This window comes from Manis pentadactyla, chromosome 4, assembly GCF_030020395.1.
Source record: "Manis pentadactyla isolate mManPen7 chromosome 4, mManPen7.hap1, whole genome shotgun sequence".
NCBI classification, from domain to species: Eukaryota; Metazoa; Chordata; class Mammalia; order Pholidota; family Manidae; genus Manis; species Manis pentadactyla.
The window spans coordinates 72,430,970-73,584,402 of NC_080022.1; the positions used below are offsets into that span (position 1 = coordinate 72,430,970).

The 1,153,433-nt window shown below is 37.5% G+C and overlaps 9 protein-coding genes and 1 long non-coding RNA gene across 27 annotated transcripts; 4 read left to right on the forward strand and 6 right to left on the reverse strand.

The window, feature by feature from the left end:
* The first annotated feature begins 1,590 nt into the window (after positions 1-1,590).
* On the forward strand, positions 1,591-92,140 carry DNAI3 (dynein axonemal intermediate chain 3). Of its 2 annotated transcripts, XM_036890311.2 has the most exons (23): positions 1,600-2,111; positions 9,983-10,078; positions 11,018-11,056; positions 32,074-32,255; positions 32,818-32,922; positions 34,762-34,911; positions 35,946-36,145; positions 41,637-41,753; positions 46,389-46,579; positions 47,341-47,465; positions 49,308-49,397; positions 50,951-51,037; positions 58,188-58,316; positions 61,058-61,131; positions 66,160-66,304; positions 67,417-67,504; positions 76,579-76,709; positions 80,220-80,283; positions 85,740-85,870; positions 87,679-87,883; positions 89,385-89,476; positions 90,535-90,657; positions 91,842-92,140. In XM_036890311.2, the coding sequence occupies exons 2-23, from the start codon at positions 9,997-9,999 to the stop codon at positions 91,968-91,970; spliced, it is 2,679 nt and encodes an 892-aa protein (XP_036746206.2). In that variant the 5' UTR covers positions 1,600-2,111; positions 9,983-9,996; the 3' UTR covers positions 91,971-92,140. The 2 variants fall into 2 exon arrangements, with proteins under 2 accessions (XP_036746207.2, XP_036746206.2); XM_036890312.2 differs by lacking the exons at positions 89,385-89,476; positions 90,535-90,657; positions 91,842-92,140 and adding an exon at positions 88,753-88,891 and having other exon boundaries at positions 1,591-2,111.
* A 21,758-nt stretch (positions 92,141-113,898) lies between these two features.
* Positions 113,899-155,195, reverse strand: SYDE2 (synapse defective Rho GTPase homolog 2). Of its 2 annotated transcripts, none has more exons than XM_036890271.2 (7): positions 153,623-155,195; positions 144,989-145,684; positions 139,258-140,360; positions 135,697-135,823; positions 123,458-123,639; positions 120,672-120,903; positions 113,899-114,744 (listed from the first exon to the last, which is right to left on the reverse strand). In XM_036890271.2, exons 1-7 carry the CDS (start codon positions 155,076-155,078, stop codon positions 114,677-114,679), a joined length of 3,864 nt encoding a protein of 1,287 aa, XP_036746166.2. In that variant the 5' UTR covers positions 155,079-155,195; the 3' UTR covers positions 113,899-114,676. The 2 variants fall into 2 exon arrangements, with proteins under 2 accessions (XP_036746166.2, XP_036746165.2); XM_036890270.2 differs by having other exon boundaries at positions 113,899-116,005; positions 153,623-155,191.
* Positions 155,196-163,461: 8,266 nt separating this feature from the next.
* Positions 163,462-166,659, forward strand: LOC130683375 (serine/threonine-protein kinase PLK4-like). Its single transcript, XM_057500380.1, is given in 2 exon segments — positions 163,462-163,797; positions 163,800-166,659. Coding segments are annotated over 2 exon segments (2,901 nt in total). The 5' UTR covers positions 163,462-163,706; the 3' UTR covers positions 166,610-166,659.
* A 26,424-nt stretch (positions 166,660-193,083) lies between these two features.
* On the reverse strand, positions 193,084-201,046 carry C4H1orf52 (chromosome 4 C1orf52 homolog). Of its 2 annotated transcripts, XM_036890153.2 has the most exons (4): positions 198,745-201,046; positions 198,066-198,264; positions 196,717-196,787; positions 193,084-193,586 (listed from the first exon to the last, which is right to left on the reverse strand). In XM_036890153.2, the coding sequence occupies exons 1-4, from the start codon at positions 199,018-199,020 to the stop codon at positions 193,545-193,547; spliced, it is 588 nt and encodes a 195-aa protein (XP_036746048.1). In that variant the 5' UTR covers positions 199,021-201,046; the 3' UTR covers positions 193,084-193,544. The 2 variants fall into 2 exon arrangements, with proteins under 2 accessions (XP_036746048.1, XP_036746049.1); XM_036890154.2 differs by lacking the exon at positions 196,717-196,787 and having other exon boundaries at positions 198,745-200,840.
* A 4,388-nt stretch (positions 201,047-205,434) lies between these two features.
* On the reverse strand, positions 205,435-215,179 carry BCL10 (BCL10 immune signaling adaptor). 2 transcript variants are annotated; one of them, XM_036890152.2, is made up of 3 exons: positions 214,917-215,179; positions 208,462-208,750; positions 205,435-206,828 (listed from the first exon to the last, which is right to left on the reverse strand). In XM_036890152.2, exons 1-3 carry the CDS (start codon positions 214,971-214,973, stop codon positions 206,473-206,475), a joined length of 702 nt encoding a protein of 233 aa, XP_036746047.1. In that variant the 5' UTR covers positions 214,974-215,179; the 3' UTR covers positions 205,435-206,472. The 2 variants fall into 2 exon arrangements, with proteins under 2 accessions (XP_036746047.1, XP_057356364.1); XM_057500381.1 differs by lacking the exon at positions 214,917-215,179 and adding an exon at positions 214,343-214,848.
* A 45,545-nt stretch (positions 215,180-260,724) lies between these two features.
* Positions 260,725-474,090, reverse strand: DDAH1 (dimethylarginine dimethylaminohydrolase 1). Of its 8 annotated transcripts, XM_057500387.1 has the most exons (8): positions 471,682-472,151; positions 428,933-429,145; positions 428,697-428,842; positions 293,875-293,974; positions 287,837-287,910; positions 286,934-287,053; positions 265,975-266,118; positions 260,725-263,753 (listed from the first exon to the last, which is right to left on the reverse strand). In XM_057500387.1, the coding sequence occupies exons 4-8, from the start codon at positions 293,966-293,968 to the stop codon at positions 263,637-263,639; spliced, it is 549 nt and encodes a 182-aa protein (XP_057356370.1). In that variant the 5' UTR covers positions 293,969-293,974; positions 428,697-428,842; positions 428,933-429,145; positions 471,682-472,151; the 3' UTR covers positions 260,725-263,636. The 8 variants fall into 8 exon arrangements, with proteins under 8 accessions (XP_057356370.1, XP_057356368.1, XP_036746156.2 ...); XM_057500385.1 differs by lacking the exons at positions 428,697-428,842; positions 428,933-429,145; XM_036890261.2 differs by lacking the exons at positions 428,697-428,842; positions 428,933-429,145; positions 471,682-472,151 and adding an exon at positions 378,582-379,125.
* A 308-nt stretch (positions 474,091-474,398) lies between these two features.
* On the forward strand, positions 474,399-477,259 carry CCN1 (cellular communication network factor 1). Its single transcript, XM_036890181.2, has 5 exons — positions 474,399-474,653; positions 474,945-475,158; positions 475,506-475,862; positions 475,985-476,196; positions 476,312-477,259. The coding sequence occupies exons 1-5, from the start codon at positions 474,591-474,593 to the stop codon at positions 476,612-476,614; spliced, it is 1,149 nt and encodes a 382-aa protein (XP_036746076.1). The 5' UTR covers positions 474,399-474,590; the 3' UTR covers positions 476,615-477,259.
* A 19,495-nt stretch (positions 477,260-496,754) lies between these two features.
* On the reverse strand, positions 496,755-581,791 carry ZNHIT6 (zinc finger HIT-type containing 6). Of its 3 annotated transcripts, none has more exons than XR_008997048.1 (11): positions 580,950-581,791; positions 579,732-579,797; positions 579,539-579,645; positions 579,369-579,454; positions 573,411-573,514; positions 546,193-546,261; positions 544,713-544,793; positions 543,203-543,280; positions 527,998-528,122; positions 520,321-524,744; positions 496,755-497,314 (listed from the first exon to the last, which is right to left on the reverse strand). XR_008997048.1 is itself a non-coding variant. In XM_036890277.2 (10 exons), exons 1-10 carry the CDS (start codon positions 581,615-581,617, stop codon positions 524,707-524,709), a joined length of 1,422 nt encoding a protein of 473 aa, XP_036746172.2. In that variant the 5' UTR covers positions 581,618-581,791; the 3' UTR covers positions 513,536-524,706. The 3 variants fall into 3 exon arrangements, 1 of the variants encoding a protein (XP_036746172.2); XR_008997049.1 differs by lacking the exon at positions 496,755-497,314 and having other exon boundaries at positions 513,536-521,466; positions 521,874-524,744; XM_036890277.2 differs by lacking the exon at positions 496,755-497,314 and having other exon boundaries at positions 513,536-524,744.
* LOC130683376 (uncharacterized) lies at positions 502,077-504,795 on the forward strand. The gene is made up of 2 exons (XR_008997050.1): positions 502,077-503,698; positions 504,267-504,795. It is a non-coding gene; the product is annotated as an uncharacterized LOC130683376 (long non-coding RNA).
* Positions 581,792-587,409: 5,618 nt separating the features above from the next.
* COL24A1 (collagen type XXIV alpha 1 chain) lies at positions 587,410-964,707 on the reverse strand. 5 transcript variants are annotated; one of them, XM_036890301.2, is made up of 63 exons: positions 963,752-964,707; positions 963,548-963,661; positions 963,208-963,338; positions 953,464-953,528; positions 936,533-936,652; positions 935,301-936,091; positions 928,422-928,475; positions 926,205-926,258; positions 903,867-903,920; positions 900,742-900,795; positions 891,645-891,689; positions 886,898-886,951; positions 885,702-885,746; positions 879,887-879,940; positions 876,844-876,888; positions 844,913-844,966; positions 842,756-842,800; positions 837,365-837,418; positions 837,243-837,287; positions 836,942-836,995; positions 836,622-836,675; positions 832,121-832,174; positions 808,118-808,171; positions 792,283-792,336; positions 790,991-791,035; positions 787,109-787,162; positions 784,301-784,345; positions 749,060-749,113; positions 747,283-747,336; positions 746,034-746,087; positions 744,608-744,661; positions 725,521-725,574; positions 725,196-725,240; positions 725,032-725,076; positions 717,659-717,712; positions 715,119-715,172; positions 710,769-710,822; positions 710,352-710,405; positions 708,979-709,032; positions 708,711-708,818; positions 675,566-675,619; positions 673,664-673,771; positions 670,680-670,733; positions 670,383-670,436; positions 669,684-669,740; positions 660,876-660,929; positions 655,148-655,201; positions 654,984-655,037; positions 649,607-649,660; positions 648,329-648,436; positions 629,049-629,156; positions 627,253-627,360; positions 627,114-627,167; positions 626,475-626,537; positions 623,404-623,457; positions 616,046-616,081; positions 607,297-607,332; positions 607,172-607,198; positions 596,476-596,541; positions 595,674-595,842; positions 592,817-592,926; positions 592,040-592,255; positions 587,410-589,048 (listed from the first exon to the last, which is right to left on the reverse strand). In XM_036890301.2, exons 3-63 carry the CDS (start codon positions 963,261-963,263, stop codon positions 588,902-588,904), a joined length of 4,686 nt encoding a protein of 1,561 aa, XP_036746196.2. In that variant the 5' UTR covers positions 963,264-963,338; positions 963,548-963,661; positions 963,752-964,707; the 3' UTR covers positions 587,410-588,901. The 5 variants fall into 5 exon arrangements, with proteins under 5 accessions (XP_036746196.2, XP_057356371.1, XP_057356372.1 ...); XM_057500388.1 differs by having other exon boundaries at positions 963,748-964,707; XM_057500389.1 differs by lacking the exon at positions 963,548-963,661 and having other exon boundaries at positions 963,748-964,707.
* Between the last annotated feature and the right edge of the window lie 188,726 nt (positions 964,708-1,153,433).

Sequence of the window (1,153,433 nt, forward strand, 5' to 3'; positions counted from 1 at the left end):
AGATCTGATTGGTAAATAACATTGAATAAGGATTTTAGATAATTAAAAAAATGAAAACAAATGTGAATACAATGTGGAGCAGAATGCAAAAACTTCATGAATTCTTTATATGAAACAAATATATTTCAGTTGCAGAAGTCAATTTTAAGGTATAACCCTCTCATACCATCAATCAGCCTATTAACAACTCCGAGACCCTGTGGTTTCATGCCCCTGAACTCTTAAAGGCTTCAGTGGAGAAGCACGGAACTAAACGTTGGGTGGAACCAGGCAGAGAGAAAGGAAATGAGGTTAGGGAAAAAACTCATTATCCTCCAGATATCTTTAAGGTCTCTTTCATAACCCCTTTCATGTTGTACAGGTTTCCATATGCCAGGTTGAGAATTTTTAAGCAGGGTGATGTCAGGATTGAATCTCTGTTTTAGAACACTCTGTGGCAACTTGGCAAATGCATTAGAGAGGAGACAGAACAAGAAAAGAAAGTATTATTCTCATCTAGGTGAGGGATGAGGCAAACCTGAAATAAAACAGAGGCAGATGGATTATTTGAGAGAGAATTTAGGAAAGGAGAATAATAGAACTCAGTGACATGTTGACTGTGAGTGGTAGGAGTCAAGGATGGCTCTCAGATTTCTAGCTTTGCAAACAGATGGATGATGGATACTATTACCTAAGGTACAAAATAAAGGAGGAAAAAAAGTTTCTGAAAGTTAATAAGTTGACTTTTGTCTTTGTAAGATGAAAAGACTGTAGTGCAGTAATAATTCATTCAATGTCTTTATTCGTTTATTCATTCATTACCTTTATGTAATAACTATTACACATCATGAATGAAGCTAGACATGTATTTGAAAATGTCCAATAGGTAGAGGAAGTTCAGGTCTGGAATTTGAATGACATATTGAGCTGAAAGTACAGAAATAGAAGTCACTGATGTGTTTACAAGGGCAGTTGAAGCTAAGATGGATAGATCTGATGCCACCAGGAGAGGGCAAAGAGTAAGAGAACTCAGGACTGAGCCCAGGGAGAAAACTAAGCTTTCAGTGTAAGGGAGTGGAAGAGCCTGGGAAAAGATTGTCACAGTGTCACAATAAGTCTTCCTCCTATCTTTGTTTTTTTAATGATTTCTTTAGTAAAATTTATTTGCATGTTACACAAACTCTTCAGAAATTGATCTTCCTACAATCCATGTAAAGTCGTCTTATTTATGATCGTTAAATTTCAGATGTTATGAATCTAAAAGCCTCTTCTCAAATATTTTCATTGAAATTTGGCTTAAAAATTAATTTAGATCAATTGCGTAATTTTCTTAAATTCTGCGAGCTTACAAATCAGGAAGTTTCAATCATTTTTTAAAGAAAAGGGGGGACATGGTGTTGAGAGAGATGAGCTTCACTGTATGAATCCCGTATGACCCATAATCACAGATCAGGTAAACCTTGGAATCACAGAGGGATTTAATTTTCTTCCCCTGAGACTCATACTTCTAGTATGAGTCAAACTCTCTATAAAACTTATTTTGGCAAGGAAAAGGAAACACACCATAAGTTCTGGGACACCCAATCAAGCCGGATTTTTTCTCCTTCACGCCAGAATCCAGGACCGGTTCTTGGGAGGGCTCCAGATCGCCGCTGGGGTGAGCGGAGCAGCTGCCCTGAGCGATCCCAAGCCCTCAATCTTCATACCCTGCTGCTAGAGACCACACTCTAGAAGGACCCTCCTTTGGATACGAGCACGAACCAAGCCTGTCATACCTGGAGACAGACCGGGCCACTGCCCTCAACATACCTACACACAAACTCCTTCCTTGTAGCGGCAAACTGCGGGTCTCGCACAGTTTCAGGGTGCTTGACGTAATCACTACAGCAACCAATCACAAGCCTGTTCTGAAAACAGTGCGAGGGAGTGGACACTGTATTGGTGGTGGTGCTTTGTCAATCTCAGCAGAGGCACCTCCTTTTTTCTCTTAGCAACGGAAGCGTCATAGCAACAGCCTGAGGCTGCGGTTTGCGTACCGAAAGAGAAGTCAAACTCCATCTCCAGATCTCAAGGAGTTTTTCTCCAGGGTGCTGCAAAGAGGCCTCTTTTCCCTCCAGTTCGGCAGATGTCAGGTAAGGGAATCTCTGAATGGGAAAGGAGGTTTGGGAAACTATTTTATTCACTCTCTCAAGGGCGTTTGGAACACACGCTGTGCCAGCGATGTGCTTGAAAAATGATGACCACAAAAATGTACAAAACTTTCCTCGATTTTAAAGAACTTCCAGCTTAGCGAAGACAAAAAAAATAGCAGAGCAGTTAATCACACTCCAAGAACTGTGAGGGCAGGTACTGTCTTGTTCACAGGTTGTACATCCCCAATATCTATCACATTACCTGGCACATAGTTAGAAGCTTCATAAATGATGGATGGATGGATGGATGGATGGATGGATGGATGGATGGATGGATAGTGGATGGATGGATGGATGGACGGATGGATGAAAAGGAAAACAGAATGATCCTGATATAGGGGATCAAAGAAGAAAAGACTAATATAGGCCAAAATAGTTTGATGACCAAAACTGTCAAGAAAGGGCTGGTGTTAGAATGAAGATGAATGGGAGAACACTAATGCTGTGAAAGTAAAGACCTTGTCTTATTTCTCCAGTGACCTCCAGTACTTGATTGCTGCTCAATAATTTTTCTCTTCTTCTCCACAGTGTATGCTGAATGTTGAGTGAATTCAAAGCAATCTTTCAGGCAACTCTTGAGTTTGAGGCCTTCTGCATTTGCAGGGGCCTGGCATAATTAACTACACTACAGCATGATTACAAACTGTCAGGGAGAAAAAGATTGTTTCAGCCTGAGTGAGAAAGTTGGAGAGGCTTGAAGAGAGTATTGGAGTTGAGCCTTGAAGAGTGAGTAAGACGTAAGCCAGCAGAGAAATGTGTGCATAGTGTGGAGCAGTATACAGGGAAGTGACTTTAAGTTTGCATTTTAAAAGGAAAGCTGTAAAAACCTTCCCTGTGGGCGACTGTTCTGGTTGGAACAGAGGTAGGAGGGCAAGTTAAATGTCCGTGATCTAGTCAGAGGACAGGGGGAGAGGATTCTGTGGATAGAAAAAAAAAGTTACATTTATTTTTACTAACCACTAATTGAAATGTATGCATTTGATAACAAACCACAGTGGTATTAGCAAGAATTTTGGCTTTGTCACACCAAGAAATCACAGCTCTTTTCATGTTACATTATGGATGTTATAGATATATTATTTATGCTCATCGCTTCTTCGAACTTAAGGTAGTAATTAAGACCACTGCTAGTGGTTGCAATTGAATAATAAATATCTTGTTATTTAATGTGTTAATAAAGAAGCACTTGCATTATTGTATCATAATTTTTAAAGTAGTTTGAAAATTGTATTTCAATATGATCTGCCTCCCTTGTAATCCCATGTTTTCATCTGATGCATGGGTTTCTCCAAGCTGCCAGAGTGATTCATGGCACAAAACAGTTAGAAACTCCTGGTATCTAGCAGGACATGTTGAAGGCCTGACCCACAGGAGGCTCTGGGAGAGGGGCTTGAAATTTAGGACACCTTCCAAGGGAGAAGGGATGGGAAAGCATCTACTGAAATAAGTAAATATTCAGTCTTGGAAAGAGGGAAGTAGGTTGGGAGGAGGGAAACAAAAGTAGTAGGCAATTCAGAAATATAGGAACAATATTTGGAGGGTAGATGTACCATTGCAGGGTAGATGTATACTTGTCAGAAGATAGCTGCAGAGCCCAGGAGAACCTTGAAGTTTAATCAGGGTCTTGATGGAATTTGACCAAGGAGCAGCTGCTCCTAGAGACATATTTATCAGGATCCCAAGATGTTCCTCTTGGATCTTATTCTAAATCTCTATTTTAAAAAAGAAAGGGAGGCTTATGCACTTTGGGAAGAGAAAAGAGGGTGATGACCACCTAGGCAAGGCCAGCTCATTGAAGAAGTCTCAGGGAAGTAATCATTTCTAAGGAAGACTCTGGGCAAAGAGAAACAGCCAGTGCCACAGGTCTTCTCAGGATTAAAGATCTTGTGACTGGGAGTACAGTACATCTATAGAGGTAACAGACAGGAACATATAAGCAGGTGTGTGCATGAGAGCAGAATAAAGTGAGGAGAGGATGCTAATAATGGTTTAAATCACTGCATCATGTCAATTATAATTTGTGTCTCCTACCCCTTCATCTGCAGTAGTTATACTCCTGAATAATAGGGGCATCATAAAAAGTCAAGGATAAGTCTTGAAAGTTAGCTGCTTCAATTGGGAAGAGGAAAATGTGATGAGCATTTTCAGAGTAATCATGGACCTGGACATGACTGAAGGCAATTCTCCTGATAATCAGTGGTGCTATCACAGATTTTAACTGTTGCATGGAGGGACTTACCCCATTCTTGCTTCCCTCATAACTCTTTAAGGTCTTTGCTGTTAATGCAGAAGGTATAAATGTGTCCTTTAGTATATTGGTAGTGAAGAGGTATTCTGGAGTGGGTGAGATAATTTCCAAAGAAAATAAGTGATTTTAATATAAAAAATATTTAAATGGAATGCTTCAATATTTTTAGGTATTATCTTTCACAAACTTTATTTAGAAACTCATAGTGGCTTTGAAAATCAAATGTAATACAAACCACTGGGTTAGGCATGACCTTTTTTAAAGAGCTTATTCTACTAATAGCTCCCCACCTCATTCATAGTAAAAGCCAAAGTCCTCCTACGTGCCCTAGATCACTGTGGTGCATTTCATAATTGTCTCCAACTATTGTATTCACAACTATTGCCTCTCTTCCCTGTAAGAGGACCGTACCTTCCCACCCATTACCATGCAAATGTACATTCCTCCTCCATTATCAGAATTGGCTTTGTAACTTGCTTGGGCTGATGGAATATAAGCAGAAAGGACAGTGTGCCAGTGCCAGGGAGACTTAGGAGGCATTACATGGTTCTGGTAGCTCTCTCAATTCTTTTCTTCCACAAAAGTGTCAAATGGGGCTGCTCCTTCAGCCTGCTTTCTACAATAAGACTTGAAGCTGCAGCTCACCCACAGTTGCAACACAGGACATAAGAAAAATAAGTGTTTGTTGTATTTACTGAGATTTGGGGGACATTTATTATAGCAGCCAAGCAGACTAATACATACCCCCAGTCTTCCCTCACTCTGCTCCAGCCATCATGACTTTTTGCTATTTTCTTAAATGTGCCAAGCATGTTCCTGCCTCAGAACCTTTACATTTGTTCTCTCTGCCTGAAACACCCTTCCCTAATATCTACATGTCTGGCTCCTTCCCATCACTTAGGTCTTTGCTCTAATGTCACTTAAATGAGATCTTCCTTAATTGGCCAATATAAAACTGTAACTTCCTTACACCTACAATAGCTCTTGTTCCCACTCGATTTTTCTCCTCAATAGTCATCATCAGCTAAAATATCAATGATTTTTCTCCTTTGTTTGCTGTCTCTCCCCTATAATGTAAGGGTAATGGTTTTATCTATTTTGTTTGCTGTATTCCTACCTCCTAGGAGACCATCTGGTACATCAAAATTGTTCAACAAATATTGGTTGAATGAATGGTGGTGATAATAGTGAGTATATAGGATGACTCCAGGTGGTGTACAGAGTGTTTTGTAGTATTTTAAGTCAAATGCAGCTGGAATAGAACATGGAGAGGGATACACTAACAAAGAATTTTCTGAAAATAGGACAGGCCCAAGATTTTGAAAGTATGGTAAGACTGAGAAGTGGGATGGAGCATACCTGACAGCCTGAATAGTTGGATCAGAGTCATTCATACCAGAATATTTAAAAAGTAGAAATTCTTATTTTGTGAGAAGCAGAAAATGCTGATTAAATCATCACATCATACCTTTTTAGGTAAAGACAATAATTTTAAATAGTGTCATTTATAATGAAACACAGTAAAAAGTCATCACTGAAATCAAGAGTCCAGTCTTGTACAGAGATTAAAAGCATGTGGACATTGGAGCCAGACTGCTTGGGGTCATCCCTGACTCAACCACTCACATTCATGTATCTTCTCAGGCAAGTTACCCGACCTCTTAGGTCCTGTTTTCAAATCATAAAATGGGAATGAAGATAATAGTATTAATAAAATGCTTATCCAAAAGGGTAGTTAAAATGAAATAAAAAATATGTGTAAATTACTTACAACTGTAAATATGGCACATAGTAAGCACTCAACAAACATGAGCTATCATTATTCCATTTGAAAAACACACATGTGAAAAATCTGAAAGAAAAAAATGTATCCACACAAACACAGACCCACCCACCCAAACTTTGATCCAGATTTAGTAATCAAGGGACTAGGCATCAAATGAAACTTGTGATAGTTGAGTATGGGCTATAAAATAATGTTCAGTCTGTATTGCTTTATTAAAATGAGGCAATCCAGTCTCAGATAACTGAGCTTATGAGCATACAACTTTATTTCATTAAATCTTCACAACCATCTTATGAGGTAGAGTTTTATTATTATTCCCATTAAGCAGATGAATAAACTGAGACACAGAGGGCAAATACTTTGCCAAAGTTCACTCAGCTGGTTAAAGGTAGAGCCAGTTTTTAAACCCCAATGGTAAGACTGCTGAAATCACACTCCTAGCCATTTAATAACATGAGACAGATGTAAGGATGGAAAAGATGACAAGGATTTGATGTTATAACAATGGCCTTGGCCAGTGTTATGTCCTGTCAAAACTGATGTGATTCCATAGAAAACTTTTGGAGGTATTCTCTGACAGCACAAATAAGGACACAGAGGTTTGTACACATGCTAGACAGAAAACCTGTTTAAATTATGTTAATTAAAAAATTATCAAGTCCCGTCTCACATGGCTTCACAGCTGAATTGTACCAAACATTTAAAGAGCTAATACCCATCCTTCTTGAAGTATTCCAAAAAGTAGAAGAGGAGGGGATACTTCCAAACACATTCTAAGAGATCAGCATCACTTTCATACCAAAACCAGACAAGACACTACAAAAAAAATTGCAGGCCAATATACCTGATGAACATAGACGCAAAAATCCTCAACAAAATATTAGCAAACTGAATTCAAAAATACATCAAAAGGCTTATCCATTATGACCAAGTGGGATTTATTCCAGGGATACAAGGATGGCATAATATTTGTAAATCAATCAATATTGTATACCACATTAACAAAAAGAAGGATAAAAACCACATGACCATCCCAATAGATGCTGGAAAAGCATTTGACAAAATTCAACTCCATTCATGATAAAAACTCTCAACAAGATGGGTTTAGAGAGTATGTACCTCAACATAATAAAGATCTATATGACAAACCCACAGCTACATCTTTCTTAATGGCAAAAAGGTGAAAAGCTTTTCCTCTAAAATAGGGAACAAGACAAGGATGTCCACTCTCACTACTTTTATTCAACATAGTACTGGAGGTCTTATCAAAGTAATCAGACAAGACAAGAGATAAAAGGCATCCAAATTGATAAGGAAGAAGTTAAACTGTCACTATTTGCAGATGACATGACACTATACATAGAAAATCCTAAAGACTCCGCCAAAAACTTTTAGGATAACTGGGTTCAGCAAAGTTGGAGGATACAAAATTAATCCACATAAATCTGTTGTGTTCCTATATACTAACAATAAACAAGCAGAAAAATCAGGAAAACAACTCCATTTAAAACTGCATCAAAAATACCTAGGAATAAACCTAATCAAGGAGTCGAAAGACCTATACTCTGAAAACTATAAGACACTGATGAGAGAAATTAAAGAAGACACCAATAAATGGAAATCTGTATATGCGCTGGATAGGAATAATTAATATTGTAAAAATGGCCATCCTGCCCAAAGTAATCTACAGATTCAATGCAATCCCTACCAAAATAACAACAGCATTTTTCAATGAACTAGAACAAATAGTTCTAAAATTCATATAGAACCATAAAAGACCCCAAGTAGCCAAATCCATCCTGAGAAAGAAGAACAAAACTGTGGGTATTATGCTCCCTGACTTCAAGCTATACTACAAAGCTACAGTAATCGAAAGAGTATAGTACTGGCACAAGAACACATCCATAGATCAATAGAACAGACTAGAAAGCCCAGATATAAACTCATGCATATGTGATCAATTAATATACAATAAAGGAGCCACACAACCTCTTTAACAGCTGGTACGGGGAACACTGGACAGACACATGCAAGAAAATGAAACTGGGTTACAGTCTAACTCCATACACAAAAGTAAACTCAAAATGGATCAAAGACCCCAATGTAAGACATGAAGCCATAAAACTCTTAGAAGAAAACATAGGTACAAATTTCTTGAACATAATTATGAGCAATTTTTTTCTGGGAGTATCTCTCTAGGCAAGAGAAACAAAATAAAAAATGAGCAAGTGGGACTACATCAAATTAAAGAGCTCTGTACAGCAAAGGACACCATTAGCAGAACAAAAAGGCATCCCATAGTATAGGAGAATATTTTTGTAAACAGCTCATCTGATGAGGGGTTTTACATCATAAATACATAAAAAGCCCACATGCCTCAACACCAAAAGAAACTAATAACCTGATTAAAAATGGGCAGAGGACCTGAACAGACATTTCTCCAAAGGAGAAATACAGATGGCTAACAGGTACATGAAAAAATGCTCCACATCGCTAACCATCATGAAAATGCAAACTCAAATCATGATGAGATACCACCCCACTCCTGTTAGAATGGCCACCCTCCAAAGACAAGAAATAACAAGTGTTGGTAAGGATGTGGAGAAATGGAAACCCTGTACACACTGTTGGTGGGATGTAAATTGGGGCAGTCACTGTGGAAAGCAGTATGGATGTTCCTCAAAAACTAAAAATAGAAATACCATTCAACCCAGCAATTCCACTTCTAGGAATTTACCTGAAGAAAATAAAATCCCTGACTTGAAAAGATATATGCACCCCTATGTTTATTGTTGCATTATTTACAATAGCCAAGATATGGAGGCAACCTAAGTGTCCAACGATAGATGAATGGATAAAGAAGATGTGGTACATATGCACAATGGAATATTATTCAGTCATTTAAAAAAAGAAATCCTGCCATTTTCAACAACATGGATGGATCTAGGGGATATTATGCTAAGTGAAATAAGCCAGGCAGTGAAAGACAAATACCATATGATTTCATTTATTTGTGAAACCTAAAAACAAAGGATAACAGAATGAACAAAATGGCAGTAGACTCATAGATACTGAGAAGTTGGTGGCTACCATGGGCGAAGGGGTTGGGGTGGGTGGGTGAGGAGCATTAGGGGGATAAAGGGGAACAAAAATTCTCAATCATAATAAATTGGTCACTGGGATGGTGGTACAGCTCATTGCCTACCATTCTGTAATATCTTCCTATGTTGACAGACAGTAACTATACTAGTGGGGATGAAGATTTAATAATATGCATAATTATTGAACCACTGTGTTGTATACTTGAAACCAACATAAGATTGTATATCAATGACACTGCAATAAAAAAATTATGTGCGTGTATGCATGTTGTGGGCCTGGGTCTGCCCATGGACTTTAATCTGTATTTGCAGTTTGGGCACCTGTTTGGGAGCAGGGACAGGGCAATGCAGAGTAAATCCCTGGGATGGAAATTGCAGCAAGAGGCAGAGAAACCAATGTCCTCTGTCATGCTTCCATGGAAAGGCCTGAGGCTGAAACCTTGAAGGGCAGGCAGACCGATTCCTTGTACTTCAGTTGAATGGCCCCATGGAATGGCAAGATCTTATCAGTGAGATGGCTGCAGTAAACCTTCCGTCACAGTACACCCATTCTATGAAAACACATGTTGATTTAGCCAAAGACAAAGCTTAGAAAACATATTATTACTTACTAATTGATAATGCTTACTATTTGACACTATAAAACAGAATTTACTAATATTATCTTTTTATGCAGCTTAAATCAGAGCCATGGCTCCAAAATCTCCAAAACAAAAAAGCCCAGGTGGCCGGAAAAAGGCAAAACACAGTAAAAATAAACCAACGCTACCTGGTAGGATTATTTTTTCATTAATAGGATTTTTATGGATTTAATATTTGTATACATGTTAGAAGCCAAAATGATCATGGTTTTGTTGTGGGTCAAGTTTGTTCCCTGGGTTCTTGTCCCCACTGAAACAAACCGAAAGGCAGAGGCACAATAGGTTTTATATGAATAAATTGCAAGGGAGAAGTAGGCCAGAGTCAAAGTACACAGAGGCCCGGATCTTTTAGGGGAGGGTTTATTTATCATGTCTTAGCCCTGAGGTGCCTCTTTGATTGACAGTTCTAGTTACACACCCATGCCTCTTGGTGTGCCTGTCTTTTCCCGAAAACCATATGGAAAAAGCCCACCATAGGGTGGACATTTGGGAGGGGGAAGCAAAACTGCTATTTTATTTTAATAAGGTTATGATAAGGGGTGGTTTGGACAGTTGTTAGTTTGTTGAATGGCTCCCATGTTGTGATCTGTTTGGGACTGGTTTGGCATGGTCCCAATAGGCAAGGAAGTTATCCACCTGCAAAGCCTTTGTTGTCTTCAATGGGAACCCCTCATGGGTGTTTTTTCCTTTGAGAACCTTGTCTTCCCCTTCCCCAGCTGCTATTCTACCTAACAATTTTACATATCAAATTACCTTAAATATTTTTGCTGTTATAAAGACAAACACATGTGGAATTTAGAATATGGAGATTTATTCTTAGTTCTGATTCATCTTATTACATGTCAATTAAATGACATATAATGAATGCCATAGCAAATATATCACTAAAAGATAATTTGGTGAAAAGACAATTATTCAGATTCGATTTAATTATTCATAAAATAGCTCAAGTCTCCATTGTATATTTACATTTATGTTCTGTGTTTTGAGGCTCTGTAAAATATTGTAATAAACTAAGATGTTTATTTGATTAAAAAATGTAAATTTGATATCATTTTATTATATTCTAGTTAGAGAAGAAGCAGAACCTATGAATATGGAGAGCATGGGTAAGTGGAAATATAATTTAGAATTTATGTTCCCAATTTTATATTTTAATATACAATAAGCAAGCAAGAATACAACAAATTGAAGTGATTGATCAAAATGTACACAGGCTGAAATGTACATGGCTATAAAATTACATTATTTAAAATGAAAATTTTTAAAGAGAAAACAGAGCATTTCTAACTGAGAAATAGACTTGAACCAAGCAGTCCCTTAAAATCCAACATGGCATGATTATTGAGAGGCCTTTTGTTACTATAATGTGTTGTACATTTCCAAGTTTTTACTTTTATTAGAATAATATTTTTCAGACTTTGGCTCACTGACAATACTTCTCTGTGCCTCATCATAAGATTCCATTATTTCAAGGAAAGCAGCTGATTTTTTTTTTTTTTTTTTTTTAATAATTATTTTTTATTGAAGGGTAGTTGACACACAGTATTACATTACATGAGTTTCAAGTGTACAACACAGTGGTAGAACATTTATATACATAATTCTAGGTTCCAGCTATCACCCTACCAGGCTGTTACAATATCTTGACTATATTCCTTATGCTATACATTACATCCCGGTTACTAATTTATTTTACATTTGGAAGTCTGTCCTTTTTTTTTTTTTTTTTTTGTGAGGGCATCTCTCATATTTATTGATCAAATGGTTGTTAACGACAATAAAATTCTGTATAGGGGAGTCAATGCTCAATGCACAATCATTATTCCACCCCAAGCCTAATTTTTGTCAGTCTCCAATCTTCTGAGGCATAACAAACAAGTTTTTACATGTAGAACAAATTCTTACATAATGAATAAGTTACATAGTGAACAGTACAAGGGCAGTCATCACAGAAACTTTCGGTTTTGCTCATACATTATGAACTATAAACAGTCAGTTCAAATATGAATACTGATTTGGTTTTTCTACTTGATTTATATGTGGATACCACATTTCTCTCTTTATTATTATTATTTTTAATAAAATGCTGAAGTGGTAGGTAGATACAAGATAAAGGTAGAAAACATAGTTTAGTGTTGTAAGAGAGCACATGTAGATGATCAGGTGTGTGCCTGTAGACTATGTGTTAATCCAAGCTAGACCAGGGCAATAAAACATCCACGTATGCAGAAGATTTCTCTCAGAACGGGGGGGTGAGGTTCTAAGCCTCACCTCTGTTGATCCCCAATTTCTCACCTGATGGCCCCCCTGCAACTGTGCCTGTCTTAGGTTGTTCCTCCCTTGAGGAATCTTACCCGTCTCTGGCTAACCAGTCATCTTCCGGGGCCATACAGGGAAATGTGAAGTTGGTAAGTGAGAGAGAAGCCTTATTGTTTGAAAAAGTTAGCTTTTTACTTCTTTGCATATTTATGCCCTGTGGCTTCTATGCCCAGCATTTGTCTTGAGGTATCTTTACCACTTGGAAGAATTATGATACTCGGTAAATTTGATATGAGGCACGAATTCTATTTAAGGGTTGTAATTAGGAAGGAAGAAGAAAAGCTATAGAAGTAGCAGGCGGAAGAAAACATGGGAAGATTGATTATTTCTTTGATATATCTTCTTGTAGAGTAACTTCAGCATGTATAGGTTTTAAGCTACTACTTAAATTGCACACACACATTAACATAATAGGAGTATAGTTACATAACCAAAGCATATCTGTAATTACCAGCCATCTGCAGTGAAACCAAGAAAACCAGTTAGGCACCTTAGGCATTTGTGAAAACTTATCTATGATATGGTGGATATTGTCCAAATGAACTTGAACAGTCTGAGAGAAATCAGACAAATTAAAACAACCCATTCCTGGGGACTGTTCACATGCCATATGTTCTTTTAACAATAAATAGTTTGTAGTTGTAAGACTTTGGAGCGCTACAATTTGCACTTCTCCAAATTCTTGGTTGAGTTCCAACAGTATAGATCCAGTCCAATTTTGTTGTTTTACTGTATGCACAGGCCAGCTTAGATATCTCCTTCCTCATTCCCATGGCAGGTCCAGGAACTGGTGGGATGAGTGCATCTACAGCTGTAGCAGTGCGTGGATCTTTGTTGGGGTTTTTTGATGATCATCTTCTGTCATGAGTCTTCCAGAGGGTGCAGATGTTGGAAGTTCTTTTTCATATCATATCTTAGTTCATTTTCGGGGTAGCCCAATTAGGCTTTGATCCTCTGTATAAACACAAACAGACCCTTTGCCTACACTTTTATATGCCCTTTACACCCTTGTGTAGAACTCGTTGGAGGTTACCACACAGGAACTGCCCTTTTTTTTTTTTTTTTTTTTTTTTTGCTATCACTAATCTACACTTACATGACGAATATTATGTTTACTAGGCTCTCCCCTATACCAGGTCTCCCCTATAAACCCCTTTACAGTCACTGTCCATCAGCGTAGCAACCTGTTGTAGAATCACTACTTGCCTTCTCTGTGTTGTACAGCCCTCCCTTTTCTCCTACCCCCCCATGCATGTTAATCTTAATACCCCCCTACTTCTCCCCCCCTTATCCCTCCCTACCCACCCATCCTCCCCAGTCCCTTTCCCTTTGGTACCTGTTAGTCCATTCTTGAGTTCTGTGATTCTGCTGCTGTTTTGTTCCTTCAGTTTTTCCTTTGTTCTTATATTCCACAGATGAGTGAAATCATTTGGTATTTCTCTTTCTCTGCTTGGCTTGTTTCACTGAGCATAATACCCTCCAGCTCCATCCATGTTGCTGCAAATGATTGGATTTGCCCTTTTCTTATAGCTGAGTAGTATTCCATTGTGTATATGTACCACATCTTCTTTATCCATTCATCTATTGATGGACATTTAGGTTGCTTCCAATTCTTGGCTATTGTAAATAGTGCTGCAATAAACATAGGGGTGCATCTGTCTTTCTCAAACTTGATTGCTGCATTCTTAGGGTAAATTCCTAGGAGTGGAATTCCTGGGTCAAATGGTAAGTCTGTTTTGAGCATTTTGATGTACCTCCATACTGCTTTCCACAATGGTTGAACTAACTTACATTCCCACCAGCAGTGTAGGAGGGTTCCCCTTTCTCCACAGCCTCGCCAACATTTGTTGTTGTTTGTCTTTTGGATGGCAGCCATCCTTACTGGTGTGAGGTGATACCTCATTGTAGTTTTAATTTGCATTTCTCTGATAATTAGGGATGTGGAGCATCTTTTCATGTGTCTGTTGGCCATCTGTATTTCTTTTTTGGAGAACTGTCTGTTCAGTTCCTCTGCCCATTTTTTAATTGGGTTATTTGTTTTTTGTTTGTTGAGGCGTGAGAGCTCCTTATATATTCTGGACGTCAAGCCTTTATCGGATGTGTCATTTTCAAATATATTCTCCCATACTGTAGGGATCCTTCTTGTTCTATTGATGGTGTCTTTTGCTGTACAGAAGCTTTTCAGCTTAATATAGTCCCACTTACTCATTTTTGCTGTTGTTTTCCTTGCCCGGGGAGATATGTTCAAGAAGAGGTCACTCATGTTTATGTCTAAGAGGTTTTCGCCTATGTTTTCTTCCAGGAGTTTAATGGTTTCATGGCTTACATTCAGGTCTTTGATCCATTTTGAGTTTACTTTTGTATATGGGGTTAGACAATGGTCCAGTTTCATTCTCCTACATGTAGCTGTCCAGTTTTGCCAGCACCACCTGTTGAAGAGACTGTCATTTCGCCATTGTATGTCCATGGCTCCTTTATCAAATATTAATTGACCATATATGTCTGGGTTAATGTCTGGATTCTCTAGTCTGTTCCATTGGTCTGTGGCTCTGCTCTTGTGCCAGTACCAAATTGTCTTGATTACTATGGCTTTATAGTAGAGCTTGAAGTTGGGGAGTGAGATCCCCCCAACTTTATTCTTCTTTCTCAGGATTGCTTTGGCTATTCGGGGTCTTTGGTGTTTCCATATGAATTTTTGAATTATTTGTTCCAGTTCATTGAAGAATGTTGCTGGTAGTTTCATAGGGATTGCATCAAATCTGTATATTGCTTTGGGCAGGATGGCCATTTTAACGATATGAATTCTTCCTAGCCACGAGCATGGGATGAGTTTCCATCTGTTAGTGTCCCCTTTAATTTCTCTTAAGAGTGACTTGTAGTTTTTAGAGTATAAGTCTTTCACTTCTTTGGTTAGGTTTATTCCTAGGTATTTTATTTTTTTTGATGCAATTGTGAATGGAGTTGTTTTCCTGATTTCTCTCTCTGTTGGTTCATTGTTAGTATATAGGAAAGCCACAGATTTCTGTGTGTTGATTTTGTATCCTGCAACTTTGCTGTATTCCGATATCAGTTCTAGTAGTTTTGGGGTGGAGTCTTTAGGGTTTTTTATGTACAGTATCATGTCATCTGCAAATAGTGACAGTTTAACTTCTTCTTTACCAATCTGGATTCCTTGTATTTCTTTATTTTGTCTGATTGCCGTGGCTAGGACCTCCAGTACTATGTTAAATAACAGTGGAGAGAGTGGGCATCCCTGTCTAGTTCCCGATCTCAGAGGAAATGCTTTCAGCTTCTCGCTGTTCAATATAATGTTGGCTGTGGGTTTATCATAGATGGCCTTTATTATGTTGAGGTACTTGCCCTCTATTCCCATTTTGCTGAGAGTTTTTAACATGAATGGATGTTGAACTTTGTCAAATGCTTTTTCAGCATCTATGGAGATGATCATGTGGTTTTTGTCTTTCTTTTTGTTGATGTGGTGGATGATGTTGATGGACTTTCGAATGTTGTACCATCCTTGCATCCCTGGAATGAATCCCACTTGGTCATGGTGTATGATCCTTTTGATGTATTTTTGAATTCGGTTTGCTAATATTTTGTTGAGTATTTTTGCATCTACGTTCATCAGGGATATTGGTCTGTAGTTTTCTTTTTTGGTGGGGTCTTTGCCTGGTTTTGGTATTAGGGTGATGTTAGCTTCATAGAATGAGTTTGGGAGTATCCCCTCCTCCTCTATTTTTTGGAAAACTTTAAGGAGAATGGGTATTATGTCTTCCCTGTATGTCTGATAAAATTCCGAGGTAAATCCATCTGGCCCGGGGGTTTTGTTCTTTGGTAGTTTTTTGATTACCTCTTCAATTTCGTTGCTGGTAATTGGTCTGTTTAGATTTTCTGTTTCTTCCTGGGTCAATCTTGGAAGGTTATATTTTTCTAGGAAGTTGTCCATTTCTCCTAGGTTTCCCAGCTTGTTAGCATATAGGTTTTCATAGTATTCTCCAATAATTCTTTGCATTTCCGTGGGGTCCGTCGTGATTTTTCCTTTCTCGTTTCTGATACTGTTGATTTGTGTTGACTCTCTTTTCTTCTTAATAAGTCTGGCTAGAGGCTTATCTATTTTGTTTATTTTCTCGAAGAACCAGCTCTTGGTTTCATTGATTTTTGCTATTGTTTTATTCTTCTCAATTTTATTTATTTCTTCTCTGATCTTTATTATGTCCCTCCTTCTGCTGACCTTAGGCCTCATCTGTTCTTCTTTTTCCAATTTCGATAATTGTGACATTAGACCATTCATTTGGGATTGCTCTTCCTTTTTTAAATATGCTTGGATTGCTATATACTTTCCTCTTAAGACTGCTTTTGCTGTGTCCCACAGAAGTTGGGGCTTAGTGTTGTTGTTGTCATTTGTTTCCATATATTGCTGGATCTCCATTTTGATTTGGTCATTGATCCATTGATTATTTAGGAGCGTGTTGTTAAGCCTCCATGTGTTCGTGAGCCTCTTTGCTTTCTTTGTACAGTTTATTTCTAGTTTTATGCCTTTGTGGTCTGAAAAGTTGGTTGGTAGGATTTCAATCTTTTGGAATTTTCTGAGGCTCTTTTTGTGGCCTAGTATGTGGTCTATTCTGGAGAATGTTCCATGTGCACTTGAGAAGAATGTATATCCCGCTGCTTTTGGATGTAGAGTTCTATAGATGTCTATTAGGTCCATCTGCTCTACTGTGTTGTTCAGTGCTTCCGTGTCCTTACTTATTTTCTGCCCAGTGGTTCTATCCTTTGGGGTGAGTGGTGTGTTGAAGTCTCCTAGAATGAATGCATTGCAGTCTATATCCCCCTTTAGTTCTGTTAGTATTTGTTTCAGATATGCTGGTGCTCCTGTGTTGGGTGCATATATATTTAGAACGGTTATATCCTCTTGTTTGACTGAGCCCTTTATCATTATGTAGTGTCCTTCTTTATCTCTTGTTACTTTCTTTGTTTTGAAGTCTATTTTGTCTGATATTAGTACTGCAACCCCTGCTTTCTTCTCACTGTTGTTTGCTTGAAATATGTTTTTCCATCCCTTGACTTTTAGTCTGTACATGTCTTTGGGTTTGAGGTGAGTTTCTTGTAAGCAGCATATAGATGGGTCTTGCTTTTTTATCCATTCTGTTACTCTGTGTCTTTTGATTGGTGCATTCAACCCATTAACATTTAGGGTGACTATTGAAAGATATGTACTTATTGCCATTGCAGGCTTTAAATTCGTGGTTACCAAAGGTTCAAGGTTAGCCTCTTTAGTATCTTACTGCCTAACTTAGCTCGCTTATTGAGCTGTTATATACACTGTCTGGAGATTCTTTTCTTCTCTCCCTTCTTGTTCCTCCTCCTCGATTCTTCATATGTTGGGTGTTTTGTGCTGTGCTCTTTCTAGGAGTGCTCCCATCTAGAGCAGTCCCTGTAAGATGTTCTGTAGAGGTGGTTTGTGGAAAGCAAATTCCCTCAGCTTTTGTTTGTCTGGGAATTGTTTAATCCCACCGTCATATTTGAATGATAGTCGTGCTGGATACAGTATCCTTGGTTCAAGGCCCTTCTGTTTCATTGTATTAAATATATCATGCCATTCTCTTCTGGCCTGTAGGGTTTCTGTTGAGAAATCTGACGTTAGCCTGATGGGTTTCCCTTTATAGGTGACCTTTTTCTCTCTAGCTGCCTTTAACACTCTGTCCTTGTCCTTGATCTTTGCCATTTTAATTATTATGTGTCTTGGTGTTGCCCTTCTTGGATCCTTTCTGTTGGGGGTTCTGTGTATTTCCGTGGTCTGTTTGATTACTTCCTCCCCCAGTGTGGGGAAGTTTTCAGCAATTATTTCTTCTAAGATACTTTCCATCTCTTTGCCTCTCTCTTCTTCTTCTGGGACCCCTATAATACGGATATTGCTCCTTTTAGATTGGTCACACAGTTCTCTTAATATTGTTTCATTCCTGGAGATCCTTTTGTCTCTCTCTATGTCAGCTTCCATGCGTTCCTGTTCTCTGATTTCAATTCCATCAATGGCCTCTTGCATTCTATCCATTCTGCTTATAAACCCTTCCAGAGTTTGCTTCATTTCTGCGATCTCCTTTCTGGCATCTGTGATCTCTTTCCGGACTTCATCCCATTTCTCTTGCGTATTTCTCTGCATCTCTGTCAGCATGTTTATGATTCTTATTTTGAATTCTTTGTCAGGAAGACTGGTTAGGTCTGTCTCCTTCTCTGGTGTTGTCTCTGTGATCTTTGTCTGCCTGTAGCTTTGCCTTTTCATGGTGATAGGAATAGTCTGCAGAACTGGGACGAGTGACGGCTGGAAGGACTTCTTTTCTTGTTGGTTTATGGCCCTCCTCTCCTGGGAGAACAGCGGCCTCTAGTGGCTTGTGCTGCGCAGCTGCGCGCAGACAGGGTTTCTGCTTCCTGCCCGGCTGCTATGGAGTTAATCTCCGCTGTTGCTGTGGGCGTGGCCTGGCTCGGGCAGCTACTCCAAAATGGTGGAGTCGCGTTGGAGCAGGAGCTGCTGGGAGGCTATTTATCTCCGTAAGGGGCCTCCCTGCTCCCTGCAGCCCAGGGGTTAGGGTGCCCAGAGGTCCCGGATTCCCTACCTCTGGATTAAGTGGCCCGCCCTGCCCCTTTAAGACTTCCAAAAAGCACCCGCCAAAACAAAACAACGACCACAAAAAAAAACAAGAAAAAAAATTTTTTTAATTAAAAAAAAAAAAAGGTGGTCGTTCGTTTTTCTTTATTCTCCGGTGCCAGCCTCAGGCCTCTGCTCACCGGTCTTTCTGCCCTGTTTCCCTAATATCGGGGTCCCTGTCCCTTTAAGACTTCCAAAAAGCGCTCGCCAAAACAAAGCAGCAAAAAAGCAAAAAAAAAAAAAATGGTCGCGCGCTTTTCTTATGTCCTCTGTCGCCCAGCCTCCACTGCCTGCTCACTGTTCTTGCTGCCCTGTTTTCCCAGTATCGAGGGCCCTGCACTCTGGCCCGGATGGCTGGGGCTGGGTGTTCGGCAGCCCTGGGCTCCGTCTCCCTCCCGCTCTGCCTGCTCTTCTCCCGCCGGGAGCTGGGGGGAGGGGCGCTCGGCTCCCGCGGGGCCGGGGCTTGTATCTTACCCCCTTCGCGAGGCGCTGGGTTCTCTCAGGTGTGGATGTGGTCTGGATATTGTCCTGTGTCCTCTGGTCTTTATTCTAGGAAGGGTTGTCTTTGTTATATTTTCATAGATATATGTTGTTTTGGGAGGAGATTTCCGCTGCTCTACTCACGCCGCCATCTTCCGCCCCCTCCGAAAGCAGCTGATTTTTAAGCAAATAAACTAGAACTTAGACAACCAAACTCATGTTGTTCTTACTCTCAGAGGCTAAATAATCTTAATCCAATAGGATTTACTTGGTTTTGTTGTTATTGAAATTTACCTCTTAGTGTTGATCCAGAGGATGTGCTTTATGTTCCCAAACAGAAAGGAAACAGTGAGGGTGGGAGGAGGAAGATCTCAAAGCCTTGTTAACCCTTGTGAAGATTTTAGTCCTGTAGGATGGGGAGCTATTGCCGCCCTTTACTCATAGGAGTGATGGGATCTGAACATGCTTTTAAATCCTCACCCCGGCTGCCCTGTTGTGAACTGCATGGTCAAGGACAGAAGCAGAGACTAGTTAGGAAGCTCTTGCAGTTATCCAGGAAAGAGATGGTGGTAGCTTGGGCCAGGGCAGCAGGGAGACAGTGGGAGGATGTCAACGAACACTAAGGGGCACTGGGACAGGCCTATGCGATAATACAAATCATATGTTATACATCAGTTGTCCTGCATATTAAAAGTTGCTTAAATAACCCTTATGACTCCTTTCTCACCCTCAACACATTCTCACTCCCATCTAAGCCATCCTAACTCTTGTCAGTTCTTCCTCTAAAATAGATCTCAAACCCATCCACTTCACATTATCTCCACACCTCTCACTTAAGATTAGTTCCTTAGGCCTTCGTCAGTATCACTGCTTCCACTTGGCCTCCTTCTGCACTGCACAGGCTGGCCACATCCCCTTCCTGCTCAAACTCTCCATGGCTTTACTTTGTCATTTTGGTGGTCCTGGCTCTGCCTTCCTCTCTGGCTGTGTCTCTGTCCTCGCCCCCTATTTATAGCCCACCAGCAATGCTGAGCACAGAACATACCAGATTTACTCGTGCCTTGGGGCCTTGCACATGCTGTTCCCAGTGCCTGGATGGCTCTATCCCAGATTTTTATGTAACTATCTCCTTCTCATCATTCATATCTGAACTCCAGTCCCACCTCTGCAAGAGGCTTTCTTGACCTCTCCTTTACTTAGTATTCTGTTTTATTGTCTTCATAGTACTTATCAATATAATTCTGAAATTACAGCCAATTCTTATTCTTCTTGGAAGTCCTATACAGCTTCTGTGGACACTGAATTAGCAAATAGTGAGCCATTGCTCCTAGAGGAAATACATAGTTAGGTTCCTGTGAGCCTCTGGTCACAAATTTTCATTAACCAATCAATACATAACCTTGTTTTACATGTGTGTCTGTTTAACAACACCTTTTCTAATATGTGTTGTTGATCCATTAACAGTGAACTCACAATACTTATCTAATACATGTTTTCTCCATAATGCACATCATAGCCTTCTTGCACTTAGGAGCAGGAGACAGTACTTCAGCACTGCTCTTGGGGCCATTTTAAACAGTGAAATCACCAACAAAAAGCACAAAACGGTGAAAATATGGCACTAAATTGACACTGGAAAGGACACTTCTTTACAGTTTGAGAGCTGATATAAGATGGTAGACCACTTTGTTTAACCTCAACTGGGAATGTGCCCATAGGACAACTCAAACTTTTTGCCACCATAAGCATATCCATTAATGACCATGAAAATACCATGACTTTTGATTTTGGGGTTAAAATAAAATTTTTTAAATTTATGCATATGAATTTGCAAATATAAAATCTGTGAACAATGGGGATTTACTGTTTATGCATTCATAATCAGTTTACTCACATACCCATGCTGCCTTGCACTTGCACACATGGTCTTTCTCTTTCACAGGCATTCACATGCTCCAGACGAGCAAAAACTCTTCTTCACCATTGTACGCCAATGCCTAGAACACATAATAAGCACTCAACAAACATTTGTAGATTGATTTATTGAAATAATGAATGAATAAATTGCTTTCCCTGTGCTTCCTGTCCAGATAGAGCACCACCACATCTACCCTCCTTAGTTCTAAGTTCTACCTCTCACCCAGTTCTCCTAGATAGCATTTGTCACGGTTAGTACTTACATATTTCCAAGTGTATGTATCTGTTTAATAATGTGTCTTCTCCTGTAGAGAGTATACCCTCTCACCAGCACCATGCTTTTCTCATAGCAGGTATTCAATAAACATTTCTTGACTACATGTATTGACTAGTAAGAAAGTCCATGACCCTGAGAATGGGGCATGGTGGAGATGTTTTGACTGAAAGTAAATGATCTGAAAAATAGAAGTGAGTATGTTTGTTTAAGAGAATAAAGAAAACTTCAGCACTTTGCAGTGAGAGTTGAGGGTAGGTGTTGTTTTGTCATCCCCTTACACTAGAACTTCTCTACCTCCAGACTCCCCTCAGAGCAACATCAGGATGAAGCCCTCTGACTTCCTTGCTGTGGGTCCTGACATTGTCAGCTGTCACTCAGGGCTTGTGGCTGTGATGCTCCAGGGCAATAACATTCCTTTGCCTACCAAGGAACCCAGGAACCCACACACAAACTAAAAGGCTATCTCCTAAGGGCCTAAAGGCAATGACTAGAGGTTTCTAGAGAATAACTATAATTTTTACCCATAGCTAACATTTACAGGGCAATGACTTTGTACCAGGCACACTCTTATGATCCCTTTATCTCTATGAAGTAGGCATTATTAGGGTCACTACAGAGATAGAGATGCTGGGACTCCTCAAACTGTAATACTTTATGCAAATTATAAATCATACTTAATACAGATTAGAGTACCAGTGATGAATTAATTGCCTAGTGCTGCTTAATGCACCACAAAGTATTATCTCACAATTTTGGGAATGAGGAGTCTGAAATCACTGTCTCTGGGTGTAAGTTAATGTACTAACAAGGCTGGTTCCTCCTGGAGGTCCTGAGGGGAGACTTGGCTTCCTCATGTTTTCCAGCTAAAGGCCCCTGTATTCACTGACTCCTGGCTTCCTCTGACCTCCATCTCTGATCTTCACCCTGCTCTCATGTCTTCCTTTAACCCAGTCCTCCTGCTTTCCTCTTATAAGACACTTGTTGGTACATTGAGCCCATTGAGGGGCCCAATAATCTGCCCATCAAGATCCTCAACTTAATCATACCTGCAAGCCCCTTTTGTCTTGTAATGTGATATATTCACGGGTTTCAGGAATCAGGGCATGGACATCACTGGCAGGACATCATTCTGTTTGTCACATGTAATTAATAGCACAGGTTTTGGAACCAGGCAGAATTGGTTCAAATTATAATTCTGCCACTTAATGACTGTGTGGCCACAGATGACTTCATGTCTCTGAGCTTCTGCTTCCTCATGTGAAAAACAAGGTACTGATCCTACCTCATAAGGTTATTGGAAAAGTTAAATTAGGTAGTGTATACATATTTCTTTACCTGAGGCTGTCACAAAGGTGGCTCATGTTGCTGTTGTTACCAAAATAGAATATATACTATAAAGATAGGGAGGCTGATCAATGAATGAGAGTAGAGACCCAAAAAATAGATTTACCTATTTATGGTCAATTGACTTTGAGCAAAAGTACAAAGGCAATTCAGTGGAGAAAAGATCATCTTTTCAGCAATGATTCTGGAGCAGTTGGAAATATAAATGCAAAAAAAGTAAACTTCAATCCATACCTCACATCATACAAAAATTAACTAAAAATGGATCTTAGACCTAAATGCAAAACAAAATATTATAAGCCTTCTAGAAGAAAACAGGAGAAAATCTCTGTGACCTTGGATTACGCTAAGTTTTCCTAGATACAACACCCAAAGATACAAATCATTTTTAGGGAGGTAAAAATGAGGAGTTTATCTCTAATTTATCAGTAACTTGTATTCTGAATGTTTGTTTATTATACCAAATTATTGCAATTTAGAATATTTTTCCACATATCATCAGTGTTATGCACATAGTCATTAGAACCCCCCAAATTTCCTGAATAATTGTACAACTAGAGTAGAATAAATATTTCTATGGGAAAATAAGCTCAAAATTCCAGTTGGAGAGACCACATGCACTTCTTGCTTTGCTGGCCCAACTGATCAGCAGGGGCAGGGAGGATGTTAGGATGCTCATGTACGCAGGGTCTGGAGAAGATGGACCTGGACTCTGGGGCCTTGGGAGCATGGAGTTGGGGAAGAGAGTTCTGAGGGAGATTGCAGAGCTGAGCCTTGGGTGGTGGACACTGATGGTGATTAGAAGGAAAAGAAAATGAGAAGGCTTTAGAGAAGGGATGGCAGCAGGCAAACAACAGGCTTATTCTCTCTATTTTCTGACTAGGGCTTGCTGCTGCCAAGAAGTGGCCTGGGATGGGGAGAAAAGGACTGGAAGAACAGGAATGGAAGCCTCTTGAACCAGGATTCCCTCCTCTTCCAAGGGCATTCCTGGGACTAGGGAACCGGAAGAGAGAAAAGGGGATTCCCTACCTTTCCTGCCTCCCTATTTCCGAGGGTTTGTTAATACAATGTAATTGAGAAGTTGGTAGCTTTAAAATGTGAAACATTGAGGAGCAATCTTGACTGTGAACAAGACACCCTAAGGAGCAGGGGTATTCAGGTAGGGCCAAGGGAAGGTTTCTTTAAAATTTGACCTTTGAGCAAATCAGCACTGAGGGAAACAGCACAGAAGGTGAAAAGGAGGTGGCCTGGCTGATGGGCTGGCAAGCATGGCTGCAGAATGCCACAGGATTCGGTGCGGTACAGACACAGAATTTTCTCTGTGAAATCAGAAAAAAGTTGCCACCTAGTGACAGAGAGTGCGAGGTGAGAGGGTGACATAGGGGATGTGTTAGGGAAGTAATGTAGTTTGTTAAGAGCCTAAAAAGGTGATCATATCTTCAGACCAAAAATTTCACTTTATTATCTGTCCTAAGGAAACAATTTGAAGTATAATAAAAATATATAAAGATAGAAAAGATATTTGTTTGTAGGGTTATTTACAATAATTGGAAACAAATAAGAAAAAGTATAATGCTTACTGACAATAGAATGTGTAAAAGTTATGCTACAGAGTTAATGAAAATATGATATATTATGTAATTTCATGGGAAAAAACTCATGACATAATGGTAAGTATTAAAGGAAGGGTTTAAAATTTCATTTAAGATACTATACATGGGTTGGCTAGAAGGAAATAGAACAAACTATTAATTGAGGCTCTCTTTGAGAGGTAGTATTATGGATAATTATTATTATTTTTACTCTCTCAACATTTTTGAAAATGGATATAGTTAATTTAAAAATAAGAGCAAAATAAACATTAGAATAGGGATGGTTCAAGATGGCAGCATGAATAGGGTGGCAGAAATCTCCTCCCAAAACCATATACATTTTTGAAAATACAACAAATACAACTATTCCTAAAAGAGAGATGAGAAGATACAGTATAACAGCCAGGCTACATCTACACCTGTGAGAACTCAGCATCTCATGAAAAGGGTAAGATACAAAGCCGTGACCTGGCGGGACCCAAACACTCCTCCCACCCCAGCTCACCAGTGGGAGGAGAAGAATCAGAGTGGGGAGGGAGTAGAACCACAGGACCACTAAATAACAAGCCCTAGTAATCTGCACTGGGAGCACAGACACACACTGCATGGTGTACTGGATATTAGAGAAACAGAAAAGTAAAGTCCAAGATGGAAACTGTGAGTGGGTCCCCACAGCTGGCTCCCATGGGACAAAAGAAAAGTGGGCCCTTTTTAAAAGTCTTAAAGAGACAAGGGCTTAACACCTGGACAAAATCATCCCACACACTCAGACCAACAGGCTGAGAATCTTAAGGAACTTCAGGTGCCCTAACAGCCTTGGTGGTAATGCAGTTCCAAAGTCCATCATGGCCATAAGCAGCCTGTCATTCACTACCCCCTGCCGGCGCTGCAAGCAAACCAGCTGACCTGCCACAGCTGTGGAGCAGCCAGAGAACAGCCCTGCCCACAGAAACCACACAGAGTCTTCTCCCAGTGTGCAGCTAACTGGGACAGACCCAGAGGCTGCTGCCAGCATGCAGCTGCCCGGCACAGACAGAGGGAGCCAGAGCAAGATCCGGAAGGCAAGAAGGGATGCCGTTCTTGCAGGAAAACACACCTGGCATGTCTGCGATCACCTGCAGTGCCCTAGGCTATCCCAAGGGCCAACCTGCCCATGGTAGCTCAGGGGATTAACTCAGAGGCTATCTCCTGCAGCTGGTTGACCAGAGCAGGCAGAGGAAGCTGGAGCAAGGTCTGGAAGGCATGAGGGGGTGCCGTTCACACAGGAGAACACACCTGGTGCATCTGCAAACCCCTGCAGTGTGCTAGGCTATCCCAAGGGCCACCCCACCCATGGGAGCTCAGGAGATTATTCTGGAGACTGCTCCCTGTGTGTGGTAACTGGCACAGGCAGCTGAGAAGGGCAAGGTGACCAACAAGCAGGAAGGGACTTTGTTCTCCCATCTGACACATGCACCACCTGCCTGAGACCACTTCTATCACCATGAAAAGGCAGAAGAATCTGGTCCAGTCAAAAATGACTCAGACAACCCCAGAGAGAGGGCCTGGTGAGATAGATATAACCAATTTTCCTGAAAAAAAATTCAAAATAAAAGTCATAACCATGCTGACGGACCTGCAAAGAAATGTGCAAGAGCTAAGGGATGAAGTCTGGAGGGAGATAACAGAAATGAAACAATCAATAGAAGGTCTTAAGAGCAGACTGGATGAGGTGCAAGAGGCTGTAAATGAAATAGAAATCAAAGAACAGGAATACAGAGAAACTGAGGCAGAGAGAGATAAAAGGATCTCTAGGAATGAAAGAATATTAACAGAACTGTGTGACCAATCCAAACGGAACAATATTCACATTATAGGGGTACCAGAAGAAGAAGAGAGAGAAAAAGGGACAGAAAATGTCTTTGAAGAAATAATTGCTGAAAACTTCCCCAAGCTGGGGATGGAAATAGTCTCTCAGACCATGGGAGCTCACAGATCTCCCAACACAAGGGACCCAAGGAGGACAAAAACAGACATACAATAATTAAAATAGAAAAGATCAAAGACTCAAAGACAAGAACAAAGTACTAGAGAGAGAAAAAAGATCACCTACAAAGGAAAACCCATCAGGTTATCATCAGACTTCTCAACAGAAATTTTACAGGCCAGAAGAGAATGGCATGATGTATTTAATGGAACAAACAGAAGGGCCTTGAACCAAGAATACTGTATCCAGCATGATTATCCTTTAAATTTGAAAGAGGGTAAACAATTTCCAGACATGCAAAAGTTGAGGGAATTTGCCTTCAACAAACCACCTCTACAGGGTATTTTAAAGGGACTGCTCTAGATGGAACCAGGCCTAAGGCTAAATAGATGTCACCAGAGAAAATAAAATCACAGCAAAGAAAGCAGACCAACCAAATACTAACCAAAGGCAAAAAATAAAATCAACTATTCACAAAAGCAGTCAAAGGAAACACAAAAGAGTACAGAACAAAACACCTAACATATAAAGAATGGAGGAGGAAGAATAAGAAGGGAGAGAAATAAAGAATCATCAGACTGTGTTTATAATAGCTTAATAAGAAAGTTAAGTTAAACAGTTAGATAGTAAAGAGGCTAGCCTTGAACTTTTGGTAACCACGAATCCAAAGCCTGCAATGGCAACAAGTACATATCTATCAAAAATCACCCTAAATATAAATGGCCTGAATGCACCAATCAAAAGATACAGAGTAATAGAATAGATAAAAAGCAAGACACATCTATATGCTGCTTACAAGAGACTCACCTCAAACCCAAAGATATACACAGACTAAAAGTGAAAGGATGGAAAAAGATATTTCATGCAAACAGTAAGGAGAAAAAAGCAGGTGTTGCAGTTGTATCAGACAAAATAGACTTCAAAACAAAGAAAGTAACAAGAGATAAAGAAGGACATTGCATAATGATAAAGGGGGCAGTCCAACAAGAAGATATAACCATTATAAATATCTATGCACCCAACACGGGAGTACTGACATGTATGAAAAAAATACTAACAGAATTGAAAGAGGAAATAGAATGTAATGCATTCATTTAAGGAGACTTAAACACACCACTCACTCCAAAGGACAGAGCAACCAGACAGAAAATAAGTAAGGACATAGAGGCACTGAACAACACACTAGAACAGATGGACCTAACACACATCTACAGAATTCTACACCCAAAAGCAGCAGATGCACTTTCTTCTCAAGTGCACATGGAACATTTTCTAGAATAGACCACATACTAGGCCACAAAAAGAACCTCAGTAAACTCAGAAAGATTGAAATTCTACCAACTAACTTCTCAGACCACAAAGGTATAAAACTAGAAATAAATTGTACAAAGAAAACAAAAAGGCTATCAAACATATGGAGGCTTAACAATATACTTCTAAATAGTCAATAAATCAATGAACAAATTAAAACAGAGATGAAACAATATATGGAGACAAATGACAACAACAGCACAAAACCCCAACTTCTGTGGGATGCAGCAAAGGCAGTTCTAAGAGGAAAGTACATAGCAATCCAGGCCTATTTAAAGAAGGAAGAACAATCCCAAATGAATAGTCTAAGTTCACAATTATTGAAATTGGAAAAGGAACAATAAATGAGACCCAAAGTCCACAGAAGGAGGAACATAATAAAGATCAGAGAAGAAATAAATAAAATTGAGAAGAATAAACAATAGAAAAAAATCAATGAAACCAGGAGCTGGTTCTTTGAGAAAGAACAAAATAGATAAACCCCTAGCCAGACTTATTAAGAGGAATAGAGGATCTACACACATAAGTAGAATCAGAAATGAGAAAGGAAAAATCATCACAGACCCCACAGAAATACAAAGAATTATTAGAGAACACTATGAAAATCTATATGCTAACAAACTGGATAACCTAGAGGAAATAGACAACTTCTTAGAAAAATACAACCTTCCAAAACTGACCAAGGAAGAAACAGAAAATCTAAACAAACCAATTACCAGCAATGAAATTGAATTGATGATCAAAAAACTACCCAAGAACAAAACCCCTGGGCCAGATGGATTCACCCTAAATTTTATCAGACATACAGAGAAGATATAATACCCATTCTCCTTAAAGATTTTCAAAAAATAGAAGAGGAGGGAATACTTCCAAACTCATTCTGTGAAGCCAGCATAACTGTAATACCAAAACCAGGCAAAGACCCCACCAAAAAAGAAAATTACAGACCAATATCCCTGATGATCACTGATGCAAAAATACTCAACAAAATATTAGCAAACCGAATTCAAAAATACATCAAGAGGATCATAAGCCATGATCAAGTGGGATTCATCTTAGGCATGCAAGGATTGTAAAACAGTTGAAAATCCATCAACATCATCCACCACATCAACAAAAAGGGCAAAAACCACATGATCAATTCCATAGATGCTGAAAAAGCATTTGACAAAATTCAACATCCATTCATGATAAAATCTCTCCACAAAATGGCTATACAGGGCAACTACCTCAACATAATAAAGGCCATATATGACAAACCCACAGCCAACATCATACTTAACAGCAAGAAGCTGAAAGCTTATCACTTAAGATCAGGAACAAGACAGAGATGTCCACTCTCCCCACTGTTATTCAACATAGTATTGGAGGTCCTAGCCACAGCAATCAGACAAAACAAAGAAATACAAGGCATCTAGCTTGTCAAGGTGTCACTATTTGAAGATGACATGATATTGTACATAAAAAAAACCCTAAAGACTCCATTCCCAAACTACTAGAACTAATATCTGAATTCAGCAAAGTTGCCTGATACAAAATTAATACACAGAGATCTTTTGCTTTCCTATACACTAATGGTGAGCTAACAGAAAGAGAAATCAGGAAAACAATTCCTTTCACAATTGCATCAAAAAGAATAAAATACCTACGAATAAACCTAACCAAGGAAGTGAAAGACCTATACCCTGAAAACTATAAGACACTCCTGAGAGAAATGAAAGATGACACTAACAAATAGAAACTCATCCCATGTTCTTGGGTAGGAAGAGTTAATATTGTCAAAATGGCTATCCTGCCTAAAGCAATTTACAGATTCAATGCAATCCCTATCAAAATATACCAACAGCATTCCTCAATGAACTGGAACAAATAGTTCTAAAATTCATATGGAACCACAAAAGACCCCGAATAGCCAAAGCAATCCTGAGAAGGAAGAATAAAGTAGGGGGGATCTCACTTCCCAACTTCAAGCTCTACTACAAAGCCACAGTAATCAAGACAATTTGGTACTGGTACAAGAACAGACCCAGAGACCAGTGGAACAGAATAGAGAGCCCAGATATTAACCCAAAAGTATATGGTCAATTAATATATGATAAAAGAGCCATGGATATACAATGGGGAAATGACAGCCTCTTCAACAGCTTGTGTTGGCAAAACTGGACAGCTACATGTAAGAGAATGAAACTGGATCATTGTCTAACCCCATACATAAAAGTAAACTCGGAATGGATCAAAGACCTGAATGTAAGTCATGAAACCACAAAACTCCTAGAAAAAAACATAGGCAAAAATCTCTTGGACATAAACATGAGCAACTTCTTCATGAACATATCTCCCCAGGCAAGGGAAACAAAATCAAAAATGAACAAGTAGGACTATATCAAGCTGAAAAGCTTCCGTACAGCACAGGACACCATCAATACAACAAAAAGACATCCTACAGTATGGGAGAATATATTCATAAATGACATATTTGGTAAAGGATTGACATCCAAAATATATAAAGAGCTCACGCACCTCCACAAACAAAAAGTAAATAATACAATTAAAAAATGGGCAGAGGAGCTTAATAGACAGTTCTCCAAGGAAGAAATTCAGATGGCCAACAGACAGATGAAAAGATGCTCCACATTGCTAGTCATGAGAGAAATGCAAATTAAAGCCACAATAAGATAGCACTTCACACCAGTAAGGATCACCACCATCCAAAAGACAAACAACAATAAATGTTGGCGAGGTTGTGGAGAAAGGGGAACACTCCTACACTGCTGGTGATAATGTAAATTAGTTCAACCATTGTGGAAAGCAGTATGGAGGTTCCTCAAAAAAGCTCAAAATAGAAATACCATTTGACCCAGGAATTCCACTTCTAGGAATTTACCCTAAGAATGCAGCAGCCCAATTTGAAAAAGACAGATGCACCCCTATGTTTATCGCTGCACTATTTACAATAGCCAAGAAATGGAAGCAACCTAAGTGTCCATCAGTAGATGAATGGATAAAGAAGATGTGGTACATAAATACACAATGGAATATTATTCATCCATAAGAAGAAAACAAATCCTGCCATTTGCAACAACCTGGATGGAGCTAGAGGGTATTATGCTCAGTGAAACAAACCAGATGGAGAAAGACAAGTATCAAATGATTTCACTCATCTGTGGAGTATAAGAACAGAGAAAAAAACTGAAGGAGGAACATAGGAGCAGAATCACAGAACCCAAGAATGAACTAACAGTTACCAAAGGGAAAGTGACTGCGGAGGATGCGTGGGAAGGGAGGGATAAGGGGCGTGGGGAAAGAAAGGGGGCATTATGATTAGCATCTATAATGTGTGTGTGGAGCACAGGGAGGGCTGGACAGCACAGAGAAGATGAGTAGTGATTTTACAGCATCTTACTATGCTGATGGACAGTAGCTGTAATGGGGTATGTTGGGGGGACTTGGTGATGGGGGAAGTCTAGTAAAGATAATGTTCCTCATGTAATTACAGATTAATGATAACAACAAAAAAAAAGAATTTAGCTGCTCAGTTTGAAAAAGACATATGCACCCCTCTGTTTATCTCAGCACTATATACAATAGCCAAGAAATGAAAGCAACCTAAGTGTCCATCAGTGGATGAATGGATAAAGAAGATGTGGTACATATACACCATGGAATATTATTCAGCCATAAGAAGAAAACAAATCCTACCATTTGCAACAACCTGGATGGAGCTAGAGGGTATTATGCTCAGTGGAATAAGTCAGGCTGAAAAAGACAAGTATCAAATGATTTCACTCATATGTGAAGTATAAAAGTAAAGAAAAAACTGAAGGAACAGAACAGCAGTGGACTCACAGAACCCAAGAATGGACTAACAATTACCAAAGGGAAAGGGACTGAGGAGGGTAGGTGGGAAGGGACGGATAAGGGGAGAAAGGGACACTATGATTAGCAGACATAATGTAGGGGGGTGGGCACGGGGAGGGCTGTACAACACAGAGAAGACAAGTAGTGATTCTATAACATCTTACTATGCTGATGGACAGTGACTGTAATGGGGTACGTGGTGGGGACTTGATGATGGGAGGAGTCTCATAACCATAATGTTGCTCATGTAATTGTAGATTAATGATAGCAAAATAAAAATAAATAAATAAGAGCAATGATTTTAAACTCTTTCAAAATGTCCCCCAAGACAATTATTTAAAACAAACAACTGCATGTTCCTTATTTATATTTTAGTGATTGTATTTAATGTTCAAATTACACTTTGCTTTTCCCAGGTCATCCAGAAATTTATCCATTATTGTTAACTACCAAGACCCAGGAAATATTTAACTGTCGAATAGATGAAGATATCACAGATGAGCAACCTTATATACTTATCAAAAAAGAAGCTATTTTTGCAGACTTTGAAAACAGAGGTGCAATATCTGACTTCCACCCAGTCAAAAAAATTATCCAGGTAAGTCTAACATCCCTCTTTATTTTTCAGTCTTACCTCAAGAAGTTCCTGGTACATAATAACAAAAGTTGGAGGGATTTTTTAGCTCAAAACTGGCATTCCCCTGTTTCCTCAGGTGTATGCTATTACACCTCCTTTGAAATCCTGTTTGATGATCCTTTGTGAAAAGTGAACTCCTATCAGTGACTGTTTTATTCTACACACAGAAAAGGCCATCCTTGCCCACTTTTAACTGGAATAGGAATCTACCCTTATTTTTTCCATACTGCTTTAATTATTTACTGATTTGTCTCTGAACATGCTACAGAACACAACACTAAATAAAAGGCATGCTTTTTTTCTATTAGAAATAAAATTACATACTAAATTTCAAGGGGCCCACTGTGTTTTAAGAATTTTTTTAAGTTAATAAAATAATTTTGGAATTTAGGGTTTTTAACCATTGCTTTGCTCCATGGCTATCTTTTATGATTGATCAGAGGAATATCAATTTTGTGTTGATGTCTGACTAAACTGAATGACCATTGAACATTTACCTTATTTTCTGATAATATTCCTGTAGGAATATCCTGGAGATGAGCTTCTGGTCGTTTATGACAAAGACTTCAAATATGGACTTAACTTTTACCTTATTGGAACTGAAGAGGGCAAGGAAAACTATTTAAATGTAAGCACACCCTAAGCTCTTGCACTTTATCATTGTCAGAAGGAAGTGGTACTTCTGGAGGAGTACTAGGTGTGTTTATGATTATTCCTGTTCAACAGATTATTCTGTTTCCCTGGGACATAGATCTGGTTCTGGCCCTAGAGTTGGTGATCAGTAAATGTGGGAAGAACTCAATCAGAGATGTCAGGGTAGCAGATACTTAACTTATTTGCCCTTCATTGACCCAGTGAAAGCAGGAACAGTGAATCAGAAGTATGACTACTCTAGGGCACTGTTTGGCCTCTGTTCCTGGGTCTTCTCTTGCCCCCTCCATGACTTTGGGTAAGTGGTTGAGCCACTCATCTGCAAAACTCTGGCATCAAGAGTATCCACTTCCAGGGCTGCTGTGAAGATTAAATGAGCTGATACAAGGTAAAGCCCTTTGTAAATTACCTGGCATAACACTAGGTGTTCCATAGGTGTTTGCTATGATTATTTAAAAGCAAAAATTTTAAAGGAGAGTTCCTACGCAATTGAGGGGGGATGGGGTGTCAAAGATAAGCAGAAAATTTTTAAATGGTAGTTTCCAAGGAAAGGAAATCAGTTCACCTTTGGGATGCTGCATTCAAAGTGACTGTGAAAGGGTGCAGATTTCAGAGTCTTGCCTTTCAATTGACATCCCCACGGGGAGTTCTGTCAAACTGAAGGAGATGGAGGAGTTTGGGTGGTTTTCCAATAAGCAACAACAAAAAAAGGAAAGACAAAGAACTGTAAAATGCCTAGCACTTTTTAAGTTGAAAATAATCTTTCACTTAGCCTCAACATTTTCAATTTTATTTTTATGGTTGCTTTTCTCTGTGTTTAAAATTTTTTATTTCAATGGAATATTTCAAATACATAGAAAAGTAAATATTATAATAAATATCTACACAATCACCACCCAGAACTAGTAAATGTTATCTTATCATATTTACCTCAAATTTAAAAAAATAAAAATAAAATATGACCGATAATGTTCCACTCGCTCTTGTATCCTGCCTAATTCCATTTCTTAATTTCTCTCTATAAAAATCCATTATTGAGAAGTTGTTATGTATCTTTCCTGTCCATGGTGTTATAATTTTACCATATATGTATGTATTTTATTAATGTAAAATTATGTGTTTTATACATAAATAATGGATTTTATTAATGTAAAATTCACATTAAGTTATGCATATCATTCTGTAACTTCTGTTTTTCACTGAATTATAAAATTCTAGGATCTGGCCATCTCAATCCACTTAGCTATCACATATATGGAGACTGAGTTTGTTCATGACAACTGCTTTACTGGATTTTATTTTATGATTATACCACAATGCATCAGTCCATTCACCTATTGATACTCATTTGGTTGGTAGCAAATAAATTTCATTGTGGAGATGTATCTTCTTGGTTTAAAAACATCCAACTCATGATTTAATTCATATCATATTTATTCATACTTATAATCCTCTTATCAAAGAACATTTCATCAAATCAGAAAAAACTGGGTTTATATTGTATTGTGTTAGCATTCCATATATTCTTAGAGATGTGCAGTGAATGCTTTTTTCTTATCATTTATCATTTCCCTTTTTCCTCTTCCATCTTTTACTTCTTTCATCCTCTTTGTATAGCCTTGATATCTTTCTTTTGTGTTCTTTATTCTTCCTTATTTTGCTCAGTTTCCTTCTCCTAACTGAAAAATGAACCAGCAAAGAAGAAAAATAAGGAAGTGCTTAATGAGTTTATATAAAAGTATAGTGCAAAATATACACATGTAGCTGTAACCTAATTCTGGTCATATATTTTAGAATGATATGTATTCTCCTCTAGGCCCCACAAGTACCAGAAGAACAGGAAGAATATAAAGAGCACATTCCTGAAGACTTATTTGTTTATAAGCCTCCTATCTCTAAACCATGGGTTTCTTTGGGCAGTGAAAAAGAAATTGAGGCAGAATCGGTTAAAGAATCTACAAAGCAGGTCAGAAGCTTGCGTATGATCTCTAGTCATTCCTACCCTGTGGCTGGACAGTACTTATTCCTGAGAGACCTTTAAGCTTTGCTATGTTTACTATGAAAATATGGTTTTTCTTTTGATAGAAGAATGGGTCTTAGGTGGGGTTAAGGGTTGAATTGTGTCCCCCTGAAAAGATAAATTGAAGTCCTAATCCCTAGTACCTCAGAATGTGACCCTATTAGGAAATGGAGGGCACTAATCTAATATGACTGAGGTCCTTATAAAAAAGATGGTCATATGAAGACAGACATGGGAGAATACCATGTGAGGAGGGAGGCAAGGGATGGGAGGGATGTATCCACAAGCCAAGGAACACCAGGACTTCTCATCATCAGAAGTAGGAGAAAGTCAAGGAACAGATTCTCCTTCAGAGTCCTCAGAAGGAACCAACCTCTAAACACCTTAATCTCGGACTAGTAGTCTCCACAACTGTGACAGAATGGGTTACTGCTGTTTAAGCTTCACAGTGTGTGGTACTTGGCTACAGCAGCCCCAGAAAACAGACACAGCAGCATTCCCAGAGCAGCCTGACAGGAGGATTTGTCTGTGAGAAATTTATCATAAAAAAAAATAGGTCAAGTAGCAGGACAGGGACTTACTGAAGCCCTGCAAGAGTGCAAAAGTCTGGCAGAGGGGAGACTTCAGGCTGAACCCCCACAGGAATTCTGGAGAAAAACCTGAGTTGCCCCTGACAGAAACAAAAGAGATGGGCTTCCGTGTGTCTCCTGCCAGTCCATCAGTGGCCAGGATATAAACTGCCAGTCACTTCCTGTTCTTTGTACCTATGAGCAAAGTGGTCCCTGTAACCCTGAAGCAGTGCTGCACGGAGCAGCAGACTGTGGCCACGGGAATGGAAAGCATACGGAGCTGGAGGGGTGAACAAAAAGTATACAAAGAGATCTGAGAGGATCTGGGCAGAGCACCAGGTTGTCTACCATACATCCATTTTTTCCCCAGGGACTTGATTATGTTACCTTTACTGCTTATATGTGTTACAGATTACGTATATGATTTCTCGACAAAGAAGTGAATTTGGTGCACCAGTTCACTTCAGTGACCAGAATGCTTCCAGTGTAAAAGATGCCTATACTGAATGTACAGCCTACCCAGATAAAAATTTTACCCTTAAACAACTTGAGAAAGATGTTGGCATGCAAGCAGTTCCCAAAGTCAAGGACACAAGTACTCAGACAAGATGGTAAGTATGTGATGGGTTTATATATTCTCAAAGGCAATTGCAGTAAAATCTAGCAACATCCATATTATGTTGGGAAATCTTTATAATAAATAGGAATGGATTGGCAATGACAACATAGATCTCTGCAGAGTTCAATTCAAGAAGATCTAATGACACTCAACAATGCCCTTTAAAATCTTAGTAGGAAAATGAGATACAAGTATATAGACTATAAAGACTATGAAGTGAGAAAATGACTGATGTTGTTAATCATTACAGTACTGCTTTCAGGGGAGGGGCCCTGGTCACCTCTCACCTGGAATATTACCACTGCCTCCTAACTGCTGTACTTTAGCACCTAAGTGAGCATCCTTACATGTCAAATCAGATTGTGGTACATCACTGCCAGAATCTCTTCTTCGGCTCCCCATCACATCCAGAGCCCTTAGGATGGCATATAAAGCCTTCCTTCCTCCATGACAAGGCTCTGCATGCCACTCTGGCCTTGTCACCCTGCTTCTGAACAAGCCCTCTGTGCTCCTGCCCCCTGAACTGCTCCAAGAATACCTGCTTTTTCACTTCTCCCAGCCTTTGTCCATGTTGTTTCTCTGCATAAAATGCCTTTCCACCTGAGGAATCTTTTCACCCTTTAAGTTCCAGTTCAGTGCCCCCTCCTCTGTGATTTCCTGGAAACCCCTGGTAGAAACCGATCCCTCCCTCCTTTCAGTCTCCATTAGAGCTTAGAAGTATCTATTTCATAGCACCCATGACCCATACTGTGCTCATCTACTTACCTGTCTGCCTGCCTTAGATCCAGAGCACTTTGAGCCTATAAGCCATATCATTTGGCACTGACAAGCTATTAATTAAAATGTATCCAGTGAAAGAATTGATTTGAAATGGATTGCTAAGGGAATACTTTGGGGACTTGAGCTAGGCACTAAATCTGAAGATAAATTAGCTAAGCGATGCACTTTATTTGGGATTTCTAAAAAACTTTTCATTTTGAAGTAATTTTAGATTTATGTACAATAAGCTGTGAAGGTTGAATGATTTGGAGACAGAGAAAGGGAAAACAACCCAGACTTTTAAAACTACTGAACAGATTAAAGAGGTGGGAAGAACCAAGTTTGCAAGGGACCACGAGGAGACCAGCCTGGGTAGAGCAGAAGGAGTGGCAGGTGGACAGAGAAGTGAGTTTTCTGCGGCAGACAGTCAGGGACTTGGGCGAGTTCAGAAGCAAGGGAGAGGCACGATGGCAAGGCTGTTGAACTCAGGTGGGCCGGGCAGTCTGTACGGAAATACAGAGGGAAAAGCCCTAAGTTGAGGCAATTGGCCGAAGAGGAGTCTGTAATAATTAAACCAGGTAAAATGTGACCAACGTCTAAAATAAGGTGGTAGTAGTAAACACAGAAAGGGTGGAAAGAAGACGTGGGAAAAATAATGCTGAAACTCTCATATTAAAACAAACTAAAACCAACTTTTTTTTTTTTTTTTTTTACCTCCCCAGCTATTACATTCTTTCTGTGCTTTTCTTTATAAGAAAACCCCTCACGGCAGTTGTCCACATTCTCTGGTTCCATTTTCTCTTCGGTCATTCTGCCCTGAGCCCACTCGTCTAACCAGTTCACTGAAGACCTCCGGTAGTCCGATGGCCTAATCAAGTTTTCAGACCTTTTCTTTCTCTACTTCTCAGCAGTGTTTAACATGGTTGACAATTTCTCTTAACACACTTTGTCCGCTTTAGCTTATGGGAAACGTTCATTGTCCCCCTCCTAACTCACTGGCCACTCCCCGCTCCTTCTCAGTTTCTGTTCCTGGACCCCCTCTTCCCTACTTCTAAGTATTAGAGGACCCCAAGGCTAACTCCTTTTGATGTTTTCTCTAACTACTTAATCCCACGGTGAATATATCCAGTCTTAGGGGGTTACCTATGCTCACTTATTCATCTGCTTACTCAGATGCCTAATAGGAGTTCCACATTTAACATGCCCAACAACAAACTTTTGATTGGTACCTGCAAATCTGAAACTCCCTGAATCTTCCCCACCTCTGTGAATGGCAATGATAGTCTTATAATTACTCAGACCCAAAACCTTGGATTTTGTTGGTTCCTCTTTAAATATCTTCAAAATGCAGCTTAGCAATGTGAGGGGCTGTGATGCCTGCTCCCCATGCTGCCAAAAATTGAGTATAACTTTTGACTCTCCAGAAACTTTACTAATAGCCTGCTGTTGACCAGAAGCCTTACCAATTATAGTCAATTAATACATATTTTATAGTTGTATGTATTATATACTGTTTTCTTACAATAAAGTAAGCTGGGGAAAAGAAAGTATTTTTTCAAATTGTTGCAAATATCAAAGAAATTTCCAATATATTTATGAAAAAAGTCTGTGTATGAGTGGACCCATGCAGCTCAAACCCTAGCTGTTCAAGGGTCACCTGTATACCCACTGCTATCACTCTGGACCAAGCCAACACCGTCTCTGATACAGTGCCTCTTAATTGGCCTTCTACTATCCATCTTTTCCCTTCTACATTCTTCCATTAAAATGTAAGTCTGATCATGTCCCCCATCAAAACCCTCCAAAGGCCTCCCATCCTGAAGGACACACAAGGCTTCATGTGGTCTGGATCTCTTTGCCCCTCTGCCCTCATTTCCCACATCTACTCTGGCTCATCCATTCCAGCCACACTGGCTTCCTTGTTTCTAAAACCACCAAACATACTCATACCCGATGTGTTTATGCTTACAGATTTTCTATATAGGCTGCTCTTCCCCAGATATCCTAGGGCTCCATCCTGCCTTCATTCAGGTCTCTGCCTAAACGAGGCATTCTCTGACACTCCTGTATAAAAGCAACAAGCCCCATTACTGTCTCATACTCTATTTTTCTTCATGTTATGTTACTATCATCACTTGATATGTATTTGTTGTTTTCTTTCTTCTATCACCTTCTCCCCACCCCCATATAAAACTTAAGCTGCATAAAACAGGAATTTTGTCTATACTGTTTATTTCCATATCCTCAGCTTCTAGGACATTCCCTGGTACATATTTATTAAATGGAAGGGGAAAGGGAAGGAAAGGAGGAAGTTATAAAGTTAAGGAAGAAAGTATAGAATAGATTACTGACTTGAGTTCAGTGTTAGAAGAGCCATGAAAGATACAGTGATTAGGAGAATCAGGGTCATCAGTGTAGAGTGTCATACAAAACATACCTTTCAGATCTATATAAGCCAATGAGAGTGCAGTGTTAAGGTCAGGGCACATAGACATTGATGCCAGGAGGCAGGACAACAAATGAGTCAGAAACGAGGAGGCAGATGAACAGACAGACCAGAACCAAAGGAGGTAAAAAGAAAGACAAGGACTGGTAGTCAAATCTTGGCAGAGATATAGGACATCAAAGATCTATAAACACCAGGAAGTGAGGGTGAGACAGGAAGTACAGATGTAGTAAATTAGTACCAAAGAAAGTTAGGTATTGAGACATGTTTTTAAGCCAAGCCAGACAGAAACTTCTATGTTACTGCAGGGTAAAAAAAAGTGACAAGAATGAATCTAGACAGGGTAGACTCAGAAAATGACAGTGAACTTCTGCTTGCAGGGACCCCGTCCACAGGACTTTAGAATGAGTAGGCTCTCAAATGAGTGTTGGCTGATAATAATGGATGGTTGTTCCTATATAGATGGAGTGAATAACTAAGAAGTAAGGACAAGTCTTAACCCATAAAAATAAGAAAAAAAAAAAGAATCAAAGGAAACTTAGATGGTTGGAATCTAGGTGACAGAGAATGCTAACACTCCTTATGAAGATTAGGGAATTGAGAAGGGCAGCTGGTCTAAGGAGGAGAAGAAGAGACTTAACTGTGATGGATGAAGTCCAAACAAATCAAAGATGAGATTCCAAAAGAAACTTCAGTGAAAGTGGGTGCTTACAGGGCTCTTACCACATACCAAGCATTCTAAGCCCTTTGCACACATCTACTCAATTGATTCCCACAACTGCCCTCTGATATAAGCATTACCCCCATTTTACAAATAAAGAAACTGAGGCAAAGAAAATTAAAAATGAAAGCTCAATGTTTGGAACATGATTTGAATTAGAAGCAATAATGAATAGATTTGCTGAGAAATACCAAAACAAATCATGTTTATGAAATAACAGTGACTCTTCATCATGTTGTTATTGATGAACCCGTCAGGTGCCATACATTTTCTTACTTAATCCTACCTGGAGGGTACTTGTGTGGGATAGAAATTAAAAGGTGAAGCTAAGATTTGAACCCAAGTCTCTCTGCTTCCCATACCAACATTTTTCCATTACCTTGCCTTCTGCTATGGATGATGTAGGTAGGGAGAAAATAATGAATTGTTTATTAGATATAAACAAAATTCCTTTTGCCCTTCTGTTTGATTATTCTCCATTTAATATATTTGCCTCTTGCAGAGATGTTTTACTGACATTTGTTTGGTAAACATAGATTAAATGCAACCTAATTTTTTTGAGCACTTAAAATGTGCTTGCCTGTTCTGCAAACTTTGCACGTATTAACACATTCAATCCTTACAATGACTCTATGAGCTAGATTCCTTAAGGATTTCATTTACAGATGAAAAAACTGGCACAGAGAAGTTAAATAATTCTCAGGGTCATAAAGCGAGTGATAGACCCAGGCTCCAAAGCCTGCTGGCCATTTGTGGGGGTGTACATCCAGTGACTGTGCCGTAGGGCCTTCCACCCTGAAGCCTGAGATGAAGGAGCTCCCCCAGCCTAGTGGGTGAGGCCGACGGAGCCCAGTACAGTGCAGCAGGACGTGTTCACGGGTGGAAGTGAGCGCTGAGAGCAGACTGGATGGAACAAGCCTTCTTCCAGACATTGTATCACCATCATTGCTGAAGTGTAAATTGTTCCTAGGCAGAGTTTCTCAATCTCAACATTATTGACATTATCTGTTGTAGGGGGAATGTGCTATATATTGAAGTGCATTTAACAGAATCCCTGGACTCTACCCACTAGATGCCAAAATATTACATCCAAAAACGTTTCCAGACATTGTCAAATATTCCTACACTGTGGGTGGGGAAGAATTGCACTGGTTAAGAAACACTGATTTAACAAAATGAAGAGAGAGAGAATGATAAGCAAATGTGGTAAAGCATTAATAATTGATGTATCCCTGGGTGAAGAGTGTACGGGAATTCCTTATACCCTTCTTACATTTTTCTGTAATTTAAAAATATCTAAAAGAATTAATAACATAAGAGTTTGTTGATTATGTTGGAGAGAAATACACAACTATTTTGAAAAACAGTGTCTATTGTCCAGGATAAAGAAAAAAATTCAATGCACAGAATTTAAATATAAAATAACATCCTATTATTGTCATGGACACATATCTTTGACCTATATATTTGTGATATCTATGACCTCATATATTTGTGAGCTGTATTTGCTTTTCTTTGATCTAACTTTTGGTATTTGCTTTTCTTTTAATGTATTAGGCCATATCCCAAAAATGCTACTACACAATATTATCCAAGAGAATTTTCAGAAGGGGAAAAGGAGACACTCGGACAATCAAAGTCTTTGATTGACTTTCTTAACAACGCATCCATAAGGTAACAATTGTATATGAAACTTCAAAAAATTTTTAAAAAGTTTATGTTTAGTCATAATGATAGGTCTTAAAAACAACTCCATCAATGGTGTCTAAATAGAGATTGTGGAGATAGTTATCAGATATGCATGAGCGTATTGCACTCCCCACAGATTAGCAATCTATCTTTCCCTTCCATTGCTGGGCAACATCCTAGGCCTCCCAAGCTGGAGCCACACCGCAGTGTGAGCCTGGAAGATGTATACAGTTGAGTGTGTGAGGATGTTTTCCTAACGGCAAATTAACAATTACTTATTTACCATGGTTTCTCCTACTTCAGTGTTTTTTTCCACTCCTCACTCCTCTTCCTAGCTTCTTTTACAGGATTACTTTTAAAGGTGAAGATGCTTTGAATGGTGAGGATGATCATTATAATGATGACGGAAATTTACAAAAATATCTTTGTAAATGAGAACCTGAAGTCAATTCAGATGGACTTTTTGTATATGTCACTCTTCTCCCTAATTCCTGTGTTGTTGCCACTCTTAGTGGATCTGAGACAGAGGTCTCTTCAAAACATCCCTTACCCTGGTAGTAGGACCCTGGTACTAGGCTTCCAAACCAGTGAAAGAGCTGGACAAAATCTCATCAAGTTGATAATAGAGTTGAGGGAAGTGAGTCAATGATGGACAGACTGCCAGTTGTAACCACTAGGTTGGTTTCCATTTCTTTCCAAAATTAAAGCATTGGTGGTCAAGTTCACATATAGCCAGCCCATGTTCAACTTTTATACTTTTATTTTTATTTTTAAGAGAACATTTGTCTTGCCAGGGTTTCAGCCCTGGACAAATTCACTATGGATTCAGTGTGACCAAAGAAATGACAGTAGAATATTCTTGGGGTGAAAGGGTTATACCTAACTTTATTCCCACTGTGGCAGGTCAATCACTAGAATCCCATCCACTCAGAGTGAGCCTGCATGCAGCAAACTGGTCTCTGCCTCTAAGCCTCTCTACCTGTGCAGCTGTCTCAGTCTCTGTTCTCAGCACTGCCACTACTCCAGCCTCTGCTCTGCTCTCCTGCAGCCTTACAGCTGTGCCACTGTGGTACCCAGAGCACTGGGCAGAGCTCTTTACATAAAGTCAATAACAACGTATTGCCCACACAGGTGCAGTGAGCTGGCCAACCAGGGCCAAGTGAGAATCCTGGCCACAGGAACCTCCACTTTATCCACAATGTATGAATATGTTTACTGTGGATCAAGGCTTTTAGAAGTTTGTGATTTTTTTAGAAGGTGGAACAAAAAGGGCAAGATAGATACTGCATCAACTCCTGATGAGTTAGCTGTTCAACAGTCTGTCCCTTACTAACTTGTCATGGTTTAGCTAGACTGCCTGCTGTTTCACTGTGTCAGCTACCAGATGGCTGTAGAATCAAAGCTGAGCGCAGAGGAAATACGATGCCTTTACAAAGAGCCAGAAACCCAGAGGAAGAGAGCTTGCAGTTTCTCCTTTCTTGACTTCAAACACTAGCAGGTCTCTGGAGAATTAAAAATGCCAAGAAACTGCTAGTATTCTACTCTGTGTATCTCCCTGGAGGAGCCACACCACATGCAGAATTCTGTGGAACCTCAGGGAAGAGACAAGGGCTCAAATATTTTTAAGAAGGGTTTGTTGTTTTATGGAGACTGCTAGTTGTTTGGAGGAAATGAAAATCAGGTGAGTTTACTTCTGACTTTGAAGTTAGCCTCATTATCTTGTCTGCTTGGTAATAAAATTAAACGTGTTTCTGCTTATTGACAAAAACAAAAAACCAAAAAACAAAGAGTGCATTAATTGTTTGCCACTTACAGGAAGTAGGCTATAGTTTTGCCTACACAGGCAATGAGTAAGAACCAGAAAACCTAAGGTTTTCTTTCCTCTAAATCAAAATGAAGTAGTTATTAAGGTTTTTCTTGGTAAGAACACTAAAAATGAGGACTATGTACTATCCATTTCAAGGGAATAAATAGTTGATAGCCAGTTCTCAATTATCCACATTGTGTGTTATTTTTAGCCTGGGCTTTTATTCTTCCCATTCAATTGCCATGATTAGAAAGAGAGGAACAGTAAACAGTTTTATAATTTCCTCCCTAAGGTGTGGGAAGGAAAAGCCAGAACTATAAGATAAAAACTGGTGCAGGAATTAAAATAGCACCTGCCAAGAATAATGAGCATCCCACACTCACATCACTGCCATGCTTCCCACTCCAAGACTGTTTAAAGTTTAATTTTTTAAAAATTGTTGTAAGTGCAGTTTCATTCTAGAAGAAAGCCCTGAGCTCTTTCTCATAGAGTTTTATCTATAAAGGAAGCAGTATTTGCAAAAGAAATTATAAGAGAGGAGAAAGAGAAACTTCAAGAGGGATTCTCAAAACAACTAAGAAACATTCATTCAGGGGTTACAAAAGCCAGTGATACTCATGGGTTTAACTCAGACAACAGCTTCACCAGCCCTCAGTTCATCACTGTCTAGCCAATGGATTTCTCAAGAAAGGAGAAACTGAACTAGCCCAGGGCAAGTTCACTACGGATTCAGTGTGACCAAAGAAATGACAGTAGAACATTCTTGGGGTGCATACCCTTGGGGCTATACCCAAGTTTATTCCCACGGAGGCAGGTCAGTCACTAAAATCTTACCCACTCAGAGCGAGTCTGCATGCAGCAAGCCAGTCTCTGCCTCTGGGCCTCTCGGTCTGCACAGCCGTCCTCTGGGCCTCTGTCCTCGGCACTGCCACCATTCCAGCCTCTGCTCTGCTCTTCTGCAACCTTGCAGCCATGCCACCATGTCACCCAGAGCACTGGGCAGGGCTCTTTATGTAGAGTCAATAACAAAAACATTGCCCACATGTGTGTACTGAGCTAGCCAGCCAGGGCCAGATGAGAATCCTGGCCATGGGAACCTTCATTTTATCCACAATCACCCTCAGGAACCACACGGTGGAGTGCAGAGAAATCAAGAAACAGGAAACCAGAGAAAAGGTGCTGTCTTCACTTCTCCTATTCAGGCTGGGAGGGAAGAATCAGGAAACCAAAGCAAAAGCTCTGCCTTTAACTTCTTTCCTTGGAATTCACTCCCCATTCAGGCTGAAACAGGAAGAAATAGGATATTGAAAATGCTAACAAATGCTTCCACAGGAAACTGGGTTTAAACCTTGAAGCTCCAGGGTGTGAACCTACCCTACAGAGGGTTACTCAAACTTCAGCGTGCATATAAACACCTGGTGGTCTTGCTAAAATGCAGGTCCTGACTCAGTAGATCTGAGGTGGAGCCTGTGACTCTACATTTCTAGCAGGCTCCAGGTCAAGCTGATACTACTGGTCCATGGACTGAATGTTAAGTAAAAAGCTCCTAGGAAATTCTAGTTGAAAGATGAAGTACAAGAAGAATTTAACCAAAAGAATATTCCATTAAGCTGGAAGCCGTAGTGTTAATGCTTAATGGCAGAGGTAACAAATGGTGCCCTTGTTTAATTACATTTGAGGAGTATCTATTATAGTATGTAGTGTTTATATTTAATGTGTAGATAAGGGTTTTTTTTTCTTATTTTAGAAGATGCAAAATTGAGAACCACTCTTGCAACTTACTGCACCTATTTAAAAACCAAGCTATTTGGACTTTCAATCATTAGGGTAAAGCCTTGAGTAGCATTCTAATTGTGGGAAAATTCCCACAGGCCTTGGGAGGGAGCTGAGCTTTCAAACTTTAAGCATATAAAGGGACAATAACTTATAGTGACTTTAAAAACAGGAGTCTGTCAAGCCAAGGTTCCCAGACAATTCAGAGATGAAACTGAAGGAGCAATATTAGCATTTTTAGCAGGATACTTCTTCATTTCAGGGATTGTCTCACGCATTGCAGAAGGCTTCCTAATGGGATTAAACATGTTAGCACCTCCCAGGCACTGTGACAACCAAAACCACCATCACTGCACACACACATGCAACACGCAACACACTTCCAAACTCGCTTGACAATTTATGTATATTATATACATACACACATAATCCTAATTACATATTAGTATAATTAGTATGTATATATATGATAATTTGGTACTGAACATAGCTAAGAATATTGCCTTGTCTCTCAGTTTGGGGTATTCAGGAAGTAGATAAGACAAATTTCAAAGCTGAGGTATACTGAGATTCACAGTGAAAAATAAAGTGGAAGCAGGGCTGGGCAAGGAGAGCTTCCAAGTCTCAGCACCCCCCAGCCCTCCCCACCCCCCCACATCCACAGGAGCTCCAGAGCCAGAGAGGCCTTTTGGCAGACTTCTTACACAAGGCAGAGCAAGTCTACCAGGGTCCCCAAAGCTGGGTGCTTGGCCGCTGACCTGGTGAAAGCCCAGCCTTAGTTTGGAAACTGGGGCCAGTTGTGAAGGTGCTACAGGCTCTCAGCTAATGGCAACCTGCATTAGAAGTTCTGAGTAGCACACTGCCATGAAATTTGTCCCCGCTTAAGTCGTTTATTTCACATGGGGTTAAACACTAGTTACCAAATAAAACTGAGAGTCTTTTTTTCTTTTGGTACAAATGTAGGAGGAGGAGCTGCTGAAAGACATACCATTGAATACTAACAGCCAATGTCTTAATTACTTTTTTTTTTAATGAAATAGTGTTGAAATAGCCTTGCAACAAAATGAGATCATGAACACATTTATTAATGACTGGAGATGCCTGGCAGAAGATGAAGGCACCTTTGAGGACAAGACTGATACCCACCTGAAGGAGTACCAGTCCTTCACCGACCTTCACAGCCTAACAGAGAAAATGATCACCTGCGTCTCCTGGCATCCGACTATCTATGGTGAGATGGAAATGACCGACTCCCTTTGGCGATGGCATTCAAGTAGTCTGTTGCTTTTATACGTAAAGTTGCTAACCAGCTCCATTTCAATGGGACAGTGTCCATTTGCTGAGTGCAGGCACCTGCCAAGCCCTTCCTGTGCCTGTCCTGGGTCCTCTGGGACACTCACTGCCGTCTCTACCAGGGCGAAGCAAAGCTCAACTTAGGGAAGTGACTGGCTCAGGTCATCCAGCTCGTGCAGTGTTGAATCTGGATTTGCCCCAGGCCTGCTGGGCTCCCAACTTCATTCCCCCTGATATTTTGCCTCTCCTATTGCTGGACGAGAGATTGCTGCCTCCTTTAAAGTGCTAAGCTGCAGAAGGAGGTAGGAATGTGTGAAGGGGGAACGATGGAGAAAGAGAGATCCTCACGCTCTTTCTTCCTCTTTCCCACCTCCACCCTGGCCATTTTTCCTCACAAAAAAATGAACACTTTTTTTCTTACTAAATCTTCAAAGTCACTGTTTATTTTACAGTAACAGTACATTGCAGTTTGGACGGGCTGCATTTCAACTGTTGAATTATCAACATGTGGTTACTGGCTCTGTTCTACACAGACTCTGTTGAACACAATGTAGAGCTCTGAAAAAATTCTTGGTCTCTTACAGAATATTTTTACTTGTTTTACCAAAATGGAAATTAATAACGTTTCTAGAAAAGCAAAAACTTAAAAACACTTTGCATGTACTGTTACTGCAGATTTTGACTCTGTGTTTCCATCAGGGCTCATGGCTGTGTCAGTGGCTGTACGACTCTCCTTTGAAGACAGAGTCCACTTTTCTGGTAAATTATTGCTGCAGCCATCACTGATTCTTTTCTGGAGTTTCTCTGACCCCATTCATCCTCAGGTAATTGATGAGAGCCACTCATATAGTCTAAAATTTTCAGATTCCACTTTCATGTGTATTTTTAAGAGTTTTAACTGCAATGTTTTTTATGCTCCATATTGTAAAACCTTATAAATTCCCCAATTCAGAATTTGTCATTATTCAATTTGAGAAAAGCCAAATTTACATTTAGTTTACTGATCAAAGGGTATTGAACAAATCAACATACTATTTTCAAAAAAGATTGTAAGAGGAATATTTTATCAATTGTAAAAAGCAAACTCTATTATGGGCTTTATTTAAATACTAATTATTCAAATTCAAATAGACTTTGTTTCCATATGAATTTCCTTGATTTCCAGGGTTATGAAGTAGGTGTTAATAATTAGTAAAGTGCAGAAGACAATGGGGAGTGGTGGGGACTAAGGTCCTAGAGAGTGCACAGTCCATCTGTGGGGACAGCTACTCTTCAGCTCTCTTGTTGCCAGGTGGTCCCACTTGTCAAGAGAATCCAAAAAACAGGAATTTTATATGAAATCTCCCGATTTTTAAATAGCTCAGCTCAAACCAAAACACACAATCCAAATAAAATAAGGCTGTGTTTGCCCCCCCAGGGTTCTATTCCATCATCTACTCAAGAAAAGTTCTGCTTATAGGGAGGGTGCTTTATAGTGTTAGATTAAGTTATTTCAATGTACATAAACATAGTATTTTTTCTTTAAAATATCATATAATGAAGTCATTCCCTAACAATCTCTAGGTTCCTCTTTTTCCTTCTTCCCTAATTCACCTGAATTGAGGAAGTTTTAATGTAATTGATTCTAGGTACTTTAATTATTATAGACCCAGAGATCAAAATGACAGATCTCTACTTCTTTCTTGTCAGCCTACTTACTACAAAAATGGTGCCGTCCTCTTGCTGGGGTCTAACATTTTCTAGTAGTCTAGGCAAATAGGAACAGGAAAGAAAGACCCTCCTTTTCTTTATTTTGATGAATAGCTTTAAAAAGACAAGTAGATAATTCCTAAGGAAATAATACAAATGATTTATTTTGTCTTTGTTCTAGTCAAAACTGTAGGAGAATATTAAAAGATTTTATTTTTCAAAAATACAGGTTTCTCTAGAGCCCACAGAGTAATGATTAAACAAAGATGAGCCACCCCAATTCCAGTTTGAAAGCTTTAGCTCAGTGGTGGCAAAGCAATGGCCTCTGGGGCCCTTGTTTTTGGTCATTATATTTAAAGAAGAAAGGTAACCGTGCAATCGTTTTGCCTGATGGCCACCCAGTCACGCAGGTGCTGTGTGTGGTTAATATACCCACTTCTTCACATTGATATGTTCCTTGCAGGACTTCCTCCCTACCTTCCAGGTACTTGAGTTTGTTCACCTTCTGGTTCTGTGTTACCTTAAAATTTGAAATATTATCACAGCCAATAGCTCGATCTTCTCTCAGTCAATAAATGTTTACTCTGTGCCAAGCTAGATAGACAGCAGGGAACAAAACAGACAAATATCCTGCCCTCACAGAGCTTACACTCCACACTTTTCAGAAAGACTAGTCGCATAGCCTTTGTTTATTAAAAAACATATATAACATGCCCCAACAGTGACCCATGGAGGGGAGGGAAGGGAGAAACCTGGGCCGCTTGAGACCACACCCGCTCTCATACGCATGGCTAACATCCACAGTTAAATGCAGTAAAAGCAGCTTCCAGTCCAGAAGTACGATTCTGGGAATGAAGCCTCTGTGAATATTTCTTATAGCTAGTTATTAAATTAGACTTTTGGCTGTCTTAATATTATTTTCTAGCTATGATCTTAATAAGTTTTCTCACTTCTTAAATTTGCGGGGTTGACTTTAGTTAATGCTGGAGAGCCCAGATGACATCTTCTGCTTCCAGTTCTGTCCGAGTAACCCTAATATCATTGCTGGAGGCTGCATAAATGGACAGGTACTTATGGAGTTTTTTCCATCTATTTATTAATTTAGATAGCATTCTATAATACATTTTTGATTGGTGATTTTTTTTAACTTAAGGACTCAACTTAGCAGAAGGAAAGCATGCCAGTTATGTGCTGGTCACCATGCCAGGAACTGGGGTACAAAGATGTGGTATTGGGGTTCAAGGTACCAAGGGGTAACCCAGTTGTGATAACTGGAACAAAACCAGCTCAAATCTATTTGTCTCTGTGATAGAACCATACCTTGTACAAGATTCTACAGAAAAACAAAACCCAAAAGCATTAATAGCTTTTGGTTCAAGAGGGCTCTTCTAAAATTTCTGAGGGGATAGGAGTCAGGGACTGATCAAGAATTTAAACAGAAATTCACTGGAAAAACATATCTATCATTAAATTTATGTATGTATAATTTGATGTTTGCTTTTTTTCATCTTTCCCTTTTAACTTACCTAATTTATGTAAAATTTAGATCCCATCTTCAATTTACCTGTTTCTCCAATAAAGTAAAACAGAATCTTAAAGCTGTTTTATGAACAAAGTTTAAACTCACTGTAATTCAGTGAGTTTGGCCATTTCATGGTCATGATTTTTTTTCGTGGTATATGATCTTTTTTTGTGTGGCTAGGAAATTTTCCTTATGGTTGAAATTTGAATATCTATAGCGTCCATGCCCATTTATCCAGAACCAAACAAGGGCAAACAAATTTTCTCCTTTAGTTTTGTTTAACAATAACTGGTGGTGTCATAATGATGACTCAGAGCCCATTCCTCAAGTCCTGAAAATCCTGAAATGCTTTTTTCACTCACTATGATGAAGGTAATATGACTTTGTTTCAGAATATTTTAGAAAAGCAAATGATGAAAAGAAAATCATTCACAATTCTGTAATTCTGATGTTAACATTTTAGGGTACTGAAATGGCTTTTAATCCTTGAAAATTAATCGAATGTAGGGTTGCATGTTCTATTTTGTTCTGATTTTTCCAAAAATGACCATCAGTGTATATGGAGTTAGCCATAATATTAATTTAAGTAGAAATAATCATTTTCCAGTCTTTTTGAATAGTTGGGTATTTGTACTTAATTCTGGAGAACAAGTTGTTTTCTTGTGAGTTTTAAGTAGCTGTTCCCACTATCATAGCACATTCCCAAAGACAGAGGAACTCTTCCCACAGCAGAGGGAATTTCATGATGTTTACCTTGGATTTTGAAAAATAATAGCATGTATTGGCACAAGCACAGAAATCAAAGTGCTGAAAACACTTTTATAGAGAAGAAAACATTCGATTTTATATGTGCTTTAAAAGTTCCTAAGTTACAGGCTGTTCTGAATTACATACTTTTATAATAAACCAGTGATCCAGAGAGTAAAAAAAAAAAAAAAAGTTGCTGACTTACTTAAAATGTAGGCTAAAATGTGGTAATCTCCCAAGGTGACTGATGTATCAGAGTATATACCAATCCTGTTAGGTTTTAAGAAATCTCTAAGACCCAATTAGCTGTTTCCTGATGATACATTATAATAACATTAATTTCTGTTTTAGATTGTCATGTGGGACATTACTGCATATGCAGACCGCATAGAAAACATCAAGACGGGTGGTAGTGGAAGTAAAAAAGTCACACTCAAGGTTAGCTTTTTATAGCTTTTCACTTGCATATTGTTCCATTCAGGAGTTTGTTTAAAAGTACATACATAACAGTTGCCAAGCTAAACAAAGACTCAGTAGAGAAACAAAAAGTGTTGTTTCTCAAGCATTCACCTCTGTTTGTAGACATGTTCTGAATCACTTTTATGTAAATCCTTGATTAAAAACACAACAAAGCATGTTGCATGGTCTGTCCCAGGATGTTAAGCTCTTTTTTGTTGTTATTATTGTTAAATAAAATAATGGGAACAAGGGACTTGCCTAAAGTGATGTCACTGAAAGAGCACTGGATGGAAGGGCCATGTACCCAGGCTCTGGATCCTTCTGTTTTGCTTTGTTTTTATACTCCACAAATGAGTGAAATAATTTGGTATTTGTCTTTCTCCTCCTGGCATATTTCACTGAGCATAATACCTTCTAGATCCATCCATGTTGTTGCAAATGGCAGGATTTATTTTCTTTTTATGGCTGAATAATATTCCATTATGTTTAAGCATCTTGTTTATCTATTCATCTGTTGATAGACACTTAGGTTGCTTCCATATCTTGGCTATTGTAAATAGTGCTGTGATAAACATAGGGGTGCCTATGTCTTTTTGAATCAGGGATCTTGTTTTCTTCAGGTAAATTCCTTGGAGAGGAATTACTGGGTCAAATGGTATTTCTATTTTTAATTTCATGAAGAACCTCCATACTGCTTTCCAGAATTGTTGAACCAATTTACATTCCACCAATAGTGTAGGTGGGTTCCCCTGTCTCTGCATCCTCACCAGCATTTGCCATTCCTTGTCTTTCGAATGTTGACCATCCTAACTGGTGAGAGTTGATATTTCATTGTGGTTTTCTCTGATGATTAGCGATGTGGAGCATCTTTTCATGTGCCTGTTGGCTATCTGTATTTCTTCTTTGGAAAAATGTCTGTTTCAGATCCCCTGCCCATTTTTTAATAAAGTTATTTGATTTTTGGTTGTTGAGACATATGAGTTCTTTATGTATTTTAGATGTTAACCCCTTATCGGATAAATTGTTAACAAATATATTCTCCTATACTGTAGGATGACTTTTTGTTCTGTTGATGGTGTCCTTTGCCATACAGAAGCTTTTTAGTTTGATGTAGTCCCATGTGTTCATATTTGCTTTTGTTTCCCTTGCTCGAGGAGATGTGTTCAGGAAAAAGTTGCTCATGTTTATATTCAGTAAATTTTTGCCCATGTTGTTGTCTAAGAGTTTTATGGTTTCATAACTTACTCCATTTCGAGTTTACTTTTCTGTATGGAGATAGACAATTATCCAGTTTCATTCTCTTACATGTAGCTGTCCAGATTTCCCAGCACCAGTTGTTGAAGAGGCTGTCTTTTCCCCATTGTGTATCCATGGCTCCTTTATCATATATTAATTGGCTATATACATGTGGGTTTATATCCTGGCTCTCTATTCCATTCCACTGATCTGTGGGTCTGTACTTGTTCCAGTACCAAATTGTTTGTTTACTGTGGCTCTGTAGTAGAGTTTGAAATTAGGGAACATAATCCCCCCAGCTTTGCTCTTCTTCCTCAGGATTGCTTTAGCTACTTGGGATCTTTTGTGGTTCCATATGAATTTTAGAACTATTTGTTCTAGTCCATTGAAGAATGCTGTTGGTATTTTGATAGTGGTTGCATTGAACCTGTAGATTGCTTGGGCAGGATGGTCATTTTGACAATATTAATTCTTCCTATCCATGAGCATGGGATGTATTTCCATTTATTGGTGTCTTCTTTAATTTCTCTCCTGAGTATCTCATAGTTTGCAGAATAAAGGTCTTTCACCACCTTGGTTGGGTTTATTTCTAGGTATTTTATTCTCCAATTGTAAATGGAGTTGTTGTCCTGATTTCTCTTTCTGCAAATTCATTGTTAGTATATAGGAATATAACAGATTTCTGTGTATTAATTTTGTATCCTGCAACTTTTCTGAATTCAGTTATTCTAATAGTTTTTTGTTGAAGTCTTTAGAGTTTTCTATGTATAATATCATGTCATCTGCAAACAGTGACAATTTAACTTCTGCCTTACCAATTTGGATGCCTTTTATCTCTGTCTTGTCTGATAGCCATGGCTAGGACTTCCAGTACTATGTTGAAAAAAAGTGGTGAGAATGGATATCCTTGTCTTACTCCCAATTTTAGAGGAAAAGCTTTCAACTTTTTGCTATTAAGATGATGTTGGCTTTGGTTCTGTCATATATGGCCTCTATTATGTTGAGGTATGTACAATCTATACCCATTTTGTTAAGTTTTATCATGAATGGATGTTGAATTTTGTCAAATTCTTTTTCAGCATCTATTGAGATGATCATGTGATTTTTGTCATTTTTGTTGATGTAATGTATGCTATTGATTTACAAATATTGTACCATCCTTGCATCCCTGAAGTAAATCCAAGTTGGTCATGATGGATGATCTTTTTGATATATTTTTGAATTCAGTTTCCTGATATTTTGTTGAGAATTTTTGCATCTATGTTCATCAGGCATATTGGTCTATAATTTTCTTTTTTGTGATATCAGGTCTGATTTTCTTATGAGAGTGATGCTGGCCTCATAGAATGAGTTTGGAAGTACTTTTACTTTTTGGAATACTTTAAGAAGGATGGGTATTATCTCTTCTTTAAATGTTTGATAAAATTCATCCATGAAGCCATCTGGACCAGGAGTTTTGTTCTTAGGTAGTTTTTTGATTAACAGTTTATTTCATTGCTGGTAATTGGTCTGTTCAGATTTTCTGTTTCTTCCTGGTCTTGGAAGGTTGTATTTTTCTAGAAAGTTGTCCATTTCTTCTAGGTTGCCCAATTTATTGCCATATAATTTTTCATAGTATTCTCTAATAATTCTTTGTATTTCTGTGGTGTCTGTTTTGATTATTCCTTTTTTGTTTCTGATTCTGTTTATGCATGTATTCTCTCTCTTTTTCTTAAAATGTCTGGCTCACTGTTCATCTATTTGGTTTATTTTCTCAAAGAACCAGCTCCTGGTTTCATTGATTCTTTCTATTGCTTATTCTTCTCAATTTTATTTCTTCTCTGATCTTTGTTATTTACCTCCTTCTACTGACTTTGGGCTTCATTTGTTTTTCTTTCTCTAGTTTCTTTAATTGTGAGTTCAGACTGTTTACTTGGGATTGTTCTTGTTTCTTGAGATAAGCCTGTATTGCTTTATATTTCCCTCTTAGAACTGTTTTTGCTCCATTGCACAGGTTTTAGGCTGTTGAGTTGTTGTTTTCATTTGTCTCCATATCTTGCTTGATCTCTGTTTTAATTTGATCATTGATCTCTTCATTATTTAGGAGCATGTTGTTAAGCCTCCATGTGTTTGTGAGCCTTTTTGTTTTCTTTGTGTAATTTATTTCTAGTTTCATATCATTGTGATCTGAGAAACTGCTTGATACAATTTCAATCTTATTGAATTTATTGAGACGCTTTTAGTGGCCTAGTATGTGATTTACTCTGGAAAACATTCCATGTACACTTAAGAAGAATGTGTATCTTGCTGCTTTTGGGTGGAATATTCTGTAGATATCTTTTCGGTCCATCTATTCTAATGTACTGTTCAGTGCTTCTGTTTCCTTACTTATTTTCTGTATGGTTGATCTATTATGTGAGTGGTGTGTTAAAGTCTTCTAAAATGTATGTGTTGCATTCTATTGCCTCCTTTAATTCTGTTAGTATGTGTTTTACATATTTAGGTGCTCCTATAGTGGATGCATATTTATAATAGTTATATCCTCTTTTTTAGACTGACCCCTTTACCATTATGTAGTATCCTTTTTTGTTTCCTGTTACTTTCTTTGTTTTGAAATCTATTTTTTCTGATGTAAGTACTGCTACTCCTGCTTTTTTCTTCCTATTATTTGCATGAAATATCTTTTTCCATCCCTTCACTTTTAGTCTTTGTATGTCTTTGGGTCTGAAAGGAGTTCTTGTAGACAGCATATAGATGGACCTTGTTTTTTTTTATCCATTCTGCCACTTGATGTCTTTTGACTGATGTGTTTAGTACCTTTATATATAAGGTGATTATTGATAGATAAGTATTTATTGCCATTGTAGGCTTTAGACTTGTGGTTATCAAGGTTCAAGGATAGCTCCCTTAATATCTAACAGTCTACATTAAATCACTGATAACTCTATTTCAAACACAATCTTAAGGTACTTTTTATTCCCTCTTCTTCTTCTTCTTCTTCTTCTTCCTCCACACTTTACTTATTAGGTGTCATATTCTGCACTCTTTGTGTATCCCTTGACTGGTTTTGTGAGTAGTTGATTTAATTTTGTACTTGCTTGGTAATTCATTGGTCTACTACCTTTACTGTGGGTTCATTTTCTCTGATAACAGCTATTTAGCTTTAGGAACATTTCCATCTAAAGAAGTTTCTAAGGACTGGCTTAGTGGTGGTGAATTCCTTCAACTTTTGTTTATCTGAAAATTGTTTAATCCCTGCTTCAAAGTTAAATGATAATCTGGCCAGGTAGAATATTCTTGGTTGGAGGTTCTTCTATTTCATTACATAAGATGTATCATGCACTCCCTCTGGCCTGTAACGTTTGTGCTGAGAAGTCTGCTGATAGCCTGATGGGGTTTCCTTTATAAGTAACTTTTTTCTCTCTCTGGCTTCTTTCAACACTCACTCCTTGTCTTTGATCTTTGGCACTTTAATTATATGTCTTGGTGTTGTCTTCCTAAGGTTCCTTTTGTTAGGGGAACTCTGGGCATCCATGCCCTGAGTGTCTATTTCCTTCCCCAGATTCAACTTCTATGTGAAGTTTTCAATAATTATTTCCTTAAAAAGACTTTCTATCCCTTTGTCTCTCTCTTCTTTTTCTGGTACCCCCTATAATGCAAATGTAGGTCTACTAGGATCTCTCACACAGCTCTTATTATTCTTTCATCCCTAGAGTCCTTTTTTCTTCAGTTTTTCAGCTTCATTGTTTTCTTGCTCCCTAATTTTCAGATTGCTTACAACTTCTTTAACCTGTGAAAGCCAGCTATTAATTCCCCCCACTGTATTTTTCATTTCAGATACTGTATTCTTCAGCTCTGAGTGACTTTTTTTGAGGTCTTCTGTCTTTTTGTTGAGGTCCTCCCTGAGATCTTGAACAATTTTCTGTAGATCCATGAGCATGTTTATGACTTTACTTTGAAGTCTTTATCAAGAAGATGGGTGATTTTGGTTTCACTCAGTCCTCTTTCTGGTGTTTTGTCCTGTAGTTTCGTTTGGACCAAATTCCTATCTCTTCATATTTTTTAGTGTTTCCTGTGAAATAATAGCTTTATGTAGGAGGTCCCCTCTAGTGCCCAGAAGCTCAGTTTCCTGTGCAGGAGCCCCAGCTGTTGGCATGCAGTGGGTGGGGCACCTTTCTGTCTGGCTTTTGGTGATCTGATTTCAGGTGGTTTTTGTGGGCCTGCAAACAGGGAGAATACTCAGGGCTGCCCCTCTGGAGTTGCTGTGGGTGGAGCCACCCTCCTTGCATCCTGCAGCAATGACAGGGGTCACAGGTAAGTGGGGCCAGCACCTGCCAGAAGAAAGGAGTTCCCATGGCTGGCTCCTGCAGTATTTCCCTGGCTGGGCTGAAACAGGGCCAAGAAAGTTGGGATGGTCTTCTTCCTCCTTCCCAGATACAAAGCCTGCCTCCACTACCAGGTCAAGTGGGCTGGGCATGCAGGGAGGAGACTCAGTGCTGCACTGCTAGAGCTGCAGTGGGTTGAGCTGCACTTTGTCCAGCCTGCAGCTATGGTGGGGGGCTTCAGGCAAGTGGGACAGGCACCTGCTGGGAAGAAGGAGCTCCCAGGGGCTGGCTCCTGCAGACAGTTCCCCAACTACCCTGAAACAGGGCTGAGAAAGCTGGGACAGTCTCCCTCTGCCAACCCAGGAGCAAAGTCTGATTTCACTGCTGACCAGCAGGCTGTGCACCCCAGGGAGGAGCCTAGAAGCTACATTGCCAGCAAGGGGGATGGAGTGTCTGAAGCTCATAAGAGTTCCTAACCTGTTGGACTGAGGGTGGGTTGGGAAGATATTGTCCACCTGATCCTTTTCCTGAGCAGAAAGCTTGGTGTAATCCTTGCCTCTCTGGTGCCCCTCTCACTGCTTTCTTCTGCAGTTGAAGTCTTTCAAACTGCCTGCTTTGCTTTTTTCTCAAGGGTTGCTGGTAGAGCATACCTGTAGTCCACAAGTGGCTGGAATCTCAGTCTCTCTGAGTATTCCACCTGTCTTTGTTGTGCAGCCCTACTTATCACCAGAGCACCATGTAATGTGGGTTCGTGTTCCCAGGGCAGATCTTCAGGGCCAGATGTTTAGCAGTCCTGGGCTTTTACTCCATCCCTGCTCTGTTCCTCTTCCTCCCACCTGTGGCTTAATATAGGGGGAGGGCTTGGGTCCCCTAGAAATGGCTTTGCTACTTTACCCTTTACTGTGAGGTCTTCTTTTCATCCCCAGATGTAGGTAGTCAGTTCTACAGTCTTGAGGTCGTTTTCAGGTTTAGTTTTATTTGCTGTATTTTCATGTTCCATGTGGTTTGGAGAGGAAGTTTCCGCCTTGCCTTCTTACACTGCCATCTTTTTCCCAGAATCCTTTCAGGCTCTGGATCATGGTCCTGTGAGTTTGGATATGTCCCCTCACCTCAGCAAGCTTCAATTTTCTCATGTATAAAATGAAGGGGTTACAGTCCTTCTGTATAATAATATGCTATGGTTTCATGACACTGTGGATTCTACCACAAGGGTTGGGAAAAGATTCCTTGGCTCCCAAGCTCTACTTACCCACCATATTGCACATCTTTACCTCCAGTTCTCCTATAGCAAACACAATGCAATGTGATCTTCTGTGCACACAATGAAAAACTCCTTCAAAAATGGATCTCACTGATTCTTTAGGGAGTGGCTCAACAATTCCTGTTAAGTTTATATACAAAATCTTAGACTAAACTGAGGAGGAGAGAAGATAGTCTAATTACCTAAATAAATGATACATAGAAATGCTAATTTTTTCCTTGACCTGTTATTTTTCCAAGTTAATTTTAATTAGAATGGCTAGTTAAGTATGTATTCTTTCATCAGCTCTCTGAAATTAGCATATAACTTTCTTTTAACATTTTTCCAGCCCATGTTTCTTCTTGAACCAGAGAGTAATAAAGAAGCAACGTATATCAGACACTGTGCAGTATCCTCAATAGAAAGTGGTCATAAGAAAGTAATTACAGATATACATTGGCTGTCTGACACCTTTGAGGTGAGTTTTGATGCCTTCATAGTTCTCTTTTGCACTGTAAATTTTCAGATGATTTTATTCAAATACAATATTTCCAGTGAATAATTCATTTACATTTGAATTGTGAAATAACCAGGATATAGGCATCAAAGAGTTGTGTCACTATTGCCAGACCAACATCTGACTTTGGGATAAGAATAATACCAATGTTTCACCTTCTATGGTTTACAAACCACTAAAAAATGTAGGTGGGGTCCACATTGATATAATATAATAGTTACAGAAGATAAAGTTTTGATATGCAAAAATAGAGTGCAAATATTTTACTCTCTTGGCCTTGTGGATTTAAAATTTATGGTTTCAGCTATTCAAAGCAGGCAACTCTGAGGCCCTGAGACATATAGTAATGTATCATTTTGCCAGGGCAGTCTGGGTGAAACCCAGTTGTACAGTGAGTGAGCCCAGCTGACTGCCCAGTATCTACACTGTACTTTGGCTTTGTAGTTCTGTACTAGACTCACAAAACCTGGTGTTAGTGAATTTGAAAATGGGTAAATCTTCCCAAATGTTTCTCTCAAGGGGTCTACTATATACTTTGAAGAATTAACAGGTGAGAATATCAAAGAATATTCTGAAAATTAGAGTTATGAAAGATGACTAGCCCTTCAAGGTATTCAAATGGAATATGAAAAGCTTTAAAAGTTATAATAGACCAAAAGTAAATAGCTCAGATATAGTTCTGTTATCTATTAAAGTATAACATGTGGTAATGGAAGTTACAACTCAAGTTAAAAAGCTCTGTTGCTTCTCTTTTCTTTTTTAGAACATATAAATTTATTAAAGTAACATGCTGTATACTTTATTTTTATTTATTTATTTTTTTAAGGTGTCATTAATATATAATCTTATGCTCAGGTTTCACATGAGCAACACTGTGGTTACTACATTCCCCCTATTATCAAGCCCCCACCATGTACCCCATTATAATCACTGCCCATCAACATAGTAAGATCCTACTTGTCTTCTCTGTGCTATCCTGCCTTCCCCGTGCCCCCCCTATATTATGTGTGCTAATCATGATGCCCCTTAATCCCCTTATCCCTCCCTTCCCACCTACCCTCCCCGTCACTTTCTCTTCAGTAACTGTTAGTCCATTCTTGGGTTCTGTGAGTCTACTCCTGTTTTGTTCCAAGAAGCTCTGTTTCAATTCCATTTCAGCTCACATCACACACACAAATTAATTCAGATGATCATAAATTTAAATAAAAATGAATCACAGAAAAGACACAATAAATCAAAATAGAATATAGTATTTCTGGATTGTGAATAGTTTTCTAAGCTAATAGGTGTTGAAAAATTCAAAACATACATATGTAAATTTCTAAATTAAAAAATAAAGAACAAATAACAAAATGGAGAAAAATATGTGTCAAATATGGTAAATACAAAATTTCCTGTAAATAAGCAAAAGACATATACTGAAAAATATATAGTAGGTAAACATGAAAATCATTCAGCCTTTCTAACATCAAAGAAATTAATAATAAAGTAACAATAATGTGCTATTTTGAACCTGTTTAATTTTTGAAGGAGAATTTCAAATACTACTCTAGTGTTAAAGAAGATGAAATGGTGAAACCAGTAAACTAACATTGATGGTTCCAATATAAAATCTTAAGAATATAGTCAGTCAATGGTGGTTCTTCATTTTCATCCAAATTTTCAAACCTTTTGACCAGTAATTCAAGTTTTGGGAATTCATACCAAGAAATAATCTGTGTCTCAAGATACAAAATTACATGTTACACCTTAAGAAAACATATCAAAGTATATCCACAAAAGAAGACTGGAAAAGAATAATATAAAGTAGAATTACGTTTGATTTTAAAACCTTCTATTTTCTAAACTGTTGTAATATTATTATGGGGTTTTAAAATAATCCTTAAACCATAAAACTCCAGAGCAAGTACACTTTTGGGGTCTCACGCTTCATACAACAGGAAAGGCTCAGTAGAAAGAGGCGACATGGATCTGCATTGTTTCTCAGATCCAAGTGGAAGTTGGCAGCAGTCACCAATTTCCACTTGTTTGTTACTTCTTGTTTGTTACTAAGAAGGTAGGGAATTGGGAAAAGTCATGTTTCTCTATTAATTCAAGAGTGGCACCTTCATAGGTTGCACAAAACCTTCCACCTAGTTTGAGAGCTAGCTGACCGGAATTTTGGACCTCTAGGACCCCGCGGAGCCATTAACCATCTTGGACTCCCTCAGTGTGCTAGCAGAGTCAAGCACTAATTACTGAAGTGTTACTATCTAATCTAACACTGAGCTTCTTTTCTATTGATCTTACCTGGTTAACACTCACAAAATTTCTATGTTCCACAATTAATAGCAAAAAACCGTAACAACCTACATTTCTAATAATAATGGATAATGCAATTATGATACATCTTTTATATATTAGAAAACTATTAGAATGACTTATGAGTACACAAGTGTTCACATTTTATTAACTGAAATATCTCAGTACAGAAGTTTATAAGCATGCTAATTAAAATTACGTAAAAATGTTTGAAAAAAGACTGGAAAACTAGTTAAGGCAGAATTAAATTTGATTTTAAAGCCTTCTATTTTCCAAATTTCTGAGATAGTGTTATGTTTTTTTAATAAAAATTTAGAGGAAAAATCTGAAAGGTAACAATCTATGAGAAAAAGGGCATTACTGTTCTAGATACACAAAACTTGCTTTTTTGTTTTTAATAGATTGACAGACTGGGTTCTGTCTTTGAGAATCGAAGTGGATTGTGCTGTCAACTTGTCACGTGTTCAGCAGATTGGTATGTCCTTGTTTAGTGTTCTCGGCCTTAATTTCAACATATGCAAGGGAGTTCTGGGGAGGTTCCCCCACTCCTCAAGCAGTTCCGGGTCACCACCTGCGTGTCCTACAATTCACCAGTTTTCCCAATTCTGACACCATCTACACAGAGATAGCATGAAATCTCACAGTTTAAGGGCTCAGTCCCACAAGACTACCCTCCAATCCACTTTAGATGCAAGTGGATACGGGCACTTCAACCAGCTGCCTGTAAATCAGAGGTTCCTTCGACCCACTCCTCAGGTTTGCTTACTTTGCTGAAATGGCTCACAGAACTCAGAAAAACATTGCCCTACTAGATTACTGGGTTATTATAAAAGGATATAACTCAGGAGCAGTCAGACAGAAGAGATACACACAGGGCAAGGCATGGGGAAAGGGCGTGGAGCTTCCAGGTCCTCTGCAGGTGCACCACTCTGGGCGCCTCCACGTATTCACCAAAGACTGACAGTTCCGCCCCTCTGATCTGCTCCCTTGGCAACCAGCCCCCATCCTTCCTGATTTCCAAAGTCACCTCATTAATATAACAAAAGACACCTTATCACTCTCCACACTTAGGATATTCCAAAGGTTTTGGAAGCTCTGCCCTAGAAATGGGGATGAAGAATGAATTTATATCTTATTATAATTCACAATATCACTGTGTTATTTTTAACATTATCCAATATGTTTTCATAAAACAAATTCTTTATTCTTAGATGCTTCTAAAATCATTGTCTTTCTCTGATCCTTAAATAATCTTTGTTGTAGCAATTAAATGTAATATAACTAAAGGACAGAATATTACAGACTGTTGCTGGTTTAAAAAAATCTTTTTATAGGTACAAATATGTTGTAAAAAGAATTAAGTAGGTTTCATGATTGATAATGTATAACATTATCCATAATTATTCTCCTTTTTCACTTACTGATATTTGTAAGTTTACAATGTGCTGTTTACATTCAGTTTTGTCTCATAATTACAAAAATTACAACATTTAATTTGGAAGGCCTTTTTAAAATTGAAGAAGTACATTTTATTGCATATTTTTAAAAAGTCTTATAAACCGTTCGGTAACTATGTTGGAGAATATCTTTTAAATGGAATTAATCTCCCAATTTAGAGAACTAAAAATTTATAATGAAGGAGTAAATATGAAGAATGTTTATCTATCACCCAAATACTGGCAAAACTTTATATTCCAAATAGCTTTGATCCCAACAGAAATAATGACACCTTAAGCCATAGAAGCTGACAGCATCAAAAGCAGTTGTGGAACAGCGAGCAAAGGCATAAGTAACATTAACAGCAGCCATGGGCAAGGGATGGAGGCAACATGATTAATCCTGTGGGCATGTATTGGGTAAGGTTCTGTGACTGCAAGCAACAGAAATCGACTATGGCTACTTGAAAGGGACAAATTAAATTTATGGGAAATAAATTTATTGGAAGTTTATGCCAATACTACTAAGTGTTTTAATAGGTTAGTTATTTTTATAACTATTTTTACATTAACAACAACCCTGAAAAATACTTATAGATAGAGGAAATGAGGGTCTGAAAGTAAATATATTATCTATCTATTTATAATGAGTTATATATGTAACTGTTTACCATAGCTAGGTATACTGTAGTATACTACACTATATGAAGCAATATTACTATATATATACTATAGTAATGATGTTACTCAATCAAAGAAAAAGCCAATTCAGGCCTCAGAAAGAGCCCAGCGGATTCGGATGGCAGAAATGAATGGCCAGCCTTTGCCATGTGAACGAGTCAGTGCCAAACATTACGTCACTGTTGAGGTTTCATACTGACAGGACAGTCTGACTTACTTCTGTTACATTGTGAATAGACCCCTTTGGATAGAGAAGAAATGTCAGAGAAACTTGAATGTTCCAACCTGACTGCATGCAGCTGGGAGATGCAGGTCCCCAGAAAACAATTAGAATGTTCTTCCTAAAAAAAAAAAGGGGGTGGTGGTGGTGGTGAGGAGATTGCTGCCCAGGTAAAAACAACACATGGCACCAATAAGGCCATATGAAACACTGAGCAACAATTAAGATTATGTTACAATGTCATGAAGAAATGCTTGTGGTATGATGTTGATTATAAACAACAGAACACAAAACAATACTGTTCTTCTATAGCCTTGGAGAACATATAGAAGCACTGAACAGACTTAAAATAGTACATGTTTTATATTGAAGGTACAGGTCCTTGATTATATTCTGGAATATACTGGAAATAATTCCTTCAAATGTTGTTAACATTTTTTTTAAGTTTATGCTTCTTTTTAAATACATAGAAGCTAACTTTTACTTATCTGGAAAACTCATAGTCCTAACATTTATAGTTCAGCCAAACTAAGGTTCTTATAATAATATAGAATAAGATAAAATACAGTTTCATTAATTAAGAATATGTGACTGATTTTTGCATTAAGTTCAACTGAAGTTATCTGTTTTTAGCAAAATCATTTCATTAATTCATTAATTCACAATCAATTCATTAATTAAGGCAAATTAATGCTACAAGTGAGATTCAAGAAGAGTCTTGTAATTTGGAAAAGAGTTTTAAACCAGCTATAATTATATTTTTAAAAAGTTCTTATTATCTTATTGTGGTATTTTCCCAAGTATTTATGTTTTAACAACTTAAAAATTATTAATATTTTCATTGATTTTAACTATTCACTAAGAAGAATAAATGATTGATACTAAGTAATTCACATGAATAAAAGTTTTGTTAGTCTTACCTGAGTTATCTGATTTTCTAAAAACTTTAACTTACACATCTAAATTCTTTAATATCTTAAATTCATTAATCAGGTTACTCATATCCTTAGTGATAGAAATTATTGAGCCAATATCAAATATCCTTTGCCATTCTCATCACATTTTTCACACAATACAAGACACTTTTATTCTAAAGTACCATACAAGTATCAATATAAATTTTTACCAAATTTTTTGCACTAAAAACAATACTCTATATTAATGTGGAACTTTATAAAGAATTTTCACATTCATTATCTCACTTGATTTTCATAATCAACATGTGAAGGAGAAATAACCCTACTCAATGCCTACTATTTACCAAACACATTAAATCCAACCTCATCTGTGTATGTGTTATTTTCACTATAAAAATTATATATGATGTATGTATCTATATATTATGCCTCTTGTATGTGACACCAAACACACAAGGAATAAAAGAAAAAAAAGATAAATTGGACATCATCAAAATTAAAAACTTGTGCTTCAAATGGCATTATCAAGAAATTGAAGGCAATCCACAGAAAGGGAGAAAATATTTGCAACTCATCTATATGATAAGAGATTTCTATCCAGAATATAAAAAGAACTCTTATAACTCAACAATAAAAAGAAAATAACCCAATTTAAAAATGAGCAAATATTGTTCATAGACATTTCCCCCAAAAAGAAATGCAAATGGCCAATAAGCATATGAAAAGATTCTCAATGTCATCAGCTATCATGGAAAAGCAAATCAAAATCACAGGGAGACCTAAAATAGGTAAACAATCTTGACAAAAAAGAAAACAGAATTGGAAGATTCATACTTCCTGATCTCTAAAAACATTCTACAGAGTTAACATTTATAGAGACAGATGTACTGACACTGGCCTAAGGATAGACATATAAAACAGTGGAATAGAGTCCAGAAAGCAACCCATATGCCTGTTTGACTGATTTTCAACAAGCATGCCAAGACAATTTGATGGAGAAAGGTTAGTGTTTTCAACAAATTGTGCTGCTACAACTGAATACCTACACACAAAAGAATGAAGTTGGATCCTTATGCCTCATTCTGTATATGAAAATTAACTGAAAATGTAATAAAGACCTAAATGTAAGAGCTAGCACTATAGAACTCTAAGACAAAAGCATAAACATGAGTATAAAATGTTCATGGATTTAAGTTAGAGAGTGATTTCCTAGATATTATACCAAAAGCCCAAGCAAATGCAAATCAAAATCAATTTTGATGAGGTACCACATCATACCTACTGTGATGCTTACAATAAAAAACATGAAAATGATAGGTGTTAGCAAGAGGGTGGTGAAGTTGGAATCCTCATACGTTGTTGATGGGAATGGAAAAACAATGCAGTTGCTTTGGAAAACAAACAGTTCCTCAAAAGATTAAACATAGAAGTTAGCATACAAGCCAGCAATTCTGTTTCTAGATACATACCCAAGAGAAATGAAAGTTACATCCACACCAAACTTAAACACAAATGTTCATAGCTGCATTACTCATGATAACCAAAAAAGGGAAACACCCAAAACTTATTTATCCATTCATCAGTCCATCAACTGATGAATGGAAAAATAAAGTGTGTTGTATTCCAGAATATTATTTGGTAATACAAAGGAATGAGGTATTGATACATACTACAATATGTATGAACTTTGCATATGCTAAATGAAATAAGCCAGTCTCAAAAAAACACATATTATGTGATTCCTCATATGAAATGTCCAGAATAGACAAGTCTATAGTGACAAGAAGTAGATTAGTGGTTGTCAAGGGCTGGTGGGAAGGGTTGGGGGAAAATGGGGAGTAATTGCTAATCTGTAGAGAGTTTCTTTTTGGGGGTGATGAAAATCTAAAATTGACTGTGGTGATGGTTGCACAACCATCAAATTGTGCACTTTAAATGGGTGAATTTTGTGGTAGGAGTTATATGTGAATAAAGCTGTTATGTTAAAAAAAAAGATTGTGTCAATGTCAAGGCTCGATCCTCATATATATTAGTCTCAATACCAGCAAAGTCGTTAACTAACCCTATAAACTCTATAAAGCTCTAAAATAGAAAATTCCAAACAGTCCCATTTCATAAAAATCTTAGTTTCAGAGGTATTAAAAAACAGCCACAATCGCATTGCTAATGTGTAGCAAGTATGGTGGTTCTGAGGTTACTTCTCTTATTTGTACTTGATAAAATAATAAAACATAAACTTTTTTTTAAAGCACAATATGTTTTTGGGATATCAGACCACAGAAAGCTTTAACCCCTCAACCAACAGAGAAAAAGAAAGAAGAAAGTATTGAAATTCCTTTTGATGTACCATCTACTTTTTTGCATCTAGATCTCTCCTGGAAACCTCTCAGTAAGGTAAGTAACATGGGATTTAGTTCACTCGATTTGTTTGCATACACTATGTAATGTATATATATAAACATACGTATATACACACACTCCAGAAGTACAGCAACTCAAATTAATGCAGCACTTCACAATTCATGTATTCATGCAACTAATAAATTCTTTAATTGAAGATTATTTTGATGCCTGCCTGGGTCCAGCCAGAAATCAGTTATTGTGAACTCAAGATTGATAATTATTCATGTATAAGCAAGGCTCAACTTAGCAATGGTTTGTATAATAATTATTCAGTTACACAGAAGCTGCTTGAAAATTGGTAGGCTCTCAAGGTAGCCCGGAAAAGCTAAAGTTACTGCTATTGTAGATCAAGTCTGCATAGTTTGCACATCACTAGCAGCAAACAGTATTGTAATACCTATCACCAAACAAAACTGAAAGTAATTGAAAGAGAAATTATTTGTACTTACTTCTAATGGCAGAGCTTGAAGAAAACCCATTTTAATTTAAGAAAGAATTGGCTGTGGGAAGTATGAATGAATTTCTGACTTTGATAACTCTTTCTTTAGAATCAAATTCAAACGTAATACTTTTCTTTTCCTTTGGTTTACAAGTATCACTAGAATTACATCATTATGTATTTGCCCTCAATGGAAGAGAAGCACAGAGTGGCGAGAATATTCCTGACGTAAATGGGATTAGAAATTAGAAATTAGAAATTAAAGAGCATTAGAAATTTTCTGGGGTAGGATTTACTGAGCTGTAAATGGTTTTAGAAAAACAGACAAAAGGTCACCCGAGGGTAACAAGCCATTATTTTATATTCAGGCTAACAAAGATGTATTATGGTATAGAATACAAACCATTTTCAGAAATTAACACATAAGACTTTGTAATTTGGAAATGAGCCTCCGGACAAGCTCCCTTGAATAGCATGGTTTTGCAAACAGTGGTTAAAGTGCTTTTCATAAAGGAAAGCAACTAGAAATCTTAGGGAGAATGGAGAAGGGAGGAGAAAAAGGTGGGAAACAGCAATCTGGGGGCAGAGGGAAAAGAAGAATAAATCATCCTTGGATAATTTAAGGGTATGTGGAGATAATCTATCCAGTATGTTCTCCCAAAAGGTCAGGCTATCTAAAGGTGAAACAAGTTTAGACCACTGCCCAACCAAGATAAGCTTGAGTGAAGACCATCTCCTTTACAGAACACAAGGTAATTGCCTCTTTTTATTAAAAATGCATTTGATAGTTTGAATGTTAGTAATGCCCTATGTTTAAGGTGAGTTACTTGCTCTGACAGCCTAATTTGTAAAAAGAATACAGAAAACTAAACCCTCCAATATGGAGCTTTATGATGGATATACTATCTATAGCCAACACAATAAAATTGCCTATACACACAAAAATGATTTGGCAGAATTCAGTTCAATTTAGTTTCACAACATTTATTGAGCACATTGATGTATTTTTGAAAACTCATTACATTAAATCTAATGGAGTCCACTGATAAATATGGATATGCTTAAAGAATAATTCTATAGAATGCAACATATCTCAAGTCTAGCAAAATAAGTTATGAAGTGCTAAGAAACAAATTACCATTCTCAATCAGAATGTAACAGGAAAATTAATATTTGTACAGCACCATGATAAAACCGAGTAAAGAGAAAACAACTGACTTTTAAATCTATCTCAACTCAACCTGTATATCTTTGATGAATTCATTAAAGTGTGTGTACATTGTGTACATTTAAGCTGTCAAAACTATTAAAATAATGGAGCACATGAACATCCGACTTTGAGAGCAATGCATAACTAAACTACTAGAATAATTAGCAACTGAAGTATTTTCCAAACATTTGCTTTATCAAAAGGATTTCCATTTGTAAATTGCCTCATGTTTCATAGATAGGACATCTATGAAAAACATTACATATTTGATACCCTGCTTGGGCAAAATTCACTTTGAAGTACTGTTTCTCACACATACGACCCAAGAACTCATGCCAAAAGAAAAATGGAATCACTAAATTTTTATAGATATTTTCAAAGTAATATTAAAACATTGCATGTCTTTTATGTATTTGGGCCTGCTTCATTCCAGAGGGAATCAATTTAAGATCAATCTAAGATCCTCCTCTTGGTAACAGTTCATTGAATTCCAGCCATGGGTCAGGTACTGTGCTAATATTGCACATGCTTTCATTCATTTAACAGATATTTATGAAGTGCTTATTTCATGCTAGGCTGTGAGGGTACAGCTGTGAGTAAAACAAATGCTAATGATCAGAGCAATCCTGCAAGCTGGGAATTTTCATTACCATTCTATAAACAAGAAAACCAAGACCTAGAGAGGTTAATGCCACTTGTAAAAAAAATAACTCATTAAATGCCCTACCTAGTCTTATTTTTTAACCTAATAAAAACAAATAATCATGAGGATGTTACTGCTATTACCCAGTATATAATAAGGCTACCACTATGTCTTTTAAAGTGTGTTTTTTTCCATTACTCACTTTTAACGTTATTGAGGTATAATTGATACACAATAAAATGCACGTTGAAGTGTTCAATTTGACATGTTTTGACATATTAAATACCCATGAAACCATTCCTGTACTCAAGACAATGAGCATGTACCTCGCTCCCAGAACTTCACTCATACAGAGATTCCTTTATAATCCCTCCCTCTGGCACCTCGTCCATCTCCATCCCCAGGCTATCACTGATTTGCATTCTGTCACTATCAGTTTGCATTTTCTAGAATTTTATGTAAATCATACAGTATGTATGAAAATCATACATCCTCTTTTTTTGTCTGGCTTCTTTCAATCAGCATTATTTTGGGATTCAACTATGTTGCTGTGTATATCAATAATTCATACCTTTTTATTCCTGAGCAGTATTTCATTGTACGGATATACCTCAGATGTTTATCTTCTCACCTGTTGATGGCTATTTGGATTGCTTTCAGCTTAGGGCTATTGCAAATAAAGCTTCTGTTAACAGTCATGTACGAGTCTTTGTACAGACATGTCCTTTCATTTGCTGGTGTAAACACCCAGGAATGGAATGATTAGATCATATGATAGGTGTGTTTGACTTTCTAAGAAACTGATGAAGTATTTTCCAAAGTGGTTGTACCATTTTACATTACAACCAGCAGTGTATGAGAGTTCCAGTTTTTCCACATCTCATGAACAGTCATTATGGTTAGTCTTTTTACATTAATAACTCTAACATATGGGTGTGATGCCTCATTTGCATTTACCTGATGACGAAAGACATTGAGTGTATTTTCATGTACTTATTTGCTGTCTGTATGTCTTCTTTGGTGAAGTGTCCAATTATTTTGTCCAATTTTTAGTTGTGCTATTTGTCTTCTTATTATTGAGCTTTGAGAGTTCTTAATATATTCTGCCTGCTTGTCTTTTATCAGATGTATGATTTGCAAATATTTTCTCCCAGTCTGTGATTTACTCTCTGTTAAGGTACTGTGTTATTCTCATAACACTGTCTTTGGAAAAACATGAGTCTTTAATTTTGAGGAAGTCCAATTTATCAATTTGTTTTCTTGTGAATCATGATTTTGTTGTGAATTTAAGAAATCCTTGCCTGACTTTGGGTTATTTTTTTTTTCTAGGAGTTCCATAGTTTCATAATAAGCTTATGATCCTTAAAGAGTTAATTTTTGTTTATGCACAACTTATGGATCAGAGTTGTTTTGTGCATGGTGTCCGAGCACCATTTGTTGAAAACACTATCCTCTTTCCACTGGATTGATTTTGCATCTTTGTCAAAAATCACTTGTCCAAATACCTGTAAGTCTATTTCTGAACTTTCTATCTGTTCCACTGAACAGCTTATCTAAGCTCTTAATTTCTCAATGAAGTTTTATAGTTTCCAGTGTACAGGTCTTTTATCTCTTTTGACAAATTTATCTCTATGCCATATTTTGATGCCTGTGTAAATGATACTTTTAGTTTTTTGATTTCTGATTATCTGTTGCCAGTGTATAAAAATACAATTGATTTCTGCATATTGATTTTGTATCCTAGAATCTTGCTAAGATCACATTACTTACACTGGCATATTTATAGATTTATTGGGTTTTCTATATAAATCATAATGCCTTCTGCCAGAAAGGACAGTTTTACTTCTTTTCTGATTGGCACAATATTTTTCTTACCCAAGCACTGGCTGGCACCTCCAGAATGTCATATAGAAATGGTGAGAGAGGACAACCTTATTTTGATCCAGATCTTAGGGAGAAGGCATTCAGTGTTTCACCGTTAAGTTCAGTGTTACCTGTAAGGTTTTCATAGAACCCTTTAGCAGATTGAAAAAATTTATCTTCTATACACAAATCACTCTTGGATTTTGTCAAAAGCTTTTTCTGCATCTTTTGAGATGATCATATGCTTTTTTTTCTTTGTAAGCTTATTAATATGATGAACCACTTTGACTAATTTTTGAATGTTAAATGATTCCTGCAGTTGTGGGATTTCCCTCACTTGCTTGTAATGTAGTATACTTCTACTACATTGTTGGCTTCAGTTTGCTAAAATTTTGTTAAGAATTTTTTCATCTATGTTCATAAGGGACATCAGTCTATAGTTTTTATTCCTTACAATGTTTTTGGTTTTGGTAATTCTGACCTCAAAGAATAAATTGGGAAGAATGTCCTTTTTTGTTCCCATTTTTCTGGAAAAGTTTATTTAGAATCAGCATTATTTCTGTTACATGTTCGGTAGAATTCATCAGATGAGCCAACTAGGTATGGATTTTTCTTTCTCTCGCTTGCTCTTTGTATTATTCTTCTGTTTTCTATTTCATTGACTTGTGCTCTAATCTTTATTATTTACTTTCTTCCATTTACTTTGGATTTAATTTGCTCTTCTTCTAGCTTCTTAAGGTGAAAGCTGAGGTTGCTGACTTGAGAACTTTTGTAATATAGGTGTTTAGTGCTATAATTTTTCCTCCTAAGTACAGCTTTGCAGCAACCCACACGTTTTTATATATTATGTGGTCATTTTTATTCAGCTCAACATACTTTCTAAATTCTCGGGATTTCTTCTTATGCTCATGGGTTACTTACAAGTGTGTTGTTTAGTTTACAAATTGTTGGGATTTTCCAGAGATCTTTCTATTACTGATATCTAATTTAATACCATTGTAATCAGGGAACATATTTTATATGACTTATATGACCGTACTTGGTCTATCTTGGAAATGTGCCATGTTCACTTTAAGAGATGGTGTATCTGTTGTGGCTGGATGGAATGGTCCACCAATGTCAACAGGTCAGTTTGGCTGACTGATAGTATTCTTTAAATTTTCTATATCCTTTTTAATCTTCAGTCTCCTTGTTCTATTAATTGTTGAGAGAGCAGCACTGAAGTCTGACTACAATTGTGTATTTGTCTATTTCTTCTTATAGTTCTCATTTTTGCTTCATGTATTTTGAAGCTCTATTACTAGATACGTAAATATTTAGGATTGTTATGTCCTCTTAATGAATTGGTAATATCCTTTACTCTAAAATAAACTCTGTCTAATGTTACTATAGCCATCCAGTTTTCTTTTGGTTCACATTCATGTGGTATATCTTTTCATGCTTTTACTTTTAATCTATTCATGTCTTTTGTTTCTATTTGACATGCATTTCTTGTGAGTCTTGTTTCTTTTTTTAGTCCAGTATGATAATCTGTCTTTTACTTGGGACATTTAGAGCTTCTGCATTTACTATGATTGTTGATATGGTTAGATTTAAAACTCTCATCTCTTTTTTTCTCTCATCTTTCAGGGATCAATGTCCTCTGTGGTCTGATGTCAGTGTCTTGAAAAACATTGCTTCATATATTTTGCCTATTTTTTAGGTTGTTTTAGGTGAGAGAGCTTAAGTCAAATCCCAGTTGCTCCATCTGGGCCAAAAGCAGAATTCTCTCTAAAGTGTTTTAATAAAACTTCATTGTGAGATAGGACTACATCTTCTTTTTATTTATAACAAGTGAATCTAAACTTTATTGTTCTTCAAGTGAGTGTAGTTTCCATTGATCCTTCATTTCTTTACAAGTATCAGACTCCTAGCCTACCTCTTTCTGAAGACTGCCTGAAATATGCTACCATTTCATATTTAGGAGCCTTTCCTTTTTCCTTAAAGAATATTATATTTCATTTTAGTATAGGCACAGTTAAAACCAAGGAGTAGCTGCATAAAGCTAAATGTGGTCAGAAGCATTGCTTAGAAATATTGTGATCTTTTAATTTTTTAAAGAATAATTTTTATGCTGTTATCTGTATACTTATGTATCTATGTTTATTTAAAACATTTATTAAATTCCTGCAAAGTGCCAGGCTCTGAGGATACAGCTATGAAAAGGCAAGTCTTTGCTTTTATAAGGCTTATATTCTGGGGAGATAGACACTAAAAAAGTAACAAATATATATCTGCATCCATCTGTTCGTCTAAAATGAAAAATCTTGAAGTATGTGCCAAATGTTATCAAATAGGAATACTCCGCATCAAATGAATGTTTTCTTTCCAGGCCAGGTCATTTTGTGGATGTTTCTTAGAGAAAGGCATGTTTGGCCAAATGAGTTTGTAAAGGGAATGGACATGTTTTTAGATCCTCAGCTAAGACTATAGGTGGTCATGTCCCTCTGTGTGTGTTCAGAAGGCCATGTTACAGGCAATACCACAAGGCCTGGGGAGAATTAAATTTCATTTGTTTAATCCCATGGATCTTGCGAACATATGCCTCTTAATCCTAAAGGCAGTTACTATGTCAATGTCCTTCCTCTTGTGTATGGCTAGCTCTTAGGACTTTGAGATCTAACTGTGGTCTTTTGGAGTTCCTTTGGACACACTGCCAGATGTAGACATGTTGACCAGAGTACACTTACACGCTTCTTGACCACATTTTGCTTATTGACCCTCCTTTCGGTTCTGTCACAAGACCATAGTGTCTGGTACTCTGTTGCCATCTAGTGGCCACAGGCCATTAGCCCTATGCCTGCCGTGTTGGATCCAAAAAAGTCAGTGCCCTTCTAAGCACAGTTGACCCTTGAACACCTGGGGGTTAGGGGCACTGACCACCACCGCCCAAAAATTCGTATGTACCTTTTGAGTCCCCCAGAATTTAACCACTAAGAGAGTACCATTGGTCGGAAGCCTTACAGATAACATAAACAGTTGGTTAACATGTATTTTGTATATTATATGTATTAAATATTGTGCTCTTACAATAAAATTGGCTACAGAAAAGAAAATGGTTTTTCAAATTCTGACAAATTTCCAAAAGCTTTTCCAATATTTTTACTGAAAAAAAAACTCGTGTACAAGTGGACAAGCACAGTTCAAAGTCATGTTCAGAAGTCAACTGTAGTCCTTTTAGAAGTTGTGTATTTATTCTAATGAGGAAGCCTTTGCTCTAAATTGTTTTGGAATCCCTCTTTTGGAATTGCCTTCACAGCCTCTGTTAATTCTAAGTAATGTGACAGAGTAGTTAAAGATGTGGATTTGGAGTTGATGGTCTGGGTTTAGGTCCCAAAGCCACTATTTATTATTTGACCAGGTCAAATTATTTTACCTCTCTGTGCCTTACTTTTTTTTTTTTTCACCTGTTTGAAAAGAGAGACGATGATAAGGGCACTAACTAGTAAAGGTAACTACCTCATAGAGTATTGTGAATATAGAATGAGATAATGCATGTAAAGAGCTAAGAAGAGCCCATTGTCAACCCACAAATGTTGGCCGCCGTGTGTGAGGCATCGGGCAAGCTACCTGATCTCTCTGAGTCTCAGTTTACTCATCATTGAAGGGCAACTGACACTTTACCAACTCAGGAGTTATTGTGAGGACTGAATGAAATGGTTCATATAGGACATACAGTTTAGAGTCTGGCAAGTAGCAAGCATTTAATAAATGTGAACTGCCATTATTACTATCCCTGGTGACAGAAAATTCATGGCCTCTGAGGATGACATTGAATTGAGTAAATATCCAAATCATTCCAGGCAAGTCTGAATCAACGCAGCTGATGATAACATTTTTCTCTGGTCTCATCCTCTTTGACGTGACCACCTTAGACACTATCCATGAAGCCCCTTTTCTTGGAGCTCCTAGCTTCCTTGGCTTCTGTTTTCTTTTATGAACTTCTTCAATTCCTCTCCCCTGTCTTCTCTCCTGTCTCCTTCATGCTGCTGCCCCCTCATCATGAATGTACCTCAAACTCTTAACTTCAGCTGTGTACTTTCCCTGTTAACACTCTCCCTTTGGTAACCTGGTTTACTTTCTTACCTCTGTTGAGAATCCTCCCCTCCCCTCCCCTCCCCTCATGCCTTCTCCTAGATTTGAACCCTGTCTTTTCCCTTAAAATCAATGTATACAGAACAGAATCTCTAATTTGAGTCACCCCTGACTGTCACCTCAGGTCCACAGGTCCAGTTTCTTGCTCAGGATAATTAGGTCTTCCTTGCAATCCCCAATTTGCCTCTTCCTTAGCATTACTAGTACCAAGCCCTGGATCAGGCTCTTGGCTGCCCTTGTTTGACCAGAGGACCCCAAACTTTTCCATTTTTCACCCTCTCAGGAAAAACTTTTGAGCACATATTCCCAATGAACATGTATTATTTACAAATTATATATATGTCTATACTACTAACATATTTATATACATTATTTTCAAAAAGAAAAACAGATGTAGAGATGAATGAAGAATTTTAAATAAACATTTTAATGACTTTATGTATTAAAGAGATACAAATGCCTTTTTACTCTTTGTAAATGTATTATCAATAATACATTTTATTAAGAACAATGGGATAGACTGCCTAATTATTTCTGAAATGTTGATTGCCATTTTGTAATACAGCTATTTAAAGGTCTGTTTCCATATTTGGCTTACTTTGATACTTGTTTTTAATATCTTACCTAAGGGGAAAAGAGAGTCCTCAAAATATGTAGATCCCAAAGCAAGGAAGTGTTGGTTAACTAAATCATGATAATTATTTTTTACTTTTGTCCAGAATTATGCTAAAGTTTTTTGAAAGTGCAATATGTATTTTTATTATAGATGAAGTTTTCTTCCCCTATTTTAGTTTCCATGTATATGTTTGTTTTCCTATGGGTGATATAATCCAGGGGATGTATTGATGAGATGTGGTGAGGAGAGTTTTGTAGGCCTATATTTCAATGCCATCTTTCCAGAGATTTAATTAAATCCCAGAGATTTAATATCACATTTAAAGAAAAACTAATAAGTGACATGGGAAAATGCCCAAGATGTATCATTAAAAGAATAGAAAAGCAGGAAACAAAGTTAAATATCTAATTAAAAGAATCTGTTTATATACACATTCACAAAAAATTAATAGAGGAAAATATACCAATATTTTAATAGCAGTTATTTCTGGAAGACATAATAATGGATGCTTTTTGTTATCTTCCTCATGTTTTTCCCTTCTTTCCAAAGCTTCAATAAATAACATTTATTGATTTTAGATCCTAAGGAAACATTTGAATCAAAGCAAGATGACATCAGATGTTTTTAAAAAGAAACAAGTTCCAGATGATGTTTGAATTTCAGCCCCCAGATTAGCTAATGCTCTTACTGTTTGCATGTGTAGTTATAGTTATCATATCATACAATCATTGACATTCATGAATAATAAACCAAAGCTAATCAAAAAACATTAAATTATGTTCCATATTCGGTGCTTATTACAAACAAGTAATACATTTGAATGTTTTTTTTAGAAGTTAAAGAAATTTTGACACTTAACAGGCTCATCTTTAATTATTTGAAAAGTTTCTATATGATGCCAAATGAATAAAAATGACATGAGTGTTTGATTAGAAAATTTTAATAAGAGAAAAATCAAGGATGATATAACCCAAAGGATGTATTTTGTATCCAATTTTTACTGTAAAAATTCTGAAATGATGTAGATGCGTGGAAGTGATTTTCAAACTGTGTGCCATGAAACCTTTTAGAGACCCTGAAAAAGTCAGAGGTCTCCCCCTTCCTACCCAGGAAGCTTTTAAGCACAGCAATGCAGCTTTGATTGATTTTATATGCAAGGGGTCTTGCATAAGCTTTGGTTTGAAGAAAGCTAAATTAGAAGTCCTAAAATACTTGGACTTACGCCCATCATATTGGGGAAGGAATGGGGCAGATGTGTGTGTCAAGGGACAGAGAATACAATTTAATTGTATTTTAAAAGATATTTCACCATAATGCCTCTGAAAGACAAAGTGTTCCTCTCTCCATATGCCTCTGAAAGACAAAGTGTTATCTCAGAGCAAAGCCATAAAGGCAGAAGAAATAAAACCATACCAGAATCTGGAAGGTGGGTTGGTCAATCATCTCAAGCCAATAGAGGATTTCTGCACAAAGTTTTTTGTGGGAACAGAGGTGAGTTGGACTTATCTGCTTTTAAAATTTATACTTTTAATTACATTGAAATATTTGACTGTAACCCCTATTGTACATGTTTGCTTTATGGATGCTTATATTTATACCTTTTTCATATTTTAATATGCTTATTTGTATTTAAAATGTTTAATCTCAGTGTTTCATAGATTCATATTTAAATGTACCTGAAGAAATGTGGAAAAATCTATAAAATTAGTTAAGACCATTTTTACTAATAATTTATTGATCAACCTGCAAATATTTATCAAATGTCCACATCATATGGAAGAATCCATGTTGAGTGTGAGAGATTTACTAAGAAAATACATTGTTTTGTTAGGCCAGCATAATCTAGTAAGAAAGACTGTGAAAATGTCACTCAATTCAGAAGATAAATAACAACTGGACATAATGTAACAGCTTCCGTTTTCTTATCAGTTACTATAATAAGCAACACAAGCTCCCATTATTGGCAATTTTTTATATAGTGGAGTCTGTGACAGCTAATTTTCAAATTACATCTCATTTAATCCAAATAATCCTGTAAGGGTTATATCATTATTCTCATTTTAGAGATGAAGAAATGAAGCTCAGAATCTTATCTGTAGTCGAAAAGAGGCAGGGAGATGCCCTTTTCATTCATGAGATAAGTGAATTTTCTCCCAGACCATAGTACCACGGGAAGATGCGGCAGATGAGTCTCACCAGAATGCAGTTCACACTCACAGTCAGTACTCCGTGGTGGCTAGTCAATTCCACTAGCTCTCGAGAATGTACTGCCTGCCCACAGAGCTCGGCCCCAGGCCAGAGCTGACTCTGGAGCAGTGTCCCTGTCCCCAGGACACTCACTGCCTAGTTAAGGAGCATCATGTTGACGGCATGATCCAGAGGCCACAGGGACAGGACAGGGGAGGTTGGGGAAGGTGACCCGTGAACTGGCGGGACATTGCGAGCAGCTGAAAGATCAGGGTGAGAGTCCAATTCCCAGCAGAAGCAACAGGCTGAACACTATTTTGTATTTGGCAAGTCCGGGATTTGTCTGGAGGTAGTGGTATAGTTTGGTGCAAGATGCAATGTTGTACCTAGCATACTAGGTTAATGTCCAACCAAGAGCTTTTCTGCCTTGTCAGGTACTGTGAATTTCATTTGGTAAGCAACAGGGGCACTACCAAATAAATACGTTTTATAACTTGTGCTTTACACCAACTCTGGAAAAATATTTTACAATTTACCATCTTAACTGTTTTTAAGTGTGTTAGATACATTCGTGTTGCTGAACAGCTATCTCCACCATCCATCTCCAAAACTTTCTAATCATCCCAAACTGAAATTCTGTACCCCTTAAAACAATAATTTACCATTCCCTCCTGCCCCCAGCCCATGGCAACCACTATTCTACTTTTTGTCTCTGTGAATTGACTCTTCTAGGTACCTCCTGTAAGGGTAATCACAGAGTATTTGTGTACACACCAAAGTTTCTACAGAGGAATGACAACTGTAGAAAGATGAAAACCAAAAGATCTTAGAACAGAAATAAAACACCCTTTGCTTAAACTCCTGACTCAATCAAACATGGATAAAATCCAAACCCGTCACACCATGGCCTATAAGATTTTGAATAATTTGGCTCCTTCCTATCTCTCCACCCCAGTCTGCACCAATCTCCCTCCCTCTCTCCAGCTGCTGAGTTTTCTCTCATTCTTCTTTTACATCAGACTCTTTCCTGTCTTTCGAGCTCCTGCCCTGCTTAGAATTAGCTTCACCCATCCTTCAGCAGATGTTTATTGAGCATTTAATATATACCTGGCACTGTTCTTGGCCCAGGGAATATGGCAGTGAATAAAACAAAGTGCCCTGCCCTCATGGGTGGACATTCCAGTGGAATGCTCTTCTATCAGCCCTTCCCATGGCTGGTTTGGCTTCCCTGGATAGAGAGAATAAGGGAGGCCTCTCTGGGGCTCAGGATGGTGGCGAGTGAAGGGCAGAAGTGGAAGGGAGTGAAGCCCTGGAGGCAGAGAAGCCAGGCAGGTGGTGATTTCAGGGGCACCAAAAATGCACAAACGAAGAGGGCCTGAGCAGTGGGGCCGAGAATGTCAGCATGGGAGGAGGGAGTGGAATTCTCAGACATGAATGGGGAAGGATGTGAAAGTTTTCAGCTAGGTGGAAGATGATAAAATGGACACTTCACCCTTACTTATTAACCTGGTTCAAACTAATCCTCTTTGATGTGGTTCAATTTCAGTGTTCCACACACCAGCTGTGAGACTTAGGAGGTATTAGTAACTCTCTTACAGGACTTCGGTGAGAGCTGAGGTCACATACACAAAGCTCCTAACAACTCTGGCAAACATTGGGTGCTCAATAATTGGTTGCTATGAGGGTGATGTGTCACGGGCAACACACTAGACCTGTACCCTAGACATGTACTGATCTGTCTGTCCCCTTAGACCTGAGGACCATGGGTGGAGGGGGTGCTGATCCTCTGACTCTGATTTTCCAACACTGAACACAGTCCTTGTTTGTTCAATGAATTGGCATGAATGAAACAAAGCACAGATGAATGAATGAGTGGGCCCTGGCCCCAGTGAGCTTATTCTCCACTTTGCATGAATCAAATATTTTTCCATCTCCCTTCCCTTAGCAACGCATCCCAATTCATCCCCTCATCTGAGTCCTTTCAACCTCTCTTTTTACATAACCTTCTCTGTGTTTTCCTGTTACTATATAATGAAAAAAAGTTAGAATTAGGAGACAACTGGGTGACCTTGAGTAAGTCACTTAACCTTTCTGAGCCTCAGTGTTTGCATCTATAAGATGGCACCATGGGACTACATTGTTTCTCTAAACCTCTCCCAACTCTCTCATTCACTGGTTCTGTTTGTCCTTCCCATTTGTGTGGTTCTGTCTGTCTCTCCTTTACACCAGGTCTTTCTGCCTTTCCCTCTCCCTAAAATGGCCATAAGTGGAACTAGAACATGTATTACTTGTTCTGTTATTTGAATGGAACTTTGTGTTTCCTGTTCACAACTTTAAGAAGGAATAAGTACCACATTATGAATTCATATTCCCTTTCTTATTCCACAAATATTGACTATGTACTGACTGTAACATGCTGAGAACAAATCACCAAGGAAGTCAAACCAGATCCCTCCCCACCTGGAGCTTTCAGTCCATCAAGATAATTTCTCATTTATCATTGAGATAATAAAAACTTTGGAAACCCAGCAGTTGGAACTTGTGTACAAAGATTATCTCCATATCTCCATAATTGTCTATGTTCTCCACATCACTGTATGTAGAGAAAAACTCAGCAAACTCATGTTTTTGTTCAATATAAAATCGAGTCATCAGACTGAGCCTCCCTCCCCTGCCCTGCCCCCCACCGAATTGTCATTTGGTTAACATATCGCTTTGTGTCTGTTATGCTTACAGTTAGTCTTCCCACATGAACATGAAGTCTTTTGTCTCTTAAGTCATCATTGTACCATAAGGAACCTGTATTTTTTTTAGGAAGGTGAAGTGATATATACAGATTGGAAAGTGGAAAGAGACCCTGAAACTGGCCGATTTATGAGTAAGTTTCTCTGATTGCTCCTTTATGAATAACCTGTTCCTTCTCCACAAGGTGCTGAGTGACCTTGGCCTCGCTAACGGGAGGAGGGCACCTAACGTGCTGGCTGTACACCTATTGGTCTCAGCGAGGGCCGCAGACGAGCACGCCAGCTGCCACCTGAGAGCTTGTTAGAAGTACGGATCTTAGATCCGACCCCAGGTTTACTCAATCTCAATTGGACTTTTAATAAGATTCACCAGGTCATTTGTTTTCACGCTAAAATTTGAGGAGCACTGATCTAATGATACTTAAATGACTGAGGCACTTGGACAAGTAATTAAAAAATAACAATGTCAATTCAATAATTGAACAACCTGGTAGCTCATCTATGTGGGAAATATGAGTCAATGTGAATTTATAAACTAAATTTACAGTGCTCTTGTAGACATCAGGACAGGATAGAGAAGTGGCTGCAAGAACTTCCCCTGGGTTAGAACTTGTGGTGTCCACGTGCTCCCCTGCTCCCAGGGCCCAGGCTCTGGGCCACCAAGCAGAGGTCTGAGGATCACACCCAGCTTGGCAGGAATCACAGTCAGGAGTCTGGGCACCCACACATGCCCGGCTCTTTGTGTTTAGTAGACTCAGAGCCTTGGCATTCACTACAGTTACAACTACTCACTTTCAAGTTTTGAATTTTATCATGGCATGAAAGTACAGTTGAGCTATATTTCAAAGTGTGGAATAATCATGAACAAAGGAAGAGGCAGCTGCTGAGATGATCAGAACACCACGGAGCCGAGAGGTGGGGCAGCCAGGCTAGGCTTGCAGAGAGGATCTGGCCAATCCTGTGGGTGGGTGGTTGGGACAAGGGGACATGGGAGTGACTGATGGGTCAGAAGTCAGAGCCAAGCCTGCAGGAAACAGCTGCTGAGGCTCCAGTCTTCTCCTCGAACTGCACCCCCTCATTTCTGTCTACGGAGTCTGGTTCTGTAGACTAGAGTCTACCATAGGCCCGGGAAGGCTTCCTTTGTTGGCCCTGCCACCAGGATAGCCACTTTTATCTAGAGACCAAGGCACTCCTGCTTTTCTGACATAGTGTCTCCTGTTGAGGAACCCAACAATAAGTGTGTTATTGTTTAGAATGGGCCACTGAAGGGGGATTAGATGTGACACAAGGAAGGGTCAAGTGCATGCACAACTGAAACCTATTTTTACTTTTCAGTCCCAATTCCATGAACTCAAAATCATATACTGGATACAGTAAACTATATTCAAGTTCTTTAGGCTTATTCATGTCCCAATTCATTCAATAGTTCATGGACGTTAACTGTATACCTGCTGCACACCAGGCACTCTATATGACATGGCAGCAGTCCCCACCACACCCTTGGGACACATACCTGGTGGCCTGACTTGGTTATGCACAGGAGCCCACAGTTCCTCTTGGTGTGAGAGGTTTCCTTGGGGCCCCATCTCCCCCTGGAGCCATTTTCCTTAACTACTTTTCGCAGGGGGCTCATGACAAGCAGGTTTATTTATTTATTTTAAATGGGTTTTATTCCATTTATAACATAATCAATACCAGTAAAGTTGAGAACCAAGAGTTTTGTTTAATTCTCACTGATGTTTATTTGTTCTTTCTTTCTTACTTTCACCACTCACTAAATCATTATTAAGAACCTACTATATAAAGATGACCAAGACATTACCCTCAAAAGGAGTTCCATGACCTGTGCGGAGAGTCAGACAAACAAACAAACGGCACTGTGATGCTGTTATTAACTGCTACTGCTGGAAGCTGACACAAAGCGATGTGGAATCCTAGAGAGGACCTGACTCTCCTGGGCTGTTAAGACAAGGTCTCACTAAAGAGAGATACAGTTGAGCTGGGTCTTGATTGCAATTTTCCAGATGAAGAAAGACATTCTGGGTAGAAGGGTTAAAAAATGCAAAAACACAGAAACCCAAAGGAATGGTGACAATTAGGAAATAGGGAGGTCTCCAGGCCAAAGCATAGTCATGGAGAGGGCAAGAGCAGCCCTAGAGGTGCCAGGAGGGACATCTGGGTCCAGGTAGGCAGAGCCTGGAGTGCCCGACTAAGCTTTGGACCCTATCCCAGTGCTACCAGTATAATCAGAAAATCCTGTCAGGAAAGCAGGTCTGAATTAATTTACTGGTGAGATGTATCATGGAAGTTTGATAAGCAGTTGCAGTAGTCCAGAGAGAGATGGTGAGGACTAAAGTGTAGGCATGGTAACAGGATATATAACAGGAAATATGAGAGAGAGACTTAGCGGTCAACATGCCAGGACTTTGTGACCAATGGGTTGTGGGTGGTCAGCAATAAGGTGAGTTGCTTTTGATTCCCTTGCATTTAATTCATTTTTTTTAATGGGAAATAATTTAACCACCAATTTAAAAGATACTTTAAGATCATCATAATACTTTAATACTTCAAAATCATCAGTCAAGTATTGTTTAACATGGAAAGCCAAACGACATTGTTATTCCCACTGAATAATGGCTGAAGTTCAGGGCCAGTCAATGTGTACATGCACTGAACTTTGAATTGTACACCCTAATTACTCTGGGAACTGGCTGTGTTTTCCTTGGGAGCTACCAGCCTAATGTCTTTAACCTAATGTAATAAACACCACGGACATTTCCTGAGTTAAGATGAGGCAATTACTGGGACCCGATCCCTCTTGATCTGCTGGAAACCCCATCTTCTTACCTCAAATGCACAACAAGGCAGGAAGGACAATTTCCTCTCCTAAGAAACTTTTGAAAGATGGATTTCCCTGACTGAGTTAAGTGTGATAAAGAAGGCCAAATCAAACAAACTTTCCCATGAAATGAAGGCTGAATAATGGCAGTTGACAAAATCATTTCATGTACTCTACCCACAAATAGGCTCATGTCCTGTGCAAGGCACTCTTGCAAGTACTCTCCATAGATTAGCTCTTTAATCCTCACAGCGACCCCGTGGGGTAGCGGCCAGCACTGCAGGATTTCAACGCGGGCAGCCTGGGCTCTTAACCACATCACCATACTGAATCCCACTTCAGATAAAGCCTCTGGAAACTACGTTTTTGCCTATTACAACTTTCTTATAACACCCTGGCCTGAGGGCTCTGGCACTCCACTTAATAACTAAAGGACAGCTCCATTCATCGATGAAGTGCACTAAGGTCTTCATTGGACAAAAGGAAGTAAAAACTATTATGGGCTGAGAACCCTTAAGATATTATTTTAAAGCACAGCTCCTGATGACTGTTGATACTGCCTCTTGGTAATCATTACGTTTTGCAGAGGGCTTCTGACTCCAGGGCGGCTCTGCTCTACGGTGAGGTGGAGCGTAGGGACACGCTGCTAACAGAGCAAAGGTTCTGAGAAACAGGAGGAGCAATAAGAAAGATGCTGATTTCCAGGGATCCCCTGCCTTCCCTAGAATTTTCCAGATCACTTCAAGTGGGCCCTGGAAGTATGTCTTCTGTGCTGTCTTCAAGATGGGGCTTTGGTTAGAGGAAACTTGGTCTTTTTTTTATTCCAGAAAGGCTGCACTTAAATTATTTTATTTTTAGTTTATAAGCTTTTTCAAATGATTTTAATTGTGGTAAGATATATATAAAATGACATTTGCCATCTTAACCATTTTTAAGTGTATAGTTCAGTAGTATTAAATACACTCACTTGCTGTACAACCAACATCCAGGACTCTATCTTGCAAAACTGAAACTCTAGCCCCCTTGAATACTAGCCCCTCTGTCCTCTCTGCCACCAGCAACCACCATTCTACTTTCTGTCTCTATGGATGTGACTACTGTGGGCAGCACATGTAAGAGAAATCATAGTACCTGTCTTTTCCCTTAACATATCTTCAAGGCTCATCAGCGTTGTAGCATATGTCAGAAATTCCTTCCTGTGGAAGGATGATAGTGTTCCATTGAGCATAAAGACCACATTTTGCTTTCCCTTTATCCACTGATAGACATGTAGGTTGCTTCTACTTTTGGGTTATTGCAAATTATGTTGCTATGAGCAGGGGTGGACAAATATCTCTTTGAAACTCTACTTTATGAGCTTTTTGCAAGATTTAGTAGCTCTTTTTTTTTTTTGCTAAATGTCCCACAGGTGTCCTGAGGAAAAAAAATGCAGCTTTCACATAGCTATTAGTACAATGAGATTCAGATTTTGGTATGAACTCGCCACACTGTAGTTTGGCCAGTCGGGCGCCTATTCTTACGGCCATCCCTGGGGCTTGGGCAAGGAGTGGGCGGAGAGCAGGCGGCTCTGCACTCAGGCCTGGGAAAGAGGAACCCAAACAATGGCTGGGTAGACAGATGAGGGGAGCAGGAGGACACTCAGGTCTAGGACAGAGATTAAAGGGAGTTGTTAACACCCAGACCTGCCCTCTAGACTTCCCAGCTGCAATAATGGAAACTCCATGCAACCTGGCTGTCATTCTCAGCACTTCATCTCTCTCACCCACCCTGTTTGAGCCATCTCTAAGTCTTGTCAATTCTAGCTCACAAATATTTATCTATTACCCACTCTTTTCCATTGCTCCTTCATCCAAGCCACCATCCTTTCTCACCAGAACTGCTGCAGCAGCCTCCCACCATATCCCGTCTTTGTTTTTACCTGCCTTGAACCCATTCTCCCCACAGCAGCCAAAGAACCTTTTGGAAATGTCAATCAGATCATCTTCTAGGCCTCCAGGACTTATAGAAACACATTACACTTAGAATATAATCTGAACTCCTTTCCTACAAGGCCCTGCATGGTCTGGGCCCTTCTGTCTCATGCTAGGATGACCTCACTCCAGTCCCACTGCCCTCCCCAAATTTATACAAGCACCAGACACCTCTCCCCTCAGTTGCTCATTGTTCCCTCTTTCTGGAATGTTCCTCGATACCACAATTTTCTCATGCTGAACTGCTGCTCAAGCCTAAAGGACTCATCTTCAGAGAAGGCTTTTCTGACCATTTGGTCTAAATTGCAAATGTCTCTTGTTATTCTTTCTTGTAATGTTTTCCTTCCTGACACTTTTCACATATTGTATTACATACTTTGGGATTTGTTTATTCCATATCTATCTGTCTTTCCCACTAGAGAGTAAGCTCCTGTTTGTTTATTAGTCATTGTTTATCAAGCTGCCTATGGTATTTATACATACATATAGGCAACCTACAAATATTTATTGACTGAGTGAATTGATGAGTGAGTAAGTGAGTAAGAACATGACATGTTCTTCTGAGCCTGAAAAGTGGCCTTGATGGAAAATTCCTTGGACTTTCCAGAAAGAGAGGAAGAGCTATTCCTTGACAGATTCATACACCTCCACCGACCTCTGGCTGTCCACTCTTGGCCCTCATTAATTGGGACCTGTCTGTCAGTCGGAGGTCTGCTTGTTCTTCATTGAAGGTATGTAAACAGTGTTACTGAAGATGAAATGGCTTTTTCCACTCCAACAGCAAAGAAGCCAGCGAACCTCTACACTGTCCATGATGGAGCTGTGCACACTGTTCAGAGGTCACCTTTTTACAAGGACATTATTCTCACTATCGGGGGATGGAATGTGGCCATCTGGAAAGAAGGTGTGATGGTAAGCTGCCTGTGAAATGGAGGAGTGGGTGTGTGGTCCTTTGTTACTGAGAAAAACAATAGGAACAATAGACTGTTCTGGTGTAACAGAGCCTTTGGGACACTTGTTAGAGAAATTGGAACAGATGGCCTGGGTTCCAGCTTGTCAACAGAACCACTGTGAGCCCTTTGAAAACACTGCCATTTGCTCTTCTTTCCTGAGGGAAGGAACCAATATTTACATGACTCCTGTTGTCTGAGAAATAATAGTCTTTTCTTAGAAATATATACTGTGGGCAGCTGGCTTGATTTATGTCCCTTAAGACGCAAGGTGGGATCTGCATGAAGTGCAAGGAGGAACGCTGGGCCTGTCATGTTTGCTTCTGCACCAGAAATATGTGAGCTGGTTCAGAAAGTGGAAGCAAGAAAGCTAAGGCGTCAGTCCCTCACCAGGCAGACCAGAGACATGCACGGGTCAGAGTGAGGCAGTGCCAAGAACCTGGAGGTCACGATTAGGAGGGTCAGGATCCAGGCTGGTGGAGCTAAATTGACAAAAACGAGGAAGATAGATAAAATCCAGTGCAAGAATGTGGGAAGATCAGTATGCCATGTCTCTGGTGAGAAATTTGAGACCTTAAAAATCTGAAATATATATATATATATATATATATATATATATATATATTCACAGTTATAATGTATATTTATATACACATATGATTTAAATAAATAAATACATATGCCATTTGCTTTTCTTTCCTGAGGGAGGGAACCAATATTTACATGACTCCTTTAACCTATACTTTTGCTTATGGAACTCTAACTTGCACATACACTCAAAAAAAATTCTGTGACTATATGTACATAATTGTCATTTAAACAGTTGGAAACTACTTAAGTGTACATCTACAAAAGGACTTCTACTTTATACCAATGTATGTCTGCATGTTTGATTTCTTTTACAATAAGCAAGTATCCATTTTGCATTTAAAGAAAAGGAAAAGGGAAAGTTAGGTAAGATTGTCTGAAGGCTATGCAGGGGTTAGGAACCTGGTCATTCACAGAAAGGTGAAGTTGGCAAGAACAGGTTTGGAGTTTCACCTCTGAGTAGTCCACGCATCTGAGACATTCTTCACTCCCCAGTGGAAAGTTTCTAAGGCATGTACTGGAGGGTAGGGACAGCTCCCCAGTTGAGTTTAGTCCCTGCAGGTGTAAGTAGATAGATGAGTACCCCTGGTGGCCAGTGGAGTATGACAGTGAAAACACATTCATGTATCTCTATGCAAATCTCCCGAAGAAGGCAAGTTACCTCATGATAGAGAAAAGAGATGGTTTTTTTGATGCTTTGCTGAACTAAAATCTCTTCCTAATAATATTTATAAGCCATGCAGCTCCCAACTGGAATTGACTTTTTATTTGATTTTCCTGGCTACCAGGTTTATTTCCATGGGAAGTAGACATCTGACAGCAAAATAAAGATATAAGCAAAATTTCCTTGTGGTCTTACCTAATGTCCACCAATCTCCATAGAAATAACAATGGACTTTAGCAGCCGTTGGATTATTAAAACCATCAACATCTGTACTGGAGGACTTGATCCTTTCTAAAAAGCAACTAAAATGTTTTTTTTATAGGTTATACAAACATACAGGAAAGAAAAGAACTGGGAATACATAAAAATCCTACAAGAAAAAAAAGTAATACTTGTGAGTGGGTGTAATTTCTGTAATATGATCATAGCTATGAATGCTACTTAAAGAAAATCACTGTGAAACTCTTGCAAATAATAACAAACGCTTTTAATTCATCTTTTAAAAATTTTGTTTAAAGACTGGACCCCTCCTTCAGTCATCCTGTGCACCAAAAAGGTACACCTCAGGGCACTGGTCCCTGACAAGGCCAGGAGTGTTCTATATTGGCCGAGAAGATGGATCCATCGATATCTGGGATCTTCTGGAGAAAACCCACGAACCAGCCCAGTCACAAAACATCTGCATCAGTATGATCACCTGCATCAAACCCCGGACTTTCTCGGGTATGTTAATTCTGATTGAATGAGCTAAGTCATTTTGCCCTTTGGGGGTGACTCAGGAGCAGTCTGACTTTCGTTTGGAAAGCCTCCGGTGTTTTTTTCTCAAGTTTTTGTTTTTCTTTCCATTTCATCCCATCCTTTTTTCTTCCCTTTTCCACTCCTCCCTTCCCTCCCCTTTCCATCTTTCCCCTTCTTTTCTGTCCTCCACTCAAATGTTGGATGCAACCTGAATTTCTTTGTTTTCTTTTTCAATTATTATTTATGAGACACATTTGTATCCCAAGGCTGATTTGGAACCACAAAATGAAAAAAAAAATCCTCATCTTCTCCAGGTCAGATGGGGTGATCCCTAAATCTTTGTTACCTTGTAGTGCTTCTTTTCCAAGTAGAATACATTTTGTATCTTTAATTTTTCATTATGTCACAGATTTTCAATATTTTATCACTTTTGTGGCTCCCCTCTGGACCATATCTAGCAATTCTCTTCATGAAGTCAAATTACTCTCTGGAGTCATGTAACTATTTAAACTTTAACATTTGAACTAATCATATGGAAAAATAATGTGTAACAAAGCAAGCAGAAATTCAAGGATGTGTCTATGGAAAAGTAATTTGTATGTCCTTTATCCCGATTTCGGTTTCATCCGAGCACTACTTTCTATATAAATCTAGTATATTTGCATCCTTTAAAAGAAATTTCCCTTTGTTCCCTAATTTGTGAAGGCATCAAGTTGTCTTTTTATCCATTTCTGTCTCAGAAAGAAACTGAGTCTTCAGAGTCTCAAGAGTGTCGGTCTGGCCACTGCTTAGCCATGCGTCACCAAAACGTTTTCTCCATCTTTGCTGCAAAACATTCTTTTGTATACCTACAGGGATTATGAGTCTAGGATTTATCAATTTGAACCAGATCTTCTGAAAATGAGAAGAAAGCGAGGGGGAAAAATCCATAATGAAAAAAAAGATTAAAATTCTCAAATACATTTGTGTTTTATATCCATTTTAAATAATCAAAGGCAGCAATTTGTTTTTATAATCATCATAATAAAACCCTGTTTCTGGCTGTGTCTGAAATTCATCTGGGCAAGGACATCATTTAGCCCTTACTGTGTCTTTGGTGAAAACTGGCTTCATGGTTTTTCTTTGAAAATCTTTTCACGTTTGTCTGCTTTCTTCTCAAGTCTGCGCAGTGGGCCAGCCACGGAGAGGGACCACTCCAGCTAGGAGCCACACTCCTTATTTAAACACCAAGAAAGCAAGAGTTGAGGTGGGGAGGGTGGCTAACAAAAGCTCAGGGTCTTGGCTTTCATTTCATCAACTGGAAAAAATGACTTTTACACGCTAATATGGTCCCCAGTCATGAACAGCTGATGAAAATGCCAAGATGCCTGTAGCTGCAGCAGGTCCTTTGGGAGACCACAAAACAAACACACACTTCCTGTGTAACCTCTAAGGTGGCTCTCTGATGGCTGAGTTGTTCTCTCCCCCCATTTTTTGTATCTTTCAGCTAAGCAGCAATTTATAGCCATAGCTGATTATTATGGAACACTGTATATATTGGAAATTCCTTGGACATTAAGTCACCCTTCCACCAATGAGGTTAGTAACTTTGCGCTTTGAGGATTTGTGTGATCAGATATTGCTGAGGCATGTTGTAAAATTGTGTTGAGAAGTGACAAAAGTTTTTCTCTATAAGAGAACAAAAGAGTCATACAGTCAAAAGTAAGGGGATGTATTTCTGTTGTATGAGTTAAACAGTTTGAAGCTAGAAAAAAACAAACATGCAGTGAGAGGGAGGCCAAGTAAGTGAAGCCCAGAGTCACACAAGAATTGATTTGGGGCTTCATAATGTTGTTATTTTTAAATTGTGACTGATATCTAATTTCAGCAATGTCCTTCCCAGAGGGCCCAGTGGACATTTTCATGCATCTCTCCATCACCCACTTTTGCCCCTTCCTCCCCCAGCACAACGTATGGCAGGCAGCACATCTGCAGTGGCAATATCCTGCCTCTCCATACAGCACCCCACGGTTTCAGGAAATGTTAATAATGAGGTTATAAAAAGAAAATCAATGGATAGAAATACATAAATATATAAATAGCCAACATTAAAGACAAAGACTGCAACCTGTTCAAGTCCCAACACTACCAGCCTAGTTCCTGGCGGGCAAAGGCTCTCCCTCCGCTGGCCTCCTGGCCCACGGTCCCTGCTGACTTCCCTGCTTCTATGCTCAGGCTCCACACTCAGCCCTTCAGAGGACCAGGGACTGAGCTCTGCTTCCAGTCCCTTTAGGATTTACGCTGATAGCCTCAACTGGGCTTTCCAAGTTTGACTGATAATATGAAACTTCTCTCAGTCTTTGAAATGAGAAGGAAGAAAGGGGAAAAGGATATTTCTTCAAAACTACAATTTTTTGCTGCTTTCTCCTTCCAAACCTCATTCGCTTCCTGGAATCCTCCCATGCACAGGACCCTGAACCTGAGCACAGTAGCAGCCCCAGCTGAGACGGCCCCTCTGGTAGTGGGCCTGCGGGTAGTGCCGTAGGTCAGGCTATGTACCCGGTGAATTACCCGCAGCAGGAATTCTTCCAGAGCCTTGGAAACAATGCGGGGGCTTCCATGTGGGCTCCCCTCTCGTGTGCCTGTGTTTCTAATAGGTATCGAGCATCAACCACTACTTTGAAAGAGAAGTCAAGCATCTGGAATATGTAGAACAGCGCAGGAAAATTCGTGAACAAGAAAAGAAAGAAATGGAACTGGAAATGGAGAAGAAAAAAGTTGTAAGTAAATTTCGGAAATAAAAGTTGCTTTCCTCTAACCCCAGTAGAAATGAATATGTATGTATGGCTTAGTCCACAGTTTCAACAGGAAAATGATGCCTTTTCACATTTTCCTCTTGTTCTCATGACAGTCAAGAGGGCATTTCTCTGATTCCCTGGCTACCAGTGGATGAGAACTACCCATGGACACAGAGCAAGATTCTATCCAATTTAAGTTTTGAAATTTTCGATAATTTCAAAGTCCTTCAGATACAACGGTATCTAAATACCATCTGTACATACAATATTTCAAAATTTGAACACTTTCATTTTATAGAATTTTATTTTTTTATTTGGTGAATAACACATTAAAACAGGTGGAATATGGAATCAAGATATGTGGGCTCAAATCCCCATTCGACCACTTGCTCAAATCCCCACTCTACCACTGAACTATGAAATCTGGAGTAATGTTTCTATCTTTGCTGAGGTTTAGTTCTCATTTTTAAAATAGGAATGTTGATACCTATTAGGATTATTATAAGGTTTTCAGTTAAGTAAGTAACCTGACAAACTTTCATTAAATGGGAGCTAGTATATAGGCAAATAGATATACATTTTACTACAATATAATACACTGGAGCTGCAAAATTTGAGATAGAGGGGAATCTGGTACAGGACACCGAGGAGGAAGGAACTCTTGAACATCATGACTGCCTTTGCAGATATTACAGTGAGTTAGATTGCCACAGTAATTAAACCAGAGCAGTGCTAACACAACACTGACAGATCAAAATGCAGAACAGATTATTCAGACTGTTCAGCAAGTAGTGTTGGGAAAATGGGCTGACCAGGTGCTCCTTGCTCGTCTTTTCCCTCTCAGTGTGCACCTCCCTCCATCAGTGGTGTGAGCTCGCAGGCCAGCTGGGATGGTCAACCCTGAGAACACACATCCGACCCCTCTGCGCACCTGGTCTGCTCCTGCTCCCACAGATACTGTGCTCTGTGCCCACTTGCCCCCTCTCTCCATCAGTCCTCCTCAGAGCCAGCAGCTCCTCCTCCTCCTGCTCTCTGCCCTCCCGCAGCCCCCCTCCCAGAGAGCAGCAGCCAGGCCGGCCAACTGTTCAAAAATGCCCCTTCTAATTCTTCAGTATTCCTAGCTGTCAGTTTTTATAGGTCTGACTTGCTTTTTTCTTCCCCCATAGATAGCATACCAGAAGTCAAAAGAGCAATTGGAGGCTGAGCTGAAAATGGACTACGAGAGTTATCTGGAACTGGAAAAGACCGTCCTCGTCAGCCTCGGTCTAATCACAGCATCTGAGACAACGTCATAAACAGACATGATACAGAGAAGCTCTCTGTAGGAGGTCCTGTGGGCTTTGTGGGACTTTTTTTTTTTTCTTTCTATTCATTATTTTTTATGTAAGGTGAACTAGCAAACTAAAAACATTTAACAGGTTTATTTATAAGTATTAGGCTTTTATTTCACTATTAAAACTTTTGAGTTATAACAATAAGATCTGCTTCAATTTTTGTTTGGGCTAAATGTGTACTGAACTCCGTACTGAGTATGACAGTTATCAGTAATGAAATTTTCACTTTTCTCTAGTAATACAGAGCTTCTGACGCCCCCTCCACTGCCAGTCCTCACCACCCAGTCAGCACCTCTAATCCCAGACAGAAGTGGAAATGAAACTTTTTCAGGTTGCTTTTGATCACCTCTCCAAAAAGTGCTCCCCCTGGGCCACCTCATGGATGGTAGGGTCATGAGGTAAACAAAATGGTAGCAGATTGAATCCAGAAACGTGTATGAAAAAGGAATAACACATGAAGATCATGTTGGATTTATCCAGGGAATATAAAGTTATAACAGAAAATAAGTCAATGATTGATTAAAGGGGAGAATGAATTTTGACATCTGTTCATGACAACAATAGTAAATTCGTAGCAACTACAAAAAGAAGGGAACTTCCTTAATCTGATGCAGGGTTTCTAAAACAACTGTCCATCAGACATCACACTTAAAGGTGAAACGTTGAAAGCTTTCCTCCGAGATGTGGAACCAGACACAGTGCCCACAATCATGTCTTCTTGTCAAAATTACTGGGGCTTACCCAGTGTGGGCACAGAAAGGAAGGAGCATGAAGCCGAGCTGCACAGGAGTGTGTGGCATCTCACTCGGAGGGTTCATGTCATAGGACAGTGACTGGCGTGCGAGGCAGGGCTGGGGGAGTGCAGCAGAGATGAGGCTGGACAAGGAGCCTGCAGCCAGGTTGGGTGGCTCCTGTGAACCAAGCTAAAGAGGCTGGATTATTGACTGCAGATAACAGGGAATTACTAGTAAGGCTCATAAGCAGGAAGATGACACAATCAGCTTTATTTTTAGAAAGATAAGGGATGGATTAGAGTAGGCAGGGTCTCATGGCAGGAAATCCTATTAGAAGGCAGTAGTAATAGTTGAAGGTAAAAGATTAGGATGCCTGTACTGAAGCTCACTGAGAAAGTTGAAATGAATTGCTGCTTGGATGGGGAAGAGAAGACAAAAGTTGATGCCAAGATTTGTAAGTCGAATTGCTATAGGAAATAGCCCTGAAGTCTTCAAAGCTACTGACTCAGCAGTCAGGTAGAGAGCACTCAACCATCTGTGTGCCTCTGGACAGATGACTTAGCCCTGGAATTGGTGACCCGTCTACTGAGTCAGGTTCAGAGTACTTCCCTCGCCACACTAAGGGATAGATGAGCACCTGCATGCAAGGTGGCGGTGCCTAGCACATTAGTATCATCATTACTGGAACGTTCCAGGGCTCATCCTTGCCCTTGAACGTTCTTTTTTTTTTCTTTTAAACCCAAACTCATGTCTTCGGTGAACCCATCCAGACTCATAGCTTTAAATACTATCTATATCCCTGACCTGGACTTCTCTAGGGCTGTATATCCATTTAACTACTCACTACCTTCACACAGATATATGATAGGCATCTCAAATTTAAACATGCTCCAAACTGAGTGCCTGGATTTCCCTCCCAAACCCCTGCCTCCTGCAGTCTTCCCGATCACCTTGCTTCCTGTTGCTCTGACAAAACTTGCTCCACCCATTCACAGTCTGTGAGCAAATCTTGTTGACTACACCTTCCAAGTACGCCCAGAACCTGACCCCTTCTCTCTCCCTCTCTGCCGGCACCAAGCTCCAAGCCACCACCATCACAGGCTTGGATTCGGGCAGCACTTCCTCACGGTCCCCCCACTTCTACCTGGCCCCCTGCACTCTCTCAGAGTAGCCAGATGGCAGTGTTAAGCAGGAGGCAGAGGTTGTCCTTGTGCCCAGAGCTCCTCCTCAGCGTCCCCGCTCCCTCGGAGGATGAGCCGAAGGCCTCACTCCGACCGCCATGCAGTCAGGCTCTCCATGTCCCTCCACTCTCAGCTCTCATTCTCCGCCCTCCACATGCCCCTCCGCTCACGCCAGCTCCTCCTATTCACCAAACACTCCACGCACATTCCTATCCCAGGGCATGTGTAACTGCTATTCTGCACTTTTCTCCAGCAATTTTTCCCTATTTTGTTTTCATACATTCCTTCAAAGAAAAAAAAAGTGTTCTGAGTGCCTAGTGTGTGCCAGGCTCTACAATTTTAAGCAGGTGTTCAAGGTAGGTCTTACCTAAAGAGGATGAGGTTGTTGCCCTGTAGTCTTTGAGAAGAATCAGCCTCCATCCACACCCCAGCAGACTTCTTAGTTCTTCTGGACAGGATTGAGTTGTGTGGCCACCTGTTAGAGCAAAAGAAGCTGGGACAATGGAGAACAGGAGTGTCACGACTGTGTGACATAAGCTACTACCTAGGGCTGGCACACTGTGGTCTCAAACAAAAGCAGGGTGTATTAGCATAGAAGGGGGTAATGAATATTGAGTGGGTGTACGCCTGAGAGTTATCAAGTAAGGCGCTGCAGTGTTGGCATATAGCGAGCAGTAAATATGTTTTGCTACTATTTTGCATAATTTACAAATACAACACGATTTTAATGTTCTTGCTATAGAAAGTAAACATAAGGGTCACCTTGCTTACAACAGCAGTTATTATTAGCTCAGTATGATATCTTTATTGTGTTTATAGCCTCAGTTTTTCCAGGTCTCATCATCTCACCAATCAGGTCACATAAATAGCACGAGCCCAAGTGTCATGGAATCTTGTCCCACCTGTTTGCCAGTTATTTCATCCTTCTGCAAAATGCCCCTGCGGTGTCCTGTAGTCCTCAGGATGAAGGTAGATGCACATATGTTCAAAAAACAGCCAACAGCCACCAGGCACTCAATACTTTCTTTCTCCCAATATGCTAAAGCTGCCTGATGGCCTGTACACAGGAAAAGGTGCTGGCACAATGCCTGCATGTTAGGACCGGCCCAGCAAGCAACAAGTGCCAAGGAAGGACTAGATGTGCAAGAGATTTACTGGGAGGGAAAGCAGGAGATGCCAGGGAGAGCCTGCAGCCCGTGATGCTGCCACCACTCCAGCCTCTGCCCTCCTACAGCTGGCAGCCCAGAGCCCTGGGCAGAGCTCTTTATACATAGAGTCAATAATAATGTATTGCAGCAATGCAGTGGGCAGGCTGACCAGGGCCAGGTGAGAATCCTGGCCATAGGAACTTTCTTTTTCTCTACAGCTACTTAGAAATATTAATCATTCTAATAATACCTGATTTATTTAGATTAGATTTAATATCATTCAATCATTACAAGCTGCTTTTTACCCAACAAGAAGTATCATATAATTGAACAAGCATATTTTTTCAAGTCCTCAAACATTATCATCTGTGTTTACTTCTAAGGAAAAGGCAGTTGGCTCCATTAGACAGTGGCCCAGGCACACTAATCTGCCACTGTAAATAATTAACATCCTGTGCCCTCTACCCCTGAGCGCTGCTTGGGGGAGGCAGTGGTCCACCCGGTTGCTAGGTTGCCATCCCTCGGCCAGATACTATGTAACTGAGCAAGGCCCCTAGGTCGGAAATTAAATATCTGTGAAGGGCAAATTAAACCGTGTGTGATGAATTCACTCCTTAAATGGCTGATGAGCTGTTTGAGGGTCACAGGCTCATATAAAACAACTGAACACCATCAGAGTAGAATCCCAATCATCCAAGGAACAAACTTGGGAAGTTTATGGTTTTTAAAAATTAAGTGTAATTGCTCCAGATGTTTTCTTGCTCATAAACATGATATTAAAAATCAGTGAGTATGATGAATAATATAGTTTGTGTTTCACGGCAATAATGTCAAGGCTCCAAGCTTAAAAGGACAGAAAATGTCACTTTGAATGCCAAGTATGTGCCAGGCTCTACAATTTTAAACAGGGTATTCAAGGCAGGTCTTAGTGGGAAGGAGGAGAGACCTAAGGAGGATGAGGATGTTGCCCTGAAGTCTTCCAGGAGAAGCACCTTCCATCCCCTCCCCAGCAGACTTCTGCTTAGGTCCCCTGGACAGGACACAGTTGTTCTGCCATGAAGTCACCTGTACATGTGATATTCTAGGCTGTTTTTATTCTTTTTTCTTAAAGAGGAGAAGAAAAGAGGTGGTAAAATAGAAGATTCCACATTCTTCCCAACTAAAGGTACATTTTCCAGCCCTTTTTACAAGACATATTTTTTAAAAATAACAATTCTCTTTAAAAAAAATTCTAAAAGAGAAAACACAAAGTCAAATCTAAAATATGGCAAGTGTCTGCTTTACTTCAGCCTCAGTAAACAAGCTAAATGAACAATTTAAATAGATATTGATGTTTCACTTTTAAGGAAGTTTCTAGACTATGTGGATCAAAATGTAACAAATAAACAGAATAAACTCCTAATTATCCAGAGTCCTCAACAATGAATATCTAGAACTTTATTACTTTTAGTTCTCCAGTGAATCCTTGTGACAACACAAGAAAAATAAGCTTGTTATTAAGGATTTATTATTTTTATAGCCATATTTCAAGGTCCCTCCAAAGGTCAGTAGGATTCAGCCACCTAGTCACATCTGCATAACTGGAGAATAATTACTGATGGCCATTGGTAGAGAGATAGCCAAGGAGAGTGTAAGCGCAACTGCTCTCAAGCTTTGTAACACTGGGCAAATAATCTTTCTGATCCTCCTTTTCATCATCCATTAAATGGGGATAATAACTTCCAGTGCACAGAGTTATTGTGAAGATTAAATAAAATATATGAAGACACTTTGTAATGTCTATGTGCTATAAAAATAACTGTTTGGAACAATAACAACAATAGATGCTGAACTCCTTTGGGATTCTAAGGTGACTTGAATCATCAAAGATTGTTTACTTAAGCTTCTTGTAGTATTTTTATGACACAGTACTTCCTGATAGCGTTTAATTAACATTCAGCTAACCAAGATGTTCCATTCAGGGTTTCTTTGTTACCGCATCATAGCCTAGCCCATCCTAGGGTGGATTAGAGAACACTAAGTCTCATCAGAACACACGTGCACAACTATTAGCTGGAAATGAAGAGCTAGACTTAAATATGTGCACATTTAATATGACACTAGGAAAAATAAAAAGCCATAACCAAAGATATCAAAGGAAAAATAACTTTCTTGAACTAGAAATTGCCTGTATTTATGAGTTGAAAGAGGACACTATATTTCAAGCAAATTCCAAATTCTTCAGTAAGTGGGTGAATCAGGATTTACATATCACTCCAAATCCCATGCTTTTAAATGCTCAGCACTGAAGCTGAAGTGGTCATTGAAAAATCAAATCTGAAGCCCATAACATCCCTGCTCACACCCTTCCAGTGGTCCTTGATGCCCACAGGACAAGGTCTTAGTTCTTTGCCTACTTGTGCCACACACAGCCCTGCCTGCTTTGTAGGTTGATCCATTCCAGTTGAGCCCTCCCTGCTTCCCCTTCAGACGCTGCAGTCCATCCTGTTCTCCATGCATGCTATGCCCTCTCACCTCTCTTCCTGGAAAATACTATGCCCTTTTGTGGATAAAGTGAAGGTTCCTGTGGACAGGATTCTCACCTGGCTTTGGTTGGCTAGCTCACTACACACATGTGGGCAATATGTTGTTATTGACTCTATACAAAGAGCTCTGCCAAGTGTTCTGGGCTATACCGTGGCACCACGGCTGCAAGGCTGCAGGAGAGCAGAGGCTGGAGTGGTGGCAGCTCTGAGGACCGAGACTGGGACAGCTGTGCAGGTAGAGAGGCCAGAGGATGGCTGTGTAGGCAAAGAAGCCCAGAGGCAGAGAACAGCTTGCTGCATGCAGACTCGCTCTGGGTGAACAGGATTTTAGTGATTGACCTGCTACTGTGGAAATAAAGCTGGGTATAACCCTTTCACCCCAAGAATGTTCTCGTTCATTTATTTGGTCACTTTGAATCCATAGTGAACTTGCCTGGGGCTGAAACCCATTGGCAAGACACCTTTCATTGGATAAAAAGCTGCAAATAATTCAAAAATGTTCCAGAATGAATTTGTACTAATGCAATACAACAGTAACACACATTTCTAAAATAATAATTCATATGTAATCTCCTTTCATATTGAACTTCATTTGAAAAATGAACAGTACTCAGAAGAATGTTTTAGAGACTATAAAAGCAATTGACAATATGATATTAATAGTTTTCAAAGTCATAAAGGAAGACAAATATCTGGGTCATAATCAGACCTTTAGAGTCAGAGAGAATTCTGAGCACTCAGCCATTTATAAGGTTTAGTAACTTAACCAGGACAAGCTTCTGCTGTGGCAGAATGAATTCTCAAAAATGGCCACAGTAATATGTCCCATTCCACAGGCTCTTCAAAACTTTGCCATACACTCATGGAGAGACTTTATTTCCTCTCTCTTTGAAACTGAGTGGGACTTAGAGGTCACCTTGAAGAATAGAATGCAGCAGAAATGACACTGGATGACTTCTGATGTCAGGTCATAAAGGTGGCACAGATATAGTTTGCACCTGGCTCACTCTCACTGAACACTCACCTTAGGAGCCCAGCCACATCCATGAGGAGGCGCAGGCTACACGGAGCAGGCACTTGGAAGTGTTCCAGTAGACAGCAGGTAAAGGTTCCGGCAATGGCCAGCATCACCCACAATACCTGCTGAATGCACAGGCCCTCAGATGACCCAGCTCTCAGCTGGTGAGCTTCCCCAGCTGATGCTCAGTGGAGCAGAGATGATCTACCCCTGCCAAGACCTGCCCCAACTCAGATTGTGAGCAAGGTAAATGTTGTCATTATTTTAAGCCATTAAGTTTTGGTACAGTTTGTTATGCAGCAGTAAATAACTTAAGGTTGAATAACATTCCACTGTGTGTGTGTGTATATATATATATATATATATATGTATGTATATCACATTTTGTTCAACGATTCATCCATCCATGGCATCTTGCCAATGGGTTTCTGCCCCAGGCAAGTTCACTAGGGATTCAGCGAGACCAAAGAAATGACAATAAAACGTTCTGGGATGAAAGGGTTATAACCAACTTCATTTCCACGGTGGCAGGTCAATCACTAAAATCCCGTTCACCCAGAGCGAGTCTGCATGCAGCAAGCCAATCTCTGGGCCTCTCTGCCTGCACAGCCATCCTCTGGGCCTCTGTCCTTGGCACTGCCACCACTCCAGCTTCTGCTCTGTGTACCTGCAACCTTACAGCCCTGCCACCATGTTGCCCAGAGCACTGGGCAGGGCTCTTTATATAGAGTCAATAACAATGTATTGCCCACACGTGTGTAGTGAGCTGGCCAAGCAGGGCCAGGTGAGAATCCTGGCCACAGGAACTTTCACTTTATCCACACATGGACATTTGGGTTGCTTCCAGCTTTTGGCTCTTGTAAATAGTGTCATGAAAGAGGTGTAACATCTTACTCAAAATGAACCATGGACTTAAATGTAAAATGTAAAACTATACAACTTTAAAAAGAAACACAGGAGAAAATGTTCAGATCTGGGATTAGACAAAGAGTTCTTAGACTTAACACTAAAAGTGTAGTCCATAAAGCTGGATACCAGTGGGACTTTGGCTCCCTGAAAGAGGGTGACACAGCAAGCTCCAGACTAGGAGGAAAATATTTGCAAACTGCATATCCAACGAATGAAAAGACTTAATAATACACAACACTCATGAAATGCTGACTATGTGTTAGATACTGTTAAATATATTGACTTACCTAACTCTCCTAGTTCCCTTATGGAGTACTAAGAATTGTAATTATTACCATTTCACTCATGGGGAAACTGAGGCACGGGTTAAAAATCTTACCCAAGGTCAAACAGCAAAGCTGTGATTTGAACCCAGGCAATCCTGCCCTTCAGGTCATGCTCTTAACTCATATAGCCTTCCTATGCCCAAGATAGATCACACAAGCACTGTTTATAACAGGGGAGGATTGGAAACAACCTACGTGTCCATCAACAGGGACTGATTTTGTAAATCACTGAAGACCTAAAAGGGTAATATTATAAATTCATCAAGATGATGATGTAGATTAATATTTGTTGACCAAGAAAGATACTCAGGATAGAGTGTTAAGTTAAAAAGGTTTTAGAACAGCATAGAAATGATCCCATTTTATAAGATGTCATAGATACAACTACATACATATCATATGGACTCTGAGATGCATGAAAGGATATTCACTAACATGAAACCTATCTATTTTTTGGATATTCAGAGTTCTGATGATTTTTACTTTTGTACTGGTACTTTTCCACAGTATTTGAATTTTAAAAAACAAACTTTTTATAAAAAAGAAAGTCAATTTTTTAAGAATTCATTTGCTTTAAACAAATATCATGTAAGTAAAAGAATAAAAGATATTAGAGAACTATTTCTGATGGCTTTGAATATGCTATATTGTATCATCAAAACTCTTGGCCAAGCATATGTACCTTAGGAAGGAATGAAGATCGGCAAGCATTTGTAAAAGAGTGTTTTAAACTTGGAAAGGCTTAGGTCGCTTTATTTATGCCATCAACCACCCCAAAAACCCACATCTAGAGCAGGGGTCCTCAGCCTTGCTTATGTGTGAAAATGGCCTATGGTGACAGTAGAAGAACAGATGCATAGCCAGGGTTGAGAATTCCTGGTCAAAAGCAGAAGACATAGGAGAACAAGCACTTACAAGAAGGCTGTGCAACCCAGGTGGTTCCGATGAAGTGCCTTCTGAATTGAAGCCTGAAGAGTTAGGCAAATGAAGTTGAGCTGGGATCCGAGAGGCCAAACAGGGCTCCAACCTCAGCAGTATCATCGTTTGGGGCTGGCTAACCCTTTGTGGTCAGGGGCTGCCCCCTGCTTTGCAGGAGGCTCAGCACCATCCCTGGCCTACCCACTAGATACCAGTATCACTACTTTAGCTGGGACAACGAAAATGTCTCCTGATACTGCCAAACGTCCCCAGGGGAAGTGGGGGTGCAAAATTGACACCTTTCCCCCAAGAACCACTGGGCTGGAAGGAAAGTAGGGAGTTCTTTGGAGAGGGAACTATACTGCAAAGATGAAGGACCATATGGTCATTTGGTGCAGCTAGAGTTGGCTTGGGGAGTTCATGAACCAGGTAAGATTAGGAGGTAAGGGAGCCTCTACCTATATCACGAAAGGCCATTCTAAACTCATTTTTGTCATGTTTTAAATATATAACTTTCCTCTGATGTCTGCACAATGCTCGTGGAAAGAAAAAAACAGCTCACAAGAACAATAATAAGTAGCAATTTGAAAAAATAGCAAAAATTAATTACCAAAGATTGTGAAGTAAAGCTCTGTTTCAATTTCCTAACAAATTGCCACAAACTGAGTAGCTTAAGAAAATGGAAATTCTTTTCTCTTACAGTTCTAGAGACCAGAAGTCTGACCTGAGTCCAATGGGGTTGAAATCAAGGTGTTGGCAAGGTGATGGCAGATGCCATCAGAGAATCCATTCCTTGTCTCTTCCAGCTTCCGGTGGCTGCTGGCATTCCTGGGTTCAGAGCTGCATCTCTCCAATCTCTGCTTACATCTTCACAATGCCTTTTCTTCTTCTGTAGTCAAATCTCCCTTTGCTTCCCTTTTAAGATATTTGTAATAATTTTTAGTTTCCAGCTGGATAATCCAGGAAAATCTCCCCATTTCAAAATCACCAATTATATCTTTAAATCATTTTTGCCATGTAAATTAACATTCACAGGTTTTAGGGATTAGCTCATGGATTTCTTTGGGCTATTCACTTTGCAGATCCATCCAAAAGCTGATTACTCTTATGCTGAGTAATAGTCTGTTGTATGGATATACCACAATTTGTTTGATGGACATTTGGGTTGCTTGCTTCCAGTTTGGGGTCATTACAAATTAGTCTGCTATGATCATTTCTGTACAAGTTGTTTTATGGACATATGCTTTCATTTCTCTTGGATAAACATCTAGAAGTAGCATACTGGATCATATGGTATACATATGTTTAATTTTTTAAGATATTGCCAAATGTTTCCAAAGCAATTGTGCCATTTTACATTCCTACTAGCAGTGTACGAAAGTTCTAGTATCTCCACATTCTCACCAGTATGGTCAGTCTTTTAAAATTTAGCCATTCTAATTAGTTTGTAGTGGTATCTCACTGTAGTTTTAATTTGTATTTTCCTACTGACTAATGATGTTGAGCTTGTTTTCATGTATTTATTTTCCAATGATGTATCTTCTTTCACAAACTGTGTATTCATATATTTTTCTCTTTATTTCTGGAGGATATTTTTAGTAAATATTTTTTTAATATGTTTTAAATTATTGAGATTTATTTCAGAGTTCTTCAGATATTCAAGATCAAATCCTTCACCATATACATGCAACATTTACTCCAAGTCTATGGTTTGTCTTCTCACTCTCTTAACAGTGTCTTTCAAAGATAAGTTTTTAATTTTAGTGAAGTTTTTTATTGACCATGTTTTTGCTGAGAAATATTTCCATAACCTAAGGTTTTCTTCTAGAAGTTTTAAACTTCTAGGCTTTATATTTAGGCCTATGATTCAAGTTGACTTTTACATATAGTACGAGGTATGGATTAAAGATTTTTATTTTGCATGTGAATATCCATATATTCCAGCACCATTTGTTGAAAGACTATTCTTTCTCCACTGGGTGGCCTTTGTCAAAAATCAGGTTTCCATATATGTATGGGTCTATTTCTGAACTATTTTATGTTCCATGGGTTTATTTGTCTGTCCTAATGCCAATAACCACACTGTATTGATTACTGTCACTTCTATAAGTCATAAAATCAGATCAGTATTTGTCCTTTTTTGAAAATTGTTTTGGCTAGTCTGGACCCTTCATATGTATCTTTATGTTAATCATGATATGCAATTCTGACTTTCATAGACTTCCCATTAGGTGATGTGTTAGAAGCCCAACTCATGATGTGAGTCATGCATTCAGAATATAGTTGATTATGGCTTGAGTGATGTTCTGAGGTGGTTGAGGATGTATGTAGATAGGGAAGTTGAGATGGCCGAGATGGCCAATACAGAAGCTGAAAATCTTTCACAAGTGAACATGACATGGAACAATAGCAGCAGCATTGAGGGAATGCACAGTTACCAGAAAGGCAGCAGAGAAATTAAAGGAGTTCCCCTGATATTTTCTTCTGCATATTCTTTACAAGTGGTTTAATAACCTCTCTTTTTTCAGGTACAAGCAAACCCTAGCACCATTAACACCCTAGTATTTTAATCAGATGATGAGATTGCATGTTTCCAGGTGAAACTATAGAACCACATCAAAGCAAGTTTTCCTTGGCAGCAGAGAAGGAGTTGCCGATTCTGCCCGGCTGGGAAGAAAGCAAGATTGGTGGGACTATCAGAGGCTCAAGGCCTCAAGGGCTTGAAGAGGAAAGGTTTCACCAAGAGAGGCAAGAATATGCCAGTTTGGGCCACTCTTCAGATTAATAGGGATACACAGGGATAGCAGTCGCCTAGCAATTATCTGAAAAATCTTTCCGTGTTGGTTTTGGTTGCCGATACTCATTTCTACTTCCTGTTCCATTCGATGATGTGCCCTACAGTCCATCTGTGACATTTGGTCACAAAAGGAGGAAGCAATAGGAAGTAACTGTGAGGGGACAACATCCTGTACTTCTCATGTTTCCATAAAAGGAAAGGAACATCTCCATCTCTCAAGAGGAAGCAGTATGGCAGGATCACGTCCAGCTTCTCTCTGCTTCCCTCATTTCCTGCTCCCTAAATCATAAAAACCCACTCATCTGAGTGAGGAACAGAGCAGGACCTGAGCGTGTTTGCCTGGGGGGCTTCTGTGTTCTCTCACCTACAGAGCCAGCTTGTTGATAACGGCACATATGTTTTTTTTTTATGGCGCTGGCAAGCTCTACCCCTGCCAGGAGAGGCTTGCTTTTAACCAACTCTGCCAGTCATGGTGGGAACCATCAGATCACAGTGGGTGTGTGAAGAAGGGCCACGCGGCCACAGCACCAAGCCTACTTCCCAGCTTACCTTTACCAGCAGGAGATCTGGTATTTTGATCTCATATATCCAGCTCCAGTGTTTTGGGTCTAGTTTAGGAGGGAAAGATAGGAAGGAGTGTTGTCGGCCTGTTGTAATACCAATGTTAACACAGAGGTCGTTTGAAGGAAGATATGCTGGTAGGAGAGGGCTAGAAGTCTATGAGGGAACAAGGTGGAAAGCAAATGTGGTCAGAGCCACAGCTCTGAGAAGTCCCTGAAGGAGAAACTGAAGTTGCAAGGATGGGGCTTTGGCTCTGTCTCTGCCAGTGTGCAGGTCAGCACGTATTGACAACACAGGCCTTGTGAAGGATGGGCCCCACGCGGACACCAGCTCAGACAGGCTGCCGACAGAACCTCTGAGTCCCACTCTGGGAAAACTGCCACCTCCCCATGGCCAGCTTAAGGTGAGACGGGCAAATCGGGATATGGGGCTTTCATTACTAAAAAGAGGGAAGAGTCTGGTGTCACCATGTGTCCGACTTCCAATGCAGCTTTGACTTTTCTTGTGCCCAAATAACTCAGGATTTCCCAAAAGCTGGTTTGCATTTACTTAAGTGCATTGAAAAAGTATGGTTAACTTGTTTAGGACAAATGATCCTGGCTTTCCATTTATGGCAGCAATATGAATTTAATTGAAAAAAATATTTTTTAGAGAAAATAGGAAAGTAACACATGGCCCATGGATATGGTAAAAATTGTGAAGGTTGTCTGTGAATGATGGAGGTCTGAGATAGCCAAAAATAACACGGAAAGGATCACAAGATACCCCAAATATGCATTACTTTATAGAAGCTTTGCAATGCTGGAGCTTTCTAATCATGATGATATCTAAGATTTGTAGTAAACACACTAAGCATGAAATTCTGTTAGAGGTTAATTATAATCACACAAAGTTCATCTGCAACTTACTTTGAAATGAACCAAAGTGGGAAAGTAAATTGGTGCGACCACTGTAGAAAGCAGTATGGAGTTTTCTCAGAACACTAAAAATAGAAATACCATATGACCCAGTATTCCACTTCTAGGAATTTACCTGAAGAAAACAAAATCTCTAATTCAGAAAGATAAATGCACCCCTATGTTTACTGCTGCATTACTTACAATAGCCAAGGAATGGAAGCAACCTAAGTGTCCATCAATAGATGAATGAATAAAGACGATATGGTACATATACACAATAGAATCTTATTCAGCCATAAAAAAGAAAGAATTCCTGCCATGTGCTACATGGATGAACTTAGAGGGTATTATGCTAAGTGAAGTAAACCAGGTGGGGAAAGACAAATACCATATGATTTCACTTACTTGTGGCATTTAAAAACAAAACAAACAAAACAGCAATAGACTCATAGACACTAACAAATGACTGGTGGTTACCATGTGGGAGGGGTTGGGATGGATGGGAGAAAGAGGTGAAGGGAATAAAGAGGCACAAATCCCAATCATAATATAAATTAGTCATAGGGATGAAAGTACAGCATAGAGAATATAGTCAATAGGTCTGTAACATATTTCTATGTTGACAGATACAACTACATTAGTTGGGGTGAGCATTTAATAATGTATATAACTGTTGAATTACTGTTGCATACTGAAACCAATATAATATTGTATATCAGCTATACTTCAATAATAAAATAAAATAAAATAAAATGGACCACAAATTAAGACAGACAATGGTGGATAGATATATGACCAAGTAATTACAACAAATTCCTTACAATTATAGAATCAAGCCAATAGATGTATGGATGTTCACTGTATAATTTTCAACTTTATATTTGAAAATGTTCATAATGTTGATGAAAAAAGACATTGATGTGTCTACTTTTACGTATAGTCTAGTTGACTTTACAGGTGAGTTTTTACATCAAGTACAGATCAAACACAGATTTACACCTCGGACAAATAGCATTTATACTCTGACATTTCTTATCTACCAGTTTAGACAAGCTGTTTTCACTTACCTAATGATTCAAACATGTTCTTCAGTTAAATGTGGGTTTTACAATGGCCACAGGGTGGGGAAAAGTTAGGCAAGAACACATACAGACAGGATGGCAACCCGCATCCTTTTCTGGAACAAAGGTCAAGAAAAGGGGTCACTGTTCAATTTCTGCAGCTGTGAAAAAATATGAGTTGCAGACTTGCTGTCTAATAACTGTCATGAAAACTTTTTGAATGACAGGGACTTCCCCTTTTCTTGATTTAATATTAATTGTACTTTCTAAACTTGGAAGCTTAAAATCTCCTTGGAATAGTTTATTTTGAATAATTTCTGGCCAAAGAATTATGTAGAATATTGAGGCCAACACTGTGTTTCACTACATAAATACCTCCATTAAGCAAAGAAAGATTAACTCAAATGACTTAACAGCACATGAGTGCCTTATCAAACAAATAAGGATTTAGTCAACCCAACCCAGGGGCTAATTAAGCATTTTCTTACCTGCTTAAAACAAACACTTGACACTGAGAAAAATAAAAGATTAAAATGTAGTGCCTGTCCCCCAGTACAGTCTCTGCTATTCTTTCCAATAAGAGTTCTATTTATAGGGTTCATTCAGCGTTATGAAAATATTTTCTTTTAATAAAATGGAAAATAGATTCTTCCAGTTCTGGCAAAAAGTGCACACTAAAGTGATCAGTTCAAAATACAGAGGACATTTTTTCTTCCTGACTTCTACAAAGAAGTAAATGATGTATTTTGACAAAAGCTTTCCTAGAGATTTTCCTTATGGTGGGTGCACTTTTTCATTCATATATCATTTAAATAATTGTTTCTACTGAACTGTGCAGCAAAAAATTATCTACCAAAAACTACTCAAATTTACTAACCCACCCACTTTTTAGGTCACTAATTTTCCCAAGGCCACTCTAGTTCCAAAATAAACACAAAAGAAAAAAGAAAAAGATAACGTTACTTTCCTAACCATAAATAATTTATTTCACAGGAGTAAATATTTGAAAAATTCTATAGACAATTGCATCTCATGGTCCTTAGTCTTTTGCTGACAAAAAGACAACCATCCTCTGAGAATCCCTTTGCCTTCATTCATGTATTAAAAATTAACTGAACATCTTCCACATTACAGTTTCTAGGCATATGGAAATAAACTGGATACACCAGGTCTCTGCTGCCATGGAGATTACATTCTAGAAGGGTGCACAGATAATAAACAAGGTAATTTCAGGTAGTGACAAATGCCTTGATGAAAATAAGTCATGGTGATAGGACAGTGACAATGGGTGTGGTTATAATTTTTAAAATTTTTTCTTCAATTTGGCCTAAATGTAAAAATTTTCCAAAGTGACCTTAGTGTAATCAAATAGTACCACAACTATTTGGCACCTGCTGTAAGAAACAGAAATCTCCATATCTTCCTCCCCCACTTCTCAAAGGCAGACTCTGAAGTGATATTTGAGCAGAGAAGAGAAATGATAAAACAGAGCTCTCCAAGTAATATCTGGATAAGGAGCACTCCAGACATAGGGAAAGGCAAGTGCAAAGATCTTAGGACAGCAATGAGGACTTCAGTGTTGTCAGAGCACAGGACTAAGGAAAGAGGCCAGGGAAATGATGCGTTTTCCCTCTTTAAAATATTTATTTAGTGCCTAATGCCTATGAATAGAATGGAGTGTGTGTGTGGGAGGAGAGTGATGGCAAAGAGATGAAATAAAATGATTGGGAGATGATGGTGGCTCGGGCTTGGGTTGGAGTAGTGACAAAAGCAGGTACAGGTTCAGGATATATCATTGTAGTCGGAAATGTTGATGAGCTGGGTGTGGACAGTGAGAGAAAGACTCCAGTTTGGGGCAACAGGATGAGATGAAGACTAGGGAGGTGTTATGGATATTTGTCGTTGCTCAGCCTGCTCAGGATTTTGATCCCCTTATATATTCATAAAATTTATCACTGTGTAAGTTTTGGGGATAGAAGGCTAGCTAATTGCTGACTTCTGGAAGCTGGGGCACAATCTGATACTTCTGTTGGGGACTTGAGTCAGGAATAATGCAGAGGAGCAGGGAAGTTTTATTATTAATTCCAGCGGTGTACACGGAGGGCACGTGTCATCACAGGCACAGCCTTGGCTGCTGTCATTCTGATCACCCTCCCTCTCCTAGTTCTGCTTATTTTCCAAGTCTATTTCTCCAGCTTTCCCATTTTACAAACCATTTACTTAAAAAAAAAATCAAGGTATGATTTCTATAAAGGGCACAAATCTTAAGCATGCAACTTGATATGTAAAACGCCAACTTGAAGCTTCCACCAGATCAAATATAAAACATTTTCAGCATCCTAAAACAGCCTTCCCTCTGATATATATATTTTTTAATTAAATTTCTGCTTGAACTCACTGGTTTTTGGCTGAATAAGAATGCAACCAAAAACTCTGATTTCTGGTATATTAATATTTATCAAATATGAACCTTACTGAATTCAAAATGAATATTGGGCAGGGAATGGAGCAAGAGAGCATTTCTCTTCATACCAAAATCCTCTGGTCTGTAAGACTCAAATTAAGACTTGTTATTTCTAAACATAATACAACCTTATCACTATACAAGTACCTAAAACTTGGTGTTTTTTAATTATAAAATCCTAAGCCTCAAAGTCATCCTGTGGTCTGGAAACTAAATTCTTTCCAGGAACCATACCAGTACATAAATCTGTTTCTTTAGGGTCTCTATTATAAAGCTACAGAATCTGAAATTTTCCAAAGTCAGTTACGATGTGGGACTTGGCTTAGGTATAGTGACTCTATGAACATCATTATAGAAGCATAAGCACTTACAGTTAACAGGACATAATAAGGCATTGTAATATGTAATATTCAACATTCATTATAAAGGAGCTCATTTAAAATACAGTGGAGTCACCTCAGTCTCATTGGATCGTAACTCATCTTTCAGTTGCTCAGGCTTTACTCCTTTCACAGCCCACTGGCAGATTCTTTGGCTCCTACTTCTGTAGGAAAGCATTCTCAAACAGGTCAGATGAGTGTAGGTATGGAAGGAATTCATGAAAACGAGAGTAATAGTGAACGGCAGGCAGCAGCCATGCAGGCAGCAGAGAGCAAGGAAAAACAGAGGGAGGAATGGAAGTGCATTGAACTCCTGCTCAGCATAGAGCAGATCCCTTGCCGACTCTTAAAGCCAGTCACCTGGCGTTCAGTGTCAGCTTGGATCTGGGAACTAACCCTCTACCACTCCAGGATTTGGGGGAGCTTCAGAGCACTGGATGGAGTGAGATTATATTTTAGAACTTCCCAGAGCAAAGAGGTTTTTGGGCAGACTACTAATGGGCATGATCATATAGCTGCAGTCCTGTCTGGGTCACCCAGGCGATGGAAACTTATAGGCCCAAATCAGAGATCTCAGTAGCCCTTTCCTACAGAGAAACTGAAGACTTACCCTTAAGTGTAGAAAACTGAATGAAATAGCAAAGTAACAAAAACACTTACCACTGGAAGAGCACAGAGACAAAACGAAGGAAGTTGAGCAGTGAGAAGATTTAAGGCAAAGTACACACCCAAAGAAAGGGAAGTACAGGCAACTTCAGAGAGGATTCTGTCTTTTAAGGCTTTCAAGAATGTGGCAAAGGGCCAGGAGGGTGTAGGCTTGACATGTGGTCTCATGATGTCTATCTCCAATGACAGACATTGTGTTATCATCCATAGTCTGTCTTCTAGATACTCTGTAACATAAACATAACACAAGGAATTTCTCGATCCTGTTCTTCTCCAAGATAGTAGTTACCACCAAGCAGTGGGGACATATCATTTAGTACTACTTAACCTGCCGTAAGATAGGGTCGGTTATTGCCTAATTACCATAAAATGTTAGGAATCTTACCTCCTCGCACCCTAGTTTTTAAGATGGAATCTTAGCCTTAAGATGGAGTCCCTTCTGTTCTTACTATACTATTAACATCTCAGAAGTTTCATCATAGGCAGGAAAAATTCATCATGATGCTCGTCCCATGTGCCTGCCCTACATCACTTCCAAAATATATCCAGAATACCATTGTTTCTCATCACCTCCACTGCTTCTTTCCTGGTCTGAATCACTGTCTTCTTGCATGGATTACAGCAAAACTGGATGTTAACAGATAATAGAGAAATACCTTCCAAGTTCTAAGGGAAAATGTATTTGAGCCCAGAACTGCAGGTCTAATCAAAATGAAGCATGGATAGGGAAGAAATAAAGGCCTTATCAGACATAGAAGGACTCAAAGCTTACATCCCATGCACCCTTTGTGCATGTATGTGGGATGAGGGGTGGGAAGAAGGCAAGTACTTTATATACTTCAGCAAACAAAAAATAAATGAAATGGAGAAAGAGTGGGTTTAAAAAAGAAATAGGATACAAAAAACAGTAGAACAGAGGAGTGCAAGGAAAACATATCCCAGGATGATAGCTAAAATTCACTTTGTCCAATTTTGATAAAGTTGACAAGAAGCTTAAAATGATCTTGGGGTTGTGGCAAGGAAGATATTTTTCTTCTGTCAAAGAAAAACAAACAAAGGCAAGAATATACTTCAAGAATCCCAGGATAAGAGCTAAAAGCATTCTGAACAAACATGGTAATGCCATGGTATAATAAAAGAGGTGTTACAAACTATAAGACACTCTTAAGAGAAATTAAAGAGGACACTAGCAAATGGAAACTCATCCCGTGCTCTTGGCTAGGAAGAATTAATATCGTCAAAATGGCCATCCTGCCCAAAGCAATATACAGATTTGATGCAATCCCTATCGAATTACCAACAACATTCTTCAATAAACTGGAACAAATAGTGCAAAAATTCATATGGAAACACCAAAGACCCCAAATAGCCAAATCAATCCTGAGAAGGAAGAATAAAGTGGGGGGGATCTCGCTCCCCAATTTCAAGCTCTACTACAAAGCCACAGTAATCAAGACAATTTGGTACTGGCACAAGAACAGAGCCACAGACCAGTGGAACAGAATAGAGACTCCAGACATTAACCCAAATATATATGGTCAATTAATATATGATAAAGGAGCCATGGACATACAATGGGGAAATGACAGCCTCTTCAACAGATGGTGCTGGCAAAACTGGACAGCTACATGTAAGAAAATGAAACTGGATCACTGTCTAACCGCCTTACACAAAAGTAAATTCAAAATGGATCAAAGACCTGAATGTAAGTCATGAAACCATAAAACTCCTAGAAAAAAACATTGGCAAAAATCTCTTAGACATAAACATGAGTGACCTCTTCATGAACATATCTCCCCGGGCAAGGGAAACAAAAGCAAAAATGAACAAGTGGGACTATATCAAGCTGAAAAGCTTCTGTACAGCAAAGGACACCATCAATAGAACAAAAAGGTGCCCTCCAGTATGGGAGAATATATTAATAAATGACAGATCCAATAAAGGGTTGACATCCAAAATATATAAAGAGCTCACACACCTCAACAAACAAAAAGCAAATATGCCAATTAAAAAATGGGCAGAGGAGCTGAACAGACAGTTCTCCAAAGAAGAAATTCAGATGGCCAACAGACACATGAAAAGATGCTCCACATCGCTTGTCATCAGAGAAATGCAAATTAAAACCACAATGAGTTATCATGTCACACCAGTAAGGATCGCTACCATCCAAAAGACAAACAACACATGTTGGCAAAGTTGTGGAGAAAGGGGAACCCTCCTACACTGCTGGTGGGAATGTAAATTAGTTCAGCCATTGTGGAAAGCAGTATGGAGGTTCCTCAAAAAGCTCAAAATAAACATACCATTTGACCCAGGAACTCCACTTCTAGGAATTTACCCTAAGAATGCAGCAGCCCAGTTTGAAAAAGACAGATGCACCCTTATGTTTATTGCAGCACTATTTACAATAGCCAAGAAATGGAAGCAACCTAAGTGTCCATCAGTAGATGAATGGATAAAGAAGATGTGGTACATATACACAATGGAATATTATTCAGCTATAAGAAGTAAACAGATCCTACATTTGCAACAACATGGATGGAGCTAGAGGGTATTCTGCTCAGTAAAATAAGCCAGGTGGAGAATGACAAGTATCAAATGATTTCACACATATGTGGAGTATACTGAAGGAACAAAACAGCAGCAGAATCACAGAACCCAAGAATGGACTAACAGTTACCAAAGGGAAAGGAACCAGGGAGGATGGGTGGGAAGGGAGGGATAATGGTGGGGAAAAAGAAAAGGGGCCTTATGATTAGCATGTATAATGTAGGAGGGGGCATAGGGAGGGCTGTGCAACACAGTGAAGACAAGTAGTGATTCTACAGCATCTTACTATGCTGATGGACAGTGACTGAAATGGGGTGTGTGTGGGGGACTTGGTGAAGCAGGGAGCCTAGTAAACATAATGTTCTTCATGTAATTGTAGATTAATGATAACAACAAAAAAATGCTTGGTCAAAATTAAAAAAAAAAAAAAGAGGTGTTACAGTGATGAAAGCATTTTTCTTCTGTCCAAAAAATAGTAATTACTTACTCCAGGAAAAATAAAATACCACAAAAGCGATGACCCAATTATAAAGCAAATAACACAGCACAATTTTAAGCAGTTGATGGCTATTAAGATAAAACAATCCATTTGATCTTCAGCTTAGAATATTTTGCTTAAATCAGCATAGACTTCAGGATATAAGCATAGATATGAAGAAAACAGAATCACCTGGTTTCCATGTAAATACTTTTGCATAATCTAGCATATAACTGCTAGTTACTGATTTGTCCCATGTCCTTGCCCTGTCCCCATGTTCCTAAAAATACATTTTTAGGATCAATGTATAAAGGAAAAACCTAAATTCCCCAAAATAATATACATCTTTTAATGTACAAACTAGTAATATAACTTAGCTATATAAACTAGTATACAGACTATCTAAACTAGAAATATATCTTAGAGAAGTTAGGAGGGAAAGGGCAGTGATGAGTTTGAAAGAAAGTACAGCGTTGGCCATTTCCACCATGGTAGGAGGCCAAAGGACACTTTAAAGCCAATGAATCAAGAAATAATTACTAAAGTTATAAAGGAAACCGAAAGAATTAAAAGCATAAAATGGAGAGGAATGAAATTTCATAATGGACAATCAACAGATAATGCTTAAGCAACAAATCAAGAATCAGCAGCATTAAACCTAGAAAGATGGAGGTCGCCACCTGAAGAATAAAAAGTGGTGGTTACTCTGAGAAGTGGGGTTAGTGTGCATGGCATGGGAGAGCCCTTTTACTTTTTCTTTTCTGTCTGAATTGTTCAAAATTTTTACTCAGGTACTTGCATTAGAATGAAGATGGCTTTTAATCTTTAAAAGCCATCAGAGCTGCCAGTTTGAAAGGGAATGACCATTGACAGTCTAACAGTGTATGAAGATCCCAGATTATAAAAAGCCTGTATAAAAATGCAAAAGAAGCTTTGAAATAAATGGCCATTTAAAACAAAGGAATAAACTTATTGAGTACTATTAAATTCAGCAGAGTCAATAAGAGATTTATAGTTACAACTTGGTGATTCAGACACCAAAAAATGTTTAATATTTTCTATTTAAGATGCCAGAAGTTAACTTTGAAACTATCCCCATCTGAAATTATATAACAAAATAAGAGTAGTCATTAAAGTATTTCAGATACTGGAACATTCAATTTTGGACCAAAAAAACTGTTACATATATTTATGGATAACATATGATGGCCCAATGCTTTAATGCATTTGTTGAAAAAGAATGACATGATCCTTAAAATCACTGTGATAATTAATAGCATGACAACAAGGTTAAAATAGTTTAATTAAACTTTTACATTTTTTGGAACAACTTAATTCAATTCATACAATATTCATGATATACATGATACAGCAACAAGAGGTAGAAGACTGAGAGTCTTCCTACAAAATATTTAAAGTACATTTCTTTTGAATGTTTACTCATTATATATACCTGTCACATATTCTTTTGGTATTCTTCCGAATTGTTACAGAGCCTTAAAAAATGAAAATTTCATATAAAATAGTCACGTACCTGGTTTTTTAACAATTGAGTTTTCAAATTAAATAACAAGGTATTCCATTAACCAATGTATTTTACATACATAGAAATAGTTAAATACTTTAATATTTAGAGAAATATCAAGGAGTCAGTTTTTTTAATGGCTGCTACATTTTTAAGTTGTAATTCAAATTTTATATATAATTTTAAAATTACACATTCTGTGGCTATATATTTAAAAAAATACATTCCAATTTAATAAAAAAAGCTTTTTAATTTACATTTTCAAGCACTGCTATGATTGCTATAATGGCTATCTCATAAACATACTTAGCCAAAATGAGTTAATTTTTAAAACTCAGTATGTAGTATGCTGGCAAGATTTCTTTAGAAACAAATGAGAGTAATTATAAAGTCAATGATATAAATGCACTACTACAAATAAATACATTATAGGAATAATTACTTTGTCTTAAAAAGTAGAACATAAAAATGCATAGAATAGGTGAAGATATTTTTAATCTAAGTCACTAGTGCAGAAATCTGGGCACTTAATCCCTTAAGAAGTTAGAAGATTTCAATTTAAAAGATGACTTCTCCCTGGGGAGAGTGTGACTTTCTGCAAGACAGAAAAAGAAAGTCTATTATGTCTATGCACATGCTTCTAGTGTTTTGGTTTAAGTGTTTCTGAGCAACTCCTTTAACATGAATGCTCTTTCCCTGAAAAAGACATTTTAAGCTATTGATTTGGCCTCAAGACATATATTCTTTAGAGATACATGTGATTTTGTAGCCAATCCCTCCCCCTACTCTAATACTTACACATATATGCACTTATAAATATATACGTATTTTTAGGATTATAAAAATATTTAATTTTTATAAGCTTAAATATTTATTGAATGTTAATATAGAATACATTAATATTTATATAACTTTATTTATAAAAGGTTTCTTATAGCAGCATTTGCATTGCAAATGAAATGTAACCAAATGATGTCGCAGCATACAGGGACTCAGCTGCAACATTCCTCTAGAAGGAACATCTAGTTCAGCTACAGAAGAGCACTTCTTATATAGTATAAAAATCTTGAAAGGCTAATAACTTACATGAACCCAGTAAGTGCATTTAAAAGTTATCTCTGTAGAAATGGGAAGATTTTAAATATCCACAAGAAGTCCAAGTTAACTTTACACCAAGAAAAATCTTCTAATACATAAGCAAAAATTATATTGATGAACAGTGTTTTTAATTGAATCATATACTTGTTAGAAATTAATTGAAGGTTTCAAAAGTAAAAAAATAAAAGCATCACTGTGAGAGGTGTAAGAAAAGGAGAAAGATTGATTTGAAACGTTAAGGCATGAAAAACCAAATGAAAACTCTCAATCTCAAACACTCATATTAAGCTTGTTTTTGTTGAGCTCACGCTCCAGGTTTCCAATCAAAGTATCAATACTTTCTTGTAGATCTTTGAGATTGACTTTTCGATCCACTGTAGACTCAATTGTCTGCATTGTCAAATATGTCTGAAATGTGCACTCTTTGGACATGGGAACTGGCTGATCAATCATTATATCTGGTCCGTACATTTTGGTACAATTTTCTCTATCTTCTGAAGGGACTTCATCATAATCCACATGATCTAAATTTTCTTTTGTATTTAAAAAGTAGTTTTCTCCACAGCTGCTCCAATCTCCTGCATAACGATTGCTAAGTGGACTGTCTAATCTGGTTTGTCTTGGCCTAAGTACTCCTGATGAATCAGTACTACTCAAATTTAACATGTAAGGTCGTTCTTTCTTCCGCCTCAAATAATTTAGGGAAGGCTTCTCTGGGAACAAACTGCCTGTTGATTCTTTGGCAGATGAATGTTGCACTAGAAACAAATAACAAATTTGCTTTAGTGACAGCAATCCAACTGGCTTTAAAAACAACAAAGCTAAAGACAAGCCGTTTAATAATCAACTACAAGCATGCAATAAAAGAAAAACATTCACACTATCAAAAGAATGCATTCCATAATTATTTTTTCTCCCACCAGACATGATGAAGATTAGGGACAGAAACTAGCAGAATGCTCAGTGGTACTAATTCATGCTATATCATAACATCCCTGAAAAAATCAAATTTCTAATGTTGACTAACTTTCTGTGCAAGTTAATTATTATCTAGCTATAATTCAAACAGAGCTAAGTTCGTAGTTTCTTCTAAACTGAAAGCTGGAGCAAAAAGCAGGTGAGGCATGTTGGTGTATAAACAAAACAAAACAAAAAGTTCCTTCATCTTCAAACATCTAAATGAGGCAAAGGCATCTAAAGTGCTCACTTTAAAGTTCTAAACATTGTGGGGCTGTTTTTGCAATTCTATGAACACTTATGAGTGAATTCTTAGTAATTTACTAAGCAACCCAATTTAACTTTGCTAAAATGCACAAGTACTACAGTTGACCCCTTGTTACCTGAGTTTGATTGTACAGCATTAGCTACTAATAGTCTTCATTTATTGCCTGAAAATAGCACAGATATTTTATTTTCCTATTCTGGTTAGGTATCTAACAATCTCAAATAACATTCCTCATATTAAGACTAATTCTTCTAAGAGTATGCACCATGCTGGCCATACAAATTACCATAAAGACACATATTACTTCATAACAAACAAAGGCTTTACTGCTTACTCTTTTGTGTATATTGTGCAAAACACTTGTGTAAGGCTCTTCTGTAAATGAAATGGACTTAGTTTAAATATGTTGAGGCACAGCTATTAAAAATTGTCCATAATACCTTTCTCCTCCTTCTTCATCAGTGCCTCTCCATTTATACTTTCCCTTTACTAAGATAAAGGGGACAAATTATCTGTGATCACAGCTTTATACTGTCCAACATATAATGAATGCATGCTTCCTACTGTATAAAATAACTGAAAAATAATACAAATGTATAGGATTCACCTTCCCAGACAAAGTGAAAGTCTTGACATTTTTCAGAAATCACATCACTTTTTTTACTTAGATTTTATTAAAATACTTGATAATTGCATAGGTATGTTTTTAACACTTCTATCTATCTGCATCTTTATGATGGCTATATATCATTATGAATAGCTAAAAGCTCCTGACCTAAAGTTTTCTAGAAAATAAAGGTCTGACATTTACTTTAAATTGATCTTTAGTAACAGTGTTAATATAGAATGCCCATGCCATTAACCGATGTAATTGCAGAATGGATATCTGAATTTTTCCACTGTTTAATTATTCCTATTCCTTTTTCTGCTCCAGCTGCTTATCTCCATTAGGTCTCCTTGTTTTTCCCTTTCCTGTGCTGTTCGTGTTCTTGTTAGGGCTTAAGCGTCATGCCTGTTATTTTCACCGACTCACTGCAGTACTCTGCTAACCCTGAAGTCATCTGGTTTGTGATCCAACCAAAGTAAAACATTTTAACTTTGTGTGGTAAGCTTGTCTTATTATGCCTGCATTTTTTTGACACTGACCTGAAAAACCCAGATTTATTTTGCCGCCAGTTGCTTAAAGTTGTTTAATCAAGACCCTTTTCAGACATTATATTTGTATATTTTCTTGGGAAATATTTAAGAAACCAAATTATAATAATACTTTACATCTTTTAGACTAAATTAAATTTCTAAAAAATCAACTTCACCAACTTTTTAAACCACTTATGGTCAAATGGCTTCCTATTAACTAAGCAGAGAAAATGGCTAATTTTAACACCGTCCCCCCCAAAAAGTTCTCATTTTTCAGCACTATTGACTACCCACCTTCAACAGAATAAAATGAAAAATGCAGTCTGATTGCTGTGAAAGTTTCAAAGTGTAATGATAAGTACTAAGAAACTTAATTTTTTTATCTTGTTTTCTACCATTTGATTTATATTTTTAATCATCTGTTTATTGTTTTTTTTCATCTGTAGTATATATACTGAGTGCTCAGTTAGTGCCAAGTATGCTGTTAGGAACTGGGAGTGTATAAGGAAAAACAATATGTAGTCCCTGACCTCACAAAATAGCCTAGTGAGAAAAATGAAACAAAAAGGATTAGGGAAAAAAATGATACATCTTCCAAAGAAAAAAACCTGCTCCAAATCTATTCATCATAGAAAATGTGATACAGCAAACAACCAGTCTAAGAGTTACACTTTCTCTAAAGCTATCTCTCCATCTGCAAAGTGAAAGGGTTGACTATCTATAATTTTCAATATTATTCTTAAAACAGCAAACCCATTTTTCAAAGCAACAATTTTGTAAACACCCAATACATAAAAAAAATGGAAAAAAGACTGTTTTGATCAAAAGAGAAGCGTGTTTCCATTTTGTTGCCCCACCTGTTGCCAATCTGGCCCCAAAGCTGCTTCCAAAGAACCTCAGGGCTTGGCAGAAGACAATCTGAAAAATACTGGCAGGATGATTTTTACCTTCCAGTGCCAATATGCTAGAGTTCTAACTAGTCACTTTGAAGATAAGCCTTTTCAATAGAAAGCTCAAAGCAAATCATATTCTTGCCCCAAATTAAAAAACAAAAAATAACGCAAAACAAAAATTGAGAAAGTAAAAACAAAGGTGAGTGGAATAAGGGTGGAATCAACTCTTTGTACCTCTGGAGTAAGGGAAATTCACCCCCTTCCCCCCAACCAAAAAATAAGTTAAGATATACAAAGCAAGGATTGCCAAACCTACAAAATGCATAGAGATGATGAGCATTCACCAAGATACTATGCTATGGCCTATACTCCTCATGTCACCATTAATTTTCTTAGGCTTAGCAACTGCACGGTATCAACCTGATTTCTGCCTTTTCTTGAATCCAAAAGCAAATTGTTTAGAGGACAAAAGTAACTGGTGTTTCCTCTCACCTTTCTGCTCTGTTCTGTCCTTTGAGATATGATAACTAAAGAAAAAAGAAGGTTATAGAAAAGGGGGTAGATACCTTTAAATTCAAGAACACAAGTCTTTGGAATAAGATCCTATACACTGGGAATCAGTTGTTTCAAGTTGTCATAGAAATACAGTGAATCTGAAATCTCTTAACACAGGATATAAGTTTTTGCTCCTACACCCAAAACCAAGGTGGTTTTTAAAATAATGAAATGACATTAACCTTTTATACAGAAATAATTAAAGGAATCAGGTACTGATAGTAAACTTAATAATATCTCCAGGCAAGCAAGTTTACTGTGATTAGAATGATAAGATGACTTCTCTCCCAATTCTTGATGTTTATTAGAATTAAAGCAGTTCTAGGAAAAGCTAGGAAACACATTTAAAACTTTAACCTAAGAGCTCCCTTATGTTAGGCACCAAATGCAGAAATCAGATCAAGTTAGAAATTACTTTTTTAAGCCTGTATTTAAAAGAGCAAAATTTTTTTAACTTTTCAAACTTAAAAGTTGAAAATTTTTCTTAGCTTAACTTTTAATTCACTTTTATAAATTAATTAGATGTATTTTTAAAGACTAAAGCAAGCATTCTTTGTACTTTGGTCTATCCCTCTCACATTTGTCAATAAAAAGTAACAAAGCACTTTTACTGAGGGCTAACTTTATGCAAAACACTTTATTCATTGCCTTAGATGTTTTACCTAGATAATCTTCCCAGCAACCCTGAGGTAGGCACCATTTATAGGAACGCAAACTAAGGTTTAGGGAATTAAAGTACGTGTGCAGGCTGCAATCCAGATATGAATTCCAGCCTGCCTCCAGGGCTCAAGCACTTTTACCAGGCTACACTAGGCATCTAAGTACTTTCACTTGTGGTGCTATGCAGGGTAGTAGAGGAGAGCAGGAATTGCTACAGGATAAGAAAATTATGGAACTTAAATACAGCATCCTTTTTAGAACATCTAATTAAATATTCTTTTTAGCTCTGCAACTTTTTGAGAAATATTAGGAAAATAACTGTCAGCTTTTTGTTATTGGCTGGAACAAGGGATGGGTAAGAAAGATGGAAAGATCAAAGATAACTGTCAAGTCAAGCTTGGATAATTTGAAGAATGACCACAAATATAGTAAAGATATCAGGAAGAACTGATATAAGAAGAAAAGTAAATTCTGCTTCACACCAGTTGAAGTGAAAATGAGAAGAGTAAAGAAATTAATATTTACTGAGTACCTATTTTGTGCCAAGAGCTGGGCTGAGCACCTTATACATACTTTTTTTTTTTTCATTTAGTCCTTCAATAAATTTTATAAACATATTATTAAATCCATATGACAAAAGATGATACTGAGGCACCAAGATGTTGAGGAAGTTCCTCAAGGGCAGATTGTTAAGTGACACAACCAGGATTCAAATTTAGATCTGACCAAATCCAAAAATGTATACACTGATGTCTAAATGTATACACACATCTATAATATTATCAGCAAGAGCAGAACATTGAAATGGAGAACTCTAAAGGGCAGGTATCAATTCATTGAAAAAGCAAAACCTAGAAAAGATTTTCTTCAATCATATATGGGCATATTTAATGATTAGCTAGTGCAAACAACCCTCTCATTGAAAGAGAAAAATATTTCTATAGGATCATTTACCTGGCCAGAGCTGAAGTAAGTAATGAAGAACTTCAATATGTTTTTTAAAATCCAAAGCACTTGCAAGTTCTTCTGAATCAGTAAAGACTCTGTTGTTATGTGTAGAAGTCTCTTGTCTCTGACTTAACAGCACAGGTCCAAAGCACACAGCCAAATTTTGGCAGGTCATCTTATTCACTTCATGATAAGAAGACACCAATTTCAAATGATCCAACAACATCTTTAGGGTTGCCTAAATTAAATTAAATTAAATGTCACTTAACAGAGTTACACAGGGGAAAATTCAAGTACATAATTTATAGCAGAAAATAGAGCTAGGCATCTATCACTTTTAAAAGGTTGTTTCAAAGATAGGCTTTTAAGTTGGATGTTTGGAACTTGAAACATTTTCTTTTAGAAAAGTTGCACTGGACCCTTAGGTTTCAACTATATAATTTGATCTATTAAATGGATAAAATATACACTCTATATAAAAATGCTCATGAATGCATCACTAGGAAAAAATATCAACTTTTCCTCTCTTCCCTCTTCTAAAATGACAATAGCAAAGGATGTGATGGAAAGGGAACTAAGTGAGAGTATTCATTCTAAAGTACAGATAAATCATGTAGTTGTAAGTAAGGACAATCATACTTAAATACAGGAAATCAACCATTTCAGAACATGGCCAGATTCTATCATGATCTGGATTAGGAAAAGGCCAATGTACTTCTTAACTAATAAATACTTTAAGAAGACAGCCATGCAAAAGGGAAGAATAGTACAGTTAGAAATTAAAGAAAAATTTATTAAAAAGAAAAAGATACTTTTTAATCTTAAAGAAACAAGTAAGGAGAGTTTGCTTAAATGGAATGGTTACTTAGGTTTGAGCAATTACGGAAAGGAATGTTATTGAGGTAATGGCATATGATCAATCATTTAACAAATAAAATAACTAGGTTATTCTTCATACTTGAAGAAATTACTGTGAAATAAAAACTAAAATTTATTAAAATTATTTAAAAAGAGAAAATCATAATGACTTTTTTCTGGAGCCAAAAGTGACAGCTGGTTTTGGTGATTAGGTCATTAGTAACCTTGGCAAGAACAAGTCCTGGGAGATGGGGTAGAAAGCCAGATTACAGTGTGTTGAGTGGTGAAGAAGTGAAGACAGCCGGAATAAACATTCCTTCAGGGTTTGGCTGTGAAGGAAAGGAATGAAGGGTGAATGAAAGTTAGAGGTGACTGTAACTGATATTCTGACATCAAAACCTATCCAATATGTGAATGATAAAACAATGAAAATAATAAATATTTGTTTTTCTTTTCCATTCACTATACATTTTCTAATACAAGTGGGACTCCACATACATTGGTAATAGGCTATTATCAGCATATGAACAATATACACACCCAAAAACCACAGATGGCTAAATATGTTAGGTTTAATCTCAGTGGCAAACCAATAATTGCAACTTAAAAGAAAAAAAATTTTTTTTTTGGTCTACTAAATAACATGAGCCAAAAAATGTAATTGTGCCCTTTCTGAAAAGGAATTTATGAAAATACATATTAAGAATCTTAAAATATTCAACATCATTTAAATCAGCAATTCCACTTAGCTTTTATTTTAATTCTAACTGAAAAGAAATAGAAAAATAGGTTCAAAATCTAAATAGATTATTTAGATTTATCTAAATCTAAACAGAAAAGAATAGTGATAAATTATGTCAAATCCACTGAATAGAATATTATGTAATGTTTTTAGAAAGGATAATAATAGCATGAGCTTTAGGACTAGAAAAATCTAAATTCATGTGACAGACTACAACATTCACAAAACGTACATAGCCTTGGGCAAGTAATTCAAATACTCTATCACTCATTTCTTTACTTGTAAGTAAAATGACACATAATTTTACCTTGTACTGGAGAGGGAATACTTCTCCCTCTTCACCTACCCTTCTGCTCTATGTACCTCTATATAGGTGTTCCCTCTCTTCTACACAAAGGAGCAGGACCTGCTAATCTAAGTGGCAGGACACAGGACATTCAAAAGACTAAATTAGTGAAGAAAACTTTGGGGCCTAACATTTTTACCCAGTGACTCTTACACTTCCTGCCCTCACGTGCTAAGTAATACAGGCAAAGTCAATCTCATTGGGACAAATAGCCACATCTTTCTCTTACTCTCCCTTTTGTTCTAAGAAGCAATAGCTGAAGTTAGGCCAAGGCTGGTTGTGCAGACCTAGCTATCCTCCTGTCTCTCCTTCAGGCATAGCAAAAGATATTGGTCCCAAGATTTAGATTGTGAAGAGGGGGAAAAAGCGAAGGGGCAAGTAGAAGGGAAATGGTGGTAAGGGTTGCTTAAATCTTGAGGCTAAGGCATGCACACTAAAATAGTTACTATACTTTTGAAATACCAAAAGGAGATAAACCAAAATGTTAATGAAGTAGCCTTTGGATATTGATAATAGTAATTTTCCATTCTTCCTTTCTATATCTTCCTGATTTTTGTATGGGAAACATATTATTTTAATAATAAGATTACCATACTCTAAAAACTTATAGTGAGTGTTCATGCCTAGACTAAACCCATATACAGAAATGATAACATTGTTTTCTAGATTTATTCTGTTTAAGAATAGTTCTTGGTTTATGCTGTTTAAGGAAACTTTGGTAAAAGTAGAACTTGAACTCCTAAGTGCCACTAATGTCAAATATCTGAAAAATTACTTGTAGCTCTGGAGCTAAGTATATAACTTATTAGCTGGCTTTCAGGAAAAATATATACTAATTATGCTTACCTTCTCAATATCAGGCAGACAATCCAATAGGTCAATGGTGTACTTAGAGTCACTAGGATCATTTCCACAACCACCTGGTGACATTTTCAAAGGATGTTTTGCCATTGCAGCTAACACAGCCTCATAAAGCTGCTTTGATATCAGAGGAGAAGGAAGTTCTCTTAAATAATCCTTAAGAATACCTTTAGGAAAACAAACCAGAGATAGTTAGTGGTTGGTTTTCAGAGTGAAATAAAAAACTGTGCTGAATGTTTTTTTAAGAATTATTATAGCCAACTTTTAACATTCTGAAACAATAAAAGCAACAATGTAAAAAAAACTATTATAAAAAACACTTGCATATTGTATTCTTATAAATTGCCTTGGTAATTGACTTTTTGTTGGAAAGTATGCTAAAAATGTACACATATAATTTCTAATTATTATATATTTTAGGTTTGTTACTCATAAAGTAAGCAATTCTTGATACCTAAAAGCTATTAATTCTGTTCCCCTAAAAAAGCATCTCTACATGCATGTAAAGCAAAAGAAAGTAAGGCATACTAATATTAATTTAAATTATTCCAAATTTATGAATTTTGAATTTCTAGACTTTTTTGATAGTTAAAGAATATCAATGGTCTGTATTCCAAATTTATGAATTTTGATAGTTAAAGAATATCTATGGTCCATGCACAGCATGGTGACTACAGTAAATAATAATATATCACATATTTGAAAGGTGCTAAGAGAATAGAGCTTTGTTTTGTTTTTATTTCCTGACAAGATAAAAAATATTCTCCCTTACGTTGCTTTGTAGATTTTCGTGTTATACCTAAAGAGGAAGTTGGATCAAAATATCTGAATAAACTGGAATCACATCTTCCTGGTATGCCATAAGATTTTTTAAATTAGAGATGGGTATTTTGATAGCTTTAGAGTAATTTATTCGGGGAAAGGATAAATTCAGTGCCTTTTTTTTTTTTTTAGTTGAAGTATAACTAACATACAAAAGTAGATCTTAAAAGTTCTTATCACAAGGAAACAAAAGGAAAAATAGGAGATACTTCTGACACCAAAAACCTAAGTATAGCAATACTGAATCACAACATGCTCTCAGCTTAACTAGAAAGCTTAGTTTGAAAGGTTAGTTTGAACTTAAGCATGATCACATAAGAAGTTTCCCATCTGATAATCTTTTAAATTTCAATAGTAATGTGGTACATTAGTTTCTTATGCATCTTTCCAGTGTTTGTTTATGCATATACAAATAACATATTATTATTTTTTCCCTTTATTACATAAAAAATAGCATATATGTCCTCTTCTATTTCTTGCTTTTTCATTTAACATCATATCCTTCAGATCATCCCAGTACATAGAGCTTTCTCTTATTTTTATAGCCAGATCATAGTACTCCAAAGCATGGATATCCCATAGTTTTATCTGGTTAGTCACTACAGATGGATACATACAGTGTTTCCAAAACATGCTACAGGGAATAACCCTGCACGTCATCACTTCGTACATTGGCAGGTTGTCTATGTGATGAATTGCCAAAACAGGAAAGCTAAGTCAAAAACACATTTATAATTTTGAGGGAAAAGGAGGAGTAAGGATGTTTGTTAGGTTTGGGGCTTGAGCATTTTGGTGCACAGTAATGCCATTACTTTAAACAGAGAAAAAAGGAGGAAACCCCGTTTTAGAGGATGGAAAGGAACTTCACTTTGAACATAGATGTTAAGCTTAAGGCATTGGTGTCATGTTCAAAGCTGCTGTATATAAAAATCTGAGGCTCAGGAAAGAGATGGCTGGAGACACAGATCTGAGAATGACTAACTTAAAGAAGGTAACTAGAACCTTGATAGTGGATGAGATTATCGGGCAGGCCTTCAGACTGATTTGAGAAGGCCTAGTGATAAGAGTAGGCCCTGAAGAATAGCAGCTTTTGAGAGGTCACTAGGATGCAGCCCTTCCAAAGGTGACTAAGGAAGAATGGGCAAACAAGTATGAGCAATAAGGAGAGGCAGGGATAGGGGTTGGAGGAGACTGGGGCCTATGCTGCCAAGGAAGTCAAGGAAAGAATGTTTCAAGAGTCTATGGTATTAACTGATACCAAACAATTATTAGGTTAGGTAAGAACAGTGTTAAATACTATGGAGAACAGTGCTTCTCAAACCTGCCTATACAACAAAATAACTTGAGGATTTTTAAAAAATAGATTCCAGATCCCATGTCAGCACTATTGAATCATAATTTCCAGGAGTCAGAATTTATATTCCTGTATATTTAACAAATTTTTGTTGTGATTCTAAGACAACAGGTTTTTGTTCTTAGGTATGAGAAATAAGATAATTTAAGATGAACCAAAAATGTCCACCAGAGAAAGGAATCTCCAACTGTGGTAAGCATAGTTTCAGGGGAATAGAGGAACAGAAGTCAGGTTACAGTTGGTTAGGAAGTGAACTGATGTTAAAGAAATAGAGAAAGGGAAATAAAAATAGTCAAACTGCTCTAGAAATCTGGCTTTGAGAGAAAGTGATAACCACAGAGGAATGGGGAGGACAGGGAAGAAGCAGGACCAAATTAGGATTTATTTTTAAAGATGAGGGAAACTTGAATGTTTAAATGCTGATATAGAGAAGATATTAAAATGGTTTTCAAGGTCCAGGAAAGAGGAATATAATCAGTTGAGCAAAATCCCCAAAGAGAAGGAAGAGACTACTGAGAACATATGAAGGAATTAGATTCACCCAAAATGTGAGGAAGTTTGTCTCTACTGTTACAGAAAGGAAAATGGAAAAGTGGAAAAGAAGTATGCCAAAGAAGGCAAAGACGTTGGCCGGCTGGGTCACAACAAGTCGAGGAGGTTCCCCTCCAATGGCTTCTACTTTCTCTGTGAAATTAGGAGGCAGGATCATCTGCTATGAGTGACATGGGTGAAATGAGGTTTGAGGAGATTGAAAAGATATTCAATAGACATTCTGGAGAATGAGAGAAGGAAGGGGTAAGATAAGAAAACAATTATTAGCAGGCACCACTGAGAGCGTGGTTAATTTTGAAGTCCATAGTTTTATACTGGTACCAAAATATACCCTTTGTGATTGTTTTTTCTAGTAGAAATCAGCCACCCAGATACAGGTTAGAAAATCAGACCAGTGCTTCCAAACAAGTCAGAGCAATGGGACCAGGCTTACCTTCCTGCCTGCAACAGGAACACCAAACAAAATATCTGAAAAAACTATGTCCAATACACAGCACATCAGGCAAAAGACAGTGATCCCTAAAGGATGGGAAACTAAGGCGGTGTGCGCATCACTGCCCAGCTTACGCCCTGGAAACACTTTCCAGGACACAGTGAGGAGATGGAAACCCGGAAGCTAGTAGGTCTAGCTAAGCTGAGGAGAGGAAGCTAGTAGGTCTAGCTAAGCTGAGGAGGGGAGACTAGAAGTCTGAGGAGGTCAAAGCAGCTACAGCTTGTAGGACAAAGCATTAGAGACTAGAGAGATGCCCAGAAAGAGCTCTGTAGATCTGCAAGAATCCCCTTGAGTCTTCATCTGTATACTGATCAGTACATGCAGGTGAGGAAACTATCCAAAGCTAGGGAAAGAACCACCCAAAAGATTTAGAAAGAACAATTTCAGGAGCTTACATTGACAGGCAACAGTGCCTGTTCTGAGCCACAACAGTGGAAAACTTTATAATTCATGGGATTTGGGTACAGTACTGTTATAGGCTGAATTGTGTCCCCCACTTCCACACACACAAAGAAAGTATATTTAAGATTTAACCCTCAGTACCTTAGGAGCTGACCTTGTTTGGAATAGGATCTTTACAGAGGTAATCTAGTTAAAATGAGGATATTACGGTGGGCCCTAAAACAATAAGACTGGTGTCCTTATAAAAAGGGGATATTTGGACATAGAAGATGATATGAAGAAACAATGGGGAGAACACCATGTGAAGAAGACAGAGGACTGGAGTGTGGCATCTATAAGCCAAGGAATGCCAAAGATTACCAGCAAATCACCAAAAGCTAGGAAGAAGCAAGGAAGGATTCCTTTATAGGTTTTGGGGGGAGCAGGTACCTGTTGACACTTTAGAAAAACAGAAAAAGAGGAGCCTTATTTAAAAGCTGCTTTCATTCTGCTTAAAAGCACAACTATAAAGGATCAAACTATTCCAAGTAACTCAATTGCATACCAGAACAAAGCTAAAAAATATTCATAAGATTATAAATATATACCACACCCAAGAAGGTAAAATTCACAATGTCTGACATCAATAAAAAAGTTACCAGACCTACAGAGAATCAAGCAAATATGACCCATAATGAGGAAAAAAATCAACTGGACCCAGAAATGACATAGGTGATAGATTTAGTAGAGAAGGACATCAAAACAGTTAAAATATGGTATTTCGTATGTTCAAGAAGCTAGATGACAGGCAACTTAAGTAGAGACACAGAGGTATGAAAAAAAACAGACTTCTAGTAGTGAAAACTAAAATGTTTGAGATTAAAAATACAATGGATGAGAATATCAGAAGAGAAGATTAATGACTTGAAGACAGCAATATACATGATCTAAAATGAAGAGAGATTAAAAAAAAGACTGGAAAAAAATGAACAGAGTATAAGTGAACTGTAGAACAAATATAAACAACCTAATATATGTGTACTTAAAGTCTTTAAAGGAGTGGAGATGGTAGAAGATGGTGGGTCAAAACCACAATCATAATCAGGGATTTCAACACTTGTCTCAACAAGTAGAAAGATAACAAGTACAGACTTGGAAGACTGGAAAAACTTCAATCAACTTGATGAATTGATAATTATAGCGTATTACATCCCAAATCACCAGAATACACATTCTTTTCAAGGGTTCAAATGAAACATTTACCGCAAAAGATCATATTGTTGGCCTTTAAATAAATCTAAATAAATATAAAAAGATTCAAGCACATGAAGTGTGTTCAATGATTATATGGAATTAAATGAGAAATTAATAAATAGAAATTTATCTGGAAAACTCCCTAAATATTTGGCATAAGCTAACATACTTCTAAATAACCTATGGGTCAAAGAAGAAAGAAAGGAAAATTAGAAAGTATTTAACACTGAATGAAAATTAAAACACAACATATCAAAATTTGTGGGATGCAGTGAAAGTAGAGTTTAGAGGGAAATCTATAGCACTAAGTGTATACATCAGAAAGGAAGGAAGGTCCCAAATCAGTGGCCTCAATTTCTATCTTAAGAAACTAGCAAAAAGGAGCAAATTATATTTAAAGCAAATAGAAGAAAGGAAAATATAAAGATCAGAGTAAAAATTAATGAAATAGATAAGGGAAAAATAATAGAGAAAATCAACAAAACCAAAAGTTGGCTCTTAGAAAAGATCAACAAAAGTGACAAACCTTCAACTAGACTGACAAAGAAAAAAAAAAAAAACTCAAATTACTAAAACCAGGAATAAAGAGGGGACATAACTACCAACCTTACAGAAATAAGGATTATAAATGAATACAATGAACAACTGTATGCTGATAAATTAGATAACTCAGATGAAAGTTAGAACTCATAGAAAGATACAAACTACTGACAGTGGCTCAAGAAGAAACAGAAAACCTGGGTTGACTTATAACAAGAGGTTGAATTTGTAATTCCAAAACTTTCCACAAAAGCAAGCCCAGGTCCAGATGATTTTACTGATGAATAGTACCAAATATTGGAAGAATGAATAACAATTTTTTACAAACTCTTCCCCAAAATAGGAGAGAACACTCCCCAATTCATTCTACAAGGCCAGAATTACTGTGAAACCAAAATCAGAGATTTCACAAGAAAACTACAGACCAGTATCTTCTGGGAATATAAACACAAAATTCCTAACAAATATTAGCACACTAAATCCAGCAACATATTTTTTTAAGTATGTTTTATAACCAAATGGGATTTATCTTAGCAATGTAAGGCTGGCTTAATACCTGAAAACCAATTAATATACACAGTTGATCCTTGAATAACATGAGTTTGAACTGCACAGGTCCACTTATACATGGATTTTTTTCAATATATATATTGGAACATTTTTTGGATATTTGTGATAATTTGAAAAAACATTTTCTTTTCTCTAGTTTGCTTTATTGTAGGACTAAAGTATATGATATGTGTAACATACAAAGTATATGTTCATCCACAGTTTATGCTACCAATAAGACTTCTGGTCAACAGTAGGCTATTCGTAGTTAAGTTTTAGGGGAGTCACAGTCATATGTGGATTTTCAACTGCACAGGGTGTTGGCATCCCTAACCCCTACATTGTTTAAGGGTCAACTATACTGTATCAATAGACTCAGGAAAGTCATCAAACAAAATCCAACAACCTTTCATGATAAAAACAACAAACTTGGAATAGAAGGGAACTTCATCAACTTGATAAAGTGGATCTCTGAAAAACTCAATTAACATTGCAACGAATGGTCAAAGACTGAATGTTTTTCTCCTAAAATTAAGAACAAGGTAAGGATGTTCATTCTTGCCACTGCTGTTCAACATTATATTAGAGGTTCTAGGCAGGGCAATTAGGCAAGAACAATAAATAAAAAGGATCCATTTTGGAAAAAAATCTCTATTTGCAGATGATATAATCTCATATATAGAAAATCCTAGGAAATCCACTAAAAAAACTAAGAATGAGTTTGGCAAAGTGAGATTAACATGCAAAAATCAATTGTATTTCTATACACTAAAAATGAACAGAGCAAAAAGAAAATTAAGATAATTCCAATTATACAACATCAAAAAGAATTAAATACTTAGGAATAAATTTAACAAACAAAACACAAAACTTGTGCTCTGAAAACAAAATCATATATTAAAGAAATTAAATAAGACCTAAGTAAGTGCAAAGTATTGCATGTTCGTAGATTAGAAGACTATCATTAAGATGGCAATATTCCCCAAATTAATTACAAAACCTATCAAAATCCTAGCTTCTTTACAGAGATTTACAAGCTGATCCTAAAATTCTTACAAGGGACCCAAAAATAGCCAAAAAATCTTGAAAAATAACAACATCGGAGAATACCTCCCAATTTCAAAATGTACTACAAAGCTTCAGTAATCAAAACAGTGTGATATTGGCCTAAGGACAGAAGTACAGATTAACATGCAAGAGAATTGACAGTCCAGAAATAAATCCTCACATGTATGGTCAACTGATTCTTGATGAGATGCAATTCTACTAGGAAAGAACTGTCATTCAACAAATAGATTCTGGATTGGCCATCTGCATGTTAAAAATCACTTAGGATGATGGTAGGACTTCATTTGCAAATACAACCACAGGTGAGATGCCAGTCTAACTGAATAAATGGGTATGCCCAAGAGTTCTGTAGCTGATGTTAAGTAGGAAGGGTAGAGATGGTGCAACAATGTGCCATGAGCCTAAAAAGAGCCTTATTCCTCAAGAAAGCATAAGCTTTTACTGAACAGTGAAAAGTAATAATCTGGAAAAAGAATCAGAAGTATATTGACCAAATTTCTTCCCTGAAATACATGAAGAGGTATAACATAAATAAAGTTGCTCAGCATATCATAACAATCAATACATGTTAGATGTACAGTGATCATAATAAAGCATTTTATATACAGTAGGCATGCAATAATTGTTTATTCCTATTCCTTAACTTCTGTGCTCTTTACTACCATCATTAATTTTGCAGTCTAAACCTAACTACAATGAATAGCAACATTTGGTGTAAAGAGAACAATTGAGTTAGTTAGAAAGTGGAAGTGCAATTTCTGTAGCTGCCAATATTACTAACCCTTTAGGGCATGATTTTTTTTGAACAGATTCCATATTTATTCCTTAGCGAAACAAAACTTGTTAGTTCTAGCAAAACTCAGTATGCCTTGGTAGTTTGAGACTTGCCCTATAATGCAATTATATTAAATTAAAACCTAAAAGATCTCCAGAAAAGATAACTTTACAACTTAAACATGTATTTTAAAACCCATTATTCTTTATATAATTAATATACTAAACAACCATTAATATATATGGAATTTTAAATTAACCCAAGTTCAAGATTACTTATTTTAATCTTGAGAGCAAATAAGGGAGAATTATCATTAACAAATATTAAGCACTTCAAGTATACTCAATGCACATTATGTCCAATGAGGTAAAAGCTATAGTTCCTTTTGTATATGCAAAGAGTTCACAGGAAAAAAATTATCAAAAGATTTTATAAAATAATACGGAAAAGAGGTATTTATATTATGTTGTGACATATGTATGTGACTACTCATCAACCTAGAAATTAGCTATATGGCCTTAGTCCAGAAACTTAGTGATCTTAGGCCATATTGTCTTCTTAACATCTTTCAAACACATTGGTGACATAAAATTTTAAGATCAGTTTGTAGTGACAATGTTTAACGCTACAGGAGCTACTTAAAGGAGACTTGGGGAAAACTATTATGGAGGAGTTTAGTGCAAAAGAGTAAACTTTTATCATGTACTGGAAGAAAATACAAGCAAATATAAGTAAATGAAGAACTGATCTGGCTACATTTTTTTCAGCTACTGTAATAGGTATTACCATTAAGATGGCAATATTCTTCATGTTAATTACAGATCAACACAAAACCTATCCATATCCCAGTAAGCATTCAATATATGATGGTTGGATGGATGGATATCATCTTTCTAAAAGCAATTGCAGGATTATGAAAATTAATATACTAAGTAGCCTCACTGACTTCATAAGACTCTTTCCCCTGGGAAAGTACACTTGTCCTCTACCAGCACTCACTAAAACAAAAGATTAACTCTTTAGAACCAAAATATTGAAATACAGGTATAAAACCATAGGGATCATTTTTTCTCTGGTAAAACTAACATAGATAGTAAAGATACATTAGAGTAGGTAGATTGAATGTAAAATCATTGACATTTTCTGAGTTAGTGCTACAAATTAATTTTTTAAATTCATTAATCTACCCCACCCTACCTCACTTACTCTTTCTGAACTTACTGCTTACTTTAGTCATACTCTATACATGATACTCAGATCAAATGGCTCTCATATGCTGCCTCAGTATATTTTGTTTGCCAAATCTAGGACTATTCCTCAACGTTTTGCATTCCTTAGTGTCTATACAGTTTAGACATCTTTAATACAGGTGAAGAAAATCAGAAATAATTTGGAAGTTAATGTGCCCAAGGTCAAAGAACACATAATACACATGGTAGGAAAAATGTATATTTAATATGTATATAAGAAAATTATTAATGATTTAAAGATAATTTCTGGCTTATTTCTGATCAAGTTTTCTTTCAAAGGAAAATAAAATAATTAAGGCAACATTAAAATCAAGAAAAGGCATGACCAAATGAACTTTTAGGTACTGAACCTAGGTGCTGATTGTGTAATACTGATGTATGAAGTCTATTATACATTAGGGAGTGCATTCAAATTGAATTTTCCTCCTCAGGAGACTTGCTCTTTTCTAATAATCACTAAATAATATTTTGACTTTCCTAATTTCTCTTCTTGTTCCTTTGGTAAATAAGCCCTATAAACAACTACAAATAGATTTTATGCCTTGAAGTTTGCACCTGATTGAAAAATATCTCATTCGTCTAGAGCACTTCATTCTGTGTTCCAGACAAACCAGCTACTAAGAACACATTAAACTGTGAATAAACTCTATCACTCACGTCATTAATACCCCATTTTTTAGACCCACTGAACTGTTAATTGTTATGTCAAAGTTTACTTAGAAATGTCACTTCACACAGAACAAACACATGAGGCAGCACCATTACTGGCAATTCCCCAAATCAACAATACCCTTTATTTTGAGCCACGATGAGACCTTGGGTATAATTTATTACAATTCCAATGGCATTTCTCAGATGTATCTTAAATCATGTCATTGGCTTTTTTTCAAGAAAGAAAATAGCTCTAGGTTCTTTTGAAAAACAGTTTTACTGAAATGTAATAAATTATGGAGACTCAATTTTAGAAAAGAATGCTATAAATATGACATTCATTGATCTGTTGTTTATATCTTCTGCATATGCTGTAAATTTCCACCTAAAGACCTTCATAGCAAGTAATCAATTCAAACCACATAATTTCATCTTTTGAAATTGTACATATTTGACATAATTTTTGTTTCTAAAATTAAGGCTTCACTAAGACAAAGATCTCCTTTTGTTCATAGATTGTAATTTCCTGAGGTTTGCTATTTGTAAAATTTCTCTTTAATGAATTCATAAAATTTGTCCATAGCTGATTTTTAAATTACATATCACTATGGGAAAAGTTCTACATTTTCTGTAGAAATGATAAGCCCTCTTTCTGTACAAAAATAAAAGTAACCATTATTTCTGATTTGCTAAAATTTATAAGAAAGGAGAAGTACCTTAGTTTGTTTTCTCTTAGCATTAAAATTGTTAGGCTCAAAGTTTGGTTATCCAAGAGTATATATTAAATACTTTATGAAAAAATATAGTCATCCAGGCTTCAGAGATTAGAAACCTCAACTAGTTGGAAAGCCTCAATCCTAAAAAGTAAGCTTTAAAGTATTTCAACCAACAAAATCTTTTTAATATGTACAAGTCAAACCTTCCACAAATTCTCACCTAGAGAATTAATTTTATGTAAAATAAGAAAGCAAATTAGAAAATATTAACACCATTCTAGCAAGCAAAAAAGAATGGTAGTGGACAGTAGAGAGAAGAGAAAGAACTATCAAAACACATAGAAAACCTGGAGCTACCTATTAAAGCATCTACAGGTTACAGGATATGATACCTGAGATACACTTCAAAATAATCCAAGTTTGGGGAGAATCAAATGAGGGTATATAAATGAGACAGGTTTGGTCATGTGTTGATTATAAAAGCAGGTGATGGATAAAGAGGGTTTATCATACTATTTTCTCTATTTTTGAATATGCTTGAAAACTTTGCTAATAAAAAGTACAACAACAAAAACAAACAGAATTATAATCCAATAGTCCCTGAAGATACCAATTAATTATGAACAATCGCATAATAGCCAAAGTCTAAGGCCTTTTTTCTAGTCTCATCTTACATGATTCCTCTACAGAATGATACTGAAACACACCTTTCCTTGAACTCTGTTGTCTCTTGTTTCTCAGACTTTCTGATTCCTTCCCTATCTCTAAAGATTTCACTCTCCTGCTCAAAAATCTTTGATAGATCCCCTTTACCTGCCTCTGAAGTTTGGAGATCCTCCAAGTTTTTGTCTTTTCAAACTTTACAGATAATTGCAAAGCATTAATTACAATACATGCCAATGACTCTCAAATTGTCATTTTCCACCGCAGCCCCAGAAGTACTAGAAATGTATTTTCAGTGCCACACATTGGATACATTCACCACTTAAGTAAATAAAGGACTCCTCAAAACCTACTCATCCTCTCAGTGGTAGATGGGCACTTTCTACTTTGCTTATATATCCACTTAAATCTACTAGTAACTGAATTTCAATATATAAGTTTGAGAAGAAACCCAGTTCATAATCTTTCTCTACATTTCTTCACCAAAAGCACTTGCTCTTCTCTCAGCTTTCTTATTTTTCTGCTAATGGTACTCAATCAGCCAGGTGTCAAGGTCATATCTATCTGAGCCCTCTCTTTTCATATCCTTTCTTCTATTCTTTCCTATTTCTATGCTACCAGACTCCTTCAGCTCTCACTACCTCTTTGCTGGGACTGATGTCAAGGCTACCTAATGGGTTTTCCTTCCTCTGATCTCTTCTAATTTCAGTCCACCACAGAGTTGCCAGGCTATCTCTAAAGATTTCACTCCCCTGCTCAAAAATCTTTGACAGATCCCCTCTGCCTAGTAAATAAATCTAAATTCTCTAATCATATGGTCAATGCTCTTTACATTACCTAGACTCCAGTCACATTGAGCTGTGATGGCATTTTATCCATCTCTTAATGAAGAAAAGGTGTCCTTTTCCTTCTGCTAGCTACTATAGCTAATTTAATGTAGGCTTTACTTCCCCCTAGCATTCACTGCCTGTTTGAGGGCAGGGGTCCTACCTTGGTATCTGCTCACAGAAAATAACATAGCAGTGCTGTGAAAGAAGGAAAATAAGATTTCAGAGTAAAACCAAATTAAATGTAGGCTACAAAATACTATTTCAATTCTTTTTCAGGCAGAGTAGTCTTTCCAGAATGTGTACATAAAATAAAATATATTTATTACCTGTTATTACATTTATATCTGGGTACTGGTTTTCACACAGACCAACAGCTTTGCTGTCCCTCTCAAAAGCCTCTCGAAGTTCTTTCTTGACTGCTGCTGAACCACATAATCGGTACAGGCCTACTACCTAGAAATAAAATTATGGCCACTGGTAAATTTGGTAGAGAAGATATAATAGTACAGTACATAAAAATCACATGAACTTGGCAATCAAATATGTTCTGATGACATTTAAAAATACTTCAGTTTACCAAATTTCACCATAGACTATATTGATTAGTTTAATAAAAACATTCTATTCTTTAAATTCAAACAATATACTATGATTTCTGTAGTGCTGGCTATCTTATCTTAAGGGAAGAAACTACAATCCCTCTTATTTAGTTTTATACGCTCAGCCAGTATCTCCCTGCCCCATGGTCGTGCCCTCTCACATCTTTGCTCCAGACTGAAGTAATACAGCACAGTGGTTAAACAGGGTTTTGGAGTTCATGTAACCCTGTTGTGGTACTCCTTGCTTAGTGAATTTGGGCAAGTTATTCAATCTCTTAAAAACTCAGTTTATACATTAGAAAGTATATAGATGAGATAAGACTCCAGGATACTATTTGTGAAAGTTATCTTTTTAGGGAAAAAAAAACATTATCAGGAAGAAATAAAAACAAATCTAGAACTTTTTAAACTTACAAATTAATTGATTATAAAGTGATGTGGGAAACGGTACTTTCCATCCAGCACAGAATCTATCTCTGAGAGAGGCATCAAGCATGTACTTCAAGTGTTTGATTCAAGGAATCAGCTTCTGAAGCTGGGGTTGTATCCTTTCCTAAAGTATCCTCTCCTTGAATATCTTTATTAGATCTTCCTTCCTTTATTCATCTTTGAAAATATGTATTTGTAATTTCAGCTTTTGGAATAATAAGTTCCATTAATTTATTACTTACCATTGAAGTATTCATATCCTTCTTAAATTCATCCTTTCTGTGGGGTTTTGTGACCCTTAAGTGATCCTACACCTGATGGGCTGTACTCAAGTTAGTTTCTTCTAATGTGATAAAGTTTCCTTTGACCCTGTTTAATATTTTAGTTTCATTTTCTGGATCATGTACAGTTATCTTGCAATGATGTGACCAGCATAGCACATGCTATTCTCAAAAAATGAGTGTACTATGAATGTGGGTAAGAGTAGGAAATTTGAATTTTCTTCTCAGAATATTTCTTGGTTTCTCATTATGTTGATCCTTTTGAACGTAGCAGCACTTCACATTATTTTCTCTTAGAAACAATTATAGGCTCTTTGTTATCTTCCAATGAATACTTAATAGTTTATTGTTTTAAGTATTTTGGATAACATTTCCCTGTCTTCATTATTGACATTTTCCTATATTGAGGCCTGTACTGATTGCCATTTCCTATACTGATGCCCTGTAATATATTCTATCAATTACTGAATGACTCAGAAGAGGTTCGTGTTCTAGCAACCCTGGAAATTTCATTTGTGTACTTCTCCTAGATCATTTATGACAATTTAAAGTGATTCTTAGTTCAAATCCTTGGGGATCTCCATTGTTTGTTTTTACTTTATTTATGTCCTAAAATAATTTTTTTCCATAACTTACTTCAATTCAAGGTGGTCAAACTTCCTAAATAGTCTTTTAAATTGGAAGCATAGGGAACAACTGCAGATTTTCCTTAATTTTCCTGAAGGTTTATTCTTTTAAAAACTATTGCTAAATAAGGCTTACTTTTTTCTTTACAAATACCATGTTGATTTCCTCGACAGGTTGTAGTAGCCTTCAAAGCATTTGGAAGATGCCACAAACTATTTTTATGTGACTAACAAAACCTGACTTTCATAGCAAAAAAAGAAAGATTACTGACTAAAAATGTAAATAAAATCTAAGCAGTATGCAGTCTAAAATGCAGGCACAAAAATTTCGCCTCTTTTGGGGGTAGAGGACACAGGGAGAAGTAAAAGAGACAAAACAAAAGCAAAAAACCTGTTAAAAAACACATTTCCAAATGTACAACTGTAAAATCCACTTTTTAGTTCACAGGAAATAATTCTTTATTGAAATAAATCTTTCTAAACTTTATAAAAATAAACATTGCTAAAAATGTTTTCTTGGCTCTTAAAATAAGTAACAGCCTTATACATCTGCTCTTTATAAAATATTTCAGAATATAAACTGTTAAAATACAGTGCTATTAGAGTTACTTAATTCAATATTCAATTGTAAAAGTTTCTGTTTAATAATTAGCTTTAAAGTCTGCCTAATCTCTGACCTCTCTACATGCTACCTGAAAAAAAATGTAGGGAAACCAGAAAACCTTAAGGAAAAAGTAACTGTACCAAAAGGTGGTTTGGAAATTAAGGGTCTCACTTGCATACAGACAACATAAATTCGCCTTGATTGAATGATACATCCAAGAAGAGGTTTCCAAAGTTCAGATATCCTACTTTTCAGCTTCAGGAACCTATTGCATCTATTTTTATAGATATAAACAAATAAGACCCAGAGAGATTAAGTGACTTGCCCAACATCACACAGCTAATTAATAATGGAAGAGAGACTAGAATCCAAGTTTCCTGCACCTTAATACAAAACTCCACTAAGTTATGCTGTTCTATAATTTCTACTTCAAGTTCAAGGTGAGTTATTTTTAACTCATTTCTACATATAAAGAAATCATATTTTAGATTTTGTATTATTTACCCTAGATGTTTTTAATCACTATTATTAATTCTGATAGCACTAAGGCAGAAATACCTCAGAACATATTTATTTTTAGGTTTGTGTCACAAAATAAATGAATACAAACAATTACTTGTACCTTAGGATAATATCCTCAGTAATATGCTGCTTCTCATTGTCATATTCCACATGTATTAATGAAAATAAAGATAAAGTCTACTAACTGGTTAACATTACATATCTTGTTATAAGTAACACAAGATGTTTTGTTTGTTTTAATGGGCTGCTTTCATCTTCTTATTTAAAAGGAAAAGAGAATTAGATGTATTCTTACTAATAGGACCTCTCCTCATCTTCCATGCTATCCCAAAATTCAGAGATAAATAAGCTTATATTTTCCAAAGAGTGGGACTAGAGGAGAATAGGCAATCAAGGCAGTGAGTTAATTTTAGGAGTAAAGCAGGGTCATAAGAGTCACTGTTGGAACTTTCTACCATAGAAATGTCAAACCATGCAGAAACATTCCTTAAATGAATTAGTCTTTGCCTATGTTATCAGCTCTGACTTCTCCAAGAATGCCATTGTAAAAAAATCTTGATATCCAGGTATAAGGCCTCTGCATCACAACAAAAACTGTGGAACCATCTAGCAGGCTATCAATCACTGACAATGTAGATTAAGGTATCAATTATACCCTAAACAGTAATGGAATAAAAATATAGAATAGGAGTGAAAGAATGCCTAAATGAGATGTTTCTTTACCTTACCTTGAATTCCTTTCCCCAAGATTTACTATAAATAAATTTCATTAATAAAGATACACAAATAGAAATGGGGTCAAGTAGAGAAACAGGTGAAATAATACCTGACAGCCTCTCTTTTCAATTTCTGTAATACATTTCTGTATCAGGAGTGGCATCATCAAACCTGTATTTTCTTTCTCTACAACTTTTCGAATATCAACACCAAATATTACTGGTTCTCGATTTATATCCAGTCCATGAAGAGAATTCTCCCACTGTTCCAGAAGAGTCACTTTCACATAAATAAGACCTCTAGGTTCAAGTCTGACAGCCAGTTGATGTGTCTTTGTCACTCTGAATAAGGTGGGGAGAACAACAGTTCCATGGCAACACACTCGATTTTTTCTTGGAGTGGGTTCCCAACTGAACACTACTAATTTCAAATGCTGTGCATTTTCAATTTCTATGTTGAAAGTGTGATCCATGTCCAAAAATGTTGTCCGACATGTGAGCAAAGCTGTTCTTGCTTTGTTTACTGAATCTACCTGAATAGCACAAAAGACATCTTTTGAATCTATCCGAGGTGGTTTTAAATCCTCAGCACCATAGAAATGCACACTCATGAGCCCAGATATGTATTGCGAACACTTAGGTTGATCAGAAAAGCTGTAATGTCTGAAAGCATCGATATCTATTTCATTCTTGCTACAACTATTGGGAATTATTTCTTTTCCCTTTCCAAATTTGTTTTCAGATCCATGTTTGCTAGATTCAGTTATAAGTTCAGGTGAATCTCCATCACTGAGGTAACCACCTTTGCAAGAATACTTAGAACTCATAGAGGCTCTCTTCTGGTAGCTGTGCTGAGAAGATACACTGGTATCAAGATGGTACCGACTTATAACATTCCTCTTAGCAGCTGTGGTGGTGTTCCCAGTAGGTAAAATAACAGCATGATGAATTTCTTGGCAATTACATTTAGACAAGGAAGGAATATTATCTGGACTGTTTATATAACTAGAGGTTCCTTTAACACTCAGTTTTCGGCTAAGTTCTGGCAATCTTCTCATTTTCATGGAAAGTTTCCTCACAGTTCGTGGAGATTTTATTTTATCCGGCAAAGACCAATTAATTGAACTGCCTTTTTTCATAGGACTAGGGATTGGAGAAGATGGTTCTGTAACTCCCAATTCAGTCTTATTTGTAGCAGTTGGGATCCCAGGACCTTAAAAAAAAAAGAAGAAGATATTATAAGGTGATATTTTTTATTTCTACTTTTATTCCTACTTTATAAACCATCAAGTAAACAAGCTCTCAAGTGGACAGAAATCCTTCTCTTGTCTCATCTCAAAGGGGAGATTTAGTTACAATTTAGATGAGTGTTCAAACAGCATTACCAAGTATTTCCAAGTGGCTTACAGTGGAAAGAATAGTCTCCTCCATCCGCTTTTCTGTTGTGAAGGTTTTGAGGAAGGATAATATAGGTCTCTTTTAATTCTTTCCTAATGCAATATAATTCAGTGAGGATGTTATTTTATTAGCATAAACAGCAGATATCAGAGGGAACTAGGAAAGCTTATTTTAATGTTTAACATATTTCTATTTCAATATATTTAGAAATCCTACTCTAATATAAAACTGTTTCCTCTATATTTATAATCCTCTGAAAACTAAATTTTACTACATAGTAGTGGTGGTTTTTAAGTTAAAAACAAACAATTTTGTAATTTTGGCAACTAAGAGCCCATCCTCATTTCAAAATTCTATTAGAACATATCACCAAAGATGATACAGAATGAACACTAGTCAATAAAGAATGACTATTGACTATCATAAATCTAACTGAATAATTTTCAGAACTGTAAAGACATTTTATTTCTTGTATTATTTGTATACAATAATTCCCTAGAACTTCAAAAGCTAAATTAGGGCATTTCCTTGCTATTTCAACATATTAAATAACAATACAGAGATAAAAATTAGTTTTACTATAATTTTCAGTTTTCATAAAGAGTATTGAAATGTTTTCAAATTTTTCTCCACACAAAAACAGCTTTATTTTTTCTGAACATCAAAATTATCCAGTTTCAAAATAAAAAGTTTTTAAAAGATTTTGTACAAGCTTTTACTTTACTTTCAAAGTACAATTAAATAGCCTAAATCGCACTACCAAGAGATTAACCATTGTAAATATTGTGGTGAAAATAATTTTAAAAGCAGCTTAATATTAAATTATTAGTATTTAGCTATAGTTGACCCTTGAACAACACAGGAGTTAAAAGCACTGACATCCTGAGCAGTCCAAAATCCATCTATAACTTTTGACTCCCCCAAAACTTAATAGCCTATTCTTGACTATAGCCTTAACAATAACATTAACAGCTAATTAACACATATTTTATTTTTATTACATACTGTATTCTTACAAAAAGTAAGCTACAGAGAAGAAAATATTTTTTCAAATTGTTGCAAATATCCAAAAAGTTTTTCAAAATATTTACTGAAAAGAAATCTGCCTGTAAGTGGAAGTCCACAGTTCAAACTTGTGTTGTTCAAGTATCAGCTATTAAAAATAATGCCAGTCAATATTTTATTCAGCTAGACAAAGTATGAAAAATTTATTTAATACTTAGTATGCACAGACCCTCATTAAATTCTCATAATAGCCCTCTGAGTTAAGATACCACTAGCAGCCCATTTTCTAGACAAGGAACCTCATGCACAGAGCTAATTTGTCTATGTAAATACAAAGCTGGTAACTGGCAGAACCAAGCAGGAGTCAAACCTAAGTATAGGCCTTCAGAGCTCATACTCTTTTTCTCTTTAATTGAAGTATCATTGATATACAATCTTATACTGGTTTCAAGTATACAACACAGTGGTTCAACAGTTACCCATATTATTAAATCTTCACCCCCACTAGTGCAGTTACTCTCTGTCAACACAGGAAGACATTACATAATCATTAGCTATATTCTGCATGTGTACTACCATCTCTATGACCAACTTATACTATGCTTGAGAATTTTTGTGTCTCTTTATCCCCCTCACCCTCTCCACCTACCCACCCCAAACCCTCCCCCATGGTAATCACAAGTCACTTCTCAGTGTCTGAGTCTACTGCTGTTTTGTTCATTCTGCCTTGTGTTTAGATTCCACAAATAAGTGAAATGATATGGTATTTGTCTTTCACTACCTGACTTATTTCACTTAGCATAATACCCTCTAGGTCCATCCATGTTGTTGCAAATGGCAGGATTTTCCCTTTTTTATGGCTGAATAATATTCCATTATATATATGTACCACCTCTTCTTTATTCATTCATCTACTGATCGACACTTAGTTTGTTTCCATAACTTGGCTATTGTAAATCATATGAGCTCTTCCAGCCTTCACTAAACATTTTTCTGTATATACATATCTGTTAGATTTTTTTTAACCTTTTCTCAACTATTATTAAGAAGTTAAAGTACTCCATTTAACCTTGAATTTTCAATCTTTCACTTTTAAAAAAATGTAGACTAATCAATTTATTTCAAAATTTGAAATTCTTCATAGTAAATTTTCAAACTAATAAAGCAAAATGAAAATATCTTCTAAAATCTAATATTATATGAATTTAAACTGTTCCTTTAAAGAACAGTACAGTATTACCCCAATTATTTCAAATTTGCATTAATTTTTCATACTTTATTCCTTATAGAGATCTTTCATGATCCTAGTATCAGAGGCTATTCTATGTAACACTACATTTCACAATTAAAATGAGAAAAAGTGCTAGTTCATTTTTAAAATAAGTGGATTAAATGACCTTTCTTTAAAGTATGAATATAGTATTCTCCCTCCACCCCTCTTTATGTGTCCTAATGACAAAAAAGTGCCTTCTTTATAAAAAAAAGGACTATTATAAGTATGCCTGCTGGGCTTTCCTGTAAACAACTAATAAGAAATGGAGTATTTGATAAACTAGACAAAGCATTCCCTTATACTGCAAATTTTAGTACAGTTCTACTGGTTTATTTGTCAAAAACATTCTATAGTAATTAGAGTCCTGCTATCGTCTACAGTCTATCTTTTTTGTCACAGCGTAAAAAAGCTACCCACTATATTAAATTGCTCAAGGTTTTATAAATAATTAAGAAGTTAATCTAACATTCTGACTTTTCTGACACACTGTGCATTATTTCCTACTGAAATTCTTAACTAATTATTTAAATGAAATGTTAGGTGTGTTAGCAATTTCTATTGCAGAAAGACCGAATAAAAATGCTTTATTTTTATAAATCCAAGAGCCAAAATATTACCAAATTCACCAATCACTTAAAATTACACTAAAATTATACTAATCAAATCACAAACTAGCTATGAGGGGAAAATACAAAATAAAAATCTTTAAGTATAAATTTATGAACTGGGCTAGAATCAAGTGAAACTGGTACACTCTGGAAAATCAGTCTATAATAAGAAATGCACACACACAAAATTTTTAATTTTTTCTTAAATCCCAACACTGGGAGGTGGCAGCAGGGTGGGGTGGGGGTGGAAGATGCACACATTAACCAGGATAGCTTTTCAGTGTTTCTCTAAAAACGGACATCATACAGTAAGTACACACTGTTCTTTAACTCACTTTTTCTCTTATCAATATACCATTTACTCTATTTCCTTATGCCCCTGAGAAAAGGATTCAGATGCAGGTAGTTTATTTGTAAAGTAAAAAAAAAAATCAGCAACAAAGGGAGAAAGTTCAGGGGAAAATTCAACTTGAGCTATCAAGCCTGCTAACTACTGTGGGTAACTGGAGCTTAACCTCATGAGAAAACTCTGGGCAACAATACAGAATTATCCCAGCCAAGGTGAGAAGGAGCTGGTGTGCTCCTCCATCAACTGTCAGTCACTGGGTGAGGGGCATTCCCAGGCTGCCCTGTGGAGGGAGTCCTTAACACTTCTCAGAGTCCTCAAGCAGAGCTGCAGCACTGATGTTTGGAAGTAGGTTGCTCCCATTTAAATAAGTAATAAAATGGACAAGGTACTGACAGCATCTGCTATACCCCACATCTTTGAATATTCTGTATCATTTGAAATTTTATAAATTAAAATGACTTGATAGAAAATAAAATTGTCTTCTATTCAACATTTGATGTTTGCAACCAAATGTGCCTTATGCTTTATTTCCTGGGTAGTGTGTCTGAAACTGAATTTGAAAAGCACATCAGAAAATTGAGGCAATCAAGGAACCATTAGGTTGAACTACATGAAATCCTGTGTTTTGCAGATCAAAAATATCAGTAATTTCATATGGTTTAGCCTAATAGATAACCAACTTCAATTATTTCTGTTCTGGGTTCCATAAATATGGCAGCACTTATTTGCAAGATCTTTATTTCTATTTCTTATTTATTTTTCTCTTCTTTCTTTCCTTTGTTCATGATGAAATATAGGCATAAAAGCAAAAACTAAAAACTACTGGTACACTGAACACACAGTTTTGCAGCTGCAGCCAGGCAAGCTGTCAATGAATGAATAAATGAATGAAGTAAAATAAGATTTACACAAAGAACGTATCTTTCTCTTCCATTCCCCATGATTCTATTCTTTTAACTAAGAGAAAAGTAATCACTGTCTCAAAGGATTGACATACTAAAATTGGTACAGAATTACCCCTCTCCATCACTCTTTACAAAACCAAGTTAAAGCACCATGTATATAAACATGTTTGTAAACCTTTTGAGTTTATTTTTGTGAAAATACACTTACTTTGTAAGGAAAAGTACATAGCTACAATCGACATCTATAGTTAGTTTTAGTTATTGCCAAAGAACTAAAAAAAAGGTTGATAAAATTATCTTTACCTGCAAAAGGAGATTTCAAAATAGGACTCTTCTCTACCATCATACCTTCTTGTGTCTTGTGTCCAAGCCTTTGCTTGTATTGCTGCACAAACCCTGTGGAATGGATAGCATCTGCAGGATTCCTTTCCTTTGATTGTGTGGTCTGAACACCATCCATGTGTTCAGAAGAGCACAGCAAGTCTTCCATTTGCGGCTCTGCCTGCATTAGGTCACCACCAGACAATACTCTCAAGCTGACAGCAGGCAACTTCAGAACAGCAGGGTTTGCCTCGCCAAAACTTAAGGCTTTCGATATACTGAAGTCATCATCCTCAGGAATGGGGTTGTACCATATTTCTCCTTCATCATCTGCATCATTTTCCTCATTAAAGTCTAAAGAACAGTTTCTTGAAAATGAAGAATTTGTAGCATTACACACCACATATGAACAATATTCTTCAGATGATTTGAGGAAAGGTCGTGATAGCTGATGTTTAGGTAGAGGAACAGGTGAGATGGATAAATGACTTATAGCTTGGCATTTCTTATTTTCTTCCTCCACATTTAAAGATCTCAGAGTACTCTGATATAACCAATTACGTTTCTTTGACACAGTGATGCTATTAAGTGGCTTATGACCTCTGAATCCAATATTATCCTTCAGATCTTCGATTTCTCTTCTCTTCATTGAAGACCCATAGATATTTTCAAATAAATCTGTTTCAAAGAAAAAAAGAAGGTAGAATATAATGCCTGGTATACCAGGAAAGATGTGTCTCTTGAGACCAGTTATTAAAATACTATTTTGAAAATGATTAAAAAAAAGAAAAAGCAATATTAATCGCATTCAGAGACTAAAACGGAACAAGAAAAATTCTGGGTTTCCCACCTAAAAATGGTTTCTATTATTTAGAAATCAGACTGCTAGTTTTGTGTTACAAGAATTCTAAGAAAAAGGATAAACAAACTTGGAAACTGCTTTTATAAACATGATAGGGCTAACAAAACTTCCCCTAAGCAAAACATACTTTATAAAAACCTTATAGAGTATGTTTTGTACACAGTATATATTTAATTAATATTTGAAAATTTTTCAGCTCACTACAAGGCCCAGAAGTCTTTACAAAACACAAGTAATGTTCCTACATTTTCACACAAAGATTAAGTTTAAATAAATCTTTCAAAATAAGTGCCACTTACTTATTACTAAATGCTTTACTAATTACTGAAATTTTGAGATAACACTTGTTTCCTAACTATATAGTGCAGTAGCATCCTCGGCAGAGTTTAACTTCCAAATACTTACGACAAAAATAAAAATCCCTTAAGAAGTCCCTGCATTAGAACCTAGTACCCTGTCTCACATTAAGCACAACACAGCTATTTTACTGGCCAGGTACAAACTTAAGCAGCAAAAATTTAAGATTAAAAAAACATGTCCTATCCTTAGAGAATTCATAGTCCAATGGGAGACACCAAATACTTAGATAAATACTTAGATAAATACACCAAATACTTAATATACATATGTGATAGGACTCTAAAATATGTGATAAGACTGCAAAAATGTATACATTACATTAATTCCATATAAAGAAGAAAATTTTTTGTGCTTCCAAAAAGTTGCATAAAGCAGGCTTCAATGATAGTAAACTAAATATTTACTAAAAAATCACAATATTAATTTACTGCATATAGATAATTACACAAAACCTCATTTCTAAAAATTTAGATCATGCCAGGCCTGTAAATCATGGAATTATGGTCTATGTTACTTTGACTGTGTAGATGGTTGATTCATCTTAGTATTATAGCAAGTAAAATATAATAGTCTAATAACAGAGAGTGGTAGAGAAACATTAAGCTATGAGGCACTTATAACAACCAAAAAATTAGGTTCATGGATAATCAAGGCATTACTGATACATAATAACTGGTCTCAAGAGACATGTCTTTTGGTAACCTCCCTTCTAATGGAAAAAATCCTTTAAACAATGTAAAATTTGTCTTTTTTTTTTTCATCCTAAACATTACACAACCAAGCAGATTAATTTTTTTAAAAATCCTTAAACATAAACTGGGTTTCAAGTTCAGTGAGTTCCAGGCAGGAACATACTACCAATTAGAAGGTAAGGATGCTCCCATGAATGCTTACTGTATCAAACATTTATTTATTAAGTGCTTATTATGTGTCAGGAACAAGAGAAAAAGCAATAAGGAAGCCCTTATCCACATTTAACCTATACAACTATCCTGAAACAGGTATAATTATTTCCATGAGCCTCAAAAAATATCAGAAATATATTCAAGGAATAGCCCTAAGATTCAAATTTAAGTCTGTCTAACCCTAAAATCCATGCTGTTACCTGTCCCCCGCCATACTATGCTACACACTAAATGTATGGAAGTTGGAAACCCCCTCTGAACATGACAATAATATCAACCTAGTTAACTTTATAGAGTGACTGTCAAGTAAGGTTTGAAATAATGTTCAAAATACTTTAAAAACTATATAGCACTGCTCAGAAAAGTCAAGTAACTTGCCCAAGATGACTAGTTGGTAAACAGAAGAGGCAGCACTCAAAAAACTTCTGATTCCAAAATTTATTGTAGGACACATGGGCTACCACTAAGGGTCACCCACCATCACCCTCCAAGATTTAACACACAAACATGTAACAGATATTCAGTAAGTATCTTGAACTTATTTCATTTAATTTCATTAATGAGAACCTGAAGATTGAACAGTCTCTCTTGGGTGTGTGTCCTTTACACTTCAAGACCTGAAAATCAGCACATACACAGAAATCACTAGGGCCTCTAGGATTTTAGGGGCCACATTGTCATGTGGAGTACATTAAAATCTAGATCTATTTCACATTTAAGCCCAAATCCCATTTTATTTAATAGCATTTCAGACCTTCACAGGATATTACACATAGTTGTGACACAACTCTAAATTTGAACAATTATAAAATTTTATACAACCCATCATAGCAATGCGCCAATACTTATTTTATCTTTTTCTCATATGTCTCTCAAGACATTCAAAACTTTATATAGACACATTATTTTAAGTCCTATCCAATAAATGCTCTTCTACTTATACTCCATTCCAAGTAACTCCAATGAGAATAATAATGCTACTAGTATCCATATTTAAATAAATTGATACTTCTACTGATGTATTTAATGATGTGTAATATTAAAAGGAATAATCAGACTGTGAGACACAATGCAACTATTTTTCATAAAATACAAACTACAAAAATTTGAAACCAAATAATCTGATTGCTATTGCTGAATACTTCAAAATACATGACGCTGAAGTTTAAATTTACAGTTTAAGAAATGAAAGTCAGTACATACTCAGGAATCACTAGGTAACAGGTACATTATTATAATTTCTGATAAAGGCCTAATTTATTCAGTTATTAAAACAGAATATAAGTAAGAAATGTATTCATGTTCAGGGAATTTGACCTGAGCAATTATTTATAAATAATTTAAATCATTTTTATCTCAGTTAATTAACTGAATGTATATGAATGTAAATTATACAAAAATGGAAAGCTATTTGCCATCTTCCCTTTATTTCCTTTTTATGATAAAATTAATGATAAATCTTATTGGCATAAATTTAAAAGTTAACATTAAGCTTCAGATTTTCATACATACATAATATACACTGAAAAAAGGCTCAAGTAAAGAAGATATAAATAAATGTACAAAGTTGAAAGGCAAAAAGGGCTATTTTATTGCAACTATAATATTAGTGGTATAATTATCAGATTCTAATTAAAGTCATTTTTGAAATTCTATAAGAGAATGCATTAGTGGCAATTAAAAGTTCATCACTCAGAAAAATATTCTACCTAGCGATGAACTACTCAAGGTAATTCTATGTTCTCAACTACTATAATAAATCTAAATGACTTACTATTACTCACCTTTTAACTAGTGCCCCAGCTCAAAATCATCAGACTTTCTGAGAAATTGTTTCAACTCTGACTGAAAATGTACAGTATCTACATCTTTCCATCATTTTAAAATTTCTATTGCAGAAACTCTGTTGCTTTATGTTCACAGCTCTTTCAAAAATCCTAAAAAGTATTCTTATGACCATCACATTTGAATTTAAATAAATACAACCATCCCTGTTTACAGAGTCAAGCCTGGCAGCCCAGATGAAATAATTAGAAAAAGTTACGCCTTAGATTTTTATATATGAGTGTGTTTACACATATGTTTTCATCTCTCCTAGATGTATCTAAATGTGGAGATGGGTACAATGAAAAGGAAAGAAGTGCTTTTACTATCTTTTATTTTTCCTCTCTTGTATAAAAGTCCTTACGAAAAAAGTTGTGTGCTAGCCTTTGGGACAGGAAAGGTAGAGAAGAAAAAAATTGATACTGTTTTCAAGTTCACAAAAGTAATGGGAAGGAGCAAGAGAAAGAAGCACAAAAAAAAGATGAGAATAAGTAAGTGCCCCTAAAGGATGTACTCTAGCTCAATCCCCAATGCTCTTCAAGGCAGTAACTCCTCAATTTCTGATCATTTCACTCTCTACCCAGAAGCCTAATAATCTGGAGTAGGGCAGTATTCTCACAAAGCCTGCTTGCTTTCCTTTTGGTAACAGTTACTAAGCCCTAGGCTTGGCACCAAATGGATTATCTTTTCTCATCCTCACAGCAACCAGAGGACTGAGGCTACCCAGGGTTGAGTAACTTGTCCAAGGTCACAAGCCTAGTAAGTGGTGGAGTCTGATCAGAAACCCAGAGTGTCTGTTCTGTTAACCACTATACTATATGGCGTCCTCTCTTGCAGATTCTAAAGTCTCACTTTTATTGGTGCAAATTGAGACCAAAATGGTGGGAACTGCTTAAACTGAAGCAGAAAGAGCTAAAGCACTTTGGCCTAATAGGGATGTTTAAGTATCAAGTATCAAAATAAAGTAGAGAGCTTTTTTCAAAACTTGAACAAATGTATCAAGATAGGTGACTGGGGGAACTGAGAACTCTGGAACCTTACTACTCAAAGTGTAGTAAGCAGCAACCACACTGGGAGTTTATGAAAATGCAGAAAGTCAGGTCCCACTCCTAAACCTGTTAAATCTGCATTTTAACAATATTTTCAGGGAATTCATATACACATTAAGTTTAAAAAGCACTGCTTTATAACTGTGACCCACACTTTGAGTGACAAAGGTCAAGAAAATAGCCTTAGTGATCCTCAAAAACTAAACTCCTCTTAGAAATGTAGGATTTTCAGATCAACAAAACCCCATTTTCTGCTGAATGTGTAATTCTCAGAGTTTTACTGCCACCAGCAACTCCAAAACTCTAGGGCACTCTTCCAAAAAAAAAAAAACAACTGGACTTGCTTCTAGGGCCACAATGGCAGAATTTCTCAGAGAGGGATTTAAAGCTGGAAGACAGTCAAAAATTGTATGCCTGTTACTACCACACCTGAAGAGGGATGATTCATAAAAGAATTTGTTGAAAAAATTCATAAAGATAATGTAACTCATAAAGATAAGAAATTAGAGCTACAAACCCTTGAGTAAAGAGGATATGTATCTGTATTATAAATAAGCATCAACTTCACTTTAAGATATAATGCACAGTAGCACATCAATTAATAGTATTTTAAAAGAATTGTCTAAAAATTTCAGACAAATATTAACAAGTTGTATGCCTGAAATTTTTTCTTTCGCAAATCACATAGCAAGAAAAGTAATCAAAATAGGCTAATTATTTTTTAAATCAATTGAAAGGCCAAAACAGCTCAACCCAATGCTTTTGAATTTATTTCTAAGTACTATATGCTAATTAAAACTTATATATAAAGACTTACAATGAAGTATAGTTGGCAAATACATTAAAATTCCTTCATAATCTTAAGGCTTGCAGAAACTTGACAATATTGACTATGTGTAATGATTTTAGATTTCTTAAATAATCATCTCAATTAGGAACAAATTGGCCAATCTGCAAACACTACATACCCAACCGCACCAAACTACTGGCATTACTATACTATCAGAAGCTTTAGTGGCTCTTAGTAGGAGCCAGGAATCAAAACAAAATCATTTTGGCATTCACATGTTATATAGCCTCAAAAATTTCCTAAATACCTAAGTAGATTAGGTATCTTTATTCCATTACATAGTTATTCTGTTATAAATTCTGTAACTTTATCTTGAAAGAAAACATCCTCACAAATAATATTGTATAGAAAAATGTGATAAAAATTTTTCAGACTATTTAACATTTTTATATATGACCAAAATGCACTGCTTCATTTGGACTGCCCAATTAGCATTTTTGGAAATTATGATTTAAATGTAGAATACAAGTAATAACATCAATTTGAACTAAGTATATATTTAAAGACAACAGTTTTAAATGGTTATATAGATTTTTTAAATGTCTTTTAAACTATTCTAGAAGTTCCCCATCTTTTCTGCAACTTTGAGGAAGTTATCCCTCTAAACCTTGTTGAAATTCCATTCATCTCTATTATCCAAGCAATTTAATATAATTAAGTGGATCAAACCTCTAAAGATGTTTAGTCTCTTTGGCTTTTATATAAATAGGGGTTTTGGAGTCAGAGAGACCCGAGTTTGAACCCACATAATAGTCTGAATCCATGTATAAGCATACACAAACCATACACTAGTTTGAATGACCTTGGACAGTCTACTTATCCTCCATTTCTTTTGTTGCTGTTAAAATGACACTTGTCATACCTCCTTGGGGATGTGGGGGTGGTGTGTGTGTATGTGTGTGTGTGAAATGAAGATTATATGAGAACCTCATAAAATATCTAAAATGATTTTAGTAAGTTCAACTAACCTTCATGAAAAATAGTTTTTTAAAAATTGCCCAAATCTGTACTAGAAATATAAACATTACACAAGTTATTTATATCTTTCCTAAAAGACTAATTGGTGATTTGAAAGGAAATAACATCGTAAAGGTTGTTTAAATCACAGATTATCTAAATCATTAATATCTCACAGTAATTGTTTCATTTTATTTTAAAGCTAATTTCATTTCATTTCTCAATGAAAAAAACAATGAATTCATCCTTAGCTTGACTACACTTATTATTACTTCTAAAATCCTTGATTGAATGTTTACATTACAACAGAGGGCCTTAGAAGCCATCACATGGTAAATGTTTAACCTTTCCAACAAAAGGGTAAAAAATATTTGACTTAAAGTTTTATACAGATTTTTGTGATGGATGAAATTTAACTCTTATTACAAAGAGTTAATTGAACAAAGATTATGGGTGATAAAGATGTAGTGGCAATAAAATTTAATGAATGATTACAAATACTTTACTCCTAGAAATGTATATTTTAATATGAACTTAGCATAAAGTACATCTCTTCACAAAAAGTTGCATTCTATTATCCTTTTATTCAAGTGAAATGGAATAAATTTGAGGGAAAAAATTGACAGGTGTGAATTCGAGATTTATAAACTCAAAAAACTTTTCAAGTTTATATACATTTTAAGTGAATCATTTGATCTGTCCTCACTGAGTGATTAGTGTGAACTTTGTTTCTCCCCACTGTTTTGTGTTTATTGGTTAAACAAAGTTAATGAGTATAAACCCAGTCCTGTAGGATTTGTAATTCTTACCAGAGAAACTGTCAAATTCTGAATACCTTTCACATTTCAGCATTTAATATCTTTTAAATTATTACTGACATGGGAGTCCTTATGTTCACTAAAAGTCTTTACATTTAAGATTGTGTTTCAAAAGACCATGTTTTTGGCTCAGTTTAAAGGTATTACACTTCTTTCAGAAAAGAATTTTTGCTATTTACAACAAAATTAAGAGACTTCTACAACTGGTAACCTAAACTTTCAGTAAAAATTAAAGATCATGCACATACAAAATTGGAAGTAACATTCTATTATAGGGATAAATATACTTAAGTTTACATATGAATTTAAATGTCAGCATTTTCTCAACAAGGACATGAGACACTTTTCTTTTGATTAAAACACTAGTGCTTCCCACAATTAAAAAGGTTACTTTCTTTTTTTTTTGTAGGGGCAATGTGGAGAGAAATATGTGAAATTCTACTTAACCAAAAGGAAATTCTACTGTGGTACTTTTTTGGTTTGGAGGTGTGTGTGTGTGTGTGTGTGTGTGTGTGTGTGAGGGGGGGGGTGAAAGATGTAATGAGTAAAATGACAGTTTTGAAGCCTGTAAACTCTCCTTTGGATCAAAATCAAATTCACAAACTCCACAGAAGTCTCTGGATTTGCCTAGAGCTACACAGAATAAAAATCAAGGCAGCACCGCCCAACGCTAAACTAAAAGCGTGTGGTGAACTTAACCTTTGCCCATTGTGCTTAGAAGTGGGCACACTCGTTCTTAGAGAGGAAAAACAAAAACGCCAAGTTCCTCATGCCAAGGTCTTAAAAAAAATTTTTTTAAGCAAAAAGGGTGAAGGCATTATACTACGTAACCTCGAAATCGCATTAAGCTGCCACTTCCACGACATTTACTTTGGCACGGGCACGTTACCTGTCTGCAAAAACATACCTTATTCTTCGTTCTTAAGAGAGAAACTCACCTGGTAAACAATAAGGCTCGAGGTGTTGGTATTTTGATTGTAAAGTATCCTACCTGTCAACGTAATTCGTTGGTCGGTAATTCTTTGGCTTTCATGCATTTTCAAAGCGCCCAGATTTGGAGAGGTTGCCTGAGCTCCCGTGGCTTTTGGGGGTGTCCCACGGGACCGACCCTTCATTCCCAGCGACAGCAGACGTCCTTTGTACATCCACTTCTGCAGCTTCTTGACTGTCACCGCGGGCGGTTTGAGGAAGGGGAGCCCCTCCTGGCAGTCTCCTTTGCCTCTGTGTAACACCGAGGACCCCGCAGGATCCCTGAAAGGACCTCCCGAGGAGCGACCGAGATCCCTGGAGCCGGGAGTCAGGAAGCCAGAGGGCGCCGCGGCGCGGGCGCTGCCTCCACTCCAGCTGTCCATCCAGTCTCCACGTGGCGGGGGCTCGTCCAGGTCCCCGCGCGCGCCGCACCTGATGCAGCTGTCGCTCGGCCACCGCTGGAAGGGAGGCGGCTTGGCACCCACCAGGAGGCTCTCGAGGCTTCTGCTGTAGGACGGCCTCATTCGAGGACTCCGCAGGCGGCCTCCCCCCGACTCGTTCGGAGGCGGGGACACCTGCTGCCAAGGGCAGTCACCGCCTCCCAGCTCCCAGTGTCGGGGGCTGGCCCGGCTGTCCACGGGCCCGCAGGCCGAGGGCGGCTGGCCCAGAGCCCGGACTCCCGCAAGGCAGCCGCGATCCGCCCAGCTCCGGTCGCCCCGCCGCGCGCCCGAGTCAGGGGGCAGGTCGTGCATGGCCTGGATCAGCAGATAATAGGCCTCTCGCAACTGGGTCTGCAGCCTGCCCGTCTCCAGGCGGCCGCCCTCCGCCCCCGGGGAGGAGCCCGCCGCCGGGGGAGGCGGGGGCCACCGCTCCGCCTCCGCCCCGTCAGGCTCGGGCGCGGACTGCGTGCCTCCGGGCAGGTTCTCGTAATAGTCGGCGCCGTCCTGGTCGGGGTCCTCCTCCTCTCCGCTGCCCTCGGAGCCCGGCGCGGAGTGCGAAGGGTCGCGGGGAGGCCCGCGACCCGGGGGGGCGGCCTCCTTCCCGCCGCGCGGCGGTGGCCGGAGAGCCCCCGACCGCTCCCGACGCCCTCCCGGGATGCGCGCCCCGCTTCCCCACGCCTGCGGCGACGGCGGAGTCCGCCCCAGGCTCAGCTGGGCCCCACCGACGTGCTCTCCCCGGGCGTCTCCCTCAGTGGCCGAGGAAGCCGCCGCTGCCGCTACCGCGGGGTGCCGAAGCCCCTCGGCGACACCGGGACTCCGCCTCCCCCGGAGCCGGGACAGCGTCCTCCTCAGAGGGTCTGCCATCCCCTCCGCCTCAGCGACTAGGCTCGCCCCCGCCCCGGGGAGAGGACCGAGCCGCGCTCGCGGAGGCGGCGGCGGCTCCCCATGACCGGCTCTGGCCCTCGCGGGCTCCTCACATACTTGGCATAACTCTGCCGCGGGAAGGGCGGGGGAGGGCGGCGGCGCCGCAGAGCGCATGCCCCGCAGCCCCGGGCCGCGACGGGACGCGCAGGCCACCGCTGCCGAGCTGCGCTCCCGGGTGGGCGCGCGGCGCGGGGCGAGGCGGAGCGCCGGGAGGGGAGGCGGGTAAGGGCGCAAACAAACCGAGCGAAGCGAAGGCGAGCGCACAGAGAGTCGGGGTGCAGAGAGAGTTGAGTCCGGAGAAAGAGCCAGCGGGAGGGCGAGTCTGGGCTGGAGGCTGCAAAGTTTTGGTTAGGGAGATGGAGAAAGGGAAAGTGCTCTCCTGGCTGCCACCACATCACCTTCACCCTCCCCATTGTCACTATTGCATGAGGCGAGTCTAACAGCAAGTCCTAGCCTGAGAGAGAACAAAGATTGGATGGACACAGTATGAGTACAGGTGTATCTCAGTGCAATGTGTTCTAGAAACGTTCCGAATCATTTTAATTGCACAGGGAGGTAGCTATTCAATGGTAATTTGTAGCGATTCCAGTTCAATTAGGAAGAACACTTTTCTCAAAAAAAATCACCACCCATGTTCTCTAAGTCTGTTTTCTTTTCTTTCCTTTTTTTCCCAATTAATGCATGCTAACACAAAACTAATTATGACACCAGCCAAAACTTGTAAAATGGAGCGCAAATACAGTGCCCCCAGCACCCCCCTAACATTTCATTTTCATCAAAACTGGGTTGAGAAACAATTGGATTGAAATTGAGTAACAGTGTTCTTTGGAAATACCAACTCTCTCAAAAGCATTAAACCTCGTGTTCTTTGTAAGTACCTTGGGTTTTCGAAGATCAGTTAATCTATCAGTGATTGATAAGAATCAGTGTTGCCATCATCCCTGATTTCGGAGTTACATTTTTTAGTATTTACATACTAGAAAGGGCCTTTTGAATAGCTTGTGAATGTACACCTAATTCCTAGCACATTAACTGCACATATTAAGTACTCAAAAAATGTTTGTTCAACAAATGAATCTTTCATAACAATAAAAAAATTTATCAGTAACTTACCTATTTCCAATTATATTTCTCTACATAGGTTCTTCTTTTTCCACCAAAGGCTCCAGTCTCTTTGCTTTAAGCTACACTACCTTAGTATCTAGTCTCTGCTTCCTGGCGTAATTTTACCTGCACCTCTATTTGCAGAAATCTTACCATCCTTTAAGACCACTCAACTGCCTTCTATATAAAGTCATCTTTGATCTCCCAGAGAGACATGATCTCTCCAATAGTCCTTTATTCATACCCACTCATAGTATATTTCTTGTTTTTTGTATTAGACAAGGCATGCCCTATCTCCCATACAAAAAAATTCATAAACTCCTTAAGGGCAGAGACTATTTATAATTGACTTGCTCTTGTCCACAGTATTTTTAAGTCAGTTTTAATTTAGAGGAAACAAATAGCTTGAATTTCCAGTCTATTGCCTTATTCTCCACTAGATCATACTGTTAGTGTTTTAAAATTCTTTCAGAGATCACAAAGAAACACAGCTTGTTAAATAATCCTTATCCAGGAAAATGCAATGAAATGTTACACTGTAACTTGCATACATTCCTATTTATAGTTTTTCAATGTTTTTATTCCATGGTACCAAGCTATTCAATGAATAGTCAAGGCATAAAATTATGTCCCAGTGAAATATTCCCATAGGAAATAACTGATAATAAAGCTACAATGATAGTCTACAGGCACAATTTGATCCCTCAGAAACTGTTGCCATTTCAACTCTTGGTTGCAAAATTTTTTTATTCTTTGTAGTTAACATAGATGTTAAGAATACCATAAATTGCATACATGTGTGTGTGTGTATGTGTGTATACATATAGAATAGAAATACATAATAAACCTTGAGTAGAAAAATATAACCTTGGAGGTCTAGGCTGAACTTTTTCATTAATTCAACTTTTAAACTTTTTGAGTTCATTGGCCAGTATAAAATACTACACATTGTTCTACACATTACTCAGAACTGAGACTGATGCTGTACAGCACAACTGAACTTAATGCCGCTTTGAAACTGAGATTGTTCTATCACATAAATTCATAATTTTTAAGAAGAGCTATGGGCCACAGCAGGAATTAATATGGGAATTATGGTTATGTGACACTACTTAATGACCTAAAATATGCAAATTTCACTTTTCTTTATGTGCATTACACTTCAATAAAAAGCTTAGTAAAATGTAATTCTAAGTGCCCATGGAACTTATATTATATATATTAAAATTAAGACACTGACAAGACCTGAATATAAGGTATACTTTGTGAATCCTTTTCGTTTTAACAATTTATACCCTATTCCCCAGTTAATATCAATTTTCATATATTTCTAGCCAACAGATTTCTATGAAAATTAGGAGGTGGGGTACATTTTCTAGTGTTTGTCCTTGTTTCTCACTGACTTGGAAATTATTTTGATGCTCTGTGAATTAACTATGTGTTGGCACAGTCACAGAGATGGAATGCCTAGGATGATAATTCAACTTTTCAACTTTTTGAAGGGGTGGTACTGACTCAATCTGAGAGAAGGCAGGGAAAGCAGAGAGGGTTGAAGCCTAGGGCTAAGTTTAACAGTTACACCAGGAAACTGTCTAGGTATATTATGGTTATTTTCTCTGCAGTTTAGAGTGCAGTTGTCTCACTGCTGCTGTCCTCCAACACCCTCTTAGTGGAACCATCGGCAAGTTTAACTCTGGCATTTGTCCAGGTCTCCCTCTCTCCAAACTGTCTTCTAGGGATCCTCTGGTGTAGATCTGCCTGGTTGCAGCAATGCTGAGTAAAAAGTGCTTCATCTTAAAGCTGACCACACTACCACTGCCATAAGAATCAAAATGACATGTTCCCAGTACAAGTATTATTGTTCACGTTTTCATAATTAACAACATCAGGCAACTGGTAATGTTCCTCATCTCATCCCCCACCTCCAACCAAAGAAATAAAAAGGAAGCCTTTATTAAATATGCATGTACTAAAACATATTTACTAAGTACATACAAATGTATGTAACAATATGTACAGTAGGAACAGTGTTTTAGAAATATGTAATGTTTTAGTACATATATGTTAGTACATTTAGAATATTCACTGATACTTCAGATTCTCTTACCATGCATTTGGAATACGTAGAGTAACTTGCTCCGGGTTACCTTAATAACTGCAGGGGAATTCGAACCCCATCTCTCTGAAGCGGAAGCCGCTGTGGCCCTGGGATGTTGCCCTGGGACGTTGCCTTGTATAGAAAAAGAGAAGAAACACTTGCTATAAGAGTACTTGCACTGACCTGAACCTTTGTTTTCCTACATTATTTAGTTGGTCACCTTTCAGAGAAGAGTTTAATATTTTATGAGCTTTTTGTGAAAAGCAGCTGAACATTGGAAAGTTGCTTGCTGAACTGTTGAATGCTTCTCCAAGCAGTCCTCTTAAGGACGTTAGAAAGAATCCTGTAACATATTAATAAATATTAATATAAATATTAAGCCACAATGTGAGACTGCACCCTGTAAATGCAGCCTCATTTTAGAAGTAGGTCAAGTTACAATTAAATACTTCAAAAGCAAAATATTTCCATCCTTAAAACCACAGGAGCTCTCTGATAAGCCCGTTTCAAGGGTGATCCGATGGCATAGCCTATCTTTCCTAAATGTCTTATACCTCAGGGTTACCCACAATTGATAAAGGGAAGTGGCCCTTTTTCAAAGTTATTGATCTAATAAAAAGAGTTGATATAATATCAACATTTTTCACCCTAATGAAATAATGGATCTAATAATGGACCTAGGTCAAAATCACCATGGCTACTAACATTACATGGCTTCTGATAAAGTACACACCACCTATGAGGTATTCTTACCAAAAATGAAGCTTGAGTCTGATCAGCCTCAATATCTGATTACCAATTTCCAAGAATTACAGAAAACAGGAGTGCATGTTAACACCATAGGAAATGTAAAATCCAGACTATGGGAAAGAGAATCCAGTTTCTTCAATGCATTAACCAATTGCAAAGTATGGACTTTAAAAAAAATGTTTACAGGAATCCAGGTTTTTAAATAGATACTGGCAACTGTTTAAAGCAATACAACTTTGAAAGCAGCCAAGTGGTTAACATTGCAGGAATGGCAAGAGAATATTGAAATTCAGGTCCAAGACCTCTAATTCCCATCAAACCTTAAGTGGTAATAATGGAAATGATTTGAAGTCAGGCAGGATCAGTTCAGATCCTAACCTAATCAGTCATATACCCCAAAACCAATAATCATGGTGAGCTCTTGTTCGTTTTTGCCAATTCCAGATCATCATTCCTCCTTCCTCTGAAAACTCCACAGCTCTTTTGAAATAGATGGCATTAAACCATTTCACCTGCTGCCTCTGCTTTTTGTAGTCATCTGCCAACTTCCCCTTCATTCGTTCTAGCCTCTGCCTCACTCTCTCTTTCTCCCCTCTATTTGTCTTGTCATCACTTTTGGTGATTGCATTATTCACAAAAAGGATCCATCCAATAACCTGGCCTGTTGTGTTTTTGAACTTCTCTTACGATCTTGTCCTCCACCCACCTCAGCCACCCAATCCCAGAGTCATACATTGGACTTTGTCATAACCAATAAGGGCAAACCCTCCAGACACCACTTCCTATACTCTAGCTCACTCCCTCCAGCTCCCAGGCTCTAGCAATACTTTGATCCCACTCTCCCATCGGTCTATCACTCTCTTTCTGTCCTTTCTTCCTTCTGAGCTTTTTCAGGTTAGATTGCATGGTCCTTGTCTACATCCTCCACTCTCTTGTCCCTCTTTTCCATTGTCCTACCCACTTGGCAAGACCTCAACACTGGTTAAAACAAACTTTCCCACATATTTTGCAGTGACACTTGGACATCTTAATGTGGCTGGAGAAAAACACATCACTGCCAAACCACTCTATTAAGTATCCTCAGTCCCTTTTCACTCTCTTCTCTTTCTCAGCTTTTCATACCATCACCCCCATCTCTATTATTACTTTTCTTTTTGTTACACTGAGATAACAGAAACATTCAGGAGTGAACTACTCCCTCATTCTTCCACCACCACATCCACCGGCTGGCATTATGAGCACTCTGATAGCCCCCCTCCTCAGCTGCCCCTGTGCCTCCCTGAGCTCGCTCTCCATCGCCCCCTCCTCCCTCTTCACACTGCCCTCCAGTCCCACTGGCTTCCTTGCTCCTCCAACACACCAGGCACACTCCTGCCTCAGACTCTTGGCGTCTGCTCTTCCCTCTGCCTGAAATGACTTCTGAGTGACTCCCTCCTTCCCTGCATTCAAGTCTCACTCAAATGTTACCTCTTCAGAGAGCCCTTCCCTGACCACTCTATTTAAAGTAATACCCCTCTCACTTCCCATCCACTCATTTTACTTTATTTTTCTTTGTGTACTTATTACTATTTAATATTACATTAGATATTTATTTATGTGACACTCCCTACCCCCCAAATGTTATAACCTCACCTTAGAGAATATTCTGGCACATGTAAGTGCTCCATAGATATTTGTTGAATGAATGTGTGATTTTCATGCTCAAGAGCAAGCTAATATATGTTTCCATTTCCTCCAGGGGTAAATTGGTTTGCTGTGATTTCAAAGGGTATTGTTAAGAGGATTAAAAGGAGTGAGAGATTGCATAGATGAACCTGAGAAATATTACACTGAGTGAAAGAAGTCAGGCACAAAAGGCCACGTATTGTATGATTCCATTTATATGAATTGTCCAGAATAAGCAAATTCATACAGACAGAAAGCAGATTACTGGTTGCCATGCGCTAGGGGGTGGGGTTGGGGGGAAGTGAGGTGTGACTGCTAACAGGTATGGACTTTCTTTTTAGGATAATGAGAATGTTCTAGAATTAGATTGTGGTAATGGTTGCACAACCTTGTGAATATGCTAGAAACCACTGAATTATACACTTTGAAATGGTGAATTATATGGTAAGATAATTATATCTCAATTATTTTTAAAGGGAGCATTATCTTCCTGTCCTCTTACCTTTACATGTACTCCCAGCTAATATTCATGAAATATCTCAATGGGAAAAGAAAATGTTTTAAGGGAACCTTCAAGGGGTGATTGGAGATGAAAATAAGAACAGCTTGGAAGCTGTTCCATTGGGCAGTTTCTGTCAGAAGTGCTTTGCCTTACCAAATCCTAATTTTTCAATAAAGCTTTCAGTTCTACATATTCAACAAATTTATACCAGTGGCCTCTTACTTAAAGTTTACTTTTCTCAATTACTAAATAAATCCAAATCTATGCATACAAAATTAAATAAACAAAAAGACTTTCCTGACCCCCCTCAACCTCTCACTGCCACCAAGAAAACAAAACAAAAACATTTTCATTATTTAGAAATATTTCCTTTATTTTCCTGCTGGCAATTCATGTTTCTTCCATGTAAACAAAACCAAAGAGCATTACTTACACTTACAAGTAAGAAACTACAGACAGAAGCTATAATTACACTGAAAAAGATAAGTAAGTAAACACAATGTTAGCCTGTTATATTCCTTTGCGGGATAGTTTTACCTAAGGCAAACGTTAAGGACCTATATATTAGCTAACATTTTAGAATAGAAGAAACCAATTTAGGGGAAAAAACAACCCAAAATCTGCCTGATAATATCTTTCCTGATTAAAGTCATCTGATTATTCAATTATCTGTAAAGAGGGATCTTCCGGTCAGCACTTAGTTCATTAACTATTTCAGGTAATCCAAAAACAATGCTGGACTCTTTTTACTATGTAAAACCAGTAATTTCCCTCCAAAGCCTATTTTCATAAGACCACATGTGAATATTAATGTGTCCATGGTTTTACTTTTAAAAAATCTCAACTTTATTTCAATTGTTATTTTAAGTTGTGGTACATACATTATGACACATACAAGAAAGGGGAACAAACATGGTGTTTGGTTAAAAATGTCCATTAAGTGTAGAAATTGTAGATTCCAAGAAATACATTTCATGTGGTGTTAAGGACTGAATAGTTGTGTCTTCCCAAATTTCCTGTGTTGGAGCCCCAGTGTGGTGCTACCTGGAGATAGGGCCTTTGGGAGGTAATTAGGTCATGAGGGCGAGGTGTTGGTCTGAGAGGATTAATGACTTTATGAGAAGAGACCCAGACAGCTTGAGTCCTCTTTCCACATAGAGAACAAGAAGAGTCCATGTGAGCTGTCTTAGTCCATTTGGGCTGCTATAACAAAAATACCATAGACTGAGTGGTTTATAAATGACAAACATTTATTTCTCATAGTTTCAGGTGGGGAAGTCTAAGATCAAGACACCAACAGATTTGCTGTCTGGTGAGAGCCTGCTTCCTGGTTCACATAAGGTTTTCTTTTCTCTGTGTCCCCACATAGTGGGAGGAGCAAGGGGACTCTCTGGGGTCTCTTTTGTAAGGGTACTAATCTCGTTCAGGAAGTCTCCATCCTAAGGACCTAATCATGTTCCAAAGGCCCACCTCCAACTTCCATCCAAACATATTGGACATTATTTAACATACAAATGGTGGGGGGAACAACATTCCATCTCCAGCAGGAGCCCACAGTGAGAAGACTGTCCTTGCAAGCCGAGGAGGGAAACCTTATCGGAAACCAACCATACTGGCTCTCTTATCCCAGACTTCCAACCTCCAGAATTGTAAGAAAATTAATTTGTGTTTTTTTAAGCCGCTCAGTCTACTGTATTTTGTTACAGCAGCTTGAGCAGACTAAGACAAGTGGGTTCTTTTAAAATAGGAAAGCTTTTAAAAATAACATGTTTTCAAAGGGCTATAGGTAGGTAATTGAAGCAGTGAAATATTTAGCGTTATGCATATTTGTGGTAATACTGGTAAATCACACCAGAATGGTAAGACAATTTCTTTGCTCTGAAAAATTCTGCCTCCGGTTATTAATTATAAGAGAAATAGACAAAGAAATTCTTTCTTGCATTATACTTTCCTTGAAGGTTATTCTTTGAACCCATAGGGCCCAACATGGCAGATTTTTACCCATCTTTTGAAATCTGAACACGAGTCTCAAGTCATATTCCTCTTCACAAAACACACCTTCTTACCATTTTTATTAAACAACACATCCAAGAGTTAATGAAGCTCTTTCACACAATAATAATGAATTCAGGATGAAGAATAGGACAATCTATTTTACCACCAGAGTAAATAAAATCACCATTTCTGTTGACTTATTTAAGATGAAGCATGATGACAATTTTCCTACATGCACCTAGAGATACAAATAAGAGCGGCTTAAAAGCTCTTGCATTGGGCAATCACTGTCTAAATGTTTTCAACAAATCATATCCTAATTTTCAATAGAGCCCTCAATTCTACATATTCAACAAATAGATAGAGATGGCTTCTTAATTAAGAGAGGTAAGAGTCATAACCGGGATGCAACCGGCGGGAGTTTTTCAAAATGGGAGCGCGGAGGCGCCGCCCAGGCTTCGGAAGGTGCCCGGGAGACCTTTCGGTGGCTTTGCTGTCGTCGCCAGGAGCGGCGGCCTAGTAAGCCGAGCCTGATGGGCGCCAAAATCGGCTGGCTGCTTGGAGCGCTGCCTCGACGGAACTGCGTGACGGAAGCTAATCCGGGAAGGACAGGCAGGGGCCTGGAAATATGGTGACCTGCATCGGAGAGAAGATCGAGGATTTTAAAGTTGGAAATCTGCTTGGTAAAGGATCATTTGCTGGTGTCTACAGAGCCGAGTCTATCACACTGGTTTGGAAGTTGCAATCAAAATGATAGATAAGAAAGCCATGTACAAAGCTGGAATGGTACAGAGAGTACAGAATGAGGTGAAAATACATTGCCAATTAAAGCATCCTTCTATATTGGAGCTGTATAACTATTTTGAAGATAACAATTATGTGTACCTAGTATTAGAAATGTGCCATAATGGAGAAATGAACAGGTATCTAAAGAACAGAATGAAACCATTCTCAGAAAATGAAGCTCGACACTTCATGCACCAGATCACCACAGGAATGTTGTATCTCCATTCTCATGGTATATTACACCGGGACCTGACACTTTCTAACCTCTTACTCACACGAAATATGAACATCAAGATTGCTGATTTTGGGCTGGCAACTCAGTTGAAAATGCCACATGAAAAGCACTATACATTATGTGGAACTCCTAATTACATTTCGCCAGAAATTGCAACACGAAGTGCACATGGACTTGAATCTGATGTTTGGTCCTTGGGCTGTATGTTTTATACATTGCTTATTGGAAGACCACCTTTTGACACTGACACAGTCAAGAATACATTAAATAAAGTAGTACTGGCAGATTATGAAATGCCAACTCTTTTGTCAAGAGAGGCCAAGGACCTCATTCACCAGTTACTTCGTAGAAACCCAGCAGATCGTTTGAGTCTGTCTTCAGTATTAGACCATCCTTTTATGTCCCGAAAGTCTTCAACAAAAAGTAAAGATTTAGGAACTGTAGAAGACTCAATTGATAGTGGACATGCCACAATTTCTACTGCAATTACGGCTTCTTCAAGTACCAGCATAAGTGGTAGTTTATTTGACAGAAGAAGACTTTTGATTGATCAGCCACTCCCAAATAAAATGACTGTATTCCCAAAGAAAAATTCAAGTGACTTTTCTTCTTCAGGAGATGGGAACAGTTTTTATACTCAGTGGGGAAATCAAGAACGACAAACCAGAAATAATGGAAGGGGAAGAGTAATCCAAGATGCAGAAGAAAGGCCACATTCTCGATACCTACGTAGAGCCCATTCCTCTGATAGATCCAGCACTTCCAATAGTCAGTCTCGAGCAAAAACATATACAATGGAACGATGTCACTCAGCAGAAATGCTTGCAAAATCCAAAAGACCAGGAGTAAATGAGAGTGAAGAAAGATGCTCACTCACAAACAGCAATGTCAATATTTTTCACTTCTTTAAAGAAAAGACATCCAATAGTTCCGGATCTTTTGAAAGACCTGATAATGATCAAGCACTCTCCAATCATCTTTGTCCAGGAAAAACTCCTTTTCCATTTTCAGACAAGACATCTCAGACTGAAATGGTGCAACGGTGGTTTGGGAATCTGCAAATAAATGCCCATTTAAAAGAAACTACTGAGCACAACAGCATTAACCCAAACAGAGATTTCCAGGGCCATCGAGATGTGCGAGACTCGTCAAGAAATGCCTGGACTGACATAAGAGCGAAAAACAGCCCTGATGCTTCTGACGATGTGCATTCTGCAAAACAGCTGAATACCATGAAATATACGACTGCATTTCACAGTAAACCCGAGATAATTCAACAAGAGTCCATTTTTGGCTTAGACCCTCTTTCTGAACAAAGCAAGACTAGAGGCGTGGAGCCACCAGTGGGTTATCAGAAACGTACATTACGAAGCATTACATCTCCTTTGACTGCTTATAGGTTAAAACCAATCAGACAGAAAACCAAAAAGGCTGTGGTAAGCATACTTGATTCAGAAGAGGTATGTGTGGAGCTTCTAAAGGAGTATACATCTCAAGAATATGTGAAAGAAGTTCTTCAAATATCTAGTGATGGAAATATGATCACTATTTATTATCCAAATGATGGAAGAGGTTTTCCTCTTGCTGATAGACCGCCCTTACCTACTGACAACATCAGTAGCTATAACTTTGACAATTTACCAGAAAAGTATTGGCGAAAATATCAATATGCTTCCAGATTTGTACAGCTTGTAAGGTCTAAATCTCCAAAAATCACTTATTTTACAAGATATGCTAAATGCGTTTTGATGGAGAATTCTCCTGGTGCTGATTGTGAGGTTTGGTTTTATGATGGAACAAAGATACACAAAACAGAAGATCTTATTCAGGTGATTGAAAAGACTGGGAAATCTTACACCTTAAAAGGTGAAAGCGAAGGTAACAGCTTGAAAGAAGATATAAAAACGTACATGGATCATGCTAATGAGAGCCATCGCATTTGTTTAGCACTGGAATCCATAATTTCAGAAGAGGAAAAGAAAAGTGGCAGTGCTCCGTTTTTCCCAATAATCATAGGAAGAAAACCTGGTAGTACTAGTTCACCAATATCACCTCCTCCTCCTATGGATCTAGACTACCCAATGAGAGAGAGACCGTCTTTGAATAGAATGGTCTTCAATAGTGCTACTTCTAAACAGGCACCAGTACTTAATCCTTCTATAGTTAAAAATGATGGACTTGGACTTACAACTACAGCCTTTGGAACAAACATCTCTTCTACTAGTGTAAAAGATTGTCTTCCTAAAACAGCACAACTTATGAAATCTGTTTTTGTGAAAAATGTTGGTTGGGCCACACAGTTAACTACTGGTGCCGTGTGGGTTCAGTTTAATGATGGATCACAGTTGGTCGTACAGGCAGGAGTGTCTTCTATCAGTTACACATCACCAAATGGTCAGACAACTAGGTATGGAGAAAATGAAAAATTACCAGAATACATCAAACAGAAATTACAGTGTCTTTCTTCCATCCTTTTGATGTTTTCTAATCCAACTCCTAGTTTTCCCTGACTAAAGCTCCCTTTAGATACATAAATTTAATAAATAACATTTTTGTTGGCTTTCAAAAAAAAAAAAAAAAAAAGAGTCATAACCGATATTGTGATGGTCAACAGAGGAGCCAGTACCCTATGAAAATTCAGAAATTGCTCTGAAAACCAAAGAAAAGTTTCATGTAAAGACAACTAGATCTCACACATCTACAATAAGGTCCAAAAGTGCCTGCCAGGATCAGGCAATGTGCCAGTGAGTATACCAGTTCAGGAGAGCAACCAGAAAACCACGCCTGCATAAAAGGGAACAACTGCTTTCTCAGCTCAAGGAATGAAGAACTACAAAGAACCACCCCTCATCCTTGTCTCATGTTCCTTTTTTTAAGCCTTTGGCTAAGGAGGTGAGTTTCACATTTTAAAACTGTACAGACTAATGCTGGATGCGTCACCCAAATACATGTATTGGTTGCCAGTTTTTGACCTCTTACCCTCAGGAAATATAACACAGAAAAATTGTGTACAGAAGAAAGGGAAGCTCAGTATCAAATTTTAAATACTCTTTTGTCAGATCCATGACCCAGTGGGCCAGTGTCTATGGTGATGATCAAATTTCCTCCTCTTGCCTTATTTTTCATCATTATAATCTCAGTGTCATCATGAGCCTCATGAATTTTGTGAATAGTGAAGAGTGTTTTTACTTTACCTCCTGGTCTGATTCTCATCAAAAGCCTTTGGGAGTAGGCAGAACAGAGATTGTCACAACCACATTCATATGGGATAGTGAGACCCTGAAGAGGGAAGCCACTTAATCATAGTTATTCAGGCCTGAGGGGGAACCAAGTTCTCCAAGTTTCTAAAACAAATGTCTTCATTTTTAATCTGATGGAAGCGATTCTCTCTTTAAAAAACATTAATAACTTGGAAATACAGGAAGGCAAAAATAAATGAAAGAAATCTCTTGTAACTACACCCCACCACCCACAAACCCCCTTCCAAAACTATTAAAGTGGAATTCCACTTCACATGTAGGATTGCTGTTGCTGGGAGACCATATTTTTCAATATTTCGACATCATTAGTAGTATTAAAATAATATTCTGTTAATACAGAACAATTTTCTTAGAGTGTGATATTTTACTATAAACATTGATATGCTATTTGCTAGCATATTTGATCTAACAGGTCTGAAGAAAGAAGAAGTAAAATATAAAAAGAATGGGGACGTAAACATGACACATGGATGGAATGCATTTTACGAGAAGAATTTCAAATAGACCCAATAGAGAATGCCATTTCTAGCAGGATCTCTGTGAAATTACACTGGGGGGAAAAGACTGGTTTTCTTCAAATGCAGAAGTTCACTAATCTGGAAACTTTTTCTTTTATTAATGCACACCAGTTGGCAACCTCATAATTACACACCCGAAGATTATTCAAATAAAAAGGGAACAAAGCTCCTAAACAAAGTTCAGTGCATAAGTCAAGACTGCCTGGAGGTACAGAAAGTTTTATGTCTCTGTTTACTTCAGGAATAAATTAAATAAATGCATATTTAATATATGAATCACAGTTTTATTTGGTCTACATACTACAGACAGGCAGAAATAAGAGAATTCTTTCTCAGATAAAATTTATTCCTGCAAACTGAACTATATCCACAGGTCCAGATAGCTCCCCCTAGAATATACTCATGAGAGAAAATATCTGCAAAGCAAAAAAGCAAACTAGGGTTTTGGGTATAATGTACCCTTTATCTTTTAATTATAGCACATGGACAGAATGCATGCAGCACCTGTTTGAGGACTCTGAAGAGTAAGTAGTGAGTGGCAGGTGGACTGAGGAAGACCAGAATTCAAAGTACCACCAAATTGGTGGTGAGCTTACCTTTTCTCTTTTTCTTCTAGTATCCCTTGACCAGAATGCAATGTAGCCACACAACTGGAAGTAGCACTGGGGCCCGAAAAGGAGAATTCCAGAAGCCCTCTAGTCTCTACCATGCAAGTGGAAAGGAGTGCCTAACACTTAGAGAATGGACAGCCATCCCTGGGTTTCCTCTTTTCTCTCTTCTCTGTTGCTCCACCTCTCAAGCAGCCCCACAGTGGTGATGATGGAGGCCACAGTGGGGGCCTACAGGAGCCAGGGCTCTAAGGAAGGGGAGCCTTGATCTCTGGGCCCAGGAGGGCAGGACAAACCCCCATTGCCATTTTGTTCCTCTCCATCCTCCTGCTCCACACAGCATTCAAGCAGTCATAGAAGTGCGCAATAGAACAAGATAACTAAAGCCATGCTTGATGGCCCAAGGACCAAAAGGGGGTGTACCAGGGACTGGAAAGGACTTGAGAGATTTCACCATACCCTGGATGTCTGTGTCTCCCCAAAATCATATGTTGAAACATAACCTCCAGTATGATGGTATTAGGAAGTGGGGCCTTTGGGAGGTGATTAGGTTATAGGTGTGGAGCCCTTATGAGTGGGTTCAGCGCCTTTATAAAAGAGACTCCAGAGAGTTCCCTCAGCTCTTCTGCCCCATGAGGAAACACAGCAGGACAGCTGTCTGTGAACCAGGAAGTGGATTCTTATTAGACACCAGTTCTGCTGGTACCTTGATCTTGGACTTCCCAGCCTCCAGGATTGTGATAAATAAACTGTGGGGAGAAAAATGTTTCATTTTTAAGCCATCCAGTCTATGGTATTCTTGTTTTAGCAGTCTGAGTGGACTGAGACAGAATTTTCATTTATGTCTGGGCTTGCTACTGAGCTATGCATGTGTCCTAATCTGATCCTAAATCAGCATACCAAAGACTGAGAACTGAACCAGCAGATATACTAACACCCAGATTCCAAACTGACCACTAGATGACCTTTATGTGGGACAGATCTGAACAGGGTTGCAAAGAACTGAGTTGATATTGGAACCATAGTCCACAGAAGGTGGGTTGAGACTTGAAGCCCTAACCTAGCTAGATTGTCTATTAAAAAAAAAAAAAATCATCTACTGGATTTAAACAAGACCTAGAGTTTCAGATGTGATATGTTCAAAATGCCCAGTATACAATCTAAAAGTTCTCAGAATACAAAGAACCAGAAATCTTAACTTGCTTGGGAATAAGTCAATCAATAGACACCAATAGCATGGTGACACAGATGTTTGAATTATCTGGCAAAAACTTTAAAACAGCAATTATATAAATGCTTCAGCAAACAGTTGCAAACACTCTTATGTGGAAAAGGAGAACGTCTCAGCAAAGAAATAGAATATATAAAGAAGAACCAAACGGAAATTTCAGAATTGAAAAATACAGTCACCAAAATTTAAAAAAAAAACAAAAACCTTCACTGGATAGGCTCAAAATAATAGAGATGACAGAAAAAGGACAGATGAACTTGGAGATATGTCTATCAAGATTTTCCAATCTGAACAAGAAAAATGATTTTTAGGAAAATGAACAAAACCTAGGGATTAATGACAAAAGGTCTAACATGTACACCATCAGAGTCCCAGGAGGAGAATGTGGTGCTGCAAAAATATTTGAAGATGTAGTGACTGCAAACTTCCCAAGTTTCACAAAAGATATAAACATAGATATTAAGAAATTCAGCTGACTCTATAAACAGGATAAAGCCAAAGAAATCCATGCCCAGATATCATAATCAGCTTACTGAAAACTACAAAGAAAAAAAAATCTTAAAAGCAGCCAAAGAAAAACTATGCAGTAACTATAGTCAGACTATGAGTCAAATGATTTCAGATTCTCTCATCAGAGCCAAGGAGATCAAAAGAAAGTAGCACATTTTTCAGTGTTGAAACAATCGTCAGCTCAGAATTATACACCCACCTAGGTATCCTTCGGCAATATAGGTAAAATTTTTAAAAATTCTCAGATGAAGGAAAACTAAGATAATTCATTGCCAGTAGACCAGCTTTAAAATAATTTTTAAAGAAAGTTCTTCAGACAAAAGAGAAATGATACCAGAAAGAAACTTAGTGCTCATTCAATTTAAATTTAATGAAATTATTTGTATGTTTGAATTTAGCTCTACCATTTTCTATGTGCTTTCTGTGTGTTTCCTCTGTTACTCAATTTTTCCATTTTCTCCTTTTCAGGTTTTTGAGCACTTTTTAGTATTCCATTTTAGCTTAGCAGTGGTGATTTTGACTCTATGTCTTTGTATAGTTTTTTAGTTGGTGTCACTGTGGATATAATTGGCATATTTAACTTTTCACATTCCACTTAAAATTAGTATTTTACCACTTCAAATCTACCAGCATAATCATAAGTCCTGTTACCCTCTCCCTTTACATTATGATTGTGTTATCTCTTACATCTACATGCTGCGAAACTCTATCAAGAAAATGTTATAATTTTTGCTTTCAACCTTCAGGTATATTTTGAAGAACTTAAGAGGAAAAGAATGGTCTATTTACCTAGATATATACCATTTTTGTTTCTCCTCCTTCATTCCCTCAATGAAATTATCAGATAAAATGAAGTAGAAATTTTCCTCTTAGCAGGGCTGAAATTATCTGATAAAATGAAGTAGAGGTTTTCCCCTTAGCAGGGCTGACCTGGTCACCAACTGCTGAGCCTAATTTGCCATCAAACCAGTCCATGCCAAGTCTTCAGGATGGCAGCTTTCCTATGGGGGAACAGTATATTGCTGGAAGATTGATTGTGCTGGACCCCTTCCATCATGTCCTCCACACTCTAATCACAGTCTTAGCTCTGTTTATCAAATAATTTCTTGGGTTCCAACTATTGTCTTCAGGAAATCTGAAAAAGTCATTGCATGGTCTTGGGAAAAATGCCCAATGAGAAGTCAAGCAAAAACTTCTGACTAAAGGGTCTGAAAAGACTTGTGAAGGAGACAGGAACCAAATATTGGCTGGATTGAAATAAGTGGAAAGGCATCCCTGCCAGTGGAACAACACAAGCAAAGACACAGGGATGGGAAAGTATAGAATATACCTGGGAATTGCAAGCGACCTACTTTGATAAGGACATGGGGTTCACTCCTGGGTAAAAGGAAGTGGGAGAAGAGGTTTAACATCCAATGGGGAGAAACATCTGAAGCAAGGCTGTGTGTTAAAAGAGAAATGAGTGCTTTTTTCCCCAAATGGAAATCACACTGAAGTAAGTAGCAGTTACTGCCAAGAGCTGTCAAGACTGAAGGGAAACAAAGATTTCATTCCACAGCGTTATGTTAACAAAAGAATGAGCCAAACTATAAACGAATTCTCTGTGTAAACATTCCAAAACTGTTCTTGGAGAAACACAGGGAGCTTGGTATGCTAAAGGACCAAGAAAATGCATGGATGAGGTCAATTACAGGACAAGACAGAAAGGCAAAGAGAAATTAGGAGATGAGTTATAAGTAAAAAGGGAATCAATGAAGAGACCACCAGAAATCTCCTTTTAGGAAAATGTGGAACAGGTAGAAATTCATCTACATCAGCAAGACTCAACCCAAATTATTCTTCAAGTTTCAGCTCAAATGTTCTTTCTATCCTTGGAGAATGGCATATAGTCAATAGCTGATGAATAAATGAATGAAAGGAAAAAATGGAAAAGAAGTGAGACAAAAGACATTGGTCTTAACATAAAAACATAGATCAGACTAAGACTGTGGAGGAGAAAAGGATTTCTGAAATTGAGACAATACTTCAAGAAATCTATAGTGTCTACCATATGGTATCATTTATACATTTTGTGATTGTTTGTGGTAGGATAAATAAACAGGCCACCTATTGGTTCAGTTTTGTTACAAAATAAACTGCTCTAAAGTGGTTCATTTAATGTTAAAATTGTAGCAAATTTTTCTTTCTGAAAACCTGACAATACTTGCCACCTGCCTCCATTGCAGAGCCAATGATGGAGGCAAATGTAACATTCCTCTGACTTGAATAAAAGCTACTGAATGATATTTTCAAAAAGACATCTTTTTTTAAAAAAAGGAAAGGGGCACATAAGACATTGGATAACTATGTTCCACCAAGGGAGACAGTTCTATTAAAATACATCCCTTAAGAAAAGGGTATTTTGCCAAATACATTAAATGTTAAGCATTTTTAAAACAACTTTGAAATATAATTTCTTTATGGAATATTAACATTAATAAAAATCAGTGAAGTGCACATTATGGAAGATGTTTTAATAGTTTATATCATTCTCTATAATAAGCTGAGATTTGGTATCCCAGAGTTAAATGACCTAGTTGTTATTCTCCCCACTTCAAAAAAGATGAATGCTATTCTGATAAGGATTTTTGTTATTAGAAAGTGCTAGCTGCTAGAAATATTAAAAATATTTACAATATTTGTTGAAGGGAAGTCCTAATCTCTATTCTAATTACTCTCACCCCATTAAATAACCTTTCCCAATAATAACTTACATTTTCATACCTTTTTAAATTTTTTACCTAGTCTGTCTCTGTTTTAGGAATAAAAGGTAGCAAATCTTAGCTGGGAATTTACTTTCTAACCAGGAATATCTGAGATCACTCCAATTTCAGAGTTTTTCTAACACATGGAAAAACAGTTCTCTGAACTATCAAAAGGAACATACAAATTAAAATCTATCTTTTAATGGAAGCATTAAGATCATAAATCATGGTCAGCAGAGATGATAAAAGTCATCTCAGATGAGTAAAACACAGTCCCTCCAAGAACAGAACACTTGAGCCCAACCTAAAGAGCATCCATCAAGTGCACAGTGTGTTGGTTTATTTCAGGACAGCTCTTGAGAGCTGGGGTTATAGAGGGGAGGCCTGGTCCCATTGGCTGCTATAAATAAAATTTAGATCATTGTAGCATCTGTTATGAGGGTTTTATAGAAATACCAGAAATAACTTCAAGTATAGCCATTCAAACAAGTGCCTCTCTAAATATGTGTTTTCGGATTGCTGCTAAGCCAGGTAATAAGGGGCATTGCCACGTTTGCTAAGGCATATTTGTGTGACAGATTAGACCCTGTTTAGGCACCTATTTACAGGTCAAAGCCTGCAGGCCCTGAAAGGAGAAAGCAGGGAGCTCACTCAGCCTGGCCTCGAGCTCCCAGGCAGCTGTGTAATCCCACTGAACCTGTTTGGCAGCTTGCTCAGTCACTGCTGCAGCTTGCAGATAAGACCCTCTTGGAAAGCCTGATAGCCCTTGTCAATAAGGAAAAACTGCAGAGGGCAACTGGAATTTTCCAAAACATCAAAAGAGATTCTCTGATATGAAAAGTATTGGCACCCAGTCATTAGAGAGAGCCCATTGAATGTGATTTTTAAGGAAATAGAGATGATAATTTGTTGCTTCTTAACTAATTTGCAAATCTCAGACTAATCTTGATCATAAGCAACCATCGTTGGTGTGTTGCATCACTGAAGCAAAACAAGTCACCATAGCAATAGAAACAAGACTAATGTTGGATTTCTGCAGCTCTCTCAGCAATGGGTTGAAAATGCTATGAAAACATGGCTTAAGTTTCACAACTTTCCTATTGGATAGATATTGCAGATCCTATTTTTTACATGAGCATGAGTTTTCTTGCCTCTAGGCCGGTAGAATGGACCTAGGTCAGGGGGCACAGGAGTACCCACCCTCCCCACAACACATAATCAAGTGAACCTTCCAGCTTGAGGAGGAACAGAGCTGTCTAGTACTGGCCTGACCGTGGGTCCATACTAACATGTCCCTTCAGGGACCAGAGAATGTTGCAGAAATTCTGCTGGGTCTGTAACTTTTGCTTTTTAAAATCCTGATCACTGAAGAGAGATAGATGTTTATTACACCTAGATACCAATAAGCCTCCAACTGTGAAAGAAAAGTTACTGGAACATAATACTGAAAGCCACAAAGATATTTCAATGAAGAAAGAAAAAGACTGAGTGGGTACACAATGGTAAGCAGGCTGGAATGTAGAAGCCCAAGGGAGCCAGAAAAGAGAAAAATGTGGTGTATGTTGTCTAGTTCAGCTGTTTTAAACAGTGCCTTATCTCATTTGGTCTAATCATTCGTGGGTTCATTCTGACAGTGCTTTCACTGCTGACTGTCCTTTCCCTATACTACCATTTCTTAGTGTCAGAGGTAGAGTTTCTTTCTGGGTTATGATTTAGCTTTTATTTTCTAAACAGTTTTTCACCTGTTGTCACACATACATATGTATGGATTCACAGGATAATAACTAAAGACACTGTAAATTCTTTGTGTTGGGGTCATGGAGACACAAAGTGCTCTAACAATGTTTGTCATAGTAATTTGATTATCACAGAGTACAGTTAACTGTAAGGAAGCAGGGAGGGAAATAAAACCATTAAACAGGTCTACAAATACAAGATATAAGGATGAGGGCCATTGACAAAAGAAAATGAAAGGATTTCATTATAAGTATGAAAAGAAAATACATCTTTTAACAAGTGCTCTTTTGAACTATAGTGATAAGTTTCTCAGTCACAAAATCTAAGTCAAAAGAACTGAGGTTTTTGCTACATTTCATTATCTAAGATAAAATGAAAAAAAATCTTTAAATGATGCTTAAATACTTTTATTGCTTTAAATCAAGTTTAAATACATTAGATTATTTGATATTACTTAAATATTTCCATGACAATATTTCAAGTTTCTCCCTAAATTAATACCTAATTTAACTAGAAGTGTGATGAGGATTTTCATTCATTTATTCCCCCCATGATGAAAATAGTTTTATGTTTTCCTGATTATATGTTATACATTTTTAATATTCCAAAACAATACATAAACATAAGGAAGAAAGTACAAATAACCTAAAATCTCATTGCCTTGCCTGAGATAACCACTGGTAACATTTTGGTGCCCATTCTTATGTGCATATCATATTATCTACATATCAATTAATGTAAATGGAATATCATAAGGGATTATTTTTATTATGACAGTTGAAATATTTTTTTAATATTGCTTGGTTGGTTATTTCTTCATTCCAGGGAATCAATATAAAAATATAGTTTGCACATGTCCTTTTCTTTCCCCATGCTCATATAATCCAATACATTTATGCTGTGTGTGTGTGTATGTGTGTAATAATAAACCCTTCTTTGCACTTCATCTGTCTCATCTAAACTATGACATGGAGATCTGTCCAAGAAAACTGGTATAGTTCTAAAAATCATTCTTTTTGATGACTGCATAGTTTTTCCATTATATGGATGAGCCATAATTTAATCATTTTTCTTCCTAAAACCTGATTTTTCAGTTTTTTCCTGATGCCAAGCAAAGTTGCAGTAAGGCATCCTTGTATGTGTATCCTTTCATTCTGTTGCTTTTATTTAAATGGGGAAGTTCTTCCTATGAGTGGGATTGCTAGGAAGAGGGTATGCATATTTTTTATCTTAATGTTACTTTCCAAAATACTGTAACAATCCACATTTCCACTAGCACTTGTGTGAGAGTACCCTTGCCCACATATTCCTGAAAGCAGTTGCTATTATTTCTCTTTTATTTCTGCCAATCTGGTGTCTATAACGGGATATCTTGTTGGCCATTCCCGTACTCCTCCTGAGGCAGACATCTTGGGATGGCTTTCTTGCTTAGTGGCCATCTTGGATTTGTTCTTACATGAAGTGCTCATTTACATTCTTTGTCCATCTTCTATTAGTTTACTATTTTTTTTTTTAGCTTTTGTACAGCAGTAAAACTCTTAACCCTTCATTTCCCACATGTATTGGAAATATTTTGCCTAATCTATCATTTGTCTATTGAACTTGTAATTTTTTTCCCCACACTATATGTTTTTTATATTTGAGCAGTTACGTGTTTTTAATTTTACATTTTCTGTTTTTTTCTGCTAAAAATTTTACATTTCCTGGGTTTTATATTTTTCTGCTAAAAATAGGGTTAAATTTCCACTGTTACATTTTCACATTTAAGTTTCAAATGCATCTGAAATTTGTGTTTGAATAGAGTGAAGTAATGGTCTCACTTTTTATTCTACCACATATATAGCAAGGTGTTTGTCAGCAATATATATGAAATAAATCATCTTTAGCCAAGGAATTAAAGTACAACAGTTTAGATATAGTAAATTTCCATATGTCCTGAGACCAGGGGTATATTCAAAATATAAACCGTCAAAACAGCCTGTGCACAGATCGTCAGAATAGATACCATCTATTAGAGTCACTGCTACAGGGACACCACGCAAACCAAGTGGAGAGCAGCTCTGCTTTGAACCTATTTCTGGGTTCTCTGATCTCTTTCAATAATTTATCAGTCTATTCCTATGCCAGGATCCCATAGCATAATTTCTGATTTCAGAAATCATTAGAACTAGAAATAATATTAACTGACATTTAAATAGGCCTTACTAGTATCATGTATATTCTAGGACCTTTATATATGTAAATTCATTTAATTCTTACAACCCTATAAGTGAGGTGCATTAAACCATTTTATAAATGAAGAAACTAAGAACCAGAGAAATTAGGTAACTCCTCCAAAATAAGAAGTAAAAGTCAGGATTCAAACTTAGGCAGTCTGACTCTAGGAGTCTTTAGAGTAAGAGTATCCTTAACCACTAGGCAGTAAATATGCATTAAAAAAATCATCTCAATACAGGAAAAAACTATAAAAGCTTTTCTCTATGCTATTAAGGGCTTTAGTCATAGAACCTCTATATTAATCCCTCCTTTCTATTGCCACACTTTGTGAATAAAATAATAAAAGCTTCTATGTTTTAAATCACCTTTGTCATGGGATTTTAGTCATGGAAATTTCAAGCAAAGGCCATCACACTTGACAGATGGTAGGCACTTAGACCATTCAATTGAATTCAAAGGCTTAAGTATTCTGGATATTCTAGCAACTTTCTTAGTCCATTGTCTATTAGTTTACTTTTTTTTTTAGCTAAATAAATGTGGTTGTATATTCAATGTCAATACAACAAAATTTATTGCTCATTCCACATGTCCAGTGTGAGTTAGTGGGGTTATAGTGGGAAGTGGAGCTGCCCCATATACTCAAGGACCCAGGTCATTGGGGGCCCCGTCATTTCTTGATGCTACCAGCTCAACCAGTGGCTTTAGGGGAAGGGAGACAAGGGAGAAATCACATCCACTCTGAAACACCATGCATCCGATATCAGATAAATCATTTTGACTCACTGTGCCTTGATGAGATCAAGTCATGAGGCCTCACCTCTTGTAAGAGGGTGGGGAAGTATAGTCCTCCCATACTCCCAGGAAAGACAGGAAAACCACACCTAGGCAGAGAGTAGATATCTCTATCATGTCCTTCATCTCTCTCATCACAGTGATTTCAATCTGTTGTGATACTTTTGTCCATTCATTCTTTAAAATGATGATATAAAGTATGTAATCAGAATTTAGATAACACTTGTTCATACAAAAAGTATTATACTTGAGGTTTATATTCTTGACAAAGGTCTTGATAACAATAACATTAACAACAATGATAAAAACAACTGCAATTCATTGAGCTATTATTATTACTCAAGAATTTCTTCTTAACTATCTCACACTGTGAAATAGTTCCTAGTATTATCTGAACTTTATAGATAAGGAAGTGAGGCTTGGACAGTTCAAGCAATTTGCCCAAGGCCACTGGTGGTAAGAAGCAGGGCCAGAACTTGAGTTAATGAGGGTTGAGGCCAAAGTCCAGGTCATCCCAGCTGTGCCCAGTGACGTGCTCTGTGGACACAGCTGTGCTTCAAAGCCTCTATAACCCTTTAAAGTGGCAAAAGCAGGCTTTGATTCACAGAAGTTAGCACTGGGAAGCTTTTCAGAGTTATTTTATCCAATCCTTCCAATTTCCTTGAAAAGAAGCTATTCGCCAGGATAATTAAGCCATACAGTGGTTTAGAAAAGTTTTTTCTCTCATGTCACAGTCTCAGTGTGAATGGTTTTCGGGGCATCTTTGCCTCTACGGTCACCCACGGATCCAGGTTCCTTCCAGGAAAATGTCCTACCTTCTCCTAGGGCTTATCATGGAAGCAAGACCACCACATCCCAGTTCCAGCCAGCAGTTAGGGAGAAGAGGTCATTCAGGAGGCACAGGTAAGCTCAGGCTTCCAAAGCACCGATGAAAACCGAACACAGAAAGAGAAAGAAGACCCAAAAGGCAGTCTATGTGGGTTAAGAAAAGAGAAAATGACATTCCTTTGTTTCTGAGGCCAGAGGAGGGATTATGGGCTCAAAGTAGGAAATTCATCGGCCACAAGTTTAAAAAATATACATCGAGGACAGAACTATTTCCTGCCTTTTCTCTCTTTTTCCCTTCTCCCTACTTTCTCTCATTACAAGTGTTATGAGGAAGAAAGCAGTGTCAGTGAACTAGCACCTCACCAGGCTGATGAGCAGGACATGCTTATACCGCAAAACAGTCAAGTGGGATGCCAGGACTAAGGTATTTAATGGAACTTTGAGTCTAGCCATTAGTTAACCAGAAATATATTTTTGTTTTGTATTTTAAATTAAATTTAAAAATTTTTAAGAGGCAATGCTGTCACATGGTTTAAAAATGAAAATGAAAATGATAAATAAAGGTTTCCTCAGAGAGGTCTCCCCCCACCGTCCCTCTTCCCGTTGTGAAAATGCACCAGAGAATTAAAGAGATGATTTTATTTGGGGTATTATAATAGGGAGAATGTTCACTAATGAGCAATGTCTCAAAGAGAAGGAAGGGGGCAGGCCAACACGCCAGTCTCACGGAAGCCCTGAGGAAAAGTGCAGGGGGGTCTCGCCTCTGACAGCAGTCCTTTGCTGTCTGGAACACGAAAGCGCTGGGGCATTTCTTAACCTTCACTGTTTTTCTGGAGCACCGGACTCAGATAAAGCTCAATCTCAGGTAAAGATCAATCTTGTCCCTACTTACCCCAAACTTCCCTTGCCCTCCATAGGTTATACTTTTGTTTCTTGTGCATCATTACAGTATTTCCTTATACAAACACAAGCAAACATGACTCTATATTCTTTTTTTTAAGACTCTATTTTAGAGCAGTTTTAGGTTCACAATAAAATTGAGAGGAAGGTACAGAGATTTCCCATATACTACTGCTCCCAAATATCCACAGCCCCTCCCATTACCAACATGCCCCACCAAAGGGGTACATTTATTACAATTGGTGAACCTACATTGATACTACATAGTTCCCTAGTCTATAGTTTACATTGCAGTTCACTCTTGGTGTTGTGCATACTGTGGGTTCGGGCATATGTGTGACAACATGCACCCACACTGCAGTGTCACTCACAGCATTTTCCCTATCCTCTAAATACTCTGGGCTCTGCCTGTTCACCCCTCAGACTCATCCCAATTCCTGGCAGCCGCTGCCTTGTTACTATCTCCGCGGTTTTGACTTTTCCAGACTGCCATATGGCTGGAACCATATAATATGCAGTCTTTTCAGATTGTCTTCTGTCACTTAGTAATATGCACTTAAGTTTTTTCCATGCCTTTTCATGACCTGGCAGCTCATTTCTGTTTAGCACTGAATGATATTCCATTGTCTGGTGAATATATATTCTTATCCTTCCCTTTTTTTTATTAAGGTATTATTGATATACACTCTTATGAAGGTTTCACATGAAAAACAATGTGGTTACTACATGCACCCATGTTATCATGTTCCCCCCATACCCCACTGCAGTCACTGCCCAACAGTATATTAAGATGCCACAGAATCACTATTTGCCTTCTCTGTGCTACACTGTCTTCCCCATGATCCCCCACACCATGTGTACTAATCATAATACCTCACAGTCCCCTTCTCTCTCCTTCCACACCCACCCTCCCCCACCCCTCCCCTTTGGTAACTGCCGGCCCCTTCTTGGAGTCTGTGAATCTATTGCTATTTTGTTCCTTCGGTTTTGCTTCATTGTTATAATCCACAAACAAGGGAAATCATTATTTCACCGAACATAATATCTTCCAGCTCCATCCATGTTGTTGCAAATGGTAGGATTCGTTTCTTTCTTATGGCCAAATAGTATTCCATTGTGTATATGCACCACATCTTCTTTATCCATTCATCTACTGATGGACACTTAGGTTGCTTCCATACCTTGGCTATTGTAAATAGTGCTGTGATAAACATAGGGGTGTATATGTCATTTCCAATCAGGGATCTTGTTTTCTTTGGGTAAATTCCTAGGAGTAGAATTTCTGAGTCAATTGTATTTCTATTTTGAGTTTTCTGAGGAACCTCCATATTGCTTTCCACAATGGTTGAACTAGCTTACATTCCCACCAGCAGTGAAGGAGGGTTTCCCTTTCTCCACACCTTTGCCAGCATTTGTTGCTCTTAGTCTTTTTGATACTGGCTGCCCTAACTGGTGTGAGGTGAAATCTTATTGTGGTTTTTATTTGCATTTCCCTGATAATTAGTGATGTGGAGCATCTTTTCCTGTGCCTGTTGGCTATCTGAATTTCTTCTCTGGAGAATTGTCTGTTCATGTCCTCCGCCCATTTTTTAAACGGGTTATTTGCTTCTTGGGTGTTGAGGTGTGTGAGTTCTTGATATATTTTGGATGTTGACCCCTTGGTGGATATGTCATTTACAAATATATTCTCCCATACTGTAGGATGCCTTTTTGTTTTGTTGATGGTGTCCTTTGCTGTACAGAAGCTTTTTAGTTTGATGTAGTCCCATGTGTTCATTTTTGCTTTTGTTTCCCTTGCCCAAGGAGATGCATTCAGAAAAAAGTTGCTCATGTTTATATCCAGGAGGTTTTTGCTTATGTTGTCTTCTAAGAGTTTTATGGTTTCATGACTTACATTCAGGTCTTTGATCCATTTTGAGTTTACTTTTGTGTATGGGGATAGACAATAATCCAGTTTCATTCTCTTGAATGTAGCTGTCCAGTTTTGCCAATACCAGTTGTTGAAGAGGCTGTCATTTTCCCATTGTACAACCATGGCTCCTTTATTGTATATTAATTGACCATATATGCTTGGGTTTCTATCAGGGCTCTCTAGTCTGTTCCATTGATCTATGGGTCTGTTCTGTGCCAGTACCAAATTGTCTTGATTACTGTGGCTTTGTAGTAGAGCTTGAAGTCAGGGATCATAATCCCCCCAGCTTTATTCTTCCTTCTCAGGATTGCTTTGGCTATTTGGGGTCTTTTATGGTTCCAAATGAATTTTAGATCTATTTTCTGTAGTTTGTTGAAGAATGCTGTTGGTATTTTGATAGGGATTGCATTGAATCTGTAGATTGCTTTAGGTAGGATGGCCATTTTGACAATACTAATTCTTCCTATCCATGAGCACAGGATGTGTTTCCATTTATTGGTATCTTCTTCTTTAATTTTTCTCATGAATGTCTTGTAGTTTTCAGAGTATAGGTCTTTCACTTCCTTGGTTAGATTTATTCCTAGGAATTTTATTCTTTTTGATGCAATTATGAATGGAATTGTTTTTTAGATTTCTCTTTCTGCTAGTTCATCATTAGTGTATAGGAAATGCAACAGATTGCTGTGTATTAATTTTGTATCCTGCAACTTTGCTGAATTCAGCTATTCTAGAAGTTTTGAAGTGCATTCTTTATGGTTTTTTATGTACAATATCATGTCATCTGAAAACAGTGACAGTTTGACTTCTTCTTTACCAATCTGGATGCCTTTTATTTCTTTATGTTGTCTGATTGCCATGGCTAGGACCTCCAGTACTATGTTGAATAAAAGCGAGGAGAGTGAGCATCCTTGTCTTGTTCCCAATCTTAGAGGAAAAGCTTTCAGCTTCTTACTGTTAGGTATGATGTTGGCTATGGGTTTGTCATATATGGCCTTTATTATGTTGAGGTACTTGCCCTCTATACCCATTTTATTGATATTTTTTATCATGAATGGATGTTGAATTTTGTTAAATGCTTTTCAGCATCTATGGAGATGATCATGTGGTTTTTGTCCTTCTTTTTGTTGATGTGGTGGATGATGTTGATAGATTTTCTAATATTGTACCATCCTTGCATCCCTGGAATAAATCCTACTTGATCATGATGGATGATCTTTTTGATGTATTTTTGAATTCAGTTTGCTAATATTTTGTTGAGTATTTTTGCATCGATGTTTATCAGGGATATTGTTCTGTAATTTTCTTTTTTTGTGGTGTCTTTGCCTGGTTTGGTATTAGAGTGATGCTGGCCTCATAGAATGAGTTTGGAAGTATTCCCTCCTCTTCTACTTTTTGGAAAACTTTAAGGAGGATGGGTATTAGGTCTTCACTAAATGTCTGATAAAATTCAGCGGTGAAGCCATGTGGTCCAGGGGTTTTATTCTTAGGTAGTTTTTTGATTACCAATTCAATTTTGTTGCTAGTGATTGGTCTGTTCAGATTTTCTGTTTTTTTTTGGGTCAGACTTGGAAGGTTGTATTTTTCTAGAAAGTTGTCCATTTCTTCTAAACTATCCAGTTTGTTAGCATATAATTTTTCATAGTATTCTCTAATAATTATTTGTATTTCTGTAGTGTCCATAGTGACTTTTCCTTTCTCATTTATGATTCTGTTTATGTGTGTAGACTCTCTTTTTTTTTTCTTGATAAGTCTGGCTAGGAGTTATCCTCCCCTTTCTTACACGAAAAGTAGCATAATATGTAACTTCTGCAAGTTCCTTTTTCATTTTTAGTGTATCCTGGATATCTTTCCACATCCATGGAGTGAGGTTCTTTTTTCCTTATTTTTTCCTGCTGCATTCTCTTCCATTGTACATAAATCACAGTTATTTAACCAGTTTCCTATGATATTTCAAATACTTCTAATATTTTGCCATTATGAAGAATGTTTTAATAAATAAAACTTGTACATATATCATATTGTACATACATATCTATAGGATAAATTCCAAGAAACAGGATTGCTGGGTCAACAGGAAAATATATTTGTAATTTCTGTAGATTTTGCCAAACTGCTTTCCATAGGGCTTGAATCCTTTTGCCTTCCTACCTGTATTGTATGAGCATGCCATGTCTCTATCACCTTACCAGAATGTGTTGTCCAGTGGAATTTTCCTAATCTGGTTGGTGAGAAATAGTATCTCCTAGTAGTATTAATTTTTATTTCTCTTTAAAAAAGTCTTCTTGATTCAAAAACTATTTTGAACAATAATTTAGAAAAGAGACTCTGTTGAAGATACTGACCCCTTGAATAATCAATGATGAACGCCCATCCCCACTCATCTCCTTACCAGTGTAAACCCAAATGGGTATTTTCATTCTGTATAGTAGAAAGCAGCATGTCTCCAAATTCATTCCACAAAATTTCCCAGCTATTCCTCAAAAGGTTTCTGTGCTCAAACAAGTTTGAGACATTGGGGCCAAGAAGGTCTTTATTGAATGATCCCACAGAACCTTTGTAACTCACATGTTTCCTGTGAATCTCTAGAGGAGAAGAATCCTAGACTTTGTTGATGGAACCCTATTCTTGGAGCAGCTGCAAGTATCTTCTTGGAGCACACTTCCGGAAATAATGATGGAGAAGGTTTAGGAGGTTGGGCAGGATTTATACCTAGTCCATGGCTGACACTGAGAAATGGTTTTAGTAGTTTTCCTAAAATAAAAATCCCTGTTGTTTTCTTATAATTTTTTCCCCTAAAAGTAGAGATGTGGAGGAGGAGTTCACTTAATTGAAGATGATTAAGAGTTGGATTAACTGAGAGACATGAATCAGAATCCAGAGAGGTTAGCTTCCCTCAGGGCCAGCCCAGGAAACGAGAACCTCCGTCACTGATCTCTACCAGTTCCCTCCTCTCTCGCTTGGCTGCTTTGCTCAGTTCCCCACTGAAAATAGGCTGGTAGGAAAAAGACTTAAAAAATCATTTGCTCTAAGATGCTAAGTGTTGTTTTGTTTGTTCACTTACTTACTAATTTCTGACCGTATTGCTTTGTGCTGCGTTCCGGAGCACCACAGTAAATGTAAGGCTCTGGGACTCTCCAGTGCTCTTAATCCAGTCAGGAAGATAAAATATGCTCAGCAGTGAGAACAATATAAGTGTGATTAAGTGACAAGATGAGAGTTAGGATAATGTTACTTCTCCCAGGAGCTCTTCTCTGGGGAATCTGCTTTGTGACCCTCTGGTGAAGCTTTACTGGGAGCCCTCTTTGTGGAATTCCCCAATTCCACAAGCTACGATAAGGAGGCATTTTCTTTCTTTCTTTCTTTTGGGGGGTGTGGGAGTGGAGGGTTTCCTGGCACCCTCCTTTCTTGGTTGACTAGCGACGGGAGCCTCCTGCAGTGAGGCAAGTCAAGCTGCTGTGGGGAATTCATGAGGCCTGGCCTGCCTCGGTACAGAGGGTATTTCTTCAGGAGCCTTTGGCTCCACCTAAGGTTTTTCTCTGTTAATTGCAATAATATTGTCAGTAATATAGAAGCAGGGAGAAGATGGGAGCCAAGTGTACTTTATTTTTCCCTCAGTCCTCTCTTCACCTCCACATTTGTCTTCAGTTCATAGTAGCCACAAGTTCCTTTTGCTGAAGGCAAAATAACTAGGTTCTCCATTTGAGAAGCTTTTTGGAATGTGAGTAGCTTTTTGGAGCAGTCTAAAAAGAAATGTGGTTTTTCAGAGCACTTAAAAAGAGGACATGTTAGAAATGCCAGATTGCTGTTATAAAGAGCTTGCTTCTGGGAAGGGACTTAACACTTAAGACTTCAAAGAAATATACAAACTTTTTGAAAATACTGTTTCATTGTGGTCTGAAGAAGTTGGGAGCATTAAGTCAAGGGAACTGGATGAACTTTGCATATGATTCTCTCTTGAATTCTCCTCACAAAAGTAGTTCTGTAATCAAATACTGCAACCAAATACTTAATCACAAGGATGTTCATCTTAGCATTACAGTGGTGCAAAATACATAAATAATTTTAATGTCCAAAAGATAAATGAAAATGAAAGTTAAGTTTTTGAAGAATCCTTAATGGAATTGATAATGCTTGATGTTAAATAAAATATAGAATACCTATATTTTTTAGATTATGTACATGTAGGCACAGAAAAAAAATGCACTAAGAAAATACTGTATATCAAAACATTAACAATGGATTTGTCTTCTAAAAATGATTTCTATTTTTCTTTTTGTCTTTTCCAGAACTTCTACTATGAGCATGTATCATTTTCATAATCAGAAAAAAATTTTAATGAGCACTACTATTATAAAGAATATCTAACATTAAAGTTATGAGAATTAGTTGAAACAATGTCTTAAATATAATGAATTGTTATTTTTGGTATAAACATTGTTCTTGTCTTTGAAAAGTCTAAATATATTTGTAGCAAAGAAAACATTTCTTGTCTTCTGTACTTCAGACATAATGGATTTTTCTTCTATTACTTTTGGCACTTATGTGAGGCAATTGGAAACCTGTTTCCCGTCATTATTTATCACATTTTCACATATCCCTGCTGGAAAAAATGAGTTGAAATTGTGGTAATGCTAAAAAAAATATATAATTCTCCTCCAGTTAACTATCCTGGGCTTAAAAAAATAAAATTCAATGCTAGGCTGTGTGATCTAAAAAAAACCCTCTAAGGCAAAAGATTCAATTAGGAACTCCAGTTGAGCTACCTAGCAAGACTGATATTGGATAGCCTTGCTACTGTTACAGTGGAAACAAAAGTGGAAAAAGAGTAGAAAAACCTGGGCAGTTTATAATTAGCCAAAGTGACTGGATGAATTCAGTAACCTCTAAGTAAGTTAAAAATACACAGGGCCTTGGTCAAATTATCTAGAAAAAGGCACTTACTGTCTAAGGTTTTAAATCACCTTCTCCAAGTTGGCACCAGAAGCTCCTACCTGGACATCTGACTTCTTCAAAAAAGCACCATGACGTTTTATACATAGTTGAAGGAGCAAGACTGGGAGATGCTCTTTCATGTGTAGTAGTGAATTCCAAGTGCTTCAGTTCAGAATTAAGTCACTTACCTCAAAGTTCCAGCCAGTCTGGAACCCCAAAGAAAGCCCTTCTCCTAGGTGGCAGTTTGGTGTCCAGAAGAAAAGCCTGAAAACTCAAAAGCTCTTTCAAATGTTAAAGGCTTCTTTCCTTTCTTCGCCAACTATGGACTAATCTGGAGAAATTAACCGTCTCATTTGTTACCCTTCATAGCAGGCTTTAACAGATCTGTAGCTGTGGATGGCTCAGATAATTGCCCTAATTAGTTTGGTATGGACAGAGGCAGGAGAAGGGGGGTTTGGAGTGCAAGTAATTAAGCCTAAATTAAAAGAAAAAAAAATGAAGAGTTTATGCATTACAGATTTGACATATGGATTCCAGCTGTTACAGAGGAAATTTTACTGAGGCTTTTAGGCCACTTTGTATGGCTAAGAAGAGGAGTTGAGGGGAAGGCCTAAAGGCAGAACAGAGTAAAAATAGGAGAAGAAGCTTCTACTGATTTAAAGCCTCAAGGGGTATGTGTTTGCCTGTGTCTCCAAACTCAAAAACTAGCAAAAACTAGCAACACAGTCTTAAAATCTCCCCTTGGCATGTGAGCCTCAGAGGAGTTATTTCTGAGTTGGCCTGCTTATAGCTTTGCTGGCAGACAAGTCACCTCTTTAGTTGGAAGTGACTTTTTGTGTTATGTCATTGCAGTTTCTCTCAGGAATCCTAAATTTAAAATGATGATGCACTCCCCAGTGTGCTAGGGAAGGTTGCAAGAATTTTGGTCCCATTTAAAAACAGAGACAGGTAATTATGTCAAGAATCGAGCTGCACTTTTACTTGAATGACACGCACCAAATCCTGTTTCTTCTCCTTTTTCAGAAAGTGGTAAACTCAGGAAAGGAAGAGTAATTCCAGACTCTGAAAACCAAAATATTACAGACACACAGGAAGTTAGTTTTCAAGTCTAGACTATAAACCTGTCATTTTGTGGGCTTGTCTGTGAGCCTAGAAAAGAGAGGCGAAGATCAGACAGAAGATATTCCCATGTTCTGGGAAGTTTGTACGAGAGGGCCACTCAAAGCTCTGGTGCTATCATTCTAAACTCAAGAAAAATTTGAAGTGTTAGAGAAAGGCCAATGAAATTTGAGGCCAAATTTCTGGCTTAAAGCTATCTCACTTTGCTTAAAAAAATGTAGACTTTGAAAAACAGTGGAAGGTTAAAATATATTTTTGGAGGGAGAGGTGTATATTCTCAGCCCCATTTCTTTAAGGTTTTCAATTAAAAATATAGTTGACCCTTGAACAACACAGGTTTGAACTGCGTGGGTCCACTTATACATGGATTGTTTTCAATAAATAGATTGGAAAAATTTCTGGACATTTCCAACAATTTGAAAAAACATTTTCTTTTCTCTAGCTTACTTTATGATAGTAATATAGTACATAATACATGAAACATACAAAACATATATTGATTGACTGTTAATGTTATTGGGAAGGCTCCCAATCAACAGTAGGCTTTTTGTTTTAAGTTTTGGGGAGTTTAAAGTTATATGGGGATTTACCACTATGTTAGGGGATCATCACCCTTAACCCCCAAGTTGTTCAAGGGTCAGCTGTACTCTTATGTGATAAATAAGCTAAGTTATTAAATATGCATTAACCTTCCTAAAATATTTATGTACTGACTTTCCTTTTATTTTAATCTATCTGAAAGATGTTTTTGGTGTATTATACAAATTCTGTACCTTTGGTTAGTAAACTGTTTTGGATTCATTAATTCTCCAAATATTTGTATTCTGAGTGCCTTCTAGGGGCACCCCTTGCATCAAACTCGCAGATTAATAAATCAGTCTATTGATTCATTTAGGCTCTCCTTGCTCCCCTCCAGTTCAGTGAGGAAGCATACTGGCCTGGAGCCGAACCACCTGCCTTTCCCAGCTCTACCACCTTGAGCAAATCACTTAGCCTCTGTACCTCAGTTTTTTCCCCTGAAAAATAGGACTAATAACAGCACTTACTTCATCAAATTAAATGAGTTAATGCATGTAAAGCACCAAGAACAATGCCTGGCATATAGCAAGTACTTAATAACTGTTGGCTATTCACTTAGTACTGGGCATGGGGAAAAACAATGTACAGGTGCAGATACAGATATAAATAGAACACAGTGCAGAAAAGAGGAAATACTTGAACTGACTCTTGGAGGATAAGAGGAGCTTCACTAAGAAGGGCCAGGCCAAGTGTGGATAAAGTGAAGGTTCCTGTGGCCAGGATTCTCACCTGGCCCTGGTTGGCTAGCTCACTACACGTGTGGGCAATACGTTGTTATTGACTTTATATAAAGAGCTCCACCCAGTACTCTGGGCAATACAGTGGTAGGGCTGCATGGTTGCAGGAGAGCAGAGACAAGACTGGAGTGGTGGCAGCACTGAGGACAGACTGAGATGGTCATGGGGGTAGAAAGGCCCAGAGGCAGAGACTGGCTTGCTGCACGCAGACTTGCTCTGAGTGGACAGGATTCTAGTGACTGACCTGCCACTGTGGGAATAAAGTTGGGTATAATCCTTTCACCCCCAAGAACATTCCATTGTCATTTCTTTGGTCTCATTGACTTCATAGTGAACTTGCCTGGGGCTGAAACCTATTGGCCCACCGAGCAATGGTACAAGTGTTGTCACAGAACTATGACACTAAATAGCATTATCTGATTTATGGGAGCTGGGTTAAGAGGTGTGTGAGGACTGGGAGAGAACCCTCAGGATTAATTGGCCAAACCTATGTGGTGGGAAGTGAGGCAGAGAGCAGGTTTCTGGGTCAATGGTGATGGCATGGACCAGAAAGGAAAACTAGGAAGTGGCTGGGTTTTGACACACTTATATTTGGTTTTGGACATACAGTGAGGAGCCTTTGAGACACAAGTAGAGATGCTCTACAGGATACACAAATTTGGGGTTTTACAAGAGCATTCTGGCAAGCCATAGAACAGAGGGAATCATCAGAGCATTACTGACTGTGATAGCCATGAATTTGGCTGAGATGGTCAAGAACCAGTATAAATGAGAAGGGAGCAACTTGGGCTCCACTAGCATTACAGGGTCGCTGGAAGAGAAAGAGCCAGAGAGAAGAGAAGAAGAGAGAACCAGGAGAGCAAAGGAATGAAAGAAGAAACCATAGGAGTAAAGAGAGTTTCATATCAATTAGAACTTTGACAGAAAATGACAGAAAACTTAAAACTGGTTTGTCAAGATTTATTGGCTTTTATAACTGAAAACACAAACCTCTGGAGGATCACCTAAGCTAGGGATGAAAAATTTAGCTTACCATCAACATTTAACAGTTATACTGACAGCTTATTACGTGCCAGGCATTGTTCTAGTCAATAAACAAAACAGGCAAAAAAAAAAAAAAATCCCTCCTCTATAGATGGTACATACAAGTCCTTCTTTTTTCTTCATTAAAATGCAAATACAATTCTTCTGTGGAGGGGGAAGAGAGGAAGCTTTAGAATTTAATGAAAAATCCAAAACATTTGCTGGAAATTAATACCTTTTTGTGACAGAATGTCTGGAATTATGTACTCAGTGATAATGAGGATGAAATAGGGAAGCAGTTCAGTGTGGACATAAAACTCTAAAATTCAAAATACTGCCAATGATACATTTTAAAGTCCATTTGTGGGTTTGTGTTAAAGTTTTGACTTCTCAAAGTTGCTGAGTTCATCAGGTTCCTGTAAAAATAATTACATTTTCCCAATATCTTGAGTAGTGTTTTGTATCTAAATTGTGTGGCAATGTATTTTATATGTAGGTCATGTCCAAACCTGCATTAGCCCATTTATGTTTTAATTACATACATATAATTTGCAATAAAAGAAAAGGTCACTCTCTGCCATCATATTCAACTAAGCACTAGCAGTTTCTCATCTCTTTTCTCCAGTGCCTTAGTTCACTCAGGCACATTTCACTACAGGGCTACTGCAACATGTCTGACTCAATTTGTACCCTACATACCTATTCTCCCCATTCTAATGTGGTTTTGCTAAAATAAAGATGGGTTGTCCCTGACACAATGCTTTGCACTAATAGGTTCTCTATAAATCTTGCATGGAATGGTATTGCAGATTTTAGCCTGATCTCTGAAGCTAATTCACAAGGCTTTTGTGGGCATATTGTTTTGTCTCACTGGGCCTGTTTTCCATTCTTGAATTTGGCAATGTAAGACGTACCTCATTAGGCTTTTGGAAAATAAAATAGTACTTTGTGAACTCAAAAGTACTACACAGCATTAAGGGTTGAGATTACAAAGGTACAAGTTCGCAAGTCTGTCCAGGTAATATTAGTATTTTAATGGCTAAAAAAAAAGTGTGTCGATTTTCTCAGAAATGTTGATTCCAGTTAGAATGTTTTCTGTATTAGTCTATAACACTATTTACATTTTGAATTTTAAAATATGGCCCACAAATGCTTCTCCTCAAATTTTGCCCTTACACAAAAGAAAATCATTCATACCTAATGTGGCTTAATGTCCTTAAAGATGAGGAACCAATCAGAAGTACCAAGTTACTTGATTCTCCAAAAAGGAAGCAATCTGGACATAGGATTTTTTCCTTATCCATATGAATTCTAATAATAATCTTCTCCACTGGGTTTCACTAGCTGAACCAAACTGCTCTTTACCTCTGTACCTACATGGACACTTGTTTCACAAACATGTTCTCAGGGCATCTCTGAAGGGGAAAATAGTCCTTTCTTTAATAAGATGACGGATGTACTGACATGAAAGGCCATTTTCCCACAAGGGATATTTCTATGGAAGGTTAAGCAAACCATAGGAAAATTTCTTTCCCCTGGTTTTTGGCCACATTTAAAAAAGAAACCCAATGAGATACAAATGGCCGTCAGACTGCTTCATAATATTTAGCGTCCTTCTTTCCTAAAACCCTCTTCCTCCTTCTAAGCTAAAACTAGCTTGGCCTATACTAGCATAGGTGCCTATCTCCCCGCAGTTGCTTAATAATCTCACAGGTAGAGCCACCACCTGTCCTGTCTGCAATGTCAAAACATCCACCCCCCTACACATTGTTACCTTCTAGAAAGGAGGCTCAAAGCACCACTTCAGGACTGATCTACTGAGCTTTTTTGTTCTCTATCATAAACTAACTGATCTAAGTTGGAAGTTGAACCAATGGGTGGTAAAATGGGGTTAAGATTTTCAGACATTGGTTTGTTGGGCTTTTTTTATAAATGAGGTTTGCTTTCATGCCAATTTTGTAATCTTGTAATATTTCATTAATTTCTGAGATAAGGGCCCCACCAGTACATGCACCTAGACTGTAGATTTCTCCAGATTTGGGAATCCCAACTTTTTTGTAATTCCATTTGTTTGGTTTTGTGTCACTGGGGCCATGCTTTACCAGGTGGTACCACTACCTATAATTGGATATCATTGAGTCTTCCAAATTACTCGTCTTTGGACTTCAACCTTCAACATTTTCTTATCAATTACTTCAAATGTGGGATTAATATATTTGTAAACCTAGAGAACAGGCAGCTATAAAATTAGTTTTTGGAAGTTTAAGATACACTGGAAGCCATCATGCTGTTATGTTCCTCCCTCACTCCATAAAGCACTGTGGCTGGCACAATCCTTTTAATGACTTTTACAAATTTTAATCTACTAGATCCATGTTCCCAACTAAAACAATTTATAGCTTTTTATATGTTAGCTTCCAGTCTGGGAGCAAACAATTGGACTGGGAATTTTTTAAAACTCAGACTGAGTTTAAATTCAACTGCCTTTAATTTTTCTTATACACTAAATGTGTAGTATAACTAAGTCTTGTCTCTTAAAGGTATAAGAATCATAGACTGATTAATGTAGTGTATAACCTCTCCTTTATTGTTTAAAAAGTTACAAATCACTGCATTTTGGGCACAGAAATCAAAGATTACTAACTTCCTGAATACCCTTTGTTGTTTTCTTATTTACTACTATATGCAAAGCATTAAAATAGGAGCTAGGTAAACACAAAGGAGAATTCCCAGATAAAATACAAGATGCTCAATCAAATTTGAATTTCAGATAAACAGAAGTTTAGTATAAATATGTCCTAATATTGAATATACTAAAATATTGTTGTTTATCTAAAATTCAACTTTTACTGAGTATCCTGTATTTTTATTTTCTACATCTGCCAAATCTTTAAGAGGATCCTTATCTTCAGCAAAATATTAACAGGGAAATTAATGAACAATCACAATATAAAGCATGTAAGTGTAGCTATACAGTAAAAGAGATCTCTACAAATCACCACAGCAGGATACCTGGAAGAGACGGAAAATTCAGCTCCAAAAGATTACTAAATTTTGATTGGATAGGTTGTTTAGTGTGATGATTTTGGAATTCAAGTGTCCTAAGTTGAATCCCATTCACTGCTCACTAGCTGTGTAATCTTGGATAACTTAACCACTCTTTATTATAAAATGAGACTAACTTGTGCTTTACCAGGCTGTTTGAGGATCAAAGATGCAGAAGGGACCTGAACACAGGAGGCACTCCCTAAGTGGTAATATCTACTATAAAACAACATGGCAAAGAGGACACTTGTCAGAGACAAATCTTTAAAATGTTAATGTTATGGAGTGATAATAATATTCAATAAGTAATTTTATTTCCATGATCTATTTACACTGTACAAACACTGTTGAAAAGCACCCTACAAGTTCACAGTACAATATATTTACTTTAAAAATATATTCCTTTATAAAAGGTTCATAGAACGTTGGCATGTCAACATGTGACAAAACTCTCAAAGCAAGTCACCAATTCTGTGAGAGCAAGAATGCTTCCAAGTGTCAATTTCACAATCACAAGTCATCATTTGAGTTTAAATACACACACATTTTAAATAAAAAATGAATTTCTACTGTGGAAAGTTCCTGCAGCAATACTTATTAGTTAATTAACATGGACATTCATGGAGATGTTATTTCACAATAATTTACACTATCAATTAATCTGCCAGAGAAAAACTATTTCAAGTTTTATAGTCCAGAAACTCTTGTCATTTGTTGTTTTCTACTTTTTCTTCTTTGTTGGTTCTCCTGGTTCTACTTTGCGCTTTTTAGAAGAATGTTCATCTTTTTCATCATCTTTAAACAGGAAAGGAAGAGTTTCAATCAGTATTTAAAAATAAGTTAAGCGTTAAATTTTCATTGACTTTATACAAAAGTATCACTTTCAACTAATGTTTCTTACAGTTTCCAAATAAAAAACCAAAAATTAACTTTTAGAACTCTGATTTTAAAGTCCAAGTAAAAATAAGGAGTTTTTTTTTAAACTGTAGTATTATACAAAATCCACAGTGATCGTTTAGTGCTATATTAAGGTAGCTTAAAGTCAGATTTGTTCTGAAAAAGCTATTTCCAAATATTCTACAGTATACACACTGTGTACATTTAAGTATAAAATCTGTACATAGTAAGAGTGGAATACATTTTCTTTTTACCAAAAAAAAAGGTATCAATTTAACCATGACGTTATTTAAGTGGCTATAAGCTGTTCTTTACCTTCTAATCTGCTTTCTCTCTCTGTAAAACAACCCTCTTCCGTACTCCTCCCCATCTTTGTATTTTGAAGTTAAATAAGGATTCCCAAGTAGATGTTTCACTGAAACTGTATTTTCAATTTTGTCCCATGTAGTTAGTTCTAATCCCTGCCAACCTCCATTCCTAGGAAAGTCAGACTACTGCAATGGCAACAGAAAAATAGCTATCTTCCCCCTTTGTTTTATGAAGAATTTTGGGGAGGGAAGGTAGAGAAGAACTTTACGTTACAACTATATCCTCTACACTTTTCCAAAAGGCTATTAGTTGTCTGTAGCCAAAGAAAATTCCCAATTAATAAAAATGCTGTCAAATCTGAAAAAGTAGGCCCCTTCATTCAATTTAAAAAAACCCCACTATACATTTCAATACAACACAGGATAGCAGAGACCAGCTGCTAATTCTCACCTCTAAAAGTGGACAAATGTGTGGCTTTTTTAAGAATTCCATATAGACAGAAGAAATAACATGTAAAAGATGTTATGATTTATAAAGTACAGATTTATTTCAAGCACATTGCTGAATTCATCATATTTTTGACTTTATTTTCCTCAACAGATATTCAAAGTTCAACAAATACCATGTGATGCTCTATAAAATATTTTGATGTTCAAAGAGGCCTTCATATTAAAAAAATCTGGGAAGCTGTTGATATCAGATGATTAAACTCTTTACAGAGGAAATATATTTACAAGCTCAAGCCTTTAATTCCCTTCTGTGAACTCTACCATATTCAGAATATCTCCTTTGTTGAAGTGGACAATAGTTAATGTCAACAGCAGGCGATTCATCTTCAAATACAGCATGGCGATGTCATTCACGTATTTTATAGAGCACCATGGATTTATGTAGGCAGTAAGATAAGATACATTTCAGATCAATAAATCATCCCAGGAATTTACAAACTGAAGTTTTAACCAGTGACTTATCATGCATCACAAAAATACTGACTCTACAAACTGATATGGCACACAGTTCAAACAAGCTAAGGCCTTTTGTTTTTTCAATAAAATATAAATGCTTGACTTTTGAGAGTCTTCAGTAGTATAAAGATTGAAATCTCTAACTTTACTATAAAATCCATTGTTAATATATATTAAGATCCTGAGACACTTTTGCTTTTAATCTGCCACTTATCACAAGTAAACTTACTGTAACAAAAACTACTGAGGTTGGAAGAGAATTTGTATGAGTAATTTCAACAGAAGAGCTAATGCCATCTAGTGACATAACAGGACATTGCCTTAAAAACGAGAGCAGAGGAAAAAAAAAAACCCAAAATATTCATCAAAGTTACTCAATTTCTACTCTGCCATATACTACAGATGGACTAGTAGGGAAACAAATTTTATATTACGGAATTCATGTCACCCAAGATAAGTAAGTTTAAATTATTAATACTAACTTTGTAAATTCTTAAAGAAAAAAAAAAGTACTAGTTAGCTAGGTTTTTATAATTACATGTTGATAAAGCTATATACACATATTTATGTATAATATATATAAAATAGAGCTTAATACCTAAGCTTTACTGATCTACATTTTGCAACTATTAATAAAAAATGGTGATTAAGTAGCAAGCCTCAATGTTTTGACTCTTTCCCAAATTCCCTCCTTTAAAATATTTGCAAGAAGTTAACTGGCAAAAAAGGCCAATGGGGCAGGAAATGGGGAGGAAATTAAAAACAAAGTAATCTGATAATCAAAAAAAAAGGTAATTTAAGAGTTTTTAATTCAAGATATTTTATGAATTAAAAAAAATAGAGGTAAAAAATGATGTCAGGGAAATCAATTTTACAGTAACTGTGAACATGTTATGGGAGTCTGAAACAGCAAAAATCACTTTTAAAAAGGAAGGTATTTATTACAAAAAGAAGATAGTTACATTCAATAACTAACATTAAAGTCAAAATTGAAGATTTCGGGATTATCTTTTAACCTTATGACCCAGCTTTAAACTGACAAGAGCATATCCTTTTGTTTGTTTTTATAATGTCTACATTCATTTGCTGATAGAATGTCATCATATAATCAAAAAGAAATTATCTAAGGGAACAACAGTATTATTTGTCAAATATGTGGAATCCTTCTATCTGAACTCAATAGGCAAGCTGGAAAAAAGATAATTCTTTCCACTTGCTTATCCTACCTAGTATATATATAATCCTTGCCTTTTGTATATAGGAACAAGGTTATGGCACCCAAGTTTGAATATTAACACCAGTGGTCCTATTGCCATGCTTCTTAAAAAGACAGCTATTTCTCAAGTACTCTAGCATGGAAAACATCAAGAGACAAAATCCCAGTTTAATAGGGCATTGTTTCTATTTAAAGACCTGAATTTGAATTCTGATTCTGCCTCTTTCCAGCTGAAATTTTTTTGGGCAAATTCTTTAATCTGAGATTGTTTTCTTGTCTATAAAATAATGATAATGAATCATGTACTACTACTGCATTGAGTTGCTAAGAAGAAATTAGAAAGCTTGTGTAAAAGTACCCATTTTTGAGCTTGGCAGTTTCTAGGTTTTGTGACCTTGGGTAATTCATATAGGCTCTCATTTTCACATTTCCCTACCTGGTTTCACAAGGTGTTGTAAGGATTAAACATTATTTACATAAAAGTGCTTTTATTAATTATATAAAATATTATACAGTATGAAGTATTTTAAATACCCACTTCATTTGGCATCTCCAAAACGATGACATTTACCGAAGATGTGCCTTTATTAAAGTGACTTCTAATCCACACTGGGAAATCAGTCAAGAAATGGAAAAAGCCAGTTACAATCAAAACTGGAGTAAAAAATCCTACGAGTTACCCTTTCTCTTAAATACAATTCTCTGCATGATTGTAAAAAGAGCTAAGTAGCTGTGTATTATAAGATCAAAAATCTGTTTAACAAAAATGGCACACCGCTTCATAAAAATGAGTCCAAAAAATTTAGTCCAATTCAACAATTATCCATTGAATACCTATAATGTACTAAAAAGTGTGATACAAACATTTTTAAAAAGAACTAGACCCTACATTTAAGGAGCTCATTTTCATAAAGGACATAGACTTATGAACAAATAATCACATAACAGGTGACAAGTGCAATCAATAGCATTAGCACATACAAGGTACAGAGGAACAAATTATTAGAGGAAGGTGATATCTGAGATTGTTTTCTTCTTTGAGTTGGATTTTGAAGGATGAATGTGCTTACCAGCTAAAGAGGGAAGGAAGAACATTCTAGCTTAAAGTGCAACATATATTGAAAGGCATGGAATCATAAAACAGCATAGTCTATTATTCAGTTTTGAATTTTAAGATCTTCAAAGTGCTAGAAAAGGGTTCCACATAAAATGAGGATGGAGAGAAAGACACAGCCTATCATAGAAGGCTTTGACTCTAGGCTGTTGGTGTTTTAAGCAGGTGACCTACATAATCAGATATGACTTTTAGAAAGTGGTATCTGCAGTGTTACTAGAAAGAGACTAGCTGCAATGTGAAGGATGAATTGGGGAGTGATAAGGCAGAGATTGCTGTGATTACAGGCTAAGTAAGAGATGAAATTATGATATCAACTAAGGTAAGACAACTAGGTCATCATTGTCCTATTACTATATTAAATCCACTTCGTCATGCTAATTGTGGCTCTAAAGCACAAACTGCTTTAGTATAAAATGGAGCCTTCAGCTTCCCAGCCGCAATCACAAGAAAGAATCCATGAAGTAATGTCGTGCTGCTCCAATAATAATGCACCATATATACTGCTGGCTAAGGTAGAAATTTCACTTTAAAGCCTGAATCATTTATGATTTTTCTCTAACACAGCAAATACTAATGGTTGAGCTAGATACCAGAGATTTTACTTAGAAGCCAAATACACATATGATCTTTCTAAAAAATACAGCAAAAATCATAGTCGTACATCATAATCAGTTTGCTAACTCGCTAGATTTGATTTCACTAAGTACCTCATTCTTTTCAAACTCGTCACAAGGACCATAGATATTCCACGGGAGTCTGACTGTCCTTACCTGACTCCACCGTCTCCTCGCCTTCTGGGAGAAGCCGAGCTTTCTTAGCATTCTGTGGGGCGTCATCACCATTGTCCTCATACATATTAGACCATTTTATCGCCATGTCCAGCTCCGGAGGAGGAGGTTTCTTGTCAGTGGTGTAGGTCTCCGGAGGTGGCACACAGTTGGACTTCCATATTTTGAATTCCTTTGGAGGCTGTTAAGCAAACACAGTAGGAAGCACCGTGACGAACCGAGGTTCCTACAATCGGTGTGGGCACACGCACCTCCCTGCCGTTCGCTCATTGTTAGGTGGACTTTTTTTTTTTTTAAGGTTTAAAGGCACATTTTTTCATTAGAATCACAATACTGTTAAGTGAAAAGCCAAAGGGTTCCCTATACGAATAAAGCTAATAACTTTTAGTTACCAAAGAAGAATCCAGTCCCAGAGATACTACGCCAAGGCTGACCCCTTCAGGAGGCTGCAGCAGACGCTGTCCTGGAGGCAGCACCGCAGGCACTTCGGCATCAAAAGGAAGGGGCCTCGGGGAGTAGCTGCAGCGGGCGGGGGCGGGAGTTACCACCGTTAGTCCTCGCCGCGCGGGTCGGGCTCCCCGGGATGGGGGAGCGCCCCGGGTGGGCAGGAGGAAGGGGGCGGGCTGGGCCGGGACCGGGGGGATGAGGTCGGGAACCTCACCTCCTCAGGCGCCTTGACGACGTGCCTCTCCCAGTCTATCTGCTTGTTGAGCGGATTGTACAGAAAGGCCGGGCGAGTCACGCTCCGGAACAGCTCGTCTGGGCCTGGCAGCCGTTTCTCCGCCTTTTTCCCGAGGCCGCCCGCCGATTTCGCAGGACCCGGGGCTCTGCGACTCGTCTCCTCCGGCTCGCTGTTGTCCTCCTCGCCCGAGGAGCCTGAGCTGCTGCTGCCGTAAGCCGCGAAATAGCTCAGCGGGTCCTTCTCCTCGGCTGCCATGACGGCTGCGCTCTACAACCGAGGGCTCCACCGGAAGCCGGAAGCCGTGCGAGGGCCGGCCCGGGGCTTGGCTCCTACCCACGACTTGCGGATAGGCTCGCGCCTGCGCCCCCTGGCGGCTGCCCCGCGTCCCTGCTCCTCGCCAGAAGGACTGAGGCTGGAGACGGGGCTCTGCACTTACCCACGCAGAGACTTTTGTTCATTTCTGAGGAGTCCTGAGAGTGTGTCCTGAGCGGCGGTCCAAACTCAGCATTCAATAAGAATTGTTTAAGTCACAGAAGAGCTAGGAATTTTGTCTTTTCAATGCCACTTCACTTTATCCCTTGCCCAGAGAGACCACTGCTTCTGATCCCATTGCAACACCTCTTCAAAATAAAAATTACTCAGTATGCTTCCCTCAGTGCACTCATCAAGTCACAAACTGAATCCTCTCCCGCCTGACCTAATTCCAGCTCACTCCAAATTATCTCTCGGATGAAACTTCTCTTGGATTGGATCTCCCCACTCAGGTGTCCTCCACTCTCTGGCTTCCGTCAGCCTTCTTCCATGCCTCCTTTGCTCTGTATGGCCCTTAAAACATCGGTGTGTCCCATATATGATACCATCTTTCAGCAATGCCTACTAGAGAGGGTATTATAAAGTCAGTCCATCTCTTTTCATGGCATGAATTACCGTATGCTTGTGACTTCCAAATCTGGATCTCCAACTTTTAACTTGCCCCAAGCTCTGGACCAGACCTCTACCTGGCTCCTACTAAACTTTCCATGTGGACACACTGCTGGGGCTTTAAACACCCACTTATTTGACCAGTAATTTGTCTTTCCATTTAACCTGTTTCTGCTTTTGTGTTCCCTCTCTTAGTAAATGACATAACCATATGTCTAGTCTTCAAGGAAAACAGATGTCTTGGCTCCTCAAAAAAATTATCAGAATTTTCCATCCAAGTATATAAGTTAACAGAGAAAAATGCCTTCGAAGTGTGAAGTTCAGGAGTGCCCCAAGCCATCCTCACTTCTGACAGCAATTCAAAGTTTTTGCTAGAAGAATGCACAGAATCCCCTGAATGCTGTTTTACTCATGGTTATGGTTTGTTATAGTAAAAGGATGCAGATTAAAAATCAGTCAAGGAAAGAGGTGCACGGGACAGAGGTTCCAGAGAATTCCACACTTGAGTTTCCAGATGTCCTCTCCGTGGAATTGTAGACAGTACAAATTGCTTGTAGCAAAGATATGTGACAATAGGTATAGAGTATTGCTGACAAGGGAGGCTCACCAGAGCCTGGGAGTCCAGAGTTTTAACTGGGGCTCAGTCATGTCATAAAACTGGCACTCTCACAAGATAACCACATTAATCCCATGGCTTTTAAAATCAGCCCACTATTGAGTGCCTCCGGAATTGAGGCACCTAGTTTGAGTAATTTGACTCACTGTTATGGAAGCCACCCACAGCGTACATGTGACCAGGGGCCTACAAGTCCAGGGGCCACTTCTTACTTGACCTTTTAACAAGATAGGCCTCTTTCTTCAATCACTTTTTTCTCTTGCTTTCACTGGAACATGTACTTTAGTTCTCTTTTTATTTCACAGGGTCCTTTTCAATTTCCTTTGTCATCTTCTCTGCCTCACCTCTAGATGAAAGCACCTCAGGCTCAGTCCTGGACTTCCTCTTTTCTGTCAACCATTCATTCCAAGGTGAATTCATCAAGTTCCATGGCTTTAAATACCATTTTATGTTAACTCCCACATTTATACCACTATCACATAAGTTTTCCTTGAACACCCAACTCCTGTATCCAATTTCCAACTCCATTGTCTATTGGGCACCTCAAACTTAACATAACAGTGGTATACTGCCTATGAAGATGGCTGCCAATAATTCCTGCCATGCCTGTGCATGCATGCCACCCCTTCCATCAAGAGGTGGAATCTGTTTTCTCTTCCTCTGAATTAGGGCTAGCCTTGTGACTTGCTTTGATAAATAGAATGTTTCCACTTCTGCTTTCTTGGGAGCCCTGAGATGCCAACTCCAGATGCATTCACCCTAGGGAAGGCATCAAGACACCCAAGTTAAGTCATATAAGCCCCAGCTGAGCCTTTAGAAGTTTCCAGGAATGACACTAGCCTATCAGAAGAACTCTGAAGCTAAGTCCTGTCTAATTTGCAGAATCATGAGTAAATAAATGGTTATTTTAAGCCACTAAATTTTAGGGTGGTGTGTTATACAGCAATAAGAACTGAAAAATATGTCCAAATTAAACTCTTCATTCCTTACCCTCAATACTCCACACTTCCCAGTCTAATTTGTTTTTGCACTTCAGCATCATAAATCCAGCTGCTTAGCACAAAAGGCAGAAAATCTTGTCATTTCAAGTTTAAAATCAGGTTCCAAATACAAGCACTTTTTACCAATTCTGCCTCTATTACCCATCTTCTCTCTTGCCTGCTAAGTATTCTTAACATTTAATAATCTTTAAATTGGTTCAGATTCATTCATTGCCTTCAGTGGTCATGCTCCTAGTCTCCTTTAACCTGGGTGGTTTCTCAGTCTTTAACTTTCATGACCTTGATATTTAGAAGATTATAGTCCAATTACTTTATAGAAGATGCCTCAGTTTGAGTTTGTCTGATGGTTTCTAATGATTAGATCCATGTTCTAAATCTTTAGCAGGAATATGGAAGTGATGATGTGTTCTTCTCATTGTACTGTCAGGAGGCATGTGATTTCAATTTGCTTTGGTATTGATGACTTTGATTTTTTAAGGTGTTATATAAAGTTACCTTTTCCTCATTTGTAATATGTGTTTTATAGAGAGATACTTTGAGACTATGTCAATATAATACTCTACATCAAATTGTCAACTTTTTTGTATTAGCAGAATCATGGTTTCCTATTTTACCCAATGAATTATAATCATATTTATTCTTATATATAGATACATCTATTATATATGATATATACATACATATATATACATATATATATATATGTAACCATTATTTATTTTGATACTGACATTGTTCCAGAACTGGCCTGTGGGAGCCCCTTCAAACTGGCTTCTGTGATATGTCCCCATGTTCTTTGAGTATTTGCCTGTTTTCTGGCACATGATATTCCAGATTTATCTTAAATCTTAGACATTCTGTCAAGGATTTCTGATTCCTTTAATGAAGAATGGTATTTAGAAGCCAAGATCGGGGTGCTAGGTGTGATCATTGCTAATGAAGTGTTAATATTCCAGGTTCTATCAGGGAATCTGAGGGAATGGATTTGTTTCTGTATATATTGGAGAGCTTGAGTTCACACTGGTAACTTCAATTTCAACCCAATACTACAAGATTCCTTTTGGTTTTGTTTTTCCATATTTGTAACTCCATTTTTCAACATTGAGAAATAGGGCTCTTGTTATCCTAAATACTTTTATTTGATTAATCACCAAACATGCAGCCAAACTTCCATCATTGCTGGCCCTTCTCTCATGTGGATGCTCTGCTTTCTTCACTTAGAATCTGACATATTGCATTGGACTGCCCTTCTACAGAGGCCCACCTCATTCTGTTCCTACCTACTACTTCAGGCTCTAATGCTGGGCACCGCTACTTTAACACCCCCTTCACCAGGTTCAGGCTTTGACATCTTGTGAGTGGACACCTTACTCTGGACCCTGACACCCTGATGAGCCACATCTATTCCTTTAATACTGCATTCAGGCTCTGACGACCCACATCAGGCCACCCATCTGTACTGATGCTCATTCCATTTGGGTCCCAACACTCTCTCTCTACCACCCCCGTGCCCACTCTGCCATCCACACCCAGTTCAGCTTTTTATACTCCAATCTGGAAACCTACTAGTTCCTTCCAGCCCATTGGCACAGATACTTACTGCTCTGGCTCCACATAATGGCTTGTGGATTGAACTGTTAAAAGAAGTTAAGAGAATGAAAGGGAAGGTTGGAGAAAGGGAAAGAGAAAGAATTCAAATGTTGCCAATAAACTTCTATTTATCTCTTTGCTTCCATTCTGTCCCCCTCCAACCTGTTCTCCACACAGCCGCCACAATAAACTTTTAAAACACAAATCAAATCATATCACTTCCATGTTTAAAACCCTCCAATTGTTTCCCACTGTAAAAGAAAATCTAAACTTGTGAAGGTTTATAAGCCTTTCTGTATCTGATCCATGCTGTGAAAACTCATTTCAGTCTAGGTTCCCGAGTCCCCTGCAGCCACCTGTCACACTTACATTCCAGTCACACAGGGCTGTGTGAGCCACTCATTCCTGCCTCAGGGCTTTTGCACTGTTACTTCTGTTTTACCTTTCCCCCATATCTTCACATATCTGACTCCTTTCTTCTTATGATTTAGGTCTCAGCTCAAATGACACCTGTTTTGAGAGGACTTCCTATCAATACTCTTTGCAAAGTTACCTTTTAGCTCACACATGCCTTATTTTCTAGCTATGGCAACTAGAATTATCTAGGTTTCCATGTGTATTTTCTATCTTCCCCAGGTAGAATATGAGTTCTAAGAGAACACAGACTTTTGTCTGTTTTATCACTGTATTTCTAGCATCTAGAATAACAGGTACTCATAAATATTGAATTAGTGAAAAAAATACATAATCTACACTCTTACGTTTTTGACATTTAGGAAATGCTAGTAAGAAAGCATGGAGATGTGAAAAGAACACTAATCTTCAGAGTCTAACAGCGCTGGCTTTTAATCCTAGAAAGCTGTGTGATGTAGAGTGGGTTACTTTATCCTGGGTTTGTTTCAGCTCTTCTTTCAGGAAGTCCTCATAAGACTACATTTGACATCCACTGATTGATTTGCTTCTTGGTTTCCTTTTTTTTCCAAAATCAACAGTATACATACTTTACCCAGTGATACAAGATAAGGGCCAGAGCCTGAAACTTCCTGCTCCATTTTACACAGCTCAGGTAAAAAGACATAGTAGGTACAAGACTTGACTTATACTTTGTACCTTACACAAACATGTAATGAATTATAGAGCTAATTATGAAATTAAAACTAAATTTCCAGAAAACAGAATATCACCATGATACTGGGACAGGCAAAGATTTCTTTAACAGGAGACAAAAATCATTAACCACAAAAGAAAAAAATTGATAAAGTGAACTTAAAACAAAAACCTGTGTATCACCACAAACCAAAAAGCTCCCAAACAGAACCAAAAAAACCCAAAAAACTGCCATTATCCCTAGTTTTCCAGTGTTTGACCTTGTAGTAAGAGCAACATGCTGACCAAAGATGAGTAAATACCTCATGAAAAAAAGAGCTTACTATGAAAAGACACTGAGGAACCTTAGATGCATATTCCAAGGGAAAGAAACAAATTTGAAAAGGCTACACACTGCCTTGATTCCAACTATTTGACCTTCTGGAAAAGACAAAACTATAGAGACAATAAAAAGATTAGTGGTCGCCAGGGTTGGAAGCTGGAAGAAAGAGGGACGGATGAGTAAGTAGAACACAAAGGACTTTTAGGACAGGAAAACTATTCTTTATTATATACTGGTGGATCTATGACATTATGCATGTCAAAACCTATAGAAGAGTGAACCCTAATATAAACTATTAACTTCAGTTAATAATATTTCACGATTGGTTCATCAATTCTAACAAAATATACCACACTAATGCAACATGCTAATAAGGGCAACAGGGGAGAAGGGGTATATGGGAACTCGATTATGCTCAACTTTTCTGTATATCTGAAACTGCTCTAAGAAATAAAATTATTTTTCTTAAAAGTAATAAAAAAGTGAGCTCATGCTGTTGTTTTTCTACTGATTATATGGTATCTGTTAAAAGTAACTTTCTCATTGCTGCATCAATCAACCAGGCAACCAATTGCTCTGTATTGTGTCAGTCTGTCATTCTAATTTGTTTTCTGGCGATGGCTGGTTTTCAGTGTTTAAAGCAAAAAAATTTACAGGATTTAGAAAACCACAAAGCCTGAGTTTATTAAAACCTTAATTTTATTGTCTATATAGTTAGCCAACAATCTGAAAGTTCAGTGTTATAAACTATAAAAAAGAAGTGCTATAAGCATATCTCAATTGTGACCTTTGATTATCAGTAAATCCTATATATTTTTTAAAAAGTAACCCTGTATTAAATTTTAATTAATGAAATGAAAAACCTGTTTCTGCTTTTTAAATAGACTTCTTTAAATGTAATGCCACTACTTTCTTATGCTGGAGGTGAAACATGTTTCTCCAAAATGCTTAGAAAATGTTATGCTACAAAAATCAACTGGTCTTTAAAAATTTTTTTAAGCCATATGCTAATATTCTTCCTGATTGATAAAATCATTAGTCTATCTAGAAGTGCAATTCAACCTTACAATCTGAAGTAATGTTTTCTACAAAAATTGGCACATAAGAAAAAAAATGTTTTAGGTATTTATTTCCCATCGAAGAGTTTAAAACTTCTAAAACAGCACTATAATTTAAAACCTTTTATAATTAGTAGTGCATTTCCAACTCTGCTTTTTTCAATGGAAATATATGAGATAGATATCAGGAAATAGGAAGAATTATAATTTAAATGAAAATGAGAGCATAAGGTTTATAAATGTATAAAATTAGTCAAACTTTGTTATATAACAAAAAAAACCAAATCTAGCTAATAGCCTGCTTTTTCCAAACAGTACTGAAAACAGAACTGTCATATACACTCACAAAAAAACACTTTGTTTGGTTAGTTCAACCAGGACAGTGGTCCTCATTAAAAGAGAATGTAAAGTACAGAATGTATTTTCTTAAAATCTCATCAAATTTCATGTAATAACAGATTTCTGCCAGGATTTTTTTTTAGGAATGAAACTGATAGAACAGAATGGGAACATTTTAAGACAGCTGTATTAATTAGTAAGGTTAATAAGAAATGTATTTTGACAAACTGACATCTTAGGTGGCTCAAACTCCATTAAGATGTCCCTATGCACCTGAAGGGGATTTTGTTAAGTGTCTGTGAGCCCAACTAGGTGGGAAAGATTCTTTTTGGTGCACTGGTAGTTTTCTCATCAGTGGCTGACTTTATTACCAGACAGAAAACAGGTTACTCCTGAAATAGTACTGCTGAGTGGTGGAAAGGACAATTAAGACTGAAAATTTCCAGCAAAAATGCACTGAGAAGAAACATCATTCCCAGCCTATAACTCTATTCTCAAATACAGAAATGTTCCCTATCAGTCTGAAAACAAAAATTGTGAAAACACTTAATACCTCAAAAATGAAAAGAACATCAATATGATTTACTTTGTCTAAAAGTATGCTTCTTTAATTCTAAAAACATCTATTTACAAAGTATGCTTATATTGCATTTTAAAAGGCATATCAAATGTTAAATCATTATAGAATTTTATAAAAAGATTCATATTTCAAATATTTTTTGTTATTAAAAAAGATTAAAAGACTATAAATTGTCACTGCTGTGAAATGGCACGTGATCTTAAGGGAAGAAACATCTCACTAGAGTTTCCACAAATTCCTTCTTCTTCTAACTGCAGCTCTGGTGGCAAAGGAGGAGCCCCAGGGTCCCCAGGTCTGGGAAGTGTAGTGGAAGAGAAGGTGGGATTTTCAGTTCTGCCTACTTCTAGAACAGGCAAATTCAGAGAAGAACCAGTAGAAAAAAAGGGAGCCGTGCTGGATTCTCCTTCTGGATGGTATATGACAGTGGATGCTCTCAGTTTTTCAGAGAAACTACTCTCATCTGAATTTGATCTAGAAAGGTTGGTTGTAGCTCCACCTGGAAAAGGTTCACAGCTGCTACATTTCAGTCCTACAATAAAAAAATTCAGGTGTAAATGAAAAACTTAAAAGAATTGAGTCCATGCCATCTTGTAACTTTTTATAAATTCTGTCATAATCCATTTCATATTTCATTTGCTTTACTCAACAACGATGAAGTATACTATTATTTACATTTTTTAGATAAGGAAATAATCTCAAGGAAGCTAAACGGCATACTGTAATTCACGCTTAATTTGTATACTTACATACTTAACCACTGAAGGACCTGGAAAAAATTAAGTAGCCCCTAAAATTTTTCATAAAATAGGAAGTAGCTTCCACAACTAATATTCTTTAACATTCTAACACAAAAAATATTACCCAATCAAAACACATTTTAAATAGGGCATGTGCTAAAATACTATGAGTTAATTAATGCTAATTACTGATTCTGGGATCACAGGATGTTATAGGTGGAAGGGATTTCAGAGGTCATCTGGGATAGCATCTATATTATATTAGAACAGTGAAATCATGCCCAACATTCCAGAGCTACTCCAAGAGAAAGTGGGAACTAGACCCAGGTCTCCTCTTCATGTTAAACCAGATAATGTTCTGGTTCTCAACCTAACAGTCTACTTAGATGGTAGTGGCTGTTCTCATCAAAGAATTTTGCCATATCCTGAAGGTCCTCAGGGTGGAAAGAATAAACACAAACACAATTTATCTTTCTGTGGGCTTAGCAGTCAACCTAACTGTCTACAGGTACAGAACCTGCTGAGTTGACAAAGTTTATGTAAAATCTGACAAATTTACAAAATACATTCATCTGTCATTTTTTACACCAGTTTTTCAATACCTTTGCCATTTCTGTCCCATGCTATAGAAACTATTTTCTTAAATGTGGCTCAGGAGGGGAAACTTCGACTGTGAGTTCCTTAAGGACAGAGCCTTAAATTACTCATTTCTGTATCCCCAGCACTTAGAAAGGTTGGAATAGAGCTACATCACATGCACATTTATTTTAAGTGCTCTAGGGAAAGAGATGGGAATCTGGGGAGGCAAAGGGATTTAAATTGTGCAGGTGATTCAACACAGCATTCTAATTAGTGAGTGTGTGCTCCTGGGGCGAGGGTGAAATGGGACAGGTGAATTTGCTATTCCCTTAATATCAGTTCCCATGCCTCTCATGGGAACTCTTGCCAGACTGAGTATGAATCTTGCGTTTAAAGTTAAATAAAATTTATACAACATGATTCTTATAAACATAAGACCAACTACTTCATCTTGTGACCTACTGGTAGGAGAAAAACTATCAGAGCTGGACTTACTAAAATACTTTGCCTATATACTGTTCTTTATGTGTGATGTGCGTTTTCAGGGATTACTTTTGAATAGACTAATCTTACATTCTGCTAACTTTAGAAACAACCCAGTTGCATATAGGGATTTCATTACAGTTGTTTTCTATAAATGGTATTGTTAAATGAATATAAATACAGAATACTGAGTGACATTCCACTTTTCCAGTACTGTAATGATATAAGGTAAATCAAATGTAATTCTAAAGGAAAAACTTTTTGAGTAAATGCAAAATAATTTCTTTTTTCCTTTGTTTAGTATTTACTTTTAAAAGCACTGTTAAGATTTAAATGAACTCTTGGATACTTAAAATACCCTACCTTTCAGATGCTCTAGTTTTATATTTCTAAGTTTCAGTACTTCATCTGTGATCTTCTGAATCAGGAAGTTCTGTGTTTTTTCTCGCCGAATAGATTCAACCAGGGTATCTAGTCCTTTGGGGTTTTCTTGTAAGTAGTCTAACAATTTTCCAGCCCTTTTTCTACTTGATGTTCGGCAAGAAATTTCTTCCGTGTCTTCTCTACTGAGTATTTTTCTGGCACGTAGATGATCAAAATGTCTCTCAGCTATGATTTTTTCACACAGGTATACACGCAAATTTTCTAAAGCCTAAAAGACATAAAATATGCTTCAATATTATTTATTTTTAACATATAAGGAGATCAAATAGGTGATTATTAGTTAGGAACCTTATCTGGTGGAAGAAAATATACTGAAGCTAGAAGACACAGGTCTACTAACATTCATGCTATTAAGGTGAAGATCCAAGTATACAAAATTAGGTCCCAGACTAGACACTCCTCATAGCCTCTCTCCTGCTTGGATATCTTGTCTTCACTCTTTGTCTTGCCAATGGGTTTCAGCCCTGAGCAAGTCCACTATGGATTCAATGTGACCAAAGAAATGACAGTAAAAAGTTATTGGGGTGAAAGGGTTATACCCAACTTTATTTCCACAGTGGCAGGTCAATCACTAAAATCCCGTCACTCAGAGAGAGTCTGCATGCTGCAAGCTGGTCTCTGCCTCCAGGCCTCTCTGCCTGCACAGCCATCTCTGGACCTCTCTGCCCACACAGCAGTCCTCGGTGCTGCCACCACTCCAGCCTCTGCTCTGCTCTCCTGCAGCCCTGAAGCCCTGCTACCGTGTCACCCAGAGCACTGGGCATGGGTCTTTATAGAGTCAATAACAATGCATTGCCCACACGTGTGCAGTGAGTGAGACAACCAGGGCCAGGTGAGAATCCTGTCCACAGGAACCTTCACTTTATCCACACACTTATAAACCAAGACAAGGCTATTGTGAGAAGGGGCCAGTGGAATCTAGAGGGCCTGGGAGGTATTCGGAGGTCTGCTGAGCACAAGGAAAGCAGAGGCTTCCATACACTTTAGTTACCACTTAAGAAGGAATCCAGGATCAGATAATTTAGTTAGAAGTCCCACCACAGTTTATAACTTTCTCATGTTTGTTAATTTTCCATCTTCCTAGAGTAAAACGATTTAGGGAAAAAAAAACAACAACCCTCGATTGAAAGGGCTCATTAATGTGGTTATTGTTGGAGTCAGTTGGAAAGGCTAGACTCTAACTCAGTGAGTTGCTGTTAGAAGGGAGGTAAAAAGGTGTGGTGGTAAAGAAACCCTAAAGGAATAGTGAATGTTGGAAGAAATTGAAGAAATGAAGAAAGAAAATCATAGAAAACAGACCTACATCTGAAAGGTAACTAAGGGGGCTTAATTAGCAGAAAATTGATGTGGGTCCCAATAAAGGGCCTTACTAATTTTATGCCAGTGACTGTGTTATAGATCCTCCATTAACTAGATATGTGGTCTTGGGTAAGGAACTTAACTCCTCTGAGTCTCAATTTCCTCATTTGAGTGTTATGAGAATAGATTAATACATGTAAAATACATAGAAAAGTGTTTGGTATAATAGTAAGAGATTAGTAAGTGTCAGTGATGATGACTAATTTGACTCACATTTATCATGATGAGCTAAAGGCAGCAGATCTTAGCAGTACCCTAGTATATAGTGGCAGGCAAGCAGGCTAAGTGAAGGGTTCCTATAGTTCTCAGCCCACTGAACTCCCACATTCCTTTATTTATTTACACAACAAATATTTCATAGATCTAAATATCTACAATGCCAAGGGATGAGCATGTCAAAATAAACAGGACTTGAATCCTCCATGCAGAGTAACAGAGTACATATCACACACAAATCACTAATTATAAAACAATGGGATATGACCCAGAAAAAGACTACAGGTTAAATGCTGGGGAAGCACAGAGTAAGCAACTCTACCTCCAGGACCTGGGAAATTTACAGAGGCTACACTTGAACATGAACATTGATGGCAGGAAAATACTAAGAAGCCTGGGGTAGTTGAAATATAGGGTCATTTGAGAGAGTGGTCGGGAATAAAGCTGGGAAGGAAAACGGGTTGAATCATGGAAGAATTTTTGTATCTTGTTGAGGAAGATACATTTCTCTGTAGCCAAAAGAGTCACTAAACGTTTATAAATAAGAAGCAATAAGGAAACTTTTGCAGAGAATTGAGGGGAGCAAAAATTGGGACCAAAGGAGACCAATTAGAAGATAGCTGCAATATTTTACTTGATATGTTGAGCACATGAATTTAAGCTGTGGGAATGGAGGAGAAGACTAGATTTCAAAGCTGAACTCCTTGAAAAACATCATCTGTTGTCATTTCTACTGCTTCTATGCTGATGATTCCAAAATTTGCATATGTGATCAGGATTTTCTCCACCTAGGCATCCCAAAGGCACTTGAAGTTCAACATGTCCCAAAACAAATTTGTTATCTTCCCCTATCTTTTCCTGATATTCTCATTTGGGAGTACCACCATCCATCCAAGCATGCTATAAACCTACAACTCATCCTTGACTTGCCATATCTTATCACCCACCTACCAAGTCCTGCCAATTTACCCCATGTATTTATCTAATCTGTCCCTCCACTCCATCTCTATTATTAGCATTGCACTCGTTCAGGTCCTATGATATGTTGCATGCACTATTAACAACAGACAGCTAGCTCTACTTCCTACTTCTCTCCCCCCTCAAATTTCTCCTTCACACATCAGATCTTCCCATTTTTCAAGAGCAAATGAAAATATGGAGTGCTATATGAATTCTAATAATACTGTAACGTTTTTAAGTTTAAAACATTGTGTTCCACCCTTGACTTAAAGGATAAAGTTCCTCAAACACTGCAAGTCAAGGAGATTACTTAACCTAAGTTTCATGTTCCTTACTGATAAAATAATGATACTTAAAAGGACCTCTAGGAGGACTAAATGGGACAGTACATATGAAGGCTTGACAGTCTCTGATACAAAGAATGCTCAAAACAGCTGTTTGATAATAATGGAAGAGAGGGTGCTTCATAGTATGGATCCTACTTACTTCAAATTAATCTATCAGTTCCTCTATCTGCCCTGATACTTTATGTTCTACCTAAAACTGCTGCTTATCACCCTACATTTCTTTATGTTGTTACCTTTGTCTTATTTTCTCTTCTCATACCTTGTCCCTATTTATTCTTTAAGATTCAGGACAGTGGTTATCTCCTTCAGGAAGCTTTACCTAAACTCTCAAGAATGAGTCAGGCACCTCTCTCTCTGTCCTTGCAGCACCCTGTGTATTTCACTTTTCTGTATACCAGGACTCCTCTTCTCATTTCCCAATTTGCTCCCAGACATTTCCATTCTGTCTCACTACTCTTCTCAAAGTCATCAATGACCTCCTTATTGCCAAATCTGATACTTTTCAGTCTTCATCTTCCTTCTCGGTAGCATGGACACGGCTGACCACTCCCTCCTTGAAATAATCTTTTTTTGTCTTACATGAATATCACACTCTCCTGGCTTTCTTCCCATTTCTGTGGCTATAACCTCTTACTTTTAAAAACTATTTTATGATCTCCCTTTTCCCTTCTAATTCTCAACTTCCTAAATGAACTCACCGAATCCTGTATTTTTAGCTCATATCTCTCTTTTGATCTTCAGACTTGTAGATCTAATTGCTGATTTGACATTTCCATTTACTAATCTGATTCTACTTTCTTCCTCAACTCCTACATTCAATCCATCATTAAGTCCTATCATTTCTATTTCAAAAACACATCTGGAATTCTCCTGTTCCATCCATTTCCACTGCCCTCACTCTGATTCAAATCACCATCATCTCTCAACTGTATAAATCCCAAGAGTCTCCTCACTGGTTTCTTCTTACTCTCCTCAATCCAAGAAACAGGCAGAGGGATCTTTGAAAAATGTAATTCTTTAATAGGTCCCTCCTACACTTGGGGGAAAAAATCTAAACACTTTACTACCATCTATAAGACCCTTCATAATCTGGGTCTAACCCACATTCCTGACTTCACCTCAGGGCACCCTCTCTGCCTTCTTCCAATTTCTCCTAGTCAACAAGGTCTTGCCTCTTTTAGGTCTTTTGCAAATTCTATTCTGCCTAGAGTGCTCTTCCCCCAGTTCTGCCATACTCTTCAGGAACCAGTTTAAATGTAACCTTCCCTGGCCATCCTATCTGGAGTAGATTACCCCTGTTACACCCATTTGCCTCCTTCATAGTACTTACGGTAATTTGTAATTATACATTTATTTGTTTTCAACCCTGGTGACCTACATGTTTGAAGCAGGCAAAACCCAAGTATGTTCTGCTCTTAGTATGTTCATAAACTCTGTAATATGCCCTGCACTTAGCAGAATGCCAAGTACATAGTGTTCTGGATGAATGTCAAATTCACTGCACTTATTTTGTAATTTGAAATTATCATTTTATGTCAAGTCTCCCTCCTCCCAAGAAATCAAGTTCTTTTCAAACTAGGATTATGTCTTAGTTTTTAATTTTTAAACTATTAGAATCAATGACAGTATCAGCCTCACAGCAGCATTAAATCCACATTTATGAAACTGAACTAAATTCAACCAAAAAGATGAAGTAAACAACTAGATGGGGCAGAGGGGGAGAAGCACAGAAGAAGTGGAAGTTTTCAGGAGGATGGGTGATAGTACACTATTCATCAAGAGGAGAACACAACAGGGTCAGCAAGCAGCTTTGGGGAAGGGATGATAAAAAGGTTCAATTTTAGATAAGGTGAGGAATCTGCAGGACATAAAAGTGGATTTCTAGTAGATATTTGGAAATAAGCACCTAGAGTTGAGAGAGAAGACCAAATACGTTGATGATAACTTTAAAAACGTATAAGATCATAAACCATTTTGGAAATATCATGAAAAAATTTTCTAAGAAAAAAATGTGCATATATTTTTTTTCACAGACCTCCTGAAACCCATCCATGATTCCTTAAGGTATGAATGTCTGATGCAGCTGTAAATTAGTATCATGGAGATGGATCATATCAATGAACTGATAGAAAAAAATAAAGGCCTAGAAGTCACTCTTTGTGTATACAGGCTTTATAACCTCCTTCCATAACCTCTCACTCACTGCCTGTTTTATCAGTTATAAAATGGGAATGACAATTATCTTCCTTAGAGCTTGTAAAGATTAAATGAAAACATTGTACATTGTGTGACAGGGCATCTGGTTCTTAAAGTTCATGGTTTAACTGGTACAAATCTTGAGTGAGACAATACTCATTACTTATTTATTCTATAGCGGTTATCAACGTCTGAAGCTTCCATCAACTAGAATGTAAAGCAGGGGCCTGGTCACTTTTTGTACGTTTCCAGACTCCAAAACAGTACTTTCCATATGTTAAGTGCTCCATCAATATCTGCTGAATGAGAAAAGTAAGGCACAAGTCCCAGGTATATCCAGTTTCCTTCTGCTAATGAGCCATACCAATCGTAATTATGAGTACAGCGTAATCAACCTTACAGGGGAGGAAAAGGAAGGGATTTGAAGTAAATATTTAAAAAGCTGCTGTCCTGTCCAATCCACTTCACAAAGATGATTTTGTGTAAGTACTGCAGTGTGAAGCCAGAACACACTTTATATTGAGTTTCTGATTTTAATTTGAAATTATAAAGTATTGTTGTGCTACTCACATAGATCTCACATGGCAAATAATTAAAAGTGAAGGAAAAAGACTCATTCCTCAGCAAAGTTATTCTTTACAATTAAGCACTAAGATTTGGGCAGTTCTGCAACATTCAAGCAAAAGAGCGTAATTTAGTTACTGAGTATTTTCAACGTTTACCTGTAAATTAATTTCGGCTACACCCCCTCCCTCCATTTAAATATGTGGGCGTTCGCTTAGTAGGGGAATTCCAGGTTGTGCTTTCAGCTGTTGAGCTTCCTCCCACCCACTTCGTAATAGTTTCACATATTTGCTCCACGGCTTGGATCCTTCATCTGGTCCAGCATTTGCTCCATATTCCGCCGGAGGCCCAAGGAGTCAGACTCTAGGATGAACCTGAGCCGTCGATCCCTAACCGCGCAGCTCCAAAGCGCAGCCAGGGTAAAATCACGAGGGGTTGGGACAGGAGTGGGCAAGCTGACTGCCACGAAACGCTCCGCTGGACAAGTTTCGGAAACCCAAGCCCTGCTTTTAGCGATTTAAAACGTGGATGAACAGGTCACAGGGGATCACTTCCACAAAGGTCCCCGGGACTCAATGCTCGACGCGGTCCTGCTGTGCCGCTTCCCCAACACGCAGGCTCCCCTAGCAACTCCCATTCGGACGCCGGGGTCCCCCCCTTCCTCGCCTGTGGGGCACAGCCCGTGTCCGCCCACCCCGTCCCTCGGCGCCCGGGCTAGGTGGGGCTACTCACGTCCTTCTTCACTTCAGTCAGGTCCTCCTCAGTGAGGGACGGTGCCGCGGGCTCCATGGCGGAGGCGGGAGGCAGCGCTGCTTCCGGGTCCGGGACCTCGGGCGCGCCGTCCCGCCCAGGCTAGGGGCTTCGGCCTCGGGTGAGCGGGGAGGGGAGAGGCAAAACCGGTCGGGAGGAAAACTGGTGCCGCTTCGCAAACACGGGTGCTCGAGGGTCCACCCGTAGCGCTTCCGGCTCCGCCTCTGAGGCAGACGTCGCCGCAAACCGACGCACCCAGACAAGAAGCGCAGAGCCCACTCCTCCCCACTCCCTGAGACTCCGGCGCAGGCACCGCCCCTTGGGAGGCGGAGCGAGCCTCATGCCCCGCCCCATCTCGGCGGCAGCCAATCGGTGCCGGCCCGCGGGCCGCGCCTGTTCCCACCCCGCGGCCCGGACCTTTCCGAAGATGTGCTGCCCCTGCCTGCGCTGGGCCTTTGTGGCAGGCCACGGGGCCTCCGGGTTAGGAATCATTTCCGTGGGTGGGTTCAGTCGCTTGCTGGGCCGGCGGGCGCTCCCTGCTTTCGCTGACTGCCCTCTGGTGGAGTTCGGGTATCGGTCTGTGTGTACTTTTGCGTTCCTCCACTTTTCCCAGACGCTGCCCTACAATTTCTGCTGCTGTGTTTGCCCACTGAAGCTGTTCAGTTATTTGGGCACATACAGATGTGTGCGCTCGCGCACACACAACTCACACTCAGCCTAACTATAATATTAAAGAACTCTCTAAAAGAGAAAAAACCCACCTACAATCCCACCACTTTAACACCTGATTTAATGTCTGCACACATTTTGGGCCCTGTTTATTATAATCATATTTCCTTATTCATCTGTGTGATGAAGATTATGTCTATTTCATATCTCCCACAGGGATGCTGTGAGACTTAATTACACAATGTAACTGCGGGGAGGGGGGGCGGGAATATGTTCCCAGCCCAGGGCAAATTACCTTTGAAACGGAGAAACCCCTTTATTGCACAAGCAGTCATCCACTTCTGCTCGCCCGTGTCTCAGGAGACCCATCTGGAAAAAGGGACCCCAAGGAACCTGTCCCGTCAAGATATACCTTCGCTGCCCCACCCTTGTAATCACCTACTGATATGGAGATGGCCTACTTCTCTCCAGTGCTGTTGATGTGGAGATACACTAAGACCTGGCAAGAGATTCTGAAACACTGCAATTTTACCCACACAGGTGTAAGGTTCTCTAGATACCAGGCACACAGGAAGCAAGTGTCTTGCCAATGGGTTTCAGCCCTGGGCAAGTTCGCTATGGATTCAGTGTGAACAAAGAAAATGACAGCAAAACGTTCTTGGGGTGAAAGGGTTATACCCAACATTATTTCCAGGTGGTAGGTCGGTCACTAAAATCCCATTCACTCAGAGCGAGTCTGTAGGCAGCAAGCCAGTGTCTGCCTCCGGGCCCCTCTATCTGCACAGCTGTCCTCTAGGCCTCTGTCCTCGGCACTGCCACCATTCCAGCCTCTGCTCTGCTCTCCTGCAGCCTTGCAGCCCTGCCACCGTGTCACGCCCAGAGCACTGGGCGGAGCTCTTTTTATACTGTGAACGCCATGTATTGCCCACAGGTGTGCAGCGAGCTAGTCAACCAGGGCCAGGTGAGAATCCTGGCCACAGGAACTCTCATTTTATCCACAGCAAGGTATTACTTATTATTATTTTTTTTGTTGTTGTAGTTTTGTACTGAGTTTTTTTTTTTTGGTATCATTAGTGTACAATTACATGAAGAACATTATGTTTAATAGGCTCCCCCCTTCACCAAGTCCCCCAGACAAACCCCATTCCAATCACTGTCCATCAGCACAGTAAGATGCTGTAGAATCACTACTTGCCTTCTCTGTGTTGCACAGCCCTCCCTGTGCCCCCCCCCCCACATTATACATGCTAATCGTAAGGCCACCTTTCTTTTTCCCCACCCTTATCCCTCCCTTCCCACCCATCTTCCCAAGTCCCTTTCCCTTTGGTAACTGTTAGTCCATTCTTGAGTTCTGTGATTCTGCTGCTGTTTTGTTCCTTCAGTTTTTCTTTGTTCTTATACTCCACATATGAGTGAAATCATTTGATACTTGTCTTTCTTGGCCTGGCTTATTTCACTGAGCATAATACCCTCTAGCTCCATCCAGGTTGTTGCAAATGGTAGGATTTGTTTTCTTCTTATGGCTGAATAATATTCCATTGTGTATATGTACCACATCTTCTTTATCCATTCATCTATTCATGGACACAGGTTGCTTTCATTTCTTGGCTATTGTAAATAGTGCTGCGATAAACATAGGGGTGCATCTGTCTCTTTCAAACTGGGCTGCTGCATATTTGGGTAAATTCCCAAAAGTGGAATTCCTGGGTCAAATGGTATTTCTATTTAGAGCTTTTTGAGGAACCTCCATAATGCTTTCCACAATGGTTGAACTAATTTACATTCCCACCAGCAGTATAGGAGAGTTCCCCTTTCTCCACAACCTCGCCAACATTTCTTGTTGTTTGTCTTTTGGACGGTGGTGATCCTTACTGGTGTGAGGTGATACCTCGTTGTGGTTTTAATTTGCATTTCTCTGATGAATAGCGAGGTGGAGTATCTTTCATGTGTGTGTTGGCCATCTGAATTTCTTCTTTGAAGAACTGTCTGTTCAGCTCCTCTGCCCATTTTTTAATTGGATTATTTGCTTTTTGTTTCTTGAGGTGCGTGAGCTCTTTATATATTTTGGATGTCGACCCTTTATTGGATCTGTCATTTATGAATATAGTCTCCCATACTGTAGGATGCCTTTTGTTCTATTGATGGTGTCCTTTGCTGTACAGAAGCTTTTCATCTTGATACAGTCCCACTTGTTCATTTTTGCTTCTGTTTCCCTTGTCCAGGGAGATATGTACATGAAGAAGTCTCTCATGTTTATGTCCAAGAGATTTTTGCCTATGTTTTTTTTTAAGAGTTTTATGGTTTTATGACTTACATTCAGATCTTTGATCCACTTCGAATTTACTTTTGTGTATGGGGTTAGACAATGGTCCAGTTTCATTCTCTTACATGTAGCTGTCCAGTTTTGTCAACACCAACTGTTGAAGAGGCTGTCATTTCCCATTGTATGTCCATGGCTCCTTTATTGTATATTAATTGACCATATATATTTGGGTTAATGTCTGGAGTCTCTATTGTGTTCCACTGGTCTGTGGCTCTGTTATTGTGCCAGTACCAAATTGTCTTGATTACTGTGGCTTTGTAGTAGAGCTTGAAGTTGGGGAGCGAGATACTCCCCACTTTATTCTTCCTTCTCAGGATTGCTTTGGCTATTAGGGGTCTTTGGTGTTTCCATATGAAATTTTGAACTATTTGTTCCAGTTCATTGAAGAATGCTGTTGGTAATTTGATAGGGATTGCATCAAATCTGTATATTGCTTTGGATAGGATGGCCATTTTGACTGTATTAATTCTTCCTAGCCAAGAGCATGGGATGAGTTTCCTTTTGTTAGTGTCTTCTTTAATTTCTCTTAAGAGTGTCCTGTAGTTTTCAAGGTATAGGTCTTTCACTTCTTTGGTTAGGTTTATTCCTAAGTATTTTATTCTTTTTGATGCCATTGTGAATGGAATTGTTTTCCTGATTTCTCTTTCTATTAGTTCATTGTTAGTGTATAGGAAAGCCACAGATTTCTGAGTATTAATTTTGTATCCTGCAACTTTGCTGAATTCCGATATTAGTTCTAGTAGTTTTGGAGTGGAGTCTTTAGGGTTTTTTATGTACAATATCATGTCATCTGCAAATAGTGACAGTTTAACTTCTTCTTTACCAATCTGGATTCCTTGTATTTCTTTGTTTTGTCTAATTGCCATGGCTAGGACCTCCAGTACTATGTTGAATAACAGTGGGGAGAGTGGGCATCCCTGTCTTATTCCCGATCACAGAGGAAAAGCTTTCAGCCTCTCACTGTTCAGTATGATGTTGGCTGTGGGTTTGTCATATATGACCTTTATTATGTTGAGGTACTTGCCCTCTACACCCATTTTGTTGAGAGTTTTTATCATGAATGGATGTTGAACTTTGTCGAATGCTTTTTCAGCATCTATGGAGATGATCATGTGGTTTTTGTCCTTCTTTTTTTTATGTGGTAGATAATGTTGATGGATTTTCAAATGTACCATCCTTGCATCCCTGAGATGAATCCCACTTGGTCATAGTGTATGATCCTTTTGAAGTATTTTTTAATTTGGTTTGCTAATATTTTGTTGAGTATTTTTTCATCTACATTCATCAAGGATATTGATCTGTAATTTTCTTTTTTAGTGGGGTCTTTGCCTGGTTTTGGTATTAAGGTGATGCTGGCTTCATAGAATGAGTTTGGGAGTATTCCCTCCTCTTCTATTTTTTGGAAAACTTTAAGGAGAATGGGTATTATGTCTTCTCTGTATGTCTGATAAAATTCCAAGGTAAATGTATCTGGCCTGAGGGTTTTGTTCTTGGGTAGTTTTTTGATTACCGCTTCAATTTCGTTCTTGGTAATTGGTTTGTTTAGATTTTCTGTTTCTTTCTGGGTCAGTCTTGTATTTTTCAAGGAAGTTGTCCATTTCTTCTAGGTTTTCCTGCTTGTTAGCATATAGGTTTTCATAGTATCCTCTAATAATTCTTTGTATTTCTGTGGGGTCTGTCATGATTTTTTCCTTTCTTGTTTCTGATCCTGTTGATGTGTGTTGATTCTCTTTTTCTCTTAATAGGTCTAGCTAGCAGCTCATCTATTTTGTTTATTTTCTCAAAGAACCAGCTCTTGGTTTCATTGATTTTTTCTATTGTTTTATTCTTCTCCATTTTATTTATTTCTTCTCTGATCTTTATTATATCCCTCCTGCTGACCTTAGGCCTCATTTGTTGTTCTTTTTCCAATTTCGATAATTGTGACATTAGACTATTCATTAGGGATTGTTCTTCCTTCTTTAAATATGCCTGGATTGCTATATATTTTCCTCTTAAGACTACTTTTGCTGCATCCCACAGTAGTTGGGGCTTTGTGTTGTTGTTGTTGTCATTTGTTTCCATATATTGCCGGATCTCCATTTTAATTTGGTCGTTGATCCATTGATTATGTAGGAGCATGTTGTTAAGCCTCCATGTGTTTGTGAGCCTTTTTGCTCTCTTTGTACAATTTATTTCTAGTTTTATACCTTTGTGGTCTGAAAAGTTGGTTGGTAGGATTTCAATCTTTTGGAATTTACGGAGGCTCTTTTTGTGGCCTAGTATGTGGTCTATTCTGGAAAATGTTCCATGTGCACTTGAGAAGAATGTGTATCCTGTTGCTTTTGGATGTAGAGTTCTATAGATGTCTATTAGGTCCATCTGTTCTAGTGTGTTGTTCAGTGCCTCTGTGTCCTTACTTATTTTCTATCTGGTGGATCTGTCCTTTGAAGTTAGTAGTGTGTTGAAGTCTCCTAGAATGAATGCATTGCATTCTGTTTCCTCCTTTAATTCTGTTAGTATTTGTTTCACATATGCTGGTGTACTCCTGTGTTGGGTGCAAATATATTTATAATAGTTATAACCTCTTGTTGGACAGACCCCTTTATCATTATGTAATGTCCTTCTTTATCTCTTGTTACTTTCCTTGTTTTGAAGTCTATTTTGTCTGATGAAAGTACTGCCACACCTGCTTTTTTCTCCCTATTGTTTGCATGAAATATCTTTTTCCATCCTTTGACTTTTAGTCTGTGCATGTCTTTGGGTTTGAGGTGAGTTTCTTGTAAGCAGCTTATAGATGGGTCTTGCTTTTTTATCCATTCTATTACTCTGTCTTTTGATTGGTGCATTCAGTCCATTTACATTTAGGTTGATTATTGAAAGATATGTACTTATTGCCATTGCGGGCTTTAGATTCGTGGTTACCAAAGGTTCAAGGTTAGCTTCTTTACTATCTTACTGTCTAACTTAACTCGCTTATTGAGCTATTATAAACACTGTCTGACGTTTCTTTATTTCTCTCCTTTCTTATTCCTCCTCCTTCATTCTTTATATGTTGGGTGTTTTATTCTGTGCTCTTTTGTGTTTCCTTTGACTGCTTTTGTGAGTAGTTGATGTTATTTTTTGCCTTAAGTTAGTATTTGGTTGGTCTATTTTCTTTGCTGTGATTTTATTTTCTCTGGTGACATCTATTTAGCCTTAGAAGTGCTCCCATTTAGAGCAGTTCCTCTAAAATACCCTGTAGAGGTGGTTTGTGGGAGGCAAATTCCCTCAACTTTTGCTTGTCTGGGAGTTGTTTAATCTCTCCTTCATATTTAAATGATAATCATGCTGGATACAGTATCCTTGGTTCAAGGCCCTTATGTGTTATTGCATTGAATATATCATGCCATTCTCTTCTGGCCTGCAAGGTTTCTGTTGAGAAGTCTGATGATAGCCTGATGGGTTTTCCTTTGTAGGTGACCTTTTTCCTCTCTCTAGCTGCCTTTAAAACTCTGTCCTTGTCCTTGATCTTTGCCATTTTTATTATTATGTGTCTTGGTGTCGCCCTTCTTAGGTCCCTTGTGTTGGGAGTTCTGTGGGCTTCCGTGGTCTGAGCGATTCTTTCCTCCCCCAGTTTGGGGAAGTTTTCAGCAATTATTTCTTCAAATACACTTTCTATCCCTTTTTCTCTGTCTTCTTCTTCTGGTACCCCTATAATGCAGATATTGTTCCTTTTGGATTGGTCACACAGTTCTCTTAATATTGTTTCATTCCTGGAGATCCTTTTATCTCTCTGCATCAGCTTCTATGCATTCCTGTTCTCTGGTTTCTATTCTGTTAATGGCCTCTTGCATCTCATTCATTCTGCTTTAAAGTCCTTCCAGAGATTGTTTTATTTCTGTAGTCTCCCTCCCTACTTTGTCCATTAGCTCTTGCATTTTTCTCTGCAGCTCCATCAGCATGGTTATGACCTTTATTTTGAATTCTTTTTCAGGAAGATTGGTTAGGTCTTGCTCCCCAGTTTCCCTCTCAGGGGAGGATGTCTGTGTGATTCTGGTCTGGATCAAATTCTTCTGCCTTTTCATGGCAATAGAGGTAGTTGTAGGGAGCTGGCGTGTGTGTCAGCTGAGAGAATGTCCCTTCTTGCTAGTTTGTGGCCTTCCTCTCCTGGGAGAATGGCGACCCCTAGAGGCTTGTGCTGGGAAGCTGTGCACAGACGGGGTCTCTGATTCTTGCCTGGGCTGCTGTGAAGCTGTATGCGGCTGCTGTGGGCGTGTCCGGCCTCAGGCTGCTTCTCTGCTATGGCAGGGCGCGCTGGAGGGGGAAACGGGTGGGAGGCTGTTTATCGCCGTGAGGGGCCTCCAAGCTGTGCTGCCGCCCCGGGGGTTAGGGCACCCAGAGCTCCCCAGGATTTCCAGCTGCTGGGCTGAGTGTGCCAGAACACTTCCGTTAAGCTGTGAGGTCCCTGTCCCTTTAAGACTTTCAAAAATCACTCGCTTTTCTTTTGTCCCAGGGGCGCCGGCTGTGGGGACACACCCGTTGGTTTTACTGTCCCGTTTCCCTAGTATCCAGCACCTCACACACTGTGTGTCTGCTCTTCGGTGTGGATGGCTGGGGCTGGGTGTTTAGCAGTCCTGGGCTCTGTCTCCCTCCCGCTCTGCCTGCTCTTCTCCCGCCGGGAGCTGGGGGGAGGGGCACTCGTGTCCCACCGGGCCGGGGATTGTATTTTACCCCCTTCGCAAGGCGCTGGGTTCCCGCAGGTGTAGATGTAGCCTGGCTGTTGTCCTGTATCTTCTGGTCTCTCTTTTAGGAATAGTTGTGTTTGTTGTATTTTCAAAAATATATATGGTTTTGGGAGGAGATTTCCGCTGCTCTACTCACACCGCCATCTTGGCTCCTCCTGTATTACTTATTTTGCATTGCTTTAACATTTATTGAATCCTCACTAGTATGTTCTAGGCATCTTACCCTATAGGAGTTTTCCCATTTTATTAGGGGAGATTGATGAACAACACATATCTCTTCTCAGAATGGTATTCTAACTACTAATAGAAGTGTATACAAAGCAACATGAGTAATGTGTATGAGAAGCTCAAAACAGAGACCTGGGTCCAAAGTGTTCACTTGGACAACACGCTAAATAACCCGGATGGTTTTTTAATCTGGGAGGATAGATAAAAAGGAGAAGAGGACCAAAGACAAACTTGGGAACTCCACCATTTAAGGGAAGGGAAAGCATGAGAACCAGAAAAGAACATGTTGTCAAAGCCACATCAATGCAGTTTTGATCACAAACAACACAGGGATTCTGCTTTTAAAAGTAACATTGCAACATACATCTTTTCCACATTGGTACACAGTACAATTTTTGCTGATTGCTTAATCTTCCTTCTCTTGGTATAACCCAATTTACTTAATCATTTGTTCCTTCATATCACAAGTATTTGCTGAATGTCTACTATGTGTCAGACTCTGTTCTTGGAGCTTAGGAATCAACTGTGAGCACAATAGGTAAAAATCCCTTTCCTCCCAGAGTTTAAATTCTAGTGTATGTGTGTTTGAGTAAAGCAGATAGACATTTGAGAAATGTTATGTAAATGATTTATTATGTCAGAAGATGATAAATGATAAGAGAAAATATAAAACTGGGAAAAAGGGTAAGGGTGTATGGAGTGATAAAATATAAGATAGGGTGATTAATTAACACCTCACTGAGAAGAGGAGATTTGAGTTACCACCTGAAGGAAGTGAGGAAATGAGCCATGTGGACATATGGAGAAAGAACATTATGAGTAGAGGGAACAGGCAACAAAAGGATCCAGTGTGACTGGGAAGGAGATGAGGTCCTTGTGAACCACCTTAAAAATTTTTCTGACTGCTTTAAGTCATATGGGCTCACTCTGAATCAGATGGGAAGCCACTGGAGGGTCCTGAACAGAGGAGTGATATGATCCCGTTCATGACTGGAAGAAGAAATACTTTCACTATTGTCTTGCGGGAAAGGAAGACAGAGTTACACCAGTTACCAATCACCATGATCCAGGCTCTAAGAAGTGGTGGCTCAGACCATGGCTGATAGCAGTGAGGGTGGTGAGAACATTCTGAAGTGAAGTGGGGAAGTGGTTTCATTTCCTTTCGAAAGGATCACTGTAGTTGCAGAAACAGAGAACCCAACAAGACAGTGATCCACGCAAAGCTGAAGGTGGTGTGACCAGGGTGGGAACAGTGGTGAACACTTCCCATGTGGTTACCTTGAGTGATTTCCAGTTTTTCTTTGTTATGAAAAATTAGTACCCAAATTTTTCATCTACATATTCTCCATTCGTGTTTCTTTTGAATTATCATTTCCTTTGCATACATTTTTAGGAGTAGGAGTATAGAGCCCAAGGAAATTAGTATTTTCTGTCTTTCCATATACATTTCCACAGGTTCTCTCCAAAGTATCTGACCATCCATGTGTGGGAATGAACTGTTCTGCCACCACCACGGGGACCCAGACTCCATCACAGCAAATTGATTGGAATGATGCCAACCTGACAGACCGACTTTGACTCAGCTATTATGAAGTTGCTGTTCTACTGTTCTTCTTTTTTAAATGAAACAGTTTAAACATTTTTTAACAAATTCACCAAACTATAAAGAATAATATTACAGATAACCCACGTTCATTACCGAGATTTAACAAATATTTATATTTTACCACAATTGTTTCTCTTATGGCTTTTGATTCCCAAAAGTTAATGGCAAACATCTCTGATTCTTGAGATTTATTTCATAAGCCTTACTCTACATCTGACACTTCCCTTGACATTGACCACCATTTCATTTCTGAAATTAATCTCCAACCTTCTTCCATCCTCAATATTCATTCCCTTATTCATTTATTCAACTAAAAAGTTAAGTGTCTGCTAGTTAAGTGTCAGAAGTGGGAGTTTTGGAATGAGGATGAGGAATTGGGTGGGACTGAGTGAGGAGCTTAGGAATTTTTTAAAATTATAAGTTTAATATCTTGTTTTTGAGGCCACATCTCAATATTCTCAAGTCAAATAACCTGTGTCAAAGCAGCCACATCCGAACGTCACGTGCCTAATCATAGAGCTAGTTTGCAGCAGGCCTTGTCATTCACAATCCTGCTTGCTTTCTAGTGCACCATACTTCCTTCACGAGCACACTCATTTCTCCTTCTCTAAATCACAGGGTCAGACTGGGATGAAGGCAGAGAACAGCCCTGCCCATTCCCCACCTTGCTGTAATTCTACCTCCTCCCTACCCATTCTGTCCCCACCTTGACTTTGACGTTCACCATCTCCCTTCTACTGTAGAATACAAGGCATATGATAAATGTACCTTGAAGGACACAGTGTAGGTGCTACAAACATAAGGCAGCATATCATAGTGGGTAAGAAAGAGGATGTTTAGCGTATGACAAACCTAGGCTTGTATATTAGTTTGCTGGGGCTGCAGTAACAAATTACCATAAACTGAGCAGCTTGAAACAAACAGAACTTTATTCTCTCACTGATTTGTTGGCCTGAAGTCCAAAACTGGTAGGGCCACACTCCCTCTGGAGGCTCTGGGGAGCACTCTCTCCTTGCCCCTTCCTAGCTCCTGGGAGTTGCCAGCAATCCTTGGCATTCTTGGCTGTGGCAGCATAACTCCAATCTCTGCCCATCCTTACATAGCCTTCTCTGTTTTCCTCCTATGTCTCTGTCTCCAAACTTCCTTCTTATAAGAATACTTATCACTGGATTCAGGGCCCACTCTAAACTGGTGTGAATTTATCTTAACTTGATACATCCATAAAGGTGCTATTTTCAAATTAGGTCACCTTCCAAGGTCCCAGTGGACATGAATTTTGGGAAGACATTATGCAACTCAGCTGGATTCTAGATTTACCAGTTATTCGCTGTATGATCTGGGAGCATTTAATAAGCATTCAGTAAGGATAGCTATTATAGGAATGTGGAGGGAGGGAAGAGGAAGCCATTTCTGACTGATAAGACAACATGAAAGAGGTGGAGGATTTTAATACATGGCACTTTAACTGATATTTTATTATTTATTCCAGAACTTACTGTCAAATACCAGGTGCTGTGTAGAGCAGTGAATTCTATTACATGTGGTTGTGAACTATAAATTTCCTGTAAATAATCTGAGGGGAAATGTGGCCAATTCTGAGCTAAACACCCCTGGAGTTTAATGGTAAGAGAATATGTGGTGGAATTCAGTTATTTCAGCTGAGGGAATTTTGAAGACTCCAAGTGGTACTGCCTCCAGGACGGGCTTCCGGCTTAGGAAGGAAGGACCAGGAAGGTGGTGAGTGGTAAAAATGGGCCTGAGCAAATGCTCTGAGGACATTTGTAAGTATACCCCAAGACTAGGACATTTTGGGGGCTAGAGAGGGAGCCTGAGAGATGGGATCATTCACTCTGTCTTTTCCCTAGAAGATTGGTTGGTTTGGCAAGTGAGACAGGAATTTGGTGTTAGCGGCCTGCATGTGTATGGGACAAGGTTACCTTGAATATAGTTGAAGGAAGATAATATCTCATACATCAGCAAGGAGATCTTGAGGGTGTGGCTAGATCTCTCAGTCATACAACTGCCTGGGAAGAAATTATCACTAACTATTTATTTTACACCCACTTTGAGCCAAGCACATTGCAGTATATCTCCCTTACCAGTGGTTTCACTTCCTATGATTTATTTCCCTTGGTCAGCCTCAGTCCAGAAGCAGATAATCCTCCTTCTGATGCAGTCAGAAGGTCAGTAGCAGCCTAATGCTATGTCACAGTGCCTATGTCATTCACCTCACTTCATCTTATCACATAGGCATTTTATGATCTCACATCACAATGAGAAGGGCAAGTAAAGTACAATAAGATATTTTGAGAGAAAGGGAACGAGACAAACCACATTCACAAAACTATTATTATAGTATATTGTTATAATTGTTCTATTTTATTATTAGTTATTATTGTTAAGCTTTATGCCAAATTGATAAATTAAACTATCATAGGTATATGTATGTATAGGAAAAAACAGTATATATAGGGTTCAGTACTATTTGCAGTTTCAGGCATCCACTGTGGGTCTTGGAATGTATTCCCTGTGGATAAGGGGGAACTACTGTACATTTGCTGTTGTGATTTAATTTCTGTAACATTCCTTCCAGGTAGGATTTATAATCCTCACTTTCAGAAGAGAAATCTGAGGCTTAGAAAATACTACTTGCCCAAAGCCACTCACTCCTGTCCCAAGTAGCAGAACAAGGATTCCAACTCAACACTCTTTGATATCAGAAGCCAGAGTTCTTAATTACTAGGTGTAGACTGAGCTAACACTTTAGGACACAATGATTCCAAGGAGCTAGGATACTTGAACATTCTCTGGGGCAAGGCAAAAGTATAACACAGTCAGATCTGTTCTCCATGCCTGAGGTAGGAAAAAGAGAAGTCAGGAAATTTACATGGGCTTTTCCACCTACCTAAATGTGAAGGAGAAACCCCAAGATTGCCTTATAAGAGCATCCTGCCAAGGCAGAAGAGGCCAAGGAATGGTCCCACTGCCCCAGGCCGAGGGATGGAAGAGATGGAACGATTCTGAAAGGTGGTAGCAACGTAATGAAGCAGAGGTGGAAGCTCAGGAGCCTAGTTAGATTTCCTGGTATGTGGTGAGTTTCTACACTATGGACTCTCCTCTGGTGAATCAAGAGATGGTAACAAAACAGCTTCACATGAGTCTGGAGGTTTGTGTCTCTGTCAGAAACCCTTGTAAACGAGAATGCCTGCTCCTGCTGAAGATCCAGGTGGCATGTGGCAACCAGTTAAACAATATAAGTTCTACAAGGAGGAAGAGGTGGTACTTTCTAATTCTAGGTTGGGCTTAATCACAGGCCTAATTCCAGGAAGGAACATTAAAGGAGTAGCCCACGAATGCCTGGAGTGCAGGAGTGAGGTGACCCCAAGAGGCAGCAATGGCCCCCTCAGAATCAGTCACTGGGCTTCCCTTGAGCCATGGTTAGAATCAGTGATTCTCAGTCTGGGCTGCTTATTAGAATCACTTGGAAGCAGATACCCAAGTCCTACCACAGATTCATTAAAAAAAAATCTCTGGAAGCCTAAGCAGTGCTAGGTTTTTCTTTTTCCTAACAGTTTTATTGAGATATAAGTCATCTGCCATGCAATTCCCCTGCTGAAAGTATACAATTCAGTGCTTTTTAGTGTATTCACAGAGTGTGCAGCCATCACACATTTGTACAATATTTCATTATTGCTAAAAGAAACTGTACCCATTAGATTTCAACCACACACCTTCCACCTTTCCTAGCCCTAGACAATCACTCATCTACTTTCTATCTCTATAGATTTGCCTATTCTGGACATTTAATACAAATGTGTCTTGCCAATAGGTTTCAGCTCCGGGCAAGTTCGCTATGGATTCAGTGTGACCAAAGAAAACGACAGCAAAATGTTCTTGGGGTGAAAGAGTTATACCCAACTTTATTTCCAGGTGGCAGGTCAGTCACTAGAATCCCATTCACTCAGAGCAAGTCTGTATGCAGCAAGCCAGTCTCTGCTTCTGGGCCCCTCTGTCTGCACAGTTGTCCCACACAGCCGTCCTCTGGGCCTCTGCCCTCTGCTCTGCTCTCCTGCAGCCTTGCAGCCCTGCCACCACGTCATGCACAGAGCACTGGGCGGAGCTCTTTATATAAAGTCAACAGCCATGTATTGCCCCCAGGTGTGCAGTGAGCTAGTCAACCAGGGCCAGGTGAGAATCCTGGCCACAGGAGCTCTCATTTTATCCACAGAATGGAATGATGTAAAATGACATTTCATGTCAGCTTTTTTCCATTAGCATGATGTGTTCAAGGTTAATCCATGTTGTATTGGCAATCAGTACTTCATTCCTTTTTATGCTGAACAATATTGTCCACATATGCCACATTTTAATTATGCATTCATAAGTTGGTGGATATTTGGATTGTTTCCAGTTTTAGGCCATTATAAACAACACTGTAATTATCAACATTTCTGTCCAAGTTACTCTGTGAACATGTGTTTTCAATTTTCTTGGATATATCTAGGAGTGGAATTGCTAAGTCACATGGTAACTTAACATTTAAACTTTTGAGGAGCTGTGAGTTTTGGAAACTTTCCAGTTGATTCTAATAGATCATTAGAAGCACAGGGCTAAGTATCACTGAATCCAAAAGAATGGTGAAACCCAGAGGGATGTTCTCTGACAGCTTTAGGGAGACATTTCATAGATCTTAGAGCTCTATGTAGAACAGTGAGGTTGGTTCATAGGTAGTTTTCCAACTAAAGCCAAAATTTTAGTGATTGCTGTCAACATGCAAGAAAATGTGCCTTACCACCTAGTTCTTAGCTCTTTTTGATTCAACATTAATTCTAATGACTTCAAGGGATGAATACCTGGAGCAGGAGTTTTCAAACTTTTTTCTGTGTAACTGTTTCTTTAATTAAAATCCTTTGCTGAAGCTTAAAAGATAAAACAGATAAAGGGCTTCCCTAGGGACCACTGAGAAGAGGGTAGCTTCTCAAGGCCCTGCCCAGTGGGCCTGTAGAAGCTTCTTCTCTTGCCTTCTCACCCAGCCCAAGCTGGGTGACAGAAACTCTGAGCCCTTCCTCACAACACCCAGGGCTTTACAGAGCATCATTTGAAAACCGGTGATCCAGAAGGAATTTTTAAAATTAATTTGTGGATAACTGTCTTCCCAATGGGTTTCAGCCTTGGGTAAGTTCACTATGGATTCAATGAGACCAAAAAATGACCGTGGACTGTTCTTGGGGTGAAAGGGTTTATACCCAACTTTATTCCCACCGTGGCTGGTCAATCACTAGAATCCCATCTACTCAGAGGAAGTCTGCATGCAGCAAGCCTGTCTCTGCCTCTCGGCCTCTGTCCTCACAGCCATCTCAGTCTCTGTCCTTGGTGCTGCCACCACTCCAGCCTCTGCTCTCCTGCAAACCATGTAGCCCAGAGCACTGGGTGGAGCTCTTTATAGAGAGTCAATGACAACGTATTGCCCACACGTGTGTAGTGAGCTAGCTAACCAGGGCCAGGTGAGAATCCTGGCCACAGGAACCTTCACTTTATGCACAGGTTGCACTGAGAAATAATGTTTCATTTCCTGCAAGGTATTCAAGACATATCCCAGACAATTCTTTCTATGAGGGAATTAGAAACCTGGAAGGCAAGGCAGTTGGTCTCAGTAATTTTGATGGTACTCCCATTCTAAGCTTCTAGAAGACCATGTTCACACTGTCAGCCACTTGTATCTTGAGAAGCTTTGCTAGATGGTGGAGGGGGCTTGGCCTGCAGGATAGGAACTTGTTCTTCTTAATCTTTCCCCTACTTGTCCTAATCTAGCTCTGCTGGGGTTTTGCCTTTAAAAGAGCTGGCTATGGTAACAGGTCATACCAGATCTACTATTTTTATTGTTTAACATTAATCTATTATTATTCAGCTAGATTGTAACTTCAGAAAGGCCAGTATTTTATCTTCTTCTTCAATGCTGCTCCTAGAACAGTGCCTGGCATGTAATAGGTGTTGTGGGCTGAATGTTTGTATCTCCCCACATTTGTATGTTGAAACACTAACCCTCAGTGTGATGTTATTTGGAGGTGGGACCTTTGGGAAGTGATTAGGTCATAGAGCAAAGCCCTCATGAATAGGAGTAGTGACCTTGTAAATGAGACTCAGAGAGCTCTCTTCCTCTTTCTGCCAAGGGGAGATATAATGAGAGGTTGCAGTATGCCTCCTGGAAGAGGGCTTTTACCAGACCATGTGGACACCCTGATAATAGTCTTACAGTTTCTGTAACTATGAGAAATACATTTCTGTTGCTTATAAGTGTCTTGCCTGAGGGTTTCAGCCTGGGGCAAATTCACTTCAGATTCAGTGAGACCAAGAAATGACAACGGAGCATTCTTGAGATAAAAGGGTTTATACCTGGCTTTATTTTCAGGGTGGTAGGTCAAGCAGTCTGCAGGTCCGTAATTCACTTCATCTCTTCCTCTGCCCAGAGCAGTGGGTGGAGCTCTTTATACAGTGACTCAGTCAGAAATAGTTTATTGCCTACGGGTGTGGAAGCATTAGCCTAGCAGTAGGCCAGTCACATCAACAAGTAGTTTAGGGTCAGATGAGGATCTTGGTTATAGGAATTTCCATTTTCCCTACATAAGTCACCCACTCATAAGTCACTGGTTCTTTGTTATAGCAGCCCGAATGGACTAAGACAGTGGTTGTTTAATAAATACATGTTGAATGACTGATTAAATAAAAGCTATTCAATGGCTATAAAGTTTCACTTATGCAAGATGTTGGGTTCTGGACATCTGCTGTGCAACACTTGCCTACAGTTAACGATACTATATTGTACACCTAAAAATTTGTTAAGAGGGTAGATCTCATGTTAAATGTTTGTCTTGCCAATGGGTTTCAGCCCCGGGCAAGTTTGCTATGGATTCAGTGTGACCAAAGAAAATGACAGCAAAATGTTCTTGGGGTGAGAGGGTTATACCCATCTTTATTTCTAGGTGGCAGGTCAGTCACTAAAATCCCATTCACTCAGAGCGAGTCTGCAGGCAGCAAGCCAGTCTCTGCCTCTGGGCCCCTCTGTCCACACAGCCATCCCAAACAGCCGTCCTCTGGGCCTCTCTGCACAGTTGACCCACACAGCTGTCCTCTGGGCCTCTGTCCTCAGTGCTGCCACCACTCCAGCCTCTGCTCTGCTCTCTTGCAGCCCTGCCACCATGTTGTGCACAGAGCACTGGGCAGAGCTCTTTTTATATAGAGTCAACAGCCATGTATTGCCCACAGGTGTGCAGTGAGCTAGTCTACCAGGACCAGGTGAGAATCCTGGCCACAGGAACTCTCATTTTATCCACAGTGTTCTTATCACAATAAAATAAAATAAAAATCATTCTTAACTTCCTTATGCCAGCATAGTTTTTCCAGTATTCTCACCTGGTCCTCCATAGTTCCTCTCACCAGCCACTCTGACTTCTGTGACACACCAGGATGCAGCAAAAGGAACATTCTGTGTTCTGCAACCCTTCCTGGTTTTAGTGCTAACCCACATGCCCCAACCCTCCCTGCCTATCCCCCATCCTGCCCCCTGTCTTTGTGGTCTCTGACTCAGATCTCATATTCACCATCACACAGCCTTATTTCACTTGGGCTTGAGTCATTCCTTTACTACTTACTGCTCAAGTTTAGGCAAGTTTCCTAACTGCTCTGTGCCCCAGGTTTCTCACCCAAAAAACCTTAAATATGTGAAGAGAAGAAGAGTAAAGTTGGAATGTTGAGAAATACTAATATATAAGGGATAAGAAATAGCAACATCTTATCTCATAGATTGATTGAATGCATGCAAAGTGCTTAGTTTCTTGCATATACCAGGCAGGCAGTAAATGTTATCCGTGATCACTTTTAGTATTCTTTGGACATTGTCATGATTAAGTCATCCCTCACATGTGATGCTTGTCAGCACCTTCTTCTTGATGATGCACCGTGAAGCTTCTTCCCTCCACCACGCTGCCTCGAGGACACCCAGTTCCCAGGCTGCCTCCCTTGCTGCCAGTTCTCTCTGGGCCGCACCACCCCTGTTGACATACCTTCAGAGCAGAAGCAAAACTTGTTGTTGCTTGGGACCAGTACTTGGTCTTACAGTTCTGTGTGGGCACTGTGCACCGAGGAGGCTGTCAGTCAGGTTCAGTTGCTGAATGGGAGGGCGAGCTGGCGGCCCCTCCACACCTGGGCAGTGGGCTGGCTTCACCTGCTTTACACAGCTCGGCACCAGCTTCACAACCGCAAAACCAACTGCTTGTGGTTACTTGGGTTGCAGTAAAATTAGTTTAATTTTTTCAACCATCCACAGTTTCTTCGAATCTTTGCTGTTTATTTCAACTACAGGTAGATCCTACAGCAGTGCAAAGTATGTCAAACCTTTTTAAATGGGAACAGTTCACTCATGTTTTGGGTGAAAAAAAAAGATTCCATTGTGCTTTTTCTGGGTATGATGGTATGGACAAATGAACCTGTGCCTCTCATTGTATGTATGAACAGAGGGTCCCTTGGTAAGCGTATTACCAATTTCAGGAGGTCTGTTTTAGGAAAAAGGCAGTGGCAGAATTTGATTTGCATTTTTGGGAATGATCCCTTGGGCAGCAATATGGGAGACAGAGTAGAGAAAAGTAAGCCTGGAGCTCAGGAGGAAGGGCAGCTTGAAGGATGAGGCCCTGAACTCAAAGGGGTGGTGGTAGAGAGACAGAGAGTATAGGTTTGTGAGAACCAGCAGAATGGCCAGGCCCAGACGTGCAGCAACACCTCAACTCTGTTCCCCCTAAGAAATCCAATTACACTTGGCACCTTGTGATGCTTAGGAACTTACTGATGGTTTGGGGACACAACACCCCACAGGTGTCTGTTGTCTTCCAGACTCTGGCTCACATTTTTCCAGCCTCAATCCCATGGGAACCTTTGAGCAAGCTGGCCACTGTGGTAATCACTAGCCACATGTGGCTGCTGAGCATTTAAAATGTGCCTAATTAGAATAAGATATTCTCTACATGTAAAATAGATACTGCACTTATTATAATTAGTACAAAAAAGAATGTAAAATATCTCATTGATAATTTTTATATTGATTACATTTGACATGACAATATTTTAACTATATGGGGTTAAGCAAAATAAATTATTACAACTAATTTCACCATTTCATTTTACTTTTTTAAATGTGACTACTAGAAAATGTGAAATTACATATGTGATTCACATTATGTCCTGTTAGACAGTGCTAGTGTAGAACACACTTCAGTGTTGTCCTACATGAGGTTTGAAGAAATTGGGTATATTTATCCACTTGCTCCAAATGGTCACAGGCTGAACACTCTCCTGGGGCTGTTACTTCCCCGGGAGTTCTGGCTGCCCCGTGCAGAACAGAGCAGCTTCTGTGCTGGAGAGAGCCTTAGGCGTGGAGTCAGGAAGAAGTGGTGGGTGTTAAGGCAGGGGGCACTGACCGTGCCTGGTACAGGCCCTCATTCAACTTTCCCATTACAAAGGTTATCCTAACCAACAGCTCTGGCTCCCCAAACAGGAGGGCTCCACTCAGAGTCTCTGCCTGACTCATCCCAGGGAACTGGCCAGGGCATTTGCTTACTTTTACTTTTTCCCCTTTACTCAGCACTAGGTCACCTTACCCCAGAAATGGCTGACAGAAATACTCCTTCAAGAAAAAGACAAATCTGCACTATGGGAGGTGAGGTCTGGTGTGATGGTCTTCAAAAGACAAAACATATGGCCTAAGTACATTTCCCAAAACATCAGTACATTTCCCAAGATCTGGGTTCCCCAGTCAGCTCTATTGCAGGACATCCACAGTTCAGCCCCAGTTGTCCTGAACCAAGCAAGTGCAGCTTCTTTTTCTGCTTTCTCCTCCGTGTAAGGTCCATACGTCTGTTCTGCATTCCAGCTCTGCAAGAAAGCATGTGAACAAGAACACAAACTCCACATTAACAAGCCTTATGTTATGGGCGCGATGCCTGATCCACATGGAGTGGGATGATATTTGAAAGGATTACTTCTGCGTTCTCACCCAAACCCCCAACCCTCATATGCCTTCCAACTCTGCTCTCTCTGATTTTCTTCACTTTCACCCTGAGGATGTTTCTTCCAGCCCAGAAACTAGATATGAGTCATCCACTGCTTTAGGGGGAGGCTGTCACTCTTGAAGTAGAGAATAAAGAAGGCAAATTTGTAGTGGTAAGTTCAAAAGTCACTGGTGCAGGTGTAAGATAGGAAGAACTGGATGCATAGCTGCATAATTGCAAAGAGAGCTCTGCCCCCCAGACTAAAGATTGCACAGGCTGGGGGGTTGGGAGAGAGAAAGACCTCAAGGACAGAGAGAGACGTGGCCCTGCCCCTCTGGAACATGGGCCATGCCCATCAGCTCATACCTCTGGAGACATCCACTTGTCCCAAGGACCTAGATTAGATGTCCTGTTAGCCTGTGGTGATGGTTGCTCACGGTCTTCACTCATGGTGATGATTAGCTAGGTCCAAAGACAGCCAGCTGTGCCCAGGATTTTGCTCTGCTATCTGCCCCACCTGTGCTGTGTGGGAAGCCCCCTTCCAACAGGGACACTTAAAGCCCCAGGAGCAGTCTTGGTCACCTAGAGAGGTCTTCATGGAATAGTACTGGGCAAGCAGTACCATGGAAACAGACTGAACTGGCCCCAAGCCTCTCCATAAGCCAGGACAGTGGTGGACTCACACATACATAATACTTCTTGGGGTAGAAATACTTCTCCGAAGGAAACATCATCTTTGGAAATATGTCTCTGTGCACAGTTACGACAAGTCTTATCTTAATGCACAGAGTGGCTTCTCTCCTTGAAGCCACTTGTTTTAATCCTACCCCGTCCCCCATCGCCATCCCAGTTGATTGACTAGGCTTTGCACAACAGAGGAGCAGTTTGTCCAAAGATAAATCAATTGAAAAATACCAAGTGTTCAAAAAACCAGAAGTATTATCTCACCTAGTGTCATCTTATATCACATACAACTCGGCTAACCAGTCAGAAAAACATTTGAATGAGTCAGAAATAGTCAGCAAGAGAGACATAAGTCTCTGTGAGCTGGCCTCATAATTACCCATGGAAAGGTGTGTTTTGGGTGCATTCAGGAAATGCTATCTTGTTTTGTCGAGGTGCTTGGACTCAAAGGGTACATTCCAGGAGTTGTTTTCTCAGGCCTCAAAACTGATGAAAGAGGAAAGTGGAAAGTTGTCTACAGGACTTCTGTAGGATTTGGCTTCTTTAGGCTAATTTAGGGCAGTAAACATTTCTCTCTCAATGACTCATGATTCTGCTTTAGATACTAACACCGGAAGCAAGTGTTTAATGCCCTACTGACCCAGCACATATTTCAGAGGGCGGCCTTTTATAGTTTATGCTTCCAGTGCTAGGTAAGTGTGGGTTAATGACAGAGAAGACAGCTGGGAAATACCTGGACATTTGAAAGGAAACGACAGCAAACTGCTTCTCAGAAAACATCGGAGTCTAGAGCACACATCTGCTGACTAAGGTAAAGGTGGCAAATGTTTTTTGGGGTGACCCTTAGTCACACTTCACCTTCTCTGAACCCTCCCAGCTGTTGTGTCCATACAACGTAACACCTCCTCCCCCACCAACAGTTGATGGGAAAGGATGTGGACACTGGACCCAAGGTAGACCCATCAAGATTCTCCCCCTAGGAATTAGAAAATGGTCCTCTGAGCCTTATGAGCAGCCATAGTTGGCTCCTGTGCACAGGGAAGCAGAGGCAGAGTGAAGGAGAGATGAGAAAAGTGCAGCTGGATGAGCAACAGTACTGCAGCTGGTAGCCCCAGCTTTCCAGGGCTGACTCCAGGTTCCCGAGAGGCCTCATTGGGCCACTTGTTTGTGGGTGCCACACTATAGCTAAAATAAATGCCTGCCTCCACTTAAATGCCTGGGGGTGTCTGTGCAAACCATGTTCCCTGTTTCCTATCAGAAGCTCAGCTGGTCCTTCACTGCTCACAGGTGGTATGGCTGGAACCATCTTTAGGACAGCTCTGCATCTGTGTGTCGCCACGTTCCTTACAGCATCCATCCTTTGCATCTTGAAGGAGAAATGGCTTGAGCTATTTCTCACTTCCCTTACCTGTTCTCTCACTAATGACACCTTCTGAATCCTGCTATCTACACTGAAGAGCCAGGGGTTAAGTTAGCAAAGGGCAGAACAGCTTCATTTTTCTGTGTGCAACTTCCCATGACTCTGGGCTTTAAAGTTGATTAAACAGGGCAATCAACTCTCTTTCTACATTTATTCATTCATACAATTGAAATTTAAGTACTTACCACACGCTAAGCCGAATTTAAGACACTAAAACTATGGTACCTCCTGGAGTCTGCATTACAGTGGAGGGAGACAGACAATAAATGAGCATACAGCTAAAATAATTTCAGATGAAGAAAAGTCACAAAGTAGTAAAACAGGGAACGAAGAGAGAGAGTGACTCAGGGTCTGTGTACACGTGTGCCAGTGTGGTGACTCCTTTAGGGAGGAGGCAGGAAGGGACGCTCAGGGGCAACGTGGAATGGACATGGGTACAACAGAAAGAACAAACTGGCTGTGGGAAAATGTGTGGGAACAGCTTTCTAGAAAGGAGTACTAGCATATTCAAGGGTGCTGAGGCCATGCACTCCTTCCTGACCTCCCTTACATTTTTGCTTTCCTTTTCCTCAAACCTTCACTGAGCTCCCACCAGGAGGAAGGAGCCAGCTGGAACAGATCAAAACACTAGGACAGAGTTTTGTTTTACAGGAATTCATACAGCAGGTAAGGAGAAAGAGAGTAAGTCATTAAAATACAGGCAGTGTATGCAGCAGAAAGAAGCCGAGAGTGTTATGGGAAGATGGTGGGAGCACAAGGCTGCACCTCCTTAGCAGCTGGGGTTCTGGAGGAGAAGCCTACAGTCACAAAGTTCAGATTCTTTTCCACATAATGCTCCTTACTTAGATGCCTTCGAAACAGAGTGGGAAGCTTGATGGAACAAACCGGTGAAGCACGCACACCAAACACTAACAGGGAAACCCAGGAGGAAACTGCAATTGATTCAAGTTGCTGAGAAAACAGGAAAGGTGACTTATTTGCTGGACTAGGATGCTGACATTAAAACACACACACACACACACACACTCACACACACACACACACACACAGCTCAGATGACTGAAGGCAAAGGGAGGAATTGGCAGGGGTCCCTGAAAATGTGTAATCCAAGAACAAAAGTTTTACAGAACCAGAGGAAAAAAAAAACCTTAACATAACACAGGGTCAGAGTGAACTCTTTGGTACTCATGTAACTGATTAAGAATTTAAAGGAAACTGTCTATTTACTTTATGATTCATTAAGTGGAACAGACTTTTAAAAAACATGATGATTGTGTTTTCCATTTATTGTTGTGGGTCCACGTGACACTTAATGGCATTGAAGTCCAAAAATATGGAAACTGCCAACAGAATGTGTCTATGTAAGGACAATAGAGGGCCAGGCTGGATCATTTAAACAGTTGAAGAGGAAATGCTAACTCAAGCTTGCTAATGCAAGCCACTATGGTATGCATGCCCTCAGACTACAGCTGGTGGCGAGTAGGCGTTGGGTGTTAGATCAGCGGAAGAAGTGACTGTAAGGGTGGGAGGTGCGAATGCCAGAAAGCAACCTGGGTTTGTGGTAAACTCATGGAGGAGAGGTGTTTTAATTACTATGTCAGAACAGATCGTAGGGTAATCACAAGTCCCTCTTGAAGAAAATTGTCATTCTATAAACATTTGCCTCAAGAAGACTTTGAGAGAAAAGAATAGTCCTTGGCTAGGACTGGCCTATGGCAGAATTTTTCTCCTTGGTGAATTTGGGAAGAAAAACTGGGTGTTTGGCTCAGTGCCTCCCTTCTTCCTCCTGGGAACAGGCCCCTCTGCTGTGGCCACCTTCTTCTCAGCTCCTTGGGGGCCGGCTTTGCCTCTGCAAGGGGAGGCCTGGTCTCCTCCAGCACTGCCTCCAAAGGGTAGAAAGGGTCGTGCCTAAAACTGCGGTTCAGTTTGCTAATACATACAGTGAGATCTTCCCACCTAACCTGTACCAATAACGAATGTGACATTTTGTTTTCTACTTGTGTTTTTTTTTTTTTTTCTCAGTAGGTTCAGAACTCAAGCTGGGAAGCAAAATGTTACTGAGTCCCCACCAGGCCCCTGGGAGGGAGGGAGGGAGGGAGGCACCTCAAATTGTCCTCCAGAGCTGCTGAGTTTGATATTCAGTCAGAGGCCTTGTGTACCTGCCAATCTGGAAACACAAGTCTTTTATGTTAGGAAAAAGGAAACACACCATGGCTTCTGATATGCTTCCAAATCAAAACTCACACAGATAGACACTCTGAGTGCCAGGTGTGAGTTTGTAGTTAAGCCACTTCTCACCACAGCGCATCTATGTGGCATGCTTCAGGGAGAGAATTATCTCTCAGGAGAATCATATCTCTAACTCAGCCATGCTGGGAGGCTAGCTAAGTTCCTAAAATACCATTAATTCCCTTACATACTGGAAAAATGCCCAGAAACCAGAACCAGAAAACGAACAAAAAAACTCTCAGTAAACTCCAATAAGTAAAGAAAAACCCAAAAATAAATAAAACTAGCACTGTAACCATTGGTATGTGATGTATATGCTAGTTCCTGGACTAAAAAGTAAAACAATAGAACACAGGTTCTCTATAGCAATTTACAGTTAGCAAAACACTTTTAGACACATGTATTTTGACCTGCTTAACAACCTGATAGTATTACTATGCTTTCCATTTACGTGAAAGGATGAGAGGAGAAAGGAGAATGGGAAAGATTCCTAGAGAGAAGGAGGTAGTAAGTGAGGTAGAGACTTCAGGGAGAAATGTCCAACCACCACGAGCAGTTAGCTTGGCCATGTTCTGCACAGTCATGTATGGTGGTCTTGAGGCAGATGATGGTGGGGGACAGGCAGATAGAGTTCAGGACCCCTGTAAGTTTCAAGGCCCTTGTAAATTTCAAAAAGCTCCACTCCAACTCAGTCATTGGAAAGTACACCTAGACAGGCCTCAGCTTTGACTGGTTAGGCCCTATGCAAATAAAACACTGTACTTTCAGCCAATCAGGAGTGAGTTGTGATGTCATTAGTTCAGGTGTCTTGTCTCTTAGGTCCATAGGTGGGACTTCCCCCTTTCAAGAAGCTATCTAAACCCCTAGACACTGCCACCTTTGCAGCATCTTCCTTGTAGTCCCTCTGATTAGCAGAATTCATTTTCTTTTCACTCCTTAAAATCTTTGCTGGTTGCTCCATGCTCTTGTCTGCTGGATTCATTCCTCATCACTTCTGAGACACAATCCTGGGAAAAACAGCATCGTGGCTGGTAACAGTCTCATACACAGTGGGTGAGATTAAGGAAATCATAGAAATATGAGGTTATTGTCTTATATATCACTAACCACATCAGTGTCCAAAAATAACTTACACTACTACAGTGAGGTAACAATTCTGCCACTCAGCAAGTCCTTTTACCCAGGTCTCATGCCCAGATTGTAGGTCCTGAAAAGCTTGCTGTGCCAGCCCTGGGCTTCTCCCCTTTTCTGGGCTTGCACACCAGGGCTATATATTTTCCATGTCTGTATATATAGGGCTTCCTGGGGCAGGCCTAGCCAGGGTGGAAGAAAACTTCCATTTATTGAACATGTCCAATTTACCCCAATTTACCCCATGTACAGAATAGAAACATGCACATTATTCTCTGAAATTCTCTTAATGGCCTTTGTGGTAGGTGTAATGCTTGTTTATAAATGAATCATTTGAGTTTCAAAGAGGTAACTGACTTATCCAATCCCATTCTGGCATGTGAAATCTCTAGAAGGAACCAGGCAAACATTAAGATTAATGAAAGGAGTTAGAAGGAGAGGAGAACAGCAATGAAACAGGTGGAGAGAAAGGTGCAGGCATGTGGCATATGACTTTATACTTTGAAATAATAGGAATAAAGTTATGTAAATACTTGCCAACAACTAATTGAGTTCACAGCAGCTCAGTGGAGAGTATGTCTGAGAAAAAGCTGCTCAAGAGGGAAGTGTCTCTGAGAAAAAGTAACTGAGAGGAAGTGCCATCCAGACTGGGAGCCCAAGGGCAGCAACCACCCAGATACTGGGACATCACAGTAAGACAAGTAACCAGTTTTCATGAATGCAGAGTGAAATTATAATAATATGGGAATGGGGTATTTTACAAGGCAGATTCACTGAGATAAGAAAATAGCTTTTAATAAATAACTGATTGTTTATATTGGGAATAAAAAATATACAGAATTAGAAAAGTATAATGGAGCCCCACATGCCCATCACCTGCTCAGTAACTATCAACATTTGTTGCTCTACTCTCATCTATCTCTCTATACTATTTTTCTAGAGTCTTTTAAAGAAATCCCTGTCATCATATCATTTTACCTATAAATACTTCAGATGCATTTCTGTGAAAAGAAGATATTTTTAATATAATTACAATACTATAATCATACCTAACAAAACTAACAATCATCTCTTAATACCATTCAATATCCAGTCTATAATAAAATTTGCTGGATTGTATTATAAATGTCCTGTGATAACTGGTTTGATTTGAATCAAGATCTAAACAAGGCTCACACATTGCATTTGGTGCTCATATCTCATTGTGGAACTTTTCACCAATGTCCTCTGAATACTTATTGAACACTACTAAAACCAGTGACCCCAAGGCAGTCTGGAGTCAGGATGATGTAACCTACTTAAGCTAAGCACAATACTATGCTAGGAAATCACACACTTGAAGAGGTTAAAAATTGTAATCAATTTAAAATGACAATTAAAAAAAAAAAGTCTAAGTATTCAGACTAAACAGCAAGACACCAACTTAACCAAGTAATCAAAACAAAGAGGTCCAGTAATGAGATATGTCAGCATTATGAACCCCTTGATATGATTAGAAGAACACAATGTCAATTATGTAGTGCCAAAAATGCAAAATGTGATTTCAGTCATGAGAAAACATTGGACAAGTTCAAATTTAAAAAATAACTGACCAGTATTTTTTGCAAGTGTCAAGTTCACGAAAGACTGAGGAACTGTTACAGACTGCTGGAGATGAAATGGGGGATCCTGGATAGGAACCAGAAAAAGGCCATAAGTGGTAGAAAAGGTAAAATTCAAATAAGGCTCATAGTTTAATTAATAATATTACACCAATGTGAATTTCCCATTCTGGATAATTATACATGCCATGTAACATTAGGGGATGTTAAGCATGGAAATGGGGTAAGCAATATAAGATAATTTTTGGTACTATTTTTGCAACTTTTCTACAAGTCTAAAACTAGTTCAGAATTAAAAGTTAAAAAAAAAGTCTGGCATAGTCTTCTCATGTGTACGTAGATTTCTGCAACTACCAGCAGTTCCTCCAGGTGGAGGTAAACCAGCACTTCGTCTAAACAATCCAGCCAGGGTTTTTAGGGTGCCTCTTTGCTGACTCTCCTGATGTGTGGGCGGCACAGATTACCATCACTTTCTCCTGATCCCATGTGCTGTCCTATTATCTTGCTCACAGTCATCATCTTTACTGGGACACATAGGCTTTCTGGGAAATAGCTCTCAGACCTGATTCTCTAGCAGTTTCCTTGTGTCCTGCTTCCCACTGCTACTCATTCGGCTGCTCCTCCGCCGACCCCTAGGCCTGGGCTGGTTCTCTCCCTTCTTCCCCCTTTCAAGTTAACCAGGCTACTGCCCTCTCCCAATCTGTTAAAGATCAAGGAGGCTCTGGGAAAGGACGACCACCATTCCAGTGGCAGTGGGTGGTGAACTTTGTGTCCAGGCTCTGACGAGAGAAGCCTTGTGATCTGATTTCTGCATCAACTTCCCAGCCAGCAGCTTGTGCAGGAGTCCCCAGGCTGGATCTGAATTGCATTACCTTGCAGTAGTGGCAGCTGGCCAGTTTTTGAGCTGATGGGAGGGAGGAGAATGGAGATCTAAAGGGCAAGGATGGTTTGTAGATGAAGAAGTAGCATTTCCCTTTGCTCCCTAGATGGTATTACTGCTGATCCTCTGGTTCCATCTTCAACTCTCTCCTAAGCAGGGTTGCTGTGCTCCCCCCCCCCCATCTTCTCTCTTTTCCATCCAGGGTCTGGGGTTAGCAGGGGTTGTGATCATGAGAAGGGCCTGGGACAAGCTCACTGAAGGTAGGGATGGTTACAAGCCTCATTATTTATGCATTCAATACTCAAATCAACATTTATTGAGCTTCTTCTGGGTGCCAGGCTAAGAACCAGGGATACAATGGAGAGCAAAGCTAGGTCCTGTTTTTCCACAGGAATGAGCTATTTTATGGATCAGAGCTGTTCTATGATCTTGGGGAAACACCTTCTGCATCAACTTGAACTTGGTCCACGATGTCCTGGAAGGGGGTGCCTCTCTGCTCTCTGATGCTTTCCCTGAGGAGTTCACTTCCCTTACACCCCAGCGATTTCCACCCTGAGCACCAGAAACCCATGCTTTTTTTCTTCTAAAATCCTGAAAACTAGTCCCATGACCCCTCAGAGAAGCCCCAAACGACCTATCAAGATTTCTCTGGAGTCAGTGGCCTGGTGGCTGGGGTTCTGGCTGAAGTAATCCCATTTTTGGACCTGGGTATTGGGCTCATTTTGGACAACTGAGCAATGTATATAAGCTATGCTGCTTTAACCAGAGGATCAAAGAGTTAAGATAGAAGTTTATAAAACTCTCAAGGAAAAATCCAGGGCCACCTAGGAAGTCATCTAGGAAGCCAGTTTTCTCCTGTCTTGTTGCTTCACCAACCCCATGGGCTTGCCTTTGTCTTTTGGTTGAAGCTGCCTCACCAGGACCAGGGTTGGGTTCCAGCCTGTGTGAAGGTAGGAGAGGAAGAGGAGTGGACATGACTTGTAAACTGTTCACATCACTTCCATTCATGCCCCACTGGCCAGAACTTACTCCTATGACTATAATTAGTTTGAAGGGAGGCAGGGAAATGGTTTGAGGTGTTGAGGAGACATCTAGGGAGCTAGTCTTGAAGCTGTGTTTCCATAAAATGTACATCATGTTAACTTAGCTTGTGTATAACAAAAATACCAACATTTTCTTTTTTATTTCTTTTTTTTCTTTTGGTATCATTAATCTACAATTACATGAAGAACATTATGTTTACTAGGCTCCCCGCTTCACCAAGTCCCCCTGACATACCCCTTCACAGTCACTGTCCATCTGCGTAGTAAGATGCTGTAAAATCACTACTTGTCTTCTCTGTGTTGCACAGCCCTCCCCATGCCCCCCACGCACTATACATGCTAATTGTCATGCCCTCTTTCTTTTTCCCTGCCCTTCTCCCTCCCTTCCCACCCATCCTCCCCAGTCCCTTTCCCTTTGGTAACTGTTAGTCCATTCTTGGGTTCTGTGATTCTGCTGCTGTTTTGTTCCTTCAGTTTTTCTTTGTTCTTATACTCCACATATGAGTTAAATCATTTGGTACTTGTCTTTCTCTGCCTGGCTTATTTCACTGAGCATAATACCTTCTAGCTCCATCCATGTTGTTGCGAATGGTAGGATCTGTTTTTTTCTTATGGCTGAGTAATATTCCATTGTGTATATGTACCACATCTTCTTTATACATTCATCTACTGATGGACATTTAGGTTGCTTCCATATCTTGGCTATTGTAAATAGTGCAGCGATAAACATAGGGGTGCATCTGTCTTTTTCAAACTGGAGTGCTGCATTCTTAGGGTAAATTCCTAGAAGTGGAATTCCTGGGTCAAATGGTATGTCTATTTTGAGCATTCTGAGGAACCTCCATACTGCTTTCCACAATGGTTGAACTAATTTACATTCCCACCAGCAGTGTAGGAGGGTTCCCCTTTCTCCACAACCTAGCCAACATTTGTTGTTGATTGTCTTTTCGATGATGGCCATCCTTACTGGTGTGAGGTGATATCTCATTGTGGATTTAATTTGCATTTCTCTGATGATTAGCAATGTGGAGCATCTTTTCATGTGCTTGTTGGCCATCTGAATTTCTTCTTTAGAGAACTGTCTATTCAGCTCCTCAGCCCATTTTTTAATTGGATTATTTGCTTCTTGTTTGTTGAGGTGCGTGAGCTCTTTATATATTTTGGATGTCAATCCTTTATCGGATCTGTCATTTATGAGTATATTCTCCCATACTGTAGGATACCATTTTGTTCTATTGATGGTGTCCTTTGCTATACAGAAGATTTTAGCTTGATATAGTCCCACTTGTTCATTTTTGCCTTTGTTTCCCTTGCCCAGGGAGATATGTTCATGAAGAAGTCACTCATGTTTATGTCTAAGAGATTTTTGCCTATGTTTTTTTCTAAGAATTTTATGGTTTCATGACTTACATTCAGGTCTTTGATCCATTTCGAATTTACTTTTGTGTATGGGGTTAGACAGTGGTCCAGTTTCATTCTCTTACATGTAGCTGTCCAGTTTTGCCAGCACCATCTGTTGAAGAGACTGTCATTTCGCCATTGTATGTCCATGGCTCCTTTATCAAATATTAATTGACCATATATGTCTGGGTTAATGTCTGGATTCTCTAGTCTGTTCCATTGGTCTGTGGCTCTGTTCTTGTGCCAGTACCAAATGGTCTTGATTACTGTGGCTTTGTAGTAGAGCTTGAAGTTGTGGAGCGAGATCCCCCCCACTTTATTCTTCCTTCTCAGGATTGCTTTGGCTATTCGGGGTCTTTGGCGGTTCCATATGAATTTTTGAACTATTTGTTCCAGTTCATTGAAGAATGCTGTTGGTAATTTGATAGGGATTGCTTCGAATCTGTATATTGCTTTGGACAGAATGGCCATTTTGACGATATTAATTCTTCCTAGCCAGGAGCATGGGATGAGTTTCCATTTGTTAGTGATCTCTTTAATTTCTCTTAAGAGTGTCTTTCACTTCCTTGGTTAGGTTTATTCCTAGGTATTTTATTCTTTTTGATGCTATTGTGAATGGAATTGTTTTCCTGATTTCTCTTTCTATTAGTTCATTGTTAGTGTATAGGAAAGCTACAGATTTCTGTGTGTTAATTTTGTATCCTGCAACTTTGCTGAATTCTGATATTAGTTCTAGTAGTTTTGCAGTGGAGTCTTTAGGGTTTTTTATGTACAATATCATGTCATCTGCAAATAGTGACAGTTTGACTTCTTCTTTACCGATCTGAATTCCTTGTATTTCTTTTTTTTGTCTGATTGTCATGGCTAGGACCTCCAGTAGTATGTTAAATAACAGTGGGGAGAGTGGGCATCCCTGTCTTGTTCCCGATCACAGAGGAAAAGCTTTCAGCTTCTCGCTATTCAGTATGATGTTGGCTGTGGGTTTATCATATATGGCCTTTATTATGTTGAGGTACTTGCCCTCTATGCCCATTTTGTTGAGAGTTTTTATCATGAATGTATGTTGAACTTTGTCGAATGCTTTTTCAGCATCTATGGAGATGATCATGTGGTTTTTGTCCTTCTTTTTGTTGATGTGGTGGATGATGTTGATGGATTTTCGAATGTTGTACCATCCTTGCATCCCTGGGATGAATCCCACTTGGTCATGGTGTATGATCCTCTTGATGTATTTTTGAATTTGGTTTGCTAATATTTTGTTGAGTATTTTTGCATCTACATTCATCAGGGATATTGGTCTGTAGTTTTCTTTTTTAGTGGGGTCTTTGCCTGGTTTTGGTATTAGGGTGATGTTGGCTTCATAGAATAAGTTTGGGAGTATTCCCTCCTCTTCTGTTTTTTGGAAAAATTTAAGGAGAATGGGTATTATGTCTTCTCTGTATGTCTGATAAAATTCTGAGGTAAATCCATCTGGCCTGGGGGTTTTGTTCTTGGGTAGTTTTTTTATTATCGATTCAATTTCGTTGCTGTTAATTGTTCGGTTTAGATTTTCTGTTTCTTTCTGGGTCAGTCTTGGAAGGTTGTATTTTTCTATTAAGTTGTCCATTTCTCCTAGGTTTTCCAGCTTGTTAGCATATAGGTTTTCATAGTATTCTCTAATAATTCCTTGTATTTCTGTGGGGTCTGTCATGATTTTTCCTTTCTCGTTTCTGTTTCTGTTGATGTGTGTTGACTCTCTTTTTCTATTAATAAGTCTGGCTAGAGGCTTATCTATTTTGTTTATTTTCTCAAAGAACAAGCTCTTGGTTTCATTGATTTTTTTCTATTGTTTTATTCTTCTCAATTTTATTTATTTCTTCTCTGATCTTTATTATGTCCCTCCGTCTGCTGACCTTAGGCCTCATTTGTTCTTCTTTTTCCAATTTCGATAATTGTGACATTAGACTATTCATTTGGGATTGTTCTTCCTTCTTTAAATATGCCTGGATTGCTATATTCTTTCCTCTTAAGACTGCTTTTGCTGCGTCCCACAGTAGTTTTGGCTTTGTGTTGTTGTTGTCATTTGTTTCCATATATTGCTTGATCTCTAGTTTAATTTGGTCATTGATTCATTGATTATTTAGGAGCGTGTTTTTAAGCCTCCATGTGTTTGTGAGCCTTTTTGTTTTCTTTGTACAATTTATTTCTAGTTTTATACCTTTGTGGTCTGAAAAGTTGGTTGGTAGGATTTCAATTTTTTGGAATTTACTGAGGCTCTTTTTGTGGCCTAGTATGTGGTCTATTCTGGAGAATGTTCCATGTGTACTTGAGAAGAATGTGTATCCTGTTGCTTTTGGATGTAGAGTTCTGTAGATGTCTATTAGGTCCATCTGTTCTAATGTGTTATTCAGTGCCTCTGTGTCCTTACTTATTTTCTGTCTGGTGGGTCTGTCCTTTGGAGTAAGTGGTGTGTTAAAGTCTCCCAAAATGAATGCAATGCATTCTATTTCCTCCCTTAATTCTGTTAGTATTTGTTTCATATATATTGGTGCTCCTGTATTGGGTGCATATATGTTTATAATGGTTATATCCTCTTGTTGGACTGAGCCCTTTATCATTATGTAATGTCCTTCTTTATCCTTGTTACTTTCTTTATTTTGAAGTCTATTTTGTCTGATACTAGTATTGCAACACTTGCTTTTTTCTCTCTGTTGTTTGCATGAACTATCTTTTTCCATCCCTTGACTTTTAATCTGTGTATATCTTTGGTTTTGAGGTGAATCTCTTGTAAGCAGCATATAGATGGGTCTTGCTTTTTTATCCATTCTATTACTCTGTGTCTTTTGATTGGTGCATTCAGTCCATTTACATTTAGGGTGATTATTGAAAGGTATGTACTACTGCCATGCAGGCTTTAGATTCGTGGTTACCAAAGGTTCAAGGTTAGCTTGTTTACTACCTTATTGTCTAACTTAACTCGCTTATTGAGCTATTATAAACACAGTCTGATGATTATTTCTTTCCCTTCTTATTCCTCCTCCTCCATTCTTCATATGTTGGGTGTTTTGTTCTGTGCTCTTTTTTAGGAGTGCTCCCATCTAGAGCAGTCCCTCTAAGATACCCTGTAGAGGTGGTTTGTGGGAGGCATATTCCCTCAACTTTTGCTTGTCTGGGAATTGTTTATTCCCTCCTTTGTATTTAAATGATAATCGTGCTGGATACTGTATCCTTGGTTCAAGGCCCTTCTGTTTCATTGTATTTAATATATCATGCCATTCTCTCATGGCCTGTAAGGTTTCTGTTGAGAAGTCTGATGATAGCCTGTTGGGTTTTCCTTCATAGGTGACCTTTTTTCTCTCTCCGGCTGCCTTTAATACTCTGTCCTTGTCCTTGATCTTTGCTGTTTTAGTTATTATGTGTCTTGGTGTTGTCGTCTTTGGATCCCGTCTCTCGGGAGTTCTGTGTGCCTCTGTAGTCTGAGCAACTATTTCCTCCCCCAGTTTGGGGAAGTTTTCAGCAATTATTTCTTCAAATACAATTTCTGTCCCTTTTTCTCTCCTTCTTCTGGTACCCCTATAATCCAGATATTGTTCCTTTTGGATTGGTCACACAGTTCTCTTAATATTGTTTCATTCCTGGAGATCCTTTTATCTCTCTGTGCATCAGCTTCTATGGGTTCCTGTTCTCTGGTTTCTATTCCATCAATGGCCTCTTGCTTCTTATCCATTCTGCTTATAAATCCTTCCAGAGTTTGTTTCACTTCTGTAATCTCCCTCCGGACGTCATCCCTTAGCTCTTGCATATTTCTCTGCAGCTCTGTCAGCATGTTTATGATTTTTATTTTGAATTCTTTTTCAGGGAGACTGGTTAGGTCTGTCTCTGCAGAGCCTCTCTCAGGTGTTGTTTGAACTATCATGAACTGGACTAAAATTTTTTGCCTGTTCATGGTTTTAGCAGTGGCTGTAGGCAGGTTGTGGGTGTGTCAGCTGGGAGAAGAAAGTCCTTTCCTGCTTGCTGGATGCTTTGCCCTTCTCTGCTGCCTGTGTCGGTTACCCACACTCCTAGAGCAGCTATCGGGTTAGTCCCCTAAGGTGCTGTGGGCGGGGACTCCGTCAGAACAGCGTGGAGCCCTGCGGGGAGTGGCAGGCATGCCAGGTGTGCTCCTCGGTGATAGCGGCGCCCCTGCCGAGCAGCTGTGTTCCAGCAGTGACCTTTGGGTCTGGCCCAGGCGGCTGTGCATTGGGCTGGGATTCTGGTTGGCTTCTGGGAGCGCGCCTGCTCCCTCTGGCTCCACTGCAGGTGTGCGCGGGGCTCTCCCGTGCGGGCCTCTACCAGGTTCCTCTGGCTCCACTACCACTGGTGCGCATGAGCCACACCTGGACTGTTAGGTCACCGCCGCTGTGGGCTCGCACAAGCCTCTCCTGGTCCCCTCTGGCACCGTTGGTGCATGCGATCGGCTCCCGGTCCCTTCCGGTGCCACTGCCCCCAGCATGCGCTGCCACTGTCCCGCTACTGGGCCAGTGTGTCAGGGTCCGCGCCAGTTGGAGGAATGACTGGCAGGCTACTTAGTGCTGTGAGGGGCTTCAGAGCTGCGCTGCCTCCCTGGGGTTTAGGGCACCTAAGGTTCCCCGGGATTCCCAGCTGCTAGCTAAGTGTGCCAGGACGACTTCGTCCAGCTATGGGGTCCCTGTCTCTTTAAGACTTGCAGAAAGCACTCACTTTTCTTTTGTCTCAGGGGCGCCGGTTGTGGGGACCTGCCCACAGGTTTTGCTTTTCCATTTCTCTAATATCCAGCACCCCGTGCACCTTGTGTCTGCGCTCCAGGTGTAGATTTCTAGAGCTGGTTGTTTAGCAGTCCTGGGCTTTCACTCCCTTCCCGTTCTGACTCCTTTCTTCCTGCCGGGTTCTGGGGTTGGGGAGCATTCGGGTCCCGCCTGGCCGCGGCTTGTATCTTACCCCCTTCGTGTGATGTTGAGTTCTCACAGAAGTAGATGTATCCTGGCTGTTGTACTGCATCCACTTGTGTCTCTTTTAGGAATAGTTGTATTTATTGTATTTTCATAAATATATATGTTTTGGGGAGGAGATTTCCTCTGAACTACTCACGCTGCCATCTTCCCATGATCCTCCTCCAACATTTTCTAATATGGTTATATTCATATTTCACATTCAAGGACATTTCAACTGTTCATTACTATGATGATTATGATCATCATTCTGAATAGCTTGAGGTCTGATGGAGATCATGGGTGGCTCAAGGCCCTTCAAGCTACCTCTGGTGCCACCACTGTAATGGCCCAAGCAAGTACATGACAGAGCCAGGATTTGAGAGCAGTTTTGATTCTGGAGCTCACGTCTTCACTACTTAACAGCCTTCAGTGACAGAAGTTGGCAGAAGACGTGACTAATGGGGGGTTTGGTTTTCCCTGAGGAATCAGAAGTTGACAAGCTCCCCATACTTCTGTGACCCTCTGGAACCACTATCACTGTTTGCCACAAGCAAAACTGAGACACGGAAATCCAAAAGGTAGATTTCTCTTTTTTGAATTCCTGAACAGCAGAGACTTCCAACAAATAAGACACACTTGGACTACATCTCATCACCCTTACCCAAATTGTTCTGGAAACCTGCCTCAAAGCATTAGGGCAAATCTTCTGTCAGCCTGGCAGGCTCACCAGCTGTGACAGTCTCCATTTAATGAGAATTTTCCTTCTCCCCTGGAAGGACTGGCAGTGCTGTCATAGGCTCCTCACTGATGGGCAGCACTAATTTACAGCCATCCTGACTTCTCTCCTAAGGGCCCATAGGGCTTTGACAGTTTCTGGGATCTATCACCCATGGCAAGGCTGGGATCTTACACACAAAGGCGTCTCAAATCTGAAGAGAATGTCAAAGATACCAATTTGCAAAAGCCTACCTCAGATTCTGACCAGAGGTAAGAGTGGTTTTAGGTTAGCCCCAGTGAAAAGCAAAACCATCTTCACCCCTAGGGAGATGGACAGCTGGCTCCATTATCTCACTCACTGATTCCTGGGTCACCAAATATTTATTGAGCACCTACTATGTGTCAAACACTGTAATAAGGACTGGGAATATGAGGACCTGCCTGGCCCCTAACTCTGAGTTCACTGTCCTCTGTAGAGAACACAGGTGTGTAATGAGACAAGTATTCCATTGCCTTTATATTGGGTCTAAATGTGTGAGCTTGGTTTTTTACACTTTACAAACACCTTGAGCACTTACTGTGTTAGATGCTGGATATGATGCCAAGAAAAGCTTCTTCTTCAGCCTACGCCATCCAGGGTGAGCACAGCCTGGGCACAAACAACCAAAGAGCAGTGTGGGGCAGTTGCCAAGTTGGATGGTTAATTTTATATGTCAACTTGACTGGGCCACAGGGTGCCCAGATATTTGGTTGAATACTATTTTTGGATGTGTCTGTGAGAAATCTCATCTTCTGGATGAGATCAACGTTAGAATTGGTAGACTGATAAGCAGATTGCCTTCGCCAGTGTGGGTGGGCCTCATCCAATCTGCTGAGAGCCTGCATAGAATAAAAGGCTGTGTAAGAAAGAATTCTTTAGTCTACCTGATTGTCTTTGACCTGGGACATCAGTTTTCTCCTGCCTTCAGACTTGGACTCAGGCTGGAACTCACACCATCAGCTCTTCTGAGTCTTGTATACTGACTGGATCTTGGACTCCTCAGCTCTCATAATCTTGTGGGCCAATTCCTTATAGTAAATCTACATCTATCCATCTATCATCTATCTATCTATCTATCTATCTATCTATCTATCTATCTATCTATCTATCTATCTATCATCTATCTATCTATCTATCTATCTATCTATCTATCTATCTATCTATCATCTATCTATCATCTACCTATCTATCCTATTAATTCTGTTTTTCTAGAGAACCCAGACCCTACACAAAGCAATGATGGGAATCCAGAGGAAGCCATTGAAATGTCCTGTTCATTAAACAAATGCCTTTTCATGCTTCTGGGCAGCGAGGACTGAGTCAGGCTGCACAAGGGTCCGGGCTGGACTCCACCCTCTGCTCTCTCCTCCTCATCTCTCCCTCCTTTCTTCTTATCCCTTCCCTCCCTCTTCTCCTCTCTTCGATTCCTCTTACTTTCTCTATTTCTTGCTTTCCTCACTTACTCCTGGGTCTCATCCATAGGTTCGTTCTTTTTCCTGTGTTAACAGGTAAGGGCCAGGTGCGTGTATTTCACATGAAGATGTGAGTAATTAATAAGAAAGTGTTGCTGCCCCCGCATTCCCCCAGTGTTGGCGATTCTTTTTTAAGCAAAGGAATAAATCCTTGACTAAAGTGCTGTGGCTCCACAGGAGGAAATGCAGGTGTGGGCCATGGAGTGGGCGGCAGGGGGCAGTTCACTGGTCATGAAGCCTTCAGACCCTCCCAGATTCCACTGTGTATGGATCTTAAAAACCTCTGCAGGGACTTTGGCTCCATGCCTGGTTTCAGCCAAGGTGGGAGAGTCCAGGCCATGGAATCTGCCCGGGCCAGATCTGCAGCCAGGTCCCCGGAAGGGCTCAGTTTACCCAGGGTCACGTGTGCCACAAAGGGGGCCCGGTCCACAGCAGCGGCTTTCTTATCCCCACTTCTCCTGACCTCAAGGCCACATGAGAAAATGAGAATGACCACCTGAGGGTGCTGTTACTCCACAATTTTTCTGCAAAAACTGCTGTCAGCAAACAAGGATGTCTAGATTTCTTGTTTATGACGCTCAACCAAAGGATGCCTCTGGGAGAGAGGGGCTCACCTACTCCTAGATCTGCGTATTTGTGGAAAAGCAGAGATATGAAAACTCTTCATTCTGAAAATGTCTTAATGCGTATTAATTTTGAAATTTAACAAGCATCAGTTTTCAATGTGTAGCATAAAATAATGCTAAAAGGCACAGGCCATGGTGCCCAAACAGAATAGGGGTTTGAGCCCCGGTGCCACACCCACTAGCTGTGTGTGACTTTGTCTCTGGACCTTAGTTTTGTCATTTGCTTCACAGGGCATTTGTGAGGGTGCAAAATTCAGAGGTGCAAAACACTTCCCAGAACCATGCCAAGCACAGAGAACTAAAAAAAAAAAAAAAAAATAGTTATTATTATTATTAAATACTATTTACAAAATTTTTAGAAGAGACCAAGAAGACATCAGCTGCTTGCAAGCCAAGTGGACGGTGGGCTGGGGTCCAAGGATGTACAATTGGATGACAAAGGAAGAGGTACTGAGACAGCGGGATTGGTCAGGTTAGGCCGAGTGAAGAAAATGCCACCAGAAAGAGCACCGTGATTTCTCCTTCCTTCTCCTGTGTAAAAATGCTGTGTTAGTGCTGCATTCAAAGGCACCTGTGGCCAAGAACTGGCTTCTTTCAATATTACTCTCAACCTTGCCAGTTGGAGTAAGTATTGCTCTCATCTCCATTTGCCCTCTCAGCCTGCTGTTCACCCCAGCTCGGAAGAGCATGGTGATAGCCAAGATGTAATGCAGGGCTTGGGAACTTGAGAGGAAAAGAACAATTCCAGTTAGTAAGTTATCATACAGACCACGTGGCCTCCAGCGCTGACATAACAAAGAACTTGGTATATGTGGTCATTATGCACACTTGAGTTTTAGGAAAATGTGAAAAATGAAACATTATTTCCTCCTTTAAAAAGGAGGTGATGGTAAGAAGCATTTCATAAGCAATTATTATGCAGCACTATTTCAAAGGTTGGGACCTGTCAATGAATTTTAAACACCACAGAAAAGGAAATCTAATTGGGGACTAAGGTAGCTATAGGAATGGCAGCTATGAGCTTTGTACTAACAGGTGCTGGTGAAAAGCTGATTAATCCCATTCAAGAAAATAATAGACTACATTTGTACAGCACTACATGGAGGACCATGTTTCCAACCGCCCTTTGAGATATGAAGAGGACCAAGATTATTATTACTGTCCCATAGAAAAAGAGGTTTATTGAGACATAATTCATATACTAAACTATTCACCCATTTAAAGTGTACAGTTTGGTGGTTTTAAGCATATTCAGATATGTGCAGCCACCACCACAATTAATTTTAGGACATTCTCATTATGACAAAAAGAAACCCCCTATCCCTCAGCTATTGCTCCCTCTATCTTCTTCCTGCTCTTTCCTCCCCCAGCTTCCAACCCCAAGCCACCACTAATCTACTTTCTATCTCTGCAGATTTGCCTTTTCTGGAAATTCATGTAAATGGAATCATATACTATGTGGTGGCCTTTTGTGTCTAGCTTATTTCACTTATGTTTTCAAGGTTCACTCATGTTGTGGCATGTATCTTTTTTATGGCTAAATAATATTCCATTGTTTGGAGATAAAATATTTTGTATATCCATTCATCGGTTGTTATACATTTAGGTTGTTTGTGCCCTTTGGTTATTTTGAATAATGCTGCTATAAACATTCATATGTAAATTTTTATGTGGACATATGCTTTCACTTCTCCTAGGTATATGCCTAGGAGTGGAATTGCTGGGTCATATGATAACTCAATGTTTAAGTGTTTGAGCAACTGTCAGCCTATTTTTCAAAGTAGCTGCATTTTACATTCCCATCAGCAGTGTATGAGGATTCTGAAACTCCAAATCTTTGCCAATACTTTTTATTATCTTTTTTGACTCAAGCTATTCTAATAGGTGTGAAGTGGAATCTCCCTGTGATTTTGATTTGCACATCCCTGATGACTAATGATGTCAAACATTTTTTTCATGTTTTTTTTTTTTTGTTTGTTTGTTTTTTGCCATTTGCCACAGGCTACAGACCCATGGATTTATTTCTGGACTACCAATTCTATTCCATTGAGATGTATATATATCCTTATGCCAGTACCACACTGTTTTGATTACTCTTACTTCTGAAGTTTGAAAATGGGAAATCGGTCTTCCAGCTTTGTTTTTCTTCTTCAGTATTGTTTTGGCTATTTGGGGCTCCTTCTAATTCCATTTAGATTTTAGAATCAGCTTTTCAATTTCTACAAAGAAGTCAACTGGGATTCTAATAGGTATTACAATGAATTTGTAGATAAATTTGGGGAATATTGCCATCTTACCACTTAACAGTGTTAAGTCTCCTAATGAATGATCATGAGAGATTTTTTTCCCATTTATTTAGCTCTTCCTGTAATTAAAATTCTTTATAATTTTCAGAGTATAAGTTTTGTACTTATTTTATTAAATTTATTCTTGTCAATGGAATTGTTTTTCTTAATTTCATTTAAAGTGTGAATTTAAATGAATTTTATTAAATTTCTAATTAAATCTTACTACTTAAACTAACTTAAAGAATTTAATTTTTCTTAATTTCATTTTTGATTGTTCACTGAAAACATATTGAAATGCAACTGATTTCTTAATATCAATCTTGTATGCTAAAATGTTACTGAACTCATTTATTACTTCCAATCACTTTTTTAATGGGTTTTGTAAGATTTTCTATATACATGACCATGTAATCAGTGAATAGAAATTATTTTACACCTTATTTTCCAGTCTGGATACCAACAGGTTAGCTTGTATCTCCAAGGCATCTACCAATCTCCTCCCAATTGCTTTTCACTACAACCACTACTGTTTTTGAGAGCCTTTTTAGACTTGAATTTCTTCACTCTGTTGCAAATGAAGTCAGTTCATTGGTAGAGAATTTGGAGCTCTTTGTTCTAGAACCTGCTTCTGCTCCTGGACAGAATCTCTGAGGCCTGGCTCTGCAGCTGGGGGCAGGGACAATGATGGGCTCCTCTCCGAGGGACACCTTTGCTTTAGCTGCTGAGTGCTAGGTGGAAGGCAGGCAGTATAGCCTTAGGTCTTTTTGGCTTGCCTCTCTGGGTTAGAACCCTGCCCTGTGATCCAGGTCAAAGGTGGTCAGGGCACTCCCAGAGCTTCTGTCCCACCAGCGGCCCTGGAAGTGGGGAGGCCCCACCTTTGGGGCCATACGTGTCCAGAACTTAGTCTCAGCACCAGGCAGGTGAGGGCAAGATGAGCAGCGCTGATGTCTCATCCCTCTCTGGGGCTGTGGGGAGAGAGGCCCAGTGTTCGTAGCTCCTGGAATGGAGTAGAGGTCTGTCTCACCGTGCTGGGAGGGGAGGGCAGGGGAGGGGTAAGGGTGAAGGTCAAATACAACAGATATTTCGAAGCTCTCTTCCTGATCTTACTAAGTAAATGTTTCTTCATTGGCGCATACACTTAGGACCATTTCCAAAGACTTTAAATGCTTCTTAAAAAAAAATCATCTTTATTAGTTTTGCTGGGGAGCCAGTGCACAGATCTCTTCATGCTGTCATGCTGGAAGTGGAGCCCTTATTGCTGTTATTTAATAGACAATGTCCATATATTTGGGAGGTAGGGAGCAAGGGGCTGTGCTCAGACAGGAAATGAGAGTCACTCAGGAAATAGAACAGTTACAAAATCTAATCATAGAATTCCAAGGTGGTAAAGGCTGCTAGATGTTATCACTATCAGATTTAACTGGATGGAGCGATCTCTCTTAGTCCATTCTTGGATGTGGTCCTTTAGTCCTACTTGAACACTCCTAGGAACGGGAGCCTCACTACTATTAGTTCAGACTGAATTTTATCCGTATGGGCAACATAAACAGATAGCTTGTGTCTAGCAAGGCTGGCTGTGTGTACAAACAAAAGGGTAAACAGAGAAAATACATTCTTTGGAATCCTAAATGACTTTATGTCACCAGCAGGTCATGCTGTAAAAAAGTCAACTAGCTGCTTTTGGACACCAGGTGCCTGGGAGACTGCTCTAATTTTAGAATTAACATAGTGCTTACTAAAGAGGTCCAGGACTCATGGGTCTGGAATGTGATGTTCTCTCACCTTCAGGCTGTGCAGACTCATGTCCTGATGTTAATTTTGCTCCAATTATTTTCTGATATTGAGAAAGGGAGAGCCAGACCACAGAACTGGCATGTGCCTGAGGAATTTGCCAAGAAATATGATTTAAATGCCAACGTTGAGAGATAAAGTCGGTGATGGCCACTCTCTGAGGGCTAAGAGCTCATGTTCATAGTGGCATTGTGCTGATTATCCTGTACCCTCTCCAGATCCTTTCTCTGCCCCCCTCTGCTCCATGCGCAGCAGGCTGACCCCTGCAGGGGGCATCGACTGAGCCCCCTCACTAGTCATCTCGCAGTTGTGTACCACAGATCACAGAATGGGAAGAGAGAAGCAGAGGTACTGCTTCTCTGCTTAGGAACCTGGTCTTTGGCTGGAGTGATGGTCCTTCCTTCTCTGACCCACATCCAGTAGCACAATTTCCTGCCCTTGTCCTGCTGGGCCTGGGAGTACTGCTGACGGCTGGTTCCTGGGTGTCTCACTGTCCCGTGTTTGTACCTGGAACATCCGTACCTTTGAAACAGACCTTCACTAAAATCTCTTCATTTGATCCAAGTGTGGGTGAATTCTCTTCCCTATCTGATAGTCTCTTTGTTACCATCTTGCCATGGTAACATCGTTCCTCTGTCTCCCCCAGTTATTGTCAAGCCTAGAAAGCAAGTAAGCCACATGTTGCTGTCCTAGCACTGACTCAGGGGGAGCTCGGGCACTCCTCTGGGTCCCATGGAAACAAGAGATGACTGCTCAGATCCTGCCCTGGAATTTTAAGCCTCTGCTAGATCCATGAAGCCATTTATTCCATTAGCTCTTTTCAGAGGTAGAAGAGCTATCATTTCTACACAGCCCAACTGTTGCTTGGAATCAAAACTTGTTTGGTTTTTGAACTTTTCCTGCATCAATGTGAAGTACACAGATCATTTGTTCCCTATGGGAAATTCCAGGACACAGCACAGGGTTTCCTACTTTAATTTTGAGCACTTGTCCGCTGAGTTCTGCCTCAAAGTCCTAGCTAATCAATACATTCCTTTGTCCATGAGCAGGAATATAAAAAAAATTTTTTTGAGAACGGTACAGCATAGGAAAAAGCAGACTACCTTCTTAGGTCTGTGTTAATTCATCCAAGCTCTTTCATAGCCAGTTGACTAAGCTTTCTACTTATAAATAGAGGGGGCTTCCAAAGACTGAGACCCATCATTACTTTCAAGCATTCATGTCACAAGCCAGCCCCAGCTATAGTTTACTAAGCAGTTAGCTGGCTTACTGGTTTGAATCTTTTATTTATTTATAGTAACAGTAACATATTTGGCACTTACACATTCTCCTAAAAGCCTGATAACCCCAGTTATCTTGTGCCCTAAGTGGCCCAGCTTTCACTGAGTTAGAAATGAATGTTTGGAGGAGGCAGGGTGAGGGGGAACATTCTGATTTGCCAACAACTGCCTAATGCAAGTACTGTGTCTTTGGAGCAGCCACGGCGGCTGCCAAGGAGGCCTGTGAATTCCCCACGGAAGCTGTCAGGCTAGCCTAGGTGCATCCGAGATGAAACTCTGGAGTTATTTCTGGAGCAGTGATTGATGTTTCAAACAGGAGATGACATTCTGATGGGTTCCAGACTTGCTATGATAGGAGTTAATGAGGATAATGATGATGATAATGATATTTACATTATACCTTTTTTCCAAAGAACCCTTCAGTCCTTTTATCTCATTTGCTTTGAAAATGTCCCTCTGTAGTTGGGAGGGGAAGGTGTTACTCATCTGTTTTTCAGGAGAGAAAATATAGAGTTAACTACCCAGCTTCCAGGTTCCATTTTGGAGGTGAGAGGTGATGTTTAAATGACAAATTAAATGTGCAGAAATTAAGCTTAGAGAAACACTACTCTCAGTTCCCATTCCTCCTATAAAATGCTGTCACTTCAAGCTCTAGTAAGACCATTCCCTGACCCAGAGGTCTTCAGGGCAATCCTCGCAGACTGCCAAAATCAGTCCCCAAACCCTATCCTAACAGGCAAGGTTCTCCACATCCCAATCTACACCATCTCACTATGCTTTTATATTTTACCATATTTCATCCAAACAAATCTACTTGCTTGGCATTCACATCTGCTCTGAGCACCCCATCCTTCTTTCATAATATTGACCACATTTGCTGCAACTTGTTCAATGTCTGTCTTCCTATTTGGGTATAAATTTCAGGGAAGCAGGGACTGTCACCACAGTACCTCAGAGCCTAGCCTAGCAGAATCACTGGCACATAGCAGGTGCTTCTGAAGTGCACACCGAGCTCTCCCCCTCCATGCCTTTGCTCATGCTGCTCCCTCGGCCTAGAACGCCCACACTCCCATATTTTCCTATTGAAGGTAGTGCTGTCCTTTCAAGCCAAATGTAATCCCAGATTCCTCTCACCGGCCTGCCCTACTTGGGAACCACCACAGTGCTGTTATTTTCAGTTCTTGCCTTACCTTCTGTTGAGTCATAATTGTTTGTATACTCATGTATCTTCCTTTCCTGCCCCTCCCAGCCTGTCAGCTCTGGAAAGGCAGGAGCTGCACCCTGGAGCCTGGCAGAGTGTGGGCATTTGTTAAACATGTGCTCACTTGTCTAAAACTATTGTTGACCAGCATTCTTATTCTTCATTCAGCAAAATTCCCATTTCCAGAATCTGCAGCTTATCATGAGAGGGGATTTTTCTCATTCTTATCTTCCTCCATTCTTCTGGAAGTCTGGGAGGAAGATCAGTCACAGAACCCCTGCCAACTCTTCATTTAAAAAGTGTCTCCCTTCTCCTCTGGGAGGAAGATTCTGCACTCAGGCGGAGAGTCCCTTTGCTACTGGGGCCCAGGATAGTTGACAGGGTTGGCAGTTAGCATTTCTTAGCTTTATCACTCAATTCGATGCCAGCCTAAATAATGGAGAACTAATCGATATAAGATCAACTGAGAAGATGTGATTAAATCAATGACCTCTCAGAGGAATTTTAGTACTCCTCTGTGCTTCTGGTGAGCATTTGCACATACCAGTGGGTTATGATAAGAAGACACCAGATTGAACTAACTCTTGTGTGTTTTGTGAAACTTCTAAGCAGAGAATTTTTGACAGCTTGAAGACCCCCAGCTACTAGCAACATGGGAATACCGAACATCTGTGATACAACATTCTATATAAATTAGAAGGAACTCCTTCAACCATATCGTGGAATATTCAGGGCTGTTAAAATTGATGATGTAGATCTCTATTTATTGACATGGAGCTATGCCCACAATATATTGCTAAGTGAAGTAAGCAGGCTATAAGACAATATGATTATATAAAATTATTCCATATTTACATCTACTCATAGATGGGGGGATAGTCTCTGAAATGTTATCTGAGTGGTTATCTCTAGGTGGGGAAATTTTGAGTAATTTTTTTCTTTACTTTTGTTTTTACTGTTTGTTGTATTGTTTGAATTTTAGTTTTACAGTGAGCAGTTGCTTTTACAATCAGAAAAAGAAAGAAAAACTACTTTCAGTTTGAAAAAAAGTTCAAAATAAAAAAGCTGTAAGACAATCTTCAAATTTCTTAAAATTTGCTTGCAATAAAACAAACAAAACAGAAAAACTCTTACACGAGTGAAGAAAAAAATTGTCCAACTGCCTCCATAACTGAGCCACATAATGTGCTGAGCACAGGAGGAAAAGGGAACAAGGGAGCCTCTTGAGGAAGGAGGCACAATGAGATCACCATCTCCTGACCTGGCACTGATCACATGTAAAATTCTTCAGTGCCTGAAGAATGAAGTATCCCTTCACATATCATTTTAATCCAAAATTTTGATCGCAGTTGATTTACAGGTACAATATTTCTAATTTCAAAGTTTTTAGAGGACAACAGAGAAAGCTTCCCATCTCTGATAGCAAAGAAATGGTGACTTCATTAACCACAGCACTTTCTGTTGCGAAAAAGAGACGCGTGCTATTGGGCATTGTACAATGCACACTTTATTCCATCATGATTGGTTACTTGTAGGACAGGACAGCAAGAGACTATCAGTGCAGAACTTCTCTGGACTAAAGGGCCATGAAAGGCATTACTGATTTTGGCACACATAGTGGATAACCACACACTGGCTGGAACGAGATGGTCAGTAATGTAAAATGCACAGATCTAACACCACGTCGAAATCATGTCTGAATTCTGTAGAATGTTAAACAGTAAATAATTACAAAGGCTGACATGCAACTCTATATTAGTCACATCATTCATTTATGGACTGTTTTCCCCTCTTACAGATGAAGAGATAGCCTTAGTAATCTGTTCACCATAGCTTAAAAGAGCAATCAATAGACATTAGCAAGATCTGTCTGCTGATTTCTTAGCAATCCATCACAGTTGAGGAAATAATGCTAAATAATGTACTTTCTCTATATTGTCTCTATTAAACTGACCTTTACTGACCAAATAACTCCCACTTAACTTTTACTTATCTAAATACAATTCCTAATGGCTTTGCAACATCAAAAAGCAGTTTCTGTTAGTTTTTTATCCTTATAAATCACAATGGACAAGAGGGGAATCTAAGTAATGGGTATCTTTCTTCTTCCAAGATAACATTATGCTGATGAGAACATCACATAAATACTACTACTATGCTGTGCACATTTTAGGTTTTACATCATCATATCACATAGCGTATCCAAAGAGGACAGCCTAGAGGAGACACAGCAGTGCAGAAAAAGATTCTGTAGGGGAAGTGCACAGATCCTAAGTGATTTCTTGAGATAAAGAGAGGCAAAGAAGAAAATAAGGAGAGGAAAAATGAAAAACAGCCTCTGTACAACAAATTGTTAAAAAGAAATATCTATTCACTTGCAACTTACTAAAAAGAACAGAGAACAGTTCTTTAATTTGGAATAATAGAAGTAAAAATATTGAAAATTACATGCCAGTTAGCTTTAGTATTAAGCCTAAACTGGTTAGTGTTTCTGTGGCTGTTTTTGAGCTACTGAACTCTAACAGGGAGAATTCCTACTTCTGCCAGCGTAGGGCCAGATTTTACCCAAAAGGGCAACCAGAACTGCAGAGGCCAAGTTTTCTTTATTAACTTGGGCATATGGGTAACTTTCATTCTCTCTCTGGTAAAACATATTATTCACTCATGATGAGACAGTTCGAAATACGACAGTGACCAAGATATGGTTCACTCACAGGATGCATATAATTAGATATTTACCTGTGAAATGAATTTTAAAGCTAAGCAAAAAGGAAGAGAAGGAATCTCTTCAAAGCTCAAGAAATTCATAAAATTATCAAATAAATTAAAAATACAGTGGTTAAGGATGTCTCAGTTTTCTCAGAGGCTTACCACTTCCATTTGCTAAGGGGGAGATGACAAATGAAGGTAATTCTCTCTGGGTCACCAGATATAAGGGATATTTGATTACAAACACATAGGTAAGCAGAGTGAGACTTGAAGTAGTATTTCTTAATATCTCTGATTCTTAATCTTAAACAATATGCCAGGAGGCAATACAGGAAAGGTGGAGATGACTAGGAAGTTTGATAACATGCCTGGATCAGTCACCATTCCTTGGAAAGTACCATGTCCCTGGCTTTCTAAAAGGCTGCTTCTTTCAGGTTTAAGTGAAAGACAATGATCTCTCCCTTCACTGAGGCACTGTTCTTTGTAAGAGACCCGTGTCAGTTTAAGGTTGTGTAATTTGAAGGTTAGACAGGAAAGAAGTTTTAATTGAATTCCACAGTAAATATTCATGGATATTTCAAAGGAGAATTGTCCATTATCTGTGGTTGGTTTCAAACACTAAGCCGATGACTTTCTGAACGTGCCCCATCTGGCTTGCACTAGACCATCAATAATCATTTTTAGATGTGATGTCCTTTTGAAAAAATAACTTTGCTAGATGAAGATAACTGCAGTGGGTAGAAGGCTGGAAATAAGCTGAGTCATGAAGGGGGAAATAGAAATGAGGTAAAGGAAAAAATAAGGCTCTATTCCCCAAGGTCTGTATATGGCCAGTAATGAAGCAAAATTTCATGGAATGTGACTTACAAAGACTTTCTAAGCCTTCCTCAGATGTCGGACCCATGGGGTGTTTCCAAGCCTCTTAATCCACCACCCCCCAGCAGCCATCTGGAGCTGAATTCACCTGCCCAGGTGTGGTACCCTCCTTCTTCTGGAGTTGAGATCTTTGGGGCAAACCTTGTCAGGATGTGCCTCTGTGTAGGTAACTCTCCCCACAACAGCCGTTCTGATTTTGGTTACAGTTCCGCTGAGGGGCCTGTTTACCTTTCCGGGGAAGAGTAGGGGTAGTGGCAGAAGACGTAGCATGAGATCTAGAAGGCAAGACTCTGGATTTTACCCAAGGCCCAGGTGACTGAAAGAAGTGGGAAAGGCAAAAGAAAGTAACTGGAAATAAGTTTCCAGGGTTCAGAAGAAAAAAAAAAAAACAGGGAAAGGGGGAGGATCCATGGACCAGGGAATTTCAAAGGAATCAAAGATGATTAATGATAACCCCAGCCTATCTGACTGATCAAGAAGACATTCTTCAGCATATATTGGCAACTAAGCGATTTTCACACTGATACAAACACTAAAGTGAGGGTGTCCTTACTATTATTAAACATGTTTCAATAATTCCTTAGCTCTATATTTTCTATATTGCTGAATTCATTTAGCAAATCCACAGGTTAGGTACCACCGTGAGGGGAGGGTGGGGGTGGTGCAGAAAGAAGCAATTAAACTCAGAATGAAACTTTTATAACCCAGAGTTAGTAGCAAAGCAGCACAGCAGGTTGTCAGAGACAACAACAGAAGTGGGTACGGTTTTCGACCTGGCCCGTGCAGCTTTGCCGGCTACACGGGAGGGCCTCCCACTCAGGAGTCTGCCTTCTTGTTAATCAGTATGGAGCAGCATGTGAGCAGCCCATCCACCTTTTCCATTTCAGAATTGCTCACAGGGATCAGCATATGGTCCTTCAGCTTTTCATAAACCTGCAGTAGGAATCAAGCAAAGGTAGAGACGGATGATGTTTCTGCCTCTGTCTTACCTCCCCTTCCCCCCGCCTGCTGAAGAGAATTAATTTGGCTTGTGAGTTTAGGCTTCTCACCCATTTAACCTCAAGATATGCATGCATTCTAGACCACACTCATGCCCACGGCCATATCCACAGAACTAGTGGCATCGGTTAACCACAGCTCTGTGCTGTAACCTCAAAGGCAATGATGTGTCAAAAATGTGGTTGTTGCTAGAGACGCCTTTGCTCCGCCCTTGCCATTGCTCGATGAGGGGGGCATGAAAGTCGGTGGCTGTGTGTTTTCAGTCTATTAGTCTCTCTCCACACTTTAAAGTCCTTTCAACTGGAAGTTTCTTTCCATACCAATGCCACCGGAAACACTTGACAAAATAGAATTTATGTGAAGTATTTCAGGTCAAACTGCTTTTAAATTACAGGTGTGAATTCTATAGCATCTTTGGACACTAATAGAAAGCATGTGTCAAAACTTCAAATTAACCGTCTACAGATTTTTCTCCTATGATTAAGCAAAGCACATTTTGTTAAGACCAAATTGCCTGAAACACACTGCCAAAAAACAATCCACCATGCTTCTTTAGGAAGCACTGTGCTCTTCAAAATTTAGTACAGTGGTTATTTAAGAGTGCTGGAGCTGGACAGAGTTGGGTTCCAAACCCAGTTCTGTCATCTTACTACTTAAAGTGTGACTTCAGTCAAGTGACATGCCCTCTGAGCCTTGGCTTACTTCTCTGTAAGATTATAGTAATAAGAGTGGCCTCACAGGGCTGTTGTAAAGAGTAAGTAAAATCACGCATGTAGCATGCTTGGTAGAGTGCCTGGCCACAGGGGAAGCCCTCGGTACTCACGGTGTTAGCATGGTTATTGCTGATAGACACAGGGCTATATTCAGAGGTGGTTAATGATCATCTGGTTGTCAGAAGATCATGTGGTTATAGAGACCAGAGTGAGCCACAGCTGTGTTTCTCAAATGGGGTTCCGTAATCCAGGAACTTATTTATCACAGATAGATTCTAGGGTGGGAGTCTAGGAACCTGTATTTTTAACAGCCATGATGCATGTTAAAGTATGAGACTCACTATCCATCTGAGAGCTAGTTAAGTAATAGTGTGGGGTCAGGACTCCTCAATTTTCCTTAGGTTCACACTTTCAGCCATGGAAATAGAGAGAGAAATGATCTATGTATCCCTACCCTTTTTGATCTGCTGTGAAGGAGACAGATTATGAGGATAAGGCTAATAGCTATATAGTATTGCATACTTAAAAGGTGGCACAAAATATTTCCTAAGACTTTTAAAGCTTAAGATGTAAAAGATATAAGATCAGTGGTTACTAAAGTCTCTTGTTTAGTGCTTAGAATAAATATTTTGTTTCTCTGGGCACAGATGAAAATGCTGAGATGCCTAAAACAGATAAGGACATTTGAAGGACCTATGAATAAACGTTGTTAAATTTACTTTTGTGGGATTAAACCGAAATTACTAAAGTATACAGATAAGACTGGCAGAGTGCCCTGAAAGGCAAGATTTCCTTAGACCAGGAAAGAATTCCATATCTAAGGATAATTCCCTTGTTGAAACACAAATACAGAGTCTCTTAGAGCGACCAGTTGGCTGATGTGAGCGAACTGTAGTTCTTTCTGGTCTATCTTTTCAATCCTTTGCTACCTAAGAGGTCTAGTTCCAAAGCTCTTCTTTTTTGCAGCTCTGATATTGAGCACTCACCTCTTTGGGTCATTCATGCTTCTCTACCTTACAAAATAAGTAACCCTCTAATGAAGGGCAGCCCAGATTTGTCAGAAAACAACACAGTTGGCCATCTAATTGTAGGTCTCTTTGCTTAATGAGGATCTGAGTGTAGGGATGTTCATTTAATCAGAGTGGAGCACAAACTTGGGAGATTTAAGTGTTCATTTGAAAATCTTTGAATACCAGGCTTGATCATCTCAATTACTGTATAACATTGGTCACCAGGGACATGAATGAGAAGAGTGAATTAAATACAATTTCCTTGTGCCCTACCTAAGTGATATTACCCTTTCTGATTTCTTAATGATTTGATGTGTATAGAGGAAAAGGAAGCCACTGCTATTTGTCACTCCATCATGAAAGAATTCCCAGGCAGGAAGACTGTCAGCAAGGCCTGTCCAGCTGCAGTGGCCAGGAAGGATGGCTTTTTACCTTTGCACTTTCTGGATACTCTTCTGGTGTTCGGTGCAGCAAGATGTGGCCTTTGCTAGGGATATTTAGATATATACAGTTTGCGGCCGTATCATCAGGCACTGTGAGCTTGTCATAGCGGTGGTCACTCATCTGTTGCATGATCTATAAAGAGAACCAAAGCAGGCTTAAGTGGGGCATCTCCCCACACTTTTAAACAGAAGGAAAGCAGTGTGGTAGGATTTAAACTTGCAAGCGATGCCTAAGAATGTCTCTGTGTTGAATTTCCCGTCTACTACCTCTAGTCACTTAGAATCAGAAGAGGAAATCTAATGAAGCTATGATTCTTTGAAAGAATTGCAGGTTCTTCTTGTTGTAGTTTTTTTTAAGTGTGTGCTTGTCTCTAATTTCATAAAGGTTTTAAAACTGTCTACAATTTTTCTAGTTTTTTTTCCCTAAGACCTAACATAAGATACAAAATAGCCATATATACAAAAGGCCCAGTTGAGGTTTTGATGATAGCCTTGGCTGAGGAAGCAGGGCTGCTCTGGTCTGTAGGATAAAAGGACCATAGTAGTAACCAGATGGGCAATAATATGATTTATCAATAACCATTGGCACGTGCACACACACACACACACACACACACATACACATATGCACAATTTCCTCTTCTAGATACATTTCAATTGAATTCCCCTGTCTGTTCACAGGTGATGTCCTTAATAGTGTACATAAAAAGCATTTGAGGAGAATATTAAATTTCATATTCCTAGGTCTCAGCCCCAGGGCTTCTGGTCTGGCAGATTTGAAGTGAGGCATAGAAATATTTGCATTCTGAAGTTCCCCAGGTAATTCTGAGGCAGATGGTCCCTGGACCACTCTTGAGGAAAAAATCTTTTGAGCTGGTCTATTTATCAAATAACAGGTTTATTAGTACCTTAGTATAAAATAACACAAAAAAATGAATAGCTCACAAAACAAAATATTGAAAACAAATACTCACCTCCTTAACACCATCAAATCAAAAACCCCTAAAACAACACCTCCCCCTACCAACAAAAATATCCAAACACTAAAAAACAAACAAACAATTATTTTGGGCTTAGATCTATAGACTCTTTCCATTCTTTATTACTACCCATAAGTCTTAAGGAATTTGCTGAAATGTCATGCCAAGGTATATATAGCAATCTGGTTTTCATTCACCTTTCCAGCCAAGTCTCCCTCTACCCTTCAATATTTGTGTGGAAATGTGCTTCATATTACTAGTCCCATGAATTAGGTAGATTTCCCCCTCAGTCACGGTAGCACTGGACAGAAAGATTTATGGTATGAGAGAGTGGAAGAGATGGGATACTCCCTTTAGAAAATTCATTCCAAAGATAATATGTAGAGTGGTACACAGTAAAGCCCCTCCTGACTTACCACTTAGGTGGACCACTCCCTTCTCCTAGTGTGGAGTATATCAAGGGCTGAGAGAGGCCAGAGTAACCTGCTAATGGAACATCCTTCACACAGAAGGAAACGTCAGGAATGGGGATGAGCTTAAGTACTATCTCAAAGGCTAAGAAACACAAAAATGAGTAGGACATAGATCTGGGACTTTCTGAAACAGTTGTAGCCTAATGGAGGAGACTGAGAGATGAATGTATGATTATATTTTGATAAGAATAAGCTGGGCGCCATGCTGTTTTTCATTTATTATCTCAGAATTGCCATTTTATAGATGAATAAACTGAGAAAAGTCAAATAATTTGCATAAGGTCATAGAGATAGATTCAAACCCGGATCAGTGCAACCCAAAATGGTCTTTATTAATCACCTCACTTTGCTCTCTGTATTGACCTCAGAGCTGATGAAGTAGGTCTCTTTTGCAAACTATAACATCTACTTTTCCACTCTCATTTGGTACTTACTATTTATTCCCTTGTACCCCACTTAGTCTTTTTTTATATGTAGTCCTATTATCACACGGTAAAATTGGTATAGTTACAGGACTGGATATTTCTCTTGCATTTTTTGAGTTTAAATTTTTGCATGAAGGGATAGGCCCATAGAGTGGTTTGCCCATAGGGTGGGTTCTTCATTAGTGCCCTGATTGAGGAACCTTAGATCTATTTGAACAGGTGGATAATTAAGATAAAGACACCACTAAAGAGAACTATTCTAAGCAAATTAACATGTTCAATTTAGCCTTCTTTATATAATGGATATACCCAGAGAAAAAGAGGCTTACATAAGAGGAAAAAAACCAAGTAGCTCTCTTCTATTCTGAATTATTATTTAATTACATATTATGCAGACTTTCTTTCTGGCTGCTTTCAAAACAGTAGCTCCCATTTATTATGGTGTGGGAGAGGGCATATCAAGACCATGAACTCTGGAGTAACTCTTGGGTTGAGTCTCAGTTCTAGCCTTTATTAGCTATGTAAATAAAAGCTTTTTTTTTTTCCTAACTCCTTGTTTTTCTCACCTATAAAATTGGGATATGAATAGTCTTCCATATGCTTTCTGTTGAAGTTGCATGAAGATAATGTATGTAATAAGGCATAATAAGTCTTGAATAAGCTACTAACATTTTATGACAGCATGACCAGAAAAACAAGGTTCCAGTTGCCAGTCTGCAGGCCCACCGACTATTCTGGCAAGCTCTAGCCTTTAATCTCACTCTTAAAATAGCCTGTTTTGGAGGTCAGTCCTTATTCTAAAAATCACATAAGCCTATACCCCTCATATTTCTGATGGTTATTTAACATAGAATTGGAGAGTCTTGCAGGTTTAGCATCCCTTCTGCCTGGATCCCCTAGAAAGAGTTGCTACAGTGTTCCCAAATATTTCAAAATTAGGACCAGTCTGAATATGAGAGTTTTTAAGAAATTTCTCTCTTTGAAGGGACTGCTAGCTCCTGGAATGCAGGTCTAGTTCATAATGGAGTAAACACAGCATGGACTTTGGAGTCAGAAAGATTTGGGTCTGAAGCCTTGCTGTGCCATACACTAACTGTGTGACCTTGAGCAAGTCAATGAAGCTCTCTGAGCCTCATTTCTTCAGCTGTAAAATGGGATGACAATGTCATACCTATTTCCCATAGGGTGACTCTAAAGATTATTTTAAAAAAACAAAATAAAATGGATAATGTATGTGAAGTGTTTAAAACAAGTTCCTAGCACATATTAAAAGTGTAATAAATGTGAGCACCCTTCCCTCTGTTTCTTTCAAGTCATTTGTCACATAGCAGGGTGATCAAAATATGTTTGCAACTAACTGAATCATTTCTTCATTCCTTTCAAAGGATATGCAAACCTCAGGAGTGCACTGGAATGGAATATTCCTTCAGAAAAACAAGGTATGGTCTATGTCCAGAAACAGAATACAATTCATTAGTTAAAGTGAGCCAGGCTAAAATCAATGAGGCCAAGGTTTGTCTTTTTCCCTATATGCTGTACAGTAGGTCACTGTACTCTGTGGTCCTAACCCAAATGACTTTGGATGCAAGACAATAAGGAATGGTGGAACTGCAGCTAACTAGGCAGTGTGCAGCACCCAAAAGCACTAAAACAAAGAAAGGAAAGAAAAAAAACTGTTGTGTGTAACAAACAGAACACATGTATCTCATCAGTTTGTGACCCCTGTTTTAGCAAAATAGTCCAGGAACCCAATGAGCAGATTGATTTCTCCATGATGAAAGAGGAGCTGTCTCTATATGCAAAGTGGCAGTTAGGGTTTGTGAAGCTCTTCAGTAGTCTCCCATGGGTCGGTCTGGCCAGATGCTTCTTCCCAGGTGCTGGGAGGAGGAGGACCTCAGTAGGCCTGAAGGTCTGCTGACTGTGTGTTGTTGACAGTAGGCCAAGATAGTCGGTTGGCTTACGTTTGCAGTAAGAACTGGACTCTCATCCTTCACATGGATTAGATGTAGTTTACCTGAGAAGTTCAAGATTCCTTCCAGACTCACTGGGGAAACAGTTCCCTGGGCCAGAGGTTTACTAAGTAGGACTCCAGTGACTCAAGGACCTCACAGAGATCCTTAAAACATGGTATGTACAGCCATTGTTCCCTGGTCAAGCCTAAACACAAACAAAACAAACTCCAGAAAAATCTAATATTTCCACTGACCTAATTTCCTAAGCAATTGGGAGAATTGTGGGTGACTTATTTTGGTCCATCACATTCAGGCTGGTTGCTCCCACCAATCATAAACTCTAGATAAACTGCCAGGTGCTTTTCTGGTTTAATTCATGGTCTATAGATGATTCATTACACTCTTTATCCATAAAGATATCACCTAGAGCTTTTAGTACAAGATGAATTCAAAGAGAAAGCAGCATGTAAAGACCACACCTGGTACGCTTGATTACAAGCAAATTCCCCACCTCTCAGTCTGACTCACGCGTGTCTGTCCGGTGGTGACTACTAAGCAGAAACATGGAATGTTGTACATTCCAGAGGAAATGTTATCAAGGATTATTATCAGTGCTAACTTCTTGTTTATCAGTGAGGGAACAAACTAAAATCTCCAAGGTTGTACCTACCTCAGAATGTGCCCAGTTTCTCTGGAGGAACGGAGACGCTCGTTTCCTTTCCCAGACTGCTTTATTTACCGGGCTCCACGCTCCCTCCCACCGCCACCCTCACCTCCTAGAGGAAATGTCCTCCTCACTGGGTTCCTAGGAGTTTGCTTTGTCCTTCGGTTAATGACATCTATTTGAATTTTAATCACTGCTTTTCCTCACTCTTTAGTGTTTCTCTTTTCCGGCCTTACATTGTAATTTATAGCTTGTGGTAGGATCCCGCATTCCTCAAATTTCTGAACTAAGAGCTAGTACCCGACCTAGCATTGTTTGAGGATGGTTTCATTTTTTTCATTACTGTGAGGAAAGGAATTCAAATATCCTGAGTGAGGAAATAATTTAATGCTGGGAATATATAAAGTAATTCACTGATAAATTCTACTCTTTAAATTAATGTCTTCGCAAAACCACCAAAGCCACCTTAGAAGTTTTCAATTAGTATATCAGGGCCCGTGGTTATCATCTGAAGACAGGTTAAAAAATGTGCCCAAAGAAATAACTTTTAATAATAGAACAGGCCCTGTTTGGAGCAGTGAATGTTCTGATTAACTGGAAAGAAAAAAAAAACTAAACACTCTGTCAGGGGTAGTCTTTCTAAATGAAAAGGATTTAGGAAATGTTAACTGTAGATAATAAACAAGAAATATATTGTTTTTCTTCTTTTCATGAGAAAGCTGAAGCTGCCTATTCAAAACATGAAGAATTTCTGTCTTTTGGAACAGAGAAGAGGTTTCTCTCTTCCTGTCAGAGAGACTGTTATTGTTTTTCTTATACATTGTGATTGTCTGAATAAGACAGCTTACCATTTATTTAAAGCTGGGTTCAGGAGATACATGTACATATACAATGCTGGGTGTTTGCCATTCAGAAGGGAACACAGAAAAAGCCTCAGAACACTGTGTCCCTCTCTAACGTTAGTCTTTCCCTGTCGTGTTGGAAGGGGCGATGTGAAGATGGGCTCCCACGGCCTGCCTGGCAGAGCATCACCTCAAAGAGCCCAGGCTCCTGGGGCTGAGGGAGGATGAGGACGGAGCCATGGCGAGGAGAAGGATCAGTGTTTGTTTCCTCTATGAGGATGCACAGAAGCTTTTGTTAAAAGATGAGCATCATTTCAAATATCCTGAGAATGTAGCTGTTGGGCTGCTGAGTAGTATGTTCTGACATATTTTCCCAAAGAAGGGTGGAGGAGGTATGTTGCTCCAGGGCTTTGTGTGAAGTGTTCTTTTAAGCCCAGGGACTGTCCTGCCTGCTTCTCACCGAGCCCCAAGCCAGAATGGAAAGCAGAGAGCACCTACGCCCTCCACAGCCACTGCAGATTCCTGGGAGGCCCCAGACTCTGGATGATGCACGGAAGTTCTACAGGGCTTGGTGGGACGGTCTGAGAAGTCAAGTTGCTGCTCTCCATGTCTTTTCTGACTTTTGCCATTTCCCAGAGGAATTAGTCGCTTTGTGTAAAATGGAGGATTGGATACAGATAGTGTTCGAGTCACTTCAACAGTCCTTTATGTTGGCCCCCTTTGGGCCTGCATGGTGGTGGTGGGAAAGGTAATTCAGTCACAGGCATAGCCTTCAGGAGATGATCATCTCCAGTTTGAGGCAGGACAAGCATGTGAAGGATATGCCAACAGTAAAAGGAAAGGCAACCTCACTTCTACTACAGGCACATCCTTAATGATGGAGGCACGCAGCCGTGAGAGGAAATGGCTCTGAGAATCATCGTGGCCACGTGGGTGAGGTCTGTTACACAGCTGTTGGTTTGGAGGAACTGGCCTTGCTCCCCAGAGTGAAGCTGTCACAAAACAGAGTGGGAAACGTCTGGCTTTCAGCCCAAGAGAATTTGCATGGCTAGTTGCATTAACAACCAGGCATTTCCGGCAGTTCCCAACGTTTCTGGGAATTTTCTCATCCAAAGGGCTGGAAGGCAGCTCCATTCTTCCACTTGTTACTCATGGTTTCTTTGAATTATATCAATTATCAAAAACAAATCCTGGGCTATGTTGTTTCACAGAACAATTTAGGACTTACTGGTCAAATACTGAAGGAAAGGTGTATAGAAGATACTTACAGATGCTGAGGGAATATTCAAAGCACATTTTTGGCTTGCTCATAATTGATTTTCTCATGAAATATACATAGACACTCATTTCAACATTTAGAAACTAAGCCAATATTAAAAGCAAATGATTATAGAGTCTATTGAGATATATAATATGTAATACTTAAGCACATTTATTGCTATTGAATATCTAAAATCATTCATTCATTTATTTATTTATCTATCCATCAGAAATTTATTGAGAAACTGACAATATGCTAGGCATCAAGCCCAGAGAGTGCTTTTAAGGCTGCTTCAATATAGCTATGGGAAACATTCTCGAATTGGTATCATTTTTTTCATTTTTTATAGTCTTTCTGTGGATCAGCTCAAAATGAACAGAACCTGAAAGAGGTTGCCTCTTAAACCTCCTCTCTGAATCGATTGCTATACAGATCCTAAGAATGAGGTTGTATGGTTTCTTTAGTTAAATCTGGGCAAACTCTAAATACCAAATGTTCCCATCCTAGTTGGCTGCCATTTCCTCCACAAATTCTCTCTCATATTTGGATCTGCTGCTTTTTCTCAGATCATAAGGCCCACATAAATATGTGGAAGAAAGACTTCTGTTTTTCAAACTACAACTGCAAATCACATGAACCATTTCTGGAAGGGACCCTCAAGACAATGGTTTCTGTGGAAGGCTGGGAAAACTTTCCATATTCTTAAAGGTGACTCTGAGCTCTGTAGAGGTCTGGGAGCAGGGCACGGGTAGGACAAACAAGGGAGACTCTGGGTGAGTTGCAGCCATGACTGTGCTCCTGGCTTTCTCCAAAGACTTGACAACACTGTTTTGTGGCTCACACCTCTCCTCACGCCCCCTTCTCTCCTCTTTCCCTATCTCCACATTCCTATTATTTCTAACAAAGGACATTTTTGCTTTCTTTTTTGTTGCATTGTCTCCAGCTTATCCTATGCCTTCAAGGGTCTCACCTTTTACCCCAAAGGACTTGATGTATTTTCCTAAACAAAGACAATTCTCTTGCTAAGGGGAATTCAGGCTTTAGCTCTTCCAAGCATCTGGTGGATACTGTGGTTGCTTCCCTCACATCTATTCCCTGCCTTCTTACTAACTACCCCAATTTTCCATTGTATATCCACACCTCCCTGTGCAGCTCACATAATCTGGGGGAGGCTAATTTCATCCTTGATTTGAGGACTGAGGCTCTAGGCCAGAGGTTCCTTTCTAGGTTTACAGTATTTGTAATGTAGTAATATTTTCATGGTGCCTCTCACACACACAAAAAACAAAACAACCCCCCCAAAACTAACACTTTAGCTTATTAAGTAGTCTGGTCTAAATAACCTAACAGTAGCATTAGGTAGGAAGACAAGATATGAGAGGGTGGAGGAAGAATAAAGCCAGTAAAGCTGACTAAAAGGGACTCAAAGAGTTAACCTGATAAACCACAGAGCCAGAAAGGACTCACAGAGTTAATTAGCTAATTAGTTAAAGTTTCAAAGGCCAAAAGTGACTTGCAATGTCTGGATATTTCCCAGAGAAAGTCAATCAAGGACTTCTCTGCCCTACCCCATGAAGTAGAGCAGGGAAATAAGACAAGGGCCATGCCATTGTAAAATCTGCTTAGCCTGCAAAAAGGCCCACCTTATTATCTAACTTAATCTGTATACCCTTCTTTCTCTTCTTGCAGCCCCTTAATTAACTTTGTAACCAGGGCAGGAGACAGACCTCCAAAGTGTAAATAAACCTATGTGGGTAAAGAATGCTGGGATCCAGACCAACACAATCACCTAAATAACCCTGTTCTTAAGACAAAACTTCAAAGGAATTATGAATCACCTGTATACATCATGCCTTCCCTATACTGAGCCTTATCCAAAAAGGCCCTATAAGACTCCAGACCCTAAACCCCTAAGTGCTCCTCCTCTCTGAGGTTGCCTGCACTCCCCTTTCTTGGAGTGTGTATCTTTAAAAGCGTTTTTTACTGCCCAACTTACTACATGTCTCTGTGCTCTTCCAGTGGTGTCTTTGTCACTTTGCTATTTCACTGTATTTTCCAGACTTTTAGCATGTCTTCACTCTCTGTCCTACTTCAAATTAGTAGGGAGGGGCTACTGAGAGCTCTGATTTGAATTCACAAGTTCCTGTTGCCTTTGTGACCCAGACAAGACTACAGCTATATGATCATGCTCCTTAGTAGCCTGCCCGAAAAATCTCCTTTCTTTGCCTTTGGGAAATTCTCAGAACATAATCTCACTCGATCCAGTGCTGTGCGACTCCCCTAAATCCTGGGGTCGTAGGGGGTTAGTTCCCATGCCATGCAGATCCAAGGAAACACTGGATTCCAGGTGGCATCGGCTTTAGGAGTTAGCGAGGATTTGCCCTATGCCGAGCAGGAGTTCAATGCGCTTCCCTTTCCTCCCTGTTTTTCCTTCCCCTCTGCTTTATTCAAGTACACCTGTGTTTGTCTGCTTTGACTCTGGCCTGCTCCTGCCTTGGAGTATATTCAAACACAACTTTCACTCTGCTTCACTACTGTGTCTCTGCCTTTCAATTCTTTGTTGCAATGGGAACAAAAACTAAGGAGAACAAATTCAACCCCCAACAGCAGAACTGTGTGTGATATCTCACAGATATATCTGTATTCTTTTTGAAAATTAAAAATATGCCATGGTGCCCCTGTGAGTGTGCTGTGGTGCTTCAGCATGCCTTCATACAACCAGGAACTCTAACTCCAGTGTCATTCACCCCCTGGTTATAGTTATTGGTTCAGGAATGGGCAGATGACCAATTCAGACTAATAAGAATCGACAAGATCTGCGAGAAGCTTCGTTACTTTTCTTAGAGATTTAATGTCCCTCTCCCTGAATATGTATGAGGAAGCATGTAGCCAGAAACTGCTCATAGTCACTCTGCTCCCCTACATGGAAGCCAGCTTTATGATGAAGCTGTGTAAGGTGGAGAAGAGACACAAGAATCTGCTTCTTTGATGGCATCACTGTTTGGAGTGAACACACTCCAATGCAGGAGCAGGCCAGATCAGTGAGCAGACTGATCAAACCTACTCTCAAGCCTATGTTACCTCAGAACTAGATGGACCGACACATTTTCATTGTTGTAGCCAGCTTGAACTGGGCTTTCTGTTGGTGGCTAGTTAAGACAACTAGCCCTTATCAATTAGGACTAAATTTGGCCAAAACAGAAATTATCTGCCCCACAGGCAACTTCAAAAAGGTCATTTCCTCTCATGTGAAAGGAGTTTTGAGGTCATAGTGTAGTGTAGTGATCTGACAGTTAATCAAGGGCCTGGGCTCCTTCTAGCTTTTAGCTCTGCCATGCCTAGGATATATAGCCCTTGTTGTTATGGTATAAAATAACTCTTGGTGCTCCAACAATCACATCCTTTTTTTCAAGCAGCAAGACTTAGGAAAGGGAGAAGGGCACAACTCTTACTTTTAAAATCCAGGCTTCCTAGATTTCATACCCAGCACTTCCACTTTCATCTCACTGGACCACACTTAGTCTCATTGTTAAACCTAGTACAAAGGAAGGTGGGAAATGCAGACTTTATTCCAAGTGGCAATGTGCTCATTTGAAACTCAAGATTCAATTAATAAGAAGCAAGGGTAGAAATGGAAGTTGAACGCAACTAGTTGACTGTCAACAACTGTCAGCTGACTGATTCAGAGAGTAATATATACTTTTTATCCCCAGGATATGTATTGACCTCTGCCCTTGTAGGCAGCTGATATACTGTTTAAATTCAAATGAGTCAATGTTTCTCAGCCATCCCAGAAGAATAGTTGATTAAAAGCATGCAGGGAGGCACAATCACACTACACTACTGGCCTTTGTGTAGAATTTTCAGCTGAGCTTGGCAGGTGATAGGTGCTCAGTCCATTATTTGTTGAATGTTGAATCAATGATCATTTAACGGTGCATTTCAGCATTTCAGTAACACTTAAAATCCTCCTAAAATCTTTTGATGCGATTTCCTGTTAGATACACTCAGAGCTCAACCTTCAGAGCAAACAGCTGCCAATCGGCCCTTGTGCCATATCCTGCTGTGCGACCAACGCTGGTCACTGAATCCCCTGACTTTAATCAGCTGTGGTTGCTTGCCAGAGGCCCTTCTCAAATTTTCCCTAATAAGCTCAGGGATAGAACCAGAAACACTTCTTAACTAAACAGAGATCTGGGCTTCCCTTCTCCTTCCACTATTCTCATGCTTGTTTTCAAGCCACAGAGCTGAGAAGGAACACAGACTTATCTCTTCAAGTATGAGGTCCGCTGTGACTAATGAGAACTAGAGCAATAAACCCTCACTGCGGATACACTGTGTTTAGTAGGCAAATGTTATCAACAGAAAAAAATGCACTAGATGGAATACATGATATTTTTTTCGTAAGAATTTCTCCCTAAAAAGACACAGCATTTTAGAGAAAAGTTAGCTCTTCATAAATATTTGTATTTCAATAATTTAGTGGAGTTCTCCATGGTTTTCTTTCATGAGAGCTATTTCTATGAAGTCCCAATTATTTTACTTAATATATTATTCTGGATAATTTTAGGTGGTATTTTTTGTTCAAGGACATAGCAATTTACTTTTGGAATGAATTTTCTCCCCTGCCCTCAAATGCTAATGCAGGAACTAATGTCTGGTGAATTCCAGACAGAGCCAGTGTTTCTCACAGTGGAGTCTGCATATTACCTGCATCCGAATCACGCAGTGGGTCCTGGGCTCCATCCCAGCCTTGCTGAATCATAATTTCTTGTGGTGAATCCAAGAATGTGATACGCATTTCAAATGTGCACTTCAAAGGTGCACTCTCTGTGATTCTTGGGCACACCAAAGTTTGGAAAACACTTAGAACTTTCAATTAAATTAACATAATCTTCACACCTAAAAGGTGTTATTACTACTGTTGATATTACAAGGACAAGTATGTCTATTACAAGTTGATATTACAAGGAAAAATAACCTATATTGAGCTCTTATCACTTGTTAGGATGTGGATGGAAAAACAAATGTATGACTAGGAAATGCGTACAAAATATAATAGATTCAACATCTTTCATTTAGCTTTGTCTTGCCAGTGGGTTTCAGTCCCAGGCAAGTTTGCTATGGATTCAGTGTGACCAAAGAAATGATAGTAGAACGTTCTTGGGGTGAAAGGGTTTATCAACCAGCTTGTTCTCCCTGTGGTAGGTTGAACACTAGCATCTCTGCCTTTGCCCAGAGCACTGGGCCAAAATCTCTACATAGTGCAATGATAGCTTATTGCCTATGGGTGTGGAAGCAGTAGCCTAGCAGCAGGCCAGTTATATCATCAAGTAGTTTAAGTTCAGTGAGGATCCTGGCCATAGGAACCCCAACTTCCCCACAAGCTTCTAATTGGTTTTATTTTGAAACTCTGTACCATAAGTCACCTCTGGAGATGTGGTCTCACTTCAGAAGACAATAAAGGAAACGGCTATTGCAAAAAGCCACCTTCACGTTTGTAAACAGTGTTTCAGTAACACTGGGCCCCACCTGCAGCAACCAATGACCGTAAGTTAAAAATAGACTTAGAAATATTCTTAAAGATTGCTGGACTAATATGACATTTTCAAATATGAGAACAGGGAGAAATAGTAAGTGATTATTGAGAGCAGGATAATACTAGTAGAATGGTTTTACAGAAAGGTAGTGGCAAATGTATTTTGAATTTCCTTCTCTTCCACATCATAATTTCTAAGGATGGTCCAAATTCCAGTATTGCATCAGTTAGTGTGGATGTTTTCTCTAAAGCCTGGAGAATAATTCATAGTCAAAATGTCACTTCTAATTTAGTGTCTATGTTTTACCATATGCTTTATTAACCTTCAGCCAAGCAATAGGATACTCACTCATCAACACCCAAGGCATTTAATACATGTGGTTTCCATGGAGAGACAGTAACCCAAAACTCAACCATCATCCTCCCAGCTCAACTGACACTTTTCCTAATCCCTTCAGCATCGAGAGTACTGGTGTTGGCACGGCCAAGAGCGTCACATAGGTCATGCTGTGATGTATAATTTCTGCCCATGAGGCAGATCCTTTATTGTTTTGTTTTTTTTGCAGTCTTTTGCCAACTCAATTCAGCCAAGAAATGATAGGATACTGCAGGAGATGTTAAAGTGATTTTTTGTATGCCTTGAGAGCAAGTAGATAAAGATAATAAAAAATAAATGGAAAAGGGCAAAGGACAGAGACTCCAAAATTGGATATACCACTGATGGTTGCCAATGGAAACTGAAATGGGAGCCAACCCCGTTAGTGTCTGACAAGCTTAGACATCGGGTGTCTACCAGAGCTGCTGTCAGTTGGATGCGTCTAAGTAGTAGTTTTCAGTCCCCAAAATGTGAATCTAGGTCAGTGAAATCCACAACATACTTTTGCTCATCAGTTTTCTATGGTTTGTTCTGGTGTAGATGGGGGAGAACTGAGTTCATGGTGACAGGGAGAGTTTTAACTCTTTGTCAAAAATTCCACCAAAGTCACTCCATCTGGTAGTCATTTCTGAAGTCATTTTGTTCACCACCATCCCCCAGGGCCCAGTACAGAGCCTGGTACAGAACAGGAGTTCTATAAATATCTGTCAAAGTGTTGGTCTGCTTCTTTTTTCTCCCTTGCCCCTTCAAGTGCCTCAGTCACAATGTTCTGCCACTTCCCTAAATGGAACTCACCTTCCACACGGCCCTTTCTAGGTCCATGGCTCTTTCCTAGTCCAGATCCTCTTCTTCCTTTCTGGGTTGTGTTACGGTATCTACCTAGTTATATCAGTTCTAGTCTTACTCCTATTAAATCATTACAGGCAAAACATCAGACAGATATTTCTGAAATGCTACTCTTACACCCTTAACTTTTATACATCTGAAAAATTATGAGTGGTTCCCCACAGCCTGAATATTAGAAAACCCCAACTCCTTGGCCTTTGGACCAGCCCCGACTTAGATATTGGATCCTCACTCTTTTTTTCCCAGCATGCAGCACTTGTTTTAGACATTGTCTATTGATCATAAAATAGATATTCTTCCAGTTTGTACTGACCACTCCTCCTCTGTACCAGTCTTTGGCCTGCTGTTCACTGAGATCCATTTAGACTTTGACTTCCACCTCTTAGGATTACTCCCCCTTAAAAACTCCTATCACCTCTATTAGGACCCTGAGCCATTTATTAGGCATTTATTTTGTGCTACATGTGCTAGTATTTACCTTTTAATGTCCTGTCATTTCTCCAGTTAAGCTTTTCAATTGCCTTTTTTTAAAAAAAATTACCTTTAAAAAAATATTTTTGCAGCGAAATAGCAAAAAGAGGTTTGGAATCCTCTCCTTTTTTTTTTTTCCTATCAGAATTTATGGATGAATTAGAAAATTATGTCATTTGACAGACATCCAGTTTAGCAGCTATATATGTAACTGCAGCCTCCTCAAAGAAAAATGGAACTAGGTTGGAGTCTTCTGTGGTTTTCTATCCTCAAAGAGGCATGAAGATGTTCAGCCAAGCATAAGTCTCTCATCACTTGCAGCCACTGAAAGCATGAAGTCACAGGGGTCAAGAGTCTACAGTGAACCCACTTTGGAACCATCCATATCACTGGTGCTTTTTAATTAAACGGCTGCTACTCTTGCCAAGTGCCTGCACACCCCCATGTTCAAGATTCAGTCCTTCACCTTGACTGCCCATCATGAAATTTTCAGGGGAAGGAACAAAGCTCTCATTCCCTACTGAGACTGATTCAACTTTGTTTTTCCAGGCTGAGACCACGTACAGGCGACAGGGTTCACACAGGGAGAGCTGAAGGCAGAGCCAGGATGACAAACCATGGGTTTGGATTCTAAGATCTCCGCTCGGCCCTCACAGCTATTTTGGTCCTCTAGACAACTATCCTTTTTTTGTAGAATCAACCTATAATTGTTTTTAAGAGGAAGTTCTTCTCTAACATCAGTAATAGTTGTGAAGTTTATTCTTTTTTTTTTCTCTTTGGCACAAATCTTCACACACTGAGATCAGGTCCTATTGTTGGATTTTTCTGTTGTGTGTGTGTCAGGGGAGAGGGTATGGAAATATGAGTTAAATGCAAATTTCCTGTTCTCTGAGAATCATAATGATTTTTGGCAACTCAAACTATTTTAATAAGCAATTTTCACATGGCAAATGAATTTCATAATGGCATTCAAGTTAGGTATTGTAAATTAACAGTGTTGAACTCTAGGCAGCAAAAAGGTAAGGGGTTTCTAGCTTCCAATGACTTTAATCTGGATACTTTCTCTACTTCTACTGCTACTTGGACTGTGTTCTTTTGTAGCTGTACTATGCAGTGGTTGGCTTCTGAGGGTGAACTTCCTTCAGGATTCTACGGCAGATGCTTTGAGAAGTTGCAGGGATGCTTGAAGGCAGTGGCAGTGTCATCTGTGCACTGGAATCATCTGTTTTCACCTGTGGATGTTTTCAAAACTGCAGTTGCTTGGGATCCATCCCAGACCCAGAACTGCATTATTTCTGAGACAGTGCAGTTTTAGAAAGTTCCTCAGGTAATGTTAAGCTAAAGCTCTCGTCAGAAAACCACTGATTTAAGGTCGGTTAGAGACTTTTTCTTTTGTAAGCAAGAGTCTTAGATTGAAAGGCTCCTTAAAAAAGTCATGTGTTCAACCATCCAACAGACACTTAAATTCTGCCTACAACATCCCACTCTTGAATAGTTTTTGATGTCCCATCATACACATGGACAGAAAGAATAGCATTTTAAATGTAATTTCTTACTTTTTTTTCTCCAAAATTTTCTTGAAAGCTCAAGAAAAAAAATAGTATTATTACCTTTTTCCTACTTGGCCAATTTTGCCTGCTTCCTGCCTTGGAACCAGTGCTGAAATTCGGCATGGCTGTTTTGGTCTCGCAGCTTCAGATTACTTATTGCCCTATCATGCCAAAGCATTTTATTTTGGCCACCCTAGCCTTGTTGGCTTACAGCTCTGGGAATATTGTCAGATAAGGCAACTGCTGCCAGGAAAAGGAGCATAAACAGTTGTTACAAACTCAGAGGCTATTTGGTTTTGCATTAATTTCTTAATTCAGGCATGGTTGATTAAAAAAAAAACACTGTTTTGTGAATGTGGTGATTACAACTGAAACAACCAGATAATAAGACTAAATTAGACTTACAATGGGATTGCCATGTATGTCTTTCATAGAAGAGACCCAAAGTGGGAAATCTTGTGGCTACACACTATAATTCCCTGTGAGGATGACAAATAAATACGTGAAGTCTTTATTTTTCCATTTCAATCATCCTGTTCATGCCAGTTAGCTCTCATTCTGACCTTTGGTTTTTGCTATTGATGTTCTAGTTGGCATTAAAGGAAATTCCAGGCAATAGAATAACAAACAAAATCCAAAAACATTTAAGGGTTTTTCCACCTTCATTTTTCGTATGACCATCTACAAAATAACATGGACATTTTTGGACATAAAATCAATGCTGAAGCTGAGTCAAATGAGAGGAAATACAGTCTGAGTGACTTCTATTATATAGTTAGTTATTCAAAAGAAAAACATGCTGCTGTGCCCATGCTCTCATTCAAGGAATCTTACAAGTACAGTTAGTTATTTCAGGAAGTAGATAAGAAACCTAAAAGTCATTTCCATTAGGATGCATTATGAGCATTTTAATTTAAAATTACATGTCTACTGGAATTCCACTTACTATACTCTAGCTCCATTTACATCACAAAGACACAAAACAATGGATTGATGACCTCATAATTCTTCTCTTATCACATCGTTTTAGTACTTCCACTAAAAGTTATTAAAAATATTGTTAAACAAAAGAATGTAATTATTAAGAAAGCCATTAAACAAACTGTGGATGCCAGAAGGAGAAAATAATTGGTCTTCTGCAGGTGTTAGGAAGGTGAGGACGCTCCTCTTGCTGCCCGGCCAGCAGATGGCACAGCCCAGCTACCTGTCAGTCCACAGCCCCCGGAGCTTCCAGCTCCGAGAGATCAGCAGCTTCCTCATCTGATTGGTTTCAGGCAAGTTTTAGCTAAATGTTATTCTCTCCTTTCTCCCCTCCTTCCCTGTCTCCCTTCCCTTTGTCTTCCTTCTCTCCTTCCCAGCTGACTGAAGGATGAATGCCACTAAAGGGACTAAAGAGATTGAGTTAAAAATCAATACCATGAGTCCCTCTAGAGGGCAGGAATTATGATCTGTCCTCCTGTGATACAAAGCATTTAATTAATCCAGGTTCCTGGAAGTCAATTTTGGCAAGGATCTAGAAGAAGAATGGATGAGGTGCAGTGTAAATCTACTTTTTACCATGCCTTTTTCCTCCTCTAGTTATACTGAGGTATAACTGACAATTAAAAATGTACATATTTAAGGTGTACAAGGGCTGAGGGTGAAGAGGGGGTATGGGGAGATGTTGGTGAAGGAGTAAAAAGTTTCAGTCTTTTTATTTTCTTAGTTAAAACAACTGCTTAGTCTGTAGAAAAAACAGGCATATATAGAAGGTAAAGCAGGGCTTTGAGAGTTAGACCTACCTATTGGAGAATTATTTCTGTAAGTTAATCATCATCTACCTCCAGCAATACATGCCATTTTTTCCTAAACTTTAAAAATTAAAGTATAACATGCAAAGTGGCCCTCTGGACCATGACTCCTGCCCTCCTTAAAGTAACCACTATTCTGACTTTTAACAGTGTAGTTTTGTCTCTTGTTTAACACTAAATGAATGAAATAATAGAATATGTTTTTGGAGACTGACATCTTTTGCTCTAGTTATCTTTGTGAGCAGCAGTTCCAGCTGTGCAGCAACTGGAGTTCTCAACTTCTTTGAGGGAGAAACATTCTTTCTTCAGGAGTACTAATAGGTCTAATGCTTCTGCATGAATTAATTAATCTTACACTATTTTCTTTTATAGCTAGGGGAGCAGAATGAAGTTGGTAGTTCTCCAGGGGCATGGAGGGAATGATGGAAAGTGAGGGAGAAAAACTATAGAAAGGGCAGGTTGCTCTAAATGCTAATTTTGCTTAGATAATAGTATTTCTAGGGTAAGACTTAATGTTAAATAACTTAAGTAATTTGTTCAAATCATCCTAACCTCCAGAACTCTGACCATATCAACGGTAAAATGCAGTAAGAATTTGTCCTCTCTTCCTTCCCTGTATTAAATATGTTCTGTGCTAAATGTGTATTAAATGTACCCTGTATTAGTGTTCTGGGATTTTTAGCAGAGTTGCTAATGTCTTCCAAGATGGATGATTTCATTTAAATATACAATGCACACACTATTACATCTACTACAACCTAGACAGGTATGATGACTATCTCCATAAGAACCCATTATGAACTGTTTCAAAGGCAAAAAGACTATCCAGTACTTTTGGGCTCTCAACTTTGCCTGAGTAAGAAGCAGTTTTAGGCTCTGAATGAAACAGGCAGTCACAGAAGGGGAAGTCGTCAAGCTCTCAGTGTGCAGCAGAGGAAGGCACAGTTCACTTCCAATTTAAATGCTATGCCCTCTAGAGAGAAGCTCCAATGGCCAGGGGCTTCTCTACAGAGGAGGCAAGACTGAGATACCAAGATTTGCAAGGGAAAAACAGGTATCTGGGACTAAACTTCCCTGAGTCAGTTCAGATCCTGGATACCAGCAAAAAATGGGAAGAGGGGGATAGTTGGAGAGAGGGAAGGGGAAAGAGGAAGCTCAGCCAGAACAAATCCATGGGCAAAATAACTAGGAAAGCTTTCCCAATAGAAAAAGAATGGGTATAGAGTGGGATGGGCAACTAGGGAGAGGGGAATCAGGGCCCAGGAAATCTGATTCCAAAACGACGAGATCTTATTTAAAATATTTTATTTAATCAGATTTCAGTATTTCCACTTATAAATGGAAAAAATAAAACCAATATGCTTTCATTACTTGGAGATGATGTATTTGTCTCTATCCATTTGTCTTCCTACCTATCTATGTCAGTATTTACATCTCCAAATTAGTAGTAGGACTTACCCCACTATTGATTTTATTTATTTTTCTAATATAGGCGCCAAAACTGTTCTCACATAAATAGGCAGTTCCTTTCACTAAATCAGAATTTCATCAACTCACCTAGTTCCAACCTGAGAACACGCCCTCGTGGAGCTCACTGTTCTTCAGTTCAATCTTTCTGTTTTCACTACCAGGGCCCTTTGAATGCTAGAAACATGACACATCCTTTGCCAACTCTATGGGCTCATGGTTTAGGAAGCACATTTGTTGATGGAAAATACCATGTTCAGAGTGGGGCTTGGTTTTCTTTTTCCAGCTCATCAATGGTCCTCCTTGTTGAATGCAGGGTCTTCCCATCTAATTTTTTAATTTTTTTTGCAAAAGGAATGATAATCTAACATCTCTGAAGTGATATGACCTTTCTGCCCAGAACCCTGCTCACAGAGATAAATTCATTCCTTTCCTCACTTTTAAGTCCCCACTTGCCTCTTCAGAATTCACCTGCCATATCTAACTATATCTCCAGTATCCCACAAGAAAACGTTGTGTTATTTGGCCTATTTTGCTCATATCTCATGTATGTGCTTTGCTCAGTCTTTGTTTATACCATGTTCCCATATGGAACATGCTCTCACTGAATCCCACCTTGCCAGACCCACATCTAGCTCCATTTTTCTCCATGAAGCTTTCTCTGAATATCTATCCCTCAAGGATCACCATCTTCTCCTCTGAACAGCAGTTAGGGCTATTTCATATAAAGAACTGCTAATTAACCATATTGTATTATCTCTTAGTTTGTTAAGTGTCAGTTTCTCCAGGCTATTTGAATTAGGGACCTAGTCTACCCAGAGGAGGGTCTTTCTGCTATATACACAAAGGCACAGTGTAAGCCAGCTTCATCCCTCTGCTTCCCTTGTAATCAATTTCAGACATGTGCAGACCAACCCTGCCGCCATTGACAGACACCAGTTAGTCTCTAAGGAGAAAAATAATCTTCCCAGATCCTCTGAGTGATACCATTCATCAAATGTTTTATTTTAAGACACCATCTTTTTTATGTGCAGAAAGTTGACATAGCCTTTCAGATAAAGCAGAACAAAAGACATTCTCTAAAGAAAACAGAAAAAGCCTCCAAGCTCAAATTCTGAGGCAGATTGTTGAGTAGCAACTGTTAAAAGTCCTAGAAATACAAGCAAAGATACAGTTTGAGAAAACGAAGACAGTAAAACCAGGTGAGCTGGCTGAAGAAGTTGCATATAATACAGAGGGGAGGCAACTGGGAGGCAATGCTTGCTTTCCAGACAAACGGCACCCCATCCAGCACTGAGGTAGAAGAGTAAAGATCTGAAAGGGCGAAACAGTAAACTGTGCACCTTGGGGTACACAGGTTTCCTCTCTTTGGCAAAGAGGAGTTTCTGTCTTTGGTCCTTTAGTAAGCCAGGCAGATTGTGCAGGACCACCTAACAGGAAGGGGCAGCAGAGCCAGCCCACCATTTAGTTTTAGCCTTGTGACCTTGTTTGGATCACTTGATCTAGCTCTCATCTGCAAAATGAAGATCATACCACCTCTCTCATTCATTTATTCATCCATCCACCAGATTTTAGTGAGGGTCAAGCACAAAGGAGCTCAGTGGTCAGCCAGATAGACATGGTCTCTGCCCTTACAGAGCATCCAGATCATCTTACAAGGTTGTTAATTACAGAGAAGGAAAGGGCCTTTGAACTACAAAGCACTGTAACACTGGAAGGTCTGTCAGTGGCTTATACTCCTGATCTAGCTGTGTGACCTGGGCAATTCAAAATTTTTCTGGGATTTCCTACTCTCATCTGTAAAATGAGAAAAATTCCTGTCCTAAAATTTTAAGTATTCCAAATGCATATGAAGAAGTTAGGATTTTTAGGTATTTCTGAATCATGGCTTTTTAAAACATTACGAAATAGTTAAGATACACAAAAGGATAAGACTAATGTAATGACGCCTTGTGTACCACCCCCCTGAGGGAACATTACAAGGAGCTCTACTGGTGATATGCCCTGTTTTCCCCAGAGGAAATAACTGCAATGAGTCTGGTGTTGGTGTTTATTATTCTGAATCATGGCCTTTCTAGGAAACCTGGTGTATGAGTGAGAATGGTTCACCAGTGAAGAGTTCTTCCTACACTTAGGTGTTCCTGGCTCCTAAGGAATGTGAGGTCAAGACAATGTACATCAGAGAAAACTTAAGTAACAGGCTCTTCTCACCCTGCCACCCCTGCTTGCTGCCCACCCAGTAGACAGAATTAGAAAAAACATGTGGCAGGCATTGCCTGCTGCATTTAGAAGTAGTGTGGCTTTGTACTGACCTTGAGGGCTTTCTGTGCAGATTCACTGGATCCGATTGCGATTAGGTTAGGCCCAGCCATACTGCAGAAACTCTTCAAATGCAAAGCATCAGCCACTGGGACTGTGGAGACCGCATAGTCCTATGCATATAATAGAAATAAGCAGTTTGGCATTGAAGAATAATTCTAAAACTGGTTTAAATCTGCCCTCAGAGTCTGCTGGGGCCCTGAGCATCTGGAAGCCCTGAGACCCACAGTTTTGGCATTGCTAGTTAAATGAAGACAGCTTCTAAGTAGAAAGCTCAGAGCCTCCTTCTAGACATGTGGCTGTGTCAGCAGCTTGGCTGGTTTACCTGTGGGGTGGGCTGCTCTGGAAGGATGCTTCTAAATATCCTGTGCAAAATAGAGCCTCACGTCCTAATGGGGAACAGAGCTTCTTATGGCTACATCCCTTCCTAAGCAGTCTGATGATCCAGACTATTAATGATCAATAGAGTAAAGGGACTTTTGAGAGGATGTATGTGCAATACCTAGCATGGTTTCCAGCCCATAGTAGGCACCCCAAAATTGGGGGATCCTTTATTCCCAAAAAAATCCACATTTCATGTTAGATTCAATTGGGTATCCAGATTTTTTTTTAGGTCATCAATTTTGCCAAGAACATCTGCCAGGTGGTTATATCATATACACTGTGAGCAAACAGTTAATGTCCATGATAACTGTCTTTTGTGGCTGTGGTAGCCTGATGAGCCTATTTATGGGGAAAGTTGAGTTTGATAGCTTCTAGTAAACATACAAATATTAGGAACTATTTTGCAAAGCTGGTGACATATAAATACCATTATTCATGACACTGATTCAGTGGGTCTATGAATCTATATTAAGTATTTACTCTGCGTCAGGCAATATTTATCTTTTACCTACCTTAAAAGTGTCAGCCAAGATTTCAGCACCTCGTTGATTTGTCCTTCTGGAAAGGCCCACAAAAAATTCTCTGCCTATAAGAAACAGTATGGAACACAGTGAGTGGGTGGCAGCAGTGAGAGCACACTATTTCTTTATCTATAAATAACAACCTGAAAGCATCATGCAGTTTTTTTCCTACCACAGAGGGCAGCTCCACTTGTACTTTGATGCCTGCTCCCTCTGTACAAGTCTGATTTCAAACGACTGCCCTTAGAAATAAACTTTTTCAAATTTATTGAAGTAGAAAGTAAAATGGTGGTTTTCTGGGGCTGGAGGGAGGTGGTACAATGTTTACTGGGTGTGAAGTTTCAGCTTGGGAAGAGGAAAGGTGCTAGAAATGGATAGTGGTGATGGCTGCACAACATGGATATAGTTAATGCCTCTCAACTGAACACTGAAAAATGGTTACATGATGAATTTTGTGTTGTATGTATTTTACCACAAGAGAATAAAGCTTTTATTTAGGCAATGATAAATAAAATGATAAACACATCAATAATCTAAAATCAGAAATTAAGTAATACCAATAAGTTAGCAGTGCTTCCTTTTTTGTGTGTTTGTGTGTGTCCTAAAATAACAATACTAAATTAAACATTCTTGATAAGGTCAGATTCCATTTCATAAAATGATTATGTAAAAACTGAAGAAACCATCTGCCTAAAGTGAGTTTAGTGCTGACTGGTCTTCAGGTCTGACTTCTAAGAGATGTTTTTATAACTATACATCCATTCTGTTCAAATCAAAACATCAAAGATGCTTATCTACAAAGTACTAAAGTTTAGAAGGATGGAATGTTCCACTCATTAGTCTTTTCTGAAACTCTACAATTTTTGTTCTCAAAAGGCAGAACATTAAATAAAGTCTCCTAATTATAGGCAAACAAATAATTATAGTAGATAGAGTTAGGCAATACATAAACATGGTAATTCTTCCTCCTCTAATTCTTTGGAAAAGAACTCTACATGAAATGTGGAAACATTTTTGAAGAGAAATCAGTACACTTTTGCCCCAGACCATTAGGGTAAAGTATAAGATAGCAGCCATTTAGAAAGAATTGCTTGATAGACATTACAAATGTTAAAACTTTAATCTTCATATGTCCTTGCAAAAGGATTTATGCTATTGGCAGACGCAGGACTCTCTGAGGGCACATTGACAGTGCTTTTGGTAATGGTACGATTGTGTGTCCCTAAAGAAAATTCGCCAAATACCAATCAAAATTTAAGTACGGGAGAGATCTTTTACTTTATAAAAGTATTAAAAAGGTCAGCTGGAATTTAAGAAGCATCAAGTTTCCTTAATTATTTTAAGATAAAAATATCTATAATTTACTCATAAAATTTGTGTATTTTAAGGAAAACATTTTGCAGCAAGCAAATTTAAACGAATTTATAATGGTGCTTGCACACTATTTCCATTTTAAAAGACTAAGGGGAGATTTAAAGAGATAAGCAAATTGCTTATCTCTTTAAAAAGGAACATTACACTTCTGTTTCTCATAGCATGATGGACTGTATTCCCTAACTGGCCTTCTTTGTGAAAACAACTGATGTGCTGGAATTAAAATATTTTAAAAATTGGTTTTGGTTGTTATGTCTCCTATCATTTTCTTCTGTACCAATTCACCCTCTTTTTCTTTTCCTTTATCACTTCATTCTTCTGTAGGGGAAATCAGGTCATTTGTCCTAATGACTATACGACATTCTAGATTTGGCTGGTTGCTTCCTTGTGCATCATCTAACATTCAACTGTTCCTTTTTCCTTTGTATTTTTGGTAAATGTAATTTCTTGTAGAGGCTTAACTAGATTCTTGTTCAATTTTTTTTTTTTGGATAGGACTACTTCAGAGGTGGGGCTGTGCTCTATTACATCACATGATGAGGCACGCGAATGGATTCACAATTTCCATGATACTAGAGTGATCACAGTGATCAGATAATATTATCCTGAATCCTCCATTATAAAGTTCCCCATCAGGCTTTCATATTAACATTTAACATCTTTTGATGATCATTGCACAGATCCATTTATTTTATTAGGAATCTGCATTTACTAGCTAGAATTCTAAAAAGAAAAACTATCCTCAATCTAGTATTTGGTCTACTTGAAATGGGATTCATAAAGGAAAGACAGGCTAAATGCTTGAGTCTTTCATTCTCATGTCAGTTACCAGAGTAATGAGTTGGTGTCTCAGCAGCTTAAGACAATGACCAAAGGGTTTTTAAAACAACATCATTATGCACTAGTGAGTCAAAGAATAAATCTAATGGAAGACAGAAAACATTTAGAACCAGTAATAAATCATTTAGAATTAATGATTCATATCAAAACATGAAGGATTCAGCTAAAGCAGTACTTGGAGGGAAAAATATAGCTTTAAATGCTTATATTAAGAAGAAGAAAGGTTCAAAATTAGAGACAAAATTCCAACTTGAAATGTAAGAAGAAAAGCATAGACTAACAACTAAGAAATCTGAAGGAAGGAAATAAAGATAGAAACAGGAAGAGGAAAGGAAACATGTATGGGAAAGGATTCAACAAAGCCAAAGGTTGGTTCTTTGAAGAGATTTATGAAATTGTCAGATCTCTGGCAAGAAAAAAGAGAAGGCACAAATAAGTGTTATGAATGAAGAGGGGCATGCTATAGCTGCTGTGAAGCTTAAAACAGTTATCAAGAAGATATGAATAATTTTTATACCCAACATTTTCAAAACTTAAATAAAACAGATAAAATTTTAGGAATTCACCAAAACTGACTGAGAAAAAACTTCAATAGTCATATAACCATTAAAGAAATGGAATCAGTTTAAAATCTCCCTCCAAAGAAAGCACTAGGTTCAAAAGGCCTGTTCACACGTAAGTTCTACCAAAAGTTTAAGGAATGGGTGATATGAATAGTACTGATTCTGGAGAATAGAAACATAGGAAATAGTCCCTAATATATTTTATGAGGTTAATATAACTCTTTTTTCAAAGTCAGACAAGGATAACAAGAAAGAAAACTTACAGGCCACAGAAATAGAAGTCTTAAGCAAAATATGAGCTAACTAAATCCAACACTATAGTAAAAAGAGAATATATCATGAACGAACTTTATTTCATCTTAGGGATGTAAGGCTGGTCAAATATCAGAAAATCAGTTAATATAATTAACCACATCAATAGATTAAAGAAGAAAATCATATAATAATTTCAGGGTCAAAAATGAGTTTATCACCTAAAATTCCATTTCTAGCTATAGAGAAACTCTTATTCACATCCCCAAGACATACACACACACACAAGAATGTATGTAACAGCATTGAAGATAATAGACAAAAACCTGGAAGCACTCAAATATACATCAGTGGCAAAATGAATAAAACCCTCATGGTGTATTCTTACCATGGAATACCACACAACAGTGAAAATGAATGACTACAGCTACACCCATCTCATTGGATCAACAGCAGAAAAATCAACCTGAGAGTTCATATAATATGACCCTAATCATATAAAACTGTATCAGTCGATCACAACTAAACAGCATATAATTTAGGAACACATATATTGAAAAACTCCAAGAAAACCAAGGCAATGATTAACATAAAATTCAGGGAGTGGTTACCTCAGGCCAGGAGGAGAAAGTGGCTGGGACAAGGGCTTCTATGGTCCTAGCAATGTCCTATTTCTTAAGCTTGGGGGTAGGTATCCAGGTGTTCATTTTATTATTGGTCTTTAAACTATACATAAACACTGTAAAACTCTTTTTTTTATATGCTGTATATTTTACAAAAATAAAATTTTAAAGTGGAGGTGAGTCTGTGTTATCTATTTAAGAGAAATAGAATTGAAACAGTTCTGCCAGTGGCTGCTTGTTGGACTGACAGATTTCCCAGTGGAAGTAGAATTGGAAAATTGCTTCCCTTCTGATTGTTTCTGATCAATTATTTATGAAGCCCTGAGTTATGTAAGGAAGAAAACATAGCACATGGAAATCACTACAAATTTTGTTTCTTACCCAACACTGCTGAATCCAAAAACTGAGTGGTGATGATTGTACAATATTGTGAATGTAATTAATGCTACTTGAATTGTACACTTAAAAATGGTTAAGATGGTGAATTTTATGTTATGTGTATTTTACCACAATTTAACAAAAGGGAAAAAAATTGAGAATAGGAAAGAGGAGGCAGGACCAGACATTTGGTATGAATAAGGTGCCATGTGGATAAAGATCTTAACATCCCCATACTACCTCAGTTTAAATATTTTTAATATAATGACTTGAGTATTGAATATCATTTTTAAAAGTTTACAGATAGTGTCAAAAGCAAGGCTCAATGCTCAGCACCTAATTAGAAGTTGGGGCAAAAATATTAGACTTGATGCTATGAAAAGACCTTTAACCTAAGAAATAGGTGTCTAGTATAAGGTTTGCCATTAACACTGAGATTTTAGGGAATCAGTTTAGCTCAGATATTAAGATAACTAAATAGCTGTGAACACTGCTTGTTTTAAACTGTACTTCAAATATTACCAGTACCTGCTTGCAGCAAGTTATTTATGATATGTCTATGTTCTGGTAAAAAAACAAATTTATTGTCAGGAAGTGTGATTTACACATACAGCTTTTCACAAAAGCCTATTTTCTAAGAGAAACAGGCTGTTGTTCTGCGCTACCAAAAAGAATGATAGTACCATCAATGGGAGACATAAAGAATATTCTAAGGGGAACTTAGTAGGCAGATTCAAAGAATGCCTGAGTCTGCTTGGATACAACTAGAGCTGAGAATGCAGTGTAGGCCTCCTTGACCTCCTGTTCTATGTTCTCATGGCTCAATGGCTCAAATGGCTCAACCAAACCCCAAAGGCAGGGCCATTGCCTCTGACTGTGGCAGTACAGGCTGTGCACTGCACAACTCCAGGTGATCCTATCTACAAACTTGATAATGCACCCATACAGCTCAGCAACACAGAGGCCCCACACACATAGGTATGTGCACAAGCAAGGACTACTCAAATGTCACAGGATAAATATTCCTTTTCCTTCAGGAATATTAATGACATCAACATGTAAGTAATACAGAACATTATTTTTATATTAAAATGAAGATGGCTATATTTTGTCTATATACAAGGGATTCAATATGATGTTCATATCAGCTAAAATATTAGACTTTCAAGAAGCTCAATGCTTTCAGCAGACCACTAGGGGCTACATTCCAAATCCTTGGGGACAAGCCTCTGCTGTTAGGATTACATCTGTGAAACTGGTATTTATTTTCTGACCCTTAGGGGAAAATAAATGTCCACTATAAATTAAAAAATTAATACTGATTGTCTTGCTTATCAGTATAACTAGAATGAATCTAGGGATCCAGATTGTGGCACATGACTTTATAAAATCATAATATGATCATAGAGTTGTAAAGGTTGAATGTTAAAATTACTGTTTCTTTGGTAGTGATATTATACTCACTATAAAATTGATTCCTATAAGGTCAATGATATTAGCTATTTATATTTTGTTGGGTTCTGCTATTATTCATCTGGTATTGAACAGATAAATTTGCACTGAAAATTATTTAAATTCATCTTGCCTTCTGGGAAAATTATTTGTAAATGACACATCTTGAATTAAGAACCTTTTAAATACAAACCAAATATACTGTCACACAATGCAAACTTTGCAACCCATAAACTCATGCTATAGAAGAACATGGGAGACACAACCTACAAAATGACATGCACATACTGATAACACTCTCATAAAAAATATGCTGATCCATGCATGCAAAAGTAGTAGAAGAACATACAGCCAAATATTGAAGTGATTATCTTTGGATGAAAGGTCATTTTTATTTTTTTCTCTTTTGTGCTTTTCTCTCTTTTCTAAATTCCATGAATATAGCATTTTTTCTTTGGTAATTAGATAAAAACTACAATTAAATAAGTGAATTATAAGCCAAGTATCATATATATTTCTGGATAGTAAAAAGTAAATACAATGATACCTGTGAATAAGACATCTCCACCATCTAAGGTTGCATTTTCATCTTTCATCTCTACTATATTGAGCTGAAGTTTTTCTAATGCTTCTTTCATCATGTCAACCTATAGAAAATAAAATAACTCAGATTAATATCTTATCATTTACTAAAACTTCCAAATACTGAACCATGCCCTCATGTGCACACATGCAAACACACATACATACACCCTTGTGAATATATGAACATATGTAGTATAGTTTGGGGTTGCCAAGATCATATGCAAGAGAAGAGATAATCTGTTGGAAATTGTCCACTTTGTTCCCATCTAGTCTACACTCAAGTTAATATTATAGACTTTAATATTAATAATACAGACTATTGGAAGACTGGCTAGTTTAGAACACTGTGAGGGGCTGAGTAGTTAGGGCACTGTGGAAGGGTGACTAGTTATAGCACATGGATCAGGAAAGGTGGGATGCAGAACACACAATCCTCCTTCTTCTGCCAGAAAGTACAAGATTTAATTTTAAACTGAGTCGGTCAGTCAATCAGAACTGCAGACACACAGCATAATATATGGAAGGAATATCAATGACAATAACCAGTAATTTGAAATCTTAGCTCATAGGACAGTCATTGTTTTCTATTCAAATATTTTCTAAAACGTCAGAATGTTGAAGCCTTCTCTGTAAATCTGAACTGTTATTTAAATTAACCTGGGTCCCTAGAGGTGATTAACAAATACAATAATTGCAGTCAAACCAAAGAATACTTGAAAATGAATTTCAGGAACTTTCTATGATTCTAGGGTATAGTCTAAAACACAGAGATATTCCAGGCTAAATTAGGGAATGAATTAAGGTATAACAAATGCCTTTTGAAGTTCACTATTTAATTGAAATCCTTCCAGTTCAACAAAAACAATTTCAGTATTTCTGAAGGTCTGTATAACCTTTAACATGGTAAAGACATATACTTCGGGATGCATTAATAGGGACTAAGAGAAAAGCAAGACATCACGTGACACTGGGAAAAGCAGGTAGTTCTGCCAAAATACAGTATGCCCAGTACACACAGGGAGTTGCCAATGAAGAGTTTAGGAGACACAAATATAGCAGAGTAATTTCTAAAGTAACAAAAATATGGAAATACTTTGAAACAAGCCTCACATTCATGGAATCAAAAAAAATTAAAGAGGATACAAAATAAAATAAATACAACATCTCATCCTTGTCCTGGAACTCATGTAAAAATTCCACCAACCCCAGAGTGACTTAGAACAATAAAAAATTATTTCCATGGATGAAATGGTCTTAATGTTGTAATAAGTACATCTAATATTCTCTTTTAATAGCAGAATAGGTTTTCCTATATAACAGGAAGTGGAATCAATGCTGTAGTATAAAAAAGAAGCAAAAACATGTTTACCATGACTTTTGGGCTACAGTTAACCCAGGAAAACACACAATTGTTTCCTTCTGGCATCTGCCCCTGCGTCTCTGGAAAATTCATTGAGCTTGGAAAGAGATCATGAGACTTGAGCTACTGTTACGTTTTGTTTCTACTACTAATGCTACAGCTTCTATTATCATTAAACATTTCAAAGATTACTTGGAATTCAGCAGTAACATGTATTTCAGTCTCATGTAGTATCTCAACTCAGGACTTCTATTCAACTCTTAAGAGTCTAAAGAGAACAGAAGTAAGAAGGCTAATATATACCAGTTTCAGAAACATTGTATTTCTTTAAAAGTCCTGTCTTTCCAAATAAGGTTTTAGAGGATAAACTGTTTGTGGTTTCTTAAAAGTTAAAACAGCTGCACTGACATGATGAAGCTGACTTATGGGCAGGGGCACTACTTTTTTTGTGTGTAATATTCAGTCACATCTACATTAAAAAAGTCATCAGTATAGGTCCATGCCACAAACATTGATCATACTGTGTCATTTTCAAAGTTAACGATATGGATATTTAAAACATTTTTAAACATCAAGTAAATAGTTTTGACAATTGCAAGACCACATGGCATCAGATCAGCAATACTAAGCCCAGGGACATTTCTGGAGAAAAAACAAGAGGGGATGAACCCCAAGGCTGTTGCGAGAACAGCGTATTCTTGGCCCAGGGCTTCCATGAGGCAGATTTGGCTAGGAACCGGCCCAGTATTGCCCTGACACCCGTACCCACAGCAAGCCAGCTATTCAGGCAGTTCGAACTCTAAATATTTAAACTATAAAAGGGGGAATTTTTGCAGGAAAAGATCCAAACCATCAGCCTTCAAGACACTACCCATACTGCAGTTACATGGCCCTGGTTAATGTTGACTTAATCAATTTTCAGAGGAAAAAAAATGACCAAACAAAACACCCACCTTTCACTGAAACACTAACTGTAGAGTGGAGCTTAGCATTACTCAGGATGGAGAGAAACTGTCAGACCAAACAGTATTAATTCCAAAAGCTGAGTTGAATGGGTCATTTTAGCCCATGAAATTAAAAACAGAAAGGTAGATTGGAGAAATGACTTAATTTAAATCTTAACTATGATTTTCAAAACCTTCCTACCTTCCCTTTTCACTCCACATGCACTTTTCATTTTTTAATTTTATATTCCCATTTCTTTTTGCTTCATCTTTTCTCCTTCTATCCTTTGCTACAGATTCTTCTCTGACCATAGAGGGTTAGACCACCTCTGCTGCTTCCAATCGTCCAACCCATACTTCTTTCTCTTCCGGAGCTGGTACTGGTTTCAAAGTAATTATCTTTTCCTTTTTTTCTTCCCTCCTTCCCTCCCTCCTTCCCTTTCTTCCTTTTTATTTTTTCTGGAATAATAAAAAATGTGGAATTACTGGGGTTACACATTCATAGCCATTCCATTGGGAATGTCTGCAAGCGTACTGTTATAATCAAGGGCCTGGGAGCTAAAATCCAGCTCTGCTACTTATTAGCCAAGTGACCTAAGGTTGTTTAACTTTCTGAGCCTGTTTTCTCATTTTTAAAATGGGTGTTTAGTTACAATAGCTTCAAACTCCCAGCCTCCTCTTGATCATTAAACACATGTAAGCACTTAGTACATAGTAACTGATCAATAAATATTAGACTTAACTTTTACTATTTTGATGAATACCAGCTTATGTGTACTCAATGACAAAAACTTGTACTATGAAACTGACCCACAAGAGAAAACTGTTGCTTTTTCTTGTATTTAGACAAGTTTCTTGTGTTTTACCACCTCATGAAAGCTTCCATCTGTTTTTCAGTGATTTAACCTTGTAGTCTTTTCTGCAAAGCCAATGTAAATTTAGAGCACATACATTAAGGACACATTTACATTTAAATCATTCCAATTTGATTTCCTTCCAGTTCCTGGAAGCTGTCAGGCTATATGGTAGATTTCTTGTATAATCTCTGCTTTGAAATAGTGCCCTACATAAGGCAGGAAGTGGGCTTGCCCTGTAAGATGTCCCATAGGACTCAAAAGAGTGTCAAACAAGATAATATAGAATTATTAGTTACTGAAAATATTACCACTCTTAAAGACTCACTCTAAAGAAGTCCCTCTCTCTCAATGCCTGGTGTTCTTTACTCCCCTTTTCTGCTCTATTCTCTTCTCACCTTCTTTTATCATTCTCATTTACATTCCCTCACTTGCCTATAATGTTTACATCATCATCCTGTCTTCTCATTTCACTCCTTTTGGATTCTCATGGTAAATGGAAAGACCTGGGGATTTGAATATAGGCTCTATCACTTATTAGCTATGTGACTTGGAATGAATTAACCTCTAGGAGCCTTGGCTTCCTAATCTGTAAATGGGACAATGTTTTCTCTTTAACAGGGATTATGTGAGTAACCAATAATACATGTAAAGTACCTAGTGCAGTGCCTGGCATATTGTACTCAAAAACAGTAGTTACTGAGATAATTTTTAATTTTCCCTAAATTAACTTAGTGTTTGGTTTGGATTCTCGCTACCTTTCAAAAAGAGAGAGAGAGAAAAAAAAGGATAAAAAAGGGATAAAAGATAGAAACATACCATTTTAAGCATTAAATGAAACATCTTTTCATCCCAACTCTCCTCTCCTTGCAAAATTTTCCCCAACGCAAAATACTGAAACAAACATGGAATCTTACACATTTTTCTTGGGAAGCTATAGTCATAATAGCTTGCCATAGCACTGTAATTAGTTTAATACTTTATTTGGATGCCAATTGTTCTAGTCGGCTCTGTCCCAAGTTGACTTTGTTGTATATTTTGAACAATGTCCACTTTGAATGTTTCGCTTCTTCATTTGGGATGTAGTGCATGTGCTCTCATGGCCTGTTGAACAGTTCTGTGCTGCAGCTCTGTTAAGAACTTGCACCAACCTCTGTTTGCCAAGCTGCTTTCCTTTAGCTGCTTCTGCTCCATGGGTTGCCAGCTGTTATGGCCACAGATGAGGACCTTGGCATTGGCTTGTGTGTCACCAGTATGTCTCCGTCACCCAGAGTTCTGCCGTGCACTAGGAGCTGTGCTATCAAAACTATTGCCACTATGTTTTCAATGTCCACTTATATGTTCCAAGTCCCTTGATAACTCCTCATATCATTAGAGCTTTAAAAGTATTTGTCATCTTACCCTACTCTTGTCTAGCTCTAAAGAGTTGAATGGCAGCCACATAGTTTTGTTGATAGGAGATGGTTTCATTTTCTCAACTTGTTCTTGACTTTGTTTTGCCTTTTAATGTTAAGGGTGACATGTGGATAATGTTCAGGAAGCCACTCACAAAGCTGATGTGATGACTATCACATTAAGGCACAGCTGGCTTGGAACCTGCTGATGCATCAAAGTTACACTGTGTTGTTCCTGGTCACACTCAAAAGGCCACACTTCATTTCTTTGTTAGTTGTCACGTCTCTGGTCCTATGTCCACTTGGACTACTATATTTGGCTGATTTTAGAATAGAGTTAATGTCTGTATCATGTTTTCCCATAAGTTTCCTCATTTGAATCATTTCAGTTCAACAAACATTTAGTGGATGCCATCTTCTTTTTTTTTAAACCAGGCCGCAGAGATTTAAAAAACCCACCAAACCCTAGTCCTTGTTCCTGGGAAGTTAACAGTTTAGTGGGGGTACATCTTCCTGATGATACATAATAACAATAATAGGATATTTATTGTGATGCTCACAATAACTGCAAAAGATAGGAAGGGTAAGCATTAGCATGGCCATATGCATATGAGTAAACCGAGGTTTAGGGAGGTTGACTGACTTGCCTCTAAAGCCTTCTGCATGTTCACGGTCTTGTCCACTGTACTGTGTGTAATGCCTCTCCCAAGGTTTTATTGCACAGCACAGGACACATCAAAATCAGAGCTCAAGCCTTCTGTTTTTCAACTCTGTACATTCAAGTCCACTGGGTATTACAAGATTCTCTGCTAAGATGATGCTGGATTTCATGATCTCTTCATATCAGAGATGGATGGCATTTCTGTATAGGCCTTAGGACCCTAAAGTGCAGTGTAATTAAAATGTTAAGTAATATGAGCAGAATGTGTAGACCACACCAGGAATGTTCCCCAAGGATCGCCTGCATATTAATTACCACTCTTCAACTTTGGGATGCCTGAGGTTTGTTCAGTGGTTTGTTCCTAAACATTTCCACATGTGCTAATTAAATTACTAATACTAACCAAAACTAGGAAGAAAAAAAAAAAGAAGGATCAAAGTGAGATTTAACATAGTAAATGACTCAGTTGTAAAAATCCTTAAATAAAAACATACTGGAATCCTCTTCTATACTCTAATTTTAGGACAAAACTCTTAGGAGGAATTTAGTTAGCAATGATAATAGTCTTCCTATGTGCCAGATCCTCTATTATGAACTCATACTAAACTTATTAAACCTCAGAATCTGATGAAACAAGCATATTACTGTTTTACAGATGAGGAAACTGAGGCAGGGTAGGAGACTTGCCCAAGGTCTTATAGCAGCAGAGCTGAGTTTTGAACTCAGAAAGTATTACTCTGAAGTTTGTGTCCTTCTTTACTATACAATATGTCACTAACAAAAAGATAATTTAAATATCTACTGTGCAGTCAAATGAAAATGTCAGAAATGACTGTGAAGACCTACAATACTCTTAAAAACAGATTTTGCTCACTTTATTTGACTAAACAAAAATGTGGACTCAGATATTCTGGAGGAATGGAGAGACACAGAGGCCACAAATTGCAGTAATGTGAACTTAGTTTTGGTTTCTAAAGATCATAAATTTTGAATTCCTAAGCATATACAAACTAAAGCTAATGATTTTTAGGAGCCACTACTTTATCCTTTCAATTTCTAGATCAAATTATGAGATATTTGTGGAGATATCTTTAAACATCAACAATGTATTTTAATTACAGTGAGATCACAAAGCACATGGACATGTAGATACAACATTCATACATCAAACCAATTCAATTTAATGTGGAAAGATTCTAAGAAGGATTTCTACTACATTGGCAAGTATGGTAGGCATAATTCTAAGACTGTCACCACCTGATGTACATGCTATGTGCAAATTTCTCCCTTTGAATATTCAAAGGACCTGTAAGTATGATGAGATATCACTCCTGTGATTAGGTTACATTTCATGGCACAGGTAGATATTTTGCAGATGTAATTAAGGTCCTTAATTAGTTGACTTGAGTTAACCAAAAGGGAGATTATCTGGGTGGGCCTGACCTAATCAGTTAAGCCCTTCAAAAAGGGTTGAAAGTTCAGAGAGATGTTCTTCATCTGATCTGGAGGAAAGCAAACAGCCATTTTGGGAACTGCCTAAGGAGGATCCCTACAGGAAGGCCTTTAGGAACTGAAAGCAATTCCTAGTTAACAGACAGCAATAAAAACAGGGACCTTAGTCCTACAACCATAAGGAACTAAATTTTGCCAACAACCTGAATGAGCTTGGAAGAAGACCTAAGCTCCAGATGAGATCATAAGCCAGCTGACAGCCAGGTATGCTGTGCCCACACTTCCAATTTACAAAAGTTATGAGATAATAAATGGATGTTCTTTCAAGTGCCATGTTTATGGCAAGCTGTTACAAAGCAACAGAAAATGAATACAGAAAGCCCCAAATTTAAACAGATTTTATTTCAAAAATATATTTATAAAGGCCTTTGGTCTGAGGCAAAATATCAAACTAAATGTTTGCACTAATTCTTAAGATGTTCCCAAGAAATTTCCAATGAAACAATGTTTTAATTGAATTTAGAGTCCCAGGCATACCAATTTCCTTAATTCATTATTTACTAAAATGTGGTACAGTTATATTTTAAAATGCAGAAAACAAGTTGCAATACCTTTTTTTTAGCTTTAAATTTTATACATGCTCATACCGATTAAATTGCTGAAAGTAGTAATATAAAGCAAAAGTGTGTCTTGAGCCATCCCAATCTAATTCTCAGTTTCATTCATTCAATAAATATTAAGTGTCTTTTGTGAGCTAGACACCATGATCGACAGTGGTCAGCGGCCCTCAGAAAACTGTTAATGACCCTTGATATATAGTGCCTTAAGGGAACAGACACTACAGATTCTCACAAGTTAACATACGGTTATACATTATGGTAAGGACTATAAAGGAAAACAACCATGTGCTTTGGGAAATAAGAAGGGTTCATGATTCAGGGAGTTAAGGAAGATCTTTTTTGAGGGAATAACATTTAACTTAGAAATCAGAATTTTAACAGTGGTTATCTATTCCTGCAGGTACATCATCTGGAATTCTTCCTTAGAAACAAAAAGGGTTTCTGGACGATCCTCAGGTTGTAAACAGCTCACCTTAGACTATGAAAAATTAATGAAGGGCTTACTGTATTAGGAAAATGGTCAATAGAATTATAAATTTAATATATATATAAACTTCAAAAGTTATCAGAGTCAAATAAATGTCATTAATTGTGTGATTATTCTGAGAACTTACGGTATTAACAAGATGGTCAACAAGTATGAAAGTTTTATAAGTATTTATTTCATTTTCCTCTTAGGGACTTTTATAATAATAGCTGTTACATGAATAAAATCTCTTGAAACATTTCCCACAGACTATTAAATATCCACTGCATTTTTTTCCTGTTGATTTCTTGGATTTCTGAACTTACTGGTTTATTTCTAGTGACAAGTTCTAAAAATTAACCAGGATATTTAGCATCTTGGTTACCATATCTGTAAGATGACAGGGCTGACTTTAAAATGAGGTCATTTCCAGCTCTAGATTTCTAAGAGTTTTAGTCTCAAAACAATTTTTTGGCTTTCATAAATGTGACTCTAACTACAATTCTATTTCCTTCTCAGAGAGTTTACTGAAAACATCCCAGATGGCTATTCATGAGTGAAGTATTCTGGCATTTTACAATCAGAAGCAAGATGTTGGGTGTATGGATGAGGGGGAAGATATGGTAAACCTAAAAAGATTTTTAAAAATCTGAGAAAGATGAGAACCCTCAGAGGTGAACAGAAGGATTCTGTTGTGTGAGTGTCAACACTAACTTATTGTACTTATATATATATATATATATAGGGTAATTCAAGGTACTGCTAATTATTTGCCAAGAATGAGAATAATATTTTCTCACATCCATATATAGGGTAGGAGATTTTATTAACTTTGGGTTCATCCCTACTCAATTCCCAGGATCAGTCATGACCTGAAAAAGGAGGATTTAACAAGCTCCAGGCCAATGCACTATGACTCAGCAATAAGTCATTTTTTTAAGCTTTGTTCCACTTTGGACCACATAGCTGGGTACTAGGTTGGTTTATTTCCCTGGAGTTATGTTCTAGTAACTTATCCCAGTTTCTTCCTATGAGCATGGTCCTTCCCTGTGCTCTCCCTAAGGACTTGAGCCTTGATATTACAACCCAGCCCTTTAGATGGGGCTCTCCAAATGCCTACTATTTGCAAGTGATCCTTGTCATCTCTACATCTCCTCCACATAGAATCAGCATCCCCAAGATGTGAGGAATCTACATCCTAACTCCTCAGAACTCTGGTCCTCTTTTACAATTCTACTGCCACAGACTTAACTTATCATCATAATAAGTTAGCGTTGACACTCACACAACAGAATTAATAAGTAAAATTTATTAAGCTCTTTCTAAGTGCCAATCATTGTACTAAGTGATTTTACATGGATTATTTCATTTAATAATACCCATATTCCATATTTCCTAGGCTAAAGCAGTCATGGCAGTTCCATTCCTTTTGCCAGGGACTGGTGTGAATGACTTAATTTTGGCCACTGAGGGCAAGTCTGTTCAGAGTTTCCTGGCGGTATAGAAAGAAACAGAATCCCTCTTCTTCCTTTGGACATTGTCCTGTCTGGATATGGTGCCTGGAACTGGTGCTGGTGTAAGAACACAAGCATTATCAAGGATGACAAGGCGGAGAGATGGAAAGAACCTGGGTCCTTGGTGACATTGCTGAGCTGACGAGCCAACCAACCCTGGAGCCCTGGAGTTCTTGAAAGTATGAGATTTTTCATTTCATTCATCAATTGGAATTGAATTGTCTGTTAGCTCCAGCTAAAAGCAACTCATTTATTTATATAACAAAATTGACTGGCAGTATACAGAGTCCATAACAATAGACCACATTACTTAAACTCATTAAATTCTGATACAGAAACAGCTGTTAATGGAAGATTTTTATTTCTCTAGGATGGCATCATGACTTGCCATTCAACAAACCACACAACATGAAAATATTATTTTAACAGATAATATCTGCTATATTGGCTGATAACAATGTTGACCTAATGATACTTGTAACACTAAGACCCTCCTATTTATAGAAAACAGATTTTAAGTAATAATTTATAAAGCCAAAAGTACCCCAGAAAGTATTATACTGCCTCAACTCTGTAGATAAATCACAAACTGTTAGAGCTAGAAATGAATGTTTCAATATTCTCATCTCTGAACCAGTACTCAGAGAGGGATATGTGAAGAGGAAGTTTAGACAGAAATGCAGAAGAAAAACCAATGGAGCCACAGTATACCACAGCAATCAAAGCAGCTCTGAACAAAACTGGGAGAGAACAATCACTCCCCTGATCTGGAAAGGGCACAACAACAAAGTTCTAGATATTCAAGGCCCCCTCTAGAAATATGACACAGCAAGACAGTTTCCCAGAAGAAGGCTGGCACTAACAGGTAGCATTTTAAGTTCAGCTTGTCTTGTCACACTCTTGACATATAATGTACTAATTCAAGTGGTCCATTTCCTTGTTGATGATAATGACACAATACATGTATTGATTGTCTAAGAGCCACTGACATTCTGTCTGCAGAGAAGAAATAAAAATATGATTTATCACCAAATACCAAATAAAAATAAGTGGCAACTGGCAAAAACTCTGAAACATTAGTATGTTAAAAAACTTGGGAAAGGACAAGTTTCTAAAATTTTAAGCTAATTTTCCCAAAAGTTGAGAAGCATAAAAATTTTCTGTGCACACTGTCCAAAATATGCAGCAGACATAGAGCTTGAAGTGCCCATAATTTTCAGTGAATTCAGAGAAGTTGAATGCTGTCATATATTAAGGCAAAGAGACTTAAAGTATGGGAAATATTTGGTATGTACAGCACACAATTAGTACATTGTAGGCATTCAGCTGTTCTAGAAGCCTTCTATAATACTCCTGTCCCACTACAACTGCAGGCCCTGGCTGAGTTACGTAAGACTTCTGTGTACACCCATGTCCCAAGAGCATTCTACTGACAGAAGACCTGGCTGCAAGAGATTCTTTATGTGTTTACTGAATGAACAGCTGAATGACTTTTCAAGTTAGACATAATTTCTAGAAATGTTATAATAAACTTCTGCATAAGTTATAATAGCCACTTAGTTTAGCTGAGCCATAGTCACAAGGTTGGATGATCTCTTCCAGACAACTCCTACTGCATTTCCAGAGTAAGCAGATTCATCTTTATTTCCAGAGACCTCCAGGTGAGAAAACTACCTTTGGTCTATTCATCACAATAACCAGTAGCTGTTGTTCTTCCTTTACCTTCTTCAGCAATTTCATTTGTTTACCTAGTCATTCAACAACTACTTGGTCAACATTTTTAACATACTTGGCACTACTCTAGGCCCTGTAAATGTATCAGGAAAGAGAGAAGATCCCTCTGTTATTCTGGTGGTGATATGGTGAGGTAGAAAATAAATAATAAGCAGGCAAAATGAGCAGGTGGTGGCCAATACTATGCAGAGATTTGATTCGAGGATGTGATATACAATCAGTGGGTGTTTACTGTAGATTGGGAGGCCAGGAACAGCCTTTCTGAAAATGTAACGTGTCCATGACTACAACGGAAAGGGCCAATGCTGTTACCATCAGGGAGAAGAATGCTGTGACAAGAGCCACTGCAAAGGTCCCCCAGCAGGAACAAGCTTGACTAGTTCAAGGAACAGAAAGACAGCCAATGTGTGCTAAAACAAATAGGGCAAGTGTTACGCACTGCCTCACAGATTCATATGTTGAAGTCCTAATCCCCAGTACCTCAGAATATGACTGAATTTAGAGCTGGCTCTTTAAAGAGGTAATTAAGTTAAAATGAGGTCACCAGCATGGGCCTAATCCAATATGACTGGTGTCCTTACACACAGGGAATAGGACACAGATAGGTGCGGAGAGAATACATGTGAAGGCACAGGCAGAAGGAAGCGATCTAAAAGCCAAGCAGAGGGCCCTCAGGAGAAGGTCTGTGGTACTTTGTGACAGCAGCTCTCGAAAACCAACACAGCAAGGCCTTAGATAAAGTTGAGGGTGTTGGAAAGGGACTGATCAAACAGAACTTAGTAAACCAGCATGAAAGGTTGGAATTTTATCAGAAGCCACTGGAAGTTTGAAGAAGGGAATAGACAAAAGCTAATTTACAAAGATAATTCTGGCTAGCTGCTTTGTGGAAAATGGTTTGGAAGGCAAGAATGGAAGCAGAGAATTCAGTTAAGGGGCAGTTGTAGTCCAAGTGAAAGACAACGGTGTCTTAGACAAGGGCGGTGATAGCAGAGATAAAGGATAACTGCTGAATTTGTGATGTGTTTTTAAGGAGAATTGACAGGATTTGTTGGATTAGATGTGGCATCAAAGGAAAAAAGAAATCAAGAATGACTTTTGTATTTCTGTCTGGAGCAACTGGATAGATGGTTGTACCAATTTCTGATATAGAAAAGGCAGAAGAAAGGAGTAAGTCCAGTGAGAAAATTCAAGAGTTCTGTTTTGTTTATGTTGAGTTTGAAATACCTTCTAGATTTTCAAATGGAGAGATCAACACATTTGAATATATTAATCTAGACCTCTGGGGAGTGGTCAGAGATGTAAATAAGATTTGGAAGTCAATGACATAAAAAACAACATTATATAAAACCAAGGGACATTAGAACTATCTCTAACTGTATCCTGCAGGAAGTGATATGAGAAACCCGGGCTTAACAATTCCTCTGAACAATAGCATTCCAAGAAAGAGACTCCAGGAGATATTTTTGACCTATTACTTTTGCAAGGTATAGTGGCAGTTTGCAGCAATGGATGGAATAATCTCCTTTGGGTGGGAAAGAACTACTTCCTTATAACACACATTCATATGACTGCACAGATTGTACAGGATAAAAGGTCTGGAAACACATAAATGGTTTGTAATGAACTTTCCGGATGTAATAGGTATGTGAAGTCTTCAAGTGCCACTTCTTGCCAGTTGCCTGTACATTTTCTTGTTAAATTCAGTTTTGTGGGAGCTTTAAAACATGGCAGTAGTGTAAGATTTAATCTTTCAGAAGCCATCAATTTTGAAGTTGTAATCACTTGAACAAGAGAAAAGGTGAAGTTCATTAAGCACATAAATAGAGTAAGCAATGCTATAGGAAGAGCAACTTTTAAACACATTTTAGATCACTTAGTCTGAAATACACTCACACAATATCACCACAGGACTGAATGAATGTTGGCTGCGTTAACTTAAGCACATTCTTATTTATTTATTCAAGTATGTTCGCTGAAGATCTTGACTGAATGACTGCCATATGTGTAAAAATGAGTAAAGCTGCATATCTTTAAAAAACGTTGTACTTACTAATGTTTTACCAGTTGAAACAAGTAGTGTTAAGTTTGTGCTTTTCTGACTGTAGCACATTGTCCAGTGTTTGAACACAATACTCAGGATGATTTTTGGAATGCTGGGATTACTTTTTGGAATGCTGGTTTTTATTTTCTCCCTCCTAGTCCTGGGCTTTTTTATGTGTTGTTATTGAAGCCTTCATTAGAGATTGCTGTGACATGCTCCAGACAGGGTTAGTAGAGGACATAGTCCTTCATTTTGAGAAGTTGCCATCTGATTCTAGGCTGCAGCGTGGCAAGTGATTTTGTAAATATTCATTCTTTGTCATTTGTTCAAATATTTCACTTCTTTTGGAGCTTATTTAAAATATGTTAGAGAAAAGACACCAGCTGAAATTTACATACTTATGAATATTAGGTAAAGGCTTATTTCTAACTCTAGTTGTACAAAATGGCTAGCTTCAAGAAATTGTTCTTGTTTTTGACAGCTGTCTATATTCTAATATGGCAATAACAAAAACAGTGAGTAATTGCTCTGTTATCAAATCTGGGCATCCTCAGCTGGCCTGAAACTGGAATGGTTTGATAACATTTTCCTAAGAAAAACATTCCAGTTAACATTTTACCAAGAAAAACTAATTATTGTCTAGCTAATGAGTTTTGCCTTTCCCAAATTGCCTTAGAAAATTATGGTAACTTCTTTCCCTTATAGCTTTTCTTTCTTTTTAAAAGAAGTTTATCCTTGCTCCCAATTCTTTCACTAAGTATTAACTAATTTTTAAATAAACATTCCCATGGGGAGTAGCTACTATTCTCTTCTGTAACATGGAAAGGATTTCATATCTGGTTTTGAGTAATTCTAAAAGCGCAATAACAATGCCATCTGGATTCTCTTCTTAAGAGGCAGAACATGATGAAATTAGATTCTTATAAATGTCATTGCCCCTATTTATTGTCTTTTTCCTTGAACCAGGGCTGAGCTGGCCAGGTTCCGTCGTCTCTCAACCAGATTTATTATGGATCAGATGCATTCCATTTCACAACAGGAATGTGCTTATTATAAAATGTGTAAAGCTTATAGTCTAACAAACAATCTGTTGGCAAAAAAACCTCTTTAACAGTGGGTATAGTTGTAAAGTTTCTAGTTGCATCTCAACTGAATTTAATGCCACATAAATTGGCACGTAAATCTTGAAATAAGTTCCCAGTGAACAAAGTAATGTTTATGTTGTCAAAATTAAATGCATTTTAATATTATGCAAATATACTCTCTAAGTATTTCTTATTGACATTATATATTTAGCCAGACTTTCTTGTTGCTTCAGTTTCTCCCGGATAGTACATCAGGAACTTTGAAAAGTATATTAACTCTTTCAGGTCCTCAGAGCACAATTTAACATATTGTCTTCTGTGACATCATGTTGTATTTGTTTAATGAATTGAAGAGTATCCTTATAAATACCCAGGGTGAAACTAAGAGATATCTTTAAGAACAAGAAGAATGTGGATCAATTTAGTAGTTAAAAGACAATGCAAAAAACTAGATTGCAACAATTATAAAAGCATGACTGTTCACAAAGACTAAAAGAAAATGTGCACAAATGAAAAGAAGCTGGTGGATAATGGTTGTGTCACTGATAGAAAAACCTGGGAGAGCCCTGACCACTCAAAACTTCATCTACTACCTACCACTACAGTAATCACTGCCCATTCTGGCTCCCAAGGCAGATGATGCAGAGAAGACATACCTTGTCAATGCATGCTCTCTATTATTCTAAGCACAGCAAAAGTAATGTGCTTCTGGGTAAGGAAGAATAGGTCACTTGCTATATTACAGGATTCTTTTTTGCTTGGGTTATCAGCCCCTGGTTTATCTGGGTTGACTCCATACAGGCTCTCACTGCTGGGGTCCCTTTGCTGCCATGAGCTGTCCCCCTGGACTGGACTTGAAACAGCCCTGGCCCAGCTTTTGCTCCTGCCTGCCCCATTTCCAGTCGAAGTAAATACTTCCACAAACTCTGGCAGTGCAGCTGTGCCCAACACATTAGCACTCTTCTGGTTCCCCATCTAAACAGTTAGTCAACTAGCTTCTTGCCCTTGAAATCTCCTAGACTTCTGCCCATGGTATTTCCCAACTGCAGGGAATCTATATCAACCCTCAGGGGTACTTTCAAAGCCCACTCTCTCTAGACGTGAAATGAAAAGGGCAGCACAATTCATCCCACATATTCAATGTAGAAAAATTAGGAAGTACAGATAAGTAAAAATAAAACCATTAAAAATCTTTGTATTCCCAACAGTATGCATACATACCACTGTTAATAATCTGTCATGTAAACTTCCAGAATTTCCTATTATGTATGTTTATGATATATTTTGTTCTTGCTATTATAAAATTATACTATAAGTACACATAATCCATATTTAAGTAAAATTTAGAGCATTATTATAAGGTAATTTAAAACTCAATTCACACTTTAAACTGAGATTGCTTTAAAATAGAATTCCTGGAAAATTATCTTCTGAAAACAGTCTTGTTATTAGGTAATTACAAATATAGTATGTAAAGCTCCTTATATTGAATTTCAGAATACCTCAAGACTTTACACTATGCAAAGATTCAGGTTTTTGTGATGGTAACAGAATTTGAGAACAACTTTATGAAACATTTAAATATTTAAAGAACTAATTCAGGATCAATTAGAGTATGTGTTAAAATATGAGGATACAAAGCTATGTTACAATTCACAGAGGCTTTCTTCTCTAAATATGTAAGAATCAGATAGGAGAAAGAAAAAAATATAAATATTTGGCTGCCAAAAAATAGTGTTCTCAGACACCAGTCAAGATTTTCTTCTGTGATGAGTGAAGTTTAAGTCCTGAATCAATTGCTTGGAAAGTAACCTTACAACTGCAAAAATGATTAATTATTAAATGTTGAATAGAGAGAGGTCCTCTGTTCTTTGTGGATATGCAGAGCAGACCCAGAATGCACCTGATGAATCCAGGTCCTGATTATTTTGAAGACACCTGATATCCCATATCACCCAGCGAGGATGCCAACTCCTTGTCCTCACTGACTACATGCCATGTACTCCACTTTATGATCAAGGAGGATTTAAAATTCATGAAGCTTGTTGAAAGCTCAGCTGTCACATTCAACTCATTCAAAAGAGTATGGGAAAAAGAGCAGAGCAGACATTTCAACTGAAGCTATTATTGTGTTTAAACAACCATATTCCATTAAGTTGCTAATAAACCTACTAGAAGACGTTGATTACATCAGCCATACAGTTGCATTCCTTTCCTTTACACCAACTTGCCCAATTTCATTCTATGCAATATTACTGTTTCTGTGCCCTTGTTCAAAGGTTGCCCAGAATTAAAAGCACTTATTCAGTACGTTTATAATCCAGTTTAGTATGCTATTAACAGAATTCTTTAGAGAAGATCATGGAAAATGGAAATCAAACTTATTTTTGGGTCAGTGACCAATTTTAAAGGAAACGCATACTAAACCAGTTTAAAGGAAAAGGTCAGGATCCATGAGGTATTAAGGGAAAAAGAAAAAAACATTAATTTTCACCGTTTTCCAACATTCCTTAAAAATAAAAACAAGCCTAAGTATGGAATGACAAGGTTCTGGTATGCCTGTACTAATGGTGGTGAATAGTACTACCATTCACAGTCAGTTAGAAAGTAAGGGTTTTTCCTCAACACCAGGGAAGTTTTGGCCTCTCTTCCCTTCATTTATTCTGGGGTTCAAGAGTGAACCCTATAAGTCTTGAGTTACTTTCTCAGAGCAAACAGTAATATACAATGGATTAATGCTTTTAAGTTTTCTTTTAACTAGCATAACTAACTGTCTCTCCATGTGAATGATATATTAAATCACAGCAGTATTAGTGTAAAATACTAAAAATATATGAAGTTGAATATATAACCTATGGAATTAGGCATTTTAAAAGATCTAATAACTATATGCTGACTACCCAATGAAAGATTTAGTTAAAAGGTTATCCCCAATTTAAAGATTCATTGAAAATGTATATTGGAAAAAAGTTAAGGGAACAAATGATTTAATTTTAAAATTCTTTCATCACCGAGGAAACAATTATTTTTTTTATTTTTTCCGATTTTGTATATCCACCAAATAGCCTTAGGAGAAAGGACAGGTCTCCACAAGCTCAGGGTACCAAATATTTGTGCCTAGCCAGACACTTTTCTGATGGGTACAGTTGGGTAAGCATTTCTTTTCATAGAGCAACTGGTTTGGAATAATCTGCCAGTGTACTCAGAATGGATTTTCTTTTTTTCACCAGCAAAGTGAAGTTGAATAAAAGTAAAATTCGCTTTCTGGATTGTCATCTTATAATTATGGAAATACTTGTGTTTATCATTTTAGAGTGACCAAGATTAGTTGTAGTGAAAGAGTGTTTCCTACAGTGTGCTCTCTGAAACACCTTAGTGAGAACACATAAAAACCTACTCTTAATCATGTGCAGTGTCATAGTAGAGAGGAAGTAAATGTTAAAGCAACAATAATATCTTTCCACAAAAATAAAAATTAGTAGATCAATATAAAAAGCAATAAAAAATTACATTAATCTCAGAATCCATCAGAAATAGCAAAATACACCATTACTCTAACAAATATTTATTGATCACCTAATAGATGTCAAAGCTAGATGCAGATATATGCATGGTAAATTCTGGACTGGAAAATTAAATAACAAGAAACCAGCACAAGATATACAATTCATAGTGAAGGGCCCCCACCCATAAGATGGCGAACCTCCTGCTTCTCTTCCGGGTCCTCGGTTCCCGCCGGCGCCACCTGAAGCCCAATCACCCCTCACCCCCCTAATCCCAGCACCTAGCCAATAGCCACCAGCCCCGTAGAAGTGACAGCACAATCAGCTCATGCCACTTCCTATATAACCCAGCACCTTTCCCTGATAAAGCAGAATTCTCCGGTGAATTGCTGCTGTGTGTTGCTCCTTTCCTTTCATTGGTGCCGAAACCCGGGAGACGGGACACCCCAACTGGGACCCGTCTTCCCCCGACACCAGCAGCAGCTTGCCCTCGTCCTCTTTTCCAGGCGCTGGCTCCTCACACTCACCACTCCTCTTTGGCCTTTGGGTAAGTTTTCCCGCGGGGTGGGCCACTCTTCCCTGACAAGGAGGGAACTCTCCCCACCTCAGGCCTTCACGGCTGCGGCGGACCCTCAGGCCCCTCCTCCAACAGCCATAAACGAGGTGACTCCTTTGCGGATGAGAACGCTCCCTTCCCTCCCCCCTTCCGTTCCTTCCGCCAAAAACTCCTAGTACTAGGTACCTCGGACTCCGGCACTCTGCCTTCTTAAGGAAGTCTGGGTGGAGACCCACACTTCCTAAGAAACCGACTCGTATACGAGTTTCCGCAGACCCCCAAGGATCATCGGGGACGCCCTTTGTCTCCTTGCGGTCTGCTCCCAGTCCGAGGGTCTCCGTTCGTCTTCCCCTGTTTGTCTCCTTCTCTGTCCTTTAGCCATGGGAGCCTCCTCATCCCTCCCTGAAGGTTCACCTCTTGAATGCCTGCTCAAGCATCTAGCCACCCTCTCCCTGACACCTGATATAAAACCAAAACTTCTCCGTAAATACTGCTCCCAAGATTGGCCGACATACCCCCTAGACAATAACAACCAATGGCCCGCAGGGGGATCTCTTGATCCTAACATCACTTGCGATCTCTTTAACTACTGCCAGCGCCTGAAAAAATGGAAGGAGATTCCCTATACCGAGGCTTTCTGCCTCCTCCTCCCCCCGCCCCCCCAAGTTCTCCTAGCCTGTAGGCCGTCTCCCCCGCAGAAGCCTCCCGCCCACTCCCTTCCCCCTCCTCTCCTACAACAGCCCCTCCCCCTTCCTCCACCACCATCTCCTCCCCCACCTCACCCCCTGCAGATCAAGCCTGAGCCTTTCAGCCCCCCTCTAAGTCCCAGGAGCCTCCTCCGTCTTTGCCCCCATCACCTGTTTCTCCCCCCCAGACTGAGCCAGAACCCTTCAGTCCCCCACCGCCGTGAGTCTCCGCTCTCGAGATATCTTCACCTGCTGCTTAATAGCAGGTCTGAAAAATCCAGCTCATAAAGTAGTCGATTTTCAAAAGCTCCAAGACACAATTCAAAAGATTGAGGAAGCTCCCTCCGAGTTCTTAGACAGACTCACTCAAGCCCTATTACAGTACACCAGCCTGGACCCAGAAACGCCTGATAGGAGACATGTCCTTATGACATACTTCCTAGCTCAAAGCTACCCCGACATTAAAGCTAAACTCAAAAAGTTAGAACAGGGCCCCGCTACCCCACAGACTGAGATCCTAACAGTGGCCTTTAAAGTCTTCCATAACCGGGAGGAGGAGAAAGAACGCCGTAAACAGAAGGCTGATCAGGCCAATTTCCAAATGTTGGCCCAGCTGATAAAACCACAACCTGGGCGCCCTTCTACAAACAAGCCCCCCCCAGGAGCTTGTTTCAAGTGCGGACAAGAAGGACATTGGTCAAGGGCATGCCCCTCACCCAGATCTACTACCACCCCATGCCCCAGATGCCACAAAAAGGGCCACTGGGGGTCTGATTGCCCAGCCACCTGAAGGGGAGGCTGGATGAACAACCCCCATCCTAAGCCTGCCGTAGTGGGTCTGGCAGAAGAAGATTGACAGGGCCCGGGGGCTTCTCGCCTGACCATTTCCATCACCAAACAGGAGCCCAGGGTTACTTTAATAGTAGACGGTCGCCCCATCTCCTTCCTCCTAGATACAGGAGCCACCTTCTCAGTCTTGCGAGAATACCGGGGCCCTACCACGCCTGCCATTACTCCTATAGTCGGGGTAGGAGGCAAACAGATTTTCCCATTAACCCCCCCCCCCTCCTTTTATGCACAATCCAGGACAATCCCATACCTTTCTCCCACTCCTTCCTGGTTATGCCCCAGTGTCCCATCCCTTTACTAGGATGGAACATCCTTTCTCTCCTCCATGTTTCCATAACTATATCCACTCCCACAGCCCCCAGTACTCCCTTTCTGATGGCCCTCATAGCCGATGACCCCCCTCTACCCAATGAAAGCTCCAGTTCCACCCTCATACACCCTGTAAATCCCAAAGTTTGGGACATTACAAGCCCCTCCATGGCTCTATGTCCTCCTGCCTCTATCAAATTACATGACCCCTCTCAGTATATCTGTCAGGCCCAATACCCCCTAACCACTTCAGCCCTCATAGGCCTTCAACCCATCATTCAAGATCTTTTAAACAAAAATTACCTCAGACCCACTCACTCCCCATTTAATACCCCATATTAGCTGTTAAAAAAACCAACGGATCTTTCCGCCTCGTCCAAGACCTTCGCCTTATCAACATGGCCATCGTCCCTATCCATCCCTTAGTCCCAAATCCACACACCCTTTTATCACAGATCCCTGCCTCGGCCTCCCACTTCTCAGTCCTAGATCTCAAGGATGCATTTTTTTCTATCCCTCTGGACCCCTCCTCCCAAGATTTTTTACAGAAAACGGCTCCTCTCTGACCTGCCCGTTCCCAAAACCAAGACAGAAATCCTTTCCTTTCTAGGCCTGGCTGGGTATTTTAGAGCATGGATCCCTAACTTCTCCCTGTTGGCAAGACCCCTATACGACCTCAGCAAGGGCCCCCCTGAAGAAGTATCATCCTCCTCACCCTGACACTCCTTTATTAAGCTCCGTCGAGCCCTTGTGGAAGCCCCAGCTCTCCATCTTCCTGATTTGTCGAAGCCCTTCTCATTATACATTCATGAGAGGACCAGTCAAGCTCTAGGAGTCCTAGGCCAACATTATGGCCCATCCTTTGCCCCAGTAGCTTATCTTTCCAAGCAATTAGACCCCACAGTTCGGAGATGGGCTCCCTGCCTACAGGCATTAGCCGCTGGACAGCTCTTGCAGAAAGAAGCTCATAAACTGACATTCGGAGCGCCCCTTACCATTCTGTCCCCACATCACCTAAAGGATCTCTTAACCTACAAAAGTTTACAGACTCTCCCTCCCTCCAGACTCCTGACCTTACTGTCCTCTTTCCTGCAAAATCCCGTTCACCCCCTTTGCCATCCATACCCAAATCATGACCTTTTCCTCCTTTACTGCTCCCTCGCTCTCTCTCACTTTTTTTCCTCATTCCTATTGTCTTCCCCGCCACCCCAGCCTCCTTTGTATGGCGATTCAAAGTCAGACAGACTTACACACAGCATCAAACAAAAATTACTGCCCTCATTGCCACATCAGACTGCCCTCTGAAAGGCTGCTCCGAGCCTTTATACCTCCACTTTCCTCCCTCCACTGAAGTGTTCACTAGCAGCTACCTTTATTCTCCCTACCTCTGCTTCCTCTATGACCAAAAACAAGCCTGTTGCAGGCGATGGACAGACACCTACGGGGATGTCCCTACTGGTCTTGCACCATTCACTACATGGGTAACTCCCGGTACCCACAGTATTACTCCTCCAACCCATTCTCTTTAATACTAACAAACCCCTTCCTCACCTGGCTGTGGCCCATTGCAGGCCCTATAATAATCATTCTCCTCGCCTGTCTCTTCTTACCTGGTATAGTAAAGTTTATCAAATCCCAAGTCGGTAAAATCTCTAATCAAACTTTCAACCAGCTTTTACTCAGGAACTACCAGCTTTTAGCCACAGAAGATCCCTCACCCTCACGTAACCTCCTCGCCACATGCTGAGATGGACCCCTCTCTCCGCTGGAAACTGTTCCTGGAAACAATGGCCGCAGACGCCTGGGTTCTGGCACCCGTATCCTCTTGGCACCATTAGAATCAACAAGTCCTCGACCTATGGTTACAGGGAACCTTCATTGATTTCCAACCTGAAGAAGTCCACATCTACTCGTCCTTACTGTGGGGAGTCCTATCAACCCTTTCCTCCCAATTCTCAAGCCCTCACTCCCTTCTCCACCCCCGTTCAGCAGGAAGCAGTCAGAGAGAAAGCAACGTCCACAACCCCATAGAGGAGAAAGGGGGGAATGAAGGGCCCCCACCCATAAGATGGCGAACCTCCTGCTTCTCTTCCAGGTCCTCGGTTCCCGCCGGTGCCACCTGAAGCCCAATCACCCCTCGCCCCCCTAATCCCAGCACCTAGTCAATAGCCACCAGCCCCGTAGAAGTGACACCACAATCACCCCATGCCCCTTCCTGTATAACCCAGCACCTTTCCCTAATAAAGCGGAATTCTCTGGTGAATTGCTGCTGTGTGTCGCTCCTTTCCTTTCACATAGAACCACAGAGTATTAAATAAGAAGAGATCTTAGCAGTCATACAGATCAGGCGACTGAGTTCCATTAGGTTTAAGTAACTCTTCAGTCACAGGACCAAAAGCAGGACTGGAACCCAAATCCCCTTATTTACAGTATAACAAAATTCCTGACTCAGTAGAAATATTTGTGAGTCAAAAAGTCAATGTTAAGACTACTAATAAAAAATTGTTTCCCTTTAAACAGTTTGAGAATAATATATTGTTAATTATGTGCACATTTACATTGTCTTCTTAGACTAAGTACAGATTACCAGATTTCATTTAAAGCTTTCATATAGCCTGGGATTTCACTTTTCATGGCATCAAATGAGGAAGCATCTTCCATCCGAGAAGACCAAAGATCACAAAATAAGTGTGGCTTGGCATTGGAAGACAAGAGAGGGCAAAATGGTTCTCCATGACTTTTTCCAGGGAGGCACATTTTTAGAGGTTTCCACACAAGCAGAGTTAATGGTCCAGGTGTTTCTCAACTGTTTTTCAACTGATAAGAAAAATTTAAAAATCAAAGCTATTCACGATGTCTGCCAGATTTTCCCTAAAACATTCTTTCATGAAGTAAAACATGTCCCCCTCTCCCTCCCTCCCTTACTTGCCAGCTCTGTCTCTCTCCTCCTGACCCCAACACAATACATACACATTCAAGAAGACTTTTTGAATACTCTGTTTGAGAACTGAAGATCTGATATCCCAAGTAAGTGGATAAATTTGTCCTCTTCATTACTTCTTGAAGTCTGCCCACATGAAAAACTGGGAACTATATAGTATAAACGGTGACATAGTTTTTGTGTTTGACTTCTAATTTTTGATAGCTGAATATTTTGAAAATGTATCTAAAGTGAATACAAAACATACATCTGTTAAGAAAGTTTTCAGCATGGATATGAGGTAGTAAAGTAATCAGACTGATTTTTAGAGATGAGTTATTAGACTCCATCCTATTATTTCAACCATATTCTACATATTGCAATTTAAAAGGACATAAGTGAAAAATGATTTTGTTTAATACATATGGGTGGGTATCAAAATTTGAAAACTAGAAAGGGATAAAATAAGTTAATAAGAATTCATGAAAGAATGGGAGGGTAGGGAGGGATAAGGGTGGGGAAGAAGAAAGGGGGTATTATGATTAGCATGTATAATGTGGGGGTTGGGGGAAAGGGGAGGGCTGTGCAACACAGAGAAGACAAGTAGTGATTCTACAACATCTTACTATGCTGATGGACAGTGACTGTAATGGGGTTTGTTGGGGGGACTTGGGGTAGGTGAGAGCCTAGTAAACATAATGTTCTTAATGTAATTGTAGATTAATGATAACAACAACAACAAAAAATCCTATAGCAAACATTGTAAAAAAAAAAACTGTAAAGCACAAAAGTATTTTACGTTTTTAAGCTGCTATGGAACATTTGCAAAACAGTGATTAAACTAGAAGTTGATTTAAAAAAAAAGAATTAATGAAATCTCTATTAAAGGTAAAGAAGAACAGATACAAGCTATTAAGAGAGAGTTCTTTTTGCTATCTTCTCTTCTCAAAGCATGTTCCTTCATAAGCTTTCCCCCAAAATATGCCAAATGCAAATGTTAGCTTTGCTTATGTGCTTAGCATGTTCCTAGTAATAAAAATTTCTGGTAGCCTATGGGAAGAGGATTACATTCTGCTCTAGAAGGCTTACCAAAAATAGCAAATTAGTACACTGTCAATGGACCTTGGGATTCTTTTTAACAAGTAAAAATCCTGGCGAATGAAATACCTGATTCTTGCAAATGAAGTAATGAGCATCTAGACAACTGTTTGTGACATCACTAAGCCAAACATAACAGAAGGCTCCATACATTTACCTAAGGAGAATTTACAGTGATAGGTAAACAGGAAAAGCCACTGAAATAAATGTACAGTTGAAATTCTAAATTTAAAAAAGTCCCCAGAGGAAAATTTCAAGAAACTTTTTACCTTCATTATGTCTAAATTTCTGAATGTGCTTTAAATGCAAGAAATATCTCTTAAGTTGGCACACACGTAATAAGAAAAAATGTGTTGAACATCATTAATTGCTCCATTATGTATGAATAAATTATCCCATAATGGCTTATCTGCAGCAAATTTTGCTTTTAGCCTCAACAAGCCTATACTATGATAAGAGCTGTGAGGGGCCTTAGAGAGAATTATCCAATCCCTTGCTTTCACAAATGAACAAACAAACCAGTTGAATCCTTTGTTCAAAGTCACCAGCTAGCTGTAGTTCAGAGCTGTGTCTTCTGTTACCCAGTGCAATGGGCAGTGCTCTTTCACTCATGTCCTTGGCATCATACTACCATCATCAATGGACGCAATAGCTACATTCAAAGATAGCACCATCTTAAACATTCCTCCCACATGACTTTTATATTCAAGCTTCACAAGAAATCCGTGATGTAGGTACTATTTCCAACACCATTTTCCAGAAAAGGAAACTAAGGCACTAAAAGCTGAAGTAACTTTTTCAGGAATCTGCCTCCAGAGCCACACCACATCCTCATTCTTAATTAGTACACAACTGTTGATTTTTCTTTTAGGTGCATCTTTGTACCATATACTCAACATGCTCTAAATTGAACTCATTTTTTCCCCAAACCTGCTGACATCCTACTTTCTAACTCAGTTAATGCCATCACTGTCCTCTCAGTCATGAAGCTTGATACCTTAGAGTCATCTTTGACTCCTTCCTAATTCTTCACCCTTCCACATCTCTACCAGTGGAAAGGCTCTAGAATCCACATGCACTGCAATTTCCTAAATATGGCCTCATTGCCTTAACAGTTACAAAACCTCCTAACTGGTCTCTTCCTAATTGCCTTTCCTTCTCCAGTTCATCATACACACTGTAGCCAGAGTAATTTTCCTAAAACAATGGAAGTCTCACCAGTTTAAAAACCTAAGCTTACCTAACATTCACATTTGAAATTCTTTTAAATGTATAACGTTTTTTTTTCCCACAAATTACTCCTTGAAACCATATTCAGTTGTGTGAAGTTGGTACTGTTTTCCCTTATTCGAAGATGATAAACCAGGTCCCATGACATTAAGTAATATGCAGTAGATAATTTTTAAAACCACAAATTCTTTTACATAAAAATGTAACCTTATTTTCTCCTAAGTGCACATATTTTCCACAGGCAGGAAACAATCCAGATAAATGCAGTCAAAGCCAGTAATTTTTCAAATGTTTAAAAATGTAAACATAGTTAAATTCAGGTCCTTCCCCTTCCTCTCCATCTCTATCTAGGTGACAGGCACACTGATCATTTACATAGAATCCTGCGCTGGCATCTTCAGGAAGTTCAATCATCCCATCGTGGTCCTAGATTCTTGGTCACTGGCACTGTGGTAGCTGAAATGGTCATACTCCCACTTGTCACTGGTTGTATCATTGATGCTGCCTTGTGTAGCTGTATATTCCAGTTGCAACTGTCAGATCCCTTTGTACTATAGCCTTTCTCCTTCCTCTCTGTCTCTCTTTCACACACACACATGCACACATACTTTTTCTCTGTTTATCCATAGCGTAGGGACAGTAGACTAGGAATAATTGCATGAATATTAAGTCACAAGAGCTCATGTGACACATTGCTGGAACCCAAAGCCCAGGATAGGATATTAACTATAGTAAAGACTTCCCATGTCAACCGCTGGAATCCATGAGGTTTGAAGTCACTCTGGGATTTGACAAATGGAGCCCTTGGGTAACATGATGGCAGTAGATGGTGTCTTTGTTAGGAGGAACCTAGAGGATCCCTCTTTTGGTTTCCTCAGTTACCTCAAAGAACAGGCCAGGGATTCTTCCTGCTTGGGAATGACTCCATCACTTATTTAATCTTGGGGAAAACTGGAATAATAATATATGTTTGGAAAGGATTAGAGGCAATGAAGGTATGACATCTAGAAAAAATGACTAGCACAAAGTCTCTTCTTTACAATCCCAAAATATCACATTTCTGAAAACCAATATTTTAAAAAATTTAGTGGCAAAATCTGACCTAAACTAATATGAAGATATTTTATAGGCTTTATTTATTTCACCTAGAATGAATATGTTATATATTAAGGTGTTTGGCTATAGGATGCTGCCTCAGACCTGTCTGGATATTTTATGAAATGTAGAACTTACACATCCCATTTCTTTTCAAAATGAGAAGAATTCTGAATTTTGAAACACATCTGGTCTTAGGAATTTCAGAGAAGGAATTGTGTACCTGAAAGATATTTTCTCTGGATACAGAATTCTAGGTTGTCATATTTTTTTCTTTTTTAGCATTTTAAATGTTGTTATAATATTGTCTTGTGGCCTGCATTTTTTCTAATGAGAATTCTGCTGTCATTCTTATCTTTATTCCTCTACATGTGATGCATTTTATTTTCTCTGACTGCTTTAAGATTTTATTCTCATCACTGGTTTTCAGTAATTTGATTGTAATGTATCCTGGCTTGGCTTAATTTTTTTTCTGCTTGGGATTCATATAGCATTTTAAATTGTCATCATCGTTGAAAAATGTTCAGCAATTAATAATTCAATTATTTTTTTGGTTCTCTCTCCACCTCCAAGTGCCTTTTTTGTTGTTGTTTTCATTTTTTTTTCACTCTTGTGTTTCATTTTGAAAGTTTTCATTGCAATGTCTTTAGAGCCACTGATCTTTTTTTCTATAGTGTCTAATCTCTTGTTAAATTAAGATTTTTTTCATTTATAGGAATTTCATTCAACTTTTTAAATCTTTCATGTCTTTCTGAGTTTTCCTTTACATACTTAAGCATATTTATGAGATTTTATGATATCTGTTTTAAGATTTTTACTACTACTTCCATCATCTCTATCATTTACATGTCTCTTTCTATTGAATTAATTTTTTTCCTGAAAATGGGTCATATTTTCCTGCTTCTTCACATGACTTTTTTTGTCTTAGACTCTGGACATGTAAACATTACATCATTGGGTTCATTGGGTGCTACATTTTATTGTATTTCTTTAGAGTGTCAGCTTTTGTTTTGACACATAGTTAAATGACTTTCAGATCAGTTTGAGCCTTTTGAGGATAACTTTCAGGCATTGTTATGGTGATTCCAAAGCAATCTTTATTCTAGTGTTGAATCCCCCTCAGTAACAAGGTATGGCTATTCTGAGGTTCTACCCAGTACCCTGTGTATTTTGAGAACTCTCCATTCTGGCTAATGGGAATATGAGCTATTCCCATATATATATGTGAATTCTGGGAATTGTTTGGCCTATTTCCTAGTGGTTCTTTCTCCAGTCTTAGGCAGTTCCTCTTACGCAAGCACAGACAGATTTTCAGCCAAAGGCTGAAAAAACAATTTTGTGGATTTCTAGGATGCTCTTTCTATGAATCTCTCTCATCTCCAGTACTCTATCCTGCAATTTTTATCATCTTGGTCTCCCCAAACTCTGATGTCCTTTAAACTCAGCAAGTCCACTAGGCTCTGTTCTCTTTCCCTCCTCTGTGGCCTGGAAACTGCCTTCAGTCAGTAAGCTGGGGCAATTTTAAATTTTACTGCATATGTTTTTTTCCCTCAGGGATCACAGTCCTCTACTTCCTGTTGCACACTGTCTGAAAACAGTTGTTTCATACAATTGGTTCAGTTTTCTGTTTACAGCCAAGGGAAATTCCTGGAAGCTTTTGCAGGTTGAAGTGGAAGGCTCAAGCCTGTACACTTAAGCATTATTACTTTGCTTCCCTGACAACCTCTGTGATAACATTATATAATGTCTCATGACTCATATGACTGCATTTTCTCAATAAAACAATGAGGACCAACATCTTTCCCTATAACAAATATATGGGTGGTCTAGAAAAACTTCTGTAAGATTGAGAATAATGATTCTTGATGTTTTGATAATGTTGGCATGAGAGGGAGCAGGCAGTAAATGTGATAAAACTCTATTAGGATTTATTTAAATGTTACTTCAAATGCAATGCTCTGACATAGTTATTAACTCTAATAGAGCTTGGAAGCTAATTAGGTTGCTATTTGTAACTATACAACAGTCTGCTTCTGGATTGTGTTTAGGAGATGGACCTGTAGCAATGTGATTAATAAGTAAACTTAGCCATTGTATTAAAATTAACAGAGACCCAGAATCACAATTAATAATTGCTGCTGATTCTTTTCCTCTTCTTGTTTGCAATATTTATTTAAGCTTCTGAATAAGACAACCTTGACTGACAGGCCAGAACATCTTTGCTGAAAGAGCAAAGCCATCAGTACAGAATAAAGTAGCTGTAAGCATGGAACCATAGCTACATTGAAGGAGTTTTCCTAACCTGAAGCAAAACCAAATTCAGAATGTCTTGGGAAAAAACATTCCATTTAGGTCTGGGAAGAAAACCAGGAATATCTTAGAAGAGAAAAAATGATTAGTAAATAGGTACTAAATTTTATCTTAATAACTGTGGTCTTCAATAATTTTCTTTTAGGGGTACTATTTCATTTTGAAACACATTTTAGAAGAATATTATTAAATTGGAAAATGTGCCAGTCTTTTTCTTTTTCAAATCATCTTGCTACTGGAACATCTATATGTTTAGACCACAAGGTCACAGCAGTTAGGTCAGCCTCACAAGGAGGTGGTATAGGAGAATAACAGAGTTCATTGGAATCAGCTAGATCCCATTTTGAGTATAAAATCAACCACCTGCTACTTGTGTGACCTTGATATAATACTCAACTGCTCCAACTTTTCATTCCTTGACCATGAGCGATATATGACTCAACCTGTCCAAATTTTGGATCCTAGTTAAGGTAGAGATAGTAGTGACTGTCTCATAAGGTTGTTGTGATGAACAAATGAAACAATGCTTGTAAAAGCCTTAGAACAGTGCCTGATACATAGCAAACTCTCAATTTTAGCTATTGCTACTATTACTACTATTGTTAAGGAAAAAATAGTACCTCTTGAATACCAGCTCTAATAATATGAGTTATATAAAGATAGTGAAATCATAAATTATGAGATTACAGAAGTAATCCAAATAGCAGAAAGAAAACTAATCATAGTAAAATAATTTTAACCCATGTTCACTATTTTTCCTTAGAAATGAAACTGGAAGCATGGGAGAAAAAAAACATTTAATTTGCTTCACTTTTTCTCCCTTATTGCATTTCTTAATGTGTTGCCCAGAATCATTAGGTCCCTTAGTAAAGTATAACATTTAATATTAAAAAATTCATAGGAATTTCATTATAAGAATCCATAGGCATTTCCTTTTTAATCCATCTGGATGTGCCATTCAGGAAAATCCTAGTAGATACTATGACTTTAGTACAATCAATGACTCTGAAAAGTAACAAACAAGAAGAGTCACTTTCACTCTACTGATGAAGCTACGTTTTGTCATCTTTCAGTGAGAATATTTGGTTTCTTTACTAACAGATGGCTTCTTTGTTAAGGTCCCACTGGTCTATGATTCACTGAAAGGAATTCAAACAGATAACCCCTGAGAGGCTGTACAACAAAATCCTTAGTTCACAAACTTTATTGAACAGCTTCATTCAAATCCTTGTTCTTCTAGTTGCTAGCAGATTGATAAAGTTACTTATACTTTGAGCCTTAGTTTCCTCATTTGTAAAATGGACATCAAAAGTCATTTTTACCTGACAGGGTTGTCATGATGAATAAAATGGGATATATACAGCACTTAGCATGGTGCTTAACCATAGTAAATGTTCACTACATATTATACTTACTACCTATTAAAGTTTAGCCTGGGAGCCCAGATAATCCATACAAAAAACTCCAGAGCACTGACTATATGCCACTTCCATTACTGCTGATTTATTCATCCACTGAGCAGACATGTGCTGAGTGGCTGATGCTGTGTCAGGCCCTGTGCTCAATGCTTTAGTTACTTAGTTGAAATCCTCCTGTCATGGGGGTCTCCACCAGAGACTGTGAGCTCTGTGAGGGAGGTATCTCTGCTCTCATGTCTATGGCTACACCATTATGAGACCTGGCACAGTGCCTACCAAATAGGCAACATTAACATGTTTTTCTTGGTGGGGGAAATGAATGAATGAATAAGAGATGATTGAAAGATATGATACAAGAATGATTAAAATGAACTCCTTGAACTCATGTTCTAGATGGAGCTGGAATTAGCCCCTCAAAAGGAGAAAGGAAGCAGGGAGAGTCAGGGAGGGAATTTCAGGCTTTGGGATCACCATGAGTAAAATACCAAACATTACAGTTATGCTAATATAGTTCAGTGGTAATGGCAAAAGCATGTAATCAAACTTGAAATTTCTAGAACTCTTAAATTCTAATAAAAAAACAGAAATACTTTTATTACTTATCATAGAAAAAAGAAATTAGTTAATTTTGTATCTGAAGTCAAAGGACAGTAAGGAACATCCTGTCTTAGTCTTTTATGTTAGGTCAAGCCCAATCCTGCCCCAATGTCCTTGACCTATTCTCCAACAGTTAGGGATGCCAATCTCTTAGCCCTTCCCACCATGCCATGGCTAAATAAGGAAGACGCACAGGACAAATGAAGATCAGTATCAGCTTTATCCAGGATCCCTTAGTAATAGACAAATTGAAGAACTGGCAAGGTCTCCTACCTTGCAGTCACAACTGAACACAGACTGATCTGTAAGCAGGATGGATCTGACTTTAAAACCCAACTGGACCTTTCTTTACTCCACCAAACTGTCCTAAGACAATTCCTCTGTTTCAGACAATCCTCCCTGATAGTTTTTGATAAATAGTGCCAATGAACCCAAAACTTTATTATGAAAAAGTGGCTTGGATATAGTAAAAAGTGGCCAAGATTTTCCTAAGAAAAAAATCTTTGGGTCTACTAGGGCACATAGATTTTTAAAAAAGTGGGCTTTCGCAACTAGAAAACAGAAGGGCAGGGTATGCTCTGCTGAATAAGGAGAAAATGATGGAACCTGTTTCCTATTTTTGAGGCAAAGTGACCTGCCAATCCACTCAAAAATTTGGTTGACCAACAAGATTCGTGACTTCCTGCCATGGATCAAAGGACCAGCATTGCTCAGTACAATGGTCCCCTTTAAGGAAACATGATGAAAAGAAATAAAGGTTCCCTAACTCTCATGCTCCACGTGCAATATTTTACTTGGGCGAGAGAGGATCCTACATGTTTTTGGATAAAATAGGTGCTTGTTCTTCTGCTATAGATAGCAGAAAGCTAGGAATTCTGATTTGATTTATTTTCTCTCTATGAATGGCCTGATAAAACAAACTTACTAGCTACTAATAACCAAAAAAAAAAAAGAGACTAAAATTCAAAAATCCTAAAACAACAGTTATTTTATTGTTTTATGTCTTATAAGTAATCTGGGGAAAATTAAATTATTCTGTTGCCTCAGTGCTGCACTCTCAAATAGTTCACCTTGGAGACAATGCAAGGAAACAACATTACTCAAGTTCAATACATATTTTGTTGAGATTTTATTTTTGTCATGAAGAGTGCAGATATAGGACTTTACTTTTTTTCTTTTTTTGAGATTATGAGATTGCATCTATGTCAGTCCTCTTTAAGGAACAGAACTGTGAAGTCGTAAAGGCCCACTTTAAAAAAAAATCTACCTGTGCTAGTAGACCCAAAGATTTTTTCTTTGGAAAATGTTGACCTTGTTTTGCTATATCCCAGACACTTTTTCATAATAAAATTTTGGGCTCATTGGCACTATTTATCAAAAACAATTAGGGAGGATTGCCTGAAGAACACTATTTACTCTTCCAGAAATTCTAAAATGTACAACTGAATTAAAAATTTGCCTACTGTGATACAAATGAGTTGACCTACTATAGAAATGTGATAGATGAAGCTATTTATATCATCATACACTTGTCCACATGGGGTCTCGAAGAAGAAATTTTGAGCTTAGTAGTAAAAACACTTTTCACTTCTCTTCAGTACCTGATTTGGTCCCAGTAGGCTGAAACACCTACCAGGTTTGCCTCTTACTCCTGGCAGTAAGAAAGGTTAGAGTGGAATCTGTGACCCACCTGTAATAGTGTGTAGATCATGCATAGCATTAACTACATTTGTGGCTCTACGTGATGGTAATTGTTCTTATTTTCTTCCTTTATTCATATTTTGATTGATTCTACCTCATATTCTATCCTACTAAGCTGTTTTACATATTTTCTGCAGCATGATGATGTATAAATGAAAAACATAAAAATGTAAGCACAGATATGATCTACATGCACAATGTGATTATACTCTTCAAAGATGTGGTAAGCAAACGCCTGGGGTTCCTAAATCTTTATCTATACAATGTCAGAACAAAAGTGAACAATTCTGAGTACACTAGACTGACACTCTCTTTCATCAGTAAATTTTGGTGCTATGTAGAAACTGCCTTTGAATATTTAAAAGTAGTTATGCTGTGCTGACACAGTCTAACAATAAAATGACAGAAATGTTTCATTTTTCTAAGAGCTAGAACTCCAGAGAAGGGAAATTACTATGAAAACCTGAAATTCATTAGAAGTGAAATCTTCCATTATATATGACACCTTTTTACTTGGATTTATTCATTTTCTGGGAGCACAATAAAATGACTAAATAAATTAGAAATATTAAAGATAGTTTTAGCAGCATACACAGAAGTACATGGTTAATATTTACTTTAAGGAAAGCAGGTTATAATGAAGCTGAAATGTAATTTTGCCATGAATTTTGAGAAGCAGATTTTGAGCTATTTTAAAATTCTTATCACTTAGCTGTAGAATCAGATACTAAATGTAAATTTTTTTACAAAGCACCGTTAGTATCTTATTTGAAAGAAAACATTTTCATAAACTGTTTTGCACCAAGTTCTTTTTAAATATGTTTGCACCATATTTAAAAGTTTGCACCTTTAAAAAGTTCTCTTTAAATATCTTAAAAGAGTAATCTTTTAGAAACTCACCTCTTATTTCTCTCTTCCAGCCAGGGTCTAAGTATGAATTTTTTTTCCCCCTCAATCAGTCTTTCATCCAACAGCAAATGAGACTGCTTTCCAAATTTTTTTATAGACACAGTATTTTTAAAAGACAGTTTATGTGAATTTCTCACATTGCTTTAGGCTGAGATTAATTTGATATTTTCTTCTGAAATCTGTAATTTCAGTTACAAATACCAAGAAAACAAAAGTGCTTTGTGAATTTTCTGGCAAATATAGCTTACCCTCAGTTTCATTTCTAGAGAACACAATTGACTATAAAAATCTTCTCAGAATTCTCATTTTTGCTCCAAAAATATTAGTTTAACCTCAACGGATACCTGCTCTCTTAAGAAAGCCATGCTCCCATGGAAGAGTGTCTGTTCAAAGTGATAAGAAGGGATCTGTGTGAGTTGGCAGTGGGTTGCGACCCTCCCTAGGGCCTCCTAGGGATTGAGCTGGAAAGTAATGATAGCAAGTTTGAGAGAATTTTCCCCTTAGACATGTAAACTCCTGGGTTTACCAAAAAGAATTATAGGACAGAAGTAAAACAAAATAGAATAGTTACATCCAAGAAAAATCTGAGAAGAAACATTTAAAACGTGCAAGACACACTGTACTTGAAATGTACATGACAGATCATTTCTGCAAGGGCCACCTAAACGTCCCCAAGCTCTACTACTCAGGAATCTTATTTCCAGGCACAGTGTCCTGGAGCATTTGCAATTTTTCAATTGGGACTCTCAGTATTTTACTTTAAAAATAGTCTAAAGTCAGAAACTGAAATAGTAATCTATTTTTCAACCCCTAAATCGTTCTTTGGTTAATATACCATTCAGCACTTCTGAACAAAGGGATTCTTAATGTTGGCTGTGGTTCAGGCACATCCTAAACTTATTAAGAGAAAAATAAGTTATTCGCAAAAGAAAAAAAATTGTATCTATCATCCGATTGGAAAAAAGATCTATTTTCCCACTCATGCTGAATTATGTATTAAATCAGTTTAAATTTTATTTTGGACCATTAATCTGTAATTTAAAATAGTTGTCAAAATAAATGGATGTTTCTATTGTATGTCAAGCTATTTACTAGAAAAATAATTCAATGGGTAGAACACATAAAATAAAGTTTCCCTTGTGTGATTGCTTACAAATGGAGACATGTTGTACTCTTTGCAAAATCTACATGTTACATTTTAATAACATAACCACTGATAATAAAATACTTTCATTAATACAAAAACAAATGCTGTTATCTTAAATCACAACTATCTTTCTCCTGCTACTTTTACCATATAAGAAATCTTTCTGTGACTAGATTTTAACAGTAAATTTCTAGAATATTTTAAAGCCCACACGAAAGGGAAAAAAATGGTTTATGGAATTTTCTTTAAAGAACTGCATATTGTATTTCACAAATAAAGCAAAAGCAAATAAGAAAAATGCAGAGCAACATTACAATTCATAAGTATTAAGAATTCAGTGATATCCATTTCTAGGATCCACTCTGAGGATACCACTAGGTCCTAATGACCCATTATACATGAAACTTTGGCCCATGGTCCTGCAGGTGACAAACCCAGCAAGACCACATTCTACAAGGTACTACTAAGCTTCATTTGTCCTTACCATAGCTGACTGCCATCAAACTGCCATCCAAAACTGCTTTAGGGAAACAGTTCCTCCGCAATCTTTTCAACAGACTCCCTGTTTTAACATCCACCTGTGTTACTGCAGAACAGTCTGACCCAGATTGAGCCATGGAGCAAATAATAACACTAACTGCAACTCCAGACAGAAAAAAATAGAAGTTCATTTTCCAGACTCTTCTGGGAATACAGAGCATGTCTGCTGAAACTGAATCCAAGAGTTCAATGATATTGTAGACTCAAGTATTTCTTTATATTCCATGTAATGGCTTTTCCGTTCTTGGGGTTTTATAACACACTACTGAGCCATGATTTAGAAAGTGAGGGAAATTCTCTCTCTTTCCCTCCCTCCCCACCTTCTCTCTCTAAAGTTGAATTATAGAAAAATTATAGTTGCAAAGTAAAAGTCTAACAGGAAGCCACAAGAGTAGTGCTCTTATTGAGTAATACCACTGCAATTTGTCAGTTTATGCTGATTTTCTTTATTTTGGGGAAACATTGTTTTTTTAGGGCATTAAAGCTGAACTTAGTCCCTTTGGGTTTTTTTTTTTTTTTTTTTTTTTTGCCAGGGAATGACCTACTCTACAATCTGCCCTAAGAAAGCCTGAGGATTCCATCCTCCGTCATTTTCTACTGTTTCATCTTTTCCTGGCAAGGACTGACACGCTCTTTTGTTGATACCACCATTACATTACACAATGCCTTCTCTTTTTTTATGCAGGGGCTACCAAATCCTCATCAGTTCTATACAGCTTCCACATCACATTATTCTGAAAGCGGAGATGCTAACAGTTCTCTTCAGTGTAACTCACTAGATAGGCCAAATGGGTTTGCTTCCATTTGGTGTACAGTCTAGAATAACAAAGATTACCTAAAAGAAACAAGGCTTAAACTGTATCTAAGACTACAGAGGGAAATAGTCAAACACCTGAGAAAAAGATCTGATTTTTCCCTGATGTTAAAAATCTTACTGTAAAAATAATGTACTTGGTTCTATAAATGGTGTTCATCATTGAATTGTTAGTACAGACATGCAGATATTTCCTCTAAACAAACACAGGTGTCAGGAAGCTTAAATATATAAATAGAGTCACTCCATATTTTTGTGTAAGCTTGATTTAAAGTCTTAAAAACTAATGTTAAGGATCAACAGAACAGGGCCAGGACTAAGGTGCAGTTCATTCCCGGTTCTGCATTTGGTTAGGGCAATCCTTGGTCCACAGCTGCAAGCAGAGTGCCCTCCATTAAGTCCTGCTTTATGGCAGTGCATTATAAATTGGAGATGGCACATTGAAATAGTGGTCTTGAAAGAAGGTAGGATCCACAACAAGAAAGGGAGGACCTCATAGAGAGAGGGGAGGCAAGAAGCCAAGAATCACAAATGTTTTTTTTTCTTTGCAAGAAATAATACTCTTCCATACACTTTTATCCCACACTCCCCAACATGAGATGAATGTTCCCGCCTATTCACCTGAATACATCTCTGTTGAAATTAGAAGTAAAACACACGTTAATTTTGCTGACTTAAAACAAACAAGGTGTGGTTGTGAGCATTGAAGAGCGCATTGATATTAGCCTCCAACAACTTCAGAGAAGCTGAGAACTAGTATTTATCCAGGACCCACTATATGCCAGGGCTGTGATGTTATCTCAGTTGAATCCCATAACAGCCCCTGGCTGTGTGGTGGTGTGCATTACCACATTATGTTAGCAATGGGGAAGTTAGGGCCCCCAAAAGGTGAATAACTTGCTCAAGGTCACACCGTCTAGAACACGAAAGATAGGATTGTAACCTAGGTCTGTTCAACTTCAAAGCCCACATTCCATCTCAAACCTTCATCCTCATGAGAGATTTATGGAATGGGATTTTACTCTGAAATCTAATAACTTTAATAATACTTTGTTTTTAAGTTTTGTTATGCTCTCTTTCTCTTTTTAAATTTGTAGTCCAAATTGTCCCTTTCCTTTCATCAAAATGAAACTTTAACTTCTATGATACATTATAGGATTCTCAGTAATGGGAAATCATCACCAAACCGAAAAAGAACACCAATAAAATATTATATATTTTAAAACTGAATATATTCAGGAGGGATACATACAAAACATATTGTACTTTACACATTATAAAGAGCAAGCTGAAAAAAATTATGTTACATTCTTTTATGGTAGTTTTCTTATTCTTACATTTAAAAAGTATATCAAAGCTTTAAAATAACATGTTCATTTATAAAGGAGATATTTATGGCTCAAAGAGAAATTATGAAAATTAGAATATATTTAATAAAAATAAAACCTTCATTTGAAACATATAAGAACAAACACACATTATATTCCCTTAAAAGAGTTTAGACTTTCCTAGTTGAGTTTTTGTTTTTGGTGTCTGTGTCCTCTTTAATGTTTCCATTTCCTCTGCACATATTTCTCAGTTATGGACAGGAAGTTTTCTTCCGTATTTTCCCAAGTAGAAAGCCTTAACTGCACACTGACTTTCCCATTGTCCCAGTATTAAAGTTCTGTGCAAAGTTTTAATTACTAACTTAACAAAGATGAGACATTTTAAACTTTAATACATTTTGCCCTTTTTACAGACCATGTAGAATGAAGCCTCAGTATGCCTGAGAAATCTCTTAGCAACTGGGAGTGGAGCTGGCCAACAATGGATGATTCATTGATGTAGCTTGAGTGTGCAGGAATGTCTGCCAAAAGGTCTGAATAAACTCACATTGCTAGACACTATGTAAAATGTACTCTGACCTCTTTTAAAACTCTATCAGAGCAGAAAGTTAAACTTGCAGCTTTCCAGCAATTCACTGGCATCTGGAAATACTCTTGAATTATATCTTGCTTTCGTTACAATCGATAGACTTTCTTAGATGATCATTTTCATCTAATTAGACCATAGCTGCTATTAATTAGAGATCTCTTGCCACTTTTTAAGCGTTGAAAATAATGGTTGCTGATGCAATTTAAATCTCAAAGAGGCTTTTTGAAATCTGAAACTGAAAGAATTGATTGCTAGTTTTTGTAATATTGATTCAAGGATTATGCAAGATTACCCTAAGTAATAATTTGCATATTTAAAGTTGATAAATATTATGCAACTGATACCTAGTATCTGTCAGTGTATGCATATATATGCAGGAATTATACCAGAACAACCTATCTTATGTTTATATAAAATTCAAAGGAGTTCAGTTCTTCTGCTTACATCTGTCATTTGTCTCCCCAAAAACCTTTTTAGGGGTATTATTTCTCCTACTGGAAGCTGGAAGATGATGAACATGGAATTTCTGTAGTTTGCTTGAGTTCATATCTATTTACAGGGAGGTCCAGGTCTACAATACAGATTTTGTAGTTTAAAATTGGGTATTAGATCCATTGTATTACTTCACCAATCACAACTTCAGCAGCAATAATAAAAAGAATTCATGAAACCAAATCCTTTCTGCACAGTGTCAGACAAAACATACTTCTCATTTTTTTTTGCTCTTATTAAACACAGGCACAGAACAAGGAATCTTCTGCCTTGGAAGAACTCTCGTTTTGGCTGCTTTACTTCAATCTTCCTCTTTCGCCTCCATCTCCTCTCTTTTCTCACACCTTTTTTGCATAAAATATTGAAACAATAAAGATTAACTAAGTGATCCTTCCTCTACTTCTAGTCTTTCTCTCAGAGGTAACCACAGTTATCAATAGGAGTATTCTCTTTAATAGTACTTTCTGGGTATCTACACAATTACATAAATACATATAAATATATAATTTAGATTGTGGGTTTTTTGTTTACTATATTGTCATATTGTCCTACAAGTTGCTTTTTTAAAAAAAACACTTCTTGGAAATGTTACCATATACATGCACATATAAATCTACTTCATTTAAAAATTGTGAAAGAATACTTCATAATATGTACCTTGCTTTCTGAAATGCAGTACATTACACACATCCCCTAAATATGCAGCTGTCCTTCCAGCATAAGTTAAATGGGCAAACAGAATGAAACAGAAATACATGAAAAAGTACAAATAAGTGAGGATATTTAGTTTAATTTTTTACTTCACTGATGACAATTCCTCATATCTAAGAGAAGCAGAAGCCATGAGTGGGCTTGGTACACTGGACAATTTGGACCAACTAGTAAAAACCGAGTGGTAAAGTGGAAAGGATGGGGATCTTGAAAGAAAGGGACATGTCAAATCAAGGATCACACATGTACAGACAGCTTTATGGGGAAAAAGTGAATAAGACACACATGGTCCCTAGCCCTCAGGGAGCTAACGGCCCAGCTCTAAGTACCCTCCAACTTTATCTCCTCTTCTCCATTCCCATAATCATTGTGGGTGAGACTCAGCATTTCTGGTATAAACTTGCAGGAGCCCATAAGTGGTTTCCCAAAGCCCAGTGGTTTGATCCATACAAAGATATCCCCAAACATCAAGATCTGATGACATCACTGCCATGATGAAACAATTTTATAATTTTCCATTCAACTACAATACAGGACAAAGAATAATCATCTCACCTTGGCATTTTGTAACCTCTCAATTTTTTCTGTCACTTTAAGTTCTAGTCACATCAAATGCCTACTGTTCTGTAGAGATCTGTTACACCTCTATGCTTTATCACATATGGCCTAAAATACCCTTCATCCTTCTCCACCTGAAATTCCTATCATTATTTTAGACCCAGTGCAAATACCGCCTCTTCTGTGAAAGACCACTTAACTCCAACAGCAGGTATTTACTTCTTTGCTCCCAAAGCAGTTTGCATTCACCTCTATAATGGCATTTCATGCTGAAACAGCATCATCTGTAATGCATATACCAGCTTTCAACATGGTTTACAGGAAAAGCTACTTGTTGGTTAAAACTAATTTCAAGGGTCCTATGCTAAAGTTTTTATAAAAGCGTAAGCTATCAGTCATGAGTCATTGCTCCACTAGTCTTCATCCCTACCTGAGTAGTTGGGCTTAAAGTTAACCAGGCAGATCCAATGCCTACTGTAATCACAACAATTGTCCTTATGTAAATAATAATGGAGATTATGGAAAAAGTAGACCTGAAGAAATTTCCTTAAATATTAATATTTATCTCATTTAAAGAAAAGGGAAAATGAGATTAATATTGAATATTTTTAGGTTTAGGTACTAGATATGATTTCATCCTGATTACATTTTAAAGATAATTTTGCAGTGGTAAACATGACCTAGTTCCGAGAATATTTTGATTTTCAATTGTACTTAACTTTATTTCATAAGTAATTAAGTCTTTGCTTCTCTGATGGAACACCAAAGCAAGAAAATCAATGAGAAAAATCCCCTTGCTTCTGGTGTAACACTCGGGGAATGTGGACCAATGAGGAGCAGGCACTCTGCTGAGGGAGGGAGACTGTCAGCATCGAAAGGGTGATGGGGCTTTGTAGGTGGAATAGCTCATCCATGGGGCTGAGGTGAGTCTCAAGACCCAACTCTACACAGATTCTGTGACTGAGTGCCTGGCAGAGGCCCAGACCAGCCAGTACTTCTCTAACCCACAAGCCATCACAGCTTCACAAAAACCACCGCAGGGCACGTGGAAATATTCAGACACTATCATCCATGAAACAGACCAACAGTCTGACAAAGAGGCAGGATTCTACGGAATAGCAATAAATTGTTATGATTGTCTGAATTGAATGTTTCAGTTTTTCAGAACAAAATTGTTGCCTAAAGAAAGGTAGGTTTGACTTTTTCATTGTTTCGGCATGATTTTAAAAATAGTTACCTTCACAAAGTAGTTAGAGGAGCTAGAACAAATAATTGTTTAAATTAAGAATCTGGAACCACTGCAATAAGTAGCTTAGAATAAGATTTTAAAAACAAACTACACGGGCTAATGTCAAGTAGGACAAAGAGAAGACTTGATGTACCTGGGAAAACTATTAGAAAGATAACAGACGTGCCTTTAAGTAGGATGCTCCTTGGCCTGACAAAGTAAATGTCAGCTCTGATGGGGGGGACTGATGCTGTGTTGATTGTTACACTGTGCTGTCACTGCGTCTTTCATTTCTGGATTCCAGCCTTAGCAAAATGGCTTCTCAGTGTACATCTGTCTAGATTCAGATGCCAGGGCAGCAGACAATTAATTCTATTGGGCTCTAAAAATAAAGACTGTGAAAGAGACATCTGTAGTTCCTGATAGCTGCCTTGATGGCAACTGCTGAGCCGTCTGAGGGTAAACGTTCTGTTTCCCTAACATTCTGAGGCTCCCCGTGGAGACTGCTGCTGAGGATTCCTTAGAAGTATTCTAGTCATGCTGGCTTCCACTCTGAAAGGGAGGCATCTTAAAACTTGAGAGAGATCAGCTGACACCTCTCTCTCAGAACAGTAGAGGCCAATCAATAGCTGGAAAAGGAATTAGAAGGGATGAAAGCAGAACGTCTATCCTACCCAGGCCTAGAGAAATTTTCTGCACTGATATTATCAGGACTTCCTTCTAAATTATCCCGCCAATGTAGAATTTATGTGTAGAATGTAGGGGAGAATTGGAATGATTTTTAAATTCCTGCATTTACCAATTTCCAAGCCTAGTGCCAGTGGTAGCAAATAGAATATATATTTTAAATTAATTTAAAAAATTTTAAGGCCTGGGAAGGCCTCCCATTTACTGTTAACCATCTCTGTAATTGAACTCTACCTGACAACAGTTTGTTGAGAGTGGAGTTTACCATGTACATTTGATGATCTAATGTTATTTGTTAAATGATACACATAAACAAGAGGATAATCAGTCTGCTGTTAGAAAACACTGAATTTCACCTTTTAGGAACTTCTACCAATTGTTTCCCCTCTTAATAAGCCACACTGTTCCCTTCACTCAGGGCAAGAGTTTACAGTCTTTTGACATTAATGCCTCTGTGCATTTGCTTAGTCATTTCACCCATCTAAAAAAGTCTTCCCCTTTCTTCACTATTAATTGGTGAGATGTAGCTCAAAAGTACCCCTTTGGTGCTCTCCTAATCTCATCTCTTCCTACCCTCATCATATTAAGGCATCTGTTGATCCCTCTGCCATCAGCTGGAGGGTGACAAGGGGGATGGAGGGGAATTTCTCACCATTCTTGGGAAAGCACAAAGTTGGTTCCCTAGGAAATGATGAAGCTGCCTCAGGAAGAGTACACATAGTGAATGTGCACAAAACAACTTGAGGGAAGATTACTTTGTTAATGTGTTCTGGAATATAAGGCTGGTGTAAATTATAAAATAACTTCATCATTGTGAATACTTTGGTAGAAGAATTAATAAAATTAAAGAATTTTTTAAAAATTTAGAGTATTACATAATAGAACCAACATACCACCTTGCTACATGACTATTACTACTACTGAGCTACAGTTATTTTTGATGGGATCAGGGAAACTTAGTGCCCTTTAAACAACTGAACTAAATCTCAAATAACCAGGATGTAAAGGAAATTTACTTATAGTTTTACCATATAAGGACACTGGATCCCAATCTTGTGAACCTGTGTCTTTGCACATATTTTCTGCAGCTGCTGATACACTTCAGAGCCAAGCTGAGCTTTGAAAGTTTGGATTCCTGTGTGTTGTGATAATCAGCTGGGGTTTGGAAATGCCTTCAAAAGTCTAATGCTCTGGCACTTGAACAAGGCTTCTGAAAAAACAATTTAACATCTGGAATCAAGTATTTTGTGGAAGTCCAAGACCAACAGAGCAAAGAACATTTCTTTCAGAAACAGTTAAAATGTGGCACTTCCCTCTCCTTCATCAAATAAATGGGCTTATCTTATAAGGATTCTGAGGTGGTTTAACATAAGCAAAATACAGAATAGAAGCAAGGTGGAGAAAACTGGATGCTCTTGCTGTTTATCACTGAAAATCTTCCCCAAATATGCTTATTTTTTCATATCATTTTCTCTTCCAAAACTCAATTTAAAAGGACAAAGAACACTAAGTCCAGCCTCCTTCATTTAGCCTTTCTAAGAGACTGCTGAGTATGAGTAAAGTATCTAGAATTCATCTTTTACCCTACATGCTTCAAAAGAGTGCAAAGACAGTGAGTAATTATGTGTATTTCTTAAGTCTCTCACAGCCAGATTAACTCAGATCAAATGCAAGAAGTCGTTATTTGTACTGAATGTTTAATAATTGTCTACAGAGTTTCAGATACTGTTTAAAACAACATATTAAAATGTGTTCCCTACTAAAATGATAGTAGATGACATCTACTGAGTACTTATGTGTCAGGCACTGTGCATTTAACTTCCAAAATAATTATTTCCCTTTTCTTCTTATGATGAGCAACTAGCACAATGGTGCAGTGAAACTGACATAGAAACAAATAGAGCAATGAAATAGAAGGGAGAACCCAGAAACAGACCCATACTTATACATGGGGGCATGACCCATGGAAAAGAGGTCATTGTAGATGAGTAGGTAAAGGAGAGATCATTCAATAATGATGTCAGATGGGTTAGTTCTCCATATGAGAGAAAAAATAAAAAGAAAGAAATTGGATCCCTTCTTCATACAAAACATAAGAATACATTTCAAATGGAAGTAAGGTCTTAAATTTGAAAGATAAAACTCTAAAGCTTTTAAAAGACTATGTAAAAAAAGTATCTGACCACAATAAAATGAAGAGCTTGTGTTCACAGGAAAAAAAAAACTATAGAGTAAAAAGGCAAGCCACAAACTTGGAGATATTTGCAAAACATATAACCAACAGAAGATGTTTCCAAAACATAAAAAGAATTCCTTTGAAAAGGGAAAACAACTCAGTGGAAAAATGGGCAATTGATAGGTACAGATATTTCAAAGAGGTGGAAGAGAAACCCAAAGAGTGCTTGGTATAGGAAAGGAACTCAAACAGTATTTGTTGACTGAATGAAAACACAAATTGTCCACAAACATATGAAAAGATATTCAATCTTACTAGTAATCAGGGAAATAAAAATGAATATCACAATGGGACACTATTTCATACTCAGTACACTGGAAAAATTAAAATCAAGTAATATCAAATGTTGGAGGAAATGTGATGCAATGGGCGCATTCATCCATTGCTTGCAGAAACATAAGAACAATCCCTCTAGAAAACATTTTGGTATTACTTAAGATTATGTATACCTTATAACCCAGATCTACTACTAAGTATCTACCTAAGAGAATTTCTTAAACATAGACATGTTTGAGACTATCAACTGCAGGATTGCTCATTATAATAGCAAAAAATGATAAACAACTCAAATGTAAATCAGCAGTGAAATGAATGAATAAATTGGATATATTCAGACACTAGAGTACAGTAAACTATAATGTTAAGCAAAAGAAGTCACACAAAAAATATAAAGTATGATTCTATTTATGTCAAGTTCAAAAATAGACAAAACTGAACACTATTATTTTGGAGAAAAATATGTGGGTGGTTAAATTATAAAGAAAAACAAGGGAATCTGTCAACATAAAATTCAGATGAGTAGTTACTTCCGTGGGGAGGACTGTGAGGAGAGGTGTCCAAGGGCCTTCTGAATTTTGATTTCTTAATCTGTGTAATACTCAAGTGTGAATTTTATTATTTTTCTTTAAGCTAATTAGTTATGTTTATAACATATGTGCTTTATAACACTTCTGAATGTATAATGTGTTTTTCAATAATTTAAAAAGTCATATGTGAGCTGCATTTTAAATAAATCAAATTCTACCTGAATCCTACCATAGGAATTATCTACTTAAATAAATTATATCATGAAAGCCTTAGTAAAACAAATAAAACAATTCCTAAGTCAATCTTCATTGCTAGGAATACTTCTGAGTTTTGAGTTTGCTTATATGAGGACATACTTACACAAAATTTACTTCAAGTCATGAAGAAACAATACATCTTTGAATTTTTTACTTTAAGAAAGTCACTGTTGTTATCATAGTCTTTTTGTGACTGTGATTTTGATTTCCTTCTACAAATAGTACCTGATTAGTTTGATTATCTGTAGGGAAATGCTCATAGTAATAACATTCCAAAATGATATTAAGTTTAAAAATAGAAACCTCTAATTACTGGAAAAAAAAAAAAGAGTTTAGTGTGGTCAGACCTGGAGTGGATCAGACAGTTTAACCAGTGTTTTTAACCAATGTTCTCTCAGTAGCTTTTACTAGGTAGTGTTCCTACATCAAACTCTATGTAAGAAAACACAGTATTTTATATTCCAGAAGACAATTTTTATAGATGAAACTCACCAACTCACAAAATGATCAAATTACCAGGTGAAAAAAATCTGATTTTAGTGAAGGGACTCTGTCTGCACTTGGAGGTGAAATCTGAGGCCTCCATAGCCAAGCTGACAGGGCTGGAAGGCTGTGTGGAGCATGCTGCCAGAACTGACTGTGGCCAAAGACAGCTGCCTCCTGGCAGGCTGGGTCAGTCCTCTGCCAGGCAGGTGAGAGCGGAGGAGAGGGAAGCCCTGCCTGTGGTCAAGGGCCCCATTCACAGAGAGGCAAGTGGGCTCAAAAGGCTTGTGTTCTAGGAATTTTGGTCCCCATCCCTCCCATCATGTCAAACTCATTCCCAACATTACCACCCTCTGAGCTTCCAAATACTGACTGGTGCTTTTCTCAAGGTAGGGTCCCTGATCACTCTCACAGCTTAGTAGACTGAGAAGTCCAATCATATTTTCTGAGAATTTAAGCCAACTCTTTACCAACCTACTCCTCTTTATCAACCTTCACATATACAAAACACTCCCTGTAATAGGTAGCATCTTTCTGCAGAATTATCAGACACAAATAAAACAAAACAATCTATCATCTACACCCCCAAATGACACCTATTTAACTTATGTGCACTATAAAAGCCTTACTCTGGTGAATTGAAGAACAAATTTAAGATGTCAACTGCAATGTGTGAAGAATAATTGCAGAATACTCTTAAGTGCAAAACAAAAATAAAAAGTCATGTCATGCTGAAATTCATTAAAAGATGGTCTTAAACAATGTCTTAGAAATTTAACTATTAAGTATATTTACATGCCACATACCATTCTACTAATGATCACAAATAATGGTTGCCTTGCGGAAAGACTGAAGGAAATGGTGGCAGAAGATAAGCTTTCAAAGAGTTTGATTAGGAGGGGCATCATGACCAACTCTACAGAGCTTTTTTGAAAACACTAGGTAAGAGGCTGAAATAGCAGCTTCATCTCTTTGAACCTCATTTGTTATTAAGCTTACTGCTGCTGCAGGCAGATAAGATCCAACACCAAATACAAAAACACACATTTGATTCAGCAAGAGCCTTATCTCAGCAACTGGACCGACTCTGTTCAAAAAATTGGCCTGAGTAAAGCACTTTCCTTTTGCCTAAACAATTTAGCGTCTCCCTTCTGAGTGGAAAAAAGTGAAAGCATGAAAGGTTAATTTTTCTTCTGTCCCATTAAAATAAGAGACCACTTAAACAAGAAATTTATGAAGTTTCTTAAAAAACAAATTTCTTTTTGTATGATTTTCATTACATAATTTGACACATCTGGGGTTTATAATTTATAGGAACAGAAAGTGAAAGACCCTTAGTTGGGTCTGGAATGGGGGAACTTTATGATCTAAAATTTGGTGGAACACAATTCATGGGCCAAATATTGGGGGAAGATCTCACATTTCATAGGGTTTTAATATTTCATTTCCTTATTTCAGTTAAATGCCTGAGTTTTCAGAGTAGTCAACAAAGGTGTCTAAGTTTCCAGTTCTCACTCAAGCAGCCCGGAAAATGTACCATTTCTTCAGATGCTGGAAAACACATTCTCTGCTCAGAAATGCTACTGCTTACACTTTCAACACAACTCCCACAGTCCCTGGGCCTTCCTGGCCCTTCTGGGTTGGTTCCTGGGTCAGGTGGTTGAAGCACTGGGGTTGCCATCTGTGCCATGCTGCGCTTCTTACCCCACAACCGAAGTCAGAGGTGAGTAAATGGAGCACAGATCACAGGTCAGGACGGAAGAAGCCAGCCAGACCTTGATTGCCTGGCTGACAGTGTTGGTCAGGTTTCTCCCCTATGAAGTTACTCGCCCCACTCTTTCCACACAGTACCTTTGGAAGGAAGTGCAGCCACACTTAAGATGTGGGAAGTTTTATTCTGTCTCCTTGAGGGTGGAATCTCTACATAAGTTTGCAATTCTTCTGCTTGGGACATTTGCCTTTTCTCCCACATGTATTTATCCAGTCATTTATTTATACCAGTATGGACTCAAGGACATTCATTTTATACTTTGGGTTTTAATCCAATAGTTTATACTTTATTTACTTTTTAAATTCACTTTATTTACTTTGTTGCTCAAGTTGTTCCACATTCAGCCACTGAGAGCTCTTTCAACAGGCTCTTGTATCCATTTGACATACTCCATCATTGTGTGTGCCTTTTAAAGTACTTCCTTACTGTTTGGCGCTGTAAGATGCTCCAGGCTCATCTTGGGTTATTTCCTGATCTAGTCTTAAAATGCTATTTCTCCATGGAGTCTCGGTTCCTTTTATTGGAAAATGGTGTCAGACACCAAGACCTGGGTGCTGGATGTGCACGTCGCTGCTGGGGTGTTGTTATTTCTAGGTCTTCTCAGCTGATAGAGCAAGAAATGCATTTGCATCAATTAACCCATGTATATACACATATCCATAAGTATTTATATATGTAACCACCTGTATTTATATTAAGCTAAGTAAGAATTCATACTGATGTCTCTAGTTCTATTCTGTTACCATAGGGATCATTCTAGCTTTTTTTGCTCATCAGTAAACTCTCACTCCAACAGTGAGAATCCTAACTTCCACCATCTGCCAACCATTACTTAAATGTTCAGTTCCAGTACATCTGCAGAGCAATGTCAGAATCATTAACCCATACCTATCTCCAAGGGAAACAATTTTATCAACTACAGCATAAGGCCTTTGTACCATTTCTTTTGCTTTTAATCTTATGGATACTACTCATTTCCAAAGTTACACATATCATTAGCTTCAATGAGGTTGTTTCATATCTTGTAATGTAGTTAGATTGTTTTTAATCACTTTCTGCTTCCATGCTGGGACTCCAAACTTCCTAAATGACTTTTTAAAAAGTCTGCATACATTGAAGTTTACTGCTTGTGTTGTAATGGGTTTTGACAAATGCATAGTGTCATGTATCTATAATTACAGTATCATACAGAACAGTTTCACTGCTCCACAAAATCCCCTGTGTTTCATGTATTCAACACTTCTTCTCTCTTCTTGACCCCCTGGCAACCACTGATGTTTTCACTGTCATTAAAATTTTGCCTTTTCCAGAATGTCATGTAATAGGAATAATAATATGCAGCTTTCAGACCAGCTTTTTTCACTTACCAGTATGGCATTTAAGATTCATCCATGTCTTTTCATGGCTTTATAGTTCATTTCTTCTTATTGCTGATTAACAGTTCTTTATAAGGATGTATCATATAAAGGTCTGTTCATCTATGTTAGGGCATTTTGGTTGCTTCTGGTTTGGGGGATTATGAATAAACCTGCTATAAAGATTCATATGCAGTTTTTGTGAGGACATAGTTTTCAAGTCAGTTGGACAAATACATACCTAGGAGCATGCTTGCTGCATTACATTGTAAACATATATTTAGCTTTGAAAGAAACTGCCCAAATGGCCGTGCCATTTTACATTCCTATTAGCAATAAATGAGTGTTTCTCTTGTTTTGTATCCTTTCTAGCAATTCAGTGTCTTGGATTTTAGCCTTTCTAATAACAGGTGGGTAATGGTATCTCATTTTAATTTTAACTTGCAGTTCCTTAACGACAAATGACGTTGAGTTCCTTTTCACACATTTATTTGTCAACTGTGTATCTTCTTTACTGTTGAGTCTGTTTAGACCTTTTGCCCACTTTTTAATTGCATAGTTTGTTTTCTTATTGTTAATGGGTTTTAAGAATTCTTTGTACATTTTGGACATCAGTTCTTTGTTAAGTATGTGTTTTGCAAATATTTTCTCCCATCTGTGACTTATCCCTCATTCTCTTAACAGTTTCTTTCACAAAGCAGAAATTTCAAATTCTATTTAAGTGTATTTATCAAATTTTTCTCTCATGGATCATGCTTTTGGCATTGTATTTAAAAACTTGTTGCCAAATCCAAGATCACTTATCTTTTCTCCCATATTTTCTTCAAAAAGTTTTATAGTTTTACATTTTCCATTTCATCTATGATCCATTTTGAGTTAATGTTTATGAAAAGTGTAAGGTCTATGCTAGGTTCAGTTTTTTGCTTATGGACATCCATTTGGTCCAGCACAATCTATTGAAAAGTTTATCCTTTATTAATGGTGCTGTGAACTGAATTGTCTCCCCAAAATTCATATGTTGAAGTCCTATCCCCCAATTGGTAGTATTTGGAGTTTTAGATGAAGTCATTGAGAGTAGAGCCCTCATAATGTGATTAATGCCCTCATAAGAAGAGACACCTAAGACCTTGCTCTTTCCTTCCACATGCATTCTCCGAGGAAAGGGCATGTGAGCATGCAGTGAGAAGGTGGCCATCTGCAAGTCAGGAAGAGAGCCCTCTCTAGAACTTAACCATACAGAATCCTGATCTCAGATTTACAGCATCCAGAGCTGTGAGAAGATACATTTCTATTGTTTAAGCCACCTAATCTTTGATATTGTATAATGGCAGTTCAAGCAGACTAAGACAAATTACTTTTGCTCTTTTGTAAAAAATCAGTTGACTATTTTTATTTGTGTGGACCTATTTCTGGGTTTCCCAGTCAGCTGTATTGATCTATGTGTCTATTCATTCATAAATACTATACTGTGTTGTTTACTGTAGCTTTATAGTTGGTCTTGAAATTAGTTGAAATGAGTCCTCCAACTTTGTTCTTATTCAGTATTCTGTTGGCTAGTATAGGTATCTTCTTTTCTCTAAGTTTTTTGGAATGAATTTTTATCTATAAAATGACTTGCTGGGATATTTATTGGGAGTGCATAAAATGTTAGGTCAAGTAGGGAATGATTAAGATCTTAACAGTACTGAGTCTCCCAACCCGTGAATGTGGGATCTCTCATTTAGGTCTTCTATGATATTTTTCATCAGAATTTTATAGTTTTCCACATATAGGTCCTGTATTTATTTTGTTAGATTTATGTGTAAGTTTTTGTTCCTTCCTTTCATTTTTTCTTTCTTTTTTGGTGCTATTGCAAATTGCATTGTTTTTTTTGTTGTTGTTTGATTCAAATTCAAACTGTCCATTGCTGGTATTTAAGCAAATTAGCTTTTGTGTGTTAACATTGAGCCTTGAGACTTTGCTATACTTTATTAGTTGCAGAGTTTGGGGTTGGCTTGTTGTTGGTTTTTAGTCAATTCTTTGGGATTTTCCTATGCAGATAATTATGTCATTTGCAAAGAAAGGACAGTTTTAATTTTCCTTACCAATCTATATATTTTTTATTTCCTTTTCTTGTCTTACTGCTCTAGCTAGGACATTAAGTACACTGTTGAATAGCAGAGGCAAGAGAGAACATCTTTGCCTTGTTCCCAATCATTGGGGGAAAACATCTTTGTTGTCACCATTCAGTATGTGTCAGATGCAGGGTTTTTTGTACATGTTCTTTATTAAGTTGAGGAGGTTCCTCTGTATTCCTAGTTTTTGTTGAGAGTTTTTATCATGATTGAGTGTTGGATTTTGTCCAGTGCCTTTGCTGCATGTATTGATATGATCATATGTTTTTCCTTTCATAGCCTGTTAATGTGGTAGATTATACTGAGTGATATTCAAAGTCTGAATCATCCTTGCATACCTGAAATAAATGTCACACAGTTTTGGTGTATAATTCTTTTTATATATTGCTGGATTCAATTGGCATATTTTGTTGGGGATTTTTGTATCTATGTTCATAAGAGATATTGGCCTGTAGTTTTCCTTTCTTGTAATGTCTTTACCTGGTTTTGGTATTAGGGTAATAATGTCCTCATAGAATGATTTAGGAAGTGTTTCCTCTGCTTCTATTTTCTGGAACAGATTATGGAGAATTGGTGTTATTTCTTCCTTAAATGTTGGGTAGAATTCACCAATGAACCAACTGGGCCTGGTGCTTTTGTTTTGCTCTGTTTTCAAAGGTTATTAATAACACTGGGATCAAGATGGTAAAGAGACTATGAGACTAATGAGACTAGAGTGTAGTATAGTTTATGCAACCTAGCACACCCATATTTTTCTGTACAAATAAGAACTATGTTGATATCTATCAACACATGATACATGTATAGATATAAGTATAGAAAAGATCTTAGTAGATGCAGATATATAGTCTAGTGAGCATTTTTTTAATCCATCATTTTTTTTCTTTCCTTAGCCAGCATCATCATATTATCAAATGTAAAAATGAGTGCCATTAACTCCTTCCTTTTTAGTTCTCATGGGTGTATTAGAAAATACAAGTCAATTTTTCTGAGTTCCTGAAAGACTACCTAAAGGAAATTTCTAAACTTTAAAATTTTCAAAAATATTTCTATATTTTTCAAATTTTATCCAATAAATATGTATTAGTTTTATAATTAGAACAAAAATGCAAAATGAAGAGGAATCTATCTTTGATATTCCTTTCTAATTTCTCCATGTAAAACAAGAAGCAAGAATAAACATACAGGAAAGAGGTAAGAATTGTGTTAGTTATACTAAAAATAATGAAAAATACTATGGTCATCAGTCTGTCATCACAGGCTGTTCGTAGGACAGAATATACTTTTTCCCAAACCTTTATTTAGGCTCTGCTAAGAAGCTTTGAATATTTCAATGATTGAAATCATACAATATCATTTTTAAATTAAGCATTTCTTTACAGTTCATTTCCAGTTGAGCTGTTATGTCATATTAACTACTGGATAAGTTATGTATTACATTTCACATTGCAATTCTTTCATTTGAACCCCAAATTTTACTTTGTGATTGTATGTTTTAGATTTGTACTTTTCAAAGGCAATCCACCACTTCTTGTCCTATTTTTGTTCTAGATTTTCACTGGTACATCTTGATAAGCTAGCAAATTTCTGATAACTCAGTTGCTTCCTCTCCTCCTCTCCCACCTCAAGCATCTATGGTTTATCACACCATCTCTCAGACATTTATATTTCTATGAGAGATAAATTAGAGCTAGATTTTTCTCATTTGTTATGAATGCCTTGGCCAACACAAATGTAAAACATCACACATCTAATTAGAGAATGTATTCTTAAGCAGAAGTACCAGAATACCCAGTTAAACAACTGTTTTCTAAAGCTGATCACAATACCATCAATATATAGGATTATATATCAAGTCTGTGATTTTATATCAATTAAATGTTTCTTTGCAAGAACCTAAATCCAAGAATAAGAAAAGTTGTCATGATTTTCCAAGGTAGTTAAAAACTTCCCTCCAAAACACATACACTTAGTTGGGTTGGTGGATTATTTTTTTCTTTCATACAAGGATACCTATGGTCTTAAAGGATTCTGGATTAGGCTGTCTAAATTCAAATCTTACATTACCTTTAGCTAAGTGATCTTGGTCAAGCACCTTTGTTTAATTACTCTGTTCCTCAGTTTCTCTATCTGAAAAGCAGAGATTCATTCATTCAAAACATTCAGAAAAAATTTTTTGGCTCATTCAAAAAAAATTTATGGAGTATCCATTTTGTATTAGGCACTATTCTAACTGCTGGAGATATAGCAGTAAAAAAACAAAACAAAACAAAAAATACTGTCCTAGTGCATCTTACATTACATTTATCACTAGTAGGGATAATTTCTCCACCTCCCACATAGGACTATTGTGAGAATTAAACCTACGCACATAAAGAAGCATTTAGAACAGTTTCTGGTACACAGTGAGAACTCATTAAATGTTAGCTTCCACTACCACCATCACCATCACCATCAGAAGATAATTAATTTTCATAAAAAGCTCTCCCTTTATATTTTTTCCATTCCTTGTCTCCTTGGAACCCAGAATAAGAGATCGATTACTGGTGTCCTATGCAACACCACTGAGACTCAATTTCCTCATTTGTAAAATGGTGATAATATTTGCCCTCGCCACTCCATAGTGTTGCTATATAAATCATTGAAAACATTCATATGAAAGTGCTGTGTAAACTATGAAATGCTACACAGATTTAAAAAGTCATGCAGCACCTCACATAAGTCTTTGCACTCGAAACCCCTCAATACATGTTTAGTGAATTAAATGTTAATTTATTGCCTAGGCAATTGCATAGCCACTGTTTAAGCAGTTCCAAAAAATACCTGAGATTCAAGACACTAACCTCCTGTAAGTAAGTAACTAGCTACCAGTTTACTCAAACAGCTTCTGCTAGTTGGCTATCAATAAATTACTTGAGACCTCAAAGGTGTTGAAAAACATTACATTTTTTTTGCACACCCTCTAGGGCTGAAACTTCTAAACCTCCTTATTACCTTATGGATATCTTAGTTCAAGTTCCCTATTTTACAGTGGAGGCAAATAAGGCTCAGAGAAATTAAGTAATTTCCTCAGGACCACAGGTAGGTAGTGTCAGCATCAGTTTCCATTTAATATTTAACCAAAGACAGGCATGTGCTAAGTGCATTCACATATAAAATAAAATACAGGTCTCTGATTCTCATTTAAGCACTACATAGTTCCACAGTGTAAAGACCTCATCATTCTTGTGGTTCTGTTTTTGTTTTTCAAAAAAGTGGAAGAGGCAATGGTAAACAAGTAAGAGAAGAGGGCATTCTGTATTATGGCATGTTGAAAAATCTGTTCATTTTCTGAAAAATTTTATGCTCCAGATTTCTAGCTGTCAAGGAGCCTGCTCAGAATAAACAAGCTGGTTATGGAACTTTGTTTGTGGTTTTTATTCCAACTGGTTCATATGCTAACTTGGATTCAAGTGAAACTTGTACAGCTGTAAGATCTCTATATAGAAAAGGCAAGTGCAAAATGTTTGTGTCTTGCCAGTCCATGCAGGGCCAGCTCAAATGGACAGGCTGGAATCTTCATCCATCTCCTTACATGATCGTTAAACTGGGCATGCCTACATGACTACTGTCAACTGCTCTTGGAAAACAAACAAATAAACATGGTGAAGATATCTTGTTTCTCCCTAAGGATGTGACAGAAGTAAGAGTGAGGAAAAGTGGAAGGGATAGAAAAGATCATACCAGGAGTGCATATTTGAGTTTTTCTTTTTTCTTTTTTGTACCTTTCCCACCTCATAAACATTTATGTGTTTCCTAATGAACTGTCCCCCCAAATGTTCTAGGAGAGGCAAGGGGTAGGAAAGGCTCTAGTCCTTTAGGTGTTATATGTCTCTTCAAGTACTGAATCTGAACACAAAGGAGAAAAGTGTAATTTGAGGTACTGAGGCTCAACCCTTACATTCATGGCAACAACCCATACCCCAGTCTTTTTGGTTATGGAAGGTGATAGACCGTTGTGACAATTAGGTGGTAACCAGCTGAGTCTCAGCTAACTGCTGTGAAGTTGCTTATCTATATTAAGAATCCAGGTAGTCTGTGTCACCCAGTCCCCTTCAAGTTACTGTCTTCCCATACTTGTTAGCATCAAGGCTCAGGGGAGGGGTATTACTGCATGTGAAGAGGTTTGCTGGGAAACAAATGCTACTCAAGAAAGATAAGGTTGTTGCAGGTCAGAAAGAATATCTGAGAAGGCAGTGGCAACAGTCTGTTCCCCACCAACTTCCTGCAGCAAACTCAAGACAAGCAGTCCCAGCCACATAAACAGCCAGCAGCTTGGCCGTTTACTCCTGCCAGCCTAAACAGCAAAGAAAGAGGTGCTTTATTCAGGATGATCAAGCATTTTAGCCCCAGAGGTTCAGGGCTCTGCTGGGCTACAGTTTTCTACTGAAGGCTTTTCCTACTGAGTGTGTATGAAAAAAGATGAGAATTTATGGCCACAGGGCTAGAAATAGCAACACAGGAAAGTAAAACAGGCAAAGACGGCAACTGCTGAAGTCCAGAGCTATAGATAAGGAGCTTAGGAACCTGCGGAGGGCTGTGGGATAAGAGATGTGGGAGTCCTGCTAGGGAGTGCTAGGACAGGTCTGCAGAGCAGGGTCCTGGGCAAACCTCACCTTCCCTGTCTGATAGCGAGAAGACAAAAGTTCCAGGGACTGAAGTGGACTAGGCTATCCCTTAAGCTAGACCCCTCCTCCTGTGTCTCCTAACCAGGAAACATTTCTTCTTTCTCCTTCCCTTCATTTTTTAAACAAAACATTGTGATAGTGTAAAACATATATGGCTTCCCTTGTGCAGTAACACATCTGACCCTAGTTAGGCACCTCATGATCTGTTACTGAGTGAGCCATATGCCTCCATCCTGACAACGCTGATGCTTGAATGCATAAGCTATGGCTGTCTTCCTTACACTTATTTACAGCCTCATAAAATGAGTGGAGGTATTAAGCTAGGTGAGCTGACTAGCCTCAAAGTGTCCCTCCATTTCTCACACATGAGGTTGCTTTGGGAATCAAAATATGTATTTTACTTACAACCTCAGGTGCTTCATCTGTACTAACATCCCCAGTGGGTACTAGTTAACAGAGTTAACTCAAATGTGGTGAGCATTATAGTGAAATATTTAGTTCATCCCTAAGTAAAATAAGAGGCATTTCTGAAAGAAATGTGAGGTGGGTTTGCAGAGTTAGAAAGCCTTTGAAAAGACTGTGGGGAATACAGTCCCACTGTTAAGGTCCATGTCCTTCTATGTCCCCTCTTAGACTGTGACTCATGGAGGGCAGAGGTCTCACACTGTTCAGTAGTCTTGAGCTGAATTAGCTTGAATTAACTAGATTGAGCAGCACCAAACAGGGAGCTCCTGGAGAGCATGCCTTCTCCATCTCCCATTTTCCTTTCCCCATGGGCTAGCACATGCATGGCATAAAGCAGGCCCTGAGCTAACCTATGCTACATCAGTGAAAAGGCTCCCCAACATCCCTCCCAAAGCTAGGATTCCAAGATGTTTTTAAGCAACACTAGAGCACAGAGATAATACAAATTCTGTTGCTATAGATGCTTCTAAATATAGTCAAATAAATTTTATTTCTGTTCAGATTATTCACAGCCAGGTTTTATTTCCAGTGAATTCCCCACTGCCTGGAATGATGAAAGAACACCATATCCCTTAATGGCACAATTGAATTGTACTCAGGAAATGTGGTTATTTCTATATTATTGTAAGTCAAACATAATTAAGAATGAGAATCTTTCCTGGAAAGTATCATATGAAACACTCCAGAAACAAATATGAATGAATTTTAGTTAGTTGATGATTTGGTGTATCTACTCCACCTTCTATTAGTTAATTCAAATTTTTGTATTTAAAGCATTTACAAAACCAACAGCATTTTTAACTTTTCATTCTGGTATTTCAGCATCTTGAAAGCATAGTGTGGTGAAAGCAAATTAGGGGTATGAATTGATCAAGACTTGGACTGGCTTCCACAAACCAAAACCAACAAAACAAAACAACACTCCAGACCTTATAATGCTCCATTTAATTTTGGCTTAAACTTATTGGTTCAGAGAAGATGACTCTAAACTGTGGAATCCACTGTGTGACACTGACATTTACACCCTGTGATACCAATCCATTTCCAAAACTGATTTGGGGCCAGGCTGTATGTGTGTGTGTATATATATATATATATATATACACACACACACACACACACACACACATATACACACATACACACACACATATACACAGTATTCATTTTGTTTTTATTTTAAGGTCCTGTATGGGTGAGGACCAAGCTGAGGTGCCAGGAAGAGTTGTAATTAGGAGCTAAAACATCAAAGATCCAGCAAGGCACCCGAGCTGCTAGACCCAGAGGAAGGTAGAAGCCAGGGACTAGATGAGTTTGAGCTTGGCTGGTGGGAGGAGGAGGGGCTTACTTCTTCATCTCTGCATATGAAATCCAGCTCCCATCAGTGATTTCTGGAAAATGCATCATGTATTTGGTTGACATCTATAGAGATTCCTGTCCTCAGTGCTAAACAATGATGACAACTGCAATAACACACACCCAGCACATAAACTGAGAAGATCCTTAGAATTTTCTGGAGAAGGCTAAATAATACACAAACTTGTAAGGAATTTTACAGCTACTATTGTCAATCCAACAACCAGGCAAACAAATAATATACATAAAACTTGTACTAAATTCTTAAGCTGGAAAAAAAACTGAGCAGATTTTTTTGAAATCTCATGCTTCCATTTTTTACACCATTCTTTCATAAGAACATAATTAAAACCATCCATGTTCTTTCATAACAACGTCAACAAGCTAACAACCATGCAATTCAATCTAGATGCCTTCTTTGTAGTCCAAGCTATGTTAATTAAAAATCAGTTGAAGGGATAATATTAGGGTGTAAAATGTAGTCAAAGGGATCATTTTTCCCATTACGATTCTTTTCCATTTTACTGTTACACAATTCCTCCACCCCCATCCTAATAGCACATAAAAGTTACTTGTTTTTCTTTTCCCTTACAGTTTATTACTTAGTTTTTACATTTAACATTCTGGTTCATCTAGAGTTTATTTTGATGTGTCATATGATACTCCAGTTTTTAAAAATAATCAATTGGCCAGCCCCACTGATCTGTGATGCTTCTCATCACAGTTATTGAATTCTTATTTATACTCAAGTCTGGTCCTAGATATCTTTTATGTTTCATTAATTTTTATGTCTGCTCTTGCACTAGTACCACTTGAACTATTGTATAATATTATATTATATTATGTTTTACTATCTTATAATGAGGGAAATTCTCTAACACAATCCCTCCTTCAAAAATGTTCTTGGCTATTTTCAACCACTTATTCTTGAATTCATACAAATTATAACTCACTTGTCAAGGCAAAAAAGTCCTTCCAGGATCTGACTGAAATAATATTAGTTATGTAATATGAAATAATATTAATATTAAAGACTACTAAATATATAAATTAACTTAGAAAAACTAAAATCCTCAAAATATATAGTGAGATTTACTTATCACCCAGAAACATACCCTTTTATCTTTTTCTTGTTTTATTTCTCTAAGTAAAGTTGTGTAATTTTCCTTATGTGGGTCCTAGCTGTCTTCCTATTAGTCTTAACAGTTCTACACTTGATTTTCTAGTACGCAAAGAAAACCATGTAGTTATCTCAATGGCTTCAGAAAAACCTACTGAAAACACTTAATACCTATTCATGAAATTTATGAAAACTCTCAGCAAACTAATAATAGAAGGAAACTTTCTCAATCTGACAAAAACACAAAGTACCACATCACTCAAGATGAAACTGATCATTTGAATAGTCCATAACTATTAAGGAAATTGAAATGATAATTTCTAAAACTTCAAAAATGAACTGTCTTTGCCCAAATGATATCACTTTAGAATTCTACCAAATGTTCAAAGAAGATTTATAAACCAATTTTACATGATTTCTTCCAGAAAACTGAAGACAGAACATTTCCAATTAATTTTAAGGTAGTATTATCCTAATACCAAAATCAGAAAAAGCACATGCACACACAAAAAGAAAAATACAGAGCAATATCCCTCATAAATAGAGACACAAAGATTCATGATGACATATTACCAAATGGAATTCAGAAATACATAAAAAGAATTATACACCATAACCAAGTTGGCCGGTTCAATAGTCCAATAATAAATCAACATAATCTACCATATTAAAAGGTTAAAGAAGAAAAGTCATATGACCCTATCTACTAATGCATAAAAAGTATTTTAAAAAATTCAACCCCCACTTATGATAAAAACACTCAAAAATATAAGAACAGATGGAACTTCCTCAGCTTGATAAAGGTTACCTTTAAAAACCTCACAGATGACACTATACTTATCAGTGAAAACTGAATGCTTTCTTCCTTAGATCAGAAACAAAGGATATTCCCTGTCACTTCTCACTCTTATTCAACATAGTACTATGAATTTTTCAAGTTTTCATTTCTCTAGGATGAATACACACACACACAAAGCTAGAGGAAATAAAACTACCCTAAAAAATAAATAAATGCTCAGTTCATCCCAGATGCTATCATTTCTGCTAAGTCTTCCTGGATCTGCTATTTTAGACAGAGGTCCCCACTCCGCTGCACTCAGTTTTTCTCTCATAGTTCTCGTCACTATTATCGAGGTCCATTTATCCTTGTTTCCACCCCCAAGCACAGCACACTGTGGTGTAGTACTTAGCAGATTGACCTCACATAGGTTTTTTTATCATAACAGTTGGCTGGATGACAGCACAAGCTGAAGTCAAAAGGGAATTGTCATCAGAACCTCAGCTCTCATGAACTTTTGTAAAGAAAACTCATCTCATCTTATTGTCACCAACTTTAGAATCATCTAACAAGGCTCTGAATCCTGGCCTTCACTGCTTCTATATGGGTACCAATCTGGGAGTTTCTACTCCTTTTCTTCCTTCAGCAACCTGTGTGTGAGGTGGAAGAAGCACCCTTTATCCTCCAGGTTCCTAACTTTTAAAGGCATTTCTTGTTTAGTATTTTTTTGTAATAGAATTGCTCTTTCAATTTCTTATCATCTTATTGAACTCTACACAAATCCACACCAGGCTCACTCATAAAAAAGTCCAATTAACACAGGGCAGTGGGAGGCAGCCTGGGTCCTTCCTCCACAGTCTGCATCCAGGGCTGACCATCAATTCCAGTGCTTCCCATGAGTTCAATTCAATTACAAACAGGTATTATGTGGCAACACATTGTCACTGAGCCCTATGAGGCTTATTTGACCTTCATGCACACAGAAACTCTATAAGCTCTCAAACTTCTACTTAGATTCTTTTCTTACTATACATGTTACCTCCCAGTGCATGAGAGAGATTTATATCACAGCAATAACACTGGAAAGAAAGAAAATCCTCTAGCAACTGGGAATTTCCTGCCTTTTGATAAGGTAGTGGGAGGGGTTAAAAGGATGGAGAACAATGGTTATGCTAGGGTATTAGGCTAAAAACAAGGCCTGGGGAATCAGAAAGCCCATTTAGAACTGAGTTTTCACCATATACTAGTGTGAAATCTTGGGAAAATTATTTAATTTTTTGAAGCCTTGGTTTTGCTGCTTATCAAGTGTAGATATTAACACCTATTTCTGAGGATTCAGTGAGATAAGACATCTCAAGTCCCTGGAATATAGTACTCCCTAAATGGCCAGTAGTGATGGTCATAGTCAAGTCTGAACTCAGCCTTATAACCTGGCATTGTGGTAACACACCAGGGTCCCTGGTGTAGGTTACTGCATCCTCCTAAAGAGGAAAGATTGGACACAGCTGCTTATGGAAGTGAGCTCAAGCAGCAGCATAAAGACCAATGTTCACATAAGATTCAGAATTAGAAGTGAAGGGCCATGCCTACAACTCACCAAGCCTCTAAAAGCACTTAGCATTTAAATAATATTTTCTGAAAATGCATTTTCATAAACTTGAGAGAAACACACAGCAAGATTTATGAAAATACTGGCGTGCCATATTTTATTTTCCAGCACATGAAAGCCATCAAGAGAACCAAAGAGGAAAAATCCTATCCTGTCCCTGTGACCAGTATATCCTTTCTGGGAAGGCAAACCCACCTCTTTTCCACACCCTTGAACAGGTGTTTGCCACACTGGAGCTGTTATGTTCTACTAACGTCATCATGTTGATTTAATATTTCAGAGAACACAAGAGTGTAGTACTACAGTAGAAAATGAAGTTTTGGGCAGAAATATCCTGGGGAAGTTGTGGCATATCATTAATGCAAATGATGAGAAAGAAATAATGCATGGTTGGTGATGTGAAAATACAGGCTATGGATGGCAATAATGGCAAAGTGTGAACCTTGGTCAGAACTACTCAGGTACCAAGTGGTGCTGATGCTGAAGGAGCTCTGTGGGTCATGTTGATGATGGTGCCCAGCATCTCCCTGGGCTTCACTGTCCTGGGTGAATTCCTCTTCTAGGTAAGTATTATGATGCAGACAAGGAGGGATGTGGGATTGGGAGAGCTGGAAAGTTCTGAGTTTGGGAGAACAGAGAAGCTCTGCAGTCATTACTGGTGGGAAGAGAAGCTCTGAAAGGAGATGAGGGCCACAACTGTGGAGTATTGGATGTTGCTGACAACTTGCATTTCTTGCACTTTTCTGCCCAGGACCAACTCTATCACTAAGGTTGAGACAGACGAGAAGCTACTCAAGCAGGGTTCATGGTACCATGAATTTGAAAACAAGTTCAAAAATTCTTTGACATTCTTCCAGCAAGGTAAAGACTAATTCCCCTTCTCTGGAATATGGGCTGCCCTTCATGGCTTACTTCAAATGAAACAATTGTGACATTGCATGATCTCTGAGACTAGGTCAGAAAAGGCAATACAGCTGCCATCTGGTGCTCTCTCTCTGTTTCTCTCCCATTCTGTCCTTCCCTCTCTCCTTCCTACTCTCTCCCCCTTACTCTGTCTCTTGGAAAATAAAGCAGAGGACACACTGACCTGACACATAGGAAGCCTAGCAACTCTGGAGAGACCACAAGCAAACCTACATAGAGGTGGAGACAGGTCTGTGCAGCCTCCATTGTGCCAGCCTCCAGCTGTTGGAGACTTTCCAGTAGCAACTGCTAGAAATATAAGTAATTCTTCTATTCCTTTTTGAGTTTGTAACTGTCATTGATTTTAGCCACTAAGTTCTGGGATAATTTGTTATGTAGCACTAAATAACCAGAACAAGGATCAAAATGATGATGGAGGAAAATTTTCAAAGGGCTCTTAGTTTTTTGTTTTTTTTTTTTGAGAGGGCATCTCTCATATTTATTGATCAAATGGTTGTCAACAACAATAAAATTCTGTATAGGGGACTCAATGCTCAATGCACAATCCACCCCAAGCCTAATTCTCATCAGTCTCCAATCTTCTGAAGCATAACGAACAAGTTCTTACATGGTGAACAAATTCTTACATAGTGAATAAGTTCTTACATGGTGAACAGTACAAGGGCAGTCATCACAGAAACTTTCAGTTTTGATCACACATTATGAACTATAAACAATCAGGTCAAATATGAGTATTCATTTGATTTTTATACTTGATTTATATGTGAATCCCACATTTCTCCCTTATTATTATTATTATTATTTTTAATAAAATGCTGAAGTGGTAGGTAGATGCAAGATAAAGGTAGAAAACATAGTTTAGTGCTGTAAGAGAGCAAATGTAGATGATCAGGTGTGTGCCTGTAGACTAAGTGTTAACCCAAGCTAGACAAGGGCAATAAAAGGGGGCTCTTAGTTTTTGAGGTATGATATATGGATACTTGGAGAGCTCTATTGAGCTAACTAAAGAGTATAGGCTAAAATATAAACTGCTTATGGAAACTAGTAGCAAAGGTGAATAGAAAGTTCCATAACAGGATGATAATTAAGAGGATGGGTTTTGGACTCAAGATAGACCAAATTCAAATCTAACTCAGTCTATCCTAAGTTTGTAATCTTAGACAAGTTATTCAACTTCTCTGAACTTAAATTTGCCCATCTGAAAACTGACAATAATATCAATTCAAAGTGTTGTTGGAAAGATTAAATGAGCTGACAGTAAGTGCTATGGTTACTGTTATGACCATTAACTAATGGTGACTATTATTATTGTAATTTACAGTTTTTCCATCATGGCATTCTACCATAATGAGCACTGATGGAATACTAATGTGCCAGCTTATGCTGGGTACCAAAGCATTCTTCTATACAGATGATTCACCAATCAATCAAGAATTTCCCACTGTAACTTCTACATTTTCAGCATTGTGTAAAGCTATGGAAACTACAGGATGTACACTGTTGCCCTGGGAGTCAACAATCTATAAACACCCCAAACTGGACTGAGCAAGTGACTTCAGCTGCCCAAGAGTTGGCAGCAGTTCTGATCTCCAAGTCTTCCTGCCAAAGAGCTACAGACAGCACTGTGGAAAAGATTTTCATCATAATCCCCAGCTGCTACAGAGACTTCTGCATATTATACAAATCATGATCATTTAGCAATCAATACATTGTGCATATATTCTTCTCTGTTATCTAATATCTAATGTTTAATGTCAAATATTTTTGAAGCTATTGTGCTCTTTAAAACAAAGTTTATTTGTCCAGATACTACACATCAAAAAGTGCTTTCCATGTAAGACTTAGAAACAAGTCAACCTACAGTTTAACTAGCACTTGTTGAATGCTTACTAGGACCCAGGTACAATCTGTTGAATACTATTAAACCAAAATTTAAATCTAACAACTGATAAGAAGACAATTCCTTGGTAATGAATGAAGTTTGATGATTAATTTTCCTATTTTAAGAGATATTAAAAATTTTTTAAAGAATGATAGAGCAGCAAAGTTTAATTCATGATACCAGTAAACTATAGCATTTTAAATGCATGTGTACTAAAACAGTTCAGTGAATAGCCTTTGATATGAGTCTTATAGCTCTGTATAGAGTTTATACTTTTCTAAAAGAAATGCCATTTTAATTGAAGACCTGGATGATTGTACAGGTCAAAAAAAAAATACAATAGCCATCATGCACTTTAAAAACCTTTATTTCCACATAAATTTTGCCTAGCTATTAAGATTTTGCTTTACCATTTTTTCCACAGTAATGAATACTAAACGTCTGATGTTTATAAGCATTTAGTAACCTAAAAAGAAACACAAGATATTGTGATATAATTGAGGCACTTAAAATTTTTATTATACTTTTTCCTAATCAAAAGCATGCTTTTTCTTTAAGGCAAAGTCTTTCTTTCTTTTTTTTGTTTTAATTTCCGAGTCAGATAGATCTTTAGTCTTCTTACAAAAGGTCCAAACCACACCATCGTTTTTGGCTATTAGCCTCTCTCTGCTCCAACTTTCCAGTATCCATCTGAAATTAATGTGCAATACCCAAACTGCACTTACTGAGGTCCAGGCAGTCACCAGTGAGTAGCTGGGAAGTATCACTATACTGTTCTGTGAGTTGTCTCCTTAAACTTGGAAGTTTATTTTTCATCTCTGGCTCTACACAGTAAAACTCTCACTAAGTCTTGACTTTCAAGGGGCTGGAGAATGTTAGGTAAAACTATTCAAGCTTCAACTTTTCATAGGTCAGAAATACCCAGGGGCTATGGTTTTTAATGTAACTTCCTTAGATAAAAACCAGTTTCCTTTTTCCAGTCCGGGAAGTGGATGTCTGTAATACAACATAAATCACACAGTTTCTGATTTTACTGTCTAGACACCACCAACCCCCTTAACACTACCTCCTCTGTCAAAAGTCTGGGCAGAGCCCAAAGAAAACTGATGTCCAACTAAGCTCGGAAATATGTTCCTTCCAACTAAAGCTGGCAGGATTCTGGTGAGCACATTTGAAGCCAACAAAAAGCAGGATTGGAAAATTAAGAATGGTAAAAAAAAAAAAGAGTGCAAGTACAAAGCCCTTTCACAAATTAACAAGGCTCAATGGCATCAACTACTTGAAAGGTTTCCATCTCTACCTCAACTTTCAGAAAAAGTAGCATATCAGTTTTGCAGGCAAATGCAGACATTTTCATAGACTCACTATTCTCGGTAAAAACTCCACTGTTTGACAGTCACAGATAGTAAAAGAATTAAAGCACGTGCTCAAGAGGATGGCAATGCTCACCTGGAGTTTTACAGCCCCTCTTCTCTGAGCTCAAAGTCATCTTGCAGCACACGAGTGAAGATTATAGAGTATGGAGAAAGGAGACAAGGAACTCTTAGGGATAGAGGGTTCAGAACTGTATGAGGATTGAAGAGCTATTGTCTCTCTCAGATCACCCAACTGCTTTCCTCTGAGCCAGCTGAGGAAATGCTATATTATTCTACTGATAGTTGCACTAGCAGGAATGTCAGCAGCTATTATTCACTGATTGACGACTATCTATTAGACACCATCTTAAATGTTTCATATTTATTATTCTCACAATGGTGTAGCTTTCAACTCCATGACACATTTGCTACAGAGCAGGATTTGGCAGAAGAAAGGTCTGTCTTCAGTCTAAGGAAGGTTATTTTCTGATTTTTCAAAAGTGTGATTTTGATGATATTTTGCTTATATATAGTAATTAAATATTACAAAGACTTCTTACATTTTTTTTCCATTTCATCATCACAAAAGCCTTGAATAGCCATCATCATTATCTCTATTTTATGTGAGAAAACCAAAGCTTAGGGAGACTGTGACCAAAGCCACACATTCATAACAGTGAAGCAAGGGCTTAAACACAGCTGTCTTAACTCTCTCACTGCTGCACTTTTCCCATTACACCAAAGTGGACCCCTATGATACAGCCCCATGAATGGACCCTGAGAATATCGTGAATACTAAATTATACTGAACATGGGCAACTCAATTTAACCAGCATTCATGGAGCATCTACTGTGTGCCACTCACTGTGGTGCTGGAGGCTCAGAGGTGTAAGAGTCACAGGCGTTGCAGGAAAGGAGTCATAGATTAGTAAGGGAGACCATCATGCAGATACAGAGCTGTGTGTGCTGCCCATAACACAGGGGATGCAGTAACTCTTGGAGCTGGTGAAAGCTTCCAGGAGGAGAGACATCTAAGCTAGGTATAGTAGGGTGAGTTCAGGAGGGCAGCAGGCAGACTCTTTTAATTATCAAGAAAGAAAGTTAAAAGATTAGTGACCTGTGCAATATAAGTACTGTGCCCAAGACCAAATATTTAGGAAGTTTGACATATGTGGTTTTGCAGGCCAGATCATAGGACATCAAATTAGGAAAGAGGGTTAATGTTAGAAGTAAGTGCAATATACACAAAAGAGTAAAGAGGTCCTTCTCTCCTTCCTAAAGGGTATATCAATGAAAATATGTTATGTTTTAAAGCCAGGTGAATTTACCCCAACAGGTAGATGTCATCTGCAACTCTTAGGCTTTGTTAGAATGTAAAACCAAAATACAGCCCCACAAAGATGTCTGGAATATTCAGATGCTCATGTTCTGATGCATTTCTAACTAGAACTGGTAGAAGTTCAGACACTGCCCCAGAGATTGCTCATGAACTTGTCTACTGGAAGGCACTCAGGAAGAGGGAAAACTGAAAGTCATCCTGCCTCAGTTGTTCATCTCCATTTCAAATCCACCTTTTGTCCTATCCTTTGGTAGTCTCACTTCAAAGATATCAAGGTGGAATTTCTACCTTCTAAGGCCCCATATCTAAAATCCTCTCCTTTGCGTTCTTTTCCCTCTGGTTTTAGCCACTTCCTCTCCCTCAAACCTCCCATCACTATATCTATCATCTAATTTATATCATAGCATTAGGGAGATACATGAAGTTTATGTGTGGAAAGTAAGGTTCTCCTTTCCAGCAAGTTCTTCCCCCCATTCTTTTTCTCCTTCTTTCTTCCCATTTGCTCTTTTTCTTCTCAGACTGTACTCTCCTTGCAGCAATAGCTTTTTATGTTATGCCCTAACTTTTCACTCATTTGTAGCAGGAGGAAGCTCGCGGCACATGAGACACTAACCAATGCCTGTCTACTTATGTGCAGGAATCTGCACTGTCCATAGACTCGGCTGCTCTGAGCACACCTGCTCCAGCCTCTGACTCTGAAGCACAGCTGACTGAACCACTACTGGACACCTGACACAAATCCAGTCTATTTACAGGCTGGCCAACTACTATGACTTAGTTCCCTGGCTCAGAAAACTAATATAGGCCCATGAGACTCCTCATTTGGGAATTTGAAATTGAGAAACTGCAGGTCTGAGTCAGACTGATAGAGCAGCTAAGTTAAGGGGATATGAGGTAAACTCTAGACCACAAGGAAGCTGAAGTTTTGAGGAAACAGAATAGGATGAAGGAGATCCACAGAGGGAAGAGAGAGCATGAGGAGAAAGAGAGACTCCATGCTCCTAATGATTTTGTTTTCAATTTGAGTACATCATCACAATTTTCCTCCCTTTTCTTATAGCAGACATTGATAGGTCTCTGTTTGCAACAACCTAAAATAACCTGACTAGAATGCAAAAAACACTGACCCAGTTAACATTGCTAGTCTTAGCCAAGAAGTAGATCTAACAGCTCCTTATCTAGTATCAAGGCTTGCCAATGACCAAAATTGCATTACAGGAATTGTAGGTTTAGTCAGTTTGAGTTATGCAAAATATTAACCAAAAGTTACACTGGACTTTGCTCTCTGAATGCCCTCCCTCATCAACAGGCAAATCCTCAGTGGAAACACTGGAAGGATTTCTCCTCTGCAAAACTACCCTCTTCCTTCACATTCAATCATCAAAACAAGCTGGCTGGGCCCCTGTATTCATCACTTACTCTAATTAACCCAAGGAAGACATGGAGACCTTGTACAGCACTGGGTGTTGAGTGGTGAACATCAGCCAATTATGCTTAGGAGCCAGAATCTTCATCATCTCTTTCTTGTGAAAACATCAAGGTTTATTAGTTTGAAGTTGTTATCTGAGATCACCAATCAGAATTCATATTTTTATCATTGGTAATTCTGCTCTTTAACTATCTCATCACCTCTGTCCTAAATGTTAAAGAGTGGCAGGAGTTATTAAGAATGAGAAGTTCTGAAAATCTAGTTTATTTTAGAGTTCTCTGAAGGATTCATTTCCTCCTCCCACTACCCTCCTTTGTTTACAAGTGACTGTCTCTCTATTGCTCTCCTTCAGTGCAAATGTTCACATGAAAAACATCTACATAAATGAGGACTGAGGACTGTCATAACCTGAAGAAATGTGCTGTGCATCAACAGCAGCTCTACATTCTCACTAAGGTTCAGGACACTCCAGTGACTCAAATGACCTTTCTGCTAAAGGATCTGCATCACTTCCTTTGTTCTAGCTTTGCACTATTCGGAATTACAATAATGTGAATAATTTTTCTCCTACAACACAGAAAAATCTGTAAAAACAGTTTTGACAATTGAGATCATCACATTTTAATGTTTAGTTAAACACAGTAAGATTACTTTTCTACCCGAAAATGCCAATTTCCTAATTGTACCCAAGTCAGTTTAGTAAGAATTCCAAGAACAAATTTATTTATTAAAATTGAGCCAGAAAAGCAGCATTTATTTAACAGCTGATTACTATAGGAGGTGAGGAGGCAAAAGGAAAGTGAAGGGTGGGCCTTAGTCAAGTCACCTTACTCCAAACTTCTAATAGGGTGAAACTCATCAATATTTTACAACATATGAGCATATGTTGGATCTGAAGACCCATCAACAGAATGGTCCACCAGAGCAAGGCCAGTGACCAGGGATAGCTCCAAGTGTGGACAGAAGGAAGGAGTCAGGATGGCAGTGGCATCAGAGGCCTCAGCAAAAGGGACAGGCTGACAGGTTCCCCCCAGCATCAGGCAGGATGGTTGGTGTTTGGCTTGACATGTTTACCACTCACATATAGGAGAGGGCTGGCACAATATGGCACCAAAGGGTTTCGTAAGCTTCGGGGAATCTCTCCTATACACAGTCTTGAGGTCTTTTGTGGAGCAGCTAGGCAGGAAATGTGCAAAGGGAGTCAAGATATAAACCCAATTAATGGAACTAGGGCACAACTTGAGCATGGGAAATGAGCAAGGGTCAGGTCAGATCAAAGCCAATAGCAGAAGTGATGAGACTGACCCACTCATGTATTGACCAAAGGGTCCTTTAATTTCCTCTGCTAATAGCCAGACTGCTCCAAGAGCTTAGAACAGAACCAAGATAGCTGGTGAAAATAATGGATTTAAAGTGCTGATACACAATAAATACATGATGAACAGTATCAGTACTGATGTTGTTTATTGCAGGTGAAAGGATTAACTAGGAGAATGTGGGTCACACTGGAAGGGGTCTATGAACCTGAAAACTAGATCCAGGCATATGAGGACACATGTTTGGTAGGTGGCAGTCCAAGCAGGTGGTGCAGAGTATCTGAAAAGCATGGTGGCAGGAACAAGTGGGAGGTGAGGTTGAGAGTTGAGAAGGTGTGGTGGTGGAAAGACAGGCAGGCTGCAGAGCCAGAAGTTAAAGCCGGCCAGGGGCAGGTGTGCATGGAGCTGGAGTACAGGGTCGGGACTCTAGTCTCCTACAGAAGGGACAGGGAATATTAATAAATCAGAGTGGCATGAACAGGACCAGCTGCATGGGTAATGCATTAATTTCTCTTCAATATGGGTAACACTAGTCCCAGTAGCAAGACTGAAGAGAAGGAAAGGTTGAGGAGCCAGAGACTTAACTACATCATCACAAAAGTTAAGTGTCTTCAGTGTGGAGTTAAGGGATGTTGGGACCCAAAGTCAGGCATGCCATCCCACCCTCCTCTAAGTTATGGACCATAAGGTCCAGCATGCCTCTATGTGGACTCCCACTTCCTCAACCAAAACTAAGGTGCACAGGAATTAGACAGGTTGCAGCTTGCTGGTGTTATTGCTTAGATTGCAGCTTACATATAATTTGTATTGTTGATCTGGGATCTATGTTACCAACTGAGACTCACACAGATTTAAGGTAACATGTATTTCCAGAAAAGTGACAATCTCTGTCTTATCATTCATGTTATTTTTCACGTAATTTTCCCTTTGATTGAGCTTTGGGGAGATTGAGGAAGAGTTATTGTGGGTGAAGAATGGGATTAACACTTATTTTTTTACTTCAAAGAACTCTGGGGGTTTCCTTCCTCCTGCAGAGGCCATTCCCAGAATTCCTCTTACTCAGCATACCCTCCTGTGTGTACCAGTTAAGATCAGGTCAAGGTTCTCCATGATTCCTTAATTATTTGGTGAGGAATCCTGCCAACAAATACCAAGCCCAGACTAAATACAGGGCTGGAGACACTGTCCACCCCTCTGTGATTCTTGTGGATAGGGAAGGTTTCTGGCTTAGCCTCAGAGATATAGAGGGTAGGGGAATGGATAGTTGTTCAGCTGAAATCCTGTCTTCAGAAAGAGAAGCCTTTGTTTCTCATTCTTCTCAGTGTCTTCACTAATGGATGGGGCAGACACCTCTTGGTGGCATCAAGCCTGTAGCTCTGGTATTTGTCTCAGTAAGGGGCTCCCTAAACCAAATTCTCTCCTTGGCATGGCAGTTCATGTATAGATGCCAAATGTCTGGGCATTGGAATCAGAAAGACCTGGCTCCCAATCTCAGCTTCACTACTAGTGACTATTTGACCTTAAGTCATTTAACCTCTCCTCAGTTGCCCCATCTGCAAAATGAGGGAAACTGTATGGGTGAGGTGAAGCAGTGTAAACAAATCGGGAAGCTAGCAAAAATGAGTGGTAGTCACATGCATCCTTGGAGCCTATATAGCTCCTAAACTGTACTTCTAGGGAGCATATTCTAATATGATTAGTGTCCTGGGTCTCTCAAGTTCTCTCCAGGAGTCCCATAAACTACCCAGTCCTTTAACACAGGGCAAAAAGCCACTGCTTTAGATCCTGCCATCAAAGGTCTGAGAGCCATCTCACATAGGCCAGGAGACCACAAGAGCACATTCTGAGGCTTCTTCAGAGACTCTGGGACTAGGAACCCATCTGCAGGTGTCATGGCAAGGCAGGCTGTGGCCCAATTCCTTCCTATGGGTGCTGAATTTAGAGTTCACATACAGCCACTATGTAATACCCATAACCATGACCTTCAGAGTAATTTCACATTCATTCCTTCATTTCAGCTTCAGCACAGTAGGGAATAACTGAAAGCTCTGTTATCCCCAGTTTACAGATGGGAATCCTGGAGTCCACACTGACACCTACTAGCCCCCAGCCACACAGCTTTTAAGTACAGAGGTTTTAAGACTTCTAGTTCAGGCACAGCTCAGTGCTAACCTATCGTTTTACTGCCTGGGGGAGGGTCTCTGTTAACACCATATTAGACCAATTATTTATCATTTGATCAACAAACATTTATTGCCTGCTAATTAATAAGGGGTCTTATTAAGAACAGATACTTAGGCCCTGTCCAGCGGTCTCTTTTTAGCATTTTACAAAGTTATGAGGAAAGCTGTCCTTTTCCTTTGGAGCACTTACCATTGTTTTTAAGAACACATAAATCTGTGATTTTTTTAACATTTATTTCCCCAATTAGACTACAGGTTCCATCAGAGCAGGCACCATACTTGTTTGCTTTATCAATTTTACATATAGCGGGCGCTCAACAGTGACTGTTTTTTGAATGAATAAAATTGTGTTCCCCTTTTTTACAGATGACAAAACTGTTCCCAAAGGTCATCTGCCTAATATCACCTTGCTAATAAGCAGGTCTGGCCCTTAAGAGTTGACTACACCTTTTTTGTTTTAAGAGTAGTCTCTTTCCATCAGGGTCCCTCAAAGGGTTGTCAGAGCTTCATGATCATAGTGCTGGCCACATCGGCCAAATCGAGTCAGTCAGATATCAACAGGTTGGTCATCCCCAGCTCATGAGTAATAATGTAAACTTTAGCTCCATGTACAATCTATCGCTCATCATAACGTTAGCAGTATGATCATATTTGTATAGAGCATCACGGTATTCAGAAAACACTGATCTTCAACACCCTTGGGAAGCAGGCAAAAAGGTATTTTCCTGGAAACTGAAACTTGTGAATTGCCCAAGATGATGTAACTGAGAAGTGGAACCAAGACTCAGCCCCAGGTAGAATTTCACCTTGCAATGTGAGAAGAATTTTTAGTCCTTAAAAAATGAAAAACATATTCCATGTATAAAGATTTTAGAAATGTGAATTCAAATCTAAGCACTCATATATGACCAGTCCAAGATCAAATGATAAGTTTAAAGAGATTCTCTAAGTATTCATTCACTCAGAAGATCAGAAGGATGAAGAATTATAGAAAGGAAAGTATCCTGTGATTCAGTTGAGTATCATGATGTACTCCTCAAAAAGCAAGGTGGAGAGAAGGCCTGTGCCCACATTAGACATGCCTTTACAGTAGCCCAGGTGCTGGAGATTGGCCTTGCTGCCCACTAAGGCTCAAGTGGATGTTGCTAATGGTCTTCTCAACCTTCTGCCATGTTTCAAGTGGAGGAAGCACAGGGGTCCAAAATACAAGAGCCATGAATCCCAATTGCTAGACAGAGTCTTTAATGACTGGGCAGGCCATAGGCAGCAAGGTTGCAGCCAAAGAGATAGAGGTCTCCAGTTTTCAGGGAGAGAAGTAGCAAAACAAAGTCTCAATCCTTAGGCCTTGAATGGCTGCTCTCAAGAAAGACAGAAAACAGGTAAGAGGAGGGATTGATCACTCATGGAAGAGCTACTCTCTGCATAGTACAGCTAGGCAACATATTAATGCACCTAATCATAACAAAGTTATAGGGTAGTCAGAACTACCCAACTTTTACAGGTAATAAAACTGAAGCTCAGCTTGCTTAAGACCATTAAGCACTGGAATCACAATTTGAATTCATAGTTGTATTTTTTCCAAAAAAAGGAGAAGAAAGCCACAGCTTGAGAAATGTCACAGGATTTATCCTTTCTGTAATTTTTCATCCTTTTGATCTTCTGAGTGAATGAATACTTAGAGAATCTCCTTAAACTTACCACTTGATCTTGAACTGGTCATATTTGAGTGTTTAGATTTGAATTCACATTTCCAAAATATTTATACATTTTATGTTTTTCATTTTTTTAAGAACTTTAAAAATTCTTCTCACATTGCAAAGTGAAATTCAGTCTGCCTCCTGAGACAGTTTATTCTTTTTATTGATTATTATTATCAAACGAAAATATAGTTGACATATAATACTGTATTGGGTTCAGATGTACAACATAGAGGTTTGACAATTGTATACATTACTAAATGCTCACCATGGTAAGTATAGTTGCCAGCTGTCACATTCCAAGATATTACAGTATTATTGACTATATTCCCTATGCTGTATTTTCATCCCTGATTAATTTATTTTATAATTGTAAATTTGTACTTCTTTATTCTCTTCAGCTATTTCAACCCATCCCCCCAGTCCTGTCTTCAATGGCAAGCCAGTCTTTACTTTGTGTTTATGTGTCTATTTCTATTACACCACATGTAAGTGAAATCATATGGTAACTGTCTTTCTCTGACTTGTTTCACTTAGCATAATACTCTCTAGGTCCATCCATGTTTTTGCAAATGTTAAGATTTCATCATTTTTTATGGCCAAATAATATTCCATTGTAAATATGTACCACATTTTCTTATTCTATTCATCTATCAGCGGACACTTAGGTTGCTTCCATAGCTTGACTATTGTAAATAAAGCTGCAATAAACCTAGGGGTGTATATATATTTTCAAATTAGTGATTTTGTTTTCTTCCTAGAAATAGAATTACTGAGTCATATGGGTGTTTGTAGTTTTGAGAAACCTCCATATTGCTCTCCATAGTGGCTCCACCAATCTACATTCCCAGTAACAGTGTTTGAAGGCTCCCTTTTCTCCACATCCTTGCCAACACTTGTTATTTCTTGTCTTGTTGATATGAGCCATTCTGACTGGTATGAAGTGGTATTTTATTGTGGCTTTGATTGGTGTTTCTCTGATGATTAGTGACTCGGCCTAAAAGCACATGTCTCTAGATACCAGGCAGTGTGTGAGAGGTGTGCATGCTGGAGGTGATAATGATTAAAGTACTTGAGATGATCTGGCACCTCAAGTGATGATGGATTTAGGGAGTGGGGCACATTGAAGATGCAGGTAGGAAGATCACTGGGGAGCAGGGAAAGCAGAATCAGTGGAAATGAAGCTGGGGTTAATAAAGCATAAAAATGTACTGAGCTTTAATGTGGCCCTTTTAGTAACAGGTGTGCTTTCTGAACACCTGCCATCCTGGGTCATAACAGCACATCATAATTTGGTTTATAAATGAACATATCACTTCTAAATGTATGGAAACACTCTATAGCATTTATTTAAGGGAGTCCTTGGTATTTGAAATACCTATCCCCTGAGAAGAGCCCCAAACTTTCCACCTACACTGTCTGCTTTTCTTCTCTTCCTCTCCATCTCCTGCACTCTGATGAGAGGCTTTACCTTCCTACTAGGTAATGAAAGGAGTGCTTGTGACTAAACTGCCCATTTGCTCAATGAAAGTCAAATGCCTTTGACACATGTCAAAATTCTCTTGTGGCTGCAAACCCAGAGAATACCAACAGAAGCTAAAATGATAGTGTTCGTGAGTTTTCCCTTGGTCTCCTAGATAAGTGGACTTCAATGACAATGACCCACGGTAAGGAATACACTTCACATTGCCATCCACACCATATAAGGGAAATGTACAAGCATGATGTATACAAATGGAACAATTCCTGGCTATTTTATGGGTAATGCATACACTCTGATATTTGCTATTTGATTCCAGTTCATTTATGAGAAACAAAGAAACAGACAGTAGAGTGACCCACTAGGTTGACTTTACAATCCACTTATGAGTTGAAATTTTTAATTTAACAATCACTATCCAGACTCAGAAGACGAGGATGAATCCATGGTGTTACAGGAACTCCCCGGCAAGAAGAGGATAGAGAAGGTGGGGAAGCTCCTGGAACAGCACACACTCTTTCTCCTCCAGGACAACTCCAGAGAAAGTGGAATCAAGAGGAAGAGATGGTAAGGGAGGTAATCATAGTTTGAAAGAGCCCAGTCAAAAGCAGAATTCATTCAAAACAGTATTTCTCCTAGCTAGTGGTTCACCAAAATAATGTAACTCAGGAATCCCTTTAATCATTTTTGATGACCTACATTACAACTAAGCATTATTCACACTGAAGGCATTGTTAGAAAATTGATTTTATCCAAACCTGTTTAAGAATGTGTGTAAATGTGTGTGTGTGTATGTGTGTGTGTGTGACTTTAAAACAGGCCAAGGGATAGTAGCTGTTACATTTTTTAAATTTCCAGTCATTAGGCTGACCTCAGGGCAGGCTAGTGTTTCAGGGAGCGCGTATTGAATCATAATTGAGCTCTTGGCAGCACTGTGGCCAGTGGGCTATATCTTGAATGTTTTTCTGCATTTACTGTCAAGAAAATGTCCTAACTTAAATCCCTATTACTCCACCCCCTCACCAAGAAGCTTCTCTCCAGGGTCCAGTTTAGAAGCAATATTAATCCTCAGTTTTTTTTTTGCAAAACACTCAGAGGCTTCAGTTATCCAGCTCAGTGCTTACAAAGAAAAATGCAGACACAGACATGACAATCACACTACCCATTTCTTCTCATATAATACAGCTCCAAGATGCACAATTCCAAGCCTTTTTCATGCAAACATACAATTTCTCTAGCCACAGCCACACATTGTTTGCCTCTATCATTAATGTCTCTTATCAAAATCTTCAAAGCACTCCTTTTGGCGGTGTGAGGTTGGAAGGACAAAAGAGCTTGTGTGAGGGAGTATACTCCTCTTTTAGTACTGGGCTGCTCAGTTGTGAAATGGTGTTACCACTGAAAATCAGATGCTCTGTTTCCCTGTAATCACTAATTACTAACCAAATACACTTTGTCAGAATGGACCCCAATCTACATGTCAGTTCAATGCCAACAAGCATTGGTTGGGTTACTGAGAGAAGAAAATGGTTTCTTTTGGGCATTCTTTCATAAAGGCTGGTTTTCCACCTATTTAGTTTTGCAGGAGTGTGAAGAAAAAGGCAAAACCAGTGAGTTTTCAAGGTCCCTTCTAAGCCTCCAGGCAGTGGTCTGAGAATAACATGCACAGTATGTTTTAGCACATTCTGTGCTTTCACACATTCTGGGGTTCTTCAAACAGCAACAACATAAAAAGTGTTCTGAATTTCCATCCCCATTCCAAGAGTGTCTTGGCCAAATCCTGACACTGGCCCCAAGGCCTCCTGGTGCCAGTGCCATTTCAGCCTCCTCCAGGAGCCTGTGGGTAGGAAGACGTAGGAAAGCAACCCCTCTGGATGCAAGAAGTTCAGGGACTGCTGTTGCCACTGAACCTGCTCTTTAAAAAAAAGAAAAAGATGCAAGTTCAGATGGAAACTATGCTTTCCTGTCTTATTCAATGTAGCCTTCCCTCAACTGGTTTAGAATGTCACCAAGATGGAGAGGTGGGATCAGCTTCTAGCCCAAAGCATTAGAGATGTTGAGTTTGAGAATAACACAGAGAGAAATGAGGAAATCAGTGCCCTTTTAGACTAAAGCCCCCTCTCATTTCCAAAACTGTATTTTTGAGAGAGAGGTTTGCTGAAAAACCAGGACCCTTGATGGGAGGACTAATAGGGCATAAAGAAAGTTACAGGAATACCAAAAGCAAAGGCAAAAATGGTTTGAATATATTAAAATAAAGTACTAGATTTACATTTCCCCACACAAAAACTCTTGAATTAAAAAGTATATTTATATCACAAATAGCCTAAAATATGACCCAAAGCCAAAATGTAGTTATATTATTCTTTCTTATAAAATGATAAGAATGACTCAAAAAATACTAAAAAGAATAAAATGGATGTGTTTTTCTTTTATTACCTTGTAACTACACCAAGAGTATTTAATGAACTAATTTCAGCTTTTTGAATCATTTCAGTTAAAATGTTTACAAGAAGTATATCTCCAAGTTTAAAAAATTACACCAACATCACACTGTATTAATTTTAATTTATACATAGCTAACACTAGAGAGGCTAAATTTAAATGGGTATCTTCTCTTTTTTCTTTATTCAGAAAAATAATTTTATGTGGTTTTGGAAGACAACAGTCAAAATTTGGAAAACAAAATTCTAATGTTAGCACCAGAAATGGAAATCTGTACATACGTATGGAGGGTTTATAAGAAATGCCATGGTTAAATCAAGACTTAGTTGTAATGGAACACATAACTTTCAGTACATACCTACATCTATTTGCTCACCATTTCGTCAGGCCATTGATTCACATTTACCACAGAAACACCAGCTGGCAGACACTGATGAAAGTGATATGTGATGGTAGAAATTATGTGGGTCTAGGAACTTTATGCTCTTTCAGTGTCTTTTATCTAAGTTTCTGTAGGAAAAATTACGTATCAACTGTGCTATAAGTGGTTGAATAAGTCAAACTTTCGAAACAGAGTTAGCAAATGCAGCTTCATCTCATAATGTATTATTATTAACAAAGCATGAGTTTATATGATTGGTTAATTAAGTAGAACAGTATAAAGTCTCAGGTTGAATAAAATACAGTAATTTTTATTCATCAAACACTAATTCCATCTCAGGAATGTAAGTTGCCATTATTTCCCCAACCATTTTGCCTCATTTCCTTTTATTTTCCCACCCTCCACTTTCCATTCCAATGCAACCTAAGTTCCAGAAGGAAAGTACAACATCCACAAGCTGGAAAGAATATTAGATCTTAATATCATTGCAAAAATAAAAATCTGACCCACCCCAGAATCGTTTTATTTCCCTACCATGCTGCCTTCCATGACATGTACAAAATTCAACTCATGATTTAGATGTATACTCAGTTTAGGCTGCATTTGATTTACATTAGTGTGAGATTCAATGGTGTGTACTGCCAAAATGAAGGGATTTGTGAATAAAAACATATTTTAAAAGCAAAGAAGAACTAGTTTCTCTTCCCTGCCATTGACATGGATAGTGTCATATGTAACTATATATTATGGGATGCCAGGGTTGACCAACATATCCTAATGTGGCAAATTTTGTGCTGAAGAGGAAGAATTACTGCCAGCCAATGGCACTCTAACAACCTCAAGAAAGGAGTCTCAGATTTGGAATGGACAGTTAGAAATGGGGTATATTAGTTGGCTGAAACCCTCTAGGCCCAAAACAGGAAATACGGTTAAGGATGTGGTTCTCTAAGTGAACCTGGAACTGGGGATCTGACATATCAGAGCTCTAAGAGGACAAAGATGGGCTTTTTCCAATCCTGCATCTTTCCCAATGTTAATGAAATTAATTTTTACTGGACTATCAGCCTCATCCTCTCATAATGCTCTCTATTCCTGGAAGGCTAATCTTCTTTGCCTTGCCTGGTTACTTCCAGCTCCATAATCTCTTCTGAGAAGTTCTGGTGGGAGTCGACACACTTCCTGGAGTTTCCACGGCATCAGTCAGAGCTCTCATAAACCCTTTCCCTTGTTCCACAAATGTCTGTCGCTGATCTGATTTCCTAGTTGAACTGTAAGGTGCAGAAGTGCTACCTAACTCCATCTACATTTCCGCAGAACTAAACATCAGATCTGGCATATAGTAGACAGTTGCTGAATGCACAAACATATATGAGTGATTCAACTACTATTCCTATACCTTCAAAAGCACAGTTATTTTTAATGCAGCCACGGTACTCATAATTACTGCCATAAGCAAATTAGAAAACAATATTTCTTAAACAAAGTAAGAACAGTGGAATCAAGGCAAAAACATTTGAATGAAGGTCAATGTTTATTTACTTGCAATAATTCAAATCAAGCGAAATACTGATATATTCATTTTCACTGGATTGACAGCTTACCCCAATAAGCCCATCCAGCTGCAAAAGCAGCTTAGAAGTCATATCCTCTTTAATTTGCTAACCTAAACTAAGTCAAGTTTGTCCATAACTGATTTGTTGGGCAAAATTAAACCAACCCTGTAATAATCTGTACTTGTATCTTTGTACTCTGCCATGCTGATTTCTTGACTTGGATGATCTGGACATTTAGAAACAGGAGACTGAAGTCTGGTGATTTATTCCTTTCCATATGATTTTACCGCTCCTTCAGTGCTCAGCTTCAGGAAGACAATGTACATTATTAAATTGTTTGACAATGATGAAGTTAACTAGGATAGCATTGCATACACTCATTTTCTAATGGGATTTGTTGTTTGAGATTATTCCTGCTTGTCCTTTTGGATGAAAAGCACCTGTTTATGAAATAAGCCTGAGGACTATGACAGATTTAATACCTAAAATCAGTTTGGGGAAAGCAGTGAAAGATAACTTCAAAAGTTAGAGGGGCATTCTGATGGAACATTGGGGATTTAGTTATGACAAGTAAATATTTATTGACTTCCTGGAATGAAGAACACATTCTGTTGTATATAACATATAAATGAAACCTTTCTATCTCTCATTAAGATTTCAGTTATTTTATCTTTAATTATAATACCCCTTGATTAGGGGAATGAACTCTCTCACATATCCAGATCTCTAGTCAGAAAACAAGGCTTTCCGAAGTGGTTACAGATTTTAATAGCAAATGTCCATAAAACAAATAATAAGCAGCACTCATTTTTTAAACATGCAACTCCAAATTTACATTAAGGTTCACAAGAGGCCATGAACAATTTACTTCTGATGTGAAGACAGTAGAAGGTAAATCTGTTCAAAAGTCTTAAGTAGATTTTTCTCTGTGTTGCGGTTTATATTAATGGATGGATACCTACCAATATCATAATAAAACTAATTGTGAAGAATTCTGAGCTCACTAAAATTTCAAATACATGCAAAAGCTATTTTCCAGCCTATTTGTATTATAAGGGATCCATCTCTGCCTTCTTAGTCATATAATGATTCTAGGAATCTCTGCAGAAAGCTCATTTTCAGCTAATAGCATCTAATAGAAGTCACTCCCTACTCATTATATTCTTTATTTTCAAAGCATTTAAGATTAACTGCATGGGAATAGATTACATTACTGGATGTATCCCAGTTTCCAAGACACATCAGTATCCAAGTGATTATTGCCAAGGCCACGTAGAAGAGTCAAAAAAGAAACATTCTGAAAGGGAGCAGTTATTCTAACCAGTTGGAGGTGACGATTTATCAAGAACCATTCATCCGCTGCCACATAAAGAGCCTCTAGCGTGTTCATTTTCCATCTTGGTGAGAGTCACAGTTTGGTTTAGGGCAATTTTTTTCACAGGAATTAAACAGAAGTTTGAGGAAATGTGTGCATTTTAAGAAGCAATCATCCAGTCTGCTGGTATATATAAGACACACTGTGTGCATAAACTGTCTAGGCAATTCTGGAGTTTCATATAAATGATTGAATTACTATTTTTTAACAAATGAAAACAACCTACTATCATTTATAAGAAGGAAGGAAAATGATTTACTCAGTTAATATCTAAGTTAAATTGCACATTTTTAGTGTGTAAAATGGGATTCAGGTAGTTATTCTATACTGACTGAATGTTCTGTTGATTAACCACAACTGGAAACAAGCATTTTAAGCAAAAATTACCACATTTTCATGAAAACCTCAGTTCGGCCACTTATTAGCTGTGTGACTTCGGACAACTTACTTATCCTTGGTTACCAGAGCCTCAGGTTCCTTCTATTTTAAATAGAGCTAATAATAACGACAACAACTTTGGGGATTCACACACACATATAACTTGGCACATGTTAACCAGTCATTAGATATGATCTTGATGCTCACCTTGCCCCTAGGATTGAGATAATTATACTTTTTCCTAACCAAAGAATAAACCCAGGACCAAAATATGTAGGTCCCAATAGTTAAGTGTCCTCATAGAAGGGGAATTTCTACCCAAATATATACTGTCACCCATCCATTTACATCCTCATATCTCCCCCTTGATGTTTAATTCTATTTTTAGGATTTATTACCTTGTGCTGAGCATTGCCTTCTCCCTAAAGAAGTCCCTAAAATAAATGCAAATGGTCCAGGAAAGGATAATTAACACCATTATCACTTTATGAGAATGAGTTTCTGTGATTTTTCTCCCAGATGGAATATGCTACGTACTAATACTTTGTATCTGAGAAAGGACAAAATCGCTCAGAGAGAGGGATGAAAGGCATAGGTAAATTGTACAATTCTGCTTGAGTAAGCTTTGTCAGTTGATCATTTACTAGGTGCTAAAACCTCTGGAAGGAAACCCAAGAAAATGGTATTAGTAGTTGCCTCTAAGGAAGGGACCTGTATGGGATGAGATTTACTTTTACTGCATATTCTCCTACACCTTTAGAATTTGGTACTTCAGGCATGTATAATCTACCCAAAATTTTTTATTTTTCTTTAAATTCAATCTTCACACCCTGTCACTTGTCTTACTTTGGCTTTTAGATTTTGGACAGGACTTTGACATTTAGAAGTTGACCTTATTTTCCCTCTAAAAAATAAGCTGCATTTATTTAAATTGATTGACTTTTAAAAGCTAATTTATTTGTTGTCAAATTATCAAACATATAAAATATTCATATTCCTGAAGACACAGTTATTAGACAATTAACATTATTTGCTGACTTTCTGTTTTCTTCACTGAAACTTAAGCTTCCTGCAGACAGGGACTGTGTTTTATTAGTCTTTGGAGGCTGCATTTGAGCTTTCATAGAAGGGTTACTTTCCTGAGTTGAGTTCTCAGTCTTTTCTTCTAAGGAAGAAATGCCACTAAATATAACATGATGCTTTGATAAAGAAGAAACGTCTTCGGATTTTTACAAAAACAAGCAAAACAAGAGACAAATACAGGAAAAGGAAGATAAAGAGAAAAAGTTATAAATCACCGATACTTGTAATGAAACTTTCGGGACTCTACTGATTAGGAATGCTTGCAAAACACCAAATATGTCATAAGCAGCGGAAACTAATTTGACCCAGAATCATGGTCACATTTTTTCAACAAAATATTTGCTGCATAACTATTATGTACAAAGTCTTGGGGATAAAATGTTGAACAATGCAGACATGATCCCTGCCTTCACAGTATTCATAATAGTGGGGAATACAGAAAGGTAAAATAGGCAATTACCACGTGGTATGATAAATACCAGAAAAAGGTGTACAAAATGTTATAGGTGCTCATAAAAAGACTATCAATCCTATGTTTGGGAAAGTGATGTCTAATATCACAGTGGTTGGAACTAGAGCTTCAGAGTCCTACAAACCTGAGTTTAAATTCCTGTTTCACTCTATAACCTTGGCCAATGTATATATCTCTCTAAGCTGCAGTTTCATACATTTTAAAATAAATAAAAGTAATGATTGTATTGAGCTCAAAGAGTTGATGCAGGCATTCAAAGAAATGTATGTCATAAATCTGGCACAAGTCTGCCAAATGGCAAGCCCCCAATAAAGTTCAGCTACTACTGTTAATGATAACAGTAAGTTGTGAATTGAAGCAAGAGTAGGAACATCTACACAAAATGGAGGTGAAGAAGGAGATACAGTGTCCCAGGCAAAGGAGAAATGAACGCCTAGAAAAGCAATAGCATGGTGAGCTTGAGGGAAAGACCTGGCTTGAGCCAAATGTTGGGAGGCGGCTGGCATGGAGTCAAAGCTGCAGCTGAAGCTGGAAAGACAAGCAGAGCACAGGTCAATGGGTGTGCTAAGCGAGGAAGGACAGGATCACATCTGAGCTTTAGACAGACCAGCTTGACCACAGTGTGGAGAAAGGAACAGAGTGAGGAGACAGGAGGCAGAGATCAGTGATGATCATTTTAAAATAATGCCTTGGTTGTTGTGGAATTTCATAGTTAGGGAGGCAGGTGCCATGTGAAAAAATACATATAACCACTGGACAAGGGCCTTGAAGAACTTATTATCTGCTTATTGGTATTAGCTAATTAGCATCTCATGCATGTATTTGTTTATTCATTCAGCAAGCATCTATTAACACCAACTAAGGCAGCAAAGTGGTGTTGTGAGAGATTTCAGTGTCAGTTACTCTGCATGGCCCCACTTTCCAGAAGCACCCCATCTAACAAAACCACGCCTATTCCTCTCTCTGGCTGGAAGGTCTGTAAATCTGGATCTTGATTTTGGCAAGGCATTGCGGAGAAAGATCACACACCAGCCGAAAATCAAGCTGGGAGGTAGTGCTGCGTAGTAAATTAGGATGGATCCTAAAGTGTAAAGATGACTCCCCTTCACTCTGGGAAGCGGAACTGCCACTGGAACTACATCAGTATAGCAGACTTCTTACTGCTCAAGAAGGAGTAAATCTTCCATGTAACAACCAGCATTCATGAAATGTCCTGTCCTATAAATTTCAGATGAATTAGTAAATTTACTACAACTCTATCAAATAGGTATTATTATGTCCACTTTACAGGTGAGAAAAATGCAGCAAGAGACATTCCCCAAGGTTACAGAACTAGAGCCAGTCTGATCTTATCCACTAAACTATGTAGTCTCTGGCAGTGAGCCACCAGGCTGATACAGGAGTGAAGCCAATTCAAAATGTATGCTTCAAAATCAGGAGAGAAAGATCACTGCCCACTTAGTATCAGGAAGGCCCAAATTTGGAAGTTTTTATTATAGGAATAAAATGAAATGGTTGATTAAATATGTCTCTTAACAGTAAACTGGACTGCCCTCAACAAATAAGTACCATTTTTGAAACGGTTTTTGAAATGTTTTACTCTTTTAAGCACAAACCACATCTCTGCCATATGGCCTAGTACACATTAGGAAGTATTCAAATGGGGTTACATGCTTATCAGTTAAAACAGAGTGGGTCATGTCACAGACTTAGAGCTTGAGAGGTGTGGGAAAGGAAATATAAAAGGGCTAAGAGAACGATACCTGTTACTCTTGGTTTTCTGCTAAGATAGCATGAATAAAGCTGATTATCTCAGTGAGAAACAAATGAAATACACGTATTCTCAAAGACCACATAAGGTTCTATCAACGAAGTAGTGAAGCATGTGTACAATAAGCATATTTTAACCCTAGGTTCTATGAGGCATTTCCAAGATGAACTAAATAAAGACAAAATAGGGGGAAGAAATCCCTAACCCTCAAGATATGCTAGAAATCACCAGCTTCTTGCAAAGCCACTTGATGCTAATAGCCTGGGCTCTTAGTGGGTAATGAGAAGACTCCCAGGCCAGATGGCGTTTTAAAATCTAATATCACTCTGTCTCACTCACTTTAAACCTTGCGTTTAAAGCAATCACAGCCATTTTCACAAGCCACAATGTCTTAAAGTAGTCACTACCCGTTAAGAACAAAAAAGTTCTAATTGCTATGAGCTTTAAAACATAGTGAATAAAAATTATGGAATTTGTGAAACAACTACTTCTAATTAAACACACAGACACAAACGCACGCCGCCCAACACCCTACAGTGAATGAGTACAGCTTTTCAAACCTAGCCTATTCATGCTCACAGTCACCACAGCTCAGCAACCAGCCACTCTCCTTACATTCATTCACCGGCCAGCCTCTTTCTGAGGGTCTCACTCGCCACCACTGAAAGTAACTCCGGACGCCCTAAGTTTGTTAGCACCGACACCCCGTTAATTCACCTGGCCCGCGCTGCTCTGAGCTCCCGGCAGGACGCGGGGACCTCAGAGCCACCGACTGGCGCGGCCCTCTGGGGTTCTCGCCCCGCCCCCGCCTGCGGGGAGGCAACCCTCCCTGTCCCCGCTCCCCGGGAAACACGCGGAGTTGCTTTATCTTAGCTACTGTTTAATTGTTACAAATGAAACGCCCGTGAGATGGAGTCCCCGCCACACCCACCTGCCGGAGTCCGCGCAGCCACCTCAGTCGGGTCGTCCGGAAGACGCCCCAGCTGCGCGGAGAGCCGGGAGGCGTGAACAATGAACTTGGCTCTCTTGGACTGTCACACGCACACACCCCTCTCCCCAAACGGGAAGTTTCGAGCTAGCCCAGGGGCCAGTTCCGCGACTCCCGCGGCAACTCAGGCGCCGGCGGCGGGGGAGGGCCCGGCGCCCATCCCCGGCCGCGCCCCTCGCGTCGCCGGGCGGGCAGTTACCTCCTTCCTCCGGCTCGGCGCTCCGGGCCGTGTGATGAGCGCCGTCTCCTCGCACACCACGGCCACGTCCTCCACGAACACGCAGTCCGGGAGGCTCTCGTCGGCCGGCAGCTTCACCACCTGCAACCCCAGCTTACTGCCCAGCACGCCCACGTAGAGCTGGTGCTGCCGCTCGGCGCGGGCGAAATCCACCTCGTCGCCCTTGGCGCGCCTCAGCGCGTGCTGGCCGAGGGACTCGGGCAGCGCCCGCACCACGGCGTGGGTGGCCCGGCCGAAGGCGGCGGGGTGGGTGAGCGCGGCCATGGCTCCGGGAGGCGGCGGGGCGCGGCGGCCGGGTCCTCCGGCGGGCAGCGCGCACAGAGCCTGAGAGCGCCCGGCGGCTCCCCTTGGCAGCCGGTGAATGTGGTGCAGACGGAGCCCTGCTCGCGCCCGGAGCCCTGCCCGCGCGACTGAGCATGCCCAGAGCTCGGGGCGCCGGCCCGCGCGCGGCCCGCGCGCCCACCCCGGCGCTCTCGGGTTTTGCGGCAGCCCGGCGGGAGGTGCAGCGGTGAGGACGAGAGGTGTGCGCAGGTGGGGGACCTCGGCGCGCCCGGACCTGACGTTACCTGTTTTCCGCTGCAGGAGCAGCCCCACCTCGCCCCCAGGGCGGACTAGGGGAGCGGGCAGAGGTCTGGGCAGAACGACTGGGAGGGCTTCTTGGTGCTCAGCAGGCAAAGGATGGGATGATCCTTTGTAGATAAATACTTGGACCTCTCACCCAATTCCCCCGTTCCCAGGTTGCCCAGCACGTGGTACCAACCCCCAGTTCCTAGTGTGAAAATCTGTCACACCCAAGTCCCGTTACTTGACTTTCTCAGCAAATGACCCTCATCCTATGTGAGACTAGATTATAAAACGAATGCATTTTTTCCCCATCTGTGAGAAAGAGAATAGTCATATACAGATGAAACATAGAGAGAAAAATAGACACATGTAAACTCACAGTATTTCAAAGACAATCAGTTCTCACGAACAACACGATTCTGGCGTGTGTTTCTACAGAGCCCACAGAGGTGGGGAGGCAAAGGCCAAGAGGTGTTTCCTCACTGTAGATGTGCACTCACCTTGCTCAGTGTCAGACGGGCAGCATCACAACTCTTTGTCATTGGGTAAGAGGGCTCCCAGCCTCTCCCTGGCCTTCCCCTCAAGTCTGTACAGATGTCATGGAATTCTGTCGTATGCGCTGATCTTTCTCCTTCCATACCCCTCAGGAAATGCCTTCCCTTCCTAATGCTACTAAGCTTCTATTTTTTCCCTTTCATGTATGCAGATTAAATAGCCTGTGGGTTCTCTTTTATGAGGGAAAGATTCACTTCAAAAACCAGGTTATAACTCCAAAATAATATTTAGTAATAATCTTTCCTCACATTCTGTAGCATATTTCTAACTTAAAGATTGATTGAGTATAGAATATTTTATGTGTATGGGACCTGATTTGAATACAACTTCTCATCTAGCTTCTCACCAATGCTCTTGAATTCCAGCTATGATGGTCATTCCATCTTTACTTGAACATTTTTAAAGCTCAGTTACTTAAGAAGTGTATTCCACTTTTGAAGAGCTTTAATGGTTAAAATGTTCTTCATTTTAGGCTTAAATCCGCTGGTCCCAGTTATATCTTCCGGCATTACCTATCATGCTAGTGTTCTCTCACAAGACAGCATTTCCCTCTCTGGAATAGTTCTTACATCTATGCTGCTTGAAACCACCCTTCCACCCACTATCCTTACCCCCTCCAGGCCTGAGTTTGAACCATCAAAAAGTAACCAGTGATTTGGTTTCTAAGTCCCTTGGACATTCTTGTCATCTTCCTTTTGTACACAGCAGTTTGCCTCTGTCCCTTTTAAACCATAGCATCCAGAATAGAAACAGTCCTTCCTGTGTGGTCTGACCAATGCTGATAACAGCAGGACCCTTGTTCCAGATCATCAGCTTCTATGCATATTTCCTAAGACTGTATTTGCTTTTCTGGTCTCTCCAGTACCAAGGCCAGGCCATAGACTTCTTGCTAGAATTGTGATCTCAGCTTTTAGAAAATGTGGGTTTCTAGGAGATCCAAGGATCCTGAAACAGCTATCCTAATTAAGCCCAGAGAAAATGTGATCCACCTGCTCCCCTTCTCTCAAGAATTGTTTGAGTATACTCAGATGACATAGCATTTCTCAGCTTCAAAAAGGAGGGGTCTTAAGTGAAGAACATCTCTGACCCTGACACTGAGAGGTGGAACCAAAGTAAGATAACAAACCTTTAAGACCTAATAGGTTCTACTTCTGAAACAAAAGTCTCAGGGGACCCAAGTTGCCCTATTGGTCCCAACTCCATGTCAGAAATCAGTTAATGGTATACCCAGAGAGGATTCCCACCAATGCTGAAGGTAAAATCTAACCATGTGCTGAGCTTTCCTAGGTTGAAATAGGAGATTTTGTTCCCATCTTTACCCAACACTAAGACTCCATCCACCTCCAACTGGCCTGTATCTAATGGCCTTAATTCATGGCCATGCCTTGTTAGATCCTGAATACTTTGCCTGTCACTCAGTGCCCTAAGTCTAACTGTGAACAGGGTCCTATGTACCACTCTGGGTTCATGTCAACCCAGCAGTCAATTAAAACCTGAAAGTTCTTTCTTAGAAATTAGTATTAGCCATATCTTCCATACTGAAATTGGGGTATGAAACTTTTTAAATCTAATTTTGTAGGTATCCCTATTAAATGTTACCTGCTTCATTCCAACTTGCCTAGTTTTGATTCTGTCATCTCATGCATTATTTATTACCTCTAGTTTTGTGTCATCTGAAACTTGATAAGCATGCCTTCTGTCTCCTCTAAGCAGTCATTGAAAAGTGTTAGAAAGTGTATATTGATGGAAAGAACAATAAAAATACCAATTCCAGTAAATTAGAGTTTACCTTCCTTTCTGCTTGAGCAATGAAGGATCATTTTTAGGAAAATGGACTTTATTGAGCTAATACATTTATAAATTCATTTTCCCCACAAATATTTATTGAAAACTCTCAAAGCACACTACTATGTTATGTATTTCAGAGTCATTCAAGAAGTATAAAAACATGATCCTTGACCCTGAAGAGCTCACAATCTCAGTGGTGAAATAAGACTTCCAAAATTGGAGCTATGGTAAGGACACATGAGAAGTATAGACAACAAAATGCTACAGGGAGTTGAGGGAAAAAAGATTTCACTGTGGCTGATGGGAGTGGAAGAGAGATGCTTGAAGGTAATTGGACCCAGCTTAGGCCGTGAATAATTGGAAGGAGAGAAACGAGAATTCTAAGGAAAACTATGTGCAAAAGCCAGCTGCTGCATGTTCAAGGGACTATAAGTCAGCTCAATTCATGTGTGTATTGGTGAAGATAACTCTAGCTGCTGTAACAAAACGACCCCAAAACGTGTAGTGGTACAGACTTGGTAGAAGTTTATCTCTTGTTTACTTCGAGTCTAACATAGATGTTCCTCATTGGTTCCTGACTCTTCTCCATGCAACATTCAGGGATCCAATTTTCTTTCAATTTGTAGCTCTAACACGTCAAAATAATGACCTCCAAATTTTCTATATCTACCTTCCTCAAGCTGAAGGAAAGGGAAACAACATACAGCACCGTGGGTGAGAGGCTTAACGGACCAGACCAGAAAGTGATGCATGTCATCTCTGCTCACACTCTTCAGTCACAAAGCTTTAATAATCACAGGAAATGTTGGGAAATACAGTCTTCTGTGGGCCCAGGAAAAAAGAGAAAACTGGTCAGGGAAATAACTAGCTGGTTTCTGTCTCAGAGTACCATGGGAAATAAAGTTAGAAACAGAGGCTGAGCTTTCATCACTTGAGCAATGGGAAGACATATGGTGTTGAGACTGAGTGTAGCTTCTGGAGCCAAACTTTGTGGGTGGAAGCTTGGCTTTGCTATTTTCTTGTTGTATGATGTTAGAAATGTTACCTAAAAGCTCTTTGCCTCAGTTTCATCCTTATCTGTAAATTGGGAAACAATGAATCCACTCTCATAGCCTTATTATGAAGTTTGATATTGCAAAGTGCTAGAATAGCACCTAGTACCTAGAAGATTCTCAATAAATACTATCCTTTGACAGGTTTTGAACAGAAGCCTTTGATTTCCTACCAATGGCTAAACATATCTACACTCACTGAATTATCAGAGTCGTACAGGTATTGTAATGCTTTCCAACAGAACCCAGGACTTCTAGGTTGACAGACCAAATCTTACCCACAAGTATAATAGCTTCAACACATATTTATTGAACCCTTGCTACATGCCAGGATCTGTGCTAGGCACTGGGGGTATAATTGTGAATGATAATGTGGGGCTTCTGGTCAAATTGCTCCTTTTACTCTTCTACAGATTGCAAGATCTTTGTAACCAACTCCCTGTTTAAATTTCCTCTACTTTAAATGCCTAGAGCTGTTTCTTTTCTCCTGGCTTGACTCTGACTGGTACAGAGGCAATTTTTCTTTTGCATTGATATGTTGGTACCTGCATTTGAAGTCAATTTTAGATAGCAATTATTTCAGGTTTAAAATAGACATTCCTGCCTTACTCCTTTCTTACTCCATTTTTAGCAGATACAAGATTTACTCTCATTAGAGCTGGGGGTTGGGGGTGGGGATAGGAATCCTAAAAGAGAATAAAGGCTCAAGGGGTTCCTTATCTATCCCAAGTGCTAGAAGCACTGAATCAGTAAGTACCATAAATCTTCACTCTGGTACTAAGTCCTGAGTGTTTCCACATAAGAATCCTTACATTTGACACAAAAAGGTTTATTATTGTGGAAGAAACCCCTGGCTGCAGAGTTCCTTTGCCATCCAAGCCACGAGTGATGTATGGTTGAATGGGCAGGCAATAGGTATAGTCTATGAGACGGTTCCAGGGCGACCAGGGCTCTGCTTCCGAAAGTCAAAATGCTCAGCCTCTTACCACTTTCATCTGGGAATTCATTCATTAAACAAATATTTACCAAGTTCTTACAATGTGTATGGTAGATGAATACATAAAAGCAGTGAATAAGGCATAATAATCTGGACTTTGACTTCTGGCCCTCCTGCATTCTAGTGTAAACTTTGTGTGCCCCAGATGCATGCCCCACTATTTTCTCTCTTGCTCTAAGCCCTGGAGGACCGACCTTTGTGGACTGCATCACCTGGGGTCCCATTATTGTTGGCTTTGACCAATGGGAGGCACTTACCGGAGATTGGAGGGCAAGAAGAGAAAAAAGTCAAGATACTTATTCCTTACACTCCCTCCCCATTTTTTTCATCATTCTAGCAACAGCTGTACCCTTCTATAACCATAGCTTCTATCTGGCAATTCCTCTTTGGTGATTCCAGCCCCTGGCTGCATCCTCATAACCCCATGTAACTTCTTGCCTGAAAGCAGCAAGAAGCACACATTTCAAAGCCCACTTCTAAGCACAGGACATCATGAATATTAAAAAAAAGAAAAAGGAGGTGGGTAAAAGAAGGCAATTTAGAATTCTCAGAAAGAACATTTGGCAAAATTCAATGCATAAGGATGCCATGCTTGGGCTGTCTGCTCTCTCCATCTTCTCAAAGTGTTTCCTGGCTTTGTGAAGGTTGGTAAGAGTAACTGCAGAAAGAACTAAGGGATCCAACATAACAACCTTGATATATGTGTTAGATGTAAAGATGTTGATGAAAATAGTGAAGTTCAGTAAAGCTAGAATTCCTAATTTCCATGCTCTGGAAAGAAGTGGCCAATTTACTGCTGCTCAGCTTGAAATGCTTAATGATGTCCCTCGAATTATCTACATCTAGGGGTGGTAATGGCTTCCTGTTTTTGCCAGTCCCTGGTACCCTTGTTGGTTCTCTTTACCCTGCCCACACCCCTATAAACATTCCCTTTATTAAATATTCTCTTCAAAATTCTTAGTTGAGTATGCCATTGTTTTTCACTAAGGTGCTTACTCAGGTGCATCGCTTGGATGTATGTGTGAAGTGGGAGTTATGATACCTTGTTCTCTGGGTTGTTTTGAGGCTGTCACATGAAATGTGACAGCATGTACAGAGGATCTCAGCATTGTACCTGGTACAAGAAGTATTCAATGAATGATAACCATTAATACTAATAGCTATTGTGCTCTTGTACCAGGCATTATGATGTATACCAAAGTTTCCACCTACTTCTGTGTTAGGTGGCCATTTCTCCAACTCAGCCTACCCAAATCCTTCAAACAAGATAGATAAAGTGCCTCCCTCAGGAGTGGGCATACTGCTAGCACTCGCTAAGTGCTGTTGGCTCTTCAAAGCTCAGCCTTCTCTCAACCCCACTCCCTTTCACACAGCAACATTTTCCTGTTCTGAACTTCCGTACTCTTTCTATAGTCTTCTTTTATGCTTCTTATTACTTTATCTCAGCAGTGTAATAACCCAGTGATGCCAGAGTCATCTACTTCATTATAATCACATTAGGGACTAATGAGATAATCAAAGAATCTTGAAAAGCACAAAGTACTGCATAAATGTATTGAATCTCAACAAGTTTGTGGTGTATTATAATGATATGCAGAGGTTACTGTGTCCCTTTTATAATTTTTTTTTCAGTTTCTCAGAGCTTTTTGCAACATTATCTTTCTAGAAGTATGTCTTCTGATTATTTCATATGAAAATGTAGGTTTGTGGGGGAAGAAAAAGATTGAGAGAAAAGCCCTTTCAAATTTTAGGTAATCTAAATGTTGAAGAAAACATTTCTCTACAGTTGAAATTGTTTGTATATGTGTATGGACACATTTGCGCACACACACACAAGCACTCACACCAGACCTCTGATAAGCCCCCTTCATTCCTTATGAAATGAAGTTGCTTCATTTCCTTGTGAAGAAAAATGGGGTGTTGGTTTTGCAATACCAGGGAATTGTCATTTCCGCTCTTGTGGTGTCAACCCACAATTGCTTCAACATGGCATTAGAGCGCCTGTCCGTCCGAGAAACCCTCTTTCCTGCTTTCCTCTTTTGCATCGGTGATGCTGCTCTTCCTGGCTTCCTTTTTTTCCTCTCTTTCTGCTTCGGTTCCATTGCTTTGAACTGTCAGTGTTTCCCAGAGTTCTCTAGCCTCACTCTCTTTTCTTCCAGCTTCACGTGTTTCCTCCCGTGGGTGAATTAATCCAGGCCCATGACTTCGAATACCACCTCAATGCCAAAAATGCCCAAACCTTAAGTTCTGTCCCTGTGCTCCCTCCTGAACTTCAGAACTTTCTAGAAGACATTCCTGTTTGGCTGTCCACAGGAACATGCCCAAAGTGGAATTCAGTATGTTTTGCCCACAATTGCTCCTCCTCCCCTTCCATCTCTCTTACATTTACATTCAGAAAGGTATTCAAGTCAGTAATCTGAGTATTATCCTTAGCTCCATATTCTCCTTTGTCTCCACATTTAATCTATTATCATGTTCTGATAGATCAATCTCCTCAAAATGGTTCAAATCTGTCCACATGTCTCTACCCACTCTGTCACCACCTAGTCCAGAATATAATTAAGGTTCTCCTAGATTATTGCAACAGCCCTCTTATCCAGAGTGGTATTTCTAAATGCAAATTTGACCATGCCACTCTGTTGCTTAAATATTCCAATGGCTTTCCAGGATCCTCAGAATGAAGTCCAAATGTCTTACCATGATTCACAAGACCTCTTCCGGCATTCTGGTCACACCCCACCCTTTCTGGTGCACTTCTGCACATGGTGTTCTATCATGTGGAATATGATTGAGCCCATCCCTGCTTGGGTAACTCCTAATCCTCCTTTAAGACTCAGTGAAGGCATCACCCCTTCAAGAGGACTTCCTCAGGCCCCCCAGGCTGGATGTGATAAACCTTTCTCTCTGTTTTCACTCCCATTACACACTGCTTTATTTCCTACTAGTCTGATGAGCTCTTGGAAGGTAGACACATCTTATTGCTGAATACTCCATTCAGGTGTTTAGAGATCTAATTAAGGCAATGGATGTCATTCACCTCTTCCTACTCTTATCAGCCCACCTTCATAATAATGGGTTTCAATTCTTAAAAAATAAAAGGATTATACCAGGCCCCCTTCCAGCTATAAGATCCTATGACTCTATTGCTCCAAATGCCCATGGGATAGTAGAGAGTTCACAGTCTAGTTAAGAATCCTGACTCTATCATGGCTGTATGGCCTTGAACGATTTGCTTAACCTTTCTGAGCCTCATACCTCTGTATACCAAATGGGAATAGTAATACCAATCTTAGATAGATATCAAGAGGATTAAATAAAATTAACTTAAATAATAGATGAAATATGTTCTCCCTATTCTGCCCATTGGTTAAGATAGTCAACATTCAGATAGCCTTTTGTTCAAATCCTGGCTCCACCTGTACAATCCTGGGGAATGAATTTTACATACAGAGCATTGATTCTTTTCATCTGTACAATGAAGGTGACACTTACTTTAGTAGGTGTTATGAAGATTAATGTTATGATCCATGTAAAGGTTTGCAACATATAAAGTCCTAAACAAATGTTATCCATCTCTGTTATGATGATGATGGAGAAGAACAAGGAAGAGGAAGAGAAGAGAAAGCAGAAAACATGCCAAACCTGACAATAATTGGCTTTCCATGAAAGTTACTCCTTTTTCTCTTTCCCATTCCATTCATGGCTGAGTAAAACTTCATTTGCGAATTCTAGAATCAAATTCCATTATAACAAAATTATTGGCCAACTTCCCTGATGAATAGGAACCTTCTTGTATTGAATGTTGATAAAAATTGACTATATTTTAAATAATTTGTTACTTATTTTTCATATGCTTGGTGATGTACAGGTGCAACTCTTAGAAATATAGTTCATATAAAAAAATGGTGTCAGATTATTGCCCCACATTTTTTTCTTGCCGGCACTGTTATAAAATGACAGCATGTGGGGGGGGTCATATAAACTGGGATCTCACTGTGCATGAATAGAGTTTGCAAGCTTCTGGTGGTTTTATGGAAGCGCCTATTATCCACATTACCTGAACTCTTACCTCTGAGGCAGTTGTTACCCATTTCCTTATTTCACCCATCACTATTTCCTCTGAACCATATTTTCTCAGCTCCTTCTCTCTTCATGAATTTACTTTTCTCACTCTTTGTTCCATTTATCTATTGCTGCATAACAAACTACCCTGAAACTTAGCGACTTACAACAATGGTTTTATTTGGGGGATGATTTGTGGATCAGGAATTTGGAAAGGGCTTATCTAGGTGGTTCATCACTAATCCACATGGAACTGCTTGGGGCAGTGGGAGCTGGAGGATCCTTGTCCAAGATGGCTTCCTCACTCCCATCTCTGGTGCCTCAGTATTCCTGGCCTTTCTCTCTCTACATAAGTGTCTTCCTGCATGGGTCTCTTCATGTGGCTTGAGCTGCTCACAGCATGGTAGTCCCGGAGTAGTCTCACTTCTTATTTGGTGAGTGGCATCCTAGAGGTGGGCAGTGGAAGCTGACAGGCCATTTAAGAGCTACCCACTCAGCTAGCATGGCATCACTTCTGCCATTATGCACTGGTTAAAGCTGCCTTAGGTCTGACCAGATTCAAAGTGGGAGGAAACAGACACCACCTCTCAGTGGAAGGAGTGCATGTCATTAACCAGCCACACTCCTGTTCTCCAAGTTCTGTTATTATTCGTACAGTACTTCTAACTTTCTTGATAACTTGCCTTCTATTTCCTGAAGTTTTGCCACCTTTTCCTAATTAAAATCAGGGTTCCTACATACAGACTTATTTATACAACTAGCACTATTTACTGACTAGCAATAGTTACTAGTACTGTCTAATAAGGAAGACAGATACTATTCAAACAATCATATAGCACTTACAAACTAATTGCTATAAAGGAAAAGAACTGGTTACCCTGAGCATCTATAATAACAGAAATTCCTCCTATCTGGGGGATCAAGGAAGGCTTCCCTGAGGAGGTAACTTTTGAGCTAAGACTTGAAGGATGAATAGTAGTAATGAAGATTGGAAAGAACGTTCCAAACTGAGGGAGCATATGGGCAAAAAGAAAAGGTGAGAAGGAGCTTAATGTTTTTGAGGAAATAAAAGGAAAATCCATGTGCTACAGCTGGAATGTGGATGATATTGTTAAACTTGTTTTAAAAGGGAGGAAAATGAAAGTCAGTACCCCCGGCTGCGAGCCGGATACAAGGTGAGGGCTCCACCATGCGTGCTTTCCCAAGGATGGGGAGTTTGTGGTGACTTGCAACCTGCCCTCAGGCCTCTTCTACAGCTTTTTACAACTAGAAGAGTTTCCCCTACAAATATAATGATGTCTTGTGGAGAGTCGTCTGGAGAATGATGAGAAAGAGAAATCAGCACAAAATATCACCCTAAGATCACATTATCTGCAGAAAATATAACACAGTCTGGTGGTATTAAGATAAGAGTGTAGTTTTAAGTGCAAATCAAGACTAATTCACACCAAGATTATCTGACTCTTTAGAAATATATGATCAGCAGTCTTATCTCCCTTAGTGTTATATATTTCAACTTTAATGCGAATTCCAGAGGAAAATGGTGATTTGCATTCATACAGGTCATATATGTAGCTACTTCTAAAATTTCCAGAGACTTTATTTAAACATCCCAGCAAATCTATATATGCATCAGTGTAAAATGGCACACAGATTATCCAGATTTACTGGTCTAGGATATTTTATGTTTCTATACCCTAGTGTATAGGCTTCAATTCTCTGTTCAGTTCTTAAATTATTTTAATTTATTAATTATAATGGAAAAATTAGTTAACTGCACCATCTCCCAACTCAAATTTAAAAAATTTAGAGAGGCCTTTAAAGAAAGGCTTTTTCAAAAATAAAAAAAACAAGAAGATTGCCTTAGAAAGCAATTTTTCCCCCCTGTGGGAATGCTGTGATAGATGTAACATTTTAGAGGGGTATGAGACAAGAATATTATATACAAAAATCAAAAGTGCACTTTTATGGAAAACTCATGGATTCCCACAAAAGAGGTTTCAACTCTAATTTGCTTTTTGTCAAGAACTCTTTCTGACATCTTAACTAACTTTAGGGAATATCTTTTTAGTTGTATCCTTATTTTTGTGACTTAGTTAATGTCTCTTGAGCTTTACAATATTGTCTGCCTCCTTGCAATACTGTTCTGATCCTCATCAGAAACAGTCTTCCATTGATAAGGTGGAAGAGGATGGGTATGGTCCTGAAAGACTGCTGAATGTCAATTGATGAAGAGTGGGCTGTTAACATTTTGGGAAATAGTTCTCAGGACTTTATATCACTTTATCACTTTCATGTGATATAAATATTACTTTATAATTCTTACTCTAAGGAATATGGTGAAATTAATGCACCCTTTAAAAGGAATTACATTCTCTTTGCCTTTTGAAAGTTTAAACATAATTTTTATTTTACTTTAATTTGTGCTTTGTTTTTAAAAGATTCATGATTTGTTATAGCCTAACTAACTGGTAGTAACTGAAAAGTTTAAAGTAGTTAATAACCCGAAGTTATTTTTCCTCCCTCTTGTTTTTCTTTTACAAAGAACACCAGAAGGAAATTAAATGCTTAATTAAGTAAAACAAATTAACTGAACACTAATATTATGCTGACCAGTGTTTACACCACTGATTGTTTACTGAGCATTACAACAATGCTCACACGGTCTGAAAGGAGACACAAATCAAAACAGGTAGTGTGAGGTCTACTAAGTTCCCTGTATGGAAACAGGCTTTCTGGAAGTGGAACCCATGTGAGTATCATCAAAACACTGGGCAAGTCAATATTGTCAGTTCAGTTTTCTGGGCCTTGTCTAAATCCCTTTAGGGTGAAAATGGTGCTTCTTGCTTCCATCTGCTTGGGGTAGAGTCCTGTTGAGCTGGCTTAATCACATTTCCTGGAAGAGTTCACATAGATTTGATCTGGGAATTTCCAGAAATGACTGCATTCATCTTAACACATACTGGAATCTAAGAAAATAATATTTCATTGTCAGATTGTTTTAAAGCAGAAATTCAGTTAAATTCAAGGAGCACATGTCTGCTTTCACAGGAACAACTGTGAGCAACTAAAAGAGGAAGCAGAACCCATAACAAAATAGCTACTTCTTCAGAAGAGTGGGAGAACCAAACCATAGCATATATTTCAATAGTTCCATCATTAAGTCTTCCTGTGACATAGCCAAAATCAATCTTAGTAGTTCTTCAATGCTCCCCCTCCTCACCCTGCACACTGTTAACAATTCCCAGCCCTGCTTTGCCTCAGCCTAGACTTAAACTGTTCCCTTCCATAACCAAGATGTATGCACTATGGAGTTCATTCTTGCAGATTCCTCCTAAGCATCTTATTAAACCTGATAAACCTCTTTGTCCTAGGATCTTAGTAGATGAAAATAACTTCAATTCACTCAATACTTTTTCATTGAGTGACTAAGTATGCTAGGCACTGTGGTGAATAATCTGCTTAAGAAACAGTTTCTCTATTCATTTAAAAAATTGGGAACCACTAAGAAGCCCTACAGTAAGTGAGTGGTTAAATAAATTATAGTACAGCCATGTCTGTGGGATACTCTGTAGCCACTAAAAATAATGCTTTTGAAAATAATGCTTCCATCCATTATGGACGTCAACTAAACTTACTGTGGTAGTCATTTCACAATACACATGTCAAGTCATTTTGCTGTATACTTTAAACTTATATAATATAGTATGTCAGTGATATTGATAAAACTGGGAAAAAAAGAAAATAATGCTGAGTATGACTCCAATTTCATTTTAAAAATATGCATAGGAAAAAAGGCATAATGAAATATGATGGTAACCTTGGTTATCTTTAAGAAGTGAGATTATAAATTTTTTTCTTCTAAGTTTTATGTACTTCAAGGAACATATACTTGTGTTATAGTCAGAAAATAAACAATAAACATCATTTTTAAAGAAAATTTTTCTCTAGGAGAGTTATCAGTCTAGTCCAGAAGATACTATGTTATGTAGTTTTGTACAAGGTGTTACGAGAACAACTAACTATCCATATATGTAGGTGATGGAAAATGCTACTGTCCCCAATGATTTTATTAAAGTCTTTAGTATTGCATTGAAAGGTGCAGTTTATAATTCCTTATCCAAAATCCTTGGTGCAAGCTATGTGTCAAAACTTAGGCTTTTTGGAGTTTAGGAAAGTAATATGGTGCGTATATGTGTTTATATAACACTGCCAGTGGGTCTGGAGCAGAACCCCATAACCCCACTGAGATAGGACTATTAGAATAAGGATGAAAAAGTTTCCCATCAGTTTAGGCCACCAAATTTGTTACTAAAAGCTTGCTTTCAGAGCTCTTTGGATTTCTGAATTTCACAGAAAGCTTTGTGGACAAGAAGAGAAATGTAAGGACTCTGTACCACGGCCTGTGCAAGGTGTCTTTTGTTGTCTATTTCTTAGCTTCTAGCTCCTTAAGCCTAATGCTTGCTCTGATTGTAGGCATCATCCAACTCATTTTGATTCATGTTAGAGCATGTGATCATATTTGATCACAGATATTCATTCCAGGAGTGAAAGTGCTCTGATTCTGTGTCTTCAAGATGCATGTGCTTAAGGGGTCTGGGGTCATTTTAAAGGAGAAAGAAATGTTATCATAAACGCACTTTACAAACATTTAAGAACATCAAGAAATATATGAGTCTTCTAAGTAGGAGTAATATTAATAAAGCTGGCAAAAATGCATTTCTCAGTACTTTTTAAAAGGTTGTCTCTAAGCCAAACATTTCCTAATCTCTCTTGGAAGAACACTGGTGGCTAAGTGACAAAAAGGCTGTGGTTTTAGACCTTAACTATAAAACTGTTGAGTTTATTGGTGCATAGCCAGTTCAGGAGAAATTTTATTTATCTATTAGATATATAATGTGGGTTTATTTTCAACTTCTGTGGTATAATGGATTGTGTGCAATGTGTGAGCTGATATTGCATATTACTGCAGACAAGGAGGAATTTCTATGAAGTGACAGATAGGCAATTTTCAGGGGAAAAAATGCCAAGGACAGGGATCATTCATTTGAGATCAGCCTTGACAGTTTTCCTGCTGATGAGGCTGACCAAAGGGGGGACTAGCACAAAGGTTAAATTCTTCAGTTCTAAGAAACTGCTTTGTCTTTAAGGCTTACTTCTGCAATCTCTGTAGTCTATTAAGATGAACCATTTAATTTTTCTCCAGTGGACACAAGATCTTCTACAATCATATCTATTATACAGAGCTTTTGAAAGAAAAGGAATTTCTCCATGGTTCTGCAAACCATGCATTCAATGAATGTTAATTTATTAACTCAAATTGACCATCAAGATCTAAATTCCATGATAATCCCTAGAAATAATGATTTAGCAATCATTATCACTTTCTCTTTGAGTAACCTTATTACCATAACTACTAGCAGTTAGAAAATTGGTTGGTTTGACCTCCTGTATGCTTTTTCAGTCTCTGGCTAGAGTCATCAAAGCAGAAACATGGCCCTAGGGCAAAAGATAAGGGACACATGTACTTTATTGGGAGATGGCTATTTTGAACATTTTTATCACTGCTTTTGCATAATAGTAACTCTTCTGAGCAGCTGATATAGGCTACTGTGTATGATAGCATAACCAGTGCTTGAATGTTTCTTTTTTCATATTAAATTCACATTTTGTCTGTCTACTATAGATTCCTGTCTTCATTAGCACTGCACTAAAACTGATTATTACCTGTTTAATATCATATGATGCTATGTAGGCTCCATGGAAAGTAAACTAAGGACATTTGGGACTTGCTCTGGGGACATCATAGTTTTGAACAGATGGTAATAACAAACAAAGAGACATAGCAAACAAACAGTTGCATCAATTAAATCGGTAATTTAATTCATTCAGTTATATTGAGAACATACAAGACAGCTGAGGTAGACCTTTAGTTATTGAGTGAAGAAGGAATTATAGAAGCAACCGACAAGAAACTGCTGGTTTTTGAAAAGGCTTACTTAATTATTTATTGAGACACTCTTTCCTGGGAAAGGGAGGGCAAATCCAGAAGTTTTGCAAATTTGGTGGCTGCAAATTAAGTATAATTCTGGGATGGGAGAAATATTTCTAGATTCCTGCCATTTTACTTACAACCCTTGCAAGAAATGCCATCAGAATGAAAGCCCAGCAAATTCTGCTGAATTTAAATTTTGCCTTCAGCCACATGTCACTAAGAGTTAATGAACTATTTATACTGAGAAAAGCATCAGGATTGTGCTCAATGCATACTGAACTCAGGTTTCTGACATTACTCATTACTAGAGACAAATTTTTTTAGGTGAGCATAAATATTATATTTTTATGAAAAAAAATAACCATAATGTCCAAAACAAAAATTATGGATTCAGTGGCACTATTTAACACTTTCTTCAGAATGAAGATTAGGTGGATTCACATATTTCCTTCCACATTCAATCTATTGGAAATCTTGTTGTTGTTGTTTTTTTAAATACAATTTTATGTATTTAAGGAGCACAAGTTTTGATATACATATGCATAGTGAAATGACTACTACGTCAAGCTAATTAATATGTCCATCTCCTAACACATTAACATTTTTCTGTGTGATGAGAGAACCTGAAATACACTCCCTTAGCACATTTCCAGTATACAATATAGTATTATTAATATAGCCATCATGCCATACATTAGATCTCAAGATACTATAGAAAATGAATACTAACACATTAGACATATCAGTGGACACATTTCAATAGCATCAGTAGGACAACTAAAGTCAACAAATCTGAAAACAAGTTAGTATGAGACCATGTTATACAAGCATAAACCTGAATAGCTAGCGTTCAAGCATTTATTTTATGCACTTTTCTTAGGGTAAACTGAGTTAACAAAAGATAATGGGCCTAATACTAAAATCTATCTCACTATTGCCTTATTTACACAGCTGAAACCTTCCAAAATCAACCCCTTTAGTTTGTAAAGTGAATTCTTTCAGTTAGAATATCAAGGATTTGTTTTCTGCAAATCTCAAATTTTAAAAGAACATCTTTGAGAAAGACACATGAGAAAGATACCCAACAACAAAGTGGTAGAGAGTACCGTGTAGTTACTTTTGCTCTCTGGCAAGCAAATGCAGATCTGAGGTTCTAGCCAAAAGCTCACTTCCACCGGTTGATTTCTATGGATATATGCCTTATTTTACCACAAAGCATAAGATATGTGGTTTTCTGGAGATAAGGATGAAAATCCACTGTATTGAGAGTTGTCACCTGTGCTTTAAAATGTTGAAAATCAAATGCTCTTAAACAGAGGAGCTCCTCAAAGAGATACCTTAGTCTGGGAATGCCAAGAAGAGCTTTCAAAGCACATACACACAAAATCTACAAAACCAAGAGATTTCCAAAAAAAACAGTCAAAAGTCTCATGGAGAATTACCCTGACAGAATTCGGCTCTTGTAAGCCAGTCAGGGACTGAATAACACACCTACAGCACAGAGTTAGAAACCTCCTGCAAAGCACTGACCCTAAGCATTGGTTAGGATTTTATTATAGGGTACTAAGATATTTTTGTTTTTAACATTTCAGCCAGACTGTATATTTATTCATTCATTCAACCATCAAGTGCCTACTGGATGCCAGCATTGGGAATGCAAAATGATTATGTTATCGCCCCTGAACTCCTTGAATCTGATGAGAAGGAACAAGAACATAGGGAATCTCAATGGTATGTAATAAACATAGGGTGATGTCAGGAAAAAAATACCTCCATTTGGAGGAACTTCATCAAAAGGAGCAACTACAAGGGTGGTCCAGGCAATGGAACTGGTGTTTATGAAAGCATGGGGAATGAAAGAAAGGTACTTGGCAAATATGCAAAACAGTTCAAAATGAGTAGCTGGAGAAAAGAGATGGGCAGAGGCCAGATGACCAAGGGAGACAAAATCTTTGAGGGAGAAACAGAAATAAAATGAACAAAATTACACTTAAGGAAATGTTCTGGGCTGGTATGATATAATGTCCCTAAAACAACTGGATGTTCAATTGGCCAAAGTTATGGAAAAGAGTTATATCTTTGTCAGGGGGAGAGACATTGACCTCTTTCAAATGAATGACTATGTCCTTTTCTCAGCTGTCCTTGAATATAGGATCACCAACTGAGGGACCTTAAAGGTGGAGGCTGTACTCTAGGAGGCCGTCTGGGCATTACTGAGGGAGTACTTGAGAACCTGTGGCCATCATCTTTCAGTCAAATGCATGTCGTGTGGGGCACTTCCAGCTCTGATGGTAGTAAACAATGCAGATTCAAGAAAAAGGCAGTAGACAATACTGCCCACATTGTCATGGGATTATTAAAGAAATGCCTGAGAAAGCAACTTAATAAAACTATTCATATTTCTTTATATTCTTCAAATTGTGTTGTATCACATGTCAACTTCTGCTGTAATTATTCTGCTAATCTTCTTTCAATGTAATCAATTATTTTCCTTATTTTGATATAATCTTGTTTTTTCAAATAAAATGTTTTTGCTATTATTTTAAAAATAAACTTTCTTTAATTTCTTGAAGTGTCAACACACTCACATAGTTCAAGCATCAAAAAGTGTAAAAAGATACACAGCAATGTCTCCTTTTTACCCCTATCTTCTATCTGCCAAGTTCCTATCCTCACAAACAAGTAACCAATATTCTAATTTACTTCCCAGGATTTTAAAAATGTACATACAAGCCAGTACAAATATAAATTATTTTCTCTTCTTTTTTGTTTTCATCCCACTATTTTGACATCTTTCTTTCTCCACCTAACAATAAATCTTGAAGGTTACATTAGTCTTCTCAGGCTTCCATAAAAAAATCCCATAGTCCAGGTGACTTGAACAAAGAAATGTATTGTCTCACAGTTCTGGAGACTGGAAATCAGAGACCAGGGTGGCAGCACAGTGAGATTCTGGTGAGAGCTCTCTTCCGGGCCTGCAGGTGCCACATTCTCACTGTGTCCTCACTTGACAGAGAGACAGCGAGCTCTCCAGTGTCTCCTACTATCAGAGCAGTGATCCTACATGGGCCCTCCTTTCATGACCTTATTTAACCCTAATCACCTCTCAGAGGCCACATGTCCAAACACCATCATGTTGGAGGTTAGTGCCTCAACATAGGAATCTGGGGAGTGAACACAGACACTCAGTCCATAACAGAAATCTTTCCATCAAAACACTTAAAGAGCTTCCCTATTCTTTTTCATTGCTGTATGGTATGCTATCACTACATCATAGATTTTTTAATGTTGAAACTGGGAAGACTGAAGTTGTCCATATTCATTCTTTTTTCATAGAATCTGCAGAAATAAAGTAAGAGGACATAAATCCTAGAGATTGAGGTGATGTTTCTGGTGAGGTTACACATAAACTGAAATTATATTTTGATGACTGCTGGAAATGTATCGAGCAATATTTTAACATACATTCATTAGCCCATTGTGAGATTCTCAAAACTTCAGATTTCTAAATCAAATATGGTTGAAGTGTCATAATATGAAGATACTTGGTATCTTGTATTTGTACTTCATTTTGTACTTCATACTTGTATTTGAAGATATTTCAATCATTGTTTATAAACAATGATCGGCTTACATTGTTACTTACTCGACATGCTACACAGGCCATTTGAAACACATTAATGAATATTTAGGTTTTGACAAGGATGTTTGTAGAGAAAAATATTTAGTGACTTTTATGAATAAAGTTCAAACAGTTATTCAGCCCAGAAAATGGAAAGAACCAAGAATGAGGAAGAGAAAAAAAGTATGGCCACAAAATACTTCTGGACAACCTCACTGAAAGCAAAATAAAAGACTGTGTGCTATCCCTACAGCCTGAATTGTCACTGACTGAAGGATTAGAAGGCAGAAGGGAGAGACAGAGGGAAGGTAGGTGAACAAAACAAATATGGCTATTTAAATTTATAATTTTAATTTTATGTCCTTAAAATATGGCTTAGATTTGATTTAGGAATAAGAGAGAGAGCAGAATCAGAGAAGGAACCAACGTGTTAAGCCTAGGTGGCTGGGTAAAAAAAGTACCGCTGTTGGCTAAGATAGGTGGAAGATATTTAGGATGGAGTGTATTTTTATATACATTATGTTTGGGGCTAGTGAGATTATGTATGTTAAAACGATCAGCAAGCATTTAACAGGTTGAAGGGAAGAGAGATTTGGGAGATCTTTCAAGAAATGTTTATGAGAACAAGAGACATGAAGGCAGAGGGAGAAAGAGCAAGAACAGAATGATGGAGACCACTCCCATTCAGAGGTAGGAGGGAGAGGATGACCAGCCAAGGAGAGGGAAGGGTGGTCAGAGAGAGAGAAGGTGGACCAAGGTAATGAGCTATAGAAACTAAAAGAGGACAACACTGTTAACTGTGCTGCATGCTGGGAAAAAGAAAAACAAAGATGTGTACCCCCAAAACAATATGTTAGAAGACAGAGGTCAGATTTTAAGACATTAAGTAATGAGTTGAAGAATGAGAAAGTCAAATCATGGAATATTTTATATGGAGAAGTTTTTGAGATGATTGTGAAATTAAGAAGAAAGACAGGATAACAAGACTATTCCATATTTATATTCCACTTCAGAGTAACAGAGCACTTCTGCATGCAGTATCTCTTTTGATGGTACCTCAGGGGGATACTGTGGTAGGTAGATGCAGCAAAGGGGGATAACTGGAGATGCAAATAGGAGATGAAGTAGTTTCCTAAGGAGGTAAGAAGAGAAAAGAATTCAGTGCTGGAAGAGTGGGGATACCTCTAATTTTGAGACAAAAGGAGAAAAAGTGAGTTGGTGAAAAGACAAGAACATTTTAAAGTAACAGTAGTTTAGGAAGATTCATGACTGAAGACCTGAAAAGTAATCAAGGTAACCTTGAATAACCTTGAATGCCCAACTGGCAGGAGAAATGTGAAACAAGTGGGGAAATGATGATGTTGGTATAAAAAGTCAAAACACTGACTCTTCACACAGACACAAACTCTCCAGATCTCTAATACACTATAGTAGTCCTCCCACCAATGTAATAGTGAGTGGACATCGAAGTACTGGAGTCAAGAGCAAACAATTCAATGTCTTAAATAACCCCAGCAAAGACTTTAAGAAAAGTCCATCCATTACACAATTCAGTTTATAAGACGGCTTTGAGCTCCCACTCCAGCCCATGCCACAGAAAAGAAAGCATTAAGCAAGCTGTTAGAATAATGCATTCCCACAGGACAATAGATACTGCAGTTTTTCAAATAACAGGGATGTCAGTCGGTAGTCTGGCCTCTAATTACCCTCTTTAGAGAGTTCTGTTTTTTCTAAGCTAGTACCCAAATGTTTACAACTTTCCCCATTAAAAGGTATGCATATTAAGAAATAAATTTAAGATTGTACTCTATGATCTAACATATTGGGATACAAAAGTATAATAGGTTTCCCTTCTTGGCCAAAAAGACCATGTGACATGTTCACTCGAGCCTTGTGGTATCTTAGCCAGACATCGGGAGATTCTAGCCTTTTGGCTCTTTAAATCAACTCTACCATTAAAAATATTAATTTCTCTATTACATCTCATAGAAGATAAGGTTACTATCTTTGCTTGCCCAAGACACCTCCACCACGGGGAAAAGATATTCTAATGACCAGAGTGGACATGTGCTCTTGATTGGGCCAATCATGTTACACCATATTCCTGACTTGGTTTTGGTTTAGGGAAGAATCTGTGACCTCAGTTGATGCAATGCAAGTCATTCTTGGGATTGCTTTCAGGCTGAAGCCAATAAGAATAAATCCTCTTTCTTTGCTGGTAGAGTAGCTGCTAGATGAGATGAGAGACCAAGGTTGCCAGGAGCCATATCCCCACAGCATGAAGAAAGCTATCTGCAAAGAGACCCAGAAACTCTAGTCACAAGTAAGAGTGTGATTCTTAACAGTGTACCTGCCTCTGAATCCAGGCATCCCCAGGACCAGTTCCCTATAAGCTGTGTTTGAATTACAGTAGTCAATAAATTTTTGTGTGAGCAAGATAGGATTCTGTCATTTGCAATCCAAACTGTCCCAACATGTGCACAAAATACCTTTTACGTACAAGGTGCTCAATAAATACACATTGACTCTCTGGTTGCTTCTATGTCAGTGATATTTCTGTATCTTCTGCTTTTGCATTTTCTTTGTGTCCTACAATCACATTCTCAGGAAGGCTTGATCAAAGTGAGGCTGCAGTTTTTCCAGTAATAACTGGGTGCCTTAGTATCACTGACACTGGCTAAGATTATTTACTATGTCTGTGTTTCAGTTTCCTAATTTGTAAAATCTGGCAAATAATAATAGCAGCTCCTTATTGAGCATCCACTATACTCCAGGTATTGGCTTAATGCTTAACATACATTATTTTAATTCCTTCAGCAACTTTGTAACACACGCATAATGACCCCATTTTATAGATAAGGAAGCTAAGATGCAATAAAGTTAAATGAATTGACCAAAGTCATATAGCTTGAGTGACAGAATACTGATTCACACCCAGGTTTATCTAAGTCTGGGCTCTTTCCAATGTCCTATGAGGCCCTCCCTATTCAAAAAGCTTCTGTGTATATAAGGTAATGCAGGCAGAATTGCTGTGAAAACAGAAAATGGTCAAAAATCATTATCCAATTGGCAACAAAAAAATGTGGAAGTGGGTTCAAATATTAACAAGAAAGATTTAGGTTAAAGAGAACATTATGACTACTCCAATTATGGCATTAGAAACAGTAATTATACAAAATGCATGCTGAATCTCATATAGATGAGAATTTTATGAAGAGAAAATACAACCAAAATTCTGTTCCATTTCTGAAGTGTCAACAAAACTCTGAAGGACAAAAGTAAGAAAACTTTACTAAATTAGGGAGAACCAAACCTCATTTCTCAATTTCCTCTTTGAACCATCAATACCTAGGATCTGCCATTTCCTTCGTGGCCCTGTTGATGAGGTGTGCTTATAAAATAAGAACATTTTGACTTACAGATCTGGATGGCAATATCAGTGGCATTTGAAATGAACAAATATATAGTCATGTTACCTTTGTACCATTAAAATATATGCAAACCCTATTTTTGTGTAAGTTTAATGGAAAGAGTAAGACCAAGACTGTTCTTCAAGCTGTATTACTATTTCAAACAACTTCAAGGAAGTCATGTTATGAACTTTTTTGTGTCTGTTTTGTTCATCAAACTGAGAGTTCTTTGGGCATAGGAATTGTGTCTCACACATCTTTTTATCTCTAAAATCCAGTATAGGTGAAATTTGGCATAGGTTGCATTGTGACTCTCATGGGTCCTGGGAACTTGAGCCTTCATGGACCTCTTCCTCCAAAAAAAAATGTTAAAGATTGAATTTTTGACCATGTTAGTATAAAAATGAACATATTAGTATTATATATTTAAACATTTTCTTTGACCTAAAATGTCATTTTTTTCCCTCCTATTTTTATAATAAATTAAAACATATGCAGAGGCTCTTAAGAGTACTGTGGGCCCCAGGTGCTGTGCCTGTCTTGTCAATGGATAAGTCAGGCCTGATAGTAAAATACAATGTGGTTGAATGAATGAAAAGAACAAATAATTAAAAACAAGCATTTATGTGGTGGTAGTGATTCTTAGAGCTTCTATTTTAATTTTCAGTTTAAAATATTTTTCAAAAGTAGCTAATTAATAAGATCATCACAAAGTACTATTATTCATTTAATCCGAAGCCAACTATTGAAATGTATTACTGTAAACAAAATTAAAACCCAAGAGCAGTGTAGAAGAAGCCTGCCAAAGGGGCAAAATAAATATTTAAAATGATATCAACCATTGCTATAATTTTTAACAAACATACACCTCTTAAACAATAAAGTTTAAATATTTTCTTTTTCAAACTCTGACATTCCAAGAGAGTCCGTTCAATAACACAGATACTTAAACAAATGTGGGTTTTTACTTGGAGCCACATGGTTATTGACTATAATATTGTTATAAATATGTGCCCAAAATGTTAAACCTGCTGCCTTTCACAAGCCTGCTTTTGGAACTTAGCATTTCTCCACTGTTGTTTTCAGAGACACCTCCTTTAAATGGAAAATTGACTGATGCAATCTTAGGCATGAATAAACTCTAGTCCATAAAATAAATTAAAATGCTGTCATTTTGTAAGAAAGGTTTATTGGCTAACTATTCTATTTCTTCTAGTAATTCAAAGTCTAATGTTTAATTTACAGAATGAAATGCAGAAATCAATTATTCAGTCCATGGTATGGTAAAACTGATTTTCAAAATTACGTTTTGTGAGAAACCAGACTGCTTAAAATGTAGAGTGTCTTATCTGAGCAGTTCTTTCCTACTCCAAAATGTATAGAAAATGGTCAAACTATGAGGAAGCATTTTTGCATTGTCTGGAGAGGGTTATGTGCAAATTAATATCTGGATTATGATTCAGATTCACCCTTCCAAAAAGGATATCATATATATAAAGTAGAGCTAGTATTTATGGGATGGACATTTACCAGAACAGCTCTTAAAGGCTACATAATAAAAGTGCATTAAAGTTGCCTAAATTAATTAACCATAGATACTGAAGTGGATTCAGCTAATGGATTCTGCTTCCCCAGAGAGTACTCTCTTTTAATAATAGAAAAACCAAAAACATGTTTTTCCTCCTTTTTTTCATAACATCTAGTCACCTGACCAAGAGTGAGTGGGGGAGAGGGACTGCCCACACCCCCCTGGGACAGCTGGGGGAGAGGTCAACTAGTGATCAGATACTCTTGCTTCTCTTCTCCAAGGGCAAATGGGTGACCTCAGCAGCTGTCATTATCTCGTTGCCCTTCAAAACAGGAAACCAGTCTAGAGTTTCAAACTTACCTGCACTGCGTTACCAAACTGACAGTCTTGCCAGATCCTTGTAAATGCCTGTTATATATGAAGGTGGTGAAGTCTTTGAGTTGCTGGTGAACAGGGAGGCATTTGTGTTTGGGAGGGGACACTGCCTGGATCAGCTGTGTATCTTCTATTGGACGTTTCTGGAGATGAAGTCAGCAGAGAGGAGGAGGAGGATGCACAGGTCATCTGATCCATCTCAGGCCTGTAGGCCGAGTCACCTCCCCGTGCATGGGTGAACTAGTAAGAGTCTTACAATAGTTACCCAGAGGCATGTCAGGAAGAGTTTCAAAGATCTAGGTTGTGGACTCACAAATCACAGTGGTTCAACTTGCTTTTCAATCAGACAAACCCTTTGTTTTCCCATGTTTCCCATTCAACGTCCTGGTTGGGCCATCTTTTTGCTCATTAGCAGTTCCAGCAGAGGGCAGGCAGGGGAAAGGAGAAGAGTTGTATATTACAGCAAATGATCTAGAGTCTTCTGAACATGTTAAGGCAAGTTTTCTGGTTTACTAAGATCAACAAAGGTCTTTCTGTGCAATTTTTTTTTCTATCTGTCTGAATAAGATGTAACCAGTTTTCAGGGGCTCCTCTCTGAAAAAAAAAATAGTGTGGTTTGGGAGGGCAAAATGAAGATAAATGAAGTAGTGAGAAAGCCATGCTCTAAAGCCTTCCTACGCTATCCCAAGTAAAGTCATAGGTTTCAAGAGAAGAAAGAGAGGTCTTTGTGTGCTGAAGTTGGTGACAGCATTTCAAGAGTAAAAGTATACACTGAAGTAAATAATTAATTCAGAGATGTGAGAGTCAGTGTGTGGGCAAACGTAACTGTTGAAGATTCTCTGAACAGGCTCGGGTGACAGCCTCAGAGAGAACTTGAAGGCATCCTGTTAGAATCTGGTTTATGTAAGACAGGTCTCATCAGATCCCAGCATGAGGCCTTTGTGGTAAGCAGCCGGAGTGAAGGGACTGGGAAATTCAGGATTGGCTGGCATTCCAAGAGGAAAAATGTCCACTATCTTTCCAGATCATTCATTAAGGTCTGTGTGACAATGTCATGAGCAATTGGCTAGGGGAGATCTTCCTCAGATAAACAGGGCTACAGAATTCATAGCCAAGGAATGCAGGTTGGAGAGGCACTCCCAGCACAGCTGCTACCTGAACACCCAGGGCTGGCTGGGAACCAAGGAGACATGCTGAGACCAGGAGCCTCGGCCACAAATGGCAGTGTTACAGCCGCTTAATCCTGAAATGAAAAGTAATTGCTTCTGGCTTAAAGAATAAAGGGAAAACAAGATCAGCCCTGGCTGAATTATTTTTTTTCAAAAAACAGCCATGCTCTACACAGGTTCTAAAAACTGCTTGGTATTTGAAAATGTGAGGAAATAGATGTTTTCTGTCAATATAATTTAAATCCAAAGATACTGACATATAAGAACATGTGAACACAAATACAATTTGATTAACATAATTAAATCAAATGTGTTTACTTAGGGATGACATCTTAAAATTTAACTTACCTGAATATAATTTTAGGAAGTCAGTCTTCAAAATAGCTGTTTCTTTCTCTTTTTTTAAAAAGCATTTCCCACTGAAAAGCCTTAGCGGAAGCCACAGAGCTCCTTTTCTGTACAGAACAAAACTGCAAATGGAGAAATATGGAAGGACGGGGAGGGGAGAGGCGTTTCAATAGATCCAATATATTCCTGTGATGGAATTGTCTTCTTCTTAGGAAGAAGAAGTCACAAAAATTCATAAACAACTGAAAGTTTAAATTATGGCTAGAAGGATCTAAAGATGACTTTAAACCTACAACTAAGTTACATTTGTGTTTTTACTTGTTTACCCCTCAAAAGGCTACAGAATCGCAAATGTCGGATGTTCTGTTTATAAAAATCCCCATTTCCTTGAGAGCAACAGAACAATGGCAAAGAGTAAAAACAAAGTCAGAATGAGAACAAACCTCTTCCCTCTCAAGTTCCAATTTTTAAATTATATGTATTAATTTAAAATATTTGTGGCAGACTCCCAAGGATGGAGCGAGAATTAACATATATAGCCACATAAAAATGGCCACACAAACAGCAATTTCACATGGTTTAACGCAATACCATAAGCTGTCACGGGGGGTACCATCAACCAATAAAGAATAAAACCCAGTACAAATACCAATATTATAAAACTAATGTGACACACGCTCTCTCCTTGCAGGTGCTAACCCTGAGGACATTCCTCAGAGAAGAATCAAGGCTATTTACAGACATTGCTTACAGCTTATATTTCTGCTTCATGAATTCACAACAGAAAAGAATAATTCTTGTAGCAGAAGGTTTTTTTGGATACCACCAGTTTTTATGGATTTAGCTAATAGAACAACACAGGGACACTAACAGTGCCTGCTTTCCCATGAGCTCAGGCCACTGAAAGCCAGCCACAGACCCAATAGCTTGATGCACAGTAATCACAAACATGAGGGCTTTTTTTAAAAATGAAAGGTGTCATACAGCCCATGAGATAGAGGAAACAGCCATGACAACACCAGGAATGCAAAAAATGTCCACAGATGATGAACTATGCTCTCTGCTGGTATATGACACACAGCCAGTGACCCTAAAAGCCACAGTATTTCCAAATATTAAGACTATGGTGCTTAGTAACTCTTTGAATATGAAAAAACAGCAATCCTTTTTTATACCAATAGTCTATCATTTTATTCCAAGAAAGGATACTGAGTGTTGAGATAGCCCCAATTTTCTTTTTTATGCACAGAGTGATTCAGACATCAGCAAGTTTTCTGTTCCTAATATAGAGAAGTCTTAAGACAAGCTTTCTATTCTTATAAAATATGACAATGTCCAAAGGAAATAAAGATTTAAAGTATAATGTAAACACATATTTTAATGATAATACATAGTGACTACAAACATTTAGATGATGAGGAAGAGTATGGTATGTTGTTGAAGGCAATTTTAGACCAAATAAATCACTTATAGATTTAAGGCAACAAGTTTTCTCTGTAAAACAAAATGAAGATTATAAAAATATAATCTCTCATGTCAAATATTAAATCATCAATGACACATAGTTTTCAAACACACCCTTTTTCCCAGACCAGATGACCTTGGAAAAAGCAAGGGTCTTTCTTTGCCCAGAGATTTCAAGTAAAGACTTGCTCTTTAGTACCTGCATTTTGATTTCTGGAGATGGAACTAGAATTACTGACAAGTCAAATATAATTATTGGGTGAACTAATCTCCAAGAGCCTTACAACTTACTTTTTAAATAGAAATATATTCTTCCAAATTACACTTCATAAAAAGTGAAGTTTAATGAGATTTTTAAGTACAGACTTAAAGGAGCTTCATTCTCCCCAACCCCTTGCCAGTATTCACCTTCCTCTCTAAGCACCTTGCTCTCTTCTTTTTTGTAGTGTGAATTTTGAAGAAATTCTAAGAAGCAGCCACTGGGACAGCCATTGGGACTTCACTGTAAGTTGCTCCACTCTACCCAGCAGGTAAGTGACATAAAGGACTTCACATACTACATTTGGAAAATACAGCAAGAAGGAAGTAAGCAGGAAGTTTTCTAGGACTGCTCTAATACTGACTTTATTTAATTTCTTTAAAAGATGATTGACTAAAGCAAAAATGCTAACAACATGTAGGGATTTTAATGTATGTAGAAGTATGACATATGACAACAATAGTATACAGGACAAGTTGGGGAACAGGAAGTATACTTCCATAAGTATTTTATACTACTTGTGTAGTGATATAATATGAAATCATAGTAGATTATGCTAAATTAAGGATGCATGTTACAGTCCCTAAATCAGCCATTAAAAATGGAGCAGAGGTATAGCTTTTAAGCCAGTACATAAAATGGAACACTTAAAAATTCTCAACAAATCCAAAAGAAGCAAGGAAAGGAGAACAGATGAGACAAAACAAATAGATAAGAGAAAATAAATAGCAAAATAGTAGACTCAACATTAATAATTAGATTAAATGTAATTGAACTAAACATTCCAATTAAGAGGCAGAGATAAAAATGAAAAGATAAGAACCAACTCTATAGTTTATAAGACAGATGCTTTAAATATCAAGTATAAATATAAAGGCACAATAGGTTAGAAGTAAAATAGAGAAAAGGATATATTTCTATTTGATTCCACTGATCTATTTGTCTACCCTTCTACCAATACCACAATGACTTCATTAATGTAATTGAATTTGACAAGATCCCCAGATGATTCATATGCACATTAAATTTGAGAAGTAATGGGTAGATCGCCCTTTTGAGGTACTTGGGAGTGATAAAAGGAAACATTTATTGAATGCTTGCCAATGAGAGAGGAATATCAAGTATTAGAATCCTACTTGGCCCATGAAAAAAACAAGATAAGAGATTAGGCATTTATCTAAGGTCATAGAAATGGACTAGGCTCCAGACTTCCTGACTCCTAGACAACAGCTATGTCCAAGAACTCAGCTCAAATATTGAGTCATTTGCATACAATAATAAAGAAAAAAGTAATTTCTAGTTAGCCACAATATTTACCATTTCTAGCATTCTTTGTTTTTCAGGTTGATCTGAGTTTTCATCTGGTATAATTTCCTTCAGCCTGAACTTCCTTCAACATTTCTTATAGTACATGTCTATTGTTGACAAATTATTTCAGCTTTTGCTTCCTTGGTAATGTCTTTCTTCTTCCTTCCTATCTTCCTTCCTTCCTTCTTTGTTTTGCACTCTTGCTCTCATTCTTTCTTTTACTTTCACTTTTGAAAGATCTTTTCTCTAGGTTTCTAATTCCAGGTTAACAGGTTTTATTTCTTGGAACACTTTAAAGAAGTTACTGCCTTGTCCTCTGGCTTCCTGAGAAGTCAAAGATGTTCCCCCAGGTCTTGTGCAGAGTGACTCTTTTTTCCTTGGCTGTTATTAAGATTTTTCCCTTTGATTCCTGGTTTTTAGAAATTTGACTATGAAAAGCTGGAGTGGTTTTATTTTTATCTTGCTTGGAGTTCACTGAGCTTAGATTCATGGGTTAATATTTTTCATCAAATTTAGATTCTTTTCCATCTTTTTTTCAAACATATATGTGTGTATATATGTATATATTTGCCCCAGTAACATTCTCTTCTCCATCTAGGACTCCAGTCTCACAGTTATTAGGCCGCCTCATACTATCCCACGAGTCAGTGAGGCTCTGTTAACTTTTTCCAGCCTTTTTTCTCCATTTTCGTTTCAACAGTTTATATTGCCCTGTCTTTATGTTCACTAATTGTTTTTTTCTTTTGTAGAAAACAATTTGCTGTTAAGCCCATCCACTGATTTTTTTTTTCATTTCAGGTATTTTATTTTTTAATTCTAGAATTTCTAGTTGGTTTTCTTTTATAGTTTCTATTTCTCTATTGAGGCTTTCCTTTTCTTCACTTGAGCCATATTTTCTTTTAAATCCTTAAACACATTTACAAAAGTTGTTTTGCAGTTCTTGCTTGCTAATTCCAGCACCTTTCATCTATGGATATGTTTAATCCTTGAAAATGATACTGAAAGATAAATAAAACACAAATGGCAATAGTTCTGGTTGAGACCACACACACTTAACTTCTGGAATTCCAGGTCCCTGAATCCCTTGCCATCACCTGGATAAATGGGAGGGATCAAATGCCCTCCTCACTGCCACTTGCTTCTCACTGCAATCATTGTCTCTTTTCTGAGTACTCTGATTGCTTAAGCCATGTGGAAAGCTGCCTCACATGTCATCTCTCTGAGATTTTCTTGTAGTACCACAACTGCTACCACTACTAGTAGTGCCATCTTTTCTTCAGTACCGTAGCCACTGGCCCAGAGTGTCTTCAGACCAAGAAGCTCCCTACTGCAGCCTGGGGTGCATTAAAGAGCCCTCTCTTGTTGCTTTTCTGGGTGCTCCAAATGATGTCCCTACCTCTCCTGCTTCCTATTGCCTCTCTGTGAAAAGCTGTGGGGAAGCCCTGGAGGAGTCCTGATGCTAGAATATCCAGTGCCGCTAGCCTGCCCTTGTCCCCTGGAGTCTGCTTCTCCTCCAGCCAGATTTCCTCCCTGTCCACCCACAGTTACTGGTCAGAGGATTGATTTCCCCCTGGTGGTAGCTCTCATGGAACAATTTCTTATTAAATTGCTACTTGCTAAGAACTTTTTATGTGTATAGAATCCTATTGATTGTCCAGAAATATGTAAAAAGAACTAAACCAACACAAATTAATAATTTAAAACCAAATATTATGTTTGATGAGTCTTTTGCTTTAATGAAGTTGAAGTCTACTGGACTGTATAAGATGTTCCTTAGTCCATCTGTAAAATTCAGTAATCAATTTGACAAATACATGCTGAGCACATGAAATGTACCAGGTTCTATTCCCAGGGCTAGGCATTCAAGATGCCTGCTCTTACGGAGTTTCCAATAAACAAATAAGCTAACTCAGTTCCTGATAAATGCAATATCAGGCAGTGATAAGTGATCAGAAGAAAATAAAGCAGGTTAATGGCATAGAAACTAATGGGAGGAAAATATTAGATAGTGGGGGTGAAGGAAGGTGTCTTAGAAGTTGACATCGGGGCTGAATGACATGAAGATCTAAGGAAAGGATAGTCCACGCAGGGGAACAGTGTAGTTATAGGAATGTAATGATCTAGGAAATGAATGATACGACAGGCAACCCAGCACAGATCATGTAGGGCTTACCAAACTATGGTTAGCAGTTTGGATTTTATTCTAAATACATTGGGAAGCACTGGAAAATTTCAAACAGGAATGACATGCTGTAATTACACTGTTAGAAGATCACTTTAGCTGCTGTGTGGAGACTAGATTGTAGAGGAACAAGAATAGAAGACCTCAAGCCCCACTGGGAACTGCTGTAACCTAAGTAAGAAATGGTAGCAATATCATAATATTACTCTGTGAGATAAATGTGTGTTCTATTAGATAATGCTCTCTGTTGATAGCCTACTATACAAACTGGATAACAGGGTCATTGACCTCAAAGACCTTTCTGTAATTTAATGGAGATGTCAGGTTAAGTTAAAGAGAACAAAGGGTGATACCTTGTTGAGGCAACACAAAATCGGCAGAGGTTAACAAGCTTTCAACAACAAACTTCAGCTGGGCTAAACTCTTCTGGGTCACCCTACCCCCAAATCACCACAGTGTTACCAAAGGACCAGAGACTCCATTGTCCAGACCTTGAATCATAGTTACATAAGCAAGAAAATCAAAAGCAAATATAAATATAGTTGTCAACATTTACCTACCACTGTTAATGATCTCCAAGAATCATTTGATTCCCCAGACAACCCTTAATAGTACTTATCATCCCCATTTTCTTGATAAAAATCCATGGCTGCTGGACATGGTAACTTGTCTAATGTTACACACAGCTAACAAGCACTACAGCCCAGCCACAAATCTGGATTAATCTGACCCCAAATTCAAGTTTATAAAGATGAGGCCAGTGTTTCCCCAAGTTGTCCGATGCTAAGAATTAGCTTAGCACTTGTTAAAAATACAACCTGCAATCTGTCTGCCACTCCATGACAGGTCCATTGAATCAGAATCTCCAGAATCAGAAGGCATTGTTCTTAACAATGGCTCTCAAATGTTTCTTACTGTCTTATCCTTAATATCATAATTTTCTAATTGTATAGCTTACACTGAAATAGGCCATTCCCAACATAAAGGGACACAGATAAATGGAGAATATAATATAAAATAACAATCAAGGAAGGTGGCATTTATCAAAGACTGCTTGGAAGAAATAAGTTTTGAACTGCATTTAGGAAGGAATGCTGAGTAAGAAAAAGAAAGTATTACAGAAAAGAAAGGTATAAAAGACACCTGGGTGGGCAGGGCACTGATAGGAATTGTTGACCCAAGGAGAAGAAGTGAATTGATTTAGCACACACCCCACCACAAACCCTCCGCCATGGAGATGAAGGTTTGAATGTAGATTCAAACACTTTTAGAGTAGTTGTAGGTTAATGAAGTCACCTAGATCCTTGGCCTGATCTTGGCCAAGACTGTTATGAAAAGTCAACCCTTGAAACAATATCCTATTATCATTCTCTTGGGTTAAAAGGTCAGCAAGAATCCTGTTTTGAGAGTTTTTTCTTTTTAAAACTCAACCTGTTTACCTGATTTCTTACAATAGGCAGATGATCCCAGAAGACAACTTGGAATATAAAATAGGAAATTTTCTTTTGTGGATTCATAGGCATTCTTAAGTATATTTCCAACTTGGTTTTCATAGAAGCTGTGTTCAAAATTATTCTACAGCATTACTTTTAGCAGCCTGCAACTCAACAGATGTTCATTGAATGCTGACTTTATATCAGACCCATGAGCAGCACAGGGGAGAGGACAATAAATAAAACACGGCTCTTAATCACAAGGGTTCAGAACCCAGTGGAAGGAGACAAACAACCAAATATGTAGTTCCATTGTAAGTCCTAGGGTGAGGGTTTGTATGAATGGTCTAAGGAGAGAGAACCGGCTCTGCCTGGAGAGGTTAGGGAAGGTGCCTGGCCTTGCCTGCTGGGTTTTAAAGGATCACAGGATTTCAATGGGAAAGGGATGAAGAAAGTAGTTCAGAAGAAGAAAAAAAAGGAAGAATGACACAGAAGTCAGGATGAAAGAGTGAGCATTCAGTCAGGGGGGTGTCACATATTGCTGCCCATAATTTTCTTTTCAGCCAGCAGAGTTATTTTTTTTAATTGCTTATCAGCATTCAAAGTGGGGATCATTCATATACAAATCTAATTTTGACTTATTGGAAACACAAAGTTTTAGCAACACGAGATCATCATCCAACTGACCCTGAATAATAGCTGCTCCATTTAGAGAGGGGTCCTGCTCCCCAGTCTACCCCTGGCTGCACATCCACTACTATTTTGTTCCCAGCCCTCTCATGGGCATTCCTGGTCATGATCCTTGGTAGAACAGGTTATGAGGTGGCAGGAGAACACCTTGAATGGGAAAGTGATATGAGAGTAGTTTGGAGGGAAAATAGGAATAGCCTGGCCTGTTAAGCATTTTCATACTTTACCATGTGGGCGATGGTGGTGGGTGACCAACTATTGGAAGTGAAACAGGTGATTTTTAGGAAGCTGTGTCTGGCAGATGGCTTGGAGGGCATTTATATCAATGATGGAAAGGTTAAGAGGCCACCACAGTAGTTCAAGCAAGAGATGATTAGAAGTTGTGATGGGGATGGAGACAAGGGATAGGGACCTAAAAGAAGAGGCATAAAAATTTTCACAAACTGTTTAATATAAAAATATTGAAAGAATAGCACAATAAATACCTATACAACCTCTATCTAGATTCAACATCAACTCAACAATTGTTACCATTTTGTTATATTTGCCTTATTTTCACACACACAGATACACACACATGTGTGTATTTTGAAAGAAAGTTCTAGAAATCAAAATATTTCATACTCAAATATGCATCTCCTAAAAATAAGAAATGTCTTATACATCACCATAATGTCATTTTGACATCTAAGAAAATTGACATTAATTTCTTAATATCATATCATTTACTATATAGCCCATATTCAAGTTTTCTTCAATTGTCCCCCTCAAAAATTTTAGCTGTTTTTAATCAAGCAAATTCAATCAAGTTTCATATAATGTATTTGGTTGTTATGTCTCTGTAGTCTCTTTTAATTTAGAACAGTTCCCCCTATTCTTACTCCCCTGACAACAATGACTTTTAGAAGAATCAAAAAAGGCTTGTCTTACAGAATATTTCACATTAAGGATTCTCTTCTGTAGGTGTCCTTGTAATTTGATTGTTCTTTGATTCCCTCTAATTCATATATATTTGAGGTTAGGTCTAAAGGCTTAATTAGATTCAGGTTAAGCACTTTTAGGAAGAACAGTTCATAAATGATTCTATGAATTTCATTTGTATCACAGCAGGAGGAATATAATGCAAGGTCATCCCATATCCTTGATATGCTCAAAGTGGTGACTACCAGATCTTTCCTTTGCAGTTAGTAAGTAACCTGTGTGGTAGTGCTTTGTCACTGTGTGAATATCCTGGTCTGCAATAGTCTTTCACCATTGATGATCCTTGCTTGAATCAATTATTTCACTGGGAGTTGCAAAATATTGACTTTCAAATGTTATCATGCTTTCTTTGGCATTCTTTTCTAAAGGTGAGTTTTCCCTCATTAACTAGGATACTATATGATTCTTTCTAAAAGGCAAGGTAAATGTTTACTTCTTTTCCTTTTACTATCCATTTTCAGAGTAAGGATTTAGTGACTAGTCACCTCCAATGATGCAAATGATTTTCTTTCTCTTTTTCTTCACCTTTTTTGGGTATCACTATACCTTTATAGATTTTTATACATTCAATGTTTTACAATCAATTATAGTCATCTTCAAACTGTCCAAAATTTTTCTCCTGGGAGCCCTGTCAAACTAGCTCCTGGGTCCTTTTGACATGCCCCTATAATACTGAGCATTCCTTGGTTTCTGGCATAACATGGATGAAGCTTGATTCCTGAGTATGACCTACTAGGACAAGAAAATCTAGCTTAGGCAAAGGAGGAAATAAATTTAAAAATGAATGTGAATAGATTTCTGGGAAGTAAGGGAAAAACTTTAAAACAAACCTCGATTTAAGACAGGTGTTTCAGTTTGCTAAGGCTGACAGGATAAAATACTCCCGGGCTAGGTGGCTAAAACATCAGAAATTTATTTTCTCCCAGTCTGGAAGCCAGTAGTCCAAAATTAAGGCAAAATCTTCTTTGAGGACTCCCTCCCTGTTTTGCTGATGCCCACCTTCTCCCTGTGTCCAAATGGTCGTTCCTCCGTCTGTGTTCCAATCTTCTCTTCCTACAAGGATTCCAGTCACACTGGATCAGAACCCAGCCATATGACCTCACTGTACCTTAATCACCTCTTTAAAGACTCTCTCTCTGGATGTAGTCACATTCTGAGATACTGGGGGTTGAGATTTCAACATATGAATTTTGATGGGAAACAATTCCACTCATACACGTGGGATAGAAAGGAGCTAAGTGTTAGAATAAAGATACTTGCTTGAGAAAGTTAGCAAGTCTTCTCTATGGCTGGGTCTCATTTCTGACTGAACAAAGATGGTTCAGTAGTATTATTACTCCACAACAGCTTGAGCAAGGTTGAGATGATGATTAAATGATGAGCCACACATTCCTCCACATGTCTACGGTCAACCATGAATATACACAGAGAAAACTGGAGAGAGAGGAATATATCCACCCCGTTTCCACCAAGATTTTCTCAGCTTTGAACTTGAGTCATTATGCTTACTTAGCTTGCTTTCTACGGGGGTGGGGGCAAGGGTGGCATTTAATCATAGCTTTGTCCTTCTTTTTTTCAGGACAAGTAGCCCTGTGCCAACTGACTCATCCGATACCAGCCTTAACTGTCACAGATGATAAGGGAGCTGCCTGTTTCATCTATCTTTGTACAGAGAAATTAAAGAAGAGGAAACTCAAAGGCCAAGGGAGCGGCTGGTGAGACATCTTGCCCGGGGACTTGTTCAGTTAGTTAAGGACACAGCTAGGACTCCCTCTTTTGACTCCTAGGGCTCCTTCTCCTTCACTACAACTAAGTAGCTCTTTTGCTCTGGTTTAAAAATGTTCATGGAAGTGTTGCTTACAAATGATTCAAAATACCAAAGAACATGGTAGTATAGTAGTTAAAGAGTCCAGACTGGTTAAACAAGCCTGTGTTTGAATCTCAGCTTTATCATTTACTACTACATAGCTGCAAGCAGGTTGTCAAATTTCTTAAAGCCTTGATTTCCTTAAAAAGGACTGGGGCTAATAATAGTACCTGCCACACACAATAGCCCTGAGCATCTTCAGTTAAGGCATTTTTTAAAAAATGAGTAGTACCAGGCACATAGTAAATGTTCAGTAAAAAAGAGGTATCATTATTCATTACAACACCTTAAGATTTATCAGAATTCAAATTTTCCATCCAGGTTTCTCAGATAAAATGAAGCAAAAGTAAATAAGTAAACAAACAAACATCATTTAGCCAGCTTTCCATTTCACAGCCATGATGTTTATTTCAGTATCATAGCATCTAGCAGTTGAGCACAGGACAAAAAAGAAGCCAACTAATTGAGTCAAAAGGTCTCACAACTCTAAAAGTGAAAAGTCACGGCCTAAAGGATAACCAAAATCTCTGAGGCAGTAGAGTAAGAGAAAAGGAAGTTCTGAAACAAAGAAAGAGATTGGAAAAAGAGAAAAAGAGACCATTTTCCAGATACAAGAATGGAATTAATATGCCGAAAGAAAGTAAAAGTTATTTCCAGCAAGAAAGACCCCTTGTCACTCAGAGCCCAGGATCACTTACTCTGATGTAGAGTCATGGGATGAATTTCTTCCAAAAGTTGGGTTCAGGGCCCTGCTGAGAAACCTATCATTCAAAATTAATGAAATGCTATTAGTGTTTTAAAGGTTCTAGTTGTGCACAAGGGAAATTCTGGACTCAGTTGAAGTAATACAGCACTTTAGAATGGATGAGTAGCACAAAGGATACTTACCAAAAAGGCTATTTATTTTTGTCAGCTTTTATTGCCTCAAAGGCCAAAAAGCAAGACCCAGAAGTAAAAGCACAAAATGAATTTATCTACAGTGCACATAAAGAAGACAGAGACAGAGGGACTGTTCTGGAACAGACATCTGCTGGTCCTCCAGTTAAAATGAAGGAGAAAGACACTTTCAGTTATATTGTCACTTGAGTTCTTTGCTTCACTGAAATGATCACCAATGAGTCAGATCTATCCATCTATCATTCTTTTCCTGATGATTTCAGTTCTTGCCCAAGAGCTGCACTGGGAACATTTTACAAGGCAATGTGACAATATTTATAAAAACATTTAATGTGATTATCCTTTGACCTAGTATTTTCCCCTTTAGGCAGTTTTCCTGCAAATATTCTAACTAAAGTGTTTGAAGACACAGATTTGAGGAAATCTACTCCCCCATTGTCTGAAATACTACAAATTGGAAGCAGTATAAATGTCCATCAATTGCTGGCTAAATGATGATTTAACCAAACACATGCCCTAGAGTCAAGACCCCTTGAATTTGAGTTCCCATTCCATTACAACTTAATAGCTGTAGCTGCTTGTATTTGTTTTCTGTTGCTGCCATAGCAAATTACCACAATTTTAGAGGTACTACACAAATTTATTATCTTACAGTTTTGTAGGTCAGAAGTCTGGCATTAGTCTTGCTGAGCTGAAACCAATATGCTGGCAGTTCTGAGGTTCTTCTTGAAGAGTGTAGGAGAGAATCCCTTTCCTTGCTCATTCAGGTATTAGCAGAATTCAGTTTCAAATGATTGTAGAACTGAGGTCTCTGTTCCCTTTCTGGCTGTTAGCTGAAGGTAACTCTTAACTCCTAAAGTCCTCTTTCAGGTTACTGCACATAGACTCCAATATCTCAAAAACAGCAACAGCTCACTGAACATTGAATCTTCATGCTGCAATCTCTCTGACCCTGCTTCTACTGGCGTATCTCTAACCTAGCAGAAAAATGTTTCACTTTTAAAGACTCAGGTTATTAGATTGGGCCCACCCAGATAATTGAGAATAATCTCCCTATCTCAAGGTCTTAACGTTAACCCCATCAGCAAAGTCCCTTTGCCATGAAAGGCACAGGTGACCCTTGAATAACAAAGGTTTACTGTACAGGTCCACTTATATGTGATATTTTTCAATAAATATACAGTATCTGTAATTGGATATAAGACAGCACATTCCCCTGGTGATGTGGTTGATAGAAATGGAAAAGTGTTGTATCAAACCCTCCCTCTGGGTGCTATTAGCTCCACACTCTAACCAGCTGAGCTAACCGCTGTTATCTACACCAGAGAGAAACAATGGAATGTGAGACGAGCTCCTAGGTGTTGGAAAACCTTTGCCTCTTGGAAATGTGCCCCTCCCAGCCTGAGACTCATCCACCTACACACAGGTGTCAAACCTGGCAGCAACCAGTGGAGTAGCTAATTCACCCTCTGCTTGCTCTCTTTTCTCCATAGGGACCTACAATCTTCCCATTTCTTATATACTTCTCTACTCTTTGGTGCCTCTGAAGTTAATTGATCTGTTTTATAGACAATAGGCTTTAGTAGTTATTAGGGAGTCAAAAGGGGAAGTCGGAGTCCCTAACCCCTATGCTGTTCAAGGGTCAACTGTAATACATTCACAGGTTCTAGGGATTGGGGTGTGGAGATCTCTGGGGCCATTACTTTACCTATTACACCTCTTTAAGTTTCAGATTCCCCATCTTCAGAATAGCATTTCTTCTATGTATGATTCTTGTATGTTATAGATTATTTAAAAAAAAATAAGACAGAACTAGTTCTGACATAGAAAGATGTTCAAAAGATGTATTGGAGGCAAGTAAGCTATGGAAGAGTGTGCAGAGTATAACTACTTTTTTTGTAAAAGAAATGAAAAAATATATATATTTGTATTTGATTAAGGGAAAAGTATCTGAATGCGTACCAGGAGACTAAGATTGAGAAGGTAAGTGCAGACTTGGAGTTTTTAAAAAATAATGTATATTTTTAAATTTAGAGTGGTAACCACATTAAGAAGATTATTAGTGTTTGTTGTCGAAAACAATATGGCAACAAAAAGGAAATAAAGAAATAATTACTTATAAAATGAGAAGGAAGAAGAAAAAAGCATTGAAAATGTTGGAAAATAAAAAAATTCAGGTTAGATGCTAGAAATAATCCCAAACATGTCAGTAATCACAATAAATATGAATAAATTACAGCTATTTATTAAAATACAGAGATTCTCAGACTGAAGAAAGTAGGATCTAGATATGTGAGGATATAATTTAGGCAAAATTTTTAAAAACATAAATAAATACATTGATTACGGAAAAGCACACATTAACTGAAAGTATAGAAATAGAGTTGGAAAGTAAAATCACCATTTTCAGGCCTATGTTGCCTCTAGGAAGAAAAGAAGGGGAAAAGCCTAAGAGAGGGTTACAAAAGTGATATCAACTATATCTGTAGTATTTTCTTTCTTCTAACATACATAAAACATCTAAAACATATGACAGGATATTTGCCTTTTAAAATTCTGATTTGCTATATTGTGTTAATTTTGTGTGCATATAATTTTTTTTAATTTTAAAGAGCTGTACTAAGAAGTCAGAAATAGGAATGATTTGCTGATGACACATGTATTTTGGCTTCTAGAAAAATTCTAAAATTTTAGAGGTAAACCTAAAATTAGGGCAGACAAATGAAAATGTATTTCCACTTTCTGTCCTCAGTTAAGGTTACCATCTATTGAGCACTCACATTAAGCTAAAGATGACACTGTTTGAAAATGCCAAAATATACACATGACTATGTTTGAGAAGACATAAGCAGAAACATGAATGCAAATTTAATACAGTTTGCAAATGTTGTCAAAAAACAAACGATTGGAATAGGGATTAAATTTCTCAGATAAATGTAATTTTGAGCCAGATTCTGAAGAGAGGTTAGCAGATTTCTAAGAGCAAACAATTCAGATTAGGAAAATGGACTGTGCTATGGTACAAAGAAGGGAGGGATCTCATCACAAGAACGCAGGGGGAAGTAATAGATTAAAGTGGTTGAAACAGAATTTCCTGCCTGAAATTCTGAAAGACTGAAAACAGATAAAAGTATTTACATGGACGAAAGCACAGAAAAATTTCAGTATACAATTAAATAGAAGGTTTAGGCTACCAGGAAAAGAGATCTGACTCACAATTCATATTACCTCCGACAATCACCTTCTTCCCTGTATATTTATAGGCTCCAATGGAGCCCTGGTTAAGATGTAAAAGAGAAAGCTGGTGTTTATGACCTACTTTGAAAGAAAAAAGGGGAATGCTGATGGAGACTGAATGGGCCTCCATTCATTTTCTGCTGGAAGTGTTAGAATTACTTCTCTATATAATTATTTATTTAATAGATTAATACAGACAAATATCCTCCCCGCAAAAGGACAATCTATTTTGAAAATATCCTGTTTAAAGCTATCAAAACAGTCTAATGTTGGGCTAAACTGACCTTTCTGCCTTCAAATTACTTTGGGTAAAAGGCTCAACCTAATTCCTATAGGGGGATGCCGGTGGCCATGACCACTAACTGGAAACGTGAGTCAGTCCAGATTTGTGGTTCCCAGCACAGACGTGCCACATGAGCTGCCTGGTCAATCACCTGGTCTGCTGCCTCCACGTCCTCATTATATTCACATCCGGATTCTCACCACTGTTGTTCCAGATTTTGCCTCATTTCATTTTGCTTTAACATTGAGGCAGCTTCCCCATTGTACAGTTGCCAGAGTAAACTCCGTTTCTCTCTAGACCAATCTAAACAGATCCCTGCCATGCTTAAGACCTTCCCCAGCGGGCCTCACAGTGGGATTGCCTCACACTCATATGTCTCTGAGTTGTGAGGCAGGTCGCAGGCAATGTGTCACTGATAATAAAGCCCCCAAAGTTCCAAACCCAAAGTTTCTAGAATGCCTGCCCAGTTGTTCATCACTGGCTCTGCTGCCTGGTAAACTCCTGCTTCTGCACATCTCAGCTCAGATGCTCTCTCCTTGGTGAATCAATATTCTTGACTTCCTCAGCCAGCTCCTGTTCTTCACCTGAAGCCTTGGGGGGTTTGTATAGACTTCCATAAAATATTTGTCTTGTTTGACTGCAATTGGTTTTACAACCGTCTCTCACTCCATGTAAGCTCCTGAGGACAAGAGACCATGTCAGTTCTTTTTACATGGTTGGTAAATAGTAATTTCTTGTACATTCCAAGTACACAATGAACATTACTGGATGTGAAATGAATAAATCAGTATCACCACTGGTAGAGGGTAAAGAGATTCCCTGATTAATGAGATCAACATTCTTTTCTATTAATGCTATATATGGCAGCAGGGAAAACCCTTTCACCCTAATTATGTCAAATAATTATATCCCAGGGAGCCTCAGCATTTTGAGAGTAAAGGTTGAAGGAAGTTCTTCCCTTTATAAAATTAAAGACCTTGATTATTGGTCAAGAGAAGATACTAGATTCAATAGAGGAAAGAGTGGCCTGCCAGTTCTTCCTATGTTCCTGTAACTAATTACAGATAAATAATTTTAAAAAATTAGTATCCATAAAAATCAACCACAAACCAAGGATGACGATTTGAATCATAAAAATTCCATGCTATTTATATTTCCCTACACATACTCAGTACATTTATCCTAAATGGAAAAGTACAAACATTGGGATAAGAACATTTAAACTACAGAAACAAGAAACTCCAAATGCTAATCCTGCCTAAAGGGCAGGATTTAATTCTTGTTAGGGTACTGTATGTGGGATTAAAGGTATGGTTAACCAAATATTTGAGAACAAGTAATTACTACTGAATCTCTCTATCACATGTCTGTCTCACACATAATTTATACAACAAGCCCATAAGGGGGAAAAATACAATGCTGTTTGGAACATTTTTTTCTAGCCACAAATTTTTCAGACACACTTTTTTATGCTCTCATGAAAGATTATTTATTCCTATGGTCTTGGGTTGGGTAGCAGTGTGATATTTTCTCTCTGAAATATAGGGACAAAGAAATAACATCTCTAACCTTTTATTCTTGGCTGTATCCTTCCAGCCAATCTCAGGCATCTGAATGTGGAAGTACATAGTCCCTATAGTTGGTTTATATAATATTTCAGAATGAAATAGACATGCAAGGGAACACATCTATTTATTCATGTATTTGTTCATTCAACAAACATTTATGAGATACCTCTGTGCTTAGAACTGTGCTGGGCTCTCAGGACATCAGTGAGCAAGATAAGGTCCCCCACCTTGTTGAACTCTAGTAGACAAGACAATTAAACCAATAATTACAACATAGGATGAGAAGCCGTGATGGGGGGCACACTGAGAGTACGGGCTCTGCACCTGTCTGAGATGGTCAGGGAGGGTTTCCAGCAACAAGTGCCATCTAACCTGCATCTTGAATGACCTTGAGGCCCAGACAGTTGAAGGAGGGTGGGGAAGTGGAAAACACAAAGCTGAGGGAAGAGCTGGGGGAGATCAGAGTATGAGGGAAAGTGAGAGTAGATGAGGCAGGGTGGTGCTTACTGATGGAGCAGAGCAGATATTTACAAAGATATGGAGTGTGAGTCACTAGGTGAAAAATTTTTGTGCTCAGGAGCCCAGCAACCACTTCTGGAGCCCAGCCCCCCTCTACCTGGGACACCTATGATAAAGAGCATAGCTGAGAATTCAAGTATATTTGAGAGAGAGATTACAACTCTGTGCAGCAGCATTGTGGCTGAGCTGATTCTGGCATTTGCTCCCATTTTTAGCATTTTACATGAAACAGGGAGATATGCACCATCAAACCATAATTTGTCTGCAGCTTCAGCCTAGCTCTGACAAGAGCCTGACCTGGGGCAAAGGATTTAACCTCATTGTGCCTTAGTGCCTCATCTCTAGAATGGATTACGGAAAGAATTAAATAAGTGAGTATATGTAAAGTGCTCAGAACAGAGCCTGGCACAAAGCAAATGCCCAGTAAGTATGAGCCATAATCACTTTACTCCATGTATGGGAAATCCCATGAAGCCAGTTGGTCAGTTATTTAAATAACCAGCACGTCATTTGTAGGAACCAGGAGTAGGAGTGAAGTTGTTTAATGTCTTTGGCGCTAACAGGAGATTAGGAACGTTAACCTTGTGAACACAAAGGCTGAATTTAGGAGGCCTTTCAAAAAGTTACAGTGGAATTTCACGCTTTAAAACCATTCATTGAACATTCAGTATCCCCACACTAATGGAGTGTCTACTGAACGTCAGGCTTGGAGGTGCAAGGATACCTGAGTAGGTCTGAAAATCTATTATTCATTCAATATATGCTTAGCAAGTACCCAGAAAGACACTCAGAAGTGACTGAGCAAGTCACTGCCAAGGACAAAATGATGCATTAGCAGGTGATACACGCTACAAAGAGGCAGGGGAAATAATAAAGAAAACTTGCTGAACACTTTTTATACCCAGCTCTGTCCTAAGTACCTTACCTGGATTATCTCCAGTGCTGAGGGAGTTGAGAGGACGGAGACAAGGTTCTGAGCTGGGGTGTTCAGGAAGAACTTCATGGAGGTGCAAGCAGTAGAACAGGATCTTAGAAAATACTTCTGGAGCATCATGCTCAACCCTGGTTTTACAACCCAAGCAGGCTATTTCTAAAGATGCTTCTTGGTGCAAAGGCTATTTTAAAGGAAATATCCAATAAAATGGGATAGTTTCTACTAAAAACTTTTATCTAACTACAAAATAGAACCACTACCAGCCTGAGTAAGAGTCCAGCTATTATGAAAAATGAACAGCTTCCCATCACATTGTCAAGCCTAGTAGTCATCTTGCCTGCATTACAGTTCCAGTTCCATTTCCCCCCCAGATGTTCTCCTTTTTCCCCTGAAGTCACTGGGAATCACATTTGCAGTACACTCTGGGATCCTGTTCCCAATTATTGATTGTGTAATTTATTGATAAAGCAACGCCAAATATGAGTAAGAAGGAGAGCCTAATCAGAAATGAGGCAATTGGTGTCCCAACAAGGAAAATTCCAGGGCTTCAAAAATAGGAAATCACCAATGCATTGTTTGAGAGCTTTGTCACCAAAGAAAGAACCCCTGTACTTAATAAAAATCCACCAGAGGTGGGGGAAAGTTATCAGTGGCAGAGAATGGGCATGCAGAGAAAGAGAATGATTTAGAACCAAAAGGATTCTGGCACACACTAAAAATTATCTATTTGTGTCCTCAAAAGAATGTTATAGAAAATCCTGTATGAAAAAGAATATAAAATCAGCCATGAGGAGAGAACAACACCAGTTATGGGCTTATACAGAAATGCTGGAGCCACTATTTTACTGGATGGATTAGCCACTTTAGTTAAATAATTGATATGTAAGGACCCTTTTCTTTATTTAATTTACTACTTGAATGAATCAACCAAAACAGTAACATTTGGTAGTGTGGATGCACTTGCCCTTAAATATATACAAAAGATTTTATCATAATAGAGAAACCACCCCAACAGCACATGTCACATATTCTACTCTGGCTTCATATATCTGAACATGGTTCTGATCAGTTGTCCATCTACACATAGGTCAGCTTACCATTTTGCCTCATGGGAGGAAATTACAAAGGTTCAGTATGTTTAAAAGTCTTTGAAAATTACAGGACTAAAAACTCTCAGTTTTCAGTATCTGTGAGTTGTTGGGTGATCTTTAATAGCTCATTCAGCCTCTATGTTTTCCAAGTGTTATGTTGCATGACTAAAGAACAATAATCACACCTGCACACACACATACCCCCTTCTCTTGAGCAAAGAGAGACAATAGACTGATCAGGAAGCTCTTACAACTGAAAGAACACAGAAATGGAGACAAGCGGAAAAGACAGCATCTGAGTGATAGTATAACGGCTGCTATTTATACCCATCTTCCATCCACTGATGTGAAACTCGGGGTCTTTCCCTGCCAGAGAATAATTTTAGGGAATGAGCTTCCTGGTGAGCTCACAGCTTAACACTGCTTGTATCACCATCTTGAGTCAGCAGTGGGTAATGCTGTGCAGAATAAACTAATTTTAGTCATCTGTGAGATCCTTGTAAACACTCCATAGTGACTTTTCAAAGTCAGTGTGAACTTGTTACCTCCGCTTCATTTCCTTCTCCTAATAATCCACTAGGGATATTTTCAGATCACAATATCTAACAGGACTTGTCTAGGTGAGTTTCTGTTTCAGAGCTGGCATTTGAAAATCCTGCCACAGATTCCAAAGTCAGAAGTCCTTCTGGTTACATGTACCAGAAATGTGACTAACAAATATGACAACAAAGGCCATGGAAATATGTGTCCTATAGGTGCCAGAGGGAGGAGCACTGCTCACCTGTTACTCTCATTTTAGCAACATTTCAAGTGAGCGCTGGCCTACAGCTGCGTGGAGGGAGAGATGAGGAGAGAAAAATGCTTATCATCTAACTAAACTATCAGCTCTCCTTCCAGCTATTGTACCATATGTGTTTGGAGTGTTAAATGGCCCTGCTCCTTCTTAATCATATTCTGTGATGCACCCCTGGGCTCTGAGTCATGTTTCACTCAGCAGTCAGTCACATGCGGAATATAGAGCACCTCTAATTGGTTGAGTATCTCATGGGTCACTGAGAAAGAATAGGGCCTGAGGACAAACTCTACTGGTCAGATCACCCAGAGTCAGGTGTGTTACCAGAGCCTACAACACTCAGCCAAGCACTCATATTTCATGGAGTGAGAATTGTGGGTAAGACTTTGCACTAGGGTTTTGGGTTTCTGAGAAACATGCTGGCTTTTTGGCTATATTTATTAAGGAATGTAAAAATCAAGAGGAAGGGCTGAGTTGGGAAGATGGGAGTAGGGAGAATTCTAGGCATCAGACCCTTGAGGTTGGCAGTGAACAGCTCAACAGCTGGAAAGAATGTGAAGGGATCCAGTCATACGTGAAAGAAGTTTCTCAGTTTTTGCTTCTTCTTGGAAACCTACTGGCCTGAAATGTTTGATATCAATTTGTCCTGGTCTAAAAAGAGAATTAGAGAATTTCAAGTGAAGTGTATGAGAAGCAAAGGGAGGAGAGGGGGAGGAACAAGAGGCAGAATCAGAACTGTTAATAGGGAAAAAGAGGGAAATGGTGTATCTTGTAATTATTTTTATAAGAAAGGCAGCTAATAAGAGTTCCAGTGTAGAGCTTCTATTTCTTGAATTTGTTAAAAGTAACTTTGAGACTCCGGGGTATTGGGGAGCCAAGATTTTTCTATAGGAAACTTCATTTAAATGCTTCTTCCCAAACAAAATACACGTCATACCAAGATATACAATCTATGTGTAGCTTTGCTGCACTGCTGGAAATTCGGCCCCACTGACTGATTCTTCTTGAATCCCAGTGTCCTCATTTACCCCTTTAAAAGCGAGTGTGATGGACATCTGGTTGAGTAAAGCAAGTCTTTCAGAGGGGGTAGGCAGCTGCCTCTGGCAAGCCCCTCTGTGAATGAAAAGCGTGGGCAGCGGTCTCCATGAAACATGCAGGCAGTCCTCTTGCAGGAGCCTAAGAAAGCAACCTTTTGAGGACCGTTGTGTTAAGGAATGTCTGGAATGTTTTTAGTCCTGAGAGTTCCCAGGAAGCCTATATGGTCCCTGATGAAGAATGGGCAAAGCTGCCTTAAAATGCTCAGCAAGACCGATTCAGATCAGACACACATCAGGGTGAAAAATCATTATGATGGATAAGATTGTCTCTTCTCAACCATTAAGTGCAGTTTCAGAATTTCTGTGTTCCAGCTGTATCACACAGACTATCTACTACTGTCCCTGGCTAATGAAAGGGTAGATGCTAAATGGGCTGTACATTTTAAACTAAAAGAGTTGCAACTATCTGCAATTGTTTCATACTGGCCTTTAGCTTAGCATATGAATGAGTTAAATATCAGCATGACTGCGCCTTTGACTTTAACAGTTCTTCATGGAATTGGGAAGTTCTATTTCTAATTATATTTTAATGGTTTTAAATATATTTAAAGGTTTCACTAATTCTATTTATAGGTAGGCGTCTGTATGCACATATATATACATATATACAAATATATTTTGCCTGACTGCCTCTTTTGTTTATAAGAACTTTAAGTTTGCTAAGGATGAAGACACAGTTTTAATGAAGCTATTTAGCACTTAAAATCATATTAGTGTGTAGAATAACATGGTCATTTATTTTATACTTTTTATTTTGAATATGCTCCATCTTAGGATTTCTCAAACTTTTTATTTGCATTCCATAGTAAGAAATACATTTAAAAGTTTGATTCAGTACACTCACATGTATGTATTTATATATACATATGCATATATATACATATCTGAAACAAAATTTCATGAAACTAAACATACCTTTAAAAAGTGTGATGCAAGTCTGGTATTTTCTATTTTATTTCTTCATTTATATGAAATATCAGTCATGACTCATTGTATTAATTTTCTTACAATGACCTGGAGTTTAAGAAACACTGTTCTACTTTGCCTTCAAATATTTCTGTTCAAGAAAATAAAATGTTATAATGCAATAATATGGGTATCCATTTGAAATGATTCAAGGAAATAAATGAGTTCTAATAAAAGGAATCATTGTGTCTTTGACTTCAGCTAATTATGATTATTATTGTTATGTTATATTCTGGAGGAGATTGGCTTTTAAAAATGAGACTAGTCATCCCCTGTCTTCTTTTTAAATTACATTTTTCACAACCTTTCAAACTAAAAAATTAAGCTACTTCCTTTCTTTAGGCTCTCCACCCCTACCCCCCAATTTTTTCTAAAGGAAAGCTAATAGAATTTAATGGAATACAAAATGAAGAGTAAAAGTCTGGCTTTTACCATAACAAACTTCTAAGACCTCAGTTTAGGACCATAAAAAGACCCTGTGCAGCCTGAGGACAAATGCAGAGTCAGGCTCTGGGCTCTGGCTGGTTCCTTAGAACTGATCTGTAAATTTGACTTTTGAGGATGGGATCAGACATTAATTACCAATAAAGGGTAATTATTAAAGAAACTCCATCTATGAAAATGGAGACTCTCCCTAGTATGAATAAGGATTCCCTAATAGAGAGGTCCTCTACTTGTCAATGAAATTAATGGGCTGCTCAGAAGCTCAAAAGCTGGAGACATTGAGAAGACTAATTTTGAAATAGGCTATGTATTCCACCTCAATATATCTGGTTTGTAAACTTAGATTTTTGGGTAGTAAGTGAATTAAAATGGGCCCTACTTGTACTTTTTCTTGATGCAGCTCACAGAGGTCACAAATTGATGTTGAGAGATAGGTATTTTCGAACCCCAAATGCCACAATATGGATTCCCTGGACAACAGGACAGACAGACTATTCTAATAAGAGTGACCCTTTGAGTCTGTTTGTGTTTATACAGAGGATCAAAGCCTAATTGGGCTACCCCAAAAATGAACTAAGATACGATATAAAAAAGAACTTCCAACATCAGCACTCTCTGGAAGACTCATGCCAGAAGATGATCATCAAAAAACCCCAACAAAGATCCACGCACTGCTACAGCTGTAGATGCACTCATCCCACCAGTTCCTGGACTTGCCATGGGAATGAGGAAGGAGATATCTAAGCTGGCCTGTGCATACAGTAAAACAACAAATTTGACTGGATCTATACTGTTGGAACTCAACCAAGAATTTGGAGAAGTGCAAATTGTAGCACTCCAAAATCTTACAACTACAGACTATCTACTGTTAAAAGAACATAAGGGATGTGAACATTCCCCAGGAATGAGTTGTTTTAATTTGTCTGATTTCTCTCAGACTGTTCAAGTTCAGTTGGACAATATCCACCATATCATAGATAAGTTTTCACAAATGCCTAAGGTGCCTAACTGGTTTTCTTGGTTTCACTGGAGATGGCTGGTAATTACAGGTATGCTTTGGTTATGTAACTATACTCCTATTATGTTAATGTGTGTGTGCAATTTAATTAGTAGCTTAAAACCTATACATGCTGAAGTTACTCTACAAGAAGATATGTCAAAGAAATAATCAATCTTCCCATGTTTTCTTCCGCCTGCTACTTCTATAGCTTTTCTTCTTCCTTCCTAATTACAACCCTTAAATAGAATTCGTGCCTCATATCACATTTACCGAGTATCATAATTCTTCCAAGTGGTAAAGATACCTCAAGACAAATGCTGGGCATAGAAGCTACAGGGCATAAATATGCAAAAGAAATAAAAAGCTAACCATTTCAAACAATAAGGCTTCTCTCTCACTTGCCAACTTTACATTTCCCTGTATGGCCCCGGAAGATGACTGGTTAGCCAGAGACGGGTAAGATTCCTCAAGGGAGGAACAACCTAAGACAGGCACAGTCGCAGGGGGGTCATCAGGTGAGAAATTGGGGATCAACAGAGGTGAGGCTTAGAACCTCACCCCCCCCCATTCTGAGAGAAATCTTCTGCATACGTGGATGTTTTATTGCCCTTGTCTAGCTTGGATTAACACATAGTCTACAGGCACACACTTGATCATCTACATTTGCTCTCTTACAACACTAAACTATGTTTTCTACCTTTATCTTGTATCTACTTACCACTTCAGCATTTTATTAAAAATAATAATAACAAAGAGAGAGATGTGGTATCCACATGTAAATCAAGTATAAAAATCAAATGAGTATTCATATTTGAACTGACTGTTTATAGTTCATAATGCATGAGCAAAACCGAAGGTTTCTGTGATGGCTGCCCTTGTACTGTTCACCATGTAAGAACTTATTCACTATGTAAGAATTTGTTCTCCATGTAAGAACTTGTTTGTTATGCCTCAGAAGATTGGAGACTGATGAAAATTAGGCTTGGGGTGTATTAATGATTGTGCATTGAGCATTGACTCCCCTATACAGAATTTTATTGTTGTTAACAACCATTTGATCAATAAATATGAGAGATGCCCTCACCAAAAAAAAAAAAAAAAAAAGTATACAATGTTAAAATAATAAGTAACCGGGATGTAATAAATATAGTCAAGATATTGTAACAGCTTGGTATGGTGATAGCTGGTACCCAGAATTGTCATGTATATAAATGTTGAATCTCTATGTTGTACACCTGAAACTAATGTAATGTAATACCGTGTGTCAACTCTCCTTCAATAAAAAAATAATTATCTACAAAAAAATAAATAAATAAATAAAATAAAGGATAAAATTTATCTGAATAGTAACATGTATGGGTTGATCAAATAAAAGAACATGTGAACATGCAGTTTAAAATTCAAAAATAAGAGTGACCCTTTGAGAATTACCATATAGGACAGGACCCCATGGCAGGTGGAGTAGAAATACTGTACACACTTCTTCTCCACCCAGAACAAGGAATTTTGACTACACAACTCTCAACATGCCCTTCCATCCCTACCCCCACCTGGTTTTCTTCAACTAGCTTCCCTGACTCACCCACCACAGTGCTCACCACATGCGATTGGAAGCATCCATGGACTTCTGCCTCTCTTACTGGATTCTAAGTTGCAGAGGGCAAGTGGGATGTCTATCCTGTCCATGTTGCCTCCCCAAACCAGTACAGTGAACTAGGCACATTGTTTGGGAACTCCCATAATACTGCGTAGAGGGGAAAGAACAGATGAGTGAATTTTAAATTCATCACCCGCTTTAACTTGTAGCCCCTGTGAAAGTCAGCCTTCTCCATACCCGCGGCCCAGTATGAAGAAGTTTCAAGCGCTCTTCAGTGGAGACCTTCCTTCCAAACCCTTCAGGGAACTCACTTTCAGGCTCCTCCAGCCAGCCTCTGATTATAGCTACAGCTCTGTGGGAACAGATCTTGGGAGTCTCAGAGTGGATGGAAATTGCTGATCCAGGCATCTGGAAAAATCCAGGAGCAACAGATGTTGTGGCACTCAGGATCTGAAAGAAAAATTCAGATGCCATTTTTTGCCTTAGCTTCTCCCACAGTTTTTGCAGCAAGTATTTCACTGAGAGGGAGGAAGGTAATATTTTAGAGGCAAATTGCTACAGACAACATTGTCTAAGGTATACAATAATTTTTCCATAAATATTTGTTCAATCATGGCACAAAGAGGGAGATGGTAGTCCCTATACACTAATTGCCCTCCTTTAGGTATTAGTAGGAAGGAATACTTGAACCAGGTGGACACAAATGGCATTTGCAGTCTCTGTCCTATTAGTTTGAATCATAAGAAACCATCATTTTAGTAGGCCAAAAACGGTCAAATATCATCAATTTCACATAGTTCAACCTATTAGAGGTTTCAATGTACTGCTCATTGACAGAAACAAGTCCAGGCTGAATCCTGCTGACAAGAAAAAAGTCTGAATGGCATGTTAGGCCATTAACAGCCTTTTGGAGAACTAAGGACTGAAGGATGTACAATTACTCCAGGTCAGTTCTTCCAAAGGGTATTCTAAGGCACCCTAGTTTCACAAGATATTTCATGAGGGAAGAAGAAGAGAACTAATTTAGGAAATGCTTCAAACAATATTCCTTTCCTAAAGTTTTAAAAGCAGTGTTAAAGTATCACATTAATATATGAAAGAATCTGAATGGTTCTACAGTAAAGAAAGCCATTTAACCATGTTTAATCCAGAACATTCCAAGTTTATTTGACTAGTGAAAAGATATTTGAAGGTAGTGCCTGCTATCATAGTTAAAATCTGGGGTTTGTAGGACTACTGCCCCATGATCCAGGAGCCTCTAGCCCTTTCAGAATCCCTGACTCCTTAGGACTGAATTCACTACATATTTAACCCACAGAGGGCCCTGATGGAGATACATTTCAGCTTCTCCTCACTGTTTCTGAACAATGGGAAAAGTTCAGTATACTCCACATGTCAATGTTCAAGTTGTTTTCTACTGAGCATGTGTCACAATGCCATCAACCAAGCATTTATGTATTTTAGTGAATAATGTTAATAGAGACTTGGGAATAATAATAGCTGCCATTTATTGTGTATCTATCATGTACTTTTCACATTACACTATGCTTTACATTTTCAATATCTGTCATGTATATTATACATTGTTCACAATGAGCAGAAGAAGTAGGGTTTTTAGACCCCATTTTATAGATAATCTTTAGTGCCTCAAAGATGTTAAATTTTGTGGCCTCAAGTCCATACCAGTTCCTATGCTCCCTCTACTACACTAAGAGATGGCAATTATATATGAGTTGACACTTACTGTTAGCCAGGCACCAGGTTTTAACTCATTTTCCTCACAATAAACCAATGAAGGAACTATTACTATTCCCATTTTACAACTGGGGAAGCAGGCTCAAGAAATTAACCAGTCTGCCTCAAGTCACACAGCTAGAAAGACGCAGGGCTGAGGCTGATTGTTGACTGGTTCTACAATAAAGAAAACCATTTAATCACATTTATCCCAGGACTTTCCAAACTTGTCTGATTAGAGAATCATTATTTGTAGGTCTTGCCTATTATTACAACTTGGAAGAACACAGTTTGGGAATCTCAGGACCAACTCTCTCCCCTTAATCCAGGCACCTCTAGCTTCTCCCAATCCAGAGTTCAGGCCCTTTACCACCATGTTCTATCTGCCTCTTGAGCCCCTGTACTCTCACACCTTACTAACCAAATTTGCATGTTTTACTAACTAAACCTCCTAGCGGCTCAGGCTAGATGTCAAAAACTGGCCATTACTCCTCATCTCTTTAAAAAGCTTATAATGTGACCAAACTAGTACAGCATATTTATAAAGCTTAATGTAAAATAAATTATTATAGAATATGAAGTGACTTCAATATCTATATAGGGAAAAAAGATCTTTTGTGCTTTGAGTAAATAAAAATACTAAAAATCCTAGAGGTCTCTACTGTTATGAAGTCACAAATTACAGTGTGAATACCAAGTAATTCTTTTTTTAAAATTTTGGTGTCATTAATATATAATCACATGAGCAACATTGTGGTTACTAGAATCCCCCTATTATCAAGTCCCCACCACATATCCCATTACAATCACTGTCCATCAGTGTAGTAAGATGCTATAGAGTCACTACTTGTCTTCTCTGTGCTATACTGCCTTCCCCGTGCCTCCCCTACATTATGTATGCTAATCATAATGCCTTATTATTCCCCTTATCCCTCCCTTCCTACACATCCTCCCCAGTCCCTTTGATAAGTGTTAGTCCATTCTTGGGTTCTGTGATTCTGCTGCTGTTTTGTTCCTTCAGTTTTTGCTTTGTTCTTATATTCCACAGATGAGTAAAATCATTTGGTGCTTGTCTTTCTCTGCCTGGCTTATTTCACTGAGCATAATACCCTCTAGCCCCATCCATGTTGTTTCAAATGGTAGGATTTGCTTCTTCTTATGGCTGAATAATATTCCATTGTGTATATGTACCACATCTTCTTTATCCATTCATCTACTGATGGATACTTAGGGGTCTTCCATTTTTTGACTATTATAAATAGTGCTGTGATAAACATAGGAGTGCATATGTCTTTTTGAAATTGGGCTCCTGCATTCTTAGGGTAAATTCCTAGGAGTGGAATTCCTAGGTCAAGTGGTATTTTTATTTTGAGTTTTTTGAGGAAACTGCATACTGCTTTCCCCAGTGGTTGAACTAATTTACATTCCCACCAGCAGTGTAGAAGGGTTCCCCTTTCTCCACATCCTTGCCAACATTCAAGTAATTCTACAGAAGTTATGTAAAAGAACTAAGCTCAAACTATGTCATTTTCAATTTCATCACTATTGGTATAGATCTAACATTTATTGGGAGTTTGCTATGGGCCAGCCACTCTGCCATGTACTTTCCATAGATTACCTTATTTCACAACAACTTTATAAGAGAGATACTGTTGTTATTCCCTTCCTACAGAAGCAAAACCCAAGGCGCTAGCAGTTTGAGTAAATTGCCAAGATCACACAGCCATCTAGCAAGTGCTGGAGCCAGGATATGAAGGGGAGAACCTGGTCTTCAGATGTCCCCAGCCATGTTGGATGCTAAACTCTGGGGTGCACAGAGCAAAGGCCATGAGCCCCCACATTCTAACAGTGATCATCTGCTTTTCACAAGTCCTACATTAAAAGGTACATGACATATGCCAAATGGTTACCCTTGGGGAGCCTTCAAAATCTGTGAACTGGAAATAAGATTCCAGAGGGGAAAACCCTAAAACCATTAATTGCTCCAAGATGATATGTTGGTTTGGCAGAGCTGGATCATCTTAAAAGAAAAATTTTTTGGAAGGTACAGATGAACAATATGGCATTAAAGAAATATGATTCGACTTCTCATGCTTATAAAAACATCGTTGTCATTTCTAGGTTTGCTGAAGACTGTTTTGCAATCTCTTACTAAGTTGGGGGAAACCAATACTCTACACACTTAGGTACATTCTGCACTTTTCTAAGAACCTCATAGGGATTTTTGGCATTTTTAGTTACTTAAAGCTCTCAAAACAAGGACTGTCTTTCTCTATAGGACATTAGAGGAAAAAGTGACTTTATATCTAAAAGAGTTAATTTTACATTAACCTTTACAGATGTACCATGTCGATTTTGTTACTTTATAAGGCTTTAAGAGACAGTGAAGGCTACATTAAGAAAGTGTTTTAAAATATCTAAAATAACTGGAGACTCAAGCAATTTATTGTGTTCTGAAAAACGAGTACAGATTGATTTGCAAGGAAGTAAAGGAGAAAATGGTAAGGAAAGCACAGGTAAAAATGATCATTTGATGAGGCATAGAGGCTGCCTTGAGAATTAGCATTTAAAGAAAATCTCTAAATCAAAACACCATAGAATAATCCTGAGAGGTAATACAGCATGGAGTTAAGAAAAAGGCTCAGAGTTCCCAGGCCTGCATTCACTCATTATGTATGTGCCATTCTGCAAGATGCTTATCTTTCCTGTACTTAGTTCTTTCCTATTTAAATGAAGTTGTTAATAAAACCTACTTCATAAGGCTGCTTGCTGTGAAAATTAAATAAGATAATTTATAAAAAGCCCTAAGGACAATGTCTAGTAAGTGTTTAATAACCGCTAGCTATTAAAAGCAGAAAATGTTATTATCATTATAGTGCACACGAATGGGTGTGGAAACAAAGGTGAATTAAGAAGGTAAGTTAAAACAAAACAAGAGTAATCACAGGTCTACTGCTGAGACATAAATGACAGAATTTATACATTGTTGGTGCTTAGTAAATATTGAATGAATAAATAAATAAACCCATCAGTGAAAAAAATCAATGAATGGAGTCACAGGTAGAAGAGCTTACTTTCAGAAAAGCTAAATTCTTTGCCTTCTGAAGGTTCCATGATCCCCTCTAGTCTATCCCTGAGAGAAAAGTTGCCCACCATCATTCAGAGTAGTCTTTCTGTTCCTCATGCAGCATCTCAGTGCAGTGCAGTCAATTTTAAACTTTTTCTAAAACTAGACTAACAGATACAAGGACACAATGAACTTATAAACAAAAACCCTAAATTTAAGTGACTTCAACATCATGACAGGAGAAAGATATTCAAAGATGAAGTTATATTTAACACACGCTTTATTTCTGTCTAAATAGTGTGATTTGAAATACATGAATTTCATGTAAAAATATGTACTTTTTTTTTTTGAAAACAGATACCAAAAAAGAAAAGGGAATGTGTTGAATGAGGGAGGGGAAGGGAAGGCCAGGGATATTGGTTATCTTCCTGCCACTAGGAGAGGTATCATTATTCTATGCTCCTGCAATTTAGTTATGTACCTTCAAAAATTATTTTCGGCTTCCTTCCAATTCTGAACTATGAGCAAAATCACCAACACATTTGACAACAATATGTTCCTCTTGCGTAAATGTCTTCTCTAAGCCACATACATAATTAAAATCCTGTTGACTCAGGGATAATGTCTCAGAACTGAATGTCCAAACTCTGTAACTTGCTTCCTTTTCTAACCAGACAGTACAGCTGCCAAGAGCTTCTGGGCCCTCTGCCTCTTTTCTCCATGTATAATTATTATACATTACATAGCATATACTTGATTTGCCAAAGCCTGCCAGAAAAAGTTCCTGTGACCATTTATTTGAACTTTGTTGTGTACATATGTGACCAAAAAAACACAGTGTACCAGAGCAAAAGAAAAAAAGGAGGTGGGGGAGGGAGTGGATGTGCTTAGCAATGCTTTTTTTTCCATGGAAATGAGATGAAATCTTAAGGCAAAGCCATATATATATGTGTATATGCACACACACACACACACACACACACACACACACACAGCTTTGTAAAGCAAAATTTACCTAAGGTGAAAGAATAGTTTAAAAATGAATGATGCCATATTATAACACAAATCCGTGGTTTCCAATATTTAAAATGAGGAAATAGACTTTAAACGGTCTTCAAAATATATATGAGGCATAAAATGAAGCACTTTGGCTTTCCTTCACCTTTGGGCAGCACCAGATTTAAACCAGACATGAAAATCTATCCTATTTTTAACGTCCTCTAGAGAAAGAGGTTGCACAATGTTTCTTAGGAAGTTGTTCCAATATTCCTCCCAGTCATAAAACTTACATTCTAACCTAAATCCCTCACGCTCTAGTTGCAGTCCATTTCCTTCTGCTTTGCCTAAGTAGGGTTGAAGAACAGTCGCTCACTGACCAAAGCAATATTATGAGACTATTCCCAGTGCTGTGTAGTTTTTTTCAACAATGGAAATTAAACACATGGTCTGCAGTTGCCTGGATCTCTTCTATACCTTCAAGAATATTTAGATATGATATTGGTTCTTTTTCAGTGTTCTGAAAGTTCTCCATTCTTCCACATATTTTCAGAAAGACTTGTCCATCTTTTAAAGACTTTACTCAGTTCTTTTAATACATATGTATATCAGGCTACAAGTAATCACAGATTTCAGTATATCTAATTTAATACTTTTACTAGATAATTCCCTACTGATGTACAGTTTTCTGTAACTTATTTTAGAAATTATTTCAGAAAAATACTGATCATTAACTTTGGTGTGCATTAGAAAATTAGGGAAGCTTTGTAATAATAAGATGCCAAAGTCCTGACCCAGACTCAATAAATTATAATCTCTAGGGCATAGTATCTTTCAATTACTCTCATTCAAGTCTTACTTTGCTTTAGTTAACAAGAGCATTTTTTTAAAAGTTAGCAAGCCCGTTATTGGAAATGGAAACAAAGAAACTGAAACAAACAAAAATCCTTTTAAAAAATGTTCCCCGTCTCTTTGGTAAAGCCAATTCTGCTTTTGCACTTCAAAGTGACACATAAAGAGAGTCAGGTATTTGGTGCTCTATGAACGCCAACACCACAATCACCATTAACATGGAAAGCTAAACCAAACCTAATCCATGCCTACAAGTTTCCCACACTAGAACTGAATGGACTGCCAACAGGCTATTCATGTATAATACATTATCACATGAAAATGTAATTATGACATACAGGGACTAGCACTGTCTGCAAGTATATAATGCATTCAACATAGGTCATGTAATAACTCGTTTAAAATTTAAGCCAGTTTCACTGGATGGGAGCTCATTTAAAGGACCCTAAATGGCAAAGTAGAGAAAGAACTAATCACTGTGTAAAATAATATGGGTATAGAAACATCAACATAGTGGGAAATGCTGAGAAGGAGTTGGAAGATTCTATGTGAGAGGCAAGAGCATCTTTTCCAAGAAATTTTAAGGTGAATCAGGGTAGGTCTTTGCTTAGATCCTAAACCATACGGTATTATTATTACTATTTGTGTTGGGTTGACATACAAGGGGAACCCTGGGGGCTGCCTCAATGATTTGTCCAGTGGGCATGTTTCCATTTCTTTCTCTGACACTGGTAAGCATCAGTGTTGGATTTCCCTAAGGGCTGCCTCAGATAGTCTGTGCTCTGCATTCTCCCAAAAGCACACAGGCAAGCAGGAAAACAAAACAAAACACTCAAAACTCCTAAAACAACCACAGAAATGTATGTCAGAATGAAAATGGCTTAGAAATTGCTGCAAAAGACAAGAAGGGAAAGTGGCGAAAAGATGGCAGCCAATGCCAAGAGATATTTAAGGACAACTCAGGTGTGCAAAGAAAGAGCTATCTCGTAAGATGAGAACTTTTAAGACCTACTCTCTTAGCAGCTTTCAAAGACTCATTACAGTATTATTAACAGAGTCACCATACTGTACATTATTTATGCAAATATTGAATCATTATATTGTACACCTGAAAGTAACATGTTACATGCCAATGATAGCTCAATTAAAAAATAAAAAGAGGTATATATTTGTACCAATTCTGACACCATCTATGCACTGGAGATAGTATCAGACTCCACAGATTAAGAGTTCTGTCCTACAAGCCTACCTCCCAGCCCCCACCATGTCAGACATGAGTCACGAGCCCAGGTTATCACCTGTGCTTCTGACCAACTAGCTATTGACTGGTTCCCATGACCCCCTCCTTGCATTGCAGATGCCAGTTCCAAATCCATGTTGTATTTTTACTTCTGACCAGCTGGCTATAAAATCAGAGAGTCCCATGATTTTCTCCTTGGGTTTGGTTAATTTTCTAGAGTGTCTCACAGAACCCAGAGAAACATTTTACTTACTAGATTTTTGGTTTATTGTAAAAAGATATAACTCAGGAACCAGATGGAAGAGATGTATAGGGGAAGGTATGGGAAAAGGGTGAGGAGCTTTCACACCCTCTCCTGCTGTGTCACTCTCCCCAAATCTCCACAAGTTCACCAACCTGAAAGCTCTCTGAACCCTGCCCTTTTGGGTTTTTATGGGGGCTTGAATTCATAGTCATGGCTGATTAAATTGCTAGCCTTTGGGGACTGATTCAACCCCCTCTCCCCTGGAAGTTCCAACATTCTAATCAAATCATCAGTTCTTCCGGCAAACAGCCCCCAACCTTAAGCTAGATCTGAAAGTCATCTCAGTAATTTAACAAGAGACGCCTTTTTGTCACTCCCCACACTTAGGAAATTCTAAGGGTTTTGGGAGCTGTGAGTCAGGAACCCGTGAATGAAGACCAAATACATAAGAAATCGATTTTGGTCAAATGAATGATCAAATATTTTTCTTATAAATCCCAATATCACATTCCATATCTTCTATTTCTGTTAATTGTATAATCCTCTCAATCACATCTTCTTCTCCCTTTGCTGCACCCCAGCAGTTAACAATCCTGTTGAGGGCATCTCTGAGGCAGGACCCATGTCATATTCACTCTTGGTGGTTCAATCTCAACCCTTCCTTAACTCTTGCCTATTGTAATAGTGTCCCAGATGGGTTCCATCCTTAAACTGATTCTTGAAATCACTGGCAGGTGATTTTGTTGTCACAGTTTGACTCTTCACCTCTGTCCCTTTTTGAAGTTCTTCTATACTTCTCTATTGCCTATCAAACTGGGTCCAACTCTATTTTTATAAAAATAGTAAGTTTATTGAACACACTCTGTGACTACTGCTTTACATACATCATTTTACTTATTCCTCCAAGAAGTTTATAACATGGGTGTTCATGTACGAAATAGATAATTACAGTTATGAAATATTAAAATATTTCCACCAATTGTGGATATACCATTGATTCAATAACCTGATTTTAGGTGATAAAGAAATAGCATACTAAATATACATAGTACCTAAGATATTTTCCTTGATTTCCAAAACATTAAAATGAGAACAAATATATGAATCTTAGAAACAAGGAAGTACAATATCATTCTATTTTTATATCAAGTCAATGGCTCTCTCTAATATACTGTGTTCTCTTTTCCTTTTCCTTTTTTCTCTTCATGCTCCTTGCATTTAAGCACTCTTGTACCTTGGCCCAGATTTCTCCTGGACTAGAGAATGTGTATTTCTCCTTACTCCACATGTCCAAAGATAGCTATGCTCCAACACTTGGCCCAAACAGCTCCTCCCCAATAACACTTTCCTGATTCCCCAAGTGAAAAATGACCTTTTGTACCTTTAAACTATGATGCATTTTGCACGCTCATATGAAAGTATTCTCTGTCTCTTGTGATAGCATTATATATACTCCATCTTTCCACTAGAATGTAAATTTCTTTGAGAGCCTGACTGTAACTCGTGTATCTTTGCACTACCCCTAATGTCTTCCTCCTGTCCCCATCATAAAACCTAGCAACTCCTTGCATTTAAGGCTCTTTAAAAATATTTATCAACTAGGTGACTAATGAGAACACATTTAGTGATTTTATTCTATCATTCATTAGGACCATATGAAGACTGATGGTCCCCAAGCATTTTGCCACTACTCAGCCAAGAACGGAGGTGTAGTACTTCAAGAAAAGTTCATTCTCCTACCATAATCAAGTCACAGCTTGACAGGTCCACAGGGCTGCACTTTCCTAAGTGATAGTCTTTTTATTGCTCCAATATTAAAACTCTTTTTTGAAGAATAACTTTTAGAACTTATGCTAAACCAACTTCTTAATAAAACTGCCCTGTGTGCTAAAGTGGAGATTTCCTGTTATTTGGTTCTTGCCATTGCCTGGAGGGGAAGTTGTTGTGGGAAACCTAAATATTTCTTGACCTTGGCCCTTGCCTTGCACACATTTCATAGGAAAGTGTTACATTAAAAATGAAAAGTGTTTCACAGGCATTTGCTTGTATTCTTCATTATTACAGTCTCAGACTATAAATGATTTTGCATAGATTTGTATTTGTTTGTTTGTTTGTCTATGTTTTATGGGACACAGTGGAATCCTGTGATGACCTACTACTAAAACTCTTCATTTTGATAGAAGAGCTTGCAAAATATTTTAATATATATTTTTTCATTTAGTCCTCTAAACAACTCCTTGATGCAGGTATTAATATGAGCATTTTACGAATGAATCAACTGAGGCTCAGAATTGGTAAAGGATCTTCTTGCCAAGGTCATATAGCTAATAAGTGGCAGAGACTGGGTTTGACCAGAGCTCCTTATTCCAGCGCCTGAACATTGTCCATTATTCTACAAGGAGCTCATGCGAGAAACTGGTGTTTTTAAATATGAGACCATTTATGGAAAAGTCTGACAAACTGCTGTTAGGTCCTGACCTTTGAAAAGACACCAAGAGTGAATAATCCTAAAAGCTTACAGCTTGGACATGCAGGAATCTATGTGATTTTGAAATGTTTCCTCAGCCCACTACTGCTTAGATTCTGAGGAAATCAGAATATTCTACCCTCTTAAACCGCCTAAATTTTCCTATTTCCAGTTATCTGGCTTAGAATTCCTGTCACTTTCAAGAAAACGGGAAGTTTATGTCATCTCATGTATCAATTTCGGAAAATGTTCCAACCTCCTAAATCTAGATAAATGGTGATAAGATGTGAGAATCTGAGGGCTAGATCAAGGTTTTCCAATCTTTTTAATGAAACAGCTCTCTGTCTATTCATGCCCACAACCTACATATTAATTATGAGAAACCACCCACGAACAGGGAAAAAAATGATACCAATACTCAGGTCCACCTTGGCTGACCCCAAAGTATATTTGCATACGCATGCCCTCAAGCTATCCTCCGTCTCTTTCCACCAAGGTTAATACTGTTATTTGGCTAAGAATTGTGAAAGATGAAATGCGGAAACACAGATTTTCAACCACATGAAGGAAATCTTTGAAACAAACTTATGTTGGTTGGCTAACACTGGATGATTTGATATGAAATATATGTTTAATCTTTATAATTACCTAGAGAGATGGGTGTAATTATCCCTATTTCACAAATGAGAAGACTGAAACTCAGCAAGGTAAAATAACACACCCAAGATCACACAGCTAAAAAATGATGGAATTGGGATCCAAATGCTCTGTCTTCCTTTGGAGTCTGTGCTGTTAATGATTCTACTACCCTCTTCTCAGATCTATTTTTATATGATAGTAAGATGTAGATGAAGTCCAATATAATACATCACCAGATTACCCTCACAAGGAACCAGTAAATGTGGTGACAGAGGCAAAGAATGATCCAGGCCTCCTATTGGTTTCCATTTCCTCCCTTCTCTCTGGAATTACTCTTAATTAAATTCTTAGTCACAGCTATGTACGTACACGTTTAACACATTGTGTCTTAAAAACAACAACAGTTCAAACATTTGATTGTTTTGAAGAAAACACCTACAACAGAGGAAGGGTATTCTGAGATCTACCTGGGTGACAGGTTTCTCCCAGACCGGCATGTGGCAGACTTGTTCATCACATACACAGGAAACAAGCAACTGTCTCTAAACTTGTCTTCCATCAATTCTTGTGGTTCTAAACCACTGACCAATGCCAGAAAGTTGATCACTTCTATAATGCACATACCCCCAACAGTATGCAATCCTGGTATCTGGTAATTTCTGGAATGGTTTAGGCAAGTTGAGAGAATGCTGAAGAATGGAGAAGCACCACACTTAAATTAGTCATGGTGAAACTGGATGATGGCAGGTACTGCTTTGTTTGGGCCGCGTGGTTCCATCTTTGTACAAGGTACTTGTTTAAGTAATTATTTGAATATTTTGGTAGGTTTATCCATACACATCTACAAATGTGGGGCTGAACAAGGCAAAATAAATACTCATACTATTGATAAGAAGGGTAAGTCTCATAAACGTAACACAAATAAGATGAAGACAGAAAACAGCAGCCAAGTCAAAAGGCAGAGAAACCTTTGCCTCCATTGGATGACAGTAGGACTTCAGCCAGTACTCCATGTGTCCGGTGGTGCAGGGAAAGAATTAAATTAATGAGCATAAACAAAATGCTAGAAATACGTGATTAAAGGCTATCTCTAAAATAAGATTTATTTAGGGGTTTTATAACATTTTTATTTCTTTCATGTTGGGATGCTGTTTACAGGAGGTAAGTCTTTATTTGAGTCTTGTAGATTTGTTTTTATTTTCAGGAATGTGTTATGTACAGATGCGCACAGAGTACTGCCTGTGCCTAGTGGTTTTGTCTCCATACCCATTTGTTTAAGCTAAATAAGAAATTGGATGTCCAAGTGATGAAGGTGCAGAATAAGCATAAGAAAACTAAAACAACTTCAGATCCAGGAGCTGGGGCAAGTGTCCAGACTTCTACATGGCAAAGAGCCCATGTCATGCACCGCAAACCAACACCCGGGGGGGAATGGGCACACACAGGTGGCACTGCTTGACAGACAGAAAGGTTTCAGGGGTGCTGTCTGCTTTCATATGTTGTGGCAAGAAGAAACCAGACACATGAATTGCATTGAAGTTCCTATTCTAAAGAACAGCTAAATAAATGACCCCAGAGCACAATGTCCTACACCTAGTCCCAAGAATTTCTTAGACTGGGATGTACGTCTGCCAAGAAGTACCTATTCTGTCCCCAGTTGGCAGTCATGGATTTTTTTCCTCACTCAGACACCCAGAAGTCCTCTTTTAGGTGTGGTTTTATCCACCAGCCTTACCTATCTTAATCAGACTGCCTTTCCTTGAACTGAACAAAATGGAGAGGTAATTTTTACCACCCACTCATCAGGGACTACAAGACTCAACTCAGGTCCTGCAAGCCTCAGGATGGAACACGAAGTCTTTTAACTACCTGGGCACAGTAGCTGACTGTCAGGAAACTGCCTGTGGCCTCCGCACATTGCCACACTATTTACACAGTTGATGAAAGTCTGCCCTGTTGGAGGAATTTGGCTCTAGAGGAGTCCCTTTAAAATTCCCAAAGAGTCCATTCACCCTGTCACACCCGCACAGATGCCTGTGGAGATAGGAACAGTGGGGTTCATTTTCTAACTTCCTCTGTACACACTATAGTTCAACATATTTATTTAAAAGGGGTGGTGGGGTGTTGGGGAAGAGCTGGGGGAGCTACAAAACCTAACATTATATGAGATATTTTCAACAAATATTTTAAGTAAAGTCAACAATCACCTTCCCCTGCCACTCAAACATTCCTCCGCTTCCTTCAGCAGCCTAAACTCTGCCCTTCACGCTCACAGGCATGAAGTAGAGCTGGGAGGTACCTCCCAGTGGAAAATAAACCTTTCCAAGGCAGAGAAGGAAGAGCAAGAACTGAACCAACTCTCAAAGCAGAGAGGAGAGAAGCAGCAGAGGCCTGAACAGTCTTCTCCTTTAATAACTTAGAGCCTTGCTGTTAGCAAGAGAAAGAAAACATCAGACACATGATTTTAGCATGACAAGAAGACGCAGCAGAGGTGATGGGTTAGAGGGAGTAATTTCCTGAAGCCCTTCTTGCTCTTTTTAAAGATAAGGATCAATTTTTATTCTGCCGATTATCAAAATGTTAGAAATGACAGTAAGCTATTAATTTCTCCCACTCTCACTACTAACAGCAGCTGCAGTGGCAGCCCAATCCTGCCCCAGGTGGGGCCTTTCCTTGCTGTGAATGACCTCTTTTACTGGGAAAATTGGTCAGGAAACAGCTCTCCATTTGGGAAGGGTGTATATGAAATGTAAATGTATGCCCCAAATGTTCCCTTTCTTAATTTCCTTCCCTTACTGCAAATTTTCTCCTAACCTAAATAATGACTCTTCCTACATTACTCAGAAAAACAAAAACAAAAAACCTCTATCTAAATCATCTCAACCTAAAAAAGAAGGAAGGGAAGAGGTAACTGATCCTCCCACATATGTCCCACTTCTTTCCTTTGAGGAGCCAAAGTATAGTCTCAAAGTTAAGGGCTTAGGTTTTGGTGCCAAAGTCTCTTGAATTTGACTCTTAACATTGCTAAATGACTGCTGAACTTCTGAGCTATTACTTTCCTCTCAATTTCCTTATTTGTATCAGTTTCCATATTCATAAAATGGGAACAATGGTAGTTCCTGACTTCAGGGGTGGTTGTGAAGATTAAACATAACATGTCTTGAATATTATCAGAAACAAAGTAAATGCTCAGTGAAAATGAACAATTACTACTACGGGCTTTTCCACTTCTGAATGGTCAGACTTAAGCAGACCATGCAAGGAAAGAGGGCAAACACCACTGATTAGAGAGAGAAAAAGTATCACAGGTAGGAGGGCTCTTAGCTCTTAGTGGGGCAGGAGCAAATGAAATCAGTGTAGCCAACTTTCATTAAAAGTCTGGTGGTTATTTATAGGCTACTGATTTATATATAAGAGGTAGGGAGAAAACCGTCTTTCTGTGTATATGAAAATAGGCAGAGCTTAATTTGAGAAATTAAGGAGAATTTAAAGCAATTTAAAAATGACTGCAGAATTAAAAAAAGAAAAGGTTAATGAATAAGGAGCAAACTAACCACACTCAGCTGCTCTCCATATTAATGCCGGTGTATGGGGACAGAAATAACCTCACATTATACGCTTTCTGGGATTCAGGGAGGGAGATGCTCTAACAGTTACTATGTGCTCTGGGGATTGAGTTAGATGCATAGTGTAACTCCACTCCTGCCCTCACCCATCTCAGAAGGCCCAGCCTTAAACCATTTCTCATCTCCTCAAAAGAAAAATTTAGTCTTGAGATTAAGAGAAAAGAGGCCAGAGTAGGGAATTGGTGGCACAACCACTTACTAGAATGTGGTAGTAAGTTACAGGACCTGACTGAGCATCAGTTTCCTCATCTGGAAAATGGAGTTACTAATAATATCTATCTTAGAGGGCCATGTAAACATTCAGTGTGAAAATGCACACTGTAAACAAGTGGCAGCAGGCAAAGCCTAATCCAATTGTTCGTTTTACAGATTACTCACTCAGATGTGGAGAAGTTAAGATCTAGCCTAAAGTCACACAGTGAGTTCAAAGCCTGGATTAGAACCTAAATCCTGATTCTTAATTCAGTGTTTTTGCACTAAACATGCTTCCACCTCTATGGAGCTTTGCAAATATTTTCTCACATTAATTTTGCCCTTTTCTAAACATCAGCTGCATTTTCAACCAGTACCATCCAAAGAACACTTGGATAATCTCAAATGATTAATCTGTTCCCTCAGCTACATTAGAGGTTTCTTGAAGTGACAGCAGAGGTTTCAAATGTCTTCTGTCTATCCAAAGGTGTCTACTCAAATGCTGGGCACATAATACTGTTCATTGATTGAAAGGGTGGTTTCTTTAGGAAGAGGTTTTACTCTGACTAAACTTATTTACTGTGAGGAAGATGCCAGCCAGCTATTCAGGTCTGCAGAAGACTAGGTCAGAGGAAATGGGTTTTGAACATTCTCAAAGAGACCCATAAAAAAATTTGACTGCAAGGGAATTTAAACACAGGAGTAATGGAACACAGAAGGCTGAGGGCTGTCTCCTCATATAAATATCTTTTTAAATAGACATTCTATTTTTTGACAACTAGGTTAACACAGGCCATTGGTTCCTAACAAGTAATCCCTAAATGTTGCAGAGTTACTGCAGAGGATCTGCAAATTGGTTTGCACATCAAACATTATATAAAGAATAAATAATGTCTTGCACCTATATATCACTTTTCCTTCTCAAATGCATGTGCAGTCAATTTTTATATAATAAAATACAAATTATCTAAAAACATGTGGATTTGGTTGTAACTTTTGTCTGTTATGTATTTTTTAATCAATCAATAAAACAGTGGCTAGCATTTGTTGAGCATTTACAGTGTGGTATGCACTGTGTTCACTCTGTTACAGATAGTGCTTATTATGTATTTGCACTGAGAAAATGAGTACAATTGTTACCCCCATTTTACACATAAGAAGCTGAGATTTGTGGAGTTTTAAGTAACTCACCCTTTGATTTTACTGGTGGTAAATAATGGATCTGGAATTTGACTCCAGAGTTTGTGGTATTACCCATTGTTTCACCACTTCCTCATGGATACGTGTAAAACATTTTACCTATTTTCATCCATGTATGTGGGTAGGAGATGAGTGTTTATCCATGATGTTTGATATTTAAAAAACAGTCTCATATCTGCCATGGTTAGTAACAGCACAAACTGTAGGTTTAAAGTGGCTCTAGAATAATGAGCTCTGTGACTTTTAGGAAAGCCAGGTGCTTAGAACTAAGAGATTCAACTAGTTGATTTCTAGAAATCAGCTGCAAGTCAGAAATGCTATCATTCTGTAATTCAGATCAGCATTTTCCAAAATAGATTCTACTGAAATCTGGTCTCAAGGGATGCTCCACAGCAAAAGTTTTCCATGGTCAAACAAGTTTGAGAAACACTATAAACTAAAAGAATCACCATAGACAAAAGAGAATATCCTCCTTTGGAAATTCATAATTACACATTCACATATTAAAAGCTCAGACAAGTCCTGCAGAACACTGTATTACACAAAATTTGATACTATCTTTTTGTAAGACTTCTCAACAAGATAACCTTTTCCATTTTGTGTAACCCAGAGTACCCTAAAAATATTTGGGCATCAAATCCTTTCTGTATATCTGTTTCATGGAACTAGTTTCACAGAACATTCATAGGTTATAACCCAACTTTGTCAATTAAAGCATTTATGTATTAATGTGGTAGGTAGGCTATGAAAAGTGACCTTTTTGAGTCTTCCAAAAACTCATTCTATAGTGGTACTGGCTTCCAGAAAGCTCTTTACTCTAAAGGTATATTTATCTCAGGACTATGCAGACCTGTTTTGTTTCTTTTCAAGCATGGAATAAAAATTTTATAACAGGGATACTCTGAAGTTATGTTCTTCTGTTCTTCAAAATCCGTTCTAGACTAACAGTTCTCAAACTTTACCATCCTCAGAATCACTTGTTAAAGACTTGTTAAAAACAAGGATTACTGAGCCCACCCTGGAATTTCTCATCCAGCAGATCTGAAAAGAGGCCTGAGAATTTACATGACTAACAAATTCCCAGGTGGTGCTAATGTTGCACGTCTGGGGACTCGATGTACTACTCATCTAGACCTCTTGCATTTGATTTAAATCATGAAGTAGAACATGGAAGATGTTTGGTTTCTGCTTCAGTCATCAAGGGCTTTCTTTGGACCTTAAATTTTTGCTTTACAAAAGTTTCAAAAGCTTCAAGAATCAAAGATGAGGAAAGGAGTTAGAATAGAGAGTATCTCTGATCAAGCTGTAACTGAAGATATTCAATATTAACGTATTTAAGAGCTAAATCTCACTTAACCATATGGATTAAATTTTAGTAGAGTGAACTTATTCTTGTCTCCTTTGAGGAATGAGTAAGCAATATTTTGAAAATACAGACAAGTTTTCCATCACTGACACTGGCTGGGGCTCCATTAATTGGAATCTGAAAACCTTTAGTTCTAGACCTTTTTTTTCTGTAATAGAAATGTTATGATGCTACAGAAGCTATAGAGTCAAGGGGCCCTTTAAAATAATGGTGATTATTAATGAACCTACAGAATCACAAAATTGGCACCATCTGGTATAATAATAGATGTGTTCCTGGGAAATTGCAAGTCAAATTATCATCAATTGGATCCAAGTTACACATTTACATATTCTAATTTTAGATATGCCCAACTGACACTGTTTTTACTTCTTCAGTTTGAAGTTTCTCGCCTTTTGTCCTCCCAGCCCTACTGACCTGTCAAGGAAGAAAGAACAAAAACTCATCTTTATTGAGCATCTTCTAAGGGCTACATCATTTTATCTACATCAGATCTCTGTTGAAGGACTGATCTCAGAAAAGCTGAGGCCTAGAGAGATTCTAACCACATGAATAAGTGGCAGCAGGAGGATATGCCAGACATTACCAGTTAAAAGTCTGCTGTCTTTTCACCCATTTTCACCACTCTGTTTCCAGTCCTTAGTGACTATAGAGGGGAGTTTTTTGATGTGGAGATGAATTACACATAATCTATAAGCTTCAAAATTATCATTTTGCTTATGTGTCACCTTAGAGCTGAAAACATCTGAAACTGAAATTCAGTAAGAGGGGCAGGGTGGGTGCTAACTAATGAGTATAATTAAATCCAAATGTTTTACCCAGAGGATGCAAAATGTTACACCTTTACAGACTGTTGTTTAATAAACCCAGGAAACAACCCAAGGGTGTATCAAGATAGGTACAATGAAAAGATTATCCGTGAGCACATTTGCGTCAATCTGAGGCTTAGGAAGCCACATGCAGTGTTAGTCTATCTGCTGTAGCTGTAGTGAAAATACCACCACCACCTAATCATGAGCATTGTGGCAGTTATATAAAGCAGTTCATGGTACAGTTATTGGTTAAAGGGAAAACATCCCATCTAGCCAGGCTCTGAAACCCTGTGCAAACGAAGTTCTCCCAAGACAGCTTGAGCCCTGCCCACAGAGCGTTTTTTAGGGCTTAATACATGTGTCAGCTGGGTTCCCCACTGTTATCTACACTGTGTCAGGAAGGAGTTTATGAATATGTGACCTTAGGTTTTAAAAGGAGACCACAGAAGTGGACAATGACCTGAACAACCCATGAATGTCAGCCTTTCAGGGAAAAGCATGTTACTGATGAATCCAGGTAACTACACAGGGCTGCTCTGCCACTCTGAAACCAGGCAAGAACTTGCCAGTGTTCACAGTTACTGGGGTGTGAGAGACATGGCAATTGGGCTGTTCATGATACCTCTGGGAAGCTGTTTGTTAGAAATAAACAAGGTTTGTGAGTAGATCTCTACTATTCTATAATCTGCTCATTTTCAATGGTTGATTTTCCAGATTATTTCAATAACATTATTTTAATAGAAACCAATCTTAGAAGACTTGAACACCACTGTTCTGCATAGAATGGTACCAACTGCTTGCTCATTTAGAGTGTCAGGATTTCTAGATCAGAGAGACCAACATTTTTAACACTTGCGTTAACAACAGTTAAATGAAATTCCTACTTCCCTTCCTTTCTTCCTTCCTATAACAGTTACCAACGTAATTGTATGAGAGATACTAGTGATACAAAGATGAAAAGACATGGTCTGTTTCCTCAAGGGGCTCAATCTAATCTACAAAATGAACATGAAATACACATGACACTGTAATGGGACAGATGCTACAACAGAAGACATAGCATAGTGGGAGACCAAACTAAGTAACCTAGTATATCACATGTCACAGAGGTCACATTTCCACTGGATATTAACTGATCGCTAGGAATTTGCCTGCTAGAGAAGAAGGTGATAGAAAGACTTCCTTAGGCAGAAAGAAATCACATGCAAATATGTGGCAATGTGGCAGGGCACAGCATGGCAGGGAATGATGAGGATCTGTGCGGTTGCAGCAAAGAGTTTGAGGGAATGATGGAAGAAACAGCAGAAAGTCTAGATCTTAGCTAGGGCAAGGGTTAGGGATAGACATGGGAAATTGAAGGCCAGATTCCAGGGCTGCTGAGGCACAGATTCACTGGCATGGGGGAGAGTGGGTGGGGGGGAGAGTGGGTGGGAAGTAATCTCAAGGGGATGATCAGACCTACCATGTATCTAATCCAAACACGGCTGGTCAAGTCTTTGCTGAAGGAAGCCTCATGATGAACTGTGCCCGTTAAGCCATCATTTCTGGAGAGTCACTGTTATCGCGTCTCTTACAGATCAGGAGAGAAAGAAAGTCCTCTTCTTTCCTTTCAGAAGGATACTATATTACTCCCTCCATACACTGTCCATCTTTTTTCCCCAAGTCTCACCTCTCCTGTGCATCGTCCACACTGCTGCCAGAATTGTCTTCCTAAAACACAGCTTAAAACTTATCTTCTCAGTGGTTATAGAGTCTGAAGCTCACGTACTTTAGCAGTCAGCTTTTTCTCATACAACATACCTTTCTACTCTTCTGTGCTTTTGCTCATGAAGGAATGACATGCCTTTCTGCCCTATTCTCAATCTGTCAAAATTCTGTTTGCCCATCCAAGTCTAGCATAATGGTCACCACCTCAATGAAGCTCCCTTTAATTGTTCTTATCAAGATAATTCTTCCTCTTTGACCTGTATCATCTTTTCGGTTCCAACTATGCACTTACTTACTCTGTCTTGCCTTTAAGGTGGTCTTTGGGAAGGTGTTTGGGAGTGGGTATCTTGACTAGGGAGAAGGTAAAGAAGATTTTTGATTTCTAAAACAGCTTTATTCTACTGGGAGAAGAGATCAGAATCATTTCTCTATATTCAGAAGACCTTTAATATTCTTATTCAAGGAATATTTTTGAAGCTGTAATTCAGAGGCTGTACTTCAAGCTAGACTTTTGTGTGTGTGAGAGTAAGATTTGACTTTTTTTGTGATTTTTCAAGTAGCTGGAAATTTTATTAGCTAAATATCTTATTTTCATTCAATTGACAATAAATTATATAATGTTCAGGATTATAACTGTATTTTTCTCTTATATGAATATTAGGATTCCCAGTCTCCTGGAGAAATCTCAACTTTGTCTCAGTTTTTAGATTAAAGTCAGAGATTTGTTTACTATACCATAACTAAAATGTTAAACAAAAGGGCCTTTCACTCATGGATTCAGGCTAAGAAAGTCTTGAATCAAAACAAATGGAGAAATTGGCTTTAGGGCCAGACGGAATCAATTGTTTTTGCTCCGTTTTGGCTTGGGGAGCCTGCTGAAGACTGATTGCTCAGCAAGGGCTGGGCCTAGCACACTGCCAGTCATGATCAGTCACTGCAGGACCCCAAGCTGCTGACCTGAGTCAGGACACCTCTGTTTTCACATGCATTTCTCAATATCTTGACTAATGGCAATACATTTTAATAGTTGATTAGTAGGCTAATACATGTTAATTAACACATACATCATTATTTAAATATTTAAGAGGGACTGCTAAATCATCTTTTCACTGATATTAGGACATTATGCTATTATGATATTATGCTCAGTTATACAGTCATTTCAAGTTAAATTTTAAAAATCAGTCAAGGCATTTTTCAATGGTTTATCTGTCTCCTTGCACCGTAAGTTCCTTGAGGGCAGGATCTGGGTATGATTCATGTTTGAATGCTTCTTGGTACCTGGCACAGTGCCTAGTACACTGGAGTGAAGTAAATAGTTTTGGTATGAACGAAAAGAAGCCTCTTTGAATATGAAAGGGTGGATTCCACTTGAACACGTAGACTGGTTCTCTGACAACTATGTGATTTAAAAAGAACATTTGTACAACTCTGTATAGTTTTCAGGTACTTTCCACCTGTATATTTGCTCTAAGCCAAGTGTCAATAAGCCTATTTTACTGTTGAGAAAATTGATCTTTTGAGAGATTATGGGAGTCATCCATGATTTTCTGACTCTCTAGTTTATGGAATTAGAAAACAAAACCACACACACATACACACACACACACACACACACACACACACACACAATCATCTGCCAAAATTCATTCAAGAAGCCTGTGTCTTTAACATGTCTTAATATACCCTCCTCGTTATTGTCAAAGCTATAAGTACAGGGAGAGGGCATTGCACAGCATAACTAAAATGCCAGTTTTTTCAAATGCAGCCAGGTATGCTCATACCCCATTCTCACAGAACACACAGAGTGGCTGTAGGAATCTAAAGTGGTTGAAACTGCTGACCCGATTTGTAATTCACCTAAAATTCAGTGCTTGGGTTTGCAAACATGTAATAATCAGGTGCAATGTAGAGAGACAATAAGGAAATCACCTTTAGCTTGTAAAAACTAAAGTTTTGTTTCTGAAGAAGGCTGCAATTAAGTATTCTTGATCAAAAATGTTTAAACTTTCCTTGCAATACTGGGTATCTGCCAGGAAGGTAAAATTCTCCATAATTCTAGTTATTTTGACATGTTATTGAGCATTATATAAATACACTTCTCATCAAAATGATTTAAAGGCAGTCAGCACCCAGGACAGAAAAATGTGCTCACCATCCTCCCAACCCCTGCAGTTTGCAAGGGGGTGTGAGTGGCATGTCAAACAGAAGGCACGAGCCGGCTGGGGAGTGTTGCCTCCTCCTTCTGTGAATCAAAGCCAAAAAAGGTTCCTCACTGCTGCTAGTTCTTTGATCTCTGGCTCTCTATTTTTAGATCTCTTCTCTCCTACATCCTCTGTCCCCATTGCCATGACCTTTTGTGACATGTTTCTCCTGGTGGTTATTTTGGGATCATATCCCTTTCCCGAAGTATTACTACAGCTAGAATTAATGTATGAGTCGGTCAGTACAAGTCCTTGCTTGAAAAAGTACCCAAAGCACATGTTCCCACAGGAGGGTGAGAGCTAGTGTACAAAGGACAGATACATCACCCATATTTTTAGTCATCAAAGCATTCTGGAAAGACTACTTAATGTAGTAGATATCACAACCTCACGAGACAGCATTATCTAGATGCAGAATCTAGGCATGTGGATTTAGAAAACGTGTCCAGCTCAGTTTTGTGTGTGTGTGTGTGTGTGTGTGTGCTTTTGAGGGATAAGAAAAAGGAGACAACCATGAAAGAAGATATAGGATTTAGTACTTAAGGTTTCTTTTTCAGACTTTGCCCCTCCCTAAGTCTACAAACCATATATGAGTTGGTATCTACAATGAGGGAAGGGCAGAGAGATCAAACATGTTTTGACTGTTCAGTATCCTCTAGAAAAGTATTTCTAAGTGGAATTCTTAAAAGGAGGACAAAAGTTTCCTCACCAGCAATAAGAATGAGATCCAGGGGGAAATCCCTCCTCAGGGCAGACAGAGACTATTTTTTGTGCTCATCGCTGTCTCTTCTGTGTCAGGTAGTGTTAAATAAAGAGCTACATTAATGAGATCATTTGATATAACAATAACAGCTAACCTTTATTGAGCATTTAGTATAGGGCTTTGTGACTAGCACTGTTCTACAAGATCTACATAAATGAACCACTGAATACTTGCAATGAACCATGAGATACATGCTTGAATTGTTTCCATTTGAGAGATGAAAAGTCCTGAAGGGTGGAAAGGCTAGATATCTTATACTAGTTTAAACAGCTCTTAAATGAGAGAACCAGAATTCAATACCAGGTGTTTTTGGATCTAGAGCTTATGCTTGGAGAGTGAAGAAATGGGTTTTCTGCCTCTGGTATGAAAAAAGAGCTAAATTTTGCTCAGTATTATGGACTGGATTGCATCCCCTCAAAATTCGTATGCTGAAGTCCTAGCTCCCAGTTACATCATAATGTAACTGTATTAAGAAATAGGGTCTTTAAGAGGTAGTTACGTTAAAATGGGGTCATGTGGGCCCTAATCCAATATGTCTGATGTCCTTATAAGAAGAAGAAATTTGGACATGGACATGTACAGAGGGGAGAACATATGAAGAGACACAGGAGGAAGGTGGTCATCTGTAAGACAAGGAAAGATGCTTCAGAAGAAATCAATTCTGTCAACACATAGATCTTGGACTTCTAGCCTCCAGAATTGTAGAAGAATACATTTCTGTTGTTTAAGTCACCTAATCTGTGATCTTTGTTATGGCAGTTCTAGCAAACTAACATACTTGATGTCAAACTATAACATGGAAGCCAAGAAAAATGCATTTTGCTCAGATTAGTCAAAACAAATAAAACCAATCCAAAGCAGAGAGTTACTTCCTTTCCATACACATAGGCTGACCAGTTATGTAATTTTTTGAAAGTTCCCAATTAGGTGGGAGGTACCATCAGGACTTCTCGTTTGATAGCTCAGAAGGCTCCATTCTCAGAGGATCCCTGATGAATATAAAAACTGAAAAATGTGACTACAGTTACTGTTCATGGGGGGTACATGGTTTCTATATCTGTAGATTATTGTGCCTTCAGTTATTTCCATGTTCTGAGTAAAACCCTTTCTTTTCTATGCACTCATTTATCAGGTACCTCATATTTTAAAGTAATTTTTAGTATGAAAGTTATACTAAAAAGAAAATAATGAGAATATAAAATTCACCCATAATCTTATTATCCATAGATAAATGTCATTAACAAAGAATATATATGATCTTTATATAAAATGAGATCTTGATGTATATAGAATTTTTGTTCTGCTTTTGTTCAATTAACATTGTTTTGAGAACATTTTCTCCAAGTCATTAAATAGCTTTTAAAAATCATGATTCTAATGGCTGCATGATATTCCTTCCAAGAGATTTATACTATAATTTATTAAACATAACAGTCAATGCTGGCAAGGATATTCTGAAGCAAGCACTCTCCTAAACTGTTGGTAGAAGTATAAAATGTTATGACCTTCTGAAAGGCTGTTTGACATTATATACGAACACTATTTTTTAAAAAGCATACTCATTGCTCTAGTAATGAAAGCCAAAAGAAAAGCATGTATGCGTAAACTGTCACTTTCACAGTGAAGCCACCCCTGACCATCTTCTTTTAAACTGTATTTCTGACTTTTGACTTTGACCAGTAGAGAGACCTCAGTGACATGTAGGTCGTTCAGTAGAAACACCAATAGAGTCACATCTTAATAGTAAGGCTGAACTATCTCTTGAGTGAAGGTTGCTCTAGGGCTGCCATAGAAAAATGTAAGGTCTTCAATGGTCTTACATGATCCTCATGTAACTTTACTCGCCAAAATAAAGCACCAAATACTTAGAGAAAAACATGTCCAGAAGCTTAACAGCATAATATTTATAATATTCACCTTTCAATAAAAAGTTACTAGACACACCAGAAACAGAAAAATGTGATCCAGAATAAGAAGAAAAAAATAATCAATACAAAGGATATAGAAATAGTGGAGATAACGATGCTAAAAAATAACATAAAAGAGCTATTGTCACTATGTACAAGTATTTAAAGTAAAACAAAAAAATATTGAGAAGTGGGAGGTATTTTTTAAAGAATCAGAATCAGAATTTGTAGGTCTGAATAGTATATCTGAAATAAAAATTTCAATGAATGAGATTAATGGCAAATAATACACTACAGAAGAAAGATCAGTGAGTTTGAGGGTATAACAATTTAGAATATATCCAAAATTAAACACAAAGAGGAAAAAGACTTAAAAAAATAAAAAAGAACAGAGCTTTTGTTACTTGTGGAACTTGTGGAATAATAGCAAACAGTCCACTACATGTGAAGTTTATGTCCCAGAAGAAGAAGAGTAGAGGAACAAAAAATGGGAAGAAATTATAGTGAAAAATTTCCCAAATTTGACAAAAATCATAAAACCACATATCCAAGATTCTTGGTGAATCCCAAGCAGGATAAAAACAAAAAACAACACCAAGGCATATGATTACCAAATTGCTTAAAACTGATGATAAATCAAAAATATTAAAAGCAGCTAGAGGAGACTTATTACCTACAGAAAAACAAATATAAGTATGACAGCTGATGACTTCTTTTCAGAAACATGCAAATCAAAAGACAATGGAACATCTTTTAAAGTGCTGAAAGGGGGAAGCTTAACCTATAATTTCAAATACAGATAAAAATATTTTTCAAAAATTAAGGCAAAATAAAAACTATTTTAGATTACCGAAAGCAGAAAGCTCTTATTCATCAGCAGACCTGAATTTCTTATGTTCAATGAAGTTTCTCCAGCAAAAGGAAAGTCATATCAGATAGAAATTTGGATCTACATAAAGGAATAATGAGTGTCAGAAATGGTAAATATGTGAGTAAACTTTAAGTACTTTTTTCTCATTTTAAAATTTCTTTACAAGAAGACTGTTTGAAGGAAAAGGAATTATGATTCATTGTAGAGTTTAAGACACATGTAGAAGTAAAATGTATGCTACAATAGCACAAAGGATCAAAGAGGGAAACTGGAAATGTACTGCTGTAAGGCTTTTATATTATCCATGAAGTATTATAATATTATTTACAGAAAGTCTGTGATAAGTTTAACAATATATATTGCAAACTCTAGAGCAATAATAAAAATAAATTAAGAACACTAGGATGACTTTCAATTAGGACTATATGAAAAGAATAGAAAGAATAAGGCTTAACCCCCTTGATGAAATGAGGAATCAATTCTGACTCACTGGTTATTGTTTATAAAAACTCTGTGAAGCTACTACCAAAAAGTGTGCTATCCAAGGTAAATCTTTACCTCTCAGTAATATTAATTTATAAACTTCAGTTATTTTTTCTATTGATTCTGTATCTTTCTGTGGAAAATAAGTTAATGAGCATCTTGAACATAAAATCAACAGAGATTTTTAAAAATACATATTCCTTGTGCAATAAAATTTATATTATACTATTCTATATTATTAAATATTACTTTGCTTTTCCTAACACAACTTTAACAAAAAGATAATGTGACTCCATTTCAGGGAATGCATTATGGTGGTTTATATATAAAGTCTAAGGCTTGACTGACTGGATTCCAATTTCAGCTTTACCAATTGTTAGGCATGTGGCCTTGAGCACATTACTTAACATCTCTGTATTTTAGTTTCCTATAATGTAGGGATAATTGTAACTACTTTATAGAGTTGTTACAAGGATCAAATGACTTAATATACTGAAAGCACTTAGAAAAATTTCAGGAAGATATTAAGTACTATAATGTGCCATTTAATATTATTCATGAAAATTAGCAAAATGTGGATAGAGACCTGAGATTCAAACGAGATAATAAATATAGGATATGTAAAGAAAACTACTTGAGTTATTCAAAGAAAACAAAATCTCTTATTTGAAAAGATATATGTACCCCTATGTTTATTGCTGCATTATTTACAATAGCCAAGATATGGAAGGAACCTAAGTGTCCATCAGTAGATGAATGGATAAAGGTGTGGTACATATACACAATGAAATATTATTCAGCCATAAAAAAGAAAGCTTGCCATTTGCAACAACATGGATGGACTCAAGAGTGTGATGCTAAGTGAAATAAGCCAAGTGGAGAAAGTCAATACCATATGATTTTACTTTTTTGTGGAATATAAAAATAAAGCAAAACAAAAATGAACAAAACAGCAGCAGACTCAGAGTCACTGAGAAGTGACTGGTAGTTACCATGGGGAAGGAGTCGACATGGGTTGGTAGGGAGAGTGAGGGGGATAAACAAAAATTTTCAATTGTAATATAAATTGGTCACAGGGATAGTAATACAGCATGGAGAACATATTAATGATGCTGTAACGTTTTCCTATGTTGTCAGATAGTAACCTCAGAGGTGGGGGTGAGGATTTTATAATATGGGTAACTATTGAACCACTTTTTTGCATATTTGAAACAAATGTAAGATTGTATACTAACAATACTTCAATTTAAAAAAAAGAAAGAAAGAAAAATACTTGAGAATCAGGAAAGCCAGTTTTAGTTCTACCCTGTCACTCTCTGTGTGGCTGTAGACATGATGCTAAACTTCTCTGGGCCTCCTTCAATCATTTGTTTGGTCCTTTCTTCCCCAATTCCTACTGTCATCTCTTGCACAGAAAATTTCTGAGAAGCTAATGAATTACACTATGTTAAGTACCAGGATATTTGTTCTCTTAAGGTTCTTATGGGGGAGGGAGCACACAAAAAGACAATTAAGATAATACAACATATTAATTATAATGATGGAGATTTCAGAATTCCTTTCTAGTTCAGAAAGCCTGTGGATTCATGGGTATGACTAAACACTTATCACCCAAAGGAAAGTCAATTTAGAATGTAGACTTTTATGACTCCTAATTTTGACAATGCTTCTGTCATTGGATGTTGGATGAGTAGGTGAGTAATTCCTTTCTGGTTTTCCTTTAAAAAGAAGTTATACATGGAATCAAGGGTCAGCCCATTTGACAGAGTTCCTTCTAATACCTCTAAATAATAAAAATTTAATTGACTACACATTTTAATCCTTAGGTAACAAGCTACTTTTAAGATAGCATCACAGCTATTGATTACTAGAATTTCCCTCTAATCCTTAATAATCCTTCTGGTTCACGGCAAAAAAATATAGAACAACTTTATTTTAAAAGGAAAAAAACCCACAAACCCAGAAAGTATGAGCCATTCTAAAGCAATAATTTCATTGTATTAACAAATCATAATTAAGAAAAGATAAATATGCAGCTTAGAAACTTTATATAGTCACAAATAATTGAGAATATCTAAAAATAAACTAATAATGCAGTATATTTAACAATTTACCATAAAGATCAGTCACATTTAATCTATTTAAAATGCTATTTAATCAAGAAGAAGAAAAGTTTCTGTTATGAGCTGAATTGTGTCCCCCCAAAGATATGTTAAAATATATGCCTGCTACCTATGAATGTGAGCTTATTTGGATATGCGGTGTTTTCAGATTGCTATGGACTGAATGTTTGAATGTTTATATCTTACCCCCAATTCATATGTTGAAGCCTGAATTTCCCACATGATGATATTTGGAAATGGGGCCTTTGGCAGGTAATTAAGTAATGAGGGTGGAGCCTTCATGAATGGTGTTGGTGCCCTCATAAGAAGAGACATGAGAAGGATGAAAATTTTTATACTCTCTTCACGGTAAGGACCTAGTGAAAACAGTTATTTGCAAACCAGAAATAGTGCTCTAACCAGACACTGGGACCATTGGTGCCTTGATCTTGGACTTCCCAGCCTCCAGAACTGTGATAAATAAATGTTTGTTTTTTAAGCCACTTACTCTATGTTATTCATTTATGTTAGCCCAAACTAAGACACAGATATAAATGAGCTAAGATGAGATCATACTTGATTGGTGTGGCCCTTAATCCAATTACTCGTGCCTCTATAAGTAAAGGAAATCTGGACACAGAGGCACAAGTTCACAGGGGATAGAAGGCTATGTGAAGACAGAAGCAGAGATTGGAGTGATGCATCTATGAGCCAAAGAATGCTGAGGATTACAGCCATCCTCCAGAAGCTAACAGAGGAAAAGAAAGTTTCTTTCCTAGAGTCTTTGGAGGTAGGATGGCCTTACTGACACTTTGATTTTGAACTTGTAGTTTCTAATACTGTGAGAGAATATATTTCTGTTGTTTTAAGCCATCCAGTTTGTGCTACTTTGTTACAGCAGCCCTAGGGAACCAATAAAGTTTATTCAGCAAAATTCCAATTGCAAGACTTCCATTTTCAGCTAAAATGGAGAAACAATGATCCGATTTACCTTACTACCTGGAACAAATAATTAAACTATATAAAATATATGAAACAACATTTTGTAGCCACAGGACATCAAACAGTACAGGGTAGTGAATGTTTAAAGTTGGGAAAAGGAGATGAGACCCTCTTACCCCAGCTTACTGCTTGAAAAGAAAACCCAAGCTGTGATGCAGGCAGTGGAACCCAGTCAGACCCAGCAGTCTCCCTGAGTTGCTAAGACAACACTATGTATTTGGGGAAGCTGAAGTGTCTAAAGATAATAGGGCAGAGTATTGGACAGGGAAATGCTGCACAGAGAAAAAGCCTTAGAGACCTGAAAAGTACAGACTGCATGTCTTCCACTAAGTACTGATCAGTGCATTCAGGTGGGGAAACTACTCAAGGATGGGGAAAGAATTGTCTAGAAGTAACAGAGGAAACAATTCTTTGAGCACACATAGAACTGGGAATAGCTTGTGTTCCCACCAGCCAGAGTGAAAACTTCATAAATCATGACACACCAGGTGGAGTACTCAGAAAGGTTTTACCTTAACAAAAGACCCCGAATAGCCAAAGCAATCCTGAGAAGGAAGAATACAGCAGGGGAGATCTTGCTTCCCAACTTCAAACTCTACTACAAAGCCACAGTAATCAAGACAAATTGGTACTGGCACAAGAACAGACCAGTAACAGGATAGAGAGTCCAGATATTAACCCAAACATATATGGTCAATTAATATATGATAAAGGAGCCATGGACATACAATGGGGAAATGACAGCCTCTTCAACAGCTGGTGTTGGCAAAACTGGACAGCTACATGTAAGAGAATGAAACTGGATCATTGTCTAACCCCATACACAAAAGTAAATTCGAAATGGATCAAAGACCTGAATGTAAGTCATGAAACCATAAAACTCCTAGAAAAAAACATAGGCAAAAATCTCTTGGACATAAACATGAGCAACTTCTTCATGAACATATCTCCCAGGGCAAGGGAAACAAAAGCAAAAATGAACAAGTGGGACTATATCAAGCTGAAAATCTTCTGTACAGCAAAGGACACCACCAATAGAACAAAAAGGCAGCCTACAATATGAGAGAATATATTCATAAATGACAGACCCAATAAAGGGTTGACATCCAAAATATATAAAGAGTTCATGCATCTCAACAAACAAAAATCAAATAATCCAGTAAAAAAATGGTCAGAGGAGCTGAACAGACAGTTCTCCAAAGAAATTCAGATGGCCAACAGACACATGAAAAGATGCTCCACATCGTTAGTCATCAGAGAAATGCAAATTAAAACCACAATGAGATATCACCTCATACCAGTAAGGATCGCCACCATCCAAAAGACAAAAAACAACAAATGTTGGCGAGATTGTGGAGAAAGAGGAACCCTCCTACACTGCTGGTGGGAATGTAAATTAGTTCAACCATTGTGGAAAGCAGTATGGAGGTTCTTCAAAAAGCTCAAAATAGAAATACCATTTGACCCAGGAATTCCACTCCTAGGAATTTACCCTAAGAATGCAGCAGCCCAGTTTGAAGAAGACATATGCACCCCTAAGTTTATTGCAGCACTATTTACAATAGCCAAGAATTGGAAGCAACTTTAGTGTCCAATGGAATATTATTCAGCCATAAGAAGAAAACACATCCTACCATTTGCAACAACATGGTTGGAGCTAGAGGGTATTATGCTCAGTGAAATAAGCCAGGTGGAGAAAGACAAGCATCAAATGATTTCACTCATCTGTGGAGCATAAGAACAAAGAAAAAACTGAAGGAGCAAAACAGCAGCAGACTCACAGAACCCAAGAATGGACTAATAGTTACCAAAGAGAAAGGGACTGGAGAGGATCGGTGGGAAGGGAGGGATAAGGGGGGGGAAGAAAGAGGGCATTATGAATAGCATGTATAATGAGGGGTGGGCATGGGGAGGGCTGTACAACATGGAGAAGACAAATAGTGACTCTATAGCATCTTACTACGCTGATGGACAGAGACTGTATGGGGTATGTGGAGGGGACTTGGTGATATGTGGTGTCTAGTGAACATAATGTTCCTCATGTAATTGTAGATTAATGATACCAAAATAAAAAAAAAAGAAAGGTTTTACCTTAGTAATAGGGACATGTTAGTTCTAGACTAAATATTGCTCTGGTTTCTAACAAAGCTTAAAAAAAATACTTGAAAGGATTAAACTGTTTCCAAGTATCTTAACTTTATGTCCCAGAACAAAATCTAAGAATATTTTAAGGAATATAAATATATTTGGCACCCAACAAGGTATAATTGGTACAATGTTTGGTACAAGATACAATGTTTGACATCCAATCAATAACTACCAGGAATTCAAACAAGCAGGAAAATGTGGTCTATACTAAGGAGTAAAAATCAAGCAATAAAAACAGACTCAGAAATGACACATTATAAAATTCATAGAAAAGGATATTAGAATAATTATTATAACTATATTCCATATATTCAACAGGCCAGGTCATAGAAAGATTAACCATGCTACATAGCAACATGAAGAGTATTTTAAAAGACCCGAATATACATGGAAATTACAATGTCTGAGGTGAAAAATACAATAAATGTGATTACCAGTTTATATAATATCTATCATAAAAGAAAAAATTAAGGAACTTGAAAGTATAGCATTAGAAATTATCCAGGATGAAACACACAGAGAGAAAAAAAAAGACAAATTAAAATGAACAGAATTTCAGTAAATTGGTAAAAATATCAAGTGACTCAATACATGTAAAAGGAGTCTCCAAATACGGAGGTGAGACCAAAAAGTACTGGAAGTAATGACAGCTCATAATAGTTTTCAAATTTATTAAAAATTATAAAGTCATGGATCCAAGAACCCTAAGCACAAGAAATGTGAAGAAAACTACAACAAGGCACATCACAATCAAATTGATTAAACTGGTGATGAAGAGAAAATTCTTAAAAGTATGAGGTTCTTATACCATATGTGAAACAATATAACATCACTTGAAGGTAGACTATGATAAAGTTAAATTGCATATTATAAACCCTAAAGCAATCACTGAAATAAAACAACAAAGTTATAGCTCATAAGCTAATAAAAGGAATGAAATAAAATTAAAAAAAAATTCTATCCAGGAAAGGAAGAAAAAGTGAAAAGGGGAATAAAGATTAGATGGGACAAATAGAAGCCATAAGATGACAGATGAATCCTAACTATATCAATAATCACACTAAGTATGAATGGTCTAAATATCTCAATTAAAAAGTAGAGACTATCACATTGGATAAGCAAGCAAAACAAGAAACCCCTTTAAATATAGACACAAATACATTAAAAGTAATGGAGTGAAAAATACAGTGTGCCAACACTAATCAAAAGAAAGCTGGAGTAGGGAGTAGATTTCAGAGCAAAGACTATCATGAGGGGTAAAAAGAGTGTATTAGTCAGAGTTCCAGGAAAACAGAACCAATAAAGATACTTATTATAAGGAATTGCCTCACATGAATATGGAGGCTAACATGTTCCAAGATGTGCAGCCAGCAAGCTGAAGACCCACGAGAGGCCATGATGCGGTTTCAGTTGAAAGCAGCAGGCTCAAGACCCAGGAAGAACAGATGTTTCAGTTCAAGTCCAAAGGGAGCAAAGAAAAACAATGTCCCAGCTAGAAGATACTCAGCAGGAGGGATTCTCTTACTCAGCCTTTTTGTTTTATTTAAGTCTTTAACTGTTTGGATTCTGCCCACCCACATTAGGGAGGGTGATCTGATTTATTCTGTTTACTGGTTCAAATGTTAATCTGATCTTAAAACACTCTTACGAATAAACCCAGAATAACATTTGACTAAATATCTGGGACTCCATGGCTCAGTCAATTTGACACATAAAATTTATTATCACAGACAGTCATTTCATAATTACAGAAGAGTCAATTTATCAAGAGGATGTAGCAATCCTAAATGTTTATACACCTAATAATAGATGTTTAAAACACACAAAGCAAAAACTGACAGAAATAAAAGGAGAAATAGACAAATCCATAATTGTAGTTGGAGATTTCAATACTCCTATGATAAATGTACTTCTATGTTTGTATCAGCATTATTTACAATAGCCAAGATACGGAAGCCACCTAAGTATCCAATGATAGATGAATGGATAAAGAAGGTGGTGCATATATACAATGGAATATTACTCAGCAGTAAAAAAAAATGAAATATTGCCATTTGTGACAACTTAGATAGATCTAGAGGCTATATGCCAAGTGAAATAAGTCAGAGAAAGACAAACATCATATTATTTCACTTATATGTGGAGTCTAACAAACAAAACAAATAAACAAACAAACAAAATAGAAATAGACTTATAAACACAAAGAATAGAATGGTAGTTGCCATAGAGAAGAGCGGTGGAAAGAGGGGTGAGATTGGTGTAAAGGGAAAAATTAGTGAGAATGTTTAATACCTTGAGCTGGGTGATGGTTACATGAGTTTACCCATATGTCAAAATTCATTGAGCTGTACACTAACATTTGTGCATTTTATTGTTTGTACCTCAATAAAAAAGAAAAGATATTTTTAAAAAATTAAAAAGAAAGTTAGAAAGCCCTTTAAACTGAATGAAAATAAAAGCACAACATATCAAACTTTGTGGGATGCAGTTGAAGTAGGACTAGAAGATCCATCTCACTAAATGCTTATAATAGAAAGAAGAAAAAAGATCTTAAATCATTAACCTCCACATTAAGAAGCTTGACAAGTTTGAGAAAACCAAACCTAAAGTAAACAAAAGAAAGGAAGTAACAAACAATGGTAGAATCAAATTAAATGGTACTCTAAAATGCCTCCAAATGTACTAGGATCCTACAGCAGGTCCTCTTATCCAATATGCTCTCCCTTCTTGCCCAATTCTATTGTGATCAGCTGCCTAGGAAAAGGCTTCAAATAACTGGGCTTACCTTTAAAATCAAATAACAGAAATCTTGAGATTCACCATGTACCACTGCAGGTAAGGCCAAGAATATAATTCACATGTCCATTAACTATCATTGGAGCACCAGAAGATGTGAGTTTACCTAAAAGGCTATAAACACCAGGAAGCCTAGATTGCTACCGAAGGAAGTGGAAAGGAATTCAAAACAAAAATACTCAATTCCTTATTAATGAAATATTGTTAGAGGACCCTAAGGCTTATACTGATAGAATGTCCTAAGCATAGTCAATTAAATCCAAGAAGAGAAAATACAACTTGTTCTTCCAAGCTTTGCATAGGACGCATTGGAAGTTACAAGTGCAGCACCAACCAGTGCAGTGAGACCTCATCCCTAGTATGGGGCCCTGTTCACACAGTCATCCTGAAGCAGTTCATGCACACTGTACCTTTATGAAGGGACTTATTACACAGTATTTATACACACACATTACTTACACGTGCTCACACTGCTCTAGACTGTGTTGAAGTCCTTAAAGTCAGTGACTACATCTTAGTCTTTGTATCCCCAAACTCTTGCATGGTGCAATCACTTAATAAATGTCCTTTTCAAGGCAAGTGCAAGATCAAAAGGAGTATAGATAGTACTCAGTGTGATAGTCTAGACACTTAAAACAAGGTTTCAGATCCAAGATGGAACAAAAAACAGAGGCTTATTATCCCTTTTCTGAGTTTCATTAGATTTTTTAAACATTCTTTATTTAAAAAAATTTTTTTTACATTTTTAGAACATTTTTTAAAAAGTGAATTTGTTTCCAGCCTTCAATGAGATTTTTGGTGGGTCAAGGTTTTATCTGAATGAATCTGCCCTTCCTTTCCCCACAGTGTTCTGAAAGAAAGCAGAGATTCATTACTCACAAGTTGGCAAGGTTTTTAGTTCCTATATACTGACACCAAATTGTGTTCCAAAAGAGAAACATTTACAAAGAATCAAAACCTGGATGCCTTGGCCCTAAGAGGTGGTTCATGTTTTTAGCTTTCCATCATGGTGCTAAATTGACTGACTTTGCTTCCAAATGATTAATGGCTAATAAATAAAGAGGTGACTTCAAGTGGAAATTGTCTCAATTTTCAGTTTATGTCACTTCAGAAGTCTTTCTTGGTTTGCTTTCACCCTCACCCTCATGCCCTCCCCCCTTTCTTGGCCCTCGAAAGTCACAAGCCCTCGAAAATAGTGTTTGCAGGATGGCCCAGCTATTGAAGAAGGCCCTTTCTGGTTACCTTTCCTGGGCTGAGACTTAAGAACTTCTCTATTCAAAAACAACAGAGTAATGACTTAGAAAATGTAAAAATCCCAGAGAAAAGAAAAATGAGTAGAGTCATGGTAACAAATTTATGTCCAAAGTCATGGTCCAAATTAGTCATGGTAACAAGAAAAGATAATGAATCCACAGGAATGTTATAATTCATTATGTACTTCTCATTGCATCTCTCCCAGCCTCACCTCTCTGAAAACATGAACACATCTGCATGCACACACATACACACACACACACACACACACACACACACACACACACACACACACACACCTTAGTGCATTTGTCTGACACTCTCTTCATGTAGTTATCTAACTCCCAACTTCTACTCTCTTTATGACTACTTTCTCGTTTTTTATTTTCTTGTGTTCTCACCACCCAGCCTTTACAGAGCCTCTAGCACTCTAGTACAGGCTTCGAATGCCACTGCACTTCCCTGCTGACTTTCAAACACAAAATCCCCAAACTATACTTTGTGGCTTCTGATTAAACTGCACATCCTTTGGAACCTGGTATCTGTCCCTAGAAAACAGAAATCACATACACTGGAAACATTCTACAAAGTTCCTAGCAAGGAAGAAAATGTAAGTGCTGGCCTAATATCACCATGCTACTCTCTGAATATAATGACGATGATGATGATTCCTACATGATGGTAATGACCCTATTTACTTTCATTTGCACCTCTTTTTAGAAGTGAGATTTACCAGTGGTTCAAAGACTTTAACACCTAGGATCTTAAAGTGTTAAGAAAAGGTGAATAGGCTGGCTCTATAAAGGCAAGGTGGTAACAATGAAAGAAAATAGAAAAAGAGCAAACACTCATAAAGGGAGGGGAAACTCAGGGAATAAAGATGGGGGAGCAGAAATGCAGAAGGGCACAGGATTTAGAGACAGACAAGTCTGGGTTAGAACTCTTGCTTGGTCACATTGTAACTGTCTCATCTTGGGCAAGTTGCCTTACTTCTTTGAACCTCCCACTTCCTAAGTTTGGAAAGGTGTTAAAATGTTCATCTTAGAGAATTCTCTTGAACATTAAGTGAAATAATCTTTAAGGCATTTGGCTTGTGGCAGGTGTCCTGTGTCAGTTCTCTTTCCTCCATAAAGAAGTATCCACAGTGATAGAAATTTCCAACAGCACCCAAAAGGTTGCTCCTGTCTGTAATCAATGCATTTTAAGAGGCTAATGTCCCACAAAGATGCACACATTCTCTGCAATTGCCAGCTTCAAAGGGAAAGTGTATGTCAGTGCCCGTGTATAACTGTGCCTGACCCCTCCTAGCCACCAAAATATATAACCTGCACAGAGATCTCACATCTTTAAAGGATGGGACTCAAAGTTAGATGTCCTCTGTCTGTACTTTTAAAGCAACTCGGCAGCCCTGTGCCTACAGCACCGATCACTGTATTGCATAATTTGTTGAAGGCCCTACATCTTCTGTAGGCTGCAGGAGCCATAATGGAGTTGCAGGAGCCTAGCATGAAGACTGTCATATGTAGTATACTTCTAAGATTGAACTGAACCATATTTCTTCTGGATCTGCACTGTTTTAGTATGTATTCTACACTTTATAAGTCCCTAGCAGCATTTCCCAGAGCCCCAGAAATTTCAAACATTGAACACATATTCCCTTTGTCCTTTAAGAATGGTCTGTTTAAATGATCAGAAGGTACAAACCTCCAGTTGAAAATAAGCAAATCCTGGGGATTTAATGTAGTGTGGGACTGTAGTTAATAATACTACATTTTATATTTGAAAGTTGCTAAGAGAGTAGATCTTAAAAGTTCTCTCCAGAAAAAGATTGTAACTGTGTGGTGATGGGTGTTAACTAGACTTATTTGGTGATCAATTCCCAATAAACACATATATTGAATCATTATGTAGTACACCAGAAACTAATATAACAGATGTCAATTATATGTTTTTTAAAAAATTAAGAAAAAAGATAGAAATAACTAAAAAAATCAGATTGTTTAAAAAACTTTTCTTTTTTTAAAAGTTAACATCTAATCAAAGGAGAGAGGATAAAGATTTAAAAGAAATGCCTGGGACTAGCCTCAAATTGCTCTATGCTTTCTCTTTATTGTCATAACCTCAGACACTCCACCCCATTCCCACATCCCAGGCTCACACAGGGTGAGCTTGCTGGGCACCCACAGGGCTCCGTGCTTAGTAACAGAGGCCACTGTGAGGGTAACCAGTGGTCATGGGAGGTGGCATCTCTGTCTGCCTCAGGTAACAAAATCAATAGTGATGACTAAGTTACAGTGGAAGTATCTCTCAGTCTTTGAGTTCCTCCTCTGCTCTGACACATCTCTTTTTCTTCAGAGGAAATAGGAGCAAGCTTAGGCATGGGTCCCTGAGGAGGGAGCCCTTTTATTGCTCACCTCTTTGATTACCAGACTCTCCTAAAGAAGTTGGGATCACAGTACTGAAAACACAAAAAAGCTCAAGACCCATTTAGAAATACATTTAAGTGACATTCACAGTCAGTTTTTAAGGGGAAGTCAAAAAATTGAGGGCAAGTTCCTAAACTTTAAGGCAGATTTCATGGCAAGGGAGGGTGACGACCATGTTCTCTCTCAAACAAATTGCCTTTGGAGATAGACATCTACTCCACCTTAGCAGCTCTGTGCCCTCCCACCGTTTACTAACTTTAAGCCTGTTTTCTCAGCTTTTAAATGGCAATAAATATTCTATAAGATTATAAACATTAGATGAGATTGCTAACTCATCTATATACAGTAACTGCTTAGTCTTTGGTAGGCAAAACGTAGGCCCCGTAGATACAATTATCCTCATGGCTCCCCATAGCTGAGGCCAAGTGTGCCTGGTGTTAATCCCTCAGGCACGGTGTTTTCTATCTGGCTGATTCCTGGAAAACTTGAATGCATGACCCATGAGGCAGGGCACCCCCATCATCTTATAGATGAAGGAACCAAAGGCAAAACCTCATAGGGTTCATCACTGCCATAGGCAAAGTTGCAATTTCATTACAGGCAAAGCCATCTGAGTGATTTCTTAGATGGCCACTGGGGCTCCAGTGCACCAGCATACTGGGCTGGATGGGCCTTTTAAATCCCCTCCCCTATATAACATCTATCAAATGATTTTATAACTAGAATTTACCTAGTCTAAAGAATACAGAATATTCTCTAGAGAATAAGGCAAGCTCATTATATGCTAATGGTAGTAAAAGTGAAGGGAATGGTGTGGCTTAGCTGTAGGAGTAATTATAATTTACTATGCACTTACTATGTGCCAAGCATCCTGCTAAGCTTGAAAATGCCTTATATTTTATTTCACATAATCACCCCAACTGCTGGAATCCTTTTTTTACACTTTAGTCCTCAGACCGGCAAAAAGCTGGCATAAATAAATGGCTTCTATCTCTCTGTAGAATCTGTCTACTCATATATGGTGCCCATATCAAATCCTTTCTAAATTCTGAATGTGGTATGTGTGGTTTTAAGTGGGCCATTGAGAGACAGGTATCTCTGGAAATAAAACACAAGAGGTGGAGGTTAATTCTTAATTGCTTCAATCTGAAGCCAACCCATTTGATAATGACTGACTTATAATTAATATTCTTCATATTGCTCAATCTTGTCTAGAGGATGGATTGCAGGGTGGAGTGGAAGAAGTGCCTTTCGATCTATTCCAAAGAAATGTATCTGTGTTATCACAAAACAAGCAGTTCTGTAAGATAAGGAGGTTAGAAATGCTGGCTTCTTGTGGACAGGTGCCAGGTGGAGGAAATAAACAGATCTTGTTCCCACTGGATACAAGTATCCTAGAAAAAGTGTTTCCTATCATAGTGCCAAGGCATTTCCGGCTGCTTACAGCATAAATTCAGTGGGAGAAGAAAGAGGGAGACTGAATAGTGTTTGGGGAGTAAGGTGGAAAATGAGAGAAAGACTCATTTCAATTTTGTTGATAAAGTATAAACTCCTACAACTGAGTCAAGTGGCAGACTTGATTCCTAAATAAATGAAAGGCTAGTCAACCGGACAGTTAATGGAGCCCAGGGTGTATTCCTGGTTATTTCATGAGTGACTGAGAATAACAGGATTAGGATTAGGACAGGTCCTTAGAGCCATTCAGTCCAGAGATTACAACTGACAGTCCCCAAACATTGACTTCTCTGTTATCCTAGGATGAATTTAGATGACATTTTACATTGTTATTTTTTAACTGCCAACATTTAAAAATTAAAATATTTCACAGAAAAATCCAGATCTCTGGTATCTCTTTTAAAAATGAGAAAGCTTGCAAACACTGGATCTATATTTTCACCTACCAGAGCCCAAGGCCCCCCATGGTTGGCCCCCTCTGTCCCCATGGTCCTGCACATGGAGCCAAGTATCAGCAGGCACTCATCCTTGAAATGGCATTCTGTTACCTGGCTAACCCCTGGGAACCCTTCAGTGTACATGCCTGAAGGAGGGCGACCCCATTACCTTACAGATGAGGAAACCAGGATAGAATGTCATGTGGCTCGCCACTGCCTGTTACCAGAGTCCTGGTGCTGTGACAGGTAAGGCCATGTGCAGAAGGTCCCAGCTGACCCCTCCTGCCAGTTCCTCCTAGGAATCTATGATCCACTTACACTAGGTGGATGCTCGTCAAGCACAGCTGAGGCTCTGTTCCCTCTGTCTCAAATATCCTTCCCTGTATCAGACTCCTGCTCATCCTTTCAGTCTCAGAGTGGTTTTACCCTCGCTCCTCAGGAAGAGAAGTGTCCACATGGCACATTGTATGCTCTTCAGCAACAGATTGCAGAGTCCTCCAGGGGAAGGTCAATATAAAAGCCCTCTTTTTTATGTCACCAGTGCCTACCACAGGGCCATGACACATTATGACCTCTGAATACATCTGGGGTTAAGAGAGGATAAACAATTGTCCCTGATACATATGTATAACATGTGTTGGGAAAAACAGGTTGAAAACATATTCAGCCCATGAAGAGCACTCAGGCCACCATCAAGTAAGTGACCTTGAAAACTATCTCAGTGGCAAATGCAATTCCCACCAGGCCAAGCCTTACTCCAGAAGCAGGAACTGCCTGATCAGCGTGGCTTGTGAGATGTTAGAAAGAACTGCCAAGTGCCTCAGAGTCTAAGGTATAAATGTACTTGCACTAAGACTTTTCTGTTAAAATGCAACACCCCTTCCCAAGAGCTAGAACATTAGGTACTTCTCAGAGGTTAGCACAGCTTCAGTTAACTTATCAACTATTTTCTATCTGATGCATTTCTTCTGTAATATCTGTATAAATTGTGAGTTAAATAAAGGTAAAGTTCCAGGAGAGGGGACAGGCCTACAAGTCTGAAGTAAGAGATGGGGAGCAGGCCATACAGAACAGTGGGTACATGTAAAGCCTGTTGGAATGAAGATGCCTGGATCTAGTTCTGCTACCTGCTAGGTGGCTACCTTTTGGCTAGTCACCTTTGTGCCTCCATTTGTTCAATTAGATAGAAAACGGTTTAACAAGAGGGTCTCTGTGGGGCATTGGAGAGTTAAATGAATCCATTCAAAACGGGTATTCAAAGTTGTGCCAGATATAGAGTGAACCTTATATAAATGTTCGTCTATGTCATTATTAGGCAGGGATGGCATGACATTTAGCCCGGAAAGAGACTGCTCCAGTTTTACTATCTGCTGTCTCCTTTTCCAATTTACTGATGAAGGATAAACGATCTAGGAAGTATGAGCAGTTTACCCCGAAGGTTGCAGGCTTGTGGATGGCAGAGCCAGGGCTTCCTTTCCAGGGGTTCTCCCGCCACCATGGAACTTACTGAAGGGCAGAAGAGTAACAGTTTGTGGCCTATGAGAGGAACCTAGAGCAAACGCTAGCATCTCTCCCTTCTAGGGATAATTCCTCCCAGAGTCAATTCCATGTCCCATCTCGGGTGGGCTCGATGTCTGAGCAAACGCCACCCTCTAACACACAGATCCTCACCCCCGCTCCTGGGCGTACCCTCTAAGTCTGGTACAGCCCAGCAACTCGTTGTCCCGCTGGGAGCACGAGTCAACAGTGGGATGGATGGGAAAAGTGACACAACCGGGCAGCGGCCCCCTCCGCGCCAGCCTCCCACGCAGCGCACGGCTGGCCTCGGTGTCACAGGGCTACGGGCTGGGGCTGCGCAGCGGCAGTCTCCCCGCGACCGCGAGCCGGCGAGCCCGCAAAGCCCGGGGCCGGCAGTGCGAGGCCCGGTGAGGGCACTTTTCAGCAGCGCGGCTAGCGCACGGCTGTCCGACCCATTTCTAGGGCCGCCGCCGCCGCCGCCCCCCAGAGCTGGATGACGGAGTCTTAAAAGACTTTCACCAAATATGGGCTGGGGCTGGAAACGTCCTGCGCCCGCCCCGCCGGAAACCTCTAGTCCTGTCAGCGGCCGCGGCTTGGGGAGCGCGGGCCGGCAGGGGGCGGCGGGCAGCCAGCGGCCGGGCGCGCCCTGGTACCCCGACCCCGTGCCCTCTCGCCGCGCGGCCCCTTGCGCTGCCTCCGCAGGGATCCCAGGGCAGCCGAGGTCCTCCTGGCACGTCTGCCACCCAGTTCCCGCCGCCATCCCGGCTCCCACTGGTCCTCCCCGCGATCACTCCACGGGGGTGAGCGTCGGGGACTGAAGGGCGGTGGAGAAAAACAGCATGGCGCGTGGGCGCCACCTTAAAGCTGGCCTTTCGCAGTCACTAAATTGTTCTGTTCATTAAGTGGCTATAAAAAGTGGAGTGAGACTGGGTGTGCAGGCAAGTACCTAGTTATGAGCACACACGAACACACAGCTATTACAAGCTATCCTGTCGTCCAAGGCAGTAGTGCTCGGGGTGTGATTCCCCGGTCCAGCAGCACAGCACCACCTCTGGACTTGGTAACAAGCAGCTAGTAAGAAATTCGGGGAGAGGGGCGGGAGATCAGCAGTCAGTCATTTAACCAGCCCTCAGGTTTGGTGTCTTAGGTAATTCTGAGAACACGCTTAAGTTTGAGAACCACTGGTCTAGGACTAGGAAACCGAAGTCACCAGGTTTAGGGTGATTTTTATTCTCAGTGGTCGCCAAAAGTGAACCCGTCTTTTGGTGGCCCCAAATTGCCTGGCAGCAGTGTTGAGAGATGTCCCCGTCGTTCAGTCCAAAGCCAGGAGCTGCTGAAGACAAGCAGCCCCTTCTCTGTGCTTTGCAGTCCAAGGAAACTAGACGGCTCGGGATCGCGTCGTGGGGGCACCCGCACAGGGAGGGAGCGAGGAAGAAGAGCCAAAGAACCATGCAGAATTAGCACCCGAAGACACTTACCCACAGACATCTGCACATTTCCCCGCCAATCTGTCAACGTGAACTGATCTGCCGCTCTCAGCAGAGAAGGGGAGAAGGCGACGGGACGTCTGAGGTGCCTGGACCGTCCTTGAGCAGGACACGACAGGCTGCGGTTCCTCTCGCCTAATGCTGTCGTTTACTAGCAGGCGAACCAGGACATAGTATTTGGAAAGGCTGTGCACATAGGTTATACCAGCCTCTCCCGATCCCGCACCGCCTCGCCGCGTTTGCTCCAGCTCCCCATCCCCCTTCTAGAACTCTTCCTCCCCTCCTTTAATTGGGCAGCTGACAGTAAGGTTCTCTTAGTTTCTCCTCTGGGGCAAACTCATCCTCCAAGAGTCCCCGCTTCAAGTCCAGAAACCAATCCACACACCCTTGTTAAAAAAACTTTCATCTGATTTTTAAAGGAATCTCTGGAATGGTGTGTGTTTGAACGCTGTGCAGCAGACTGAATCTCTTTGCGGGAACGCCGCCCACCACCCCACCCCCTGCCCCACACACATTCACATACATACTCACACTTCAATAAAGGAACAAGGTATATACACGGACCAGTTAGATCATCCACTGTAATTTTATTTTAAATCATGATAGATTGCGTGAAAAACAAATAATTCCAAAGAATTTCCTGCTCTGGGAGCAGAAGTTAAGTCTATATTTAACAACATTTGAAGCTGTCAAGAATGCTTTGTGGTTGGATAACAGAGGCAGAAAAATGTTAAAAACGCAGGCTACTGCTATACCCAAATATGGAAATATTGTTACGTCTGGTGTCTGATTCACCATCTGGAAATACTTACAACCATGAAGTCAAATAGAAAAGACGCCACAACAGAAGCCAGGAACGCTCCTCTCCATTCCCTCTCCACTGCCTCCTCTCACCGGGTGCTGAGCCTATCCACCTCCGTCCCTAGTCACTTCATTAAGAAGGAAACAATATGGGCACTTTAATAGAGGAAACAAACATTTTCTAAATAATAATTGATGAATTGGCTTGAGTAGGAGGTAAGGCCCAGATTTTCCTCACTTTCTTTGCATAACACCTGACAATTTCCTGTCTTGGAAGCCACGTCCGCCCTCCCCCAACCCCTCCCACAAACCCTTAAAGATCCTACTCCTTCAGTACAAGCCTCTTAGACTTAGGAAAGGGCACTTTTGAATGCATGAAATTTAACTCTTTCCTGCCACAGTTCTCTTTCCTGGAAGAATGCTTTCATTAAGAACAGCTTCTCATGGTGCTTATCAGAGTCATTCCCAGAACAGCTGGCACTGAAGGCCTTCTTAAGCAAGACTGCTAAATTACAAATAAAAGGAGGAGGAGTTCTAGAGCACATATAAGTGAGAGATTGGCATAATTACTTGTGTGTGTGTTTATTAAAATTACACAAGAAGATAGTTTTTGAAATTTGGAGGGGCAATTTATCAGTGATACTAGCGATATTGGTGACGTGAAACTAAATTGCTTTGTAGGGGGTCTTCTGCTGAGTGTGTTGCAGATAGAATAGGATCTTAAAATCAAACATTTTGGTACAGAATATTGTATCTAAAATCTCTTATTTCTCTGAACTTGGAGAGAAAAGCATTGCAATTTACTCAAAATGAGAGGCTTCTAAGTGGTTCCAAGGAAAGGAGTTAAAAACTGTGCAGAACTTTCAGCTTTAAGGAGCCTGCGTCTTCCAGAGATTCACTGGGCACAACAGTGAGGGAATCTGGCTGGCCGTGCAGTATATGCAGGAATGGTCTCAGCACAAATCACTCCACGGTGGTCCGTTCCGCTTCTGGCTCTTTGCATTGCCTCCTACCAGTGACAGAGGCTGGAAAGGTTACCCCATCTCCCGCATCCGTGAGGAAGTCTAAGTCAGCCTCCCCAGGAACTCCCTGCATATGTTTCCTCTCGGACTTCCAACCCAGGCAGTGGGCTGGAACTAAAGTGGGAACCTCCGAAAACAAACAAGTACGACAGAGAAAAAAAAAAAAAAAAAAAAAAAAAAAGGTTGGGGGTGGAGAGAATGGAGGGGGAAAACCTTTGCCTGGGAATCTGCCAGACAGTAGGGGAGGTTGCTTTTTGTGCACCTTCTCATTCATAAATGCCACTGTGGGTATTAATTTGCAATACACTTAACTTGGCTGCAAAAGACCATGCCAAAGCTTTGGGACTTGATTCGAGGATGCCTCTATGAAGTTCACGCATAGATTCCTGGCTCACAGACACACTCTCCCTACCCGTTCGCATCTCTCAGTAGATGATTTGATTCTCACCTTCGCTGTAAACAAGCGAACAGCTCGCTGCCTTCCAGGGTGAGGGCTTTCAAGGCTGCCCGGTCAACTCGGCATCACCAAACAAAACGACTTTTGTTCCTTCCACCCAGGTCCTCCCACCCTCCCAGTCCAGGCAAAGTTCTGAACTCGCCCCCTTCGCCCCTTCCACCACCATCACCACCATCACGCCAAAGACAGCCCTTCCCAGTAGAAGTCGATATTTAAAGTGGAAAAAGAGGAAGATTGTTTTCTTGACGGTTACAGGACCAAAAAAAAGGTGCAACAGAGCCAGGGGAGGCGCTTGGCAGCAGCCCGCGCCAACCAGCATTCCTGAGATGTTTGAGAATTCTGGAACGCGCAGACAGAGCCGACGTCACTGCAACACGCGGCGCCGCAGCCGGTCCGTATAAAAGGCGGGCTCCCGGCGCTCGGGCAGACCGTGAGCGAGAGCGCCCCCGAGCAGCACCCGCGCCCTCCGCCAGGACCTCGACAGAAGGACGCCCGCTCGTCGACCCGGCCCTAGCCTCCTGCCGGCCAGTCCCCAGCGCCCACCGCCGCGTCAGGCCGTCTGCTGCGCACCGGCTTGTCGGCGCCTTTGCTTCCGCTCTGCCGGACTCCTGCGCGCCACAATGAGCTCCCGCACGGCCAGGACGCTCGCCTTCGCCGTCACCTTTCTCCACTTGGCCAGGCTGGTGAGTCCTTTTGCCACTGCTTCCCTGTCCGCAACCCCAGCCCCTTCCCTTTTCCCTAGGTTGCCCACGGCAGGAAACACAAAATTAAAAAGTTCGGGGGCGTTTCGGGGCAGCCCTTTCTTTAAGACTCCATGCAGACGCGTCGGGGGCCTCCTGGCGGACGCAGCCGTCCGGAGCGTCCGGGCTGGAAGGGAAGAGAGATCCCCCCTGCCGACGGGGTCAGAGACCCCCCTCCAGCCCCTTCCCCGGCGCCCGTCCTGCGCACCTCACGGGTGTCATCTCTCCCGCCAGGCGCTCTCCACCTGCCCCGCCGCCTGCCGCTGCCCCCTGGAGGCGCCCAAGTGCGCCCCGGGAGTTGGGCTGGTACGGGACGGCTGTGGCTGCTGTAAGGTCTGCGCCAAGCAGCTCAATGAGGACTGCAGCAGAACGCAGCCCTGCGACCACACCAAGGGGCTGGAATGCAATTTCGGCGCCAGCTCCACCGCTCTGAAGGGGATCTGCAGAGGTAAGATGCTTGTGGCTTGGCCCCTTTAAAAAAGTAATAGTCCCCGTAGTCCAGAAGTTTAGTAATTTTGAGACCATGTATGGAGATGCTTTGTTGTCGGTAGCCTGGCAGAAAGGCGCATGATTTCAGCAGTCTGGAATGCAATTCAGTGTGTCTGGGCCCAGCGAAAAGCGCATACGGAAAAGTGATTCCTGACTAACTTATTGTTCTGGTCTGGAGTCCCCGGGGAATGGTAGGGAACTTTACCATAAAACTGAATTTAACAGCAGAAAATATGTATGAGTTTCAGGTCGTGATTCGGAATCTTAACCTTCTCTTCTCCCTTTCTCTTGTGGTGCTCTTTGCAGCTCAGTCAGAGGGCAGACCCTGTGAATATAACTCCAGAATCTACCAGAACGGGGAAAGTTTCCAGCCCAACTGTAAACATCAGTGCACATGTATTGACGGGGCCGTGGGCTGCATTCCCCTGTGTCCCCAAGAACTCTCTCTTCCCAACTTGGGCTGTCCCAACCCCCGGCTGGTCAAAGTTACCGGGCAGTGCTGTGAAGAATGGGTCTGTGATGAGGATAGTGCCAAGGACTCCATGGACGACAGGGATGGCCTCCTGGACAAGGGGCTGGCATTCGATGCCTCAGAGGTGGAGTTAACCAGAAACAATGAATTAATTGCAGTTGGAAAAGGCGGCTCCCTGAAGCGGCTCCCTGGTAAGTGGAGACTGAGTCCCTAAGATATACTGAAATACTTTACTAGCCTGAAGCATTATAGAAATGATACTTGAATCTCTTTGTGTCAGTGTGCCTTTGAGAAATTTTCCCTCTTTGTCTAGTTTTTGGACTGGAACCTCGCATCCTATACAACCCTTCTTTAAATGGCCAGAAATGTATTGTTCAAACAACTTCATGGTCTCAGTGCTCCAAGACCTGTGGAACTGGAATCTCCACACGTGTTACCAATGACAACCCTGAATGCCGCCTGGTGAAAGAAACCCGCATTTGTGAAGTGCGGCCTTGTGGACAACTGATGTACAGCAGCCTGAAAGTAAGTTCCTGCGGTGGCATGTAGACCGTTCCCAGGCAGCTGGGTCAGATGTGACCCTCTCTTCCAAGAAAAAGAGACATTGTCCCTAATTTTCCCTTCCTCCTCTTCCTTCCAGAAGGGTAAGAAATGCAGCAAGACCAAGAAATCCTCTGAACCAGTCAAGTTTACTTATGCGGGATGTTCAAGTGTGAAGAAGTACCGTCCCAAGTACTGCGGCTCCTGCGTGGATGGCCGATGCTGCGCGCCCCTGCAGACTAGGACTGTGAAGATGCGATTCCACTGCGAAGATGGAGAGACGTTTTCCAAGAACGTCATGATGATCCAGTCCTGCAAATGCAGCTACAACTGCCCGCATACCAGTGAGGCAGCGTTTCCCTTCTACAGGCTGTTCAATGATATTCACAAATTTAGGGACTAAATGCCACCTGGGTTGGCAGCACAAGGTGGACAAATGGGGGAACAGAGTGCCAGAGTCAGAGAGACGCGGGTGGGGCGGTGGGGATGAAGGGGACTCATTGTAGAAGGGATGAATTGCTCGTTCTTGAGTGGTATTAAGGTATTTCGAAACTGCCAGGTGTGCTGGTGAGATGGACACTAAAGCAGCCGCAATTGGAGAATACTTTGCTTCATAATACTGGAGCACGTGTTACTGCTTCATTTTGGAGCTTGTGATGTTGATGACGTTCTGTTTTCTGTTTGTAAATTGTTTGGTAAACATATTTTTCTCTAGATTTTTTCCCTTTTGGTTCCACAATTGTAAAAGATAATAATATTAGTTGGACAGTTAAGGCCTTCATCCTTTAACAGAAGCAAACGGAAGGGGGTTCCATCCTTTCCTGAAGGTGACACTCTGTGAGTGTCCATGAGAGGCAGCTCACTGCACTCTAAATTGCAAACAGAATTCAGGTGTTTTAAGACTGAATGTTTTTATTTATCAAAATGTAGCTTTTGGGGAGGGAGGGGAAATGTAATACTGGAATAATTTGTAAATGATTTTAATTTTATATTCATGAAAAGAATTTATTTATGGAATTAATCATTTAATAAAGAAATATTTACCTAATATCTGAGTGTGTGGCATTCAGTATTTTTAGAGACTCTACAGTCACTGGGAGTAGTCCAGTGTATGCATTCAGTCATTCCAGCAGCCATTCTTGCATGCCTACTGTGTGCCAGGAGCTGTTCTCCGTGCTTGGGCTATGGCAGGGAGCTAACCTACAGCAATAAGACAATGATTGCTTTTAGTTCTTCAGTAGAGAAAAGTCTTTGCATTTAATCTGTTGTAAAAACATGTACTGAACACCAGGCATTATCGAAAGAAAGCACAAGGAATCTGAAGTTAAGTTTGTGATTTAAATAATAGTGCTTTATTTTCATAAGAATTCAAAGCCTAAGGGTCTCCATCACCCAATCACAGTGAGGTGAGTATAGTAGAATCCTTTGCCATTTTATTCACTAGGTGGTTATGCGTGTCACTTCAGTAGAGGAGAAATACTTGAATGAAAACTGATCACAGCCCAGGCTGCCCATATCTAAATCCATGGGCAAGATTAAGTATGGTTGGAAATGGGTTATAAAAAGTTACTTGTTTATAACTTTATGTTTTTCCAATATTGTTCATAAAATTTAGGGAAACTACTTAAAAATTCACCTCTGATTAGGATCAGAGAAAAAAAATTTGGAGTCTTAGGAGTCAGTTTATTTTCACTGAATGAGCTTGAAGCAACGACTTGTGTTAATCCTAATAAGCCGGTGATTAGGTAAACATGCTGTTAAATCCAAAGGAATGCAAGGAATTTCAAGTACTTTTTCAATAGCATGAGGACCAAGCTACCCCATCCCCCTTTTCTTTTTATAACATACATTATATTGATGGAGGAGGGAGCAGTTCGGTAGAGTTGGCTATCCAGAAGGTTAAAGGCTAGATGCAGAGCATTCCTAAAGGAAAGGACCTGAACCACAGACCCAGAAGAGGTTGAGAAGGCTGCTTCGGTGTTGGTGAAAATGTTGGTAGCCTGTTTTAGAAGAATCTACATCTTTAGAAAGTGCTGACAATAAACCTTTTATAGAGAGAAGGTTTCCTTTCATCGGCCCTCTTGGCTCCTGTGCAAATCCATAGTGAAATATTTCAGTCTGCACTTGGTTAAGAGAGTACTTGAATTTTTAGGCAATAAGAGAAAGTGTTTTTAACGGAGAGGAGAGAGACAGCTTCCAGGGTCCTGCAAGGGTGATTTTCAAAACAGTTTAAACTGATGCTTTAATGAAGACCTACAGAAAAGCACTATGTAAGCATCTGTTTTAAAGTCTTAGTGAAATGCATCAAGGTTCATATAACTGTGATAGTAAAGTCTATGGGCAAAGGCCTTCACTATTCTGATTTTGACAATGTCTTGCCTGAAATGTTACAACCTGTGTCTACTGAGTAGTCAGGTTTTCTTTCCTGAGGCATTCAAATTGTAAGGTATTTGGGAATTTAAACACCTGGCTCAGTCTTGGATGCAGTTAAACTTGTCAGTGCAATATAACATGTGAAACATAATAAAGGTGTAACTGTGGTGTAATCTTGTTGAATAGACATCTGTATTCACAGGAAAGATTTACACATTCCCAGCCACCAATACTGAGGTATTTTCTCCCAACACTAGAGCCTAGCAAATTGCTTCTCACATAAAGATCAAGGAGCAATATTTTACAGCTCCTTTAAGTGTTTAGGGAGGTAATATTTGTCCAAATAAGCTCAAATGTGAAACAAAACCTAGCATAGGAAAACACTGGATCTTTGAGTCATTAATAAGAGTGATGTGCAAGTGCCAATTCTATTCAAATAAAAGTACTCAATTAATAAAAATCAACAGATACAAATTATATCCATTTCATTTGGCTACAGAAAAAATGAAATTCAAAGTAGTTGTGAATGGAATTATGTGATTTATAACATACAACTTTTATCTAGGTCTGGCGTGGAGTTCTGCCTGCCTCAAATTTTGAAAAAAAAATAAAAAAACCATTCATCTGCACACATGAAATAGAAAATACATACATAAACCATCTTCCTACTGTATATGTAGCCTTCCACATGGAGTAAGATCTTGTGTTGTTCTCACTTTCCAGTCCAGAAGACCCTGATAGTCTCGAGCTGGGTGCTTGTTTTTTGTTTTGTTTTTTGTTTTAACAGAGATGTAAGAATGGAGAGTTATAGGGGGACCTCAAAATATTAGGAGTTCAGTGGATTTTAAGAAGCAGTCTATGGGACACTGAGCAGCAGTCAGAGGCTCTTCCTGAAGATTTTCACATAAACACATGTGCTGTCCTCTCCACAAAGAGATGAGACAGAGTCAAGATTAGCAAAGTAGATTTTAGAGTTATTTCTCCAGTAGAGGTCAGTTCACAGTCTCTTCTTCTGCCCCTGGCATTATCTGAAAGTCAGTTGAGCAACATCAGGGTCTCGGAGGACCATAGTACAGAACATAGTACAGAAGGTGAGCTCTGGACAGAGTGACCAGAGATGCAGGAGAAAGAATCCCTCACTGGAATTAGGATACTCATCTTCTAGCACCAGCTCTGCTAGTAACTTACTTGGTGACTCTGGGCTAGTTTCTGGATCATTCTTTCCTGTTTTAAAATAGAACAATAGCTTCAGCAAATTTGTCACCAAAAACATTCTTTTTCATATACTCTTTTTGGTGCATTGGTTCCCATACCTTAAAAACTTTGTCTCCTCAAGCAACTGAATGTATGGAATGAAACCCACTCAGGTCTGTCTGTGGGCAAATGCACTCATCTCTAGGAAGGCTATGAAAACAAAATGTTGCTATGCTAGGCCCTCTTTACTCTCTAAAGCACCCCTCATGTTGGGATATGGCAATCCCTGGCTCTCACAACTTATAGGTCCCTACTTTTGCCTCCCTCTATAGCCCCAATATCTGGGCCTCATTAAATCCCTGCCCTGAATAACTCAGTCTTTGAAACAAAGCACATTGTGAAGCAGGACAATGAGGCATGTGTCCTGTGAAGAGAACAGACTTACTTGTGACTTTATTGGTGGTGGGCAACGCTTATCCACGTAATCTTATAAAGTGCAACTCAATTAAGCAAGGGCTCAGATGCATTTATTAGTGCTTTATGGTTCTCATAGAGTCTGCTCACACATCCTGAATCTACCTTTCTCATGTCCAGTACACACATCCAAATCTAAGCCACCATCATACCTTGCCTGAATTACTGAAGTGGCTCCTTACTTGGGGCATATTGTATTCTGCAAAGGAGGTAGGAATAATATCCCCCACCCCACCTGCCCTTCCACAGTGTGACCCTACTGCTCCTTCAGCAATAGATGGAGTCTGTTTTTCCATCCTCTAGGACCTGGGTGGGCGCTCTTTGACTGCTTCAATCGATGGTTATCCAGGAAGCGATGCAATATACAGCCCCAAGTATAACACTTGCTGGACCTTCTACTTCCTTTTTTTTGCAAATGAACTTCATGCTGGAAGTACAGCAACCCTGAGACTGGTAGGCTGTGAGAAGACTGAACCACACGGATAGGCCCCAGAGGAAGAGAAACACCAAGGGCATCACACACACATGAAGCACCCATCCTGGAAGTGGGTCCTCCAGCCTCAGCTGCCTCGCAAGCTGACGCCTTATGAATCGGGGCTGAACTGCCACAGAGGCCTTTCCACAAAGGCTGATGCGTAACACAATGAGCAGATGAGTATGGTTATTTTAGACCCCAAGTTTTGGGTTTGATTCATTACACAGTAATGGATAAGTGAAATGTTATGGGTTTCCATTCTTGCCCTGCAATGATCAATTTTCCTCATGTGAACCAGAGTGATTTTTTAAAAATATAAATCAGAACATGTCACTCCTTGGCTTAAAGTTTCCATGGCTTCCCATTACTCTTGGAATAACATTCAATTCCGTACTTGGCGCACAGGTTCTGGGCCCAGCCTGCTTCTTACCCTCACCCTCACTCACTACAATCCCACTTCTCTTTTCCTCTTTGAAATAAGCCAAGAAAGTTCCTCCTCATGGTCTTTGCAAGAGTTGCTCCTCTGCCTCAGATGCCCCTGTCCTTGATCTAAGTTATTTCTTGGCACTCAAGTCACAGCATAAATGCTACCTTCTCAGTGACCTTCCCTTGCCACCCAGTCTAAAGTAGTTTATTACACCAAGCAGTTTTATTTTTCATAGCACTTAACACTACCTGATATTTTCTTGTTTATTTTGTGTCTCCCTCTTCTAGAACAACTTGTAGGAGAGAAGTTTTGTCTGTCTTTTTCATCACCATAAAAGCATCACTTCACACCATGCTAGGCATAAAGGAGGTGCTCATTAACACAGAATAATGTTATCTTAAGCTGAAGCTAAACTAAAGGGCACCTGTCACTGACACAATGTCTTCCTTCTGCTTCACCTTGGGCTTTCCCCTCACCTGTTAGTCATCCATTCATCCTTTTATTCATACATCAAGCCAGCAGACACTTGTCTGCACCACCATATTGCAGGCACAGTGTCATGCAGTAGTTGAAGCACGGTTCCTTCACTGTGCAGCAGGGAGACACACACGTAAGCAAAGGAGAGTTAAAGTTGGCTCAGCTGCAAATAACAGAAAACCCAAATAATGATGGCTTAAGTAACACAGAGGTTTATTTCTCTCTCATGTGAAAACCCAGGTACACAGTGCAGGGCTGATGTGATTCCCCAGGCTTCCGGGACCAAAGCTCCTGCCATCTTCTTGTTCACAACATCTGGCCTTTATTCCCTAGTTCATCTCATGGCACATGGCCTCACCTAGCTGCAAGGAAGGCTAGGAAATATCATTTTTATCCTGGGTTGCCATGTGTCCAGCTAAAAATCAGAGATTCTGCTACAGTAGAAGGAGTAACTAGTTGTCAGGGCTACATAACCCAAAATATGATATACTAAGTATAATAGGGCACAGAGGAGGGTTGAGAAGAGAGCTGTCAACTACTTGGGGCTGGGATCAAACAGGCCTTCCTGGAGTTGCTACCTCAGTTGCATTTTGAAAAATAAATAGATTGGAAATGATTCAAAAGCCTTGGTGTTTAAGTTGAAATTTTCTGAAGTAACCAGTGATACCTTCCTCATTGCAGACATAAGGAGAAATCAGACACCCACACCACCTGGGTTGGGAGCCTTACATGCCATGAGTATTCAGAACAGGTTATATATCTGCTTTGGGTTCAGAAGAATTGTGAAGAGGGTCCCCCTATTAGAGTTCTCCAGAGAAACAGAACCCACAGGATATATGTATATATGTATACGTACCTACACACACACACACACACACACACACACACACACACTCATCAAGAGAAAGAGAGATTTATTCTAAGGACTGACACAAGCAGTTGTGGGAGTAAGTCCAAAATCCTTAGCACAAGCCAGCAGGCTGGAAATTCAGGAGAGTTAAATCCACAGGTCAGGCCTGGCAGCTAGAAACTCAGGCGAGGTTGCTATGGTGCAATGTTCAGTCCAGATCCCTTCTTTTCTCTTAAGGCCTTCAATTGATTGAACAAGGCCTACCTACTCTATGGAGGGTAATCTGCTTTACTCAAAGTCTACTCATTTAAATGTCAATCACATCTTAAAATTACCATCCACAGCAATACCTACACTGGTGTTTAACCAAACAAATGTGCACTATAGCCTAGCTAACTTGACACATAAAATTAACCATCACAGTACCTGTATAGTAGAACTTTCTGGGGGCAAGAAATTCATGTCCACTCTCTAAAATGGAATGAATTTGAGCACTCAGAAAAAGCAAAAGCTTTGCTAGTTATGCCTAAGATTCTCCAGGCCAATCATCATTTTAGGTACGTATGGGGAAGGGCTCCAGCATTTATTTTACATAGTCCTTATTCATGGGGCACCTCACGAAAGCTCCTAGCTCACTGACCCATGCAGCCCTGCCAGGGTCTACTTCAGTGGAGATGGCTGCACGGCAGAGTAGAGGGAGTTCCTTATAAGAGCTCTAGAGAAAGACCTTCTCTAAATCTGCACAAATATGGCAAGACATAGCCCATTGCTTGCACACACCCGAAGACAGACAAATAATGCTCCTTCCTCTGGCAATCACTGTAGCAATGACACCACCATATTATGACTGGCTGTTTAACTGTTTGCACTGGATTTTAAATTCTTTAAAAAATTTTGTCGATGAGCGAGTACCAACCAGAGTAGATTGAATGGAATGTGAGAGCTGTCTTCCAACATCTCCATTTCTTCAAGGAGAAGAGAAGGCACGTTTGCTTGACCTTGGCTCAGGGCAGAGGTCCTCAGCTGGCGGGTAGGTCAGGATCAGGCTAATAGACATGTTTTGTTCAACCTGCACAGGGTTTCTAAAAACTTGGATTTGTTGCCGATATTTGAAAACTGAGAGATTTTTTTTTAAGTCCAAATTTCTGCCTTCTTTGAAAAATCCATGGATCTGGCAGCATTGGGCCATAGTTCCTACACAGCAGTTTCTGTACGGTGAGAACTCAGTTGCAGCTTCCCCAGTTAGAGTGGGTTTGCTGTGCGGTTCACCAGCAGAGAGGGATGGAGAAGACACATGTGTGTGTATGCATGTGGTGGGGGAGTGTATGCATGTTGAAGAGCAGGAAGAGATGATCTTTAAAAATCCAACTTCTTTCCAAAAAAGGCACAACTCAGAGCAACACTTGTACTATCAAAGTGCTTAGAAAAATAATTTTATAGGCATGTGTTATAAACCCAGGAAAGAATAGAGGAATAGAGATCACTTAATTAGTTTCAAGTGGCCCTGGGGCTATAAACATTCCCCCACTCCCCAGTTTCCTTCTACAAGTCCAGTCTGTATATTTTTGTAGAGAAGTATAACTGTTCCATTTATAATAGCATGTCACATTTTCCAACCGACACAGGGTAAGTTGATTAAAGATATACACTGCATCCTGAACCTTCGCTGAATTTAACCATCTATTTTTATAGTAACCAAAGAGACTTCCTAGGGCAATTGCTGCAGATAGCCAGGAGGTTTGCTGTAGATTTTTTTTTTTAATGACTCAAAGCCTTTCCTTCAAATGCTGTCACATAAATAATACTCATTTTTCAGAGGCATGCAACGAACTCAGAGAAATCAAGGGTTCACTTAAGTAGTTATAGTTAGCCAGTAGTAGATGGAAGTTGGACCTCAGAGGATTTATTTGCACAGTTTATTCCTGACAGAGACATCTGGGGCACAGGAAAGCGCTTGGGTGGCAGGGAGACTTGGCTGGTTCTCAGTGTCAGTGTGGCTCCCGGAAAGACTTCCGCCAATGAATTTCCTATAAGCGAGTCAGCATTTCATAGCAAGGATGACGCCCTTTAGCACACAGAATGATTCAATGTGGTAAAAATTCGGATATTCTGTTAAGGAGATTTACTGGCTTAAAAAAATGTTGGTCATTCACAGAGGAAGTTTAAATTCTGGGCTCATGCACAAAACTTTCAGAGCAGTCTCTCCTGTATCCCAAATTGGTTTGTTCTTGGAAAGGAGCCCATGTCTTGAACTGACTTTTTGCATTCAAAATGACACTTGGTCATTTGAAGTGTTCTCTGTTATTTTTTCTTTTCCTTAACCAAAGAAAGACATCCTTATACAAATGCAACATATAAGAAACAAAGACTGTCAAAAGAAAGCCCTAGCAAACCCTCCCTTCACACACATGTGTGCGCTCACACACACGTGGCTGCTCTTAAGGGCATAATGTGTATAATTCTCATAGATTTTGGGGTCTGCCTAACTTGGCATTTATTAATGTATTATTATGAACAAAAAAGCCTGGACTGTACATAGGACTTTACATTTACTAGCCCTGGGAAGTCAACTAATGTTGATACATGTAGTTGTCCCTTAGCCATTGTAACAATTTCATAGACCTTCACTGTATGACTGACTGATGGGCCATAATTTATTTAAATAGTTGGTGTGGCAGACATAAATGGATGCCCATCCAATAGCCACCTTCTACTCCCTCCACTAGTGCGGCCCCGGTTTTGTTCAGGTATGCTCGGTCCCATGTGATCAGGGAAGGAAATCCCCCTTCCCCACCCTGACCCCGGGTATTGCATCAGGACTGCCTGCAGCCCGCATGACAACCCACTTCCTTCCCAGTGATACGTCACTTATCAGTGGTAGTAACTTCATCTTCATCAATGATACTCAAGGACAAGTCTTCATAGGGTGGTGGGAGAGCTTTGAGAAAGGGTTTCCTTGATAATAAAAAGAAACTGTGAGGGAAAACACTTCTCTTCTTTGGTGGACATCACTCCTGAGCGTGAGAGGGAGGCCTCGCCGACACCCTGACGATAGCAGAGCAGAGAGGAGGGAAGCCCCTGAAGAGGTCCCTGACTGCTGAGTCACCAACTCTGGTCCCCTCCAGACATCTTGTTGGGTGTGACTATAAGCCTCTGATTGTTTAAGCTATTTTTGTTAAGCCAAATGTTACATAAAGCTAAAGGCATCCTAACTGATGATTTACTCTTGGCCCTTCCTTATATCTATAGGCTTTATAAACAGCATAGTGATAACAACTTACAAAGAAGAAGAAAGTACTTTGAGATGTGAATAAATGAAACAAGAAACAAATATTTGGTGGGAATATAACTTTCATCCATTTACCTAACATTTACTGGGTATACAGCACTCGGCAGGACACAGGCTGGCTGGGCATAGTAACAATGGGACATGGTCCCTGGCCTCAAGGATGTCACATCTAGCAGAAAGAACAATGCACACAAATAATTCTGGTGCATTGTAACTGTGCCAGAGAGCCTAGGAATATAAGAGCACAGAGGGTAGTCAGAGAAAGCTTCACAGAGCACAAAATATCTGAACTGGGTTTTGAAGGAGTTTTCTATTTGGAACTGCCTCCAAAATTGAAAAGCACCAAAGTTTTTGAAGCCTAGGACTATCAGTCAGAAAATTTATAGCCCCAAATGGGACCTGAGAAGTAACAGCCATTTGGCATCTTGGTTTTTATGTCCTATGAGAGGAAAAGCAGCCCTTAGCAGGGACCCATTGGAGATGCCCTGGTGATGCCGACAGGCCTGTCCGTTCCACGGGAGCTGTTTACCTTTGGAAATCCCCCACTGCCACAGTAGTAAGAGCTGCCAGCCTACAGAGAGTGAATTTGCATTGGCAGCACCAGATCTGAGCTGGAAACAGTGAAGTGTAACCACTGCATCATACCACTAGGAGACCATGCTGTCTGCCTCTCCCTCATGACAGGCTTAACACAACAGGTTGACCTCAGGTTGACAGGACCCAGGCCTGACCTGCTGGTGGGTCACTCAAGGCAACCCCAGTGACTACTTGGACCTAGGGACAAAGGCAACAGCCCAGAGAGAAGGGCCTGGGTGATTGGGTTACTGCCACCTGACACTCTTGTGTTTATGTCACAAGTTAGATTCTCACAGGAGGCCAGTTCTTAATGGCTTCCACTTCCTTCTAAAGTAAAGTTCATACTACCACTAGATGCACACAGCTCTCTTGTCCAGGATTTTAAAGCCTACAGTAACGTGACAAATAAGCAAAAGGCCACAGTGGCACTGCCGTGCTGGCTCCTTAAGCCTCATCTACTCCTCCGGACATGAAAGAACTATCATAATTGCACTCACAATCAAATGTCAAGAAAAGGCATAACCAGAGCCCAAGGGCCCTTCCATTCTGTATATAAGTACTTCTTAGTTTCTATGTGCTACAGTGATGATAACTGAACAGGAGATTCAGATTGTTCTAGTATGTCAGCGCACTTGATTGCATATCCTAGGTTTCTGCATATGTGTCTAGGAACTTATTTACCCTCACAGACACTCTCATGTCATCTGCCTAGAAGCTACATTGTCTTTATGCTCTCAAAAGGTAGAGACCAGACCTCTTGGCATGCTGTGGGAACATGGGCTCTTAAATAAACAGAAGATGGTGATGGCTCAGTACTAGCAACAGGAGCCACAGCTTTTTGGGGTGAGGAATAGTGAAGCCAAAGAAAGGGAAGAAACCCCTCCCCTGTAACATTAGATAGACTGTAAGAAACTGTTCTGAATTTTGGCCAAGAAGTCGAGTTTAGCAGTCACACTGAAATTTTTTGTAATAAATTTTTGGCCTCGGAGTCAGAAATTTATTCAACATATATCTGTATGTATATCTATATATATCTATTGCACACACACACACACACACACACACACACACACACACACACACACACTCACACTCACACAGTTGTTTATATTCCTGTTTGTTAGGGGCTGGGAACAGTGCTGCGTCCTGGAAAGTACAGCTGATCAAGGACTTGCCATCTATGAGTCGGAGAATGAACGGCAATTCCTCCATTCCTGAAGGCCTGCTACCCTCCAATTACCCACTTTGCCCCTCCAATTTTCCAACAGGCTGCATGGAAGGGAATCTGGGCTGGGCTACTACACATTTTCCACTCCCAGAACAGAGGGCGGGCGATGTCACTCCAGCCCAGCTTCCCTGGGTAACTGTGGAAATGGGACATTATTTCAAACTTTAGGCATACGTTCTCTGCAAAGGGAAACCTGTGAAGTATATATTCAATTTTATCCTTCAAATGTCAAATCCCACTTGGATTCCTCTGGCATTTAAACCATTGCTGAGCATTTTCATAAACCCTATTTCATCTAAGGCATAAAAGACAATTGCAAGATACACCATCATTTTACATACCACTAAGACAAACCAGAAAGTCAGGGCTAACAATGTCACACCATCTGCAGCAAGATGCATTTTGATTTCAGAGTTGGAGAAGGCAAAAATAAATGTACTTTCTAGAATCAGTGATATCCAAGGACTTATCTCGCTAACATGACTATGAGTTCCTGGAGGACAGGAACACAGACGCCACTCTTCTCCACTTTGTTGTGCCTGGAATAGTGTCATGTGCACAGCTAAGTACAGAGTGAACAGTATGAATGAATGAATCAGTGGATGAATACATGAGCTGATACAAATCTATGTTCCTCTCAAAGGTAAGTGTGCTGAACAGTCAATCAGCCCATCCAAGTAGAGGCAAGAAGGTCCAGATTGGGCCTGGCTTTTCCTATTTTCTGACCCTGGAAACAGCCTCAGAAGCAGAGGGAGAGAGCTCCCAAACCTCTACTTCTCCAGCATGTAGAGCAGCATGAGCCCGCTCACCTTAGCCTGGTCAGCGAACTGCTGGTCAGACACACCAGGATGCCTGGATCACTGGAGACCTATTTATGCTTCTCCAGAAAACTGGTGTGTAATATCAAACTCCTGAAAGTAAAATCACATTTTAAGTGGACTGTGGGAACAGGAGACTATTTATAGGAACCTGCTGGTGAGTTTCTGTGTAAAGCCAATAGCCACCCCAGATTTATCTATTTTATGATCTTGGATTTTTGTCTATCGTGTCCCCACAAAGCAGGGCACACCCTTACACTGAGTCTTCCCACAGGAGAGTCTTTGTCCTGGGTCCATGGCTTGGTGCTTTTTTGCTGGGACCAGCCTCTTTCCCTTGAGGTCCAACTCTGCTGAGGCCCCAGTTAGAACAAACCCCCTCCCCCAGCCACCAGGGCTTCCCTGTAGTGGAAGGAGCAAAAGGAAACTACATATTCCTTTGTTTAATTTACTTTCGAATGAAGTTATTTCTAACAACAGTTGCATTTCAACTTTAGAGAGATGGGCCACAGTGATAGTACAGGTATGTACCCTGCACAGAACAGAGCGTAAGTGAGCAGGCCACATGCACGTGGACGGAGGGGGCTGCTTCCTACACGACCCATATGTTCCCAGCATCTGAGACATTGCAGGTTCTTTACCACCATTTTGAGGGAATAAAGAAGTTAACAAGACTCAGACCCAGGCCTCACAGTCTAGTTACAGTAAGCTGTGCTGAATGATACAATGCAGGTCAAAGGCTGCCTCAACCTGAGAGAGGTGGGGAAGGTTTTACATGGGGTACAATCTGGAATTTGAGTCTTAGAAGAAAGGGGATGGGAGAAACGCAACTGGGTAGTGAGAGCAGCATATGCAAAGGCTCAGGAGTACAAGAGCACAGGGAGCCCTGGAATTGTTGGTCAGAGGGCACTCTGCAGTCCTTCCCTCTAGTCCACCCAGAGCTGGTAACAGTAAGGTGGAAGACATCCCTTGGCAGAGCCCATAATTGCAAGGTCTCCACGGAGTCCTAAGCTAGGCCTCTCAGTTTCCCTCAGACCTATGTATCTGTGGTCCTCCCTCTGGTCCTGCTGCTGTTGGTGCTCCAGGCTTATGGACGGGAAAGGGATCCACACCCCTGAAAAGATCTTCTCCCCTATAGTTTTGCAGGCTAGAGGGTGAGAGAAGCAGGAGAGAGCCAGTTAGGTTCCCTGAGGATGGTTCTGGGGCAGGGCTGTGACACCAATCAGAAATGCCAGGTGACTTCCTCATACTTGTTTAGTTCTCTCCCGTTATTCTTCCTCAGCTCTCACATGCTTGTGAAATCTGCAGGCTCAAATTTGCCTGAACTGCTTCTCTGAGTCTGCCCCCAAGGTGTGATAAATGTTCTGCAGAAAACCCAAATTTTCATGCCCACTTCAGAGTGGTGAGAGGCAACAGAGGCAGCGGCTATGGGTCTCTGAGGCTTGGACTCAAGAAACCCTGATCCCTGGGCTCAGCTCCCACCATCACCAATGAGCAATCCTCCCATTCACTATTTGAAGGCAGGTGTCATCTGCTTTACTTCTTAGTATTATTCAGGAAGGATAAGGATGACAAAACTCCAGGGCTGAGTCTCGGAACCTTACACTTGGGAGAGGTTCGGAGATTCCCGGCCCCACCTCCTGCCAGGACTCCTTCCCCACCGCCCTGATCCAGGCCTTCATCACTGACAGAAACGGTGCCCACCTGCTTCTATCTGCAGATCATGCTCCAGAAGTGTGAGCCTTTCTTCTGATTATTAACTTGAAAACCCTCTCTCTCTAACTTCTAGTAACTTCTACTTTTCCTCCTGGCATTCCTCAGAATGAATTTAAACCTCTTCTACATGTTGTATTTAAGTCCTCTAAATTATGTGCTCCATCCCCACATGTACTCCCAACCTTTTCTTTTCTTTTTTTTTCCTTCCTAGGATAAACATTTACAGTGGGTACAATGATTCCTCACATGGTCTGGTGTTTGGGCTTTCGTTCCCCTGATTGCTTGTTGCCAGATACACATGAGTTTGTCAAGGTCCCTCAAAAAAATGGTATGTTGGTGGGTGAAGAGAGTCCTCTAGCTCTTCCCTGAATGCCAGCTCCCTTAAGGTACCTAAGTGTACCTTTAGTGAAATATCCACCTTCCTTACTGAACCATGAGCACATACTCTCCTGTCTTCCCAGCCCCCTACACAAGTAGAGACTTAAATTTCAGAATCCAAGAGACAACATGGTACAGGAGGATGAGGTCCTAACTTTCTTGGTACCCCCAGACCCCAGCACAAAGCCCGGTAATCAGCCAAGACACCTAACTATCTGGTCAATCAACCGATTCATTTGTTTACTGAAAGCAGGCTAAGCTTGCATTCAGTGTCTTAGCGCTATGTCAATGCTTACGGTTAACTGAAATCTTATGGCCTTTTTTCATATGACCTTATTCTATAAGGGTAATCTGCCCCTTGTATTAGCATTGTTGACTTTTCTTAATGTAAATTTAGGATTTGGCATTTGTGTAACAAACCCTTCCAAAATTTGGTGACTTAAAACAATAATTTATGATTTGTCACAGTTTTATTACTTACTCAGCTAGGAGCTTGGCTGGGCTGAAATGTCAAAGGTGGTCTCTTATCCTCCAGGGTCTCTCTTCTGTCACTTCTCATCATTCAGCAGTCTAGCCTGAGCTACTTTGGAGTAAAAAAGCTGAAATCTAAGAGGGAGTGTTCCAAACAGACAGCCCCAGTGTGCAAAGGTCTATTAAGCCTCTGAATGGGTCACATTTACTAATGCCTCACTGGCCAAAGCAAGTCACATGATCAAGCCCAGCATTAATGCGGGAGGTCACAGGTACCAGGACATGTGGTTCATTGGGGGTCACCTATGGTACAGTCTACCATGTTTATTCTTATTAAATTTCATTGCTACGCTTTTGAGAGGGAGTATTTTTTTTCATGCCTTTATAAGATCTAAATATTTCTGGATATGGACAAGCCTGATGAATCAGGTTGATGAGGAGGAGGGGATGCATCATTTATTGTCTACTGTGTGCAAGGTTGTTTTTTACATATTTATGATTCATGGAAAAATCCTAAGGAGAGAACTGTTATTCCTGTTTTAAAGATAAGGAAAGTGAGGTTCAGAGAACTTATTTAAGTTCAGAGAACTTACTTAAGATCGTTGGAGGCAAAATCTCAAGGCAAAGTCTCTGATTCCAAAGCAAAGGTCTCTAACTTCAAATCCCAATAAGGAACCCTGGAAGTCAGACAATGCAAAATAACTTTTCTTTCTCTGCAATTATTTAAATGTTTAAATCTCAGTTTGTCCTAGGGTATTTTGGTTTCTTTTGTTTTAGATAGCAAATTCCCCTGATTGGTGAAGGAGCCCTAAAGTGCTGATCACACAGTAAGGCCGGGATGTTTAAATATCTGAATGAAGGTTCTGATGAGACTTTACATGCACAGCTATAAGGCAGGGTTTCTATACAAAGAAGCTTGGTGGAAGTTGAAGTCAGTCAACTCCATCCATACTGTCTGAATTGCCAGCCTAATTAGCCTTCAAGCAGAGAACTATGCTTTCTTCTTTATCTGCTCTAGTAAATTATTACAGGGCTCTTCTGCCCAGGGGGAGATCATTAACTACTTGGGAGGCTGCAGAAGGCATCTGGCAGGTGCAGCAAGGTGAACCAGGGCAGCTCTGGTTGGGATAGTTAGGACAGCAGAACGGAGCTCCGCGGGTAGCTTTCACTGTTCAGCCACAATGAGTGAAAGGTTGGGGAAGAGGGCCTCCCCTGTCCAGTGGCAAACAAATTTTAAACTCATTAGGTACCCATTTGCCTGATTGATTGAATGTGTGCCATACGTACCTGCATTTACCCACACTCCCTCCTTCCTTTCCTGGAGGGTGGAACTACTGGGTGACAGCCTTGTCACCTGTAAAAGTAGAGGCCGGGGCAAACATCAGATTGGTACTGGGGAAACACCTGTGTAGATGACACAGGAGAGCAGGAGACGTGGATGGGCATCAGCTAACCTCTTCACCAGCCCACCTCCTTATGTCCTGGATGAGGTGACACGGGATGCCAGGTGACATGGCCAAGGCCACTGATTTTGTTGGTGCCACAGCTGGGACTAGAGTCCACATGTCCTATTTTTAGGGCAGGGCTTTTTCTTTGGCCTGGGTGCTGTGCCAATCTCAGTAGACTTAATGAGTGTATGGGGTGGACAGTGGCAAACACTTTTCCCAAGGAGTTAGGGGACTGGAGGGTCTACATCTTGACCAATAGGCCAATAACTCACAGCCTCATGTACTTATTCCATCCTTTACTTATTGTTCCTTTTGGACAGCGGTACAGCTATTGGAGATTTCTTGTGCCTGTGAGTCAGCTCTCGGGTCTTCCACCCACAGAACGGACCCAGGTGAACCCTTAACTCCTTCCCTGCCCAAGGCTCTTGGAAGGGTTCCTGAGGTGGCATGTGGTTCGTCTTGAGAGTCATCCTCTGCCATCGCGCAGGTGGCACCAGAACTCAGCCTTGTGCAGCCTCAGGTCTGTTCTGACCCCACAACACACATAAAATTCACTTTTTTTGACTTGGTAGGTGACACCTTCCCTAGGTGGATGGTTGTACAGCATGCCAGCTATGGTGTTAAACCTGGTGAGGAAAGGGATGGATGGAGATAAAGCCAAGGAGGAAGATTTGTTCATGATGGTCTTGACTTATTTAATAGACAGGTACCTACTTTTTACGGAGAAAAATGCCCAGGGCTAAAGATTCCTGTATGTTGGGAGGTCATCTTCTGTGAGAGGCAGAGGAGAACAAATCATTTTAATTCACTAGGAATGTGAGGTGTGAGAGGTCACAAGGCATGGTCAAGGCCCGAGACGGGACTAGAACCCACATCTCCTACCTCCCAGGACAGGCCTTTTTCCTCAACCCTGGAGCTGTCACTAACCTCAGTAGGTATAAAGAGTGCATTAGGCACATCTTGCAAGTGATTTTCTCTAGGGGCCAGGAGTTTGGGGGTGAGAGAGGAGCCAGACCACAGAGCCTCTGCTTCTGCCTAGAGCAGCCAGAGGGGGCGACACAGCAGCTGAGCCTGGGGGACGGGCTGACAAGGGCCTAGAGGTCGGCGGTCCAGGCGGAGGGCACAGCGTGGGCTGAAGTGGGGACGCACTGTCGGCAGCGGCAGGCTGCTCTGACTAGTGGTCTCCCTCAGCCCCTCCCAGGGCACTCATGAACCCGGTGCAGAGCATCCGCTCTCTGTTCCTCCCTCGGGGGGGCCTCCCAAGGACATCCAGAGAGCTCTGTCTCAGGTTCTTATTGTCTGAGGTCACCGAGCCTCCCGGAGTATGTCAGGAATGTAGAGGCCTGACTCACTCTCTTCCTTGAGTTCACAGTCTGAAGTTCATAAAATCGCTTTCCCCTTTAGTCATTCTTATTCAAACATCGGCCCACATGCTTCACAGATGGAGCTGGCAGGAGGAGTCCTGGGACACACTTTTTTGCTCAGGATGTGAAAGTAGATGAGGAGTTATTCACCAAAAGCCAGGCCCCTGCTGCAGGGGCCACCTAAACGCACAGGGAATGGCTGGCAGGCTCAGAGGGCAGCGCCCCCCGGCAGAAAGGAGAGCGTGGGAGTCACGTTTCTGTGCTCCGGTTCCCTCATCTCCAGACAGGGGCAATAACCACGCCCACTTCAGAAACGTGTGATGAGGATTAAATGAGTTAATCCATGTAAAGGGTTTAGAATACTGCCTGACATATATTCAGCAGTCAGTAAATACTAGTTTATTATTAATATTATTGCTCATAGTTAGCCCAGAGTAAGTTTTCTAAACACAAAGTGATGGGGGAGAGAGGGAGTCTTCCTGGGACAGGACTGTGTGGGTCCAACGTGACAGGAAAATGTCCACTGCAGGGGGCAGGGCTGTCTGGATGAGGAGGACAGGGGACATGGCATTCGGACAATGGGGAGGGAAGTGCCGAGGCTTGGAAGAGAAGAAACTCAAGCATTACATCTGGCCAGATGCCAAAGACAAAGTTTCAACTACAGTACTTCTTCCAAGATGGAAACAGGTATCAAAATGTCCAGGGAAGAAACACAGGGGACACAAAAAGGACATTTGGAGCATGCATTGGACATACTAACAGCCCAGTATGAGGTTCAAAATTGATATTACTCATCTTGTGTCTCCTGCTGCCTCAGCGAATGGATCAAATGTTATTTTCCTCCTTTCTGACCCCAGCTCATTGTAGAGAATGGAACATGCCAGGAGACTTCCAGATCAAAACCCCCATCCACACTGCCACAGAGTTGGTTTTGAGATATGTCCTTGGCCACACCACCGGTTGTCTTGACTCAAAACCACTGCTGGAACTCTCTTTGGACGTCTCACAGCCTTTCAGCGCATTCTTCAGGGAAACTCACTCCTGCCCCACTGAGACAAGGCACGCAGCATGGGATGGAGCAATATGCAGAGAAGGTAAGCACACAGCCCTGCAGCGCCTCCCGCGAGTGCTCCTCTGCCCAGAGCTTTCCTCCGTCCTCCTCCTCAGCCCCTAGACCTCCCCCTCCTCTCCGCCAGTGGGAAAGGCCGAGTCCCTGTCTCTGTGTGTCTGTTGTTGCAGGGACAGCAAGGTAAGGATCATACAGGAATTTGAAGAGCCTTTTTTTAAAAAGTGAAAGTAGTCCTAGTAAAGAGATGATTCAGGGGTTTCAGGGAGGACAGGAACTGAAAGGAGGTGTTGCCGGTTCAGAAACATGGCTGAATAGACAGGAGGGGAAGGCCACGTCTGTCCTATTTTCAGACCAAGGAGAAGATATAAATTACATTAATCTCCCATTTCATGAAAAGTAACTGGAGTGTTGAGACAAGGTGATTCTCGAAAGAAGGAAAGGTTATTAGATTTCTTATGATTAATCATTAAAATTCTTCAATTTTTAAACTAGCTTTTTAAAAAATAATAAACTATATGTGTATGGCAAATAATTCAAACAGTGTAGGAAGAAATGAGGTGAAAAGTAAAATACCGTTTCTTCACTACAAACCCTCCTCCCCAGACCTTCTGAGCCCCACTCACCAGCAGAAACTCTTAATAGTTTCTTCCTTATCTTTCTAGAATTTTCTATGTACATTCCAACTTCTTCTCACATTACTCTCCTTATTCACCCACTAAGGTCTTCAGTGGGATCTGGCATCAGTCTACTTCTTTTGCCAGGAAAGCTCTTCTAGTCTTTGCATCGCTGGCTCCTTCAGTATTCTGCTACTACCTACTCAAAATTGTGACCTACTCAGAGAGGTCTTCTGTGACCTCTCTATTTACACAGAAATCCCACCACCACCACCATTCTCTAACCCAACACTCCCTGCTTACCACTGTCCACTCTTAGCACAATCTCTGGCATGCAGAAGGTATGTGATAAATGCATGATGAGTACACACACAAGTTCTTTCCCCAAAATATAAATGGGATGGTATTATACATAGAATTCTACAAAGATGATGATAATGATAATTAACATTTCTTAAGCACTTACATTCCAAGGACTATTCTTTTTACATGCATTCTTTCATTTAATTCTTACAATCCCATAAATTAGGTACTAATACTATCCTACTTTATAGAGGAGGAAATGAGGTGGAGACACAGGGAGGTGAAGTAACTTCCTAAGATCACACAGCTTACAAATAACAGAGCCAGGACATATAAAGTTACCTTGATCTTAAAATGACTGTTTAGTCTTAATTAACATGTTTTTTAAAAAAAAATTTATTGTGGCAAAATACATATAACATAAATCTTACTATTTTAAATATTTTTAAGTGTACAGTTCAGTGGCACTATGTAGGTTCACATTGTTGTGCAATGCCCACCACCATCCATCTCCAGAACTTTTTTTCATCCTCCCAAGCTGAAACTCTGCACTGATTTAACAAAATTTCCCCCACCCCTTCTGCCTCCAGCCCCCAGCAACCACCATTCTGATTCCCACCTGAATGTGACCACTGCAGGAGTCATACAGGATGTGTTCTTCTTTGGCTTATTTCACTTAGCACAATGTCTTCTTGATTTAATGTTATAATGAATAATTTTATTGACTAAAATATTTGTGCACATGATTCAAAATTCAAAAGGCACAAAAAGACAGAGTAAAAAGCAAGTTTCCCTCCTACCTCTGTCTCCAGACACCTAGGGACAACATTTTATCCTAGTATCTTTTCAGAGATGTTCTATGCGTATATAGTTATACACTTACATATATTTTTTACACAATTATTAGCATATTCTAAATACTGTTCTGTTTCTTGTACTATACCCATTTAACTATATACCTAGGGGATAGATCCATATCCTATGTACCATTGTACATAGAACTCCTTTCAGTAAATTACTTTTTATTCAAATATAGTATACATACAGAAATATGCATATACTCTAAGTCTACAGCTGTATAAATTTTCATAAACTGAACACATTCGCATAACCAGTAAGCTGATGAAGAAACAGATCACCAGTTCCCCCCAAATCCTTCTCTTGCTCCTTTCCAGAAACTATCCATCCCCTCACCAAGGATAACACTCTTCAGACTTCTTAACAGACTAGATAAGTTCTGTCTGTTTGTGATGTTTAATGAAGAGAATCATACTGCACGTACTCTTGTGTCTGGCTCATTTCACTCACCATTATGCTGCTGAGGTTCATCTGTGCCATTGGATTTCAGGCGGTGCTTGGCAGTATCTTTGAACCAGTTGAGGCCCTTCTTGCTGCTGCCAAGTCCACCCCTGCGCTCTGGAGGTCTTGCATGTCATACACACAGTCTCAATTGCACCCTCACAATGCCTGAATTCCTTTCAATAGCTTTGTGAATGCCTTAACGAGTCCACAGGTAGTTGAAATTCACCTCCAGATGTATCTAATGATGAAAAGCATCAGCCCTGTATGGAGATTTGTGGAGAAAGTAATGTTGGAGGAGAGAGGGGGAGAAAGGAGCCACAGGTTTCCTTTCTAACCAGCATCTTTGCAGCCATAGCCCTGTAAGACATGCATTCTGAGGCCTCATTCACCCAGCCAGGGAACTCAAAGCTCAAATTCCCTGAACACAAGGAATCACAACAAAGCACTGGTTTGCATTCCCTTCACAACTGTTACTTGTAAAGTGGAGTCAAAACTACTTCCAAGGAAAGAGCAAAGCAGCTTTAACTAATATTAGTAAAGGGCCTAAGAAAAGTTAATGTATTACATCTGTTTGTTCTCTTGGGCCCTAAGATGAGGACAAAATGCCAGTCTGGGAAAGGAATTATATTATACAAGGCAGGACCAAGGTACTATCCACAGGACAAAGTCAGACATACCATCCAGTTTGTGTTGCCCACTTATGAAGCTGAAATCCCAGATGACAATGAATCCTCAACCTCACTCCCATCCCTAGTCTGGTAGGGACATGAGGATCTATTTCCAGATATGAGTTATTAAGCAGCAGAACTAGTCCGCACATTTGTGTGGGGCCAGTCACCAAGGCTCAGGAGGCAACAGTCAGAACTGCATTCCCAAGCACCACATGCTGCCTGCACTGGGTTCAGAAGAGGGGGAAGCAAAAGATGTGCCTTTCTGAGGACTCTGTTTTACCTGAATAATACTGTGCTTCTAGTTTTGGCCTACTGCATTCCATTTTCCCACGTGGGGCCTTTTCCTGGAAGGCTTTGTTGCATGGGCCTCAGAAGACCTCCTCTCTATCTACCTGCCAGTCTGTAATAAATAATTATAGGCTGCTGGGTATCCCTTCAAACTGGTCCTGAGCTCATTTAGTTATTTTAGTAGCAAAAAAGAAGTTACAGAAAACCCAAGATAATCCAAAAATCATCCCCTGGCTTTTACTTAGGATGTGGAAGGAGAGAAAGGGAGGAAAGAATAAACACAAGAAGAGTAAAGAACTTATGGTAAAAGTTAAAAACAGACCTCATCTCAAGTCCAGAAAGAATATTATTGCATATAAATGCTTTATAAACATTGTCTTTGATGAGTAGTTGGGTACCACTACCACATAAGGCGTGTTACTGTCTAGTGACCTTTCAATCTGGCACCTGTTGGAAGGTGTTGTGCACCAGTGCAGACAAAAGGAAAGGGTACAGGGGAGGGGGGGGCCATAAACTCCCATAGCCAGTCAGGGACGGGGACAGGTCTGCCAAGGCAGAGGCCACTCCTGCGTGACTACTTATCCCTATCTGGCTGTATTCCACAAAATTGTATCACCTTCCTTCCTGGAAACTTCTCTAAAAAGAGATTAGTGATAAGAAATGCCAATAGGGAAGGTTTTCACAGGGGCCCACAAGCTCAACTGGCTGGAATCTGAAGAGGGCAAACACATGGAATGTTCACCCTGAATGATTGAACAGAAGATAAGCAAACATCAGGTAGCAGAGCAAATGCACAGGAAATATGATCTACCTTCCCTGGGAAGGGCTATCATTCTTGAATTAATTTTGAAGTAGGAGGAGGTTCTTACCGACTCTGGGGTTTTGAACCCAAGTCTGAGCAAAAGTTTCACTCTGGATTCCAGGAAGAACAGTACAGAGTGCAAGGACCAAGGCTTTTTAGGGCTGGTAGTTTTTAAAAATCAGCTTCATGTGAATAGAAGTTCCGAGAGTCAACAGTAGCTGGCAGCAGACAACCTCTCCAGGTACAAGGATAGCAGAATCTTTGACTGTTAGGACAGAAGGTATTTAGAAGATGGCCCAAGGATGAGTCCTTCGTGTTTCAGATGAGGAAACCTAGGTCCATAAAGGGTAAAAGGCTTGTCCAAGACCACACAGCTGGTTCATGGCATGGCTAGGAGCAGAGCTGGCGAGCTTTCATTCACATGACTTAGCCAATGTGTAAACCAAGATCAAAATAGTTGGGGCAGAAAGAAGGGGAAAACTTAAGGGCTTCGAAAGTCAATAGTCATCCGATCGGTAGATACACAGCTAACATCATTAGCCAGCTAAACATGCTAATGCCCTCAAAATAAGAGGATATTGCACTAATGTAACTTGTACCAGTAGCCATTTGAGGCAGACATTTTTTTCAGGTTTAAGGTTCTAGTAGTAATATGTATAACAGAAAGAGATTTATACAACATATATCCCATCTAAATACACACCTTACCATTCTATTAATGCAGATTGAATAAGTGATCTTAATTTTGCAGGAAAAAAAACTTCAATTGAATCATACACAGAATGATGACAAAGCTATATGGCTTGCAGTTTGAAGACAAAATTGGTTAGGTTCCCCCTCTCCTTTTTCACTATTTATGGATTTTTAAACAGTGACTTAAGACATAAGGTGTTGAGAAAAGACAAAAGTCCTTTCAGTCAGCCCTACTCAGAGCAAATACACAGGAAATATGATCTATTTCTCACCCTGGCAGGGTGAGAAAAAGTTTGTGGGGTTATAGAGGCCGGGGGTTGGAGCAAGGAAGAAGCGCAGACCCAGGACAAGCATGGGTGAGCAGGAGCATTTTAGATGCTTCTTTCTGAGGGCCTTTCAAGGGGCTGAGAGAAACTAGAACAGCAGGTGGAGGGAGGATACAGACTTGTTTCCTATTGTTTCTTAATGTAGGTTAGAATAGTAACTGTGCAACACTGACAGAGATCTCTTGTATTCTATTCAAGTAGATGAATGACACACAATCACAGCCATTTAGTCTAGAAGGAGCTCATAAATCACCTAACCTAGCACCTACATTTTCCAAGATCAGAAAACGGAGGCCCAGATAGACCCAGTAACTTGATAAAGGTTAGTGAAAGCTCTCAGCGTGTTTTGCCAACCTCTAGTGTGTGCATTGGAGAGGGGAACTGGGGGCAGGGTGGAGCAGACAGCATTCCAACAGGTCATGAATCTTTCAGAATGCAAGCCATACAAAAAAAAAAAATGTATGCAGAGTACTCCCCTGGCAGATTTCAATCTGCATGAATTACCTTGAACATTTAAATGAAGATTTTTAAATGTTATAAATATAACAATTTCCCAGGCCTTCACAAGTGTTGCATTGAGAGTGGGTAGCAGGTGTGAGCGCTTTGGAGATGGGTCTTCTGTTCTCTCACATGTGCCGGATCCTGTGTTGACCACTGGTGGCAACATGGTGTTGGGGATCAGAGCCAGATACTGCTCTACCTGGCAACTGTCACCAACTTGCCGGGACTTGGCACCCTCGTTGTTTGCAGTGGACAATCTTTCAATTCCTTTGACAGGCGAAGTCTATACTTTTCAGCAATTGTGCAGTCTGATGACAACTGTCTACAAAACCAAGTTTGGCCAGCCCTGCACACCCGTGGCCTTTCCAATGTGCTCCAAGCCTCAAGTCCCAAAAAATAGTTTGATGACTGAGCCCACATCCTTGGAGCATAATTAGGACCGCTGTCACCACTCCAGAACAATGGCTACCATTTATTGGGCATTTACTATGTATGGTGCTCAAGACCTACTGTCTTGTTTCCTCTCAACGACAATACATGGTAGGGTAATCGCTCCTGTTTCAGACATAGGAAAGCAAAGGTCAGTCATAGCCCAGTAACTCACCCAAGGTCACCTGGCTGATAAGTGGCAGAATTGGTTAAATTCTTAACTCCTTGTTAAGACTCTTAACTACTCTGCCTCTTGGGTTAGGATCCTGGCAGGTGGAGTGGCACCTGTGCACCCATGTTCCAGACTTTAAGTTATTACCAAGAGCCCTCTTAATTGCAATATTTGTTGGAAGGCCTGTTTTCTGAAACTTCCTGTTTGTCATGCGTACATATGACTTCCTTCAATTTCTTTGCAAGTTTCCACCAAATAAAACCATATGCACTTCCATAGCAACACTGAAATACAAACATGGTGTAATCTTTGTCCACTGCAGTACACAGCTTGCAAGTTTTTTAATTAAGAAAAAAGCCCCTAACAAAAAAAAATCACATCTGTATACATTTGGCCCAAATTCCACTGTAACAAATACGAACACAAACTTGGGTTCTTTTAAATCTTGTCTTCTGTCTTCTTTGCAGGGTAATAGTTTTATAACAGAAACTGGGTTGCAAGACTTGTGACGAAGCAAGGCCCCAGTTGGGTGACCGATGAGCTGCGGGCTCGGCGCGGGCTTCCTGGGAGACAAATGGCCACTGCCCTCCGCGGAGCGCCAGTCCCCGACGATAGCTCTCCGCGCGGGGGCTGGACGCGCCCTCGGCCTGTGGAACCCGAGAGCTGCTCGGAGGACGAAGCCCGGCCAAGTACCCGCGAGTGGCCGGGCGCGACCCGACGCCGGAACCGCGTGTGGCCGCGGTAAGGGGGCTGCTGGCCTCCCGGCACGGCCGCTCCTCGCGGGGACTCTGCCGGCACCGCGCCCACACCGCACGCTCGCGCGCGGGGCGTGCCGCATCCCATTTTACACCCCCCCCCACCCACGGCACCCCCCGGGCGGTATCGTGGTGTCCGCCGCATTTTACAACCGAAACCTCCAGCTGACTTGGCTGGAAAGGAGGAGTGGAGGGATTTGAGTGCAGGACTTTTTTCTTTGATTTTGCTTACGACGTTCCCGGCTCTTGGGCGCTGGGGAATCTATCTGCCCCTACGCGACCTGCATGGTGCCCCCTTCCTGGATCAGACCGGGGGGAGGTGAGGAGCGCCCCCAGGGAACAGACTGGGTTTGGAGGCTTCCGCGCTGAGTGATGCAGGTAAAGGCGGGTTTGTCTGTCTGCGGTCCCTGCTTTCCCCCTCTCCACGCCCCCTCCCCCCCGCCCGCTTCTCCCTCCTGCCCGGACCCCCAGCGTTTGAAGGCTTCCTAGGACCAGACAGATGGGACGCCCCTGAAATGAAGACGTTCCAAAGCAGCTTGGCAACTGGGGTTGGGCAGTGGGTTGCTCTCGTTCTTGCAGGGGAAGGTCCCGCACTCACTAGCTGAAGGGGGAAATAATTTCACCTGGTAAATGCCAGTTCACATTCATGAACCAGAGAAACTTGTTAGGACCAGATGCCAAACCCGGAGGAAATGTTCCTCTGTGGCTTCCTCCCTGGACTTGATACCCAACGGTTTAAGGTTGAGGGACAGTCAAGTGGTGATACAAGAGAATCTACTATTTCTAAACTACTTAGTAAGTGCCAGGCACTCTGAGAAGCTCTTTATGATCGTTTACCCTCACAAACCCAGGAGGCAGATCATAGTAGTATTCTCATTTAACTCATGAGAGATCCAGAGCCCATTCTGCCCAGGGTTTGGACTCGAGAGCCTGCCCAGGAGTGATTTCCCCACAGAAGGGGGTGCGGGCCACCCAATGAGACACACAAATAAGATTGTGCCAGGAGAGCCCACATTACTCCTTAGACATTCAGGATATTTTGAACCAGCTTAAGACAGTGTCCCCCACTTCTTGTCCAAATCCAAAGAGGAGACCAAGTTTCAATCAGGAAGCCTCTTTTTTTTTTTTTTTTTATCAATTGTTTTTTGTTTTCAGAACTGGAGTGGAAATGACCCAGTTAGGAAGGAAAATGAGCACAGCTTGGCTTAGTCACACAATTAAAACATGTAAGCTGGCCAAAGGTACACACTCCTCCTCCCCTCCCTCTAGAGAGAGAAGGGCCCTGTTTGACCTGGAAGCTTATTAAAGCATTCCACTGGAGAATTCCCTGACCCTTCTGAAGGGACACTGTGAGAACTTTGTTCCTTAGAATGCACCCACACAGAGAGTTTTGTGCAAATACCAAGCCATTATTCTATAAATGCAAAGAAGCATTAGGGATGGTATGTGAACAAAAGCTGGACAGAGGATGCACGCCCAGATGCTGTCTTTGGCCAGGTTACAATCTGAATGATCTCATGTTTTCTGGCTCCTTCTTGCTTTGCTTTCCCAATTTGGTTTGAATATTTGCATTACTGTATTATTTTCCCTGTACAATTGACGTTGTCTGTACACAATTAGGTCATTTTCATAGTTGGGTGAGGAGACACTTTAGACATGAGATGGGGTCCAGCTGGTAGCTGGCTCCTCCTGGGGCGTGCATGTAGATTCCCATCTACTTGTCCCAAAGACTCTACCTGCACCCAGGATCTGAAAGGTTCAATGTAGGTCACCCAACCAAGTGGAAAGAACTATGACATCCCTTTGTAATGGTGGGTAAGCACATCTTGTTTCTCTAGGTTTTGAGTTGATTTGCTGATCATACTGTTACTTGGGCCAATTCTAATTCTCTTTTGCTATGCTCCAGACAAAGGGAAGAACTATTTCCTGGTGGCCTGTGGCTTCTTGGATTGTGGAAGGTTTGCTGAAGCAGACCCTGGACATGGGACAAGGAAAGGGAAACACAGGGTGAGGAGGAAGGGCAGGCTGCCTCCAGAAGCAAGCCCAGACATGCATGTAGATGTTCCAGCCAATGCAGAGGCTGGACTTTGAAGTAGGTCTTTGAAGAGAGAGAAAGGGGATCCCAAAGGAATGGAGGCTTATTTTGTAGATGAAAGCTGATGAGGGCCATCTTCACAAAGTGCTCTGCAATCCTTCACTGGTGTGAAATCTCACTGACACACATTCTACTAATCCAGCTTTCTCAGCTAGCTGGAATTTGTGGTGCTTTGGGCAAGGCCAGGGCTAAAGTTGGTGTTTGCACTGCCTTTGAAATAAGGTTGGGCTCAACAAATGGAAGTGACAGGCTGCCATTAAAGTCACTGGGGAAGAGTGACTTTTAAAGTGCTTCATACACAGACATGACCATACATGGCTCACTGGATGAGCCATTAAGGTGGACTGGCTCTCTGGCTCAGCCTTCTCATTATTTTCTGTTGCTTCGTCTCTTAGTACTTTAGATATGAGTCTATGATGTTGGTGTTGGTTCATTCTTCTTCCCTCTTTTTACCCAAATGATTCATTCATCATTTACTAGATATTTGGTCACCTTCTATGTGCCAGATACTGGAAGTTACAGATGTGGAGGATGCTGGAGTTACAACAAGTGAATAAGGATCCTGCTGACACAGAGCTCACTTTGCAGTCTGAAGAGGAACACCAATGATAAAACGTGACAGGTGCCACGTGAAGGGAAATCTACATTCAAGCATTTAGTGATGGCTTAATCATGAGGTGGCTAAGCCTCAAAGAGATGAATACCTTGTTCAAGCTCTCACAGATGGCTGATGACAGGGTTGGAACCAAAGAGGTCTTTTAGGAATAGAACTTGGCTTCTTGCCGCCACCTCCTTCCTTAGGCTGCCCAGAGTCTTCTCATCCATTTACACATAGTTCATACTTCTCCCAAGACTGAGCTATTCCCACTGAAGTCAAATTCATATTTATCACTAAATCCAGATGTCTGCTCTATCTCTCTTTAAGAATTGACATGCTGATAAATTGAGCTGATGGATGTAAAAGTGCTTTGTGAGCTGAACTGCAATAAAAATCTAAATACCAAAAGTATTACCTAAGTCACATAGTAATTCAATCAATGAATCAGTCAAGGGGTTAATCACTAATTGATACTAGATTCTGTGAGGGCAAGGCTATCTTCACACACAGCATGGCCCCATCCCTAAAGGAATTAATGGAAAAGTTGGTGCTACAAGGTTAAAGACGAAAGAAAGTGGGAATTTACAGAGTGCTTATCATGTGGTTTTCCTTACCATATTTCAGATAATCCTCACAATAGTCTGGGAAGTAGACATTGTTTTCTTTGATGTGTGGATGGAATGCCCTCCCCTAATCCCTGTCTGTTCAAGCACAATACAGTATAATAGTTAAAAGCTTTAGATCAGAACTCAAACTGAATTCTTACCCAGGCACTGCTAATTACTTTCTCTATGACTGGGAAAATTACTCAAATTCTCTGTGCCTCAGTTCTAAAATCAAGCTGCCAAGAATAGTACCAATTTTATACTTTTTGTAAGGTAAGGTGACCATACATGTGAAATAACTGCCACAGTGCCCGGTCCAGAGTAAGTACGAGATAAAAGTTAGGTACGATTATTATTTTCCAGCTCCAACACCTTTTTTATCTGCAGAGCCTTTCCAGATGCTCCATCAGAAGTAGTGTCTTTTACCTCTTTATCCTCATAGCACTGTGGACATGCCTCTCAGCACATTTTTATGTGTACCTGGTTATTAGTGTCTGGCACAGAAAACCAATAAATGTTGGTGGTTGGATGAATGGATGTTTCTGCCTCCCAGAACTATATTACATGCTCATAGAAGGCAGGGAATATTGTGTTTCTAGCCAGAAGGCAGACAGAACATCTGGATATTCTAGATAAAATAGGAGAAATATATGTTTGACTACATAGACTGTCATGTAAATTAGGGAAGTCATCATGGGGACACATAGTACAGACAGACAGACACACACACACACACACACATACACACACACACACACACACACACACACACAGGAACTAGAATCTGCCACTGAAGGTTTCAGCTTCATGATTTGTAGGAAGTCTGTCTCAGTGACTTTGAGGCTTGGTTTTAGGGGCTTTTTGGAGGACAAAAGGCAATGCTCAGTGCCCTCAAAAGATGAAGAGCTGGAACTGAGAATTTTGCATTAAAGTGAGACTCACAAAGGGATATGTTCTAAGTGAGAGGGTAGACTAGGAAAAATTTGCCTATCTGCGATGAAGAAAAATGAGAAAACTTGTCTGTCTTGGCCTGGGTTCATATAATGTTAAAATCACAGAGTTTCTCTCATATAGGTTTGAGACTTGAAGGTATACTATCTACATAGTCTGGGAACCTTCAGCTGAAAAATTAATTTAAATCAGTCCCAGGTTAGTAGGATCCAAGGGCACCTGGCAAAAGCAGATCTTAAGGGACAGCACCTAGGCCTCACAGGTGTCTCACAGATAAAGCTTCACTGAACATAAGACCACAATCTAAAATGCCAAACCATTCTAAGGAAACAAGCTACCATGAGTCAAAACCAGTGGAAACCCCAACAGAATTAGACATTATATAACAATTAGCATATACCGAATATAAATTGTTTAAAATGTTTAAAGAAATAAAAAGGGGAAACAAATACATGAAAAATAAATAAATACAATCTAAAAAGACCAGGAAGAATTGAGAAAGAACCAAATGCTATTTCTAGAAATAAAAAAATATGTAATTATTAAAACTAGAAACAGTGAATGAATAAAAGTAGAATAGCTACAGATAAAGAGAGAATAAGGGAGCTGGAAGATAAATCTGAGGAAATTACCCAGGGTACAGCACAAAAAGAAAGGCAAAGAAATACAAAACATGAAATGTTAAGGGGGTCAGGAAGAAAAAATAGAATGAGAGAAAGGCAGTATTTTAGAGAAAATGGCTAAAATGTTTCCAGAATTAAGGACAAAGAAAGAAGACAATAAACAAGTGAACAAATTATTACTCAGGATATTTTCAGATTGTAAGAAGTGCTATGAAGGAAGTAAAAAGGTTATTTCATAGACATATTGGGTATAGGATTTCATTGAAGTCAAGTGAAAACATTTCAAGTGAAGGTGCAAAGTAAAAAGTGCAAAGGCCCTGAATGAGAGAAAATACTTGACATTTTTGAGGACAGGCAAGAAGCCCTGTGTCTGGAGCTCAGTGAATGAACCTGAGAGTGGTGTAAGATGTGATCTGAGAGGTGGGCAGGAGCAATGGATTTTTTTCTTTTTCTGAGGGCAGCAAGAAGTCATTGGAGGGTTTCAAGCACAGGAGCAATGTGCCCTGTCACCTGGGCTGTGTGGTAATGGACTGTAGTGGGGGTAAGAATGGAAGCAAGGAGCCCAGTTAGTGATTCCAGTTATCCTGGCAAAAGATGATAGCACTGGGACTAGGGTGACAGCTGTGAGTATGGAGAAAAGTAGATGGATTTAGATATAGTTTGAAAGTAGGAACAGGGTATTTGAAGTAGATGTAAAAAGTGAAGTGAAGTAAAGGGAAGGTAAGCTCAAGCGTGATTCCTAAGGTTTTGGATTAAGCAACTGTGTGAAGAGCGGTGCCATTTTCCATGGAGAAGAGTAGAATAACACTTGGGTAGGGATAAGGTGGAACATGAAGCAAGAGTTCTGTTTTGGGCATGTTAAGCTTGAATTGCCCATCAGACATCTAAGTAGACAGTTGTATATATGAATATGGAGGAGTTCAGGAAAATGAGCCCCAAGCCAAGGAATGGTCGTACTTTGAGACTTGTGTGTACACCAAGATGTTTCTATAGTGTAGGCTTGGACAGAGGTACACACAGGGGACAGACCACTCTAGGAATAGAGTCAACATGGCTTGAGCTCAGGAGACTCTCCCTGGCCTATTGCCCAGCCCAGAAGTGGAGCCTGGAGTCCTCCAGGCCCATTGAAACCCGCGGCTTTCGGTAGCTGCTGTAGTTTTAAACCAGTGTGCTTTTTGAGGGATGCCAGAAGACTTGGTGACAAACCCAGGCAGCTGTTGTGTGGGGACGGGTGGAGAGGTCGTCAAGTGAGTTGGCTCCCGCCCACTGTCGCCCACCAGCTCAGAGTGGTGTCTGAGAGAGCCAGAGGAGTAGGGAGTCAGAAACATGACACGTCAGGAGGTACAAAGGAAAAGGAGATTCCAGCATGAGGTAAGGCCCCAAAAATGCCATAGCCCCTTACATAAGCGAAAGTGAAACCTCTGAGGAACGAATAAACAATGGGTATCATATTGATATAAAAATACAAGAAGCTCACTCTGTGGTTGCTGACATACATCATTGTGGAAACAAAACCACGTCCAGAGTGAATATGGTTTAACTTGGAGCCGCATGACAGTAGCTCTAGGAAGTTCCAAAATAATCAAGAATAACGTGAACAAAGTGGTATTCTCCCTCAGGCTTGTGGCTTTGAGAGAAGGGACAAGCATCCCTCTGGGGAGGGGGGACAACAGTTTAAGGGGACCCAGTGACTCAAAGTAATTCATAGGAAAGAAGAAAAGGACCATAATTCAACTGACATTAGGATTCAGCTCTCAAGTCTATGAGACTGTAGGATTCTTTTCTTCTCAGCTACATACACACACATACACACATATAATCACTTGTATAAACATATGTGTATGTACATGTACGTATTCATATTCACTGAGTAGTTTTTTTCCTCTCATTATTTGGGAAACTAAGACTATCACTTTAATCCTGTACTTGACCATATCCATTTTGCATTGACCACTAGGAAACTCGAACCAAATTTTCAGCCCACCCTTAACTTATTAAGTACATAAAACTTTAGGTAGCATGCAGCTTGTGTGACTACCTACTTGGATGTCAAGTGAAGTAAGGCTATTAATTTCAGTCCCAACAGAATGAATTCAACAGGAAAAAGATCCTTCTTTAAAAGGAAATTGGGGTATTGTTAGGAAGTGGGATGGATGCTAATCAGTCAAAAACAAGACAAACAAAACTATCCCCTACAGCAAACTTCCCAATTGCCATTTCTTCTCTTTCCCTTAAAAACATGCCCAGTTCTCACAGTCACCACAGACAGTCTGGCAAACAGTAGGCTGCTCACATCCAGAATGGAAGCCCTTGGGCAAAATGATGGAGATCATCCTATTCTTTGTATTTTATGCAATGCTTACTCAAGTACTTTCCACTATTCCAGCCCTGAAATCAAGTGTTTATTTAGGTCTTAGAATAATTATCCTGAGAGGTCTGATATGGGCCTTCACTCATTCGACATTCTCCTTGGCTATCCTTGAATGTGTAGTAATCCTGTGTACTCATTTATTCATTCATTCTTCCATGCAACCACTGTTCACAGAAAGCAACCTTGTGAGAGACATTGTTCTAGGTGCGGAGGGAACAGCACTGAAATGGAAGGACAAGGTCTTCATCCTGGTAATAGATGAAACTGGGAGGAGTAAACGAAGCTGGGACTGGACTTCGGACTTTATCTGAAAAACAGTAGAAAGTTACTCAGTGGTTTTGGGCAGGCAAGAAACATGATCAGATTATATTTTAGATATATTATTCTAATTGGCATGCAGAGAATGGGCCACAAGGAAGTAAGAACAGGGGCTAAGAGTCCAGTCAGAGAACCAGTGAAGTAGCTTGGTGAGGAAAGATGGTGGTCTGGACTAGTTTGGGGGCCAAAGTGATGGAGAAATGTGGTCAGGAAAAAGGACAGTCAGGAGGTAGAAAGAACAGGAACACATGGTAGGAGGCTATAGGAAAGGAAAGAGATGAGGATAACTGACATTTCTGGTCTGAGCAACTGGATGAGTAGTGATGGCAATGGGGAGCTGGTTCAGGGCAGGAGGGGAAAAGGATACATTAGCTCTGAGGCTCAGTGTGTATGTGTGTTTTTCTCATGTCAGGTAAGCAGGTAGGTGTCTGGTCTGAAGCTCAGGAGAGAGACTCAGTTTGTGGAATTATCAGTGGTCAGTAAGCCAAGGAGTTGGAAGACATTGTCCAGGGGGAGGGTATAGATTGAACAGAGAGGGACACCAACATTGAATTTCAATTTTAAATGAAGGAACCCTGGAATATTTTCCTCAAGAACTGTAACGTCTCTCTTCCATGGAGCCCCACATTAGTTCTTCTCTGCTTCAGTTTCCTGTACTCTTCAGCAACAGCCAACCGCTTTATTTAAGGTGGTTAATAACTTAGGCAACATTCCTGGTAGATCCTCCATGTGGCCCAGCTTGTAGAAAGGCCCCCAGCTAGTTGTGTTCACGTCCAACTTGTTTGGGGAGAGAGGCGTGCCTTATCACGCCCATATCCTCACACAGATTGTCCAGAGGAGTCCCTGACTTCTGGCTCAAGGGCTTCTGGGCTTCCAGGCCTACATGGGCTCTGGGTGGGCGGTGGTGGGAGGCAGGGGTCGGCCCTTGAGGAGCCCTCATTGAATCTCGTCTCCTTTCCTTTGGTCTTCATGCCAGATTTAAGGACCCCATTCCCTGCACACAGTCCTCCCCTACCCCAAGGGCCCCCTCTCCTGCCACCCTTCCTCCCTCTGGTGCTGCTGTCCAGTCACTAGAAACGGGAAGATTTAGGGGAGCCTTTGGATCTTTGTTTTTGTTTCCATCTGAAGTGCCCTTAGATGCCAGGAAAAGACAAGAGAAAGGAAATACACAGGAAGCACATGACCAGCTTGAGCTAGAACTCTGCCACACTTTCAGGTGACAGGTCACCTGCAAACAAATGAATCAGGGACCAACCAAGTTCTGGAGTTCTTAATACTGCCGGTAGTGACTCAGAGAGCTAGGAACGTGGGCAGGAAGATCAGACATCCAAGCTGTTGAAAATCACAGTTTTGGAAAATACATGCACAACTTAAAAAATATATTTGCAAAATCTAGGTGTCTCCAGCTCAGCCCTCTCTGTTAATCAAAAGCAATGCTTGAGCTTCACAGGCCAGTCTACAATCCTAGCTCTGACCGCTGCTGCCCGTGAAGGCCTCAGTGAACTCCCCTCAGAGCCTGCAGGCTGTCTTGGCTGGCGACTTGTTCGTCTTGGGACAGTTTCGCCTGAGTTGAGCAGCCTGGCCCCCAGCTTTGCAGGGCCCTCTCTCCGGTAAGAGGAAACACTTTCAGCTTAGTCCATTAACACAAACATTCAAAAGCAAACATTAAAAAGCCACAGATCATGTTAACATAAATAAAATAGGATCAAGAAAAGCTTCACCCCAAGAAACCAAGGGGGTGTTTAAGAAACTGGCCTTGCCTACCAAGCAGGCAGGCAGCAAAGCCACAGCAGTTCTGGAGGTCTGTGCACTTGGTAGAGCTGGGTGGCTGCGGCCACAGGCCTTTGAAGAGGAAATGCCAACTCTGGGACAGGCAGGCAGCCAGCTCGAGGCCTGAAAGTACCGGAGAGAAGCAGAAAGTAGTGAGGGGGAAGGGGGGCATAGTTAGGAGGTCAAAAAGGGGAGGAAGGAACAGAGTAAATCAGTGTGGAGGTTATTCCCAGCTAGGGTGACTGCACCCAGACCAAAGAGTCACTGACAGATCAATTCACTGTGCCCCTGGGACAGAGCTGGGGCATGGAGAGCCCTGGGCGGCGGGCACAGCCCAGAGTGACTAAGGCTTCGAGGAGGGGTGTGTGTCTTCGCTGAGGGGTGGAGAGAGGTGGTGGTGTCTGGCCTGAGAGATGCCTTTGCTTTGAAAGCTTCGGAGGAAATTAACTTTACAAGGTGCCTCCCTGTCTCCCAGAGTTATTAAAAGAAAGGGAGCAAAGAAGAAATGGAAAAATGGTAATACCTCAGGAAGGGCTATGTGATCCCAACCAAAGGAAATGAGAGGCAGATTAAGTGATGAATGTGAAACCTCCCCTCAGGGAGGAAGAGCTGTGCAAATGGAAAAAATCCCACAACAAGCACAAGAACAAAACACACACAGACATGCACACCCTGTGAGTATCTATAGATGAAGGTGATTAAATACCCCACAAACCTCCAAGTGCAGAAGTCTGTCTGCACTCCTGTCTCACTAAGTCAGCACTTACTGCTAAGGGAATGGCAGGCAGTGGGGAGCTGGCATAAACATGGGGTCACCCACCAGGAGGGGTAAATCTGGATCCTCTGCAAGTCCTAACAATGGGGCCCATAGATGGATATCTAAGCATTGATTGCTCTTTTGTTGATGAAAATAAAACACTAGATCTTAAATCTCCTTAAAAAAGGGGAAAGCCAACGAAAACCATCAGTTTCCCAGGGTAGGAAGCCAGGTGTTCTTGTATGTATTAAAAATCTGGGATTTAAATTTTTAAAACCCTCCTGCCTGACAATAATCCTCAGATCACATAAGGCCACACTTGCCCAATTCTGACAAGCCCAGTCCGTTTCTGAAAGCTCCATCTTTAGAAGGTTGTGCTGGCCTGGACACATGCACCCAGATACTTCTTTAAGTCTAAATCTGTGTTCAGGTAGGATGGCAAATCATAGTGTTGAAAAAAACAAACAAACAATCTGGGAAACAAAACAACCCATTTGCTGCTCCTTTTCTGTCTCTTTGCTCCGAAGCCCATTAGTTCCTTAAAAGCCCTTTGGATGGCAAGTCTAGAAGGACTTTGATGCCTCTAGGTGATACATGGAGTGAGTGGCCTCCTAACGGAAGGGACGCCTCTACATTTAGCTTGTTGGTGAAGGAAACATCTCCAGCTGGTTTCTGCTGGCTCCTTCATCAAAGCTGCTCTCTGAACCTCTCATAGCTCTGCTCCATGGCAGAGATGGAGGGCCCTAGGATGTTAGGAATTTTCTTCACCAGATTAACAGAGGATCCTGATTGAAGCACTCCAGTGCAGAAACCAACCAGACCAAAGTATACAAAGTCATGATGGACAGCCCAGCCTTCATGGTCTAATTGTTATTTTCAACTTTTTAAATTATTTTGTGTGTGCGTCAATAGATTTAGAAACAATCATAGCCACAGTATATTGAGAGCTTACCATTTGCCAGATGCCATATATATATATATATATATGGTGTAATTCTTATACTAAGCCTGAGATGGTTACCATATTGTTTCCTTGGTTAATTGAGGCTCAGAGATCAGAGAGTCTGTACAACTTTCAAGAGGGTATACAACTAGTAAATCATAGATCAAGATTCGAACTTAGTTGTTTACTTCCAAACGAGTTCCTTCAATCAGTATACTGAATTGGCTTCAGGGGCCAAAGATAAGTTTATTTCTGCACAGGGAAAAATTGGTAAGAAATTCCATGCTGAGTTAGGTCTTTGACTAATATAATTAACTCAATGTTCTGTCTCTGATATTGACCAGCAGAGACATTAGGTAAGTAAGGTTAGGACATTGTATTTAAAATGCTGAATAATCTCTTAAATATCTCTTAATCTCTCACTGATCTCTGTTAAACCTACATTAAGTCTTCATTAATCTCTTGGATATTAGGTTCCATAAGTTTATTATTTTTTTCACTCACTACATTTTTATGTATCCTGAAATTACTGAAATTTTAAAGGAAGTCCTCATGTTCTGTTATTCTTGGATTTAATGAACAGGCTGAGTCAAGATCCAAAGAAAATCTCAATGGACTGAAATGTTGGAATGAAAAAGAGTAAGAATAGATTACAAGTTGTGAACTGAGGTTCAGTTAGTCAGCTATTTGAAAAAAGAATGATGGTAAAAAATGATGAATATTGTCACTCAATGGTCAACCATGGAATCTGGTGACTTCAGGCTGCCTTAACAGAAACATAAGGTCCAGGACAAAGGGTGGGAAAGCTCTAGCTTAGACTATAAATATAGTAAGTTGTGTTCTAGACACACAGCTTTTAATTTTTTAATATACAATTTTTTTATTAAGGTATTGATATACATTCTTATGAAGGTGTCACATGAACAACAATGTGGTTACTACATTCACCCATATTATCGAGTTCCATATTATTGACATCCACACAAAATAATTAAAAAAGTTGATGCAGTCACTGTCCATCAGTGTAGTAAGATGCCAGAGAGTCACTACTTGCTAGATACATAGCTTTAATAGCATCAAAGACATTGGCATATTAAATCAAAAAAGAATGATAGGAAAATGATGGAGTGATTCAAAACCATATTCTATGAAAAGAGACTTGGGGTGTGTGTGTGCACGCATATGCGTGTGTTGAGGGAGAAATCTGAGGGGGTCACAGTAACTGTCTTGAAACATTTGAAGATGGGAGTGGCTTCAGAAGGATGAACTGGATCCAAATGGAAAGACATTTCAAGGGGCTGATTTTGGCTCAGTATAAAGGAGAATTTTCTAACAATCAGATCTGCCAAAACAAAATGTACTGTCTCAAACTGTGATAAGCTTCCCATCTTTGGAGGTATTCAAGCAGAGGCTGGATGCCCACTTGTGAGAGACACTTTGGAGGGAATTCTGACACTGGAGGTGGGTGAGTGTTGGGATGTGATTTCACGATCTCTAGGAACATCTCCAGTTATGATTCCACACTTAATATCTCTCACCCTTCATTTACCATCTGGGCAATCCCTAAAAAAGCCATTAATCTCTCAAAGCTTCAATTTCCCCTTTAGTAAAAGCATTGCATAAAACCTGGGAGGTCACAAGTTTGATATGAAAATGCTAGTTGTATTTTACTAGGATTTATTACAATAATTGTATTAAGTAAAATAAAAATATTCATGAATCACCTAAAAATCATCTTGTCCACCCTCTGATGCCCTGGGAGGCCTTGGACTAGTTCTCTATGATCCTGAGAGTTCTCAGATCCTTAGAGTCTGTGGTTTTGCAGATTTCAGTCATACATATTGGAAGTGAGCACAGAGGATAGCTCTTTGGAAGAGATGACAAGACCACTAAAGGGAGGTGTTCATTTGAATTTCCACACATGCTCTAAGTGCCTGGGAAGCTTTGTTATAGCTGTAAATGAGGAGACAGCACTCCAGAATGGCCAGAGGTGAAAGGAAAATGTTCCCAGGATCCATCTCTCAGCTCTACTTCTAGGTTGATTCTTAGGCCGGCTCCCTTTGTGACACCAAGAGCGGTTAGAGCAGTCCTACAGCTCACACCCTTACATAGGTTTTCCCAATAAGGATGAGAGGTCGAGCTCCAGTGTTCCTAGTAAAAATCCGGAGGCTCACCCTAGCATGGACTTACATATCTCTTCTTGTATCAATTACTGTGGCTGAGAGGGTGGGATGGGGAGAAGGGTATCAATCCCAACCGAACCATACAGTTGACAATGAGGATAAGTGGCTCTTAAAGGAAATATGGAGTGCCAGACAGAAGGACCGTGCAATACTGCACGTCCACCCTTGACTGCCTAACATCAACCCACAGCTTCCACACATTCTATCCTCCAAAGGGAGTCTAATATTTATATCAATGTGTTAATCATGTCAAGTGACTCTTCATGGCTCTTTGATCTGTGGGTAAATAATAAGTTCAACAATACTCTATGAAACAGGAAAAAGAAATCAGACCTATTAATAAAAATTCCAAATTGCAAAGGGGAGAGTGTAAAACATCCAGTGACCATCAATCCTCACACATACAATCCTTTTGGACAGAAATGGTGCAAAGACTCCCTAACTTGATAGTGCAGGCTGCCTCAGTTCCACCCTCCAAGACAATCTTCCTTGTCCATTATTCCTATGAGAGAGCCTCTTCAGAGGACTGTACAGTTTAAGTGGCCACTGCTTGTTGGTGTGAACGGGAATGTATGGGTGTTGGGAGATGTGACTCTGAGGACTGGTTTAGGGGTTGCACAGTCATTTTTGTCAGAGTTGCAGGTTTCTCTGTGATACAAATCACTCATGACTTTAGCTGGCTCTCATCTATGTATTTCTGGTTGTGTTGGTTAATTTTATGTATCAACTTGACTGGGTCACAGGGTGCCCAGATATTTGGTACATTATTCTAGATGTTTCTATGAGGGTGTATTTGGATGAGATTAACATTTAAATCAGAAAACTGAAAACTGAATAAAGCAGATGGCCCTTGCTAATGTGGGTGGGCCTCAGCCAATCAGTTGAAGGCCTGCACAGAACAAAAAGGCTGGCCCTCCCTCAAATAAAAGAGAATTCCTCTTGCCAGATTGCATTTCAACTGGGACATTTCTTCAGACTTGAACTGAGACAACATCAGCTCTACTGGATCTCTAGCTTGCCATCTCACCCTGCAGATCTTATGGCAGTCTCCATAATTGCATGAGGGAATTTCTTATAATAAATCATATATATGTATATATATTATTGGTTCTTTTTCTCTGAAGATCAATGATTAATTCCATGGGTTAGTAATAAAGGTAGAGATCTAGGTGACTGATAATTTTTCATTTAGAACACAGGTCTGCGATGACCATAAATTAATGGCTTCTGCTTCCATCCTGGCCTCCGTCTGGAGGCAATAAAAGGCGATAACCTGGAGAGGAGAGGAATGGGGCAGGAGGGCTGCACACCAACTGCATCTTTCCAAGAGGCATGGGAATCCCTTTGACCTGTTGGAAGGGTGTAACAAGAGGATTCTAGAAGAGGCCTGGGAGCTCACACTTGTTCCAGGTCCTAATTTTTCCTTACTGTACCTTTGCCTTCTCCTTTCTTTTGCTCAAACTAACAACTTCAGGAAGGAATTTGGCTTCTCCATTCAGTCAAGGATCCCTACTACTACTACATTAAGTTGACTAGGATTGCAGGTCACAGGAAGAATGTTTCCTGCTTAGTTTTTAGAGGCATTAGTTTCAAAATAAATCTTTCTTGTAAGACTTACAAAAGCATCAACCTATAACCAAGTACATCTCACAGCCTGAACTTTTTGTCCAAGTCCCTTAATGCTGCAGCCCAGTGAGACATAAGTGCTGAAGGTCCCAATATACATTAGACAATGGAATAAGCAACTGTTATAGCACACAGAACAAGAATTGCCAGTGGCCAACTGTGGTGAAGACTGTAACTTGTCCCCCAACACCTGTTTATTCGTTTTCCTTAGTAAGAAGACTCACAAGTTTTACTTAGGCACATTGCCCCCCAGAAAAAGACTTTCTTCTGTTTCCTTGCAAGTAGGTGCAACTACATGGAGAACGTCTGCAGATGGGATGCCGATAGAAATGCTGTGTGCAACTTCATAAAATATCCCTAAAGGGACAGTTAAGATTATTTTTCTTTTCACAGATCAATGTAATTCCCACTAACATTCTAGGATATAGAGGTTCTTCTTGTTATCCTGATTCAGACAATTTCATAATCCACAGCCTATAACTTGCCACACTTCATTTCCTGGTATCAAATTCTGATATAGTTGACTAAAAATCCAACTAACAAAAATTTAAGTAAGAAAAAAAAGGAACGTATTGGCTAATACAACTGAGCACTTCACAGGGATAAGGTGACTTGACTTAATCCCGAGCTATTTGGCTTCCTCTGTACTGTCCTGCCTCAGGCTGGCTCTCCTTACAACAGCAAGATTGGCTACCCTCCCTTTGGCCTTACACCTGTACAGCAGGTTGAGTCTATGTCCTGCCTGTGCTGTAGTTCCTCAGCTGGCACCCGCATAGATCACCTGCAGAGTTTGAACCAAACGTAATCACAGGAGTGGATACTCTGATCTATTCAGGCTAATGATAGCCCACCCAGGAGCTTTAGGGGCTTATCCAACCTGTAGCAGATGGCAGAGGGCAGTCAGGAGCTGGTAGTTTTCCAGAACTCAAGGTATGGTTACCAAGAGGAGGCTGGGGAGATGCATGTTGGGTAGTAAACAATAGACTTTTACCATTAATATAATTGATACTTGTGCCATTACTTGGCCTAAGCTTTATAAAGTCATTACCACACTTATGAGAAATATTAAATAGGACTAAAGAATTACAGAATATTATTAAATACTTTTGGGTGGCTAAGTTATAGCCACCCAATTTCAAATAAAAGTATTTTTGATGCACTAAAGGAGCTGAGAAATAACTTGCTTTCCCTTTCCTATGGGGCACACAGGTTTGGTAGGGGAATGGAGAATTTGACTGCTTTGAAAAAAAACCAAACCTCACAACTGCTTTCCTTGTCACTTAGAAAAGTGAGGAAAGAACCTCTGGATCATGCTCTCCCTTTGACTGTCCACACACAGGTCAGCCACCAACAGTAGCTTCCTTCTTACAGAGTCCCACTGACTCACTACCTGGAAGACTGGACACCCACTCTCACTTGGCTTTCCTCACCACCTCAAGTTTTCCATTTCTAATGCTTAGAAGTTTTGTTTGTGAGGGTCCAAAAGTGGAAGAAACTATTTAGGCTTCTAAGCTGCACCAGCTGTGGAAGCCAAGGATGTTGGCTGAATAACTGACCAACCTTTCCAGGAAGAGATCAGAAGCAGAGAATTTGAAAAAACACCTTCCAATCTGTCAGGAACATGGAACAAGTTGCTGTCTCTCCTGTGTTGGCAGGGGCCCTGAAGCATAGCATCACACACTGGTTAACCAACCACCAAAACTTCAAAACACAGAGCTCAGACTCTACTGTTTTTCTTTAGGAACACAGAGCAGCAGTCAAGGGTAGGAGCACAAGGCTCTAGGAAAAATAAGAAGTTAGTGGGCTTTAGGGACTATCTATGCACCACAGATTCATTCCATATGGACTTAAGCTAGAATCAACTGTTCAAGAAGCCAAAAGAAATTGTGATACCAAGAGGTGGTGTATAACCATCTTTTCTCTTGGTAAAAATAACTTCCAATGCTAGCAAAAACCTGGGAGAAGGTTTTACTTAAATTAAAAGGGAAACCACTATTTGATAGTTCCTGCATTACCTGTGGGAGATGGGAAATGTTCCTTTCAAAAACTATATGGCTTAGTTTACTTCTCCTTGGTCATATAGTTCAGAGCATAAAAACTTGCTTTAATTCTGTGAAATTAAGAATTCAGACTCACATTTCACTGTTTACAAGGTCTTTCATTTGTCTGCTCTTTTCATGGATTTCTCCAACCATCCCATTTCCATTTCTGAAGGCCTTCCCCAGAGTTCCAAAAGGTCCTGAAATCATACTTCTTCTAGTGCGGTTGTCCTAACTCCCCCAAGACCTGACCCCCCAAGCCTGTCCTGTCCAGAGACAATGCCCATAAGCTCTCAGTAGGGGTCACCAGAATGCCAAGCACATGTTCTGCCTGCACCTTGACATAAAGTCAATGTGACAATCACTAGCAGTTGTCTTTGTGTTCTTACATCATTTCCATTTTGGCCCCTTCACCAGGTAATCCTGGGTAGCCACATTCTCCGAGGTCTGTTGCAACCACCTTCAACAGTGCTCGACTCAGGTGCATTATTCATAAAGGACAATGGATAATAAAATCCTGGAATCTAAGGAAAGAAACTGGCATTAGCCTGAGCAGCTGGTTTCAAATTAACCAAAGTGATTGAAGTTTTTATGCCCCAAACAAAATATGTGAGTAATAGTTAAATACTCAAGACAGGAACTAAATATGCTAGGAGAAATAGTCTGCTGTCCATCACTGAAGAGAAAAACCTCCAAGAAAAGCAGTTTCACAAATTATGAAAAAAGTGTCCTACTTTTTCAAAAAATAAGCAGCCTATTGAAATAATTATTTCCATTTTTAAGTAGCAGTAAACTATAGTATTCACTCCAAATCACCATGACACAGTATGCTAATTAAGGATGGCCTGAAGACCTGGATGGAGCCCACCAAGCAAGGCCATGTAGCCAGTTGGTTAAGGACATAACCTCTGAAGCCCAACTTGCCCTAGTTTGAATACTGGCTTAACTTGTTCACTTTCCATGTGACCAATATGTCTGAACCTCAGTTTCCTTGCCCATATGAAATGTACTTAATTGACTCTAGACTTCAGAAAAGAACATCTCTGAAATCTTTAGTCTTAAAATAGTTTTTGGCCAGGCCACAGCCAACATGTAGTTGTCACTGCTTGTGCATACGTGGACTTGGTGATTGTTTCTGGTGGCAGAAATGGACCACTGCAACCCTTCAATATTTAGTCCAAAAATCATTGCCATGTTGACAGATATCTATTAACACCTTCTGATCAAGAAATCACCAGAATCAGACTTGCAGGTGGGTGTCAAGAAACTTTGAAGAAAATTACAGTGATAATGACGGAACAATTCACTAGAAGTGCTGCTTCACGAGGTCTGAGTCAAGAATGTCAAACTGAAGGTGAAGATTTAGGAATGCTTTACCCAGTTTATTTCACTTAGTTTTTATATAAGCATGCGATGATAAAAAATTTTGTCCCAATACCATATTACATCAATTCTATGCTATTTTTTCATACTGAACATCTCAGATCAGGATGTGTCATACAATTAAGCCATTTTTGTTCTTGGTGGTATGTAAAATGATGTGTCTTACAATTTATGGAGTGTTAGATTTGTTGAAATAAAATACCTAAAAGAGCTCTTTACATAAGTATTAACATTAGAAAGAATAGAAATATTCTAAAGAGGTTTTAAAAAGAATAATGTCATAATTGGCATTTTCTTAGTGTTATATAGAATGGCGTATCTTATAATTAATGACATTTAAGAGTCAATGAAATATAGCAGTACCTACCTCAGAGGATTTTGAGCTGTCAGTGATTACCAGTTGTAATGTGTTATCCTAGAAGTACAAGTTAGACACAAAACTGAGGCAGAACCGCCCCCACTGGTATTTTAGCCTGAGTGGGTATGTGCCACCATATGGTGCCGAATTACAGGAAGGACTTGGTACCCTACATTTAGATGACAGGAACTTCTGGATAGTTAGGAGTGCAGGCTCACCCTGTCATTTCCTTCAGCCTGGAACAATGCAACCCATTTCGTATTACTGAATTTTTTGCACCTACTTACTACAGGACTTCCTGGTTGCATCTATTTCATTGGACTGTTGTGAGAAATCTTAAATGAGTTGATATACTTGAAGTGCTTGGAATTTAGTACACTGTAAATACATGTTAGTTATTATTCTCATTATCCATGTGATATTAAAAACATTTAACAACTAGTATGGCATTAGTATCAGTCAAATCAGGAGACACATACAGTGTGAACCTAACTATGACTTCTACATGGGAGGAGCTTACTGCTCAAATTAGCTCTCGAAGGGTAAGTAGAATACGCTCATGTGGAGATGGCAAGGAGAAAGGCACTTCAGGGGGGAAAAGCCTGGGATGTATACATGACATCCTTCATGTTGTCTTGTGTGACTGAAACAGAGTTAAGAAGTGGGAAGGGAAGGGATGAGAAAAGAGGGAAAGGAGAAAGGGAGAAAGGGGAAGGAGTAGAGGGAAAGGAGAAAGAAAAAAAGCTGTAAAATTAGGTTGGAGTCAAGTTATGGAGGGTAAGGAGTTTGGTATTTTATTCACAAGAAAATAAAACTGGCAATAGTAGAGTTGTGTTGTAGCTCATGAAAGGCTAAAGGATATTTAGTTATGATGTTCAAAATGAGTGCAGCCAGCCACACTCCAATAAGGAAAATAAGGAAAATGTTTACACTATGGTTCACTTTAAAGAACGTATGTACACATACTTTAAATAGTTTCCCTGACCAAAGTTGAGAGAAAATAGTCTGTAGTCTTAAGTACAAACCCCCAAATGTTTATTTAAGGGCCTATTTTTATTTAAGTAGTCTTCATTCATTGAAGCATTTTCTTCTAGCACAACTCTAATTCCAAAATCAGTATTTCTCAAATGTTGATGAAACTGTAAGTTTCCAAATCTGTAATGGAAATCGATTGGATCAGTGCTGTCCATGTGATCAAACCAGTAGCACCATAATGTCGAACACAAATGGGAAGCATTTTTAAAAAGTCTACAATGGCAACTCAAAGCAACAATGGCATCCAGTAGCAATTAAAATCTCCTGTTAAAGGAAATGAGGGTTTGCAGGTTAATTCTGAATTTTACTCATTATTTCAAATCAGAAACCTCTTGCTACTCAAAATTCAAATAGGGTGCAGAAGACATGTTATTTTTGTATTCTCAGTTACCACCTTTTCACTCTTGCTAGCCTTCCTTTTTCTAACAATTTCTCTTCCTTTGGGGCAACTCCTCTCCTGATCAGCTCAGAAATGGAATGTGATCCAACCTGGCAAAATCAAAGTTCTTCCCCCAAATTTTACTAACTTGTTGCCATGCCTTGGTTATGATGATGTGAGCTGAAAATGTTAATGGCTGTCATCTACCATCCTCATCTCACTGCCTCGCACTGCAAAGAGCATCTACACAAAGCCTGCCTGGAAGAGAAAACCAATCCAGGAAAAAAATAAAATAAGAGCTAAGTAAGGGAGATAGAAAAATGGCTTCTTTGGGTGTTTGGACCCAGTCATGTATGGACTTCCCTGTATATGAACCAATAAATTGCCCTTTGTATTCATACCAGTTTGATTTTCTGTTACTTGGAACTGAAGGACCATTGGTTAATAATCACATGTGCAATACCTATTTGAAAATTAACTTAACATTCTTTAATGCAAGAGCATATGTCTACATAAAAGCAGACTAGGTATCTTTACTTACAATTTAATAACTAACAGGAAATCAGACACAACACACTGTATACGTCAACCAAACTAAACCAAGTTTATAGAGGAAATTACTGGCATTATAGTACTGTGTTTAACATTTTACTATACACATCGTGAAACCTAAATCTCACTACTTTATACAGAGAAACAAACTGGCTCAGCTACACTTTGGAACCTTACATATCTATTCTAGTAACTTTCTTTAATTCATATTTGTAATATGAACAGGTGCAAACTTTGTTTACGATAACATGGCTATTAATCCCATATGTAATAATTAGCAATTATGAAAGGCCTATTTTTCCTTTGATATCATTGTTTAAAAAATAAACGACAGGTGGAGCTTTTCGCCTTTTAAAATGTTATTCATAAACAAAATGCAGGATGTTGAACTGAACATGAGTCAGGGAGTTTGTTTATTCATCAGAATTTGTCCAGACTCCAAATGGAAGGGCCTCTGAAAAACAATGGTCTCAATACTACAAACTTCTGGGGCTCGCAGTGAATTAGTCCAATTTCACACCCTTCAAGCAATTTACATATCTGTTCACTGAAACACATGCTTATTATAAACCCTGTGGGAATAAATGTGCATATTAACCAAATTAGCTGATAGTTATGTTTAAGGGAATTTTGACAGTTGAATTCTTACTAAGGAACAGTCTAAAAGTGAAAAGTTTAACAGAACTCTAGAGCACAGAGATGGCAAAGATGCATTTGATCATGTGGGTATTTTTTCCCCTTTTTCCTCCTGCTCAGGAGGAAAGTACAGGATAAAATAAACCCTTTGGTTTTTGTTCAGTTTTCAATTTAAATTCTAAGAGGGATGGAACTCAACACTTTTCTTGGAAATGAAACTACATCACAGCAGATTTCACTGTCAGGAAATTCCTATACACCCTGATATTCAGGTCACATGTTCTTTTTGTGTACTTTATCCCACTTTTCCCAATAACAATTCTGTGACACATCAGATTCAATTCACCCTATTTGTTACCTGTTTCAAAAAGACAAATTTCACTTTTAGAATACAAATACTTTGAAATTCCACTTAGTTGTCTTCTCCTGTAATATTGTGAATATAATTCTACAAATTCCTTTTTTCCTGTATGAGGGAGAAGATTTCTGAAGTTGCTTTAGGAAGTACATATATTTCTCAAAGTGCAAGGCATTACTGTCTATGAATCACATTTTCATTAGTAGTTTTATACCATGGGTCTTTGTGGCATTACTATCTTTGGATTCTCTTCTTCTATTTTGACCCAAGTTGTATTTGTGTTGTGCAAGTTTCTCCTATGCTCCTCTTTTCACTATTTTTTCATATCTAATCTTTCCAAGTCTCTTGATTTAATGCTTCTAGTTTTCTTTTGGTCTCAAATTTTGCCAGTTGTAAACGAAAAATGGATTTCACTAATGTCCAATTTTATCACTGTTTTCTTAACCATTTAAGTACACAGATGCAACACAGATGTAATAATCTTTAGTCTTTTATAGCTATACTGCAATTTCATAACTGTATAAGTTCCAATAAAACTAGCACATCTTAATTTTAGTATGTGAGATCATAATGTATACAGAGCTGCCATAAGGTATAAATTAAGCCATGTATATACATAAATACACATATACATTCCAATAACACTTTTGAAGAGATCCCAGTGTTTTTTCTTTAGTTATTGCTAATGTTTCAAACCCAGCATAAAACTGCTCATCACAACACCCCTGTGTGATAATGACAAGAGTGGAGTAAGACTAGAATGAAAGGCACAGAATTCGTAGTAAGGCCACACCTCACTGTGTGAGTGAGTAGGGCCAAATGTGTGAGCACTGATGGAATGAACAACAATGCAGAGCTGGTCATTTTCTGAACTGAATATTAGAAATTGTAGTGAATAGTATTCACTCAGCCTTTATACATGACATCATACTGGGTGCTAACCAAGTATAAGGCATGCATTCAGTAGTTTCGAGGATAAGTTACATATAAATCCCAAAGACAAGAACAGGCAACTGATGGATCAGTCCTGTGGCTATGTGGCGCTCTGCATGGTCTTTGCTGAGTGAGGTTCCACCAAAGAGAATGCCAACTTTGTGGCTAACACGGTTGATCCTTGGGTCTAGTCTTGTATTAAAATAATAAATGAGAAGTTTTCAGCTTATTAAGCATATTAAAAGCCAGGACCTAATTTAAATAAGCACAATGCCTATCAGATGCAAAAAAAAAGCATTGTTAATAGGAAGGAGAGCCTTAGAAAGCTATTCAAGACCCCAGAAAACACATTAAATAAAAAATTTTTTTTAATGAATTATTTTCTAGAGAAACAAAGAATACTAACCACCCACTGAAAATACACCAAAATATCAAACAACTAGTCAATGCACAGTCCTCTGCAATTGTCTGAGTTTTCATCTTCTTCCTCCAGAAGAAGTAGTCAGTTTTCATTGCCAGTGCTGTTAGATTCACTTTTCACTGAAAAAAAATAAGCAAACATTTTTAACATAGTCAAGTGTTTGTACTGTTTCTGTTCGGCCTGGTCTGTTTTTCCCTCTTCTCTCCTCCCTCCTGACGCATACCAACAGCGCTGCTCATGGGGACAGACCAACCATGTCACGTCTCAGGCAGCTAACTTATACCATTCTGGCCACAATAAATAGAGAAATAATGTCTGAGAGTGGCAATTATATTTTGTGAGGTAACATCCTTCCTGATTCTGTGGAAGACTTGGGAATGGTCACTTCACAATGTGGTAATGATCCTATACTTGTACTACTGAATATATCACTACTATCACACAGACTGGCCACGTGTGGTTGGAATAAATTTTTCCATGATTTTTTTAAAATTTAAAATTGAGGGTCAGTATATGTTGAGTGCATGTGGGCTGACAGAAGACTAGCTAATCGCCATCTCCTTCCTTTCACAGGACAGAAGACTCAGAGCGGAAATGGAGCTCTTTTAAAGGATCTGTCTCGAACAGAACAAACAAGACTGATTCACTCACTGCGTGCCCCTGAGGATAGAGACTAGACCTTTCCTCCCTATATCTACTCCCCCAGTGTAGCATGTTTGCTGAATCAATATAAATGCAAGTCACTCTATCTTTTTTCTTTTAATCTGCAAAATGGGAACCAGAGTAACTGCTCTATTTATTTCACTGTACAGTGGAGCTAAAAGAATATATGAAAATACTGTGAAAAATAAGGTTAAAATACAGATTATAGCAGTTTCTCCCCATTATGTAAATAAGGTAAATAAAACTCAGAGAGACGATAAATGCTGAAGGGTCCACAGCTAAAACGAGCTGATGCTAGAACCATAAACCTGGATCTTACCTTGTATTCCAACAGCCAAGTTCCTGGTATTTGCTCATGGTACCTAAGATTTGAGATTATACCAGCAACTCAACTGGTATTTACTGAGTCCTTTTTATGAGTAAGGCATTGAAACTGGTTCAATCCCAGATACGGTTCCAGTCCTTGTGGGGTTTTATAAACTCCTGACAGAGTCCCCCAAGGGCCTCCACGATTCACATGCCGGTCTTTCCTCCTCTGGCTCTCTGTGCACTTGACGCAGACTCCGCCGTAGCACCACTGCACCGTAAAGCTTACACGTGTTCTCGCACCAAAGAGCCATTCTTTCCCTTCTCTCCCTTCCCCTCACACACACTGACAGTGAAAGGAAGGAAAAGAGGGATACGGAGAAGTGAGGGGAGGAAGAAGGAGGGGAATGGATGAAAGGATTTATTGGCCCAACAAGAGACGGATGTATGAGTAGCTGCTATGCCAGGTATTTTCCCTAATTCAAGTTATCAATTTGAGGTTGGATTCCTTCTCAAAAGGCAGAAGAAGTATTTTCTAATTTTGAGTTATCTTAGAACAATGGAGAAACTTATTTGCTGTTTTTAAATTAATGGATCTTTGTAGTATTTGGCATTGCAGTTTGGGGAAAACGCTTCCTTTTCCTTTCTTACTGAAGTTGCCCAGTTTTCATTTTTTTAACAGAGCTCCATTCTGTTTTCCTTATACTGAAATGCAGTATGTTTTTATCAAGCCATTTAAATCTACTAGCTAACTATGGCAAACAAAGACCTGTGAAGGAAATAATACCATTCTGAGCACTTCCCACTGGACTGAAACAAGATGGGTGTTCAGCACTCCACATCTCCAATCTAGTGGGCTACCTTAATGGCTTACACTTTCAGTCAACCTTTTACATTCCTTAAAAAACAAAAAGCTAACAAATAAAACTTGCCTATTGCCCATCAATACAGGCAGACTGTTGAAAAAATAAACTGGCAAACTATAATCGTCACAAACATTCTAACAAACATCATGTGTGAAAACTACTGAATCCCAGCCCAGAAACACATTTTCCCCAAACTAGAAGAGAGACACCTTGTGCTATGAACTCAAGATCAGAATCCAACTTTTTGCTTCCAGAGAGAGAAAGAATTTCAACGCTTTCCAAAGAAAATGCTCTGTTCTTCTATAATCATCCTCCCGCATTAAGGGACCACCCTGCACAGTACCCAAAGCTGTGAGAGACGGTACAAAGGCAAAACACCTAGCCATGCTTACACAAAGAAAGGCATGCAAAGGAGGACCTGGCATTATTTCTAAAGTGTGTGTACTTATGACATGACATAAATGATAGAGTCTTTAAATCCTGTCAGATCTTCAGTTCCTTGCTACAGCAGCTCTAAATAATCCTCTATATTGAAAGCATAAATTACTTTTGCTTCCTGTAAGTCAAACATCATAAACACCCACCAAAAATTAGCAAGTTTTACTTAATAAGATTCCAAGTACACTACAAAAATCCCTTTTCTTTTTGCTTCGTTACAGGAAATCTTACTTCAATATGCATTCCTAAACAAGGTGAAAGAGGATCTGTGTGTGCTGTGTTTATTTACACAGACAATGTTTGCCCTGGCTAGTAACCCACATTACTAAACAACTTTCCCTGAAACCAACATGTCAGAGAGAGCGATGTGAATTATATTAAGGAAAAAGTAAGGTTTTACACAGCTTTAAATACAGTGAAACTGGTCATTTAAAACAAATTTCTAATTTAATTTGAGAAAATAAAATTGGATACTCTCAAACTGTGATATATCAAGAATTCTGACAACCATAAATGATTATTAGAAACTTCATGTTTGTTAATTATAAATCTAGTTTCATATTGTGGCAATGACAAAATTTTAGCCACTTTGAAAAAATTGCCTGTTAACTTTTGCCAAGAAAAAAAGCTATTATACACAGGTTGAAATATATACTGCTGAAAATGTTTTTAATCCCTCATTTTAGAAATTGCTAAAGAAGTTTTCATTAGGGACCAAATTTATCTGATCATAGACAGACTTTTACTTAAAGATGACTGGCTTTAAAAAAAAATGGTAACACATAGAACTCCAATTATGCAAAAAATGTCCTTTTATAGCCAGATATTCAAATTAATTAATTCATTTAAAAATTGATATTATAAGCTTACATGTCGTACAAGATAAAAATATTACTGGTTCTTCATAGTATTAACTATAGCTATAGAGTAAATTCAGCCAAGTATATAAATACAGTGAGAAAACACATACAAAAAGAAATAAAGACATTCATATATTTGCTTGAGTTATCTTAGAACAATGGAGAAACTTATTTGCTGTTTTAAAATTAATGGACCTTTGTAGTTATTCTAAGCATCTTAGGAACAAATATACACTTACCTTGGTGAAGGACTTTCATGTCATTACTGGATTCTTTTAAAACCACATGTAATGTTGGGTACTCAATGATCACTTTGTCCCTCAAATTGTCAAGAAGACTTTTGTTAGGATCTAGTTCATAATATCTTAAAAAAGCAAAACAAAAATAAATGCAAAAACCCCTTAATAGTCAAAATTACTGAAAGTAAAATGTATCAGACAATCCCTTACATTAAAAAATTTTTAAATAGTGATGACTCAGTAGTTTTTTCCTTGTAATATAGTAAAGTTTAATACCTTTAAGAAAACCAGGTAGAAGAGTTATTATTATAGAGGTTCCAAAACTAAATCAAAAGCATATAAAATAATTTGATATTAGAAAAGCATTAAAACAAGTCACTCATTTTCATATCAAGTAAGGAATAACTTGATCTACAACAGACTTTTATGTAATATTTATGTTTAATGTGTCATGAATTTTTCTTTGAGAAAACAATGACTAGCTAAAAATTCAAGTTCCTCAAGTATTTTTAGTTTAAGCCTTAAAAAAAAAAACCAGACAACTCTCCCATCATAAATAATTTCTAGTGATACATGGCAGTAAAATAACTGGCTACTAAATACTTCTGTAAAAAGTTCATTCTAATTATAAGTATTCCAGAAATTTATATTGTCATACAATTAAATTTGGCCTTCTTTATTTTGAAATTTTAAAAAACCAGGTTTGGGTTTCTGAATGAGGCTGAAGCACAAAATTGAAGAAATATGGAGTTTTTTCGGTCATGGTTTCATGATATAGCTGCCAAATGTGTCACAGATAATTAGATGCTAATATTCCTTAAAGTATGAAATTCTCAGGTCATTACTTCAAAAAAGAATGAGTTGATTCAAGGTGTACTCTCTGAATATTCTTCCTTGTTAGCTTTCTGGCATAAGAGAGAAAGGAGTGGAATTTCAGCTTGCTCACTAGGAGCTGTACATGGGAATGTGTTGGCATGTGAACATCTTATCATGTCAAAGAAGAAACAGTTGAGAAGATGTCCACCAGTGTAGTGCAGAAGTTCTCCAACATTTTTTCTCCATCTCCACCAATCAGGGATAAAATTCACAGGCAAAACACACAGCCCAAGAGACACCCGGGCTGACAGTTTTAACTCCAGCTTTTTCCCTCCCCATCAAGAAAGCACACTGGAACACAAGTGATCAGAAGAGTGAGGTTACAACTGGGACACATTTGAATCTGCTCTAATTTTGTTTTAAGAATAAATGATTCAAAAACTTTGGTATGTCTTAATTAGTAACAAATTATTTGCACTTTAACTCACACCTAACTGGGACTTTTAGCATACTTATTAAGAACTTTTGGTATAGTGATTTCTTTAGTTTGTCCTGAGCAACAGTTTTCAAATAAAGGAAAAAACATAAGTGCTTAATAAAATGCAAAGCCACAGCTGCTATAAAAACTGATTTCTTTTTAAGAAGTAGGTAAAAGTGAGAGAACAGTAAAACCAAAACTTTACTTATGTCTGCCTGACATATGCCCAACCCCTGAAGTAAATTCTTCATTTTAGAATCGGAATATTTTTTATGTTGAAAAGTAAAGTACTGAGTTTTCCTAAACCAGCCACCCAGTGCCCAAAGGCCAGAGAACGAATACATTCTTTTCCTATGTAATGTAATACAGATGTGCCTACAATATTTTAAAAGTGGTTCCAGTATTCAAGGATTAAATGCTTCACAGCTTTTAAACATTACTTCTCTTTGAAATCAACAGCATTTTAAAAAATGTTAGCAGTAACTATACGAGAGAAAAAGTAGATTGAATTAAAATATCAAAGTATAAGATGAATTTATAAAGTATAAGATGGATATAACAAAATTTTTCTCAGGAGAGAAACAAGACTTCAATTTTCAAATTTTAAGTTTTCAAGTAGTATCCTACCAACACTTGCTGTAACTTATCTTCTGTGTATTTTAACTGAATCCTAAGACTTCTATTAAGAGAAATTTCCTAAATAAGGGAATATTTCCTACTAATTTCAGGTTTTGGTAAATAATTTTCAGTGTATGCGTAATGCTTCAGGTATTTTATTTCTTTTTATAATATTAAATCTTTGTTAGGTTTCTCTGTTTCCAAAGCTGAAACAACTTTAAAAAAATTTTTCAAAAAGCCACACTGTAACCAAAGCCTAATATTTATTGCTGATACAGTATAAAACTATGTCCCTAACTGAGAATATTCAGAGACACTTAAAAATTACCATGTAATAAATTATACATTATTTCAACCTTATATCTATGATTATAGTTGTTTGATTAAAAAACATGTGGTCCCTATTTTATGTGCTTAAGCAGGCATTATACAAAGCACTTAGGACGCAAAGATGTATAAGAATTTACACTGAATAATTTTAAAAATGTTTTATTCAAATGCAATGAAAACCTGGTGTAAAACCATTTATTTTGTTTAGTGTTTACTCTAAAATATTGCAAACTTCTCATAGGGAATACTGCTATTGAGTGTTAGTCAGTTTCTAAGGCTTCAGCTTACCAGACTGTTAATTAAAGAGGTCTTACTGCCCCAGATGTTCTTCTAACTGAAATTCTGAATTTGATTTTCCTACTACTACTGGTTAATCTTAGCATACCATTTATTATATGCCAGTGATTTAAAAGTAAATCATGAAAACTTCATAAAGAAAGGCTACACACATTGGGTAACGTTCTGTGGACTTGAGTTTAGATAAATGAAGCAGTAACTCTCAGTGGTCGCTTGGGTTTGGAGTCTAATACTCTTGAATTAAACTCCTGGCTTCCTCACTGGTCTGTGATTCTGGACAAATTACTTAAATTCTCTAATCCCTGGTTTCTATGCCTAAGAATGGAGATAATAAATGGCAGTATCACTTCACAGAGTTAATCTGTGGGCTAAATGATAAAAGACAGAAACCATCAGCTCATTCACTTATCACGTGAACACACTTTTACATCTGTATTTACCTAAAATAACACATTCTTATGGAAACTAGTTCAGTTCAAAGAGTGGCACTTATTATGGAAACACTGAAAAACATATTTGCTTTTAAGCATTTTGTATTTTAAATGTAGCTATAGGCCTTTCGGCATAAACTTCATTTTTCTATATCACATATACTTCCAAGAGGTTAAAAGCATTTGAATGTTTCTATTTCCATTATCTTGAGGCAAGGTGTAGAGTCTAGTTTGGCAATGTCTAAACCATTTAGGCTTTAGCTCCTTTGCGAGCCATTAAGTAACTGAATGCTATGGAACTACTTTATCTTTCTGAAAATTTTCATGAACCTTGGTGTTTCCATTAGTAGAATGGCTCCTGCTACCGTAAGACAAACCACTTAAGTTTAGAAGAATTAAGATATCACCATTTGTCTCTTCGTTTACTCTTAGGGACCCTTCTCAGACATTTCCTCTTGTTATTTCACTTGCTTACCCTCACAGGCTCACTAGCTGACCCTACTCCAGGTAGCATCACAGGGGTAGTGTAAGGACAGCGTGGCTCAGTAGGCCAAACAGTGGTTACAGTGATTGACATTATATAAATTAAAAGCTGTCTTGATACTCAAGGCTATGCTTTTAATCTTGGCTCTATTACTTTCAAAGAAATCAGCCAAGTTCTTGGACTTCTTTCTCCTCACTTTATTTAGCAAATTAGAATATTTTTAACTTCTCATAACTCAGAAGGCAGAACATTTTTAAAAAGATGTCACAAGTCTTTTTATTTCCCACCTGGATGATCACTGACACCCTTAGATCATCTCCCCTTCCACCCCCTAAAACATACAGAAACTAAGTTTGAATATTCTCCAAATTTAACAGTCCAACAGCAGTGCCTAGGCCATGGAATTTATCTCTATAAAATAAGGCCACCACTGGATAAGGTGATACCAAGATCCCTCCAGATCTAAAATCTTAAAAGTTTTTGATATTTATCTGCCAAAAGTACCACTTAACTTATATTCTTAATAGATGTATTTATTTCTCAATCTAGGTTTCTGGATTAAAAGTGCAACAACTGATTCCAAGTGTACAAAGTTGAATCTTTGTTTAAAAAATTAACCTTAATATTAATCAGTTTATTGTTATTTGATAGCTAAATGTTTTAAATCACACATCAAATTCCTTTAAAATAATACAAACTTAGAAGTACTAAACTTACTTTAATAGAGTAGAAAAAGAATGAACAAATTGGCTTCCAAAATTCGAAAAGGAAGAAAACAAACTGTAATGACCAAATAGGAGAAAAAAAGATATATAAACTCAAAACTACAACATATAAAACCAAACTAAGTACAAATATCAGTTTTAACTGTCTAAAACAAAGTATTATTTCCCCAAATAATACTCCTGTGTGACAATTTTTGCAACTCATTCTAAGTCACATTAGAAATATCTTGTCAAAATTACACTTTTTCTTACATAATCTCTCAGTTTTCATATAAAAAAACATACCACAAAGTAGCTGAATTAGTGGTTTGCTGCACTTTGCTTTGGTATTTTTATGTATCCATGTAAATGAGGACAGCACATGCTTGACATGGAGCACCAGTCATGAGTTGGGTAGTACAGATGGATGCCTCTATTCAGAAAACTCAGTAGTTCAGAACTGCACTGGGAAATGATCCTAGTCTATCCATGATAGGAGAGTATGGGATGTGGAGAAATAAACTGACCAGTTATACATTAAAAAAAAAAAAAAAAGCTTTAAAGAGGGCCTTACAGGGCTCCTTCTTGTTCTGGATACCATTTGTTCAGTCTTTCTGATCCTCGCTGGTAAACTCAATTACTTTTAAATTCAGAACGCTTGCATTCTAATCAGTATCACTGATCTTTACAAACTGTGACTCCTCAGAGATACTCAGTTTCCTTCATCAGTATACAATGGAAAAATTATCTATTCAACAGTTGGCTTGTAAAGATTAAATGTAATAGGTAAAAATGTTTCTGAAGGTAGAATCTAGCAAACTAAAGTATCAGGAATAAGATTTTATAGTCCAAAGGCAAGTCAGCACCTTTGACAGGGCAACAGCCTACTTGTTGGGAGTGATGTTCATGCTCTATGTATGATGAGATGAGTTAGTACAAAAGCATGAACTTTATAGACCAACAGATCTAAGTCCAAATCCTGGCTTTCTAACTGTAAGTTAGTTTCTATGGCTAGGTCAATTTCTCAGAACCCCAGATTTCTATCTTAAAATGTGGAGATATGTTATTCATTAGAATTAATGCACATGATTACATTGTAAGCACTGTGTCTGGCACTTATTCATCAATTCACTTCTCAAATCTTTATTGTTCACCAAGTACAGGCAGTCTCCTAGGTAACAGAAATTCACAGAAATAAACTTGTCATTTACTAGGGGTGCCAGTCAAAAAATATCACATTTTGTTCGGACAAGTCTCATGACAGACATCTAAAGCTAAGTAGATACTCTAAACATTCTCTCTTGTTCCTTATCTACTTCCAAATGGTCTTTCAGGCTGCACAGTGCTTTTAATATCTAGACACTTCATTTGTTAGCCCTATCTCCTTTCCTCCTTAATTGGTTCTTAAAATCCCTTCTCCTCCATGGTTTTATCCTAATTAAACATGGAATTTTAATTACCCTTATTCTTGTCAGCAAAACATGTTTACTCTGGTACTCAGCTGAATGCAAGAGTCTGGTCAGTACAAGACTCTTACATTCTCCATTTGTATTAGGAAGTATTTGCAAAATATGACTAGGTTCCTCAAAAAACTTTTGCTTGAAGTTTAAATGGTTCATGAATTAACTACACTGTAGAATTATATTATTTTACAGCTGGCAAGAACTTACTGTAGCCTTTTTTCCAAGTGAGGGCACTGAAGCCCTGAAAGGTGAAGTCACTCAATCAGGGTTACTCAAGGAGATGCACAGTTGGGACTATAAAGTGGATCTTTTGAGTTCCTTCACTCAACAGTTTGCTTGTTTTCTTATTCCTTGCTCAAAACATACTTACAGAGGGTCTAACATGTACCAGACACTGTTCTAGATTCTGGGACTACAGTGGCGAACTGTCAGGTATTCACTAGAGATAAAAGGATGAAGGCTTTCTAGGAAGAAGGTACTATACATGTACAAGGTAGACATAGTCAGGAATAACCTAGGTGTATACAGGACTGAATGGAGAGTGAGTATGGGAATGAATATACATAGAACTCAATAGTTTTGTACTTATATAAAATTACAGTGAGGGGTCTGGTTGGAGAGGAGGTTGAAGCTCTTTGGCTAAAATATGTGAATCACCTAGAAATTTCAATTAATCATGTCATTATTCTCTCTGAAAAGCATACACAGTTGGTTACTTTATGTAACTGGTTAATTACATAACATAATTAGAGTGGATAAATGTAGGAGATTAACATCAAGTTGAGATTTAAAATATATTTGTTTTATTGAAAATTCTCACTTTATTTCACATAATTCCCTTAACTAATAATCAAAATGGCATATATTTGAAATGAGATTATCACTAGGGAAATTGTAGGCTTATAATCTGCTAAGAATTGGACCATTATAACACTTTGTATCTATTCCTCAGTACAGCCTCTCAAATTAAAATTCTCAAATTTGCAGCTCTCACAGCTACTGAAAACTTCAATAGTTGTGCTTGTGTCTGTCCTATAAACACTCAGTTGCACCCACAATCAGAGCTTCACCTTCCTTTGAGCTAAGTTTACAATTCTTATCATAAAACTGCTTCAAGCAAAATGCCATACATACATACCCATTCCATTACTGGACAAATCATCTTTGAGATGATAAAAATATTTAGTATCTGCTCTACATATTTCCTTTATGTGTGTGGACATTCTTTAGGTTGAGTCTAACATTTCTAGTCCTCAAATGATCCATTGCTTCTTTTGTTCTAGAGTCTAGATCCAAAATGTGGCCAGAGGTTAATACTATTTTGAGCACATACTCATCCTGATTATAACTCTCACTTTGAAAAATAATCAACAGTCCCCAAAGATAAAACCTAAGAACTAGAGTTGGGATTCACACAATCCAAGAACATGCATATGGCCCTTTAAAGCACTGAGAGGCATGTGCTACATTGCAAAGAACCTACCAAGGCTTTAGAGGCAGGCAGGCCTACATTTGGATCTAGGTTCCACCCCTTTAGTAGTTAAAAATCCATAGGTAGGGCTCTCCATGCAATTATAATACACATAAGATATATAATGTATTTGTAATGTAACATAATTATAATGTATATAAAAGGCTTAACAGAGTATCTAAAAAACAGTAGGAGGCACTCAATAAGAGGTTGCTATTAATATTAATTATGCTCCAAAAGGATACCTTTTTGCCTCTAGATTTAATCTTGATTATAACTCACACTTGCAGCAAATATTTTTTTGTGTCTTTGGGAAAATTTATTCAGGATCTTTACCCTTTAGACTTATACATGGTCTAAAATAATTTTGGAAGGCAAAGATACACTTGTACATTTTTAAACAGACATAAAAAATTTCATTAAAAATCTTTACTCACAAGGTTAACTAGGTGCAAAGAACATTATTTATGGTGTAAATATTGATGATTTAAAATGAAAATTTTATATCACTCAAGTAAATTCACTAGAACTTAAATACCATAGCAATTTGATAATAAAATTGTCCATTTAAAATACATATGAACAAGCCCTTCCTTAACAGTTAAAAATCTTGTGGTTTCCTTTTTTCCTTAAACTTGTATTTCCATTCCAAATCCCCAACAGACCTTCATCCTAAATAATATATTTTTGCTTGAAAATCTTTTAGTGATTGCCCAATCATACTTCTCTGTAACAAAAATGTATATGTAAGTTAAAAATTTAATTTTATTACCTATGAACTAAAGGCTTTAAATATTAAAATTTCTTTTGGATTGAATAATTTTAAGTCTTATTGGCATAAAATTGATGAGAACACACTTAAAAGTAAAATTTTACTGGAAATGAATCTCTTAATGTGACAGGCAAGCACCGACGATGGCATTTCCTACTATATACAAGATTCTCAGATTAAGTGATCTCTCCTTATCTCTGCAGTAGTCCTTAATAAAAGCAAACTCCAAAAGGAAACAAGAGAAGTTTAAGTAAGCCCACCTAGAGAGCACACTGCTGTTATTCACTAATTCTTCCTTTATCACAGTTATTTTCAAGGGATTTAACAAAAGGGCAAAAATGGTCTCTGGCTATTTACAGAAGCATCAGAAAGAAGTTGATGCTGTTCTTAGAAATTCTGGAATTCCTTTAATGTTCTCTGATACAGAACTATGAGATGAGGCAGGCAAGAGACCAGGCTCTTAAAACTAGCTTGCTGAGAAGTGGTGTCCTGTAGACAGGAAGTCAGAATCTGATCAAGTAACATCAATTGGGGGATCAGCTCTGCAATAAGATAGAAAAAGGTCTTTGCTTGCTGGTAGGTGTGTGTTAATGAAAGCCCGAAAGAGATCAGGTGGGCTTCACCTGCGATCTTTATATAGGCAAAATCAATTTCTCAAAAGGGTGTAGGGAAAAGTATCTTACTTCTTAACTTCTTTGTAAATAATTTTTAAATATTTCATGTTACAGATCCAAAGAAAGTACAGTAGCCTTAGTTTTTTGTTTACATAACATCTCAGCATGGAAATTAAATCATGCAAGAGCAATAGCTCATAGTTTTGCTGGTTGTTTTAAAAAAACAACAAAAAAGTGTTTCAAAATTATTGACTACAACCAGTACAGTCAGAAACAACTAACAGAATCTGTCTGTGTAAGTACAATAGGGTAGTACCCCAAGAAGAGTAAGAGTCTTCTGTGACATTCATTAAATCAAAGTCTAGATAATGCTTTAATTTGGCTTGGGTTTAAAGTCTAAACTCTTGGCTATTTTATAAGTGAATCTTTGGAAGTAGAGTGAAGGTAACTGGTGCATGCTTCCATAAAAAATTACATCTGGAATGTCCATGCAAAGATGCCTGTGCCTTCCACTAGGTACCTGTTATGTCTTATATATTAAATACATATTTTCTGTAGCACTTATCATATATCTGTCTTCTCTCTTAGACAGTGAGCTCCTTAAAGGCTAGTCTTTTAGATGTCTATATATCTCTAGTGCTTAACACTGTGCTGGCGCATGTAAAGGAGTCAATAAATATTAACTGAATAAATGAAAAATACAGACTTAATCAGTCTTTACCCACTGATACTTTTGGTCAAGGTCATATATCAAAAAGCCTATCTTTTGAGCAGGTGCTACTTTTTCTGAAGGAACTTTAAATTATACCCGGCAGTTGTTAAAAATCTCAATCTCTCTTTTTTACGTATTTAGAACTGAAGCCCCCAATTGGTTAAATGATATACACTCACAAATGACCAATAAAATAAATCCTTTAGAGCAGGGATCAGCAAACTGTGGTCAGCAGGCCAAATGCAGCCCACTATCTGACTCTGTAAATTAAATCTTACCGGAACACATCATATTCACCCATTTATGTAGCATCTATTGTTGCTTATGTGCTACAACGGCAGAGCTGACAGTTGTGACTGTATGGCCCACGAAGCCATAAAGATTTACTCTCTGGTCACTTACAGGAACAGTTGTCCAAACCCTGCTTTAAAGTGTTATCGACACCTAGCATGTAGCAGGCACACATATATTTAAATGAATTAGTGCACAAATTATTAAAAAATCAAGATTGAATTTCAACTACAAGAAAGCCACTGGCTCGGCACAGTAGGAATACAGAGATGAAGATGTCTGTGGCAGTCACTGTCTTCAAAAGAGAGTTTATCACCATATGGGATAAATTCCTTTGGGATAAAATAGGACAGGATAGGAACTTATGAGAAGTAAAAAACATTTTTTGAGGCTCAAAGGATAAGGTAATTACATGCTGGGGGAAGGTTGGGGAGGGACAGGCACCACTGTAGACAGTGATAAACAACTCAGAAGAATGGAGAGAGCATGCAGAAGCCTCATTACAGAGGCCAACCATGTAAGTCAGGGTGGCAAGGGACAAGTGAAAGAAACTCTCTAAGGTCTTATGTTTCACTTATTAGAACAGTGCCAGTAACAAGGAATGAGTATCCACATCTGTTGACTGTTTACTAGATGCCAGAAACATTATCAGTTCATTAATCCATCATTTAAAATGACACACAAACACACACACACACAATCAGGAAGAAATGGATGTGGTGTGATGAGATCTAGACATGTTGAGTTTAAAATTTAGGGAGCTATGTAAGTGAAGATAGCTCAAACCAGGATTTGGAGCTTGGGAGAAAGGCTGAAAATACATTTAGCTTTGGGAGTTATTTGTATAGAAGTAACAGTTGATGACATCTTAAAAAAACAAGCCTCTGAAACACCATATTCTTCCAAAATCCTATTTTTTCAAAAGAAATGAAAACTAATGATTAGGTCTCTGCTTCCTTGTGGTTAGTGGTGAGTGGCCTGTTGGGAGTATAGCTAATGATGAACTTAGAGTACTCCCCAGAAGTATAAGAAATCATTTGGCTAAAAAGTTTTATTTTTAAATAAGTAATTCATTAATATAGTCAACTGCCAGCTATGTGGAACTTTTTGTTTCAAACAGATTCCTCCTTTACTAAGGCAATAATCTCTAGGATTAAAACACCGCAAAAATTCTTATATTCATCAAGTCAGTTCGGCAATATATGGACCTGAATGTTGCAATCCATAACACATACTTACTAAGAGTCATCTGCTATGTACCCAGCACCATGCTAAGTAGCTGACATGCATTATCTCAAAGTAATCTTCACCACAGTGCAGTACCGTTTCTGTCTTGTTACCCACTTTCAGGTGGGAAAACAAAGTCTTAGTAACTTCCAAGGCCTGTACCAAATTTATAGTACTATTTTGACTTTACTGAAAATCTACTTTGGTATATAGGTTTTTGGATAAAAGCAAAGAGGTTAATTTGGAACATGACATAATTTGGGTTAGGTTTGAGAAGCAGTGATTTAATAAATTTAGTATATGTAATAGGGAAACTTTTGGTCTACAAAGTCTAGTCTGAGACTTAAAGAAAAATCAGGTCTACTCCACAGATTATGTATTTTGGAAGGATAATATCACTATTTCTTACTGGAATATGATATAATTTCAATCTAAAGGGATCTAATAATGAAGAATTAGTACATATAAAGGCCATTCTTTTTTAAAATAATGTTCTAAAAAATGATACCACTTCTACTTGTAAGTCAGCATGCCTACATCTCTCCTGGCCTTGACTCCATCTGTCCAAAAATACAGATCCATGCCAGGAACTTCAGTCACCTCTGCTCTGTTTCACCCACTACAATAGAACTGTTCTGTATTCAATCTTGTATAAACCTCAATTTTTATTTAGATACATAAATGTGCTTAATTAATGGTTTTTAAATAAATTTGGAAAGAACCATCCTACAACAGCTTAAACACATCTCTATCAAAATCATGATCTTATATAAACACCAAAGTGGCAAAATAAACACAAAGAATAGAAAATGTATCTCAGCTCCTTTATAGAAAATGACTCCATTAATAAGGAAAAGTAAAATACAGGCCTAAAATATAACAGATTTGGAAAAATACAATTGAATGGACAGTATAAAAGCTGGGAGAATTCTAAATTCTTCTCAGTCAATAATAAGTAAACAGCAATACACTGGCTGCCTCTTCCAGTACCAGGCATCACCAACATAGGCTTTCCTGATTTAAAACTACTCATTTATTTTTTGAGAATAAAGGGCTGGTAAGAAATGATGCGGCAAAAGGGCATACATAGTGTGGCCTTGCTAACAGAAGCACAATACATGAATTCTCCACCATGAATGTAAGCTGCACAGGGGCAGAAACAGTTGTCCTTACTGCTTTCACCCTAATGTGTAGAAGGGACCCTGGACCATAGTGGGTATTCACTAAGTGTTTGCTGAATGAATAAATTAATTTACTTAAGAAGCCATATAAGCTTTTATCAGATGATACAAATTCAAACCCCATGTATTCTGAAAAGAAAACTCCCAAAGGGATCAGCAGCAAATTCCCTAGGGTTGGAGATAGATGTATTTTATGATCACCTAAATCTAAAAATAAAAGTTGTGTATGGCAAAGTTCAAACCTGGTAAACATTTTCTGCCTTCTAAGTATTTTTCAGATAATAATAAAATCCTCCTATTTAGGATGCTTATCTTAGATTAGAAGCTTAACATTTTATAACCTGTAATAATCTTACTTAGATGTTCTCTGAATGTTCTTTCCTTTAATGATGTAGCTGTAATTAAGTATACGATCAAATGTAAATGCCCATCTTACACTATCTATGTATGTATTATCTGGAGAACACTGTGGTTTAAAAATCTTTAATTAAAAAATAAAAACCCATTTCTGAATTTATTCCCATAGTACCTAATTTCTTTTTTCATGGTTAGAAAATACTTATGAAACTGGAAAGTCTTGTAGAAATCAGAGTAACTGTCTTAAGCCTGATTTAACAATCAGAAATAAAAGCATGTATCTTGTACCAGCTTAGGTCCGCCTTCAGGATAAAAGCTACCTCAGTTGGAATTTCTGATATTATTATTGCCTTAGTTATGCTATCACTACTCCAAGTTAAATAGGGTGGCAATTTCTAAATCCAAAATTCCTGTACCTGGGATATAACCTTCTGCTTCCTCTTCTTCAATGGTGTTTTCATATACCATTGACTTCAAGCAAATAACTTAAATGGAGGAAATTTGGATGACAAGTTTTCTATACTAATAAGGTAAAGTCAAAGTGCTTTTTTCCTGTTACTCACTCTGGCTCAGGTTTAGTATCAAAATAGTTAATTCTAGGTATTTCTTAAAGTCAATACCACTCATTGTTTATTTTATTAATCTATCATTCCTTCTCCTTTGGGTATTAAGGTTTATCCAAGGCCCAACTCTGATTCTCTTTGGATTCTTAAAGAAGGAAGGATATAAAGTAAGGGAAAATAAGGGACCTTAGTGAATGAAGCACGGAGAAGTTGAGTACCTAGAATTAGGTCATCTGCTCTTCATTTCAGTACACTTCTTTTGACTTTTTTTTGGTTCAGGTTTACCTCTTCGTTAAAATTAAATTTTAACAATTTGCGTCATGGTCTCTATGTACCCTGATTTCTTTCTATGCAACTTCATGAAACAATTTTCCCAATTGTTCCCCTCTGGATCATGTCATGCTATAGGCATTTCTGCCACTCCTAGAAAACCCTGGTCTGCTGGGACAAGCTGAGATCTCAATACCCTTTGCCTCTTCATGGATTTACAATACACATTTCCAGGTTAAAAATGATATCTGGGCCCAAACAGTTCATTCTATATTATAAACTTTAAAATACTCAGTATCCTACATTTACCTCATGTAATTTTGGTTTCCTTAAATTTGGAAAAAAGACGAGTCAAGTATGACTGGCTTAGTGAGCTGGCACATTTCTTCATTGGCCATAGCCCAGTTTGCCTTGACTTAAAATGGGAGTATAACAAATCTTCCCTTTCAGGTAAAAGAGGAAATAAAAATAGAATCAACAAAGAAACAAAACAAAACAAAAAACCATAACAAACTAAAATTACAAAAAAGGAAAAGTCCAAACCTTTTTTTTTAGCAGTTGTAATGAAATGATAGAGATTGCTTTCACCCTCAGAAGTGTTCTTTTAACAGGCTTATGAGACTAAAGAGAGAGTATACTCATCAAGCACGTACTATAGTATGAATCATGAATAACATTTACATGAATAAATTGGATAAAATATGGTATGTGTTAAGAACTGAATTTGGATGAGATAATAACAGATAGTAAAAGGAGAATTATTTTATGAATGACCAGAGATATTCCACAGTAACAATGGAAATTGTTTTGTTTAAACATGAATTGTGTGGAATTCACTTTTAGATTTTGCTAAACAAAACTGAAAGAATGTTTTGTTTTACATCAATATTTCTCATTAATTACATATTTATTTGATTACCAATTTCAGAAATACTAATTCTGTTAACATGGATGTTGTAACTCTGGATAAATATCTTGGCAAAAACCACAAAATTTTCTCTCATTTTTTTCTTCTTTCATCAAATCTTTCAGTGGGTAGGAGGAGAGTTAAAGCATGAGTTACAGGTAAATATGCTGAATTAAGAAGTCTAGGGAAAGGACTGTGAAAGAAAATTGGAATTTTTCATCACTGAACCATGATCAATGTATAAAGTTGAGTATTTGAGATTATGTTGGTAAAAAAAGTGATCAAGATTTGGTGTTTAGATCCGTTCTTACCTATAAAGTCTTATAATTTTATGTGTAGACCTTTTGTAAGAATCCACTTATCTGCAGTAGTAGTAGTAGCAATAACAGTAATAGTAGTAATAATAAAAGCATGCACTTTGTGCTGAATGAATTACTTTAATCTCTTGTGACAATCTTACAGTTATTATTATTATCATTCCCATCTTAGAGATAAGGAAACTAAGGCAAGTGAGGTTATGTAATTTACTCAAGTTAACATAATTGGAAGCAGACAGAGTTGGGATTCAAACCCAGCTCAGCTTTCACAGCTTGGACTCTTAAACCATCTAGCAAATCAAATCATAGCTAAGACTGACCAGCAAGTCTGAACTGGATCTATTAGTTTCCTTAATTAAGCAATGGAAAACAAGAAAAGCATCACAGGTCTTAAAAGATCAGTGTTTTGCAATTCTGTATGCTGACACATAACTTGCACTTCAGCAGACTTTGCAGGGACTCTCAGACACCACTGAGTGTAGTCTACTTCATTATTCCAGAAATGAAGGAACAAAGCCCAGTGATGTTAAGAACTTTCTCAAATCATGATTTGCTAGAACCCAGCTCTCTTCACATTTCTATGCAGTGTTCTTTCCACTGCAATATATGCAATTGTCAGTCGATCACATGAACCCTGGAACTCTATTAAAGAGACAATTTCTGGAATTAAGTTAAAATGGAATTTAAGAATCTATTAGTTGCACATGATGTTATTTTAAAATATTCTAACTAGGATGATTTTTCAAGTGAATTTACCCTACCTATTATGATAAGTATGACTATTTAAAAATTTTAATTTCTAAGTCATATTGATATAACTAGCTACTTAAGCTAACCAAGCTACTTACTTACATTACTGAATAAGAAAATACCTAAAGAAGTAAGGAGAGAAGCAATTTTACCTTACTACATTTTGCTGCATATGTTCAACCTTCATTAAAATTTGGACCCCAGTCTGACAGTGAATGTAAGCTTTCAACCTGAAATAAAAGTGTCATATTGAAGGAAGCAAAATTGATGTTTACTTTATCTCAAGACAGCATCTATGAAAGACTAAGCTTTATGAGCAGCTAATAATACTTAAAATTCATCTATTCAAGCATGGAAATGGGGTTAAAGATACTTTCTAACCAAGGATCTGAATTTTTAAAAATTACCTTTCTTCCCTCTGTACAACTAAATATCTTAAAATAAAACACATATTGCAGTAAATTAAAACCTTGCTACTTTATTTCTTATTAAAAAATGTATCCAATTAAGTGACAGGTGTTTTGACTTACTGCCAAATATATGACTGAGAGTTAACAAATGCATTATCAGTAATAAGAGGGAAAGAAATCCAACTATTACAGCTGTGCCAAAGGGCCTGCTTGACATGTGATATAGATCTGATTCAGTCTGTGCACTACCTTTTATCAAAAGTAGAAGATGAGACTTAACTAAGCTCGATTGGACAATTTAGAACCCACCCAGTCTAAATTTTAAACATTAAGTTACTCTGGAACCAAACCAAACATTCACGTCCCAGGCAATACCATCCAGAGAAAAAGAAAGTCAACTGGGTTCCTGTCCAGGACCACTACTAATTCACACTCTAAATTGTTTCCTTTTCTGATCCCTGACTACAGTGTGCTAGGTCCTGTACTAGGAACTTAAAATACACTATTTCTCTTTAAAGCTTCTGAACAACCCTATCTAGTAGATATATAATTTTCATTTCACTGATGGAAAAAATTAACCATAAGTTAAGTGACACAGCTAATAAGGGACAGCTAACTTTCTGACCCAGATATTCATTACTGAATTTTTCCACTATGCTATGTTAACCATTTCTGTCCATGCTGTATTTCTGGACAGGAGGCTAGTGTATCTTAGTTTTATGAAGACTTGGCTAAAACAGTATTTCCTGTCTTTAACAGTTACTTGGAAACTTAATTTTCAGAGCTTTTGGTTCAACTTGAAAGGTAGTTAGTTTAGTTTAAATGTTAAGAGTGCAGACTCTGACTCCAGACTGCCTGAGTTTGAATCCCAGCTTTCCTGCTTATCAGCTATATGAAGTCACTAAACCACTTTAAGGCTTGGTTTTCCCATCTGTAAAATGAGTATAGTAGCACTAATCTACCTTACACAATTATTGTGAGGATTAAGTGAATTAATACATTTATTAGCATCTGCTTCAAAGAGTTTCTGGACCACAGTAAACAGTAAGTGTTAAATACTATTTCATTACTATTCAAAAGGATCACCTCTGCCTGGTAAGGCCTGTGGAAACAGAATGTAAATGCACAGACAGTAAAATGCACTAACACATCAAATTCTAATAAGATTATGGCTTTACATAATAAATACGCACTCAACAGATACTTCAACATTTTTAATAATTTTAGAAAAAGAAGAGATTTTAAAACATACCTTTGACGAATTACAGGATCAGACTTTTCAGGATCAATGTAAGGTCTTAGGATTTCACTAATAGTTTTATCTTCTGGTACTCTGTTCAAAAAAGAAAAAACCAACAGAATTTGTATTATTTATAACTTTCTACTAGAGTATTAACTAATAATTACTAAATCTTGTGTTTTTTTTGTTTAAAAGAAACTGAACAAAGACCTTTTATTTTGCTCTTGGCAAAATGTAACATCCCTTCAAACAAAATTACTTATGAAAAACGCTCAATAGGACTTCTTGGATATATTAACTCAGTCCTAAAGAACAATATTTTGGAAAGCTCCCTATAAATGAATTATAAAAATACAAAGTCTCTTTTAGCACACATCTGTGCCCAAAGATGAAAAAGAAAGAAGTCAGGATGAAATATACTTGAAAGCTACAGAAATAAAAAATCTGAAAAAAGATGTTGCTAATTTCAGTGCATGTTCAAGTTTATTCATTCTAAATCAAAAGACTGGGTTGAAAACTGATATTACTTTCCTTGAAAACAAAGCATTTCAGGGTTCCAAACTTTCCTATAGGTATGCACATTGTTTAAAACTATAAAGCTATAGAAACAAAATCAAGACATTGTTTTGAATAACTTTCCTCAACCATTTATACATACTCCTATACACTACCGTGCTACATATCTCTATCTCTAAACTTAAGTCCTTTCCTTGTTTTAGTATTTCAAAGAAGAACGTTTTCATTAAAATTCATATGACAAATATAAAGGGAGGACATTTATGTAAAATGTGGATATATGGTAAATACATTACTTAAAAAGCACTTTAAAATTTTCCTAACCTAAGGGATCAAATAGTACAGAACCACTAAAATTTTTAAATGACACTTGAAAATGTTCACAATATGAAGAAAGGATAATAAACTGTTTATGCAAATTGTTCCAATTATGAATATACATATATATGTGTCTAAAATAATGTATTTTCTAAGAGACACTATGATGTCAATAGTAGTAACTTTTGCACAGTAAAATACGGGGCCATTACTCATTTCCTATACAACCACCCGGCTCAAGAAATAGAAAGTTTTTAGCCTTCTTGAGTCTCCCTGCGTCTCCCTCCTTATATCTACTTTGCTTGCTCAAGTAAACACCACCATGATTTCTGTGCTAATCATTTCCCTTAGAGTTCTACCATCTATCTCTGTAGGTATTCCTAAAAAAGTACAGTTTTGGGTTTTTTTTTCCTTCCAATCATATTCTATGCATTATCCCTTAACCTGTTTTCCTCATTCAATGTTATTTCTCAGATTCATCCATGTTGATGTGTGTAGCTATAGTTCATTCATTTTCAGTGATAATTAACATTTTCACTCTATCAATATACTACAGCTTAAGTTACCCATTCTACTACTGACATCACATTTAAATTAACAGCTTGTCTTAAATAGGAAGACATAATAAAAACAAGTAAATTCGTAGTAGTGGTGATACCTTTTTACTATGTACACAGCTTGACTCTGAGGGAATTGTAGCTTCACATGCCAACAAAACTGTTGTTTTCTAAGACAGAAAATAATCATGTGAGGATCACATGTGAGGATCAACACGATCAACAATAAAAGGTCTAAACAGAAACTTTCAGGTGGTAATTCTCAAAGTATTCTTAGAATTTAACCTATCTTATCTACTAAGTCTCTTTTCTCTTTTTGAAGATTTTGGGGGCTATTCTTTTAAACAATATATTAGCAATGATTTTTAAGAGAAAAAAAAGAAGTGCGGCAGTGCTGAAATCCAAGGACTTCATATTCCTGAAATAGGAGGCAATTTCTCATAGTTCAGGGGCTTTTGAGATCAGTGTCCTACTACTTTAAGTTTACAAATAAATTTCCTCATAAACAAAACAATGAACTGATGTCTTTGCCTGACTAGTTTGGAAATTAGGTGAATGAAGTATTATCGGGTTGAGACCAGCTGGCTACAGATGCACTCCTGAGCCATGAGTGCGTCGTGCATTCAGCAGCAAAACAGTAGACAACAAATTGGTTGCTAAGCAGAAGGCACTCTGAGCTGGAGTCCTTTGCTTTCAGGTCTAAACTCTGGTTTGACATAGGATCGACAGTAATAATTCACTGAATATCTAAGTTCAGTAAATAGCCATATGTTCTGTTTAACATATCTAAATTTGGTGACACTAGACACCATTACTTTTGAAAAAAAGTTAATACTCAAAATACTGAATTATTTACAGAAAGTTAAATGTCTTCACTACAAGATGGCTTACCGCACATTAGCAAATTAATGGCCAGCAACATGTCTAAGCAATGGCCAGCATCTCTTAAATCTCAAATAATTTTTTAAAAACAATCTAGTAGAGTATCTCCTACCAAACATTGATATGATCTAGTCAAATTTTTGTCAGGAGGCAACGACCATAAAATCCAGTAAAAACCCTTCCTTATTTGGATAAGTTATCACAGGTCTGCTCATGGAAGCTTTGTTCAATAAAGGCAGTTTTAGGCATTAGCTAGAGAAAAATATGCTTGATTTTGCTTATGTTGATAGTGTCACATCATACAAGAAACAATCAGGTTTATTATCTTTTTGATAGAACAAAGTTGTAGGGCACCTTTTATTAATTTAAAGGCCAGATGTCTAAAATCTCAAGAGGAAAAACACACACACAAAAAATCTGAATGCAAATGCAAGTCATTGGTTTTAAATATGTAATTCTTTGAAAACAAAACACCTTTCCAACATTGTGAAATAGGCAAAGCATAATATCACCTTCAAGCAGCTAAGAGATAATCACATTTCTCTTTTAGTAAGAAATAAATTGATTTTTAAAATCTTAAAGCATAACGGTTTCTTTCTCAATACAGTTGTTTTTCCATGTTAATTAAGTTACAAGGGAAAAAAAAGGTTATGAACTTGTCACCTTGTGGAATTGTAAATTATACTCAATCACTCCAATAACCGAGTAATTTCAAGAACAATTCACCTTTCTTAACATTCAGTTGACCCTAAATACCTTCAGAAAGTACTTAAATGTTCCAAAAACTGGGAAAGAATAGACCTTGGAAATAATTTATTTACTGTAGTTAATGAACTACATGAACAAATTTGAAAAGTACATTTACTTCTAAAAATGTAATCTTACAGTATTTCAAAATAAAGAAAAAATATAAAGAACACTCACTGTACCACTTAGATTTAACCAACTTGCATATTGCTATATTTGAGATTTTTTTCCCCCTAAGAAATGAGATTAGGCTACTGATAACCTAATCTAAGGTTACTGATACATGGTAATAATATGAATATGAATATTCATAATAAATTGTATTTTAAGTGATGTTAACAATTTCAATGTTGTCAACTTTAAATATTCTGTTTTGCTTTTTCATTTACATTATGCTTTAGAGGTTTATTCATGATGATACATATAAATTCATCAATTTTATCTGTTGTACAGTGTTCCATTGTGTGAAGAATACCAAAATCTACTTATCCATTTTCTACTGATAGACATTATGACTGCTTCCAATTTTTTATCATGTTTTCCCTTAAGTTAAAGAAAAATATAAAATAATATCACCCAGGAAGGAGATCATTTATCTCTACTGCTACACTGAATTAAGTTAACTTGACTGAAAAATTGCTTGTACTCTTTTACTCTACTGTAGTATGAGGCATTTGAGAGCAGTTATTCAGACTAGAAGATTTAAGTGAAAGTAGACAAAGGGAGGTTGGAGGGTGCTTATGAAGATTTCCTGAAATTGGTGTTGCTGAAATTGAGATATTTCTGACATGGGCAATCACATCTCTTCCCAAGTCTCAAAAAATTAAGTTTGTTTCCCATCTCTCAAAATTGTATGCAGTGACACATGTCCCACTTAAAACAATATACATACACCCAAATCCCAACAAAACTGCTTGTAAGGGAGCCTGTAATTTTATTTTTTTGTTTATATTTGTACACTTTTTATAAGAACACATTTTGTAAAGGAAAAAATTAAAGTTAGTAATGCTTCAGTGAGTACCTTTGAGCATATATAATTGTTTTTGTATTTTGGATTAGTTTCTGAAGATAGGTTTCAAGAAGTAGAATCACTAGGAAAGAGCAGGGTTGCTCAACCTCAGCAGTGCTGACATTTTGGACCAGAGAATTCCTTGTTAGGTGGTTGGGCATGGGAGACACTGTCCTGGGCACTGTGGGATGTTTAGCGGCATCCCAGGTCTCCATCCATGAGATGCCACTACCAACACCCACTGTGCAGGTGTGACAAGTAAAGATGCACCCAGTTTCTGCCAATGTCTTCTAGCAGGTGAAATCACCACTGTTTGAGAACCATCAGGACAGAAATTTACACATTTCTACTACTCGTAATACGTTAAGACTACTGCTCCCAAAATTCAACAAAATGCCTTCAATTATAATAAAGCCATTGATGATTGGATTAAAGATGGAGCGTGAGAGGTGAGACAGAGACCTCCTCCTAAAACCACATATAATATGAAAATATAATTAATACCATTAATCCTGAAAGAGCAACAGGAAAGAAGGCTGCACCAGACTGCATACACCTGGAGAAAAGAGCAGACCTCATGGAACACAGTAACGTACCAAAGCTGTGGCTAAGCCACTCCAAGGCTCCCCACCATGATACACAGCCTGCTGTGTCTTCCTCCCAGCTAGTCTGCACCTGGCACAGACTCGCAAACCGGCAACCCCTGCCCTGGCATCAGGCCAGCCAGGGGGAAGCCCCATGTACAGCAGCTACAAACATAAAGCATAGAAGCTTACATTTGTGTGTTTGGCTCACTGGTTCTGACGGTGGAGACAGGCATAGCAACCAGGAAGTAGGAAACAGCTCTTTCCCCCCTACAAGCACCAACACTGCTCCCCTGTGACCCCCGACATTGCTCCAGGGGCTGAGCAGCTCCAGAGAGTAGAGCTTCTGGGCACTAGAGGGCACCATACACAAATTATGAAATGTCAAAGGAACCTGGTTCAAAGCAAAATTATGAATACATCTGAAAAAGATTCAAATGAAATCAACCTCATGAATCTTCCTGAAAGAGGTTTCAAAATAAAAATCATTAACATGCTCATAGAGGTACAGAAAAATATTCAAGAACTCAGGAACGAATTTAGGACGGAGATCCAATCGTTGAGGAACACAATGGAGGGTATTAAAGGCAGATTATATATGGTGGAGAAGAGAATAAATGAAATAGAAATTAGGGAAGAGGAATACAAAGAAGCTGAGGCATAGAGAGAAAAAAGGATCTCTAAGAATGAAAGAATACTGAGAGAACTGTGTGACCAATCCAAATGGAACAATATTGGTATTATAGGGGTACCAGAAGAAGAAGAGAGAGAAAAAGACATAGAAAGTGTCTTTGAGGAGGTAATTGCTGAAAACCTCCACAGTCTGGTAAAGGAGATAGTCTCTAAGGCCATGGAGGTACACAGATCTCCCAACACAAGGGACCCAAGGAGGACAACACCAAGACCTATAATAATTAAAATGGCAAAGAACAAGGATAAGAACAGACTATTAAAAGCAGTCAGAGAGAGAAATAAGATCACATGCAAAGGGAACCCATCAGGCTACCATCAGACTTCTCAGCAGAAACCTTACAGGCCAGAAGGGAGTGGCATGATACATTTAATGCAATGAAGCAGAAGGGTGTAGAACCAAGAATACTTTATCTGGCAACATTATCATTTAAATTTGAAGGAGGGATAAAACAATTCCCAGATAAGCAAAAGCTGAAAGAATTTAGCTCCCAGAAACTATCTCTACAGTGTATTTTGAAGGGACTGCTACAGTTGGAAGTGTTCCTAAGGTTAATAGCTGTCACCAGAGGTAATAAGAAGGGGTAGATAAAGAGTATACAATATGGTACCTAATACATACAGAATGGAGGAGGAAGAAAAGGAGGGGGAAAAAAAAAGAACCTTGAGATTTTTTTTATTGTTTTTGTTTTTTATTGTGTTTGTAATAGCATACTAAGTGAGTTAAGTTAGACTTAGTAAGGAAGTTACCCTTGAACCTTTGGTAAGCATGAATCTAAAGCCTGCAATGGCAATAAATACATACCTATTGATCATCACCCTAAATGTAAATGGTCTGAATGCACCAATCAAAAGACACAGTCATTGAATGGATAAAAAAAACAAGACCCATCTATATGCTGCCTACAAGAGACTCACTTCAAACCCAAAGACATACAAAGACTAAAAGTGAAGGGATGGAAAAAGATATTTCATGCAACTTATAGGGAGAAAAAAGAAGGTGTTGCATTACTTGTATCAGACAAAATAAGACTTCAAAACAAAGAAAGTCACAGGAGACAAAGAAGGACATTACATAATGATAAAGGGGCCAATCCAATAAGAGGATATAACAATTATAAATAACTATACACGCAACACAGGAGCACCTACATATGTGACACAAACACTAACAGAATTAAAAGGGGAAATAGAACGTAATGCATTCATTCTAGGAGACTTCAACACTCCACTCACTCCAAAGGACATACCAACCAGACAGAAAATAAGTAAGGAAACAGAGGCATTGAACAACACATTAGAATAGATGGACTTAATAGACATCTACAGAACTCTCCACCCAAAAGCAGCAGGATACACATTCTTTTCAAGGGCACACAGAACATTTTCCAGAACAGACTACATGCTAGGCCACAAAAAAGAGCCTCAGCAAATTAAAAAAGATTGAAATTATACCAACTAACTTCTCAGATCACAAGGGTATAAAACTAGAAATAAATTGTACAAAGAAAGCAAAAAGGCTCACACACACATGGAGGCTTAACAACATGCTCCTAAATAATCAATGGATCAATGACCAAATTAAAACAGAGATCAAGCAATATATGGAGACAAATGAAAATAACAGCACAATGTCCCAACTGTGGGACGCAGCAAAGGCAGTTCTAAGAGGGAAGTATATAGCAATCCAGGCCTATTTAAAGAAGGAAGAACAATCCCAAATGAATAGTCTAAATTCACAATTATTGAAACTGTAAAAAGAACAAATGAGGCCCAAAGTCAGCAGAAGGAGGACCATAATAAAGATCAGAGAAGAAAATAAATAAAATTGAGAAGAATTAAACTACAGAAAAAATTAATGAAACAAAGAGCTGGTTCTTTGAGAAAATAAATAAGATAATCCCCCAGCCAGATTTATTAAGAAAAAAAAAGAATCTACACACATAAACAGAATCAGAAATGAGAAAGGAAAAATTACTACAGACACCACAGAAATACAAAGAATTATTAGAGAATACTATGAAAATCTATATACTAACAAACTGGATAACCTAGAAGAAATGGACAACTTTCTAGAAAAATACAACCTTCCAAGAGTGACCCAGGAAGAAACAGAAAATCTAAACAGACCAATTACCAGCAGTGAAATTGAGTCGATAGTCAAATAACTACCCAAGAACATAATGCGTGGACCAGATGGATTCACCGCTGAATTTTATCAGACATTTAGAAAAGACATAGTACCCTTTTTCCTTAAAGTTTTCCAAAAAATAGAAGAGAAGGGAATACTTCCAAACTCATTCTATGAAGCCAGCATCACTCTAATACCAAACCCAGGCAAAGACCCCCCAAAAAAGAAAACTACAGACCAATATCCCTGATGAACATAGACGCAAAAATACTCAACAAACTATTAGGAAACCAAATTTAAAAATACATCAAGAGGATCATACATCATGAGCAAGTGGGATTCATCTCAGGGATGTAAGGATGGTACAATATTCGAAAATCCATCATCATCATCCACCACATCAACAAAAAGAAGGACAAAAACCACACGATCATTTCCATAGATGGTGAAAAAGCATTCGACAAAATTTAACATCCATTCATGATAAAAACTCTCAACAAATGGGTATAGAGGGCAAGTATCTCAACATAATAAAGGCCATATATGACAAATCCACAGTTAACATCATACTTGACAGTGAGAAGCTGAAAGCTTTTCCTCTAATATTGGGAACAAGAGAAGGATGCCCATTCTCCTCACTTTTATTCAACATAGTACTGGAGGTCCTAGCCATGGCAATCAGACAACACAAAGAAATAAAAGGCATCCAGATTGATAAGGAAGAAGTCAAACTTTCACTGTTTGCAGATGACATGATTTTGTACATAAAAAAACCCAAAGACTACACTCCAAAACTACTAGATCTAATAGCTGAATTAAGCAAAGTTGCAGGATACAAAATTAATACACAGAAGTATGTTGCATTCCTATACACTAACAATGAACTAGCAGGAAGAGAAATTAGGAAAACAATTCCATTCACAATTCATCATAAAGAATAAAATATCTAGGAATAAACTTAACCAAGGAAGTGAAAGATCTATATCCTGAAAACTATAAAAACTCTTAAGAGAAATTAAAGAGGATACTAATAAAAGGAAATGCATCCCATGCTCTTGGGTAGGGAGAATTAATATTGTCAAAATGGCCATCCTGCCTAAAGCAATCTACAGATTCAATGCAATCCCTATCAAAATACCAACAGCATTCTTCAACATACTGGAACAAACAGTTCTAAAATTCATATGGAACTACAAGAGACCCCGAATTGCCAAAGCAATCCTGAGAAGGAAGAATAAAGCAGGGGGGATCCTGCTTCCCAAGTTCAAGCTCTACTACAAAGCCACAGTAATGAAGACAATTTGGTAATGGCACAAGAACAGACCCATAGACCAGTGGAACAGAATAGAGAGTCCAGATATTAACCCAAGCATATATGGTCAATTAATATAAGATAAAGGAGCCATGGATATACAATGGGGAAATGACAGCCTCTTCAACAGCTGTTGTTGACAAAACTGGACAGCTACATGTAAGAGAATGAAACTGGATTACTGTCTAACTCCATACACAAAAGTAAACTCAAAATGGATCAAAGACCTGAATGTAAGTCATGAAACCATAAAACTCTTAGAAGAAAATAAAGGCAAAACTCTCTTGAACATAAACATGAGCAAATTCTTCATGAACATATCTCCACGGGCAAGGGAAACAAAGCAAAAATGAACACGTGGGACTATATCAAACTAAAAAGCTTCTGTACAGCAAAGGACACCATCAGTAGAACAAAAAGGCATCCTACAGTATGGGAGAATATATTCATAAATGACATGTCCGATAAGGGGTTGACATCCAAAATATACAAAGAGCTCATGTACCTCAACAAACAAAAAGCAAATAACCCAATTAAAAATTGGCAGAGGATGTGAATAGACACTTCTTCAAAGAAGAAATTGAGATGGCCAATAGGCACATGAAAAGATGCTGCATATAGCTAATTATCAGACAAATGCAAATTAAAACCACAATGAGATATCACCTCACACCAGTTAGGATGGCCAACATCCAAAAGACAACAACAACATACATTGGCAAGGATGTGGTGAAGGGGGAACCCTCCTACACTGCTAGTGGGAATGTAAATTAGTTAATCCATTGTGGAAAACAGTATGAAGGTTACTCAAAAAACTAAAGTAGAAATACCATTTGACCCAGGAATTCACTCCTAGAATTTACCCTAACAATGCAGGAGCCCAGTTGAAAAAGATATATGCACCCCTATGTTTATTGCAGCACTATTTACAATAGCCAAGAAGTGGAAGCAACCTAAGTGTTCATCAGTAGATGAATGGATAAGGAAGATGTGGTACATACACACAATGGAATATTATTCAGCCATAAGAATAAAACAAATCCTTCCATTTGCAACAACGTGGATGGAGCTAGAGGGTATTATGCTCAGTGAAATAAGCCAGGCAGAGAAAGACAAGTACCAAATGATTTCACTCATCTGTGGAGTACGAGAACAAAGAAAAAACTGAAGGAACAAATAGCAGCAGACTCACAGAACCCAAGAATGGACTAACAGTTACCAAAGAGAAAGGGACTGGGGAGGGTGGGTGAGAAGGGAGGGATAAGGGGAAAAAGGAGCATTACGATTAGCACACATAATGTAGGGGGGGTGCATGGGGAATGCAGTATAGCACAGAGAAGACAAGTAGTGTTTCTATAGCATCTTACTATGCTGATGGACAGTGACTGTAATGGGGTATGTGGTGGGGACTTGATAATGAGAAGAATCTAGTAACCAAAATGTTGTTCATGTAAGTGTATATTAATGATACCAATAAATAAATAAATAAATATACTGACCTAAAAAAAAAATAATGTCATTGTTTCCTTGCCATATTTATCAACATTCTCAAGGATGGAAATTCTGTTCCCAGAATATTCTAGGTAACAAGCACCCCAAGGCATTATGTTTAGCATTTGATAACAGACTCGTGATGTAAGGATGACAATTATTAAACCTAATGTTCCATTCTGGACAACCTGACAAAATAATACCCATACTGACCTCTCTGTGAGACCCATGATATGGAAGTAACTACTCACGCATAGCAAAGCTTTTCCTCCTCCTCCCCCGGGGCATCAACCCAAAACACACACATCGAATATTCTCAATGGGGGTACCATCATCTTAAAGGGAGTGCAAACTGGTTCTTGGCAGGGTTAAAAAAACCTTCATCAATAGTATGTTTTGTGGCCCTCCATAGGGTCACTGTACATAAACAGATATGCAGTGTACCTGTGATATCAAAATACCATGGGGATAGGGGACAGCAACTAGAGGGTAAAATGTCTAAAACAGCTCCTTGGGAGGAGATAATGAAAAAAAAAAAGGTTTAGAAACACTTAAATGGTACATATATTAAGTGAGGAAAACAGTATCATTTTAAACCGGGTTTCAGTGAGTTAATACAGGACACTTATTTAATAAACTCCTGCTTACTAGAAACTGTTAAGGATCATTCTTTCCCAAATTTCAAAACAGTAATATGTAAATGATGACACAGAGATGGCAGGAAGGAAGTTCTCTACCTATATACTCACTTATACTTGTCTTACTGACTTAAAATTGGTAATTTTCATCTCTGGAATGCTACCATAATTCCAAAGAATATTCACATTGAAAGTCATCAGATCCTTTTAAATTGCACTGCTCTCTTCATACAATAAGATGTTCAAACTCATTTATAAGCCAATGAAATATTTTCACCTACCAAATTTATAAGGATGTTGTTAAAATTAGAAATGCTAGGGAAGTATGGTGGCATGGACACTGTTATTGACAGGAATATAAACTGGTGCAAGCTTCTGGCAGTTCGATTTCATAAAAGCCATAAATAAAAGTTCATCATGAAAAAAACCAAACATGTATTTTTTCCTCAACAATTTTATTCATAGGAATTTATCCCAAGGAAATAATTGGACAAGTAATGATACATGTACAAAATGTCCACTGTACCACTACCACTTCTCATAACAGAAATAAATTAGAAATGAGGCAGAAGAATATGCACTGAGGTACAAAAATGTGCTTGTTTTGTGAATGATGGCACTCACATTTAAAATACATATTCATATATGTATTTAGAAGTATGAAGGATATGCCTCAAACTTTTAGCTAGTTACTTCTTGACATCATAAAAGGGACTTAATTCTTACTTTGTATGCCTGTATTAAATAAATCTTCAACATAATGATTTGTTCCTTGTTATAATCAGCAAAGTAAAAAATGTTTCCATGGGGAAGCACAGGATGGTAGTCATAGGAAGGACAGAAATAATTTTAACATTCTTTTTAAACTTCAAAAATATTTTATTGGAAGTGTTCTTTTAAGATGTTTCTTTCTTATCTCAGAAATTATTACCCAACCAGAACTAGAGTTACTTATCTAATCATTTAGACAACTTCAAAGCTATCTTCCTCAAGAAATATGCTACAAACAAGAGTTACATGGGAAGGCTGAATTCTAAGAACTAAGATTTCTAATAAAGTTTAAATGAGTTTGCATATTTTCCTCAAAAAAAAAAAAACCAAAAACAAACAAACAAAAACTTCACCAATTCTCATTCCATTCTGATTAACCAACATTTATATACTCAAGGAACACTTCTGAGGGCTCTCTAGGCATCAGGGGCACAATTAGACTGAGGAGATGAGCCCAAAGCAGATTTCTTTTTAGGGCAGTGATCAACCACCAATCCTGGACACTTAAGTTTTTCCTTCCATATCATTTTGAGAGTAGAGAGTTTTCACATGAAAGCACCCTCTTCTTTACTAAGCACTGTACAGAAGAATACTAACACACTGTAATTCCCAGAGGTAGGACACGGCAGACGTTAAGTGGACTCTCTGAATTCTACTCCTAATTTGTCACTTGATATGACCTTGAGCAAGAGACATACCTCCTCTGTGCCTCAGTTTCTCACAGTAAAATGGGGTAACAACAGTATTTATGCCATAGGATTAAATGAATAAATATATGTCAAGATTCCAGAACAACAATAAAATATGTTAGTTATTATTATTACCATTGTTTTAACTCTACATTCAATTCAATGTCCTGAATTATGAAGAAAATACCGACAGGGCCTTTAACTGAGAACATTTTACCATGAATTCAGACCTGAACTCTACCTATCCTGAATTTAGTGTTTAGTGGCTAGAGATGAAACCAGACATGTGGATGAATACAACATATGAGTACAGACCTTACTGTAAAGGGCCCTGAATGTTCTGCTAAACAGTATGGATTTTATTCTGTAGTTAATGTACCAACAACAAAGGTTTTTAAAGAAAACTGAAATGAAGACCTTAGAGGGAGACCCCTCATCCTACTATTTAACTCTCCTAATTAGTGTTTTTATGGTGTAGTCAGGACATTATCTTTCCGGCCCTTGTTTTTGTTTATTAAGAGAAGCATTTCCACGACTTTTGAGAGGTACATTCACATATTACATCAGTTCAAATATGCCTAAATTATTTTACCTCCCATTTTTAAATACAGATGACTCCATGAAGTAAGCTAAAGCTGGACTTTGCATATGTCTGATCTTCACAATACTATACCACTAATTAAATTAGTAAAGTCTACAGGTTATGAAAACTACGAGTACTTTTATTAAAGAGCACTAGCAAGTAGTAACAATAACAACAATAGTTTAAATGCTCTTTGTATATCAGATACTGTTTTAAAAGTTTTTCATGTATTAATTCATCTAATTCTTGTAACTCTGTGTCATTATTTCATTGTACAGATGAGAACACTAAGCTAGAGAGAAGAGAGTCACTCATCCAAGGTCATTATTCAGCTGGAAAGTGGCAGAGTTGGGATCTGAAACCAGGCAGTAAATAACTCTACAGGCTATGTTCCAACACTATACTATTATGAACTTTCCAGAGAGTACAACAGCAAACCATGTTATTTTTCTGTACTGCTAATTCAACTATATCTTAATTATATTTTATTTTAAATATTTGCCTCCATATTTCAACATCATTTTTAAGAGTCACAGTGGACATTCAGATTTTCTACTTGATAATCCCTTACCACTATCCTCCTTTCTAATCCATGCAACACGTACTTTGATGAATGGACTCGATCCCTACTTCCAGGGGTATGCACTTACTGGATGGCTTTAAAAAATCATTATTTTATGTTTCTGGAAACAATGGCTCAGGATTGAGTAGATGACCTAGGTGATCCAACCATGGTGAATTTCAGGTTTCCTATTCAATAATTATAGAGAGAAGCACTTCTGGATATTTACTGTATCTGAACTTTTACCAGGAGCACTTTATGACCATGAGGACTTAGCTGACACCATATTAGATTCAATGGAGAATCAGCAATAAACTGGGTCTCTGATGATATAATCATGTCAACATATCTATTAACCCTAAAGTCGATCCTACCTCTGGACATTCAGTTATGGGAGCCTATATACCCTTTTCAGAGCTCAAACTGGTTTGACCTGGGTACTTTGTTTCATGCAACATAAAGCATCCTGATACAAGACATCAGTTTTCTTCTTTCTAGGCTTCATCTTTCATTTCTACTAAGCAATAAAAAAGGAAGATAGTACATCTCATCTGTACATTTTCAGCTATTATGAAATTTGGAAGCAGCAAATAATATGTGATGGAATTTTTAGGAAAAAAGTGTTTTGTTCCACTGTCAGTTATAAAATCTTATTTTTATTTAAAGCAAGAAGAAAATTTACCAAATTTTAAACCCCTTCAAGGGAATACCAAATGTACAAAGTATCTACACAGTTCTTCACTCACAGGCATTTTATCTTTCAAAATGTATTTCAAGATCAAAATTTAAAGTCTCAAAAATAAATGTAACTATTCTTCGTAAAAACAGTCCACCTATTTTATTAGAATTGGTACCATAATAAATGTTTTTGGAAGAGTGGATGTAAAGGGTCTGTGAAGTTATTTAGAATGGATTAAAAATTACTGGAATTGGGGAGAATGAAAACCATAACATTATGTCTCACATCATTATGAAAATAGTCTGAAAAGTTTCAGTTACATATATTTTGCTCTTGAAAAAATTAGTTTCATTACTATATGATAGTAGGAAACAGGTTAAGTATGTGGTACTGGCCTTAGTAGCAGACAGTTTATTAAGAAAATGGATGTAGTAAGTGAAGACTGAAATGAAAAAGCACATTTTTGCTTTAAACAGTTGATAAATACTTACGCACTTAATAAAGTGGTTTTCAACTAGGAGTGGTACCAACCTGAGGAGTGGGGGTACTTGAAAGTGACAGTTTTGATTGCTCCAAGAATGGGAGGCATTTAGTGGAATGCTAACCTTCCTGTGCTGTGCAGCAAAGTCCCACACAACAAAAAACTGTCCTGTTCAAAATGCCAATAGAGCCCTACTAAGAAACACCAGAATGCAAAAAGGAGAGCAGATATATGCACACCAAAAACTGAATACGAACACTAAATGCTGACATCTGTTTCATATTAACTGTAGAGAAAATATGTACTATAAGAACTCCAGCAAAGGAGAAATAATGGAGAAGATGAGCTACCATGTGTACTTTCACAGATGGCTAGGAAATATGGAAGAAGAAGACACTGTAGGAATAAGAATGGTGACCAGCCTGGGCACATTTAGTTGAATACATTAGGAAATTGGGTGGGACAGACTACGAAGATTCATATTTAGTATGGGTCCCTCATAGGAGCAGGAAAATTTTCTGCTTACATACAACTGTCTAAATTCTCTGGCATGGAATATAAGGTCCTGCAAGGCATCCACAGAGGGGCTCTCTCCTGCTTTATCCCCTACCATTTACCAACGCCCACCCTTGTTTCTAGACACACTGAACTACATACACTTGTCTAATTTTGCTCCTCTATCCTTTTGCATCTGATATTCTCACCACAAGGCCATCCTTTCCTTCCATCTGAATAAAAACCTACACTTAAAAACAACTCCTATTCTTCAAAACTTTGTTTAAATTCCATCTTCCTTGGGAGACCTTTCCAACCCCCAGCTCAGGGAGTAACACTTCCCCATTCTGAAGGGCTGCGGCAGTGAGCTGTCCTCTGTGCTCTCACAGCACTTCACCAGAGCATCAACCACAATATGCGGGAAAGGTCTGCTGAGTCTCCCACTGACTGAACTACTTGAGGACAGCAACTTACTATTAGCATATAGATCAGTGGTTTTCAGGTAGAGATAAACATCAGAATCATCTTTGGTGATTTTTAAAAAATGAAAGATATTATTTTTAAGAGCATTTTTAAGGTTCACAGCAAACTCAAAAGGAAGAAGGTAGAAATTTTCCTTATATCCTCTGCCTCACATAAGCATAGGCTCATCCAATGCTTTTCAAAAAATAAAGATGCCACTTGCAGCAACATGGACAAACCTCCTGCTAAGTAGAATAAGACAGAGAGAAATAATATATAATTTCACTTATATCTGGAATCTAAAAAAATAAAACTAAACTCATGAGAACAGATTGGTGATTCTCACTGGAGAAGGGGGATTGAGGGACAGGGTGATACACATTTCAAAAAGATGTATCCAGTAGTAGTGTCTAAGAGCAACTGAGGTATGGAGACAGAAGGCACAGACATCACTTAGAATGAGGGACAGGGTGAAATGGGTGAATATTAAGAGGTACAAACTTCAAGTTATAAAATAAACCATTTGGGATATAATGTACAACATGGGGACCATAGTCAACAAAACTATGTTGCAAATTTGAAAGTTGCTGAGAAAGGTAAATCTTAAAAGTTCTCGATCACATAAAAAAAAAATGTAACTTTGATGACTAATAGTAACCAGACAATGTGGTAATCATTTTGCAGTGTATACAAGTCACATCATTATGATGCACAGCTGAAACTGTATGATGCTGTATCTGAATTATACTTCAATTAAATGAAAAAGAAACATATTACACAGAAAAAAAAAGATGCCTAACTCTGAGGCCTAATGAATTAGCAATTCTGTTGGTCAGGCTCAGGTATCTGCATTTTGAAGTTGCCCATGTTAATTCTGACATGCACTCTAGATTGAAAGCCACATACACAAAACTGGCACTACTGTTTCCATCTTACAAACAAGGCAACAGGTATAGTGAAGTGAGTAACTTGGCAAGAAAACTTACACATAAAGATTAAATTAAATTTTGTCATGTTTAACCACAAAATAAACATTCGATTATTAATGGTATTGTTATTCCTTTTATTTTTTTTTCCACTTTTTAAAGAGCAAATACACTGAGGAAGATTTACATTATTTTGCTTAACGAGAAATACTTGAAACAGATTACATTTCCAACTGCCTGAAAGATAGCAATTCCAAGAGGGGAGGATAAGAAAAGGGAGTTAATTTTAGGCTATGAAATGGGGTGCAACATTTGAGAGCTTTAGGTAGTCCAAGGCCAGGAGATGAGATGATAAAATTTCACCTATTAGCAATTCTACCCCTGTCCAGTGAAGGTATCTCTGAGCTAATAACTCCAGCGGGCACAGAAGCATTCAAGGATTGTGGGCAGGCAACTATCACAGTAAAAACACATTTCAAAAAGATGTATCCAGTAGTAGTGTCTAAGAGCAACTGAGGTACGGAGACAGAAGGCACGGAGATCACTTAAATAGTCTAGGATGAGACAAGATGGGCCTGTATGGGAGAGTACAGCTGATAAATGCTGTAATAAAGGAAATGGAAAGGGACACATTCCAGGGGCATATCATGAAGGAACAGACCTGGTGATTAGGGACAGGACGGACTCCACTAGTTGAACCAGCTTGGGGACCCCAAGATGATCCCAAGATGATGAGCATTTGGTTTTTCATTTCCATGAACGCTGGTAACTGCTGCTGTGGAAAGATCCACCTTCTGTGATGCCAAGTCACAAGAACTTCCTTACCTGAGTACATGGCCCCAGTAAGGAAATGTCTTATTGAGAAACCATTAGGCTTCTATTCTTTCAGTTTTTGTAAGTCCCTGTTGTTGCTCTGAAATCTTCCCATCAGACTGTACCAAAGCTGTTATGGCAGAGAAACCATAGAGCTAAACATTTTCAAATAGTTAACCAGTCTGTACTGAGCACCTATTATGTAATCCCCAGCAAAGATCATTGCAAAATCCACTGTTCCCCCATGACCATAACTGCTAAACACATCAATTCACTTTCCTTTGCTTTTTTCTAAAGTCAGTTTGCAGCAAAGTATAAACATACATTACTTATAAGACACCACGCAAAAAAAAAAAAAGTACTGTGCTTTAAGAAGTGTATTATCACAAAACTGTTTAAAGAAAAAAGTGCTATTGATATTAATCACAGAGGTGGATGGGTGTATCATTGCAATATAATTAGAATGCTGTAATTTTATCCAAAAACAAAAAGTAGCTCTTTGAATATGTAAAAGGTTATTTCTTTACAAGAGAGACATCTAGTGGCTAGCTTCTAAAAAAGGACCTGAAGCTCAAATATTAATTCATGCTGTTGTTTAATAATGGGCACATTTCTTCTATCTTAATACTCTCAGTCTAAGAGAGACCCATGGACAGAGAGCTAAAGAACACTGGGCCAAAAGGTCATATGGAGACAAACTGGGGGAGGGGAAGTCCATTTCTGGGGAATGGGTGGTTAGTCCACAGGAGAGTCCAAGGCAAGAGTTAAGCTAAAGGTATTATTTGGAAGGGGTCTCTCAGTCTACATCTTTTTCCAATTGACAAGTCAAAGTGCATTCCCCACCTCACTGCTGAATCCTCAGACCCAACAGCTAGGAAAATAGAATGAGGGACTTGGGAACTAAAGGAGACTAACTATCCAAGCACAACCAATACAGTCTGCAGGTATGACATTCCCAGTTTCCTGTAGCAATACCCTAAAACATAACTGAAAAAGGGGGGCAGCCATGGATAAAAACAGCATTTTGTACTTTTCAAAGATTTACAGCTCAAAATGTATAATGGCCCTGCCAACACCTATCAATATCTTTTAAAATTATTATTTTTAAAAACTAACTTATTTATTCTTAAAATAAGCATATAGGCACATGATCTAAAATTCAAAAAGGTACAAAAGGGCACATAATTCCCATCCCTGTACACCTCCACCAAACTCCCCCCCATTAAGATAATCAAGGTTACCAGTTTATAATATAATCATTTATGTATATAAACTTTATTTTTCACACAATGGTAGCACACATACAATGATATGGTTCTGCATCTATCTCTATTCACTTAGTATTTCTGGTAATCATTCTATATTGATAAACTCAGAGTTGCTTCCTTCTTTTTCCATTATAAAGGTGTACCATAATTTATTTAAGTAGTCCACTATCGATGAATATTTAGATTCATACTACTCTTTTGCTATTACAAATAATGTTGCGTTGAATATCCTTGTACATATTTCAACTTCCTTATGTAGGAGTATATTTATCAGATAAGGTCCCAGAAGTAAAACTGTTAGGTGAAAAAGTAATTATCATGCCTTCCCAATCCACTTCTTTTCCACCTAGTGACCTCACCTTAGTACTGGGGCCAGTGTTTATTTTAAACAATTAGCGCATCATGTAGAAGAGGTAACCTGAAAACCCTCTCAGAAGCATACATTAAGGAATCAACATATAGAGCACATCAGCAAGTAAAAAAAAACTTGAGGGGCCAAAGGAGGCAAGAGCTAAAAACCACAGTAGAACGTGGAATCTACCTACACCTGCCCAGAAGTCCTCTGGCCAACGTTGGTAACCAATAGGCTTGCGTTTCAACAGCCACTGGGTGACATGATACAAGACCTTGGGCCTACATCAGCTGGAGACCTCAAACTGAGATGACTGCATAAAATCAGTGAAAGGGTAAACCAAAAAAAAAACAGATCCTGCCCACTAGCAAAGGGAGACAACAAGGAAACTTGTTGACCTCAAACTGGGCTCTAGGGAAAAAGGCAGAAGGGATGGGGGAAAGGTTTCAATTGAGAATGCTTAACTATCACTTCCTCAAATGTGTTTGGGGTTCAAATTATTGCTACTAGTATAGTCTTGAGAACATCACACTAACATGTGCCATGTGGTTTATGTCATAAGCAAAAGCACACCACCTTCTACATGAACTGGAGTTCACAATTACATTTCAGATAAAAAAAACCAAAACAAGGGAACAAGCCACCATAATCAAGAATCAGCAGAAACAGCAGACAGCAGTTAACAGACTTACAATAACTTCAGATACTGGAATTACATTATACTACTGCACAGGAAATAAATGTCCTAAATTACTGAGCAAAGGAGGCTTAAAATATGAGGAAGAAATGCAGTTCTATCTAAAAAGCCAGACAGATTTGAGAAAGAAATAGAACTTCTAGAAATGAAAAATGTAATTGACCACACACTCAATGCATGGGCTAAAGATCAATGAGACACAGCTAAGGAGAGAAAGTGACATGGACAATATAGCTGAATAACTTACCCTGAATGTAGGAAAGACAAAAAAATAAGAGATTAAGAAAATGGATTAGAATTTTCCAGAACTGCCATATTCAGAAAGCACAACAAATTCCAAGCAAGATAAAATTTAAAAAATTACATGAAGACACATATCATAGTGAAATTGCAGAACTCCAAAGACAAAAGTGAAGATCTTCAAAGAAACTGAAAGAGAAAGCCTACATAAAACACAGCATTATTGAAAGTGGTAAAAGAAGTAAAAAGACAGTGGTATAACTAACTTAACTGTAGTACTAAAATAAATGTCAACTTAAGTCATATTCTGCTAAACTACCATTCAAAAGGGTGAGCTATGTGATTCCAAATATGTGAAATTTTAGAACAGGCAAAACTCATCTTCAGAAGAAAAAATTAGAACAGGCTGCCTCTGGGGAGGAAAGGAGCCAATGAGGAAAAACTCTGGGGTGATCATAATGTTCTATATATACTCATAGGCACAGGGTTATACAGGCATAGCATACCTTTGCAATACTGCGGGCTTTGGTTCCCGACTACCGCAATAAGGAAAATATTACAATAAACAAAGTCAAATAAAAATTTTGGCTTCCCAATGCATATGAGTTATGGTTTTATATTATACTGTAGTCAATTAACTATTCAACAGCATTATGTCTGAAAAAACAATGTACACACCTTCATTTAAAAATATTTTACTGCTAAAGAGTGCTAAGCATCTGAGCTTTCAACAGGTCCTCATTTTCTTGCTTGTGGAAGGTCTTGCCTGTCGATGGCTGCTATGCAATCAGGGTGGTGGTTGCTGAAGGCTGGGGTTGCTTTGGCAATTTCTTAAAATAAGACAAAGATGAAGTCTGCAGCATCAACTGACTTCTTTTCACAGACAATTTCTCTGTAGCATGTGTTACTATTTGGTATCATTTTATTCACAACAGAACTTTCAAAACTGAAACAAATCCTCTCAAGCCCTGCCACTGCTTTATCAACTAAGTTTATATAATATTCTAAATCTTTTGTTGTCATTGCAACAATCTTCACAGCATCTTCATCAGGAGTAGATTCCATCTCAAAAAACCACTTTCTTTGCTCATCCATAAGAAGCAACTTCTCATCCATTCAAATTTTATCTTCAGATTGCTGCCGTTAATCCAGTCACATTTTCAGGCTCCATTTCTAATTTCAGTTTTCTTGCTATTTCTACCACATCTGCAGTAACTTCCTCCATGGAAATCTTGAGCCCCTCAAAGTAATCCATTAGGGTTAGAATCAACTTCTTGCAAGTTCCTCTTAATGTTGATATCTTGACCTCTTCCCAACATTCATAAATATTTTTAATGGCATCTGGAATGGTGAATACTTTCCAGGTTTTCAAGACTGCCCAGATCCATCAGAGGAATCACTATGTAGGTAGCCATAGACTCATAAGATGTAGTTCTTAAATAGTAAGACTTGAAAGTGACAATGACTCTTGAATCCACGGGCCACAAAATGGATGTTGTGTTAGCAGCATGGAAACATTATTCTTGTTGCACATCTTCATCAAGCTCCTGGATGACCAGGTGCATTGTCAATGGGCTGTAATAATTGGAAAGGAATCTTTTTTCTGAATAGACCTCAACAATGAGCTTAAAATATTCAGTAAACAATGTAAACAGATGTGCTGTCATCCAGGCTTTATTCTTTTACAGCACAGGTATACCATTACTTTTAAGGGCCCTAGAATTTATGTATGTATATGAGTGCTGGATTCAACTTAAAGTCACCTGCTGTATTAGCCCCTAAAAGGGGCTTTGGTTTTGGAGTCTGGCATTGACTTCTTTTCTCTAGCGATGAAAGTCCTAGGTAGCATCACTTTTCCAATATAAGGCTGTTTCATCTACATTGAAAATCTATTGTTTAGTGTAGCCATCTTCATCAATTATCCTAGCCAGACCTTCTGGATAACTTGCTGCAGGTTCTACATCAGCACTTGCTGCTTTATCTGCACTTTTGTTTTGGAGATGGCTTCTTTCCTTAAATCTCATGAATGAACCTCTGTTAGCCTCAAACTTTCCTTCTACAGCTTCCTTACCTCTCTCAGCCTTCCCAAAATTGAAGAGAGTTAGGGTCTTGGCTTGGATTAGGCTTTGTCTTAAGGGAATGTTGTGGTTTGATCTTCTAACCAGACCACTAAAACTTTCTCCATATTAGTGATTGGGGTGTTTTGCTTTCTTATGATTCATGTGTTCATTGGAATAGCACTTTTAATTTCCTTCAAGAACTTTTCCTTTGCACTCACAACTTGGCTACCTGTTTGGCACAAAAGGCCTAGGTTTTGACTTAGTGACAGACCTGTGATTCTTCCTTTCACATGAACACTAAAAGGTCACTGCAGTGTTATTAATTAGCCGAATTTCAATACTGTTGTATTTCAGGGTATAGGGAGGCCCTAGAAGACGGAGAGAATGGAGGGAATGGCTAGTGGGTGAGCAATCAGAGCATACACAACATTTTTTTATTAAGTTCGCTGTCTTATATGGGTGCAGTTTCTGGTGCCCCAAAACAATTATGATAGTAATATCAAAGATCACACAGATCACCATAACAAATAGAATAATGAAAAAGTTTGAAATATTGCAAGAATTACCAAAATGTAACAGAGACAGGAAGTAAGCAAATGCTTTGTAAAAATGATGCTGGTACAGTTGCTCAACACAGTTCTACAGACCTTCACTTTGTAAAAAAGGCAACAGGCACACAAAAAAGTGGCGATAAATGGAGGTGCCTATATATGCATTTGTCAAAACTCAACAAATGTACACTTAAGATTTGTGCATTTCATTGCAAGTAAATTTTCTATCAGTAGGGAAAGTGAGCTTCATATCTTTCAGACAGTTGTTTAAACTCCTTTTTTTTTTTTTACTGAGTATATCATGGATGTCATTCAATGCCAGTACTCCTACATCTAATTCTGTTTCTGTTTAACGGCTGCATAGAATTTCAGTCATAGTATGAAGGTACTATCTTTACTTTAAGTCAGTTCCATACTTACTGACACTTGAGGTTGTTGCTAGTTTTTACATTATTAAAAACAATGCTGCAGTATATGGGTACATATATTTGTGAACAGTACTAACACATTTGTAAGCTAAATTCCTTGAATTCCTTAAATTCCTTGTAAGCTAAATGTTAATCCATGTATAACATTTTGAGAAATACTACCAAATTGTTTTCTTAAATGACTCCTAATTTATACTCTCAAGAACAGTAGAAGAGCAAAATGGCCTGGGTAACCTATAACCTTCATTTTATTAGAAATTGTTACTATATGCTTACCAGCTATACAGTACGTACCTTTCTACAATGTACGTACGTATATATTTTTTCTATGACAGTCTTTCCTATCCTTTACCCCTTTTTCTAATAAGTTTCAAGTCTTTTTTATTGTTAATGCATAAGCACTCTTCATCATATATGTTAAAGGTTTGGGTTTTTTGTTTTTTTTTTTGCCTAGTCTTTTTGACTTTATTGTCATTTGTGGCCATATAATTTTTTTTTGAACTACATAAATTTAGTTTTCCTCTATGGCTCTGGATGATAGTTTCCTTCCTTGAAGATTGTGAAAATACTCCAGTATTTTTAACTTCAAGCTTAAGATTTTGATCCACCTGGAATTTCTAGTGAAAGATCCAGCTTTTCCCTGCCAAAGGGCAAGGGAACTATCTCAGCCCCATTTACTGAATAAGCATCTGTATTCATTTGAAATGCTATTTTGGTCACAATTTAGAGCTTTATGTCTACTTTCTAAAAGTTAATTGTAGATTTCTATGTCAACATCCTAAAACTTAACTAGAATTTCATAAGTTTTAATGACTCATTACTCCTCATTTTCAGGTTTTTTCCTGTGGCATTCCCATGCTTATTCTTCAATGAATCTAAGTAATTTCATGACCCCTTTCCTTCTTCTCAAAAGAAACAAAAACCCAAATCAAAAACAACAAATGTCTATTAGTATTTGTATTAGGATCATGTCATATTTAAAGGTAATTCATTTAAGGAATAAATGTTATTTTGGTAATATTGAGTCTCCTAAGAACAAGGAATTTTTTTCCATTTGTTCAAATTTTTCAGTAGAATTTAACTTTTCTTCATATAGATCTTTGACATTTCTTTCAACAGTTTTTGATTATACTAGGTAAAAGTGAATATATGTTACGTGCCCTATGAAGAGATAAGGTAAAGCAGTTAACTCTGAAAGAGTCACTATTTTAAAGGAGTTTGGGATCTGCTCCAACAAAAATAGGGCAACCTTGGATTGTACACATTTCCTTATCAAGTTCCTCTATTTTTTAACACAGAATGCCAATATTCTTAATATATAATCACCTCTTATAGAAAACAACTTTTTTTTGTTCATTAAAATTATCCATTATGACAGTTCCTACAAATTCACCAATCCTCTAAAATTCATTGCTTTAATTAAACACATTTTTGAGCTCACAGACTGATGTTATTCCCCATTTAGACTGTAAGATGAAAATTACAGTTCCTATTCTTAGAAAAATTAATACATCACACAATTTTGCATTATGATTTTAGGAGATTCAGAGTCATACTGGTCAAAAACTCCTGCCACAAAGGATTGCCTGGGTTAGATTGAACCTATGCTTCTGAGGTACCTATTACATCTGCTGCTATATAACCTGCTGGTAGTTCTAGAAAGGTAATTCAGACACAGTGGAGCATTTCACACTTCACATAGGGCTATTCATATACATTTTTAAACTTATTTTGAAATAACTTCAGACTTCATAGAAAAGTTATAAAAACACTACAAAGAATTCTTCACTTGGATTGTTCAAACGCTGCCACTGCAAAATTTTAATTTTAAACAAATTCAATGTGAACTTTTGACTATACTGTAACTTGAGCTGCTTAAACAAGCAAAGGACCAATTTAATACCTAGGGAATAATAATAATCTTAGTACAGGACCAAAATCTTGTATCAACAATTCCAAAACCCCCAGATCTCTGAAATTTAAAAGTTTCTTCCTAACTCCCTTGGCAGCAAAATCTGAGCTTGTTTATGGTCATTACCGATTTTAATGTGAACATTTGTAGGTATCACTACACAAACAGTGTTGTTTGATTATGCAATGTTGTCCCAGACCTGCTAAAGATGAATATAACATAGTAAATGTACCATATCCCCATATCAGGTAAGAAAATGTATACCTTTAATTGTCATTGTATATTATTTACTAAGTGCCATGTACTATTTTAGGTGTTATTTCATTTAATCCTCTTGATAACCCAGTTGGATCTTGCCCAACACCACTTAATTTGTACCAAATGGTAGTGGCAATATTCAATTTCCAGTTTGTCTGAGTGAAAACCAACACTTTTGAAAGTTGAAAAGAAGCATAGAAAATGAGTCTCTTAAAAACAGAATACTGAGGGCATGGGAGGTGAAAAGAACTGAGAAGTCTTAACATCTCCTTCTCCTCTCACTTCACCAAATAACACTATACCCTTGTTCATTTTCATATGAAAGGCTGAGAAAACAGATATTTCAAAGAAGGTACATCTAAATGTTTTTTTTCATTTATTTCGCCTAAAAGTACAGGACCTTATATATTTAGTGTTACTTATACATTACCATTTAGCAATCAAAATTTTCTGCCATGCATGAAATTCAGTAAGTATGTCTTCAGTACTCATCTAAAATGCAGTGGTTCTCAAATAAAGGTGATTTTGCCTCTGCTCCTGTCCCTACTCCAGGGGATATCTGGCGATGTCTGTAGACGGTTTTTGCTGTCACACAGGGTGTGTGTGTGTGTTTTACCAAAATTCAGTGGGATGCTGGTAAACATCCTTAAAGACAGCTTCACACAATTATGAATTCTCTGGCTTAAAATGTTAACAGTGTCAAGATGAGAGAAATCATGATCTAAATCACTGTTGAAAGCACTGAACAAGAATGAACTAAGTATTAGGATATACTAAAGAGATTTTCAAGCTATTAATCAACTAACCAGCAATATATTCTTTAAGTATGGCTCTCAACTGGCTGGGAACTCACCTTAAAGCTTTATTACATTCACCTAACATCTGAATACAGACATTTTAAATTCAGTTAGTAGCAAAACCATTTTCCACTGAAAATAACAACAGGCAATTTAACAACGAACAAATGGAAAATTTCAGTTACACAGACTTAATTTGTTCACTGGACTCCTCAGATGGTTCTATGAATGAAAGGGTTCTATGAATGAAAGATCATCTTATCACAACGAACTGGATTAAGTCAAACTTTACATTTGAATTTCAAGATATCACTGTGAAATACACAGGCAGATATTGCAGTAGCAATTAAATACAAACAAATTACAACAAATTGTCATTACAATCCTTTTTCATGAAAAAAAAGACAACTCAGTGTTACTGAGATGTTTAAACAGGTATTCTCATATACTGCAAATGGAAATGAAAACTAGTTTAATCCTAGTTCATCATTACTAGTCCCACTTTAGAGGAGGAAACTAAGGCAAAATGAAGTTTGAGAGTTTAATTTAAGATCACATAGTTAGGAAGAGGAAGATCAGAATTTTGAACCCAGGCAGACTGACTCCAATTTGTGCTCTTAACCACTCCCTTTTACTATCTCTATTCACACAGAATTTTTTTTTTTACCACTATTTAAAATACATCAGAAATGACTGGAAGAAAAAATTAAAGGATGAACAGACTGGTGAAAATATCCACAATGTATGAAACAGACCAAGATGGGACATAAACAAGCACACATTTATAGAAAGAAAAATTCAAGAGCTCAACCTCTCTAATTATCAATTATGCAAAAAGGGTTACTAATTTTCAATTAAAGTGCAGGTATAACTAAGGCCCTCACATACTTTTTTGAGGAAGGTACAAAGTGGTACTATTTTTGGGAGGACAATTTGGGGTTTCTCTCAAAAATGTATATGTCTGTAGTCTCTGACCCAGTAATTCTGCTTTCCAGGAATAGATCCTACAGGGAGTCACACGTAAGAACACAAAACAATTTGTTTAAGGATGTTTATTACAGCATTATTTCTAATGAATAAAATCTAGAAATAAGCTAAATGTTCACAAATATGGGATTTAAATACTAGGATATAGCAGTGTAGTTGGAATATATACTTCAAAATAGAGGAAGATTTGTAGTATAAGGAAAGAAGTCCATAATATATTGTTAAATGGAAAAAAGCTAGATGCAGAAAAAGAGTGTGTGTCTATTCATAAAAGGTAATGTTTAACTTGAGGAAAGCCATGTAACTTTTTATCTATATGAATATTTAATTATTTTGTTTTACTTTATTAATTGAAAAAAGAGACACATGATTAGAAGGAAATGTGAAATGTTACCAGTGCTCATCACTACATAGTGGAATTACAGGTGCTGTTTTTCCTTTAAACTTTTTTATGATGAGAATGTTTCATTCTTACAAATGACTGTATATACTGATTCTTTCCTATACTCAAGTGGCTAGGTAGATTAATATACTAAAGGTCATATAACTAAATTAACATACTAATTAAACACTAATAATATATTAGCATAAAATAATATACTAATATAAATAACATACTAAAACTAAAGGTTAATATTCACTGTAGCTACATAATCAGCTTCATTTTATAGATGTGAAAGCAGCTAAGAAATTGACTCTAAAGCCTTTTGTGTAGTATGTTGCTAATCTCCTCATAAGAAAACACTAAAAATATAAGAAAACCCCAAATCATTGCACATTCATGAGTAAAAAGGCATAATGCAAGGAAAGTTCAGTTTACCATTTAGGGATCTGAGTTGTTCCAAAAAAAACAAAGTATAAATCTGGGTCCTAAATGCAAAATTACATACATTCAGAAATACTGAATGTAATATTCTTATAAAAAACTTCTCACATACATTCAAATACCCCCAAATTTTACATTTGAGGCTGTATGCTTTTTAAGTACTGAGGACTAAGTTCTGATCACAATCATTCTGAAAGAGGAATACACTTTACATTTGAGAAGGCAAAACAATTACCTTAGATTTCAAACAAATTTTGCCAATTTAAAAATATGCCAGTTTGAAAATGCACAAAGGAATCACCTCATATTTAATTAATGAATGGCATTGCTTTACTTCTAGAAGCCAATCAACGAGGAAAAAGGAAAACCACCTTTACAAATATTTATGTCTTAAAAAATATAAAATAAATAGATAACACCATCTTCTTATAGCATAACCCCCATATCATACAAATGAGGTCCAGGAAAAGGAAGTAATTCACTCAAGGCCTCACAGTTACACTTTAAGAAGGCAGCAAACTAATCTCTGATTTATCATCTGTTCACAGATTCACTACAGAGTAAATGTTCCAAATCCCCTTCTTCCCCATCATTAGATTTCAAATGAATTCTTATTTGGAACTCCAAAACAGAAAAGATTATTAAAATTGAGCTGCTCCAGTTAAAACTGTACAGAGGTCTTGCTTTGACTCTTCACTTTGCCCCTTAAACCTCTGAAATATTTCCATGGTATCTTAGGTCTCAGAGAGACACACACACACACACACACACACATGCACAAACTCTGCAAGTACATATTTTTATGAGTCGTGTAACACAAAATTAGTGTAAGTTTCTAAATACTTATTTTCAATTTGTGCAATTATATTGTCATGGGCCAGTAACAGCTCAAAGACCACAATCTGGGTGGCAATACTCCGTTAACAAACCAAACATTAAAAGATGTTCGTGACTAAATTGGAATACCTGATATACTACAAAAGATGCTCAAAACTTACTTCTTATCGAAAAATGTTGAATTTTCTTTTCTCTTAGTGAATCCATTGGGTAGAAGTTTTAAGCTAATACCTTGCTTTCGGGCACGATTTTTCATAAAGTACATCTAACAACCAAAAACAGACAAATAAGTTTTAAAATGCTTTAAATTTCAAAAATTAATGGAACAATCTTCAAAATATGATGATTAAGATTTGAATATTTATGCTTCACAAACTGTGTAGGCAGCAATATCTCATTTAATCCTTACAATACTATGAGATAATTACCCCAATTTGAGCAATAAAAATTAATGAGATGCTAGTATTTTACAGCTATTTCTGAGAGGTAGAGTCTTATTCAAACTCAAGTTTGTCTAATTCCAGAGCCTGTGCTTTTAACCAAATGCTCTATAAGCCAAAGGAAGGATTTCATGGGGATTTAAAAAAAATGCAGGTCATTTGGCAACCAAAGGGGCTACCTATATAGTTCTTTCTCTTTTACTGTTATTTTTATACCCTAGTTAGCTGTATATATGCTGCTTTTATTCCTAAACAGGTAGCTCACTCAGGGAAGAAACTGTGGTACTGCCTAGTACAAGGCTGAACTTAAAGTGGCCACTGTTGGAGGCTGTACAAAATGGGATATGACAACATTCTGCCGCTGACATGTGACTCCAACCACTTGGGTTGGTTGAGCTGAGCTAGTCAACTCCAGAGAACAGTGAAGGAAGTAATACCAACACGGAAGGAAGATCACTCAAAGAAATGAAGTATAAATGCAAGTTTTGCTTAAGTGAATGGAGATCTAGAATTTGCAATATAAAAAGTTAGACAATTAAGCAATAAACCATTAGCTAAGTAGGAAAATGATTTAAGAAATTACATGCAATTTTATAACTTATGAGACTTTGGTTTCAGTAACGGCAGTGGTTTGTAAGGACCACCACACCCAGTGAAAACACGTAAGAATGCCAGATAATGGAGGAAATACATATATGTAATAAAATATATTTTAAAGTCACCTTAAAAGCACTGAAGACCTGACAGAAACAGAGAAACAGTTAAATACAGGCCAATATAATGAAAAGTGAAAACCCAGAGAGGTAAGTAAAGCAATGAAGCCACTTGTACAGATTTTGGCAAAGGCTTCCTATTTCAACAGCCTCCTCAGCAAAAGGCTTATCAAGACCCAGCAATCTTCTGGGAACTCTCCTCAAATGAAGCTGAGTCATAAAAAACAAACCCTCTGGATAAGGATGAATTGGAAATAAACTAACCCAGAGCATGTGAAATTTGTATTGGTCTAAATGGAACCAGGGGGGAAAATCCATTAGAGGTTGTAGTCATGGGCCAGCCCTTGCTCAGATTTGAAATGATATGCCTTGCTTGTGTGTTCAAGGGAATCTTAAGCCTTTAACATGGTTTAAGATAGGCCCACTTTGCAATGTTCCTGGGTACCTGTAGAATAAAAGATAAAGTCTGTTTGTCCCAGTCTTCAAAAAATTCTTACAAATAATTTTAGTTAAAAAAGCAGTACTCAATAAAAAATAAGGATAAATAAGAAAACAAGGCTCAGTGAGCAGAAACCAAGAGAAGAGGAAGCTAAGACAGTTCTCCATATGTTCAGACATGAAGAGATTACACACAGATTATAAAACAGCTCTGAAAATTTTAAAGTAATAAAAGAAATCCTGAAAATATCTGCAGTGGAGAAAAACTATAAGAAATGACTTGGCATATTTTTAAAAGAACCAAATAGAACCAGAAAATGTCCAGAATGCATTACAGAAATAGAATGAAACAATCAGAGGCTAAATGATAAGTAAGATGTAGAGAAAAGACTAAGTCACATTTAATGGTATTTTTGGAAGAGAAGAGAAGGAGAAAGGCAAAGGTAGTATTTTAATAGAAGTATACTGATAATTTCTCAGAACTGAGGAAAGATACTCCACAACTGAAGTAGTGTAACAATTTCCAAGATGCATAAGAAATTTGCATTTTTACATTATAGCAAAAATGCACATCAAAGATAAAAAGAATGCAAGAGAAAAGATTCCAAAGGCAGTTTAAAAATGACAGATGACTTTACAGTAACAACAATGGAAGCCAACCGATAATGGAAAAATAATTTTGAAACCAGAATTCTACAGAGAAAAGTCATTTATGAGTGAGGATGAAATAAATAAAAATTTGAACAAATACTGATAGAGTAATCTAAGAACTGGCAAACAGCAAACCCTCTAAAGGATATTTGAAAAGATATACTTAGGCAGAAAGACACTGATCTCTCATATGAAAGGTCTATTATGATAGAAGGAATAAAGGGCAAGGAAAGTAGGAAATATGAAGAAAAATCAAAATAAACATTAACTGGATAAAACAGTAATTATTGTCTGGGAATTTTTATAAAAAGTAAATTTAAATACCTGAAAACAGTAAGAAAAGTCAGTAGAAGGTTAAATGGAATTTACTCTTCTAAGTTAACTGCTGGCAAACTGGGGTCAAATCCTGCCTGCTGCCTATATTTATAAATAAATTTTGTTGGAATATAGCCCTAACCCATTTGTTTATGTACTGTTTATGGCTGCTTACTTGCTATAACAGCAAAGTTGGATAGATGTGATAGAAACCATATGGTTTGAAAAAATATTTACTATCTGACCCTTCAAAGAAAAAGTTTGCCAACTCTGGTTCTAAGGTCCTTGCATTATCAAGGTATAGAGCTATGGTACTGATTAACTTTAGATACCAGTAAATTAAGTATGCATGTTGTAATGTCTAGTTTAACCAACAAAGGATAGAAAAAGGGTACATAACTTCTAAACTGATAGAAAAAATTCAAACAATGAAAAAAAATTAGTTTAAAAGACTGAAGAAAAAAACAAAACAAATGGGACAAATAGTACATATAAGGTGATACATTTAAAGTCAAACATACAGGTAATTTTATTAAAATGTAAACTAGCTTAGTGATTCACTTAAAGGTTATAGATTATCAGACTGGGGAAAAACCAGAAATCAACTATGTGGTGCTTTGAAATGACATACAGAATGTAAGAATACAGAAAGGCCTTAAATAAAAGGAAAAAATACACCATGCAAATACTAAGCAAAGGAATGATACAGTTTTATTAGTATTAGACAAAGTACACAAAAAGCTATAAGCTAGAGAGGGTTACCTTGTAATGCCAAAGGTTAAGTTGCCAAGAAGAAATATTCCCTGAGTTATGTATCTAATAATTTAGCCTTAAAGTATATAAAGCAAAACTACTTGAACCACAGAGAAACATACAAATCCTATTGACTATCTCTATTGGGAAATGTTAACATACCTCTCTCTCTGTGACTGATAGGAAGAAACAGACAAAAAAAAAAAAAAAAAAAGAACCCAGCAATGTCCTAAACAATTCAAACAACATAATTAACAAACCTGATCTAAAAAAGATACACAGAATCTATATTCAGCAACTGTAAAATACTTTTTTTCCAAGCAAACTGAGAACATTATAAAACTTGACCACATGCTAGGCATAAACAGTCAATGTATTTTAAAATCAGGGAAGAGAATGTTCTCTGACCACAATACAATTAAACTAAACATAAAAAAGGATATAACAAAAGTTAAGAGGATACATTAAGAAGATAGAAAAAGAAATACAATAGCAACTGATCTAGGAAAAAAAAGAAGATGCAAATAATCAATATCACAAATGAAATGACTGTTGAGCTCCTACAGACATGTAAAGGAAAATGTTATGGAGAACTTCATGCTAATAAACTTGAAAATTTAGGTTGAATGGACAAATTCTTAGAAAAACATAATTGTCTAACAATGATTCAAGACACAAGAAACCCGAACAGCCCCATAAATAGTAAATAATACATCTCAGTGGCCCAAATTCTAAGCCCATATTGGTTCAGTAATAAATTACCAAACTCCCAAGGAAGAAATAGTTCCAACATTTAGTCAATGTATCTAAGAACAAAATAGGAGTATTCCCAAATAATTTTATGAAACTAGAATCATATTGATATGGAAATCTGAAAATAGCAAAAAGGAAAATTAGATGTCAATCCCACTCAACAGAAATACAAATGAATGAATTTTTCACACAATATAGAACTAAGTTCTGTGGAGTATAAAAAACATGATATGCTATGAGAATAATATAGCACACAAGTTTAGTTTAAAATAGAAAATAAACCAAAAGATAATATTATTATATTATTACTAGATTATTAAAATACTATCAGTTAAGAGATTATATTATTATTATTAAAGTATTATAGTTTAAAAGAACAAAAATGAAGTAATTGAATACAGAAATATCATTTGCTAAAATGTATCTACCATTTGTGATGAAATCTGTTAGTAAATAGCAATATAACTTTCTTAATCTAGATGTCAAATTTTATCAACAAAACTTTAAGAGCAAACATCTTTGTGAAAGCTTGGAAGTTTTCCCTTTGTGATCAGAAGTCACAAAACCAAGGTGTACAGAAACATTAATATAGCAGGCCCAAGACTGTTATCCTTAGAAGGTCCTGCTTACAAGGTTGGCCTGCAGCTAGGAATTAGACTGACTGGTAAATGGTTTCCTACACTGACATAAAACTTTTCTTAAAATGTTAAGAATGGTTCACTGTGCCTAAATCATTTACATAAACTAAGTGATTCTATCTGCTTTCCTTCTGGGAAATCTGGTATATGCTAGTTTAGAGGGTGCTTCACCAGCCCCCAATAAAAGCCTTGGGAACTGAATTATTAACGAGCTTCCCTAGTAGATAATACTTTACATGTGTTATCAAACTGAGGAATTAACCATGCCAATGGGAGAGGGCCCTTTGAGGCTCATGTCTGGATTCCTCAAGACTTTGCCCTGTATGCTTTTTCCTTTTATTATTCTTGCTCTGTATCCTCTCACTGTATCAAGTTTTAGCCATGAGAACAACAGTATGTTGAGTTCTATGAATCTTTCTAGTAAATCATCAAGCCTAAGGGAGGACCTGGGACTTACAACACAAATATCTACTATTATCAATAGTCTTTGAGATTAAACTGGAAGTCCTAGCTATTCCAATAAGGCAAGAAAAAAGATTATAAAAGAATAAGGATGGAAAGACAGAAAAAAAATTGTGATGAATTCTTAATAGTTTTACTTCTGCATAGTTCTTAATGAAAAAGGGATGAATGAGTATGAAAATTAGGTACATTAAAACAAGTCCTGTTAGCTCTTCTTTCAGAACTAGACTCCTATCACTTGTCAATAATTCTAACGGCATTATCCAAACCACCATCATCACTCATTGGAACAATAGCAGTAGCCTCATAACTGGTCTCTCGGCTTCCAATCTTTTACCCTCCTCCACTAACTTGCCCGACAGCAGCAAGATGATCTTTCAAAAAGTAAATGTGCTCAAAACCTTCCATAGCTTCTATTTCCACTTAGAGTACATTAGAAGCCCTCACCAGTTTCTCTGATCTCATGTTCAACATTCTCCTCCTCTCTCAACTATGCTTCAGTTACCCTGCTCCTCTTTTAATTCCTCAAACACACCAACCTCATTCCTGACTTAGTCTTTGGTTTTGTTACAACCTGGAATAGTCTTCTTCCAAATGTTCACATAATTTGCTTAGTTCTCACCATTGAGATTGCTGCTTAAATGTCATCTCAGAGAAGCTTCCCCTGACCACTGTATTAAAGATAGTACCACTCCACTTACTCCCAATACCATTTTTATTTTCTTTACTTCCCTATGCCTTCTTTATTTTCCACATGCACATAACTCTCTCTCCTGTCTCTCCCACTACAATACAAGCTCCACAGGGGTGAAGGAAGGACTTTGTTTTGGTCAATGCTTATCCCTAGCAACTGGGAAGCCCCACATCATCGTAGCCACTTAATACATTTGAGTGAAAAAATGAATCTAATTGATTACAAGGAATTCTAACTGGAAGAGATTAGAAGAAATACTTACATGTTTATTGCTTATTGGTCTTTTCAAGAAAACATCTCTAGAAATATGGTCTGCTTTTCTTGCCACATCTTCCAAAAATCGATAATCTAAAAATTTCAAAACAGAAACTAAACAAATGACATATGCCAGTAGCCAGGAAGCATCAATCTGCTATGCCTAAGATGGCTTACCACTCAGGAGATTCATTTCAGTAAACTGTGGTATTGAAATATATGCAGTTTTATCTCGAACTCCATTACATGTCAGCTCTGCTTTGTGTTTCTTTACGCAGGGCAAACTGAAGAGACAAAGAGAGGGTGCTTTTATACTGTGAGGTAAGGAGAGTACAGACAGAGGTAATAAAGTAGGAAATTACATATATACCTGCACGAATATCGCATACAACGTGGACATCTGTACTTTGCTTCTTTTGTACCACAAGTTCCACACCTACAAAAACCCACATGAAACTTAATAAATTACCAAATACTAAACACTTATTTATAAACTTTTCATGCTGAGTCAATCGTCACAACTTACAGATGTTAGCACAGTGAATAAAGTATATACAAGAAACTGATAAAATACCTGACAGCTGTCAAACACTGTTAAAAAAATTCTCCTCTAGGAAACCGTGTCCAAATGACACTGCATTTACAATGCTGTTAATGATACATAATTCAAGAAAATGTAATACACTGTAAAAGATTATCTCACTTTTTAATTCTTTTTCTACTATAATCAGAGAATGAGATTAACCACTGATACTTCAATTTGTAATTCCTGGCAATCTGTTAACGACTGCCTGTGTGTGTGTGTGTGTGTGTGTGTACATTTATGTGTGCTTACCTGCATATACCCAGAATTCCAGTCGAGCTATGTTTAGATACCTTAAAATCACGCATATCAGAAAAAAGAATTTAAGACTCAGTCATTTAAGGAGTAGCACTTGTGTCTTTTTTCCCCCAACTCCACACTCAACCTAGAATGGGCATCAAAATAATCTAGAAATGCTTTTGCCATTATCTGTCTTCAATGCTCTTCTAGAATCTTGGGATTCTAACAATCCAACTACAGCTAATTCTATTTGGCTCACTGTGTTCTAGACAGTACTAGTCCCAAGAATCTGACCACTCTTTATTTCCTATGCGGTCACATGATCACACACAAGGAAGTTATATCAAAAGCAACAAATTTTCATAGTACCTGTAGAGAAACTAGACAATTGGGTGCATTTAATTTTAACACAATCCATTTTGCTGTTGTTGGTTTTGTTAGACCTTTCCTCTATCCTCTCAAAGAAATACTGAGTCAAGAACATATTAAATCAAGCCAGAATCTGATCCAAGGGTTTTTTGGTCCTAAAATTTTCACATCCTAACTTGGTCCCTACCAAGCACACATTATTTTCACTTAATTTGTTGTCATCTGACAAAACCCTCCCTTTCCAATTCCACCCCCACCCACCATCACTCAGACTCCAGGGATCCAAGCTTGCATTTACTCTGTATTCCACACTCTGCTGGCAGTGTAGTTCCCTTCAATCTAGACAACAGATGACTTCACAGTTTTATTTTCCCAGTGGATTTCTCCCTGCCCTACCTTGACATGGCCAGTTTCCGCTTCAGGTCCACAGGGGGATTTATCTGAGGTTCTTCTTTCACTTTTGTATCAACCATCACTTCTTTCTTCGGGAAATACTCCTCTTCTTTTATACACACTTCATCCATCATTTCCTCCTCTTTTATGTTTTGACCACCAAACGTCTCCTCCTGTTTTATTTCCAAGTTATCTTTTTTCTCTTCCTTCACTTCTAGCCAGTTCATTACCTCTTCCTTCACCTTCACTTTCTCTTCTTTTACCTCTAGTTCATTCACCTTCTCTTCTTTTACAACCAAACTATTATTCATTTCCTCCTTCACCTCCAACGTTGCCGGTTTCTCCTCCTTCACCTCAGGCCCATCCTCCACCTCCTGCTTTACCCTCTGGCCGCCCAGCATACCTTCTTCCATTTCCGACCAATCCATAACTTCTTGCTTCACAACCGTGGGGACCACTCGCATTCCCTCTGCCCTTTGTCCGCTTCCTTCTCTTCTAACCCCTGTATTCTCCATCCCTGTCACTCCATTCCCCGCTTCCCCACTGCCGGCCTCCTTAGTCCCTGCTTTGCCCCTGACTCCTTCCCTATCGGGCTCAACACTCAGCCGCGCCCCCTCAGCGCCACTCTGGAGACCTACTCCCAATATCTGTGCATTTTCAGCAAAATCCATCAGCTCACGACCCTTGGCCCCGGGGCCACTCTGTCCTTCAATGTAGCTGGTCCACGCCAACAGGAACAAATCACACACCAGAACACCGACAGCGACCCACGTGTGAGCTGGGAAGTCACAATCCGCACACGCCGGCCCAAAGCGTTCCGACCAATTTGTCGTAAAGCAACACTTCCGCACCTCGCCACCTCACGACTCATAGAGCTCTTTACGGCTCTGCGGAGGTCTGACCCGGATCCGCTGGGAGAACCTCCGTGAGACCACGCCCACAGTGATCGGGTCTCTTGGGCGGAGCTTCGCCGAACGCCCGCCCTGGGGGCAGCCTCGGCCCGTGGCCACACTCTATTAAAAAGAGAGGAAGAGTCTGGGGAGGGAGAGAAGCAAAATGCTTTCTGTTGGATTTGGAAGACCCACCCTGATTTGGATTAACGATTAAACCTAATCTTGTGGGAAAATGACGGATACAGCTAATACTATGTCCCGGCTTCAGTTTCTTCACCTACACCCTAGAGACGATGGTATTACAAATCTTAGTGTTATCGTGAAGATTAAATGGAAACAAGCTAGCAGTGCCTGAAGTAAACTCACGTAGTGACTGTTGTTACTAGGAATCTTTATCGGTCTCAGGTAGAAAAGAGGGCATTAACTTTTATTCTTTCAATACTCTGTCAGTAACAGCCCTCATCAGCCATTTCTTTGTCCCTAGCATCCTACAGAATTCTAAGACAGTGTATATAATATGTGTGTGTGTGTGTGTGTGTGTGTGTGTGTGTATATATATAAATTAAATATATAAAAATATATTTAAAGATGGAAACAAGTTAAATCCATCCTCAGGACTAGAAGATCTAAAATAAACACAAAAATACAAAAAAAAATTCCCCCTTCTCACATCTGTTTCAATTATTTTAAAAAATTATTATTATTACATACTGGGCATTAATTTTCACCTAATCTTCACATCATTTCTGTGAGATATACATTCACATTTCTTACTTTAACCTAATCTTCATTTCTGTGAGATATGTAATTTTCTCTCTGCATAAGGATACTTCAAAGAAATGGCTTCTTTAGCTATAGGTTGCTTTGTGCTACCTCCTCAAGTCCTGCTATAGTTTACAGGGTATTCAGCTCTTACCCTCATTCACAAGTTAGCCTGGGAATGGCAATTTTGAATGAGTGGGCAGAGTGAGAAAGAGAGGTAAGTTTGAAACCTTAGGCATCACTGATTACGCAGTATTGGAAGGAGCATTGAAGTAAGCTGAGAGAGTTTAATAAAATCTTGTGAGTTGTGAGGAAGAAGCTTCCACAGGAATTACATGGACAGTCTCTTTTGGAGGTACTTACAGGTGCCAGCTGCTCGTGGAGTCAGAGAGCTTGACTGTATTTTCAGGCTGGATTACACATTTACACTAGAAAAAGGGGCTAAATGACAGAAAGAAATCCAAGTGGCCTTGCTAAAGACAAGATTTGGAAGATGGGAGCAACATGAGGGAGTGGTGATTCTCAAAAGAATAAAGCAATCTGAATATTCTTTTAAGATTACAGAGAAAGTTCCAGAACTAAAAATCATTCACCAGAAGCATAAAGACTTTATAAGATTTGGAACTTTCATTTCCTCACATACATTCTTATAATCTGTGTGAGTTTTTTTAAGTCACTGAACAAAAAGGTGTTAAACCAGTAAGGATCCTTGACAGCATCACAGCTAGTCTTTTGCCTAAGTTGATCAACATTGTGGGCTGTATTTTAATGGTCTCAGAGGTTGAGGTGGTATTGTGGAGTGGCAGTTTTTTCCTAGGGGGTTCTCAGATTTTCTGAGTCAGGCTCCAAGATCCATCACCACCTTCTCACTTACATGACGTCTTCAGGTTATACTTGAGGACTCCAGGAGGCAATAGGATTGTTATTTGCTATCTTTTCAGGAACTGATTTGCTAGATTGAAGTTCTGGAAAATAATGATGGGAATCAATTTCTGAAATGATTTGAAGGGTGTCCCAAATATCCTTCCTACTGGTCTTCCCATGCCATTGCTCAGATTTTCCCAGGACGCAACAGGCTTCATTATATTCATACAGGTTTTATCACATTCACAACTTTGAGCCAATGCACTAACTCCCTAGTGCTTGTCCATGCACTGTTGCATTATAGCATTACCCTGTGTATTTCATCAGAAACAGATTTCTGGGCCTCTCCCTAGAGGTACTTAATCAAAATAGAGAGATCTGCTGGGAAATCTTCATCATACTTAGCATAGCCAATTACTATGTAGGTCATGGTGAAAAGTTATGCTTTAATAGGATGAAGCACCATACATTGAAGGATTAGCTTACATTTCTGAAATTATTAAAAATCCTAGTCTTGTGTGGGAGAACCAAACTCATATTTTGGTCAGAAAATGAGGACTGCTAAAGAGCCTGCTGCCAAACACCATACCTACTGCTCAGGTAATTTCTGTGCCACTAGAGCATCCTCCCTTTGTTTATTGCACTCATCAAACAAACAAACAAACACAACCTTTTCACTTCCTACAGAATGAACTACACTTATGTTTCATTTCAGGTTAAAAGCACAGATGGACTAGCTTTTGTGAAACTTGAGGCTCATACAGTTTAGGGTCCTGTCTAGGAAGAAAAATTAAAAATTACTGTACTTTTGCAAACTTTACAAACAAGTGTCCCTGTAAAGATATTTTGAAGGCTACTTCAGGGCTGTAAAACTTAAATTTATTAAATTTATATTTATTTAAACTTAAATTTATTAGTTCATGGTAACTCCTTTATTAGCTTTTTTACTCTTTCTTTACAGAAAGCATATTTTAAGTGAACTTGATAGAACTTTTATTAACTTGTACTTTTTAGGCTTTAGCTTAATGTGCTAACATTTCACCAACAGGAAAATATTTTTACAGTATAATCTGTGAATTTAAATATTTTACATTTGACTTATGGTTACTTGGCACTGTGTGCATAAGTGTTTTGGTTGTGCTCTTCATGCTTTTAATGTATAAGAACTAATATAATACAAGAAATTATAGGTGAAAAATGTTGCACTGTGATTATATAAAGCCTTTTTGACATGCAACAATAAATTCCAAGTAGAATAAATATAAAGTAAATACGCAGCATGTCACAGATAAATTGTTCAAAGCTGAAGAGATAAAGAGAAATCTTGAAAGAAACAAGAGAAAGATGACATATTATACATGGAGAATAACAATATGAATGATGGTTAACTTCTCATCACAAACAATAAAGGCCCGAGACATTAGATCAACATATCCAAACTGCTGGGAAAAAAACTGCACCAAGAATTCTCTATCTAGAAAAAATATCTTTCAAAAATACTTTCTTGAAATTTTTGTGAAATTCAAGACAAAAATGAATTAATCACCAGCCAACCTACACTATAAGAAATGGTAAAGGAAATTCTTCAGATGAAGGGGAATAACACCAGATGGTAACATGGATCTACAGAACAAAAATATTTATATATATTTAATTTGACTCCCCTAGTTAAAAAAATAGTATATTTAAAGGAAAAATTATTACCCTTTATTACTGGATTTATAATATATATAGGTTTTCTACATATGGCAACAAAAACACAAAAGATGAGGGGATTAAGTGGAAGTATACTGTTGCAAGTTTCCCATATTTCACTTGAAATAATTTAGTAGTACCTGTAAATAAATTGTGATAAATTATAGCTTAATACTGTAATCTCTCAGCAGCTACTAAGAAATAGAATAAAGGGCAGGATTTTTTTTTTCCTCTTTATAGATGAGGAAACTTCTGCTTCGATGGAATTGCTCGTATCAGACCAAAACTGCTGCTAAGAACAACTATAAAATCTGGATAAGATATAAAATAGATGTTTGACAGCATCTATGCTCATCCAAAGCAGCCAGGGCTAGACAAGAAATAAGGGAATGAAATACATTAAAGTAAACTGGACCTTCTCCAGTTACTTTTCTCCCCTGAGGAAATTGCTGCGCTAAAAAAGAATTATCCTAGAACTTTTGGCAGTTTTCAGGACTGATGGGGTAGGGAGGAGAGTGAGATGAAACTTGGGGCTCAGGACTGACAAAGTAGGATATCTCTGTACCAAAGGTTTTCTAAGGACACCTCAAAGGCTCCCCCTTGGAGTAATGGAAAACTAGGGATAGACCAGCTCACAGAAGGCCTAAAATTCAGTTTTGAACCATCTCAATCATTGACTGGATTAAATTACCTGCCAAAAGGAAATTAAATTCTCTCAGGAGGGAGCTATTATAATTCAGAGCTTCTGAAAATTTTCACACAGAATGTATGACATTTAATAAAAATTGTTTTATGTGCCAGGAGACAAGACCAAATGCTGGAAACTAAAAGACAAAATACATGATAGAAAAAGAATGTTAGGACATGCAGATATTGCAATACTCAGATATGGACTTTAAGTCAATAATGATTATTAATATGCTTAATAAGTGATAAATGGCAGGGTGGAAAATTTCCCCAAAGAACTGGAATCTATAAAAAATTAAATGAGCACATTAGAATTGAAAAGTACAATTTCTAAAATTAAGAACTCAAAAATGGGTTTGACGAACACCCAGCACAGGTAACTAAAACATAAATGAAAAAGATACATGAACTGAAGCATAAAAAGAAAAAAGACTGGAAATACAGAGAGAAGATTGATAGATGTGACACCGTGAATATGTCTAGAATATGTGTAAGTGAAGTTTCAGGAGAGGACAGTGGAATGGGCCATAGTAAAGTTTGAAGAAACCCTGCCCAAAAATTTTCTAAGGTTTACAAGAGATATCAAGTCATAGATTCAAGAAGTACTTTGAATCCCAAGCAACTAATTACACAGAAAACTACCCTGAGCACATTGTGAGAAAACTATTAAAAACTAAGGACAAAAAAACCCCTTAAAAGCAAAAAGCTCTCTTTGAAACCCTTCTTTCAGTTCTTTTGAGTATATAGATGAAGTAGAATTGCTGGATCATATGGTAATTCCGTGTTTAACATTTGAGAAATTGCCAACCTGTTTTCCATAGTGGCAGCACCATTTTACATTCTTCCTGGCAATGAAAAAGGGTTCCAGTATTTGCATATCCTTACCACCACTTACTTTCCTTTTCTTTTTTTTTTTTGATACCAGCCATCCTAATAGGTGCAAAGTGGTATCTAACTGTGGTTTTGATTTTCATTTCCTAATGACTAGTGATGTTTTCCTTTCTTGGGTATTTGTGTATCTTTTTTGGAGAAACATCTGTTGTTTGACCATTTTCCAATTGGGTTGCTTTTTTTTTCTTTTTTTAATTGTAGGATTTCTTTATATTATTATATATATATATATAATCCCTTATCAGATATACGATTTGCAAATATTTTCTTCCATTCTGTGGGATGTTTCTCCACTCTCTTGGTAGTGTTCTTTAATGCACAGAAGTTTTTAATTTTGATGTAGTCCAATTTATCTTTTTGTTTTGTTGACTGTGCCTTTGGTGTAATCTCCAAATAATCATGGCCAAACCCAATGTCATGATGCCTTTCCCCTATGTTTTCTCCTAAGAGTTTTATAGTTTTAGCTCTGAAATTTAGGACTTTGATCCATCTTGAGTTAATTTTTGTATGTAATGTAAGGTAAGGGTCCAACTTCACTCGTTTGCATGCGTATGTCCAAGTTTCTCAGCACCATTTGTTGAAACAAATTGCCCTTTCCCATTGAAAGCTCTTATCACCCTTATTAGAAATCAACTGACCATATATGAAAGAGTTTATTTCTGTGCCATGACCTCATTTTGTACAAATAGGAAATAGGCCCTATTTCACAGGTATGAAATCCGTTCATAGGTATGTAACATATGATTTAATAATGTAAGTATTCATAGTACAGAAGGGCTATGCCAGAAGGGCTATCATACATAATAAAACAATATGGTAAAAAAAGAAGTAAAACAAAGTTCACCAAAAAATATTTAAGCATATTTTTATTATAGTTGAGTGTGGTTTGCTGTGGCTAAAGGTATGTTTATAAAGAATGTATAAGCTTTTCTATGTACCAAAATGTATAATATTATCCTTTTAATACTGGACTAACATTTTTCTGACAAGGAAAGTCTGAACTGGCTGAGCCTATTTTCAATGGCAGAAGACTAGTTTTCTTCTGCATGTTGCTTTAAAGACTGAAAAAGTTCATTCTTTTAGGTCCCAACTTATTTAAATTTAAGAACAGCAAAAGAAAATCAACAATTACTACAAAAACATGTGATTTCTATGAAGCAGAAATATAAAGTTTTTATAATTTAAAACAACAGCAATTTCAAAAGATTTGCTGAATTAAAACTTTACAAAATATATATATACAAAGTATCATTCCAGATGATCATGGATTTTTAAAAATAGTGTATCACAATTCCCAAACTCTAATCCAAACCTACTACTGGATGTAGCTGGCCTGTAATATTCTTTACAACAACTTAAAAAATAAAACAAAAACAAAAGAAACCTATCAATTCTCTTGTGCATAAGTACAGGTTACAATGCGCTGGTATTGATTCCATATTCACAAAGAGAATTTTAAAATAGAACAAGGATTTCATATAAATAATATTTTACTTGTTACTAAGTATGTGATCAAACAAATTAAAATAAGTAGCCACCAAACATCTTGATGTAACCAGTACATACAGTCTTACAGAATGACAAAGACGAAAAAAAATAAAATAGTCTATGAAAGCCACAAGCACCTTGTTTTAGAAAAGCACCAAGCAACACAAAAAGGCAACAAATAAGAGGTAGTATACCACCGGCTAAGATGTATATGCCCTTTGGGGACCTGAATACAACTTAGTATTTAGGAAAATAACACATATTAGACTGTGGTGTGATTTTTAGACAGAAGCATTGCACATTTGGGAGCATTAGCCAGTATTGCTCCATAGTGCTCTGCATCTCCAGCTGTCTAATAGGTATTTTGCTCTCAGACAGTCAAAATATATAGGATACCTGAAGAATTCCATGTTTATAAATTTTCAGTTCTAGGGAATTCTCTAAGAAAGCTCAGATCAATATAAATTTTAAAAGAATTAAATACTTTATCAATTATAGTCTTTTAAAAAATGCCTTTCCCCTTCTTAAGAGGAAGTCTTTTTTTTCCTGAGATTCTTTAAGATCTAGCCAATGCTTTATATCATGCATTTCACAAATAGTATCTTTCCATTTATATTTTTCTCTCTGCAGCAATTACCTGGCCAACAGCATGAATTCTGAACTAATTCTTAGACTTTAGAGAAAGCATACAGAACTGCTTTCAATGTAGTACTTCCTTTCAGTTTTGAGATGAGGAAGTTTTTGTACTTCAATTACTGGGAGTTGATTTGGGTCCTGGGTATGAAAAAGGAATTTTGCTTTATGCCAGCTGCCATCTTGAATCTGTAAAATAAGAACAACATTATTTGATATGTAATTACTTTATTAGCAGTCATTTTCAGCAGACAATGTACTTCAGACAATGTAGATTTATTTTAAGGGTCAAAGGAAATGAATAGAGAGTGCCTGGAACAATGTCCATCACAGAGTAAGTGCTTATTAAATGGTAATGATTACTATGAGTTACTGAAAATGTGGGCTTATTACTTTCTTTAAATGGTATTGCACCTTCTAATTTTTCAGTTTCAGAGGCTAAGGCTAGACTTCCAGTTCTGTTGCCTGGGTATCATTGGAACAGATATAAATATAGTCTATGAAAGCCACAAGCACCTTGTTTTAGAAAAGCACCAAGCAACACAAAAAGGCAACAAATATGAGGTAGTATACCACTCTAGTGTGAGTAATACCCATCTGTTCTGTGTTCCTTTACTTGGGACTGATTCTTCAGGGTAGTCATTTTTCTTGGATGAAACGGAATAAACTACCTCAACCCCTCTCTACTTTAGGCAGGAAGTAATCGGAATCACCTCAGTCAGAAGTAAATTATAATTACGTTGAATCATCTTTTAGTTTTCTTTTTTTCTATTCTGTGGTTAATGTTTTATACTTTCTTTTCTAGGCATCTCTCTTTCTCTAATTATTGTATGTTCTTTATTCCTGATAAATTCTATTATGGAATAAAACTATATCACAAAATATCCTACTATTAAGATTCAACAATACAAAATAGAGAAACACAATGGAATGGTTTTGTGAAGCTTTTTATTTGGCAGTTTATTCACTTATTCACAGAACTATCATGATATAAAGTTTAGAAACTGAAGGAACTTCAGAGATTATTTAAGCTATAAAGTCCATTTAAGTTACAGCAATTGAAGTTCACTCAAGATATATCACTAAAGTCATAGCTTGGTGTGATAACAAGAACTAGAGTTCTGTGTATAAGATACTGTTATAGATTAACTCATTAAATCTTTCAAGCAATGTTTATTGAAAGTATATGCTAAGTTCTTCTGGCACAGTTAAATAAGATATAATCCCCTATTTTCTTACAGCACTTGGGAAATATAAAGATGAATAAAGTGATTTTGCCTTCTGAATTCTAACAACTTATAAATCTAGTCAGAGGGAGGAAAAACATAAACAGCTATAATATAAGACTATAAATGGTAAGTGCAATTTAACTAATGTAGACAACAGTGTTAAATTACTCATTTCCAACTGGAGTAGTCAGAGAAAGCTTTGTGAATTCAGGATTCAGAATTTAAGGTAGGCCTTCAATTATGCCTCAAATTTTCACTTCTTTAGAGAGGTAGAGAAGGGCATTTCAGAGAAAGGGAATGACATGAATAAAAAAAACAAAAATAGCAGAAAAGTAGAAAGTGATTTTGAAAATAAAGGGGCATGGGGTACAAGTACAGATTTTGGCCTGGGACAGATTTTGATAGAATTCTAGGTACTAGCATTCTTCTCACATGTAAAATGGGAATGACAAAAACCTAACTCATAGGGTTATGAGGATTAAATTGAGGTTTCAATTAAAAGTACCTCCCAGGATAGTGTGGTATGGGGTTTGGAGTTATATACACCTGGGGTTGATTACTTGTGCCTCCACAAATTTAGCTGTATGACCTTGAGCAAGTTACTTAACCAGTCTGTGGCTTCACTATCTTACCTATAAAACAATAATAGCTTTTTTTCACAAAGCTGTTATAATTAATTAAAATAATGTATGTAATACTAGGGTACCTGCCATTTAATAAGGAACCAATAATTACTGGTAGGAATTGTTCCTCCCATTATTATCATGGTGATGGATAGATCAGTTGGGCCATGGCTTAGGGTAGAACGGCAGGGAAAGCCAAGCTGGAGAGGTAGATTGAGGACTGTCTCTTCTAAGTGTTGAATAAAGAGCTAATAATTTTAGACTGTCTCAGAGATAGTAGTGAGTCACTGAGTTTCTGGACAAAATTGTAAAAGTTAATTTGTTGGTAGCGATCTCTTTGCTTAGGGAGAATGAACACTGTCTGACAATTTGCCTATGATTTTTCAAATATCCAAGCACTATTTTTCTGGAAATAAAATGTTATGATGAAGTAGAGTTCCCTGGAAATGATAAGAGATGTTAAATCACAGGCTTCATTGCACACAAGAGCAGGAAACCAAGCTACTTAAAGTCGTTATTGATATGTATGGAAAGTGGGCAACTCTATTCTCTATAATAAGGGATAGCAAACTCTTCTGAAAAGGCCTAGATAGTATGTGTTCTGGGTTTTGTGTGACAGACAGTCTCTGGGTCACATTTACTCAACCCTGTCATTGTAGTGTGAGACAGCCATAGTTAATAAGCAAATAAATGAGTGTGGCTGTGTTGCAATAACATTTATTTACAAAAAAGAATGGTGGGCTGGATTTGGTCTGTGGACTAATGTTTGCTGTTAGCTGCTCTGTAATGGAATATTTTAATATTATTGGTTTTTCATAACATTCATTATTTAGTTTTAATGGGTAAATTGGGCAATGATTCAAATACTGATTGGTAGAGCCAGTAACTGTGCATTGTGCCCATATTTGGTGTAGATATAGGGACTGACAAAAATGAAATAAAACTGACTTGCCTCTATAGCCTGTCTTCCATGAAGTAAAAATGGTGAAATATATGACAAAAAATTATTTATCTCTATGCTCTATGTATCTATCCAGGTGTAATATAATTATTTCATGTGGGGAATAAAAAATTATGTATTAATACCTGTTTTGCATGTAAAAACTCATGGATAACCAATGGATATGACAAAAGTTGACAAAATATGATATATGCAAATACTGGATTCTGAAAAATGTAAAGTGATTACAAATTAGGCACATTAAAACTTCCTACCCTTCTGTATCTGCAGTTTGCAGTTAAAGTCTTACTCCCATTATTTTAATTTTATATTTTTATCAATTTTAAGTTAGTTATACTGAACAAGTCTAACAATGCCATTCCCTTACCTTGCAGTCATCTGAAAGCACTTCAGGTTCAAGTAGAGTGTTTTCTTCAAAAATTTGTCCATTCCATCCCTTGAAACCAATAGGCAATCCTGAGCCACCTGTCTGAGTGCTTGTCCACACTGGAGTGTTTAGACAGTGAATGGTGATGATATGGGTTGCTTCTGAGCTCAGTAAATGAAGGAAGTTCATCTGGACTTTCCCAACTCCAAACTCCAACTAATGTCATAGAAACAGGATGCAGGTTATAAGATGCAGCAACTGAGAAACCTACAGTTTGGGAAAACTTGAGGACAAGTCCTTGAAAGGTATCCTTGAGAAAGATACTTTCCTTGGTATGTAAGTGCCAGTCAGTCAGTGGTGTGCAGGTAAAGGCTTACCACTGACTTTTAGTGATGATGTCATTTTCAGTAAAACTTTAGGTAACTGGCTACTGATTACAAACACTGCAGCTATTTGGGGATTTTCTAAAGTATGTGTGTGTATAAAAAACATATGCTTCACATTTTTAAAAGGAATTATAAAGCATAATCAATAGAGTAAGCCATCATAAGCCAATCATAAAAATACACAAACAAAAATGTCAAGATTTACTAGGACAATTTTCTAAAAACAAAAAATTTCTTTCTTGTATATGGTAGAGAATGATACCTTTGCTTCTGTTCATAAAATTCATAATTATTTAAACTGATAGGATTTTAAAAATAATTGTTCACTGATACTGAGCAAATAGTAAGGTATTTATATTTTAGAAATAGTATTCTAAAATTCAGTGCATACCTTTGTCACAGAAACTGGAGATAAACATGTCTGACCACCAGCACTGAAATTACAGAACACCTCAATGGCATCTGAAGGGCATCCAAGATTTGGATCAATCCAGTACTTCCCTGTTGATTTATTGTAAAACATAAAGACACTTAAATGCCATGCTAAAATATATTTGAACCATCCTTACAAATTTTCATGATACTTTAAATATATTTTTTCAATCTTACCCATAAAAAAAACTTAGAAGATAGAAAGATATTTACATTTAAGGAGTGAACGCAAGCATTCTGTAAAATTGATACTGAAAATATTGTAGATTTCACACACATCAATTTGAGGGCATTTCATCATTTTAATAAAAAATGATAGAATGGCTGCATTTATTGCCACATTCTACAGATGAGATGAGCTCAGCAGCTTAAAGTGAATTGTCCAAAGTTACATAGTTAATATGAAAGCTGCAGTTAATGTGGTGTATGTGTATATTTCTGTTCTATGTCATTTGAGTTAAAAATGAGTATTTAAAAAAATAGAAACTTCTTGAGATAAAATGTATCTTTATGATAATTAAAAATAAAACATTTTTTGTTTTCAGAAAGAAAATATACAATTAAATGGTTGTCATATTTGTGCATTCTTCACTAGATTTGTAGGTGGGAAACCATTCCACTGACAGCCCAGGAGAATCAAGTGCCAGGAGAATTAAAGTTAGCCTATCCAAGCTGAAATACTCAGGCTGAAGAAGTATTGAGCTAGTATCTTAATTCTAGGAAGAATTAAGATTCTTTCTGCCACTCCCCACCCTCTTTACTTTAACCATTAACTTTCAGGCTCAGAACACTGAAATAGCACCTTATTTAGCAAAAGGAAGGTATCTTTCAATGAGGTATGCCTGCTTTCTTGCATTAAAGTGGCAAGACAATCAAAGAGTTTTCTCAAATGTCACTTTTTACAGTAGGTAGAAATTCTTGTTCATTCCACCCTTACCCTACAGCAAAGATTTCTCTAGCTCATCCTGGGCTTCCTCCAGTCCATTATTTTGGCTTCTAAAACATCCTCAACTATTCTCCCCTTTACTATTGTACTAATCTTTCAAAATGAACACTTGCTGAATTGGTAGCTCCAAGTTGCAGTGGTTTTCAAACACTGGAGGCATGAGAACCATCTGTTAAAACACAGATATCTGGGTGCCACCCCCAGAGTTGTTGATTCATTAAGTCTGGAGCAGGGCTTGAGAAGCTGCATTTTAAAATCTAATTCTAGTCCAGGGACCACATTTGGAGAACCACTGACTTATTGAAATATGGAAGAAAGAAATGTCAAAGAGATTATACTCCCCAGATCCCTTCTCCCTTCATTTCATCAGGATTTTGAACATTTTGTAAAATTTATAGAAACTAGAGCTGGATTTTTCACCAGGACTGACATAGGCTTTCTGTCTTACCTAATAAGGTAAACACACATTTGTACTCACCATCTCTTCTCCAGGAAATAGTTTCCTACTACTATATGAGTTAATAAATACTTAAAAAAAAAACTGGCTCTTCCCTGAGGACACTGCTTCCCTTGCAGCCCTTTCAAGTTCTGCCACAGCCTCTACAGCAAAGCAGCTGGAGCAGGGAAGGTGTCTTTCTACTTCTCATTGCCACCTCCAGACCATCCTTCTTTTTCCCAAAAATCGCTCCATGGTAATTCTTTGAAGACTTAGCTTTGGCTGGCTATCACTTTCAGAAAATCTATTTATGACTTAATTCTTCATGATTTTAAATCTACAATAATGATACTTCCAATACCTTGGCCTCTCAGTCTGTTAACTCTTTTCCACCAATGTTCTCATACCCTTTCTGTGTTCTCCCTCATTCCCTGCCCCATTTACTTTCACCATTAACTTCCAAGGCCATACCCTAGCCTTTGTTACCTAAGACTATAATTCCTCCATAATTAAACCTCTCTTTTCTATTCAGCTGATTTCCTCTAGTGTCCTGACTCCAATAGTTCTTCTATCCCCTCAAGATCTACCATCTATGGATAATTGTATGTTCACTTCCCATCCTACCCAGCTGAAAACCTACAATCCTCTACTGCAATTAATTTCCTTAGAGACTTACTGAACATTCCCTCCCTGCCTCACTTCACTGTACTTGTCTTATAAAAGCCTAACCTTACATAGTCTAATTTTATGCCTAATCTGTAGCCATACCTGCACAGTTAAATGTAGCAAGAAACACACAATTATGCTGACTGACCTCACTTTAAATTTAAATGTTTGTAAGGTTACTATTTAGTAATACTATGTTTCTCTAGTCCATTCCTCTGTCATTTTCCTAGTTAATTACTTGAAATATTTTCCTCTCCCCTGAAATTTATTATACCTATTCCTTCATCCTTATTCTTGACAGGTAAACTTTAAATTTCAATAAGACAACTGAAGCAATCTGAAGGAAACTTATATAAGCTCCCACTACTAGATCTGTATTTAGTTCTATAAGCCCTATCACCTATCTGTATTTGCACACACATATTCTGCCTTCTCTTATTATTGTGAATAAACTGTGTTCCTATTCCTATATAATGCTTTTCTTGCCTATTATACATTCCGTTTAAAATTCCTCCTCTCATATTTTCTGTTGTCTGCTCCTTCTGCCAGTTCTCAGGCTATATAGAAGGATATATACCTTTGTAATATGAACCCTTGACATCAAAAGCTGTCACCTTCTAAGAGTATTTGGTTCTTGATGATATTACAATGACTTCTGCCATATTTTATCAAAATGATTAAGAATTGGAATGAAAATACTGCATCTCCAACACACTGAAATGATGAAATGAAATCAGATATCAGAGTTTGAGGAAATAAAGAACTTACCATCTGATACTTTGTGTTCACAGTTAAGCAAATCTTTGCAGATTCGTGCTGGGTTATCTCGTGTGCCAAGAGGATTCTTAATGCTGTGCAGTAAATTGCTTAGGTAGTTCAAGGTTTTGAATATCTCTGCACTGTAGTCAATTAAAGTCACTTCAGTATTCTGGTAGCTCTGCCAAGTCATCATAGAAATCATATTAACAAAAAAGCATTAAGTAGTCATCACTAGTATGCAACCCTAATGATGAATATGGATCATGACAGAAGAAAAATGTATTCCTGTGCAATGAGTGGGAGTAGGATGTAAAGACAGTTTGTATTTAAATATAGGCATATGAATATGTTTTATTAATCTTGATTCCAAATAAGCAATTAAATTCACACTTAAAAGTCTAGTTTTCAAGCTTACATAAAACTTAACAGTTACTATTCTACTGTATAATGTTTTTAAAAATTATATATGAAATAATTAGAGTTTAAATAGGAAAAATGAGTAGTGATGATAGATCCCATTTTAAGAAATAGTTAATTTCATTTAACTATTTTTTAATAGTACCTAACTCCTTATTTTAAAAATACCTAAACAATATTATATTTTTGTTTTAAATGTTTTCTTTAAAAGATATCCTATGCATATATTTCTGTTTCTTACAGTTGCTTACTTTGTCCTTAAACAATGGTTTCATTATTTTCAATCTGTTTTAAATATAATCTTTGAGATAAAGCCACATTTTGCCCTCTGAAAAAGATTTCTGCTTAATTTGTATATTGAGAGTGCCAATGTAAATAAAGTCAGATATATTACCTCCATCTGTAGAGCTGTATGTGATTCAATCAAGGCTTGAATAGCAGCATTGATATCCATTTGTTTCTATGTAAAACAAAACCATTTGACATCAGCAATATGATCAACACTGAGTGCTCTAAAGTCAAAGCTATAAATTCTGAAAGCACGGCTGTTAAAGTATATGAGACATATTATCTGAACGGGGTTTGTAACTCTTATGATTAGACAGATCTTGCAACTATTGCCTGGCTGTCTGAAAGGACAATATGCTGCCTTCATCTGAATCTCAAAAATCTCTTAATTAAAACAGGACCGAAGTCTAGAGCTTTCAAATGAAAAACTATTTGTCTCTGCTGTATGAACACACACAAAAGTTACTCAAATGGGTGAAAAATGAAATATGATCCTCTCAGTTAATAAATTGTAGAGTGAAAAATAAATAACTGTAGTTATTTTCAACAGCTACATTCCTGGAATGAAAATGGAATAAAATACTACTGTCCTGAGGTAGTTACCACAGTAGTTTAATCTGATACTTCTGCGGTCTTAAAAACAATTTTTGAAGTTGGAAAATGTACCCTTGGTCCCAAAAGAAATAATACAGCATGAATCCAATCTCCTCCGGTATTTAATAAAAGATATTTTTAGAGAAAGCTTCAGCATAACCATTAATAAGTCTTTTTGTATTTATTTTTTAAAAAGCTTGGAGACTAAGAAACATGAGTCGGAAGAAAATCTATGAAACGGCATCTGTGTAAGTAAATCAAGAAGTCTAATTTCTTTCATGATAATTATACTGCTAAGATATCTTTTTACTTGGTGGTACATACAATAGAAACTGTTTTCAACAGTTCTCTCATAACTCATGGTTGATAATTTAAAAACCTACCTAAAAAGATGGGACAACCAATAAAGTGCACTCTTCACTGTCTTAACATGTGGTTTTCATATTGGAAAATAATTGGACCCATTCTGCATATTTTATATATATATATATACACACACACACACACACATACTGCTAAACAATGTAATATATATTGAGGATAAAATGGTAAGCAAAAAAGATATTTGCCCTGGTGGAGTTGAAGTTTACAAGGGGGAGAAAGGCATTAATCAATTCATCTCAAAATTACATAATTACAAATTGTGATATGTGCTATGAAAGAAAAGTGCTTGGACCTATGGGAGAAATTAGGGAGACTTAATGGAACCTGGAGGATATAAGAGGTTTGGAAGGCACACTTCAGGTGTCCTTGAGATAGTGACATTTGAGCTGAGATTTGAAGAATAAATAAGAATTTTTAGGAGACAGGGTGGAAGAGCTTTCCAGGCAGAGGAAATGACCTTGCACAAAGGCCATGAGATAGAGAAGCATGATCTATTCAAGAAGCAGAAAGGGTCGGCCTAAAAAATTCTGTGTAGATTAAATAATTCTGACCATCAAACTTTCATGAACGGGCAAATTATAAACATGGGTCACACAAAAAACTGGCAGTGAACATGGGCAACTGAATTAACTACTACACAATAGTCAACTTTATATTTTCCAGTTGGTTTGTGATTAGGCTTTGATCCTAGAAAACTAGCATAGGAGTTCTCACATTCACCAGATTCAGTAACCTTTTTCAGTTTTAATTATTATTGAGGTTTAAAAAATTTTTATTTATGTAACATAACTTTTGGTATATACTGTAGTAGAAATGAAAGCACAAAATTTTAAACTATTTAATTGCTTTAAAATGACTATAAACCCATTATGTGTTAATATAAATATTTTTTATGAAAAATAATTGTATTTTCCAGAACAAAAAAAATAGTGAGAAGATTGGCATTGTTTTATACTTTTGTACTTATCTTTAGTGGCTGGGTTAATAGAAAATAGCTAGATTCTCATATCTGCTTCTGTATTCAATCTAATATGTTATTTTAGTGGAAATATATGAAGAAAGTCTGGCCTTATAGAGATATGCAGTTGGAAATAAGGTATTTTTTAGTAACCTTTTTAGGTAATTGTGGTTATTCTTCATTGATACAATACCAAAACTTGACAAATGGTAATTTTTAAGGGTTCAGTATGAAATCTGAAAACATGTCTATGAACTTTTTATGCTCATTTATATTAAAATATATTGGTCTTTTATCAATATCTATGCCAAAAAAATCTTTTACTTATGCATGATTTTGTTAACATCATGCATTCATCATTCAGAAAATACTGGTTCATGGAATTAGCAGATATTTCAAATATGGCATTACATCATGTAACACAAAAATGCTAAATTTTTTATTTAAAATATAATATGTAATATAATATAAAATGTATTAAAGTTTCTATTTTATAATATATTTATATTTTTATAAAACATAAAACCAAGATAAAAAATAAAATATTACATTATGTAATATAAAAAAATTACATTTGCTAACATCATCACCAGCCTCATTAGAAAATCATAAGTATTGGGAAGCTCTCAAACTCAAGTTGTAAATATAAGTTTTCCCTAATTTTTGTTTGAAAGTTTGAAATTTATGACTGGCATCAAAGTTTGTCAGTAGTTTTCCTTGAAATGACAGGCTCATTTGTCATTTCAACAATGTCTGAGTAACATTGTTAGCCTGTCAAGTAAAAATGGTGTTACATGAAAAGAGCAGGTAGTTCAGTTTGCAGCTCAAAAACTGCATATGTGCTTTTATTTGAGGCAACCATTGTACTTTAGTAAGGAGCAGAAGTGCTTTATATGTTCTTTCATTTCATCACACACAATATTAAAAAGATATGTACTTAAGAGTTTAAGGAGACAGCAAAAATGGTGGAAAAATGCCTTCCCAGAAATTTCTTTTATAAAAACAATAAGAAAACTGAAAAAAAATGTCAGAATGAGGTTTTTCAGGGTCATAGAAATTAAGAAAATGCTTGCAACAATCTGGGGAGAATTTATTTCAAAAAGTAGCTTAATTTTACTAAAGGCAGTGAGCTCTGTGGAGCTTTAATTTGTCCTATTCCCATGTCTCTTTCCAGCTCTTTGGTAGCCATAAAAACCAAAAGCCTGTAATCATAGTAAAAGCAAGAAGCTGGAAGCACAGAAGGGAGCAGAATGGAGTTGGAGTTGCTTCAAAGCCTCTTTCCAGTGAATTGTCATTATCTGACCTACCTGGTGGTTCCCTGGAAGACACCACTTGCAAGGTTTTCTTTATTTTACCTGACTCATATCTCATTCAATGCAAAAAGTCTTTTCCCTAGGAGCATTTTTCAAAAGTATTGACAGGGAATTGTTTAACTTTATGGTTGCCTGAAGCAGGGGAAAACAGGGTAAACAATAGGCTAACAAAAAGTTTACAAGAATAAGCTAGGAAATGAGTTGTCCATAGAGACTTTAGAAAGCTTGAACATATTCCTGAGAATCTAGAAGTCCATGTGCATAGACTGCGATGAGCACATTTTCAGGAAATACTTGAGAAGGCCCTAAGCTCTCTCCTCTGGCTGGCTTTCACTCTCTGAAATCAGGAAGTTAAGGCTAAGGCATTGAAGGGGTGCTCCAACATATAGAGACATGTGGCAAAAACTGGGAGACCAGTTTTGCAATTTAAGGAAATCTCTCTCCAGCCATTAGCTGACCATAAACATAAATATGTATATATAAAATATTTAAAATTAAAAAATTTTAAGACATGCAAGGAAACATGAAAGTATAGCTCATATACAAGTAAAAAGACAGTCAATCAATATAAACTGCCCTAGAAAAAGCCCAGATGTTGTATCTGGTAAACAAAGACCTTAATTAGCTGTTTTAGGTATGATAAAAAAAACTAAAGGAAACCATGAATACAGAACTAAATGAAAGTATGAAAAAGGTCCTATAAATAAGGGCAATCAATAAAGAGATGGAGATTACAGAAAAGAACCAAATAGATATTCCATAGTTGAAAGATATAATAAATGAAATGGAAATCTATTAGAGAGGCTCAACAGTAGATTTCAGTAGACAGAAGAATCAGTTACCTGGAACATAGGCTTATTGAGATCTTCCACTCAAGAGAGCATAAAGAAGAAAAAATGAAGAAAATGAACAGAGACTCAGAAACTTATGGACACCAACCAGAATACCAACATATGCATAATGGGAGTCTCAGAAGGGGTAGAGAGAGAAAAAGGGGCAGAAAGAAGATTTTAAGAGATAATATCTGTAAGACATCGACACAGGAAATCGAACAGGACACAAATAAATGCGAAGGTCTTCCATACTCATGGATTGTTATTGTTAACCCACAGCAGTCCACAGATTCAGTGCAATCTCTGTCAAAATACCAATGGCATTTCTCACAGAAACAGAACAGACAATCTTAAAATTTGTATGGAACACAAAAGACCCCAAATAACCAAAGCAATCTTGAGAAAGAACAAAACTAGAGGCGTTAATACTCCCTGATTTAAAACTATATTAAAAACTATAATAACCAAAATAGTAAGTATTGGCATAAAAACAGACACATAGACCAATGGAACAAAAATAGCACAAAAACAAACCTATGCATATATTCATGACAAAGGAGCCAAGAATATATAATGTGGAAAAGACAGTCTCTTCAGTAAATGGTATTGGGAGAACTGGGCATTTGTGCAAAAGAATGAAACTGGACTACTACCTTATAGAATTCACAGAAATTAACTATATGTGGTGATGGATTTCAACTAGACATTGTTCTGATCATTTTGTGAAATATACAAATATTGAATCATTTATTCAATACCTGTAACTAATATAATGTCATATATGAAGTGTTGCCTCAGTTATAAAAAAGAATGACTGAAAATTTCCTAAATTTGATGAAAAACATTAATCTACACATCTATGAAGCTCAATGAACTCCCCAGACACATCACAAACTACTGCAAACTATAGACAAACGGACTCTTGAGAGCAAAAAGAGAAGACACTTGTCATTCCCTAAAGATCCTCAATAAGATTAATGGCAATTTTTTCATCAAAACCATCAAGACAAGAAGGCAGTGGTATGACATATTCAGAATGCTGAAAGATAGTCTGGCAACCAAGAGTTCTATGTCAAATTAAGCCATTCTTCAAAAAGGAAGGAAAAAGTAAGACATTTCCAGGTAAACAAAAACTAAAATAATTCATTACTAGCAAATCTTCCCTAGAAAAGTGAAAAAGGGAGTCCTTCAAGTCACAATTAAAAAAAACAAGGCAGAAACTTGAATACACATGGAAAAATAGAGAGCACTAGTAAAGGTAACTTTACAAGTAATTATAAAAGAGAGAATAGATCCCAAATAGCTAAAACTACCTTGAAAAAGCACCAAAATTGTAGGTCTCACACTTCAATTTCAAAACTTACTATAAAGATACAGGAATCAAAACAGTGTGGTACTGTCATAAAGACAGACATATAGACCAATGGAACAGAATAGAGCCCAGAAGTAAATCCTCACCTATATGGTCAAATGATTTTGACAAGGGGTTCACCATTGAATCGAGAAAGAACAGTCTTTTCAACATATTGTGCTGGGAAAATTTGATATCCACATACAAAATAATGAAGTTAGGCACTTACTTTACATCATATACAAAAATTAACTCAAAATGGATCATAGACTTAAACCTAACAGCTAAATCTATAAAACTAGAAGAAAACAGAAAAATGTCATTGGATTTGACAATGATTTCTTGGATGTGAAACTAAAAACAAGGCAATTAAAGAAAAGGGTAAATTGAACTTTATCAAAATTAAACATTTCTGTGCCAAGGATACTATCAACACAGTGAAAAGGCAACCCATGGAATAGGAGAAAATATTTGCAAATAATATATCTGATAAGGGATTAATACCTGGAATATATAAAGAACCCCTACAACTGAACAACAAATAAGCAACCGAATTCAAAAGAGGGCAAAGGACTTAAACAGGCATTTTTTCCAAAGAAGATATATAAGGTGATAGGCACATGAAAAGATGCTCAACAGCACTAATCATTAGGGAACTATAAATCAAAGGCACAATTATATATCATTTGATACCCATTAGGATGGCTGTGATTAAAAAAAGAATATAACAACTGCTGGTGAGGATGTAGAGAACTGAAACTCTGTGCAGGGTTAGTGGGAATGTGAAATGGTACAGCTGCTATGGAAAACAGTATAGCAGGTCTTTAAAAAGTTAAACAGAATTGCCATATCATTCAGCAATTCCACTTCTAGGTATTCACCAAAATGAACTGAATGCAAGAACTAAAACAGGTATTTATACACCTATGTTCACAGCAGTCTTATTCACAATAACCAAAAGGTAGAAGCAACCCAAGTGTCTACCTAGCTAAATCAAATGTGTTATACACATTTAATGGAATATTATTCAGCCTTAAAAAAGAAGGAAATTCTGGCATGTCATATCATGCATGAACCTTGAAGACATTATGCTAAGTGAAACAAGTCAGTCAAAATATAATAACTACAGTATGACTCCACTTATATGATATACCTGTGGTAGTCAGACTAATAAAAGTAGGAAGTAGAATGGTTGGTCCCAGAAGCTTGAGAAAGTTAGGAATGAAGAATTATTGTTTAGTGGATATGGAGTTTCAGGTGTGGAATATCAAAAAAGTTCTGGGGATGGCTGGTGGTGATGGATGCATAACAATGTGAATGTACTTTGTGCCACTGAACTATACACTTGAAAATGGTTAAAATGATAACTCTTATGTATATTTTACCACAATTCAAGATAATAAATAAATAAATATGCCCATTATCTTTTATACTTAACCATCCCACTTCTGGGAATAGTCTTATAGATATTCTGCAAAATGATATGTATATGTACAAAATGATTTGTATTGTTGTATTAGAAAAAGATAGGAAAGAACTTAAATGCCCATCAACAGAGGACTAGACAAACAAGTTGCAGGATATTCTTAAGTGAAATGATTTTATTTTCTGTGAGGGTGTGGCAGAGAAGAACACAATGACTTTAAGTAGATTAATAGTGCAGAGTTTGGTACTTGATTCATGCTAAGGTACCAAGCAATTTGAGCCAGTATTAGTGTAAATATCACCTCAATGAACAAAGCTATTTTTTCCAACAGGAATTAGCAAGAAAAGAAATGTCATAACACTTGGCCACTCATAAATTTTCTTGGCAATATCCATAGTTCTATAATTTCTAAAGCCCAGCTCACAGCTGGTGCATAATAGGCATTTAATTTATTGAAGATATTAAATTTTTTCCCCAAGGATAGATTTTAGGAAGGACAGGCCCAAAGAGACTGTAGTAAAAGAATTTGCCTAGGAAGTCATTCAGCAACACCTAAGTGCCCTTATGTGAGTGTAAAACTCTCATTAGGTGCATTAAGGGAATCTAAAAGAAATAACTTCCTCCATATACTCAAGGCAAACAGAACAGATTCTCATACAATCACTTAATGTTTGTAAGAATGTGCACATGAAGTAAAATACGGTGAATAAGAAGTAACCAGATTGTTGGGACTAATGAAGGAAATCAGTATTAATTATACCTCGGGGGAATGTGATCTTTGCAATCCTCTCTGGATGTATTTGAATGCAATGTAGAGGCAGTCTGGGCACTCCAGTATTTTGAGTCATCTGAAGTCTTAAGATCACTGGATAGTGAAAACATTGATGGGATAGGAACTGATTTCAGGTCATGCCCTCTCCATGGTGGAAGTAATTGCTTGTTCTAGGGAAACAGGACTATACCAGCAGCTGCAACCTCTACACTTACCAATCCAGGTTTTACAGTTAACCATTATTTGGAACAAATCAGTTGAACATTTCTTATCTCATTTAGTGATTTTTTAATGACAATTGTCTCCACCCCTCATTCCACACAGAGACACACATACCTGTTTTGTTCTTCCCTTTACCCCACAATCATTTCTGGTTAACTTGGACATCATGCTGTAGGTTTCTTTGTGAGTTTCTAAGTATCTTACCATGTGCACTGTGGCCTGGCCATCACTCTGATAATATCCTCACATTCAAAAACACCATCAATATATATTCCTCTTCCTGAAACATTCCCTTTTAGCTATTCTACTTTAGGAACTTGGGCAAGTTACTTCACTTCCACAGGTCTTAGAAAGAGGGTGTTGGACAGGATTAGAGGTTCAAATTTTTCTGATCTTGACCCACAGTTAAGAAATACATTTTTACATCATGACAAGGTCCACACAAACATACATATATTTAATTGAAAACTTAAAAAACCATACTTTTTCTTAATTGTGGTGATAAACCAATTTTTTCTTTTGCTTTTTCTTAGTGGGGTAAAATTTACATAACATAAAATTCACCATATTAACTATTTTAAAGTATATGATTTAGTTGCTTTTAGTAGATTCACCACATTGTGCAATCATCACCACTATTTAATTTTAGGACATTTTCGTCACCTCTGAAAGAAAGCTCATATACCCATTAAGCAGTCACTCCCCATTATTTTTTTCTATTCTATCTCATATAATTTCATTTCAAAACAATGCTAAATGAGACTCAGTAAACTGGTCTTGGGATCCACTGACCAATGAGTCACAACATAGCATGAAATAATTGCTAAATAATTACTAAGAGGACTTTTCTGCTTCTAATTCTATGATTCTATTCCATTCTAGACATTGTTTCCCTCCAAGTGAAGTCTTCTTTCCTGAAGTATTCCCACTGAAATTCTCTATGAGATGAAACTTGCTTTTAGTACTTATTCATTTGTCCATTCAGCCAACACTTACTAAGGCTTGAAAGGAAATGAAATTTAAAAAATTGTCCATACTTTCAGAGATTTGGCAGTCTAAACAGGAAGACTGGCATGAAAATAAATGAGTATATGAAGAAGGAATGATCAGTTTTATTTTGCAGTGAGATGAAAGGAAGGAATTAAGAGGAGTTTCACAGAAGATATGATCATAGTTTGATTTTACCAGGAATATGCAGTTATTTTCTCACTGACATTTAAACTTCTGCTCTGGGAGTAGTATTCTCAAGGCTATGCTACCTCTCTCCTACAGTGGGCTTGGCAACTCCTAAAAAGATAGTATAAGGAAACCTATACTATTTTTAAGAAAACCTATACTAGTTTTTCATATTGGCCAAGAAGAAAGAAGACAGAAAGGAAAAAAAGGAAGAAAAGAACCAAAGAAACTAACATTTATTGAGCAACTACAGTGTGTCAAACTAATCCTCCTAACATTTCCTCAAAGGGTATATTCTTATCCACATTTTTCTCAGAGCAGAAACCTCACACATCCTATTTCATGGCTATATATGAAAACATGAAAACATTTTCCATTTGAGATGGATATGGTGTCCCAAAGTACGGCACTTCAATGTCAAAATTTTCTCTACACATCTCTAATTTGCCAGTGTATGATCTTTTAGAACTTGTTCTTTCATGGGGAGGCAGCTATGATATATCAAAGTCTTTCATGGGAAGGCAACTGATGAGGTTATTTGTAACCCATGCATTGTGGAGATCTAGGGGGAAAGAAAGAACAGAGAAATGGAAAGTAATTTGAAGATTTAAAGAAAGACATTCTCATTGATCTTCACACCAAGGAAGGTTTCAATCCCCATCAATCAGATGGTCAGAAAGGAGTAGTAATTTTTAAAAGATCGAAGAGAAATGGATCTTCTGTTTCCAAGAAGACAATCTTCCTTGTGGCACTTCGCTTGAAAGTTATTTCTTGCCCTGATGAAAAGCTGAAGAGAATGAAGAGTTCCTAGCCTGCTGTGAGTAGACCACAGTTATTCAACAACTAGAACCATAAGAGATCCAAATTAAACCAGAGCAGCATGTGGAAACAAGTAAGCCTTGGAAGGCATGGGACACTATTGTTTGGGACAGTGTATCCTTTAGGCAGGAAATCTGATCAAGGACCATGGCATTTGACCAGGATATTGTAGGAGTGGGGTGCAGGTGAGGCTGGGAATGGGAGGAGACCTCTTGAAGGAAGCAGGAAGACAAAGAGATTACTGAGAATGAGAGAGGATACAAAGCATAACGAAAACCAAGCTTGGAACATTCATTCCAAAATGAAGTAGGATGCATGAGAGCCTTTTGCTCTGAGAAAAATGTGGATAAGACTATACACTTTGAGGAAATGTTAGGAGGATTAAATGAGAAAGGAATGGTGCTTGATGCGCTATAGGTACTCAATACTTATGCTTTGTATTATCAACTATATCAGCGATTATAGCTGATAATTAGGCAACAGAAGCATTGCCTCAAAGATAAAAGCCGCAACTTGGGGGATGTAATATGTAACAAGCAAATCCATGAGAAGTCTGAGGGCTTCTGCAGTCAGCAACTGAGGATTCATGTAAAGCCTAAGAAGTGGATAACTGGTTGGCAAAAAAAAGGAACATTTTAAAAGGCAACCTGGAACTCAGAAGTAGGTGTTAGTATTTTTTGTGCACTTATGTCAGGCAATGTGCTGAGTGCTTCACTTTTTACTTAAAATTAAAGTCCACCCACAAAAGTTAGAGGTGCCATCCCCATTTTACAGACAAGAAGTCTGAGGCTTGGGTTTCAAGTTATTATAGTTGGGAAGGCTACACATCAGATTAGCAAAATGAACAGAGGTAGGTAAGAAGAGTTAATAGAAGTTAATAGAAGAACAGAGTTAATAGAAGAGGCGTAAAAAGTTAATATGACATACAAAGAAAAACAAAGCCAAGAAACTTACTCTTGGACCCGGTGCTCCAGGTGGACCCTATAAAAAAATTTTAAAGTATTTATTTAGTAGATATCTCAAACTACACAAATATTTTGGCATCAACAGTAAAAAGATATAAATGTAAATAAACTCACTGGAGGCCCTGGTTGCCCTCTTGGTCCTTGTGGACCCTAGAAGAAATGCAGACAAAGCATGATATGTATACATTATACTTTTGGTTTGGTATAAACAAGACAGCTAAGATTCAACCCCTATCATTGCTTTTTCGTGTGAGGCAAGTCATGATTCAAAGTTGTTTTGGTATTTTGAAGTTATATGTCCTTTGCAGTTAGCTATCACCTACATTCATAAAGAAGCCAGATATTTACTTTCGTGTTTTACTGATATTACTGGAAGCTAAACTCACTCATTTTAATAAACTACTATAAATATAATACTTAAAAATGTTAACACTACCTAAGTATGTTTTTCCTGTTTTCTACCTACCATCAACCTAATGGTCAAAGATGGAAACTTCAGTATTCTTAGATACTTCCTTTTCTTTCAACATCCACCTATAATTTGGTTACACACTACTGTTGATTTCACCTCCAAATCTTTTCAAAATACTACTTCTCCATGTTCACAGCAACAGTCTCAGTTTAGTGCTAACCATAAGCTCTTGACTGAATGTATCACCCACAAAATTCATATACTGAAGCCCTAATAGCCAATGTGATGATATTTGGAGGTGGGTCTTTGGAAGATAATTAGACCACATGGAGCTCTTTCAAAAAGTGCAGTGTATTTTTAAGAAGAGACATGACAGAGATAATCTCTCTTTCACCATATGTGGGGATAGAGCAAGAAGGAGGCTGTCTAAAATTCGGGAAGAAGACCCTCACTAGTTATGGGATCTGCCAGCATCTTAATCTTGGAATTTCCAGACTCCAGAACTGTGAAAAATAAATATTTGTTGTTCAAGGCACCCCAGTCTATGGCAGTCTGTTATAGCAGCCTCAGCTGACTAAGACATCACAGTTTGCTTGGATTTCTAATTTGACTTCCTGACTTTATTCCTTCTACTATGCTAACTACATTCTACTTATAAAATGGAAATCTAAGTACATCATAGTTAAAATCATTAAATGGCTCTTTATTGCTTAAAGGATAAAGTATAAACTACCTATCAGTGACAGCTACCATTTATTGAGAACTCCACAAGCCAAGTTGTGTGCTAGAACACACTGTTTGCCAAGTCGTATGCTTTATTTCCATTTAACTCTTAAGTAAATGGAATGGTTAAGCAGCTGGTGAATAAAGAACAGGGCTAGGATTAAAATCCAAGTAAACTGGACACAAAAGAATATGTTCTTAAATCAATGTGCACTCCTGCCTCCTCTTCAAGGTCTGAGCCTCATTTTTACTCTCCCCCCAACACATATTACATTACATCTATAACCAACTACTTGTAGATTTCTAAATCTTCCAAGTTCTTTCACACATACATTTTCTTGCATGCATTATTTTCTTGACCAGCAAAGCATCTTCTTACCTTTTCTATTTGTTTAACTCCCATTGCTCCTCCACTATTCCTTTAAAACTCAATATCCACTTTGCTTATCACCATGCTATCTCCCTCCTACTTAACTAACCACTTGTGCATTCACATTGGCAAGTCCCAAGGTACCCTTCAAAGTATCTTAATCACCTTTTCATTCTCTGAAGCAAGAATCGTGACTAATACACAGTAGGTGTTCAAAAATTGTTGAGCGAATAATATTAAAATTGACTAGCATTAATTTAGAAATTAGAACAGTTAAAATGTTTAGAAAAATGTAAAAAGTTATGTTGACATTTTTCAAAATGAAACAATAGTAATCATTGTTAAGAATGTCTGCTTAAAATTTAACTTACTTTGATTGCCAATTGAATGTTAAGACTATACTGAGTCAAATTCAGATTATAGCTGAAAGATGGCAAAGCGCAATTTATCTTTAGCTGAGTTTTGAATACCATTGATGCTACGCTTGACTTGTATTAAGTATTTTTTTATTGCCAAAGGCTATAAATATACTGTGAAACCTAGAAAAAACAACACATAGTAACTTTAAAAATGTAGAATACTCCAATACTGTGCCTGTTGGACATTTCTTAGTCTGCATGATTTATGATTACAATTTAAAGCAGAGAATGTACAAAACTGTACCTCAGAAACTGCATGATAAATTACAGAAATGTCATGTTGGAGATAGCCTTTTAAATAAATAGAGGCTCAGAGAGAATTTGGCTAATTTTCTCCATTCTGGATCAACATTGTTTAAATAAACATTTAACATTTCACCCCACTTAGCATCTTTCTGACATTTGCAATATTTCACTGATAGTTCAGTATAAAATATATCTTATCTTTAATTTGAAAGAGGAATTTATCATAGGAAGAAAAAACTATTTCTACTGCCGATTTTATTGAGTTAATTTCAGCTTGTTAGAAACAAGTCAGATCACAAATATGATCCAATGAAATACTTCAAACCAGACAGTGCAGGACAACCCCACTGAAACAACTGAATAGAAGAAGGCAACTAGCTGAGTAAAACAAAATATTATTCCAATAAAAAATGTGTATAATAAAAGTTCTTTTTCTTCCTCTAGCTAGCCCACCACTAAGGAAAAGTGATTCATTGTCTCTAGAGAGTATATGAAAAAGTATCTAAAGCAGTTTATAATAAAACTGTGATTGTCTATGTTAATTTCCTAAAGGGAAACCAAATTAATGTAAATGATTATGGTGGTTATTTAGCTATAGTGAATGCACCATATTTGAAAATAGACTCTCTCTCCATTTAATCCCAGAATTTATATATAATACCTCCAAAAGTAACATATGTTTTTCATTAGACTTTATAAAAATACTGATAAATGCATGTCCTTGAACTTATGCGTGCTAGATTTTGCCTTTATGAAACTAAATCAAGATTGCATTTACATAATCTTTACTCTTGCTTAGGTACCAAGAATTTCCCTTTTCCCATTAATAAACTGAGAAACTTGCACAGTCATTCAGCCACATCCCTGGTCTCTACCCAGTAGATGTGACTAGCAGCTTTTTCTTTTCCCCAGTTGTGACAAACAAAAATATCTCCACATATTGCCAAATGTCTTCTGGAAGAGGGGAGCAAAATGGCTCCTGGTTGGGAACCAGTGGTTTTGGGGGTCTAATTGGGAATTTAGTGATATTAAATGTTTCATTAGACAGTAATGCAAATACGATGGAACCAGTGAATTATAAGGCAAAGAGGAAAACTACAAATCAGAAATCTGTTCATGTGGAATCTGTCATGTGGGTGGCTGGGCAACTCTTAATGTAGATGAGGAGTATGCATATAGCATCTTCCTTACCCAAGTTGCTCTTAACCCTTATTTTCTGAGAGGTACTATGATTAATAAAAAAAACGCAATGGCATGGGGATCGGGAGCCATGTGCTCTGCTCCTACCTCTGTATGTAATTAGCTATATGGCATTGAATGAGTTGCTGTACATATTGATCTTAGAGATCTCAACTGTAACATAACTGTAACTGTCTAGTGAAGAAAAGTCTCCAAGATTCAGTTTAGAACTTTAGTTTTCAAGCCATTTATCAATATTCTTCCTCATATTTTGTATTTGGAGAAAGAAGGTAAACACATGCATACAAGTTGGGAATTTGAAAGTTTATATGAATGTAAGGGGAATGAGTACTTGAATTTTAAAAGTTTGATAATTTTTCATTTGAATGAAATTATACTATATTTGAATTTTAGAAAGAATCATATACATACATGCTTTAAGTTCTTAATTTGTTAATATTTAGGATATATTTTTCCATAATTTAGTTTTTCCTTATAATGGTTAGACCATCCCCATTGCTTTCAAATTGGAAGCAAGAGATAATTACGTTAATCAAGAATTGTGAATACATATTAACTTAGAGGTAATATTTGAGAAAATGTTGATGTGATTCTTCAACATTTCATTAATTTCATTAGATAACATGTTATAAAAATGGTTGCCATAGTGGAAGGGTTGGGGGTATGAGTGAAATAGGTGAAGAGGATAAAGAGGTACAAACTTAAAATGATAAAATAAGTCTTGCAAATGAAAGTATGACATTGGGAGTGTAGTCAATAACATTGTAATAATTTTGTATGGTGATGGATGGTACATTTATTGTAGTGAGCACTGGGTAATGTATATAATTGTTGAATCACCATGTTGTACACCTGGAGGTAATACAATATTGTACCATCAACTATACTTTCATAAAAAAAATGAAGCAGCTAATCTAAAAATTCATGTGGCATTGTTCACTCTATTTTTTTCTACTTCTGTGGCTTTGAGTTATATGTTTCAAGTTGTGTTATCTTGTCAAAATCCTTTTCAGATGATTGACACTAGGATATTATTTCTGCTATGAGTTAAAATTTTACTTTTTATTAAATGCATCTCATTATTTCCAACAATCCTTTTTGTATTACTTCTGGAGAAATTAATCATATTCTACAAGTGTTTGGGATCCCATGGAAACTAGAAGATTTTTGTAACCTTTCAAGATTAATTTGCCATTAATATGAGAATTTTGAAGTAGGGGGAGAGGAGGGAATTCTATATTCTATCTACCAGGGAATTTTCTCAGGATGTCATACAACTCTAATTTTAGAATTATATATATCTATATCTACCTATCTGTATATGTATACATGTCTGTATATATATATACACACACATACTCATATATATATATGAATCCAGGGAATTATTTTTAAAATAGTCTATAGGTAGGCAGACATGGACCAAGTATAGAATAGAAAGGAAAGAAACTCTTTTTTATTTGGCAATATAGAAACAACTCTGTCATTGTTGAAGTGGGCCTATTTGGGATCAGTAGAATTTACAGTGTTAAATTGTAGAAGATATGAAGTTTCCAAGCAACCCAAATTTATGCTAATAGAGATACTTGTCACATGTTGTGTAATAAGCTGTAACTTTCTTTTTCTAAGGCACTGAATCATGATTTGGTTTTTGTACAAAATTTGGTAAGCACAGAATCACTAATGAATTCTTATGCCAGCTACACGGAAAAATTTTAAGTAAGATTTATAAGCCAGTATGATAGATTGTTGTGATTCTGAATCTTTGTACAAAGAGTGGAATGTCATATTTGTCTCAATATGATAGATATTGACTAATAAAATTCATTCCAAAAATGCCCCAATGTATTAGTATTATTTGAGGGTGACCCCTTTGACAATATTACATTCTGAAACATAGCAGCTAGTAGTCTTTAGCCAGTGAATTATTTAAACCATTCCCTTAAAGAAAACAAACCCGTACAATGTACTGAAAAAGTCCTAATGAGAATGTAAGAAATTTTACTTAACTTTTCCATAGGATGAAAGCAGACGATGGTCTAACTGCACATTTTATGGATTAAGTTAACTGTAGATGATCTCTAGGAATTTAAAGATTACTTTTATAAAGCTCCTTAAACCATAATGGAGTCAAAGGAAAAAAGATGATGAAAAGATATTTTAGTACCAATTATTCAACAATAAAACAGAATAAACTCATAATTCTAATGTGCTAGCTAATCCTTTTTATTCAACAGTTAATTTTATTGCCTATACAAAATGCCACTATGTACTCTCTGGGTACTGGGAGTTTGCATCCTATTATAAAGAGAACTATTGTAACCCACACAGCAAAAGACTAATAAGTACGTTCAAGAAATGCTACTTTGCCATCTAGAATTGGAAAACAGTTGCTAACTTTTCAGTTTTAGGGTAAGTATTCCTCTATTTAGGAATTCATTTATCAAAATTGCCTACTCCATGGCAGGTTCTGTCCCAGACACTGATAACCAGTGTATCAGACAAAGTTCCCTGCCCTCAAGTTTATGGTCTAGAGAAAAAGGCAGAAACGAATAATTTCAAATAGTGTAAACTGCTGTAAAAGAAAACAGAACAGGATATTGTAAAAGAGAATGAGCAGGAATAACAAGACAGAGTGGTATGGATGTCTTTTCTAAGATGATATCTGAGCAGAGACCTGAATAATGAGATAAGAACCAGTCATTTGAAGAGCAGGTGAAAGACTTCCCTAGGTAAGAGGGAGTGAGACAATCTCATTATGGTTTAATGGTATCACTCCAGAGGATGGACTGCAGTGGGGAGAAGTGGAAGGAGTAGCAAGAAGTCAGGAGGCCATCAGTGTGATTTGGACAAGGGTGTTGGTGATGAAAAATGTCGGGGTGGATGGATTCAGAATGGGAGGCTGACAAGGACAAACTTTTAAAGAACTCTTCCTTAGGTTCTCTGCCTTTGTTGGTTCTTTTATGAGGGGTTTGTTTGTTTATGTGTAATCATAGACTCTTAGGGCTGGAAAGGGCTTCAAAGGAATATATTCTAATATCCTAATTCCCTATGCAGTGCAAGAATCCCAGTCCAGTAACTCAAAGAGACAGTCATTAGGCTTTCAGTGACAGCCACTCATTATCTCACAAAACCTATTTTGTTTTAAAAGCAGTTTGTTATTATATTAGACAATTCATTATTATATTTAGCTGAAATTGGTCGCAGCATTCCATTCATTTAGTCAATCAGTCTATATTCCAAGCTAATCGTGTGTTAGGTGCTTTCATAAATTGGGAATCACACAGTATCAAACACACTTCAACCCTCGTGAAACTCACCATCTCTCAGGAAGCTCAGCCCAGAAACTGAACATTCAAGAAATAAATCATTTTAATATTATCCCCTAGAGTTACTCATATTATATATATTCTCCTTGACTTTTAAATGTTTAAAGGTAACTATCATGTCCCAACAACCCTAAACTTCTCTAATTCACTCACTAATAAGGTATTAAGTATTTATTGAGCACCAGCCAGAAGACAGGCACTGTCTTAGGCGCTGGGGACGCAGCAGTAAATAACAGATAAAGTATCTGTGGCACAGCATCTATATTCTAGAGAGGGGAAATACAAAATACAAAAAAGCAAATAAATACGTAGTATGTCAGGTTCTAGGGAAACCCATTAAGGAAATATAGGGAATCTCAGGAAGATGGAGGTGTTGCTATTTTGATGGAATGTCAGAAAAAGCCTCTGATAAAGGGACACTTAAGCAATGACTGAGGAAGAGTTGCCAGGCATTGTACTTGGTCCTCAGTATTAGGCATTATGTCCACAGGTGGCAGCTGGGTGAAGATAAAACATCAGCAAGTCTGCCGTAAGCAAATTATCTTTAATTTTTTAACCTCAAGATGAGTAGGAACTACCAGGATAAAGAGTATGGGCAAGAAAAAGCATGTGCAAAACCCAGCAAGTAAAGAGAGAGCAAAGAGAAGATGATCAGGCTGCAGAGTCTGACAAGGACTAAACATCTTAGATATTTTAATTGTTTTTTCCAGGACAAAGCTCCCAGATACATCACCAATCTGAGAGAGCCCTCCTCTGAATGTACTTTAATTTTGCCCATGTTCTCCTTTTCTGGATGCCATATTTCTATCAGTGCAACCTAAACTTGCAGGCAAGCATAAGCCATTGAATTTCTAAGTCATCAGAGCCACTTCAGTATTTTTTTTCATATGAAATGTTTATGACATTGTCACAGATACTTAAGGTTTCCTAATCCTGATGGAAGCTTATGTTCCAGCTACTGTACTTGGAGAAGATAGGTCAGGGAGGCAGGTGGAGACAGACAGGTCTGGAAAATGGGCGAATTTCGAGCCTCCCTACATTTCCTTTCTTTTTCCACTCTTCTTGGGGGATATGGTTTCACATCATAAATACACCTTTGCTTTCTGCTACAGTAAGTCTACTGAGAAAATATGAGGGCCATATTTCTGCAAATTAAACGCATCTATTTTAGTGCCCTTTGAAATTACTAGGCTATCTGAAATCACATAATTTCTCTTCTTCAACTAATTGATGTAACTGCAATTTACATAATTTTGAACCCAAACATACTCTATGATGAAAAGCAAAAATCTTAGCTGTCACTATGTAATCTCACTGTCTAGTAATCAAGACTTTATTACTATCTTTAAGTTTATTCTTATATGCCTTCTATATTTGGTTTCAATCCCCCTCATTTCACTCCTCACCTGCCTTCTGTTTATGGCTGCTGCTTTAATAAGCTCAGTAGGATCTCTTTCGGGAAAGTGGCCCCTTTACAAAATATCTTCTTTAACTTGGAAGAATCGACATCCCAGAAGAGTGGGAAACAGGACCAGTATAAGCCATAACTTGCAGGCAGACATAAGCTATTGAATTTCTAAATCATCAGAGCCACTGCATTTTTTTTCCATATGAAAATGTTTATGACATTGTCACAGATTCTTAAGTTTCCTAATCCTAGTGGAAGTTTATGTTTCAGCTACAGTACTTGGAGAAGATAGGTCCTGATAGATAGATCCTGAAAGTGGCTGTGGACCTTTTGACCATCCTCTCCCCATGGTTTCCAACTGGCTGAAATATACAATGAATGATGGCTTCTGCTGCGCAGCCCTCCTGGGTGCTGAGTGGACCTAGTGGGTATATGCCTAAAGTAACTGGGCAGGGCTCTTGCTCTGGTACTGCTGAAGAAGGCTTGCATCTCCTCTCCTAAGTCCTCAGAAGGCAAATATTTCATTTAACACAGTGATCTGGGAAGAATGTGACAGGCAGGTTCTTAAATATGTTTAGGGCTTACCAGGTTTTACAGCCATAAACCTCATAGATTACTTCTACTTCCTGAAAACTATATATATAATTTTATTTTTATTCTGTAAGAATCGGAGGCATAATGCAAGAATTAAACAAGGTCCTTGCTTTCACAGAGCTTATAGCCTAGTGGCAAGTGATACTTTAATCACAAACTTACAGTTTCACCTCTAAAGCCTCTTTCACCTCTAGGTCCCTAAAAGAAAAAAAAAGTTTAGTGTTACTGATAGGTATTTATTAAATGTAGTTGAGGCTGTACATGGAAATTTATGTTTTTCCTTTTTCTTTCTAGCAAAACTTAATAAATTCACATAAATGCTAGTTTTCTTTCCCTAAGTTAAGCAAAGCAAAACAAAACCAATCTATTGATTCATTGTGCTACCTGTTTTTCTATCCCTAGCTCCACCATAAAGTGCAATAGGGATGACAAGCTACTTATTCATTCAATTCAGCTGACTGATAATCAAATACAAAACTATTTAGAAAGGAAGTTAGAGGGTTAAATTCTTCTAAAATTTGTTTCCCGCAGCCATAATATACTCCAGCTCCATCCAAGTTGTTGCAAATAGTAGGATTTGTTTCTTTCTTATGCATGAATAGTATTCCATTGTGTATATGTACCACATCTTCTTTATCCATTCATCTACTGATGGACACTTAGGTTGCTTCCAAAATCTTCAGAGTGTGGTTTCTTCTTCCTCTTCTGTTGCTAGCTCTCCTTCTGAGATATGCCACACAGATTTTGATATGTGGTATACATTTTCATTCCATTCAAAATATTTTCTAACTCTTCTTGAGAATCTTCTTTGATCCATGGATTATTTAGAAGTTATTTAGAAGCATGTGGCTTAATTTCCAAGTGTTTGGAGATTTTCCTATTATCATTCTAGCTTATTCTATTTTAGTTTATTTACCTTATGGCCAAAGAACATACCTTATATGACCAGTTCTTTCAAAGTTAGTAAAATTTGTTTTATGACCCCAAATAAAGTCTATTTTGCTAACGGTCCCATGTGCACTTGAAGAGAATGAATAATCTGCTGTTGCTGGATGGGCCTACTGCTTTGAGAATTCCTGTTAACATTTTTGTGATTATCCTTGTGGAAATTACACATGCATTTTTAATTTAAAAATGAGATAATACTATTCATCTTTTCTAGAGCATGAACTTACATCTTTACAATATACTACGAATGTTTTCCCCTATCAGTCCATATTCCCCTAGATATAGTGCTTACCTAGTATTTAATAAACATAATATTTTTATTGAATTTTATTTTGTTTCTAATTTTTGTCATGATGATACTGAAATAAATATCCTTGTACTCTTAAAATTTTTGATAAAAATTGTCCTCCAGGAAGTTTTGTTTGAAATTGCATGCATCCCCGCAACAGATGGGAGGGATAGTTCTGATATGTGCCACATACTGACATTCTTTGTCAATCATACCAACTAAAAGTACTATCTCATTACCTATTTACCATTTATGTTAATACGTTTCTTTTCAATGCTTTCTATCTTGTCTTTAACTTATTTTAAACAAGGATATTAACCTTTTTATACATACATATATATTTTTTATTAAGGTATTATTGATATACACTCTTATGAAGGTTTCACATGAAAAAACAATGTGGTTACTACATTTATCCATATTATCAAGTCCCCACCCATACCCCATTGCAGTCACTGTCCATCAGTGTGGTAAAATGCCACAGATTCACTATTTGCCTTCTCTATGCTACACTGTTTTCTCCATGCCCCCTCACACCATGTGTACTAAACATAATGCCCCTCAATCCCCATCTCCCTCCCAACCTGCCCACCCACACCCCTCCCCTTTGGTAACAGCTAGTCCCTCCTTGGTGTCTGTGAGTCTGCTGCTGTTTTGTTTCTTCAGTTTTGCTTCATTGTTATACTCCACAAAAGAGCGAAATCATTTGGCACTTGTCTTTCTCTGCCTGGCTTGTTTCACTGAGCATAATATACTCCAGCTCCATCCATGTTGTTGCAAATGGTAGGATTTGTTTCTTTCTTATGGCCGAATAATATTCCATTGTGTATATGTACCACATCTTCTTTATCCATTCATCTACTGATGGACACTTAGGTTGCTTCTATATCTTGGCTATTGTAAAAAGTGCTGCAATAAACATAGGGGTGCATATGTCTTTTTGAATCTGAGAAGTTGTATTCTTTGGGTAAATTCCAAGGAGTGGGATTCCTGGGTCAAATGGCATTTCTACTTTTGTTTTTCGAGGAACCTCCATAGTGATTTCCACAATGGTTGAACTAGGTTACATTCCCACCAGCAGTGTAGGAGGGTTCCCCTTCTTTCACATCCTCACCAGAATTTGTTGTTCTTAGTCTTTTCAATGCTGGCCATCCTTACTGGCGTGAGGTGATATCTCATTGTGGTTTTAATTTGCATTTCCCTGATGATTAGTGATGTGGAGCATCTTCTCATGTGTCTGTTGGCCATCTGAATTTCTTCTTTGGAGAAGTGTCTGTTCAGATCCTCCGCCCAACTTTTAATTGGGTTATTTGCTTTTTGGGTGTTGAGGCATGTGAGTTCTTTATATATTTTGGATGTTAACCCCTTGTTGGATATGTCATTTACAAATATATTCGCCCAACTGTAGGATACCTTTTTGTTTGGTTGATGGTGTCCTTTGCCATACAAAAGCTTTTTAGTTTGATGTAGTCCTATCTGTTCATTTTTGCTTTTGTTTCCCTTGTTGAGGAGATGCATTCAGGAAGAAGTAGCTCATATTTATATTCAGTAGATTTCTGCCTATGTTGTCTTCTAAGAGTTTTGTGTTTTCATGACTTATATTCAGATCTTTGATCCATTTTGAGTTTGCTTTTGTGTATGGGGCTAGACAGTAATCCAGTTTCATTCTCTTGCATGTAGCTGTCCAGTTTTGCCAACACCAACTGTTGAAGAGGCTGTCATTTCCCGATTGTAAATCCATGGCTCCTTTATCATATATTAATTGACCATATATGGTTGAGTTTATATCTGGGCTCTCTAGTCTGTTCCATTGGTCTATGGGTCTGTTCTTATGCCAGTATCAAATTGTCTTGATTACTTTGGCTTTGCAGTAGAGATTGAAGTTGGGGAGCATAATCCCCCCAGCTTTATTCTTTCTTCTCAGGATTGCTTTGGCTATTTGGGGTCTTTTGTGATTCCATATGAAATTTAGAACTGTTTGCTCTAGTTCATTGTAGAATGCTGTTATTTTGATAGGGATTACATTGAATCTGTAGATTGCTTTAGGCAGGATGGCCATTTTGACAATATTAATTCTTACTATCCATGAGCATGGGATGTATTTCCATTTATTTGTATCTTTTTTAATTTCTCTCATGAATGTCATGTAGTTTTCAGAGTACAGTTCTTTCACTTTCTTGGTTAGGTTTATTCATAGGTATTTTATTCTTTCTGATGCAGTTGTGAATGGAATTGTTTTCCTGTTTTCTCTTTCTGCTAGTTCACCATTAGTATATAGGAATGCAACAGATTTCTTTGTATTAATTTTATATCCTGCAAGTTTGTGGAATTCAGATATTAGATCTAGTAGTTTTGGAGTGGATTCTTTAAGGTTTTTTTTTATGTGCAATATCATGTCATCTGCAAACAGGGACAGTTTAACTTCTTCCTTGCCAATGTGGGTGCCTTTTATTTCTTTGTGTTGTCTGATTGTCATGACTAGGACCTCCAGAACTATGCTGAATAAAAGTGGGGAGAGTGGACATCCTTGTATTGCTCCTGATCTTAAAGGAAAAGCTTTCAGCTTCTCACTTTTAAGTATGATGTTGGCTGTGGGTTTTCCATATAGGCCTTTATTATATTGAGGTACTTGCCGTCTATATCCATTTTGTTGAGAGTTTTTATCATGAATGGATGTTGAATTTTGTCAAATGCTTTTTCAGCATCTATTGAGATGATCATGTGGTTTTTGTTATTCTTTTTGTTGATGTGGTGGATGATGTTGATGGATTTTCGAATGTTATACCATCCTTGCATGCCTGGAATAAATCCTACTTGAACATAATGAATGATCTTTTTGATGTATTTTTGAATTTGGTTTGCTAATATTTTATTGAGTATTTTTGCATCTATGTTCATCAGGGATATTGGTCTGTAATTTTCTTTTTTTGTGGTGTCTTTGCCCAGTTTTGGTATTAGAGTAATGCTGGCCTCATAGAATGAGTTTGGGAGTATTCCCTCTTCTTTTACTCTTTGGAAAACTTTAAGGAGTATGGGTATTAGGTCTTCAGTATATGTTTGATAAAATTCAGCAATGAACCCCATCTGGTTTAGGGATTTTGTTCTTAGGTAGTTTTTTGATTACCAATTTAATTTCATTGCTGCTAATTGTTTTGTTCAGATTTTCTGTTTCTTTCTGGGTCAGCCTTTCAAGGTTGTATTTTTCTAGTAGTATATTAACTTTTAAAACTAATTTTGAAGTTATCTTTACAGAGCTTATTTTTATACCTTCCTCTACCTCCAGACCAATATAAATGACATGGTACATATCTCTTCATACTTTTTTCAATCAAATATCAACAAATATATTTACATATGTATGGGGCATTTGGTCATACTGTATGATACTGATATCATATTCTCTTCTATGTAACGTATTTTTTACACTTGACAATACGTCATGAAACAAGGGCAAATCAACTGAAGCAGACGTAATGAATTTTTGATAGTTGTGTAATATTCCATGAAATATTTACTCAACCATTCCTCTACAGATGAGCATTCATGTGATTTCAAGCTTTTTTGCCAATACAAACAGTGCTGTGAAAAAAAATCTTTGTAGAATTTCCTATGGGATAAATTCCTCAAAGTGGAGCTGCTTGGTCAAAGGACATATATATATACTTAAATTTTAACAAATATCTTTCCATAAAAGTTGTAATTCATGTTTCTACTAGTGGTGAACAAGAGTACCATTCTCTTTCAGTCCCCTTCTGAGAGACTGGAGGATGTAGTATCTCATTATTACCTTAATTTGCCATTTCTTTGACTAAAAGTTAGGAAGCATCTTTTCAAACAATCATCAAACTTTTGGATTTGTTCTTCTATTTTCTATCTTTTTCATGCCAGTTTGTAAGAACCCTTTATACAAACCCTTTATACAATAACCCATTACATGTTGTATGCATGGCAATGACTTTTCCTCTTATGTTCATTTTACTTATGGAATTGTTTTCCATATAAAATTTAAACATTTTCAAGCATTCAAGTATATTTTCTTCTTTTATGGTTTTCAGATTTCCTATCTTACATAAAAGGTTTCCCTGACCTTAAGCTATAATTTAATTTTCTAGGTTATTTTTCTAAGATTCTAATTGTTTATTTTTTATTTTTTTACATTAAAGTCTTTAAAAATTCATCTGAGATTTTAAACAACTGGGTGAAATAGGGTTACAGTTTATTACAGCAATAGTGGGACTAAAAGTAATCCCATCTCCCTTCCCTGTCACTGGTGTAAGAATAGGTATATGACTGATCAATAGATAAGAGGAAGACAGAAATGGAAGACTTCTGGAAAAAGTTTTAGTTTTTCTAAGACAGGGCTACAGATTGCTTTTCACTTTGGTCAATTATGTCTGGATGTGATTCCTGAGAAATTGTCATCATCTTGCTATAAGCCTAATTATGAAGCTAACATTCAGGATGACAGACTGGAGCTATGGAAAGAACCTGGTGTGGATAACATGATTGAGTTCCTAAATTAATCAAATCTGAAACCCATCCTACCTCTGGGTTTCCCATAATGTTGTATAAATTCCTTATTGTTAAAGCCAATTTAATGAAGGTTCCAATTACTTGCAGCCAAAACCATCCTAACTGACATACTATTTTGTCATAATTAAATTCCTATATATTCTGAGATCTAATTCTGGGCTCTAGCCTGTTACATTGGTCTATTTATTTATTTGTCTTACCATATAGTTTCATGTACAATGACTCTGAAGTAACGTTTTCTTATTTAGAAAAACAAGTCCTCCATCCCCCACTATTACTTTTTCCACCACAGTGTTTTGACCATTCTCAAATGCTTATTCTTTCATCATGAACTTTTCTTAGAGGTTCTTTCTTAGAATGAAAATAACAGAATATGGAAAAAATTTGACACACGTGTTGATATTATAAGGGCCTTTAAGAACTATATATAAACACAAAACACAGTAAGATTTTTTAATTGAGGCATTTCTTTATCATATTTTTCTTCCCAATTAATATTTCAAATTTTTGACAGAGGAACACAATCATTCTATAATCAGAACAGTATGTGTTCTTTACCTGCTGAGGAACCACCCACTGAAATATAAGAATTCTCCTACTTCAATTTCCCATAGACTATATAGCTCTGAGTGATAAAATGCTGAAAATTTAGAGAAATGTTGAGCTATTTGTGTCATTTTTTTAATATTAAAAATCTCTACTTTGCTGGTGAACTCTTTAAATTTATTGAAGAGAATAGTAGTATCTGATACTTGAAGAATTCCATTTTATAATTTAAAACTGTCTCTACATACAACATTTAGAAATGATTCAAAATATTGATTCCCTGTAGGGAATGAATCTTTTATCTCCAAGTCACAATTTGCCCATTCCTACTGCATTCTTCCTCTTGAATGTTTACACTATTTGTTAGTATTGTAAAACTCTCCATGACCATCTCCCAACCATTACCTTATTCCCATTTTACTTCACAGCCAAATTTCTTAAGACACCGGCATATACTAACTGTCTGAATGCCCTCTCCAGATACTGCTTGAATGGGGTGGAAAGAGCGCTAATCTTGAAGTAAGAAATATCAGCTATGAAATTCATGATCTGTATCACCTTGAGTAACCGGATGAACCTCTATAAACCTCTCTGTTTCCTCTGTCTTAAATGGAAATAAAAATACCAACCCCAAAAGGTCACTGTAGAATTTGAGAAAAGTTATTAAATATTTTTACCTGTTTCCTTCCTTACTATAATCTGTACTCTATGTTCTACTGCAAATTCTTTGAACGATCACCGTAACTATTCCTTTCTTGATTCATCTATTTTAACCCTGGTGATTTTCTGGTTTTCCTGCTATTCCTACCAACTATTTCTTTTCTTTATACCAGGAACTTTCAAAGACTCAAATCTTGGCTATCTGTACTTGTTTTGCTATGTTCTCTCCTTCAGAAAATGGAGTCTTTTTACTGCTTTCACAATCACTTCTCTGCTCATGAGGCCCAACTCTTCTTCTCCCACTCCAGTTCTATTTCCCTTTCTCAACCTCAGTTTTAAATGCCTACCTCACTATATACACCTTCTTCATTACACATATGATCTCTAAGTTCTCAGCAATCACCTTCCAGACAAAAATGTACATTTATTTTTGCCCTTTGCTTCTCAAATACCAAGGGTGCTCCTTTGCAGATTATTCTAGAGATAGGATTGAAGAAATAAAATATGAAAAAGAAAAGACAGACCTGTATTGTGACAAACTTACAGTTCTACCTGTTGGGCCTATTATACCTTCTCTGCCAAAGGGTCCAGTGCTTCCCTGTTGGGGTAAAAGAAAAACAGTTTCACTGACAGTATAATTCAGAAAATTTTAGAAAATTTATGGTACAATGGTAAAACAGTCCATGTCTACCTAATTCCAGTTTGTATTATAAAATCATATAGGATTATCAGAAATCAGTAATTTTGATTTGAGTTCTTACTATCTCTTATCAGGAGAATTCTATCTGTATAGTTTTGAAGAAATTGATAGATCAACAGAACAATGTTTTTGTGGTGATAACTTCAATGATGCCATTTTATTTATGTGCCATTACATAACAAATGCAATTACTTTATATAAAAAAGACTACATAAAATGATAAACAAAATTTTGAATAAATTTCCTTATGGATGTTGAACTTGCAAATGTTTGAATGACATACCACATAGAGTTGAGAGAAAGTATGAGAAAACATGAGAACCAGAGGGCATCATATGTGACCAACTAAACTGCAGTTTCTTTAACTGTTAAATAAGAACAGCTACTTCAGAGGTCATTGGGTGAATTAAATGTGAAAAGTGATTTTGACACCATAAGCTGTTATTTGATTATGGAAATAAACTTGAATAAGCTGGGTCTCTGGTCAACTCCTTCCAAACTAAGTACAGAAAAGGAATCTATCTTTTCTTAATTAATACAAAATACCTGGTTTAATTATTTTCCTTCAACCTCAAATCCTCCTCCCACTAGCTGAAAATTTCAGTCTTTGTGGTTCATGCTTAACCTGGAACAGATAAATGTAAATATCTAACAGGCTTTCTTTCTATCTAACTCCTGCCAAGGTACAGAAAATTCTATCAATTGAGATAATTATAATGCCATACAGCTCATTGACAGATAGGTTTACTATTAAGTAGGCCTAGAGCGAGAGAAATTAACTTATGTTCTAAATGTAATAGGATCACCTTTAAATATTAATGTCAACATGATTTGTAAATATGGTACCTAACTCTCAAAGATCCATACCCAAAAGAAATCAGGAAAGACTTGATTCCCTAATCTAATCAAGTATATCCTCTAGATTGCTTTATCACTGAAAAAAAGTCAAGAAAGTTTTAATCTAATAAACTTGACCATGTTCTGACTCTCTGAAATAATGATTTGTTAAAAGAATGGGGAGGCAAAAGTAGACTGGAATAAAGTAGACCAAAAGAGCAAAAAAATTGTCTGTTTTTATCTAAATGTGTCTAAAGGATGAGATGCTATGGTTTAATAGTTAATACCAGTTAACTACATAAATACATCTTTGAAAAGGTGGACAAATAATCCAGATTTCCTGTATCAATTAATTTAATCATGAAATATTTACTCATTATTGAGCAAGAACTATGCACTAGGCCACTTAGTATATATTTTATATTTTAATTATGTAATTAGCAAGCACCCTTCTAACAAATAATTTTGTCAATCACATGTGCATTCAAATTCTGGCTCCTCTACAAATTTGGTCTTCAGCAAATTACTTTTCAGAGACTTAAGTTCTTCACCTGCAAAATGGTAATAGCATCTCTCACAGGAATTTTATGAGGATTAAATGAGATTAAGGGACACAAATTGAATACCAGTATCTGTTCCATACTGTTTTTTCTTTTTTTTTTTCTAAATATGAACCCAAGACATTTTACTTGTCTCTGCAGTGAATTAATAAAGGAATATCTGCACTTATACATCAGTATTTGTGAGCCAGTCACCAGACCTTTACTACAGATGAGCTCCTAAAATTTCTGTAGCTGCAAAGCAGCATAGGCTCAGACCATGGCCTACGGGGACCCAGCACTTGGTGAGACTGCTTAGGACAGATGCCGAGACAGGCAGCCAGGTTCTCTTTGATAATATCAAGAAAGGACTTAATTAATTGAGTACTTAATAAAACTAGAATGAATGGATTTAAATAGTGGGGAACTTAATATATGAAAGAACTTAAAAAAAGCAATATTTATTATAGAAAAGCCTAACCATATATTATGTACCTGTGAATAATCAAGAATTGGACTTTACATAAAATCATAAAAATAACAAATTACACCTGAAAGAGAATAATGAGAATAATAAATTGAGAAGGGTCTTTAAACAAACATTTACCATGACAACATTGCTCTTTGTATTACTGAAAAGAATTTATTGTAAGAGTCGGGGAAGGGGAGCAGGATTTCAAAAATTTGACTTTTCATTTAAAATTCTGCACAAGACCATGCTTTGCAGCTGTAAAGTTCTTCAAGAGTCCTCCTTTCCCCTGCATGCAAACCACTCTTCCTCCTTCCTCTGCTCCCTGCATGTGCCTCAGCAGCTGCTGTTAGAGCGGCTGCCACTACAGTTAAGGCATCGTTTGACATTTTAGAGCTTTTTTTTCTCTCTTCGGTTTCATAAATCATCTCATCAATTAGGAGACTGATTAATAAAACAAAACAAAAAACAAAAAAGAAAGATGAAACAAACAAAACAATACCCAGTAACTGCTGGTGGCTTATTTATCCCATTTCTATTCTCTGTAGTTTCCAATTCCAGGCACCAAGCAGCTAATTGGCATTCTTCAGACCCTGACCTTTGCAACTCTTAATGCAATTCCTCATCACTCTCGGCGGACACCCACTCCAGAGCTGGGGAAACACAGCTACTGGGCAATAGTTTTCAAAGTGTGGTCTGAGGAGCTCTAGTCACAGGCAAGCCTCCTCCAGGTGGTGCATGGGAGTGGTCTGGTCATATTAATGTTTATGACATGAAATTGCTTTATGTTTCATTAATAAGTACATTATCCAGTATGCATATTAATTATGATGATTTTTTTAAAGAACTGGGAAATATGAGTAGTCTATGGGGTCTTTTGCTCAAACTAATAAATGAACTGAAAAAGTTTGAGAACCTCTATATGTACTCTACTGAGTTTCTATTTTAAAAGTCATTTTATTAAGTTATTAATTAATTTGCAGCATATTAACTTTAGAGTGCTTAACCCTAATTCCTACAATCAGCAAAGAATTACAATTTCTGGGTAGATAGGATGTCTTTACACTTACTCTCAGTCCAATAGGACCTTTAGGACCTAGTATTCCAGCAATGCCAGCATCTCCCTCAGGACCCTAGAAACACAATAAAAACAGAAAGTCAAAATCTTTAGCTCTAGATGAACACTTTACAAATGAAAAAATCTTGTACCAATCTATTAAGAATTGACTCTTAAAAAATAGAATGTGATAATAATATACATGCTTAAGTATTTTGGAAGAATTGTGCTGAGGGCTGCAATTTACTTTGAAATATACCAAATATGGTTTGAGACAGGGAGAGAGAGATGGGTAGGTGGCTAGGTACATAACAAAGCAAGTAAAGTAAAATGTGGTAGGGTCTAGCTAATAGGTACATTGGGTGTTCACTTATTTTCTCAACTTAGTTGTATGCTTGAAAATTTTCATAATGAAATGTTGGGAAAACAGAATGAGAGGGGACAAAAGCAAATTATTCAGTAATATTGTTAAAACAATATATAGTTACGCAAATTTTTAAATTAAGGTGTTCAAAACTCAAATGCGTAACTCTGTATCAACTGAAATTTTGCAGGATGAAAAAAATAAAAGTTCAAGTCAGAACTAAATATTGGCATTTCAACATCTTTTTTTCTAGATAACCAGAAGACGAGAGAAAACATGTAAACATACTTTGGGTCCTGGAAATCCTTGGAAACCTGTTAAACCTGGAGCACCACGTTCTCCCTGCAATGTGGATAGATATGATAGTCATTATCTGTGTAATAGTCTGCAGAATAAGGGCTTAGTGAATTTCTGAGTTGGCACGTACAGGCTGCCCTTTCAGGCCAGGCTCTCCATGTGGTCCTTGATCACCCTGTGCTCCTTGGTGACCTCTTTTACCTTGAATTCCAGGTTGACCAGGTGGCCCTTGTTCACCCTATGGGCCAAAAAAGAAAGGTGATGTTAACTTTAGAACTAGTAAAACATATTGGCTTTTAAATGAAACACAATTACAAGCTCATCCTTAGGCATAGTACAAGGCACTGGGGAAATCAAATTCTGCATGATCAATCTCCCCACCACTATTTTCCACATAAGTAATATTTGATTATAATAAACAAGAAGTGTAACAGTGGAAAAAGAAAATTCCAGAGATTGTGCTCATAAGTGTGGGAAAGGGAGGGAAAGGGGGAACCCACAGAGGGGCTTCTAGGGGACCTCCTTCTAGGAGAATGATAGTGAGGCTACAGAGAGAGAGAGAGAGGTAAGGGAGTGATATGTGAGGGGTATTTATATGTGATGGAACTTGTATTTTATTGGAATTGACATTATTTTGCTGTGTATTCCTTACCATGCAGAGATTATTCAACTGATGCCAGAAACAGAGAAGAGTCTCCTGAAGTGTGAACTTTGGTTTGTGCCATGATCATCTTTGAATCCCATCATTAAGACATTTCTATTCTCTCTTTCCCCAGGTTTCTTTAACATTTTTATCCCTAAAGTTCACCTTAAGGATGTACTTAATCACGACTATTTATTTTTATAAGTCAAATCTTCTTGAAATTTATTTTTGTTTGTCTTTGAAATGAGACTTGCAATATCTTTCACATCATTTCTGAAAATAAACTTAGGAATCAAGGGGAGTTTAGAGACAGGCTAATGAAAAATAATGCTTGGTAGGTAGGCAGACTTTGACCAAAGGTTCTTTAAGATTAGCAAATTATCCTCCACTGTCTTGAGACAGAGATAGAGCTTTGGGACTTGATAAATATAGATCCTTTTTATTGCAAATTCATATATAAGAGTTAGGGATCTTATTCTTGACCTGGTGTTAGCATTTGCTCAGCTATCTTGAGTTTTAGTGGAAAAGGATATTCATGGTGCAAATATTAACAGAAGCTTCAAATTGTAAACAGTCAACAGCTGTTCATCATTTTCAGTTTACCCATATGGGTCAAAATACATGAAAATTCCTTAGAAGTGGAACTATGAAAATTATATCAAGAAGTAATGATTATAAGTGTGTCAATGTCTTAATCCTAGGCTTTTATAAAATAGCTTTAGACACTGGACTTGTCTCTTGGTTGTCTAGGTCAATTTTGCATTGAGATATTTCTGAAAGAGGTTTGTTCGGGAAGCCAATTGGCATGTGACAATACTCCATGCAATGAATGTTAATGCAGGACTTAATTAGTATCACATTGACTCTAAGAAATAATCCCTACTCTTCCGGATTTATTAATAGGGAGGTTGGGTTCAGACCTAGAGGAACAGGAAGTGTATCTGAGAAAGAATATATCTGAAAGAGAGTAAGATTTCTCTATTTTGGAGAAAAGGGTGGATGATAGAGAGGGAGGAAGAACAAAAATGAGCTAAAGAGCATTTTTTAAAACATTTCCAGTCTTGGGTTAATGAGCTGTTTTGGCAAATCGCATGCACTGTGGCTCTCACAGAAGATGGGTATGTCAAAGCCACACATTTTCCTTCTTTCTTAGTATGTTTGTATTACTAGCCAAGTTTTATTTAAAGGTATTAATCTTACCATCCAGTGATCTAGCCAATGAACTCTGGGCTGGTAAGGATGGGCAATACTGCTCATCCATCAAGAACAAAACATTAAAGTACCTTTGGGCCTAGAACTCCTGGGCTTCCTGGCAGGCCTGATGTACCCTTTGCTCCTTGAGGACCTGGAGACCCAGCCAGTCCTGTTCTTCCTGGGCTGCCTCTGATGCCCTAAATAGCATAGATAAGAAACGAAAATTGGGGCAATTCCTAGAAAATCCATCCAGAGGCTTGTTAAATGTAGGAGGGGTTGGTGTTCTGAAAGGCTACTGTTGACACACTGCCAAGTTTTGGGAGTTATCCTAGGCTACTTTCTCAAAGAAGTGAAATGTTTACATAATGTTTTGGCTCACCTAAAATCTCTAATTATATTATAGTTCATGTAATGGTCCTTGGTTTTTAAAATGAAAATACTGAAGCAGTATAACATCCACAAGTACCTTCTGACTTAAGTAGCCTAGGTATGAAGTATGTTTGTTGTATTCTAATTTTTTGTATTAAACTCTGGTGTACATAACTCTAATAACTGATCAATATCTCCTTAAGAACACTTTGAGGGATGTAATTAGATTTATTGTGGTGATCATTTTTCTCTCTCTATATAGAATCATTATATTGTATGCATGAAACTAATATAATGTTACATATCAATTATATCTCAAAAAATATTCTATTCCTTAATTACACACAATTCCAAAAAATTTACCACAGTTTAATAAGGAATAAAGCTAAGTAAGTAAAGCGAATCTCCTCAAAACCAAATCCTAAACAAGATCAGCAAACTATGGTTTGCAAACCAAATCCAATCCATCACCTGTTTTTGTAGAGCTGGTGAGCTGAATGTCGAGAAAAATAAAAATAATATTTCAAGATGTGAAATTATATTTGCAGTTTCTATGTATAAAGTTTTATTGGAACACAGCCATGCTCATTCACTTCTGTATTATCTATGGCTGATTTGCACTATAATAGCAGAGTGGAGTAGTTGGGGCAGAGACCATCTATGGCATACATCATTTCACACCTCTGCTTGTTGCACTGCAAATTGCAGTGATTGGTTATAACCTGACAGTGTTTCAAACTGAACATATATTGACTTACTGTGACATTTTATTTTATTTGTTTTATTACCAGTATGTTTTGGTGATGGCAAAACAATAAAAAGAGGAAAAAGTGGACTTTGAATGTTGTGTTAAGGCATGGTGGAATATGGATTATTTTGTTGTCAAATTAGATCTTTGAACTTTGAGTTTATTACACATTGACACTATAGCCGTGCTCAAAAAAAGTACAATATACATCAACATTATCAGACCAAGCACTTGATAAGATATTTGCACTTCAGGAAGTAACAGAAAAATTAGGCAATTTAAAATGGAGTATCTTAACACAACAGAAGAAACTTCTTCACAAAAAACGAAAATGAAGTTGCAACTAAAGTGGTTCATTTGTTAGCCCAGCAAGGAAAGTCACTTATTGGTAATGACCTAATTAAACTGTGTTCCCAAAATAAACTTGTATATGATTGTTTGCCTTTTGGCAACAACAGTTGTTTGAAATGTTCAGGACATTGGAGCAGCATCAACAGTCAATTATAAAACAAGCAAATGCTTCTGAGTGGTTTTCCTTGCCTCTTGATGAATCAATAGATGTTAGAAATACTGCTCAGGTATTTATTTGAGAAGCCAATGCTGAGTTGAAGTGACTGAAGAAATAAACTGTATGAATAGCTGGTGCATTGACTACAAGTGAGAATATTTTCAAAGATATTAAAATACTAAATCAGTACAAGCAGAAGTAGAATCTGCTAAAATGTGATAAAATTGATAGCAACGGATTGGAAAAAGGCTTACTGGACAAATTTACAGAACCTGTGAAAATGTAAGGTGTTTGAAGCTATAGATATTCATTATATTATTCACCATCAGGTACAATGAGGAAAATACTAGAGTCTAGTATGTGTTACTGCATCAGTAGTGTTAAGAGTGAACTCCATTGACTCATAAATTCAACCTTCATCAGTTCTGTGAATTTTTAAAAATCAAAATGGAAACTGAATATCCTGACTATTACATAGCAGTTTGATGGCTTAGCTGGGATAAAGATTTACTGAGATTTTTTTTGAAATATTGACCAAGATTGAAATATTTTTTAATATGAACCACCCTCAGTCTGTATTATTGAATGACGAATAGATTTAGAAATTAGATTTTGATGCAGCCTCTATAATTTTATTAATCAAGTCAACCTAATATTAGCAGACAAAACAATGGTTATATGTGATATATGTACTGTGATAAAGTCATTCTGATGACAACTAATGTTTGAATCACTAGTAATGTCAAGCAACTTTATACACTTCCTGTGGTGTCAAAAATAAAAACAGTGCCATCTTCATTTCCATACAAATTTGAAGTTAGTAGGTTTTCTGAGTTCAAATAGTTTCAGCAGAATTTTTTAGCACTAGATGTAAGATGTTTCTATATTTCAAAATCCATTTAACTGTGCAGTTGAGGAGTTTTCACCTAGCATCCAATTGGAAATGGCTAATCTACAACATAATGACATGCTAGAATGCAAATTATTAAAAGAAGAATCTAACAGAATTTTATAAATTTCTTCCAAGCAATGAATACTCTCAACTATGCTCATGAATGACAGTATTTGGAGTATCTATGTGTGTGAAAAGAATTTTCAAAGACAAACTATATAAAATATGTAAAATCTCATTAGAGGTTAGCATTGACAGATGAAAATAAAATTTTGATGATAGGGAACTAAAATAAGCTGAATGTTATTCACATCACCCCCACTCAAAGGATTCTATTTTCCTCATTAGTAAACATATTATAAAAAATTGTACTAAATGACATTTTGAATTTCATAAAGAAAAATTTGTGAAAATGTATTTTCTCTCTTGTTACTTACATACTTAAGTAATACCCTTGATTTTTTTTCCCTATAAAGCCTAAAATAGTTAATATTTACAGAAAAATTGCTGACTCCTGTTATAAGAAATTGTTACTTTCTGAGTTTATTCCTGGGATACTAAGTTGTGTTGTACAATGGTTCTTCCATGAATTCAATAAATATTATCAGTTGAGTATCATCTATGTGTAAGGAAGGTACCATGGGAATCCCTGTAGGGAATACAAATATAAATAAAATATGGTTTTTGTTTTCAAGGAGTTTAAAATTAAGTGAAAAAGATAGAATTTAATATGTAAATAGTTATAATAAAGGCAGAAAAAAAAAAAAGTTTTCCAGATGAGAAAAGGCATACAAATTAAATACTAGACAAGGTTCAGAAAAGGGGAAGTTACCTTTGGTGCTAATCAGAAAAGGAATTACTGAGAAGGTGGAGTGGAACTGGATCGTATGATAAACATGTCCTCAAAGTTATAAATGTGGTTGGAGAGATGATTTACTAGAGTCATTTCAGTGGAAGGTCTGGTTAGGGGTATAGGATTTATAGGTAAAGATAGTTTTGAATTTAATACTAGAGCATTTTTCCTTTTCCCCTCAATACTATTTCTTCTAAATTATATCATCACATGTGTTTTCATTCTCTTACTTATGGTAAAAAATAATTCAGTGTAATTTTTTAATTACCTTTTCTAAGTAGATTTTCTTCCTGACCACAAAGTACACTAAAACAAAAAATAAAAATGTATTTTATATCACTAGGTGCTATGCACCAGGTATTTATAGGGAGATACCTATAGAATATAGCTTGATATTTTTCATGACTTTATATCTTTTTTTGTCTCAGTCTACTTCAACCACTTTATCTCTCACCATTTCTTTATATTAGTAGCTCTCAATATTTGTAAGGAACCATTATGAGGGCAAAACCCTTGTAGAGGATTGGAGAAGGGAGTATAGAAACAGAGAGAGAAGGAAGGAGGGTGAGATGGAGGAGAGAGAGAAAACGGGAAAGGAGAAGGGGGAGGGAGAGAGGGATCTACATTGTGGACTTCGGATTCAGGTGGCATGGTTCTTCCACGTTGCCTGCACCTTATCCTCAGTGCGTTAACCTACTCCATTTCTTTCCCCTTGCTCCTTGGTGCTTTACACTGATTTGACTTAATTTGGTCTGTGAGCCTTTTTGCTCCACATCTCTGGGCTAGATTATCAGTAGTGTCCTTTCCCCATGAACAATGAGAACTTTGGCGTTGTGAGATGGTGTCATTTCAGAGTTCACCAATGCAAATGAAAGCAAACCCAGTCATAGTGGTCTGCGACTTGGGGTATATTATTTCAAAAATGTTCAGAGAAGACATAGGTGTTATATCAATGGTCAGGTCTCTGATAGGATGTAACTTTATAGGAAAAACAAATTTTAAAATATAAAACTGTGATGAATAGCAAGCACTCTTCCGCCAAACAACAGTAACAGGTGGATGATTTAAAGAAACCGGAGGACTGCAGAGGAAGCTTCTAAAACGCCTTATATAAAAGGTGGAAGGAAGGGTATGTAAGCAAGCAAAACAAACAGACTTAGTCCAACAAAGTAGCTCCAGAGTTAAAGTAGGTGAAAATTTAAGTTACAGAATATAGATCAGCATAAGAATTTTTCCAAAAAAAGTAGGTTGTTTTGCAAGGCCATGAGTATCCTATCCCTGGAAGTATTATAGAAGTAATGGATACATAGGGAGAAGATATGCATCATATGACAGATTACCATAGATGATTTTAGGATACCTCAACAATCCAGAATTCCAAAATAGTACTACTTCACTTCACTCTACTTGTAATTTTAGGCAATCTTAAAGACATCTATTGTCCACCAGAAAACTAAATTTATCTTTTGGGTGATGCCTGGACAATGGACATTAAGATACTGCTGAAGCCAATAGGTATTTTTAGCTGAGACTCCTAAGGACCATAAAACTTATCCTTAGGATTAACTGTATACTAGAAACTATATTTTACTTGCAGTGCTATCAGACATTTAACACACCACAACGAATGGGCTCCAAGTAATTTACTGTGCATGTTGGTTTCTTAGAGAGAAATTTGAGGATAGCAGAGTGTTCTGTACAAAGATCCAAATAATATTTCATACAAGTAGAGAACAAACATTTCTCATTATGAATACACAGATGGATGAGTAATTTTCTTTCAAGAGAAACAGATGTTAATCCCTAGACATTCTTTCCAGTGTCTTCTACATGATTTGTCTACATCCAATCAGTAAATGGTAAGTCATTCTGAGTAAATTTGAAAAGCTTTATAATCACAATTATTATTAATTTGTTGAGATACTGAAACCAATGAACAGTTTACTTAAGTCTTTAAAAAAGACAGAATGATAAGAGTACGTGAAGTCTCATAGTCAGATACTTTCATTTTCCTGACAGAAGCCAGATTCCCAGCTGAAACAGTTTTTTAAATTGAGAAATAATTGAAATAAAATATTATGTAAGATTAAGGTGTATATCATGTTGGTTTCATACATTCATATATCACAATATAATTAACTACATTAGCTGTTAGCAAATGCCTTTATCATGCAACATTGTTATCTTTTTTGTGTTGAGAACAGTTAAGATTTTAGTGCTTAGCATCTTTGAAATTCACAGTAATGTTGACTGTAATCACTATGCTGAGCATTAGATCTCCAGAACTTACTTATCTACTAGTTGCAAATTTATATCCTTACATGGGTTTGAACCTGCAGGTAAGTGTCAATTTTGGCCAGACTGAAATCTAAGACTGCTTAAGCCTTAGGATTCTAAGGAAACAAATATTCTGCTCAGTAATGACAATAAGAACAACATGAACCACACAAGTCACTTTATATTCTGTGTCTTCTACGTATCAGAAGCTGTAACAGCAATATAGTTGTATCATTTCATTTAATCTGGTGTCAGTTAAGAAAAGAGGGTGTTGCCTTTCACTTGGACTTCCCAGTGGGGAAAGGAAAGAGTAGTTTAAGTATAAATCTGCCTTCTTTCTAGTACAGCATGAAGGATACAGGAAGGTGCAGTGTCCCACTGCACACATTAAAAAAAAAACACATACACAGAGAGATTTTGGAACAATGACTGGTTTGTGTATCATAATAAACATACCAAACAGAATACCACTCTGTTATTCCCCAGGACTCTCAGGTTAGCCATTTTATTCTAATAGGGATTGAAACAAGCATATTAAGAAGGAAGAAAGGAAGAAAACTTGTTAAACACAGGCAATAACAGAAAGCCACACTTTAAAGAGGACTAGCAAAGGAATACTATCTTTATAATTATGTTGAGTGAAATGATAAATATTTTTAGGTTAACTCATTTATTTATTAACAGTAGAATCATAATTTTAAAACTGACACTGAACTTCAATTGGTTGATGTTTTTCTTTTTACTACCACATTGAAAATTACTAGGAAAACAGTTTTTTCCTTTCTCTACAGCCAAGCACCCTCTGCACTCACAGTATTGTTTTTTTGTTATTTACTGTGTGAGAAATAGTAACCAAAATTAATTTACTTTCTATAGTAAAAAAGAGTAATTATGATGCCCTCAAATATTTTTGCATTAGGCAACATACTGTATTTTTTTGTTACACCAGCAAACCAATGAATTATAAAAGTAATAGTTGCTTTCTTCATTCCAAGCACCTAAAAATACTTCTATTTAAATAGGAATTTATCATTTTATTTGGTTTACTAAATATATCCTTCCTAGGAAAGAACTGGCTGTTTAAGAGTATGTGGGATTGTAATTATTAGGTGATTATTTGCAGGGCATTATTTATGTAGCATTTATAATATTTTCCTATAGTGACAATAATAAGTAATGTGGCCAAATGCTAGAAATAAGACTTATGAATGAGCTGTATGCCAAATTTAGGAGGTAACTTTAGTCTCGAATTTCTAAATGCATTAAAGCTATGGAATTTGGAGCAGGGTCGAGGCAAGTCTTAAGGTAGTGAAGACAAAAGGTCTGTCTTCTTGACTTAAGTCTATTTCAAAGAGTATACAAAACTACCTCTTGTTCAGCCTTAATGAATGCAGGCATTTCAACATTGTTTAACACACAGAAATTATACATTTCCATTAGAACAACTGGTGGTTTTTCAGTCTTTCAAAATGGACAGTGCAAATGCCACTATAATATTGGTCAAAATTAGTATATCTTATGAAATCATCTTTACCCAGGTCTCAACTCATAATTACAGGACTAACAGGGCCTGAAACAGGATATTTCTTCTATACTTTGGCTCTTAGACTTGTCTAGGAAGAAATATGAAAAAATAAACGTCTTTTATTTCAAAAGTAACAAATCTGCACTCATGCTATTTCATTTGATCCTCTGATAATCCTGCGAACATGCCAAACTCTTTTCTGACTGCAGATTTTTTCACTTTGGTTCCTTCACATGGCATGTTCTTCCCTCAGTCTTTACATACCTGGCTTAGTCTTACCTTCAGTCCTCAACTCAAGTATAACCTTGTCAGAGAGGCCTCCATAGTCTACTCCGTCTATAGTCTATTTTTCATTATGCTCCATCTCAAAACTCTATTTCTTTCATAGCACTTACCACAATTTGGAATTACCTGATGTTTTTATTTATAGACTACTATCCAGTTACTAGATTGTTCCATAGTGCATTGTGACTTTTTTAGTTAAAAAATATTTCCTACTGTTGCATGAAGACAGATCTTTGCCCATTTTGTTCACTGATAGATTTCCTCACTGCTCATTTTAAGACTATGAAGGTAGTCTTAGCTGAATGAAATAATGCTATTTAAACATGAATAATTATTATGGAAAAATAGTAACAGCTCAGTAAGTACATACAGTCTACTAAACCCTTCATGTACAATATCTCATTTGATTCTCATAAAAATCGTATGATTGATTATTATTGTTCTCATTTAGAGATGATGCTTAAGATGTTAAGTAGCTAACACATCTTAACTTTAAAATCAGATTTCTAAAGTTATAGTTATCATGCAAAGAATACTAATTACTCAAATATTTACTGAGCATCTATGTGAAGTAAATACCTTTCTTTACTACCTTCACCTGTGCTAGGTGCTAGGGATAGACATGAATAAAACACAACCCTAATTTTATAGGACTTTGCAATCTTTCATGTCAGAAAGACATGAAAATAAGTAATTGGCAACCATATGATCCATGCTTTGATGGAAGCAGTGTGCAGAGAGTAGACAAGTTCAGACAGGCATGCTTAACTCTGACTGGAAAGCCCAAGGAAGAGTGTTTGAAGGATGTAACAAGAGTTCAATTAAGTCCTGAAAGATCAGGAAGTTCTTCAACCTAAAGTTAGAAGGAAAGATGAAGAACATTCCAAACACAGGGCATAAATTACACAGAAAAGGCATGAAAGTGAGGGAAATACCACTGTTTCAGGGGGAATGTTGAAGTAATTAAGGGTCCTTGAAGGAGTTTAGCATAGTGGTTAAGAACATAGGTCCTTAATCTAGATTGCCTGGTGTTGAATTCTGCCCTGTTATTTGTTGTCTGTGCGAACTTGGACAATTTACTTAGTTTCTCTGAGTCTCACCTTCCTTTTCTGTAGCCTGAAGATTATCGCTATACTTCCCTTGTGAAGATTAAATAACTTTATACCTACCCAGCACCTTGAATAGTGCCCAGCACTTGGTAAACATTTAATAATTGTTAGCTGTTATTATGACTGAAATGCACAGCACATGTGCAGGGAAAGAATACAAGACTGGAAATGTAAACAGAGGCTAGATCATGAAGCAACAACACTCCACAAAGAATATCAACTTTACGGGATTGAGAGTCATGGAAGGATTCAACTAGGAAAGCTACATCCTTAAGTAAATCTTTCATTTTGTTGCTAATAAGCAGCCAAACAGACTGAGTTTTGTCTGTTCTGGAAGAGTTGCTAATGAACAGCAGATGGACCAAAACAAGCAGCAGGGAAAAGAAGGAGGAGAGAGTAGCAATCAGGTAAGTCATAACTGGATAATCAACCTCTGAATAAGAAGAGTTGACAGGATTCACTGAATGTAAATTTGGCCTATGCAGGCATATTTCTTTCCCCAAAACCATGAAGAAAGAAATGTATCTTCTTAGAAACAAAAGTTTCTTTAGTGTGACTAGCTAGTTCAAAGACTAGAGAATCCATAGCCAGGATGGTGGCAGGGCTGCTGGGCTTCTAATAAAGTCTTTCATGGTGGCCCTGCTACTCTATGCTTGGATTATGAGTGGACTGGTGAAGTGTGTTTTTCCTTCCTACACTGGACACAATCCACAACTAAAGACTCTCAATGTTCTTTTAGGACAAGTGTCTCATTTTAGAAAACACTTGAGTTTGTGTTCATCTGACAAAGTGTAAAGTCAAGATTGAAAGGCCTTGATTTGTCCTAAGTCAAGTTGTTGGTTTTGTTTCTTTCCCTTTTTCCAATAACCAATTTTATTAGTTGCAGCAATAAAAAATAAAGACTGGTAAGCCTTCCTTTTGATGACAAATGGATTTATGATCTTTGCAGGGAAAAGTTGTTTTTCTTTTTCATAGATGATTGAGGCACTATGCTTGTGCAGAAGTCCAACTCAATGAAAACAGCATGGTAGACTCATTTACTACAGATGTGCTAAGTTGACTAGTCTCAAAACTCATTTATAAGGAGGAAATTCACACAGACAGCTGAGCCTCCTCAATACTATCCTTCAGGTATAGTCACATGACCTTGAAAAAATATTGAAACTGCAGAGTGAGTATGCCAGAAATTCTTTAACTCGTTGGCCACATCAAAAAAAGAAAGAACATTGTTTAGGAAAAATCAGGCAGTTGCGTAATACTAGAAATCCCAGAATAAATATTTTTCTCAGTGGAAAAATCCAGCAGTCTTTAAAGGTAAGCCAAGAAACACCATGGTGCCATGATTGGAAGAAAAAAAAAAAAAGAAGAAAAAAGAAAAAAATAACCAATTGAAAGACGTCCTTATCCTTTGTTGAAAATATTCCAGCAAATTTGCTAATACTTAAAGATTTTATTACTTTCTCTTAAGTGGTTTTTCTATGACCATAGTAGGTTTCAGAAATAATTATCTTAAAAATAATTTTCCCTAATGCCTAATTAGCCATTACTATCTAACTTCACTGAACAAAGCACTTCCCTATAAAGCATCATCATTTTCATTTCATACCAAATATTCTACAGGGAGCAGAGACATTTGTAGAAAATATTCCATATTCATAAATACCAATAGCATGTGCAAACCTTGGAGTTAAAAAAAGGGGGTTTCTCAAGGGAAAGCTATTTTGCTTTTATTTTGATGGATACAAAACACTTCAATACCTATGACATCCTAATATCCAAAGTATGCATGCGAAGTATTTCTAACTTATTCTTTGAAAATACTACAAAGTAGGAGATGATGAATTATAATCTGATATGTAATTGCTTATTAATAGCAAAAACCAGATGCCATTCAACTTCAGGGCCCTGGAAGATGTACTGCAGCATTTTTCAACATTGTTGTAATTCATTTCAATTTCTTTCATTACAAAATTCAATGAGCTTTTTACATTAATCTTACATAAAGGAACATGTGGCTCAGAAACTGTTTTTTAAAAATGATCCCCCAACCAGCAGAATAATTTAGGAAATGGAGGAAGAATATGAAAGTTTTATTGTCTAATTCAGTCTCAGATTCTCCTTTCCCTTGATTAAGTTTTCAGCCTCTCCGTCTCCACTAGGTCCTTCTAGCATATAAATATGCTCAAGGTTCTCTCATTTAAAATTAACTTTCTACCTTAATCTATTTATTTATTGTGCTACTTCTTCCTTCAGAGTCAATCTCCTTTCCTCACTCACAATTATTATCCTAATTATTAACTCCTACTTATTGTTCAGTGTCATATCTCTCTCCCCCTACCTCCTTATATAACAACATTTTATTGAGGTATAATTGACATGAAGTAAATTGCAAGGTATATAACTTGATAAGTTGGCATAAAAGATACACCTGCAAAACCAGTCAGGATAAAATTCTCTCCCCACAGAAATATTCTGTTCCTTTGTAAGCCCTCCTTTTCACACCTCCCCACATAAACTCCCATCTATAGGAAGCCACTGATTTGCTTTCTGTCAATACAGATTAGTTTGCAATTTCTAGAATTTTATGTAAGTGGAATCACATATTACGTGCCCTTTTTTACTTGTTTTTTTCCCACTCAGCAAATTTTTTATGAAATTAATTAATTCATTCACATAGCACATATTCATACCTCATTCTTTTTATTGCAAACTAATTGTTCATTGTATGTATATACCATAATTTGCTTATCCATTCAACTTTTCATGGACATTTGGGTTGTTTCTAGTTTGGGGCTATTAGCAAGAAAGCTGCTATGAATAGTCATGTACAAGTGTTTCTGTGGCCTTATGCATTAATTTCTCTTGGCTAGGGGTGGAATGGCTGGGTCACATGATATGTAAATATTTAACAATTTAATGGATAGCATAATTGATGTCTTAATAGTATGTTGTCTTCTGATCCATAAACATAGTATATACTCAACTAATTTAGGTCTCTAATTTCTATCATCAATGTCTTATAGTTTTCAGCACACAGGTTTGCATTTTTTTTTGTTTTGGTTAGATTATCCCATTTGACACTACTGTAAGTACTGCTTTTTAAATATCAACTTTTGATTTTTCATTGTTGGTATATAGAAATGCTATTCATTTGTTTTCATTTATCTTGCATACTGCAACCTTGCTAAATTTTCTTAGTTCTCTTGGAGATTCTGAAGGCTTTTCCACATGGATGATGATGTGAATTAAAGACAGTTTTATTTCCTCCATTACAGTCTGGATGGCCTTTATTTCTTTTTATTACACTGATTAGAACCTTATACATTGACTAGAACCTCTAGTACAGGGTTGATGTGTCATATAAATGTGAGAGCATAATAACATTATTTGTATGTATATGAGGACTCAGAAGGTGCCTCACACATACCGATACTGAAAATACTTTTTGGAGGAAGTACTCAATAATAGAAACAAATTCAGGAGATTCTACAAGGGATATTGAATGTAATAGGGATTAGTTTTAAGTTTGCTACTCTCTTTAAGAAGAAACAACAAAGGTAATAGAAAGTGAAAGCATGAAAACTAAAAGCCAAAATCCTAGGCAATATGAAAAAATGATGAAGGCATGGAATGGCTTATAAAAACAATGTATATAATAAGCAAATTAAATAAATAGACATAAGAGCACACACAAATACTTTTGTTAGAAGGGAGATACAGTGACGTATTAAATAAATCAATATATTTAAATAAAAACATATTTGGTTCTTAAGTTCAATGCAACTGCTATAAGAACATCAGCCAAAAAAGAATGGGCAACTTTTAAAGCAGCAAAAGAAAATTCAGCTTATCCAATGGGCTTCAGGAAAGAGAAGATGAAACAACAACAAAAAAGATAGTATAGGACAAGGAAAATACAGAATTAAGATAGCAAACATTCTTAATGGAGAAATTCTAGATACCTTGGCTCTGAGATCGGAAGAACAGAAGGATGTACACTATTGTTGCTATTGATTAATATAACACTGAAAGCCCCTGACAACTTGTGCCGAAAGAAAGAGATGAGTGTAAGGATGGAGAGAAGCCTGCCATTATTTGAAGATGATATTACCTACCTAAATACCAAGTAGAATCACAACAATAAGGTTTTAGAAATAAAAATATCTGGTGGTATAAATATAACCCAAATCAGTAATAGTTCAACCAGTAATAACAAACTAGAAAATAAAATAAAAATTAAGAATGCATAAGGCCTTTATTGAGGGGCAATACTGCACATTGATAAGGCAAAGAATATGCAGTGAGACTGCCTTTGTAGCTATGCAACTACTTTCTCAGTGCCTCAGTTTTTTTATTTGTTTATTTAAAAATTGAGGTATAATTGACCTCAGTTTCTTCATGTATAAAATAAGGATAATAATTACATCTATCTTACAAGATTGTAAAGATTAATGTTAATACAGCCAAACCCTTATCTTGGTAGCTGGCACATACTATGCAATATAGGAGTTTTTGCTATTATTATTATGGAGAGACTCTATTGTAGGAAAAGAGAAGATAAGAATAAACATTTAATCTATTAAATAACTAAAATGATAAGATATTAATTTTCCCCAAATAAACCTGTAAATTCAAGGCAAACCAAATGACATTCAAGGTTTTTTTTACAAATTTAATCTCAAATCTCAAATGTATGTAGTAAAAGTGCAAAGAAGGGAGACATGAGCTACTAAATATGGGAACACATTGCAAAGCCGTAGTAATAATAACAGTGTGATAATACAAAGGGTCAGCCAGCTTTTTCTGTAAGAGGGCCAGACAGTAAATATTTTAGAGTTTGTGGGCCATTGATGTCTGTTGCAACTACTCAACTCTGCCATGGTAGTTCAAAAGCAACCATACGTAAATAAATGACTGTGGCTATGCTCCATAAAATTAATTTGTGGATACTGAACTTTAAATTTTGTGTAATTTTCATGTGTCACAAATCATTTTTCTTTTCATTTTTTTCTACCATTGAAAATGTAAAAACCATTCTTGACTCACAGGTCACATAAAAATCAGCCAATTTGCCTCACTGGGTGTGGTCTACTGACACCTGGAATAGGCTGCTGATAGAGACCATATATAAATGAGAACTTAAATAGAGTTGGCTGGATGTTTTCTGTTTGTCTTTTGAGATCTAATCTCTGCCCTCCTTTACCCTACTCTATGACCCAGAAGGCTCCCTTCTCTTTCAGCTGCTGGGCTGTGACACCAAGGGGAGGCAGATGGGAGGAAGCCCATGCTTGGTGCAGACAGTAAGGAAGTGCACTGTCAGTGGTGAATTTTCAAAATAATAATAAAACTGCTTTTTTTTTCATCATTATACCCTGGCAATTCTAAACAATGTCAGTAATAAAAGAGTCGTTCCTGTTCGTACAGACTGCCCCTATTATCCACGGTTATTTGGTTGAGTTTGGCTATTGAATATATTGCCAGGGGACTGGAGGACAGGGGAAGGAGACTGAGATATTTATTCCCCTGGTTCTGCCTTTGCTGGCTTGCAGTTGATTGGCTGAATCCTTCTAATGGAGATCTGAATTCCTGCTAAATGGCTCCCTCCTTTAGCAATAAATACATTTCCTATAATTTCTATTAGCAAGATCAGGACAATGGGTGGAGAAAGAGCTGAATTCCGAGACAAGGGATTGAGATATTTAAGCAGACACGGGCAAGGCTAAGAACTCTGAACCTCCTGTCCCACTTAATCTTCTTGCCTGTGGAAGCAGCCCTTGCTCAAGCACCTTGCAGCCCCATGAATAGTTTGGTAGACTTGCAATTTGAAGAGTGGATTCAACTGTGGCCTACAGCCAATGAGGTTGAAATGCTACAGCTTCCCTAGAATACTGTATAGGTCCAAAAACTAAGGATAAATATGTGGGGATAAATTTTTGTCATCACAATGTAATCACCATCCCCTAAATACAGCCCCTGAAGGGATGAAAGAACACTCTTTACCAAGGTGTCACAAATGTCATGAGAATAAGGTCTCCTGATTTAAATGGAAATATTGTACTCTATGAGTGGTTGAGTCTAGGTAATAGTGTTTTACTACGAGAGAAAAAGTAGGAACAATGATCACAATAAGCCATAGGATGAAGTGGTATCAGAATGGTTGGCAGTGATGGTTAACTGACCAAAGATCCATGGAAATTAAATATATCAGTTCAGCCTATTACCAATATATTGATAGATATATAAGCGTAAGAATTCTAGGTCCATTGGGCACAAACCTAATTCAAGTCACTGTAGTTGCAATTCAAGGCCTCTCATTCAGTTCCCAGATCCAAGCCATTTCCGAGACCAGAAACACTTGATCTAGGGGAGGCAGCTTCTCTCTGAAGAGGAATCCTGCAATGTATTCATAGAGATATACATTGACTCCTTCCCCAGAAATTCTTCAGAGGGCCCAGGGGTCATTTACTAGGTCTCTGAACGCTGGGAAAAGAAACTCTCTGCTTTCCTGGGGGCTGTTAGACATTGGATTTGGATTGATGAAGATTGGATTTGAACCTGGAAATCCAAAATACCATCATGGCACTCTTGTCTAGTGGAAGTTTATGAGGCCAGGTGATAAGTAGAGTCTGGACCCAATTTCTTTTCCAAGTTGATCCATGGGGACTATGAACCCATTTATTTGCTTTTTTCCTCTAATCTCAGAGCACTATGAAATCCCTAACTCATAGTAAAGGCTATTATGGTAGGAAGGGGAGAGATAAGTAGAAGCCCCTCCAGCTACCTCTCCCTACAGTAAACCAGGGTAATACACATTCCTGCAGAAAACGGTGCTTATTAACCTCACCCCTGAGGAAAACTGTGTGTGCTACTACCACAGAGACTGGAAAGATGCAAGGTAGTGATCCTACCATACCGCATATCCATCTTACTCACCTGTTCGGCTGGTGCAAACACCAAATAGGGTTACAAAGTTAATTGTGTGCGGATGCCAATCACAGCTGCAGTTTCTGATATGGCATCTTTAGAGACAACACTGCTGTTAGCAACAGCAGCTACTGACAGAGCAACACCACATCCTGCCCACATTCCTATCAGTAAAGCAGCAGAAGCAGTCTGCTTGCCTTCATGTGGCAGGGAGAGCTGTATCCCTTTAATGCCTTACCTCAATGCTATGTCAACTCAGTTTTCCTTTCTGTCCTTAAAATAGACCAGAGGGGCACCTTTATCATCTTGGAATCTCACAAAATATCATGCAGGTCCATTAAACTGAGGACATCATACTAACTGGGGCTGGAGACTGAAAAAGAACAAGGATCCTAAAGATACGCCAGAGGCTAGGATTGAAAAGTTCAGGACCTGCTAAATGGAAGAAGCTCCTAGGAGCAGTGGTTTAGGGGGTACACCAGCACATCTCCTCTGAAGCGGAGGGGAGTGACTGCCCTTTGTACTGCTCATCGCAGTGCAAGGAGCACAATGTTTGGTGAACATCTCTGGACTTTGGAGTCAATTTGTAAAACATTTGCTTTATCTATTTAACTGTCCGTTGCTATTTGGGTTATTGACGCCTATCAGCTATCGTGAATAATGCTGTTATGAACAATGGTGTACAAATAATCCGTTTGAATTTCTGCTTTCAGTTCTTTTGGGCATATACTCAAGAAGTAGATTTGCTGGATCGTACAGTAATTATATGTTTCATTTTTCAGGAGCCACTGTTGTTTTCACAGCAGCTGCACCACTTTACACTCCCAGGAGCAATACATAAAGGTCCTGATGCCTTTCTACCCTTACCCATGCTTGTTATTTTCTGTTTTTTTGTGTTTGCTGTTGTGTTGTTTTGTTTTTGATAATAGCCATACTAATCGTTGTGAAATGGTATCTAATTGTAGTTTTGACTTACATTTCTCTAATGATTAGTGATGTTGAGCATCTTCCATGTGATTACTGGTTATTTGGGTATCTCCTTTGGAAAGATACCTATTCTTTGCCAGCTTGCTAGTTTTGAGTGGATCCTGAGAGAAGGCACTGCAGCAGATTCAGGATGCTCTGTAACTTACCTTGTAATTTGGACCTCATGAGTGAGTAGATTCAGTGATAACAGAAGGATCCGTGGCTGATAGAAATGCTATAGGGATCTTTGATAACCCCTCATAAGAGAATCATAACTTATATCCACAAAGTTTTGGAGGTAAACCATGCCTTCTTTTGCCAAACATAATTTCCCATTTAGAAAGAAGTTCCAGGTTTGCTCTGGTTAAAATTGAGTAACTGACACTGAGACATCAAATGGCTATGAACTGCCCATTATGAACTGGGTGATATCTGACCCCCTGAATCATAAAATTGGATGTGCACAGTAGCATTCTAGTCCTAAATGGAAATAGTATATATTGAGACTGGGCCCTAGCAGGTCCAGAAAGCATGAACAAAATAGGTAAGCAGGCAATTGAGATTTCCAGGATATTACTGTTACTTTAGCCTTCCCAGAGAATTACCTTTGCCAGTTAATAGAGGAAGAAAAAGCTCAGGCCTAATTTATAGAAAGAGCTACACTGAATGTCAGTATCAGGTAGAAGTGGATGGCTGTTGCATTAAAGCCTGAAAGATCTCAATGAAGAAAACTCTTTCCAATGGGCAGAACTTGGGGCAATCCATACATATGGGCAATTCATGTACCCATGTTTGGTTGGTTGTAACCAAACAGCCCTGTTGATAATCAAAAATCCTAAATGGGTTTTGGAATCACCCTCAGTGTGCAAGTGGCCTTAGCATCTGACCTTAAGTCCCCTTCCTTCTTGTCTATTCTACATAGAGCCAGTGATTTTATTTCATGGATGAGCCTTCACACATGCAGATAATGAAAATAGTGTGGCAGATTCTAGGCATAAGGCTTAGAGTATTTTATTTACATTTAGTATCAGCTTTCTCTTAGCCATCAAATTACTGTCCTTTAAGTGTTTTTGCAGTATTGGAGAAGGATGTAGGGTTATTAGAAAATGTTTATTTTGTTGCTAGAAACCAGCAGCAGATCATTGCTGTTTTTACGCAGAGAAAAAGGTTCAGATTTTTGTAATCCAAATCAATGTTTTCATTCCATGGAATTTTCAATTCTTTCTAGGGGGACTTTTAGGTTTCCTGTATTGCCAGAAATAAGCTGTTTGTCACAATGAACTATTAAGTTACCTTGATGTAAAAAGTAACTAAGTTGACCTGTTACTAATGTCTGATTAGTATCTTATATACTAAATATCTGAAAAATTTCTTAAACATATACATGTAGGAACCTGGTTTCTATTATTCATATCTAGAATGAGTATCTGGATGGGTAGCATTTTAGCCAGAGAACAAATGATTTCCTCTTCCTAGTAATTAAATAAATCTATGTCCTTTATTAGTATTTACAATTCACTCTTTAGTCTTATAAACTACTGGACACATTCACACACACTCCACCTCCATAATTAAACCTGAGCTCAGCGGCAAGAAATATGAAATATTTTGAAATGTGTATTTCCTTGTTTCAAGTCTCAAAATTTTATTCAAAGCAATAGTGTAAGACTGTAACATTTCCCATAAAACTTAATCCAGAAAAATACAGAGTCTCAGACAAATTCAAAGTGTTTTATTTTTAAAAATTCACAACTTCATTTTAAGACCATTATCTGGTGAGTGTGGAGAACAGCATGAAAATGAAGGTCTAGTGCATAAGCTCCTTTTAAGAGTGGAATCTCAAATGGAAGTCCTCTCTTAACCAGATGGATGTTAATGGCAGAAGTCTACAAAATGTCTATTTTAATTAAAAAATCACTGCCTGTCAAAGTTTTCCAGGCCTTACCCTGATGATCTGATGTCCTGACATATTGCCTCCAAAACAAATAGAAACCGTGCCCTCTCAAAAATACTCATCTTTTCAGAATCTGGCTAGATATTTATTTCTGACCAAATTAAATTGGCTAGGTAATAGTTTCTTTATTTTATTTTATTTTACAAATTAGATAACTCATCATAGTGAAAAAAGACTATAAGTTTGGGTTTGACTTTATGTACATCATCATGCTACATTTAAATAAATTACTAAGATTGATTTATGTTTAAGAAAAGAAAAATAGGTCAATAGATAACAATATCCAAATGTGGAAATGTAAAAGGTAAATTTTACTGTTCAAAAGTGGCTAATTATTCTAATATTTTGAGTGAAAACAAAACATAGGATAACAAAAAATATCTAGACTATCATGACTTTAAGGGAGGAAAAGGGAGAAATGGCTAAATGAACAAAAATATGATTTTAAAATTTCTGATAAAATGAATCAGATAGAAATTTACATAAAAGTAAGATAATCTATACCATTTCATCACCACTAGATGAACTCAGAGAAAACATTATCACAATTTTTATAAAGTACCGAGGGCATAAAAGTAAAGAGAAAATTATTTTTGGCAGAACCTACCTTGAATTACTGCCAAGCCTTAAATGTTCCAAGGGTAGCTTAAGATATCTGATGAACTCAAAACACAGCCAGGTTGTATAGTCTCTAAAATTTTGCTTCTTTATGGTTCTTATTTACAAAAATGTAAAAATGATATAACTTATTAATACTATGGGTTATCAGATATAAAATATCCAAGAGAACATACTCATTGACATTCCCTGGAAATCATAAATTCCAAAATAACTAGTAAAGAAATAATTGGCTTAATCTGAGCTAATGTCAAATTGAGGAAAGCCAAAATATCTATTGTCTAGCAAGGAGACACTTATGCATAAGAAATACAAAGTAAAGAGAGATTCAATCTACTCACAGGAAGTCCCTGTTTTCCTGGTAGCCCAACTTTTCCAGGGTTTCCTGAAATGCCATCTGCTCCATGGTGTCCTTGCATGCCTTTTGACCCTGGTAAGCCTGGAAGTCCCTTGGTAATTAAAAATTACTTGGATTATAGAGAGATGCTGTATAGGTGTTTAAATGACAAGTATCTTTATATTTGAGGTGGGGGGTGGGATATTTACATTTTTAATACTATTTTAATTCCTATCCAGGAAAAAATTTCCTCTGCTTCCTAGATGGATTCCTTAATGGTTTACTATTTGGATTCAACAGATGAGGTAACTGTCTTTCAAAGTTCTTGAAGCCAAAATGCCAAGCTAATCAGCAATGTGCTGAGTAACCGTTTCAGCTCTAGTGTAACTCTGCTGTTTCTCATTGTGCCAGTCCACACTTTATCTGATAATGGAAAAAAGGTCAATTATATGTATCTGTCAGCTTAGGATACAGGCTGTCATTCACCATCTGCAAAACCTTGTATTGTATTATTTTCCCAAGAAACAAATTACGGTTCTTTTTTGTTGAGCTTTGAATTAGATGATTATATGATTGAGTAAAGGTATGAACGTTTTGTTTCTACTCTTGGGAAATGATATTACCTATAGGAATCTGATCTAAATGTGCTTATAGTTTATTTTCATATTTTCTACTTTTTTTGAACCAGCACAGGACACCCACAATAGGCATCTAACCCGTGGTTTGGTGAGACCAGCAGGAAGCAAATCTTTGCTAATGAGTCAGTCAACACATACTTGCCAGGCCAGAGGAGAAAACAAATGGCTAAGATGAAATTAATCTTTGTTCGGTGGTGAAAGGATTAAGAATATTTTTTCTAAGTCTTTCTGTTTTAATTGCCAGGAAAATGAAAAGCCAAGTCCTTCAATTAAAATCCAGCCCATGTCTTTTTATTCATGCTTGAAGATCTCTGACCTTCGTCACCAACCATTTAGTCATGATGCCAAGTTCCATGTTTTTAATGGTTCACCATCAGAGTAGCATGAGTCCACAAAGAGGGCTCCGTAACACCATAAAAATAGTATCCTGCAGTCACCGAGGCTCACATTTAAACAGTAAGCTTGGTCTTGAGCTAATGGTCATATTTTGTTCCCTCTGTGTTCCAGCATGGGCTTAACTATTTTTTTTTAAGACAGTCTGATTTATCCAACCCTTGTCATAATTGGACCCAAACTTTTTGGCTTGCTACTGTTGCCAATTAAATTTAGAAAAACAAGAAAGGTGAAAAAGCCCTGTTACTTACAGGAATCCCAGGTTTCCCAGAAGGACCAGGAGCTCCTTTTTTCCCATCAGGCCCCTAAAAATGTGAAGTACAGTTGTCAATTGATTGTAATAAACTTAATGAAGCTGGAGGTATAGAAAAAAATGCTGAGACCAGGACACTCCAGCAAGTACTGTCGCCAACTAGTTGTATTATCACTGGGATTGTCATTTCATATTCCTGGGAGTCATTTTCTTCACCTGAAAATGAGAGAATTTGGCTAGATCATCTATGAATTTCAATCTAGTTTCAATTCTATGATTTAAGAATTTATATTATAAATCTAAAAGGGGACTAAATAGATTACTTAATTAATGTTGCTACTTTCAGGCAGGGCCTTTATCTCCTGTTGAATTAATTGTCTAAGTACTTACTTCAGTAAACATTTATTGAGCATTATGTATCAGGGCCTTGGTTATGTACTGGGATGCAAAGTCAAAGTTCCTGATTGCAAGGTACTTATGGTGTAGTTAGGGTCATGAACCAATAACCAAAAAATGTGTTTATCTGGAAGCACAGAGAAGAACATGTGAATCAAAGAAAATAAATTTATTTCCCACGGAACTGTTTGTTTTTCCATGTGTGTAATGTTTTAAATCATAATTGATTCAGCAGTAACTGGCCGGCCAAGATAGTTAGGAACTTTGTCCTTGCAAATCATGCCATTATTCTGATGATAATCTAAAATTGTTTTAAAAAGAAAAATGTGGGAGAGAGTGACCTAGTTCACAAATAAGAAAAAGGAGCACACTGTCATTACCAGATAAATTTCTCAGAACTCATCAAAACTTTTTCACAAACAGGATAATTCCAACAAAATGGGATATTAAGTTACTCAAGTTTGAAGATAAATTGTATCAGAGATTCAATTTGACAACAATAACAAAATAAATAATTTCATATTACATCTTCTAAAAATGACCTTAAACAAATTTAAGAAACAGTATATGCAGTCACTAAGAAAAAGGGGCATTTTCTATGAGATAAAAATCCAACTTTGTTAGAATGTGATAATGGGGAGATAATAGATGAAGGGTTCTATCTCCGTTTGGAAAACTATTTTACTTGCCTTAAAAAGTCACCAATGCAAAGTCTTTTTAAGGGTAAGGATATCAGAAAATGGGACAGTTGGTGGCCAAATTTTAGATTTAGTTGAGGAAAGTACAATTTCTGGAGCATAAGATCCCTATAATAAAATACATCTTTCAGAACACAATAAAGAAGTAAAATAAGGAAATAAAGACTTTTAAATATTGAAAAAAATTTCTGATTTCAATTATCTTGAGTAGCACTAATTATATAGTATATATATTGTGATAATATTCAAATATGTCAATCAGTGTGCTTTTGCCTTCAAGGTATTTATTTTTATGCAAAGTGGTAGATCTGTTTTACATTTTTTATTTTTAAAAGAGACTTTTCTTTATCTTACGAATTTCAAAATAGTCCTCTGAAACTCATGCTGGTATAATAGTTTGAGAATAATTTAGTACTTTGAGAAGAATATATTTTTAAAATACAAAAACCTGATTTTAAAATATTAAAAGTCTATCTGAGTATCAAAATAATGTTATAAAGGACCCAAAAACAAGGTTATAAAGTCATAAAATTTATGCCATAAAGAACAAATTTAGAAGAATTATAATAATGTAAGGGAACTTTTCCTGCCTAAGGGGATATAAAAATTTGCAAATTTGAGAAAGGTAAGGAGAAAAACAGAAGAGATTCAAGACTGTTAGACACTGACAGGTATCTCTGAGAAGAGCCATTGACCCAACTCTGCCCTCGAGTCTTGGAGTGGGCAGAAACAATAATACTCCCAGACAAATTCGGGGATTTGGGCACTGAGATGATAGCTAGGGAGACTCATTGAGAAGGCCACATAAACTGCTCTGTCAGTAATAGAGTAGAATATCTGCATAAGATGTCTAGTGTGTTTGAGAAAGTCTGAGACCCCCAGGCACCCAGTGTGGTATGTGAAACAGCAGAATGTCATTTCCATGTGGCCAAGAACAGGAGTATATGGTCCTTAGAGGCCTAAGGAGACTTTGTACCTGAGATGAGAAAACAGCTGTACACACCAGCATGGATCAAAGAGCTGCTGCTAAAAGGCCTAAGTAGATGCCAACATGGTGGGATGATGGCCCCTGGGGGCCCAGGGGGATGAGGAGCATTTCAGTGGCCGCTCATGTGAACAGATGACTGAAGAGCAAATGGTGAAAACTCTAAATCAGACACAGGATATTTGAGTGGATGGAGTTAAAGACAGTCAGTTGATTAATTTCCACCCATCAGGTTTCTACTGCCAGGCAGGATGGACACTGAGGTCAAATGTTAAAGTTCTATTATAAAGAACATAAACAAAGCTATACTTTAAGTGTACCTGAATTAATGGCATAAGGTTCAGAAATGCTACACGTGTATGTGAGTGTTTTACTTCAAATATTCAAATACCAAAATAAAAACAAAGAGATTCACATATCATCACAAATGGATCACACTTTGGGATGACCATTATGATAGGGATTATTTCAGAAGAGTAATAATCCTTATTACAATTATTGGCACCATAACTAAAAGGAAATAGGCCAGTTACAAAGACCAGTCTTACAAAGGTGGTTTTAAATACAAAGAGATCAACAAAGTGTAGAACATTGGTACCTTTTCTGAATATGTGCATCTAACAAAAAATCTTAAAATTAGAATTGCTGGATAGTCCCATAGATAAAGTAAAAGCCGAACACTAGTACACATTAATCCTAAACAGAGGTGGTCTGTTCAGAATAAAATTACAGATTGGGCCAAAGACAAAGAAAATATGTTGTTTTATAAAGTGTTAGTAGATGATTAATTTGGTATTATAAGAAGGAATAAAAAGTCACTCTTCAACCAATCCCAGAATTCAAATATAATAAAGCTATTAAGTATTCTATACTACTTTCAAACTTAACTTACTCATATTTACAAACAGACCTTTCTGTCCTCACAATAAGAAAGGCAAGTTAATTTTACATATAGTCTTTAGAGTGAATGTAAAATTGTGCTTTTTCTTTTTTGGTTTGGCTAGCTTTGAAAAACAGAATGGCCCATTTGAAATAAGATCCATTTAAAACAGCTTTCTGTTCATTGGGATTGTTATCAGTTCACAGACTATAGAGAAGATAGCTTGACTCTTCCAATAATGGACATTTTTAAAGATGTCACTATAGTCCAAACCCTTGTTGGCTTGTTTTTTATTTAAATGAAGCTGAAGGACAGTTACTACAATACTTTGCTAGTTCTAATTTTGTTAGAGAGGGTAGCTTTAACATATAAACACAGACTGAAAGAGTTAGGCAAGAATTATACTGTTTCTCTTCTTTTTTTTTTAACCAAGAAATATCAATTCACTAAAATCTGGTATTTTGTTTTGGGAGAAAAGTAAGATTTTGGCTTCAGTCTTAGTTTTTGAAAGCCATTACAACCCAGTTTATTACCTTTGCATTACAAAAGTCTTCTAAAAAACATAATGGTTCTGCAGTTGGTTTTGACTTGCTCTAACTTTTCTTTATAGTTGTCTGCCGATTCACCACTGAGGGCTCAACAAATGAATTCATTGGTTAAGTAAAATTAATCATACTTTACTTAATTTATAAAATATTTCAAAATAGAAGGCTTTTGTGTAATAATAGGAGTCAGGAAATGAAATTTCTATTGTTGGTTCTATTAAGTAGTTCTGTGGTTTTAGGTAATTCATAATCTCTCTGGGACTTAAATTTCTTCATCTGAAAAATGAGAGCAAGGACAATTTCTAAAACTAAAACACAAATTTAAAGCTTTGCAAAAACAAGATGACAGCAATTGGGCAGGACCCACCTTCACCGAAGGTGTCCCTAGTGAATAATACTTGGTCAATGACTATTCTTGTAGCAATTACTACTATATTAAATTCTAAGGGGCTTTTAAATGTAACCTTGGACTGTATGCCAGTACTGCCTGAAGTAGGAAAGAACTAGTTCCCCTGGATTATACAGAATTTAAACCATGGCTCTTCATCACCGTTCAGTTCCAGTACCCAGGATGAGCTGACCAGGTAGGCTAGAAATGCAACTGTCTAGTAAGAATATTTGATTTTCACTGATAACATTTTGACAGATACTAAAAACATAAAAAAAAAAATTCTTCTTGAGATACCTCAAAAAAAAAACCCACAACGAAACAAAAGACAAAAAATGAAACACTGAGAATATGAAAGTACTAACTGTAAAAAATTAGAAATGTTAGAATCAAACCTTGGGAGAGCACTTATGTTCTCAGGCACTAAGCAGGCCCAGTGTTCTGGGTTCACCTCTTTTTCCACTACTTTTGCCAATTTGGGTATTAAGAATTCTGAGTGAGTGAGACAACTATCTTCTTTCTCTGCATTTTTTCTTGGTAATGCTTGCCTTCAATGGGTTACTTTTATCCATTGTTTATTATTAATTCTTATTTATTAGGGAAGCTGGCAGGGAGTTACTAGAAAGATGCTAAGATTATTCAAAACAGCTTTAGGTGAATGAATTCTCATGTAATATCAGATTCAACCCAATTTTGTTACTTAGTCCATTTATTACCTACTCCCACAGTAGGAAATCCAAATGTGGGTGATGACTGCTTAACAAAGTAGGGGAAACATAGTCTTAAATTCATTATTTTTTATCCATTCTCACCTAATTTATTATTGAAATAGAGGCCATCTTCTAAAAATTTAATTTAATAAACAGCAGGTCAAATCAGAATGTCATGAAAAGCAGAGCAGCAATGAACTGATGGTGCAAATTACAAAGCCAGGTTGTAATGCAACAAACTTACAAGGAGGTTGAGGAACACCTGTGAATGAGCAGGGAAAGAGATGGCTCAGTTCCATAAGCCAGCAGATTTTTAGTTTGCTTAATAAAAAATGATTGATTTGTACAGAAAAAATACTTTAGTAATTATGAGTCTTTATCACATAGTCAAAATATTTCTACCTTTCTACAACAGCTAATAGATTTGACTGATGGGTTTTCACTCTGCAGTGACGGTTTTAAGGCTTGTTGGTATTTCTGCTTGAACTCCCAAGGAGAGACAATTAGTTTGAGATAACCTTAGGCAATTTTCACAAAGCCAGAGTAGGCGGCAGGTAAAGGGAAATTGGACGGCAGTCAAAACACATGGATTAATCAATAATCATGTTTTAGCACAATTATTGACAAATAACCTGTTTACAGCAGAGCCTACAGTGATCCTTGATCTGGAATGAAGAATTATCATTTAAATTACAGTGAACAGCAACTCATTGTGTCTCTGCTTTCTCAAGTCTACAATAAATTTCAAATTTTCTTAAACAATTTTAACTTACTTCAGATCCTCTCTCTCCTTTTAGTCCTTGGTCACCCTGGTCACCTGGCTCACCCTTAATAGGAACCAAAACAGAAATCACATATGAAGCAGAGACCAAATAAGATACATTAACATTCATATTTTTTAAATTCTAGAATTAGAAAGAATGCTTTCAAAACATACTGGGGGGCCTTGTTGTCCAGTGGCACCTCTTGGTCCTGGTAAACCCACATGACCCTAGGAATAGAAAAGATTATTATGGAGTCAGCAAAGACATGTGACTTAGAGCATAGGGTATCATCGCTTAGAATGGTAGCAAAATGTTGTGAAATTCTATTTAAGTATCACAGATTATGATTCTCTCTTGGAAATAGTATAGAACATAATAGTCACTAGATATTAGGATTACTGAAAGTAATAGAGTTTTTATTTTTCATATAGTCACTGCAGTGGGTTGAATGGTGGTCCACCAAAAGATGTTTATGTCCTAATCCCCAGAACCTGCTAAAGTGATCTTATTTGGGATAAGGGTCTTTACAGATATCATTAAATTAAGGATCTTAAAAAGAGATTATCCTGGATTATCCATGTGGACCCTAAAGAGCCACAGAGAAGGGGGACAGGCACAAGCCAAAGGAGAGGGCCTGAGAAGGCAGGGGCAGAGACCAGAGTGACACAGCCTCAAAGAACAGCATCAGCCACCAGATGCAGGGAAAGGCAAGGAAGGATTCTTCCCTAGAGTCCCTGGAGGGACCATAGCCCTATTGACCTTGATTTCAGATTTCTGGTATCAAGAATTGTGAGAAAATAAATTTTTTATTATTGGCTTCCCAGTTTGTGGTCATTTGTAAAGGCAGGCTCAGGTAACCAATGCAGTAAGTAACCAAAGGAATAAATAGTTTGAGAACAAATTTCTTTTTCACTCTATTCCCACTGTAGAAATGTACTATAGCCCCCATTTTATGAAGTTCAGAGCTGTTTGGATAGATTTACTGGGCTGAAGACTGGGAGTTGTTACTGTATATAATGCTAAGACACATCAATTGACATTCAGCAATCTATCACCACCCTAGCCCTCCTCAGAGGAAATGTTGACTTACCACATTTCCCTCTACAAGCATGTAAACAGAAACTAGCAACAACCTAAAGGCATGTCAGGTGAGAGGTAGACATGAATAATTCTGCATAGTATTTCTGTCATCTCTTCCCCTACAGTCATTTCAGATTAATTTCTTCCTATTCTCTGTATATTATAGAAGGAAAGTCTTGGGGATGATAGGTACCAGGTATATCTCTGTTTGCTGGGCTAGGAGAAGAAAGGACTGCATACATAAGCTAACAGTATTCTCACAGAAAGATCAAACTGAAGCCATCTTTGTTTGCATTGTTTGAGACAAAGGTTTATGATTTTGAGACCCAATTTCCTGATGAAGGAAAGAAATTGTGTTTAAGGGACTGAACAGTGGCAAGAGAGAAAGGCTAGTTTGGAAAGCTTTCTATAGCATATGGACTATAGAAAACCATTATCATACATGACCCTTCTCAGCAAAACATAAGTGGAATTAGCAAATAACAGAATTGAGTCAGTCAAGAAGGAACTTGGTACAAGGAAAATGACTACTATAGGTTATTGATTAAACAGGAATCAGGAGAGAAGTAATTGGTGAAAAGCTGAAGTTATGGAGTGAAGTGAGAGTAAGAATATAAGCAAACCACAAAACTCAAAACAATAGTGGCCAATTAAGATTTTGCCACCATTCTCATCAGTAGTTTTACAGAGACCTTTTCAGAATGATCATAGAATAGCCAGTTGCCTCTCTTGGCTTTGTGAAGTCTGGATAGAAATCTCAATAAAAAACAAACGTGTTTTCTAGGAGTTTCTCTATACTTCCTCTGGTGCTTTCCATTCAGATAAAGTTTGGCAGAAGCCATTTTTTTCTGCAGTGGTAAAAACTGAATATGCTGTAGTAAATATTATTATAAATGTATAGAGAAAAGGATATGGGGAAATGATTGATTTTGCCTGATTATGTTAGTGGTGGAATGAATTGGATGGCTGAGGGAAGCCTGGAAAGGATTTTTTTTTTCAAGGGAAGTGATAAGCTGAATCTTGGAGGATGACTATTCCAGGTAGTAAAGCAAAAGGGAGATATTCTGGCAGAAGGAATAGTAGGGGGAATAATTGGAGACTCATCTGACAGAACATGTTGAGTGGAGAATGAACTTGAGAGGGCTACGACCCAGGATTGTAAGCCCAGTTAGAAAACTAGTAAAGTAGTTCAGACAAAAACACTTAAAGCCTTAAGTTCCAGAGATACTTAAGAAGTCAAAAGACGTGGTCCATTGAATTTGAGAGATGAGCAGAGAAGGAGAGGAGTGAGAGATAGTAGGGAGAAGAGAGAGGAATCAAGACAGACAGAATGACAAAGACAGAGAGAGAGGATTCATTTACTGGCTTGGACATCTGGATGTCTGGTGGTACCATTCACTGGACTGAGGATACAAAAAGAGGAGGATCAGGTTTGGGGAGGATGATAATACTACAGTTAGGGACATTCTGAGTTTAAGGTGCCTGGAAATCATGTCCAATAGCTACTTGGATATGATTCTAAGTGATGACCAAGTGATGATTTAGTTATTGTTATTTTATTGTGTGCAAAAAATTATATGGTCTTTGCCAAACCAAAGTAAAATCAAGTTGAGATACAACACAATTTATTCAATGTACTTCTAGGACTTCATCTCACTCAAGTTTAGTCTGACTTAATCTTAATATCTTCATGTTTTAAATGTGGATGTTGGCAGTATAACATGCTATTCCCACTATATCTTCTGGCTCTCTCAAACCTCAAATGAATTTACCTTGACCTATGTGATGTATAGTTTTCTGGGTGAAAGATATAATTTACTACACCTGTTTTTATATGACCTAAAGGTTCTTATTCTATATGTCGGCTGTATGTAATGTCTATGAAGGCAGGGACTGTGTCTGGGCTGTCCGGTGTTATATTTATGGCACCTGGCTCTGCTCTTGGTCCATGTCAGACACTCAAATATATGCTGAACGACCAGAGATTTTCTAATATATGATACTTTTTATGTGTCAGAGGAAATAAATATGTCACATATAATGACATCTAATTAGTATTTATTGATGATAATGAGCAAGACACTTGACTTTTGTAAATCTTAGTTTCTTTAAGAGTAAAAAAAAGCAAAGGATGGAGAGAGGGGTTTAAAAAAATTTCTGACAGCAAAATGGAAACAAAATTTGCATTATTCATTCTATTTTTTTTTCTCCAATGGTATAATCATGAGTTCTTTCAACTGTAAGAATATTTGTGAAGTATAAAGTGTTTTTAAAAAGCTTGGTGATTATTCAGCTGTAAGATACATTCGACAACATGGATGAACTTTGAAAACATTATGTTAAGTGAAGAAGCCAGGCACAAAAGGTTCTAAATTGTGCTATTCTATTTATATGAAGTATCTAGAATAGATAAATCAATAGAGACAAAAAAGTACACTAGTCGTTGCCAGAGGCAGGGAGAAATAGTGACTGCTTAATGGATATGAGGTTTCCTTCCCGGGGTGATGAAAGTACTCTGAAACTACGTAGCATGTGATGGCTACACAGTACTGTGAATGTACTAAATTTCTCTGAATTGTACACTTTAACATGGTTAAAACAGTACACTTTATGTTATGTGTACTTTAGCACAATAAGAGAAAAAGCTTGATGGTAATGCTAACCATCAATTCACTAGAGTAAAATGATAGCATATATAATATCCATAAAGAAAAAAGCAAACATTTAAAAATATCACCCAAGGCTACAATAGAATACTCCAACTCTAAATAAAGCATGGTTCCCCTGTATGAATCAAATTTGTGCTTGAGAAAACTTGGCAGGGGTTAAGTTTGGTTATTTCATGACTTTGAGATGTCTAAGCAGTAAAATTAGTGTGGTTGTCTGGCAGGAGAGAGCTATATAGTACAAACTACCAACAAATGATAAAATGATCCCTAAAGCATAAGGACAAAGGATAGAATACAACAGAAAAGAAGATGTGGATCAAACTAGTTCATGAAACATCCACAGTTGAAAATTTCATCAGGAGTATGTGTGGAATGAGGAAGGAAAAATAGGTTCCATAGTGAGCCTAGGGAAAAGTTTTCCTCTAAAGAAGAATTTCTGAAGAATGTGTGATTATCCAGAATAATGGGGGCAGAGTTTTTCTTCTGTTAACCAGGTGAAGAGATTCTTTTCCTGTTTCAATAGAAGAGTAGACTGTTTGCCAGTAAATATGCTAATTTAGTTACCAAATGTTTTGTAGTTGGTAGAGGCCAAAATAAGATACTGCAAGAACCTGATTTCCTGAGCATGTGTGGAGAAGTCTTACACAGAAAAAGCAAAGGAAATTTAAGAAGTTTCTAAAATTATGCTGGAAGCAGTGGGTTGGCTTCTCAACCCAAAGAAAAGGTACTTCAAGTAAATCCACTGGATTTCTTGGATTAGGGAACATTTGTACATACAAACATTATAAAATTGGAAACAGAATATGTGTATATCTTTCTTGAAAAAGTTTCTCTGAAACTGGAAAAATTATAAGATGGCCATCACAATAGTTCCACAAACATTTATATCTATCTTCATCATTTCCTTCAAAGAGAGTTTTAGGAGGTGAAAATTGATTTTCATATTTTGGGCTTGAGAAAATCAATTTATTAATGGTAGTTATCTACCTACCATTGTTCATTCATTCTTGATACTTAAGGCTTAATTTCAGACATTATCACAAAACTTTTACACACAAGAGGTATATATTGGATCAAATAACCTATTAATTCACTATTAAAAATGAATTATGTTTATGTGCATTTTATATACTATTAGGTACAGGGCTCAGAAAAAGACATTATATAAGAAAGAAATCATATGAAAATTGAGGAGCTAAGATATCTGCACATTAAAAATAATTAGCAATAGAAGATGGTAAAAGATGCTTGTACTGAATAGTTTCTATAAACAATAAATATAGGACTACAGAAGAGGGAAAGAGTGCTGCTGCTAGAGTGGGTCAAGGGAAAAGTGGTTTGATCTGGATTATAAAATAGATAGGATTTATTTTATGTAAAGGTTATATAATATTGTAAGCAGGCAGAGAATATTGGGAGCAAAGGAAAAAAGCAACTATAGGAGAGAGTTAGCAGATGAACATTTTGTTTAGAAACTGGCATCATAAACAAAAGGGAAAAGAACAGAAAGCCAGGAATACAGAACACCCTTTACACAAATGTGCTAATAGAAAATGACATTGAATAAATTTTACACATAGTCTAATATAATCCTGGCTTATGAAGTTGGCCACATAAACTCTTTCCAAGAATGGAAGAGGGTAAGAATTGACACAAGGCTTGAAAATATAATGGCATTCACCCAATCATTTGACTTTTTATTGAATTGTTACTATACTGGGAACTTTGTGTTCTAGAAATTGGGGATATAATGGTAAAAAACAAACAAGAGTCTTATTCTCATAGATCTTACACCTTGGTGGAGGAAGACAGACAATAAACAAAAAGAATGTATACAAAAATGGTAAAATAATACACATAGCATTAAAGGTCATGAAAGAAATCAAGAAACATGACAAAAAGTGATGGATAAAGAAGGCCTCTCAAGAAGTAACATTTCAGCTGAGATCTGAATGATGAGAAAAAAAGCAGCAAGGGAAGAAATGAAGGTGTTTCTGGAAAGAAGAAACAGATAGTACAAAGAGGTAGGCTTCTAAGATCAAAACCATAAGACAGTACTAGTTACCATCAATGATGCTCATTTTCATTTGAAAATGAACAGAACCAGAGAGTTCAAATGAAATATAGGAGGTGTGAAATCTGTAATAATTACCTTATATCCCTCTGCTCCTGGCTCTCCTCTCTCTCCTTGTTCCCCCATTGGACCCTAAAGAGACCACATGCAAAAATAATCAATTTCACAGCTGGATCTAAGTATTTGTGAATTCAGACGATACAGTCAATGTGGAATATTTTTTTTCCTCCAAAGAATAGAAAGCCAAATGTATAATAATTTCTTTAGTTCCACTAAATAATTTCAAAGGATTGAATTTCAATGACACCAAGAATATCATAAGCACTGAACTATTTAAAATAAAGAGAATCTCATAATGATTTTGCTATGAAAAACATTGAAGGAATGAAGTCCAGTTACATAATATGAATTTTCAGATGAGTAAAATATGTTATACATGATATGAGAATAGCTTTCATTTTCACTTAATGTTAAAATGACTGGAAAATATTTAAGCTGGACCAGCCACTTAATTTTCCACTAATGAGAAAGGGTTATATTTAATGATTTATTTATTTAAGTACAGTTTACATATAATATATCAGTTTCAGGCATATGACAGTATTTCAACATCTATATACATTAAAAAATGATCAACATAATAAGTCTAGTTACATCTGCCACTATATATAGCTGTTATAATATTATTTACTATATTCCCTCTACTGTACATGTCCTTGATTTATTCATTTTATAACTGGAAATTTGTACCTCTTCATCCCCTTTACCTATTTTGTCCATCCCTACATCCCTCTCCCCTCTGACAATCATCAGTTTTTAGGAGTCTATTTCTGTTTGTTTTTCTTTTTCTTTTTTTAGATCCCACATATAAGTGAAATCATACAGAATTTATCTTTCTCTATCTTAATTATTTCACTTAGCATAATACCCTTCAGGTCCAATCATGTTGTCACAAATGGCAAGATTTCATCCTTTTTTATGGCTGAGTAATATTTCTTTATCTATCTATCATCTATCTATCTCTATCATCTCTCTATCTATCAATTATCTATCTACTATCTATCTATCTATCTATCTATCTATCTATCTATCTATCTATCTATCTATCATCTATCTATCATCTATCATCTATCTATCCATCATCTCATATCTTCTTCTTTATCCATTCATCTATTGATGAACACTTAAATTGCTTCCCTATCTTAACTAATGTAAATATTGTTACAGTGACCATAGGGATGCATTTGGAATTAGTTTTTTCATTTTCTTCAGATAAACACCCAGAAGTGGAGTTGCTGGATTGTATGGTATTTCTGTTTTTGATTTTTTTGTGGAATCTCCGTACTGTTTTCCATAGTCACTGCACAAATTTATATTCTCACCAACAGTGCATGAAGGTTCTGTTTTCTCCACATTCTTGCCAACACTTGCTATTTCTTTGTCTTTTTGATATTAGCCATTCTGACAGGTGTGAAGTGGTATCTCATTGTGGTTTGGGTTTCCATTTCCCTGATGATTAGTGATGTTGAACAACTTTTCATATGTCTGTTGGCCATCTGCGTATCTTTTTTGGAAAAATGCCTTTTCAGGTTCTCTTCCCATTTTAAAAACTAAGATTACTGGGGTATTTTTTGCTATTGAGTTATATGAGTTCTTTATATGTTTTGGGCATTAACCTCTTCTTTGATACATCATTTGCAAATATTTTCTTCCATTCTGTAGATTGCCTTTTCATTTTGTTGATGGTTTCCTTCATTGTGCAAAAGCTTTTTAGTTTGATGTAGCCCCACTTGTTTATTTTTGTTTTTGTTGCCCTTGCCTAAGGAGACAGATCAAAAAAAATATTGCTAATATGGATGTCCAAGAGTTTAATGTCTATGTTTTCTTCTAGGAGTTTTATGCCTTCAGGTATTATATTTATGTCTTTATTCCATTGTGAGTATTTTTTTTGTATATGGTGTAAGAAAGTGGTCCAGTTTAATTCTTTTGCATGTATGTAGCCATCCAGTTTCCCCAGAACAATTTATTGAAAAGACTATCTTTTCCCCAGTGTATATGATCTTGCTTCCTTTGTTGTACATTAATTGACCATATAAGCATGGGTTTATTTCTGAGCTCTCTTTTCTGTTCCATTGATCTATGTGTATGTTTTAGTTCCAGTACTATACTGTCTTGATTACTATTGCTTTGTGATATAGTTTGAAAGCAGGAAGCATTGATATCTCCAGTTTTGCTTTTTTTTCTCTCTCAAGATTGTTTTGTCTACTTGGGGTCTTTTGTAGTTATATAAAAATTTTAGGATTGTTTGTTCTAGGATTGTTTTTTACCTCTTTGGTTAAATTTAATTCTAGGTACTTTTTTAATTCAATTGTAAAGGATTGTTTTCTTAATTTCTGTTTCTCTTATATTTGTATAAAGAAATACAACAGATCTCTGTTTTTTTGTATACTGCAGCTTTACTGAATTCATTTATTAGTTCTAATAGGTATTTTTGGAGTCTTTAGGTTTTTTTAAAAATAAATAGTATCACACCATTTGCAAATAGTGATAGTTTTACTTCTTCCTTACCAATTTGGATGTCTTTTTTTCTCTTTTTCTTGTCTTATTGCTGTGGCTAGGGCTTCCAGTACTATGTTGAAAGAAAGTGGCAACAGTGAACATCCTTGTCTTGTTACTGAACATGGAAGAACACTTACAGCTTTTCAACTTTCAATATGATGTTGCTTGGGTTTGTCATACGTCACCTTTATTATACTGATGTATATTTCATCTTTACCCACTTTGTTGAGTTTTTATCATGTACAGATGCTGAACTTTGTCACATCTTTTTCTGCATTCAATGAGACGATCATCATATGGTTTTTATCCTCAATTTTCCTAATGTGGTATATACCATGTTGATTGATTTGCAGATATTGAACCATCCTTTCATTCACGGAATAAATACCACTGGATTGTAGTGTATGATTGTTTTAAATATTGTTGAATTCAGCTTGCTAATGTTTTGTTGAGGATTTCTGCATCTATGTTCACCAGGGATACTGACCTGTTTTCCTTTTTTTTCTAGTGTCCTTGTTTGATTTTGGTATCAGTATAATGCTGGCCTTACAGAATAAATTTGGAAGTGTTCCTTCTTCTAAATTTTTGTAATAGTTTGAGGGTAGGTATTAACTGCTTTAAATGTTTGGGTAGAATTCTCCTGTGAAGCTATCTGTTTACTGGACTTTAAGTTTTCTGAATTGAATTACTCATTCAATTTCATTACTGGTAATTCAGATTTTCTGATTTTTCCTTATATAGTCTTGGAAGATTGTGTTTTTAGGAATTTATTTCTTCGAGACAGTCCAAATTTTTGGCATATAATTGTTCATGGTAATTTCCTATAATTCTTTATATTTTTGTGGTGCCATTTGTAACTTCTCTTTCATTTTTAATTTTATTTGATTCCTCTCTTTCTTGATGAGTCTGGCTAAAGATTTATCAATTTTGCTTCTTTTCAATTCTTAGTTTTATTGATCTTTTCTCTGGTTTCTTAAGTCTCTATTTCATTAATCTCCACTATGATTTTTATTATTTTCTTCCTTCTGCTAACTTCAGGCTTTGTTTGTTATTCTTTTTCCAGTTCCCTTAGATGTAAGGTTAGATTTTATATTTGAGATTTTTCTTGTTTTTTGAGGTAGATCTATAGTGCTATAAACTTCCCTCTTAAAACTTCTTTTCCTACATCACATAGATTTTGGGACATTGTGTTTTCATTCATTTGTATCAAGGTATTTTGATTACCTCTTTGACCCATTAGGTATTTAGTAGCATGTTTAGCTTCCACTTGTTTGTGTGTTTTCTAATTTTTCTCTTGTAATTGATTTCTAGTTTCATAACATTTTGGTTGGAAAAGATGTTTGATATGATTTCTGTCTTGTTACATTTATTGTTTTGTGGACAACCATGCTCCATCCTGGAGAATATTCCACATGCATTTGAAAAGAATGTGTATTCTGCTGTTTTTGGATGAAATGTTCTGTGTATTTCTGTTAAGTCCACCTTGTCTAATGTGTCATGTAAGGCTTCTGTTTTCTTATTGATTTTCTGTCTGGATAATCTATCCACTGATGTAAGGATGGTGTTAAAAATCCTATTATTATTGTACTACTGTAAATTTTTCCCTTTAAATTTATTAATATTTACATATACCTTTAAGGTGCTCTTGAATGCATATGTATTTATAATTGTTATGTACTCTTCTTGGATTGATCCCTTTATCATTAAGTTATGTCCTTCTTTGTCTCTTGTTACAGACTTTATTTTAAAGTCTATTTTGTTTGGTGTAAAGTATTGCTACTGCAGCTTTATTTTTGTTTTCATTTGCATTCAATATATTTTTTCCATCTTCTTTCTTTCAGTACATATCTTTGTGTCTGAAGTGAGTTTCCTGTAGACAACATATAGATAGGTCTGTTAAAAAAATCCATTTAGTCACTCTATGTCTTTTGATCAGAAAATTTTGTTTACTTACATTTAAAGCATGTATTGACAGGTATGTACTTACTGCCATTTTGTTGTTTTCTGGTTGTTTTTGTAATTCTTTGGTCCTTTCTTCTTCTCTTGCTCTCTTTCCTTATAATTTGATGACTTTCTTTAGTCTTATGTTTGGATTCCTTTCTCTTTATTTATGTTTTGTTTATCTACTATAGGTTTTTTGGCTTGTGGTTACCATGAGGCTTATATGTAGAACCCTATGTATACAGCAGTCTATTTTAAGTTGACAGTCACTTAAATTTGAATACATTCTAAAAGCACTCCATTTTTACTACCCACTCCCTTTTTTATGTATTTGACATCATATTTTGCATTTAAAAAATTTTGTGTAACCCTTAAATAATTATTTAGATATAATTGGTTTTACTACTTTTGCCTTTAACCTCCATACCAGCTTTATAAGTGGTTGATCCACTTCTTTTTACTACATTCACTTTTACCAGTGAGATTTTTTCATAATTTTTTACTTCTAGTTATGATTTTTGTTTTCCACTTTAAAAAGTACCTTTAGTGTAGACAGTTTAATGGTGATGAACTTATTTAATTTTTGTTTGTCTGGTTGTAGGTTTTTTCCTTTTAGCACTTTGAATATAACATGCTACTCCCTTCTGGCTGCCAAGTTTTTTCTAAAAAATCAGCTGACAGATTTATGGTGTTCGCCTTGTACAACTTAACTGCTTTTCTCTTGCCATTTTTAAGAGTCTTTCTTAATTTTTATTATTTTTTGACACTTTAATTATTATGTGTCTTTGTGTGGATTTCTCTGGCCTCTCTATGATTCTTGGATCTGGGTGTTCCTTTCCTTTCCCAGGTCAAGGAGGTGTTCAGCTATTATTTCTTCAGATATGTTTCTGCCCTTTTCTCTCTCTACTCTCCTTCTGGAACCCCTATTATGGGAGTGTTAGTATTCTTGATGTTGTCTCTCAGGTCCCTTGAACTATCCTCATATTTAAAAATTATTTTTTCTTTTTGCTGTTCAGCCAAGATGCTTTCCACTACTTTGTTTTCCAAATCACTGATCTTTTTTTCTGTATCCACTACTATTTTATTCATTCTCTCTAATATATCTTTCATTTTAATTTTCTATCTCTTTGTTGAAAATCTCACTGTGTTCATCCATCTTCTCCTGAGTTTGGTGAGATTCTTTATGATCATTACTTTGAACTCTTTATCAGGTAGATGGCTTATCTCATTTAGATTTTTTTCCTGAGATCTTGTTCTTTAGTTTGGAACATTTTCTTCTCATTTTGCCCCACCTTCTGTGTTTGTTAGGTAGATCAACTATTGGTCTACTGGTCTTGAAGGAGTGGCCTCATGTAAAAAGTGTCCTGGGGCCCACAAGGGCCATCACCCCTGGTCGCCAGAACCAGGAGTGTCTCTTGTGTGCTCTGTGTGCACTGTCCTATTGTGTCTGGGCTGAGGTAGCTGTGCGTGCACTGGCCCCTACTGTGACTTGCTCAGAGTCCTGGCTGTGGGTAAATGGTGGGTGGAGTGGACCTTGGTATAGTTGGCTAGCTGTGATTGTTGTAGGCATGCTGATGGGAAGGCCTAACCCCCACCTCCCTGGGCAGCAGTCACTTTAGAGGGGTGCCCACAGTCCTAGCCAAGGCTGCCTTCTGAGTATGGCAGGGCAGGAGCCACTTTGGCAGGGCACCATTTAATGATCTTTTAAAAAAGTATCTAATAGCTAATCCCACTTTACCTTTCTTCATCATAGATTCTATTGTTTATTCTTTAATCTGAAATTTTTAATTCTTAAGACATAAATTAACCTAATAAAAATTACATTTATTAATTTTAATTCTTAAGGCTTTTTTCCAAACATTCCTAATATAAAATCATTGATATGATAAGCTATTTATGTTACCTAGTCTAAAGTGCACCTGAAAAATCAATTAGCACATACTATGGCCTACTGTCTAAAAAGAAACTCAAATTAAAATTAGTTGCCAAAACCATAAATTTTAATTTAGACCATTAATTGATAAGTTTTAACTTATTCCCATGTGGATAAAGTACTAGACATAATTAAAGACAATAATCTCTGACTCTGCTTTAGTTATTTAGAATATTCTTAGTTTGCTTCACACCTATCCCATGTCTACTAGATAAAATGACCATTGGTAGGTTAGACTTTTAAAATACTTATTATATTTCAGTGACATTCTTTGACCCCAGTATACCTCATTTGGAGAAATAAGCAATACTATACTCCATTTGCCCCAATTTTTCCACTTGCTTTTAAATTTTGCATTATTTTCATATTTTCTCCCATAGAGGTTTAGAGAGACCAGAACATATCTATAAAGAATTTTACATATTCTCACAGAAAAGCTTGCTTCTATAAGAAATGACTTGATTTAATTGGAAAAGCTGTAGAATCTTTTCTACCTTTATTTAAAACAAAATATAACTTTCAACCATCTCCAAAAAGTCAGATCAAAATATCAGTAGTGACTACATATTCTGACCCTTCTGCTTTATGATTCTTTTGTTCCACATGATATGTGGAATATGAAAAATGTAAAAAATTGTTTGTACTTCTGTGAAATAAGCATTTTTATTTTACCCATTTAATTTACATGTCCTTTAAGATTATTGTCAAACATAAACATAAAGACATTTATTCAGATGACCAAAGCTATAAAAGCTAATTTTCAGTAACCACCGTTACAGTTAACCCTTAAAATGCTTAATTATAAGAGTATATGATCTTTAAACAGTATTATTTCTAATAACCAATTATATAAGTTTTAAAAACATTTGGTGACTGTAAACTACTATAAAAAAGGATAGAGATAAGATTCTTAAAATACTTTAAAGGTCGGTCTGAATTTGATGATTAAAGAAATACCTACCATGAAACAAAAGCAAAAATGCACAAATGGAGCTACATCAAACTAAAAAGCTTCTGTACAGCAAAGGACACCATCAGAAGAACAAAAAGTCTTCCTACAGTATGGGAGAATATCTTTGTACATGACATATGTGACAAAGGGTTACATCCAAAATATCTAAAGAGCTCACCTGCTTCAACACCCAAAAAGCAAATAACCTGATTAAAAAATGAGCGGAGGATCTGAACACACTTCTCCAAAGAAGAAATTCAGATAGCCAACAAGTACATGAAAAGATGCTCCACATTGCTAATTATTAGGGAAATGCAAATTAAAACCACAATGAAGTATCACCTCACACCAGTTAGGATGGCCAACATCCAAAAGACAAGGAACAACAAATGCTGGTGAGGATGAGGAGAAAGGGGAAGTCTCCTACACTGTTGGTAGGAATGTAAATTAGATCAATCATTGTGGAAAGCGATATGGAGGTTCCTCAAAAAACTAATAATAGAAATACCATTTGATCCAACAGTTCCACCATTAGGAATTTACCCAAATAAAACAAGATCCCAGATTCAAAAAGACCTATGCACTCCTATATTCATTGCAGCACTATTTACAATAGCCAAGACATGGAAGCAACCTAAGTGTCCATCAGTAGATGAATGGATAAAGAAGAAGTGGTAGATACACACAGTGGAATATTATTTTGCCATCAAAAGAAAACAAATCCTACCATTTGCAACAACATGGATGGAGCTGGAGTATATTATGCTCAGTGAAATAAGCCAGGTGGAGAAAGACAAGTGCCAAATGATTTTGCTCGTTTTGGAGTAAAACAATGAAGCAAAACTGAAGGAACAAAACAGCAGCAGACTCAGAGACTCCAAGGAGGGACTAGCGGTTACCAAAGGGGAGGGGTGTGGGAGGGTGGGTGGAGAGGGAGATGGGGATTAAGGGGCATTATGATTAGCACACATAATGTAGGTGGGTCACAGAGAAGGCAGTATAGCATGGAGAAGACAAGTAGTGACTCTATAGCATCCTACTATGCTGATGCACAGTGACTGCAATGGGGTGTAGAGGGTGACTTGATAATATGGGTGAATGTAATAACCACAATGTTGCTCATGTGAAATCTTCATAAGGTTGTATATCAATGACACCTTACTAAAAAAATTAATAAGTAAAAGAGAAAATGTCTATCCTAAAATGTCTACAGTATAGTGTTTTTCATAATATCCATAAAATTTATCATGCATTTGATGCTGCAAGTTAGACTTGGAAAGTTAGACTCATTTTATTAAACTTACATACTATGCTAATAATCTTAACCTGGATATAGTGTTCATATTTAGATTATGTCATTGCAAATACTGCTCTCCTATGAAACTGTGTTATAAAACTAACAAAATGAAGCTCCTTGAAAAGATGTGATTGGTACTGTGAATCCTTATTGTAATTGCATTTTATCTTGAAACATCAAAATAATTTTAGGAAAGAGACCTACTGGTTCACCTCGAGGCCCAGGTGGTCCTAGTACTGTGTTATCTTCTCCTGGATAACCCTATAATGAGACAGGGACTTATAAATAAGAGCTAATTAATAAATAACTTTTGAAATATACAGCCTATTATTTTCTTTTATGTTATTAAATATGCAATCTGGGCCTATCTTTTTTAAATAGAAAACTTTTACCTTCAAAACTCGGTACATATTTTATACACAGTTGTAATTTGTGAATCATTCTTGGAAGTGTCAGTCTGTTTTAATTACATAAAAATCTGCCCAGGAAATTTTCTCAAAGTATCAGGTTTCCAATGATATTACAAATCAAGAGGAATACTGTTGTAGTTATTCTTAACTCATAAACACTTTTACTACAAATGTACCATAGTCAGCCATTTAATCTAGTCTTACAGTCTTTTTTAAGAAGTAATTGATTTTACTTTCACAAAGCTTTACAGATTGCAAAGTACTTTAACATATATTATTTCACTTCAATCTTGAAACAACCTATGAAGACATTTTAGTGATTTATTTAAATTTTTATTCCTTATTATTTCTTTATTTTTCTTACAGAATTTGCAATACTTCTCAAGTTGAAAGTTTTTCTTTTATTTTTTGAAAATGTTTCCTTGCATATCTTCAGAAAGAACATGAAAATTTAGTGTTTAACTTGAGGATTAAAGTCAATATACACACATACCTTTTCTCCTTTAGGACCTGGCAACCCAGAAAGTCCTGGTTGACCTTGATGGCCCTAATAAAAAGACAAGTACATAGACATTCTCCATATCATTTGTGCATGCTCTACCTGTTACCATCAAGTCCATGCCATTAGATATTTCACTATTCAGAAAGAAAAATAGGATTCACTTTATAGGAAGAGGCCTAAATATGTTATCAGAGAAATTCCATCTTAAATTGCATATTTGGGATAACATCTTATATAAATGTTTTCATGCAAATATACACTTTATTATTTCCAATTAGAAATGTTTACCCTGTATCCTGGAATTCCTGGCTCTCCACCAGATCCCATCAATCCTAAGTGGCCCTAAAAAACAAAGGAAATATTGAAGAGAAAGCATAATTTTTTAATTCTTTAAATTTGTACTCCTATTATTTAAAATTTGGATTTTTCAATGTATGAAATTCTACCTAGTCTGAAATGGGAAAACAAAAAATAATATACCAACTTTAGTTTTATTTTTCTTATGAACCACGAAAGTCCCCCCCAAAAAATTATCTCTGGTTTACGTCTAGTATAAATATTTTTAATCATATGAAGAGAAATACTTTCAGTTGTTGGAATCTTATGGTTTCTAGCAAATTCTTGGAAGTGCAGCTTGTATTTGTCAAAGTTTGTGACGGAAGTACATCAGTGAATATAGAGAGTGAAACCTAATAGCTTTTGATATTGTCATGATGAATTAAGAACTCCATACTCACTGATAGTTTCAGATGCTTTGATGAACAATGTTTCAGCTCTGATCAAAGTTGTTAAAATAGAAATAGTTGACAACTTATGTGTAATAATCATCCTATTATTACTCTTATTATCAGTATTTTTCAGATGAGGAAATCATATTTTTAAAGGCTAATCAGTAAAAGTCCCCCAAACTACCGAAAAGGTGACTCAATTGCAAAAAAGCAAAAAATAATGATCCTAAAAATATCCTATCTTTCATGTTATCAGAAAGTTTTGACAGCAGCTGTACTATTTGAATCTCAAAATAAATAGGAGATAAGGAAATTAAAGGAAAGAATAGGTATGTGACTAATTAAACATCACACTAACCAGAAGTTCTAATCAATAGGTCAGAATAATAAATGAGGAGATAATGTGATTATTTACTTAAAGAATCCATGAAACTCACCTACATTCCTTAAAGTGCATATAAACATAAAAATATAAAAATAGAATTCTTACACAGCACCAAAAAAAAGATGTAATGGGAAAAATGATTTCATTAAAAATACCAAATTCCATAAGAAACTAACAATAAACCTAACAAGAAAAGTGCAGGAACAGAAATAAAGGAAATGATGAGACTTTATTAAAGGACATATAGGAATATATGAGTAAATGCAAAGACATATGGTGTTTATTAAAATATTCAATATAAAAAGAATTTGACAAGCTGATTCTAAAGTTGCCAGGAAATTTACAAAGAGTGAAATATGAAGTATTTTCCTTAACTGATATTAAAAGATACTAATAATATAATAATTTATAGTAATGGTATAATAATTTAAATGGTGTGGAATAGGCCTAGGAAGAGTCTTCCAGATTGAGAGAAAAAAGTAGAATAATAACAGATCAATAAATATTTGAGAGTTTAGTTTATAGCAAGGTACCAATTCATAAAAGTGGGGAATAGACTGATTGTTTATTAAATGGTATTGAGACAAGTGACTATCGATTTGGAAAAAAGAAAACTAGTCCTTTACAACTTATAGCAAAACAATAAACTCCATATGAGCCAAGGGTAAAGATAAAGTTATATAAAAGAATCAGAAGAAGGATGTGGAAGAACCTTTTTAGGTACTTTAGTAGGGAAGACATTCTAATGAATAAATAGAACTGTAAAGGAAAAGACTGACAAATTTGACTATGTAATAATTAAAACCTTTTGTAAAGCAAAAGATATCATAAACAATATTAAAAGATAAATGACAGAAAGGGAAATATATATTTGTAATATATTTTGCAATATATCTAACAAAAATATGTTATTTAAAATATATAGGACATTACTGCAAATCAATAAGAAAAGAAGACAACCTAATAGAAAAACATGTAAGTGCATATGAATAGGCAGTTTGCAGAGAGAAAAATATAAATTAGTTTGTTGAAATCAGGGAAATGTAAATAGAAAGAAAATGAGATACACTTTTTCATTTATCAAACATCATAAGAATTAATATGAAGTATTGGTGATGGGAGTGTAAATTTGGTGAAACCTCTAGGGATGGTATCTTGCAAAGGTGTCAAAATTTAAAAAGGGAATTTTCTTTTTAGAGAAAATCCAAAGTAAGAGCCTACTGTGAAGACAATATTCTCTGGATAATTTAGCTCTCATGGTTATTAAAAAATTAACTACATTATATAATGTTTTTAAGCATATAAGCCAAAGACAGAAAAAGGAAATATATTAGTGATTTAAATAAAAGGAAGTAAGAAAGACCTTGAGTGGTAAGATGACAGTAAGGCATGGAATACTTAGAGTGACCTTGAGAGAAAATTTCCTCAGAGACAAGAGAGGATTAAACAGTCTCTGTAAAAGGCCTTGGTGAAAAGTCTAGCATTTGTGACATTTACATTGAAATTAGGGAATACACATGCATTTTATAAATAAGCTTATGAAACAGTGAAGAGACTAAATTGGATAATCTCTTAAATATTTTGCAGCTCTCATGTTGTGACTTTACAAGAAGGTTCAAATATATTAGCAATGTAATTTGACTGTTGTATGTTCAGAAGTATCATGCTACACTTGTTTTCACATCATGCAAAGTTTATGCAACAGATTAAATATTATTTGATGTTATAGAGATTGATTTTAATCACAGCTGGTTAAAAAAAAAATCTCTAGATAAGCATGTGGAGTCCAAGCATATAAATAAAACCCATTTCCAAATGACAGCATAGTTTTATATAGAAAATTAATACTGACTTTAAATGCAAAGCTTATAAACTTTCCTACTGTTAGGAGTTATAACCTGATTTTTTTAAAAACCTCATTTCATATTGTATTTCCATTTTGAGTTCTTTCTCCTTTCCTTTTTCTTGTCCAGAAACCACTAAGCCATTTAAGTACTGTGGAATGCTTACAATTCTCCATATCCCATAGAGGTAGATTATTTTCAATGGAACTATTGCTTTCTCTGTAAAATTAATCAAGGGATGAAGCTTTAAGGACAAGGATACATTTCTTTTCCATCCACAGTGAACTTGGTTTTGGAAACAAATCAAATACTAACCACAGCGCCTCTAGTTCCTCTGGCACCTTTAGCACCACTTTCCCCAATTTGTCCAGGAGCACCTCTGCTTCCAGTTTCTCCTGTGGGCCCTATTTGTCCTTTATCACCCTGTGGATGTCATCAGCAGGAGAGAAAAGTAAGAAAAAACATATTTATTTTTTCTAAATAGATTAAGTAACTATATCATATACCTGAATGACTCCAGAGGATATTTGTAAGCAAAATTCTATAAATAGTAACTTTACTTTAACTTAATAGTACTACAGACCACCTCTGACAATAGTAACATACCATCACCATCTAGATTATCTTACTTTTAATTAAGTAATTAGGGAAAAAGAACATTAAAAAAAATAATTTTGGCCATAAAAGCAGGGGTGATCTGGTGCTCATGTTGAGTTATAAATAAGTAAGTTTCTTGTTTTGAAGTCAGTTATGCATGCATGTATGCATGCGTGCATGCGTTAATTGTTATCATGGGAAAACACAGGCCCTTATGAGAAGCCTTTCTCTACAGAGAACTTCAAAGCCGTAAAGAGATGTTTAATGCAAAAAAGCTCTAATGTGTAGTTCTGTATATTCAAGATCATCACTCACTTGTGTGGAGTTTGCCTTTAAAAGTCTGTAACATTTTTATAACATTTTATATCTCTCTGAAAACTAGTTACCTTCTGTTTTCCATTAGGCTGATTGGTCATTCCCTAGCACAAAAATACAGCTATTCTTACCCAACAGTAATTTCTGTAATTCATTTTTCTGATTGTGGGAGCCAAGCTATTTTGTTATTGATAATTAAGTAGACACAAAGAAAAACTAAACTATGATCATATTCAGGAAATTTGGGGTATTCAGAATAATTCACAGGCTTTCTCAGGGGAGAAAATTGTTTAGAGGACCTTCACTGTCCCACTTCTAATGTTGAACTTAGACATAACATTATGTATGATGAAAACAGACTTCAATACCGGGGTTATTCTCATGGGCAAGAATGGCAATTATAATTTACCTCATTAATTTTCTTCATCTTTTATTATTCTTATACTGTCCCAAAATTATGAGAAAGATGGACTAGGTATATATTAGCATAAATAATAGAATTACTTAGGGAGCTTAATATGGTGTGATTTGTAATTAATTATAGTAGATATATTCAAAACTGCCATAGTACAATGGGAGAATCATTTCTATGTCTCACTAATAATTGAACAAATGCTTGACCCCATAAAAAGATGAAAATTTCATTATAATATACTAGAATTTTATAAATACATCACTAATATAAAGCAAATAAAACATACTCTTAAATTTTTTTTTATGGAAGTATAGTTGATATACAATCTTATACTAGTTTCAAGTATACAACACAGTGGTTTAACAGTTACCCATATTATTAAATCCTCACCCCAACTAGTGCAGCTACTACCTGTCAACACAGAAAGATGAAATAAAACATATTCTTGATTTGCATTTCTTAGTTCATATATGGGAAAGGTAAAATCACTCATTAATCTTTCCAGTTTAGAAAAACATACTAATAATAGACCCAGAACAAATCTAATCATTTTCTTTCCCCTAAACATTTCACTTAAATAATTACTGAGTAACACAAACAGTTATTTTCCCTTTCTTTCTTTTCCCGCCCATGCTCTACTGAAGAATCGTTGGCAAACAGAAGGCAAGGCAAGATCTTTTAGAAACTACAAAGTAGAAAATTTGCCTTCAAATAATTTAGGTGATAGGTACTCCTAAGTGGAATTAAATATTAATTTAATGTGTCTTTTTAAGACAAATTTATAGTTCTTTATTACTTTATATCTAGTGTCAATAAAAACATCACAGCATTCTATGGAGCTCTGGGCCCATCAGAAGAAAAAAACAGCTTAAAAGTATTTTTTAAATTACCTTTTTTCCTGGACGACCTCTTTGTCCCAGAATTCCCACAATTCCTTCAGGTCCCTGAAGATTCAACATAAAAAGGGAAATAAATTGTTAAAGAAAAGACTAGATGGAATGTTTAAATACTCATCTCAAACAATCAATGAACTGAATACTAATGAAAAATAAGAGTTACTGTTCAACAATATTATGTTGTATGATAATTTATATAATTATTTAAAAAGAGGCCATGATGATTTAGACGCATCACTATTACTAATGAGAAAGCTCACAAACTGACCAAGATAGACAAACTATTCTTTATAATAGGAAGAAAATTACTTGGTTTCAGTATAACCATTTTAACTAGTGAGAATGTAATAAAAGTAAACCCAAATGCATCCATTTCACATCCACATGGACCCAGTATAAGCTACATCTGTGGGTTCAACATCCTGTTGAACATATAGGATTATAAAATATATTCAATACATGGTCAAGGAGGATCACAAAATTTCACTGGAGTATAGGATTAAAGATATATTCTTGGATCTGTGGAAAAAAGGAAGGAAATACATGGAGAAAATGGAGGTAATCATCTGTACTTTGAACAAAAGTAGACTAAAATTTTTCAATTTATATATTTTTTAAAGTAAAAAGTGGCTAGAATATTTTAGATGTCATGTGAATTCACAGGTCAACAACAGTGGGGCTTAAATGAGATCCACAGTAAGCCAGGTTGCAATTCTACAGTGGCTAATCATTAATCACAGCATTCCTTGCATTAGTTGGAAATGAAAATGGATATTTCAAATTTGTGTCTCAGTTTGGCAAACTGCAAAAATTTTGTAGACAAGAAATAAATTGTGGTTTACCACTGTGCTATGTAGGCTCTTGATAAATATTTGTTAAATGAATAAACAGATACCTAAGGAAATGAGTCATGCCCTGTGTTCCCGAGGAAATGCCCTTCTAGCCTCAGAAAGTAGCTAATTTAGAAGCCAAAGTGGTTAAGTTCTATTGCTGTAGTTATAGCTGCATTCAGAGGTTGAAATGATAATTGTACTAACCTGAGATTTCTTTGGGTTAATATGGAGTTTTCAAAAGAAGCTGACTGACAGTCATAGAGGTTAAGTGTGAAGTTTTAAAAGTTCGACTGCTCCAGTTTCATATTCTGGGTCTGTCCCTTAATAGCTATATGACCATAGGTAGATTATGGAACTTCTAGAGGCCTTAGTTTATTGTTATATAAAAGGGGTATAATAATACCTCTTCAAAGGGTTACTAAGGTTAAATGAGATAATGTGCAAACCTAGAAAGTATTAAACTTATACTGAAGAGCTCAAAAAATGTTCTCACTAACATTTTGAAGTATATTATGTATTATTTAAATATGTATAAAAGATATTAAAAGGTACAATAAATACCCATGTACCCATTGTCCACTTTAAGAAACAGAAGCTATATATGTGTGTGTGTGTATACATACATACATACATATATATATATGTATATATATATATATATATATATATATATATATATATATATATATATATATATATACTGAGTATATAATTGACATATATTTGAAGTACCTTCCAAACATAATCACCCTCTCTCCTCACTCAGGTATAATTATTGCCCTCAATTTGGTTATCACTCACATGCATTCCTTTATACTTTTACTCCATTTGTTTGTATTTTCAAGCAATATACGGTTATCTTGCATCTGCTCAAACTTTAAACAAGTGGTATTATACTTTATGTATTCTTTTGAAACTTCTTTTAACACATTTTGTTTTGGAATTATTGTGTGTCTTTAATCCATTAACTTTTTGTTTTCACTTCTACAGGATTCCATTTTATTATCAAAATGCAACTTATTTAACCATTTTCATACTTAAGAATTTTTAGTGTGTGTCTGTGTGTGGTTTTTTCCTTTTTTCTGTTACAGAAAATGCTGCAATAAACACCTTGTGCATGCCTCTGTGTAACTCAGTAAGTTAAGAGATTTTTGGTATAGAGGGGTATAGGCCCGGAGTTGAAAACTGCTGGGTTGTAGGATACAGGCATTTCCAAGAGCACAGATATTGACAAATTGTTCTCCAAAGTGGTTTTGTCAACTTAAGTTCCCACAGCAATGTTTAAGAATTCCAATTATTCTTTAAAATTTGTCCATTTCACTGGTGTAAAATGATGTTATTTGTGGTTTCAATTTGTATATTCCTGATTCAGAAGGAGGAATGAACATCTATTCACAGTTATTTGATATCTATACGCGAGTCTCTAGCTTCTACCTTCTGCCCAGTATTCTGCTGAACTGTTCTTACTGAGTTATACATAAAAGTTTTTATACATATTTCTGATATTAGTATTTTGTTAATTCTATAGCACAAATCTCTTCTCCCAGGCTGTACTTTATTTTCTCACTGTTTAGTATAACTTTAGATTAACACAAATTTGCAATTTTAATGTAGTAAAATTCATCAATATTTTTTCTTATTTCTTTTAATGTTTAAGAGATCCTTAGTATTTCCCCTCCCTTCATGAGGTCATAAAATAGTCTCTTAAACGTTCTCCTATTTAAAATTTTTATTTTCACAATTAGGTCTTTAATTGAATTAGAATTTCATTCTTTTGTGTGTGAGAGATTGGGTTTTTTTTCATTTGGATAACCAGTTGTATCATTCCCCGTTATTGAATATTTCATTCTTTCCTTAACGCTCTGCAATACATAATCAGTTCATCAAACATTAAGTTTCAAATGTACTTAGATGTGAGTCTAGGTTATCTTCTATTTCCACAATTCCATTTGTCTACCTGTGAATAATCATGAAACTTGACTAAATTACTCTGCTTCACTAGTAAGCTATGATGTCAGGTGGAGCAGATTCTCCCTTTCACACACCACTCCCTTCTGCCCCTTTCAACGGGTTCTTGAAAACTGCCTTGAGACCGGCCCTTTGATCTTGCATATAAATTTTTTAATGATTTTTCATCAATCAAGTTCTATAAAAAAGACCTACAGGGATTTTGCCTATAATTGAATGATAGATTAGGGGAGAAATGGTAACTTTTTGATATTGAATATTCCTATCCATGAATATAAAATATGTAATTATTTAGGTCATTGTTAGTAAACTTAGTTTCCTTCAATTTTATAAATCATTTGTTGGATTTATTCTTAATACTTCATTTTGCTGCTGATTGAATTGTAAGTTGTATTTTTAAAAGTTTTCTAGCTGTTGCTTATGAAGAACGGAATTTATTTTTGTATATTACTCTTATAGTTAGCCTCTTATTGTACTCTCATTAATTCTAATAATTTGACAGTAGATTATTTCTCCTGTTTTACTGCTGGTTGGAACTGTGATAAATGTTGAATAGAAATGGTGAAGACTGTTGATCTTTGCTCGTATCTCTGAAGTTTCACAATTAAGTATGATAGTCAATGTATGAATATTAAATTTCATTAAAAATTTTTGTTCATCTATTGAAATGATTACATTTTTTCTTTAATTTGTAAATATGTGACTTAAATTTGTAATATTTAAATATGTAAGACCTTTCTTGCAATACTGGTACAACAGGGAATTCACAAACCTCTTTATTATATTGCACTCCACAACTCTATTGAATTCAAATATTCAGCTATCAGCTGACACTGCTGCATGGAAATGCTACCTGTCAACCATCAATTCAGTTTAGGCATTATTTTAAGTGGTTATATGTTTAAATATTCACAACAATTTGTGGATAATGTAAAAATAAAAGAGTGGACAACAGTGGCAAACGTAAGTCTCACAGATGTGTATAATTGAGATTTATCATTACTTTGCAAGATGACTTATACATTCATCTCTACCTTCAAACTTCCATTTCTATCTCATTTTCAAGTTAATAACCTTGCCTCATACTTCACGGAGATAGAGTAGGGATCAAACAAGAGCCATCTCCTCTTCTTGATGTCCAGTCTACCAACACACTTACTTGTGTACCCACAGAGTCCGTCTCCCTTCTCTTACAAAAGATGTGTTTGTTTTCTGTGTGAGGCCAGCTGCTCACTTGTATTTGAAGCCCATGTCCTCTTCAAGGACCTCTCTTCTGGAAACATCCTTCTCTTACTTACAATATCAATTCTTCTCTGTTGACTGGATCATTTCCAACTGCATTCAAATATGGTAGATAAATCTCATTTAAAAACCATCCTTCCTTGACCTTCCTTTCTCCCTTCCATTCACTCATTCAGTTTCTCATGTACTTCTAGTTACATTTTCTGATTCCTCCTCACAGCAAATCTTTTTTGAAAAGACTTATTTATGCTCATTGTCACTATTTCCTTATTTCTCATACTCTCTTCATTTGGACTTTTGATCTTACTGCAACTCTGAAATTGCTCTTTTTCAGGGCCTCAAGTGACTTCCATACAGCTAAACTCAATGGTCAGTTAATTGACTCATGTAACTTTTTTTCATTCTTGAAATCTTTATTTTATTAACCCTTGTTTTCATTGCAGCATGCTTCCCTGATTTTCTATTTATTTACAACATCTTATATGCTCTTCCTCTGCCCAGTCATTCAATGTGTGCCCTCCTCTCTTTGCTCTTTTTAGGTGACCTCGTCCTGCCCCTGTGGCTTTAAGTACCATCTGTATTCTCATGATTTCTAAAATTACGCTTTCTGTCCTGACTGCACCACTGATCTTCCAACTGCCCTATTTACCAACATCTCTTCTTGAATCTCTAATAAGCATCTTAAACTCTGTGTCCCAAAATGAAGTCTTGAATTCTCCCCTTGAGCCCTAAACCACTTCTCTGCTATTCTTTCTCATCTCCACTCAATGGGGCAATATTTTGAAAATTATTAAAATACTTTTTTTATTTTGCTTTTTTGAGTACATGGACTTTCTCAGCCTGAGGGGTTTGTAGGTCTAAGGGCTGGATATATTGAGAGGAGATTATTCTATTTTCTTTGTTTCCATCGTTAACATTTCACAAATTTGGCCCAGAGCACTGATCAAACAAGGCTGTCCTGTATTGTAGAGAAGACACACTTTCCATCTATCACAGTAGGACTCTAAGGCTTTTAGTGGATGGTAGAGGATGAGGATATGATACAGGGGAAGTCAAGAAAAAGTATGTACTTTTCTTTTGGCCCCAGGAGAATATGGGAAGGCAAAGAGAGAGGGAGAGACATAGGTGTTCAGATTTTCCCCATTATGAGTTTTGGCCGAGAAAGACTCTTATTTCCCACTGTCTACTTAGGATTCAGGAAAAGTATTTTCTCTAGATATCACCTGGTTTGTGATCATATCAGTTTAGCTGCTCATCCCAGATATAAACACATGCATATATGGTTAATTAATATGAGATAAAAGAGCCATCAATATACAATAGGGAAAATACAGTCTCTTCAATAACTGGTGTTGGAAAAACTGGATAGCTACATGCAAGAGAATGAAAGTTGATTACTGTCTAACTCCATACACAAAAGTAAACTTGAAATGGATTAAAAACTTAAATGTAAGACACAACACCATAAAACTCTTGGAAGAAAACATTGATAAAAATCTCTTGAACATAAGCATGAGCAATTTTTTTCTAGACACGTCTCCTCAGGCACGGGAAACAAAATTTAAAAAATGAAGAAGTGGGACTATAGAAAACTAAAAATCTTCTGTAGAGCAAAGGACACCATCAGCAGAACAAAAAGGCAACCTACAGTATGGGAGAATATATTTGTAAACAGTTTACCCAATAAGAAGTTAACATCTAAAATATAAAAGAACTCATATGCCTGAACACTAAGAAAAAAAATCCAACTAAATAATGGGGAGAGGACCTGAATAGACCTTTTTCTAGAGAAGAAATACACATGGCCAAGAGGCACATGAAAAGGTGATCTACATTGCAAATTATCAGGGAAATACAATCAGAACTACAATGAGGTAACACCTCACACCCTGTAGAATGGCCACTCTCCAAAAGACAAGAAATAGCAGGTGTTAGCAAGGAAGTAGAGAAAAGGGAATCCTCCCACACTGTTATTAGGGATGTCAATTGGTGCAGCCACTGTGGAAAGCAGAATGGAGGTTCCTTGAAAAAGTGAAAATAGAAATACCATATGACCCAGTAATTCCACTTCCAGGAATTTTCCTGAAGAAAACAAAATCCTTATTTGAAAAGATATATGCAACCCTTCGTTTACTGCCACATTATTTACAATAGCCAAGTTATAGAAGCAACCAAAATGTCCATCAATAGATGAATGTATAAGGAAGATGCAGTACACATACACAATGGAATATTATTCAGTTATAAGAAAAAAAGAAACCCTGCCATTTGCAATAACATGGATGCACCTAGAGGGTATTACAAACTCAGTGAAATAACCAGGCAGAGAAAGACAAATACCCTATTATTTCACTTATTTGTGGGATATAAAAAAGTAAAGCAAAACCAACCAAACAAAACAGCAGTAACTCATAGACACTGAGAAGTGACAGGTGGTTACCATGGAGAGTGGTTGGTATGGGTGGGTATGAGGGGGACAAAGGGGCACAAAAACTCTCAATCATAATGTAAGTTGGTCACGGGAAAGTACAACATGAAGAATATAGTCAATGATTCTGCAACATCTTCTATGTTGACAGAGAGTAACTGCTCTGGTTGGGTGAGGATTTAATAACGAGTGTAACTGTTGTGCCACTGTGTTGTATACTTGGAACCAGTGTAAGACAGCGTATCAACTATACTTCAATAAAAAGAATTGGTTGCTCAGCAAAGTCAAAATGAGGAAGATCATTTAAAAAAATTTCCGGAACTATTCCTTGATTTCTCTGATGCAGATAGAAACTTAGATATACCTGAGGAGCTTTTGGGTGGAGGGTTATCATTACTCTAAGGAGAAGGGCTGATGAGCAGATTGCCTGGGCTAGACCTGAATGAGAATCACAGCAAAACCTCGGAGAGATCTACAGATTAGTGGAGGCTGACAGGCTAGTTCAGGAAGGGAGCACCCCCTAGGCATCCTCGCTAAAAAAAAAAAAAAAAGAAGAAGAAATGAATATTATCAGCTGTAGATGTCATCAAAGCAGGGTAGGTAGTAAGCACCTGCCAAGGGACATCCCCATGTCCCTATCAGTATGAGCAACACCTGCACCTAGACTCGTCCTCATTCTTGTTACCATGAGGCATGCAGACTGTATTGGAAAGGACTGGAAGAGGGAGGTCGAGGACTGATAAATTTGGGACTGAGCGTCATAAGAGTCTGAGCATTACCTAGAGAGACCATTAAGTTATAGAAAGAGATTGTTGCCATAAGCTTTCAAGTGAATTGGATTTAAACTTTTCTCTCTCCATCAGTTCCCCAACCATTCCTCACTAACTGGTAACCTAAGGCTTGTGAGGAAAGCCAGATAAGTTAGAAAGAAAGAAATTTCATATTTGCATTTGTATAAAAATTTGTATCTTTGTTACATATTTAATGGTTTGATCACTCAGTCGCTCCGGCTAAAAACCAGGATTTATTCTTTATTCTTTTTCCCTCTTTTCAGCATCCACACCATGAGCAAATTCAGTTAGCTACATCTCCAAAATATGTCTTGAATCTGACCACTATTCACTATCCCTATTTGCTCCCTTGAATTCCAAACCACCATGACATTTTCACCTACGATATTGCCACAGCCTTCTAAATGGTTTGGTCCACTTTTCCCCTCATAGTTCATTTCTTCAAAATACCCCAAATGATTGCTGACAATGTTAATCAAACATCTCTCCCTGTTTAAAACCTTCCAGATGGCTGCCCACTGCAATTAGATTAATACCCAAACTTTTCAGTATGGTCTATCTTCCTCTATATGATCTGGCCCCTCCTTTTTCTCTGACACCATGTTTTCCAGTTATTTACCACATTGTAGTTAAGTACATGGTCTTTTTTTTTTCTCTCTAATAGTGCATTTAATAAACATCCTCTCTCGCAGCATTTGCATTAGATGTTCCCTCTGCCTAGAAAGCTTTTTCTCAGATATTCACATTACTGCCTTTTTCTTATCCTTAGGCATCTGGGTCAGTGTAACCGCAGCTATTCTTTCTGTGATCACCCCAATTTAAAGTAGCTACTTTACCTAGTCACTCTCTATCCCATTCCATGTTTAATTTTCTTCATTGCACTTATCACTACAAGACATTTTCATTCTTGTTCACATCCCCTTCCCACTCTTCAACGCAAGTTCCAGGAGAGCAGTGGTTAGACTGTTTTGTTCATTGCTGCAACATTAGTACCCAGAACTGTGCTTGGAATAAAATTAATGCTTAATAAACTTTTAATAAACAAGTAAATGAATGATAGAATGCATATGGCCTTAATCAAACACTCAGCTAGTCTACTAGGTATTTATTTGTCAAGAAATAGCATCTTAGAGAACATGTATGGAATGTTAGAAGTAAAACCAAAGTTTATGAATAAAGAAAAAGGGAAGTGAGAGATTTTTATAGTAATTTTTAGCTTCTAGGTAATAGAACTATGGACCTAGTAGTAACCTTTTGCACCATAAACTTTTGCACATATTTGAAGAACTTATCATGTGTGAGAAAAGGGGTTGCCTATATTCTATACTTCATTTTCTTCTGTGATTATAATCAGAAAGGCTGCCACTGGTTATTTTGCTTACATTTTTTTTCTTTTCATATACTGTTTTTCTTTTGGGATGGGATGGTAAAGTTCCATTGATATTAGGTTAGTTTATTTTACTGCTTGTTCTGAAGTGCATAATGTTGTCTTTTACAAGTTAACATGACCCACTGCAATGCATTTGTTTATTTAGAGGCTTGCAGGGCAGACTGGAAAAATAGTAATATTTTCCACAATGTGCATGTTTTAATAATTTCTTCAGTAGTTACAAGAATAAGAATGCTTTCATATAAATGTCATTTTGACAGAGAATAGTTGGCTTGAGGTTCACCCTACTTATAAAATAGAAGGAGTTGGGGTTCCCTACTGATTACTTTAAACTTTGTGAAAGTATATTGCCTCAGAACTAATACATCTACTTTTTCAACAACTTTATTGAGATATAATTCATATACTGTGTTATGAATCCCTTTAAGCATACAATTCAATGGTTTTTAGTATATTCACAGAGTTCTGTATAACCATTACCACAATGAAATTTAGAATATTTTCACCAACCCAGAAAAGAAACCCTGTACCTATAAGCAGTCACTTCCCATTTCCTCTCCCATCCCCTGACCCTAGGCAACCACTAATCCACTTTCTATTTCTATTGCTTTGCCTATATGGGATATTTTATATAATATATGGTATCTTACAATTCACTTCTTTCACTAGGCATAATATTTTCAAGGTTCATCAATGTTGTAGCATGCATCAGCATATCATTCCTTTTTTATTGCCAGCAAAAATAAAATGTGGTACGTATAGACATACTATACTTACTAATAAACATCAGTTGATCATGTATGTCGTTTCCACTTTTGGTTGTCATAAATAATGTTGCCATGAATATTTACATACAAGTATTTATTTGAACCCTGTTTTCAATTCTTGTGGATATATGCCTAGAAGTAGAATTGCTGGGTCATATGGTAACCCCATATTTAACATACTGAGAAACTGCCAAACTAGTTCACAAAGTAGTTGTACCATTTTCCATCCCACTAGTGATGTATAAGCATTCCAACTTCTTTACATTCTCATCAACAATTGTTATTTTCTTTTTTAAAAATTATAACCATGCTAGGGTATGTGAAGGGATATCGCATTGTGGTTTTACTTGTATTTTTCTGATAGTCAATGATGTGGAACATTTTTTCATTTGCTCGTTGGCCAATTGTGTATCTACTTGGAAAAATATTTGTTTAAATACTTTTTTCAGTTTTGTTTAAATATTTGTTCAGTTTTCAGTTGGGTTATTTGTCTGTTATTAATGAGTTGTGAAAATTCTTTATATATTCCGGATACAAGTCCCTTACCATATATGATTTGCAATTATTATTTCCGATTCCATGGGTGTCTACTCCCTGTCTTGATGATATTCTTTGAAGCATAAAACTTTAAATTTTAATAAAGTCCAGTTTGCCTCTTTCTTTTGTCACTTGTACTTTATGTGTTATTTATGAAAACTTTGCATAGCCAAATAGTTTTAGCTCTTACATTTAGGTCTATGACCTATTTCAAGTTAATTTTGCATGTAGCATAAAGGTCTAACTTTATTCTTTTGCATGTGAGTATCCAGTTCCAACACCCTTTGTGGAAAAGACGATTCTTTCCCTCATTGAATTGTCTTGGCACATCACATTCATTTGTAATTCAAATTCATTTTGTTCTACTATTTCTTACAGAATTTATTTTATCCCTTGAGATAGTCAATAGCATTAGATATTGCTAAACAGAGTTTGAAAGTTATAGTGATTCCCTCAGAAACTATGTTCCTCTCTGCTTGAAACTTTTAATGGTTTTTCACTATACTTTGAATAAAACCCAAACTCCTTACCATGGTTTAAAAGGTCCCTCATTATCTCCTATCTATTTCTTCAAGCTCAACTCTAACAACTTTTCATTAATCACTATGCTGCAGCTATAATAGCTTTCTTTTAGTTTTCAAAAATACTTAGATCATTCTCCCTCCACACCTTGGCCCTTACCATTCTATCTACCTTAAAGGATCCCCCAAAGTTCTTTGCATAACTGGTTCCTTTTCATTCTTTAGGTCACAATTAAATTCTCCCCTATCCAAAGATGCCTTTCCTTACTACCCTGGTGGTAATAGGCTTCCCTACCCTTAACTAGTTGACTTACCTTCCCTTAACCAGTTATTCTTTTCATTCACCATGTTTGCTTCCATCATTTATTCATCAAAAACCTGCAATGATTTTTCTATTGTCAGTCTTCTCCAAAGATATAAAATCTGAGATCAGGAATCTTGGTAATCTTGCTCCCCTTGGTATCCAGGGTTTAGTAGAATTCTTGGCTCACAGAATGTTCTCAAAAACTTTGTTGAATTAACAAGTGGACAAATACATTTTATACAGTCGCAGTCTGTATGGTTAATGAAAGTTTAGAAACATCCAAGCTAATACTTTTTTAAAGCTATAGAAACTTTTCTTCCTAAGAAAGACTTATAGAAGTCTTACCTAATATGTTAAATATATATGCAAGAATCTTTTCAGACTCAAGTAGGAAGAGAAGGAACAGAGAGTTCTGCCCGTTCAGCATCCTCCCTGACACAATCATCTTGGGAGGTTCTGTAGCTCCAACTCCCTTATTATGTGTGATGTGAAAACGGAGAAAGTAAAGAATGGCTCACCTAGAAATGCACAGCTATTTAGTGGAAGAGTAGGGATTTGAACAATTCTTGCATAGTGATCAACACAGGGTGATCTACATTTCTATTTCTGTGTTGCTCTATGATGAAACAATTCAGAACAGTTTAGGACAAAATTTAGGCATAAAATACACATATTTTTCTTCTGTTCAAAGATGTCTATATCTTGGATTTATTAATTTGTTACTGATGCTTCCCTTGCCTTATTTTTCAACCTGAATCTTATTTCTCAATCTTCTAGAAAATAAGAAGAGTATCTCTTTACTGGAAATAAAGGTGTTTTTTCCCCCCTCTCATTCACTTTCTTGTTTATTTTTCAAGAATCTAAGGTAGCATCTTTGTGACATTGCTTAAGGATGCATTTTTTAAAGTGCAAAAATAAATCCAACATCAGGCTGTCTGATTAAGCAATAGTTCCTCAGATCATAAAATTCTTTTGAAAAAAATATGTCATGGTATTTTTATTGAGTTTATGAGCTGAAAAGCATTTAAAATTCCAAGGAGAACAACAAAAGAATAAAAAAGAAACACACATGTGTTATTACTAAAAAAGGCACTGAAGATGTGTAGAAGGCAGGATTGTTCCTGGGAAAAATTATGAAGCAGATGAAATCTGTGTTTATCATTTTCCCATGTCTTGCTTTGAGCCCTTTTCCATCTCTGCTCTGCCCATCACCAGCTGTCATGCTGCGTCATCCCTGTCTGGGGTTATCCTATGGCATGGTTAAGCTTTCTTTTTCTTAGTTCTGTGTTCCTTCTACCCACCAACTTTTAGAATTCTGATAGGGAAGTAGGCTAGTTGATTGGAAAAAATCCTAATTAATTAATGCTATTAATAATTGTTAGTGGCATATAAAAATAAATTTGATAAGAATTCTCAGGAAGAACACCCACTATTTTGGCACCTGTTACTTGGCTTCTCTTTGAGTTCATCCCTCAGGAGTCCTCTAAAAAAGACGAAAACTACCAAGAGCCCTAGAAAAACAAAATACAAGCCCAAGGCTGGTTATCTCATGGAGAAGTGTGACTTAGAGACACAGAAGTCAGAAAATAGAGGAACTAGAGTCAGCTTTGCTATCTGTTATCTTATTTTACATAGATTTCTCTGAGTTTGAGTTTTTTCAGTTGTAAAATGGGTGATAAAAGGCATCTATAGGTTATTGGAAGGACTATCTGAGTGAATAAAAGTGAATTTATATTGCTTGGTGTCTGGACCAATGGAGTTTAAAATAATTTGAAGGAGAGGAATTCCTAATGTTTTGTATTTGCTGTAGTGGTACAACCCATCATATATTTCCAGGTCTGGGTGGGCAGGACAGAGGAGAAATGGGTACTTTACCACTTCTGTAAAACTGGAGGGAAAAAAGACTCAATTTGCCAGTCTTCCAAAAACAGATGACACTTCTGGTTTATCCTTGATCTTCAAATATTTTGAAATGTACTGGTACAACTATTTATTATTTTGAGGAAGAGGTGTATGGCAGTATCTTAATTGTTGCTAAAGGAATTATAATCACGGGTTAAAGGTATGAATGGTGAGATGGCCATTTTGTGTTACATTTATGATATTCATTGTATTCCTCCAGATAGAGTTTCCTCTTAGTTCTTAGAAAGCTAACTAAAATGACTAGGGCAGGGACTATTACTGATAGGGCATTCAATGATCTGGAGGTTAGAAGCCAAAGGAAGAGAAATACACACAAAAAATGTGAAGACTGCAAATTTTGTAAATCACTATTTTGTATCCAGTTGGCTTGTGTGATTGGCTTACTCATGATTAGTTCCTCAGTCTTTACTAAGACCCATGTAGAAATCTGTGGAGTACAAAAGTACTACAGGAAGGAGTAAAGAGAGCTTGTATTTTTGAAGAGCGATGATCTTTTTGGAAGAAGAGACCCACAGGCTTTAAAGTTAAGTTATAATCCTCAAAAGGCTGAGTAAGATTGCCAGGGTGCAGAAGAAAGTGATGACTACCAAGACAGGAGAATAGCCTCAAAGGAAAGAATGCTTAGAGAAGTTAAGAGAGAATAATTTGGGGGAAAACCACATTTAAAAATATGGACAAGGAAAAGGGAACAGTAAAGCAAAACTAAAATGACCAAGGAGGCCTTATCTGGAAAAATAGAACAAATATCATAAATGAAGCATTTAAGCAAGAGAGAGCTGTTATTATTATTAATTTACATTTTTCATTGCTCTGAGGTGAGAGAATTTGTTCAATAGGACACAGAATTTCCCTTGAAGTAATATAGAATTTAAGGATCAGATATTGATAGCTTAAATACTGCTGCAAAGGATTTATTATTTCATCCTGGATATAGAAAATTATTCTACAGGAAAATGTCAGTTCTATGAATAAGAACCAGAAATATTCAATCAAAGTAAGTTTGAGTCAACACAAAACATTCCCCTTCAAATGATTTATGACAGAAGTTCCATAGTTGAGGTGACATCATCAGGAGAGTGATACATAATTTCAAACTTCAGCCCCACCTCAGAAAAAGATCAAGTGGCAACTATCCGTAGATAAGATACCACTGTGAAAATCCTAGAACCTAGAGGTGAGACTGAAGCATGCCTGAACTACAGAGACTGAGAAGCACAACATCAGAAGGATAAGAGGATAGGTTTCACTTTGAATGCATTGTCCTTCCCCCAGGCTGTCACACCACCACACCAAGTGGAGCCCGTTGGCCTATAGTTTCTCCAATGGGGAAAAAAGAACCCAAAGCAGACATTCAGTAACCCCAGCACTGTGGGCTGCTTCCAGGGCAGCCCATTCAGGTCTCGCTTAAGGAGGAGCACAGGGGGAAACTGGGAGCTTTACCACTGGGGTTCACAAAGAGAGAAGAGTAGTGGTACTTACAGCAACCAGCACTTGGATCTGGTGGATTTCATTCCTGCTTGCAGTGACACCTGAGCAGAGATTTATCCAGTGGTTCTACCTATCTGCAGAGCTGAGCTGGTGGTCCTGTCCAATCAGAGAGCTTGCTTGTGGTTCTGCATGATTTGGGTCCCCAGCCAAAGGGTCATATCTGGCATGGAATCTTGTTATGTGGCCCTGCCTGGGCAGGGAAGAAAATTTGAAACCCCGCCCAGCATCTAAACCTGCTCAATCTGGGCCCCACATCTAAGCATAGTCTCCCATCCTGCTTAATGAGGATGTGTTGCCAGAGAACTTGGGAAGCTGTGGAATGCATACTACAGTTTTTGAAGGCAGAAAGCCAAGTCAGTAGCCCTGCTCAGCTGTTAAGAATGGCTTCTGGCCCCTCATTATCAAGGAACCTCAACAGTGACCCTGGGCAGCCTTGGAACCCAGTCTATAGTATTGTCCAGCCACAAAGCCCAGCCAACAGCTCCTCCCATCAGTGGAGTATAGTCTTTGACCCGTTCCAATTATAAATACAGCCTGTAACCTTGCCCAACTGCATGGCTTAGCATGTAGTCCTATCTAACTGTGGAACACAGTCTCCAGTCCCAACCAACTGTGAGATACAGCTGGAGGTCCTACTTTCCCAGAGAGCCTGATAATCTTGCATAGCAAAGTAACAAAGCCAGTGGCCTAAATAATAATGAAATACCCCCTGCAACTTTCTGAGCTTGGGGCACAGACTGTGGCTCCATCTAATGAAGAAGCAGTGCTTGCAGCCCTGCCTGAACGTGGAGTCCAGCCAGTGGCTCTATCCAGTTAAGCAGCACAACATGAGCACCTGTTCCCAATTGCAGAGTCCAATCAGTGGTACTACCCTTCCAGAAAACACAGTCTGAGAACTGGCCCTACCACAGGTAACTGCAGAGCCCAACTAGTGGCCCCACCTGACCACAGAGCCCAGCCAGCACCCCTGCCCAACCAGGATGCCTAGTCAGTGGTCCCGCTTGAACATGGAACCCAGCTAGCAGGCCCAACCAACTGCAGAGATCAGTCAGTGGAACCTTTTCCCCATCCTTAGGGTAGGGTCTTCACCCAACTAGAAATCCTAACTACAACCTGCGTCTGCCCACAGAGGCTACTAGCTAACCTGTCTACCACCCCAAGCTAAGCAGACTGGTGAAGGTCTTTCCCTGCCAAATGAACTGTAACGTCCAGTAGAGGAGCCCATTTACTCAAATGTACAGATACCAATGCAAGGATAAAAGGATCACAAAGAATCAGGTAAACATGACAACATCAAGGGAAAATAATAAAGGTTCAACAACTGACTCAAAAGAAATAAATGGATATCTATGAACTGTCTGAAAAAGAATTCAGAATAATCCTTTTGAAAAACTTCAGTGAACTGTAAGAACATGGATAGATAATAAATTAGGAAAATAATGTATGAACAAAATGAGAAGCTCAATAAATAGAAACCATAAAAATTAACAAAATAAAAAAACTTGGAAATGAACAACACAATGACTTCATTAAGGGATTCAGAGAAGAACAACAGTAGACTCAAACAGAAGAATCAGTGAAATCAAGATAAGTCACTTGAAATTTTCCAGAGGAACAAAATGAATGAAAAAGAGTGAAGAAAATCTATTGTGCTTATGGGACAGTGCCAGATGAAACATGTGCAACATGAAAGTACCAGAAGGCAGAAAAAGAGAAAGGGACAGAGAGTCTACTTAAATGTATAATGACTGAAAATGTCCCAAACATGGGGCAAGAAATGGACATCCAGATTTTTGAGGCCCAAAGGACCCTAAGAGGGTGGAACTCAAAAAGGATTACTTTGGGACACATCATAATTAAATTGTTAAAAAGACAAAGAGAATTTTGAAAGCAGCAAAACAAAAGTGACTCATAACATATAATAGAGCCCCACTGACTATAAGTAGATTTGTCAGCAGAAACTTTATAGGTAGAGAGAGTAGAATAATATTTTCACAATATTGAAAGAAAAATAACTGTTAACCAAGAATACTATACCCAACAAAGTTGTCTTTCAGGAATGAAGGAGTGATAAATACTTTCTCAAACAAACAAAAGCTAAAAGTTCATCACCACTAAACATACCTTACCAGAAGTGCTAAAAGTAAAATAAAAAAATGTAATTAATATTCTTTAATGTAATAAAGCTAAAATAAAAGAATGTGTAAAATTCATCAGTAAATGTAAATACACTTTCAAAGCTAGATTCTCTCCTATTGTAATGGTGATGCATAAATCACTTACAGCTTTAGATAAAAAGTTAAAATACAACTGTACTAAAAATAACTATAAATATAATGATTTGTTATGGGATATTTAACACAAAAACATGTAAACTGTGATATCAATAGCCTAAAATGTGAGGGGTGGGGAGGAAGAAATTAAAGGATAAGGTTTCTCTTTGCTATAAAGTTGTTACCAGTTTAATAGGATACCTTAATTATAAGATATTTTATGTAGGCCATAAAGGGAAAACATACAGTAATACCCAAGATTATGATAAAGGTTTTAAGGCATACTGATACAAAGTCATAAAATTGCAAGGGAAGAAGGCAAGAAAGGAAGCAATGAGGAAGTGATCTATGAAACAGTCAGAAAACAAACAAAATGGCAACAGGAAGTCCATACTTATCAATAATTACTTTAATTATAAATGGATTAAATTTTCCAACCAAAAAACAAAATGTCTGAATGGATTTAAAAAAAGACCCAAGTACATGCTGCCTACAAGAGACTCACTTAAGTTTTAAGGACATTGACAGTGGGAGGATGGAAAAAGATATTTCAAGCAAATGGTAACTCAAATGGAACATGGTGGCTATACTTCTGTGAGACAAAGTAGACTTTAAGTAAAAATAGTCACAAGATACAAAAAAGTTCATTATATAATGATAACGGGGTTTGTTAATCCATAATATACAAAAACTATAAATACTTATGCATCAAAACCTCATAGCATCTAAATAATAAGGCAAATGCTAACAGCAATAAAAAAGGAGAAATAAAAACCAATGCCATAATAGTTAGGGACTTTAATACCTGACTCACTACAATGGCTGGATCTTTCAGACAATCATTAAGGAAAGAGTGTATTTGAACAATGCTATAGATGAAATGGACCTCACAGACATATACAGAACATTCCATCTATCAGCAGCAGAATGTACATTCTTCTCACTTATACATGAAGTATTTTCAAGTCTAGATCATTATACAAGTCTCAACAAATTCAGAAAGACAGAAATTATATCAGGTAACTTTTCTGGTCACACAGGTAAAAAAATAGAAGTCAAGAATAGGAGGAAAGCTGGAAAATTCACAAGCACATGGAATTTAAAAAACACACTAATGAATAAAAAATGGATCAAAGAAAAAATCAAAAGGGAAATAAAAAATCTTGTGGCAAATGAAAATGGAAACACAACATATAAAAACATAAGGAATGAGAGATTCAAGGTGGCAGCATGAGAGGTGAGACAGAGAACTCCTCCCAAAACCACATATAATATAAAAATATAGTTAATACAACTAATTCTGAAAGAGCAACAGGAAAGAAGGCTGTGCCAAACTGCACACACCTGGAGAACAGAGCAGACCTCAGGAAGCAGGGTAACATACCAAAGCCTTGATCTGGCAGGACCCAAGCCCGTCCCCCACCCCAGCTCACCATTGGGAAGAAGAGAAAAGGAACGGGCAGGGGGTGGAAGCCTAGGACTGCTGTATACACAACCCTGGAGATCTGCTTTGGGAGCACAAACCTACATTGCATGGTGCTCTAGAGATTAGTGGGGTTAGAAAGCTAAAACAGGCAGAATACTTGGAGAGACTGAGATTCCAGCAGTTTGTGGAGGACAGGAATTGACATTTGGTCACTCTGGGACAAAGGAAAGGTGGCAGTCTGAGAGGCTTTCTAGCAGTGAGAGGGCTGCTGAAGGGGCGGGGTTTTCATGGAGCTTGCTGTGGGAAGAAGGGATAGATGGACAAGGTGGTCTGGGCATTCTCTGCCCAGTAGATTAGGAACTTTGAAGAGCTTCAGGCGCTCCATCCCCCTGGCTGGCTATTAAGTTCTGAGGCCCCCCACTGTGATATGCAGCCTGCTGCACCTTCCTCCTGGCCTGCAGTCACTGGCTTGCTTAATGGGCAATCCCTGCCCTGGCATCAGGCCAGCCAGAGGAAGGCCCTGCCTACAGCACATACAGACGCAAAGCACAGAGGCTTACACCTGTGTGCTCAGACCACTGGTTCTGACAGTGGAGACAGGCACTCCATCCAGGTAGCAGGAAAAAGTTCTTTCTTCCCCCCAGGCACTGGTGCTGCTCCCTTGAAATTTGCAACATGATTCCAGGGGCTGAGCAGCCCCAGAGACTAGAGGTCTGGGCACTAGAGGATGCCACATACAAATATGAAATGTGAACAGAACTTGGTTCAAAGAAAAATCTCAGAAACACCAGGAAAAGGGCCAATTGAAACTGAACTCACCAATCTTCCTGAAAAAAGTTCAAAATAAAAATCATCAGCATGCTCATGGAGGTACAGAAAAATATTAAAGAAATTAGGGATGAATTTAGGATGGAGATTCAATCATTTAGAAATTCCATATCTGAAATGCAACAAACAATGGAGGGATTAAAAAGCAGATTAGATGAAATAGAAGAGATGGTAAATGGAATAGAAATTAGAGAAGAGGAATACAAAGAAGCTGAGGCACAGAGACAAAAAGGATCTCTAAAAATGAAATGATATAGAGAGAACTATGTGACCAATCCAAACAGAACAATATTCACATTATAGGGGTACCAGAAGAAGAAGAAAGAGAGAAAGGGATAGAAAGTGTCTTTGAGGAGGTAATTGCTGAAAATTTCCCCAATCTGGGGAAGGAGATAGTCTCTCAGGCCACAGAGGTGCACAGATCTCCCAACACAAGGGACCAAGGAAGATGACTCCAAGACATATAATATTTAAAAGTGCAAAGATCAAGGATAAGGAGAGAATATTAAAAGCAGTCAGAGAGAGAAATAAGACCACCGACAAAGGAAAGTCCATCAGGCTATCATCAGACTTCTCAACAGAAACCTTACAGGACAGAAAGGAGTGGCATGATATATTTAATGCAATGAAGCAGAAGGGCCTCGAACCAAGAACACTCTACCAGGAAATACTATAATTTAAATTTGAAGGAGGGATTAAAAAATTTTCAGATAAGCAAAAGCTGAGAGAATTTACCTCCCACAAGCCACCTCTACAGTGCATTTTGGAGGGACTGCTATAGGTGGAAGTGTTCCTAAGGCTAAATAGCTGTCACCAGGGGAAATAAAACCACAGCAAAGAAAGTAGAACAATTAATTACCAAGCAGATTCAAAATCAAATCAACTACCCCCAAAGTCAATTAAGAGATAGACAAAGAGTACAGAATATGATCCCCAATATATAAACAATGGAGGAGGAAGAAAAAAGGAGGGGGAAAAAAAAGAACCTTTAGGTTGTAATAGCATCATAAGTGAGCTAAATTAGACTGTTAGATAGTAAGGGTATTATCCTTGAACCTTTGGTAACCCAGATCTAAAGCCTGCAATGGCAATAAGTACACAGCTATCCATAATCACCCTAAATGTAAATGGTCTGAATGCAGCAATCAAAAGACATAGATGTATATCACTGAATGGATAAAAAAACAAGAACCATCTTTATGCTGCTTACAAGAGACTCACTTCAAACCCAAAGACATACACAGACAGAAAGTAAAAGGATCAAAAGAGATATTGCATGCAACTAATAGGGAGAAAAAAGCAGGAGTTGCAGTACTTGTATCAGACAAAATAGACTTCAAAACAAAGAAAGTCACAAGAGATAAAGAAGGACATTACATAATGATAAAGGGCTCATTTCAACAAGAGGATATAACTATTATAAATATCTATGCACCCAACACAGGAACACTTACATACGTGAAACAAATACTAAGTGAATTAAATGGGGAAATATAGTTCAATGCATTCATTTTAGGAGACTTCAACACACCACTGACTCCAAAGGGCAGATCAACCAGACTCAAAACAAGTAAGGACACAGAGGCACTGAACAACGTATTAGAACAGATCAACCTAAAAGACACCTACAGAACAATCCATCCAAAAGCAACAGGATGCACATTCTTCTCAAGTGCACATGGCACATTTTTCAAGAATAGATCATATACTAAGCCACAAAAAGAGCCTCAGTAAATTCAAAAAGATTGAAATTGTACCAACCAGCTTATCAGACCACAAAGGTATGAAACTAGAAATAAATTACACAAAGAAAACGAAAAAGCTCACAAACACATGGAGGCTTAATTACATGCTCCTAAATAATCAATGGATCAACAATCAAATAAAAACAGAGATCAAGCAATATATGGAGACAAATAACAACAATAATTCAACACCAAAAAATCTGCCAGATGCTGCCAAGGCCATGCTAAGAGGAAGTACATTGCAATACAGGCCCACCTCAGGAAAGAAGAACAATCTAAAATTAACAGTCTAAAGTCACAATTAATGAAACTAGTAAAAGAAGAACAAATGAGGCCCAAAGTCAGTAGAAGGAGGGATATAATAAAGATTATTATATAGAGCAGAAATAAATAAAATTGAGAAGAATAAAACAGTAGAAAGAATCAATGAAATCAGGAGCTAGTTCTTCGAGAAAATAAACAAAATAAATAAACCCCTAGACAGATTTATCAAGAAAAAAAGAGAGTTTTTACATATAAACAGAATGAGAGAAATGAGAAAGGAAAAATCATTATGGACACCACAGAAATACAAAGAATTATGAGAGAATACTATGAAAAATTATATACTAACAAATAGGATAACCTAGAAGAATTGGACAACTTGGTAGAAAAATACAACATTGCAAAGCTAAGCCAAGAAGAAACAGAAAAACTGTTAACAGACCAATCACCAGCAACTAAATTGAATTGGTAACAAAAAACTACCTAAGAACAAAACACCTTGACAAGATGGTTTCACTGCTGAATTTTATCAAACATTAAGTGAAGACCCAATACCCATTCTCCTTAAAGTTTTCCAAAAAGTAGAAGAGGAAGGAATACTCCCAAATTCATTCTACAAGGCCATCATCACTCTAATACCAAAACCAGGCAAAGACAACACAAAAAAAGAAATTTACAGACTAATATGCATGATGAACATAGATGCAAAAATACTCAACAAAATATTAGCAAACCAAATTCAAAAATACATGAAGAGGATCATCCATTATGATCAAGTAGCAGTTATTTCAGGGATGCAAGGATGGTACATTTGCAAATCCATCAACATCATCCACCACATAAACAACATGAAGGACAAAAACAACATGATCATCTCCATAGATGCTGAAAAAGCAGTCGACAAAATTCAGCATCCATTCATGATAAAACTCTCAACAAAATGGGTATAGACGGCAAGTACCTCAACATAATAAAGGCCATATATAACAAACCCACAGCCAACATCATACTTAACAGCAAGAAGCTGAAAGCTTTTCCTTTAAGATCGGAACAAGACAGGGATGTCCACTCTCCCACTGTTATTCAACATAGTACTGGAGGTCCTAGCCATGGCAATCAGACAAAACAAAGAAACACAAGGCATCCAGATTGGTAAAGAAGAAGTTAAACTGTCACTATTTGCAGATAACATGACATTGTACATTAAAACCCTGAAGAATCCACTCCAAACTACTAGAACAAATATCTGAATTCAGCAAAGTTGCAGGATACAAAACTAATACACAGAAATCTGTTGCTTTCCTATATACTAATAATGAACTAACAGAAAGAGAAATCAGGAAAGGAATTCTATTCACAACTGCATCAAAAAGAATGAAATACCTAGGAGTAAACCTAACCAAGGAAGTGAAAAACCTATACCCTGAAAACTGCAAGACACTCTTAAGAGAAATTAAAGGGGACACTAACAAATGAAAACTCATCTCATGCTCTTGGCTAGGAAGAATTAATATTGTCAAAATGGCCATCCTGCCTAAAGCAATCTACAGGTTCAATGCAATCCCTATCAAAATATCAATAGCATTCTTCAACAAACTGGAGCAAATAGTTGTAAAATTCATATGGAATCACAAAAGACCCCTAATAGCCAAAGCAATCCTAAGAAAGAAGAATAAAGCTGGGGGGATCTCGCTTCCCAACTTCAAGCTCTACTACAAAGCCACAGTAATCAAGACAATTTGTTACTGGCACATGAACAGACCCATAGACCAGTGGAACAGAGTAGAGAGTCCAGATATTAACCCAAGCATATATGGTCAATTAGTATTTGATAAAGGAGCCATGGATATACAATGGGGAAATGACAGCCTCTTCAACAACCTGTGTTGACAAAATTGGACAGCTACATGTAAGAGAATGAAACTGGATTACCATCCAACTCCATACACAAAAATAAACTCAAAATGGATCAAATACCTGAATGTAAGTTATGAAACCAAAAAACTCTTAGAAGAAAACATAAGCAAAACTCTCTTGAATATAAACATGAACAATTTCTTCATGAACATATTTCCATGGGCAAGGGAAACAAAAGGAAAAATGAACAAGTGGGACTATATCAAACTAGAATCCTCTGTACAGCAAAGAACACCATCAGTAGAACAAAAAGGAATCCTGCAGTATGGGAGAATATATTTGTAAACGACATACCCAACAAGGGGTTAACATCCAAAATATATAAAGAACTCACATGCCTCAACCCAAAAAGCAAATAACCTGATTAAAAATTGGTGGAGGATATGAACAGACACTTCTCCAAAGAAAAAATTCAGATGGCCAACAGGCACATGAAAAGATGCTCCACATCGGTAATCATCAGAGAAATGCAAATTAAAATCACAATGAGATATCACCTCACACCAGTTAGGATGGCCAACATAGAAAAGACTAGGAACAACAAATGCTGGTGAGAATGTGGAGAAAGGGGAACCCTTCTACACTGCTGGTGGGAATGTAAACTAGTTCAACCATTGTGGGAAGCAGTATGCAGGTTCCTCAAAAAACTCAAAATAGAAATATCATTTGACCCAGTAATTCCACTCCTAAGAATTTACCCTATGAATGCAGGATCCAAGTTTCAAAAAGACATATGCACCCCTATATTTATTGCAGCACTATTAACAATAGCCAAGAAATGGAAGCTACCTAAGTGTCCATCAGTAGATGAAAGGATAAAGAAGAGGTGGTACATATACACAATGGAATATTATTTAGCCATAAGCAGAAAACAAATCCTACCATTTGCAACAACATGGATGGAGCTAGAGGGTATTATGCTCAGTGAAATAAGCCAGGTGGAGAAAGACAAGTACCAAATGATTTCACTCATCTGTGGAGTATAAGAACAAAGCAAAAACTGAAGGAACAAAACAGCAGCAGACTCATAGAACCCAAGAATGGAATAACAGTTACCAGAGGGAAAAGGACTGGGGAGGGTGGATGGAAAAGGAGGCATAAGGAGAATAAGGGACATTATGATTAGCACACATAATGTGTGGGGGGCACAGAGAAGGCAGTATAGCACAGAGAAGATAAGTAGTGACTCTATAGCATCTTACTATGCTGATGGACAGTGACTGTAATGGGGTATGTGGTGGGGACTTTATAAAGGGGGGAATCTAGTAACCATAATTTTGCTCATGAGTTTTTATATTAATGATACCAAAAAGAATTATGGAATGCAGCAAAAGCAGTTCTAAGAGGCAAGTGATATATTTATAGTGATAAATGCCTATATTAATAAAAGGAAAGATCTCAGAAACATAACTTTATTAGAAAAAGAAGAACAAGGGGTTTCTGGGAAAAAAGAAGGCAGAGTAGGAAGCCAAGACAAAAACCTCCTCCTATGCACACACATCAAGGAAGCAAATACAGAATTGCAGCTAATCCTGAAAATGACCTGAAGACTTCAGAACTCCCTATAGCTAGTGAAGAAGGCCAAACAGAGAAGGGTAAAATGTCAGAGCCATGATCAGTAGGGACCCAAGCCCATCCCCTGTCCATGCCCATAAGCTGGTGAAAGAGGAATGGAGAAAGGAGGGGTAAGGTGCTCAGGAACTCTGCAAACCTAGTCCTGGAGATATGCTTTGGGAACATGAGTCCACACTGTATCAAGCTTTGGTGATGAACAGGGCTGGACATGAGGAAGAGTCAGAGCTCTCTGGTAGGCTGAGACTCTTGCCACTTGTGGAGGACAGGTACACTCTGGAGGTTCCACTGAGAATGAATCCAAAGGTGGAAGTTTGAAATATTTGCTGCCAACGGGAGACGTACCAGAGGGCAAAGGTTGGAGGAAGCACTCTCTGCAGGAGAAAGGGAAGATGGATGACAGTTCCCCAGACTGCCATTGGCCCTGCAGGTTGGGCACTCATGGGAGGCCCAAATGCCCCATTCCCCTATCTGGCAGCTCACCCCCACGGTGCAACCACCCACTCACCCACTCAGCTCAGTAGAGTCAGACTTTGATGTCTGGAAGGCAGAGTGAGGCTTTCCCAGCTTTCTCAACCCTGTCTCAGCCCAATTAGAAGGCACCAATAGGAATCAGCTCCCAGTACTCCTTCTTTCATGTGGGCAGCCCAGCTGGGTGCCACATGACCCTTCACCACCACAGGAGGACCACATGCCTTGTAACCATGTGCAAGTTGCTGCTGCAACAGTGGGACTTTCCCCATGCCTGCCCCAGATCCATGGACCACCACACCCAACCCATTAGCCCAGTAGTGTCTCCATTGCTGCAGGGTACATAGAGGGTGACCCTGCACACAACAATCCCGGCAGAAGTGCAGCTGCTCCAATCACAAAAGCTCAGCTAAGGCAAAGTGCCATTGGTGGAGGACTGAGATAGAGCACTGCTGGTAGACAGAAGGGCAGCCTAATAGCTCACTAACAGCAACTGGGGTGCCACTGCAAAGGCAAACCAGGCACTAAAGAGTACAAAGTCTTGAGCTTCTGGGCACCACAGGAGGCCTCCTTCATAATGCCATTACTCTAGACCAGAAAGCATAGAATCATCTAATATAAGGAAGAAATACAGAAACCCTGAGAAAATGAGGAGGCAGAGGAATGTCCTAAACAAAAGTATAGGATAAGACACCAGAAAGAGGGCTAAATGAAACAGAGATAACCAATCTTACTGATAAAGATTTCAAAATAACAGTCATAAATATGCTCACTGATCTTCAGAAAATTACTGAAAATCTCAGAGAGGATGTCAACAGAGAGAGACTTGGAAAAGAACCACTCAGAGCTGAAGAATGCAGTAACTGAAATGGAATATATAATGGAAGGAATGAATAAGAGATTGTTGCAAGCAGTGGAGACAATTGATGAGATGGACATTGGATAACAGGAAAACAATGAAGCTGAGGAACAAAAGAGAAAAAGAATCTTTATAAATGAAAGAATGCTAAGAGAACTGTGCAGCAATAACAAACAAAACAATATTCATATAATAGGGGTATCAGGAGAAGAGAGACAAAGGGATGGAAACTCTCCTTGAAGAAATAATTGTTGAAAACTCCAATCTAGGGAAGGAAATAGACACCCAGGATATGGAATTGCAGAGAGCCCCTAACAAAGGAACCCCAGGAAGATAACACCAACTTATAATAATTAAAATGACAAAGATTAAGGAAAAGGAGAGTGCACTGAAAGCAGTCAGAGAGAGAAAAAAAGATAATTTGTAAGGGAAACCCCACAGGCTATCAGAAGACTTCTCAGCAGAAACTATACAGGCCAGAATGGAGAGGCATGAGTTATTGTGTTGAAATAGAAGGACCTTCAACCAAGAATGCCTATCCAGGAAGATTATCACTCAAATTTGAAGCAGATATTAAACATTTTTCAGATAAATGAAGGCTGAAGGAATTTACAACCACTTAACCTGCATTACAGGATATGTTACAGGAAGTTGTGCAGATAAAAATCTTCTGAAGCCTGAAGAGTTCTCACCAGTGAAAATAAACCCACAGTAAAGTAGTAGAACAATTACTTACCAACAAGTATGAAATTAAAACAAAACAAAAGTAGTGAAACCAACTATACACAAAATCAGTTAAAGGATATACAAAACTGCAGATTATGATACCTAATACATAAAGTGTGTAGGAGGAAGAAGAATAAAGAAGAACTTTTAGATTATGTTTGAAATAAATCAATTTAATATAGAGTATTATATAGTAAGGAAGCTACTCTTGAACCTTATGGTAACCAAAAACCTAAAGCCTATAATAGATACACAAAAAATTTATAAAGAAAAATCTAATTATATGACTATAGAAAACCATCAATAGCAAGAAAAGAAGATAAGAAAGGAAGAAGAGTACAGAGAGGAACTACAAAAACAACCAGAAAACAATTAATAAAATGGCAATATGTACATACCTATCAATGATTACCTTAAATATAAGTGGACTTAATGCACCAATCAAAAGACAGAGAGTGGCAGAATGGATAAAGAAACAAGACCCATCTATATGTGCCTACAAGAGACTCATTTCAGACCCAAAGACATACACAGACTGAAAGTGAAGGGATGGAAACAGATATTTCATGCAAACAATAGGTAGAAAAAAAGCAGGAGTAGCAGTACTTTTATCAACAAAATAGGCTTCCAAACAAAGAAATTAACCAGAGGCAAGGAATAACATTACATAATGACAAAGGGGTCAATCCAACAAGACAATAGAACCATTATACATAAGTCACTCAACATAGGAGCATCTAAATATGTAAAATAAATACTAACAGATTTAAAGGGGGAAGTAGACTGGAACTTATTCACACTAGCAGACTTTAACACACCACTTACATAAATGTACAGATCAACCAGATAGAAAATAAATAAGGGAACAGAGGCACTGAGCAACACATAAAATCAGATGGATTTAACAGGTATCTACAAACTATTCCACACCAAAGAACCAGGATTACACATTTTTGTCACATATACATGGAATGTTCTCCAGAATAGATCACACTAGACTGCAAAAAGAGCCTCAATAAATTCAAGAAGATGGAAATTGTATCAAACAAATTCTCAGATCACAATGGTATGAAACAAGAAATAAATTACACAAAGAAAACAAAAAAGCCCACAAACATATGGGGGCTAAGCAACATGCTTTTAAATAATCAATGGATGAATGAACAAATAAAAGCAGAAATCAAGCAATACATGGAGACAAAGGAAAACATAAATACAACAGTCCAAAATTTGTGGGATGCCACAAAAGCAGTCCTGAGATGGAAGTACATAGCAATAAAGGGCTACCTCAAGAAATAAGAACAATCTGAAATAAACAGCCTAAATTCATAATTAAAGAAAGTAGAAAAAAGAACAAATGATGCCCAAAGTTAGTAGGAGGGACATAATAAAGATCATGGAGGAAATAAATAAAATAGAGAAGAATAAAACAATAGAAAAAAAATCAGTGAAACCAAGAGCTGGTTCTTTGTGAAAATAAGCAAAATAGACAAAAAAGAAAAAAAGAAAGCATACACAAATAAAGAAAATCAGACATGAAAAAGAAATAGTCACAACACGTATCACAGAAATAGAAAGAATTATTAGAGAATTCTATGAGAAATTATATGTCAATAAGTTGGACAACCTTTAAGATATGGACAAATTCCTAGAAAAAGACAACCTTTCAAGATTGACCCAGGAAGAAACAGAAAAATCTGAACAGACCAATTACCAGCAATGAAATTGAACTGGTAATCAAAAAACTCTCAACAAATAAAAGTTCATAACTAGACAGCTTCACAGCTGAATTATACCAAACATTTATAAAAGACCTAATACCCATCCTTCTTAAAGTAGAAGAGAGAATACTTCGAAACTCATTCTATGAGGCCAGCATCACTCTAATGCCAAAACCAGACAAAGACACTACAGAAAAAGAAATCTTAGACCAATATCCCTGATGAACATAGATGCAAAAATCCTCACATAATATTAGCAAAAATACATCAAAAGGATCATCCATCATGGCCAAGTGGGATTTATTCCAGGGATACAAGGATGGTACAATACTTGTAAATCAATCAATGCCATATATACCATATTAACAAAAAGGATAAAAACCACATGATCATCTCAATAGATGCTGAAAAAGGATTTGATGAGATTCAACATTCATTCATGATAAAAACTCTCAACAAAAAGGATACAGAGGATAAGTACCTCAATATAATAAAGTCCATATGTGACAAACCCACACCTAACATACTTAATAGAGAAAAGTTTTTCCTCTATGATCAGTAACAAGACAAAGATGTTCACTCTCAGCACTTTTATTCAACATAGTACTGAAGATCCTAGCCATGGCAATCAGACAAGGTAAAGAAATAAAAGGCATCTAAACTGGTAAGCAAAAAGTTAAACTGTCATTATTTGCAGATGACATGATATACATAGAAAACCCTAAAGACTCCACCAAAATCTATTAGAACTAATAACTGGGTTCAGCAAAGTTGAAGATACAATATTAACCCACAGAGATCTGTTGCATTCCTATATACTAACAACAAACTAGCAGAAAGAGAAATCAAGAAAACAATTCCATTTACAATTGCATCAAAAAGAATAAAATACCTAGGAATAAACCTAATCAAGGAGATGAAAGATCTGTATTCTGAAAACATCAGACACTCAGAGAAATTAAAGACACCTAAGTGGAAATCTATACCATGCTCATGGATAAGAAGAATTAATATTGTCAAAATGGCCATCCTGCCCAAAGCAATCTATAGATTAATGCAATTCCTATCAAAATACCAACAGCATTTTTCAATTAATTAGAACAGTTCAAAAATTCATATGGGACCACAAAAGACCCTGAATAGACAATGCCATCCTGAGAAAGAGGAACAAAGCTGGGGTGATTACACTCCCTGACTTCAAGCTCTACTACAAAGCTACACAAACCAGTATGGTACAAGAACAGACCCATAGATCAATAGAAGAGACTAGAAAGCCCAGGTACAAACCCATGCATATATGGTCAATTAATATATGATAAAGGAGCCATGAATATACAGTAGGAAATAGACAGCCTCTTCAATAGCTGGTGTTAGGAAAACTGGACAGCTATATGCAAGAAAATGAAACTGGGTTACAGTATAACTCCATAGACAAAAGTAAATGGATTAAACTTTGAAATGGATCAAATACCTGAATGTACTACATGAAACCATAAAACTCTTAGAAGGGAAGAGGCAATATCTCTTGAACACAAGCATGAGCAACTTTTTCCTGGATGTATTTCCTCGTGCAAGGGAAACAAAATGAAAAGTGAACAAGTGGGACTACATCAAACTAAAACACTTCTGCACAATAAAACAAAAAAGCAACCTTCAGTATGGGGGAATATATTTGTAAATGACTCATCCAATAAGGGGTTAACATCCAAAATATATAAAGAACTTATAAACCTCAACAGAAAAAAACAAATAACCCAATTAAAAAATGGGCAGAGGCCTTGAACTGATATTTTTCCAAAGAAGAAATAGATGATCAACAGGCACATGAAAAGATGTTCTACATCACTCATCATCAGAGAAATTCAAATCAAAACCACAGTGAGATATAACCTCACACCAGTCAGAATAGCCATTTTCCAAAAGAGAAGAAATAACAAGTGCTGGTGAAGGTGTGAAGAAAAGGGAACCCTCCTAAACTGTTGGTGGGAATGTAAATTGGTGCAGCCACTGTGGAGAACAGTATGCAGGTTCCTCAAAAAACTAAAAACAGAAATATCATATGACCCAGTAATTTCACCTCTTGGAATTTACCTGAAGAAAGAAAATTCCTGATTTGAAAAGATATATGCACCCCTATGTTTATTGCTGCATTATTTACCAAAGCCAAGATGGGGAATTCGTCAATGGATAAAGAGATGTTACATATATACAATGCACTATTATTCAGCAATAGGAAAGAAAGAAATCCTGCCATTTGCAACAACATGGATGGACCTAGAAGGTATCATACTAAGTGAAATAAGTGAGGTGGAGAAAGACAAATATCATATGGTTTCACTTATTTGTGTAATCTAAAACAAAATAAAACAAAATGAACAAAAGAACAGTAGACTCATAGAAATTTAGAAGTGACTGGTGGTTACCATGGGGGCTGGGGTGGGGTGCCATGGGTGGGGAGCCTGAAGGGAATAAAAGGGCACAAAAATTCTCAATCATAATATAAGTTGTCACAATGATGGTAGTTCATCATGGAAAATATAGCTAATGATTCTGTAACATCTTCCTGTGTTGACAGATTGTAATTGCACTGGGGGTGAGGATTTAATAATATGGGTAATTGTTGAACCACTGTGTTGTATACTTGAAACCAATATAAATTGTATATCAACTGTAACTCAATTTAAAAAAAAGAAGAAAAACTGAGGTCAAAGTTAGCAGAAAGAGGGAAATGATAAAGATTAGAGCAGAAATAAGTAAAATAGAGAATAAATAAAATTAATAGGTAAAAGAGTAAAAAAGATTAATAGAACTGTGAGTTGGTGTTTTTGAAATGACAAAACAAAATTGATAAACCTTTAGGTAGACTACCCAAGAAAAGAAAGAGAGGACTCAATGTTAGAAATGAAAAAGGAGAAATTATAAGTGATACCACAGAAATACCAAGGCTCATAAGCCATTCTTATATATAATCATTTTCCAACAAATTGGACAACATAGAAGAAATGGATACATTTGTATAACCATATTACCTACCAAGTCTACATCAAGAATGAATAGAAAATCTGAATAGACCAACAAGTAAGGAGATTGAATTAGTATTGAAAAGCTTCTCAACAAAGAAAAACCAGGTTTCACTGATGAATTCTATTAAAAACTTAAAGAAGAATTAATGCTAATCTTTCTCAAACTCTTTCAACATTTTGAAGAGATGGGGATACACCTTAGCTCATTCTACAAGGCCAATATTACACAGATATCAAAGCCAGATAAGGATACTATAAGAAAAGGAAACTACAGGTGAATATCCTTAATGGATATAGATTTAAAAATTCTCAATAAAATACTAGAAAACTAAATTCAACAGTACATGAAAAAGATCACACACCATGCTCAAGTGGGATTTATTCTAGAGATGACAGGATGATTAAATAAACATTCATAAATCAATCAGTGTGGTAAACTACATTCACAGAATTAAAGACAAAAATTACATGATCATATGAATAAATACAGAAAAAGCATTTTCAAAAGCCAGTAACCTTTCATGATAAAAGCTCTCAACAAATTGGGCATACATGGAACCTACCTCAACATAATAAAGCCCATATATGACAGACCCACAGCTAACATCACACTCAGTGGTGAAAGCTTTTCCTCTAAGAACAGTAACCTGACAAGGATACCCACTGCCACCACTTCTATTCAGCACAGTACTGGAAGTCTTAGCCAGAGCACTTAAGCAAGAAAAAGAAATAAAAAGTATCCAAATCAAAAGGAAGAAGTAAAACTATCTGTTTGTATATGAATGATCTTAATATACATAAAACCCTAAAGATTCCACCAAAAACTGTCAGAATTAATAAATTATTTCAGTAAAGTTTCAGTAAAATCAACCTAAAACATAGTCACATTTCTATACACTAACAATGAATTATCTGGAAAAGAAAGACAGCCATCCTATTTACAATAACATCAAAAATAATAAAATACTTGGGAATAAAAATGACCAAGATGGTGAAATGTCTCTACATTAACAACTGTAAGACACTGATGAAACAAATTAAAGAAGACAAACAAATGGAAAGACATCTTATGTTCATGGACATAAAAATTAGTATTATTGAAATGCCCACACTACTGAATGCTACTTGAGAATGAAAAACAAAGCTGGAGGCATTTCACTTCCTAAATTCAAACTATATTAATAAAAAGGTATTCTAATTAAAACATTATGGTACTGGCATTAAAACAAACATATAGGCCAGTGGAACAGAACTGGGAGACCAGAAATAAACACATGCATATATGGTAACTATTTTTAAAATACAACATATATGATTTATACATATAATATGATTTATATATACAATGGGATGTTATTAGTCATAAAAAGAAGGAAATGCTGCCATTTGTGACTATATGGATCAACCTTGAAGGCATTATACCATGTGAAATATGTCAGACAGAGAAAGACAAAACTGTGTGATGTCATGTATATGTGATACCTAAAAAACCTGAACTCATAGAAACAGAGTAGATTGGTGGTTGCCAGGGGCAGAGATGAGGAAAATCAGTGAAAGTGGTCAAAGAGTACAAATTTCCAGTTAAAAGATGAGCAATTTCTGGATATCTAATGTATAGCATGGTGACTATACTTAACAATACTATATTATATATTTTGAAGTTGCTAAGAGAGTAAATCTTAAAAATTCTCTCCACACACACACCAAAGGTAACTATGTGAGGTGATGGATGTATTAAGCAGACTTATTATGATAATCAGTTAGCAATATATATGCACATTAAATCATCACATTGTACACCCTAAATTTACACAGTGTTATGTGTCAGTTATATCTCAATAAAGCAGGAGAAAAAAATTATGTTTGAGAGCTTGTGTTCCCGACACATGAAAAAAGTGTCTTTTCTCCTTGGATGTTGAGAAGGCTGATATCAGTGTCTGGTTTGTCTCTCTCTCAAGCCACAGTTTCACCCCACCAATTACCCAGTGGACAAATAAGGGGAGTCAGTGTGTGTGTGTACATGTGTGTGTGTGCGCGGTGGACAAATAAGGGAGTCAGTGTGTGTGTGTGTACACAGGGAACTGAGTTCACTGAGTCTGAAAATGGACTCAGCATTACTCACCAGAGGGCCCATTAGACCTGGTCTACCCAAGGACCCCACAGTCCCTGGTAAACCTATTTCTCCTTTTTCTCCATCCTCTCCAGGAAGTCCCCTTCCTCCTGGGCTTCCCTGAAACCCAATAAAAATTTTTATGAAAAGAAAAGCACTGAAACAATTATACCACACAATAAGCAGATTTTTGTTTGGATGATACAAATAATTATGTGTATTATTTTAAAGATTTCACAACAAAATGTACCTTAATCATAGTGTTAAAAGTGTAATTCACCTTTAATCCATCTTTTCCTTGGTGACCTTCTTCTCCGCCAGCTCCTGGTTCACCCTATTTTGAAGCAGAAACAGCAAGATTTATTATTCTGCTAAATCACTTCTCTTAGTTTATTCTTTGCTCCTGTTATCTATAGAAAGTAATGGGTTTCTATATAATTACTCCTACTTCTACCTATTTATAGGAAGTAGTTGGTAATATAATTAGCATTATTTAATTTGCCTAGACTAGCTCTGAAGATGATGTAGTCATACTGTAAATTCAAATACAAGGTGGTCCCAGAATATTAATAACTTTTAGATAATGAAAGGTAATATGCATTCATTTGGTAGCTCTGGAAACTTATACAGCTACACATCTGTGTTTCTGAGTTGAGGGACTGTAAATACTGCATCTCATAAAATTACAGTATCTTGCTATACTGAATTTACATGGATTACTACAACTTAATTCAGTTAAAATCATTGTACCAGATTTTTATAAAGAGACAACAATTAAGGCCCTGGTACATCACGAAGCTATCTCCTACATATAAAACTTACAGAAATGCAGGGCCATACTATATGAAGCCATTAAAGTAGTACTGGCTCTCTTGCCACCTGAATTATTTAAAAGTAAATTAATCAGTCCATCTTCACAGTGACCCCATTGCTCCCATCATTAACACTCGCATTACCCTGATCTTGTACTGCTTGCCTCTTGAAAAATATAAAAAAGTGGAAAATGAAAAAGAGAGATGTGCAAAATACATCTCCCTAGATTGACTTTTAGTAAATAAATGTCAGTTAAAATTCTCTTGGGAGATTAATGATACTACCAAAATAAAAATAAATAAATTCTCTTGGGGACTGTTATCTTAGGAAAAACCTTACCACAGCTCCAATTAAGGACTGTCTACATTAAAATAATTTCTGCAAACTATTTGATTACAATTTACAATTATTTCCTTGAATCTTGTTAACTTTGCATGACTCTAGTTTTTTGTGGTTGTTTTTTTAAACATAAATTAGATTTCAATCTTTTGCCTGCCTTGTTAAGTCAATAAATATCCTGAGAGTTGTCACTAGTATTTGTGAATTTTTCTTAAATGCTGACATTAGTCACAATCACAGTGATTCCACCTATTTGGCAGAGTTCTTCAGATGACACCGGAATCTGAGAAAAGGATGTAAGAGGTCGGGATTCTAAACACTACTAAATTACAGTGTGAACAGGGTTTGGCATGCAGCTGTTGACATTATGAAATAAAGACAAACATTTTCTATAGTGCACTAGGAATGTTTATTATGTAATTTTTCAAGTCGTTAGGCTAAGTTTTGATTCCCCAAAATAGGCAGGCCAGTGCATTAAAATGGTTTCCTGTAGGTACTTACCCATAACCCTGGTTCCCCAGCAACTCCAACGCTGCCTGTAGGTCCCACATCTCCCTGAGGAAACAAGGGGGAGGATTATATCCCTACCAGAGCTGCATGTCCAACAAGTATGGAAGGCAATTGTGAGGATAGGAGTCCCCAAATGCCCCTTTTCTTTTTGCCCAGATTCATTTATTGATAATATTTTCCCCAGGTTTTATTATTTGTATTCATACATACGTGTGTGTACATCTGTATGCAAATATACAGCTAACATTTTTTCTGACAAATTTTTCTAACTCATTTGAGAACACTTCCTATTTTTATCTGCTGTCTTCCACCCGTTTTCAAGATGGTGGGTTAGCAAACATAGTGGATTTATTGGTAAAAGTTTAAAGACCCTCTGAGAACCTCCCCTTTACTATTTAGGAAGGTTACCTTTGCACCTGGCTCTCCTTGCAGACCAGATTCTCCCTCAATACCTGAAGGTCCCTAGAAGAGAATTATGTCACACATTGTTTGTACCTGTTCCTTTGTCAATTACAGAGGCAGTAACAACCTGATAAGAAGCTGGTAGTAATTTTTAGCCCTTTGGCAGGTCCAGGAAAATGTCGTTTTTTTCTCCTTTATAAACTTTATGGCTTAAGACTAGATAATTTCAGGGGCATTGTATCAGTTCAAATGCCAAAGCGACATCACCTGCACTCAGGACCTTCAAAGTCAGTTTTTTCTAATCCTTCTTCTCATACTTTTATCTTTAGTAAAAGATAAACTACATTCCTCTCCTAATTTTCTGCCCTCATACTCTTACTGTTCTGTGTGATCATTTTACTTTTATATCCATTTCTGCTGAGTCCTTCGGAATATACTTCATTAAAAAAATTCAATATTCTTTATTGATTTTATAAAATATATCACAAAAAGAAGATATGAAGTTATTCACATTATAAAAGATACATACAGTATTTTTCCACTCTCTTTTCATGGATGGGTCCACTTGGGAAGCATTTCTTTCCTTTTCCCTTGAAAACACAACTTCTTGCAAACTCTGGCTATTTCTAGGCCTGGAGCACCTATGATTGCTGTTGTATTCTTTTTGTCTCTCAGAGATATTTACCTCATTGATGAGCATGTTATACGTGCCCCTGACTTCTTCATGCTTTCTTTTCTGTCTCACTCTGTGTGTGTGTATGCACAATTATAAACATACATATGTATTCTCTAATTCCCATGTTTTGGAGTAGAGGGGCAATTTAAAGCATTCATTCACAATACAATCTTGACCAAAAGTTCCCTGTTTGCTTTCTATCTTTAGGGATTCCATAATAGTTCTGATCTCATTGGTGATAATCTTATAATTATTAGAGATTAAAATATCTTTTATAAAATTACAGCATTTTAGATGACAGGAAGCTCAGCTTTTCATTTTGATTCAGCTTCTGCAACATATATTCACCTTGCTTTTTACCAAAATAAAAGCTATACATGTATAATGGCACAGGCGGACTTACAATAAAAGGTCCCAGTCCCATTCATCATAAGTAACTACTTTATAAATAATTTTTGGTTTTAATTTTCCTAGTGGTTACTTCTAAAACTCAAGAGCTATACCTCTACTTCCTGATGTATCACTTTGCTAAAAGTTTAGTTCCTTTACACTCCCTCTGTTTCACCATCATTTCACCAATTTTTAAATACTTACATTATTTAAAATATTCTGTGGCTTACCTTTGTGACTTCTTTACTGTTACAAGAGGCATTATAGCAAGTACTTCAGAGGAAGGCCTCTGAAGTGAGACTACCTGGTTTCTGCTCTGCCTCAGAAGTTAGAGCATTAATATTCTACTCTAAGATTAAAATTTCCCTTTGAGAGAAAATTCCAACTCTTTCAGGAGTTCTTCCATAACAAAATTGCTTTCAATCTCATAGGCCTCCAGTCCATAATTTCTCCTAATCTGTCAACTCTTCCTGACGGATTTTATTCCTTTCTCAGACTAAATCCAGTTGCTGACCATCTGATCTCTGTGGTACCTCTGTTCTTATACTGATGTTGGATCAGAACTTCAAACTGCTTTACCCATTTCTATTTCTAGTTGAATATTACTGGAATAAATTACACACTTATGCAAAGTGTCACCATTACATGTTGAGAGGCGCAGTGGCTAAAAGAATGGGTTATGGAGAGAGACTGCCTAAATTTAAATGTAGGCTCTACTACTGCTATTGCTCTTGAACACATTACTTAACCATTTCATGCCTTAGTTTCTTCATCTGCAGAATGAGGATAATAACTTCACCTATCTCAGGTGTTGTGAGAACTCATTAATAGGGTAAGGCACTTGAACATGGCAAGGCACATAGAAAGTGCTCTGTAATTGTTAGCTTTTAGCATCATCATTAATACAGTGCAAATTAACTGTCTCCTACTTTAGCTTGACTTTTAGTAAGGTATATCTACTTTTTTACTTGTCTTTAGCAGTTTCCCTCTCCCATTATCCTCAACTACTATTCTAAAACAGCATATTTTTCTCAGCTGACCTACCCAACCCTATTCCTTATTACAATAGAATTTTTGTCTTCTACTCTGTTAAAAAACTTCATTACAAGGTATGACGTCTATCAGCTTTCTTTAGGTTCAGAGGATGTGGCATAATACAGGTTATCAGCATTAGCTTTGATTCAGATATGGATGCAAAGCCAGGCTCTGCTACTTGTTAATCATTTACCTTGTGTAGATTAGCAGATTATGACCTTATTCTCCTTAACATTCTTCTCTGATCTCAGCAAAGGGTATTGCCATCTATCCTGTTGCACAATCCAGAAATCTGGGAATAATTTTACTTGTCTTTCCCCTTTATTTTCCATATTCCACAAATATGCAAGTTCTGCAGAATTTATATGACAAACATTTCTCAAATTCATCTCTTCTTTCCCTTTCTATGCCTACTACTTTAGTTCAGAAGGTCATCATTTCTTGCCTGGTTGACTACAACAGCCATTTAGTAGGTGTACCTGTTCTCACTCTTGTTTTCTCAAATACATCCTCCATGAGGTTGCTAGAATCATCTTCCAAACATACAGATCTGACTTTATCACTGACCTTCTAATACCCTACAATGACTTACTATAGCCCATAAGATAAAAAGCTGAAGCTTCTTAAGAGAGTACATAAGACTTTTCATGGTCCAACCATTTCTTTATAACTTCATCGATTACCACTCCTTGTTTTGATTTTAAGTATTGAAGAATCCATACTGCCTCATGTTTGCAAGTTCCTATTTATATTATCCCTTTTCCTGGAATTCCCTTATCCTTACTCCCAATTTTCTTACAGCTAACTCCTACTCATTCCATAAAGTTCATCTCATCACTCCCCCTCCTTGTCCCTTCTTCCCCAACAAATCTTCTTTTTCTTCTTATCCAGGTGAAGTTAGTGCCCATGACTGTGCTCTTATAGTGCCCCATGAAGACCTCCATCATTGGATCTAACACACTGAAATACAGTGATATCTTATATGATTACCTTCTGGAATTGATTATAAACTCCTAAAATACTCACGGACCATATCTCAGCTATCCTTGTATCCCTAGTGAATACTAAGTGCATATCCAGAAAATACAGCATAATCGCAGAATTAGAAATAGGTCAACAAACCTAGAGCACATCAGGGGTAAGTAAGGTTTTATTTGGATGTGGTTTCACAGGTCTTCATAGATTAGATAATGTAGAACATTATCAGGTTAAGAAATTGGTATTTTATTAAAGGCTGTGAAAGCCACTGAAAAATTTCAAAGGGAGGAATGATATGACAAAGATAAACTGATGGGCAGCCTAGGAATAGTGGGAGTTAGAGGAGACATGGAGTAAGAACAGAGGACTAGAGCCCTGGCAACAGGGGTGAAAAGGAAAGCATACAGTTGAAACATCAGAGAAGCTTATTCAAAGGATAAAGATGACTGATTGGAGAGGATAAAGTAGGAAAAGGAATCCAGGATTATTCTCAGTTTTGGGTTACTGGGCATAAGAGGTTTCTGTCAGGGAGATAGGAATAAAAGGAGGAAGAACAGTGAGAAAGTGATGGTTGGTTTAGATATTTGAACTGAGAAGTCTGTAGGTAGCAAGGTGCATATGTAAGACAAGATGGAGCTGAAGAGAAGAGCATGGGTTAGAGCTGTCACGCTGAGAGCTGTCAGCATGTTATGAGGAATGAAAGTCACGGCGGTAATATGATTGCTAAACTAAGGGAAGAGGAAGGACAGCTTCACAAAAGACAGGCAAAGGCTAATCAGAAGGAAAAGAGAAAAATTAAGAGAGAGCAGTTTCACAGAAGCCAAAGGAGACAATTTACATTTAACTTAATTAGAGCTAAAGTTAACAAACAGAAATGAAGTTTATAATTACAACAAGTAAGGTTTATTATTCCAAGATACATCCAAATAGGGGTCACTTTAATATTCTTCTATAAAGGAAACAGAACATCTTAGAGAGAAGAGTTATTAAGTCAACTCTAAATCAGTGAAGGCAAAGTTGTATTCACTTTTTTTTTTTACCTTTTTTTTTCTACCTTTTAGATGAGTTAAGAGAACTTTGTATGCATAATATTATATTCATTCAAAAGTCATCCTTGCTTTTAGTGGATTTTAGGGTTTATTTTCTGAGTATGAAACAAAACATTATTAGAATTATTCTTCAAACAATGTATCTGATATATCAACTTTGCCTTAGAGGAGTCTTAAAAAATTATTGAGTGTTTCTTAAAAAATAAGAAAGAGCCACAAAATCATTACCTCAGCACCCATTTCTCCAGGAGGTCCAGCAACACCTTGCAGTCCTCGTGGTCCCTATATTAAAATAAAATTTAAGATCCAAGTCAAAATTTACTCTAGATTTCAATGAACATAAAAATCTAAATATGAAATTTATATTACATCATATGTAAGAAAATACATATTATCTATGTATTACTTTACTCTCTTTATAAACAAATTTTAACTGCAGTCTAAATATCTGATCCATTTGTAGTTTTGTGTGTTTGTGAGCAATATTAAGCTATGCTTGGATTCAAACGAAAAGAAAAGGGAAGAAAGTATAATACCTTTCACATTTTTATTCCCTAATTCACCCATTCACTCAATAAACATTAATCAAGCACCTAATAAGAGTAAAACATTGTGCTAAGAGGCTTTCCAAAGTTAACTACTTAATGAGAATGACAGGTGTAGATACAATATTTTGAGACAAACAAAAATGGAATTTTTAAAGAAGCAAACACGGTCTCTATTGAAGTAAAAATAGTTTGGAGTTTGCTTGTCATACTTTATTATGGTAGTGAATCCAGTTCAACAATTCCTCTATTTCATATGAATAGATCTAACAATGTTTACAGGGGACAATCACTAAGGTTTGCAATATATCTTTATGATTATAAAGGTAAGCAATAAAATGTGTTGCAAACTTAATGGAAATATTGGTCCCTGTAATATTGTATAGCAATTATTATAAGTAAACTAACACTGAATAATTTGTTTATTCCATAAACATTAAATTGTTGAACATAAAGGATCTTCTTTGTGTATGGAAGTCATTTAACTGGCTAGAATTATTTTAGATAGATTAATATTTATTTAACAACTATAATATAATGCTATTGCCACAGCCACCCAAAGGAGCTACTTGCATTGTTTGATCTTTCTGGAAAGATAGTACAAAGAAGTTATTTTATTCAGATTCAGAAAATAACAAGACAAAATTTTCTATGAGATTATACTCTATCACAGTTTGTGAACACCTCATTTTTTAAAATGTAGATGGTAAGAAAAACTGTGGTATGTTTAGTTATCTTAAACTCTTTTCTAAATTGTTATAGTAATATCAAATTTGGGTGCTGATAAGCCATTTAGTCATTATGGATACAATAACAAATATTGACCTGTATAAAGCCTAAGATAATGTCTCTACTGTTGCCATAACTCTGTTAACATACTTACCTTTATGTAAGTATGCTCTTTATTAAGACTAAATTAGTTCTCATTCTATTTCACTTCATCTAACATACTGGCTGAATAATTATGCCTTTGGGTATATAGCCTTTGTCAATTACATTTAACAAGTAGCACTAAGAAGATATACTTTGCCAGACACTACACCAGGAAAGAAGGTTATAAAGTTGAAGGAAATGGTCTCTGATTTCAAGGAGCTACAGACTTTTTAGAAGAAAAAGATACTTAAGTATATAATGCTAAAGAGAATTACATTATTTTTGATGAAGTAATATTAGGATTGAGATGGCAAGTTAAGAGATACAAACTAGAGAGCAAACCAAGGATTTAGTTTGATAAAATCAACACCTTATCTAAGACTATTTGGAGAGAATATTATATATATATATATATATATATATATATATATAATTTAATATATGGAATATTTAATACATGGGACATATGGAAACCTTTACTTACTGTTTGTAGAGCTTATAGCATAGGTTAAATATGTAAAGGAGGAACTGAACAGTTTGGTAAGAACATCTCTTTGACTTTTAGAATTTTCCACTTGCTACTAGCTAAATGAATTATGCAAAGGCCACCTGTAAACCTTTGCATCAACTCATGGATAAGACCAGCCCAGCAGTTTGAAGGACTATATTGTATTGTAAATATTAGAAGCATGTTATAGCATATTACATCTGACACCATTAACTAGAAGAATGACTTCAGAGGCAGTAAAGAATAAATTGTGAGAAAGTAGGTATGACAAGATCTTTCCTTTTCACTATTCATTTTCCATGGAAATGCTATAATTGTATATACAGTTATAGTTAAGAGTTACAAACTCTTCCCTTCACAATTCTCACACCTAAACATTCATGAAATTGTGATGTAAGTTTTTATATTATTGATGTACCAGCATTTCCGGCATTTGTACACTCTGGCCCATCATGTGTATAGTTTGGCATTTCTGGTCTTTTATTATAGAGTTGGCCTCATAAATATGTGTATGCATGTGGCAGTGTAACAATTACTGCCACAAACAGAAAGCCATTAGGAAAAGAAATTTCTGAGATTCAATAAAACAGAATTATCTTTTTCAAAAATAGAAATATGTGAAGTTTTAACAGTATCAGAAAAACAGGACCAAATTTGACCATATGAAAACAGGAGGGCTCTATAAACTATATTCACAGCTAAATATTTGTCCTATATAATTAGGTGTCCATGATAGATACTGTTTTCAAACATACCAGCCACACACAAGAAGGAAAAATAACAAAAAAGTAAATGCATTTTATTAAAAAATCACAATTATGTAAGTATAAAGATAAACTTACTGGTTCTCCTTCAAGTCCCCTGTCTCCTGCACTCCCTGGAGGTCCTTGTAAACCCTGAACAAACAATGGCAAAACTTGAAGAATGATGCTTAAGAATGTTTTAGTCAGTATCCTTACCTCACCTTCCCTTCACAATTCTCACACCTAAATTTTCTGTCTACCTCTATTATTTTTTTTTCTTTTGTGGTAAAACACATGTAACACAAACTTTACCATTTGAACAGTTTTAAGTGTACAGGTCCCTGCCATTAAGTACCTCCACATTATTGTGCTACCATCACCACTATCTGTTTTCAGAACTTTTTATCTTCCCAAACTGAAACTCTATACCCATTAAATAACTCCCTATCCCTCTCCCTCATTCCCTTGGCAACCATCATTCTACCTTCTGTCTCTGTGAATCTGACTTCTCTAGGTACCTTATGTAAGTAGAATCATATATTTGCTCTTTGGTGTCTGGCTTACTTCATGTAGCATAATGTCTTCAAAATTAATCCATATTGTAACATGTGTCAAGACTTCCCTTTTTAGGCTGAATAATATTCTATTGTATGCATATATCACATTTTGTTAATTCATATTCATTCATCAATAGACACTTGGGTTTTCTTTTGGCTGCTGTGAATAATGCTCCTATAAACATTGTTGTACAAATATCTGTTTGGGTCCCTGCCTTCAATTTCTTGGGGTATATACCTAGAAGTGAAATTAATGGTAAATTAATGGTAAATAAATGAAAATTAATGGTAATTTTATGTTTTACTTTTTTGAGGAACCACTAAACTGTCTTCTGTAGTGACTCAACCTTTTTACATTCCCACCAGCAATGCACAAGAGTTCCAATCTTTATATCCTTGCCAACAAGGATGTGTGTGTTTAAATAACAAGCATCCTAATGAGTGAGAAGTGATATTTCATTGTGGTTTTGATTTACATTTCCCTACTAACTAGTGATATTGAGCAATATTTTCTTTAGAGAAATGTCTATTCAAGTCCTTTGCTCATTTTTTCATTGGCTTATTTTTTGTTGTTGAGTTGTAGGAATTCCTTATATCTACCTTATATTCTTTTACATATATATACCCCACTCTTATGTGATGAATAATTTACCCAAATTACCTTAAGTTTTTATTTAATACCTTTACTATCAATATCAAAAAGCTTTTCCCCCAATAAATAATATCCCTGTGATGTATTAATAAGTATGTCTTATGCCCTTAAGACCTGGCAAGGCACAGGGGTCTCAGAACCTAGATGACCAGAAATGACTAAATTGGACCTTGCCAACATCCTTCATTTCCCTCCACTTTTATACCATGACACCTATGGTACCATAAAAATTGACTCTTAGAAATAGTGCTTTGACCCTCATTTGATCATCCTATTTAAAGATTTATGAAGCATGTACTGTGTGCCAGGCACTAATGACTACTAGTGATATAAAATACTGCCCTTGTCTATTTGAAATTTGCCCCTTTTACATTGTTGACTATGGGAAGGTGGGCAACTATACAGCAGATCGCAATGATCATTTTATCTTAAAATTAAAGCTAAGAAAAATAGATACTAAATTGGAAGCAAAAATATTCAAAATACCTAGCAACATACAATCTTCTAAGTTATAATCATCAATGCTATGTTCAGTTATGTATGGTTCTCTGGTTAAAGAAAGGAGGGTATGTCTAATCATGGACTCTCATCTGACTAAGGCCCTGTCATCCTAGTCATGAAAACTATATGCTACCTATTCACTCCGGTCACCTAGTTAAGAGATGACATCAATATAAGGGATCTCTCTGTGCCTAGTATACCAACTGAAATAATTTCAAAATATTACATGTCCAATTTGCTTTATAAAGTGTGTTTGAACACAGTATCAGGCTTAATATATACTTTTAACACTGTTAATGGTGCCCAGAGGCTGTTTGGTAAGGTTGTGAAGCAGTCTAAGGGGATTCCATTTTTACTGGAGATGAAGAAAAGAACAGGCACAAAATAAAAATTCAGATGCTACTGAAAATATATTATTTTAGTAGAACTCCTTGCTTTATTACTTCAACTCAGCAATTATGATAATGATGACCAGGAGGATAATGACTTTTGGGTATGCTATTTATTTATAGCCTGTGCCAAGCACATAACATTATTTGATAGAACTATGAAAGGTATCTCATTTTAAATAGGGAAACTGAGGTTCAAAGAGGTTAAATTATTTGTACAAAGTGAAAATAGCTAGTAAATGGCAGAACCAGTATTTGACTTCCAATATGTCTGACTCTAAGGCTGTGTGCTTCCCCTATACTAAACTGCTTTCTACTGATTTCAATGAGAAATCAAGCATTCAATGCTTTTTCCATTTTTCAGGAAACATGTATGACATCCTCAAAGCCTTTTTACAAGAATAAGCAATGGAGCATATAAGTTTTATTTTCATGGCTATACTTTTATTGTAGGGTCATGAAAACCATGCATGCTGTCTCATTATCTGAAGGATGGGGAAGAATACAGTTAATACTATATACTTTTTATATTATAAGATTATGAAATAAATGTTTCTCAACTGTTCTGAGTTACTCCAGAGAAAACTCTATTTAAAGAAGAACACTTATGAGTTTCTACTTCCAATATTAGTCAAGTAGCTCCTATCAAACCAACCTACATACAAATAACTATGATCTCAGGATAAAATATTAAAAAAGAAAGATCTGAATGATTTGGAGAAAGACCCAAAATAGGCAAAAACTAATGTGGAGGGGTCTACACTTAGAAGAAGGGAATGCCACTAGTTTCTGAATTTTAAAATACAGCTTTTAGCCAGAAGGTAAGCCATACAGGATGATTTTTAAAAGGAGAATAGAAACCTATAGTTTTTCTGGCAATGGGAACCAGAGGGCAGAATTTAAAGTGACCACAGCTGTTGGAAAATGATGGGAGAAAGAGCCAGAGAGGGCTCAAATTCTGAGTATAAGCTCTGTTTAAACTGTTTGCTGACATTTGAAGTATATATGTATTAGTGTGGCAGACTCCAAGAAGCCTAGCCAAGGCTCAAAGAACTGAACAGAGATGTCAGCAGTCACCTACCAGAGATGAGAGAGAATATGGAGTTTGAATCCAGCCAACTTAGCTGCTTGCTAAATTAAAAAAATAAAACAAGCAATACTCTTCAAAGAAATATAATAGAATTTAGAATCTCTATAATGAATCATTCAAAATGTCTAAGGTATAATTCAAAATTCCTGAACATGAAAATTTCAACATATTCATAAGAAAAGCAGTTAATGGAAACCAAACTCAAGATTACCCACATCTTGTATTTATCACATAAGGATTTAAGAGTTGCTTTTTTAATATGGTTAATAATGTAAATAAAAATAAAAAAATACTCATGATGAGTAAACAAATAGGAAATCTCAGAAGAATAGCATCTTTAAAATATAAGGGAATTATAGAACTGAAAATTAAATATCTGAAGTAAAGTTTTAAAGTACAGTATCATAAAGTTTCACAGAACGGGCTTAATAAGTCTGTGAAGATAGAGTCTGTTTGTCCGATTAAAAAAAGAAAACAGGAAAAAAGGATTGATATTTGAATGAATAGAGTCTTAGGGACCTAAGGAGTGATATTGAACTGTTTAATATATATTTAATTAGAATCCAAGAAGAACAGGAGAAGATGGGGTTGAAAAAAGTATTTGAAAAAATAAAGGTGAAAAATTTCTAAATTTAGTGAAAACACAAATTAATACTCACAAGAAACTCAGTAAATCTCAAGTTGGATAAAAGCAAGAAAATTTATTTAGGCACATCATGGTCAGACTGCTGAAAGCCAAAGATAAAGAGAGAATCTTAAAAGCAATTAGACAAAAATGATGTATTATATGTAGAAGAATAATGATAAAGATAAGAGTGGATTCTCATCAGAAAAAATGGAGCCAAAAAATGACATGTCATCTTTACAGTGTAGATGGAAGCAAATAAAATCCCTGTCAAGGATTCTATAAGCAGTGAAAATACCCTTCAAGAATGAAGGTGAATAAAAGACATTTTCAGAAATAAAAACTAACAGAATGCATCACTAGCAGAACTTGACTATAAGAAATCTAAAGGAAATATAGACTGATACCATTTGGAAATGCACATATAAAGAAAGGAAAGAAGAACAAGAAAGAGTAAATGCATGGATAAATAAAAAAAGAAACACTACTTTCCTCTACACATCTCTAAAACACATATTTTACTTAAAGCAAAAAAATATTTATTCATATTAAAACAAAATTTTAACTTTGTAATATAGGGTTTATAACATACCAATGTAATACACAAAATAATAACAGTATAAAAGACAGGATGTTGGTAAATGGGTCTATATCATTGCAAGTTTCTTACAATTATGTTAAGTATTACTATATTACCCCTAAGTAGGCTATGGAAAGCTGGATGCATACTGTAATGCCTATACTAGTCACTGGAAAACTACAGCCTAAGGGCCAAATCTGGACTGTCACCTATTTTGAAAATAAGGTTTTATTAGAACAGAGCCACATCATTCCTTTACATAGTGTCTATGGCCCCTTTCACACTATGATGACAGAGCTGAGAAGTTGTGGCCGAGACCATCTGGTCCACAAAGCATAAAATACTTATTTTTGGCATTTTATACAAAAACTTTGCTCACTCCTGACCTAGAATAACCACTTAAAAGTAATAATGTAAAGAAGTACAGCTAAAGGGGTAATATCTAAATTAAAATGGAGTTCTCAAAATTATTCAATGCCAAAAGAAGGCACTGAACAGTACTACCACCACCACCACAAAGAAAAAACAACCATAAAATGGTAGACCTACATGTAATCATTCAATAATTACAGTAAATGGAAATCGATCAAACAGTAAATAAAAGGCAGAGATTTTCAGGATGAATAAAAAAGCAAGGTCCAACCAATGAGACAGAGATGGGTTAAAAGTAAATGAATGGAAAAGATATGCCATGCAAACAGCAAGCATAAAATGCCTAGAGAGACTTACCTATCAAAGAAAGTAGATTTCAAAAACAAACAGTATTTCTGGTAATAAAAAGTATTGTTGTATATATAGAAGAAAATTCTTTAAAGATAAAATGGTCAGTTAATTAGGAAGATATAATAATCATAAATGTGAACTGTAAAAATAAGAGTTTCAAAATACATGAAGCAAAATTTGACAGAATTAAAGAACTAGAGAAACGCAAATTTATTTATTACCCCTCTCTCATTAACCAAAAAAAATCTACATAAAAAATCAACATTGTAAGAACTGTTATAGATTTTACTATTTAAAAGACTAAAAACAGCTACCCAGGCTTTATCAACTTAATAACACAATGGATGGCCTCTCCTCTTGATGCTCCTTGACTCAGATCTATGTGTGGATAGAAAGCAAGTATAGGAAACATATTTGGCCCACAGACAAATATACCTTTCCTGGTTATCTGGACTAGGAGAATATATATTACTATTATATGTTACAATATTATATATTATATATTTACTATTTTTCATTTAGTACTTGGCTTAGAATTATGACAACTTAGAAATATCTCTTTATTTTGTACACTAAGAAAATATAATCCAGACCGGCAACCAATTTTACAAATACTATACAGCAATGAGCATGCACTGGAACAAGGGCCAATTTGACCTCCAACATATTTTCCTATTATACAGCACTACGTGCTTGTTGACAGTGCATAAATGACTATAGACACCGGAATTATGGGGCAGGAACAAATAAATCTTTGGGGCCATTTGGATAATTGATCCTTGTTTCCCTAAGTCCTCAAAGTCTATTTTAGTTAAATAAAGCAGACAATGTAAATATAGGACTAAGTAAACCTCAGTTAATGTCCAAACCATGTCATCCACTAAGGTAACTTTACTCTTCTAGTAGTCTATGAAACCTGCTTGCTATGAGCTATGGTTATGAAATGGTTTTAGTGTCTTTTATTTGATTGAGGAAGTCAAATATCATATTTGCATTTATACAGGCATACCTGATAGGCTGAAAGTGAAGCAAAAATTCTAAGGAATGTCAACAATGTGCAAAATGAGTTAGGAATTTTATTTTTCTCTGCCTTAGTTTTCTAAAAGAAGAATGACTTGATGAGTTCCGAATTTCTCCAGTGATTGCTACATATTAGCTTTGTGTACAGTGTAGCAAATTGGAAATAATCTACCGAAACATCATTTATATTTATATAACAGAAACCCAGATGATGAATATTAATACTGAAGGAATGTTCTGTGGGGATGACTTCAATTAATAACTATGTCACACACAATTTCTTCCGCTGATTATAGTCGTTTTTCTCTTAGGGTCTCTGGGTACTTAGGATTGACCACTGCCTAATATAATGCTATTATGGGAAACTACAGGCAGGGGGCAGCAGATTTCAAAAAGGAGCAAATAAAGGCAAATGGTGTTAATGACAATTTAAATAGCAGTAAAAACATCTTTCTCTTATCCTTTTCTGACTCTTCAGTTGCAGTCCATTTAAATTATTATCTAATTTTATGACTTTAGACTATACAAAAATATATATACAACAAATCAAAATGTCATCAATAAAATATAATTATCATAAAAAATTATGATTCCAAATTAAAGTAACTAAAAATATCCATACATTTAAGCTTATGTGCTCAAAATTATGTTTATATAATATATATGTAATTTAACATATGTATGTGTGTACATACGTGTACATGCATCTTTGTTTTTAAGCATTTTCCCCCCTCAGTTAATGAATGAAGACACTGTGCTCTTCTTTACTTGACAAAATCCTCCTGCTTTTTTCTGTGCCATGACCACAGAAAAGAACTTGTTGCCTCTCAAGGAAAAGAAATGTATACTTTTGAAAAGACTTCTAATAGTAGGAAAATAGTATTTTATGATATTAAAAACTTCTTCTTAGAGCAGTGCCATGAGAAAGCATGATGACACAGCTCCACACTCCAAGGGTGTAAAAAAACACTCAAGCTGAGTTATGAAACGAGGCAAGAAACTTCAAAGAAGGTTCTTGTTATGTTAGTTTTATTAATATTCCATTATATTTATGTGATATCACACCACTCTATATTGGAATGGATTTTATAGAAAAACTAATTTATTCACACTAGGTTAAAGGAAAAGTAACAGTTATCACCACTAGTTTGTAGCTAGGTACAACCAGTGCCTAGAATGAGTGAGCAACTTGCCCAAATAAAACACTGACTTAATGATTAAAGGAGGCCAAGAATTTTCATTCTTTTAGTCTAACACTGAATACTAAACAATAGTTGTGGCAGAAAATAAAGTGGAAAAAATTTGTTCATAGCTTGATCATCTTTAATTACTTACTGGTTTCCCTTGAACTCCTCTCTCCCCAAGGTTCCCAGTCTTACCCTAAATGAGAAAGAAAATGTTCTGTCAAGTAGTTCCCTCCCCAAATACTAGTCACACACCAAGAAAAACATGGGAGATTTTAAATGTTTATCTCTAATGTGAAATGTTTTACTACTTACAGTAAGACCATGAGGCCCTCTTTTTCCTTGATCTCCTTTTTTACCCTAGCAAAGTATCAATACCAGGTGAGTTAATAAGAATGTGAATTGTGGTCTTACACATGCAAGCATACACTTATATACAATTTTTTTAAGACACAAAGTATATAGTTTGATATTAAAAATAAAACATTTGTGTGTGTAGTAAAAACTTACATGTTTCATATTTAGACAAAGAAAATGTGGACCCATACTTTTATAAGGAAATACATCAGTTTTAAAGACAGGTAGGACATATGGGCTCAAAAAACTTTACTGAATATGAAATGAGTAAACCAAGACTTACCTTGGTACCTTGTATACCTTGTTCCCCTGGGAGACCGTCTGGTCCTCTTGGTCCCTAGAGATGGAAAAAATATTCTGTTGTTAATTTGAAATGTTTCTTTTCACTGTTATGCATCCTTACAGATGAACACACTGTGCTGTTTTTTAGTTGACAAAGTCCTTCTGCTTGTTTCTGTGCCATGACCACAGAAACAAACACAGCTGGGTATACGGATGCGCCTATTTGCATGGGAGAATCAAGTTAGTGTTTTTAAGATTTAATGCCAAATAATAAATCATATGACCACAAAATCAGCCAATTCAGTTGTTGAGGTGGCTATAATACAGATTTCTCTGAGTATTTTGTTCACCTGACCATTTATTCAGCAGCCATCCAGGAATCTGTTTTTGGAATGGTGCTCTTTGCTTGATTATCAATAAATAATTTTGGAAAGACTGGGACTTAAAAGGTGAAGCACTGGAGTTTATTTTTAAATCAATAGGCAATGAGGAGGCACTGAACAATTTTATACAAAACAGTGATACAAATTTCCCAATAACAACATGCTGATCTGAAGGCCGCCCCTACACTTCAGCACTTTCTCTTGTATCCCATCTGAGATAGCCTGGTTTAGCTTTGTGGTCTTAAAGAGCTGCTTACTGTAATAGGACTGTCTTCCTAGGTACTCTTAGCAGAAGTGCATTTCCTGATCCTCTTGGGCACATCATGGGACTGGAGAGGAGAGTCGCACTCCAGGAGGATCTACAGTTCCATTTGTCATAGTCAAGCTAAAGACAGCTCTAGACCTACAATTTCCCGGTCTGTTTTAAGCTACTCCATGACCTGTCCCCAAATTCCTCTTCTGCCCTATTTTTCCATAAAAGACTGAAAAACTATACTACAGTCTTATTGTGCAGGGGTTTAAATGTCAAGTGGGGAAAACATACTTTATTTAATAAATTAGTGATTTTTCAAAGTATGTTATTCATTCAATAAACATTTGCTGGGTGACTACATAAGTCAGACACTGTTTTAGGCTCTGCGAATATGGTAGGGAGAAAAGACAATCCCGGAATTTATAAATGAGCAAAAAAAAAGAAAAATTAGCATGTAAAATGACAATGGGAGTAATGTATAATCAAGAAAAGGGAGGTTAAGGAACTAGAGAAATCCAAGGTGGAGAGGCCTATTTTGCATTGACATGTGGGTAGATACCTGGAGGAGGTAAAACTGCAGACTTTGCAACTAACATGGGGAAGATGATTCTGGCAGAAGAAATAGCAACTGCAGAGGTCCTGAGGTGGGAGCCTAGTTGGAATGTTTAACAACTATAACTGAAGATGTAAAAAAAATGATTACAGAATGACTCTGAAGTTTTAAGTGCAAGTATCTCTCAGGACCCTTGCTCTAATAATCACCCTCATCTTAAAAAATCAGCAGCCTGTATTAATTCTCTTTTTCTGACAACTTCTATGCCTATTTTGCGTTTTCTGCCCTGTAAGAAAACACTTCACAAAAATTTCTGGAGTATTAACAGAAGGTAGCTGAGAGAGTAAGAAAAGGAATGAGTGGTCAACATTCTAAAATATTGCAGAAAATAGGTAAGATCTAGACTGAAAATGTGTCTACTGGTAATTAAGCACTTAATCCTCTGCAACCTGAAATTTCTGTTTTTCTTGAATATTTTGTCAATAAGTAACTGGTATAATGATGACAACATGAATAGAAAAACAAATTGGAGGTGTAAGTTTGTTTGGGATAAAAGAGGCAGTGTGGAGAAGATAATAATTTGACTCTAGACACACACGAGGAGACAGATATGTCCAAGGCTAGTGCTAGAAAGTTAAAATCATTCTATTAGGTTTAAATGGTAGCAGCCAGAAGGATTAAGCCTTGAAAGGTCCCTCAGACACAGAACTATAAATTTAGAATTTTGAAAAATGATTGGTTCAAAGATGACAAATAAGTCTCATTTCTTGGAAAAAAATAGATTAAGTGGCAGCCTAAATATATATGTAGAAAAGGCTGCATCTAGCTCAGGAGGAAAGTATGATAATTAAATGCCAGTTTCTGCCTTTGGCCATAAATCACCTAATTTCAAGGCTGAACTAGTCCAAACCCTGATTTATAAGATGAAGAAACTGAAGCCTTTAGGTATGGGTAAATTGCCTGATTCGCATAGCATCTAATGTCCAAAGACTTTGAATAATTGTGCCTTATTAGGTTTAAAATACTTTTTCAGATCTCAGAAAGAAATAAAGGTTAATCCTGTTAGCAAGCAAATTCAGACTGAAGTAGAAGATATGAAGTTTAGAAGAGGTTTACAAAATGAATGTTAAACATGAAGAATAAAGAATGATTGGTATTATAATCGAAAGAATCTTTTTCCAAAATTAAGGAATACATAAAGTAATTATAGTCATTCATTTTATAATGCTATACATCAAAAAATGCTTTCACACCTTTATCTTGTATCTACCTACCACTTCAGCATTTTATTAAAAATAATAATAATAAAGAGAGAAATGTGGTATCCACATATAAATCAAGTATAAAAGTCAAATGAATATTCATATTTGAACTGATTGTTTATAGTTCATAATGCATGAGCAAAACCGAAAGCTTCTGTGATGACTGCTCTTGTACTGTTCACCATGTAACTTTTTCACTATGTAAGAATTTGTTCTCCATGTAAGAACTTGTTTGTTATGCTTCAGAAGATTGGAGACTGACGAGAATTAGGCTTGGGGTGAATTAATGATTGTGCATTGAGCACTGACTCCCCTATACAGAATTTTATTGTTGTTAACAACCATTTGATCAATAAATATGAGAGATGCCCTCACAACAAAAAGAATGAAAATTTAAAAAAAGTACACACTTCCAGTTGTAAAATAAATAAGTAACCGGGATGTAATGTATAGCATAAGGAATATAGTCAAAATATTGTAACAACTTGGTATGGTGATATCTGGTACCTAGAATTATCATGTATATAAATGTTGAATCACTGTGTTGTACACCTGAAACTAATGTAATACTGTGTGTCAACTACCCTTCAATAAAAAATAATTATCTACAAAAAAAAATGCTTTCACTTAAAAAAATACTTTGATACTTATTATTTCATTCACTAAACCAGGACTACACATGGAAGAAAGGGAAGTTTCTTCTCCTACAATGATGACAAAGAAAACCACATTTAGTTTTAAAAAAAAAAAGCTCTAAATACAGCAACTATAATAAAGACTAAAAAAGACTAAGGTTGCTAGTGGAGAGGTTAAGGCAGACAGAACTCTAGGAAAGTTTAGTATTCGCTATGTTTCAGTTAAGGGTAAGTTAATTAACTAAAAGCTTAACTTTATCAGCATCTGTGTTTCAATCTGATATTGAGGTAGAAGTTATACCTGGGTTACTCTGTCTGTCATCTTTGACTCCTGAGAAAAAGTAAGCTTTAGGATAAACTCTAGGAAAGTTAGATGAACAGCGTTATAATAGGCAACTAAGCGGACATAAAATTATTTTTTAATACTTGCTTTAAAATATCTGATTACCTATAAAGCTCTTGCAGAAGGTATGCTGGCTAAATAAAATATCTGATCTTTTCTGGACCTAGAGGGTATTATGTCAAGTGAAATAAGCCAGGTAGAGAGAGACAAATACCATATATTTCACTTATATGTGTAATCTAAAAACAAAACTAAACAAAACGAACAAAACAGCAGTAGACTCACAGACACTGAGAAATCACTAGTGGTTATCATGGGGGAAGGGTTGGGGATTGGTGAAAGAGATAAAGGGGATAAAGAGGTAAAAATCTCAATCTTAATATAAATTAGTCATGGGGATGAAAGTACAGCATAGAGAATAGAGTCAACAGTTCTGTAATATCTTTTTATGTTGACAGTAATCACACTAGTTGGTGTGAGGATTTAATAAGTTATGTAACTGCGGAATCACTAGGTTGTATACTTGAAACAAATACAATCTTGTAGATCAACTATAATATACATTATTATATAATATTTATTATATAATAAAATATATTAAAAAACAAAACAAAACTAAAACAACAAAAGGAGTTTATATAGATCTGTAGCACTGTTTGAAATGGAGAAATAAGACCACTTAAAGCATATAAAAATATGATTTTTATCCTCTTTTATAAAAGTTAATGTGGGCTACAATGAGTGGCTATTAGTAGTTTCTAAAGGCTGGAATAAACTCTGATAGCTCAGTTATATTAAACTAAGTGTGTTTTATACAGCAAAAAGTATTTGATTTATAAGCAATAATCTACAAGCATTAAAACAAATTCCTGAAAAATCATTATAATCCTAAATGCATTAGATGACAGGAGACAAAAACCAGTACTTTACATAAATGCTACAATTAAAAGAAAAAAATATGTTTAAGTGAAACATTAACATATACTGTATACTGGTTTATGTAGGAAGTTTTTCTGAGAACTAAAAGATCATCTATATCTCCTTGTACTGTTCACTATGTAACTTATTCATTATGTAAGAATTTGTACTACATGTAAAAACTTGTTTGTTATGCCTCAGAAGATTGGAGACTGACAAAAATTAGGCTTGGGGTGGAATAATGATTGTGCATTGAGCATTGACTCCCCTATACAGAATTTTATTGTCCTTGTAATCACTTTTAACAAGTGGAAGTATCTGAATGAAACAGCCCTTATTCACAGAACAAATATCTTTCTAATTTGGATTAGGTATATTTATATTTCCTTTGAACCATATTTACCTGTCTTTGACGCCTCGTTAAATTTTTTTAAATTAAAAAGGTATCACTGATATACAATCTTATGAAGGTTTCAACATTCACCCATATTATCAAGTCCCTCCCCACACCCCATTGCAGTCACTGTCCATCAGCGTAGTAAGATGTTATAGAGTCACTACTTGTCTTCTCTGTGCTATACTGCCTTCCCTGTGACCTGCATACATTGTGTGTGCTAATTATAACACCCCTTAATCCCCTTCTATATCCCTCCCAACCCACCTCCCCAACCAGTCCCCTTTGGTAACCATTAGTCCCGTTTTGGGGTCTCTGAATCTGCTGCTGTTTTGTTCCTTCAGTTTTGCTTTGTTGTTATGCTCCACAAAAGAGTGAAATAATCTGGTACTCGTCCTTCCATATCTGGCTTATTTCACTGAGCATAATACCTTCTACCACCATCCATGTTCTTGCAAAAGGCAGGATTTGTTTTCTTTTTATGGCAGAATAATATTCCATTGTGTGTATGTACCACTTCTTCTTTATCAATTCATCTACTGATGGACACTTAGGATGCTTCCATATCTTGGGTATTGTACATAGTGCTGTGAAACATAGGGGTGCATATATCTTTTTGAATCAGGAATCTTCTTTTCTTAAGATAAATTCCTAAGAGTGGAATTCCTGGGTCAAATGGTATTTCTATTTTTCCTGTTTTGAGGAACCTGCCTACTGCCATCCACAAATTTTGAACTAATTTACACTTCCACCAGCAGTGTAGGAGGGTTCCCCTTTCTCCACATCCTCATCATTTGCTGTTGTTTGTCTTTTGAAAGTTGGCCATCCTAACTGGTATGAGGTGATACGTCATTGTGGTTTTAATTTGCATGTCTCTGATGATTAGCAATGTGGAGCATCTTTTCATGTGCCTGATGGCCATCTTAATTTCTTCTTTAGAGAAGTGTCTGTTCAGATCCTACACCCATAGCTTTAATTGGTTTATTTGATTTTTGGGTGTTGAGGCTTATGAACTCTTCATATATTTTGGAGGTTAATCTCTTATAAAATATGTCATGTATGAATATATTCTTCCATACTATAGGATGCCATTTTTTTTTTTGAGAGGGCATCTCTCATATTTATTGATCAAATGGTTGTTAACAACAATAGAACTCTGTATAGGGGAGTCAATGCTCAATGCACAATCATTAATCCACCCCAAGCCTAATTCTCATCAGTCTCCAATCTTCTGAAGCATAATGAACAAGTTCTTACATGGTGAACAAATTCTTACATAGTGAATAAGTTCTTACATGGTGAACAGTGCAAGGGCAGTCATCACAGAAACTTTCGGTTTTGATCACGCATTATGAACTATAAACAATCAGGTCAAATATGAATATTTGTTTGATTTTTATACTTGATTTATATGTGGATCCCACATTTCTCCTTTTATTATTATTATTATTATTTTTTTTAAATAAAATGCTGAAGTGGTAGGTAGATGTAAGATAAAGGTAGAAAACTTAGTTTAGTGTTGTAAGAAAGCAAATGTAGATGATCAGGTGTGTGCCTGTAGACTATGTGTTAATCCAAGCTAGACAAGGGCAATAAAACATCCACGTATGCAGAAGATTTCTCTCAAAACAGTGGGGGTGAGGTTCTAAGCCTCACCTCTGTTGATCCCCAATTTCTCACCTGATGGCCCCCCTGCGACTGTGCCTGTCTTAGGTTGTTCCTCTCTTGAGGAATCTTAACCGTCTCTGGCTAACCAGTCATCTTCTGGGGCCATACAGGGAAATGTAAAGTTGGTAAGTGAGAGAGAAGCCATATTGTTTGAAAAGGTTAGCTTTTTACTTTGCATATTTATGCCCTGTGGCTTCTAAGCCCAGCATTTGTCTTGAGGTATCTTTACCACTTGGAGGAATTATGATACTCAGTAAATTCGACATGAGGCACGAATTCTATTTAAGTGTTGTATTTAGGAAGGAAGAAGAAAAGCTAAAGAGGTAGCAGATGGAAGAAAACATGGGAAGATTGATTATTTCTTTGACATAACTTCTTGTAGAGTAACTTAAGCATGTATAGGTTTTGAACTACTAATTAAATTGTGTGCACGCATTAACATAATAGGAATACAGTTACATAACCAAAGCAGATCTGTAATTACCAGCCATCTCCAGTGAAGCCAAGAAAACCAGTTAGGCACCCTAGGCATTTGTGAAAATTTCTCTATGATATGATGGATATTGTGCAACTGTACTTGAACAGTCTGAGAGAAATCAGACAAATTAAAACAGCCCATTCCTGGGAACTGTTCACATCCCATATGTTCTTTTAACAGTAGATAGTCTGTAGTTGTAAGATTTTTGGAGCGCTGCAACTTGCACTTCTCCTAATTCTTGGTTGAGTACCAACAGTGTAGATCCAGTCAAATTTGTGGTTTTACTGTATGCACAGGCCAGCTTAGATATCTCCTTCTTTATTCCAATGACAAGTCCAGGAACCAGTGGGATGAATGCAGCTACAACTGCAGCTTCGCCTGGATCTTTGTTGAGGTTTTTTGATGATCATCTTCTGGTATGACTCTTCCAGAGAGTGCTGATGTTGGAAGTTCTTCTTCATATCGTATCTTAGTTCATTTTCTGGGTAGCCAAATTAGGCTTTGATCCTCTGTATAAACACAAACAGACCCTTTGCCCACACTTTGATATGCCCTTTATACCATTGTGTAGAACTCACTGGAGGTCACCACACAGGAACTGCTTTTTTTTTTAGAGAAAGGAATATTATCAGAAAAGTGTACCTCCATAGCCGATCATCTGACACCCTTTAAGTGATTAAAATTAAGGATATTTAAAGCATGCATTAATCGTTGATTTACAGTTAGTTTTATTCTATAATGGAGAAATCCCCCTTTTCATTCTTTTTTTTTTGTTATCTTTAATCTACACTTACATAAAGAATATTATGTTTACTAGACTCTCCCCTATAGCAGGTCCCCGCTTTAAACCCCTATGCAGTCACTGTCCTCAGCATAGCTAAATGTTGTAGAATCACTACTTTTCTTCTCTGTGTTGTACAGACCTCCCCTTTCTCCCACCCCCTCTATGCATGCTGATCTTAATACCCTCCTTCTTCCTCCCCCCCCTTATCCCTCCCTACCCACCCATCCTCCCCAGTCCCTTTCCCTTTGGTACCTGCTAGTCCATTCTTGGGTTCTGTGATTCCACTGCTGTTTTGTTCCTTCAGTTTTTCCTTTGTTCTTATACTCCACAGATGAATGAAATCATTTGGTATTTCTCTTTCTCCTCTTGGCTTATTTCACTGAGCACAATACCCTCCAGTTCCATCCATGTTGCTACAAATGGTAGGATTTGCCCTTTTCTTATGGCTGAGTAGTATTCCATTGTGTATATGTACCACATCTTCTTTATCCATTCATCTACCGATGGACATTTAGGTTGTTTCCAATTCTTGGCTATTGTAAATAGTGCTGCGATAAACATAGGGGTGCATCTGTCTTTCTCAAACTTGACTGCGGTGTTCTTAGGGTAAATTCCTAGGAGTGGAATCCTGGGTCAAATGGTAAGTCTGTTTTGAGGATTTTGAAGAACCTCCAAACTGCTTTCCACAATGGTAGAACTAATTTACATTCCCACCAGCAGTGTAGGAGGGTTCCCCTTTCTCCACAGCCTCGCCAACATTTGTGGTTTGTCTTTTGGATGGCAGCCATCCTTACTGGTGTGAGGTGATACCTCATTGTAGCTTTAATTTGCATTTCTCTGATAATTAGTGATGTGGAGCATCTTTTCAACTGTATGTTGGCCATCTGTATTTCTTTTTTGGAGAACTGTCTGTTCAGTTCCTCTGCCCATTTTTTAATTGGGTTCTTTGTTTTTTGTTTGTTGAGGCATGTGAGCTCTTTATATATTCTGGACGTCAAGCCTTTATCGGATCTGTCATTTTCAAATATATTCTCCCATACCGTAGGGTTCCTTTTTGTTCTATTGATGGTGTATTTTGCTGTACAGAAGCTTTTCAGCTTAATATAGTCCCACTTGTTCATTTTTGCTGTTGTTTTCCTTGCCCGGGGAGATATGTTCAAGAAGAGGTCACTCATGTTCCTATGTTTTTTTCCAAGAGTTTAATGGTTTCATGACTTACATTCAGGTCTTTGATCCATTTTGAGTTTACTTTTGTATATGGGGTTAGACAATGGTCCAGTTTCATTCTCCTACATGTAGCTGTCCAGTTTTGCCAGCACCATCTGTTGAAGAGACTGTCATTTTGCCATTGTATGTCCATGGCTCCTTTATCAAATATTAATTGACCATATATGTCTGGGTTAATGTCTGGATTCTCTAGTTTGTTCCATTGGTCTGTGGCTCTGTTCTTGTGCCAGTACCAAATTGTCTTGATCACAATGGCTTTATAGTAGAGTTTGAAGTTGGGGAGTGAGATACCCCCTACTTTATTCTTCTTTCTCAGGATTGCTTTGGCTATTCGGGGTCTTTGGTGTCTCCATATGAATTTTTGAATTATTTGTTCCAGTTCATTGAAGAATGTTGCTGGTAGTTCCATAGGGATTGCATCAAATCTGTATATTGCTTTGGGCAGGATGGCCACTTTGACAATATTAATTCTTCCTAGCCACGAGCATGGGATGAGTTTCCATCTGTTAGTGTCCCCTTTAATTTCTCTTAAGAGTGACTTGTAGTTTTCAGAGTATAGGTCATTCACTTCTTTGGTTAGGTTTATTCCTAGGTATTTTATTCTTTTTGATGCAGTTGTGAATGGAATTGTTTTCCTAATTTCTCTTTCTATTGGTTCATTGTTAGTGTATAGGAAAGCTACAGATTCCTGTGTATTAATTTTGTATCCTGCAACTTTGCTGTATTCCGATATCAGTTCTAGTAGTTTTGGGGTGGAGTCTTTAGGGTTTTTTATGTACAATATCATGTCATCTGCAAATAGTGACAGTTTAACTTCTTCTTTACCAATCTGGATTCCTTGTATTTCTTTGTTTTGTCTGATTGCTGTGGCTAGGACCTCCAGTACTATGTTAAACAGCAGTGGGGAGAGTGGGCATCCCTGTCTAGTTCCCAATCTCAGAGGAAAAGCTTTCAGCTTCTCGCTGTTCAGTATAATGTTGGCTTTGGGTTTATGATATGTGGCCTTTATTATGTTGAGGTACTTGCCCTCTATTCCCATTTTGCTGAGAGTTTTTATCATGAATGGATGTTGAACTTTGTGAAATGCTTTTTCAGCATCTATGGAGATGATCATGTGGTTTTTGTCTTTCTTTTTGTTGATGTGGTGGATGATGTTGATGCATTTTTGAATGTTGTACCATCCTTGCATCCCTGGGATGAATCCCACTTGGTCATGTTGTATGATCCTTTTGATATACTTTTGAATTCAGTTTGCTTATATTTTATTAAGTATTTTTGCATCTACATTCATCAGGGATATTGGTCTGTAATTTTCTTTTTTGGCGGGGTCTTTGCCTGGTTTTGGTATTAGGGTGATACTGGCTTCATAGAATGAGTTTGGGAGTATTCCCTCCTCTTCTATATTTTGGAAAACTTTAAGGAGAATGGGTATTATGTCTCCTCTGTGTGTCTGATAAAATTCCGAGGTAAATCCACCCGGCCCGGGGGTTTTGTTCTTGGCTAGCTTTTTGATTACCATTTCAATTTCTTTGCTCGTAATTGGTTTGTTTAACTGTTGTGTTTCTTCCTTGGTCAGTCTTGGAAGGTTGTATCTTTCTAGGAAGTTGTACATTTCTTCTAGGTTTTCCAGCTTGTTGGCATACAGGTTTTCATAGTAGTCTTTAATAATTCTTTGTATTTCTGTGGACTCTGTCATGATTTTTCCATTCTCATTTCTGATTCTGTTGATTTGTGTTGATTCTCTTTTTCTCTTAATAAGTTTGGCTAGAGGCTTATATATTTTGTTTATTTTCTCAAAGAACAAGCTCTTGGTTTCATTGATTTTTCCTATTGTTTTATTCTTCTCAATTTTGTTTATTTCTTCTCTGATCTTTATTATGTCCCTCCTTCTGCTGACTTTAGGCCTCATTTGTTCTTCTTTTTCCAATTTTGATAATTGTGATGTTAGACTATTCATTTGGGGTTGTTCTTGCTTCTTCAAGTGTGCATGGATCGCTATATACTTTCCTCTTAAGACTGCTTTCGCTGCATCCCACAGAAATTGGGGCTTTGTGTTATTGCTGTCATTTGTTTCTATATATTCTTTGATCGCTATTTTAATTTGTTCATTGATCCATTGATTATTTAGGAGCATGTTGTTAAGCCTCCATGTGTTTGTGAGCCTTTTTGATTTCTTTGTAGAATTTATTTCTAGTTTTATATCTTTGTGGTCTGAAAAATTGGTTGGTAGAATTTCAATATTTTGGATTTTGCTGAAGCTCTTTTTGTGGCCTAGTATGTGGTCCATTCTGGAGAATGTTCCATGTGAACTTGAGAAGAATGTATATCCTGTTGCTTTTGGATGTAGAGTTCTATAGATGTCTATTAGGTCCATCTGCTCTACTGTGTTGTTCAGTGCTTCCGTGTCCTTACTTATTTTCTGCCCGGTGGATCTATCCTTTGGGGTGAGTGGTGTGTTGAAGTCTCCTAGAATGAATGCATTGCAGTCTATTTCCCCCTTTAGTTCTGTTAGTATTTGTTTCACATATGCTGGGGCTCCTGTGTTGGGTCCATATATATTTAGAATGGTTATATCCTCTTGTTGGACTGAGCCCTTTATCATTATGTAGTGTCCTTCTTTATCTCTTGTTACTTTCTTTGTTTTGAAGTCTATTTTGTCTGATATTAGTACTGCAACTCCTGCTTTCTTCTCGCTGTTGTTTGCCTGAACTATGTTTTTCCATCCCTTGACTTTTAGTCTGTACATGTCTTTGGGTTTGAGGTGAGTTTCTTGTAAGGAGCATATAGATGGGTCTTGCTTTTTTATTCATTCTTTTACTCTGTGTCTTTTGATTGGTGCATTCAGTCCATTTACATTTAGGGTGACTATTGAAAGATATGTACTTACTGCCATTGCAGGCTTTAAATTCGTGGTTACCAAAGGTTCAAGGTTAGCCTCTTTAGTATCTTACTGCCTAACTTGGCTTGCTTATTGAGCTGTTATATATACTGTCTGGAGATTCTTTTCTTCTCTCCCTTCTTATTCCTCCTCCTCCATTCTTCATATGTTGGGTGTTTTGTTCTGTGCTCTTTCTAGGAGTGCTCCCATCTAGAGAAGTCCCTGTAAGATGTCCTGTAGAGGTGGTTTGTGGGAAGCAAATTCCCTCAGCTTTTGCTTGTCTAGGAATTATTTAATCCCACCATCATATTTAAATGATAGTCGTGCTGGATACAGTATCCTTGGTTCAAGGCCCTTCTGTTTCATTGCATTGAATATATCATGCAATTCTCTTCTGGCCTGTAGTGTTTCTGTTGAGAAGTCTGATGTTAGCCTGATGGGTTTTCCTTTAAAGGTGACCTTTTTCTCTCTACCTGCCTTTAAAACTCTTTCCTTGTCCTTAATCTTTGCCATTTTAATTATTATGTGTCTTGGTGTTGTTCTCCTTGGATCCTTTCTGTTGGGGGTTCTGTGTATTTCCATGGTCTGTTCGATTATTTCCTCCCCCAGTTTGGGGAAGTTTTCAGCAATTATTTCTTCCAAGATACTTTCCATCCCTTTTCCTCTCTCTTCTTCTTCTGGTACCCCTATAATACCGATATTGTTCCTTTTGGATTGGTCACACAGTTCTCTTGATATTGTTTCATTCCTGGAGATCCTTTTATCTCTCTCTATGTCAGCTTCTATGCGTTCCTGTTCTCTGGTTTCTATTCCATCAATGGCCTCTTGCATCCTATCCATTCTGCTTATAAATCCTTCCATAGTTTGTTTCACTTCTGTAATGTCCTTTCTGGCATCTGTGATCTCCCTCCGGACTTCATCCCATTTCTCTTGCGTATTTCTCTGCATCTCTGTCAGCATGTTTATGATTTTTATTTTGAATTCTTTGTCAGGAAGACTTTTAGGTCTGTTTCCTTCTCTGGTGTCTCTGTGATCTTGGTTTGCCTGTAATTTTGTCTTTTCATGGTGATAGGAATAGTTTGCAGAGCTGGGACGAGTGATGGCTGGAAGAACTTCCCTTCTTGTTGGTTTGTGGCCTTCCTCTCCTGGGAGAACAGTGACCTCTAGTGGCTTGTGCTGGGTAGCTGTTCGCATATAGGGCTTCTGCTTCCTGCCGGGCTGCTATGGAGCTTATCTCCGCTGTTGCTGTGGGCGCGGCCTGGCCCGGGCTGCTGCTCCAAAGTGGTGGAGTTGGGTTGGAGTGGGAGCAGCCAGGAGGCTATTTATCTCCATAAGGGGCCTCCGTGCTCCCTGCAGCCCAGGGGATTAGAGTGCCCAGAGATCCCCGGATTCCCTACCTCTGGACTAAGTGTCCCACCCTACCCCTTTAAGACTTCCAAAAAGCACCTGCCAAAACAAAACAATGACCACAAAAAAAAAAAATTAATTAAAAAAAAAAATAAATAAATAAATAAAAACTGGCCGCCTCAGACACCCGCTCAGCATCTTGCTGCCCTGTTTCCCTAGTATCGGGGTCCCTGTCCCTTTAAGACTTCCAAAAAGCACTCACCTCAACAAAACAACAACTACAAAAAAAATGGCCGCTGGCTTTTCTTATGTCCTCCAGCGCCAGGCCTCTGGTACCCACTCACTGTTCTTGTTGCCCTGTTTCCCTAGTATCCAGGGCCCTACGCATGCACTGTGTCTGCACTCTGGTCCGGATGACTAGGGCTGGGTGTTCAGCAGTCCTGGGCTCCCTCTCCCTCCCTCTCTGCCTCCTCTCCTCCTGCCGGGAGCTGGGGGGAGGGGCGCTTGGGTCCCGCCGGGCCGGGGCTTGTATCTTACCCCCTTTGTGAGGCGCTGGGTTCTCGCAGGTGTGGGTGTGGTCTGGATGTTGTCCTGTGTCCTCCAGTCTTTATTCTAGGAAGAGTTGTCTTTGTTATATTTTCATAGATATATGTGGTTTTGGGAGGAGATTTCTGCTGCTCTACTCACGCCGCCATCTTGGTTCCGCCCCTTTAGGATGCCTTTTGTCCTGCTGATGGTGTCCTTTGATGTACAGAGGCCTTTTAGTTTGATGTAGCCCCATTTGTTCATTTTTGCTTTTGTTTCCCTTGCCTGAGGAGATATCTTCACGAAAAATTTGCTCATGTTTATATTCAAGAGATTTTGCCTATGTGTTCTTCTTAGTTTTATGGTTATTTTCATGTCTTTGATCCCTTTCAAGTTTACTTTTGTGTATGGAGTTAGACAATAATCTAGTTTCATTTAATTACATGTAACTGTCCAGTTTTGCCAATACCAATTGTTGAAGATGCTGTCTTTTCCCTATTGTGTATTGAGGGCTCCTTTATCGTATATTAATTGGCCATATATATGTTTATATCTGGACTCTCTATTCTGTTCCATTGATCTGTGGGTCTGTTCTTGTGCCAATACCAAATTGTCTTTGATTACTGTGGCTTTGTAGTAGAGCTTGAAGTCAGGGAGCATTATCCCCTTTGCCTTTTTCTTCCTTCTCAGGATTGCTTTTGCTATTTGGGGTCTTTTGTGCTTCCATATGAATTTTAGAACTATTTGCTCTAGTTTGTTGAAGAATACTGTTGGTATTTTGATAGGGATTGCATTAAATCTGAAGATTGCTTTAGGCAGGATGGTCATTCTGACAATATTAATTCTTCCTAGCCATGAGCACGAGATGTATTTTCATTTATTGGTGTCTTCTTTAATTTCATTCATGAGTGTCTTGTAGTTTTCAGGATATAGGTCCTTCACCTCTTTGGTTAGGTTTATTCCTAGGTATTTTATTCTTTTTTGATGCAATTATGAATAGAAATGTTTTCCTGCTTTCTCTTTCTGCTAGTTCATCATTAAAATACAGCAATGCCAAAGACTTCTACGTATTAATTTTATATCCTGTAGCTTTGCTGAATTTAGTTATTAGTTCTAGTAGTTTTGGAGTGGATTCTTTAGGATTTTAATGTACAATATTATGTCATCTGCAAACAGGGACAGTTTAACTTTCTCCTTACCAAATTGGATGCCTTTTATTTCTTTGTGTTGTCTTATTGCCATGGCTAGGACCTCCAGTAGTATGTTGAATAGAAGTGGGGAGAGTGGGCATCCTTGTCTTGTCCCTGATCTTAAAGGAAAAGCTTTCAGCTTCTCACTGTTAAGTATGATGTTGGCTGTGGGTTTGTCATATATGGCCTTTTTTATGTTGAGGTACTTGCCCTCTATACCCATTTTGTTGAGAGTTTTTATCATAAATGGATGTTGAATTTTGTCAAATGCTTTTTCAGCATCTATGGAGATGATCATGTGGTTTTTGTCTTTCTTTTTGTTGATGTGGTGGATGATGTTGATGGATTTTCGAATGTTGTACCATCCTTGCATCCCTGGAATAAATCTTACTTGATCATGATGGACGATCTTTTTGATGTATTTTTGAATTCAGTTTGCTAATATTTTGTTGAGTATTTTTGCATCTATGTTCATCAGGGATATTGATCTGTAAATTTCTTTTTTTGTGTTGTTTTCACCTGGTTTTGGTATTAAAGTGATGATGACCTTGTAGTCACTCCCAAATCAATTTGGGAGTATTTCTTCCTCTTCTACTTTTCAGAAAACTTTAAGGAGAATGGGTATTAGGTCCTCAATAAATGTTTGAGAAAATTCAGCAGTGAAGCCATCTAGTCCAGGCATTTTGTTCTTTGGTAGTTTTTTGATTACCAATTCAATTTTGTTGCTGGTAATTAGTCTGTTCAGATTTTCTGTTTCTTCCTGGGTTAGCCTTGGAAGGTTGTTTTTTTCTAGAAAGTTGTCCATTTCTTCTAGGTTTTCCTGTTTGTTAGCATATAATTTTTCATAGTATTCTCTAATAATTATTTGTATTTCTGTGGTGTCTGTAGTGACTTTTCCTTTCTTATTTCTGATTATGTGTTGTAGACTGTCTTTTTTTCTTGATAAGTCTGGCTAGGGGTTTATCTATTTTGTTTATTTTCTCAAAGAACCAGCTCCTGGTTTCATTGATTCTTTCTATTATTTTATTTTTCTCAGTGTTATTTATTTCTGTGTTAATCTTTATTATGTCCCTCCTTCTGCTGCCTTTGGGCCTCTTTGTTCTTCTTTTTCTAGTTTCATTAATTGTTAGTTTAGACTGTTCATTTGGGATTGTTCTTTCTTGAGGCAAGCCTGTATTGCTATATACTTTCCTCTTAGAACTCTCTTTGCTGAATCCTGTGGGTTTGGGGTGTTGGGTTATTGTTTTCACTTATCTTCATATATTGCTTGATCTCTGTTTTTATTTGGTCATTTATCCATTGAATATTTAGGACCATATTCCTAAGCCTCCATGTGGTCTTTTTTGTTTTGTTTGCATAATCTATTTCTAGTTTCATACCTTTGTGGTCTGAGAAGCTGGTGGGCCCAATTTCAATCTTTTTGAATGTACTGAGTCTCTTTTTGTGGCCTAGTATTTGATCTATTGTGGAAAACATTCCAGGTACACTTCAGAAGAATGTGTATTCTGCTGCTTTTGGGGGGAGTGTTCTGTAGATGTTTGTTAGGTCCATCTGTTCTAATGTGCTGTTCAGTACCTCTGTCTCCTTACTTATTTTCTGTCTGGTTGATCTGTCCTTTGGAGTGAGTGGTATGTTGAAGTCTCCTAAAATGCATGCATTGCATTATATTTCCCCTTTAATTCTGTTAGTATTTGTTTCACATATTTAGGTGCTCCTGTGTTGGGTGCATAGATATTTATAATGGTTATATCCTCTTACTGGACTGACTCCCTTATCATTATGTAATTTCCTTCTTTGTCTCTTGTTACTTCCTTTGTTTTAAAATCTATTTTGTCTAAGTACTGCAATTCCTGCTTTGTTCTCCCTATTATTTGCATGAAATATCTTTTTCCATCCCTTCACTTTTAGTCTGTGTATGTCTTTGGGTTTGAAGCAAGTCTCTTATAGGCAACATATAGATGGGTTTTGTTTTTTTTTACCCATTTGGTAACTATGTATTTTGATTGGTGCATTCAGTCCATTTACATTTAGGGTGGTTATCAATAGATATGCACTTATTGCCATTGCAGGCTTTCAATTTGTGGTTACCAAATGTTCAGGGGCAGCTTCCTTCCTATCTAACAGTCTAACTTAACTCTCTTATTATGCTATTTGAAACCCAGTCTAAAGGTTTTTTTGTCCTCTCTTCTTTTTCTTCTTCCCATTCCACTCTTTATAAACTAAGTGTCATATTCTGTACTATTTTTGCATTCTTTGACTGACTTTGTGTGTAGTTGATTTAACTTTTCATTTGCTTAGTTATTAATTGGTATACTTCCTTTACTGTGGTTTTATTTTCTCTGATGACAGCTATTTACCCTTAGGAGCATTTTCATTTATAGCGGTCCCTTTAAAATACACTATAGAGATGGTAATTCCCTCAAGTTTTGCTTAACTGGAAATTGTTTAATCCCTCCTTCAAATTTAAATGATAATTTTGCCAGGTATTCTTGGTTGGAGGCCCTTCTGTTTCACTGCATTAAATATATTATGCCACTCTCTTCTGGCCTGTAAGGTTTCTGTGGAGAAGTCTGATGATGGCCTGATGGGCTTTCCTTTATATGTGATCTTTTTTTGTCTCTCTGGCTGCTTTTAATACTCTCTCCTTGTGCTTGATCTTTGCCATTTTAATTATTATATATATATCTTGGTGTTGTCTTCCAAGTCCCTTGTGTTGGGAGATCTCTGCACTTCCATGATGTGAGAGACTATTTCCTTCCCCAGATTGGGGAAGTTTTCAGGAATTATTTCCTCAAAAACACTTTCTATCCCTTTTTTCTCTCTCTTCTTCTGGTATCCCTATAATATGAATATTTTTCCATTTGTATGGGTCACATAGTTCTCTTATTATTCTTTCATTACTAGATATCTTTGTTTCTCTCTGTGCCTCAGCTTGTTTTCCTGTTCTCTAATTTCTTTTTCATTTGCCATCTTCTCTACCTCATCTAATCTACTTTTAAATCCCTCTATTCTATGTTTCATTTCAGATACTGTATTTTTCAAAGTCTCTATCTTTCTTGAAGTCCCCCCTGAGATCTTGAATATTTTTCTGTATTTCTGTGAGCATGTTTATTATTTTTATTTTAAAATCTTTATCAAGAAGATTGGTGATTTCAGTTTCTCTTAGTCCTCTTTCTGGCATCTGAATTTTTGTACAAAACTTTTTTGCTGTTTCATTTTTCTAGTGATTCTTATGGTATAATAACTTTGTGTTGACAGTGCCTTCTAGTGCCCATAAGTTCTACTCTCTGGAGCTGCTGAGCACCTAGAGCTTTGGTGGGGTCACAGGTGAGTTGCAATGGGTCCTACTGGGAGGAAAGAGCTCTTTCCTGCTTTCCAGCTGCAGTGCCTGACTCCACTGACAGGTATAGTGGGCTGAGCATGCAGGGAGGAGCCTCTGCATTATGCCCCTGTGGGTGCCATAGGTGGGGCCACCCTCTGGCTGGTCTTGCATTATGGCAGGGGCAGCAGGTGTGCCGACTGGTGCCTTCCAGAAGGAAGGAGTAGCAGGCTGTATATCACAGTAGGGGGCCTGGAGGCTGTGTTGCCAGACAGGGAGGGGGATGGAGTATCTGAAGCTCCTGAAAATTCCTGACCTGATGGTCTGTGTGCCAGGATGACTTTGTCCACCTGCCCTTTCTCCTGAGCAGTCAGCTCTGTGTAATATTAAGTAAGGTAATATATGTAAAAGTGCATGGTGTGTGACAGGCATGCAATAAACCGCAGTTCTTATTTCTTTAAAGAAAAAGCATTTCTAATGTTTAAATGACTTAAAGAGTGGAAGATTTTAATTTAATTCTTATGCATAGCTATCAGACGATGATCATATCACTTCTGATTTACAATGAATGAACTATTAATCACCCTGTGTATTTTCATTCCATTTCCGATTGTTTTTATTTTATCATTGTGAGTAGAAAAATAATTTAAATGTCTTATAATTCCCCAAAATAATGGAACCGGAAGTTTGGAGAAATAAATAATTGTCTATTAATAAGCAAAATTTGTAAAACATTAAACAGAAAAAAATATGGTTTTAGATGAGTCATATTCATTAGTGTAGGTAGTTCATCTAATATAATGAAAACAAAGGAAAAACCCAATGTGTGTAAGCACAATCTAAATGATATAAAGGTATTTTTTCTGAACACATCACCATCCATGAAGTCATATTTTTTAGGTTAATGTACATCCTTCATTAGATAACTTACTCTTTGTCCTTTAGTACCTTGACCCCCAGGTGGTCCTCTTGCCCCTGCAGGACCCTACATGTTGAAAATTTAAAAATTAGTTAGAGAATTCACAGGAATGTTATCAGAATAGTAGTTCACCTTTCTTATAACATGTAATTTTCCTTCAAAATTCTCAAAATAAAACTGATTAGCCTTAAAAAATATGTTTTAATTATTAAATACCATAGTCCTCTCCCCCAATATTTTGCTTTTCACATATTTTACTACTTGGAATGATTTCATTTCTAAGTGTTTCACCCTGAAAAAGAATGGGATGATTTATTATTTGCTAAGCAAATAGTTTTCAGGGGAACAAATAGGGAATGAAGGTAGAGAGATACCCACGTAGCTGGTCTGATCAGTCTAACTGACCTGCTTGGTCCATGAAAGAAGCAGTGGCTATGGCTATAAGATTTCTTTCTCATGATTCTAGACATTTATGATAATCCCATCACATAAATACAGCTTTTTTCCTGTTACCATGAAAAATGTTCCAAATTAAAATGCCAAAAAATTAACCTACAATGAAGATTAAATCATTACTAAGCCAATTACAATGAATTATTTTTATACCTGAAAATCTTCAATAAAGACTTCACTAGAAAATGTACTTTATTTATCTATTTAACACTAGGTAGATAAAAACAGTGAACTTTTACAGGATCTCAAGTTTATTTATTATCTTACATAAGTAAAAAGATTGGCAACTGTGCCCTAGATTAGTCTGCTAATTTTAGAAGTTAATAACATGTTTATCAATCTACTGGACTATCAAGTTTATCTACAAAAAGAAGCTACACAATACAGCATAAACCATATTTGTTGATAGTTCTGCTTAGGGGATCATGAATGCTGATTTTTTTCATATGTAAAATTACAATAATTGTCAAATTCTGATAAATGAACTTTCCCTTTTTAGAGACAAGATTTCATTATCTTTCTGTAAACAACAAAGGGACTATTTTCAAAGCTCAAATTCTGATTAATAGAGGTATATTTTCTATGAACTTTATCTGGTTGAGAATATTTACAAATTTCTAAGAAAAATATGTCAGAACTTATTATGCTTGTGATTTGTTTACACAATTGGTCTCACTTCCAAGGTTCATTACTATGTTTTCTTACATGTGGTAATTCAAAGAAAGTTAAGCGTTTTTTAGGTTTAGGCTGCAGAATGGTACTATTAGAATTGAGTAGTAAATAATTAGCAGGGAGAGGAGAGGAATTTTAAGACACTATGACATATTCTAGAATATCTTGCATTGATTTGGAAGAAAAGAATCGTCCTTCAGTTTACATGTTACTTACTTTGCATAAGAACAAAAATATAGAACACAATCAAAGTCATGGACTTAAATTTAAACAGACATTCTAGAAGGGAACATAAAGTCTTTTCAGTACTTACAGGTAATCCCAGTGAACCAGTGGGTCCTGGAATCCCAGGAGGACCTGGATAGCCCTATGATTTGAGTGAGAACAGGAAAAACATTGACTCCATCAAATCTAATTATTCTCACTGAGGACAAATCAGTAAATGATAAATAGTAATAGATAGTGATAATTTGGTAACACTTTCTTCTTCTTTCCAAGATATAGAAGCCACAGGAAATGTTCCACAGATAGACACTAGATATAAAAAATATTTACAGAGAAGCTATGTGTCCTTTTATTAGCAACTCTTTGCCTAGGGAAAAAATTTGCTAGGCAGTATCACATATTACAATCTATTAAGAAAAGAATAAGCATCTTATCTTTCTGTAGGATATGTTATGGTATGAATAGATGTATGGTATATAGATAATGAAACTGTATCAGTTTTGAGGTCAAAGAATTCTATAATTAAGGAGCGTGAATATGTAGAAATACTTTAGCTTGTTAAAGTTTAGAAGGACCGCATCCTTTATGGTATTAAACGGATTCAAGGAATGTCTTGGGAGGTAATGATTTCTGAAACTGATTAGCTTCATGAGTATATTAAATTTCCTGTTAACAGCAACTGGAGATGGTAAAAAAATCTTATAGTGCTTTACTAATAATATAGAAGTTGAAACTGAAGAATAACTCAGATAAAATTAATTTATAAACAGTATTACATACCACCAGATCCATTAAAATCTATTTCTGAAAGCAAGATTCTTTATTGATAATAGTTATTTGTTCTAGTTCCTATCACACTTAGACACTGTTCAATAAACTAAAAAGATGCAATCCAGACATAAAGTTTATCAGCAATTACTATCTTAAAGATGAATTATGGATTATGATCTTTCATATATCAAAGAATTACAGCATGACCACAAATTCATGAAGAGTGGCAATGATGATCTGTGCTATTTAAACTGCCATATAAGCTGTAAGAGGAAAGGAGAATCCTAACTGAATTTTCTTCTTCATTTATTTTAGCTAATTTATTGTGATTTAATTCTTCTCTTAAAACTATAGATTCATTTGACCAAGTCATCTTATTTGCATGCTTTTTAGTGCCAATTAGAATTCTCAAAGGTAAACTGTTTAAAGGAAAAGAAAATCCTAATGGAAATTTACTATAAAAACAGCATTTTTTATATAAATTCCTTTCAAGGCAATTCCACTTCTAGAATACCTTAACCTTATTATGATCTCTGGAAACATCTTTCACATCTCTGAGCTCTTACCATAGCGCCCTTTTCCCCCTGAGGACCTACTGGACCTGGACTTCCACGCTCTCCCTTTTAGAACAAAAAAAAAAAAAAAAGAGAGAGAGAGAAATATTGAGGTATGTTAATTAGTCATGATTGAGCTAAGCCTAGACAGGAAAATTGTCCATCATAATCATATCTTACATGCATATCTCATTCCTAATTTACTAATTATTTTAAATCTACAAATTTGCATTTTTATCCTAAAATTGGTTGACTTTTAATACAATAAAAATTCTCTTACAATATTTTTCAAGGGATAAACTATTAAAAGTCTTATTAAAATGAATAGAAATTATGAATAAACAGGACTTAAAAAAGATTGTGTATCATGTGCTAGTTTGTAAGTAGAAATGCTTATAATTTTGAGACAAAATATGAAAAAGGTAGTAAGGTATATTACAAATATTAACTAACCTGAACACTGAACAAAATTTTATTTCTGTAGCCTTTCCACCACAAATAAGTATAATCATGACAGTAAAATATGCTATAGCAGATTAAAAAGACTAAACTAGTTCACATTAAAATTTCCAGGATTGTCAAAATCTTAGCGTAAAAGTTTTGACTTAGTCCAGAAGTAACTAAACAAGAATGAAAAAACTATAAGACTAAAATTGTTTAACTAGCTCATTTTATTATTTTTATATTGTTATATTAAAAATCAATGCTATATTGTTAATAAAAATCAATAAATATATATTAAGCACTTTAATGTAATAAGTGAATTGGAGAGAGAGAATAGAAATTTGACTTAGAGTGTATCCTCAGTTGGAGACGTGACATTAACAAAATTGAATCAATTCCAGTACAATTAAATGTTAAATTATCTGGCACTTACTCTAAGTCCAGGAAGGAAAGAAATCAGGAAAAATTTGAAAAATCTGGGACGATTATATGGAGGAGATAGGAATTTGAGTCCTACAAATTGGCTTTGAATAAAGAGAGGGAAGAGGAGAGGATATTCTAAACCAAAAAAATAGTAAGACTAGGAATAGGAACAAGTGTATGAGACAGGGAAGAGAGAAAGGTTTATATTGGAAGATAGAGAATTTGTTGTACAAACTGATTAAGTGAAAATTATGCAGCATCTTGACAGCAGACAGAGGAGTTAATAGGGTCAACAACAGGGAGCCAATGGTGTTTCAGAATGTTTCATCATGACTCATCAAGTTGGTCCTCTGATTATATTACGTAGGATGGACTAGACTACAGACAGGGAAAGGGCAGGATAAAAGTGAGAAAGCGTGAATTTAAGACAAATTGATAAAAGAGTGTCTGAGGGGGTGGCTTTGGGTTGACTGTTAGAAAGGATGAGTTGTGAAGAGAAAACTCTAAGACCTGCTAAGAGAAAAAGCATAGAGGATGGAGGAATGGGTGATTGCAAAGATGAGATTACTTTATTCTGGAAATCTTAAAGAACAGAGATAGGTCTATGCACACTAACAGAAAAGAGATATTGGGAAGAGATGGGTTAAAATTAGATTTAAATATTTTCTAGTCAAAACATAGACCATCAGTTTCATCTTTTCTCTCCAGACCATATCATTACAACCAAAAGAGTACTCTGCCCTTTAAAAATTAGAAACATATATAATACTAGCTATATTTCAATATATTTAAGAGATTCAGTGCAGGTAATGTGTTTAAAGTTATGAGTGATTTCTAATTAACATAAAATATCATACGGATGTCTCTCCTTTGAGTTAAACCTAGAATTCTTATTACTGGACAAAATAATGAAAGAAATTACCTTTTCACCAATGTTTCCAGTCATCCCAACTTCTCCAGGTACACCAACAGGTCCCTTTTAGGAAAAAAGACAAACAGAAAATATACATATACTGCACTGCTATTATAGCACCCTAGTTTTAAATCACCTGTAATCATTATATTTGTAAGTCAACCTAAATTTTATCTTAAAGTAAAATTCTCCTGGTATAGGTGTCCAGCCTAAGGCTTCATACCAGAATTAATTAATCTATTCAGTCCATCAACAAATACATATGAATGTGTCATATGTGACTGGCCCTGTGCTGGGCGGCACTGAGTTTCAAACCCAAACAGTTTCAGTCCTTGTGGAATTTACAATCTAATGGGTATTATAAAAACTCCTGCAGTTTCCATAGCTTTTTGATGTGGTCACATTAGCTTAAGAAATCATTTCTGTGAGTTCCCTCCTTGAAATCTACTGAATACATGAGGGAACAGCACACACCCATGAATTCATTTACTCAAGAAATATTTGGAGGTGTGCCAAGCACTCCGCCGGCTGTTGAGATTTCACTAGTGAGTAAAGCAGACTTAGACCCTGTCCTTATGAGGTGAAGATACTTGTAAGAGAGACAAAAACAACTAAATTAAAAACTGAATGATTACAAATTATGATATAGGCTGGTAAAAGAAACGACTATGATGCTGGGGTGGAGAATAAGAGAAGATCTCTGGAAAGATGGTTAGGTAAACCTAAGGCCTGACACTATCTGAAAGCTGAAGAGTGAGAAGAGGCCAGTGAGCCAAGTAAAGAATGGAGGAAGAGTGTTCTAGGCAGAGTAACTTGATTAAAAAATGAATTTGGTGTACTGGAGGAAGTGAAAGAAAGCAAACGGTAACACTCTTTCAGAGTGAATAAGGGTCAAGGTTCATCTACGGTTGTCTTTATGGATTCTACCTCCCCCAGCACAGAAAGCAAAAGATTAACAGAGCAAGCTTTACAAGGAGAGCATAAATCATTCTCCTGTCTTCAATTATGAAGAAGTTATTTTCCACTTTATTTAATGATGTGTGAAACATTTCTTTTTTCAGTAACTATGAAGCAAAGATCTGCTTAAATAGATTATCGTATAATACAGAAAGCACTAGAATCATGAAAAAATGGTTTGCTGTGCTGAAGCTAACTGAAGTTAATGCATGGGGCGTGATTTTATCCACAAACATCTGTCCTTATTCTTATTAATATCTATCTACCTCTCTACCCATGTATTAATCTATTTATCTTGTGATCACATATATACGAATATATGTTAAGCACTTTCTATGTACCTGATTTAATCCTCACAACAACCATATTTGGTACTGTTACCATGATTCCCCTTTTACAGATGAGGCAAATGAGTTGAGCAGCTTGCTGAGGTAGATGAGTTTAAGTAGCTACTGAGCACTTGAAATGTGGCTAGTCAAATTGACATGTGCTGCAAATATAAAAAACACCAAATTTTGAAGACTTATTACAAAAGAATACAAAGTATCTAAATAATGATTGTTTACACTGATTACATATTAAAATGATAATGCCTTGGATACACCAGCTTAAATATTATTAAAATCAATTTTAACTGTTTCTACCTTTTTAATATGACTTCTGGAAAATTTTGAATTACATTTGTGACTTGCATTATTATTTCAATTGGACAGCACTGATATATATTCTTAAACACTATGCTAATATTAATGATTAGTTACAACTGGAAGTGATCTGCATTTACTTCTTTGGTTATTAAGTTTAAAAGACAACACATACTGTGAGGCAATCAATGATAAATGGTGAGTCATTCAAATCTGAGCAGGAGCAGTCAAATAAAACTCTTTTGTGAGATAGTAAAAAAAATAGCAGAACCTGAAAACAGACTGATCATGCTCCAGGGAAAATAAACCTTTTTCTAATACATATGATCTAGGTGAGTGAATGGAATAGGCCCATTAGCTTATCCCAATATTGACCATGTACACCACAGAATACCACCTATTCTGCTTAGCCCACAGCACTTACTTACTACTTAAAAGAAACTAAAGTAGGTGCTAAGATTTAAAAATCTAGAGATTTTATATATAAAGATTCATAAGATTCCTAGCTTCAGGTGAGCTAGCAAGTATAGACAATCATTCTCCAAGGCAAATATCTACAGCTCTAAGTAGCAACTTCACCAGTGCTCTTTAGTTCACCACAGTCCCCACCAGTCTCTCTTGTCTCTTATACCTGACCCATTTCACTGATTTCTGCTACCAGCCTCGTACTAATAGGTCATTTGAGTTTGTCATCCCTGATGTATTTGAATCCATCAAAAGGCATAATTGGATAGGTTCTCACTGGAAAATAGGCAGTTTATAGATTTACATTCATGACCACAAGGAATATTTAATAAAACTTAAATTGAAGAATGTAGATTTAAAATGGTTCCTTTCACTACTGCTAGACCTTGAAAGGCCTATAACAAACATGTCAAATTTGATAACACCAAAAGTGTTGGCTAGAATGTGGGGAAAAATTCATACATAGGAAGGAGTATAAATTCATACATCACTTTGGAGAGCAATTTACTGAATGTAGTAAAAGTGAAGATGGACTTAATCTACAACTTAGCACTTTCATTTCAAATTGTTTACATGAGTTTCTACTCTCACATGTATGCACTAGGAGATACACAGAAAGATGTTCACTGCAGCATTACTTAAATAAAACAATAGAACCATATGAATTATCAGTATGGAAACATAAACTGAAATTTATTCATACAATGGAAAAACTCAATAGCAGCTAAAATTAATAGACCAGATAGATCAACATATATCAACATGAATAAACATTTTAAGAAAATAATGTTGAGTAAGAAAAAGCATACATCACTTTCAAAAGGATCCTTTTCATTATGAAACCATTTTGTGCAAAATTTTACACACATAATAGTCTGGTTTGTTAGACATAAAACCCATGAGAAGGGTAAACTTTAGAAAATGACTTATGTCAACATATATATAGAGTGGTAGCTCAAGGTTACTTTAATTTGAAATTCTCTGATAACTAGTGAGTCTGAACTTCGCTTCACATGCTTGGCAGACTTAGGGACTTACTCTGTACAATATCTATCAAAATCCTTTGCTCAGTTTTTGCTTTTAAGGTTTCCTATATTTTTCATAATGATTTTTGTATATTCTTTGGAATTTTTACACATTCAAGATATAAACTCTTTGCTGGTTCAGATGCTGTAAATTCCTTCTCATGATCCTCATCTGTGAGGTTATTTTTTATGTCCTTCTTTGACAGAAATCCTTAATTTTGATGTAGTCACATCCAACAGTTTTTTGCCTTATATTTTCTGGATCTTGTTTAAGAAGGCTTTCCATACTTTTATGTCATTAGGTAATGGGCATTCTTTCTGCAGTGTCAACTTTTCTATGCAGATCTTTAATCCAATCTGGAGTCTACCTTTTTCACAGGGTATAAGATAGGAATCCAGCTTAGTTCTTTTCTATATATCTAAATGAAGCTGGCATAAAATGCACTGAAACAACTTCTGAGTTAGATTGCAAGTAAACTTGTTCAATAAATGCACAATGACCTGAAGAAAAAAGTATTAAACATACATTTATTTGTCTGTGTAATAAGCCCTGTGCTAAGACTTGAAGAGGGTACAAAAATGAGCAAAATATAATAAGTTCATAACCTTGATGGACAGTGACTGTAATGGGGTATGTGGTGGGGACTTGGGAATGGGGGGAATCTAGTAACCACAATGTTGCTCATGTAACTGTATATTAATGATACCAAAAAAAAAAAAGAAGTTCATAACCTAATAAGCTGGGTAAGGTAAACACAAATTTTCTGTAAATTAAGAGAAGAAAAATTTTAATTCTATATAATGCAAAGGCGGAGAATTATAACTGGTTGAGAACATAAGGAAAAGCTTACAGCAAAGACAGTGTTTGAGATATGGCTAAATGTTGCCAAGATAGATGGTGAAAACATATTCAAGCTAGAGGGAATGATGAACAGAAGGTGAGAAGTAAGAAATGATAAAACATTTGGGAAACATAAAGCAAATCCAGATTGTCTGGGACACAGGATTTGTGTAGGAAATAGACTGGGGTAGATAAATTGGTGATAAACTATTCGTGGCTTTGAATACAACTTTGAATGACAAGGGAGACATTTGTGTTCACGGTATTTGCAGAAGAATTTGTCTCTGTAGAAGAATCATTGAGGTTTGAGTAAAGGAGGAATATAATCATATCTACAATGAATGGATAGTAATTTAACAACACTGTGCTAATGTTTGGAAAAAAATAGAAATGGGTGGAGAGTTACAAGCTATTGTAATAGTCTGATTTCAGTGTAATGACTGTTATGACAATAGTATCATGATTCAAAGAAATGGGAGAAGCCAGAAGTAGAGGAAAAAATAATGAATTATGCCATGGGGTAGTTGTGGTTCTTACTCTGTCCTGAAATATTAACTTGTGAGTCCATAGAAAAATCATTTATTGAAATCGCAGTACCTACGATAATAGGACACAGGAGAGAATCTTAATGAAGATTCTTTGGAAGCAAAAGATAGAAGACAAAAGGAAGAGTCAGAAAGGAGAACAAGGAATGTGTAAAAAAGTTAAGGTCGGGTCAAGTTTCCAGGAGAGAGAATCAGTGTTCCGCGGGAAGGACTGAGAATGTTGCGCATTGAGACAGTCAAAGCATTTGGTTGTTGGTGATCTCCAAGAACAATTTCAGTAGCTTTTGTGGTTTTGAATATGTTTGCCAAAGGGTCAAGAGACCATGCGTGTAGGGAAAGTGGTAAAAAAAAGTGTGTAGTTTATTCTTTTAAGATGTTTGGCAGGAAAAAGGAGGAGGCACTATAACTTCTTGAGAACAGAATTTGAAAAATTATTCTATTTAGAATCTAGTTTGTTGCTGTCTGCCAAAAAAGGCAACTCATCTATGAAAGAAAAATGCTTTCTGAATAGAAGGAAATTATATTCAAGACCAACCCTTTTGCTTTGTTTCATAGAATGAATTTTTTTAACAGGCTAACATATGGCCTAATCCATCTTGATTGTTTGGAACCAACACATTAGTATTAGAGGGAAGACAGTGGCAAGAGGATCTGCTCCAGAGGGCTATGCCCTAGTCAGCTTCCTATCTCTAGACAGTGTTCTTACACGAGGAATGCTTTGCAAGTCGTAGAACTCACACCTGAAAGTCATGTGCTGAGCAAAGTTGCCCCATAACCTTGTTCTATTAGCAGAAACACTGTTTAACAGGATAGGCTGTAGTGATGTGACTTGTTCTAATTTTTTCCATGAAATATCAAGTGCCATATATATATTTAAGCCATCATTCATATATATATAATATGTCACATATATATATATATATGAATGACAGCCAAGGGCAAACAATTATATTTCCAATTTTAAAGTGCTTAAATGCATGTTATGTGTATGTGGAAAAAGCCATAATTTATTTGTTTTTTTTTTTTTTACTATGGGCCTTCAGTATAAAAATATGGTGACTTACTTCTATTTCTGTTCCTTTCAGTTCACTCTTCATTTCTAAACAAATGTTGAAACCTTTTACATTATTGGGGTTAGCTATCTACTGCTTCCTAACAAATTACCTCAGAAGTTAGTGGCTTAAAACAATAAACACTTATTATCTCACAGTTTCTGTTGGTCAAGAATTCGAGAGCAGCTTAGATGGCTGGTTCTGGCTCAGAGCTTTCCTGAGTTCGCAGGCAAGACTTAACACAGGCTGCCATCATCTGAAGGCTTGACTGAGGCTAGTGAATACATTTCAAAGAAGGCTGCTGGCTGGAGACATCAGGTCCTCACTGGCTGTTGGCAGGAAGCCACAACTTCTCACCATGTAGGCCTCTGTAGGGCCTGACTACACAGTAGATGGCTTTACCCAGAGCAAGTGCCACAGGAGAGTAACTGAGCAAGGAAGAAACTGCAATGTCTTTTATGATCTGATCACACAAGACCTCTTTCACCATACCCTATTCATTAGAAGCAAGTCACTAGGTCCACTTCACATTCAGAGGTAGAAAGAAGACTCCACCTTTTGGAGGGAAGAATATCAAAGATTTTGCAGACATATTTTAAAACCATCACAATGACTACATTTTATTCTTGGTTTGAATTGATATTTTATTAAGACTTTTATTCCTCCCAAAAGTTTTCTTTAGTTTCTTATATCTGTTTTCAAGTTGTACACTTCTGCAGGAACATTCTAGATTATCACTGTTGGAAGATACACATTTTCCCAAAGATGAAATGCATAAAGCTCCATTTTTGTTTCATTAGTTATTGATTATGTATCATGTATAGAGCACTATACTACTCAATTTAAAAATAACTAGTAACTAAAATATGAAGTAGATGGCAAAAACTGCCAGAAGATAAGTACTATAGAATATCAGATAAAGTAGGAGTCAGTAAACTGTGACCCCAAGGCCTGGCTGCCTGTTCTTGTAAATGAAGTTTCAATGGAATACAGTCAAACTTCTTTGTTTACCTTTTGTCCATGGCTGCTTTCACCCAATGAAGGAAGAGTTGAGTAGCTGCAACAGAGACTGTATGGTCCACAAAACCCAAACCATTGCTGATGAGTGTTTAAGTTTAATACAAAGCAATCACTGAAGCCATAGTCTTCATTTGTAAGAATTACAAGCAACTTATACCTTTTTGACCAAGAATTTTCATTAAAAATGTTTCAGAACACTGAGTCCACATCTAATGCATATTAAGGAAAATGACAAAGCTTTTAACCAGAACATGTTGTGTGTTAAGATCTAGACAACTCTACAATAATTAAAAACATTTTACTTTTTGCAAAAAAGGATATATAATAGTCTACATTAAAGATTTTGTTAGCTAAAGAAGAAATTCATAAGGCCAATAAGCCTATGTATAACAAATCATGTGTTAGAATTGAAAAGAAAGACTATTTTTTCCAAAGTCAGTAAAAACTCTAAATATACTGTAGTTCTGTATTTTAAAAGTAAACCACATCCTGCTTATTATTCACTAAAGACTGATATAAAATTAGAATATTTCCTAGTTGAAACTAAAATGTTTAATTTTTTTTTAATATAAAGTTCCTAGGCTTGAAAATTATCTTAAGAAATTCATCATGTCTTCACTATGGTTTAGAACTTCTCTATATTGTTTAAAATTTTCTTTTCAATGTATAAACAGCTTCACTTACAGGATAAAGAATTTCCAACCCCAAAGCTTTTCAAATTCATTTGAAAATGCAACATACAATGCTAATTCTCTAGGATTTAGTTCTGTTTTATTGTGGAAACATATTAACTGCAGCATTTGCATTAGTGTTATTGTGCTTACTTTGTTTAAAAATAAAACAATCTTATAAGTCATCTTACCATAATAAAAGTGTTATTCAGGTGCACTATATGAAATTGCTGATACTTGACTATTTTTTATTTTAAAAAATAGGAATTTTAGATGATACAACCTAGCACAAATTCTTGAAGGCAGAAGAAACAGAAGATTGGCCACAAATGAGAGGATAACTTCAAGTACCACATGGGAAAATATGCTTTCATATCTAATATTTATTTCCCCACCTCAAGACCTTGTACCTTGACACTTTTGTACAAGAAGACAATGATACACACTATTGTCAGTGTAGACAGATAAGGGAGAAGATAGAGAAAAATGGAAAGAAAGTGTGTGTAATCCATTTGGGTAAGAAAGAGGAATTTTTTAGATATGATGAATATGAGATATCTATGAGACATTCTGGTAGGAATATTCACTACACAATTGAATAATGTGGCTCCAGGGCTAAGGAAAGATATCTATGAATCATCAGCAAACATATAGTTAAAGACTGAGAGAGTAGATGACTCACCAGAGAGTAGGTAGAAGGAGAAAAGGAAAAGGCCAAAAACAATAACATTTGAGGAGCAGGTTGAGAAAAAGAAAACTGACAGAGCTGACCATCCACAGAAACCAAGCACACTGTTAAAAGGAGGGTACTGTCTATTTGGGTTTTTTTGTTTTTCTTTTTGAGGGCATCTCTCATATTTATTGATCAAATGGTTGTTAACAACAATAAAATTCTGTATAGGGGAGTCAATGCTCAATGCGCAATCATTAATCCACCCCAAGCCTAATTTTCATCAGTCTCCAATCTTCTGAAGCATAACGAGCAAGTTCTTACATGGAGAACAAATTCTTACATAGTGAATAAGTTACATGGTGAACAGTACAAGGGCAGTCATCACAGAAACTTTCGGTTTTGTTCATGCATTATGAACTATAAACAGTCAGTTCAAATATGAATACTCATTTGATTTTTATACTTGATTTATATGTGGATACCACATTTCTCTCTTTATTATTATTATTTTTAATAAAATGCTGAAGTGGTAGGTAGATACAAGATAAAGGTAGAAAACATAGTTCAGTGTTGTAAGAGAGCAAATGTAGATGATCAGGTGTGTGCCTGTAGACTATGTGTTAATCCAAGCTAGACAAGGGCAATAAAACATCCACGTATGCAGAAGATTTCTCTCAGAACAGGGGGGGTGAGGTTCTAAGCCTCACCTCTTTTGATCCCCAATTTCTCACCTGATGACCCCCCTGCGACTGTGCCTGTCTTAGGTTGTTCCTCCCTTGAGGAATCTTACCCGTCTCTGGCTAACCAGTCATCTTCCAGGGCCATACAGGGAAATGTGAAGTTGGTAAGTGAGAGAGAAGCCTTATTGTTTGAAAAGGTTAGCTTTTTACTTCTTTGCAAATTTATGCCCTGTGGCTTCCTATGCCCAGCATTTGTCTTGAGGTATCTTTACCAGTTGGAAGAATTATGATACTCGGAAATTTTGATATGAGGTACGAATTCTATTTAAGGGTTGTAATTAGGAAGGAAGAAGAAAAGCTATAGAGGTAGCAGGCGGAAGAAAACATGGGAAGATTGATTATTTCTTTGACATATATTCTTGTAGAGTAACTTCAGCATGTATAGGTTTTAAACTACTAATTAAATTGCGCACACACATTAACATAATAGGAGTACAGTTACATAACCAAAGCATACCTGTAATTATCAGCCATCTCCAGTGAAACCAAGAAAACCAGTTAGGCACCTTAGGCATTTGTGAAAAATTATCTATGATATGGTGGATATTGTCCAACTGAACTTGAACAGTCTGAGAGAAATCAGACAAATTAAAACAACTCATTCCTGGGGAATGTTCACATCCCTTATGTTCTTTTAACAGTAGATAGTCTGTAGTTGTAAGATTTTGGAGCACTACAATTTGCACTTCTCCTAATTCTTGATTGAGTTCCAACAGTATAGATCCAGTCAAATTTGTTGTTTTACTGTATGCACAGGCCAGCTTAGATATCTCCTTCCTCATTCCCATGGCAAGTCCAGGAACTGGTGGGATGAGTGCATCTACAGCTGCAGCAGTGCGTGGATCTTTGTTGGGGTTTTTTGATGATCATCTTCTGGCATGAGTCTTCCAGAGAGTGCTGATGTTGGAAGTTCTTTTTCATATCATATCTTAGTTCATTTTTGGGGTAGCCCAATTAGGCTTTGATCCTCTGTATAAACACAAACACACCGTTTGCCTACAGTTTTATATGCCCTTCATACCCTTGTGTAGTACTCATTGGAGGACACCACACAGGAACTGCCTTTTTTTTTTTTTTGGTATCATTAATCTACACTTACATGATGAATATTATGTTTACTAGGCTCTCCCCTATACCAGGTTCCCCCTATAAACCCCTTTACTGTCACTGTCCATCAGCATAGCAAAATGTTGTAGAATCACTACTTGCTTTCTCTGTGTTGTACAGCCCTCCCCTTTCTCCCACCCCCCATGCATGCTAATCTTAATATCCCCCTTCTTCTTTCCCCCCTTATCCCTCCCTACCCACCCATCCTCTTTCCCTACCCACCCTTTCCCTTTGGTACCTGTTAGTCCATTCTTGAGTTATGTGATTCTGCTGCTGTTTTGTTCCTTCAGTTTTTCCTTTGTTCTTATATTACACAGATGAATGAAATCATTTGGTATTTCTCTTTCTCTGCTTGGCTTGTTTCACTGAGCATAATACCCTCCAGCTCCGTCCATGTTGCTGCAAATGGTAGGATTTGCCCTTTTCTTATGGCTGAGTAGTATTCCATTGTGTATATGCACCACATCTTCTTTATCCATTCATCTATCGATGGACATTTAGGTTGCTTCCATTTCTTGGTTATTGTAAATAGTGCTGCGATAAACATAGGGGTGCATTGGTCTTTCTCAAACTTGATTGCTGAATTCTTAGGGTAAATTCCTAGGAGTGCAATTCCTGGGTCAAATGGTAAGTCTGTTTTGAGCATTTTGATGTACCTCCATACTGCTTTCCACAATGGTTGAACTAATTTACATTCCCACCAGCAGTGTAGGAGGGTTCCCGTTTCTCCACAGCCTCGCCAACATTTGTTGTTGTTTGTCTTTTGGATGGCAGCCATCCTTACTGGTGTGAGGTGATACCTCATTGTAGTTTTAATTTGCATTTCTCTGATAATTAGCGATGTGGAGTGTCTTTTCATGTGTCTGTTGGCCATCTGTATTTCTTTTTTGGAGAACTGTCTGTTCAGTTCCTCTGCCCATTTTTAAATTGGGTTATTTGGTTTTTGTTTGTTGAGGCGTGTGAGCTCTTTATATATTCTGGACGTCAAGCCTTTATCGGATGTGTCATTTTCAAATATATTCTCCCATACTGTAGGGTTCCTTTTTGTTCTATTGATGGTGTCTTTTGCTGTACAGAAGCTTTTCAGCTTAATGTAGTCCCACTTGTTCATTTTTGCTGTTGTTTTCCTTGCCCAGGGAGATATGTTCAAGAAGAGGTCACTCATGTTTATGTCTAAGAGGTTTTTGCCTATGTTTTCTTCCAAGAGTTTAATGGTTTCATGACTTACATTCAGGTGTTTGATCCATTTTGAGTTTACTTTTGTATATGGGGTTAGACAGTGGTCCAGTTTCATTCTCCTACATGTAGCTGTCCAGTTTTGCCAGCACCATCTGTTGAAGAGACTGTCATTTCCCCATTGTATGTCAATGGCTCCTTTATCAAATATTAATTGACCATATATGTCCGGGTTAATGTCTGGATTCTCTAGTCTGTTCCATTGGTCTGTGGCTCTGTTCTTGTGCCAGTACCAAATTGTCTTGATTACTATGGCTTTATAGTAGAGATTGAAGTTGGAGAGTGAGATCCCCCCTACTTTATTCTTCTTTCTCAGGATTGCTTTGGCTATTCGGGGTCTTTGGTGTCTCCATATGAATTTTTGAATGATTTGTTCCAGTTCATTGAAGAATGTTGCTGGTAGTTTCATAGGGATTGCATCAAATCTGTATATTGCTTTGGGCAGGATGGCCATTTTGACGATATTAATTCTTCCTAGCCACAAGCATGGGATGAGCTTCCATCTGTTAGTGTCCCCTTTAATTTCTCTTAAGAGTGAGTTGTAGTTTTCAGAGTATAAGTCTTTCACTTCTTTGGTTAGGTTTATTCCTAGGTATTTTGTTGTTGTTGTTGTAATTGTGAATGGAGTTGTTTTCCTGATTTCTCTTTCTGTTGGTCCATTTTTAGTGTATAGGAAAGACACAGATTTCTGTGTGTTGATTTTGTATCCTGCAACTTTGCTCTATTCCAATATCAGTTCTAGTAGTTTTGGGGTGGAGTCTTTAGGGTTTTTTATGTACAGTATCATGTCATCTGCAAATAGTGACAGTTTAACTTCTTCTTTACCAATCTGGATTCCTTGTATTTTTTTGTTTTGTCTGATTGCCATGGCTAGGACCTCCAGTACTATGTTAAATAACAGTGGGGACAGTGGGCTTCCCTGTCTAGTTCCCGATCTCAGAGGAAATGCTTTCAGCTTCTCGCTGTTCAATATAATGTTGGCTGTGGGTTTATCATAGATGGCCTTTATTATGTTGAGGTACTTGCCCTCTATACCCATTTTGCTGAGAGTTTTTATCATGAATGGATGTTGAACTTTATCGAATGCTTTTTCAGCATCTATGGAGATGATCATGTGGTTTTTGTCTTTCTTTTTGTTGATGTGATGGATGATGTTGATGGACTTTCGAATGTTGTGCCATCCTTGCATCCCTGGGATGAATCCCACTTGGTCATGGTGTATGATCCTTTTGATGTATTTTTTAATACATCAAATGTAATACATCGATGTATTCAGTTTGCTAATATTTTGTTGAGTATTCTTGCGTCTACATTTATCAGGGATATTTGTCTGTAGTTTTCTTTTTTGGTGGGGTCTTTGCCTGGTTTTGGTATTAGGGTGATGTTAGCTTCATAGAATGAGTTTGGGAGTATCCCCTCCTCCTCCATTTTTTGGAAAACTTTAAGGAGGATGGGTATTATGTCTTCCCTGTATGTCTGATAAAATTCCGAGGTAAATCCATCTGGCCCAGGGGTTTTGTTCTTTGGTAGTTTTTTTATTACCGCTTCCATTTCATTGCTGGTAATTGGTCTGTTTAGATTTTCTGTTTCTTTCTGGGTCAGTCTTGGAAGGTTGTATTTTTCTAGGAAGTTGTCCATTTCTCCTAGGTTTCCCAGCTTGTTAGCATATAGGTTTTCATAGTATTCTCTTATAATTCTTTGTATTTCTGTGTGGTCCGTCGTGATTTTCCTTTCTCGTTTCTGATACTGTTGATTTGTGTTGACTCTCTTTTCCTCTGAATAATCTGGCTAGAGGCTTATCTATTTTGTTTATTTTCTTGAAGAACCAGCTCTTGGTTTCATTGATTTTTGCTATTGATTTACTCTGCTCAATTTTATTTATTTCTTCTCTGATCTTTATTATGTGCCACCTTCTGCTGACCTTAGGCCTCATTTGTTCTTTTTCCAATTTCGATAATTGTGACATTAGACCATTCATTTGGGATTGCTCTTCCTTTTTAAAATATGCTTGGATTGCTATATACTTTCCTCTTAAGACTGCTTTTGCTGTGTCCCACAGAAGTTGGGGCTTAGTGTTATTGTTGTCATTTGTTTCTATATATACCTTGATCTCTATTTTAATTTGTTCGTTGATCCATTTATTATTTAGGAGCGTGTTGTTAAGCCTCCATGTGTTTGTGAGCCTTTTTTGTTTTCTTTGTAGAATTTATTTCTAGTTTTATACCTTTGTGGTCTGAAAAATTGGTTGGTAGAATTTCAATATTTTGGATTTTGCTGAGGCTCTTTTTGTGGGCTAGTATGTGGTCTATTCTGGAGAATGTTCCATGTGCACTTGAGAAGAATGTATATCCTGTTACTTTTGGATGTAGAGTTTTGTAGATATCTATTAGGTCCATCTGCTCTACTGTGTTGTTCAGTGCTTCCGTGTCTTTACTTATTTTCTGCCCGGTGGATCTATCCTTTGGGGTGAGTGGTGTGTTGAAGTCTCCTAGAATGAATGCATTGCAGTCTATTTCCCCCTTTTGTTCTGTTAGTATTTGTTTCACATATGCTGGTGCTCCTGTATTGGGTGCATATATATTTAGAATCATTATATCCTCTTGTTGGACTGAGCCCTTTATCATTATGTAGTGTCCTTCTTTATCTCTTGTTACTTTCTTTGTTCTGAAGTCTATTTTGTCTGATATTAGTACTGCAACCCCTGCTTTCTTCTCGCTGTTGTTTGCCTGAAATATGTTTTTCCATCCCTTGACTTTTAGTCTGTACATGTCTTTGGGTTTGAGGTGAGTTTCTTGTAAGGAGCATATAGATGGGTCTTGCTTTTTTATCCATTCTATTACTCTGTGTCTTTTGATTGGTGCATTCAGTCCATTTACATTTAGGGTGACTATTGAAAGATATGTACTTACTGCCATTGCAGGCTTTAAATTCGTGGTTACCAAAGGTTCAAGGTTAGCCTCTTTAGTATCTTACTGCCTAACTTAGCTCGCTTATTGAGCTGTTATATATACTGTCTGGAGATTCTTTCCTTCTCTCCCTTCTTATTCCTCCTCCTCCTTTCTTCATATATTGGGTATTTTGTTCTGTGCTCTTTCTAGGAGTGCTCCCATCTAGAGCATTCCCTGTAAGATGTCCTGTAGAGGTGGTTTGTGGGAAGCAAATTCCCTCAGCTTTGTTTGTCTGGGAATTGTTTAATCCCACCATCATATTTAAATGATAGTCGTGCTGGATACAGTATCCTTGGTTCAAGGCCCTTCTGTTTCATTGCATTAAATATATCATGCCATTCTCTTCTGGTCTGTAGGGTTTCTGTTGAGAAGTCTGATGTTAGCCTGATTGGTTTTCCTTTATAGGTGACCTTTCTCTCTCTAGCTGCCTTTAAAACTCTTTCCTTGTTCTTGATCTCTGCCATTTTAATTATTATGTGTCTTGGTGTTGTCCTCCTTGGATCCTTTCTGTTGTGGGTTCTGTGTATTTCTGTGGTCTGTTCGACTATTTCCTCCCCCAGTTTGGGGAAGTTTTCAGCAATTATTTCTTCCAAGATACTTTCCATCCCTTTTCCTCTCTCTTCTTCTTCTGGTACCCCTATAATACCGATATTGTTTCTTTTGGATTGGTCACACAGTTCTCTTAATATTGTTTCATTTCTGGAGATCCTTTTATCTCTCTCTATGTCAGCTTCTATGCGTTCCTGTTCTCCGGTTTCTATTCCATCAATGGCCTCTTGCATCCTATCCATTCTGCTTATAAACCCTTCCAGAGTTTGTTTCATTTCTGTAATCTCCTTTCTGGCATCTGTGATCTCCCTCCAGACTTCATCCCATTTCTCTTGCATATTTCTCTGCATCTCTGTCAGCATGTTTATGATTTTTATTTAGAATTCTTTGTCAGGAAGACTGGTTAGGTCTGTCTCCTTCTCTGGTGTTGTCTCTGTGATCTTTGTCTGCCTGTAGTTTTGCCTTTTCATGGTGATAGGAATAGTTTTCAGAGCTGGAACGAGTGACGGCTGGAAGAACTTCCCTTCTTGTTGGTTTGTGGCCCTCCTCTCCTGGGAGAACAGCGACCTGTAGTGGCTTGTGCTGGGTAGCTGCGCACATACAGGGCTTCTGCTTCCTGCCCGGCTGCTATGGAGTTTATCTGCACTGTTGCTGTGGGCGTGGCCTGGCTCAGGCCGCTACTCCAAAGTGGTGGAGTCGTGTTGGAGGGGGAGCAGCCGGGAGGCTATTTATCTCCGTAAGGGTCCTCCCTGCTCCCTGCAGCCCAGGGGATTAGGGTGCCCAGAGATCCCCAGATTCCCTACCTCTGGATTAAGTGTCCCGCCCTGCCCCTTTAAGACTTCCAAAAAGCACCCACCAAAACAAAACAACAACCACAAAAAAAAAAAAAAAAATTTTAAATTAAAAAAATAAATAAATAAAAAATGGCCACTCGTTTTTCTTTATTCTCCGGCGCCAGCCTCAGGCATCTGCTCACCAGTCTTTCTGCCCTGTTTCCCTAGTATTGGGGTCCCTATCCCTTTAAGACTTCCAAAAATCGCTCAGCAAAACAAAACAGCAAAAAAAAAAAAAAAAAAATGGCCGCTCGCTTTTTTTATGTCCTCTGGCACCAGGCCTCTGGTACCCTCTCACCATTCTTGCTGCCCTGTTTCCCCAGTATCCAGGACCCCACACACGCACTGTGTCTGCACTCTGGCCCGGATGGCTGGGGCTGGGTGTTCGGCAGTCCTGGGCTCCGTCTCCCTCCTGCTCTGACTCCTCTTCTCCCACCGGGAGCTGGGGGGAGGGGCGCTCGGGTCCTGCGGGGCCGGGGCTTGTATCTTACCCCCTTTACGAGGCACTGGGTTCTCTCAGGTGCGGATGTGGTCTGGATGTTGTCCTGTGTCCTCTGGTCTTTATTCTAGGAAGAGTTTTCTTTGTTATATGTTCATAGATATATGTGGTTTTGGGAGGAGATTTCCGCTGCTCTACTCACGCCGCCATCTTGGCTCCACCTGTCTGTTTTTTTGCCCAACATTTCTTCAGACCTTTTCACTGGAGAAAATTTTATGACTTAACAAGAATTAAAAAACCTTTTCTGTTCATTTGTAAATACATCACTAACCCTTGGATCACTTCATTCCTATTTTCAAATGAAACCTGTGTGTTAAGGATATATTCCTTTGACAGAGTGACTTGGAGTGAGCTGCTTCAGCTCACTGTGACTCATGCTTCACCATTCAGCAAGATATGACTTTAAGTTCATTAGTCTGCATGTTCTCTAAAGCAAGGATGATGTCTTTTCTGATACTGTATTCTTTATGCCTAGAACACTGCCTGGAATACAGACATAATTAATAAATATGTGTTGACTGAATGAGTGAACAAATTAGATAGAAGAGGGAAACAGGGTTAAGCTGCCCACATTACCCTTTAAGAATAATCTTCTTTACCTCTGTAATCAAATGTTTCCAAGCTTAGGATTCAGCAGAGAGGCTTTTATCTAAAAACTAATTAGTGAGGGTACAAAAAGGCCTGGCCACATTTGCCTAATGAAACTACTCTGATGGCCCATACATGCCCCTGAGCTCCCTAATGGATGTTTGGGTTCTTACATCCATCAGTGGAAGGGCAGAGAAAACTGAGCAAGAGCCCAGGATTTTTTAGACAGAGTAACAAAACTATAGCAAATATTAAATCCCTAATCAAGACAAGATTTTATTCTAAGATCAGGGCCTTGGTGGTTGGGAGAGCAGGGGAAATGGAACCCTGACACTTGTGATACTACACCAGAAAGAAGTCCCTGAAGATTCTGAACCAACAGATTCTTAAAATGTGTTCTACCTCTCCTTATTCATGCTATCAGTGTCCTCTGTAAAAAAAAACATGTGTCCCAATTAGGATCTGTCCATATGTCCTCTTCTGGCCATTGTGCCAATAACAGAGGTAAGTCACAGCATAACCCCTTTGGGAACTTGTTGCACTTCATATAAGAAGGGACTATAGCCCGTAGGAATGAAAGATCTAATCAAAATGTACTGGTAGGAGCTAGGAGGGCAAGGATGGCCCCTGATTCTACAGGTACTTGATCAAGGAAGCTCTAACATAAAAAACTTAAACATAACATCAAATTAAACATGGAAGAGTTTTAATTTGGGAGCACTTTTCCAAGAGAAAGAATATAACACCCAGGCAAGGACCTCAAGGTATTGTGCAAAGCTGCAAGTCCAAACTGTGAAGTAAGCACTCTGCCCTCAGGCCATATCACTGAGCCAGTGGTATTAGAGACATCAGTGGTGGGAAAGAAAGCTATGTAGAGCTTATGGCAAGCCTCGACAGGAAGCACACAACAAAGGCTCTTGGGATTCTGAAGCAAGGCCAGGCCACCAGCAGCAGAGAATTAAATGTGCTTTGAAAGGCAAATTCTAGTATGCCAGCAGGCTCCAGCACAGACTGAGCACCCAGCAACTGGACACCACTGACCCCGCACCTGGACCCACCTATCATAAGCTGAGTCATATCAGACATAAGATCAAGCAGTTCCAGTGCAGTCTGGAACATGAGGATGCAGGTGCAGGCAAACTGACTGAACAAGTAGTTCAGATCCCCAACCAGTACCCTTTTTTTTTAACTGACAACTTTGGCTATCAGGGGCATCCCTTATCACCACCTTATGGAGAAGGGAAAACACCTGAACTTGGTTTATGGGTGGTAGGCTTAGTGCAAGGGACTGACTGCTTGTAGACCTTCAAAATTCATATGCTAAAGCCCTGACATGATGGTATTTGGAGGTACACCTGTGGGAGGTAATTAGGTCATGAGAATGGAACTCCCATTATGGGATCAGCATCCTTATAAGAAGAGGAAGAAAGCTAGTCCTTTCATTCTGCACCACGTGAGGATAAAGCAAAAAGAAAGCCACTTGCAAACCAGGAAGAGGGCCCTACTGGGCATAGATCTGTCAATACCTTGATCTTGGACTTCTAATTATCCAGAGAATGAGAAATAAACATTTGTTATTTAATCCACCCAGACTATGATATTTCATTACAGCAGCCCAAACTGACAACATTTAGTGTGTAGGTGCAGACTGAAAATGGGTGGAAGATGCACTGCAGAGTCACCCGGGAATGCCGTAAGAGGCAGTGGCAAGGGGACATCTTTCTAATGGGCAGAGTGTCTGGCAGACCATCCACATTGTGGGAAGAAGTGTCATAATGTTAGAATATGTACAGACTAATGGGCATTTGTGAGTCACCCAACTAGTTGGTTAGGTACTTGAAAGGAGATCGTAAGATGGGAACAAAGATTAAGAGGCATATGGATGGGTAACTAGACAAAAAGTATGAAGTTCTTGGTGTCAACTGTTAATGCCTAGCAAAGAGGGTCAAACATGGATGAGTACCTGGAAGGAGATAAATTAACTCAGAAAGGTGATGTCAGCAAGTTTGGTGATCAGTCACCTCAGTGCTGGTAACTGAGCATATGGGCACATGAGTGGGATGGGCATGGTGGGAGAGATGGAGGGTACACATGGGCCTGACATCATGGGTTCCCATTTAACAAGGGTAAATTACCCACTGCTGCCACTGAATGTCCACACTGCCAGCAACAGAGAACGACACTGAGTCTGCGATATGATGTAATTCTTCAAGGAGACCAAGCAACCGCTAGGGTGCAAGTTCACTCTGTAAGAGCCAAAGATTTATTCTAATAGAAATGACATACTCTGACAATGGGCTGCCTTCCTCCACTCAGGCCTTAATTAGCAGCAGTGTCAGATGGCCTGCAAAGTGTCTAATCTACCATACAAGATCCCCCAAAATATTGTTAGACATTTTATAACAACTAAAGTGTGGAAGTGTCTGTAGATCTAATAGTTATGTCACATGTCACCAAGAAGCTTCCAATCTGACAGGGCACTGAAATAGGACAAGGTGCCAGTTACTAGGTGATACTTTATAAGGATAAAGCAACATCCTATAGGATGAAAAAGCATACGTAATGAATCAAAGACATTTATATAGTTCTGGGTCTCCAACAGGAAATATTCATTGGTCTTAGAACCAAAGGATAGAAACAAAATTAATCCTACTTCCTATTACTCCCAGTATCTCTGTGGAGGACCCCATGCTTATTGTTCCCACAAAGGGTAAGCTCTGCAGGGATGGAGGTTCTGGTCCACAAGGAGGACACATTTTTACTGGGTGACACAGTGAGGGTTCTTTTGAACTATAAGCTATGGCTGCCCTCAAACACTTCATGTTCTCTGCATCCAGGTACCAGCAGGCCAGGGAGAGTCACTATCTTGGCACAATTAATTCACCTTGATCCTCAGGAAGAGGGAGAAGATGGGTATTGTCTGTAGTCCTAAAACTAGCTGCAGTGTCAGGGGCTATAATATGTACCATGAAGTCCTCAGGTGTCCTCCCGGAAGAGGATCCACCAGAATCTAGAGGATCATCTCCCTGAAGAGTCTGAAGAAGTGGGTCCAGGACACACAAGCAAACTGCAGTCCCCCAGATCCTCCTCTGAGGAAGAACGTATCGCCCAAGCTCTCATCAGCTTCACAGTTTGCCTCAGCTTCAGAGCGCCTTTCTGAGCAAAGGCACAGCTTTCCCAGAGTGGTGCATATACAATAACTGCTAAGTTAGAGTATAAAAGCCCAACCATTCAGCCCAGCATGATGGGTTATAAAGGATTCAGAGCTTTCTGTAGGGATGGTTGAAACTTTGTGGGGCCCATATCAGTTTAACTTCTCCCTCCACCCAGTCCTGCTTCCTCTTCCTCTTTTCTCAAGTGTTGCTTCCTAATATAAATCTTGTGGCAAATGCCATCTCAGCAGTCTGCTTCTGGAGGATCCAACTTGTGCTCACCATGTAGGCCTCCATCCACTGCAGGCCATGGAATTACTGCAAAGTGTCAGTGAGTCCATATATAGGTGTTGAGAATATCCTAAATACATAAAAGCACAACTACTATTTGTTGGCCTGTAAAAACTAGTGTTATTCTTGAAAACACTGAAAATCACTAAGATAAGAGTATGTCTGAATTAATAAACAAAGGCAGATTCCCATTTAAACAAAGCCTGAGGCTCTGGAAAAACGGGGGATTTCTACCTGTATTCAATATTCTCTTAAGTTTGATGAATGCAAGATATAATTGTTATACTTAGTAGTGTGGCTACCAAGGTATACACTTACACCTTCTTGTAATGGCGGCCATCATCCTCAGGACAAGTAAATGTTTTATCCTGTTTCACTGTTCTTTGCATATATTTGGTTTCTGGGGATTGGTTCACAGGTCTAAAGTACAAGAAAATACAGCATTTGGGATGCAACATGAGGAAGATTCTCTGAGAGAGCATCTGGAGTGAGATATTTATCCCTCTCTCTATATGAGTGATAAATCTTTTCTGGACAGGCTGGGGATGACAGTTTCTGGAGCTCATCAAAGCCTGATGACCCTTTGGTAGCAAAGATGATAGTTTATCATATTTTTTTTAGAATATTTGACTCACTTTACAAAAAGAATTCTTTAAGCCTACTTCCCTTTCAAGTAAGGTACACGACATTTTACATGGACATTTTAGATGAGTATCTAGTGCCTAAAGAATTCAAAAAACTGAATGACGAAATGATGTAGTACAGAGATTATGCTAAATCATACCTACTACTGAACATAGGAAATAAGATAGCTCTCTTAATTTTTTTTCCTTATATAGGAGTATAAGTAAATAAAAACAATCGATTTCTTACCTGTGCTATCTACTGATTCTTTGAAACTAAGATTGTGTAATTAGCCTTATTAAAGTTTCTGAAAACTGAAGATATATTCTCAATAAACACTGGTGCCTAAAGACAATTATATAAAAAGCCTGCATAATTAACACTTTAAAAAGTATATTAGTGCCATAAAATAAATTCATTCATTCATTTAGTCAACGAGCATTACTTGAGAATATAATACATGCCAAGCATTAAATTATAATGTAGAATATTTTACATGGTCAGTTAAATTTAGAATGTAGACAATAGAGATTCTTGACTGGACAACAGTTTATTTTGGCAACACAGTTCCTCCACTTCAGACTCTTCACATTTGGATATTTAGGTTTCCTAAAAGATATAACTCAATGGTCTGTTCAGTATCCAAATAGGGATTTCAGTTTCTGACATTTTCCTAACTAGTTGACTCTTATTCCATGGGGTTACACATACAGTCATGAAATAAAATTTCAGAATGAAGTTTTGCCTCAGGAAGGTCTGACAATGATTAAAAGAATATGCCTGGAATGTCTATTCAACAGATGCTTTTACTCATACTTATGTTATAAGAAGCTTAAGGATAGAAAGGCAATTGGTGCTGTCCTCCCTGCACGGAATTGCTTGGCAGTATTGTTCACATGCTCTGCTCTTTGCATGTCTCTCTTGGCAATATATCAAAGATGATAAAATCAGTATCAGCACAGGGCTATCACCTATCTTGGTTGAACTTCTTAGGTTACTAGTTAAAAAAAAAGTAAGTTGCATGAGAAGAGGAATTCCCTTGCTATGACTTGTGTTGCAAAACATTCAAATTGCAAGTTCTTCCTAAGACTCTAATAACTAGCAGATCATTCACAGAAAATATGTGCTTATAATCACTGCAAATTTTTTCCCATATAAAGAATTAAATTAGTTCTCTATTTCTTTCATGCAGAACTCACAGGTGTTGAGTTCTTTATGGATTATTTTGGAAGACAAAATGAGAGACAGAAAATCTATTGTCTGATGCCTCCCATCAACTCCCTCTTCCACCCAAATCTCTGTACTTAAAAGTGAAGAAAAGAACAGCATGGTTTTGATGGATAAATAGTCTAAAAACCTGAGTTCCTGTTCAGACCTTTAATTCTGAAGCAGGTCATGGGACTAGTTTTGGTCTCATTTTCCCAATTCTAAAAATCAGAGAGGCTGGAGTAGCGAACTCCTCTCAGACTTTCCAGTTCAAAAATTCTACAATTTAACCATCAGGAAGATGAAAAGTACTAAAGTATTTAAAGGTAATTAACATTTTTAAACAAATGGGAAAAGATGTAAATTTTTAGAAAAAGGAGTACTTTTATTTCATAGTGAGGAGGGTGTACCTAACATTCTGGATCTTCAATAAAGAAGCTATTTACTGACATTTACAGGACACAAGACTTTGTGACTTCTCATAGATCTTTATTGTTTTCTTTAATCTTGTTGCTTATTAATTTTTTTAAAAACTTATCTTCTAACCATGCATTAGAAGTAGAAGAACCATGTCTTTGAAAGTAGAAGCTGTGCTCTGTTAATCTCGATGTTCATCTCAGCTCATCTCATTGCCTAGTGCCATAGTTGACACATAGCAGGTTCTCAATAATTATCTGTAGAATGAATGCATAGTGTAAATTGTATGCTGGATTCTTAATTAAAATATTGAAATTGTGAAAGTTCCCATAGTTTACTTACACATAGGAATGTTATGATCTTTACTCATCTGGTTTAAGTTATGAAAAAAATAAGGAAGTGGAGATCAGAAGGAAGAAGTATGTCCTCAAGAGACTGTCTTTCTTCTCTCTTTAGGCAGTGATAGAAACATTCAAACTTTTCTGCCAACTATGGTTCTTTGCAAGACTATTTGATCGACACACATGATGTTTCAGGGCTCAAGTGTATGGGAACATTTTTAAGGTACACTGCAGAAAAACTTAGAAAGTTCTTCTGAAAGGGGAAGGTATCATTTGCCAGAATGAAATCATAATGGGTCACATTTCTCATTTATTTCTTGCATTATAATCTCTTCTTGTATCATTTATTCCTGCTAGTTCTGAATATTTATCTTACATAGTTTTGGACTCACCAAGTGGTTGGCCTAATCTTAGCTTGATTCTGAGTCTATCATTCTGTGTATGATATTGCTCACTAATTCCTAGTAGTGACTTTTAGAGACATTTGGTTTCTGTTTTGCTACATTGTAGAATATGCTGGGTAAACTGGTGATCTTACTTTACAGGTAGTAAACCCTCTGGGTAGAAAACAGGTCCTTGAACATTAACTGTGCGGAGGATACTAATTTATTTATCCAATGAGAGTCCAACTCAGCTATCTCTCAGCTACCTGGGGGTATCAAATCTAGCCAAATAATCTTACTCCTTATTAATTCAAATCTATATTATGTCAAATGTCATGCTCTTTCTAAAATATCACATCCATTCCTTCTCCTTTGTATGTAACAATTACTTAACTTTTTTATATAGTACTTTATGCTTACTCTTCAATATTCAAACTGAAACAGAATTATTATTCAATTGAAATTCCTATTTTTCTCTGTATTATATGCATATTGACTAATCAATATGGAAAAATAATGACTACAGAAAGAAAGAAATCCATTTGATATGTACTTCATGCTCTTGGCACTGGAAAAAGGGAATAATGATCCTTGGCTGCAAACCCTTGAGAATAAATGAGGTATTATACATATATGAGTGTTAGCACATGGCATCAACAGATGCTTCAATAATCATTAGTCATTATTCTCTTGCAGGTAAGGAATTGCCTTGGTGACTTGATCAATTCCTTAACATCCTTATCCCTATTCCTATGTGACACTGAGATGTTTTAGATTTGTCTACCATAACTAGATGAGCACACAGTAGTCTTGACAAATACATGTGGAACTGAACTGACTCTAATTGCCACCAGATTGGCAAGAATTATTTACTGAATTTCTGCCATATCCCAGGCATGTGCTAGATAATTAGAATACTAAGATGAAACCTTGTTTACAATCTAGAGCTCCAATACAGTGGCAAAAATCCATTCAAAAATATAGGAGGCATAGAGAAGGGAAATCTAACTAGGCAAAGTTGCCTTATTTGACTATACATAATTCTCCCAGTTTTATTTAGGCTACATTAACTAGAAATTTAATGAAAATAAAATAAATGAGTATTGGACAGCTTTTCACACTGGGCATGTCACGTCAGTATATCTACTGTCACAACAATGAGAAAGATATCAGTACTTGATATTCGTGTTGGTGGTGATTCTTCAGATCTGACTCCAAAAGCAATGGGAATAAAAGCAAAAGTACGCAAGTGGGATGACATCAAACTACAAAGCTCTGCACAGCAAAGAAAACAATGAATAAATTGAAAAGGCAACCTACAAAGCGGGAGAAAGTATTTGCATATCATATATCTGGTAAGGGGTTAATATCCAAAATATATGAAGAACTCATACATCTCAACAGTGGCAAACCAAACAATCCAATTGAAAAGTAGGCAGAGGATCTGAACAGAACTTTTCCAAAGAAGACCTACAGATGGCCAACAGGTACATGAGAAAAATGCTTGACATCCCAAATTGTCAGAAAAATGCAAATCAAAACCACAATGAGATATCATCTTGCACTTGTTGGAATGGCTACTATTGAAGACAAAATATAAGTATTGGCGAGGTTGTAGAGCAAAAGGAACCCTTGTGCTCTGTTCATGGTAACATAAACTGATGCAGCCACTATGGAAAACAGTATGGTGTTTCCTCAAAAGATTAAAAATAGTATTACCATATGATCCAGCATTTTACCTCCGGGTATTTATACAGAGAAAATGACAACAGTAACCCGTGCTCATCACAGCATTATTTAAAATAGGTAAGATATGGAAACAACATAAATCTAGTGATGGATAAAGAAAATGTGTTGCACATATATAACCTGGAATACTATTCAACCATAAAAAAGAATTCAATTTTGCCATTTGTGATTACATGGATGGCCCTTGAGGACATTATGCTAAGTGAAATAGCTCAGACAGAGGAAGATGAACACTGTATAATCTCACCTATATGTGAGAAAACAAACAAGAGCAAAAAACAAACTCATAGATAAAGGAACAGATTGCCTGAGGCAGGTGGCAGGGAGTGGGTGAAACTGGTAAAGGGGGCCAAAAGGCACAAACTTGCAGCTAAAAAATAAGTCATGAGGATAAAAAAAATCAATTATCCCATTAAGTGTGGTGCATGTACCCTGATGAGAATAATCAAACTGTTCTTGCTTTTTGAGGGCCAAATCACATCTTAATTCTTTCTAGAAGCCTTCTTGAATACCTTAAACTGCCCTAAGCTTTCACTACTTTGATCATCTTTAGTAAATGAATTATTTATTATACATTTTTTAGTAGCCAAAAAAAAGACATTCACTATTATCCTTTTTCCTCTATTATGAATTTATTACTTTTTGAGATTTCATGATCTAGTATCTTCTTCTAGACTGAGAAAGCAGTCTGGTCCCAGAGTCCTTATTCTTACCACTTTATTATACTGATCTAGGGTATTTTGCTTCCATAGTCATAGTTAGATATGATATTCACTATTTCATTCACAAATATTTAACTTGCTAGAACACCTACCAAATGAAAGAAGATTCTTGTGCTAGATAGTATGATGGGCATAAATAGGAATATAAACATGGATTCTTCCTCTGAGACATTTCTAATAAAAAAGAAAGCCAAGGGATACATGTTTATATCTAACACACAAAAACTAAAGTGTTAAAAATGCAAAAAGACTATATTTTATGAAATTTAATAGGATGGAAAGTTTACTTAGGGATTTACAGAAAATTTCCTGTAGGTACTGCTTGAGCTAGGTCTTTGATGATAAGGTAAAGATAAAGACTTGGATGTACACAGATGGAAGGGTGGGGCATTTCAAAACAGAACTAAGAATCTATCTCAATCATTAATCTTCAAATAAATATTTATTTAATATATATTATGCAGTACACACTATATGTAAGATATAGTCCCTTTTATCTGTAGCATCTAGCAGAATATTTGATAAATATTTGGTATACAACTAACATTTGTTAAATAGTGAGAGCCTTAAAAAAAAGAGTCGATTAAGGTCATAGAATAAAGGATGGATACAAGATACACTGCAAGTATAGACCTGACAAAACATTTTTAAAAGGTAAGTGTAAAAGAACAGAGGGAATATAAACAAATGCTGAGTGTAGGGAGCTTTTACTGTATCTCTTAAATAGCATAACTTTCCCTTACAAAAGTCCTAGTTAAAATATTTGACTATTATCTCTCCCTAAAACTACTGCAGTTACTTCTTTAATGCTATCCTCTACCTTCAGTTTATCTTCCACCTTGCAGTCAGCATGTCATGTCTGTCTGGTTAATATGATTATTTTATCATATTCCTATAAATTGACCATGTCCTTACTGCATATAAGATAAAATGTGAACCATCCACAAGATAATGTGGATGGCATATAAATAGGGCTCTTTATTCTTTGGTCATTGTCTACCTGCCCAGACTATTTCCTCTCCTCCCTTTTCATGGTATGATGCAATAGAAACAAACTAATAGCAATTTAGTATATGCTGGGTTCTCTTACGATCTTATCCTTGGTCTGGACTGCTGCCTACAGTCCTGCCTAAAGCCCTGCTCTTGTTCTAGGAAAACTGCTTGACATTATCCAAGGTCCCTCTCAAGAGCAGATTCCCCTTTCAAAGCCTTCTCCTGGTTCCTCCATATAGAATGCAGGGCTTCTTACTTACAGCTATATAATTACTGTATTGAAACTGTTTTTCTCCGTGTTTCCCCACTAATACATCAAGAGCAAGAACCATTTATTTACCTTTTATCTGTAGCATCTAACAGAATATTTGATAAATATTTGGTATACAATTAATATTTGTAGAATAGTGACGGCCTTAAAAAAAGAGTGAATTAAGGTTATAGAATAAAGGGTGGATACAAGATACATTACAAGTACGGAACAGACAAAACTGAGTCATTTTTAAAAGGTAAATGTAAAAAGAACAGAGAAAATATAAACAAATGCTGAGCTTTCGACACTGGGTAACCAAATGGGGGTGACATCAAGTACAGCAAATGCTGAGAGGAATAGAGTCTGCCAAGAGGGAGACATAGGAAGCTCCTGAACACACCTCGTCCCATAGTCACACCAAATGTACAGCTATACATGGAGCAGTCCCCTCTGAAAGAAATCCAGAAAGCAGCTAAGCAACTCCTACACATCAGCAAATGGGAAAATACCCACATCAAAATGGCTGGAAAGGCTGAGATACTCTCACCATAAAACTCTATCCCTGGCACAGTACTGTACCATTGAGAGGAAACCCTCAATTTTTAGCTTTTCCCCAAGGAGTGAAGGGTTTGGACCCTACCTCTAATGTCCCAACTTTTAAGACTCCTGCAAGAGAGATGGGCTCTCTAAACACATAGCTCTGAAAGTCAACAGGGCTTATGTCCACAAGACTGGTAAGATTATAGCAAACGAAGAAGCAATTCTTAATGATTGCACGAGCACTCACCACATCTATTGCCCCAGGTGTCAGTGTAAAAGGAGCGGTCAAAATCACCCATATCCAATCTCTTCCTGAAAGAGGTTTACCTGCATGTTTTCAAAGTTGCTGCCTGGGGGCAAGGCTTCTAATCTATAGCAGGTATCTGTTGGTTGGCTGTAATCCTCCCCAGAGACTGGAGAAGCCAGTGGACACCTCTCCCACTTTCTCCCTCCAAATGCTCCAAGTCATCAGTATCTCCCTGAAAAGAGTTTGTATACATGACTACACTCCAATTTTTACAGCTGGCCCCCAAGAGATAGGTCTCTTCTTGAATTTTTAATCTGTTTTCTGATTTGAAGTAATCACACTCATGTTAGTGCTTTTTTTGTTAATATAAAAGACTAATGAAACAGAATTGCATATGGTAGATTCATTTAATAAAAACTGGTGTATCCCAAGTAGTATAACTTTCTAGAGAAGGAAAGGGCAAACTATAGCCTGTAGGCCAGATCCTACCTACTGACTGTTTTTGTAAATGAAGTTTTATTGGGAACACAGCTGGAGTCATTCATTTATATTTGACTGCTTTTGCACTACAACAGCAGAGTTGAGTAGTTGTTACAAGGAACGTATGGCCCAAAAACGTGAAATATATAATATCTGGCCCTTTTCAGAAATGTTTCCTGACCCCTGATCTAGAATGAATGTAACCCCAGAAGTTTCAATACTTAGTACATTGGTTATATAGACCTTATGTGTTTTTTTTTAAAGTCAGAACCACAAAGATTTTCACTAGCCTTACTCTCAGATTCTAAATCTGCATTCACTTTCTGTAAGAGTGGTAGTGCCAACAGATAGCTCAAAGCAACACCTTTACCCTGATCTCTATCATTTCTATCAGTACATCCCATTCTTTGACATAAATAAGAGATGTAGTCACCATCTTATAAATTCTGAGCATAAAAACATCATTAGAAATCTTTGCTATTTTTATTGATGTACAATCAAAATAAAAATACACTAGTGCACTAGTAATAAATGAAAATAGTGTAGTTTCTAGGTGAAAATAGCTTTAAAGGAAGTGCCTTAACACCTCTTTCCAACCAAAATACCACTCCTAGACCCTATTATATAGGAATTTGGAGTTGCCATTTCCTCAAAAGCTGTGATTACTATTTTGTAATATGCCTAGCTAAGAGAACAGTAACATGATTTTAGGTAGACAAGGCCAGCTTTTCTCTATTAACATATATATCCTTATGGCAAGTGACAAGTAATTTTTACTTCTTTTTCTTAAAGTAGCTTACAAAATAGGACTAACATTTTGGTGAAAGTATATTTTTTATTCATTTTCTAAATGATAATCACTTAAGGATCAAGCTTTATTTGGTTGTATATCTGTCACACAATAAGTATCTTTTGAATAATAGAATAAATGAAAGAAATCGGTTTACCAGTGTCTTTCATTTTTGTTGGCTATAAAAAAATCACAAAATATCCTTCCAGAACCCCAAAATGGAAGTAGATGATGAAGAAAAACATGTGATGTATACATATATACTTGTAGACAATTAATTTACTGCAAATCATAGTATAATAGTCTTTAAACCTATACGGATTCTGAATCTTCATGGCCCAGGCTCAAATAAAGAATTACATTCAATGTGGTTTATTAGGAATAAATCTTTAGAAACCAAAGGGAACTAAAAAATAATTATTTCTATCAATTCTAAAATAGGTAAAGTGATTAAATTTATGTTTCCTTAGTCAAAAGTCTAATTAAACTTAGTGCCCAGTCAGTACGCACACTAAATGTTTACATTTGAAAAAGACTGATGGTATTGTTAGTGTTTGGAAGTACAAAGTTCCATTTTAATTTCTCTTTTGATTCTTTTGAAGCAGTTTATTGCTATTCCAAATTGGGTAATCTGAGAAGCTTTAGTAGACTAAGAAGGGTACCCTTATTTATTACTCTCAAAATGATAAATACTTTGTTTACTATATTACTCCTTAAATGTTGGTTCTTATTCCATTTCTGAGAATGTCTTACTTTTTAATTTTTAATAATAATTTCATGATAATGCTACCAGAGAGCAGAAAAACCAGCCACTGTATCAGATGAAGCTTTGTGATGAGCGCTTCTAAAATAATTCCTTCCAGATCCTTCAAAATCTCTCCTGATTCCATTGTAAATACAATGGATTAAATTATGTTTCAGTACTTCTCAAAACAAAGCATAAAAGAAAAATACACTTAATATAAAACAAAATATATATCTTTATATACTCAAGATATTTTCAGCCCTCAATAAATTCTGTGTTTAGTTTGTAGTATCACATCCTACGTGTATTCCCTTTACCCATAGACACAAATTTTGCTTCTAGCTTTTATTGTATAATCATGTAAATTTTTCCATTTTTGTTGGTTTCCCCTTATTAACCATTTTACACATTATATAATCTTGTTCTATCTCTTACCATATTTGGTTTTATGATGTGAACAACTTTCTGTTGGCTTCATTTTCTCATACCCTTTAACTCTCATAGCTGCAGAAAAAAGTTCTGAAGTACCACATCTAATACAGTATTTGTTATTTCCTAGCAATCTGCTTTTAACAAGATGTCATTAATGTCAGGAAAATAGCATATCTTACAACCCAAAGGACTCAGATATTCTTCCATTTTTGAAAGCATCCCAGCTGTTCCTAGGAACTTGCTTACTCATTTTCTTAGATAAATCTCTTGTGTTTGTGATTAAAAAACGATTGGCATTTCATTTATAAAGTAATAGTTCACACTGGAGTTACATGCACCTGGTTTTCAGGAATGGTAGGTTTAATAAATGGTCTATTTTAACCCTTTCCTTCAATTTACCTAGAAATGAAATGTCCCATAACTTCTCTGTTCATATCCACTGATAGGTCCACACTTTCTGTATCTTCCCTTTCGATTTCATTGATTTATACTTCTGATTTTCTATACTTACGTAGACTTGATACTATAGTGAAATTAACTCACTGTGGTTTCTTAATTGAATGAGTGATGCTATTTATACCTTTCAAAGATAACTGTCAAATACATGATCCTAAAACATGGTAAATTTAACACAACCATGTTTTTGAGTCAGTTCTCAAACCACAGTATGGTACTTGCATCCTCATAACCTCTAACCTCATACAGTAATAATAGTACAGTATGTATTCATTAGAACAACAACAGGAAATCCTCACTTCCTAGCTAAGAAGAATCAGGGTCACAGTGAGAAGTCAGTGATACTCCTTTCCAGTCCCTGCTCCACTACTTCACTATCTAGCCTTGCACAAGTTTTTTACCTCCTTTAAAACATAAGTTTTCTTTTTTATAAAATAGGGGTAATTTTTATTTCCCAGGGTCTTTGTGAGGATTGAACATAATATATGCAAAGTACATGGCATATCACAGATTTTCAATAAATAGTAGTCATTTGGTCATATTCAGGTAAACATCCTTGTCATGATGGAATGTATTGTAGCTATACATTTCTTATAATTTTCCATTCTCTGAGAAAAATTACCACTCCCTGCCATGTAGGAGATAAACAATAGTTTTACAGCTGTGTGACAGGCATGTGCAGTTCGAAAACAGGAAGACAAAGGCACTGAGCCTACAGAGGCTCCACGGGGGTAACTGAATTTTTCTTTGTTCTTCTGTTTGGTTAAATGGTACCATCAGCTTCACAGACTTTCCCTCAAGGAAACACGAGTCACTTTTTATGATTTAGATAGGTCCAACTAAACTAGCATTTTCTCTTAGTGAAAGGAAAAATGGAACTCATTAAATAAAATCAACCTGTATCCCGTTTGGTAATAATTTCATGATAATGCTACCAGAGAGCAGCAAAACCAGCCACTGTATCAGATGAAGCTTTGTGATGAGCGCTTCTAAAATAATTCCTTCCAGATCCTTCAAAATCTCTCCTGATTCCATTGTAAATACAATGGATTAATTTATGTTTCAGTACTTCTCAAAAACTAATAACTTTAGATGGTATTTTAAAATTTAATTGCCAGCTTAGCCTAGGAGATACGAGTAAAATTTCACTTTGCCTTTTTCCAAATCTTTCTAACCATAGATTCCCAAGGATACACTTAAAGTTTCTATTTAAACACAGGACGAATCGATGATTGCTTGAAGCAGAGAAAAGAACCTTGGAACTGGAAGTAGGAAGAGCAGATGTGAAATCCAGATCTATTGCTTACTAACTGTAAGAATTTGAACACATCAAATAACTTCAATAAATTTCAGTTTCCTCACTTGCAGAAAGAATGTCAGTAAGATATCTTACAAGCATTGTTTTAAGATTATAGGTCTTCAGTAAACTGATTTATTTCCTTTTATTTCTTCCTCTGAGTCCACCTAGTTTTGGTCTTGAATGGATTGGCTGTAATTTTAGTTTAGAATCAGCCACTAGAAGCTCTATGACTGTAAAGGTTCTGTATGGGAGGTGGAGCACCTGATCTGGAGGATTATCCACGGCCTTTCCTCTTCCTCTTCCTTCCTGTTCACCAGTCATTTACTATACACTAGCACACCAGAGGGCAGGCAGAAAAACAGAGAGGGCACAGCACATTGCTCATGAAATCTTGCTAAATTGATAAATTAAGGAATTAATGAGTTGATATCAAATATGTTGGGTTATATTTTAAGAAATAAATCAGTGTGGCCAGACTTTAGGACAATAATAAGACTCTTCAGTGGGCAGAAAAGTGGCAACTGAAATTTAATGCAATTAAGGTTACTTTAGGAAAAAGATTCCAAATGTTATATTTAAAAATAACAGAGCAGCAAAGGATCCTGGGAGTGACTGCTGATCATTTCCCAAAGACATCCCAGTTTCCTGCTACAATAGGAAAAAACCTGCATGGTTTTAAGCATTGTCAACAATAAAGGAAATACAACAGAAGTGAAGATCCCATTCACAGAGAAGGCTATCTGGAGCCATTGCCTCTAAAATTTTAGTTTAGTTCTGTTTGCTCCAACTCCAGAAAGACATAATTAAACTGGAGGAGAGCCAGAAAGAAGGAGCCAAATTGGCAGGTAAGAGGAGAACTAGAAAACATTAAAATTCTTAGAAAACAGTCGCAGATTCTTAGAATTGGAATTAACCTCAGACATCATATATAACAATTTCTTGTGCTTCCAGAATATTCCTGATAAATCATATATGGTTTAGTTATTATATGATGGGGAATAACTAGAACCTTCCCCTTTTTTGCAGCCTACATCCAAACTATCGCCTCAAATACATCCACTTCTCTCATCTCCACTGCCATCACCCTGGCCCAAGTCACTTTTCTCCCTCATTTAGACTATGAAAATAGCATCCTAACTGGTTACCCTCCTCTCTTCTGCTTCTCACAACCATGTTCCAACTTCCCAAACCACTACAACCGAAATGATTTTAAAACACAAATTAAATCACGTCATTGGCTCACTTAGTCTATTTCAATGATTTTCCATTTACTTCAGGATCAAGTCCAGAGTAATAAACATGGCTCTGAATGATTTGGCTCCTGCCTCCTTTACTAATATCGTCTCATGTTGCTTTTCCTTTGGCTCATCAAGCTATATCCACACCGGCTTTCTTTCCGTTCCTCAAAATAGCCAAATGCTTTCCCATTTAGGATCATCACTTAAAACAATAACCACCACCGCCGCCATTACAGCTGACATGTGTTAAGTTTTTAAGTGGCCAGCTCTGTGCTAACCGCTTCAAGTGCATAAGGCTCCTCATAAGACACTCTAGGCAGATATTTTCTTCTTTTTATTGTTGAGAAAACAAATCTTTAGAGAAATCACATATAAATAAATAATAAATAAATTACATATATTATTTATAATATAAATATTAAAAAATAAAGGAAGTTACGTGGCAAGACTGGGATGTTATATTGCATATTCCAGGAGTGTTTTTCATCTCCGCTCTTCCCTAGCTTTTACCATTCTTTATAGTCACACTTACATGGCATTTCTTCAAAACAGTCTTCTCTCACTTCCTGATCTAAATTTGTCACACTTGTCACAGTCCCTTAAACTTTTCTTCTACAGAATGTATCACAATTTCTAATTATATATTTCTTTATGCAATTATTTATTCAATGTGTCAAATTTCCAATAGACTGTAAGTTTCATGAAGGAAGGGATCATATGTTTAATAAATGTGCCTGAATATAAACATAAACATCTATTGGATGAACAACTGAAGAAAGTAATCCAAACACTCTAAGAATGAGGTGTTCAGTCACACAATGGAAGAGTCTGAGTGTTAGAAATTCTATTAAAATATGCTTGCCTATAAAAACGGCTGTTCCCTTATAATGTCTATTGATCCTAGTTCTGGACTATTGACCAATACTGAGAAAGTATATTCTTTTCTCTTGTACAGCTCTTCAAATACTTTTCTAAAAAGCCAAAGACAGAGAAGACTGGCATATAAGGAGGGATAATTCCAAATTTATTTGTAAAAATTAGAGTGCTAGCATGAAGAGGATGAGGGGACATCCTTTGAAATTAGAGACTTAATGAAGGCACATTTCTAGAAATTAATTCATTACCTTCAGTAAATGAAGGTATTAAGACAAGACTGCTATGTTTTGCACACTATATGTCAAAGTATTAAGCAGTATTAAGACTGCTATGTTTTGCACAATATATGTCAAATTAGGTTTTCTAATTTGTATAAATCTAGAAACAAATAAATCTAGTGACTCAGTTTCATTGGTATGGCAATGATCTTTTAAGATTAAATGGAATCTTTTCCTATTTTTACTTATAAGTAATGACAAAAAATAAGAGTATGAGAAATGTATTGCTGTTTTACTGCAAGACTAGAAAATATAATTAATTACTTAAGCTTACAATACAATTTTTTTAAGTCATAAGATAGGTTACAGGGAACTGAATATGCTCATTTAACCTGCTAAATGATACCACTTGGTTTATGACAACCTAGCAAGCACACTTTGTAAATAAACTCACTTGCCTTGTTTAATTTACAACTTTTTATATATGTTATATAGCTTCACTTGTTAGAGAATATTTTAGCTGGCCTTCCCTACTGTAGAAAATAAAATTATAGTTGACCCTTGAACAAATGGGGCTAGCAGCACTGACTCCTGCAGCTGAAAATCTGTGTATGACTTTTGACTCCCCCAAAACTTAATTACTACTGTTGACTGAAAACATTACTGATAACATCAATAGTCAATTAACATGTATTTTGTATGCTGCATGTATTATATGCTGTATTCTTACAATAATGCTAGAAAATCTTACAATAAAGCTAGAAAAAAGAAAATGCTTCTTTGAAACTGCCACAAATCTCCAAAAAGTTTTCCAATATAATTATTGAAAAAACCTTCATATAGGTGGACAACTCAGTTCAAACCCACGTTGCTCAAGGTCAACTGTACTTGCAACACATTCAATTCAAATACAACGTGAAGCCTCCTACTTTCACAGTAATGTAAATTTAAACAAGTCAAACTTTTTTTGAGTAGAGAAATTATAATATGCCTTCCAATTCATTACATCTTGGTTTTCTCCAATTTTTAAAATCTGAAGAAAAATCTTCAAAATATAAGACTAATTTATGGTTTGGTAACTTGTAGCTTCTTAATAATGAAAAACATTATGATCAAATTTAGGATAAAATGATCAGAACTAAAATTAAAGACCAAATATTAGAAACAAGCATTCTCCTGAGATCATAAATATAATTTCTATTAGACAAAAAATATCAGGAACTGTGTTTTTCCTTATTTCACTTTTGTATAATAGGTTTTATGTGCAACATCACAAGTGAGTTTAAATTTGCAGTAAATAGTAATTTTGCATTCTGAATTTTATAAGCATATGTCATAGCCAACATGATTCCTAAAACTATATAGAGATGATTTAAAAACTAAAAGAGCATAAAATAAGCTTACTGTTTCACCAGTCTTTCCAGGGTTGCCTTGATCTCCTACTTCTCCCTGTTAATAAAGAATATGGTTGCAAAATGATTATTTTTCCAAACAAGATTACTTATGACAGCATTCCTGTTATCATTTTTAATGTAATTATCTAGCCATGACCTAGGAAAAGGTAAAGAATCTTAAGTTTTTAAAATGTCTGTTCATAGTATTTCTATGGAATATGGCCTTTTCCTATTTTCATTCAAATATTACATTCTTCTTTTTATGATTTTTAATCCCTTCTAATACACTTTTACAAAAAAATTTTAAAGCAGGTTATTTACTGAGGTATACTCTGGACAAGCAGAATGGCAGGGACTGTAGAAGATATTAAGAAGAATAAAAACAAAGCCTTTGCCCCCAAGGCTGCTCTATTTGCTTCAGAAGATAAGATAACTTCACAATGCCAAGCAGAACAGAATACATGCCTGTATTTTTTTCCCACACAGCAGTAGTACAACTCCTTTCGGGTTCCCAGACCTGATTCTAATGTGTGTGTGTGTGTGTGTGTGTGTGTGTGTGGCAGATAGGGTCTTCCCAGGGACAACACCAAGCAATTCACAAACACCAGGAGGGTGTCTGAGAACTCAGTTCTGATGCTAAATGCCTGGAGACAGCACCAGATTCCCCAGGTTAAGGGCTCTGTCTGTCCTAGAACACTGCCCTCAACCTTACCAGTCAGGACTCCAGTCACAAGCCCCGGGCAGTTACCTATGCTTCTGACCATTCAGCTATAGGTTGGAGGTTCCCACGACCTTTCTCTTAGGTTTGATTAATTTAGCAGAGCAGATCACAGAACTCAGGAATACACGTTTACCAGTTTAAAAAAGGATACCATTAAAGATATATGTTAACAGTCAGATGAATAGATTCACAAGCCAAGGTCTCAAGGAAAGGAGCTTCTGTCCTCATGGAGCTTGGGGCCTGGCTTGGTCGCACATGGAAGCTTTCTGGTTCCCCAAGCATAGAAACTCTCTCCGACAGAGAAACAGGATGCAAGAGCGAGAGATGCTCTTTCCCTGGGGTTTGTGAGTGCTTCATTGCAGAGTCATGATTGACTAAATCATTGGCCACTGGCTGATTCAACTTCCAGCCCTGGCCCTTGGGTGGGGGTCCAAAAGTCTCTCATTAACATGACAAGACACCCATTTCACCTTTAAGGCTGAACCTGAAGTGTTTTCAGGAACTGTGCATGAAGGCCAGATATACCTGGCAAGTATACATTTGGTCATCAGAATGACCAAATACATATTTCTTGTAACTCATTATATAGCAATGCCACAGGTAAGCAGTAAGGGAAATCATGGGAGCAGGTGCCCTGTGGGCTGGTGCAGCTAGAGCTGGCTTCCCCAGGGAAGCTATGTATGTTCATAACCTTAGCCGCAATTCTGCAGTCTTGAAAGTTCTGAAACCGTTTCTTACAACTCATCTGGTGGCAGACTTGACCTAACCTGAGTTTAGCAGCAATGCTTTACCTGTTCTGAATAAGCTTACTTATATATCTTGATTTATTTTGATTAATATGAAAATCCTTACATTTCACCACAGAAATATTAATGTGGCTAATTATGGCATGTTGTCTCATAACTAAAACACCATATTGAAAATCCAAACATTAATGACTTCAAATAATGATTATGAAAGTATATTTGAGTTGGGACATTAAGAATAGGTGATTTTTCCTGGTGAAGAGGAGGGCCATTTTTGGTGGTGGGGAATGGCATGTGTATAGGATGAACAGAGGCATAGATTGATGGAAGGTAGAGGATTAAAGTTTGGGGTACCATACATAGTGAATCTGACAGTAATGTATACCTTTGTGCTCAGAAATAGGTTAAACCACCAGCTGCTGTCTAAAAATTAATAATTATATTGCAGTGTGGAGTAGTAAATGTTAAATTACATTAAATAATATTGTAGCCACTAATGACATGTAGCTGCTGATCATTTGAAATTGGCTGGTCTGAATTGAAATGTGATACAAGTATAAAATACTAAGATTTCAAAAGCTTTGTGAAAAAAAAAAAAGAGTCTCCTTAATAATTTTAATGTTGATTACATGTTGAAATAATATTTTAATATCTCAAGTCAAATCATATATATTACAAAAATTAATCTTATCTGTTTCTTTTCACTTTTTTACTGGGCTCACATCTGTGGTTCTTATTATATACTCTACTGGATAGTTTTGATTTTAAGCACTGAAACCTAATATTTAGACCTTAATGCTGTCCATATATATATATATATAACAATTACATTACTTCACATTTTCTGGTGTTACAAAAAAAAATACATAACTTGGAAGCAAGGAAAAAAAGTAGGTGACATATCCTTTCAGTGTCATAAAAAGGTGAAGGCTACCCGACGATTGTCTAGGGAATATACTTAGACATATTGTACATTATTGGTTAAAGGACCCAGACTTCTTATAGATTTTTGTCCAGTGGAATAGAAAATAGAAAAGCCCCCAAAGTTATGGTCTACTATCCTGTACCTAACCACAAATCTTTACTAAGTTGCATAACTATTCAAATATAGATGTAGATATCAACATAGTCATGGTCATAGATATTTATAGATACAGATATGGATAGAGATATAAATATGTATTGTTTTTCAAATGCTACCTGAACCAGTTTTAACATAATACTGGTTTCCTCATTAGTTAAGAGTTGATAAAAACTTTGCCATGTGTTCATTTTATATTTTCATGAAAGTCATAATTTTATCTTTTTGCAAATTATACTTTATGACTGGTAATAAAGTCAGTTGCTTTACCTTTAAGCCATCTGGTCCTGGTTCACCCATATATCCCTTTTGACCTGGTTTTCCCTAGAAGAGAACATAAAATAGAGATATGTTTAATCATTCTCATCTTTGAAAGTTTCCTAAGATTTATGAAATTCAGATTATTCTATAAGATGAAACACTTCAAAACTATTTGAAAAATGTATTTCATTATACTCATTAGCCATTCATGTTTGACCGTCTACTTTGCGCCATGCATAATTCTAGGGGCTGGGGATTGAGGAGTGCATTAAACATACCTGCCTTCATAGAATTTACATTCTAGTGAGGATGACAGAGTTTTTGAAGAAAATAAGTAAAATTCACAGTGCTTTAGGTAGTGGTAAATGTGAAGGACACAAAATTAAGCAAGGAAGGGAGATATGAACTGTTGCGGATTTTTTGTTGAGATTTCTTGTAAGATTTCCAGGGAAGACCTCACTGAGAAGATGGCAGTTAAGTAAAGACTTAAAAAAGGAATGAACTATATGGCTGTCTAAAGGAAGAAGATTCCAAGCAGAGAAAAAGAGCATGTGCAAAGGTCCTGACACAAGAGTGTGCACGGTGTGTTGGAAAAATCACAAAGAATCAATGCAGCTGGTGCAGAATAAGTGAAGGTCAGCAAAGAGATGACATAAGCTTCTTTATATAGTTTGAAAGTAAAGCATCCACAAATTGATGACAGGTCATGTGTAGAATGTGAAAGAAAGAGAAGAGTCAAGAATGAACTCAAGATTTTTAATCTGAGTAAGGGACCAAATTAAATGGGTAAGACTGTGGGAGGAATAGGTGAGGGTTACCTGAAAGCTCAGTTTTGGCACTGTGGTTTGATAATCTTGTTATGATATCTGAGGGGAGAGACCTTGTGGTAGTTACACAAGCCCAGAATTCAAGGAGTAGAAAGTTCTGCTTTAAACATATAACTTGGGAAATCACCAGGATTTTGATAGTATTTAAAGCCAAAAGGCCGGACCAGCTTATCTAAACAGTGAGTATAAATAAAAAGGAAAAGAAGTCCACAAACTAAGCCCTGAGGCCCTCCAAAATTTAGAATTTGAAGAAATGAGGACAATATTCAAATTTACTGTCAGAATTTGGAGGAAGATCATGCAAGTCAAGAAAGTGTTCTAGGAGGATCACATTAAATTCTGAGGAATATAATAAGAAGTAATATGAAAACTGAGAAATGACCACTGAATTCAGAAACATGAAGGTCACTGATGACCTTCATAAGATCACTTGTTTTAGACTGGTAGGGACAAGAATACTTTCAGCAGATACGGTGATGAGAAAAATTGGAAGGAATATGTATAGACAACACTTTAAAGAAGGTTTGTAGTAAAGGGAAGGAGAGAAAGATAACATCTGGAAGAAAAACCAAGGTCAATACAAATTTTGTTTTGTTTTTAAGCTGGAAGAAATAATAGCATATTTATATGCTGATAGGATTGATACAGTAAAGGGAACAAAATTAAGATGCAGGAGAGACTGGGGAGGATTGACAGATCAATGATCTTCAGTTGGTAAGAGGATAATAAATATAAACAAGTGGAACTTTTGGCCTTAACTAGAAAAATGGCCTATTCATCCACAATAACACGAGAGAAGGCAGAGTAAAAAGTACAGATACAGGATGTGGTAGAAGTGATGGTAGAAACTTGAGGGAAGTTCCCTACTGATTTTTAGAATCTTCTAAGGGAATAAGGACCCAAAATAAAAGGCTAAGTCTGAGGATGACAGAGAGGTAAATGGCATTGAGGAGAGAGAAATATAAAATAATAATTTAGAAAAGTAAATAGGTATTGAAATAGAATCCAGAATGTAACCAAAAGGATAATTGTGCTGTTTTAAGCTTGATGAGGGATGTGAGGTCATGAGGGAGTTAAGGAATAATGGAATGGTGATAGGATCAATGGATTGAAATTCCTACCAGCACAGGTGAACTGGGTTATGAGACAGAATGTATCAGAGAGAAAGGCAATGATGGATGGTGGTGAGGGAAGGAGAGGTTGGAAATTGAAAATAAGGAGTGATTACTGTTACTGGGAATGACAAGGTAAAGGGTATGACCACAGCAATTAGCACCTGAAGAGAGGAGGGTAAGATCATAGAGGAGAGGTAGTCAGTATCCTGGATACTGGGTAGACTGATAGATGTGGTTTCTAATATTAAACAACAGATATCTGATGATATAAATTTGATTAAGGAGATCATTGTGCCTCAACCAATGTGGGACAAATTCAAATCCATGTGTAGAAAAAGTGTGGGAAGAGATTGTTAAATAGAACACTAATTTTTAATATCTACTAGGCATTATAGATTTGAATTCAAGTATTCCTATCCATGAAAATATACTCTCATGCTTTTCTTTATTGAAATACAATAAAACAAAACAATCCTCTGACTCTCATTCTGTTTTGGCTAAATATAAAAACTTGAGCTACTTAAAATTATATTTAGAACTTATATCCAAAGTTATTCTAATATTGCCTCTGACTTGTTTGAAACTGTCTAGTGGTTTCCTATCAAGCACAAAGTAAAGCAAATGATAAAAAGTTATCTATTATTGTTAAATATCAATTGTTCTCTAATCAATTTGCATATACAGAAGAAATATAATTAAGAGTTAAAATTATTACATTTGTCTATGACATTTACCAAAATATTTTTAATAATACATTTTATTGACACTATTTGGGGAAAGCCCTGGCAAGAATATTTCTTTCATCTTAATAATGTCATACTCAGCACTCCAGTATATTAAAAAATAGTTATATACCATATCTATATTTTAGAAAGAATCTCACTGGAATCTGGTATCAGCATGTTTATAATAATCTCTTGGAAATGAAGCGATTCAGAGCATCAGTACTGGAGTCATCAATTCTGGTCCTGTTTAAGTTCTGTCATACTAGGTTTATCTTGAGCACATTATACTTAACCATATAATATTACAGGCTTATTTTCAATCTAAAAAAAGCAGACAATTTCTCACAGAGTTGTTTTCAGGATTAGAGATGATTCATGTGACATATTTAGAACAACACTAGTGCTAAATTGACCTTCAACCAATAGTAGCAACAATAATAATAAGTATTGAGACTGAGTAGGCAAGAGGTGAACATGGTTCTCCTGCTTTCTAGAGAAGTAATTTTAAATAGGATCAATTATTAAGGGCTCAAATAACAACAGTTTTTTCTTATATAACTCACCTCACAAAAAATGAAATAAAAATTCTTCTTTTTCTTTCAATGGGATAGTAGCAGTATATCTGCTAGTGAGGTAAAGGTGTAAAAGAAAGAATTACTGTCCCCTTAAAATGGAAAAGTATTTCAAGACCCTGTATGTTATGATGTTCTTCAAGGAAAAAGAATGAGACGTATTTCATGTGAATAAACAGCTATTAAAATAAATGTGATGCACACACCTTAATTACTTCATGATAATGTAAACTTTGGTCATGTGCACCCAAATTCCTAAAGAATCCATTTTCAGAACTTAAAAACAAGTAATCTATATATTTCTACACAATACTTTCTAAAGAAAAAGTTGGCAGAAAACACATCTTATTGGCTTTCCAGAATTTTACAGACACATTTATAAAATAGAAATTCCTTGAATATTACTAAAATGGCTAAAGTATCTAACTTCCTGTTATATTTTGACAAACTTTATAAATAATCTGCACAAATTACTAAGACCAAGAGACCACTAAAGAACAAGTAAATATGTAATAGGCACAATATGATTTAAAATATCCTGGAAAATTCCAATTATATGCCTACTTTATTTGGGGGGATCATATGGCTATAGTTTGTCTTTTGCTATAATTTTACTATTAAAAAGTTATAGAACAGTTGCTCTGATACCTACTCTTGGCCCCAGTTCTCCAAAGGATCCAATAGGTCCTTCTTCTCCCTTAAAGAAAATCAAAACACATAACAGCTTAAAATAAGTATTTAAAAATGTAAGCCCTTATTCTATTTATTTTGAAATCTGAAGCTCTTTCTGAGATGTGATGAAAGTAATGCTTTTTTCCGCCTTGTGTTTTAGAACTATATCATCCCATAACATTTTGGTTTCTGTGTGTGACAAATCCACATCTACCCAAAGGGGGACATATATTGTTGGATTATTTTTAAAATGGTAGATGATAGAAATTATATAGAGAAAATTAATAGTGATAAGAGTGAAAGTGATTAGGGTATCACAAATCAGGATTAGGAATCACAGAAACCACAAATTAATGATAAACTTTACTTCTTTGGGCTCAATCTCCCTCTGACATAGAGAGAAAATTAAGTTCTTAAAAGATGGAAATAAATACACTCAATGCAATCATTTGGTATATTAAAAAATTATTGGTACAGAACATGTTTGCTCTTGGCCCATTTTGATACTTCATTCATTCACAGACATGTTTTGGGCCTTAGCTCTGGTTTAAGCCTTAGAGATAAAAAAGGTATATCAAGTCTCACACAAATGGAGCTTAATGTCTAGAGTTTCCTCTTGACTAATTTACAAGTTCAATATTCTTGGGGTCAAATCAGTTATAATGTTATAAAATATAAAATCTTGTACATTCTTCTAAGGATCAAAAACTGTAAGGGTGAATAGAGAATAGAAGAACATAGAAAAATACATAATTTTTATACATTATTCTCTAAGAAAATAAAAAAGTAGTGAATGTTTTTACTCAATGTATGTACATATTTTCTAAATATACTGATTTTTCACCTTTGAATAAAAGTTGATGCTATCTCATCTGATACCTTATACTATAGTCTTCTCTAGATCACATATTCTATTTAATTTATTTGGTTAAAAACATTTTGCTCAATTCACAATTCAATTTAAATATAATTGATTGGGTCACAAATATAAAATAGACACTAAAGGTAAATATAGATTCTAGTACATATGAGTGATAATCTAGGCTCAGATTCTTGACATCCCATGGTGACCACTGATATAAATCACTTCATGAGTTCAGAACATTGTAAAATGATTTCAAATCCCATTTCTTAACTGCCAGGATAAAACTGGTAGCTGGAAATCCTCCATGACAAAAATTGTCTACATTAAAGCATGTTTCTTTAAGTAATAACTAAAAAGGGAAATTTGAACTAAAAAAATTGCTGATTGGATATTTATTTCCTCCATACCTGAGTTCCTTTAAGACCAGGAGGTCCAGGAGGCCCTCTATTTCCAAGAAGTCCCTGTAAAAACAATATAAGCACATGCAATTAAAGTTTCTTTTATTAATTCAGTTAACATTTTTTCTATTAGCATTAATTTAGAGATAGGCAATACTATTTGGTACCATTCTTTTCCCATTAAGAAGTTATCAAAATGGGGTGGGAGGGTAGGTAAGCAGAATATGATAGGCCATCCAAAAAGTTAGGAAACACAGGATAATCTTATTTAAAGAATATGTTAATGTTCAGATAATCTGCCTGGTATGTTACTCTTCAGCCAGATGCCTTTTCAGAAAAAGCACTTCTAAATTTAAAGCAATGGGTCCAATTGCTATTCTGATACTAGTAAAATAAATACATAAGAGTGTCTACAAAGTCTGAAAACAGATAGAGGAGACATATAGTGTTTTAATATCTGTTAATAAACTAGCAGAGTCAGGACCACATTATTCATACTAAATGTTCTTCAACTCATTTCCCTTCTTGATACAGGCTGGTAGAGAGGGCATTTGCAGAGGACAGCAACAATCTCAACATTATTAGGAATTTCAGTGTTAAAATAAATCTTTTGTTAATCAAAATGCAGTTGTTAAAAACCAAATACTTTCTGAATAAAAAATTTTTTTAAGTAACTTAAAAAAAAAATCTTTCTATTTCAGAAAACACCCTACAGCATGTATTCAATGTGGCAGCATTTTTTTACTTAGTTCTATTCCTCAAACCATGCATTATATTAGCAAAATTTAATTAAATCTCTTTTAAGAACTAGCTTTTGCATTATTGCTTTTAGTGATTTATAGTCACTAAAAGGTTTTATCTAATTTTTAACTGTAATAAATAACTATGGCAAATAGCAGATCTTTCCTTCATATTATATCTTGTTCAATCATTGCTATGTTCTAACAATCATAAAATGAAAATTCCTGGTCAATTTAAGAACCTACAATATATTATTATGTACACAGCACCATTCAAGAAACTGCATCACTTTAGGCAATAACTTAACATTTTTGTACAGCTTTATTATCTTTAATAGGAAGACATGTATTAGATTATTGAAATGGGCATGTTGTTTTATACGAGCCCAACATACATCTTTTTTTCAGACAAAAGCATCCTAATTTTCATTAGGGAAACACTCTTTCCTTAGTTTTAGTACCTGTGGTTTGAAGGGAGGTGACTCTATCCCTGACTAAATTTAAGGGTGGACATGTGACATGAACCAAGTTGGCATACTGTGCACTTCTAGAAATATGATAGTGATTGGTTCACTAACGAGCCAGGAACCCAAATTAGTCTAACTGAAGCCAATTTTGGACTGCAGTGTAACAAATGGGGGGACAGGATAACAACAAAGATGATATAAAACTAAACAGCAAGAAACCATGAAAGGAGGGGCCTGAGAAATAAATCAATAAATTTAAAAAAGGAGAGAGTAGGTGGAATTGAGTTTTAATGATACTGTTTGGGGTTCTGGATTCAGTTATACTAGAATTTCTAAACTTTTCTCATATTTATATAGTCATATTTAAGTTGTATTTCCATTACTTAGAACTGAAAGAATCCTAACTGATAAAATAATTTCTAGCTCTTTTGAGTAACCAAAATACTCTTCTAGATATTTCTGTGTTAGGTTTTAGGTGTTTAGACTGACTGGAGGTATAGAATCATAATGGTGTGATATTTAAATTCCTCCACAGGACAGCTAATGTTTAATTAATTTATTTATTTTTCATTCCTTTTTCTCATCCAACATTTATTAATTTTCAACTATGTGTAAGGTCCAATGAACAACACAACATTAGGCCCTAAGTATACAAATACAAATGAAACATAGTCCCTATTCAAAATGAATTAATAATTTATTATGGATGATGGCACTTTAAAATAAAAATGAGTAAGTAAGTGTTGTAATAGACATAGAAGTAAAGCAAAGTATAATAGGGAACTTAGGTAGCAAAATCTTTTCTGAGGTGTTGAGAAATTTTTTAATACATAAAATAATTTTGTCTTGAGTTATGACAGGCTAATATAAGCTTGTAGCTAAAAATAAACACACACCAAAAACTTATAAACAACTACTGGGACTCAAAAGCCATTGATGAACATACAGTTTATATTAAAGTGTATGTGTAAGAAGCTGGCTCAGCTCCATATTCAGGGTGAAATCAGAGAGGGCTGTATGTTCAGAGGGAACTAGGCTCCCCTATTCTCTCATTGTAGCTATTTACCATAGTGGAGTGGCACTACTGACCAAGAAACAAAATTAAATCTTTCTGGAAAGCAGATAAACCAGGTTCCTTTTTCCTTCCCCTTCCAAGACCAATTTGTGATCTTATAAAAGAGTAATTAAAGCTGAATTGAGAAAAAAACCAAACTACTTATATGCTATTTTCAAGAAACATATCTAAAACAAAAATATAGAAGACTTAAAGTTGAAAACTGAAAAAAGATATGCAAGAGATTTATCAGCCCAAAGAGAGTTAAAATAATTATATTAATGTTAGGTCAAATAGCCTATAAGGTAAAAAAGATTATTAAAGTTATGAGGATCACTAAATGATAAAAGGCTATGTTCACCAGGAACAGATAAAAACTCTCAATTTTTATGCATCTAATAACATAAATTGCAAATATATAAAGGAAAACTGAGAGAAAATTAAAGACAAATTCATATTAGTCTCGTATCATTTTATTTCTGTGGAATTAGTTCTAATGTGTCCTCAATTCATTTCTGATTTTATTTGAATCATCTCTTCTTGGTGTAGCTAAAGGTTTGTCAATCTTGTTGATCTTTTAAAAAATCTGTTTTGTTCATTTTTTCTATTGTTTTCCTATTCTCTTTTCATTTATTTCTGTTCTAATCTTTATAATTTATTTCCTTCTCTTACCTTTGGCCTTAGCTTATTCTTCTTTTTCTAACTATTTGAGGTGTAAATACAAGTTTTTGACAAGGATGTGGAGAAACTGGAACCCTTGTACTATGGAAAACAGTATGGAAGTACTTCTAAAAGTTAAACATAGAACTACCATATGATCCAGCCATCCTACTTCTGGATATTTGTTCAAAAGAACTGAAAACAAAATCTCAAAGAGATTTCTGCATTCTCATATTCACTGCAGCATTATTCATAATAGCCAAAGGTGAAAACAACCTAAATGTCCATCAATGGATGAATGGGTAAAGAAAATGTGGATGTGGGGACTATTGGACAATGGACTATTATTCAGCCTTTAACAAGAATGAAATTCTGATACATCCTATAACATGGAGACCTGATACTAAAGTGAAATAAGCCAGTCACAGAGGACAAATAATGCATGATTCTACTTGTATGAGTAGTCATATTCATAGAAGCAGAAAGGAGAATGGAGGTTGCCAGGAGCTGGGAGAGGTGGAAATGGGAAGTTGCTGTTTAATGGGTATATGTCATGTAAAATGAAAACAGTCAAGAGATCCGTTGTACAACAATATACATATAATTAACAATATTGTACTGTACACTTTAGAATTTAAGAGGATAAATATCATATTATATGTGTTTACTACCATAAAAAAAATCTCCCATGGGCTTATTAGCATTCAGACTTTTCAACTTTATATTTAAGATCTGGCACAATCTACCTCCTAAATTCCTTTTTTTAAAGTTAGGTAGGTTTACATCCACCCTCCATCTCTGTGTTCATTTTGTACTTGCAGAGAATCTCTCATCTCTTGGCTCTACTTGGCTAAATCCAACCCATTCAACTCAAAATCCTAATTTCTTTAAGAAGTCTCTGAGAAAAATGGCTAAATAAGTTATTCTTTCTACTAAGCTCCTTATTATTACTTTCCCAGAAGATTACATTTCCTAGTACATAGAGGATTATGTTTAAATCTTGTTTTAAAGTAATTTAACACAGTACATTTACCATTGCACAAACTCAGTAAATAGTTCTCATCTGACTAAATGCTGCTTTGAAAACAAATTGATTAATATAAGAAGTATGTGTATAAAATCTTGACAACACATCAAATGTGATTCTTCAGGGCTAGGTCAAGGTGATCTCTGAGAATTATTTAGAGTTCTACATTTTCCTCTTACTAAGTTCACCCCTATACAGATAAATGCATGACATACTTTAATAATTCAGTGTAAAAGTTATTTTTATATATTCTGTGCCAAGATGTAACAAATAATAGGCTTTCTCTAAAAGCTTAGCAGGTAGTTATATAACAGATAACAGCTTGCTTTACCATCCCTAATCCCATACCCAAACTTACAACACAAACAATTATAGCAACAGATAAATTTTTCCTCTATTTACTGGAGAACAGAGACTATTTATTGAGTACTCAGTTTCTGCATTAAGTAGCAAAGGATATGATTTTGATAATGGTATAGGATGCTTGAAAGCAGATTGCTAAATTGGATGACTCTTAAGAAGACTTGCCAAAGTGTTTTGTATCTACATAATATACATACATACATATGTAACCCCACAATCAATAGAACCATAATTAGTAGAAGTTTCCAATCTTAGTTGAGGTTTTTAGTCAACTGGTAGAAAATGAAGAGAAAATAAAAGGTTTTCTAGAGTTGTGCCGAATTGCTCTGGAAAGAACCCAATTTGTTTGAAAATAGGGTAACCATGCATTTAAAATAGGACAGACATGATTTTCTTGATGACCACCTTATATAGTCTCAACAGAGCTGTAGTTATTTATATCGTCCTCACCAAATACATGAAAAATATTCCATGATATAGTGTATGAAACTAAAGGAACACATCATGTTAATAGGTTCCGTATGTTTGACTTTGGCCCTTCTGCTTTTAGAAATGATTTTAAGAACAATAGGAAGGACAAAAAAGACAAAAACAGATCCTTCTCAACCAACAAAATATAAAATCATATTCATGTACCTTCAAAATATTCAGATTATTTTGATAAAATCACCTCTTCTATTATTTTAAAATTCAGTGATATATACTGAATCAGTAGGTCTGAAGTTGGTGCAAATGAGGTTACAAGCTCATGTTCATTGACTACATTTAGATAAAGTATTACCTATCAGAAATGCAACCATTGCTGTTCATTAAAATGTCTGGCTCTCAGGTCTTCTGTTTCCCTTTTAAATGTTGTAATACTAAGACTAAAGGAAGTAGTGAGAAGGAAGCTTTAAAGATCACTACTGTAGTAAGATCCAGGAGGTCAGTTGGTTTTCTTCCATTCTCTGATATTTTTCTTGACAAAACTTCAAGAGAAACAACATTTCCAAACTCAAAAGAATTTAGAAAGCTATCTGGTTCTTCACTAGTATAATATGAATACCTAAAAATATTAAGATCAATTATCACTTTCTCTTGAAGTAATTTCCAGTTTACTAAGACAGAATCTGTTGCTCAACTACCTAGGCTCTCATAGTAGTTTACCAGCTCTTTTATATATTCTTATAATATTGTGTGTTATACTTTTTTGGTATTTATCACTAAACTGTAACCTCATCCAGGGGAGAGACCATGTTTAGAAAGCTTTATAATTCCATGTTTAGGACTTGGCTCAACACATAAAATAAATTCAATAGATGTTAAATGAGTGAATTATTGAATGAATTGGTAAGTGTGTTTATATATGATTCAATAGTTTAAGTTCCTAAATATATAGCAGGTGAAGCGCTAAACTATACACAAGAAATTCTCAACTCCATTCTGTGTACCACCTTTCTTTTTCTCTTAACATCCCTACACACTACTATTTCTATTTTGGGGCTTGGCTTATTGGTGGATATTATTTCTACCTTGATGTAAAATAGGCACCTCAAACTAAATATAGTCATAGTCAAACTTCTTGTCTCTTCCGCCCTCCAAACATGCTCCACCTGAGTTCCCTATTTAAGCTAATGACATCAGTAACCCAGTTGTACTCTGTTTTATCCTTGACTTCTTTTTCATCCATCACCTTCATTCAATCAGTTACCAAACTGTATTGTCTTTTTTCCAAAATGGATTTTATCTATCTATCTATCTATCATCTATCTTTATCTATCTATCTATCTATCTATCTATCTATCTATCTATCTATCTATCTATCTATCTATCTATCTATCTATCATCTATCTTTATCTATCTATCTATCTATCTATCTATCTATCTATCTATCTATCTATATCTATCTATCTATCTATCTATCTATCTATCTAATCTATCTATCACCTATCTATCATCTATTTATATTTATTTTTAAATTTTTTATTAAGGTATGGTTGACATACACTTTAATGAAGGTTTCACATGAAAAAACAATATGGTTACTACATTTACCCATATTATCAAGTCCCCACCCATACCCCAATGCAGTTACTGTCCATCAATGGAGCAAGATGTCAGAGATCACTATGTCCCTTCTCTGTGCTACACTGTTCTCCTGGTGATCCCCCACACCATGTGTACTAAACATAATATCCCACAGTCCCCTTCTCCCTCCCTCCCCACCTGCCCTCCCACAACCCTCCCCTTTGGTAATCACTAGTTCATTCTTGGGGTCTCTGAGTCTGCTGCCATTTTGTTCCTTCAGTTTTGCTTCATTGTTATACTCCACAAATGAGGGAAATCATTTGGCAACTGTCTTTCTCTGCCTGGCTTATTTCACTGAGCATAATGTCTTCCAGCTCCATCCATGTTGCTGCAAACGGTAGTATTTGTTTCTCTCTTATGGCTGAATAGTATTCCATTGTATATATGTACCACATCTCCTTTATCCATTCATCTACTGATGGACACTTAGGTTGCTTCCATATCTTGGCTACTGTAAAAAGTGCTGCGATAAACATAGGGGTACATATGTCTTTTTGAATCTGAGAAGTTGTATTCTTTGGGTATATTCCAAAGAGTGGGATTCGTGGGGCCAAACGTTATTTCTACTTTTAGTTTTTTGAGGAACCTCCATATTACTTTCCACAATGGTTGAACTAGCTTACATTCCCACCAGCAGTGTAGGAGGGTTCCCCTATCTCCACATCCTCAGCAGCATTTGTTGTTCTTAGTCTTTTCGATGCTGGCCATCCTTACTGGTGTGAGGTGATATCTCATTGTGGTTTTAATTAGCATTTCCCTGATGATTAGTGATGTGAAGCATCTTTTCATGTGACTGTTGGCCATCTGAATCTCTTCTTTGGAGAACTGTCTCTTCATATCCTCTGCCCATTTGTTAATCGGGTTATTTGCTTTTTGGGTGTGGAGGTGTGTAAGTTCTTTATATATATTTTGGATGTTATCCCCTTGTCAGATATGTGATTTACAAATATATTCTCCCATACTGTAGGATGCCTTTTTGTTTTGTTGATGATGTGCTTTGCCATACAAAACCTTTTTAGTTTGATGTAGTCCCATGAGTTCATTTTTGCTTTTGTTCCCTTTCTTGAGGAGATGGGTTCAGGAAGAAGTTGCTCATGCTTATATTTAGGAGATGTTTGCCTATGTTGTCTTCAAGAGTTTTATGGTTTCATGACTTACAGTCAAGTCTTTAATCCATTTTGATTTTACTTTTGTGTATGGGGTTAAACAATAACCCAGTTTCATTCTCTTGCATGTAGCTGTCCAGTTTTGCCACCACCAGCTGTTGAAGAGGCTGTCATTTCCCCATTGTATGTCCATGGCTCCTTTATCATATATTAATTGACCACATATGGTTGGGTTTACATCAGGGCTCTCTAGTCTGTTCCATTGGTCTATGGGTCTGGTCTTGTGCCAGTACCAAATTGTCTTGATTCCTGTGGCTTTGTAGTAGAGCTTGAAGTTGGAAAGCATAATGCCCCCTGCTATATTCTTCCTTCTCAGTATAGCTTTGGGTATTCGAGGTCTTTTGTGGTTCCATATGAATTTTAGGATGATTTTCTCTAGTTTGTTGAAGAATGCTCTTGGTATTTTGATAGGGATTGCATTGGATCTATAGATTACTTTAGGCAGGATGGCTATTTTGACAATATTAATTCTTCCTATCCATGAGCACGGGATGTGTTTTCATTTATTGGCGTCTTCTTTAATTTCTCTCATGAGTGTCTTGTAGTTTTCAGAGTATAGGTCTTTCACTTCCATGGTTAGGTTTATTCCTAGGTATTTTAATCTTTTTGATGCAATTGTGAATGAAATTGTTTTCCTGATTTCTCTCTCTGCTACTTCAATGTTAGTGTATAGGGATGCCACAGATTTCTGTGTATTAATTTTCTATCCTACAACTTTGCTGAATTCAGATATTACATCTAATAGTTTTGGAGTGGATTCTTAGGGTTTTTTATGTACAATATCACATCATCTGCAAACAGGGACAGTTTGACTACTTCCTTGCCAATCTGGATGCCTTTTACTTCTTTGTGTTGTCTGATTGCTGTGGCTAGGACTTCCAGTACTATGTTGAATAGAAGTGGGGAGAGTGGGCATCCTTGTCTTGTTCCGATCTTATAGGAAAAGCTTTCAGCTTCTTGCTGTTCAGTATGATGTTGGCTGTGGGTTTATCATATATGGCCTTTATTATGTTGAGGTACTTGCCCTCTATACCCATTTCGTTGAGAGTTTTTATCATGAATGGATGTTGAATTTTGTTGAATGCTGTTTCAGCATCTATGGAAATGATCATGTGGTTATTGTCCTTCTTTTTGTTGATGTAGTGGATGATGTTGATAAATCTTACTTGATCATGATGGATGACTTTTTGATTTATCTTTTAATTCAGTTTGTTAATATTTTGTGGAGTATTTTTGCATCTATGTTTATCAGGGATATTGATCTTTAATTTTCTTTTTTTGTGATGTCTTTGCCTGGTTCTGGTATTAGAGTGATGCTAGCCTCATAGAATGACTTTGGAAGTATTCCCTCCTCTTCTACTTTTTGGAAAAATTTAAGTAGAATGGGTATTAGGTCTTCACTAAATGTTTGATAAAATTAAGTGGTGAAGCCATCTAGTCCAGGGGTTCTGTTCTTAGGTAGGTTTTTGATTACCAGTTCAATTTCATTGCTGGTAATTGGTCTATTCAGATTTTCTGTTTCTTCCTTCGTCAACCTTGGAAGGTTCTATTTTTCTGGAAAGTTGTCCATTTTGTCTAGGTTATCCAGTTTGTTAGCATAATTTTTCATAGTATTCTCTAATAATTCTTTGTATTTCTGTGGTGTCCGTAATGATTTTTCCTTTCTCATTTCTGATTCTGTTTCTGTTAGTAGACTCTTTTTTTTTCTTGATAAGTCTGGCTTGGGGGTTATCTATTTTGTTTATTTTCTTGAAGAACCAGCTCTTGCTTTCATTGATTCTCTATGGTTTATTCTTCTCAATTTTATTTATTTCTGCTCTAATTTTTATTATGTCCCTCCTTCTACTGACTTTGGGTCTCATTTGTTGTTCTTTTCCTAGTTTCATTAATTGCGAGTTTAGACTGCTTATATGGGATTGTTCTTATTTCTTGAAGTAGGCCTGTATTATAATATACTTTCCTCTTAGCACAGCCTTGGCTGTGTCCCACAGATTTTGCAGTGTTGAATTATTGTTGTTATTTTTCTCCATATATTGCTTGATCTCTGTTTTTATTTGGTCATTGATCCATTGGTAATTTAGGTGCATGTTGTGAAGCCTCCATGTGTTTGTGGGCTTTTTCATTTTGTTTGCGTAATTTATTTCTAGTTTCATACCTTTGTGGTCTGAGAAACTGGTTGGTACAATTTCAATCTTTTTGAATTTGCTGAGGCTCTTTTTGTGGCCTAGTATATGATCTATTCTTGAAAATGTTCCATGTGCACTTGAGAAGAATGTGTATTCTACTGCTTTTGGGTGTAGAGTTCTGTAGATGTCTGTTAGGTCCATCAGTTCTATTGTGTTGTTCAGTGCCTCTGTCTCCTTACTTATCTTCTGTCTAGTTGATCTGTCCTTCAGAGTACGTGGAGTGTTGAAGATTCATAGAATGAATGCATTGCATTCTATATCCCCTTTTAATTCTATTAGTATTTGTTTCACATATGTAGGTTCTCCTGTGTTGGGAGCACAGATATTTATAATGGTTTTATCTTCTTGTTGGATTGACCCCTTTATCATTATGTAATGTCCTTCATTGTCTCTTGTTACTTTCTGTGTTTTAAAGTCTATTTTGTCTGATACAAGTACTGCAACTCCTGCTTTTTTCTATTAGTTGTACGAAATATCTTTTATCCATCCCTTCACTTTTAGTCTGTATATGTCTTTGGGTTTAAAGTGAGTCTCTTGTAGGAAGCATATAGATGGGTCCTGTTTTTTTTATCCATTCCATGACTCTATGTCTTTTGATTGGTGCATTCAGTCAATTTACATTTAGGGTGTTTATTGATAGCTATGTACTTATTGCCATTGCAGGCTTTAGATTTGTGGTTACCAAAGTTTCAAGGTTAACTCCCTTACTATCTAAGAGTCTAGCTTTACTCACTTAATATGCTGTTACAAACACAATCTAAAGTTTCTTTTCTTTTTCTCCTCCTTTTTCTTCCTCCTCCATTCTTTATATATTAGGTATAATAGTCTGTATTCTTTGTCTATTTCTTGATTGACTTTTGGGATAGTTAATTTAATTTTGCATTTGCTTAGTAATTAGCTGTTCTACTTTCTTTCCTGTGGTTTTATTACCTCTGGTGACAGCTATTAAACCTTAGGAACACTTCAATCTATAGCAGTCCCTCTAGACTGTAGAGATGGTTTGTGGGAGGTAAATTCTCTCAGCTTTTGCTTATCTGGAAATTGTTTAACACCTCCTTCAAACTTAAATGATAATCTTGCTGGGTAAAGTAATACTGGTTTCAGGCCCTTCTGCTTCATTGCATTAAATACCTCATGCCACTCCCTTGTGGCCTGTAAGCTTTTTTCTGAGAAGTCTGATGTTAGTCTTATGGGCTTTCCTTTGTTTGTGATCTCATTTCTCTCTCTGGCTGCTTCTAATAGTCTGTCCTTATCCTTGACCTTTGCCAATTTTATTACTATATGTCTTGATGTTGTCTCCCTTGGGTCCCTTGTGTTGGGAGATCTGTGGATCTCCATGGCCTGAGAGACTATGTCCTTCCCCAGATTGGGGAAGTTTTCAGCAGCTACCTCCTCAAAGACACTTTCTATCCCTTTTTCTCTCTCTTCTTCTTCTGGTATCCCTATAATGCGAATATTGTCCCATTTGGATTGGTCACACAGTTCTCTCAATATTGTTTCATTCTTACAGATCTTTTTTTCTCTCTGTGTCTCAGCTTCTTTGTATTCCTCTTCTCTAGTTTCTATTTCATTTATCATCTCCTCCACCATATCCAACCTGCTTTTAATACCCTCCATTGTGCTCTTCAACGATTGGATCTCCAACCAGAATTCATTCCTGAGTTCTTGGATATCTTTCCATACCTCCATTAGCATGTGGATGATTTTTATTTTGAACTCCCTTTCAGGAAGAGTCATAAGTTCAGTGTCATTTAAATCTCTCTCCAGAGTTATATTAATTTTACTCTTGACCAGGTCTCTTTGGCATTTCATATTTGTATATGGCAACCTCTAGTGTCCAGAAGCTCTACTCTCTGGAGCTGCTCAAACCCTGAAGCAATGTCGGGGGTCGCAGGGGAGAGGTATTGGTGCCTAGGTGGAGGAAAGAGCTGTTTCCTGCTTCCCAGCTGCTATGCCTGTCTCCACTGCCTGAGCCAGTGGGCTGAGCACACAGGTATAAGCTTTTGTCCCAGAGTAGCCAGATATGGATCCCTGCTTTCCACAAGTGGCTGGAATATTAGTCTCTCTAGGAATTGTGCCTGTATTAGCTTTCAACCCTGTAATCACACGAGTATCATGAAAGCACCATGAAATGTAGGTTTGTGCTCCCAGAGTAGATCTCCAGAGCTATGTATTCAGCGGTCCCAGGCCTTCCACTCCCTCCATGCTCCATTTCTCTTACTCCCACTTGTGAGCTGGGGTGGAGGAAGGGCTTGGGTCCCATCTGGCCACAGCTTTGGTAAGTTACCCTGTTCCATGAGGTCTGCTCTTTTCTCCAGGTGTATGCAGTCTGGCGCAGTCCTCTTTCCTGTTGCTCTCTCAGGATTAGTTGCACCAACTGTATTTTCTAATTGTATACAGTTTTAGGACGAATCCTCTGTCTCTCCTCTCATGCCGCCATCTTTAATCCTCTCTCCAAAATGGATTTTAAATAGTCATTCAACAATCATCCAATCAGCCACTATCTATTGCATTCCTCTTATGCACTGTGTGCTATTGTGATACGTATAAAATCAATTAGGCTCTTCTCTCAAAAAGCTATGTTCTAATAGATAAGCAAATGAGCACTTATAATATATGCAGGTAAGTGCTTGGTAAATTTTTTTTCAGAAATTCAGAGAAGGGATATTTTAGTTAGATTTAGGAAGACCAGGCAAAGCTTCCTGGACAATGTTATATGTGATATGCAGGTATTAGTGAGATGAAACAGGGCACAGGAAAGTAAAGAGATATCCAGACAAAAGAACAGTGTATAGGAAGCATGGGGTTTGAAAAAATATGGCATACTTTGGTACTCTAAATAGGTTAGCTGGAGTAACACTTTTGGAAGAGTGATAGTAGATATAACTATGTGACAAGAGAGTTAAAGCAAAAGGGTAGGTTATAAAGAACCTTATGTAAAAAAGTAGAGAAGGACAAGCCTTAACCTGGAAGCTGTGGAGATCATTGCAGGATTGTGATATGTATAAAAACAAATGCCCTATATCATATCTTTACAATTTCTTGTCTAGATTTTTCTACCTCATCTCTTTGCCTTCAATTTATCTCCTATTTAAACCATCCTCCATTCTTACATAAGGGGTATTTTTTTTAACATAAATCATCTAGGAAACTTTCCTACTTAATATCTTTGATTATTTCATGATGACATGGATACAGCAGAAACTCATCAGCATGGCATTGAATGTTCTCCACAATTTAATCCCAAAGCTAAGTGCTTATGAGTCAGACTCTGAAGTCATATCTGGGTTAGAATTCTGACTACATTACTTGATAGTTATGTGACTATGAGGGAAGAACATAGACATCTGTAAAATGGAAATAAAATATAGCTCATATTGCTGTTGTGAAGATTAAATGAGATGTCTTTAAAACATTTACTATAGTAATATACTACTTGACACCATAGTACACTAACAAATATAGCTATTAATAATTTCCCTTTCAACTTCATCTCCTAGCATTTCCACTCTGCTCATACTGATAACCTTCCACAGCAGCTGATTATACTTTATAACTTGGCAGTCTCCAAACTTCAGATTATTTCATCCTTCCATCTTTTTATTCACAATGCTTTATTTGCTTACAATGCTCATTCTATGTCAGCCTGCCTGGTAAAGCTTGGTATTTAGAATTTTGCCATGAAAATATGTCCCAACATGGCAGTGGAGGAAGACCTTGAACTCAGTTCCTCCCATGGATACACCAAACCTACACTTACATAGAGAGAAATTCCTCCTGAAGAAGAACTGAGAGCTAATTGAGCAGTTTCTGCACAACAGAGAGACCACATAAAGAAGGTAGGAGAGATGGAGACCCAATAATGACAGAACCCTACCCCCAATACAGTGACCTGAATGCAGGAGGGATATCACTGAAGGGCTCACTAATAGATTTTTTGGACATAGCAAAAAAAACCCACAGATGTTTAAAGGGGAAACTAGACTATAAGTGAAGGAAATCCATGCACTAACCCTAGAGCAAAACAGAATGGGCAGGAAACTACAGGGACTCTCCTCAAGGCTGGAAGTGCTGGCAAGTGCTGTAGTTTTCATGTTCCCCCTCCACATTGATAGCGCAGATAGGAGCCATGTCCAGGCACCCTAGCCAACGTGTGAGGGCTACTCCAGTGAGCCCTGGGTCCCAGGCCCACACTGGGTCCAGCTGTGCCCTACAGGAGACCCCAGCATTGCATGCCCACCCCAGCTCCAGCCATCCTGCCACTGTGCCCAGTGCGGTATGTTCTGGAACCACCTCAGTCTAAGTCCAGTCCAGCCATCCCACCAAGGCAGCCCTGGTGTGACATGCCCAGACATCCCAGCCCATTCCTGCCCCACCTCCAGTTATCCCAACAAGGTAGCACCAGCATGGCATGCTCTGGAGAGCCCTGGCCTACACCTGATACAACCTCCCCCTGAGCCCAGGCAGCCCCTGCATAGTGCAGCCTGGGGTAACCCCAACATTTTCCTTTCAAAGAGGAAATCAAATAATACCTTGAGACAAATGAAAACAGAAACACAACTTTCCAAAATCTAAGGGATGCAGCAAAAGCAGTTCGAAGAGGGAAATTCATAGTGATACAGGCCTACATCAAGGAACAAGAAAATCCCAAATGAGCAATCTATCTTTACACCTATAAGAACTAGAAAAAGAACAAAGAAAGCCCAAAGTTAATAGAAGGAAGGAAATAATAAAGATCAGAGCAGAAATAAAAGAAATAGAGGTGAACTCTAGTATAGTGTTGGTGGGAATATAAACTGGTGAAGCCACTATGGAAAAACAATATGGAGATCACTCAAAAAATTAAAACTAGAACTGCCATATGATCTAGCCATCCCACTTCTGGGTATGTATCTGAAGAAAATGAAAGCACCAATTAGAAGAGATATATGAAGCCCTATGTTTGCTGCAACATTATTTATCATAGCTAAGATATGGAAACAACCTGTGTCCATTGACAGATAGATGAATTAAAAAATGTATATATATTTTATGTATATAAATATGTATATATATATATATATATATATATATATATATATATATACACACACAGACACACACGGAAATATTACTCGCCATTAAAAATAATGAAATCTTGCTATTTTCAATGACATAGATTGGCCTAGAGGATAATTTACTAAGTGAAATAAGACAGAGAAAAACAAATGCCATTTAATTTCACTTTTATATGGAATCTAAAAGCAAAACAAACAAAACAAAATAGAAATGGACTCACAGATACAAGAAACAAACTTTGGTTTCCAGAGTGGGAGGGGTTTGGGGTGGGCCATATAGGTAAGGAGGATTAAGAGGTACAAACTTACACAGTTATAAAATAAACAAGTCATGAGGATATAATGTATAACATAGGGAATATCAAATAATATCATAATAACTTTATATGATGACAGCTGGTAATTAAATTTACTGTAGGGATCATTTTATAATATATAAAATTATCAAAACCACTATGATGTATATCAAAACTAACAGGCCATTTTATGTCATAAACTTCAATGAACAATAATAAAAATTTTTTTTCTATAGACAATTTCTTCCTAGTATATATACACAACAATAAAAGAAGTTTAAAATACTTAGGTTTCTTCAGTCCTTTTGTGCTGTAAGTTCCAGGATACCACAGGCTTTCTTTTAAATTAATCAGGGGTTATTTTATGGATGGCCGTAAAGGGTTTTAGTCATCAGGAAACTCATCCATTTACTGTATGCAATGGCTTTTAAGGGTTGTTGTTGTTTTCTCCATCTCTTCCAAGAAATCCTTTTTTCAGGATTTGCAAATACTGTCCCCTTAATCTAAGTCCATGCCAAAGCAAGAAAATCATTTCCAACGACCTGAGAGACCAGATAACATTCTCTAACAAAACAGCACTGAGAGAGCAACCAGACATGCAAATTGCTTCCTGATTATCTTAAACTGTACAAAGTTTACTAAATGCATCTGTCCCAGCTCAAAAATACCCAGAAATGTTCTGATATGTCTAAAATATTTTTTCACACATTCATCAAGATCTGAGATTAGAAAACTCTAGATGTCACACTTCTTTTTTTTACCTTTGATCCTTCAGGGCCATTTTGTCCAGGAATCCCAATATCTCCTGGAAAACCCTAGGGAACACAATAATGTAGAGTTTATTCACATTGAAAATTACTTTAAATCTATTAAGTGTATAAAAATTCACTTGGTCTTTATTTAATGCCCAGTTAAAGTAATTTATACTCCTCAAAAACTCGATATTAAAGATTGTTAGGCTGGTGTTTAACATTGGAATACAAAACTTATAAAGTGTCCTAAAACAGAGCTTACTTCAGTGATTCACAAACAATCCTCAGACCAAAATAAAATTCTCAGCAGTCTAAGAGAAGGTAAGTCTTATTAAAAAATTATCCTCAACTTGGAAAAAAGGCAAAAAGGTTAGTAACAGGTTCTTTCAATTGTCATATGGGGCACAGGGCCACCCAAAGATGAGGGGAATATACTTTGTTAGACTCACTGTTTACAAACTATATAGTAACTTGCATATTTTTGTTAGGTAGACATACAAATAACTTCTGTCTGGGGAAAATGTAACCCCAAAAGTTATAGTTTAATATACAGGATATTAATCCATTTTGTATCTACTCAACTATCTTATTCTAATATTCCCATACTTGTCAATATTTAGCTCTTCAAATGCTCTCTAAATTCATCTTAACACCTTACTGGTTATTATTTAATGAGTTCAATAAATCTTTAACCCATGTTTACTTTATATTTGCCTAAGAATCATAATTTTACCTTTTTGGAAATTATACTTTAGCAGTCTAAACCAGTTAGCTCAAAAACTTGAAATGAGCTATAGTGTAAAATAAAATTTGGGCTGGGAAAAGGCCTACAATGTTGCTCTAAAATGGTTAGAATGATATTGTTGCTGAAATAATGAATTAGAATGTGATTCATCATGATCAGATTCAATAATGATAATAAGCTAATAATTATAGTTTTACTTGTATTGATTTTGCCATAGATAAATCTATTCCAGTGTTTCCTGTTAACCCAGACAAAGGAATAAAAAGTAAGGCAAGTACAAGAATCAGCAACTTATAAAGTAAAGAAGGTTGCAATTACATATCAACATCAGCTAGAAAAGGTAGTTCATTTGGAGAGGTAAATAGGATGGTAATACAAACGTCTACAAGTAAGATGAAAGTCTCTGGATTGAGTCATCCAGCATAGATTAGGACAGAAATGCCTTGACTCAGATTTAAACTTTAATTCTAAGGAAAAAATACTACTTGGGGTCATTTCTGACAAGAGAAAATGTGGTGGTAACAGAAAGACTGGTCACAGGATCAAATTTCAGGAAGTTTCAGAATAGAATGTTTAATACAGACTTGGTGATTGCTTTCCTAATTAGAGGAAATCAGGTTCTCCTATGTTGTCTCTGCTGTGAATAATTTTCCCTTATCTTTTTCTACTGGAGAAGATTATATTTTAAATAGAAGACTGAATAGTATTTTACTTGCAAATCTTTCTTTGAACCATACCATGAGTTTGGTCCTTTCTAGGAACTCTCGCACCATCCTGTCTTCCTACAAGGTCACTTAACCTAGTGTTTTGGCTTTTTTTATTATCCTCATCAGACTGTAAACTCCTTAAGGGCAGTTCTATGTCTTATTAAGGAGTACAACACCTGGCTAAGAATCAAAAGTGCTAACAGAAATTATTTTGCTTTTGTTGTTATTGAGTGACTAACTGATTTGTTTCTTTTGAAAGAAAGAACATGTCTGGTGGCTACTTGGTACCTACATACTGGCTCAGGGAATCCCCATGGATAAATTTAAAATTTCTGTCCATATTCCAGATAAGCCTTGAACAGTGTCATATCAGAAAGTAAGAAAGCTCTCAACAGCATCAAATCTAAGGTCCGGTTAAAAGAACTCTGGGAGCTTGAAAAGGATCCCAATGGCCAAATACAGGACAGTATGAACTTCAATAGGAATAAGAATTGCAATGGATTGAAACATGTCAAATAAGCTTAAATTTTTAAGTTCATAATGATACAACCAAACAACCATCCCTATTCAGAGTGTGAAGGGAAGCCAATTCATTATTTTGCAAACTGGTTAACAATGGTCAAGAGCCAAGCACTGACTCTACCTTTCCTATATATACTATACTACTACTAACCAAATAGTAGATAATTGGAATTCCAGCCAATAGATAAAAAAAGAAACGATAGAGTAAGAATATCTCCATTTCACAATCACCTGAATGATCTAATAGATGTAGGCAGTTGAGTAATCAACTGTTATTAATATCACAAAAAATAGAGATAACTACACTTTATGTGCTTTCTGTTGAAAGAACACAATACCACCTGCAGACTTGCAAAAACAAAAAAACAGAATATGGCCAGGCCTCTGCATGTGATCAGCCAGGTCAAATGACTGGGGATCTTCAACAACTAACTTGTAAAGGATAAAAAGGAATGGAATTGTAGATTGAAAGACACAGCAAATAAAACCAAAAAGACTAAATTATAGTTTTAAAAGATGAACACTTGAGAGAGAGATTGTAACTCCGGGGGGAAAATATGTTCCCAGCCTGGGGCAAATAAACCTTTGAAGCCAAAATCAGTCAAAGACAGAAATAAAGTGAGATAAACCCGTTTATTGTCAACAAGCAGTCATCTTCTCCTGCTCATCCGTGACTCTTGTGACCCGGCTGCAAAAGGCTCCACCAGATCTCTGTAGTCCAGGTGCAGGCTTGCTCTCCACCCGCTTCTAATCCCCTACTGATACGAAATGGACTCCTTCTCTCCACCCCTTGGAAACACCTACCTATATGGAGATGGACCAAGGCCAGGAGAAAGATTCTGGAAATATTGCAATTTTACCCACAGAGATAAACCATAAAAGAGAAAATGAGTAACCGCTTACTTTTGGGAGGAGAGAGAGGCTTGTGGCTGGATTGGAATCTGTAAAGTCTGCTGGGAGTAACTGGCAGTTTTCTTCCTGACCTGTGTGGTACTTAACAAGTTTTTGTCTTATAACTGTTTGTGATATACATTTGTTTTATATAGTTTTTTATGTCTGTATTTTATTTTCAATAAAACACTAAGAAAAAAGTTTTTGAGGTGACATGAGTAAACATGGAATATTGAGTATATGCATGAGTATCTGCTCTTTCTTAGATTTTAAAACAATACTAAAGAAATATTAAAAAGACATAAAATTCCAAAGGTCAGGGAAATAGGACACAAAAGGCCAACAAATCTGATCTTATATAGTCATATAAATGGAATATTTTAAAATTAAACTTTTAAGAGTTCAGAAACACCTCAGCAGTTATCAAAAGGAGAAAAAGTGATCTCTATGTCCTTCTCAAATAGTATATATTAGAAACTTGGTCAGAGAACATTTTTATTATTTTAAAAATTCATACCTGAGTTACTACCAAGTAGAGATCTTGCCTTTTAAATAATAAGTTTTAAATATAAAAATCAGAGTTAACTGGGTCAACTGAACTTGAATGATAACATATGTCTATAAAGGAATTTTTTTAACTCTTAAATTTATAATTCAAAATGTAAATCAAATGACAGGACATGTCCCCCTCGCCAAGTAGCCATTTCAGAGATCTTGCAGATTGAAACATAGGAAGTACAGCATTCAGAGTCTGTAATTTTCATTTAAAAATTATGTTAGTATGAAACTATACAGGAAGAAAATTAAAAATAAAAATCTGACAAAGATGCTTTAATTCTTCTTGTAAATTTAAAAAAACTTGGAAACTATTGAAAAGTAAATATGGTTTCTTCCACAAAGGGCTTTACTATCTCAGCTAAGTCATCACATCACATCTGAAAAATATAACATCTTAGGAAAAGGAAGAACACCTGGACTTGCGGCACCTTTTTAAAAAGAATGAGATATAATTCACATTTTAGTTTTAGTCTTAACATATTGATGTACTTTTTGTGAATGATCACAACATATCTAATTAACATCCATCACTACAAATAGCTATAAATTTTTTTCTTGTGGTAAGAACTTTTAAGATGTACTTCGAGCAATTTTCAAATACACAACAGTATTATTAACTGTCAGTATGCTGTACATTACACTCCTCATGACTTATTTGTTTCATAACTGGAAATTTGTACTTTTTGACCTTGTTTGTCTGTTTTGTCCAACCCACCCCCTCCCTCTGACAACTACCAGTCTGGTCTCTGTATCCATGAGTTTTGTTTTTATGTTTATATATTCCATATATAAGTGAGATCATATGGTATTTGCCTTTCTTTGTTTGATTTATTTCACTTAGCATAACGCCCTCAAGGTGTATCCAAATGGTTGCAGATGGTAGGATTTCCTTCTTTTTTAGTGTAATATTTAATTAGCATATTTGTGTTTTTTCTATTGAGTTATATGAGTTCTGTATTTTAGGTAGTAACCCCTTCTCAGATGTATCATTTGCAAATACTTTCTTCCATTCAGTTGGATGCCTTTCATTTAGCTGATGGTTTCCTTTGCTGTGCAGCTTTTTAGTTTGATGTAGTCCCACTTGTTTATTTTTGCTGTTGTTGCCTTTGCTTTTAGTGTCAAATCCAAAACTCACTGTTAAGACTGATGTCAAGGAGCTTTCTATGTTCTCTTCTAAGAGTTTTATAGTTTCTGGTCTTAGGTTCAAGTCTTTAATCTATTTGAATTAGTTTTTGTGTAAGGTGTAAGATGGTGTTTCAATTTCATTGTTTTGCACATAGCTGTCCAGTTTTACCAGCACCATTAATTGAATAAACTGTCCTTTCCCCCTTTGTATATTTTCGGCTTCTTTGTCATAGATTAACTGACCACGTATGGGTGGGTTTATTTCGGGGCTGTCTATTCTGTTCCATTGATCTATGTGACTGTTTTTATGCCTTGCCTATACTATTTTTTTTATTGTTATAGTTTTGTAATATAGTTTGAAATCAGGAAGTGTGATGCCTCTCTCCAGCTTTGTTCTTTCTCAAGATTGCTTTGGCTATACAGGGTCTTTCATGTTTCTATACAAATTTTAGGATTGTTTGTTCTATTGCTGTGAAAAATGCCATTGCAATTTTGACAGGGATTTCACTGAATCTATAAACAGCTTTGGATAGTATGGAATTCTAATAATATTACTTCCTCCAGTCTATGAGCATGGGATATCTTGCCATTTATTTCTTTCATCAGTGTCTTATAGTTGTCAGTGTACACATCTTCCACCTCCTTGGTTAAATTTATTCCTAGGTATTTCATTCTTTTGATGCAATTGTAAATAGGATTGCTTTCTTAATTTCTCTTTCTGATAGTTCATTATTAGTGTATAGAAACACAACTGGTTTTTGTATAGTGAATTTGTATCCTGTGTCTGACGCCTTCTTAGTAGAAATAGTTTAATCTCCAATTTTTATTGAGAAGTAGAAAACTGAAGTAGCTTTAAAAATAGTAAGTAGAATATGTGTCTTCTATTTTCAGAACTTTCACATCTGTTTATTCCACTGAGAAGAGTGACTCAGCATTCTCTCAGTAAAAATAATTTTTCATTATTCTCCAATCATTAAAGGCTGGAGACTAATTCAGATGCATTTTTTTCCAAGTAAAACCTGGGAATGAAAGCACTAGGTGACTCTATTCGTTTCTTGGGAAATCATTAAAGTAAAATATTGTCATTCTTATTCTGACAGTCGTCAGAAGTTTGGAAGCCAGAGTGTCCTAAAAGTACATGATAAGTACCTGATGTTCTATGGCATACATTCAGCATTTTAGTACTTCTTCAGTAGGAATGATAAAGTCTCTGTTTTCTACTGAAATATATATTCCTTCTGGTTAAAAAATGGTTAAAAATGGTAAATGGATAAATAGATCCACAAATAAATAAATCCAATGGATAAACTAATATTGGTAAAATAAAACAACCTAGACAGCTCTTAAATGCCTTATGGTTAAGTAAGAGAAGTCAGACAAAAAAGAGTATGCACTCCATCAGTTCCTTTATATAAAAACGTGAGAAAAATCCAAATTAATCCACAATGACAAAAAGGAGATGACTGGTAGCCTGGGAAAGATGGGTACAGGAAGGACAGAAAAGACACATTACAAAAGGTAAGCAAGGAACTTGTTGAGTTTGACAGACATTTTGCTATCATAATCTTGGTGGTGGTTTCATAGGTTACACATTCATGAAAAATTATGAAATTGTGCAATTTAAATATATACAGCTTATTTATGTCAATTATACCTCAAGCTGTAACAAAAAAGGTAATTGGTATTGGATGTTTTAGATAATTACCCAATACCCAAAGATTTGCTTTATGGTAGGCAACAGCATAAAATGATTTGAAGACCTTTACAAAGAAAATTGAAGATATTCACTGAACTCATCCCCAGATAAAAATCAGTGAATTTCCGATTTTGGATTGTCTTAGAGGTAACAGCATGTTCAATTATAATAGCTTGAAAATAAAGTACATATTTGGGGAACTTAAACTTTTCTGATACTTTATAAGATAGTTTTAAAATACTCTACTGTTATTGATGAGAGTGTCAGGCCATTCAACTCTCACGAAAAATTTCAAATTTTTACTGCTTTTTATATTCATTGTGCTTTAAATATATAAGAACACAATGTGGTTGCCTTAAAGTTATCTTCTTAATAGTTTATAAATCTGAACAAAGTAGAGATGAATATATTCCATAGAAAAACAGTCATATTAAGAAAAGATAAAATTAACAAATTATTTATGATCATGCAACATATAAGTCATGAAATTCTTAAAGGTCAGTTATGCAAAGCCTGGTCTGGTGTTAGGCATTAGTATATTAAGTATTTGATGGCCTGAACTGACGAGCAAATTAAAAACAAATTGAATAATTTTAGTTTCAATTACACAGTTTCAAAAGTTACCCTTTGTCTAAAAAACAAACAAAAAACCAACTACCATAGCTTCTATAAATAGGATTGAAATTTAACATATGCAAACAAGAATGAATCCATCCAGAGAGAGAAAGGTTCTTTCTATAAGAGGAGAATTTGGTTTCAGATGTGAATCCAAAAACAGTTATAAGATTTTGTTCCTTAACATTTGTGGAAGTACATGCCCTGTCAGTAATATGGTGTGTCCAAGTAGGAAAGTAATAAAAAAAGATTAAAATGACTTTTTCTGAGTGAGAATGATCCATCCAAAAGTTAATGCCAAAAAAAATACTTAACAGAGTAAAAGTAATAAATTCACATTCCCAGTAAACTATAGAAACTAAACTTTAGCAGAGGGCAATGTGCAACTGCAAATTAAGGAACTGTTCTGTCTTCTGAGAAAACCACAAACAGAAAATATGAACTTCTGGAAAAATAAAGGCAAAATAAGGAATTCATCTAGGTATTTGGCTCTGTTTCATTTTCTTTTGCTGTTTTAGATCTAAAACTCCATCAAAAACAGACTTTTTTTCATTATGATATTGCTGAAAATTTTTGCAAGTGATTACTGTTAGTCATATATTTTCCCTTTTGCAATTCTATATATTTGAGCAGTAAATACAGCACAGCTGGATTTCATTTATTTGTAGCATCCAAAAAATTCAGCAGAGAAAATCTACAAAGAATAAAATTCCTTATGACACAACATATACTCTGTTCTAAATAAGACAGTTTAAACAGTATTCACAGTATGTTTGAAGTCACTCTTAAAAGAACCTACAAAGTCAACTGCAAAGTCCACTTTTGTGCTATGAAACCCACACAAAAATACATTAACCTTGTAATTTAAAAATAAACTTTTCTGACCATAATTTGACACTTTGAATAACCTAGAGTGACAAAAAAAAACAGACCAGTAGTAAACTGGGGAAGGAAGGAACAAGAGGAACAGAATTGAAGGATTATAAAGGTGAGCGAGGAAATTTTGGGGTTTGATGGATTGAGTTCACTCTCTTGATTTGGGTGATGGTATCATGAACCGGCATTTTAAAAATTACTAAATTGTGCAATTTAAATATGTGCAGTTTTTTACATGTCAATTACATCTCATAAAACTGTAAAACAATGGTATTACTATTTTGAGCATTTTGAGGAACCTCCAAAGTGCTTTCCACAATGGTTGAACTAATCTACATTCCCACCAGCAGTGTAGGAGGGTTCCCCTTTCTCCAAGATATGGAAGCAACCTAAATGTCCATCAGTAGATGAATGGATAAAGAAGATGTGGTACATATACACACTGGAATATTACTCAGCCATAAGAAAAAAACAGATCCTACCATTTGCAACAACATGGATGGAGCTAGAGGGTATTATGCTCAGTGAAATAAGCCAGGCGGAGAAAGACAAGTACCAAATGATTTCACTCATATGTGGAGTATAAGAACAAAGGAAAACTAAAGGAACAAAACAGCAGCAGAATCACAGAACCCAAGAATGGACTAACAGTTACCAAAGGGAAAGGGACTGGGGAGGACGGGTGGGAAGGGAGGGACAAGGGCAGGGAAAAAGAAAAGGGGCATTACAATTAGCATGTAGTGTGTCGGGGGGGCATGGGGCGGGCTGTACAACACAGAGAAGACAAGTAGTGATTTTACAGCATCTTACCACGCTGATGAACAGTGACTGTGATGGGGTATGTGGGGGGGACTTGGTGAAGGGGGGAGCCTAGTAAACATAATGTTCTTCATGTAATTGTAGATTAATTATACCAAAATTAAAAAAAAAACTGTAAAACAAAAGATAATTGGTATTGTGTGTGCTAGATCATTACTGCTTTTTGGGAGACCACACTCTGCTAACATTTGAAGATCCTTAGAGGACTTTTCCTCAGATAAAAATCAGGGAAACTTAGATTTCAAACTGTTTTGGAGGTAGTAACAAGACTATCATTTGATAATGACCTGCTGGTAAGTATCATTTTAGGTATTCGATGTCTATATATTTGATTCATTTAAAATTCTTATGAGTGTCTTATGAAAGTCAATTCACCCATCAACCCATTACTATGTGTTAGGCATTGTTCTTGGCACTGAATATACACTAGAAAACAAAAATATCCCCTGATTTCATAGAACATGTATTCTGGAGACTCTTTATCTCAGTTTCTCCCCCATTTCTGTGTGTGTATGTTTGTGGCAGGGAGTGGGAAGGTAAGTGATTTTAAAAAGCTGATTTACATAGTCATGAGGAACTGACAAAAATCAATTGCCTACTTTTGTTCTAAATGCACAACTATGGGCCTGGGATACTCTATGCCATTTCCCATTCTCTCTTTTTCCAAATGGAATGAATATTGTGGTTCCTTTCTAAAATCATATACTGGTTAGCTGAGATGGAGACCTATAATTTGACCTCTTTGAAAAGAATGCACCTTTACTCCAAGAACCTGGACTTGGAGCTGTAAGCAATAACTTACAAATACACTGGGTTGTGTTCCTTTGGAGAAGGGAGAGTATATTTTCCGCTGTGTGGTCGGCTGCACTATGTTACCAGGGGTATTTTAAAAACTGTGTAAGTAGGTAGAAGGGTATCTATAGCATTTGGGCATCAAAGATAAAAAATGTAGAGGACATTTTTTGTTCTCTTTGGAAAACTACTCTTCCTCAATTTGCAGTCCATATGCTTCTGGTACCCATCCCAGTTTCCAGGGGTGAGTAAATGACTCAAATCTTGCCAGTTACAATATTCCAGTCCCATGGCTGTCGTGACTGATTTAAAGATGATCATGAAGTCCAGGCCAGATTGGCTGGAGTCCTTAGAATTTTTGCTGGAGCTATAAGGAAAGAACAGTGCTTTACTTACTGTTAAGAATATATTAACTCTGAGGGCAATATAAGCCTTGGGTTGCCAAGGACCACCTTTTCCACAGTGTGTTCCTATGAATGAAGTCAACAGATATAAGTAAAGGCTAAGAGATGGAGTGTCTTGATTATACTCATCAAACTTCTATATCCAGCTAAACCTCTAAGCACATGCACTAGTGGACTTCCTTAATACATCAGCCAATTCTGATTTTTGCTTAAAACTGTTTGAGTTAGGATTTTGTCAGTTTTAGGAAATAGACCTGACCAAAACACAAGTTTTTGCAGTTTTTAAAATATACCTAGCTATTTCATATACCTGTACTGGGATGTCCTTGCCCCAGTTTCCATTTGATAAATCCCTACTATTTCTTTCAGTTTTTCTCAAACAACCACGTTTCTTGGAAGTCTTCCTTAACTCCTTGCCCCAGGTTCCTCCATCATTCAGTTTGTTACTAACTCAAATTAAACATGACCTATGAAGCCTTTCATGGTTCCATTTAGTCAGAATCAGTAGTTTATCCCACCATATTCCTACAGAATTCTGAAAATATAGCCATTTAGTACTAATTACACTATATTACACAGTATAATTAAGGGTGTGTTCCTTTATTCCAGTTAAATATGAGCATATAGCAGAAAATGAATCTATCTTACCTATCTTTATACCTTCAACATTTACCTTAACATGTTGCTGGGAGATGATTCTCTTGGTCCCTTGCATTTCTGCACATTTACACAAATGAGATACTGACTACCCATTGTGCCAGTCTATCTTTTCAGGGATTTTTGTATAGCAAAGATAGAGATAGTGTCTCTCTTTGTAGCAAAAGGCAGAAATGGTTAATATCCATACAATAATACTTTTTTCCAGAACACATGGTTTTTTATAATTTCCCATTATAAAAGATTTGGTTTCTCTAAGCTTGAAGTTCTTCTTATATAATGTAACCCATTGCTTATGCAAAGGTCATCTAGTCCTCTTCACATTCCCCTTTGAGAATAAGCTTAGTTAAACAGTATAAAAATGCTGAAACTCTAGAAAGTATACTATTGCTAAGAATAAGAAACTGTTTTTTGCCTCTGTTCCAAGAGTCTTTTATTTTCTATCAGACTCTGTGAAACTATCAGGCTAGTTTTTGGCTTGCAGATAGGATAAAACCTCAGATGCTTCACAGTCCTAGACAGTTCTGGTGATGAGGACAGGATACTGGTGGAGACATAGCTTTCTAAAAGAGTAAGTTTTATGGCCTCATCAGATGATTAATGGGTTTTGAGGAAAGTCCATGGGAATAGGCAGTGAGCATACTGACCAAACTGCATAGTCAAACTGACAATAAATGGTCCTCCACTTCACTGTCTGTTAAGAGATGGGACTTGGGGAGATGGCTGTAGACCAAGTACTGGGAATAGAAAATATCTTCAAAGAAAGTTGCCCTAGTTGTTGCTAACTCTTCCTCTGGATAGAAAGATTTCCTCATCAGTCTGGTGAGCAGCCTCAGGTCTGCCTCATTGTAACAATAGCACTAAGTGCTATTAGTAATAGTAACTAATAGTACTAAGATCCATCCTGGGTAGTCCGAAGATTCCATCCCCTTTCAAACAACATTTATAGAGACTCTTACCTACACAGAGTATGAAAGGAAAGAAATTTGTGACCACGATGGGCAGAAACCAGAAAACCAACAAAACTTTAGCTGGTTCACTTGGGTGATAAGGGTAGATTCCATATTTTTTCACAATATAAGAATTATGATATTAGTCCTGACTACCAAGCTACTGATTACTATGCCTTTGACGTAGCTTTGAATCAAATGCCGTATGCAATTTGGTACCAATCTAGTTCTAAACCTTATCTGTCATTCTATACCAACACAGAAATCTACAATAGCTAGACAGTTTTATTCACTATTCTGTAAATCCACCATGCATGTTACCTAGATGTCTAGGCTTTCCTCATGTGACTTACCCTGAGTGGAATGTCCTCCCTTTTCCTGCCATTTATTCATCAACAATTGAATTCAAGATCCATCTATTCCATGAACCCTTTATTAATCCTTCCATCTCAGGTTAATCTCTCTCTACTAACACCAAACTATAACTACTTATTTAATTAATTCTCATATGATGCCTTTACCATTATCTAACAGCATATGTACATACATATATGTATTTTGTTTATCCTGAGATGGTAAATTGACCCAAATTATAGATAATATATTAGTTTTGTATATATCCTACATTGTTTACTAGGCAGAACTCTGCACACTATAGGAACTCAAGAAATAACTTTTTATTGACTGATTTAATCACATTCCCTTTCCATACCAATTTTTGAGCAATAACGAAACACACCAAATTTCTCAACTAAACCCAAGTGATAAAAGAAGGAATTGTTTTAATGAAGGGAATTTACCTGCATTAAGATCTGCTCAACTAAAGTAGCTGGCCACAGGCTAGATTATTCCAGGTAAGTTTACTGAAGTGCTAAAACGTATGTTTAGATGCATGCCTTTCCTTAGTGTTAGCAGGCTCGCCAAAGGAACATCAGTCTTTGTCTCCAATGAAGACCACCCTGGTGGAAAGAAAGGACCCACTGCTTGGCTACTTCTGGTATCTCAGTGATTAGTGATCTTAGCTCATTCTTGTAGTAAACTAGCCGCATTTATTGAGAACATCATCCAAAATTCAACTATGTAGCAATCTCTATAGTCCAGGGAGGTTAACAGCTGAATCAACAAACATTCTAACTATCCTGCTACCAATTTTGAAGGTGGTTTGCTGCCAGAACTGGGAGGAAGCAAGGAGTTAGTGCTCAGAACTGTTCCTCTGCTTAAAGAAATAGAAAAGATTCCTATACAGAATTTTCCATATGTTTTTATTAAAAACAAGGAACCAAGATGGAAAAAATTTTAATCTTATGTTTAAAGCATGTGATTTTTATCTTGGAACACCTCTAAATATTTACAATTCTGTGAATACCTAATGCACAGACATGTTTACTTCCCTCTTACAGCAATTGATATTTTGCCTAGAATAAGTAAAACACTAAGAAGCAAGAAAAAAACTTTGAAGTGGTTTGAAGTGAAATTTGTTCAATAGTCTTTATTTTAATGAACAGTTCTCTTTGATGCCAATGGCAAATAACTTGGCATTTAAAACAAAAACTTCACAGTGCTTTGCTTTCACCAACTCTTAAGAACATCTCAGCTCCCCAACTAGAAAGTGCTAGCAGGAAATATTGGCTAGTCTTGCCCTTGTTGGTAGTACAGATGACCATTTTTATGGTATGATTTCTTTGAGGATTATCAAAGTCTCTAATCACCCACAAATTTTTCTCTGCTGAGCAAATGACACCAAAATTCTGCAATTCAAGACTCACTGTATTACTTCTATGTTTCTGTTAAGTGTTGAAATGTAAGTATACTTGAAAAGAGATTATATTGAATTTAGCTGTTAACCACTTACTGCTCAGAGTTAAATAAATTTATCAGGTGTTTCTCTAAAAAGAGTCTTTGATAGGAAGGATAAATTGTGGAAAGAAAGAGAGACACTGGTTGTTTGAAATGGATACAAAATTCATCCAGGGGCATTAGGAGTGAGATTCTTTGGCCATTTTACAGTTTTCTCTGAGGAGTACACTGATTCTAGATTTTTAAAGAATGACCTAATTTTTTATTTTTTATTTTAGCAAACATAATTAATCATGATAACTAAGAAAAAGATAAATAGAGACAGTGGAGACTCTGACACAGTGTAAATTGAATACTGATTTCTTGAATATAAAGCTCCTTGAAGTCAGGACCTAATCTAATGTACCTCAGCATTTTTTTTAGTAGTGAACATATAATGAATATCTCAAAAGATCTACTGAAAACTAATAATCAGAATTGGACTGTCTAAAAGCAGAATCATATTCACATATACATGACTGCCAGTCTTACTCCTTGTGGGGAAAATCAGAGATTAGTGCCACCATTAAAGATCTAAAAATATGTATAGGGCGTGGTCTCAGAGCATCATTTAATTTGCCACATTGCCTCTACAAAAATTAGTTGGATTCTGGAGAATGACTACACTGCCACAGCCCCAGTCTGTAACTGCTGTATCAGATGTAGCATTTTTACTAAAGCAGGTTACCAAGGCCTTCCATACATGTTGAGTAGTCATTGAATTGGCAAATGCATTATTTTCCTTTATAATTAAAAAATAGAATAAAAAACAGTTTGCATTCATGTGGGCTCCTTCCAACTTGGAAGTATCAGCAGTTCATCTTCACAAAGATAGACACATACTTTAATTAAGAATTTGACAAAATGGCCATCCTGCCTAAAGCAATCTACAGATTCAACACAATCCCTATCAAAATACCAGCAGCATTCTTCAACAAATAGGAGCAAATAGTTCTAAAATGTATATGGAACCAGAAAAGACCCCAAATAGCCAAAGCACCCTGAGAAGGAAGAACAAAGATGGGGGGATTATGCTCCCCAACTTCAAGATCTACTACAAAGCCACAGTAATTGAGACAATTTAATACTGGCACAAGAAGAGACCCATAGACCAATGGAACAGACTACTAGAAAGCCCAGATATAAACCCAAGCATATATGGCCAATAAATATACAATAAAGGAACCATGGATATATAATGGGGAAATGACAGCCTCTTCAAAAACTGGTGTTGGCAAAACTGGACAGCTACATGTAAGAGAATGAAACTGGATTATCTAACCCCAAACACAAAAGTAAACTCGAAATGAATAAAAGACCTAAATGTAAGTCATGAAATGAAAAATCTCTTGCATATAAACATGAGCAACATTTTCCTGAAGGCATCTCCTCAGGCAAGGGAAACAAAATAAAAAATGAACAAATTGGACTACATCAAGCTAAAAAGCTTCTGTACAGCAAAGGAAACCATCAGCAGAACAAAAGTCATCCTACAGTATGGGAGAATATATTTGTAAATGACATATCTGACAAGGGGTTAACATCCAAAATATATAAAGAACTCACATGCCTCAACACCCAAAAAGCAAATAACCTTATTAAAAAATGGGCAGAGGATATGAACATACAATTATCCAAAGAAGAAATTCAGATGACCAACAGGCACATTAAAAGATGCTCCACATTGCTAATTATCAGGGATATGCATATTAAAACCACAATGAGATATCACCTAATACCAGCTAGGATGGCCAACATAGAAAAGAATAGGAACAACAAATGCTAGCGAGGATGCGGAGAAAAGGGAACCCTCCTACACTGCTGGTGGGAATGCAAACTAGCTCAACAATTGTGGAAAACAATATGGAGGTTTCTCAAAAAAACTAAAAATAGAAATACCATTTGACCTGGGAATTCCACTCCTAGGAATTTACCCAAAGAAAACAACTTCTCAGATTCAAAAAGACATATGGACCCCTATGTTTATCACAGCACTATTTACAATATCCAACATATGGAAGCAACCCAAGTGTCTCTCAGTAGATAAATGGATAAAGAAGATGTGGTACATATACACAATGGAATACTATTCAGCCATAAGAAAGAAACAAATCCTACCACTTGCAACAACATGGATGGAGCTAGAGGGTATTATGCTCTGTGAAATAAGTCAGGCAGAGAAAGACAAATACCAAATGATTTCCCTCATTTGTAGAGTATAACAACACAGCAAAGCTGAAGGAACAAAATAGTAGCAGACTCACAGACTCCAAAAAGGGACTACCAGTTACCAAAACGGAGGGTTTGGGTAGGGCGGATGGGGAGGGAGGGAGAAGGGGATTGTGGGTATCATGATTGGTGCACATGGTATGTGTGGGGTCACGGGGAAGACAGTGTAGTTCAGAGAAAACAAGTAGTGACTCTGTGGCATCTTACGACACTGGTGGACAGTGACTGCAATGGGGTTGAGGGGGTTACTGGAAAATAAGGGTGAATGTAATAACTACATTGTTTTTCTTGTAAAACCTTCAAAGGAGTGTATATCAATGATACCTTAATAAAAAAAAACAAAGAATTTGCCTTTCTTTCCTTTAGTACTTCAACTACTACCACTATCTAGGGAACTGCAGAATGCTTGATCCACAGGCACAGAACCCCACAGGAGCCTAGCATCTAAATAGGATACCCTCTCTACACTGAAGGACATACAAGAGTGGCCCCCTGATACTATCCACTGGTCTTACATCCTATACTATTTAGAGGTTGCCAGCCTCATAGGACATAGTAACTGTCTTGTAAAGTTATAACTGAAATGTCTGCTTAGAGAAAACAATATGAAAGGATGGAGTACCACCCTTTGGGATACAGTACATTTATTAAATCAGGAAGTTGTATATGGTGCTTTGTCCCTAATAAAAAAGATACACAAGTCTGGGAATAATCATAATCAAGGAATAGAGGCAGGTGTGGTCCTATTTACCATTACTCCCACAGCCACACTAAATTTGAGCTTTCTGTTTCCACACCTTGAACTCTTTAGGGTTGCAGATCTATCACCCAAAGGGGCTTTCTCTTGACAGGAGACAGCAAAGGCCCCACTAAACTAAAACTTATGGTTATCACTAGGGCACTTTGGCCATTTTATGACAAGGTATGGGCATACAACCATACTGGCCCCAAAAAGCAAAAAGATGCCAAACAAACAGGAAGGAAGGAACACATGTAGAACTCGGGTGACATGCTGACCACCTCTTGGAACTCCCATCAAAAGTCCATGCCTTTCAGTGATGAAGGTTAAGGTGGTACCATCAGATAAGCTGTCAAGACCCACTGCGGTGATAGCTGAGAATGAGGGAATTTAAAATGAATAGTGAAGGAGGAAGAAATGAGTCCAGCTGTGGCCCCCAAGAGCAAATGGATCAATAGTGGCTGTCTATTGATCCCATTAAAATAGATCAATTAAACCAAAAATAAGTGCAGATTCATCAAAACTCAAAGAACATAATGAATAAGGAAGTGCAAGTCACTATATGCTAAACTTCACATTTGATAATAAAAATATACCTGCTTGTCCAGTGCATATTGAACATTCACAAAAAGGGATCATATATTACATCACAAAGCAAAGATCAGTAAGTTCCATAAAACAAAACAAGCTCTGATAACAATGCAATAAACCAGGAATTATCAACAAAATAAAAACTAACAGGCTCTCCACTTGGAAATTTTAAAACTCCTTTTTAAATGACTCTTGGATGAAAACGGATATAAAAACTGAAATTACAAACTATCTAAAAAATAATAGCAATGAAAACACTCCATACTAATACTCCCAGAATTTATGAGATATATTAAAGCAATGATCAGAGGGAAAATCATAGCCCTTAACAGTCATAGACATAAAAATAAAAGGATAAAAGTAAATAAAATTAAATTCCCAACTCAAAAAGAAAAGAGCAACATAAACCAGAAGAATCTCAAGGAAATAATAAAAATAAAAGAATGAACTAAAGAAAAGAAAGACAAAAGACAATAAAAATTTAAGAATTTTTTTAGAAAAAAATAACAAACTAAACAAACTGAATACAGCCTAATCAAGAAAAAAGAAAGGAGAAAGCACAAATATAAAAATGTTTTTAAAATTTTAAATGGCACATGGAAACAACCATTAAAATGAAAAGCTTTTAAATCATGAGACTATTTTGCAAATTTATATGGAAGTAAATTTGAAAACTGAGATGAAACATATAATTTCCTAGGGAAATAACAATTTAACAAAGCTAATGCCTTTAGAGATAGCTTAAAAATAGACTGATTTCCACAGAAGTAATAGAGAAAGTTATCAAGGAACTACCACAATAAAAAAAGCTTCAATTCCAGATGGTTTCACAGGGGAATTCTACTAATGCCTCATGGATAAGATAGTCCCAATATTCCATAAATTATTCCAGAGCACTAAAAATGAAGAAGACTTTCTAATTATTTTGATGAAATAAATATAACACTGATACCTAAACCTAATAGAGTAGAAAAAATCATTAAAGACCAGTATCACATAAATATTGGTGCAGAAGTACTATTAGAATTAGTATTATATTAGGAAAATAATATACCATGATCAACTAGAATTTTTCAAAAATGCAATAGAAAATTGTAATTAAACAGAAATAATATATAGAAGTTATATAACAATATTCATTACATGAAAAGTTAATAGAAAATCCATTATTATTATGTCTCATAGATTTAAGAAGAAAAAGTAATTATCTCTGGATATTGAAAATACTTTTTTAAAAATTTAGCAAAATGTATGTATATTCAATAGATTATAAACTGTTTCAAATAAAATTCACTCAAGAAATAGGAATTCATAAAAATTTATTAATATGATAAAATAGATGCATATTTTAATTCCTGTATTTCATAAGGAATGACTATAGTATTTCACTAAAATCATAGACAAGGCAAAGATTCACACTAATCCCAAAATTTTAACATTGTACTGAGGTTTTACAATGCATTAGATATGAAAATTGAATTAGAGGTATGAAAACTGAGAGAGAAGAACTAAAGTAATCTCTATTTGAAAATTACATAAGAGTACATAGAAAATTTTAGAAAATCAATGGTAAAACTAACTCAAAGATAAGAAACGACTAAGGTAGTGGAATGTAGAATTAACACTCAGAAATCAGTAATCTTCATATCTGGACAGAAACCTGTTAGAGAATACAATGATAAAGAAAACCCCATATATAACTGCAACAGAAAAAGATTTAAAAATTAGAAAAAAATTTAACAAGAAGTATACAAAAACAAGTATGAGGAAAACGTTAAAACATTCCTTAAAAAACATAAAAGCAGATTTTAACAAATGAAAGATACCCATGGTTTTCAGAGGATGAATCAATATCAAAAAGATGTCATTGTTCCCTAAATTATAACTGTAAGTTGAACCAAATAAATAGTAACAATATTTTTTAGTGAGTTAAATAGGTTGATGCTAAAGTTTATATGGAAAAACAAGTATGCAAGGGTAGCCAGGAAAACACTGAGAAAGAAAACCTAAGAGAACATATAGCCTTTGCAGATGTTAAAACATACCATAAAGTAATAGTACTTTAAGGTACCAAAGTACCACAACAAATAAAATCAATGTATCAAAATTTTGTTTTGATTACTATAGCTTTGTAATGTACCTTGTAATCAGGAGCTGTGACACTATCTTTGTCATCTTTGTGACAACTGCCAGCTTCATTCTTTCTAAGGATTGTTTGGGCTATAGACCGGTGGACCAGAACAGAGACCTCAGATATAAACCCATGTACATGCAGTCAGTCAATTTTTAACAAGGGCACCAAGAATACACAATAGGGAAAGGATAGTCTCTTCAATAAATGGTATTGGGAAAACTGAATATACCCATGTAAAACAATAAAACTGGACCCCTATCTCATACTAACTCACAAAAATTAACTCAAAGTTGATGAAACACTTAACTACAAGACCTAAAACCATAAAACTCCTAGAAGAAAACACAGGCAGAAAACTTGACAGTGGTCTTAGCAATGATTTCTTGGATAAGACAAAAAGCACAGGCAACAAAAGCTAAAATAAACAAGCGGGACTACAATCAAACTAAAAATCTCCTATACAACAAAGGAAACAATAAAATTAAAAAGGCAATCTGCAAAGTGGGGAAAAATATTTGTAAACAATGTATCTAATAAGGGGTTAATATCCAAAATAAATAAAGAACTTATACAACTTAATTGCAAAAACCCCCCACAAATAATGCAATTAAGCAGTGGGCAGAGGATCTGATTAGACATTTTTCCAAATAAGACATATGGATGGCCAACAGACACATGAAAAGGTGCTCATCACTAACATCAGGGAAATATAAATTAAAATCACAATGAGGTATCACCCTACGCCTATTCGAATGGCTATTATAAAAAGGACCAGAAATAGCAAGTGTTGGTGAGGATGTGAAGAAAGTGTGCACTGTTGGTGCCATGTAACTTGGTGCAGCCACTATGCAAAACAGTATGAAGGTTCCTCAAAAAATTTAAAAATGGAACTATCATACGATCCAGTAATTCCACTTCTGGGTATTTATCTGAAGAAAATGAAACTACTAATTCAAAAAGATATGTGCACCCCTGTGCTCAATGCAGTATTGTTTACAATAACCAAAGTATGGAAACAATCTAAATGTCCTTTGATGTACGAATGAGTAAAGAAACTGTGGTTTATATATACAAATAAAATTATTATTCAACCATAAAAAGGAGTGAAATCTGGCCATTTGTGATGGCATGGATAAACTTGGAAGGCTATGTAAAATAACCAGACAGAGAAAGACAAATACTGTATGTTAATACTTATATGCAGAATCTTAAAAAATAAAAGCCAATTTCATAGAAACAATAGAATGGTAGTTATCAGTGACTGGGGGTAAGGGAGAAATAGGATAATGTAGGTCAAAGGATACTAATGATTACTTATAAGAAGAGTTAGTTCTGAGGGTCTAATGTATAACATAGAGACTATAATTTAAGATAAGGCATTATATACTTGAAAGTTGCTGAAAGTAGATAGTAAGCAGTCTCACCACAAAAACATTTTTTAGAGTAAACTATGTAAGGTGACAGGTATGTTAATTATCTTGATCTTGGTAATCATTCTGCAATGTACATGTATATCAAATCATGTTGGATACTTTAAATATATACAATTATGTTTGTCAATTATTCCCATTTATTCCTCAACAAAGTTTAAAACAACATACCATAAAGCTTCTATCATTAAAACACTGTGACTCTTATGCAGGAATAGATGACCATTCAAGGAAAACAGAAAACATAGTCCAGGTACAGACCCATGTACCATGGAAGTTTAGCATATGATAGATATGGCATTTTAAAATCACTGAAGTAAAGAAGAATTGTCTAACAAATGGTTCTGGGACATTTAATAAGCCATTTACAAAAAGATAAAATTAAATACACACACACACACATATACACAACATTCACAATAAAAAATTTTTCAAATAATTTGCTCAAGGTCCTTAGGCAAACTTCTCAATTCTCATTCAAAAGGTGTTAATCCCCAAAGTATGGTACTTTTCAGGTATTAGTTTAAACCTTTTCCATCCAACAATTAACAAAAGCTATCACAGTAGTTATATACCCAGGGCTCATCACTTTGGCCCCTAACAGAATTACTTTTACTGAATTGTACTTTGGCATTATGATATCAGTCTATACTGAAAGATGGAAATTACACAATACCATGAATTGCTGCCTTTCTTTTGAACAATTAATATGTTTTCATCCAAGAATAAAGAGATTTATTAAGTGATAATGCTTCATTGTTCTGGCCAGTTAAGAAGTCCAGACTCAAAGGTGCAATCCAGTTCCAATGGAGTGTACAGGACTTCGTGCTGTATTTTTGGGAAAAGGTTTTACAATTTCAGCTGAGTTCTTAACACATCTCAGATACGATCTTATTAGTCCCAGTAACTCCCCTACCAACTCTTCACAGAACTCAAGCGTCCTCCTACATGCACACGTTTTTCTTATTCTTGGATGTAGCCTCATACAGAAAACAGAGTCTGTCCTACTTGACTTCTTTCAAACTCTTTCTCCTGAAACAAATCCCTACACTTGTGCTATGTATCTCATTTATTCTTAGTGTTTCTTTTTAGAGAAATGCACTCAAGGCTGTGAACTTCCCTCTAAATGTTGCTTTCAGTTTTTATGATTTGTTCTCATTCAGTTCTAAATATTTTCTAGTTTCCATTGTCATTTTTTTCTTCTCTGTATGTTTTTAAGTTACCAAAAGTTTATTTTACCACCCTTATGGTGTAAATTTAAAATTTAATTGCACTGTAGACAGAAAATGTAGCCTTCTGGGCAGTGAATGTCCAGGTGCACTACTTTCAAACCTTGTTTCATAAACCCTCCTTAAATGATTTCATCTATTACAATTGCCTCATCTAATACTTCATGTAAATAACCACATAAATACATATCGCTAATCCACTCCTCTCTCCTGAGTTTCAGGTCTATAATTTTACACACTTATGAAACTAATTTCCTGTATGTCCTGCAGGCACTTCAGCCCAACAAATTCAAAACCAAAGTATGTCCATCTATCCTGAATATCTTCCTCTTCTTTTTTATTCTTGATTTTTACAATAGTGATCTACATTCTACCCAACTGTTCAAGCAAGAAATATTAAAATTGTATTTTATTCCTCTCTCACACAGAGTGAATGAACTGAATGAGTAGTTCAGGTGCTATGAACTACATTTCCCAATTACTTCTCGAATCCATTCTTTCCTGTCCATTGTCATGAGCACCTCATCATTATTCCCCACCCTTGGATTATCTTCCTATATCATCTTTAATTAGTTTTGTCACATCTCCCTTCTGGTCACCTCTCCCTCTCTCCTTCCCTTTTACCTTTGCTCCTGCTACCACGCATAGGTTGAAAATAAGTCTGTTAACTTCATCTTGCTTAAAAATCTTTGATTACTCCTACAGGATCAAGTCCAAATTTAGCACAACACAAAAGACCCTTTATCTGAGAAAATTTATCTACAGTGCAAGGAGAAACTTTTCAGGCTTATCTACTATTAAGTATACTATTTTAAATTCTTGGACCTGCAATTATATTAAAACCCTAATGTTGAGAAGGATTTGGATAAAAATGCTGTCACATATATGATTGTTTATATATTATACTCTGATAGTCAAGAAGTTATGATTTTTAGATTAGGCCCTACTTGCTAAAACAACCTTGTACCAATTCTAGAGAGAGTTCAAGTTACATCTTTAGCCCCACAAAAATTCTGAATACAGGTAAGAAGGAAGAATTGGACCAGTCTGACAAGGTCAGGCTCTGGACCTTGTATTAGTAGTGCAGAAATCAAAGACAATGAGACAATGTTTTGAGTGGTGATTATAAGTCATAAAATCTCACAGACAAGAGAGAAAAAGAAACGTCTTTGCAAAACAAAGTAATAAGTAAAAATGTGGCCTATGCATCCTTTAGTCTTTATGAAAAAGAAGAAAATTATCCAAAACCTAATAGCAAGAAGGTGACACAGTTCCTCCCAGCACATGTACCATCGATAACTCAAGTTACACTAGAACAATCCATATTTATGAGAATAACTTTTAAACATAATAAAAGATAAAAAAGGTTCTGTATCCTGAATATGAGATGGCAGGTAAATATGATTCATTCCAGGAAGGTTTTCATGAAAAGTGAAAAACATGCAGGCTTAAGAAATAAACTTGCATTACTATTTTAATTATCTGCTAATTACTGTTTAATTACTCAAAAGAATTTCTTTTTTCCCAGAATGATGACATCATTATATTGTTGTATTTTACCTCCTATTCCTTCCTTATTAAGAAAACTAGGTACAATGTAATTTTTTAGATTTTTGAATTATCAATATCCAATGTGTTTTTAAATTAGACAACAAGTAAGAATAAATCTTTGCTAAAGAGATCAACCAACCCTGAAAGATAGTTGTGGTGTAAGAAGTAGATCCATGGTTTACAAAGAGAGGGAGAAAGCATTAGTACAGTACTATTCCTAGAAACTCTGCCTACTATTCAGACACTATGGGGACTTTATTGCTCTGAGATATTCATTCTGAAGGCAAATTTTCTCAGCTCTACTGCTCCATCTATAACTCTGAATACATGTATATATTTTGGATTTTATTTCTGAACTAGAGTGAGCTTCAGAAGCTTTATCCCTATGTAGTTTATCTTTGAATCATGAAATGAATTTTTAAAAACTCAAATGCTTAATAATCAGAAGCTTATGTCCCATGTGGTCTGTGGGAAAAAGTTGCTCTACATCATCAGCCAAAGTCAAAATTTTAAAGAATATATAAGCAAATTTGATCTGTGAACTATAGATTTAATTATATTTATTCTAGAATATGAGATACAAATGATATATGCATATAGCAAAAATTAGAAGCATGTTGCATTACAAATTCTATCAAGTTTATGTCCCAAAATTTGATTTCATGCCCCAAATATGTGTTACTAATAGTGTACAGAATAATCTGTGATGTAATCAGGACTATAGTTTTTCTAGGTCCTTGGGATCACTGTTACATATCTTCCAACATAATAGAAAAAATTCAGTCCAAACTACTTACAAAGATACAAATTTTAAAGAGAATCTTTCTTAAGCCTACTTTGTAAAAACATATTTTACCAATACAGTTTAACTTCTATGTTTTTGCTTCAAATTTATTATCTTCCCACAAAATTTTACCTCTGGTCCTGGAGGGCCAGATGGTCCTTGAGATCCTGGGTCACCTGCTTGGCCCTAAAATGGGTGCAGAAGGAATCAAAATAAAAACATTAATAAATACAATTTAAAAAGGAAACAGATATATGGTAAGCAAAAAGTACTTGATATATTAAACCACACAAAAGTGTAATGACTTTTTAGCAAACAATATTCAATATATTATGTCAAACAAAGTTGTAATGACTATTCAGAAAGATTTAATTTGTAACCATTATCACTGTGGAAAACATTTAAATAAAACATGTACTGATATATATTTAATTCTAAGTGTTAGAGATACAAACAAATTAATGAATTAAGTGCTCAAATCAAGAAAAAACTGTGTATGTGTATTACCGAGAAATAAGACAATAAAATTTGATTCAACAAGGTAGGGAACTCCAGATGAGAAACTGCTTTCATTTCTAGTCCTGTCTGAAAATTCCTCTCTCCTTCCATATTATAAGGGGCCTGATTTAGTAACTAAGAATCACCTGGATTTAAATCCTTGTTGCTCAATCTCTCTAAGCCTCAGTTCTCTCATCAGTAAAATAAATAATAGTAATACATTCTTAGTTATTATGAGGATTAAATGAGACTATATATGTAAAGTACTAAGCACAGTGCTTGACACATAAAAGCACTCTTTAAATGTTAACCAATTTTATAACTATTACTCCTTCCCCTCACATCCTCTCTTCTACTCTCCTCTCCTGGATGATAACTAGAATTCCTAGATTGTTTTGCTCATTTAATTAAAAATTTAAAGATTTGGTTTCAACATCTCTGAAACCATTTTTGAGGGTTGAAGAGGACGGTCAGAAGAGAGAGAGGTGGGTATAAAGCCTGAAACTAGAGAGGGCTAGCAACACTCTCATGATGAAAGTGTAGAATGGCGAAGGCCAGTAGTCTGAGACCCTTGTCTTTATAGGAAAAACTACTGATTTTATTATTTATATCATATTAAATTTCTGTTGGAGTTTCAAATTTGACTTTAGTTCTCAGATTACATAAATTGCAAGATATACGTTTATCCTCTTTCCTAGAAGTAAAGCAGTTTTCCACATATACTAAATCTATTTTCTTATAGTGCTAGAGTGTCTGACAAAACAGTATACAACAATTGCAATGAAATCTAGAGAAAAGTAATGCAATATTATGCAAAGTTCATTTATGCTTTCCTAAATAAATTAAATCATAATCCATCATAATCAGTATCTAGGAAAGTCAAATTTTTCTTTTTTGGTAATGATTTTTTTTTTATTTTTCTTATTTTATCAAGGTACAATTGATTACTATATTATATTGGTTTCAAGTATACAACACAGTGATTCAACGGGTACCCACATTATTAAACCTCACCCCACTAGTGCAGTTACTATCTATCAACATAGAAAGATGTTACAGAATCATTCACTAGATTCTCCATGCTGTATAGGGAAGTCAAGTTCTTGAGATGGCAAGTACCTCTCTTAAAGAGACATGGGGCTCTCACTGGGCCCTCTAGTGGCAAAAAAAAACAAGCAAGCAGTTAAATTTACAAGCTGTGAGTTAAAAATAGCATACCCTAGGCCTGTTTTCAGAAAAGTTGACTGACAACCAGATATTTAAACACATAAATTGTAGATTTATTCATTCTTAAAAACAATTCTTCACTTTGAAAAACTTCATTTGGAAGATTCCTTGAATGTCAATTCTCCTTTATAAAAACCGAGTTTTAAAGTAACAGGATTGAAAATGATTGTAAACCTTTATAATTGACAGAAATTCTGGTTAAAATAATGGAAAGAACATAGAAATTACCTTTGTTTTCTCTGTTTTAAGGAAAGAATATTTCTCAACAACCTGAGATTGATAGTTTTCTCTAGCTTTTTGCTTGCCGAGTAAAAAACTTCCCTATTCCAAAATATAAAAACCTTCTGGATCAGGACATTCTTTCTCATATCTCAAAAATATTCTTTCATGTTACAACTTAGATATATTTGGAAATAGCATCAGTAACACCAGCCTCTTAGATAACAGAAAATCAAAAGCAGGAGAAATAAAATAAGAAAGAGATCCTTATAACTATGGCATTCCTTCCAGAAGAGTAAACAAATGATTTAGATAGGCAGTAATTTGTATAATTTATTTTTAATATGATAACTGATTCTTGGTCAGCAATTTTTCATGAAACAGGTGTCTCTTCCCATAACTAAGAAAGGTTTGTAGGTCAAACCTCTACATTTTTCTTCTATTAATGAGATACAACCTAGTGAAAAGTAACATGATAGAAAAAAGACAAGGCCATATGACAAATACTAATTCGTAAGTCTTTATCCTGTCTTCAGCCCAAAATATATATTGTTTCAAAGATCTGATGAAACAAACAAAAAACAGTCATGTATCTCCTACTAAGGTAATCCCTGCTGACATTAAAAGAATTTTTTTTTAAATCAGGATAGTACAGAAAAGTACTAATGAGCAAGTATTTCAGCATCTCATGCTCCCTGCCTCACTGCCCTAAATGAACCACATTAGTTTCTAGTGATTTATCCCAGGAAAAAAAATATAGTAGGGGTTTTTAGACAATATGTTGAAGTTGATAAAGACTCTCTGACTTTTCTTCAGCTTAGTCTAGAGAATTATTGGCAAGCACTATAATAAGAGAGGAGAATGTCAAAGAGTTACAGGGCTACAAGGAACCTTTAATATGATGTACCACGACTTGCATTTTAAACATGAGAAAGTAGATACCATGGTGGCAAAATGCTCAAGGTCACAGCGAGTCAAGGTTAGGGCTAGGACTAGAATCAAGTCTGTTTCTCAGACCAGTGATCCCCCTACTTCCCCAATAAACATGTTATCAATACAGGTCAAATCAAAGAGCAAGGAAGACATTAAAAAGGTTTTCCTTATATAAGCATGATATTTGACTCTAGTTTTCTGAAGTAATTAATTGTAAAGCATAAAAAAGCAATATTGATATAATTTATTACTTAGTATTGGCCTTAGAAAATGTAGTACTATTCTATTTTATTATTATCAAAAGTTAGAAAAACCTCATATTGTAAAAAATAAAGATGTAAGAAGTTAAGGTCTTATTTTGCCAATTATTACAGATATTGGAAGCCCCTGTTACATGGATCAGAATCCCTGAAAAACAGAAGCTTTTTATTAGTATCATGACCTAATCTCCTGCCCCTTATTTATACACTTGGGAATTTTTGAGATTTAACTTCAGGGTATAAGGCTGACCAGGTTTCCTTAGCCCAGGGTGAAAACTAGTAAAAGCAAAACTCATCACCTTTATGTCATTAGATGCAAAAAATTATCCTTTGGATTAAATAATTCCTCAGAGATATATATGAAGTGCTGTTACTATTAGAAGTCATAAAGAATGAGCTATATAAAGTTCTGTAACTTAAGACTGCTTCCTTTGATGCAAAAATAAACAACCCTGAAATGTGAGGGTGGAGTTACAGGGAACATGGTGAATGGCTCAGGAAAGCAAAGCTTTTTAAAATGTATATTTTAATGTTAATATTTATATATTATAATTATCTAATTTTTTCTATCTACAATCACCTTCACCTTCACAGATGTGTAATCAATATTAAAATCCTAACAATATTACAATGTTAAAACCTGAAACAGTTTGGCACAGTGGCTAAAATCATGAGCTCTGACATATGGAATTACCTAGGTTTTCCCAAATGGCCCCCAGCTAATTATGGGACTTTGACCAAGTTACTGAACTCTGGATAGCAGTGGCCCTAATCTGTAAAACAGAAATACCATTACCTACTTCACATGTTTTCTGTTAGGATTAAATTAGAGGTACACTTAGAAGAGTGCCTAGTACTTTGTAAACATTCAGTAAATTATGATGATGATTATAATAACATTCAGCTATCATAATGATGATGATTTTTAATATTCAGAGATACACTTTTAACTCACATATTGATCATTATTTAAATGATTTTAATTATTTGGGTCTCACGTTAACTACAGTAGAAGGTATCCCTTTTTTTCAACTACCTGATGACTAAGGGTTAAAAAAAGATGGAAAACTAGAATATTTGGACCCACAAGAGGGTGACATGTTATCTTTTCTTCAGAATCTTTCTTAATGAAACAGGTATCTGAAAAAATTAAATATTAATTAAGGTGCTTTATATTTTCTGGCATAATAGTCCATTGTTTAATTGAAATGCCAATTATAATAGATAAACTAAAAATTGTTAGGGCTCACAAAAATTTGGCTTCGACCTGGGATGCAGAGCATGGGAGGGTGAGGTCCAATAGGCAACAGTCTATGGAATGTAAGCTGGAAACTTGAGGGATTAGCTATATTCTAAAACCATAGACAGAAAATGACAGACTGGTAGGCTTATATGCTACTTCTTATGTTCTACTAATAATACCAACAAGTATGAAGGCTCATGCCATGGTGGGCACTCTAGTAAACAGAAAGAGCAAAGCCAAAGTTCAAACCTACTGAAGGTCCTGGCTTTCCTCTCATCCCTGATGGTCCTGGAACACCAACAGCACCCTAAAAGAGATTAGTGGAGGAAAGAGAAAAGCTATTACATTGCAAAAGGCAGATATGCCTCTATACGCAAACTACTAAAAATATTCTTGGAATTACTTTTTAAAAAAAGGAGAAAATGGTTTCAAGCAAGACCTATAATACTATAATCATACCATATCCTGACAAAATACATGGCTAAAATAATAAGTGCTCTTTTCTTTTTAAAGAATTTATACTTTCCACTAGCTTTTTTTTGTATTTATATAAATTAATGGTAAAAAAAGTACCTTGTCTCCAGGATACCCTGGCTCTCCTGGCTCTCCTGCAATGCCTTGTTCACCCTACAGAGCACAGTTTCATACAGACACTTAAGTAAAGCAAATTTGGCAATACCAGAAGAAAGCAAATACTGATTACAGAAGAGCAGTTTCTCTATTTTTCCTACTTCTGAGAAAAATTACATAATTAATAGTACGGATTAGATCCCATATATCAAACCAAAATATTTTGCAAGTTGTGTTGACTGAACAGAAAAAAATTTAATGTGATATGATATTATCTCTATGATAATGTAAATATTTAAATCACCTTATCACCTTTGATTCCATGTAGGCCCTTACTCCCGGAAAGACCCTAAGAAAAGAAAATGATATACTGTGACATCACAGAGAAATTAAAGGGAAATATCCATTCTGCAAATAGAAACATACCACTGGTCCAGGAATTCCAGAAGGTCCAATTGATCCCATAGGGCCAACACTGCCCTGAAAATCAGTAAGACAAAATGATATAATTAAGCATCCCCTAGGATTAGAAAGAGAACATGGTAAAACTAATGAATTGACCCACAACAGTTCATCTCACTGAGCCTCCACACATGCCTTGTTCTTCAACAACTTCTTTTCCTCTTCCCATTTATAAATCACACCAATCTTTTAAACTTTCATGAGGTCCACCTGTTATGAAGCCTACTCATATTGTTCTAGTACAAAATGATCCTTCCCTTCCTTGAGCTCCTATAATACTGCCAATGACAAACACCTTGAAATATTTCTCCAGCTAGATTAATATCTTGAAGCTAGGGAAAATGTTTTAGTTCAATGCGCCCAGGAAGGATTCAATAAATATTTCATTTATTTAGCCTTAAATCTTTATTAGATTTAGCCTTGGATTGCCTGAGATTTTTATTTCACCTGTTTATTCAGCAAATACTTATTGGGAGGTTACTATGTTCCAGGCATTCCAATGATTTTATTTCATGATTTTTATTTTCAGAATGAAATTCATAATTTCAGCGATGAACTGATTACTAAACAAAAGACGCTACTCTTCTGGGCTTCTCTCATTCATTCATCATTTAATATTTGTTGAGCATAATATGTACCAGACACTGTAGTAGTGTTGAGGAAATAAAGATGAGAAATACATAGTCACGAAAGTAAAGATTCTCAGTTTAATGCTTCAATGCGAGATTCCTCAAAAATCTAACTACCACTGTCATCTTCTGCAAGAAAGACCTACTTAAAAAAACTCCTTCAATATATCATCATTCTAAGATGACAGAGGACAATAGCAACAATAAGGGCATTTGAAGGTAAAATTTTTAAAAATGGTAGATATCTCTTGATGTATTTGGGATCACTTAGAATTTTTGTGTCACTGATACCTTTATTTTTCTTCTTTCTCTTGCTACCTCTCTGTGCCTGGCTACTACAGCACACTTCATCCTCAAAGACCGAGTATCTTTATGTCTCGCTTTTAAGGATTCCAAATGTTAAGGTACTTTTAAAGGTGTATTATGCTGAAAATATTGCCTTTTTTAGTTATAAGCCAAATTTCATAGGATAGTATCCCAGGCCCTCACTACCAGGTTTCCACAAACCCTTTCCACTTATCTTCCATTTACCCCTATTCTCTCTTTACTTTCCCTCCTCCAAATTGACATGCTATCCACAATGGGCTGTTTTCCATTCTCAGAACATGCTCTCCTTATCACATGTGCCAAACCCTTGAGGATACGGTTACCAATACCAGAATGCCCTTCTACTATGCTCAGTATATTAAATTACACTGTACTTTTTTGCCATCTTTGGTCTGCCCATTCAGTGAGAATGGATTCCTGTTTTATTCAATTTTTGGTTTCCTAGACTGAAATAGTAACTGGCACATAATATTTTGAAATAAAGTATGGGATAAATACTCGAGGCAGTAGTCAACTTTAAAAATAAAATTAAAACAGTGATTTCTAGAGTTCTAGCTCCCAAAATAAAAGAGCATTTCTAATAGACCACATTTATACAACACAAATTTCAAGATGGAAAATATGACCTCTTCTGAGAGAGTCCTAAAGTCTATAAAATAAAACTAAGAAATCATTTCCAACTTGAATCCTAAAATACATGTGACTGTGAGAGGCAGAGAGTAATACTTTCCAACTTAACAAACAGATATCCAATATTTACACATCATTGACAAATTCTGTCAGTTGGAAACAATTACTTTTATAATTACAGTGACAAGTTTATTCAAAGTTCATAGCTTTACAACTTACAAGAGTTTCAAAAAAATGCAACAAACACCTTTGGAAATTATGTGGCAATAATCTATGTAAGTATAGAAAGGAATACCTTACAAACATTTCTTTGTCCTTGTTTTTTCAATAGACAACATAAAATTAACTTTGTTTCAGTTAATACATTACTGGGCACAGTTGGTCATCTTCAGATGTACTTTGTATGCATAATATCCTATTTAACATTTTAGTGACTCTAAAAGAAATATCACACAATGGTAAGTATTGGGAGACATCGAAAAATATATATGTTGTAAGGATTTAGTAAAATAGAGAATTAAAAAGTAAGATTGTACGGGTATAGAAATTTCCAAGAAACATCAAACATTCTGGCTTATCACAAATTGTGTTGAAAATCCTAATCCTGAAAAACTATAGCCTTCTAAAAGCAACCTGTGATAGGTTAAGGGCAGTTTGCAGTTCTCTAAGGACAATCTGAAGGTTCCCCAGCACTCCCCACCTACCCACTCCTTTTCCATGAGAAGATGGAGTAGACAGAGAAAATACTTTCATGTATGGGACCTTAGCTGAGGGTGTCTAGGATATAGCACCACAGGCAGCAGGGCCTCCCACACAGGCATAAATATAGAGAGCTTCTGAGGCAAAGTAAGTAAAAAAAAAAACAGAACCAATGATAGGTCTTCATATAAAAACAGCAGTGACTTAAAGAGTTCATATGAGTGAGCATATTGTGGAAAAAGACTGAGTTTCACATTGGGATTTCAACCACAACCACCCACACTCAAGATGATAATACTGTCACTAATTAAGAAAGCAAATGATAATAACAACCAATTACATGGAAAAATAATTTAGAGAAAGCACTACTGTCTTTTCTCAGAAACTATACTTCCTATAAGGGAACACCTGAGAGAAAGCAGAGGCTGCAGCTCTGATGAAGCAGATGAGCTGTTTATTATGAAATATAAAGGTTCTGTATAATCTTTCCCAAACAGCTTCAAAACCTCATCTCCTTTCACTCTGCTCTCATCTCCCCATACTTCCTAGGCTACAATCCCTCTACTCCTCTTTCCATTTCCAAACATTGCATTTTTCACCTCTTCTATGTATTCGAAAAGGACTCTTCTGCCTACAGAACCCCTTTCCCTTTTCCACTCCATCCCACTCATGCACAATTTTCAAGATACAGCTTAAAAGACATCTGCTTTATGAAGTCTACTCTGACTTGTTGGGATAATACAAATGGCTCCTTTCTCTGTGGCTTTACTTCTGTCCATTATAGTAGTAATCACATTATATGATGTGCTTATTTTTCATCCATGCCACTAGATTAAAATGTGGCCAAAAATACAAATCTTCACTTGTCCGTATTTTTAGGCCTAGCACCTAGTTCAGCTTTTGATACATAGTAAGTGCTTACATCATTTTGATTAAAAAATTCAGTGGAGGTGGTAATACCTGCTCTAACTACTTTAAAATTCATTTGGAACAAATGAGATATCTATGTGAAAATACTTTGAAAAGTATGAAGTACTACCTGTACCAATGTAGAAGAGCCAAGGATTACAAAAATGACTGTTAGTGTCAGAAACTATTTTCTTTTCTGTAGAATCTCTTCCCATCTACAAAGGGTGAGTAGAGAAAGAAAAGAAAACCCAGTTATTTTTACTGAGCACTGTTAGTGTCGGCACTGTGCTTAGTCCTGGAACTGAAAGAGTAAGAGTTAACTATTGGGCAGGAAAGTAGGGTAGAGAGCTTCAGGGAGACAAGTGCAAAGGCCAGATGGGAGGATGGCTGCCTGGCACACAGTACGCTGTGCACACGGTACGCTGTGAAGATGCAGGTAAAAACCAGATCAGCCTTAACACCTTAGGCCGCACTGAGAATGTTGGTATAATCTTAAGCGTAACAACATAAGCTTCTGAGCTGAAAGGTGCATGAAGAGTATCTTTGGAGTCCAACTCCCTTCCCATTTGCTTTTTCTTTCCACCACTAAGGCCACTGACTACCACCTACAAGTGTAACCCTATTCTGAGAAAAAAATGTGGTCCTTTGGGTTCCACCTTCACATACTGCTTCTTATGGAATCTAAAGAAATCTCAGAAGAGAAATAGTATTCATTTTCAAGTAATTTAAGTTTTAAGGAGATGTTATAGCATAATGGACAGAATTTTGGACTCTGGATTTAGATCACCTACCCTCAAATCTGGGCTGAACACCTGTAAGCTAAGTGACCTAACACTTGTGACTAGAACATAGAATATACTAAATAAAAATGAGTTGTTGTTAATTTTATTATTACTATACTAGTATTTCATGTAAAAGTTTAAATTTCTTAGACTCACTCAGAGTCTTTGACTCTTAGTTCTATGCTCTTGCCAGCCCCAAAGCAAGTTAAAACTTGTTATGCTGATTTTCCTTTAGCCCAGTTATCATCTTCTGCTTTGGAGAAGTTAAGATGGGGAAAGAACATTGAATTTAGATTCAGAAGACCTGTGTTCAAGTTCAAGCTAAAAATGCTATGGCTACAGTTTGTGGCATAAAACTCTAGAGTCTTAATTATGTACTTGATGTGTCAGAACAAAAGCTCCATATTAATCTTTAAGGAAAATCTTCCCTCTGCCCATGGTTATGTCCTACTTTTATATGGATATACAGTTCACTTCTATTTTCATTAGGCTCCTTGCATTTGAGAAAAGTACATCAATCTTACCTATTGCCCAGCTGAATGTTAAAGTGTATGGCTCTAAATTTATTTAAAATATCTGCAATTCATGTCCCTGTCATGAACCATAATTTGGCTGAGAGAAATGTATTTATGAAGATATATCAGAAGTAGCAGTCTGTTTACTCCAATGAATACTCTGAAGTTTACTGGAAAGCTACATATCTGGATTTTACTGCTTTGGCCTCCATAGATCTGCTTTTACAAAACCTTACTTTGCCTACATCAGAAACTCCAGTGAAGCTTAGAGTTGAATTCACTGTTTAAAAACTGATTAAGTATACAAATAATATAGTCACTTTTATTTTTAGTATAATAAATAAGTTCGGTATTAAAATGTTTAACAACATCAAAGTCCAGTAAATACCTTTTGTTCACGATGGTCTTTTTAACCATTTATCCAATTTTGTCCCATAAATCAAGTCTACAGTTACCATGTGGTATGGTGTGGCGTGGTGTGGTATGTTACGGTGGTATGGCATGGCGTGGTATGTAGACCTACCCATGTCTCTCTGGAACAGATGATATGAAAGACTATCTCAAATAAAAGAAGTAGCTGTTCTATGTCATAGTTTTAAAGAAACTGGGTGCTGATTAATTATCTTTTAATGAGACCAGACATAAATACAGATGTTCACATAAATCTGAAGAAATGTGTTATTTCAAGTCGTCGTAAGATACAAGTACTTTTTTGATTCATACCACTGGTTTAATTCGCATATCTGGTAGAAAAATACATTTGAGCAAGGTTGGTAGAAAACAATGTCACTGAAACCTCTCATTTTTCTAAAGTTATTAAAACACATCTAACATATACAAATAAACAAAATATTTGATACTCACTCTAAGTCCAGGAAATCCTGAAGGACCAATGCTACCCACAAGTCCCTATGTAAAAGAAATGTGCAAAGTTGGTTAAATATCATCCAAACTAGATAAGTATTTTCTAAAGATGAAGACAAAAATTTCTAGGGAAAAAAGTACCAAATTTTACCTTCCTCTGTAGTTAACTCTGATAGTTCCCTACTCTTATGCATTGTACTAAGAAGCACAAATCTTTGGTGCCTTTTCATTTCACTTTATGTCCTTCAAAAATGCCCTGGGCTCCATGCTTTTGGATACTAGGATTACCACCTAGCTCGGATACAGATTTCCTATGTCTCCTATAAGTCTAATAAAGGGAGTAAATCTCATTAATAACCAGTATTACAGACATAACTAGCCTATATACTGTATGAAAAGATAAGTGGCCAGCATATAAGATTAGAAGAACATTTTCAGATAGTTTAAAACACTGTCAATTCCTTTAAAGTACATTATTTAAATTCTCTAAGCCAGTTTTCTCATTTATAAAACAGGAATAACATTTTTCTCATTGTTATAAAGATCACAATGTAAATTGTCATGTATAAGAGGTTTTGAAAATTTTCATAATATGAGATTTAATTATCAACATTAATTTTTATGAGATTTATAAACATAATTTAATATGAGATTAAATTATCAACATTAATTTTTCTAGTTGATTTGGAATGGTCTTTAAGGTAATTCCTAACCCACACCACGTCATTGTTTCATTATTTACGTGATGGAAGGTAGAAGAATAGCCCCCTCTTCTTTTTTATTTTGTATTTTAAATTCTGTTTTGAGATGAAGACAGAGTAAAATATAGAGAAATAAACCTATAAACTAAAAATATCAAGTTTATTCTTACATTTTAAAGATTTTAACACTTAGAATGCTTTTCAAGAGCATTATGTTATATATTTAAAGAGCAGATTTCAAAAAGAAAAAATTTTAAATATGGAAGGGAACCCATCCCCGCCAAAGTTCATGTATGTTTAACCGACTATTTAAAATTAAATAAGATGCCTTCACACTGGGTATGCAAAACATAAATGTTATTAAAGAAAAAAGTCAATAATACTTACTCTATTATGCTTGAAATGATATGCTTTCCAGAATCATGAGTAAGAAAAAGATGAAATATTCTACCTAAAGTATCATTCAAGCTTTTAACAATTTATTTGGAAATCAATTCTACTCTTCCCTTATCTGCCAAGCCTTATGACAAAATTTTGGCGAAATGAACTGAATAAACTAATATAGTTACATTTTAGAAGAATAAATAAAGAAGAAATTATTTTCAAATACCTTATTTTATGCATAAATGCTAGTAATTTACATTTATCTAAATGGAGGGACTCTTCCTTATTTAGGCTGTAAGGATTTTGTGGTTGATTCTAATTCACATTAAAATCTTATAGAAAGAATGTGTGTATGGAATAGATTGGGGGTAGCTGTTGGATGCACCTTGAGAACCAAAAAGTAAAGATTTTTGGTATTTTTTCTGTCAAAAAGCAGCAATCCATCATCACTCTTTGATAATGTAATTTAACTGTAGAATGGTAATACCCTAACCTGAACATTGGTATCTGAATACTCCCAGAAAAGACTTCTCTACACAATACTGAAAAGTAAGGTATATTAATGATAGCTTTGAGCCCCAAAGAGCAATTGCTGAGAGCACAATTTTTACCTGAGGCTTCTTAGTACCTTCATGTACATGAAAGACTTCTTCCCCACATGCCCCCCACCCCTGGAAACTATACACGTCAGCATGTAATGCATACTTTCTCAATATTTATAAAATAATACCTTAAAAATATTTATAAATATTAGAAATATAATATTTTTCTAATATTTTAGAAATGTAACTTCCACTATTTAGAAAAGGATATTTCTAATATTTTACTTAAGCAGTCACATTTAACATGGTCAAATAATTAATTTTAAGGATTATCTCTCAAGATAAAATTTATTCATAACATTTTTTGCTTATTTCCTATGTTGAAAAATCGAAGTGGAATGTGTACAGTGGTGTTGAAACTGTCTGGCCAACAGTCCCTAACTACAAGCGTGGCATCGCGGGTGGCAGCGCAGCTGCTCTGCAGTCTGAGTGACGAGAGAGTGCAAGGCGGACCATCCCAATGTACTCACGGGACTGCCGTCCGGACCGGCAGGGCCTCTGCCTCCAAAGTCGCCTGGAAAACCCTGGCCCAGGGGAAGAGGAAGAAATGCTTTTAAAGCCGACATAAATAATTTTCTGGTAAGGGACTTAGTAATAGGACATATTTACTTCCTAACCCCTAAACTGTAGTGCATCAAAAACTTGTACTTGTTTTTTATAATGCTTCATTGATTTTAAGAAAAATATTTCTATATTTTGTAAAAATTACTTTACATGCCACATAATATATACAAAAAGCTAAGCTGGAGAAAACAGAAATTTATTCATCAGTATAAAAAGAATCACCAGTCTATAAAGAGTGAGAGGAAGCATAACCAGGATTTCTAGCTGACCAGTTCATTTGTCATCTCTGCTACTTCATGCTGTTCCCATACCCACACCACAAAGAATGAAATGGTGAATATTAGTTAAGCATGTGCTTAGCATGCTTACCATATACTAAAGGTTTTATACACATTATCGTGTACACATTACTTCACCTCATCTTCATAACACGTCGAATCAATGAATATTATCCTTACTTTGCAGTTGAAGAAATGAAAGCACAGAGAAGCTAAGTCCCTTGAACCTACTGGTGACAGTTGGCACTGAGATTTGGAGGCAGTCTATTTGCTGAGTCAATGCTCTTTCTACTGTGCTATACTGACTACTTTAACTCACCATTCCAAGATATGATACAACATGTAAAAAAAATCATTTAAGTACTATTTTATTGGGGAAAGGCCTAATGTGTATAAATATTGCAACCATAAAATGTGGTGCCACTCAAAGTTAAGCTTCCCAAATGCCTACTGAGAATTCTACACTGTAATACTATGAAAGGAAAGTCACACACTTTCTCATTATAAATTCTATCTTAAAGTAACTCAATTACTCAGTTACTCTTACTCTATATACTAAGTTTTTCTCTAAAGATTTATCATCGGATTTATCAACTTTAAAGGTCCCTTTCTAAAAAGCTACTTTACAAATGGCTTATAAGATTTATTTTATAACATTTTAATAACATTCATTAAAAAATTTTTTTAAAAACTAAAAAAAAGTAGAAGTACATTATTAGATTCTTACGATCTTTTTATTTGGGCAAGCCAGTATTAAATGTTACATATTTAATAGATTTATTTATTAGATTTTTTCAACCAATTAAAAAGATGGTTTAACAATATAAAATATGTATGCTGTTTCTAAGACTTAGGTTACTCATATTAGAAGCAGTTTCTCTCACTCTGTAATCAGAGGATAATGCAAACACCATCTGTGCAGTCAAATATATTGTAGCCATACTCCCTTCAAAGTCAGCTGAAGTTCAGGCAGGCTTTTTGCTTTCACTGTACTTAGAAGTCAAATTATATTGTCAACAAGCTCACAAATCTGCAATACATCATTCTATTCAGGATGAGCTAATATGGGTATTTGAAAGCATTTATGATGCACAGGTAATGGAAAAAGTAGAGGAAAAATTCTGTAATAAATCTGAAACATAAGAGATGATAGATTTCTTAGAAAGAGCCTAAGTAGGTTTTTCAGAAACCTCAGTGAAATAATAAAGATTAGGGGACATATTACATGATACTATTAATGTGAAATGTCCAGAATAGGCAAATCCATAGAAGACAGGAAGCAGATTAGCGGTTGCCTGGGGCAATGGTGTTGGGAGAATAGGAAAGTGACTTCTAATGGGTACAGGGTTTGTTTCTGAGGGACGACAATAGTCTAAATGAGTGTGATGGCTATACAACTCTGAATATACTAATAACCACTGAACTGTATATTTTAAAAGGGTAAATTTTATGCTATGTGAATTATGCTTCAACAAGTTTTTCTTAAAATATGAAGACACACTCCATCTGAACTAGAGGCAGAGGGGACTTCTAAAAACATCCTTGGGGACTCACACAGGACAGTCCAGAGGATATGCTGTTTGGACTTATGGGCTCCCATCCTTGTTCAGTGGAATGAGCTGCTCTCCAGTCAGCTTCCCACAAAATAGTGGTCTCTCAGGTAGGAGACAGGAAATGGAGAGAACTCTGAATGGTTCTCCATCTATCACAAAATGTGTTACTTTCTATAAGCAGTGTAAAAATGAAGAAATGCTAATTAGTTTCAACTTGTTCTTCTAGTAGTTCAATAATATGCATAATAAGTATTAGCTGTTCACCTTGACTTTGCCCCTAAAACAATTTAGTTGAACTAATAATCAGTTTAAAATTTTTTATCTATTATTTCTCCTCTCACTTTAATACTCTTTAAACATTTCATTTCATTTTTAATTCCATTCATCTTATTATTTTTATCCTTCTTACATAATGACTTTCATGTTACCAAATTCTGAAATAATTTCTAAATCTAGACACACTTTCTTGTTTTATGAAATACAGTACACTTAATGCCATAAAAAGCATCATTATTTGGCTATATATTGTACCTACATTTTCTTTAGAAAAACATCATGCCAATATTTCATGTTGCTGAAAATGTCATTGCTTGTTTGCTGTTTGTTCAGTTATTTCAGTTCTAGTAACTACATCCATGATTTTTGCTTTTTAATGCAGTAGAGGTTTTGTATTCCTTTAAAAAGGAACCTAAAGCTTTGCAGCCACAAATATCTACTGTCAAAAAACAATATTAAGGATTGGTTGTGAAATATGAAACTATAGAAATAAAACATTTTACCTTTGAACTTAGAAAACAAAAGGTAGTTTCTACGTAGGGGTGGAGCCAAGATGGCAGTAGGAGAGTGGGAATCTCCTCCCAAAAACATATATATTTCTGAAAATACAACAAATACAACTAATCCTAAAAGAGAGACCAGAAGACACAGGACAACAGCCAGACTACATCCACACCTGTGAGAACCCAGTGCCTGGTGAAAGGGGTAAGATACAAGCCGCAGTCTGGCAGGACCTGAGGCCCCTCACCCCAGCTCCCAGCGGGAGGAGAGGAGTCAGAGCAGGGAGGGAGAGGGAGCCCAGGACTGCTAAACACCCAGCCCCAGTCATCTGCACCAGAGTGCAGATACAGTGCATGTGTGGGGTGCTGGAAACTAGGGAAGCAGGACAGTAAGACCTGTGAGCAGATCCCAAAGCCGGCGCCCCTGGGACAAAGAAAAGCGAGTGCTTTTTGAAAGTCTTAAAGGGACAGGGACCCCACAGCTGGATGGAAGCATCCTGGGTCACAGTCCAGCAGCTGGAAATTCCAGGGAAATCCAGGCACACTAAACCCCTGGGCAACAGCTCTGAGACCCCTCACAGAGGTAAACAGCCAAACAGCCCCCCGTCCATTACCCCTCTGGGGACCACCATAGCAGAGCAGCAGCCTGAGGCTGGCCACGCCCACAGCAAGGAAGCTTCCTCCATATCGGCCAAGCAAGATACAGAGACACAGTCTACACGCAATTGCCCAAGACAAGCCACTAGGGGTCGCAGTTGTCACAGTAAAGAAAGGCCAGGAGCAAGTGGAAAGACTTGGCTCTCCCAGCTGACAGATGAGTCAATAGCATACCACTGCACCTACCAACATGAAAAGGCAAAAAAATTTGATCCAGACAAGACTAACCCAGACAGCTTCGACATCTTCTACATCTTCCCCTGAGAAGGAACCTGGGGAGATAGATTTAACCAGTCTTCCTGAAAAAGAATTCAAAACAAAAGTCATAACCATGCTGATGGACTTGCAGAGAAATATTCAAGAACTAAGGAGGGAGAAAACAGAAATAAAACAAGCTCTGGAAGGACTTCAAAACAGAATGGACGAGATGCAAGAGACCATTAATGGACTAGAAAACAGAGAACAGGAACGCAGAGAAGCTGATGCAGAGAGAAATAAAAGGATCTCCAGGAATGAAAGAATTTTAAGAGAACTGTGTGACCAATCAAAACAGAACAATATCCACATTATAGGGGTACCAGAAGAAGAAGAGAGAGAAAAAGGGATAGAAAGTGTCTTTGAAGAAATAATTGCTGAAAACTTCCCAAAACTAGGGGAGGAAATGGCCTCTCAGACCACATAGGGTAAACAGAACACCCCTGACAAGGGATCCAAGTAGGGCAACACCAAGACACATAATAATTAAAATGACAAAGATCAAAAGCAAGGACAAAGTATTAAACGCAGCCAGAGAGTAAAAAAAGGTCACCTACAAAGGAAAACCCATCAGGCTATCATCACACTTCTCAACAGAAACCCTACAGGCCAGAAGAGAATGGCATGATACACTTAATGCAATGAAACAGAAGGGCCTCGAACCAAGATTACTGTATCCAGCATGATTATCATTTAAATATGAAGGAGGGATTAAACAATTCCCAGATAAGCAAAAGTTGAGGGAATTTGCCTCCCACAAACCACCTCTACAGGGCATCTTACAGGGACTGCTCTAGATGGGAGCACTCCTAAAAAGAGCACAGAACAAAAAACCCAACATATGAAGAAGGGAGGAGGAGGAATAAGAAGGGAGAGAAATAAAGAATCATCAGACCGTGTTTATAATAGATCAATAAGTGAGGTAAGTTAGACAGTAAGATAGTAAAGAAGCTAACCTTGAACCTTTGGTAACCACAAACTTAAAGCCTGCAAAGGCAATAAGTACATACCTTTCAATAATCACCCTAAATGTAAATGGACTGAATGCACCAATCAAAAGACACAGAGTAATAGAATGGATAAAAAAGCAAGACCCATCCATATGCTGCTTACAAGAGACTCACCTCAAACCCAAACACATGCACAGACTAAAAGTGAAGGGATGGAAAAAGATATTTCATGCAAACAACAGAGAGAAAACAGGAGGTGTTGCAATACTAGTATCAGACAAAATAGACTTCAAAATAAAGAAAGTAACAAAAGATAAAGAAGGACATTACATAATGATAAAGGGCTCAGTCCAACAAGAGGATATAACCATTATGAATATATATGCACCCAATTCAGGAGCACCAACATATGTGAAACAAATACTAACAGAATGAAAGGAGAAAATAGATGGAATGCATTCATTCTGGGAGACTTCAACACACCACTCACTCCAAAGGACAGATTCACCAGACAGAAAATAAGTAAGAACACAGAGGCACTGAACAACACACTAGAACAGATGGACCTAATAGACATCTATAGAACCCTACATCCAAAAGCAACAGGATACACATTCTTCTCAAGTGCACATGGAACATTCTCCAGAATAGACCACATACTAGGCCACAAAAAGAGCCTCAGTAAACTCCAAAAGATTGAAATGCTACCAACCAACTTTTCAGACCACAAAGGTATAAAACTAGAAATATATTGTACAAACAAAGCAAAAAGGCCCACAAACACATGGAGGCTTAACAACATGCTCCTAAATAATCAATGGGTCAACGACCAAATTAAAATGGAGATCCAGCAATATATGGAAACAAATGACAACAACAACACTAAGCCCCAACTTCTATGGGACGCAGCAAAAGCAGTCTTAAGAGGAAAGTATATAGCAATCCAGGCATATTTAAAGAAGGAAGAACAATTCCAAATGAGTAGTGTAATGTCACAATTATTGAAATTGGAAAAAGAAAAACAAATGAGGCCTAAGGTCAGCAGACGGAGGGACATAATAAGATCTGAGAAGAAATAAATAAAATTGAGAAGAATAAAACAATAGCAAAAATCAATGAAACCAAGAGCTGGTTCTTTGATAAAATAAACAAAATAGATAAGCCTCCAGACAAACTTATTAAGAGAAAAAAGAGAGTCAACACACATCAACAGAATCAGAAACGAGAAAGGAAAAATCACGATGGACCCCACAGAAATACAAAGAATTATTAGAGAATACTATGAAAACCTATATGCTAACAAGCTGGGAAACCTAGGAGAAATGGACAACTTCCTAGAAAAATACAACCTTCCAAGACTAACCCAGAAAGAAACAGAAAATCTAAACAGACCAGCAACGAAATAAAAATGGTAATCAAAAAACGACCAAAGAACAAAACCCCCCGGCCAAATGGATTTACCTCAGAATTTTATCAGGCATACAGAGAAGGCATAATACCCAATCTCCTTAAAGTTTTCCAAAAAATAGAAGAGGAGGGAGTACTCCGAAACTCATTCTATGAAGCCAACATCACCCTAATACCAAAACCAGGCAAAGACCCCACCAAAAAAGAAAACTACAGACCAATATCCCTGATGAATGTAGATGCAAAAATACTCAACAATAGATTAGCAAACTGAATTCAAAAATACAGCAAAAGGATCAAACACCATGACCAAGTGGGATTCATTCCAGGGATGCAAGGATGGTATAACATTCGAAAATCCATCAACATCATCCACCACATCAACAAAAAGAAAGACAAAAACCACATGATCATCTCCATAGATGCTGAAAAAGCATTCAACCAACTTCAACATCCATTCATGATGAAAACTCTCAACAAAATGGGTATAGAGGGCAAGTACCTCAACATAATAAAGGCCATATATGATAAACCCATAGCCAACATCATACTGAACAGCGAGAAGCTGAAAGCTTTTCCTCTGTGATCAGAAACAAGACAGGGATGCCCACTCTCCCCACTGTTATTTAACATAGTACTGGAGGTCCTAGCCATGGCAATTAGACAATACAAAGAAATACAAGGAATCCAGATTGGTAAAGAAGAAGTTAAACTGTCACTGTTTGCAGATGACATGATATTGTACATAAAAAACCCTAAAGACTCCACTCCGAAACTACTAGAGCTAATACCGGAATTCAGCAAAGTTGCAGGATACAAAATTAACACACAGAAATCTGTGCCTTTCCTATACACTAACAATAAACTAATAGAAAGAGAAATCAGGAAGATAATTCCATTCACAATTCCATCAAAAAGAATAAAATACCTAGGAATAAACCTAACCAAGGAAGTGAAAGACCTATACCCTGAAAACTATAAGACACTCTTAAGAGAAATTAAAGAGGTCACTAACAAATGGAAACTCATCCAATGCTCCTGGCTAGGAAGAATTAATATCATTAAAATGGCCATCCTGCCCAAAGCAATATACAGATTCGATGCAATCCCTATCAAACTACCAACAGCGTTCTTCAATGAACTGGAACAAATAGTTCAAAAATTCATATGGAAACACCAAAGATCCCAAATAGCGAGAGCAATCCTGAGAAGGAAGAATAAAGTGGGGGGGATCTCACTCCCCAACTTCAAGCTCTACTACAAAGCCACAGTAATCAAGACAATTTGGTACTGGCACAAGAACAGACCCACAGACCAATGGAACAGAATAGAGACTCCAAACATTAGCCCAAACATATATGGTCAACTAATATTCAATAAATGGGCCATGGACATACAATGGGGAAATGACAGTTTCTTCAACAGATGGTGCTGGCAAAATAGGACAGCTACATGTAAGAGAATGAAACTGGATCACTGTCTAACCCCATACACAAAAATAAATTCAAAATGGATCAAAGACTTGAATGTAAGTCATGAAACCATAAAACTCTTTGAAAAAAACATAGGCAAAAATCTCTTAGACATAAACATGAGTGACCTCTTCTTGAACATATCTCCCTGGGCAAGGGAACCAAATGCAAAAATGAACAAATAGGACTATATCAAGCTGAAAAGCTTCTGTATAGCAAAGGACACCATCAATAGAACAAAAAGGTATCCTAGAGTATGGGAGAATATATTCTTAAATGACAGATCCGATAAAGGGTTGACATCCAAAATATATAAAAAAGGTGTGAGGTGACATCACACACCTCAACAAACAAAAAGCAAATAATCCAATTAAAAAATGGGCAGAGGAACTGAATAGACAGTTCTCTAAAGAAGAAATTCAGATGGCCAACAGACACATGAAAAGATGCTCCACATCGCTAGTCATCAGAGAAATGCAAATTAAAACCACAATGAGGTATCATCTCACACCAGTAAGGATGGCTACCATTCAAAAGACAAACTACAACAAATGTTGGCGAGGTTGTGGAGAAAGGGGAACCCTCCTACACTGCTGGTGGGAATGTAAATTAGTTCAACCATTGTGGAAAGCAATATGGAGGTTCCTCAAAATGCTCAAAATAGAAATACCATTTGACAGAGGAATTCCACTTCTAGGAATTTACTCCAAGAATGCAGCACTCCAGTTTGAAAAAGACAGATGCACCCCTATGTTTTTTGCTGCACTATTTACAATAGCCAAGAAATGGAAGCAACCTAAGTGTCCATCAGTAGATGAATGGATAAAGAAGATGTGGTACATATACACAATGGAATATTACTCAGCCATAAGAAAAAAACAAATCCTACCATTCACAACAACATGGATGGAGCTAGAGGGTATTATGTTCAGTGAAATAAGCCAGGCGGAGAAAGACAAGTACCAAATGATTTCACTCATATGTGGAGTATAAGAACAAAAGAAAACTGAAGGAACAAAACAGCAGCAGAAGCACAGAACCCAAGAATGGACTAATAGTTACCAAAGGGAAAGGGACTGGGGAGGGTGGGTGGGAAGGGAGGGATAAGGGCGGGGAAAAAAAAAGGGGGGCATTACGATTAGCATGTATAGTGTGTGGGGGGCACGGGGAGGGCTGTGCAACACAGAGAAGACAAGTAGTGATTTTACAGCATCTTACTATGTTGATGGACAGTGACTGTGAATGGGGATGTGGGGGGGACTTGGTGAAGGGGGCAGCCTAGTAAACATAATGTCCTTCATGTAATTGTAGATTAATGTTACCAAAATAAAATTTTTTAAAAAAGGATAGTTTCTACAGTTTATCCACTTGAAGGAATTTGTTGTAAAATAAAACACTAAATTTTCTCTCATATTTGCCTAGTAGAACATTGTAACTATTGATTTAAATCAAACTGCATTTTCCTAAATATACCCTCACACTACCAAAAGAAATAGTGACTATTTTCCAGGTTTGTCATCCATAGGAAAGCTCAAGGTTTTTCCTTTTTTGCCCAACTTGCCAATTTTATGAATGTGATGATCATCTCCTAACAGGGATGCCAGAGTTGCACTGTTGCTTCTGTGTTGTGCATAACTCTTTTTCATATTTCAATTGTTTGGATCATTTTATGAAGAATATGACATTTCAGGGATTTCATTTGATGTCTTCAAGTTGTGAATGGTTTCCTTGCTCATTTCCACTGTTTGATCAGTGTAGTAGACAGATGTTACAGTGACCCCTAAGGATTCCCACCTCCTGCTGTTCACACTTGTGTGATACCCTCCCTCCCTTTGAATGAGGGTAGGACTAAGATTTCCTTCTTCCAACAAAGAGAATGTATTAAATGTGACAGGAAGTCACTGCTGCAATTATGTCACACTCTCTAAGACTCCATCTTAGCAGGCTGGAGCTGGCGACTTCCCTTGTGAGCCTGATGAATTAGGCAGCTATGCTGAAGACACCCACAAGTCAGTGGACAGTCCACAGGACCTGAATGTAACCTATAGCCATGAGCCAGCAAAAAGCCAAGACCCTCAAAGAAATGAGTTCTCCTGAACTTGAATGAGCTTGTAAGTGAACTCTTTCCCAGTCAAGCCTCCAGATGATCATGCAGCTGGCTGACACTTTAATCCAGCCTTTTGATGCTGAGCAGAGGCCCCAGTTAAGTAGTACCTGGACTCTTGGCCTACAAAAATTGATAATAAATGGGTGTTACTTTAAGCCACTAAGTTTGTGGAATTTGTTATGCAGTAATAGATAGCAAACTAATAAAATTTGTAATTAAATCTTTAAATAAAGTATGTGTGAGATCCTGATTGCAAATTTTACTATATGGTAATGCTCAATATAAGACTACTCACACTGTTTCTATATTTTTAAAATTTAAGTAGATCAACATCTTTGAATATTTTCTGTTGCTTTTTATTTCCTGTCACAAATTTAATTACTATATTAAAGAAATTAAAACTTGTACATTGCTTCACAATTTTTAACAATCTAATTAAATATCTACATTTAAAAAACAGTATCATTCTAGCATCCCATATCCATCTAGGAGTTCCTAAGGTAAAGAATTTTTATAATGCTTCATGAATTATGTGTTTGTACCTAAGAAATGCAAATGTAAGAGTAATATGAACTGTGTAATGATGCAAAAGTTGCACTCAGTTCCTGGGTGCAACCGTTGCAAATATTGCACTAATTTGACCACCTCTGAAAACATAAATCAGAACACAAATAGAAGCAAGAAAATAGAAGCTCTGCATTACCAGGAAACAGTACTTCATTATACAAGATTCTATTGTATTCATACTGAAAGGAGAATTAGAAAAGTTAATTAATTCATCTTTCCTCTTCTGCTCAAATCCTCACCACAGTACATTGAGCAGTTCTGCCTCTAACGTTGACAGTGGTACCACCTACAAACTTTCATGGCATTCAAATATGAGGTTGAATTTCTCTGATGTCTGAACATTATTAAACTGTGGTAGCCAGCCTCAAAGATGGACCCCTGCATGATTCTTACTTCTGGATATTAACCCTTGTGTAGTCCTCTCCCATTTTGAATAATGGCTGGCAGTGTGTGACTTCTGAGGCTAGGTCATAAAAGGTACCACCTTATTCGCATGGATGACTTACTCTGGTGGAAGCCAATACCCAGGTAGTAAAGACTCTTGAGTTGCCATGTCAGGATATGCCCATGGAGAGGAAATGAAGCCTCTCAACAACTAGGACCAATCTGGCCAGTCAGCATGTGAGCCACCTTAAAAGCAGATCCTTCAGACCCAGTCAAATCTTCAGATAACTGCAGTCCTGCCCAAAATCTTGATTGCAACCTCATGGGAAACACTAAGCTAGACCCACCCAAACAGGTCAATCAGAATACTTGTAGTAATTTGTTACATAGCAATAGGTAACTAATATATAGTAACAAGAGTGGATGTCTAGGATTATAGATCATAATATGCCAATGCTAAGTGTTAGATGCTGAGAGATATGGTCACTAGAGTGTTTTTTTAACACATTAATTTTGTTTGTAATGTGCAGAGAGCCCTCTAAAATGCAGAGCCTAGATCAAGTGGTCAAGGTCTCACTTGTCTGGGTCTGACAATGGTACTGTTATCAAACATGGCAGTTATCAAACACTAAGAACAAAAGAAGTATTCTAGACTTAGTATGCCTAAATGTACATGTAGTGGTAATATTTTGGATCACATACAGATAAATATACTTGGTAGCGTATCTAAATACATGAAGCAGTGGAAAACTTATTGTTTAGGCAGTCTAGTAAAAGGATTGTTTTCCTAGTTCTCCAAAGAAATTATAAAATTATTGCATATAAAATAATTAGGAAAACATGAGGACCAAAATAACCAAAAATACTAAAAACTACATTTATGGAATTTTAGAAAACAAAAGCAATGCAAAATTTTTCTGTTAAAAACTACAGTTAACTATGAACATTTTGCTCTTTCTAAAGAAAATTGTTTAGAAATAACATATTCAATCTAAAGTACAGATAAAAATTATCATAAAAGGCATTACATATTAAACAGGCATTACTGCTAAAAGTGGAAATACAACTTATTTTCAAGACTAAGATACAAAGAGAAGATCAAACTAACTTCTAACATTAGAAACATTAAAATAAAATCTGGTAGTAAGTTAACACTACACATTCTATATGTGAACACATATTAGCAAAAAGTCCTAATATTTAAAAGTCCTTCAAAAACAAAACACAATTACTTCAAGAAAAGGCTAGAGTGTAAAGTACTCTGATGATTCCATCTCTGCCCCTTTCTTTTTCTCACAGGTAACATACTTCAAGGGTCAGTCATGACCTGATAGTTGGGACTAATTTTCAACTTAGGTAGGAATTTAAGGAGTTCTAGCCCAATTCTCAGAGACTTAGCACCAAGTCAGGCTCACTGTTATCCTAGCTATAGTCTGGGCCTCAGTTCTCAGATTTTAGTTTCTGTCTTATACTTTTTTGAAATTCATTTTGTTATCATTAATCTACAATTACATGAAGAACATTATGTTTACTAGATTTCCCCTTCACCAAGTCCCCCCTAAAAACCCCATTACAGTCACTGTCTATCAGCGCAGTAAGATGTTGTAGAATCACTACTTGTCTTCTCTGTGTTGCACATCCCATCCTATGGCACCCCCACCCATTATACATGCTAATCGTAAGGCCACCTTTCTTTTTCCTGCCCTTATCCCTCCCTTCCCACACATCCTCCCCAGTCCCTTTCCCTTCGGTAACTGTTAGTCCATTCTTGGGTTCTGTGATTCTGCTGCTGTTTTGTTCCTTCAGTTTTTCTTTGTTCTTATACTCCACATATGAGTGAAATCACTTGGTACTTGTCTTTCTCTGCCTGGCTTATTTCACTGAGCATAATACCCTCTAGCTCCATCCATGTTGTTGTAAATGGTAGGATTTGTTTTCTTCTTATGGCTGAATAATATTCCATTGTGTATATGTACCACATCTTCTTTATCCATTCATCTACTGATGGACACTTAGGTTGCTTCCATTTCTTGGCTATTGTAAATAGTGCTGTGATAAACATAGGGGCGCATATGTCTTTCTCAAAATGGGCTGCTGCATTCTTCGGGTAAATTCCTAAAAGTGGAATTCCTGGGTCAAATGGTCTTTCTATTTGGAGCTTTTTGAGGAACTTCCATACCGCTTTCCATAATGGTTAAACCAATTTACATTCCCACCAGCAGTGTAGGAGGGTTCCCCTTTCTCCACAACCTTGCCAACATTTGTGAGGTGATATATCATTGTGGTTTTAATTTTCATTTCTCTGATGACTAGTGATGAGGAGCATCTTTTCATGTGTCTGTTGGCCATCTGAATTTCTTCTTTGGAGAACTGTCTGTTCAGCTCCTCTGCCCATTTTTTAATTGGATTATTTGCTTTTTGTTTGTTGAGGTGCATGAGCTCTTTATGTATTTTGGATGTCAAACCTTTATCAGATCTGTCATTAATGAATATATTCTCCCTGTAGGGTACCTTTTTGTTCTATTGATGGTGTCCTTTGCTGTACAGAAGCTTCCCAGCTTGATATAGTCCCACTTGTTCATTTTTGCTTTTGTCTCCCTTGCACGGGGAAATACGTTCATGAAGAAGTCACTCATGTTTACGTCCAAGAGATTTTTGCCTATGTTTTTTTCTAAGAGTTTTATGGTTTCATGACTTACATTCAGGTCTTCGATCCATTTCGAATTTACTTTTGTGTATGGGGTTAGACCAGTGATCCAGTTTCATTCTCTTACATGTAGCTGTACAGTTTTGCCAGCACCACCATCTGTTGAAGAGACTGTCATTTCCCCATTGTATGTCCATAGCTCCTTTATTGTATATTAATTGACCATATATGTTTCGGTTAATGTCTGGAGTCTCTATTCTGTTCCACTGGTCTGTGGCTCGGTTTTTGTGCCAGTACCAAACTGTCTTGAGTACTGTGGCTTTGTAGTAGAGCTTGAAGTTGGGGAGCGAGAGCTCCCCCACTTTATTCTTCCATCTCAAGATTGCTTTGGCTATTCAGGGTCTTTGGTGTTTCCATACGAATTTTTAACTATTTGTTCCAGTTCATTGAAAGAATGTTCTTGGTAATTTGATAGGGATTGCATCAAATCTGTATATTGCTTTGGGAAGGATGGCCATTTTGACGATATTAATTCTTCCTAGCCAACAAATGGATGAGTTTCCATTTGTTAGTGTCCTCTTTACTTTCACTTAAGAGGGTCTTACAGTTTTCAGGGTATAGGTCTTTCACTTCCTTGTTTAGGTTTATTCCTAAGTATTTTATTTTTTTTGATGCAATTGTGAATGGAATTGTTTCCCTGATTTCTCTATTAGTTCATTGTTAGTGTATAGGAAAGGCACAGATTTCTGTGTGTTAATTTTGTATCCTGCAACTTTGCTGTATTACGATATCAGTTCTAGTAGTTTTGGAGTGGAGTCTTTAGGGATTTTTATGTACAATATCATGTCATCTGAAAATAGTGACAGTTTAACTTCTTCTTTACCAATCTGGATTCCTAGTATTTCTTTGTTTTGTCTAATTGCCATGGCTAGGACCTCCAGTACTATGTTGAATAACAGTGGGGAGAGTGGGCATCTCTGTCTTGTTCCCAATCTCAGAGGAAAAGCTTTCAGCTTCTCACTGTTCAGTATGATGTTGGCTATGGGTTTATCATATATGGCCTTTATTATGTTGAGGTACTTGCCCTCTATACCCATTTTGTTGAGTTTTTATCATGAATGGATGTTGAAGTTTGTTGAATGCTTTTTCAGCATCCATGGAGATGATCATGTGGTTTTTGTCCTTCTTTTTGTTTATGTGGTGGATAATGTTGATGGATTTTCGAATGTTGCAGCATCCTTGCATCCCTGGAATGAATCCCACTTGGTCATGTTGTATGATCCTTTTGCTGTATTTTTTAATTCGGTTCGCGAATATATTGTTGAGTATTTTTCCATCTACATTCATCAGGGATATTGGTCTGTAGTTTTCTTTTTTGGTGGGGTCTTTACCTGGTTTTGGTTTTAGGGTGATGTTGGCTTCATAGAATGAGTTTGGGAGTATTCCCTCCTCTTCTATTTTTTGGAAAACTCTAAGGAGAATGGGTATTATGTCTTCTCTGTATGTCTGATAAATTCTGAGGTAAATCCATCTGGCCCAGGGATTTTGTTCTTTGGTAGTTTTTTTATTACCACTTCAATTTCGTTGTTGATAATTGGTTTGTTTAGATTTTGTTTATCTTCCTTGGTCAGTTTTGGAAGGTTGTATTTTTCTAGGAAGTTGTCCATTTCTTCTAGGTTTTTCAGCTTGTTAGCATATAGGTTTTCATAGTATTCTCTAATGTTTCTTTGTATTTCTGTGGGGTCTGTCGTGATTTTTCCTTTATCATTTCTGATTCTGTTGATGTGTGTTGATTCTCTTTTTCTCTTAAGTCTCGCTAGAGGCTTATCTATTTTGTTTATTTTCTCAAAGAACCAGCGCTTGGTTTCATTGATTTTTTTCTATTGTTTTATTCTTCTCAATTTTATTTCTTCTCTGATCTTTATTATGTTTCTCCCTCTGTTGTCTTTAGGCCTCATTTGTTCTTCTTTTTCCAGTTTCGATAATTGTGATGTTAGACTATTCATTTGGGTTTGTTCTTCCTTCTTTAAGTATGCCTGGATTGCTATATACTTTCCTCTTAAGACTACTTTTGCTGCGTCCCACAGAATTTAGGGCTTTGTGTTGTTGTTGTCATTTGTTTCCATATATTGCTGTATCTCCATTTTAATTTGGTCGTTGACCCATTGATTATTTAGGAGCATGTTGTTAAGCCTCCATGTGTTTGTGGGCCTTTTTGCTTTCTTTGTACAATTTATTTCTAGTTTTATACCTTTGTGGTCTGAAAAGTTGGTTGGTAGCTTTTCAATCTTTTGGAGTTTACTGAGGCTCTTTTTGTGGCCTAGTATGTGGTCTATTCTGGAGAATGTTCCATGTGCACTTGAGAAGAATGTGTATCCTGTTGCTTTTGGATGTAGGGTTCTATAGATGTCTATTAGGTCCATCTGTTCTAGTGTGTTGTTCAGTGCCTCTGTGTCCTTAATTATTTTCTGTCTGGTGGATCTGTCCTTTGGAGTGAATGGTGTATTGAAGTCTCCTAAAATGAATGCATTGCATTCTATTTCCTCCTTTAGTTCTGTTAGTATTTGTTTCACATATGCTGGTGCTCCTGTGTTGGGTGCATATATATTTATAATGGTTATATCCTCTTGTTGGACTGAGCCCTTTATCATTATGTAATGTCCTTCTTTATCTCTTGTGACTTTCTTTGTCTTGAAGTCTATTTTGTCTGATACTAGTACTGCAACACCTGCTTTTTTCTCCCTGTTGTTTGCATGAAATACTTTTTCCATCCCCTGACTTTTAGGCTGTGCATGTCTTTGGGTTTGAAGTGAGTATCTTGTAAGCAGCATATAGATGGGTCTTGTTTTTTTATCCATTCAGTGCCTCTATGTGTTTTGATTGGTGCATTCAGTCCATTTACATTTAGGGTGATTATCGATAGGTATGTACTTACTGCCATTGCAGGCTTTAGATTCATGGTTACCAAACGTTCACAGTTAATTTACTTTCTATCTAAGAGTAACTTAAGTTAGTTAAGTATGCTGTTACAAACATAATCTAAAGGTTCTTTTCTGTTTCTCCTCCTTTTTTCTTCCTCCTCCATTCTTTATATATTAGGTATCATATTCTGCACTTTTTGTCTATCCCTTGATTGAATTTGGGGATAGTTAATTTAACTTTGCATTTGCTTAGTAGTTAGCTGTTCTATTTTCTTTACTGTGGTTTTATTACCTCTGTTGAGAGCTATTCAACCTTAGAAACACTTCCATCTGTAGCAGTCCCTCCAAAATGGACTGTAGAGATGGTTTGTGGGAGGTAAATTCTCTCAGCTTTTGCTTATCTGGAAATTGTTTAATCCCTGCTTCAAATTTAAATGATAATCTTGCCGGATAAAGCAATCTTGGTTCCGGGCCCTTCTGCTTCATGGCATTAAATACATCATGCCACTCCCTTCTGGCTTGTAAGGTTTCTGCTGAGACGTCTGATGTTAGCCTGATGGGCTTTCCTTTGTATGTGATCTTATTTCTCTCTCTGGCTGCTTTTAACAGTCTGTCCTTATCCTTGATCTTTTCCATTTTAATTACTATGTGTCTTGGTGTTGTCTTCCTTGGTTCCCTTGTGTTGGGAGATCTGTGCTCCTCCATGGCCTGATAGACTATCTCCTTCCTCAGATAGGGGAAGTTTTCAACAACTACCTCCTCAAAGACACTTTCTATCCCTTTCTCTCTCTCTTCTTCTTCTGGTATCCTTCTAATGAGAATATTGTTCCATTTGGATTGGTCGCACTGTTCTCTCAATATTCTTTCATTCTTAGAGATCCCTTTTTCTCTCTGTGCCTCAGCTTCTTTGTCTTCCTCTTCTCTAGTTTCTATTTCATTTATTGTCTTCTCCACCATATCCAACCTGCTTTTAATGCCCTCTATCATGCTCTTCAAGGATTGGATCTCTGACCTGAATTCATTCCTGAGTTTATGGATGTCTTTCCTTACCTCCATTAAAATGTTGATGATTTTTATTTTGAATTCCCTTTCAGGAAGTGTCACGAGATCCATATCATTTAAATCTTTCTCAGGAGTTGTATTAATAATTTTACTCTGGACCGGGTTTCTTTGGCATTTCATATCTGTATATTGCACCCTTCAGTGTCCAGAAGCTCTATTCTGGAGCTGCTCAGCCCCTGAAGCAATGTTGGGGGTCACAGGGGAGTGGTATTGGTGCCTGGGGGGAGCAAAGAGCTGTTCCCCACTTCCCAGCTGCTGTGCCTATCTCCGCTTCCTGAACCAGTGGGCCGAGCACACAGGTATAAGCTTTTGTCCCAGAGCAGCCGGATATGGATCTCTGTTTTCCACAAGTGGCCGGAATCCCAGCCTCCCCAGGAACTCCTCCTGTCCCAGCTTTCCAACCCCATAATCTGAAGAGTATGATGAAATCACCATGAAATGTAGGTTTCTGCTCCCAGTGCAGATCTCTGGAGCTAGTTATTCAGCAGTCCTGAGCCTTCCACTCCCTCCCTGCTTGATTTCTTTTCCTCCCACCAGTGAGCTGGGGTGGGGGAAGGGCTCGGGTCCTGACGAGCCATGGCTCTGGTACGTTACCCCTTTCAGTGAGGTCTGCTCTTTTCTCCAGGTGTATGCAGTCTGGTGCCATCCTCTTTCCTGTTGCTCTCTCAGGATTAGTTGTGTCAAGTATATTTTCTAATTGTATCCAGTTTTAGGAGGAAGCCTCTGTCTCTCCTCTCACGCCACCATCTTTAATCCTTTTCTGTTTCTGTCTTATTCTTCTGTCTTATTCTGGGAACTGGAATTTGCCTCATTCTTGTTTCCAAGAACCAGTTTCAGTACACAACATCATGTTCTGTCCCTCAGTTATAAAGACCCCACCTTATTCTTGACATTTTCCTAAGACAGAGAATAAAATCTCTGAGCCCAAGCCAAGCCTCACTTCCATATCTGCACTCATATTCCTGGTTTTGATAACCTACAAGATTCTCTGAGTTTTCCCTTAGGTTATCTGCCCTAAAATAATTGCTTTGCCTTATCTCCACCTATTGGTGCCAAATCTCTGTGACATCATGCTCTCCGTAGACTTTATCATCTGTAGTTCATTGCATGTCTCTTCTTAGTATCTGTCCCAACCTTGGAAGTGGGTTTAATTCAAAGTCCAGAGCTCTTCCATATATCTTGGGAAGCTATGGTTAGCCAAATATAGTTACTTAAAGACTATGCCCAGTAAAATAGAATCCAAAATACACACTTTTTCTGAAAGAGCAGAATCACTGCTCTAGCAATGATAGTTCTTGGGACAGGGAAACACCATCTCCAAAATCTCCATAAAATGTATGTATCTGAAATACTACTGTGAAATATGTATTTAAGATTGTCTTGGGCTAAGGATAGAAACTAGTAACAGATGTCTAACAGGAGGATTTTATATTCTGAAATTCTAAAAATGGAGTTAGAAGCCAAAATATGGTTTACTTTAAATAGACACTTCTAACAGAAAGATGTACGAGAAAACAGAAGGAGACATTCCTTTCTCTAGTTAGAAAAGTAAACATCTCTGAAGTCTGGGTGCTATAAGAGTGTTACTTTGTCCACCATTCAAAGGCCATGATACTTTGATTTTCACAGGAAGAAAACTGAGTACACTTTTTCTCTTTGTCAAGCTTTAAATGTTATCTGATTTGACTACTTATAATCTCTTCCTATTAGGTCTGAAAAACTCCTTACAAAACCTGTATATTTTGACAACAGTTCTCTAGATAATGTTAAGAATAAATCCCATCTCCAATTTCCTGTTTATCTTCAACCCTGGCATGTTAGTTATGGCATAAATGTTTTAATGTCTGTGGAGTCATATATATTTGCATAAACAACTTAGTACAAGGAAGAGACTATTGATTACATCAATTCAAGAGCCCCATAAAATGTTTTTTTAAAAACAACTGGAATTTTCTGAATGTGGCCCTATGGAATGAAGTTTGGGAACTTTGAATTTTAAAAAAAGTTACTTGGAATTAGGTAATATACGTAAAATCTGAATTTAACAAATATATATGAATCCTCTCTCTCTGCCTCCTGTACTTTTTTAAAACAGCATTCTTCTTTTCTATTATAAACCAGAGGGTGCTTTTGCATTTTTAAAGAATCTGGCTCATATCAAATATGTTCCAAGGAGCTCCCTAAATAAAAACTGTAAAACAAGTAAAGAAGAACAGTGGTTCTATGGCATTTATAAAGATTTCTGAAGATTGTCTACTACCTTGTTTTTATCTGAGGTCTCTGGATAAAGAACCTAAGATGAATTCATTTACATCCACAGAAAACAAAAAGAATGGCTGACTAGACTCTTGCATTTCCCCATCTTCAAAGGCTTTTTTTTTTATTGAAGGCACCTAGAGCGCCATAGCTGTCTTCTAATATTACCTGACAAGGATTTTGTCCCATTGTAACAAGTAGGGAATGTAAAAAGGAAGGAGAAAGAGGTAAGAACTGTAATATCTCAATATCCAAAAGCATGAGTACATAAATACTGTAAATATGCAACTCATTACATGAGGTCTTTAAAAATATAGATAGTGATTAGCAAGTACTCATTCTAAGACCTTGAAATAAAAAATAACTTATAATACAAGGAAGAATAAAACTTCTCAAATGCTAACAACCTAAGACTAAGGAATAAATGAATTTATTAATATAATTACTTTTACATACTCTTTGATCCTAAAATATATCAAATTCCTAACAAAACCAGTTTTTCTACTTTTTCTGGTTGAAAAAACAAAAATACATTGTGGTACAAATATAAAGTCAATTATAAACAATGAATAAACACAGTGTTTTACTTTTGGAAGAAAAGAGTTTTCTGGGAAGTAAGATTTAAAAATGAAGTAACTTCTAACACAAACTAAATTCAAAAATATGTATGAGGTTAAATAATAAATAACTTCAACAACCAAAATAACATGTTATTTTAAGATGTTTCCATTTCAATAGCATTTGTATACTATTTGTTGCCTGGTGGGAGTAGGAGGACATATATTTCACTTGTAAGTCCATAATTTCATTAAAAAAAATACAGACAACACTAAGGAAGTTGGTTCACACAACTGATTTCCATTCTTAGTGTTTACTCAAGGAAATAAGTGATCACTTGGCCAGCAGTGTAAGCATATGACTTACAGCAACATCTTTTCAAATCTAAGCTTAGCAATGTTACTGAATAGTTTTGGACAGGACATTACTACTCCTCTCTGTTTCTGTGGTATATGTAGAAAGGATATGATGTATACAGATACATGTAGATACACACATGTTATATATATATATATATATATATATATATATATATATATATATATATATATATATATATATATATTTTTTTTTTTTTTTAATATTTTTAAACTATTCATATCAAACACAGAGCTTTAATAAACAGGTTAGAAACCAACTCAGTAATCTAAAGAAGCTCATACTCATTAATATTTAGAAATTCCTGAATTCAGATTTAGAGGTTTTCTACACCTATTACTTTATTAATTTGACTGTCAGTGTTTCATATACATAATATGGAAAGTGAAACAATTTATTCTACCACTTTCTGGCCTTAATTTTAGGAATTTTAAAAATCTAAGTGTAAAATGTTATATAAAACTTACAGAGTTGGGGGACGGAGCCAAATGGCGGCGTGAGTAGAGCAGCGGAAATCTCCTCCCAAAACCACATATATCTACGAAAATATAACAAAGGCAACTCTTCCTAGAATAAAGACCAGAGGACACAGGACAACATCCAGACCACATCCACACCTGCGAGAAACCAGCGCCACGCGAAGGGGGTAAGATATGAGCTCCGGCCCGGTGGAACCCGAGTGCCCCTCCCCCCAGCTCCCAGCGGGAGAAGAGCAGGCAGAGCAGGAGGGAGAGGGAGCCCAGGACTGCTGAACACCCAGCCCCAGCCATCCGGACCAGAGCGCAGACACAGTGCAGGCGTGGGGCCCTGGATTCTAGGGAAAAAGGGCAGCAAGAATGGTGAGTGGGTACTGGAGGACTGGCACCAGAGGACATAAGAAAAGCGAGTGGCCATTTTTTGTTGTTGTTGTTGTTTTGTTGAGGTGAGTGCTTTTTGGAAGTCTTAAAGGGACACTGACAAAAATACTAGGGAAACAGGGCAGCAAGACAGGCAAGCAGGTATCGGAGGCCGGCACCGGAGAACAAAAGAAAAGTGAGCGGCCATTTTGTTGTTGTTGTTTTGTTTTGTTTTGGCAAGCGCTTTTTGGAAGTCTTAAAGGGATAGGGACCCCAATACTAGGGAAACACGGCAGCAAGACTGGTGAGCAAGTGCCTGAGGCTGGCACCAGAGAATAAAGTAAAACGAGCGGCCATTATTTATTTATTTATTTATTTATTTATTTATTTATTATTTTAAAAACACTTTTTTTTGTGGTCGTTTTGTTTGGTGGGTGCTTTTTGGAAGCCTTAAAGGGGCAGGGCGGGACACTTAATCCAGAGGTAGGGAATCTGGGGATCTCTGGGCACCCTAACCCCTGGGCTGCAGGGAGCACGGAGGTCCCTTATGGACATAAATAGCCTCCCATCCCCTCCCCCTCCAACGCGACTCCACCACTTTGGAGCAGAGGCCCAAGCCGGGCCACGCCCACAGCAACAGCAGAGATAAACTCCATAGCAGCCGGGCAGGAAGCAGAAGCCCTGTCTGTGCGCAGCTACCCAGCACAAGCCACCAGAGGTCGCTGTTCTCCCAGGAGAGGAGGGCCACAAACCAACAAGAAGGGAAGTTCTTCCAGCCATCACTCATTCCAGCTCTGCAAACTATTCCAATCACCATGAAAAGGAAAAACTACAGGCAGACAAAAATCACAGAGACAACACCAGAGAAGGAGACAGATCTAACCAGTCTTCCTGAAAAAGAATTCAAAATAAAAATCATAAACATGCTGACAGAGATGCAGAGAAATACGCAAGAGAAATGGGATGAAGTCCGGAGGGAGATCACAGATGCCAGAAAGGAGATTACAGAAATGAAACAAACCCTGGAAGGATTTATAAGCAGAATGGATAAGATGCAAGAGGCCATTGATGGAATTGAAACCAGAGAACAGGAACGCATAGAAGCTGACATAGAGAGAGATAAAAGGATCTCCAGGAATGAAACAATATTAAGAGAACTGTGTGACCAATCCAAAAGGAACAATATCCATATTATAGGGGTACCAGAGGAAGAAGAGAGAGGAAAAGGGATGGAAAGTATCTTGGAAGAAATAATTGCTGAAAACTTCCCCAAACTGGGGGAGAAAATAATCGAACAGACCACGGAAATACACAGAACCCCCAACAGAAAGGATCCAAGGAGGACAACACCAAGACACATAATAATTAAAATGGCAAAGATCAAGGACAAGGAAAGAGTTTTAAAGGCAGCTAGAGAGAAAAAGGTCACCTATAAAGGAAAACCCATCAGGCTAACATCAGACTTCTTGACAGAAACCCTACAGACCAGAAGAGAATGGCATGATATATTTAATGCATTGAAACAGAAGGGCCTTGAACCAAGGATACTGTATCCAGCACGACTATCATTTAAATATGATGGCAGGATTAAACAATTCCCAGACAAGCAAAAGCTGAGGGAATTTGCTTCCCACAAACCACCTCTACAGAACATCTTACAGGGACTGCTCTAGATGGGAGCACTCCTAGGAAGAGCACAGAACAAAACACCCAACATATGAAGAATGGAGGAGGAGGAATAAGAAGGGAGAGAAGAAAAGAATCTCCAGACAGTGTATATAACAGCTCAATAAGCGAGCTAAGTTAGGCAGTAAGATACTAAAGAGGCTAACCTTGAACCTTTGGTAACCACGAATTTAAAGCCTGCAATGGCAATAAGTACATATCTTTCAATAGTCACCATAAATGTAAATGGACTGAATACACCAATCAAAAGACACAGAGTAACAGAATGGATAAAAAAGCAAGACCCATCTATATGCTGCTTACAAGAAACTCACCTCAAACCCAAAGACATGTGCAGACTAAAAGTCAAGGGATGGAAAAACATAGTTCAGGCAAACAACAGCGAGAAGAAAGCAGGGGTTGCAGTACTAATATCAAACAAAATAGACTTCAAAACAAAGAAAGTAACAAGAGATAAAGGAGGACACTACATAATGATAAAGGGCTCAGTCCAACAAGAGGATATAACCATTCTAAATATATATGCACCCAACACAGGAGCACCAGCATATGTGAAACAAATACTAACAGAACTAAAGGGGGAAATAGACTGCAATGCATTCATTCTAGGAGACTTCAATACATCACTCACCCCAAAGGATAGATCCACCAGGCAGAAAATAAGTAAGGACATGGAAGAACTGAACAACACAGTAGAGCAGATGGACCTAATAGACATTTATAGAACTCTACATCCAAAAGTAACAGGATATATATTCTTCTCAAGTGCACATGGAACATTCTCCAAAATAGACCACATACTAGCCCACAAAAAGAGCCTCAGCAAAATCCAAAATATTGAAATTCTACCAACCAATTTTTCAGACCACAAAGGTATAAAACTAGAAATAAATTCTACAAGGAAAACAAAAAAGGCTCACAAACACATGGAGGCTTAACAACATGCTCCTAAATAATCACTGTATCAACGAACAAATTAAAATAGAGATCAAGGAATATTTAGAAACAAATGACAACAATAACACAAAGCCCAAACTTCTGCGGGACACAGCGAAAGCAGTCTTAAGAAGAGGAAAGTATATAGCGATCCAGGCACACTTGAAGAAGCAAGAACAATCCCAAATGAATAGTCTAACATCACAATTATCGAAACTGGAAAAAGAAGAACAAATGAGGCCTAAAGTCAGCAGAAGGAGGGACATAATAAAGATCAGAGAAGAAATAAACAAAATTGAGAGTAATAAAACAGTAGCAAAAATCAATGAAACCAAGCGCTGGTTCTTTGAGAAAATTAACAAAATAGATAAGCCTCTAGCCAAACTTATTAAGAGAAAAAGAGAATCAACACAAATCAACAGAATTACAAATGGGAGCAGAAAAATCACGACAGACTCCACAGAAATACAAAGAATTATTAAAGACTACTATGAAAACCTATATGCCAACAAGCTGGAAAACCTAGAAGAAATGGACAACTTCCTAGAAAAATACAACCTTCCAAGACTGACCAAGGAAGAAACACAAAAGTTAAACAAACCAATTCCGAGCAAAGAAATTGAAACGGTAATCAAAAAACTACCCAAGAACAAAACCCCCGGGCCAGATGGATTTACCTCGGAATTTTATCAGACACACAGGGAAGACATAATACCCATTCTCCTTAAAGTTTTCCAAAAAAAAGAAGAGGAGGGAATACTCCCAAACTCATTCTATGAAGCCATCACCCTAACACCAAAACCAGGGAAAGACCCCACCAAAAAAGAAAATTGCAGACCAATATCCCTGATGAATGTAGATGCAAAAATACTTAATAAAATATTAGCAAACCGAATACAAAACTATATAAAAAGGATCATACACCATGACCAAGTGGGATTCATCCCAGAGATGCAAGGATGGTACAACATTCGAAAGTCCATCAACATCATCCACCACATCAACAAAAAGAAAGACAAAAACCACATGATCATCTCCATAGATGCTGAAAAAGCATTTCACAAAATTCAACATCCATTCATGATAAAAACCCTCAGAAAAAAAATGGAAATAGAGGGCAAGCACCTCAACATAATAAAGGCCATATATGATAAACACACAGCCAACATTATATTGAACAGCGAGAAACTGAAAGCTTTTCCTCTGAGATCGGGAACTAAAAAGGGATGCCCACTCTCCCCACTTCTATTTAACATAGTACTGAAGGTTCTAGCCATGGCAATCAGACAAAACAAAGAAATACAAGGAATCCAGATTGGTAAAGAAGAAGTTAAACTGTCACTATTTGAAGATGACATGATATTGTACATAAAAAACCCTAAAGACTCCACCCCAAAACTACTAGAACTGATATGGGAATACAGCAAAGTTGCAGGATACAAAATTAATACACAGGAATCTGTAGCTTTCCTATACACTAACAATGAACCAATAGAAAGAGAAATCAGGAAAACAATTCCATTCACAATTGCATCAAAAAGAATAAAATACCTAGGAATAAACCTAACCAAAGAAGTGAAAGACCTGTACCCTGAAAACTACAAGTCACTCTTAAGAGAAATTAAAGGGGACACTAACAGATGGAAACTCATCCCATGCTCGTGGCTAGGAAGAATTAATATCGTCAAAATGGCCATCCTGCCCAAAGCAATATACAGATTTGATGCAATCCCTATCAAATTACCAGCAACATTCTTCAATGAACTGGAACAAATCATTCAAAAATTCATATGGAAACAACAAAGACCCCGAATAGCAAAAGCAATCCTGAGAAAGAAGAGTAAAGTAGGGGGGATCTCACTCCCCAACTTCAAGCTCTACTATAAAGCCATAGTAATCAAGACAATTTGGTACTGGCACAAGAACAGAGCCACAGACCAGTGGAACATACTAGAGACTCCAGACATTAACCGAAACATATATGGTCAATTAATATTTGATAAATGAGCCATGGACATACAATGGTGAAATGACAGTCTCTTCAACAGATGGTGCTGGCAAAACTGGACAGCTGCATGTAGGAGAATGAAAATGGACCATTGTCTAACCCCATATACAAAAGTAAATTCAAAATGGATCAAAGACCTGAATGTAAGCCATGAAACCATTAAAACTGAGGAAAAAAACATAGGTAAAAACCTCTTAGACATAAACATGAGCGACCTCTTCTTGAACATATCTCCCCGGGCAAGAAAAACAACAGCAAAAATGAACAAGTGGGACTATATTAAGCTGAAAAGCTTCTGTACAGCAAAAGACACCATCAATAGAATAAAAAGGAACCCTACAGTATGGGAGAATATATTTGTAAATGATAGATCCGATAAAGGTTTGACGTCCAAAATATATAAAGAGCTCACACGCCTCAACAAACAAAAAACAAATAACCCAATTAAAAAATGGGCAGAGGAACTGAACAGACAGTTCTCCAAAAAAGAAATACAGATGACCAACAGACACATGAAAAGATGCTCCACATCTCTAATTATCAGAGAAATGCAAATTAAAACCACAATGAGGTATCACCTCACACCAGTAAGGATGGCTGCCATCCAGAAGACAAACAACAACAAATGTTGGCGAGGCTGTGGAGAAAGGGGAACCCTCCTACACTGCTGGTGGGAATGTAAGTTAGTTCAGCCATTGTGGAAAGCAGTATGGAGGTCCATCAAAATGCTCAAAACAGACTTACCATTTGACCCAGGATTTACACTCCTAGGAATTTACCCTAAGAATGCAGCAATCAAGTATGAGAAAGATCAGTGCACTCCTATGTTTATCGCAGCACTATTTACAATAGCCAAGAATTGGAAGCAACCTAAATGTCCATCGATAGATGAATGGATAAAGAAGATGTGGTACATATACACAATGGAATACTACTCAGCCATAAGAAGAGGGCAAATCCAACCATTTGCAGCAACATGGATGGAGCTGGAGGGTATTATGCTTAGTGAAATAAGCCAAGCAGAGAAAGCGAAATACCAAATGATTTCACTCATCTGTGGAGTATAAGAACAAAGGAAAAACTGAAGGAACAAAACAGCAGCGGAATCACAGAACCCAAGAATGGACTAACAGGTACCAAATTGAAAGGGACTGGGGGGGTGGGAGAAAGCGGAGGGCTGTATAACACAGAGAAGACAAGTAGTGATTCTACAACATTTAGCTATGCTGATGGACAGTGACTGTAAAGGAGTTTATAGCAGGGACCTGGTATAGGGGAGAGCCTAGTAAACATAATATTCTTCATGTAAGTGTAGATTAAAGATAACAAAAAAAAAAAAGAAAGAAAGAAAAGGGGGATTACTCCATGATAGGATAAAACTAACTGTAAATCAATGATTAATGCATGCTTTAAATATCCTTAATTTTGATCACTTAAAGGGTGTCAGAGATCGGCTATGGAGGTACACTTTTTTGATAATAGTCCTTTGTCTTAAAAAAAAAAAAAGCAGTTCCTGTGTGGTGACCTCCAATGAGTTCTACACAATGGTATAAAGGGCATATCAAAGTGTGGGCAAAGGGTCTGTTTGTGTTTATACAGAGGATCAAAGCCTAATTTGGCTACCCAGAAAATGAACTAAGATACGATATGAAGAAGAACTTCCAACATCAGCACTCTCTGGAAGAGTCATACCAGAAGACGATCATCAAAAAACCTCAACAAAGATCCAGGCAATGCTGCAGTTGTAGCTGCATTCATCCCACCAGTTCCTGGACTTGCCATTGGAATGAAGAAGGAGGTATCTAAGCTGCCCTGTGCATATAGTAAAACAACAAATTTGACTGGATCTACACTGTTGGAACTCAACCAAGAATTAGGAGAAGTGCAAGTTGTAGCGCATCAAAATCTTACAACTACAGACTATCTACTGTTAAAAGAACATATGGGATGTGAACAGTTCCCAGGAATGGGCTGTTTTAATTTGTCTGATTTCTCTCAGACTGTTCAAGTACAGTTGGACAATATCCATCATATCATAGAGAAATTTTCACAAATGCCTAGGGTCCCTAACTGGTTTTCTTGGCCTCACTGGAGATGGCTGGTAATTATAGATCTGCTTTGGTTATGTAACTGTATTCCTATTATGTTAATGTGTGTGCGTAATTTAATTAGTAGTTTAAAACCTATACATGCTTAAATTACTCTACAAGAAGATATGTCAAAGAAATAATCAATCTTCCCATGTTTTCTTCCGTCTGCTACCTCTATAGCTTTTCTTCTTCCTTCCTAATTACAACCCTTAAATAGAATTCGTGCCTCATATCGAATTTACTGAGTATCATAATTCCTCCAAGTGCTAAAGATACCTCAAGACAAATGCTGGGCATAGAAGCCACAGGGCATAAATCTGCAAAGAAGTAAAAAGCTAACCTTTTCAAAGATTATTACTTTCTCTCACTTACCAACTTTACATTTCCCTGTATGGCCCCGGAAGATGACTGGTTAGCCAGAGATGGGTAAGATTCCTCAAGGGAGGAACAACCTAAGACAGGCACAGTTGCAGGGGGGCCATCAGGTGAGAAATTGGGGATCAACAGAGGTGAGGCTTAGAACCTCTCCCCCCCTGTTTTGAGAGAAATCTTCTGCATCCGTGGATGTTTTATTGCCCTCGTCTAGCTTGGATTAACACATAGTCTACAGGCACACACCTGATCATCTACATTTGCTCTCTTACAACACTAAACTAAGTTTTCTACCTTTATCTTACATCTATCTACCACTTCAGCATTTTATTTAAAAATAATAATAATAATAATAATAAAGGGAGAAATGTGGGATCCACATATAAATCAAGTATAAAAATCAAACAAATATTCATATTTGACCTGATTGTTTATAGTTCATAATGCGTGATGAAAACCGAAAGTTTCTGGGATGACTGCTCTTGCACTGTTCACCATGTAAGAACTTATTCACTATGTAAGAATTTGTTCACTATGTAAGAACTTGTTCGTTATACTTCAGAAGATTGGAGACTGCTGAGAATTAGGCTTGGGGTTGATTAATGATTGTGCATTGAGTCCCCTATACAGAATTTTATTGTTGTTAACAACCATTTGATCAATAAATATAAGATATGCCCTCTCAAAAAAAAAAATTACAGTTATCTTAAAAGAATTACCATTGTTGTACAAATTACATGCTATAACAGTTACTTAAAACTAAATCATATTATATGTTCACATGATTGAATAATTCTCAGCCTAAAATTTGAAGAAACAAGTTCATTTAGACTAATTAAATTAATTAAAGAGAAGTGGTAATTGCAATAAAATATATCTAATAATGCTCATACTATTGATAGTAAATGAAATAACATGGGATCCTCACAGCAGTACCCTAATGAAGCATCAGTCCGTACTTCCTAATAGCTCTGAAATCAGCAGAAAACAGTCCATGCATAGCCATAAGTTTCTTAGATATGGGTACTTTCAGATTTCAGCATTTCCAGATTTTTGTCATATTTTTCAGATCCATTGGTTTCTGTCATCTTGTTTATGGTGATCTGAAACCTTTTAGGTCTGCCTCTGTATTTGAATATCTACTTCATATATAACAACAAATAGTATACATAATTTAATAAATTGAAAATGACCATATTTATATCCCACACACCTAATATTTTCCACAATAAACACAGTGTATGTATTATCAAAAGATATTTTCCTTTTCTGTTATTAAAATACCAGTAAGTGACCATTCTTCTCATGGAATTTAAATAATCTTAATTGACATACAAGTATCCCCTGATACATAATATCCCATGCTAATATGTTTGTCCTTAATGCCAAAGCTATTTGAAGATGATTTTACTTATAATAAGCAGAACACAGGATAATAATCTGGAAGAGTCACTGAGGTCAGCCTTGGCATGATTTGACTTGTGGTTGTAACTATATCTTACTCTAAGTTCAGTGATTTCCTCATAATCATGGCCAAATCATTTGCGGTAAAAACAAAAGAAAGTACATATAGTATACATGACATATTACAGCACCAGACAGATTTTCTATTATAAACACTATTTAGGAAAAATGAGATACATGTGTTTTTCAAATGTAATTTTTCTAAGGATCTAAATCTATTTAAAGGCGTATATTTTTAAAGCAATAAAACTATACAAATTTTGTAATATAAAGAACAGTGCAAACCCAGTAATCATTCCATTTATTTTTCCAGTTTCCTTGAACTCCCCTTTTGAGTTCATAGCATCTGTTGGATAATTTCATAATTCCCTATGGATTAAGAAGCCAGCAGTTATCTGTAAATTTCCATGGATAGTTTTATAGTTCATTATGGAGTGTGAATCTAGAAATTACCTATACATTGCCAAGATAAAGCTAATATCTATATAACACCTGCTGTATTAATAAATGAACTTGGTAGCTATTTAAGTGATCTATAACAGGAAGTTCAGAAAATACTCTATTTTCTCACCAAGGCCTAAAATTCCACCATTGCAAATGACTTATTTTGCCTTAAACTATGCTTAACATATAATTACTAATAAATAAGGTAACATTTTAAGCTATTGGAAATAATTTATGTATAGTAGCATAACTTTTTAGTTATTTTACTGACAGCATAGTTTAAAAGGAGAATGGATAAAAAGACACAAAATGGAAAAGACAAGAATGAAAAAACTAAACTTCACTTGTCAATTTTGAGACAGCCTACCTCTGTATATTTAGACTAAATATTTGGTATAAATTAATGGACAGGTATTTCTGTTGGGGTATGTCTATGAGAGCTAACACATAAGGAAATCACATACTAACTTTCTGAAGTATAATAGGTTGTGATTAAATGAACTGGCATACAGAATCGTTAGCAGAGTGCCTGAGAATAAAAAATGGTAATGATGGTAATGGTAACAGTTTCTGTTGTTATAGCTGCTATATTAGCTTTAAGTTGAATGTAAATGCAAGAAAACAAAATAGTTGGCTTACTTTTTATTTTTTGACAGTTTTGTAAGCTTACCTTATTATATTATAATCTTTCAAGTGAAACTTAAAAATAATTTTATCACATTTTTGCCAGAAGTCATGAAAAAGTAAACCACGTTCTTGTTAGCACTATGAGTAGAAAACAACAGAAACATCTAAGAAAGGGATCCTGAATTTATACCAGAGAAGCTGGGCTTAAAAGTTGATTTTACCACTTTTAACAATGAGATTTTGAGCAAGTACTTATCATTGCTGAGCCTCATTCTACTCACCTGTCTAATATTGATTATATTCATACTTATTCTAATCTACATTCAAGAAATACTACAAAGTTTAATGGATAAAATGCTTTAAAAGGGTATGAGTATTCTGGTGAGATTTGTAATCATTTAGCATTTATATAGATTTTATTTATATATCCCAAAATTTAGAAATGCTGCTATGAAAAACTCGCTTTTCCTCCTCACAGACTAGAGAACACAGCATAGCACAGAATGTCTTACGCTAACAAAAAGGTTTCAACACTAGGAAAATGAGCACAAGTGAAAATTAGGTGACTAATTAGCTGTACTACCTCAGCCAGGATAGCCTGAGGATTCTTCCCCAGACCACAGTTTTCTCATTTGTCAAATAATGGGGTATTAGATAATGTCAAAATTTCCTCCCATCTCTGAAATTACTGTATTTCCTGGCAAAATTCACTTTCCTTGATTTTTAAAAAATCTGAAATGATAAGTAGCTATAGCAAACTAGTTTCTGAGCTAACAAATGAAGAAGGCATTTACAAAACCTGTAAAACACAAGGGTGAATAGTGCTATCATTAATATTTTAAGCTGTTCATATATTTTCTGTGACATTTTAGCTCCTTTTTTCATGGGGATAAAAATCTCTTCCACTGTTATATTAAATGGGTTAGAAGTGTTAAACTTCAAGTTACTTTTTAATCTAATTTATTTTTACATTCTCAGGTATTACTTGATAGATTATTAAAGTGGCAAAAATTAAACTCTGTTGAATAAGATAGCCTGTGGATGACAAGGATAACAAGTACCTTCATATTTTATTAGGTGAGAAATAAACACATAATTAGATTACATTGCTCTGAAATGAACCTCAAGAAGCAAGAACTGAATTACCTGTCTTCCCTTAAGACCCTTCTTTCCACGGACCCCAGGAACTCCCTAAAACATAGAAAAATCAAGGGTAAATATTTGTTAAGTAAATGAATTAGACATAACAGATGTTTTTTCCTTAAACATCAGTTAAAGAAATACACCAAAGAGAGAAATTAATTGTTCTTTAAACTGGTGTCATACTTAGAAAAACTTCAATATATTAATTTAACCAAAGTGGCCCCTTTTCTTCCTCATAACAGAATCCTGATCTTATTCAGGAATCCATCCCATCTGTACTTCTGAATGGGATCCTGACAGTCTTCTGGTGATAATTATTGTCCAGAGGAGGGCACATGACCACATGACCAAAACCAGAGAAACAGGAAGGTCTTCTTTTCCATACCTACAGGACAATTACTTCCTCTCTGTCTCCCTCTCTCTCTGGCTGGACATAAGCAAAGGCCCATTTAGCCTTTGCACTAGCAATCCTGCAATTTGGGGAGCAGAATTAAGGTAAAGCCATTAGACAAGGCAAACCAGAGAGAAGGATGATACCGTCACTGTGCTCAAGATCATATAGTGCTTAGCTCCCACCTACCGTACAGTTTTCTGGTCATGGAAGAAGCAGTATGGCGTAGTACTTAAACACTCAGGCACTGGAGCCAGAGTATCTATGTTCAAATCCTAGCTCTGCTCTCTTTGCCTGCATATAGTCTTAGGCAAGTCTTTCTCACAGCATGCCTCATTTTCTTGATCTATAGTGAGAATAATAGTAGTACCTATTTTCTTGGTTTTTTTGTGAGCATTAAAGAAGTTCATTCATACAAAGTATTTGTACAGTACCTTGTATACAGATAACCATTCAATAATCATTTGCTATTATTGTTATCATTGTTAAAAATTTCCTCATCTTTAAGCAGTTTGAATTGGAGTTTTCAGTTACTTGCAGCCCAAAACATCCTAACTGATATAATCACTTTGAAACTTATAATCACATATAACCCTTAAGAGTAAGAAATCTGACAGAATTATGTAGCTTGGGATTTATAGTACATACATTAGAAGATAATATTTGTTAAAGTAATAATCTGTCAACTCAACGGTGTTTCATTAGATACTTATTTCGTGTCTCTATCAAGAGTTCATAGGTGAGAAGTAGCACTCATTTCATTAGGACTTTACACATTTTACACAATACATATAGCCAACTTTTTATAAAAATTAAGATAATTGTTTCCTAAAACTTTAGTAGTTTCACTAAATCTCAGCAGAAAACTTAAGGATAATGCAAACAGAATTATATAAGCACTTTTTCATATAAATATGCATATGTATATTATTGACTTCCAGAAAGGACTCTTTTCCCATTTATTTTCAGGAATGATTAGCACTATATTATTTTCTTCTGTTTTTCTCTATTTAAATGTCTTATAATCAATACCCAGTTAGTTATATCATCCATAGTTTTAATGAGAATTTTGAAGTATCCCATAATATTAGGATATGGTACCACAACATCACAAAATGGTCTTATTGTTTTGATTTAAGACAGGACTTGGTAGTTTTATACAGACCAGTCAAACTTAGTGAGTATGCCTACTGATGGTCAGTGTCAACACTGGGATCCTTAAATCCAAGATGATAACATTTTTCAAGGACACATAATTATGGTTTATCTACTAGAAAAAAAGTTTACCAGCATCATTTACTAGAAATAACTTCATGCCAAAAGGTCAGGATTGTATCATAAGCAGCAGAGTAATAAACAACGTAAACTGTATATTCTCTTTTGCATCGGTAAGAAGCAGTTTCATTCTTTGCATGATGGATTTGAAACATCTTTAAGTAGGCTGTATCACATGGCAGTTAAGTGGCTTAGCTGTGGAATAACACTGAAGAATATTTTTTGCAAGTGAAATGACTTGTATGTTCATCAAGGGAAAATCTTCACCTCATCTCACCAAAGAACACAGGATATTTTGATTGTCCAAATTACAGTACATTTAAATTTAGAATATTTCCTCTCTGTGGAAATATTCACAAAAATTGCAAGAAAGTGTGGTTTAATTCACTCACTCAAAAAAAATATATATTTGCACAGAATTATTTAAACTTACATTGACAAAAATCAGTTTCCAGAAATGAAAATTTTGGCCTGAACAGTACTGCTATAATAACAGAGTTGAATGTTAACTTCTGAATGTAGTTCTCTATTTTCAGGCCTTATGATAATGGTGATGTTGTTCAATTCTGTTTTTATTTTTCAATTAATATTGACGGTTTAAGTCAAGGAATGTAAAAAAGAAATCACTGAACTGCATATGGCCCTGGAAATCAGACGTAATGAAGTTACAAGCTGTACACTAAGATTTATGTATTTTATTGTATGTACCTCAAGTTGGAATGCCAGAATTCTGTAAATAACTTAATTTTTAAGTATAACACAGCATTTTGCAAAGATTCTGTCATTATTCATAAGTACCTTTATCTATGAACAGCTATTACCTATTACTAAACTATGAAAAAATATATATCTCTGAGGCTGAATTATTTACTGCACACTGCTTTGTAAAATATATGACCTGTCAAGAGGTTATAGTTAGGTTGATATAGATGAGGGAAAAAATTAGTAAGAATGTTTGATATCTTGATCTGGGTAATGGTTACATGAGTGTGTACACATGTCAGAATTCTTCAAGCTGTACACTAAGATTTATGTATTTTATTGTATGTACCTCAATGTAAAAAATTTTTAAACAATTATAAAAAACATACTTAAAAATTAATGAATTATAAAACAAAAATTTCATATTGTAATAGTCCAATTTTTTTTTAATTTGAATTTAAAATAGTTGACTGTATATATTTGTGTCAACTCCTTCCTTAAAACAAAATTCAGTAAAACTGAAGAAAGTCTAATTATATTTTTGGTAGGTGATTTTTCTTAAAGCTAGCTTGCTTCACTCAGAAAGACTACCTGCTTGACAGCTGAGTTTATGACCCTTATTGTATGTTATTATAAGTATATCACTTTATAAATAATAATTGAAGGAAATGGACTTACTCGTTCTCCTTCAGGTCCCAGTTGTCCTGCTTCTCCAGGAGAGCCAATGAAACCCTTAAAGTAAGTAAATAATCTCTATATTGTTTCATTTAAATATATACTCTGTAATAATTCCAAATAGAGATACTTTTACATTTTTTTCATAGTAATATGAAACCATAAGGTTTAACAGAATGAATAACTTCTGCTCACCTTATTACTTTTCTTTCAGAAGTTACAGATCAATCTTTCATTAAAAATAAAAGTAAGGAATGTAATGAGACATGGCAGCTAACAATTTAACAAGACCAAGTCCTTTTCTTCTATGAATTTTGTATTGGGTAGAAAATATATGTACATGATTAATTAATAAAATGTTAAGGCAGAATGGAAGTATCAAAAGATGATAAGAAGTATGGAAAAGAAAGAGATTAATTCCAATATGGCAGGAGATAAAAGTAATCAAAGAAGGTTTCAAAGGAGACCAGCACTTGAGATAGGTCCACAGAGCAAGGAAACTCTTGATAAGCAGAGGATGGAGAAAGATCCCTCCAAGCAAAGCAATTTCAGCAAGCAGACACATAACGGAGAGAACTCAGGGAGTATTTTTAAGTGGTAACTTTGGGTAAGTGTGGTAGTGCCCTTATACCAAATTGAATTTCTAAAATATTAATCCATTGACAGGATACAGAATACATCTGAGATAGGAAACACTGAATGTAGAAAAACTTCTTAGGAGTTTGATGGTTCAAAGTTGAAGGAAAATGAGTCTGGATCATTGATTCAAAAAATATTACTTTAGTGCCCACTGTGTGCCAGGAACTGGCATTATAAAGATGAATATGAAAGTCAGTGCCCTCAAAAAGTTCACAGCTTATTAAGAAAGAGGGTCATGTAAATAAATAATTATAATATCATATGATAATTGTGACATGATTATGTGATATGTGATGTGAAAAATACAAGATACAGTGGAAACTTTGGAGGCAGAATGACCAACTTTGCCCAGAGGGAAGATTTAGGAAAGACGAAGCAACATCTGACTGAGTCTTAAAGGGAAGGAAAGGCATTCCAAGAACAGCTAACAATGTGCCTGCCATTAATCAATCATTCAATAAATCAATAGGAATTAAATGACATGGCATTTTCATAGAACTGCAAATAGTTCTCTGTGGTTGACTGGCAAGAGATAGGGCTGGAAAGGGTAGCAGTTTTAAATTTATACTGTGAGCAATTAAAAACATTTAGGCATAGTTTTGATATAATCAGATTTGAGATTTATAAAATTCAGTAGCATTACAATGGGTCAACACATCTTTGTATATGTTTCTTAGGATGGAGGCAAAGATGACTGTAAGGTTGGGCTAATAAGCAAATGGTAACTACTGACAGAAATATGGAAAACAAATTAAAAGGCAGAATTTGGTAGAAAGAGGCTGAGTTTTGTTGGTCATTTTGAATTCTCTTGATGTTGAAGCATTTAAATGTTACTATCTTGGCAAGGAATTGGAGATAGGGATGCATAGAAAGCTCATAGAGAGAGATAACATTTGAGGAACAGGTGTGTCAGAAGACTTAAGGGTAAATGAAAGCTCAAGGAGAAAACAGAAAAATATTACTGAATGAGATGCTGAAATGGAGATGGGACAAAAAGAATGGTTTATTGATACAGAGAAAAGTAAGGTATAAAAGAATTCTAAGGAGTAATACAGGAGACTATTTTGACTAAATTCTAAATAAGGGCTATTTATTTTTGAATCAGAGAATGGTGACTTTTCAGAGTAAATGCTTCCATAATAATATACATTTTAAAAATTATTCAAGTTTTAATAAAGTAAGTGTCATTGTAGACACATAGCAGCATTATTCATAATAGCCAAAAGTTAGAAACAACGTAAATGTTCAACAGATGAATAAACAAAATGTGTTCATAAAAAAAAATCAACAAAATGTATATACATACAGTAGACTATTATGCAGCCTTAAAAAGGAAGGAAAGTCTGACACAAGCTACAGCACGGGTGAACCTTGAAGACAACCAGGTTAAGTAAAATAAGTGAATAAAACGAATAGCTATAGTATGATTACACTTAAATGAAGTACCTAGAGTAGTCAAATTCATGGAGATAAAAAGCAGAATGTTTGCCGGAGGCTGGAGGGAAGGCAGTAATTGTTTTACCGGGTATAGTTTCACTTTGGGAAGATTAAGTTCTGGAGATGGATGGTGGTGATGGCTGCCCAACAGTGTGACTGTACTTAATGCCTCCTGATATGGACTGAATTATCTTCTCAAAATTCATATGTAAAGCCTAATTCCCAATGTGTATTTGGAGGTGAGGCCTTTGGGAGGTAATTAGATCAGTAGAGCCTTCATGACTGAGATTGGTGCCTTTATAGAAGAGATATGAGATAGATGATTGCTCTCTTGGCCATATGAAGATAGAGCAATAAAGCGACTGTCTACAAGCCCTGAAGTAGGTCCTCACCAGACACCAGATTTGCCAGGATGTTGATTGTGGACTTCCCAGACTCCAGAACTGTGAGAAATGAATGCTTGTTTTTTTAATCACCCAGTCTATAGTATATTTTTTATAGCAGCCTGAATTAAGACACCACTGAACTTTATACTTAATAATGGCCAAAATGGAAAGTTTGATATTATGTATATTTTACCACAATTATTTTAAAAAGTAGACGTCTCAGGAATCAATTCTAAGTTGCCTGGAATAAGAATATTGGAAGGGATTTAGTTCCTGAGGGTGAAAGCTAGTTAGGCCTTTCCAAGAGAAGAGGAACATTTTTCTATGACAAGGAAAAATACCTTTAAAATTCCCTATGTGCTACAGATTGTAAGAACAAGCAAAAAAGAAAAAGAAAAAGAATTACAGTTGACCCTTGAACAACATGGGTTTGAACTGTGTGGGTCCACTTATACATGGATTTTTCTTATTAAATATAGTACAGCACTATACATGTATCTTCTTGTTCTTATGATTTTCCTAATAGCATTTTCTTTTCTCTAGCTTATTTTATTTTGACAATACAGTATATAGTACATATAACATGCAAAATATGGTTAATTGACTATGATGTTATTGGTAAGGTTTCTGGTAATAGCAGGCTATTAGCAGTTATGTTTGGAGGAAGTCAAAAGTTATACACAGATTGTTGACTACTTAGATTTTTGCTAACCTCCCACATTGTTCCAGGGGTCAACTGTAGTTTCCTTCTACTTAAAGTTAGTAAGTGAAACAGCTATAATTTGTTTGCTTGAAAGCTGGGCATCTGGAGATGGGGAAGGTTTCTTTTAAAATAAAGCATCAAAGAGTGTTTCTGATACCAAAACATTTAGGACTATGATGACGAGCTGCACATATTTTCTTAGAATCATTAACAACAGATGGCTTCAAGTTTAAAAACGTTAACTTTTGTTTTAATATATACAACTGGAGTTTTGCTTATAAATAAAAAGAACAGACACCCTAACTGGTATACATTTATCACTAAACTAAATAATCAACTGAGAACTCAGGAGCTGAAAAGTCAGACTTCTACTCAACATATTCTGCACAGGGTACAAACACAACGTTTTGGAAGTAAATATTTTAATGAGTAATTACACAAGTGTTTCACAAAGGTTTCTATATAATTATTATGATAATTATAACAAATAAAATTTCAGCAGCACCCACCAAAGAAATCGCATGGCATTGTAGACATTCTCAAAAACTCCACCCTTAGTGTATAATGTAACAAAGAACATAACATATATATATATATGTTTTTGCTTTTTGGATTAAAAGCTATATATGCAGTTGGAGGCAATTTTGTGTTACCAGCAGGGCCACTGAAAGGCCAGAAGAGACCCTACACACCTATTTTTTGAGGCACCTTGCACATATTAATACCCAAGGAATTCCAAAGGAGGAGTACAAAATGATCACCTGCTTTAAATATTTACATCTAACAAAGTAATTATCTTAGCACCAAAAAATGCAATCAGATAATGTGCCAGCCAAAAGATCATTATCACATGATTTATAAAATATTAATTTACAGTGCATTAAGTGTGGCATAGTCCAATAACAGGACACAAATTAGGCTAAAAATATCTTATAATCCTGTCAGCATGTTTTTGTGACTTTTGTCTTATTAAATACATTTAGAGCTTATGTCAAAAATCTGTATTTGAGACTCTTTGTGAATGTGAAACCTACAAATGCCCCTCCTGAACACTCCCAAGGAAAAAAATGTTTCAGAAAAAAATATTAAATTTGTTATTTTTTTAAATGCTTTTATGAAGTTGGCCATCAAAATCAAAAAGTTACAACCTAGACAATAATTTCCAGTGCAAATGGTGAAAAAAGCAACAAGGAAAGAATGTGTAATATAGTGCAAAAATGGTATAAAGAAAAATTTAGAAAGGTTATAGGAACCAATGAAGCAATACGAAAAGAGGCAATAAGAGAAAATTGCATGATAGTGCAAAATAACATGTCTTGGAGTTACTCTGGCTACACAGAAGAAACTCCCCAATTTCAATAAAATGACAGAATCTGCATAGAAAGTGTGTGCCATGTCCTAGGCACTGTGCTTTAACAATGTTAACCTAGGTAGTTCTCATAACTACCTTAAAGGTAAGTTTCACTATCACCATTTAATGAGATAGGAAAAATGAAGCACAGAAGGGTTAAGTGACATCTGAAGACATAAAGCTAGTAAATGAGGGGTTAAAAAAAAAAAGTAGGCTTCTCTGATTCCAAAGTCCATGTTCTTAACCACTAATCTCTTCTTGCTTCTCAAATCCAAGTTAACATGTGCTTTGGATGCTGTTTCTCATTAAAAAAAAAAGTGACTTTTTCCCATATTTTCACTTTAATGCAAGGGTTTGCAGAAGACAGTATAGGATAGCAGAAGGGGTCAAGAACTAAAGGTGAAAAGACTGTGGTTCTATTTCTGACCAGCTATGACTTTGCCAACTTGTGTAAATTCCTCAGCTTACTATTATCTCATCTATAAAATGGAGACTATTCTCCTGCTTCACAGCACTGATAGCAAAATAGAAGAAGAAAATCTATATTAAAGTATTTGAAAATATTTAAGAATTAAAAATATTTAAAGCATTACAGGGCTCACTGTTTAAATACTTAATACTTTATTTATTTCAAAAAAGTATTTTAGATAATACAAGGCACAGATGTAGATTCTGGAAAGTAAGTAGCTATTAAAAATAAAGAATTTTAAAAACAAAAATTTTAGTTTACTAATTTTTTCTATAACAAGTGTTAATTTCAATTTCTAGCACACTATATAACATACCACAGTAATTTTTTTTTCACTCCCTTAATGATTAATAAAAATGCCTAACAACTCCTTTAATGGTTTGGGCATGCAATGGTATATTCTTGATACGATAAGCTTATTTCCTTCTTTACAGATATTTCTTCACTCCAGATAGTTTTTGCATCATAATATTATTTCAGCCTTGAATTAATGTAAATTTTTTTGCCTCTTCATGTTTTTTTCATCATGATTTCTTAGGTCTATACATATGCATGTATAAACAATACTGTAAATGTTTAGAAAACGTATTCTAATAAAACAGACATTATGTTAGGAACTAGAAAATAACAGAAAAGAATGATGTAAAACCTACCACTATATGACTGCTTTCTGTGGCTTCACAGTGAAAATGTCTAGTAAACAAGCATACTTATTTTCAGGCTAAATCTGCATTACATACAAAATTCCTACAAAAAAGTGAAAATGGTAGTTTGTATATTTCATTCTATTTTTATGCAAGCATTATTAACAAGATGATGAAATTCTTACTTACTCGTACACCTTTAGGACCTGGATTTCCTTCTGCTCCAGCTAAACCCTAGAATGAACAAAAGACATAATAATCGTATACAGCATTTTTTAAAGAGTTGTGAATAAATAGATTAATAAAAAAGGGCATATAAAGAGGTATCATTTTCACAACTATAAAATTCAGAACTCTGTATATCTAATGAAGACTATACATGTTCACAGAATTTTAGAATTTCAGAACCAAAAGTCACACTGTATATAATCTATACACAAATATATTTTTGATATTTAAATAAGGTAGGTTAACACACAGACACAAAAAAGTAATTTTTCATTAAATTATTTCTTATTGGAAACTGTTATTTTAAAACACTAACTTATCTAAAATAGATTTCATAAACTTTTTAAAAGAAATACATTTTTAACTTCATATCAATGTCTATATGTTTGAGTATATTTTGTGTTTTTCAGATAACACAAATCATCACTTGGTGGTAAGACTCTGACATACAATACCCTCTATATATTTTTAAGGCCTAAAAAAATGGAATTTTATGAACAATAGATTATTTTTTGGCATTTAAAAGAGATTACAAATGAGTTTTCTAGAAAGCTAAATGAATAATTTCAAAATAAATAATCAATGCATGAAAACCTAGGAAAGAAAATTTGTTCTTTTATTAGTCTACATGAAGTAGAGAAAGTTAGAAATTAAAGGGAAACAAATATGAAATGAATCAAAATGACTTTCTAAAGTAGTATATAAAGAATGAACTCAGAAGCATTTGGCAGGGGTGTTATATATGAAGCATGGCCATCTGTGCCCCAAGTTCTTATACCTGTGTTAATAAAAAATGATACAATTGATACAGTTTTCACTCTTTACTTTAACTATTACATCATTTTAGTCAGTGGCAGTATTGCAAAATCAGCAAGAGGACTACTTTAAGATCTCAGTAGAACCTTGGGCATTTAATTTTGAAGGTTCCACTCCACATCACAACAAATATATTTTAAAAACTAATTTTAAACAAAACTTCCTGCAATAAAGTTTGTGAAGAATTTTTACAATTTTGATATTGAAATTATTTTGCTTTGTGCAATCTATCATTTAATAAAAATAAACCAATTATCATTTCAACATTAACTACAGAAATCAGAACATACAGGGTATGACTGAAGAGGAACATAAAGGAAGTGTAAATACAGTTACCTCACCTGCCTGCCAGGGTAACCACGTGAACCAATATTACCAGTGAATCCTGGAATTCCCTGAAATGAGAAATAAAATAAATAAAACAATACAACAAAGTCAAAAGAAGCCCAATGAAACAAATTTGATAGAATTATAATACCCAAGCTTGGAAAGAATTTTTTCCCTATAAAAATACAAAGGGTCCTGCACATTGCTTATCTGATTGAAATCATCTATTTGAATTAAAATGAGCCAAATTGTTAAACAAAAATGCATAAAACTTTTTGACTAGGACCCTAAATGACTAGTTATGACATAACCAATGACTAGTTATGACAATTAATAATGATAAATATAGAATGGAAAAATCTGGTACAACACAAATAAAGAAGATATTTGTTCTAGAGAGAGTTGGTACATTCCTTAATAACCAGTATCTTCTGGATTGAATTCCTTCTTGTCTAAATCATTCTACAACTCTCCTTAACTGTCTGAGCATGAGACCTAGAGACTAAAAGGGCAGGAAACTTCAAAGCCAACCTCTTCTTCCTTTCTAAAGTAAACCTATTCTTACAGCATGTCTAAGTAAATGGATATTAAGTGGTAAATGCCTGTATCGTGACAGATTTATCTAAAACTTCACTTAGTAAATTTTGGATAATAAATTCATTTTAAATTGACAACAGCGAATTTTTTATTTAAAACAAGGTTTGCTCAAGGAAAGCTGATAAAAACTCAAAAGGAAAAGAAAGGAGACTTGTTGCAGAAGTGGATAGAAAAGTGAGAATAAATAGCTCCATTTGTCTCTGCTTTCTTTCACTGACACATTAGTCACCCATTCATCCGTTTATTCAGTCAACAACTACTAAATATTTTTGAACCAAGGAAATACCAGGAGAATGTATGCTGAGCTGCCTTTATTTGTCACAAATCGTGAAGACAATGTAAATTTCACAGAATCCTTATGTATTATGTAAAATTCATTTCATAGTTGTAAAGAGATAATAAAAGACACCAGCTCTTTGCTTTTCTGCTCAGGCATAGACAGAAGACTGCTACCTCCATTTTAAGTATAGAAACACTATAATACCCCTCAAAATTTGGAAAATCTAGAGAAAGAACAGGCCAAGGAAAAATAAATGGAAGATCATGGTTGAAAAGCTTTTGCCCTCCAATTCCATTAGAGACATAGGATCCTAATAATGTCTGTTCACTTTTCTCAGAATTCATCTCTCGATTTTGTTCTCTTATCAGTCTCGCTCCTTTCACCCCTCCTTCACTTGCTCCAACAAGTACCATGTACTGAGTGCCTTTTATGTGACAATCACTATGTTCAGCACTTTATACCTACTTCACATCTAGAAAATACTATTTTCTCCATTCCACATTTGAAGAAACTGAGATACAGACAAGCAATGAAATTTGTCCAAGATGCCACAGTGAGTAAGTAGCAAAGCCTGCATGTGAACCCAGACAATCTGACAGAAGTCATGTGTACGTGTCTCACACACACACACAGACATCTATATATATATATTTTACAATGTATAATTTAACTGATTGTGAATAAAAAGTGGCTTTTTGGGAATTATAGAATAAAATTTTTCCCTATATGTGGAGAGTTATACCTATGACTCTCAGAAATCATGCTTATGTACTAAATATTACCTTAATAATATTATATACAATATATGATATTTTATTCCTATAATGCCATTTATTGAGCACCTATCATGTGCCGAGCACTATTTCAAGTATTTTTTATGTATTATCTCATTCAAACTGCTCAAACCCTCTAAGGTATCATTATCCCTATCCTTCAGATGATAAAAATGAGACATAAAAGCATTTGTCACTGGTGGAATCACTCAGCTAGTAAATGGGAAGCCAGGATTTACATCAAGTCTGACACTGGAGACCACCACCCAAAGCTGCCTCCTTAGTGTAGTTTGGAAGTGCAAATAACTTCCAACAGTACTCTAGGGAAAACTCTCCAACTATGAGATTTGCTGCGGTCCATTTACAACTACTTCCTTTATGCCTCATGCAATTCTAAAATACACAGGCTTATATCCAGATATTCATAAAACCTTGTTATATTTGGGTATGCCAATAGAAAGGAGTCAAAAAAATTACAAAGGTTGTTTTTATTCCATAGGTCACTCTCTGGCAAAGGCCAACTACCATCCCTTTTATTACTTTTCTAACCAAATTAGATTAATTGACTTCTATCAAAAAGCTTTCTGTTTTAAGACAGAAGTGAAATCTGATTTTGAATGGATTTTCATAGAGGCTGTTAAGGCAACATGTAGAGATCTAACACATTCCAGCTGCACAGAGAAAAACACAGAAAATAATTCGGCTGGATGGCTAAACTCTGCTTTATTGGAACAGCCATAAACAAAGTAAACAATAAGCATTCAGCATAGTTTTATGCGGGGTAAACATATTCTAAGCCAACCAACCCTAATATCAGACACTCACAGAAGTTCAAAAAAAAAACTTAAAACAACACCATGACTTAAATATTTACTTAAAAATGGTTTTAAAAATAAGTTGGTCCACTTAAATATGTAGATTGAATGGAGTAATGTAGACAGAAAGCTCTATCTCTAGCCCCTGGAGAAATTAGCAATAGGAAGTCTGCCCCATCTTCTCACTCTGAGCATGGAAGTACACACTCTGAGTGAGTCAGACTCCACTGAGGATCCCAGCACAGCTCCACAGGGCCGCTCTACATCTCGGCTCTTATTAGTAAAATAGAATAATAACCTAGGTCACGGGATTATTGTGCGATAAAAACAGGGCAGTATGTGGAAGTATACTTAAAAGTGGAAGTAACTGCAATCATTCTTAGTGTTGTTGAGCATTAAATTAGTTAACATATGGAAATATCCAATAAATAATTATATTACTAGAAGTTATAGTTAATAGCAGTACAGTTGACAACTAATAAAGACTCAGTAAATGACAGCTCTTATTATTAGAGCTTGCACAGATGATATACTTTTTCCAAGTGTTTGCTGAGCAATTTATAGATTATTTACAAATTTTCCAGAAGTGAATGTTTCTTAACAAATTAGTTATGCTCCTCTTAATGTCCAGTGTTTTCAGAGCTGAAATGCAAAATGATTTTAGTTGTTCTTCACAGTTGTCACCAGCTTTGCTGTTTTCCTGAAAATGAATAGGAAAGAACTGACTCCAAAATCTATTTTCCAACCTTTAAATTTGATTTTAGACTCCCCTAAAAAGTATCCCTCAGGACAACAGCATGTGTACTAAGAGAACTGGTTACACAGCAATTGTAAGAGAACTGATCAGTACTGACAGATGATCAAATTTTCACTTACTTGTGAAATATCAGATTTTCTTCACTGGAATCCACATGTTCCTGCCAAAGCAGCTTTCTAGGATTATTTTTTTCCCGTCTCCAAGGACTAATCCCTCCCGCCCTGGCCTTCTGATTTTTTTCCCATAAATGCTCAATTGTTTTTCAGCATGTTTGATTTTCAGGCCACTGAGACTGCACCTGTTACAGATACATACAGTGACCCCTGAACAATGTGGGAGCCAGAGGCACTGTCCCCCGTGCTGTTGAAAATCTGTGTATAACTTTTGATTCCCCAAAAACTTCATTACTAATAGCCTACTGCTGACCAGAAGTCTTATGGATGACATGGGCAGTTGATTTTAACACAAATTAGTGTATATGTACTATATACTGTATTCTTGCAATAAAAAAGGCTCGAGAAAAGAGAATGTTTCTTCAAGTTGTCACAAATCTCCAAAAGAGTTTTCCAATATGCTGTGTTTATTTATATATTAAGTGGACCCATACAATTCAAACTCAGGTTGTTCAAGGTTCAATTGTATATTGCTCTGCTTGCCATGTCTAGTGATTAGTAATCTTGAAAAATTGTGCCTCAGGGACTGAACAGAATGTACCATCCCACTTGGCATCAGTGAAAGAAAACTGGCTTCATTTCTTCATTTACATCTATCCCTCAGGGACAATCCATCACATTTCTTTCTGGAGCTCCCTTTAGGGATCCCTGGGGCTCTTTGCTGAATCTCCAGTAATGGCATCCATTAGCCTAGTTTCTAATCTCCTGCCCTTTTCACTGCTTTTTTCATACTGGCCTAGTACACATTGTATTGCAACTAAGAAATATGACTTTATTTTTTCCTATGACATAATGATATATTATTTCTTGGTAGGGGGAGAGAAAAGGAATAACATGGTCAGTAATTTGGGAACTAAACAGTTGCCAGCTATTTTGATTTTTAAATATATCATATGTGTATAATGGACAATAGCATATATGCATTCAAATTCATACTATTATTAAAATTTATTTGCATTCCCTCATGCAAGGGTGAGGAAACTAACAGGTATGGATAGGCTTTAGTAAACTGTACAAAAAAATCAAATGAGTGCATGGGCAGGTACACACATGTGCAAGAATATGTGTATTTTCTGGGGAAAGGGTTCATAGCATTTATGAGTTCTCAAAGGAGTTATGAATCACAAAAGTTTAAGAACTGTTTTTCTGGAACATGTTAGGCAGATAATGAAAGTCAGTCTGGGATCTGAAAAAACAAAAACAAAACTGTAACAGATAATTAAAAGTTTGTTCTGCACTGAACAGAGTAAAAATCATTGAGAAGAAAAATTGAAATACTAAGTAGGATAAAATCATCTCTCAATGCAGCTCCCTAATGTGTGTCTTTTACTGGAGGATATACACATTTTATGAAGGGAGTACTTACTTGTTCACCTCGGAGTCCTGGGAGCCCTGGGTGCCCCTTGAGACCCTGCAAGAGTGAAGGTGAAGACATGCTCTGAAAAGTAAACTCATGTAAATCAAGAAACTAAACACAGTAGAATGTTCTAAGTTGTCTTTTACCCCAACTTTTGGTTTCTTCATCATTACAAATTTAATTCTCATTTATTTTTTATTAAATTTAATCTTTTTAATGTAATAGGAATTCAATTTTTATTAAGTAATATATTAATTCTTAATTAATTTTGACTGTTATGTGTTATCAACTAAAATGGCAGACTAGGATTGAATAGAGAATAAAAAACAGCATCTTTTATAAAAGGCAGGTATCCAGCAACAGATCTCCTAAATTTCACTGAGACTTTTTAAAAGTTAGTTTTAGCTATTAATGCTGAAGCAAAATGCCCTCAGATATAATCTGTTTGTAATTACAGAAACACTGGATCATATCCAGGCAGTTTCCCTAATCCAAATCATTGTCATAACACTCCATCTATGAGCTAAGACAAATGAAGGAGGCTGATCACAGGTCCATCATCTGGGGTTTTATAAGGCTAAGAAATTAGTAAAAAAAAATTCAAATAATAGAGCCAAAATCAAATGTTTAATATCAATTACTAACACCTGAACATATATAGGACAGGGAGAAAGCAATACAGGAACACTTTTGAGTTATTTGTACATCGCTTATTAACAATCAGTAAATCAATCTACTGTTTACTAGATTTTGGCCTATATAAAAAAAACAAGAGAAAGTTCCCCTTTTTAAGAACCTCATAGGATTTTAAACAAATTATAACACAAAAAACTGAAATAAATTACAGTTTACAAATATCCAAAACTTCAAATTAATATACTGCAAATTCAAGATAAGTTTTTGGCATTTCAGGATATAGACTAAAGGAGTGAAAAGAATTATTCTGGATTAAACACTTAAGAGATTATCAACTTGGATTAATGAATTAGAGAAGGAAATGATTCTTTGGTTAGATAATGGGGAAATCAGAAGAGGTGCCTATTTTGAAATGTTAAACTTAAAACAATAAAATGTTTAAGAAAGAAGTCTCTTGAGAACCTGAGAGACCAGAAAAAGTGATAAAGCCAGTTTGGAGACAAAGACTTTCATGTCACCTGTATGTTATATAAAAGCATATTGGTAACAAGGAAGTAACAGAAGGAAGAAACAGGGCAGAGGAAAAGGCCTGTCCTCCAGGACCTCAGTTCCTTTGCGATTGGGCTATTAGAAAGAGATCAGAGAAGTGGTGATGAGAAAGAAGGGTTACAAAGAGGGGAAATGTAAGGAAGGGACAAAAGCACTTTCACTAAACTGCTCTGCACCAGATAATGTGTTGTCACTTCAAATACCTCACTCAGTTAAGTCTGTAACAATGCTATGAAGCAGGTGTCCTCTCATTTTTACAAGTAAGAAAACTGAGCTGAGAAATTAGATGATTTGACCAAAGTCGTGTAGGTAGTAAGGTGGAATCATATTGGCTTGATAGGTTTATCAAGAATTGAGTAGCCTGCCTACCTTTCTGTTTGAGGGAGGACAGAGGAATGGCAGGATGAAACACACAAAGGGCCTGAGTGGGTTTAATTAGCCAGATATGGGAGTTGCAGTCAGAAAGGCCTGAGACTGATAAGAAAGACGCAGCAGAAAAATACAGCCGGAACAAGATCAAACAAACCAAGATGGTGCAATTTGCCTGAGAACAGACCTCTAACTTCATTACAATCTCAGTTACCTAGTAAGAATCATGCCCATCAGTGCCATGACAGTTTATAATTGTCAACCTCCTGGAAGTGACCTAATAAGGAAAAGCTCCCTTTTCTAAGAATCTCCCCAGAAAAATCATGACTATTCCACCCCCTCTTTTATATACTGGTTATATTTCAAAAAGAGTGCTAACAGTCCACCAAGGGGGTGCTAATCTGCCTGTGGAGTAGTCTGCTATGCTTTGCTGTATAATCTATACTTTTTGCCTCAATAAATCTGCCTCATGCCGTACCTGACATTCATTTCATTTATATCCTGCACATAGCCAACAGCCCTCCACTACAATGTAGGCCTAAGGGCTGGAGCCTCCCGCTTCTGCTGTAACATATCTACTTTATATGCCCATAGTTGTCTCAGATTCAAATGCAGACTGTCTTTATTTTCATCAATATGTTCAAACATTAATAACAGATGAGACAAATCAACAAAAGGGATTATATTTCATAAATCATGGTATTACTAAAGTTACTCACCAATAGTCTGTAATAAACTCAATGTTTTAATTCAATTTTACTGTGAGTGTATACCTTTTTTTTAGACAACTAAAGATCAGCCTAGTTACAAAATATGAAACATGTTGTTCTCAGTTATCCAAATGTTACACAAGATTCCACAAATGAAAATAACAAAGCTAAGTTTTTTCACTTTTTAAAATAGAAGATAAGAAGTATCCTCAGCACTAGGCCGGTGGCAGTGGCTCCCTAAGATGAATCAGCACATCTGTTTGGATGGGAGCTAAAAGTTCTTGGGAGAGTGTCAGGGGGATGAGGAATGAGGGATCAGGGTAAGGGGCACATAGGCAGAGAAACTCTCTGCCATGCACTATTTCCTTTCCCTTTCTTTTTAAAAAATGTATGTGTTTGTTTGTTTTTATTTCCCAAACATTTGAATCTGGCTACATGCTTCCCTTTCTTGGCCACCATCTGTTTTTCTGACCAGAGTTTCCACCCTCCTTGGCCACACAGTAAAAGAGAATGCAGGGGCAGTGCAACTTCTGCAGCTTGCTTTTCCTGAAACACATCATAATAGTGAACCAGGCATGGATGGCATCTTCTGTACGCACACTTCCCTTTGAAGGGATTCTTCCTCATGCAGTGACTGGGGGCAGCGCCCAACAGTCATGATCGTTTCTGCACGAAATCACTCCTCCTCGGCCTCAGCCATAGGAAACGTCACTCCATCCAAGGGTGGCCGACACACGATCCAGTCAAGAGCCTATAAGGTCACTTGGAATGAAGAGCTTTGCCTAAGTAGGGAGAAACTGGGCCAATCTATCTCTTAAAAAAAAAAATCGTTCAACTATTAAAAAAGGAAAGAAAGAAAGTAGTGGGCACTGAAACTGGAAAGATTCCCAAAGAAAGTTTAAGAGGAAGGTTAGGGTGCCAAAGTATAAGTAAAAGCTTCAGAGTAAGCAGAAACTATGTTGAGAAAGAAAGCTGTTGTCAAAGAAAACACAAAGTAACACAAAAAGGCAGATGCAGAGAGTAGAGGAATAGCAGTACTAAAACGTTCATTAATGAACTGATGGAGACACTTGGATGAATGAATGAATTGATGGAAAGACTTGAATGGATATGAGTGCTACTTGGGTGGAAAATAGATTCCAAGTATTTAATATGACACTGATTTGAGAAGAAAACCATAAGGAAGAAGTTGACCATCAGCACTGGGTGAAATGACGCAAGCAGTTAAACTGACAAGTAGCGATGTTCATTTTATTCACTAATAATATGTGCCATACCTTTAACATAAGGACTCCTAAATCACAGATAGATTTCTGTTTAGTCACTACTACTGCACTGTTGTCTGAAAGCCAATATTAAATTTTCTCTTTCTATAATGTAATAACATTAGTTTACAGATTACGTAATTCTAAGTCTATAATGAAATTTGTCAAACAGTACAGAACTCATGCCAGCAATGCCTTGAGGAATACAGAAAAAGCTCCATAACCATGTTTTGGCTAAAATAAGCTGAGAAAGCTATGCAAAACTGAGAAATAGTGATAAGATGACTGTAGTTGATCAAAACAGAAATCCTAAGCAAGAATTCAGAATGAGATGGAAATCAACAGCCATGAGAAAGCAGGCACTTCTTGGAGTAAGGCAATAAATGTCCTGAATTGCTAAGAATGAGGAGTTTATTTTAAAAACAACTAAATAAATAGAAGCATGATCCCAGATAATTGAAGTGCTTGAGGAGACTCAAATTATAGGATAAATACCGCACAAACCTGTCTCCTCCACCTCCCTTTCTTCTTGGAATAGACTTCCCTTATACACACATATTTGTACCAATCTTTGCCCCAAACTTCTCCCAATATTGATCCACTAATACCCTTCAATTAGTACTCAGTTTTTACTTTGATCCCATCAATGCTAGCTATCTAGCTCTTCTCAGACAGTTCTCATGGAGAAAAATTTTATAATAAACTAATTCTCAAAATGGTGCCAGATGACAGATAACAGGTTTTGCTTGAGGACACAGAAATATAAGAAAACAAACAAAAACTTCTAGAACTGAAATACTTTTAGTCAAATGAATTTATCCTTAATGTTATACTGTCAATCACAAGAGACAGACGAAGCAAAATAACTGGACGAAGAGTAGTTTTCAAAGTCCCACAAACTACACCACTTTGGCAACCGCCGGCCTGCCTGTGGGGTAGTTCAGTACTGTGCCACCTTGTTCTCAGCATCCCCTACAATCAGTGGGAATAGTGAATTGCAGAGGAAAAGGTAATGGTGGTGACAGCACAGTCTCTAAACAGCAGCATTTGTATGAGACTTTTAGTACTACACTTGGACCAGGAATCAACCCAAAGTAAAATGCAGTTTTGCAGATTTTTATACAGATAAGGCAAAGATGATACGATCTACAAAGTTAACTGTGAAACAACAGAACTCTCCTTATTTCTCTCTCTCCAGACACTGATTTTATGCCAATTCTGATTTTCTATTGTTGTTCTCATTTACGTTCAGTATTGTTGTAGCTCCTTAGTGCTGTCCTTGCTTTAAATAGATTATGAAAAGCTGTATACTTTTGAGCAACTGATAAATCATATCTTCCACTTAATGCTTTCAGTTCTTTTGCCCTTCTAACTTTATAGATATTTATTGTGTACCTCCTATATAATGGAAAGGTTTTTTAAATAATTGAAATAATTCCATCAAAATAGAGTAAGAATTCACTCTGATTATAATTATCACTAAAACAATAATGGTTTATATTTGTTTATACTCAGGAAAAAAACTGCTATATCTTATTCATAAAAATCTGTTTTGTAATGTGCATATCATATTTCACAATTGCTCTGAGTTGTATCTTCACACTAAAATGTACTTAATTGCTCCCATCTGGCTTATTCTCTTGGTCCTAGAAAAACTGCTTCAACTGAAATCACTGCTAATGTTCTTACAATTTTAAATAGCAGACTTCCAATATTAATATAGCAACTGATTGGCTATATTAAAAACCAATTTAAAACTCCATCTGGAGTCAAGCTCAGAATTATGACTCTTGTATTCCATCCAGCCCAGTGTGTACTCTGGATCCAACTTATCTGCTTTTTGGCACAAATTCAGACACTTGGTGGGAAGTGAAAAATATACTTCAGTTCGTAGGAAAATAAGAGTTACATGATGGTGGCTAAGTTGAGGCAACCAATCTGGGGAAATATACTGCTGCTTAAAGATGGTGATAACTGCTAAAAAGAAAAAAGGCAGGGAAAGAGAGATAAGTGGAAAAGAAAGAAGCAAACCAAAAAAATCCACTGAAGAGTGAAAAAAAATATTGCTGATGATTTTCTTGCTTTGTTATTTCTATCTCAATATTACTTGTAGTTTCCACAATGCTTTTTACATTAATCTTCTAATATGTTTTATCCAAACAGTTTTCATGAGTTGTCAGTGTTCTCTATACAACTTTCTTGCAGCCATTTTAAAGACTATTTGAGTATGGTTTATATTATGAGAATTTTAACATTTCCAGATACTTCCAGAGAAAAGGAATAATGAAGTCATTATTATCTGTCATCCAAAACTGTATTTATTCCCTTGGCTTTCATGAAAGATAAAAATTTACTTCTCTATGCATACATACTTGAGATAATCAGAAATATTGAAATATATATCTAACACATATTAGCTTAATGAATTAATTAATTTATGGGAAGGAGGATTCAAAGTTATTAAGAACACTAAGAACACAGTCATGTGTCAAACAGGCCTGGATCTGAGTCCTAACTCTGCCAATTAATAGTTGTGTAGCACTGGGTAAATGATTTAACCTTTTTACATATTAACTTATTTATGACATACTGAACATAGTTTCTGTCCCAATGGAAAAGATGAAAAGAAATAGGGCTCAGCAGAGAGCCTGGAATATTGTACATAATAAAATAGCTACTATTAATATCAGTAGTAATAATTATATTAATAATTCCTAAAATTGTTTAATAGATAAAAAGATTCATAAACTTCATATTAATCAAAACTCAAGTACCTTATTATCTCTCTTTATAGGCACAGAGTAGTTAAAAATGCAGTGGGCTCAGTAAATTTCATCGCTTGATCCTGCCATAACTCTGAGTGACCCTGAGCAAATTATCTGACCTCTCAGGGCTTATCTTAGATTTCTCACTAACAAAATGGATGAGTTCTTGTCTTGTCCTTAAGAATTCATCTAGCACTTTAGAGTTAGAATTGCAATGATGAGGGAAATAGGCGTCCCTAGATTAGAGCTAAAAGAGCAGTTACTACAGGTTCTCCTAGTTCTTCTTACCTGCTGAAAGTAACTCTGATAGTGACTGAGATGGTTCCAAAAAATGAACCAAAATTAATAAATTCTACCCAATAATCAGTCTTGCCTTTTCCCCTTTCATACAAACTGCATGAACAGTCTCCCAAGCTCATTTTGAATATATTTCTGCCATGTATTCATATTGAAGTAAGACATGCACATAGACAGGGAGATAGAAACTTGTCAGAAGCCTATGTGGAGAACTAGTTTAGGTTTACATGGACTCCTCTTGTCCTTTTCCTAGAAATCTTGCTTTTTTAAAAAAATTTGTATATAGTTTCCATTAATAGACACACTCTGAAAAAGGGGGAAACATTCTCAGAAAAACTACAAAATCATCTCAAATATTTCAACGTTGTTGTGAACTACTGTCAAGCTGTAGTAAACCATGGATGCTTCATTTATCAGAAAGTAATTTAGTTACTAAATACTTTCAACTGAAATTTCTCCAGAAAAAATTCAGCTACAGCTGCTGAATGAAAATATATGAAGATCTTTGACTTCTATAGGCTCAATTAGTTAATGATAAAAGCCAAATTTTAAAACTTAAAAAATCATGTAAAATTCTGTGAAAGGTATTCAATCCATGGCACAGTGTGTTTAAAATAATGCTCTTATTTCACTTTACTAGATTTACACAGACCAATAAGAACACATTAATCTTAATATTTTAAAGTGCTGATGGGTCAAGACCTGTATAGTATGCACACAGGTGTTTGGACAGTAATATCTTCTGCTTTAAGTAAGTACAATTTCAAAGTTAAAATGATAATCTGATCTAATGGTTAAAATCAGCCTTTTAAAACTGCCTCTATAAATAATATCTCTCTGTATATTCCTCACACAACAACCACTCAACCTTTACTTAGTGTTTCCTTCTCTGGATTGCTAATTTCATAAACCACAGGCTTCATTTAACCTCAGAAAGTAATGATTAGTTTGTTTTTCTCTCATATGTAGTGTCAGCCTTTAGGATGCAATAATTGTATGTTTAATATCAAATAAAATAAAGAAAATTTCCATTTTATAAGATATTCTTTGTTTGATGCTATTCATCATTACAGTTTCCTTGGAGGTATACTTAGTGATCAGAGGTGTACTAAGTAGCATTAATCAAACAGATTCATGGCTGTATATCAAGACCGATTCTATTGGAAATTATCACTCTGCAATTTCATATCTCCATGGGAGCAACCAACAATCTCAAAGAAGTTTTCAGGTTCTATGTACTGTCTAAGATGAAGACTAGTCTGAGGATCATACAGATAATGGTGTTTGTGTGGTCATGGGAGGAAAAATACTCCATAAGATCAAGACCTCCTTCATCATTTTATAATTCGGCCCTTCAGCAAGGGTTATGAAGAAAAGCAAAAAGGTCAGGATCTTTTCCAAAACCAGATAAATAACTGGTGGTTAGCATTTATGAGGGCTTACTATTTGTCTGACACAGTATTCCTTGGGTTATATCATTTCATGTTCCCAACAGTTCCCTATGAAGTTGGTAGTAGTAGCTCCACATTTACAGATAAGTCAACTGAAGCTGAGAGAAGTTTAGCAACCTCCCCAAGGTCGATGGTACCTAGAAAATGGCAGATGGGATTTGAACCAAGTAAAGTTCTGAATACCACCTCCAACTTACATCTCCTGAGAGGAAAGGAATATGATATGTTAGGACACTGACAAAGATCATTATTACATGCATTTAGCTTTCCATACCATGTAAAATACCACCCTCCAATATTTTGGGGTTCTTAATACTTTAGAAAGAAATTTTGTGTCTTCCTTATCCCCCGTAGGAAATCGACAACTCAGAGTTTGCAGGGGGAGAGGTGTGAAAAAGCCAAATATACAGAGGAGAATCCAGGAAACTGTATACCAGATTCTCTGAAATAATTATGCCAGCTGTGTTAGTATTCCTTTTTACCTCAGAAAAAGCCTAGTCATTTGCATATGACTACTGGTTTTTGTTGTGTGTTTTTTTTTGCTAGCTATCCCTAATCCTCACTTCTACCCTACCCTTCAGGCTTCACATTTATAATTTTATATATAGCTATAGAGAATGATACATATATCTACATATATCATGTCAAAAGATTATTATTTCCTAAGAAAATGAGAACATCCTAAATAAAGCCAAGTATATAACCAATGGACTTTACACTTGGGACATATAAAAGTTAAAAAAATGACTTTACAGTTTTCAAAGTAGGTTATTGCTCTAATAGAATAAAAAAAGAGAAAACCTACAACATTTTTTCAGTGACTTTGACTTTCTCCACATGTGAATTTTGTGCCCAACATTAACTGAAGGCTTTTTAAAAATTTTTTCATAAAACCCTGCCTTTTGTGATTTCCCTTTCCTGGATTAGGAGAACAAGCTGATTCCTTTTGCTGAGAAAAGGAATTTAAAACACTGGCTTTGGGCTTAACTTCGAAATGAGATTTTAGGAGCTGAAGAACTCCCAGATCCATGACAGCCAATAATGTCACAGTAAAACTCTCTTACCTTATTACCTTGCATACCGGGGGAGCCCATTAATCCAGAAAGGCCTTGATCACCCTGAGAACAAAACACAAGAGGTTTTATATTGTGAAATTGAACTGAAAATTAGAATTCCCTTAATGCAGGATTTCATCATGGATGTCAAAATCTTACTACATTCATTTCTGATCTTCACAATCTGGCTCAGCTTCCACCTCCTTTCTGAGACTTGCTGAGACGTTTCCCGGAGGCTCCCAGCTTTTATCTCTCCAGTGTGAACACCTGCCCTACACCTCCCCACCTCCAGGCCCCTGCAACTTTTTCTCTTATGTTCTTTTCTCTAGGAATTCCCTTACTCTCCAAATTCCTGTCGTTCCAAGGTTTACTGTATTTAAAAAATCTAAAGGGGTTTACTTAAAAACTCTACAAGCACTCTGCACAGCAGCCTGGGGGGCTCAGGCCTTCCCCATTACGTTCACATCGTGCACCAGGAAAAGGGTCGTTTCCGCTTCCGGGCTTCACTGGCGCTTTCTGCTCTCACAGTTCCGCTTTCAGTTATGAAACTGTTCTGGGGACCCGTGTGTGTGACTACAGCAGATTGGACTTTACCTATTAGGGACGCCACCCGCCATAACATTAATGAGGGCCTGCGAGCCCATCCTGTGGTAGGAGGACAAAGTGAACCTGTGAGGGCAAAGGAGTGTCTGTGGTAGTAAAGTGACAATAGGAGAGACAGGAGACTGTGTGAACTGACAAGGAAAAAACATGTCAAAAAGAAATGGGGGGAACATCTTGAGCTAGTTTCTCCAAGTTTTCTTTTTCTTTACCTCCCTTCCTCTCCTTCTTTCTGCTGCAACAAATTTATCGTGTGAAAAAAAAGTTTGAAAGAAAAAAGAGTACTTAGGTAATAATCCTAAGTAAACTCCTCTGTCTCTTTATATTCTCTTTAATTTATAAGTCATTACCTACTTTAATATGTCACCTAATTAAACAAACACAAGGGAAAAATGTGTTTCCATTTATACAAATATGCTTCTTCCCAACATTTTATTAAGATGGCTTCCATTTGCCATGGGACAACTAGTTTATACAGATAGTTATATATTTTTTTTATACATTATTACTCTGACAGAGGAAAAAGAAAACTGCATTAGGAAACAGGAGACTGGAAGCCTATCTTCCACTAGATCTAAGCATGGGTGGATCAGTTGATTTCCCTTCAAAATTCCTCCCTCTGAAAAATGAAAACAATAATACCTCACCTTTCTTAGGGGAAGGAAAAATTACCACTATTTGAAAATTATATTTGCATGCCACTAAGGTCCCCAAAGGACTTAATCATGTATGTATGTTCTATGTTAAATGTTACTTAGTGGATGTTACATGCTAAAGGACTAGTTCCTGCATTTCTTTTATTGCTTTATCATTGACCATGTAGTTATTGCAAAAATGGCTAAATGATTAAAAATAAAAAACAATTGTTTCTCAATTGCTCTCTACTCCCACCAATTTAATGTTTGTATTTTAAATGTATTCATATTGTACATATAATATCCTTGGTATATCTGAATGCAATTTAATGTATATACAATTTCCTTTAAATATTTTAAAATTTTACCCTTTTATAAGTGTATCTCTCAACTTCAAAAGCTGGATTGCATTTAAAGTTCACTGACAACATACTATAAATCCTATAACTTAGTACATTTCTCCTATATTGTATTAACCACAATTTGTATATAAGTAACTCAAAAAGTAAAAAAAGACTGACATACTTGTGAGCCTCAACTCCCATGCTGAACAACCCTATATTTTATGCAGATACTGTATACATACTGAACCTCCCTGTATTTTGTACAAAGAAGCCTCAAGGAAAGATAAAACTAAGCATATAATATAAATGTGAATGCTTAATTTGGGGAGTTTATTTAAAGCAGTCACCAAAACAGAGTGGGCCTCTAATTTCTAAGTTTTCACTATGAAATTTTTTTAAATGTCCCATATTTAGATACTTAAAAAATAGTATTTATGTTCCTGTCCCAAATTATGGGATTTTTTTCCTTGCAGTAATTAAGGAACCAATGACAATATTGTGATTCTAATAATAAAATTTTATTCCGTTTCCCAGTTATTAAGATTCAGTAAATTCAGTTCCACCACAGCAATAAAATTCTTAAGATTATAGATTTAAAAATTTTTAAACATGTTTAGTATAATATCTGCAAGGTCCATTAATATAATGTGATTTTTTTAAGTTTACAAGAATTCTGCAAGCCAATTAAATCATCAGATTTCACCCCAAGAACCACCAAAATTATTCAGGGATTTTAGAAGTTTCTGAATGTATACCACATCAACAAAAACACCCTATAATTGTATCACATTCATCAAAGGCTTGTCTAAATAAAGCTTCCCAGATGTTATTTCTAAAGAGTCCATTTGTATTCATCCTCATTGGAAAATGGTATCCTCCTAATAACAATTTTATTGCTACCTTCACTTTAAAACATTAGTCATTTGGGTTTTTTTTTACTAAGTGTGTGTGTGTGTGTGTGTGTGTGTGTGTGTGTGTGTGTGCACGCGCATGCGCGCACACGCCCGCATGTGCTTGAGAGCATTTTGATTAAATGAAAAGCATACTGGACTAAAAATCAGAAAACATAAATATATCATTAACTCTGCCACTTATTATCCATGAGTCATTTAAATTCTATGAATTGTGTTTTCTCAACTGGAAAACAAGATAATAATGACTATAGGACTTAAACAACATAAAGTATGTAGAACTGTCCTTTAAAAGGTGTAAAATGGCACTGGAATTTATGTATCATTGTGTGCATGCATATAAACAGCAAATTTTTGAGGTTAAGACCACAGCCTACTCTAATTTTTGTCCCATCCATTCCTAATTAGCAGGAAGCACAATGTCAGGCCACAGTAGACAATAAAAGTAATGTTAAGATTTAAGTTGATAAATTAAGTTTACAATATAATTTACTTAATTTTTCAAATATTTCTTCCTTCATTAAAATCTACTAATTCTGTATCTTACCTATCTGATATCAAGTAAAATCTACATTTAGAAAAGATAAAAATAATTTTTAAGTGCTTAAAATTTATCATCATGATTTTATTCCATGAACAATTACCTTTTCTCCAGAAACAGCCTGACCTGGGGAAAACCCCGGATCTCCTTTGGGGCCCTAGAAAAAACAGTTATAAAACACTCTGGTGAAGCATAAATTATATACGGTATATCATACTTCTTCAGATGTATGCATCATCAGATGCTACACACATTATATGCTATTAAAATTATTTCAAATTGAGATGGTCTAGGATTATTTATTTCTTCAATGTATATTTTTCTTGGCCTTATTTTAAATACTGAGAAGAATCCTAGATATTCCCCAGACGTAGCTGATTTTTCAAATCTAATAAAGTTATATTGCTATTGAAACAACTTTCTTTAAGGGACCTAATAATGGCTCTATTAACTTTCCCATTTTTGTGACACATTGAATTATAATTCCTATTTTAGCATTAGAAAACTGGCAACTTTTAGTAAACGAAAACTGCTTATAGTAATTCTTAAAATTGTAATACATCACTCCAAGTTGAAATATTTTTCAAAATCTTGAAATGTATATGCATTACTTTTATACTAAAGAGAAAAATAACCAAATAAACTCCAATTGTCAAAATTATTTTTCATTCTTTTATAAAAATAGATATTTTTATACTCTGGGAATCTTTATCTTTTTCATTTCAAGAGAAACATACATTATGTTTCAACAAAATTTTTTGTACAGTATTAATCAATCTTTTTTATTATACATACTGGCAACGCATCTCTTTTCCTAACTATTTCACATCTCATAAAATTAAGAGACCACAGCTGAGACTCTTTATAGGATTAAAATTCTGATTTCCTTATCCCTTTCAACTAACAAATAATTTTCCATTCCTAGAGAGTTATAAATACTCTTTTTACTCTATGGGAAATAGGCAAATAGGTCTTCTTTCACAAATCCAGGGATGCTTTAAGATAGCACTCTCACTTATGAAAAGAAGGAAGACCAGACAAAAACTTCTTGGTGTTCTCCAAGACTTTTGCTTTACAAATTAGAAATGAGTCACTGGCAAAGAGTCCTATGTTCTAGAGTCAAAGAAAATTTTTAAGGAAATGGTTGTTTGACATGCTGACCTCTTCCCTTCCATTGCTGTCACCACTTCTACCGCTACAGCTATAATTTTAAATCATTGATCACAAGATTATGGACCTGAGAAACAAACAGCTTTAGTGCTATCTCAATACATAGGAATTCAACACTTTATTTTTTTTTTAAGTAATATATTTAGAATTTATAAGAGATATTAAAGCGTATCTAGTAAGTCACAGTTTATATCTAAAGAAACAATCAGGTCTAGAAAGGTTAAATAACTTGCATAAGATTGTTTAGTAAAGAATTAGCAAACCAGGTCATTTTTTTCTGATATTACAATGTCTATGAAATAAAAATTGTATTTGTAGGCTTTAATCTTTTATTATAAAACCTTGCCAATTGTTTTGAGGCAGTATTTACAAAGAACTTAAAAAGAACTTAAAAAATTATAGCCCTTGAAAAGTTTAAATACAATAAAATCCTCTGTGGCCAATGTTGCTAACTTATAAATCTCATATTAAAATTTCTTATTTTTAGGCTCTATCTGAATTTTCTATTATCTATCAGCCTCCTTAATACCATCAACTAACTTAATATTTCATCCTCTATTTAAAAAATAACTCAAGGAGTGGGCAAAAGTAATCCACTTAGCAATAAATAGACTTAAAGACAGAGCTTTATCTTATTCATAAGCTTCAAATATCTGGGCAACCTATTTAAAGAGAGATATGTCAAATCTCTTTTATTCCCACACAAATATGCTTGAGTTAATTGATCAACTCATGTTCTAGAACTAGAATTACAAGTCAGCATGAAGGAAATGCTCTTAACCTGGCCAGTTGTGGACTGATCCTTCTCAGGATAAAATAAATGCATGAAGCAGAGATTACTGAACATGCCAACTTGTCCTGAAATTTCAAAGAAGCAGGGCATTTTTCTCTGCTTTGAAGAATACTCCAGACTTTCTTACTTTCTCTTTCATTTTGTATTAATTCTATGACTCCTGATACACTCTTATAATACCTGATTGGCTTTTCAAATCCTCCTTGAAATTAAACATAATGTTTATAAATTAATCATAACTGACTTTGGCTTTCAATACTGACTTCTACTTATTCTTATATGGCTTTTGCTAAAGGAGCTGTATATCCTACTGAGTATAAATAAGAGGAAAAGGAAGTTGCCAATGCTTTATTACTCAAAGGATTCCAAAAATCCCACCCATCCTTACTTTCATAGTCTAAAATCCTTACTTTCAGAGTAGATCTTTTAGACTGTTATTGAATCTCCAGAGGGCCTTCGGTCTAGGGAGGGAAACTCCCTAAGGTACTAGACCCATTAACATGTTGGAAAAGATTTAACAGATTGCAGTCAACCCAATATGATAGAAAGAGAAGCAGGATTTGGAGTGAAAAGACTGCTCTGAATTTGGCATTTCTCCTCTGTAAAATGGGAATAATAATAATAATATCTATCTAGATTAGCTTGCAAGATGTAGGATTATAGTCTCTATGAAGATAGTAGTAGTTGGTATTAAAAATAACAAGACTAAAAAGACAATCGTTAAAATCAATTTTACAATTTTTACTACCTTGAAAAGCAGAGAACACAACTCTTGAATAAATTTTTGAAGGAGAAGCAAAATTTTAATGGGAAAGAATTTGGAATTGAAAAATACATAGTATGGATGAGCTAAACTGGGAGAGGATCATAAAGGAAATATTAAATGACATGATCTTGAGGTAGCATCACTTGAATATTCTTGACTTTATTACTAATAACTACATAAGAGTCATAATCTCAATTTTAAGTATTACACTCTCTAACACTTCCTATCTTTTTAGTTTACTCTCCTTAAGCCCCTATAACTTTAACAATTTCTTGACCCACTGGAACTGTAAATTTGTTATCCCACCATATTTTCACTTTCATCTACCACATGGCTTCACTTCTGGTCCTTAGTCAGCCTAAATACCAGGATTTGACATTATAATCACTTTACTGCATGTATATATGACACCATTACTTCTTTCTTCATTTTATAAGCTTACCTGGCAATTTTTCAATCTCAACTCTCCATGTACTCTGCCTCTGTCCCCTAGTAGTTGAATGTGACTAAGCAAAAACAAATCATGCTAACAAATCTCACTTTAAATTTATAATTTCTTACATGAACTGGTTTTGATTCATTTTGTTTTGTTTATTGGTGTGTCCAAAAATTGCCTTAGTCAACCCACTTTCCCATTTACATAGATAATAATTTCACAATGTCTCTCTTTTTTACTCTGAGCTAATGAACTTGTTTTCAACTTTCACAAGCCCTCACAACCAAATCCACTACTTTTAAATATGCTTCAAAGTACTCTGCCTTCATAATCAAACCCACGATTGTCTTGCACCAGGACATCACTGGCACTGTGTTCCCAAATTTTTGTTTCTCTTTAGCAAAATTGTCATCACCAAGGAAACACACTTTAATTTCTCCTATTTTAAACAACTTTCCTTGAGCCCACATCTCCCTTCTCTACTCCATTACACCATTCCTTTTCAAAGCAAAACTCCTAGAAAATGTTCAATGTTAATTAGGAGACTTCCTCTTTTTATTTTTTCTTGGACCCACTCCACTCAGGCATTTGTCCCTAACACTGTCCTAGCTCATTGGTCATTCTTTCTCTGTCTCTTTTGCTAGTTCCTTTTCTTGCTAATATACTAAACTCTGGAGTAACCCAAGACTAAGTCCTTGGATTCTTCTCTCCTCTCTCTACATTGATGAATATGTGATTTCATTAGCACTATAGCTTAAATTCCATATATACACTGACAACTCTGAAATTTATATTTTTAGCTATGTCATCTTTCCTGAACTCCAGATTCCTATATCCATTTTATGTCTTCAGTTTAATGTCAAACAGTCATCTCAAATTGAGAATGTCCAAAAAGGAACTCTTGGGAGTTGTGGTTCAGATAGTGGCAGAGTAGCCATTATTATTATGTGGCTAATCCTCCTGCAGACAATAATTACAAAGGATAATTATCAGAAAAATATACATAAAACAACATACTTGAATGCATAATACAGCAATCAAAACAGGACATACTGGAGGTAATTCAAATCTTGAAAGAAGAGAACACCACTTGGTATAGCACAAATTTATACAAATCTTTTCCTAATGACACTCCCCACTCTGCACAGAGTAGCTAGAATTCAAGCATAAAATCATAGACCTTTTGGCCAATGGTGTCACTGGGCTACCAGAATGACTGTAAATTGAGGGGAAAGTCAGTGAAGATTAAAGATGGCAGCGTGAGAGGAGAGACAGAGGCTTCCTCCTAAAACTGGACACAATTAGAAAATATACTTGGCGCAACTAATCCTGAGAGAGCAGCAGGAAAGAGGATGGCTCCAGACTGCATACACCTGGAGAAAAGAGCAGACCTCACAGAACAGGGTAACATACCAAAGCTATGGCTCGGCGGGACCCAAGCCCTTCCCCCACTCCAACTCACAGGCGGGAGGAAGAGAAATGGAGCAGGGAGGGAGTGGAAGGCCTGGGACTGCTGAATACCTAGCTTGGGAGGTCTTCTCTGGGAGCACAAACCTACATTTCATGGTGCTTTCATGATATTCATATGACTACTGGGTTGGAAAGTTAATACAGGCAGAATTCCTGGAGGGACTGAGATTCCAGCCACTTGTGGAAAGCAGGGATCCATATCTGGCTGCTCTGGGACAAAAGCTTATACCTGTGTGCTCGGCCCACTGGTTCAGGCAGTGGAGACAGGCACAGGAGCCGGGAGGCGGGGAACAGCTCTTTCCTCCCCCCAGGCACCAGTACCGCTCCCCTGCGACCCCCAACATTGCTTCAGGGGCAGAGCAGCTCCAGAGTAGAGCTTCTAGACACTAGAGGGTGCCATATACAAATATGAAATGCCAAAGGAACATGGTCCAGAGTAAAATTAATGTAACTCCAGAGAAAGACTTAAATGACATGAACCTTACAACTCTTCCTGAAAGGGAGTTCAAAATAAAAATCATCAACATGCTAATGGAGGTACAGAAAGATATCCAAGAACTCAGGAATGAATTCAGGTCTGAGATCCAATTGCTGAAGAGCACGATGGAGGGTATTACAAGAAGGTTGGATACAGTGGAGGAGACGATAAATGAAAAAGAAACTAAAGAAGAAGAATACAAAGAAGCTGAGGCACAGAGAGAAAAAAGGATCTTTAAGAATGAAAGAATATTGAGAGAACTGTGTGACCAATCCAAACGGAACAATATTCATATTATAGGGATACCAGAAGAAGAAGAGAGACAGAAAGGGATAGAAAGTGTCTTTGAGGAGGTAGCTGCTGAAAACTTCCCCAACCTGGGGAAGGACATAGTCTCTCAGGCCATGGAGATCCACAGATCTCCCAACACAAGGGACCCAAGGAAGACAACACCAATACATATAGTAATAAAATTGGCAAAGGCCAAGGATAAGGACAGACTTCTAAAAGCAGCCAGAGAAAGAAATAAGATCACAAACAAAGGGAAGCCCATCAGGCTAACATCAGACTTCTCATCAGAAATCTTACAGGCCACAAGGGAGTGGCATGATGTATTTAATGCAATGAAGCAGAAGGGCCTGGAACCAAGATTGCTTTATCTGGCAAGATTATCATTTAAATTTGAAGGAGGGATTAAACAATTTCCAGATAAGCAAAAGCTGAGAGAATTTACCTCCCACAAACCATCTCTACAGTCTATTTTGGAGGGACTGCTATAGATGGAAGTGTTTCTAAGGTTTAATAGCTGTCACCAAAGGAAATAAAACCACAGTAAAGTAGAACAGCTAATTACTAAGCAAATGCAAAATTAAATTAACTATACCCAAAATCAATCAAGGGATAGACAAAGAATACAGAATATGATACCTAATATATAAAGAATGGAGGAGGAAGAAAAAGGAGGAGAAAAAGAACCCTTAGACTGTGTTTGTAACAGCATACTAAGTGAGTTAAGGTAGACTCTTAGATAGTAAGGAAATTAACCTTGAACCTTTGGTAACCATGAATCTAAAGCCTGCAATGGCAATAAGTACATACCTATCAATAATCACCCTAAATGTAAATGGACTGAATGCACCAATCAAAAGACACAGAGTCACTGAATGGACAAAAAACAAGACCCATCTATATGCTGCCTACAAGAGACTCACTTTAAACCCAAAGACATACACAGACTAAAAGTGAAGGAATGGAAAAAGAGATTTCATGCAACTAACAGAGAGAAAAAAGTAGGAGTTGCAATACTTGTATCAGACAAAATAGACTTCAAAACACAGAAAGTAACAAGAGACAAAGAAGGATATTACATAATGAAAAAAAGGGTCAATGCAATAAGAAGATATAACCATTACAAATATCTATGCTCCCAACACAGGAGCACCCACATATGTGAAACAAATACTAACAGAACTAAAAGGGGAAATAGAATGCAATGCATTCATTCTAGGAGACTTCAACACTCCACTCACTCTGAAGGACAGATCAACCAGACAGAAGATAAGTAAGGAGACAGAGGCACTGAACAACACAATAGAAAAGACATCTATAGAACTCTACACCCAAAAGCAACAGAATACACATTCTTCTCAAGTGCACATGGAACATTTTCAAGAATAGATCATATACTAGGCCACAAAAAGAGCCTCAGTAAATTTAAAAAGATTGAAATTGTACCAACCAGTTTTTCAGGTCACAAAGCTATGAAACTAGAAATAAATTACACAAAGAAAATGAAAAATCCCACAAACACATGGAGGCTTCACAACATGGTCCTAAATAACCAATGGATTAATGACCAAATAAAAACAGAGATCAGGCAATATATGGAGACAAATGACAACAATAATTCAACACCGCAAAATCTGAGGGACGCAGCCAAGGCTGTGCTAAGAGGAAAGTATATTGCAATACAGGCCTACCTCAAGATAGAAGAACAATCCCATATAAGCAGTCTAAAATCACAATTAATGAAACTAGAAAAAGAAGAACAAATGAGGCCCAAAGTCAGTAGAAGGAGGGACATAATAAAGATTAGAGCAGAAATAAATAAAATTTGAGAAGAATAAAACAATAGTAAGAATCAATGAAAGCAAGAGTTGGTTCTTTGAGAAAATAAACAAAATAGATAAACCCCTAGCCAGACTTATCAAGAAAAAAAGAGTCTACACACATAATCAGAATCAGAAACGAGAAAGGAAAAATCACTACAGACACCACAGAGATACAAAGAATTATTAGAGAATACTATGAAAAACTATATGCTAACAAACTGGATAACCTAGAAGAAATGGACAACTTTCTAGAAAAATACAACCTTCCAAGGGTGACCAAGGAAGAAACAGAAAGTCTGAACAGACCAATTATAAGCAAAGAAATTGAACTGGCAATCAAAAACCTACCTAAGAACAAAACTCCTGGACCAGATGGATTGACCACTGAATTTTATCAAACATTTAGTGAAGACCTAATACCCATTCTCCTTAAAGTTTTCCAAAAAATAGAAGAGGAGGGAATACTTCCAAACTCATTCTATGAGGCCAGAATCACTCTAATACCAAAATCAGGCAAAGACACCACAAAAAAAGAAAATTACAGACCAGTATCCCTGATGAACGTAGATTCAAAAATACTCAACAAAATATTAGCAAACCGAATTCAAAAATACATCAAAAAGATCATCCATCATGATCAAGTTGGATTAATGCCAAGGATGCAAGGATGGTACAACATTTGAAAATCCATCAACATCATCCACCACATAATCATCTCTATAGATGCTGAAAAGGCATTTAACAAAATTCAACATCCATTCATGATAAAATCTCTCAACAAAATGGGATAGAGGGCAAGTACCTCAACATAATAAAGGCCATATATGACAAACCCACAGCCAACCTTATACTTAACAGCGAGAAGCTGAAAGCTTAAAGTCAAGAACAAGACAAGGATGCCCACTTTCCCCACTTCTATTCAACATAGTACTGGAAGTCCTAGCCATGGCAATCAGACAACACAAAGAAGTAAAAGGCATCCAGACTTGCAAGGAAGTAGTCAAACTGTCCCTGTTTGCAGATGACATGATATTGTACATAAAAAACCCTAAAGAATCCACTCCAAAACTACTAGATCTAATATCTGAATTCAGCAAAGTTGCAGGATACAAAATTAATACACAGAAATCTATGGCATTCCTATACACTAACAATGAACTAGCAGAGAGAGAAATCAGGAAAACAATTCCATTCACAATTGCATCAAAAAGAATAAAATACCTAGGAATAAACCTAATGAAGGAAGTGAAAGACCTATACTCTGAAAACTACAAGACAGTCAAGTCATGAGAGAAATTAAAGAAGATACCAATAAATGGAAACAAATCCCATGCTCATGGATAGGAAGAATTAATATTGTCAAAATGGCCATCCTGCCTAAAGCAATCTATAGATTCAATGCAATTCCTATCAAAATACCAACAGCATTCTTCAACGAACTAGAGAAAATCCTCCTAAAATTCATATGGAACCACAAAAGACTTCAAATAGCCAAAGAGATCCTGAGAAAGAAGAATAAAGGAGGGGGAATTATGCTCCCCAACTTCAAGCTCTACTAAAAGCCACTGTAATCAAGACAATTTGGTACTGGCACAAGAACAGACCCATAGACCAATGGAACAGATTAGAGAGCCCTGATATAAACCCAACCATATATGGTCAATTAATATATGATAAAGGAGCCATAGACATACAATGGAGAAATGACAAACTCTTCAACAGCTGGTGCTGGCAAAACTGGACAGCTACATGCAAGAGAATGAAACTGGTTTATTGTTTAGCCCCATACACAAAAGTAAACTCGAAATGGATTAAAGACTTGAATGTAAGTCATGAAACCATAAAACTCTTAGAAGACAACATAGGCAAACATCTCCTGAATATAAGCATGAGCAACTTCTTCCTGAACCCATTTCCTCGAGAAAGGAAAACAAAAGCAAAAATGAACTTATGGGACTACATCAAACTAAAAAGTTTTTGTATGGCAAAAGACATCATCAACAAAACAAAAAGGCATCCTACAGTATGGGAGAATATATTTGTAAATGACATATCCAACAAAATATATACTGAACTTACACACCTCAAAACCCCAAAAGCAAAAACCCGATTAACAAATGGGCAGAGGATATGAAGAGATGGTTCTCCAAAGAAGAAATTCAGATGGCCAACAGACACATGAAAAGATGATCCATATCACTAATCATCAGGGAAATGCAAATTAAAACCACAATGAGATATCACCTCACACCAGTTAAGGATGGCCAGCATCGAAAAGACTAAGAACAACAAATGTTGGCGAGGATGTGGAGAAAGGGGAACCCTCCTACACTGCTGGTGGGAATGTAAGCTAGTTCAACCATTGTGGAAAGCAATGTGGAGGTTCCTCATAAAACTAAAAGTAGAAATACCATTTGACCTGGGAATCCCACTCCTTGGAATTTACCCAAAGAATACAACTTCTCATATTCAAAAAGACATATGCACTCCTATGTTCATTGCAGTACTTTTTACAATAGCCAAGATATGGAAGCAACCTAAGTGTCCATCAGTAGATGAATGGATAAAGAAGATGTGGTACATATATACAATGGAATACTATTCAGCCATAAGAAAGAAACAAATCCTACCATTTGCAACAACATAGAAGGAGCTGGAGGACATTATGCTCAGTGAAATAAGCCAGGTGGAGAAAGACAAATGCCAGATGATTTCCTTCATTTGTGGACTATAACAATGAAGCAAAACTGAAGGAACAAAATGGCAGCAGACTCAAAGGCTCCAATAATGAACTAGTGGTTACCAAAGGGTAAGGGTGTGGGAGGGCATGTGAGGAGGGAGGGAGAAGGGGACTGAGGAGTATTATGTTTAGTACACATGGTGTGGGGGATCACGGGGAGAACAGTGTAGCACAGAGAAGGCACATAGTGGATCTCTGGCAACTTGCTGCACTGATGGACAGTGACTGCATTGGGGTATGGGTGGGGACTTGATAATATGGGTAAATGTAGTAACCACATTGTTTTTTCATGTGAAACCTTCATAAGAGTGTATATCAATCATACCTTAATAAAAAACTTTTTTAAAAATTGAGGAGAAAGTCCTAGAAAGAAAGAAAAGTTTTCCCAAAACCTAGATATTGACTCTTCAATTCAGCAGAAAGCACCAACTGGAAGGCTGAAATAATTAAACATAAATTTCAATGGTTGGCTATCACAAGGGAAACAGTTTGGGGTTTAAGCTACATTATTTTAGAGGGACATAGTAAATGCTTTGGTAAATAGCTTTCCATTGAAATTCAGGAAGGGCTATACTTTAGAAGCAAGTACTATATCCTTGGACTAATGGATTCACATTAATAGTTGAGCAAAACTGAAAGAAACTTATTTCTGCCCTTGAAAATAATTACCAAACCTGCAAAAGTTTAAGGTGCTGAGCCATTTATTTAAATGCCTACAGAACAAAAATCAGCAGTCATCAAAGAATGTTAGAGGAAGATAACAGAATCTAAAGTCCCTCCATGTATTGTCCATAATATCTGGTATATAATCAAATTTTTGTAGACATACAAAGAAATGAAAAATCTGACCTGAGTAAAAGAAAAATGGTGTCAACACAAACAGATCCCAAGAGAACCCAGATGTTGGAATTAGTAGTTGAGGATTTAAAATTAACTATTATAAATATATTCAATGACGTATAGGAAAAATTTATCATAATAAGTAAACAGAAAGAAATAGCAGACAAATGAAAACTATATAAAAAGAACCAAGTAAAATTCTAGAACTGATTACAATTTCTGAAATGAAAAATTCACTGGATGAGATTAAAAGCATATTGGAGAAAGCAGAAGTTAAGTTTAGTGAACTTAAAGACAGATCCCTAGAAGGTACCTAATCTGAAAAAGAGAGAAAAAAGCATGGCAAAAAGGAACAGAGCCCTAGAGATCTGCGGGGCAAAATATTTAGTCTAATATACAAGTAAACGGTGTCCCAGAAGTAAAGGAGAGAAAGGGACAGAAAAATTATTTGAAAAGATAATGGCAAAAATGTCCCAAATTCGTTTAAAAATAACAACAGAAACAACAACTTACAGATCCAAAGCATTCTGTGAGCCCCGAACAAGAAATATTTAAGGAAAACCACTCCTATGTGCCTCATAGTCAAACTGCTAAAAGCCAGACAAAGAGAAAAATCTCAAAAGCACCCATAAAAAATGATGCATCACATAGAGAATAACGATGTGAGTGATAACTGATTGGTACCAGTGGAGGTCAAATGATGAGAACAGGCATCTTTAAAGTGCTGAAAGTAAGACATTCTCAAGCAAGCTTTTCATATGCTATAAAAATATCCTTCAAAAAGATGTAGACAAAGTAAATTTCAGGTAAACAAAAACCAAGAGACTCTAATATCAGCAGAACTGCACTCCAAAAAATATTGAAGGAAATTCTATGAGCTAAGGGATATGACACAGGTAGAAACTCAGGTCAGTGGGAAGGAATGAAGAGCCTTGAAAATGGAAATAAACGAGGCAATATGAATGACTCCCTTGTTTGTTTTTCTCTTAATTGCTTTGAAAGAGTGATTATTTAATATGAAAATTATTACATGACATTGTATTATGGGGCTTATAATGGCAGAGATGTAAAAGAAATGATAACAAAACACAAAGGATGGAGGTAGTGGGTAAACATAACATAATGTCATGAGGGTCTTTATTTTACATGAAGTGCTACCATTTTAACTCTAAGGAACCTAGAGTAAGTTACAGATGCATATTGTATTCCCTAGAGCAACAACCAATCAATTGATCAGATATAACTGAAATACCAATAGAGAAATTAAATGGAACACTAAAGCATATTTGATTAACCCCAAAGAGGGCAGAAAGTGAGGAATAATGGAACAAAGAACAGATGGAATAAATGTCAAAGAAATGACAATACAGTAGGCCAGGACACAATCATACCAATAATTATACAAATATAAGTGGACTTAACACTGTAATTAAAAATCAGAGATTACCAAAGTGGATAAGCAAATAAAATCCAACTGTATATTGTCTATAAGAGATGAACTTTAAATATAAACAGGTAAAGGAAAAGAAAAATGTGTATCAGGCAAACAATATGCATACAAAAGCTGGTAGTGTCTGTTACTATCAGACAAACTAGACTACAGGAAAAGGAGTATTACTGGATATAAAGAGAGAATTGATAATGATAAAAAGGTCAGTTCATCAGGAAGACATAACAATTTTTGGACATGCATGCAAAACACAGAGCTTCAAAATACATGGAGCAAACACTGACTAAACACTACCTTAACAGTAACCAGAGAAATACACAAATCCAAAATTATAGTTGGATATTTTAACACACTTCTCTCAGTAATTAATGTAATAAGACAAAAAAGTCTCATTTAGGATAGAAAAAATTTGACCACCACCACCAACCACCTTAATCTAATTGACATTTATAGAACATTATATCCAATAACTGCAAAATACATAGTCTTTTGATATACACATGGAATATTGATGAAGAAAGATCACATATTGGGCTTTAAAATGCCCCAATCAATTTTAAGATTGAACTTTGCATAATGAGATCTCTGACTACAATAGAACTAAATTAGAAACTAATAACAATAATACAACTAGAAAAACTTCTAACTTTCATTCAATGAAACAACATACTTCTAAATAACCCACAAGTCAGAGAAGAAAGCACATATTTCAACCTGAATGATAATGAAAATGCGACATATCAAATTTTGTGAGATGCAGTTAAATCAGCTCTTAGAGGGAAATTCATAACTCTAAATGTTTATATTAGAATAGGGCTAAAATCAATGAAATATTAAATAGTCTATAGAAAAAATTACCAAAGCCAAAAGTTAGTCCTTTGAACACACTAATAGAAATGAACTCTTGATTTCCTCCCAAGCAAAAAAACAAACAAAATAAGCCAAACAAACAAAAACCTGAAACCATGTTTCTCCTCATTCTAATACACAGTAGCTCCCACAATACCAGCTGTTCAACTGCTTACACCTTAAATTATCTTTGAATACTCTTCTCTCTTACACTACGTAATCCATGAGCAAATCATGTTGACTGTGCCACAAAATATACCTAGGTTTTGACCACTTCACACCATCTTCACTGTTAACATACTACCCCATCCCATTATCAGCAAAAGCATGGGCTTAGACTAGTGAATTAGTCTGCAAACTCAAAACCTCTCCACTTTTTCCCTACCCCAATCTATTCTCCATATGGCAGCAGAACTATATTCCTACAACATAAAGTGCAAAGTGCTATAATTTATCTACTTAGAACTCTCCAATGAATATCCAACACAGTAAAACCCAACGAAAATCCTTACCTACAAGGTCTTACATAATCTATCTCCTTTCATTTATCTCATTCAAACTATTCTTCAAAGACTGCCAAGCAACCTCCTACCTCAAACTTTTTGGATTTACTAGTTGTTTTTATTGTTATTTGTCAACCTTTCCTTCATCAGGATTGCAAAAATGGTGATTTTAAAATTCTAGCCTTCTTTCTTCACTTACTTGCTTTCTCTATAAAGAGGAACTTCCTTTCATTAACTATTTGGTTGCCTTGAGATTCAATTCAATATGAAAAGCAAAGCAATTTTATAAGAAAATTTTTATTCTTTATTTTTCTTTACCATTTTTTGAAAATGGTATTATACATCTATGATATTTTAATGTAATAGAAATACATATTTGGTCTTTGTTCCTGCTTCCTGGCACAGAGCTCCTAAAACGCTTGGAATTTCTTGAGTCATAGGAGTGTCTTTTTTAATTTAAAATAAGCCCTTTGGACCACATCTGGGCCTGTGCTAATGAGATGACTCTGACTGGTGCCAATAGATAGCTTCAGGATGGAGGCTAGTCATGAGAAAGGCAAACAAGTGATTAGAGGGTGAGAAGTTAGTCCCAGTCCTTCCCCAACTTCCAGGGAGAGGAGGGGGTGCTAGAGACTGGGTTATAAAAACTTTTGAACAAAGAGATTCCAAGAGCTTCCAGGTTGATGAGCACACTGATGTGCTAAGAAGGTGGCATATCTGAAGAGGGCATGGAAGTTCAGAGCCCCCACCCTCAATACCTTGCCCTATGCATCCATTCCATTTAGTTTTTCCTGAGTTGTATCCTCTATAATGAACTGGTAAACCTAAGTGAAGTATTTTCCTGAGTTCTGGGAGCTGTTCTAGCAAAATATCAAACCTGAGGTGTATGTGTGGGGGGAGGGGGCATTACCTGAACCCCTGAATTGGTAGTCAGCCAGGCAAAAGTGTGAGTAGCCTGGCAATACATCTGTGGCTGGCATCTCAGTGTGTGTGGGACTGAGCTCTTAAATCTGTAGAGTCTGACACTAACTGAGAGTAAAGGCAACCAATGAAAGTTTTCTGGTTTCTATGATTTTAGCATCATTATAACTCATGGTTTTGGAGGTTATTTGATATGATTCAATTTACTGCAGTTATTATCCTTAAATAATGCTCAAAGTACACCATTCTTTGGTTAGTGGAAGCCTTTCCAAATTGGCTCTTAAATCCTTTAAATATGATCCTAATAGTCTTTGATAGCTAGAAGAAAGCATTTTTAATATATCTAAGTCATATTTTAAATGTGTGAAATCACAAGCACAGAATCAAAGGATTGTATTATTTTGTCTGTTCCTTTCTTTGTAAGAGGGTTTCTATTGTCTATAATAATAGGAGCACTCAGTCTTCATAATTTTATCACACTCTACATTCTCAGAATGTTGGATTGAAATTGTTTCATAGCAATCTGACTCGGTAAAAACTTCTTAGAATGGGTCACCATCTATATTCAATATATTTATTTAATTAACATGCAAGGAAAATGGGACTTGTAATTTAGAGAAATACAAAACAGAGACATGGTATCATAGGGCCAAAAGACTAAAACCTTGTGTGGTACTTTATTCTTCTAATTTTTAACAGTATAACACCATAGTTCTCAGGGACTAGAGTTCTCGGGGACTCTTCATGTAGCTTATGTTATTATCAGTATCCACAGGATAAGCTGGGACCTTGGAAAAGACATGCCTTGTTAATATTCGTAAATGAATTTGGAAAGTCTTTAAATTCCATTAGATTACCCCACTCCCACCCTGGTTCCTTAAGATGGTGTTTATAAAGGAATTCCTTGCTACATTGGGAGACAACCTGGTCTAAAGGAAAGAATAAGACAGATCCAACTTTGAATCCAACTCTACCAGTTACAAACTGTTACCTTGGTTAAGTACTTACCTCTTTGAGTATGTTTTCTCCTCTACAAAGGAGAAGGTGAAAAAGCCTACTCTGAATAATACTCTTAATTGAAATGAAATTGAATGAGGTGCCATACATAAAATAATTGTCAGATATTAGATGCTTAATAAATTTTAGTTCTCCTTACTTAAGATACCCATGCCTCATCACTAATATTAAGTCAGCTTATTGGTTCAGTTTAACATTAATGAATGCCCAAGACATACTGGGTGCTGGGCTAAGAACAAATGCAAAGATGAAACAGATCTGGCCCCTACACCCATATTACTGAAAGTCCTCTTAAAAAGACAAACACGTAAGTGAAAGTTCACTTCATCTGAACAAATCTGAGGACTACCAGAATTGATTTACACATTTTGCCCTAGCAGCCTTATGCACAGAACATAATTTTAAACTTTCTTAAGATATAATAAGAGCCAGAAGACTACTTTTGTTTTATTTAACAAACAATATACATGGTATTTTCACTAAAAGTTGCATTCTCATTGATCTAGTCATCTCATAGGTAGCTCTTTCAGGAGAAGGGAGAGAGAATTTTCTTAAATGTCAACTATATGCCAGCATTCCACAAGAGGTTTTAAATGCTTCACATCATTTAACTCTATATATAAAGTACCTTTTGGGTCTAACAATTTTTATAAAGCACCTTAATCCAAATGTTTGTATAAAGGTTCCATGATGCATCGCATTTCCCATTTCAGTTGAATATTTCTAAACTTTCAATTACCGTAATTTGCTCTTTTATGAAAAGGTTCAGGTAAATTCCTTCTGAAATGCACAGATAATTTCTTGTGCAAATGATGAAGTGATGTTCTAATTTTCTTAAAGGCCAATAATTCTACCTTTGTTGTTTTTGCTAAACAATAACTGAGAAAAGAAAAAGAGCTAGAATTGTCTTTATTCTCTAAAATCCCTTAATTTAAAAGAAATCTTTTTTCTCTGAAAGAAAATAAATCCTGTGATTAACATGTCAAAATTTGTTGTCAAAAGCATGCAATCCATAATCTTTTGCAATATCTTGAAAAAACATTATAAGAGGATTATAAAGTAGAAAGCTTAAATATTCTACTAGTATAGATTACTCTGAAACATATATTAAATATGTAGGAAAACTGATTTTGCAAAACCACACATTGCAAGCTTTATTTGATACAGTTAAAGTAGTGGTAATTTTTAACACCTATCACAAATCTAATGTCCTCCACAAGTATGTACAGTTAAACCAAGTCATGGTTAGTTTGGTGTATCTTGGAGAAAGTTACCAAATTATTAAATTAAATATGAATTAAAGACCAATATTCAGGTTTATAAGATTAAGTCCTCATGAAGTATAATTAGCTGCTCACAAAATAGAAGTAGGGCTTTTTTTAAATCCCTCATATATGGGTACCTAAAAATATTTTATTGGTGAATAGTTATAAATAGTCAAAATTATATCCACACTACTAAATATAATATTAAAGAGAAATTTTGAGATTCAAATTTTCATCTCTCCTAGATCATTTTACTGAAGACACATATTTGTGCTAGTCAATACTGAAAAATACACTGTTTTTAATCTTGGGAAAGTACTTTTTATTTGATACAAAGTTCTTCATTTTCTCAAATATATTCTAATATGCATGCACATTTTAAGAAGTCAGTTAAATGAATGGATTTCTACATCTCTACCTTCATCTCTCTTCACCCTATTCTCCATATTTTTTGTTTGTTTTGATTACCTATTACATATTATTGGTTGAGGTAGATAAATGGGGAAGAGAACACAAGCCATGTAGAAATCCCCCCCTCATGTTCTCTGTGTTCCTTAGTAATGTGGATATGAGGCTCTTAGCTGGATGGTAAGCCCCTTGGAACTTCAGCTCTGTGGAGGAATATGAGCTGGGCTTGTATAGCTACTTTAACCTTTTACTAGTCTAAACATCCTTAAAGTCCCCAAATAAATCTTAAGGGCTAGAGAATCACAAACTAAAAAACAAATTAATTTCTTTAGAAGTTAACTGTCTTTTCTCTCACTGTTAAACTTCTAGACTTGAACTAGACAGTCTTTTTAATCTCTGAGGCATTTTGTATTGAGCCCATAAAATTGTTGGCAATGATAAAAAAAAACTTCAGGAAATTTATATTTAAGTTATCCTAATTATATGATACTATAACTTATTAATAGTGATAGCATTTCTCACATTCTAGCATTATACTAACTGCTTTACTCACATTAAATTATTTAGCTTTCACTGCAGCCTTATGAAGATGTACTATGATTTTCCTCATTTTATAGAAGAGCAAAGTAAGTTGAAAGAGGCTAAGCAAGTAATTTGCTTTTAGTCCTCCAAATCTGGAAAGCTAAGACTTGAGCCCAAATCTGTCAGACTCCAAAACCTGTGTTCTTAACCCCTATCTTTTATTATCATATGTTTACTTCTGAGTGTGACCATAATAAGCAAAAGGGTAATTAATGAACTGAAAAGGTTCATAAAGTTACTAGCAACTAAGACCCTAATGCTTAACTAATCCCATATGTATATAAATTATCTCTCCATTCTTGTACCTCCTCTCAAGGTAACCAGCCTGGTACATATGCTTCTACTACTCTTTTTTCTCTACTCATACAACTATCTATCAAACTATTATCTATCATACTACTATGTATGCTCAGAAATATAGGCCCTAAGGTTATTTATCAGAAAAACTTGATTATTCTCTAAATATCCTCACAGATCTTTTTTCACATGAAAATATCAGGGGAATATGAAACAGGAAGACAAATGAGCTTTTATTTCCTCACTATTTATTTACACACTGAAATGGTCTTGATTTACGGTAAACTACTCAAATCATAATCTGTATGTTTCAGAGGTTTCCATATATTGTCATCATATTTTGACAATAAAGGCTTTGGAATACCAAAGCAAGACTTTACTTGACTTTACGATTAATTATATAAATCTCAAAGTGTAGTACACTTTCAGGGAAAAGGACATCTCTGCCAGGCCAAGACTATACTATTGCTCTGGAGATAACAGGGATCCTCAATGTCCCAAGATTGACTTTATAAGTTAAAGACCTTCTAACTTATTTGAGGAAATAATGGCTGAAAACTTCCCTAGCCAGGGGAAGGGAATAGACATACAGATCCAGGAAACCCAGAGAGTTCTGAAAAAGATGAACCCAAAAAGATAGATACCAAGACATATTATAATTAAAATGTTAAAAGTTAAAGAAAGAATGTAAAAAGCAGCGAGAGAAAAACAAGGAAGTCCCCATAAAACTAGAAGCAGATTATTCAGTGTAAGTTTTTTCCAGGCCAGAAGGGAGTGGCACAATGTATTCAAAGTGCTGAAAGGAAAAAATTTTCAACCAAGGATACTCTACCCAACAACGTTATCATTAGAAGTGAAAGAGAGAGTTTTTTTTAGAGAAGCAGAAGCTAACAGAGCTCATCACCACTAAATCAGCTTTACAAGAAATGTTAAAAAGACTTTTTAAGTGGAAAAAAAGACATTAATTAGTAACAAGAAAACATAAAAGTAAAAATTTCACTGGTAAAGGAAACTATTATAAAAGTGGTGGATCAATAACTAATAAAGCTAGTATCAAGGTTAAAAGACAAAAGTAGTAAAAAACTATAAAAACAATCAGGGGATACATAAAATATAAAAATTTTTACTTTTTTAAAAATTTGACATCAAAAACAAAGAACATGGGTCAGAGCTTAGAATGCACTCAAATTTAAGTTTTTATCAACATAAAATAGAGTGTTACATATATTATATATATATACATATATATATAGGCTGTCATATGTGATCCATATGGCAACCACAAAGCAAAAATCTATAGTAGATACACAAAAGATAATATGAGGGGAATCTGAGCATAATACTAAACAAAGTCATCAAACCATAAGGGACGAGAGCAAAAGAAGAAGAAAGGAACAGAAAGGAACTACAAAACAGCCAGAAAACAATAAACAAAATGACAATAAGTACATGCCTTCCAATAATTACTTTAAATGTAAATGGACTACATTTCCTAATCAAAACACATAGAGCGGCTGAATGGATTAAAAAAAACAGATCTATCTATCTACCTACCAGTATATAGTATATATATATATATGCGCTGCCTCCAAGAGACTCACTTAGGACACATGCAGACTGAAAGTGTAGGGATAGAAAAAGATGTTTCATGAAAACGGAAACCAAAAGTAAAAAGGAGTATACTTATGTCAAACAAAGAAAAAAAAAAGACTTGAAAACAAAGATAACAAAGATTGTAATAAAAGACAAAGAAGGCATTAATAATGATAAAGGGGTCAGTCCAAACATACATATATAAAGGAGCATCTAAATACACAAAGCAAAAATTAACAGACATAAAGAGAGAAATTGACAGTAATATAATAATGGTAGAAAACTTGAACAGGACACTTACATCAATGGATAGACCATCCAGACAGAAAATCAATAAGGAAACAGTGGGCTTAAACAACACAGTAGGCCAGATGGATTTAAAAGATATATGCACAGCTAGGATCATATTCAATGGTGAAAAGCTTAAAATTTTTCCTCTAAGATTAGATACAAGACAAGGATGCTCACTCACTACTTTTATTCAACATAACATTGGAAGTCCTGACCACAGCAATTAGGCCATAAAAAGAAATAAAAAGCATCAAATTGGAAATGAAGAAGTAAAACTCACTATTTGCAGACAGTATGATTTTATATACAGAAAACCCTAAAGACTCTATCAAAAACTGTTGGAAATAGTAAATGAATTCAGTAAAGTTTCAGGAAAAACTTTTGTACAGAAATAAATAAACCAATATTGTACAAATCAATGTACAAAAATATGTTGCATTCTATTCATTAACAATGAACTATCGGAAAGAGAAATTAAGAAAAGAATCCCATTTACAATTGCATCGGAAAGAATATCTCAAAATAAATTTAAACAAGACAGTAGAAGACCTACACTCTGTAAACTACTAAGACATTTATGAAAGAAATTGAAGACACAAATAAATGGAAAGATATTCTATACTCATGGATTGATAGAATTAATATCGTTATAATGTTCAAATTCTCAAAATAATATAAATTATACAACCCTTATCAAAATTCCAATGGCAGTTTTCACAGAAATAGAAAAATCATCCTAAAATCTGTATGGAACCACAAAAGGCCCCAAACAGCTATGTTGAGAAAAAAGAAAAAAGCTGGAGGCATTGTGTTCCTTGATTTAAAACCATAACATGGAGGTATAGTAATTAAGACAGTGTATTATTGTCACAAAAGGAAACACAAAGATCAATGGAAAAGAATAGAGAGCACAGAAGTAAACCCATACATTTATGGTCAACTAATTCATGAAAATAGGGCCAAGAATATACAATAGAGAAAGGATGGACTCTTTAATAAATGGTGCTGGGGAAACTGGACAGCCACATCAAAAGAATGAAACTAGACTACTATCCTACACCATACACAAAAATCAACTAAAAATGGATTAAAATTTGAATGTAAATCTTGAAACCATGAAATTCCTAGAAGAAAACACAGGCAGTAAACTCCTTGACATCAGTCTTGGTGATATTTTTTGGATCTGATCCCAAATACAAAGGCAACAGAAGCAAAATACACAAGTGGGGCTGCATCAAACTAAAAAGCTTCTGCACAGCAAAAAAAATCAACAAAATGAAGACAACCCAGAGAATGAGAGAAAATATTTGCAAGTCATATATCTGAGAAAGGGTTAAAATCCAAAATAGATAAAGAACTCATACAACTCAACAGCAAAAATAAAAAACAAATCCAATTAAAAAAATGAGCAGAGGATCTGAATAGACATTTTTCCAAAGAAGACATACAGATGGCCAATAGACACATAAAAGCATGCTCAAAACCATTAATCATCAGGGAAATGCAAATGAAAACCACAATGAGGTATCACTTCATACCTGTTAGAATGGCAATTATCAAAAATACCAGAAATATCAAGTGTCAGTGAACATGTGGGGAAAAGAGAACCTTCATGCTCTGTTGGTGGGAATGTAACTTGGTACAGCCACTATGAAAAACAGTATGGAAGGACCTCAAAAATCTAGAAACAGAACTACCATATGATCTAAAAATTCCATTTCTGAGTATTTGAAGAAAATGAAAACATTGACACAAAAAGGGATATATATTCCTATGTTCACTGCAGTATTATTTATCATAGCCCAGATATGGAAACATACTAAATGCCCATTGATGGAAGAATGGATAAAGATGTGGTGCATGTATATGTCTGTGTGTGTGTGTAATGGAAACTACTCAGCCACAAAAAAAGAAGGAAATCTTGCCATTTGGAACATGGATGGACCTAAAGGGTATTATGCTAAGTGAAATAAATCAGAGAAAGACAGACATCACAATTATCTCACTTATATGTAGAATCTAAAAACAAAACAAAAACTAAAACTCATAGACGTAGTGAACAGAATGGTGATTGAGGGGGTGGCGGGTGGGAGGGAGGAATAAGTAAAATGATGAAGTGCATAGGGAAGAATAGACTTCCAGTTGTGAAATGCAAAAATTACAGGATGTGGTGTGTAGCATGGTGGCTAGAGTCAATGGTATGGTAACATATATTTGAAGGTTGCTGGGAGAGTGGATTGTGAAAGTTCTCATCGCAAGAAAAAGACATTTTTGGTAATTTTTTATGGTAACAAATGGTGACCGGGCTTATTGTGGTGATGATTTTTCAGTGTATGCAAGTGGCAAGTCATTAGGCTATACACCTGAAACTAATATTGTATTTCAATTCTGCCTCATTTAAAAAGAAAAGAACCATTTTTAATAATATCAGGAAAATGATGTGATACTTGTAATCACTCACTTTTAGACCTGGTGATCCAGGTAACCCAGGATTTCCATGTGGTCCTGGTATGCCCTGCAAATAGTAAGGAAGTCAGATCATTCTTAGAACAGATTCAGATACAATTAACAGTGTTTATTATAACATTCAAATAAATATTACTTAATATAATTTCATTAATATAAACATTGCCTTTTTTTTTTTTTTTTACAAAATTCTTTATATTTTCTGAGATCTTGGATATTTCAGTCTTGGAAAGGAGAGCTACACTAATCTAAGAGCAGATCTGTGGTTTCCATCTTTTGCTTCAACACACTGCTTCAAGATGTTTACCCCTCTTATTTACCACCCCCATTTCCAGCCACCTTTCTTAATGCTACTTGTCAAAGCTGTGCAGAGTAAGAAACCTAAAAATAACAGTGCACTTGTGAGTAAATACACGTGTTAACCCTGTCTGCACTTGGATTTTTGCTTATGCTATTATGTATACCTTAAAGACTGACTTCATGTAACCTTGCCCCATCACACCTACTCAAATCATTCAAGTGCCACCTGAAATCCCACATCGTTTTTAAATCTCGGGTACACTAGCATGAAGCAGTTCCTCTTTCCTACTAACTTCCATAGAAATTGATGAATGTAAAATGTATTTGCAATTAACTGTATATTGCTTTGAGAGAATTTTTATACGGCTGTTATTTAAACATATTATTGTTATATGAATTACCTTACTGACATGCTTCTTAGCCCCAGATTATAAATTCTTTGAAAAGAGACTGTTTTTAATATTACCAATGTAGTACTTAGCACTAGTAGTTACTCAATGAATGTCAATTTAAATTGAATAACTAATTCTATTTACTGAGTACCTACTATGTACAAGCAACTGTGTTCAAAAAATAAATTGTAATAATGTAGATGGATAAATTTATGGGGATTAACAAGTGAGCTATTAATTAGATATAAGGGTGATGGGTATAAACTATTATTTCACAAAGCTCAGTAGTGCAAGAGTAAACAGGCATAATAACTTTAGGAAAAAGTCCTATTAATGAAGTTCAGAATTTTTTTAAAGGGTCAATGTGTTGTTTGTTGCCAAAGGAGATAAAACCTAGGAAGAGAAAAAATGAGAAATTACAAGTTTTAAGTTAAATAATTAAGTGGAGATAAAATTAGGAACACAAATGCAATGACGAGTCTTAAGAAGAATACAATTTCTTCCTTAATGAAAGAAGGATTGGAAAAGTCCAAAAAAAAGATGGAAACTAGGGAAGGAAACTGCTGAATTGTAAGATCGTGAGACTAGATGAAGATTCGGAAACTGAAGGTCATGCTGTGGAAGAGGAACAGCCTTAGTAATGAATCGGGAATGGAATTAATTCTAAAGGAGAATGGGCAAGGTTCAGAAGAGACCCTGGGAGGAATGTGATTGCCATTAATTATGTAGAAATAAAAGAAATGCTAAAGAACAGCTAGGACCCAGAGGGCATTCATCTTAGGCCTCACACAGACAGGAGTTTGATGTGAATATGGATGACATAAGATAATATTTTATGGTGGGTGGTGAACATATTGTTTATCTGAGAAATTAAAGTCAGGATAAAAAGAAAGTGTACTATATATGGTATTTGCATTTGTCTTTAAAATGCCTAATTCTTTTTCTCACTCTTTGAAGAATTTTTGGTAGTAAAAGTCCACCTTTATTTTTTAGGTTTGAAAGAAACTAATTCTAACACAGCATTAAATCTTTTGTTGGATCTGTGTAACGTGAGACACTACTGTTGATCCTGAAGGCAGCTTTTTTCATCAGGACAATTATTTTTCTAGTCAATAGCTCCAGTATTTTCCACTATGTAACCCAGGAATGTGCTATTTTAAGGCAGCCCACTCCTCTTCATTTCCCAAAGCAAATGAACCCCACCTTGGACGATCAACTACAGATGAGATCACTTCATAACTAAGAATAATGTTACAAGTAGCACCATTCGAACAAACACTAATCTACAAATTTGATAATCATTCTTTGGCAAGTTCACAGAAAATGCTTTGGCTGGGTGTTTAAATTCAAGTAAATAAACTGCAGGAACTCCTAAGCTTCCCTTAAATTGGCAAAGGTAGGGCTAAGTTTGAAGATCTAGGCAGGTTTCCAAAGGAGGCACATACTGTACAATACACAAAAAACATACTGGAAAGTTACTAGTTCTAATAGCAAGTGGGAAAAGGAGCCCATCTACTCACCCGTGGACCTCTCTTCCCTGCCAGACCTGGGATACCCACTGGACCAGGTGGACCCTTGGGAAATAAATGCCAAGATATTAGGCATGATAACAGACATATTTTTTCACAAGCCTTATTAAGATGCTCGCTCCAGGGCTCATTTTCAGTCCCCAGTTCCCAGCTGATGATGATTTTTAAAGTAACAGAAATCCCCTCATTCTAATCAGCAGGGGTGAGAGCTGAGACCCAAGTGTTCTCTTTCATCTGGCCAGAAACGGCAGCAGGAAGTCTATGACTTATGGTTACAGCCACTTTATCTGGTTTTTACAGGCACCATAACTAGTAGTTTTGTGGGTAATTTTTACCTAAATTTACTTTTGCTACTAAAAGAGGAATTCAGTTTAGGGTTTGGAGACCAGCAACTATAGGTTTTTTCAAACACATTTCAAAAGAAGACCTGCCTTTAAAAATTAGAGCACCCACGATTTTATGTTCTTTTAAAAGACTTATACCAAGGACCTGTGTAATGAGTTAAACTTTTATAGTGAGATCTTTCTCATATATTCAGTAATAAATCTGCTTTATACCAAATGCAGCATACCAGGAAGTCTCTAATAGAATTAAATGGTTTGTAAAACAAAGTGTGAAAGCAAAAAGTGATAAATTTTTAAGGTGTCCTGAGCTCTTTACACTTAACTTATTAGATAGGAAACTACTTCTTTGCTTCCTCATATAATGCCTTATGTCATCTTTTTCCTTTAATAATCAACAGTGGAAGAATTAATGTTCATTTGGGATGTGGTTAATATATTCATTCTTTCATCTGTTCATTCATTTAATTGTTACTGAGCACTCTGATAGGGAATGATGCTTGCTATCTCTAGAAAATACACATATTCCATTTTACAAATATTCATTAACAGGGCAGTAAAATAGTATGAGCATTGCAATTAGACATATCAAGGTAGCCCTACCATTAATTAGTAGCATGACCTAATGAGCCGCATTTTAATGAATTTTTTCATAACTCTTGATATTAACTACTCTTTGAAATCTTCTCCTTTATTGAATTATAGTAATTTTACAGTTCTATTTGAAGGAAAAATCCATTTTCCTTCAAGTGTATTATTTCCTTCTCCTACACTATACTTGATAAAAACCTTTCATGTTTTTCCTAATATAGAGAGAGAAGTAACTACTTCTATTCAACCCCAAACTGAGGGTATTCTCATTCCTAAGCAATTCAAATACTTCAACAGCTATTATTATATCACTAGCATCCATCAAAAATTGACCTTCACTTATTTTTTTTAATTGAAATTCTTTTCAAATAAGTTCTGGTTCTGCTGCTATAATCAGAAGTTAACTGCTGTTGATTTCAAATCAAGTTCCAGAAAGTAAATAAAAATGAAAAACTAAATGGAAAATTAAAACAAATGTCTAGTTCGGTTTATTGTCCTATTATACTACTTTGTGAAAAAAAAACTATTTCATTCACATTGAGAATGTAGTATTACAGTTAGTATTAGATATTGGGGAAAAGAAAGTCTATTTTATATCATGTTGAAATATTTTCATTGTTTAGTAAGCACTAAATGAAAACAATTTTAACTGGTCTTCACAATTCTGCATTTCCAAATCTTTTGAGAACGAGTTACAAATAGGCATCTTCTAGAAACCAGAGAAGCAAATTAATTTTATATGGCATGATTATTTTTGAGAAGAATAATTTTTTATATATAAACTTAAGTACTAGAAAACGTACTTTAACTTTCAGATTATTGGTCAGTAAGAGAAAGTATAATTCCATTTAAACACAATGGTTTTGTAATTGTCCAATCTAGATTCAAATCATGTCTTAATCATTTAGTGGCTGAATGAACTTGGACAAATAGGTTACTCTTTCTAAGCTTTAGTTTCCTCATCTTTAAGATATTGATAAAAACCTACTTTTCAGGGTTATTGTGAGTGTTAAAGATATTGTATATAAAATATCTGTCACTATGTATGATAAATAGTAGCTAAATTTTTAAGGTATGCATGGGGCACAGCAATCACTCAGTTAATGTTGGTTATAATATTATTATTTCTATGGTAATACATACACTAAGGCAAATGTAATCTAAGAGAGGAATGCCCAGTCAATTAATCTTGGAAGCCCTGCATCTAAAATTCCTTTCTAAATTCATTTACCAATTCGTGCATTCACCTACTCAATAAACAATTAGTAAGCATCAAGCCCTCCTGGAACTTACAGTATAGAGAAAAAGATACACATTAACAGATAAATACATAACTATACTTTTTACTTAGTGATATGAAGGAAAAGAATAAGCAACCAAGAGAAAGATTAACACAGTGTACCTCATTTATATTGTATCAGAAAAGGCTTCTCTGAGAAAGTGCTAAGTTAAACCTAAAAGATGCATAGGAGTCAGAAAAGAGGAGAAAATACAGTTCCAGAAACAGGAATAAAATGAATGAGGGCATGAGTAAAACAAAACAAAACAAGAAACATAGTCTTATTGAGGAAATAAAAGAGAACAAATAGTGAGAGTAAGGAAAAGTGGAACAAGATGGGACTAAAGAGTTAAGCAGGAGCCAGATCAGATATGACCACACAGGTCATGATAAAGAGTTTTTAGTTTATTCTAACTGCTTTTTTTTGGCACTGAAGAGTTTAAGCAGATAAATGATATGATCTGATTTATGCTTTAAAAATGAACACTAGAGAATTTATGTAAAAGATGACAGAATAACAATTTTTAAACTACCCTCCCTCTCTCCAAACCCACTGAAAAATAACAAAAAACATCATCTCCAATGAAACAAGGAAAATACCACAACCACAAACCACAAAATATGAAAATTATCTTCCAAATGCTGAGAAACTTTGGGGCAAGGGAAGATGTTGAGAGATGACAAAACACACAAAAAAACACAAAACCCTTCTCGGCCCTCAGCCCTTGAACAGACTACAGATACCTGAAAGCATACCAGTCCGGTAAATTCATTCCACCAATCCTTTGATTGCAGTGATGGGGTTTAAGCAAATAGGAAAGCCACAGGAAATATAATTCATGACCCAGTAAAGACCCAAACAGACGAAAGTAAGGAAGGTAGAGCTGAGGAGGAAGAACCCACCATTTTTATAATCTACAACCAAATCTCCTAATCTCAGGAGATTTCTGGTGGTGAGAAAGTGTAAAAGACAAGAGCACAAATCATATCACTTCTCAGAAAGCCTGTGATATAAAGGGCTTCACAACAAATTGTACATGCAAACAGGAGGAGCTATGTGACTGGGTAGAGGGCAGAATCAATATGGTAGGATGGCATGTAAGGCAGCTGCCTCCATTTGACACTGAGTACCACCCCACATACTTCCCTTCGCCTCTTCCTATACTATTCTAAAATAAATAGTGGCCCAGGTAGAGTTGTCCTTATTTAAAAAATAAGTAATATTCAGAAAGAAACTAGCAAGGGATCTAGAAATAGTGAGGGGAAGGGGAAGTGTGAGGACAGAAACATAAATTAAAATAAATGAAAATCATTTACCAAATGAGGAACTATTCCATGCAATAGAGGAAAAAGTTCAGTCACTATAGTGACTATAGTTCACTGTAGATTCAAAGAGTTTCAAATGCTATTTTTCTATGAGAGTTCACAGAAGAGTTATGAGAGGTAAAAATTACAACTAAGGTAATGAAATGTGAACCGTAAGAGCTTAAGAAAAATATGAAAGAGAAAAAAGAAGCCAGTATAGATGAAAGCCATGTCAGAAGCAAGGAAAACTGATGAAATACAAACTGGAAAATCATTAAAGGTAGGCTGGCCTCAGACTTCACAAAGTTAACATCCACTTTTAAAAGCAGTGGAACAAACTCTACCAAGTTCATCATTTCATCACCATTCATTCTCTCACTAGTTTTCTAAGATCTACTTTTAGTCTTCTACAACTGTGCTGAAGTGAGATTCTCAAAATTTAACAATGATTTTCCCACAGAAAATGCAATGGATTCTCCCCCCCATCTTTTCCCTGTCCTCATTTCCTTTGATTTCTCTATAGTTTTAGCACTGCTGATTAGTTTCTTCTCAAATCTCTTCTTTAGCTTTTGTGATAGTACAATATATTCTTCTCTCCCATCTCTCTGACTATTCTATCACATTTCTGCCTTTTTTCTTCCATAATCCAAAAGCAAATATTCCCCAGGATTTGACTCATGACCCTATAGCAAATTCCATTCCTTGCAAATTATCCAATCCTGTAGATTCTATTATAATATCGATGGAAAGACTCCTAAATCTTTATCTTCTATTTTGACCTTTTTTGCTTCAGCTTCTTCAACTTTTCCAACAGCTTACTGAATTGCCAATAGTACTTTAAATGTTTCAAATTAGTTTTCTATCCTTAAATCAACTCTCTCTCTTAATTACTGTTTTTAGTTATGGTATCACCATTCTCTCAAACCACAAGCTTAAAACTTTAGAGTCAACTTTGATTCTCTTCCTTTTTGCTTTGTCCATAGGTCCAACTAATTTCCTAGTTCTACTAAACTTTCCTCCAAATCTCTCTTAAATTTTACTTTCCTTGGCATTTCAATGCTGTCATTCTGGATAATGTCCTAGTCTTTAAACAACAGGATAATAGCAGGAACTTCCCTTCTGTTCTGGGACTGCTGCCGGGCTGACTGCCCTATTAATAAATATCCCTGCTTTGAAACCTGCAAAATTCCACACTAAGAACAAGATAAAGTTAGAACTATCAGTTTAACAATTAAGTCTCTCTACAACTTACAACATCTAACTTGGGTCTTATATATGTCTAATATTGTTGAGCCTAATACCATGAAAGAGTTTGCGCTTTAGAGACAGAAAACCTGTGTCCAAATCCTAGACTAAATTGCCAGTATCATTTACTAGCAATGTGGTTATGAGCAAGTAAATTTACTTATCTAGGCTTCCATTTCTTCACCTGAAAAATGAGGATAATAATACCAACCTTATGAAATCTTTTAAGTTAATATAATCAATGTAAAGGGCATCTACCACAAGGTAAAAATTCAAATGATAGCTATTATGCTGTTTTTCCCATATAAAAACTACACCAGTTCCTTTCACCTATCAGATCATATCTATTCTTTGAGGTCTAGGTTATAACTAAGTTTGTCCACAGAACTATTCTGAACAACTCATACTTAAGTGGTCTTTCATTGGAATCCCCTTAAAAACTTTTTTCCTTACCTTTGAATGTTTGTACACCATATATTTAATTGGTATCTCTCAGTGGCATTTATATTACTTCATCATGAATTATAACTATAAATGTACTTCTTGTATCCCCGTTATTGAAATGTAAGCCCCTTCTGAGCAGTGACTGGGTTAGGCATACTTTGTGTTCCTGCTTTGCCCATGGCAGACTAAGTAAATATCTGTCAAGATAGTAACCACACTAGTGGGTGTAAGGATTTAATAATATGGGTAACTGTTAAACCACTGTGTTGTATATTTGAAACCAATGTAAGATTGTACATTAATGATACTTCAATAAAAAAAAATCTGTCAAATATTACTGCTTCACCTACCAATGTTGAAATGATTATTTCTGGATTCATAGAGATTAATGTTCATTTCATCATACTGATGTTTTCTGAAAAAAGTAAATGGCTTCTGATAACTGTTAATTTAATATTAAGTACCCAGTACATAAATTTTATTACTAATATATTGATAATTAATTGTCATAGCTGAAATTATTATTTCTCTATAATAATATGTTCTTCATATTTTATTTTAAAACTTTTAAGCATTCACTCTAATAAGAGCTTCTCAAAACCTATCAAATCACTTCGAGTAATAGCCACGAAGGAAACACAAGCTAAGCAAGAAACATCACCTTCTTCAATTCTATGGTTCCTAGAACTAAAACAATGACTCCAGTTTTATTTCCATCAAATAAAAAAATACTTTAAGATATATTTTAGTCTACTTGCAACTTAAAAACAATTTCTAAAAATATACAGGCTGATAATTTTAGGTCTATGAATATGAAAGGTAAAAACATAATGCTTCTAATGCTGTAGTTTTAAATAGCTCCCTATGAGTCTAAATGATTTAGACATTTTTCAAATATTCATCTGTAATTGCACCTACACAACAAAAGAATTTCAGAGCTGAAAAAAATCAGTCCATTATCTTGTAGTTTTGTTTAGACATTATTAAATAAGTGATTTGGCTGTTTTTTTTCATTGAATAGACTGATGGGCTGAATGTCTGTATTTTTTATTAGGGAGCTGGGATTTTTATTAATCCTTAAATGTAAATTGAGTTTATCATTAAAGACAAATTTGAATGCCCTTCCATGGAAATTAAAATACTCCATTTAGAATGATAAAGCTTTTTCCCAGTTACTCACTACAAAATTATCTCTAGCTAAAATAAATTTTATACTCTTATTTTAATTCATTTAATACTATTATCTGAAATGATATTTAATTGATCTGTATTTTTCTTTATTCTACTATAACTTTTATATTGTTCTCTTAAGATGACTATGCATTAAGCCTATAATTTTGTTTAATATGCTGATCTGTATTTAGCAGTTGAATTCCTGGTTGAATTTCAACTGAAGAAGAAAAACATATAGCTTACTCACCACTTTACCAGAATTAAGTAACCTTTTCAGCCTGCCAATAAAAATAAAACAAAAAAGTACAATTTTTGAGCCAGGGTTGCATTCTGGTTAGATGTGTTATAGCAACCATAAATTCACTCATGTGGCCAGGATATACTTCTGAGACAGATGTGCTCTTTTCTGAATTGTTCAGTCTAGAGAATTCTTTTTGAAATGGATGTTAAGTTAGTGCATTAAGATATATTTTAAAAACAATAACAACTTACGGGAGGTCCAGGATCCCCTTTTGGCCCTCTCAGATTCTCCATTTCCAGCATTGTATTAAGATCCTCATAATAATAATAATAATCATAAAGCTCAGTTTCATAGCTATTTTCGATGGCATAAGTAGCGTCAGGATCAAGTTCACCTTCCTTCCTTAGATCAAGGTGATTGTCCACAGATGGCTCATCTGTCACTCTGTATAAGGTTGTATTTGAAATCTGTTGTAGTTCCATGAGTTCATTAGTGTGTAGATTTGCTGTGATAGCCTCCTGGAGATTAGCAATTGTATCTTGTTTTATATGAGGAAGAATAGATGGTATCTTCTTAAATGGTGACAGCCCAGTTACTCTATCATTATGCTGTGTGATATTATTGGATACATTTATGAGAGAACTCAATTTCCCCTTGCTATTTGTTCTTGCTTCATTGAAGCGATGATGGGTCATTGACAGGCTTAAATTGGTCTGAGTATGTTCCTCAGTGATCATTTCTTTGGACTGAATCCCATGGCTCACAATATCCACAGCAGAGACCTTCCCTGAATGATGAGAAGTTAACTGAGATCTTGGTATCTGGGACTCTTGTTGTTTATGCACTGTTGCAGAATCATTATTTATAATATTTGGAATACTTTTGCCTTTACTAAGTGTATCTTCTGCCAATACTTTTTCACCAAACTGCTTAAGCAAAGGAGAGTTTTCTGGTATCTCAGCTGGTACAATAGTTGTATGAAGAGGCCTTGTCTCAGGACGACACTGCTGTTTCATGTACCTGCAATAGTTTGCAGATGCTTCTGCAGAAGGAACAATATCCAACTGACATAGTATTCCTTCAAAATGGACAGAATTATTATTCATACTTCCTAAGGTAAACACACTGTTAGAATCAAAGGTCAGAACTTCCGAAAGAGTCTCTCTGCTAAAGTATTTCTTTCCACACTCAACAAACATTGAGACAACTTGGTTTCGAATAGTAATGGCCAGGGAGTGCCATTGCTCATCATGAACACTGTAGTTGAAAAATACAGACTGCTTTCCTCCCAGGTATACCGCTAATTTTTTAGGTAATAACTGTACTCCTAATTGCAGTCTATTTTTATTTCTAATGCTGAAGATAAATGCATTGTTTACTCTATGTGACTGCAACCCAATTAATATCGTAAATGGCTGTTCTAACTTGACTGGTAAAATTCTGAGAGGTGACTCAAAATAAGCATTATTTGTTAAAATGACACCTGATTCTGTTAAATGGACCCCCCGAGGTAATGGTGTAGATGATGATGGTACCGCAGTCACTGATGATGAGTATTTTACATCTTTGCCTCCAAGGCCTAGTTGATGAAGAATATCTATGCCTGGAAATTAAAAAGAGAGAGAGAAAAAGAAAGAGAGAAAGAATCTTACTCTTATGCATTCATGCGTTCACATAAATGAGATGAGAAAAATCTCATCAACAGCAATCCCTAAAATGAGCACACTCTATCAATTCTAGGTGATGACAGAGATGGAGAGGGACAGTAAGATATTATATTAAAAAAATTTGAAACACACGTACACACACATGTACACACACACACACACACACACACACACACACATCAATATCCCTAAAATCAAAATGTAGTAAATATTCTCTCATTTTCCCCAATTAGCAATCTTATTTGGTATGCCAATGAATATTACTTCTTTAATTTAGAACTTAAAACTATCACTTCTATGCTGAAGAGAAAATGGGGACACACTTACAAAAGGAAGTTTTTAATTTGGAAACTATTCTATAAATTAAGGTTACACAGTCCTTTAAACTGTGATTTTTCAGGCTGTTTCCCCTTCACGCTTTCTGGAAACTTACAAGTCACACAAGAGCTCTCCCTATGCCTAATACCTCATGTGTGCACTACACATAAAGTACCCAGTCACCTTGATACCTCCTGGACAAGAGAATTTAAATTCCTATTGTTGATGATTACCATACTTTTTCTCTGACACATGTAAGAGAGTTTTCCAAGTTTCTCTCTTTTCCATTTTTTCCCACTCCATGTCAATAATTTTTATCTGAACAATTTGTAAACTCTTTTTAAATAGTTTTTATATAATATAGATTTCATACAATATGAGTTTAATATAATCATGGATTTTTCTGGTTTATTTATTATTGTAATGTTACTGCTTACCTTTCAATGACAAACTTTTGTTGGACAGATTCTACATCTGAACGTTTCGTGGATATCCACTATATCTGCCTTGTAAATAGTTCTGTAATTCTAGAATGAATGGATTTTCCCAACCAAAATCTGATCAGATGTCATATTTATCTCCAGAGTCTTATAAAGTTAAATATAACTTGTAAAGAATGATAAATCCTTTCTTCAAGATCTAGAACAGCTTAGTCATCCATTTGACCTTTATTACTCTTTGGGTTATAAATCTCCCATCTGTATCTTTGTACATATATAATCATTTGCAACAAGGAATGGGAAAGAATTGTTCATTCATTGTTGTGATAAATGAGGGAAAATAAGTTTCTGAAATTAGGCAGGAATATTGTGCACCATTTCATTCTTTTACAGGAAATTAGTAGATATTTGGTAATTCATATTAATTACAACTAGCAAACATAATGGCAAGTGTCAGACCCGTCTGACAACTATATACAATGAAATTACTGAATATCACTCATTCGTAACCTAGCAATAAAATTTAAATATTTTCTCATTAGCTTTACAAACACTCGAGTGGTTTATTTAAGGTAGGAAACATCATTTTATTTCTATAGTATTTGTAATTTTAATAACAGTTTTAAACATTATAAATGTAACTAGGATGTTGTATGACAGGATCTCTCAAACTTTTCCACCAAAATATTCCTAACAGCAGCTTAGAATTATATACATCTCCAAGGATTTGGGGAAATAGTTTAAAGAAGCCCCATAAAAACATAAAAAATATCTTTTTATTTTTCATGTTTCATAATTATAATTTATGAAAAACTTTAATTTTACTCCATAATACGGCTATGTTTGTTTTAGTATAAAATATGCATTACCAGCTAAATCTCAGTTAACTATTCCCATCCTCAAGTTTCAATGAAAATTTATACTCCTGAAAAACACCATGTTCAGTCTGTGACTCTGGGTACTCTTGCCCAATGCTACCTACCTCTCCCAATCTGAGGACTAAACTATGGAAGAAACATTTTTGTGATTCTGTGAAAATCACAATGCTCACAGCATGTACAGTCAGAAAGTATGGGAAAAGTATCATTCTGGGAAGCCACACAGACACACACAAAAGAAAAGCCCCATTTATCTGGTATGATATCAAGGGCTTCTCCTTACCTAAAGAAAATCTATTCTTTCCTTTAATAATAGCTTCTGCTATCTACTACCTCAAATTTCTGATTCTGTTAAGAGGAAATACTATCGGAAAGAGTTATTTGAAACTCTAGAACACATATATGTGTTTTCATATTTCTTTATATATACATATATATTTCCTTCAATTCTATTTTTTATTTGAATTTTTATGATAAATAGCAGGGATTTTTTACAAATCAAATGTCTTTGAGCATTTATTGTTCAATAAAGTTCCTATTATTGAACCATCCTTGCATTTCTAAAATAAAATCGACCTGATAGTTATTTATATATTATTCTTTTGATATCTTGTTGGATTCTTGAGGAATAACTTACGTAGAGTTACTGCATCAATATTTATGAGTTAAGACTGTGGTATTTCACTTATTATACTTTACCTTTTACTTTATCTTTATCTTTATCAGACCACAATATTTAAGGTTCATTATTTCCTATGGTCTGGAACAGTTCAAGTACCATTAGAATTATCTTTTTTTTCCTCAAAAGTTAGATAAAACTCAGCTGTAAACCAAACTTATTATATTGGTTTTTTTTATTAGTAGTTTTCATTCGCTTTTCTAATCTTTCATGTTATCTGATATATTCTAATTTTCTGCTGCTTTTTGAATCAGCTTTAAAATGTTTACTTTTCTATAAATAACAACCTTTTCCTAGGCTTTCAACTGTATTTCCCAGAGATCATCATGTAATACTCCTTACAATTCTTTTTTTTTCTATTTCTGTGGTTCTCTATATAATTTTTTGATTTTGAATATTTGGATCTATTTTTTCTTAATTCAGTATCATTACTGGTCATTTCAAAAGTACAGCCTTTGGATTTGTTTGTACTTTCTTCTATTTTTGTTTTCTATATCATTAATTTCCACATTTATATTAATGAAATAGTGATCTTTTCCTATTCTGTCTTGGCGTATTTTATTCTTTTTCTAATTTCTGAAGAGGAAGGAGTACTTTGTTCTTTATAGCATTTAAGCAACAAATTCTGAGTTCTACTTTAGCTGTGTTCCATAGACTTTGATGAATGATAATTTCATTTTTGTTGTTTTCTGGAAGCTATGCAATTTTTACTTGTATTTTCCCATTGACCTAAATGATTAAGGAGAAAAAATTTTTAATTTACAGCTGAAAGAGTTTTTTTCTTTGTTATTAAAATATAACAATATTAGTAGTATTGTGATCAGAGATTGCTGTCTAATATGCACTTTCTATTTTTGAAACAGCCTAATAAGCAGTCAATTTTGATTGAGATGCATTTACAAAGATGTTTCAGCATACAGAATTTAATACCAATCAGCTGAACTTCACTGTTTATGGTATTAAATGCTCTATATCCTTGTTTATTTTTATACAATTATTCTGTCATAGACTGAGATAATGAAAGTCTCTTACTGTATATCTACGTGACCTTAGACCTTGTGGGGTCATAGCTTTATGAATATTGATGCTACGGCTATTATATATAGAAAATCATAAAATTCATATATTCAATGGGTATTTATTGCTCCTTTTTGAATTATAAAGAGAACTTCTATGTCTGGTTTATTAATTTTTTTAGTATAACTTCTACCATATTCTGTTGAGACCAAGCTCCTTTTCCCCACTTTCCATTTACGTTTGTCTGATATACTCTTGGCCATACTTTTATTTTCATCTACTTTGAAACACTGTGTTTTAGGCAAAAGGGAAGGAGCTTGATTTGTTTTGTGACTAGTTCTGAAAATGTTTTCCTTTGAATATAAAAATTAAATCTATTTACACTTAGTAATCTGATGGTTCATTTAATCTATGTGTCATATTATTTTGTTGTCCCATGTTAATTTTTTCACGTCTTTCACTATGTGCTTTGTTATGCTTTGTTACCTTTGCTTTGTTTTATATGTAGTTCCATTTAGATTTGGAAAGATTTGTATTTTTATTCTGAGTTACCTTTAAAGTTATAAAGGTACACAATGTCCCTAGTCCTCTTTATTTAGACATACCTATTACTTCTTTCCTATGAACAATGTTTCCTTTTCCTTTTTCTCCCTTTCTCCCCTTTCCCTTATGATTAGCCAATAAGATTGTCCTTCTGAGAATTTACCTTTTTATTATTAACTACCCTAGTATTTATTTATTTATTTGTGTGTTTGTTTGTTTATTACTGTATCATTATGTACCATAGTATTTCTATTTGGGTTGTCAGCTTTGGAGAGTATTATTTAATTCCCAGCCAAGCAGCAATTTTAATCTACTGCCTATCAAATTTCCTCTTCTCCCCCCATGTTTTGGTGGTGGTACCATTCCTACATCGTTAGTTCATATGGCATTTATATTCTGTTCTGTTCCCACATTTTCTTCTCATAAATAGAGCCAGTGTTTTGCAGTTGTTTCCTATTTGCTGAAGTTTATCCTCTGTTAGTTTTCTCAAGAAGCATTCATGGGAACTTTTCTTCAGTGTTTGATTTTTTAGAATTATTTGTTGGTAGCCTTGCATCTTAAGTTTCATTGGTTATAAAATTCTTTACTGATACTTTGTTTCCTTGAATAGCTTGTGGATATGGTCCCATGGTCCTAGGATGTTGAATGTTAGAAAAATATGAAGTTAGCTAATTTATCCTTCTAAATGACTCAATTTTTTAACAGCATGTCCAAAAAAGCTGCTCTTTTTCTTTGAAGTGTGTTGATTCTATTAGAATAAAACTTCCTATTGACCACTCTGGATAAATGTTTGCAGGATGCCCATTTGTTATATAGTTTCAAGTTTTGTTGTTGTTTTTAGTAGTTTAATTAATTGTATCCTTGAATATTAGTTCAATTTTACAGTTTTAGTTTTCTTCTTCAAAAATTCCTATTATGAATAGGTTGAATCTCCACTGCTGCTATCTTCTGTCTCTATCATTTCTTTGTAATCTTTTAAAATGTTTATTTTCCATTCTGTTTGAATTTCTCATTTCTTTTTTCACTGTGTTTCCTACAACATCTAATCTCTCTTTCTGTTCCTTCCAATTTCATCTTGATTTTTTAAAAGGCTTTATTTTCCCCACAACTTCTTTTCCATAAGCTCACAATTCATATCCTTTTAATGTCTTGCCTCTCTTCCTTTTCCTGAGTTCTTATATTTCTGCTTTATGATCTTTTTTCATGGAGATAATTGTTTTCTTATGTTTGAATTCTCATTTTTGCTACCTTTCTCTACATTTCACCTTGCATATTTCTATTTATTTTGTGCCACCTGCTTTTAGTTAGTTATTATTTCATAGCCCAGCAGTTTATACAAGGATCTGGGGGGAGAAGACAGAGGGCCATACTGTTCCAATCTCAAAATGGGCTCATGGGCTCCATTTCAGCATTACCAACGTTAACTTCTCAGATCTCCTCAATATAGCCCCACCTTCTTCTCTGAACCAAACTAGTCCAGGACTTCTACAGCCAGCCCTGCTTACAGCTCCTCACTCTCCTTCCCCTGTATCCATGCCCATTGGTGACACTTCAGAATAAATCCCTCACCTCAGGAAATAGATTTTTGCATTTTTTGAGATCTTACCCCATGGAGCCATTTAGCTATTATTTGTGCTTCTTTCTGGTACTTCCTCCTGGACAGCTTCTGTTGTCCCCAGATCCTGTAGCACTTGTTTAATACAGGGCTAAAGGTTAAGTACTTCAAGGTGTGCCCCTCACCTTTTAGGAAGTTTGGTTTTGCTTGTGCTTCCTGAAATCTTACTATGGTTTTACTTCATATGGCATCTGCTTTTCTCATATTTTGGGAGTTCACAGATTATATCAGTCCTCTAGTTTTACTGAAATGGAGTTTAAGGGTTTATTTATTATTCATTTCACCTTGTTTCTTTGGTCTGGTAGCCAGAAACAAAAGTGGGAAGACAATATCTCGTGGCTTCAAGTTTACACTTAACATCTATACCCATTTCATAGATGAAGAATCTAAGATCCAGAGAGATTAAATAACTTGATCAAAGTCACAGAGCTGATAAATGGTAGAAATGCATTTGAACCCAACCAGTCTAACTTCAAAGTCTGCAGCCTTTCCTCCACCATGCTGACTCACAGTCTCTGTATTCTCTGAACAACCTCACTTCTTTCTTGGCAAGCCCCACTAGTTAATCACGACAGGGCTATTTCCCCCCACAGAAGTTACGCAGTGGGGAACATTCTCTAGGTAGCCACCAGAGTTGGTACCCTAGGTAAAGTCTAATTGTTATTCTATTTTTAAGCTTTCAAATCTTAGTGTGGGTAAGCTTAGCAAATGCTTCAAACAGGTGCTGATATAGAAGAGAGAATAGAGGACTCTTAAGGACAGAAGGCACAGATCAGAGGGGATGGGGAGAAGAGGAGAAGAAAAGAGGAAGGGTTCTATCAGAGGACATAATGTAGCCTGGCCCTGGATATACGCATTGTAATTTTGGGGTTAAATTTAGATATTTGGTACCAATGAATAAAGCAAGAAACAACTTAGTTGTCTATAGTAAGTTACTTGTTTCATGAGTAGCCCTAGCCACAAAAATCAGTTATGATTAAAGAATATTGATTATCAACCAGGCACTTTATTAGGTACTTTGCATTTTTTAAAAAGAATAAGAGTAACAGCAGCATTTATTAAATTATTTGCATGTACTGAGCACTGTTCTAAAAACTTCACTCCATTAAGCCACACAATTCTCACAACAACCCTGAGGTAGTTACTATTGCTAACTCTATCTGACAGCTAGGAACACTAAGTCACAGAGAATTTAAATAATTTTCCCAAGGTCCCCCAAATAGGAAGTGCAGAGGTAGAATCTGAACAGTCTTCTAAAGCCAATCTCTTAGCACAGCAACTTTTAGGAACACGTATTGTCTAACAACAAGAAATGATTATATCTCTTTCACCTATTTGCTTCTTAAATGGAGAATAAATCATAGTGTCACCAAGACAACGTCTTACTCTTTTTACTGTAAACACCAAGCCAAATGATTTCATCCAAACCATGGTTTCATTAACCACATATGCTGACTCAAAAACCTTCCTTCTGGGTTTGCATTTCCAACTGTCTATTGAATTTACCCAATAGAGATCAAATGTCCCACAGACACTTTTAACTAATTTTGAAAATATACTTATTTTCCCCAAAATTAGTTCCTCTTATTTTAGTGCCTCTCACAGTGCAGAGTCTCACTACCATATCAGCAGCCAGACTAGTATTTTTATAGTGTTGTTATATCATACTGATATAACTCCTGAACAAAATCCTCCAATGGCTTCCCATTATAGTAGAAGTAAAATCTAAATTCTTTACATAGTGTATAAAACCCATGTCATTAGCACCCTTCTTACCTCTCTGATCTCATCTCCTTTCATTTCATATGATTTTACTTTCCTCCAGCCAAACTGTTTTTTTCTTATTCCTTAACACCACTAAACTCGTTTTTAACTCAGGGTATTTACACTTACTGTTCTCTCTGCGTAGAAGGCTCTCACTTTATTTACATCTAAGCTCAAATGTTACCTCCTCAGAGAGGTCTTCCCTGACCACATTACTGATAATATAAAAGAGTCATTCCCCTTCATCAATAACTCTCTATCTTCTCAGAAGTCTTATGGTGCTTTATTTTTTCCTCATAACACCGGAAATTTAGGGGAATTTATATATACACTTGGCTATTGCTTTGCTCCATGTTGAAATATAAGTCCATGAGGGAAGGACTTCATCTTGTTTTACTGTTCTATTCCAACATATAGAACAATGAGTTAAACAAAATAGGTTCACCTGTGCTTCAGCACCTCTGTCACCCTGCGTATTTTTAAAGTGGCTATTGTGACTTTAAAGTATTCTTAATGTAAATAATACATGTATTCTGGATAAAGAAAGAAAAGTAAACTCATTTATAAAATGGAAAATGAAGCTTGACCTATGTGTAAAATTTTTGGTTAAGTGTCTGTGAGGGGTTCGGGAAAAAATAAGAGTTAATGCAGCTATGAGCTGCTTCTGTTAAAAATAAACACATTTTGGATTCATTTACAGGAAATACTATTCTCATAGATGAGTATTCTACACGTAGAGATTTCTACACATGTGTTTTTAACACATAGGGATCATGAACCTAAGAATGCTGTGTATGTAGAGAATTAGTTACACATCTCTCATGGTGTGAATTATCATGAAGAAGTGGTGCAGCTATGTCAATCTCCCTGGCAGCCAGCCCACCACTACAGACAGTAAGGAAAATGGACTGTATCAGATAAGAAAAGGGACCTATGTTTGTCTAGTCCTCAGAAAACTCAGACTTAAATTATTAGTCATATTCTTGAAGTAGAATAATACATTCACTAGGCTCTACCTAAAACTTGGTTATAAAACAAATACAAAATTTACATTTATTAACAGGACTTTTTTTTTAAGTATTGACCAGTTTTATTATTGAGGCCTTGGTTCTTGTTGCTTCTCACATACCTGATTAGTGAATGTTCATCTATTTTTTTTATTAGGGTATCATTGAAGAGTTTTATTATTGAGGTCTTGGTTCTTGGTGTTTCTCAGGAACCTGATTAGTGAATGTTTGTCTATTTTTTTTTTATTAGGGTATCATTAATATATATTCCTATGAGGGTTTCACAAGAAAAACAATGTGGTCACTACATTCAACCATATTATCAAGTACCCCCCAATGCCCCATTGCAGTCACTGTCCGTAAGATGCCACAGTCACTACTTGTATTCTTTGTGCTACACTGTCCTCCCCATGACCCCCCATACACACCATGTGAACTAATCATAGTACCCCACAATCCCCTTCTCCCTCCTTCCCCACCAGTCCCCTTTGGTAATCACTAGTCCATTCTTGGAGTCTGTGATTTGGCTGCTGTTTTGTTCCTTCAGTTTTGCTTCATTGTTATACTCCACAAATGAGGGAAATCATTTGATATTTGCCTTTCTCTGCCTGACTTATTTCACTGAGCATAATACCCTCTAGTTCTATCCACATTGTTGCAAACGGTAGGATTTGTTTCTTTCTTATAGCTGAATAGTATTCCATTGTGTATATGTACCACTTCTTCTTTATCCATTCATCTACTGATGGACACTTAGGTTGCTTCCATATCTTGGCTATTGTAAATAGTGCTGCAGTAAACATAGGGTGCATATGTTTTTTTGAATCTGAGATCTTGCTTTCTTTGGGAAAATTCCTAGGAGTGGAATTCCCAGGTCAAATGTTATTTCTATTTTCAGTTCTTGAGGAACCTCCATATTGCTTTCCACAATGGCTGAACTAGTTTACATTCCCACCAGCAGTGTAGGAGGGCTTCCCTTTCTCCACATCCTCGCCAGCATTTGTTGTTCCTAGTCTTTTCTGTGTTGGCCATCCTAACTGGTGTGAGGTGATATCTCATTGTGGTTTTAATCTGCATTTCCCTGATAATTAGCAATGTGGAACATCTTTTCATGTGCCTATTGGCCATCTGAATTTCTTCTTTGGAGAATTGTCTGTTCATACCCTCTGCACATTTTTTAATAGGGTTATTTGCTTTTTGGGTGTTGACGTATGTGAGTTCTTTATATATTTTGGATGCTAATCCCTTGTCAGATAAGTCATTTACAAATATATTCTCCCATACTGTAGGATGCCTTTTTGTTCTGCTGATGGTGTCCTTTGCTATACAGAAGCTTTTTAGCATGATGTTGTTCCATTTGTTCATTTTTTATTTTGTTTCCCTTGCCTGAGGAGATGTGCTTAGGAAAAGGTGCTCATGTTTATATTCAAGAGATGTTTGCCTATGTTTTCTTCTAAGACTTTTATGGTTTCATGACTTACATTCAGATCTTTTCATCCATTTTGAATTTACTTTTGTATATGGTATGGGGTTAGACAATAATCCAGTTTCATTCTTTTGCATGTAGCTGTTCAGTTTTGCCAACACCAGTTGTTGAAGAGGCTGTCATTTCCCCATTGAATATCCATGACTCCTTTACTGTGTATTAATTCACCATATATTCTTGGATTAATATCTGGGCTGTCTAGTCTGTTTCACTGGTCTATGGGTTTGTTCTTGTGCCAGTACCAAATTGTCTTGATTACTGTGGCTTTTATTAACAGGACATTTTAAATAACTTTATAACTTTATTACTGGGTTAAGATTTAAAGGAATAACTGAAAACATGGCAAATAACAGATATTTGTCTCTGCTTAGTCTTAAACTCTCACTAAAATGAGAATAAGGAAACATCATTTAAAACTACATTGGCAACAGGTACCAAAGGGAAAGGGACTGGGGAGGATGGTTGGTTAGGGAGGGATAAGGGGGGGGAGAAGAAGGGGGTATTAAGATTAGCAAGCATGGGGGGGGTGGGAGAAAGGGGAGGGCTGTACAACACAGAGAAGACAAGTAGTGATTCTGCAACATTTTGCTATGCTGATGGACAGTGACTGTAAAGGGGTTTATAGGGGGGACCTGGTATAGGGGAGAGCCTAGTAAACATAATATTTATCATGTAAGTGTAGATTAATGATAACAAAAAAAAAAAAAGCAGTTCCTGTGTGGTGACCTCCAATGAGTTCTACACAATCGTATAAAGGGCACATAAAAGTGTAGGCAAAGGGTCTGTTTGTGTTTATACAGAGGATCAAAGCCTAATTTGGCTACCCCGAAAATGAACTAAGATATGATATGAAAAAGAACTTCCAGCATCAGCACTCTCTGGAAGACTCATACCAGAAGATGATCATCAAAAAACCCCAACAAAGATCCACGCACTGCTATAGCTGTAGACACACTCATCCCACTGGTTCCTGGACTTGCCATGGGAATGAAGAAGGAGATATCTAAGCTGGCCTGTGCATACAGTAAAACAACAAATTTGACTGGATCTATACTGTTGGAACTCAACCAAGAATTAGGAGAAATGCAAATTGTAGCATTCCAAAATCTTACAACTACCGACTATCTACTGTTAAAAGAACATATGGGATGTGAACAGTCCCCAGGAATGGGTTGTTTTAATTTGTCTGATTTCTCTCAGACTGTTCAAGTTCAGTTGGACAATATCCACCATATCATAGATAAGTTTTCACAAATTCCTAAGGTGCCTAACTGGTTTTCTTGGTTTCACTGGAGATAGATGGTAATTACAGGTATGCTTTGGTTATGTAACTATACTCCTATTATGTCAATGTGTGTACGCAATTTAATTAGTAGTTTAAAACCTATACATGCTGAAGTTACTCTACAAGAAGACATGTCAAAGAAATAATCAATCTTCCCATGTTTTCTTCCTCCTGCTACTTCTATAGCTTTTCTCCTTCCTTCCTAATTACAACCCTTAAATAGAATTTGTGTGTCATATCGAATTTACCGAGTATCATAATTCTTCCAAGTGGTAAAGATACCTCAAGACAAATGCTGGGCATAGAAGCCACAGTGCATAAATATGCAAAGAAGTAAAAAGCTAACCTTTTCAAACAATAAGGCTTCTCTCTCACTTACCAACTTTACATTTCCCTGTATGGCCCCGGAAGATGACTGGTTAGCCAGAGACAGGTAAGATTCCTCAAGGGAGGAACAACCTAAGACAGGCACAGTCGCAGGGGGGCCATCAGGTGAGAAATTGGGGATCAACAGAGGTGAGGCTTAGAACCTCACACCCCTGTTCTGAGAGAACTCTTCTGCATCCGTGGATGTTTTATTGCCCTTGTCTAGCTTGGATTAATACATAGTCTACAGGCACACACCTGATCATCTACATTTGCTCTCTTACAACACTAAACTATGTTTTCTACCTTTATCTTGTATCTACCTACCACTTCAGCATTTTATTAAAAATAATAATAATAAAGAGAGAAATGTGGTATCCACATATAAATCAAGTATAAAAATCAAATGAATATTCATATTTGAACTGATTGTTTATAGTTCATAATGCATGAGCAAAACCAAAAGTTTCTGTGATGACTGCCCTTGTACTGTTCACCATGTAACTTATTCACTATGTAAGAATTTGTTCTCCATGTAGGAACTTGTTCATTATGCTTCAGAAGATTGGAGACTGATGAAAATTAGGCTTGGAGTGGCTTAATGATTGTGCATTGAGCATTGACTTCCCTGTACAGAATTTTATTGTTGTTAACAACCATTTGATCAATAAATACGCGAGATGCCCTCTCAAAAAAAAAAAAAAAAGTACACACTTCCAACTGTAAAATAAATAAGTAACCGGGATGTAATGTATAGCATAAGGAATATAGTCAAAATATTGTAACAACTTTGTATGGTGATAGCTGGTAGCTAGAATTATCATCTATATAAATGTTGAATCACTGTGTTGTACACCTGAAACTAATGTAATACTGTGTGTCAACTACCCTTCAATAAAAAATAATTATCTATAAAAAAAAAAAAGCAGCTACATTGGCAAAGTGAATGGGTAGAAGAGACAATAGTGGGAAAGAGATAAGAAAGTTCTGGAAGATGAAAAGCATATGAAGAAATTAGCAGAGCTGAAAAAACTGAACACTAAGGGCTTATAGGGGCAGGTGTTAATGACAGGTGGGCCAATTCCTATGGCAACATCCAGAAATGGCTCAAGAATTGAAGGCAACAAATCACTGAATTCAGGAGAGAGGCATGAGACGGGGGGAGGAGGGAAGAGTTTGAAAGTCTGTGTAAGAAGCTTTGAGACCACAACAGAAGATTAAAGCTTACTTATGTAGAAACATTAAATCAATCACAGCAGAAGATGGAGGAGTAGCACCATAGTAAGAACAAAGGGGTTCAGCTAAAATTTACATACTAAATGTTAAAATAGCAGCCCCTTGTCTTCTGCAAGAACCTCTTCATATCACTTAACTCTAATAACTGGGGCAACCAGGATTGTATTCTACAAGTAAGATATTGGAGAATTCTTCTCTAAACTGCACAGACTTAGACATTTGTGGTTCAACAACAAGATGGTCAGCTAAGTTTCTACCTTATCACCCTCTATGTAAAATACACTAGTTAATAAGCCTGACCATGCAGAGTTTCCAAGCATATTTTTAGTGCCTTGCTTTACAATGATAGCACAGGTAGTACAGACTTCTATAGAACTTTTCCAATGTAAAAGACCAAAACAAACAAAAATGTGTAGGAAAAAAAAGAAAACTGCAGAGCAAAAGAAAAGTTCAAAAAAAGTATTCTTTAGAGAGATAACAGTAGATATTACATCAAATAAAGAAGACCAAGATACTTTTTTTTTAAATAAATGATTTGAGTGAGAAAGCTCTTAAGAATGTAAATACAGCAGAAACAAAATTTTGAATGTTTGGAATAGTGATTAATGAAAATCTAATATAAAATAGAATAGAAAACAAAGATGTAAAATAGGAGCTAAAAATAAGGAAATAAGGAGCTCAATCCAGGAGATCTAAGAGCTGACCAGCAGAATTTGCAGGAAGAAGAAATAAATGTATCAGAAAGAACAGAGGAAATTCCCAAAAAATGAAAGATGTTTCCTCAATGAAAGGGCCTACTGAGTGCCCAGCACAATATCAAAAAAGGCCTGTACCAACAATAGACAATCCTAAGCATGTAGAGGGAAAAATTAAAAGATCATATATAATCAACTAATATAGAATATCAGATTCTTTAACTGTAAGCCAGAAGACTATAGATGAAAGCCTTTAAAATTCTGACAGAACACTATTTATATAAAATTCTATATCCACCCAACTACCCTCAAGCATATGGGTGAATGAAATAAACACATTCTCAAAGATGCAATTTTGCAAAAGAGTTTACCACCTAAGTACACATTCTCAGGATGCTACTGGATGACATGCTCCTCAAGTAAGCAAACGGATAATGAAAAAGGACAATGTAAGTTCTACAGCACTGGATCTAATACAGGTAAAATACATCAACTCTACAGGAAACTTAGAAAACTCCCAGCCACAGTAGAACTCAAGAATTTAGCTGCTTGAAGGAATATCTCCAAGGGGGGAAAATACAATGGTTAGAGTATTTGGTGTATTTATTAAAAAATATTTTTAAGGAGTTTTGGAATCCTTTTGGAGTATATGAGATGAATAAGTGATAGTGACATGGAAAACATAGCAAACAAAAAAAGGAGGCAATCTTGTAATACTGTACAGGAAAGGAAATATAAATGTACATGACTCAGTGGTTAAAAAAATACACACATGGTCAAAAGGGAAATTATAAATATTAACAAAATATTTTGAAAGAACTATATTGAGAGGATACAAAAAGGGGAAAAGGGGGTATAGGATAGTATAAAAATGTTAAATCTTCATTATCAAAAATAGGGAGTCAATACAATATACACTATTAAGAAATATTGGGGTTAAATATGGTTAGCACCAAAAGAAGGTGCTAAAAGAGTTTGGGTAGAGGGCTGCAGCAGTAGGTAGATCAAGGGATACTGTTTTTTTGTGATGTTCTGTTGTACAACCTGACTTTTAAACTATGTACTTACATTACTTTGATACTTCTAAATTTTGAAAACACCCATAAGCACAAATATATTTATTACTGAGAAGTCTAATTTGGGATAAGCTCTAGCTCAAATAACATATTTGGCAGCATCAAGGTCCCCAATGATATTGGTGGTCATTATAAAATCTCAATTTCCATTAAAATAATCTAATCTCCTGATTAGATGTTATATTATTATATTTTACCAACTTAACAAAAAAAATCTACTTTAAGAAAAAGTGGTTCTAAGTTTCTGATAACATACTACTACTTTCATTTCTTTTCTGTACTCAAAAGTATAAAATTTTCTAAACTCAAGAGGTTTTTAAAAATCTTTACCTTTGTTAAGAACTCACAGCAAAATTTCATAGTTATAGGAAGGTTAAAAATTACAATGTTCATCCTGAAATAAAGGAGCACACTTTGTATTCTGTAAGTAAAATCTTAAGGCTGAGAGATAGATATTATTTTTTTCATTTACTCCTTTCATTGGTTCTGAATTAAGAAAACTTCATAAATATTCAGTTTTCCATGTATTTTTCTTTGCCTAGGTTTTTAATATTTTGTGATACATTTTATAATTATGAAACTCATCACCCCCATGGATGGCAACTACGAAGCAAGAGGATAGATAGTGGAAAGAGTTTTTTTGCTTGTTTGTTTTGGGGTATTTTTTGGCTTTTCTGTCATCAGATATCGACCAACCTATATCCAAGCCTTAGCTATTTGAGCCTGGGTAAGTCCGTTCTTTGAGCCTTAGTTTTCTCATCTCTAATACCTATTCAGCAGGTTCATTATAGAGATTAGCATATCTGTAAAGTTTCAGCTACCAACAGGACACACAGTTTGTATTTAATTAATAAGGGCATTTCTCCTTCTCTTCTTTATTTTCTCTGGTCCAAGAAGCTTAATTTTAGAGAATTTGTAGACTCTGCAGTCAAAATACCTAAGTTCAACTTTTGGTTCTTCTGTGTAATAGCCTGTAACACTGGGGCAGTTACTTATTCTTCTTCATTTGGGTTTCAGCAATTCTATCATGGGCATAATTATAAAAATTCTGGGATGAACTAGTGGTGAAAAAATATGTATTCTACCAGCACAGTGACTAGTACACAATTAGTTCCTAGAAACTGTAACAGTAATAACAAAAAATAGAGATTATTTTTGCTTTGAGTAGCCAAGAAGAGGAGAAAAACTAAGTAACAGAAATGACTCCGTCAAAAATAGCATTTCATGAAGTTGCACGTGACTGTGGCCTAATTTAACAATTTCTCCATAAAAGGGAAATAGAAAATGCCTTCTAAGATACGTTTTAACTCACCTACGTGCTATTTGACAGAATACTTACCTATGTCCACCTGTTAGTTTGGACAGTCTGATACAGTATCACCCCTTCTTTTGTGCCCTCTCTCTACCTACATGTATTTCATTTACTTGTTTTTGTTTACTTGCCTTTTTCTTACTATTATTTGGTTGATTGAACAAATTGACAAGTAACTCGCTGAACTGGTCACTGGACTGCAAACTGGTATGTCAGAATGGATAATTTGGCAGCCCTGCTTGATATAAGGCAGAGGAGAAAAAAAACTGGGGCCATGGTGATATTGTCTATAGATCCAGCAAAGTTCAGGGCTTTCTTTCTCTGACTGTTTTTGTATGACCTTTGACAAATGCACTTTTTTTTTAAATTTGTGGCCAGAGACATTATCTTATTCATATTTCAATCACTGGCAATTAGGATATTATGTGGCAAACAGAAGATACTTTAAAAATGTTTAATAATTGAATACATTAAGGGAATATGGGTATATATAGGTTTCTTGAAACTGTTGCCATACTACCAGGGCAATTAGCTAGCAAACAAAAACAGAACAAAACATTGAACTATTTTCCAGACCTCTTCATTTGAATTAAACAAAATCCAAACTTACTTGTATGCAAATTTTATTTTGTTTCTTAATGATGAAAATCTAGAGGGAACATTTAGTATATGCTTGTGTTGTTTCAAGAAGTGCAAAGGTAATTCAGTCACAGTCTGCCACCCCCAAGAACTCCCACTTGAAATGAAGTCACAAGCAAAGCCTTTTTGCTGCACAAAACTTCCCTTTTATAAAGAGTTTGCTTAAAAATGTAAGCAATTCTACAGATGGAAGATCTGAGTAATTTCTTAAAAGGTCATATTTCCCCCAAAAATTGGGTTCCTCATCCTTACAGTCTCATTGTACTGGGTAGAATTTGTTACTATTTAATGCTGAATTTAAGGTTATGATAGCTTTCAAGTCATGTACGTTTTCTGTCGGGAAGCAGAATTTTTATAAAAGCAAGTAAGTAACAAGATAATTCTTTCTTACCTTGTTCTTGAGCATGACCAGCACCCCCTGCCACACATAGCACAATGAAATGAAGAAGTAGTTTCCTAAGGAAAAAAAACAATTGGGAAAAACTTAATTGGACATTTAGAACCTATAAATCATAAAATCCAAGTTGAACTCTAGTGCATGATTAATAATTAAACTATTATTTTAAATTAACACAGTACTTTAACATTCATATTAAGAGCAAGGGCTCTGAATTTAAGTTCCAGCTTTACCACTTAGTATGTGACTTGGGCACATGTTTTATCATTCTATGCTGCTTTCTTCATCTGTTAACTCTTATCTCATAGGTTTTTTGAAATTAACTGATAAATTTCATAAAAAGCACACAAAACAGTACCTGGCACATAAAAAGCGCTCAATAAATATGAACTACTGTAGGTGATCTTTTTCTTACTATTAATATTATTATTAGAGGTGGTATTGGTATTATACTTCTTATTGTTAACACTATATGTTAACGCAATGTATAGTTACTTAACCATGAGATCATAAATTGATGGAACCAGTGAACTGTTTAAATGGAATTTTTATATGTAAAAACCTTTTGACTATTCAAATCACTTGTACTAGATTCATAATGCTTTAGTTCTAAAAAAGTAGCATTGGCCTGTAGATGTCAACATTGAATATTTTGATTCATAGTCATTGTGAGCACAATACACAGTCACTGTAAATCAAAATGCTCATATATATTGATTAGCTAAGTAAAAATATTTTGGTTTTGGGGTTTTTTTTAGAAAAACCAAACTTAACAGATCTTATTGAATAGTCTTCACAGTTAGCTGTGTCTATCTCCCAAGTGAAAATCACGAGATAATTTCAAAAAGTTATGGTGAGCATACTGAAAACAATATTACCTAATTCTTGCTAATATAAACCTGATTCTGTTTTTTATTCTAGCCCAGGGACTCCCCAAATAACATGTCTGTAAAATACAGTTCTGCAAGGAATGATTATAGAGCCCTCCAAAAATCATTTTTCTCTTTTTATTAAGTTCTTGATATACTAGTTTTAATTGGTATATTTTCTATTTATTATCAATAGTAATTTGTTTTTACCTTTTTCAAGTAGTACAAGAGCATCTTAATGTAAGACAGATGATCTTTTACAAAGTAGTCAACAATATAAAATTATACTATTCTCTTTGTCCTAATGGAAATATCATTCATATTAAAATGGCATTAACCATTTTTAGTAAGTGAATATTGCACATTCTATGGTCATTTGATAGAATACTTAAGAACTGTCATTAACTTTACAAACCAGTCAGCTAAATGATTACAGATACTTCAACTAATACATCAAAGACATGAACCATATATTTTAATGAAGCTCATAAATCATTCCCCACATATGGTGTCATTCATTTAGAACAATGGTTCTGAGAAGTTGATTTGACAGAGAACCACCTGAGGTGGATTCTGGGCCTTGCTGTAGAGATTTATGCTTCATAAACTTGGAGTATATCCTCAGGATGCAAACATTTTTGACTAGGGAATTCTAATACAGATTTTACACCAAACTCAGAAAAAAACAATTAGAACACATACTATTTATACTTATATTGTGCTTAAAATTCACTTAAATATTATTTTACCTAAATCACTGCCTTGCCTCAGGGGCACTGCCTCCAGGCAAGTTCACTCTGGATTGGTGAGACCAAATAACAACAACTGAACTTGGGGGTAAAAGGGTTTATACCAAGCTTTATTCTGGTGGCAGGTCCAGTGCTGGAATCCCATCTGTCTCTGACAAGTTCACAATCTGTCTCCCTCTCTACCTCTAGGCAGAGTTCTTTCTATAGTAACAGGGACAATAACGGCTCATTGCCAACGGGTGTGTACACAGTAGGCCAATTACATCATCAAGTAGTTTAGGGTCAGGTGAGAATTCTGGCCATAGAAACTTGCATTTTCCCTACAATCACATATATTTAACTTTATGACATAAGATTATTTGACCCTCTCCTTTTTTTAATCCTGTTCTACTGTTCTGTATCAATGGTTCTCAAACTTTAGTGTGCCTCAGAATCACCTGAAGGGCCTGTGAAAGATTACTGGGCTCCACCCTGAGAGTTTATGACTCACTAAGCCTGGGTTGGGCTGGAGAATTCGCATTTATAACAAGTTTCCAGGCAATGCCTGTGCTGCTGATGTGGGGATCACATTCTGAGGACCACTGATCTGGCCACGCTCAAGAGATGAGGTAAGCACTACATATTTTGGATCTGTTTTTTATGTTAGCTGCTCCTTTTTACCTTAGAATCATCTGGGGAGATTTTTAAACTACTGATACTGATAGCCCTCTTCATCCCTACCTCCAGATATTCTGATTTCGATTTGTCTGAGGTATCAGGATTTTTTAAACATTTCCCGGATGATTCTAATGTGCAAACAAGTTGAGGACCACCATGCAAGATGAAAAACATTTCTCTGGGTTCTTAGGATGGTTCCCAATGTGATCTAAAGTTTGAGTAAAAGGAGGCTTTTTTCCTTTCAAATTTATATTTTCAACAAATAACTGGCAAGACATAAATCAGTGAGATTAGAAAACAGATCTGGATTACAGTTACTGAGAAGAGTACATCAGAATTGTGCTGTTGTAGCATAAAATGGAATGTGAAAGGAAGCACATCTCATGTGCCCAAGGTAATTTGGCTCATTAGAGCTCAGAAACTATCCAACAGGCACTTTTCCATTCAAAATACAGCTAACTAATAAAAAATACAGCAACCAGCACTATTCACTTAGCAATCCAGCCAATTCACAGACTTCCCCAATGACCTCAGGGGAGAAAAATAGAAAATAAAGTTATTTCTAGACATGTTAACAAGTCTATTCCTGGCATAAGGCAGGAAAACCTGAACACATCAAACATCTCTTAGCCAGGTGGTTTTAAGGATTATGACAAATCAGTTGAGCCATACCTTATGTAAGTGGACCTATGTACTAAAGCTGGTGACTAACATGGAGGAAGAGATCGATGACTGAAATAGAGATTTTCTTCCTCTTTTTATAATTACGTTCAAAACTAATAACCAACCAAGGAAGAATAGGAGAAATCATCTTACTTCCCAGATGTTCAAGGCTTTTTCATTCAGCTCCAACCTTTTTTTAACAATTTGGATCCGCTACATGCACCCCACAGCTCCAGCCATACCACACCATGCTGGTCAGACTTGTAAGTGTGTGAAATGGCTTCTCAGTCTCCATCTGTCAGAATCTTAAAGCCTAATTTGAGCAACTTCTGCTTCATGAAGTTTTCCATCATTTCTAAAGAGGACTGGATCTTTCATCCCTGTACTCTTCATGCTTTACTTGTGACTTTATTATAGCCTGAGTGTGTTCTACTTTTATGATTGGTTAGTAAGTAAATATCTGAGCAAGTAATATGTCTTCACCTTTCATCCATTTCCTAACATGAAATTGACACCTAATAATATTTTTTAACTGAAAAGGAATAACAATAGTATCTCCTAATGACTGAGGAATTCAATTCTTCCCTATGGAACAAATTATTTTAACACTTGAGAAAAGTAAAGTAAAATAAGGGTACTATAGTTGGATGTCTAAAGAGAAAGTTTTTTTTTAATCTGCTATGGTAGAGTAAAGCTTCTTCTTTTTAAAAATTTTAACTGTTTTTCTCATCTCTGAAGTGAGAAAGCAGAGAATACATCAAGCTAAATTGATGTAAGTTTAATGAAGAGCCAAACTCCATTCAAAACTAATGAATCTAAACTTTCTGGGAAATGCCTAATGGGTTGTGTGGACAAAGTGAAGGTTCCTGTGGCCAGGATTCTCACCTGGCCCTGGTTGGCTAGTTCACTACACATGTGTGGGCAATATGTCATTATTGACTATGTTAAGAGCTCTGCCCAGTGCTCTGGGCAACACACTGGCGGGGCTGCAAAGCTGCAGGAGAGCAGAGATGAGACTGAAGTGATGGCAGCGCCCAGGACAGAGACTGAGACGGCTGCGGGAGCAGAGAGGTTTAGAGGCAGAGATGGCTTGCTGCATGCAGACTTGCTCTAAATGAATAGGATTCTGGTGATTGACCTGCCACTGTGGGAATAAAGTTGGGTATAACCCTTTCACCCCAAGAACGTTTTATTGTCATTTCTTTGGTCACTTGAATCCATAGTGAACTTGCCCGGGGCAGACACCCATTGACAAGACAGGTTGGCTTGCTTATTTCTTTGGTTTTGCCACCCCCCATATTACATTTACTACACATTTCCTTAGTAAAGAAAAAATATCACATTTCCATGTTAGCAGTAGATGATAGAGCTCCCAAGGGCAGCAGCTGCGCTTTGTGTCTCCCTGTGCTGTGCAGTTAGTTAGTGATCAGACATGCTGGAGTCCTTGAGTAAGTTAGAATTAAGGCTGTAGTAAGTTGTTGGGGAGAAAACAACCATGGTTAATTAGAAAATAACACTAGACTGGCAGTCAAAAAAAACTAATCCTAATTCTAATGTGTGGGATCTTTCAATTTTCTGAATCTTAGCTGAGTCATATGTTATGTTTCCAAATACAAAACCCTGAAATCTATGTGTTTGGTGGGATCCTATTAGTATACTAGCATTAGAGGACAAAGATAAAATTACTTAGCAAGATGTTATAAATCTCTATGTATAGAGGGCATGTTTAACCACAAATCTGGGAAGGTCTTCCTACAGTTTTGACTAATACTCTTTTAATTAAGTAACCTAATATAGCTTGCTAATTTGTTTATATATTTAGTTTACTCTAACAAAAATACTAGTGTATTACATATGAATATTTTTCAAATATTCGAAGCATGTCTGGCTTTGTTTACTTTTTCCTAAGTCTAGACAGTATATCCCTAATATAAAGTATCAAAAGTACATATACTCAGACATTTAACAAATTCAGATCATTTCTAAAAGAAGTCAACAATATGTAACAAACACTCAATAAAGGCTCAGGAAATACAATCCATGTGTGGAGAAATGGGAGTTCCTATAACCAGGATCCTCACCTAACCCTAAACTACTTGATGATATAATTGACCTACTGCTAAGGCTAAGGCTTCCACACTCATAGGCAATGAGATATTGACTGAGTCACTATATAAAGAGCTCTGACCAGTGGTCTGGGTGGGTACAGAGGCAGAGGTGGATTACAGACCAACAGACTGCTCAATGCAAACTTGATTCTAGTGTTCAACCTACCATCATAAGAATAATCTGGGTATAAACCCTTTTACCCCAAGAACTTTCTGTTGTCATTTCTCAGTCTCACCAAATCCATAGTGAACTTGCCCAGGACTGAAACCCTCAGGCAAGACACCATGATATTAATATCTGAGGACATCCATCAAAATATCAAATACTATGTGCCTGGTCTGCTAGCCATATTTTTAATTTTATTTAAGCCACTGTTAAAACATAACCAAACATGTGAGGGGAAAGGCCTAATGGGAATCAGTCAGGAAATAGATATCCAAAGACTATACTCAAAACATTTAGGAACTAATATCCATCCCAGACATCTTCCCTAAATAATTCTAAGAGTTATTCAACTTTCTCTTTATCTGGAGGGTCTAAGTTACTTTAGTGGAATCCCAGACATGTTTTTGTTTAGGGTTCCCATGAAACCCTCAAGTAACATGATGCATGTCAGGCTACTGATGCTTGTGCCTACATAGATTCAATTTATAATAGTAAGAAGGACTTGTAAAATATTGGGAATAGGAAACTTTTTTTCTTAGTGAGTTGATAATTTTCATTTAAATCAACTGGAAAGGGTGAACTTATCTGAAAAACACACACCTATGATATACATGAGTAATTTCAATATTTACAAGCCAAAAACTTCTCTAAGTCATAATAGCTTATAAATTTTTACTCTTTATTAGCTAAGATCCAGAAATAGTAAAATTTCTGTCCTTTGTTCCCCAAATAACTGAAAAACAGGTCTTATCCCAGCAGTAAGGATAAAGTTGGACGAGTCAGGGAGTAAAGTGTTGTCATTAACTTACAAAACAATGAATTTCTTAGACTATCAATTCAAGTCAACAGGTGCTTGTATAACTAATGCACTGTGAAGCACACCAGAGCTTTTGGTTGAATTCCAAGCATGCAGGCAATTCATGAAGCGCAAGGGAGATAAATGCTTAAGGAGTTTAAGTGATCAAAAGGCCCTGAATCCAGTCACTACAGGGAAGAAAAATATATCTAATCTGTCCTCATAATACCACAGAAATCATTAAACTGATTGGCGCCTAGCCTAACAAAGTTCCTTTCACACACTACTATTAAAGATTTTTAAATAAGTGAATAAATCAGCCAATTTTCAGTCAATAAGACTATCAGGTGATTTTGAGTTTCAACATATAACTTCTCTAGTATCTTCTACTTGTACACTAATTCCAAGATCAAGAAATCAGGTCATCCTAACCTCCATTTATTAAGGTAAGTAACCTGGTTCAAAGGCCTTTCATAATCTATTCCCCACTTATTTCTCCAGAACCAGCCCTGGGCTCTCCTCCCTAGAATGTATGCTCCAACCAACTTCATTTCTCTCAGGCCCTCAAATGCACTGTGCTGTCTCTGAGCTTTTACTGTTTTCTCTCTCTCTGGCAAGTTCCATGCCTTTTCCACTTAGGTCTCAGTCTAGATTTCATTTCCTTTGGTCAGTCTTTCCTTCTAGTATTACCCTTCCCTGTACTCCCCACCTACCCAGGACTGTAAGGTGTTCTCCTCTATACATCCATATCTCATTTTGCTATTCTTAGCTGTTTCATTTTCTGTTTCCTATACTACACTGGGTACACTGGGAGGACAGCAGTTGTGTTTTTGTCTTGCTTGACTCTTGTATCCCTCTAACTAGAACCATGCTGGGCACATAGTTGGAGCTCCATAAACATTTGTTGAATAAATGAATGAATGAACAATAAGTAAATGAATGACTTATTTAGAATAATGCTAGCCTTTTATGAGAATGAAAATGAAATGGTCTACACTTCTCACTCAGTTACAAATTCTACTATAGTAGTAAATAACTACTATAAAGCATGCCAAGGAAACTAGCACAGCTATTGTAATTCCCATAAATACAATTTTATTTTTCTCCTGAAACTTCACAGATTACCAAGCAAAATGTCTGAACAACATTCAAAATTACTCCCCATAAATTACAGTTCTCCTCCCTAAGACATGAGTTTATTTTAAACTTCTAGTTAAACACAGAGAAAACTAAGCAACTTTAAAAAATAGAATTTCATGCCAGCTAGGAAATAGATCTTTATATCCAAAACTCCCACCCCACCCCCTTGGTTACGGAAACCCTTTAATTACCACAATTGCCTGCCTGGAAAGCTTTCTGATAATATGTTAAATCAATGTATCTAATGTTGACTTTTGGGTTAATTTCCTTTTATTAATTCCACAAAGTCACACTAGATACCTATCTAAAAGCAACCTATGAAATAAAATGTCTTTAAAGATACAGTTTTAAAACAGAGAATGTTTTGGGGTGACTAATCAGAATGGTGATTTTAAAAAACTGCCCCTGCTTTTACAAAATATTACCACAAAAGAATGGTGGAAAATTAAAACCTTAGGGTGCTTCTCCCAAGTCCCCTCCCTATATGTTTGGTAGCATCTTTTCTTCTTCTTCAACTGAAGAACACAGAATTCTTTATAAAAATTGTTTTTTGAGAAACAATTTTCTCAGCTCAGTCAGTAACTACCTTTTCCCCACTTTGTATGTGTGTTTGGAGTTGTGAGGGGCTGCAATCTGATGTGACCTTGAATTACCCTTAATTCTCTGCAGCCTAACCCCACTGGCAACTGACTGGATACCCAAGGAGGCTGCAAAGCCTCTGGCAAAGAGGCCCTCTGGGAGGCCGAGGGAGAAAAGCCTCTTCACCCAGGATCTGCCACCAACCCCAGGGCCTCTCCACAGGGTTCTTTTCCCATTGCACTAGTGTAATTTTTCCTCCGAAGTTCCTCGGTGTAATCCATTCTGTTTGGTTCTTCTGCCTCCCTCCGCCCAATCATCTGGACCCAATTTACAAACCCCAAACTGCCCAAGAATTTATGCAGGGCCTTTTCTGGGAGAGTCTGGAAGGGAAGTGTAAACCAGACCAGACATTGGCCAGGAGCAGAAGATCTGCTTTAATCCTCGAGGTTGGTCACAGTTATCAAGGGCAACGTCAGGCAGCTGCCAGGCCTTGCTCAGTGGCGAAAGGAAAGCCCTAGGGTGAAAGCTGTCAGGGAAGGCAAGAACGGCACAAGGATGAACGAGAGAGCTGCGGTCAGACAGGAGGTAGATGGCCTCGCCCAGCCTCTCCTGGTGGCTCTGGACCTGCGGGGTCCCATTCCACCATTCCATGTGCTTGGAATCAAAAGGAAGACGCGCCCAGTCCCACGGGATTGGCCATGCCCCCCAAGTCCCGCTTTCCAGGTGGATCTACGCAGAGGCGTTTTATCAAGAAAAGTGACAGGAAGCCTGCCTGGGAACCCGGTGCAACCTGCGTTAGCCTCTGTGGGGAAGGTAACCAGCAGAACCTGACCATTTCTCGGCCTGGATCTCCATAACCCCCGGCACCTCGCGGCTTGCACGGGCTTGGAGAGGTTGCTAATCTCCTCCTCACTGATTCACCCCGATGCTGGCGCGTGAGGAGGTGTTTGTTTGTCGGTGGGGAAAGCCAGCTTCCAGGGCTTCCAGGGGTCGGAGGACAGAGCTCGCGAGCCCCATCCAGGCTCGGCTGCACACGGCTGGGAAGCACATGTTCATAAAAACACTGCCACAAGGCGGTCTTTCTCCGCATCCCGCCTGCGCCTGCCTTTATTTGGCACGGTCCGCACTGCCCCCTGTCCTCCTACGAGTAGCCTTGCGGCAGAGATAGACACAGCCACTTTCCTCCCTCTCGTCCCGGGAACAGAAACAAACGTGCGTTACCTACTGACCTTTTGCAACGGGACAAGGGCAGCCAGCCAAGACCATGCACCCCGCCCCCATCCAGGCTCTTTTCTCAGTGAGGGGTGGGAGCAGGTACAGCGCCCAGAGAGGCGTCGGGGAGCTAGTCGAAGCCGCAGCCAACCCTCCCGGGGAGGAGCGGCCCCGCCCCCCGCGACCGGTCCTTTCCCCTGTGACTTGCTGGCGATCAGAGAGCAATCTAGACCCCAGACAGGCAGCACGTTTATTAGCCTCCTGAAAGACAGGAGGCGACTGCCTCTGAGTCGCGTGGATCTAGTAGCGTCCTGATGCCTGAGGTCCTGCGGGCACCCTCTCCCTCATCTAGCAACCCCGTCCCACGCCTGTGCCGAGCGCATAGCCAGGGGGCCGCCAGCGCCAGGAGTCCCCAGGCTGGACGCGCAGACCCTCACCCAGGGCCCTGAGGGAGGAGAGGCAAGGAGCGCGCGGACGGCGGGAGCCCGGGCAGGCGTCCGAGCCCGCTCCGGAGCCGCGGGAGCCGCTGCCGCCGGCGTCGGGACACACGCCAGCTAGCTTTTCCTCCCGAGCCGCAGGATCTCTTTAGTACAAACTGTCTGAAAAACCCATTGGCAGGGGGCTTCCTTTCAAACACGGTATTGTACAAATTGAGGAGACAAGAAGAGGGTGCCACGGCTGCTCACAGGCTCCCACCTTCAAAAAGTGCCAAGGAGCGAGATCACAGGTCTCCAACTGCATCAGCGGTCGGGCGGGCGGGAAGGGAGCTTGTTCTAACCCCGGCGGGTGGGTTACTTACGTTTTTGCCGTGCGGGAGACCTTTCCACGCCTTGTCCTGTGGGCTCCTAAATGCATTTGTATGCATTTGTCCCTGCAGCGAAGCGCTAACGGAAAACAGAAGCCAGCTCCGAACTGCTAAGGCTACAGGTACTGTCCATGAAAAAAAGGGGGAAAAAATCACGTGAAAACGATGCTCTAAAACCACCCCCACCACCACAACAAAGGGAGGGGGGTATAGAAGGGGGAGAGGCGCAGCGCCCGCAGGGTAGACGACTAGGCTTCCTAACTCCCAGGCTCGGTAACCGACGAGCCGGGGGAGAGTGCTCCCGCGGGAGGGCGGGCGAGGAGGGAGACCTCACTGGCAGGCGGCGGGACGCCGGCAGCTGCTGGAGCTCGGCCGCGGGCGCAGCGCTCGAGTTCACTTGCGGTTCAAAGGCGACTCTGTGACTCCAGTGGAGTCCTCTGCCTTGGGCCTGGGAGGAGAGAGCGGTAGGGGCTGGGGGGAGGAAGTCCTCGGAAACAACCCGCGCCGGAACATTTGTCAGACAAGCGCACACACCCACTTCGGAAATCTACTCCGCGCGAGGGGGCCGGTGGCAACTGCAGGCGCTCAGCGTTGACTACAGCCGGCAGCTTCGCCTGGAAGGAGAGGAGCCAAGCACATCAGGCCGGTGTTAAATTTCACCGCGCACCGACTTGCAGTGACATCACCAAACTCTGCGCACACCTCCCCCTCCGCCCCGCATCCGTCCCCCCGCGCCGCGCCCAGCTCCAGCGCCCGGGTCCGCAAGCCCCCGGGCTCGCGGGGCCCCGGGTGCGCACGCAGCCGCCCGGCGCCGCCCCGACGCTCTTGCTTCCCACGCCGCGCTCCCGCCGCACTCAGAGGCTAGTAGGTGGCTAGCAGCCTTCCTTCGTGGAAGTGTCGGTGTACCGTTCCCTCTCCAGCAGTCCCCAATTTGATGTTCTCCTCTTGCATGTTTCCCAACCCCAATCTTTTTGGCTGGCCTCTTCACACGCACCTTTTGAAACCTCACTCAGCTCGTCGGGAGTCCTTCACTCTCCTCGACTTGCTTTTCTTGCAGTGATGCTTGCAGCCTAAGTCACAGTACAAACTGACGACGACGCTTCTCATGGCTACCTTTCCTCCCCTTCACTCGTTCCTTCCCTTTCTACTGATGTTTCTCTACCGTGATCCACGTTTCTGCTTTCTGCAGATTTAACAACCATGTATTAATGGTCTGCACGTAGGCATCCTAAGAACATGCTAACAGACCAGGGCCTTACCAATTTGAATACCTTCTCCAATGTTTGTAACAAATTTCTTTTTCTATATAAGCCCCGATATCCCAACAGCCTTTTCTTACTGAGAAGTCCACCTTACAATCTTTGCAAAAACAAGAGTTCTGGTTTTATCTTCCCTATTAATAAGACTGAAAATTCTAGGAGACCAGGGACCTACTATCTTGATCCCCTTGTATTTTCAGCACCTAAAATACTACTGGGCATGTCTGTTTAATGAATGACTACTGAATACCACTGAATATCATTTATCTAAGTTTTCCTTGTCTATTCTGAATACAGTCTACAGCTAACGACCAATCCACATACTGAAACCATCCCACATTACAAACATATTATAACGATTAAAGTTACCGTGGATGCAAATGATTGATGTGACCCTTGGAATTTGGGAAGCTTTTTCCTCCAAGAAAAATTTGGGGTAATTTTTTTCTCCAAGAATATAGAATTTAATTCATCTTCCTCTCCCTTAATTTGTCAACTTTTATTGAATTAATTTTAGATTTACATAAAAGTTACAAAAATAGTACAGAAGTTCCTGTGTTCCCTTCAGCTGACTTCCTTTAAAGCTAGTATCTTCTATAACCACAGTACAATTATCAAAACCAGGAAATTAACACTGATACAATACTATTAACTAACTTATAGGGCTTTTACAGATTTTGTCAGTTTTCTCAAATGTCCTTTGTCTGGCCCAGGTTCCTCCACTAGGTTTAGTTAGTTAATTAGTAAAGAGTGTTTAAATGGTTTTGTCATATCTTCTTAGTTTCCTCCCATCTGTGGAAGGTCCTGTCTTTTGTCTTTAATGAATTTGACACTTTTGAAGAACTCTGGTCAGTCATTTTATAGAAGGTCTGTTAATTTGGATTTGTGTGACGTATTTTCATGATTACATTCAGGTTATATTATATATTTTCAGCATAAATACCACTAAAGAGATATATCTTTCTCAGGGCATCATATTGGGTATACATAATGTTGATGTATCTTATTACTAGTAATGTTAATTTTGATCACTCAGTTAAGTTGCCTCCTGTCAGATGTAGCCACTGTAAAATCCCACTCTTCCCCACCAGTTTTTGTAACAAATAGCCACAACTTTCTGGAATCATCCTAGAAATCCAGGGCTGAGGGAAAAAAGTTGTTTTTAAATAGCCTTAAGCTACAAACCATTTTTGACTACTGGCCAACTAAAGGAGAGGTAATTTGGTTTGGTGGAAAGAATAGATAAGAATTTAGGAGTAACTCACCTAACCTTTGTCTCCATTCTCCCATCAATTACTTAACAATTAAAAACATAATTTTTCTATTTACAGTATTGAGTCTGAATATTTGAATGCTGTGTAAAATGGAGTTACTATTAAAATGTATCTCAGATTCTTTGGGTATAACATTTACTAGTTAGGGTTAATAGATCCCTTATCATGCAGAAAATGCCAAAGGGTACACATATCCTCAAGTAGAGTATATTTGTTTGCTGGAGAGGACTTGTTTGCTCAGTAAAAAGTAAGCAATGTAAGGTTTAAATGGAATACACTTTTTAGGATGGTAGAGATTAGTATAGATTTAATTGATCAAGACAGTTAATCAGAGACCTTGGACATAGCTGGGCCTCAAAAAGTGAAGAGGATTTACATAGGTGGAGAGGAGAAAGACAGTATGCTTCAAAGCAGAGTAGAAGACTAACAGCAGATGGATGAGAGGAAGATATGGAGTCGTGTAAATTAAGAGGAAAAGGAGGAGATTCACTAGCTTGGGTTAAACACTGAAGGCAAACTATGGAAGTCCCTGAATGCCAGGATTAGGGTTCACTCAGTCATTCAATAAACCTTTTTATCATGTTACAATGTGCCAGGAACTCTTCTAGGCACTGAGTTACATCATTGAACAAAATGCATGAAAATTCTTCCCTTTGTAGAGATTCCATTCTATTTAAGATTCACCTATAGGAATCTAATTGAAGAATTTCAAAATGATAAGTGATTATATTCCAAATTCCCATTTTAAGCAGATTGGTCACCAGATGCCAAGATTGAAAAGAGAAAAAGTTGAAGGATAAGTTAAGTGTAGGTGTTGAAATATAAAAGTATATTGAACTAACTATGAGAGGAATGATAGAAAAGCTCAAGAGAATCATTGCTACAAAATGTTAAGAAGATTTGGTAACTGGTTAGATTGAGAAGGGAGGAAATACAGATGAAATTTTACATCTGAATGTTAAGATATTATGCTATTGGCCAACATCAAAGGGAAGATGACTGATTCAGTTTGTGGCATTATGTCTGCAATTTTGGTAGGAAATCCTACTGGAATGATCCAAAGATATGTTGGATTTGAAAACTAGAAACTAGAAGACAGGCCAGAACTAGAGTTTTATGTTTCTTCATTATCTGCATAAAATGGTATTTGAAGCCTTAACAGTGGAGTCTATTTTCAAATATAGGAATAATGAAATGGAGAACAGAAAGCATGGACATAAACTTAAGCTACAGAAAGCCAGGAGAAATAATACAGAATATAAGTAGACATAACAAAAAGCAGATAGCACTATTAAATAATAGTAAAGGGGCTAAAAACATAGCAAATAATTCATAATGCTTACTATGCATGTTTTACAAATAATAAGTCATCTTATTCTCTTAATCAATACTATTAAGTAGGTACTATTTATTATCCTTATAATACAGAGGAGGAAATGAAGGCAGAAAAAGATGAGTTAAATTGCCTGAGATCACAAACTTGTAATTGAGATTTAAACCCATGCAGACTGACTCTGGAGAAAGTGGATACTCTCAATAATTCCTCCCTTCCACTTTTCCTTCCTTCCTAATTCCCCTCTTCCCACCTTCACTCACTCTCTCCCTCCCTCCCTTTTTCTCAGAAGAAAAGAATTTTAAGACAAGAGTTATTGAAATAGAATACAACCTTCTGATACAGATCCTCATGAGGGTATCAGATTCAGCATATACAACAACACGGGTGGACCTAGAGGGTATAACACTAAGTGAAATAAGTCAGACAGAGAAAGACAAATACTGCACGATTCCACTTATACGTGAAATCTAAAAAACAACACAAATGAACAAACAGAACAAAACAGAAACAGACTCACAGATACAGGAAACAAACTGTTGGTTGCCAGAAGGGGGCAGATGAAATAGATGAAGGGGATTAAGAGGTACAACCTTCCAGTTATAAAATAAGTAAGTCATGGGGTTGTAATATACAGCATAGAGAATATAGTCAATAATATTATAATAACTTTGATGGTGGATGGTAACTAGACTTATAGTGGGAATCATTTCATAATGCATAAAAATATCAAATCACTATGATGAAACCTAAAACTAATATGATATTGTATGTCACTTATATTTCAATGTTTTTAAGAAATAAAAATGTTATTTCTATGAGGAAATTGGGCTCAAATGGAGGTAGGACGAGAACCCAAATCTCTGATTCTACAGCTTTGCCTCTTTACCTCAAGAACATAATAGGTCCAAACATTTCCCCCCCCACCAGCTGGTAAAATACATCCACTGAAATGTCAGAGCTGCCTACGTCCCATCCCTCTTTTTCACCTCTGAAAATGGCATTACCAAATCATTCCCTGGGACATCTTGACAAAGGATGTAGTGTGAACTGGAAGTTAGGGAAGATGTTCTTTGGCAAGCAGAACTGGCGATAATACTGTGGGTAGAGGAGGGAGCAAGATTTGTGTGCTAAGTAGTACAAGAGATGGTGTTTTGTGGTGGAGGCAGAAGTACAAATTTAAGGAAATCAGGATGAGGTGGGCAAAGAAGACATGGCGGTCTCCTTTTAAGATTTTTTTCTTGCATCTTGCAATGACAAAAATAATTTAGTCTACTGGGATCAGTCAGAAGAGAAGTGTGTATGTCTCATTCACTGAAAGACCAAAGTAGACAAACAACTCTAATAAAAACTCATACATGAAGCATCAGCAGAAATAATAATAAAGATCCCAATTTCTGTGAAGCTTTTGTTTAAAAAGTACAACTTATAAAGTACCTTTAGGAACAAATGCCCAATTAGGTAAATCATTAATTAGCCATTGCTTGAAAATACTTTGAAGTGGAAGAAGACAACTCACCAATGAATAGCATGATCACTTGCATTCTATTTCCCTCTTTTTTGGCAACTAGAAATGCTAGAATTAGTTCATATCAGTTGGAAATGATCACCCTAGGAATGATCTTAAGGGTTAGGAAGAGAAACCCATTTAAAGTGTCTTCATTCTTCGTTTTGGCCTTTTAATTTAATTGTACATGTGTATTTACAATCCCTTTGGAAAACTGGTGACTAATGTGGAAAACAGCCAGGCAATGCTGTTGTCAGAAAAGTAAAGATTACATGAAAGATTAAGGAGCTTTTGTGATATAAAGGAACACAAGTACCACTGGATGATGATTTATGATTTCGTGAAAACCTTTACTGTATCTGAAGTCTTTAAAAAAAAAAAGATACTGCATATAATGAAGGTGACATTTCAAAACTCTAGAAAGGAAGATCTGCTTTACAAATAGTGTTGAAACAATTAGTCTTCAGGGGAAAATAAACCTTCCTCCACCTCATGTACACACCAAAATAAGTTCAAAATACATTAATAGGCTATAGAAATATTACACTCTGTGAAGATTTAGAAATACCCATGTGTAAAAATGTATCTTCTTTAGAATTGGGGAAGATTACTCATAGTTATTAATGTATTTATTAATGTATTTATCAAATAATTATTGAACAGCAATAGGTTTCCAACATTAAGAACTGGAGTGCTCATCAGGCAGACATGACTGCTCTCGAGGACAGAAAAACAGGCCTGGTAGAAGTATGATTTAAATTATCCAAGTGTGAAATAAAAAAGAAATAACAAATGTCACACAACATAAAACAGAGACAAATGAAAACTTGAAGAAAATATTTGCAGTACAAAGCAGACAATATCTTTTTATAGAACATTTTATGTTGAAATCATTACTGATATAAAAAGTTATAAAACATAGTGTGAAGAATTTCCAAATACCCTTCGCCCTGTGGTACCCAAATGCTAACATTTTACCATGTTGACTCTATCATATTCTCCTTCTTTCTCCTTCTCTTTCTCTGTTTCCCTCTCCTTCTCTCCCTCTTTCTCCCCCAATCGTCTGAAACATGGCAGACATTAAACCACTTTACCCCTAAACAATTCAGTGTGTATTTCCTAAAAACAAAGATTTCTCTTCCACAACCCCAGTTCAGTTATCAAAATCAGGAAATTAATATTGATTCTTTAATTTGTAGACCTATTCAGTTTTCACCAATTATATCAGTAGCAAACTCTAGAATTTTTTTCCTACCTCAGGATCACATGTTGAGTATCACACTTATTATTTTTAAATTTGGAACCGTTCCTCAGGGTGACAAACATCTCATTTACCCAAATTCTAGCATAGAAAATGCTGTGTCCTCAGAACCCTGCTCAGTTTCAGGAAAACCAGGATAGTTTCAAAGCATTCAGGTTAAATTTTTTTTTTCAGTTTGGTATTATATCAATATATTTAAAACATAAAGATTTCTTATAAATTAACAAGAAGGATGAATACAGAAATGTAGAAAAATGGGTAAAGGGAACATGCAATTTACACAGGAAGAAGTAAGATTGGTCCAAAACATATTAAAATATTTAACCAACACAAGAAATGCAAATTAAAACAATAAACTCCCATTTTTTAAAAAAGCAAATGGCAAAGATATTCAAAGAAAGTATAACATTCAGTGTTGATGAGGGTAGTGTGAAGTTGGTACTTTTATATCATTTGGAGGATTGTAAATAGGTATAGAGGGAAATTTGCCAAAACAGATTCAAACCATTAAATATACTATATTTCTTTATATATAGTGATTTTGATTCTGGAAATGTATCGTAAGGAAATAATAATCAGATTTTCCCATGAAAATGTATGTTTGAAGGTGATCATTGCAAATATATATTATTGTATTTCTAAATAAACAAATTATGGTATATCCATATAATGTAATATTATCTAACAAAGAAAACAATATTTTCAAGGATATTTCCCAATATGGAAAAAAATTGTTCAAATATTTTCAGTGGAAAAACAGGATTAGAAACTACATACAGTGCATGGGGGTGTGTATAGTTACTAAATTATGTATCCTAGAATAAAGACTAAAGAGAAATATACCAAAATATTAATAGAAGCACAAAAATGATTTCTGGATGTTGAAATTATCGATGATGATTTAAATTTTATCCTTTATTTTTTATTTTTCCATTTCTGTTTTTTACAATAAATATGAATTATTTACATAAATCAGAAAAGAACTAATAAAAGTTTCAAGATTGAGGGAAATAGTTGGATTGGACTCCTGAGAGGCATGTGGATGGTCTGGAATAACTAAAATGAAGAATATGCTAGGGAATAAGCAAAAGGATATAATAAATGGATTAAAGTGAGTTTGTATAGCTAGGGAAAGAAAGATCCATAAATGAACTGGACTCTAGGAAAACCAAATATGTAGTGAAATACATACACACTTGTATAGTCATGTTGGGGGAAAACTCTGCTTTCAAATGTGATGTTGCTAGTTTGTTCTAGAAAACCTCCCTATGATTTTTCCTCCATAACATCCTAAGCAAGCTGGAGCACTTTACTGGAATGGTCTTCCAGAAAGGGTATAATTTATATTTAAAATTATAAAATAACAGGTTTACATGCCTCTACCCAGAAATGAATTTAGTGGTTTTCATATTCAGTGCTTCTCATATCAATTTTCTACTAACTAGAAATTAATTTTTCAAAGTCATGTAGTGTAAGGGGAAAGGTTATTGTTTTGCTAATGTAAAGGATAAGATGAATGAAGTAGACTGCAGGGAACGCAGAGGTGAAATCATTGCACAGCAGCTGTAAATATTTGCTTGCATACCTATGGTCTCTTTTTTAGATGGTGACAAAGAGGCTGAGGTAAGATTGGAGTAAGGGCAAAAATTTTAGGTTTCAATTTCAAATTTTATGCAGATTATGATATATACTTTCCCTGTAAACACATACAAATAATAGTTTCAATTTGGAAGTATTAAAGGATCAAATAAGATGTCTTGCTTCTCTCACATTTCATTCTATCTTTGGTTCTTTCATAATAAGGTTTATTTCCCCCATTTATAATCAGCACTGTCATTTCCCAACAGTTTATGTTGGGTGTTTGGTATATTTTACTGACAAGAGTACTCATACAAAACACTGCAGACTTTAACAGAGAACCTGATTTATAGAAAGCAGCAATGCAATAGCATCATCACAAGTCAGACAAGAACTGGTTGTGGATGGTCATCTGCCTGTGATGGTGCACAAGAATTCCAATACATACTAATGATTCTCTATTAGCACTATCAGTTAAAACTCTTCTCATCTTACTGATTGCATTACAAGATTTAATATGGAACATTTCTATTTCATCTTTTACAACAATTTCAAAGTGAATAAAGCCCCCACGCTTTTTCAAAAAAGGGAAAACAAATGGTAAGACTATTGTCTGAGGTATAGAAGTGGAAGAAAGGTTTCCATATTTTGGAAAAAGATTCTTGCAACAATAGTGGAAATATTATGAAAGATCATAGAAGTATCTGTTTTTCCAGGGAAGAGGAGGAAAACATGATTTGCCCCAGGCCAGTCTCTGAAATTAATAAGGAAGGAACAAATGCCTACAGATCCTGTCACATGATTGCAAGTCCTGGCATACATTAGAAAGTGGACATCCATTTCTGCCAAAGTAAAATCTTTATCAAAGTTTGATTAGTCCCATAAGCGGTAAAAAAGCATTGTGAATATTTTAGCATGTATATAGAGTTCAACCAACAATATTCAAAATTATTATGATGCCAAGATTGCTTGGATTCTGCACAGAGGATATCTAAGGGGCAGGTGGATGCTTATTTTCAGGTATTTTCATTGCTGTAAAGACTTTGAGGAGCAAAGTGAAGCAGAAGCATGAAGACAAGGAAGGATTGATATTACCAAGCATTTCCATAATGGGCACAGTTCTAGATGCTTTAACACATCTTATTATAATCTTCTCAACCACCCAATGAAAAGACATTATTATATTCACTTTATAAGTAAAAAACTGAGGCTCTGAAGGGTTAGTTTACTTCAAGGTCACACAGCTAATAAATGGTAGAGCTGTATGGAACCCTGGCCCAGTTCCATCAAATTTCAAAGTCCATGCTCTTTGGAATCGAGTGATCCTCAAATTTCAGTGTGCATATAAGTCATGAGTTGCTTTTTACAATTAAAGATTCCTGAGTCAAATGCCTAAAGATTCTGACTGAGTATGTCTGAGGTGGGGCGTAGGAATTTGCATTTTAAACAAGTCCTACAAGTGACTGTGGTGCACAGAGATTAGTGATCACATGTTAACATGTCAGCCGATTTTTGACTTAGTTACCAAACACAATACTTATCGATTGTCTGTGAAATCTCTTAATGAGTAAGTACTCTTGTTTATATGTACCTGAGCAGAATAATTGTGACTTAATTAAAATTCCATGTTTTAATATTGATTGAATGATGAATAACTAAAGAGTTGCATGGCTACCATGTATCAGACAATGTTCTAAGACCTCAGGTTATGAAAAAAATGGCATTATGACTACTCATAAGAAGCTTATAACCTGCTAGGGACAGAATCAAGTAAAAAAAAACTGGTATAGAAATGAGTAAAAATGGCAAGCATAACCAACTGGTGATACAGAGTGGTTGAGGAACAAAGGGGATAGTACACAATTCTATTGAGAGTTGAGTGAAAACATGCATAGCTCAGGTCTTTAAAAATGAATAGGTATTTGCCAAGTAGACAGTTCAAGCCAATGCAGGTGGAGGGGTCAGCATGGACAATATCATGTAGGTACAAAAGGCCCTGGCACTATGACCAGGGACCTGCAGTTGGAATGGCTAAAATGTAGAGATGAGGCTGAAAAGATTACATAAAAGCATCTCATAAAAGCATCTTTTAAGAATTTGGACTTCACCTAATTTTCTTCTCTATCCATTAGACTAGAGCAATTTAAAGAAATCTTTTATATTAGTGTAAATGGCCACGATTCCCTGGAAACTGATGAAATATTTGACAGATGTGTGCTTAAACTTTACTCACCTTTAAATATAGGCCCAGGAAGTTAAGATTTCTTTTTTGTCTTTAGAACAAGATGCACCTTAGGGACATAAACTTCGTTAATGCTTACTCTGGTTGCAATAAGCAGGTGGGACCCCAGGCCAAAAGCTGGAAGGATTCTTTAACTGAAGACTTTGAGAAGGTGACAAAAAGATTCATAAAGAAGACTGGATCATTTTGGAATAGAATGATATACATTTTGTCACATAGCTAACTTAGTTATGTTTATGAACAATGGATTACAAATGATAAAATCCCTCAATCCCCCTTTACTAGAGAAAGTGCTGAAAATACTTAACTTAGATAGTGAGGAAATTTTTTCAGTTCTAATCCAGTATGGATTTCCTGGCTTTTACTGCTCAGACTTTGTTGCTCTTCTTGGCTGCCACTTTTTCCTTCTCAAGTTGGTTTATGCTCGGATCTTTCTTCCTTTGTTCTGGTCCTGTGTTCTCTCATGAATTTACTCATGTGCATCTCATAATTTAAAAAAATTTTTTATCAAGAAATGTATTATTGAACATAATTTGTTCTTCCTTCATGGGGATGTCCACGGTCTTCAACATGCTTTGGGCCAGGTGGTGCTGGTAGAGTGCTCTTTTCTGACTTTTGGTAGGAAGTATTACACACTTATTGGGACTAGCCCTGAAAACCAGGCAGAAACACAGACACTCTTGACACATTTTGCAGAATATTAAGAATCCACCACTCCAATCCCACCCAACCACATCCCTTGAGCAGTCTCAAGGTTATCCAGTTTGATCATTTCACACCTACTGGAGCCTAGCTTACCTATTCAAACAAAACCTAGAAGTACCCAGAACTAAGAGGAGCCCACTGTCTTTTTAATTACTTATTTCTGCCATCATAGTTACCTATTTCTTATTCCTGCTGTATAATGGCTCAGTGTTCTAGCCATTTATCACAAATTCTGTACTGTTCATTTGTGAAGTAAACTAAATGGAGGTTACCAATTGCTTTAAAGCAACTCACACTTCTCTGACAGGGAACTTTAATCAGTTTTAATGTTATAGCCAAGGGACTAGAATAATCTGAGTCCAAACACCAATCAAGATAAAGTAAAAGAACACATAAGTATAGTAGTTTGTCCCACTAAGTACTTTGATATTTTATTTTGGTCTGCTCTTCAAACAAGTGTGTGGGTCTAAAGTTTAAAGAAAAATTAAAATATGGCCATAGGGCGTTTGTTACAATGGGCATCATGCCTGGGTAGTAAAGTGCTCCAGCAGTATCATTCACGCCACTGAAATTCACAGTCTGTTGTCATTTCCATTTTAAGGCCTTTCTGAATTAATTCCAAAAGCTACAGCATTACCAGAGGGCCCATTAATTTTCAAATGTATATGTAAAGTTAAATTAAAACTGGCACTTTACAGTTTGCCTTTGAAACTTCAGGAGTTCCTCCCAACTCCTTCTTTCCATTAAAAAATAATTGCTGCAATGTGCTCCTGATACCAGATGTGGTAGCATTTTGGAAGCAGGAGAGAGACCGACTGGGGGAGAATCCTCATACTTGGTAAACCTTTTCGGGTATCTCCCCCCAAATTCCTTTACAGAACTACTGTTATGGAGCCATATTATGAGAATAACAGTATTTCAGGAGTGAAAGGGAAGTTTCTACTCAGAGTTACTTTTCCTGAATCTCCTCTGGCAATGCCCTCATGAGACAAAATTTCTCATAAGACAAATTCTAGTCTAAAAGTTGTAGAAAAATATGTTTAATGTTCCATCTTTTAATTAAAGTGTGATACTGTTCTACATATACATAAATGATTTTTCAAATAATGGTTTGAAGATATGTTAACAGATAACTAGGGTGCTTAGGATCATAGAAGCACAAAAAATGGCATCTCATAATTTTAAAAAAGTTTTTTATCAAGAAATGTATTATTGAAGAATGTACATCATGTGTGTACATAAAATTTAAAGAAGAAAGCAACAGTACATATAAGAAATGGGACGCTATAAGTACTTCAAAGCCTCTGTGTGCCCCACTCCCCTTCATCCACCCCCAACCCCTGCCCCAGTCATATCTTCTAACATTTAAAAAAAAAATCTTAAAAGGTGTAAGCTTAAACAATTTTGTTTTCAAGTATATGAAGAATTACTATTTACTTAATGGCTTTGTGAAAGATTATGGTGGGGGTTATGTTATTTCATTTCCCACTGAAGATAAACCATTTAGTTTTTAGCTTCAAGCATTTCTACATTTGTCTAGTCTGTCCAGAACTCATTCTCTGAGCTTCACCTCTGATTTTGCGTAGACAGGGTTCCCCCATTTCTGATCTCTCTGTGCCAGTCCAATCTGTCTACCACAGTTGTTTCCCAGACCTGAAAATAAGAATGTGAGATTAATAGCAGGACTCAATATAACCTCACTCCACTGGCCCTCATTCAAAAGGGAAAGTGAACCCAAACAATTATATTAGACCCTCTTACACTCTGCAATAAGATTTCCAACATAGTCATACTTTTATTTATGTGAAGATCTCAAAGGTTTCAGATTGGCAAGAATTCCAAAATGAAATTTTCTAAATCTGCCTTTGAAATGCACCCTCTAAAATTATTTTTCCTTACAAATAATTCTATGATAAGCATGCCTCCCATTTTGTCTAAGCAAACACTAAAGCTTATACTATCTATATGAACTAATCACATAGAGTCATTTTCCTTCTATTTTTTTTAGTATTTGCACACAGATTATTAAATCAAAATTACTTTCCTGTGTACCTGTTGTGTGTGTGTGAAAAGAAATTGAGACAAAAGGCTCAAGAACTAATTTCTTTCTCTTACATTGCTGTTCTTTGAGTCTACCTATTCAGCTCATATTATCTACTCCACATTTTAATTTAGAATAAATTGACTGGAAGGCAGGTTTTAGTTGGATAACACTTCTCTCCTCAAAGGAAATTTTAATCATGGTTAGAAACTTTATAATATCTCTAATAGTTCATTAAATTAATGGAATAGTTGTGTTAATACTGAATAAAACTAAAAGAAATGCAAAAAGACTTTGATATTTAAACTCTCTCATAATTAGGGATTTCACATAGTATATGCCCCCTGAAATCACTGATCATTTTCTTCTCAGAAAGTATTTAGTTTTTTAAATTTTCCCATCCTCAACCACTATATCCAATGTGTAAAATATAGTATCTGTTGCCTAGGACCTGAACAATATACTTTGGCATATACATTCAAGGGGAAAGTATTTAGAAATCCATTAGTTCCACAAAACAGCAGCAGAATCACAGAACTCAAGAATGGACTAACAGGTACCAAAGGGAAAGGGACTGGGGAGGATGGGTGGGTAGGGAGGGATAATGGGGGGAGAAGTAGGGGGTTATTAAGATTAGCATGCATGGAGGGGTAGGAGAAAAGGGAGGGCTGTACAACACAGAGAAGACAAGTAGTGATTCTACAACAGGTTGCTACGCTGATGGACAGTGACTGTAAAGGAGTATATAGGGGGGACCTGGTATAGGGGAGAGCCTAGTAAACAAAGTATTCGTCATGTAAGTGTAGATTAATGATTAAAAAAAAAAAATGCAGTTCCTATGTGGTGACCTCTAATGAGTTCTACACAATGATATAAAGGACATATAAAAGTGTAGGCAAAGGGTCTGTTTGTGTTTATACAGAGGATCAAAGCCTAATTGGGCTACCCCGAAAATGAACTAAGATACGATATGAAAGAGAACTTCCAACATCAGCACTCTCGGGAAGACTCATGCCAGAAGATGATCATCAAAAAAACCCAACAAAGATCCACGCACTGCTACAGCTGTAGATGCACTCATCCCACCAGTTCCTGGACTTGCCATGGGAACGAAGGAGATATCGAAGCTGGCCTGTGCATACAGTAAAACAACAAATTTGACTGGATCTATACTGTTGGAACTCAACCAAGAATTAGGAGAAGTGCAAATTGTAGCGCTCCAAAATCTTACAACTACAGACTATTTACTGTTAAAAGAACATATGGGATGTGAACAGTGCCCAGGAATGGGTTGTTTTAATTTGTCTGATTTTTCTCAAACTATTCAAATTCAGTTAGATAATAACCATCATATCATTGATAAGTTTTCACAAATGCCTAGGGTGCCTAACTGGTTTTCTTGGTTTCACTGGAGATGGCTGGTAATTACAGGTATGCTTTGGTTATGTAACTATCCTCCTATTATGTTAATGTGTGTGCGCAATTTAAGTAGTAGCTTAAAATCTATACATGCTGAAGTTACTCTACAAGAAGATATGTCAAAGAAATAATCAATCTTCCCATGTTTTCTCCCGCCTGCTACTTCTATAGCTTTTCTTCTTCCTTCCTAATTACAACGAATTCTTAAATAGAATTCGTGCCTCATATCAAATTTACCGAGTATCATAACTCCTCCAAGTGGTAAAGATACCTCAAGACAAATGCTGGGCATAGAAGCCACAGGGCATAAATATGCAAAGAAATAAAAAGCTAACCATTTCAAACAATAAGGCTTCTCTCTCACTTACCAACTTAACATTTCCCTGTATGGCCCCGGAAGATGACTGGTTAGCCAGAGACGGGTAAGATTCCTCAAGGGAGGAACAACCTAAGACAGGCACAGTCACGGGGGAGCCATCAGGTGAGAAATTGGGGATCAACAGAGGTGAGGCTTAGAACCTCACCCTCCCTGTTCTGAGAGAAATCTTCTGCATATGTGGATGTTTTATTGCCCTTGTCTAGCTTGGATTAACACATAGTCTACAGGCACACACCTGATCATCTACATTTGCTCTCTTACAACACTAAACTATGTTTTCTACCTTTATGTTGTATCTACCTACCACTCCAGCATTTTATTAAAAATAATAAAGAGAGAAATGTGGTATCCACATATAAATCAAGTATAAAAATCAAATGTGTATTCATATTTGAACTGTTTATAGTTCATAATGCATGAGCAAAACCAAAAGTTTCTGTGATGACTGCCCTTGTACTGTTCACCATGTAACTTATTCACTATGTAAGAATTTGTTCTCCATGTAAGAACTTGTTCGTTATGCTTCAGAAGATTGGAGACTGACAAAAATTAGGCTTGGGGTGGATTAATGATTGTGCATTGAGCATTGACTCCCCTATACAGAATTTTATTGTTGTTAACAACCATTTGATCAATAAATATGAGAGATGCCCTAACAACAACAACCAAAAAAAAGTACACACTTCCAATTGTAAAATAAATAAGTAACCAGGATGTAATGTATAGCATAAGGAATATAGTCAAAATATTGTAACAACTTGGTATGGTGATAGCTGGTACCTAGAATTATCATGTATATAAATGTTGAATCACTGTGTTGTACACCTGAAACTAATGTAATGTAATACTGTGTGTCAACTACCCTTCAATAAAAAATAATTATCTAAAAAAAAAAAAAAAAAAAAAATCCATTAGTTCCAGCCCAAAAATATGAGGCATTACTTTGGTTAAAAAAATACTAAAAGTGGACAGAAAATATTTAGGAAATACAAGAAATGGAAAAAAATAGTGTATGTCTTCAAGAGTAACCAGTCTAATTCTAGGTGATGGATATTCTCCCTTAAAATCTTTGGTTTAAATAAAATGCAAGAGAAACAGTGTTGGACCAGAGTAGGTAAGATTATTTTTTTTCCTGGATCAGCATTTTATAAAGAAGGAGTATGAAAGGAGGATTTTTAAGCTTGTGGCCCAGACTGCATAAAGGATTGTTTCCATTATATGAAAGCTAAGTAACACTTAAAGATCATGAATGAACATCTGTTTTGTGTAGAATGTTTCTTTTAAAGGCATTGTGATATTAAGCACATTTTATGTATATAATGGGTGATCATTTTAATATTATATAAACACCACCTTTGTTTTATGATATTCTGAAAGATTCTGCTAACCCCATTACTTTTCGCTTAAGAAATCAGTGAAATCATATAGGTTTTTTAGGAAATTCACAGGAATCTATAAAACTCCCACTCTAGATGAGAGAATCAGTGTTCTTTTCATGTACCTACATTTCTATAGGCAGGTCTACAGCTTACAGGTGAAAAAGCTCATGTATATTTACATGTGATATGGTAGAGTGGACATAGCACAGTATGGGCTCAAATCCTAGCTTTGCCACTTACAAGCTGCCAAACAGTCGCTGGCACACAGCACATGTTCAACAAGTGTTACTGCCTTCCAACTATCCTTTGCATTTGCAATCCAGGTTATCCCAGTTGTACAAATCATCAAACAGACTTGAAGACAAAGCTGTAGTCACAGAGCTAATGAGTACCAGAGTCACATTAGGAATACAGGTCTTTCTGCTAATAATCATAATAATAGTAACAGTAGTAACTTTATTTTATGTTTACTACTGTTAGATAATGACTTCCATGTTGGTTGACTGATTAACATTTTACTCTAAAACATAACATACTTCAGGAATGGTGTCATGATTAGGAAATTAAATCCATTCACTGTGCCATAAAAAGAAATAGGGCAGAAGTTTCGGGAATTGAACACATTGAGTAGCTAAAGATTTCAATTCCAGGAATTTATCTTGTCTTGCCAATGGGTTTCAGCCCTGGGCAAGTTCACTATGGATTCAATGTGACCAAAGAAATGACAGTAGAACGTTCTTGGGATGAAAGGGTTATACCCAACTTTATTCCCATGGTAGCAGGTCAATCACTAGAATGCTGTCCACTCAGAATCCCATCCACTCAGAGCGAGTCTCTGCATGCAGCCACCCCGTCTCTACCTCTAGGCCTCCCTACCCACCTCAGCCGTCTCAGTCTCTGTCCTTGTCTCTGCTCTCCTGCAGCCTTGCAGCCATGCCACCAGGTCACCGAGAGCACTGGGTGGAGCTATTTATACAGAGTCAAAAACAACACATTGCCCACACGTGTGTAGTGAGATAGCCAACCAGGGCCAGGTGAGAATCATGGCCACAGGAACCTTCACTTTATCCACTCTTGTACACTAAATAATAAACCCTTTTTCTTCCTCATGTTTGAAATTTGCTTCTTATTTGCAGCTCCTATGAAGCTTACACTGCAGGCAGGAAATAAACTATCCTCTCATAGAGGGAAAAGGTTCTCTTCCTTAGCTACGAGGTTCAACAGGAAACCAACAAGAAACAGCATTGTTTTCACTTAGAAACAAAACAAAACACTGCAATTAATTTAAGATATCATTTTAAACTCAGATAATCTGCCTCCAAACCTCTACAAATTGTAACAGTTACTGGTTTTAATGTAGATGACTTGCCACTAATCAAGACCTGTATTTATATCCATATAAATGAATGTGTATTCATATAGCTAGTTTACATGTGAAACAAACATTCCTATGAATCCTAGAGTGTATGCTTGCTTCAGATTCTCCCAGTTCACCAGGTATTCCCAGGCAGAGCCCATGTTTGTGCTATGAGAGACATACATCAGTGACATAGGCACCATTTAACTGGCTACTAAACCTAGCTTGGTCAGGAGAAGAAATTCCTTCATTCCCTTTATTGTCTTCAGTATTTTTGAGTAACTAGGAAATCTGTGGCAATGTGGTTACAGGGTATAGTATAATGCTTCTTTATGAATGAATCAATGTTGATCCAAGATAAGGTTCCAAAGGGGTTAACTGAAAGGACTGTTCAGACATATGGAATGTGCAATTGCACGCATGTGCACACATACATACACACTATAACCATGTGAAACCATTATGAGTTCACAAAGAACAAGATCTGAAGGCTAATCTAATTTCCTCTTTGGGCAGGTTGGTGAAACTGGTGGATCAAAGGAATCCATTTCAGTACAGGATATCTGGATCTTAGCAAGGCATCTGACTAAATTTTTATGTTGCTCTTATGGAGAAAAGAGATAAATATGTCTTAGATGATAACACAAGCCAAAGAATATATAATTACTCAATGTATGTTAATTAACAAATAGATACAAACCTGCATAAATATATTCTAGTACATCATAGAGTTCTGATGTTGGCTCTTTCCAAGTTGAAGTTTTCAAGTTCTTGAGTGAGGATAGTGAGGAATTTGACCATGCTGATCAAATTTGGAGATGCTACAATGTTGAGATTTGAGATGGGTAATCAATTTGTCTCAATTTGCCTTAGGCTTTCCAAGATTGAGCACTGAAAGTCCTGAATCCTGGTAAATTCCTCAGTCCCAGGTAAATCAAGGTGGCAGTTAATAATCCTAGATTTCAGCAGTGACTAGGAGAAAGAGTAATGCAGAAAAGTGCTGATTCATGAGAGAGCCTAGTATATTTGAAGAGCTACAAGTATCTCAGGGTTGCTGGAGATAGTGTTAGTAGACAAGAACATACACCTGGGAATTGGGTTCAGTGTGACCTTTTTTTAATTGTGATGAAATTTATATAACATAAAAAGCTGACTGATTAAACCATTTGGAAGTGCAGAGTGGCCTTAAGTATATTTACATTGTTGTACAACCATTACCACCAACCAATCCAGAACTTTTTCTACCTTCCCAAACTGATTTCTGTACTCATTAAACATTAACTCTGCACTTCCACTGCTTCCCAGACCCTTGCAACCACCATTTTACTTTCTGTCTCTATGAATTTACCCACTCTAAATACCTCACATAAGTGGAATCATACAATATTTCTCCTCTGTGACTGGCTTATTTCACCTAGCATAATGTCTTCAATCTTGTGGGGAAAATGAAAGGATCCTCACCTGACCCAAAACTACTTGATGATGTAATTGGCCTCCTGCTAAGCTAATGTCCCACACCCATTGGCAATGAGCTATTTTTGACTGAGTCCCTATATACAGAGCTCTGCCCACTGTTCTGGGAAGAGGCAGAGATGGAGGTGGATTACAGACCTGCAGACTACTGGATACAGATGTGATTCTAGTGCCTGACCTACCACTGTGAGAATATATCCAGCTATAAACCCTTTTACTCCAAGAATGTTCTGTTGTCATTTCTTGGTCTCACTGAATCTAGAGTGAACCAGCCCAGGGCTAAAACCCTCATGTGAGATAACTGGCATAGTTGACAGGATTCTCTGTAGACCAAAGAATGGAACAGGCTGCCCTTATGGGAGGGGTGCTTCAGTGGGCTGCCCCTATGGATGGGGAGACATTTAAGTGTTCCCAGTGGGCATGTGGTCTGAGGTGGCTTGCCTCCTAGAGGAGTGGGCCCCTCCCCAGGACTGGAGGCAGGTAGAGGTGACTCCTGAGGCTGTAGGGTTGGCTCTTGGCATAATAAAGAGGTCGTTTGAGAAACAGAGTGCCTTTGAGGTAGTGGCAACCATGGTTGGCTGTTTCTCACAGGATTAAAAAAGGCTAAAGATGAGAGGAACATGTTCCTGCAAGAGACATGAGAAATGGGAGCATGCGAATGTAAGCTGTGAAGTACTGTGGATTTCTTGAAGAATGAAATGGCATTAATACAAGAGAAGATGGCATGAGAACATGAGCTGTGAGGTTCTGTGGAGGTAGTAAAAGATCTGTTGAAAAATAAAATAGTGTTGTTGTGAAGCACTGTGGAGGAGGTAAAGGCCATGAAAGAGAAGGAAGTACTCCTGTGAGAAGTACAAAAAGAGACAGCACAAGAATGGAAGCTGCAAGTTGCTGTGGAGGAAGTAAAAGATTCTTTGCAGAATGACACAGTGGCATGGCAAGGCACTGTACAAGCATTAGCCTAGCAGTAGACCAATTACATCATTAGTAGTTTAGGGTCCAGGAAGCATCCTGACCACAGGAATTCCCACTTTCTCCTCAAATGTTTATCAATGTTGTAGCATATGTCAGAGTTTCCTTCCTTTTTAAAGCTAACTGATGTATGTGTGTATATAGCACAGTTTGTTTATCCACTATTTATTTATTGCTTCTACCTTTTGACTCTTGTGAATAATGCCACCATAAACATGGATACACAAATATCTGTTTGAGTCCCTAATTCAGTTCTTTTGGGTATATACCCAGAAGTGGAATTGCTAAATTATATGGTAATTCCATTTTTAATTTTTTGAGGAATCACCATACTTTTTCCATAACAATGACACCATTTTACTTTTTCACCAGCAGTGCACAAGAGTTCCCATTTTTTCACCCTGTCAACACTTTTTATTTTCTATTTTTTTAATAGCCATCTTAATGGGTGTGAAATGGTACCTCATGTGGTTTAAGTTTCCCTACTAATTAGTGATGATGATCATCTTTTCATGTGTTTATCATTTGTATAGCTTCATTAGAAAAATGTCTATTCAAGTCTTTGCCCATTTTAAAAATTGGATTGTTTGTTGAGTTGTAGGAGTTCTTTATATGTCATAAACAGCTATCCTAATGGGTGTTTCTATAAGATCTTAAATGCTGTCAAATACATTTAGGACCATCCTCCCACAAGATGAAATCACTTAAGAATTGTGAGCAGATATATCAGGCGATTTAAATTTTAAGTAATTCACTCTGGAAAAGTTAAGGAGAAAGACTGAAGGGGATGAAGTCTGAAACAGGGCAACAATATAGAAGTTTTTAGAATTATCAGTCAATAAACAATAAAGACCTTAAGTAGTATAGTTGGGAAGGAAAAGAAGAACATGAGATTTAACAGGGCAATATCAAAGTACTGGATGGTTGATGGCTATGAGTGGAAGAAATCCGATACGATGTCCTGGTTTCCAACAGAGGAAACTGAGTGGATGGTAGCATCAGTCACCAAATTCAGGAGTTTAAGGAAAAGCAAAACCAGTTTTGGATAAATTGAGTATGAGGTACCTGCGAGGCAGCCAAGTGGATATGCCTCTGTGGTAGTTAAATATATCAACCAGGAACTCAGCACAAATGTATGGACTTGAGATAAATTTATCGCTGATAAGGTAAACCCTGACCCCATAGATTGTCCAAGGATAGTATGTGAAATAAGAAAAACATATTTATTTCTGAGAAATGCCAAAACTTATGGGCCTGGCAGAAGAAGAGGATCCCACAAAGAGGAACAAGAAAGAATATCCACAATGGTGAAATACAGAGGAGTACAATAGAAGAACATTCTAAAAATCAGAGTTGTCCCCAAAATAGGGGAAAAATTCTTTTGTTGAAAGTGAGATCCCAGCCCCTGGGGCTACTGAACAGCAGGACAACCATTTGTCTAGCTGTCACAGGAGAGATACATTCCTCGGCAAGGATTCCGTTTCCATGCTGAGAGTATATTTTTAATGACTAGAAAAACCTACTGTTTCATCAGAAAACAACGTGAATTAACAAAACCTTAGGGGATCTTTACTCGTTTAATACTGGAGGTTTCCAGGACTGACTAAATTCATTAAGGAGAAATACATGAGGCTTCTTTAGTCTTTCACGTCAAGGGTTAGGCATATCCCACTCAGAAACTGCTGCAAATATTTTGGGATCATGAGCCAAATTAATAACTGTGATACTTTGTATAAATAATGCTTGCTGAAAGATTCAGACATTCTGGCCAAAACACTCTGATTCCAGTAAGATGAGTAAGGGAACTCGCCAGCACTTCGGAAGACAGCTCCCCCTGTGTCAAAAGAAGGCTCTGCGTGTGTTACAGTTTTATTTATAGTTATTAAATATGAACATGGGAACACAATGAATAAAGGAAATATGAATAAGAACATAAACCAGAATCACTTTTCTACTCTTTCCCAAATCACAAGGTTTACAGGGAAATGGAAAGCAAAAGAGTAAAAACTCTCCAAAGAGCCACTTGATAAATATTCCATCTTCTGGCTGGAAGCAAAGAGCAACCTTTGCCTTTGAGTCCTTTATTTGGTTCTGTAACTCATAACAAGGCCCACCTGCCTCAACATGCTGACTGACAGCACAGCTGCATTCTTTCAGACAAGGTCTGCTCCTGGGACCCACCAGACCTGGATGAAATTCAGATCACCAGTTAATGTAATCCTATTGCTGGTCTCTGAGGAATGGTAACTGGCTGTCCAAACAAATACGGACAGTCTGGGAATCATCTCTATAGTCTACACATAGGCAAACTGTTTGGGAATAAAGGCAATAAATCTTAAAGCCTGCTTACTCATTTTTTGACACCCTTCATCACTACCCCTAAGAAAGTAATGTTTCTATAAAAACTACACCCTTGTAATATTCTTTCAGGGTCAGACAGGATTTGAATACTGCCTCTATCATTAACTGTGTAGCCTTGTTTTTTTCTGGGTTTCCTTATTTGTTAAATAGGGTTGTTATGGGGATTATATGAGTTATAATACATTAAGAGCTTATTAAAGTATAGCTGAATAGTGTTCAAATGTATGCAGGATATGCAGGGTTTCTGTACCCATTGATTTAGAGAATTCATCAAGCCAACTGTTCTTCCTGAGCAGGCACTGGAAGAGGGCCAAGGATGCTTACTAAATTAGCCTTTGGTTCAAAATCTGAGTAGTTTCTCACTTATTAAACTATTGCTGTGAATCATCTTTTCACATCTGTTCTCCAGGGTCTGGGATCTCCAGCCTTTTCCTGATGAGGAGCTCTTTATGGCATAATGACAGCCCCCACATCTTCAGCATGCTGACCTGTATATGATTCTTAGAGTTCCAAGTGATGGGAGGTTTGGAAGCAGGAGAAAACCAATTACTAAGACTCCATTTTCAAACTAAAGCAGCTTTGTATTTTAAGCTATCACCATCATCAGGTTATAGAATTTTAGCTGGAAGAGGCCTTCAGTTATGATCAAATCCAGTTACTTCATTATATATCAAAATATAATATATAAATAACATATATAGGATACACACACACACACACACACACACACACACACACACACACACACATATATAATAAAATATATATGAAGAGTCTGAGACACAGAGATGCTATCTTGCCGGAAGGTTTCAGCCCCATGCAAGTTCACTCTGGATTCAGTGAGACTGAAAAATGACAATGGAACATTCGTGGGTAAAAGGGTTTATACCCAGCTTTATTCTTGTGGTGGCAGGTCAAGCACTAGAATCCTGTTCACCTCCAGCACAGTCTGCATGCAGTAAGCTGGTCTCTGCCTCCAGACTTTTCCACCACCTCATAGCCCCAGAGCACGGTGGAGCTCTTCATATAGAATCAATAATACCTTACTGCCAACGCATGTGCAAGCATGCAACTGCAAGCTTTGCAAGTGCACAGTGAACGAGTATATCAGGATCAGATGAGCATCCTGGCCACAGGAACTTCCATTGTCTATATGATGCTAAGTCATTTGCTCAATATTTCTGAACAAATTAGTGGTAAAGAACTAAAACTCACCCATCTAGTTCAGTTTCCTCATTCATACTTTCATTCAACACATATTTCTTATAGATTGTAATGGTATGCAAGCTACTGAGAGCAAGGAGGTCAAAAAACATGGTCTCAGCCCTGAAGAATCATATAGTCTAGAGGACAATCTTATCAAGCAAAGGGACCATTATCAAACAGGTGGTAAAATATTAACTGCTGTAATGTTGGGTAGAAAGATGTCAGAGGAGCATGTGACACTCTACTGACAACATCTTATCATCACTGTGGAGGACCTACTCTACTTCAACCCTACCCTAGGCTCTGGGGATACAAATGTGAAGAGGGACAGTTGCTGATCTCCAAAGGTCAGAAAGCTTACGACAAGTACAGTACAAACTAGCACATTCCATGTTATTTGGGTGCTGCAGGTAGTCTAGTGCTAAGAGAATTTAGAAGATAGAGAATCACCAAAGAATGGGGCCATTGGACAAGATGAAAAATGGCCTAGACTATGAAGGAAATAACATTTTGTGCTACAAAAAGGCCCAAATGTGATTCTTCCTTGTGTCAAATCTAATTCCATCCCAATATGACAGCTGTTCTCATGACCATCTTTTTCAGAACTTACAAGGAAGAAATTAAATGTAATGGACTTAGAGGATTCTTTCTTCTGCCACTTGTTTTCTCTATGCTTCCTACCTTTTCCTCTCTCAAGAACTCCTTTTATCTTCAAATGCATTTTAAGATTATTCACCTTTTCTAATCTTGGTATTCCACTCTAGCTGTTCCTCAGGAAGTCCTTCTCCTAATCCAACCTTTTAGGAAACATTTCAAAGTAAGTTTTACTTTTCAGATTAAACTTTGACATTTTCCAAACATAACTCAATATGTGACTTTTAAGTAAAAACAATGTTGGAAACAAAATTGTCATAATATGTTACTATTAAATATTTTCTAAGCATGCATGTGTGAATGCGGGTCTGTGAATTTTAGAAAGAGTATTAAAGTCTACTAAGGGAAAAATAAGAAAACGGATTAATATTAAATGCCTAGACATCATTATCTAAACTTGGATAAACAGGGATTTTTTTTCCAACTCAAATATTAAATCATCAACCTAGTATGATTAGGAGAGAAATGATGTAATAAAATCAACTTTTAAATAGCTATGGCATGTTGCATTTCCTAGGAATCTTCAAATGCTTAAGAATAGCCAAGCATTGAAATGAAAGCTAAAGCACCAACTTTTTGAAATCATATTTATAGAAATTTATAAGTTTACCTGGTTTTCTACATTATTCAGGGGGAAAGTTACTTTTCCAGGAAGGAAACTTCACTTTGAGAAAAGCACTCCAGTATTTCCCTTGCTAGGAAATAATCCAGATGGTTCCAACACATGGAATTTTACTTGGGAAAAAAATTCAGATATACAGGGAAACTTTAGTAAGTTTTTGATACTAACTACCATTATGTAATTCCTAGAAGTTTTCTCCTTGGTGAAGAATGATGAGATAATGTGCAATATCTACTGAAAAACAAAATAAATAATCAAAAAACCTACAAACCAGAAGCAACTGGTTATATGGGATCAATATGACATTCTAGAAAGAAGGTGGGCTGGAATCAAGACACCTGGATTTACCACTTACCAAGCAGTAGACAACAGATTCCATACATGTATCTTTAAAATGCTTCACTTTAAGTGTATCATTTGATGTTTTTTTACACATGTATATACCTGTGAAATCATAATCCCAAACAAGATATGGAATATTCCCACCACCCTAGAAATTTCTTTCATGGCCCATTGCAGCAAATCCCCTCACCTATCCCTGCCCCAGGCAGCTACTCTTTTATTTCAAGCACTATAAATCAGTTTTACCCTTTTTAGAACTTCATATAAATGGAACCATATAATATGTACTCTCATCTGGCTTCTTCTGTTCAAATGTTTCTGAGACTCATCCATGTTGTCATGTGTGTGTGTAAGTTTTTCTGTGTTGCAGAATATATTCCATTGTATAAATATATAATTATTTACCAATTCCCTCGTTGTGGGTATTTGAGTTGTTTCCAGTTTGGGACTATTATAAATAAGACTGCTATGGATAATCTGTCATCTTGCTATTTGTTTTCAATTTGTCCCATCAAGTTTCTGTTACTCTTTCTCCTTTCCTGCCTTCATTTGAGTTAATCAGTGTAACTTTCAGTTTTTAGTAATTCCTTTTATTTCCCCTAATTGGCTTAACTATAACTTTTGTTGTTAATTTTTAAGTGGTTGCTCTAGCACTAACAATATGCATGTTTAATATATCAAAGACCATTTATAGTCCAATATTTTATCACTTCAATCCTTCTACCCGACTTCATGCTTCCCATATGCTACTTCATATGTCACATATGTGACAATCTTCCAAGAATGTAACTCCACTTATCTGCCCTCCCTTTATGTTACTGTTGTATCGTTTATTCCTAAATAGCTGTCAACCTTACTTTACAATGTTGTTATTTTTCTTCTAAATGGTAAGTAATATTATATTTACCCATTTATTGACTATTCCCAGTACTTCCCATTCCTTACTATAGACTAGAGTTCCATATGGTATCATTTCCCTTTAGCCTGAAGAATATCCTTTATCATTTTTTATAATGTAGGTTTTCATTATATGGATTTTTGAAGACTATCTTCAAAATACTTCAAAAACTAGATTGACAGGTGCTTTTCTGGTCAGCAATTTAAGGATATTATTTCATTGTCTTCTGGCTCCCACTGATTCTGATAAGTTTCTCATTATTTGTATCATTATTGTCCTATATTTAATATGGCTTCTCCTCCCCTCTGCTTTCCAGATTTCCTCTGGAATGCCAAAAAGCTTTCAACAATTTGATGAGGTTTTTTCTTTATTTAATACCACTTATTTCTTGGATATGAATCAGTGTTTTCAATTAAGTTTAGGAAAATTTCAGTCATTATGTCTTCAAATAGATTTCCTTCTCTATCTTCATTCTCTTCACTTTTGGGAACTCTATTACATATATACTAAACCACTTGATATTGTTCCACAGGCCCTTAAGAACTGTTAATTTTTCCTTAATTTTTTTTCTCTGTTCTTTGTATTAGAAAATGCCTAGATTTTCCTTCAAGGTCATGGACTCTTCTGTTATCTACAATCTGCTATTAAGCCTATCTGGTGAAATTTTAATTTTAGTTTAATTTTCCCTTTTAGAATTCTTTTTTTTTATAGTTTTTTTGTTCTCATTAAGACTATATACTTCTTTACTTGTTTTCCTTTGATTCTCTTAACATATTTAAAATGGCTACTTTAAGTCTATTAAAACTAACAATGAACATTCTTAGGGTTGGTTCATATTAACTGCCTTTTTCTTGACTATAGGATGTCTGCATGTTTATTAATTTTTGTTTATATACAAAACTTTGTAGATGATTCACTGCAGAGACACTGGATCTTTTTACCCTCTTTTGAAGAGTACTGATTTTTGTTCTAGTAGTTCAATTGCTAGCTTATTAACTTGAACTTAGGTAGCTTTGGTCTTAACATTTTGTTAACATGGTTCTGTGGAAAGTGAAGGTGTTTTCCTGTTACTTGGCTATATTTGTCTCTAAAGGGGAAACAGAATTTGGAGGTTGAGTCTTTGTTACAGTGGATCTCAAGTAGGTTTCATTCTGGAGTGTGGTTCTTACATAAAAGGTATGGCTTAACTGGTATATCAGCTAAACAGATGGGCTGTTGATGCCGTATTAACTCAGTCTCTCCATTCTGATTGGTCTGGAACTCGAATGCCCTCTCGCACTGCTTGGACTCCAGAAAACTGTGTTAAAGTCAAGAAATTGTCCCAGAGGTGAGGGGACCAACAGTGAAGCTCAACTGTGAACTGTCCTCTCAGATATTAGTTTTGTGCTGCCTGTGGTTCAGTGCCTGGAAACATTTGTTTAGTTTTAAAGTTGTTTATGGCAGGAGGACAGTCCTTCGCCAGTTTCAGTCTCATCTAGAAACAGAGTCTTCCTTAGGTATAAAAGGACTCTGCTCTTGGTTTGAGTGAGCAGGTAGTGATGGCTCCGTTAACAGCCGTAGGGATTCTAGGGGAGGAACAATGATTCTTCGGGTTTTATGCATGTTGCAAAGGAGTTGTGAGAGAGGCTGATAGGAACAGAGATAGTTTTATACATTTATTAATACTTACACTTAAAACTGATCACTATTTATACATGCATAAACTATTCCTTCCTACTATATTGCCTTTAAATAGCCTCTTTAAATGTTAAAGTAAATATGAATAGCATTAATTTTGACTCTTCCTTGAGCTCTTTTAGAATTAGAACCAAAGTTATGGTCAAGAAAATGTTTCCAAAGTGGCTTCTGAAAACCTTGAAGGTTATTTCTGAGGGGAGAATAAGCATCTATTTAATCTTTTGATGATCCCATTCTCTCTTTTTCTTCTGCCCTCCACGAGTATTACCTCTCAGCTAAGGTAGGTTAGACCCAACTCTGTGCCATACACACGTGTTCTCATTAAAATAAAACATCTCAATGAATCAACCACATGTATGAAACTAAGATGCTGACACAACTGGAAGAACATGAGCAATAGCAGTGAATATATTTGGGTGTTCTTGTGGGCTAGGTCAGGAATTAAAGTAAAAATAATACTGTCATACATCTCTGAGCTATCACCACTCCACTAGAAGTTTCAGCTTTTCCAGTTGTAGAATGAAGGGCAACTGGGGTGCATATCTTAAAATTCTTTTGGCAGTCATTCAGGGGCAGCCACTGTCAAACAGAGTTTACCCCATGTCCATTTCTGCATAACTCTGCAGGACAGCTTCACATTTGCATCGAGTCCCTGGTATTCCTCATATAACACTGGCAGGTAAGGGGACTGCAGCATTGAACCAAAGGTCCACAGTGATTTGTATCCTCAGGCTTCCCTTCTAAATGTGTTAAATGTTGAGCCTCAGCAGAAGGAACAGTTTGGTGCTGCAAGTTTGCCAATTTCACTCTCTTTCTCCTTCCTCCTTTCTACTCATTTTCCCTTCCTCGACTGCAGATCATCTCCTCCCCACTATACCCACCATGACTTATTTCTGACTATCTCACATTCTGCTATTTGTGCTATATAGATGCATGTTAATTTGAACTAATCTTGGTTCCATGAAGACAAAGTGCTGTGTTTGCTTTGAAGGTAATAGTAGAAGGTGAAATAATTCATAATGATTTAACATATTTTAGCTAGCTTGGTGACCATTAGATGTTAGGTTGCTTTAAAGTCTGTGCTTTACTTTGTTTAAATTCCTGATTTCTAACTCAGTGCCTAACCCATGAAAAATGTGCTTGACAAATCTTTGCTATTGGATGAGTACTGGGAAAAGACACCTGCTCCAGGTACTCTGGCACAGCACACTCTAAAGAAAGGCAGTATGTTGGCATTCCATTATCTTCAGTCCCAAGTGCCCTCATATGCTTTCATGATTTAATGAAATAAAATCAGCATTCTTTACCAAAAAAATATATGTTAGCCAATTGTGATGCTTGAATTCTGGCCTCATCAATTACTATTTAGCTATGTGACAATGGACAAGCTACTTAGTGTCTTTGGACCTTAGTTTCCTCATTTGTAAAAATGCAGGTAATACCTGCACTGACCTCATAGGTTTATTATAAAGATTAAAAGTACAATAGCATTATACATGTGTTGGACATAAGATCTTCATATATAGTTACTACTATAGCTTATTTATTATTAGTTATAATTTTATTAATATATAATTGTGTATATTATAATTTAATAATTATTAATATTGTCATTGAATAATTTTTTAGGGAAATAAATAAGAATGATGTTTATAAATGCCAACCATTAGCTTCATAAAAAATGCCAAGCAGAAACAATAAATACACATACTTTAGTTATTAACCAAAAATCTGACTACAAACCAAGTTGGAAATAATAAATTAGTTCTTGGATAAGCAAAGATTTTTAATTGCATGTAGCCTATCTCATGCTTGAAGTAACATTAGGTACATTTTTCACTTGATAACTAGGGTTATCTGAATTGTGTACCCCTAAAATTTATATTGAAGTCCTAATGCCCAATACCTGTGAATGTTACCTTATTTAGAAATAGGGCCTTTTCATATACAATCAAGTTACATGAAGTGTATTAGATTAGGGTGGGCCCTAAGTCCAATGGCTATTGTCCGTATATGAGAAAGGATAGGGAAATTCAGATACAAAGACACTGAGCCAAGGGGAAGAATGTCATGACGATGGAGGTGGGGATGGAGGGACAGAGCTGCAAGCTGTAGAAGCAAGTGAATGCCAGCAACCATTAAAGACACCAGCAGGTAGGAGGGTCCTTCCTTAGTCTTTCACGGAGAGCACAGCCTGGCCGACACTTTGATTTTTGACTTTAAGGCTCCAGAACTGTGAAAGAATAAATTTCTGTTGTTTAAAGCCACAGAGCATCTGGTACTTTGTTATGGCAGCCCTAGGAAGCCAATACAATAACTTAACAGAAAAGGGGGGCTATTTAAAAATCTCACTGGGAAGCAAAGCTTTAAAAATATCTTCAGTTGGATTTTGTTTAAAATATATGATTTGTAAGCAGGAACTTCACACTTCATTTTCCTTTTTAATTTTTTTAGAGGAGAATGATATTTATAAACTATGGAAAGACAACTACAGAAAGAGGTGTTTTAAACATGGGGATATGTTTAAGTAATGTTACTGATCTTTAAGAAGTGTGAGTTACAGGCTAATACCATGGAAGTTCTTTATAATGTTTTCCAAGAGAAGGTTTTGAACTCTATGTACAGGAAGCCATTACAAAGAGGGAAAATGTTGCTTTATAGGTCTCTGACTGGGACTTTAAAGTGTTAAGTATGAGAAAACACTGAAACTGGGGTAAGGGAAAGGTGTCATAACATAATGCATTAAGAAAATCTCCTTTGGAGGTAAAATTTTTAAATTTAAACAGAGCCTTTCAACCAAAAAGTACACAGTACTTTTTGAGCTATCACAGTTCTAGTTAGAAATGGAGAACAAATGACACATATCCCTAAATGATCAGCACTCAACTGAGGTCATTCAGTAGTGGGGGCATCCAAAATTGGGGCAGCAGGAAGCATGGGGGAGAAGAGTTTGAAGTTACATGGGGTCCAGACAGTTGCAGAACATTAACCAATTAAGTTATATTTATTTTACCTTTTAGTTTTTTCACCTATAATAGGCTGGTTCTCACTTCATGGGTTCTTAAGAGGATTATTTGAGCTAATATATAAAAAGTGGATAGAATGATTTCTAGCATTAATAGATGCTCAATAAATATTTTTCCTCCTTCCTCTCCACCGAAACTTTAACACATTTGAGATCACCTCTCTGCCTTTACATCCAAGAACTGGGGAAAGGCTGGGTGAAATTCCAGCACTATGTGCTATGTTCGTAGACCCAAGTTATGGTGCAAAGACTAGGAAATCCCAGCATCTGTCTTAGCAGTATGAAACCTGTTAGATTTACCTTGGAAGGGTAGAGGTTTTCCATTATTAGAGTGCCCGGAATTGCCTGTTCAGGTGTAACCACATTCTGTCCCAGTACTTAAAGGAGATTTCTGCTTACTTTGCAATTCCAGTATGGTGCAAAGGAAAGAATACTGAATTGAGAGCAATGAGAAATAGGTTCAGGTAAACCTCCTTAATTCTTTCAACTGTAAATTCAACAGATAGGAACAGACTGATCGCCAAGATTATTTTTGAGATATGTTAGCTAAGGTATATTTTGGAGTGGGACAGCCATTGATTTGAATCTCAGTTCCACTACCTAATTGTTGTTCAATCTTTGTCAAGCTATTTAACCTCTTGGGAGCTTAGCTGCACCAATTAAATATGGAATAATACCTAACTGAAATAATTATTATAAGGATTCACTAAGAACTAAATGTTGGAAACATCTAGCACAAAGCAGATACTCAATAAGCACTAGTTCTCTTTCACTAGATCAATGGTCCTAAAACTACAGCATGAATCAGAATCTTCTGGAATGCTTGTTAAAACACAGAGGTGGAACCCCATAGTTTCTGATTCAGTAGGTCTGGCATGGGCCCCCCAAATTTGCATTTCCAAGTTTCCTGGTGATGCTCTTATTCATACACTGAAAACCAATGCTTTGGATCAGGAGCTGGCAAAGCAGAGCACTTGGGCCCAATTTAATGCACTGCTAGCTTTTGTAAATTAAGCTTTTTTGGGAAACACACATCATTTAATTTGCATATTGTCCATAGCTGCTTTGCCCAGTGGAGTTTCATCATTGTGACAGACACTGTATAGTCCATGAAGCTTAAACTATTTACTATCTAGCCCTTCACAGAGTAGTTAGCATACCTACCTGCTCTGGAGTACCATGTGGTGTTCTTCCCAGGAAGTTTTACGGCTCTGACAATTTGTTTAAAACTTCTTTTCTGTCAGGAGGCCAAGATATCTTCCCAAATATTAGTAAACATACCCTCTGTAAGCCTGAAGACTTACTTAACTGAATCAACAGAATATAATAATCCACTTATAATGATATTCTTTCATAGCATCATTAAGAGGCCTCTTGGGGGGTTCAGGGGTATTATGTTTAGTACACATGGTGTGGGAGGGGGATCACAGGGAGAACAGTGTAGCACAGAGAAGGCAAATAGTGGATCTGTGGCATCTTACTACACTGATGGACAGTGACTGTATTGGGATATGGGTGGGGACTTGATAATATGGGTAAATGTAGTAACCACATTGTTTTTTCATGTGAAACCTTAATAAGAGTGTATATCAATAATACCTTAATAAAATATTTTTTTAAAAAAACACAATGAGATATCATCTCACACCAGTTAGAATGGCCAACACCAAAAAGACTAAGAACAACAAATGCTGGTGAGGATACGGAGAAAGGGGAACCCTCCTACACTGCTGGTGGGAATGTAAGCTAGTTCAACCATTGTAGAAAGCAATATGGAGTTTCCTCAAAAAACTAAAAATAGAAATACCATTTAATCTGGGAATTCCACTCCTAGGAATTTACCCAAAGAAAAAAATTTATCAGATTCAAAAAGAAATAGGCACCCCTATGTTTACTGCAGCACTATTTACAATAGCCAAGATATGGAAGCAACCTAAGTGTCCATCTGTAGATGAATGGATAAAAAAGAGATGGTACATATACACAATGGAATATTATTCAGCCAGAAGAAAGAAATCCTACCATTTGCAACATGGATGGAGCTAGAGGGTATTATGCTCAATGAAATAAGTCAGACAGAGAAAGACAAATACCAAAATGATTTCCCTCATTTGTGGAGTATAATAATGAAGCAAAACTGAAGGAACAAAACAGCAACAGACTCACAAACTCCAAGAAGGGACTAGCAGTTACCAAAGAGGAGGGGTGAGGGAGGGTGGGTGGGGAAGGAAGGAGAAGGGGATTGAGGGGTATTATGATTAGTTCACATGGTGTGCGGGGGTATCATGGGGAAGACAGTGTAGCGGAGAAGACAAGTTAACTCTGTGGCATCTTACTACACTGATGGACAGTGACTGCAATGGGGTGTGGAGGGGCGGGACTTGATAAATTGGGTGAATGTAGTAACCACATTGTTTTTCATGTGAAACCTTCATAAGGGTGTATATCGATGATACCTTAATAAAAAAAGTCTATTAAAAAAAAAGAGGCCTCTTGGGTTTGAATGCCAGCTTTGGGTACATTATTTCACTTCTTATAGGTTAAATGAGGATAATAGTAATACTTATCACATGCGGTTATTATGAGGTTTAAAGGGAGTTATACACTTGAAGCATTTAGTAAAGTCCCAGACCAAAAAGATAAGATATAACAACTGTTGGTGAGGATGTGGACAAAAAAGGAATCCTTGTGTACTGTTGGTGGGAATGCAAAATGGTCCAGCCACTATAGAAAACAGTATAAAGGTTCCTCAAAATATTAAAAACAGAACTACCATATGACTCAGTAATTCCACTTCTGGGTATTTACCCAAAGAAAACAAAAACACTAATTCAAAAAGATGTATGTACCCCTATGTTTACTGTAGCATTATTTACAAGAGCCAAGATAAGGAAGCAATCTAAGTGCCCATCGATGGATAAATGGATATAGAAGATGTGGTCTATACATACAATGGAATATTTCAGCCATTAAAAAAAAAGGAATGAAATACTGCCATTTACAACTACATGGATGGCCACAGAGGGTATTATGCAAAGTGAAATAAGTCAGAGAAAGAAAAATACCATAAGATTTCATTTATATGTGGAATCTAAAACACAAAACAAATGAACAAACAGAACATAGAGAACAAACTGGTGGTTGCCATAGGGAAGGGGGTGGAGGAATGGCAGAAATATGTGAATGGGATAAAGACGTACAAACTTTCAATTATCAAATAAATCATGGGGATGAAAAGTACAGCATGGGAATACAGTCAATAATATTGTTTAAAAAAAACAGAAAAATAAAAGAGTTCCTGGAATATAGAAAGGCCTGGTAAGTGTTAGCTACTATTATTATTATTATTATTATTGAAAAGAGAACCCTCAGAATGCTCTGTTCTCAGAAATGTATTTTCCCTTTTCAGGTTTTTCAAGTTTTTGAATTAGTACATGAGATCATTAAGTGTATTAATTGTGTATTTATGACAGCAATGCAGCCACTTACTCTACTTTAAAATATTGGGTCACAAATCTTGTTATCTATAATAATTATCAAAAGCAAAGAGACAAATGCATTTTTATGGGGGTGATTCATTAGAATCAATGATAAAATTAATAAGATGGACCTTACTCAAATCCTTTCTTTTCCAGCAGTTCTTTGTGGAGCTTTAGAGTCTTTTCTGAAGGGGGAAGGAGATCAAAGGTCCTTAAAATAAAAAAATGCAGCACATCATACTAAGGAATCTCTGTGGTCAAGTTTAAATTTCTATCCTGAGTTGTTTGTTCTGGGTCTGAATCTGTCCAGAAGTCCTGGGAAATGTTTAGTTCTCTTTGGGTTCTATCAGAGGGTTGTTTTGCTTATAGAACTTTGCCTTCTAATAGTATTTGAACTTGAAACACTGAGCACACAAATGAAGAAACATAGAGGCTTCCTCCGTGTCATGAACACAGGACTGGAAGCTCCGCAGTCTTTCCCATTTTGCCCAGACTGTCACCTTACTTTCACTCAGGCTTGTCAGCACTCTTTTCTTTTACCTCCTAACAGAGCAACTCTCTTAGAGTCAGGCAGATCTAGACTCAATTCTTAGCTTTTCCTCTTAGAACTTGTAAGTATGGGCCTCTATTTCCTCTTTTCAAAAATGGAAAAATTGAATAATAGAGGGATTGTGAATATTAAATATAAGAGCATATGACAAGTGCTTTACAGATACCTATGACAAATCAAAAACTCTAGAGATGGAGAGATCTCTGAAATAAAAGGATTGCTGAGCCTTTACAAGGCTAGCCAGACAAGGACTGAGTCTGAGGACAGGAAGTTTCTGCTTCACCAGCAGCAAGGCCAGTTTACAGAAACAGCTTGTCTGCCAGACTCAAAAAACAGGGCACCTTTATGAGGGGTCTAAGGAAAGTTCTTTAAATTCTTGTGGCTACAGACAAGGAAGGTGGGCTAATGCAAAGTGGAGAAAGTCCAAAGACAGGTGGTTAGTCCACAGAGAAGGCTCCTGGATGGTGTCCAGACACTGGTCATGCACAGGGAGGATGCCATAGTCCTGGGGACCTTCTAGATGCTTGTTGAAATGGCTTCATCCAGGAACGTGCACTTTCTGATTAGCTCTATTGACTGTGGCTATTAACTGATGATCTTCCCTTGTCACTCTCGCTTGCTCTCTGGTCCTTATATCACTTAATTTAGACATTTCAGAATTTTTGTCTTGTCACCTGATTCATGTAAGGGCTGGTAGTACCGGATTTCAGCTCCTGGAAACTTCACTCTGGACTTGGCATAACCGAAAAAATGATGAGAGCTTTCAGAAAAGGGTTCATACCAAGCTTTATTCTTGCCATGGCAGGTGGAGCACTTACATCCACCACACCTGCATGCAGCAAGTCTGCAATCCACAATCCACCTAGAGCGCTGGGCAGAGGTCTCAGCAACACAGAAAATAATGGCTCATTGCCAACACATGGTGTCTTGCCAACGGGTTTCAGCCCCAGGCAAGTACACTATGGATTCGGTGAGACCGAGGAATGACAATGAAATGTTCTTGGGTAGAAGGGTTTATTATCGTCTTGTTCCCCCAGCAATAGGTTGAGCACTAGAATTACATCTGCATCCAGCAGTCTGCAGGTCTGAGACCTCCTTTGTCTCTGCCTCCACCCAGAGCACTGGGCAGAGCTCTTCATATAGTGACTCAGTCAATAACAGCTTACTGCCTAGGGTGTGGAAGCAGTAGCCTAGCAACAGGCCAGTTACATTATCAAGTAGTTTAGGTTCAGGTGAGGATCCTGGCCATAGGACCCTTCACTTTATCCACATTCCACCCCTCCAGGATTCTTGCCTCACAGTCTACACACTCTCAATCTCCCACAATGGTCCCTGTGTGGGCAAGCTGGAGCATTGTAACCAGATTCCACAACAGCAACAGAGGATAACAACAACACAGAGATAATAACAAAAATTAAGATACAGCAAAATTTTAATACAAGTAACAAAAATTATGATAATCTTCAAACCTGTGGAGGTTATTCCAGCTATATTCAAAACCAGTTCTACTCAAATGAGTTCATGACTCACACTTAGTAGTGGTACAGAAAGGGAGCTCCATGCACCCCAGCAAGTAGCAGTTTGTTTTGCTAGGGAGTGTGCACAATCCACAAAGACCTTAAGGATAATAAGACACATGTTTTAATGACACCAACATAGGCAAATCTTGTCTATCAGGTAGGGTGCATGAAAGAGAGTGGTCCTGTCATAAGGACTGTGGCAGAAAGTGAGTCCCTTCCAGGTCTAGTATATCATGTCTTTACCCCTCTCCCTATGTAGGTTACTGAGGGGTCTATATATAGTGCTACTGGAGGTGCATGCACTGGCCATAATGATAAAACAAAACTCCCTGGTAAGATGCCCCTACCTTCTGGCCATTCAGGATTTACTACTGGGATCTTTGGGGGCCCACTCTGCCATTACTCCAGGCATACACAGGAGGCCAGCTTCCAGGCCTTGTCCCTAAGGTGCCAGGAAGGCCAGCCATTGTTGGTCCATGTGTCGAAAGGTCCAAGGCCATGTCCACTCAATGGCATCTCCAGGGTTTAGTGCAGTTGGTGCTGGCAGCAAGATATTCTGGTGGCCGAACCTTGGCTTCAACGATTCTTCCTTGGTTTGTACTTGCATTTGTATAGGGGAGGCAGCCATATGTGTTAACATGTCTGAGGCTCAGGGCTCCCTTTCTGGGGCTTCTTATTCAAATGCCATAGCACGATCTATAGGCGGACTGACGATCCCCACAGAAGATTGGTGCCTGACTTCAGTCCAGATTTTAAAAATCCATTGTACCTCTCTATCATGCCTGCTGTAGTAGGACTATATGCCACATGAAACTTCCATTTGATTCCCAACTATTGCACCCATTCTTGTACTGCACGTCCAGCAAAGTGGGCACCTTGATCACTCTCAATTACCTGTGGTCAGCCATAGGCAGCAAAGAGACTCTCCAAGCCTCTTTTGGTCATCTGTTGGTCTGCACAATGGGTAGAAAAAGCAACCAGAAGTCCAGTAGCTGTGTCCACATGATTCATGACATATTGGTACCCTTATGACATAGGCAGAGGCCTATCTGCCACCTGATGAGAGGTATCAGCCCCTTAGCTATTGTCCCATGTTGCTGTGGAACTCGGTGTAAATTCCTTTTAGAGGATAGGATGCACTCTTGTTGGGTTCTGCTGACTTCCTCAAAGGTCAAAGGCAAGCCCCACTGATGGGCTACAGCCCACCTTGTCTTTTGTCCCACATGCATTGAATGCTGATGTAACCACTGGGCTACATCAGAGGCAGACTTTCCTTCTAACCAACATACCTGGGCCAATTCATCTGCTTCATCATTTCCTGGGGATGCCAGTGGCAATGCCTCACAACTGGCATTCTCATGACACCTTCCTGTGCTTCCCTCAGAAGTATTTCCTTTTCCTCCATGGCCTTCACCTCCAGGGCACCTGGCAGCACTGCTGTCTCATTCTGTAAGGAATCTTTTACCTCCTTTACTGGACCTCGCAGCTCATGGTCTTGCACTGCCTCCTTTTGTGGTTCTTGCAGGGGTCCGTCCTTTTCCTTCATGGCCTTTACCTCTTCCATAGAACCTCATAGTAATGCCATTTCAGCCACTAACAAATTTTTTACCTCTTCAATGACGCCTCATAGTCTGGGTTATTTTGCTATCTCTTCTCATATTAATGCCATTTCATTCTAAAATGAATCCACAGCAATTTGCAGCTTGTGTTCTCATGCTGCCATTTCTTGTGTCTCTTTCAGCAGCATGTTCTTCTCATCTGTAGACATTTTTAATATTGTGAGAAGCAGCCAACCCACAGTCCTCGCTGCCTCACAGGCACTCTGTTTCTCAAAAGACCTACTGACTATACCAAGGGCCACCTCTAGTACCTTAGGTGTCACCTCCACCTGCCTCCAGTTCTGGGGTGGGGCCCAGTCCTCTAGGAGGCAAGCCACCTCAGACCACATACGCATTGGGGGATGTGGATAAAGTGAAGGTTCCTGTGGCCAGGATTCTCACCTGGCCCTGGTCAGCTAGCTCACTACACACGTGTGGGCAATACGTTGTTATTGACTCTATATAAAGAGTATGGAGGCATGGTTGCAAGGCTGGAGTAGAACAGAGATGAGACTGGAGTGGTGTCAGACCCGAGGACAGAGACTAAGACAGCTGCTGGGGCAGAGAGGCTCAGAGGCAGAGACCAGCTTGCTGCATGTAGATTTGCTCTGAGTGGACAGGATTCTAGTGATTCACCTGCCACCATGGGAATAAAGTTGGGAATAAACCTTTTCATCCCCAAAACATTTCATTGTCATTCCTCAATCTCACTGAATCCAGAGTGAACTTGCATGGGGCTAAGTCCCATTGGCAAGACAGGGAACGACTGACTGTTTCCCCATTCATGGGGCTGCCCGCTGAAGCACCCCTCCCATTAGGGCAGCTTGTTCTTTTCTTTGGTCAACAGTGAATCCTGCAGATGTTGCCAGTTGTCTTGCCAATGGGTTTCAGCCCTGGGCAAGTTCGCTATGGATTCAGTGAGACTGAAGAATGACAATGGAACATTCTTGGGGTAAAAGGGTTTATTACCCAACTTGTTCTCCCAGCAATAGGTTGAGCACTAGAATTACATCTGCATCCAACAGTCTCTAGGTCTGTAATTCTTCGTCTCTGCCTCTGCACAGAGCACTGGGCAGAGCTCTTTATATAGTGACTCAGTCAATAATAGCTTATTGCCTAGGGTGTGGAAGCAGTAGCCTAGCAGCAGGCCAGTTACAATATCAAGTAGCTTAGGTTCAGGTGAGGATCCTGGCCATAGGAACCTTCACTTTATTCACACGTGAGTAAGCATGCACCTGCACAATAGGCCAAGTATTACCCAAGCTTGCACATGCTCAATAGACAGGCATGAGCTCATGACGCATGCACACTGTGGGGAGTCATGAGGCAGCATGGTGTGTGCCAAGTAGGCAAGTAGGTCAGTGTCAGGTGAGCATCCTGGCCATGGGGACTTCCATTTTATCTGCAGAGCTCTGCAAATGTTACAGCTTTGTCTTCTACCATACCACACCTGCCATTTTTAAAACTATGTAATGAGAACATGTAACCTTAATCCTTTAAAAAATGGTTTCTTAAATAATAAGAGTCCTTTAAGCTGAGGTGTAGCTCTCACTCAGTGAGAAACAACCATCTGTGAAAGAATTAACATCAGCTGAGTATAGGCACCATTCTTTCATTTAAAAAGGTAGTTTGGCAAGAGCTGGAGTACAAGAGGGCCAGAGGAATCACTCAGAGGAATCACTTAAGCCAGGATAAATTAATTGCTACTTGTGAGCAATGAATTGCTATGGGTGAAGCTTTGTGGTGTTAATGAGACCATTAACACTTGGGTTAAAAATAGCAGCTAAGTTCAAGTTGAAACAGATGGAGTTGAAAGGAATGAAAATGACCTAAAGCAGTTACAGGTGCATATACAGTGATCACAGATATATTTTAGGAAACCAAACTACTAAATTAGTAAGGGTAAAAACAAGATTTTTTCAAAAGAAATGTCCTCCAAACTTTGTATTGCATAGGTGAGAGAGTATAACATAGGTGCATATACAGTGATCACAGATATATTTTAGGAAACCAAACTACTAAATTAGTAAGGGTAAAAACAAGATTTTTTCAAAAGAAATGTCCTCCAAACTTTGTATTGCATAGGTGAGAGAGTATAACATACAGACATTATTAAAGAATTTATTTGACTAAAGCACATGAGTGGGCGGAGAGCTTATTCCTACACCTGTACAGTACTTCTTCACTCTAGAAGTAAGTCAAACTCTCTTATCAGTGTTTCCCAGTTCAGTATTTCTTGTCCATCATTGCAATGGGCACAAAGTTGTAAAACAAAACCATGATCTACACCTTTCTCTTCAGTCAAAACCAAACTCTGAAACTTTAACTTTGAATCAACCTTCATTTCCATTTATTTTTTGGCTTTTGTGGATAAAATGAGAGCTCCTATGGCCAGGATTCTCACCTGGCCCTGGTTGACTAGCTCACTACACACCTGTGGGCAATACATGGCTGTTGACTCTATATAAAGAGCTCCGCCCAGTGCTCTGGGTGCAACATGGGGGCAGGGCTGCAAGGCTACAGGAGAGCAGAGCAGAGGCTGGAGTGGTGGCAGCACCAATGACAGAGGCCCAGAGGATGGCTGTGTGGAAAAGCTGTGTAGGCAGAGAAGCCCAGAGGACAGCTGTGTGGACAGAGGGCCAAGAGGCAGAGACTGGCTTGCTGCATACAGACTCACTCTGAGTGAATGGGGTTCTAGTGACTGACCTACCACCTGGAAATAAAGTTGGGTATAACCCTTTCACCCCAAGAACAATTTGCTGTCATTTTCTTTGGTCACACTGAATCCATAGCGAACTTGCCTGGGCCTGAAACCCATTGGCAAGACAGCTCTCAACTCCATACAATTTTTTACCCATTCTCCAAGCGGTGACCTTGTATTTCTTGGCACCTTGTTACAGATACCGTGTTCGTCTGTCCACCTCAAACACATCCAGGAGCAGCAGAAATTACCGTGAGTTTCAGTATTCCTATTTTATCATGGTAGGTAATTGAGAAGCAACCTCCAGAAGTCTTTTTTAATTGAATTATAATTAACATACAATATCCTATTAGTTCTGGTGAATATCACAGTGACTTGATATTTTCATACATTACAAAATGATTGCTGTGTTAAGTCTAGTTACCACCTGTCAACATACAATGGTATTACAATACTATTGACTTAATTATATTTACTAGTCTTAAAATTAGTACAAAGATGTGTCATTTTTTCTTTTTTACAGGGCAATATGGTCTCAGTAATGCCTCACCAGTGCTTTCTGGTGACTTCTGGTGGGGAAGTTAGGGTTCCTGTGGCCAGGATCCTCACTGAACTTAAACCACCTGATGATGCAACTGGACTGTTGCTAGGCTACCACTTCCACACCTTTAGGCAATAAGCTATTATTGCACTACTATAGAGAGCTCAGCCCAGTGCTCTGGTCTGAGGCAGAGATGCGAGTGCTCGACCTACAGCTGGGAGAACAAGCTGGGTAATAAACCCTTTCACCCAAAGAACGTTTGCTGTCATTTTCTTTGGTCACACTGAATCCATAGCAAACTTGCCCAGGGCTGAAACCCATTGGCAAGACAGTTAGCATAGTTGGCAGGATTCACTGTTGACCAAGGAGAAAGACAGGTTGTCCTTATGGGAGGGGTGCTTCAGTGGGCTGCCCCTGTGAATGGGGAGACAGTGGATTGTCCCCCAGTGGGTATGTGGTCTGAGGTGGCTTGCCTCTTAGAGGACTGGGCCCCACCCCAGGACTGGAGGCAAGTGGAGGTGATACCAGAAGCAGTTATAGATAAAATTCAGACCTTTCCTACCCCTACAACTGTAGTATTGCTTCAGGAGTTTTGGGGTCTTCTGGGCTATAGAAAGTGTTTATCCCACACTTGGCACAAATCCTGAAGCCCTTAAGCTGGTTGGTATGAAAGGGTGTCAGGTGAGACTGGGATGAGACATGTGCATCTGCCTTTACTATGGCAAAACAGGCAGTCATTGATAGACCCATCAAGGCCCTGTGAGCTGGATGTTCATGTGACTGAAGATGGTTATGGCTGGGGCCTCTGGCAGCGGCTTGGATGAACTCGCCAACCTATTGGATTCTAGTCACAAGTCTAGAAAGGGGCAGAGGTACGATACAATTTGATAGAAAAACAACTGGCTGCTGTGTATCACGCCTTGCTGGCTACAGAACCCATAACTGGAATGGCTCCGATAAGGGTAATAATCACCTATCTTATCTTGCAGTGGGTACAAGACTGGACCCAAAAGCCAAGGAGTGGTGTGGCACAAATGCCCACACTTACCTTCAGCAGTATAGTGCCCTCTCTAGTAGCCCCTAGAGTGAAGAACTCCAATGCTTATTGTGGCTGGTGACATATACTAGTGAAAAGCAGGAAGAACTTGCTTTTGAATCATTAGTAGCTCCCCATCAGGAGGGAAGAGCCCCTATACCTGAAGATGCATGGTACACAGACGGCTCCAGCGGTGGGCAGCCCCAAATGGAGGGCCATAGTTTTCCATCCTAAGACTGAGACAATATGGATGGAAGGTGGTGAGGGAAAGAGCAGTCAATGGGCAGAGTTGTGGGCCACGTGGCTTGTGATGAGCCAGGAGCCCTCCCCTATAGTTGTGTGCACAGATGCTGGGCTGTCTATTGGGGCTTGACCCTGTGGCTACCAACCTGGTACCATGTCACCTGGCTGGTTGGTCACTGACCCCTTTGGGGGCAAGAATTGTGGCAAGACTTATAGGCCTGTGGTCAGACTAAAATAATTACAGAATAAAATGTGACAAGTCATTTGCCCCTGACATCCCCAGGAAATGATGAAGCAGATGAATTGGCCCAGGAACATTGGTTATGCCTGCCTCTGATGTAGCCCAATGGTTACATCAGCATTAATTGCATGTGGGGCAAAAGACAAGGTGGGCTGTAGCCCATCAGTGGGGCTTGCCTTTGACCTTTGAGGAAGTCAGCAGAGCCCAACAGGAGTGCATCCTATCCTCTAAAAGGGACTTACACTGAGTTCCGAAGCAACATGGGACAATAGCTAAGGGGCTGATACCCCTCATCAGGTGGCAGATAGGCTATATTGGGCCTCTGCCTATGTCATAAGGGTACCAATATGTCATGAATCATGTGGACACAGCTACTGGACTTCTGGTTGCTTTTTCTACCCATTGTGCAGACCAACAGACGACCAAAAGAGGCCTGGAGAATCTCTTTGCTGCCTATGGCTCACCACAGGTAATTGAGAGTGACCAGGGCACCCATTTTACTGGACATACATTGCAAGAATGGGCGCAAGAGCTGGGAATCAAATGGAAGTTTCATGTGCCATACAATCCTACTGCAGCAAGCATGATAGAGAGGCACAATGGCTTGTTAAAATCTGGACTAAAGTCAGGTACCAATAGTCTGTGGGGATGGTCAGTCTGCTGATGGACCGTGCTATGACGTTTGAACAAGTGACCCTGAAAGGGAACCCTGATCCCCATAGACATGTTAACACACATGGCTGCCCCCCCATATACAATTGCAAGTACAAACCAAGGAAGAATCACTCAAGCCAAGGTTCAGCCAACAGAGTAATACCTTGCTGCCAGCACCAACTGCACTGAACCACAGAGACTCCATTGAGTGAACATGGCCTTAGACCAACGATGGCTGGCTCTCCTGGCACCTTGGGGACAAGGCTTGGAAACTGGCCTCCTGTGTATTCCTGGAATAACAGCAGAGTGGCCCCCAAAGGTCACAGTAGTATATCCTGAACAACCAGAAGGTAGGAGCATCTTACCGGGGAGTTTGGTTTTATCATTATAGCCAATGCATGCACCACTAGTAGCACTATATATTGACCCTTCAGTAACCCCTACAGGGAAAGGAGTAAAAGTATGGTATACTAGACCTGGAAGGGATCCCCTTCCTGCTACAGTCCTATCACAGGACCACTATCTTGCATGCATCCTACCTGACGGACAAGATTTGCCTATTTTGGTGTCATTAAAACATGTGTCTTATCGCCCATAAGGTCTTTGTGGATTGGGAACTTCCTCTGGCTTGAGGATTATTATGATTTTTGTTACCTGTATGAAAATCTTGTATCTTAATTTTTGTTATTATCTCTAAGTTGTTCTTATCCTCTGTTGCTGTTGTGGAATCTGGTTACAGTGCTCCAGGTTTCTCACTCAGGGACCACTGCGGAAGATTGAAAGCATGTAGATTGTAAAACGAGAATCCTGGAGGGGTGGAGTGTGGGGAAGTTGGGGTTCCTATGGCCAGGATCCTCACTGAACTCAAACCACCTGATGATGTAACTGGCCTGTTGCTAGGCTACTGCTTCCACACCTTTAGGCAATAAGCTATTATTGCTCTATTTAGAGATCTTTGCCTAGTGCTCTGGGCAGAGGCAGAGATGTTATTGCTCGACCTACCACTGGGAGAACAAGCCGGATAATAAACCTTTTCACCCCAGAGAATGTTTTGCTGTCAATTTCTTTGGTCACACTGAATCCATAGCGAACTTGCCTGGGGCTGAAACCCATTGGCAAGACATCATAAACACTTGTTGATTTAAAAAAATGAATTAATTTGATGATTAAAATATAAAATAACCCATTTTTCTCTTAAATAGGAAAGGCTTAAAATCTGAGGACAGAAATACTTTAAGTATTAACTCTATGGCAGATTTTTCATGTGGTTTTACAGATAATATCTTTGAAAGTTTCTGGTAACCTTCAAATAAACAATCAGAACCTCTTAAAGGTGCTAGAGAGCTGATTGAAGGATAAAAGGCTCAAATATGGTTTGTCTGCTGGAGAATGTGGTATTTAGATGAATTCATCTGGTGTGGAGTTTAAATTTCCAGCCTAACTCTAATTAATGAAGAATTCCAACCTCAGAAAGCAAGGAAAATTTGACTAGGTTGGTTTAACCAAGGTTTTTCTGACCAAGATGTTTTTAAACCCAGTTATTCCTAATTCATTCCAGAGTCTTTCTTTCCGAAAGACATAGTTAGCCTCATTGACTATTTTTCACAGCCAAATGAATATTATTTACTGTTTAGATGTTGTAGAAATATCTTAGAAACATTTATGAAACATGAACAGTGACAACAAACCATTCAGAATTTAACATTCTGAGGAACTGAATAATCATGTCAGGGGACAGCTGGTGTGGGTGTTTGACACTACCGCCAAACTGGTCTCTGCCTTTATAGAAAAAGGCAATGAGAAGCTATGGAACAGACTAATGAAGTACCCCCTTCATCCATCAAAATGCCTGCCTTGCAAGGCTATTACTTTATAAAAGTCATTCAGTCTTTCAAGATTAAATTATGGATGTTTAATTTCTCAAAAGAACTGGCTCAGTGGCAGAGAATTTATCAAGAGGGTCAGATAATTACACAATGATCTTAGAACAATGTGCAAAACGCATCCTGATGATTACAATGATGTCTTTGTTTTATGCCAGAGCATCTTAATTTTATTTGGCCTTCTTGATGCTGGCTTTGGAGTACACAAACAGCTGTTTTACATCAATGCTCATTTGGTACATTCCACATAGTCCATCAGTTGTGAAGTGCAATCAATCAATTCCCCAATTTTTCAACAACCACATGGCCAGATAAGATATGCTTTCTTAAAAAAAAATGGTTTCAACTTTGTATCCAGCAATGTTTTACACTAGCTATGTACTTTCCTCCTCCCCACTAATATATTTTTTCCCTCAGCCTGTAGCACCCATGACTAATAATACTCTGTGCCTAATTTCAGTCCATGCACTGTCCTCATCTCAACTTTATTAGTTCATCAAATTCTGTTTCTTTGAGTGACCATCACAGATGGCATCTTTTATAATTAGCACATTGGTCATACAGATTTAATATTGTTTACTAGATGGCAGGATATAATTTTTGTCTAGTTTCCAAAGCCCATTCCCTTCTGTTCCATCTATGTTGGGACCCTCTCTAATCAAATATATATGAGTAGATAGCCTGAGGTGAAAAGTTGACTATATAAATCCATGATATCAATATTCTAATAATGCATTTTGCATCTCATCAATATGTAACGTGCATTTCCTAATGCAGAAAGGAAAACATTGTGAGAAACTCTTACACATTTTCTAAAAAATACTAGTGCAGTTAATGTATGGTTTAAGTAACAAAAGACCTAGTAAATACTTAACAAATACCTTTTAAGTTACAATTGAGTAAAATTCACTTTAATATCAGCTAAACTCAATAAAAACACTAATAACTGTCTCACCTGAGGGGGATTGCCCCTGAGCAAGTTCACTCTGGATTCCATGAGATCAAATAAGAACAATGGAACATTGTGGGTGAAAGGATTTATTCTCACAGTGGCAGGCTGAATGTTGGAATCATGTCTGCCACTGGGACATTCACAATCCATCTCCATCTCTGCCTCCAGTCAGAGCACTGGTGGAGCTCTTTATATAGTAACACAATCATGACTCATTGACAACAAGTGTGTAAACATTAGCCAAAGCAGTAGGCCAATTATATCATCAAGTAGATTAGGATCAGGTGAGGATCCTGGCCATAGGAATTTCCATTATCCCTAAATTCCATCCTCCAGAATTCTCGCCTTACAATCTATGCACCCTCAATCTTCCACGATGGTCCCCATGAGAGAAAGCTGGAGCATTGTAACCAGATTTCACAACAGCAACAGAGGCTACAACATACAGATAATAAAAAAAGTTATGATACAGGTAATAACAAATATTATAATAATCCTCAAGCCTGAAGGGATTGATTGCCACCAAGTGATCAGTCCAGCTGTATTCAAACCAGTCCCATTTCACGATTCACTTTCCACAGCCCGTTACAGAACTGACAGACAGCTCCACGTACCCCAACGAGTAGCAGTTGTTGCCAGGGTGTGTCCAATCCATGAAGATGTTTAGAGGCGATTAATCTTAAGGGTGATAAGACATATGTTTTAATGACACCACCTGTGGATAAAGTGAAGGTTCCTGTGGCCAGGATTCCCACCTGACCCTGGTTAGTTAACTCACTACACATGTGTAGGCAAAACATCATTACTGACTCTATATAAACATCTCTGCCCAGTGTTCTGGGCAACAGGGTGGCATGGCTGCAAGGCTGCAGGAGAACAGAGACAAGGACAGATGGCTGTGGAGGTAGAGAGGCTCAGAGGCAGAGACCAGCTTGCTGCATGCAGACTTGCTCTGAGTGAACAGGATTCTACTGATTGACCTGCCACCATGGGAATAAAGTTGTATATAATATAACCCTTTCCACTGTAATTTCTTTGGTCTCATTGAATCCATAGTGAACTTGTCCAGGTCTGAAACCCACTGGCAAGACACCAACACAGGCAAATCTTGTCCATCAGGTAGGTTGCATGCAAGAGAGTGACCCTGTGATAGGACCATGGCAGGGAGGGGGTCCCATATGGGTCTAGTGTACCATACCTTTACCCCTCTCTCTGTGGGGGTTAACAAGGGGTCCATGTATAATGCTACTAGAGGTGCATACACTGGCCACAAAGATAAAACAAAACTTCTTGGTAAGATGCTTTTACCTTCCAGCCACGTAGGGTACACTATTGTGATCTTTTGGGGCCACTCTGCCATTACTCCAGAGGGCCAGGCTCCAGGCCTTGTCCCCAAGGTGCCAGGAGGGCCAGACATAGCTGGTCTATGTGTCAAAGTGTCCAATGCCACATCCATTGAATGGAGTCACTGGGATATATTGCAGTTGGTGCTGGTAGCAAGATATTCTGATGGCCAAATTCCTGCTTCAACAATTTTTCCTTAGCTTGTACTTGCTATTATATAAAGGAGGCAGCAATGTGTGTTAACATGTCTACAGGGCTCAATCCCCTTTCTGGGCTTCTTATTCAAATGCCATCCACTGTCCATAAGCGGACTGACCATCCCCATAGACTAATGGTATTTGACTTAAGGTCAGATGTTAACAAACCAATGTACCTCTCTATCATACCTGCCCCAGTAGAATTATATGGTACATGAAACTTCCACTTTATATCTAATTTTTACACCCATTCTTGTAGTGCATGCCCAGTAAAGTGGGTGCCTTGATCACTCTCAGTTACCTGGGGTCAGCCATAGGCTGCAAAGAGGCATTCTAGGCCTCTTTTGGTTGCTCCCTGGTCTTTTCAATGTGCAGGAAAAGCAACCAGAAGTCCAGTAGCTGTGTCCACACAAGTCATAACATATCAGTACACTTCTGACATGGGCAGAGGCTCAGTACAGTCCATTGTCACCTGACAAGGGGTACACTCCCCTTAACTATCAGCCAACACTGCTGCAGGACTTGGTGTAAGTCCCTTTAGACTTACAATGCTCTCCTGCCGGCTCTGCTGACTTATTTAGAGGTCAAAGGCAGGCCCCACCAACAGGCTACAGCCCACATTGTCTTTTGCCCCATGAGCAACTAATGCTGATGTAAACATTGGGCCACATCAGAGGCAGACTTTCCTTCTAACCAGTGCACCTGGGCCAATTCATCTGTTTCATCATTTCCTGGGGATGCCAGTGGCAAATGGACTGTCACACGATATACTGTAACTGTTTTAGTCTGACCACAGGCCCATAAGTCTTGCCACAGTTCTTACCCCCAAAGGGGTCAGTGACCAACTAACCAGTTGGCATGGTACCATGTCGGTAGCCACAGTCAAATCTCAATAGATGGCCCAGCTCTCAGTGTAGACAACTAGTGAAGAGGGCTCCTGGGTGATCATGAATCATACTGCCCTCAACTCTGACCACTGACTGCTCTTCCCTCCACCATCTCCCACCCATATTGTCTCAGTCTTAGGATAGAAAGTTATAGACCTACATTTCAGGGGCTGCCCATGGTTGGAGTCATCTATATACCTACCATGCATCTTTATATATAGAGGTTCTTCCCTCCTGATAAGGGCTCTCTGCTACTAATGGCTCTAAAACAGGTGCTTCCTGCCTTTCACTGGTATATGTCATTGGCTATAGTGGGCACTGGAGTTCTTCATTCAAGGGGCTAGTAGAGAGGGTGCTAAGCTGCTGTAGGTATGTGCCCCACTTGGTCAATGTAGGTGTCTTTGCCATGCCACTCCATGGCTTTTGGGTCCAGTCTTGTACACCCTGAAACAGGATAGGTGGTCATTACCTTTATCATGGCTGTTCCAGTGATGGGCTCCATAGCCAGTAAGGCATGGTACACAGCAGCCAACTGTTTCTCTACTAAGGAGTATCATACCCCTGCTCCTTTCCACAATAGGTTGGCAAATTTTTTCAAGCCACTGACACAGGCCCCAGCCATAACCATTTTTGGCCATGTGAACATCCAACTTACAGGGCTTTGATGGGTCTGTTACACTTAAGGCCTGCATGGCCTTGACTGCCTGCTTTGCAGTGGCAAAGGCAGATGCACGTGTCTCATCCCAGTCTCACCTGATGCCCTTTTGTACTAAATGGTGTAAGGACTTCAGAATTTTGCCAAGTGAAGGAAAAACACTCTCCAGTAGTTTGAAAGACCCAGAAACTCCTGTAATAATTCCACAGTTGTAGGTGTAGGGGAAGACCTGGATTTTATCTATCACTGCTTCTGGCAAAACTTTAGTCCTACCTGACCAGACAACCCCTATGAATTTGACTGACAAACCAGGACCCTGAACTTTGATGCTGTTCACAGCCCATCCTTTCTCCTGTAGATGTTGCAGCAGTCTAGGTGCTGCACCTTCCAGGTCTGAAAGAGAATCAGAAGCATAATAACATCAATATAATGGTACAGCTACACCATTGGTAGTTTCTCCCATGTAGCCAAGTCCTGGTCTACAAGTCCATGACAGATGGTGGGGCTGTGGAGGTATCCCTATGGAAGGACAGTGAAAGTCCATTGCTGTCATTCCCACATGAAAGCAAATTCTTCCTGACTTTCCTGTGCTATGTCAATGGAAAAGAAGGCATTAGCAAGATGCACAACATAATGATATGTCCTTGGTTAATGACTGAGGATGTCCATAAGGCCTGTATAGCAGCATGCAGAGGAGATATGACTTTATTCAGTTCTCTGTAATTCATGGTCATATTCCAGGTGCCATCTGGCTTTTTTACTGGATACACTGGGGAATTAAAAGGGCTATGGGTGGGCTTTATAATACCCACCTTCTCCAATTCCTGTAGGGTTTTATGCCCTCCAGGCAATTTGTATTGTTTGGTATTAGTCACCCACTGAGGCACAGGCAAAGCTATGGGTGGGTGCTCAGCATGTCCCCTCAGAACTTCACCACACGTACTCTCAGTCTGAACTCACCTGCAGTGGTCTGCAACTATAATCCCTGCAGGATATCTGTCCCAAAAATATATTCGGGAATAGGAGAGATATACACAGTATACACCTTTGGGGACAGATGCCCTATTCCCAATTGGATTCAGGCTTCTTTCACTCCAAAAGCCTTAGCCCCATTTCCATATGTAATGGCAGGGGTCCCAGGAAACTGCTCAGGGTTGCCATAAATCAGTGAGCATTCAGTTCCTGTATCCACCAGAACCAGGACACATTGTACATTCCCAGGAGAATAATGAATTGATATTTCTACATGTGGCCTCTGGTCCCCACCCAGTACCTCCAGCGGGTGCCTCAATCCTCCCTTCAGTCAGTGCATACTGCCCAATTGTTTTCCTGTGCAGATTCAGGAGAGGTCTGCTCACTCTCCAGCAGGAAGTCTTGGAGGTGTGCACAGGCAGGGCTTATGGCTCTGTCTCTGGCCTTTGCTTCTTAGTCCTCAGCAGCCCAAACTGCTGCTCTGGCTTCAGTTGTTGCCACAGCTCCAGTAAGATCCTATTTGACTTCCCATCCAATTTCTCTCTGTCTGCTCCTGCCCCATAAACATACAAATGGGTCCTCATGACCTTCACAGAGCCCTTTAAGCCCTTCTTCTCAGTAGCAGATCAAACTCCCTTCTGTGCCTGTATCACTTTTGCCTCACCTAAATCGGCCATAGTACACATAACTGCATTTATGGGCTGCCGTAAGTGAGGGGCAAGAATGGCCATTAAGAGCACAAAGCAGTAAAAAGGAGCCTTTAGCAGCACCGTATCACTCATCCCTGCCTTAAACAGCTCCTTTTCCAGGTCATAATTTACTGGGTTATAAATGGCATTTTCCAGGCCCAACTCCCATAATACCTGTTGGAGCTTGGCATATGTCTGCCATCTAGGAGGAGAAGATGGCAAGTCACTCTAATTGGGCCATACAGTGTGAAGTGCAGCCATTACCCACTTGAGAAATGAATGATTCCTTGGGGTCTGGTGTGTATTTTGCAGTTGCTGCTGCAAGGTAGGGTGAATTATCAGGGAAGCCAGCTTCCCCATCTCTGATCCAGATAGAATAACCCCATCCCCCTGTGTATAAGTGGGGAGCATGGAGTACTCCATGACCTGGGGAGGGGCTGCACCTCTTCTGGAGGAACCTGCAGTCACCACATCTTTATTTTCTTGACTACAACAAGGCAGAATTTCAATGGAGGAGGGGCTGGTGCATCTGGCACCATCTCTACTTCATTTTCCTCCAGCTCCTCTACCATTTCTGGGGCTGGTGGCAGCTTTCTCATTCTGCAGAGCACCTCCTCTGCTACATCCTTCACCCTCTCCACAGTGCCTCGCAGTGACACTATCTCCAACGATTCTCTCACTTTCTCCTCAATACCTTACAGCTGGCGTTCTCGTGCTGCCTCTTCTCTTGATTCCTGCAGGAGTTCATCCTTCTCCTTCATGGCCTTTGCCTCTTCCACAGTGCCTTGCAGTGGCACTGTCTCCCTATCCACAGGGGCAGCCTGCTGAAATACTCTGCCCATGAGGGCTACTTATTCCATTTTTCAGTCTGCAGTAAGTCCTGCCAAGTACAGCAAATGTCTCACCCGGGGGGCACTGCCCCTGGGCAAGTTCACTCTGAATTTGGTGAGACCCACATTGTGGGTAAAAGGGTTTATACCAAGCTTTATTCTCACAGTAGAAGGTCAAGTGCTGGAACCATGTCTGCTCTGGAAAGTCCACAATCCACCTCTGTCTCTGCCTCTGGGCAGAGCACTGGGTGGATCTCTTTATAAAGTAACACTAACAATAATGGCTCATTGCCAGAGGGTGTGTAAGCATTAACCTAGGCAGTAGGCCAATTACATCATCAAGTAGAGTGGGGTAAGGTGAGGATCCCGGCTGTTGTAACTTCCATTTTCCCTACAGTAACACATTACAGGCAATAATTTTTCCAAACACTGGTTAATTTGGCATGATGTAGATAATTTAATCCTGCAACAGAAATTAATGGAATTCCAAATGAAGATATGATCTATGACCTTAGCAACAGGGATGGGATAAAGGTGACACTGACATCAATTAATTAAGGCACACGGGTATGGATAAAGTGAAGATTCTTATGGCCAGGATTCTCACCTGTCCCTGATCAGCTAACTCACTACACATGTGTGGGCAATACATCATTATTGACTCTATATAAAGAGCTCTGCCAAGTGCTCCACCTAGTGCTCTGGGCAACATGGTGGCACAGCTGCTGCATGGCTGCAAGGCTACAGGAGAGCAGAGGCTGGAGTGGTGGCAGTGCCAAAGACTGAGACTGAGACAGCTGTGGCAACAGAGAGGCCCAGAGGCCGAGACTGGCTTGCTGCATGCAGACTTGCTCTGAGTGGACAGGATTCTAGTGGTTGACCTGCCACTGTGGGAATAAAGTCGTGTATAAACCCTTTCACCCTGTGGAGAAGTTGGGGTTCCTTTGGCCAGGATTCTCACTTAAACCACCTGATGATGTAACTGGCCTGCTGCTAGGCTACCACTTCCACACCTTTAGGCAATAAGCTATTATTGCACTGTATAGAGAGCTTGGCCCAGTGCTCTGGGTGGAGGCAGGGATGCTAGTGCTCGACCTACCGTTGGGAGAACAAGCCGGGTAATAAACGCTTTCACCCCAAAGAACGTTTTGCTGTCAATTTCTTTGGTCACATTGAATCCATAGCGAACTTCCCCAGGGCGGAAACCCATTGGCAAGACACACCCCAAGAACATTCCACTGTCATTTCTTTGCTTTCACTGAATCATAGTGAATTTGTCCTGGGCTGAAACCCATTGGCAAGGCGATGGGGAAACAACTTAGCTGAAGCAATCTTCCAAACTGAAGAAATCTCATGCAAGCTATATGCCAAATAAACTTAAGGGTGCCTCCCTGTGTCATATTTAAAAGGTATAGAATTCTGACATAATTCTCTAGTAACTAGAGAACTTAGAATGACTAAATTATGCCTAAACACCCCTGTTTCATGGGAGAATAATATTCACTCACTATTATTAGTGGTACTTGTAGACATGACATTTTTCTTCCACTAATAAGTTACTAGAAAAAAATGAAACTATTGTAAACCAATTCCTCTGAAGTACTGTAGTTCATGGTGTCCCCAAGTCCACACCACCTGAAGATTCACTTGTACCCTGTGTTCTTGGAATGAATCTTCTTCTGATCAAAGTGATCTGAGAAGCTTCCCCTCAATTAAAAACTCCAGTTGTCACTAATTGGGCTCTAATTTTGGCCTTTAATTGGCTCTGTCTCCTAATCAAGTTCATGAGAACTGTCTCCATCAGTACCTGTTCCTCAGAGACCAGATTTCTATCTAGATGTCATTCCTTATCTAGTCATGATGTCAATTTCTATTCCTTCAACTCCATACCTGTACTTAAATGAAAAGGGATTTATTGTTTTAAATTACTCCATCCAAACATCATTTAATTGTTTCTCTGATCGCTTGCATGCAAAGAAAGGCTAGGGAACTTGTGGTCTGAATTTCCAGCAGCCAGTCAATTCTGAGATAGGTTTCTGCAACCAAAATTAATTGCAACATTCATTGGAATGAAGAAAAAGCATGAAAGTAGAGGTTGACATATAAAAAGAACAGAGGAATCTAGAGGAGAAAGTACACTCCCCCTGACTTTTTTTCTTAAGTGTCTTCCAAGGATCTCTTTGGACTAGAAATCAACCATTTCCCCAGTTACAAAGACTCTATATCATTAAAGACAAAGGGCATAGGTGACCTTCCATTATACAAGGTTATACTGGCAAATGCCAAGCTTTGATACTGTGTATGTACTGTGTGTGCTAGGCAATTTGAAATAGGCCCTGGAGTCTCCAGTGCTATTAATTATTAGACTTCTTTTCTGTGAACTTGAGCATCAACTTCCGAAAAGTGACTTTTTCCTGTTATCTACTGTCCTAACACCTGGACTTTGTCAGATGGTAGTTCCACCTATTTGAATGAAAACCCTGATTTTGGTCTGGTTTTGGACCTTATCTTTTCTACCTCAATCCATCAGATACAACCCTGACCCATCAAACCACAAGAACCACTGCTTCTTCCTGAATGACTGACGACCCTCCTCTGACCCCATCGGCTTACCTGGGCTTCCAGTTCAGGCCTTCACTCTGGGTGTTGAGTTTCCTGTTGCTGCCTTGCCCATCACCATAAGTTATGAAACTCTGCAATACCCTGGGCTTCAATTGCCAAGGATCCTGCTTCAGACTGAGTGGGCCATGCAGATTATCCTACAAGAGACAGTTGCTGCTGCGGCCTTTGTCTCTAAGGAAAAAAAAATACGACCTTCTATCAGAGCTAAAACCATCAGTGAAATAAAAATGTTGGGCCAGATAATTTCTAAAATCTCCTTCAGAGCTACATTCTATATTCACATTTTATAGATGAGAAAACTGAGGCTCAGAGAGGTTCTTTCTCTTCAACTAAAAGAGAAAATGTGAGGCTGCCTATTGATAAAGGTGGAGGTGTCATCAGAGCTATGCTGGCAAATGTTTAACAGCTGGATCTCTGGGTTGGGGTGGAGATGGTCCTGATGGGCATTTCTCTGGTGTAATTCTGTGATGCCAATTTCTCCCGTGATTGCTGATTTCCAACTACCAACATGAGTCAACCAGCTACAAAATTCCTTAAAATTTAACAATCAGCTCTTGGGAACTGGTACCAGCCAGCTCCAGCACACCCCCAACAAAATCCTAGATTTTTAGTGGTAATGGAAAGACTACTTACTTATTTGTACTGCCCTGCATTTCTCTAACCTTTATAGGTAGAAACCCCAATCTGAGAACTAGTACCATTCCCAGTTCTGAGATGAGTCCTGTGCCTAGACTTAGGGACTGTAAGGCCCCTATGCCAGTGATACACTGACTGAGCACTGATGTTTTCAGGCTTCCTCAAACCCTTGTTCCCTCCCTTGTCCTTCAGTTCTTTATCTCTACTGTGAGAATAAGCAGTCTCCTCAAGGACTGGCTTGCTGCCAAAGAACCTACCCACCTTAAAACTTGGTTTTCTATAGATGGTTAATTAAGATCCATTCCAAGACACACTTGAGTGTATTTTACTCTCCTTTAATATTCTGTCCAATTGTGCAGGTGAGGACTGAAACACTGAGAGGCAGCTGCAGTTGAATTGGGAAAAGTAGGTGTGGGGGTGGTGTGAGAAATGTTCATGCTGAATAGGCTTCCAGATCTATAGCCACTATGGAAATATGTTATTTCTAATGACATTGAGCTCTTTTATCTTCTTTCACTTCTGACTTAGAAGACACCAAAAATGCATAAAAGCCTTTGATGCTGAGTCAAAGACACATCAGACAGAGTTATGTAATCCCTTCTTGAACAAGAGATAGTCCACTATAATGTCATCAAAGATATATTAAATTCAAAATGTAGTGTAGGAAACTCATCATGAATAGCTATAATTTTTGAAACCAGAATTTAAAAATACTGAATCTGGCACAAAACTGAATGAATAGTCATATACAGTCATGATCCCAAATCATATTTCACTGAGCAACTTAACAATTCTGAGAAAAGCAGTCCAAAAGATAAATAAATGAGAATGCAACCAACAAATGAATTGACATGCAAACCTTTAAAATGGTAGTTATGAAGACCATGTAGCCACATAAAGAATATTTATGATTTGTTAGGTAAAAAAGATATAAAATTGCATATCACTGAAAGTAGAACAATATTTTTAAGTATACACAGGAAAAATGCCCTTGGAGAAACTCCTAAATTATTACATTAGAGTAGGAATGATATTTTTTTCCTTTTTCCTCACTTCCAAAGTTTCTACAATATAGTTACATTATTCTTACACTGAAAGAATTTCTAAGTTAAAAGCAAATAACTAAGTAAAAAACTCATCAGCATCCTGGATCCCTAACCCAGACCCTGACCATTCTCCTGAACACTGAGAAAGCCCATGCCCTGAATGGGACCCTCGCTGTGTTCTTGCAAGCCTCATGGCTGTTCTCATCATATCTCTGAGACCATAAATATCCCTTCAAATACCAAAAAGATTTCTGGCAAAGTGAGGTCATTTGAGGCGAGTCTTTGTCGTCATGATCTTTTTTTCTCAATTCTCCCAGTGAAAAGCCAGGCACCCTTCCCGGTCATGCTATTACTGCTACAGATTGAGGTACAATCTACTTCTGACCATCCCCTTCCCTTTTACTGTGGTCCTTGGACCCTTTATTCCATTGCTGATTCACTTCCTTACATTTTCAACCTCTTCAAACTCTTGGGCCAAGAAAATGACTTGGCCTCCTGGCTTCTGTTGGTTTCCCCCAAACTGCTGGTCCCCCTCCCCAACTCTAGTAAAGGCTTTTCTTTCTCTAGGCTCATGTCATTCCACTCTCCCACTTACATCCCTTGTATCTATCTTGCTTACATCTCCCACATCTATCCCACTTAAAACCCTTCATGATGTCATTTACTGTCTCCTGGCAACTTCTTCTTTCACTCAAAACTCTTACACATGGCTCACCATCTCCCTCTTTATCCCCACCAGCAAAATTCTAATATGGATCAATGCTATATCTGCATTTTCTATTTCTATACCAAGCTATGAACTGCTAAAGCAGAAAACAGCTGTGCAAACGTATGATCTCTTAGTGCTTCCTCAATTCTATTTCATTCATCTTTACCTGAGATGGAACGAAAGGCCTTTGGAAAGCCAACTAGCAAATTGTGGAGTCTGTGCCACTATTGATCATCTTTCAGCAACAAACTCACCCTTCAAATATATGCTCTGTAATAATAGATGGAATTGCTTTTGCTTTAAGAATTTCTCTGTTAAAGTGAGCATCATGTTAAACCTTCTCAGTAGAGAGGGCTACAGGGCCATCGCAGGAGGAAGAGGCTGTCCTGAGCTTTCTGGCTGCAGCAGGGTGGGTCAGCAGTGTGGGTGTGAGGACATCTGGGGATACTTAGCACTTTTATATTATAGAGACAGCCTCTTTCCTTGAACTTTATGAGCCAACTTCTGTTAGCTTCAAGCTTTTCTTCTGTGGCTTTGTCACCTCTCTCAGCCTTCTAGAATTGAAGAGAGTTAGGGAGGGCCTTGTTCTGGATGTGGCTTTGGCTTAAGGGAATGTTGTGGCTGGTTTGATCATCTATCCAGACCACTAAAACTTTCTCCGTATCAGCAATAAGGCCATTTTGCTTTCTTATCATCCATGTGTTCACTGGCGTATCACTTTTAACTTCCTTCAAGAACTTTTCCTTTGTATTCAAACTTGACTAACTCTTTGGTGCAAGAGATCAAGCATTTGGCCTATCTCGGCTTTTAACACGTCTTCCTCACTAAGCTGAATCATTTCTAGGTTTTGATTGAAGATGACAGACATGCAGCTCTTCCTTTCACTTGAACACTTAGAGGCCATTGCAGGTTACCAGTTGGCCTAATTTCAATATTGTGTCTCAGAGAACAGCGAGGCTTGAAAAGGACAAGACAGATGGGGAACAGCCAGTCAGCAGAGCAGTCAGCACACTCACATTTGCCAATTTAGTTTGCTGTCTTATACAGGTGTGGTTCACAGTATCCCAAACAATTACAATAGTAACATCAAAGATCTCTGATGACAGATCACCATAACAAACATAACAATAATGAAAAAGCTTGAAATAGTGAGAGAATTACCAAAATGTGACACAGAGACATGAAGTGAGTGCATGCTTTTGGAAATATAGTGCTGATAGACTTGCTCAGGCAGGATTACCAAAACCTTTCAATTTGTGAAAAATGCACTTTCAGGAAGAAGTACAATAAAGTGAAGTACAATAAAACAAGGTCTACCCAGGTTAAACTTCCCATGTTTAAATCACTGTGTGGCTTCAATCGTCTGATTGGATCCTGACTGCTGAAATCTAAGAACCAGTCTCTTAATTTAGACAGAGAGGATGGAATTGGTCAAGGGAAAATTTGTCTATATTCGCTGCTTCCACTTCTTGATGTTCTATCCAGTCTTCATCCTAATGCTCTCTAGCTTCCACCCCCACCACTTCACTGAAAATATTTTCTCCAAGATCATCAATAACATTTGTTGCTAATTCTAATAGACAGCATTTTGGACCTCATCTTACTTGACTTATCAAACACTGGTTGTCTGTATTTAGTAACACATTTTCCTGGTTTTCCTTCTGTTTGACGACTTGTTCCTAGTCTCCTTCAGAGGCACTTCTCTCTGCCTGTTTCTTCCAAGTTGGTGTTTCGCCAGGATTCTGCCCTCAGTCTTCTCACTCCACACAACTGCTATGTGACTTCTTACATTCCCATGGTTTCAACTCTCATTATATAAGACACATCTGAATCTGTATGCTCACTTCAGATCTCTGCCCTGAGCACTATCTTTCCTCTATACATTTTCATCATGTTTCACAGGCAACTCAAACTCAGTTTGTCCAAACTTAAATGATCATCTTCTCTGCCAGATATATTTTTCTCCTCCATTTTCTGCATTAGTAAACACCACCAGTCACCTTGCCCAAGGCAGGCACCTGAATATTATCCCATATTTTCTTTCTTTCTCTCACTTTCAAAATCCATCAGCCAAAAAATCCTATTGATTCTTCTTTCTGAATAGTTTCTGAATCTTCCAACTTCTTTCCATCCTCATAGTCAATACTTTAGTAAGAGGGTGAAATATGAATAAGTAAGTAGGAAATTTATTCAAGAAATAAGTGGAGAACATGAAGGGATACATTCCAGATGGTGATCACAGCTTGCATGAGAGCATAGAGGCATGAAACAGTATGATGAGTCCATGTTGTTCTTTACCATACCTGCCAGATGGTTGGTTTTAAATGTCAATGGCTAGGCTATAGTACCATGTTATATAATCAAACACTAATCTAGGTATTCTTGTGAAGGTATTTTGTAGATATGATTAACATCTACAATTAGTTGCCTTTAAATAAGGGAGATTACCTTTGACAACCTAGGTGGGCCCCACCCAATTAGTTGAGGGCCTTAAGAGCAAAAGGTGAAGTTTCCTGAAGAAAAATAAATTCTGCCTCAAGAATACAACATTAAGTCCTGCCTGAGTTTCCAGCCCTACAAATTTCAGGCATTCCAATTGCATGAGACAGTTCTTTTAAAAAAAAAACATAAATGATAGATAGATAGATAGATAGATAGATACATTTCCTATTGGTTTGTTTCTCTGGAGAATCCTGACTGATCCATCTGCAAAATTCCTCTACTTGGTCTACTTGAATTCTTGATCACCAAGCCCACAGATGAGTCTGTCTCATAATTTCATTTAAATCCTCCTACATTCAGCTAAATCACAAGATATGAAAACCAAAGATCATGTTTTTCATATTCCATGTATGAAGTCATGTGGTATTTGTGATAAGAGCTGTACTTTTTAGGAGCTGAAAATATACTTTGTTGAAATGTTTGGTTATGAGAAAAAAAAGCCAGAATGTGTCAGGAGAAAACCCTCTTGGTTATCAGTCAACTGACCTGAGCACTGAACAAAGATTGGTAATTTTCCTTTGGTTCATATGAAAAGAAAAAATTAACTAGTTTAGCACATAGATCAAAACTAAATGCCATATTAGCTACTGTCTTACTACACTTTTCTTTTTAAACAGGGAGAAGCTGTGGGAGCAAGGAGGCAGTGAGAAGTATTCTCTTGCAGGCACATTTGATTTTGTTTCTGATGTTGAGAACTAGAAGAAAGAAAAGCTCTTACCCAGTTAGCATCTGTAGCAGGCAGAAGAACCCACTTTTTCTGTCCAAATATCTAGTGATTTGAATCACGTTTCCCTCCAGAAGTGATCTGGGTTAGTTCAGTGGTCACTAACACATCTGCAAATGCAAAGAAGTCACCCTTATAACAACTCCCCATCCTGAGAGGTTCCATCACAACTATAATAAGGGAGCATCTTCAAGCATATACTCTTCACTGAAGAAAAATTCAGCAGAACAAATGACCCCCAAAGTATTGCTGTGACTCATGCTAACCCCACAGTACCTGACAGAGTCAGAGGATTCATTCCTTTGTTCATTAGCACAGCAAATATTTTAGAGACTTGTTTTTTGTTTTTGTTGTTTGTTGTTCCACTTTCAGAGTAGAAGTAAGGAAGAAAAGCATAGGAATTCTCTTAAAAGATTTATAGTTTTGAGTAGACATGTCAGTTTTGAATTAAGTAAGTGGACTAAAAAACTTCAAGTCTAATATTGTATAATTTATATTTTTTAGCTTCTTAACAGTTCTTTCACTTCGAATGTGCACTTAAGTAATTATGGAATGCATTACCTGAAATGTAGAACAATTAACAACTGAACTGCATTTGGATATCACAAAGTAAACTCAAGAAAAACAAAATAGTATGGTTAGAATGCAGTAATGAAACTTTGGGATGGGATTTAAACACATTAATAATTTGGTCTTAAAAAGGCCCTTCCAAATTCAGTTTACTTGTGTGAAGTTTTCAAGTAAAATTTTCTTTGACTTTTTTCTTAAACATCAAAATATACCATGCAACCAAGTTTGTAAGTCCCCTGCTACTCTATTTATGACATATTTTAGTGTTATATGATTAAAAGAGTCAGAATCTACACAAAAGCCAGGAATTTTTCTGATTTCTACTGCGGCAAGTTCCATTTCTGAATCTCATCTTAACATTACCACCACTACTCCACCATTTTTTGTTATAAACATTCTGGAAAGGCCCTAAGGAGTTGGCAAAATAAGGCGTCAAGCACTTTCTTAGCATTCAAAGAGTTTGCTGAGAAGAAGAATTAATGAAATTTGGATGGTGGGATTCTAAAATGTTTTTTAAAGGGGCACTAGATTGTTATCCAAACCTGAAATTCAGTTAACATGGAAGCTATGGTGCTACATATAAATATTAGGTTTATCTCAAGACTCCATTCATCGGATCTGATTTTACTACAGACGAAGGCATAAATGATGTTACCTCAGTTTGGACATTCATGGAAAGTAAGCAATATTGGAAGAGACTTTTTAAAATGACACAGACTTAGTTATACCGTAAAAGTCACATAAATTCTCATTTAATGGGGTAACATATATTAAGTCCCTAAGAAGAGCATCTTGATATTGACAAAGATGCTATTGACACACAATGGGCAATTGAATGTTTGCTAAAAAATATTAACTAAACAAGCATGTGATTGTTTTTGAGAAAATCTTCTCAGATTCTTTCATTATTCAGCAGTTCTTGGTCATAGTTAGCCCAAAAATCAGCATTTCAATTTAGTTCCAGTTGAGTGAACTGGCCAGTATTAGAGGTCCAGCCTTGTACAGGCTGTGTATCAGTTACACATTAATGAGGGACTGTTTGGCAGTAGTGTCCATTCTGGCCTCTCAACTAATTTACACAGAGTAATTCCATCCATTACTGACTTAAAAGTGCTACAGATGGCGAGATCCTTCATCTCTTTTTATAACAGAAATGAAGGAAATGCAGAGGCCTTTGGTAGAAGCTGAAGCCTTGGCGAGAGCCGTCTCAGGAGTGACTGCTCTGAGCAGCCATCAGCCTCCCTTGGGAAGCAGTGGGGGTGCTGGCTAAGAGGCCCTCAGGTTGGCTGGCGTCCCAACATGAGGGAGGATCCTGGAGGTGGAAGGAGCGTGGCTGGTGAGAAAGAGACAAACTGGCATGTAGCTGTGGCCATCAGCATCCAAAATGCTGGACTGCTCTCAGGTGTCACCAAGGGAAACCCAAGTTAAGGCCTGTAAACCACAGAAATACTAAGAGGCCGGGAAACCAGGGCCAGTGAAAGCTTAAGGAACTGGAATGCTTTATTTCAAAGAAGGGAAGCTGAGCAAGATGTGTTGAGGGCTACTTATGACTCAGAAGGAAGAAATAATTCCACAGTTGATGGAGCACTGATGCAATGAGCCAGGCATTTTCACATGCTTGACCACCATTTTATCTTAATAGCAACCCTATGAAGGACCAACTTATTCAGGAGAAAACTGAGGCTCTCAAAACTTCAGCAACTCACTCAAACAACTTAGCTCATATGGATGAAGCTGGAATTCTCTTCCAGGTCAGCCTGACTAGCATGGTCTTCCCTACATAGCAGTGACTGCTCTAGAAAGTATCCTACTCACAGGCAGATTTGCTTATAATCCCAGAGATGAGACTCTAGCAGGGTAGGAAGGTGGCCTGTAGAAACACCTCATGGCTTATTAGCCTTGTGTCTGCTCACAGCAACACAAATTGCACTTATCGCATTCCTCTCTACCCAGCACAGATGTTACACTTGTCCCAGGCTTTGGAAGGACATTCAATTCAAGTCTCTGAGTGACTCCAAGACATACTGGTGATTTCTCTACACACACACACTCCTCCCTCAAAGCTTTTGCATTTAAGTCATAAACTTCAATAAAACAGTTAGTGCTCTCCAGTAAAGAAGCATAGGACTCTGACTGACTTGGCCAATATTGCCTGGAGTTAAATAGTCATTCCTATAAAGGTGTATTAGGCAGAGACCAATAATGGTAACTCAGTAACAGTTCCCTTCACAATCCTGGGGTCCTGCAGTCACCAATGCAGAATGGTGTTAGCTAATGTCTGACATTCCTAAAGCCAGAGAAAGGCAGAGGGGGACTTGAAAGTAATTGTGATTTGGAACTCCAGGAGGGGTCATGTAGAATTTGGAGGATGGGAGCATGAGGCTTATCTTTTAGGATTTGCTCTGGGTTTAAGATAGAAGTAATGAGGACCTTGGATTTCTCTTTAGATTATATTCCCCAAGTTAACAGACTTGGAAAAGAGGTGCAACTGAATGTAGCAACACTTTGCAGAAATGAATTCTACATTTGTTTGAACTGTCCTAAGAGTTAAACTAGAGCTTACATGAAAGTGAAAAAACTTCAACTCCTGACACAGTCATATTTATTTAATATTTGCTACATTGGCCTGAACTGAAGAAAACTCTCTGACAATATGTAAGATTAAGTATGACAGATTAAGTTCGCCATCCAGATGTGTTTTTTTTTAGCTAAAAGTTGATTTTTAAAAATTAAAGTATCATTGATATACAATCTTATGATAGTTTCACATACACAACACAGTGGTTCAACATTCACCCAAATTATCAAGTCCTTACTCCCTCCAATGTGGTCACTGTCTATCAATTGAATAAGATGTTATAGAATCATTCATTGTATTCTCCATGTTGTACTAGCGTCACTGTGACCTACCTCTATTATGATTGTGAATTATACTGGCCTTTAATATCCTTCTCCCTCCCAGGCCCTCCCCTTTGGTAACCACTAGTCTCTCCTCAGTGTCTATGAGTCTACTGCTTTTTTTTGTTCCTTCTGTTTTGCTTTTTTATACTCCACAAATGAGTGAAATCATTTGGTACTTGACTTTCTCTACCTGACTTATTTCACTGAGCATAATACACTCTAGATCCATCCATGTGGTTGCAAATGGCAGGATTTATTTTGTTGTTATGGTTAAATAATATCCCATTGTGTATATGTACCACATCTTCTTTATCCATTCATCTATTGATGGACATTTAGGTTGCTTCCATATCTTGGCTATTGTAAATAGTGCAGCAATAAACATAGCAGTGCATTATATTTTTTTTAATAAGGGACCTTATTTTTTTAGGTAAATTCCCAGGAGTGGAATTACTGGTTCAAATGGTATTTCTATTTTTACTTTTTTGAGGAATTTCCACATTGCTTTCCATAGCAATGGAACCAATTTGCTTTCCCACCAACAGTGCAGTAGGGTTCCCATTTCTCCACAGTCTCACCAGCATTTGTTGTTTCTTATCTTTTGGATAATGGCCATCCTAAAAATGGTGCAAGGTGATATCTCATTGTAGTTTTAATTTCCATTTCCCTGATGATTAGTGACGTAGAGCATCTTTTCATGTACCTGTTGGCCATTCAAATTTCTTCTTCGGAGAAGCGTCTGTTCAGATCCTCTGCCCATTTTTTTTCTTTCTACATTTTGGATGTTAACCCCTTACTGGATATGTCATTTACAAATATATTCTCCCATACTGTAGGGTGCCTTTTGGTTCTGCTGTTGGTATCCTTTGCTGTACAGAAGCTTTTAAGTTTGATGTAGTCCCATTTGTTCATTTTTTGTTTCCCTTGCCAGAGATGTGTTCAGGAAAAAGTTGCTCATGTTTATATTCAAGAGATTTTTGCCTAAACTTTCTTCTATGAGTTTTATGGTTTCATGACTTATATTCAGGTCTTTGATCCATTTCAGGTTTACTTTTGCATATGGAGTTAGACAGTAATCCAGTTCCATTCTCTTACATGTAGCTGTCCAGTTTTGCCAACACCAGTTGTTGAAGAGGCTGTCGTTTCCCCATTGTTTATTGATGGCATCTATGTTCATCAGAAATATTGGTCTGTTTTTCTTCTTTTGTGGTATCTTTGTCTGGTTTTGGCATTAGAGTGATGCTAGCCTCATGGAATGAGTTTGGACATATTCCTTTCTCTTCTACTTTTTAGAATATTTTAAGAAGGATAGGTATTAGCTCTTCTTTAAATGTTTGATAAAATTCAGCAGTAAAGCTATTTGGTCTGGGAGTTTTGTTGTTGGGTAGCTTTTTGATTATCAGTTTGACTTCATTGCTGGCAATTGGTCTGTTCAGATTTTCTTTTTCTTCCTGGGTCAGTCTTGGAGGGTTGTATTTTTCTAGAAAGTTGTCCATTTCTTCTAGGTCATCCAATTAGCATGTACTTTTTCATAATATTCTCTGATAAGTCTGTATTTATGTGGTGTCTGTAATGATTTTCCTTTCTCATTTCTGATTCTGTGTGTGTACTCTCTTTTTTTCTTGGTAAGTCTGGCTAGAGTTTATCTATTTTGTTTATTTTCTCAAAGAACCAGCTCCTGGTTTCATTGATTCTTTCTGCTGTTTTATTCTTCTCCATTTTATTTATTTCTGCTGTGATGTTTGTGTCTTTCCGTCTACCAACTTTCGGCCTCATTTGTTCTTCTTTTTCTAGTTTGTTAATTGTGACTTCAGACTATTTATTTGGGATTGTTTTTGTTTCTTACGGTACGCCTGTATTGTTATGTACTTTCCTCTTAGAACTGTCTACGCTGCATCCTACAGGTTTTGGGCTGTTAAGTTGTTGTTTCCATTTGTCTCCATAAATTGCTTGATCTCTCTTCTAATTTTGTCATTGATCCATTGATTACTTAGGAGCATGTTGTTAAGCCTCCACGTGTTTGTAGGCTTTTTTGTTTTCTTTGTGTAATTTATTACTAGTTTCATACCAATGTGGTCTGAAAAGCTGGTAGATATAATTTCAATCTTCTTGAATTTATTGAGGCTCTTTTGCTGGCCTAGCATGTCCTCTCTTCTGGAAAACATTCCATGTACACTTAAGAAGAATGTGTACCCTGCTGCTTTTGAATGGAGTGTTCTATAAATGTCTGTTAGGTCCATCTATTCTAATGTATTGTTCAGTGTCTTTGTTTCCTTACTTATTTTCTGTCTGGTTTCTATTGGTATGAATGGCATGTCAAAGTCTCCTAAAATGAATGTGTTGCAATCTGTTTCCTCCTTTAATTCTGTTAGCACTTGTTTCACATATTTAGGTGCTCATATATTGGATGTGTAGATATTTATAATCTTTATAGCCTCTTGTTGGGCTGACCACTTTATCATTATGTAATGTCCTTCTTTGTCTCTTGCTACTTTCTTTGTTTTGAAATTTATTTTGTCTGATACAAGTACTGCTACTCCTGATTTTTTCTCTCTATTATCTGCATAGAATATCTTTTTCTGTCTCTCCACTTTTAGTCTGTGCATGTCTTTGGGCCTGAAATGAGTCTCACAGGCAGCATATAGATGGATCTTGTTCTTTTATCAATTCTGCCACTGTATGTCTTTTGATTGGTGCATTCAGTCCATTTACATTTAAAGTGATTATTGATAGATATGTACTTATTGCCATTGTAGGCTTTAGATTTGTGGTTACCAGAGGTTCAAGAATAGCTTCCTTACTATTTAACAGTCTTTCTTAAACCACTGATTATTTCAAACCAATGTAAAGGTACTTTCTTTCCCTCTTCTTCCTCTTCCTCCTCCACACTTTACATATTAGGTGTCATATTCTGCACTCTTTGTGTATCCCTTAACTGATTTTGTGAGTGGTTGATTTAATTTTTTACTTGCTTGCTAATTAATTGGTATACCTTTATTGTGGGTGTATTTTCTTTGATGACAGCTATTTAGCCTTAGGAACATTTCCATCTAGAGCAATCTCTTTAACATATCCTGTCAAGCTGGCTTAGTGGTGGTGAATTCCTTCAACTTTTGTTAATCTGAGAATTGTTTAATCCCTGCTTCAAATTTAAATGATTATCTTGCCAGGTAGAGTATTCTTGGTTGGAGGCCTTTCTGTTTCACTACATTAAATGTATGATGCTACTCCCTTATGGCCTGTAAAGTTTCTGCTGAGCAGTCTTCTGATAGCCTGATGGGGTTTCCTTTATACATAATATTTTTTCTCTCTCTGGATGCTTTTAATACTCTCTACTTGTCCTTGATATTTGCCATTGTAATTATTATGTCTTGGTGTTGTCTTCCTAGGGTTCCTTTTGTTAGGAGATCTCTGTGCTTCTATGACCTGAGTGTCTATTTCCTTCCCCAGATTGGGGAAGTTTTCAACAATTATTTCCTCAAAGAGACGTTCTATCCCTTTTTCTGTCTCTTTCTTCTGGTACCCCTATAATGCAAATATTATTCTGTTTGGATTATTCACACAGCTCTTATTATTCTTTCATTCCTAGAGATCATTTTTCTCTCTTTTCTTCGGTTTCTTCATTTTCTTGCTCCCTAATTTCCAAATCACCTATAACTTCTTCAACCTGTGTAAGCCTGCTATTAATTCCCTCCATTGTATTTTTCAGTGCAGATACTATATTCTTCAGTTATGAGTGATTTTTTTCAGGGTTTTCTATCTTTATGTTGAGGTCCTCTATGAGATCTTGAATATTTTTCTGTAGATCTGTGAGCATGTTTATGACTTTTACTTGGAAATCTTTATCAAGACAATTGGTGATCTCAGTTTCACTCAGCCCTCTTTCTGGTGTTTTGTCTTGTAGTTTTGTTTGGACCAAATTCCTCTTCCTCTTCATTTTTTCCTATGGTGTAATAGCTTTATGAAGGAGGTACCCTCTAGTGCCAAGAAGCTCAATTTCCTGTGTGGGAGCCCCAGCTGTTGGCATGCAGTGGGTGGGGCACCTTTCTGTCTAGCTTATAGTGACCTGACTTCAGATGGACCGTGTGGGCCATCAGCTGATTGGGTGAGCAGAGAGAATACTCAGTTCTGTGCTGCTGGAGTTGCTATGGGCAGCGCCACCGCCACCCAGCCTGCAGCAATGGCAGGGGCTGCAGGTGATCAGGACAGGCTCGTGCTGGGAGGAAGGAGCTCCTGGGACTGGCTCCTGCAGTACTTCAGTGGGTGGGCCAAAATAGGGCCAAGAAAACTGGGAGGGTCTCCCTCTACCTTCCTGGCTGCAATGCCTTCCTCCACTGCTGGGTCAGGTGGGCCTTGTATGCAGGGAGGAGATTTGGTGCTGTGCTACTAGAGCTGCTGTGGGCAAAGCCACCCTCCGACTGGCCTGATGCAGTGACGGGGCTGCTGGCAAGCAGGACTGGCTCCCACTGGAAGGAAAGAGCTCCCTGGGCTGGTTCCTGCATGCAGCTCCCAAGCTGGCCCAAAATAAGTCTGAGAAAGCTGAGAGGGTCTCCCTCTGCCTATCCAGGAGCAATGTCTGATTTCACTGCTGGTCGGCTGTCGCCTAAGGGAGAAGCCTCAGGACTGAGCTGTCAGTGAGGGGGCTGGAGCATCTGAAGCTCCTGAGAGTTCCTAACCTTTTGGGCTGAGGGTTGGCTGGGGAGGTATTGTCCACTTGACCTTTCTCATAAGCAGAAAGCACTGTGTAATCCTTGTCCCTCTTGTAACCCTCTCACTGCTGGTAAATCTTTCAAACTACCTGCTTTGCTTTTTCTCAGGTGGACTAGTAGAGCATGCCTATTCTCGACAAAAGGCTGGGATCTCAGGCTTCCCGAGTATTGTGCCTGTCTCTGTTGTCCAGCCCCACTAATCACCAGACCACCATGTAATGTGGGTTTGTGTTCCTGGAACAAATCTCCAGGGCCAGGTGTTCAGCAGTCCTGGGTATCTACTCCATCCCCACTCCATTCTTCTTCTCCTATCTATGGGCTGGGATGGGGAGAGGGTTTAGGTCCCCCCAGATCATGGCTTTGCCAATTTAGCCTTTTCTGTAGGGTCTTCTCTTCTTCCCCAGATGTAGGTAGTCAGTTCTGCAGTCTCCAGGTCATTGTCAGGTTTAGTTGTATTTGCTGTATTTTTGTGTTCTATATGATTTTGGGAGAAGGTTTTTGCCCTGCCTTCTTACTCCACCATCTTTTCCCAAGAATCAAAACAACAAAAAAATTCAGATCTGGTTTTAAATATTACTTGTTTATGCAAATCCCAAAAGCTCCTTTACCCGTGTGCCATTAGATTTTTCAGGTGAAGTCTGAAAGCTCTTATCATACAAGAAGGGATTAGGCTACTACCAGCCATTATTCCTATGGCCTAACAAGTTCCTTTAACTAGTTAGTTACCCAGCAGCTGGGAAATCATAAAAGTGAAATTAAAATACTTGGGGAATCCATTTGAAAATTCCTAAAAGCTGAGGCATCATCATCTGAGGAAGGAAAACATCATGGGAAAATGATCGAAGAAATTCTAATAAGAAAATTGCACAGTGTACACAACTGGGAGTAAGATATGAGGAGTCTGGAGGTGGCTAGAAGGAGTCAAGTCAAGAAAAGATAAAAACTAAAAATTGAGAAAGCACCTAGATCAACTTGCTTGACTTCTCAAGTTTTCTCTAAGTGTGGCTTTGCTCACCACAAGTCTTTGCCCCTAAACTGATGGTCACCAGTCATAAAAGTGGGCACACGACTTGAAAAAGCCTGAGGAAGCCCATTTTCATCTAGTGTCCATTATGTTTTCCTTCCTGAAGCCAATCAGGGATCACAGCATCCTGGCAAGTTAGAATTGCCTGCCACCTGAACTGACAGTTGGTCCAGTCCTTCTGGGGGATATACAAGAAAGTCAAATCTCAAAGAACTTAAAGAATTTACTCAAGTTCACACTGAAGCCTAAACCTCATTCTGGGCTTGCTATATACCAGAGTGTCTCAATATCTTTATCCAAAACAAAAACAAAAAACCATAATGGGTTAATATGAAAAGTATTTTTCTACAAAGCCGTGTATTTTCAGTGGTAATATTCTCTCAACTCCTAAACATAGCTCTATAGGTCATAACCACCCTTTTACCCTGGAAAAAACACTTCATCCTTAAATGCCCTAAGGAAAGAGTTTTGTATCTTCTGGTTTCACAATGGGCTTGACAATATGGTTTAGTGCATTTATATGCAGCATAATTTGGTGACCTGAGATCAAACCCTAGCTAAGCCATTTAGTAGCCAAAGCCTCTCTGAGTCCCAATTTCCTCTTCTGCAAAATAAGGGTAATAATATTCCTCATGGAATTTAGTGGGAATTAAATCTAAAATGCATAAAACTTTTAGTACAGTACCAGGCATTAATTCTATAAATTAGTACTAAATTATTTACATGCCCTTTCTTTTGCTTACATTACTTAGTTTCCACACTTTATTTCTTTGATATTAAGTAGTTTCCACCAATTCTTGGCATAGCTTGCCTGTATTCTGCTTTGGACCTGTCATTCGTTTACTCAACAATAATCTATGATGCCCTAATGTGTGCCTGGCACTGCTTCTGGTAACAGGGATGCAATAACAAGGCAGACATATTTCGTTGCTCTAGAATCTTCTTTCGGGAGACTGTGCTTACTGATGGTGGCTCTCTCATTGCTCTGACAACATTCTTTCACCATGACAGGTGTGCTGTCTATTCATGTTCACATCTCACTACAAAAAAGTATTTTGGACACTGTTATTTGGGATATTGATTAAGGGTGTTTTAAAAAATCGAAATGCAATAGCCTAAGCAAAACAGAAGTTTATTTCTCCTTTATGTGGAAATCTAAGCTGTTAGGTGGTTTGAAAGTGGGACAGAGTCATGACTGTTACTTTGGTTGTCTATGCATCAAGGTTTCCTTCATTTTATTGATTCCACATCCCCTAGAGTGTGGCCTTCATTTACTGGTCAAAGCTGCCTCTTATAACCACTCCAGAGGAAGAGGAGGGCAAGAAGTGTCTTTTTATGGGATGAGTTGGGAAGTGCACACATGCCTTCTAGTCCCATCCCATGGACGAGGAATAACTCAATCATATGGCCATACTGCAAGGGAAGCTGAGAAATGCAGTCTTCAACTGGGTAACCACATGCATGCCCAGCTAAAACTCAAAGGGAAAGTAGATATGAGGTCAACTTTTGGTGTCTGCTGCAAACAGAGAGGAGGCTCTTCCAAGAAGGAAACTAGACAACCATCTACAACTTCACAAATACTGGAGCCCTGCTAGACCATGGATGAGAAAGACTCTACTGTTATATATGAACATGTCCTTACACTATTCATACACATGTTCTTTGCAAAAACCATGTAGATAGGGTATTTTCAGCTTTTTTTTTTAAAGAAGAGTTATGCATGTTTTGAGAATGTCTCATCAGCAAAATACACTGAACTGGCCATTGCCAGATACTTATTTAGAACAACAAACAAAGGGGATATTACAGCCACATAAAATCTAAAATGTACATTACTTCATTACAAAGAGAATTACCACAACCTGTATTTTTGTCATGGAGCATGATTGATTAATTCCTAGACCCATTAGACCAAAAGTAATTTCCACCAATCAGCTTTCAGTCATGAACGAATTGTTAGTCTACTTTACCTCTCAGAACAAAACCATAGTAATAGATGTTGTAGCATTTTTATGAGCAGCATATATATTCAAGGGATACAATGAATTAGCCAACTATCAGTTAATGAGAAAAGTATGACATTCACAAAATTATCTCCCAGTAAAGAGACAAGACCAGAATATTTGACACTTTAAATAAAAACGCAAACCCAGGGGACTTTGCACAAACATGATGTGGCCACATACATAACCTCCTAAGGCTTTGCTACTCTTGGAGTTGTTTCTGTTTAGACATTACCATTTAGCTATCAACTTGAGTGAGAAACTACATAGATGCCACAGGAACACAAAGTTTCCTATCATGGCATACTAAGGCCCATGTCATAATCAGTAGTTAACATTTATTAAACTCTTCCTATTTTAAACACTGACCATAGATCACATCATTGGATCCTTAGAATAGCCCCCATGAGTTTAGTACCAACTGATTTTATAGGTGAGAAAATTGACCTATAGAGCAGTTGGGTGACTTTTCCTGAGTTGTGCAACTAAAAGGTGGTAAAGTCTGGCTTCACGGGCCACACCTTTCACCATTACACTACACTACCTCTTAAACAACAAAAGGCCTCTGCTTACCCTTTTCACTTCACTTCTTGCTACTTCTAACTTAAAATACAAGCCTGAAATATACTGAGCCATTTGCATTCCCTGACACACGCCCTGCGTCCCCTTGCTTCACTTTCCCAAAATGTCCTTCTTCTAGGCTCTTCACCTAGTTAATTCCTACTTGCCTTTTAGATCTCTGCTTAGGTAGTGTCTCTATCTAGCAACGTCTTCCTTGCTATCACCTATGCCCAACACAAAGCCCAAGACAGGTCTGCTTTTATGCCCCTGTGCTCCCCTCTTAGCTAAACCCCTATCCTGCTGTATGAATTTGCCCTTTTATTTATTTGCGTATTTCCTGGGACAGAAAGATGCTTGAATTCCAAGAATTCTGTCATGAAGGCTTTGTGCTCCATGTGCCTAGCATCATGGCTTACAGGGAATGTATATGTAAAACACACAGGCATTATGGGTATAAGGATAGAGCTGGAAACCTGACACTTAAAGGTGATGTCTCCCACAGTCCAGAAGTTTCTGAAATCTCTGTTTTCCTAAAAACAGTTTCTATTTTCCTAAAAAGATTGACACTAAAAGAATGTAATTTTCTTTAGCGCAGAGACATTTGTCAGTTTTATTCACTGTTCGCACCTCCGGAGTCTAGAACAGGGTTTGGCACTTTGGAAAAACTTAAGCGTATTTGTTGACTAACACAATAAAAAGTGTCTATAGTTGGTAACAATGTCATTTAGTTGGAAAATGTTACATTGAAAAGCATTTTTGCATACTGTTTCTCTAGTTTCCCAAACCCCATTCTCTTCATTGGATAGAAATTTGAATGTTAATTATTCATTTTCTTTTTTTACTGTGGCTTAAAAGATACATGTATGCAGACAGAGTTTTCAAAACACATACTATTTCACATTTGGAGAACTTCCCACAATATATTCTAGGTTATTCAAAAAAATTTTTTCAAAATAATACATGCAGATAGGAAAACACAGGTCAATAAAAACCATCGTCGATCATCTCACTACAGTGATAACCACTTTCAACATCTTGGCAATCTTCAAGTCCTCACATTATTTTCATTTTCTCTCTCAGTCTGGACACATACATGATGTGTGTGTGAGTCATATGTATCAAATACATATGCACAGATTGAGAGAGAAAATGTATGTTTACATACATGTAGGTATACATATATTTGAGTACACACATATATATGATTTTATTAATGTATTATACGTACTATTTTGTAAAATCCCTTAGTCACTTAACAATTTACTAGGAACATAATGCTGTGCCAGTATAAACATTTTTTCACATGCCACTAAATCTACTTTGTGGATTTATCCTCTGCCAGACAGTAAATGACTTGATATATCTGGTTCAATGGTTTCTTCTAAGTGAAGATAAACATAGTGCCCTCGGCATTTTCCATTGGATACATGTCATTTCTTTTCACTGGGTACATTTTTCAGGCCTAATGTCTTAGTGAGGATCATCCACCTCTGAGTGGTAGACCGCCACCTGAGCTACCTCAACCACCCAGAGAGAATACTGACAAAGGAACAAGAGTCAGGAACCTTAGCTGGACCTGCTGAGGGATGGAAATCAGAAGCCCCTGCTCTGGAACTCCGCTGGTGTCCTGGCCTGCTCCTCTACATGCCCTGCTTTATTCTGACCGCTCACTGCAAGTCAATTTTTTCCATTCTGTAGCTGAGTGGAGCTATGACAGCATCAGACTCTCGGCTCGCGTCTTTTTGTTTAAGCAAAGGACAGAGTACAACTAGTATCTCTGAGTTCCATAGATGAGAGAACTTGGGTCAGGGGTCCAACTAGGTGGTCTACTCTTAGCAAGAAGAGAAAGCAGGTAGTGGCCACTCTGTCAATGGAAAGGGAAATACCAGAGAAGGATCATGAGCCAGTAATGTTAGAGGTAACTCAATGTAATGAACCCCAGGTGCATGTCTTGTAGAGCAGGAGAAACAAAGTGGAGTCGATGCTACTAGAATTGAGGCATTCAAGAATTTTCCACAAGAACTGCCAGCAATAACTTATCTGATGGCTCTGCGACTTTAAGGGCCCACCTCTGCAGAACCATGAAGCAGGTCAGGTTTGTCACCTGTTCTGTGCCAGCTTCAATCCCATAGTCCTTCTCACTCTTCTGCTCGGGCAGCCACCTTTCTCCTTGTTGAGCAGAAGCCCAAACTGTTGTCCCTGATCCCCTGAAAGCCTCCTTCCAAATTCTCATGAAATAATGTTCCACTCCCTTAGAACTCTGTTCTCTCTCTGCAAATCTAATGGACAAGGTCTTTACTAAGTTAGCAACTGTGATGTCTTATTTATAAACACTTCTTCTCATTCCAGAAAGGATTAAGGGCAGCTTATGAGGATACCTAAAATAAGCCTGATAGCTTAACTAAAAGTAGGAAAGAAAAACAATGGCAGGAATATAAAATGAGAGTGGGAATAAGGTTAATTTAAAAAAGGTTTCTTTCTACCCATAAAGGCCTATGAGTTTTCTATGAATAGATTATTAATTTGGCTCAATGTTTAAGTAACAGCACTAAAGGAGAAATTTAATCAGCTGCTAATTCATAGTGTTCAAAAGGTAAAAATAAATCAATTGCTCAGAAGTAATTCTTAGAACTAAGACTAAAATGAAATTGTTCTTATGTTCCTACAAAGATGACACAGTTTAACATCATTAAAAAAAGTCCTCACAAAGATAAGTTTATTCAGTCCTCAGAATAGCTGATAATAACAGACCCAGAGCTGAAATATGGGGCCAGCCTGCTAGGCATTTGCCAGGGTTAATAGTTTACAAGAATCATAAACCAACATCTTCGATAAATTGGAACAGCAGTGTGAGTTGACACAGATTGTTATAAATGACTTCATATGTATCTGGTAAAATACAAATTCAACTTACCAAATAGGAATTTGCTGCAGAAAACTGTCCTTGAGTCAAAATGGGGAGAGAAAACACAACTTACCTCTAACTCACTTTGGTCTTTGTGGTACATATGAGTAAGTTTTTTAGTACAATTATAGCTGAAATAAGCCATCTCTCAGGCACGTGAAGCTGAAATTCTAAATGTGTGTAATTTATGGGCTTGATGCATTTATTGGGAAGAAGTGACTTATTCACATTTTAAATACTTTACTCATGCCTCCCTAGAAGTTTAATTCCAAAAATTGCATGTAGTAAGTGCATGTTATAAATGTCTTATTTAAACATCTGTATACTATTTCTATTATTAGAAACCATATTTTCATCATGTCAACCAAGTAACTATTGAAAAAGTACTTCAAAAATATCAGTCTGATGGATGTCCCATTACTATCTAAGGCCGCTGCCTGTTTCAGTCTAGACCTGAGTATACCAACACTCAGCTTCATAAAAGCAGCTCTGTAAGAGTATTGATGACTTAATGTGTTGCCAGATCCAGCAGAGAGAAAAGAGATTCCTACTGTGTGGTTAAGTACCTCTGTATCTACCAGGGCTGAAGTCTAGATAGAATAACTTGACCATGATCAAATATTACCAACCAAAAGGGAATCTACTTTGGAAAATTACTAACAGCTGCTTGGGGCCAAAAAGAGACCAAACAGATAAAAGAGCAATGCAAAGAGAGCCTGTAATACCAAGAGACAGTTTTTATTGCTCCACATTTGCTGTGTGATTGGGGCCAGCATTTAGTGCCTCAGTCTACAGGGAAGAATCAAACAACATTCATCAGCCCTTTATCCTTCACAAATTTCACAAACATCTTGTAAGGAAGGATGGTCATTATCTTGGGAAGAGTTCTGACTTCTTTGAAGAAAGAATAGATGCTGTTAAAAATTCAAGGTGGTACAATAAAAGTAATCGTCCACAGAGAAACTGGGAACCCAGAAGACTAGCTCCATGGCCTCACTAATAAATTCTGCCAATAGGACAACATGAAGTATTTCTGGAAGAGGAACAACTTCCCAAAGTTTTCAAGAAAATGTATCCATCTTGTTCTAGTTTGTACATAAAGGAATACAAATACATATATTTCAGAAAAGTATCTAGGGTGAAAATACCTGACTCCTCACCCCAGAGTATTTTAGGCCCCTCAAATCTTTTAAAACATGCTACCACTCTCCTGAGAAGTACTACCTGCAAAAACATGCCCTATGCTTTCATACACCAATGCTGAGAAGAAAAATAAAAACATATGTGGCTGGATTTCTTTTTTTAAAAAAAGAAAGCCATATTTAAGGTTTCCTGTCCAGATGCATCAGTGAGACACATCTTACTTGTCTGCCTTTATAATATCCAGTCATGGTGCACAATTTTATGTGAACTAACAGATGCCTACCACAGGAAGAGGGAACTCAAAACTCCTGAATTGTGAGCTAATTTATGCCACAAAGTACAGAAACGTAGTTTAAGATGGCATTTGTTCCCCCATTTAAGTCTTTCAATTTACCTTTAAATCTATCACAGTTCTCTTTTGGCTAACAGGAAGAGATGAAGTTTGCACTTTGGGCCCAAACTTGAGTGCTATTTTGGCCCCATCTCAGTTATTTAAGAAAAAAAAATGTCTGTTCTCTTCTTTCCTTCCGAATTTTCTTAATAGACTAATAATTAAGATTCTCCCTACAGGTTGCTTTGTTTCTAGACTATGAAGACTAATGGTGGGAAACAGCACAGTTCAGTGTTTTAAATCCTAGTCTTTAGAGTCAGACAGACCTGAGTTAACCTCTGCCTGCTTACTGCTGTGTGACTTGGGAAAGCTACCAAATCTCACAAAACTTTGGATCCTCAACTGTAAAATGGGATAATAACATTACCTATCTTATAAGGTAGAATCAATTTCATAAAATTGTAAATTTTGTAAAGTTGTAAAATTAAATGAGGTAAAGCATATAGAGTGCTTAAGTGGTGCAAAGAACACATTAAGTATTGACTATGCATTAGTTTAAGAATAAGAGGCTACTAATAGGGCACTTTTCTTCTAGTAATGGCAGACTAGATAGCTTGGATCAACTCTCCTAGAGATAATAACTAGGAGACTGGACAAAATGTATTTTTAAAGAAATGCTTGAATACATCAGATTGCACGTGAAGTAGTAAAAAATTATGGGGTAACATCTGGAAGAAGCAAATTCAAAGAACCTAGTTTGGGGACCCTTTTTCCCCTAGGAATTTTGTCCAATTCTGGAAGAGGTAGCTAAGATCCTAGGAAGTAGAGCAGAGCTTCTGTCAGCCTCAGGCAGTTAGAGAGACAAAAATTGGAGTTCAGGGACTCCCAAAGTGAGAAGGTTTAGGTTAGAAACTAGATGTAAGGGTCAACTTGAAACAGGTGCTTGAAATGATGCAAGTCCAGTTTTTTTTAACTGAGCTACATCCAATAAAATGCACAAATCTTAGTGTTCAAGTTGATGAATTTTGACATGTGGATTCACTCATGTAGCCATCACCCACATCAAGATATCCAATATTCTCACTAATTTTGTTTCCCCTTCACCTCTTTCACCCATCCTCCATGGCAACCACCCATCTGTTCTCTGTCTGTGAATCTATTTCTGTTTTGTTTGTTTTTCAAATCATCTCAATTACAAGTTTTTACTGAGGTAAACCGGCGTTGATAGTGCCCCTAGCTGCCTGGAACTAGGTAATTACTCCCTGTGGGAATAATCACTCTAGACTTCACATTATTTCTATAATTTTGCATATACAATGTTTGGTGTTCAGTCAAGAATAACTAAACTTCCCTTCCTGGATAATTCACCTCATAATTATCAAAATAGGTGGTAGAGCCTAACAAAATCTGTGTCTTTGAGGGTGATGGGGCCTTTGGTCCAGCTAATTGGGTGACAGAGACTGAGCAAGGTAATTAAGGTTATCTGTGGAAGAGAGGGTGAAGATGATGGCAGATTGGTTACATAATGAAGGAATTTATCCAATAAGTAAACATATTGAATATGATAGGAACCAGGTTTCCCCTGTCAGAAAAAGGAGGTACAAATAGGGAAAGAAAACTAGAATAAATCCTCTGGTGCTAGATTAGAAGTGAAGTTTCAGTGTGAACTCATGCTTTTCAATATGCATAGCTTGACACAGAAATAAATATAGATACGTGAATGTACACACACGCACGCGCACACACACACACACACACACACACACACACACATCCCCTAGTTCTGCCCAGTGAGAGGGTGTAGAAACAAGATACCCCAATAGTATTGAGTATACCTAGAACCTAGGTCTTGTTTTCTAAATTACATTTCTGAATTCTATTCTTCACTAAAAGGGACCAGAGCTCCTTGGAAAAATGGTTAATTCCAGGTTTATTCAGCGACAGTACAAGCTGAGCCTAGAATATCTTGTTGGGCCATAAAGTAAAAAAGTGCTCAAGTAAGAAAGGGACATATCAAAAGACACAGAAAATATTAGTTTTCTATTACTACAAAAGAAAATACCACACACTTAGAAGCTTAAAACAATACATTTTTATTATCTGATAGGTTTTGTAGGATAGGTGTCTAGGGGCCATTTATCTGAGTTCTCTGCTCAGGGTTTTACAAGGCTGCAATGAAGGTGTCATCTGGTTTGTGTTCTCATCTGGAGGTTTGACTAGGGAAAAATCCATTCCCAACCTCCCACAATTCTTTGAAAGAAATCATGTCTTTGCACTGCTAGACTGAAACTTCAGTTTCTGCTTGCAACCAACCTTAGTTCCTAGAGGCTTCTTGTCATGCCTCAGTATATGGATCACTGACTTCATGGCAGCTTACTTCCTTAAGCCTTTTAAGAAGGAGCATGTGAAGAGTCTCCTAGGAGGACTACACAAACTTGCCTCTAAAATTTGACAGTGATGTTATAAGGAAGATAAATTAATCACAGGCCAACCTCACTCATGACTCAGAGCTAAGAATCCTAAACTGAATACAAATAAACAGAATCCAGCAGTCTACAGAAAGGATAATACATTATAACCAAATTAGATTTAGAGAATTGCAAGATTGATTTAATAATAAAAATCTATTGATGTAATTTAAAACAACAGAATAAAAGGCAAAAAAAGAAAATGCTCATATGGTTATCTCTATAATGTATAGAAATTCTTTTGATAATATTTAATATCTATTCATGATAAATATTCTTAGCAGGCTAGGAATAGAAAGAAGTAGTCTTATTTTGATAAAAAGCTATCTACAAAAAAAAACCTATTGCAAATATTATATTTAATGGTGAAATGTTGAAATTGTTTTCTATGAGATTGAGAGGGACACAAATATACTCTCCACTATTATTAACATTATATGGCATTCCTAACCAGATTAGCAAAGCAGAAAAAAACAAGTAAAAAGTATACAGTAGAAAATAAACAAAACTCAATACATATAGACACTATGATTGTTTATATAGAAAATTATAGAAATCTACAGATAAATTATTAGAAATAATAAGTGATCTTAGCAAGGCCATTGGATACAAAGTAAAATTTTAAAAATTGATTTTTATGTTCCATCAACAAATAGAAAATGGTAAGTTTCTATGCACAAGAACAAACACAAAAATCAAATATCTAGGAATAAATTCTTGCAAAAGTTGTGCATGACCTCTCTGCGCACGCGCGCGCACACACACACACACACACACACACACACACACACACACACACACACATTCACATTACTGGAAAAAATTTAAAAAGGGGAGCAATTTACCATGCTTGTGATCTAGAAGACTACTTTAAAGATAGCACTTTTTCCCAAATGGAATTAAAGAATCAATGAAATTGCTTATAAAATCTCTGGGCTTTCTTTTTTTTATGTATGTGCGGTAGAACTAAAGAAGCTAATTTTAAGTTGAGCATGGAAATGCAAATGACTAAGAATGTTTAAAATAATCTGGAAACAAAACAAAATGTGAAGAAGACTTACTCTTTCAGTTTTTAGAAGTTATTATAAAGCTGCAATTGAGACAATATAGTAACAGAAATAGCTCAAAGACAGACAAATTGACCAAAGGAACGAGATAGAGAATGGGAAACAGGCCCACACTTTTATGAGCACTCGATCATGATGAAGCAGTACTATGCAGCAGTGTTGAAAGGGTCTTTTCAGTAAAGGATGCTGGGGCCATTGATATTAACATGGAAAAATATTGAAACTTAAGGCCTCACACCATATACACAAAAATAATTTTCAAGTGGATTGCCAATCTAGTGCAAAGGGCAAAACAATAAAATTTCTAGAAGATAATTTCCTAATCAGGATACAAAAAGAAAAGATTGATACATTGACTACTTTGAAAATAAGAACTTTTGTTCACCAAAGTCACCATTAAGAAACTGAAAGGCAAACCATATAGGGAAGAAGACATGTATAGCAGATATAACTGATAAGGGGTTCACATTCAGACTATATAAAGATTTCTTGTAAATTAATAAGAAAAAGTCAAAATATCCAATAGAAAAATTGGCAAGAGACTTGAATAGGCACTTCACAAAAGAGGACATCCAAATAGTCAATAAAAAATGAAAGAAATACTTATCTGGAAAATGCAAAATAAAGCTATAATGAAATATCTCTAAATACTCAGAAAAATAAGTAAAATATACAAGATTGATAATACAAAGTTACAGCAAGAATGTGGAACAATGGGAATGCTCACTGCTACTAGTAGAAATATATATTGGCACATCCACTTTTGAAAACTTTTAAAATTACCAACAAAAGTTGAATGTAAGCACACCCGACACCCTTGCAATTCCACCCCTAGGTATGTATCAAACAGAAATGCCTCCACATGTATATCATGAAACGTGTATGGATGTTCATTGGCAACACTGTTCATAATAGCCAAAAAGAAACAATCTAAATATCCATTATTAGAAAGAATAAATACATTAACAAGATTCACACACCACAATACGACAGTCATGAAAATGAACAAAATGCAGCTACATAAAAAAGAGCATGGATGACTCTTATACCCATAATATTGGGCAAAAACTCTGTTATGAAATAGTATAGACTCTGTGTTTCTACTTACATAAAGTTTAAAGCCAGGAAAAACATACTGTAGTGTTAGTATTTGGGATTGTGTTTGCTTTAGAGGAAGAAAGAGGAAGTAGTGTTTGAGAGAGTGCAGGACGGATTTCTGAGAAGCTGGAGATATTCTGTTGTTTGAACAAAATGCTAATTACATGGTTTTTTGTTCTGTGATCATTCTTTGATCTCTACATTTATATTTTTCTCACTTTACAATGTGTAAATTATACTTCAACTTAAAAACAAAAACACTAGCAATAGAGGTAGATTCTCCCAAAGTTTAATTCTTAGTAACTGGTAAAATTATGCCATAAGGACCTAGAACATATTGTATAAACTTCTAGACATTTTCTTCATTCATGTCAAGGGAGGGACCAAGGGAGACTTAGGAGGAATCTGGCTGACTGTATTATAATATACTATAATATAATAATAATACTGCTCTACCACCACTATTTTATCTTTTATATTTTTGGATGTGATTACATAATTAGCACTGACTAATTTTTCATAAGCAAAATATAATAGGTAGAGACCAAAAGAAAGTAGAAAATTAACCCATCCAAATACAGATTTCTTGAAGGGAGGCAAGGAAACATAGCAATAAAGCTTGAGTTTTTATTATTATGTTGATCGTTCCAGTTTGACTTTGGGGAATAGCACATCTTATTGGAATAAGAATAATATTTGTCTTCTTGAGAGTAGAGTAGTAAGTGCTAACTCCTGGAAGACTGAACTATTCAAAGGAAAGATAACAAAGATACTTACAACCCAAATCTCTGCATATGTTTTGTTCACATTGACTACCAAATGAAAAACTTTGAAATTCTCTATATTCCAATGATCTTCTTTCTTTCTTCAAATTGAATCCATGCTATAATGTCCCACAGTTCTTTTCTGGGCATTTTATTTTTCCCAAACCTGCTTTCTGTGTTGTAACCAGTCAGATTTTCTAGGTGTTCAGTTCAACAAGATTCAGTTATGTAAGATGAATAAGTTCTAAAGATGTGCTGTACAACATTGTTGTACACAATATTATACTAGGTACTTAAAATTTTAAGAGGGTAGACTTCATGTTAAGTGTTCTAACCACACACACAAAAAAAGACAATATAAAAATATATATTAGCTACTTTCTATATTCCAGTAATCCTGCTTCAACCATTCTGGAAAAGCCCATGTCCCATTTAAATGCTTAGATATTAGACTTTCTTCCATAGGAATTTCCTGATGACTAGTTTGCCAAAGCTTATATTGGGATTTTGCTTCAATTTATGGTGAATTCTTGAGTGAGTGTTTTCACTTAAAAATTCAAACAAATTGGAAAAATATTTTATTCTGCATTTATGCACTTTGACTTTAATCTCACACAAAGGGGGTTGAAGGAGCACGTTCAACAGGAAATATGAGAAACAGAAGTGGAAAGAGCATGACTTTTGTATAGTTAGTCAGAAAAGTGTAATTGAAACCAAAATAATGAATACATGAAGTTATACAAATGAGGGATGTGTCAGTACATGGCAGACCATGGCAGAAAAGAAAAAGCTGCCTAAAGTAATGGGATCAGAGCTGACTGGACTGAATGTCTCTTCATGTGAATAATCTCCTTGTAAGGCATGAAAATACTTCTGGAGGTTTCTAGATTCTTTTAAGTAATGGATGTGAAAAGGAAACAGGAAAACAGATATATTTGATTCCTCAGGAAATATTTAAGCATAATTGAAAGCATAAGCTTTGCAAACAGTGAATAATATATGCAATTAGACCGTTTTTATAATTAAATAAAGGCTATGAATATCTACAAATGATTATAAAAAAACAACCTTGCAAAAATCCAGATACAACAGAGCAAGTACAAGTGGTCAGATTAAAGTTTTTGAATTAAAGCCGCACGAGGCTAAAAGATCCCCAACAACGGAGTAGAGTTAAACCCCACCACAGACTGCTGCAAGTTTCATGGCAGAAATGGCTTTTCCATGTCATTTCCTGGTCTCACAATCCTGCGTTACATAACATGTTTAAAATGAATGAATGTGTGTCCTTGATGAGTTTCCCAGTCTTTATTTTTAAAGAGGAAATGGAAAAGACTGTGGTTCCCTCATAAGAAAAAGGTTATATGTGTTAGCCGCTCACATGCCTCATTTTTATTTAATCCAAAATAAACTTTGACCCTCTGATACTGTAGGTGGTTCCTTGGGGAAGGACTGCTAGACCAAAACCAGAACATAATTGTGGCACGTAAATGAATGCTCTTGGTCAGGCACTTTCAAAACCACAGGATCCCTACCCTTTCTGCATAGTACAGGTTGAAAATACCTATCAGAAGAATCAAAATCCTTCTACTTTGTTTAGATCCCTTAATTAGGAAAATTAAACAAAATAACTTACCCAGACTCATAAACAATTAGTAACTGCTTTTTAAAAGGCCTGCAGTATTTTGGTATTTCAGTTATACAATCTAAAATAATTTCAGAGGACAATTAATTTGGACCTTTTCCCATTTAGTTCTGTTTTACTTTATCTTCCTTTAGGGTATACGCGTGTGGCTTATTCATAGGCCCCAGGGAAGTCTCTGAGTTGTGTTCAGTGTTAATCTCTGGTGCTGCTGTTTAACGTCTATATTTCAGGCAGTGCATGACTCACAGCACATGTCCTGAGAGATCTTGAACCAGCCTGAGGCTGAACTCTCAGCCCAGCCCCTGAGACTCATCAGATCAGTTCCCAGCTCAGCCAGTTCACAGCCTCTACCCCGGCATCCGCATCTGTACACTGGTACCCATTTTCTTTTGCAAAGAGAACGTCCAAACATGTCATTGTGCTGACACATCATTAAAGACGATAGTGTCTTTAAAAATAAATTAGCCTGATCAAGCAAAGTCGTTGCTAATTTTTCTCTTTCCTCACCTCTGCCCTCCTTTTCTCTCCTAAACTCCTCAACAGTTTACCTTCCTGGGCAAATGCTTTTCCAAAGCAGAAAGGACCAGTGACAGGCTTGGGTGGCAAGACTCCTGGCCTGGCTTGTAGTGTTCTCTAGAAGGTTCTAGGGACTTACCAAAGTAGCCAAAGTGGCTTAAGATTTCATTTTGTTTAGTATAGTTACAATTATAATGCTGATAGTAATAATTACAGCTGCTATTTGTTGAAAATTTACTATGTACAAAGTAAGTACTAACATCATTCCTATTTGACAAGATGAAGAACTGTAAGTTTGATCAGTTCATCAACTTACTCAGAGTGGATTTTTAGCCACCAAGTTACATCATCTCACATATACTTTTTTCTTTTTTCCTTTTATTTCTTGCTTAGTTCTAAAAAAGGGGTTTTGATGTAGAGATAGTATTTATTTTCAGTGTACCAGTAGCAAGTTATTGGTTAAAATAGTATTTTCCCCTGTCTATCCATCATAAACACATGACATATAAATAGTTTTAGATTATCATTGTAAGATTATTGGGTTGGAATAGATGGTAACAAAAAAAAAGTGTGTGTGTGGGAAGAAATTATTGGAACCTTAGCTCTAGTCCTGTCATTTTTACCTTGTTGCCTGACCTTGAAGGACTCATGTGGCCTATTTGAGCCTCAATACTATTATCAGTAAAATGAATAATAGTATCTCTTCTAACCACATTACAGGGGTTAGTAATTAGAATATTTTACAAATTTTGAAGGGCCACACAGGTGTCAGGTGGAATCACCACTTCCTAGCTGCTGGGAAATCCCAGAAGTTCTTGCTCCTACCTTGAAAGGCTTAAAAAAGTTCCCTGTGCAGTACTGAATGTGAGGCAAATGCTCAAGACTCAGCCTATCAAGCAGTGTGAGCATGGCACGGGAACTGTGCCTTCCCGTGGGTGAACTGGCATACTCTCAACTCAGTGGATGAGGGCTAATGAGCCGGGGGACAAGGATGATGCCTTGTTTTACTTATATTCCCAGCACCTGCTGTGGTGACTGGCACATAGGGGCTGAGTAGTCATTTATTAAATTAAACACACCAGACAAATGAAAATTAATCATGGATCCAGAGGTGGAAATTAACTTTCTTCCCAAACTCATGAGTGGGAAGCCTGGTCATTCACTCCTATTGAAATATTAAACTTGGCAGATTAACAGAGTTTTGAGGATTTGGGATTTTATTTCTGACCACTCTGTTGCCTTTCTCTTTCATTTGGGCCAGCTCCATGCCAGAACTAGTCTGATATGTTAGCCTAAGCAAATATCAAAAATAGAGAGAGCAACTGTGACAACAGGGAACCTAATGAATGCAACAGCAAAGCAAAGAGAGCAGAGGAGCTGTGAGCTGGGGAAGAAAAAGAAAAGGTGATTGTCAGAAATGCTGGGAAACTGTCAAACCCACAGCTTCCATGAGAGCCAAATTCTCCTTGCAAAAATAACAAGTGACATCTGAGCTACCTTTTTACAGCTTTCTATACAAAAGGCATTTGTGCTTCTGAGCACAAGGGCTGAAAACACAGGCCAGGCCGTGCAAGAGGAGGGAGGTTGAGAAGTCATGGAAGGCCAACATGGAGGCAGAGTCCAGAGGCAAGACAGCTCTACGATGTATAGTTCATTATAACAGTTCAGGCTGGCACTGTCTCCATCCACAGTTTCCTGCAAGGGTTCATCTCTACCCTGCAAAGGCACTATGGGCTTTGAAACATCAAAGTACCCTCTGAATGGTCCAAGAAGTATATCAGATGAGGTGATCCTGGAACAGTCCTCTGAACCCCTGAACCAGATCATTCTTTTTCCAGATCATGTTCCCCTTCCAAACTAAGCTTGGGTTAGTCATGGAGTGGGGTGAAGAGGGTATGGAGGGAGGAGCAGTGGAAGAACTGCTCATGTCTGATAAAGCATTTCTCTCATGTTTGACATATTGTTAGACTCCAGAAAATCCTACCGAGGGTAGAGGGTTTAACAGACTTCAAATGTCATTCTGTTCTTTCTGCCAAGGACAAGCCCTGCATTCAACATTTCTGAGACACAGGACAATTGAAAGAAAAAGCAGAGAAGCAGGGAGAAAATAAACACCTATTCTTTCCCTGGAATTAAGTGATTCTTCAAGAGTTTTAGCCAAGAGAATAGTTCCTTATTTAGTACACTGCAAATGCATGCTACATGTATGAATGTAATCCATATTCATTTTTAAAACCATAGCTATCACTCAGCTTAAAAAAAGCATTTTAATAAATTCATTTAGTTAATGCACAAATTTCATCAAGAGGATGATTTTCACTTTCTTACTCATAGAGGGCCTAAAACACATTCTATTCCAACCTCTTCCACCCTATGAGATAGATCGTATTATTCTCCCTCATTTTAAAGAAAAAGAACGGAGGCTTAACGAATTTGACTAGGAGATTTGAATTAGGAGCCATAGGCTTCAGGAGCATACTCTCCTGACAACCTTTGCAGCATGGCTGCTGAAGCCTACAAAACCCTGACATACACATTGTACAAATATGGAAACTGAGACTCAGGAATTGCTCAAATTGACAACCAGAGTTTGAGTTTGAGGGACCTGAATTCAAACATGTGTCTTTCTGACCCCTGAACCTATGCTCTTTCTGCTGCATCATGCTGACTGCCAATTTTCAGGGTAGAAATAAGGACAGTTTCAACTTCTAGGGCTGCCTCAGAACAGCCAACAAAATTTGAGTAGACACATGCAAATTGAGCACTACTGTTATGTAAATATCCTCCTCTGCTCTTCCTAACAATCTCATCCACAGCTGGCTGTTGTCCTTGAGAAAACCCTCCTTAACAGCAGGACTGTAAATTGGATGTTTGTTTCTCATCTCCTCAATTCACTGCAGACAAGGGTGTGTTAGGGAGTTCTGGGGATAAATGCTCTTCCCTAAGAAAGATCTTAATGGTCTGTTCTTCCAGAAGGACAGAAGGAAAAAAAAAAACATACCCTGCAGTTTCTCTTCCATCTCTCTTTCTAATAACCCCAGAGCCATAGTCACCTGGCTGGTATGTGGAGTGTAAATGGCTTCTGTCACAGGGAGACATGACCTTGGCAAACAAGTTGGAAAGGCAGAAAAAAAGACAGATTACTTTCACATTTCCACTGTGGGGCTCACTCTGAACAGATTTTCATCCTGAAGCCTGAGTCCTTGAGAGTTAGAAACATTGAGACTGGGTTAGTTGTGCCCTATCAACAGAGGCTTCCTTTCTGTCAAGAAAAGCTTTGTACCTTCACCATTGGGTGCAATGTCTCTGTTGTGTATCATTTAACAGAGGCGGGTCAATTGCAGGGGAAAGAGTAGGGAGCCCCACAGAGAAAATGAAATACGTTTCATGCAGCCACATGTCTCCATCCCAACAAAATATTGTTAACAGAGAACTAAGTTCCATCACTGAGGAGATACTTTCTTTCTTCTCGTCCCCGGTGTGATTAATGTGATTGCCCACACGAGGATTACTATGAGTTGAATTGTGTCCCTCCAAAAGATACATGTAATCTTTGAAGCGCCTCTCAATGTGACCTTCTTTGGAAGTAGGGTAATTGCAGATGTAATTAGTTAAGATGAGGTCATACTTGAGTAGAGTGGGCCCCTACTCCCATATGACTGGTGTCCTTCTAAGAAGATGTCATGTGAAAGCAGAGGCACAGGGAGAGAGCCATGCGACAATAAAGGCAGGTACTGGGATGAGGAGCTTCAAGCCAGAAACTGCACAAGGTGCCAGCAAACTACCAGAAACTAGGAAGAGGCAAGGGAGGATTCCCCTACAAGTCTGAGGGACCATGGATGTACCTACAACTGGACTTCAGAATCCTAGCTTGCAGAACATGAGACTATACACTTCTGTTTTTTTTAAGCTACCCAGTTGATAGTGCTTTGTTACAGAAGCCCTAGGAAACTCTGTATAAATAATACAAAGGTCTTTGGGTTCAGTCAGAGGCAATGGATTCAGCCTAAAGGTACTGTGGTTTCTCCAAGTTACAGCTCTCATTTTAACAACATACACCCAACACAGATTATAGCCATGATGGAGGCCCTGAAGTGTCAGCACCATAAAAACAGGAGGGCTTTACAGAGCTGGGTCATCCCTAGGCTTCACCCAGAAGTCACCTCCCTTCTTTCCTCAAGCCTCCAAGGACCATAGGAAAACAGTTCCATATGAGTTAGTCCCACTATTCATTTTACTAAACCCCTACATATCACAGTTGAAATTCTAAAACTACCTGCCAGACATCTTTATTCCTCTTCATAATGCTTAACCCTTGAGCTGTCGGTAACAAACTCTACAAAGGGCTAAGCAGCCCCACCCTGGTCAAAGCTGTTTCGCATGGTATGTTAGTGATCATGCCAGACTTTACTAAAGAAGGAGGGTCTTATATTGCAGAAATGAAAACAACCACAACTGGAATTGTAAGTGTTCCCAAGGCATTTCACTGGCCTCACCTGTTACTAGTAATCCTGAGGTTGTAAAGCAACACGAAAAACCCTCCAGGTGACAAGTAGCAAGAACTCAAAAAAGTATGTGGGGCTAACACAGGCCTCAGACATCTGGGGGAAAATATGCTGTCCCTCTTTTTCTTAGATCAATGTCAATTCAAGTTGCAGGACCTACATTAACAGTGCAGAATGCAGCCCAGGTCTTTTCTTCATCTCTTTATCCTCTGAGATCCTGCCAGTAAGTTTTCTGTTTTGTTTTGTTTTGTTTTGTTTTGTTTTTACCATTTCAGCTGGCTTTGAGTTCACACTTCAGCAAATGCAAATGCTGGGCCAGCTGGTTCTCCAATCTGCAATTTTTTAACTCTGAGTTGCCAACCATGTGCTTTGGAGTTTCCTAGTTCTTTTTAGCTGTCAAGAAAAAACCTCAGTCCAGTCTACCACCTCTGTCTTTCTCCTTTACTTTCACATGGAACACTTTACTTCTGATATTTCTGGTCACCAATATATGGAGGTTTTTCCCACACCAGACAATTTTCCATCATACCAGCTGGGTGTCCTGTGACTTAATTCTAACACTAGCCACCTGGAGACAGTGTCAGATGCCAAAGGGTAAAGTCTCAGTCCCACAAGACTGTTCCCACTTCATTTCAGATGCCAACAGAAAGTAGCAGGTCCCCAGGTTACCCTTCTGTTTGACTTGGCTACAAACAGGAGGTTCCCATGACCCCCTCCTCAATGTGATTAATTTGCTAGAGTGGCTCACAGATCTCAGGGAGGCACTTACTTACATATAGCCAGTTTATTAAAGGATATGATAAAGGATAGAAATGAACAGCCAGATGAAGAGATGCATAGGTCCAAGAGGGTCCAGAGGTGATGAGCTTCTGTTTCCATGCAGTCAGGATGTGTCACACTCTTTGTGCGGATGATACACCAACCTGGAAGCTCTCTGAACCCCGTACTTTTGGGATTTTTATGGAGGGTTCATAGTGTAGGCATGATGGATAACGAACTCCATTTTCAGCCTTCTCCCTTCTCAAAAGCATGGGGGGCGGGGCTGAAAATTCCAAGCCTTTATTCATGGCTTGGTCTTTTCAGTGACTAGCTCTCATCTAGGAGCCATCCAGGAGCCCACCCAGAGTCACTGCATTAGAACAAGACACTCCTATCACCCAGGAAATTACAAAGGTTTCAGGAACCCTGTGTCAGGAATGGGATCAAAGACCAAATATTAGAACAAAAGATGCTCTGAGCACTCTTATCACTTAGGAAATTACAAGGATTTCAGGAGCTCTGTGCCAGAAACCTGTGGTAGAAACCAATATATATTTTCTATATCTCACATTAGCCAAAGCCATTTTTTTGCAAGGTCCCTCTGAGATTACCGATCCCAGAAGTGAAGTGTTTAACAACAGCATACACGTCTTATGGCATTATCAAAGCCATCCTTTATGCCCCACTGACTTCAATTTTCATTTAAAGCCAATTTAGTTAGATAAATACTCCAAAGCTTAGATTCATATTCAGAAATGAGACATTAAGTTATTTTTTATTTGGAAAACTTTTTATTAATAGGCCATAGTCCTCTTTTCATTTCTTCAAACTGTTTCTGTTTGCATTTTTTAGGTCCCTTATTTGTGGGGCATTTCTTTGTGATAGCTTTTATATTAATGTTTAAACTGTTTATCAGTCAATTCAACTGATTATTAGTCAGGTACTGTTCTAGATGATATGGATATAGCAATGAATAAGGCAGTGAAATCCCTGGGGTTTGTTGAATTTATAGGCCAAACCAAATTGTTGCAAATTGCTTAAATCTAAATAGAGTGTTGAAACCACCAGCAGTGGTTTTCAATCTTAGCTATACTTTAGAATCCCCTGGAAAGCTTTGAAAAAATCTCAGTGCCAAGGCTTCTGATACCAGACATGATAGAGAAACTTGAATTGGAGTAATCCTTCAAAACACATGTGGAAAGTCACTGAAGAAAAACCAACTCTGGAAGGACTTGCAGGACATGTTTCCTGAAAGAAAGGAAGCACAGCTTCAAGTTCACATTGGCGTTTTCCTTGGAACACAAATCCCAGAGAGGTGAGGACTTCAGGAAAGCAAACCTGAAAGTCTTGTATAATTCTCCTCAAAGTACTGGTAACTGCATAGTTGTGCATAAACAGGGCAAGGGTCTAGGAAACTCAGCAAAAAGTAACCTATGATGGCTAAACTCTGAGCAGAGATCAGCAGCCATGCAGTGCTAAGGGGATGGAGATTAGAGTTCCCCAACAAGGTGCTGAGTTCTAGGTAAATACTTTGCAGATTCATAAACCACAGAAAGGCTACCCTCTAGGAGTAACGGATATATACCCAAGAGTGGGGACAAAACTGAAACAGACCGGCCCTAACAAAGTCTGAAACCAGCCCTGTTGTGATCTTCTGGCTCTGTATATGTTGGCCAGAAGATATGTTAACAGTCTTTGGAAGAACATGGTAACACCATCCAGGGACTATAATTTTTAGTAAAGAATGTCTGGCACTTAGTGAAAAAAAAAAGCAACCAACTTATTAAAAATCAAAAGAACATAAAAACAGACCTACAAGTGATTCAGTTATTTTAAAGTATCTAATATTTCTAATATCTGATTAATATTCAAGAAATATTATTAAAATGTTCAAGAAATAAAAGAGAGAAGAATCAAATGGAAATTCTAGAACCAAAAGATACTATAACTGAAATTAAAAATTTGACACATGGATTTTATAGCAGATTAGACACAGACAGAGTCTTAAACTGAATAGTCAGTATAAAATATCAAGATTAAAACTCAGAAATCACCCTAGTACCCAAGTACATCAGAATTTTTGGGAATGGGACACAGGCATCAGTATTTGTTTATAGCTTCCATTATGAATACATATCATGGTAGAAAATAAGACCCAAGTAAGTAAGAGTGAGATGATATAGGACTTGTTAATTGGTCAGTGAGAGGGAGACATGCAAGAAGAGGATTTCTTATATAACTGATTGAGTCTCACTCAGGAGCAATTCTGTCTCCCAGGGGACATGTGACAAAATACGGAGACATGTTGCTGAACTTCCTGTACTGCACTGGACAACCCTGACCACAAAGAATTATCTGGTCCAAAATGTCAAGAGGGCTGCTGCTGAGAAACCCTGGTTTAACTTCTTTAAAAGGTATGCTTTGCCCCCCTACACTGGCTCTTCCCTTTGGCATATCTGTGTTTTCAACTAAACTGTAAAATTCTAGAGAGTAGAGACCATATTATTCACTTTTTTATTTTTACTTGTACTGCCTCCTACATTTTGAAAAACTTAATAGGTTGTATTTTTTTATAGTAGTCTTAGGTTTACAGAAAAATTCAGTGGAAAATAGAGTTCTCACATACTTCCTCTCCTCCCAAAATACAATTTCTCCTATTACTAACATCTTGCATTACTGGTACATTTTTTTAATCGATGAACTAATATTAATACATTATTATTAACTGAAGTCCAAAGTCTGTATTACAATACAAATACAATACACAAAGGTATTTTTATACAAATAATACCTCTTAACAAGTAATCACTTACTAATCTAATCATTTGTCAAGAAATGACAACAAAAAGCGAATAAGAAGGTAACTATTAATTATTGAGCACCTATTATATACCAAGCACCATGCAACTCAATTTTTGTATATATAATTGATATATTTTGTTCATGTATATCTTATATAATTTTTTTATTATATGCAATCATGTCAGTAACTGTGAGTTGGCTATTGTAATCTCAATTCTTAAAGATGAGTGAATTTAGGCTCAGCAAGTATACATTACTTGCACAAAGTCACACAGCTAGTAAGTGAAGATGAAGTTGGAGCACAATTTCAGGGCCCATTTTCATACAGTTATACCAAGCACTCCTTTTTTCCCGTTTTTTTCTCACATTCCCTATTTTAAAACGTCTTCACCTGCTTCTGGTGTGCAATCCCAAGGAGTGAGTGGTCCCACGAGTCCTTTTCCAGCCTTGTGTGTCAGCTCCACCACTGGAGGTCCATGTGGTTCCAGTATGTGCCAAGTGGCGGCCCCACCCGTGATACTTTTGAGCCAGGCTAACACGCCCACAGAAAACCATAAAATTAAGCTGCAAATGCTAGCAGATGTTCAGCAGTCTCTCAGCTCCCACCCTCACCTCCCCTTTGATCCTGGCCTAATTGTGCTCACTCTCATCAATCTAGTTAGGAACTCTCGGTTCTCTGTATTTACACTGCACCGGGTTAGGACCCTTACTAATGTTTCCATGGAAGCTCCCTCTGCTGGGCTCCCCAGCATGTTTTCTGGCTTAGTTTGAATTTTTCACCTTGGTATCTCTCCTTGTCTCAGGTGTGTCAGGAAAAGACATATTTTATTTCCTCTCAGACTTAGGTCTGATCTTGAATTTCAGCTCAGGGCAAAGCTGTGACTCTTTGATGTTAAGATTGAATGGGATTGATTTATCAGATGAAATATGGGAGGGGACTGGACGACCTGCTCTAGACCAGAATCGTTGGTAAACGTTCTCTCTGCCCTCAGACTCAGGAGCCTCAGGAGCCTCCGGAGGGGCTGGAATTTAGGAGCAGCCCACACCAGAGCCCTAAAGCTCCAGTCTGCCCAGACTGCCTGGGGTTCCACATTCCCACCCACCTCCGTCACTTCTTTGCTTTTGTATGTATTTGTCTTCTCCCCTTAAACTGTAAATTCCTATGGGGGCAAGAATCATTTTCATTCCTAACCACGGCTGCTTTTCCTTAAGATTCCAAGATCTGTATGAATCTTTTGAACATCTATAAGGCACTTTATATTCTACTTCTCTTGAATGATATTGAAAACCCCAGTTCCTCACCTCTCTCTGACATTACTTCACTGCAAATGGATTCACCACCATTGTCAAAGTGCTACTGATCACACAGGAAGATCCAGCCCCAGGGAGGGATCTTGTTTTACTCCTCTTTTTTCTCTCTTGTCCTTTTAGTAACGTCGGGAGAAATGAAATTTATCTGACAAAATTTCTTCTCATCAGTTACAGATAATGCTTTTGTGTCATCCCAACAGATCCAGCAGACCTTTAGGTTCTCCTTCTCTCCTTCCCTTTTTCATTCCATCCCTTCCAACTTCCCTTCCCTTCCTGCCTTTCCTGTGCTGTTGATGTTCCTTTGCAGGGGACTAATTTCAAGAGAATAGTGAGTAAAAAAATCATAATGCTCATGAGAGACATCTCTTCTTGAATCTTACATTTCCATTTATTCTAGACACTTTGCAACTTCTTCTCCCAAGTCAGTGAGCCATTTTGTGCCATTTCTGACAGTTCATATGCTGGGGGTAAAAATGCAATAGGAAGGAGGAAAAAAATAATTTTTGGTTTTATGAAATAGGATAAGAAAGTAAAATTTGGTTAGGCTGCTGAAACAGCAGACCTTGGATGGAGCATATTTACTTTAAAAACATATATATTGTTAAATATGTAAGACACGAAATCTGTATAAAACATAACATGTAATTTTTAGAATTATGTACAATCACAAGGAGTACATGAAATGATGCTCAGACTAAATAAGTTATGATGCTTTAGAGTAAAGCAGTCTTAAAGCCTAACATGATCAGTGATTTAGAATGATGATCGGGACTCACCAAGGAAAATTCATACACTATTTGTTGACTAAGAAAATGAAAGAATAAATAAATATTAGGGAGAATCTGTTAAAGCATGGTTCTGGGTTAAGTTAACAAATAAATATACTTGAGGAAGAGTTAAATTAGAAATAGGTAAAATGAAAATGGGATTATGCATAAATTTCTCAATGGAATTGATAATTTCTAAACATATCCAAAAAATGACCTTGAGTTTTCATAGAACAAGTGACTTCATAAACATAATTAGTGAGACTATATGATAGATGGACTAATCTTTAACTCATTTTTTCATTATGTTAGAAAGACTTTTTTCTTTTTACAGTTTCAGACAGGAATGATGATGGAAAGGGGCACTAACAAATGATTTGTAAGACACATGTCAAGATTTTTCCAAGGGTCATGTTAGTGCACACCCCAACCAAATTTACATTTACCACAAGTTCAAATGAAAATCTAATTATTCCCCTGTCTTAGGGTGAATGAAGTCTATTCATTGCTAGAATGGCATATTGAACCAAGGACGGAAATAAATCCATGGCATTCAGTTACTAGGCACATTGCTCTCACTTAAACTACTCATGCATGGCCTCCATTTTGTTCAGTTGAAAAGAGATTTCCTGGTTATGTGTCTAGGCTAGAAAACAGGATAGATCTTACTCATTATACAACCCAAACCAGTGCATTTTAGTTTATCTCTCATACCTAGTTAAGACCTTGTTTTAAAACAGGTTAAAGAAATTTGTTGCAGAAAATTCAATCTCAGTATTTATTGAGAAATACCTTCTATATGCCCCTAATTCCAGCCTCTTCATCCACTTAAAATAATGTGAACCAGTAATTCTAATAATAAATAAAATATAGCTGGAAGTAACTTTTGAGCTTGTGACTGTAGAGCGTATTAGAAAATTTCACTATTTAAGAAGAGAAAAGTGAGGTTCCAGTTGGAAAGGGTCCACTAACAATCCAGCACAATAAATGAAAATAAGCCTATGTCAAAACATATAACTGTCAGATTTCAAGACACTAGAGTTAAAGAGAACAGGTTTTAAGTTTACAGTGATTCAAAACAAAAAAAAACAATACAAAAAGAGTTAATCTAGGAATTACTGAAAATCAGAATAAAACCTCACTCTAACAGCAAAACTTTAATGGAGCAATGCTTTAAAATCAGGGGAAAATATTTCTGACCTGTAATTCTATACAAAGTCAAACTATCAATTAAATGTAAGAGTAGAATAAAGATATTGTCAGATGTGCAATGTCTAAAAAACGAAAGCCATGGTTCCTCTTACAGAAAACACAATTGGAGAATATGTTCCCCAAAATGAGAGAGCAAAACACATAGGAAGAAGATATGTGATCCAGGAAACAGAGAACCTATTACCAGAATGAGGGGGAGAGTATCCCAGGAGGATGGTGACAGGAGGTAAGATCCCAGGAATTCAGGACACATAGGAGATCTAGGAAGCACCTAGCCCAGTTTGGAATGAGAGGGTGGAAGAGCTCAAGAGAAATTTCCTCCATGAACTGAGAGATTACCAGATATGTCCAAATGCAGTGAAAGGATATTTATACTTTCTGTAAAGATTTTGGGATGAATTAGTGATACAAGGATGAAAACTAAGCCAACAGGAAAGCAATGCAATTATTAGCTTCAGGGAAACAAGAATGTTGTATAAGGAAAGAAATTCAATTGCTTGTAATCATATTCATTATTTGACTGAGTTGTGAATTGAAATATAAAATTTGAACTTCTAACCAAAATTGATGATCTACTGTATATGAAGAATGGAAGAGGAGGGGTACGTGTGTGTGTGTGGCTATGGCAGTAGTGTTAAATCCTCTTTTCCCAAAATAGGAAGTTAATAAATAATAACTAAGACAAACTATAATCAAGAACTGTAGTGCAAGGATGTTATTTAGCTATGTGGAGGTAACTTCCCAAAGAAACAGTTAAGTGCTGAGAGTGCCTAACTGAAAATGGAGCTGGAGGATGGAGGGGATGCTAACTTTTCCATTATAAGACTCATAAAATTATTAGTCTTTTAAATTTACATGATCGACTTAGGTAAAAATAAAAATTAAATTATTCAATAATATAATCAACTAAATTAAAAGAAATATTGTGGCAAGTATGAAATATCTCCTTTTAACAAGGGATTTCTGGTGGAAAGATAAAAGTTGAGGCTTGGAGATAAAATAAGAGATTGGCAGATGGTGTAAGAGGCTTTACCCAAGGTTAAATTACTTACTGGAGACAGATACACTGCAAGACCCAATGTTCTGACTTTAGTTTACTCTACAGTAAGGAGTTTTCAGGCTGTGATTAAATATTCATCCATGGAGTTCTATTCCTTCTCTCTATGATGGTACATGAACACTAATGAGAAACAGGAATACAGTTTCAGAATTAACATTCCTTGAATGCCTACTATATGACATCCACCTAAAATATCTTAAGTTTTATTTTCACAACAATCTGATGAAGCAGTAGCCATCCCCATTTTACAAATGAGGAAACTGAGGCATTTAAGGGTAGATTACCTTGCTCAAGATCACACAGGTGCTAAGTGTGGATCTGGCCATGGAACCAAGATTTGTCTAACTCCAAAGCTTAAGTCTGCTTCTGTTCCTCACCTGACTAAAAAGGGGCATGGAGGTGGCAGCAATCGAGAATCAAGTGTTATATATTATAGATAGGTCCAGTAGGGCATGTGGCACCATCTGGCCTTGGCTAGTGGGTGGATGGTAAGGTGCCTTGCCCTACTACCTAGTCTGTGTCTCTACCATAGGATTTATCACATTTTATCATAGCTAATCATTTGCACATCCATCTCTCCAGACTGATAAGCTTCACCAGACAGGCAGTGAGTTCTCTTCGTCTGTGCAGGCTCAGTACCTAGTACAGGGCTTGCACACAGTAAATGCTCCAGAAATATGCAGTAAATGAACCTATTAGTTTCAGGCTAAGGCATTAAAAGTAGTTGATGTTCTTTCTGGACAAACCTGGTTATATCTAATTCCCCCATCCTTAGTGAATCCAGATAGTTGATGGTTTAATTAGAAGGCACTGGGAGGGGCATTATTAATCAAATATCAATGTTTACAAATCCTTTCTCTGAAGGACTTGTATAATTATATGTATATGTATATAATTATATGTATAATTTATATATAAAAAATGACTCTGCAGTCATTTTTATAATTTTAATGGATAATCATCAGCTTATTTTATTTCTACCTGAAGCCAGGAATCTCACAGAACCCCCAATCTACTCTGTCTTCTCAGTTCTGAATCACCCAAGCTGAGAGAGTTTATCTTTCATTCCACCTTTCCCTTTCCCCTCCACACCTACTCAAACTTGAGCCTCATTATTTCCATCTCTTTAATCTGTTCCTTCTCTCCCTTCTCACAGCCTTAGCTCAGACACTCATATGTCACCTGGATGGATGTAGTCTTTTTCCAATCTCCCTTTCTCAGGTTATCCCCACTCCAAACAATGAGGAAAAAAATGTATTAGGAAAATGGAGGAGAGCAATTAGTTTTGACTAGAGGTGATTTATGTGAGAGAACCCAGAACAGTATCTGCCACATTATCGATTCCCAAAACATGTTTGAGGAATTTTGTTTATTTATTTGTTTTGTTGGGGGAGAGGGGCCAAGGATAGTCTGGAGGGGGTGAAATTTAAGCAGGCCTTGAAAGAGAAAATCCCTTTGCTTAAGAGATTTATTTTATATTTGGTGATAAAACATGTGCCGTTTACCAAAGGTTAAATTTTGCTTCTTTGCAAAATGAATTATGTAACCCCTCACAAAAGTCAAACTGCTATGATCAGTGCACTATATTACTTACAATGAGCATGCTGTATTTTTCTGTGGAACAGACCTTTTCACATGCATAATCATCATAAATCATGAAGCAGGATGTATTTCAAAAGAAAAATGACAGCCTACAATTCAAAGGAAGTAGCTTCCCATTTAAGGGAGTAAGCAGGAAGAGGAAAAGCTTCCATGTGGGAGGTTTCCATTTGTCCACACTTCTTTTCCCAGAAACATCAATTCTTCATTTAGTCATTCACCTCCTCTTCCTGAGTACAAAAGTTATGTCTGTCCTTTAAAAACAGTACTCATGGTGTAATGAGTAACCCTGGGAGCCACATATGACACTAAAACCAAGACTTCTTTCTGATTATAACAAATGAATTGAAAATTAGTTCCTTTTCCCTCATTCTGATCCAGATTGCCACAAAAAAATCATCATATAAATGCTACTGTACTGGAAAGGGAAAGGAAGCATATCAGATTTTACTTTGTTTCAATCCATAAAATCCCCCAAATTTTAAGAAAGTAAGGTTGAGGTTATGAGTCAGGGTTAGAAAGAAGACAAAACTACTGGTGTTGTGCTGTGGCAAGGGATGGGCATTTCCTGGGATCCGCGTTGTCCCTGACATGCTGAGCTGTTAGTCAGCCAGGAACACTGTCTGGGTTACCTCCTTCCTTCTCAATGTCTCTTCTGATGCTTATCTGCACTCCCTGAGTTCTTAGAACATGCAGTTACCATCAGCAGTACAATAACACTAGCGGTAACAGTTGTAGTAATAATTAACATTTATTGCATGCTCACCCTGTGCCAGGCACTGTGGCTATATATTTATATAACTAATATAATTCTCACAATAAACTTAGGAAGTATGTACAATTATTATCTGCATTTTGCCTATGAGGAAACTGAGTCTTAGAAAGGATAAGTCACTTGCCCAGGGTCACCGAACAGTCAATAGCAGAATCAGAAGTTGAATCCTTAGGATGTTTGTTCCCTGGTCCACATGTCACTTGAGTGAAGTGAATGGAGTTGCTGCATGTCAAAATTGGAAGGAAATTGCTGTGCTGTTTCTGATGACCTCACTCTGACTCTGGAAAAATTTTCATTTTGGATTTCAGAAGATCATGGCTGCTGCCATTCTATGGTCTTACACAAAAGCAGGTATGGTTGAGTGGAATAATCCTCCGGCTCATGGGGTGGGGCTGAGTAGAAGCAAGTCCTAGGAGTAGGATTAAATTGGAATTCATAAGTACTTAACTCAATATTGTGCTAGAGGTGGTATGATATTTGGCAGGTCCTAAGGTGGTTTTGAGAATGAAAGTTAGCTGATAAGGTAACAGAGTAAAAAGCTCATACAAAAGTCCAGGGCCCCAAGGCTGAATGAAGAAACAGAAGCTTTTATATCTTTGAATAATAAAGATCGTTTAACTTTAAAACAGCAGTCCTCCATTTTGGTTGCATACTGGAATCCCATTTTATAGCTTACCCACTTGGGAAGTGTGAGAAATGCAGAAGCCAGGGCCCAGCAGTGTGCTGAAGCCAGCATGAAATGGTGGAAGTATTTACATCCAGGTGTTTCACGGATGTTTTTGTTTTTGTTTTTATTTTTGCTGGTAGAGCCAGTTGCTAATATTTACCAGCTTACCACTCTTGCGTCTACCCTAAAAGCTTCGGATTTAATTGGTCTGGAGTACAGTCTAGGCATCAGGATTTTTAAAACTCCTCCAGGTGACTCAAACATAATAGTAGGTAGAGCTGTTCCAGTCTAAAGCCCAGCACTCAAGGGGCACCCCTCAGCACTGGTATCCTCCGGGAGCTTGTTAGAAATGCAGAATCTCATACCACTCCACTACCCCTGGGCTACTAAATCAGAATCTGCACTTTAACAACATATAAACATTAAAGTTTGAGAAGCACTGGTCTAAAACATTTGTAACAGGTAGATGCTTACTATAGTCCATTGACATAATCATAAACAAATGAAAAGACAGAAGTAGGCAGTAGCAAGAAAGAAAGAGGGGGCACATTGGTGAGCACAAAAAGGCACAGCCAGGCGGCAGGCGGACGTATCTGGGAGCCATCTGCACGGCGAGGCTGAGAACCCATGCTTTCTTTCTTTGTCCTTAAGATCTACAAGTACGCCACTCAGGTAGCTTATTACAGTTTTCTGTGTCAATCACATCTTTGATAGTTTCTTTAAAGAAGTGTGAAAAAATGCAAAAGAAATATATGTAGCTTAATTAATCAGCATTATATTTCACAGCATTGCCTTTCTAAATCATCCCTGTGAAGCTCATAAAATCTGAGAAGAGCGAAGTCCCAACAGACGAAGCATTAAGGACAAGGCTGGGCATGCCGGTGATGAACAATTACTTCAACTTGCCTTTACATAGGTTCTAGAGCTCAGATGTTTTTAGCAGGTATCACTTCACACCCAAACAATATTTCTGATTTGGTTTCGGACAGCTGGGCTCTGCTAATGTTGAGGTGATAAAGCCTGAAGTGAGAGAAGACCTCTTTGAAACTTTCTGGGTCTTACGCATAAACAGTTTAGTATCAAGATCAAGAAGGCTTTTTTCAGTGAAAAGGCTTAGAAATACTTCAACCTACATCCAATAAAGTGTTACCAGCTTAATGTTGAAAAGAATTATAGAATCGTAAGTCTAGAAAAGACCCTAGATATCCAACCTGAATCATCACTGAATACCCAAAAGATCTGTTTTTCAAGGAACATGCAAATAATTTCTTGATTCTTTGGTCATCTTCCACTGGAAGCCAAACAGGAAAATCTTCATTATTTATTCACACAACAAACCTTTATTGAGTACTTGCCCTGTGTAAGGCCCTGAACTGGACACCTGGAAAGAAAGACGAATGAAATCTGTCTTACTCTTGTTGATCCACAGATGATCCAAAGGACACATTGCCATAACCATCTAGTCCCTGGATGCCCTTAGTATGCCCACAAAAACTCCCAAAACTAAAATCAGAAATGGAAAACTATTCCTCACTGGGAAAAGACTGTGTGATAGGACCAGAATATCTAGTGTCTGCTTATGTAAAGAACATATTATTTTAACAGAATAGAAAAATTATTTTCAAACTAGTGGATGCATGATGAATAAAAATACAGTGATTCTGGGTTATTTCAACAGAAACATTTGTAGTTGGCCGACTAAGTATTGCAGCATTGATCTCTTAAGCTGCATGTTGGCATTTTCTGGTTGGAAAATATAACAGCTTGTCTGACTTCTTTGTCCTGAGAAATCCTACTTAGCATGAGACAGCTTGTAGGACCAGAAGTAAGTGATGGACAGGAATCCATTCTATGCCCAGGCTCTTCAGGTAGGAAGAGCTATCTGAAGCTCTTAAAAGCTGAAGGAAAACCAATCAGCAAACTAGCAGGTTTTAATTTCCAAAGTGGAAAAATAAATAACATCCTAGTTTGTCACTACAGTCCTTTCAGACAAGTAGAATTTTGAATTTCAGCTGCCTTCAAGTGAGCACGTTGAAAACACAGCATCGACATTTGCGATCAGCTATTTGACCTGACAGCATGCCTTTAAAACTTAAAAAGTGATCAGTAGCTCTATAAAGCCCATAGTTGCTTTCTCCCTCTAGTAACCCCAACTGTAGGGTCAGTATTTTTGGGTGGACAGAAAGGAGTAGGCCAACCAACTCCTTCCTCTTTCTTGTACAATTCACTCAACAACAACAAAAACAAAAGAAAAAAAACACACACACTTTTTTTTCCATACTAACCTCAGATGAGACTGCAGATTCCCAAACTGTTTACAACAAAATGTGAAATGGTCTGCAAGCCAGTCCAAAGGTCCATCACCTGGATCATGTCAAATCAAATTCTTTCCCCCATGGAGCAAAGGGCCTAATGTGGCCTGAAGTTTGGGTTGGCAGGCAAAGTGGCTCTGTTGCTCCAGCTGTGTATGATACGCAGATGACAAGATAAAATATTCTCTTCAAGTCCTTCACTAACTAGTACAGTGAAGACAATCAAAAGGCTTCAATAAACTGGGCCCTTTATCTGTACAATTTTGATTTAAGTCAATAAGGAGAAATATTCTTCACTTTTAGCAAACCTGGGAACTTCTAATTCTTCTTGCATATAACCCATGACGAGCTATAAACACGTTGAATAACAAAGTATCTCAAGTCCTTGAATCTTTTTTCTTGAAACTGGTAATACTGACTTTTTTTTCCTTAGCAGTATATGCAGAAATAGTCAGAAATGAGATTAATTCACTGATAGTGAATTATTATCACCAAGTAGTTGCTATTTTTCACTAAGTTTTACATTCTGTAAGGCATGTTTATATCCATTACCCCTCTTAATTTTCACAAATCTATCAAGTGTGTGGCAATAAGACCTAGGTCATAGATTGGTTTGAACCCTCCTATGGAGTTTACCAGATAAGTGACCTGAGGCAAGCTACTTAACTTGGTAAAAGGCTATTTCCTCATCTTGAAAAGTGGTTAATAAAATTTACCTCAGAGAAATCTGTGAGGATTAAATGAGATAACTCTGCTAAACTGTCTTGTGAGTATTAAATGAGCTAATTACATAAAGTTCTCAGCATAGGGCCTGCCATATGACATATGCTCATTAAATGTAATTCTTACTAATAATTAGACCAGGCAGGACAGATGACTACATTCAGAGAGGTTATATGAGTGCTCAAGGGCACATAATCAGTTATTCCAGGCACAGGGGACTAGAACCTTGGCCTTCTGCCTCCTACCCCTATATACTTCTGCACACATGGGGTGTTTCTCCATGCAAATGGTACTATGCTAGAAACAGCAAAGGATGAAAATAAATTTTTAGAAACACAGTCTAGATGTTTTTCTACTTAGAGGCAAGATGAAGTCACAGGAACTAGATTTACTTTCCTACCTGAAACAACCAGAAAATAGAATGTGTAAAAATAACAGTTTTCAAGACACTAGGCATCAGGCAAGGCAATGAAGGATAATGGTTTCTAAAAGGTGGAAAGAAAACAAGGTGAGCCCTACAATTACCCCAGCTTTATACTTTGAGAAAAGTTCCTGGATGTGGGACAGGAAAGAGAAAGCACCAGGAGACACCTGAAGAAGGTCCTGAGATAAGGTGATATAGCTAATAGCCTGGGAGAGCAAGGCAGCCAGAGATCACAGGGCAGGCTGCTAGAGAGGAGAGGAGAGAGCTGCACAGAGATAAAACTCGGGAAATCTGCAGAGGGATCCCCTTGAGTATTCAGCTGGTACTGATCAGTGCATGTGTGCAAAGAAATACGTAACAGAAAGATATCTGAAAAATCCCCAAGTATTCAAAAACTAAATAACACACTTCTAAATAACCTAGGGGTTAAACAAGAACTCAAAAAAGAAACCAGAAAATAGTTTGAACTGAATGAAACTGGAAACACAACATATGAAAATGTGTAGGATTAAAGCAGTACTACTAGAGAAATTTAGACTTAAACACCTATATTAGAAAAAAAGAAAAGTGTCCAATCAACAACCTCAGCTTCTACCTAAGTAGAAAAAGATTTAAACCCAAGGTTATTGTAGAAGAATGAAAATAATGAACATCAGTGCAGAAATTAATAAAATAGAAAACAGCAAACTACAGAGAAAAGTCAATTAAACCAAGCACTGGTTCTTTGAAAACATCGATAAAATGTATAAACCTTTGGCTAGACTGATCAGTGAAAAAAAGAGAAGACACAATTACCAACATCAGAGAGTACATAGGTGACATTACAGATTCTACAGATGTTAAAAGTATGATAAGGGAATATTATGACAACTTTATGCTGCTGAATACGCCATCTTAGATGAAATGGATAAACTTCTTCATAAACAAAAATTACCAAAGCTTACTCAAGAAGAAGTAGATAAGCTGATTATCCCTGTACTTATTAAATAAGCTGATTTTACAGTTAAATATCTTCCCATGAAATAAACTCTAAGTTTGGATGGCTTCGCTGGTAAATATTTAGAGAAGAAATTATACTAATTCTGCACAAAATCTTCCAGAAAATTAAAAAGGAGAGAATATATACCAATATATTCTATGAAACAGCATTACTCTGACATAAAAAGGAGACAGACATTATGAAAAGAGGAAACTATAGGAAAATTTAACAAACTGACCATGTAAAAAATATAATGTCCCAGGAATATAAGGTTGGTTTAACATTTAAAAATCAATGTCAGTCACCATGTTAACAAACTAAAAAAGAAAAACTATATGATGATCTCTATAGTTGTAGAAAAAGAACTTAATAAAGTCCAACATCAATTACTGGCCAAACTCTAGAAGTCTACAAGTAGAGGGAACTTCTTGAATGGGTAAACATTTCAAAACACAAAGCTTTACATAAAAATATACTACATAAACAGACAAAAAGCAAAGCTGTTTTGACTAAGGAAAGTTTACCCCCCATTCCCAGTCCTCCCTCCATGTGGAGCCTAGCGCCCTGCCACTAAACTCTGAGGGCCCAGGGGCCATGATTTGAAAATCACCACTATTGGCCATCGGGAACCATGGTACCAAATCGTTATTGAGACCCTACTGTGTGTGGCAGTTGTGTTATAAACATGGCCAACAGTCAGCCTCAGTGTGGTAGTGGTATATAATGCCCTCGTCTGGCTATATGAATAGATACTCATTTTCCTGTCATCCAGGGTTCCAAAGTGAAGAGGTTTGAGGAGCACTAAAAGAATCTCTCAATGCTTCTTCACATTGCAGATGAGGAGATTCAGGCTCAGACTTTTTATAAGGTTTATCTGAGGTCAGAGTTAGATAGCAGAAAACTCCTCATGAGGTATCCTGAAGCCCATTTCTTCAGAAGTATCTGGGAAAACCACAATTTGTTCAAGAAGTAAAAAATTAGATTTAAGAACTTTCCATAGACCAGCAGACCAAAATGAAGTTGGAGGGGAGGGGTTACCAAGTAGCCAGAGTTAAAATACTTATATTTTCAAATTAATTAGGAGGATCGTATATGCACATGTAAATTCCTATCATCAAGACCAGATAAAATAAAATCCAGGTAAGTATTAAATCCATTGAATACAGCAGGGTTACAGTGGAGCCAGAGGCAGCCCTTCCAGCTGGGGTGGAACTTGCAGTTTGGTAGCCTCCCAATGAAAAGGGGAGAAACCTACATTTTCCTTCCTTAAAATAGACAGTTGATTTGAAACACACCAATTCCTGTAAACCTACATTTTCCATATGTACTTAAGTTGGAGGTATTTTGTCCAGGTAGAAAGGGCTTGCCATAGTTAAGGGCTAGATTATATGCCCTTTCACACCCCTTTCAATTCCTAAAGGTGCATGGTTCTACGATGACTCAAAACTGTCCATTTCTGCCTGTTGTGTGACAGAAAGTTGTGATATGCATTTGCCTAATGCTTGTCTTCTGAAATAAGTAGAATTTGTTATTCGTTTAATGCCAAATGAGACCTTCATTAAGAAGTTTTAGAGGTAAACTCTGAGAGGTAATATCCCTGTCTCACACACCTGCACAGGAATGTAAACAATGACCAAATGCACAATAGCTCATGGAAGAATGAGCAGCCAGCCAGCCTCTGTGGCAGGTAGGACATGGCATCACTTGGAATATTGCAACAGAAACTACAAGGAAACAGCTATTGGAATTCCACACACAGAAAATTCTAAAATTATATTTAATGGAAGAGAGCTGTTGGCTATACAGCTAAGTCTATTACTACCAGAGATGCTATTTTTTAAAGGGGCAAAAACACTTTCAATTATTAGTATTCCCTTGAGGGCTTCCACTGAGCATCCTGTTCAGTATTCTGTCATGCAGATGTTCACTTGGTTAGCACTCAAGAAAAGAAGCAGACGGATTCATTAAGAGACAGGCAGACACAGAAATTCCTCTTGGAAAATTCACCACAAATTTTTCTTAACTGCTTGCCTTTTATGATTGCTGTCATGGGTATTTCAGCTCAGATTGCAACCATGCTTCTTTCATTTTGAAAGCTACTGAGGGACTCCTTCACATGCCAGGCTCCTGCAAGTAAAGCTTTAGATGGGGCAGGATTGAAGAGTAGCAAGGGGGTGGGCATTCTGCTGCCAGATGTCCCTTCCTACACCGTATTCCAGTCTTCCTGGCATTACCGCCTTTACTGTAAGTTGTCATTAATTCCTTCCAGCTTCTACTCCAAGCAAATTCTACCTCCCTGATTATGTTCTGGGATTCGTTTGCTGGGCCAGTGCCTAGCTTGGTTACACATGTGTAGCTACTATTGAAACCTAATATTGCAGAGTAGAATGCTAGATACAGAATTGGCTTTCTATTCTGGGGCCTAATTAAGAAGAGAAGATAACTACTACCTCTCAACTAAAATCCTGTGTTTTGTATTACAACATGAAGGACTTCTCTGATTTGCTCCTAAGAATAGAAGGGAAAAAACAAGGACTGCTAAGCCCATTGACCTTCCCCTAAACCGGCTTTCTCCAAAAAAGTGAGAACACCTCTGCTTTATAGCTACTCAAAGCTCTCTCTGGGTATAGTCATATTCTGTGTGGCCAAGAATTCTAAACTGAATTGTGGGCAGCTAGGGAGATGGAAGTAACGACTGATAGGGGAGAGAGTTGGGACACTTGCAATCCAGATCACAAGGAGGTTCACCAATCTGGTTCAGGCTGGTGATAGTCCAGAACTCCCTGAGCAGAGGTGGTGTTCATCTGCACATGAGTATTGGCACCAAGGATTCTATCCAGGTTGAAGCAGGAAGCTTGAACCAACTCCTGAGGAAGTGGGGCTAGAAGGAGTGAGCTAGGTAAGACATGGAATATAAAGCAGGAAGCTGAGTAGAAACCCAGGAACACACGGACTGTGGAGGACAGCCCAGCAGGCTCCTACGCACCTTTGGACTCATACCACACTAATTCTAGAAACCTCCTTTAGGTCCAGAACGTGCTCCTTGTAACCTGCCAGACTTGGTGCACAGAATGCAAATCTTTTATCACATTCATGGGATAGGATTGGGGCAGGCACAGTCTGACAGCTGTTTGAGTACCACTAATCAAACTGTAAAATACATCAAGATCCTTAAGAAACTCTTGAGGCTAAAAAAGGGAGGAGAAATTAGCCACAGTGGTCATCAAGCATTTTTAACTTGACTAACATTTTTTAGTTTACAGGGGGCAATCTTCCAGAGGACAGTCTAGGTCTATTGTCTTGAAACTTTCCTAAGTATTCTTGGTTTGCTTCCTTTCTTTGGTGTTTTCCTTGGAAAAGCTTGACCACTTGGAGGGCTTCCTGAAAATAAACTGTATTCACAACCTGCAGACATGTAATCACCCTATTTATTTGGCCACATTTCTGGTCCCAGCTGTCAAGTTATTATGCTTTGAAAAGTACCAGTCCCTTTCTATCTTCATCCTTAAGCAGATGCCTTTATTGGAATTGACCTCATTACCAGCTCTCAACAAACCCTTAGAATAGCAGAAAAAGAGCAAAACCAAGGCTTCCTCCAGAAGTTATATACTGAGGGATAAGATGACTTTCATTTATTCTTTTCCTGTTTTGAGTGGGTTTATGAGGTGATAGAAGAAGGAGGTAAAGATAAAAATCTTCTGTTTTGTAGATTATACAGCATGTTCACCTTTGTCAGATTATTATTTTTTAAACACACTCTCTTGCTAAGCAAAGGACTTCCCCAAAATAGAATGTATGAGGAGACACGTACTGGCTATTTATGGAAATTATGTTTGGGGGAGGTTGTCTGAGCAATTGGATTGAGTAGAGAAGTTAAATAAATTGAAAGTTCTGCACATGTCAGAAGAGTAATTTGGAGGTTCAAGGATTTAAAAAGCCCCTTGGAGAATGCCTGAGGACACCCTTAAATCCTCAATGACCAGCATCATATTCCAAGATTCTCTTTGGTTCAATTTCAGTCATTATTTACAGCTTAAAAAAGTCTTCTGAATGGATCAGAATTTTAGTTTTTAAGAGTACAGGGAACAGTAAGATATGGAATACTGTGCTGGTTTCCAAGGTATCTGAGCATAAATGAATAAAACAGAAAACAGAAAAGCAAGAGAGACAATGAAACCAGGAGTTGGTTCTTTGAAAAGATCAACAAAATTTACAAACCTTTACCTAGATTGACCAAGTAAAAGAAAGAGAAGACAGAAATTAACAAAATCAAGGATGAAATACGGGAAATCACTATTGACCCTACATGAATGAAAAGGAATGACTTTGTACCAACAAATCAGACAATTCAGATGGAGACAAACTCATAGAAAGACTCCAATTACCAAACTGACTCAAGAGAAACAGAAAATATAACAGACCTATACAAATAAACAAACTCAATTAGCAATTAATCTTCCCACAAAGAAAAGCTCTGGTGCCCATGGCTTTATTGGTGAAATTTATCAAATATCTAAAGAAAAGATAATGTTAATGGCTCATAAACTCTCAGAAAACAGGGAAGAGAATACTTCCCAATTCATTCTGTAAGGCCAGTATTGCCATGATTCCAAAGCCAGAAAGAAACATGAACAAATTATACATGAATATAGATTCATGAACATAGATACAAATACAAATTCATTAAACTGAATCCAGCAACATATAAAAAGGATTATATACCATGACCAAATGGGTGTCATGCCAAAAATACAAGGTTGGCTTAAAATATCAATTAATGTGGTGTACCATATTGATAGAATAAAGGACAAAAACCACATGATAATCTCCATAAATACCAAAAAAAAAGCATTTGAAAAAAATGCAGCACCCTTTCATGATAAAAACTATCAACAAACTAAGACTGAAAGGACACATCCTCAACCTGACAGGGCATCTGCAGAAGAGCCACAGCTAACATCATCTTTAATGCTGGAAGCCAGAATACTTTCTGCCTAAGAGAAGAAACATGACAAGGATGAGTGCTTTCACCACTCAATATTGTAAGGCGGTTCTAGTTAATTAAAAAAGGGGGAAACCATGAAGCAGCTATATTGGAAAGAAAGACATAGAACTGTTATTATTCACAGAAAACATGTTCCTATTTTTAGGCAATACCTAAGAATCCATTCAGACACCTATTAGAATTAGTAAGTTAGCAAGTTCACATTATGCAGGATCAATATACAAAAATCAATTGCAATACTAGCAACACAAACATTCTAAAAATAAAACTAAGAGGACAATTCCATTCACAATAGCATCAAAAAGAATAAAATACTTAGAACTAAATTTAACAAAATTGATAAAGGACTAATACATGGAAAAATACAAAACATTGTTGAAAGAAATTAAAGAAAATAGAAATAAATGGAGACACATCCAATGTTCATAAATTGTGAGACTCAATACTGCCAGAATAACAATTCTCTCCAAACTGATCTATAGACTCAAAATAATCCCTATCAAATGCCATTTGACATTTTAATAGAATTTGATTTGATCTTAAAATTTACATGGAAATGCACAGACTCTACATTGATCAAAAAATAAAAACAACACAGTTGCAGTAATCAAGATGCTATATTACTGATATAAGAGGGGACTGCAGAGTAATCAAGACACTTGCAGATAGGCATATAGAACAATGGAACAGAATTAAAGTCTAAAAATATACACTATGTGTATGGATATTTGTTTTTTAGCCATGATAATAATTCAGTGGGGGAAAAGATAGTCTTTTCAACAAACTGCATAGGGACAATTGGATAGCCACATAAAAAAATATGACCTTAGATCCAAACCTCACAACTTTCACAAAAATTAACTCAAAACGGATCATACAACTAAATTTAAGATCTAGAACTAAAAAACTTCTGGGAAAAATAATAGGAGAAAATCTCTGTGGCCTCTGATTAGAGTTCTTAGATATGACACCAAGAGTATAATATGTTAAGTCCATTAAAAATTAGGCAAATTTTCATTTTCATTTCAAAATCAAATTTTTTTCATTTTCCTAATGGTGTCTTTTTAAATGCAAAAGATGAGCCACAGACTGATAAAATATTTGCAAATCACACATCTGATAAAGGATATGTATTCAGTGTATACAAAGAACTCTTACAACTAAATAATAACAAGCAACCTAATTAAGAAGTGGACAAAGATTTCAGAAGATATTTTACCAGCAAAGATATACAAACTGGCTAATAAGCACATGAAAAGATGCTCTACATCATTACTCATTAAGGAAACACAAATTAAGGCCACAATGAGATACTATTTCATACCTATTAGAATGACTATAATCTAAAAGACAATTCCAAGCACTGGTGAAGTTGTAGAGAAACTACAACCCTCTTACATGGCTGGTGGGAATGGAAAACAGTTCAGAAAGCTGGAAAATAGTTTAGCAGTTATTTAAAAAGTTAAATATAAATTTATACAATCCAGAAATTCTGCTTCTAAGATTCTACCCAAGAGAAATGAAAATCTATGTCCACACAAAGACATGTCTGTGTATGTACACAGAAGCATTATTCATCATTGCCAAAAACTGGAAACAATCTAAATTAACTGAAACAAGTATGACAACCAGTGACTGGATGCACAATATGCGATATATCCATACAATAGAATTCTATTTAGCAGTTACAAGGAATGAAAAACTGATACATACTACAACATGAATGGATCTCAAAAACATTGTGAGTGAAAAAAAATCCAGATGCAAATAACAACATGTTGTACGACTGCATTTATATAAGATGTTCAGCAAACAAAATATATAGGGGTAGGAAGCCAGGTCACTGGTTGCCCAGGCAGAGATCAAACATACGAGAGAATTTTTTTGTGGTGATGAAAATGTTCTAACACCAGACTTGGATTGTTAGATGGTTGTACAAATCTATAAACTTACCAAAAAATCACTGAATGATACAATTAAACAGTAGTTGGATTCTATGGTATATAAATGCCTCAATAACAGAGTGAAGGGTAAACTGTACAGTTCTTGGATATAAGAAAAATACTCTGGGCTTCTTCCTATTTACTGAATACAAAATAAGGGTTGTGTTAAGAGCTTTATAAATATTATCTTTATTTAATTATAACAACAAATTTCTAAGGTCAGAATTATTTTCCAATTTTACATAAGCAGCCAGAGAAAATAAGCAAACATCCAGGGTCACTCAGCTAGTAATCTGAAGAGCAGGGATTTGAAGCCAGATTTGCCTGGTATCAGCGCCTAGGCTCTTAATCACTATACCTTCATGTCTGTCTGTGGACTTTAAAGCAAATTTATTCTGACTTTGCCTGATATGTGAAATAGACTACCCAACTCCCACAGTTCTTTCCTTTAATATCTTTACAAATATATGAGTTTATTTTCCTCCTTCCTGCCTGGGTCATATGTTCCCATCAATTATTATGCTTCAGTGTTTCTTAATCTTCAGCTGTGTTTCAGCTGTGTTTTAATCTTTAACTGCATCAGGTAACTGCAATAACTTGACATCTTGAATCAACAAAGCAAAGGACTCCAAGGCAATGAAGGGAAATTTTTAGTGTTTGGGAAAGCAAGTTCTCCATAGCTTAAATTCTGCATTAACAGGAGGCCTTTTGAGTCCACTGAATATGGCAACTCTTTGGAGCAATATAAATTGATCACATAGTGCATATTATAAAAAAACATTTGTCTCTAAATCGGTTCACATGAAACATAGTTTATTCCACAGGTTCACTTTCCAAATGAAATCCTTCTCTAAAGTCAAAACACTAAGAAAAACCAGGCTTTGTAAATGAATAATGGATTTTTTCATTAATAACAAAAAGAGCATAAAGTTGAAAGGCCCACTGGGTAAATCAGAAATGTGGGAACAATTCATAATTGAGGGCCTAAGGTTCCATTAGAAAAATCTCTTTGAGGTATCATCAGACAAACTTAAAAATTCTCCACCACTGGTCACTTCCAAGTACAGATGCCAGTTTGACCACACATTTTAAACATGTGTCTAGAGAATTTTATGTAGCTTCTTACAGAGAACTATATTCTCTGTTACCAAAGAAAATTGGTCTATTGGGAGAATTTAGAAATGGAAAAAATGTAGAAAATAGTTCACAAGTAAATACTAGGGCAGTTTTTATTTGTACCTATGCCTGCACGGGTTATAAGAGGCTTTTGAAAACTGCATACACGTTATACAAAAATGCATTTTGCAAGAAAGGTAAGAAGGCAGCCATGACCAAAGGATGATATAATAAGAAATCTAATCCATTTCACTGAGCAGTTGTTGCCAAAGGGTATCTTCAGCTAAGACCACCATGAGGTGAACCATTCTCCATAAAAAAGCATATAGATGCCACTTAATGGGACAATAAGCCAATAAACCAAAATGATGTTGCTGTAGCACAATTGCAGCCAGATACTTGCATCTTCCATATCCAAATACAAAAGGTACTTGCTAATTTTTGTTTTAATAGCCTTTTAATTGAGGTATAGTTTGGTAAGACAGTATTATATTGGTTTCAGGTGTATAACATAGTGATTTGACAATTACAAACATGAAATGCTCACCATAAGTGTAGTGTAGTTGCCATCTATTACCATACAAAGATATTGCAAGTATTGCCTATACTCCGTATGCTGTACTTTCCATTCCCATGACTTATTTATTTTATAATTGGAAGCTTTTAACTCGTTACCTCCTTCACCTCTTTTGCCCATCCTCCCACCCCTAGCCCCTACCAGTTTGTCCTGTGTTTATGAGTCAATTTCCGTTTTGTTTGTTCATTTATTTTTTTAGATTCCACATACAAGTGAAATCACGTGGTATTTGTCTTTCTCTGACTTCACTTAGCATAGTATCTTCTAGGCCCTTTACTTGTCTTTTATATTTTAAATTCAAATTTAAATCTTTCAAATCTTGCTTTATAAGATAATTCTTTAATTATCAGATGATTTTTCATTTATCTCTGTTTTTCTACTTATCTCTCTAGTTTTACTTAGAGCTCATTATAACCAAACTTTGGACCCACATATTTATGTCTGTGTTTGAACCAATTTTCCTGCTTCAGAGAATGGGAAGTTCAAAATGGACAAGCTTAACTCTTGCTAGAAAATAAAAATAACCCCCGAGACTGTGTGGACCAGAGGTCCATGACCATGAATGCAGGCTGGCAGTGGCAAGGGGCGGTCACCCTCAGGCGCAGGGCCAGGCCCCATCACCGGGGCTCCTGGAGTAGGATGGGCAGGACTAAGGTAGTAACCCGTTTGTCTTGCTGGCATTGCCTGGCTCACCTGAATTCAGGTAAGGCTGGTGGGCACAGCCACAGGAGAAGTATGTTAGTGCCTGTACTGCAGAATAATTCTCCCCCACTCTAGGCATGACCCTGAGAAAAAGGAATGGAGGAACAGCATCGTGTAAGCTCCAGGACAAGTGTGTTTTCTTTTCAGCAGCATCCAGAGTCTGAGTCTGCAGAGGGGTTATGCCTGGGTCTCTCCTTCTAGTGCAGAAAGCCTGAAGTAATACTGTAAATACTGCTGTGTGTTTTCCTCACTATGACCCCTGTAGTGGGTATAACTGTTAATACCCTCATTTTCAGATGATGCCTCTGAGTCTCAGAGATGGCAAAGGGCTTGCTGCAAAGTATTTAGTGCATTAACAATGGAGCCGGGGTAGAATCCTGTTTCCTGACCCCATTCTGAGGTCCCTCCTTGAGCCCTCTGAATTCTCTTGAAATCAGTATTGTAAGAAAGGTTTATTGTTTCTTTTTCTCAATGTACTCATGGGAGAGAGTGGATTCTAATTAAGATAACAAGAAGAACCCTATTGTACCAGCAGCATATAAAACCCAACTCTGGACAGATGGTTTTAGCATTTCCCCTCATATTCCTTCCCTGTTCTTTTTCTTGGTTGGTGTCCCACTGCATGTGTCCTAGGAGACCGAGGCAGAACTGCCAATTGCCACTCTGGCTAAGGGGTTCCATGGTTTCCATTCAGAGTTAGGGATTATAATTCCACATCTGAAATTTGGTTTGGATTGAATTTTGGGCCACAGTCCTCATACTTGAAAGAAAAATTTCTTCTCCACAAAGGCTTTTTAAAAAAGTTTTTAGGTTGCAAGTAAAAAGAGGGGAAAAAAGACACAAGTCCAACTTATTACAAGTTATTTTTGGTAATGATCAGAGCATCTTTTTTCAAAGATCAATGTTCTAAATAGCACAGATCAACTACTATAATGTCATTAGGAATTGCTACCCTGGAAACTACGGAAATGTAATACAGGCTGAAGAGGAGCTCACATTTCAGAGCTTTTGTTGTACTTCCCAAAACGTCTTCTAAAGATCAACCTGTCCACCACAGGTTTCCTTCAGAGTTTGGATACAAAACAGCTCTTGGCAACATAAACAGTGATAACTAGCTCAAGGAGATATTAAACATTAATTATTATTTGCATAACATTTTAAAATTTGAAAATGCTTTTCCTATCAATGCCACATGTAAACCTCTTAAGTGGCTTTCATTATCCCTGTCACATGTGGGGGAACTGAGACTCAGCAAAGCAAAGCACCTTGCTTAGCTCCTCACATAGTAAGAGAAGGGACTGACGTGGAAGCATGAGCTACATTCATGACATATTAATGCTTCTCACAAGTAATTCTTTAAAAAATTAAAGGCTTCTCATTAGTTATGTAAATATGCAGTGCCATGTGGAACTAAAGCTTTTGGATTTTCTCTGTGTTAGGTTTGGTACCACCTCTAAGAGGGATGCAGATATTTCCCTTCATGCCTCAATACCTGGGAGGAGCGCTGTGACTGCCAATTTATCATTCACTGAAATTCAAAGGAGTGAAAATGTTAGATTTTAATTAAATGCCTATTTCTTTGGCCGTTCAACATGCCCCCAGTCTGCTGTTGAGAATGAGAAATGAATCAGATTTGGGAACCAAAATTGTCTGTCTCCTCCTTCTCTGAGACCTACCATTGGACTAACACAGGGAGAAGCTACTCTGACTCCACCGTTTACCCTGAATTAGGAGCAGTTACAGGTTACATTTCCTGGGTCACCATAGCACTTTATTCACAATTTTCTCATAGCTGACTCTTGCTCTATTAAGACTTTTTATTTCATATAATCCCCCACTATGTTATGACCCCTTCTGAGGCTAGGGCTGTTAATCATCTAAACAGTACAGCACCTGGCCCAGGAACACAGGCTTAATGAACACTCACTGAATTAATGAGCATGATGATAGAGAGATCTGCTATGTGAATGAACTCAGAGTGTTTGGAACATCTGTGCTGAAGCATCCCCGTGCAGCAGGGATCGGTCAGGCTGGAGAGGTGTGCTGGCTAGATAAATGGCCTAATCCATTTCTGGCCAGAAGAAATTGTCCTCGACTTAGAAGAATAATATTCCTGTTCACTTAAATTTACTTTTCATGCACAGAGTCTTTGTTTACAGATATGAGTTACTTTCCATAAACCACAGGGCAGGCCCACATCCTTGCTCCAACAGTGGGGATGTGCTGGATCAAACCATCCATCCTCTCTCCCTCCACGCCTGCTAACCACGTGCGGATTTACAGGTTGACAAGCGTCAATGCTTCTAAAAGGAATTGCTTCCCATTTATCCTAAAAGGGAAGGAGGCTTTAGCTAAATCAGGCTCAAGGCAAGTGGACCACTCGTTACAAATCAGCACTGAAAGAAAAGGCTCTCTCACTATGGTGACCAAAGATGAGCTGGCCTTTGGTCTTCGGTCTCTGACTTGTAAACTAGTCTTTGGCTCTCCAGGACTGAATTCTGGTTCTCCAGACTGGAATACAAGTATCTTGTTGACAAAAACCTCCACTCGGAATTGTTAAAAGTTCACATGGGTCTGCTCTTCTGACTCCAGAACCCATCACTAGCACTTGATAGCATTTGCTGCTTCCAAGACACTTTACACACATTTTCCTAATTAATCATTGTGGTGGAAATATCACGTAGCTGTTAATGGATTGTTGTATAGGTTTTGAGTCAGACTGACCTGGGTTAGAAGCCTGGCTTTCCTGTACTTGTTTGGAAGTGTGATCTTAGGCAAAGTTAACCCCTCAGAGCTCCAGTTACCATCTGTAAGGAGTAGTAATAGTGTCTATCTCAAAGGTTATTAAGTAAGATAATATATATAAAGTATTTGGCATAGTACCTAGCTTATCATAAGTACTTAATAAAATGACAGTTGTAAACGATGTAAATATTACCCTCTGCTTCCCCACCCCTAGAGAGTAGTTCTGATAGGCAAACAAAGGAAGACCTGGATTAAATGCTTACTCTGCACCAGGTCTCAAGGATGTTGGCTCAGAGTCCTGACAGTCTGTTCAGGCATAGTTCCCGCTGACTTGAGTCAGCCTCCTTCCCAAGGCAGGACCGAGCCCGCAGTTGCTCCTCATCCCATGACTCGTTCTCTTCTCTGACCTTCTCTTCTATCTCATACTGCCTGGCCCTGGCCCCAGGCAAGACATGACACAGGCCAGTGGAGCAAGATGTTTCATGAAGTCAGCCAGGAAGACAGCTTTTTCTTAGAGAGACTTTTTTTGGAAAAGAAATTCCTCCTTTCAAGTAAAATAACACTGACTGAAATCACTAGGCTACGCCAGCAACATCAGGGCATCGTTAAAAGAAAAGCCTTGACTAAGCAATGTTTATAATTTGAGTTGTTTGGAGTTTATGGTATAATTTATGCCATGTGTTCTATCATTAACAGTTTTCAAGACCGACCTGTTTTTTGTTTTTTGGTTTTTTATTCAACTGAGTACAAAACACCCACTTAGGACACAGCACAGCACAGCATTTCCCATAATAAGGAAGACACACTCTTTCACTGAAATGGGAGGTTTCCCTCGGAAACCATTATTTGTTCGTTAGCATTTCCTTTCAACCATCTAACAGGCTGGAGACAATAAAAACAACTTCAAGGGTACAAGAGCTCAATTTCAGGGTCTACTTGCCCAGAATTTGTATTGCAAGCTGTTTGTCATGGGATAATCTGGTTTGCTGGTAGGAGCCTGCCTTGATTCATGTTTAAGAACTGGGAACATTTCTGGGGCTGAGCAAAGCCTCAGAAGTATCTTAAGAAAGGCTTCAGAGGCAACAACATAGTGCTGCTTTATGCAGAGTGAAAGGGAGGCCACGGCTGGCAGGAGCTAAGCTCTGACCCCTTTCACAGAGAGCCAGAAATACACTGTTGGGCACATCACAACACAGACCCTTGAAAGGGCTCAGTTCCTTCTCAGAGTTCTGACTATATGAAATAACTGTAGAATAAGTAAGTCACTAAGAAACAATGAACTAATTGAATGAACATCTAGTGTAGCTTTAAAAAAATCTGCCCACAAAACTCTTTGAAAAGAAAACACCACCACCAACACACACACACAGAAAACCACCTCTGCCTTGGTTTTATGGGATAGGAATAAGACTTGAAATGCTTCTGCAATGTCAGTGAAAACAAGACATCTACAAGATGGAACTACGGAAGCTGTTTTTCCCTGATTTATTTCTATATTGGTGCTTCCTGTGATGTAGCATGATCTCAGTGACCACTAACAGCCCAAACACTTCACATACTGACTCTCAGGCCTTCCCAGTTAACAGAGGAACTGCAGGCATGCCTAACTTGGCTTTGGGGACCCTGACAAACATTGGGATTGGGAGCATATGAAGAACTAGATAACAGACATTTAAACCACATACCCATTCCCTGAGTCATGCTCAACATTTCCCTCCTTTATATTCACAATCATCTGGCTGCTAAATTCTATCTGGCTTCTAGGAAAATCCTTTAAATCTAACCCCTCTTGCCTTTTCTGGAGTCACTGCACGGTCTCTCTTGCTAGGTAGGGGTGCCTAACAGCCTTCTCACTGAGCTTCCTGACTTCCCTTTTGTTCTCCTCCATTATATTCTCTATATTGCATTATAATAAACCCCCTAAAATACAAATTAACTCTTACCTGACAGTCTCCAATGCCCTGTCATTGACCACAGGACAGAGTTCAAACTCCTTCCAAAAGACTTTGGGAATCTATCTGGTTCTGTAATTGACCAGTGTTGGCCCTTCTCTGAGCCTCAGCCTCCTCATCTATACATTAGGATAATAATAGTACTGAGCTCACAAGGTTGTCATCAGAGTTCAATGAGATAAGGTAAGTAAAAAGTCATAGATAGTACCAGACAGTACAGATAGTACAGATGAAGTGCTAAATGGACTCCGCACATAGCCCTTAAATTAAATAACATGCAGTTCCAGGAATAGGCTATGATTTTTTTCATATCTCAGCAACTTAGAGCCTGTTTTTTATTAATTGATTGATTGATTGACTAATCATTCTTCAGCTATTTACTGAACACCCACAGGTCTGTGGCCTCAGCACCATTTATTTCATACCAAAGACACAGCCATGAACAAGACAGGACAGCTACTAGTTCTCCTGAAGTTTGCATTCCAGACAAGAAAATATTTTATAAATAATTCAATATTTTAATGCATTTAATATTTAATACTAAATAAATGAATATTTATGAATATATACTTACATGTTTCTTATATAAAACTATCTATGAGTTACAGTTTTGTGCTTAAAGACAGGGTGATGGGATTTGGTGGCAAGCCTCACTATTCATTGTTGGACATCAGAACAAGGCCCCTTCACATAGTGATAAGAAGGAGGCTGGAGGCACTGAAGTCAATTTATTTTAAGAAACAATGTTTTATCAAAGTAAATGCTGAATATACATAAAAATACTTGGGATAACATTTTTTACAAATAGAGTTTGCTAACTCATTTGAGATGTTCCATAGTCTTAATGTAAAATGCTCAAAATGCCAACATTAGATAAATTGTAAAAATCTAGCAATATGCTGCTAGAAATCAACATTTGGTGCTTTTTATTTTGTTGTTGCTCTGACAGTTGGAACACCTAAAGAGAAAGTTCTGAGTTTATTGTTTTTCTCTGTATCTTTATTTAGGTCACTTCACCTTTCTTAACTTTTAAAATAGAGAGTAATAATGCTTTCCTTGCTAGTTTCACAAACTCCACTTCATGCGCACGTGACGGTTCAATGAGCAATACATGTAAAAGTACTTTGTTAGTTGCACAGTGCTTAGTGAAGGGGAAAGTAGCATTATTTAATTCTGTTGTGCAGAAGATAGAGAAGAGATAGTACAAAACCACTCATCTGGTGTATCAAAATAAAACCAGTGGAAGAGAGCACATAGTAAGCTTCCAAAGTTGTGTTTAATTTTCTGTATTCAGTTCCATGCCGCCAAATGCTAAATGTTCAAGTGTCTATTAATTTTGCATCAGAACCGGCAGTGTAGCTTGACATTTGATCTACACACCTGTCCTGGAGAGAATATCAGTGCCAACCGTATTCTTGAACTTGCTTTCCCAAATGAAAAAAGGTCACCTATTTTAATTATAGATATGAGTACAGGTAAAATAATTATATTTACATAATTATTTAGTATTTATTTATTTAATGCTATCACTTAATGAACTCTTACTATTAGGTGCTGTGCTAGGAGTTTCATAATTATTGTTTAAATCACAGAACAATGCTAGAGAATAGGTATTATAAGCCCCATTTTATAAAGCTAAGAATAACTTATCCAAAGTCCTAACTAGTAAGTGGCAATCAATACTCAAACTCAACTTTGACATGAAGGCATGATATTATTACTGCTTTACAAAGGATTTATATTCTAGCTAAAGTTTAGCTCATTAATAAGTAATATCTAATATAGTGTTAATACTAATCAGTTAATAACACCAAACATACTAAAAGGCTGTCCTCAGCATCATTAACTGTGAGGAAAATGCAAATTAGGTATCATTAAATATACAGCAGAGTGGCTAAAATCAAAAAGATTGATAATACTAACTGCTGGAGAGGATGTGGTGGAACATGTGGAATTCTCATACATTACTGGTGGGAATAGAAATGATGCAACCACTCTGGAAACAGTTTGGCAGCTTATTTTAAAGTTAAACAGACACTTACTACATGGTCTTTTGATTCTATTACTAGGTTACTATCCAAAGGAAAGGAAAATCATATGTCCACACATGTACAAATTTGTACATTAATGTCTAGTGGCTTAGTTCATATTAGTGCAAAGCTGAAAACAATCCAAATATCTCTCAATCCAAGTGAACAGATAGACTGTGGTATAAACCTGTACTGGACAACTCATCAATACAAAAGGATGAATTGACTGATACAGCAATACAAAGGGATTAATCAACTGATACCATGAATCAACAGCATCAGTTGATCCATGCTAGTATGGAGGAATCCTTAAAAAATTATGCTGAGCCAAAAAGTCACATATCAATGAATATATACAGTTTGATTCACTTACATATTCTAAGACAGGCAAAACTAATGTATAGGGACAGAAAGAAAACCAGAAGTTACCTAGAGTCAAGTGTGTATGGGAGGGAGGGAGGGAGAATCGACTACAAAAAAGGAACTGTTTGGAGTGAGGAAATAGTCTGTATCTTAATTGGGATGATAGGTGTGCATATTTGCATTAAAATGGGTATATTTTATCATATTTAAATTATACTTTTAACAAAGAATGCTTTTAAAAAGATTATCAAATGTCACCAAAGAAAGACTAAATACAAAGAAATCTATTACCCATGTGAAGAGCAGACATTTCATCATTAAAGTTGCAATCATGAACTTAAACATGACTTTACACTTTTGAGGAGGTAACATGGGTGTTCCAGTTAAAATGAGTACAACCCAAGTAGTTTGGAACATTTTCTAGAATTCTTTTATTCTGAGTCATTTAATCATTTATTCTGTGATGGGAAACAATGATGAAAAGCAGTCTCATGGGCAAGACAGATAAGAAAAAAGACAATTACAATATATAAAAGACATGTTTTAATAGAGTTAGATGCAATGTGCAGTGAGGCTTGGACAATGGTAGAAGAGGACTGGGTTTGAGGGAGATGCTGAGCTCCATTCTGAACATGTAAACTTAAGGTGCCTGTGATATGTTAAATGCAGATGTTGAATAAAAGTTCAGATGTCAAGATGTGAATTTCTCTAATTGCCAAAGAAACAGATTTGTGAATTATTAGCATATATGTGGTAGCTGAAGTCATGGAAATGGAGGATTCTGCTGAGAGAGTGTGTGTAGAATGAGAAAACTGAGGACAGACATTTAAGGGTCTAGAAGAGGAGGAACTTAGAGAGGAGTTAGAAAAGGAGTCATGTGCTGTCATGGAAACCAAGACAGAAAGAATTTCAAGTCGGAGGGAGTATCCCCTGGGTCAACTGCTGCAAAGAGTTCAAGAACAAGAAGGATCTGACAGCTTGTTAAAACATGGGCAAGAGGCAGTGGAACAGAGGCCTCACTGGATGGTGAGGAGGTGGAAACAATGACTGCTGGGAGCTGTAGAAGGCAAATGGAACAAGAATCAGACCAGACCACAGTGTGGGGAGTTTTAATAAACTGAAGAGACTGAAGCCCAGAGAGGTGAAGTCTGTTTCTGAGATACATGATCGTGAATCCAAGCAAGTGTGTAGATTTCCCTCTCTCTATAAGAATTCAGTCAGCAAAACTAATTCTACCATGAAATGGAAAATCCAAGGTCGGCACCAGGTCTAACAACCACTTCTACAGTTGAGCTTTTCTCCCATGATACAATGACTACTATTACTGAGTGCCTCCATGTGCCTGGCACCAGGCTTGTGCCTGCCATACATTCGGTCTCTGTGGCTTGTCTGCCTCCAGGTACTACGGTAAGCACAAACTCCAGACTCATTAAGGTTCTTTGAAGTGAATGAAAGAGGCTGAAATCAGAAGCCAAACACTCATTAAAATAATGCTGTTCTGAGAAGGCACTTTGATATAAATAACTTTCATGCAGAAGTCCAGCTCTTTTTTGGTGTTGCCCATGCATGTGAGATATCACACCAGGCCAGCGCTTCCCAGGGCCAGTCCAACAGCCCTCTGCCGGCATGAAATTGTCACAGTGTGTGGCCTTTTCTCTGAAGGTGGCCCCAGAGCTGCTGCTTCCTCTTTGGTGGCAGAGGGTAAGCAAGAACCTCAAGGGTAATACAGAGAGAGTATATATGGCTCACTGTATTTAAGATCCTAAATGGAGTAAATGCTGTACATGCTGTGCTATAAAAACATTAATTCCAATATTTATCACTCCTGCCAGGTCTCGATTTCCAATGGCTAAAGAAAGGGCACTGATAATTGCCCAACATTTGTATATGAGTATTTGTGAGTGTCACTGTATATGACATTGAAATTCAGTGAAAAACAAAACAAACTTTTATCTGAGATGGTATCTTTGATGTAAGGTCTTAATGATTCAGTGGAAGAAAAATTAAAAACAAAAACAAAACTCAATGAAAGCTCATTAAACATTTAAACCTAAAGATTACAGACAAAAAATAAAAAATGAGGTCATATTCTATTTAAGGTATTGCATAGGCCAGGTTAGGGAAGAGTCCTATGTTACCTAATGTGTATTAAAGCAGTTATCCCTAAGCAAAAAATTTCCTGTTGTTTTAAGATAAATATCTATCATTAAATAATGCTACTTGATAGAATAATACTTAGAGAATGATTTTTATAACTGCCATTTTGAGAGAACAAAGGAATTACATTTTACAATAAAATTATTTTCTAAATGCTCATTTTAACAATAGAGCTACAGATAGGCCTTTTAATTCTGAATTTCCAAACAATCTATAGTACAACCTATCACAAGTTGGATAGAGAAAAAGTGGTGGATAAATTAGAAACAGATTTACAAGGAAACCCAAGAAAGAACACTTGATACGCTGCTTCTTCAAATGACTTGCATAAAATAATTCAGGTTTCTAGCATGTCTGAGGTGTGAATTATCAAGCACTCAGGAGCCAGTGAAAGTGAACCAGCTCAAAGGAAAAGGGGAGCTGCACTGAAGCCCACTAGTGGACTGGCAAGACTTCAGGGAAGGATTAAAGATGGCAGCATGAGAGGTGAGACAGAGGTTTCCTCCTAAAACCACATATAATACGAAAATATAATTAATACGACTAATCCTGAAAGAGCAACAAGAAAGAGGGCTGTGCCAAACTGCACACACCTGGAGAAAAGAATAAACCTCACAGAACAGGGTAACGTACCAAAGCTGTGGCCTGGTGGGACCCAAGCCCTTCCCCCACCCCAGCTCACCAGCGGGAGGAAGAAAAACAGAGCAGGGAGGGAGTGGAGGCCTGGGACTGCTGAATACCTAACTCCAGAGATCTGCTCTGGAAGCACAAACCTACATTTCATGGTGCTTTCATGGTACTGCCATGACTAGGGGGTTGGAAAGCTAAGATAGGCAGACTACCTGGAGGGACTGAGAGTCCAGCCACTTGTGGAAAACAGGGATTCATATCCAGCTGCTCTGGGACAGAAGAAAGGTGGGCAGTCTGAGACACTTCCTAACAGTAAGAGGGCTGCTAAAGGGGCAAGGATTTCACAGAGCTGACTGCTCAGGAGAAAGGACAGGTACACAAAATTGTCCAGGTGCACTCTGCCCAGGAGATTGAGAACTTTCTCGATCTTCAGGTGCTCCAGGTCCCTGGCTGGATACACAGCTTGAAGGACCCTCCATGATAAGCAGCCTACTGTGCCTTTCTCTCGGCCAGCACCACCTGGCTCACAAACTGGCAAACCCTACCCTGGCATTAAGGCAGCCAGAGGGAAGCTCCATCTACAGCAACTACAAAGACAAAGCATAGAAGCTTTGTCTTATACCTCTGTGATCGGCCCACTGGTTCTGGCAATGAAGGCAGGCATAGCAGCTTGGAAGCAGGAAACAGCTCTTTTATCCCCACATACACCAACACTGCGTTCCCCTGCAACCCCCAACATTGCTCCAGGGCCTGAGCAGCTTGAGAGAGTAGACCTTCTGGGCACTAGAGGACATCATATACAAATATGAAATGCCAAAGAAACCTAGTTCAAAGTAAAATTATGAATACAACACCTGAGAAAGATTCAAATGAAATCAATCTCATGAATCTTTCTGAAAGAGATTTTAAAATAAAAATCATGAACAAGCTTATGGAGGTACAGAAAAATATTCAAGAACTCAGAAAAGAATTCTGGTCAGAGATCCAATCATTGAAGAGCACAATGGAGGGTATTAAAAACAGATTAGATACGGTGGAGGAGATGATAAATGAAATAGAAGTTAGGGAAGAGGAAGGAATACAAAGAAGCTGAGACACAGAGAGAAAAAAGGATCTCTAAGAATGAAAGAATACTGAGAAAACTGAATGAACAATCCAAAGGGAACAATATGTGCATTATAGGGATACCAGAAGAAGAAAAAGAGAGAGAAAAGGACAGAAAATGTCTTTGAAGAGGTAGTTGCTGAAAACTTCCCCAATCTGGGGAAGGAGACAGTCTCTAAGGCCATGGAGGTGCACAGATCTCCCAACAGAAGGGACTCAAGGAAAACAACACCAAGACATATAGTAATTAAAATGGCAAAGCTCAAGTATAAGGACAGACTATTAAAAGCAGTCAGAGAGAAAAATAAGATTGCATACAAAGGAAAGCCCATCAAGATATCACCAGACTTCTCAGCAGAAACCTTACAGGCCAGAAGGGAGTGGCATGATGTATTTAATGCAATGAAGCAGAAGGGCCTTGAACCAAGAATACTTTATCTGGCAAGATTATCATTTAAATTTGAAGAAGGGATTAAACAATTCCCAGATAAGCAAACGCTGAGAGAATTTACCTCCCACAAACCATCTCTACAGTGTATTTTGGAGGGACTGCTATAGATGGAAGTGTTCCTAAGGTTTAATAGCTGTCACCAGAGGTAATAAAACCACAGGAAAGAAAGTAGAACAGTTAATTATTAAGCAAATGTGAAATTAAATCAAGTATCCCCAAAGTCAATCAAGGGATAGACAAAGAGTACAGAATATGATACTTAATATATTAAGAATGGAGGAGGAAGAAAAAAGAGGAGAAAAAAAACCCTTTAGATTGTGCTTGTAATAGCATATTAAGTGAGTAAAGCTAGACTCTTAGATAGTAAGGGAGTTAACCTTGAACCTTTGGTAACCACAAATCTAAAGCCTGCAATGGCAATAAGTACATACCTATCAATAGTCACCCTAAATGTAAATGGACTGAATGCACCAATCAAAAGACACAGAGTCACTGAATGGACAAAAGAACAAGACCCATCTATATGCTGCCTACAAGAGACTCACTTTAAAACCAAAGACATACACAGACTAAAAGTGAAGGGATGGAAAAAAGTATTTCATGCAATAGGGAGGAAAAAGCAGGAGTTGCAGTACTTGTATCAGAAGAAATAGACTTCAAAACAAAGAAAGTCACAAGAGATAAAGAAGGATATTAGATAATGATTAAGGGGTCAATCCAACAAGAAGATATAACCATTATAAATATCTATGCATCCAACAGAGGAGCACCTACATATGTGACACAAATACTAACAGAACTAAAAGGGGAAATAGAACGCAATGTATTCATTTTAGGAGACTGCAACACACCACTCACTCCAAAGGACAGGTCAACCAGACAGAAAATAAGTAAGGACACAGAGGCACTGAAAAACACATTAGAACAGATGGACCTAACAGACGTCTACAGAACTATACACCCAAAAGCAGCAGAATACACATTCTTCTCAAGTGCACATGGAACACTTGCAAGAATAGATCATATATGAGGCCACAAAAAGAGCCTTGGTAAATTCAAAAAGCTTGAAATTGTATGAACCAGCTTCTCAGACCACAAAGGTATGAAACTAGAAATAAATTATGCAAAGAAAATGAAAATTACCACAAACACATGGAGGCTTAACATCATGCTCCTAAATAACCAATGGATCAATGACCAAATAAAAACAGAGATCAAGCAATATATGGAGACAAATGACAACAATGATTCAACACCACAAAATCTGTGAGACGCAGCAAAAGCCGTGCTAAGAGGCAAGTATATTGCAATACAGACCTACCTTAGGAAAGAAGAACAATCCATTATGAACACTCTAAACTCACAACTAACAAAACTAGAAAAAGAAGAACAAATGAGGCCCAAAGTCAGTAGAAGGAGATACATAATAAAGATTAGAGCAGAAATAAATAAAATCGAGAAGAATAAAACAATAGAAAGAATCAGTGAAAGCAAGTGCTGGTTCTTTAAGAAAATAAAGTATCAAATAAAGTCCCACTATTTAAGTGTTCCCTTGATGCTGAGACAAGTTAGGTGGAAGCACTCCAAGTATCTAGGGAGGAAATCCTTGAGTCAAGCCAAGAGACCATTACCTAGGTTAGTACTACAATGTATTGCAAAGATGAAATGGAGAAGCCAAATTCTGTTCAGAAGATAGCAGTTACCATGAGGAAGGTTCAATTCATGAAAAAGCTATCTGACCTGTAGTTCTTATCTCACCTAAAACTTGGTGAAAGCTTCTTTGTGTCAGCTATGGGCTAAAGAATTTTGCATTATTTTCTCATTTAATTGCCACAATCTCCCCATAAGGTAAGTACTGCTATTATCCCATTCTGAAAATGAGGAAACACTTTCCAGTGACACACAGCAAGGAAATGGCAGAGCCAGGACTTGAATCCTCCTATGAATCCAGTCCAGAACTACTCTGTGTGTTCTCCCTAAACCTAGCCTGCTGGCCTTCTCACCCCCAGCCTCTTTGTATATGTTATTGCTTTTGCCTGGAACACTTAACCAAAATAGTAATAGTGGTAACGATAATAATGATTATAAATAAAACAATGGCTGCCATCTATGGAGTGATTAATATTTTCCAGGTACTATGCTAGGCATATTAGACGCATTGTTTCAACAATCCTCCTAACATTCCTGTGAGGTTAGCTACTGTAAGGTTATCACCCAACAAAACAACACAGACTGTTTGTTCCAAAGGCGCAGGGGCAGCATTTGAGAGGGCAGTGGTTAGCGAAAGATTGGTTCAAATTAATGTTCTGAAAGAAAATGTCTTGGTAGGCAGCAAGCCTAAAATATTTTACCAGCCTAAAATATTTCTAAATGAGAATAAAAAAAGAAACCCTTAATTTCTAAGATTATATTTTTACATATATAGTTTTACTACCATTAAAGGTCATTAAGCTAAAAAAAAGCTGTTGAAAAGTCTTGATGGAGTAGCAATAAAAATAGTCCATATCTAGGAGGTGAAGCCAAGAAGGCAGCATGAGTAGAGCAGTGGAAATCTCCTCCCAAAACCACATATATTTTTGAAAATACAACAAATACAACTCTCCTTAAAAGAGAGACCAGAAGACACAGGACAACAGCCAGATTACATCCACACCTGTGAGAACCCAGCACCTCGCAAAGGGGGTAAGATACAAGCTCTGGCCCGGTGGGACCCGAGGCCCCTCACCCCAGCTCCTGGTGGGAGGAGAGGAGTCGGACTGGGGAGGGAGAGGGAGCCCAGGACTGCTGAACACCCAGCCACAGCCATCCGCACCAGAGCGCAGACACAGTGCGTGTGTGAGGTGCTGGAAACTAGGGAAACAGGACAGTAAGACCTGTGAGCGGATCTCCACAGCCGGCGCCCAGGGGACAAAGAAAAGCGAGTGATTTTTGCAAGTCTTAAAGGGACAGGGACCCCACAGCTAGATGGAAGCATCCCGGGACACTTAGCCTAGCAGCAGGGAATCCTGGGAAACTCCGGGCACCTGTGCAGTAGGGCGGCTCGGAGGCCCCTCACAGAGATAAACAGCCTCTCGGCTGTATCCCCTCCAACATGGCTCCGCCATATCGGAGCAGAGGCCTGAGGCAGGCCAAGCCCACAGTAACTGCAGAGCTAAACTCCACAGCAGCTGCGCAAGAATCAGAGGGCCAGTCTGCACACAGCTACACAGCACATGTCGCTAGAGGTCGCTGTTCTCCCAGGAGAGGAAGGCCACAAACCAACAAGAAGGGACGTTCTCCCAGCCGTCAATCACCCCAGCTCTGCAAACTATCTCTATCACCATGAAAAGACAGAATCTGAGACAGACAAAAATCCCAGAGTCAACACCTGAGAAGGAGATAGACCTAACCAGTCTTCCTGAAAAAGAATTCAAAATAAAAATCATAAACATGCTGACGGAGATGCAGAGAAATATACAAGAGCTACGGGATGATGTCCGGAGGGAGATTACAGAAGTGAAACAATCTCTGGAAGCATTTACAAGCAGAATGGATAAGATGCAAGAGGCCATTGATGGAATAGAAACCAGAGAACAGGAATGCATAGCAGCTGACATAGAGAGAGATAAAAGGATCTCCAGGAATGAAACAATTTTAAGAAAATTGTGTAACCAATCCAAAAGGAACAATATCTGCATTATAGGGGTACAAGAAGAAGAGAGAAAAAGGGATAGAAAGTGTCTTTGAAGAAATAATTGCTGAGAACTTCCCCAAACTGGGGGAGGAAATAGTTGCTCAGACTATGGAAGGACACAGAACTCCCAACAGAAAGGACCCAAAGAGAACAACACCAAGACACATAATGATTAAAATGGCAAAGATCAAGGACAAGGACAGAGTATTAAAGGCAGCCAAAAAGAGAAAAAAGGCCACCTATGAAGGAAAACCCATCTGGCTATCATCAGACTTCTCAAAAGAAACCTTACAGGATAGAAGAGAATGGCATGATATATTTAATGCAATGAAACAGAAGGGCCTTGAATCAAAGATAATGTACCCAGCACGATTATCATTTAAATATGAAGGAGGGATTAAACAATTCCCAGACAAGCAAAAGCTGAGGGAATTTGCCTCCCACAAACCACCTCTACAGGGTATCTTAGAGGGACCGCTCCTGATGGGAGCACTCCTAAAAAGAGCACAGAACAAAACCTTCAACATATGAAGAATGGAGGAGGAGGAACAAGAAGGGAGAGAAATAATCATCAGACTGTGTTTATAATAGCTCCATAAGGAGTTAAGTTAGACAGTAAGGTAGTAAACAAGTTAACCTTGAACCTTTGGTAACCACGAATCTAAAGCCTGCAATGACAATAAGTACATATCTTTCAATAATCACCCTAAATATAAATGGACTAAATGCACCAATCAAAAGATACAGGGTAATAGAATGGATAAAAAAGCAAGACCCATCTATATGCTGCTTACAAGAGACTCACCTCAAACCCAAAGACATGCACAGATTAATAGTCAAGGGATGGAAAAAGATATTTCATGCAAACAACAGAGAGGAAAAAGCAGGTGTTGCAATTCTGGTATCAGACAAAACAGACTTCAAAATAAAGAAAGTAACAAGAGATAAAGAAGGACATTACATAATGATAAAGGGTTCAGTCCAACAAGAGGATATAACCATTATAAATATATATGCACCCAATACAGGAGCACCAATATATGTGAAACAAATACTAACAGAATTAAAGGAGGAAATAGAATGCAATGCATTCATTTTGGGAGACTTTAACACACCACTCACTCCAAAGGACAGATCCACCAGACAGAAAATAAGTAAGGACACAGAGGCACTGAACAACACACTAGAACAGATGAGATGGACCTAATAGACATCTATAGAACTCTACATCTAAAAGCAACAGGATACACATTCTTCTCAAGTGCACATGGAACATTCTCCAGAATAGACCACATACTAGGCCACAAAAAGAGCCTCAGTAAATTCCAAAACACTGAAATCCTACCAACCAACTTTTCAGACCACAAAGGTATAAAACTAGAAATAAATTGTACAAAGAAAGCAAAAAGGCCCACAAACACATGGAGGCTTAACAACATGCTCCTAAATAATCAATGGATCAATGACCAAATCTAAATGGAGATCCAGCAATACATGGAAACAAATGACAACAACAACACAAAGCCCCAACTTCTGTGGGACACAGCAAAAGCAGTCTTAAGAGGAAAGTATATAGCAATCCAGGCATATTTAAAGAAGGAAGAACAATCCCAAATGAATAGTCTAATGTCACAATTATCGAAATTGGAGAAAGAAGAACAAATGAGGCCTAAGGTCAGCAGATGGAAGGACATAATAAAGATCAGAGAAGAAATAAATAAAATTGAGAAGAATAAAACAATAAAAAAATCAATGAAAACAAGAGCTGGTTCTTCGAGAAAATAAACAAAATAGATAAGCCTCTAGCCAGACTTATTAAGAGAAAAAGAGAGTCAACATAGATCAACAGAATCAGAAACGAGAAAGGAAAAATCACAACGGACCCCACAGAAATACAAAGAATTATTAGAGAATACTATGAAAACCTATATGCTAACAAGCTGGGAAACCTAGGAGAAATGGACAACTTCCTAGAAAAATACAACCTTCCAAGAATAACCCAGAAATAAACAGAAATTCTAAACAGAACAATTACCAGCAACAGAATTGAATCAGTAATCAAAAAACTACCCAAGAACAAAAACCCCCAGGGAAGATGAATTTACCTCAGAATTTTATCAGACATACAGAGAAGACATAATACCCATTCTCCTTAAAGTTTTCCAAAAAATAGAAGAGGAGGGAATACTCCCAAACTCATTCTATGAAGCCAACATCACCCTAATACCAAAACCAGGCAAAGACCCCACCAAAAAAGGAAACTACAGACCAATATCACTGATGAACATAGATGCAAAAATACTCAACAAAATATTAGCAAACTGAATTCAAAAATACATCAAGAGGGGGAGGGGCAGAAGATGGCGGCGTGAGTAGAGCAGCGGAAATCTCCTCCCAAAACAACATATATCTATGAAAATATAACAAAGACAACCCTTCCTAGAATAAAGACCAGAGGACACAGGACAATATCCAGACCACATCCGCACCTGAGAGAACCCAGCGCCTCGCGAAGGGGGTAAGATACAAGCCCCGGCCCGGCGGGAGCCGAGCGCCCCTCCCCCCAGCTCCCAGCGGGAGAAGAATAGGCAGAGCGGGAGGGAGACGGAGCACAGGACTGCTGAACACCCAGCCCCAGCCATCCGGGCCAGAGTGCAGGGCGCTCGATACTAGGAAAACAGGGCAGCAAGAACAGTGAGCAGGCACTGGAGGCTGGGCGACAGAGGGCATAAGAAAAGCGCGCGACCATTTTTTTTTGCTTTTTTGCTGTTTTGTTTTGGCGAGCGCTTTTTGGAAGTCTTAAAGGGATAGGGACCCCAATACTAGGGAAACAGGGCAGAAAGACCGGTGAGCAGAGGCCTGAGGCTGGCACCGCAGAATAAAGAAAAACGAACGACCACCTTTTTTTTTTTTTTTTTTTAATTAAAAACTTTTTTTTTTTTTAATTAAAAAAATTTTTTTTTCTTTTTTTTTTGGTGGGCGTTGTTTTGTTTTGGCGGGTGCTTTTTGGAAGTCTTAAAGGGGCAGGGCGGGTCACTTAATCCAGAGGTAGGGAATCCGGGATCTCTGGGCACCCTAACCCCTGGGCTGCAGGGAGCAGGGAGGCCCCTTACGGAGATAAATAGCCTCCCAGCCGCTCCTGCTCCAACGCGACTCCACCATTTTGGAGTAGCTGCCCGAGCCAGGCCACGCCCAGAGCAACAGCGGAGATTAACTCCATAGCAGCCGGGCAGGAAGCAGAAACCCTGTCTGCGCGCAGCTGCGCAGCACAAGCCACTAGAGGTCGCTGTTCTCCCAGGAGAGGAGGGCCACAAACCAACAAGAAAGGAAGTCCTTCCAGCCGTCACTCGTCCCAGTTCTGCAGACTATTCCTATCACCATGAAAAGGCAAAGCTACAGGCAGACAAAGATCACAGAGACAACACCAGAGAAGGAGACAGACCTAACCAGTCTCCCTGAAAAAGAATTCAAAATAAGAATCATAAACATGCTGACAGAGATGCAGAGAAATACGCAAGAGAAATGGGATGAAGTCCGGAAGGAGATCACAGATGCCAGAAAGGAGATCGCAGAAATGAAACAAACTCTGGAAGGGTTTATAAGCAGAATGGATAGAATGCAAGAGGCCATTGATGGAATTGAAATCAGAGAACAGGAACGCATAGAAGCTGACATAGAGAGAGACAAAAGGATCTCCAGGAATGAAACAATATTAAGAGAACTGTGTGACCAATCCAAAAGGAACAATATCCGTATTATAGGGGTCCCAGAAGAAGAAGAGAGAGGAAAAGAGATGGAAAGTATCTTAGAAGAAATAATTGCTGAAAACTTCCCCACACTGGGGGAGGAAGTAATCGAACAGACCACAGAAATACACAGAACCCCCAACAGAAAGGATCCAAGAAGGGCAACACCAAGACACATAATAATTAAAATGGCAAAGATCAAGGACAAGGAAAGAGTGTTAAAGGCAGCTAGAGAGAAAAAGGTCACCTATAAAGGGAAACCCATCAGGCTAACGTCAGATTTCTCAACAGAAACCCTACAGGCCAGAAGAGAATGGCATGATATATTTAATACAATGAAACAGAAGGGCCTTGAACCAAGGATACTGTATCCAGCACGACTATCATTCAAATATGACGGTGGGATTAAACAATTCCCAGACAAACAAAAGCTGAGGGAATTTGCTTTCCACAAACCACCTCTACAGAACATCTTACAGGGACTGCTCTAGATGGGAGCACTCCTAGAAAGAGCACAGCACAAAACACCCAACATATGAAGAATCGAGGAGGAGGAACAAGAAGGGAGAGAAGAAAAGAATCTCCAGACAGTGTATATAACAGCTCAATAAGCGAGCTAAGTTAGGCAGTAAGATACTAAAGAGGCTAACCTTGAACCTTTGGTAACCACGAATTTAAAGCCTGCAATGGCAATAAGTACATATCTTTCAATAGTCACCCTAAATGTTAATGGGTTGAATGCACCAATCAAAAGACACAGAGTAACAGAATGGATAAAAAAGCAAGACCCATCTATATGCTGCTTACAAGAAACTCACCTCAAACCCAAAGACATGTACAGACTAAAAGTCAAGGGATGGAAAAACGTATTTCAAGCAAACAACAGTGAGAAGAAAGCAGGGGTTGCAGTACTAATATCAGACAAAATAGACTTCAAAACAAAGAAAGTAACAAGAGATAAAGAAGGACACTACATAATGATAAAGGGCTCAGTCAAACAAGAGGATATAACCATTCTAAATATATATGCACCCAACACAGGAGCACCAGCATATGTGAAACAAATACTAACAGAACTAAAGGGGGATATAGACTGCAATGCATTCATTCTAGGAGACTTCAACACACCACTCACCCCAAAGGATAGATCCACTGGGCAGAAAATACGTAAGGACACGGAAGCACTGAACAACACAGTAGAGCAGATGGACCTAATAGACATCTATAGAACTCTACATCCAAAAGCAGCGGGATATACATTCTTCTCAAGTGCACATGGAACATTCTCCAGAATAGACCACATACTAGGCCACAAAAAGAGCCTCAGAAAATTCCAAAAGATTGAAATCCTACCAACCAACTTTTCAGACCACAAAGGCATAAAACTAGAAATAAACTGTACAAAGAAAGCAAAGAGGCTCACAAACACATGGAGGCTTAACAACACGCTCCTAAATAATCAATGGATCAATGACCAAATCAAAATGGAGATCCAGCAATATATGGAAACAAATGACAACAACAACACTAAGCCCCAACTTCTGTGGGACACAGCAAAAGCAGTCTTAAGAGGAAAGTATATAGCAATCCAAGCATATTTAAAAAAGGAAGAGCAATCCCAAATGAATGGTCTAATGTCACAATTATCAAAATTGGAAAAAGAAGAACAGATGAGGCCTAAGGTCAGCAGAAGGAGGGACATAATAAAGATCAGAGAAGAAATAAATAAAATTGAGAAGAATAAAACAATAGCAAAAATCAATGAAACCAAGAGCTGGCTCTTCGAGAAAATAAACAAAATAGATAAGCCTCTAGCCAGACTTATTAAGAAGAAAAGAGAGTCAACACAAATCAACAGTATCAGAAACGAGAAAGGAAAAATCACGACGGACCCCACGGAAATGCAAAGAATTATTGGAGAATATTATGAAAACCTATATGCTAACAAGCTGGGAAACCTAGGAGAAATGGACAACTTCCTAGAAAAATATAACCTTCCAAGATTGACCCAGGAAGAAACAGAAAATCTAAACAGACCAATTACCAGCAACGAAATTGAAGTGGTAATCAAAAAACTACCAAAGAACAAAACCCCCGGGCCAGATGGATTTACCTCGGAATTTTATCAGACATACAGGGAAGACATAATACCCATTCTCCTTAAAGTTTTCCAAAAAATAGAGGAGGAGGGGATACTCCCAAACTCATTCTATGAAGCTAACATCACCCTAATACCAAAACCAGGCAAAGACCCCACCAAAAAAGAAAACTACAGACCAATATCCCTGATGAACGTAGATGCAAAAATACTCAACAAAATATTAGCAAACCGAATTCAAAAATACATAAAAAGGATCATACACCATGACCAAGTGGGATTCATCCCAGGGATGCAAGGATGGTACAACATTCGAAAGTCCATCAACATCATCCACCACATCAACAAAAAGAAAGACAAAAACCACATGATCATCTCCATAGATGCTGAAAAAGCATTTGACAAAGTTCAACATCCATTCATGTTAAAAACTCTCAGCAAAATGGGAATAGAGGGCAAGTACCTCAACATAATAAAGGCCATCTATGATAAACCCACAGCCAACATTATATTGAACAGCGAGAAGCTGAAAGCATTTCCTCTGAGATCGGGAACTAGACAGGGATGCCCACTCTCCCCACTGTTATTTAACATAGTACTGGAGGTCCTAGCCACGGCAATCAGACAAAATAAAGAAATACAAGGAATCCAGATTGGTAAAGAAGAAGTTAAACTGTCACTATTTGCAGATGACATGATACTGTACATAAAAAACCCTAAAGACTCCACCCCAAAACTACTAGAACTGATATCGGAATACAGCAAAGTTGCAGGATACAAAATCAACACACAGAAATCTGTGGCTTTCCTATATACTAACAATGAACCAACAGAAAGAGAAATCAGGAAAACAACTCCATTCACAATTGCATCAAAAAAAATAAAATACCTAGGAATAAATCTAACCAAAGAAGTGAAAGACTTATACTCTGAAAACTACAAGTCACTCTTAAGAGAAATTAAAGGGGACACTAACAGATGGAAACTCATCCCATGCTCGTGGCTAGGAAGAATTAATATCGTTAAAATGGCCATCCTGCCCAAAGCAATATACAGATTTGATGCAATCCCTATGAAACTACCAGCAACATTCTTCAATGAACTGGAACAAATAATTCAAAAATTCATATGGAAACACCAAAGACCCCGAATAGCCAAAGCAATCCTGAGAAAGAAGAATAAAGTAGGGGGGATCTCACTCCCCAACTTCAAGCTCTACTATAAAGCCATAGTAATCAAGACAATTTGGTACTGGCACAAGAGCAGAGCCACAGACCAATGGAACAGACTAGAGAATCCAGACATTAACCCAGACATATATGGTCAATTAATATTTGATAAAGGAGCCATGGACATACAATGGCGAAATGACAGTCTCTTCAACAGGTGGTGCTGGCAAAACTGGACAGCTACATGTAGGAGAATGAAACTGGACCATTGTCTAACCCCATATACAAAAGTAAACTCAAAATGGATCAAAGACCTGAATGTAAGCCATGAAACCATTAAACTCTTGGAAGAAAACATAGGCGAAAACCTCTTAGACATAAACATGAGTGACCTCTTCTTGAACATATCTCCCCGAGCAAGGAAAACAACAGCAAAAATGAGTAAGTGGGACTATATTAAGCTGAAAAGCTTCTGTACAGCAAAAGACACCATCAATAGAACAAGAAGGATCCCTACAGTATGGGAGAATATATTTGAAAATGACACATCCAATAAAGGCTTGACGTCCAGAATATATAAGGAGCTCACACGCCTCAACAAACAAAAAACAAATAACCCAATTAAAAAATGGGCAGAGGAACTGAACAGACAGTTCTCCAAAAAAGAAATACAGATGGCCAACAGACACATGAAAAGATGCTCCACATCGCTAATTATCAGAGAAATGCAAATTAAAACTACAATGAGGTATCACCTCACACCAGTAAGGATGGCTGCCATCCAAAAGACAAACAACAACAAATGTTGGCGAGGCTGTGGAGAAAGGGGAACCCTCCTACACTGCTGGTGGGAATGTAAGTTAGTTCAACCATTGTGGAAAGCAGTATGGAGGTATATCAAAATGCTCAAAACAGACTTACCATTTGACCCAGGAATTGCACTCCTAGGAATTTACCCTAAGAACGCAGCAATCAAGTTTGAGAAAGACAGATGCACCCCTATGTTTATTGCAGCACTATTTACAATAGCGAAGAATTGGAAGCAACCTAAATGTCCATCGATAGATGAATGGATAAAGAAGATGTGTTACATATACACAATGGAATACTACTCAGCCATAAGAAAAGGGCAAATCCAATCATTTGCAGCAACATGGATGGAGCTGGAGGGTATTATGCTCAGTGAAACAAGCCAAGCGGAGAAAGAGAAATACCAAATGATTTCACTCATCTGTGGAATATAAGAACAAAGGAAAAACTGAAGGAACAAAACAGCAGCAGAATCACAGAACTCAAGAATGGACTAACAGGTACCAAAGGGAAAGGGACTGGGGAGGATGGGTGGGTAGGGAGGGATAAGGGGGGGAGAAGTAGGGGGGTATTAAGATTAACATACATGGGGGGGTAGGAGAAAAGGGAGGGCTGTACAACACAGAGAAGGCAAGTAGTGATTCTACAACATTTTGCTATGCTGATGGACAGTGACTGTAAAGGGGTTTATAGGGGAGACCTGGTATAGGGGAGAGCCTAGTAAACATAATATTCATCATGTAAGTGTAGATTAGTGATACCAAAAACAAAGCAAAAAAAAAAAAAAAAAGGGCAGTTCCTGTGTGGTAACCTCCAACGAGTTCTACACAAGGGTATAAAGGGCATATAAAAGTGTAGGCAAAGGGTCTGTTTGTGTTTATACAGAGGATCAAAGCCTAATTGGGCTACCCCGAAAATGAACTAAGATACGATATGAAAAAGAACTTCCAACATCTGCACTCTCTGGAAGACTCATGCCAGAAGATGATCATCAAAAAACCCCAACAAAGATCCACGCACTGCTACAGCTGTAGATGCACTCATCCCACCAGTTCCTGGACTTGCCATGGGAATGAGGAAGGAGATATCTAAGCTGGCCTGTGCATACAGTGAAACAACAAATTTGACTGGATCTATACTGTTGGAACTCAACCAAGAATTTGGAGAAGTGCAAATTGTAGCGCTCCAAAGTCTTACAACTACAGACTATTTACTGTTAAAAGAACATATGGCATGTGAACAGTCCCCAGGAATGGGTTGTTTTAATTTGTCTGATTTCTCTCAGACTGTTCAAGTTCAGTTGGACAATATCCACCATATCATAGATAAGTTTTCACAAATGCCTAAGGTGCCTAACTGGTTTTCTTGGTTTCACTGGAGATGGCTGGTAATTACAGATATGCTTTGGTTATGCAACTCTACTCCTATTATGTTAATGTGTGTGCGCAATTTAAGTAGTAGCTTAAAACCTATATATGCTGAAGTTACTCTACAAGAAGATATGTCAAAGAAATAATCAATCTTCCCATGTTTTCTTCCGTCTGCTACTTCTATAGCTTTTCTTCTTCCTTCCTAATTACAACCCTTAAATAGAATTCGTGCCTCATATCAAATTTACCGAGTATCATAACTCCTCCAAGTGGTAAAGATACCTCAAGACAAATGCTGGGCATAGAAGCCACAGGGCATAAATATGCAAAGAAGTAAAAAGCTAACCTTTTCAAACAATAAGGCTTCTCTCTCACTTGCCAACTTTACATTTCCCTGTATGGCCCCGGAAGATGACTGGTTAGCCAGAGACGGGTAAGATTCCTCAAGGGAGGAACAACCTAAGACAGGCACAGTCGCAGGGGGGCCATCAGGTGAGAAATTGGGGATCAACAGAGGTGAGGCTTAGAACCTCACCCCCCCTGTTCTGAGAGAAATCTTCTGCATACGTGGATGTTTTATTGCCCTGGTCTAGCTTGGATTAACACATAGTCTACAGGCACACACCTGATCATCTACATTTGCTCTCTTACAACACTAAACTATGATTTCTACCTTTATCTTGTATCTACCTACCACTTCAGCATTTTATTAAAAATAATAATAATAAAGAGAGAAATGTGGTATCCACATATAAATCAAGTATAAAAACCAAATGAGTATTCATATTTGAACTGACTGTTTAGAGTTCATAATGCATGAGCAAAACCGAAAGTTTCTGTGATGACTCCCCTTGTAGTGTTCACTATGTAACTTATTCATTATGTAAGAATTTGTTCTACATGTAAGAACTTGTTTGTTATGCCTCAGAAGATTGGAGACTGACGAAAATTAGGCTTGGGGTGGATTAATGATTGTGCATTGAGCATTGACTCCCCTATACAGAATTTTATTGTCGTTAACAACCATTTGATCAATAAATATGAGAGATGCCCTCACAAAAAAAAAAAAAAAAAAAAAAAGTACAGACTTCCAATAGTAAAATAAATAAGTAACCGGGATGTAATGTATAGCATAAGGAATATAGTCAAGATATTGTAACAGCTTGGTAGGGTGATAGCTGGAACATAGAATTATGTATATAAATGTTCTACCACTGTGTTGTACACTTGAAACTAATGTAATGTAATACTGTGCGTCAACTACCCTTCAATAAAAAATAATTATTAAAAAAAAAAAAAAAATACATCAAGAGGATCATACACCGAGGCCAAGTGGGATTCATCCCAGGGATGCAAGGATGGTACAACATTCAAAAATCCATCAACATCATCCACCACATCAACAAAAAGAAGGACAAAAACCACATGATCATCTCCATGGATGCTGAAAAAGCATTCGACAAAATTCAACATCCATTCATGATAAAAACTCTCAACAAAATAGGCATAGAGGGCAAGTACGTCAACATAATAAAGGCCATATATGATAAACCCACAGCCAACATCATACTGAACAGCAAGAGGCTGAAAGCTTTTCCTCTGAGATCGGGAACAAGACAGGGATGCCCATTCTCTCCACTGTTATTCAACATAGCACAGGAGGTCCTAGCCATGGCAATTAGACAAAACAAAGAAATACAAGGAATCCAGATTGGTAAAGAAGAAGTCAAACTGTCACTATTTGCAGATGACATGATATTATACATAAAAAAGCCCTAAAGACTCCACTCCAAAACTACCAGAATTAATATCGGAATTCAGCAAAGTTGCAAGATACAAAACTAACACACAGAAATCTGTGCCTTTCCTATACACTAACAATGAACTAATAGAAAGAGAAATCAGGAAAACAATTCCATTCACAATACCATCAAAAAGAATAAAATACCTAGGAATAAACCTAACCAAGGAAGTAAAAGACCTATACCCTGAAAGGTACAAGACACTCTTAAGAGAAATTAAAGAGGTCACTAACAAATGGAAACTCATCCTATGTTCCAGGCTAGGAAGAATTAATATCATCAAAATGGCCATCCTGCCCAAAACAATATACAGATTCAATGCAATCCCTATCAAATTACCAACAGCATTCTTCAATGAACTGGAACAAATCATTCAAAAATTCATATGGAAACACTGAAGACCCCGAATAGCCAAAGCAATCCTGAGAAGGAAGAATAAAGTGGGAGGGATCTCACTCCCCAACTTCAAGCTCTAATACAAAGCCACAGTAATCAAGACAATTTGGTATTAGCACAAGAACAGAGCCACAGACCAGTGGAACAGAATAGAGACTCCAAACATTAACCCAAACATATATGGCCAATTAATATACGATAAAGGAGCCATGGACATACAATGGGGAAATGACAGTCTCTTCAACAGATGGTGCTGGCAAAACTGGACAGCTACGTGCAAGAGAATGAAACTGGATCACTGTCTAACCCCATATATGAAAGTAAATTCGAAATGGATCAAAGACCTGAATGTAAGTCATGAAATCATAAAACTCTTAGAAAAAAACATAGGCAAAAATCTCATGGACATAAACATGAGTGACTTCTTCATGAACATATCTCCCTGGGCAAGGGAAACAAAAGCAAAAATGAACAAGTGGGACTATATCAAGCTAAAAAGCTTCTGTACAGCAAAGGACACCATCAATAGAACAAAAAGGTATCCTACAGTATGGGAGAATATATTCATAAATGACAGATCCGATAAAGGGCTGACATCCAAAATATATAAAGAGCTCACACACCTCAACAAACAAAAAGCAAATAATCTAATTTAAAAATGGGCAGAGGAGCTGTATAGACAGCTCTCTAAAGAAGAAATTCAGATGGCCTATAGACACATGAAAAGATGCTCCACATCGCTTGTCATTAGAGAAATGCAAATTAAAACCACAATGAGATATCACCTCACACCAGTAAGGATTGTCATCATCGAAAAGACAAACAACAACAAATAATGGCGTGGTTGTGGGAAAAGGGGAACCCTCCTGCACTTCTGGTGGGAATTAAATTAGTTCAACCATTGTGGAAAGCAGTATGGAGGTTCCTCAAAATGCTCAAAATAGAAATACCATTTGACCCAGGAATTCCACTTCTAGGAATTTATCCTAAGAATGCAGCACTTCAGTTTGAAAGAGACAGATGCACCCCTATGTTTATCACTGCACTATTTACAATAGCCAAGATATGGAAGCAACCTAAATGTCCATCAGTAGATGAATGGATAAAGACGATGTGGTACATATACACAATGGAATATTACACAGCCATAAGAAAAAAACAGATCCTACCATTTGCAGCAATATGGATGGAGCTAGAGGGTATTATGCTCAGTGAAATAAGCCAGGTGGAGAAAGACAAGTACCAAATGATTTCACTCATACGTGGAGTGTAAGAACAAAGGAAAACTGAAGGAACAGAACAGAAGCAGAATCACAGAACCCAAGAATGGACTAATAGTTACCAAAGGGAAAGGGACTGGGGAGGATGGGTGGGAAGAGAGGGACAAGGGTGGGGAAAAAGAAAGGGGGCATTACGATTAGCATGTGTAGAGTGTGGGGGCACGGGGAGGGCTGTACAACACAGAGAAGACAAGTAGTGATTTTACAGCATCTTACTATGCTGATGAACAGTGACTGTGAAGGGGTATGTGGGGGGGACTTGGTGAAGGGGGGAGCCTAGTAAACATAATGGTCTTCATGTAATTGTAGATTAATGATACCAAAAAAAATAGTCCATATCTAGCCAGGAAGATATATGAATCAATCAATCATAAAATTAAACTTCTTTTAGAAAAAGACCTTCTTATCTGACCTCATAGGTACATTCTCACATAATTCAGTATCTTCACGTGAAGTTAGAAGGTATCAATATAAGAGAAGGCAACACTATATATTAACCACTCTATATTCCAAATCTGTAATTTCTTATGTTCGTGGACCTGATAAATTGGCCCAAGGTAAGAAATTCCTAAATTACTACTACTTGATCCAAGACAATGTTACTCTATCTTAATTGTGGTATTAATTTTGGTAAATTTGGTGGAAAAAAAAACAAAGATTTTAAGTCCACCCCACCAATGAAAGGCATACACTTCAAAAATGGTAAACTTTATTAAATGGCTTATTGATGTTTAAACTTGTTTGAATGAAGAAACCTACCCTTCCAACTAAACAGAAGCCTCTTTTAAAATCTATGTCATTATAGAAAAGCGAATTATAAAAAAAGACATTTTGCTTTCAATATGGAAACTTTGAATATGGCTTGTACATTAAATTTTTAATCATGATAGTATCATTAATGGTTATTTAGGAGAATGTGTTTGTTCTTAGGTGACAAGTACTGAAGTATTTTAAGGTGAAGTGTCATGATGTTTACTTCTTTCAAACAGTTCAACAACAAAAGGGGAGGATGTAACTAAATATTTAAAGGTGATAATACCACATGAAAGACCTGAGTTCTACAGTACTGAATTTTTCAATTTTTCTGATGGATTATAATTTCTCAAAATAAAAATTTAAGAGAAGAAATGTGAATACAAAAAATTATCTGCCTTTATATCTTGTATCTTAGTCGCTAACATGTAAGTCATGTAAATGCTTTCATTTTCCTATGTTCTCATCTAGTATTTGTGAGTGAACATAATTCTGACCATTATAACCTAGCAATGTACCAGGAAAAGACTATTACAGATATAATGGCCCAGTATAAAAAATTCAGACAACAACTGCAATTTATTTTAAGCTACAGTCCAGAAATACTTAGGAAACACAGCAGAACCTTGGTCTATCAGTGTTAGTTGGAGGAATATGTTGAACACTTTTGGAGGGGTAGCATTATTCTGACTACACATGGATTCTTGTTTTTCATCATGTTTCCAGGCAACACGTGAAACCCCCGAGCCTGGGGAGGAACAGTCCTATGCACCCATGTGGACTCCCTCTTGATCCCTACTGATTGACAACAGAAAGCTGAGGAAGGGTAAAAGCTCCCAAATTCTTGTGTGGGGCATGGAATTTCCCACCCATACTGAGGGTTGGGGGCATCAACAGTTTGTAAAGTGTCCCAGGAGATTCTCACATGGAGCCAGAAATTCTCATTGGAGAGCCACTGCTCTTGACTGCTTCTCAGGGTGTCTGTGGACCAGTAGCACCCACAGCACCTGAGAACTTGTTAGAAAACCAAACTCCTCAGCCCCACCATAGACCCACTGAATCAGAATCTGCTTTTTAACAAGATCCCCAGGTGACTCAAGTGCACATTACAGTTTGAGGACAACAATGAGAACAATGATCCAACAGGTAGGGAGGGGTTGATCCAGTACTTTGATGACATTTTACATCCTTACCTGATAGCCAGGCTATGATAAAACAGTTCTGTCCTCAAAGAACTTAGTCATGATCTTACAGATGACCCACTTGTCCAACTAGATAAGACTTCACAGAGCACGGATCCTTTCTAGCCCCTCCCAATAACTGCAGAGCCCAGCACAGTGCTTCACAGATCATGAGTATACCATAAATGTGTGGTGATTATGTCATTAGAAATACAAGTGTTTTGAAATTAAGATTATCACAGGATTCTAGCTCCCATGGTGTAAGTAAAATACACCAGGCCTTCCTTGAAAATTTAGGGACTATCAGTAAAGAGAATAATGCTATTGGCTTCCTGATAAGATTGCCTGTAGCAGTCTGTGGACTTCCAGCTGGCAAAAATAACCTTCACATCCCCCCTATTATCACCACAGCTACCAACTGCCCTATCATTTCCTTTATCCAAATACATTGAGAAGGCCTGTAGATTTTTACTGTTTCTTCTTTCTGTTTATAGTTTTAGAGTATAAGTTGAAAACTGAACTGAAGCTGTTCTCTAGAGACAAGGCAATGAAAGGTGAGATAAATTATGGAATGCACTTATGTTAGCAAACAAGTGACTTTTTTTCCAGCATATGTGACTCATTAATTCAACTAATAGTGAAGATATGCCACAGGAGTGAAGGCTTTCAAGTGTGGTTCTGGATGTGATAGTGAAGTTTTGTACACTTTGCTTCTTTGGGTATGTTACTGTTATTGATGCACGAATACAGTGTTCTAAAACTTTCCCCACAGCAAATTTGACACATACCCAACCAAATAAATTATTACTCCCAGCTTGACTGCTTCTGGCAAGAACAAGAATTTCACATGCCAACCCATGGCTGAGCCACAGTATGTCTTTATTACAAATATTAAAATAGCTGTCATTTAGTGAAGGTTTAATATGCTAAGTATTTTCATGCTTTGTTTTACTCAACTCTCAAACAGCCTTCTGATACTTATGTATTATTAACCCAATTTTTCAGAAGAGTAAACTGAGGCTTAGAAAGCTTAATTGAGTTGCTCTGAATTAGCCAACAGGAACCAAGTTCTTCTCCTATAGCACTTCCTACAGTAATTTAGAGTGAGAAAATGTTTTCCCAGTAACATCTCTTAGGAGCTGGAATTCCGTGGTACAATTCAGACAGCAGAAGCACAGTATATAAGGCTTCTGTACTTCCAGCTCATCCGCATCTTGCCCAAGGGGAACACCACTTTGGCAGGATCATCTCAATAGAAGGTGGCAGTGCTTGGCACCAAGACTCCTTACAATGTCAAAGATTTCCAGGAAGGAGCCAGTTTCCTATTTATAGGCTCTACTTCCTAACTCCTCACACCTCCCAGTCCTCTGGGAAGAGGATGGAGTGTAGGAAAAGTTGCAGAAATTAGTAATTTATTAGGATAAGTCTCTTAACCTACACCCTTTTAACAACAAAAATCCTGATTTCATGTATTGCTTTTGGTGTAATTAGTCATTGCATAGTATCAGAAACAGTAGTGTTATTTTTACCTAAGACTTTAAAATACTGTAACATTTTAAATGTATAGGAGTTCAGGTATTCCTTCCTACATTTTTAAATGGCAGAATTCCTTACATTCCAAAGTCACTTTGATGGTAAGATGGCCTGCCCATCAAATGGATAACCAAAAACAGTATTTATCACAAATAAAAGACTCCTATTGAAATATAACCATATTTTAACCATTAGATAGATGTTGTGATCTCCATATAGGCTGGATATAGGTCTTATGAGCCTTAGGTTTAACATGTACCTGGTAATAGAACACAGAAATGACCTTTCACATCCATTTCAAGAAAGAAATCTTCTGGCAAGATGCCCCATAGTATATTGAGCCACTCTCTGACTTTCATGTATGTTCAACTTTAGGCAAAATTATGTCTGCATATACCATGTGACTAGTGACCTTCAACAAATGTCTGCATTGAACTGAAAATGCATAGTAAATAAAATCAAATTAAATACCTATAGGAAATTTTATTTCAAGCCAATTAGATTACATGCAGAAATAGATAAACTCTGTATGATTAAAAAGATGAATAAAACATTTATAACTAACTCATGCCTCATTTAAATATAAAATTAGTAGAACTGACATTAGTTTTTAAACTTAAGTTACTGCCAGTATACCAAGATCAGAAGTAAGTAAGCTCATTCAGAGACTGAAATTACTACCACTGCATGAGTTATGAGCAAATTGAGATTTCTGTCCTCTGAGAGCCTGCTGGTAGGCAAATACAGGATTTTGAAATTCTTTTCAGTTCAAGAACTGATTGCATTTCCAGAAAGAATGTGTTTGGTGGGATGGGATGATAATAATCAACTGTCTTGGGTCAGCACAAGCTGGGGTGGCTCTTTTTCCACATTTTTCATCTTAGATATTATCCTGAGTTCAGCATGTTTGTGTATTAAATAGATGTTTGTGAAATATCATAATCCACTGGGAGCTAGGGGAATTCAACTTCAGCCTAATGATGTGTGTGTGTGTGTGTATATATATATATATATATATATATACACACACATATATATCAGAAGAATTCTTCAAGTAAAATGCCAATACGAGGTCTGAAAGTCAACATTTGTTCTCCAAATGTCTATGCTGTCCATATGTATTTACTCAAATCTTTATTCTTCTTCAATTTTAAAAGAGAAGTTATGAAGTTCTGCCATACCACACTATTACAAAGCTGAAAATGATAAAATAGATAGCATGCTTAGATGAAAGAATCTGGGGACATCATGTTTAAGAGCACAAGCTCTATGGTAGACCTTAACAGTGCCTTGAATTTTCTGTGACTCTGGTTACCTATCAGAGAAGTGGGATGAATATACTTAGCTCATAATGTTGTTATGAGATTATACGGCATGACAAATACATAGTAAACTGCCTGAGTCATAGCAGTAAATGCGTGCTATCAAAATATTCTTATCAAAAATTTTAATTCTAGAAAATGAATGACTGAATACTCAATCTAAATTGTCTTTGTCACCTGTGATTCACAGGGATTTCTGGGAACTAGCAGTCTAAAGGCCTTGAAAGTCTTAGAAACTAGAAGACTTCTTGCTTCACTCTCACCTCCCCCCATGAATGATCTGAAGAGAAACTTAAAAGGCTACAATTCTGCAAGACTCCCAGTTTCTATCTGCAATACAGTCCAAATCTGGGACCTACTTTGTGTACATTAACCCTGTTTCTAAAACATGGGTGCGAATATCTTTAATGAGAAACAGAGCATGTCCACTAGAGGGCATTTTCTCAGTCTTAGTGGACATTCAAAGCCAAATCAGCGTAGTCTGAGTCTGGCACAACAGAAAAATTTTACCCCACTGTTAGGCCTATTTTAATTATAATCTAGTTGGTTTAAAAAATTGGAATCAAGACTTCAAAGATTAGTGTCAAACTATCAAAATTTATAAGACAAAACAAATCTACTTACAACCTTTTAGACATATACTATCACGTTTAAAAATTTATTCAAAAGTTTGCCTTGCTATATCATTTGTGCCATTTGGCAATAGTTTGTTAGGTCCAATAAAAACCCTATTCATTAGATTTTAAAGCATTTAAATATGGCTGCTTTGAATGCTTTTGCAGCCACAGCTGGCACCAATGTGTTGATAAAAAGTCACTTAGGAAAGCAAGTTCAAGAATACAGTTGGCACTGATAGTTCTCTCCAGGACAGGTGTGTTGATCAAATGTCAAGCTACACTGCTGGTTCTGATGCAAAATTAATAGACACTTGGACATTTAGCATTTGGCAGCATGGAACTGAATACAGAAAATTAAACACAATTTTAGAAGCTTACCATGTGTTCTCTTCTACTGGTTTTATTTTGAGACAACTGGATAGATGGTTTTGTGCTATCTCCTCTTCTCTACCTTTTGCAAAACAAAATTAAATAGTGCTACTTTCCTCTCTGTTTTGTACTGCACAGCTTACAAAGCACTTTTACATGTATTGCTCATTGAAACCTCATATGCACATGAAGTGGAGTTTATGAAACTAACAAGAAAAGCATTACTATTCTGTATTTTAAAAGTTAAGAAGGTGAAGTGACCTATACAAAAATACAGAGAAAAACAATAAACCCAGAACTTTTTCTTTAAGTGTTCCAACTGTCAAAATACCAAGAAAATTAAGACCACTCTGGGACTCACCAGACATCTGGACACCTTTGGCTCACACCACTGGTGGCCAGATCAGCTCCAGAAGTACCAAAGAACAAGATCTGAATTAGAATGGACTCCATAAGCCCACTCCTCTTGTTAAGACCAGGGGACTGTGGGCTGGTTCTTGGAATCTGAAGAGATATATATATTCTGGGATACAGCGTTAAATTACAATGGCAACAGTCTAGTGAGTAGGACTGAGAGTACTTCTAATATCATGCAAAGGACTTATTAATGCTGATACTGTTAACTGGAAAAAAAAAATCAGCATCTGCCTTTGCTTATATGTGGCTAGATCTCAAACACTTCCAAAACCATATGTGAATTTAACATGGATTTGATAAAGCTATATAGATGCTTTTTGATTTCTCATTTTTTTTCTTTTTCCGCCTGTTGGAAAGAGAACACGAAAGACCAAATGAGAAGAACTGTTGCCAGAAGAATGTTTTAGTCTATCTTTCTTTTCAAAACATTGGACTCATGAGCTCAATCTCATTTTATTGAATTTATAATTTCCTGATGTTTTTACTTAATTTAGTTTCAAGCACATATATATCTGGATGTCTACAAATTATTCTGTTAACCTCATCCATAAATGACAATACACCATAGGAAAGTAGGTTTATATATAAAATGTCTGATCAATGTCAGAATCATCAGATTCCTGAACAATAGAAAAAAGAACCATGAGACCCAGTAGGAGCAGGATGGCATGCACTCACTGGTCCCTCTTTATTCCTATGACACATTCAAAGGGAGCAGGGAATATGGGAATGAAAATTCAGACTGTAGGGTGGCACAGGAGCTCAGACTCCAAAATATTTGTAAATGCTGTCAAAAGCTACTGAGTAGCACAGAGCCATTGACAGGAAGCAGAATGAAACCCAGGAAAGAGAGTCCGGCAGTGGCGAATGTCAGAAATTGAAAAACAAAATGTCAGAAATAAAACACTTTCTGAAACTCAGATACATATCCCTTGTCTGAACCACAGGATGAAAGAATGGAGATGAGCTGACTATCAGAAGCAGCCCTCCTGAGCATGGTTCATTCAGAGAAATGGAGGAATCAGGGCGAACTAGATTTATCTTTGTACAACTCAAAATTTTGAATGTATCTTTGTATGAATCAAAATTCAAGGCATTCAATGAGCAAAATTCAATAAATTCACTAAGCAGCACAGCATTTAATACAAAGATGCTATAAAAAAACAAGAAATAAAGCAGCAAACTCTATTAACAGAAGAAAAACGCCCAACCAACACTACCACAGAGCATGTGAAGTTGTGAATGAAGAAAAGGTTTGTCATGAAATAATAAAAACAATCTCCTCTCCAAGAAGAAGTCACAAAGTAGAAATGCCAGATCTTAAGAAGGAAATGTTCAAACAGAGGAGATGAAGTGTGAACTGTAAGAAACTGCGGTAAAATGTAGAGGGATAATATAAAACCATCATTGAAATTAAAACTGAAAAAAGTTCAAAGACAACAAATACGGAAAACTTAAAATAGACATAGAAGATAAAATGAGAAACTCAAATACAATAAAATAAAAATACAGAACTAAAAAGAATTACAGAGAAAATAAGAGCTATGAATGATAGATACAGAAGATTCAAAATACGCGTAACTGGAATCCCTAAGAAGAAAATCTGAACAATGGAACAGAACAAATATTTAAAGTCATAATTCATGTAAACTCTATATAATGAGTGTGCTGGGTGAGTTTACCCAAAATAGTCAACATGGAGACAATCTAATACAGCTATTGATCTTCAAAGATAAAGAAAAGACACTGAGCAATCAGGCAAAGAGATCAAGTGTGTTATAAAGGAGGAAATACTCAAGGTGACCTTGTATTTCTCTAAAGCAACATTTATCATCAGAAAAAAATAACATAATTTAGAAAATACTTATGGAAAGAAAACAAGAGCCAAGGATTTAACACATCAAATCAAATGAGGCTTTAAATTTTCAGGCTACAGACAAATTACAACATGCAAGGATTTAGGGAATACTGTTACCATCCCTCCTTGACTAAATTTCTAGAGACAAAAGAATGGCAGTGAACTTAAATATAGTTAATTGTAGAACCAAGACTAAAACAAATGTAGAGATAGAGTGATATTATAGAATATAAACATTGTATGTCCTGAAAGGTAGAAACTATTCTGTCAACAAAAATTGGAAGAAAAATGAGAAAGAAAGTGGGAGGAAAAGTACACAGATTCCCTCATGTGTAGTATATGGAATCATTTTAGATGGCATTCTAATTAATATCTGTACAAATATTTAACAATACAAAGGTAAACTCTATAGCTAGGTGATGGTGACAATGTAGGGAAAAAATAAAAAAACAGGATTTTAATTTTTTCATTGCTCATTATAAGGGAACTCATAGACAGTGTCTAAAGATATGAAGAGCTAAGAATGTCAGATGAGGCTATAATTGCAAAAGTAATAGTAAGAACAAACCCACAAACTTTTCTTAATCTCAGTACAATCACACAAAGAACACAAAATAAGGAAAACAGAAAGCAGGCCTTATGCTACACTGCCTTCTCTCCCAGCCTGCACCTATGCTTCCCTACAATCAGTTGACAGAGGCCGAGAAAGGTCAGGCCTGGTCAGATGGTTCTGCATAATATACAGTAAACTCCTGCACATCAGCATTAGGAATTTTTTCTAGATATGTCTCCCCAGGCAAGCAAAACAAAAGCAAAAATAAACAAGTGGGACTGCATCAAACTAAAAAGCTTCAGCACAGCAGAAGAAACCATCAACAAAATGAAAAGACAACCTTCTGAATAGGAGACTATGTTTGCAAATGATATATTGATAAGGTGCTAATATCCAAAATATATAAAGAACTCATTCAACTCAATACCAAAAAACAAATGATCTGATTAAAAAATGAGCAGAGTACCTGAATAGACATTTTTCCAAAGAAGACATACATATGGCCAACAGACACATGAAAAGACACTCCACATTCTGATCATCAGGAAAATGCAAATCAAAACCACAATAAGATAGAACTTCACACCAGTCAGAATGGCTAATATCCAAAAAACAAGAAATAACAAATGTAAACAAAGATGTGGAGAAAAGAGAACCCTCTCACACTGTGTGTGGGAATGTAAATTTGTGCAGCCACTGTGGAAAGCAATGTGGAGATGTCTCAAAAAATTTAAAATAGAAATAATATACAACTCAGCAATTCCACTTCTGGAAATTTACCCAAAGAAAGCAAAACCACTAATTCATAAAGATGTATTAACCCCTATGTTTATTGCAGCATTATTTTTAATAGCCAAGATATGGAAGCAATGTAAGTTATCATCAATAGATGAATTGTTAAAGAAGATGTGGGCCACTTTTGAAATGAAATATTACTCAGCCATAAAAAAGAATGAAATATTGCCATCAGTGATAACATGCATAGATCCAGAGGGTCTTATTCTAAGTGAAATTAGTCAGAGAAAGATATGATTTCACTTATATGTAGGATCTAAAAAAAAAAGCAAACGAACAAGCAAAACAGAAACAGACTCATCAACATAAAGAATGGACTGCTGGTTACCAAAGGGGATGGGGAATTGGAGAATAGGTGAGATACGTAAAGGGGATAAAGAGGTACAAACTTCAAATTATAAATTAGTCTCAGAGATGGAAGTACAGCATAGGAAATATAGCCAATAATATTGTAATCTCTGCATTTTGATAGGTAACTAATCATGGTAAGCATTTATTAGGCTATATCATAGTTGAATCAGTTTTAAACCAATATAATAAATTGTATATCAACTATATTTCAACTAAAACATTTTAAAATATATGTGTATAGCAAATATCTTTGTTTTCTTCTCTCTTTTAGTTCCTTATTTAACATAAGATGTATTGACATTATACTACAGTATTTAAATATTGTTAAGTTTATATCATTGTATTTAAGTTACAGGAAAAGAGTAAACATCACTAAAGGATATTACTCCTATTCTGTGAAAGGCACTAGTATATTTTTGGTTGTACTCAAGATAGTCTTACCATGTAGGCAAAATTATGACTTCGTTATGATTTTTATTTGGAGATTAGGTATGGTTTAAGGAGATTGATATGGGTGCCAAATTGACAAGGGGTGGACTTAACGATGGTTACTTTTATCTGTCAACTTCACTGTCATGGGGTGCCCAGATATTTGGTTAAACAGTATTCTGGGTATGTAAATTAGTTACTTTCTAAAAGAGATTAACATTTGAATTGACAGTGTAAAGCAGATTGTCCTTCCCAGGGTGAGTGGGTCTCATTCAATCTGCTAAAGGCCTGAATAGAACAAAAATGATGAGTAAGGGAGAACTGGCTCTCTGTCCTTGAACTAGGATATTAGTCTTCTCATACCTTTTGACTCAGCCTCCGATGGAACTTAAACCATCAACTCTCCTTGTTTTTAAGCCTTTGGCCTCAGACTGGAACTCATACCACTGACTCTCCCAGCTCTCTGTCTATATGAAGATCAGCTTCCAGAATCATAAGCCAATTCCTCAGATATATATCCTATTGGTTCTGTTTCTCTGGAGAACACTAAGTCATATTTATGGAGAACTAAAAGTATTGAATAAAGCTGTAACTATAAAAATAACAATGAGAACAAAACCTCAAACATTACTTAGTACCAAGAGAATCACATGCTGAAATCAAAATAAAGAAAACAGAAAACAGGCCTTATCCTAAAGACCTAAAAACAATCTTATAAATGCAAGAAATATAAAATAATAAAACTAAGTTTAAACACATCTGTCATACTGATAAACATAAATAGGCTTCAGATTAGACTATTAAACCCACTCTATACTGTCTTTAAGAAAACCACCTAAAATAAAATAATTCAGAATGTCTAGCAGTAGAAGAATCGTATACCATTCTTGGTTAAAAAAGAAAAGAAAGCAAAAGTTACAATCTAATATCAGAGAAGGCAGGACTCAGGTTCAAAAGCATTAAATGAGGCAAAGAAAGGAACTTTATAACACCAAATTGTAAAGATATAATATTTATGATTATTTATACACCAAGTAACTAGAGGATATACAATGAGAAATAAAAACTTACAAATTATAGGAAGCTTTAATTCACCTCTCTCAGGCCATGACAGAGGGAAAAAAATGAAGGATATGATATAAATGACCTATGTAATACAATTAAATGGACTGATCTGATTGTAAATATCACATTCTCTATCCTGAAAAAAAGAGATTATGCCTTCTCTTCTGCCTATGAAACAGAAATTCATAATATACTTAAGATTCAAAGAAAATCTCAAAAGTTACAGAAAGTAGAAATGATATGGACATTTTCTGGTCACTATTCAATCCTACAAATTAACAATAAAATCAGAAAACAAAGTCAGTATCTTGGGGTTAAAAAAAATCTCAGTTAACTCTTGGATCAAAGAGGAAAATTCAAAACTAATATTTCAGGACATCTAAAAACCAATTAAAAAATTACATATGTAATGCTTACATATTGTAAGCAACACTGAGAGAAAAACCATGGCCTTAACTTCTTCTGTTACAAACATGAAAGACTGAAATGAAGAAATTGGGCATTCAATTTAGGAAGTTAAAAAAGAAATAAAACAAAATGAAAGAAGGCCAAAAGAAGGAATCAATAAAGACAAAAGCAAAACTTAAGCTGAAAGACAAAAACTGAAAGCTGGTGTTTTGAAAACAGTCGATTAAGTAAAGAAACTCTAGCTAATTTAGTCAAGAAAAAAATGAAAAATGTGCTAATAAAGTGATGAGGGAGAAATAGCCAAAAAATGAAAACAGACAAAGTCTTAATAAATTGGACTATTTTCTCAAGAATTAAAATACCAAAACTGACCTTAGAAAAGACAAAAAGTAAACAGCACAACTTCAACATAGAGAAATCTGTCAAAAAGTTACTACTGTCTCTTACCCATTTTCCCCAACCATAACATCAGGTAGAAATGATTACTCAGGATAATTCTCAAAAAATTTTCAAAAAAAAAACCAATGCAATTTCCAATGCAATTTAAGCTGTTTTGGAGAATAGAAAAAGAATTTCAGATTCTTTTTTGAAGCAACCAGGACACTGATTGTAAAATCTAACAAAACACATAAAAAGAAAATTATCTCCAACTTCATGTATGAATATTGAAGAAAACTCCTAAGTAAATCCAGTAGCACATTAAAAAATAGTACATCATTTCCAAGTAGAATTTATTTTAAGTTTACAAAGGAGTTCATTATTAGAAAATCTATTGATCTATAGATACACTCTCTCAGTTAATAGGCATAAGAAAGAGAATCATATGTCATCTTCATATATGCTAAAAAGGCATTTGACCAAATTCAAGATCCACTCTTGATGAAATTCTTAAGAAAATATTCATAAATAGATACTTCTTTAAATATTAAAATGTTTTTATTTCAGCCCCAAATCGTTATTACTTTTAAGGGGGAAACACAAGCATGTACCTACTCAGGAACAAGGCAAGAATGGCCCTACCACCACTATTATTTAACACTGCACCAGATGCTAGCAAATGCAATTACACAAGAAAAAAAAATTAGAGATGGGAAGTTTAAAGAGGAGATAAAACTATTACTATATGCAGAGCACATAATAACATACCTAGAAAACCCAAGGAAGTCAATTGAAACACTACTACACACAAAAATCCAGTAAATTACAAGGTGTAAAATTAACATACAAAAATTTTCATATACATACTATTAGTTGAAAACATAATGGAAGGAAAGTTCCCATTTCTAGGTAAAGGATCTAAAAGAAATGTTCAAGACCTAGTAGTCTAAAGAAAAAATTATTAAAATATTCTTTAAAAGACAAAATGGAGTCTTGAACAAATGTAAAGAATTTTGATTAGGAACAGTATCATAAAGCTGTCAATCCTCCCTAAATTAATTTTTAAATTTAATGTTATTTCAATAGACAAAATTTAGATTTTTTTCAGAACTAGATCAAGTGATTTTAAAATTTACATGAATTATAAACAAAGTCAGAAATCTCTGCCAAAGTAGAGCACTACAGAGGGGTTTAACTTGTCAGATAAAGACTCAGTAATTAATAGAGTATACTACTGACACATGCATAGGCTGACAACAAATGCAATATAGCCATAAATAAACCTAAATGCATACAGAGCTTTACTATATAATAAATTTGATATCTCAAATCAGTGAGAAAAAGAAGTACTATCAATGAATAATCTGGGAACAACCAGAAAACCATGTAGAGAAAAAATATGGCTTGATCTATACCTGATATCATAACCTGAGATAAATCCCAAGTGGGCTAGGAATCTATCCTATTAGATACAAACACATAAGAATAGCATAACACTTTATTCATTGAACCACTAAAACAATATACTGGCAACAACCTAAATGTTCGCCAAGAGGGGACAGAATAAATATACTAATAATATACCTATAAAAGGGAATACTATAATTTTGTATAAAACAAGGTATTTTATATCAATATATCACAAGACTTCACCTTCTTAACTACATTAAAGCAAGAAGCAGTAAATTGTTGTGGATAAAATGATAGTTTCTGTGGCCAGGATTCTCACCTGGTCGTGGATGACTAGCTCACTGTACACCTGTGGGCAATACGTGGCTATTGACTCTATAAAAAGAGCTCCCACTTGGTACAACACGGTGGCAGAGCTGCAAGGCTGCAGGAGAGCAGAGCAGAGGCTGGAGTGGTGGCAGCGCCGAGGACAGAGGCCCAGAGGATGGCTGTGTGAGACGACTGTGCAGAGAGGCCCAGAGGACAGCTGTGTGGGACGGCTGTGCAGAAAGAAGGGCCCAGAGGCAGAGACTGGCTTGCTGCCTGCAGACTTGCTCTGAGTGAACAGGATTTTAGTGAGTGACCTGCCACCTGGAAATAAAGTTGGGTATAACCCTTTCACCCCAAGAACGTTTTGCTGTCGTTTTCTTTGGTCACATTGAATCCATAGCGAACTTGCCTGGGGCTGAAACCCACTGGCAAGACAAATGTGTATAGTATGCTACTATCTGTATTTCAAAAGGGGAAGAAAAATAATAATATATATTTGTATTAGTCTGTATATAAATAAAAATTCTTACCAAGGATAAATAAGAAACCAATAAAAGTGGTCACCCTTTAGGGTTCTATCAGAACTGGTCAGCTAAGGTCGAGGTTGTGAGGGAGAATTTTGGCTCCATACATGCTTATATTTTTATATTTAAATCAGATAAACAAATACTTATTCAAAAGCTAATACATATTTTTAAATGACAGAAGTCCTAATCTAATTATAACCAAAGTGCTGAAATAGGAAGGTATGAACAATTTGCCAACTAACAGAGATAAATTTATTTTACTAGAAAGTCTGCGTATAACTTTTGTGAATAAGTATGTATTGCCAATGGGTTTCAGCCCCGGGAAAGTTCACTATGGATTCAGTGTGACCAAAGAAATGATAGTAGAACGTTCTTGGGGTGAAAGGGTAATACCAACTTTACTCCCACGGTGGCAGGTCAATCACTAGAATCCCTTTCACTCCGAGCGAGTCTGCATGCAGCAAGCCAGTCTCTGCCTCTGGGCCTCTCTGCCTGCACAGCCATCCCATCCTCTGTCTTCAGCACTGCCACCACTCCAACCTCTCCTCTGCTCTCCTGCAGCCTTGCAGCTGTGTCACCGCATTGCCCAGAGCACTGGGCAGGGCTCTTTATATAGCGTCAATAATGAGGCATTGCCCACATGTGTGTAGTGAGCTAGCCAACCAGGACCAGGTGAGAATCCTGATCACAGGAACCTTGACTTTATCCACAATATCGCCTTAAGAGGAAAATGCATTCCTGATCTCTGCAGCCCAGGCCACCTTCCTGTGTTATATGCACACATATATACTCCCTGTACTTCTTTTGGAACAATTATCATAATTGGAGAAATCAGTTCATAATAAATTGTTCAGTGGATATCTTCCACCCTAGAATGTAAGCATCAAGAGGACAGCAGCCAGGATTGTCCTGCTTACTTCTGTATCTTACAATGTTGACACACAACAGGTTCTCACTATGTTAAATGAAGGAGTTGGTATGTTTTAAAATCTAAATGTTTTATTTCTACTTTATTCAAAGAGTCATCATTACTATGAACATCTCACCATTTTGTTGCTACTTAGGGGTTGAAAAAGATGATTTCTGACATCCCCCAGCTGTGTTGCTTCTCACAGGTATCTGTAATTTCAGAAAAAGGGCTAGAATAAGAGCTCATTTGCTGGGGACCTTAGGGGTTTCAAAAGCTTGATGATGTGATCTTGAAAAAAGTTTGGACTTTTCCCTTATTCACTCTCCCCTTCTTCATTTACTAAGAGAACTTCCCATATTCATCAAGTTTGGGCTAGGCTAATGGCCACTCCAGTTAAAGATCACATTTTCCATCTTCCTTTGAATCTTAGTGAGGCTTTGAGTCTTGGTTTTAGCTACGAGGTTTTAGCAACAACTTCTGCTTCATGTCCTTCAAAATGAAGTTGCTTCCCCTCCATGTTTTGTGCTTTTCCTTCCCGGGTCCTGGAACACAGCACAACACAGCTGAAGACAACTGAAGCAAACGCCTTTAAGCTGGAGAGAGAGCGGAACAGAGCAGCTGGCAGAGTGACCCCACCAGCGTGGTCAGTAACAGAAAAGTCATGCTGACACAATTCTGAGCCTAATTCCAGAACTGTGCCTGAAAGGACAAGATTTACGGTCAAGGAATGAGTTTAAGTGATATAGTTGACAAGTAGTCAAAAGAGATCAACTTTCAGTTATTAATATTCTGAGCCATATGTGAATGGACTAGGAACCAGATCTTGGAGTTATAAACATTAAGACTTGTTCTTTCCTTTTTGTCAATTTAAACACCAAAAGCACTTTAAGCAATGAAAGAAACATGAATATTTTAAAGGAAAGAGATTGGAGTGAACCTGTCTCTTTTACTATAATGTTGGGATATTTCACATTCTTTCTCATGTTTTACTTAGTTTGAATCCAGTGTTTTCTGCAATTTTAAAACTTTCCTCAAAGGCACTTCATTGTGAGTCAGCAAGGTATGCAACCTTCACAGATTTTCACGTAACTGAAAATTACTACTTCACTATTTAAAACATTTTTATCTTATTTTTGTCGGAAAACTTTCTATAGTCTATTACATTCTCACCTGCCTTATTAAACAGAAGATACTATCCTCAGTTATCTCAGTGGATACTCATCACTAGTCAATGCTTTGCAGAGTGAAATTCTAACTCCTTTTCAAAGTTCTTTCCTCTTCCTATACTATTGGCAATCGCTTTTCATTGAGACTCCATCATGTATGAGAATGCCACATCCTCTTTGCAAATATATTTTTATAACTTATCAAACTTAATTCAAGTTGTCTGTTGAGTAAAATCAAGCAGGCTCTGAAAGAGGGTTTCTAAATTCACCTATGAACTAAGGTTTCACTTATTCCAGTAAGCTAGAGTGCTGTGGCTTGTCAAAGCCATTCCAGCATGCTTTTAAAAAAACTTTGGGGTGCATATTTATGTACCAGAGTCTGCCAGTTACAGATATCTGACCACCAATAGAGAATGGTTTTACTATGCTTTTAGATGCAATCTTTTTTTTAAAGTTTTATTGAAATTGATGGATAATAAACTACATATATATAAAGTGTATACTCCTGTAAATTTTGATATATGTACACATCCATGAAACCATTATTCCAATCAAGATAATGAATATATCTATCATCCCCCAAAGTATCTTCAATCTCCTGTGTGATTCTAAAATCCAGATCCATAGGAAACCATTGACCCCCTTCTGCCACTATTGTTTGCATTTTCTGTAATTTTAAATAAATGTAATCATACAATATGTATTCTTTTTTTAAGCCACTTCTTTTTCCACTCAGCATAATTGGGATTCATTTTTTCTGTAGTATATATCAGTAATTCCTTCCTTTTTATTACTGGGTAGTAGTATGTCATGTAGCTATACCACAGTTTATCTATTCATCTGTTTATAGACATTTGGGTTGTTTTCAAGATTTTAGCCATTACCAATAAAGCTGCTATGAACTTCTATGTGCAAGTGTTTGTATGGTGCTATGGGCTGAACTGTTGTCCTTAAAACTCATATGTTGAATACTTGTCCCCATCACCTCAGAATATGACATTATATTTGGAAAAAGAGAGCCTTAAAAGAGGTGATTAAGTTAAAATGAGGCCATGAGGGTGGGCCCTAATCCAGCCTGGCTGGTGTCATGAGAGGAGATTAGGACACACAGGGAGACACCAGGGAGCAGCCCACACAGAGAAAAGGCCATGTGAGGACACAGCCAGAGGGTGGCCAGAGAGGCCTCAGAGGAGACCAACCTGGCTGGCACTTCCGTCCGACACTTCCAGCCTCCAAAACCGTAGGAAAATGGATTTTCTGTTTAAACTACCTAACCTGTGGAATTTTGTTAAGGCAGCCCTAGCAAACTAATACATGAACATACACTTCCATTTCTCTTGAAAAAATACCTAGGAGTAAAATGAAGGGTAATAAAAGTCTTCTTAGTAAACTGAGAACTGTTTTTCAAAGTAGTTGTACCACATTATATGCCCAGCAGCAGCATGAGTGTTCCGGTTCCTTCACGTCAGCAAGTCAGTCACTTCACTCCAGCGGTTCTAATAATGTGTAGTGCTAGTTCGCTGTGGTTTAACTGCGTGTTCCTAGTGACTAATGATACTGAATATCTCTTCATGTGCTTATTTTCCATACGTGTTATCTTCTTTGGTGAAGTGTCTGGCCAAATTTTTTGTCCATGTTTAATTAGGTCATTTGTTTTCTTATTACTGAATTTTGAGAGTTCTTAATCTATTTAAGTTGCAAATTTTCTAAATATATCAGATAAGTGATATACTACATACATGATTTGAAAGTATTTTCCCTGTAACTTCTTTCTTTTGAGGAACGTAAGTTCTTAATTTTGATACAGTCCAATATATCTTTTTTTTCTTTTACAGATCTTGTTTTCAGTGACATACCCAAGAATCTTTGTATGATCCAAGGCAGCAAAGATTTCCGTTCCTATGTTTCCTTTTAGAGGCTCTATAGTTTTAGGTTTTTCATTTAGGTCTATGATCCATTTTGAGTGAATTTTTATAAATGGCTTAAAATATAGATTGAGGTTCATTTTTTTCCCTCAACATTTGTTAAAAATACTATTGAAAATCATTTGTCCATAAGTTTGTGGGCCTACTTCTGGACTGTATTTTGTTCCATTGATCTATTTCTCTATCCTTAAACTAGTGCCACACTGTCTTGATTACTGTAACATTTTATTAGCCTTAAAATCAAGTAATGTTAACCCTCCAACTTTGTTCTTTTACAAAGTTGTTTTTGGCTACTCTATGTCTTTGCATTTCTTTATATTATTGTGTAGAACTCATTAGAGGTCACCACATAGGAACTGCATTTTTTTTTTTTTTTAATCATTAATCTACACTTACATGACGAATACTTACGAATACTTTGTTTACTAGGCTCTCCCCTATACCAGGTCCCCCCTATATACTCCTTTACAGTCACTGTCCATCAGCGTAGCAACCTGTTGTAGAATCACTACTTGTCTTCTCTGTGTTGTACAGCCCTCCCCTTTCTCCCACCCCGCTATGGATGCTAATCTTAATACCCCCCTACTTCTCCCCCCCTTATCCCTCCCTACCCACCCATCCTCCCCAGTCCCTTTCCCTTTGGTACCTGTTAGTCCATTCTTGAGTTCTGTGATTCTGCTGCTGTTTTGTTCCTTCAGTTTTTCCTTTGTTCTTATATTCCACAGATGAGTGAAATCATTTGGTATTTCTCTTTCTCTGCTTGGCTTGTTTCACTGAGCAAAATACCCTCCAGCTCCATCCATGTTGCTGCAAATGGTTGGATTTGCCCTTTTCTTATGGCTGAGTAGTATTCCATTGTGTATATGTACCACATCTTCTTTATCCATTCATCTATCGATGGACATTTAGGTTGCTTCCAATTCTTGGCTATTGTAAATAGTGCTGCGATAAACATAGGGGTGCACTGATCTTTCTCATACTTGATTGCTGCATTCTTAGGGTAAATTCCTAGGAGTGCAATTCCTGGGTCAAATGGTAAGTCTGTTTTGAGCATTTTGATGTACCTCCATACTGCTTTCCACAATGGTTGAACAAGTTTACATTCCCACCAGCAGTGTAGGAGGGTTCCCCTTTCTCCACAGCCTCGCCAACATTTGTTGTTGTTTGTCTTTTGGATGGCAGCCATCCTTACTGGTGTGAGGTGATACCTCATTGTAGTTTTAATTTGCATTTCTCTGATAATTAGCGATGTGGAGCATCTTTTCATGTGTCTGTTGGCCATCTGTATTTCTTTTTTGGAGAACCGTCTGTTCAGTTCCTTTGCCCATTTTTTAATTGGGTTATTTGTTTTTTGTTTGTTGAGGCGTGTGAGCTCTTTATATATTCTGGACGTCAAGCCTTTATCGGATGTGTCATTTTCAAAGATATTCTCCCATACTGTAGGGTTTCTTTTTGTTCTATTGATGGTGTCTTTTGCTGTACAGAAGCTTTTCAGCTTAATATAGTCCCACTTGTTCATTTTTGCTGTTGTTTTCCTTGCCCGGGGAGATATGTTCAAGAAGAGGTCACTCATGTTTATGTCTAAGAGGTTTGTGCCTATGTTTTCTTCCAAGAGTTTAATGGTTTCATGACTTACATTCAGGTCTTTGATCCATTTTGAGTTTACTTTTGTATATGGGGTTAGACGATGGTCCAGTTTCATTCTCCTACATGTAGCTGTCCAGTTTTGCCAGCACCATCTGTTGAAGAGACTGTCATTTCGCCATTGTATGTCCATGGCTCCTTTATCAAATATTAATTGACCATATATGTCTGAGTTAATGTCTGGATTCTCTAGTCTGTTCCATTGGTCTGTGGCTCTGTTCTTGTGCCAGTACCAAATTGTCTTGATTACTATGGCTTTATAATAGAGCTTGAAGTTGGGGAGTGAGATCCCCCCTACTTTATTCTTCTTTCTCAGGATTGCTTTGGCTATTCGGGGTCTTTGGTGGTTCCATATGAATTTTTGAATTATTTGATCCAGTTCATTGAAGAATGTTGCTGGTAGTCTCATAGGGATTGCATCAAATCTGTATATTGCTTTGGGCAGGATGGCCATTTTGATGATATTAATTCTTCCTAGCCATGAGCATGGGATGCGTTTCCATCTGTTAGTGTCCCCTTTAATTTCTTTTAAGAGTGACTTGTAGTTTTCAGAATATAAGTCTTTCACTTCTTTGGTTAGGTTTATTCCTAGGTATTTTATTTTTTTTGATGCAATTGTGAATGGAGTTGTTTTCCTGATTTCTCTTTCTGTTGGTTCATTGTTAGTATATAGGAAAGCCACAGATTTCTGTGTGTTGATTTTGTATCCTGCAACTTTGCTGTATTCCGATATCAGTTCTAGTAGTTCTGGGGTGGAGTCTTTAGGGTTTTTTATGTACAGTATCATGTCATCTGCAAATAGTGACAGTTTGACTTCTTCTTTGCCAATCTGGATTCCTTGTATTTTTTTGTTTTGTCTGATTGCCGTGGCTAGGACCTCCAGTACTATGTTAAATAACAGTGGGGAGAGTGGGCATCCCTGTCTAGTTCCCGATCTCAGCGGAAATGCTTTCAGCTTCTCGCTATTCAATATAATGTTGGCTGTGGGTTTTTCATAGATGGCCTTTATTATGTTGAGGTACTTGCCCACTATTCCCATTTTGCTGAGAGTTTTTATCATGAATGGATGTTGAACTTTGTCAAATGCTTTTTCAGCATCTATGGAGATGATCATGTGGTTTTTGTCTTTCTTTTTGTTGATGTGGTGGATGATGTTGATGGACTTTCGAATGTTGTACCATCCTTGCATCCCTGGGATGAATCCCACTTGGTCATGGTGTACGATGGTTTTGATGTATTTTTGAATTCGGTTTGCTAAAATTTTGTTGAGTATTTTTGCGTCTACGTTCATCAGGGATATTGGTCTATAGTTTTCTTTTTTGGTGGTGTCTTTGCCTGGTTTTGGTATTAGGGTGATGTTAGCTTCATAGAATGAGTTTGGGAGTATCCCCTCCTCTTCTATTTCTTGGAAAACTTTAAGGAGAATGGGTATTATGTCTTCCCTGTATGTCTGATAAAATTCCGAGGTAAATCCATCTGGCCCGGGGGTTTTGTTCTTTGGTAGTTTTTTGATTACCGCTTCAATTTCGTTGCTGGTAATTGGTCTGTTTAGATTTTCTGTTTCTTTTTGGGTCAGTCTTGGAAGGTTGTATTTTTCTAGGAAGTTGTCCATTTCTCCTAGGTTTCCCAGCTTGTTAGCATATAGGTTTTCATAGTAGTCTCTAATAATTCTTTGTATTTCTGCGGGATCTGTTGTGATTTTTCCTTTCTCATTTCTGATACTGTTGATTTGTGTTGACTCTCTTTTCCTCTTAATAAGTCTGGCTAGAGGCTTATCTATTTTGTTTATTTTCTCGAAGAACCAGCTCTTGGTTTCATTGATTTTTGCTATTGTTTTATTCTTCTCAATTTTATTTATTTCTTCTCTGATCTTTATTATGTCCCTCCTTCTGCTGACCTTAGGCCTCATTTGTTCTTCTTTTTCCAATTTTGATAGTTGTGACATTAGACCGTTCATTTGGGATTGCTCTTCCTTTTTTAAATATGCTTGGAGTGCTATATACTTTCCTCTTAAGACTGCTTTTGCTGCGTCCCACAGAAGTTGGGGCTTAGTGTTGTTGTTGTCATTTGTTTCCATATATTGCTGGATCTCCATTTTGATTTGGTCATTGATCCATTGATTATTTAGGAGCGTGTTGTTTAGCCTCCATGTGTTTGTGAGCCTTTTTGCTTTCTTTGAACAGTTTATTTCTAGTTTAATGCCTTTGTGGTCTGAAAAGTTGGTTGGTAGGATTTCAATCTTTTGGAATTTACTGAGGCTCTTTTTGTGTCCTAGTATGTGGTCTATTCTGGAGAATGTTCCATGTGCACTTGAGAAGAACGTGTATCCTGTTGCTTTTGGATGTAGAGTTCTGTAGATGTCTATTAGGTCCATCTGTTCTAGTGTGTTGTTCAGTGCCTCTGTGTCCTTACTTATTTTCTGTCTGGTGGATCTGTCCTTTGGAGTGAGTGGTGTGTTGAAGTCTCCTAGAATGAATGCATTGCATTCTATTTCCTCCTTTAGTTCTGTTAATATTTGTTTCAGGTATGTTGGTGCTCCTGTATTGGGTGCATATATATTTATAATGGTTATATCCTCTTGATGGACTGAGCCCTTTATCATTATGTAATGTCCTTCTTTGTCTTTTTTTACTTTCTTTATTTTGAAGTCTGTTTTGTCTGATACCAGAATTGCAACACCTGCTTTCTTCTCTCTGTTGTTTGCTTGAAATATCTTTTTCCATCCCTTGACTTTAAGTCTGTGCGCGTCTTTGGGTTTGAGGTGAGTCTCTTGTAAGCAGCATATGGATGGATCTTGCTTTTTTATCCATTCTATTACTCTGTGTCTTTTGATTGGTGCATTCAGTCCATTTACATTTAGGGTGATTATTGAAAGGTATGAATTTATTGCCATTGCAGGCTTTAAGTTTGTGGTTACCAAAGGTTTAGGGTTAGCTTCTTTACTGTTTTACTGTCTAACTTAACTCGCTTGTTGAGCTATTATAAACACAATCTGATGATTCTTTATTTCTCTCCCTTCTTATTCCTCCTCCTCCCTTCTTCATATGTTGGGTGTTTTGTTGTGTGCTCTTTTTAGGAGTGCTCCCATCTAGAGCAGTCCCTGTAGGATGCCCTGTAGAGGTGGTTTGTGGGAGGCAAATTCCCTCAACTTTTGCTTGTCTGGGAATTGTTTAATCCCTCCTTCATATTTAAATGATATTCGTGCTGGATACAGTAGTCTTGGTTCGAGGCCCTTCTGTTTCATTGCATTAAGTATATCATGCCATTCTCTTCTGGCCTGTAGGGTTTCTGTTGAGAAGTCTGATGATAGCCTGATGGGTTTTCCTTTGTAGGTAACCTTTTTTTTCTCTCTGGCTGCTTGTAATACTTTGTCCTTGTCTTTGATCTTTGCCATTTTAATTATTATGTGTCTTGGTGTTGCCCTCCTTGGATCCCTTGTCATGGGAGTTCTGTGTACCTCTGTGGTCTGAGAGGCCATTTCTTCCCCTAGTTTGGGGAAATTTTCAGCAATTATTTCTTCAAAGACATTTTCTATCCCCTTTTCTCTCTCTACTTCTTCTGGAATGCCTATGATTCTTAAATTATTTCTTTTATATTGATCACTCAGCTCTCTTAAAATTCTTTCATTCCTGGAGATCCTTTTATCTCTCTCTGCATCAGCTTCTCTGCGTTCCTGTTCTCTGTTTTCTAGTCCATTAATGGTCTCTTGCATCTCGTCCATTCTGTTTTGAAGTCCTTCCAGAGCTTGTTTTATTTCTGAATTCTCCTTCCTTAGTTCTTGCATATTTCTCTGCAAGTCCATCAGCATGGTTATGACTTTTGTTTTGAATTCTTTTTCAGGTAGACTGGCTAAATCTATCTCCCCAGATTCCTTCTCAGGGGAAGATGTAGCAGATGCCGAAGCTGTCTGGGTTAGTCTTGTCTGAATCATATTTTTTTGCCTTTTCATGTTGACAGGTGCTATTGACTGTCAGCTGGGAGGGCCAAAATTTTCACTTACTACTGGCCTTTCTTTACTGGGGCAACTGCGACCCCTAGTGGCTTGTGTTGGGTAATTGCGTGTAGAGTGGGTCTTTGTGTCTTGCCTGGCCGGGAGGGAGAAATTTCCCTTTCTGTGGGCGGAATTTGTCTCAGGCTGCTTCTCTGCTTTCGCAGCGCCCGGTGGGGTGATGGATGGGGGGGCTGCTTGACTGTTTGCCTCCGTGAGGGGTCTCAGAGCTGTTGCCCAGGGGGTTAGTGCACCCGGTTTTCCCTGTAATTTCCAGCTGCTGTACTGTGACCTGGGTTGTTTCCGTCAAGCTGTTAAGTCCCTGTCCCTTTAAGACTTTCAAAAAAGCCCCCGCTTTTCTTTGTCACAGGGGCATCAGCTTCAGCACCCGCTCTGAGGTCTACCCCCTGTTCTCCCAGTATCCAGGGCCCCCTGGGCATGTACTGTGTCTGCGCTCTGGCCCGGATGGCTGGGGCTGGGTGTTCGGCATTCCTGGGCTCCGTCTCCCTCCCGCTCTGCCTATTGTTCTCCCGCCGGGAGCTGGGGGGAGGGGCGCTCGCGTCCCGCAGGGCCGGGGCTTGTATCTTACCCCTTTCACCAGTCGCTGGGTTCTCGCTGGTGTAGCTGCAGTCTGGCCACTGTCCTGCGTCTTCTGGTCTCTCTTTTAGGGCTAGTTGTGTTTGTTGTATTTTCAAAAGTATATATGTTTTTGGGAGGAGATTCCCACTGTCCTACTCACGCCGCCATGTTGGCTCCGCCTCTGTCTTTGCATTTCAATATGAATTTTCAAATTGGTTTATTATGGGATTATGATAGAGACTGCATTAAATCTTTAGAGTCAGTTTCAATCAATTGATTTGTTTTCCCATTAGGGTTCATATTTTCCTGCTTCTCTGCATGACCTGTAGCTTTTTATTGACCAGCAGTTATTGTAAATTTTATCTTATTGGATACTGTGTTCCTATATTCTAGAGCTTTGTTTTGGGATGCAGTTAAATTACTTGGAAACAGTTTTATCATTCATGTCTTGTCAGACTGGCCCAGAGCAAAGCTTAGTCTAGAGCTCCTTATTCCCCCCCCCCACTTAGAGCCCATCCCTGGTGTCTCTCTGTGTGTCCTAATCTCCTCTCATAAGGACACCAGCCAGGCTGGATTAGGGCCCACCCCCATGGCCTCATTTTAATTTAATCACTTACTTTTAAGGCAAGACCCTTCTCTGTACTAAACCCAAAGTCCTGTGACTCACGGGGTCCTGCCGCCTGGCTGGTGGGAGGGGGATCATCCTCCCCTGTGTGAGCGCTGGGGCACTACTCCCGCTGATATGTTCAGGTGTTTCTTTCCCAGCCTCAGGTACTTTCCTTCCAGGCAAGTGCTAATCAGTAGTCAGTGGAATATCTGAAGGGAACCCACCGCAGACCTCAGAATTCTCTCTCTGTGCAGCTCCCTCCTCCCCAGTACTCTGTCCTGTGAACTCCATCTATCTCAGTCCCCTGGGCTCACCTTCCTCTCCTCAGCTCACAAAGGCCACAGCCATGTCCTGAGCTCCCCATTGCAGGGCTGTGGCCTGGACACCCTCCAGACAGCAAGCGGCTTAAACACAGGGCTCACCTTGTTTGTTCCTATCTCTCAGGCATCACTATCCTTTGTTGCCTGATGTCTAGTGTCTTGCAAACCAGTTTTTGATATTTGTCCATTTTTTTGGTTGTTACTGGAAGGAACGAGAACATAGTCCCTGTTACTCCAGCTTGCTCAGAAGTGGAAGCTCCAACAATCTTTTCTGACCACTGTTTTGTAACCTCAAGGTAATATAGGTAATGCAATTTTTAAAAATTATGTCATTGGTGAAAACTTTTTAGTCAAAAGTTAGCTATTCTAATTGCTTTTCTTACATTATGTCACTCAATAACTATCTTTTGATCCTAACCAATGCAAGGTTCCTGTCCCATAGTATCAAACAATGTTAATAATAAAAGTAAATAATTGAGTTAGCACTAGACACTAAATAATTGCTGTCCCTGTGTGCCACTTCTGACTGATTTGTTAGGGACACGGGATTGTGATGGCCCATAAGTAGAAGCCTATTTGCTGCCTCTTCATCATAACTGAAAATGAGTGAAGAGGAAGAATTTTAAAGAAGTTTCAAATTTTGGTTAGAATGCTAAAACATTCTCCTAGAAGCACAAGGCTTACTGTTTGTGCCAGAGACTGTGCTAAGTGTTTTACATAGCTTACCCCATTTGATTCTCCCCTAAATCCTATGAAGCAGATAGCATTTTTAATATCCAATACTTAGAAGGAAACAAAAGTATAGAAAGATACATTTGCCTACAATTAAACAGCTAGCAAATGATGTAAACAGAATTCTAGCCTTGACTGTCTAACTTTAAAGCCATCTTCATGATCCTTATCAATGTAGTTTTGACATACATAATAAAGGAAGAGTAGAACAGAGAGTTCAAAATTGTATCTATGGAATCTTACTATATGGCAAGGTTGACATTTAATTTAATAATTATTGTGACAACTGGCTATGCATTAGGAAAAAAGTATTATATCTCACTCATGAAAAAGATATTAATTCATAAATTTTTAAAAATAAAGTAAAAAATGGAAATAGTACCAAAAAGAACATAGAACACAGGAGCATTAGGCTCCTGTGACAGTCAGGTGAGCTCAGTTATGCTGCAGTAACGCACAGAACCTCAAAGTCTCAGTGCCTTGATATAAAAGGTGAAATGTACATCTCCAACCTCATCTCATCTCCGTGTCATCTTATCTCCAATTTCAGCTACATGTCCAACACAGATCAGTGGGTGCCCTGCTCGCTCATCATCACTCAGAGACCCAGACTGGTGGAGACTACATTTCAACATAAGTTTCCACAATCATCACAGCAGACAGAAGCAGAGGGATCCAGTTAGAAAGAATTGCTCTGACCTTGAAGAAGCCACATGACTTCTGGGCGCAACCCATTGGCTAAAACACAGCACATCAAATGTTAATTTCAAAGGGGTTGAGACCAGTGCAACCTTTATCAGATGTCTTGAAGGAAAATAAATGAAATATTCTGAATATCCCTACTGTTTCCTTGTCTTTGTCAGTTTTATGAGAATGCCTCTAGAGTTTAGTGCTAGACATGATTTTTGTTTTTAAAGTTGCTGTTGACTTGTGCAAAATTATTTTTATCATACTGAGCAAGTTTTCTTTCATTAAAAGCTTGTTATGAGTTTTTATCGGAAGAAATGTGGAATTTTGTCTTCTAATATTTATAGAAATAAGCACTTATTTTTTCCTTTTTAACCAGTTACCATAGTTTATTATTTAACAGATTTCCTACTTTGAACTATACTTGCATTGCAGGGGAAACACTACTAAATCACAGTTATTATTATAGTCTGTTATTTTGTTTAAATACTTCTGGATTTGATAAGTTTCAGCAGTTTATTTCAGATTTCTTTATTATCATATTTGAAGATGAGCTACATAATCTGATATCTTGAGGCCATCTTTGTTGATGACTTATAGAATTTACCAGTGAAAACTACTGATTCTGGTATCTCTAAGGGAGTACATTTTCAACCATTTTAAATTTCTTCTATGGTCATTGGTTTAGTCAGATTTTTTACCTTTGCTTAAATTGATTTTGGTTAAGTTAAACAATCCATTCTATCTATTTTTTTAAGCTAGATAGAATAGTCAGTTTCATTATATTTTTAATCTCTAGCTGTGGTAATACATCCTTTATTATTCATAATATTTACATTTATGTTATCTTGTTTTTCTTGGTCAAAACTTGCCAAACATCTATCTCTATAAAAATTTGTTTTTGATATTACTTATTAATTTTTGCTTTCTTGCTTTCTTTCTCCTTAATTTCTGCTTTTTATCCTACTGTAATTTTGTTCAATTTTTGGTTCTTTTCTAGCTTCTTCAGACAAAAGCTTAGTTTGTTTCAATTATGATCATTCTATGTTCCATCTCAACTGTTTTCCTAGCTGTCACAACTTCTATCCAACATCTTAAAAGATTCTCTGAAGTGTGTGTGTGTGTGTGTGTGTGTGTGTGTGTGTGTGTGTGTTTTAAAACCAGTAATTTGGCAGACATTTCTATTATACAAAACAAACAACCTAAGCTTCATAAGGGTGGGTCTGTCTGCTTCACAAGGGCAGGTTTTACACTGTAAAACATTTGGTGAATGAATAAATTTATCTGTTCCTGCCTAACATATTCTCTTGTTCTCATCTCTATACCACGAATGCCCTTTTCCATTTTTGCTAGGTGGAAGTGTTAATTCTTCAAGACTGGTTCTGGGTCAATTTGCCAAAAATCAACTGCAGAAAGCCAACTTTCCACAAGGCTAATTTGCCAGATTTTCTTGTTCCTTTGAACTATTTATAAAGTTTACAACAATTCACATTGGATAGGATAGCTTTAATAGCTTTTAAAATTTTATGTAAACTTTCAGTTGACCAGTTTTCATTTTGTTTTCATAACAGCATTTTAAGGAATGTATAATTTGTCTCTACCCAGATTCCTGAAGCTGCAGCTGGAAAGGGCTGGGACAGAGAAATGGGACTTCTACCAGGGGCAAGATGAAGAGGATGGTCAGCACACACACATCACTTCCTAGGGAGAGGCAAGATGTGGTCGTAAGAAAAAGGATACATTCATAAAACCAATGTTCACAAAGAATATATTCTCAAATATAAGGACTTTGTATAAATAAGAAGCTGCACCAGTTTCCTTCTTTGTTCCCCACACATTTTTCCCTGTTTCTCCTCATCTCTGTAGCGTCCTTGCTCCCTGAGAGGGCTTTGCAGTATGCTGACTCTGCTCCCTGTCTCTTCCCAAGCGGTCATTCCATTCCCGCTCCTTCCAGTGCCAGTAGCAAGGAGCTGGGGCAGAGACAAGCACAACATTCCTTTGAAAGCTATTATGGAGGCAAAAAAACTAGCCCTTCAAAATTAAGTAGTGAAAAGAAACAAACAGATTCACGAAACTGTCTTTTTTGGTGAATTAGACTCATTTCCTCCAGGACCTTGCTCCCATGACTACTTTTCTACCAAGCCTTCTCTGACTCTCCTTGAACAAACTGGTGGGTCCCATAGTATCCTGTTCACATCTCCATTACATCTCTTAGGAGTGATATGAAGATAGAAGTACTGTGTCTTAGTTATTTGATTTCATAGGTATCGCAGTTTCTAGACTGTTTATGCATTCAATTAATAAGCAAAATTTTCTTAATTAAATAGACATTTACTGGGGAGGGTGGTGATGGGCAAAAGGGTGAAGGGGTCAAAAGGTGCAAACTTCCAGTTACAGACTAAATAAATCATTGGGATGTAATGTATGGCATGGTGACTACAGTTAATAATACTGTTATTACATTTAAAAGTTGTTAAAAAAAAAAAAAGAGAGAGTAGATCTTGAAAGTTCTCATCACAAGGAAAAAAATTTGCAACTACAAATGGTGACAGATGTTAACCAGACTTACGGGGAGATTATTTCACAACATATGCAAATACCAAATCACATTATACACCTGAAACAAATATAATGTTATATGTCAATTTTTCCTCAATGAAAAAAAAGTTCTTAAACAAAATAAAACACAGACATTTACTGTAAACAGACTATGTACTGGAGAGTAAAATAGATGCTGGAGATTAAGGTTAAGCCCAGGTCCCAGTCCAGAAATCACAGCATGGAGGAGGCCAACCAAGGCTTAGCTACCTTTATATTTACCTGCCCCTTTGTACTATGACTAGCAAAGTCTGGGCTCAGAAGAAGTGCTAAGCATATTACAGGCATGTTGCCACTAAAAGAACTAGAACTACAAGTTCCAAGTACAGTCACGGGTGTTATAACTAACATTTAAAACAACAGCAGAAAATAGCTCAAGTCCAACAGAGTTTATGAGGTGGCTCTGAAGACTACATTTTCTACTTCACTAAACTATTTAGCAAAAGAAAGACAAACAAATTGTTTAGTGAGATACAAGGCATTCACAATGTTATGACAAGGAAAACCGATGGGAGAGTCCTTGCATTTCAAGTTTGGATACTGAAACAAGGTCTTTAGGCTTCCACAATAACAATTTAATAACTATGCTCAAAGTCAGGATATGGTGAATAATCTGTTAGGTGTAAATTCACTGAAAAAAATGTATTAATACACCCATAATCTAGTTCAAAATGTAACCTATCTGTCCCAGAGTGTTAAACAGTGTTGAATCATTCCTGACTCAAGGTCTTAATAGCTTCCATATGGCTAATCAAAAACATGCAGAAACACATGATAATTTAGGAAGTTAACTAACATATACAAAGTGACCAAAATAAAATCTAATTCAAATCTGACCCTCAGGATCTTTGAAGACTATCACTAAATTACTCTGGATATTTAAAAACAAAAATATCTTAGATATTCCCCAAAACAAACTTTTTAAAAATAAACTTTAGAAACCTGTTTATGATTGCTAATCAAAAAGAGAGGTCATTGAAATCTCCACCTCCAAATGATCTGTTTGGAGGTAGTAGGTAGCAGGCAGCACATAAGTTTGAGTTTTAGTGCATTTTCAGACAGCATGCATGTTAGGCTGAATAATGTCCCCAACCCCTAAAAGACCCCTGTCCTAATCCCCGAAAATGTATATGGCCAAAAAGACTTTGCAGATATAATTAAGGATTTTGAGATGGGAAGATTACCCTGGATTGTCTAGGTGGATAACTGTTATCATAGTCATAATTTATAGTTATTTCGTAGTTACACTTTGTCAATGTAACTATTTAATTCAAGGCACAATGGATTAAGATAAATCCTGTCATCAAATTGCTAAAACAGACAAGATGACATGGATAATAAAAGTCACCATTCTTTGCTCCACCTTTCCTGAGTGAACCAGAATTCCCTTATTCCCCTACTTTGCCTTCAGGGCCAGACTGTGCCTTCAGGTTATCACAACCAGGTACTCACCGAGTTGCCCCACCGATTCCCCTTTAAGTAATTCATATGCTCTGAGTCACAACTAGATCTGATTCAGGACCTGTCAGACTGTCAGGCCAGATTTCTATGATGCAGCCCTTGAACGGAACATCTAAGGATGGAGATTCCAAAGACCTCTTTGATCCTATTAAATTTAAATTTTAGCAGTAAGCCCTCCACCCAACACCACTCCTTGGACAGCCAGATAACTCCTGAGAGGTGGAGCTTTGCTTCCAGAATTGTTTTGGATGATGAGATCCGCTGCCACATCACAGAACGCAGAGCTGCACAGTTTAGACTGTTAGTTAAATCTCAAGTGAAAGCTTTACTTTGTATCTTTATAATTGAGAGACATTTTTATAAACATACACACACGTGTGTGTGTGTGTGTGTGTGTGTGTGTGGTGTGTGGCAAAAGCCTTTTTTTTAGTGTATTTTTTATTGAAGTATAGTTTATATACAATATTATGCTGGTTTCAAATATATAACACAATGATTCAACTGTTATACATGATTAAACCCTCACCCCAACTAGTGCAGTTACTATCTACCAACATAGAAAAAGATATTACAGAACCTTGACTATATTCTCCATGCTACACTTCCATCCCCATGACCAACATATATTGAGAGTTTTGCGCCTCTTTATACCCCTCAACCCACCCCTCCCACCCACCCTAAGCCCTCCCCCCATGGTAACCACCAGTCACTTCTCAGTGTCTATGAAAAGCCTTTTTATTAAAAACTTTTGGCAGACATACTCTTACTTTCCATTTTGGAGGTGGTGAGAAGTGTATGAAAAGTTTGATTATACTCAGGGCATTCCTGTTCTAAATCAAACTAATTTTCCCATAGAATATTCTGTAATTTGCCCACTCTTAAAACACTGCAACCAGACATGTTCCCTTTGAAATTAACTTTAGTTTGTGAAATTTGAAAGATGGAGACTAGAAGAAATGTAATTTCACATTGGTGGTTTCTGTGGCGGGGTAAACATTATTCATGTTTTCATAATGGCATCAAAAGTGATTACATCCATTAAGCACATTGGACATATGTTACCACGTTTTTATTAGCTATGCCCAGTACATTTAATCACTAAATGTGTGTGTGTATATACATACATTTTTTTTTTTACTAACCCACTGCATTTGAATATGAATTTGTCACTAGTAATGATGATCTCTATTTATATGAACTATGGCAAGAGAGAATATACCATTAGATGTATGGGTTAATAACAAGAGCATGTAAAAAATGAGTGATTAGTAATTCAATTCCACAATATTGTGATCTTACTGTGTGACCAGACCTGTATCTGGAACTGGGAACAGAGGAAAGCATGAGCCGGGTCCAGCTTCTGCAGGGTGGGCCTAGTGTACCGATGAGGTACCACTCCTGCCAGGCTCACAGTGTCTGTGATTGTGGTAGACAAAAGCAGGTTGCCTTACTCAATACCCATTTCCAACCTCCTTCCTGGACTGCTTTGATTGGAAAGCTAAACACTACACTTCCTGGACTCCCTTACAACCAGAGTTCAGGACGTGATTTGGATTCCACAAATCAGGTGTACTTATCAAAGGCTTAGATTCAAATTAAATTAAGTGTAGACTGGGCTAACTACAGAATTTGTGGTGCCCAGTACAAAATGAAACTGTGAGACCCCTGTACAAAAAGCAGGAAAAAATTTTTTTCCTTCCTTCTGCGGTTTTTTCCACAGCTTATCAGGGTGTGGGGCTTTGTTTGTTTGTTGTTTTGCTACTTAATGTTGCACTCACAGAACGCTGGCACACTCAGATATAAATGCACTCACGGAAGTCCAAGGGTCCTGTCCACGACTCAGCTCACATGTGGCCCACCTGCTGCAGGACAGAAGCCTCCAGAAGTCCAGTCAGCACCTCTCTTTCCCAACGCCTGCCCACGGAGGACTGGCGACCCCTGAGAGTACTGCTGTCTCCACGACAGACGTGCTAAGCACCTGAGTGGAGGCAGAGAAGCTTGGCCTTGCCTTCTCACCACCAGATGCTGCTCCCGGCCTGGGGCGAGTACTCTGCTCAGCTCGCCAGGCCCTGCCCACAGATGCGCCGGGCGCATGCGCCTGATTCGAGCCAATCCCAGGCCCTGCTCTCCACGCCCAGGCCACCTGGGCCAGGGAGGCAGTGGTCGCTGGGCAGCAGCAAAGTAGAGGCCTGAGGTGCCAGGGTGTAGGCGACAGGTTGGCCAAGAACTGGTCATGAAGAAGTGGCACAGGGAGAGAGCCGAGGCTTCAAGCTCTGGGAGCAAACTCCACTGTCCCAAAGGATTTCACTTATAAAACACAAATTTCAAGATAAATTATTAAACTTTCAAGAGGGCAAAGACAGAGCACTAAACTCCAACAGTGGCCCTCTTCCAAGCATGGGACCTTGAATGACTGCACAGGTTACATCCTTGTGAGTGTTGGTTCTGAGTGTTGAGAAAGGGTGGGAGGCTTTCCTTTTATGCATGCAGATTGTTGCAACAGCGTCCGGTTCTGTCACCACTTTCCCCAAAAATTGTCAGGAAGAGATTGTGAGGTCCTTGGTCATGAAAAAGCTGTGTGATTTTGTCAATGTAACTATTTAATTCAAGGCACAATGGATTAAGATAAATCCTGTCATCAAATTGCTAAAACAGACAAGATGACATGGATAATAAAAGTCACCATTCTTTGCTCCACCTTTCCTGAGTGAACCAGAATTCCCTTATTCCCCTACTTTGCCTTCAGGGCCAGACTGTGCCTTCAGGTTATCACAACCAGGTACTCACCGAGTTGCCCCACCGATTCCCCTTTAAGTAATTCATATGCTCTGAGTCACAACTAGATCTGATTCAGGACCTGTCAGACTGTCAGGCCAGATTTCTATGATTATCTGAAACTCAATATTTTAATCTAGATATTCTACATTTAATCTAGATGTTCTATGGATTAATCTCTTTAGTCATGACAAGTAACAGAGCCTTTCCCATATTACTAGCCTGAAATGTGAACAGACTATCTGAGAATTCGATGGAATGATCACAGAGAAAGTATATGAAAAGTTAAAAAGAAAGTAAGAAGCTCCAACGAAATGGGTAACAGTTTTCTAATGTGACTCTTAGTTTGGTCAGTGTTTTTCAGACAAGATCTTGAAAGGCCTTAAAGGCCTAAGAGTTACTTGAGAGTTTATATTACAAAACATTAGTTGATTCTGTTTCCAGATTTTTGCATTACAATTGAATTGAACAGAAGAAAGCTGGTTCCACCAAGTACTAGGCTTTGTAATGTTCGTTAAACAGAAAGAAATCAGAATAGTATTTAGATAATTCTGAGTATTTTAAAGATAAACTGAGACATTTAAAAATTTTTTAAATTTGAGCAAAAATCAATTCTGATTGGCAGCACCAAACTGAGTGTAGTCAGGAGAGCTCCACTGGCAGGAGCTAGGCAGGTTTAACGGGAGGAGGTGGAAGCAAAACAAGGAAATTATGGCTATAGTTAAAGCATTTGCTTTATTTGGAAATGTCTATTGGCTGTTTGTGATCAGTCTGATATCTTTAGGTTTTGATTTCTTAACTTTGAGGCATTTACAGGCTTAGGTTTTGTTTTGCTTACAATAGGCTGCTAAGGTATTAGAACCCCTTCAGCCTCATTGCCTCCTTGTTTAATTAATTTAACTGTGTATCTTAGTTAGAATTTATCAGTTAATTGGAGATAACGTTGGAAACTAATGAGCATATGGAGAGACGACTGCACTTGACTAATTTAAAAAGAAAGATCAGACTTAGAAGATCTTGTGCAGATTCCTTACAGGATTTAACTAAACTGACTGAATATTACTTTGTTTTCAGAAACTTTTTTACCTTTGGGTTTTCAACTAAAAGGAATACATTATATTTCCATGTTTTGGCAAATACACCAGGTAAGCTCTCTTTTGCTATAGGCAACTGAAGAACCAACTAAAATGGATTGAATTAAGGGGCTTGTTTATGTCATAGAATGTCTGTGTACTGCCCAAGGCTGGTACAGGAGCTCCACGTCATCAGGAACCCAAGAGCAGTCGTATCGTTCTGCTCCACCATTCTTGGTTTCTGGATTTTCTCCCATGGCCGTGAGATGGCTGCTGTACTACCTCAGAGCTCATGTCCCTTCAGGACCAGGCCAGCTTAGTTTATCACTTTAAAGAGGCTATTTCAGTGAAGTGCTCCAGATGGCAGCATCAGTAGGGCAGCAGAAATCTCCTCCCAAAACCATATATATTTTTGAAAATACAGCAAATACAACTATTCCTAAAAGAGAGACCAGAAGATTCAGTACAACAGCCAGGCTACATCTACATCTGCGAGAACTCAGCACCTCATGAAAAGGGTAAGATACAAAGCCATGATCTGGCAGGACCCGAGCACTCCCCCCACTCCAGCTCAGCAGCAGGAGGAAAAGAATCAGAGTGGGAAGGGAGTGGAAGCACAGGACTGCTAAATAACCAGCCCCAGTAATCTGCACTGGGAACACAGACACACATCGCATGGTGTACTGGATATTAGAGAAACAGAAAAGTAAAATCTGAGATGGAGACTGCGAACGGGTCCCCACAGCTGGCTCCCCTGGGATAAAAGAAAAGCGGGTGCTTTTTAAAAGTCTTAAAGGGACAAGGGCTTAACAGCTGGACGAAACCGTCCCAGCACACACAGCCCAGCAGGCTGGGAATCTTAAGGAACGTCAGGTGCCCAAACCCCCTGGGGGGAAAGGTGGCCCCAAAGCCCCTCCTGTTGATAAGCAGCCTGCCATTCATTCCCCCTGGCTGGCACTGCAAGCAAACTGGTTGACCCACTACAGCCATGGAGCAGCCGGAGAACAGCTCCACCCACAGCAACCACACAGAGTCTTCTCCCAGGGCGCAGCCAACCAGGACAGACCCAGAGGCTGTGGCCGGCACTCAACTGCCAGGTACAGACAGAGGAAGCCGAGCAAGGTCTGGAAGGCACAAAGGGGCACGGTTCTCGCAGGAGAACACACCGACATGTCTGCCACCACCCGCAGTGCACTAGGCTATCCCAAGGGCCAGCCCACCCATGGCAGCTCAGGAGATTATCCCAGACACTGCTCCCAGTATGCAGGTAGAGGAAGCTAGAGCAAGGTCCAGAAAGCCGAAGGGGAGCTGTTCTCACAGGAGAACACACCCAGCACATCTGCGAAAACCCTCGCAGGGACCTAGGGTATCCTGAGGGCAGCTCCACCCATGGCAGCTCAGGAGATCATCCCAGAGACTGCTCCCTGTGTGTGGGTAATCAACACAGGCAGCAGAGAAGGGCAAGGTGATCAACAAGCAGGAAGGGACTTTGCTCTCCCAGCTGACACACGTACCACCTGCCTGCAATCACTTCTATTGCCATGAAAAGGCAGAAAAATCTGGTCCAGTCAAAAATCAGTCAGACAAGCCCAGAGAGAGGGCCTGGCGAGATAGATATAAACAATCTTCCTGAAAAATAATTCAAAATAAAAGTCATAAAAACCATGCTGATGGACCTGCAGAGAAATATGCAAGAGCTAAGGGATGAAGGCCGGGAGATAACAAAAATGAAACAATCAATATTAGGTCTTAAGAGCAGACTGGACAAGGTGCAAGAGACTGTTAATAGAATAGAAATCAGAGAACAGGCATACGGAGAAGCTGAGGCAGAGAGAGATAAAAAGATCTCTAGGAATGAAAGAAAATTAAGAGAACTGTGTCACCAACCCAAACAGAACAATATTTGCATTATAGGGGTACCAGAAGAACAAGAGACAGAAAAAGGGATAGAAAGTGTCTTTGAAGAAATAATTGCTGAAAACTTCCCCAAGCCGGGGAAGGAAACAGTCTCTCAGACAATGAAAGCCCACAGATCTCCCAACACAAGTGACCCAAAGAGGGCAAACCAAGACATATAATAATTAAAATGGCAAAGATCAAAGACAAGGACAGAGTAGTAAAGGCAGCCAGAGAGAGAAAAAAGATAACCTACAAAGGAAAACCCATCAGGCTATCATGACATTTTTCAACAGAAACCTCAAAGGCCAGAAGAGAATGGCATGATATATTTAATGAAATGAAACAGAAGGGCCTTGAACCAAGAATACTGTATTCAGCATGATTATCATTTAAATTTGAAGGAGGGATTAAACAATTTCCAGAAAAGCAAAAGTAGAGGAAATTTGCCTCCACAAACCACCTCTATAGGATATTTTAAAGGGACTGCTCTAGATGGGAGCACTCCTAAGGTGAAATAGATCTCACCAGAGAAAATAAAATCACAGCAAAGAAAGCAGACCAACCAAATACTAACTAAAGGCAAAAAATAAAATCCATTATCCACAAAAGCAGTCAAAGGAAACACAGAAGAGCACAGAATAAAACACCTAACATATAAAGAATGGAGGAGGAAGAATAAGAAGGAAAAGAAATAAAAAAATCAGACTGGGTTTATAATAGCTTAATAAGAGAGTTAAGTTAGACAGTTAGATAGTAAAGAAGCTACCCTTGTACCTTTGGTAACCACAAATCCAAAGCCTGCAATGGCATAAGGACATATCTATTGAAAATCACCCTAAATGTAAATGAACTGAATGCACCAATCAAAAGACAGAGAGTAATAGAATGGATAAAAAAGCAAGACCCATCTATATACTGCTTACAAGAGACTCACCTCAAACCCAAAGATATACACAGACTAAAAGTGAAGGGATGAAAAAAATATTTCACACAAACAACAGAGAGAAAAAAGCAGGTGTTCCAGTACATGTATCAGATAAAATAGACTTCAAAACAAAGAAAGTAATGAGATAAGAACGACACTACATAATGATAAAGGGGTCAGTCCAACAAGAAGATAGAACCATTATAAATATCTGTGCACCCAACACAGGAGCACCAACATATGTGAAAGAAATACTAACAGAATTCAAAAAGGAAATAGAATGCAATGCATTCAATTTTAGGAGACTTCAACACACCACTCACTCCAAAGGACAGATCCACCAGACAGAAAATAAGTAAGGAAACAGAGGCACTTAACAGCACACTAGAACAGATGGACCTAACAGACATCTACAGAACTCTACACCCAAAAGCAGCAGGATACACTTTCTTCTCAAGTGCACATGGAACATTTTCCAGAATAAACCACATACTAGGCCACAAAGAGCCTCAGTAAATTCAAAAAGATTGAAATTCTACCAACCAACTTCTCAGATCACAAAGGTATAAAACTAGAAATAAATTGTACAAAGAAAACAAAAAGGCTCACAAACACATGGAGGCATAAGAACATGATCTGAAATAATCAATGAATCAGTGACCAAATTAAAATAGAGATCAAGCAATTTATGGAGACAAATGACAACAGCAGCACAAAGTTCCAAATTCTGTGGGACACAGCAAAGGCAGTTCTAAGAGGAAAGCATATAGCAATCCAGGCCTATTTAAAGAAGGAAGAACAATACCAAATGAATAGTCTAAAGTCACAATTATTGAAACTGGAAAAAGAAGAACAAATGAGGCCCAAAGTCAGCAGAAGGAGAGACATAATAAAGATCAGAGAAGAAATAAATAAAATTGAGAATAAAACAATAGAAAAAAATCAATGACACCAAGAGCTGGTTCTTTGAGAGAATAAACAAAACAGATATACCCCTAGCCAGACTTAAAAAGGAAAAAGAGAGTCTACACACATAAACAGAATCAGAAATGAGAAAAGAAAAATCATGATGGACACCACAGAAACACAAAGGATTATTAGAGAATACTATGAGAATCTATACGCTAACAAGCTGGATAACCTAGAAGAAATGAACAACTTTCTAGAAAAATACAACCTTACAAGACTGACCAAGGATGAAATAGAAAATCTAAACAGACCAATTACCAGCAAAGAAATTGAATTGGTAATCATAAAACTAACCAAGAACAAAATCCCTCGGCCAGATGGATTCACTGCTGAATTTTATCAGATACAGAGAGAAGATGTAATACCCATTCTCCTTAAAGATTTCAAAAAAATAGAAGAGGAGGGAATAGTTCCAAACTCATTCTATGAAGCAAGCATCACTCAAATACTAAAACCAGGCAGACGCCACAAAAAAAGAAAATTGCAGACCAATATCCCTGATGAACATAGATGCAGAAATACTCAACAAAATATTAGTAAATCGAATTCAAAAATACATCAAGGGGATCATACACCATGATCAAGTAGAATTCATCTCAGGGATGCAAGGATGTAAGGCTGGAGGTACCAGAGGGAGAAGGGCGAGGACAATGCAGGTGTAGCAGAGACAGCACCAAGTAGCTCTGTGCCATATGGGGAAGGAACGAACAGCTCTTCCTGGATTCCAGTCCCATGATGTGCCGGCAAACCCCAGATGCAGACCCCCTCCATCTGGAAGGAGGAGACCTCTGGCTGTCCATCACCTGACCCTGAGCCAATAAAAATTCCCCACATACCCCTAGCATGGCCCACTTCCCCCTCCCTTCCCTGTTCTCTTAAAAACCCCCTGCCTCCCCTCCTGGGCACGACTTCCCCAGCCCATCTGGGGAGGCACAGACTGGTGAACCTTGCCCAGGAATTGCACTCAAATAAACTGCCTGGCCTTTTGTTGCCTCTCATCGCCTGCTTATTTTGGCTAGAATTTATCTTACATTTGGTGCCGAAAAAACCCAGGAAGGAGCATGAACACAGGGCCCCGACCAGCTGCTGGTGGCCCTGCCCCCTCCTTCCCTAACCCGGGACCTCAGCCTGCTCTCCGCTGTGTGGACTATTTTCTGGTGAGTCCCTCAGTTTCCCCCGATCTGTTTCCCTTCCTAACCCATTTACACCTGGTCCATTCAAAATCATAGCTATGCTGTTTGGGGCATCCTGCCCCTTGGGCATCCGGCCCCCCTCTGCAGGCATCTGGCCCACCCCTGACCCTGCGATGTGGGAGACATCCCTACCCCAGGCCCCAGGACATCTCCCTTGACTTGGTGCGCTTGGGACGCTGGGCGCTCCTCTCAGCGGGATTAGTTGGGGGGGTGACGCAGACATGGGGAACCAGCCCTCAAAAGCGGAGGCTCAGACCCTGTTCGGTGTCTCATTTCTAATTTGGCTACTCTATATTTGTCCCGGGAAGTTCACAAACAGAAGCTAGTCTTTCTTTGCTCTGAGGCCGGGCCTCAGTATCCCTTGGACAATCAATCTCACTGGGCCCCTGAGGGAACTTTCAATTTTGGCCTCCTCACTGACTTGACTAATTATTGCCACCGGAGCGGAGAGTGGAATGAAATCCCATATGTGCAGGCTTTTTGGACTTTGCGCTCCCGCCCAGACCTTTATGTTAAGTGTTCAATGACTCAGGTTCTCCTGGCCTGATCTCCAGTTAAGGATTGTCAGCCTCTTACTCTGCCCAGTCCTTCTTCCTTTTCAGATCCGCCAGAGGACCTTAGTCTCCCACCTCTCTCAGCTCGCTACCCCCACCCTTCTCTGCCACCATCTTTAAGTTCTTTGTCCTCTCCCATGTTGCTGCCATCTTAAAGTCCTACATTCTCAACCATGCCATCTTCCTGCTCCTCTCCTCTTCCAGTGGCTGCACCACCCCCTCCCCCTCTCCTTCCGCCTTCACCGCCCTCTTCCCCCACCAGAACACGCTCCTTCCGCCCTCTGGTTCTGGAAGCCATGGACAAGAAGGTAAAAAGAAAGAAAGCAATTAAATATCAGTAGCTCAAATCTTTATATCAGTTTGTCTGTCTGTGTATATGCTTTTATATGAAAAGTGTTGCTAACTGTAGTCATTATGTCTCAATTTGTATGTTTGTGTGTCTAAGTGTGTAAATGAAGAATATTTTCCTACCTCCAGATGGTATTAATAAAAATTGATTTAGAAACAAGTGCTTGTGAAAATTGGGCATTCTAAAACTTCCATAAAATCTAATAAAAAAATATTAAGCATTAATGCTAATTTAAGTTTAATGGAAACGGACATGTCCTTATAGTTATCAGTTGCCAAAGTTTACTTAAATTCATTTAAGTTGATGTTATCTGTTAAACATTTCAAGAAGATGCTTAAAGAAAAGCTTGACTTTATCTAATGTTTGGTAAAAGTTTTGTAAGTAATCTAGCATGGTTGCTAAAAATAAGTAAACAAGTGTGGCAAGTAAACATCTTAATAATAATACTGCATTAATGTATAACAGTGTATATATATGCAAACAGCCTGAGAATTTTTGTGGTAACCAAAATTCTTTAAGTTTGCTAAGTTATATAGACATATTTTGGGTCTAATGAGAAATTGTGCTGTAAAGCACATTTCCAAAAATGATAATATACGTTCATAGATGTATCAATCTGAAGAATGCTAGTGTAACAGTTTACAGTGGCCTATTTTTCAGTGTTCACTGAAGGTTAAAGTAATGGTTTTAAGTTCTAATGAAAACTACTTAATATAATAAGGAAAATATATCTGTATGCTAAAGATGTGTGTTTTAATAAGAGAAAGTATAAAGAATGGAAATTCGTTTTATTGAGGGTAAAAGAAGGTAATTGTTTTAAAGTACAGCTATTTATTTAAAGGGGGAAAACACTGAATGTAAAGAGAAAGTTGTAGAAAGGTTTTGGAAAAATTGATATAGTCATGCTATGTGAAATTAAAGCAAGTGAGTCTTGATATCAAGTACACAGCAAAATTAGAATTTTGTTTTCTGTTAAAGACAAAGTTTTCTTAAACTGTTAGTCTGCTCTTAATGTTGAAAGACTGCAAAAGGCTTTCTAATTGTTTTATCAAAATAGTTTCTCATGCTTAAAATCTCAATGAATTGTCTGAGTATTTAAGAAAATGAGATTCTAATATCAAAGGACTAAATGTTAAACTTTGCTAACAACTGTGTAAACTTCTGTATCTGCCTTTGAAGTATTTTGTTGTCATTCTTGTTAAATAGATAAGTATTGCTTCATGGCAACCTATAATCTTATTTAAGCAAATGCCAAAGAAACTTTCTTTTGACAACTTTCCAAAATAAAATTCAAAAAGGTGCTTTTACCTCTAGTTAACTCTGATATTTTCCAGAGGGCCCCTGGAACATGTCAGAAGAATTTTTTCTCCTCATCAGGAAAAATATTTGGCTAATTTAGCTTATTTATCTGATATATATTTACCTAGAAAGCACTGTCAAAAGGAATGATGCTAAACTTTGTTACTGAATGTTTTGTGTTACAAAAATATCCAAATTTTCTTATGTCAACTGTCTTACAGTAAGCTCTCATCAGATCTTTAACCATTGTCATTTCTAAGTCTTTTGTCATTTATAGTCACTGTTTTATTACTCCTAAACTAGTAAAGAACTAGATTTCACCAGAACAAGTATTAGTTACATAAGACGTAAGTTAAAAAGGTAGAAGAGGAACCCCAAACTCCACTCCATGACCTGGTAACCATGGCCTTTAAAGTCTTTAAAACCCGTGATAAAGAACATGAGAAGAGGACAGTGTCCCAAACCCGAGCCTTCGTGGTGGCCCTGTGGCCAGCAGGACAGGGGTCTCATCACACCAAAGACCAGTCCAGAGCTCGTGAGCCTCCAGAATCCCTGCTTCTGGTGTGGCCAAGAAGACCACTGGGCAAAAAGATTCCCCAATCAGACCAACAACCAGCCTTAAACCCCGCCCCCATGATGCCCCTTGTCAGCCGGAAGTAGCCAGATCGAGTCATCACCCATCATGACCAAAAGGCTGGAATGTAAGGCTGGAGGTACTGTAGGGAGAAGGGCGAGGATAAGGCAGGCGGAGCAGAGACAGCACCAAGTAGCTCTATGCCGTATGGGGAAGGAACAAACAGCTCTTCCTGGATTTCAGTCCCATGATGTGCCAGCAAACCCCAGATGCAGACCCCCTCCATCTGGAAGGAGGAGACCTCTGGCTGTCCATCACCTGACCCTGAGCCAATAAAAATTCCCCATATCCCCCTAGCATGGCCCACTTCCCCCTCCCTTCCCTGTTCTCTTAAAAACTCCCCCCGCCTTCCCTCCTGGGTTCGACTTCCCCAGCCTGTATTAGCACAGACTGGTGAACCTTGCCCAGGAATTGCACTCAAATAAACTGCCTGGCCCTTTGTTGCCTCTCGTCGCCTGCTTATTTCAGTTAGAATTTATCTTACAGATGGTACATTCGAAAATCCATTAACATCATCCACCACATCAACAAAAAGGACGAAAACCATATAATCATCTCCATAGAGGCAGAAAATGCACTCTACAAAATTCAACATTCATTTATGATAAAAACTCCCAACAAAATGGGTACAAAGAACAAGTACCTCAACATAATAAAGGCCATATATGATAAACCCACAGCCAACATCATACCTGACAGTGAAAAGCTGAAAGCTTTTCTCCTAAGATTGGGAACAAGACAGGGATGCCCACTCTCCCCACTGTTATTCAACATAGTACTGGAGGTCCTAGCCATGGCAATCAGACAAAACAAAGAAATACAAGGTATCCAGATTGGTAAAGAAGAAGTTAAACTGTCACTATTTGCAAATGACATGATATTGTACATAAAGAACCCTAAAGACTCCAAAACTACTGGAACTAATAACTGAATTCAGCAAAGTTGCAGGATACAAAATTAATACACAGAAATATGTTGCTTTCCTATACACTAATGATGTAGCACAAAGAGAAAACAGGAAAACAATTCCATTCACAATTGCATCAAAAAGAATAAAATGCCTAGGAATAAACCTAACCAAGGAAGTGAAAGACCTATACCCTGAAAACTACAAGACACTCTTAAGAAAAATTAAAGAGGACCCTAACAAATGGAAATTCATCCCATGCTCGTGAGTAGGAAGAATTAATATTGTCAAAATGGCCATCCTGCCTAAAGCAATCTACAGATTCAATGCAAGCCCTATCAAATACCAACAGCATTCTTCAATGAACTGGAACAAATCATTTTAAAATTCATATGGAACCACAAAAGACCCTGAAGAGCCAAAGCAATCCTGAGAAGGAAGAATAAAGCAGGAGGATCTCACTTCCCAACTTCAAGCTCTACTACAAAACCACAGTAATCAAGATAATTTGGTACTGGCACAAGAACAGAGCCACAGACCAGTGGAACAGAATAGAGTCCAGATATTAACCCAAACATATATGATCAATAATTATACAATAAAGGAGCCATGGATATACACTGGGGAAATGACAGCCTCTTCAACAGCTGGTGTTACCAAAACTGGACAGCTACATATAAGAGAATGAAACTGGATCACTGTCTAACCCCACACACAAAAGTAAACTCCAAATGGATCAAAGGCCTGAATGTAAGTCATGAAACCATAAAACTCTTAGAGAAAAACATAGGGAAAAATCTCTTGGACATAAACATGAGCAACTTCTTCATGAACATATCTCCCTGGGCAAGGGAAACAAAAGCAAAAATGAAGTGAGCTTATATCAAGCTGAAAAGCTTCTGTACAACAAAGGATGCCATCAATAGAACAAAAAGTCATCCTACAGTATGGGAGAATATATTCATAAATGATATATCCGATAAAGGGTTGACATCCAAAATATACAAAGAGCTCACACACCTCAACAAACAAAAGAGCAAATAATCCATTAAAAAATGGGCAGAGGATCTGAACAGACACTTTTCCAAGGAAGAAATTCAGATGGCTGACAGGCACATGAAAGATGCTCCACATCGCTAATCATCAGAGAAATGCAAATTAAAACCACAATGCGATATCACCTCACACCAGTTAGGATGGCCAACATCCAAAAGACAAACAACAACAAATGTTGGTGAGGATATGGAGAAAGGGAAACCCTCCTACACTGCTGGTAGGAATGTAAATTAGTTCAACCACTGTAGAAAGCAGTATGGAGGTTCCTCAAAAAAATCAAAATAGAAATACCATTTGATCCAGGAATTCCATTCCTAAGAATTTACCCTAAGAATGCAGGAGCCCAGTTTGAAAAAGATATATGCATCCCTATGTTTATCACAGCACTATTTACAATAGCCAAGAAATGGAAGCAACCTAAGTGTCCATCAGTAGGTGAATGGACAAAGATGTGGTTCATATACACAATGGAATATTACTCAGCCATAAGAAGAAAACAAATCCTATCATTTGCAACAACATGGATGGAGCTAGAGGGTATTATGCTGAGTGAAATAAGCCAGGCGGAGAAAGACAAGTATCAAATGATTTGACTCATCTGTGGAGTCTAAGAACAAAGAAAAAAATGAAGGAACAAAACAGCAGAAGACTCACAGAACCCAAGAATGGACTAACAGTTACCAAAGGGAAAGGGACTGGGGAGGATGGGTGGGAAGGGAGGGACAAGGGGAAAAAGGAACATTATGATTAGCACACATAATGTGGGGGTGGGGCATGGGAAAGGCAGTACAACACAGAGAAGAAGTGATTTATAGCATCTTACTACATTGATAGACAGTGACTGTAATGGGGTATGTGGTGGGGACTTGATAACGGAGGGAGTCTAGCAACCGTAATGTTGCTCATGTAATTGTAGATTAATGATAACAAAAAAAAAAGAGGCTGTTTCAAAGTTTCATCCAATGACTTAGACATTCCTAGAAAGAATTTGGTCACATGGTCACCTCTAATGGAAAGATTATTGGAAAGGTATTTTAGCATTCAAGCCACCGTGTAAAAATTACAAGATTGAAAAGAATGGCAAGAAAAGGCAAGAATGAAAGATTGTGAATGGCTTTTAACCTACCCTGTCTGCCTCTGTGGGCAAAGGGATGAGGAAATTTATAATATATATATATATACACATACATATTAATAGGCCATTCAACTTATTTTCTAAATCACAGAGAGAGAAGATATTTCCTTAGCAAATACTGACTTTTGAAAGTGTTGTTTGGCACTACAAGGCAGATCTTGATTTATTAACATAAGAGTTAGGTACTTACCACTGAGATGGTTTCCCAGTATGCTATACCATTATGATTTGCTCTTCAGCTGAGCCATTTTTCAAATGCATTCATTTAAACCCTGAACACTTCTAAACACTTAAATTTCAGTATAGCACAGATCTCAGCCTCATAATTCCCTTTCTAAACTGTATCAGGAAAGAGAAAACAGGCATTGCAGGTTTGTCTGATTCCCTTACATATCAGCGAGCTAGGGAAGCAAGATGTTAAGTGGTCTCATTTATAGAGTAACTCTCCATGTGAGAATCACTTACAAGGCCTTTAAGAAATTCTGATAAAATGATATTTAAGAGTTTCTAGATAATAATGTGCAGCTAATGCTGAGAACTAGTGCACTAGAAAAAAGAAGGGGGAAAGAAATAGCATGGAAAAGCTTGAGCAAGTTATTGAATTTCTTAAGCTCAATTTTCTCATCTGTCAAATGAGTTAAACCATATAAAGATTGTTTGGTTCATGGCACATAATAAACAATAAATATTATTGTCGTTTTGCTGATCTTAATATATTTTTTAAGTCTTTTTATTTGTGAGCAAATGGGAGTTTCTCCAAGGCAGGTGATAATGTATGAGATCATAGATCTTGAAGACAGAAAAATTTGGTGTTTAAATTCCACCTTGGCCACTCACTAATTAATTTCACATTAAGCAGGTGAATTGTTTGATCTGAATCTGTTTTCTCATCTATTAAACGTGCATAATACTTCTCTCGTGTTGTGAAGATTAGGAGATACTACATATGCTAAGTATAATTTTCAAGAAAGTAAAATCATGACTTATGCAAATTTAAAATGGACACATAACAAAGATTTTATTCAACTCTTTAATTACTGAGGAGCCAGTAAGATGGCAAACCTGTTCAAATGAGAATTTGACTTAAAAAGCTTTATAACCTGTGTCAAAATTCATTTGCAATGATAAACAGGAATTATGTGCATTGCTATCGATTATTCACAATTCAACAGCTACCCCTACCAAGTTATGAAAAAATCTAATCAAAAGAAAGTCAATTCAAGGTGCACATTTCTGGAATCAGTTAAACCCTGATGGTCTCCTGGACAATACCCAGCACTCCACTGAAGGACTCAGGAATCTTCTTTGCCCGTTTCCAAGTTGTAATGTGGAGTTAAAGCACACAGCAGAATGGACCTGCCATGGTAGAAAGTATTGAGTAAGTGGTGGCTTCTGCTCTTGGTATTCTTGGGTAATATGACTACTTGCCTAGAAAACCGAGGCAAATCAACTAAATATACTGAGAGGTTTATCATTACTATGACATTATGCACTCATGCCTTACATTCTTCACTCTACTGTAAACACAGTGGTGACAGATTTTTATATAAAGAAAAGTCATATTCCAAAGCAGGATAATAGATAACCTGAGCAATATGCAGGGATTGAGGCCTCAGTCAGCCCAGAGTTGGATGAAACAGCAAGGTGTCCTTCGTAAAGCTGGAGAGTGTTACCTTTGCCATCTCTGATAACTCCAGCCACCAAGGGGCAGGAGCCCAAGCCACCAGCCAGGCCCATGCCCTGACCTAGAGATGCAGGGGAGGGATGGTTGGAGGCAACCCAAAAATTCGTGGCCAGGGAGGTTTTGGGGTGAGGAGGATGGAAACTTACATGGGCATTCAGATAAACCTACAAACTAAAATTTCAAAGAAAATGAGCATTAACACTAAAAAAGACAGCAAATAAATAATGACCAGAGAAATAAATAAGTAGAGAATACAATGCAGTCATTAATTGTGGAAGAATATTTAGCATGTTAAACATGGTAAGAGAAGGAAAACATTTCAAGGGGTGGCCGATGTTTTGAAGAGTGTTCCAACAATTGGCCATTTTCTCTCAGCTCCATTTCCACCCTTTTGCAGCAGTCAAAAGTCTGCATGTTCCAGTCTTTTCCATACTGTGTTAACAGCTGTCTCTCAGGGACAATCTGCCAATGGGAGACACTGACAAAGACTGGAAATGAGGAGGACTTGCCCTGTTCTGGAGGAGACTCGGACAAACGTAGCAGTAGCAGCCAGAGGCAAGCCCAAGTCCCTGACTGGCAACACGGTTTGGACAGCAGTTACTGGACTTCTGTAACATCAGCAGGGTGTTTATATTTTATTTTAACCATCACTTTATTTCCATTCAGACTGAAGGAAAATTTAGAAAAGCTTCCATTGTAAGTAGCAAGACAAGGGAAGTGCAGAGGACTGTTGATGCCATTGTTTTGAAGTTGGCCTGTCAGTTGTCATGACTGAAACATAAAGCCCACAGCTTCCGCCAAGTGTAATAAAATGTTTCCCAAAATGTCTAATTATAGGATACAATAAAGTCTGCTTACTTTCATTTCCAATGCTGCAGAACTGCCTGCTCCCTGTAAATCAGCTGCAGTGGGGGTCCAGCAGCTTCAGGAGCACAGTGAGTGTGCAGTAAGTGCCCCAGGATTGTGGCCAATTCCTTTTGTTCCTCCTGCATGGTACTGGCTTCCAGCAGTTACTAATCTGGAGGTATCTTTTTTGTTTTGCTCATCCAGTCCTTCCATATTTGCAACCACTTTTCTGTACTACATTCTCTCTGTTGGTTCCGACTGCCCAAGTGGATACTGACTGATGGGCAATACCAGCAGAGTACAGATGACATTCAGCATTCTCGCATATGCTGAACCATTAGAACAATGACACTTAAGGAACTGTGAATGCAAGCAGGAGCTAACCTGCTCTGCCAAAAAATTTAACAATTTACACATTATAAATGCATATGCATATCTCTACAAAGGAGCTGGTTTTCTCACAGAAGTAGGATTAAGGGTAATTTTTATGAGGTGAGAGGATCACAGATACTGGTACCGCTATAACTTGGTTCAAATCCCAGCTTTGCACCCTCCTAGATATGTAGCCTAGGCAGAAATTTTAACATCTATGCCTACTTCTCCAAATGTAAAGTGGTTGAAATGGTATCTCAAAAGTTATTTGATGAAAAAAAAATGAGTTAATGAAGTTAAAGAACAAAGAATGCCTGGGAATAGAATTTAATAGAATTTATTAACTTATTTAAAAAGTAATTTTTGGAAATGTTTTCAACTTTTCTTTATTTTCCAACTTTAATAAAGGATATATAATTGACCAGAAAACATCATAAAAAGAAAAATATGACATTCCACAAAAAAGGAAATATAAATTATCTTATTGTTAAATTTGTAATATTTACAGTGCCACAGGGCTTAGTTAGAAGTCACATCCTATTGGTCACACGAACTGCCCCAGCAGAATGTGGGAGGAAACTAACGCAAGGGTGTTTAGGGTGGGGTCACTGTGGGCCATCTTAGAGACTGGCCCCAATTTGGAATATGAAGACCATTGTCATGCTTATAGCCAAATTAATTTTTTTAGCATTGCATGCAGCTAAGAGTAGCAGGAACCCCAGCAAACGGTGATTTTAAACAAGGAAGGTTTTTTTGTTTCATGTCAG

Excerpts from the sequence above, each read along its gene's own strand:
- DNAI3 (XM_036890311.2), top strand. The coding sequence starts at position 9,997 with ATGGCTCCAAAATCTCCAAAACAAAAAAGCCCAGGTGGCCGGAAAAAG. Across the intron at positions 76,710-80,219 it reads AGTTTTTTGTGGGAACAGAG|GAAGGTGAAGTGATATATAC; the intron begins GTGAGTTGGACT and ends TATTTTTTTTAG. Across the intron at positions 85,871-87,678 it reads TCTGGAAAGAAGGTGTGATG|ACTGGACCCCTCCTTCAGTC; the intron begins GTAAGCTGCCTG and ends TTTTGTTTAAAG.
- SYDE2 (XM_036890270.2), bottom strand. The coding sequence starts at position 155,078 with ATGCGCTCTGCGGCGCCGCCGCCCTCCCCCGCCCTTCCCGCGGCAGAG. Across the intron at positions 123,640-135,696 it reads AGATATAAATGTAATAACAG|GTATTCTTAAGGATTATTTA; the intron begins GTAATAAATATA and ends GTTTTCCTAAAG. Across the intron at positions 120,904-123,457 it reads GTCTGCCTGATATTGAGAAG|GCAACCCTAAAGATGTTGTT; the intron begins GTAAGCATAATT and ends AATTTAATTTAG.
- C4H1orf52 (XM_036890153.2), bottom strand. The coding sequence starts at position 199,020 with ATGGCAGCCGAGGAGAAGGACCCGCTGAGCTATTTCGCGGCTTACGGC. Across the intron at positions 196,788-198,065 it reads CGAGGAGACGGTGGAGTCAG|TGTGGATTAGAAGTCACTTT; the intron begins GTAAGGACAGTC and ends CTGATTTCCCAG. Across the intron at positions 193,587-196,716 it reads TTTTGGAGATGCCAAATGAA|ATGATGAAAAAGATGAACAT; the intron begins GTGGGTATTTAA and ends TCCTGTTTAAAG.
- BCL10 (XM_036890152.2), bottom strand. The coding sequence starts at position 214,973 with ATGGAGCCCGCGGCACCGTCCCTCACTGAGGAGGACCTGACTGAAGTG. Across the intron at positions 208,751-214,916 it reads TGACTGAAGTGAAGAAGGAC|GCTTTAGAAAATTTGCGTGT; the intron begins GTGAGTAGCCCC and ends TATGTCTTTTAG. Across the intron at positions 206,829-208,461 it reads AAAACTAGAGCATCTGAAAG|GACTGAAATGTAGCAGCTGT; the intron begins GTAGGGTATTTT and ends TTTTTATTGTAG.
- DDAH1 (XM_036890261.2), bottom strand. The coding sequence starts at position 378,884 with ATGGCCGCGCTCACCCACCCCGCCGCCTTCGGCCGGGCCACCCACGCC. Across the intron at positions 293,975-378,581 it reads CGCCGAGCCGGAGGAAGGAG|GTTGACATGATGAAAGAAGC; the intron begins GTAACTGCCCGC and ends TATTTTCTATAG. Across the intron at positions 266,119-286,933 it reads CTGCACAGAAAGCCCTCAAG|ATCATGCAACAGATGAGTGA; the intron begins GTCAGTACAAAG and ends TTCTCTTTATAG.
- CCN1 (XM_036890181.2), top strand. The coding sequence starts at position 474,591 with ATGAGCTCCCGCACGGCCAGGACGCTCGCCTTCGCCGTCACCTTTCTC. Across the intron at positions 474,654-474,944 it reads TTCTCCACTTGGCCAGGCTG|GCGCTCTCCACCTGCCCCGC; the intron begins GTGAGTCCTTTT and ends CTCTCCCGCCAG. Across the intron at positions 475,159-475,505 it reads TCTGAAGGGGATCTGCAGAG|CTCAGTCAGAGGGCAGACCC; the intron begins GTAAGATGCTTG and ends TGCTCTTTGCAG.
- ZNHIT6 (XM_036890277.2), bottom strand. The coding sequence starts at position 581,617 with ATGGATTTTGCTGAAAATGCACAGATATTGGGAGTAGGTCTCCAGAGT. Across the intron at positions 579,455-579,538 it reads TGAAATGAATCTCCTGAGTG|ATTATCGATTTTTGGAAGAT; the intron begins GTAAGCCATCTT and ends TGAAATTTTTAG. Across the intron at positions 524,745-527,997 it reads CATGAAAGTCCTTCACCAAG|TGAAAAGTGAATCTAACAGC; the intron begins GTAAGTGTATAT and ends ATTTTTTTTCAG.
- COL24A1 (XM_036890301.2), bottom strand. The coding sequence starts at position 963,263 with ATGCATTTAGGAGCCCACAGGACAAGGCGTGGAAAGGTCTCCCGCACG. Across the intron at positions 725,241-725,520 it reads AAGGTATACAAGGTACCAAG|GGTAAAAAAGGAGATCAAGG; the intron begins GTAAGTCTTGGT and ends ATACTTTGCTAG. Across the intron at positions 648,437-649,606 it reads CTGGGAAACCTGGGATTCCT|GGACTTCCAGGCTTACCAGG; the intron begins GTAAGTAACAGG and ends TTAATTACCAAG.